The 1,153,433-nt window shown below is 37.7% G+C and overlaps 20 protein-coding genes and 2 long non-coding RNA genes across 30 annotated transcripts; 9 read left to right on the top strand and 13 right to left on the bottom strand.

Annotated features, from left to right (window-relative positions):
• Positions 1–15,770: 15,770 nt before the first annotated feature.
• On the top strand, positions 15,771–19,767 carry LOC131427332 (uncharacterized). Its single transcript, XM_058590409.1, has 5 exons — positions 15,771–15,889; positions 15,953–16,490; positions 16,543–16,965; positions 17,022–18,084; positions 18,159–19,767. Exons 2-5 carry the CDS (start codon positions 16,005–16,007, stop codon positions 19,601–19,603), a joined length of 3,417 nt encoding a protein of 1,138 aa, XP_058446392.1. The 5' UTR covers positions 15,771–15,889; positions 15,953–16,004; the 3' UTR covers positions 19,604–19,767.
• A 7,413-nt stretch (positions 19,768–27,180) lies between these two features.
• LOC131427331 (transmembrane protein 138) lies at positions 27,181–29,227 on the bottom strand. Its single transcript, XM_058590408.1, has 4 exons — positions 28,939–29,227; positions 28,802–28,874; positions 28,564–28,738; positions 27,181–28,507 (listed from the first exon to the last, which is right to left on the bottom strand). The coding sequence occupies exons 1-4, from the start codon at positions 29,070–29,072 to the stop codon at positions 28,401–28,403; spliced, it is 489 nt and encodes a 162-aa protein (XP_058446391.1). The 5' UTR covers positions 29,073–29,227; the 3' UTR covers positions 27,181–28,400.
• Positions 29,228–30,055: 828 nt separating this feature from the next.
• Positions 30,056–31,273, top strand: LOC131427330 (large ribosomal subunit protein eL24). The gene is made up of 4 exons (XM_058590407.1): positions 30,056–30,184; positions 30,266–30,341; positions 30,420–30,667; positions 31,058–31,273. The coding sequence occupies exons 1-4, from the start codon at positions 30,180–30,182 to the stop codon at positions 31,188–31,190; spliced, it is 462 nt and encodes a 153-aa protein (XP_058446390.1). The 5' UTR covers positions 30,056–30,179; the 3' UTR covers positions 31,191–31,273.
• Positions 31,274–38,979: 7,706 nt separating this feature from the next.
• LOC131427329 (Krueppel homolog 2) lies at positions 38,980–59,483 on the bottom strand. The gene is made up of 5 exons (XM_058590406.1): positions 59,242–59,483; positions 47,351–47,555; positions 46,443–46,692; positions 39,827–39,960; positions 38,980–39,761 (listed from the first exon to the last, which is right to left on the bottom strand). Exons 2-5 carry the CDS (start codon positions 47,494–47,496, stop codon positions 39,524–39,526), a joined length of 768 nt encoding a protein of 255 aa, XP_058446389.1. The 5' UTR covers positions 47,497–47,555; positions 59,242–59,483; the 3' UTR covers positions 38,980–39,523.
• Positions 59,484–69,615: 10,132 nt separating this feature from the next.
• Positions 69,616–70,479, top strand: LOC131432327 (uncharacterized). The gene is made up of 3 exons (XR_009229826.1): positions 69,616–69,788; positions 69,841–70,139; positions 70,202–70,479. It is a non-coding gene; the product is annotated as an uncharacterized LOC131432327 (long non-coding RNA).
• LOC131432328 (uncharacterized) lies at positions 70,463–71,266 on the bottom strand. 3 transcript variants are annotated; one of them, XR_009229828.1, is made up of 3 exons: positions 71,005–71,266; positions 70,665–70,773; positions 70,463–70,612 (listed from the first exon to the last, which is right to left on the bottom strand). It is a non-coding gene; the product is annotated as an uncharacterized LOC131432328 (long non-coding RNA). The 3 variants fall into 3 exon arrangements; XR_009229829.1 differs by lacking the exon at positions 71,005–71,266 and adding an exon at positions 70,844–70,929; XR_009229827.1 differs by lacking the exon at positions 71,005–71,266 and having other exon boundaries at positions 70,665–70,837.
• A 3,484-nt stretch (positions 71,267–74,750) lies between these two features.
• On the top strand, positions 74,751–76,272 carry LOC131427327 (protein-lysine N-methyltransferase CG9154). 2 transcript variants are annotated; one of them, XM_058590403.1, is made up of 4 exons: positions 74,751–75,197; positions 75,262–75,438; positions 75,497–75,656; positions 75,878–76,272. In XM_058590403.1, the coding sequence occupies exons 2-4, from the start codon at positions 75,283–75,285 to the stop codon at positions 76,237–76,239; spliced, it is 678 nt and encodes a 225-aa protein (XP_058446386.1). In that variant the 5' UTR covers positions 74,751–75,197; positions 75,262–75,282; the 3' UTR covers positions 76,240–76,272. The 2 variants fall into 2 exon arrangements, with proteins under 2 accessions (XP_058446386.1, XP_058446385.1); XM_058590402.1 differs by having other exon boundaries at positions 74,753–75,438.
• LOC131427328 (prefoldin subunit 1) lies at positions 76,225–77,030 on the bottom strand. Its single transcript, XM_058590405.1, has 3 exons — positions 76,889–77,030; positions 76,763–76,829; positions 76,225–76,714 (listed from the first exon to the last, which is right to left on the bottom strand). The coding sequence occupies exons 2-3, from the start codon at positions 76,781–76,783 to the stop codon at positions 76,331–76,333; spliced, it is 405 nt and encodes a 134-aa protein (XP_058446388.1). The 5' UTR covers positions 76,784–76,829; positions 76,889–77,030; the 3' UTR covers positions 76,225–76,330.
• Positions 77,031–82,629: 5,599 nt separating this feature from the next.
• Positions 82,630–84,549, bottom strand: LOC131427326 (uncharacterized). Its single transcript, XM_058590401.1, has 3 exons — positions 84,420–84,549; positions 83,979–84,349; positions 82,630–83,920 (listed from the first exon to the last, which is right to left on the bottom strand). The coding sequence occupies exons 2-3, from the start codon at positions 84,305–84,307 to the stop codon at positions 83,488–83,490; spliced, it is 762 nt and encodes a 253-aa protein (XP_058446384.1). The 5' UTR covers positions 84,308–84,349; positions 84,420–84,549; the 3' UTR covers positions 82,630–83,487.
• Positions 84,550–87,377: 2,828 nt separating this feature from the next.
• LOC131432316 (mitochondrial import inner membrane translocase subunit Tim23) lies at positions 87,378–88,361 on the bottom strand. Its single transcript, XM_058598523.1, has 3 exons — positions 88,159–88,361; positions 87,855–88,101; positions 87,378–87,774 (listed from the first exon to the last, which is right to left on the bottom strand). The coding sequence occupies exons 1-3, from the start codon at positions 88,205–88,207 to the stop codon at positions 87,480–87,482; spliced, it is 591 nt and encodes a 196-aa protein (XP_058454506.1). The 5' UTR covers positions 88,208–88,361; the 3' UTR covers positions 87,378–87,479.
• Positions 88,362–96,691: 8,330 nt separating this feature from the next.
• On the bottom strand, positions 96,692–99,878 carry LOC131427323 (alpha-(1,3)-fucosyltransferase 10). Of its 3 annotated transcripts, none has more exons than XM_058590395.1 (4): positions 98,269–98,480; positions 98,044–98,199; positions 97,406–97,984; positions 96,692–97,347 (listed from the first exon to the last, which is right to left on the bottom strand). In XM_058590395.1, the coding sequence occupies exons 1-4, from the start codon at positions 98,341–98,343 to the stop codon at positions 96,934–96,936; spliced, it is 1,224 nt and encodes a 407-aa protein (XP_058446378.1). In that variant the 5' UTR covers positions 98,344–98,480; the 3' UTR covers positions 96,692–96,933. The 3 variants fall into 3 exon arrangements, with proteins under 3 accessions (XP_058446378.1, XP_058446379.1, XP_058446380.1); XM_058590396.1 differs by having other exon boundaries at positions 98,319–98,402; XM_058590397.1 differs by having other exon boundaries at positions 97,168–97,363; positions 98,269–99,878.
• Positions 99,879–126,438: 26,560 nt separating this feature from the next.
• Positions 126,439–128,127, top strand: LOC131427321 (COP9 signalosome complex subunit 4). Of its 2 annotated transcripts, XM_058590393.1 has the most exons (5): positions 126,439–126,476; positions 126,529–126,730; positions 126,795–127,050; positions 127,113–127,789; positions 127,850–128,127. In XM_058590393.1, exons 2-5 carry the CDS (start codon positions 126,568–126,570, stop codon positions 127,981–127,983), a joined length of 1,230 nt encoding a protein of 409 aa, XP_058446376.1. In that variant the 5' UTR covers positions 126,439–126,476; positions 126,529–126,567; the 3' UTR covers positions 127,984–128,127. The 2 variants fall into 2 exon arrangements, with proteins under 2 accessions (XP_058446376.1, XP_058446375.1); XM_058590392.1 differs by having other exon boundaries at positions 126,458–126,730.
• A 5,920-nt stretch (positions 128,128–134,047) lies between these two features.
• Positions 134,048–143,117, bottom strand: LOC131427322 (voltage-dependent anion-selective channel-like). Its single transcript, XM_058590394.1, has 5 exons — positions 142,956–143,117; positions 135,307–135,626; positions 134,998–135,225; positions 134,490–134,698; positions 134,048–134,406 (listed from the first exon to the last, which is right to left on the bottom strand). Exons 2-5 carry the CDS (start codon positions 135,624–135,626, stop codon positions 134,315–134,317), a joined length of 849 nt encoding a protein of 282 aa, XP_058446377.1. The 5' UTR covers positions 142,956–143,117; the 3' UTR covers positions 134,048–134,314.
• Positions 143,118–159,635: 16,518 nt separating this feature from the next.
• On the top strand, positions 159,636–163,699 carry LOC131427317 (SET domain-containing protein SmydA-8). Its single transcript, XM_058590389.1, has 3 exons — positions 159,636–160,435; positions 161,705–161,931; positions 162,003–163,699. The coding sequence occupies exons 1-3, from the start codon at positions 159,756–159,758 to the stop codon at positions 162,587–162,589; spliced, it is 1,494 nt and encodes a 497-aa protein (XP_058446372.1). The 5' UTR covers positions 159,636–159,755; the 3' UTR covers positions 162,590–163,699.
• A 5,258-nt stretch (positions 163,700–168,957) lies between these two features.
• LOC131427315 (DNA-directed RNA polymerase, mitochondrial) lies at positions 168,958–173,767 on the bottom strand. The gene is made up of 6 exons (XM_058590387.1): positions 173,486–173,767; positions 173,179–173,307; positions 171,881–173,067; positions 169,523–171,763; positions 169,368–169,459; positions 168,958–169,300 (listed from the first exon to the last, which is right to left on the bottom strand). The coding sequence occupies exons 1-6, from the start codon at positions 173,655–173,657 to the stop codon at positions 169,171–169,173; spliced, it is 3,951 nt and encodes a 1,316-aa protein (XP_058446370.1). The 5' UTR covers positions 173,658–173,767; the 3' UTR covers positions 168,958–169,170.
• A 15,900-nt stretch (positions 173,768–189,667) lies between these two features.
• Positions 189,668–210,334, top strand: LOC131427314 (uncharacterized). 2 transcript variants are annotated; one of them, XM_058590385.1, is made up of 6 exons: positions 189,668–190,114; positions 199,097–199,197; positions 208,161–208,380; positions 208,474–208,701; positions 208,802–209,668; positions 209,742–210,334. In XM_058590385.1, the coding sequence occupies exons 2-6, from the start codon at positions 199,112–199,114 to the stop codon at positions 209,976–209,978; spliced, it is 1,638 nt and encodes a 545-aa protein (XP_058446368.1). In that variant the 5' UTR covers positions 189,668–190,114; positions 199,097–199,111; the 3' UTR covers positions 209,979–210,334. The 2 variants fall into 2 exon arrangements, with proteins under 2 accessions (XP_058446368.1, XP_058446369.1); XM_058590386.1 differs by lacking the exon at positions 189,668–190,114 and adding an exon at positions 190,884–190,902.
• A 13,277-nt stretch (positions 210,335–223,611) lies between these two features.
• LOC131427313 (uncharacterized) lies at positions 223,612–717,248 on the bottom strand. Its single transcript, XM_058590384.1, has 2 exons — positions 713,740–717,248; positions 223,612–228,876 (listed from the first exon to the last, which is right to left on the bottom strand). Exons 1-2 carry the CDS (start codon positions 714,643–714,645, stop codon positions 226,987–226,989), a joined length of 2,796 nt encoding a protein of 931 aa, XP_058446367.1. The 5' UTR covers positions 714,646–717,248; the 3' UTR covers positions 223,612–226,986.
• Positions 717,249–729,928: 12,680 nt separating this feature from the next.
• On the top strand, positions 729,929–732,427 carry LOC131427311 (ATP-dependent DNA helicase PIF1). Its single transcript, XM_058590383.1, has 3 exons — positions 729,929–730,292; positions 730,404–731,149; positions 731,204–732,427. The coding sequence occupies exons 1-3, from the start codon at positions 730,109–730,111 to the stop codon at positions 732,266–732,268; spliced, it is 1,995 nt and encodes a 664-aa protein (XP_058446366.1). The 5' UTR covers positions 729,929–730,108; the 3' UTR covers positions 732,269–732,427.
• Positions 732,428–744,286: 11,859 nt separating this feature from the next.
• LOC131427310 (NADH dehydrogenase [ubiquinone] 1 beta subcomplex subunit 10) lies at positions 744,287–761,498 on the bottom strand. Its single transcript, XM_058590381.1, has 5 exons — positions 761,368–761,498; positions 761,210–761,306; positions 760,685–760,820; positions 744,627–744,766; positions 744,287–744,540 (listed from the first exon to the last, which is right to left on the bottom strand). Exons 2-5 carry the CDS (start codon positions 761,295–761,297, stop codon positions 744,407–744,409), a joined length of 498 nt encoding a protein of 165 aa, XP_058446364.1. The 5' UTR covers positions 761,298–761,306; positions 761,368–761,498; the 3' UTR covers positions 744,287–744,406.
• Positions 761,499–768,787: 7,289 nt separating this feature from the next.
• LOC131427309 (eukaryotic translation initiation factor 4E-binding protein) lies at positions 768,788–784,243 on the bottom strand. The gene is made up of 2 exons (XM_058590380.1): positions 783,783–784,243; positions 768,788–769,875 (listed from the first exon to the last, which is right to left on the bottom strand). The coding sequence occupies exons 1-2, from the start codon at positions 783,925–783,927 to the stop codon at positions 769,661–769,663; spliced, it is 360 nt and encodes a 119-aa protein (XP_058446363.1). The 5' UTR covers positions 783,928–784,243; the 3' UTR covers positions 768,788–769,660.
• A 71,304-nt stretch (positions 784,244–855,547) lies between these two features.
• On the top strand, positions 855,548–858,105 carry LOC131427304 (protein sly1 homolog). The gene is made up of 6 exons (XM_058590368.1): positions 855,548–855,714; positions 855,770–855,929; positions 855,989–856,290; positions 856,350–857,298; positions 857,393–857,534; positions 857,599–858,105. The coding sequence occupies exons 1-6, from the start codon at positions 855,687–855,689 to the stop codon at positions 857,920–857,922; spliced, it is 1,905 nt and encodes a 634-aa protein (XP_058446351.1). The 5' UTR covers positions 855,548–855,686; the 3' UTR covers positions 857,923–858,105.
• Positions 858,106–1,021,907: 163,802 nt separating this feature from the next.
• On the bottom strand, positions 1,021,908–1,142,972 carry LOC131427297 (protein decapentaplegic). 2 transcript variants are annotated; one of them, XM_058590355.1, is made up of 3 exons: positions 1,141,218–1,142,972; positions 1,036,993–1,037,627; positions 1,021,908–1,023,671 (listed from the first exon to the last, which is right to left on the bottom strand). In XM_058590355.1, exons 1-3 carry the CDS (start codon positions 1,141,283–1,141,285, stop codon positions 1,022,797–1,022,799), a joined length of 1,578 nt encoding a protein of 525 aa, XP_058446338.1. In that variant the 5' UTR covers positions 1,141,286–1,142,972; the 3' UTR covers positions 1,021,908–1,022,796. The 2 variants fall into 2 exon arrangements, with proteins under 2 accessions (XP_058446338.1, XP_058446339.1); XM_058590356.1 differs by lacking the exon at positions 1,141,218–1,142,972 and adding an exon at positions 1,053,118–1,053,918.
• Positions 1,142,973–1,153,433: the final 10,461 nt, after the last annotated feature.

Raw genomic sequence — 1,153,433 nt, 5'->3', positions numbered from 1 at the left:
CAAAGATCTGTTTAATCTTTCGCTTACACCGTTTTGCTGTGGCGTGTACGGTACTGTATACATTATTCGAATTCCCTTTTCTTTACAGAAATTTTGAAACTCAGTACTCGTATATTCGCCGCCATTATCACAACGTAGCATCGTCATGTTTTGACCAAAATATGCCGTTGCCATTGCTTCATATTCTTTCATTTTCTCGAGGACTTCTGATTTATTTTTCATAAGGTAAACTACCGCAAAATGCGTGAAATCATCTGTAAATGTTACAAAGTAGCGAAAACCATCATATATGTCCTTTTCCATACTTCCACAAACATCCGTATGAACTATCTCTAACGGTCTTCTAGACCTTGGTAGTTCCATGTTAATAAACTTTATCGTTTGCTGTTTCCCAGCTAAACATCCATCACAAACTTCCCGTTCGTGAAAATCTCTAGGGTTCACATTGATACCCTCAACCATTTGCTTTTTAAAAAGCATTTCGATTCTTGACCAACTCAAATGTCCAAGTCTTTCATGCCATGTTTTAAGACTGACTTGTTTCCCGACATACGCTGCTGGATTCTTATCCACCAATGACGACTCATCGCCAATCAAATCAAGGTAGTATAAGTTCTCAATGGAACTTCCGACTGCAATGATTTCTTCATTAGATTCAAAGATGACCTCTTTGTCCATAAAAGTAACCCTTTTTCCACAATGACTTGCTTTTCTAACCGAAAATAAGTTTTCTTCCAAATTTGGAACGAAAAGAACGTTGTACAATTCTAAATAATTTACTTTATTTTTACCAATAACTGAACAGAGTTTCATATTTCCTTTCTTCGTAGCCCGAAGAGTTTGGCCAGACTTTGCGGTGGTAACGGATACATTTAATGTTTTCACATCCTCCAGCAAGGATTCATCATTCACCATGTGATCAGAAGCGCCGGAATCAACCACGAATCTCACCTTCTTGTTTTTCGGAAACCCAGCCATCATAGCGTGTACTCTTTTCTTCTGCGGTATCTTTGATTTTTCCTTCTCTGCAGCAATGAGCTTCTTCATTAACGGACACTTGTTTTTATAGTGACCGGTTTCGTTACACCCGAAACATCTAACGTCCTTTTTCCTGCTAGCTAATGCTACATTTTTAATCTCTTTCCTTTCAGCTTCCCCAGCAGCAGCATCATAGAACATCCGTTTAATTTCCAATATCGGCTTCGCACATAACTCCTCATTGGATAACACCATCAGAGCACCTTTCACATGCCTGTACCTTTCCGGTATGGCAATCAGCAATGCATGAACCTTTTCTGCCACTGTTAGTGTCGATCCCATGCGTTCTAGTTCACGAATGATGAGATCGTATTCATCAAATATTCTTGACAAGCTGCCAAGATTTCGCTGTTTGATGGAATACAAACGATCCCGCATGTTCACCATCGCGGATGTACCGGCTTTTTGGTACGTCCTCACTAGTGTGTCCATCGCCTCCTTCGCGTATTGCAGTCCGATCAGTTTGTTCAGCACAGTGTTGTCTACCATCATTACAATGGCATCGATGGCGTCGATGTCTTCATCTATTCTGTGCTTTAGCTTCAATTTTCGTTGTTCGGCTTCGGCTGCAGTTTCCCCAGGGACTTCCTTCGCGTAATCTTCCTCCTCCGGTGTACGAAAAAGTGTGTGTGAGAGCTTCATCTTTGCCAGATGATGCTCTACACGCCATTTCCAGGCTGTGAAATTGGCTTCGTCACCATCAAAGACGTTTAAATGCCTCTGCGAGGAGAATACTGCATGGAATGGTATAGTGCGCTCGAGAGTTCCCCTCTCGTAGGCACCAGTTCTTCGCGATCCACCTTCTCCTGCTTCGCTGCCGTTGTCAGTCATGGTTGACGAATCAGGTTGACCTTGTCACCAGTGTAGCCTCCGCGTTGGATTATGCAAACTGTCCGTTTGCACAGTGAACAAACTATCCGTTTGCTTCAATCGATCTCTACGATTGCACTGTCCCGTAGGTTAACCACCTACTAGAAATGATCAAATGACCTTTGATCGAATAATCGAATAACTTTCGATTTTGGTTGTCAAGATGTAAGGAACCGAATAACCTTCGAACCTTATAATCCTGGGCCCATAACCTTGTTGAAGTGAATAGAACAAAATAAAGCAGAGTACATCACTTCAGGTTAAATTTGAGGTAACTTTATTTACAAGCTTAGCCTAGTTCTTAATATAATACATATTACTCAAGCGATGTTTAACTATACTACAATGATCGGCCACTGTCGATCATATGGTATTGTTCAGCAGCAGTGCGTATCGTATCCACACAAAGAGAGATAGCTACTATTGTCTTGTTGTTTATTGTGCGCAGAAAGCTTGCGTTCCCCGCTTGCTTTCTGCGTCACTTCTTACTTCTTGTGGTGAGATATCCTCTCGCCGCATTTTGTTTGTGCTGATAGCGATTCACAAGCACATATTGCCAAGAATGACAAATTGACCGCTACCACGGATGAAATGTATATTTCAACAAGAAATCCTAACAATTCTTTAGAAAACTTTTAGAACCATTGGAACCACTGATTTTGTGTGATGCTCTCCACCGTTGTCCCCTTTTCGTTGTATTTTCACCAATACAAACGACTAGCAGCTGTGACGTAATCGCTCTTGCAGCATATAGAATTTTAATTTCGATTATTTCATTTCGGATTTGCATTTCGTTGAAAGAAACTATTCGAATGCTGTACGGGATTCATTCCTGCCTTTCAGAAGGACCAAATTGTGGAACTCACCACGATATTAAACACTGTTCGGAACATTTTCTCGAACGATTTGTTGTACAGCAGCAGATATTTTGTTCTCTTCCTCAGAACGCGTTCTGATTGGCTAGTGTTGACATGGGTGTACTATTGAAATACTTCAATGCTGTTGCTATACACGTTTAAGTTGAAAAATTTCGATTCTATTGGTAGTTAGATTATATAAATCCTTTCACAGATCACTGAGCTATGAGCTTTAAAAATACGAGAAAGGCAAACGCACCTTATGAGTTATCCACTTTGATACCCGTTTATAACAATCATTTCAGGAAAGTTTAATTTTGAATTGTTTGAGATTATGTCACACAACTGAAAATATTATCATAAAATTGTGATCATATTTCCGATGGCATGTAGCAAAAATTATGTTGATTCGTTAGATACAACAACAGATATTTACGATCAAAAACTTATCACTCTCTCAGAGGGTACATTTTGAAAAGGCGCCCCATAGTGAAGTAAGTCGTATTCACGACAAAAAAAAAAACAACTGATAACGTCGTGGGAGCTCGAATCGACAAGCCACCAGAAATCGTTTTTTTGTCACTGCCATCCAACCGAAGCCGAAGTCGATATCCGAGAACTCGCACAACACAGCCGGTGCAGGTTGAAGTCGCATTACACGGGTCCAGTGTCTCTAGATTCATATCGACTTTGAACCCGTTTTTCGGTTCATCAACGGCCTGTTTGAAGCATTCATTTATTTATTTTCGTCAAGCAAATGTAGACTACATATAAATTGTTTACAATGTTCACTTACATACTACGCATTATTTCTACGACAAAGCTGAGATTTGATTTGATTTTTTGACATAGTAAGGTCAAGATGTTCGCAGTATTGATTGTAATGGCGCATTATTCGATTGACTGGACTGTATTTTGCATAATTTGTTCTAGTGTTTCTTTCTAAAAATAATTTCCTGGTTCGTAATTGACGGCTAGGTGTATAAAAATTTAGTTGCGATAATAAAGAAGGTGATTGAATGCGTTGAGAAATAATGTCGCTGATAAAATAAAGCATTGCAAGGTCGCGGCGTTCTTTAAGTGTTTGTATATTGATGAGCATGCAGCGTGCTTCATATGATGGTAGAGGAAATGCTGTCCAGTTTAATTTACGAAGTGCATATAAAAGAAATTGTTTTTGAATAGATTCGATGCGTTCTTCGTGAATAATATTATATGGATTCCATACTAGGCTGCAATATTCCAAAATAGGTCTGACATATGTAGTGTATAATAATTTTATTGTGTATGGGTCCTGAAAGTTATGACTGAAGCGTTTAATAAAGCCCAGCATGCTATTTGCTTTATTGATTATGGTATTGTAGTGTTCCACAAAAGTGAGCTTGGAGTCTAAGATTACGCCTAAATCTCTTACAATTTTACATTTTTCTACAAGTTGATTTCCTAGATGTATGTTTGTGGGTATAGTTTCATTTTTCCTGCTGAAAGTTATTGAGTTACATTTTTAACATTAAGTTGGAGTAGACTTTTGCAGCACCAAATGTAGAATAGATTGATTTCGTTCTGGAATATTACAGCGTCGTTGTTATTTTTTATTTCCATGAAGAGTTTCATGTCGTCTGCATATATAAGCACTTTCAGATTTTTGAGTATGAAGGAAATGTCGTTTATATGTAAAATGAAAAGGAGAGGCCCTAAGTGAGAACCCTGAGGTACGCCAGATGTTACATTAATTGGTTCAGACAGAATGTTTTGGAAGCGGACTACCTGTACACGATTCGTTAAGTATGATTTGAGCCATTCAAGAAGAGTATGTTTTATGCCATATTTTTGTAGTTTGTGTAGAAGTAAAGGTATGTCAATACGGTCGAAGGCTTTGCTAAAGTCAGTGTAAAGAGTTTCTACGTAGTTGCCGGCGTCCATTGCATTCAGAGTGAATGTCATAAATTCTAAAAGATTTGTTGTAGTTGAGCGGCCTTTAAAAAAGCCATGTTGTTTGTTTGCTATTACATTTTTAAGTTGATGAAAAAGGTTTTCGTTTACAATTTTTTCAAATAATTTTGGAATGCATGAGATAATGGCTATTCCACGGTAGTTCCGAATGTTAGATTTTGCACCAGATTTAAATATTGGTACAAGAAAGGAAGATTTCCATGCTTTAGGAAAAGTACATTTATTAAGTGATAGGTTAAAAAGTAGTTGTAGTGGTAGTGTAAGTTCTTCAGCAAGATTTTTTAAAAATATTGGTAGTATACTGTCAGGTCCAGGCCCTTTTGAGGCGTCTAAGTTTTTCAGTGCTGTCGAAATGTCATGTTCTGATAGATAGTTTACAGAGATGGAGTTGGAAAATGCAGGTATGAAAGAGAAGTATTCACGGTCACGGTCAGTTTCTGAATAAGATGTATATACTTCTTGGAAAAAATTTGCAAATTGATTGCAGATTTCTGTACTATTTTTCCCTACATGTTCGTCGAGGTGCATTTGAGATGGAAAATTGTTGCTTTTTAGTTTAGTTTTTGTGTAGTTAAAAAAGTTCTTAGGGCAAGTCTTTATTTCGTTTTCAATTTTGCGGTTGTATTCTTCGTGTGCTGTGTTAATGGCTATTTTGAGTTGATTGCATAGATTTAAGTAATTTTGAAGATGAGCGTCACTTTTTTCTTGTTTGTAAGTTTTGTGTGCTTTTTGTTTCCTATTTTTCAAATGTTTTAGTTGTGAATTGAACCATACAGGTAATTTGCTGTTATGATTTTTTCTTCTTCTTTTCATGGGCAAAGTTTCGGATAATATTTCGTTTATAATGTGATAGAATTTGTTTACTTCGACGTCGACATTTCCTTCTGTACTCAGTATGTTCCGCCAATTTATTATACTTAGTCTACACTTGACTTCTTCAAAGTCAATTTTATTGTATTCCGGCACTTCCTCATATTCCAAGTCGTAGGGAAGGGATGCATTGTGTGTAAATAATGAATATTCAATTGCGGTGTGAAATGCTTCATTTTTCCATAATGGCAGGTTTGATGCATTCACACAAAAGTCTTCTGTGCAATTTGTGAAAAGAAGGTCTAAATATGCATTTTGTTGATTTTTTACGGAGTTCACTTGATGTAGGCCAAAATTAGAAATTTTGTCGAAAAAGTAGTGCAATGTTTCGTTTTCTCCAACGACTGGGAGTAAGATTGATTCATTTTCAATGTCAGAAATGAAGTCCGCATTACGTTGATTGAAGTCGCCAAAAATATGTAGCTTTACTTCGGGTTCCATATTCGAAATAATTGTGTCTAAAGATTGAAAGAATAATTCAAAAGAGAATTTGTTCGCATTTTCTGGTGGGAAGTAGACAGAGCAGTAAATATGTTCTTCTCCCAATATTGAGACTTTTGCCCATACATGCTCAAATTCTTTATATTTAGGAGTAATAATTTCTTCAGAAGTAAAGCAAGAGTTTATGGCTATGAGGACTCCACCTCCAGATTTTTTCTGACAGAGAGATAAATTTCGGTCGTGCCGGAATACGTTAAAATTATTTCCAAATACTTCTTCGCTTCTAACACTTTCATCCCAGCTGCTTTCAGTTCCAAGGATTACGTCGAAAGAGGAGGTTATTAAATTTTGATGAATTTCTTTCATTTTGGCCGGGCTTTTCATGCGGTTGAAATTTTGGCAATAGACCAAAATTTCAGTCACATTTTGTCAATGAAGCGAAGAAGTTTTTGAGAATTCTGAAATACTTACATTACTAATTCCTGTTTCTATTCCTTCGTCAGAGGGCGTCGTTATTTCCGAAAATTCGGCCTTGTAAAATTGTGTTCGGCTTCCCGGATTAGTTGGAGTCGGCGGATGTGTTCACTTGTCAAAAATTTCCCATAAGAGTCCAGGTCGGCCTGCGCTTCCTTAGGTTTCATTCCATATTCCTGATGCACTTCGATGAAGATTCGTAGAAGGTGGTCAGGTGTTGTTGGAAGGCCTTCTGATGCTAATAGCATTTTTATACTAGTTGGTGTCATACCCTCGATGCATACTGTAGATTGTTGATTTTTCATGTATGACAAATACAGACGGACGACGTGCATTATTTTCGGGTCACGAAGTCTTGCTTTCAAGAAGCGTTCGTCGCCATTTGCAGATTGTGAAGTAAGACGTACAATTGGAGGACGCATTGGATCAATTTCGAATTGGCTGTCTGTACTCATGTCATGTGATACTGTAGATGTATTTACGTTCTGTGATATTGAAGATGTGTTCACATAGTTAGTGGATTGTGCAGCTTCGATGTCATTACTTCCTAAGTCCGGAGTAGTGTTGTTTTGAATACTTCTTGTTCCTTTGTAAGGGTTGATGGTTTCACCTTTTTGAAAATTTATGAATTTTGAGGCAATATCTGCACCTGGATTCCCGGAGAATTGAACCCGTGCAGCTGCTAGTAGGTCTTTGTCCAAGGGTAAGGTATATTGTAATGACATATTATTGTTATTGTTGTGGCAGGTATTGTTACTTTTAGTGTTCAAGTTGCTGTTGTAGTGCACATTATTGTCGTTGTTGTTGTTGTTGCTGCTGCTGTTGTTGTTGTTGCTGTTGTTGTTGTTGTTGTTGTTGTTGTTGTCGTGTTTGCTGTTGTTGGTGTAGTTGTTGTTTTTACTGCGTATACTGTAATTTGGATTATTTTGTTGTTTCCGCTTCCGATGTTTTCGTCTGAGGTTTGCTTTTTCAGCTTGTTTTTCTTGCAGCCGTCGAGTACGCTGTTTCTTGTCATACTCACTCCAGTCTCGTTTCCAGATTTTATTACTTCCAATGAAGCGCCAGCCACTGTCGCATGTTTGAATTTCCTTCTCTTTGAGTTCTTCAGCTAGAGACTTAGGTTTGGTATTTTGGTCTTTGGTTCCGATACTGGAGATTGAAGTCGATATTGCTTTGACTTCATCTCTCAATTCTTCCAGAATAGTGTTAGGTATTATTGCAGGGACTTCAGATTTGGTAGGTAGTAAGAATTTTTCTTCGAGGCGAAGAAGCCGTTCGCTCATTTCCTTGATGTGCTGGTCATTGACTTTACTAAAATCGCTAACGTTTTTTATGGCACTGTGTAACGAGGCCTCGAATGACTGCATGCGCTGACCTACTTTACCGCAAATGTTGTGGTCGTTTCTGCTGATACTGGACAATGACTGCTTCACGTCGATGAGCAAGCGCTCGACACTGTCGAATATTTCCAGGTAATGGGTTTTCATGTCTGCAGTGGTCCGGTGATACGTTTCCGTTTGATTTTTCGTGTGCTTTAGAAGTTGCTCCTGTAGATGAAGTAGTTTTAGAGTTTCAGCTCCTGTCCTTATTAAATGTTGACAGTCGGCACACACTGGTACCATAAATGCCAGAATAAAATTTTCTTGATGCCGCTGCACGCCGATGCAGGCTGAATGGTACGATTTTTCACAGAATTCGCATTTCCAAAGGAAGCGATCGTCAATATTAACACACGATTTTACACCGCACTTCATTATTCTAGATAAAATTTGTCCGAAAGGCTATGAAAAAAGCCCGCGCGCGACGTAGGCTACGCGTCAAAAAATAAATAAATATAAATTACTTGCGGAGCGCTCGAAAAAGCGAACCGCGCCCGATGACTGTTCGAGGCGAAAAAAGGAGGCAGGAGCGGGCACGCTTTCGGACTCACGCAGGCACTGGGTCCAGTCGAACACTTTCGTACTCGAATGGTCCGGACGATGTAGTGAAAAATTGTAATTAAATAACATTTCTCGCAAATATTTACACTACTTACACTTTGAGGGCCACTGCTCGTCATTTTCAAAATCGAGTTTTTCACACTGGAAATTCACGTAGATTATTTGACGTTTGGTCAATTCACGTAAACCTTATGTAATGACTCTATTCATTTTAGGGGATGTTCGTATAACATTCATTGTCGTCACTTAAAATTAAACATTTGAAACCATTTGAATTTTTTTTTTCAAGTGAATCGAACGTGATTTTTGTCGTGAATACGACTTACTTTACTATGGGGTGCCTTTTCAAAATTAGCCATATGGAAGAATGGGCAGAACTTAATCGTGAATATCTCGACTTGTATTAATGGTAGCAACATAATTCTTTCACCATTTCATCAAAAATATGATCAGGAATTTAGGATAATATTTTGAACAATGTGAGATAACCACAAACAGCTCAAAAATTAAGTTTTCTCAAAATTTGAAAATAATGCGGAAAACTCTTTACTTTCGCTTGGATTTTTCGCGCAAGGACGACGACTTTGAGGTAGTCAGGCACATATCTTCAACTGAATGCTTATAAAAGGGAAACCGTGGTCGAAAATCGATCATTTCTTTTTGTGCGTTCGGTGGAAGCAGACGTCGTGGGAGTTGAACCATCAACCAGCAGCGACGGAGAGTGCACCTTTTGCGTGGTTAAAACCTCAAACGCTCAGGTAGCAACTCTCATTTGCTTTTCGGTAGTCGTAACGAGAAGTTCAAATTTCAGATATTAGTTCCGCAATATAGGTTTAGTATTCAGAGCCTGCGTGCTGAAACTGTATTCCGGAACTAATTTCAGTTTCGAAATTGCAGTTCTAGAATTCAAACTGGATTCTGAGTCTGTTATTGGTTCTAAATTTAGTTCTTGAACTCAGGGTCCAGTTCTTTATTCCAGACTTCTTCTATTCGGTTCTTTTTAGAACCATAATAATACTCCTAAAGAATTATGCGGAAATTTACTTTACTGTACTCTATACAACCCATTCTGGTAGTCATGGCGAAAAATCGTCTTCAAGTTTTAGAGCTTAGTTCTGGAATATGGGTTTAGAATTCAGAGTCTGCGTGCTGAACTAACTCAACTCGTCACTCTTCATCACGAACGCTTTCATAAAAAGTTCTTTTCAGAGCCACCATTTTTTATTATAATGAACTATACTGCTTATTTCATAATATTAAATTGCGTTTCAGAATGTTTAATTTAACTAATATGTAATTTAGTCTAGGCGCATCGTTTAAATTTTTTAAATTTGCACAATTCAAACAATCGATCAACTACCAATTCGAATTCGGAAGCATAAATAAAGCGTGTCATATTCGTATTCACGACATCCAGTTATGTCTTTGACATTACACACCCGTACTTTTTATTTGAGTGTAGAGAAAAAATCTATTCATTCAATTAAACAGATAATAGGGTAAGGGCTCCCCGACGACACGACCTGCCACTCGTCTATCAAAACTGTATCGTAAATTTAACTACCCCTCAGTAACTGGAAATGTCAAATCGGAAACGCTAGTGGATTTTTTTAAACTGGCAGCACAAGTTGATATATTTATTGATTTTGAATAACAGTCACCATAACCTTGGTTACTGCATATCGAAGGCAAGATGAATGTAAACAAAGAAATTTCAGATCAGTTATTATATTACGGAACATTTTAATGGATTTACCTGACTCGAGCGGAATGTAAAAATTGAGGAGTATGAGTTATGTCTTTTATAAAGCCAAGTTCAAAATTCAGGTCATGACTTGAAACCGTTGTGTGAGAAGGAAGACATGGAAATGACCGACAACGAGCTGAGCGAGGCTTGTGCTCTGCGGTACCTGCATAACGTACGGTAAAATGATTTCTTTGTGGAATTCCACTAGTAATCCTCGAATAGTGGCCAACAAGGTGAAATACTGTTTCCACTGCTGCGCAATCAACCGACACAAAACAATTTTGACATCGGTATATTACACCGAATCCTACTGCCCAGAAAAGCTAGCAGTTGAAGTGTACGGATGAATCACTGGAAGCAGATCATAGTCCTCGTTCGTTGGTTTCATCCAAAGTTTCGATTAAATTCCGAAAATCGAGTTCATTTAAATGCATTTCTGCTTAATTTGGACAAAGTTTAACACTAATAGAACTATTCCACCGCTTTCAAAACATGTTTATTTGTTTTGGGGTTCCTTGGTAACTAGTCCATAGCAACTTAAACAGTGTTGCTCGAGAAGATTATTTTTATCATTTACAAGGGGTCGCTAGATTTGTGGTAACTGGCGGTGAATCGTTAGCGAACAGTTTTAATGCTGATTTTTCTTCGGAGTGCCTGGTCGTGTCGTCGGGCTCCCTATTTCATCTCATTTGTAAGGACGTCGCCTTCAAACCTCGATTTAGCCACTAAAATCCCTATAACTATTTCATATTACTGCTTCATTCGCCTTGCTCCACATTGAGATTTGATTCACATTCCTTGGAAATTAAAATAATGTTCATAAAACAGCAAAAAACACTTATGAAATGTTCACTACTCTGCTCCTAATTTCATCTCAATGGATTTTTATCCATCCTATCGTTGATCCTTTATTCATCCTATAAATTAGCAATAGCGACAGCAATCAAACGAAATATTCCACTATTACACCGACGACACGACCAGACACTCCGAAGAAAAACTGACAAGGAAATTGTCCGTTAACGATTCACCGCCAGTTACCGCAAATATAGCGACCCCTTGATAATGATGAAAATAACCTTTTCGAACAACACTGTTTAAGTTTTCCAGGATCTAGTTACCAAGGATCCCCAGAGTAAATAAACAAACAATTTTAAACGCAAAAGATACGAGAAAGCATTTTTCACAGATTTTGTTAAAATATAGCATAAAATATCTGCGTGTATTTCAAGAATAGAATCGTGACTTCTACATGAAAATTTAATGAAGGGTAACTTTCCATTGTATGCAATTCAAATGCTAATCAGTCAACATGTTCTAGTTTCAGGCGTCTCAAAGACGGGAGTTGCAAATGGGTTTGTAAGAAACACAATTCATTGTCAAGCAATAAAAATAATGCATTTATCGTGAGTATTTCAATGTTCTGACGATTACGATGTAGGATACGGCTACAAAAATCAAACAAGAGAATGAAAAAGTATGTAGTAGCTCAATTTGTTTTAAGTTGTCAAACAATCTACTTTATAAGTTGATTTTTTCATTAAATGGCCTTAACAATAAGTAACAATTTCTTTTGTTTGCTGTCTTTTATTTCAATTACTTAACCATTTCCATGTTTTGTATCATCGTACGTAGGATGCCCGATCATTTAGACTACTAAGTACTTGCCGTACTTAAGAGTTTTCTTCACGAGCAAAACCTCAGCTAATGTTCCCAGTTTGACTACGTTAACGCACAAAATTAGCTTCTTTTGCCCGTTCTACCCGATAATCAGCTGGCATGACTCGTGATCGATCACGGCATTTCGAGTGAGGCATTTCCGCAGTTTTTTTTGCTTTTCTCGGCAAACGAGATTCATACCGAAGAATTTGATCTACAATGAAGTGTAAAATTGAGTTGAGTAAAATCATCGTCACGTTCATTCAAAGCTAGTACTTGCGAACATGCCATTTTCTACCGCCCGTTCTTGCACCATGTACATCTTGTCGAACAGCTGCTCTAAGCTCTAAAGTTTCTGCTTGTCAGGGGGTGCTAAACGAAACCAAGTGCCAAACAGATCCTAGGGATAATGTAACCAACCGTCCGTATTTCTTTCGGCTCGCAGAAACCTCAAAATTCGTTTTTGTTTTCAGATTATTTATATAGCATGTTTCAAATAAACAACATATGTAACCATGGTTCTGGTAATTGTTATTTAAAATCAACAGTTTTCGTTTTTTGTTGCCAGTTTCAATAGTTTTTCAATCAATTTCGTTTTGACATTACCAGTTACTGAGGGGTAGTTAAATTTACGATACAGTTTAGATAGACGAGTGGCAGGTCGTGTCGTCGATTACACTCTCAGGTTCAAAATGTCAGAATTCTTCTTAAAAACGGCCTAATGCCAACTATGAGACAATATATGATATTTTTAGAACCAGTTTGAAATCATTTCAACGTTTAAAAATTTTTCAGTCGTTTCCGTTACATTTTGCTTTTAATTTAAAATTTTACTGAAAAGTTAATTTGGTGAACTTTAAATAAAAACAAAACTGTGATTGTTACTATTTATTCATAAGCCCTTCTTAAAACAAAGTGTAGAGCCAGAGATGCCATTTATACAGATTTATATGTATTGTATAGATTTTTGCGTTCGCATACTGGTTTAAATCAAAGTACCGATTTTGTAAAGATTTCCTAAATTTAATACAGATTTGTACAGGTTCATAGAAAGAAAGAAGTAAAAAATTAGACTTTGCTCTCTGAGTATCTATTAGTATTTGATTGCAGTGATTCTTTAAAAGTTTATTAATCAACGGACAAATCACATGTTAAAGTGGAAATCTTTTATGTAGATATTTGATTATGAACACTGACAAACATTTATATTAAAATTTGGAGCCAATTTGAACTATTTGAAGCCAGATATTTTCAGAGAATATGTATTACGTTGCATAAAAAGTCTATATCTGGTCGATCTGTTTTCACTAATAAAATGATGTTAACAGATTTTATTATTGAAAACAGATTTCATTTATTTGTGAAAACAGATAGACCAGATATAGAGTTTCTATGCAAGGTAATACATATTTTCTATGAAAATATCTGGCATCTCTGTGCACAGCCGATGAAACACACACACTTCACAACGTTATGTTGACGTATAGCGGAATGAAACCAGTGCTACTAGATTTGCCACAATGGTTATTTCATTAGTATTGAACATGCTCTTCCTGGTAATATTCGAAGCCAAAACAGTTTTATTGAAATATTAATATCAATAATATAATTAAACTAATGTCACGTATACCAAAAAACATACTTTTTGATGAGATTTTGAAGAAGAAAAACAATTTTTGTTTTGTAACATTATGAGATAACTTGGCAACTTTGCGAAACCAAATGAGATGAAAACAAAGCGCAATCAAGTGAACTAAGTGAAAAACTTTCATCTCATTGTTTTATTGTTTGTCGGGTAGTTTTTGAAGTATTAAATCGTTAATTAAACAAGTAGCAAGTGAACATTACTAATTATGAAGTCATCCAGCATTCAATGGTAGTGTAATTGTGCGAAAAAGTGATCATGTTTTGATATGAATCGATTAGTAGATAATCAGAAACATGACGAACTGTAAATCTTGAGACGAAAATGTGTCCTAAATTGAAAAGTGAGTTTATTTGAAATGAAAAAAACGATAACCGAAGAACTTAAAACCATTTCTTTCAATAGGAAAGTGTGACAATAGCTTTTATAATCATTTTAAAATATTTCACAGTTTGGTTCAGGTAGGTTTTAAAATATTATTCATGTTCAAAGTAATGAGGTGAAGGGATGAGATGGAAATAGGAGCTCAGATGAAATAGGGAGCCGTTACCCTACTTTGTAGCAATACTGTCAATAATTCCTCTCAACTAGAATGCATATCGGTAATATAAAGATGCATGTGGATATGTTATATCTTATTTACATTCATAATGGCCGCATGTACTATTCTTTATGTTTCGTCATTGACTTGTCAGTGCCCTTAGTATATAACCGGCTTCCCACTTGTATGCGGCGAGCAGATTTCCCCTCAGATGGCTGGCTATGTCTGCCAGACATTTTTACCGAAATTCTGCCAGAATTCTGGCAACAATGCAACAACCGTTTCCGGCAGAGAATTTCGCCAAGCGGTTATTATCGGTTCTGTTTCTGTCGGATTCTTGCCATACAAGATTGGCAGAACCGTTTTGAATCGGTTCCACATTTTTAGAGTCTTGGTTTTATTTTTTCAAAAAAAAAGGACATATGAAAGACAATAAGTTATTGCCTTTCATATATATTATTTATGGAAAATGTTATTGTCAATAACATTGCTTTCTCACTACCAAACGTACCCATATTTCAATATCATTTACCTAGTCTCAAGATTCGTTTTTTGTATGGACATGCGGGATTGACGAATATCAAAAGAAGTAGAATTTAAAAAAAAAGAAAAAAGAAGGAAGAGAGAAATAAACAAGACACGTGCGGCGAGATAATGACGTAATTTCGCCTGAACAACATTGACAGCTGCCGGAATGCAGCCAGCCTTCTGACGGTTGCCAGAATTCCTCACAAGCGGGTTTTAGCCAATCCTCTAAATTAGAGTGCCTATAACCAGAGTGACGACGTCTCATCCGTAATGTTGGCAACAATTCAAAACATTCAATTAGCTTTACATTCAATTGACAGGTCGTTTGCTCGTTTGGAACTGGGAGCTGTCATTCCAAACGAACAGCTGTCGCCACTCTGATTATAGTCACTCTACTCTAAATAACCCGCATACGCAAGGCTGACTAAACGCTGCCAGCTGGAAAAATGGCTGGCAGACATTCTGGTGACCGACTGCCTCACTGCTGACAGATACATAACTTAAACGATACAACCGTATCCACCAGGATTTTTCCACATTGAAATCTTTGACATTTTCAGCGAAGGTGAGAAGATGAAAACGCTTGACTAACTTAGATACAGGCGACTTTGTTTTGTCAAATTGGATTTGACAACCGTCACATAAACCGTCATCGTTAGTATAAAAACGGATTTTTGCCAAATCCCTGAAAAATCAAAATGTCAACTGTTTTTGCTAGGATTTAGGAAATCGAAAAACTTGAAGATTAAAATTTACTTATTTAGTTTTAAGAATTTTTTCGAACTCAATACCGAGAGATTTCCAAACCAATTGGTTGGAGACGAAATTCATTCGAAATCGATTATTGCCGATGAGCCGAGTCACTTGCTCTTACGGCTAAAGTGCCTATAACCAGAGTGACGACATCTCATCCGTAATGCTGGCAACAATTAAAAACATTAGCTTTACATTGAATTGACAGGTCGTTTGCTCGTTTGGAACTGGTAGCTGTCATTCCAAACGAACAGCTGTCGCCACTCTGATTATAGTCACTCTACTTACGGCCATTCGTAAAACACACCCGGCGAGAGAATGAAACAATTCTGCAAACGCAATTTTGACAGCAGCCGGAACCAAGCGGGCAAATGGGCAGATTTACCGATTTTAACAGTAAACCATTTGAAAGCCTGGCATCCCTGGATATCAGTGTTCAAAATAAAACGTCAACAAAGATTGCAATGGAGGAAGTTTTGTTGATATGACTGGTTTTGTTTTTAAAATTTTGCAAATGTTTAGAATATCTTATCAAAATGCAAAGAGTTTCGGGAAAACACGATACTAAATACTGTAGTTTGAAAATACTGTAAATAATCTACGCAACGTCGGTCAATTCATGCTCTTTTTATGCAGCCATTGAAGCGACCTTGAAAACGTACCTTCAGTGGAGAGTCGCTTAGGAAACATGGAGGAATCTCATCACCGCAGTTTAATGGACCATCTGGATCTCGGCTCCGGTAGTCACCATTTGCAAGAGGATTTATCTAAAGGGGTACTTCGAACTATTCACAACGTTGAAAACGGCACTTTGCACTTTATAACGATTCCCCCTACAACTAATTCTCGAGAGCAAGAGTATATTGAAAGTTCACTACTGGGGGCGGATCTGCTTTCGAATCATTTGCCAAATGGATTATTGGTTGATTACATCAGCACACCGGGGCCAACCGCTTCAAGCAGTCAGTTTCATCCACAGTCCACGGGATTGCTTGATCATCAAGGAAACAGTGCAAACGGCATTCAAACTTATACAGCAGAAGATCTGCAAACGCTGGTTGACGCCAGTTCATTGCAAACATCGGAGAATGATCGAAAAATGTTTCTGCAATTCGTAAACAAATCCACCTCACAGATGTCGCACGAAGCACCTGTGATTGTAACAAACTCGAAGGTAATTTCACGTGATGTTTGGTTATTTCAAATTAAAAATGCCTTAATTTCAGGACATTACTGCTGTTAATTTGATGGGTGATCATGAAAAGATCACACAACCGACCCACCCACAACTAGCCAACGTAAATCATATGCCTTCTGCGAGCTCTGCTAGTAATTTCCTTCATTATCATAATCAGGATCATCTTTTAAGCGCAACGCACGCAAACATAAATAATGTGGTGCAAACTGGGAATGTGTTGACCACCCACAACACGTCCCATCATCAACATCACCACCATCACCATCATCAGGCTCAAACAACTTCCCACCAGATTATACAAAACACTAACCAACAACAGCAGCCGCACCAATCGCATATATCTTCACTTCATTCCATGCTTCAAGGAGAATGTTCGCCTTCAAAACTGTTCCACGTTGCTTCGTCGGTAGCTAGTACAAGTATTGCAATTAGTACCGCTACCAGCCAGAATGTAAGTTTCCAATTAATATTTCTGCAGCACCTAAAGTTATATTTGTTGTCTTACAGTGCATTCAAATGCCACCACTAGCCCCCATCAAGTGTGTTGAATCTCCCAAACGGTATCTCACGTACCAGATGACTCAATCGCAAGCTCCAGTGATCGAAAGAGACCCGACTGCTGCAGTAGCTGGAGAAAATTTTCTCTCGCGGGATGATCTTATGGAGTGCGGTGAGCCTAGGTCGGACGACGAAGAAGACATGGAAGTGAACCCTGCACTAACATCGAGCCATTTCACAAACACTTACTTGCCTCACAAAAAAAGACTATCGAAAAAACTAATTGATACCAAAAACCAGGCGGACCAGTTCCACCGTAATTCAGTTATTTCCAATGATCATCAGATCGACCAGAACAAAAGTTCTCTACATCAAGCTGGAAGTAGTGTCAAGGAAACTACAAAACAATTTTCTTGTCAGTTATGTGGTGAATCGTTTGAAGATCAGCTCATGTTTTTCACTCATCTAAAAAATCACTATGAACCAACCGTCGGTAATGTAAACGATGACGGTAAAGTTGGAGATCCGAAAAAGAAACCCAAACTGCCGCGGGTAAAGCATACTAAAAAGCTGAAGAATGATAAGTCTTCGCGAATGCAATCGGAAGATGCACAGTCAGCATGTCCAAATTCCTCAAATTCAACATTCAACACCCAACATGTTTCGCAACACATAAATCAAGGGTCCGACGGTTGCGCTTATCAACAGAATATCACGCAGCAAGAATCTGATGTCATCGTAGGTCCATCAAATCAACCGACCTGCACTGAATCAGACAATGCCGGTGAGTTTAGCGAAACCGAAGATATGTTGGAAGGAATCAGAAATGTTGTACAGAAAGTGCAGGAGGCTGTGGATACCGATACGAATGATGGTTTGGGGGGTCCCGTCGAAAGATCGGCGATAAGCACCGATGAAAAGGTGTGGTACCAATCCCAACACCTGCCATCGAATCAAGACATGGTAAAAGGTATCGATTTTAGTGCTGAATTGGATACGCAAGAGATCCATATCAATGCTGGAAACGACAACTTTGTGCTATTTCTGAATAAATCGGACTTCCATGATCAAGGTAAACGAACTGAATTGCACAGTAGTAATAATTTTAAGAAAATAGTAAATGGTATTTTGTTTCATTTTTCTCAGATATTCTCAACCAGCGCAGTCAAGGTACCCAGCAATCAGCGTCCCATCAGTCGAGCAGCGTACGCCCAATTACGAATGTTCAACAACACGCTACACTGGTTTCTTCAAGCAACAATCCACAAACTTCCTACATTTTAGATACCGACCAGAGTCAGTTGCAACATCCGTCGATTGGCGAGTGTGACATACAAAACATACAAATACTAGACCTCGGTACTGCCGGTATTGAGAATCACGAAATTGTAAAACTTGTCGATTTTAATCTCTCAGCTGCCACGTTGAGTGAGCTCAATGGGACTACGAAGCTACTAAAGAACGAAAAATCCAACCTCGAAAGCGATACCGATGTTAACGAGGACGAAGGTTCATTTTACGTTTTCGATGAAGACGGTGACTCCGAAGATTCCGATGCCGAAGCTAACGCAGGGAGCTCAGAAGAACAAACCGTCTCGACGAATGAAGAGTATAAGGGGAATATGCATGACAATCATTCGATTCCTAAAGAGTTGTCCATTCCGTCTGCTCCACCGTGTAAGAAGAAAGGTCGCAAAAAATCGGGAACCGATTCGAAGGGTGAAATAGACGAACAAGCAGTTTTGAAAAAACCCGGTAAAAAGTATCCCTGCACCGAACCAGACTGTGATAAGGTGTTCAACTCTAAAACAGCAGTTCGCTATCATGAACTTCAACATAAGAACGAAAGACCTTATAATTGCATGCAGTGTCCAAAAAACTTTTTCACTTCCAGTGCGTTGAAAGTTCATGAACGATTGCACTCTGGTGAAAAACCGTACAAATGCGAAGAATGCGGAAGAGCGTTCCGCCAATGGGGGGACATGAAATATCATCAGTCGTCCATCCATTCGAACGAGAAAACTCATCAGTGCGAGTTCTGTGGCAAAAAATTTGCTCGTCGATACTCATTGGTGTTGCACAGGAAAATCCACCTGAACGAGAAAAATCATGTATGCGACATATGCAACAAAGCGTTCCGGGCAAGCTCATACCTTCAATCTCACCGTATGATTCACACGGGAGAAAAACCGTACTCATGCGCTATCTGTTCGAAGAAATTCCGCTGCGGCGGTGACATGAAGCGACATCTTAAAACTCATGACCGCAGCAAAGTGGCAACCGGTTCGAAGTCTATGGCACTACAAGACGACGACGTGCTTGACAAGCCCATCTCTTCTAGAATGGCTTCAACCGTGACCAGAAGTTCCATCGCCGATGTGATTGATCTGACGAAAATCAAGTCCGAAAGCTGCGTTAAAATGAGCTCAATTCAGGCACCTCCGGTTGTAACCGTACTGTCGAAAGACATCAATCAGATCGGTAAATTTACTAATTCCTCCAGTCAACAATTGGTGTATCCTACGCAGGCCGCAGGGGGCCAGTTCCGGAAACCGGAAGAATCTGTCCTCATGGACGTCTCGAGGTGGTAGAAAAAAAAATCTCAAACTAATCAATCGCTGCAATTGTGTAGTATAAGTATTTTTATACTGTCTGGTTCAATTAGTTATATTTAAAATTAGGATAAGGAGAAAATATTCCTTTATGAATAAAATAGCGTACAATACGCAATCGTTTCAACTGATGCACGTGATTTGAGTTGGTTCCTTATATCGGTAAGTGGTACTTCAATTTGCGCCAATTGATGGGACAATCTTCAACGTGGGAATTCGTGATTCATACACCGCCTCCACGTTTCGTTTTCCATCTGCACTCCGCCATAGATGGTCCGCAGCACCTTTCTTTCGAAAATACTTAGGGCACGTTGGTCCTCTGTCAACATAGTCCAGGTCTCGTGGCCGTAGATAACAACCGGTTTTGCAGATGGTCAATTTCGTGCGGTGGCGTACTTTTCACGATCGGAGGATTTCTCTGAGTCCACAGTACGAACGATTTCCTGCCAAAATACGCCTCTGAATTTCTCTCCTGGTATCATTATCGGCAGTCACCAGTGAGCCAAAATATACGAACTAGTCAACCACCTCGATATCGGCACAGTCTAGCTATATACGTGATGGAAGGCACATTGTATCTTCTCTAGAACCTCCTCTTCCTCTCGTGTATTTTGTTTTTGACACATTAATGGCCAGTCCGGAACGCCTAGCTTCAGCTTTCAGTCCGATGTATGTTTTCACCATCTTCGCAACCATTCCATTATACCGCAGGTATCGATGAAAGCTTAGTCTCGGGGGTTGGATGTGAACCGAGACTTTACTCGGACAATATCAAGGTTTATGTCCAACCACTACTTGCTCAAAGCGCATCTTTATCGTGGGCCTTACTGAGAGTAATTACTGTGCTTGCGGTGACGGTATCGACAACATCGAGTATGTTGTTTGGGTGTTCTCCGAGTATTGTGACGCCAGACTCCAGCTAATCGATTCCCTTCGGGCCCGAGCTAGACCACCTTATGTGCCAGTCCGTGATGTTTTGGCGACTCGAGATCCTCTTTACATTTTTTTTAATGAAAATTTTTTATTCAGGCCAATTCGCGTACCAGCTTTACGTGGCCGATTGAGCCATGGTTTTACTAGATAAAATAATGTTGTTACCGTCGGATCTCGTTGTCACCCTTTTTTTAGGGAGAGAGAAGCTTCCATTTTTATCTTGCGATGATTGAAGGGCGCTTTGTTCGTGGCTCGTCTCGTCCTCCATTGCCGCATCGGTGGTATCGTTGTTGGCTTCCGTTTTTTCTTCGTTTTCCTTGTAATTCGCAGTCTTGGGTTCGTTGTTAGTTGCTGTAGACGTGCCTTGTTGTGCATTAATTGCAGATGCTGGTTGGTTTGATGGTGCAACAGGAGTACTACGCTCACTAGTTTCCGTTGTTGGGCAGTTGTCCTTGTTTTTGTTTGAAGATGTCCTTTTCGCAGTTTCAGTGTAAGGTTTGCCGTAGTGTGCAGGTTGTTCACAAAACTGACATGTAACCAGTTGATTTTCATACGTAATCAGCGTTTTACACGGATGTATCCCGTCTTGATCACAAATGATGTAGGATGGAATTGTTCTACGTAGTTGCATACGTACCACTCGCACGCCATTCCGGATACCCGGAAAAAAATTCCGCCATACTCCCTTTCCGATGGTAAGAACTTCGCCGTACTGCGACATACTTTCCCGAACAAACTGATCGCTGGTCTGCGGAGGAAGGTCATGCACGCGTACTTCTATGGCATTGTCCACCATGTACACAGGGATTTTATATTTAACATTATCATGATCAACACTGTGCACACCGTTATTAACCGAAGTAAATGCAATTGCATCTCTTTCACGTTTGAACATAATGTACACACAGTTAGACGCCTTGTTGAATTGAATCTCACTTACATCATTAACGTTGAGATACATTCGTTCCTGAAGCAAGATTTCAATTTCAATTGCTGCTGGTCTAACTTTGCAGCGCTTGAAATCAATACAAATTGAGTTTCAGGCTTTGTTAAATCGTATTTGCCCATTTCGTACACTCTATTGTTCACTGCACTGTATTGTTTTTGTTTCTATCGACTCGACCGTAAGCAATTTTCGACTGTGTCGGATGAGATGCGAGCACGAACTGATATCCTCTTTACATGACCTACCTCTATAACTTTTTTAAAGGCATAGACGTGCAAATCTAGTTCCCTCTTCATATTTCCTTCTACAGCCCACTGTACCAACTCATCCTTTTCTTCTATGGAACGATAAACGATTCCTCGGACGGCAAAAAACGTCATCAATGTCCTACAGTCCTGGTCAACCGCTACTACACCACAACCGGAAGAACATGAAAAACCGGGAAACGCAAATACAAGCTGCGCCATAAATATGAATACTCGAAGACAAGATTTACTTGTTGACTAGCTAGATCAGGTCCCACCCTCCCGATACTCCTTTACTAACCCAAGGAGAGTAAGCCGCCCCTTAATACGACTCTGCACTGATGAGTCAAAGACGAAACGTAAAAATAATAAAGACAAACTTGCTGACTGCAGATTTTTTTCGGATATACAGACTTTTCCAACCCTATCTGAAGATATTTGAAATTTTTACCTGGAATCTCTGGTTACGTGTCACAATATCAAGATCGTCAACGAAACCAAACAACTGTACAGACTTTCGGAACGTAGCACATCACTCTATCCATCGTTGCTTTGACCAATCGCGTCAGTTTGTCTCTGAACCACAACTCGATCAAAAACTACCGATTTGACAGGACTAGTGTAGTCGACAAGACTGTTCTAATATTCTTTTTTGTTTTCACTTTATTTCAAAAACTATTTTTTCATTCTTGGTTCCATCTTATACCATGGTCGTATCGCTACGATCGCTACCTTACAGCGAATTCTACAAATCATACCTACAAAGATCTTCAACCTCGCGGCACATATGGAAGAAAACGATGAGTCCTTCCGGAAAGTAGGTAAAGCATCAACAATCCCTCTTTTTAGCCTTGGTATTACATTCCTTTGGTGGGATTTAGCCTCTCTGTTCAACAGATATTTCCTCTTCTCTTTATCATTTATCCTTAGGAGAACAGGTTTGTGTGCTTTGCGGATGACATGGACATTATCGCGAAAAACTTTGGAACGGTGGCAGAGTTGTACACACGCCTGAAACGCGAAGCAGCAAAGGTTGGACTGGTGGTGAATGCGTCGAAAACAAAGTACATGCTAGTAGGCGGAACAGAGCACGACAGGATGCGTAATGTAAAGTCATGATAGACGGGGATACCTTCGAGGTAGTGGAAGAATTTGTTTACCTAGGATCCTTACTAACGGCTGACAACAATGTGAGTCGTGAAATATGAAGACGCAACATCAGTGGAAGTCGTGCCTACAACGGGCTCCAAAAGAATCTGCGGTCAAAAAAGATTCATCTCTACACGAAATGTACCATGTACAAAACGCTTATAAGATCGATGATCCTCTACGGATACAAAGCATGGATCATGCTCGAGGAGGACCTGCAAGCACTTGGAGTTTTCGAGCGACGCGTGCTAAGGACGATCTTCGGCGGTGTGCAGGAGAACGGCGTGTGGCGGCGAAGAATGAACCACGAGCTCGCTTCACTCTACGGCGAACCCAGCATCCAGAAAGTGGCCAAAGCCGGAAGAATGCGGTGGGCAGGGCATGTTGCAAGAATGCCGGACAAAAACCCTGCTAAACTGGTGTTTGCCACAAATCCGTTGGGAACAAGAAGGTGGGGAGCGCAGCGAGCAAGATGGGTGGACCAGGTAGAACGTGATCTGGCGAGTATTGGGTGTGATCGAGGATGGAGAGAAGCAGTCACAAACCGAGTATTGTGGCGTTTTATTGTTGATTATGTGTTATCTTAAATGTGATGTAGTGCAAATAAATGTATGAGAACAGATTTCAATCAGGTGTGGAAAAATATTGTGGGAGTTAAGGAGTTATATCGTCAAAAAGTGCACAGGCAACTTGATATATACATTTTAGGAGCATTTACGCACCCATTTTTCTCAAGACAGCGCTTTTGGTGTTACGGGCTACTCAATTACATTACTACTACAGTGGGGAATCTAGAATCTAGATCTAGATATTCTGTTGAGATTTTCAGTTTGGGTTGGAAAGGTAACAATTTCCAATACTATTTCCTACACGAGAATTATGAATGTCTTTTTTAATGATCACTAATGTCGTTTTTCATTGAGAACATTCGTGGAGTGTTTTGCTCGATTCGTGCAGTCGGGCAATCAAAACAGGTGCATTGTGTTTCATTGATTTGCACCGAACCAAAAAAAAATGTCTTTCGAGGCAATTCGCGGGCAACTATTATGCACCCGTTTTCTTTTCCGAGCAGCATGCGTGCAAACCAAACATTACAAAACCGTTTCATTGATCGGCTGTCAGGGTAAAACACTGGCACCTAGCGAGTGGAATCAATGAAAAACGACATAAGTAATGATGTCCCAAATTTGCATGGAGAACTTTTCATTACTGCACCTTACACGTTCATTACAATGATTTTATTTTTTTATTAATGACAATTTTGATAATCGTGTAAAGTCCACTAATCAACTCTTATGTGTCAGTCAGCAGAAAACATGATGATGTTAGTGTGCAATCCGCCAAGACCATCGTCACAGCGCAATGCAAATCTAAACTCGATCGAAATACAGATAGAAAAGTTTTCATTTTATCGAAATAATCTGATTCAATCGAAATACAGAATAGAGATGATTGTCTTGGTTTTGATCTTCTATATTCACCCCTATTCTGTACATCGATCGATTCGAAATATTCCGATCGAATGTGCATTTTCCATTCTGCATTCCGTTCGAGTTGGGTATGAACTCGAATATCATTCGTTCTTACCTTACCTAACAGCTATAGGCCTGGGGTGTCCTTTGCTGTATCAAGCATACGTCTACACATAATTCGGTCCATGGCTGCTCGTCGCCAGCCACTCAAGGCACGGATGCTTCTGAGATCACCCTCCACTTGATCGATCCACCTTGCTCACTGCGCTCCTCTTCTTCTTGTACCAGTCGGATTAGATTCAAGAACCATTTTCACTGGGCTGTCGTTCGACATCCTTATGACATGCCCAGCCCATCGTAGACGTCCGATTTTAGCTGTCCGTACGATGGGTGGTTCTCCTAGCAGCTGTGGCAATTCGTGATTCATACGCCGTCTCCACGTTCCGTCTTCCATCTGCACTCCGGCATAGATGGTCCTCAGTAACTTTCTTTCGGAAACACTAAGCGCGTTGGTCCTCTGCTAACATAGTCCAGGTCTCGTGGCCATAGAGAACAACCGGTCTAATAAGCGTTTTGTAGATGGTCTATTTCGTGCGGTGGCGTACTTTTCTTAGTCCAAAGTACGCACGATTCCCTGCCAAAATACGTCTCTGAATTTCTCTGCTGGTGTCATTATCGGCGGTCACCAGTGAGATCAAATACACGAACTCGTCAACCACCTCGATATCGTCACCGTCTATCAATATTCGTAGTGGGAGGCGTAGTGTTTCTTCTCCAGAGTCTCTTCCTCTCATGTATTTTGTTTTCGACGCATTTATGGCCAGTCCGATACGCCTAGCTTCAGCTTTCAGTCCGATGTAGGTTTCCGTCATCTTCTCAAGGTTACGTAACACAATATCAATATCGTCAGCGAAGCCAAAAAGTTGTACGGACTTTCGGAAGATCGTGCCACTCGTGTCGATCCTCGCTCTTCGAATCACACCTTCCAGGGCAATATTGAACAAGATACAAGAAAGTCCATCACCTTGACGTAGCCCTCTCCAAAATTCGAAGGGACTCGAGAGCGTCCCAGATACTCGGACGTAGCACATCACTCTATCCATCGTTGCTTTGACCAATCGCGTCTGTTGTTCCTCAGCATGCCGATCTCCTCACTTATCTCCGACAGATCAGGTGCTAGGAATCTGTCGTCGGCTGAGCGTGCACCCAGATTGATCCCTGTGCCGTTCTCTGTATCTTGTGCTTCGCCATCCAGATGCTCGTCATAGTACTGCTTCCACCTGTCGATCACCTCACGTTCGTTCGTGAGCAGGTTACCATTGGTATCTCTGCATATTTCGGCCTGTGCCGTGTAGCCTCTACGTGAGTGGTTCACCTTCTCATAGAACTACCGTGTGTCATTTGCGCGATACAGCTGTTCCATCGCTTCGCGATCTTGGTCTTCCTGTTCAATTTTCGAACATTACTCGATCGACTTGCTTACGTATTACTTCTGTTCGGTTTAGAATCGTTCTAATTTATTTATACAAGTGTGACGGTTTCGGTTACTGAGAAATGAATAATATAAATAATATAGAACATGTAAGTAGTGTTGACAGCTTTGATGGTTCGAAATTTCAAGTGTCCCCGAACGAGAGTCGATCGAATCATACAAGTCGAACGGTCGAAAGTGTAGATTCGTTCGTATCCCAAATCCGTCGGATTGCAGAATCGGGGTGATTGTCTCTAGAACGGAAGCGGTTCAAACGGATTTCTCTGCTGGTATCATTATCGGCTGTCACCAGTGTGCCCAAATACACAAACTCGTCAACAACTGCGACATCGTCACCTTATATCAATATTTGTCTATAATATATTCAATGCAGTACTTCTTCGTTAGATGCTTTATAATGATTGCAACGCATCTATAGCCAGCCCGATACGCCTAGCATCGACTTTTAGTTCGATGTATGTTTCCATCATGTTCTAAATTGAATGTGTCACATGTTCAAAGTCGTCAGTGAAGCCAAACAGTTGTACAGACTATCGGAAGATCGTACCACTCGTGTCGATCTTCGCTCTTTGAATCACACCTTCCAAAGCAACATTAAACACAAGACTATCACCATGCCGTAGCCCTCTCCCAGATATGAAGGGGCTTCAGTGTCAATTTATTCGGAAAACCATATTTGTGCATAATCTGACAAAGCTGTTCGCGATAGATTGTGTCGTATTTCGCTTCAAAGTCAATGAATAGGTGATGCGAGCGTACGTTGTATTCGCGACCCTTCTGGAATACTTCTCTTACCGCGAGATATGTGATCCGTAATAGCGATGATGCCAATAAAACCTACTTGATATAACCATACGAATTTCTTAGCTATTGGTGATGAAGGACCGCAAAGGATTTGGAAGAGAACCTCGTCAAGCTTATCAGCCTTACTGTAGATAAAAAATACAACACCTTCCATCCAATCCTGCTAGAATATCCTCCTCCCAAATCTTTTAAATAATCCAGTGCAGTGCTGTAGCGACGTTCGGAGATTTTACAGAACGGTTGAAGAGACGTGAGCTTGTTAACTGTTTGTTATCTGAGCATTGTTGAATGAACAATCCAGACAAAGGAACAAAATTGGCTTATGTGCAAGACCCGACCTGCAAAGATTTCGAGTGTCAATAGGACGCAGCACTACTGGCATCATTCGATCGAATTACAGAATACAAATGTTTACAGTCGATCGAAATATTCCGATTCGGTCGGAGTATAGAATAGGAGTGAATTGTCATACTAAAATGCTGATAAAAGTCTAGACATAAAATACAAAACAACTATTCGCATAAACATTTGTTTTTTTATTGATATGTTAAACATTTAAATAATTATCTACAATCGCTACTTTGTATTTGTGTTTGGTTCTGAATCGACTATCAGATAATACTCGCCATGTCATCTTAAGAGCAAATTCAGCAGCTGCAAGATTCATATGGGTGGTCTATAATGTAAATGAAACTGAAACAAACGTATCCCCAGCAATCCGTTTTAGTTTTATTTATTCGACCAGTTCTACTGTCAAATTTAAAACTGGTATACATTGCCGTTTTATTTTTTATATATTTGAAACACAGATAAAACGCTGCTGGGGCTGCCAGTTTATTTTGTTATAATTTCTAGATTTAAATTTTAAAACTGACATAAATTATGCATCTAGAACTAGAACACTCCTGAATATGCCCTAAAAGATTCAGCTGGAAATCGAAAAAGTCAAAGCTAATGTAAAGCATAGATTCGCTTGCTCAATGTTTCACGATTATTATAGAACACTTATTAAATGTCAAACATATTTTGTTGTCCCGAGGAGAAAAAAGCATTGAAACAAATTACAGTAAGGATGCATCGTTTCCGGAAATATTTCAATCAGTGCGAAACCAACAATAAAACATTTATCGAACCAGAAAAAGTACTAATTAACTGGTTACTTTTTGCTTAATTTCGAAATTTCCTTGCACAGGAAACAACGTGTAAATCCGTCCACAGCGAGAATTTGTAAGTTGAAATTAAGTAACCCACATTCTACCAACAATTGAATGAGTCAAAATCAAAAGTGAGTAAATGTAATTTCTCTTTCAGTATAATTGTGCATGCCCGTTTACCTGAAATAAGGATACTGAACGGAGCCATGCAATTGAGCAGGAAGTACTGTTTCCTTTGACGAAAGATATGTCGCCATTTTCGAAGTCATAACGGCTCCAGACCCGAAGAGCTGTTCATCCCACCGAATAAGGTTCTATCAATCAAAAGAGATCATTTCACATTCAGACTTCCTATTTTTCTGCTACTATTTCTCTCAATACATAAGTGGCATTCCTACCAGTCATTTTAATTGTTAGTATTACAGAAAAATTCGAAGCGGATAGAAACTCTTAATAGTCATAGCTATCCTATTCGATGGCTTGTTGCCAGTATTGACTCATATCAATAATTTCATTTGTGTTGCAACCTACGCAAAATGAAAAAAAAAAAACGATTATCTCTTCTTTACGAGATAATCAATCTACTTGATAGCCAACTGAGAAGTGATCCAATCCAAATTTTCATAGAACCGTGGGTCGCTCATCTTCAACGCAGATCTTTTGTAAAGGTAATAGTAAAGGGGAGAAACTGAAAATAATCTCAATAAGTATCACTTAAGTGTTACAATTATATGGATCACTTACACAATTTTTGAACAATAAACAGAGCAGTTAAAGCCTTTGGCCATTGGAAGAGATACGGTGATTTGTGATGATCAACTACCTGCCAGATATGTAGACTGACGCAAAGCAGGAAATATACCATAGCTACCAATAGTGGAACCCGAAATTTCTCGTACAACAAATGTGCCATACCGGCCTGAAAATTGAAAAAAAATCGAAAGTATACTAATCCGTAAAAATATGATTCAATGGTACTTACCTGATAAACGTAGGTAGAGTACAAACTAAATATAATAGCTGTAAGCGATAGGATCAAACATACATCTTGAGCTCTGAAGTGAAAAAAAAACAGAAACTGTCGGTTCTGTGAACATGAAAAATCGATATTTCACTCACAAAAATAGGAAGATAATCGACACTTTATCCCCTCGCGCGAGATACGAGAAACTGTTTATACCCAAATCGACACATAAGAAAAATAATTGAAAAACGAGCAAAGATGCGAAACGCTTTAACGATAGTTTGAACATTTTGCTATAAACAGTTGAAACGCCGGATAATATCTGCTGTTATCTTATTCGATGTACATATCCACACTGTACGCAAGACACCCACGCAAAACACAATTGCATTGACGCAAGTTGTGATGCGATAGAGCAAGATAGTAAATATACAACTTGTACTCATCAGTTTGTTTGTACTACTATATCGATTAAAAACATCTGTCTTGACAGTAGTAGAAAAACATTTCCGGTATAAGCCATAGTTGATGCCAGGTTTAAGTAGTCTCAAAACGATCTATATGCGAGCAAAACGATCTACATGAGCCGTATTCATAAAACGTAACAAGTTTGGACATTGAGGGGTTATGTTGGTTTTCGCAAAAAGCACATATTTTGTTTCAGTTTCTTTGCCTTTCCCTTTCGGCTCATCAGTGCTTAAAGTAACATGTTCGCGGTTTTTCATAACATAGTTGCATTTACATGTTAATTTCCAATTTTTTGCCACGTTATAATGATCAAATTTAAAACTAGCTCATGACGGCCCTACGTCTTAACAAGACTAAATCAAATTATTGAAATATGTTCTACTAAAATATTTTTATTGGGCTGAGTTCGAATTTATGTAAAATTCAATGATGATTGGAGTGTTCGTTGGATGTAATGTATAACAGTTGGTTATTAATTATAGCATGGACCAATTGAAAAGCTCTATGGGAAAATCGACTGTCAAAAATTTACTGCCTCGGTATGTTTGAACAATTTCGCCCTAGTGTGTTGCCTTTTGTGACGTTCTTCAGGCTAATGATAACCAATCGAGTATAAAATTAAAACCGGATGAAAAAATGATTGTTTTTTTAACTATCGTTATTACAGCAAAATTGATTGAATTTTTCACAGTCTCAGATCATTCCTTTTCATATAGACAGATATAGACTAATGATGTCGACATAGCGTTGAGAACCTACCTGATGGTGACAGTGTTTACGATATTCAACCAAACCTGACTGTTTTGTATATTTGGTTGGTAACGCTGACAGCTGGACGTGACGTCACGCGAACGAAGATTTCTTTTCTGTCCCACGTTTCATGGGCTTCGAGTTTATTTGTTCGAAGAAGTGATAATTTTTCGTTAAAATGAAGTGAGTACCTATGCATTTTCCACTGATATCGTCAGAGGCTTGGTGTGCTATTAAACTTATCGAAGTAATAATCAATTACAGGATTGGACTTTGCGCGTTCAGCGGGTTTAAAATTTATCCTGCTAGTGGCAAAACATTGGTCAAAGCCGATGGCAAGGTAATGTATAAGCTTGCTTCCCATACGAATGTCAGCGGTTTTGCTTACCAATTGTAACTTTTTTTTTTATTTCATTAGACGTTCACGTTCATCAACAAAAAATGCGAGCGTTCTTTTTTGATGAAACGCAATCCTCGCAAAGTGAAATGGACTGTACTATACCGGCGAAAACACAAGAAGGGTATCGTTGAAGAGGCTACCAAAAAGCGCACCCGCCGCACACAAAAGTTTCAACGTGCCATCGTCGGAGCTTCCATCACCGACATTTTGGCCAAACGTAACATGAAACCTGAAGTTCGAAAGGCTCAACGCGATCAAGCTATCAAGTGAGTACTTTTTCGATTAATCGAACCCTATAATACGGAAAGTGATACCGTATACTGGAACAATTTTTTATTAGTAGACCATACGTTATTGTTGATTACTCCGATGCCTAAAAAAAGAAGGCAGTTCGTAGGAGTTGGACAATTCTTAAAACCTTAAAGGCTTAGTATATGTTGTGCTGTGCTATTACGCCTTCTTGCGCGTTCAAACATCTATTAATGTTGTTTGGAAGAAATAAGCAAGGCCAGAAAAAAAGTCATTTCGTTCACCTGAGTTCTTTGATGACTTGCTACTAGAGTCTTTATAGAGATCTCATTCTTTAGAAATTAAACAATTTTTTAGTAATGAGCAAGTGACGAATCTGTGTATAATTACTTGCATTCCATTTTTAGGGTGGCGAAGGAAGCCAAGAAAGCAAAACAGGCTGAGAAGAAGATTAAAAGCCAGCCAGCAACGAAGCAACCGAAGCAAAAGGCCGCAAAAGTGTCACAGAAAGCTGCCCCACGAGTAGGAGGAAAGCGATAAATTACACTGGCTCTTAAATGGATTGCGCACGAGTATGAAAGTCTGTTAAGATCGGATTGAATACATATAACTTTGAAAAGTAATTAGAACCATTGGTTTCATTGAGTTCGCTTGTTAATAGGCGTAGGCTATTCTAAAAAGATACGATAGTTTTGTTTCGAGTGTGAGTCCAAAGAAGATGGATGCTGTTAGATTACGATTATTATTCGAACTGCTTGAATTTCGCCACCAATATTTTCACAAACCGTCTTGGGATCAGTTCGTTTTCGTCCCTAAAATCAAACATTCCGTTGCACGTATTTGGTTTGGATCGTTAGAAATCCTTCATCCTAGTAGAGACCCATTGTTGGCTGATTTCGGAAACGTAACGAACCTCCTCTTGACTGCAGTTAAATGCAATTATTTTATTTTAACAAACCCCTATTCTGTATTTCGATCGAATCGGATTTTGTCGAACGAATGTAAAAATTTGCATTGTCTAATTCAATCGAGTGATTTTGTATGGAAAACTCGAACTCGATAGGGCTACAGAATGGCAAACTTCGTATACGATCGAAACCATCCGATTCGAACGAAATACAGAATTGAGGTGAAAATCTTAATTATATGTACAGGTTATTTTTGTAACACTTTGTAATTATTGCGCAACATATATCACAACGTGTACGCCTTTCTCTGTCTGTCCGGTGGCTAGGGTTCTAGCTCACTCGTGTCTCTAACTATGCCTACGCGCGCATCTAATTTTGCCTGGTTGTTTACAAAGGCATTATTTTCATCCTGGCGCTCTGCTCTGGTCGATCCCTTATCGAAAGCAGAGTGGAAAGATTTGACTGCTCTAAATGTACAAATTCCCTATATTTGACTCTTGATCCACTTGAAGAGCGGCTTATCTCAGCGTGCATACAAATCATAAATCTATACCTACTATATTCTGGCCTTACAACCGCGGTTGAAGAGCGGTTTAGTTTTGTTCATTATTTTCAAACTGTCTAGACCCATTCTTGGCCATCGAATGGAATCCCTGATATGATTTAATTATTAAACAGATATGATTGAGTTATTAAACTGCTCCATATACCCCCTAGTGTTATATACTAATTGACGAAATTGAAAAATGTCTGTGTGTACACTTCAAGGATTTCTTTTCCGCTAAATTTTCTCCTAAATGGCTGAGCCATTGATAAAGCACCATTGATAAAGTTCGAAAACCAAGTGGTTGTTACTTCTGGTTCTGGAGATATAATGGTATATCGCAATGCGGTTCTCAACCCTAACTCATGGCCACAAGGTGTCCTCTTCCGTGAATTTGAGGACAACCGAAAGCAGGATGTCTGGTGTCCGCCTATTCCAGATAAGAATGACCGTAGTACGCCTGTAAGTATGAACCAGCAAGGATCACCTGGATCGTCTTTTTCCCTATTGACAACACCAATGACGTTATGAGCTTGCAAGGACTCATACCGGGACGCACTGTTGTTGGCATTTTGGAAGCTCCTAAACCCCTCATCACAGCATAGCCACTGCAGCCAGCGTACTCTAGCCGTCTTGGTTCTCTCTCTGTGTGTGTGTGTGTGTGTGTGTGTGTGTGTGTGTGTGTGTGTGTGTGTGTGTGTGTGTGTGTGTGTGTGTGTGTGTGTGTGTGTGTGTGTGCGCGTGTGTGTGTGTGTGTGTGTGTGTGAGGTGGTATGAACTCATGTGTCAACGAGTATTTGTTGGCAAGTTCAGACAATTGTTTCGACATCATCGCTCTTACCGAAACTTGGCTCCGTGAAAACCCGTTATCCGTCCAGAGGTTCCATTTTTTTTGAACATTTTTTCTCGTGCCTTTACAAACGAAACCTTAAGCCCGCACCAAATTACACACACAACGTTCTTCAATCTGATAATGGTCCTCAGTACCTTTCTTTCGAAAACACTGAGGGCGCGTTGGTCCTCTGCTAACATAGTCCAGGTCTCGTGGCCATAGAGAACAACCGGTCTAATAAGCGTTTTGTATATGGTCAATTTCGTGCGGTGGCGTACTTTTCTCGAACGAAGGGTTTTTCTGAGTCCAAAGTACGCTCGATTCCCTGCCAAAATACGTCTCTGTATTTCTCTGCTGGTGTCATTTTCGGCGGTCACCAGCCCAAATACACAAACTCGTTAACCACATCGATATCGTCACCGTCTATCAATATTCGTGGTGGGAGGCGTAGTGTTTCTTCTCTAGAGCCTCTTCCTCTCATGTGTTTTGTTTTCGACGCATTTATGGCCAGTCCGATACGCCTAGCTTCAGCTTTCAGTCCGATGTAGGTTTCCGTCATCTTCTCAAGGTTACGTGTTACAATATCAATATCGTCAGCGAAGCCAAAAAGTTTTACGGACTTTCGGAAGATCGTGCCACTCGTGTCGATCATCGCTCTTCGAATCACACCTTCCAAGGCAATATTGAACAAGATACAAGAGAGTCCATCACCTTGCCCTCTCCGAGATTCGAAGGGACTCGAGAGCGTCCCAGATACTCGGACGTAGCACATCACTCTATCCATCGTTGCTTTGACCAATCGCGTCAGTTTATCCGGGAAACCGAGGATCTGCCATAGCTGTTCTCGATCGATTGTGTCGTATGCCGCTTTGAAGTCAATGAATAAGTGATGCGTGGGTACGTTGTATTCACGACACTTCTGGAGTACTTGTCTTATCGCGATAATTCATTAAATCTCATTAATATTGACGAGAATTCTTCTCGGACGGCAATCGCTTGCATGAAGGCTTCTACCTCCTCTGGCCCAGATGGCATACCGACAGTTATTTTAACAAAATGCTCGACTGGTATGCTCCCCTTTGTCGACTATTTCGGATGTCACTATCTAAAGAAGTTTTTCCTAACTTATGGAAATCTTTTTTCATGTTCCCAGTGTATAAGAAAGTTAAAAAAAGATTTGAACAATTACCGTGGCATCATATCACTCAGTGCTGTTCCTAAACTGTTTGAAAAAGTTATTCTGACACCGATTTTTAATCACTGCAAGCAATACATTATCGATACTCAACATGGCTTTATGCCTAAGCACTCCACAAGCACTAACCTATTGTCATTCATGTCCAACGTGACTGACGGTATGCCAAAATGTTTACAAACAGACGCTATTTACACTGATCTATCATCGGTCTTTGATACAGTTAACCATGATATAACAATTGCTACATTGGAAAAAACTTGGATTCGGTTCTAACATCCTTCGATGGTTGCAATCATATCTTATGGTTCGACGTGTAGCAGTGAAAATCGGCGAACACGTTTTCAATGAGCATATCGCTTCGTCCGGAATTCCGCAGGGTAACCAGCTCGGGCCTTTGATATTTTTACTGTACTTCAACGACGCAATGTCTATCGTTTGCTGATGATGTTAAGATCTACATTCGAAGACCAGAAGATGCAGGTTTTCTACAACGACAATTGTTGAGCTCCGCCGCGGTTGTGTAAAGTTAACAGTTGAATCCTCACAAATGCTCGACTATTACGATTTCGAAGAAAAAAGAGCCATTTCATTTTGAATACTCACTGAAAGGATCACCCATAGTCAGGAGGGCGTGTGTTAAAGACCTTGGTGTTCTTCTCGATGAACAATCGTCATTCAAGGAACACATCAGCAATATTGTTTCTAAAGCTTCTCGCTACTTAGGATTTGTAATGTGGATGACTAAAAATTTTACGGACTTTTTTTTTTGTTTCAATTATAGAGGTTTTAACATCTTAAGGTCATTCGCCTCTTCGGACCAGAAAATCTTTCTGGCCCTTTGTGCGGGTTTGGGAATCGAACCCAGGCGGGCTGCGTGATAGGCATCGACTATCCCATCACGCTATACCCGTCCCCTATTTTACGGACTTATACTGCTTAAAATCTCTGTACTGCTCACTTGTTCGTTCAACCCTGGAGTATTGTTCTGTCGTTTGGAATCCTCACTACCTAAACGGAGCTCATAGAATCGAACCGATATAACGCAGATTCATTCGCTTCGCTCTTCGGCGTTTGCCGTGGAATAATCCTCACCAACTATCAAGCTACGAAAGTCGTGGGTTACTAATCGGTATCGATACACTACAAGTTCGACGAGATGTTACACGTGCTTGATTAACAGCAGATGTTTTGAATGATAAGATTGACTGCAATGCCGAAGAAGGTTACTGTGCACATTAGCAGGTCCATTTATTTTGCCTCGCAAATAAAGTAATGATTTTCAGTGGAAAACCGCTTCTACATTCAACGAAAATGTCATCAATTGAGTTAAACTTCGGAGAAATTAAATGAATCTATTAAGAACCTACAACCCAAAGAACGGCTTGGAAATTTCTTTGTTTGAAATGAATAATTTCGCTTGGATACAAACAAGTATATATGGCAAGACCGCTTTTACATCGGGGTAGTGGGGACAAATGGTCTTAAAGGAACCCCGGATAGGACCAACCGAGCAAAAAAAAGACATTCAGTTAGCTAGGGACACACAAAAAATCTTGTTCCTGGACCCATTAACCCATTATAGTCCAGGGGTTCCCAAATTTTAACCAAATGAGCAGATATCATCAATACCACCATATTTTGTGTTGAAGATGTTGGGAAATGCCTAATCACTATTAAAAATCTTTTTCAAACGAAATTATCCTATGTATGATATATCATACGCTGGGACAATACAGTAGCAACAAAATTATAAAAGATATGCCTATATTTTGAGAGTGGTGTTTATATATATACGATTTAAATTCTTTTAAACAGTTCTAGTAGAAGTACTATCGAAGATGAAGGCACAATATAATTAGAAATATTTGATGCTTTTCGTCCAAAATATACCTTTGTTTCGGGTTTGTGCGGATTGTTATTAATTATATAATTATTTGCATATATTGTACTCCCTCCCATTGGTTGGTGGGCTTGACGGTATTGCAAACATCATCACAATCAATCAATCAATCATCACATACAATTTGATAAAGATATGCGTTACAGCTTTTAGTTTCATAATTGAATTAAATGAATAATATATGGAACGACTTGAATAAGATGTTGATTGCATTACGCTAGAGAGGCCGGTAGGGCTTAACTGAGCTCTTTTTTATGTTTTATTTTCATACTACCGGCCCTTATTACCAGTGTGAAGTGAAAATTAAGTAGAGTAAACGTATCCCAATTGGGTTCCACACGATGACAATAAATGAACGATAAATCGAGTCCATATTTGACGTTTATTGGTGGTTTGTGTACCATGGAATACTGTGGAATGAAATAGAATATTGTAGAATATAATAAAATAATAATGACCGAACCAATGAGCAAACCACTGATAGCTGTCAAAGGATGTTCATCCAGTTTGTATTGTGAGGATGTATCGTTTGGGACCTGATGGGTGAGATGGTGTGTGAATGAAATGTAAGAGTAAGTGCATGCAAGAACGGTAATAAAGGCCACCGTTTCAGCTCAGGACTAACGATCGACCAATAGAAGAGATAGAAATTGGGTAACGGTACCCCCATTTATCTCAAATCCATTAGTCATTTCATGTACGAAAACCATTAGTTAGAGTGAGATCTGTTATCTCTGTTTGATAGATTAATTTCAAGAGTAAATGAAAGAATAAAGAAATTTGGAAAATTTTTTATGTTTTTTTCGTTAAAACAGCAGTATTGAATCATTTCCGAACTACTTTTATGTGCCATTGCTTCTTACAGACGAGGCAAAGATTTTGTATTCGATTTTATCTCAATAAATTTATTGAAAGTCGAGTAATCGGTAAAATAACATGGTGACTCTACTATTGAGATGACTAAAGGCAAACAAATTTTAGTTTGAATCTATTAGAATAGAAATAGTAACTCAATGTTGTGATGCTTGCTTGTGGAATACATGTAGGTATACATGCATGTGTGTATGCGTGTGTGCCTGTGTGTATGTATGTGTTTTTGTGTGTACAACATACATTATACCGTTCCCTCGGGTGCGTTGTATCAAATTGGTTGTGACACATTTCGATTGTGAGTCAGTGTACACCAGATGTTCAAAAGTGCCTGAGCGGATGGTAATACTGTCAAGGATCAACCGAAGATAACGAAATGTGAACATGCTGTAGCAATACTAATAAAACCCAAGTGTTAATATCATTCAAATAAAAACGCATGTCCTCCGTTCTTATCCGTCAAACCATGATGAGCTGCTCTACAAAGATCAAACACTTTTTTTTTCTTGAAACGGATGACTGGATGAGGAACAAGAAAAAGCTGAAAGAATTAGAAAGGAATATTGGTAAAAACATAAACACCACTGTATACAACTAACTTTTACATTTAAGGCAACAACATAACATGCCAGCAAAAGTACGGAGTGAAAAATGACAACAAAAAACACTTAAGAATGACAGCTGAATAGAACACTGGAATTGAGGTAAAACAGAATATAAACTATGAACAAAGGTAAGAAAACCAACATGAATAAATAATAGAAACTGTTGGGTAATAATATAATTTCCTCATACTGAAAGAGGCGTTTATATGGCGCGCATGCGCTAATTCGGCCTGATACAAATTAACGGGGAGGGCAATACATTTTGGACAGGGCTGTAAAAAGCTGATTGGAACCCTTTCCCCACCAAAATGTAATATAAGGAAACTATAAGGAATTATTTGCATATATTGTACTGCAAGCTGCAATAATGTATGATATTTGAGATATTCGTACGGTTTGTTGGAGGTATCATAAGCTCATTTGATAGTGTTTCCAATGTTTAATAAGTTTTGAAGGTATTCATACTTACTTTTCTAAGTTAGCGTTCTACTCCATATTCACGTGTTCGTCAAATCTTAAAGGGTCCCTATCCTTATCACTGTTTTATGCACCCATGTTTTTGAATATTCCACATTTCGATGATATAACAAAATGGATTTGATTTGCTGATGGCAAGAGATTTTAAAATGACTTCAACTAATCATAAAATTTTGATGCTCGAGTTTATCGGTTAACAATATGCTTTGGAAAAAAATACTGCTGTATTATCCCACCATATGATATATCATACGTTCAAATATTAACAACAATTTTAATTGTTCAACATATATTTTTGGAATTTCACTTCTGAAATAACTAATTTGAATCTTTGGCAATGGTTTGCCAAAAGATGGAAGTATTATCTATGATTTCAAACATAAGATTCACACGAATATGTTGCTTACTTTTTTTTTTTGTTCGATTATAGAGGTTTTAACATTGTTGTCATTCACCTCTTCGGGCCAGAAAAGTTTTCTGATCTTATGTGCGGGGTTGGGAATCGAACCCAGGTGGGCAGCGTGAAAGGCATCGACTTACCCATCACGCTATACCCGTTCCCCATGTTGCTTACTTTTCTTTGATGATTTTTGTGAACTTTGGTTGTAATCAAGTTTGCAATACAAATAAAACATTGACACATGAAAACAATTTTTATATACAAAGAAATTAGAAGTGTAAACTATCAACTCTAGTAAAGCTGTTAGGTATTAAACTTCTAAAGTAAACATGCATTAAAATATAGGAAGTTTTGCGTATGATATGTCATACGGTAGGACATAATGGGCTAATAAATAAAGGGGCGCTGATATGTGGAAAACAATTTTGATTTTGACAATAGTTGTGTAGTCCTACGTCAACAGTTCTAGCAATATTGTAAGGCTGTTTGTTGTAGTTTTTTGACCATTTCAGTCAGGCGCACATTCATGAATGATTAAAACAAGGACATTTCTTTCGTTTGATAACGATTCTTAATATCATTGGAAAAGTGTCACTTTTTTAACTTAAGTAGAAACATTTATTACCCATCCATACCTGTGCATCTTTGTCGTTGTTGTTATATACTAACTTTCCTTTGCAAGAATTGAAATGGATGTGTTTTTTTTATATTCAACAAACAAATTGAAACGCAACATCAATACAACACTCAACTTCGCTTAACAAATTCGAAATGCTCTCTTCTTTACATGATCGTCGAATATTTTCACTTAAGAACCAAATGCGGAATGATGCTTCGGATTGGATGGTTGACGTCACTTCGCTGTCTTTAGGCATTGATTGTTTTTATTTGTGTTATCATTAAAAAAAGTGTTAATAGGATAACTTACAAGTTACGTCCCATATCCTATAAATGATTGATGTATGCTTCTAAAGAAAGGCATTTTACCGAATAACTAAACTTTGCTGCCTACCCAATGGTCGGGTGCATCCTTTTAGTGACCTTACCCACATGAAGATTTAGTGGTGCTGGTGACCATTCACATGAATTAGAAATGATGATTTTCGTGCTAGTAGAATTTACGTTTTAGCGGCCTCTCGTTACTGCTGTTGTTGTTGCTGCTGCTGCTGCATCGGTGGAGCTAATCGACTGACGATACCAATGCTACTATGAAGCACCTTACGAATTACCGGCGGTGTGCGAGCACCATTAGCAAAGTTTTCCGTTACGAGACGCAACTCGTAGAAAACGTTTCTGGTGTAAGGATTGCGACGGGATGAGTATCGTAGTACCAGAAATTGATAGTACACTAGTGGGGTCATAATACCAGCTTTTCCTCTGTAATGAAAGCACCGATAGATCATCTTGAACTGTTTCACTTCTATTCTTTGACTTTGACTTACACAAATACTAATACGATTGCCAGTGGCATGATGAAAATTTCCGCGAAAGCGGCCAACCTAAGGATGTTTCTGGTTTGGAATTCAACCAGGGAAATAAGAAGCCTAGCTCCCCACCAGGAGTTTTGACCAAGCGTCTAGAAAAAAAAAAGTATATTTAGTATTATGGGGAGATAAAACAATTAAATCCGATGATACCAAAATTGAAATGATTCTCATTTTGTTGGAATATTATTCTTAGATTAAATATAACAGTGCTGATGTTAAATATTTTCGATTTTGACGATTCGTTATTTCTATGACTGAAGTAGGTATACAACTTCGATTTTCGCTTTTATCAAAAGCAAAATGGTTTCTGTTTTTATTGTGATACATTCTTCATTTATTTGGGCTATTGTACCAATAGTCATCTCATTAGTAGAGTCGCAATACAATTTCGCCGATTACTCGACTTTCGATCAACAAATTGTAATAAATTCGAATACAATACCTTTGTCTTGGCTCTAAGAAACAATATTGCAGAAAATATAGTTCAAAAATTGTGCAATACTCAACAGAGACAGCAATGTGTCACGAAGCAGAATACTTATAAATTTTCTGAAGAAAATTTAGGAATTATCATTAGGACCAAATTGTGTCATTCTAACTAATAGTTTAACATTCTAAATTGATGGAGGGGCTTCTCCACAACCTTTAAGGGCTGAGGACAGTACCGTAAAGTGGTAGGTTTTTTGCTATTTTCCCGTTTCAAATTAAATTTTCTTGGAAACGGTGCAGAATATAGAAAAACCCACCTGACAATGGGCCGTATGAATAAAACGTAGCATGCTTGAATTTCGGTAGTAAATGCTACGTGTGGATCACGTTCCTGTCAAAACATGCTACAAACTGTAGTATTTACTACAAGTTTTCGGTAGGTATCTCTAGAGGTTGCTACTCGTGTGTTTTCTGGTAAAGTGAAGTACAGAAATTAATAAAGTGACATTTTTACAGATGTAAGTACGTTTCTTGCTTTGTGCATGCTTATGCCAGCTTTTTCGGCTCTGTGTCGATACGGTATGGTATAAATTCGGAAGTAGCATTAACTACATGTTCGAACTTGATTTTTATTCATACCAAACCGCGTTATACTCTGTGGACTTTGTTTTTGAGAAGATACTACAAACAACAGACTTTACTACATTTTATTCATACGGCCAATGTCTTCGAAATTTAGTTGAGAATATTCTGTGAAATTTTCAGAATGATTCATTGAGTTTAGCGGTCGTGTTGTATTTTTTCTGACTGAAGAACTGCTGAATATTGGAACGCTCGGAAATGCATACCTCTACTTGTTCATCGAATATCTCGGCTTTGAAGGCTTGTATCATAAATGTACCGTGACAAAGTCTTCTTCGCTTTGGTTTCCTGATAGCATTCTGAAAAAGGAGTGAGAAATAAAATTGGCTCGACAAGGCTGCCAAACACACAGACATTCAATCTTTGTGAAAGTTGAATACTTTTTCATTGTTCATTGGAATCCATGTAATGTCCAACCCATACGATAGATTAATGTGATAAAATTTCTCATCAAAATAATAAAATGTATGCTGGCAACCAGGTACAGTTTGATCATATACGAGAGAGTTCAAGAGAAATATGATGCGCAAAGGGAATTGAGCCACGTCGATTTAAAACTCAACACGTGGCCCTCTGTCCTCAGACCTTAACGAAAGTGGGCTTCGTCGCTCATCATTATATCTCTTAGAGAAATCTCACCACTGCATAGCATTTGAGCATCTTGTTCGCGAACAATAAACAAGCTCCATAATCCGCCGGTTTCAACAATAGAAACAACGACGGAAATTTTGAAGATCAGCTGCATATTTCTTACCCGAACGCGCGGAACTCGTCATAAGAGCGGATCACACTCGTTCATCATTTTCTGGTGTCCGGAATATTTGTAATGTACGATTGATTTTTCAAAATAAAATAAAAACGCGGTGCTCGGTTTCTCCCTCCTTTGTTTGATTGCAGTGTTACCGCAGAACAAAATGTGTCAGGATCCTTTGCGCAACCCTGTATTACGTGGAAGCAGAATCTGTCAGCTTAGAGAGATCTCAGTCTTCAGTTAAGCTACGCCATCGCACGGCATCACGTTGAGCATATCGATAGTCCCACGACAAAAGGGTCTAACTGCAAATGATAGGTTTTCTTTGTTTACTTTTTCTTTTGCGATTTACTGGATTGATTTTATATTTGAAGCCTTACTCTTTGCAAAACTTTCAAGTTAAAACGCCAACCTTTCGATTTGTATTGGAAAATTTCCAGAAATTGTCGTAATGGCTCTGTAAAAATCAAAATAGAAAGTAAACAAAGAGAGGCTCTCCTTTGCAGTTAGGCCCTTTTGTTGTGGGACTATCGATATCATGTAACTTGTATGAGTGCGCAATGCTGCTATTTTGGTTGACATTACTCTCATCTACTTGTATGTACTAGTTTTGCTGTTTTCCTATGTAGAGCCGTGAATCATACGACAGCTGAAGAGAAAACAACTAAGAGTTTCATAAAACTGAGGCTTATGAAACAAGCCGAAATCAATTTCATTAAGGGGAAGTTAATTGTTATAATTATTCGCTTTATGTATTACAACAATAGTCCGTCGTAATGTGAAAATGTTATAATTTTGTCTTATAATTTGGTCAAGACAAAAATTCTAACGAGGAAGATATAATTCAGGATTCGAACTTTCTAGTTACTTCAAGACTGTCAAAATTTATAAACGTATTATTGTCACAAATTGTATTGTTACAGTCTTAAACACTTTACTTTACTGTTAAAATTTACTTTGGAGAGGTTTTTTCAGCGAACCGGCATGTATCAAGAACACGGTGTCCCTATCAGTGCAGTAAAACTTCATTCAATTCAATTGAAACTGAATGTGGAACACATTGACGATCTCTCTACTGCAGTAAACTTCACTCTCTGACACACACACAATGTTTGCTGACGGCCCGAACGGGCAGCATTCAGTACATCACTAGTTTCTCTTCAATCGAGGCTCAGTTTAATCACAGTGTTCTTAGCTTCAAGCAAGATCACCAACATATATTTTTCTAAATGATGATATTATTTCGTAAGACGTAACCAATGAAACTCATTCAAATATTTTTGTGAATTTCACAAGGGCTGTGTCGCCTTTTGCTCAACGTCATGACTTTTGGCGTAACGCACCTTGTTGTAATATATTTAAATAAATAAAAGCGGGATGCATTCGAGTATGGACGACTCATCAGATAACAAGTGTTTCTTCATTCGTTCTTGTTCGAAAGTAAGAACGTTAATTTTATTGTATTTCGGATATTATTTGTGAGTAGGTTATATTTTATGTTTGAGTTCACGGTTTAGAAAAACATAATAATAAGACTATCTTATGAATATCTGAAGAATACATTTATTTTTCTTATATCTGAAAATCATAACTCGTTTTTATGATTTTCGAAAATCATTTCGACCGTCCCACGACAAAAGGGCCTAACTGCAAATGACAGTTGCTCTTTCTTTACTTTTTCTTTCACGATTTACCGAACTGATTTTATATTTGAAGCTTTACTCTTCGCAAAATTTTCAAGGTAAAACTACAAGCTTTCGATTTATATTTGAAACTTTAGATAATTTGCTATAATGGCTCCGTAATGATCAAAAGAGAAAGTAAACAAAGAGAGGCTCTCATTTGCAGTTAGGCCCTTTTGTCGTGGGATTATCGATTTTGTCTGAGTGTGTGGCAAGACCGACTCTCATAGCTCGGCAGTTGATGTGGATCTTTGACGCATATTGATCTGCTAATCATGAATCCATCAAGATAGTATTCGTATTTGAACGGTACTTTTTTCCGTGTGAACGTAATGGTTGAACATTTTGCGGGATTCACTAACATGTGATTGGTTTTGCACCAATCCGCAAAGGTTACCAATTGTCGTTGAAGGAATTCCGCATCTTCTGAGCTGCAAAAAATATGATGGATCTTGATACCCTTGGTTTGTTCAGAAAAAAAAAGTCACATCGTTGAAGTACAGTCAGAAAATCAGAGGGCCAAAATCTGCTCCCCTGTTGAATTCCGGACGCTGCATCAAAATCTTTCGAAAACTGAATCGTCTATTTTGATAACAAGGCGACGATTGTTGAGACATGGGTGTATCCATTGAATGACAATCTAGTTTTACAATTGTGATGTCAGGATTAATTTGATCGAATGTGGAGGAAAGATCCGTAAAGATGATGCATGACGGTTTTCCGAAAAATTCTGTCGAAAATAATTTTAACAGTTTGTTTTCAGGCTGGAAGCATAAAAATTGCGAGTTTAATTCATTTATTAATTTCGACTGTGTTGAAATAACCGGAAATTCCGGACTCAGAATTTTTTCGTTTGCATTTTTGTTAAAGATGATATCAGAAGGCAAAATAATGACATTTTCATATTACGGAATACTGTTGAAAAATATAAAACGCATAATTATGCCACGCAAGGATAACAATTAGAAGAACATGAGACATTGGGTTTTAGTTGTCTCATAATTTCTAATATATCGATTTTAGTTGGTTCTTTTCGGCTAACATTAACTGAGAGATGCGAAAGATATGGTATGAAAAGATCGATAGGTATTCTAGATTGAATTAGTTATAAGCTTAGAACGGAAAAGCAAGATAAGGCAGGCTCACATGAGCATGATCAGATTGTATTTAACTTTTTTCCGCTTCTTCCAAATACCAAACAAGTTGGATCATACATCAAATGATACCAAAATCGATCGTTTATTATGGGCGAGAAATTATAATGCTCTCTGGATCGCTCGCGGTATAGATTTGACTGGTAGAGCTTGAAATAGACAATTGGTCATTATGTGGATTCAAACGAACCACCCAAGAGTAAGGTTGAGTTTCTTGATAAAAAGTTATGATTATTAGTTATTGATTATGAACGTAAATCTGTAAGTCAAAAAAGCAGTACAGTGGTAATTGTTAGGTAATTGAAATTTTGTCTTCCATTTAGTCACCGCAACTACGTTAAGTTTGGTTGTTTTTTGATACTTTTCGGTGAGATCTCACCGAAAAGTATCAAAAAACAACAAAACTTAATTCAAACTTTTTTAGGCTGGCGGTTCAGCCTTACACAGCGGACATACATGACCCGCACTAAAGATATTGAGATGCTCATCATGCCTCCGGAATTTGCAGGTTATAGACTACCGAATTGTATTTCTACCAGTAAGGTCGATTGAGTTATCGAGGGAACTCCTAAAAGTACTTTAAAGACAAAATTATCAAAATCAACTGTTGATTTATTTTAAGAACTCTTAGTATGGCACACTTGCCCCACCATCCCCTATGTCTGGAATTGATTACAAATTCGAATTGACTCCCAACCAAGTCCCAACCGTCGGTGACAGTACACCAAAATGGATACATGCCGACGGTCATTAGGTATACGGTCATTGGGCATAAGTGATCAATAGGCATAAAGGTCGTTTTGCATGAAGACATTTGGCATAAATGTCATTTTGGCATAAATCAATTAGTTTTTTTTCTTTTTTATGCGATATTCACCTAACCAGAGACCATTTTTGTAGAAACAGAAAATGAAAATTATAGAATTATAGTACTCAAGAGAGAGCAAGGATGTGAATATATAGAACGGAAAATGAGAGACGTGACACAGAGTCATTTAGGCAAGCAGAAATCTTTTAGTAACTTAACTTTTACCTTCTACCAGAGGAGTCATTTCTGCTTGCCTAAATGACCCTCTGTCACGTCTCTCATTTTCCATTCTATATATTCACATCCTTGCTCTCTCTTGAGTACTATAATTCTATAATTTTCATTTTCTGTTTCTACAAAAATGGTCTCTGGTTAGGTGAATATCGCATAAAAAAGATAAAGAAATATTGACTTAGTCGTCAAAAAGAAAAAAGTAAATCAATTAGCATAAAATATAAAAATAATTCAGACGAATTACAATTATTCATTACACTTCTATTTTCCGAACATTTATATGAATTAACGTGAATTTGCGTATGAGTCGTGCTCATTGAACTTGAATAATGACGCCAACGTAATGAAAATAGTTCAAAATATTAACACATACATCGAAGAAAATTACTTTAAGCAAAGACATCATATTAACAAGATATCCAGTTCTCACATTTCCCGAACAAATCATTGGCAACATCCTTTTTTGCGAGCATGTCGCCCCCAGACGAGCCCGCATCGAATCTTATACATAGAAGTACAATTGACATGATATGTTGAATGTGATGCCGTGCGATGGCGTTGCTGAACTGAATGTTGACTTCGCCCCAAGCTGACAAGGTCTGCTTTAAGGCAACAGCAGAACTGTTGGAGCCGGTATCAAAATAATTCTGATGATTTTGTAATTTACTTTTACTTTTAGTTTATTTATAGTTAATATTATGTATTGTTACGACTTTTTCCTCGTATTAATTGCTGCTTGGTAGTTAAATATGAAATTTTATGTTGTCTTTTTTCATGTTTATGTCTGTTATGTTTTGGGTAGACCGGACGAACGGGTGGATTACAGGTTTGCTTGCGTTTGTTTGTTTGGGAAAAAAGTTCAGATACTTACGTCAAGCAGCGTCAACGAATAGCTAGCTGAGTGTAGAACGGCGAACAGGGTCACTGGGAAAATAATTAACAGCACCGGATAAGCGTAAAGGAATATGAGTGAGTACAACAGGTAGTGACAGGAGTCTTCCAGCAGCAGTTGTTGTAGATAGGCCCGGGAAAACTGAAAAGCTGGCATACGTTGATGCAGACGAAGGGCACTTGTGGCGGCGTTGGCCATTAATGCTTTGTAGTATGCATTAGTAGGATTTCTGAAAAAAGAATCAAAGCATTAAAACTTACCCAGAAAAATATCGTTTTTTTTGTAACATCCAATGGTCAGTAGAAAAATTAAAAGTTAATGCTGCTAATAACGAACAAAAATTCAAAAGATAATACCAAGCATTGCAAGCGGCATTTTTATCATGTTACTATTTTGTTTCCATTCCGTCGCATGCTAATCTTTCGTGTAAAGCACAATAACAAAACGTTCACGGGCCTTTAGGCAACCCTGATCGTAAGCTCTCACTCTATACTCACTATTACTATTACATTGCCATATACAGATACGAGTACGTATCTACGGCGGTACATTCATTACGTAAATGTTACTACTTCTCATCGCGATCATAACTCGTATACAAAACGTCGCGTCATTCACCGCCGAATAACTCGAAATGGGTATGCCCGATTCGGCTTGCGAGGGGGTAACGGAAGGCGATGCGTGTACAATTTTGATTGCCTTTCACGATGCAATTTTCTCATTTACTCGACTGGAGTTCAATGCCTAGCCGAGCATTCGATGAGATTTGTTTTATTCAGGTGCTGTCCGTGACGTCACGCGAATAACGCTTTGCTTAGGCGCCGTTACGAATAATGAACACGTGCGGTTAACTAAAGTTGATTCGTTTTACCCATTGCATTACTCACCCGAAGATTGGAATGACGTATCCGAGTGTGAAGATTATGGTCAGCACTCGGGATGCCCACAGCGCGGTGTCGATCTTGTTAAGGATGATGTGTTGTTTCAATGCTTCCACTCCACGTGGCTGGTCTCGTGATTGTTGATCACTCATATTGTCGCTTAGTTCCTGCGTTTTTCCTTATCTATAGATTATCTACAATTTTGCACCAGCTGCAAGAAACAGAAAAGAAACGAAAACGGTTAATTAGAGAAACCACAGCCTTAACATACTTCATAGCGAATAGGTGGAAGTGAAGAAACGTTTACTTCACTTCCACCTATTTCACATACAACGATCTATTCGTTCTTATATCGAAAAGATGTTTGCGCTGATGGCATAACATACACGCGATTTGGAGTATTTCATCGACTGATGGTTGCTGGTCGAAACTTTTTGGTTTAGATTGAATTTTTTTATTCACAGTGCATCGATTTAATCTTATGCAATCTCAAAGTACAAAAAACTTCTATTTAGGATATGCTGTTTTTTCCCTAATGATCAGACGACGTTCATTTTTAATTACTTTTAGCAGAAAGATAATTGAGGCTGTAAAACCTGAACTATGACTTTAATTTTTTGTGTGCCTCTATTATGACAAACGCTTCCTGAATGTGTGACATTGTTTCTGTTGGAAAATAATGAACATGTTTCTCAAATACGAGAATATAATCCGCTCCATCAAAAGCAAAGTCTTAGTTTTGACATTTCTATTGTGGAATTTAGCCATTTCGTTCCAACAGACTTCACAGCCGATTCTTGCCGTACAGACCCATGGCATGGCTAGTGAGACGTTATTCTTTTGACACTAAAACAGTGTCAGACAGTAAATTATGATGACATTCGGAAACTACGCCAATATTTGGACGGATTTTGTCATGATATTTTAAGTAGGTTGGGTTCGGTTACAAACAACTGTCAAGAAATCTGAATGCTTATAAATTGGGATTAGGAAAAACTTGGATAGCTGACTGAGTAGACCTAGGGTAACGGCTCCAGTAGCCATATTAGCTCGAGTAGTCATCTCATTACAAAACCATCAGTTAGAGTGAGATCTGCCATCTCTGTTCGATAGATTGACCTTAAGGGTAACATAAAAATAGATGTATTCGCTTTGAGTTTTCATTTTGCTATAATAGCAATATTGAACAATCTTCGAACGAATTTTTCTGCGATGTTGCTTCTTAGAGCCGAAACAAATATATTGTATCCAATTTATCACAATTAATATATTGAAAGTGGTGTAATCAGCAAAATAATATTGCAACTCTACTGATGAAATGACTGCCGGTACAATAACCCCCAGCTCAGTAGGTTTCTGTACTAATGTCGTCAAAATTCATTAAGGTTCTGGTACCTCATGGGTACCGGTTTGTACTAAAGGGCACATGACTGTTTTTAATTGTTTTACGTTTTGCATTCAGCTCATCAGTGCATTAGCGGGTTATGTTGATCCGCGAGGTGGCATTAGCAGTCCAACATAATCTGCTAATGCACTGATGAGCTGAATGCGATACATAAAACCATCGTCAAAATTGTTATAAATTTATTACAATGTAAGTTGTCAAGCAACAATAATTGTTTGATCAATATTAAGATCGACTAAAACATTTTCTAGAACATTTTATCCGGATCCGACTTCCGGTTCCGGAACTAAAGCGTGATAAGTGAAAAATTACCAATTTCATGAGATTTTTTTATAAAACGATGGTCAAAAACAGGTGAAAATTCCATTAAACTGCGTGATAAATTCTAGTTTGCAGAACTTGTTAGTTTGTGGGTATTTAAACTTAATTAGACACTACTGGTCCCCACTTTTCCTGTTCCGGAAGCACCGAAAGTAGTGAAGAAAAATTCAAAAAAAAATAGAACTCACTTCGATTTCTCAGCGATGCTTGAACCGATTTTCACAAATCTCAAATGAAAGTTCAAAGGTTAAAAACTGCTCCAATTTCTAGGTTGTTGCTGGTAAACAAACCAACTTCTTCTATTCCGGTAATCTGAATACGGTTTCGGAAGAATTGGAAATGGTGATTAAAAACTGCAAAAAGGATCTCACTCACGTTTCATTAAGATGGCCAAATCGATTTTCACAAACTTATAGGTTCAAAGGAAAGGTAGATTTTGTTAAATTAAGTCCGAAAAAACCTATTTTTATCTACCGTGGTCAGGCACGTACCCAGAGGGGGAAAGGGGAGGGGGGGCAAGGGGCCCTGGCCCCTCCCGAAATCAAAGTAAAGAAATTTCCATTTTGAAATTTTTCACCATCTCCGGAATCAGGAACAGAAGTGAGTCTCTTGACCATCAACTAACAAGATCTGCTAATTAGAAGGTTTTACCAACCAGTTTTAAATAATCCGCTTCTTTTCGCAATCGCATTTTTTTCGAAGCTTAAAAGTCGGTTTTCACAGTGATTACAATCAATGTAAAAATCAAAGGAAGTGGTAATGGTTGACCAGAAAGTGCCATGAGGATTAGTACTAAGTAAACATTCTTTGGAGAAAACTTGGAGTCTAAAACTATGAGTTTTAGCAAGATTCTGCGAATTAAAAAGATGCCCTGCCACTGGACGCCGCACTTGCATACTCAGGATTAAAAAGATGAACGCGAGCACACTTCGGAAACATTTTTGCCTATGCTGATGATGATGGTGTCGATTGGTTACTGTTGAGGAAGTCTGGATCCATTATTATACGCCAGAGAACAGAATGATTAACAGACAACAAACTGAAATCGGCACGAATGCTCCGAGGCGGCCTATGAAGGATAATTGGGCGGAATGGTTATGAAGTCTGTTCTTTGGGTTTGACTCGGTACACTTTTCGTGGACTACCACGAAAACAAGACATTCGACAGCAAGTATAAGTGTGCAGTATTGGAGCGATTGAACATCGATTTTTCGAGACAATGCCATGGTGGCAAGTGAATTAGCGATTTCAATTTCCCGGGTTTTTCCCGGTTTTCCCGGTGCGCGAGACTAAAAATTTCCGGTTTTTTTTACATGTCCAAAAAAAACATCGAGAGTTGAGAAATAAGTATTTTTCGGGTATTTCCTTGGAACTACGATTAAAACTCTCATCCACAGTTTGTCCAAAGGTTTATCTTCTGAAATAACAGTATCATCCAGCCCAATGTATTCCATCTTTATTTTGTCTTTTACTTCGCCAGTAACTTCGATGTAACAATAGGATTAAAACAAGGAACATATCTGGCCAACGGTGATAAAAGTGAGCAGTCTTGCATTTCACGAAGGAATGAAGCATCAAAATTATTGCAATTTTCTTGAAAAATCAACACAATTTATTTAAACTTCTTGCTTTTTCCAATAATGCTCTTAAGCGCAGCTTTCACATCATATTCGACGATTATTGGTGGTGTTTTGTAGTTTTCCAGAAATATCATCAGTTAAGCCTAATGATGAAAAATTAAATGTAAAGTCTTACAATTAAAATAAAATAATTATTTTTCGAACTATTCAATATTTTTCAAGACTACCACTGAATCAGTCTTTCAAAGGCTATCTGGAAAATCAGTCTTTTTTAAAACTTATGCAAGTTAGGAGTGTATTCTAGAAATGGGCAAAACCGTTAATTTCAAAGAACTGTTGAAAACTTGATAGTTGTACCGAAAGAATTAGTTCTATTGAACCGTTCTTTCGTTTTTCTGAAACTTTGTATGTTTCTTCGAAAATAATATGAGAGCTATAAATTATATTTTGTAGTAGACAGAATCAATAATAATAAAGTCTTTTTGCATGTGTTCTACCAATAATCATTCTCTTTTGTATACATTTTCAAAGTTCGCGAACTTCTACCAGATTCCTCAAACCAGCAAACGTTTTGGAAGACTATTCTGTTGAGAAGAATAGAGAGCTATCGTTCTTCAATACAGAACTCCAGTATACTCAATCTTCGAGGAAAACTAGTTCTTTTGGCCCGTACGCGGACTGACCATCTCTAGTATATTCCAATACTTTTTAGCCTGGTATAGTATAAGGTTAAAAATTAAAAATGAATTAACTAAAGCACAACACTCCTCCCTCAAACCCGATTACTTCTAACAACCAGTGGCGTTTCGTGACCAAATTTACGGGTTGTGCACTGCTTATATGGTATGATATCAGAACCGATTCGATGTTGCAACTGAGACAGCAATTTGTTTTCAACTGCCATAAGCATAAGCCACAGAAGCCTCTCCTGAATGTGTGCATACAAGTTCTCACAGAGCCTATTTGGCCAGTTGTGCAGTGCGCGAGGTGCACATGAGGTCGAGAGGCCATTGCTAACAACATATACGATATTCTTTCAGAGTTGGGCTCTGGCAAGAGAACAAAATCCTTCAAGAATTCATAAAATGTACGCTTGTCACTTTGGAAAAAATAACAACAATCTATGCCTCTAGTGACTAAGATGATCTAAATTTGACTCTCCTATCATCGACACTGAACAAGCTCTTACAAACTCTGAAAAACTAATTTCAGCTGTCAAAGAAGGAAACCAAATATTCCTTGCAAACGGTGGATAAAATGAAAGTCGACAGCTTTGTCGATTTTGCGAATCCTATTGAAATCAATACCAAGATTATTAAACAAGTATTGTCACAATTTAACATTACTGAGACAAATTTAAAAAAATTTAAATTAAAAAAATTATAAAACATGTTACCTGATGTTACTTTTACCATTATGCATACTTATTCTGAAATTTGAAGAAAAACACTAGAAAAGGTCCTAAGTGCAAATGACAGTTACTCTTTCTTTACTCTTTCTTTCGATTGTTACGGTCCTATAGGCAATCCTTCTATCTTAAACTTTGTATAGAATAACGACTAAAACTATCAACTTTCGATCTGCTGTTAAACATTATAATTTAAAGAGAAAATAAACAGAGAGAAACTGTCCTTTGCACTTGGAATCTTTTCAAATATTTGTCGAGATTTAATAGAAATCCAGCAGAAGCATCCAAATTATTCTGATTTTCCATTATGAGCATATTGATGACAACTAAGAAAGCTCTTATTGATTTAAAATTGCTGAGGTGTTGGTTCCATTTTCAATGGATTGTGCACCATTGAACCTGTGAGGGACAATAAGAAGTTTCAAAACTTGTACTGAACTTCTAGTTCAAATACAAAATGGCCTTCATATTTTCATTTGTTGTATCAGGAAAATCATGACGCTGAAAATCGTTACTAAAATTAGGACTAGGAAATTTTTTCCCGGATTTGCACTAAAATTCCCGACTTTTTCCCGGTTTTTCCCGGTAAAACCAGATTCCGGACTTTTTCTCGGTTTTCACGATTTTCCCGGTCACTTGCCACCCTGCAATGCACAGATACATGAGAGTATAATGTGAGCTTCATTTTGGAGTTCTGACCGTTACTGCAAATCGTCCTATTCATATCTGAGAAATTTATTTGAGTTCCATTTGGGACCGCTACTAAGAAGATTTTTCTGTTGTTGCATCGTCACTCCAAATGACGAATTTAAATTTTTATACTGTCGTGACCAGAGATGCAAAGTGAAATTTTTAAATATATTCTCCGATTCAGATACGGAAGTTGACTCGATGAAATTCAATAGGATCATATGGAATTATAAGGCACTTCATTTGAATATAAATTTGCTAAAATCGGCTCGAACATCTGTTCGAGAAATAGTCAAAAAATTTTACAAACTAGAAAAGCTATTCAGTAAGCTAGAAAAGCTATTCAGTACCAAAATATTTGTTCCTTTTTACATCGTGGGTTATACGAACACACTCTTGAAATTAAAGGTTATAATACTCATCACTCAGTTTTTCCGGCCAGAAAGTCAGCCAGAAGTCGAGTCCGAACTATGGAAGCACCGTTGTCCTTTGGTGTAGTTGTCTCCTTGTTCAGTTTATCACATAACTTACCGTAGTGAACAGCTTTTTGGCAATATTGACATGTGGCCATCTGATTGTCATAGGTAACAAGTGATTTGCACGGGATTCTTGTATCATGACTGAATGTCACATCAGAAGGTATAGGCCTCTTCAAGCGCATGCGTAACAAACGTACGCCATTTAGAATACCGGGGGAAAAATTCTTTCACTTTTCTTTTTCGATAGAGAGAATCTCTCCGTATTGGGACATAGTTTTGCGAATATATGAATCGGTGACGCTTGAGGGAAGATCATGCACACGCACTTCTATAGCACTATCTTCCATATATACTGGAATGTTGTACTTAATTTACTCGTGCTCCACATAGTGCACATTGTTATTGCCTTTGCGAGTTGAATTGCATTCAACTCTTTATAAAACTGTAAACAACATTATTTGTCTTATTGCATTGAAGTAAACGCACACGTTTAATGTCAAGATGCATTTGCTCCTCAAGCAAGTTCTCGTATCGAAGGTCGAATTTTGCACTGCCTGAAGTCAACAACAATTGTATTCTTTCGTGTCGGCGGTAGCTTTTGTTCGTTTGGTTCACTCATTTCGAGGTCGTTCTATTGTTCACTACACAATACTGGTTTCTTCTGTCCCGAACGTAAGCGGTTTTGTTTTATCGACTGACTCGGATGAAATGTGAAAGCGAACTGATTGCTGACTACTTGAACTCACCCTTAAAAAAAAACAAAACAAAAAATACTAAAGGTACAAGAATCATCAGTTATATGCATTATTTCTTATTGTGGGCCCCTCCCGAAACGAAATCCTGGGTACGGGCCTGCAAACGTTACAATACAGATACGCGTATTTCAGAATGTTATTTAGATCCTTCTTCAGTGTATCGGTTTTATATAAATAATTAAAAAAAACCAATACACTGAAGATGAATGTAAATTGTATTCGAAATACGTATATGTGATGTGATGTGACGTTCATTATACATGATTTATAGTGTTGTGAGATACATAGTGAATTTGTATAGTGACATGATATACTTATAACAGAATTGAATGGTAATATTAAAAATTTTATCCTTGTAAAATCATTCTGTTCAAACAATCAAATGAAAAGTTAATAGTTTTAGGAGTTTTTCTTCTCCACTTTCGGTGCTCTCGGAACAGGAAAAGAGGGGACCAGTAATGCCGAATTAAGTTTTCATGCCCACAAACTAACAATCTCTGCAAACTAGAAGAATTTATCAGACAGTTTTATGGGATTTGAACCTGTTTTTAACCAACGTTCGTGAAAAATACTAATAAAATTGGTTCAGCCATTTCTGAAAAAAGTGAGTGCATATTTTTTCATATTTTTGGTACATATAATCCTATAACTCCGGAACCGGAATTCGGATCGAAATGAAATTCAATAGCAGGCTATGGGACAATGAGACCTTTCATTTGAATCATAGTTTGTGAAAATCGGTTCTGCCATCTCCGAGAAAAGTGAGTGCATATTTTTGTTACGTACATACACACACACACACAGACATTTGCTCAGTTCGTCGAGCTGAGTCGAATGGTATATGACATTCGGCCCTCCGGGCCTCGGTTAAAAAGTCGATTTTCACAGTGATTGCATAGCCTTTCTATATGAGAAAGGCAAAACTTTCCTATTTCTATTCAATGAACAGTTGTTTTTGCGAATTCTACAGTAATATTTCATGATGTTATGAGTAATATGAGAAAGGCATCATTACACCACAGGTTTTTTTCACACCACCATTTTATGCTTTGCTTCATGTATTAGGTGTATCAGCCAATTATACGGATTTTTTTAATATGATTTCATGTTGATAGTAAGTAATAGGTTCAAGATATTTCACTCAAAAAGTAGTTGCCTTGGTAAGCAATGCACTTGTTTCATCTTTCCTCCAATTCACGAATACCACATCAAAAGAACTGTTCATCATTTGAGGCGATTCAGTCATGAATCCATTTTTCTAGATTTTTTTAACTCGTGAAGTGCTACTCACCAAATGCGTAAAATATTAACGAAAACAAATGAAAGTGGGAAGGGGCCAGGTCTAGGGAGTGGCGGATGGAGTTGAAGTCCAAAAATTATGTTTTAACCGCTTTCGCACATACAGCAAAAAAGGTCAAAAATATATTCTTTTATTCAATTTGTACCTACTTGTTAGTGTTATTACAAGATCATGATAACGATGCCTCTCTATAAATGTACACTTATGGCCTTTCTCTTAGAAAAAGGCTATGCAATCACTTAAAAAATTGACTAGTGAAAATTGGTCCAGAGGACTAAAAAAAATTCTTTTAGATTTGTCTCAAAACTGATTCAATTTGTAGGTTATATTAGTAACTAAACCAACCGACTTCTTCACAGAATCTTCTACTGATATTTTTGAAAATATAAGTAATATGAGAAAGGCATCATTACATTACTAGATTGATTAAAAAGGTTTTTTAGTGTAGATATGATTGTTTTTTCATAAAAACTAGTCACTTTTCAAATATCAATATTCAATAGATGCCAGATCAAAGGGTCAGCTAAATTATGCATAATAACTTGATTGATAACTCTTCTGAGTACGACCTAACAATTGACGTAGCCAAGAAAGTGGCTTTTCGGCAAAGTTGTTGAAAATGAAATTTCCCACAACTTTGTAGTGAAGTGAAATACATTTTAAATGCAATTAAAACAGTTAGATTCCACAGTTCAATACAACTATGAATCATCCTAACCTGTAGAAACGCGCCATTTTGTTACAAACAACTTTTGTGAAGACACCAACCGCAAAAAAAAACATTTGATAGAGTAAAAATTTTTGTTTCACTAATTTCCCGTTTCGGACCACTGTGCATTGTGCAAGAGTTGACTCATGATTTTCTGCGCTTGGAACTACATTGTCGGAAACCCATTCTGTTCTCTGGCATGTAAGTAGCATTACATTCTTTTTGTGGAATTCTGCCTTCCAGTTTCAATAGACTTTGCAGCCAATTCTTAGCGTACAGAATTGCATGGCTGGTACTACGATACTATTGACACGAAGAATTCTACCAGGTCGAAACTCGAACATACGACGACTGGCTTGTAAAACAAGCGCTCTATGCAATGAACCACCAACCCGGGCCTGTAATAATGAATCTAGGTATTATCAACAATTACCAATCGACGCTAAATTTAACCCAATCACGCACCAACATAGCCAACACGCTTCCGGAGTGCACTTGCGTTCGGATTTTTTTATATAGCGAGTATAGCGTGTGCGCTCAGTACTAACCCTTGCAGAATCTGCTAGCTACAAATATATTATACATCATATGAATCACTCCTGCGATTCACGAGGGACATTGTGCTGATAAAAAAGGTTACTAATATACTACAATTTTTTTATACACATATGACAGCTTTTCCAATCAGTACACTGAATCAAACTACCCCAAATATATAAAATATCTCTCCATATGCACTGTACGAAAAAAAAACTGTAAATACGGCTTAAAATACAGTCTTTTACTAATTCGAGAGAATACATTGTTAAATAAAAAATCCTTTCTGATATTAGTGTAGGTGAAATTTATTTTAAGATTTATGTACATACGTTACGCAGAACGTAACGAATTCATCGTAGTGCTAATTCCAGAATTTTGCAAATATTTTCGAAGAGAGTATTAAAATTTCTTGATTTTTCAATCCACTTGTGTTCAAGTTTAGCAAGATGATGATTTTCGATTCCAAAATATCAGTTGAACACGAAGTTCGCATTGACATCTCATCAAAGTCAGTCGATAAAAAAAACCGCTTACGTTCGGGACAGAAGAAACCATGTACAGTTTTGTGTAGTGAACAATAGAACGACCTCGAAATGAGTGAACCAAACGAACAAAAGCTACCGCCCACACGAAAGAATACAATTGTTGTTGACTTCAGACAGTGCAAAATTCGACCTTCGATACGAGAACTTGAAGGTTTGCTTGAGGAGCAAATGCATCTTGTCATTAAACGTGTGCATTTACTTCAATGCAATAAGACCAATAATGTTGTTTATAGCCCATTCTATAAAGAGTTGGATGCAATTCAATTCGCTAAAGACAATAATAATGTGCACTTTGTGGAGCATGAAAATATCAAGTACAACATTCCAGTATGGAAGATAGTGCTATAGAAGTGCGTGTGCATGATCTTTTCTCCAGCGTCATCGATCCTCGTATTCGCAAAACTATGCCCCAATACGTAGAGATTCTCTCTATCGAAAAAGAAAAGTGGAAGAATTTTTTCCCCGGTATTCTAAATGGCGTACGTTTATTACGCATGCGCTTGAGGAGGCCTATACCTTCTTATGTGACATTCAGTCATGATACAAGGATCCCGTGCAAATCACTTGTTACGTATGGCAATCAGATGGCCACATATCAATATTGTCAAAAAGCTGTTCACTACGGTAAGCCATGTGATAAACTGGACAAGGAGACAACTACACCAAAGGACAACGGTGCTTCCTTCACACCAACCCCAAGCAACCCCAGTACTCCTGTGACAGTCACCAACAACAGTGAAGCATCCCCTTCAACGAAACCATCCAACGTATCCCCTATAGAACGTACATCAGCTGCAGATAACAACTTACCATCCAACCAACCAGCAACTGCAAACAATGTACAACAAGACGCATCTACAGCAACTAGCAATGAAATCAACAACAATACCACCGATGCGGCAATGAATGACGAGACGAACCGCAAACAAACTGCCCCTCAATCCTCGCGGAGGAAAATGGAAGCTCCTCTCCCCCTAGAAAAAGGGTGACAACGAGATCCAATACAAAAAAAAAATATCTAAAAACTCAGCTAAATCGGCCACGTAAAGCTTGTACGCAAATAGACCTGAATAAAATATCTTTTAAAAAAATCAGTTGAACACCACTTCATCACTTGAATGCGAATTCTATTTTAATCCAACTTCCGGTTCTGGAGTTACAGTACGATAAGTGGAACTTTTTCAATTTCCTGAATATTTTTTTACAAGTGGTTTGCAGAAGGAAATAAATACAGCGAGCAAAATGGATTGATCAAATGAAGGGTGACTTAAGAGGTATTGATGCATTTAGGTACAGAGCCGACAAATGAAACCACATTACCACGCTAATAGGTAAGATAGGTAAATGTTCATTGCTGATTATAATTGTAAAACGGATTTTTCTTCTCCGCTCAATGGACAGCTCAACGAATTTCGAAAAACTTAGGATTATTTAAAAGCTACTATAAATTAGTTACCTTTTAGAGACTTTCAGCGGGAGGCTCGTTCGAAAAATAATTCAACAAAAAATTGGAATAATTTTCTACTGTGTTTCTCATCATAAACTTATAATAATTTTCTACTGTGTTTCTCATCATAAACTCAGTACTTGTATTGAACATTTGATGTTAACTGCAGAGAAACCAGTTTTAAGTGACCTGGGTTTACAGTCATATTACCCTGCTGAATGTAGATGTATAGCTTCTACGTTAAAAGTAACCATAATTCTACGCTGAATGCAAGAACAATGGAAATTACAGGTAAAACTTTCAAGCTTAGCAATTTCTTACACTTACGGTGTAATCACACATCCGCACTGATAGTCCTTATCTACTGATCCACCAAGTATTTATTGAATCACATTTGTGAGATATCGACGAATCTAATATTACAATACGCGAAATGACATGATAATTGTGCCTGGAAAAGTATTATTTTTCGAATTTAATTTAGAGAAATCACCGAGAAGTGGTTGTGCTATTTATAGCACACGCACAAATTTTGTATCGTTCAAATAACATAGGCTCTATAAAAATTCTCTCATACCTATTTATGTTCAGGTAACACTATTCTGATTGCTAAAACGTTCTAGAAAAGCTTCATCATTTAGTAGCAATTAAATAACCATTATTTCATGACCATGGGTTCCAAGCACGAAAATTTCACTTTTTGTTAATAGTCACTTACATCTTAATCCAGGTGAGGTTTCTCCTGAAAATAACTTTCACTAAAACTAATGTCACCGAAATACAGCACTCAATGATAAACGGCAAAGTTCATAATATGTCTAGGTCGGACTATTAAACTTCACCGAATAAACACTACTCATTCAATTTAACTCGCAATTATTACTGATGGAGTTTTTAGTATTCAGACGTACGTAGTGAGAAAGAGAAACTAGTACATTTTGCGTTTTTGCTGCTTCCAACACTACAAGCAAATGAAAAGAGAATATAATCAGTGACAGCAGCTGTCAGTGTCACAACTATCACATCAGTATACACGATGAAACACACGAATGTATAAACTAGTTAAATCTCACTCTCAAGAGCGCAATTTGCATTTAATTTTGCTTTGGTTCAAATCAGCTGTTCTTGAAGAAGAGCTACACGCTTAGAAAAAGTTACTTCATCAATGATATTGAGTAACTCCTACTCTAAATTTGAGTTTAACGCAAAATCTCGTTTTATTGTTACTATTCGCATTCGCGATAAGTCTAAAAGTTGTAATAACCATTTGTAGCAACAGGTTGTATTTTTTGTTAGTAAGACGCGTATTTCGAGAGTGGTCGATCAACACAAACGGTGTTGTGTCTGCAAAAACCGGAATGATCAGCTTCGTGTTGTGCTTTAGAATGGAAACGAATATGCTCAAATGTCATTTATGAGGAATAAGTGTATGATTGGTGCCTGAGCATAACACACTACTCCAAGCGACCACCACTTGATATAGTATTGAGTTCAATTATTTAACATTTTAATACAATACACTCAGAAAAGGAGCAATTTTTTTGCAAATTTGGTATATGTGAAATAAAATTTCACACAAAATTTGAGTGATAGTTACTCTATTCTTGATACATGTACGAATAAAGTATTACTCAGTAAATGAGTAGATTTTACCCAAATATCGTTTCCAGTGAAAGAACTCAAATTTGAGTAACTTCGGAGTTACTCTAAATTAGAGTTGTTCCACTTTTTCTGTAGATGAGTGAGATCTTACTCATTTTTGAGTAACTATTTTTAAGCGTGTAATTTAAAATTGACAGTAAATGGAGAAAAACATCGATGAACTTTGGTATCAATTCCGATTTAAAAGTGATTGTATATTCTCAAATCAACTTTTAAAAAATCGATGAACTGTTGGTTTATCTTTCCAAGCTATACTTTATTTTTCATTTTTCCTCTATATCCACAGAATAAATAAACATAAAGAAATTTCGTCATTTTTCGATTTGTTTACTTCTAAGCTCCTTGTTTGAATTATGAAATTACGCCCTCGTGCATTTTTCGATAAATTTGCTAGTTTCCGCGACTAACACAAATCTGCGGGTAATTTTATCATCTCATTCACTATTTCCAGTAGTAAAAAGTCCTGAAACTATCTAAAATAACGAAAATAAATATCATTTACGTTTCGCATTCACCTCATCAGTGCATTAGCAGATTATGTTGATCTACTAATGCCACCTCGCAGATCAACATAATCCGCTAAGGAGACGTAAAGTCATTGCTATTAGCAACGCACTTATTTTACACTAAAAGTGCTATGTCTATTCTAACGTGCCGAAAGTTACGAAACCTATCTGTTGGCGGCCATCCTTGCCGTCAATTGGTTTCATTACTTTCGACACGTCAGACATAGCACTTTTAGTGTAAAATAAGTGCGTTGCAAATATCAATGACTTTACGTCTCCTTAGCGGATTATGTTGATCCGCGAGGTGGCATTAGTAGATCAACATAATCTGCTAATGCACTGATGAGCTGAATGCGAAACGTAAATGATTCAAACTAGTCATGTGCACTTTAGCACAAACCGGAGCTCAAGAGGTTCCAAACCCCCAAATGAAAATAAATAGTTTCGCCCTTCCTTTCTGGGAATCAAAGTATTGCCCTGTTTGTTGGCATGGAACTTTACAGTTGAAAATCGTGGCATCGAACGAAGTTGATTAATCGTCTAAATCGTATTTTGCACTGGAATTTCCTCATGCAAACAAACCAATCTCATTTGTAGTTTTGGTTGTAAGTGAGCTGTCAGAAAAGTCGATATCTAGAAAATAGCTCAGTCCAACGAGGTCCAACGAAATGAGACAAGCGAATTTTCGTGTTTGGATATTAAAAATTTTCGACGTTTTTGTTTTTCTTATACGGAAAGACCATGTAATCACTGAAAAAAGAGGTATTTGAACGTATGCACGGAGGTCGAAGTGTCATAAACCATTTGACACAGTTCGTAAACAAAAATATGCACCACCCAAGTAACAATTCGAATGCCTTATGGTTTTGATTATAATTTATAGGAGTTTTGTAATTGCTTGTTCAATCACTACTTGTTTTATAATAACTATAATAAGTGTCGCTTTTGACAAGTAATATCATAGTTTTTAAAGCTTCTATAAAACTTTTTACCTAGACTAACAACTGGACTAAAAATAAATCAATTTGTACTAGAATAAAACCATGCAAACACTCTTAATATTGCTTTAAAAAATTTTCTTTAAAACATTATTATCAGTTCAATTCTTTCATAAATCTAGTTTTGTGTGTGTGCGTGTTCATTTAATGACAGTTCCACTCAGAGCACATTTGAGGGTTCTAAATTACATTTATGACACTCTTGTTGTGGGCTATTTGATTCATTGCTTCTTAGATTAAGTGTAATTTGCATTAAAGAAAATTTCATGGCCGCCATTATGATGTTCTTTGCCGTAGCCTTTATTGACATCAAATAAACTTCGAAATGCAAAAATGAGGAAGTATGATGGACTTTTATAATTCATGTTCAGAACGTATGCACAAGTTTTACCGCCACGAAATAGTTTTATACAAAAAAGACGATGAATCACAGAAAATAATTTTCATAAATCATGGAGACTTTCGCAAAAACCGTATTTATTTCAAGGCGAATGGTTATAATTCTTATTTTTATCCATACATTCACGATAAAAATAAAAGCGCATGAAGTTTTTACGTTCGGTTAAAGCCTCAAACTTGTAAATAAAATTCAATGAATTCTTACTGATTGCATTCAACGCAGACATGACACATATAGTCAAGAAAAATATTACCAAAACAACAGTTTGTTTAGAGCGGAATTCATTCCATCCAAATAAATTTAATGTTGATCGTAAAGCTAGTTTCAAAATTTTCTTGAATTTGAAGTTTTAACGCAGCTTTATGCTGATTCTTCACTTTGCTTTATAAACCTTATGAAGAATGGTCCACTTGGCAGGAACATGCTCTTATAGAGGTTTTCAGTAGGCTTTCGTGGAGTTTAAAGTTTTAATGCAAGATTTATTATGTAGCATTGAAGATAGCTACAAGTATTTATTAATATTAAAAAGTATGGTTGATGGTCATAGACATAACTGGATGTCGTGAATACGAATATGACACGCTTTATTTATGCTTCCGAATTCGAATTGGTAGTTCATCGATTGTTTGAATTGTGAAACTTTCCCCTCTTTCATTACTAGAAATTTGAACGATGCGCCTAGACTAAATTACAGATTAGTTACATTAAGCATTCTGAAACGCAATTAAATATTATGAAATAAGCAGTATAGTTCTTTATAATAAAAAAATGGTGGCTCTGAAAAGAAATTTTTATGAAAGCGTTCGTGATGAAGAGTGACGATTTGAGTTAGTTCAGCACGCAGACTCTGAATTCTAAACCCATATTCCAGAACTAAGCTCTAAAACTTGAAGACGATTTTTCGCCATGACTACCAGAATGGGTTTTATAGAGTACAGTAAAGTAAAATTCCGCATAATTCTTTAGGAGTATTATTATGGTTCTAAAAAGAACCGAATAGAAGAAGTCTGGAATAAAGAACTGGATCCTGAGTTCAAGAACTAAATTTAGAACCAATAACAGACTCAGAATCCAGTTTCAATTCTAGAATTGTAATTTCAAAACTCAAATTAGTTCCGGAATACAGTTCCAGAATCCAGTTTCAGCACGCAGGCTCTGAAATCTAAACCTATATTGCGGAACTAAAATCTGAAAATTGAACTTCTCGTTACGACTACCGAAAACCAAATAATGGCAGGTGCTCTCTCCGTCGCTGCTCCCGCGATGGCAGTCTTCTCGCCTTGAAGGCCAGCAAGCGAATGAAAGTTGCTACCTGAGCGTTTGAAGTTTTAACCACGCAGAAGGCGCTCTCTCCGTCGCTGCTGATTGATGGTTTAACTCCCGTGATGGCAGTCTTCTCGCCTTGAAGGCCAGCAGTCTTCTCGCCTTGAAGGCCAGCAAGCGAACGAAAGTTGCTACCTGAGCGTTTGAGGTTTTAACCACGCAGAAGGCGCTCTCTCCGTCGCTGCTGGTTGATGGTTTAACTCCCGTGATGGCAGTCTTCTCGCCTTGAAGGCCAGCAAGTGAACGAAAATTGCTACCTGAGCGTTTGAGGTTTTAACCACGCAGAAGGCGCTCTCTCCGTCGCTGCTGGTTGATGGTTTAACTCCCGTGATGGCAGTCTTATCGCCTTGAAGGCCAGCAAGTGAACGAAAATTGCTACCTGAGCGTTTGAGGTTTTAACCACGCAGAAGGCGCTCTCTCCGTCGCTGCTGGTTGATGGTTTAACTCTCGCGATGGCAGTCTTCTCGACTTGAAGGCCAGCAAGCGAATGAGAGTTGCGACCTGAGCGTTTGAGGTTTTAACCACGCAGAAGGTGCTCTCTCCGTCGCTGCTGGTTGATGGTTTAACTCTCGCGATGGCAGTCTTCTCGCCTTGAAGGCCAGCAAGCGAACGAAAGTTTCTTCCTGAGCGTTTGAGGTTTTAACCACGCAGAAGGCGCTCTCTTCGTCGCTGCTGGTTGATGGTTTAACTCCCGTGATGGCAGTCTTCTCGCCTTGAAGGCCAGCAAGCGAACGAAAATTGCTACCTGAGCGTTTGAGGTTTTAACCACGCAGAAGGCGCTCTCTCCGTCGCTGCTGGTTGATGGTTTAACTCTCGCGATGGCAGTCTTCTCGCCTTGAAGGCCAGCAAGCGAATGAGAGTTGCGACCTGAGCGTTTGAGATTTTAACCACGCAGAAGGTGCTCTCTCCGTCGCTGCTGGTTTAACTCTCGCGATGGCAGTCTGCTCGCCTTGAAGGCCAGCAAGCGAATGAAAGTTGCTACCTGAGCGTTTGAGGTTTTAACCACGCAGAAGGCGCTCTCTCCGTCGCTGCTGGTTGATGGTTTAACTCTCGCGATGGCAGTCTTCTCGCCTTGAAGGCCAGCAAGCGAATGAGAGTTGCGACCTGAGCGTTTGAGGCTTTAACCACGCAGAAGGTGCACTTTCCGTCGCTGCTGGTTGAAGGTTTAACTCCCACGACGTCTGCTTCCATCGAACGCACGAAAAGAAGTGATCGATTTTCACCACGGTTCCCCTTTTATATGCATTCAGTTGAAAATATGTGCCTGACTACCTCAAAATCGTCGTCCTTGCGCGAAAAACCCAAGCGAAAGTAAAGAGTTTTCCGCATTATTTTGAAATTTTGAGAAAACTTAATTTTTGAGTTGTTTGTGGTTATCTTACACTGTTCAAAATATTATCCTAAATTCCTGATCATATTTTTGATGAAATGATGAAAGAATTATGTTGCTACCATTAATACAAGTAGAGATATTCACGATTAAGTTCTGCCCATTCTTCCATATGGCTAATTTTGAAAAGGCACCCCATAGTAAAGTAAGTCGTATTCACGACAAAATGTTACTTGGGGCATTTTCTCGGAGCTGACTGAACCGATTTTCGCTTACTTAATTTCAAATGAAAGCAATGGCGAACCGAGGAAATTTGACTCCCGGGGCAAAAAAACAGATTTGGTTTAGTGAGCAAAAAAAAGTTGAATTCCATCTCGGAAAGATGACTTGGGTGAGCAAAAAAAAAGGTCCCAAGGATTAGTTTGCCGCCTCCCTAAAAACGTTGCGCCCGAGGCGAGTGCGCTTATTCTAAATATGCGCATATAACCTTTGTATAAGATGTGTATGAAAATGTATGTGAATGGTTTTGCCGACGACACGACCAGGCACTCCAAAGAAAAATTTTGAAAAAAGTGTTCGTGAGCGATTTATCGCTAGTTACCACCCCTTGAAAATGATAAAAATAATCTTCTTGCGCAACACTGTTTAAGTTGCTATCACTGAAAGAATTTACCGGCCACTAGCTGAATGGTTTTTGCTTCATCCGATCCCCATAACGATTTTCAGATGGTTTTAATATGTCGGCCATTCAATTTCTCCTCTGTCAAAAACAAATTGATTTGTATGAATATCATTGAAAATTTGTTTGAAGCACATACACTTATAAATTGAAAGAATCCAAAATGTAGATGATTTTCGTTTCAAAATTAATCATCACAGCAGCCATATAGGAAATACTATTCATTTTGTAGTGCGTATGATGTTCGTACATATAATCGCATACCATAAACCGAATGAATTTAATGTACATCAATCGTCGGATGATATTAAGGAGATTTTCATGTAGTTTTATGTTTTACGGAGTCCTTATAATGCGGATGATATTAAGATGGATTAATATTGAAATTATCCAACTGGAAATGAAAATAAATTAAAATGCAGTTGATAATGTTTCAAGAAACTTACCTTCCCACTCCATGGTAGTAAAAATAATATATTTAATGAGGCACTCTGCTTTAGTTTTAAGATGCCGAGAGCAAGGTTTTCACATATACCACTTAGACACCTGAGACAATGTTGCAGAGAAACCATAAGATTTATTGTTACATATTCATTGAAACTTTTCCATTGAACATAAGTAGACATTTCAATATTCTGTATAAACTATGCTGGAGTCGGTTGAGTTATCGTACTAATTTTCGTCAGGGTATTCAATGGATTGTACACAAACTTTTTACAATGAAGTGTGTAGGTTGTTAAGTATCGTAACAATTAAAAGCTTAATTTTTCCCCTCAACAATTTCTCGGAAAAGAATCAAGTGTACAGTTTGAATATATTCACCATTAAGCAGCAGAAACCAACATAAGAAAAATATATTGCACAGTGAAAAATATATTTTGTCATCCAAATACAATAAATTGTGTTTAACCGAATAGTTCCGATTGAGAATCAATTATTTCCGCTGCGGAATTGGTTGGTTCAATGAAAAATACAATGGTTTATTAATATAAGAAAATGTAAGAAAACTTTAAAGTTGAAAGTATCAATTTCATATGAAATATCGTTTGCTGTGAGATACACGACTTATCCGTTTCCATTCAAATGCAAATTATATTACTGTTAAAAATCGTATAACCTTTCCAATCGATTTCACAATAAATTTATTTAAGCAGCCAGAAAAGTTAAATTTGGGTAAAGTAAAAACGTCCAGCGCTTCGATTTATTTTTGTTATTTATTGTCTGTAAAAGTAATGATTTTAAAATAAATTTACACGATTATTTAAAATTATCTACAATAAAATTGTAGATATTTAAATTTATTTACAATAAAATTGATTGATAGTAAGAACATGATTGACTTGTACACTAAAAATCTGCAGCAAAGTATGCAGATGATCAAGTTCTGCATTGCAATATAGTTACAGAGATTTTTTGGTTTTGTTTTGAATTTATTAAATCAGGGGGGCAATATACAATCCTAGAAAAATAGAATTGGCCACAATAATTGTTTGTCTAAAGCAGAAATTGCCCTTACATTACGTGAATTCTAAGTCTACTACAGACTCTTACTTCACTGAATACTTAAATACTTAAGGTGAAATGTAGCGGAATGCGAAAATCGCGTTTTTGATCAATTATTCAAAAACTAGACCGATTTTCGAAAAACCAAAAACACTTAAGTTTTCGAAATCAAATTTATCATAACTAAGTATTCTTAGAATTTTGAAATTTTGCTTTGCCGAGCCGTAATTGGTTTTTGAAATGTATAAACGGTTACTGTTCCGTTCCACGGGGATGATTTTAAAACTGAAAAGTAGTGTTTGTTGCAGAATTTCACAAAGAATCTGAAAATGCAACTCAAAATTATAAAACTTTAGCTAAAACAACCGAAATTTGAAAAAGTTTACATAAACTTTTCCGCATCTTTTTTATTGCTTGCGCGCTGCTGTTTCGTATTGAGGTGGTGTGAGAAATGCACGGTGGGCACGGTGGCCTTATATCGTGAGCAAAAATTACATATAAAATTATGACACGAATTTAAGCAGCATTGGGTTTTGTGTTGAAATAAAAACGAATACAATACAATAGAATACAATGACATGGGTATTGTAAGAAATTGTTTATTTTCTAAGTAACTGTCATTTATAATGCTAATAATGTCCAATTCTGTTGAGTTCAATGCATTGATGTTGCTGAAGCAATAAAGCCTTGCTGTGTGATATCGTATAACATTTATTATTTTAGATTGTAGCAATTTTTATAGCAAAACTATAACTTCATCATTGACAAGCTACTGAATGAAATACAATCCAAGTATTATCGTGATACAAACAATGTGATAAACATTGATAAACAACAGGCATATACATGGTTAGCAAGTTGGACAATACATATACATATAACCTCATGTTAGTCATTCATAATTACTCATGATTTATAGCTCTAGTGTAAGAGTAATCACTAACAATAACGATTGAATTAGCATATATTCAAAGTGTGAAGGATTCAAAAATCCATTACGTCCAGTCTTTTTTACAAGCCAATATAACGAGAGGTAACCCCACTGCGCTCAATCATTGAAAAAAGTTTTTGTTTCTATGTGTCCGTTTTCTTGGTATGCTTTGTGCGACGGTTCGTTCAACTGAAGCGGATAAAATTTTGCGCGCATTTTATGACGCTACATTTCACCTTAATCGCTGATTTCATATTGCCACCACAATACGTATTAAATAAAAACTTTAATCGTATAACTACAGACTAACAGACAGGACACTCAAATTAGATTCTTCAATCATTTTAACGGTCATTTCGAATATTCCTTTATTTGGGACAGTACTCACATGTGTCATGATGGCGCCACGTTACCCTATCAAAAACATCCTGTCTGTCATCTAGACTGTGTTTATTTTTTTTCATTTAACAACAGAGTTGCCATTCATACAGAATTACCTGTAATGTATTGATTTGTATACGGTCATGCGAATTTCATGCAGGATACAAACTTAATACATATTGCCAAAACTATTCATGTGAAAACTACCAACACAATAAAAAATAGTCTAGATGAACAACGTTGAGTCAAATAAATGGTTACTTTCCAACATGGCGAAAAAGTTAAATGTATTATCAACGTAATCCAATAATTTATTGTGACGATTAATTTTCAAATATTTTGATGAAATCAGGCATCCCTGCAAGCAGCTGATCGGTGTTGACAAACGAGGGGAAACTAACTAGTAAAAAAACTTTTACATAACACAAGGGGTGTACAGATAGTAAATAGTTCGCGCAGTACAATATAGGTGGAGCTAGTGCATCACGAAAAATTATTTTTATAAGAATTTACTCATACTGTCATGTCTGTTAGTCTGTGGTATAACTTCGGTTAAAAAACACGTTGTTTACATTCTGTCATTAGCTTTTCTGACAAGTTAAACAAAAATATTTTAACAGTTGGAGGAATCGCACTGATAATTAATAATAAAATCATGCTATGTTATTTTTCCTTCAACATTCATCAAAGTTTCATTCAAATTTCGAAAGAAGAAATTCTTCTGTGTTCGATTGTATGAAATACTGCAAAACGAAAATAATACATGCATGGAAAGATTTTTGTTACGGGAATATCATATAACAAATTCATTTCGATTCGATTTTACATACAAATGTAATACAATTCCATATATATATATATATATATATATATATATATATATATATATATATATATATATATATATATATATATATATATATATATATATATATATATATATATATATATATATATATATATATATATATATATATATATATATATATATATATATATGCCAACCATATAAATGATGGAAGAAAATCAGAAGAAATGAGCATGAAACTCATTTTTCGCTCTTCATAAAATTATTCGAACTGTTCTATAATTCATTATTAAGAATAAACTCTTCTCAGGGATTAAATGACAATGGGTAACATACATTCAGTCTGATTCATGATGATTAACACACAGTTCACTAACATTTCAAACGTAACTGACAGTCATATAATATATGAATGGTAATCACACATATAAGAAGTAAAACTCACTGAATATTGATCATATGATCATTCAGATTGTTCTATCATTCAATAGTCGGAATTCGCAGTTATTTATCGCATAGAATGAAATTTCATTCAAAATGCGGCTGGCGTTTTCTTTCAGTGTACGAACTAGTTACCAAGGAGTCCTATAGTAAATAAATAAACCGCAATGTCGAAAAAAAATCAGAACGATTTTCGATAGTCAAACTTTTGCTAAATTGAACTGGTTATTTCTGAGCTTAAACCAGTTATTGCTGGATTACTTTTCGGAAAGTGTTAATAAAAAAGTATAAGATTGAGTCAAGGTTTGAAAATCTTAATGTTACTTTGGGGTTGCAATATAACGAATCGTTTCAGGACATCATATATGACACATAAACCACGCGTCAGGATAATAAGTATCTGCAAATTGCAAACGCAGGAAGCTCAATGGATCTTCGAAATCTCGTGAGACAATTCGCAAGAACCATACCCTCGAAACTTGTACCTGGGAAAACATGTCGAGAAGTAATATGACTCATTGAGGCCTGCAATTGATTGGCTACCTATGCAAATATGGTTCGAGCAATAGCAGTAATTGCAAATGGCACGAAGTTATTTATTTAGAAATGATGGTTCGATCTATCGTTTTCAGAAGATTTTAGAGTTCTTGCACTGTAAGAAGTTTGAAAGTAACCTTTTCGATCGTATTGAACTTTTTTTTTATTCTGAATTACAGAATGATCAGCACCAGAGCCAAGTTCAATAAATGATCATGTAGGGTAACGGATATACTTTGGCCACTAATAAATGTTCTGTTTCATAAAATTGAAGTACAATTCTCTCGCGGTTCATGCATTGACAGATTGAAGTTCTTGTAGCATCTTCTACCGAATTGAAAATGTTGTATACAATATTGATAAATATCGAGCAGCTTCTGTCAAATTTTCGGCTATCACCAACACTGGATTCAATGATGGATTTTTTTAAATTCAATAAATTGTTATTAAAAAAGAATTTTTGATTTATTATTGTAAATTAAATTTTTATATAATAATGTATGTGCGCTCAGCTAAGTACAGTTGCGGCATTGACTCCTTTACATCCTTTCGTTCCATAATTTTTAAAAGCTCTACTATGAAATTGTTCTCTGGAATAAATATACATGTAAGTTTCCTGTACATACATAATTCATAACCTACCTATCCTCTAAAAGCACTCACTATGGTATCGCACAATTCGAACGATTTGAATAGTGCAGATAGTTTCGTCAACTGCTTCGAAAGTTATTATTTCCTCGAACAATGTTTTCTGTTTGAATGATGTAACAAAATGAAAGCTTAGCTAAAGTTGTATTAAATATCACAAAATCAACTAGTACCAATGTTTGATTCAATGAAATTATTTTAGAATCAATAATCTCTGGCATTTGCTTCAAGGACGAAAAATTTTAATCAACCCATGAATTTGAAGCTAAGACCACAGATTAACAGACATGACACTATGAGTAAATTATTATTAAAAACATTTTTCGTGATGCACCTTTGTTGAATTGCGCGAACTATTTACTATTCGGTACACCCCTTGTGTTATGTAAAAGTTTTTGTACTAGTTGGTTCCTCCTCACTTGTCAACACCGATCAGCTGCTTGCAGGGATGCCTGATTTCATCAGACTTTGTGTAATATTTGAAAATAATCGTCGTTACATTGATAATATATTTAACTTTTTAGCGATGTTGGAAAGTACCCATTTATTTTTCTCAACGTTGTTCATCTAGACTATATTTGATTGTGCTGGTACCCGCATACGCATGGCTGCCAGATGGCTGACTAAACGCTGCCAGCTGGCAAAATATGGCTGGCTGACATTCTGGTGACCGACTGCCTCACCGCTGCCAGATATACAACTCAAACGATACAACTGTATCCACCAGGATTTTTTCACATAGGAATCTTTGACATTTTCAGCGAAGGTGAGAAGACGAAAACGCTCGACTAACTTAGATACAGGCGACTTTGTTTTGTCAAATTGGATTCGACAACCGTCACCGAATCAATTTTGGTAGCCGTCTGGTGGCCATGGCTGACCATCTAGCCAAAAGGCCGTGCGGGTAGTTTTCACCCGAAATCAAATTGCGGCCGACAAGAAGTAAGTAAATATCGTAACAAAACATTCGATTCAAGTCGATTTTATATTGCATTGGAAAAGGAGAAGTAGGCACAGTTCTGTTATTAGTTTTAGCAATATGTATTAAATCTGCATCCTGCATGAAATTCAATACATTACAAATAATTCTGCTTGAATGGCAACTATGTTGGTAAATGAAAAAGATAAACACAGTCTATATGACAGACCTAAGACAAGACCTGACAACTGGCTTCTTATTCTTCCTTCCGAATCATCCTTCTCGTCATTTCGCCCTGTGGAATAAATACCAACGTATCGGCAACAGTGTAGCCATATTTACAATTTTTTTTTATAACTATGCTAGAACAAAAATATTACATTTAAATTTTTAGACTTTAGGTTTTTTGATTTGAAATAAACATAAAACATGTTTTGGTGAATGCATTTCTTTATTATATATTAATGCTTAAAAACAATTAATTGAGCTTTGATGACAAAACACGAAATATCTCACGTTGAACGAAAAATCGAATCCATTGTTGACGTATTACCGGATCTTTTGGAAACCGGAAAAAGTCAGGTTTGGATAGAAATGCTTAGTGCGACCACAGTGTGGAACACAACAGTTCATTCTTCTCGTACACACTAAACACACTTACACTTTAATTCACTAAAAAGAAAAACGGCTTGATGTCTATTTTAATTACACAGTCCTGCCACTATAAACATTTATTACCAATGAGATTGAAAAAAAGTGAAACATTCTCCGAAAATTTTCATTTTCATTGGTGAGCTAAAATTATACATTTTAATAAATTTGTTTTCTGATTTTCTTTATACTTGGCATCATTGCTCGCGTACCCTGCAAAAGTTTTTTCTTTTCACAATGTGCAGGTGGCAACATCAAAATCAGCCAATCAGAAACTGGTCCATTTTGGAACAAAAGCAGCCCCCCCAGATGTCAGGTCTTGTCTTAGTGACAGACATAGGACAGGACCAGACAACTGGCTTCTTTTTCCAGAAAAATATTTCTTTTCTTATTCCGGTTGCTCCCTGCTGTAAATAATGAAAGCCTCGCGATCACTGTTGCCAGTAGAGATAATTATTCATTTTGAAAACTTTCTCCCCTTATAACATGCAATTATTTATCATTTGAAAACACTTCGACAAATGTTATATCGGTCAAAAATATAGCTCTGGATTCATTTGTTTTGAAGAAAACGTTTAGTTGAAACAGCTTAATAAATTTTTTCTAAAACACTCAATTTTGGGTAATTATTTTTTGCACCTTTATTAACTAAAGTATTCAACATATTCTATTTAATAATAACATACAGAAGTATCCAAAGATTCGGTGCTATTCTCAACCAACATAATCAATATTCTCGTCCATATCACACTTCGTAATTTCAGGCTTTCTCTTTGTATCATCCAGTGATTGTTAAATGTACTCGTATACTTTCCGCATTGACAGGACTTAAAAACAAATTGAACTTAAATCCTATTGAAATTAATAATTTTGAAAAGATGACCCGAAAAATAAAATATCCAATATCAAGCTACATTGTTACCGACGATACTGACAACACTTTTTCTACCACCCTGCAGTAATATTGATTTCAACAACTTGTACTTGTTTATGTCAATTTCAACCAATCACGAGCTGGTCCGAAATTGGTCCTAAAAGTGGATTAACAATTGTCAGGTCCTGTCCTAGTGACAGACTAGATGTTTATGATAGGGTAAAGTGGCGCCATCATGTCATATGCGAGTACTGTCCCAACTAAAGGATTATTCGAAATGACCGTTAAAATGAATAAAGAATCCGATTAGAGTGTCCTGTCTAATAGTCTGTGCTAAGACTCAGTATATTTGATTCAGTTTAATTCAACTGTCAACATATTTTTTCATTTAAATCTATACTACGACATATTTGATTCAAATACATTTAATGTACTGTAACAATAAAATTTTGGAATTTGAATCTATATCACAGACTAACAGACAGGACACTCAAATTAGATTCTTCAATCATTTTAACGGTCATTTCGAATATTCCTTTATTTGGGACAGTACTCACATGTGTCATGATGGCGCCACGTTACCCTATAAAAAACATCCTCTCTGTCATCTAGACTGTGTTTATTTTTTTCATTTACCAACAGAGTTGCCATTCATACAGAATTATCTGTAATGCATTGATTTGTATACGTCCATGCAAATTCCATGCAGGATACATATTTAATACATATTGCCAAAACTATATACATAATTGGGCCTACTTCTCATCCTCCAACGCAATACAAAATCGAACCCGTTCGGTTACAATATTTACTTGCTTCTGGTCTGCCGCCACTTAATTTCAGGTGAAACTACCAAACCAATAAAAAATAGTCTAGATGAACAACGTTGAGTCAAACAAATGGTTAGCTTCCAACATCGCAAAAAAGTTAAAAATATTATCAACGTAATCCAATAATAATATGATGAAATCAGGCATCCCTGCAATCAGCTGATCGGTGTTGACAAACGAGGGGAAGCCAACTAGTAAAAAAACTTTTACATAACACAAGGGGTGTACAGATAGTAAATAGTTCGCGCAGTACAATATAGGTGGAACTAGTGCATCACGAAAAATTATTTTGATAAGAATTTATTCATACTGTCATGTCTGTTAGTCTGTGTCTATATCTTAATATATTTGAATCTAATATGCATTGCTAAACTAAATTTGATTCAAAAAGAGTTTTATTTGATTCAAATTTTAATTCAAAAATAGTTTTGTTTGAAGTTGACTTAAAGACTCAATATATTAGAATCTAATGTGTTCTATTTCTCTGCATGAACGAGTAGTAGTGATAGAATTTTTTAACAATCAAGTAAGTGACTAAATTCCTTTATGCATTTGTTTCGAATAACTTATTGTTTTCGTGTTAAACGTATTTAACATTGATAGAATTCTTGCACAGCCAAACAATACTAAATTGGTACAAAGTATATTTACACAAAAGTAACTAAGTGCATTTGATCGTTCGTTTCGAAAACCTTTTTGTTTTGATGGTGCATCATGGTAATGTTTCTTCTCATTGAAAAGCTCGACAATTAGCGAAATATTAGTAAATTAGATTTTCAGCGTTCGGAGCGACGAGCTCATGTATTGGGTATTCGCCATCTTTGATTGCTTACCAATTTTTGAGTAACCAGTGAGGAACTTCAGCCCAAAAATTAGGTGAGCTCGGTTTTCAGTGTAGCTCAGGGATGCCAAGTGCTAGAAAAAAATTTGGGCATTTCGGAAGAAAATGTCTGGCCAAATCTGGAAACATTTGCATGCATAGCAACAATAAGTTTTATACAGACCTAAACTTGATTGAAACTTTTCAATAACATTGGAATGTAGTGGCTCCACTGCCATATTTTCGAGATTGATTTGAAGTAAAGCTAAACAAACTGGTATTTCATATGTAGAGATCTTTGAAATCAGGTGAGACCTCCAAAATCTGGCAAAAGGAAATTCAGGTATATGTTAGATCTGGGATCATCTGGAACATTGGCAACTCTAGTGCAGTGAATGGATTTGTGCACAAACTTTTTTGTTGCGGTGTTGAAGTAATGATTTCGGTTATGTGCAAATGTAAATAAGTAACTACTTCTATTTTGACCCAATCATTAGTCTACAGTGATCAAATTTAGTATGTCTTCTCAATGCACTGTTGATAGTGACGAAGATGAATGTCGACTACCTGCTGACACTCTACTGATTCTGCAGCAATTCCTTCATGAAAAAGGAGTACGGGAAAAGTTAGAACAAGTCGGCGAAGATACTCAGAGCGGATTTGAAGAAAACTGGGTTTTGAAACAGATAAATCAAAGTAGTATATCAAATTAATATATGTTCAATGTTACAGCAATTGAGTCAATTTTGGTATAACAGTGAGACAAAAGAGAAACTTACTTTCGTGGTGAAGAGCATTAATGCAGATTTGGAATTAGCAGGAACAGAATCTTACGTTGCTCTGGTTTCTTGTCCTTCGCTTTATCATCACGTTAAAGATACCAGTAAAAATGGTAAGTTACGTTGAATACGATGACTTATTTTCAATGCTCAATATATTGTTATATGATTTATATATTGGAACCAATATCAGTTGATAACAAAACGTAAGTTATGAAGCATATTCAACTAGTATTCATTGTTCATAACAATTTTAATTTTCATTAACCAACCTAAAATTTTACTGATTTGCCGTTGTCTCTACATATTACATATCAAATATTATTTTCAACAGTGACTCTTTTTGAATTCGACGAACGTTTTGCCAGTATTGGATCTGATTTCCACCATTTCGATTACAATCGTGCAGTTGAGGATGATTATTTGGATATTTTTAAAAATAAGTTTGACGTTATAATAGCCGACCCCCCATTTCTGTCTGAAGAATGCATTGAAAAAATTAGTATCGTGGTACGAAAAATTGCAAAAACGAAATGCAAAATAATCCTTTGCTCCGGTTATGCAGTACATGAATGGGCTACCAAGTATCTGTCCTTAGATTTATACAACTTTAAACCGGAACATGAGCGTAATTTGGGTAATGAGTTTTCTTCGTATGCAAATTTCAACCTGGACGATGTGTTACAGAAAATGTAGTTTTATTTAACAAGAATGTTGAAAAAACAAAAACTACACTGACTTAACTTCTTGATATTCGAAATTTCCTTACAAACACTTCAATCACAAACTAGTCCTTATCATCCTTCTTTGAATTCGTTCCGTTTTCCTTTACCGTGGATTCTAATCTTTTCTGTTGTACCAGTTCCCTCAAACTGTCCTCCTGCTCTTTAAGATTCTTCAGTAAAAATTCTTTATTTTTTTCACACTGGCTAATCATTTCCTCAACGTTGTTTTGTTTCGTTTTCATCTCATCTGTTAATGTAAGTACATCTGATAGTACGAACATTCTTCCGACAGATGCATATACATTGGTATCGGGTTCAAGTTGTGATATTTCCTTGTTTGTTAGTTCAACTCGCTGCTTAGATACTTTCAAGCTATCTGTTTTCATATCCAATAGACGGATTTTCTTCGTTGATTCAATTTTGTTCATCTGCATTTCAGTAAATGCCTAAAATGATTTTGTTGTAATTCAGTCATTCATAATCGTATTAATTACCTTCTTTAATTCCAAATCCATGATTTACAAGTTCGTTATAGTAGTTTCCTCTTTGTTTTACTCAAAACTGTAAATTTTTAAAACAATTGTAAGAATGATTCGTACATGTGTTTCTGTATGGAATACCGTAAATTTATTTTATCTTCTCTCAATGAAAACAGCGATTAGTTGTGATAACCAGAGATGCCAGTTAAAAATTTCAATTATCTTCAGACAGGGTTGGAAAAGTCTGCAAAATTCCCGCACAACAAAAAATGTCTGCAGCACTATGTACGAAATCTGCAAATTTACAGATAAATCTGCAGATCTGGCTTCTCTGGTGAGAACTCCTGAAAGCAGTGTGAAAAAAGTCAGAAATCAGAATTCGACGTCAACATTTCAAAAAGGCCTAAAAACAATTGACAGATTCTCTTTGTTTACTTTCTCTTCCGACTATATCTGCGTTATTATACAAACATTCGTTACATATTTGGTACTGTTGGAAACATGGGGATATTGTCTTTTATTCTACACGAATACTTTGTAGGTACACGTGAAAATTAAGGAAATATTCACAAAAGAGAAAGTAAACAAAGAGAAGCTCTCATTGGTTTATGTGCCCTTATGAAATGTTGACATCGAATTGTCAAATAGAGCCAGAGTTGCCAGGTCATTTTTCAAAGAATCTATCAAGGATGTAAAGCAAATAAAACTGCCAACATTCGGCTTAATGTATACATGTAACGGATGTTGGATTTTTCGAATTACTCGAAAAATTGTTTGTCGGGTTCGGGTCGTGTACGGCTAACGATTTTTTTTTTCATTTTAAACGGGTACGGGTCGGGTTCAGGTAGAAAAATTTAGTCGGGTATTTGAACCCGACTACCAAAGTTTTTTCGGATACGGGTAATTTTTTTGTTTTGGACCGGATACGGGTCGGATTTGGGTTCGGGTTCAAGAAATTGCGGATTTGGGTTCGGGTTCAAGAAATCCGACCATCTCTAATTAATACCGATAAATCGGTATATCTGGCAACGTTGAACAGAGCAGAGCGATCGACAAGAATACGCTAAATTAGCTTGACTCAAATAATGAAAATTTTAGTTACACAAAAAATTCAGTAGACAATCTGAAATTGTGCGTTGGGTATAGAATAATGTATGATTCAGACGGTCCATCTCCTTCCGTCACCAGCTATCGTCAAAATTATGTACGATTCAGACGGTCCGGCACAGTCAACCTCCGTCAAAATGCAGTTGAATGCATTATTATGGAGTTGAATGCATTATTATGGAAACATTCACACATAACGTCACCGTCGCGGAACGTCTTGACGGACGGAACATGTGAACGTTCCGGTAAAGAAAGTCTTAAACTAATTTTGACGTAAGCTGACATTCCGGTCAGGTTATTTTTTGAGAATGACATGCGTTACTTTTTAGTAAGCTATAGGCGTCACGGAGCGTTACAGGTGGTACTTTTTTGTAAGTCATAGACGTTACGAAGCGTTACATGCGTCACTTTTTGGTATGTTACATGCGTTTCTTTTTTGTGAATCATAGGCGTTACGAAGCGTTACATGCGTTCCTTATTGTGAATTATAGGTGTTACATAGCGTGACATGCGTTACTTTTTTGTAAGTTATAGGCGTTACAAGCGTTACTTTTTGCGATTTATAGACGTTACGAAGAGTTAATGTTATTTTTTTTTGTAAATTATAGGTTTTACGAAGCGTTACATGCGTTACTTTCTTATTAGTTAAAGGCATTAAGAAGCGTTACATGCGTTGCTTTTTTGTGAATCATTGGCGCTACAAAGCGTTACATGCGTAACTTTTTTTTGTAAATTATAGGCGTTACGAAGTGTTAATTCGTTACTTTTTTTGTAAATCATAGGTGTTACGAAGCGTTACTTTTTGGTGAGTTTTAGGTGTTCTGAAGCGTTACATGCGTTACTTTTTGGTGAGTTTTAGGTGCTCTGAAACGTTACATGCGTTATTTTTTTGAAAGTTACAGACGATACAAGCGTAACGTAAGTTATAGTAGTCATAAAGCGTTACATGCATTACTTTTGTGATTTATAGACGTTACGAAGAGTTACATGCGTTACTTTTTTGTAAGTTATAGGTGTTACAAAGCGTTACATGCGTTATTTTCTTGTAAGTTGAAGGCATTACAAAGCGCTACTTGCGTTGCTTTTTTGTGAGTCATAGGCGTTAGGAAGCGTTACATGCATAACTTTTTTGTAAATTATAGACCTTACGAAGTGTAAATTTGTTACTTTTTTGTAAATCATAGGTGTTACGTAGCGTTACTTTTTGGTGAGTTTTAGGTGTTCTGAAGCGTTACTTTTTTGTAAGATCCAGACGTTACGAAGTGTTACATGCGTAATTGATTTTATAAATCATTGGCATTACGAAGTGTTACATACGTTACTTTTTTTGTAAGTTATAGGCGTTACAAAGTGTTACATGCGTTACTTTTTGTGAGTTATAGACATTACGAAGAGTTACATGCGTTACTTTTTTGTAAGCTATAGGCGTTACGAAGCGTTACATGCGTTTCTTTTTTGTAAGTTATGACGTTACGAAGCGTTACATGTGTTACTATTTTGTAAGTTTTAGGCGTTACGGAACGTTACTTTTTTGTAAGTTAAAGGCATTACAAAGCGTTACATGTGTTACATTTTAGTAAGTTATAGACGTTACGAAACGTTATATGTGTTACTTTTTTGTGAATCATAGTCGTTACGAAACGTTACCTGTGTGACTTTTTGGAAGTTATAGGCGTTACGAAGCGTTACTTGTTGTAAGTTATATACGTTACGAAGCGTTACTTTTTTGTAAGTTATAGGTGTTAAAAAGTGTTACATGCGTTACTTTCTTCTAAGCTACAGGCGTTACGAAGGGTTAATTTTTTGTGAATATTAGGCGTTACATGCGTTACTTTTTTGTAAATTATAGGTTTTACGAAGCGTTAAATTGCTACTTTTTGTAGGTCATAGACGTTACGAAGCGTTACATGCGTTAATTTTTGTAAGTCATAAGTTTTACGGTGTTACGAAGCGTTACTTTTTTGTAATTTATAGGCGTTACGAAGTGTTACGCGCGGTAATATTTTGTGAATCATAAGCGCTACGAAGCGTTACATGCGCTACTTTTTAGTGTTATAGGCGTTACGGTGCGCTACGAAGCGTTACTATTTTTGTAAGTTATGACGTTACGAAGCATTACATGTGTTTTTGTAAGTTATAAGCGTTATAGCGTTATTTTTTTAGTTATGACGTTAAAAACGTTAATAGCATTACTCGTTTGTAAGTTACAAGTTACCTTTTGTAAGTTACAGTCTTTCGAAGCGTTACTTTTTGTAAGTTATAGGCGTGTGTGTGACATGTGTTACTTTGTATAAATTTTTGGCGTTACTTTTTATAAGTTAGAAGCGTTACGAAGCGTCAAATTGTTACTTTTTTGTTTGTCATAGACGTTACGAAGCGTTACATGCGTTAATTTAAGTAAGTTATAGGCGTTACGAAATCTACAGGGAATGTCAAAATTATGAAATTATTAGAAATGGTTCTACGACGACATGGAATACACTGATCAAAGTTAGCGCGATGACATATCTTATCGAAATGAAAACTTGTATCTTATTTTGAAGGTAAATGAGCGTAAATATTATTCAAGGAAATTATTTGTTCTATTCTATCCATGAAGGAATCATTAGTTCTTTTCTTGATATGAGAGTATTCGGTAAATTTAAACGTTATTTCACATGATTCAACAATTTAAATGTTACCGATAGCCACGTGCCCAGATGGGGAAGAAGGGGAGGGGGGCGTGTTTGAGCAAAATTAGAAACAGAACCAAAAAAAATTGAGAAATATTATGGGGCTATTGATTCTCTAGATTACACCGTAAGATTGAGGTTTTGAGCTACGTGATGGTCAAACCTCCACTGCCGATAAAGCTTGCAGCGGTAGGTCCTACGAAGCAGAACAGAGTCAAAACCACATGAAATGGAGGATGAATTAGGGTAAAATAAATGACAATAATAATAATAATGAATAAAATAGCACTGGAAGACTGGAATGAGAAAGTGCGCGAGCATGCATTAGTTAAGCAAGATTCTGCAGATGAGAGAGATATCCTACCGCTTCGCGGTACCAAGTTTTTGCGTATCAAACTTTACATCTATTAGGTACTTTATGGAAAATACGCCATGGGCAAACATGCAAGCATGATGATACAAAATCAGCGAAAAAAACAAGTCGAATAACAAATGATAACAAAGATTTTTAATTAAAACTAAAATCTGTACCAGAACTGATAGTTTAATGTTGGAATGGCGTTGTTTTCATGCATGTCGAAGTTTGCGAAAATCGGCTTGACTTTTCTTTGAAAAATTGAAGTGTTTTGTTTTTTGGAAGTTTTTGACCCCTATTTCCGATACTTTCGGAACCAGAAAACGACGACTGAAATCGTTCCGTTTGGTTACAAACCAAAAAGATCTACAATTTGGAGCAGTTTTTGCAAAGGTTCGGAGAGTTTTTAGATTCTTTGCGTCGTCAGTTAAATGACGGTTGGCAATTTTTAACAATCTTCACGTTATAATTCTAGAATCCAAAGTTGAATCCGTAAGAACTTCGTAGCAACCTTTGTGATCGTAGAATTTTTTATTTTAACCAAAATTTGTGAAAATTGAACTGTTCTATTTATGAGGTTTTATCACTTTCCGGTACAACCACGAACTGCAATGATGAGTCAAACACATATTTTCATATCGTGAATGACTAAGCTTATCCTAAAGGTTTGTTTGTGATTGTAAATAGATATACACGTATATATTTAAAATAGACAAAAAGGATAAAAACTTTTTCGATTACATATACAAGTATATAAGCTAAAATGCTCACAAACGTTTCGATACAATGTATTTTGTACGTATTATATATTATGTATATTGTGTCTATTCTGAAAGGCACTCAATACTTATGTCGATTGCAATTGATCTTGATCCATGATTTTGCACATATCGCATTATGGGTAATGATCATTCGTGAAATAATGTGCTTAATCAAAAAAAGTCTCATATATTGTTCTTGCAGCTGTTCATTTTCATTTCTAATAGTAAATAGTAGTAAAAATATAGTACATGTTATCAGTTATTTTCCAAAACAAGAGCTGCTTGAAAGTTCTAAGCTGCATAACATCGAACTAACAAATTTTAACAAGGTGTTTAGCTTTAGTTATATTGATTGTATCAATAGGGAATACGATTACTAAAAGAATGAAACAAAATTAGGTAATTGAGGAAGTTCAAGTTTAAGACTTTTCAGATCCGTATGAGCAAACGGCTGGAACTGCAATCATAATGAATAATGAAACATAAAATGTTTCATCAAAGGTTCATGAGTATATTAAAATCGTGCTAGTTGAAAGAATGTTTCACTTCCTCTATAATGCTTCCAATGATGCCTGCGATATGATTTGATCTATTTTTGTGACGGTATTTCATTGCTTAATATGTATGCGATGTTTGTATCCCGGATGGCACCATTGATTATTCTATAGTAATATGTAGATGCGGGAATGTTTTGCCTGAACGAAACACAGAAGAACATGTTTGTCTTATTGATAACGGAAATGGACGACCCGAATGTTAATCTTATTACTAATAAAAAATGGACGTTTCAATTTTTGTGCTTATTCAGTTCATACTCGTATACGTCGACTAGCTCTGGCACGTTGAGCAGCTATTACAACAGTCCAAATCCAAAGCGCAATGCAGGTCCACGAGCAGATAAGTCCAATTATCAATTCAGCTGCCGTATTGATTCTACCTTCTCGACGTCGATCCCATGATACATCCTGATTTAATAAAATAGACAAAAAGGATAAAACCTTGTATTTTTCGATTACATATACAAGTATATAAGCTAAAATGCTCACAAACTTTTCGATACAATGTATTTTGTACGTATTATATATTATGTATATTGTGTCTATTCTAAAAGGCACTCATTACTTATGTCGATTGCAATTGATCTTGATCCATGATTTTGCACATATCGCATTATGGGTAATGATCATTCGTGAAATAATGTGCTTAATCCAAAAAAGTCTGATATATTGTTCTTGTCGCTGTTCATTTTCATTTCTAATAGTAAATAGTAGTAAAAATATAGTACATTTTATCAGTTATTTTCCAAAACAAGAGCTGCTTGAAAGTTCTAAGCTGCATAACATCGAACTAACAAATTTTAACAAGGTGTTTAGCTTTAGTTATATTGATTGTATCAATAGGGAATACGATTACTAAAAGAATGAAACAAAATTAGGTAATTGAGGAAGTTCAAGTTTAAGACTTTACAGATCCGTATGAGCAAACGGCTGGAACTGCAATCATAATGAATAATGAAACATAAAATGTTTCATCAAAGGTTCATGAGTATATTAAAATCGTGCTAGTTGAAAAAATGTTTCACTTCCTCTATAATGCTTCCAATGATGCCTGCGATATGATTTGATCTATTTTTGTGACGGTATTTCATTGCTTAATATGTATGCGATGTTTGTATCCCGGATGGCACCATTGATTATTCTATAGTAATATGTAGATGCGGGAATGTTTTGCCTGAACGAAACACAGAAGAACATGTTTGTCTTATTGATAACGGAAATGGACGACCCGAATGTTCATCTTATTACTAATAAAAAATGGACGTTTCAATTTTTGTGCTTATTCAGTTCATACTCGTACACGTCGACTAGCTCTGGCACGTTGAGCAGCTATTACAACAGTCCAAATCCAAAGCGCAATGCAGGTCCACGAGCAGATAAGTCCAATTATCAATGCAGCTGCCGTATTGATTCTACCCTCTCGACGTCGATCCCATGATACATCCTGATGTAAATAATCCATAAAATCAAACACTGACGCGCACGAAAGTCTTCCTTGAATGGCAGCAACCAGAGGTCCACTAGCCTGCATATACTTGATCAGTTCGTTGCGATATTGCTTGCAGCTATACAGAAACCCATTCAAGTACATCGCCGCATGAACCAGTGTGAATAAAGCCATGAAACTGCCAATGATGCTTACGGGAATCCAATAATAAGGGCTTATATCGGTTTCATCCGTAACATCGGTTTTGGTTGTCATTAGGATGATTTCACCAGATCTGTAAAAGGAATCTTATTAGTGATGCTTCTCTTGTCAGGATGTTTACACTAGTTTACCTCTGGCGGACAGTGGCTGTTGAAGTATTTCTTCTGGGTCTACCACAAAACACACGGAATACATGGAAGATGCCAAATATTGCGCTGAACAGTATAGGCAATACGAGTCCATAGGTCGCCCAATGGCAATAGGCGATGTGTCCACCCGTAAAGTAGGTTGGTGTTGAAATACCATTCAAAATACACCCGCAATTAGTTTCCACGCAGGTATCGAGAACGTACCTCCAATGATGCCATGCAACCGCCGTTGAAATGCAACAGATAAAAGATAACGCACCGATAAGAGGGTAAAGATAGGCCAAACGTTTTTCACTTCTGTATTCGTTCATGTTGAATCACTTTCTTTGATTTCTAGAATTTCGATTCTTCGTCTAAAAAATTTGATTCCAAAATTGCTCAGTATTGTAGGTACTTCATGAAATACATCAAATTATTAACAACCTCAACTGGGCGTGTACTATTTACTACACAACTTGATCAAAACAAAAAGAAGTTTCTCGCGGACTTGTAGTAATATCTACGCACAGAGACTGGTTAATTCATCTTTATGAGCGACGCCACGACAGTGCTTGCTATTACATACACTGAAGCGTGCTCTGAAGATTACATAAATGTCTTGTTTCACTTGCGTAGATATTGGTGTGGATGTGGTACACCTAACCAAAGACATCGTATTAACAAGATATCCAGCTCTCACATTTCCCGAACAAATCATTGGCAACAACATTTTTTGCGAGCATGGCGCCCTCAGGCGAGTCCGCATCGAATCTCGTACACAGAAGTAGGGGAGAGAAATGTCAAATTCGTGCGCGCCAAAATAGCAGCACTGCGCACCCATACAATTGACATGATATGTTGAATGTGACACCGTGCGATGGCGTTGCTGAACTGAAGATTGATTTCGCTCCAAGCTGACAGGGTCTGACCTAACTCTCACCTGTCCATTTATCCAAACGCAGCCAAACATGCTTACCTGATGGGCTGGTGAACAGGTGATTGTCCGTGCGCAAACATTTCAGTCTATAGTGAACGTTATTATGGTTATTATGGAAAAAATCCAAAATACAACAGTTTGAGAAATGTCAAATAATTGGGATTGAGATGCTGTCAGGGTCATAGTCGTTTCGGTTTATGTAATTTTCATTCATTTAATCAATTATTTAGATGTTGTGTACAAGTCTTGGGCGTAGGTAGTACATGCTTTTCAAGTAATGGATAAAGAAATAGAATAAGTAAAGCGTACTTACTGTTTCCAGTCGGAATTATTGTGACGGAGTCGAGAGGATGTTCTGAATAGAAAGAAGAAAATCACACCAAATAAAAAAAATGTTTGTATTTGGTCACACTATTGGCGCATGGCTTCAAGCTCGCGAAAAAAAAACGAAAAAGCTCTTTCTAATAAACCACGTGTAACGGTTTGCGTATGTTAAGTCACTTTCGGTTTTTCGATCGTTTGTCGTTTGGCTCTCGTTACGTTTTGTACGTAAAAACGAGTTCCTCTCCAATTGATGATAAAGTTATGAAATGCATCGCATTTAAATTCATTACCAATATTGAAAACTTCTCTATCATGTAGGGCTCGGAAGCGACGGTCGATTTAATCATGATGAATGGTTTCTCGTTTCCATAGTCACATCATAGTTGGGATGTCTATGGGCTTCTAAGACTGAAAAGACCTAGCAGAGAGTAAATGATGAGTTTGACCAGGTCTCATGTAAGCAAATTCTACTTCAGCCTCCTATTTTTCAGTTAATTTCGAAAGATGTAGAAACTAGAGTTATTTCAATAACTGCAATTGAACATTAGAAAAAATGTATACATTTGATTATATGTTTTTGTGAAATGCACGAGCTGTTTGTTTTGCTAGTTCTCAAAAGCCGATACGTAGATTCTTTACACTTATTTCTTGCATTCAAAGTTTTTTTGAGACTACAGCTGCAGACGAAGCATGGTTTACGTGTTAGTTACGGGCGGCCAGATCTATGCCGCGTTTCACAGCGACAGTCGATAGAAAAGCATTGATTGCAAAAACCAAATAAAAACATTTAATTCACATGAACCGGCTTGTTCTAGTAAAAAATATGTTTATAAACGATTCTTGCATCACAAAATCTATGTCCTGTTTTCGCACACAATAAATTTTGCGACTGTCAAAATCTCAAAATGATCAGGACACAAGTTATATTACGGGAGAAATATGGCAGCATATCTCAAAATTAGAAGCTTTCAGAAAATACCACTAATTTTCTGGTAGCATCGCGGGTCGGGAAAAAATGTGGTTCAGCTTACGCTTCATGCGATCGAAATACATGATCGGGGCGAACGACAATGCGGTTGTCACGTCATTCTATGACAGCTGAAACTTTTTAAATTCATCACCCTGTAATTTCAGAACCAGAAGTCGGACTTGGATATAATTAAGAAATTTTGTATGGGACCAAGTTGCAATTCACTCTAAACCAGGGGTTCCCAAAATATTTTGGGTCATGGACGCCTTGACTAAAATAAGCTTAGACCTCAGACCCCCATCAATAAATTCCTATGAAAATTCAATTTCTTGCTTTTTTAATATTGATGTAAAATACTTACCAATTTCTGCGGTTGGTCAAATAAACACAACTTTTTTAGCGTAAATATTTCAAATAACAACTAGACCTCGTCGACCCCCATAGTAAGTTTTCGTTTACATCGACCCCCGCAAGAAGAATATCGACCAAAAAAGGTCTATATCGATTTTGGGAACCACTGCTCTAAACCTAGATTGAACTGACACAAGATTTGGCTGGGTTAGAAAAGTTTAGGAGTGTTTACGCAGGATTTGTAAGTTTAGAAAAGTTTAACAGGGGTTGGAAAATGTTGAGGAGAGATCGTGCGAGATAAGGGGAGATTATTGCGGATCAGATGATTTTGTTTGTCTGAGTTAGTCCAGAGTTTTGAGTGATTTGCCCCTTTTATAGGACTATAAGTCCTATTATTTAAATTTGGCCGCCTCTAAATATACGTCGTGTGTTTCATTTCAATGTTTTTCGCCACTATTTCCGGTACTTTCTGGATCGCTGTAACCGAAGCCGGTTTAAACTTAACATTCCCTATTGGGATTGTAAGACCTTTCGTTTGATACGTTCTATACACAAACTTCGATCGAACTACTAAATGCAAATGCCACATACGATCGTAATAAATAATCGGGATGGTTGGCTACGTTGTCCTTCGCCTGTTTCCAGAACCCTAAAGACAATTTCCTCAGCTTTGCAAAATAGTACTCATAAACAAGCTCTTAATGGCTTGTTATGCCGTAGTTTATGTCCCAAGAGAGAGTGCTATATTTCCATATTGGGAAAATGAACAAAAAATATTGTCATCATATTAACAGAATCTAATAAATGACAGCACACTAGATTTCCTCTTTCTCTTCTATTGAGTTTAATTGCGATTGCTCAGATTTTATTATTAACATACTTTACAAACCTAAATTTTGCGTTGTAGTTGGTCTCCAGGAAGTTACAAGTACTGCGATTTAAGTTCTCTTAGTTTTTTCGAGCTCCCACCGGTAACACCCCACAAAACGTAAAGAGAGCTCAGGGCTAGGCCGATACCTCCGCCGATTGCACATTTTCTCAATCCTGCCGTTGATTTGTAAAGCAAACCCGTTGCTGCCCCAGCTGTTATAGTGTTTATTTCATCATCTTCGCCGCGTGACCACTGGAGTAGTACACCAAAGGCCGAGTACATAACTGCTAGTGTACCGAGAGTATTTGCCGTTGCGGCACCTTGTTTCATGACGTGATTGAGAAGCCTACATTTTGTATTCATTTTATTATTAAATCCGCACATTTTTTAATATTTTTAGTAAATTGCTTTGTTCAGCATACTTACTGTGTTCGTCGCAGCTTGCCGGTCTGATTGGCTAATGCAGTCGCGCGCATTCCGTTGTATAAACCAGCAACACCGCCAATACTAGCGCCAATCATAGCAGATGATCCAATTTGTGAAAAAGCTAGTTCAAATCTGCCCCGTTGTTTGGAGGCTCCCTCGGGAAATATAAACTCGGGCTGAGATTGTAGGTATCGAGGATCATAATTAAGATACGGTGAAAGAGGTTGAATCTGTTGAGATGGGAATGCTAAAACATATCGAGATTACAACATTGCGTAACAATGTGTACAAACTAGTCACTCACATGGAGAAGATCCGAATGAAAGAGGTTTACTCAAATAATCGTCACTCATGTTGATGTAGTTTTCTTTATACTAATTCGTTTTCTCGTTTGTGAAGATCCAAAAAATCACGGGTATCAAAAATAATTGCACCACGCACTTAGAGAAAGAAATTTAATTTGACAGACAATCAGAGAATACAAGATAAAATACAGGAGCCATGTTAGCCCTTTCGTGCGATGACAATCCAGAGTGGCCAGAATCACCAACTTAACCCGCATACGCATGGCTTCCAGACTATAATTATTAATAATACACTGAGGTCTTTTTATGCGGTTTTTTAACGCTACTTTTTTATGCGATTTTCAGAGTTATGCGTTTTTTTTATGCGAAGTTTCAGAGTTAAGCGGTTTTTGTTTATGCGAATTTTTAGAGTAATGTGGTTTCCCTTCTGCGGTTTTTATGCGAAGTTTCAGAGTTATGCGGTTTTTTATGCGAAGTTTCAGAGTTATGCGGTTTTTTTATGCGAATTTTCAGAGTTATGCGGTTTTTTTATGCGGTACGTAAATTCGCATAAAAAAGACTTCAGTGTATTGTAATTTTCCAGCCCGGTGGCAAGGATAGGGCGCTTCAGCAAGTGGTATCGTAACCAACATCTGAGGCATTTGGTGGGCAATCAGAGCGCTCAGAATATGGTAAACAAACATTCGAGCATTTCAAATCGAGTAAAATCTTAATTTTCTTATCGTAGTGATGATATTCTGATCGATAATTTGCGGGGAAGTGCGGCAAAGGGTACCGAATAAACAAGTAGTTTGTAATATCCATTTTTTTGTTAACCATTCTTCTTCATTGTTTTGGTTTTTGCATAATGATGCTGATCACAGTTTCATGAAGTCATAGCAGGGAGCTCACTGTAGCCTAGAAAAGATTGCGATGCGATAAGATAGCGACAAAATGCCTCAAAGATAGCGAAACTGTCATTCGCATCGATGACATACCACAAACCAGAAAAAATATTTTTTAAATTGACCGTTACAATGTCAAATTTCTATTAGCAGAATAATTTTTAAGTAAACTTCAATCATAATGAATTCATTTTGATAATGCGCATGAGATCTGCCATCGGCTACAACTTGCACGGATTTTTAACCATGTGTTATTCATTTGACATAATGGTTATTTTGTGATTAGTATTTTTCCTTTTCATTCATATTTTGTATTAATCGACCCTTGGTCTTCAAAACCTCGTGCTTTATTCGAAACATTGTCGGTTTTGATTATAAAAATAAACTATTACAAAAAATCGTAAATAGTCCACTCTAAAAAGTTGGTCGTCTTTGACAGATATACATTTGTTGATGCTTTCAATGAACAATGAAATAACACTTGTCGCTAAAGAATATTACCAGTTAAAAAAGCAATTACCTCAATCCACCAGCCGATTAATTTTTCTTGTGGCTCTAATGCTAATTAATTTCAATACAACAGACAGCGAAGCGGTTAAAATAACTATCCAATATTCTGGCAGAGATGCCAGGTGAAATTTTGGGCGTCTGCGAAGTAGAAATGCACCTATGCGAGCTCAAAATTTGAAAGAGTGACGAGAAAAACCAAACAAAATCCCTACAGTAATACCAAAAGTCATTAAATTGGACGATTGTTTATAAAAACTTCGAAAATCTGCAAAAAAGTTTGCTTAATTGCAAAGTCTGCTAACAAACGAAATTGCAAATTTACATACCAGTCTGAAAACCTGGCCTCTGTGGTTCTGACGCTAATTATTTCGCTATTCTGCGACGATGTTCAAAACGACGAATGTAACAATAAGAGATTCTCTTTGTTTACTTTCTTTATCGATTATTACGGTACTCTTAGCAATCCTTCTCTCCAACTATTTATTGATAATAATAACTAAAATTATCATCGACGACACGACCTGTCACTCGCTATTAAAAACTGTATCACAAATTTAACTACCTCTCAGTAACTCGTAATGTCAAAATGAAATCGCTTGAAAATGTTTGTAGCTAGCAACCCGAATAAAAAATATTGTAGAAAAACAATACGATTTGCTGTTACAAAACTTGCCACAATTTTGCTTTGACCATTGGAAAATATTTAAATATATTGTTATACACTATTCAATTTATTGTGACAATGTTTTTTACAATAGAATGTATAGGTTGTTAAGTATCGTAACAATTCAAATCATAAAGTTTTCTTATACATGTTTTCTTGGAAAACAATAAAATATACAGTTTACATATTGTTTGAAACACCACGTGTACAATAAATTAAATTGTAGAATCGTAGAAACAATATATTGAATCGTTGGAAATGAAAAAAATCTTGTCAAGATACAATAAAATGTATTGTAACCCGTATATTTAATTGTAAATCAATTGTTTATGCTATAAAATCAATGGTTTATTTTTTTACGGGAACTCAGCCTGAAAACTGTTTTTTTTTTTGGAATAACAGCTACCGTTACCGTAGTAACATTTATTTACCTTAAACTTTTCATAGCAGTTGAGAGAGGAAATGTTTCAAAAGCGAAGGTTGTTTCGCTACGGAGCTGATCTAACATTTTTACGGAAAACCTATTCATTCGGGGATCGTACGGGTTGTTTGAACCGAGCTTCGAAGCCACACTTATATTTTTCAAAGAAGTCTGACATGGGTTTAGATTCGTATAAGGAACAAATCAGAGTTGACATAGACACGTATTAGGTAATTTTCGTGGGATTTATCTTCGCTAGCGGAGTTGTGCTTAATTTATTAGATCTTCTGATGCCATACCGAATTTCGCAATCGAAGATAAAGAGGCATTAGAATATCAGACACTTTTCTATACGAAAATATTAATCGAATTATTATTAATGCTTGCCCTGAATTAGTTTCTGGGTGTGTTTAAACAGATACAAAATTGAGCTTGCATCTTTGCGGTATCTTCAAGAAAAAACTCCGATCTAATTCGTATCTAATGAAACAAAACAGTCATACGAAACCAATTTATCGCTCAAAGTTACGAAAAACCCATGGGCGCAAGTTTTTAAATTTATTTTTATTAGATTAATTTAATCTTGATCTTTCGCGATAGGGACAAAAAATTAGTCTTTTCACTGCTAACAAATTGGGCAACGGAGGTAATTTGACCACTCTAATATATATTGGCCCAGTGCTCATATTTTTGGTTGTTATCAAAATAAAGTACATATTTATACCTAATATGTTTATGAATGAAAAAAAATACTTAAAATTCCGAGACATGATGTACTTAATTTCGATTACGTCAAGAAATCTGTACGCCGGACCAAAAAATTTTAAAGTGGCCAAAATAGCTCAGTAACCCTACATAATCAACTGTTGAACTTGGATCTGGTGCAGGATAATTCTGTAATTCGGAATAAACAAAATTTTTTAATACCATTAAAAAGGTTACTTTGAAACTACTTACAGAGTCGTAAAATTCCAAGCTACCGCTCGTTCGGACCTAACTAAAACGAAGAAATCTAACTTTGAGTATACCGGGCAAACGAGGCGGGTCGGCGGCCGACTCAGGCCATCTTGGCTTCGGTTACGTGGCTACGCCACATCAGTTGTACTGGGGACATAACATACAGGAGACATGACCCTTTCGGCGAAGTGACCTATTCGCCGAAACGACTTTCGGCGAAATTACCTATTCGTCGAAAAGATTTGTATGTATGTATGTATGACAAATAATGCCACTCGATTTTCTCAGAGATGGCTGAACCGATTCTCACAAACTTAGATTCAAATGAAAGGTCTTACGGCCTTATATAATTTTCTTGAATTTTATTTAAATCCTACTTCCGGTTCCGGAACTACAAAGAAATATGTGCAACTTTATGAAAAAATGCGCACTAATTTTTCTCGGAAATTTCTTAACCGATTTTCACAAACTAAGAAGCAAATGAAAGATCTTGAAATTCTTTTGAAAGTCCCCGAAAAGTTTATTCAAATCCGACTTCCGGTTCCGGTATTACAGTGCGATTCGTGAAAATTTTCAATTTCATGAGTATTTTTTTCACAAGCGATGACGAAACGAGGTGCGTATTTTTATAAAGTCGTAATAACGATGCTTTTCTATAAAAGTACACTTATTGCCTTTCTCATAAAGAAAGTTTATACAATTACTTGAAGAAGTTTTTAGTGTTCTACATCATTCGACTCAGTTCATCGAGGTGAGCAATGTCTGTGTGTATGAGTATGTGCAAAAAATGTCGCTCATTAAATAAAAAATCTCATATTCCTACAGGTTGCTATTGAATCTCATTATGCTTTCATAGGGGTTTAAAATTACAGACCGCTACTTATGGCGACGACTCAAAAAAAAGATAAAATTCTTATAGATTTGGCTCAAAACTGATTTAATTTGTAGGCTATATTAGTTACTTACTAAACCAACCTTTTCGGATATACTGGTTCCAAGTTCCCGGTTCTAGAAGTACCCGAAATAGTGGTCAAAACTCTAAAACGAGATTCACTCAATTTTCTCAGAGATGATTTGATCGATTTTCACAAACTTAGGCTCAATTAAAAGTTCCTATAGTCTCATAGGTTGCTGTTCAATTTCATCCGAGTCCGACTTTCGGTTCCAGATTTATAGAGTAAAATGTGTTTAATCATTTCATGTGACGATGCAAAATAAAGAAATATTCTTAATAACTTGACACAACTGTTTACAAATTGAAAAGGTTATTTTAGTTCATACTCAAAGAAAGTTTCTTATTTTATTCCAGATCGAAAAATAAAATTCTTGACAAAATCTTCTTGTGATATTTTTGAAAATATAAGTATTATGAGAAAGGCATCTTTACACCACTAGGTAGATTGAAAATGGTTTTTATCCAAAGGATTTTGGTCTGGTGCGAGTGAAATTTTCACTGCTCATTCCGGCTCGGGTCGGGTATGGGTCATTATTTTCTATTTTTTATCGGGTACGGGTATTTTTTTGTCGTGAATACGACTTACTTTACTATGGGGCGCCTTTTCAAAATTTACCCTCTGGGAGAGTGATAAGTTTTTGATCGTGAATATCTCTTGTTATACTTAACGCAAGAACATAATTTTTTCTCCATGCTATCAGAAATATAATCAGGAATTTGTGAATAAATTTTCAACAGTGTAAAATAACCATAAATAATTCGAAAACTATGTTTTCTCAAACTTTTGGAAACAATGAGGAAAACTCACCACGTTTGCTTGCATTTTTCGAACCAGGACGACGGTTGTGAGGCCGTCAGGCACATTTCAGCTCCGATGTTCTACAGGCCGAGTGTAATAGGTAAATCTTGACCGAGGATTGTTATTTTTTTCTAGTAAGTCAGACGGAACTGAAAATCGTGCTGAAATACTTTCACCAACATCAGTAACAATGGGGTGGTAACCCTAGGTTCTGGTTCAACTGAATTCTGAAGTTAATTTTAAGTTCCAAATTTAGTTTCATACTTCTATTTCAAAATTTAGTTCCAGATTACAGGTTCAGAATTTTAACTATGAATCCTATATCTAAATTTTGAAACTGGTTTCAAATTTAGTTCCTTATTCAGGGATTCGAATCAATCCAGAGATATGATTTAGGATTTATTCATCATAATTAATAAACAAAATGCAGGATATGAATTTTAGATTCTGAAACTAAATATTAGGTCTGAACACCGAACCTTCATTCAAAAAATGAATTCAAAACCAGAGTTTAATTCCTAAACTAAGTTTCAGAATTTAATTAATCAATTCAGTTTCAGCATTCATTTCCAGAATTCAAAACCTACATGTTGAAACAATGAATTGTGAACAAGATTTCTGGAACTAGATGCTGGAACTGAATTCAGTTCCTATATTAAGACTTGGAATTCAAGTTTAGAATTTAGTTCTATAACGCAATTCAGAAAATTCTAAAAATAACTTCAGTTCCTTACTTCTAGAACTAGATTTATGACCTGAGTTTTTGATCTAGATTTGCAGCTGAATTCGGAACGTGCCCCAGATGTCGATATTAGCTCTTGAATTTTAACAGTTCTAAACATTGAACAAATTATGCAAAGCGGTTTTTTAGAACCACTAAAGTATTTCCAAAAGAATTTGAAGAAGTTTATTTCTATTGAGTATCTAAGTCTACAAAACTGTATTTGTTGCGTGTTATTTAATTGTATGGTAGAATATGTTTGCCGTCAATTAGTCGTACTGTAGTATAGATGCATCGTTAAAATTCTGGAAGCGAAGCAATGAAAGTTTGATTATCTTTACCCGGAAGAGAGAAAGAAACATGTCAGTTTTATTCGTGTTCACGTCCTCCAGTTATGTCTGTGATATTACCCACCCACCTTTTTTTTAAATTTCAATCGGGTACGAGTCGGGTATTTGTATTTTTTTTTATTTTTAATCGGGTACGGGTACCATCTCTAGTGGGGTTGAGATGGAAAACCAACAACAAGCCCATAAAAACCGGGGGAAAATTATTGCGCGATCTCTAGTATTTTTCTGATAGATAAGCTTAAAATTGATCCAAAGGGATCTTGAACTGTGCAGAAGATCCACACGAACGTGAATTTCTGTTCGGTGAGTCGAGTTGGGATTAGTGTGTTTGCCGTATGAGTTTATTGCATGAGTAGTACGCCACGAGTGCAATAGACGGTCAGTGTTACTAAAACCAAAAATCCAAAACACTCAATTGTAGAGCTTTCGCACAGTACACATATTTTCTATGCATTTCCCACATTTAGGCGTGTTTCTACTGTATGGTCGAATTGTTTACAGTTCCAGTAATTCATTATATGTGGTATGCAAAGTCGAACAGGGATATGAATCCTATCAATTTTGACATGGCTACGAACGTAGACCCAACGAATGTCATACGAAACGAAAGAGGCGATAAACCTTGATTTCCTTTTCAAGAGATACTGAATTATTTAAACTGGAGTATCTTTAAAAAAATTTTTTTTAGACGACCAAACATGTAAGTCATCGATTGAAAGATTTGCTTCAGTGACGCCTCCGTCAATTTTTACGTCTTTCGGAATTTATATACTCGACATTCTCTAGTAAATAGTACTCATTTGTCATTCTTCCGTTTGAAAATATTGACATTAACACTAATTTAATCTTTGTTCATTCTATTCTAGTTCTAGATGCATAATTTATGTCAGTTACAAAATTTAAATCTGAATTTTATAACAAGAAAAACTGGCATCCTCAGCAGTGTTTTACTCGTGTTTCAAATATATAAAAAATAGAACGGCATCGTAGACCAGTTTTTTTTCTAGAACGGCTTGCTGGGGATACGTTTGTTCCAGTTCCTGTTCTATTATAGATCTTCCATATAGAACTTTTAGCTGCTGAATTTGCTCTAAGCATTTATTGTCATACACCGCCATTTATTTATTGATATTTGTACTTTCACGTTTAGAATCATGATGTCAAATCTTTGAAAACAAAAAAAATTCTTTGACATCAATTTTACCGAAAAAACTAGAAGTAGGTTATGTCGGTAGAATAACACAGATTGAGATTAACGCATTGTACTCGAGTTATGTAAAAAGGGTGATGTTTTGGGATACGCAAATTCATTCTGTACCTTATCTCTGAGATGCCTTTAAAGGAACCATTCGCATATTACAGACTGCGTTGGCATTTAATACCATGTTTTCGAAATACCCAATGCTGTCTACAATTAATTAAAAGGAATTGGTTACTAGTTTATTTAAGTCGTTTTTCGAGTAATCGTGTGACAATGTCGTGTCATAAATGCTATCCAACATTCTACTTTCGTTGCCAAACCGTAACATTCAGTGAAACATCGCAACAAACGTACTGATCATTTCGTGTCACTCAAAATCCATGCCATTCGCAGTCTAATGTCGAATGATTCTAGCAAACGTTCAGGAGGAAGTGTATTTATAGATACGGCTAAGTTTTTCTGTACTGTGTTTAGACCTATTTTTTACTATTTAAATGAGAGTACGCTATAAACGTGATATTCACAACAATCGTACATTTGTCATTTAATTAATAATACAATTCAAGCAAAAAATGAAACAGTGAATGTATTATTAGGAAATCAATTTTGGACTGATTGATTGAATAATTTATACTCAGTTTTGACCGTTAGGCCTTTCGCCGATATGCAAATTTTTGAGTACTTTCGTAATGTTCTCGAAATGTGAAATTTTTTAAAAGATACCCGACTCAGTGTAGTAATTCTAAAACACATTTCTTAAGTCACAATTCCTATTTAGTTGTCACTTGAAGTTTTCCTTACACGTTACACGTCACGTTCACATCAATGAATTTTGTAGCAGTCGTCTATACTATTATTTTGAATTGAGAAAAATTTAAAATAAATTATTCAAATATACCTAATAAATTTGTTCTAAATCCGTGTTCGAAAAATAAAAATTCAAGCTACCATTGTGATTGATCTATTAATCTCGCAGATGGAATATAAGTAAGAATATAATAATACTTAATACTATACATAAAATCTGGTGCTGCTATGAATTGATTTGAAACAAGGAAAACGTAATTTATTCAAATAAAAATAAAAAGACTCCGATTAGTATTTTTTTGAATCATTATTTTTAACAAAAATTACATTTTTGAAGCGACTTTCGATTTTAATTTATTATTGAAGAGCTATCTAGATTTGGTAGAAAATACTGGACTCAAATTATCACGTAATATATCGTATTAACACTAGTACACCGCTGTAATCTAGTATGCATTTGAATCACTTATGTTAATGATAATCAATTTACTTATTTAACATATTTTTACGTTGTTATGGTTCTAACATGCGTAGATTCTTTTTTTATGCGTTCTAGAAATGCAGAAACTCTGGGCTGAGCCTTCAAAGTTGCATTTCCTGGAGGGAAGCGTGGAATTTGACAGGATAATTCTCGTGCTTTGGCTCTCTGCTTTTGCCTTTCAAATGCTTTTTCACATACATAACATTCAAATAATGCAATCAAATGCTTTTTCCGATTTTGTACAAAGTGCATATCATTTTTATAGATATAATCAACTAGTAATTGATTAGAGATAGGATACGCGTCGGCTGTTTTGTGAAATAAAAAGCTACTGTAGAGCTCTTCGTTGTTTGAAACTTTAATCAAGAATTCAGCTAAATCCACCGGTCTGTTGAAATCTTCAATTAAAATCGCTGAACTTGGATTGGGTAAGTAGTTCTATAAAAGCAACAGTCTACTGAAGTTTGATTTGTAGATATAAATTGAAAATACTCACCCTGATGTTTGGAGCTCCGAAATAAATTGGAACTACGCCCAGCGTAAGTGATTTCCAAAACTTTTCAATAATGTAATCATCACAAGCTAAGTCTTGATATACTATAATAAATTGATATTTGGACACAAAATCATAAAAATGCTTGATATCCTCAACATTATTAAAATTGCTCTTGATTCCACTTGGGAATGATTTGTTTTTCAAGCAATTTCCGAAGGAATCTATTTGAATATATTTCCCAAGTTCGGTGACATATAATTCTCGACCAGTCATGGTATCACAATGAGATTGTATGTATAATACCGGAGCCATCTTCAGTTTACGTTGGAATGATGTTTTCTCGCCAAAAGAGTACATTGTTTTGTAGTCAATCAACTCTTCTAGACTAGTAAAAGATTGCAACGTTAGTGGAATGTCACTATACTGACTGAAGGTTGCCGTAATGTTGAACAAATCCATAGTATGTAGTAGAAAAGGAGCATTAATGGGAGATGTTTCTTGGTATAAGAACCAATACTCTTGTTTCCGGCGATAAGGGAGATCATGAATCGATATGTTCGTTCCATGAAACAAATATCCCTGCGAATTAGAAAGCATTAAACGTATTCAGAAATTTAAATATTTGTTATAATACGTACCAGAAAAAAAGGATCACTGACAACCTTCCGGTCACTGGTAAATCGACATTCTACATAACTACATTTCCTATTATATTCAATATGTCTTTCATAAGGACTCCACCATACAATCACATTATTTTCACCTCTATATAGTTTACCGTGTTTGTGATAGATCTTCAAAATTGATAAAACTTTATAAAATTAGATTCAATGGTTGATTGAATACGTTTAAAATTCACTTACATATGCACTTATTATTAGAATTAATACGAATCCAGTAATCAGAATCTTACCGTTATGGTACCGTCCCATCCACATTGTGCACTAACGCTGTATGATTGTAAACTAAGGCAGCATCATGAATAGCTTATTTATCGCAACGCTTTGCAAAACTGTTTAGCACATTTCTTTATCACATCTCAGAACGCGCAAACACATAACTCGTCGGTGGCTGTTGTGTGCTGATTGAGATAATATTTTGTCGTGAATACGACTTACTTTACTATGGGGCGCCTTTTCAAAATTTACCCTCTGGGAGAGTGATAAGTTTTTGATCGTGAATATCTCTTGTTATACTTAACGCAAGAACATAATTTTTTCTCCATGCTATCAGAAATATAATCAGGAATTTGTGAATAAATTTTCAACAGTGTAAAATAACCATAAATAATTCGAAAACTATGTTTTCTCAAACTTTTGGAAACAATGAGGAAAACTCACCACGTTTGCTTGCATTTTTCGAACCAGGACGACGGTTGTGAGGCCGTCAGGCACATTTCAGCTCCGATGTTCTACAGGCCGAGTGTAATAGGTAAATCTTGACCGAGGATTGTTATTTTTTTCTAGTAAGTCAGACGGAACTGAAAATCGTGCTGAAATACTTTCACCAACATCAGTAACAATGGGGTGGTAACCCTAGGTTCTGGTTCAACTGAATTCTGAAGTTAATTTTAAGTTCCAAATTTAGTTTCATACTTCTATTTCAAAATTTAGTTCCAGATTACAGGTTCAGAATTTTAACTATGAATCCTATATCTAAATTTTGAAACTGGTTTCAAATTTAGTTCCTTATTCAGGGATTCGAATCAATCCAGAGATATGATTTAGGATTTATTCATCATAATTAATAAACAAAATGCAGGATATGAATTTTAGATTCTGAAACTAAATATTAGGTCTGAACACCGAACCTTCATTCAAAAAATGAATTCAAAACCAGAGTTTAATTCCTAAACTAAGTTTCAGAATTTAATTAATCAATTCAGTTTCAGCATTCATTTCCAGAATTCAAAACCTACATGTTGAAACAATGAATTGTGAACAAGATTTCTGGAACTAGATGCTGGAACTGAATTCAGTTCCTATATTAAGACTTGGAATTCAAGTTTAGAATTTAGTTCTATAACGCAATTCAGAAAATTCTAAAAATAACTTCAGTTCCTTACTTCTAGAACTAGATTTATGACCTGAGTTTTTGATCTAGATTTGCAGCTGAATTCGGAACGTGCCCCAGATGTCGATATTAGCTCTTGAATTTTAACAGTTCTAAACATTGAACAAATTATGCAAAGCGGTTTTTTAGAACCACTAAAGTATTTCCAAAAGAATTTGAAGAAGTTTATTTCTATTGAGTATCTAAGTCTACAAAACTGTATTTGTTGCGTGTTATTTAATTGTATGGTAGAATATGTTTGCCGTCAATTAGTCGTACTGTAGTATAGATGCATCGTTAAAATTCTGGAAGCGAAGCAATGAAAGTTTGATTATCTTTACCCGGAAGAGAGAAAGAAACATGTCAGTTTTATTCGTGTTCACGTCCTCCAGTTATGTCTGTGATATTACCCACCCACCTTTTTTTAGGTTACACATCGGATTGTTCTGTAGTGGTATACTATTTTGATGGCCAACGATCGATGATCGAATGGTAAAGGAGTATTCTAGAGCATATGATGTACCAAAGAGTACAACTATTGAATGATAGTGAAACAACTAGAATGATGATTATATTTAAAAAATCCGACATCGATAGAAGTAATGCACAGAAAACCCGCAGATCACAAAACTTCAATATTGCAATTGTTTTGTCCATCATGCCATCGGAAATATGATCATAAATTTATGATAAAATTTTCCGACATATTAACGAATAAGTCCAAGTTAAAATTTTCTGAAATGTTTGATATCAACGAGTATCAGTGAGGCAAACTCATGACGCGTTTCTTCTTGGGATTTTCAGTAATAATTTTGAAAGCTCAAAGCTCAGTTATCTATAGAAGAATTTATATAGTCTAACTACCAATAGATTCGAAATTTTTCAATTTAAACATATATTGCAACAACATTGAAGTGTTTCAATAGTATGTACACTATTGACGGTATTTGTCAAATTCTGTGTAACATTTACTCAGTGCTAGGAAAGGAAAACTTAGCTTAAATGATCAACTTAAATCTGTTTATTAAATTATTTATGTTTTTACAATCAATCAACACACACAATATGGTTGTAATGACAATTCCTAATGATATTTAAACAGAACTTAACTGTTAACAGAACAATTTCAAACTTACCGTTGACGGAACGGAATCTGCCTTCACAACTACGGTGAGAAAACAGTGGCCCGGTCCGACACTTTCAAGAAGACAAATATTCGTCGACAACCCAAGCAACCAGAAGTTCCACAATTACTTAAAACATCAACTCCCTTGTTGCTTAAAAGTACACGCGGAACTTTTTCGTTCCGCGTGAACTTTCTAGCTGCTAAAGAAAACACGTGGCAATTTTTGGCAGTTCGGAGTACAGAACAAGTTCCCCGTACACTTTCTCGCTGCTGGTACACGCAAGTTGAAAGTACAGAACAAGTTCCGCGTGAACTTTCTCGCTGCATAGAAGCTGAACAATGTATTCTAGAAGCAGCTTAGAAGTTCGTTCGGTTGCGTCGCGCGAACTTTCAAGTGTGGATAATTACTTTAAAAATGGGCTGCTTAGAATGCTATTGATGAATTTTGAGGGCTGTTTAAGCCATATAAGACCCTTTTATTCGAACTTGGTTAGTTGGGAAGTTGTCCACAGTTTTCTCGCACAACGTTCTCAAAGCACGAGTTAAAGTAAGGTAAATTTGTTGTCAATTACAAACAGAGTAGAAGTTACCTAATTTTCTAGATTAATATTACCCCCTTTTTGACTTTTTGAACTAAACAATCGAAAGTGAGTACAAATTACTTACTTGAGAGTAAAGTACAACTGTATCGGTATAAAACCAAACGAGCAACAGAATGGTGTAAAAGAACTTCATTGGGATAACACTTTTTAACAGTGATTTGCGCTTCTAGTGTGCAGCAGTAGAAGTCGTCAGAGCTCCATGGAAGAGCTGTGTTTAAATACACCGCTGCTTAATTAAGTTGTTCGGAAAATGAGTCGGAATTCATTCTGAAATCCAAAGGCACAACCTGGAATCGATTATTTCATTCTATTTAGAATTCAATTGAAAATCACAACAAATTCCCAGTTCGATACGGACTAGTTTACCGAGTGTACACGCCAAGGGCAATCTCAGTTCTGCTTAAATACAGATCTCATCGATCATGGCAATTTAAGGTACTTTTCAGTTTGAGTTTTTTTCATTTCTTGCCAAAAGTATAGGATTTTTATCAAAATAGAAGTTGAAAAAAGTTCGCATCGTCACTAACACATTCAATTATGACGAGCAACGCTCTCACGCAATGCGAAAATGGAAGTATTGACGTGGAACACATATTTATATTAGTATTGGTGTCATTTCTGAGAGTCCTTCAACGATTCCAGGGTTGGAATCACCCAACAAAGCTGGCGCAATCAGAAAATACGTGTTACATGTACAAATGCAAAAGTGGAAAGAGGTCACCATGGATACAAACAACACATTACCATGGGTACATACATCACAATACCGTATATACAAGCTCGTGTTATTTCCAGGGCTATATTCTTATTAATTCGCTTCTAACGAAGACTAGATATATTAAGAACGGTATTCACAATCCCACATCTCTCTTCTTTTCCCTAGAAGAAAATTTAAAACTTTTGTAAAAGATTCAATAAATACATACTTTAATCTTTGCTTGAAACACACCTTCTATCGACATGTGACCATCAGCTGGTCAAATTTTATCTGTTGGTGGCTGTATCAGTTCATGTTTGGCTCGTCTTGAACAATACTCTTGATGAAGCCTTTTGCAATCACGTCCCCCTATTACATTGCCATCAGATCCGGAGTCAACTATAAATTGAATGGGCGAAGAAAATTCGACAGAACAATCGACTAACACATCTTTGAAAGAAAGGGTATTTACTTCCTGGAACGATAGCTCAGGAACACAGATGTTCAACTACTGGTCAACTTTAATGCAACTTTGTAGTATTGTAACATTTTATTAATGAAAATTTATAAGTAATTATTTTATTGTCTGCTCTTCGTCTCTCTACGATGGAGAGGCAGACTTACATATGTTTACTTAGACTTGCTTTATGTTCGATAATGTCTATTTGTTTCCGTCTACATGTGGCAGCAAAATGTCCAATTTCGCTTGTTCAATGTCGTACATATTTGACTACTTGGATGAGCAGGACGGTTGCATCTAAACGTGAGTGTCGTCCCAGAAAACGCCTTCCAGTATTGTTATACTGTTTCGCATGTCGATTGTCACAACAGTCATTTTCTCCTGTACGCTTTCGGTTGTTCCGTGTCAACTGCTGCAAGTGTCTATGGTGAATCGCAACACACACCAGATTCCCGATATTGTGTCTTTATATCATGCTTCCGTTTCGTAGGTTTCCTCTTTGTGGTAGATTGCACAATGAAGTTCGTCGGATGTCCATACGCCCGCATTCCTTATGCAGTTCTTATTTTCCAAACCTTTCAATAACTGATCGCGCACGAAGCGTTCTTTATCCGTTTGACTTTAACCGTGTCTGTCATAGACTGTAGATAATCGTCACGACCGATCATAATGACATTAAAAATGTAATTTTAAAACTCTCTCATCAACAGATTTAAATCTGAAAAATAGGTAAATAACTATGAAAGAATATCAAGAATTCTAAACCTATTTTTAGGAAATTATAAATTTCACTTACTTATATATCATCGTCAAGTGCGTTCAAGAAGTATTTATAATCAAATTCAAAACCAAATTTTTTTGTTAACTTCCGTTCCGTTTGTTAAACGAGATATCTGTTCACGACTAGCGCCACCGGGGGTTTGTTTTCTATCCATTTTGGTTTATTTTGATTTAAATTGAGAATTAATCAATTATAATCGTATGATTTTTGAATGCTAAATAACAGAAAATATTCCCTTATCATAAATCTACAATCTAATTGCCACTAATAACTACTTTTTGATGAACTGCATTTATCTCTTAGAAAAAAAGTAGTTCATTGATTCAGTCAGTAAATAATTGGGGATTTTCCAAATTAATTCTAGAGCGCCATTGAAAAATAGTAATCTATAGTAAGAAAACGTAAGATTTTGATCGCGAATAGGTATCTCGAGTTGTAGATGAAGCAACATAATTCTCTATGCTATCTGGAATATGATCACCAATTTATGGTTGAGTTTTCAGCAGTATTAGATAACCATAAATAGCTCAAAAATTAAGTTTTCTCAGACCCTGTCAGCTTGGAGCGATCTCAATCTTCAGTTCAGCATCGCCATCACACGGCATCACATTCAACATATCATCACAGACTAACAGACATGACAGTATGAGTAAATTCTTATGAAAAAAATTTTTCGTTATGCACTAGCTCCACCTATATTGTACTGCGCGAACTATTTACTATTTGTACACCCCTTGTGTTATGTAAAAGTTTTTTTACTAGTTGGTTTCCCCTCGTTTGTCAACACCGATCAGCTGCTTGCAGAGATGCCTGATTTCATCAAAATATTTGAAAATGAATCGTCACAATAAATTATTGGATTACGTTGATAGTATATTTAACTTTTTCGCGATGTTGGAAGGTAACCATTTATTTGACTCAACGTTGTTCATCCAGACTATTGTTTATTGTGTTGGTAGTTATCACCCGAAATTAAGTGGCGGCAGACCAGAAGCAAGTAAATATTGTAACAAAACGGGTTCGATTTTGTCTTGCGTTTGAGGATGAGAAGTAGGCACAATTATGTATATAGTTTTGGCAATATGTATTAAGTCTGTATCCTGCATGAAATTCGCATGGACGTATACAAATCAATACATCATAGGTAATTCTGTATGAATGGCAACTCTGTTGGTAAATGAAAAAAATAAACACAGTCTAGATGACAGACAGGATGTTTTTGATAGGGTAACGTGGCGCCATCATGACACATGTGAGTACTGTCCCAAATAAAGGAATATTCGGAATGACCGTTAAAATGATTGAAGAATCTAATTTGAGTGTCCTGTCTGTTAGTCTGTGATATCATGTCAATTGTATGGGTGCGCAGTGCTGCTGTTTTGGCGCGCACGAATTTGACATTTCTCTCCCCTACTTCTATGTACGAGATTCGATGCGGACTCGCCTGAGGGCACCATGCTCGCAAAAAAGTATGTTGCCAATGATTTGTTCGGGAAATGTGAGAGCTGGATATCTTGTTAATATGATGTCTTTGGTTTTCTCCAACTTACGTAATCAATGCTTCCATGACTCTCTCCCAACGTCCCATTACTTTACTGGACAAGTAGAGCAACTGCTCCAATATTCATATCAGCTTCACCATTAATCCCATATAGGAAAAAAAAACAATGAGAGTGAGATATGACATATCTGTTCAATGTATTGATTCAAAGGATAAGATGAAAATAGGATTCGAACTTTAGCGTCTCTTAAACAGAAGCATTGCACATTCTTTTCTTTATTTGAAGACAAACACGAGTAAAGGTCCTAAGTGCAAATAAGATTGATATGCCGTAATAACTGAAAGAGTAATTAACAAAGAGAATCTGTCAGTTGCACTTGGGACCTTTTCTAATGTTCATCGAGATTTATTCAGTATTGCCGTTTTCGCTGAAACTGATCCAGGGTAGTTTCATTAAACAAACACTTTTCACGAAACTGTGTTGATTTCGCACTTTGCAACGGGGGTTTGAGCAAACCTGATATAAAAACCACGTTCGAAACTGACTCGATTTTCAGTTCAACAACGTTCAGAATTGGCTTGAAACAAACTGTTTGGCATCGAACGAAAACGACATAATATTGCTTCTTAGGGCCGAATAAAATACACATCGACCGATGATAACGCAATCCGTTGATTGTAGGCCAATTAAAAAGCTAAATTTAAGGTTGATCCGATAATTGATTTAAACTATTCCCGTATGAAAGAAAAACAATCATCAGGAGTAACAGCATTGTTATTCGCCAGGGACAGTCGAACCGACGACACGACCAGACACTCGGAAAAAAAATCAGTATTAAAAGTGTCTGTTAACAATTCACCTTCATTTACCATAAATTGAGCAACCTCTTGGTTATGATAAAAATAATCTTCTGGAGCAACACAGATCTGGTTGCTACGAGCTTGTTACCAAGGTTCTTCAAAAGTTCAAATAAACATAAACAACTTAAACAAGTAACGAGAAGAATTTTTCAATTTTCAATCAAATTCAACCGACTGTTTCCTCTATTGCGGAAGATGATTCAAATTCGGTAGGGATCGTCATCCAGTCGGATAACTCAAGAAATCAGCAGTTTCGATCCCATCGGTGACTATAGCGTCAGTGATATTCCATTAACGGACCTTTCGGGGACCTGCGTTACATCAATTGGATACGAAACGAGGTCTATTGTATGGTGTATTCGCATATCGTTTGTTGCACATTTCTCAAAGAAGAAAAACAGAATCCGGTACTTCAATTACCCGAAGGTAAAAGCTTCAAACATCAACATTATTCAAACGTATAATTTCTTTTTAAAACTTCCTAGGCAACTTCAGACGAAATCTCGGATTTTAAAGTAATCAAAATTATCTGGTTTGCGTAATTTCTTTTCGCAAAATAAGCTTTAAATAATCAATTGAAAAGATGCAAAATTAAATACTGATTGTTACTCTACAAGAATTTCCGCATATCAGTTCGAAATGGATATTCGCCTAATACCGATTTTTCATATGAGACTGAAATACGAGAGCTTTTCTCTTGACGCATGTAAATAATATTGGATGATGATTAATGATATAAATTAAGATATTGAATTAAAATACTATTATTACTGTTATTATTATAAATGTTTCATACAAAATTGTTTATGATAAAACCAACAAATATGTGCAGTATTTGAGACATGGACACAAACCCCTTAACAATAAATTTTCTGGAACGGTTCTTTAATGAACGGAGGATGATTGTCAGCAGTGCTGTAAAACTTCATTCAATTCAATTGAAACTGAATGTGGAACACATTGACGATCTTTCGAATGCAGTAAACTTCACTCTCTGACACACACAATGTTTGCTGACGGCCCGAACGGGCAGCATTCAATTCATCACTCGTTTCTCTTCAATCGAGACTCAGTTTAACCACCGTCAGTTGATCTCTTGAAATGACAAAATATCTCTTTCAATAGTGTGAGAGCGGCCTTCAAATGAGGTTCATGTAAACATTCGAATTGGTTCAAGAAAATAGATGAAAGACAAACCAGATAGCTGAAATATCAATCACAGAATATACATAAATTAATTGCTTCCTCCTTCAGTTTTCATTTTTAATACTTTACTCCATTTAGAATTCTATTCGTTCGAATTTGCTTACTACCAAGAGCGAAGGCATTGAAGCAGGTAGACTACTTGGCACTTGAAACTGAACAAGCAAAACTTCAACTGACTAGGTACGATTATTCAACTGACGATGAATTCCGGGAGCTTCACTTGAAAATGGCAGCAAAAGTCAAACGAATTAGTAGGGATATGCTGACTGTCAGCGGCCATAAATTTCATTTTCATCTTATTTCATTCGATTGAAAATGAAATTTTACCGCACTGATTGTCAGACATACAATAACGATCTGTCAATTATTTTTCATGCAATATGGAATTTTTTAATACATACGCCCTTATTCTGAATAACGTCGCATCGATTTTACGATCGTATTTCGGCCCTTATTACCGATCTCACTCCACTTTCACATTCACTTCACTTACATGCCACTTCACTTGATTTTACCTATTACTGGTATCACGCATACCTGCATAGCGTTTTGGCTACCTGGGCAGCCATGGCCACCAGACGGCTACCAAAATTGATTCAGTGACGGTTGTCAAATCCAATTTGACAAAACAAAGTCGTCTGTATCTAAGTTAGCCGAGCGTTTTCGTCTTCTCACCTTCGATGGAAATGTCAAAGATTTCAATGTAGAAAAATCCTGGTGGATACGGGTGTATCGTTTGAGTTGTATTCCTGGCAGCGGTGAGGCAGTCGGTCACCAGAATGTCTGCCAGCCATATTTTTCCAGCTGGCAGCGTTTAGTCAGCCATCTGGCAGCCATGAATATGCGGGTAGTGAAGTGATCACTGTGGTGGAAAAAACTATTTTTTTTTTTAAAAATGTTGGTGGCGTGATGTTCATAATGACATCAAGTTCATTCAAGTAATTACTTTTGTCTCAGAAGCGACTTCCGTAATAAGGACCTACATTCACTTCACTTGATTTCCGCCGTGAAGTGAAACCTATAATAAGGGTCACAGTCACTTCTCTTGGTTTTCACCGTGTAGTGACACCGGTAATAAGGGCATTCATTTGTATTCCTAATAACGCTAGCAAAATCAAAGGTAAGATTCGATCGAACCACATTCGATCGGAAAATCAATACGTCGTTATTCAGAATAAGGGTGATTCACTCTGATTTCTGATTCGATCAAAATACTGGCTCGTGGTGAATGTATGTATTAGAAGAATTCCACATTACATGAAAAATCATGAGCAGATCGATATTTACACAATCTTCTCATTTTATTGTTTGACATACAGATAAAACCATGTTTTTTCTCACAAATTGTATTCTACAAATTTATACGAAATTTATTTGTTTTTATTACCGAAACCGGTAGCCACGGTGAAGGTAGCTGTTATTCGAAAACAACAGTTTAGTCTTGTTGGCCAGTTACATATATTTTTCGAACGACTTCGTTTTGACATTACGAGTTACTGGGGGGTAGTTAAATTTGTGATACAGTTTTAATAGACGAGTGGCAGGTCGTGTCGTCGGTCGAACTTAAGAAGATAATTGTTGTGCCTTTGTGGTCAAGGTGCAATTAAAAACCGCCTCACCTGCTGTGTAATCTGCAGTTTAACTCGGGAAATCACCTATTGCGCAGATTACCGATCTGGACAATGATGCACGTCTTACCTGCTCGAAACTTGTGCCTGTAATGCCGGCTCGCGCCAATCAAGCAGCGTTGCTGTCCGTTTGATGTGTGAGGAAGTATGACATGTAGAGTGGCGCACGGTCATGCAGTGTTGCCCCACACATCCCCCTCCTGCACAGTAGAAGAATTGATGAGAAATGAGTTTTTCCTTAAATAAAATAAATTTTCACGTAGGAGGCTGAGATCTGGTATGCTTGACAGTAGTACCATTTCTATTCGTTCATTTTTCCCGCAGAGCTTGGCAAGAGAAGAACAGTTTTATTTTAAGGAAGGCTTTGTTTTGTTATTTATATTAAATACAGAGGATTTAATGGATTTATGGAAGGTAAGTTAACTACTAATAAATTGAACCAAGGATATCATCGATTAATGTTAGGTTTCCGCTATTTCCCTCTATCGTTACTCTAGGCTCTGAAGTTCTTCTTCAACCACTTGAACGCAGTCGGAGAGGTACGCAGGAGCTCTCCTTACTCGTTTGGGACGATTATGGCGATCAAAACTGTCAGTGCTATCAAGACTGGGACGCTGCTCTGGTCTCACCGCATTCGAATCCATATCACGCCACGGCAGAACTTTCTTGGTTTGTGAAACGTGACGCTTTAGTTGTCTTCCATCGGAATCGCAGAGAACTAAACTGCCATTACGTTCTTCTATTATAGTGAAACGTTCCGTACCGAATCTGCTTTCCCCTTTTGCTCGCGACTGGCGTTCTACAATGACCGTGTCGCCCTGCTTCACGCTGCTTGCCTTTGCGCCTCGTCGGCAGTCCTCTCTCTCTTTAGATTGAGTTTTAGCATGTCGGTCTCTCGCGTTCAGTAGATTATCGTCAAAGTCAGACTTTCCATGACAAATAAGTGGGAGGCCGCGTTTAATTTTCCGACCCATCAATACCTCTTCAGGAGGAAGTTTGGTGATGCTGTGATCTGCGGCGTTGTAAGCTGTTCTTGTATGCTCAAATTTAGTTGATTTGACGGGGCGTGCTATGGCGTATCTTGAACGCAAATCTATTACAACCAAAATCAAGATATTTTCTAGTTTTTGATACGGACCATTAAAGTCAAGCGCAATAGTTTCCCAAACGGTTTTGGGAGCAAATAAACGTTGCATGGGCGTTGGCTTTTCGGGTCTGCCGTTTACTGCACAAGAAACGCATGATTTCACCCACCTTTCGGCATCTGCTGACATTCCTGGCCACCATACACGTTTTCGTAGAATACTTTTAAATTTTGCATCTAAAGGGTGACCTGCATGAGCTATTTGCAATGCTTTCTTCCGAAGACTCAGAGGAATCACCACACAACAATTTTTTATTAAGATCCCATCGCTATTTCGAAGATCGTTTTCAATAGCTTTAAACCGTAATATATCTCTTGACCATTTCCCCGTTTCTAGGGAGCTTAATACCTAAATGCATACGATTAAACAAAAATGAGTTAAATTACTTGTCTCAGGTCAAGCATATTTTTTAAACAGAATTACCTGCAGAAGTATATCATCGTTTTGAGTAGATGTGCGAATTTCATCCTCGGTGAGAAATTCAGCAGAATACGGTTCTAAATGGCATATTTCCCAGGGGCTTACTTTATCGTTGAATGCATTATCTTCTCCGCAGTATAGTCGCGATGAAGGATCCGCTATGTTTTCGCGGCCCCGGATATACTGAACCTCATAGTCATAAGGGCTAAGTCGTAATGACCAGCCGTCTGCTCTTGTTAAGGCTCTTTTAGATTTTTCGTGAGATCTACTAAGTATGAATGACATTCCTTGTGCATCTGTTCGTAATATGAACCGTCTCCCCAGCAAGAAGTACGCAAAGTGCTCCACTGCCCATACTGCGCCTAATGCTTCTCTTTGGTTTTGTGCATATTTCTTTTCAGTACTTGTTAAGGACTTTGAGGCGAAGCTAATAACACGTGGTATATTTTCTTTGTTTTCTTGGACGAGTACCGCGCCTAATGCATGAGGCGAAGCGTCAGTGTATAAGATCGTTTTATCCAAATCTGAGAAGTATCCTAAAGAAATTGTTGATTGTATGATACAACTTTTAACCAGTTCAAATGCCTTTTTTTGGTCTTCTCCCCAGATCCAGTTATGTTCTCGTGCCGCACTCCGTAATGGAGTTGATATGTCTGCAAAGTTTCTTATATACGGGCTTACGAAAGATGCCAAACCTCTATTGATCTGCATAAACAATTGCAAGATACCTTAGATCACTTGTCCGATTGGGCTGTTCATCTTGGTATCGAATTCTCTGCGGAGAAAACAGAGTTAGTCGTCTTTTCAAGAAAGCATGATCCCGCGCAGCTTCAGCTCCATATGATGGGAAGAATGATCCAACAGGTTTTAACTTTTAAATACCTCGGGGTGTGGTTCGATTCCAAATGCACGTGGGGAGGACACATTAGGTTTCTGATAACAAAATGCCAACAAAGAGTAAATTTTCTTCGAACAATAACAGGATCTTGGTGGGGTGCTCATCCGGAAGATCTAATAAAATTGTATCAGACAACGATACTTTCAGTGATGGAATATGGATGCGTTTGCTTTCGTTCCGCTGCAAACTCTCATATTATCAAACTGGAGCGAATTCAGTATCGTTGTTTGCGAATTGCTTTAGGGTGCATGCATTCGACACATACAATGAGTCTTGAAGTTCTGGCGGGAGTTCTTCCATTAAAAGATCGATTTTGGGAGCTTTCATCACGCCTGCTAATAAGATGTGAGGTGCTGAATCCCATGGTAATTAATAATTTCGAACGACTAGTCGAGCTTCGATCTCAAACAAAATTCATGACAGTATATTTTAACCATATGTCACAGGAAATCAACCCTTCAAGATATATTCCTATCCGTGTCAGCCTCCTAAATGTCCCTGACTCAACTTTATTTTTCGATACATCCATGCAGCGCGAAGTGCGTGGAATCCCGGATCATCTACGTTCGACGGAAATCCCAAAAATATTTTCAAGTAAGTTCAGGCATATTGACTCTGAGAAAATGTTTTACACGGACGGATCGCGAATTGAAGAAGCGACAGGGTTTGGTATGTTCAACAATAATGTTTCGGCCTCATTTAGGCTTCAAGAACCTGCATCTGTTTATATAGCAGAGCTAGCAGCAGTTCATTATAGTTTGAGTGTAATCGTCACATTAATTCCAAACCATTATTTCCTCTTCACAGATAGTCTGAGTGCAATTGAAGCCATTCGCTCAAACATGACTGGCAAGACTGAACCGTTTTTCCTGGGCAAAATAAAACAGTGCCTGAACGACATATTGAACAATAATTATCTAATCACTATAGTCTGGGTCCCGGCTCATTGCTCCATTCCTGGCAATGAAAGAGCCGATATTTTAGCCAAACGTGGTGCTATTGAGGGTGAAATTTATGAGAGACCAATTGCTTTCAACGAATTCTATAGCTCGTCTCGCCAAAGAACACTTGCCAGCTGGCAAGCTTCTTGGGATAAAGATGAACTGGGTCGGTGGATGCACTCAATTATTCCGAAAATATCGACAAAGGCATGGTTCAGGGGACTGGATGTGAGTAGAGATTTCATTCGTGTGATGTCCAGACTCATGTCCAATCACTACACGTTAGATGCACATCTCCTTCGAATTGGGCTCTCCGAGACTAATCATTGTGCTTGCGGAGAAGGTTATCGGGATATTGATCATGTCGTTTGGACATGCGTGGAGTATCGTGATGTCAGATCTCAACTAATAAATTCTTTGCGTACCCAAGGTAGACTATCCAATGTCCCAGTTCGAGACATTCTTGCTTGTCGTGACCTTTCATACATGAAACTTATTTATCATTTCATAAAGAAAACTGGAGTTTCAATTTAATAAAGGCCCCTTTCAAGACTTAGTTCTGATCCCAGCTGCGTCCATGAGTTCAACCAATAGCTAAATTAGAATAAAAATAATGTAATGATACAAACAAACTCGAAACAGTTTATGAAATTATTAACAAAATGTCTGAAAATAACAGCTTATTTTATAATTTATAGAAGTTAATCGTTTGGTTCAAATAATATTTCCGAGTAGATTTCATAATTAATGACGAGTTACCTAAGATGATATTTAAGTAATAAGAGAATATGTTTTAATAAATGCAAAACGTTGTGACTATGTTAGAATTAAATTAGGATAAGAATATTATGTAAAAGTGATGCTACGGCGAAGAAAAACTTATGTAAACTGCCTTAAGAAATAAACGTATTTATGAAAAAAAAAGATGCCAAACCAAGAAAACTTTTCAATTCTGAAGTGGTTGAAGGATGTCTGAATTTCTGTATGTCTCTAACTTTGGCTGCTTCTATGTTAAAACCATTTTCGTTCAACTCATGCCCCAAAAAAGCTATTTGCGTTTGGTCGAATGTGCATTTCGCCTTGTTTAGAGTAAGATTATTTTCTCGTAATATTTGTAACACTTGTGCAACGGTTCCATGCAGCTTGTCCAAGGTTTCGTCGAATATGAGAATGTCATCGATATAGATTATTTTGTTCTTGACATCCTTCAGGATACGATTCATTTCGCGTTGAAATATTTCGGGCGCGCAATTGACGCCAAACATCAATCTCGTGAATCGATACATTCCGCTTTCTGACAGGAATGTAGAGGATTTCTCGACTCTTCACTCAACTCCAAGTGATAAAATGCATCGGATAGATCGAGCTTTGAGAAGAACTTGGCTCCATGCAATTTAACCTTCATTTCTTCGATCAGTGGCATTCGAAAATACTCTCGTTTGATGGCTCTGTTAGGAGCTCTCATGTTCACCACCAAACGAAAGTCATCTTTACCCTTTGGGACAGCAGACATGCCACTGATCCACTGGGGAGCAGATGTAACTTTCTCGATAATACCTTTCGTTTCCATTTCTTCAAGTCTACGTCGAGCACCATCGCGGTATGCAGCTGGTATGTTGTAATAAGCATTCCTAGCTGGCGGGATCGACTTATCGATGCTAAACTCTATTTTAACGCCTGGCATTTTTGGAAACAGTTTTTGACAACTGAGAACTTCCTTTCCCACTCTTAGGAGTCCCATATCACTGGCTGTTGTCCTTCCTAGTAAAGACCTTTTGCCTTTTTCCACAACAAGAAAATCGGTATTGATTATCGGTTTGTTAAAATCGATTGCTTCTATATTGGCTTTGAAATGACACTCTACTTTCATTGATGTATTTGAAGCGTAAGCCTGGAGCTTTTCATTGCATGGTTTCACACTGAAAATTAGGTTTGCTGTTCCGTTATCAAATTGCTGTTTCAATTCTATCCAATCTGTTCCTCCAATAACGTTCACATCTGCACCCGAATCAATCAAGAATTTAATGGGACGAGAGGAACCTACGCGACAATCAACTAGCACGTCATGTAGAGAGAGAAAGTTTACTTGCTATAAAAAGGAAATTCAACGTGGTCAGTTTGCTCAAGTAATCAGTAAATATATTTCCAAGAATTTTGTTAAAGTTTTCTCTTTTACTCTATCTGGGGCATGGCATGCCACTTTCTCGCCATGTTGGCAATGTACTGTGATCCGCTGACCAATAAACGTCACACACTACTGGGACTAATGAGATGCAAGGAAATGATTGTGCAGACTTACCCGTGTCACTTCAGCATTCACTCCTGTTTCCGAAGTCCACGTTCTCATTACATCGGTTGCACCAACGCCACCAATCATGCAAATCATGACCGTTTGTGCATATGCCGGAACTGTTGTCTGGATTTCGCTTCCCTGGTTGTCCTTCCTACCGGCCTCGGCGCCGTCAATCTCCGTCGCGGCTAGCGGCAGAATTCTCGTATGCTCGCCCGTGCTTGTAGATGGGCAGAAACGAGGAACCTTCCTCCCGTCCGCACACGCGATCCCAGATTACAATGGCGGAGTGCCTCAATTGAGGGTGCCGCCCGCTTCACCTGACGTGCCTCGATCTTCTGCTTCTGCCTGGATGACCTCCGTTAATTGCCTCGCGGGTGATTGACCCGACCTTTTTTCCGCGTGACTTTTGCCGGCCTTTCACTGCACAATCCCGCCGAACATCATAGCCGGCCGCACAAATCCAAAACCTTCGTCACTCCGAAGCGCGTTCCGCGCAATGGCCGCCAAAGGCGAAGAAAAAACGGCCCTCACAGAACACGTATCCACTCGAGCACGCCGGAAGACCAACTGAGTATCGTTCGATACGCTATCTCTTTTTCGGATTCTGTCAAAAGGAGCAGTGCACCCAGTTGCACTAATTTTTTCTTACTCTGTCTACACGCTTGATTCAATTTCCTTATATGCATCTCACCATGACTTAACTCAAATCCTTAACATAACGCTACACAACCCTACCCAGTGGCAAAAATTTTTCGTGAAGCACGAAAGTGGCTCACGAAAAATTTCTAAAACTTTCACTTCTTTAAGAAGTGTGCCGGAGACTGTGCCGATTACAAACTTCAACACAAACCAACACAAATATACCAGAGCCTAACGAATGCTCTTCAAATCTTGAGCTCAACCAAAACTTCTCTTCTACTCTACCGCAGCATTAACTAAACAGCAGAACTTGTCTGCACAAAATGATAATCGTACGCCAACAAGACATGGCTAAAATGTCTCCGGCTCAGTTCTTGCATGCCTTCCTCAAACTTCCACTGAGTATTAACAGTCAGTGATCTTATCTAGTCTTAATGGCTAAATTAAACTAGAAGATCAACGAATAACAAAGAAAAACAGCATGCAGCATGCAAAATAATTGATTGGCTTGACTACAGCATTGACAGTCTTAGAGAATTGGTTTGATTTGAGGTTCGAGAGGATTTAGTCTCTCCTATCACCACGAGCCCAAGCAAGGGTTATAACCGCGCCCTTGATTCGCGTTCCTTCGGGTTGACGACCTTCGTGGTGACGCCTCCGACCAACAAGACTATTATTGTATCACTGAACCTTGTGCACCTGTTCAGGCTTTTAGGGGAACTTCTACCGCTTGCGTATTTTGTGAACCTGTTTTTCTGGGAGCTGGTGCTGCTCATAGCTCGGTTTACTCGATCCTTGTAGGCGACTACGATTCAATGCACTCCGGTCGCGTCGGTGAGATGATTCGGTCCTTCATTCATCCGTTTTCTCTCGCTACGGCAACGGCACGCCCGTGGGAGGCTAGTTTCCTGACCAGCCGGGATACTTGGGTGCGTTTTTCTCACGGGTCGCTACCGGCAGGCCTGCAGAAGGCTTATTCCCTGGAACTCGCAGTTGTTGAACGCGATTTTCGCTTGTTTCTCGATCTTACGACCCGTTTCGTGCCCTTGAATTCCTTGTTCAATCGTTGTACTTTATGGGTTTTGAAGATGTGTTGTCGACATAACTCATGCCATTACTTAGCTTGAGTCCGTTTTCTCGCTGAACGGTAACGTACAGACATCCTCGGCCTTTTCTAGGAGGAAGTCCGATCCCGTCCCTGACGTCTCGACAGCAACTTGCTGCGACTGCCAGTTGTCATGGGCCTTCCTCGACCAATTTGTCCGTCTTATGGCTCGCTTTCTTCTATCCTGTTGTTTGGATTGATCAGAATCGCGAGCCTATGTTTCGACTGTCCGTTTTCTCTCGATACGGTAACGGCTGGCCTGCTGAAGGCTTTCCGGCTCCTCGAACTGCCCCTGTACGTTTTTCTCACGGTCCGCTACCGGCGCGCCTGTGGAAGGCATTTTGCTCTGAAGTTTTCTCGACTTGGGTGCGTTTTCTCACGGTACGCTAACGGTAAGCCTGCTGAAGGCTGGTTTTTGTTTGCGACTTCATCTGCGTTTTCTCCCGATTCGCTAGCGGCAAGCCTGCTGAAGGCTGTTTTTTGTTTGCGACTTCATCTGCGTTTTCTCCCGATTCGCTAACGGCAAGCCTGCAGAAGGCTGTCTCCTGTTCGTGCCGAGGTGGGGAAGTAGTTCTATGAGTTGTTGTTCACCACACCCTGACAGTCTACGATTTATCCCGATCGTTAACGGTGTTTTGTGAGTAGAGCTCATCGTTGACAGGCGTAGCCTGTGGACATAGCTGTGCTAATCGCTTTTAATCTGATTTGATGTCTTTCGCGTGAAATCTCCCTGCCTTGCCGGATGGAACGTCTTCTAGTTCGTATAGGTTGGTGCCTAGAACTTTACGAATGATTGCTGGTACAAATTTCGGGTTTAGCTTCTGATTGATGTGGTCTGCCTTAGATGATAATCCGAACGATCTTCTCCAAACTAAGTCGCCGACTTTGAACGACACCGTTCTTGTGCGCAAATTGTACCGTTGCTTTGCCTTTTCGTGTGAGTTTCTAATTCGTTGAAGCATGAATTCTTGGATCCGCTTGAGATTCGATAACCGAAGATCTTGTGCCAGCTTCAAGTCCTCCGGGGTGTTGAGGTCCTGCTGTCTGTAGAGATCGGTGTGTAGAATCAGCTCTCTGCCGAAGTTGGCGAAGTGTGGACTTACTCCTGTGACTTCATGCTTTGCACTGTTGATTGCTGCCACGATTGAAGGCAGATTCTCATCCCATGTCCGGTGATCTTCGTTCAAGAGTGCTCTAATGCAGGTTATCAAAACACGGTTCACGCGTTCTGCGTTATTCACCATCGGACAATAATACGCTGTGGTCATGTGCTCAGTGTTGTGCCGCTTGAGCAAAGAGCGAAATGCCAACGATGTGAACTGTTTCCCGTTGTCCGTCAGAACAATCCTTGGACGTGAAAATCGCAGAAAGATTTCCTTCTCAAGAAAGTTAATCATTGCCTCAGTGTCTGCGCTGCGCATGGGGTCCGCGATCACGTATTTTGTTATCCAATCCACTACTACCAAGATGATTGTGTTTCCTTTCTTCGATCTGGTGAATGGACCGACAAAATCTAAAGAAATTAACTCCCATGGGATTCTAGCAGGTTTCAATTTTCCCATATCTGGCATCATGCGATAATTCGGCGCTTTGCTGGCCTTGCACACCTTGCAGCTACGCACGTAACGAGCGATGTCCTGTTGCATCTTCGGCCAATAGAAGTTTGTCTGGATTTTTTGTAGCGTCTTCTGGAATCCTAAGTGCGCTCCTGTGACCGAATCGTGAAATTTTCTTAGTATTTCCGCTCGTTCGTCCCTCGGAACTACCTTCTTCCATTTGTGCGTGATCTGCCCCAGCTCATCCCTGTAACGACAATTCTTGAAGAGTTCGTTGGACATGATACAGAAGTCTGGGAACTTCTCCGGTTGCTTCGTTACGCCTGTTGCGAGACGGATGTACCAATTGTCGTCACTAGTGTTGGTGGAGAACGTAATCGTTGCTACTATCCTTGACAATGCGTCCGGAACTACATTGCACGATCCTTTACGATATTTGATGTCGAAATCAAACGCGTTCAACCGAAGGATCCATCTGCACATTAACGCCGTAGGGTTCTTTATTGACTTCAAGTACGACAACGCAGCGTGATCGCAGAATACCGTGAACTTGACGCCTTCCACGTATCCACGAAACTTTTCAATTGCTCGAATGACCGCTAGGCATTCTCTTTCCGTAACCGAGTAGTTTCGTTCGGAGGATGACAGTTTCTGAGAAAAGTACGCTATTGGGTGTTCGATTCCATCTGTTTCTTGCGTTAGGACGGCTCCAATGGCGACGTCACTGGCGTCGCAGGCTATGTTGAACGGTCTGGCATAATCGGGCATCGCCAGGACTGGTGCTGACACTAGCATCGATTTTAGCTTCACAAAAGCGTCTTCAGCTACTGGTGTCCATCGGAACTTGATTTTAGCTTTCGTTAACTCGGTCAGTGGTACAGCAATGCGAGCGAAATCCTCGATGAACCTTCTATACCAGTTGCACAATCCAAGAAAGCGCTGAACTTCTTTCCTGCTTTGCGGTGAGGGAAAATTCACGATGCAATTGATCTTTTCGTTGTCTACCTTCCATCCGTCTTCATTCAAGACGTAGCCTAAATATTTCAGCTCCTGACGGCAGAATTTGGATTTGTCCGGGGATATCGTGAGATTTGCCTGTCGCAGTCTGTCTGCTACCTTCCTCAGTGTTACCAGATGTTCTTCGAAGCTGCGCGAACAGATGATAATGTCATCCAAATAGTGAAAAACCTGCGGTTCCAGATCAGCAAAAAGATGTGTCATCAACCGTGCTAGTGCTTGACTCGCCGTACACAGACCAAATGGTACAACTTTGAACTGAAAGTGGCCCCGACCGGGAACAGTGAATGCAGTTAACGGACGAGATTCTTTTTCCAGCGGTAGCTGCCAAAAAGCATCTTTTAAGTCAATCGACGATATGTAGAAACATCCACTGAGGTTGCTGACGATTGAGGCGATCTGCGGAATCGGATGTCCTTCATTAACCATGATCGAGTTCAAGTGGCGAGCATCTAGACATACTCTGTACTGTCCTGTCTTTTTCTTTACGGCAACGAGCGGATTGTTCCATGGCGAAAACACTGCCTCCTCGATGACATCTAACGCTATCATCCGATCAATTTACTTGTTCACTTCGTCTAAGACATACTTCGACATGTGATAACAGCGCTGCTTCTTCGGTTTGGCATCTCCGATGTCGATGCGATGCGTGTACCTATCTGTACGGCCAATTCGTCCCTTTTCACTCACTGGAAACGTTCCTATTACCGTGTCTAATTGTCTTTTCTGCATGTCTGACAGCTTTCTCATGGGCTCATCATTGTTATTCTGCTCATCGGATGACATGTCTATCTTGTTGCACACCGCTCGAACTCCAAACTTCTCCCAAAAATTCATGCCGAGTATAATACACTCGGGCAGTGAAGGTATTAGTAGCACCGGAATTGTTTCATGACGGCCGTTGTATGCTATAGGCAGCTTAACGAACTCGGATATGGTGTGTTTTGTGCCGTCTGCTGTCTGGATACCGCCTTTCAGTCGACCTCGCTTCAAGTTCAGCTCGTCGATGATCTTTATCGCGGCTCCTCCGATTAGAGTACAGTTTGCTCCGCTATCCAACAAACCTGTTAACTGTTTGCCAAGAACTGTGAAGTCGGCATGTGGCCGGTTGTCTCCGTTTGTGTTGATTCTGATAGAGTTGATGTGCCGAAGCTCGGGAAATGATGAGGGACTGTAGAATTCTTGCGAGGATGCGATTCCCTCATCGATAGCAAAACAGTATGGCTTGTGGTTTTGGACAGTCCATAAATCTGTGTCCTTCCGTATCACAATTCCAGCAGCGAAGCAGGGCTGATCTGTTCTCGTCCTGTGCTTCTTGGGAGCAGATCGCTGACTGTTGCTCTCTACGATTATTGTTCGCTTCCGACCGATTAGATTGTCTCGACGGTTGTGGCTGTTGTACACGAAACCCTTGCGTCGCCTTTTGACGATGATCTCTCCTCTCAAAGCGAGCCTTTAATGCGTTTACTTGCTGGCATATCATCTCCAGTTGTTGTGTCCAATCTTGTTCTTCTCCAGCTGCTGACATCGAGTCGTACGGCTCATCATACAGTTGTTGTCCTCGAAATTCGGCTGACTCCACTGCGTGTACTCTGTTGAACCTTTGCAACTGTCCTGTATTCCCGTATGTTCTCTCTCTTTGTGAAGGTGTTGGCGTTGCTAGGCTCGGCTCAAGCAGCGCGTAGTGTGGGATCGGTGTCCTGCGATGACGGCTCAGAAGAATGCGCGTCTCGTCGAACTCGTTACAGACTTCCGCCATTTCGGTTAACGACTGAGGTCTCGCAGCTGCAACAATCGATGCGTACTCCGTATTCATGTTCTTCTTCACGATGAAGAATTTCTCCTCTGGTGACATCGCTGGCTGGACGAACCGAAACAGTGCTGATATATCCCTGAAGAATTTCGCAAACGATTCATTTGCACCTTGATACCGAGAATTTGCTTCATTTCTCAGAATCTGCGCATAACTGCTGGGCAGGAACTCTCGTCGTATTTGCTCCTTGAAGCCACGCCACGTATGCAACGTTCCTTCCGCAAAAGCTCGCCCGTACCAATCGAGTGCGTCATCCAGAAGTAGATGTTTGATGGATCGCAATAACAGTTCATCCGAAACGTCTTCGGACCGAGCGAAACACTCTACGCGATCTAAGAATGTGTTGAGCGATGTTGTATCTTTTTCACCGCGAAACTTGAATGGCCAATTGTGAATGGCTTTAGGGTTTCTGTGCGTATCCTGCCTCTCTTGCCTGTCTCTCCGTAATAGGTGTGTCAGCAGCTCGTCTCGTATGCGGTTGTAGTCTGCTGAGTCGTCCCTTCTGTTTTCTTCCTGTGACGGATACTCTCTATGAGGGGATGGCGGTGTGCTTCCCGTTCTTCCGTAGTGGTGATATTGGTCTTGATTGGATATTGGATTGAAGTTATCCGCTTCCTTGTGTGGAGTTGAAGGCCACACCGGTTGCCAATTTCCGAAATTACGTCCACGACCTCGTCCTCTTCCGATAGGTGATGATACTCTGGGTGAGCCAGTAGCTTCGTTACTTTCCGTTTGCTGCCATGCAAACGTAGCCATTTGTGTTTCCTTGTTGCTAGCAACTTGCTCTGCTTTCTTCTTCTCGAGGGCGCCTGCACCTCCTTCCTGTCCGTGCGTTGCTTGCGAACTCTGATGATTTTCCGCTACGCCAAATGCCCCTTGCATTATGTGCACTGAGTTATTTGATTCTTTGGAACTGCAGTTTCGATCACTCACTTGACACAAGTCTGACATGTTTAACGCGGTGTAAACTTCTTCCAATAAAGCGGCTATCAACGCTTGAACACTAGCAAATTCTTCCCGAAGCGCGACCGGAGGCGGATCGATGCGAACTAAACGATTTCGATAGTGACGTAATCGCGATTTTATCTGTTCTAAGAAACCAATATCGTGTTTCTTAATTGCTGAGTCTATTGGTGCCAGCAATAATTTCAGACGTGATGCGCAAGCATTAATGTTGCTTTCATCACTCATAACGTGACTAGAAGTCGTATAAAGACGCTTCCGCCTTAAATCTTCTTCAAAAGCCTTCAATAAACGGGCACATTTACCCCTACGGGTGATTTGCCCAAGGCCAGTGATACTACGAAGAGCGAGTTCATAATTTAACTCCTCTTCACTTAAATGTAATGGATCTATCTCCATCGTTAGATAGTGAACTAAACTAAAGCCAATCAACAGAATTTAACCTAACTAACAAATCAAAACGCAAACTAGTAATATCTTTACTTTATATGGATTTATTTATTTTTTAATTTTGCCAACTGAGTCTAAAAAGGGTGTGTGTCATGCGTCGTATCGCTTAACCGAAAACGTACGCTAGCCAAAAGGAGTACATTTTCATAACCCGAACAAATGGGTTTTTTGGTTGGGCGCCATTGTTAAAGTTTTCTCTTTTACTCTATCTGGGGCATGGCATGCCACTTTCTCGCCACGTTGGCAATGTACTGTGATCCGCTGACCAATAAACGTCACATACTACTGGGACTAATGAGATGCAAGGAAATGATTGTGCAGACTTACCCGTGTCACTTCAGCATTCACTCCTGTTTCCGAAGTCCACGTTCTCATTACATCGGTTGCACCAACGCCACCAATCATGCAAATCATGACCGTTTGTGCATATGCCGGAACTGTTGTCTGGATTTCGCTTCCCTGGTTGTCCTTCCTACCGGCCTCGGCGCCGTCAATCTCCGTCGCGGCTAGCGGCAGAATTCTCGTATGCTCGCCCGTGCTTGTAGATGGGCAGAAACGAGGAACCTTCCTCCCGTCCGCACACGCGATCCCAGATTACAATGGCGGAGTGCCTCAATTGAGGGTGCCGCCCGCTTCACCTGACGTGCCTCGATCTTCTGCTTCTGCCTGGATGACCTCCGTTAATTGCCTCGCGGGTGATTGACCCGACCTTTTTTCCGCGTGACTTTTGCCGGCCTTTCACTGCACAATCCCGCCGAACATCATAGCCGGCCGCACAAATCCAAAACCTTCGTCACTCCGAAGCGCGTTCCGCGCAATGGCCGCCAAAGGCGAAGAAAAAACGGCCCTCACAGAACACGTATCCACTCGAGCACGCCGGAAGATCAACTGAGTATCGTTCGATACGCTATCTCTTTTTCGGATTCTGTCAAAAGGAGCAGTGCACCCAGTTGCACTAATTTTTTCTTACTCTGTCTACACGCTTGATTCAATTTCCTTATATGCATCTCACCATGACTTAACTCAAATCCTTAACATAACGCTACAATTTTTTGTTTAATATTTTATTTATTCTTTTACCTGAACTTTGCTATCTTCTTCAACAGGATCTCGAGCTGCTTGATATTCATTTCTGACAGCGTTGATGCGATCTTTGCGACAAGCTACCGCGAAATGTCCCCGCTTACCGCAGGAATTGCAGAATTTGTCGAATGCTGGACATTTATCACCTCTGTGGGACAAACGATGACATCTAGAACACCTCATCCGACGACTTATTGTTGATCGATTCGCATTATATTGTTCTCTTGAATCGAATCTTTTAAACGAGTTTCCCGACTGGCGGTAGTCCCCCTCTCGACGCTTCTGTTCGACTCGGTGTTCTTGATATCTGTTGCAACTGACTGCCAGAGCATTCGGCTCGATTGCTTTTAAAGCAGACTCAGCCTGAAAAGCTTCGGCGCGTGTGGCAGATTGGACAATCAAGTTAGAATCATGGCCGTAAGTGCGAGCTGCCTTTTTCAGTTCTTGATTTCGGAGACCTCTTAGAAGCTGAGTCCGTACGAATCGATCTTGGTCGACTACACTGTAATCGCATAAGCGGACCTTCTCTGTAAGCCGTGCGTGAAAATTCACAGCTGACTCTCCTTCTTCTTGCATCATATTCGAAAATGCCTCATGCTCAGCTGCAGGATCTGTCATGGACTTCAAATAATGATCGATGTTGCTTACAAAGATGTTATAATGATTGTCACCCTCCGAACTAGGTCGTAATTTGGCCGCTCGAACAATACTTTTCAGTTCATCACCCATGGTTAAAAGAAGCAGTTCAACGCGACGCTTTGAGGACGTAATGTTCGAAAGTGAAGTTGCTATTTCGAAATCTTCTTTGAAACGAATCCATGCCTCCCACATCTTGGAAGCCGGTACATTTTTCGGAAACGGCTTGATGTTGTCCCATCGAACGACGCCTTCGCTCACACAGGATGATGTATTTACATTGTGGGTAATTAAGTTATTTGCTGAAGAGTTGGAATGTGCGTTTTGTATATTTTTAATTATGTTTTCCAGCTCAACTACTTTTGCTTCTAGCGAATTCGATTCAACTAATCGCTGCTGGTAATGATCGAAATTATTATCCATCTCATTCACCAAATAACCTCGAAAATCTTGTTGCGCATGGTGAGGAGCTCGAACATATTTTCCTGAGTCATTCCAGTCATACCCTGTTTCATCTGAATCACTGTTTGAAGAATTTAGAGCTGGCGCGCGGACATATTTCCCCGTGGAAGACATTCTGGTATCGCAGATTTTTTTTACTTATAGAAATATACTATTCTAGAAAGAGAATAAAGAAATTTTTTTTTATTGTGTTTGTTGTTCCAATCCACAAACAAAAAATTCACGAATAAATAAAGGGCTATATTGCTTCCATCTGGTTTCCTCCATAATCTATTGCTTACGTATATCTAACTTTGATTTACTGTTTGTAGCCTGAATTATTCATTTTCATGGAAAATTTTGAAGCTTCGATTGCGGTCCTCACAACACGCGTTGTACAAATGTAGCTGCAAGCGATTATCATACTTTGGATTAATAATTTCAGGTCTACTGTGCGGTCCTCTTAACTCGCTTTATTCGAACATGATTAGAATTTGAGATTACTCAATTCATTATTCTTTATTACTATTTGTTCCATACCTACTAAGCGGTTCTCTCAACTCGCTTTACACTTGTGGCCCTCCAAGCCCACTACGCGGTCCTCACAACACGCTTAACACAAATGTTGTTCTTGTAACATATTTTCCAGTAAATATAGCGGTCCTCTAGACTCGCCATTTTCTATTGTTTTTTTGCTTTTTTTCCATTGATACACACTTGCAAATATCTAGTGTTCTCCGTATATATCAGACGCTATTTTCGCAACTTGGGTTATATGTGAAAAAAAAGAAAGCAAACTCTCGTCTCAAGTTGAATTCACAATCTGCCCCTTATTTTTTTCATGTCACCATTGTAATCGAATACTTTTTTTTTCATAGTACAAAATGAACTAGTTTTTTTTTTCCTACGCGATAGGTGATTTTCCGATTCTAACCACTACGAAACAAAGATTATGGTCCGATTTTTTTATTTAAATTAAGCTTATGGGGTGAACCTGCCACGGTCGCCAAATGTGTAATCTGCAGTTTAACTCGGGAAATCACCTATTGCGCAGATTACCGATCTGGACAATGATGCACGTCTTACCTGCTCGAAACTTGTGCCTGTAATGCTGGCTCGCGCCAATCAAGCAGCGTTGCTGTCCGTTTGATGTGTGAGGAAGTATGACATGTAGAGTGGCGCACGGTCATGCAGTGTTGCCCCACACACCTGCGAAGTGAGAGAAAACAATATCTTTCGAGGAAATCTTGCTGAAATCTATCTGCTGTGTCAATGGAACATTGTTAATAGTTTGTAAAGGACCTTATCACGACGCAATCTTAAAGAGACTAAAATCGGAACGTCAAAAATCTAGAAATTCGTTATTACTATCATATCAATGGTATGAACGTGGCTTTACATATTATTGACAAATACGTTACCGCTCGCCACTGCAATGAAATGTCTCAAACGGAAAAGTTTAATTTTTCTGTCGTATTTTTTTGTGAAATCTGTAGAAATCTGCATAAAATTTAGAAAATATTAACGCTCTTAATATTAACTTTCTGGGCTAAACCCATGTACCCAGTAAATCCGAACATCGGACGCATCGTGCAAGAAAGCTTTTGATTGCGTTTCGAGCTTACGTAGTGTATCGGTAGAATAAAAGAGTGAAGAAATATCAAAGCAGAGAGCGGATGTCTGATTCTCAGGGGATGGGATATATCGGGGTTGGGTTTCCAACTCCGAACATAGGGTTAGAGTTTTTCTGGCCCTAAGAGGCGAATGACCTTAAGGTTAAAGCCTCTATGATCGAAACAAAAGTATGTATTTCACACCCTATCCGGGAGACGTCGGCTCGAAAATGCCTTGTTTGATGTTCCTTCGCTCTGTTCCTATAGCGATACATAATATAAACATAAAACTTTTTTAGGTCGTCGCGGTTGATGCAAATGGTGCAGAATTGTCCGATGGCGGGCCGATCGAAGCGCTACGATCGGCCCCATATCGTGCTCAATCGGTCCGATAATCGGACCGATGATCGGACTTATGCGGGTCGACGAATTTCACTGGGTATTGGGGAACAACCCCCCGCATAGCGTTTTGGCTACCTGGGCAGCCATGGCCACCAAAAGGCTACCAAAATTGATTCAGTTACGGTTGTCAAATCCAATTTGACAAAACAAAGTCGCCTGTATCCAAGTTAGCCGAGCGTTTTTATCTTCTCACCTTCGCTGAAAATGTCAAAGATTTCAATGTGGAAAAATCCTGGTGGATACGGTTGTATCGTTTGAGTTGTATTCCTGGCAGCGGTGAGGCAGCCCGCATATGCATGGCTGCCAGATGGCTGACTAAACGCTGCCAGCTGGAAAAATATGGCTGGCAGACATTCTGGTGACCGACTGCCTCACCGCTGCCAGAAATACAACTCAAACGATACAACCGTATCCACCAGGATTTTTCCACATTGAAATCTTTGACATTTTCAGCGAAGGTGAGAAGATAAAAACGCTCGGCTAACTTGGATACAGGCGACTTTGTTTTGTCAAATTGGATTTGACAGCCGTCATTGAATCAATTTTGGTAGCCGTCTGGTGGCCATGGCTGCCCAGGTAGCCAAAACGCTATGCGGGAAGTATTTAATATTAATTATTTTTGGCAGCGTGTAAATGACAGTGCTCTTATGAAGTGAAGTTAGCTCTTTTATATTTGGCCAAACGTTATAATTTCGATGGGAACACGGTACTTTTTTGTTTTGAATTTTATTCGGCATTGGAGGTGAATTAGAAGTTGTTATTTTCTCACATTAATTATGATAAATTCGTTTTAGATCAGTAAAACTGCCTACAGGTTAGTAATTTTAAGAAGTATGGCTTTTTCTGCTACAACGCTCCGTAATCAGCTTGCTGCACTAACGAACTCATCCGGAATTCATAAAGAACAAGCAGACAAATACCGTGCATTGTTGGATCAGATATTACTTAATACTGGCAATGAACTTGTGGATACTTTGAAATTGTTCATTGAAGCAAGTAAGAATTGCTATTTAAAGTTGATTAAATGTTTCTCTGATGCAGTAATATTCTTTGATTATAGTTGTCAATGAGCATGTAAGTCTTGTAATCTCTCGACAGATACTATCTGATGTGAGTTCTCATTTAACCAAACTTCCGGATGACATATCGAAAGCGGTATCACATTTCACTTTGGATAAAGTACAACCTCGTGTAATTTCATTCGAGGAGCAAGTCGCTAGCATTCGGCAACATTTGGCACAGATATACGAACGTAATCAGAATTGGAAGGAAGCTGCCAATGTTCTTGGTGGAATACCACTTGAAACCGGACAAAAGTATGAAGATTATTCATTTCATAAATATTTATGAACTTGTTCAAATTTTTATTCCCTTATAGACCTTATTCATTAGATTATAAACTAGAGACGTATTTGAAGATCGCTAGATTATACTTAGAAGACGAGGACCCAGTTCAAGCCGAGGCATTCATTAATCGTGCTTCTATTCTTCAAGCGGATACGAAAGATGAAAAACTACAAATATTGTATAAAGTTTGCTATGCTCGAGTGTTGGATTACCGTCGTAAATTTATTGAAGCTGCTCAACGCTACAACGAACTATCCTATCGCACTATTGTCGAAGAAGGTGAACGCATGACTGCATTGAAAAAAGCACTTATTTGTACCGTTCTTGCTTCGGCCGGCCAACAACGGTCCCGAATGTTGGCTACTCTTTTCAAGGATGAGCGTTGTCAACATCTTCCTGCATATTCTATCCTAGAGAAGATGTACTTGGACCGCATTATTCGACGATCGGAATTGCAAGATTTTGAAGCATTACTCCAAGCTCATCAGAAAGCTAGCACCATTGATGGTTCTACCATCCTCGATCGTGCGGTATTCGAACACAATCTGTTATCTGCTAGTAAATTATACAACAACATTACATTTGAGGAACTGGGATCACTGTTGGAAATACCGCCTCATAAGGCGGAAAGAATTGCCAGTCAAATGATAACCGAAGGTCGTATGAACGGCTATATTGATCAAATTGATGGTGTCGTTCATTTCGAAAGTGTGTAGATTAGCCAACATATCTTTTGATACATCCTTAACATATTTAACTTAATTTTAGCACGTGAAATACTACCGCAGTGGGACAAACAAATCCAAAGCCTTTGCTATCAAGTGAACGGATTAATTGAAAAAATCAGTGCTGCTGAACCAGAATGGATTAACAAAATAATGGATGAAGATATGTGCACCTGAATAAGGATGAACAATTTTCGGATTTAAAGAAGGTTTCTTCTAAACGGCAAAAATAATAATCCTAAATAATGAGAATATATAGAACTGTCCGCAGCAGTGAATCGCAGAATAAAATTAATCGTTTTTATAAAACGTTTTTAAAAATGTCTGAAAGATATGCTCACCAGTTTTTACGATTATGTCCGTATGAGTGAACAGAACTATATACTATAATGCCAAAACAGTCTATTAAAGTCACAACGTAATGATTTTCTTGTTACTTGATTGCGCACAGGGCCACCGAGAGAAGAAGGGGAAAGGAAGTATTCCCTCCGGGCCCGGAAATTCGAACCTTTAAAATTGTTTGTCCATTCTTCATAACAAAACAAAATATCCTAAATCGAAACAAATTAGGCAAATTTTTATATTATAATAATGTGTATAAAAATCTCTTGGTGCTACGGGTTCTACTGACACTACAAATCCTTCCAGGTCGGGACTCGAACATACGACAACTGATTTGTAAAGACCAGTGCCCTATGCATTGAACCGCCAACTCGGGGTAAAAACTGAAATGACGCATTGTTTAAAAAACCATTTTCGCATTCTTCACCCGATATCAGCGAAAGAACCAATTAGAAGATTTACTTTGGTAACCTTTCGCGTCGAAGAACTTGCAACTATTATAAGCCATATTTAGGAGTGGAAGCTTTGTATTATATTTAATTTTTTTTTTCAGGAACAAAACAATAACTAACTATTTTTTATATTTTCTTCCATTCGAATGCTAGCGTCAGTATTAGTTTTATTTGTACCGTGTGTAGTTCTGTAGTAGGGGTAGGGGTAAGAGGCACCCTCTAAGGAAATGTAGCTATATCTTAACTATAGAGAATAACACGGAAGAGTTTCATGCATGCCTATCTTCCGTAATCACTATTTCTCAAAATTACGTACAAATACTCGCTGAATGCATTGAAAAATACATGAAATATCTTATTTTCCAAAACCCTTAAATATTGTCTATTGAAATATATGCGGGGCATGACGCCCGATCGTAGAAAACATGAAAAATATACATTTTAAATTACGCGAAGTGACGATTATCTGAACATAGAGACAGGATGATCGTTCAATCGTGTATCATCTGGATTTGACTTCAACCTTTCACGGAAAACAATTCAAGCAAATTTTTTACTTGGTATTAGAAACTATAATTAGGACTACAATGTGTCTGTTGATTTTACAATAATAATAATAATAAAGGGTAAATGTAAATATCCATCAAAACAACGGATTAAGGCTCATGACAACCAAGGGGCAATATGCACTCTCATAAAGCTTCTTCTTCTTATTAAAAGAAAGTTTTAGACTTTTCGTTGACAAAATATTTACCAGGTGGAAGATTGTTCACTATTATTCATTAAATTGATAACTTATGGATAATTTTTGTAAGCGAATTCTTGAGCATTTGCCTCACACAATTCGGGTCGTTTTGCCCTCAAAAATATGAGACGATATATTTGACGATTTTTCTATAAAATTGCAAATACATCGTTTGTATTAGAACTAATTGTAGAAACCCGAATAATTGGCAAAGAAGTTCACTGGTTACATAATTAAAATCGTCTTCCTCACCCTAGAAAATTACTATGGAACAAACATAAAAAATTACTAATAACAGAGACATAATTGTTTTTTTTTCTAATTTTTCCAGATATGATTGAACCATCGCTACCAAAATTTTATAGTAATCTGTTGTTATGGCGGACTTTCAGTAACTTTTTTAGTAACTTTTGAGAAAAGCAAAGCAAAATTTGCATCACCAGTTTAGAGTGAAATGTGAATATAATTTGATAGGTTTACGGCACGGCACCCTCGTTCATCGCAACTCTAGTTGTCATCTCATATAAAAAAGCAAAGCCTTGGGTATTACAACATTCCTTCAACAGACTTCGCAGTCGATTCAGAGTGTACAGAACCAGTGCATGACTGGTGCTACGATTCTACTAACACTACGAATCCTTCCAGGGCGGTGCATGAACATACGACAACTGGTTTGTAAGACCAGCGCCCTATTGCATTGAACCGCCAACCCGTACATCTCATATACGAAAACTAATTGTCAGAGTAAGACTTCTGTCTCTGTTCGATGGATTGACTTTCAGGGTAAGTTGAAATTAGATGCATTCGCTTCGAGTTCTTGCATCGCTATAACAGTGGTATTGAACTATTTGTGTAGTTCTATAGCACTATCTTCCATGTTCCACATAGTGCACATGGTTATAGTCTTTTGCGAATTGAATTGCATCAAATCGTCTCTTCCGTCCCGAACGTAAGCGGTTTTGTTTTATCGACTGACTTGGATGAGGTGTAAAAGCAAATTGCCCTGTGAAGGATGTCTTTGTGCTTTTTTGCGATTTTGTGCATATTTTTCCTCCAAATTTTGTAAAATGTTTCAAATTTCAAGAACGATTATTCATTTGAGCCCAAACGTCGTCATTTGGCCAGGAAAGGATCCAAATCATATCAGCCCATTGGAGATTTTTTTAGCATATTTTACTCTCAACATCAGTTTCTGCAGAGTACTTCAAATTATTGCAAATTATTTACGTTTAAATGGCTATGAACAGCTCTGTACAATATACTCAAACCAACACTTCTGCTTCTTTTACAGACATCATCGAAAAAACGGGGTTTGGGAACCAACACATTGACATTTTACACCTCTTTGAAACGATTCTTCAACTTTCTCACAAACTATGTCGTTTTTTGCATGTATTTCGCTTGGGTTTTTTTGTACGCGATAATACAACTTTTAGCATTCTACTTCACTGATCGCGAGCAATCATGACCACGCTCTTCTGAAACCTACTCCTACATAGGTCGTTTGATCATTCTCGAAATATATTATATCCAAGGAAAATCTTTTAGCGTTACGAAGTTCGCTGGGACAGCTGCAGGTACAGAAAAGGGAGAGCAAGAGTAGGAAGCACAGGAACAAGTGTAGATACTTCAGGAACATGTGCAGAAAGTTCAGCAATAAGTACAGAAAGTATAGAAGTAAAAAAGGTTCAAGGTAAAATTTTAACGGCCACTGATACATCATATAAATTTAAACGTCAATTTTCCGTCCGTTTAGCTTCTCTGTTACCGTCAATAAATCGCAAGGGCAATCGTTAGGAGTCTAAGTCGTGAATTTCGGGTTTTCGTATAAGGAAAATTGTATGTTGCCTGCACGCGTGTTTTCAAACCATTGGTTTTATATATTTTTACCGAAAATGGAGAAACAATAAAATATTGTTTATCACAGAGCAGCTATTCCTAACCTGTGTTTCGCGATACAAAAAGGTTGGAAATCACTGTCTTTTTTCAATAACCATTAAAATGATTGAAAGTAGTTTTGATGTATTTACACTTAATATGATTGCGCTACGAAGTGTACAGGAATCCGCTCTGTTATCGTTTTCTAAAATGTTTCAATAACTGTTTATAAAATTTTCTCACTAAGCTTTCGTTAGTGAAAACTTTGTGAATAATGTTGAAACATAGCCTTCTGGTTTTCGTAGCTGACCAGTGATCTACATGGCCATCTTCCGTCGTAATCGAAAGGCACATGAGCGGAATTTTTTCGTTAAGTGCATGCGTAAAACATGTACAGGATATCGGCGGAAATCTCGATGAAGAAAATATCTCAGTATTGTGATGAATCAAATCGATATCTCAGTACAGCCACATACTATAACGATTGAACTTCTATCCATATTCTGCAGTGAGATCAAGTACGTGCAATTCCATTGCACTATCGTCAATTTAAACCAGTATGTTGTTCTTAGATGCTAATTTAATTACCTCGATTTCAGAGGTGAATTGATTGGGTATGTCACCATTACTTTTGTACAGTTGTATTTCTAAAACTTTCTTTAGGTAATGTGCCGAGATAATAGACCCCGAACACAGCGACAGCGAAACCCACCTAAGAATTTTTATTTAAATTTATATTTGTCTTCGATTAAAATAAAATTATCGCCCGGACTATTACTATACAACTACTCTCATTAACCTAACATACATATTCTAATTTTAAATTCGTCTTTGTTCATTGTAAAATCAAATAAATGATAAACACTATTGAAGCGATGACAACAAGCATCCATAGGATTGTTTTGACCGTACTGTGTGCGATGGACTGATCGTCGAAGAAAGTCTGTTCTCCGCAATGATCTTCCAGGAATATTCAAATGCAATCTCTCCAAAGCTTTTGGAGAGATTGCATTTGAATATTCCAGTCGATGTTATTCGAAAGCAAATCGAAGAGAAAACGGTCGCTGAAGAAAAATTCGTCTGTTTTGTAGTGTAGGAAGATTAATCAGAGCGCAGCGATTTTCGTAGCTAGGTAATTGAAGATGGTTTTGCCATGAAATTCGTCGTAGTGCAAATCGAATGAAACATTTTTGAACTCGTTCGGTGCCCAGATTATTACTCCGTATTCCAAAATACTGCGTACTAAAGCGACGTAAACTGTCTTTAGGCAATACACATCATCAAAGTCTCTGGTGTTGCGTTTGATAAGTCTCAAAACTGCGTAAGCCTTTGCCGTAACTAGAGATAATTGTTCGGTGAAACGAAGCTTACGATCAAGGACGATGCCCAAATCTTTAACAACAGAAACGCGTTGAACTGGAACAGCCATCATGGAGTATTGAAATACGATCGGAGATTGCGATCGTGAGAAAGTAATTGCACTGCATTTTTTATGTTTATACTCATACCGTTTCTGTCACACCAGTCAACACGAACAGTTCACGAACAGTATAAAGAGTAGCGAACCTAGATGGCTTCCTTGGGGAACACCTGATATAATGTTGAAAGGATCAGAAATAATAGATCCTACACGAACTGAGGCTATGCGATTTGTAAGATACGAAAAAATTCAATCAGTCTGCCAGTCGGGGAAACCACCACGCCTCAATTTTTCTATTGCGAACAGATGGGGTACACAATCGAAAGCTTTCGAGAAATCAACGTACAACGCATCAACTTGTCGTTTTTCGAGTTTGTCAATCAGTATAGAAACGGCACAAATCTCCAAATATCAAGGGGAACGTGCCACTTGAGCCAATTTGTTCTGATTTCTGAAACGTAGCTCATCATATTAGTCGTTGTTGATCGTTTTCTGACAAAGCCATGCTGATCAGTGTTGATAATGTGCTTTACTGCGGGATAGAGATACTCCAACAGCATACGTTCGAAAACTTTTGGTAAGCAACTCAGAATGGAAATGCCTCTGAAGTTATCGACGTCATGAACGTTACCAGTTTTATGAATCGGAACGATTAGAGCTTCTTTCCACTTCGCCGGAAAATAACTCTCAGCTAAGGAACGATTGAAAAGTAGTGAAGCCGGCAAAGCTAAGGCAAAAGAGCATTCTTTTATAAATGAAGGTGGCAAATGTAGCAGTTCTTCAACATAGAAATGTAGCAGTTCTTTAACAAAAAAAAATCAACGGAGACCTAGGTAACAAAACTGGACACTAGATGATGAAAGGAACAGCAACTAACTTGACATCGCCAGATGTGTATAAATAATTGGAAAGTATTGAGAGCAGACACACAAAACAAACACAATCTGTTGAGCGTAGAATCTGTTGAAGAACTTTATTTCATCCATTTCTATGTGTACGATAGCAATCGTCCTTCAAAGCATTGTGTAAGTCGCACAGGTTTTGTATTAAGCCACATTGTATGTTGAATTTGCTAGCGTAAGACTGTGCCTGTGCTCTAATCCCACCACTCTCATTAACTGTTTTTATTGTTTTGGCGCTGTGTTATCGTTTTTTTACTATTGTACAACTACCAGTCCGCAGGGTAACAACGGAGACTGCAAAGGGGCTCCACATTGCAGCGGATTTGATTCCGCAAATGAAAACATGCTTTCTTACATCCTTGTTGGTGATATTTAGTGTATTCGATTGTGTAATTAAATGATGCCAAAAATATGTGTAGGTCTAGCCTATTGACTATTGTACGCGTGTCAAAAGTTTTGCTACAATTTCTCATCGAATTAATAAACGTTGAACACTGTTCGATAAATTTTCTGATTTTTAGCCATCTTTATTTTTTACGTTTTTTTATATTAATTCTGGCGGTTCAATAGCTGTACTTTTATAGCACGCTTCAATAATCGCAGAATTCGCCCTATGAGAGGGACGCATTTTCAAGACTAACACTGTCTTTCAACATGTTGCGAATGTATTTTTTTACTATACGTTGTATTTTGCTCCTTTGTTAGTTAGGTTTTTAATAGTTATTGGATTTGAATCTGGTTTGTTAAAACACGAACACGATTTTACTGTTTAGGCTTCCAATTCCAGAGCGACACCGATCTTGTGTCCACCGGTATTGAAGCTCTTGCCGTCGATCATCGTGGACAGCGTCAGAGTAATACCTGTAGCGGAAAATAATCAGATTAATTGTGTGAATATCCCTTTTGTATCCTATAGGTTACAAAGAGACAAAACTAAGCCTTACCGTCGCGTAACTTTTGTTGATAACCAAGACCAATCTGGCTCTGATTGTTAACCTTGGCACGAACGCTTGCGTCCTTGTCTAGATCGTACTTGGCGGCAAGACCAAATCGGGTGGCGTTGGAGCCAGTAGCCCACGACAACTGTACACCAGTTTCCAGACGATCATTGCATCGCTGATAAATCAGACCACCGAATTCACGTCCGTCGTTGCTGAGGAGAAAAAAAAACAAAAAAGAATTTCATTGGAGAATTTCAGATAAATTAATATTTCATAATCTCTAAACGGTTATTTAAAATGAGTCGAGAAATTTAAATTGATGTAGTTCAGGGTTTCCTTCAGTTTAAAGCTTACGCAGATGTATTTCATGTTCTGTTATCTTATCAAAAAATTTCTATTCTAAACATTTTACTTGGGCTTAGCAAAAATGAACGCAAGTCCCAACAATAAATTTATTACCTCTGTGCTATTCACGTAATAGATAAACTGTAGATAGTAAAGGGAAACTTACACATTTGTGTGCAGAATGAAGTCACCGGTTGAGTAACCCAGAGCAAAGTTGTTAGCGGTAATCTTTGATTTCTGGGAGTCAAATGCAACCTGGTAGCCAGCGAGCCATCCTTGGTATCCAAATACACCGGAAGCGTTCACCAGTGGACCAGCGAGATCGACGTTCACGTCGGCATCAACGCGAACTTTATCATGCGAGTAGGCAGTCTTGAATCGTCCTGTCTTGCTTCTGTAGGACAAAGTGAAATCATTAGCATCCTTACGGCGGAACTTGTAGGTTACACTGTAACCCAGCTTCACGCTATCGTACCCGGTTTGCGGTGCAAATGAACCATCGAACGATAGTTTCAGTCCCTTGACCAGTTGGTTTTCAATGGACACCTCCGAGGTCAGTGTGTTGTCCGTGTTCCATTTCTCGGAAAAATTCAAACCATACTCCTTGACTTTGTATTTCGTCTCGAGAGAACCGAACACTTTGCCGTTGTCCTGGTTCGAGTGACCGCTGGTGTTGAACTCAACACCAGAGCTAGTCTTGGTTTTAACATCCAGTTTCCATAGGCCAAAATGATAGCCTTTGTTGAATACATCGCGAGCCTGTTTGCCAAGATCTGAATATGCTGGTGGAGCCATCTGAGGAACAAGTTGAAAATTATAATCTAGCTTCAAATTAAATATGATAGAGTTAGACTACTAATAATCCAGTTGTCATCCTGGGAATTTCAAGCTGTCATTGTGGTACGGGTTTACCCTGGGAATCAATTGTTATCGACCGCAATTAAGCAGAACATAGCAATAGTAAACAATAACCTCAATAGCCACTCACTTTCTATTTCACGTCATGAAGGAATAGGAATTAATCAAAGAGGCTTCGTGTGTGAGTTTTTCTATGATTAACAAATCGTCGAATGCATTTCTGAGCAGCATTCTAAAAATAATGAAGTGTACAACCAGAATGGTAAACAAATAGAAGATTACAAGTTAATCGAGAATAGCTTCTACGTGACGTTGAACTTGACTTGAAGTGTAATAGTTTTTGTAAGCAGCATTGTTTGTAGACTCAAAAGTTCAAACCTTGTCACTATATTTCGTTAAGGGGTATAATTTATGTAATACTTTCCATTGATTCTTGAGCACCTAAATGGTTACAAAATCATGAACAGTGCCAACGGAACTAGCAACATTTGAAACTTTCTATCCATTTTGTTTGTCGTTGAATGCATGCGTCACATAACGATGTCTCAACAGACATTCGCGCAGTTTTGGTCCATATTGTTGTTTTTCATTAGAATTACTATTTTCGTACACTGATGATCGCTTCTTACGACCGTTCATACACATTGAGCGTTGGTTTCTTCCTAGTAAAGGTTTCTTTTTTCATTACCTCGGACCATTTGAGCTGTAAAATGTTCGCTCGGAATCTATGTTTAGTCTACGAATACAGCATAAATGTGAGCATTTACTATAGAAGTCACATTGTCGACTTGTTGTTACCAACACTCAAAACATACGGAATTCATTCTTACTTCTTGCAACTTTGGAAAAGGTTTCGAGGTAAATTCATTTCTTCCTAACATTCATGCCTACATGTGAATCTAGAAGATCAAGTGAAATCAAGTAAAACGACTTGTCATTGTAATGATAAAGTATATTTAATCCGGTCATTTCAAATCACTGTCGCAAATATAACGATTTCTGTTCCGAATCCACCTACTAGTGGGATAATGGCTTTCTCTTTCCATTCTAATAGTTTCAATAACATTTCTAGGTTAATTTTTCAAAAGGGCGTATAAGCAAGTGACAGTTTCTCTTTGTTTACTTTCTCTTCTATTAATTACCAAGCGGTTTCCACGTTTATCACTCAACTCTTTGCATGAAATGATACCAGAAACTTTCGACTTTCAAACAGAATAGTGATATCAAAGAATATCTTTTTAATCACATCACAATAATCGAAAGAGAGAGTGATTAAAGAGAAACTGTCACTTGCTTATACGCCCTAATGAAAAATCAACTGAGATTTGGCATATCGGCGGCCGACCCGCTATCGGAAGCGGTGACCCCTTGCAAGCTAACCTATAATCAACCCGTTCGCCCGGTCTACCCACAATATAAAATATCAAAATTAAATATAATGAAAAAGTTAATATTTAATTTCATACTTAACAATATTGACATATGAAATCGACAGTTACACATTCTCAAAGTCGGTTTATGCATCTTTGAGAATAAGAAAAATGTTACAATATGATATTTATATTCCACGTACAAGTTATAAGCGACATACTTTTTTTTTACGAACATGGCGCTCTCAGGCGAGTTTACATCGAATCTCTTACATGGAAGTAGGGGAAAGAAATGTCAAATTCGTGCACGCCAAACCAGTAACACGTCGAACCAGTCTTGCCGAACAAACACGGAACACAATGCCCGCGGAAGCACTGTTCTCATACCGAACACTCAAGTCATGTTCAAACCCGAATTCATACATTTATACACGCATGTTCGATTGTACAATCAAACTCCATGAACGCACATCGTGTACGGACTCGATGTTCGCTCGCCTACTGCTGAACAGTGATTTCAGATTATTGCATTGTTATTTTAGATTCAACGTTTACTTCATTTGCGACCGTTTGAATGTATTTTGTTAGAGCTATCTAATAAATTAATAACTTTAAGCACATATTACAGCTATGGCAGATCATGCACGAATACGATTTCCCGGATAAACTGACGCGATTGGTCAAAGCAACGATGGATAGAGTGATGTGTTACGTCCGAGTATCTGGGACGCTCTCGAGTCCCTTCGAATCTCGGAGAGGGTTACGTCAAGGTGATGGGCTTTCTTGTATCTTGTTCAATATTGCCCTGGAAGGTGTGATTCGAAGAGCGAAGATCGACACGAGTGGCACGATTTTCCGAAAGTCCGTACAACTTTTTGGTTTCGCTGACGATATTGATATTGTAACACGTAACCTTGAGAAGATGACGGAAACCTACATCGGACTGAAAGCTGAAGCTAGGCGTATCGGACTGGCGTCGAAAACAAAATACATGAGAGGAAGAGGCTCTAGAGAAGAAACACTGAAAATGAAAGTGAAAATGGTTCTTGAATCTAATCCGACTGGTACAAGAAGAAGAGGAGCGCAGCGAGCAAGGTGGATCGATCAAGTGGAGGGTGATCTCAGAAGCGACCGTGCCTTCAGTGGCTGGCGACGAGCAGCCATGGACCGAGTTATGTGAAGACGTATGCTTGATACAGCAAAGGATACCCCAGGCCTATAGCTGTTAGGTAAGGTAAGTAAGCACATATTATGTTCGAAGGATTTAATCACTAAAATTAATAATCCGAGTAAAACCAATCAAGGATGGCTTTTATCGTATCAAAGAACGTTCAATCTTCACTCTTCACACGATTGAATCAGTGCCATCAAAGAGAAATTGAAAACATCGCAACAACAAACACCCGGCATGGCTCATTTAACATAGAATAGACACCAGTGCGAGAGCGAGTTTTTTTCGATGACATTTCTGAGAATCAAAGGTTAGCACGCTGCTGTGGGGATCCTCTCTGAAGCAACAAACGGTCGCTTATTCTTGTTTCGCGATCCGATTCTGTATGGGCAGTGGATAATTGCGATAGAATCATTTTACTATTGCCGCTTATTCTAACTATGTGCATATAACCTTTGTATAAGTTGTATCTATGAAAATGTCTGTGAATGCTCCACACAAGGGTTTTGAAATGTTGCAACCTAGTATGAGAAACATCAAGATGAATCATCGATTCGATTTTCTGCGATAATTGTCAACTTGCGATTCTCTCTTGGGAAATTCCACACAGCAACGATCATTATCAGACTGTATATTTTTTCATGGGCCGTGAAATACTCAGAGTATGAAGTGGAGCGAAGAAATGTAGAAAGATTCTCTCGCGGTTCATGCATTGAGAGACTCGAGTTCTTATAGCATCTTCTACCGGATTGAAAATGTTGTATACAATATAGATAGCAATATAGCAGCTTCTGTCAAATTTTCGGCAATCACCAACACTGAAACCAATGTCTTCTAAATCGTACAATACCAATTCTCTGGAGGTTTTATGATTGTTATGTTGAGCGGCATCAATCTTACTTTGGATCGCTCTAGTACAAGATCCAAAAAAATTAAAAACACAGTACTCTAGACTAATATTAAATTCGAAATACTATTGTTGAATTTCTTTTTTTTTCTACCGAGTTTATGTTTTTGCTGTGTTTGATTACTACCGAACTTTTTGCCTTTCTCTATAGAAAGGTATTAGAATTGCTGGAAAAACCGACTTTCGAACGGAGCCTCGGAGACCCATAGTGTTATATACCATTCGACTCAGCTCGACGAGATCGGAAAATGTGTGTGTGTGTGTGTGTGTGTGTATGTGTGTGTGTATGTATGTGCACTTTTCGAAGATATTTGAACGCGCTCAATTTTCTCAGAGATGGCTGAACCGATTTTAACAAACTTGGGCTCGTTTGAAAGCTACTGTCGGACCATTGATCAAGTTCGAAGATCAAATGGCTGTGAGTTTTGGTTCCGGAGATATGATTGGATAAGTGACGTAACCGACAAAAAGTGTTGTATTTGAACGCGCTCAATTTTCTCAGAGATGGCTGATCCGATTTTAACAAACTTGGGCTCGTTTGAAAGCTACTGTCGGGCCGTTGATCAAGTTCGAAGATCAAATGGTTGTGACTTTTGGTTCCAGATATATGATGGTATAAGTGACGTAACCGACAAAACACGTTGATTTTTACCGCTCTTATATATAAGGGTGCCAAAATTTTGGGATCAACTCTATTTTCGTAAAGTTCTAGTGCTCAAAAGTTTAAGCACCTCGAAAAAAGCCTTCATGCAAAATTTGACCTAAATCGGACATGCTTAAGGGGTGCTGCCCGGTGGTAAAGGTTTGGCAATTTTCGATCTTGAAAAAGCACCATAGGGGGGAGTACATGAAATTTCCAAAATCGAAAATTTTTTTTGATGCCAAAACTCTTAAAACTGCATAAAACATTGAAATTTAGTGCCATCTCAAAAAAAATTTTTTTTTGAAAAAATCAACTTTCTGGGACTTTTAAAAATTTCATATTTTTTCTAAGTCCCAAAAAGTCGATTTTTTCAAAAAAATTTTTTTTCGAGATGACAATAAATCTCGACGTTTCATGCAATTCTAAGCCTTTTGGCATCAAAAATTTTTTTTCGATTTCGAAAATTTCATGTACTCCCCCCTATGGTGATTTTTCAAGATATATGAAAACATCACTAAGTGGACTAAGAAGGCTTTTTTTAGATTAGCATCACTGTTCTCATACAAATAGGCAACGCAAATGTCAAGCACTAGTTTGGAAAAATGATGCTGACTGTGTGACATAAACACTGAAGCATGCTTTTGTGAACTACTCGAATCAATCTGAATCAATTGGCGTCTAAAATTTTTTAATAAATGTATGAAACATATTTTCATGAGACTGTTATGAAAGAAGAGAAAGGCATTATCACACCACTAGGTGGATTAAGAAGGGTTTTTGTTTTGCCTTTCCTCTATGATTGGTTCAAGCATGTGCCCGGTGTACGTACACGATGTACCAGCACAGAAACTCGACCCAAAGCACGTACTGTGTTCATTCGTGTACGATGCTCGGGATACATGGACTCGCAGTAAGTTTGAGGTTGGATATGTGCTTGATATAATGTGCAAAGGCACAAGCGTGCCGATGTTCATGGGAAGACTCTTGCGCACCCATACAATTGGCGGTATTTCAGCTTCTTAGCATAGCAAAATGATTACTCGGTAAATTCAATTAGATGTACCGAAACTACACGAGTTTTTATCGTACGATCAGTTGAAGTTCACAATTCTTCTTTTACATTATTTCACAGAATTTTGTAAATAAAAATACACGCAGAAAAATCCCGGTTTAGTTGCCCATCAACGCAAAAAAATAGTTCTTTGAAACCGAGATATCACAGACTCAAACAAGATATGCTTATTTAAAACTAAAACACGGTTGTTCTAAACAAACGTTGATTGGTTCAAAAAAATAAGAACAAACAAATTGTTGGAACTACCCGGAATTTATTTATTTTCACAATATTTCTTTCTGTGTGTACAATTGATGCGAAAAACCTGAAGTCGCTGGGTGCGGTAAAAAATCCGTATAAATAGTAAGTTATCTCCGAATTATTGAATTTGTGTAAATTAGACAATCAAGAACAAATAACTGTTGAACTGTTGGTTTTCCAATTATTTTGAAAGATTTTCTTGAGCATTTTTAAGTAAAATGCGTTTGTAGATGAAAACAGTTGAAATCGATTTAATAATGAAAAAGTATAAATGATAAAATTTGTTGAACACCTTAATATTGCATAGCCTAACATTTACGTTAAGTAAAACATACCGTACAAAATATCCATGCTAAAAAGTACTGTACTTAATCTTTCAAGTGCTCAGAAACCATTACGAAAAAGTCACTGATACAAAAAAAATCCCCGTTAAAAATGGACGGACTTCAACAATGTGCCAGGCACCCAATAGAAACATATAAAATAGGTATCTTCATGCTAATATGTTGACTAACATATGAAAAGAGCATTTACGAGATGTGTAAATGAAAATTGTAAAAATTGTGAAAGATTATCTTACGATCTGCCTTAATCACATGTTGGTGAAATGGCAAATCTCTATTGTGCCGGTATTCATTACGGCCAACTTTCTAAACTATTTCCGATAATTTCGGGAAACTTTTGAAAGATATAAATTCAACGAAACATTTGAAATTAAATCGATTCAATATTTCAGGTGATTTACGTAAGTGTAATGACATCACAGGATAGATAAAATTATCTGATTTTGAGATAGATACCTTAAATGAAAGAATAAACAATCACCATGTTTCAATAATCATAGACACTATTATTGGGAGAAATGTGTGTATTCATCTTTATCAATTAAATGAACAGCAACGTTAGCAATTCCAATTTCATATATGGATTATCCAATGCACGTCAGACATTGCGAATGTCACGCATTGCTGTGTCAGATTGAAAAATATAAGAACTCGCACTCATGACTAGTGGTGACGTAACAGCTCATCGCACTTGGGTCCACAAACACTAGCAAACTGATATAATACCCGGTGATAGTCACGTTAGTATCAATCTTCTGTTGAAAACCGGCAAGAGGTACATTCGGCTTTGAATTTCATAAACCTTCATCATGCAAATACCGTTAGAAATGAAATTATTAAATTTTCTTCTCAATTATATAAGTCAACCCTCACTATAGAAATGATTTACCTGTGTTGTCGAAGTTATTTTAAATTATTCTAGTATTCAACTGCATGGCAGCAAATATAATAAACCGGCATACGGCTGAGTCGTTTCGTTATTAACAAAATAGCTAGGTACCTACATTGAATCCGTTTTTGATGTTTCTTTTTCTCACTACCGAATGACAGGGGATGGTGTGAGTTAGAATTCGCAGTCAATTAGGTTCGCAGCCATATTGATTTTTTGCAAAAATCCGTATTCATGTTATCCTCAATGTTATTTTGCATATTTGAAAATCATGATAGAACCGGTACAACTTTGATACGATATGAATTTAAAAACATATAAACCATAACTAGCTAGTAATACATTTAGAGGATGTTCCTTCTGGTCATAGGCGGTTATTGATCGGTTATGTAACCTAATTTTTCCACGATGCACGACTTCTGAAGAAAGAACAATGTCCTAACCGAAAAGAATCCCTTTCAAACAATTCTGTTTTATATCTTGATGAATGAATCCTGTGCATTATAGTTTCCTTAAAAAGTCTAGCAGAATACGACATTACAAAAGTTTCTTCATTGAAATTATAACCATCAATCAATCTCACTTCTACAACACTTCAGGCATTTCATCGCATCCCTTTCTACTTACTTTATGAAAACTTTTTAGAGTAGTAAAACTTTTCAGAAAGGAACACTAGTTTTTTCACCGAAATAGCGAATGTATCGCACCGGGAACAAATGACTCGAACAAGAACTTCGACGGAACTTTCAAGACTGCGAAAGAAAGCGTGAAATAGATCTTTCAATGGTGAGTTCCGTAGAAAGCATGAGAAATATCACACACACATGCGCGTGTGCTGGCTGAAAGGTGGTGAAAAATATTAAAGTCTTTTTCCAAGCATTTTCTGGCACCATAAAAAAGTATATATAGTTATGACTAAACTCTTCATTGAATGTTTTATACGTTACAATAGATTTAAATCGATTTGTGTTTGTTTTTCAAACAGAATGAAATTAGCTGTTTTTCGAAGAAGGGCGAATCTAACATTGACAGCAAATGGAGAAAAACGTCGATGAATCTTTCGACTTTGGTTTCAAACGAGGGGGATGACAGTAATTCATTTCACTGTTTCTAATGATAAATATGCTAGCGTTTTACTTAACTTCGTTTAACTTGATTCTCATACGCGTCATTTTTTTCCAATATAATAAGAATATGAAAAGTAAGCCTCGCTTTTCAGTTCTTTTTGGGTATATCATCAATTTATCTACACTTTTCATGAATATTCATGAATAGTTTTTAGCATGCTGCATATGTAGCATGGTTACTGCTATGGCAACACGTGAAATAATATTATTTACAGCAATCAGTGAGTTGATTTCATTTTCAATAGAAATCCTAAACCAATTATGTTCGAATCTGTTAATTAAACACAAACGCTTCGTAAGGTTGAAAGATGGTACGTCAACTTATTAGCCTATTCATTTCTAATTCAACATATTATTCTAGGAGTAATAGCTTGTAACTCCATGTATTGAAAATGTGAACATTGAAACTATTCGTCAGGACGCAAGGAAAAAGTTTCAAAGCACGGAAGGAAGAAGTTTCAAAGCATTTTGCTCACTAAAAAACCCTAATGTCTACAGATGTTAAATGTACTAGGTGTAAAACACATTCCTAATAATTCTTCTGTTCCAAGAAAGTACATTGTGTCAGCAGGAGCTATTGATGTATTCAATAGACTAGCACGGACTTTTATTTTCCAATTCGAATACTATAGATAAAATGAGCTCAATAGCAAATTAATTACCGCATTCATGATTCCGTCTATTTCACTCGAACAATGCATCCTCAAATGACAAAAGTTGACTATTGCCGCAAATTCACGATGTAAAATTTATGACCGCTTTGCCAAAACTAGCAAGTAACTTTTTATCTTTCATTTGATTTCCTACCGAACGGAAAAAGAGTTCACGTTTTGAACCTTACTAGTAAGAACTTAAATAGCAAAATTAAAATTGAAGTAGAGAAAAGTCTAAGCAATAAAACATTCAGGTTGACAGAAAAAACTTTGTTACTGAGCTGTAAGTCGTTTCTTTCCATTGAGATATTTGCGTTAATATTTTGTAGAGATGCATGTGGATGTATCATGTCTTTTTTGCATTAATGTAGAATAATGTGCATTTCGAAAAGTTTTTAAGTTGTCCCAGTAGCAATATGAGTAAATTTTCATCACAAGACTGATTTCTCAACTGGAATCGGAGTTAACTCAACACTGTCATCCCCCTTGACCACTTTCCTTCTATATCTAATGAATAAATCAACATTAAAGGAATTTCGCCCTTTTTTGATTTGTTTACTTTTATGCTTCCTGTGTGAATTATGAAGTTACGCCCTTGCGTATTTTTCGTGAAATTGGTTGGTTTTCGCTACTAAGATAAATCAGCGAGTAATTTTATCGTCCCATTTACTATTTCCAGTAGTAAAATGTTCGGAAGCCATCTAAAATAAAGAAAATAAATTGTTTCGCCCTTCCTTACCAGCGATTGAAGTATCACCAAATACAAATAATAATACCCCTAAGTCCCATATAAACGAATCGCCAATGTTTGGTTCACAGCATGAACAAGTAAGCCTAGCAAATATCTCCCTTTCGTTGCGATAGTGTGAAAATGAGAAAGGAGATCGTTTCTGGCAACGCTTTATGCTAGTTGCTACGGTGCAAAACAAACTTGTTTGTTTATCGTTGCTGTATTAAACTGCAACAATCAGTCTAATTATTGTTGCTGTATTAAACTGCAACAATCGGATAATAAACCGAGAAGCCTTCGAAATGGTGAGAAGTTGCTTAGTAGAGGGATGTGATACACGAACAGGGTCGTCCGAAATTTCGCTCCATAGTTTTCCTAAGGATCAAAATATGTAGGTAATATGTTTACATATTTTTCACTATAATAAACAGTAACTATAGTGAACTTGTTCTTACCCTTCAGTGTTGCTAGTTTTATAGAAAATTCGTTAAAGTACATTGTCACTCTGACAGTGTATCATGACAATGAACCGCACGATGCAAAATGTGTCCTTGAAAATTTGTCGGAGTACTCCGTATTATAATTTGTATTTGGTATCACCCTGTTTGTTGGCTTGGAACACGGAGGGCAAAACCTAGGACAGGACCAGACAACTGGCTTCTTTTTCCAGAAAAATATTTCTCTTCTTATTCCGGTTGCTCCCTGCTGTAAATAATAAATGCCTCGCGATCACTGTTGCCAGTAGAGATAATTATTCATTCTGAAAACATTCTCCCCTTATAACATGCAATTATTTATCATTTGAAAACACTTAGACAAATGTTATATCGGTCAAAAATATAGCTCTGGATTCATTTTGATCAGATGTTTGTTTTGAAGAAAACGTTTAGTTGAAACAGCTTAATAAAATTTTTCTAAAACACTCAATTTTGGGAAATTAATTCTTGCAGCTTTATTAACTAAAGTATTCAACATATTCTATTTGAGAAAAATAATAACATACAGAAGTATTCAGAGATTCGGTGCTATTCTCAACCAACATAATCAATATTCTCGTCCATATCACACTTCGTGATTTCAGGCTTTCTCTTTGTATCATCCAGTGATTGTTAAATGTACTCGTATACTTTCCGCATTCCGCAGGACTTAAGAACAAATTGAACTTAAATCAAATACAAATTATAATACGGAGTACTCCGACAAATTTTTAAGGACACATTTTGCATCGTGCGGTACATTGTCATGATACACTGTCAAAGTGACAATGTACTTTAACGAATTTCCTATAAAACTAGCAACACTGAAGGGTAAGAACAAGTTCACTATAGTTACTGTTTATTATAGTGATAAATATGTAAACATGTTACTTACATATTTTGATCCTTAGGAAAACTATGGAGCGAAATTTCGGACGACCCTGTTTGTGTGTCACATCCCTCTACTAAGCAACTTCTCACCATTTCGAAAGCTTCTCGGTTTATTAGCCGGCGATATTTAGACTGATTGTTGCAGTTTAATACAGCAACGATAAACAAGCAAGTTTGGTTTGCGCCGTAGCAACTAGCATAAAGCGTTGCCAGAAACGATCTCCTTTCACATTTTCACACTATCGCAACGAAAGGGAGATATTTGCTAGGCTTACTTGTTCATGTTGTGAACCAAACATTGGCGATTCGTTTATATGGGACTTAGGGGTATTATTATTTGTATTTGCTTAAATCCTATTGAAATTAATAATTTTGAAAACATTACCCGAAAAATAAAATATCCAATATCAAGCTACATTGTTACCGATGATACTGACAACACTTTTTCTACCACCCTGCAGTAATATTGATTTCAACAACTTGTACTTGCTAATGTCAATTTCAACCAATCACGAGCTGGTCCGAAATTGGTCCTAAAAGTGGATTAACAATTGTCAGGTCCTGTCCTAGGGCAAAACTTACGAAAACAAATGGAATGATAGTTTCGCCCTTTATAGTTCTTTGTATTACAAATATTGAAATTTTTGTAGGATCCGAAGTTTTAGGCAAAATTGTAGGATTTTGAAGCTTTTATTGGTAGGTGAGAGAAACTCGATTTCTTTACTTTTGTAAGATTCGCCCATCTTTGAAAAACAACTGAAATGAACTATGTTTAGAGTTGCACACAGCTGGAATCGGGTTATTTCGAATAAACATGTACAAATCAAATCAGGAATTTTGGAACATTCCGTGAGTTGTTCTAATTTTTAGTAAAATTTAGGCATGTTTCATCAAATGGACGAATTTGTCCTAAAGTGTCACCAATTTCAAATTTTGACCTAGGGCAGGACCTGACAACTGTTAATCCACCTTCGGACCAGATCATGATTGATTTAAAATGACAGAAGCAAGTACAACTTGTTAAAATTAATATTACTGAAGGATGGTAGGAACATGTAGTTCGATATTTAATATATTTCTTTTCTGATGTCGAAAAATTGTGTACAAATGGTGCACAGAACGCAGACTGTCACTGAGAAAGATAGCAAAAATGGAAGGAGTAAGTAAAAAAGCCGTGCAAAATGCAATCAGGAAGTTCGGTGAGGATAAACCGAAAACGGGTCGAAAAAAAAGTCCTGCTAACCCTCAGTTGGATAAACGTATACTGAAGGTGTTCGAGCAAAAGAAGTAGGTTTCAGTTCGGTATGTGGCCAAAAAAGTGGGCACTTCGAAGTCAAATGTTCTTCGTGCTAAAAAAAATGTTTGAATCTTCGAGCCTATAAGAAGCAGAAACAAAAAAAAAAACGTAGTCCGAAACAAGAAGCATCGATCACGCCGAGGGTTCGAAAGCTGTACAATACGATTCTTGCTGGAAATTTGAACTGCATAATCTTGGACGACGAAACCTACGTGAAACTCGATTACAAATCCTTGCCGGGACCACAATCCCGCATAGCGTTTTGGCTACCTGGGCAGCCATGGCCACCAAGCGGCTACCAAAATTGGTTCAGTGACAGTTGTCAAATCCAATTTGACAAAACAAAGTCGCCTGTATCTAAGTTAGCCGAGCGTTTTCATCTTCTCACCTTCGCTGAAAATGTCAAAAATTTCAATGTGGAAAAATCCTGGTGGATACGGTTGTATCGTTTGAGTTGTATATCTGGCAGCGGTGAGGCAGTCGGTCACCAGAATGTCTGCCAGCCATATTTTTCCAGCTGGCAGCGTTTAGTCAGCCATCTGGCAGCCATGCGTATGCGGGATATTATACCTTGCGAGAAGGGCAAGTGTTAAACCAGTCCGAGACATCGATTGAAGTCGAAAAATTTGGTAAGAAAGCTATGGTCGGGCAAGCAATTTGTAGCTGCGGTAAGATTTCGAAACCCTTCATCACCACTGCTTCAATGAACAGCGGAATATTCATCAAGGAATGTTTACAAAATCGACTTCTACCCATGATTCGAAGCCACAAGGATCCTGTTGTCTTCTGGCAAGATCTTGCTTCTTGCCACTACTCGAAATCAATGGTAGAATGGTATATTACCAAAAATGTTACTTTCGTCCCAAAAGACTTTAATCCACCAAATTGCTCACAACTTCGACCAATTGAGGAATTTTGGGCATTAACGAAGGCACATCTTAGAAAACATGTCTCGGCAGCCGAAACCATTCAACAGTTTGAAAAAGATTGGAAAAAAGTGTCAAAACTTGTCGCCAAGAAGTCTGTACGGAATTTAATGAGAAACGTTCGCAAGAAGGTGCGCCAGTTAGTCTACAATGGCTAAGTAGCAAATGTTGAGAATAATATTCTGTTGTTGTAGTCTAATATTATCAGTATATCGAATAAAATTCAAATATCTAACACTTGTGAATTATTTACAGCGAAATCAAAGTGCGTTCATACTTTCTGGGACAGTCTTTATGTTTTGTGCGGAATGCTTACACAATTTAAAAATCTCACAGAACTTGGTATATAATACAACTGAACGCTAGGTAATTGAATTGATTACTGAATGTTCGATAATTAAAATTTTGTTGAACTGTCAAGCAATTACCGAACTGTTCTGTAAACCAAATGGAATCATCTAACAAATGTTTCGGTTATTTTTCGTTTGTTTTTTTTTTTGTTAAAATTCTGTGTTTAAATGGCTTTTAGAATTTCAAAAAACAATACAAAGTTTCAACTTACACACTTACATTTGATTTCATTGTTCGGTAATTTTTTGGCGGGAACTATCGGTAATCATTAGAAACACCCGATGTTTCGGTACATAAATTTACATGTCCAGCCAGCGACTGACACCATTAAAGAAGGTGACAAGCGATTATAAATACACTCTCCTACTCAATGCTTGATCGGAGAAATAGGTATAAAGCGAGAGGACTAGTGTTTGATGGACAGAGAAGATGTTTGGATATAAGGTATCGGTCGGGTGACGGCCGAATGTGGACCATGTTCGATGTACGTTGCTACTATGTCTGTGAGTTTTAGTGTGGCTAAAGCAAGATCAGAGTGGCGAAATGGTAGCGCGTATGCACGGAATGCACAAGAACGCAGGTTCGAGTCCTGTCTATGAGCGTATCTTTTTCCAAAAAATCCCTCTTTTCTGTTAGTTTTTCTTTCACTTGGCTTCTCCAATATATATTTCCGCTCAGTCATTGCAAAAACTGAACTTAGTCATGGCGGCTTTACGTCAAACTAAAAATTAATAAATCGTTAAAAACAATTGCGATTTGATTTTCCGTAACAATCTCCTTCTGGTAGGAAAGGGCAGACAATCAATACAACCTTCATAGCCCAAGTAGCAATCCGCAACTAGTTCTGATGCGACTAAGTCCAAACTATGTTGCAACAAGAGCACGAATATGTTTTTTATGTTATACTGGTTAAAACAAGGTGACAGCAATGTTTCTTCATAACCTAACCAGTTACGAAATAGTTATTTAGGTTTCAAATCACCACATCTTTTTGTCATATTGAATTAATAATAAATTATACGCTATCGTAACTTAATCCAAACATATCTTTAATCGCAACTTTATTACTAGCTACTAGTTGAAAATAAGTTTATTAGACTCCAATATTGGCAACCCGTAACTAGTTCTGATACCACTTAGCCCAACTATGTTGCAACAAGAACACGAACATGTTTTTTTATGTTATGCTGGTTAAAACAAGGTGACGGCAGTGTTTCTTTATAACATAAACATTGAACTAGCTATCATTAGTAAGTTATCGTTACTTGATTCTAACATATCTTTAATCACAGTTTTAGTTTTAGCTACAAGTTGAAAAAAGGTTGCGAAACCATTATAAATACGTAAGCGTATATGTAAATCGTTACTATGTGAATTGATGTAGTAATAACTTAGATATTATGAGATTATAACATAAAATTCTTCATTGATTCAGATAGTTATAAGTAGGTTTTCCCAACGTTATGATAACGAAAATGCAAACAAAACAACCTTTGTTGGCTTGAATATGGCGAATACAATATGGAGTCTCAAGAAGTGTATGAAACGTAAATAAAACCTGGAGATTACTTTTTTCCAAACTACTTTTTGCCGAAAATAGTGAAAGGCAGAATAATCATTTTTGTTCTATGCACTGTCATAAATACGAAGAAAATAATATAGGGATTGAGCATCGATTGTGATAATATTATAACTCTCATGATATATGAATTTAAAATGATAAGAAATCACTCTAATTTGAGCATTCTGAACATAGCGTTATTTTGTTGTTTATTTTTCATATCTTTATAAACAGATTCTGATTGAAGGCGCATGAAAAACAGTTAAGTAAAATTGAATTCCGCTCGACAGTTTTAAAATCGTTGTGAAATTTGTACCTTGTATCAAGTTTGTGATTTAAAGCACTCTCCTGCTTTTTTATTGAAGATAGAAAAGTATTCTGGATTCATTCAATGTTTATAATGTCGATGGTGACTAAGTTTCAACTAGTTTACTTGGAAACAAGTTATTTTCAAGTTATGAAAAGATAAGTTATTTTAGTATGGCATTACAACGTAACGACAACTTATTTTTAGCTGAATTAACAACTAGTAGAAACTGCGTTTTTTGAGTCATGCAAGTGGTTAGATGTTAGCAACAATCACTCAAATATCTGGTTGCAAACTAGTCACAAACAAGCTAGCGTAACAAAAATTGTTACTTGGGAGGGGTCTGTCGCTGACGATGTCCAGCCAGCCACTGGCACCATTAAAGAAGGTGACAAGCGATTATAAATACACTCTCCTACTCAATGCTTGATCGGAGAAATAGGTATAAAGCGAGAGGACTAGTGTTTGATGGACAGAGAAGATGTTTGGATATAAGGTATCGGTCGGGTGACGGCCAGGATGTGGACCATGTTCGATGTACGTTGCTACTATGTCTGTGAGTGTTAGTGTGGCTAAAGCAAGATCAGAGTGGCGAAATGGTAGCGCGTATGCACGGAATGCATAAGAACGCAGGTTCGAGTCCTGTCTCTGAGCGTATCTTTTTCCAAAAAATTCATCTTTTCTGTTAGTTTTTCTTTCACTTGGCTTCTCCAATATATATTTCCGCTCAGTCATTGCAAAAACTGAACTTAGTCATGGGGGCTTTACGTCAAACTAAAAATTAATAAATCGTATGTATTTATGTTATTTAAATGTATCAAAAGCTTACACTAAGGAGAATGCGCTTAGAATTTCATAAGTTTTGAATCTTTAACCAAGTGAAACTCAGTCCCATTAAGTGTTAGAGATTTTCAAAAATAGTTTTACGATAATCTTAGTTGTTATCAAGACACTGTATGATTTTCCGCTTCATATATTGCTCAACGATTGGAACGAAACGGCTTGGCAAAATTCACTGGGCATTTTGGACACACCCATACTACACTCAAATAAAAATTCAAGGTTTCAAATGTCAAATTGGATATTTTACGTGACTAAAATGAATGTTATACGAACATCCCCTCAAATGAATAGAGTCATCACATAAGGTTTACGTGAATTGACCAAACGTCAAACGATCTACGTGAATTTCCAGTGTGAAAAACTCGATTTTGAAAATGGCGAGCAGTGGCCCTCGAAGTGTAAGTAGTGTAAATATTTGCGAGAAAAGTTATTTAATTACAATTTTTTACTCCATCGACCGGACCATTCCAGTATGAAAGTTTCCATGTGTTCAACTGGACCGAGTGCCTGCGTGAGTCTGGAAGTTTACCCGCTCCTGCCGAATGCTTCAAACAGGCCGTCGGTATGAAGCTAGAGGGAACCATGTAATGCGACTTCAACCTGAATCGGTAGTGTTGTGGGAGTTCTTGGATCTCGACTTCGGCTTCGGTTGGATGGCAGTGACAACATAAACGATTTCTGGAGGCTTGTCGATTTGAGATACCACGACGTTATTAGTTGCTTTTTAAGCCATTGGAATTATATGACAATTTTCTGAAATAAATATTTTATATTTCATGGCATTTTTTATTTCATAGATTTATATTAAAATCTGGAATCTCCCTTTTGACTTCAACCAATATAAAAAATAGTAGTTTTCTGGTATCTAAATTTGATATGAAGTGATAGATAAATGTGATATGAACAGTACATTACATTTTACCTATGTAACACGTAACTTTTACTGGATTATGCATTAAACAGCTTTTAAATGCCAGTCCATTAAAACCTACGTGAAAAATAGAATGGAAAATATTCACATAACTTTTCACGTAACTATAATATGATTATTATTTTGAGTGTAGTATTAACCACACCATTCCATTCACGCGTGGATTGATCAATACGACCGTCCCACGACAAAAGGGCCTACTTTTCGCAAAACTTTCAAGGTAAAACTACAAGCTTTCGATTTATATTGGAAACTTTAGAGAAATTGCAATAATGGCTCCGTAATAATCAAAAGAGAAAATAAACAAAGAGAGGCTCTCATATGCAGTTAGGCCCTTTTGTCGTGGAACTATCGAATAGTCGCCGAGTACGGTAAAAATCATACTGTATGTATGGTAAATTTGTCTCCTAATTATCGAACATCTGTAAATACTGATTGTCGTGGAAACTAGTTGTCAAATAGTCTTGAGTTCTTCGAATGAATTGAGGTGCCGGTGCACATATTTTCAAAACATTAGCTCCTCAAAGCTATTTTTTACATATAGGCAGAAAGTAGCTTCATATCATTCCTAAGCAATCAGAAGCTCCACAGTTACTTAAACTTTCTTACTGCTTAAAAGTACACGCGGAACTTTTGAGAACTTGTAAGTTCAGATCAAGTTCCGCGTGAACTTTCTAGTTGCTTAAGAAAACACGTGGCAATTTCTGACAGTTCGAAGTACAGAACAAGTTCCGCGTGAACTTTCTCGCTGCTTAAGAGTACGCGTGGTTGTTCTGGCAACTTGAAAGTACAGAATAAGCTCCGCGTGAACTGTTTCGCTGCATAGAAGCTGAACAATGTATTATAGAAGCAGATTAGAATTTCGTTAGGTTGCGTCGCGCAAACTTCTAAGTGTGGATAATTACTTAAAAATGGGCTGCTTAGAATGCTATTGATGAACTGTGAGAGCTGCTTACGCCAAATCAGTCCCTTTTATCCGAACTTTTGGTTAGTTGGGTTATGTCCACTTGCTGCCAACACATATCGTTTGAAGGTAACTTCTTTTGGACTCGAAGGATTGTGCGGTATTCTGGAAGGCGCTCATAACTTCGGTCAACTCCCGGCAAGTCGTAATATTTTCTGAATTTTCATCGATTCTAATTGGCTTCACTAGTTTCTGTTAAATTTATTCAAATCCGTAAAACACAATCGTAAGTTGGAAATTTGTGCTATTTTTTAATTTCTAAAATCCATTTAAAATCTGAATTTTATCAATCAAAAACAAAAACAAAATAATTATCGATTCGTTTGATGATTCCATTTGATTTACAGAACTGTTCGGTAGTTATTTAACAGTTTAACAATTTTTTTATTACCGAACGGTCAGAAATGAATTAATTTCAACTTTCTTTGCGTTTCGCCTTCGGCTCGTCAGTGCTTAAAGCAGTTCAAGTAGAACTGCCATCTCCGCCTAGCAGTCCAACTTGAACCGCTAAGCAGACGCAAAGTCCACACTACTTGTGTGACCCTTTAAGGATATAACACTAGGTGCCATATCCTATCTGACGTCTCGGGCGGAAACGAATGACGATTGGCTACTGGTCGCCGCCGAGTTTGAACATTTAGGGGTTTTTTGTTTTGTGCAAAAAAGCACATATTTTGTTTCAACTTTCTTTGCGTTTCGCCTTCGGCTCGTCAGTGCTTAAAGCAGTTCAAGTAGAACTGCCATCTCCGCCTAGCAGTCCAACTTGAACCGCTAAGCAGTGTAGTGTGGACTTTGCGTCTGCCAGTAGCCAGTCGTCATTCGTTTACGCCCGAGACGTCAGATAGGATATGGCACCTAGTGTTATATCCTTAAAGGGTCACACAAGTAGTGTGGACTTTGCGTCTGCTTAGCGGTTCAAGTTGGACTGCTAGGCGGAGATGGCAGTTCTACTTGAACTGCTTTAAGCACTGACGAGCCGAAGGCGAAACGCAAAGAAAGTTGAAACAAAATATGTGCTTTTTTGCACAAAACAAAAAACCCCTAAATGTTAATTAATTTACCGAACGTTCAGCTGTTGAAAATTCGCTAAAATATTACCGAATTCGGTGAAATTTTCTAATATGTGTACGACCGTGTTTTTCGTAATTTGATATTTTTCATAGAAACAAGTAAAGAAAATTAGAACCAGTCATTGCTACGGTTTCATTGCAGATCCACGAACAAAAAAAGTTTATCATTTGCTGCCGGTAAAAATGGAGGGAAAATTGTAACGTCATGTCCCAGTTGACCGGAGTTATATGCGTCTTCTACCACATTGCACAATCCGTCGAGCCAACTATAAATTATCATCGAACGGTTGACGGGTTGACAGCATATTGAAATAATTTTTTCTCTACCTATATAAGTAAATAAATAGTAACGGTAAAAATAATAATTCTAATATTTCAAAAACATACGCACCTGTACCTCAATCTATTCAACGTGTTCTTCAAGAATGTTTTTCGTTTGGTAAATTAAAAGACTTGAGAATCTCAATAATTGTTTGACAACTAGTTTTCACGACAATAAGTATTTACAAAAGTTCGGCAATTTTAAGTTAATTTCACCATACGAACGGTATGTTTTTTACCGTACTCGGCAACTATTCAGATTTACCGTAAGAATTGTATATTTATTTACAGAACTCTGTAATAAAAAAACACGAGATCGTCCGATACAAATTTGCAAATTTTTAATGATTACCGTAAGCTTTCATAAAATAAAACAGCGATATCAATTCTAGTGTATACACATGTTTACTTGTGGGTTTATAAAATAACACGCTACTTTTCCGTTAACTGACGTAAGAAAAAATATGCTCGACACGATTTACTTTGATGTGTGTGCAACTCAAATCTCTCTACCGTTTGTTCATAACTAAGGTAAGTGTACCTAATGAGAGTAAACTAAGGTATTAGTATTAACTAGGCTTTGAGTAAACCGGTTGAACGAAGAGGTTAGAGATTTGTATGCAAAAAGCCACTACTAGTAACTACACTAGAGATGGTCGGGTATAGAAATTCTTATACCCGAACCCGACCCGTACCCGAGTGATCAGCAAAAAAATTTACCCGTACCCGACCCGTAACCGATTGAAAATTTAAAAAATTACCCGTACCCGACCCGTACCCGATCAATAATAAATAAAAATTACCCGTACCCGACCCGTACCCGAAAAAAAATAAAAAATTTTACCCGTACCCGACCCGTACCCGATTAAAAATTACCTGTACCCGTACCCGACCCGAATGAGTAGTAAAAATTTTACCAAAATTCAGTATGGAAAAAAATGTGTTTTAGATATCGAGCCGTATCAGGCTCTAGTTGGTAAGAAAAATACATTAAAATGCTTGTTTACTTTTAAACATATAAATACACTGTGAAGCATGAATAATGTAATGTAACTTTGTTTTAAACATGCATAAAAAACAAACGGTTCATCCGAATTCAAAAAATTTTTTTTTTCATATTAAAGTACAATCCTTCCGGGTAATTGTGGAATATAATTTCATTCAAATGGCTGCCTCGGCTGGCCTTGCAGTACGCCATACGGTCGGTCCAGCTTTTTAATACATTTTCGATTGTATGCAGCTTTATTTCAGCTATGGATGCACGAATGTTATCCTTCAAGGCTTGAATTCTCTCTGGCTTGTCCACATAACACTTATCTTTGACAGCCGCTCAAAGATAATAGTCTAACGGTGTCAAATCACAGCTCCGAAGCGGCCAAACGACATCCGAATTTCGACTGATAATTCGATCTCCGAAGACTGTGCACAGATGATCGATCGTAGCGTTGGCTGTGTGGCACGGAGCGCCGTCTTGTTGGAATCAAAAGGTGTCCAAGTCTACCTCTTCAAGTAACGGGAAGAACCAATCGCTAATGATGACGCGGTACCGCTCGCCATTGACCGTGGCGGCGGCTCCTGCCTCATTTTCTAAGAAAAAAGGCCCAATGATGCCGCCAGACAAAAATCCGCACCAAACCGTCACTCTCTGAGATCGGCTTCTCCATGATGACGTGCGGGTTTTCCGTCCCCAGATGCGACAATTTTGCTTATTAACATACCCGCCGAGATGAAAGTGTGCCTCATCCGAGAAGATGATTTTTTTGCACACATTCCGCAACATTACCATGATTTTGAAAGTAAAACTGCACTATTTTCACGCGGTCCTCAAGCGTATACACAACCATTTTCGTTCAGCGGAAGGATACAACTAAGTTTCTGTCAAATCAGAAGTGACATTTAGGTTACCAATGTCGAAATAACCGCTAGTTCAAAAATAAATGTTAGATGGCGGACCCTGTAGATTTCCAATGTCTTTGGTACTTTATACTCATTTACAAATGTCAACAAAAGCGAGTAATATCTACTCAAATTTTTCAAAAAGCATATTTACCCAATATGTCGTAATACCCGTTGTACTCAATTTTGGGTAGGTATGGTTTTTACGAAACAGTGCGACTTTTGATCCAATTCTTTAGAACTATAAGTAAGCGTGCTCATTATCTTGACACACAAATAAAGATTCACATTCGAATCACTTGAAAAATCACGTAAAATAGTTCCAAATGTCAAATTGAATATTATACGTGACGAAAATGAATGTTATGCGAACATCCCCTAAAATGAATAGTGTGTTATCAGTTCGACCAAAGAATCAAACAATGTACGTGTATTCCCGGTGTGAAAAATTCAATTTTGAACATGGTGAACAGTGAGTCCTTCAAGTGTAAGTAGTTTGAACATTCGTAGGAAATTTGTTTGGTTACAATTTTTTACTATAAAGCAAAATTAATTATGATTTTGATTTAAATTAATCTGTCAACTATGCCCGTTTTGTAAACCTCACAAACCCACACCCACGATGTTATCGGTAGCTGGTGGTTTTTACAGCCATTGAACCGGTGGAACCCTCAACGAGTGAACACGGTGAAAATTTGAGTATTTCACGAGAAAAGATTTTCACCCTTACTTTTGCGACTCCACGTTGTCACGCATCGAGATTTTCACTTGTAGTCCAGTGAAAAGAAACGAAAATTAACTAGCAATATAGTCCAACTTGCTGTGCCATCAATCGGTGTCATTTAAAGTGAGGTGACACCACCCAGAAGTGCAGAATAATAAGAACTTCTATGCAGATTTTCTGAAATAAATGTCCATGTTTTTATGGTAAGAATCCCAATGATTTTTATGAAAATTTTGAAAGTCTCTAACCAATATTTAAAATAACAGTTTTCTGGTATCTGAATGTGATATGAGTACTACACTACATTTTATATACTGCCCTTACTTGCATATCAGTCCCATATGGGAAATCGGCATGTTGAGAAAAAGACGATCAAAAGTTTATTTCCGATTTTTTTTATTTATTGTGCTCCCTAATGCTGGTCCCGGGTTGGCGGTTCAATGCATAGGACGCTGGTCTTACAAGCCAGCTGTCGTATGTTCGAACCCCGACCTGGAAGGATTCTTAGTGTCAGTAGGATTCATATTACTAGCCATGCAATGATTCTGTACACTAAGAATCGGCTGCGAAGTCTGTTGAAACAGAAAGGCCAAATTCCACGAAAGGAATGTAATGCCAAGACTTTGCTTTGCTCCCTAATGCTAAATCTTGGTGTTATTACATGAAATATCGGTAATACACCTTTGCTGTTCCAATATTGCAACAAATGAAATTATTGAAATTTTGCACTGAATGGGACTGATATGCGGGTACTTTAGCATATGGGACACAGAAATGAGTTGATATTTTTTTATATTTTACTGAACAAACCCTCAACTTTCATTGCAATTTCTGAGAGTTTATTGAGGAAAGGCTCCATTCCTCAAGCTAACTAAAAATTGGCGAAAATCGATATGAGACTGATATGCGAGTATGGGCAGTATATGAATCAAATAATTTTTACTGGATTGTGCATTAAACAGCTTTCAAATGGCAGTCCATTAAATCCTACGTGAAAAGTAGATTCCGACCGCAACATCATAGAGCTAAGGCAGTGTGTCTTATTAAATATGTTATAAACAAAGTAGGGCGGGAAATATTCACATAACTTTTCATGAAGAAAAAAATGTTTTTTTCTGGAAAAAGATGCCGTTTGACAGGTCTGGTCCTAGGCGGGAATGTCAAAACCCCTTGAATCAAATTGATTATTTTTCGGAAGAACTGTTTTGCAATGAAAAAATCTCGTCAACGTGTAAACATATTTATGTGAAGTACAAATGGTCGGGTAATCGATCCGAAAAAAAAATTTACCCGTACCCGACCCGTACCCGAGTGAGCGATAAATTTTTTTACCCGTACCCGACCCGTACCCGAGTGAGCAGTAAAATTTTTTACCCGTACCCGACCCGTACCCGATTGAAAATAAAATTTTTTACCCGTACCCGACCAAAAACCCGTCGGGTACGGGTACGGGTCGGGTTTCGGGTAAAATACCCGATACCCGACCATCTCTAAACTACACTAACTTAAGCATAGTAGCTATCTTGGAGTAGATTGGGCAAACAGGAGGTTTACAGGTTTTTGTGCGAAAGGCCTATATTTTGCATGTAAACCTTGATAATCGGCGCGTAAAATGCATTAATGTATTATAAACCTTTTTGCTAACTAAAATTGTGCCAAGATTTCAAAATAACCACGCTATGATATATTTGAAATTTATCTCCTCAATCTCTTGATGAGTAAGATACAAGATAAGCTATGTAACAAGATATAAGTTCAGTTAAATTTCTAGATGGAAATAATAAGAACAATGACACGATAGAAAATTCTATAAAATTGGCCGTTCCTTTTGCGTTTGCGCTTCTGAGCGTGTAAATACTAGTATTTTCAGCATTCTAGAGAATTCTAGCAACATCCTTAATATTGTAAATAATATTGCACTCGGAATTCCTAAAGAGCTCCACGCGTACCGTCGTTAATCAAAACATAGTATTATAAAATCGTGTTTATGATAAAGAGAACTTGCATGTACTTTAATATTTTAATTAGTCTAATTTTCATACGCATAGAGGTATGCTGTACGCGATTTATTATTTGAATTCATGAATAACGAACAAAAATGGCGTCCAAAACTTTCTCATACTCTAAAGGTGATTGTAGTCTTGGGATAAAATGAGAATTGAGCGGAATTTAAAAATAGGCGTGTTTGGCACAACAATTATATGTTTGCGCTCTTAGCTCGCAGTAATGTTCGAGAACCTATAGAGTGGACATCGCGTCGTATATATAAATACATGAAGTAAATTCAACGGCTCAGTATGTTTCTGAACTAACTATATTGAAAGTATTACTGAACAGGTATTCTAACGATAGAAAAAATATGAGTAAAACATTTAAAGTTTTGGAGAATCCCGAATTGGGAAGGTATGCGTTGGCAGACAAAAATTTGAAAGCAGGTGATGTTCTTTTCGAAGAAACACCATTCGCTATAGGACCTAAATTAGACAGCCCTCCAGTTTGCTTGGAATGCAGCTGCCCAGTTGACGGAAATGCAAGTGATCAAAAATGTGCTAAGTGTGGTTGGCCTTTATGTGAAGAGTGTATTGCTAAAGAAAACGATATTGTGTATCATAGGAAAGAATGTGCTATATTCGTGAAAAATAAAGTCAAATTTCAAAATGTCGATGACTCGACTGCCAGTTGTACTCAGCTGGATTGCATAACACCTCTGCGAGTATTATTGGAAAAAGAGGAAAACCCGAATCGATGGAATGCCGAAATTAGTGTAATGGAACATCATCCCGATGCGCGAAAGGCAACTGCTGTTTGGAATGCCGACCATCACAATATTGTTAAATATTTAAGAGGACCATGTGGTTTGAAGGACCGTTTCTCTGAAGATCTAATTCAACAGGTGATCGGAATTCTCGAAGTGAATGCGTTCGAAGCACGAACATGTAGCGGATATGCGATCCGTGGGCTGTATCCTAAACTGGCCATCATGGCCCACTCGTGTGTGCCAAACGTCGTTCATGCTATTCATCCCACCAAAGATTACAGGTAAATTGTTTAAAATAGCTTTAAACACGATTGAGATAATAATGTCAGTTTCCATAATGTCGTACGCTCAAACGCTCGGAACGTGTAAAACATTCGTTGCTGCGAAAATACCATATGTACCAGATGTACTTATATTAAGGTGCATTGCCGATGTAATCAAAAAAATCTTGGCGCTTCGTTCCTTCGTGGAATTTTGTCTTGGGTTTTCAACTGACTTCGCTTCCGATTCATAGCTTATAGGACATTTTCATGGCTAGTATTACTATCCTACTGACACTTTGAAAGCACGATCAAGCCTCAAATATATGATGACGGGTTCGTGAAATCAGAATCTTACACTCCGAACCACCGACCTAGGTCAAAGTTCAAACACTTTTTGATATATATCATAATAGAGTATAATATTTTTTGGTTTTGCAGATGCAATGCCCTCATTTCAACAAAATGTACACTTATCTTATTTCTTCATTTTCAAGTTTAAAAGTCAAATAAAGAAATTTCTGACAGTGTAGAATTTTATTTCGAAGAAATATTTGTGACTATGATCAACCTGGTGCTTCAGTAGTTCAGAAACGAGTGAATTTGACAGTTTAACTTTTTCTGTACCATTTAATTCCACTATTTCACTGTCACGTTATTAACAAAAACAAACTTATAAAACCGATACACTGAAGAAGGATGTAAGTAACATTCCGAAATACGCGTATCTGTATTGTAACGTTTGTTGTGCTTCATTAAAGTATAGTGACTTTGTGAAAGTGTAATAACGTGACAGTGAAATAGTGGAATTAAATGGTACAGAAAAAGTGAAACTGTTGAATACATTCCACTAACAGCTCCAGGTAAAAAAAAAATAGTGAGTGAATTTGATTTATGCAAACCGCTTGATTCACAGATCATTAGACAAAGAAAAACAGAATTAACGTGTGTTTCCATTGTCGACTATTTTCTATATACTATTATAGTCTACGAGAAAAATAAATGATTTATTGTTTTAGACAGCCGGCAGCCAAGGAAAAGTATTTATTCATCTTGTTTCAATTTAGGGTGTGCCAGGTGACCTAGACCAAAATAACGTGTATTCTTCATATTCTCAATCAAGCTTTCTAAGTTATTATTGAAACACACAGCAGCTACACTTGTTCAATGTAGTGTTATTACACGTCCAATTTTACTGACTCTGACATAGTTAGGATCATAATTTAAAAACGGTGTTAATTTTTTGGTCCAATCTGTTTAACTAAGATTACATTTCTCTCTTTTATTCAGACTAGTTGCAAGAGCGGCAGTTGATGTTGCGGAAGGTGAAATGCTGTTTACTACTTACACATATACGTTAAGTGGTACTACTATGAGGCAAGCTGCTTTGAAGTCCGGCAAATATTTCACATGCCGTTGTGCGCGGTGCTTAGATCCTGCTGAACTAGGGACACATTTTAGTTCCTTAAAATGCCAGAAATGTGACAATGGTTTAATAGAATCGGTCAATCCCTTAGGTAAGAATGACATTGAACTCAGCTGACAAAATAAGATTTGAATTTAACGAAACTTATATTGCATGTTCCAGATGATGAAGCTGATTGGAAATGTACTCACTGTGAGTATAAGACCAAAGGCGCTGCCGTTCTTAAAGCTGCTCAAGTTATGCAAGCCGAGTTGGATGAACTTGCTTATATGGAGTATGGACCCGAACGTTTGGAAAATTTCGAACGCTTGTTCAAGAAGTATAGGAGCGTTCTCCATCCACTGCATTTCATCAATACCTCCATTCGACACAGCTTGATAGAATTGTACGGTAGAATACCGGGCTATGAAATGCATGATCTTCCAGATATCTTATTAGAGCGCAAAGTTGAGTTGTGTCAAGATATCCTCAAAGTGCTAAATGTGTTCGAACCTGGGAAGTCACGTGCACGGGCAATGATCTTATATGAGTTGCATGCTCCATTAATATTACTTGCTCAGTCTGCTTATAGACAAGGAACATTGCAAGGTGTATCACTGAAAGAAAAGCTTATAGAAGCAGCTGATATATTAAAAGAGTGCGCCGAAATCTTAGAATGGGAAGATTCTTCTACTCCAGAGGGCATTTTAGCTAACGTAGCCAAACAAGCTATTGTTCAACTGGAACAAAGTATACATTCTTTGGAGTAATTGTTTCAATGCTGGTCTTGATTTTATCTAGTCATTTTTTATTGTGTATTTGTGCCGTTTGTTATTATTATAAGCTCAATATTTGTAAATAATCACACAAATCAGGAGGTTACAAACTTCCGAAATAAAAATAAACTTCAATCTGTGTAACATTTTTTTCCGTGCTCTTCCACTAGAATAGGGCATTAGATCCACAATTAATTAGTAAATTAAGTTTTATTTTCGGTCGTCATATGGCGAGTAACTACTCACAAGTCCTGTATCTCACGCATCCACGTGTGTCTATTGACGCTTAGCTTCGACTGGGTGTGGTAGTAGTAGAATGAGAGGGAGCGAGCGACGAAGGGCGCAATAACCATACCGTAGACAGAACAAATGATATGTCGCGTCAGTTATGTACAGTGGTAAACAACGAACAAACCCCTACGATGTCCATTCGGAGAGACAGGAGGTTGCGACAATATTCTAACAAGGAATTACGAATAATCTAGCAAGACATTATGCTCATTAGTTGAAGTTAACGCAACCAACGGAAGAGCAGTTTGGCGCGATGACTTTTGAAGATACCTATAAGATAATAAGTATCATAGCGGCGACCGTACTGGATACGAGGCCACCATTGCCATTAGAATGCCGGACGATAGTCCAGTGTGAATGGTTCTTGAAACCGATCCAGTTAGAACAACAGGAAGAGGAACGCTGCGAACAAGGTGAATCGATTAAGTGACGAGCAGCCGTGGATCGAGTATTTGGTGTTACTTAAGGAGAAAATGCACCTCGATATAAGCAAAGTATATTCTCTTCAATTGAATAAAACGAATAATGTTATATACGTTCAGTTCTATAAGCGCAGAGCAAATGAATTTATTAACATAAACAACAATGTGCGTTATCTGGAGCACGAGAACGTCAAATCTAACATTCCAGTGTACATGGAGAAGTGTTGTTTAGAAGTTTGTGTTTGCTCTTGATGAAACCATTCGATACTTTCCATCTTGAAGGAAGAGTGGGAGATTTTTTCGTGGTATCCTGAATGGTGTACGTTATGTATGCGCTTTAAGAAGTCTTTACCATTTTGCCTGATTGTCACTCAGAACTCAATGTACCCAATAAAATCGATGATCATCTAACAATGGAAACAACTTTTTTTTTGCCAAAATTTTTTTTATTCATCAACATAATCACCTTTTAGGGTGATACAATGGTTCCAACGTTTTTCCAATTTTTCAATACCACGTTTATAAAAAAATTTATCTTTCGCTTCAAAATAAGCTTCAGTTTCAGCGATGACCTCCTCATTTGAGCCAAATCTTTTTCCCTGGAGCATTTTTTTAAGATCAGCAAAGAGCCAGTAGTCACTGGGGGCTAAATCTGGCGAGTATGGGGGGGGTGGGAAAGCAGATCAAAGCCCAATTCGTTCAATTTCGCCATTGTTTTCATCGATTTGTGGCAGGGTGCATTTTGTTCCATCGAAAGCAATCGCGGCACCCACTTGGAAAAAACCTTTTTCATGCTCAATTTTTCATGAAGGATAGTAAATACACTTCCATATGATATCTGTGTCATCTCAGCAATCTCACGGAGCTTAACTTTACGATCTTTCATTATAATTTTTGTCACTTCACTCACATTTTCCGGTGTAACGGCTTCCACAGGTCTACCCGAGCGTTCCGCGTCATTTGTGTCGGTACCAAATACAAATAATAATACCCCTAAGTCCCATACAAACGAACCGCCAATATTTGGTTCACAGCCTGAACAAGTAAGCCTAGGAAATTACTCCCTTTCGTTGCGATAGTTTGAAAATGTGGAAGGAGATCGTTTCTGGCAACGCTTTATGCTAGTTGCTACGGCGCAAAACAAGTTTGTTTGTTTATGTTTTCCGTTGCTGTATTGCAACAAATTCAAAGGTACAATCCACTTCCGGTGAAACTCTCAACGGGTGAGCACGTTGCATCGTGTTAGTCCGGGGAAAATTCGAGTATTTCGCAAGAAAGAAAGGATTTTCAGCCGTACTTTGACGATTCGACGCAGCCACACAGCGAGATTTTCGCTTGTAGTCAAGTGAAAAGAAAGTCCACTGGACTATAAACGAAAATTAACTGGCAATATAGCCTTAGTTGCTGTGCCATCAATTCGGCGTCATCTCAAGTGAGGTGACGCCAACCAGAAAGGAAGAAGAAGAAGAAGAAAGGTACAATCCAGCTAATCGATGGATGAAGAATTGCGATATATTTTGGCAGTGATGGGACTTTATTTCATAAACGGGCCTTGCGTGGAACATAGGTACGATTCGTATACGTACCACGGAAACAGCGATTAGCGCTCTACACGATAAAATAAAAGTTAAAAGAGAAACAAATGCAAGCTGTGTATGCGTTTTCCCAATAGTCACTCATCTATGCGTTACCCAGACAAATTGATTATAGCCCGAACGGTGGCAGACACAGCAGTTTTTCTCTCACGATGGATAAACTTATTAATTGAATTATTTTCTATTAGTATTATGACGTAAAGGTTCCCCGCATTTAGCAGATGTTGGAAAAATTCCTACTCCTCTGACGGGAGTGATTTGCAATGAGAAGAACGGATGGCTACCATAACGATTCGGTGAACAGTGCCGAGACATTCTAACATATAATACTGAGCAAATTCCGAAAAGCCAAGGAGCAAATTTCTGAAAAGCCATGGAGGACAAAAAACAAAAACCGATATGGAATAACCATATCTCATACACAACAATATAGTTCAAGTTTATTTTTCACTACAATAAACAGTAACCATGGTGAATTTGTTCTTACCCTTCAGTGTTGCTAGTTTTATAGAAAACTCGTTAAAGTACATTGTCACTCTGACAGTGTATCATGACAGTGTACCGCACGATGCAAAATGTGTCCTTGAAAATTTGTCGAAGTATTCCGTATTATAATTTGTATTTGTCGGTACGACCACGTTTAAACTCGGCCAACCACCGACAAATCGTTGCTTTTGATGGACAAGAGTCCGATAACATTTTTCAATCCATTGTTTCGCTTGCACGGTGTTTTTACCCATTAAAAAACGTGCTTAATCCACCTAGCAGTGAGATGATACCTTTTTTTTTTATCAATCCGCATGTGTTTTTTCATGAATATTCTTCGGTTCTCATGACATTATTTAAAGACCGTCGTTTTAAGCTGCAATTTGACATTTTAATCACTCATTACTCTATCTAAGATCCATGATATGTCGAAGTAAGCTCCACTTTAGAATTTACGGTAATTTAAGGTACTTCCAGAGCCGGTATTCAGGAACCAGCATAACGCAAACCTATTCGTATGGCCATATGACGAATAAATTGCAATAGTTTATTTTATTTATTTTAATTTGAATTTTTGTTTCTGAAATTCGATTTGGCTTTATTTGAGAAAACGATTGAGCTTTGAGAAACGATTCGATACTGGAGCCGGAATTCGAAAATCGGTGTAGCCGAAGTCAGACAAATTCACCTGAGCAGTTTACATTTTTTTCAAAATGTTCAAAAATCAGTGTAGACATCTTTGAGAAGTCGTAGTACGAGTTAAATTGTTGGGTGCCTTCCGAATCGAAAACTGAATACCACTAAAACTGAAATAAGTTTATTTGGTTGTCGACTATTTAAATTAGCAAATCTTAGATGATTCTTAGATTTCATTTGAATCTTAGATCGGTTCAGCCATCTACGAGGAAAATGAGTTACACAATTTTAATTTCGTTTCACATATCATTCTGTTGTTTCGGAACCAGAAGTCGGATCCAAACATAATTCAGGAGCCTTGTTTAGGAGCATACGAATTTTCGTATGAATTTGTAGAAAACGGTTGAGTCATCTTCGAAAAAAAGGTAAAAAATTGAGTGAAATTATTTATCACATACGCATTTGCTGATCTCGACGAACTGATTCGAATGGTATATGGGTGTTATGTTCTTCCAGCCTTTATTGCTGTAAGCAGTTTAAATCAATATGATTATGAGATTGTTCTGAATTCGGAAGTACTGCCATTTTTCCAATATGTCATATTCGAACGATTATGTTGCCAAAAACGAACCGTGCTAAAATCGGTCCGAGGCAAAATGTCATGAAAAAGGATGCTGCACAGTCTTTTAGGTACTTAGAAACAAATGTATGTAACAGTATAAAAAGTCGTGTTCTACATTGCTCCCAAGCCTTTCTTTGCCATACAGTGCTCAGAACTTCTACTGCTGGAATATGGGGGAAAAGTCGCTTACACCAAAATTTCGATATCTCCGTTAAAAATGGACGGATTTTAGCAATCTATGGCTTGTTGGATAGCTATTACCGTGCGGAATCTAAGTCTGAAAACATATTGTGTTTTCAAGGTCAATTGTGACAGATACTGTCAAAAAACTGAAAATTTTGACATAAAACTTCGTATAACTCAAAAAGTAAACATCCGATCTCCAAACTATTCAATAGCGTTCTGGGTGACGGGGAGACCTTTCATTTGCGACTAGTTTGCTCAAAATCGGTCCAGCCATCTCTGAGATCTCGACCTCTTAGTTGACAACACACATACAGACACACACACACATACATACACACACACACACACACACACACAGTTCAAGCGAATTCTATACCTATTTTTTATATTTATAAAAAAAGGTAAAACAATGTTTTATCAAAACACGAAACTCGGTTTTTTCCATTTTTTAAACAAACTACAAAACGACTTTACTCCAACCTCGATAACTCAGCTGTTTCTGGTCGGATCGACTTAAAATTTTGACGCGTTTCAAGCAAAGGTTAGTACTCTAGAAAGACGTGGTTACTGGTTTACTACGAGCGCCATCTCTGCTTTAGTCTCGGGACTTATTGATCCATGTGTTAACTAAGAACCCGTTCACTACGATAAGCCATGCGAGAAACTGGACAAGAAACTATCTACCTCAAAGGACAACGGTACCCATTCTACTTCGTCCACAAGCAACCGCAGCACTTCTATATTAGTTTCAAGCATTCCCAGTACTTCTCAGGCAGCCATCAACGTCACTAATGAAAAGAACATGAAGATCGAAAAATTACCCTCTCTTCATTCAACTCTCCTTCAAAGAAGAAAATAACGATATTGTGCTATAAAAGCATTGTTTTGTATCAATGATAAACGGTCACGTTAAGCTAAAGGGTATTTTATTGTTAATTACTAACCTTCAAAAGACAGCTGTTAAAATTTCATGATATTCTATTCATTAGTTTGTGAATTATTGTGCTAAGAGTTACGCTACTTTTGTTATTTTCAGAACAATGGATCAAAAACAATTTCGTGTTTCAATTTTACACTGCTTCTTGATGGAAAAAATACCGTTCAAGCGAAGCAAGCAAGGCTTAAAAATAATGATGGAGACTCCGCTCCATCAGAAAAAAAAAACAATAAAACGTAGGTTTGCTGACTTCAAACGTGGTCGTAGAGACACCGATGATGCAGTCGACGTCCAAATGAGGCGTTAACACCAGGAAACAAAAAAAAATCCAGAAGTTGCTATGAGATAGCTCTGTTCAAAGAGGGCACCGCGTTTGCTCACTGTTGACCTAGAACGAGATCGTGTTGATGATTCTGAGCAGTGTTTGGCCATGTTTAAACGTAACAAATCGGAATTTTTCCGTCGATATGTGACAATGGATGAAACATGGATTCATTTCTTCACTCCGGAATCAAAACAATCGTCATCTGAGTGGGCAACAACTGGTGAACCTCATCGAAAGCACAACAATCGGCTGGAGTGGTTATGGCCTCGGTATTTTGGAATGTGCGTGGTGTAATATTTAATAATATTGATCGACTATCTTCAGAAAGAAAATACCATTAACAGTAAATATAATATAGCGTTATTGGAGCGTTTGAAGGCTGAAATTGCAAGGAAACGATCGCAACGCACCGTGTTACAAGTCAATCAAAACAATGGCAATACTACATGAATTGAATTTCGAATTGCTCCCACATCCACCGTATTCGCCAGATTTGGCTCCCAGCGACCTGAAAAAATGCTACCGGTAAGAATTTTCGCTCGAATAAAGGAGGTTGCCGCTGAAACTGAGGCTAATTTTGAGGCAAAAGATAAATCGCTCTACAAAAGTGGTTTTGAAATGTTAGAGCGGCGCTGGAATGGTTGCGTTGCATGATCTTGATGGAGATTACGTTGATGAATAAAGTTGATTTTGAATCAAAAAAATCGTGTTCTCTTTGTTAGGCGTGGGACTTTTCAGCCCATGTGTTATACATAAAAATAATGATGAAACCTGCACAGCCGATTAATTCATCACCAGTAAAATATGAATCGGCTTTTGTCCAAAGTTCAACTTGCTTCATATTAGAAAATACACCTAAAAATTTCAGAAAACTGACTGTTTTATTCACTGAATTTGTAAAAGGGAGCGCTTGCTAAATTGCGAATAAATCGGGACTGCTTAAAATTCACATGTTTTCTACACGACTGACTGTTTATTGTTTATCACAATATGTGAACTGTTTCTTTAGGGATTTTTCTCCTGCGCTTGTACTACAATCCTTCATGACTAGATCGATTGTTTGGCCAGAACTGTTTTAGCTGAAGAAGTAAACTGAGTTTAACACTTGTCGCAGGTCAAAATCCCCCTTGTTTGGGTATTGCTGTAGAATAAGGTTCAGTTTACGTTTGGTTAGATCAATTACTGAACCATCATCAGTGATTTCACTGTAAAGACCAAAAAAATAACCGTTAATTTCATTTGTAAAATCATCCATATCCCTTCGGTATTTACCGTTCATCGTAGCTGTACTTCTGCTTTAGAAATTTGGAGAGATCTTCTAGTATAGGATTGGAGTGCAAAGCAACAAACTGGTCACGACAAATCTGAAAGAAATGAAAATCAGTTATTCGCGAATTTATTGACTACAGTTTATGCAGAAAACTAACCTTGTTCATTGTAGCTACCGTACAAGGATGTGTCCAGTAACAGTCGTGTACGGATATAAACGTTAGTCCGGCACGCTCACAGTACAGTGAAGTCAGCATCATGTGGCTGGAGTCAAGTGAATGTACAAAGTTAGGAGGGAATGCATTTTTTTGCTTCATAATGTTCGGTTTTTCGTACAAATCCATTGCAAAGTGTTCGGGAAGTTTCGATTTCGATTTATTGTGAAAAGATTTGTCTGCACGATTGTAAGGTTGTACTATAGGGAGTCCGAGGGGAGTGATCCATTCTACGTTTTGTGATCGCACAGCGGAAATTAGTCGTGCACAATCGGTGAACCAATCTTGAATTTCTTTTGCTGAGGTAAACATTTCGCTAAGTGCATTGAATGTTTTGATAGTGAGATAACTGGATGCAGGCCAAACATAATCCTTGGGAAATTCATCAATATATTCCAGCTGTCGTGCTATTTGTTTTCGAGCACCAAATCGAGTAACACCATACACGGTCGTCATCACAGTCTGTTTGATCACTTTTCGCTTTATAAAACCTTCAAGTACTTGAGCTACCTTGACATTATTGCTTGCATCTTTGGCTCGATTCTCTTCAACCAAAGCGGCCACTGCACTGTACACATCTTGAGGAACGTCCGACGTGGATAGATTTACACTGATGGCACCCGGAGTGTCTCGTCCGAGCGCTGCATAGTGCTGAAGTCCATTACATGAACCGTCTTGATGAATGGGAAAGCCGCTCTGATATTCGCTAGGATTGGGACACCGTGAAACTTTAGCGATTTCCATACAACATGCCAAAGTTTGCCAGGGTTCATCCGATTTACTCCACCACATGCGACCCGTTAATGGTCTATCGGCGGAATCCAGAATATCATCCATTATTTCTTCAGCGTAGAGCAGACGATCTTGAATTGATTCTCGCTTTTTCAAACCAGTTAAATTGATACAATGCAGCTTGAGCCAGTTGTAACCATCTGGGCCTAAGGGCTTTTTCTGATGAAACACCATAAGGCAACGAGCGAGATCGTGCCCTAGATGGTTTAGATGTGGCGGTATCGGATAAACACGACCTCGAAAGTCGATATTTTGTGGCAACCAAAAAACTTTTTTCCTGAAGTGATTAGCGAGCGAAAGTCTGTACAAGGCGTCACACCACAAGCTGTACATGTCACCTTGTTTCCGCCGATGGTTCATTTTCATTCGCATCATATTAAACCGATCGTAGTTTGTCATTTCACTGCGAGGTTTATTTTCGACTATTGGTGGTAATGAACTGGGAGGCTCTGGAACATCAAGCTTAGCATTACCGCCACTGTTGAAAATCTCCAAAACTACATCCAGTACTTTTTCGTTTATTGTCCAAGGAACTGAGCCTAGCTGATTGAGTGAATCTAATGTGGGATATATATCCGAGGGTTTCGCTTCATTGATTCTCTCAGTTTGTTGGTGTGCTTGCTGTGGAAGCCGAATTAGTTCTGATTTTGCCATTAAATATCCGCCATTAACAGCTGTTGTCCACGGCTGAGGTGGGCACACCATCGGAACAAAACTAATAGGGAAGTTCAAGGTATCCTGTTGTGATTTCCGATGTAGTTTGACTAACACTGGATGTGGCTTGATCTGTTCCTTTGCACTTTTCACTTCATAACGATACAGTGAATAGAATGCGGGTGCTAGTCTTGCTGAACGATTTCCCGGTGCCATGGCATTTACATTGATCTTAAGATCGTTTTTCATGATATTGTACAGAAATTTGCCGACCCCAAAAACGGCAGCTCTTGGCCAGGCAATACTTGCTATGTCCATGCTTGGCCCATCTTGTCGGCACTCGTGAACTAAACGTTGCCAGAGTTGCCGCGGATTATCGCTGCTGTTTCCTTTCGCCAATGTGTCACAGTACAAGTTGTAAACCTCACACGTTTTATCCAATACGCCGTTCATACGCTTTTGCTCTATATGATAGCGCGCCTCTACCTGATTGCCGAGATCTCGGTAGAGATGTGCGACACCGACGCTAAACGTGTCGGATCCCTCAATCAACTGTTGAGCCTCATTCAGAAGTATATCCGTATATTGTGCCACAGTGAGAGCTTTCAAATATGGAAACAGGTTAATCGATCTGTTTGATTTTGTTTCTGTAGCTGCCTTCAATGAGTTCACATCGCGATGAAAAGCCTTCGATATTTGTTTACTCCAAGTTTTACGAAGTTCTTCCAGTTCATTGCGCTGAAACAAAGGTATGCAACTGTGAAACGTGACCAATTTTCAATCTTTTTCAATTTTTACAAAAAATCAGTATGAAAAAAATGTACATGCTGAGTAGTTTGTCTATGAAATACTCACATATTTCTTAACAGCTTCATTCGGTTCAGGAAACTTTTGGATACTTTTCACCGTTAAATGCCCTTTCAACTCCATTTCAAACTGTTCTCTGGCGAACTGATCTAACTGATCTTTCGAAAATCCAACCTTTGAGTGCATAATTTCGAATCCGTTTACCGAACTATCTACGTTGTTTGCTGTTTCCGTATTACCTATTGGTTTTACATGTTCATTGAGTGGATTTAGTAAATGGTTATCGTAATTTAACATCGGTGGTGTGTAATGTGGATGAAAATCGGGGTCTATTTCACGAAGCAAGCTAAGAACTATCTCGCGTTGATCAGTCGTAAATTTACTGTGATCGAGTACATCGTTCATTTCGATACCTTTGGTGTTCGCTTCCAACAAGTATGCACTGGCTTCGTCTTTAAGTTCTGTAGTTGTTTCCAAGCGACCAAGGCACTCAAAAATAGCGGCATAAGTTTGCGGAGTCGGTTCAATGCCATCTTCTTTTACGATCCTTAAAATGTCTTTCAATTTTAGGATGTTGCCATTTTCTGCGTAGCCGTGAAGAAGTTTGTTGTAAATATCGATGCTCATTTTTCGTTTGCATCTGTAATTCATAACTGTTGCATAGGCACGATTGATCATTCCACTTGTAAGGCAAATATCCAAATAAGCAGACAACGTCAAGTGAAAACTTTTCTGGCGGGCTAACATTTCTTGTGAGGTATTTTCATATTTTGAAATCCCTTTGCTTGGCTTCTCATCTGGATTTTTGATTTTGGGTTTTCTGGTTCTTTTCTTTTGCGTTTTACTCTTTTTCGAGACAACTGGTACGTCTATTATTTCTTCTTCCACCAAAATTTCGCTTGTTCCCAAGAGCTCTTCTTCTATCGTATTTTCAGCGCTGCCTGCACTCTGAGGTTTCTTACTATGAAGTTCTTTCAAAACTTGATAGCTTTCAAGAATCTCAGCCAAAGTTTCATTGGAGAGATTCATTTCCTGCATGTTTTCTCCAATGAAAATAACAGGTGTTTGTTCGAAATTATGGCTCGTGATATCTGTCCCGTGTGCTAAAACGTTACTCATTTTGTCTTTCGAAGCAATCAATTCGTGCGATATGTGATCATTTATGAAATCTGATAATTTTTGGGCTTTCAACTGGTGGACAGAAGCTTTTGTATGTTTCGTGGATGTATTATTGACTACAAAAGAGAAAAAGAAATTATTGAAAAGTCTACGAATGAATTCAACGTCTCGTTTTGTTTGCAATTTTAGCAAGAATGTAATCCTGCTGTACCAGGGTTGAATATTACCTGTTAAAAGTTCGGCAAACTTTCTAGATTGTGACTTTTTGCGTTTTTTCTTTTTAATGGTATCCAGCATTTCAAGAGAAGTAGTCGTAGAATGTCCCCGATTGATATCAGCTTTGGTTGTAAGGATTTCTGTGAATGAAACAATGTTTGTTTACAAAAGCGGTAGCGGTCTACTTAGCATAACCTGATTTTTCAAGATCCACAAATACTGCGCACTTATTACAAAATGGTATTATCGTTATCGATAAAATTCATTTCGGTCCGAATCAAATTACTGCTGTTATGTTTGAAGCAACCAAAAACTTACCGTTTGAGCACAGCGGAAGTTTCTGCAATATTACTGCGTTGTGATGGTTACATAAATGAGAAAATTTCTGGCAGCAAATCTGACCCGAACTGAGTTGAGCACCAATTCCTTTGATGCGAAGTAATTTATTCTTATTTCTAAAAAATCCTTTGAAACCAAGGATTCTGTACATTTTTCAGCACCACTTTAAGAAGTCAAAAATCGAAAACGGTTTCAGTGGATAACAATAGCGAGCACATTTTTATCAATGAAATAACGAAAACAAGAACGAGCTATAAGGCGAAAATGTATAGAAGAAGTAAAAACTGACAGTAACGAAACGAGCGTGTGTTGGTGTTATCTCATGTTGCAGGGGGTAAGAAGAGAGTTTGATACAGAGATGCCAGATATTTTCATAGAAAATCTGTATTACTTTACATAAAAAATCTGTATTAATCTGTATTCACTTATTTAATTAAAATCTTACAACAAAATGACGCTAAAAGATGTTATTCCAATAGATTGTGGTTGTAGGATGGTAGATTCAATCAGTCATTCAGCGCTCACAAGAATATTCAACGACGAAATTTCATTTTTTTAAATTTATTTTATCCACAATTGAATTGTAATTCCATATATTTATCTAGTTTAAAAATGTTGACTTCATAATTTGACATGAAATTCAACGCCCAAAATGCAACGTCGAGTCGGGTCATACAACTTTCAGTAAATGGTAAAAGAGCTTCATCACTACTTTCCGACATACCAGAGACTCGTGCGATTCGCATTGTTCAGATGCCTAAGCCCGACTCTTCTGGTAGAAGGTAAAAGTTCAGTTACTAAAAAGAAAAGTCTCACCTTTCCGTTCTATATATTCACATCCTTGCTCTCCCTTGAGTACTATCATTCTATAGTTTTCAATTTCTGTTTCTTCAAAAATGGTCTCCGGTTAGGTGAGTATCGCAAAACAAAAAAAGGATTATTGACTACTATACTTAGTCGTTAATAAAGAAAAAGTAAAAAATTAATGTTTTCTTTATTACTTTTTGTGAGAGCTGTATAAATCTGTATTAAATTGAGGAAATCTGTACTCAGTATTAAATCTGTATAAGCATGTAAAAATCTATATAATACAGATAAATCTGTATAAATGGCATCTCTGGTTTGATATAGCATTTATGACAGCCAGCCACAGAAATCAGACGATCAAAGTGTAGCAGAGAAAATTAAATACGGACACGTGGTTTTCGCACGGACTTTATTTTACGTGTGTACGCGATCGAGGTTAACTGTACAATGATTTTCTCTGACTTACTCGTAAACACCACTTCCGGGGTACAGTGTTGCTAGGAAGGTCAGCTTTTTATACACGCTGACTGTAAACAGGTAACATAACAGTACATCCTACACTCTAATTCTAACTGCATAAGATTGGTATTAAATATGATTTACATTACATCGGAACTATACATTATACTACAAAAGTGAAAAATATTTCCACACTTATATCAAAGAAATTCTCAAAAGTTTTGATTCAAATCATGTAACAATCTGGGCTTAAATTATAGTTACTACACTGCTACAAATCTCAACTTTTTTTCAGAAGTGTTCCTATAGGTGAATTTCGGCTGAAAGTCTCTTAAATAAAGAATACTAAACTATATTTTTAGGCGCACTATGAGATCAAGTACGGATAATTTGTACTTAAAATGTTTAGCGCATTTAAATTAAGTGTAATGCTTATAACATAAGATTGTAGTGTTTAGCCTAACGCCATATATAAATATCATTGAATGTCAGTTTAAAAAGTCACGTATTGACGTATATATACTTTCTCGACAGCAATCAATATCTTTTTATTCTCATTCTCATATCCTCGCCGCAATAATAAGTGTCAAGCATGCAAACAATTTTTTTAACAATATCGCAGCAAGAATCTTCGTGAAACTATTTGAATCAGTATTTCTTCGCACAACCCAACTCACCAAAAGTTCGGATAGACGGGATTGATTTGGCTTTCTAAGTAAGGATTCCTAAGCAGCCCATTTTTAAAGTAATTATTCACACTTGAAAGTTCGCGCGACGCAACCGAACGAACTTCTATGCTGCTTCTAAAATACATTGTTCAGCTTCTACACTGCGAGAAAGTTAGCATGGAACTTGTTATGTACTTACAAGTTGTCAAAAGTAACATGCGTACTCGTAAGCACCTAGAAAGTTTACGCGGAACTTGTTTTGTATTTCGAACTGTCAAAAGTTACCACGTGTTTTCTTAAGCAGCGGAAAAGTTCACTGGAGACTTGTTCTGTACTTTTAAGTTCTCAAAAGTTCCTTGTGTAGTTTTAAGCATCAAGAAAGTGGATGTTTTAAGTAATTGTGGAACCTCTGGCTACTTGGGATCTTAGAAATAATAAGACACAGTAAATATATCCAGAAAATTTTCAGTAAATTTTTCAAAAAAAAACCGGATGGGTGATCTAACGTTGTGTTTCACAACTAGAGGCGTACGTGCGCGAAGATGATGATTACAAGTTTATCTGTGAAAATGCAAGGGAAAACAAATTTCCGTTTGTAAAATAAATTATTATAACATCATTTATTCACGCGAAAAGGTAATTTTCGTGTGAAAAAAATCATTTCCTACCACTGTTATTTTGCTGCACCCAAGATTCTTTTTCAAACCTTGAAAATTTCCAGTTCCGATTACAACATGTGAGAAATGTTATATTGATAATTTGAAATGATTTTGATCGTCACGTGCACTATGGAATGTGACTTAAAGGACCGTGCAAACTTAATCGAATATGCGACATTATGATAAAAAATAGCTTTTTGCCGCCTTCTGATTTATTTTTCTAGCGTTCAGAATAACCTCTACTCAACCGAAAAAAAATCCGGATCTCGATATTGCTCAACATATCATCGTATAAAATCAAACATGATTACACGAAACAAAAGAAAATGATTTTTCCTGCAATTTCACATGAACAGTTCTTGTAACAGATTCTGAAATTCTACAAAAATAATTAAAGTTATTTGAGTTCCCATAGCAACCAGAGTAAAATTGAATCGTCATCCTAAAAAAGGTACAAATAATGAAACTTTGATAACGCGTTAGATAAAATTAGTTCTGTGTTAGATTGCTAATCAGCTAGTGATAGTTTCTCAACTCTATGTATGACACGGAACCAGAACTCAATAACCCGCATACGCATGGCTGCCAGATGGCTCACTAAACGCTGCCAGCTGGAAAAATATGGCTGGCAGAGATTCTGGTGACCGATTGCCTCACCGCTGTCAGATATACAACTCAAACGATACAACCGTATCCGCCAGGATTTTTCCACATAGGAATCTTTGACATTTTCAGCGAAGGTAAGAAGACGAGAACGCTCGGCTAACTTAGATACAGGCGACTTTGTTTTGTCAAATCTCGGTGAATTTTTCAAAAAGGCGTATAAGCAAGTGACAGTTTCTCTTTATTTACTTTCTCTTCTATTAATTACCAAGCGGTTTCCACGTTTATCACTCAACTCTTTGCATGAAATGATACCCGAAACTTTCAACTTTCAAACAGAATAGTGATGTCAAAGAAAATCTTTTTAATCATATCACAATAATCGAAAGAGAGAGTGATTAAAGAGAAACTGTCACTTGCTTATACGCCCTAATGAAAAATCAACCGAGAAATTGGATTTGACAACCGTCACCGAATCAATTTTGGTAGCCGTCTGGTGACCATGGCTGCCCAGGAAGCCAAAACGCTATGCGGGAACTATCGGTTAAGATTGGAAAACGAATAAAATAACAACAATTAAACCATAGTAATCGGAAGAAAAACTGTCATTTACAGATGCAGCCTTTGAATAAATTTACCTATAATTATATAATTATTTGTATGACACATAAAATGTTTGTGTTTTCAGGTAATGGAATGGTGGTTTCTAAAGAGAAACCGTTCGATTCATTCAGTGGGTTTGCATCTGTCGTCAGAAAAGAAAATTAGGATTTACATCAAAATTGATTAAATTCGGCATTCCAATCACAAATTTCCATGCATTTAATATGGAAAAGTATTCAACATGAAAATGAAGTGTAAAAGCCGGTGAAGTCAAAGTTTTTTGATGAGATGCAGAAAACAAAAAGAAACAAATCGTTTTGCATCCCAAAAAGGATGCGACTTACGATCTCAGAGACATGCAAAGTTGTAGTTTTTATGATGTTTTAATTTGTAATAGTTAGTTAAATATTAGCGACAATTAAATCCATAAGCAAAGATATATATCTGTTGGATATTTGTAATGTGTTGTTACAAAAGACGAGAAGGTTTTATGTCTGTTGGAGAAAGAGATTAAACGAATCTCAGCTCCAGCAGTCTTTTCCCGACTCCAAACAAATAAACAAATGTTCTGTAGATGCTACAATGCACATTTCATAAAACTTCCACCCACGAGAGGCTTTAGAGACACCATTCGCAATATGTATGATCCGAAGGAAATTCGACACCCTATAAGGGATGCCAAACAATCTGCTAAAACCTTTCAAGATCAATACAAGGATTCAAGAATTCATCCACTTCAGGAAGAACGTTGAACCCCTCTGACAACAGCTCCTTACCACATTGGGTGAGAAATGTTAGAATATCCTTCAAATTTAGCTTCCTATATACAGATTCAACCATGTAGAACCAAAAACTCGGATACGTAGTTGCGAGATTTTTCAACTTTGTATAGACGCCAAACAAAAACTAATCGTACGATATGCGTCAGAATAATTCCATAGAAAAATAAAAAAAAGTATTCAAAAAAATAATGTTGGTAGAACGAAGTAATAGTTGAGTAAAATAGTATAACAAGTTGTGAAACATTGAAAAGCAATTGAAATTGATTACTGAAATTTAGGAAAGAGTACTTTTACGACATGGAAGCAGGAGCGCAGTGGATCTACATATTTTTTGCTGCCGGACTCCACACGGCCTCTAGGCTGATTCTATCCGGAGAAAGATAATAGATACTATCAATCTCCCAGTGGACCCCAGCCCCTACGCTTAGAAACATGATAAAGAAACACTGTGAACTACTAAATATTGTATGAAAGCAAATAAACAAAAATGAATGAGGCTTTAGCTCCACTGGAATTCACATAATATTAAGAATATGAAGTCATCGCTCGGTGAGATTGGTTATGTGACTAATACGACATGACATAGTTACTTTCCATTTATGCCTTCAATTTTTCAGTCTAATTGTGGCAGGGAACTGGGAGCTCCGCAAGAGTAAATAACCCACAAATGTTTCTGCATTATTTAAGGTGCTGCAGCAATTCAGTCATCGCTACGGCAATACACTTTGACTTGCGAACTACCGTTGTCGTGGACTTTTACGGCATGGAACAGAAAACCTGTAGATCAATTCTTGGTTGAAATAATTCCGCCGGGTGCTACACGGCTTAACTGCTTGGTGGACTTGTATCACCGGGACAGATGGACTGTAGTGGGATTCTTAACCAGTTGGGAACCGCTACCGACCTTACATAGCTATCTAGGCTGCTCCGAAAGGGAAGTTGACATTGAAAATCAATTTACATTGGTGGTGGAGCAGCCGGTGCAAAAAGTGCACCCTGGGCAAGAAGCAGGTACCATATCTAGGCTACATTGTAGACCACCGATGTTTGCGTTCATATCCAGCAGTTAGAGTGAGGGGAGTCTCTAGTCACATAATTTTATTTATTTTAAAAAATCAACTCAGAAATTTAGCCAACCCAGCCAGAAGATTTTTTTAAATTTTTTTATGACGTGAAACCGTTAGTTTAGCTCAACGTTTTCCAAGTATTTTTGGTAACACAGAGTGCCACTACGTTGAATTGTATCGATCGTCAAAACACTAGCCTAAACATTTCATTTGAATTCTAGCTGTTGAAACTTTTACTTTTTTGCTTAATGAACCAACGATGGGTGCGTCAAGTTTTTTCCCGGGCGCAAATTTTCCTTGGTACGCCACTGCCCCGAATATTGGCTTTTCACTGAAAGATGCCAGATATTGTCAAAAAAATCTGTATTACCCTGAACAATGTAGTTTTCTCTTAATGCCAAACCTAACCCAGTTTCCATCCTAACTGCTGTCAAACCGACGACACGACCAGGCACTCCGAAGAAAAATCAGCATTAAAACTGTTCGCTAACGATTTACCGCCAGTTACCACAAATCTAGCGACCCCTTGTAAATGATAAAAATAATCTTCTCGAGCAACACTGTTGCTATGGACTAGTTACCAAGGAACCCCAAAACAAATAAACATGTTTTGAAAGCGGTTGAATAGTTCTATTAGTGTTATACTTTGTCCAAATTAAGCAGAAATGCCTTTAAATTAACTCGATTTTCGGAATTGAATCGAAACTATGGATGAAACCAACGAACGAGGACAATGATCTGCTTCCAGCGATTCAATCGTACACTTCAACTGCTAGCTTTTCGGTGTAATATGCCGGTGTCAAAATTGTTTTGTGTCGGTTGATTGCGCTGCAGTGGAAATAGTATTTCACCTTGTTGGCCACTATTTGAGGATTACTAGTGGAATTCCACAAAGAAATCATTTTACCGTACGTTATGCAGGTACCGCAGAGCACTAGCCTCGCTCAGCTCGCTGTCGGTCATTTCCACGTCTTCCTTCTCACACAACGGTTTCAAGTCAAGACCTGAATTTTGAACTTGGCTTTATAAAAGACATAACTCATACTCCTCAATTTTTACATTCCGCTCGAGTCATGTAAATCCATTAAAATGTTCCATAATATAATAACCGATTTGAAATTTATTTTGTTTACATTCATCTTGCCTTCGATATGCAGTAACCATGGTTATGGTGACTGTTATTCAAAATCAATAAATATATCAACTTGTGCTGCCAGTTTAAAAAAAATTCACTAGCGTTTTCGATTTGACATTTCCAGTTACTGAGGGGTAGTTAAATTTACGATACAGTTTTGATAGACGAGTGGCAGGTCGTGTCGTCGGTCAAACCGTTTGTTGGAAGCCAGTTTCGAACTTAAATACAACCACCCCGGTGGCACGATTGTCATCTGCATACAATTGGCTTGAAGCCGAAAATTTTGGTTCTTTGGTTCAAGTTCATTGTCAAATGCTGTGTTTCAGCGGTGTTCACACGTTCACATTTTTCTTCACGCGATTTCACCAACATAAGGAAACGATTACGATGGAATATAATCAAACTATAATAAACCACAATTTCTTTTCCTTATTCAAAAAGAGGTCAAATTACTTGTTTTATAGAGAATACTAGACTAGAGTTATATTTATATTGGGTTTGATGAAATTAACTTTTGACACCAGTGTGGTTTGATTGTATGGTATGAACGTAGCTTAACGGATAACGTAGCTTAACGGATAACGTAGCTTATATCGGGTTTTGCTCACAACCCCCCCCTACATAATTTCAAATTTCAGTGATCAATTTGTGATTCGTTCATTGATTACAAAACTTTTATCCCGTCGATTTTTTCGATTGACTCCAACTAATCATCTACCTGTAGCTAGAGTTGTCTTCGTCTCGGATTTATTGTCGTCTCGGATTGATTTATGAGCCAGTCTTGAAGAATCACAACCTCACAGCCGAGTCATTTGCTAAACAATGTGTTAAATAGAGTTTGATAATGCATAGTATAAAAATAATATAAATAGTCAAGACATAGGTTAAGGCGATTCAGACAAAATTTTCACCTGTATGTTCTACTGAGATTTTGTGTCTGCTTGGATATTTGTACTAGCAGCTTGTTGTATTTATATTAAACTTTTGTTGTTTATTAAATAATATTGCTTAGCAATATATTGCTAAGCAATAAACTAAACAATATGACAGAATGATTTCTGTACGACATTTTGCAGTTATTATGTCAAATTGCGTAAAACTGCGAACCAATTCCGTAGTTTTAGTCTAATTTAAACAAATCGATTAAAATAACTATCGAAACGTCAAACCAAAAGTTATTATGGCCTGAATGCTAATACATAAGCAGTTTGCTTTTGAACGAACCGACAAAGGATTCCAACCACGAATATTATACACAAAGTGTGAAAAGAGAACAAATGGAATCATTACGCTGTCAGTGCAGTTCATGACCATATCGGTACGGCCATGTCGACTGGGCGTCAAATGCGCATTAATTGATCATCGTCATTCATTTTCACACAACGCACTTATACCCGTCACGCTTTCAAATTTGAACAAGGAAAAGCCTGGATGTTCTCATCTGGTTTACGTTTTTCCAAACATTGCCTGCTTGTGGCGATTGGCAGGCAGCACCACAAGGGATAAAATAAACAAAATATTTGACGCCGTATGCGAGCTCCTGACAACAAGCAATCCTACTGTTCCATCTCGAACGGCATTCAGTCTGGTAGAACAAGCTTTGGTGGTTTTCAATCGTAATATTGCTGGCTTTCTTAATAATTTATTTTCATTTTATGAATGCTTCCTGGCCAATGAAATTTTTAAATTCATCTTATTTAGATGAATTGATTATTCGCTAAATCATCGATGAATCGTACTGATGTTGACATAACCTTTACGAAATGAAAACTTGCGAAAACATTCTCGTAGAGCTCAAGCTCAGCACACGGATAAAAATCTATTGCCGGAACCATGATTAAAAATCATGAAATCATGAATCATGTCTATCATGCATAATAAGTCATGATTTCACGATCAAAACGATTAATATCATGAACAATACTACATCTTTCATGATATCAATAATTTTGCTCATGAAATTTCATGAGAAAACACGGTTCATGATTTCATGATTAAAAAATCATGGTACCGGCAATAGATTTTTACCCGTGACGCAAGAGAACAGTCCAGGTTTTGCTTCACAGGTAAATCTTTACTTCTGGCAGACACTGATTTCTGACTTTTTGGTTTTCTCCAATGGTAGCAAATGAGAAATGTAGTTTAATGTACAAAACGATTTCCTTGGATAGGAAAAGTTACGGGTTCGAGTTCCATCTTTGCGGTAACTTTTTGTAAATTTGGTATGATCTAATTCGTTATCTACCAACCTAACGTCAATTGTTTACGCATCTGTATGTGAGAGGATTGTATATAAATCGCCTCTCATCATTGACTACCCAAGTGCTGCCAAAACTTCAAACTGATTTGTTTATGTATAAATTTAAATTTAGCAATATTTCTTTCGTGCAAAAGGTACTGCTGTCACCACTGTCACATAAGAAACAAAAAAGCTTGTGTGAATAATTATTTATGATTTCTTTCATGTACCCATTTGACCATTATTTCAAAAAACTCAATGAACTATTAGTTAACATCTTCTGTTATATTTTTGTGCAAAATGCAGAAATACGCAAAAGAGGGTTAACCATTTAGCTCTAATTCAAAACAATCACGACTTAATATTTATACATATACTTGTTCTATAATCTTAATCTTATTAAATATTCGTTCACCACGACCGACGAACGATATCAGTGTTTTCGAAATGCCTGTGCTACGGAGCAATGCAGATGATACGATGTATCAGCCACAATTTACTTCAACTACAAATAAAGGGTGATTTTTTGCTGGTATCTTCTTGGCAACACTGTTTTTGACAGATCACGCGTGAATCGTGTTTTGTGTTATTGTCAAACTTGTTCAGTTTGGTCTAAAATTTAATCATGAATCGTCGTTTGGTCTATAATTTAATCATGACTGGGCGCTGGCAAAGAGTTTGAGAGTGTGCCAAAATTTGACCTTGCGCTTCGAGCCGGAGTGGAGCCGCGGCCAACATTTGCAGGAAATCAGCTTCAAACATTAAATTATACTGATCGTTCTATCGATTTCTATAAATATTCCATCAATTTTCTCAATGTTTTGTGTGTCTTTTAAATCAAATCCTGTACCACTTAAAAATCACCCTTTAGAACAACCTATCATATGTACAGCACATATTGGACGGCTACGATGAGCTGGATATGTAATTAGAATACCATACAACAACTTTGTGGACATGGCTCATGAATCTGATCCAGTAGGCACAAGAAAGAGAGAAACATGACGAGCAAGTGATCAAAAGATGAGGAACATTAGAAAGTCGGAAAAAAATAAAACTAAAAAAACTTGCTTTAATTCACCTGGAGGTGTAATGATGCCGTAAAACTCATGTTTTCATAAATATTAATTATGGATTCTTCAAAGCCCTTTTCTTTGAATCTTGAATAAGAACAAAAAAGTTTGTTCGGGGATAAACTAACATAACCTTTTCAATTCATCCAATTCAGTTTTTAGCCACGTCGCTCTAAATGACGTTTTTTTTTACTTTGTACAGGGTCCGGCACTCGAAGTGTAACCAATTAAAAAGGCCATAAATTCAGTTTGGAAAATTACTTTTACTTAATTCAAAGTACAAAATGTGTAAAAATAATACAAAATTCAGAATCAATTCACTTTTGCTCGATATGACCATCTTTTGCCTTGACTTGATGACTTGAGAGAGCGAAGGAGTTGCTTCGTTTGGCCGAATGTGACTTGCAGGTATTTTGGCCCACTCGCGGACAATAACTTTTTTCAGCGCCTCGAGACTGGTGTATCTTTTAGTTCGGACTTTGCTCTTCAAAATGGCCCAAAGAGAATAATCCATTGGATTCGCATCTGGTGAATTCGAGAGCCATTGTGTGGACGTGATGAAGTTCGGAACGTTGTTTTTCAGCCATTCTTGGTTCACTCGAGCTTTGTGAGACGGTGCCGAGTCCTGCTGAAACGTCCATGGTCTGCCACCGAAATGTTTGTCTGCCCACGGCTTTAAAGCAACCTCCAGAATACTTTCCCGATAATATGTCGCATTTACCTTGACGCCAGGCTCGATGAAAACGATTGGAGAGCGCCCATCTGCGGTTACAGCGGCCCAAACCATTATCTGTTGCGGGTGCTGCCTCCTGGTGGCCAATCGATGACTCAAATTCTCGTATGAACGGTCGGTCAAGTAAACCCTATCGTTTTGAGAGTTTACGAATTGCTCAATTGGAAAAATTTTCTCGTCAGAAAATACAATGTTCGGAAATTGACCGCTTTCGGCCAAACGAAGCAACTCCTTCGCTCTCTCAAGTCATCAAGTCAAGGCAAAAGGTGGTCATATCGAGCAAAAGTGAATTGATTCTGAATTTTGTATTATTTTTACACATTTTGTACTTTGAACTAAGTAAAAGTAATTTTCCAAACTGAATTTATGGCCTTTTTAATTGGTTACACTTCGAGTGCCGGACCCTGTAGCTTTAAATGGCGGTTAGAGATTTTAATTTCAACCGTAAAGTTTTTTATTTGTGTCTAACGTAGTGAAAATCGACTCAGCCGTTTCTGAAAATGACGAGAGTTCCTTGTTCCGAATACAGCAGGAATCGATTCATTTGGCCAGTAACTAACATAATTTATAAATTAAAACCGTTTATTTGACTACAAATACTTCTTGTACAGTATTGACTAATGGAAAACTATATTTTTCTTCAAATTGACTCTTTGGACTGAAATAGAACAGTTGTTGAACTATGATAGAAGCACGGGTAGAATAGACTGATATTGTAATGTTATGATATAATTAAATAAATCGATTACAACTGGATCAATAAGTCCCGGGGCTGACAGGCACAAAATTTCTATAGTACTATACATGTACACCATCCTTCAAAAGATACCCGCATAGCGTTTTGGCTACCTGGGCAGCCATGGCCACCAGAAGGCAACCAAAATTGATTCAGTTACGGTTGTCAAATCCAATTTGACAAAACAAAGTCGCCTGTATCCAAGTTAGCCGAGCGTTTTCATCTTCTCACCTTCGCTGAAAATGTCAAAGATTTCAATGTGGAAAAATCCTGGTGGATACGGTTGTATCGTTTGAGTTGTATTCCTGGCAGCGGTGAGGCAGCCGGTTACCAGAATGTCCGCCAGCCATATTTTTCCAGCTGGCAGCGTTTAGTCAGCCGTCTGGCAGCCATGCGTATGCGGGTACCTGTGAAAATCTCATGGCATGCTGATGTTTAGTGTTGAATTTCTCAAAACAATGAATTCGAAACAAATTCGTGTGTTTATTATTGATTTTTTATGAGAAAACCCAGTGGCTCAGCTTTGGCTTGAAAAGTACTACGGGAGTTCTTCTCCATCAAAACAACCCTTTGTCGGTTGTATGCTGAGTTTAAACGTGCTTGTACTGACACTAAAGATGCTGTCAAACTGTGTCGCAGTTGAACTCTTAAAAGAAATCAAGTGAAAATCTGTAGCATAACAATTAACCGAAAATCAAATATGAAGGGTTTTGTATAATTACATCCAAGGATGGCTTCTATCGTATCAAAGAACGCTCTCTACCAACTCTTCACACGATTCATTCAGTGCCATCAAATAGAGACGGATGTCATCTCAGCAACAAAAAACCGACATGGTTCATTTAACATAGAATGGACACCAGTGCGGGAGCGAATTTCTCTCGATGACCCGTCTGAGCATCACGAGTTAGCACGCTGCTTTCACGCGTTAGCACGCACGTTTCGCGACCCGATTCTATATGGGCAGTTGAGGATTGCGATAGAATCATTTTACTATTGCCGCTTATTCTAACTATGTGCATATAACCTTAGTATAAGTTGTGTCTATGAAAATGTATGTGAATGCTCCACACCAGTGATGGCATTTCACCAGAGTGATACACGCTGGTGTAAAATTCTTGTCTACACAGAAGATTCAAGAAGCGAACATCACACAGAAAGGAAAGCTCATTTTTTCTCAGTGACGAATAGACAGAATTTGAGTGTGTGCTTGTGGTTAAAGCAGCTGGCGCGAGTGAAACACATTCTCTTTGCATGAATCGCTCTCACGCGCTCTCGTCTAACTACACCCAAATGACCAATCTTTTTCGCAGCAAGGAAAACAATGCTATAACAATCTTTTTCGCAGCAAGGAAAAACTAAATTTTAACGATAAATTGTGCTTTTGCTGAATATGCGTCCCCATGCTTCTCTTGTGCGAACCATACACCAGAGTCCTCACTGGCGTGTATACTTCGGAGAAAATATCTTCATCCACCTCAGAGAATTTCAGAGCTCTGCTCTAGCAATTTGGTGTGATCCAGTGCAAGAGTGGAAGGAAAATAAACACTCGCTCTCATGATGCGTGCACACTTTATATAACAGTGGTGAATATGTGTGAAAGAGAAGAGCTCTCGTTGATCAGTGCGAGGGGAGAAATTATACTTGCTCGTCGTCACACAGAGGAAATGGATATCTCTGCTTCACACAAGGGTTTTGCAATATTGCAACCTAGTATGAGAATCATCAAGTCGAATCATAGATTCGATTTTCTGCGATAATTGTCAACTTGCGATTCTCTCTTGGTGAATTCCACACAGCACCGATTATTACCAGACTGTATTTTTTAAGGGCCGTGAAATACTCAGAGTATGAAGTGGAGCGAAGAAATGTAGAAAAATCACGGTTCATGCATTGAAAGACACGAGTTCTTGTAGCATCTTCTACCGGATTGAAAATGTTGTATACAATGTAGAGAAATATCGAGTAGCTTCTATCAAATTATTGGCAATCACCAACACTGAATACATCACTTAACATATAAAACCTCAAAGCAATGTAACAAAATTGAAACAATAAATATTCAACGCAAACAAAAACAAAAAAGAGCTAACAATGCTGAACGCTCCGGCCAGTCAAATGAAGTAATTTCTTCGGAAACCACAGAATCCAACCGAATCGTTTACGAAAACCGAAAATCAAAGTTGTGTGAGATATCTTACATTTTACAGAAACAATGATAAAAATTTGCACGATCGAATCATATGTAAACAGCACTTCAATTTAATATGCTTTTCATTTCAATACATAACCAAAGCGATTTGTTTTAAGATTTCATGTACAAATTCACTAAGATGCGAGATTAGACTATTTTTCACATAGCTTTGATGTGTTTTTCCTTTGTATGTGATGTGTTTTGCTGTTGAGTCGAATTACATGTGTTAAACACTTCGTTTTCTAGTGGCAATGAGTACAGCACAAATGTATGTGCAAAACACTTGATTCGATCAACTGTGTTCCAATAGAAATATATGTGGAAAACAATGTGACATTCATATGAAATTCATGTAGTATCTAGAGGTAAAGATATATCTAATCGTTTTAATGTTCATTTCAGATAAATGATTTTCATTGAATCTTCCAACCTATAAGAAGCAGAAACAACCAAAACGTAGTCCGAAACAAGAAGCATCGATCAGGCCGAGGGTTCGAAAGCTGTACAATACGATTCTTGCTGGAAATTTGAACTGCATAATCATGGACTACGAAACCTACCTGAAACTCGATTACAAATCCTTGCCGGAACCACAACATTATACGGTGCGAGAAGGGCAAGTGTTAAACCAGTCCGAGACATTGATTGAAGTCGAAAAATTTGGTAAGAAAGCTATCGTCTGGCAAGCAATTTGTAGCTGCGGTAAGATTTCGAAACCCTTCATCACCACTGCTTCAATGAACAGCGAAATATACATCAAGGAATGTTTACAAAAACGACTTGTATCCATGATTCGAAGCCACAAGGATCCTGTTGTCTTCTGGCCAGATCTTGCTTCTTGTTACTACTCGAAATAAACGGTAGAATGGTATACTACAAAAAATGTCACTTTCGTCCCAAAAGACATGAATCCACCAAATTGCCCATAACTTCGACCAATTGAGGAATTTAGGGCATTAACGAAGGCACATTTTAGGAAACATGTCTCGGCAGCCGAAACCATTCAACAGTTCGAAAAAGATTGGAAAAAAAGTGTCAAAACTTGTCGCCAAGAAGTCTGTACGGAATTTAATGAAAAACGTTCGCAAGAAGGTGCGCCAGCTTGTCTACAATGGCTAAGTAGCAAATGTTGAGAATAATATTCTGTTGTTGCAGTCTAATATTATCAGTATATCGAATAAAATTCAAATATCTAACACTTGTGAATTATTTACAGCGAAATCAAAGTGCGTTCATACTTTCTGGGACAGTCTAACCGTCTAACCGTTTGCAGAACCCAAAATGCTCCAAGGAATCCAAAGAATCCACTCCAACGAGGAAATCATTGCTTAAATAGATGCTTATTTCGAGGCAAAAGAAAAGGTATTGAAATATTAGAGAGTGCTAGGATGATGGTGTTACTCTTGAAGGAGACTATGTTGATGATTAAAGTTGAGTTTTTCAAAAAAAAGTTAGTTAGTCCCGGGACTTATTGATCCTTATGTTATCTACTCAAGCAGGAAAAAGTTCCACAATTGCTGAAAACATCCACTTACATTACACACGGAACTTCTGTGAACCTGAAAGTACTTAACAAGTTCCTCGTGGACGAGAAACGCTTCACAAAAGCTGAACAATGTATTCAAGAAGCGGCTTAGAAGTTCGTTCAGTTGCGTCGCGCGAACTATTACTGGTTGGTTCGAATTTTATTCGTGAATTTTTTTTACAATGCTTAGGCCAAATCAGTCCCTTTTATACGAACTTTTGATTAGTTGGGTATCGGTACAAAATAATTGTTATGTTACGAAATTATTACAAATCTAATCATTTTATTCGAATAACAGAAAGTTTAACGTTACCGTCATTCGATCTGGAACCCACATGTATTCTGTCTACTTGTATCTGTTTGATGTTTAAGAAGTCAAAATTATAAATATTAACATTCAGGGATTACAGATAATTAGAAAAACAAAGATAAAATTCATGATTATGTTACAGTAATATCGGACTAAATGGCTTCATAGCTTATAAACCAGACAACTGTGAACTATAAATATTTTATTTAAAGTGTTGATATTTTCTATTCCAATTCATACAAAACCGTGCGAATATCTAATATTCTTATTGAAAAATATTGATATTCATCCAATATTAACCAAATTTTATGACCTCATACTGTCTTAAATTCGAATTCGATCAAAAAAGTGATCGCAGAGTAAATGTTTGATTTAATGTATTCTGAAATTCGAAAATACTGTAACTATTTTTTTTATATCAACGTTAATACTTTCGTATTGACGTGGCACGGTATATTTATTTCGTTATGCTGATCGCGAATCTCCTATTGCCGGCAACCCTGATTGTTTCCAGCAGCCGACGATGCATTTCCCTCCTATCGCTGTACCCAGCAAGTGATCGATCCTTTTCTCAGTAGAATTGCAGTGCTCGGTCAGGAAACATCTTTGTTCGAACCCGCTAGGCACTGCGTGAACTACCGAAAAGATTATTTTTACTTCTTTAAGCAGAAAATCAAGCGATAGGATTCAAGTCAAGTGTCATTCAAGAGTTGTGTAATTTAAGAAGTTTTTCTTCTTCGGTTGATTTTCCGAAAATCCGTCCACTTGCGCACCAACTGTTCATCCAGCATATGCCCGAAAGGCGAAGAGAGTGGATGAGAGTGTGGGATCGTGTTACAAATAGAACTTTATGCGATTTATTTTTTAACTGAAAACTTGATGTGTTTATTCATTTGAGTCTCGGTGAAGAGCTAGTTGTATCCCGCAACGGCATTAGTCTGCATTGGTCCTGCTTAGGGACCGCACGTGTTCTCCTGTTAGTGCCTCGGAGTGAAACGGATTAGCAAGCTAAAATGTGAGTGCATATGGTGCGTGGTACGGGAACTTCACCGGATCAGAACTGTGTTAATGATTTTTGGACGAGCCACAAATATTCCATTAAATAAACATCGTTACAAACTTATTTCCCTGCATTCGTAATTAAATTGTTGTCGTGGGAGGAGTTTTTTTTATGATAATCTGGTGTTGTAGTTCAAGAACCCGCCTTGATCTTTGATCACTTGAAGTGTGCTAAATCGGTCGTACAATTATCAATATTTTTGCGTAATGTGTGCCGGTCTTCATTTGCAATGTGAAAGGTCGCGAATATTTCAATTCAGTTGTTATTAAATGAAATTTGTCGCTTTGTTAGTATTCTGAAATTAAAATATTAAAAAAAACAGAAATCACGAATAAAATAAGTAAATTATTGAGCGGTTTTTAATTATTACAATTACAATTTACATAAATTACAATAACAAGACTATAGTTGAATAGAATTTAAATGTAATTTTTAATTACCTCCCAATTATCAAATCGGTTTTTTTCGGATAAAAATTATCAATCGACAGTTAATTTTTCAGCATCATTTTATCAAATTTTGTTCGTTTGTTCTTATAAAGCTTATAACACATTGTAGTATCAGTTGATGAGTGAGTTAATTTGTTCTGAAGCCCATTTACACGTAGCTTTGATATGACGATTGAATTGGAATGTTTAATGGAATCTCAGTAATCTTTTATGCGCGTATCAACGCAAGTGTAACTGCAGTGCAGTGCAGGGTAAACTTACGAGGACTATTTATTTTGCAATTCGCTAGAAGTGGTTAGTCCAATTTCAAATTAATAACCTGTTTTAATCCACCTAGTGGTGTAATGATGCCTTTCTCATATACTAATATTTTCAAAAATATCATCAGAAGATTTTGTGAATAATTTTTTTTAATCTTGAATAAAATAAGAAACTTTCTTTGGGTATAAACTAACATAACCTTTTCAAATTGTAAACAGTTATGTCAAGTTGATAAGAATTTTTCTTTATTTTGCATCGTCGCACCAAATGATTAAACACACTTTACCCTATAGTTCTGAAACCGGAAATTGAACCCAGATGAAATTAAACAGCAACCTATAAGACTGTAGGAACTTTCATTTGAGTCTGTTTGTGGAAATCGATCAAATCACCTCCGTGAAAATTGAGTGAGTCTCGTTTTAAACCTTTTTTACTACTACTTCTGGTACTTCTGGAACCAGGAACTTGGAACCAGTATAACCATAGTCGGTTCGTTTAGTAAGTAACTAATATAGCCTACAAATTGAATCAGTTTTAAGCTAAATCTAGAAGAATTTTACCCTCTAAATGACAGTGTGAAATTCAATAGCAACCTACAGGACTATGAGATTTTTTTATGAGTGACATTTGATACATACTCACACACCCACATACATTGCTCAGCTCGATGAACTGTGTCGAATTATATAGAACACTTAGCCTTTCGGGTCAATTTCCACTGGTCAATTTTTCAAGTGATTGTATAAACTTTCTTTATGAGAAAGGCAATAAGTGCACTTTTGTTGAAAAGCATCTTTATCATGATTTTGTAATAACACTAACAAATAGGTACAAATTGTATAAAAGGATTAGAAATTTACATATTTTTCACCTGAAAAATATAAATTTTTATGTGGCAACCCTGCACGCTATACGAAATTGAACAAAGCACGCTGTGAATGGAGCAAAGTCGCACGTACCGTCGCGTGTCAGTTTGGCATCGTCCTTTTTTTCGATTATAGAGGTTTTAACATTGTTGTCATTCATCTCTTCGGGCCAAAAAAGTTTGCACAATAAATTTAAAGACAATGGGAGCTTTAATTTGAATCATAAATCGTGAAAAACGGCTTAACCGTTGATGAGAAATCGACGTTTTTGGAGATTTTCTTCACTATTACTGGTGCTTTCGGAAGCGGAATCCGGGGACTAGTAGTCCCAAAGTAGTTTTATATAATCACTAACTAATAAGATCCGTCAACTAGATCAATTTAACAGTAAGTTTTATAAAAATGTGCACCTCGTTTCGCCATCACTTGTTACAAAATACTCATGAAATTGAAAATTTTCACCAATCGCACTGTAATACCGGAACCGGAAGTCGGATCTGGATCAACTTTTCGGGGACTTTTTAAAGAATTTCAAGATCTTTTATTTGTTTCTTAGTTTGTGAAAATTGATCAAGAAGTTTCCGAGAAAATTGATTGCATATTTTTTCATAAATTTTCACATATTTCCTTGTAATTCCGGAACCGTGGGATCCAAATAAAATTCACACACACATGCACGCACAGACATTTTGTGATCTCAACGAACTGAGTCGAATGGTATATGACACTCAGCCCTCCGAGCCTCGGTTCAAAAATCGGTTTTCACAGTGATTGCATAACCTTTCTATATGAGAAAGGCAAAACGATCAGCCGAGTTAGAACTCATTGCTCAGTCCGCTTGCGAGACAAGGATGGTTTTCGGTGAAATTCTTTCGGTATCGGGTTGTTGCACAAGGACCCACTTGCATGCGCCTGGCAGATTTCCTCCCAGAATTCTGGCATAATTCCGGGAAGAGTCTGGCAAAAATGCAACATCTGTTGCCGGCAGAGTATTTCGCCTAGCGGCAATTACCGGTTCTGTTTCTGTTCATTTTCCTGTTTTAAAGACTCGTTTTTAGTTTTGGATGTACATGCAAGATTGACGAATATCAAATGAAGTCGAACAGAAAAAAGAGCGATCTTGCAAGACGTGACGTGACGAGAGAACGATACTATTTCGCCTGCAATTTTTCAACAACTTCCGGAATGTTGCCAGGCATCTGCCGGCTGTCTGAATTTCTCACAAGCGGGAAGTCAGAATTGAATCGCATACTGCATACTGAATTCCATTAGAATCGCAATTCATTCCGAACAGAGAACGCGGGATTGGCGTTTGTATGAAGAGCGAAAAATGAACGTGAGGATTTGTAGGGTCGATGGGATACTTTAGCAGAAATATGGCGGGAGCTGCAAAGCTGTTGGGGATAGCAAGCTAACACAGTTCCTTATAGGTGGAGCGCACATTAGTAGCATTTGAAAGTTTTCAGGATCGAGTTCTACTCGAGGATATATTTTTTTAGACGTTCTCAGATAGTGTTTCATCTTCTTGGCTTCAATGCTACTTAAGAAAAAGGAATGATTTGAACCTACACAGCAAAAAAAAAGAATTGCAACAATCTCGATGTGATTATCAATTGATGTGAAAAAATTTAGACGTGCTGAACATCAAATGCAATAATGTTCTGTTTTCAAGGGATCAGGGTCATTTCGCCGAAAGCCATTTCGTCGAAAGTCAGTAAACCGAAAGGGTCATTTCGTCGAATCCTGAAATCGTCTTAAAATCGTAATTAGAATAAAGATTGATTCTTGTACTTTTGAATATAGATTGATTCATGAACCTCAGAACGGAATTCCCAAGAAAATTTGTAGACTATTAGCTACTAAGCATCAAAACAATTGCATAGGTATATCTACCAGGCAAATGTACCTTATGATCAAAAAAGAACCGGAATTTTCATTTTAAAATTCCCGCGCTTGTCCAATCGGTAAACTTTTATTCTCTCAACGTTGGCAACACTTTTATACACATTCTGTCAAATTTTGACGCATATCGTACGATTAGTTTTTGTTTGTTGAAAAATTTTCGTGTGGCGATTTTTATTATGGATGAAAATTTAGAACAATGTGCGTGCATCAAATTTTGTGTGCAAATGGATTTAAGTGTTCCGAAACGTTGAAAATGTTAGAAAAGGCCTTTAGTGAATCGTGTCTAGGAAAAACACAGGCATACGAGTGATATAAACGCTTCAAAGGGTGTTTATTAGGGCCATCGTCCAAGTACCGTGCGCGCGGGTGGTTTTAGGAAATTTTCGATGGAAATTTTGAAAAATTTGGCAAAACCAAAAACATACAGACCTTTGAAATACTTTTATCTATCTACAGGGTGAAAAATAGCACTGAAAAAATGAGCTTTTTTGTAACCTTTCACAATTATTTGAAAAAATAATTCGATGGAATGAATTTTTTTTTCAAAAAAACCTTATGCTGGCAACAAGAATCACATTCGGACACATTTTTGGAAAACCTTTTCACGCTTTTCATGGAAAATCAACGAATTTCATATAACCGATTTCGTGGAAATTTTATTTTTCCAGATAATTGTGAAAGATCACAAAAACACTCATTTTCCAGAGCTATTTTTGAAAAGACTCGGAAAAACCTCCGAATTTTCCAGCCATTTTCACCCTGTAGATAGATAAAAGTATTTCAAAGGTCTGTATGTTTTTGGTTTTGCAAATTTTTCAAAATTTCAATCGAAAATTTCCTAAAACCACCCGCGCACATGGTACTTGGAGAATGGCCTTAAGTGAAAATGAAAAAATATCTAATGCGGCTACGCCACATCATTTTGGTTCATGTGTTGTCCGACCTAGCAAAGAAACCTAGCCTGGAGTAGACCGGGTAAACGAGGCGGTTACAGGTTTGTATGCAAGAGGCCGTCGATTCCGACGGCGGGTCCGTGGCCGACTCAGCTGGCGTCAGCGGCTTTGTGCCACCGAGCCATCTTGGCTTCGGTTATGTGGCTGCGCCACATCAGTTATACAGGAGACATAACATACAGGAGACATGACCCTTTCGGCAAAAGACCCTTTCGGCGAAAGGAATCAGGAATCAGAACAAATTGGCTCAAATGGCACGTTTCCCTTGATATTTGGAGATTTGTGCCTTGCCATCAATTTGTTTTTAGCATCATTTTCCCGATATATAAGAGGGAAGGATTGAAAGGAAATGGTAAGGGTTGGACTAGGAGGATGGGAAAAATTGACGACACAAAAACACATAAAAGCAAAAGTAAATTCTGCACCCCTAAGGGATGCTGAACAATCTGCTGAGGATCACATTTAGTGGAAGCAGAAGGAAATTCTGAACCTCTACGAGGTCCCGAACAGTCTGCTGTTAATAAAACCTCCAACCCCCGAGAGGATTTAGAGATCTTACAAAAGCGACACCATTCTGCACTCCCGGAAGAATGCAGAACGACTCGCAGTATGTACGAGCAGAAGTAAATTCGGCACCCCCCAGAGGATGCCAAACAATCTGCCAAACCCTATTTAAGGTTAATACAGAAGGGATTCATTCACTCCAGGAAGAACGATGAACCCTTCTGACTATAGCTCCTTACCACATTGGGTGAGAAACGAGAGAATATCCTTCAATTTTAGCTCCGCATACACAGACTCAACCATGTATGGAGAACCAAAAACCCGGATACGTAGCTGCCTCAATGCGGGACAGTTACATATCAGATGATATGAAGTACCATAATCGCATTCACACAAATCACCCGAATAATACTCAGCACGTTGAATAGTAGCCATGTGATAATTGAGTTTGCAATGTCCAGTCAGAGCTCTGACCAGAACACTTCAATGATACTTGGAGAAATGCAGTAGACACTTTGACATTTTCAGATCTAAATCTGGTAGAAATGCTTTGTCTGAGCGCAAGTTTGCAAGCTGCGCCAGTAGCTGGCATGTTTGGATGCAGCCCAAGAACGTATCTTGTGCTTTATCCAACTAGTTGAAAGTGGTAAAGCTGGTTCAGGACCAACGAAATCATTCGTTGCACCAGCTCTAGCCAACTCATCAGCCCATTCATTTCCAGTAATACCAGAATGGCCGGGTACCCATAAGAAGTAAACAGCATTTGAAATGCTGAGGTCTTCAATTTGAGTTCGACATGCGATCACTAGATTCGACCGTGAGTCATTCGAACTGAGTGCTTTTAAGGCTGCCTGACTGTCGGAACAAAAATAAATACGTTTACCACAGATCCTCTGCTGAAGTGCCGATTGTACTCCACACAGAATTGCGTAGATTTCTGCTTGGAACACAGTACAGTATCTACCAAGTGAATGAGACTGCTCCAGCCTATTTCACGACAGTAGATACCAGCACCAGCACGACCATTCAACAGAGAACCGTCCGTAAAACAAACTATGTGTTCATCAAGTTGTCGTTCCAGACAACCAGACAATCATTCCTAACGAAGAGGATAGCTCACATTGAATGTTTTAAAAGGAAAACTGCATGTGAGAGTTAGGTCACTAGGAGCGAGTAAATACTCATCCCACGGAACCATTTGAGACCACAAGCGAGTGTGACTGGTAGCATATTCTAATGGGTTACTGTTCCAAAGCCCTGTAACCCTAAGACGGTATGCACAAGATAATGCTTCTTGTTTTAGGAACACATGTAGTGGTTTAATGCACAGTAGCGCCTCTAGAGCAGCAGTAGGAGTTGTCGTGAATGCTCCTGTCATCGCCATTAGGACCATCCTTTGGAGATGATTTAGCTTTGACTGAACTGTCGCGACTTCTCCTTTCTGCCACCATACAAGACATCCATATGCTAAAATTGGTCTAACGATAGTTGTGTAGATCCAATGAATATATCTGGGTTTGAGTCCCCATGATTTTCCAAAAGCTCGTTTGCATTGGCCGAAAGCCATGCAAGCTCTTTTAATCCTGAAATCAATGTGAGCAGACCAATTCAGTTTTGAGTCAAGAATAACCCCGACGTATTTAACTTGATCGACCACAGTGACTCCTGAACCAAAGAACTGCAACGGACGAGCTCCTGTAATTATCCTACGATGAGTGAAAAGCACCATTGATGTTTTGCCCGGATTTACAGATAATCCAAACCTGACAACACCATTGTTCAACAGATCGCAGGGCTTGCTGCATTAAATCAAAGAGAGTGTTAATGCTTATACCACCTTGAGGACACCCACAGACACTCAGCTTTCTAATCTCTGGCCTGCCGAATCGATGATCAAAGAAGTTGATTGCTAAGCATTGCGTGTATCCAGTTAGGGAAAAACCCAAGATATTCCGTTCACGACTGCAATGTTTAACCTCCTGCAGCCATTCAGCCATCGGCACGGAAATACACCTTGACTTAGGAGTTCCTATTTTTGTGGCCTTTTACGACATGGAATAGGAAACCAGTGGATCAATTCTTGGTAAAAAATAATTCCGCCGGATGCCACACGGCTTACCTGTTTGGTGGACTTATACCACCGGTACAGGTGGACCGTAGCGTTATTCTTAGCAGTTGGGAAACCGCTACCGACACTACACGGCTATCTAGGCTGCTCAGAGAGGGAAGTTAACATTGATGGTCAACTTCCATGGATGGCCGAACAGCCGGTTAAAACCACCCGCGCACATGGTACTTGGAGAATGGCCTTAAGTGAAAATGAAAAAATATCTAATGCGGCTACGCCACATCATTTTGGTTCATGTGTTGTCCGACCTAGCAAAGAAACCTAGCCTGGAGTAGACCGGGTAAACGAGGCGGTTATAGGTTTGTATGCAAGAGGCCGTCGATTCCGACGGCGGGTCCGTGGCCGACTCAGCTGGCGTCAGCGGCTTTGTGCCACCGAGCCATCTTGGCTTCGGTTATGTGGCTGCGCCACATCAGTTATACAGGAGACATAACATACAGGAGACATGACCCTTTCGGCAAAAGACCCTTTCGGCGAAAGGACTTTCGGCGAAATGGCATTCGGCGATACGACTTTGGGCGAAATGGCATTCGGTGAAATGACCCGCTCCCGTTTTCAAGCAATATTGCAAATAAATCACACGTTATTACATCGAAAAAACCTGTTTTAATCCACCTAGTGGTGTAATGATGCCTTTCTCATGTACATATAATATTGTGGTATTCAATTCAAAATTTTTCTCTTCGATTTTTGAATGAAACCAAGATATTGTTTGTGCATTAACTAGTATAACATACAGAATAAAACAGTGCTTTGATTGCGTAGGTCCTTAAGAAAACGAAGCGGGTTCACTGTTATATGCACTCATAATTACAAATTGAATGTTTGTTGCATCCGAAAATATGCAGTAATTTTTGGTAGAACCTTGCAATTGACCCTAAGATTGGGAATAACGGTTTAGAGTCGGTTTATAACATTTTTTACGGGTTTTTGTTCCGCCGGTTTAAGCGACGGTGTACAATATTGAACACACTTCACCCTATAACTCCGGAACCGGATGTCGGATCCGAATGAAATTCAGGAATTCCGTATGGGACCGGAAGATCTTTCATTTGAATCTAAGTTTGTCAAAATCGGTTCAGCCATCTCTGAGAAAACCTAGTGAGATTATTTGACACATACACACACATCCATACATACACACACAGACATTGCTCAGCTCGATGAGCTGAGTCGAATGGTATATGACACTTGGCCCTCCAAGCCAATTTTCACTAGTCGGTTTTTCAAGTGATTGCATAACCTTTCTATATGAGAAAGGCAAAACGTGTGAATTAGCTGCAATATTTCTTGAAAACAGAACATTTTTGCATTTGATGCTCAGTATATCTATTTTTTTCACATCAATTGATAATCACATCGAGATTGTTATAATTCTTTTTTTACTGTGTAATATTAAATCGTTACAGAGTAAAAAGTGTGTGACCTAATGATTCTTGACTCAACTCTTACTCGCTATTGATTTTTGTTTATTTAGATGGACTAATATTACAAATACTAACTACTAATTTAAACATCAATGCATTTCGATTCAGTATAACAAGGATTCAATAAAATTATGTGATAGAAAATCGTTGTCAATGTAGAACTGGATCGATAAATATTCATTATTCAATATTGCAAACTTCCATCAGCTTAGAGAGAGAATAAGGAAGAAAATAGAGATCTAAATGTTACACATCGTATTGTATAGATGTGATTTTTTTTGTAAATTGCGTGAAAACTAACGCAATACTAATTGAAGATTAGACGAGAACCGGAGGCTTTATTTTTTCACAGATAGTGGATATCATTTAATTGTTAAATTGACAGTGCATACTAGCAGAAATTTGTTTATTTATTTCATTATTTTGTTTTTTCCCTAATTTCAGTAACTACACTCAAGCATGGCCCTGAGGATTACCATATTCCTTTTAGCGACGTTGAGTGTGCTGTCATCCCAAGTGTTCGCCCAGCAGAGGATTGATGTGACGTAAGTATTTTCCACAGTTACACTGCAAATGAAAACCTGTTTTAATCCACCGAGTGGTATAATGATGCCTAATAATTGGTATAATTGATGCAAGATTCATTTCCGATTTCCAACTACTATTTCCGGTAGCGGAATGGCCAAGTAAACGTATATAGCCATAAAATAACCAGACTAATATATTGGATAAGTTTCAAAGTTTTTTCACTCGAAATTTTTTAAACTGTTCACCCTCTAATTCCGGAACAGGAAGTCGGATTCGTCTAAAATTTCATAGCAACCCATGGGACCTTAAAACCTTTGAAAACTCAAAATCATAATTGTCAAACAGCAATCAATCAAACTTAATGTCCAGGAATTACACAAAGTAGTTTTAGTGTGTTTTTAAACAATTAGAGTACATTATTATAGTCATATTCAGTTTCGAATTAAGTTTTTTCATTTGAGTTAGAGATCGATTCGTAAATAAATTTGTGTAAATCTTAGAGAAAATGAATAATATTTTAGAGTCCAAACTATACTGAACAATCAGATTCAATCCAATATCTAGAACTTGACATCACACCATAATGCGGGAGCAAAACTAACATTGAAAAGCGTCCCTTATTTTCAGCTGTATGTTCCATTAAGTCTACTCATAAAATGTTCAACCTAATGAACTGAAGCTACAAATCATTATCGTACTGTTTGTTGTTAGTTGGTTCGTGTGCATCAATCAAACAGTACATGAAGAATGTGCAGTGGTGCCGTAGCAGAATGGTGGGTTTCATCAAGGGAATCATTGTTCTTTCCAACGACGCCTATTCGAAGGCATAGTTGCCCATCAAGAGGACGACTGGAGTGGGGTGAGATGTCAATATAATACTCAGATTCCCGCTCTGTAAAATAGAACTAGAATTCCCGTTCTGGACTTGATCTTAAAATCATTATTTTTTGCATGGAATATCTCAGTTCCACTGTCTTATATTCATGCTCCATGTTAAAGTTTTCATCCGATTCCGGAATAGTTTTTTCTGCACATTTTTTTCCCTAAACAGCGTTAGTCTCAATTGTTTGATTACTCCGCAAGTTCACTTGAAAATACTGATACTTGATAAAACAAACATCTCAATTAATATAATCCCGTTACCATAATTAAGTTTACTCTGGCGTATCTTAAGATCTGCTCTTTGGTCCCATCGGTTGGTGATACGTGGAAGTGGATGGGATCCGCATCGGCCAGCAATGGATCGAGATGGCAATGAACTCATTAAATATATTTAACAGGCATCATCTCACACTGTGCTAAGCTGTGTTTATACGGGAAAACTAAGACGATGATCTAATTGGTCATAATTGTTTGTTTTCGTTGTTGTGTCGTTGATCGAAGTCTGTCCGTCACATGCGTGCTTGAGGAGTCAACCAGCGCACGCGAATGCTCATTCCGTTAGGGGAGAGAGGATTAAAATGAATTAATAAAAAGCATTACTCATTTATCATATTTCTTCACAATTTCAAATTCTGTTTAAAGAGCTTTGGAACTTTTGCAAAGATCTGTCTTCATTTAATAAGTTCATATCTTTCGATTCGAAATAGACTTCGCTTGATTGGTACCAGCCCAATACGTTTCGAGCATAGTGGCAAGATGCTAGATCAGTCCAAAACATAGTTGATCTTTTATGCTTTCTTCTGAATGGCAAGAAATATTTCTTTGGGCACTCTTTCGCATCGTTGATTGTTCCGCAGATGATAGAAGGAGCGCTTATTTCAACACATTTGTAAATCGCCTTCCAGAACAGGAACTTCTTTGAATATCTCGATAATTTCATATTTCAAACATCGAATTTACACTTGGTAACGAAATATACTTGCTCAGGAAGTTGAAGGAAGTCGGCCTTGGCATAAGTTCTGTCATCCATCACGATGTCACACAATTATTCAACCCAGCACATTCGACTAACGCCTTCGGTTTTTAGCGACATCTCAAAATGATATGTTTGAACGATTCTTGAACTGTCGCCTTTCGTGGTCATTTTACTATCGATCGAACATCTTTTACGATTGCTTCCTTCTTTTCTTCGGACACTCCTTGAAGGTGCTTATCACACAAGACACAAATCGGCAAAAGATAAAAAATGCTGAATCTCGGTCATCTCAAATTTGACGACGGTCAGTTATTTGAATACATGAGCAGTCGATAATTTAACAAAACTGCAGACGACTATAGATTAAAATTTTAAATATGGAAAAACAGATGTGCACAAGAGACTTTGGCTCAAAAATTTTCAAAATATTTGAATTTATTGAAAAAAATTATCGTGCACAAAATAAACATTGATTGCAAGCCAAGCATTTGAAGTAATGTTTGTGATCTAAATTACGTGGGCATAAATGGCATCGCACAGTGGGGATAATGGACCAAAAACGCGACGATTTTTCTTAGGTGTATACGGCTGACCACAAAGCATTTGTTTAATGGTCTGTAAAATCGATTCAACGAAATGCTATTATGTTCATATTACCCCAAGTTCCCTTATGACGTGAATACGACTTACTTTACTATGGGGCGCCATTTCAAATGGATTGATATTTTTCTCAACGAAATTGATACCCCTTTCCGCCAGCCTATTGAGAGTGGTTTCAGCATAGTGAGCCGACGCTAATTCCGGCCAAAACAGTGGAGGTGTACTATGCTTCTTATATAAAGGTAGCAATCTCTTCTGAAGACATTCAGATCGATAGATTTTTGCATTTAGAGTTCCGGTAGTATAAAAAAGGGTTGACTTCAAACCATAACATAGGAATGTATAGCTTGCCATATCAGTACCTTTACTTTAGACTTTAGACTGAATTTCTCCACTTGAATCGAGCTGTTCGCATCGCTCACATCCTCTTCAACGATGACAGTAAAGTATTATTGACCTGGAAGGGTTTTTGAGTCCTTCTTTACATAAGTCGCATCGTCCATAAAAACGCATGCATCCGGACACTGCAGAAGACGCGAATACAATTTCCGGGCCCTTGTTGCTGCTCGCTTCTTCTGTTCTACACTTTGTTTCGAGATTTTCTGCTTCTTGTAGGTCTTCAGGTGATTTCGCCTCTTGATACGCTGGATCATTCCGACACTCGTTCCTGCTTTTTTGGCCAAATCACGTATTGAAATTGATTTAATCTTCATGATTAGAGATACCACTTTCTGGTCCAGTTTCGGGTTGGAAGAACCGGGTTTTCTGCCTCTTCCTGCTAGCTCATCCAAAGAATAGTGTTCCCCAAACTCATTAATGATGGTTTTAACACTGGCATGATGAATTCCAAACCGATTCGAAAATTTTCGCATAGTGATACCCTTCTCACTTAGCCATGTGTCCAGAACCTTAATTTTCACTTCCTTTAAAATACGCGACGTTTTGAAACGCAGAATTTCAACTGCACAAACAAGTAAACAAACGAAAGCTGACAGTCAAACGCACAGCATTCTATGATCTGAGCATAAAAAACCATCACAAATACATGCGTACAACACAAATGTATGTATGTATGTAGCTTATTTTCGATACACTCCTTATAACATAAAACCTAAGTACTTGTAGAAGTCAAGATGAACTGTTTCTAATGTAAAATTTTTTCCTTGTTATTATATTCAGTTGAAATTTGATTTACAATCCAGAAGCAGATCAAATACGATACAATATTGCTCAATATTACGTAGAAATTTTCAGCGATCCAAGTACATACATTGGGAAAGACAGTACTAGTCCGTTTTCCTCCATTTATTTCATAAATCGTATCTCTGGTCAAACTTTCTTCCGCATCCCGAAATGAGGCTGATTCCGGTTGATTGAAATCGATTGATCTTACGAAGAAATCCCTAAAAAATAGTTTACAAATATATTCGATAACTGCATCAATCATGTTTTACCGTTTTACCCAATAATTGATTGTAGATCAATATTCATCAAAAGGAAGATGAAGGATGAATTGAAGTAAAACGGTATAACATGATTGGTGGGGTCATGAAATCTTTTTGTAATCCACTTTTTAGAAGTTCAACCGAAGATACGATTTAAGAAACAAATTGGGATAAAACGGTACTAGTACTGTCATTCCCAATGTGTATACTTGTAAAATACTGAAGTTCTCTACGTAATATATCGCATTGAATCTGCTTCAGGATTGCAAAGCAAAATTCAAATTAAAATTAAGTTTGAGGTAAAGTTGGGGTAAAACGTTGTAGCCATGTGATCATGGAAACTATCTGTTAATTAATTTGTAGGGTTATATTCGAAACATATAACTATCTTGGTTTACCATAATTGGCCCAAACACCGGTCAGTAGAACATTTTTTCTGTGAATTTATGGAAGAAGAAGATTTGGGGTAAAACTGAATACAGCTATTTGCGGGGGTGGGCAATGTCAGAGACATAACTGGATGACCTAAATACGAATCAAATTGACATGCATCGTCGCACGTCGTAAAATTTTTCTTTATTTCAAGCGAATTCAGCACCGATTTTTTATTTAAAAAGGTAAACATATATAACAGAAATAAATTTATAACGAATCTTACCCGAAATTAGGAACAATGGCATTTTGCATGATACTGTAAGTAAAATGATGACGACTACCGACGTTATAACATGTAAAAAGTCAAATGAAACCAAATATTTACAATTCATATCGCAACATATTCTTATTTATGTGGGTTTTAAGGGTACCTTTTGGAAAGTGTCAAAACATATCTGGTAAGTTGTTGTATCTGAAACATATAGCAATATAGGATATATAAAAATAAAACAAAATTTCTTTAATCTGCTCGGTTTTGACAGTTTGAATTCGGAAACTCGAAATTCCTGAGAATTTTAGGAAAACATTTTATGAGATACATAATAACTTATCGGATTCGGAACTACTATGTATCTGAGTATTAAGGGGTTTTTAAGGAATTACACAGATTTATAGGTGATTAGTCGAACACAGCATTCACATCTCTCGCTTATAAATTTAATTATCAGCACACAGCTCATGCCAAAGATTTTGATGTGTAACAAAGAATGAACGATTTCGCTATAGGCGAGAAAGTCAATTATAAGAGCATTTTGGTTATAAATTTAATAACTAAATTCACCGTCTTCAATAACATGCACAAACATGTCTCCTTCCTATTAGTCAATTGAAAATACTCATGGTTAATAACCATCCATAATTAGTGTCTGTTTTGTTTCGTCGCAAGCCCACAGTACTCAATCACTAAAAATACTCCGTATGTCGGTTTTGCACGATACGCTTTGTGCGATGACTCGTTCAATTCATGTGGTTGAATTTTTCTAGGTTTAATAGCAAAAATGGCTGATTTTCAGTTTCCTATTTATTTGATCAAAATGATTCAAAATTATTTAACTGATCGTACTCTCCAGGTTAGCTATCAGAATTGTAAATCTGCATTGCTACCCGTACGAGCCGGTGTTCCGCAGGGTTCGAGCGTAGCTCCAATCTTGTATAATATTTTCACTTCTGATCTTCCAAATCTACCCGTTGGTTGTCAGAAATCACTATTCTGTGACGACACAAGTCTGTTAGCCACAGGTAGAAATCTAAGAGTGATCTGCGGTCGCCTACAAAGAAGTTTAAATATTTTCAGTGATTATCTGTCAAAATGGAAAATTAAACCAAATGCAGCAAAAACGCAATTAATTATTTTTCCTCATAAGCCAAGAGCTTCTTTTCTTAAACCAAACAATAATCACATTCTCAAATTGAATGGCTTGGAATTGACATGGTCTGATCAAGCTAAATACTTAGGTTTAACATATGACAAAAAACTCACTTTCAAGGATCACATTGAAGGAATCCAGCAAAGTGTAATAAATATATTAAATGTTTATATCCTCTTATAAACAGAAATTCTAAGCTCAGTCTAAAAAACAAATTGTTAATTTATAAACAAATTTTCAGACCAGCCATTCTTCATGCAGTACCAATTTGGTCAAGTTGTTGTTCCACCAGGAAGAAAACGCTTCAAAGGAAATTCTGAAAATGATTTTGAAGCGTCCTCCCTGGTTTAGTACAAATGAGTTACACAGACTCACAAATATAGAACCATTAGATGTAATGTCACATAATATTATAAGCAAATTCCGACAAAAATCGATGCAACCTTCAATTGAATCGATTCGCTCTCTTTATTAGTTAGTTAGTATATAAGTTCTTCTTCCCCATTACACAATACAAGTAGGATTACAATTTTCCCCACACAAAAATCACAGAATTGCGTAAGAAAATGATGTCTTCATGGTAATAACCAATTCATGTATATAATAGGCCTGAAAAGTCACCACTTGTGGCTGAACACCCAATTTAAATCTTAATAATTTAATTTTAACTCATATTCCAATAAATAGTTTCTGGCAACGCTTTATGCTAGTTGCTACGTTTATCGTTGCTGTATTAAACTGCAACAATCAGTCTAAATATCACCGGCACTAACACAAAAGATGAAAAATGAACACAAACACCCACGAATCTACAAATATCAATACAGCAAGTAGTATATTCATGGTGGCTAAACCATTCTAGATTATTGTTTAACTTACATTTCGCTTGTGATCTTGATTATCAGATAAAAACTGTTTGTTTATTTATTTTTCACTATAATAAATAGTAACTATGGTGAACTTGTTCTTACCCTTCAGTGTTGCTAGTTTTATAGAAAACTCGTTAAAGTACATTGTCACTCTGACAGTGTATCATGACAGTGTACCGCACGATGCAAAATGTGTCCTTGAAAATTTGTCGAAGTATTCCGTATTATAATTTGTATTTGGTGTTACTATGCGAAAATTGGCGAAGCGGTTTGGAATTCATCATGCCAGTGTTAAAACCATCAGTAATAAGTTTTGGGAACACTATTGTTTGGATGAGCTACCAGGAAGAGGCAGAAAATCCGGTTCTTCCAACCCGAGAGTAGACCAGAAGGTGGTATCTCTAATCATGAAGAACAAATCAATGTCAAGACGTGAATCGGAAACGAGAGTCGGAATGATCCAGCGTATCAAGAGGCGAAATCACCTGAAGACCTACAAGAAGAAGAAAATTTCTAAATAAAGTTTCGAACAGAAGAAGCGAGCAGCAACAAGGGCCCGGAAATTCTTTGCGTTTTAATGGACGATGAGACTTATGTAAAGGAGGACTCAAAAACCCTTCCAGGTCAACAATACTTTACTGTCGTCGTTGGGGAGGATGTGAGCGATGCGGACAGGTCGATTCAAGTGGAGAAATTCGGTCGAACGGTCAATATGTTCCTGTGGTTTGAAGTCAACCATTTTTTACACTACCGGAACTATAAATGCAGAAATCTATCGATCTGAGTGTCTCCAGAAGAGATTGCTGCCTTTATATAAGAAGCATAGTACACCTCCACTGTTTTGGCCGGATTTAGCGTCGGCTCACTATGCCAAAACCACTACCAATTGGCTTGCGGAAAAGGGTAAAAATTTCGTTGTAAAAATATTAATCCATCAAATTGCCCTCAGCTTCGACCCATCGAACGTTACTGGGCGATCGTGAAAAGGGTCTTGAAGAAGACTGGTAAGGCAGCTGGAAACATGCATGAGATAAAAAAATGGGTTCAAGCGTCCAAAAAATGCGATGCAACACTTGTCCGGAACTTGATGAAGAGCGTTCGATCAAAAGTTCGAAAATTCGTGAAGAAATAACTTAAATTTCATCCGATTTTCATTATGCTCAAGTTTAACCTCGTACAATTAAGGATCAATTTTTAGTTTAAATAAAATAGCGTTTTTTATCATAATTTGAAAGAAAAAATTGTGGATAGCTTATTTTCGATACACTCCTTACTGGCCCTCAGTGCGCAAGGGCGCCAAAACATGTTTTTGAGGTTTCGAAATTGTGAAATGCGCTATTTTTCCTAAAAGCAACACGAATAAAAATCCATTGCCATCCATGATTGTGAAATTATGAAATTATGAAAATCATGAATCATGTGTTCTCATAAGATAATAATACCTATTATTAATGTGATATTATGAGCAAAATCATTTAGATCACGAACTTTTTTATGGGAGATGTGCTATTGCTTAAGACATGTTTCATGATTTCTGAATCATGGTACCGGAAATGGAATTGTACGTGTTCGTAAAAGGTTTTCGATAAGAACACATTTTTTCTAAATGTAGGTTTTTACTATGTATTCGTATGTTTAGGGATTCGGAGATGTTCTACGGATATACGAATCCGTAGAAACAATTTACGGATTCGTAGAAACAATATACAAAAATTTGATCTTTTACGGAAAACCACGAGAACTAATTTGTCTGGAGAGCTCTAGTGAGGTCTGGTTACGTGTAAAATGTGAATATTTATTGCGAACTACGTGGTTTATGAATATTCCATATTTACCATTTACAGTTTTCATTTTTGTTTTGGCAAAAATGTTGTAAAATATGACTAAGCTCGAAAACACTATTCGGAAAAAGGAGAATACTTAAAACATACTTGTAACAACGAATTATAATCTACTTTCTCAGCAGATTTCTAGGTTTTTGAATAACATTTTCAAATTTGAGTGTGAATAACACTTTCATTAGCAAAAAATTAATTTGTGTGAATAACATTTTCAATTGCAAAAGCAAACTCTTTCTATTTCTTTCTCTTTGTGGACACTAAAAATACTTCTATGTTTCAATCCCACAAGTTTTAATTTCTCGCGATTTTTGCGGCTTGCTTCACCGATTCCTCATTCCTATAAAAAACATCGGCATTTATAGTACCGAACATTTATAAATATGTAACTTCCTCTAATCTTCAAATTGAACGCAGAATTATCAGTTTTGTTAAAATCATTCCCAAGCATGTCGAACAAAGTGTAAATATGCTTTATTCGTCAATGATCTGCATTGGTTCATAATTATGTCAAAAACGCGAAAGTTTTTTTTATATGTAACGTATCATGATATTTACAATCTTGTAGGAATCAAGAAATCCGCGATGCCATTCTATCGTTGGTTCACTCGTACAACTTGCTGGACAATAAGCTGGAAAGGCACGAGCAGCGAGAGCGGTCCCTCGGTGAGCAGGTCAAAAAGGGCCTGATCACGTTGCAAAAGAACCAACGGATATTTGAACCACTCAAGGGCACCATTACTCGGTTGGAGGAACGCGTCAGCAGCATTGAAACGGCACTACTTAGTGTGAGTATGTTCAATAACTAATGCATTTTGAGATAATCGCCGGTCCACACCACTTGGGGCACAATTAACGAGGATACCATTTCGTTCATGTAGCAAGATGAAAAAAACACATTACAGCAGATGAAGCTAGGCGAAACACTCGAGGGCGTTTTGCGTTGGTTGACGGACAATGCACCGGCACTTGAGGCGAGAGTCATCACAGAATCCAGACCGTACGAGGATGGTGAAGGCTTCGGAGGGAAGATGGATGAGATAACCGAAAGTATTAGAGAGTTAAGACGAGAAGTAGCGGAACTGAAATCGGATAGAGACTCACTGGAGGTTGGTAGTTTTACGACCTATAGTAGCTGATAAGGAAAATATTTCTCTGGAACACTCGTAAGCAAACGTCTTACAACTTTTTCTTCGATTCTCATTGTAGCAAACAAATCGTAACCTGATTCAGCAGGCAGAAAAAATAGCCAATGGTAAGCAGGGTTCTTCATCGGATGAAATCATCGGCAAAATCGAGGAGAGGCTATCCTCGTACTACAACAATCCAGTCGTAATCTCCCATTCGAACGTCGACTTCGAGGAGAAGGTCATCAAAAAGTTAGACACGATCGATGCTGCCGTGAAGGAAAGTCATTCACCGGCATCAGTCGCTGTATCCGCTCCTGGTTCATCCATAGATAAGGACTTTGTACATGGATTGATTAATGAAACACTGGAGGCTATCGAGGACATGCGGCTGGAGGTTTTGACTGCGTCCGATAAGAGTTTCTCGAAGACGGCGACCCGCATCAAGGAGAACAACGAAGTACTGCAGACTTCAGTGAACGAGATTTTGAAGACCTTATCGGAAGAGATCGTTGACACTGAAGCATTCTTTTCCGGTACCAAGAAAGATATTGGATCGTTGAAGGATGAAATTGCGGCTCTGAGTAGATTGGAAAAGTTCTTACTGCAAACGGGTGAAAATGTGTTGGATGCTAAGCGAGGCATCGATTATGGAATTCATCAAATTTTGCGAGAGGTAACCGATGTAGTCAAAACCAACTCGAAGGAACTCAATAGGACTGTCACGAAACGATTTGACGATATCGGTGCCACGATTCTAGACAATCATAACGGTGCTTTAAGCAATCTTAGCTCAAAGATTGAAACAGAGATCAGTCAGGTTTGGCGACAGATCGGTATCATGTACCAAGAGATTTCCTCCAGCAAACAAGCTCTAGACCGCCTTCAACAACAAACTGAAACCTATGTCAACGGAACATTAAGCACCATGGACAGTATGGAAGGAAAGGTAATTATAATAATAATAATAATAATCAACAGTATGCTTACTAGGAATATAAAAAAATCTACTTTCATTGTAGGTTTCACTGATCACTGGCCGCATGTCTGAAGTGGACTCGAATCTTAACTACCTGCTTGGACGTTTGTCGCTGGTCACACAGGAATTCAATCTGATTAAACGTGGTCTAGGTCAGGCTTTGGATGAAATCAAAAGTAGCTTCATGGAAGTACAAGAACGCGTCAAAGGTCCAGGTCCGCATCAAATTACCTCCGCTGAAGTAGATAGCGATTTGAACCAACCACCACCAGCCATATAATAGAGTTCATAGACTTTTTAGATGTGTGGTAGATTTAGTTTGTACATGTTTTTCAAATCAAATAAGACCAAAGTTGGAAACCGGCATTGGTTCTTGAACAAAGTTATTTCATTTTCATCGGTTTATGAATGCGTGAATTAATTGCCCTTCATCCGAAACCAAAGTACGGAAAAAATAAAAGAGCATTTGTAGCATCAGTTCTGTATCAAGAAAGCTATGTTAGGTGAAAAAAGCATAACAGTTGCTTACTAACCTGAACAAAATTATAAATGTTTTGTTCGGTTGAATTTGTATAAGAAATCAATATAATTCTGTTTGTACTTCAAGATAGCTAATAAAGTATGACATCAATCAAATTCCTTCCATTATTATGGTGCTATCGACCAGCAGAAAACCCTTCTTAATCCACCCAGTGGTGTGATAATGCCTCTCACTTGCCCATTAAATAGTCTCATTAAAAGATTTATAAGTTTAAGTCCACGTTCATTAGTATTGTGAGCTTTTCAAATAATCTGAAAGTAGCCTTCAAACGTGTGCAGAATTGTCGAAATTGATTCAGCCTTCTCTAAGAAATTTGAGCACAACTTCCCGAACCGGAAATGTTCACCTTCAAAGCTTGGTGAATGACCGCATTGTAACTTTTTAATATGCCTAAGTTTATCGAAATTCGTAAAGTCGGTTAGTCGGTTACGTCACTTATTGATCTTCGAACTTAATCGATGAGTAAATAATAAATTTAAAACGAAATTTATATTTTAAACTTGTTCAAATCTATACTTTATGTTTCGTCTTCGACTCGTCAGTACATAACAGTTTATGTTGAACTGTTATGTAAACTAGCAGCTCAACATAAACCGCTAGGCAGACATAAAGTTTCTGCTACTTACAGAACACTTTTTTTATTTGCACCGAAGTGCGACGTCTTTACTGTCGTGCCGAACGTAAACGAGTTTCGGTTTAACTATCTGCGAGGAATTTGAGCGGAGAAGGAAAACGTGTTTTTCGTCACTTACACCACTTATATACCAAACGAGTTTAAACATGTTCAAATGGCCTTCAGCTATCCACGACAAAATAGAGCGAAGGAGAAAAAATGGGCGGGTAATATTGGAGACATAACTGGATGACGTGACAATAATAAATAACTCAACAGTTTCGTTTTCTGAAATATTCGGAAACAACGAAAACTCATCACGCTTGTCTGCCCTTTTCGCATTCAGATGACGGTTTTGAGGTAGTCTGGTACATATCAGTCCCGATGTTCAACTGGAAGAATGTAATTTACTGCTTTAATTTAAATTCGGAATTCGTAGTAAGAATTCTGATTCAGGAATTCAACTGCAGAATTCACAAAATGATAAATGCTAGATCTGGAATCTGAAACAAGATTTTATATCCGAGTTCCAAACCAATATTTTGGAACTTTAGAACTTCTCAACCAGAATTTAATTCCTGAATTCATTTTCCAAATTGGATCCCTGAATTCCATTTCAGAATTCGATACCTAAATTCAGTTTTAGAATTAATTTCTAGAATTCAGTTTAAAAAATCAGATCCAGCATGCTGGAGTTGAACTCTGAATTTGGGTTCCGGAACTAGATTTTTTAACAAAATTCAGTTCCTTAATTCAGGTTCGGAATTTAAGTTCGGAATTCAGTTCTAGAATTAAACACCAAGTGTCTCCACAGTAATGGAATACTATTTTTGCCACTGACATTATTCAAAGCCGTTTCATCTGCACCGGTTTGCATATGAATTTATGTTCTAGAATTTGGTTCTAGAATTTTTGAATTCCAAAATTCTAGAACTAAATTCATGAACTGAGTTCATAATTTAGATTCCGAATCTGAATTTTGCTACTGAATTCAGAGCCTGTCCCAGTATTCATCAGTTGCAAAAGTATTCTTCAGTTATGAACATCGAATAAAATCAAAAATTGTTTGTTAATTTGTACAGCATTATTTGTTTGGTAGAATATGTTTGTCGTGAATAAGTCATACTTTAGTGTAGATGCACCGTTGCAATTCTGGAAGCGAAGCAGTGAAAGTTGAGAAATTCACACAATTAATCAACTAATTTGAACGATTATTATTGGGAAATAATTTATCTATAGAGGCACTTCGCGCAGCCCAGCAATCACTTATGGGTGCTTGTGTTCGAACTTGCATACAATGGTAATTCATGCGTGCAAAATCGAACGCAACGGTGATTTTTAACAATTTTTGGCTAGTATTCTTTACACATCTACAAATTTTACAACAAAATGTGTTCAAGTAAAATTAATATAAAAATTGGAAATTAATCGTAAGCATTCAAGAATTATTTATGAATTCATTCGATTCCCAGGCTTATCAGTCAACAAGCGAATTTTTGGGTTGTAGAATATATTTCCAGGTGCAAATTTTATTCGGTGAGTGTTTTTGGCTTACTAATGTCGTTTTCGCTTGAGAAAACTGAAACTGACCCAGGGTAGTTTCATCAAACAAACACTTTTCACGAAACTGTGTTGATTTCGCACTTAGCAACGGGGATTTGAGCAAACCTGATACAAAATCCAGGTTCGAAACTGACTCGATTTTCAGTTCAACAACGTTGAAACTAGGTTCGAAACTAGCTTCAAACAAACGGTTTGACAGCAAAACTGGGTTAGGTTTGGCATCAAGCGAAAACGACATAAGGCTACCATTAAACTCGGTCTACGTACCAACAAAATGGTCCAAAAATCTTCAAATTGCGTTCATGATAGATAATCACAAATGCGATATTATCGACGACGTGTCACTTGAGCCAATTAGTTTTGATTCCTGAAGCCCCTACATGAAAATATGTGGCTTTATTCGTTCAAATTGACATGCCGACATATTAAAGAATAACAATGGGATTCTTACGAACGACTGTGAGGAGATAAAAAAAAAGCGGTAGTATTTTGACGAGTACGAGTAATGGCGAAGAAACGGACACCGAAGGTATCGAAGCGGCATTGAACTTGGGAGCGCGTGTGGAGAATGATAAGTTGCCGGCTCCTGATCACTAAGCAATCGGGGAGAAAATAGATCAGCTGAAAAACATTAAGGCGCCTGGTTTTGATCGGGGCTACCACGTTTGGCATAATGTCGTTTGGCATAATACCGTTTGGCATAACGCCGTTTGACATAACGCCGTTTGGCATAATAGTTATTTGGCATGATGGTTATTTGGCTTAATTTGGCATTTGGCATAGCATGATGGTTATTTGGCATAAGTTTTTATTTACTGAAATTTTGTAAGGTCTAATCCGGCTACGCCTCATCGTTTTTAATGACCTGCTGTCCGACCTCGCTGTCGCTCGTTCGGACCTAACTGAGGGACAGCTCCTAGCTTTTGGTAATCCAGGCAAACGCCCGTAACTAGACAGAGGTGATTTCTGCGGGGGCGCTACCCCCCGCAGTGGCCGGCGCTTCCGACGGCGGGTCGCAGGCGCACTCGCGGACTTCGGCCGTCTCGACCTGAATCATCTATGACGAACAGAAGATTGTGCTAGCACTAAGTGAGTTGCTGATATAAAATGACAGAGTGCTATTTACTACAAAATTTAAAAAATTAAAAATAATGCTGTTTCACGTAATATTATCGAAATATTCGGATCGAATATAAAATTCACACATTTCGTTCGAGTTTTCCTTGTTAAACATCACTCTATCGAAAAATAAACGAAAATTTATTTTAGAATAAAATATTACGAATCCAATTATTATTATGCCAAATGGCCATTATGCCAAATAACTGTTATGCCAAACGGCGTTATGCTAAATGGTATTATGCCAAAGGACCTTATGCCAAACGGGCCGCCCCCGTTTTGATCAACTTCAAAGTGAGCTACTGAATAACGGTGGTGATGCCGGGCCCGTACCCAGGATTTCGTTTCGGGAGGGGCCCTCGAATAAAAAAAATAATGTTATTGGAAATTGGAAATTGAAAAGCTTTTATGTATCTGCAAGGCAAAATGGCTGAAAAATTCGGAGGATTTTCCGAGTCTTATCAAAAAAAGCTCTGAAAAATGAGTGTTTTTGTGATCTTTCACAATTATCTGGAAAAATAATGCGATGATATAAATTTTTTTTCAAATAAACCTTATGATGGCTACAAAGATTACATTCGGACACATTTTTGGAAAACCTTTTCACGTTTTTCATAGAAAATCAACGAATTTCAAAAATTTCAACGAAATCGGTTATATGAAGTTCGTTGATTTTCCATGAAAAGTGTGAGAAGATTTCATTTTCAGAGCTATTTTTGATAAGACTTGGAAAATCCTCCGAATTTTTCAGCCATTTTTGCCCTGCAGATAGATGAAAGCTTTTCAAAGGTTTTTGTTTTTGGTTTTTCAAAATTTTCATTGAAAATTTCCTAAAACCACCCGCGCGCATGGTACTTGGACGATGGCCTTAAATGACTTACTTTGGCTATACTGGTTTCGGTTTCCGGTTCCGGAAGTAGCGGTCTCACATCGATTTTTCAGAGATGAGAGATGAGATTGAGATTGAGGTTTGAGCACAAGTAACAGTTGAATGGCCAAGTAAATATACACCCTCATTCTTGTTTACGTCCGTATCGGCAGTACGACGAACGGGTACTTTCGAACGAATACGAATAAGCCATTCTTGTTTTCACTCTAATGAATTTGAACGCGACTCGTTTGCCACAAAAAAATTCAAATATCTGTAAACTTCTTCAAATAAATGCTAAGCCTTGATGAAATCATTCCAATTCTTGTGATTATCCATATGCGAAACGCTAAAATGTATGGCAGTTTAACTTCAAACGATACGTGTATTCGAACATCATTCGTACGAACGGAAAGTCCCATTCTCGTTTACGGACAAATAGACGAAATGGCGTGGTTTCGATTCGTCAGTTTTATGTTGCGAATCAATCGTTCGAACACATTGAAAAAAGTTTAACCGATTTCTAACAAATTTATTTTCGAGTCTAAATGTGATTTGCAATCAAATCATAAATTTGTGTATTGCAGAAATAATTTTGAAAGCATAGCAGTATAGTAAAATGCTGTTTTTTTTCTGGCGAGCTTTCGAATATATGCGCGGTTTCAAGTTTTTACGCATCAAATTTTACATCCATTAGGTACTGGAAAATACGCCATGGGCAAATATGCTTTATTTTATATTAAATGCATGATTTTTCCAATGTAATAAATATGAAGACTATCGAAAACATAAAAAAATTGCAAGAAAAATGCAACATATTTTTCGAAGATAATACTGATCGGACTGCTTTTTTTACTTTGCACGAAGTTTAATTTGAAAATTTCATTCAAATTTCATTCCTCACTTCCTTGATGCTTGGAATCTTCCTAAAAACAACTACCTGCGCTGCCGATCCTTCTTTTGCACAGGAGTCGCGTACGTACACGTTCGAGTGAAAACAAGAATGGCTTGTTCGCATTCGTTCGAAAGCATGTGTTCGTCGGATGGTCGATACGGACGTAAGCAAGCATGATGATACAAAGTCAGCGAAAAAAACAAGTCAAATAACAAATGATAGCAAAGATTTTTAATTACAACTAAAATCTGTACCAGAACTGATAGTTTAAAGTTGGATGGGCGTTGTTTTTATGCATGTGCGATGTTTAAAATAGTGATTGATTCGAACGTAAACGGGAATACGAATTTGATATACTTTCGAACGTATCGCATACGGCCGTAAACAAGAATGAGGGTGATAACCTAAACTGTTGATTTGAACCACGGTAGTGATGCTCATGTGTTTCATGCAAGGCTATTTCACGCTAATACTGGCTTTTTATGTTTAAAGATAGTCCCCCAAAAGTGTACTACACACTTAAAACCATTTCTTGAGCTCGGCATAATAAAATGCCGAAACTGATCAGCAACACCTAAATTTGCTGATTGCTCAGTAATCAATACGCATGTTTCTGAACTTCGTTAAATGCATTCACTGATATTTCGGTAAAATGCTTCACTTTGCCGAAATTTGGCATAATTGCTTGCTGAATTTATCAGTAAACAACAGATATGCCGACATCAGCAGAGACGTTTGCCGAGATTTCGGAATATGCGCTAGCTGTTGCCGAGATTCAGCACGACAGCTGTCATTTATTGCCGCGTTACATTTTCGTTTCGCATTGCGCGATTATTTTCTGATGAAATTCTCGAGTGAAAAAATGGATAATCTTCGAAGAAACATGGAACCACTTGCAAGTAAAAATATTGAATAAATATAGTGACATGTTTCGCTTTATAAAAAGCGACTTTATTAGATCACATTATAAGGGAAAAACACCCTACACGGGGCTCAAAGAGTCCTCGAGACAAAACTTTGGGGGATATGCGAAAAAATAACCCAATGCATGGACAAATTCAATAGATCAAAGTAAGTTTATTTTTTGAACAATACCGTATATGCATCATTAAATATTGAAAACTTTTGTATATTTATTTTTATTTTCATATTTCCAGCTCGACTCAAGGTTACCGCATCCGGAAACGCCGCTTTTTATTATGCTACATGTTTTAAGGTAGAGGCTTTAAGCACTACTGGCAACAAATTTGTAAGCCTCCTTTAAGTGTTAATAAAATGAATTTTTGATCCTGAATGGTGTGTTTATAATGTTTAGAAATTACAAACAAAATTAATTGACTAGATTTTTAATTACTGATGATTCGGTGATTTGTTTTTTTTTTTCATTTTTTCGTTTTATTGGATTGCCGAATATTCAGCGAACGTTTCACTGAGCAAACAGTAAATCTTATGCTGGCGATTTCGGCAATATTTGACGTTTGTCAAATTTGAGGTGCCGAGACGCTCAGTTATTTTATTTTTGCCGAGATGATTGCTGATTACTCGGCTGTGCGAATTTCGGCATTTTTTTGCCGAGACTCAGCTAAAAAATTTAAGTGTGTATGACGATCCCAGGTCCGCTCTTCGAGGCACTCGTGCCGCTTCAAAACACTGCAGTCTATTGTCCGGTAATCATCATTTTCTCTGGTGTATAACAATGAATCCAGCCAAACATGTACTCGAAGTGCGCATGCGTTCATCTTTTTAGACTTAAATTAGTATGTGCGGGATTCAGCGACAAGATATATTGCCTAACTAAGGCAAGCTCGAGAGCTTTTTCTTTTCGGTCATCCAGTACAGTTTTAAGCATTTTTATTACTGTCGTTTATTTTGTTTATTTTTTGGTTTTATCCTATGTAATTTTGACTCTGTTCTGTGTGACCGCTTCGTAGGGCCTGTCGCTGTGTGCTTTATCGGTAGTGAAGTTTTGACCATCACGAAACTTTCAAAACCTCAACTATAATATTTCTCAAACTTTTTTTCGTTTATGTTTATGATTTCGGGAAGGGCCAGGGCCCCTCGGGCTCCCCTCTGGGTACGTGCTTGGATGATGCCATGTTGAGAACACTATACTGGGTCATTCGCAAGATCTGGAAGGATGAGATATTACCGGAGAAATCGAAGATAGTCGGAGAACAACGCCATCAGAATGGTGCTTGACAATAATTCGACTAGTACAAACAGAGAAGTGCAGCGGACAAATATATCGATCAAGTTGAGGTCTCTTCGTAGCTATCGAAGCTGACAGCGAACCAGTTGTCGTATGTTCGAGCCCCAACCGGAAATGATTTTTATTATCAGTAGGTTCCTTGCACTAGCCATGCAATAGCTTTTTGAGCCAGAAATCGGCTGTAAAGTAGAAACAGAATGGTCAAATTCAACAACAGCAGAGCAGGCACAATAAAAGTATACATTTGTCTACGAGGGGGGAGGGGAAGTTTTGTTGAAAGTCCACATAGCCTCTTTATTAAATTAACTTCGAAACTCACCCAGAAATATATTGTGATAACCTAAAACTGTCATCATTTTTGTTCAACTCAAAGAAAAACGTTTTCGGGAAAGGTAAATGATTAAAATATCGATTGAAATTAAAATTGGCGGAAAATATATAATTCAGGCCGAACTAGAACATGCAAACTTTCTGCTTGTTCATTGAAACCGCTCTTCGAAAGAGCCATATTCTGTTTTCTATCGATCATCCGGTGAAGACGTTTGAGAATTTTTGTATCTCTTTTCGGCTTGTGTAACTTGAATAAATCAGAATGTATGGCAACATTTCAGGATAAGGATTTAACTTCAAACTGTGCTATAAAGGACGCAAGTGTGATGAGTGTTTTCCTCCATGAAACATAACATACACATTGACGAATGCGTGTCGCTTCAACTACTTCATCTAACGAATTCCGGTTGTGAAAATGCCTGATGGGATTTCACTTGTAACTAGACAATGTTCGAGAGATATCAAACCTTCGGTGGATGCGAATTTCCTCCAAAAAAAGATAAAAGTTCTTGGTGCCTTGAGTGACATGACAAATTGGAAGGTTTCGAATAACATGAATACGAGACAAACATTTTTTTTTTCAATAATTATTTCTATAATTCATTTATTTTCTGGTTTTTAAATTATGTTCATATAATTCATTTTCATTTCTTGGTATCCTTCTGAATCGTGAATCTTTATCAGCATCTTGTAAATTTGTTTACTGTTATTTTTACTGTTTTTGTGTCACACCACTATTGTTTCAACTCTCTGTTGTTCGTCGGTCGTTTTTTGTTGCAGTTCTAGAACGTTGGGTTTCTTGTCTACTTTGGTTGTTTAATGCTCGCCATTTTTGCCTACATTTACTGCGAATGAAGTGTATAGTCAGTAAATTTATGTATTCTGGATTAATCTACGTGTAATTAGTTCTCTTTTGCTATAGTCTCAACAGAGTGTTTACTCTTTGTGTTTTATTTTTTTTTTCGTAGATGAAGGTTTTAAGTTTCTCATTTCTTCTCTAATGAAATATACGAACTTTGTCAACGATTCAAACGGTTGTTTTGTTTCGTTTTTATTTTTTTTTTATTTTTGCATTTTCATTTTACTATAGAAGTGAAGTTGAAACACTGTTTTAGTTTTGTTTTCCATATTATTTCCATGATTATTCCAGTATCGCTATAATTACTAGATAACATTTAAATGGCAAATTTATACAAATTAAAGTTTAAAAATAAATAATTGGGATCAAGTTGTTTCATTGTTCCCTCCATTTCATTCGTCGCCTCGCAAAACAAGATGCTGTTGTGTTTAACTTGATTAACGAACCGAGTGCTACACCCGATTCTGGACCTACGCGTTAAATTAGTTGACTTTCCTTTGTTGGTTTTATAATGTTAGACACTTAAAACGAGATTCCTAAGGGCAACGCAGTACGATTAGGAGTAAACCTATAACGCAAGATAGTGAATTTCGTTATTTTAAATAAAAAGACTAACCGGTATGTTTAAATTCTATAGTAGGTTCTTTTTTGAAAAGCACAGCCAAAAATAAAAGTTATTGAAGTCAATAAACTGTTTGTTTTTATTCTTTCTCTCGTGTAAACTAACAAAGTATTTCGCAGCATTAAATTATGGTTCTTTTTACAGTTTGCTTTCCATAGTGTAGCAACAATGTTAATCTCTACTCGTTTTTTGTTTGTTTTGTTAATATTAGATTACTATCCCTTAAACTGTGGCGTTATCGATTTAGTTAAATTTACTTGTTTTTGTTTTTTTTTCATCTTGTATTTTATCATTCGTCTATAATATGCACTGACTGTGTAGTTTAAAATTTGTAGAAATATACTGGTATTTTCGTAAAGTGGTAGAATTTGTCTGACTTTTGATTTACATTTCGCGTTTTTTTGTTGTTGTTGCAGTTTTTAGTTTATTCATTGTTCGCAGATAAACAGTTATCAAATTGTTTGCATTACTTTTGCTTAATCGTTTCTCGGACAGAGGAAGAGTGTTTTACGATTTGTGTGTCTGGTTGTCGAAGTGTATTTTATAAACATTAAGAGAAAGAGCTATTATCTGCTATTAAATTCGATTATATAACCATCTTTTTTACAGAAAAAATGCATTCTTTGTTTATTGTGTGTGGTGGTTGGTCTACCAGGACACACTGGTCAGTTTTGTTCGAAAACTGTTGTGAAACAAACAGCGAAAAGATTATGCGTACGTTGCGAATATCTTTTTTTTGTTTTTGTCTCTTTCTCTCTTTAGCTTTGACGTCTACCCAGATAAGTATTGTATTTTAATTGAACTCGCTTCGATTCAAATTGTTGCAAACCTAGCCTTGGCTAACAGAATAAAAGCTGAAAGAACGATCTAAACTTTTTTTTCATTTGTCGCAATCCGATCATCTAAAGTAGGAGATTGTCGTTAGCGGTCAACGTGCGTAATTGGTCTAAAAATATTACTATGCTATAATCTTCTCCTATAAAACGACGCTCAGTTAACTACGTAACGTTGGTGAATTCTTGTAAGTGTGTATGCATAGTATGTGTGAATGAGTTGAGTGTCTTATTATCGTGTGCTCTCGTCGGCAAAAATATACATATACGATTACGTGAATAAAGCGTATTCTCTAATTTGTACTTCTTTTTTCACATCAGGAGTCTTCAGGAGTAATCGACTACGAAAGGTGATTCCGGGAACGCCGCCCGCGATCTGGTCTCGTTTCTACCCCGCACACCGTCGGGGGTGGATTCCGGAATGTGAACCCTTTTGAAAATATGAAAATAGTATATGCTTAATGTTATAATTGCTTTCCTGTTGTTATGATGTTCGAATTTGATTGGTTTTCTTGTCGGGAGGTACTATCCAACTGCGGTTGAAGATTGGTTTGAGGTACTGTTCGCATTTACAGACATGTTCGATTTTTTAAACCATTTTTTTTTCTTCAACATTTTTTGCGGGGTGAACTGATAAAGATTTTTCTATCTGATACTAACGTGGAGCACTAGCTAGATTTTTCTAAGCCCGAATAAATCGCTTATACTTACAAACTGAAATCAATAGATAACCTTTTATTATACAAAATGAACAAACATACGTTTTTTAAGCACTTTGGCTCAAATTTCTATTCGATTTAGCTAAAACTAGGCTTGAACCTGGCTTCAAACAAAGTTTGAGAGCAATTAGGGTGGAAACTGGGTTAGGTTTGGCATCAAATTCAAGCTGATACTTGAACGTCGATAGCTGGTTTACAATATAAGCACAATATACACTCCGTTTATTCATTTCCAGCAATACCAGAATGTTGGCATGTGCAATCGAAATGTTTTCGATTTTAATTTGATATACTGCATCAGAATATAGCCACAAAATGACTGCAAAAACGTCTTCAGTTCAGCTAGTATATAAAAGACGCGCCGATTGTGCTTTTGCAAGTATGCACGCACGAGGTATTTCACGTTGATTAATCAAACCAATTGAGTTGTAAGCAAAATTCAATAGTGACACAAAAGAAGTAGTTCTTTTGGAAAAAGTTAGCTAATATCATGATGAAATAGTAAAGGTGATTATCAAAATCATTTTTGATCACGAAATCGCTTGAAACCAAAACTAACTCAGTTCCAATCCCAGCTGCTATCCATATATTTGACAGCAGTTAGAGTCGAAACTGAATTGGGTTTTGTTTCAAGCGAAAACGCCAATGCAATGGAAACAGACATCCAAGTGCTCAATGTTTTTAAGACATTCAAAGGTGCAAAGTGATCACCAAGTACCAATTCACCTATAGAGACGCTTTGATCAGCCAGGGCTCTTGTATTCGAGCTTGCATAGAATGGTAATCCATGCGTGCGAAAGCGTACGCAACGGTGATTTTTAACAAATTTTTGCCTGCCTTACATAGGTTTTTTTCAAATATACTTTACATAGGTTTGCATTAGTTTAAGTGTACAATTATTATCGACAAGATAAAAGTGTAAAAAGCTCACTTTCGTGTTTTTGAAATTAATCTTCAATTGAGTTTTACACGAACATGACATGAACATGAGCAAGATGAACGTCATTTGGCAGCTACCAGTTTGTTCAACTTTTAGATTGTTTGGTTTGTTCACCTGTTAAGGAGCAAGACTCTTTGCAAACGTATGAGTAATGTCAACAATGTGTGCGCAAAAACAAATTCTGGCGCTTCTTTTCATGATTTCAATCAATAAATCTTCCATATGGTTGAAAAATAAACCAATCAGTTCATTCTGCTTAAAATTGCAGTTCAAGGAAAGCGAATTATTCTTAAACTTTTCCGTTTTCCCTAAAACTGCTCGAGAAAAATTATTTCAGAGAAACAAAATCTACATTCATAAAATGTAAGAAATTCTCCATTAAACGTTGGTGAAAAATTGATGAAAACTGATATTTCATTCAAAAAGCCAGGCTTAACATTTATTTGAGACTAAATTATTGCTAAAAAAGATTGTTCGAAACTCAATCGTGCAAGCCACTTTGATCAACTGGTTGCACTGCATATATGAATATATAGATCTGTGACATACATACCAAATAAAATGTACATTATACACAAATTACCAACACTAGTTAACTTGGTTTACTCTTGATCCTTAAATTCCTTCGTTGGATGGAAGGTTAGAGCTAGTCATGGATCAGGCATTGTAAAAATAAAATATTTGATTGAAGGGATTATGTTACGTTTTAAGAACCACCCTAATATCTCTTATAACGCAATTCAATTGCGTTAATAATGAAATCCGTCGTGATGAACGGAGCAGTTACCCAAGACAAGAAGTGCTTTAAGTTCTAGCAGGTTGTATTTGCTAAACATTCGTACTGCGGTACCGAATCATACCTCATACCTCATTCGAAATAGAATTCGTGTCGGAAGAACTTGTTAGTCGGGAGGTCTTGCGGGTTTTCCAACTTACCAATGAACATAAGTTCCAGTTCATAGGTTCCGTTCATGTTCGAGCAGGACATGAAGGTGTACCTGGTTTGATTCAAATTACGTTCGGCTCTGACTTTTTTGTTTTATAAGACAACCGTTCAACATTCCAATTAGTTTAATGAATAATGCGAGTTCATCAACATTAAATAATTGCAAAGGAGTAAGACCCATTTTCAGAATTCTCATAACTGATTTGAAAGTGGTGCAAGATCAGCCGAAGCTTTTTATCCAGCGATATAGTAATATAATTCATAACAGTTCCTGAAACGATGAACCCTTACATTTGCTACTTGAGAGTAGTCATCCTCTCAGCATCTGATTTGCTGTGAAACTTCGAGCAGTTGCTTTTGTTGCAACTTACAAAAACAATCAAACAAAGCCTTGGCATTACATTCCTTTTGTGGAATTTTACCTTCTGTTTCAACCAACTTCGCAGCCGATTCATATCGTAGAGAACCATTGCATGGCTGGTGCTACGATCCCACTGAGATTAAGAATGGTTCCAGGTCAGGACTCAACATACGACAGCTGGCTTGTAAGACCAGCGCCCTATGCATTGAACCGAAAACAAATGCCTCTTTCTTTAACGGGAAGCTCAGTTCCTTAAGAGTTCGTCGTTCCTCTAATCCATATTCTCTAAAACTGATCATTTTAGATTCTATGGCTTGATTTTGCTCCAGTAAACGGCACATAGTAGCAATTTTAATTCAGTATCTTTGCTTCTGTATATGCAGAAACCAAACCAATAATCTGTATTCCTCCTGAAACTATCAACCAATTGTCGGTTATTCTAATTGGTGTTGAAGTCATACTCGAACTAGCAAATTCCGGCTGTATTTCGATTGAATTTACATGTAATTTAAACGACATAAGAAAATTGCGTGTTTCACACTTCTATAAATCATGTGAGAAGAGTTCCGAACGCGGTAGTTGAAAAATTTCTGTAATAGGCAAGAACAATTATTATCGTTCCGGAACGAAAATAACGGTGAACAATTGAGCAGGTGATAACAAAGAGCTCCTTATTTCCGACGTATAACAAAATTGAAATTGTGATGGCATAACCTATATTTTGGATGCTACTCTTAATGAGCCGTTCAGATCTTATCTTATCTATATGTGTTCAATAATAAGATGTATACTCAAAAATAAAGAAATTGATTTGGGACGGGTTACAGAACAGATATCTTTTTTTTTTGTTTCAATTATAGAGGCTTTTACATCTTAGGTCATTCACCTCTTCGGACCAGAAAATCTTTCTGACCCTATGTGCGGGGTTGGGAATCGAACCCAGGCGGGCTGCGTGAAAGGCATCGACTATCCCATCACGCTATACCCGTCCCCAACAGATATCTATTTCATTCGGCTCATTGCTAGTAGTTCACAAATCTATAATTCTGTACTAAATAGAATTGTTCTTTTGGATTACCGTTTGATTTTGCTGTTATTGGTAAAAACAAAAACACGATCCATCAGAGTATCCATTTAGTCTGTAGTGATTTTCAAATTAATCAATATAACGTCAATTTATCTGACTTCTCGAGAGAAATGCTTTTCGATAAAGTTATATAAGTTTGTCCTCCTTATTGTCAACCAATTTGTTGCTTATCTAATGGCATGTTATGCTAAACCAAAAATCGATTGCTTTTACGATTACAACTAGTTTTTTTTTTATGGTTTCTTTAGTGTTGCTGGGCGAATTTCCCCACAAACCATTCGACATTGATCTCGTTCCGTTTTTATTAATGTCTTCTCAATAAAGGATAGTACCTCCCACCGATCGATCGTGAATTACACCCCAGTAAATACTAGCAGTTTAATACGTTTGTCCAACTCAACACAAAAAATGCTCCAACATATTAGTAACATTTTTTCTCTCTCCTTCAGGTGAGAATTTGGCCTAAATATTTACGCTAAACCTGCGAGCTGCCAAGAGAATAATCATTACATTTCTTAGACGGTACAACGTTTGGTTCTCCGTTCGATCCTTTCTTAAAGTGATGTTTTGCACTTTGTAAGTTACAATAACGAGTTACGGTAGGAAATTACAGAGTTGCATTCCTGGATGCTTTTTCTAGGTTTACCTATAATTATCTCTACATCGAAGACAATGTTAAGGAGAACGCATTTGCTTCTGTGTATGTTTGTCTTATTTCTCTTGTTTAGGCAGTTTATAGATTTCAAATCGATAAATATCAATTTTTTAAAAGAAGAGTCTTAAACAACCAACCGCATTAGTAGTTCGAAAGCGTTTGCAGGATTAACGTTGCGTTTAACAATCTGAATCGAAGCTGGGGCCCGAATTGATATAAATTTATTAGTTTCATAATTTGGATCTCTAATTCTGGGAGAAATAGTTTGTGATTTTTTTATTTTAGCTGGAGAAACAGAGAAACAATGTTTAAGGTTTTCAACTACGAACAGGAAACTAGGCAGCTAGACTAGCAAGGTAGAATTGTGTTTCATTATCTATGAATTTATAATTTGAAAACAAGGTGATGATCACAAAGTAGGCGTTATTTAGATGTGCTTTTGTTGTCCATAATCATATTAAATTAATACCGAAAAATATAGATTTTCTTCTAAACCGAAAGGATAAATAAATAAATAAAAATTTCTTCATACCATATGTTGTGGCCGAAACAAAAGATTTCATTTGGCGAAATGGTTACTCGCTCGGACTTTGCACCGAACGGATGAGGATGAGGTGATGGCGATGCTTTCAAAAGCTTGTCGACAAAAGCTAATTTCATGTGTTCATACATAATAGCAGTGCTATGTTTTTTTTCTCTCTAAACAAGGAGTTGGTGGTTTGATTTTTAAAACCAAACTCTTCAGTAGAGCACTTTTTGTTTATTCAAAAAGCGATTGCGGTTTAATGATTTTCGATTTGTTTTGTTTCGTTTTTTTTGTGTGTCTAACTTAGAGGCATTTTGAATGCCATTCTTGTGGCAAATGATTAAGGAAACGAAGTTCATTTTTACAGTTTTCTGTTAAAAAAAAACAACAGAAAAGTGCAGACTGTAGGTGCTTGAATAACTTATACTAGATAAGGGTAGTGTACTTAGCTCTTATACAGACTGTAGATTTATAGTTACCAGTGTATGAGTAAGTGTTTTTTAACTGACCACTAGAACGAAAACTTTAGTTTGAACGAATATAAAACTTCTTGAGAAAGTGAGTTCTTTTACAATATTTTTTACAAAGCTATTTGTGTAGAATAATTGAGAAGATTCAAACTGAACAACAATTTGTAATGAACTGGATGTGCTACTTTGAGCCTAATGCACCAGAAAAAACGAGGAATTTTTGGGAATACATTGCAAATAAAGACAACCATTGAGAAATAGCTGGCTTAAGATGATACGAATTATTTTTAAACGGAACACTTTGGAAATGTTAAGTTCGATTCAAAACCATAAACCAATGTGCAGAATTTCGTTTTCTCGCATGATGCATTACAAATGTGCTGTTAGCTTGAATCTAGATTCTACCACAATGATTTCGTCAGATTAGCAGCACTAGCCCTAATACGAATCCACTCTGATTGACCTTCTCAATGTGAATCCACACATGAAATTTATTACACATTTTTACAAGTCACTACGTAAGACTTTGAAAACCACTTAGTGGTTAAGAATAATTCATTAGTACTCTTTTCGCCTTTTTTATTATGTTTTTACTTCGTCAGTTAGATTCGTTTCAAAATCACAAGATTCGACTCTCTCTTACACGTTTTTTTGTTTTGTTTGTGATTTCTTTTCTCTTAACGAACAATTACGATTACTGACGTAGTGAATACGACTCGTTTTAACTACTATCATGCGTTTTGCCCGTGAAATTTTGTATCAGTTGCTGTTTTTGTTTGCTTGTTGACTTATACGATAGTGTTCTAATCCTAGTTAGCATACGTCTTGTAACGGCGACTATAAATAAATGAAGCCAAATTATTTGGTGGGGAAAATATCGACAATGAAGCTTAAAAGTTCTACTTTTCAATGCACGTTGTGCCATTAAGATGACACCTATAAAAAAAATAATAAAAATTAAATGAGTACGGATCCAACTGGTTTAAGGATGGCTTTGGTACGTTCTGTTGTCTGGGACACCATCCGGGAAGTGAATCACTAAATGAAGAGAGCATGTCCTATCCTAGCCAAGGCGAAGCTCTCAATCTCGACGTAACATATCCCTTTTCTAGCAAAGGTAAATGATCAACTATCAGTTATTAGCACTTTTGATGGTTTCCTTGCTGGCCGAGCTAACCGACGTTGCGCCGGTGCCGTTCTCCAGTCCAGCCGTCGATGGCGAATTTGTAGACCCGTTCGATGCCGTCGAAGCTGTTGATGGTGGCCTGGATGGCGGTCGAGGCAACGGTGATGCTATTACTCCACCATTGTTGATCGGAATGGAGGTCCCCACTGGATGCGGCTGGTTGTGCGCTGAGAGTTTGTCGTCATCTTCACCGGTCGGTTCTGGTTTCCGCAAACTGGTGGGGGTAATTGACAGACTAACGGGAATCGACAGTGGCGGTGGAAGTGGAGGAGGAGGAGGAGGCGGTGGTTGAGACTGCAGCATAAGTACCGAATCCTCCGGACTGCGACGAAGACATTTTTTCAGCGGCTTCATGATCACGTCCGACTTCTGCGGAAAACTGTTCCGCCGTTCGATCTTTTCGATCACGATTTGGCTGTTGCTGCCGTTGGTAGCTAACGAGAGAGGTGATAGTGAAGTGGATGAGTGGGAAGAGCTGCTGTTAGCAGTAGCACTGACGTTGGCTAGTTCTTGCTGGTGCTGCTTTTGCATCTGGATGGCGTTAGCCTCCGAAGTGGCAATTTTTATAAGCGACCGGTTCAACTGCTGCTGAAGATGCTGTATTTGCTGTTGCAAACTGTCCCTGTCGCGCTGGAGTTCTGTCAGTAAGTCATCTTTCTGCTTGTGCTCTGCTATCAGCCGTAGCTGTTCGTTTCTGATTTGTGCGGTTTCTTGTATCAGTAGTTTGAAAATGTTCAGTATTTGCTCTCGGGTTTCGTGTGCCACGTCTTTCATAACTTCTCCTATTATTTCCAGAGGAGCCATCGAGTTGTTACTACTATCCGGTTCACCTGCTAAACTGTCGTCGTCCGTGTCCGTAGACAGCTCAAATTCCGGATTACCCACAATAGGCGGCCCGGGTATTGCGACCGGACCACCACCGTTCGTTAGAATTACGGCCGACGATTGATGAGATCGATGATGATGCATTTCCTCGTTCATCAGTCCCGGTGTTCGACGAGGCGACGGTGGACTGATCTGTTCTTTGACCATCAGCTTTGGTTTTTCTGAGATGCAACCGTTCATGGTGGTCATGTTGACCGGAGGAGGTACAGGTGAAGTGGATGAGGTTATTTCGTTTGATCCGGAATGCAACACATCTGCAGTCGGACTATATGGCATCGGGACGACTTTTATCGAGCCACCGAGAAGTGCAGGGCCTGCTGGAGGGAGTGGAGGTGACTGCGGAGAAGGTACTCTTGGACCAGGCGACAGCTCCGGTGGCAATGGTGTCGGTGGTCGTTCCTGTTTGATTTTGACGTCGCACTTTATCACCGATCGTATCACCTCAGCCGGCGGCGTCGGTGGACACTCCTGCTTAATTTGTACATCGCACTGAATCACCGACCGTTCCTTCTCTGGTAACCTGTCTCGCTCCCGTTCGCGTTCCCGTTCCCGTTCCCTTTCTCGCTCTTTACACAGAATTGTCTTTCGTGGGGCAAGCGCCACATTTGGCTGGAAACTTCTCTCGAACTTATCGCTCTCCGACAGTCGTACGACGCTTTCCGGGTTCTGAAGAAGCGGTGGTTCTTGACTGAGACCAAGCAGTCCCCCGGGAGAGACGGCTCCGGCTACCACTCCGTTGATGAGGCCATTCCCATTGTACGTAATATGCTGCAGCAGAAGCTGCTGTTGTGCGTACTTTTGTGCTTTCTGCGCCCATGGACGAAATGCTGAACTAGGCTGCCGACTACACTGGTACAGGGTGGCTTCGTTGATTAGCTTTTGTTTCTTCAGTGGAATGTCACTCATCGGTTCCGTCTTAATCGTCACCAGGGCGGTGGCATCGTCGATGGCCTGAAAGGAGAAGCAAAAGAAAAAAAAACAACAGATTAGTGTGGTTGGATTTTATAAAATAAACAATTAAGTTTTTTTTTTTTTTTCATAAATACGTTTATTTCATAGGCAATATACATAAGTTTTTCTTCGCCGTGGCATCCACAATACATAGTAGTTTAAACCTAATACATTTCGAATATCATATTAGTATGTTGGTACTCATTAGTTAATCTAAACACTGTTTTTATCAAGCGAGTTGCTATTTTAAATTACATTAAATAAAATACATTTATTTTGTACATGATCTTATAACTATTTCAGGATTGTTTGTATCAGTTCACCACTTATATTCAATATCCTATAGTTGGCTATTGGTTGAACTCATGGAAGAGAAAACAGTTTAACATAAAATAAAATTTAAATTGGAACTCCAATGGATTTAATGAAATGATAAAGAAGTTTCATGTATGGAAGGTCACGACAAGCAAGAATGTCGCGAACTGGGACATTGGATAGTCTACCTTGGGTACGCAAGGAATTTATTAGTTGAGATCTGACATCACGAAACTCCACGCATGTCCAAACAACATGGTCAATATCGCGGTAACCTTCGCCGCAAGCACAATGATTAGTCTCGGAAAGTCCAATTCGAAGGAGATGTGCATCTAACGTGTAGTGATTGGACATGAGTCTGGACATCACACGAATGAAATCTCTACTCACATCCAGTCCCCTGAACCATGCCTTTGTCGATATTTTAGGAATAATTGAGTGCATCCACCGACCCAGATCATCTTTATCCCAAGAAGCTTGCCAGCTGGCAAGTGTTCTTTGGCGAGACGCGCTATAGAATTCGTTGAAAGCAATCGGTCTCTCATAAATTTCACCCTCAATAGCACCACGTTTGGCTAAAATATCGGCTCTTTCATTGCCTGGAATGGAGCAATGAGCCGGAACCCAAACTATTGTGATTAGATAATTATTATTCAATATGTCGTTCAGACACTGTTTTATTTTACCCAAGAAAAACGGTTCATTTTTGCCAGCAGCGTTTGAGCGAATGGCTTCAATTGCACTCAGACTATCTGTGAAGAGGAAATAATGGTTTGGAGATAATGTGACGATTACATTCAAGCTATAATGAACTGCTGCTAACTCTGCTATATAAACAGATGCAGGTTCTTGAAGCTTGAATGAGGCCGAAACATTATTGTTGAACATACCAAACCCTGTCGCTTCTTCCATTCGCGATCCGTCCGTGTAAAACATTTTCTCAGAGTTAATATGCCTGAACTTACTTGAAAATATTTTTGGGATTTCCATAGAGCGTAGGTGGTCCGGGATTCCACGCACTTCGCGCTGCATGGATGTGTCGAAAAATAAAGTTGAGTCAGGTACATTTAGGAGGCTGACACGGATAGGAATATATCTTGAAGGGTTGATTTCCTGTGACATATGGTTAAAATATACTGTCATGAATTTTGTTTGAGATCGAAGCTCGACTAGTCGTTCGAAATTATTAATTACCATGGGATTCAGCACATCACATCTTATTAGCAGGCGTGATGAAAGCTCCCAAAATCGATCTTTTAATGGAAGAACTCCCGCCAGAACTTCAAGACTCATTGTATGTGTCGAATGCATGCAGCCTAAAGCAATTCGCAAACAACGGTACTGAATTCGCTCAAGTTTGATAATATGAGAATTTGCAGCGGAACGAAAACAAACGCATCCATATTCCATCACTGAAAGTATCGTTGTCTGATACAGTTTTATTAGATCTTGCGGATGAGCACCCCACCAAGACCCTGTTATTGTTCGAAGAAAATTTACTCTTTGTTGGCATTTCGTTATCAGATACCTAATGTGTCCTCCCCACGTGCATTTGGAATCAAACCACACCCCGAGGTATTTGAAAGTCAAAACCTGTTCGATTATTCTTCCCATCATATGAAGCTGAAGTTGCGCGGGATCATGCTTTTTTGAAAAGACGACCAGCTCTGTTTTCTCCGCAGAGAATTCGATACCAAGATGAACAGCCCAAACGGACAATTTATCTAAGGTATCTTGCAATGGTTTTTGCAGATCAATAGCTTGGATCCAGTAACTGAAACCACGCCATCATCTGCCAATTGTCTTAGTGTACATGGGGTTACTAGACAGCTGTCAATGTCATTCACGTAAAAATTATAGAGGAGCGGACTGAGGCATGAGCCTTGCGGGAGACCCATGTAGCTAATTCTGATTGTTGCCAAATCGCCATGTGAAAAATGCATGCGTTTCTCTGACAAAAGGTTGTGCAAATAATTATTTATAACCGCTGGGAGTCCATGTTGGTGGAGCTTGTCTGAAAGAACATCAATGGAAACTGAATCAAATGCTCCTTTAATGTCTAAAAATACAGATGCCATTTGTTGCTTTTGAGCGAAGGCAATTTGGATGTCAGACGAAAGTAATGCAAGGCAATCATTCGTCCCTTTATTTCTACGGAAGCCAAACTGAGTATCTGACAACAAACCGTTCGTCTCGACCCAAGTGTCGAGACGTCGTAGAATAATTTTTTCGAACAATTTTCTGATGCAGGACAACATCGCAATGGGTCTATATGAGTTGTGATTGGAAGCTGGTTTCCCCGGCTTTTGAATGGCGATAACTTTCACTTGTCTCCAGTCAGGTGGAACAATATTTTGCTCAAGAAACTTGTTGAACAATTCCAACAAACGTCTTTTTGCGAGGTCGGGCAGATTCTTCACCAAGTTGAATTTAATTCTGTCCAATCCAGGAGCGTTATTGTTACAAGACATGAGTGCTATGGAAAATTCCATCATTGAAAAGGGGCTATCAATGGAATCATCATTTGAAGAAGACTCCCTAACAATGCTATGCGTAGGAACGGAATCTGGACAAACTTTCCTCGCAAAATCAAATATCCATCGATTCGAGTACTCCTCACTCTCATTTCCTACGTTACGATTCCTCATTCGTCTGGCCGTATTCCAAAGAGTGCTCATTGAGGTTTCTCTTGACAAACCTTCCACAAAATGTCTCCAATAGCTGCATTTCTTAACCCGAAGTATGTTCTTGTACTTGGTTTCTAAAACCAAGAATTTTTCAAAATTCTGAGGAGTTCCTCCTCCTCGTTTTAAAAACGTCTTGAAAGCATTTTGTTTCGCGTGTTTAGCATCTGAGCACTCTTTGTCCCACCAAGGATTTGGAGGTCTTCTGTTAGACGATGGACCAAGAAATCGTTTGGTTTGGGCTTGTTCTGCGGCCTCCAGAATCGAACAAACGAGGAAGTCATATTCTTCAAGTGGGGGAAGCTCTTCCATTGAAGTTAAGACACTTGAAATATTACTTTGGTATTTAATCCAGTCAATATTTTTTGTCAAATCATATGGAATATTAACTGAATTAGCAATGCCTTTGTTACTGCTAATTGAGATGATGATTGGTAAATGATCGCTACCATGTAAATCAGGAAATACTTTCCAGGTGCAATCTAGTCGAATTGAAGTCGAACAAAGAGATAAATCTAATGCACTTGGACGTGCAGGAGGTCTTGGGATCCGTGTCATGCTACCCATATTTAGTACCGTCATGCTAAAATTGTCGCAAATATTATATATTAGAGATGATCTGCTATCATTGTAAACGGAACCCCACATCATTCCGTGCGAATTGAAATCTCCTAAAATCAAACGTGGAGCAGGAAGGGCTTCGACAATTTCATTAAGCTGTCGTTGTCCAACTTGAGCTCTTGGAGGAATATATACTGAAGCAATGCAAATGTCCTTTCCTTTAATGTTTATTTGACAAGCAACAACTTCTATACTAGAAGTCGAAGGAATGTTTAATCTATAAAAGGAATAACATTTCTTAATTCCTAAAAGCACTCCACCATACGGGGAGTCTCTGTCGAGACGTATAATGTTAAAGTCATTAAAATTTAAGGCTATGTTTGATGTAAGCCATGTTTCGCACAAAGCAAATACATCACATTTTTGACTATGCAACAAAACTTTAAATGAATCAAGTTTTGGCATGATGCTTCGACAATTCCACTGCAGGACAGTGATTGAATCATTTGCGGCGGATGATAAATTATCCATCAAATGATACAAAACCTGAAAGAGCTGGCCATTGAGCTGATAACTGTTTCAAAAAAGTTCTAGCTATTGGAAGGAATGCTGTTATGATGGTCTTTAGAGGTTCAGAAATATTGAATGCAGCGAAAATCCATTCTACAATTTCCGAAAATTTCAGTAATCCTGTTGGTGAATGTGAAATGGAGCCCACTGGATTATTGTCTTTTCTTGAGCTAGTTCCTGGATTGGTTTGTGAATTTGACAAACCAGGAGGCACAGTTTTTGGTTTTAAATTTGGCTTTTTAGCTTTTACACGGGGATCTTTTTTTGAAGGTATAATTTTAGGTGTCTTTTTTGGTATTTTGTGGTTTGTTAATCTCCTCTTAACAGACCCTTGAGGAGTGACAAACGAGGTATCTTCACTATTTCCGTCAGAGTCAGATTCCTCTGGCTCCGCAAGATTTGAAAAACCGTTTTCGGTTTCCAAGGGGGAGACATGTATGACCGTTTTGAGCATTTCTGCATATGTGCGCTTAGACCGTGCTTTTAAAGAAAGCTTCATTTTGTCTTTACGCAGCTTAAATGCAGCGCACACTGAAAGATCATCATGAGGGCTTTCCCCACAATAAACACATTTTTCAACATCTTTATCGCAAAGATTATCCTTATGAGGCCCTTGACATTTGATACATTTGGACTTATTACTACAGTAAGTAGCTGTATGTCCGAATTTTTTACAGTTCGTGCAATTCATAACATGCGGTACGAAAAGCCGAACAGGAAGACGAATTTTATCGATATAGACATGGCTAGGCAATGCAGATCCGGCAAATGTTACGCGAAACGAATCTGAGGGACGATAAGACTTTTTTCCATCGACAATAGATGCTGAGTACAATTGTTTGCACTCGAGTATCTTAACTCCCTCAAGCATGGAGTTTTTAAAACGGCCAACTCCATTTTTAAGTAAATCATCTGCTGTCAGACTTGCTTCAGTCACAACACCGTCAATTTCTACCTCCTTCGATGGAATGTAAACTCGATATTCAATAGCAAATAATTTACAGGTTACAATATCGTTTGCCTGTTTCAAGTCGTTAACTACAACTCGAATTTTATCTCTATTAACCTTACAGATTTCTTTAACTTCAGAGAAATGTGATGTCAAATCCTTTGTAATTTGCATCAAGTTTAAAATCTTTTCTTTTTTTCGAAGATAGACTATCCATGGCCCAGTGGTACCCTGTGGATAATGTTTAGCCCTCGGAGTATTTAAACTTTTACTAGTATCCGGAATCGGATTCGGATGATCTTCCATGAGATCATCCATTACATTAAATTTTTTTTGTAAATTAATAATACCAAAATAAAAACTTATGTTTAGTAAAATTTCAGATATAAGAAATAAAAAATAAATTAAATTAAATCTACCTTGTAGCTGATGTCTCTGTTCCTTTATCGTGAAGAACGACGTGAAGCTCTTCCAACGATTTCCAATTGGCAGTCTTTTGCTGTTTCCAATTGGCAGTCTTCTGTCGTTTACTGCTATCTCAGTTGCTCTGCCGTCGTTGTGAACACCACTGCACTTGCTGTACCTGACCCCAGGTACAGTGCTTTTGCTCTTGGTGGCGATCAAATGCGATGCTTGCAGTGTAGCACCTCGCGATATATGCCGTCTCTTTTGATCCTACGCAGCGTACAAATTCTGGTACCTGGTAGATCAGCACTGGGTTGCTTTAGCACCTCTGTGCCTTTGCACCCCTTCGTCTTCGCACCTTTATGCGATGGCACCTCTGTGACTCGTCACTTCTATGCTCTCGCACCTCTGTGTCTCTACACCTCTGTGCGTATGAACGGGATGGCCTTCGTTGCTAGCTTTCCAGTCGGGAAACGCCCCGAATATTGCGTTTGCTATGGGCAGTTTAACTACCTGAAGCTTAGAATTGTCTCGGTAGCAGCCGTTAACTCACGAGCCAGTACAATCGAAACACAACCTCTTCGCTTGAATGGTTTTTACTGAATGAAACAATTTATTATTTACATTTAAAAATATTTATTCATTTAACCTTCTGATGTATCTAGCAACATATTTTGTATTAAATATGATTGAAAGACACTGTTGGCCACTAACATAGCAAGTAACGACATTTACTGTTTATTGAGACCACCCTTGGAGTTACCATGGTTAACCATAGCAAATTCATCGCATTGAGAGAAAGTTCCAGTTATGAAATACAATGGCACACGGTGGCGAAGACAGTTTTTTGGACGATAATCAGATGCAGCAGATCGTTTGACAGAACCAGTAGATGGCAGAGCAGAACACACGTTTGATAATGCTCCTGGAGCGATTCAAGAAGGCTCCGATTCCGGTCGTTCGTCACGTAACCCGCAATTCATCATCGAATCACTGGTTTCCAACATCCATGGGTTCACGTACGATCCAGATAATGGATTAGTTTTCGACCGGTGGTGGTTCGAAAATCCGAAGATCTTTTTCTCAAGGACGGTGCGAAATTGGACGATTCAGCGAAAGTACGATTACTCCTGAGAAATCTCAGTGTCTACGTTTTCCATCGATACATCAATTTAGTGCTTCCACAACATCCTCATGAGTTCTCGTTTGAAGAAACTGTGAGGAAATTCAAGGGTCTGTTCAGCATTTGCATTTCACTGTTCAGCAAACGCTTGTTCATTGTTTTCAGCTGACAAAAAACGATTCTGATGATTTTGTGTCATACGCTGGAACAGTTAACACACGCTGTGAAGATTTTGAATTGAACAAACTAACCGCCGATCAATTCAAAAGTTTGGTTTTCATCTTTTGACTTCGTTCGTCGGAGGACGTAGATATTCGAACAAGGCTATTATCAAAGCTCGAAACGAACGCTGAAGAAGATTGCAAACTAGAATCGTTTATCACGGAATATCAATGTCTCTACAATATTAGCATGATACCGCAATGGTGGAACAGAAGCAGAAATCGGTAAGCTGTGTCTGTGCAGTCAAGCAGAAGAAAACTCTGGACCGAAAAACCAACACATACGGTAAGTTAAGCACCCCCAAGACATTTTGTTGTGATGACATTTATTGTTTATTGAGACAGCACTTGGAGTCACCATGGGTAACTTTAGCAACCATAGCAACAAGATAGAAACAGGAGTATAGCATTTTCACTTTGTACTTTGAATTATATGAACAAAGATCCATGTTTTTGGTGTATCGAAGATTTCTTCAATTATAATGCAGTACAACAGACACTATGCTGGCTTAGTGCGTTTCCCTAACGGAGAAGATGGTTTGGAAAGATTCGGCTATTAATCAGCTGGGAAGCATAGCTCTGATTGATCTTTTTATGCAGAAGCACGCGAATCTGTAATTATAAGCAAAATTTTTCTAAAGTTTCAGACTCATATGAAACATGCTAGAGGAAGGTTGTTACGCGGAGTTACTATGACATGCGGAATGTCCGTAGGACTTTCAACCAAGGGCAGATATCTACTCATTCCAAGAGTCTCCGGATGGATCAACAAGTGAACTTCGGCCTGCCGCAGTTCCTCGCAGGTCACGGTTGATTCAGATGGTACCTTCACAGGTTCGGTCACGCGGCATCTCCTGCTTGCCTTGGCTCCAACAACGGAGTGGTCTACTGGAGATATGTAGCAGAGAAACTACACCAGAGAACCTAGTCCAGAGAATGTGCCACAGTGAAGAGAACTGGAACGCATTGTCGACCGCGACGTCCCAGATCATGAGCAACTTGCAGTGAAATTGGAGCACCGAACAACAACCAACAGCCACGACCGCCGGCCTCTAAACCAAGAGGGATCAGCGAATAACCGACGGTTCGGGGGTTTTTCCGTCATCGTGGAACTCTCTGTCGGTGTTGTCTAAATATTTCGGCGGAGATAGAGGAGTAGAAAGCGACGTAACCAGTAAACCGGACCATTGGCTTTCGGCCAATGAAGACGAAATTTTGGAAAATCATTAGTACTCAAACCCAGATACATTCATTGGATCTACACAACTATTGTTAGAACAATTTTAGCATATGGATGTCTTGTATGGTAACAGAAAGGAGAGGTTGCGACAGTTCAGTCAAAGCTAAATCATCTCCAAAGGATGGTCCTAATGGCGATGACAGGAGCATGCTTCTCTAAAGGCTTTGTTATACGGACGGTTTTCTGTTGAATGGTCGTACTGGTGTTAGCGCCTACTGTTGTAAAATGAAGCTAGAACAGTCTCATTCACTTGGTAGATACTGTACTGTGTTCCAAGTAGAAATCTACGCGATTTTGTGTGGAATATAATCGGCACTGCAGCAGAGAATAGGTACCCGGCCATTCTGGTATTACTGGAAATTAATGGGCTGATGAGTTGGCTATAGCTGGTTCAACGAATGATTTCGTTGGTCCTGAACCAGCTTTACCACTCTCAATTAGTTGGATAAAGCACAAGATTCGTTATTGGGCTGCATTCAAACATGCCAGCAACTGGCGCAGCTTGTAAACATTTTTACCGGATTTGAATCTGAAAATGTCAGTGTCTACTGCATTTTTCCAAGCATCATTGTAAAATTCTGGTCAGAACTCTGGCTGGACATTGCAAACTCAATTATCACATGGCTACTATTCAGCGTGCTGAGTATCATTCGTGTGATTTGTGTGAATGCGATTACGGTACTTCATATCCGCCCTTATTCTTAATAACGACGTATTGATTTTTCGATCGAATGTGGTTCGATCGAATCATAGCTACCTTTGATTTTGCTAGCGTTATGGGGAATACAAATGAAATACGAGGGAAAAAACGATACGACGTTATTCAGAATAAGGGCGATCATCTGATATGTAACTGTCCCTCATTGACGCAACTACGTATCCGGGTTTTTGATTCTCCATACATGGTTGAGTCTGTGTATGCGGAGCTAAAATTAAAGGATATTCTATCGTTTCTCACTCAATGTGGTAATGAGCTATAGTCAAAAGGGTTCATCGTTCTTCCTGGAGTGAATGAATCCTTTCTGTATTGACCTTCAATAAGTTATAGCAGATTGTTTGGCATCCCTTATGGGGGGCCGAATTTACTTCTGCTCGTACATACTGCGAATCGTTCTGCATTTTTCCGGGAATGCAGAATGGTGTCGCTCTTGTAGAATCTCTTAATCCTCTCGGGGGTTGCAGGTTTTATTAATTATGCATTTTGGCACCTGCAGGTCGTTCAGCATCCTTTCGAGGATGCAGAACGATTTGTTTCTTTATGTTTTGTGCTATTTTCCCACATCACCCATTTCACAATTCCCTTCCATGTTCCTTTTATCCTTCCCATCCCATCAGAAAATTGATGAGAAGCTACGGCAATGCACAAATTTCCAAATAATTAGGGGAACGTGCCACTCGAGCGAATTAGTTCTGATTCCTGATTCGTCGGAGAATAGAGGAGTAGATTGCGACGTAACCAGTGAACCGAAAACAATCCTCCAACCGGAATCACTGAACCGACCCAGGCTTCCTGCCAATCGATCCATTCACGGGTATCGGAAGCGACGGTTACGGGAGAACTTCCATCGTCAGAGAACTCTCCAACCGGAATCACCGGATCGATCTCGGTATTCCTTCAAGTGTCCCGGGTGGCATAACATGAATATTTGGTGTCGGAATAGCTTTCTTCGCCGTGGAACTCTCCGTCGGTGTTGGTTAGATCATTCGACGGGGACTAGCCGAGTAGTAGCCACAGCACCGAAGTCGAAACGTCGGGGCGCCAGTGAACCAGAAGCCATGCTCTAACCGGAATCACAGGACTGACCTCGGCATTCACGTGGCGTAACACGAGGATCGGTGTCGGGACAGGACAGCGGAGAAAACTATTTTTGCATTTTTTTTTAACAATGGCTGTTTTCCGAGAATTGTAAATTGTCCCTTAATGTCCTTGGCGGCATGAACGGGTAGGAAGGCCGGGAGGCAACTTATGCGAACTTCACATTTTCGCACAGACTTTTGATATAACATATCGGTCCGAAGTTCGCGATTTGACATCGTATGTTGTCTCTGACAGATCAATCGTTACACGCTCAGAAACTCAGAGTTTGAGTACTAATCACTCATTTTCAAATGATACATGGAAAAGTCAAAAATTGAGTAGTTACCATCAATGATAATAAGTAACACTTACTCTAAATTTGAGTTTAACGTAACAACTCGTTTTTATGTTACTATTCGAGAGATCAGTCTTAAAGTCGTAATAACCATTTGTAGCAACACACAGGTAAAAATCTATTGCCGGTACCATGATTTTTTAATCATGAAATCATGAACCATTGCATTTCACGAAAAGCAAAATGATTGATATCATTAAAATTTTCATGACAGATGTGTTATTGTTCATGATATCAATCGTCTTGATCATGAAATCATGATTTATTATTCATGATAGTCATGATTCATGATTTCATGATTTTTAATCATGGTTCCGGGAATAGATTTTTATCCGTTCAGGTGCTATTTTTTGTTAGTGCGAGATCGCGTATTCCATAAACGGATTTCTGTCTGCGCTAAACATGAACGGATTTCTGTCTGCAAAAACTGGAATGATAAACTGTGCTCTTGGTTGTGCCATCGATGCAGATATTCACCCCTATTCTGCAATCCGACGGATTTGTGATACGAACGAATCTACACTTTCGTTCGAGTTCGAATTTTGCATTCTTTATTCCGTTCGACTTGTATGATTCGTTCGGGAACACTTGAAATTTCGAACACTAACCATCAAAGCTGTCAACACTACTTACACGTTCTATATTATTTATATTATTCATTTCTTAGTAAACGAAACCGTCACACTTGTATAAACAAATTAGAACGATTCTAAACCGAACATAAGTAATACGCACGCAAGTCGATCGAGTAATGTTCGATAATTTAACTACTCGAACGAATGAAATTCGAGTTCATACCCAACTCGAACGGAATGCAGAATGGAAATAGCACATTCGATCGGAATATTTCGAATCGATCGACGTATAGAATAGGGGTGATTGTGTCCAGGAGTGCTCCGTATTGTGCTTCAGAATGGAAACGAATATTCTCAAATGTGTCATTTAAGAGGAATAAGTGTCTGATGGGTGCATGAGCATTACTAAAATGTGTGTTAAGGCACAATTGACACACTACTCCAAGTGACCGCCACTTGATATGATGTCTCGAAGTTGAAATCAATTGTAAACGGAATAATAAATAAACACAGTAGGGTTATTTTAAGTATTGAGTGTAAATTAGATACTATATCATTACAATATACTCAGAAAAGAAGCAATTTTTACGCAAATTTGACACATTTGAAATAAAATTTCACTCAAAATTTGAGTGCTAATTATTAAATTTTTAGCTCATTTCTCAGTAAATGAGTAGATTTTACCCAAACATCGTTTCCAGTGGAAGAACTCAAATATAAGTATCTAAGGAGTTACTCTAAATTAGAGTTTTTCCACTTTTTCTGTAGATGAGTGGGATCTTACTCATTTTGAGTAACTATTTTCAAGCGTGTAGGTAATGGATAAGCGTCATGTGTTCATCATAAAAACCGTTTTGAAGACAATGACGTTAGGTCACAATGGAATGAATAAATTGAATTGAAGAGCTACGTGAAACGAAAGTAACATTTTCGGCTTTCTATCAGGAAAATTTATCTTTTTCAAATGAAGTAGTGTTTTATTATTTCTTTAGCTTATTATATATTTTTTGCCTATTCGCAATCATGTATGCGCTCCAGCAAATTTTGTTATCTTAATTATCCCCAGTAGGTGGACAACAAATACATATTCTCAGAACGGCTACGAAGAATCAAATCGACAGGCTACAATATTTATGTTAGGACCATGGGATAGTTCCACATTAATCTGTCACACCGATCAGGGCACCCGAGTCGAAATAGTCTGAATGAATGCTTGTACGGCAAAAATTCCTAAGAGTATTTTGTGCTTCCATTTTCCTGCCGTTTGTACAAATAGGTACCCAAGTATCACTGATAGAACCAGTTCAATTATCATCCATTCCTTGTCCTTCTTCCTGGTGTAATGACAGATGGCGGTACAGCCTGGAACCGCCGGTTGGGGCATCCGGCTTCTTGGGAATAGCGGACATCGGCCATCAGAGATGAAATAAATAAAATGTGCACACTGGACAGGCATTTCGTTGTCCGAACCCATCAACCGGGTACTCCTCCTTCGCTGGTGATAAATAGTTCGGTTTCCTTTTTCAGCGACCCACTCTGTGTGCGCGCGCTCTTCGATCGCTACCCGATAATGGGTGCACATTTCTCGGCATCTCCCGGCGTACAAGACGCAACCATCAACCGTCGCATCGTAACGAATAGCAGTTGATAAAATTGTGACCATTACTTGGTGACTTGTTACGATTTGGTTGATGATGATTGTGAAGCTGATGGCGATTACCAGTGGAGGAAACTCGTTGTGATAACTCAATTTGCAAAATTGCTTCTTCCATTCTGGACCACTGTGTGAACCACCGAAGCGGGAAGCCGGCAAGGCAAGGGATGGGATGTTCTAATACGGCGGCGACGCGACGGATGGAATTCGGGAGGCAGAGTGCGAGTGCGGTCAGTTCTGTCCTTATTTGACGTGACTTGGCAATTGCCGATAAATTAGCGGTGTGGATTTGTAGACATCCTATACCAGTCTGTGGAATTGGTGTTAACTTGAGTTGAGCATGCGGAAAAATTGTTGCAATCAATTAAACTTCCTACTTTTTGTGAGATTCTAGAATGTATTCGGCTAAACAAAAATATCATTGGTTTAATTGGCCGCCCATCTGAGGGCAAACCGAACTAAACGGTGGACAAAAAAACCAGCATATCTGCATAACTTCATCATCAGCAGTAGAAACCGTGGAAGTGGTAAAACAAATAAACATACCGGAAACTGTTATCGAAAACAAACAAACAAACAAACATTGCATCCAATAGGCTCACTTTACTCCTTGGCGAATGGTGTGCAAACGAGCTGTGATACGACCGATAAAATATTACAAATTACCACTTCTGATCGTCGTCGCTTGATGGCAATTGAAACTGCATAGTGCCAATCGAACCGACCAACTTATGTCCGTTGGAATCAATTTAAAATATCTACATTATGCACCGCGCCGTAATTAAATTGCATTTGATATCACCAGATGTGTTTGAGTGTGTGTGTGTGTATGTCTCAGCCCTAGCTCAGTAAAGTGATACATGCAAATTAGCTACCAAAGACGTGCGGACTTGGTTGGCATGGGGGTAGACTGAGAGAATGGGGAGGGTATTTGACTTTATTTGACCACTCTCCGTGATCAACGGTGGAACACGCCAACGACATGGGGGACGAGATAGTGAAACGGGCTTAATAAGCGACATTAACCCACTCCACCTCCAGTGATGGGTTGACTGCCGTCGAACGGAACGACCGAGGGAAGCAATTACGTGCCAGTTGATAATGGATATTTTTCACCTACAAAAGTATCATCAGCCCCGGCACCGGTCGTGTGCTATTTTGTTGCAGATCTGATAATTATCAGTGACGAAAGGAATCGTATGACCGTATGTTACGATAGGTGAGTGCGTGTGAAAAATGGGAGGATAAAACGATAAGTTGTCATTAGTGGCGGGTGGGGGGAACCCGTGAACCGGGTTCGGTTATTTGGATTGATAGCAGGATATTAGTGATGACGAATGAGCGTAGTATTAAACGCGTAAACGGAATGTTACATTAGTACTTTTTAAATTCGATAAATATTATGAAACCGTACGGTGTCTTGATGGAAATTTCCGTAATGAGCATTTTACATGTTGTCTATTCTCTTTGCTACGTTTTGTTGCATTCTGTCAGAAACATCGTAACTCAAATTGTAAAGCAATGAACAAGGTTGCTGATCCTATCAATGAAACATTACTCGTGAACTATTCTTTTCACCGGCGATGCTCTACCCGTGCGGCGAGCAGTTTGTATATATTCCGTGTCTGCTTCATTCATTCTTTCCTTCCACTCAGAGAATTGTACCGCTTGGCAAAGCAAGCAAGCATCATATACGCACTCTGTTCGCTCGCAGTGAGTTCGTTTCGAAGCGTTTAGGTAGAAAGCTATTCGGTGGTGCTGATGACTCGCGTTGAGTCGAATTTTCTACTCACGGTGATTCGTTCTCTGCGACGTATGGCGGTACAACTGAATGACCGCCCAGGATAAAACTTTATTCCTGTATAAAGCTTATAAGAAAGATGTCGAGTCTTTTTGAATTGTCTTCACTGCACATTTCTTCGGTGTTTGCTATACTTCAATCGTGATTTGTAGCGTTAGGGACAACTTTGATACCTGCCAGAATATGTTATTGATTAATCATCAAACTGTGAAGGGTTGTTAATGGAGCGTTTTTGTGTGTCGTAAATATGTAACTTTCACTCCTATTCCGTAGTTCTATAATAAATTTATTTTGTGTTTCGATCGAGTTCGACTTTTCCAAACAAATTATACCTCATTCGAAATGCCAAATTGGTATTTTTCATTCGGTCGAATGTAGGGTTGTTTATTAGGCCTGAGAAGTAATAGTCCCAAGTTTTTGTCAATTATTATTGTTTCTCATAATCGTGAAACTATTTATATACCGATTACAAAGCCATTCGACGATCGTTGACTTAATAATTATAAACATATGTGATGACACTAATAATTGCTTTTAATTTCATGTTAATCATTCATAATAAACTAATAGTATTTGTATTGACTTCGAGACAAGTTGTGTCGAACCAAGTCAACTACCAAAAAGATTGAGACCAACTTTGATGATAAACACTATCAGTTCGTACAAATACTAGAAGAACCATAAACACCAAATAATTCCGTCACATTCAATATACAGGGCGTTAGAGCTACAATATAATAGAAACTAAAACCGAAATAGAACTTCTATAATTTTGTATAAGACACTAATTTGGAGGCCAACATAAGATTTTACTGAAGAATGATATTTCTATTATTATCAAAAACAAACAAACTCTCTACAGTTACTTGTTGGAAACTGTGCCATGGATAATCGTGCAATGAAAACCTTCCGCAGTTTCCAATAACGAAATAAATATCTAAAAATCAAGTATCATACAATCAAACACAACAAAATTATCTGTCTCGTGACATTAGTGACGTTAAATAAAGTGGAAATAAATGCATATTTTTTTGTCGTGAATACTTACTTTACTATGGGGCGCCTTTTCAAAATTTACCCTCTGAGAGAGTGATAAGTTTTTGATCGTGAATATCTCTTGTTGTATCTAACGAATCAGCATAATTTTTGCTACCTGCCATCGGAAATATGATCACAATTTTATGATAAAATTATCAGTTGTGTGACATAATCTAAAATAATTCAAAATTAAACTTTTCTAAATTGTTTGGTATAAACGAGTATCAAAGGGGATAATCCATAAGGCGCGTTTGCCTTGCTCGTATTTTTAAAGCTCATAGCTCAGTGATCTGTGAAAGGATTTATATAATCTAACTTCCAAATAGAATCGAAATTTTTCAACTTAAACGTGTATAGCAAAAGCATTGAAGTATTTCAATAGTACACTATTGAAAAACCTGTCTCATTTGACCCATGCCAACACCAGCCAATCAGAACGCGTTCTGAGGTAGAGAACAAAATATCTGCTGCTGTACAACAAATCGTTCGAGAAAAATGTTCCGAAAAGTGGTGAAAATCGTAGTGAGTTCCTCAATTTGGTCTTTCTGAATACTAGAAACGAATCCCTACAGCATATTGATAGTTTCTTTCAATAAATTATGCAAATCCGAAATGAAATAATAGACATTAAAATTCTGTATGCGGCTATTTTTATAGTCGTTAGGACCGCCGATTAGTGAAAAAGCTACAAACGAAATCACGTAAAAAGAATGCTCTTAACAAAAATTGGATCAGTTTGGATTCTATCGCCACTGCGAGCAGATGTATTACACAAAATCAGCCGTTCTAATGGCTCTAAAAGTTTTCTGAAGAACTATTAGGATTTGTTGATCGCAAATCGAAAGGAAATATCCTCAGTTTAGTGCAAATCTAGAACAGTTTGGTTAGATTTGTGCACTTTTCGCTGTGTGAAATTCACAGTAATCGAGATCAAGTGAAGCCTTCTTTGTTTCCGCGAAAAATTTTCCAGAGTTTAATGTCGTAGAGAATTACGCAATTTGACCCTCCTGAATGCTAGAAACGAATCTCTATAGCATATTGATAGTTTCGTTCAATAAATAATGTTTTCTTTATTGGAAGATTATAATCGGTTGTAAACGCTACACCTACACCAACCATATCAGTATCGCACCCACGTACAACAGTTTAGCCTGGAATTAGATGACGGAAGTCAGCGGCATCCATCGGAATTCGAATTCAACTCATCACTCTCCATCACAAACGGTTTCATAAAAGGTTCTTTTCAGAGCCACCATTATTTTATTATAAATAACTATACTGGTTATTTCATAATATTTGTGCTTCAGAATGTTAAATGTAAATAATCTGTACTTTAGTTTAGGTGCATCGTTTCAAATTCTACATACAATTTCATACAATTGATCAACTAATTGATATTCGGAAGTGTTAAGGAACATGTCAGTTGTTTTCGTATTCACGACATCCAGTTATGTCTCTGACATTACCCACCCGCCTTTTTCTTGATCCTATATTCTCCTACTATCTCTTGATTATATGATAACAGAATTATATTTCATTTGGACTCTTTGTATGTGATCCTTTAAGTATTCACGTAAAAATTTTGTTGCTCAACATAGTTTTAAGGTAAATAATGCAATGAGTAGTTTCAAAACTGAATGTGTGATATGAGTAACAAAAATTCTAAATCGCACTATCTGACAAATCGATAAACCACGCGGATTGTGTTATTTTTCAAATTGAAATCGTTTCCTCTGTAATATGAATATTGTAAAATGTTATGAAATTGAATTTACAATTTCTTTTAGCGGAGGTTCTTTTTTTAAAAAAAAGCTAAACCGATCACTTCGGGAGTCAATTGTAGAACATTTTATTTTCAATACATTTTTGACAGCAATATCAGATTGTAATCTTAATTTGATTTCAGCTCATCAATTTCTCAACTGATATCACATTACGTTATTATTTTGCTGTTTGCTTTTGGAAAAAAAACTTGCGAGGCAATAGTTTTGTGAAACTCCAAAAATGATAATATTAAATGCAAAAATTTAATGAATGCATTAAAATAGGACTAAGTTAATAAGGCGATACAAAAATGCAAAAGTAAATTTCAATGGAACATCTATTCCTCCAATTTTATGTTGCGTTTTACAAAATGCTTCGACATTCTGTGGCAGTTGGCCGGAACCACAACCGTGATTCTCAATTTAAAAGTCTTAATTTCCTGATCGTAGTACAGTTATTCTAATCGATAATTTGCGTAGATGTATGGTAAAAGGTGCTGAATGAGTATTTAGTTAGTAATGACTATTTCTTTGTTAGCCATTCTTCTTAATTGCTTTGATTTTTGCAGAGCAAGCAGTTACATGGCGTCTCAGTAGGTTCAAACGTTGTGGAAAACCCTGCACTCATATTACTTCTATTAATCAAATCTATGCGAAGAAGCGTTAAATTGTGTTTAATATAATAAAAACATGAGAAAATAAATCATCCCTGGAATTAAAAGATTAGACTTGCCTCTATAATCAATATTCAGAATATATTTTTGTCACTCTATTTGCATTGCATATTGATATTGCGTATTGGACTTGATCATTCATAATCATATGTGATTTTAAAAAATATCACTGTAGATATTTCAGTCCATTTTCAAAATCATAAATAAAATAAATATCAAACCAACCCGAAAGAGAATATAAACTGCAAAATTTTCACTTTACAAAAGTGATTGTCCTAAGGTGATTCAACTCCAGCTTTTTTTAAAATCTATCTGCCATTACTTGCCGCAAAATTTCAACAGCACGGAGTACGAACGTGAGAATAGTATTCGGTGAAATCTGAATAAACTGTTTCATTAGTTTTATTGCAGCAGGAAGTACATTATATGTACATTAGTATACGATTTTAAACGACGTTTTGAAGCGGACTATCAGTTTTATTTATCAGTTTAATTTTTATCCAACCCAATCGTTTCGCCATCTTCCAATGATAAGTAATGATATTACGTTTAAAGTTTTCTAAACTAATTTGTGATGTTCAACGCACACTTTTTATCAGGGCAATATCTACGAGACAATTAAACTAAGCAAAATAAAAAATTTCTTCCATCGCATCGCTAATTTTTGTCTTCAATTTTTTTCGTACACTTGCATTCATGATTGCTGGCATTTTGACTCGCAGTGAGTCAAAAATTGACTCAATGTAAGCGCCATTCGTGCCTGATGATACCTGCTCTTGAAATGGTAGAGAATGGCTCACGGCGGAATAGCAACCAGCATGAAAAAGCAAGATCTCTTCTCTCTTGCGAGTCGCTCAGGCAGTCACATATTAAGCATAGCTTTTGCCTCGTCCGGCATTACATGCTTTGCTGTCTCCGTTCTTGAATCGTTCGCAGGCGGTGAGCGTTAATGAGTTGCGTGAGGCGAATTTCAGCAACCCTGGCAATGAATTAAATAAAGGATGCGCCATCTGGATGTATCCTATTTGAACATTGATCAACATCCCCATTTTTTCACGTTTGTTCAGTTGTGAGAACTGGGCGTGACTACGGTAAAAAATGGCAGGTAAACAAAACTTTTTTTCTGTGGGGTTATTTGAAAAGTAAAGTTTCTTCCAGCGAAGGCGAAGAACATTAACTAATATACGAGCTCAAATAGCTGCGCTAAAGCAAAGACATCATATTAACAAGATATCCAGCTCTCACATTTCCCGAACAAATAATTGGCAACATCCTTTTTTGCGAGCATGTCGCCCTCAGGTGAGTCCGCATCGAATCTCATACATAGAAGTAGGGGAGAGAAATGTCAAATTCGTACGCGCCAAAATAGCAGGGCTGCGCACCCATACAATTGACATGACATGTTGAATGAGACGCCGTGCGATGGCGTTGCTGAACTGAAGATTGAGATCGCTCCAAGCTGACGGGGTTGGCCAATGCTATGCAAAATTTTCGCAAAAGAGCTGCTTATTATGTATCAAATTGCATAACAATCAATCGATTTGTTTAAAATAAGCGACATAGAAAGTTCTTGTTTATTTGTGAAATTCGGCTGCAAATGGTATTTAAATAAAATAAGCCTAGCTGATGCACTCTGTAGTTGAATGAAAAGTCGAAATAGATGTATGGTAGTCTGCAGGTGTTTAAAAAGTCTAACAATATATCATCATCCAGGTAGATTCGATATACTACATATGAACTTCGATAGACTACAGAGCGGTCTCGTATAACGCGGTACACCGGGGCCGTGAAAGGCGAATCCACGATAAACGGAACCCAGAGCATATGGGATTTCGACTGATTGGGGCTGTGAACGATTATCTCGCTTCGGTCAACAGATAGAGCTATACAATCTTCGGCAAACTTGTTGTAGATACTTAGACCAACAATTTAGTGTAGTTTGACCGACAATTTGTTGAAAACTGCTCCGCCAGGGGCGCTTTAAAAAGAGCATGAAATAATTCATATGTTCACAATAGAAAAACAGTTTGAACATGAAATATCGCGAATATTTTCCTTTCGGTGGTGTCGGTGTTTTCGGAAAGAATGTTCCGGAGGTCAAAACAGATCAAATGGTGTAATTGAAATTTCTCGCATGGCAGACTCTAGTGTGCAATTCAGTGTTCGAAATTCCTGCAACTCAAAATCGTGTTGACTTATTAAGATGGTATCTTCGAGAAGGTTTTTAAGGTTCCAATACCTATTGAATGATTGACGAAACAGTTCTTATTGTATCTACAATGTGATCTTCTGTAACTGAGTGATCTTATCGATCAGTTTTTGAATAAGTATATGAAGGAGAGACAGATTTTAAACTGTTTTTCTAGGAGGCGTTAGTAAGTTACTAAAGTATTAAGATGAATAAGCTATCGACATCTGAAATCTGAGGAACTTGATAGAGTGAAAACTCGAATTTCATACTTAATGTTTTGATTATTTATGCAATTATATATAATTTTAAATACTTAAAATGTGACATATATTGCTCATATAGTTTCATTTTATTTTTTATTTGAATTAAACCTTTTTTATTGAACAAGAAAAAGCCCAATGGAGCGAAAATTTCATAGTCACACTCTTCATCACGCAGTAAATCTCTAAATTCAGTTTTTGCAACAAGTGCGGATAACCAATTCGAGATTGTAACAAAAGCGCTACGTAAACGACCAAAGACATATTTCGGTGAACTGATAAAAAGTAAACATCGATAAATTTATAACACTCCTGATAGCTGGAAAGTTTATAGGGATCACTGCAAGGGAAACTACGAAAAGCAAACCAAAGAAGTTTTTTCTGAATGGCTTCGACGCGGTGGTGGTCGAGTTAAAAATAAAGAGCCAAAAAGACAGTAGCATTTTCAAGAATCGCAAAACAGTTCACAATATAGTGCCTTTAGGCAATACATGTTTTAAAAGGTTTGATACTAAATATAAACACTAGTACTTCGAAAATTATGTATTTGATGTTATCCTCAAAATTAAGTTTTGTTTACAACAGGACTCTCAAATCCTCTACGGTCCAATTCCGTTTGAAAACATGCCGGGAAACGATATGGTCGAATACGATTGTTGAGCGTTTGCGATAGAAAGAATAGAATTCTATTGAGACCGCAACAATTGGAGAAAAAATCGAACTATTCCTGCGGGAATTTGGTATTACCCAGATTTTTTAAAGGATTAATTAATTTAAAACCATTGGCTTATGTTAGTTTTAGGAATTGTTGTGGAAGGTTGAATATATTTAAATAACAAATAGTATCAAAAATAGTCGAAAATGAAGATATTATTCAAGTTATTAATCGTACAGTAAGTTATATTTGTGGTTAGTTTTGTTCACTCTGATCGTTCTTCCATTCAATCAATGAGTTCTTTAGTTGTGTATTAGATTGTCTAAGGATGTGTTGCATTTGTTCTCGTCGTTCGATGTTGTTATCCAAAGAACAAAAGTTCTCCAATTCGTTGAGTAGCAAAATTTTTGAATTGATTTCTTCAGCGCTTGTTTGTGGAATAATAATATCGTCTATATCATCTGTATCAGCGTAACGTCGCGACAATTTCTTCTGCCGTAATCAATTTATCAGTGATGATGTCATCAATTTCCTCACGAGAAAAGATGTTCAGCACCCATCTTTTCACCGAAATCCTTAATTTCAGATATTATTTTTTCGTTCTCAATATCATCTATTCATAGGTTCAAAAAAAAAAGATGGAAGTACTTTTTTCCAGCAATTCAACGTTGATGACTTAATTTGAACTAAAACTGATTGAATGCAATCAAAGCAATTCCGATGTTGCGATTTAAGCAAAAATGAAACAGTTTTGCGCCCAATCTTGGAAAATTTCACGAGTCATCCAGCCTTTATATTTGCTCCGGTAGTGTACTGGGAGATTCGAATGCTGCAAATTTTGTAAAGCATGTGGATTAGCTACATTATTAACACTCCAAATACCAAGCCTGAAAAAAGATGGAACGGTAACTTCGAGTTGTCATAGCTTAGCTGTTTTTCAACGAATCTCAATAAATTTTACTTCCTCGAATTTTGTGAAGTTCGTAAACTAATTCAAAAACTTTGTAGCAGACAACTGGTAAAGGAAAACCAACGGAAATTTGATTTTTCCCATTCCAGGTTTTTTTTCACGCGCCCAAAATGCCGTATCTGCTTAATTTCTACTGGATGATCAGAAAGTTAGCTACAACGTATTTATAGGAATCAATTATATATTCACGTCTCTAACACAACCAAATGAAACGAATGAGAGAATCTATGATTGTTCTCTCTGTTGCACTTTAGTTGTTTTTATATTCTAGCTCTCAACGCAACTCGACTAGTTATAGTAGTATGTATGCGAGAAAGTAATTCTGCAGAAACACACTAACACATATGTACCTATACGATAGTGTCGCGTAGGATGTATGCTTAGTAGATTTGTTAGAGAATCGCATGAAACAAAATCATTTTATGACGGAGGGAAGCACATGAGTTCGCATCATTTTGCGAATCCTCTGAAATAACAGCTATTTTAGCAAACCGAAAAATTCAGAAAACTATATAGAAACCGCATATTTCGAAACTTGAGAAATCCCATAAAAGTAATCATATTTCTGATCAAGTTTGTCCGCGACCAGACAGCTATTAATTCCTACACAAGCATCGTAGAAGAAATTTCTACCGTCAACTAGTATAAATCACGAAACAAACAAATATAATTTTCCCAAAAAATAGTTTTCTAAGTCATCATGATCTCAATATCGCAACCTTTTTTTCGAATACTGAACTACTGTTCACATTATCGAATACTTTTTGATATCCCAAGCAATGTTGAGGAAGATACACTGCTCTTAAATAATCACACACAAGCTTTTTTCAATCTTCTAACCAGTTTGTAAACTCGAAAAAACGATCCTAATAAATCAAAATAAATCAAGATTACAGGAATTTCCAACCCAGAATTGTACACCAGCGTCACCAAGTGAGAAAAATTTTTACAACTGTTCACACTATTTAATCTGTTTTTACCTCCTCTACTTTCTTTCCGAAAACACCGCCAATCTATATCATCAGGTTTTAGAGATATCACATAATAAATTTTATATTGTAAGATTGTGATCACACTAGTGCCATTCTGTGGGAAAGTTCTCAACTAATACAGTTTTCATAATGTAAACTATAACATTCCTAACAACTTTCCAACAAACAAAACCGCTCTACATCTTTTAGTTTTTTTTATAAGAACATAATTCTGATAATTGATATCTGTAATCAAGCACACTAGCTACATCTGATGGAGTAAGTCCGAGTTAATACTTCTGCTGTTTGACAAACTCCCGAATTCCCGCATTTTTCAAAATATGGGTCTATCTGTCGACCGAAGCGAGGAAACCGTTCACAGCACCAATCAGTCGAAATCCCATATGTTCTGGGTCCCGGTTATCCGGCAATAACGAATACCGGCAAAACCGAATCCGCGTTGTACGAGACCCCACTGTACATATGAACGACATATTTTAGTCAGTTCGTGCTCGCATCTCACACGACACAGTCGAAAATCATTTACGGTCGAAACAACAGAAACAAAGACAATACAGTCCAGCAGAGATGTCTATCTCCTCTGTGTGACGAAGAGCAAGCAAAATTTCTCCCCTCGCACTGACAACTTCAACGAGAGCTCTTCTCTTTCACATTTATACACCACTGTTGTGTAAAGTGTGCACGCATCATGAGTGCGTTTGTTTATTTCCTTTTACCTCTTCCACTGAATCGCACCAAAGTGCTAGAGCATTAGCTAATAAATTCTCTGAGGTGGATGCAGATACTTTCACAGAGGTGTACACGCCGGTGAGCACTCTGCTGTATGGTTTTCGTAGATGAAGCGTGGACACGCAAAATCAGCAAAATAAAACAATTTATCGTAAAAATTTCGGTTTTCCTTGCAAATTTTTCATAGCAAGGCCAGATCTACTCTCTATTAATTGAAGTTCACAGAAGTGTTCGCTCACCATCACGCGCCAGTGGTCACTTGGGTGTATTTAGACGAGAGCGCGTGTGAGCGATTCATGCGAAGAGAATGTGTTTCACTCGCGCCAGCTGCTTTAACCACAAGCACACACTCAAATGCTGTCTATTCGACACTGAGAAGAAGTGCGCTTTCCTCTTTGTGCGGTGCTTCGTTTTTTGCATCCTCGGTGTGGCAAAAATCTGACTCTAGTGTGTATCACTCTGGTGAAATGCCATCTCTGAATCCAGTGAACAATCGAGTGTACGGAATGGTCAAATACGATTTAACAAAGCCTGAAACTTGGCCTACAAGACCAAATTCAATTTGTATAGATTTCAAGCGTTGCAAAGTTAGACTAGCAGCAAATGAAATTGAAATCTTACTTAAAGAACGAATGCATCTAGACGCTAATACTGTAAGTGAGAATCAATTTAACAAAGCGTCTAACTGTGTGTACATTATGTTTAAACGTGAAAGAGATGCAATTGCATTCGCTTCGGTTAACAATGAGGTGCACAGCGTTGAGTCTGATAACATTAAATACAAAATCCCTGTGCACATGGTAGACAATGCCATAGAAGTACGCGTACATGACCTTCCTCCGCAGACCAGCGATAAATTCGTTCGGGATAATATGTCGCAGTATGGTGAAATCCTTTCCATCGAAATGGAAGTACGGCGGAATTTTTTCCCCGGCATCCGGAATGGCGTGCGAGTGGTATGTATGCAACTACGTAAGGCAATTCCATGATGTACATTTGTGGTCAAGGTGGGACACATCCGTGTAAAACGCTGATTACCTATGAAAATCAGCTGGTTACATGCCAGTTTTGTGAACAACCTGCACACTACGGTAAACCTTGCACCGAAACTGCGAAAAGGACATCTTCAACCAAAGACAAGGTCAACCGTTCAACAATGGAAACTAGTGAGCGCAGTACTCCTGTTTCACTATCAAACCAACCAGCAACTGCAACCAATGTACAACAAGGCGCATCTACAGCAACGAACTCAAGACTGCAAACATTAAGGAAAAATAAAAGAAGACGGAAGTCAACAACAAAACCACCGATGCGGCAATGGATGACGAGACGAGTCACGAACAAGGTGCCCCTCAACCCTCGCAGGAGGGAAATGAAAGCTCCTCTCCTCCTACAAAAGGAGCGACAACGAGGTCCACTTCAAAAAATGCATTATTTAAAAAATCGGGTAATTCGGCCACGTAAAGCTTGTACGCAAATAGGCCTGAATAAAAATACCTTTTAAATAAATACATATTTTAGTAGTCATTGACCATTTACACTTCAGTTATGGAATGGGTTTGTGATGAAAGGGCAATCTCAATCGGATCCTACGTATTGATTTAGCCAATCGTAATTTAATTTGAGACAATGTTCGTTCTGCTGGTGGGTCCCACTATAAAACATACGTACCGGCAGCTTCCATTATACGGCATTGTAACAAATTATAACCGAACACATTTGGACCATACAGCTTCAGACTCTAACCTAAGGTAAATTGCAAATTTATTTGTTGCTATATAAAAACTGTCTCGGTCGCTTCGATCGACAAACCATAAACCGTAGTACAAGCTGTTCCAGGCTCAGATCAGAAGGTGACATATCAGCCTTTTTAATCTACAAACGGGCTTGTTAAACAGTTGGGATCATTGAACACATGTAACAAGCAGTCTTTTCGTGTCTGGTTCCGCGTGGGCTGCTCCGGAGCAAACTGCCAGACGATGATATTGTACTAAATCCTCCTAATTAGGCATCGACGCCCGCCACCGTGACGCGACCGTGTGTAGTATAATACTTACAGTTCATTTATCATTCCGACGTGACTTTCGTACAACAAAAAAGTATCTGATATATGGCTGGTAGCTAGATAAATTATAGCTGCTATGCAAACGAGAGTCTAGAAGAAATGGTGCTGCTGGATTACATCGTATAGCATACTCGTTTAGATCCGCGACTCAATTTAATACGCACCTTTGTAGAAGCTTGTGACAAAACGATTAATTCACATTTTCGCATTTATGAATCGCTTTGTTTCGTTGAGATTTCATTTTTGAACACAAATTTTTTTTGATAGTAATGAATAATGAATTAGTGAATGAATAATGGAACTGAAATAATCTCATCAAGCGATTTTATTCAACCCAGTTTGTAAGTACTAAATGTTGAAGTCTACAGTAGCTAAAGGTAGAAATTCAAATCCTCAAATAAAACTACTTATTTTAGCAAATTGCAATTTTCGTAATCATTGGGCAGAAATAGTTGCTAACATATTATTCCCAAACAGTAGAGCTGATATCATCGTTACTATGAACAATATTGAAAATTTCAATTTGTTATTCACGAAAACAACCCAATTTGAATAGAACCTTCGCACCTGATCGGACTTTGCACGGCTGCTGTGTGGTTCTGCGTTGTGTTGGGTATTCAAAATAGTTTAATTTGCACAACGATTGCCCGGATATATGTGGGTTTTGTAGTGAATACGACTTACTTTACTATGGGGCGCCTTTTCAAAACTAGTCATATGGAAGAATGGGCAGAACTTAATCGTGAATATCTCGACTTGTATTAATGGCAGCAACATAATTATTTCACTATTTCATCAAAAATATAATAAGGAATTTAGGATAATATTTTGAACAGTGTGAGATAACCACAAACACCTCAAAAATTAAGTTTTCTGAAAATTTCAAAACAACGCGGAAAACTCTTTCCTTTTGCTTGGGTTTTTCGCGCAAGGACGACGATTTTGAGGTAGTCTGGAACATATCTTCAACTGAACATTATAAAAGGGGAACCGTGGTCGAAAATCGATCATTCGTCATCTAACACTCGATGTGGATAGACGAATAACCTACTACGACTAATTTCGATTTTGTTTTATTTTTTATTCGCAGTTGTCGCGCTTGTTGCTATGGGTAAAAACCGCCATAGATCCGAGAAGGATCCAAAGGATGCTAAGCGTCTGAAGCCAAGTGATGTACAGGTAAACGACCGTTTGCTGAGTAAAAACCAATATGCTGATCTGCCAGTAGATGTCGAAGAGGAACTGCAGAAGAAGGAAAAAATGCCGCCTTTCTACCTGAAGGGCTTCCCACCAACTCTACGCTCGGATTTCAACACACTGATCAGCAAAGGACTACAGGCAACAATCCGTTTATGTACTGAAGGCTACAAAATAACTGTTCCGGCTTTGAACCACTACAAAGGAGTGGAATGCTATCTGAAGCAGACAAAAGCGGAATACTTCACACACGATATTGCCGCCAACAAACCTATGAAGGTTGTACTTCGAGGACTACCCGACATGATGGAAGCCGAACTAAAGCAGGCACTGTCAGAGGCTGGACTAAAGCCTTTGATGGTATTTAAAATGAAGCGACATAATACGGACAAAAAGTTTAGAGATCAACTGTACCTGATTCATCTGGAGAAGGGCTCCATCACCATGAGTCAACTGAAAACGATTAAATCGTTATTTCACATAATCATCGAATGGCAAAAGTATAAACCGGTACATCGGGATGTCACACAGTGCACGAACTGTTTGAACTACGGACATGGAGCGAGGAATTGCCACATGAAAAGTCGGTGCGGGAAATGTGCCGAACCACACAATACCAACGATTGCCTACTAGATGAAATCGCTGTAAAATGTGTGAACTGTGATGGCGACCATCCATCTACTAGCAAATCGTTTCCCAAACGTGCTGAGTTCACAAAAATTCGACAACAGGCGTCCCGCAAACAATCAACGCGCAAGAATATTCCACAGAAGGATGAAGTTAATTTCCCACGGCTCCCACCGAAGAGGGATATTCCGAATTTGCCGCCACTTCCTCGCAGCAATCCAAAAGATTTAGCTGCTGGATCACAAAAAGAATCTTCCTCAAAAATCCCTCCTGGATGGGGCAATAATCAACCACAAGCAAAGGATGACTCTGGTGATTTATTTTCTGCTGAACAACTGATCGTCATTTTTGAAACAATGACAACAAAACTACGAAACTGCAGAACGCGGTTAGATCAAATCAACGCCTTAGGCAAATTCATCATCGAATATGCAATATAATGAGTTGGTTATAGTAAATTGGAATGCTTGCTCACTCAGGAGCAAAACTGCTGAATTGTCCGACTTTCTTCAAGAGAAGAATGCCGATATTGCTATTTTAACTGAAACTCATCTTAAACCTGAAATCTCTATTTTTATTTCCAATTACAGGATTCACAGGCTCGACAGGGCAACTACCAGAGGAGGGGGAGTTGCCATTGCCATTAAACGATCCATTCAGCACAGGCTTCTGTCAGCCTTTAAATTGCAACTCATAGAAGCCATCGGAATTGAGATTACAATGACGATGGGACCCATCATCATCATTGCAGCGTACTGCCCCAAACAAACCAATCTTCGAGATGGTACGTGTGCATCATTGAAGCGAGATCTGGCTATGCTCACTCGACGACAGAACAAATTCATCATTGCTGGGGACCTGAACGCACGGCATGAGCTGTGGGGAAACAGAAGACAGAATCGAAACGGATTCGTACTTGCCGAAGACTACGAAGCTGGACAATACAACATCTTCGCTCCGGATCAACCAACGCGACTTTCCAGATCGGGAGTTCATTCCATTTTGGATATATTCATCAGCAACATCGCCATAGACAGCTCTCCGGTTGTCTTCTACGAGCTCTCTTCTGACCACTTTCCAGTAATATTGACGTTGGGATCTTCACCAGAAACAGTGCCTATTCAACCACGGAGGAACTATTATCGCACCGATTGGGTCCAATTTCAACAAATCGCCGACCAACTTATTAATATCGATTTGCCACTTGATTCCCCGATGGAAATCGATGCGGCCCTATCTTCCTTCCAGCATTCAATCACAGTCGCTCGTGATAGGACGGTTCCAGTACAACATATGCCGAGTTCCTCTCTTCAAATCGACAGTGTCACCAATAAACTCATCCGACTTCGGAATATCTACCGGAGGCAGTATCAACGAACTGGCATCCTAGATAGGAAGACTACTTATAACAACTTAACTAGGATAATCCAGGAAAGGATATCTGAGCTTCGCAACAGGAACTTCCAGCAAAAGCTTCGAGAAATTCTCCCACATTCAAAGCCCTTCTGGTCCTTAACGAAGGTGCTTAAGAAAAAACCGAAGCCTATTCCTCCTCTGATGTCACCCCAGGACGCAGCTGAAGGAATACCTTTAATCACACCAGTAGAGAAGGCAAATGCGCTAGGCCAGCAGTTTGTGTGTTCTCACAATTTAGGACTCAACATTGTTAGTCCATATGATAGAGCCGTTGCTGATAGCGTAGCTGAGGTTGACCAATCAGACAGCTTGGTTCCTGAGGAAAGTAGAGTCACTGCGAATGAGCTGATGGCTTTTGTGAAAAAATCCAAAAATATGAAGGCCCCCGGTTTCGACAACACATTCAACATTGAGCTGAAACATTTGAGTATTCGCTCATTTGTCTTCTTAGCTAAACTTTTTAACAGGTGCTGGGAGCTTGGTTACTTCCCTTCAATGTGGAAGTTAGCTAAAGTTATCCCAGTTTTGAAACCGGGGAAAGATCCTTCCTTTTCCAAGAGCTATCGGCCCATCAGCTTACTCTCTGCCCTATCCCAGCTGTTTGAAAAGTCAATACAAAGGCGAATTCTTGCTTTTGCAGATGAACAGGATATATTTCTGGAAGAACAGTTTGGGTTCCGGAAAGGAAGATCCACCATCCACCAGCTCACAAGGGTTAAAAACGTCATCCAGCAAAACAAATCAGTGTCCAAAACGACTGCCATGGCAATATTGGATATTGAAAAGGCATTCGATAATGTGTGGCACGATGGACTGGTGTTCAAATTGCATCGGTATAATTTTCCCATGTATCTTATTAAAATTATCAAAAATTATCTTGCAGATAAAGCATTCCAGGTTTCTCTGAATAATGCACTTTGAGAAAGATTTACTATTCCTGCTGGTGTACCCCAAGGAAGTATCCTAGGTCCCATCCTATACAACATTTTTACATCAGACATCCCACCTCTTCCGGGTGGTGGTGTTCTGTCACAATTGGGTCAGAATTTTTAAAATCGCCCAGAAAAAAATTATTATTTTTTTTTCTTGTTCTAATACTGATAATTTAGATCTATTTAATCATTAAAATGACTTGCCAAAAGAAACGCTCAAAAAAGTTTTGTTTGTACAAGTTATTGCAAATTGAAATTTTGTGTCACTTTTTCAACAAAACCGTGCCATTCTTCAACGAATAAACATATTTGAATGAAACTTTGACATATCACAGATAATACAATAAACTCAAACTTATTGTATAAAAATCATGAAAAATAATTTTTTTTCATATTTTTTTTGTGCAATTTCTATAAAAAGATGATTTTTTCTCATGTTCTGCGCCTTTGAAAAATCGAGAAAAAATATCATAATATGTAATAATCTTCAAGGAATCAAAATCCGTTGAAAAAATTGTGGAGCGGCGATTATTTTATAAACTATGACGAAAAGAATGTCTCGCGGCATGATACTTTTGCACGCGCCTGATGTTTCGCAGCGCGCGTTTTCCATGAGCGTTGATATGGGGATCTTTTTTCTATTCACAGATGATGAAATAATGGAATCGAAAATTGTTTACATACATTGAACGATATATCATCAATTGTTAAAATTTATATTATCTACAGTAGTTCATGAACGAAAACGTTTTCCGAGTTCGATATTTCTTTACATGCGAGTCTGCTGGTTCGTGTACATTTAAAAGACATTCAGAACGTGTTCGTTCCGAACCGAACAAGCAAACTACTATCACGAGTATGAATTTGCTTATGGCATCGTTCAAATGCACACCGTCGAACAAAGAACCGATGCCTATAGAAAAAGAACCGATGCTCTGTGAATGTGTGTGTTATTGAACATTCGAACTGAGAGAAAGTTGAGCAACTGGCTCGTGCATGTGCAATTCTTGTTCACTCCTGTTTTCCTGTTTTCGAGAATGCCTGCGCCACACGCGTGCTGTAACCCCTTCAATTTGTCGAGACACAATCGTATTTATAACGGCCTCAGGAAAATTACGGTGACTTGGAACAGGTGTTTTTCAAATTTGGTCGGAAAATATGTGTGCAATACATGCCGCATGAAAATTCAAAAGAAGAATGTCGCTGTTCCCTTGCAGAATTTACAAGAAAAATCAGTTCCCATTTCAGAATATCAATCTGATGAAGAAACATCTACTAGTAGTGAATCGGATGACTCTGATTTTGACGGTAATGAACTTGATTTAATTTTACTCTCTTTACGTATATGTAATCACGAGTTTAATATCATTTTCAGAATTATTTATTCTGAGTGAAAGTAAAACAGCACAACCAAAAAAATCATCCGACCTTGAAAGAGATCTTGCGACGGCAAAACAGATAATAACTGCATTATCTAAAGAAACGTGCTCACAAAAAAAAACTGTCATTAATAACCACCGTGCCAATCGATTGGAATACAAAAAAAATTCAAAGAATGCTAGGTGTAACGAATTACATGGCTAAAACTGCTCTGAAAATCCGCAAATCGTCAGGATATGGTGCAATGCCTAGTCGAAAGATTCGTCGCTCTTTTTTACCGAGTACTACCGTCGAAAAAATAATAAGTTTCTATCAGTCTGATGAATGCAGTCGTGTTATGCCCGGAAAAAAGGATTGTATTTCCATAATGATGAATGGGAAGAAGGAAAGTGTTCAAAAAAGATTGCTTCTATCCAACATCAAAGATCTGCACGTTAAATTTTTAGAGAGATATCGAGACATAAAAATTAGTGTTTCAAAATTCACAAAGTTGAGGCCAGCCAATTGTGTACCTGTTGGTTGCAGTGGTAGCCACAATGTTTGCGTCTGCAAAGTTCACCAAAACATGAAACTCAAAATTCATGGGTTAAATTTCGTGTTACAATCAACTGGCCAAACGTATACTATCGATAACTTGACAAGTAATATTATGTGTCCCGATCCAAAAGAATGTTGCAGCTTATTAAAATGTGATGAATGTCCAGATTTCACATCGCTATTGAAAAATATTGCTGATCGCTTCAGAACCGAAGGGGTTGTTGAAATTCGTTTCAAAGAATGGACTTCTACTGATAGGTGAATTTTTAATTTATTTTCATGTAGTATTTTAAATGCCGAATATCATATTACATATAATCATAAAATCGAAATTTAATTTTGCTTTGAAGGTGCGAGTTAGTTGAAAAAGTTGAAAAATGTGATGAGTTTCTTGAGAATTTACAACAGAATTTGAAGACGTATCTGAAACATGATTATGTTTCCAAAACCCAGGCGAAACAATTGACTACTTTCAAAGACATATTAGAGGATGGAGAATTTTTGGTAACACTAGATTTCGCAGAAAACTATAGTTTTAAGATTCAAGACGCAGTCCAATCTTACCATTGGTCGAACGATCAAGCAACATTACACCCGTACGTTATTTATCACAAAGTTGAGACGAAAGTTGTTCACGAATGTTTCGTAATTATCTCAGAAGAAAATAAGCATGATACAGTCGCAGTGCATTTGTTTAACAGAAAGATGATTGATTACTTGAAACTCATTTTTGGAAGCGAGAATGTCAAAAAGATATTCTTCTTTTCCGACGGCTGTGCAGGTCAATACAAAAACAAGTATAATTTTACAAATCTTCTGCATTATAAAACAGATTTCGAAATTGAAGCCGAGTGGCATTTTTTTTGCGACATCACACGGAAAGGGTGCGTGTGACGGAGTAGGGGGAACCGTGAAAAGATTAGCCTCTCGCGCAAGTTTGCAACGTCCTATCGAGAATCAAATATCAACACCTTATCAGTTATTTCAGTGGGCAGAAAATGCTTTTGAGAATATAGTTTTCGAGTTTTGTTCTAAAGACGATCACAAAAATGAACAAGCAGCATTAAAAACTCGTTTTACGGAAGCTAAAACTATTAAAGGTACACGAATGTATCATTCATTTCAACCAGTAGACTCTACGAAAATCGCATGTAAAGAAATATCGAACTCCGACAACGTTTTCGTTCATTAACTACTGTAGATAAAATAAATTTTAACAATTGAGAATAAAGATGAAATATCGTTCACTGTATGTAAACAATTTTCGATTCCATTATTTCATCATCTGTGAATAGAAAAAAGATCCCCATATCAACGCTCATGGAAAACGCGCGCTGCGAAACATCAGGCGCGTGCAAAAGTATCATGCCGCGAGACATTCTTTTCGTCATAGTTTATAAAATAATCGCCGCTCCACAATTTTTTCAACGGATTTTGATTCCTTGAAGATTATTACATATTATGATATTTTTTCTCGATTTTTCAAAGGCGCAGAACATGAGAAAAAATCATCTTTTTATAGAAATTGCACAAAAAAAATATGAAAAAAAATTATTTTTCATGATTTTTATACAATAAGTTTGAGTTTATTGTATTATCTGTGATATGTCAAAGTTTCATTCAAATATGTTTATTCGTTGAAGAATGGCACGGTTTTGTTGAAAAAGTGACACAAAATTTCAATTTGCAATAACTTGTACAAACAAAACTTTTTTGAGCGTTTCTTTTGGCAAGTCATTTTAATGATTAAATAGATCTAAATTATCAGTATTAGAACAAGAAAAAAAAAAATAATTTTTTTCTGGGCGATTTTACGAATTCTGACCCAATTTGCTGCTGATACTGCCATTCTTTACAAAGGTCGTGTCATTAATGCTCTGAAAAAATAAACTACAGACAGGTCTGGACGCTTTAACGGAATATTTTACAAGCTGGAAAATTGTGATCAATGCAGCAAAAACTCAGGTCATCTTGTTTCCACATTCAAAACTTGTTCCATCAGACGAATGCAGAATACGATTCGGTGATGAGGTCATTCAATGGTCCGATGAAATTATCTATCTAGGACTCACCTTTGACAGACATCTGATATTCAGGTCACATGTTGACAAAATCGTTCAAAAATGCAGCATACTCATTAGGTCTCTGTATCCGCTGATTTGTAGAACATCTAAACTATGCCTGAAGAATCAGATGGCTGTCTATAAACAAATCATCTACCCCGCAATTGAATACGCAGTCCCTGTTTGGCGGGGCTGTGCACGAACACACAAACTTAGGCTTCAGCGCATTCAAAGTAAGATCTTAAAGATGATTCTAAATCTACCCCCTTGGACAAGGACTAGTGAAGTACATGAGATTGCCTCCCTAGATATACTAGAACAAAAATTCGAACAATACTGCACGAAATTTGAAGAGAGGTGCTCAATCTCTGAAATACAAATAATTCAAAATTTGTACGTATTAGGTTAGGGATAGTTATAAGTAGGTAGACATTTTATAAATAATTAAAATAAATATTATGATTAAACATTAGTATGTAAAACAAGAGTAACTAAAACACCTAATATTAATAACGAATCGTATGAACAACAAAGATGAAAGGCCAAAGGGTCAAAACACTTGTACTGTAAAATGTTGATGTAATACACAAAAATAAGATTAATAAACAGATATATACATATATATATATATATATATATATATATATATATATATATATATATATATATATATATATATATATATATATATATATATATATATATATATATATAAAAATGCAATGCGAAAATCGATCATTACTTCTTGTGCGTTGGATGGAAGCAGACGTCGGGACGAGAGGGACGTATTCAAACAGCGGCATCGGAGAGCGCATCTTCTGCGTGGGTTAGGAACCTCAAACGCTCTGGTCGTAGTTCTCATTTGCCTTCCGGTCGTCAAGGCGAGAAGACGCATTAAACCAGTTTCGAATCATTTGGCACTGCGAGCGGATGTGTCGGTTTGTACGCAAAGCTAGTTTCAATTCAAGCAAGAACGATTGCATCAGCTGCTGGTGCTTTGCATTGGAGAGAAAGAAAACAAGAAACGAAAAGTGGACAACATTATATAAAATCAGTCGTTATAATGGCTCTAAATGTTATCTAAAGAACTATTAAGATTACTTCTTTGTAAATCGAAGGTAAAAACCATCAGTTTAGTGAAAATCCAAAATAATTTGATTTGCTTCGTGCACTTTTCGCTGTGCGAAAATCGTTCAAGAAAAATGTTCCGAACTGTGCTAAATATCGTAGAGAATTCCACAATTTGGTCCTTCTAAATGGAAGAAATGAATCCTGTACAGCACCTTAATAGTTTCTTCCAACGAAATAAAGCTTGCTTCAGATATAATTGGAACAAAGGCGATTGCCTGTATTTCAGTTATTTATTATTGAATTCAAGATCTTTTTTATACAAATGTAGCGTTTTCTTCATACTTTTAAAAAAAATACGGATAAAATTATTTGTCACGGTTTCGAAAGAATTCTCGAAATTTTCCTGCAACACGGCTCATTAGGCGGCGCACCCCTTGCCTTGAGTCTCCTCTTTATGATTGCCCAGTATTTCTCAATATAGCGGAACTGGGGGCAGTTGGGTGGGTTTCTCGGAACAAACTGGACCCCTTTCTCTGCATACCATTCTTGAATGACTTTACTGTAATGGCAGCTTGTCAAATCTGGCCAAAACATTACGGGATGGTCGTGGGATCGAATCGTCCATCAGAAGACACCCCAGAATAATTTTATTTGCTTCGTGCACCTTTCGCTGTGCGAAAATCGTTCAAGAAAAATGTTCCAAACTGTGCTAAATATCGTACACGGAAAGAAATCCGTTACTGCTGTTATGATTAGAAAATCATGAAACCAATCATTTTAACTTATCATGAAATCATGAGCAATAACTCTTCTCCTATGAAAATTATTCATGGTTCGAAACTGCGTTATTTGAAGAATGCATTTCTTTCAAAGCTCGTAAATCTAATTTTCCACTCGGATATCACTTTTAACCCTCTGCCTCAAGTGATGTGATAGATTAATAGATTAATGGTAAAGCAAAAAGCAGACATTGAAAAGCAAGAACTACTGAAAATGTTTACTTGATCCTGAAGCATATTTATTTAATAATCGTTTTGTTTTACGCACCGGCTGATAGAGAATTAAACATAACATAAAAATAAAGATAATGAACCGAAAATTGACATCATAAGAGACTAAGCACGGCTACGTTTTTCATTTGACAAACATCAATGTTACATTTTGTTAGAATGTATTCTTACATATTTGACGTGACCGTTGTTGCTAGAAAATTATTCCGAGAGCTAGCGCTTAACTCGATTGTGAATTTGGAACACCATCTAACGAATATCAGAAAAAATATTTTGTTCAACCACTTTGATTAATTTGTTTCATAGATATAACAACACAGAGTTTCTTTTCAATAGGTTTGATTCACTCGTGTTTTTTCATGCAGTTCGTTTAAGTGTTTAAATTCTGAAAAACAAAATCAAAACTGAAGTAATGAACGCAAGTAAACACGTTATTTCTTGCGTCGTCGTTTTTCAAAAACAGAATATTTTCATTTTGAAAGAAGTTCGTGGTGCTTTTCACTGAATTTATATTGCAAAAATCACACATAACGCCTGAATTTATGTTGCAAAAACTACCATCGTAGCATAAACACGCCTGAAGTTATACCCAACTTGAAGTTGTGCGTTACGTTTAAATTTCATAGAAATCAGTCCGAATTGATCATGATCCGAGAAATTTTTAACATGGTGTATTATCATAACATAAAAATATATTATTCTCCCCAAATTATGATTTGTTTTGCTCATTTCAAGAATCGGATTTTTGCCCGTGTAGAGAATTCCAAAATTTGGTCCTTCTGAAAGGCAGAAATGTTTCTTTCAATGAAATATGCAAATCCGAAATAAGATAATCGACGTCAAAAATCGTTTAAAATTTTAATAGTGAAAAGGGGAAAAGTTTCGCAATTCACAGAATCGATCAACTACCAATTCGAATTCGAAAGTGTAAATAAATCGTGTCAGTTTTATTCGTATTCACGACATCCAGTTATGTCTCTGACATTACACACCCGTATTTTTTTCGCAAAATGTTCATTTCTGTTATTTTTTTTATTCAATATTATAGTATAATTTTAAGGCACACTGCTTAAGCTCATTTCTGTTATTTGATTTGTCAGTCTGTTTTCTCGTTGTGTGCTGATAAATGTTATACTAAGATCAAGATGTCTTATACGTCTCAACAAGCTAAGGCTTGGCATTACGTTCCTTTTATGTATTATGACTATCCTGTTTCAACAGACTACACAGCCGATTCTGGGTGTACAGAATCATTGCATGGCTTGTATAACAATCCTACCAACACTAAGAATCCTTCAAAGTCGGGGCTCGAACATACCGTACAGAATACGTCTCAACAAACTTAATTTCACTAATAGTACTGTTGTTGTACCGTTGAATTCCACTATGTTATATCACGTCATTACACTATTTTCACAGTCACTATTTTTCCGGAAGTGTATCAAACGTTATAATACAGATACGTATTTCGGAATGCTATTTGCATCCTTCTTCAGTGTATCGGCTTAATTTCCAAATCGTCCATTTTTCGAGCTTAACCTATTTTTTGGTGTAAGCAAATTCAATTTCTTTTCCGTCAGACCACTTGTAAGACGAAAGGTGAACTATTTTCTACGCGAGAAATTTGTCAATTTACTTAACAGAACATTCTTCAAATTTAGGTTGTTCATAGTGAGTATTTCGAAATGTAAACAATGCAAATATCAATTCCACGATGCGGCCGTTTGAACCAAAGCTTACATCTCGATCAGATGCAAATAACAAAATCATAACACAAATATATCAACAGTTGATATGTATAACAATTTGTGTTATTTTGAGATATTGAACAAATGAAAACAGTTGAAAGTGAAAACATACAATAACAATATAATAACAAAATCAGTTATGATGTTTTATTTTAATTTGCAAGACTCGTGATAAAGCTCATTAATTGAAAATAATGAGTTCTTCCGTTGCTTCCTATCGAAATATAATGATCAAAATTTCAAAGAACCAAAAGAAAAGATCACTAAATATATTATTCATTTAATAAAAAAATCATTCAACAATTTTGGATTGAACCGATGCTAAATGTTGGCTGTGATAAAGTTTTTCTGTGCTAAATTTGCTATCTAGTTTATTACAACGTTTGTTATAAATTTTTGCTTTCGGACTTCTGTAGTTATATCAAATATAATAATAATTGTGATACAAATGCTTCAAAAATTTCGATTTTGCTTCCGCTAGAGTCTTTTCTGTTATGATTTTTGTTATTTTAACAGCTTACCAGCCAAAAATATTTCAAAAATTGTTACAAAATATTTCTGAAATAAATTACTCCAGTTGTTATAATTCTGTTATTACCATCTGATCGGGATTAAACTTCATGATAGTTGCAGTAGATTTATAAGTACTAAGCAAAGATACGGGATAATTGAAGATAGCATCGCATCGGGAGCATTGCTTTTTGCAATTTGTCTTCTGATTTGTTGCATTTTGAGTATATGATTTATGTGCAAAACTTTTCGCATAAATCTTCAACTTTAATGTGCAATTCTGTTGCCTTGAAACTTCGAACGGTCGAAAGCTTTCCCTTTCGGATAAAACACTAATTCATTTCCGTTTTCTTCGATCCGCTTGTAACACGAAAAGTAAACGAAGTTTTTAGTCAACAAGTTGAAAACTCATTCGTGAGTTTCAAGTGACAGAAAATTTCTTGAAATTCGTATATCCCAGAATGAGGTTTGAAATTGTAAACATAGCGAATCTTTTACATGCTCAAAATATGATTTGGTTGTATGCTTTTAAGCACGGAAAGAAATCTGTTGCTCCTGTCATGATTTGAAAATCATGAAACCAATCATTTTAACTTCTCATGAAGTCTTGATAATTGTTCATCATTTTATGATTAAAAGGATTCAAATTATGAGCAATAAGTCTTCTCCCATGAAATTTAATTATAGTCCGAAAATGCGTTACTTCAGGAATGTATTTCTTTCAAAACTCGTAACTCCAATTTATCACTTTGAACCTTCTGCCTCAAGTGATGTGATGGATTGCTTAATAGATTAATGGTAGGGCAAAAAGCAGACATTCAATAACAAGAACTACTGAAAATGTTTACTTGATCCTGAGGCATATTCATTTCATAATTGTGTAGTTTTACCCACCGGCTGAAAGATTTGACGACATAATGATATTAAACAGAAAATTGACATCATAAAAGACTAAGCACGGCTGCGCTTTTCATTTGGCAAACATCAACGTTACATTTTGTATGAATATATCTGTATATAATGTATATTAGAAGAATTTGTTTCATAGATATAAGAACACTAACCATATTAACCCACCTAAACAGTATAGAAATTTTCAGTTTGTTATTCGCGAAAGCAACCTAATGAAACAGAGCCTTCGCACCTGTTCAGACTTTGCACGGCTGCCGTGTGGTTCGGTGATGAGTTTGGTATTTGTTTTGTTTGCACAATGATTTCCCAAATGCAAGTATCAATTCCACGATCCGTCGGTTTGAGCTTAAGCAAAATTGGCATGAAACTTCATGACAGTTGCAGTAGATTTATAAGAACAAAGCAAAGAAACGAGAAAATTGAAGATAGCATCGCGTCGGGAGCGTTGCCAAAGAGTACTTTTAACAAATCGGTTTTCTGATTTGTTGCATTCCGAGTATATGATTCATGTGCAAAACTTTTCGCATAGATCTTCAAGTTTAATGTGCAATTCAGTTTCCTTGAAACTTCGAATAGTCGAAAGCTTTCCCTTTCGGGCAATATTTAATTCATTGCTTTTCCTTCGATCCGCTTGTAACACAAAAAGGAAATTATTTTTTGGTCAACAATTTGAAATACTTTTTAAATTCGAATATCCCAGAATGAAGGTTAGAATTGTAAACATTGCGAATCATTTCCATGCTCAAGACATGATTCGGTGATTAGCTTCTAAGGAAAATTTAAATCCAATTTCAGGGTACTTACAATTAGTCTTGGTGATAGAGGAAAGTGGGGATACATTTTTCATACCAAAAGAGACATGGTAATTCAAAGTCTTCTCATTCGATAGCAGAGCAATCTGTCATGAAAACTTCAATCCTTTTGGGTTTTGTTGGTTTAATTTATGTGTTTAGCATTCAAGAACAGTCCAGTATCCTTGTCTTGGATTCCGTGAAATCGAATGTAAAACTAGTGTCGTTGAAATGGTTTTAGCAATCCTTTTTGGGATGGTAACTTTCCTCAACTAACCAAAGATTTGATTGTTATTTTCATTTACTTTTTCATTTTACGCCGTTCATGTGTCCATTATCAAACTCTCCTCTTTCCATAATCCTACCCACCCAGGGAAAATATGAGAAGACATGAATGGAAAGCTGGAAATCTCATAGGAACATGTGCTGCCGTGTCATCTGTGTCTTAATATTCCGAGTTTTGATCCGGAATCGCTCACACGTAGCTACAGAAAACTTCACTAACCCATACACATTATTTATGTCAAGCTAGGGAAAGAAGAATCTATTTTTTCGGTAGGTGACTAGGGCTATTGTACCAGAAGTCATCTCATTAGTAGAGTCGCCATATTATTTTACCGCTTACTCGACTTCCAATCAATGAATTGTGACAAAATCGTGAACAATATCTTTACTTCGGCTCTGAGAAGCTATACCGCAGTAGTAGTAGTTCGAAAATTGTTTAATACTGCTGTTATAACGACGCGAAAACTCGAAGCGAATGCTCCTAATTTCATCTTACTCTTGAAATCAATCTATCGAACAGAGACAACAGATCTCTCTCTAATAAATGGTTTTCGTATATGCGATGACTAACAAGGCTGAGATGGATGGGGACACCGTTATATCCTATAATAATCTAAGTGGTGTAGTATCTATTAAACGATTTTGAAATTAATGCTCGTTATCAAGGAGACGTTTCGCACTAAATAGAAATAGAACTTAAGACAGTCGTTCGCACCGCACGCGTATAGCTCTTGGCTCCTGGAACTTTTTTCTGGCTAGCTAGAGTTTCATTGATTCAAGGCTTCAGTCTTTTTCAAGGCTACCTGAATCACTAACAGTCTTTTTAAAGACTAACAATTAGTCAGCCTTTCTCAAGGCTATACAAAGAGTGATATTCTAATATAATCAGTCTTTTCCAAGACTAAGAAATTAATTAGCCTTTTTTAAGGCTAGCTATTCAAAGAACTATTCTTCTCTAATCAGTCTCTATTAACACTACCACAAAATCAGTCTTTATCAAGCCTTTCCAAACTAGGAGTCTAATCGAAGACTAATTTAGCCTAGTTAATTTAATTTCAAATTTCATTCATTTCAAAAATGCCTGCGTCCAACCGGAAAGGCAACAAACCTAAGGCTAAAAATAATTCAATACCTAAACCTAAGGCTAAAAATAATTCAAAATCACAATCCGTTATTAAACATTTTTCTAATAACATTCACGATCTTATATAATCTGAATGTAAAAATAAAAGACAACGGACGGACTTCCCTTCCGTTGATTCTATGCCGTCTAACAATATTTACGAGATTTTTCCTGAATCCGATTGTAGCGACATAGAAGAAAATTATTCTAAAATTCCCAAAATGGACGCTTGTCGTTCTGGGAAGAAACATCAATCTATGCCACCAGTGACGGTGATGATTTCCGACTTCAAAGCATTCCGTACTGAGCTTTCTACTTTTCTCCCGGAAGTAAAAGTCTCATTTCAAATCGGACGAAGAGGAGAATGTCGAGTCTTGGTTGATGGATTGGAAGATTACGAACGTCTTATTCGATATTTGTCCGAGAAACTTCATAAATTTTATTCATATGATATAAAATCAGAAGGGTCTCAAGGCTGTCTTGAAAGGCTTATCAAATGATCAAAGTACTGATGAAATTAAAAATGAACTAAAAGAATTGCTTGGTTTTGCCCCTTCCCAAGTAATACTTATGAAAAAACGAGCGAATGGTACTTCTAAACCACGCTCTGGAATTTCCCTTGAACTTTACCTAATAATCTTCAATCGAAGTGATGTAAACATTTTGAAAACTTTCAAAAAGTACGTTTCATTTCCTACATTAAAATTCATTGAGAACATTATAAACGGCATAATTATATTGCAAACTTAACGCAATGTCGTCGTGCCAAGGCTTCGGCTATGGAACCAAAAATTATCAAATGGATGTACGGTATTTGAATTGTGGTAAATCGCATTCGAAAGACGTTTGTCCAATGAATGAAACCACTGATAAATTTTCGTGTTCAAATTGCGATGGAAATCATAAATCCAATTATTTGAAATGTTCTGTCGGGGAAAAAATTTTAAACGCTCGTTCGCTTAGACAACAAGTCAAATCAACGACCTTAAATTTACAGAAATACTTGAAAATCAAAAAAACCGTTACAAATGCTACGCCTAATTCTTCTAAGGCACTTATTTCTTCGAATTTAAAACAAAAAGCAGGTACGCCTTCCAATTCGTCTTCTAACGAAAACAATTTATTGACAGGTAGATCGACCTCGTCATCATCTTCTTCTAATGACAGTTACGCTTTGGTAACAGGCAGACGAACCTCTTAATTCTTCTAATGTAAATGATCAAAACACAGGAATGCCTTCCAGTTCATCTTCTAACGAACACAATTTGTTAATAGGTAGATCGGCCAAATCATCTTCTTCTAATGGCAGTTACACTAGTGTAACAGGTAGAAATCAACCTACCAATATTCCTTCAATGCCAATCCCAAAGCTCAAACTAAATTAAATTCTCCTATCATCAATGACAATCTTCAACTGCTCATTCGGTTGAAGAATGTTCGTCGACGACAATATCAACGTTCTCGTGATCCTGCTATGAAAACCATAGTTAAGGATTTACAAAAAGAAATTAAACATAGATTTACTCTTTTGCGAAATAAAAATTTCGCTAAAGAAGTTGAACAAATTAAACAATATTCTAAACCTTTCTGGAAACTCTCTAAGGTTCTTAAGAAACCTCAGAAACCAATTCCTGCTCTCAAGGAAGGAAATCAAATAATTCTTACAAGATAACATCATTGAGACGAATTTGAAAAAAACATGAAGGCTCCTGGTAATGATGGAATTTTCAATATTCTTATTAAAAATCTTCCCGATGTTGCCTTGAGACTCCTGGTTACAATTTTCAACCCGTGTTTTTCATTAGCTTACTTCCCAAAAAGATGGAAAAAAATCTAAAGTAATTCCTATCCTCAAACCTGATAAAAACATCCAGTTATCAACCAATTAGCTTACTTTCTTCTATCAGTAAACTTTTTAAAAAAATTATCTTGTTAAGAATGATGTCTCATATAAATGAGGATTAAATTTTTTTACTAGAGCAGTTTGGATTTCGTCATGAACATTTCATCTGGATCCGACCAGAAGGTTCCAAAATTATTGATCGGTAACACTTGCAAGACAGCGAAATAAATAGTACATTATTGTACACCGATGGCTACATCTCTAATGCTGATTGCACATGCAGATTCTAACTACGATGACAGAACGGAGACAGTTGAAATGTTTTTGATTGGACGGCACTGCATGCGACGAGTGACTGATTTGACTGAACGATGCATTCATTCTAATGAGACTCTTTGTAAGAATCATATCAATTATGGTGCTGAATTGATTCGTACTCTGTCCGATCAGGAAATGCACAATACACACAGCGGTAGAAACGAGCATTTATAGTAGTCACAATCGCTGCCGGGGACAAAAAGTGCTAATCAGCTGCTGACCGGAAAATTGGGACTTGTTTATCCGCCCGAAGATATATAGTATAACGAACCGCCAACCAACCGTTCTTCTGATAGACAGACACCGAAGAAGAAATAGTGCAATTTCCGTCTGCAATCATCTGAAATTGGCAATCGATGACTGCACGATGATGCATCATCCGCATTAGCGCATTAGCAGAGCAAACAAACAGTGTCTGTGTACATTTAGGTTCTACTATAGTTGCTATTTCAGTGCTTGATTCTTTCACATTGAATCGGCATGGCTTAGAAATGACCCGCGCGGTGGCTCAATTGTGAGACTAGTTTTAAAAAAAAGCGTTTCGTTCGAATTCTTTCATGCAGCGATATTTCGTTTCAATTATCTGTAGGAGTAATTTCCATCCAAACCATGTCAACTTATGTGAACAATTTTAGTTATTCAGAAGTGTAAAGATACGTGTTAGGTTTATTCGTATTCATGTCATCCATTTATGTCTCTGACATTATTCGACGTTTCAAGCATTTTGAAGACGCTTGACATAAAATAATCTATACTACTCCTTGTGCTTGTGGTGCTTTTCAAGTTGGAAATGGAAAATTGGTGACCATCGAATTTCACAAAGCGGTAGTGCAAAAACGCTCTGACACCTTAAAAAAAGTCCCTGTTAAAAAAAAAAAAAAAAAAAAAAAAATATATATATATATATATATATATATATATATATATATATATATATATATATATATATATATATATATATATATATATATATATATATATATATATATATATATACACACTTAAAAAATGTTACATCTTTATAGATGCACATAAAAGGAGCGTCGCGATTCACTTACATTCACAATACAAAGCATTTAAAGATAAGTCATATCATTAACTTCACAGTTGTTTTAGCTGAAACTCACATCGATACAGACGCAAAATATATGTTTACATGTTAGTAGATGTAATATTGTGCCATCACCGAAGAAATTACGGCATACTTGAATTTACGTCAAGCGTAAGTTTCATTTTTTCTAAGAGTGTATATATATATATATATATATATATATATATATATATATATATATATATATATATATATATATATATATATATATATATATATATATAAATTCTAGATGACACGAAATCTCGACGTTTCATTCATGTCTAAGACATCAGGAATAAAACAATTGGTCAACTGCGGAGATATCATGTATCATGTATTCATGTACCTTTTTCTTAAGGTAAAAGAATTACTGAAAAAAACGATCAGAATTCCGGAGACCCACGAGTGTTATACACCACGACTCAGCTTGAAAAGTTCGGAAAATGTCTGCATATGCATGTGTGTTGATTTTCTAGAAGATGGCAAAGCCGATTTCAGCAATTAGAAAAAAAACTTTTATTAATCATTGATCAAGCTTCATTGAGTATTGATCAAGTTCGAAGATCCAAGAGAACATACGACGAAGTACCACCATTACCTGGATAATTTCTCGTGATCCCATCTACCAGTCACGAAAGAACACCAGCTGGATGCCAGATTCCAAGAATTTTATCCTAGTTTTATCTTGGCTACAAGAAATGCCCTTGGCATCGAAAAACTTTTGTAGTGTGCCTTAATGAACAAATCTTTAAACAAAAAAATGTTTGAAGATCAAATGGCTATTCCTGCTGTTAGCTGTTTCTGGTTCTTGAGATAAAATGGTATAAGTAACGTTACCGACAAAACGTCCGTTTCCTTATCGCCAATTTTTCTCGGAGATGGCTTAACCGATTTCAAAAAGCTCAGACTCGTTTGAAAGCTACGTTTGATTATATTCGAAGAATATTCTGAGAAATAATGTTATAAGTGACATAACCGATAAAACGCGTGTTTTTTACCGCTTAACTCAGGCTTGCTTGAAAGAGACTATTAGGACATTGATCAAGTTCGAAGTTCAAATGAATGACACTTCTGGCCTTGGAGATATAATGGTAAAAGTAGCGTAACCGACAAAATACTCGCACTTCTCGTTTTTTCTCGGATGTGGCTGAATCGAGCTTAGGCTCGTTTGGAAGCTACTATTTGAAAATTAAACAAAGTCGAAGATCAAATGGCTATCACTTCTGGTTTCGAAGATATAATGGTATAAATAACGTAACTGACAAAACGCCTGCTTTTTACCGCTCAATTTTTTCGGAGATAGCTGAACCGATTCCAACAAACTTAGGTTCGTTTGAGACATACTATTGAGTCGTGGTTCATGTTCTGTAACTCACGGTTCTGGTGATATAATGGTATGCGTGACGTGAACGATATTACCGCTCAATTTTCTGGAATATGGATCAACCGAACATTGGGTTGTGGAACGAGTTCGAAGATCTGGTTCTAGAGATATAATCGAACAAAATACGTAAACTAGAAATCTAATTTCTTTATCCGCACAATTATTTCAGAAAGGGACCAAAGATCAAGTTTAAATGTGTTATCGATGATACATTTGGTTTCAGGAATGTTGCTGAATATGTGACGTAAGTGCTCAAGTATGTTATGTTTTTGTGAACTACCGGAATAAATCAGAATGAATTTGTATCGAAAATGAGCCCAAATCTGCATCACGAATTATTCTGATAAAACAAGGCATTATAACACAACTAGGTGGATTAAGAATAGCTTTTTTATAAATTAGAATGCTACAATCTCGGATGAATTTGAAAAAAAAAAGAATGTTTTGTTTCGATGGAACCGCCTAGTTTTAAATTCTTTGATTCGCAAATTTATAATGAAAAGGATAAAAATATTTTGTGATTTTACATTTATTTTCAAGCAGATATTTGGAGCAGGCAATTGAATGGAAAGTTACATTACAAAACTAAGCGGATTGTAAATATACAGTCTTGTTCAATGAAAAAATTAAATGCATTTCAATGTAATTTTACATCAACCATAGTTTTAAATCAGATTTTCGTTTCAACTGATATCTATTTCATAGTACTATTGGTTTACATGTCGTGTAAGTTTCATCTTTTCTTTCTGTATAATATAGTAAAATCTATGAATCTAAACATGCTACAGTTCCGAAATCGTTAATTAGATCTTGTTGCAGTTTTTTACCACTATTTCCAATAATTCCGAAATCTAATTTCGAGGACCGGAATAGTCTAAGTTGGTTCGTATGACCAGCAACAAATATGACCCAAAAATTAAACAGTTTTGAACATAAGATTTTTTTTCCCTTTCATTATCTCTGAGAGAATATTCTGAGTTTCATTTTGGAGTATTTCAACACTATTTTCGGTGCTTCCGGAGTCGGAAATCGAAAACCAGGCCTTTAATTTGAACCTAGGTTTGTGAAAAAACCGGCGTGTTGTGTTCTTTGTATAGTCATTTTATGTGGCGATTTGAAAGCTTTGACACCCATCGCCCTGTAATTGTTTAATTTAAGTCAAGATATGTGAAAATCGATTCAAGCATCTGAGAAATCGAAGTAAGTTCTACTTTTGGATTTGTTCTTCACTACTTTCGGTGCATCCGGAGCAGGAAATCGGGGACCAGTATGAATCCGAATAACCAAGTTCTGCAAATTAGAAGAATTATATTTATACCTGTTTTAGCCATCATTTGTGAAAAAATATTGATGAAATCGAAGATTTTACACTTATCACCTTACAAATATTTACGCTGTCTGGTTTAGCCCTGGTCTCCCCTACAAAATGTTCAGTTTTCTTTTGCATTCAATGTATATTATAGTACAATATAGTATTAAGTTTGATTCCAAATACCTACCCTGCATTTTTGATGTTATGTCAGAAACAGGCTTCCGAATATCTAAAAAATATTAAACTTCAACTTTCTCCAGGGTAAATTTGATTTCTTTTGATAGTTCATATCGTGCTGAATCAAGAGAATTGTCGGCCCCACACCTCAATAGTATTCCTTGTTGACAGTTTGGCCGGTCGGAAGAAACAGAAAACTGTCAACATTGGCTGTAGATGACCGTCCTGGGCGTGGTTGGCTCACGATTGATTCCGTACACAAAATTTAGTGGAACTTCTATGTTAAATAATCTCACTTATTGTAAAAATTGCACTTTTAATACTTCAAAAAGCCAGACGTATACTAAACACTAATGAATATTTTGACACTTGGCACAGATGTCACTGACAGTCATACCAACCTAGAAAAAGAATATTTCGACGAATAAGGTTTCCGCGCGAAATATAATTCAAAAGTCTTACTACTTTTTACCCACAGTAATATGTCTCACGAAAGGTTGAAACCAACAGACAATCCATTCGAACATGATTTCATTGAAATATCTAGAGATTTTGCACCCCACGGTATTGGTTTTTCATTTTTGTGTGAAACTTTATAGTCCGGTTTAGCCCCGCAGTTTCTGAAATATTGGATTTTCGGTTGGTCACTTTATTGTGACTTGGTACGAAAACTAATCAATATTTTTCCCAAATGGGACGTTTTTTCCAATTTCCAAAAAAAATTCTTTGTTCAGATTATAAAAGTGGAGGGGAATCGAACACAGGTGGGCTGCGTAAAGGCATCGACTTACCCATCACGCTATACCCGTCTCCTAATTTCCAAAAAGTGTTTGCTCCAGTCTCTAGTTCGTATTTTCTGACTCGTCTATTTCACCCCGAAAAATCAAACAAATCATCTTTCGAATTATCTTTTTAACCTTTAGACACAATCATTTCTAATATGGAACCTGAAGTAAAGCTTCATATTGTCGGCGACTTCAACCAACGTTATGCGGAATGCATTTCTGACATTGAAAATGAACCAATCTTACTTCCAGTCGTAGGAGAAAACGGAACATTGCATTAATTTTCGACAAATTTTCTAATTTTGGCCTGCATCAAGTGAACTCCGTAAAAAATCGACAAAATGCATATCTAGATCTTCTTTTTACAAATTGCACAGAAGACTTTTGTGTGAGTGCATCAAACCTGCCATTATGGAAAAATGAAGCATTTTACACCACAATTGAATATTCATTATTTACACACAATGCATGCCTTCCCTACGACTTGGATTATGAGGAAGTGTCGGAATACAATAAAATTGACTTCGAAGAAGTCAAGCGTAGACTAAGTATAATTAATTGGCGAAACGTATTCAGTGGAGAAGGAAATGTCGATGACGAAGTAGACAAATTTTATCAAATTGTGAAACTTTACCGATGAAAAGAAGAAGAAAAAATCCTAATAGGCAAATTACCTGTATGGTTCAACTCACAACTGAAACAATTCACAACTGAAACGTCAATTCACAACTGAAACGTCTAAAAAATAGAAAACAAAAAGCACACAAAATTTAAAAACAAGAAAAAAGTGAAAAGAAAGGGACATTCCTGTATAACTGATGTGGCGCAGCCACTTAACCGAAGCCAAGCCGTCGGAAACAGCGACCTCTTGCATACAAACCTGTAACCGCCTGGTTTGCCCAGTCCACTCAAAGCTAGGTTTCTTTGCTTTAGCGCGTGAATCAAATCGATGTGGCGAAGCCACATTAGATATTTTATCACTTAGTAAACGGAAAATACCACATACATTTGCTTGGTTGATACATACACCTATGCAATTGCTTTGATGTTTAGTGGCTAATAGTCAACAGTTTAGTTTCCTTGGGAACTCCGTTCTGAGGTTCATGAATCAATCTTTATTCAAGAGCACAAGAATCAATCTTTATTAAAGAATTACAATAGTTGGCCAACAAAACGGGCGTTCATTTGTATTTATTTTAAATCAATCCCAATTAAAACATTAAGACAATTGCAGGAATCGACGAAATGATCCTTTCGGCGAAATGGCATTCGGCGAAATGACCTTCGGCGAAATGGCCCATTCGGCGAAATGACCCTTTTGGCGAAATGAGTTTTTCGGCGAAACGGCTTTTGGCGAAATGACCCTGATCTCTTCTTTTCTTGTTCCAATATTTAAATCTAACATTCGAAACTACCGTGAAATAACCATTATCTCTTGCATTCCAAAATTATTTGAAAAAATTGTAAACGAAAAACTTCTTCTCAAACTGAAGAATGTAATAACTAACAAAAAGCATGGCTTTTTTAAAGGCCGCTCAACTACAACAAATCTCCTAGAATTTTTGACATTCACTCTGAATGCGAAGGACACTGGCAATCATGTCGAAACTCTTCACACCGACTTTAGTAAAACTTTCGACCGTATTGACACAAGATTACTCCTATACAAACTACAAAAATATGGCACAGAACATCGCCTTCTGGAGTGACTTGGATCCTACTTAACGAATTATGTGCAAGTAGTTCGCTTCCAAAATATAAACTCTGAACCAACTAATGTAATATCTGGCGTACATCAGGGCTCTCATTTAGGGCCTCTTCTTTTCATTTTGCATGTAAACAACATTCTCAAAAATCTGCTTATATATGCAGACGACATGAAACTCTTCATGAAAATTGAAAATAACCAACGACGTTGTAGTATTCCAGAACGAAATCAATCTTTTCCACATTTGATGCTGCAAAAGTCTACTCCAACTCATTGTAAACGACACCCATTCGTCAGACATATTTTTATGAAATAAAATAGTAGAAAAAAGTAAAATTGTACGGGATTTAGGTATAATCTATATCCAAACTTACATTTGTGGAACATTACAACACAAAAATCAATAAACCAAATAGTATGCTGGGCTTTATCAAGCGCTTCAGTCATACTTTTCAAGACCCATATACTATAAAATTGCTATATAGTACATATGTCAGGCCTATTTTGGAATATTGCAGTCTAGTATGGAATCCATATAACATTATTCACAAAGAACGCATTGAATCGATACAAAAATAATTTCTTTTATATGCACTTCGTAAGCACGCTGCATACTCATCAATATACAAACACTTAAAGAACGCCGCTACTTTGCAATACTGTATGCTATCTGCGGCATTATTTCTCAACGCATTCGATCAGCTTCATTATTATCGCAATTAAATTTGTATATACCTAGCCGCCAGTTACGTTTCAGGAAATTATTTTTAGAAAGACATAGCAGAACAAATTGCGCCAAAAATCGAAAAAAAAATCAGCTTTGTTGTAGAAATAATACGTACACGGGCAAAATTCAGATAATAGAAATAAGCAAAACGAGTCATGATATGGGGAATTGATATATGTTGTCATGTTATGATAATACACCATGATTAAAACTTCTTGGATCATGATCCATTTGGACTGAATTCGCTCAAATTTAAACGTAACGCACTTGACGTTGTTGGGTATAACTTCGGGCGTGTTTCGGCAACGATGGTAATTTTGGCAACATAAATTCAGGCGTCATGTTTTAAAATATGAAGGTTTCAAATATGTATGAAATGGAATGGTGTGATGAATGTATTTTTTACGCGATTTCAACTTATGTCTCAAATGATGTACATGTAAATAGCAATACAGTGAAAAGCAGGACGAACTTCTTTTAATCAGAATCATTAACGATTATAATATTTTTTTTTGAATAACGACGACACTAAAATAACGTGTTCACTTGCGTTCGTTGTTCCAGTTTTGATTTTGTGGTTTAGATTTTAAACACTTAAACGAACTGTATGAAAAAACACGTGTGAATCACACCTCTTAAAAGAAACTGTATGTCGAATTCTTGCAAATATCGCGGATTGATTTTTCCTTTTATGTTTTAAAACATCGTTTGCAAAATCGTCTTATTCAAAATATTTAGGTGAATCCATACAGCTTGTGTTGTAATATCTATAAAACAAATTAAGCAAAGTGGTTGAACAATTTTTTTTTCTTATTTTCGTTAGATGGTGTTCCGAATTCACTCTCGCAGCATAACCGGGCTTAGTCTCTTATGATGTCAATTTTCGGTTCATTATCTTAATGTTGTCAATTCTCTATCAGCCGGTGCGTCAAACAAAACGATTATTAAATAAATATGCTTCAGGACCAAGTAAACATTTTCAGTAGTTCTTGCTTTTCAATGTCTGCTTTTTGCCTTACCATTCGTTTATTAAGCAATCTATCACATCACTAGAGGCAGAGGGTTCAAAGTGATATCCGGGTAGAAAATTGGAGTTACGAGCTTTGAACGAAATACATTCCTCAAGTAACACATTTTCGAACCATGATTAATTTTCATGGGAGAAGAGTTATTGCTCATGGTTTCATGAGAAATTAAAATGATTGGTTTCATAATTTTCCAATCATGACAGCAGTAACGGATTTCTTTCCGTGTAGTATGTAAGTAAACATAGTAAACCATTAATATGTAGTCTACATTTGCTTGAAGAAATAAATAAATAATTAAAGAAAATCCACTAAAGAGCTTTGTTTTTCGCACCTGTTTCTACCTCATTGACTACGAACAGCATATAACCAAAGCAGTGCTAACCTGTCCAAAGCAAGAAAGTTTTGTGATATGGAGTCTATGAGTAAAAATTTCTTTTTATCTTTCTTGCATGTGTGGAAAGGTTTATTATTACATCGCTTAACATATCATTAACTTTTTTGTTTCAACATTATTGTTATAATGCAAAACGTTCTTACCGTATAAGTTTCGAGAAAATAAATAAATGTTTGCTATTACATTTTATGGTACCAAAGTTTCACATTTTAAATCAAGTTTGTTTCATTCGAACATCGCTCATAGCCCCAGCGCAAGTGTGCTCTCTGGTTGCGAAAGAAGCTGATTAATCAGAGAATTTATTATTGTACACGAGGAGGGATAGTGTAAAATCATTCACCATTAAGCGCATCTCCCGCCAATGTCCGTCGGTCGCTTCCTAGTGGATGAAGTGTTGGCTGGTTGGTTGGTTGGCTGGTTTCCCGTGGCATCCTCCCTGTTTGCGTCCGCGAGCACACGTTCCTCCTAACTAACCCGTGTTAGCAGCTAGTTAGTTGGTAACGGTCTCACCGGCTGCTGCCTGGATGCATAACGGAAACAGTTAATAGATTTTTTATTGCCGTACAATCACACCTTGCACTCGTGAGTGAGATGGCAAAAAGTAGCATGTGTGGAAAACAAGCGCAAGAACTAAATCATTTATTAGCCATGTCGTAACCACCCCGTCGACCCCGGCCGGCCGGCCTGTGATGCCCGCCAACGGTCATTGTAGTGGCCAGCTGAGTTGGGGTGTCTCTTGTGTACTTTGGAACGGCTCACTAGCGCCCGTTGATTGGTTCCGATCGGAATGTTAACCCATAAGTTACTTCAATCATAAAACTTTAAAAGTTTGTAAATTGTTTGAATGATCAATTTGCCGGAATTGATTTAGCATCAAATTCTTTCCAGATAAATTGTATTCATACTAACTTTAATACAAACAAAGTAACTGGTTGAACACGATAGCTTGATTTGAGCACAAAGAGGTTTCGTATTTATGCTAATGATTTGGACAATATTCGGGTAATCTATAAATAGTATTTCAGATTGAGATCATCATCAGTATCTCTCTTTCAATGCAATGACAGCAATGATATTCAGAAGTAGAATTGGTAACAATTTTCAACGTAGTAAGAAAGTTTTAAATTTAAGAAAAATTCCAACGACCCACGACGAATTTTTCGTCGTTGCACAGGATAAATCATATTTTCTTGAATTGTGTACTTGTGTACGAAATTTTCAACCAGATTTTCTTACAATTTCTGCACTTCTTTAAACGATTCGAACTTTTTCGAATATTCACATTTCAATCTTACAGGGCACCCTACAACCAGTACTTTCCGCAAAATAGAAAAATTTCTATATCCGAAGCGGAACACATTGACTGGCGAGCAGGTTCAACTAATGGAGCACGGTAAGACTGACGCGAATTTTGCAGGAAAATTGACTCTTGCAAACGATCAAATGAGATCACGGAAGATGAGAATCGTGATGTAGGTTGCAGTTTACGGCATGCATCTTCATGAACGAACTGCTTCGTTAAGGCACGGGGCAGTTTCAGCAAATTCTCCGATCTCAGAGTCCTATAAAATCCAGTCGATATCTGTGTTTTGTCCGATGTGTTTAAGTTTATAGCAGGGGTGGAAATAAGCAAGAGTTTTTGATTCACAGTAAATAAAAATAGTTAGTATTATTATTTCATATCACATATTTGTTGTAGATATTATAACGAATGATTATTTGGTAAGATAAATTTGATTTTACTTAGAATTCATAAGTGTCTTCATCGTTATCAGTATTACTGTCTGATTTGGAATCAACATTTCAACAGAATTCGGTTCGTTTTAACGCTACTCTGTGTTCATTAAACAGGTTTGAAGTTCAAATGGCTGTCACTTACAGTTCCGGTGATGTAGTGGTATAAGTGACGTTAAAACTGATTACCGCTCAATTTTCTCGGATATGTATTATCCGATATCAATAATTTCAGGCTCGTTAAGTGAGTTTATTTCGTCGGTCGCATCGAAATTCCATGTTTCGTGATGTATTTGAAATTTATTCAGTAATACCGTCGTGGTGGAGTAATATCATCAATAAAAACCTGTTTTAATCCACCTTAAGTTGTAATGATGCCTTTCTCATAATATTCATAACATCAAAAATGTTACTGTGGAATTCGCTAAAACAACTGTTCATTGAATAGAAATAGGAAATTTTGTTCGGACCAAATCTAACAACCTCTACAAATCCTGTTTATCCTGTAGTTTCGGAACCGGAAGTAATATCTACAACAAATCCAGGAATTCCGTATGAAACTGTAAGAATTTTCCTGTAAGTTTGTGAAAATCGATGTGGCCATCTTGAAGCAAAGCGAGTGAGACTCTTTTGCAGTTTTTATCACCATTTCCAATACTTCCAAAACCGGATTCAGATGACCGAAATATCCGAAGTTGGTTTGTTTGCCAGCAACAAATATGACCTACAAATTGGAACAGTTTTGAACCTAGTGAAACCTAGACTTACTATCTCGTGCTTTATTTCGATTAAACCAATTAGACAAAATCTAACAAACGAAGTGAACCTGCGTTTCTGTTACTTCTGCATATGTAAGTCAAGCTAAACAGCATGAAACATGTAGTAGGATTATTATTTTTATTATTATTATTGACATCATTACACCACCGACACGGTATTACTGCACTATTGCCTGTGAAAATTGCATATTTTTTCAAATAAATTTGGATTCAATGACATTCGTTTATTCTTTCAATCGCACTTATCATAGAATAGCTAAAAAATTTAATTTCTTTTACCAATATCACACACCATTAGCAGACATCCGTCACCGTTTCGCCCACAAACAAACAAGCACTGCAAACTAGAATAATTTGTCAGACATTTTTATGGGATTTGTACCGGTTTTTGACCATCGTTTGTGAAAAACTAATAATGAAATTGGCAATTTTCCACTTATCACGCTAATGTTCCGGAACCGGAGATCGGATCCGTATGAAATGTTCTTAAAATTTTTAGGAAAACCTTTCATTTGAATCTTAGTTTGTAAAATCGGTTGAGCCATTTCAGAGAAAAATGAGTGCACACTTTTTCTCTAATTTTCACATATTACCATGTAACTCCGGGATCAAAAGTAGGATCTAAATAAAATTCAATAGCAGGCTATGGGACTGTTAGTCCTTTTATTTGAATTTATGTTTGTGAAAATCGGTTAAGCCATCTCTGAAAAAGTGAGTGCATATTTTTTCCATTTTTTTTGATACATATCATCCTATATCTCCGGAACCGGAAGTCGGATCAGGATGAAATTGAATAGCAGGCTATGGGACCATGAGACCTTTCATTTGAATCTTTGTTTGTGAAAATCGGTTCAGCCGTCTCCGAGAAAAGTGAGTGCATATTTTTGTTACATACACACACGGACACACACACACAGAGACATTTACTCAGTTCGTCGAGCTGAGTCGAATGGTATATGACATTCGGCCCTCCGGGTCTCGGTTAAAGTCGGTTTTCACAGTGGTTGCATAGCCTTTCTATATGAGAAAGGCAAAACAGCTAAAAATATTAACATACATACTGCGATGAATAATAATTATAACTATAAGAAAAACATGTCAAAGCGTCACAAACGTGCTATGGAGTTGATTAATATTTCCCTCATTAGCTTGAATATCATACACAGAAGGAACAGGAGTGCAGGATTTGACTACGCCAATTCAAACGCATCATTGAAACGCTGCGTCAAATGCTGCGCTCCAGTTACCTCTTTAAATCAAATTCATGCCAAATAGCGTTTCATTGGGTTTAATCTAGATAGTACATGAACATCATCATCAGCATCAACCAGCTGGAAGTAAAACAAAGTCGCTATAATCACTATTTGGCGAGGTATATTTTTTTACTATTTTTTTCATTGCGTGTTGATATTGCGCAGCGAAAACTGTAAAATTAACATTATCAATTGGATTACGATCCAATCTGATTATTTTCATAAAACCTTCTAGCATTAATTTCCTTTCATCTAGTATTAATTTTACTGCAATTAAACAACAGCTTGCGAAATAGAATACGGTTTGTATAAAAGGAGAACATGTATTGAAACTTCGTAAACCGTGCCGTAACGAAACCGGCATTTTTCCCAACTCCGGTGATAAAGACTGTTAAACGAGCATTCCTGAAAGTTACTAATTGACTATTTTCCCCAATTTGAGTACCCTCATGCATATAAATTGACAAAAATCATTGATGCACAAACTCCTTGAATATTCCACATCACTCAACTTCCCAAAGATGCAAAATTTGCAATTTTCGGCGATTTTAAAAGTCTCATTGACACGCGTTATCCTTAGTTTAAAATTACTGTAGGATTACTGTTGTCACAAATTTTCACGCCCATCATTTGGGTCAACGATTTTTGATGTAAATCAATCGGCACTCATGTCTGATTTTGCTCATATGTGATTTTCTTCCAAAATGCTCAAAGCTGATCGAATCGTCCAGTAATTTGATCTTACAAGAATCAGTGAAAATAGTAGCTCAAAATCATCACCGATTCAAAGATCACTGATCAACTGATCTTAAAAAAATTAGATCAGTAGTGATCTTTATTGGGAAAGATCACAATCGATCGTCTTTGATAGAGATTACGATTTAATGATTGCTTGTTCTTGATTTTTCCACTTTGAATGGGATAACCGGATAAAATCTTAGCCGATACTTTCAGAGCAAATGTGTTGATTTTTGCATGGAAACTTTCTAAGTATTTCTCTCGGTTGCCGGATTCATTCCACACATTGAATATTATGTATTTTATCGAACAGATTCAAAGCAGTTTTCTGTATTATTTAAACGTATGCGCTTGCAGTCCACTTTTTAACCTACATGTTGTTTGAGATCTAAAAGATTTTTTCACGTACTGGATATTGATGACGATCCTTTCATTTTAATGTAATTGTATAGAATTCAGATATATTTTTATCTTGACGAATTAGGTTCGATATATATCAAATAGGCATATATATTAAAATATTTTTCAGAATCAAAATTCATAAAAGCGACAAAAATTACTTCAATTATCGATATTTTCAGGTTTGAAAAGTAGTTTAATATAATTAAAATTACTATATATAATTCTAGAACATATTTGAATGATTTTTATGTACCACGCAAACAATTTTAAATAAATTGTATGGTGGTGTTGAGCAAGATCGCATCAGGATTTTTAAGAAGTAGATAAAAAAAACTTTAGAATGATTGAATAGCTACATATATTTTCCCCGCTTTTGAAACCCTAATTATTAACAATTGTGTCGCACGCCAAGGAAAGTAATTGAACAAGTCTCAGAAAACACAACTTCCAAAAAATGTAGGATTTAATATTATTACAAAATTGTATGAATATGACATTGTGATCGGGGACTTGTCGGAGAGTTAATTAACAAAAGTTGCTACACCTGTTATCATGCGAATGGAGCACTCGAACTCCGTTCTTGGCTAAATGCGCTGAGAACGAACGGAGCGGTGTAGATCCATTTCTGCCGCGGTACTTGAATGCGCGAACGAGTTTTTGAGAGCAGCTAATGCTCCTCGCCTGCGCATGGTTGTCTTCTGAAAATGAGAACAAATTTGTCTCGCAATAAAAAGAGCGCGTATGGATAAGGTCTGCTGCTACTCTGTGTAATATACAGTTCCCACCATTTAAAAACTAATCGTCATTTTTTGTTTTGTTACCCAATTTTTTTATTCACGGTGTTCGGTTTTCTGATTCACAATCGGAAATCTTGATTCACAATTTCCTGCGCAAAATAGGCTTATTTCCACCTCTGCTTTATAGGCCATCGCCTACAGGAACAATTTGACGATTTACTTACAACTTTAGGGTGAATTCATCATCTGAGTTGTTTACCTGAGAAAAGAAATAAAAAGACAAACTTTAATGATTTGTAACAAAAAAAAACATTGATGAATATACGATTCCGAATTTCGTAAACGATCATAGAAATAGCGCATTTCCCGAGTCAACCTGCAATAGCCCGAAACGATTTCAAAACGAAATATTACTGCAACGAAAACGGAACAAAAGCATACTTCGTAAGAGCATTTTCAATGCAGAACATCGTAAAACTTTTTGCCGACCGTTCATCCGAGACGTACTTTTCCTATGAAGTGAAAGAACACGGAAAGATGTCACGGGATCATAGAAGTTCGAGCAGTGATAATTCATCGGAAAAACCGAGTCATATTTTCCTTCTCATAACATACTTGTTAAGTTAGTGTTTGAGTACATGAAAAAAAAACGTGGCTGATGCATAGAAAAAAGTTTTGTGAAACGCTAGGTGAGTTGAGTTGGGATGTTTCTACACTCTAATGGACTATAATTTTAAACCACGGACAAAAGTTAGTTAAGAACATCCCACTTTCGTTTGTTTTCCGATCACTTGTTTTTGTTCTAGGTGCGATGGAAAGTTCTCCAACGCGAAGTAGATTAATCACCGGAATCGAACCGGTGAATTCAAGCGATGTTTTATGCCATAAAAACAGCTTGAAATATTTGAAGGTTGGTGTGCAGGAAAGAATTACTCTAAGGACTCGCACGGTATTGATGGTTGTTAGAAGGAAAACAACGGACCCGGCTATCGGTTTCTCCCACTGGAATGATTCTTTCAGCTCTACCGGAAAAGTGAAACGAAAAAGTGGAAGGTTTATTAAAGATATAAGTTTTCCAATGTAATGAACGATTGAGCATTTCACGGTTCGCATGATCTAAAGAAAAAAGGTATTAAATTTATCCATTGGGTGCCTTCAACAATAAAGTTGAACAAAAGGTCATTTTCAGTAACTCTTCTAATAAGGTAAACATTCTTTTTCTATTCGATTAAAAATTAATGTGAAAAAGTCATGACCCAAGCAGCGAAAGTGCAAAGTTGCGTTGAACATTGTTTAACCAAAAAAAGAACATTTACAATCCCTCGTTCTCATTTTCTATAATCTTTAGAAAACCTCAAGAAACTTTCTGAGTATAAGGTTATCAACAAATATTGATATAACAGTTCGGCTAAAATGTTCGTATCGTTTAATAGAAACACACATTTTTTTGCCAAAATTCGTTTTTATTATTCAACATAATTGCCATCAGAGGCGATACAGCGATTATAGCGATCTTTCAACTTTCCGATACCATTTTTATAGTACGATTTGTCCTTTGCATCAAAATAGGCCTCAGTTTCAGCGATTACCTCTTCATTGGTTCTAATTTTTTTACCAGCGAGCATTCTCTTGAGGTCTGAGAACAGGAAAAAGTCACTGGGGGCCAAATCTGGAGAATACGGTGGATGAGGGAGCAATTCGAAGCCCAATTCGTTCAATTTCAGCATGGTTTTCATCGACTTGTGACACGGTGCATTGTCTTGATGAAACAAAACTTTTTTCTTCTTCAAATGAGGCGGTTTTTTTTAAAAAATTTCGTCCTTCAAACGCTCTAATAACGCTATATAATAGTCACTGTTGATGGTTTTTCCCTTTTCAAGGTAGTCGATGAAAATTATACCATGCGAATCCCAAAATACAGACGCCATAATCTTACCGGCCGATTGTTGAGTCTTTACACGCTTTGGGTTCGGTTCATCGCGTGCAGTCCACTCAGCTGACTGTCGATTGGACTGCGGAGTGAAGTGATGGAGCCATGTTTCGTCCATTGTTATATATCGACGAAAAAAATCGGTTTTATTTCGATATAACAGCTCCAAACACTGCTCAGAATCATCAATTCGTTGTTGTTTTTGATCGATTGTGAGCTCACGCGGCACCCATTTTGCACAAAGCTTTCTCATATCCAAATAATCGTGAATAATATGTCCAACACGTTCCTTTGATATCTTTAGGGTGTCAGCTATCTCGATCAACTTCACTTTACGGTCATTGAAAATCATTTTGTGGATTTTTTTCACGTTTTCATCGGTAACAGACTCTTTTGGACGTCCACTGCGTTCATCGTCTTCGGTGCTCATATGACCAGTACGAAATTTTGCAAACCACTTACGAATTGTTGCTTCGCCCGGTGCAGAGTCTGGATAACACTCATCAAGCCATTTTTTGGTATCGGCGGCACTTTTTTTCATCAAAAAGTAGTGTTTCATCAACACACGAAATTCCTTTTTTTACATTTTTTTCACAATAACAAAAGTAGCTTCACTCAAAATGCAATATCTCACAAACTAATAATCAGACAGCTGTCAAATTTATACACGTATCTTTTCAAGGTTGGTACTAACTGAAAATGGTATGGATTTAATTCTAGTGGCGCCCTCTCATAGAAACGATACGAACTTTTCAGCCGATCTGTTAAATATACTTTTATTAATTATAAATTGACATTACTGTTTCCCAAGAAATAAAATTAATGAATAAATTGTAAATGCCATATTCACAACGAAAGTTCACAATCTGACTCAATGGTGTGACATGGACACTGAATCTAGATCAATTGCTTCGTCACATTCGCAAAAAAAAACGATCAAAATTTCCCGTATGCTTAGTATAAACACCACCATTTATCTGATGATGATTTACGTTTCTTGATCTTGATGGCGGTAGTGTTTTTCATTTTTTTACAAAACAATCATTATCGGTTGTGACAAGTGCCATTCAGCGAATTCGTAATTGGAAACAATAAACTGCCGCGTGGGCATTTATGATCCATTGAACGCCTCGTGACGTTGCGATTGCAAACTTTAAGTATGACAAATATATGATCTTGCTCAGACAATGCACAGTGTGATTTGTGCCAGTGTGCCGTTGCTATTGGATCATTGACCTGTTAATTGCTTGTTTGTCGGTTTGTTTCATTTGTTTTACATTCATTGTGGTAAGAACAAAACAAAAGTAATTTTAAAGAAGTTTCTGAATTTGATTTACAAAACTGTGTTTGGATTAAACTAGATTATATTTTTCATTTGTTTTTATTCATAAAAATGACTGTCCCGGAGAAAGAGCATTGTTGTTCTTAAGTTCATTCGATCTATGCGTAATTCAAAAACAGCTTTACTGTGTAAGAAATTCATCGAATTTTTTTAACTTGAAATCAGTATTCTGATAATTTTTGTGTTTTGCTGTGGCAATAACACAATTTAAGAATTTATGAAATGTTTTTATTTGCTTTCATACGTGTCTGCATTATTCAGAACATTAAAAAAATATGATGAAATAAATCAAGTTAGAACAGAAATGCAGTAAACACTGATTTCCGTAATTTGATTACGGATTACTATAACCATTATCACCATTTACGAAGATTCAATCTGATGTTTAGTCTTTCATTTACACATTTACATTACACTACGGCTGAGCCATGACCTGTTAAATTGGGCTGAAATGTACCCCACGAGAGCGCCTACATTAGTATTTTGTTAGAAGCGAAAAAAACTTAAATTTCACAATAACTTTTGTGTGAGTAAAATATCTAAACACATTATAATTTTTATACCATGCAACACCAATGTTTAATAGCTTGCAAAACATGGTTTTTCATCTTCTGTAGCACATCTTTCTTTCTTTTGCATAATACACAATAGCTCAACCTACATAAATACTTGCATTTGTTGCTCACCATTTATCAAAAGAACAATTTCAAAAACCTTCACAGTTATAGGAGTTAGAGCAATGCGAAGGTAAAAGGGGAATTTTAATGTATTTTAGGGACTTGTTTTACAAAAAAAAATTTCAAAGAAAAATTACCGAACTCAACTTGATCGACTTGCTTTATGCACTTTTGTATAAGTGCCGATAGATGTTATTAGGTGTACAACTTTGCTACCGCCGTTTTTTTTCCAAAATTTAAAGCTTTATTGCGAAAAAGTGCTTACAGATGTATTATTCAAAGTATTGTCCGTCGCTAGCGACAACTGTCTCCCATCTTTCCGGAAATTTTCGGATCCCGGCTCGAAAAAAGGAGTCCTTTTTTTACGCTATCCATGAAGCAATCCATTTTTCCGACTCTTCGAAGGATTGAAAATGTTGATCTGCCAGGCCGTGTGCCATCGAACGGAGTAGGTTGAAGTCAGAAGAGGCGACATCTGGGGAATACGGCGGGTGGGGTAAGACGTCTCATTCCAGCGTTTCCAGGTACTTTTTGACCACTTTTGCGACGTGAGGCCGAGCATTGTCGTGTTGGAGGATGACTTTGCCATGTCGCTCTTGATACTGTGGCCGCTTTTCTTTAAGCGTGCGACTAACGTGCATCAGTTGCGTTCGGTAGCGATCTCCTGGTTTCACCCAGTTTTAGGAGCTCGTAGTAAATTGTTATTCATCTTCGAAGGTTTTTTCTCTTCCACCATCATGTTTGTCTTCGACATCGAAACCACCATTTTTAAAACGTTGAAACCACTCCCGACACGTTCTTTTACTCAGAGCAGCATCACCGTAAGTTTCTGAAAGCATTCGATGCGCTTCAGTTGCATTTTATTTCGAATTGTAACAGAAAAGTAAAACTTCCCGCAAATGGCGAGAACAACTGTCACTGGAACGGCGATGACAATTCGTTAGGCACTGCACACTCACTTTAAAGGCATTATCATCTATGTATTTTAACCAGCCTCAGCCGGTACAGCCACCTATCGGAAAACGGCGGAGGCAAAGTTGTTCACCTGATAGTAAGATCTGTATTGTAAATTGATTTTTTTTATTTTTGTCTGTAAAAACTGCCTTTCACTTTTATTCGTTCTGTAAAAATTTTAATTTGTGATCAAATTTTGAGTAGCTTGAGATAACTATAACTAACTTTAAAAAATAATATTCAACACTTTGTATTCACGAGCATCAATGAGGCAAACTCTTGATCCGATTTTAAAACGACTACGACCAAAAAATCGCTATTTACGCCTAGTGAGTGAAAACGGTATTCAGTGTTGTACTCAACATCATTTAACATCGAAGGAGTTCAGCAATTCAGTCCTTGTTGGGAATAGCAAATCGACCTCAAAGAATTGATTAATTTTAGTTGGTTTGAGGAAAATTAGTCGTCATCACTAAGTTCAGTGCAAACATATATTGGAGAAGCCAAATGAATGAGAAACTCACAGAAAAGATGACTTGTTCTTGGAAAAAGATACGCTCAGAGGCAGGACTCGAACCTGCGTTCTTACGCAATCCGTGCATACGCGTTTGCCATTTTGCCACCCTAAGCCTGTGATAGACACGGCTCTACCACCAGACTGGTAGAGAAGGCAGCAAGTGATTATAAACATTCTCTCCTACTCAGTGCTTGAGCGGAAGAATAGGTATAGAGAGAGAAGACTAGTGTTCGTTGTCTGATGAACAGAGAAGATATTTGGATATATGATACCGGTCGTGAGGCGGCTAGGATTTAGACCATGTTCGATGTACGCTTTATCAGACCCAGTCGTGTGGTAGAGCCGTATCTATAACAGTGCTTAGGGTGGCGAAATGGTGCTGCGTATGCACGCATTGCATAAGATCGCAGGTTCGAGTCCTATCTCTGAGCGAATCTTTTTCCAAAAAAATTTCTTTTCTTGGAGTTTCTCATTCATTTGGTTTCTCCAATATATGTCATGTAAAGTCATTGCAAAAACCTAAAGAACTGTTTTTTACAATTTCTTTTGTTCATTGAATTAAGCAAAACCGAATCAATCAAGGAACTATTTTTATGTGTTATATTTTGCTTGCGTTAGCTCCGTCTTCATCGATGAATGTAAGAAGTGTTGCTAATATTAAAAGAAAACTTTTTCACGCATCCAGTATCCAGTTCATGTGTGTGCCGATTTGATATCCTACAGCGGAGGACATACAAGAAACCAGCGCCGAATTTTTGTGCACATTATTATGGTAATTATTATCATCGATATTCTGACGATTCTTTGCAGTATAAAATGAAGCGTGACACTTTTTTTCGCATACCGTCAATTATGGGTATTTTTTTATAAAAATGTTTATTCAGGTCAATTCGCATACAATCTTTACGAGGTCGATTGAGTCATGTTTTTGTAAGATAAAACAAATGTTTTATTATTGGATGTCGTTGTCACCCCTTCTCTAGGCGGAGAGGAGCTTTTAATTTTGTTTTCGATTATAAAGGTTTTAACCTTAAGGTCATTCGCCTCTTCGGACCATTCGGAATTTTCTGACCCTATGTGCGGGTTTGGGAATCGAACCCAGGTGGGCTGCGTGAAAGGCATCGACTTACCCCCCCACGCTATACCCTTCCCCCGCTTTCATTTTCATCCTGCGAGCATTCAGGGGCTCTTTGTTCGTGGCTCGTCTTGTCATTCATTGCCGTTTTGGTGGTATTGTTGTTGGTTTCCAGTCTTGAGCTAGCTCCGAGATATGAAACGATTAGGAACAACTGGAATCAACTATGTGTTTCCCAAAAACTAAATTCTAAATTCAAACATTAAGATTCGTTGATCTAAATATCAGAACTTTTAAAAAATGCAAAATTCGTTCACAGCACGGTAGTTATGCTTTGGAATTCAAACAGAAACGGGTGACTGATGACAGAATGATTAACTGTGGTAGGTCCATTGAGAAAAACAATCAAAATATAAGGTTTCATCAGGTAATGGGGTAAGAATGTCAAGGTTTCACTTCGCTAATTGATGGACATCTCTCTGGTCTCGTTGATTTGAATTTTATTCTGAATGTGCGCTCCTTCCGAGAACTACTCATGAGTTAACAAATGGGTTTTAAGCTGTAGGTCACAAAACCGACCGTCGCTGACCGGTTTCCATTAGCGCAATATACCGGCACTGAATCAACTCATGGAAAAAAGTAGGGAATATCTTGGACTATCATTTGGTCATTAATCATATCTGGACAAGGTGATTGAAAATTGAATAACTGTTTTAAGGCGAAAATTTTTGTATGTTGACCCTTTTTGGTCGGCTTTTTTAGAGGCCAACGGGTTCACGCCATTTACGGTATTTGCATATGAAAATCGAAGGCTGAGCAATTTTAGAAATGGGTAGCAAGTCATCTGGCGGTTCAATGCATAGGACGCTGGTCTTACAAGCCAGTTGTCGTATGTTCGAGCCCCGACCTGGAAGGATTCTTATTGTCAGTAGGATCCATAGTACTAGCCATGCAATGATTCTGTACACTAAGAATCGGCTGCGAAGTCTGTTGAAACAGAAAAGCCAAATTCCACCAAAGGAATGTAATGCCAAGACTTGGCTTTTTTTTCACATTGTCCATTATTATTTGAAACAATTAAATTTAAAATAACGCATCTTTAATTTTTGCAATATTTTTATTTTAAACTTTTTTTTCTAAAAAAAAGCAAGAGCTAGAGATGATCGGGTATGCAAATTCTAAAACCCGAACTGGACCGGAACCCAATCGAAATAAAAAATCTTTTTACCTGTTCCCGATCCGTGGAACCCAAACCTGACCTGAGATTGTCTGATTTATTTTTTTGATCGGGTTAGATCAATTTTCAAAGGTTTTAGTATCAATTTTCAAAGTAAATTTGATGATGAATTTTTTATATGAAAAAGATACAGTTAAAAAATTTAAAGGCATTTGGAATATTTAAAGTTTTTGATTAACATAGTAATTAAAACCTTAGAATACAATTTTGAAAAACAAAACCGTATACATATTTGCTCATGGTGACCTTTCTTCTAGAAATAATCTTTTTCGAAATATTCATATTAGAAAAAACTAATAATTTTTAAATTGGAATATTTTAACAAGTACAAAAATAGTCATTTTAAATCCCCTATAATCTGATAAAACTGCGCAATTAATCAAAAATTTTCAATTTATTCAATAATTAATTTCACGTCTAAATAAGTTTTACAAATACCTCTAATTTTTTTGGCTAAACCTTTTCTACTTTAACAAAGCACCAATACAATTAACGTCAAATGTTAGTTTGACATGACAAATAAAAATATTTGGAAAAATATTTGAGATATTTTTATTGTTTTTTTTTCTTAGAAGAAAGGAATATAGTTGCAAGAACAAAATGTAAACATTGAAACTAATCAAATCATCTATCAGAGTTGACTTAACTCAACTCCATACTCTTTCTGGAGTCCCGTGGAACAAACTCTGTTGCCGTTTTATAAAAATAATATAAGTATCTAGCAAAAGTAAATCCCACAGCAAAATTTGCTACATGGGAAAATATTGTCTAGTTGCATTAGATATTTATAATTTGGATTCTGATAATGATTTTGCCTTTCTATATTTTTGGAGAAGTATCACTTTATTTGAGCTCGTTAATACTGTATCCGGAATTGCTCCCTTATTAAAAAAACCTGTTTTAATCCACCTAGTGCCTTTCTCATATTACTCATAACATCATAAATATTACTGCGGAGTTCGCAAATGAACTGTTCATTGAATAAAAATAGGAAAATTTGTACGGACTTAATCTAGGAAAATCTACAAATCTAGTTTAGCCTGTAGTTCCAGAACCGGAATCACAACAAATTGAGGAATTCCGCATGAAACTGTAAGACTTTTTCTTTGAACTCAAAAGTTTGTGAAAAACGATATGGCCATCTTGAAGAAAAGCGAGTAAGATTTTTTTTTCAGTTCTTGATCACTATTTCCAATTCTTCCGAAACCGGATTCAGATGACCGGAATAGCCGAAGTTGGTTTATTTGCCAGCAACAAATATGACCTACAAATTGGAACATTTTTGAACCTAGTTAAACCTATACTTACTATCTCATACTCTATTTCGATTGAACCAATTGAACAAAATCTAACAAACGAAGCGAACCTGTGTTTCTGTTAATTTTGGATGAGTAACTCAAGCTAAACAGCATGAATCAGCAGCATAAGACATGTAGTAGGATTATTATTATTATTATTATTATTATTATTATTATTATTATTCTTATTATTATTATTATTATTATTATTATTATTATTATTATTATTATTATTATTATTATTATTATTATTATTATTATTATTATTATTATTATTATTATTATTATTATTATTATTATTATTATTATTATTATTATTATTATTATTATTATTATTATTATTATTATTATTATTCCAATATCACACACCAGTTGCAAACATACGTAACAGTTTCGTTTTCTTTATAGCGTGTACGAAATAGAACAAAGAACGCATCGTTCGTGTTGTGTTCCACGTTGCACGTACCGGTGTTGCACATATTGTCATTCTATATGGCGGTTTGTTAGCTATGACATCGCTTTAAGATAATGTGAGCTTTAATTTGAACCAAGATTTTTTAAAAATCGGTTCAAGCATAGCTGAGAAATCGAAGTGAGTTATATTTATTGGAGTTCTTCTTCACTACTTTCGATGCTTCCAGAATAGGAAAAGGATGGACCAGTAGTGCCGAATTATGTTTATATGCCCGCAAACTAACAAGTTCTGCAAACTAGAAGAATTTATCAGACAGTTTTATGGGGTTTGAACCTGTTTTTGATCATCGTTAGTGAAAAAATACTTATGAAATTGGTAATTTTACACTTATCACGCTTTAGTTTTAGAACCAGAAGTCGGATCTGGATAAAATGTTACAAAAATTGGTAGGAAACTATAAGACCTTTCGTTTAAATCTTAGTTTGTGACAATCGATTGAGCCGTTTCTGAAAAAATGAGTGAAAATTCTTTTTCTAATTTTCACATACTATCCTGTAACTCCGGAACCGAAAGTCGGATCCAAATGAAATTCAATAGCAGGATATGGGACCATAAGACCTTTCATTTGGATCTAAGTTTGTGAAAATCGGTAGAGCCATCTCTGAAAAAAAGTGAGTGCATATTTCTCTATTTTTTTTTGTTCATAAGACCTTGTATTTCCAGAACCCGAAGTCGGATAGCGATAAAATTTAATAGCAGGGACCACGATGCCTTTCATTTGAATCTAAGTTAGTGAAAATCGGTTCAGTCATCTCCGAGAAAAGTGAGTACATATGTTGGTAACATACATACACACATACACACAGGCATTAGCTCAGTTCGTCGAAATGAGTTGAATAGTATATGGCATTGGGTTCTCCTGGTCTCAGTTAAAAAAATCGGTTTTCACAATGATTGCATAGTCTTTCTATATGAGAAAGGCAAAAATACAAACGAACAAATTCTACACTTCAGATTTCGATTCATCGACAAACTCGTCTTGTTCCGGAAGGAAGGTAAACTTACCCAGGTAACAGACAAATGGCACTGCCGGTAGCCCGAGAGGGCTTGATGGCAAATCGGCTATTTGCTCTGAAAAGATTTATCCAGCAATTTCGAAGCTATAAATTCATATATTGGTATATATTTTGGAACTTTATCTATTGCTACCAAATTATTGGATAAATTATAGTTTTTAAATTCCGTAGAATTTTTTTGAACCGGAACTTGTGGCAGTTCTTCAACTGCTTGAACTGATGAGTTCCGCACGTACTCACTATCCGAAACACACTCTATCAATTTTAGGAATGTTGCCGAATATGTGAGGTAAACGTTGAATCACGTTCTTGTGAACTACGCTAATCAATCTGACAAAGTTGTATACAAAATAAACCCAAATTCCTGTCAGAAATCATTTTAATAAAAAGGCAAAAAAATTGTTTCAATGAGATTGAGTCAATGACAAGAGAAAGGCATTATCACACCACTTGGTTGGATTAGGAATAAGTTGTTTGGTTTCAAGTTATCGGTCATTTCATTTTCCTAGTAATAGAATTGTACGCCACGTTATATTTTCGTCCTCTCTTATTTTGATGTAATCAAAAAGTTTCCGCTCACAAGGTTTTTGCTAAAATATTTCATTTATCGAAATTAGAAATAAAACTATTTTCCTCGCTGTTTTAGATTAAGTCACCTCCTGAAATATTTCTCATCCTAACATTTTTTTATAAGGTTTATTGGTTAACCATTTCAAAACCGAGTCACAATAAAATAAATTAATTAGTATCTAATATAATGAGAGCGGGATTTTCAATTTTTTTGTTAAGCCTCCGATGTCTGTTCCTATCTGGGCTTCAATGTCATCCTAACATTGTTCTTAAGTATCAAATGCAAACCAAGTTTACTTGTGATGGTAATTTGTGTATTACGTGCATTTTATTTGGCACGTATGTCAAAGATAATATTCTATGTATTTATAAATGCAATGCAACCAGTTTATCAAAGTGGCAGTTTAAAGTGAGTTTAAAACAATCTTTTGTAGCAATAATGTATTCTCAAACGAATATTAAGCCTGACTTTTTGGATGAATTGTCAGTTTTGAATTATTTTTACTAATGTTTGATAGAAAATTGTTTACATTTTATGAAAGTGAATTTTAACTCCCTAATAAAAAAATTATCTGCACTGCTTCAATGCATTTGTATTAGATTGCGCTACACAAAATAAACAAAATTAAATGTTTTCTGTGATCGTTGCTAATCAAATGTGTTAGTGGAAGTAAGCTGCAAATGAAATAAGTTTTCTTGAGCAGTTTTAAAAAAATAACGTTTCTTTTGTTTTTGTAAAAAGTCGTCTTTTAATTAGTTTATCGGTTCAAAAAAAGCATTTATACAAAGTTATTTAAAAAATGTTGTAAGATTTTCTCCAAAGCCAGCAACGTAAGAAACGGATACGAACCTTTTCGTCTTTTTTTTGTCCATTTCGAAACTATTGTACATTTGTGTGTTGCTGTGTTTTTTTTCAGTGTTAGATTTAGACTTTTTTCAGTGTAGAACTGATTTCCTATAACTTTCTGGTGCACATCTTTATTGTAGAAGTAACAGTTTCAGAGTGACAACGATTTGAAGCCTTTTTTAAAAATTATAAATTATATTTCTATGCAAGCGCAATGATTCGTTTGTCACACTGAAGCTTCATTCAAATCGGAACAAGTTGATCTTGGTTTAGCCTGCTTCTCTGCTGTTTATTGGTGGAATTACTCGACTGCGAATCGCACGAGCTATATACAGGACCACAAAACTTGTTAAATGGAAACTGGAAACTGGAGGTGGCTCTTGAGAGATCTTTGAAAATTCAATGTTACTTCAATAGTTGATAACGAAAAGTAGATTGATGCAAGGTACATTTTACTTTACATACACGATTACACCAGAAGCAGCATATAATTTTTCATGAAAAAAAATTCTCTCCGACGGTAGGGAGGAGAGAACAGTTTTCATCAAACTATAAATAATGTGAAAATTTATGTGTCATCCAGTCAGCGTTCCGCCACAATGTCGCGCCTAAACAAACATTGAGACGCGACGTCGTCGACGACGACGATGGATCGTGGCAGGCTTAGCTCACGTTGCGGCACAACTCATTCGTTTATTTCCATACCCATAAACCGGCAAACAACAACAGTGATGTGTACGACGCGGAAGATCAGCGTCGGAATTCTCAGCGGGAGACAAAATATGACTTCTAAAATTATTTCACTCTTACTGCCGATGCCGCCGGACGACGCCGCGTCACACTCGGCCTTTCCTTTGCCATCCGATTAACACACGGTGGTCAGTCCGAAGCGAGAGATCATCTTCGCACAGGGTTTCCTCCCTCCCTTCGACCCCCTGCACAGAAATTGTTATTACAGCTGTCATTGCTCCGGACGCAGTCACGCGCGCATTTTCGAACCGATCTGCCACCTTTGGGTACGCATCGGGGGGAAAAAAAACTCTACACAACCTTCCGAGCAAGCTGATATGATCCTTTCCGCCACCTACGCGTTTCACCAGTGTTCGGGGACCGGTGGACAGTGGACAATTGTTATTTATGGAACGTTTCTTGAAAGAAACCACCGGTAATTGATAGACACAATTATCCTGTTCAATGGCAAATAAATTGTGGAATAATCTGTCCCTTGTGTGCGCGGGTCGATGAATCAGCTTCTTCATGACTGCCAGTCAAGTTGGTGACGACCGGTGTAGAAACAGGGAACCTTTCTGTAGCTCCTGTTATTAGCCTGTAACGGGTTCGATTCCAATTGTTCGAAACCAAATGGCGTATTGTTTGGTATTAAGCAATGAATCTAACTTGTAGGGCATACAAAATGATCCTATTAGCAATGATATTTTCCAGTATGATTGTTTTGATCATTAAAAATTCAGATGATTCTGCGGTTATTGTCATTTGTTTATGTACATTCTGTCAAACAATAAATGTACTTATGTACATTTAAACTGCCATCTGAAAACCAGAATCTTTAAAACTGAAACAACTTCACTTACGATTCCAAAGATTTCATTTGACCTTCAATTTCGACCATTTTGTTCAAACTGCGCGTGAAAGGAGCGTCAATTGCTAGGGGGTAATTTTTTATTTGCAAATTTTCTTACACGCAGTCGTCGTCCCTGAGCATATTTTAGCAGGATTAGCAAACAGTATAAACTCGATGAAGGAAGGCTGTTGATTGACAACATTTAATGTATGCGCATTTTAAGCCGACCGACGTTCCGACAGGACAGGATGATGCTGGTGGCCTACAGAGACCAGCGACCCGGGAGGGTTACTCTTAGTTTCATCCTGGAAAAAATGAATATTCATTTTCAGTATCTTGGATGGCCGTTCGAATTATAAAACAAATTGTTCCGATGTACCTGTCAATAACTGAAGATAGTCACATCAAAATAAGCGCAGTATTCATCGGTGATCATTCAGGTCACCCTAATTTCAAACAGACCAAAAAACCAGTCTAGGATAAGTTTGTCTACAATACAAGGAGCACCGGTGCGCTACCCCAAATCACGAGTCAGTCAAAAGGTTTTCAAATGTTCGAGTTGGTGACCAGGACCATCGGCAGCATTGTCGGCTTTAGAAAACATGAATGGAGATCGTGTTTCCTTTTGTTCGTCGACCCGTCGACGTAAATATGTGCATACATTTTCTTTAGTGCCTGTTGTACACAGTGATATAATGCTCTTCCTTATTGGAATACTTACAACCGGCTCAAGACACTCCAAACTGACATTTTATGTGTGAGGTTCGCAACGGAATGACAGCTAGATGAGAATGTATCTCCCTTTCAAGTCTCAATTTGAGACAGCCATTTGCATATGGTTATCATTTTCCGAATCGTGCATGCATGCGGTTTTTCCGGAGGAAGGGATGAGAAAAGATTCAACCAGAACAAGTAGACTTGGGTGCTGGCTGTAAATGCGGTGTAATTTTCGCCACGCACATATTTAGCACCGCTAGGGTCGCGTTCGACTTGACGGACGCTCGAATAGAACGCTTTGGATGGTTCGTGAGATCTTTCAACTCGGACATTAAACATCGCCTTTCGTACAAGCCAAATAAGTTACCCGGAGGGAAACTGGTGTACATTTACGGAACATGACGCTAAACAGGTCCGAATAGCGGCGACCTGCTTTTGTTTGTCAGTAACAGTAGATGCATTAGCTGATGAGCTGTACATTTTTTCTATAGCTGCAGGACTTATTTTTTCCCCGTAAGTTCGTCGATTTAAGCATAGGCAAATGGAATCTAGTACGCACCGAGGGTTGATAAATATAGAATCATTAATTGCATTAAGCAGACAAAACGATATCATAAAGCAAAATCTTGGTATTATATTCCTTTTGTGAATTTTGACCTTCTGTTTCAACAGACTTCAAAACCACACAAACCCATTGCATGGCTTGTGCTACGATCCTATTGACATTTCGAATCCTTTCAGATCGGGTCTCGAACATATTACAACTGGTTCGTAAGACCAACGCCATATGCGTTGAACCGCCAACCCGGGTAACGTGAAATTAATAGTTCTGAAATAAGTGATAGAAAAATGTACTCCATTACAAATAAATGAGCGATAAGTGAAAGACATTTTGAGAAAATAAAGAGCAAGAGATATTAGGTGTACAACTTTGCTTCCGCCGTTTTTTTCCAAAATTTAAAGCTTTATTGCGAAAAAGTGCTTACAGATGTATTATTCAAAGTATTGTCCGTCGCTAGCGACAACTGTCTCCCATCTTTCCGTAAATTTTCGGATCCCGGCTCGAAAAAAGGAGTCCTTTTTTGACGCTATCCATGAAGCAATCCATTTTTCCAACTCTTCGAAGGATTGAAAATGTTGATCTGCAGGCCGTGTGCCATCGAACGGAATAGGTGGAAGTCAGAAGGGGCGACATCTGGGGAATACGGCGGGTGGGGCAAGACTTCCCATTTCAGCGTTTCCAGGTACTTTTTGACCACTTTTGCGACGTGAGGCCGAGCATTGTCGTGTTGGAGGATGACTTTGCCATGTCGCTCTTGGTACTGTGGCCGCTTTTCTTTTAGCGCGCGACTAAGGCGCATCAGTTGCGTTCGCTAGCGATCTCCTGTGATGGTTTCACCCTGTTTTAAGGGCTCGTAGTAAATTGTTATTCATCTTTGAAGGTTTTTTCTCGACATCGAAATCACCATTTTTAAAACTTACACCTATCGGAAAACGGCGGAAGCTAAGTTTTACACCTGACACAATACATTCTCAGATGTCATTGCCTCGTTGGAGATAGAAGATATATTGGATTTGTGGTTGAGTTGGTTTGCCCTAGTAGAGTGTGAGATCAAAAAGAAAACTCAATTTGATGTTGTGCTGTTCGTATATATCGATTATTTATTTTGCTATCGTTTCGGTCGTTTTAACGGTTAAAAGATCAAAATTGAAAGCAAAAAAAATGCTGTATGACATCAAACTGGAAACTAGTTTTGCTCTCAGTGAAAGCACATTGAAAACTTAATACGATGTAGATTTTCTCGAAATGACACGTCGTGAGCATAATCTAAAAATAGAACAGCCTAAAAAGATTCGGGATAGTATACATTTAGGTGATATTACTCGCAAGCAAGAAAAAAGATTTTATGCAATCTCCATATTAGTCGCAAGCAAGAAAAAAGATTTCATGCAATCTTCACACTACCGCGGAGAGAATCCGGTTTCGAACTTAGGTGATTTGGAATGCGATCTTTTTGCGATTGCTATGGACTGTAAGTGCTAGCTATAAGGAGACGGAAAATGTTCGCAAGCAGTGTTGATTCACAAAGTTGTATGCAGGTAGTTTCTGTCAAGGCACACTCGTTGCTTCGCTTCCATCCCTCATCCACCGCGAATAGCAGTGTGGCTATTTGAGCATAGTATAAAAATGTTTTCTTTGTCCTTCTCATATCCAAAACTGTAGCATTCAAACATTATAACATTAAATTGAGTTATCTACTTGATCTCACACAACTCGCACATGTAATAACTTTGAAATACGAATTTAGAGGCTCTGAAGACCGAACGTTTTACAGTGAAGTCTCCTACAACACAGGGAACGTGAATTAGGAATCCGGGAATAAGGTATCCCAGATCATTTGTTTTTTCGACTAATTGGGACAATGAACGATTATCTCGCTTCTGACCATAGATAGAACCAGAATCTCTTCAGTAAATTTTTAGTTCTTGTGTAGACTTATAATTTACTAATAGTACTGTTGTAGTGAGTACTATTAGTGAGAACATTCTACTAACAGCTCAAACAGAAATTTAGTTATAATTTACGATCATTTGATGAAGAATTAGTCATGTGACTTAAAATTTATGAAGATTTAGTTAGACGGTTTCTGCAGAAAAGTGTATTAAAGTTCCAAGATCTATTAGATGATTGATAAAATATTTCTCATAGTATCTAGCGTTAGTGATAATATGAAGTTCTAAGCATTTATAACTAGGAATGAGAATTGTTTTGAAGAGGTTCTTCGACACAGTTTGTGGACTACTTAGGAACATGCACATTGAACATATATTTTCTTGGTGGCTCCTCTAAGCCACTAAAGTATTCTTAAGAATTAGCTCTAGGTTCTGAGACATTCAATGTTCGATGTTCAAACTTCGTAAACAATGAATTTTTCCATACTGTTGGATATAAAGTTATGGCTATTTTCAGAACGGGTTTGGCGAGTAGATTATTTTTGCCATCCAGGTCCCCGATTTCTGGATGCACTGAAAATAATGATCTAAAACCTTTGGAGTGAGTTTCGCGACGGTATGATTACAAATATCGAAACATTTTTTTTAACTGAACGCAAAAATTGTTACAGGATCGGATACTTAACGTATCTAGAAGAAAAATCGATGACGTCAAATATATTTCTCATATCAAATTCTGAAACAAGCTTCTTATACGGCAGACGATCAGCGAGATGGGAAGGCCAAAGACACTATTTAGATTGACCTGCTTCAGACAAATGTGGTACCGATGATCACCAACTTATCTAATGCCTCACAGACGTGTGGTTTGACACCAATATTCTCGTGGTTAAAAAGAAAGAGCATTATTTGCGTAAAAGTGGAAAAAATGTTGAGAAAAATCGTTTCTTCGCGGTTATGGTTGCGGTCAACTGCAGGATCTCGGCAGGATGTCAAAGCATTTTTGTAAAAGGCAACAAAGGATTGAAGGTATAATTCTTCCATTGAAACTTAACTTTGTATTTTTGTGCTACCATTTGAAATTTGCTCTATTTAATCAGATTTCAATTTGTTCTCATTTTGATGTTAGACTTTACTCGGCTGGCTTGTACGGAGCTTATCCAGGTCGAATTCTGATTCAACAATTGACCAAAATGAGTCTTGATTTCGGGAAAAGAGTGCATTCTCATGTCATGATAATACAGCATGAATTGAAGTCCTCGTATCTTGAAGTATTTGGATCCGCGCGATCCAGATGTTTCGGCGATTCAAAGTATAAAGCACTGATCTAACAAGGCGGATGTCGTCTGTTCAAGTCCTGACTTGGGAGGATTCTTAGTGTTCGTATGGATCATAGAATCGGTCATGGAATAGTTCTGTACACTCAAGATTCGGCTGCGAAGTCTTTTTGTGTAAGGCTTCTAGAAAATTAAGGCTGCGAACTTTTTGTGTAAGGCTTCTAGAAAATTAGTTGATTATGTTAGTGAAAATTTACGTTTCTAGTAAAAATTAATGTACACGGGCAAATAATACATTTTCATGTTATGATAATACACCATGATTAAAATTTCTCGGATCATTATCCATTCGGACTGATTTCTATGAAATTTAAACGTAACGCACTTGACGTTGTTGGGTATAACTTCAGGCGTGTTTCTGCTACGATGGTAATTTTTGCAACATAAATTCTGGCGTTATGTGTGATTTTTGCAACGATGGTCATTTTTGCAACATAAATTCAGTGAAAAGCACGACGAACTTCTTTTAAAATGAAAATATTCTGTTATGAATAACGACGACGCAAGAGATAACGTGTTTACTTGCGTTCATTGCTTCAGTTTTGATTTTGTGTTTCAGAATTTAAACACTTAAACGAACTGAATGAAAAAACACGTGTGAATCAAATCTCTTGAAAAGAAACTCTAGTCGAATTCTTTCAAAAAAATCGTCTCATTTATAATATTTAGGTGAATCAATACAGCTTGTGTTGTTTATTTCTATGAAACAAATCAATCAAAGTGGTTGAACAAAATATTTCTCTGATTTTCGTTAGATGGTGTTCCAAATTCACAATCGAATTAAACGCTAGCTCTCGGAATATTTTTCTAGCAACAACGATCACATCAAATATGTAAGAAAACATTCGAACAAAATGTAACATTGATGTTTGGCAAATGAAAAGCGTAGCCGTGCTTAGTCTCTTATGATGTCAATTTTTGGTTCATTATCTTTATTTTTATGTTATGTTTAATTCTCTATCAGCCGGTGCGTAAAACAAAACGATTATTAAACAAACATGCTTCAGGATCAAGTAAACATTTTCAGTAGTTCTTGCTTTTCAATGTCTGCTTTTTGCTTTACCATTAATCTATTTATCTATCAAATCACTTGAGGCAGAGGGTTCAAAGTGATATACGGATAGAAAATTAGAGTTACGAGCTTTGAAAGAAATGCATTCTTCATGTAACGCATTTTCGAACTATGATTAATTTTCATGGAAGAAGAGTTATTGCTCATGATTTCATGATAAGTTAAAATATTTGGTTTCGTGATTTTCTAATCATGACAGTAGTAACGGATTTATTTCCGTGTAGTATGGGGTTTATCTTCTACAATCGGTATAGATGCCGCATAAAACATCTACTTACTATAAGCACTCCAATTAGATTATGTAGAATACATATTAACCAATTTTTTTCTCATGTTACTCCTGATTACAAAATGCTATCAAATTACACTTGAAACCGAAGCACCGAATATGATCTAGAGGATGCGATAGCGAAGGTCACGAGTAGCGAAATTAGCCTTGGACGAGCCGAGTTCTCAATTAGGATATTGCGTAACATTTTATGTTTCTTTTTCAATTCGAGGTTAAATGTCTCGTGTTTCGTTGAGATATTTCCGCTTGTCAGAGAATTTTAACAAGCAATAAGTTTTTAGTTATTTTTACAACAAAAACAACAACACCGACGATGCAGCAACGGACGGTAAGACAAGTCGCGAACCAAGGGTCCCTCAATTCTAGCTGGATGGAAATGGAAACTTCATTCGGGCAAAAAAAGGGCGACATCAGAATCCAATAAAAATTTGTTGTTTAACCAACAAAAAAATGGCTCAATTAGCCACGTAAAACTTGTACGTGAATAAGCCTAAATGATATTTTGTTCATAAAAAAAAGTTTTCATGTTAAAAATGTTTGAAAAAATTGTTTTAGATTTTTCATTTTTCAAGATTCTTTTCGCTACTATGAGCGAAAGTTGGTCGACCACATTAAGAAACCTTCTGGTGTTTCTGGTTTCCCAGTTGACAGATATAAAAACTATTGAACATTCTTTAGATTAAAAACCTTTTTCAATCCACCTAGTGGTGTAGTGATGCTTTTCTCATATTGCTTATATTTCCAAAAATATCACTAGAAGATTCTGTCAAGAATTTTTTTTTCAATCTAATAAAATAAGAAACTTTCTTTGGGTATGAACTAACCTCACCTTTTCAATTTGTAAACAATTATGTCAAGAATTTTTCTTCATTTTGCATCGTCGTACTAAATGATTAAAAACACTTTACCCTATAGATCAGGAACCGGAAGTCGGACCCGGAAGTCGGACCGGAGGTCGAACCCGGATGAAATTAAACTGCAACGGAATTTTCATTCTAAAATTCCCGCGCTTGTCCAATCGGTAAACTTTTATTCTCCCAACGTTGGCAACACTTTTATATACATTCTGTCAAATTTTGACGCATATCGTACGATTAGTTTTTCTTTGGCGTCTATACAAAGAAATTGAAAAATTTTCGTGTGGCGATTTTTATAATGGATGAAAATTTAGAACAACGGCTCGCCTTCGAAGCGCCATTCGGTCGATTGTTGTGCGGTTTCGATGTCATATTCATAGATCCACACCTCATCACCAGTTATGATGCATTCGATGAATGTGGGGTCACTATCTGCGTTGGAAATCATCTCTTTGGCCACATCAACACGACGCTGTTTTTGAATGAAATTCAGCTTTTTTGGCACCAGCCGAGAAGCGACGCGTTTCAAACCCAAAACATCAGTTAAAATGTGTTCGGCTGATCCATAAGAGATGCCCAACAACACAGCAATCTCTCTAATCGGTACAGAATGATTTTGCAACACGATTTGCTTCGCCGATTTCATGTTTTCTTCAGTAACATATGTTGTTGGACGGCCAGGGATCTCATCATGATCCAAGCTTGTTCGACCACCTTTGAAGCGTTTATTCCACTCGTATGCCTGTGTTTTTCCTAGACACGATTCACCAAAGGCCTTTTCTAACATTTTCAACGTTTCGGAACACTTAAATCCATTTGCAACACAAAATTTGATGCACGCACGTTGTTCTAAATTTTCATCCATTATAAAAATCGCCATACGAAAATTTTTCAATTTTTTTGTATAAACGCCAAACAAAAACTATTCGTACGATATGCGTTAAAATTTGACAGGATGTGTATAAAAGTGTTGCAAACGTTGAACGAATAAAAGTTTACCGATTGGACAAGCGCGGGAATTTTAGAATGAAAATTCCGGTTCTTTTTTTATCATAAGGTACTCACAAACAGACATTATATAACACTTAGCTTACTCACAAACAGACATTATAGAACACTTAGCTTTCCTGGCCAAATTTCACTAGTCAATTTTCAAGTGATTGCATAAACTTTTTATATGAAAAATGGCAATGAGTGTACTTTTATAGAAAATCATCGGTATCATGATTTTGGAATAACACTAACAAGTAGGTACAAATTTAACAATAGTTTTACAAATTTACCCATTTTTCACATGAAAAATATAGATTTAAATGTGGCAACCCTGCACGCTTTACGAAATTGAACAAAGCACGCTGCAAACGGAGCAAAGCTGCACGTACCTACGCATACCAGTTTTGCATCGTCATTTTAAACTACGATTTAAATGTTTTGACACTCATCGCCCTATAATTTCGGAACCGGAAGTCGGATTTGGATGAAACTGCACAGCATATTTTAGGACAATGAGAGCTTTAATTTGAATCATGATTTGTAAAAATCGGTTCAAACGTTGCTGAGAAATCTAAGCGAGTTCCGTTGTTGGAACTTATCTTCACGATTATCGGTGCTTTCGAAAGCGGAAACCGGGGATTAGTAGTTCTAAAATATTTTTATATATTCACTAACTAGAACTAACTATTCACTAACTAATAAGATCTGCCAACTAGATGAATTTAGCAGTAAGCTTTAAAAAAGGTGTTCACCTCGTTTCACCATCGCTTGTGAAAAAACACTTATAAAATTTAAAATTCCGGAACTGAAAGTCGGATCTGGATAACCTTTCCGGAGACGTTTTAAAGAATTTCAAGACCTTTAATTTTCATTTATTTTATTTATTTATTTATTTATTTGGAGCAGGGAAAAGCCCGATGGAGATGAAATTTGACAATCTCTCTCTCCAGCAGGCATAAAACCTCCTCATCATTTGTATCAACAGATTACAATGATCCAACAGATACATTTAAGCCTAACACTACAATTAAAACTAACAGTTAAAACTAAATTTATAACACTATAACTAGTTAATGACACCAAGCATAACAATATTACTACTCTTACTTAGAAGGTGAGATAGAGGAGAAAATTTATGAGGTAAATTGAAAACAAGGGTTGGTGGAGGAGGTTCTAATCGAGCGAAAACGAACGACGGGGTTGGAATCAGCATGTAGATCTAATTAGTTATCAAAAAGATGGTGGAAGACAGAAAAAAAACGACGAGGTTAGAATCGGCCTGTAGATCTAATTAGTTATCAAAAAGATGGTGGAAGGCAGAAAAAACGACGAGGTTAGAATCGGCATGTAGAACTAATTAGTGATAAAAATGGATGGTAGAAGACAGAAAAAAGAGGAAGTAACGATCAGGTTAATTTAGGCGAGCGAATCTAGTTAGTTTCAAATGAAGATGATGGAGAGACGGAATGAGGGTTGAATGAAAATAAAATATTAACGGTTCCAGACAAATCCTAATCTGACAGGTGACTATGAAACAATCGTTTAATCATGTTTCGAGATAAATGAAAGTCGAAGACATTGGAACAGTTGTTGAATGTTCGGCACATACTGGAGAACGGCTCATTATAACCATAATTTGTTCTTGCAACAGGTAATCTCAAAAAGGGGTGGGAACGAAGATTGCGTCGATGAATGTCGAGATTAATCAATTGAAGGAGTTCGGGACAATCGATACGTGATTGAAGCAAATCAGCAACGAAAGTTGCCTTGGAGACATTCCGACGAACGAATAACCGATCAAGATCAATAAGCTTACAGCGATCTATGTAACTAGGAAGATTAGTAGGATCTCTCCATGGTAGGTTACGCAGGGCAAATCTAATAAATTTATGTTGAATAGCTTCGATCCGATCTATGTCGATTTGATAATGGGGTGACCAGACAACAGCTGAATATTCAAGCGTCGAGCGGACTAGAGCACAATATAATGCTTTAAGACAATGTACATTGACAAAGCTCTTAGTAATGCGAAAGACGAAACCTAAAAGCTTAGAGGCCTTAGAGATCACATAATCGATATGACTTTTGAAATTCAATTTGGTATCAAGAATGATACCTAAATCTTTAACGGTAGACTCTCGTTTCAGTACAATCTGCGAAATGTTATAGTCGTAGCTAAATAGCGAGTGTTTGCGAGTAAACGACGTAACGGAACATTTCGAGGCATTTAGGACCATTCTATTGTCGTTACACCAGTTCACGAATGATTCAAGCTGTGACTGTAAAAATATAGTGTCGTCGGGCGATCTTACTAGATGATAAAGCTTAAAATCATCTGCGAAAGATAGTTTATGGCATTTCAATAGAAAGTTGAGATCATTGAGGTAGAGCAAGAATAAAAATGGTCCCAAGTGACTGCCTTGAGGGACTCCAGAACCTACAGCAAATGGTGTTGTAATGCATTCACCGATTTTCACTAACATTTTCCGACCAATAAGATATGATTGAAGCCAGTTGAGTAAAGATCCACTGAATCCAAGTTTTTCTAGTTTAGCAACTGCAATTTGGTGGTTTATCTTATCGAAGGCTGCGGAGAAATCCGTATAGATAGCATCAACTTGAAGGCGTGCTTGTAGAGATCGAATTATAAAAGATGTATAAGACAATAAGTTCGTTGTAGTTGATCGTTTTGGCATAAAACCGTGTTGTGTTTCCGAGATGTAGTTATTGCAGTTATGCTTGATGAAGTCCAGAACTATATTCTCAAGTAACTCAGACACAGCGCATAGTGCGGCTATCCCACGATAATTAGATACATCAGCTTTATTTCCCTTCTTGAAAACCGGAAAAATATATGATGTTTTCCAAATATCCGGAAAAGTTCCTGAATTGAGTGAGATATTAAACAGCATCGATAGTGGAATCAGAAGGCTGTTCGAGCACTTTTTCAATACCAGAGAAGGAATACCATCGGGCCCAGCGTTAGAAGATAGTTTCATTTTAGAACACGCTTTATCAATCATAGCTGTCGTTATGATTGGATGGGGGCCAATCGGGGAACGGCGAGGAACATTAATGATAGCTTTGGAGATCTGATCATTCGATAAGGTTTCATCAGAGAATACATTGCTGAAATGTGATTTAAATAGGCTACAAATGTCAGGCAACACGGATGATTCAACGTCACCAAGAAACATCTGGTTGGGTAGTCCTGATTCCTTCCTCTGTTCGTTCACGTAGTTCCAGAAGCTTTTGGGGTTGATTTTTAAATTATTTTGTACACGAAGGAGGTGGGAATGAAATAACATTTTGTTCAGTCGCTTATAACGATTGTTGAGGAACATATAGTACGATCTCAAATGGAGCGAAGGATGCTTCGATAGTTTTCTTAGAGCAGAACGTTTAGCACGCTTATAACGTTTTAGGGTCAGATTGGACCATGGGGGATGGACAGATTCACGTCGAATATTTTTGGGTACAAATTGATCGATAGCATACGAAACTATATGGGACCATAACATAGCAATGGAATTGCAATCGCCATTAGTAAACAGGCTTCTCCAGTCTAGCGACAGCAAAAACTGATTCATTGCCTCGAAATTTCCTCTTTTGAAATCGTAATATGTGCCTTCAGAAACGTTATTAAAAACGGTTGGCGTGTATGCAGGTATAGTGATTTGGAGAGGAGGGTGATGACGACACATTTTAACCAGTGGCGAAGGAGCGATCGATCTTAGTTTGTGAAAACCGGTTAAGAGCTTTCTGAGAAAATAGAGTGCGCTTTTTTTTCCTAATATGCCACCGGAAGTCGCATCAAAATGAAATTCAGGAAAATAGTATGAGATCATAATACCTCGGCGAATGACCGTAAGGTTAAAACCGAGGGTAACACGCCATCTCTTTCATTTGCATTTAAGTTTGTGGTCACGCCATCTCTGAGAAACGTGTGAGACTATTTTTTTTGGTGTAATTCCGGAACATCGGTTAGAGTTAGATCGGTATAAAATTTAACAGCAGGGACCGTAAGACCTTTCAATTAAATCTGAGTTTGTGAAAATCGGTTCAGCCATCTCTAAGAAAATTGAGTGACATTATTTGTCACATACATACATACACACACAGACATTTTGTGATCTCGACGAACTGAGTCGTATGGTATATGACACTCGGTTGAAAATCAGTTTTCACAGCGATTACACAGCCTTTCTGTATGAGAAAGGCAAAAACAAAAATATATAATTTATTTTCTCATATGATAATTTTTTAACGAGAATTAAATTTTCACTATAAAGTTGAATGCTTCAACTTTTAATAACAACCTGTAAAGCTCGGATTCAGTGAACAGGTTTAAAGAAGTATCGGTTTTAGAAAAGGTGTGGGGTCTCACCCGAATTTACCGTGTTATGCCTTCGAATAGCAAACTTGTGAATATCAATAGAAAAATAGTGAATATCACATAGTGAAATTTCTTCTAAAGATCAATTTGAACTCAATGATTCAGAACTATTTTAATTTATATTAATTAAAATATTTTTTTTTTTTGAAGAGCGACGCTTTAGATATCGCCAGTTTTTCGTTTTTATTGCTCCAGGCATTCTTTCCTATTTGCGAAATTCTACTCAGTCAAAGCAAAACTGAACTTAGTTATGACGACTTTACGTCAAACCAACTAAGAATTAATAAATCATTGAAAAGAACAGTTCTGGATGGATTTCCGTTACAATCTGCCTCTGATAGTGAAAGGGCAGACTATCAAACAGCCTTCATAGGATCTGTCGCTGATAATAGCCAGACAGCGACCGGCACAGTAGAGAAGGTAACAAGCGAATATAAATATACTCTCCTACTCAGTGATTGAGCGGAAAATAGGTATAGAGCGAGAATATGAAAGTCGTCCGAGTTGTTGTTGTTGTATGATGAACAGAGAAGATGTTTGGATATATGGTACTGGTCGCCAACCCAGTTTTGCGGTAGAGCTGTGTCTACTACAGCTCAGAGTGGTGAAAATGGCAAACGCGTGTGTACGGATTGCGTAAGAACGCAGGTTCGAGCGTTTTTGTTCCGTTTGAGCGTTTTTGTTTCCAAAAACATAATCTTTTCTGTGAGTTTATTATTGCTTCTCCAATATATGTTTCCACTAAGTCATTGCATCGGCATCTAAGAGCTTGTGCAGTGCACCTTCAAACTTATATTATATAATATTTATTCAATCAATGTTTTTGTCTTTTTTCAGGGGCTGCACAATCGAATTTTCATCGAGATGGCAAAATGTTTATTTTATGTATGTGGCTCGTTTGAAATACACTGAGGTCTTCGGAAATCCGCGTAAAAAAACGCAAAACTAACGAGATTTTTTCTTATGCCAAATGTCTTTGAAATGCCTTTGAAACGTCCAGATCTGGTGTAATCCCCAAAATTTTTTTTTTTAGATAAATCGGAAATTTTCCAAGAGTCCGAATTCTAAGAGTTGACTTAGAAAAAATTCGGAGTAACAAAAGATCTCGACGTTTCATGCATTTCTAAGACAAAACAAGAAAACCGGATAACTTTGAAAATTTACGTAAAAAACCGTCTGTGCAAAAAAACCTCAGTGTATATTAATGGGTCATTGATCAAGTTCGAAGACTGAATGAACCGAAAAACCGCTCAATTTTCTCGAAGATATTTAAAAACGAAAACGGCATAAGTAACCTCTTACCATTCGAACAACCCAACTGTTTTAATCGATTAGGAATTTCCACACTCTGGAACCAAAGATCTATTCAACAAAACAGATCGAGATTCAAACAGAATCAAAAAAAATAACAGCGAGAACTTTTAATAGATTCAGACTTGCATGAATTGACATGTAACTGAGGGTACATTAGACTTAGAAAAAGGTAAAGTATCCGAGCAAGAGAAGGCATGAAAGGCATGAATGCGTCAACCATATCGGAGAGCGCTGAAAGTATTCAACTGGGAAGTTCTACCCCACGCGGCTTACTCACCTCGTCCTCCCGATTATCATTGCACACTTATTGGTAAATGCTTCGATTCAAACAAAGATGTGAAAAAATTCCATAATGCAAGGTAGGCATTTTGCTAGAATTTCTTACTTGTACACGCACAGTAAAAATATGAAACATGAGGGAGAGTGTTCGGTTACCGGCACCCTTTTCTTTTAAGCTTATAACTTCTGACTAGGTGTACATTATGCGGACATAATCAATGGAAAGTTAAAGTTTCTAGCTAACAACTGAATAAGAAACTGAGTTGATTAAATCGATTGAAAAAATTTTATTATCATTTTAGTAAAGTGATAAATTTTGGCCATTTCAAAAAAGCACCCTCAGAAAAATCGGTAAAAATTAAAAAAAATAGAAGTAAAGACTGCAATTATTCAAAGAAAAACCTGTTTTAATCCACCTAGTGGTGTAATGATACCTTTCTCATGTACATATAATATTGTGGTATTCTATTCAAAAATTTTCTCTTCGATTTTTGAAAGAAACCAAGTGATTGTTTATGCAAAACATACAGAATAAAACAGTGCTTTGATTGCGTAAGCCATCCTCAAGAGAACGACACTTCCGGCACCGGAACCCGAGAACCGGTATAATCGAAGTCGGTTCGTACGGCCACCAACTAACATGACACACAAACTCTTCTAGTAGGCACCCTATAACTCAGGATTCGGAAGTCAGATCCGGATGAAATTCAGGAATTCCGTATGGGACCGAAAGACCTTTCATTTGAATCTAAGTTTGTGGAAATCGGTCAAACCATCGCTGAGAAAAGTGAGTGAGATCCATTTTGGTATATATGACCACTATTTCCGGTACTTCCGGAACCGGATACCGGGAACCAGGATAGCCGGAATCGGTTTGTTTAGTTGCCTACTGATAATGACTATCGATTTGTGTAGTTTTGAGACCAGTTTAGAAAATTTTTTACGTTTTTTGTTTCGCCGGTATAAGTGACGGTGTACAATATTGAACACACTTTACCCTATAATTCCGGAACCGGATGAAATTCAGGAATTCCGTATTGGACCGGAAGACCTTTCATTTGAATCTAAGTTTGTGGAAATCGGTCAAACCATCGCTGAGAAAAGTGAGTGAGATCCATTTTGGTATATATGACCACTATTTCCGGTACTTCCGGAACCGGATACCGAGAACCAGGATAGCCGGAATCGGTTTGTTTAGTTGCCTACTGATAATGACTATCGATTTGTGTAGTTTTCAGACCAGTTTAGAAAAATTTTTACGTTTTTTGTTTCGCCGGTTTAAGTGACGGTGTACAATATTGAACACACTTTGCCCTATAATTCCGGAACCGGAAATAGGATCCGGATGAAATTCAGGAATTCCGTATGGGACCACGAGACCTTTCATTTGAATCCTAGTTTGTCAAAATCGGTTCAGCCATCTCCGAGAAAACCTAGTGAGATTATTTGACACATACACACACACACACACACACACACACACACACACACACACACACACACACACACACACACACACACACACATACATACACATACAGACATTGCTCAGCTCGATGAACTGAGTCGAATGGTATATGACACTTGGCCCTCCGGGCCAATTTTCACTGGTCGGTTTTTCAAGTGATTGCATAACCTTTCTATATGAGAAAGGCAAAAAGGGGATTTATTCTTTTCGGAGGCGTTTTGGACAAAAGTCTTCATTGTCTGATGGTAACTTTGCCTTGGCTCTCTTGGACAATGATTTGGATGGTGGCGCCTTTGGTTTTGATTTGGCCGGTCTTCCATGTTTTTTTCTTAGCCGGAGCATCTGCTGTATGAGCAGCTAGATGTTTGGCCAAAACTATGGCTTGCTTTGTCTCGACAGCAGCCTGCATATCGCTAACAATTTTTCACGATTTGTCTGAAAAAATGGGGTGCTGGTAACCGAACACCTTGGGTAACCGAAATCGGTAGACATTTTGAAAATGCCAAAACAAATCTTTGGTTGCGAAAATTTTGACAGCATCCGGTATTAAATCACGAAATAGATCGATTTCACCTCATAAATATTCAATCCACTCATCTTTTCGATTGATGCTTTTCAATTTATGATACTATAAAAAAATCATAAAAACTTTTATGTTGATTTTCACGCAATTAAAATTTGTTTTGAGTGTAGCAAAAAGTACAAGCGTCCGTTTGTTTTGGTATTCGGCACAAAAAGAACGTGCTGCTATTACACACACACATGACATTTGTCGGAATGACGATATCTGCTTTCTGTCAAAAGTTACGGTGGGGTGCCGGCAACCGAACATCTTCCCCTATATATGTTATGTGACGTAAATCTTCACATGCAAAGCAAAGCCTTGATATTATATTCCTTTTGTTTCAACACACTTCGCAGTCGATTCAAAGAGTACAGAATCACAGAACCTACCGAAACTAAGAATCCTCCTAGATCGGGGCTCGAACATACTAAAACTGGCTTGCTAGACCAGAGCCCTATGTATTGAACCGCCAACCCGGGACCTACGTATGACTCATCTTATAAAAACGTAATTCGTTAAATGACAGAATTTAACAATAATGATGTAAATCTGTTTCAAACATACCCAGATTTTCATGCAGGAACGTAAAATTACATGTTTCAGCTAAGAAAACTAAATCAAAATGCATGAATAGTATATCAAATCAACTGTAAAACCGTGTTATTTTTCATGCTCTTATATGTCGGTCTCATAATTTATACGATTTTTGTCCAGTGTGATGGTATAAATTTTTTAATTACAGACATGGATTACACATATATCTTCAAATCAACACAGTTTCTCAATGCTTACTTGAAGGGACGTATAAAGTTAACAAATGCTAGATCTTCGATTTAATACATGTACGAATTGGTATTCAGTTTCTTTGAAAACTCATTGTTTGCACAATACACTTCCAACAATTTTTTCTTTCATTCCGTTCCAATGGGTTTAGCAGAGCAAGCCAAGTTGAGCTTGTATGAAATTAGCATATTCTAAAATTCGGCAAAGATTAGATCAAACATTTTAAACTGTGAACTGAAATCTAATTGCACATAAAGTAAAATATCAGCCAAAATGGAATGTGACTTCAATTATGCCGTTATTATTTCTTCGGTAGAATTATTAGGCTAATTGCATAATTTGACTGCATCGTCGGACCTGCTATCGGGGCTGCCATCGAGTGACTTCAAGTGACTAGCGATTCGACTCAGTGAAACAGTATCGGAATGACAGAATCGCCCCCGGAAGAGATGTTAATTTGCAGAAATAATACTGTGAGTATACGTTGGCAAACCGAATGAGCACTCGGACCTTACATTGAAGCTGTTGCTGATGGTGATGGTGATGATGATAATGATGACGACGACGACGACGACGCCGACGATGGCAGACCGAATGCGCTAAGCGGTAACCATTTTTCGTTCGTCACCGAAGTTACCGCCTGCAAGTCGCCCGGAAACTTTGTAACGGAGATGTTAAGAATGATGATGCCCGGAAGGCTCCGTCCTGCCCCAGTCTGACTGGCAGTCTGTCCGTCCTAATCTCTATCCGCCAGTTTGTCTGTCCCTCTGACGAGTGGACCGATGGAGCCTCGTTCATCGGAACTTGTTTGCTGTACGACTTAGCGAAGCATGTCACTAGGAAGTCGGTGAAAATGAACAAAACGCTTGAAATGATAGAACTCATTGAAATGTGCCTCCAGGGATCGGTTAGCTGGAATCGAGAAGCCGTGTAGCACCGGCACACGGTACACAGCAGTCGGTTTGCAACAGAAAAGATGAGCAGCGGCCATCGCTCTGGATCAGGCCTTCGAGCTTAAAAAAAAGTTAGTTGAATAGAATGCTGTTCATTACAATGTTGCAATTCAGAATAAAAACGGACTTTTAAAAACAGTTACATTCAGTTATTGGAACAGCGAATCGTCATGATTTTACTGCTTCGAATTATATAGGGTGATTTTTTAAGAGCTTGAGAACTTTTTTAAACAATAAAACGCATAAAATTTGCAAAATCTCATCGGTTCTTTATTTTAAACGTTAGATTGGTACATGACATTTACTTTTTGAAGATAATTTCATTTAAATGTTGACCGCGGCTGCGTCTTAGGTGGTCCATTCGGAAAGTCCAATTTTGGGCAACTTTTTCGAGCATTTCGGCCGGAATAGCCCGAATTTCTTCGGAAATGTTGTCTTCCAAAGCTGGAATAGTTACTGGCTTATTTCTGTAGACTTTAGACTTGACGTAGCCCCACAAAAAATAGTCTAAAGGCGTCAAATCGCATGATCTTGGTGGCCAACTTACCGGTCCATTTCTTGAGATGAATTGTTCTCCGAAGTTTTCCCTCAAAATGGCCATAGAATCGCGAGCTGTGTGGCATGTAGCGCCATCTTGTTGAAACCACATGTCAACCAAGTTCAGTTCTTCCATTTTTGGCAACAAAAAGTTTGTTAGCATCGAACGATAGCGATCGCCATTCACTGTAACGTTGCGTCCAACAGCATCTTTGAAAAAATACGGTCCAATGATTCCACCAACGTACAAACCACACCAAACAGTGCATTTTTCGGGATGCATGGGCAGTTCTTGAACGGCTTCTGGTTGCTCTTCACTCCAAATGCGGCAATTTTGCTTATTTACGTAGCCATTCAACCAGAAATGAGCCTCATCGCTGAACAAAATTTGTCGATAAAAAAGCGGATTTTCCGAATGGACCACCTAAGACGCAGCCGCGGTCAACATTTAAATGAAATTATCTTCAAAAAGTAAATGTCATGTACCAATCTAACGTTTAAAATAAAGAACCGATGAGATTTTGCAAATTTTATGCGTTTTATTGTTTAAAAAAGTTCTCAAGCTCTTAAAAAATCACCCTGTATCATCGAATGATTTGAATATTTGCACCATACGGAATAGTAGTATTTGAGGTGCTAGTTAGAATTAAAAAAAAACATTTCGAAACTCGTTAAATATGTCGATTAAATATATATTATCGTACATTATAGAAAAAAAAGTAAATTGCAAGTGCCAACGGAAAATAGAAAAAGATCATTTTGAGGGGAAAAATGTTAATTTTTTCACCCCCAAACTTTTGCTAGGTCCAGATTAAAGATTAAAGATTAAATTAAAGATTTCCACAGAAATAATAACTACATAAATATCTTTCTAAAATATAGTTTTAAAACATATAAACGTGTTTTAATAAATATCAATGCACCTTCTCCAGGATCATTATTATTATTTTTTCATGCAACACAATTATTCACTTCTACGTCCCGTAAAATACGGAAACGACAATAATAAAGAACAGTGGTCTTGAACAAGTCAATATAAACATTTAAATAATATCTAGAGGCGCAAATCTGAAAAATAAAAGACACCGGTAAATGGTACTCCCTCGTTCAAGGATTATCGCCGAAAAATGACATTTAAGATAATTTCAAAATCTATAATATCTTGGATTTATTTATGTAAAGTTTTTCAATGAATGTCGATAAACCGGAAGTCTCCATCGAACATTTCTATTCCTAAGTAGGCTTCAATAATTCGTTTGGATTATGCTAGGCGTAATGTGAAAGTCGAACCCGGCAGACAATCTATTGAAAGTTTTTTTAGGACCAATATTAGCAACGCTGTATCCATAATTAGTATGGCTTAGTGCTACAATAAAGTCGATATGCTGCTTGAAAGACAATTGCTTGTTTAATATTGCACCGAGAATCTTAACATATGTCACTTTGTTGACTACTGCTTCAGCAAAAGCAATAGTAGTACCTTATGAATCATCAGGAATCAGAACAAATTGGCTCAAATGGCACGTTCCCCTTGATATTTGGAGATTTGTGCCTTACCATCAATTTGTTTTTAGCATCATTTTCCAGATATATAAGAGGGAAGGATTGAAAGGAAATGGCAAGGTTGGACTAGGAGGATGGGAAAAATTGACGACACAAAAACACATAAAAGCACAAGTAAATTCTGCAACCCTAAGGGATGCTGAACAATCTGCTGGGGATCACATTTAGTGGAAGCAGAAGTAAATTCTGAACATCTACGAGGTCCCGAACAGTCTGCTGTTAATAAAACCTCCAACCCCCGAGAGGATTTAGAGATCTTACAAAAGCGACACCATTCTGCACTCCCGGAAGAATGCATAACGATCCGCAGTATGTAAATGTAAAGGATGCCAAACAATCTGCTAAACCCTATTTAAGGTGAATACAGAAAGGATTCATTCACTCCAGGAAGAACGATGAACCCTGCTGACTATAGCTCCTTACCACATTGGGTAAGAAACGAGAGAATATCCTTTAATTTTGGCTCCGCATACACAGACTCAACCATGTATGGAGAACCAAAAACCCGGATGCGTAGTTGCGTCAATGCGGGACAGTTACATATCAGATGATATGAAGTACCATAATCGCATTCACACAAATCACACGAATAATACTCAGCACGTTAAACAGTAGCCATGTGATAATTGAGTTTGCAATGTCCAGTCAGAGCTCTGACCAGAATACTGCAATGATGCTTGGAGAAATGCAGTAGGGGGCTGTCCATAAAAGACGTCACGCCGCAAGGGGGAGGGGGGTGTTTCATAAAACGTGACCTTTTGTGACAGGGGGAAGGGGGGGGGGGGGAGCTTTTTGGAAAGTGACGTCCAATATTTTCAATGAGCGCATTTTTGAAATACCTAATTATATTACTGCTTTGCCCTATTTCCTGAAAAAATCTTCACTATAAACGTTTACATTCTATAGGAAGACGAAATTAATAAATTTTTCCTAATATGAGTAAAAAAGAAAAAGATGCCTTCAAACGGTTTAACTTAAGTTATGCACTGACAATTTTTTCAGTAATTTGATTTTCTAGCATTGATAATAGCATATCATAAGAATATCTCTTATCTGATTCTGATGCAGTTTATTCAATTGTACAATTCAATTTGCTTCTGTGACAATTTGTGACAAAGGGGGGATGGGGAGTCAAAAATCGTCAAAAAAGCGTGACGTCTTTTATGGATAGCCCCTAGACACTTTGACATTTTCAGATTCAAATCTGGTAAAAATGCTTTTGTCTGAGCGCAAGTTTGCAAGCTCAAAAATTTTTTATCCGGTTTTCTCGGTCATTTGCCAACCTGGAATTGCTACTACGGCGATCATTTTTAAGAACATACTTGATTCGAAACAAAAACCAATAGACTTTTGAAAAACTGTCGAAAATCAGGCGATTACATGTGTCGCCTTCCACAAGACTTTAAACATTGCATTTGTCATAATTCGACATACTTTGAAGGCAACGTTATACACAATTTTCTGTTAATGTTTTATGTTCGCAATTCATCCGAACTAATATTTCTCATAGGGAAAAGGGGACAAAGCGGAGACATTTTGGTTTAATGATTATTTAACTATTTAAATGAGATATTTATTGATTAGAAAAATTTGCATTGTCCTTAGTAACTAATAATAGATGCCAGAAATTCTATTATTGATAATGTTATGCCCGAAAAATAAACCCCTTCGAGAAATTTTTGTGGGTACACGTCTGAAGACAGACATTGTGTAATCCTAATGATTAATAATAATTATTATTACTAAGTATGCTAGAATAATAGCATGCACAGGGGAAAGATCAGAGGTCCAAGATTGCTGCCTTGTGAAATCCCAGATGAAGCGATAAACTCTTTGGATACAGAGCCATTTATCTTGATTGCTAATCGACGATTATTGAGGTATGAACAAATTATTTATTTCATCTTTAAAAAATCTGTTAAAAAATTACAGCCAGTTGCGATTTGATTTTTGCATACCATTCTATCCAAAAATAAAGGATTGAAAAAAACGATTGAATATAAAGTAAAATGAATTCTTTTTTGCGATGAATATAAAGTAAATTGATTTCTTTTTTGCGCATCAAAATTATATCAGTATAATTTTCCAGAGTTTGCACCACTCAGCATAAGGAGCGGACACTGTGTGCTTAAAAATTATATTATGTTATTAAATAAAATAAAAAAAAACGGACACTCAAGTCAGTACATGAGCTATCACATGAGTCAGCTCACGCAAGCTGGTTCTTCGAAGCGTACGACTCTCGATCTAGTAGCAACACGGCACACGAGCGTGTGCTTCAGACTTCGTGTGCGTGTTTTTGAAAAGGTTCAGCACACGGACTGTATGAGAGCTGGCTCGTGTGCTGGGCCATCACTGGGACAAAGTAAGGTTATATGTCGCTGAGCGCTGTTCAATACCCCGGTTTGCCTCGAAAAAACATTTTTCTTTCCGGCTCGGAGCAAACACGATAACGCTCGAAACGAAAAAATATAATACGTTATTGAAGTGCAAAAGAGAGCACTATGAAATACTATGAAACTTATTTTTATCAATATGGATTGAGATACCTCACGTGCGATGGAAAATTTCGAACGATTATAAGGACGCATTGAAACAAAATACTAGTGTCATAAATATAAAACTTTTCAAAGAAAATTGACGAAATCGCATGGTAATGTTCGAGGGTGTTTCAAAACGAAATACCAATCTTTTTAGTAGCTATCACCATAAACTAGAAGAGTTATCAAGAAAACCCCACTTTACCCCCTTTCCCCTGTAGTTATGTTAGATAGATGATTGAAATTAAATATTTACCATTGCTTTAAATTCTACCAACTAATATTAGACTGAACGAAAGAATTGCAGTTTTTTTTCAAGTGCCTTTCGTTTCAGACGATTACCCTTTCCTGGACCAGACGAGTCACAGTTTAGCTATAAAATCACCATAAGAATCAATCGCATTTCGTTTGGAATGGTACTGGTAAAATCCAAAAAGGAATCATGCCCGGTTTTCAGAGTTACCCCCCACCGGGGTGTGTAAGGCTCAACAGTGTCAGTCGGAAGAGTTACGGTCCATCGCGGCTACCCACTGTACTGTAATGCTACTACCCGCGGTGCCCAAGGACGCACTGTTGAACTGCACTCACGGAATCCGTTGAACGAACTCGCACGAACCGCTGTCACGGGATGCAGTGAAACGCGTTGGGGGGCGTGAAGTGAAACAAGAAATAACCATAAAACAGCAATTACGGGAAAATTTATGAAAAAAATATTTAGATTTTTTGCTGGTCTTTGGTGGTTTTGACCACAGATCCCTCGACCAACTCTCGGCTGCAGTACGGGGTTGATGCGTTCATTGCCGATCGCTTCGCTAGTTGCATGGATTTTTTTTACGACCAATGCGGGACGATGTCGCACGAGTGCACGCTTAGAGATGGGGAGCACTCGACGGAATAAATATCCCATAAAAAGAGCAGTTAATCCTGACGCGACGGGAGAGAATAGCTGAAGTGGAATAGGGACACAAAAGTGCGATGCACTCTGGATGTCTGGTGCAGTTGCATTGCTTCCAGTGAATGCGTTCTTTTATATCGCACTATTTACATTTGAATGGACCGTAATCTTGATCGTCAGTTTCAGCGCGATTCAGCTGCGTATATTATGTCGGGTTATCGACGGTGTTCATATTTTTAATCCACAGCGTTCGCCCCCCATTTTTGAAATTATTCTACAGCATTCACAAGTAAAAACATTTTAATCACACGTGTTTGGTGGTTTGTTTTCAATGATTCTATTTTTTTAGTCTATTTTTCCTGTCTACGAACTTAACCAAAATGTGGAAAGCCATAAAATATTACTACAATATGCTATACACATTCCCACATACAGAACGTGGACCAATATTGCACTCATAATTCAAGCATTACTCACAAAAGCAATTCCAGAAATGGATAACAAATCATCGGACTTCACATACTGCGAATTGGATAAACTTTGCACACGTCTTCGGTTTATTTTGCATGCTTGAAAAAAACAATTCGACTAAGGATTGATTTTTAGAAAGGGGAAATGTATGTTTGCATGTGATTTCTTCTAATCTTTTAGGCGTTTCATTAAAATTACACATATAAGAACAATTATTCTATAATTTGTTAAAACTATGCAAGTCATTAAAAATCTTAGTCTTTAAAATTTCATGTCTAAATAACTCTAGAATAGCTACCTCTAGGAGAAACATCACTATAAGCAAATTTATTTCTTTTGATCTGTGGATTCGTATTCCTGTGTTTAAATGCTATTTTTTTTTGTCAAGAACTTCATATTTTGAAAATTGTTTTAACTGTAACTCCTTTATTTTTGAAAGGGCACTCAAATCAACGTAAAATGTTAATTTAAATAATAACTCAAACATAAAAATATAGCAAAAACAATTCAAAAAACTTTTTTCAGATCGTGACGTTTCCTGGGATATCATTTACATACCATTAACAGTGTTTGAGTGGAAACATTTTTAAGAAAAAGAATTGGTTGATAGACAAACCAATGATTTGCCATACTAAAGACATGTGCAAGGTTTCATCAATCATCAGTCGGTGTTGAACAATCGTTCGCACCGCACGCGTATAGCTCTTGGCTCCTGGAATTTTTTTCTGGCTACCTAGAGTTTCATTGATTCAAGGCTTCAGTCTTTTTCAAGACTACCTGAATCACTAACTAAGTGATACAAAGAGTGACTAAGTGATACAAAGAGTGATATTAGAGTGACTAAGAAATTAATCAGCCTTTTTAAGGCTAGCTAGGAGTCTAATCGAAGACTAATTTAGCCTAGTTAATTTAATTTAAAATTTCATTAATTTCAAAAATGCCTGCGTCCAACCGGAAAGGCAACAAGCCTAAGGCTAAAAATAATTCAATACGGAATAAATCACAATCCGTTATTCAACATTTTTCTAATAACATTCACGATCTTATAGAATCTGAATGTAAAAATAAAAGACAACGGACGGATTTCCCTTCCGTTGATCCTATGCCGTCTAACAATATTTACGAGATTCTTCCTGAATCCGATTGTAGCGACATAGAAGAAAATTCTTCAAAAATTCCCAAAATGGACGCTTGTCGTTCTGGGAAGAAACATCAATCTATGCCACCAGTGACGGTGATGATTTCCGACTTCAAAGCATTCCGTACTGAGCTTTCTACTTTTCTCCCGGAAGTAAAAGTCTCATTTCAAATCGGACGAAGAGGAGAATGTCGAGTCTTGGTGGATGGATTGGAAGATTACGAACGTCTTATTAGATATTTGACCGAGAAACTTCATAAATTTTATTCATATGATATAAAATCAGACAGACCCTTCAAGGCTGTCTTGAAAGGATTATCAAATGATCAAAGTATTGATGAAATTAAAAATGAACTAAAAGAATTGCTTGGTTTTGCCCCTTCCCAAGTAATACTTATGAAAAAAAGAGCGAATGGTACTTCTAAACCACGCTCTGGAATTTCCCATGAACTTTACCTAATACACTTCAATCGAAGTGATGTAAACAATTTGAAAACTTTAGAAAAAGTACGTTTCATTTCCCACATTAAAATTAATTGGAAACATTATAAACGGCATAATCGTATTGCAAACTTAACGCAATGTCGTCGTTGCCAAGGCTTCGGTCATGGAACCAAAAATTGTCATATGGATATACGGTGTTTGAATTGTGGTAAATCGCATTCGAAAGACGTTTGTCCAGTGAATGAAACCACTGATAAATTTTCATGTTCAAATTGCAATGGAAATCATAAATCCAATTATTTGAAATGTCCTGTCAGGGAAAAAATTTTAAACGCTCGTTCGCTTAGACAACAAGTCAAATCAACGACCTTAAATTTACAGAACATACCTGAAAATCAAAAGGCCGTTACAAATGCCACGCCTAATTCTTCTAAGGCACCTATTTCTTCGAATTTAAAACAAAAAACAGGTACGCCTGCCAATTCGTCTTCTAACGAAAACAATTTATTGACAGGTAGATCGACCTCGTCATCATCTTCTTCTAATGTCAGTTATGCTGGTATATTAGGTAGAAAACTACCACCTATTTCTTCTAATGTAAATAATTCTAACGAAAACAATTTATTAATAGGTAGACCGGCCAAATCACCTTCTTCTAATGGCAGTCTACCTACCAATATTCCTTCAATGCCATTCGCTTCTTTAAATGAAGTCGATTTAGGCGATATAACTGAAAATAAAATGATCTACCTACAAGATCAACTTTTTCAAATGATCATCCAAATGAATTCGACTTCATCTCTTTTTGAAGCATTTCAAATCGGATGGCAATTTGCAAATAATATTATAATGAATTTAAAATTTAACAGTGATGTTAAATAAATATTTGAATATTTTAAATTGGAATGCTCGATCTTTGAAATCGAGTGAAGATGAATTTTATAATTTTCTCGAAGTTCACAAAATCCATATTGCCATTGTGACAGAAACTTTTCTTAAACCAAATGTCAAATTGAAAAGTAATCCACATTATGTGGTTCATCGATTTGACAGGTTTACTGGAATGGGTGGTGGAGTTGCCATTTTTGTCCAACGGCAAATTAAACATCGAATTTTACCTTCTTTCAATACTAAAGTTATTGAAAGCTTGGGAATCGAAGTTGAAACCATTCATGGAATTTATTTCATCGCTGGAGCATATTTGCCATTCCAATGCACCGGCGAACAATTAAATTTCTTTAAAGGCGATTTGCAAAAACTTACAAGATATCGATCGAAATTTTTCGTAATAGGGGACTTAAATGCTAAGCATGTCCAGTGGAATTGTAGGCAAAATAACAGTAATGGTAAAATACTTCATAATCAACTCTCAGCTGGTTACTTCACAGTTCTTCATCCCAGTAATCCGACTTGTTTCTCTTCAGTAAAAAACCCGTCTACAATTGATCTGGTTCTAACAGATCAAAGTCACATTTGTAGTGAACCGATTACACATGCTGACTTTGACTCAGATCATCTTCCAGTAACATTCAGACTTTCCAACGAAGCTATAATTAATCCAATTAGTTCTATTTTCAACTATCATAGAGCTAATTGGTTGGATTACAGATCTCACATTGAAAATCATGTGGATCATGAAACTATTTTAGAAAATTCTGCGGACATCGACACAGCAATTGATAATTTGAATCATTATATTATCGAAGCTAGAAATCTTTCAGTTCCCAAAGCTCAAACTAAATTAAATTCTCCTATCATCGATGACAATCTTCAACTGCTCATTCGGTTGAAGAATGTTCGTCGCCGACAATATCAACGTTCTCGTGATCCTGCTATGAAAAACATAGTTAAGGATTTACAAAAAGAAATTAAACATAGATTTACTCTTTTGCGAAATGAAAATTTCGCTAAAGAAGTTGAACAAATTAAACCATATTCTAAACCTTTCTGGAAACTTTCTAAGGTTCTTAAGAAACCTCAGAAACCAATTCCTGCTCTCAGGGAAGGAAATCAAATACTTCTTACAAATGGCGAAAAAGCTCAAAAACTTGCTCAGCAGTTCGAGAGTGTCCACAATTTTAATTTGAACGTTATGAGTCCTATTGAAAATGAAGTCTCACTGAAATATGATCATATTTCAACCCAAGTGTTATCACACGATGACATTATTGAGACGAATTTTGATGAAATTAAATCAATTATTAGAAAACTCAAAAACATGAAGGCTCCTGGTAATGATGGAATTTTTAATATTCTTATTAAAAATCTTCCCGATGTTGCCTTGAGACTCCTGGTTAAAATTTTCAACAAGTGTTTTTCATTAGCTTACTTCCCAAAAAGATGGAAAAACGCTAAAGTAATTCCTATCCTGAAACCTGATAAAAACCCAGCAGAAACATCAAGTTATCGACCAATTAGCTTACTTTCTTCTATCAGTAAACTTTTTGAAAAAATTATCTTGTTGAGAATGATGACTCATATAAATGAGAATTCAATTTTTTTACCAGAGCAGTTTGGATTTCGTCATGAACATTCAACTACTCATCAACTTGTCAGAGTAACGAACATGATAAAATCAAATAAATCTTCTGGGTTATCCACTGGAGTTGCTCTTCTAGACATAGAAAAAGCATTCGACAGTGTTTGGCACAAAGGTTTAATAGCAAAAATGTCTGATTTCCAGTTTCCTATTTATTTGATCAAAATGATTCAAAATTATTTAACTGATCGTACTCTTCAGGTTAGCTATCAGAATTGTAAATCTGAATTGCTACCCGTACGAGCCGGTGTTCCGCAGGGTTCGAGCGTAGCTCCAATCTTGTATAATATTTTCACTTCTGATCTTCCAAATCTACCCGTTGGTTGTCAGAAATCGCTATTCTGTGACGACACAAGTCTGTTAGCCACAGGTAGAAATCTAAGAGTGATCTGCAGTCGCCTACAAAGAAGTTTAAATATTTTCAGTGATTATCTGTCAAAATGGAAAATTAAACCAAATGCAGCAAAAACGCAATTAATTATCTTTCCTCACAAGCCAAGAGCTTCTTTTCTTAAACCAAACAATAATCACATTCTCAAATTGAATGGCTTGGAATTGACATGGTCTGATCAAGCTAAATACTTAGGTTTAACGTATGACAAAAAACTCACTTTCAAGGATCACATTGAAGGAATCCAGGCAAAGTGTAATAAATATATTAAATGTTTATATCCTCTTATAAACAGAAATTCTAAGCTCTGTCTAAAAAACAAATTGTTAATTTATAAACAAATTTTCAGACCAGCCATGCTTTATGCGGTACCAATTTGGTCAAGCTGTTGTTCCACCAGGAAGAAAACGCTTCAAAGGATTCAGAATAAAATTCTGAAAATGATTTTGAAGCGTCCTCCCTGGTTTAGTACAAATGAGTTACACAGACTCACAAATATAGAACCATTAGATGTAATGTCACATAATATTATAAGCAAATTCCGACAAAAATCGATGCAATCTTCAATTGAATCGATTCGCTCTCTGTATTAGTTAGTAAGTTAGTATATAAGTTCCTTTTCCCCATTACACAATACAAGTAGGTTTAGAATTTTCCCTACACAAAAATCTCAGAATTGCGGAAGCAAATAATGTCCTCATGGTAATAACCAAATCATATATATAATAGGGCTGAAAAGTCACCACTTGTGGCTGAACACCCAATTTGAATCTTAATAATTTAATTTTAACTCATATTCCAATAAATAATTATTAAAAAAAAAAAAAAAAAAAAAAAATAAAAAAAAAAAAAAAAAAAATAAAAAAAAAAGGTTTCATCTAAAACGGAGCAAGTCGATTTTACCGTATTTATCGTTGTTGGTTTCAGGAATTGCACATGATGCTTATTTAAAATCTATAAACCTGTTCAAATCCACCTAGTGGTGTAATGATGACTTTCTCGAATTACTAATACTATCATAAATATTACTGTTGAGCTCTTAGAAAAACTTAGTTCTTAAAAAAACAGGAAAGCTTATTCGGAAGTAGGATAATCCACAAATCATAACACTCTGTAGTTCCGGAGCCGAAAGTAGGATTCGTAACAAATACCGAAAATCCGAATGAAACAATATGGCTTTTTGCAGGTTTTGATCATTATTTCCGGTACTTCCGGAACCCACTCCACGAGACCGGTATAAGCGGAGCCGGTTTGTATTGCCAACATATATGGCCCCTTTTTTGCATCGTCGCTGTAAACAAGGGAATGAAAGTCGGACGTCCGGTTGAACAAAGGTAGCGGTTTCGTGTTCATACAATTCAAACAGTACAGGTACATAGTTAGAAATAAGTCCGCGTCAGAATAAAACCAAGCAAAATCGTTACTTTTAACGCCGAATTTGAATGAAGTGAAAATGATAGAAATTTACAAACGACCGAGAGGATGATTTATAGAAATTAGGTAGTGGTCAATGAGGTCGCTTCGATTGCGATTGAAAGAAGGATGATGGTGAAGACTACATTTTTTACTAATTGATTACGCGGATCAATATTTAATATGCATTGCAGAATTAAGAATAACTGAATTAAATACACTGATCAAAGGTTGTATTCGATAAAAATGATACACCTAAATTTTTCTCTAATTTTTGAACCATATGAATAAAAAGTCAAAAAGTTTAACAAATCTTACTGTGCTTCGAATCATATCGTCGAAACACGATATAGTCAGTGAACATTTTTGGTGCATTTATAATCAAAGCTCAGAGACGTCAACCTGATGGATCGGTTTAAAGCTTATAATTGCATATACAACTGTGTATTCTGCGATAGGAATCTACAGAGAGCGTCTGAGTGTCTACAGACACTCAGACGCTCTCTGTAGATTCCTACTGGAAGGAAGGCAGTGATCGAAAATGTAATCCAATAGTTAGTAGAATGGTCAGTAATGTAGGGCAACAGTTCAAGAACAAATCTCCAAATAACTAGGTGTTCGTGCATGCCGAAAATGTTACATCCGCGCGCCATCTGATTGTCGTCGCAGAGAGAAGATCTCAATATCTCACTCGCCATCTCACGTTCATCGATCGTCTCACCGAAACATAAGATAGGACAGCCATGATGGACAACCTGTGTTTCCGGACACACCATTATAAAAAGGGTCGCCGACCACATAAAATTCTCTTATTCGTCAGCTGATCAAGGAAGACGTCAACCCAGCGAGTGAAGTGTATAGAACAGTATGTAAGGCAGAGTGCGCGAATTTAACCCGTCACATCAAATTTAGTTAAATTAATTATAAATGTAAAAGTTAGCTAAGTTAAATATAATATAGTAGTTTTAATGCAAAAAGTGAGAGTGAAGTCAATAAAATAAGCTTTTCGGGAATTACTGCACCGGATCATCGTCGAATCTCCGAAGTCCGTCAGTCCCACGTAGAAGTGCATAAAACTGCAGCCACCGTACACTATCGTCGCTCTGTAATAAAAACCGTAAGTTCTTCTGCTGTTCTCCCTGTGCTACTCGACATTTGGTCCTTCGAACCGGATAAGCGTCGAACTCCGTTTATCCACCATCGTGACGCTCGCTGCGACGCCGTTTCGTCCGCCATTCTTGACGCTCTGTGGGACGCTGTCCGCCATTCTACTAGCTAATGATCCGGTTTAAGACGCCATTGGAGAACAATTCTTGTGTGATAAAATTTCTACTGCTTTCGCCGAATCGAGGATAGCTGCTTCAGTTCATAAATACAAGGCATGCTAATTGCCTGTACAAGGTAATTAGGGTTTCAAGTTTCACATATTGCATCGTTTGAGCTACGCGGTCTTCTGTTTTCAGAACCGGTAAATTTCTTATTTGGTGCTCGTGTCAACGCTGTCGGTAGCAACGTTTCACTCCTGATCACTTAACGGAAGAAGGCAGTTTAAACAGCATTTGAAATATTTTCGGCGAAAACTACTAGTTGTTGCTGAAATCCAGATCGCCACCAGGAGACGATGAAGGAAATTCGTTGCATTTGCATTTATACAAGGCAATCAATTGCCTTTTAAAGGTAATTAGGGTTCCACTACATTTAACCCATTAAGTTTGTGCTGCGCGGTCTTTCGATTTGCAGATTCGTGTCACCGTGAAAATGGCTACCGATCGGCGTATTAAGGGGCTGAAGCTGAGGCAGAGAAGTTTGCTGACGTCATTCAACGCCATCACGAAGTTCGTAGACGATTACGATGAAGAACATCACGCCGATGAAATACCTGTTCGCCTAGAGAGCATCATCAAGCTCTGGGCTGACTTAAATACGGTCCAAGCGGAACTGGAGTCTCTCGACGAAGCCAGTTTGGATGAGCAGCTGAAGCTACGCATGGACTATGAGTCGGCCTATTATCGCAGTAAGGGATTTCTGCTGGCAAAAAATAAAATCAATGCACAGTGCGTATCTAGTTCTGCATCAACAAGTCGTGTCCCTCCGTCGGCATCGCAGGTGCGTTTGCCCGACGTAAAACTTCCCGTTTTCAATGGAAATCTTGACAATTGGCTAAATTTTCACGATTTGTTCGTTTCGTTGGTGCATTCGTCAGTCGATCTCTCAAATATTCAAAAGTTTTATTATTTGCGTTCGTCATTGTCGAGCGATGCCTTAAAATTAATACAAACCATTCCACTGAGCGCAAACAATTATGCGGTTGCTTGGAATTTACTGATTGAACATTATCAGAACCCTACTCGTTTGAAACAGACATATGTTGATGCTTTGTTTGAATTTCCGTCGCTTCGTAAAGAATCTGCTTCTGATTTACATTCGCTGGTAGAGAAGTTTGAAGCCAACGTCAAGGTGCTACAGCAACTAGGGGAGAAGGTCCAGTTTTGGGACATACTGCTGATTCGGATGCTGAGTGTTCGCCTCGACCCAACAACTAGAAGAGACTGGGAAGAATTTTCATCGACGAAGGATGCGATTTCGTTCCGAGACCTGACGGCATTCATTCAACGCAGAGTCACTGTGCTTCAGAGCATTCAGGGTACTACGGTAGATGTCTCCATTTCCGGTCAAGTGAAAAAACATAATCAACGACCAATCACAAGCAATAATGCTACACAGCTAAACGTTAGGAAATGCGTCGTTTGCAATGAGCACCATCCCGTCTACCAGTGTACATCGTTCTCCAAGATGAGTCTAGAGGATAAAGATAAGGAAGTTCGTCGTCATCATCTTTGTCGGAACTGTTTGCGAAGGGGCCATCAGGCGAAGGAATGCTCATCAACTAGCACTTGTCGTAGGTGTAGAGGTCGTCATCATACTCAACTTTGTACGAGTTCACCAGTTGCTAACTCAAATATGAAACCACATAACGTCAAAGATGAGAAATCCATATCCACTGATAACACCAGCATTCAACCCTCTGCACTGGTGTCAGCATCATTAGTCGAACCAGCCAGCTTCGCTTCTGCTAGTGAAAGGAGAAAGACAATTTTACTTGCTACTGCTGTGATCATCGTGGTCGACGACAATGGAAACGAGCACATGGCACGTGCGCTGTTGGACTCTGGCAGCGAATGCTGTTTCGTCACCGAGTCGTTCGCTCAGTCTATCAAAGTCAAGAGAAGGAAGATCAACCTGCCTATTGCTGGTATTGGTCAATCATCAACGCAAGCTCGTCATAAATTACTATCTACAATTCGCTCTCGCACTGGAAGGTATTCGACTAATTTGGAATTTCTAATTCTTCCGAGGATTACCATCGATTTACCGTCAACATCAGTTGATGTCTCGTCCTGGGAGATTCCACCGAGCATACAGCTAGCCGACCCATCATTTTATAGTACCAGTTCGATAGATCTAATCCTAGGAGCGGAAATTTTCTTCGATTTATTCAAGGTTTCTGGTAGAATTCCACTCGGTGACAATCTTCCAGTACTCGTAAACTCCGTTCTTGGCTGGGTAGTGTCAGGAAGGTCCACAAGTTGTCAATCAACAACTCCTATTGTTTCGAATCTTGCTACCGTCAACGATGTTCACCATTTACTAGAGAAATTTTGGTCAATCGAAGAAGACAACGTTTCACCTTGCCATTCTGTTGAAGAAGCTGCCTGCGAAGAACATTTTCGTCGTACCGTAACCCGCAACTCAGAAGGGCGATACGTTGTTCGTCTACCACTGAAGCAAGACGTTCTAGCTACTCTCGTCGACAACCGTCGAACTGCTCTCCGTCGTTTCTATCAACTAGAATCTCGTCTGCATCGTAACTCCGATTTGCATCAACAGTATCGAGCCTTCGTCGAAGAATATCATTCCTTAGGACACATGCAGCGTGTGGACGAGAACGACACAACTCCGCCTGTATGTTATCATCTTCCGCATCATGCTGTAATACGTGAAGATAGCACTACAACTAAATTGAGAGTGGTATTTGACGCATCGTGCAAAACCCCAAACGGTCCATCACTAAATGATGCGCTTATGGTTGGACCAACCGTCCAAGAAGATCTTCGCTCAATCATCATGCGCTCTCGAACTCATCCAGTCATGTTAATAGCAGATATCAAGCAGATGTATCGCCAAGTACTGGTTGACGAGCAGGACACCTCACTGCAGAGGATTGTCTGGCGCGTTTCCCCCGACAGTCCGATGGAAACCTACGAACTCAAGACCGTAACCTACGGTACAGCCAGCGCTCCATATCTTGCCACGCGAGTTCTTCAGCAGCTGGCCGACGACGAACACAACAATTATCCCAAGGCAGCCGAAGTTCTTCGCAAAGACTTCTACGTCGACGACCTTTTTTCGGGTGGAGGAAACATTGAAAAAACAATAGAGATTCGTAAGCAACTCAACGAACTGTTATCGAAGGGTGGATTTGAACTTCGAAAATGGGCGTCCAATGAGCCAACAGTTTTAGAAGGTATTCCGCCTGAAGATCGGGCTCTACGAGAAACAGTTGACTTAGACCGAGATAAATGTATAAAAACTCTTGGCTTGCTTTGGGAACCATCAACGGATCAGTTGCGTTACAGAATCCAGCTTCCGCCATCAACGGATACAATACTCACGAAACGCATAGTTTTATCGTACATCGCTCGCTTGTTTGACCCACTTGGACTTGTTGGACCCGTCGTTGCCACCGCAAAGGTCTTCATGCAGAAACTCTGGGCATTGAAAGATAAGGACAACAAGGCTTGGGACTGGGATAACGATCTTCCACCAGCCATCAAGAATCGCTGGTACCACTATCAATCGCAACTCTCGCTACTAAATAATCTACGCATTGACAGGTGCATTCTGCTTTCTCAATATGTTTCAGTTCAACTGCACTTTTTCTCTGATGCTTCAGAATACGCGTATGGGGCGTGTGTTTACGTTCGCTCTACAGATGCCTCAGGCACAGTTAAAGTTCAATTGCTGACAGCGAAATCGAAAGTGGCACCATTAAAAAAGCAAAGCATTCCGCGATTAGAACTATGCGGGGCTCTGCTATCTGCGGAATTACATCAAAAGGTCAAGTCATCGCTGCAAATCAACGCCGAATCATACTTTTGGGTCGATTCTACAATCGTTTTGTGTTGGCTGAAGTCCACTCCGTCAAAATGGACAACTTTCGTAGCAAACCGAGTCTCCAAGATACAAACCGCATCCAGAAATTGCCCTTGGAATCACGTTGCAGGTCAACAAAATCCAGCAGATCACATTTCAAGAGGCCTTGATGCAGCAAATCTTCTTCGATGTGATTTGTGGTGACGGGGATCTCCATGGTTGCATAAGGAACAAATCGACTGGCCATCTCAACGACTCGACGACATTGACCATCCTGAAGCTCTCGCAGAAGCACGAAAGACACCAGCCGCAATAGTATCTACACGCGTCGAGCCATCATTCATCGACCAGTTTATAGAAAAATTCTCTAATTTCCAGCGTATGATTCGAGTAGTAGCATATTGTCGTCGATTTTTGCAAAACTGTCGGAGGAATTCAACGAGAGCGGCAGAAGCTGAAAAATTAACGGCAAAAGAGTACAAAGAAGCAGAAACGGCGATTATCCGACTGATTCAGCAGCAAACATTTGGTAACGAGTATGAAGCCCTTCAGCATGCGCAACCAGTGTCCTCCAAATCTCGTATACGTTGGTTTCACCCGTTCATAGATGCAGATCAACTCATTCGAATCGGTGGCAGACTTGGAAAATCAAGTCAGCAATATGACAGCAAACATCAAATTCTTCTCCCAGCATCGCATCAATTTTCAGTTTTACTCGTGCGCTACCATCACGAAAAACATCTGCACGCAGCGCCTCAACTTCTGCTCAACCTACTTCGCTTACGATATTGGATCACCGGGGGCAGAACACTTGTACGTCGAATTGTTCATCAATGCGTAGTTTGCTTCCGAGCTCGTCCCAAGCTTGTAGAGCAATTTATGGCTGAATTACCTGCATCACGAGTAACTGCAACTCGACCATTCACAGTTACCGGCGTTGATTATTGGGGACCTATTCAGCTAAAACCACCGCATCGACGAGCTGCACCTACCAAGGCATATGTAGCAGTTTTTGTGTGTTTTGCAACGAAGGCTGTGCACCTTGAACTTGTTGGCGATTTAAGCACCGCAAAATTCATCGAAGCGCTACGTAGATTTGTCTCACGTCGTGGTTTGTGCTCAGAAATATACAGCGACAACGGTCGAAACTTTATTGGAGCAGCCAACGAACTTCGTCAACTAGTTAAAACCAAAGGGCATAATCAACAAATCGCTCAAGAATGTGCTGACAATGGAATTCAGTGGCATTTCAATCCACCAAAAGCATCGCATTTCGGTGGCCTATGGGAAGCCGCAATATCATCAGCGCAAAAACATTTCGTTCGAGTTCTTGGCACTCATACACTTGCCTACGATTCTATGGAAACACTGCTGACACAAATCGAATGCTGTCTCAACTCCAGACCGATTGTGCCAATGTCCGATGACGCAAGCGATTATGAAGTACTTACCCCAGGACATTTTTTAGTTGGCACCGCGCTCAAGGCTGTCCCAGACAATAATGTAATTGATATTCCCTTCAACCGATTACGACAATGGCAACAAACGCAAAAATTATACCAACAACTGTGGAAACGATGGCATCTTGAATATTTATCAACATTACAAACCCGTACAAAATGGTACAATCCGCCTGTGCACCTACAAGTAAATCAATTGGTAATAATTAAGGACGAAAATGCCCCACCGATGAGCTGGAAAACTGGACGAATAATTCAACTTCATCCTGGTGACGACGGAACAACACGCGTAGTGACATTACTAACACCTACCGGTCGTTACACTCGACCTGTATCAAAAATATGTCTGCTGCCTATCTCGTCGCCACTAGAAAGAAATGAATCACTTACCTGTGCCAAATCAACCTAGATGTAAACAAACCACAACATCAGTTATGATGCACCATTTGTCTTCAAATCTTCCTCACAATTCATATGCAGCGGAGATTTACTTACCCGTTTCTACAATCAGCTGCTGAAATTCAATATGATTAGAGCTCACATAATGTTGAGACAAGGTAAGAACCTGTCTAACATCTTACTTTCCAAAAAAACCATCTACCGGGTCTTCTATTTTGGCTCATTTCATGCTCCGGATTGACGGTCATCAACAAACCATCACACGAGAAACGTTTCAACACCATAAACATACAAAGGATTACATTCACTTCATCAAAAAGTGTATTGGCGAGTCCACACTTTCTGACGGGGGCAGTATGTTCGTGCATGCCGAAAATGTTACATCCGCGCGCCATCTGATTGTCGTCGCAGAGAGAAGATCTCAATATCTCACTCGCCATCTCACGTTCATCGATCGTCTCACCGAAACATAAGATAGGACAGCCATGATGGACAACCTGTGTTTCCGGACACACCATTATAAAAAGGGTCGCCGACCACATAAAATTCTCTTATTCGTCAGCTGATCAAGGAAGACGTCAACCCAGCGAGTGAAGTGTATAGAACAGTATGTAAGGCAGAGTGCGCGAATTTAACCCGTCACATCAAATTTAGTTAAATTAATTATAAATGTAAAAGTTAGCTAAGTTAAATATAATATAGTAGTTTTAATGCAAAAAGTGAGAGTGAAGTCAATAAAATAAGCTTTTCGGGAATTACTGCACCGGATCATCGTCGAATCTCCGAAGTCCGTCAGTCCCACGTAGAAGTGCATAAAACTGCAGCCACCGTACACTATCGTCGCTCTGTAATAAAAACCGTAAGTTCTTCTGCTGTTCTCCCTGTGCTACTCGACACTAGGGGAACGTGCCACTTGAGCCAATTAGTTCTGATTCCTGATAGTAGAATGGTCAGGAATGTGTTGCAACAGTTCTTGAACCGCCCGACCATGTCAATTCGAGTTTTCGCTAAAAAGTCTAAGGTTGCAGTCAGTTATATACAGAAAACCATAAAGCGTGCTGAATTACACGTTTACAAAGTGCAAAAAGCCCTAAACCGGAATGAAAAGCAAAACATCACTTCAAAAACTTTTACCAGGAATATTTACATGAAGTTGCTTACCAAAAAATATTTCATTTTCATAGAAGATGAACTTACGTCAAAGCTGACATTCTGGGCAAGTATAAGGGCAAGTCTAAGTTTGATGTTCCGGGTAGATATGGACCATTTGTTTAGGCACGGTTCAAAAGAAGTAGTTCTTCCGAAAAAATCAGTGAACAGATTTTTTCTTAAATAACGTTAGTTCTCTATTCATGTCAATAGAAATCGTAATAAACGAATTCTTTAACAGAGTAACTACTTTCGCACCCTTTCAAAGAGTCAACCAAAGTGAAAGATTAAAAACCTGTTTAAATCTACCTAGTGGTAGAATGATGCCTTTCTCATGTGACCAGTATTCTCAACAATATTACTATGGTATTCTACTGCTCATTGAATAGAATAAGGAAGTTTATTCGGGCATAAACTAGAAAAGCTTAAAAACAAATAAATATTATCGTGCCAAAATTAGAAGATTTTTCAAAGTTTTTTTTGCAGCATCGGTCTAAATGATGGTTTGAAATTTTATTTACTATCGTTTTCTTATTTTTTCATTGAAAGCTGTGGTGATTCAGTTAAATCAGTGTTTCCCAAACTTTTTTGGTCGAATGCCCATTTTGGATATATAATTCACTCTTCAACCAACCACGGTAAAAAATTCAAAATTTTGGATGGATGGATTAACATTTTAGCAGTCGACTTGAGTTTTTTAATGTGAAATAGAGAAAAATGGTGAAGGTTCGAGCAAACGTTGGTTGAGACGGTAACATAGACACACCAAATCTCACATATCGGTAGTAACATGTGATTAGGGCATATCGCACGATAGGCCCTTGCGAATGTTACAAAATATAATGCTCATTGTTCGGCTCTACAACCTTCATTTACACAATAATCGATATAATCTCGTAGATAGAAGCCCAATCTACGAAACTGTGTGCAATATACTTCAATTCCATGTTCAAAACTTGAGTAATGAGCATTATTTTTCGTAACTTTCAAAAGGGCATATCGCACGATATGCCCTAATCACATGTTAGTACCGATATCTTTGCCCAGTCGGGATAAACTTCAAACAAACGGTTTGACAGTGATTAGGGTGAAAACTGGGTACGCTACGTTACGGTTGTTAAAGTTGCACCAAAGCAAGGAAAATTTTGCTCGTGCATCTCGGAAATTCCAGCTACTCGCACGTAAAGTAGTCAAAATTGATCTGTGTAGCCAAACCAATTGTAACTATTGTAATAAATGTATTCAGAGAACCTTTGCCGAACGCCATGAAGACTAGATTCGGCCCGGGCACAACGTTTGTAGGAGGTGGTAAAACAATCTTCGGTTGGCTTTGGTTTTCTCGCTATTCGATGGTGAAATCGACTGATCGGTTTTTGTTCGCTAAATCGATTCATATTTTGCCAAGGCGTTAATTATCCTAGATAACAGATCGGCTGAAAAGTTCGTATCGTTTCTATGAGAGGGCGCCACTAGAATTAAATCCATACCATTTTCACTTAGTACCAACCTTCAAAAGATACGTATATAAATTTGACAGCTGTCTGATTATTAGTTTGTGAGATATTGCATTTTGAGAGAAGCTACTTTTGTTATTGTGAAAAAAATGGAAAAAAAGGAATTTCGTGTGTTGATGAAACACTACTTTTTGATGAAAAAAAGTGCCGCCGATACCAAAAAATGGCTTGATGAGTGTTATCCAGACTCTGCACCGGGCGAAGCAACAATTCGTAAGTGGTTTGCAAAATTTCGTACTGGTCATATGAGCACCGAAGACGATGAACGCAGTAATTAGAGTGGACTGCACGCGATGAACCGAACCCAAAGCGTGGAAAGACTCAACAATCGGCCGGTAAGGTTATGGCGTCTGTATTTTGGGATTCGCATGATATAATTTTCATCGACTACCTTGAAAAGGAAAAAAAAATCATCAACAGTGACTATTATATAGCGTTATTAGAGCGTTTGAAGGACGAAATTTTTAAAAAAAACGGCCTCATTTGAAGAAGAAAAAAGTTTTGTTTCATGAAGACAATGCATCGTGTCACAAGTCGATGAAAACCATGCTGAAATTGTACGAATTGGGCTTCGAATTGCTCCCTCATCCACCGTATTCTCCAGATTTGGCCCCCAGTGACTTTTTCCTGTTCTCAGATCTCAAGAGAATGCTCGCTGGTAAAAAAATTAGAAGCAATGAACAGGTAATCGCTGAAACTGAGGCCTATTTCGAGGCAAAGGACAAATCGTACTACAAAAATGGTATCGAAAAGTTGGAAGATCGCTATAATCGCTGTATCGCCTCTGATGGCAATTATGTTGAATAATAAAAACGAATTTTGGCAAAAAAATGTGTGTTTCTATTAAACGATACGAACTTTTCAGCCGAACTGTTACGCCACTGTAGGGAGGCAGTGCAAAAATTGATGGAAGAAGTCACACAAAAGCCCTATGAGTGATTGTTTTGTCATGATTTAACATATTTACACTCATTTTTGGTGGACATACAAATTTTTGAAAACGATAGATTTTTATTTTCAATGTTCTGAACCTTTGAAAAATTCAGAATAAAATATCGTAACACAATAAAACATCGTAGGATCTGAATCCGCTGAAAAGTACTAAAAGTATTCGTCAACGTTCATTAAAAATTAATGATTTATTGATTTCCTGTTCATTGTCATCATTTTAGCAACTAATAGATTGGCTTTGTCCAGGCCAGGATTTATCTAATCATCCAACTAATTGACGTCTGTCTTTCACATGAAAATGCGTTTAGAAAATCATTTCATGGGTCGAAAGAATTTGCGGTTTATAAGATTCTTAGGCTGTCCGGTTTAGTCCCGTGTCTGGTTTAACTCTAGACTTCTCTATAAAATTTGATGGGTGAAGGGAATAGGAAGGTACGCGCACTCGGGAAAGGAAACAAAATAAAACAAATTTTGTAAATCGTAATCCATTGGTAGTTTCATTCAATTCTGACAATCTTCAGTTTTGGTGAGTAAACTTATGTGTGTCATTTTTGTCGTGAATACGACTTACTATACTATGGAGCGCCTTTTCAAAATTTACCCTCTGAGAGAACGATGAGTTTTTGATCGTGAATATCTCTTGTTGTATCTAACGAATCAACATAATTTTTGCTACATGCCATCGGGAATATGATCACAATTTTATGATAAAATTTTCAGTTGTGTGACAAAATCTCTAATAATTCAAAGTTAAACTTTTCTGAAATGTTTGGTATAAACGAGTATCAAAGAGGATAATTCATAAGGCGCGTTTGCCTTTCTCATATTTTGAAAGCTCATAGCTCAGTGATCTGTGAAAGGATTTATATAATCTAACTACCAATAGAATCGAAATTTTTAAACTTAGACGTGTATATCAACAGCATTACACTATTGAAAACCTGTCTCATTTGTCATCAACACCAGCCAATCAGAACGCGTTCTGAGAAAGAGAACAAAATATCTGCTGCTGTACAACAAATCGTTCGAGAAAATTGTTCCGAACAGTACTTAATATCGTAGTGAGTTCCACAATTTGGTCCTTCTGAAAGGCAGGAATGAATCCCGTACAGCATCCTGATAGTTTCTTTCAATGAATTATGCAAATCCGAAATGAAATAATCAACATTAAAATTCTGTATGCGGCTATTTTTATTACCGTTAGGACCGCCCATTAGTGAAAAAGCTATAAACGAAATCACGTAAAAAGAAACTTCTTAACAAACATTGGATCAGTTTGGACTCTATCGCCACTGCGAGCAGATGTATTGTGTGTCGTTTGCAGAGCTAGTTTCGCTTCCGACAAGAGAGATTACGTCACAGCTGCCAGTTGTTTGCATTGGTGAAAATATAACGAAAAGAGGACAACGGTGGAGAGCTTCACACAAAAACAGCCGTTCAAATGGCTCTAAAAGTTTTCTAAAGAACTATTAGGATTTCTTGCTCGCAAATCAAAGGTAAATATCCTCAGTTTAGTGCAAATCTAGAACAGCTTGATTAGATTTGTGCACTTTTCGCTGTGTGAAATTCACAGTAATCGAGATCAAGTGAAACCTTCTTTGTTCTTGCGAATAATATGAAAAAGGGGAATGGTTGCATAATTCATACAATTGATCAACTAATTGATATTCGGAATTGTTAAGTGTCTCGGGTTGGCGATTCAATGCATAGGACACTGGTCTAACAAACCAGTATGTTCGAGCCCCGAACTGGAAGGATTCGTAGTGTCGGTAGAATCGGAACACCAGCCATGCAATGGTTCTGTACACACTGAATCGGCTGCGAACTCTGTTGAAACAGAAGGTGAAATTCCTATACAGGAATGTAATACCAAGGCTTTGCTTTAAGTGTTAAGGAACATGTCAGTTGTTTTCGTATTCACGACATCCAGTTATGTCTCTGACATTACCCATCCGCCTTTTTAGTTATGAAACACTCACGCCTCCCTCTTTGCGGAAAACACTCTACACTAAAACTAGCTATGCCACTAACAATACAAACAGCAATCGTTACAACTTTAAGACAAAAAAATTTATTCATTAACAACAATTATTAAGTGTACACTCCCGTGACATTTCAATAACAATAACAGTTTGACTAATGATCCTTACCATATCAAAGAACTTATTTGAACAAAAACCAGTTCAAAGTGTAACACATAAGCCGCGCCAAAATAGGTTACAACTCTCAACATTCGCTACAATTGACAATTCAGCAGTCGTTGACCGTAAAACCCTTCCGAAAGGGGTTCTATTTTCGTTAGGGAAACACAAAAGGATCTCCTTCGTACCAAGTGCCCAAGTGCACAAGTTAACTGTTGATGGTGGGACAACAGCGTATCGTAGTGTCTTCTTTCATTCGGTACATAACGCTACCAACCCTTGCTTGCGAAATCAAAGAACAAAGAGCGAAAAAAAAAACAAATTTAAAGTTCTTCACCTTAGTTCCATTTGAATTGGCAGCACACCAAAGTACCGTACCGTTGCGTCATTGTTGTTGCAAGTGTGACAAAGAAGGATAATGCGCGCCGCTAACTATCTAGGCAAGTTGCATTTTTGATTTTGCTTTGGTTGCAGCACTAACTGGAAAATAGCTTTGACGAGAAGGTTGCCGGAAAATAGGTTATCATTTGCACAACCACCTTTTAAATATCTTCACAGAATTACATAATTTCTTACACTCTACTTAGATTGAACACAACTACAAAAGCTTCCGTTCTTTCTAATGACGGTCAAACTGGAAGATATTTGTTGCAAAACATCATTTTGATGTGATGAACTCGTAAAACAAAAATTTAGTTTCAAGTAGCTGCCACGTGTGGGTAATTATAAAATGACGGAACTAGCAACGGTGACTGGACCACATAAAATGTCAGATAACTTGCGTCCTGTCGGAACCCGGTTTCATTGTTCAACGCCAAAGCCTGTATTTTGGATGGCACAAGTGCATCCAGTACACCGATTGTTCTTCTTTTTTTTGTTTGTTTCACCGACCGGAGATCCGAGATGCCAAAGCAGAACAAAACCACGCTGCGCCCTTGTGAGCATATCTCGAAACAATTTCGGGACGTTCGTGGAAGGCAACCAACTTCAAACCCGGGGAGAGTGAGTGCAGTTGGTGCACTTTAATTGAACATTCCAGTCTGGACGGCGACAGCCCACCGTTGGTCCGGCCGTGGCGAAGGGCTTGCCATGTTCATCGTCATCGCCTTCTCGGTCTGTCAGTCGGGTCGTGAGCCTTCCCGTGTGCAGTAAATGTAGGTAGGTATAACAATAATGAAATAAATTACACGATCAAGCATTCACCTGCAACGGTAAGCAATGGCGGTTGTGGTCATGAGTGATGCTTCTATGTGGCTCCCTCTTCCCGTACAGCAAACCTTCGCTTGCATTCGGTTCGTATGTCGCTTACCATCCAAGTCAGGATCGGTTCAGCACCGCGAACGAACAACGGTCCCAAGTGCAGTATGTAGTGTCGAGGTGGCGGCGTTCAATCTTTTCAGCTGCTCGTGCGCTCGTTCATGACAGCTAGCATCAGCAACTGGGCGGTCGGTCGGTCGTCGGGGTGAGTTCAATGTGCTCCTCACTCATCAACCGTGGACCCGTGCGAGGATGCTGTTGTAATCCGTTGGCGAGGTTATGTAACATGTATGTATGCGCGTTCCGCACATCTTCGGTTGGTGGTGCGCGGTTTTCAAATTTATGGTACCTGTCAGAGCGAAACCTGCAGATTTAAGACCTTCAAGATTTCATAACAACCGTCAGTGGAATAAGGATTGTTTATACGTGCGCATGCATAGGAGTGGTGTGACTTGTCACAAGTGTGTTCAGGATTCGCAAGGGAAAAAATATATTATCTCGAGTTTTACGGTCTCGACAAAAGCGAACTGTCATTGTCATGATTGCAGATGCATCGTTTGTTATCAAGTGCACACTTGATTCGATGTAATTATTAACCTGTTTAGGAAACTTTGTCAACCTCCATTCGGTTTTGGTTTGCTTGTCAGTTTGGATCATGCGAAAAGTTAGCATCCAAGCAAAATCTAGAAAATGTACGAAATTACGACCATCCCCAGGAGACCATTGACGCCCCAACCAATTTCTACCGGTCAGCAACCTTTGCTGACTTTGCTGCTGATGTGCGAATAAATTTACTTCGAACTGTTTCCTCAGACAACGAAATCGTTGCAGTCGTTTCATCGGATTGATCCCAATCGAAATGAAGTCGTTAAACTGTGCATTTTATCGGCACTAAATTGAACAATGCAATAAAATGTGTCGCTTCGTCTTTCGTACCCGAATGGGGTCTCCTGGCTCTGCTGTTCATGAACTCCTGGCACCTTGGAATCGGTACGAGACACACGAGACCGCGGGCAGAACGATTAACAACAAAACCCACATAACGCTGCGGCATAGTCAATTGAACACCTACTATTTATTGCCGTTCTGAACGTTTTCACCACTAGGTGGGATCCGTTCTGGGTCGAATCACAATATTTACATAGAAATGCAGGCACTCATTTGTAACGACCGTGAGTTTGTGTGTACTCGGGAGCGGTGTTTTCTTCGAGAAAGACATCCCGGTGGAACAACCAGGTGATGGGTTCGGTGATCATCGTCCTGTCCTGTCAAGGTAATAAGATGCAAAACTCACGAGCACCGATGACGGCTGGCTCGTTGACTCTGATAATGCAGTTTAATCCCATTCAAGTGCAAGATAGAGGCATGGATTCCAACGAAGCGACCAGTGCATGTATGCCCAACGAAAACAGTCGTTGGTTGGCTTTATTGATATAGTCAGTGGGAGGTGAGTATGAGACAAACAATCGGCGGAACAAATTATACTAGGATATTTAAGTAGATTTCTCGTGTGCACAAATCGACTTGGATTACAGGGTGATTTACAAGAAAAATAACATGGTTGATAATAGATCTGCACATTGATTCGGCGTTGGGATACGGCCTCGTTGTTTTCTGAAGTGCAACACTGAGGAAAAAGCTAACTAAGATTTTTATTACAGAATTCAATCCCATCAATTGTTATCTATGCGTGTTATAATTAGGCCCATACCCAGAGGGGAAGAAGGGGTGCCAAGGGGCCCTGGCACCACCCGAAATCGGATTTCATTATAGATTGCTTTGTTAGTACTATTAACACACTTTTTTTTATAAAATTTTTTTATTCAGGCCAATTTGCGTAAAAGCTTTACGTGGCCGAATGAGCCATGACGTTGTCACCCTTTTTCTAGGGGGAGAGGAGCTTCCATTTGTATCTTGCGATGAGTGAGGGGCACTTTGTTCGTGGCTCGTCTCGTCCTCCATTGCCGCATCGGTGGTATCGTTGTTGGCTTCCGTTTTTTCTTCGTTTTTCTTGTAATTCGCAGTCTTGGGTTCGTTGTTAGTTGCTGTAGACGCGCCTTGTTTTGCATTAATTGCAGATGCTGGTTGGTTTGATGGTGCAACAGGAGTACTACGCTCATTAGTTTCCGTTGTTGGGCGGTTGTCCTTATTTTTGTTTGAAGATGTCCTTTTTGTAGTTTCAGTGCAAGGTTTGCCGTAGTGTGCAGGTTGTTCACAAAACTGACATGTAACCAGTTGATTTTCATACGTAATCAGCGTTTTACACGGATGTATCCCATCTTGATCACAAATGATGTAAGATGGAATTGCTTTACGTAGTTGCATACGTACCACTCGCACGCCATTCCGGATACCCGGAAAAAAATTCTGCCATACTTCCCTTTCGATGGAAAGAACTTCACCGTACTGCGACATACTTTCCCGAACATACCCATGGCTGGTTTGCGGGGGAAGGTCATGCACGCGTACTTCTATGACATTGTTCATCATGTAGACAGGGATTTTATATTTAACATTGTTATGATCAATACTGTGCACCCGCTATTAACCGAAGCATTTTTTTTTACCCTTTCGACAAAATGACCCTTTCGGCGAAATGATTCTTCTTTCGGTCAAATGAGCCTTTTGGCGAAACGACTTTCTGCGAAATGACATTTTCGGCGAAACGACTTTCGACGAAATGGCATTCGGCGAAACGACTTTCGGTGAAATGGCTTTTGACCCGTTCCCATTTTATGATTTGGCAAGCGATTTGAAACTTCGAGCTACACTTTCCAGATCGGGAAAATGTTAAACTCTTCCTTCAGAATCCCTCGTCCCTGTGGATTTAATGAACCATTTTCTAGTATGTGTCGATCATTCAACGTCTGTTCAAATGCATTCGATTTTCATTTGTCCCGCAACACTGTAAAAACCTTATTCTCAAGATTTTTCGAAATCCAGCTTTCCTTAAGAATTGATGGTTTGTAAATTATAGATATTTAGAGAAGATAGTATGATAGATTAGTTTACGATAACATGTAATATGTATCATTTGGATAAATGCAATCTGTTGGTACAAAGGATGAGAAGGTTTTATGCCTCATGGAGAAGAAGAAATAAAATCTCAGCTCCACTGGCCTTTCCCTTGCTCCTAAATAAATAAAACTGAAAAACACCGGAAAAGTTATAAATTTTGTAACTTTTGGATATTCGATGGATTTTACAGCTTTTGGAAATTTAATAAATGAGCGTGTCAATGAAACTTGTAAATTGACTTTTTGTATGCAGAGAAGTGTGAAAATCGATGAAAAATAATACTATTTTCAATAATGAAGTACTTGTTTCAATCCAAATTATAATCGATTAGTTGATTTATGTTGAAGATTTATTAATTCCAATAATCTAAACTGTTGAATTATTTGTTTTGTGTTGCTTCACAACGCAGAACAAGCTCCCAATTCCCAATGACTACAATGTATCGATTTGACGTTCACTTCTAGCATGTGCAGTACAACGTCCTTTGGACTTTGGTTAGTCGAATATGTGCGGTACGATTTCCGTGTTCAGAAACGCATTCACTTGGCATGTTTATTTATGTTCGCATTTGTAGTTCTGTTCGATTCATATTTAACCAGCGTAAACCCAAGGAACGAATGACACAAATTCGGTGCACGAATTTCATGCGCGATTTCATAATTGCAAAAGATTGTGTCCGACGACATCGTCTTGAGCGCCGTACTGCCGGTGACCAGTGACAAAGTTCGGCGCCACAGCCAATTGGTTATCTGAAGAAAAACCCCGGTACAGTCCGTTCACTCCTGGTCCAATTCAATCGGCATTGAGAGACTGTTTACATAGGAAATTATCTTGTGTGATACCCATTAATTAGCGGCAATAAATTTAATTTGCAGTATTTCTTTCATTTGCAGTTTGTGTCCAGCTTTCTATCACCTAGGAAACCACTTCGATTACGAAAAACCGAACGGAGAACGTCTCGGCAGGTGCACCAACAAAGATGCAGATTCCGGTTCGGGGCCAGTAGGATTTTTCCTTCAGTCCTGGGCCGGTCAGTTTGTGCTCCACCACTGAACTCAATCATCAGCCGCGCGTGCAATTAAGCATATTTATGATAAATTTTTTTACAAACGGCTACCACCGGTCTTTGGTTTGTAACCGATAGGTGCAGCAGCAATGGTGGCATCGTGCAGAAGCACACGAGCCGGCCCGCAAAGTACGGTGAATTTATTAGGGCCATTTTTCTCACATCGCCAACCCGGTTCGGTTCATCATTGATCCTTAGTTCCCTGCAGGGTACAGGCGATAAAATGATATAAATTGGCCAGTGCAGATCAGTTCGAAGCATGGGTGGCTTCCGCCCTGTAGGTACGGCTGGCGATACGGAGAATGAATTTATTTTATTGACACTTGCGAAATAATGAGACACGCGAGAGTGGCTCCATGCTTGCGAATTCAATTATGCTGCTTTTATTATGGTATGCGTGGTTGAATGAAAATGGGTTCGAAGTATAATCTGCAATTTAACAGCACAAACTAGAGGACTTTCGTCCGGCTGGGGTATGTGGGCTAGAATTTAGCATACCAAACGGATGGTGAATTGAACTCCTAGCATTCTAGTAAGAATAGACTCCGACTAGCAAATCTGATACAGGGGCTCGCATTTCTACTCAAACGACCCGGAACAATCTGGTTAGAATGCAAACCACTGCACACATTTATGTTATCTTCGCCGTCTAGTCTAGACCAAGGAAAAAGAATAATGAGTTGTGTCGAACAGTTTCTAGAGGTTCCCACGGCACTGCGCGGACATAGTTGTTCAGAAACATTGACCAGCAAGTGGCAAGTTGTGTCGTAAATAACCTAAGTAGGAGCTCGAGCGAAACTAAGCCTTCCTTTGGCCATCGCCGCACCACCGGTAGACAACAGTTTTTTTAATTATTGGATGTGCTAATTTAAATGTAAAATAGCAGTCAAATAGGCAGGCCTTTGAAAAAGGTTCGAAAACAACGTGATGGTTAGTTAAAATCATAATTAAGGCTTTCATTGACTGGATGCGAAAATGTGATGTAAATCTGCACGATTGATTGAATTCAATTGTACTTCAGCGTATTTAAAAATTAATCGAATCCTTTGTATATCAACTGTTGGCTTATTACTCGTATGCAAATGCAGTATCGACAGATTATTTAATACTGTGCCAGGTTATGATTGAATTATTATTAGCCATGTTTATTTGACTTCAGTTTTAACCTTAGGGTTGTTCTGATTGTTGAATAAATAAACATGGAATCATTGAGAAACACTCTCAACTAATTATTTATCACTAATTTGGGGTAGGAGGGTTTTATAAAAAGTCTTAAAAATTGAAATATCACGTTGGGAAGTATGCACATGAACCAACGGGAGGACGCTTAGAACAATGTGCCAATCACACATTAACACGATGCGTTGGTGCATTTATCAATATTGGCACTTTCGTTTTCATACAGTTGCACAGTTGCGGCACACAAAGGGCTCAGTTTTGACAAATAACTGTTTCATGGGGCACAGCATGGCACACTAAGACTGACTCACAGTATATTACGTGTTGTTTTAGAGGCACAATATAGTTTGTGTTAAGCGACTCTCCCCTTGACATGAACTGTGTTTGAAACGATGCATTGAATGACATACTTTTAATGTTACACGAAAATGGCGTCGTACTACCTTGATCAAAAAGTTCCCGGATTCACCACCGTGTGGCTTTCTCAGTCACCCAATTTATTTGTTTTTTAATGTTTCGAGAATTGGATCAAGCGCTGGCATTAGTGTGTTGCAATCGATGAAGAGTACTTTGAAGGGAAAAATATCGATTTTGATGAATAATACTGTATTTTTAATTTTTTGAATAAATTCCGGGAACTTTTTGATCAAGGTAGTACAACAATGACTTTTTGAAAATTGGTGCTCAAATTGGTGAAAATCGTCAATAGGTAATTTTCAGGTAAGCTCTTTTAACGTTACTAGTTGTTTTTTTTTATTAAGGACCTTTTAATTGGAACCAAATCCCCAAATAGTGGTTATAGTGACAAGATTTTATTGAACTTCCGTTATTTGGCATGAATTTGATTTAAAGGAGTAACGGGAGCGCAGGATTTGGCATGTCTCGAACATACAGCAGACGCAGCGTTTGAATGTCTAAATTTGCCTAGCAAAATCCTGAACTACTGTGTATGATATTCAAGCTAAACAAGGTAATATGAATCAGCTGCATGACATGGTTTCATAATAATTATTAATAACAGCATAAATGATCTTATTTTTTGCTGTTTTGATTGACGATATTCCCGGGTCCCGGGTTGGCCATGCAATGGTTCTCTACACTCTGAATCGGCTGCGAAGTCTGTTGAAACAGGTCAAATTTCACTACAGGAATGTAATACCAAGGCTTTGCTTTTTTTATTGACGATATTACATGTTGCTAATTTATTTCCGTTCATGAGCAGTTACCCAAAACTGTCTACTGCACTGTGGCCCAAGGCGCCCGATTGTGCATTCTAGGATGTTAATTAATAAAACATTTTTGCGACATTCCAAATGTTATGATATCTAGAAAATCATATTCTCCGATATTCAATTTCATTATTCTCTGCAAAAGTGAATAAAAAACATACGTTCTGTCAATTTAATGGTAAAAATTTTGAGCCCAAAAAAGTAATCTGATATTGTTGATGAAATTTGGATGGAGAGGCCACTGAAATTATTCACTTTATTTAGAATAAATTCAAAAACAATAATTTAAAATAAATCCTTCAATAGTTTACGATAAGAAAACTTTACTGAAAAACAAAAAGGAATCAGTACTCAGATCGGTTAGGCCATCTATGCCTTCCGAAAACGAAATCCGGGAACCAGTGTAATCAAAGTCGGTTCCAGAAAAGGGTCTGAGATCCATTTTTGAGTCTATGGCTACAATCTTCGGTCGTTAATCAAGAACCGGAAACCAGGAAGGCCGGAAATTAATTTTCCGGGCCGCCTCTTGACAATGACTAACGATTGGAATAGTTTTGAGACAAGTTTAGAAATTATTTTACGTTTTTTACTTCGCCGCTTTTAGTGACGGTATCAGTGCAGTAAAATTTCATTCAATTCAATTGAAACTGAATGTGAAACACATTGACGATCTCTCCACTGCAGTAAACTTCAATCTCTGACACACACAATGTTTGCTGACGGCCCGAACGAGCAGCATTCAGTTCATCACTCGTTTCTCTTTAATCAAGGCTCAGTTTAACCACCGTCAGTTGATCTCTTGAAGTAACAAAATATCTCTTTCAATAGTGTGAGAGCGGCCTTCATGTAAACATTCGAATTGGTTCTAGATAATAGATGAAAGACAAACCAGATAACTGAAATATCAATCACAGAATACACATAAACTAATTGTTTCCTCCTTCAGTTTTCATTTTTAATACTTTACTCCATTTATAATTCTATTCGTTCGAATCTGCTTACTACCAAGAGCGAAGACAATGAAGCAGCTATACTACTTAGCACTTGAAACTGAGCAAGCAAAACTTCAAATGACAAGGAACGATTATTCAACTGACGATGAATTCTGGGAGCTTCATTTGAAAATGGCATCCAAGTCAAATGAATTAGTAGGGATACGCTGACGGTCAGCGGCCATAAATTTCATTTTCATCTTATATTATTCGATTGAAAATGAAATTCTACCACACTGGACGGTATACATATTTTAACAATCTTCACCCAATAATTCCGAAACCGGAAGTCGAATCCAGATGAAATACAGTAATTCAATATGGGATTAAAAGATCTTTCATTTTAACCTGAGTTTGTGCAAATCGGCCAAACCATCGATGAGAAAAGTAAGTGAAATCCATTTACGGGATCGGAAATCGGAAATCAGGGTAACCGAAATGTGTGGTTGTCTACTGATAGTGGCTATCGATTGGAGTAGTTTCGAGGCCAAATTAGAAATTGTTTATTCGTATAAAATATGGGAGTTTCATTTGGGACTACGAGACCTTCGAACTTTTTTTGAAAAGTTTAAATAGGAGCTATGAGTAAAGTGAGGAAGTAATATGAAACGCTATAAATGGAACGTTTTTATTTTCAAAAAAAGCAAACCTTCAAGTTCTCGTATCGAAGGTCGAATTTTGCACTGCTTGAAGTCAACAATAATTGTATTCTTTCGTAGCGGCGGTAGCCTTTGTTCGTTTGGTTCACTCATTTCGAGGTCGTTCTATCGTTCACTACACAATACTGTACTTGGTTTCTTCCGTCCCGAACATAAGCGGTTTTCTTTTATCCCGGAGGGCCAAGTGTTATATACCATTCGACTCAGTTCATCGAGCTGAGCAATGTCTGTGTGTGTGTATGTGTGAAATAATGTCACTAGGTTTTCTCGGAGATGTCTGAACCGAATTTTACAAACTTAGATTCAAATGAAAGGTCTCGTGGTCCCATACGGAATTCCTAAATTTCATCCGGATCCGACTTCCGGTTCCGGAATTATAGGGTGAAGTGTGTTCAATATTGTACACCGTCACCTCAAATATTTTCGGATGCAACAAACATTTAAATCGTATTCTAGAGTGCGTACTAGAACAGTTTGTGTGTCGTGTTAGTTGGTGGCTGTACGAACCGACTTTGATTATACCGGTTCTCGGGTTCCGGTGCCGGAAGTGCATATAATAGTGAACCCACTTCGTTTTCTTAAGGATGATTACGCAATCAAAGCACTGTTTTATTCTGTATGTTATGCATAAACAATCTCTTGGTTTCCTTCAAAAATCGAAGAGAATAATTTTGAATAGAATACCACAATATTATACGTACATGAGAAAGGCATCATTACACCACTAGGTGGATTAAAACAGGTTTTTTTCCTCATCATTATTCGTATGTCTCTAAAAAAATCAGTAATTTTAAGTTGAAATAAGAATTGTCATGCACAAAACAGTTGTCAAGCATTCAAATTTCATTTTTGCGCATATTTGGACATGTCTGATTGTTTCCTGCTTCGAAACGTGCATTGCCATTTTTGTCCCACCCATTTTTTGAGATTTAAGATTTCGAGATTGCTGCACTCCGCGAGCCAGATTGCGCCCGTATAGGCGGGAATTCATTCCTAAAATCATATGCGTACTTTCGAATAGTATATAACATTCTGAGTGAAAATATTATTTTCTGCACTATTTTTTGCGTAAAACTCAAAGTAGTCATTTTCATGGTTTTCCTGTTGATATTTCTAATTAAAAGTTTGACCTAGGAAAAGTCCGAATTACTTAATATTGTTTCACAAGCATCCAGAAAAGAGTTGAATCGCAGAAAACTACCGAATAGTTTAGGTTGGATTTAAGTTCAATGTCATCATAATCGATACTGGATATTATTTTCTAGTGACTCGTGCAAATAATGATTTCATGGCCGAATAAACTTTACACAAAAATTTAAAAAAATATTCATCAAACGGCTTTGAGCCGCCCCCAATTGCTGTTCGAAAATTGACGACCGTTAGCACTGTTCAGTTTGCTTACGACCCGAACGAATGCGAAACTGTTAAAAAGTTCAGAACGCTGTAAAATAAATTCAGCCTCATTTCACCAATGCGATCGTTCGTAAAATATGGATTTTAAGCATCCATTCATAGTAAGCAGTTTCGCCATCGACGCCAAGCACGTAATCTATTATGTCCCAAGCCCCAATCTAGTAAATCGGCACAGTTTCAGCAGGAAAGATCAAATCTCAGTACCATAAATAACGCTTGCATTTTCCCGGTAGCACAATCCCTTCACATCTGCATGTTGGACCTCTTTTGTAGCCAGTGTAGTAGGGTGCCTAGTCGGCACTTTCGACCCACATTTCAACGGGTAGTCCCCGACTACCCGACTACCGTCCGAATAGCGAGGGGTGCTTTATGTCCGTGTGCGGATCGATTCGCCCGCCTGTTCAGACTATTATATTAGACCAGCCCAATGGTGAGAGATAGAAAAAGTTTCATATCTTAAGTTGCATCTCATAGATTTTAGCTCTTATCTCTGTCAGACAGGCTTAAAAGGAGCAGAGGGATTCGATCTGCAGTGGTTCGGTGGTGAAATAGTAAATTATTGTATGCATATATGCACACACGGCTGTAGGTCCGTGCCAGTCACAGTAGTGGATAAAAACCAACAACTTTGGTCGTCGTAAGCGATAGCAGATTAGTAGATTGAATTCAGTTGGAAGAGAAAAACACCCATCGAGATTGGTTTGAAAGAACTGCCATTGCCAAACGCCCGTTGAATTGTGGGCAGCCTCCTCGAGTAAGCCTCCTTGAAACTTCGTACTGCGAGACACAAAACCACTGCAGTATCACTCTTATTAGACTTTTAATCTATGAATGCGATCTAAAGGGTAATTATTCCAGCGATTGGCTTCATTGACCCGAACCGGGTAACTTAATTAAGATGATTGAGAGATTTTCCCCACTAGCGCGCACCTTTCGATCGGGAGGTCCTCGCACGTGAAAGGCCCTGAACTGGGAACTAATGAAATGCACGAAAGAGGTAGGCACTAAACGGCATTAAAATTTCACAACTGATTCAATGTTGCCACTTTGCTAGGGAAGGCACGGGGTTACTAACTTGATAAGTGACTCACTCAGCCCCATCTCCATTCCTTGAGTCATACTCCACATTAGGTTCAAGTGAAGAGATTAATTTTGAAATATTCGTCGCTACACTACACAGGGGAAGGGTTCTTTCTTTGGCCGTGTGCTGATGATGATTAAGTGCGAGGCGTGTAAATCTTCCCCATTCTGTGTCGTTCGGATCGTTGTCCAACCGGGCCGGAAAGAAAACCTTCGAGCACACCGAAGGGATTTCTTTCGATGCATGTTTCTCGGATTGCTCAACGCGTCAGCCGCGGATGATGGATGATTGTTTACTTTACCTCCCTGCAATTACAATTTGCAGTAAATTATCTCGGTGCGAGAAATGGCACGGCCAGCAAGTGAACGATCAACCCTTTTGTCAATTCGGACCGGCAATAAGTGTTCACCGCTGTGGTGTCACGACGAAGTGTTGATGACCGACTTTCGGTGGAGAATCCCTCGGCCATGCGGGCAGCGGTGCTGATGCATGTGCGATTAATCACCCTGCGGAAGATTCACATACCTGTAAGCAGACCAGAAGAACGACAGTAATTAATAATTAATTAATCAATTTAACAAAAAGGCATTTGCATAAAATTGTTGCGGAATCTGACAGATGCAGCAGTGTAAACGGCTCTGTTTATTTTTACAACGAAGTCGCTTCAAGAAACTGACTAATGGGGTTCCGCCCAATTTAACATTTGCATTAGTAGAATACTTTTTGCAACAAATTTAAATATTGTTAGAACGATGATGCGTCACTTAAACAACAGCGTAATATATTTGCCCTGTCCTGCACTCGATTAATAGAACAAGAGAATTAGAAAGTAGTTTAATATACATATTTATTATCTGCATTCGATTCTGAATAAAAGTTCTTCTCATTTTTAGGATAAAACCTTAATAAATCACTGAATAGGTACCAACTTTCAAAAGACTATGTTGTGAACTTCATGACATTTCGCTTAGTAAAAAAATGACAACCATTTAAGTGAAGCTACTTTTACCATTTTCAAAACAATTGTGTGTTAATTTATCATTGCGACCAAATGAAAAAAAAAATGTACAAGCTCAGCAATGGGTTCGAAATTATTAACCGGACCCTGCTCCATCGAAAAGAAACATTTGTTATTGGTTTACTGAATTTAAACGGTCGTACATTTGTACCAATGATGTTCAACGTTCTGGTCGTTCAATCCGAAAAAAAACCTAAAAAAATGCACAAATTGATTATAAATCGTATATTGGAATTGCATGCGATAGCTGAGGCCATGAAGACATCAGAGGGCAGTTTGTTCGCAATTATTTCATGTCATTTGACGATGAGAAAGCTCTTTTCAAAGTGGGTATCGCGTTTACTCGCAGTCGATCAAAAGCAACAACGTGTTGATGATACAGAGCAGTGTTTGGTTATATTGATAAGTAATGAATACGATTTTTTGCGTCGATATGTGACAATGGATGGAACATGGATCCATCACTTAACTCCGAAATCAAAACTATCATCTGCTGAGTGAACTCCAGCCGATAAATTACATCCAACATTTGAATGCAAAAATCAAGAAAAATGAATCTCATATGTCGAAGAAAGACACATTATTCCACTGTACGGATGGTTAAATTTTAAAGAAGTACACTTCGAATTGCTTCCTCCTCAACCGTATAGTCCAGATCTAGACCCCAGTGAATACTGACTCAAACAAAAAACTCGTCGGTATGAAATTCAACTTAAATGAAGATGCCAATGCTGAGTATGGAGGTAGGGTAGGGTGGGTAAAAAATGAAAAAAATCATCATTTTTGAGATTTTTTGTTTCAGAATTATCGTTTAACAAAATAAATTCAAATATTTGAATGACAAAAAGCATCATTCGAACAACATTTTGAAACTTTTTCGTGGAAATGCTCTTATATTTCTTCTGAAAACTCAACGACACCTCCGTCATTATTTACGAGTCACCTCCGTTAAAAACAGACGAATAATATAGATTAATGGAGCGAAGAAGTAACAAAGTGAAGAAATAGATAAGAAGATGGAGAGGTAAAGAAATGAAAAAGTATAATATATAAAAAAAAGAAGTGAAGTAAAGAAGTAAAGCAATGAAGAAGTAAAGAAGTAAAGAAGTAAAGAAGTAAAGAAGTAAAGAAGTAAAGAAATAAAGAAGTAAAGAAGTAAAGAAGTAAAGAAGTAAAGAAGTAAAGAAGTAAAGAAGTAAAGAAGTAAAGAAGTAAAGAAGTAAAGAAGTAAAGAAGTAAAGAAGTAAAGAAGTAAAGAAGTAAAGAAGTAAAGAAGTAAAGAAGTAAAGAAGTAAAGAAGTAAAGAAGTAAAGAAGTAAAGAAGTAAAGAAGTAAAGAAGTAAAGAAGTAAAGAAGTAAAGAAGTAAAGAAGTAAAGAAGTAAAGAAGTAAAGAAGTAAAGAAGTAAAGAAGTAAAGAAGTAAAGAAGTAAAGAAGTAAAGAAGTAAAGAAGTAAAGTAGTAAAGAAGTAAAGAAGTAAAGAAGTAAAGAAGTAAAGAAGTAAAGAAGTAAAGAAGTAAAGAAGTAAAGAAGTAAAGAAGTAAAGAAGTAAAGAAGTAAAGAAGTAATGAAGTAAAGAAGTAAAGAAGTAAAGAAGTAAAGAAGTAAAGAAGTAAAGAAGTAAAGAAGTAAAGAAGTAAAGAAGTAAAGAAGTAAAGAAGTAAAGAAGTAAAGAAGTAAAGAAGTAAAGAAGTAAAGAAGTAAAGAAGTAAAGAAGTAAAGAAGTAAAGAAGTAAAGAAGTAAAGAAGTAAAGAAGTAAAGAAGTAAAGAAGTAAAGAAGTAAAGAAGTAAAGAAGTAAAGAAGTAAAGAAGTAAAGAAGTAAAGAAGTAAAGAAGTAAAGAAGTAAAGAAGTAAAGAAGTAAAGAAGTAAAGAAGTAAAGAAGTAAAGAAGTAAAGAAGTAAAGAAGTAAAGAAGTAAAGAAGTAAAGAAGTAAAGAAGTAAAGAAGTAAAGAAATAAAGAAGTTTTTGACAAGAATTGATTCAGATTGATTCAAGTAGTTCACAAAAGCATGCTTCAGTGTGTATGTCACACAGTCAGCTTCATTTTTCCAAACTAGTGCTTGACATTTGCGTTGCCTATTTGTATGAGAAGAGTGATGCTAATCTAAAATAAAAAAAACCCTTCTTAGTCCACTTAGTGGAATTTTCGTATATCTTGAAAAATCACCATAGGGGGGAGTACATGAAAATTTCGAAATCGAAAAAATTATTTTGATGCCAAAAGGCTTAGAATTGCATGAAAAATTTTTTCTTTGAAAAAATCGACTTTTTGGGACTTTCAAAGTCCCAGAAAGGTGATTTAAAAAAAAAAAATTTGTTTGAGATGCCACTAAATCTCGACTTTTCATGCAATTTGAAGAGTTTCGGCATCAAAAAAAATTTTCGATTTTGGAAATGGTGCTTTTTCAAGAAAAATTTTCAAACCTTAACGGCCGGGCAGCACCTCTTACGCATGTCCGATTCAGCTCAAATTTGGCATGAGGTCATTTTTCGAGGTGCTTAAACTTTAGAGCGCTAGCGCTTTACGAAATTAGAAGTGATCCCAAAATATTGGCACCCTTATATGTATAAGAGCGGTAAAAATCAACGTGTTTTGTCGGTTACGTTACTTATACCATCATATCTCTGGAACCAAAAGTCACAGCCATTTGATCTTTGAACTTGATCAATGGCCCAATAGTAGATTTTAAATGAGCCCAAATTTGTTAAAATCGGTTCAGCCATCTCTGAGAAAATTGAGCGTGTATAAATACAACGCTTTTTGTCGGTTACGTCACTTATACCATCATATATCCGGAATCAAGAGTCACAGCCATTTGATCTTTGAACTTGATCAATGGCCCGACAGTAGCTTTCAAACGAGCCCAAGCTTGTTAAAATCGGTTCAGCCATCTCTGAGAAAATTGAGCGCGTAGAAATACAACGCTTTTTGTCGGTTACGTTACTTATACCATCATATCTCCAGAAGTCGCAATCATTTGATCTTCGAACTTGATCAAATGCTCAGTAGTAGCTTTTAAACGAGTTTGTTAAAATCGGTTCAGCCATCTCTGAGAAAATAGAGCGCATTAAAATAGCTTCGAAAAGGGCACACACACAGGCAAAAGTTTGGAATGTATGAACCACATTTCCGGTGTAAATCAATGGCAGAGCGTATCAATGCATTGGTGCTTATGGGAGATATTGTTCAGATTTTTATTTTTTGTATTTCCTGTCTATTAATCTGACATATAAAAACGAAAGAAATTCATAAAAACGACAAAGAACTATATAAATCTCCTGATAAGTCTGATGGCACTTCACATATAAAAGTAACCAAATAATAACGAGTCGAGGTAGTAATATATCAAGAAAAAAATAGCATAAAAAAATCTGCACAACTAGAAAATTTTACGTTTTCTGAGAGTGACATATTCAAGTGTCAAAAATGACACATTTTCACACTTGATTCAACGACAAAGCTGAGTAGGTTTGCCACAGACTTAAGTCATTCTTGTAAGATCCAATTATCCTACGAATTACTTTCTAATGAAATCACTCATTTCATTTTTTTACTGTGTTCGACATTTTGTTCACCATAAAACCATCCGTCATCCATCGTTGGGCAGCGGCAGAACGATCCGATAAGTAATGTTTTGCTCCTGATAAATATCTAGTTCGGAACGTAGCTATCAACATCGCAGATTCCAGCATTCCAGAATCAAAAAAAAAACTGCTGAAGGCACCACACATGTGCCGTTCAAAGAGCAACACAAAGTTATCGAAAACCATCACGTTTAACTATAATCAGAATCACTGTCCGTGTCCCTACCTCGACTGCAGCTTTAATTTATGTTTTATGGACCATTTAATGGCCACCTTTGGCGTGGATTCAGTGAGAAAATGGCGCGGGCGTGGACGCACGTAGAAACAATAAATTTAGGTGCGGTGGTGCATTGCAAATAGTGTGCGCTTCTATTGATAGTGTTATATTTCGCCCGGTGACAGTAGGCTAATTATCGTCCAATTAGCCTTCTATGTCATGTCGCGTCGGTGTAAATCTATCTGCAGAATAAAGTTTCGCTGCCAATTCAACTCAAATCGAGCGGGTTCGAAAGGCTTTCAGGCGAATGTTGATGATGCACCTACATGATCAATTTGATTGCAAAGTTTGCAACCAACCCGTTGGACAGCTGATCTGCTACATTGAGATAATGATGAATAATAGTTGCTGTAATTCACGCTAATCGACGCCTAGATCAACTCACTGCCCGAACGGTGAAGACAGAGTAATCTAGCGCATAACAAAGCCGAGATTGACCGAGTCCCAGCTCAGAGCGGCTTTCGCAAGATTTTAACGCAGTTGGGAGGTTCCTGGACATCAACTGCAATATTACATCGTATCGATTAAAGGAAACAAGAAAAAGTGAATTGGTACAAGAACTCAACAAAACTTCTGCTAGTCCTGTTGTTGCTGTTGCTGCTGCTGCTGCTGCTAAGGCCGTCGGACCGTTGAATCACGCGGCATCGTTTCCCTCTCCGCACACTTTTAACATTGATGATAAATGACTCGGGAGGGCGCATAAATATTCTTAAAGTAATATTTAATTTGTTACCTTCTTGCGCTAGCCTAATAATTCACTTCCAATTACCTTCCCCAGGTGCTGCGCAGAGATACGTCTGGCTCATTGTTGAACTGGGCGGACACATTTTAGGGGGGCCGGAATCATGTAATCATGTCGGATCGTAACTGTATCGTAACTGGCGGGACGAAGTTTACGATTGTGTGTAATGGATACTGCACCGCAAATTGTTGACTAGTTGTAGTTGGATTTATAGCTTACAAAGAATTCTAACAACTGTCTGGAGGAGTCATAGCTTCGCTCGAGAGCGTGTGGTTTTGTTCTTTTTATATAATTGGAATGCTTTTTTGTGCTTTGGACAATGTTTTGCGAGATAACAATCAGTTCTTTCCTGTGATTAGGAAAGCCTCGCATTGCATTATCAATATCAAGCAAGGAGATAACTTTTATCAGTACCGAAAGTGATTGGAAAAGGACTTAAGAACGGAATATGGACTTCCCCTGAATAGAAAAGTTAAGGGTTCGATTCTTATTTTTATGGTAATTTTTTCGCAAATTTTCATTTCTGCTGTTCCTTTCGTCAGTCCTTTTCTGATCTGTTTTCACTTTCAGGAGTTTAAAGTCAACTTAAGGTAGGGGTTCTGTATTTACACAATTATTTTCCTGCTGCACGAAGAAATTTATTATTATAATTATTCTTATTGTTAATATTATGTCGTTCATTTAACCCTGGTTTAAACTAATTGTGGTCGTACGTAGTATATAGAACGGAATACGTGTGAGGCGTATAAACTGTTACAGTCTGTTACTTAAAAGCGTGGTCACTGTTGTGAGAAAATGAAAAGACTCAACACGAAAAAACTTTTCATTATTGTTTTATTAGATCAAAAACCTACATGCAAATATTTTAATAGCCAGTCCAATTCCCTTCAGCGTAAATAATGGTTGACACCTTCGAGGCATACTTTGAGCGAGATTTTGCGCGTATTCTTCTGAAAACGAACTCCAAATTTTGTGAATTTGACGAACAAGCTGCTTCAAATTGTGTGGTCGGTTTTTCCTAAGCTTCATCTTTATTTGAGCCCAAACGATCTCAATTGGATTGGCATCGTGCGGCATCCAAGGTAGGGACCTTTCGGTTGCGAGCACAAAAGAAAACTGATTCGAAGCGCGAATCGTACGCGGTACTCATTTTGGCAAAATGCTAAGATCGAATTGTAAACAATAGTCAGCTGATTTATTCTCGCATTGCATAAAGGACACTACTACCCACATCACACCATTCCACTCATAATCGTGACCACTCTCTTATGGAACAGACTGTATGTGCCATTGAAATTTATTGGATTTGGATCGTGGGATTCTGGACAATTGATCCGTCGATGAACAAAGCCTAAAATTTATCAATTGTTCTTATCGGTAGACAATTCTGTGATTTCTCCTTTGTTACAAATTGGTGATTTTTATTATATCACTCTAGGGTGGAACGCGTACAGTGATCGGATGCCAAATCAACTCAAAACAATGAAATGTTGGATCGATTCGGTGTTCATATTCGTGATTGTGCAGCAATTCCATGAGAAAACGATACGTGATCTCTCAGAAATTCATACCACTTTAAACAATTGTTCTCCATCTTAAAATGTTGGACCCGTATTTATTGTTAGGGTGGATTAAAACATCGAATTTTTAGTTAATTTTTGGAGAACAGAATTTTTTTAACAGTCATGATTTGGAAACCTCTGAACCAGTTATTTTTTTTTTATTTTCAGATATGTGTATAAAACACCTACACTCTCCCGACAAAATACGAGAATATACTAAAATGGGTTTTTGTGTTTGAAAACGTGGATTGTTCTACTTTTTAAAGGATTTCATGTTTTTATATATTTTTTGGAAATTTTAACCTTTTTACATAATATTTAAAAAAAGTGATAACATATAATATTTAAAAAAAATGGTTCGTATTCGAGTTAAATTTTTCTAAAAATTTTAAGTCATGTATTTATTGGCGACCATGCCCATTTAAAAAAAAATAAATACTTCTGAACCACTGAACCGATTATTGTAAGTTTTTTATATGTTGTGTGCCTATAGCAAAGCCTTGGTATAACATTCCTGTAGTGGAATTTGACCTTCTGTTTCAACAGACTTCGAAGCCGTTTCAGAGTGTACAGAACCAGTACATGGCTTTCCAGAAAAATGATGAAAATGTAAAAAAAAACAAAAGCAAGTTTCGCAGTGCTTGAAAACGCCGATTGCTTCACTTTTGAACGGCTCTCATGATTTGTAGAAACATGTTTTCAGTTTTTTTTAAATTAGACCTTTCTACAGAACATATCAAAATGCTGGCAAAGTGAAATTTTAAGGTTTTAGAGTTATAATTGCTCGCCCTCTATCTACAAACCATGAAAACTGTCAAAAAGTGAAACAGTCAGCGTTTTAAATTTTTTTTTCTAGGGAGTATAGAATTTTCTACACAGCACTTCCAACAATTTCAAAAATCGGAAATTAAAAAAAACTCAGTGTTAAAAAAAATTGAACAAAAATCGATTTTTTGACCCACCCCAACATGAAAATAATCACCCTAACGACAAAAAGAAAAAAAAATCGGGTCCAATATTGTTCGATGGAGAACAATTGAATACAACATTATGAATTTCTTAGCGACCGTATATCGTTTTTTATGGAATTACTGTGTGAAAAAAGGTGACGATTTCTTACCACAACGCATATCGCTTGCCAAACCATTGAAATTTTGGAAAATTTTGTCCAACCCAAACTCTTTTTTTTATATGGTACAACGATATGAATTCCTTTCGAGGGCAGATATAACCTTTGGTCAAAATATGCTGGCTGGTCTCAGCGGAACACAATTAACACATATATACCAAATGCAGCAAAATTAACAATTAACTATCTTTCCTCATAAGGCAAGAACTTCTTTTCATAAACCAAACAATAATCACATTATCAAATTGAATGGCTTGGAATTGACATGGTCTGATCAAGCAAAATACTTAGGTTTAACGACAAAAAACTCACTTTCAAGGATCACATTGAAGGAATCCAGGCAAACTGTAATAAATGTATTAAATGTTTATATCCTCTTACAAAAAGAAATTATAAGCTCTGTCTAAAAAACAAATTATTAATTTATAAACAAATTTCCAGACCAGCCATGCTTTATGCAGTACCAATTTGGTCAAGTTGTTGTTCCACCAGGAAGAAAACGCTTCAAAGGATTCAGAATAAAATTCTGAAAATGATTTTGAAGCGTCCTCCCTGGTTTAGTACAAATGAGTTACATAGACTCACAAATATAAAACCATTAGATGAAATGTCACATAATATTATAAGCAAATTCCGACAAAAATCGATGCAATATTCAATTAATTCGATTCGCTCTTTGTATTAGTTAATAAGTTCCTTTCCCCCATTACACAATACAAGTAGGTTTACAATTTTCCCTACACAAAAATCACAGAATTGCGGAAGCAAATGATTTCTTTGTGGTAATAACCAAATCATGTATATAATTGGGCTGAAAAGTCACCACTTGTGACTGAACACCCAATTTAAATCTGAATAATTTAATTTAAACTCATATTCCAATAAATATTTATAAACATATCAAAATATTGACGAAGTGAAATTTTAAGTTTTTGAGTTATAACTTTTGCCCTCAATCTGCGAACCATGAAACTGTTCAAAAGTGAAATAATCAGCGTTCTTTTATGTTCTCATTTTTTTCTAAAGAGTTTTAGAATTTTCTATACAACACTCTCAAAAATTTCAAAAATAGGGTTAGTGGATAGCAAGGTATGAATTTTGAATCCACCTAAAGATGTAATGATGCCTTTCTTATATTACTCATAACATCATAAATATTACTGTGGAATTCGCAAAAACAACTGTCATTGAATATAAATAGGAAAGTTTGTTCGGACCTAATATAAAAAAAAATAGTAGCAGACTTCCGTAAACGTTTCGTTTTCTTTATAGCGCGTTCGAAATAGAACAAAGCACGCATCGTTCGTTTTGTGTTTTCTTCTTCTACCGTACTACCCCGTACCGGTGTTGTACATATTGTCATTTTATATGGCGATTTGAAAACTTTGAAACTCATCGTCCGGTAACTGCGGAACCGGAGGTCGAATCCGGGAAAAAGTTCACAGTAGCTTTAAAGATAATATAAACTTTAATTCAAATTAAGATTTGTGAAAATCGGTTCAAGCATCGCAGGGAAATCGAAGTGAATTCTATCTCGGGAAATTTTCTTCACTACTTTCGGTGCTTCCGGAACAGGAAAAGGAGGGACCAGTATTACCGAATTAAGTTTTTATGCCCACAAACTAACAAGCTTTGTAAACTAGAAAAATTTATCAGGCAGTTTTATGTGATTTGTACCTGTTTTTTGGCCCCCGTTCGTGAACAAATACTAATGAAATTGTTAATTTTCCACATATCACGCTTTAGCTCCAAAACCGGAAGTCGGATCCAAAAAATGTTCTAGAATTTTTTAGGAAACTATAACATCTATCATTTGAATCTTAGTTTGCCGAAATCGGTTGAGCCCTTTTAGATAAAATTGAGTGAACACTTTTTCTCTAAATTTCACAAATTACCATGTAACTCCAGAACCGGTAGTCGGATTTAAATGAAATTCAATAGCAGGCTATTGAACCATAATCATAAGACCTTTTATTAAAATCTTAGTTTGTGAAAATCGGTTCAGCCATCTCTAACGCTCGTATCCGTACTGTATTACATTTATTTTACAGTATTGTACTGTATTTTCGAACCAAATACTGCGAACTGTTTTTTACCTTCAAATTTCGATTTGTGGTAGAACAAAACGTCAGTAAGGACAGTGACAACACGTAGCGAATGCGAATGTAAATACATGCACACCACGTTTTTTTCATTAATCATTCTTGTTCAGAGCGCGTCACAATAATTTAGCGAAATTTTGATGATTAAAAAAAAAGAAAAATGTCTCAACCAAAAAGAATCATACGCTTTAAAAAAAATGTTTGATGAAAAATTCGAGCATTTTTAGTTTTTGTTGAACTTAAAAATGCCCTAAAAAATAAAGATTGAGATTATGGAAATAAATCATTTGATAACTATTTGCTTTTAATGATTTGTCTTGTTAAAGCATAGAGCCGTATTGAGCTAGTTTTACATTTGATCAGTATCTAATGAGGAAGTCCTTTTTTTTGGATTCACAGAATTTTGCATATTTGAAATTTGTACCTTTCATCTCTTGCTGAAACAACTGGCGGAGAGGTTGCTATAGAGAAATGACTACAAATGAACGCCGTGGGGCCCGAGCACAGCTTATTTTGCTCAATTAGACTGTTTCTTTGTGTATTTCACATGCAGAATAGTTTAATTGGCAAAACGATTCATCCGGATAGGAGCTCACCACGTGTTCGAGTGCCGTCTCTGCTGTGGCTTTTTCGTGGTTTTCATTACATAGTTGCATGTCAGTTTTTCTTCGTAAGATGGTGATCAAATTTATTTGGTTTTGTTTTTATTTATTATTTATAGAAAAAATGCGTACTGTAGAATGTACTGTTTTTTCAAAGTCGATGTACTATGTTTTCTTGATTTTTACGAAAAATGTACTTTTTTTTTTGTCAAAAAAAAAACGTGAATAATCCACCTAGCAGTGAGATGATACCTTTTTTATCAATCCGCATGTGTTTTTTTTCATGGATATTATTAGGTGTTTTAGTTCTCATGTCATTATTTTAATTATCGTCGTTTTAAACGGCAAATTGAGATTTTAATAACTCATTACTTTGCAATGTCGAAACTGCAAATCGTATAGAATTTCAATCTTAACGTGTGACAATCGATTTAACATTCCATAAGATGTCGAAGTAAGCTCCACTTTAAAGTTTTTCGTCATTATTTATGGTACTTCCAGAGCCGGTATTCAGGAACTAGCATAACCCAAAATGATTCGAATGGCCATAAATTAATACGCCAAACAATTTACATCTTCTATATCGGTATGAATTTTAAAAGCTCATCATCTGAAATTCCAGAATCGGATAAAATTACCCAATTTTGTATGGGACCTTAAGTCCTTTAATTTGAATTTTTGTTTTTGAAGTTCGATTTGGCCTTTTTGAGAAAATGATTGAGCTTTGAGAAACGATTCGATACTGGAACCGGAATTCTGAAATCGGTGTAGCCGAAATCAGCTAAATTCACCTGAAGAGTGTGTGGACATCTTTGAGAAATTGTAGCGCGAATTAAAATTTGAGGGTACATTTCGAATCCAAAAACGAATACGGCTTAAACTGAAATAAATTTATTTTGTAATCGACTATCCAAATCTGCAAACCCGATAAACCTGAGTGAAATGGACATTTTTATACTAATCACCCTGTATCTCCTAAACCAGAAGTCGGATCTGACTAAAAAGTAAGATGTTTTATAGGATTTTAATACCTCTCATTTGAATCATAGTTGATTCTTAGATATCATTTGATTCTTAGATCGGTTCAGCCATCTACGAGAAAAATTAATTGCATTATTTTAATTTTGTTTCACATATCATCCTGTGCTTCCGCAATCAAAAATCGGATCCATACGTCATTCAGGAACCTTGTTTGGGAGTATACTACTTTTCATATGAATCTGAGTTTGTAGAAAATGGTTTAGCCATATCTGAGAAAATTGAGTGAAATTATTTGTCACACGCGCATTTGATGATCTCGACGAAATGAGTCGTATGGTATATGGAAGTTATGTTCTTCCAGCACTTATTACTGTAAGTAGTTTAAATCAATATAATTTGGAATTACTTTCAACTCTAAAATGCTGATATCATCTGGTTTACATATGCAGGGTTGTTACGAAAAATTTCAAAATCAAAACGCGCGAAATCCGCGCGAAGTCGAACACTAAAACACGCGAAATCCGCGCGAAGTTGAAAACTAAAATTCGAGTGAAGCGTTAGACAACTATTTTTATGCAGGTGATACTTTCCGCAGTACTTGAAAATTCACTTAAATATAGTTTAAAAATCTGCATAAGTTTGTCATATGAACACAATAAATAAGTCCGCATACAGCACGTTACTTCGAGAAACCCAATGAAAACGATTTCATTTTTATTCTTCATCTTTTTCGATGCCCTTAGTTAAGGAGCAAGACTTTTTGCAAGCGTATGAGTAATGTCAACAATATGTGCGTAAAAACAAATTCCGGCGCTTATTTTACTGATTTTAATCAATAAATCTTCCATATGGTTGAAAAATAAACCAATCAGTTCATTCTGCTTAAAATTGCAATTCAAGAAAAGTGTCTTAGTCTAGGACTCTTCGGTTTTCCTTAAAACTGCTCGAGAAAAATTGTCTCAGTTAACGCTTACTTCCACTGACACATTTGATTAGCAACAAACACATTCCTATATGGATTTCCTCTTGCAGAATTTTTTTCCGTAGCTTTTATAAGTAAACCCGTAAAATAGGAACCTTTAATTTAACACGCGAAAGGCAATGGAAATGGCATGTTGTCGTAAAACTATTTATTTTTACTACTTTTGTAACAGAAAATATTTAGTTTTGCTTATTTTGTGTAGCGCAATCTAATACAAATGATTTGAAGCAGTGTTGTCAACTTTTTTTATTAAGGGATTAAAATCTATATTCATAAAATGTAAGCAATTTTCCATCAAACGTTGGTGAAAAATTGTTTAAAACTGATATATCATACAAAATGTCAGGCTTAACATGCATTCGAGAATAAATTATTGTTAAAAAAGATTGTTTGAAACTCAATCCTGCAAGTCACTTTAATAAACTCGTTGCACTGCATATATTAATCTATAACATACGTACTGAATAAATTGTACGTAATACACAAGCTAACTTGGTTTATTCTTGATCCTTAATTAATACTCTCTGATGTACGGAAAATGTTACAGTAAAAATAAAAATGCTTACACATTTCATCGAAGATATTTGTTTTTTGTTTCGACATCTTTTTGCTCGGCAAACATTTCCTTCTTGGTAAGAAGAATTTTTAGGTAGACCACATCAGGATGATCTGATTCACTCTTTTTAGTATCAGTTGCAATTATAATAGCGCCTTCTTTTGTTGTCAGATTTCACTCTGAATGTCTGAGGAGGAAATCATCTTTTCTTCTTTTATTTGAATCAGGGAAAAGCCCACTGGAATTAGTTTCTGTCAAATTTGTTCTCCAGCAGGCATAAAAACTCCTCATCTTTTGCATCAATAGATCAAAATCATCCAAATGATACATTTGCTTAAATCTAGTGCTTCTATAGTAACTACATCTAATGAGACAGTAACATAAGAAACGATTTCTTGATAACATTACGTGATAAATGAAAGTCGAAAGAATTGAAACATTTGTTAAATATGCGGAACATGCTAGCAATGAGCTCGTTATATCCATAATTAGTTCTAACATAGGGAATCCGAAGAAAAAAATAGGAAAACTACGACGTCGAATGTCAAATTGTAACAATTGAAAGTTCTATGTGCTCTTTAAAATTTAACTTGCATCCAGAACACCCAGGTCCTTAACAGACGATGCGCTTTCGAGAACAGTTTGTGGCATATTATAGTCGAACTTGAATACAGACTTTTTGCTACAAAAAGAGACGACGGAGCATTTAGTGGCATTTAAACAATTTTGAAATATGAAATACGAAAGTCATCAGCGAACGATAGTTTCATACACTTGATCGAAAAATTTAAATCGTTGAGATACAATAAAATTATGAACGGTCCAAGGTGACTTCCTTGAGAAACTCCAGATGTAACAGCACTTGGTGAGGTTGAACAGGCTCCTTTTTTCACTATCATTTCATTACCAGTTAGATATGATCGAAGCCAATTAAAAAATGATCCATTTAATCCCAGTCTACCTAACTTGGAGATCGTTATGTGATGATTTATTTCGTCGAACGCAGCAGGGGAAGTTGAAAGCTTTGGCATGGATCCAAGCTGAGTCTCTGACATGTAGTCAGAGCAACTATGTGTTATAAAATCCAGAACTATAATTTCAAACAGCTTCGATACAGCGCACAAAGCAACAATTCCAAAGTAGTTGGATACTATACCCTTGTTCACATATGATTTCTTCCATATTTCAGGAAAAATTCCAGAACGGAAAGAACAATTGAAAATGTTGGATAGTGGAACCAACTAACTATTAGAACACTTTCTTATCACCACGAATAGAATCCCAGAACTTCTTCGTTTCTTTTATTGTCAGACTTCGCTTCGTAAGCATGTCGTGTAAATTTTGCTTTAAGAATTCGATTTTTATCATACACAAAATTTGTTACCATATTATTGAAGAATCGCATCGCAAATCGCAATCTTTGCATTATTGAATGTATTATCACTGAGACGATATCTTCCATCTGACATCAATATCCTTGGGTGCAAAATGTTGAAATAGCAACTTGTATCACTCGAGATCGAAAAGCATAAAATCGAAATTTTGTCCACTGAAGAAAACATTGGCTAGAACCTCCTTCTAGTAAATTTTAGTTTTATCAAGGGAAAATTCGGCCATCTCGACCAATTGCTGAAACGTTCGCCCATCTTTAATTTTTTAGGGTTTCATAAAACTCACAAGTTTCAAAAATTTGCAAAGAATTTTATGGAATGATGTTTTCTGAAATTCGCGCTAAATCCGCGCCATAGCATCAAAATCTTAGCAGAAACCGCGCCAAATCCGCGAAAATCGCGAAATCCGCGAAAACCGCGAAATCCGCGCGACCGTAACAACCCTGCATATGCCATATTCGAACGATTATGTTGCCAAAAACGATCCGTGCTAAAATCGGTCCGAGGCAAATTGTCATGAAAAAGGATGCTGTACACAGTCTTTTTGGTACTTCGAAACAATTATATGTAACAGTATAAAAAATCGTGTTTCACGTTGCTACCAAGCATTGCTTTGTCATACAGCGCTCAAAACTCCTACTGCTGGAATAGGGGGCTTATACAAAAATGTCGATATCTCCGTTGAAAATGGACGTATTTTAACAATCTATGGCTTGTTGGATTGCTATTACCGTGTGGAATCTAAGTATAGAAACATATTCTGTTTACAAGGTCAAGTGTGACAGATACTGTCAAAAAACTGAAAATTGTGACATAAAACTTCATATAACTCAAAAAGTAAATATCCGATCTCAAAACCATTCAAAAGCGTTCTGGGTGACGGGGAGACATTTCATTTGCGACTAGTTAGATCAAAATCGGTTCAGCCATCTCTGAGATCTCGACCTCTTAGTTGACAACACACATACACACACGGACATTTGCTCAGTTCGTCGAGCTGAATCGATTGGTATATTACATTCGGCCCTCCGGGCCTCGGAAAATTTTTCGAAAGTTTGAGCGAATTCTTTACCTATTTTATATATATATATATATATATATATATATATATATATATATATATATATATATATATATATATATATATATATATATATATATATATATATATATATATACATATATATATATATATAAAAAGGTAAAAATATACGAACGTTAGCCATCTCTGAAAAAAGTGAGTGCATATTTTTAATGTTTTTTTTTGTGCATATTATCCTATATTTCTGGAACCGGAAGTCGGATCGAGATGAAATTCAATAGCAGGCTATGGGACTACTTTGTGACCTTTCATTTGAATGTTTGTTTGTGAAAATCGACTCAGCCATCTTCGAGAAAAGTGAGTGCATATTTTTGTTACATACATACATACATACATACATTCACACACACATTTGTTCAATTCATCGAGCTGAGTCGAATGGTATATCAGAATTACCCAGGTCTGCGATTGGGAAATACTGCTAGAGAAAAAATTATCACTTGATTTACAACGATCACTGATCATCTCAAAATCATCACGTCAATTGGGCTTGCTTCAGTAGTCCTTATCAACTTTCGTGGAAGGAGTTCAAAAACGATTTGTTCGTCTGGCATTACGGAGCTTCCCTTGGCAAAATCTGGCAAAATTGCCGCCATATCAGGACAGTTGTCAACTATTAGGATTCGACACGCTTCGTCGGCGCCGAAAAATCCAACAAGCATTATTAATTGCAGAACTGATCAATGGGAAAATAGATCCTCCTGTGCATCATCTAGTAATTTCGCGAAAAAACAATCTGCTGTGATTTGAATTTTTAAAATATTTTTTTTTTAACGAGACTTGGGATACTAGTTTAAAGTTTCATTGTAATTGTATTGTATTTTCGTTGATGTTTTCAAAAGATAGTGGTTTTTGTGGTCGTTTGAAAACGACAAACGAACTGTTCAACTCAAATGGGGTTTTCCCTCTCTAATTGTCTTATTCTTATCAGTATATGGTAAGTATCATCCAAAAAACCGCATCATCAAACTATACCATCTATTCGATTACTCAAGCCAGCACCACTTTAAACCGACATGGATTAGTCATCAAAAAAGTGTTACACTCCTCAGTACACTCCAGCAATCACAGAACTCAAATTTTGCTGCATCAGAAGGAAACCAATTACTGAACCTAATTCAAGTTTTGAATGCATAATTAGAAGCACCAGTCACGGTTAGTAATCTGTTGCACCCACTGAAACAGTGCACCGTAATTCATGTAAATTAGCTTCTTAATAAGCAACCCCTTCTAGCATCAGAAAAATAAAGACGCCATTCAAGAGTCGTCGTAGTCGCCGTCGTCGTCTTCATCGGCTAGGCACTAATCCCCATCGGCGGTGCACTATCGAAGAAGGTCATCGCAGAACAATTTGACAGATTTTAAGGTACAGTTTCATCCATGCGCACCGATTTATTCTAGGTTAAATCCGACAACGGCAGTAATTTTCGCAATCTGCGCGAGTATGCATCAGGGTGACGTGGTGCAACATCATTAGAAGCGTTCCGTATCGAACAAATGGTCGGGGATTTTTGCATCTCTTGCATTTTATTGGCTCGGTTTAGTTCGCAGTGAGTAACAGGCAGGCAGCAGGCAGCAGCACCCACTGCCATCCGAGCGACCGCCATGGTGCAGATCTTGACTTCAGATAGATTGGATTTACGCCGCGCTAATAACGCCGCAGACATGTGTTCCCGGAGTCGCTAATGCGAACGCTTGGTTGGAGAGCCGCACCGTCGTGTCGTCGTCGTCCGTGACGTCTAGTTAGTCGCACGTACTGCCGGATCCACCGAAATCTTGGCGAACACCCGCAACCACGCGCATGATCGATTGCAAGTGCTGCAGGTTTCGTCGTGCCGTAGCAGCAGATCGGAGACCCGATGCAACAGCAGCAGCAGCAAGCGGCAGCGGTTGAAAGGAAAATTGACTTATGAATGCAATTATTTCAAACGCTAAGCAATTATGCGGAACGACGAGGACGATAAAGTGTATTGCTATCTTTTGGGTGTGCTCTTGTTTTGAAACAGGCGGCCACAACAAGTAATACGCGCATTATCCGCTTTGGAATGCGACGCTGTTGCAACAACCGCCGCAGAACGGTCGCGACCGAGTGAAAGGGATTTGCTCGATTCTCGGTTCCAACTGGTGGTAAGTGTATGATTCTATAGTTTCACAGAAATTTATTGCCGCCGTTATGACGCAGCTCTTTCGGGTATGTTACGACCCCGGCACTTCATTTGAACACAACCGGTATCAATCAGCTAATCAAATGTTCGATCAGGCATTGTGTCTCCGAAGTATTGGGCCTTAAATTTTGACAACAGTGAATCGAGAAGTGACAGACTATTTCTGCTTGATTGGTAACAATTTCGAACATTCCATGGTAATTCACAAAGAGCTCTATATCTCACGTTAATTTTCCACGCATCACTGGTTTAAAGGTGTGCGTCTGAGGCCGCGAGTTTGATTGACGGCAACCATCTTATGTCGAATCCAATCAGATCACAATCGATAGCTCAATACAATTTGTCGGTGTCGGTTTATGCACTTCTACTCTTGTTAGCTCAAATTAAACCGACTAATAAACTTTAAATAATCGTGTTTAACTCGGACGCACTAATTGATTAACCAACCGGGTATTAATTACATGGATTCTTCATTAAGTTATAGCAGTTTTCTAAACTTGACAGCTTTATGAGGCACGTGTTTCCTGTAAACTGTAAACTAAAGTAGCCGGCTCAATCCGAACACTTATGATTGATCGATGGCGAGGGGATTGATTCTCTCGCAGTAAACCAAATGAAAAATCTATGAACACATACGGGGCCGGCTGTCAAAAGTTGAAACATGGCAAAATGTAACGCTACCCAGTAATAAGTAACACCCGTGTTTTGCCGAAGGAAAACGAAAACAACCTCGTACTTGATAATGAAATCGCCTACTAACCTAGGTATGAAAAGTTACCGGGTGTGTATTTGTTTCGTTACGCAAATAGTAGAAAGTCGCTTGAAAATATTCTCATTGATTCATCAACAAAAATACTCAGCATTTGACCGCAACGATATAATAGATTACAAACTACAAATTGTGGCATAACAGACTCGAACTTTCGAAATCAATCAATCGAAGTCACATCGGATTCCTAGTTGTCATCTAGGGTCTCTTCTTTCAAAACCAAACAACACTTTCTTGATATTCAAACATTATAACCATTGTTGGGAAAATCATGATCAAAAAAAGTTCATATCACTATCACTCGTGAAATAATCAGTTCAAGAGATTTTCTAAAAAAATCTCAGTAACTGAAAAAATCATATATGAATCGATATTTTCATTTATGGAACAAGCATCCACTCGAAGTTCACAAGTGATTTTTTGTGTCTGTGAAACTTACTGACGAATTTTACCCAATGAAATATTGCTAAAGAGATAGTCGAAAGGGGGAAGAGTCTTCGATGATATTGTTTTTAAATGCTAAATTTCCACTACGCTTCAGTTCGACACCGAAGTGATTCATGCAAGATTTAATTATTATATTTCCAGCAATAAAAAAAATCTCTGCTGAATAAATTCGCAACTGAGAAATAATAACTGCAATATTTTCGATGCACGCAGGGTGGTCAATATGAACAATAATTTTTTTTCGCATTCCAAACAGTGATTATAACGACGAAATGCTGTTTCAATTCCAGCTGGTTGTTTTGCACTCATGCACTATTTATATTAAACCAAATAACAGGTGTACAACTTTGCTTCCGCCGTTTTTTTTCAAAATTAAAAGCTTTATTGCGAAAAAGTGCTTATAGGTGTATTATTGAAAGTGTTGTCCGTCGCTAGCGACAACTTTCTCCCATCTCTCCGGCAATTTTCGGATCCCGGTACGAAAAAAGGAGTCCTCTTTTGACGCTATCCATGAAGCAATCCATTTTTCCAACTCTTCGAAGGATTGGAAATGTTGATCTGCCAGGCCGTGTGCCATCGAACGGAATAGGTGGAAGTTAGAAGGGGCGACATCTGGGGAATACGGCGAGTGGGGCAAGACTTCCCATTTCAGCGTTTCCAGGTACTTTTTGACCACTTTTGCGACGTGAGGCCGAGCATTGTCGTGTTGGAGGATGACTTTGTCATGTCGCTCTTGATACTGTGGCCGCTTTTTTTTAGCGCGCGACTAAGACGCATCAGTTGCGTTCGGTAGTGATCTCCTGTGATGGTTTCACCCGGTTTTAAGAGCTCTTAGTAAATTGTTATTCATCTTTGAAGGTTTTTTCTCTTCCACCACCATGTTTGTCTTCGACATCGAAATCACCATTTCTAAAACGTTGATACCACTCCCGACACGTTCTTTTACTCAGAGCAGCATCACCGTAAGTTTCTGAGAGCAATCGATGTGCTTCAGTTGCATTTTTTTCGAATTGTAACAGGAAAGTAATACTTCCCGCAAATGGCGAGAATTGGGCACATAAACAGACATTTTCGAGCGTTAATAATACGAAAACAAAAACAACTGTCACTGAAACGGCGATGACAATTCGTTAGGCACTGTACACACTCACTTTAAAGGCATTATCATCTATGTATTTTAACCAGCCTCAGCCGGTACAGCCACCTATCGGAAAACGGCGGAAACAAAGTTGTACACCTGATAAATTTCCACAACGCTTCAGTTCGACACCGAAGTGATTCGTGCAAGATTTAATTATTATATTTCCATCAATCAAAAAAATCTCTGCTGAATAAATTCGCAACTGAACCGCAACTGAAAAATAATAACTGCAATATTTTCGATGCACGTAGGGTGGTCAATATCAACAATAATTTTTTTTTCGCGTTCCAAACAGTGATTATAGCGACGAAAGGCTGTTTTAATTCCTGCTGGTTGATTTACACTCATGCACTATTTATATTAAACCCAATAAAGCGTTATTCAGCATGTATTAACAGGAGCACAACATCGTCAGCTTGGCTCGAACACACTGTAGGCGCAGTGTTTGAATGGCGCGTTCGAATTGACACAGTGGTAGTCTGCGCTCCTGTTACTTCTGCGTACGTTATTTAAGCTAATATTTTTAATCAGTTGCATAACATGATCTGTGATTGTTTTTATTGTCATCCTTTCTGCTTTTAATAATGAAATTACTCCACCACCACGGTAGTGCCGAATAAATTTCTAATACACTACCACTATTGATTCTCTTATCAGCCCCCCTATGTACACTGAACATATTAAGAAAGGTTCAGTTTTGGTTCATGTAGTCTGTAACAGGTTGAGATACAACGGTTATGAAAATTCATTTCCCAAATATCTTCTGTTCGAGAATCATACCAGATATTTTCAATGTGCAAACTTTTTTCTTAAATATCATCAAGCAGAATATACGCTAGTGAACTTTTCATGACTGATTTTTTTGTTATGTGAAAACAGTTTCAATGAGAATCGCGTTGTCAAAAAATCAATACTGAACTTTTCTGCAGTGAGTTTTCTGATCTACAAATCACTTGTACAAAATCACTTGGGAAAACTTTCAGTCGCGATTTTCGAAATTTTGATTTTTACCAACACTGATTATAACTGATATGTATAATTGAAATGAAATTAGAAATGCAAGCGATTCAGTAGTTGGAGCCTAAAGAAAAGTCTAACCTAAGTTCGGATTAGAAGAATTTTATACTATTCATAGTAATTAATAAGGCAATACTTGTTTATTCCTAAACTGATGTCTTTTGTAGAAGCCCGAATATTTTTTTATCTATTTTATTGCAATAATTGTTGACAAAACAATGATCAAATCCTAAAAAAAAAATGACATTCAAATGATTTTCAGAAAATCAGTTAAAATTTTGATTAAAAATTCATAATCGAGTCCTACACTGAAATTAATCGATTGTTTATTGGTTAGATTTAAGGTGAAATTACAAAAAAACACCATTTGAATGCAATTTTGTCCCAAGAAAGATAAATATGTTCCCTAACAACCGTCCATATATTTCCAAATGGCTATTTTTAAGAGGAAAACATTTTTCTAACTAAAATCTTTTCATCAAAATCAAAAATGGTGATTTTATTCGAATTTTATGCAAATTGTTAAAACTTATTTTTTTACAGTGTAGGATTCGTTGATAGGCAATTCATGGATTTTATACCACGATAACGCACCGTTGCATTCCAACATGATTGGGACTGAATTTTTGGCCAAACACGAAACGAATCAAATCAGGCGTTTAGCCACCGTATTCACCAGATTTGGCCCCCTGTGACTTTTTCCTATTTCCAAATATCCACTCTGGGGAACGTGCTATGACTCGATCGAGGGCATAATAAGTAATTCGCTGAAGCAATTGAAGGTCATCCTGGTCGAGGCCTATGGCAAGTGTATGGAAAATTTAATTTACCGCTGGAATGCCTGTATTGGTTCAAAAGGAGCCTATTTTGAAGGTGAAAATAAACATTTCGTTATCTTATTAACATCTGACATCTAAAAGAAATATGTTTTTTGTTTTCAATTCAGTCCGGGTCAATTTTGATCAGAAAGTATGCTATGTACGCTATGTTGCATCTTGCACTCGATAAAATACCATGATAGAATCAAATAGTACGTTAAAACGACTGTAATAATTACTCTTTGAAAGCTAATGAGCTTCCATGTGTAGTGACTAGGCCTCATTAATGTTTTCACTGAGCTTAGTTATCAGAAACACTACTGTTCATAGCATTACTTCGACAAAATAGTAAGTAAAGTAATCCTGAACGCTGAAGAAATTGTGGTAGAACCGTCGATTAGAAAAATAATAAACTTGTTATACTGACAATTCTTTATTTGATGATCGCCCGGTGGTGGTGTCTATTGCCGTGAAATGAGATTCGAGTAATCTCCTACGGGTGGTTTCTGCACCGTATTTCAATTAAAAAAAAAACTCTACGAAATTCAGGCTGCTTTCCAACAAGGTTTCGCTCGTGATTGAATTAACTGTTGTTTTGAGAGCTAGCCAGAAACGAATGCAACTCAGTACTTATTTTCAGTTATGTCTTTTTAAAGTAAATCAACAACTGATTATGCAGTTCAGTTTTGTTTTTGTTATCCGGTAATTACATCTTTAGATCAAATATGAAACGTAATACCGATTATATGCCAAACCAAACCATAATCGGCTAGAAAAGTCGAAGATACGTTTTTCGTTCGGAACGTCATTATTTGAGACATTCCAGACAAAATCAGTCATCCAAAAAATTTTTCCATCTAACTAGTTTTTGCGGTAAACAACTCAAACATATTCTTCACGTATTTTTTATTTCAATATAATACGTGGAATGTTCGAGAAATGATTCTTTTACGTTCCGCGTTCACAAAAAAAATAAAATCTAATAAAGATACATCACTAGAAGATTCTGACAAGATTTTTTTTCAAACTTGAATAAAATCGAAAACTTTCTTTGGTATAAACTACCATCACCTTTTCAATTTGAAGACAGTTATGTCAAGTTAAAATAGATTAAATGTGGCAACCCTGCACGCTATACAAAATAGAACAAAGCTTTGTGCTAGGCGATGGCGTTTTCTTCTTCCGTACCAGAACGTAACAGCGCGTATCGAATTAGCATAATTTTGTATGACAGCATGAAAGTTTTGATACTCATTGCCCTATAATTTTGGAACCGAAAGTCGGATCTGGATGAAATTACACAGGATATAAGAAACTGAGAGCTTTAATTTGAATCATGATTTGTAAAAATCGTAACGTAATCGACAAATAATTTTTTTTCCATCTGCATAATTTTATCAGAAAGTGACCTATTACGTTCAAATATATTATTACAGATACACTTGGTTTGAAAAATGTTGCCAAGTGTGTGACGTAAGCGTTGAAGCATGCTTTCGTGAACTACACAAATCAATCTGAATGAATTAGTATCAAAAATTAACTGAATTAGTGTTAGAAAATGAAAGAGGCAAAAAATGTTTTAATAAGACCGTGGTGATGACAAGAAAACAATATTATCACGCCACTAGGTGGATTAGTAATAAATATTTAAATATTTTGTTGATAATTTATCGTCAATATTCCGCTTTACGCTGCAAATCATACACAATTGGAAACTACGGCACCGAAAAAAAAATTGATATTTCATTTATATTTTTCATTTTGTTTTTGCTTTTTATTTCGACGTCGTAAATGAACGTTTTACATGAATAATTGTTAAAATTGCCTCAATTTGCAAAGTGGTTCGAGTTTTCAGACGTTTTTTCGAAATGACAATTCAAAACAAATCCCAAAACGTGACATTTCGCTTAGTTTATCCTGTATTTTTCCTATTTTAATCAATTTCGATTTTCGATTTTAGTAAGAATCAAAGTGACCTGTGATTTTTTGACCAGTCTATTTTTAGTTCACGCACACGACGTGTTCTTTTTAAATAACCATTTATTGGAATATGAGTTAAAATTAAATTATTAAGATTTAAATTGGGTGTTCAGCCACATGATTCGGTTATTACCATGAAGACATCATTTGTTTCCGCAATTCTGAGATTTTTGTGTAGGGAAAATTCTAAACCTACTGCATTGTGCATCCGACGTGTTTGTTTTCGGTAATGTTTTTTAAAGCAAATCAATAACTGATTATGCATATAAGTTTTGTTTTTTTTGTTCGGGAATAACATCTAAAATCTAAGATGCCAGTGGCGTCTCGTGACAAAATTGACGGGTTGTACACTGCTTATATGGTATTAAATCAGATGTAACAAATTGTGAAAATGAAAACTACTGATTAAGGAATGGAATGGTGTTTTTCAATACAATGAAATAGCGATAAACTTTTGGATGGGAGTTTTTATTCATTGGATCGAAAAAATAGAGAATTTAAAAAAAAAATAATTTAATTCGGATGGGTATTCAGTTATTTACTTCAATTTGACCGGTTGTGCAGTGCACGAGATGCACATGAGAACGAGACGCCACTGTAAGATGCAACGTAAGGAAAACTAAAATCGGTTATGAGCCCTAGTTACAAAATATAGATAACTAAATCATACCTGAATTGGCCAGAGAAAGTCGAAAACACATTTGACATAACATTGCATTGACATAACTGATCAACGTAAATTGTTATGCACTGACGAGTCTAAGAATACACGTAAAGAAAACTAAACATCAAATTGCGTTTTCTATTTGATCTGAATCGATCGATCTGAATACTACCGAATCGACTGTGAAGTCGATTGAAACAGAATGTTTAGTTCCACCTCAGAATGCAGTACTCAGACTTTGCTGTTTTTTTTGTCGAAAACTTTTTTTTACCCGGTGGTTATCACCAAAGGGTGTAGCCAGGTTTTCATATAAATACTGCCCCCAAACATTAGGCTTTGATTTTTTTCAGAGTTTTAAAAAATGTGGACGGATATAATATAAGACTTTAAAAAAAATCATTCAGAAAACCATGCGTCTCCATCAAATTCTCATCATCCCATGGAGGCGCATGATATTTAATTCTAAAATCATATATCACATGCCATTAGAACTAAATACCATGCGTTTCCATCTACAACTTGAGTTCAAGACTTGAGTATTGACGTAATTAATAATGATAAAAGAATTTTATTCCTTATGTTATTTACACACGCCCGCACGCCTGGCTCGATTTACCAAACAATGATGTAGAGAATGCATTAGTGAGCATGTGTGCCAGTGGAGGGTTCGTTTCTAACTTCAACATCTTGCGGGATAGTCTGGAGGTTTCGAGGTTAGCTATTGGCAGTCCTAAGGAATACTATAAACCAGATAGAAATCAAGTCGAAGCTCCTGCAGCAAGTCCCGAAGACCCAAAAAGAACGTATTAATTTTCATATTCATCGATTTAACATGTTCTTTTAAACTTCATATTTTTTCAGTTTTTTGTTATTTCCTGAAGAGGACCTCTTTATTGAACAGTTTCGGAAAATCGTTTTGTTATAAAAATTGAATTTTTAAAACGCTTTCGCAAATATAGTTAATCGAATTTACTTGCACTTAGTGGTCTTTTTCTGGTGTTTCGTGGAGTACTTTTCTCATGTATCAGCTCAAGCCCGTCTATTATGTATCTAGAAGTCGTCTCCATACAGTTCAGACTATGCCCACTCTTTGCCTTCATTTGATCGATCCACCTTGCTCGCTATGCTTCTCTTTGTATTGAGCCTTCCGAATCACGTTTAAAATGCCGTCTGTTATCCGGATGACATGCCCTGCCGATCGTAGCTGTCCAATTTCAACTGTACGTATGATAGGTGGATCTCCAAGCAGCTGTTGAAAACCGTAGCTTATATGCCGTTGATTAATTTCTTATGGTGACGTATTACTTTTCTTGTATCCTCATCCACGGTCATAAATGAATGAATACACGAATTCATGAACCACCACGATATGGTGTTATATTTTGAAGCCTTTCCCTCTCATACATTTTGTTTCGACGGATTCACTATCAGTCCGATCCCAGTTTGATGAATTCGTCTTTATGAGCTTAAACCGTCTGACTTTAGCTGTCTTGTTGAGCAATTTCAGGCAACTTGGCTATTCATATCATATGATTTGTTTATTTGTTAAATTGTTCCTAGGGTTACTAGGGTAAGGGCTCCCTATTTCATCTCATTTGTAAGGACGTCGCCTTCAAACCCCGATTTAGCCACTAAAATCACTGTAACTATTTCATATTACTGTTTCATTCGCCTTGCTCCACGTTGAAAATTAATTCACATTTCTTGAAAATTAAACTAATATTTATAAAACAGCTAAAAACACTAATGATGTTTTCACTACTCTGCTTCTAATTTCATCTCAATGGATTTTTATCCATCCTATCGTTGATCTTTTATCCATCCTATAAATTAGCAATGGCGACAGCAATCAAAACAAAATATTCCACTATTACACTCTCACCCGCATTCGCATGGCTGCCAGATGGCTGACTAAACGCTGCCAGCTGGAAAAATATGGCTTGCAGACATTCTGGTGACCGACTGCCTTACCTCTGCCAGATATACAACTCAAACGATACAACCGTACCCACCAGGATTTTTCCACATTATTATTATTGGTAAAAAATTTACTCGTTGAATTATCTAATTAATGGGGATTACGGAGATCTAAAGAACTATCTTTTAACATCATTTTATTAGTGAAAACAAATAGAACAGATATAGACTTTCTATGCAAAGTAATACATATTTTCTATGAAAATACCTGGCATCTCTGTGCACAGCCGATGAAACACACACACACACACTTCATAGCGTTATGTTGGCGTATAGCGGAATGAAACCAGTGATACTAGATTTGCCACAATGGTTATTTCATTAGTATTTAACACTTTCTTTCTGGTAATATTCGAATCAAAAACAGTTTTATTGAAATATTATTATCAATAATATAATTAAACTAATGTCACGGATACCAAAAACATACTTTTTGATGATAATTTGAAGAAGATAAACAATTTTTGTTTTGTAACATTATGAGATAACTTGGCAACTTTGCGAAACCAAATGAGATGAAAACAAAGCGCAATCAAGTGAACGAAGTGAAAAACTTTAATCACATATTTTTGAAGACTTTTTTTGCTTGTCGGGTAAATTTTGAAGTTTTTAATCGTTAACTAAACAAGTGGCAAGTGAACATAACTAATTATGAAGTCATCCAGCATTCAATGGTAGTGTAATTGTGCGAAATAGTGATCATGTTTTGAGACGAATCGATTAGTAGATATTCAGAAACATGACGAACTGTAAATCTTGAGACGAAAGGGTGTCCTAAATTGAAAAGTGAGTTTATTTTATATGAAAAAAAAAACGATCACCGAAGATTTTAAAACCATTTCTTTCAATAGGAAAGTGTGACAATAGCTTTTCAAATCATTTTAAAACATTTTACAGTTTGCTTCCGGTAGGTTGTAAAATATTATTCATGTTCAAAGTTGAGAGATGGAAGGATGAGATGGAAATAGGAGCTCAGATGAAATAGGGAGCCGTTGCCCTATCTAATTAGTTTTAGTTTTAGTTAGTTTAAAAAAACTATGCTTAAGTGAAATGTATTATTTGGATGATTGTAATCTGTTGATGCTAAAGATGAGGAGGTTTCATGCCTGTTGGAGAGCAAGTTTGACAGAAACTAATTCCACCGGACTTTTCCCTGCTCCAAATAAACAAAAGAACAAATGAACAAATAAACAAATAAACAAATAAACAAATAAACAAATAAACAAATAAACAAATAAACAAATAAACAAATAAACAAATAAACAAATAAACAAATAAACAAATAAACAAATAAACAAATAAACAAATAAACAAATAAACAAATAAACAAATAAACAAATAAACAAATAAACAAATAAACAAATAAACAAATAAACAAATAAACAAATAAACAAATAAACAAATAAACAAATAAACAAATAAACAAATAAACAAATAAACAAATAAACAAATAAACAAATAAACAAATAAACAAATAAACAAATAAACAAATAAACAAATAAACAAATAAACAAATAAACAAATAAACAAATAAACAAATAAACAAATAAACAAATAAACAAATAAACAAATAAACAAATAAACAAATAAACAAATAAACAAATAAACAAATAAACAAATAAACAAATAAACAAATAAACAAATAAACAAATAAACAAATAAACAAATAAACAAATAAACAAATAAACAAATAAACAAATAAACAAATAAACAAATAAACAAATAAACAAATAAACAAATAAACAAATAAACAAATAAACAAATAAACAAATAAACAAATAAACAAATAAACAAATAAACAAATAAACAAATAAACAAATAAACAAATAAACAAATAAACAAATAAACAAATAAACAAATAAACAAATAAACAAATAAACAAATAAACAAATAAACAAATAAACAAATAAACAAATAAACAAATAAACAAATAAACAAATAAACAAATAAACAAATAAACAAATAAACAAATAAACAAATAAACAAATAAACAAATAAACAAATAAACAAATAAACAAATAAACAAATAAACAAATAAACAAATAAACAAATAAACAAATAAACAAATAAACAAATAAACAAATAAACAAATAAACAAATAAACAAATAAACAAATAAACAAATAAACAAATAAACAAATAAACAAATAAACAAATAAACAAATAAACAAATAAACAAATAAACAAATAAACAAATAAACAAATAAACAAATAAACAAATAAACAAATAAACAAATAAACAAATAAACAAATAAACAAATAAACAAATAAACAAATAAACAAATAAACAAATAAACAAATAAACAAATAAACAAATAAACAAATAAACAAATAAACAAATAAACAAATAAACAAATAAACAAATAAACAAATAAACAAATAAACAAATAAACTAATAAACTAATAAACAAATAAACAAATAAACAAATAAACAAATAAACAAATAAACAAATAAACAAATAAACAAATAAACAAATAAACAAATAAACAAATAAACAAATAAACAAATAAACAAATAAACAAATAAACATATAAACAAATAAACAAATAAACAAATAAACAAATAAACAAATAAACAAATAAACAAATAAACAAATAAACAAATAAACAAATAAACAAATAAACAAATAAACAAATAAACAAATAAACAAATAAACAAATAAACAAATAAACAAATAAACAAATAAACAAATAAACAAATAAACAAATAAACAAATAAACAAATAAACAAATAAACAAATAAACAAATAAACAAATAAACAAATAAACAAATAAACAAATAAACAAATAAACAAATAAACAAATAAACAAATAAACAAATAAACAAATAAACAAATAAACAAATAAACAAATAAACAAATAAACAAATAAACAAATAAACAAATAAACAAATAAACAAATAAACAAATAAACAAATAAACAAATAAACAAATAAACAAATAAACAAATAAACAAATAAACAAATAAACAAATAAACAAATAAATGAATAAACAAATAAACAAATAAACAAATAAACAAATAAACAAATAAACAAATAAACAAATAAACAAATAAACAAATAAACAAATAAACATATAAACAAATAAACAAATAAACAAATAAACAAATAAACAAATAAACAAATAAACAAATAAACAAATAAAAAAATAAACAAATAAACAAATAAACAAATGAACAAATGAACAAATAAACAATAAACATATGACACAGAACGTTGACGAACATTTCACCTTAAAACTGATAGTTTTTTTAGATTTCGCTTGGTTTCGAATTTTCCTTGATTTTGCGCTTCGTATCTAGGAATACTTTTTTCTGCAAAAGAACTATAATTCAATTGTCCTTTAGAATCTTTACTAAACTAAACTTACTTACTTACGAAATTATAAACCACGGTTTTGAACAGTTATTGTTTGAATTGAATAAAATAAATGAAAAAAAATTAAAATGACTTATTAGTTCATAAATAAAAACTTTGAACCGTATATTAAAACCTAAATTTTTGTCAATTTATTAGTTCTGATTCATGTTTCTCTCACTGGTCCTTCCTTATGAACATTCTTCCTTAATCCCTGAACTCAAGTTGTAGATGAAAACGCATGGTATTTAGTTCTGAAGGCATGTGATATATGCTTTTAGAACCATGCGTCTCCATCGGATGATGACAATTTGATGGGGACGCATGGTTTTCCGAATGATTTATATTTTTAAAGTCTGATATTATACCCGTCCACATTTTTTAAAAATCTGAAAATATTACAGCGTAATGTACTCATAAATGAATTATTTTTGATGCAAAATCTAGAGTGGTACCAAAATTGTAAGTGCGATTAAACAAAATTCGAAAATTTTGAACATTATTTCTCACATGAAATACATTTTGAAAAATTCTGAACAAAATCGGAAAGGTTTCCCATAATTCCTAAAAGATTCCTGATTTTTTTCAATTTTTTTGCTAAAGAGGTTTTTGAAAAATTTAAATAAATTGAAAATCAGAAGAACCACCCTAACTCCACCAATATGGCAGTTAAAGGGTTAAAATTCTGGGAAAATCATCTCCAATATAAATCCTTTCAAACAGCGTATATCAATTTTTTCTGTTTGGGGCAGTTTGTATATGCAAACCCGGCAACACCCTTTTCTTCTTCTGGGAATGTTTGTAAGTGGAGTAAAGACTACCACAATTCATCACAAAGATGAACCAATTAGTAGGGATGTCCGATACCGAGTCGATACTTTGAAGTATCGATACTTTCTCTCGAGAATCGGGTATTTTTGGTATCGATATTACATCAGAGCGATACTGTTAGTATCGATACTTTAGGTCTCGATACATACAGTATCGCAACAGATTGAAGTCAATTCCCATTACTACGGAATATTTTTTTTCAATTATAGAGGCTTTAACCTTAAGGTCATTTGCCACTTCGGGTCAGAAAAACTTTCTAACCCTATGTGCGGGGTTGAGAATCGAACCCAGATGGGCTGAGTAAAAGGCATCGACTAACCCATCCCGCAATACATGTCACCGATGGAAAATTTTTTGACGTGAATACGTCTTACTTTACTATGGGGCACCTTTTCAAAATGTGGAAGAATGGTTTTTATTGTGAATATTTCCGTGTTTTATTCAGCGTATCATCATAATTTTTCTACACGTCATCGGAGATATGATCAGCAATTTGTGATAAAATAGTCAGTAATATAACCACAAATAACTCGAAATTAAAATTTCATATTTGGTAAGTGAAAAAAGTAAAAATTTGATGCTTATTTTATTCTAGCCTGCGTAGTTGTTTCATTCAGTTCGGATCGGAATCCAGGTCAAAAATCCAATTCTAGAGTTCAGTTCTGAAATTTGATTTCAAAATCCAAGATTTCATAATCCAGATCTAATATTCAGTTCCTCGTCCGGAATCCAGGGCCAGAATTGAAATCTAGAACTCTGGAACTTGGACCAAATTTAAGAATTTTATTCTTAGCCTGGTTTATGGACCCGAAATCTGGAACATTGATTAGGATCTTGGTTCTAGACCTAGACTCTGGAGCTACAATTTGGAAAAGAAATTTTTGTACTTGAATATGAATTTTGAAATAGAATTCTGGATTTGAAATTAAGGTTCAGACCAGAACACAGGTGCAAAACTCCTATCCTGAATTCAGACTTATGATTCAAGTTCAGAATTCGGAAATTGAGTTCTGAACCTTAAGTTCTGGAACTGCAGCCCGAAAATCGGGATCAAATTCAGATTTAAAACTCTTAAAGCTTTATTTCCAGAATTCATTTTTAAAATGCTTTCCAGAACCAGGTTTCAGTTAGAGAATGCTGGTCTAGAATTAGGTCCAAAACTCACTTTTACAATTCTAGAAGTGTAACTGAATTCAGAGTCTAGATTCTGAAGATTTGTGAACTATATTCCGGATCTGGATTATACAACTCAGTTTCGAAGCTGAATTCTGGATCCGATTTTGAAAATTGTCTCGAATTCAGTTACAGATCTCAGCTTCAGTGATCAGTTTAGCAATCTAGATTCAGAATTCAATTCATGAACCTAGTTTCAGATTTCAGTCCCACAGTCTAGCATCAAAATTAAGTTTCAGAATTTGGGTCCAGAATTCATTTTATTCGTATTCATGCCATCCGGTTATGTTTTTGACATAACCCACCTCTCTTTTGTTTTCTTCGACTTCGTATGACGGTATGACGTGGACTAGCCGTCGTTGAATTTCGTTCTCGACAATCTCGCTTCGTCCCACAGGTGCACTGAAAGAGAGTGCAATGAGTGTGAAAATTTGAAAGTGGCGTGCAGATAATCTTTGACATGATCCAAAAGTCGCAAATTTATTCATTTATTTTATTTTGAAATGATTGCTGTGCAAGTATCAATTGATACTTACTGGTATCGATACTTTATTGCCTTTTGATACCTTGTATCGATTCCCAAAATTTCGGTATCTTGATACCCTAGGTATCGATACTTTGCCTTCCGTGTACCATCCCTACCAATTAGTAACAATTTTTCATAAATTTAAAGAGTCAGTATCTGTTTGGGCCAGATTAAATGAATTAACACTATTTGGTTATCAATTTGGGTTCGAAAGTGCATCAAGCATTCACTTATTGTGTCCAGTGCCAAACAGTTTGCAGGAAGAAACCGATATTGTACGTGAACAAAATTTATATTCTTGCTGTCACCATTCGGCAGTTAAGCCGACTCATTCAAGCTTCACAAAGCTTAACGTACTACCGCATAGAATTACTACCTTGACAGTTTCCCGGATTCGTTTGTTTCGCTGCTACGAATGCACCAATAGTCATTCAGTTTCGCCGGCGACGTCGCGGTCGGAGGGTGGGGGTGCACCGATATGTTGACTCGCCAATTTGAACCGACTGCAGTTGACGTTGTGGACAAACATTATGCACGGCGGCACGGTCTCGGACGGGCCCAAACAGCTATGTGCTTGTTTGGAGTAGAATTACGCTAGAATGTGAATAATACAGGAATTGTGCAATACCGCGGCCAGGCGATTGTGACCGGACCGACCGTACACACACTGTTGTACTTCTGGTACGAATGAATGCAGGTCACCGGTATGATAGCCCTGGACTGGAATACACTGTCAGAGGAGTGGTTGGTTCTTTATTTTCATTCGGTAATCGATTAGAACAATCCGTGGTTTTCCGAAGGTTTACAGCTGCCATGCCATTTGAGTGGAGATGATGCGGAGGAATTGCTGGCAGGAAACGATTGCGCGCCGCTGCATTTGCAAATGCAACTCAAAGGTCACCACGCAATTTAAGGAACTTGGATTGATTTTACGGGTGGGTGCGAGCTCGACCGGCCGTGCCTGAGTGGGACACGCAATTATAAATTAGATTTCGATCGATGTCGGAACGAAGATTGGACTCGATGCAGTGTCATGCAAACTGCAGCTGGCGAGGCGCGTGGCTTGTCGAATTCCCACGCAAGCCATGTTTTTACTAGCGACACTAATACGTATTACGCGGCCAGTTGTGCACCGCCTGTCGTGTTTCACATTGAAATTAAAATCAGCTACGAATCAGGACACAGACAAGCTTTATAGCGTTCATCCTTTTCAACAGTACATCCGTGTACTGTATAGTAGTCGCACATGTTGGCTTCGTTGCCGTTCTCGATTACGACACATTCATCCTTGATACATCATCGGTTCAGCTCATGTTCCTTGTGTGGCACATAATTAGTTCCGTATGAAAAAATAAAAAGAAAAAGGCGGTCAATGTTTGACCAAGATTTTTAACCATTCTAGCTGTCGACCGCCGCTCGATGGACGCCTCTTTTCTGACATATTTATGGCAAACCGGACTAAGATGTGCATCGCCTACGAGAATGCAAAAAAAAAAATAAACAACCACCGGCATCATAAAGTTTGCAACAAAGCTCATAACTCACTCGAAGGCGCCTTTCAAGTTGAGATTTCACCACACAGAGCGCCTGTCTCAACATTAGATCGGAACAACTGTAAAAGGTGTTTAATTACAATTTAAAAGCATGATTTATTAGTTATTAATTGATTTCCAATGCTAATCTTCCGTCCCATCGATGCCTCACTTCTCGCTGAGCCAAAGTGAGCATACCACCGCAAAAAGCGTGCCTGAGTTCGATCGGGTCCTAGTCCTGGGCACTGATTGCACCATAGTACACTAATTACATGCGCGAACTGACCATTGCATGGGCATATTTCACGCGGCTACTTTTCCGCATCAACGCTAGCGGAGCTTCGGGTGATACGCGCCGCCCAATATGTGAACTACCCTCATCATCGCACAGGTGCTTCGATGCGTGGAAGGCGGCGCCACTTTATCGACATTGGTTGAAGAAAAAAAAATAAAGAAAAACACCTCCAACATGTAATCATCCGATCTTGTCCGGGGTGTAGCGTACCTACACGCGTGGCTCAGCAACCTTTGATGGAACTGATTTTCCTTACCGGTGGCGGCGCGGCTTGTACAGGCTTTAATCAGCAATGCAGAGAAACATGCCGAATGTTGTTCGCTTGCGCTTAATGAGCTGGAACGCTGGAATGAATTTGTTCGTAGAGGAAATTCAGAATAAGAATTGGTTTGCTACCGGTTATAGTTTGCCGTTTCAAGTTTCGATACATTCTTTACTACGGATATTCTCGGAGGTAGTTGCAAGGTTGGCCTGTCGTTGTGGCAAGCGATTAGATCGAACAGTCGTTGGTCGTTGATCCCTTGAATTTGATCACATTTTCAATCACAAAGTTTATTGCAGTTCGCCCGAAAAGTAATTTGAAACGTGGTACAGAATCTTAAATCATCGTCTTTTGGTACGATTTGGCCAGCTGCCACTGCTGCAAAGTGGTCGATTTGGTCCCCATTCTCCGGATTGTCCGGTTCGAACTAGAAAAATGAAACCATCTAGGGTTGTTTTGTTAAGTACTGTAAAGCAACTATTAAAGGGAAATGAAGTCCCACAAAAATGCAGGCAAAATTTTAACCGCTTGAGTTGAACGAATCGTCACACAAAGCATAACAGGCAAAACCTACACTTAGAAACCATGAATATTATCAGTAATAGAGCGCAGTGGGCTTATCACACGTTTTGTTGGCCTTAAAAAAACGAGACTTTTATTGATTTGTAATGGATTTATGTAACTTTCACAGTTTGAAAATAACACATGGGCAGAAAAGTCCCGGGCCTAACACATAGATGGCGCTAGTTTTATTGCAGCCACCTTTTTTAAGTTATTACTATTACTAACCTCTAAAAGACAGCTGTTAAAATGTCATGATATTCTATTCATTAGTTTGTGAGTTATTGTGCTTAGAGTGACGCTACTTTTGTTATTTTCAGGACAATACACAGTGTTTCGAATCAATAAAAACGTGGACATAAATCAGTAGCTGCCAAACCGTTCTTTTAATGCATATAGTTGCTTTTAAGAAATTATTTAAAAATATATACCGCGTAATTTGATTCTATCCCAAATTGTTCATGGCCTACTTTGACGAAAAATACAACCATAACTTTTTTTTCTGAAGAGATAGAAATCTTTTTTCTTCGACAAACTTTTAAAACTATTAAAAATAATTTACTTTGTCAAATATACCAAAAGTGTAGGTCGTACCGTTTCGGATATACAAAGCGTTTTTGTGGCAACCCCCTTAAAACCAATTTTTCATGCATAACTTGTTTCAAGTTATTTTTTATGCATACTTTGTTTGGAATAATTGAAGAAAATAAAATATCCCATATTTTTGTTGAAGCTAGTTCATATGTTTGTTGTTTCCTGGCAAAGTTATACAACATTTTACCTTTTTTTAAAAATGATAAAACCTTACACCGAAGCGAAATATGCAACTTTATGCAGTTGATTTTTACAAAATTCATAGGAAAATATATGCCCAAAAATATTTAAAAAATCTAAGTGGAACTCGATGGAACTTTTTTTAGGCCTTTTCAAAGTTTGTTTTAGATATTGAATTATGACAACCCCCTTAAAACTAGTTTTCTAATCATAACTTGTTTCAAGTAATTTTCTATACATACTTTGTTTGGAACAATTGTAGAAAATATAAAATCCCAAAATTTTGTAGAAGGTAATGCATAAGTTTATTCTTTTCTGGAAAATTTATGCATAATTTTACCTTTTTTTACCTAGGAAACCTTGTGCCGAAGTGAAATATGCAACTTATTGCAGCAAACTTTTAAAATACTTATAGGAAAATATATTCCTAATCCAATTTATTTTCCAATGAGAATATACTATTCGTGTGACTCATTTTCACTATGGCCAGGCTGAATGGTTAAGAAACGGAGGGCGTCACGCGTCTGCTATTTCTGTAACCCACTTTTGCAGTGAGTGTAGAGATGAGCAATTCACTCCTGAGCTATTCCAGTGAATCGAGTCTTTAAAGTGAGCTGATCTCTTTTTAAAAGAATCGCAGCTCATCAGTTCACCGCACTGGTAAGCAGGGATGCCAGGTTCACAGATTAATCTGTGTTTCACAGATTTTCAACCTTATGCACAGATTTGAAAAATGGCACAGATTTTCACAGATTTCTGAAATTGGTCACAGATTTACACAAATTCTGAAATCGATCACAGATTTTTGAAATTGATCACAGTTTAGCACCAAAACTTACAGAGCGGTAGGAAATAGTGAGACCTTTTTTTTGATAACCAAAATGATTCCAATCAGCTATTATGGAAACGGGGAAACGTGCACAGTTTTTGCACAGACAGGTTTTAAGGTTGATCACAGATTTTTGAAAAAATGACCTGGCATCCCTGCTGGTAAGGTGGAAACAAGCTACGAGCTGAACGAATCTTCGGCTATTGAAGAGCGAGTTATAAATGAGAAGAAATGTGTGCAAGAGCTTTTGTTCGTTCTTCCAAATGTATATCTATCCTTCTTTAACAGGTTGAATGAGCTATGGTCGATAAGAAATCTTACCTCTCACTCAGTAGGCTAAGGTACATTCAGGGATGCCACTTTTGCAGATATTTTCAAATATGACATAATAATAATTCGCAGACAAGTTAGTTCGCATAGCATTGTTCTTTGTGCATCAATGATTTCGATCAGGCATATGAAAGAAAAACGGAGTAAGAGAAACGGCGCAAAAAACGGTGCTCGAAACAAACCTTCAGTTCAATCTTAATTAGCTGATACATTAAATCAATTCCCTTTAGTGAGCTGATCGGTTCGGAGCTGCTCACCGCTATGAGATGCTTCGCACTTCTCTAAGTGAGTGTCGCACGATCCACATATCGTCTTAAAAAATGTGTTGTTTCGCGATAACTCAATTTATTTACACGTTTCAAAATGAAATCTCTTCGTATAGGTTTGTACTTTTAAAATACTTTTTCATATTTTGTTCGGAAAACATTTTTCCATTTTTTTAATATGTGTTGAACTTTTGATAATTTTTCGGATTTTCAATATTTAAAATTAACATTGAAAAGCCCTTAAAAATTTCATCGAGATTCACTTAGATTTTTTCTAATATTGGTAATTGTCAAAAAGTAAACAAAATAAAAATCACAACAATTTGATTAATTTGCAAGCATGAGCTTGTTTATGCGTGTTTACGTGCACTGAATAAAAAAAATTTATTCAAAATTGGTACTACCCCCTTAACAAAAAAATAAGAAAATAATCTTGTAAAACTTCTTTGAAGACACATTAGCTCTTAAAAATCAGTGAAAGTCAGCACAGACTTATGACCGTCTTTTTCCAGTTTTGGACCACTGTGCGAGGATTCGAAAGCTGTACAATACGATTCTTGCTGGAAATTTGAACTGCATAATCATGGACGACGAAACCTACGTGAAACTAGATTACAAATCCTTGCCGAGACCACAATATTATACGGTGCGAGAACGGCAAGTGTTAAACCAGTCCGAGACATCGATTGATGTCGAAAAATGTGGTAAGAAAGCCATGGTCTGGCAAGCAATTTGTAGCTGCGGTAAGATTTCGAAACCCTTCATGACCACTGCTTCAATGGACAGCGAAATATACATCAAGGAATGTTTAAAAAAACGACTTCTACCCATGATTCGAAGCCACAAGGATCCTGTTGTCTTCTGGCCAGATCTTGCTTCTTGCCACTACTCGAAATCAACGGTAGAATGGTATACTACCAAAAATGTTACTTTCGTCCCAAAAGACATGAATCCACCAAATTGCCCACAACTTCGACCAATTGAGGAATTTTGGGCATTAGCGAAGGCACATCTTAGGAAACATGTCTCGGCAGCCGAAACCATTCAACAGTTCGAAAAAGATTGGAAAAAAGTGTCAAAACTTGTCGCCAAGAAGTCTGTACGGAATTTAATGAGGAACGTTCGCAAGAAGGTGCACCAGCTAGTCTACAATGGCTAAGTAGCAAATGTTGAGAATAATATTCTGTTGTTATGGTCTAATATTATCAGTATATCGAATAAAATTTGAATATCTAACACTTGTGAATTATCTACAGCGAAATCAAAGTGCGTCCATACTTTCTGGGACAGTATTTAATAAAATCTCCAACCCCCGAGAGGATTTAGAGATTTTACAAAAGCGACACCATTCTGCATTCCCGGAACAATCCAGAACGATTCACAGTATGTACGAGCAGAAGTAAATTCGGTACCCCATAAAGAATGCCAAACAATCTGCTAAACCCTATTTAAGGTGAATACAGAAAGGATTCATTCACTCCAGGAAGAACGATGAACCCTTCTGACTGTAGCTCCTTATCACATTAGATGAGAAACGAGAGAATATCCTTTTGCTGGCATGTTTGGATGCAGCCCAAGACGAATCCAACTAGTTGAAAGTGGTAAAGCTGGTTCAGGACCAACGAAATCATTCGTTACACCAGCTCTAGCCAACTCATCAGCCCATTCATTTCCAGTAATACCAGAATGGCCGGGTACCCATAAGAAATAAATAGCATTTAGCAGGTCTTCAATTTGAGTTCGACATTCGATCACTAGATTCGACCGTGAATCATTCGAACTGAGTGCTTTTAGAGCTACCTGACTGTCGGAACAAAAATAAATTCGTTTACCACAGATCCTCTGCTGAAGTGCCGATTGTATTCCACACAGAATCGCGTAGATTTCTGCTTGGAACACAATACAGTATCTACCAAGTGAATGAGACTGCTCTAGCCTCATTTCACGACAGTAGACACCAGCACCACCACTACCATTCAACAGAGAACCGTCCTTAAACTATGTGTTCATCAAGTTGTTCCAAATAACCAGTCAACCATTCCTCACCAAGCTCACATTGAATGTTTTGAAAGGAAAACTGCATGTGAGAGTTAGGTCACTAGGAGCGAGTAAATACTCATCCCAGGAAACCATTTGAGACCACAAGCGAGTGTGGCTAGTAGCATAGTCTATAGGGTTACTGTTCCGAAGCCATGTAACCTTAAGACGGTATGCACAAGTTAATGCTTCTTGTTTTAGGAACACATGTAGTGGTTTAATGCACAGTAGCGCCTCTAGAGCAGCAGTAAAAGTTGTCGTGAATGCTCCTGTCATCGCCATTAGGACCATCCGTTGGAGATGATTTAGCTTTGACTGAACTGTCGCGACTTCTCCTTTCTGTCACCATACAAAACATCCATATGCTAAAATTGGTCTAACAATAGTTGTGTAGATCCGATGAATATATCTGGGTTTGAGTCCCCATGATTTTCCAAAAGCTCGTCTGCATTGGCCGAAAGTCATGCAAGCTCTTTTAATCCTGAAATCAATGTGAGCAGAGCAATTCAGTTTTGAGTCAAGAATAACCCCGACGTATTTAACTTGATCGACCACAGTGACCTCTGAACCAAAGAACTGCAACGGACGAGCTCCTGTGATTATCCTACGATGAGTGAAAAGCACTATTGATGTTTTCCCGGGTTTACAGATAATCCAACCTGACAACACCATTGTTCAACAGATCGCAGGGTTGCTGCATTAAATCAAAGAGAGTGGTAATGCTTATACCGGTCATCAATATATGATAATCGTCGGCTAAACCATAAGTCGGAAATCCAAGGTTATTAAGTTTCCTCAACAAACCATCAGCGACTAGGTTCTAGGTTAAAAGTGGGGATAGTACACCACCTTGAGGACACCCACAGACACTTAGCTTTGAAATCTCTGCTTGCCGAAGCGATGAACAAAGAAGTCGATTCCGTTCACGACTGCATTGTTTAACCTCCTGCAGCTATTCAGTCTTCGGCACGGAAATACACCTTGACTCAGGAGTTCCTATTATTGTGGCTTTTTACGACATGGAACAGGAAACCAGCGGATCAATTCTTGGTAGAAAATAATTCCGCCGGATGCCACATGGCTTACCTGTTTGGTGAACTTATACCACCGGTACAGGTGGTCCGTAGCATTATTCTTAGCCAGTTGGGAAACCGCTACCGACACTACACGGCTATCTAGGCTGCTCAGAAAGAGAAGTTGACATTGATGAACAACTTCCATGGATGGCCGAGCAGCCGAACGCAATTCATTAGGTACTGTTTTTTTTTCAATAGACAGCCGTAAGATATCACTCGGCTATCATCAACCGAACAAAAACGCCTTATGCGATACGAAGTAATGTCGATATCTACTTCCTTACCAAAATAATAAAATACCAAATGGATCCTTCTCGCAGTCTAAACTATATTTACATACGTTCTAGTTGAGCACGGTCGCAAGAAATACCTGCACGGTTATAAATTTCACACGCGCATCTTAAACTTAGCGTTTAAGCCAAAGAAAAATAGATCCATTGATCAAACATTCTCCGAATAATCGACGGAGTTTAGTCTAACCCGATTTTTAGTAAAGAGAAATATAATTGTAAATAAGAAAAATGTGAAATATCTCTACGGAACGATCTCAACGCGTGATGACACACACCGCTACTGAAAAAATGAAATAAAATAAACACTCGCGGATGGGTTTCCTGAAAACCAATTTTAGATTTTTAGCTTGAATCACTCGATCGATTTGTAAATTTTCACACAATCTTATAAACTCTCTATCATATCTTTTTCAGATTTAACTGTCTTGGCACAACGACTACAATGTGTTTTCGTTATGGTTGAATCTGACAACACCGGGAATGTTATGCAGATGGTGCTTCGATCGGTAAATTCGTAGTATCCGCCACTGGAACATTTAGTATCGCGAATCAGCATTATTCAATAAATAACACTTTTCATTAACCAACACACAGTTGCCACAGCTGAACTATCACTCAAACTAACTGTTTCGACCAGTTACTTTACTATAAGGAGTGTATCGATAAGTAGTTAGCAACATTCAAACAGATATTACTCTGAAATGGCTTAATTTTTTGCAGCGTGTTTTGCGGTGACATGTTTGTTTACATGTCAATAACAGCTGCGCAATCGATTGGTTTCGGTACGGTTTATCGTTTCAATGATGAGTCGAATTGATCCGGAAACGCGAAGGAAAATTCTGCACACTTGATGCTGAGAAAGTGGTGTCACGTACAACGAAATTGTAAAACGGGTGAAAGTGCACCACACCAGTGTCAAAAATATTATCGAGAAGTTCGGTAAGAACCTTTCCATGAAGGATTTGCCCCGATCCGGTAGGAAAACGGGTCCCAACCAGCCCGGCGGGGACTTAAAAGTGATTGAGTATGTACGAGGAAGAATGTTTGAAGAAGAGAATGCTGCCACTGTACAGAATGCATATATTTGTACTTAGGACACATAACCGTATTTACTTCTTTCGTTCGGCACGTTAGTAAAGACGTTGCACTTCGGTTGGACTACTAGGTGGCATAACATTTAATCATAAACTGTTTATGCACTGACGAATCTAAGACGAAATGTAGTGAAAAATAAGTTTTTATTGCTACTTGAGGAATGTCATGAAATTTGGAAAGATGACATTTGAAGGATGTTTCTATTGAACGTTAGAGTGATTTTTAATTAGTGACGCCATCTGTCCGTCATACCGGGAACGCATTGGCCGGTGTGTTACATGGCTAGCGTCGCAGCTTTTCCGATAGTGTTCTGACATGTTTAAAATGCAATTATCCACTCCTAATCTTAGTGGGTATCACAATCATCAGCTGCAAATCTTGTGCTACAGAGAAATCTAGCTTACAACTACAGTGAATGCGCGAAAAAGAAATGTAAGGTAAAAAAATCGACGACTGCATCATCTGGTTGCAAGCTAACTAATCAGATCCTAAATCATGTCCTTTGCTGGAACGATGTGCTTGACTGGCACAGAATTGCTTGCTGCGGCAAAGATAATGGAAAAAAAACTAGCATATCTTTCCTTCCGGAAAGCAGAAAGTAAACGAAGTGGACGAAAAAAAGGTGTTAAAACATGTGACAAACTGCAAGTGAAAAATTTCTCTCTAACTAATGATGATGAGTTTTCGATTGATTTTTTCCCAAGTCTACACTACCTTTTCAACGGCTCACTGGCACGGGGCTTCCGTATCGCGACATCGAGCCGATAGAGCCGTCTCGCACATCGATTCATATTAATTTTTCAATTTTCCATCTGTGCCACACCAGTGGCAGCGCGAAGTCGATTATCGTAATTACCATTGTAATTTGTTCCAATAAATGCTGCATCTATCAGTTGCCGGCTGGCAGCGCTGCACTGCAATTGGACGGAGTCAGCCGGTGAGTGAGTGCGGTGGCAGGCCCAACCGGTAGATCTAAACGTGCGCGCTACTGCCACCACACGCTCCTAGCCTAGCGATGCCGAGCTCCGGTAAGAAAATTCATCGAGAAGGCAATTACTTCCCGGGCACAAAAGCAGGCCCAACCCCTTTACTTCTCACGCGACCATACAAACATGGATCTTTGTTCGAAGTGGAGACTCATTGGAACCACAATCCATAGCGGCGGCGTGCACTGCTCCAAATTAGCATTTAGCAGACTGTGAAATGAGCAAACCAATTTCTTGTCGATCGAAGAGTCGACAGTTGGCAGGCAGAAAGCAATGGGTTGCCACTACGCGGGAGGCCTGCCAGCGAATCAATCTCGCTGTTCACCGCTCAAATTATCGGTTATGATAGGTGTCTTGATTAGTTGCGCGTTGTTCGCAAGGGTTTCGGGTCCGGATTTCGAATTTGTTCGGAATGAGTTACACGACGATGTCAGCTTCTAGTGGCATTTCTACTCGTAAATCTTTGCGACGATGAACGTCAACATCGCCGGAGCTGGGCGACAGACAGGCCTGTCTGCTACGGCAAATGATGCAACGATTGCACCCAAAGGCGTACACACAGGCTGTAGCGGTGTCTCGCTGCTGCTAGGTGCGGGATCATCTGTGGCATAAAACCTGCGAAACGCGCACAACCGGTTCAAATTGAAAAATAGAGGGTGGAAGTTGAGATATCGACCCGAGCGCGACACGACACGGCACGATATTGCGATGCGATTGTATTACCGCGAAGTATGGCTGCGGTTACGCAACATTGTCAATAGTCGATTTTCCGCGTGAGTGATGTGTGCATCTCCAGCACCACTTCGAAACCGGCTCTCGCGAGTGCGAGTGGGCTGCGATCTTACCTGGCATCGTAACGGCATTACGACAGAAATTGTTGCAGATTTATTAGGTTTGTTTCCAGGTATCAAGGTTGATTGAATGACTGTTTTGTAGTTGCACAGTTGCATCAAGAATAAATTTTATCGTCGACTTTCAAACGGATTCAGTGTTCTGATTTTGCTAGTTGATAGAAATTTCATCCAGTCCAACGTTTTGATTTGACGAATGTTTTCAATCATTAAACTAAGGAAAAAACAAAACATTTGAACAGCGCATGCGTCTGGCAGGAGCAGAACACGATGCACTGCAAAGACAACGACAGCCAGAAGATGGATTCCTATCGGCTGTATGATGTGTTTGTTTTGCATGTAAACAAACTGTACAAACGCGAATCATTCGCGTCGCCTTTTGTTTGTTTGTTTGGTGAAGTTAACGTTCGTTTGATTGATTTCAATCTACGGGTCAGACACGGAACACATGTGTGCTATTCAAATGATAGTTCTTACTAGTTCGAGCTGATGATGGATTTATGAGGAAGAAGATAGTTCCTGAAATGTGTTCTATGGTAGCTGACTAGCCTTGCTATTCCAGTTTCTCTTTAATGTATCTGCAGATATATTTTTGAAAATGTTCTTTTCCGTTGTTTTAGTGCACTACTTACCATAAACATTCATTTCTCTAAGAGAGTTGGTTTCTAAAAAATCAATGGAGTTTTGATATAAATTTGAAAAAAAAAAACAGCTCTGGAATCCTTACAAACGGATAGAATCGAAAAAGGTTGAGTTTGAGCTTGAGCTTAACCAACCACCCCTAGTTATTGATCGGGATCAGCTGAAATTGTACAGAGGATTTGTAGATGATCAGTCCATCGATTGGCAAATCATCCTTCAATGTACATCTTACGGTAAACCCAGAATAGAATAAACAGTACCGGCGTCCGAATGTAGGTCGAGTGCGAGATTAATCGAATGACATTAAATATCAGTAAATGCTCGATCATCACGTTCACACGGAAAAGAACACCTATACGTTTCGACTATTGTCTCCGAGGATCTACGATAGATAGAGTCACATGTGCCAAGGATCTTGGGGTTTTTCTTGACGAACAACTGAACTACAAGCAACATATCTCGTACATTGTTGCAAAAGCTTCACGTTGCCTGGGATTTGTAATGAGAACTGCTAAGCACTTCACAGATATCTACTGTTTGAAGTCTCTCTACTGCTCGCTTGTACGTTCAACGCTCGAATACTGTTCGGCGGTATGGAACCCGCTTTACCATAATGGGAATATCAGAATCGAATCAATACAGCGCAGATTTGTTCGTTTCGCTCTTCGCCAGTTACCATGGAATAATCCTCATCAGTTGCCGAGTTATGAAAGCCGCGGACTGCTTATCGGACTCGATACACTGAAGGTGCGACGTGATCTGTCCCGTGCATTGCTAATCGCCGATGTTTTGTTGAACAATGTCGATTGTTCAGCACTTCTTTGTCAAATAAACATAAATGTTCGCGCACGAGCTCTTCGCAACAACAACCTCCTCAGAATGCCTTTACGCCGCACTAATTATGGAATCAATGGCGCCATCATTGGATTGCAACGTTCTTTCAATGCTGTTTCGACGGGTTTCGATTTCCATGTCCCGCGCAGTCGAATTAAAACTAGTTTTTTAAATATACTTAGAAATAATCATTAGGACCATATTTTGTCTGTTGATTATGTATATTAGTAAAAAAAAATAAAATAAATTAGTAAAAATAAATTAGGGAATAGGAAAGGTTGTTGTTTCTAGAAGCCGTATATACTAGTGCGCACTCCGCACGCCAAAACTTGATCACTACCTAACCGATAAACAAGAAAATATACCGCGAATGCCTAAAGGCGCGATTGCTACCATTCCTATGCAGCCATAACGCTCCCTAGCTAGTCAGGCGCGATTTGGCATCTTGCCACTACCAAAGATGTTTTGGAATGGTATAAAGCGGCGAAAGAGGCGAATCCACCTAACTGCCCGTTGTTGCGATCTATTGAGCGGTATTGGGTGTACGTGGAATACAAAAAATGCATCTTGGATTGAACTAATAGCAAATTTGGTTTATTCCAAATTCAATCTGTCCAGATTTTGGCACAAACATGCCTTATACATTTTAGTACTATCATCACTGATTCGATGACGTATTGGCACTTAGACAACTTAGTACGTCTCGCACTACAGACGCTTATTTATTAAAACTAGGGGACGGTATAGCGTAATGGGTTAATCGATGCCTTTCACGAAACCCACCTGGGTTCAATCCCCAACCCCGCACATAGGGTCAGTTAGCTTTTCTGGCCCGAAGAGGCGTATGACCTTAAGGTTGAAACCTCTATAATTGAAAATTATAGCAGGTACTATACTTAGGTTGAAAGATAAATGTTTAATGTTATCTCAGAATGACTTCCAAACACTTTTCTAATTGAAAATGGCTTCTACAACAAAAAAGTGTGAATATGATTTATGCAAATTATAGTCTTGAAAGACGAGAAATAATGAAAAAGAAAATGAGAATGAAAAAAAAACCAATGTCACAAGATCAAACAATAAATACAAAGAATGTTTTTAAACAATTAAGAAGAAATATTAAAGCAAAAATTGTTGACTGACGAAGATTTTAAACATTGAAAGAATCTGGTAATCGAAAGAAAGGAAACGAGAAACTCTTGAAATTGTCGCCTTTTACAATATGGAAGCAGAAACCCAGTGAACCTCTTTTTGGCATTTTTTCGCAGGATTCCACTTGGTCTTTAGGTTGGTCCTGACCAGAGAAAAATTATAGATACTATCAATGTCCTAGTGAACCTCAACCCTTGGTAGTTTCGGAAAATGTAGAAGAAAGCTGGGAAAATAACAATGTGTGATGAAGTACCTGTACTTCAAAGGCAAACTTTGTACAACCCGTTAAACCTATTCATTTGACCTACCTACGATAAAATACATCTCGAAAGACACCCAATATGAACGTGTACATGTACACTTTACACGGCACCGTAGCTTTAATCATGCTGCCAAGAAATCAAAAAAACATAAACTATTCACAACGATTGGTCAATTTTCTTTGCTATCGTTCTCCCGGTAAAGAAATTTGAGATTTTTTGAATCTTTTTGTCACTTGAAGAGCTTGAGGGATGTCAAATTCTTATGTGCGTTTATTTTAAATATATTTTAAGTCTTTAAATGTTCTAAAGAATAGAATTAATCTTTATCCTAGTTTTCAAAATATTTATAGCTAAAAGAATTAGATTCTTAAATTATTTGTTGAGTTATAATGATTTCGTACCAAAATGAAGGATAAGTGAAATAGGGTAAGGGGAAGAATTTAAAGTGTATCAACATTAACAGAGAATTTCGTGATTGACTGACCGAGCTGTACTCATAAGCCTCATTCATGTCTCCCCAGATCCCGCTTGGGCATGACTAACAACTTAAACATCAGTAAATGACGAATTTAGGTCTAAACATAGAAAATCGTTCAAAACAGTTACGGTTTAATTTCCGGAAAACATTTTCCTATGATAGTGAAAGTCCAGACAATTGACACCCCTAAGCGACTTCTAATAGACGAAGTGAGCCTTAGGATACAAATGTGTCGACAATGTACATGTAGTGTGAATGAGCTTTAACTTTTTTTTTGTTCGGATGACCAAACATATTTAACATCATTTAACATCAGGTTATTGCACAAATAAGTTTTTTGTGATGATCGGCTTTTCAGTCACAAGTGGATTAAAACGAGTATTTTGGTGTCAAAACAAAAATATTCGTTTTAATCCACAAGTGACTGAAAAGCAGATCACCTTAAAAAAGTTTAAAAGAAATCAGTCGTTAGTTTCCTAAATCGAACAAACAACATCATTAAGTATTGCAGAGTTGCATCGAATGCTTGTTGAGTCATATGGTAATCATGCTTTGGTTTATGGTTTAAACGGCTCGAAACACGACCTTAATGGGCCAGAAGGCATGGCAAAGTCATTTTGGAACACGACAATGCACCTGCACACAAAGCAAAACCGGCTCAGGATACAATCAAAGAACTTAACTGGGAGCAACTATCCCACACACCGTATTCACCAGACTTGACCCCTTTCGACTACCATTTGTTTTCATAGATGGGCCACGCATTGACTGAGCTGTACTTCGATTCCTACGAGGAGTCGAAAAGTGGGTGCCCTATTGCTTTGCTTCAAAAGACGAACATTTCTACTGGTGTGGTATCCATAAATTGCCAGAAAGGTGATCTACTTGTGTAGAAATACTTTGAATAATTTCGTTATCAATTTCCAATTCTCAATTAGTGATTCATTTTAACAAGAAATGGTCACCTAATACTGGTATTAGAAATGGTCCAGTAAGCAATTTCTTAAGGGGCGGGTAGGGTGTAAGACTCTTGAAAAATCATTAATTTTTTTCTTTGTATTTTCTTATAGTAAAACATTTCAAGAATATTCAGTGAAATTTTCATGCCTATCGGAACAAAACTCAGCAATTTATGGGCCTTTATCTTTGCTTATCTCATACTGCGAAGAAATAAGAACTTGGCGCACAGGCCCAAGATTTCTGCTTCGATTGATCTAAAAACTTGACAAAACATTTTTTAAATGTTTCATTATAACAAGTTTGGAAGGAAAAAAAAGATTTTTTTTAAATGTTAGACCCTACGGGCTTCCTTAAATAATAAATGGTTTTCATTGATTTTATGGACAAAAAACTTTAAACGTATTCTTCTCGAAAGCAGGTTTTGAAAGTCCGTGTCCATCGTCATTCAAAAACTACTGCATCAATGTTTATAAAATTTTGCACACATTTTCTACTTATAAAAAACCAGAGTTTAAATTTTTCCTTTTTGTTGCTTTTGTACTTTGGGGTGGTTTTATAGCTACAAAACGGCCGACTTTTTCGTGAAAAATCATAGTTTTCACTTTGAACAACCACCAAAAATTAAACAGAAACGTTGGGGTCTAGAAAAAACTTCTACTATAACTATGCTGCTTTGATTTGTTCACTTCTGATAAGTCTGCGCTGAGATACAGTGGACACCGCAAATCATGATTTTTTAGGAAGCGTCCTCAAAAATATCTCTTCACCGACTTATTTCTCAATATTTTTCCACGCAAAAATTACAAAATGTTGTTCGAATGATGCTTTTTATCATGCAAAACATTTGAATTTATTTTGTTGAACGATAATTCTGCACAAAAATCGCAAAAATTGTGATTTTTTCATCATTTAGACCCTACTAGACAAACGCTCACTAGCAACTCTTCACACGATTCAATCAGTGCCATCAAAGAGAGACGGATATCATCGCAGCAACAAAAATGGTTCATTTAACATAGAATAGACACCAGTGCGAGAACTAATTTCTCTTGATGACCTGTCTGAGAATCAAAGGTTAGCACGCTGCTGTGGGTATTCTCCCTGAAGCAACAAACGGTCGCTTATTCTCGTTTCGCGATCCGATTCTATACGGGCAGTGAATAATTGCGATAGAATCATTTTACTATTGGCGCTTATTCTAACTATGTGCACAGAACCTTTGTATAGGTTGTGTTTATCAAAATGTGTGTGATAGCTCCACACAAGGGTTTTGAAATATTGCAACCTAGTATGCGAATCATCAAGTCGAATCATCGATTCGATTTTCGGCGATAATTGCCAACTTGCGATTCTCTCTTGGTAAATTTCACACAGCACCAATCATTATCAGACTGTAACTTTTTCTAAGGGCCGTGAAACACTCAGAGTATGAAGTGGAGCGAAGAAATGTAGAAAAAATTCTCTCGCGGTTCATGCATTGAGAGACTCGATTTCTTGTAGCATCTTCTACCGGATTGAAAATGTTGTATACAATATTGATAAATATCGAGCAGCTTCTGTCAAATTTTCGGCAATCACCAACACTGCCCGTACCGAACCCGTACCGATAGGGTTCGGGAACAGGTCTGGTTTCGGGTAAAAATATCCGAAACCCGATCATTTGAAAACCGGTATGCCAGGTAATTTCAGTTATCATGGTTATTATCCTACTGTGTAGTATAAATTTAGGCGTTATTACTTAAAATTAGAAATTAGCTTAATTAGCTTTTCGCTCATTGCTCCGTGTATGTTTCCATACTTTTTGCGAAAATATTTGAGAATTCAGTTAAGGGGAGCTTCTCCTGTAAACGGGGTTTTCGTTACCTAATTTCGAGCGTGGATTAAAAAAAGCTATGGGTTGCCTAATTTTCATTTGTTATGCTGTTATTATTCTTTATTAGAGGCTACTGCAGTGTTAATATAATGTAAAAATATCGAGTTGTTCGTGAGATATGGTTGCTCAAAGCGGGACATACTGTCAAACTGGTGTGCACGGTAACTAAAGAACAGTTTGACCGATTTAAAAAAATGTATCGGTTAGAAGTGTATTAATTTTTTAACGGCAAACCGTTGAGAAAATTGCAAAAAAATCCACTTGTTTAAACAATTGACGCAATAAAATGAAAATTCCGCAAATTTTGTTGCAGTGATTGTAAAACAAACAAGAACGACGTTCCATAGAGAACCTAAAAACAAACAAAAATGTATAATATAGTTTGTTCCCGAATCAACTTCTGAGCCTCTACGAAAATAACATGTCTTACTTTGAGTAAGCATATCTCAGGAACCACTCGATATTTTTACAAAAAATTACCACTGTAGCAGTCTCTAATATAGAATAACAACTACATAAACATTTAAGATTAGGCAGTCCATAGTTCCAAGTTTTTTTTGTAAATTAAATCTCTTAAATTGCATGATAAAATCGCAATAAATTGCATGATAAAATCGCAGCTAAACAAAGCTGTAAAGCGAGGTCACACACACACACACACACACACACACACACACACACACACACACACACACACACACACACACACACACACACACACACACACACACACACACACTATCTGAAACATCGTCATTTGATTTAAAAGGTTCAAAGTGATTAGATTGGAATTACGAATTCGTAAAATTATAAAATTTGTAATGTTTGACCATTAAAATGAGTTTCTTAAAGAAACATTGAAAATTAGTTTTTTTTCTGTAGGTTTTTGATAAATGAAATTTTTCGTCACTTTTTCAACAAAATCATACCAATAAACATATTTGAATGAAACTTTCACAAATAATATTACAAACATAAACTTGTTGCATGAAAATAACGAAAAAAATATTTTACAGTATTATTTTATACAATTTTTTGAAAACATTGAATTTTTTCAATGATCTGAACCTTTAAAAAACCTGGGAAAAATATTATAACACGATAAAATATCATAAATCCGTTAAAAAATTTATAGATTCGCGATTATTTTCAATCATATGACAACCATTTTAAATCATATGCTCAAATTATTTTTAATCATATGATCCAGAATACCGTGGTGCCCGAGCACAGCTAAGCATGCTCGGTTCTTCTAGTCAATTAGACTGTTTCTTAAAGTGTTTTCACATTCAGGGTAGTTTAATTCGCAAAACAATTCCCCGGATAGGAGCTAGCTACGGTTTCGAGTCCCGTTTCTGCGGTAGCTTTTTCGAGGTTGTATTCGCATGTGATTTTTTTTAATTTGTTTTCCTCGTTCCTGATACAATTTAATACTAGCTCAAGGCGGCTCTATGTTACGTCTTACAAAGATCAAAACATATCATTGAATTTTTTTTTGTAATTTTTATACTTTAAGTTAAAGCTTATTGTATTATTTGTGATCAGTGAAAGTTTGATTCAAATATTATTATTTTTAACAGAATGGTATAATTTGGTTGAAAAAGTGACTACAAATTTCATATTACAATACCTTTTAGAAACAAAATCGTGGTCGATTTTTCTTTTGGAAAGTCATTTGAATGATCAAATAGAACCAAATTATAAACACTTGAACAGAAAATATAAACAGTCATTCTTTTCCGGGTGATTTTACGAATCTTGGCCCAGTTTCGAGTAATATGTCCTCAACAAGTAACGCATATTACGACCATGAGGGATTTTCTCGAGAGAAGCGTTTTTACTTGTGCTTTGAACCATTTTGATCATAAAATCGTGAATGATTGTCATGATATCATGAGTGTTTTCCGTGAGTAAATTGTGGTACACTTTTCAGATTTACCATATGGAAACGCTACCGTGGAAGTCACAGTCACTCAATGCAAACATAATGAACATTCAATCAGCTTAGAATAGCATATTGAAGCAATAAAAGTTAAAACATGTTAACTGCAAACGTTTTGAGTTTCAGCTCCCGAGAGCATGAATCACTAGTTTGAACGCCATATGAAAGTTTTGGGAAAAAAGTGCTGAAGTGTACAAAGCAATAGTTTGTCTTCGGTCGGTCTAATCACGGGTCACAACTTGTACACATTAATTGATAGACAGAATCAAAACCGTGCAACAATCATCGACCGGTCACTTCGGTTGCACGTTGGCGCAACGCTGCTCGAGAGTATGGAAAACTGCGAGAACCAGAACTATTTAGTAGTCGGACTCACAAACATAAACAGCCGCAATAATTCCAGACGTTTGCATAAACCATGACTAGGGCACGGACTTTTCGCACAAAAACGGAGCGTTCGTGGGCTCTTTCGAAATCGTCAATTGAAGTACGCCAGCACCGCTAGGCCAGTGCCTGTCCGGCTGATCGATCGATTGGCTGGAAAAATATTTTAATTGTCCAGTAATAAATACTGTTGTCACTATTTTATGACAGCGATCGGTTAATTTTATCCCTCGTATGCACTTATTTATTTCCTCATAGCCGTCATAAGCCCCAGTCGTGTTTGCTGGTGGAGTTGGGGGCGGGGAGGCGTAGATTCGTCCGTTCGCAAACCGTAGTTGTGGGTCACCTACAACGCAGCGTGCTCCGACAAACGGTTCTAAATTATGCAACCGCGTTCGTCAGCAGGTGCAAGTTTCAAATTACCTTCTTTTGCTCTTTGGCAAAATCATCGTTGGAAATCCTTTTCGCAGTGAAGATTGTTGTATTGCATTTTGCATAGTGAAACATTTGCATGTTTGCATAGTCGAAGTGGACGTCGTTTTTTTTTTGTTGTATTGCTTGCTATCATCAAAAGAATCTGTCCCGGCATCATTGATGACGGTGACTAGACGCTCTTAGTAGAAATATGATACTCATCATCAGTTTTCTACCGGGTAGCGGTGTCGATTTTGTACCGCTTCCAAATCAGCACACAATCCTAAGCCGGGACGAGACTTCAGAGCTGCACCGACAGGCTCATAGACAGGCCCCGACAGAGCCGTGCTCGCATGTGTTCGCGTTTTCCAATGCCAACGTGCCGTGTATCTCCGAGGAAGTGATTGGATGGTGACTTTGAAAGAGATTGGATCGAACGAGAGGGCGAAAAAAAAAATGTAAATCAGGTTTATTTATGAACGTGGCCGCAAATTATGAGCCTGAAAACTGCAGCACGTCGATGACGGAAGGCGCAGCGCATGTAACATGATGACCGACCGTGCAGCAGCCGGCAGATCTAAATGGGCGAAACGTGACCCGCTGGGAAATAATTTGTCCTCGAGCGGCTCTTTTGGCGGTGGCAATTGCAGCAGGTTTGGCCAAAAACAAAAACAAAAGCAACACAACAGTCAACAAGAAAAGTAGTTAATGTTGGCGAGTAACGTCCAGCAAGATAACGGGCTGTCATTGAGTCACCAGGATCTCGTCACGGTTGAGGTAAAATCAATGACCATTCGTTAGACGTTGGGTAGTAGATTTACCTACCCATTGCAGCAATCTGTCCCGAAGCAGTCGCAGCAATCTAGAAGACATTAACAGTGAGCCAATCGATATTTAAACCTTACGAAACTCGGTTAGTAGTATTTGTTGGAATTTGCTAGAGATTTGTGGTAAATAATGTAAACAATGTCTTAGTTCTCGGTCAGTGCCGACGGGCACAGGTATTGGGAAAAGTAATGATAGTTGATTTGATGGTACAGCAATAGGGCTGCCCTTAGCAGTGGTTGTTGTGAAAATATTTCTTCCGAGACGTCAGAACAGGGTTTCAATGATGAGTCGAATTGATCCGGAAACGCGAAAGAAAATTCTGCACACTTGGTGCTCAGAAAGTAGTGTCACGTACAACGAAATTGCAAAACGGGTGAAAGTGCACCACACCAGTGTCAAAAATATTATCGAGAAGTTCGGTAAGAACCTTTCCATGAAGGATTTGCCCCGATCCGGTAGGAAAACGGCCCGGCCGGGACTTAAAAGTGATTGAGTACATCAGGAAAAACCCATCGGCGTCGACGCGGGATTTGACCAAGCAGTTCAACACCAGCATCGGGATGATTCAACGGATCAAAGTTAGGAACTCCCTGAAAACGTACAAAAAACAGAAGGTGCCGAAAAAGTCCCTGGTACAGCAAGTTCAGGCCAAAACAAAAGCGCGAAAATTGTATAACCGGATTCTACAGAAAAAGACCGATGCATCCTGATCGACGACGAAACCTACGCCAAGGAAGACTCTCGAGCGCTGCCCGGACCGCAATATTATACGAAATCGGTGTACCAGGACCTGGACGACGCTGACACCACGGTGGAGATGGAAAAGTTTGGGCAGAAGGTGTTGGTTTGGCAAGCAATTTCTACCTGTCGTTTGAAGCCGTCGATTTTCTTCACGAAGGGCACAATTAACGCCAAGGTGTACGATGAAGAATGTTTGAAGAAGAGAATGCTGCCACTGTACAGAAAGCATAAGGCTCCTCCTCTCTTCTGGTGGTTTGGCTTCTGCCCACTACGTCAACTCCGTTCTACAGTGGTTGTCCGAAAATAGTTTCAGTTCAAAAAAACTGGACAGCTGCCACCAGGAAAGTCACAAAAGAAACTGTGCAGAATTTAATGAAGAATGTTAAGTCCAAAGTGCGAGTGTTTCACAGAAACTAGGATTTTCTTCAATATAATCAGTGAAATACATAAAAATGTAATTTTTCTACAATATATCAAAAACTGATGTCAAAATATGTTTTTTTTCGCTTTTTTATTCAATAATCAATGTTGCTAACTACTTTTCGATACATTCCTTAATGTAGAATTTTGTACCACCAAAACGTCATTCTCAGGAAGCTTCGGTAATTGATGCGTTTGAGCCGAGCATTACGTCAAAAGCGACCGAAAACTAGTAATTGACAAAACTAGCCTGAAAACAATGAAGCCTGTGTCCGAAAAATATGTGGAATTGGTAAATTTAAACTACCCGTGTTTTCATTTTCAACCAGGTTTATTTTTTGGTGACAGCACAGTTTTCTAACGTCTACGTAAAATTTTAATTATAAAAAGTATTAATAGTAAACGGCAAATCACCTTTTCAATTTGTAAACAGTTATGGCAGGTTAATATAGATATAAATGTGGCAACCCTACAACACTAGACAAAATTGAACCAATGTAGCTGAAATATTACAATCTCTCACTCCAGCAGGCATAAAACCTCCTCGTCGTTTATATCAACAGATTACAACAATCCAACAGATACATGTATGTACTTAATACTATCAATTGAAACTAACCCTAGCTAACTAACTCTATAGTAATTAGATGACACTATACCCATCGGGTAAACGATGGTGATTTTGCATTAAAACTAGAGAAGAAAAGAAATATCTTTTTAAAACGGGGTGGGGGGGGGGGGAGGTAGAAGGAGGGAGTGGTGAATGAGAGTTGGCGAACGAAACGGTGTTAGGTCCGGCATGTAGATCTAATTAGTGTTCGAAAAGATAGGAGAAGAACGATGAAGAGAGGAAAAGATGAGATACAATACGATTAGTTACAACGAGCGAATTTATTAGTTTTCAATGGAGATGGTGGAGAGACGAAGGGGTGATCGAGCGGAAGGAATTAACATTGGTATTATAACTGCAAAAATAAAGAATCATGGAATAATCTTTGTATCGCACTACGAGAGAGATGAAAATCAAATTCCTGTGAGCAACTATTGAATAAACGGCACATACTGGAAAAAGGTTCATTATATCCGTAATTGGTTCTAGCATTGAACGAAGAACGAAGACTTCGACGATGAATGTCCAAATTGATCAATTGTAGGAGATCAGGACTGTCAACACGTGTAGTTTTATGTATTCACTAACTAGCAAGATCTACCAACTAAATGAGTTTAGCAGTAAGTTTTATAAAAGTTTGCACCTCGTTTCGCCACCACTTTTGAAAAAATCCTCATGAAATTGAAAGTATTTCACTTATCGCACTGTAATACCGGAACCGGAAGTCGGATCTGGACAAACTTGTCGGGGGCTTTTTAAAGAATTTCAATACCTTTCATTTGCATCTTAGTTTGTAAAAATCGGTTAAGAAAATTCCGAGAAAATTGGGTGCGCATTTTCTCATAGATTTGAACATATTGCCTTGTATGTAATTGCGGAACCGGAATTCGGATAAAAATAAAATTCTACAGCGAGGTATGGGACCATAAGACCTGTCGTTTGAATCCAAATTTGTGAAAATCGGTCACGCCATCACTGAGAAAAGTGAGTGACAATTTTTTTAATTTTTTTGGTGCATATCACTTAGTAATTCGGGAACCGGAAGTCAGATCGGTATAAAATTCAATAACGATCTATGAGACCATGAGACCATGAGTTGAATGTTATATAATACTTGGCACGTTTATTGGAATTTTTAGCTTTTGCATTTTCGCTCTAAACTACGGTTTAAAATTCTAACCACACTACACCCTGTTGTTTCGAAACCGGAAGTCAGATCCGAACAAATGTCACAAGCAGTCTTATTAAATAGACGTAGCCTTTTTATTTGAGTCTAAGTTTATGAAACTCAACGCAGCTGTCTCTGAGAAAATGAAGAAAGTTCCGTTTTTGAGTTTTTGATCACTATTTCTGTTACTTCCATCACCGGGAGCAGGGAACTAATACAGTTTTGAACCAAATTTAGAAGAATTTTGACGTTTTCTTCTTTATCCATGTATATGACAGGTTGCAATTTCATACACAGTACCCTGTACTTCTGGAACTCTTCATTTAAATCTGAGTTTTCGGAGACCATGAACGATGGTCAGGTACACTGAAACGGATTTGGTCATTACCTAATTATACCGGCCTAATTTAAGCATTATATGGCAATTTGAATGTATTTGGCTCGAATTTCACGTTCCTTAAAATGAAATTCGGTAGAGTTATATGCGATTGTAGAACCTTTCTTTTGAACCGAAGCTTGCGACAATTGGATTGAAGGTCTCGGAGAAAATCGAGTGCTGTTTTTAAATTTATTTTGCACATAATTTTGTTTACTCCGTAGCTTCGGAACTGGAAGTCGGATGCAGATAAGCAGCAGGAAATGTGACTATAGGGCCTTTAATTTAAATCTGAATTGAAGAAAATCGGTTAAGGGGTCTCTGAGAAAACCTATTGCACTTTTTTCATTATTTTTCCGGAAGCTCGATCCGAGTAAAATTCAAAAGCAGGCGTGGACTTTCAGCAGAACGACGTCGAAAAATTGTGTACAAATGGTGCACAGAACGCGGACTGTCACTGAGAAAGATATCAAAAATGGAACGAGTAAGTGAAAAAGCCGTGCGAAATGCAATCAGGAAGTTCGGTGAGGATAACACCTTTGAGGATAAACCGAAAACGGGTCGAAAAAAAGGTCCTGCTAACCCTCAATTGGATGGACGTATATTGAAGGCGTTCGAGCAAAAGAAGGAGCTTTCAGTTCGGGATGTGGCCAAAAAAGTGGGCACTTCGAAGTCAAATGTTCTTCGTGCTAAAGAACGCTTGAACCTTCGAACCTATAAAAAACAGAAACAATCAAAACGTAGTCCGAAACAAGAGGCATCGATCAGGGCGAGGGTTCGAAAGCTGTACAATACGATTCTTGCTGGAAATTTGAACTGCATAATCATGGACGACGAAACCTACGTGAAACTCGATTACAAATCCTTGACGGGACCACAATATTATACGGTGCGAAAAGGGCAAGTGTTGAACCAGTCCGAGACATCGATTGAAGTCGAAAAATTTGGTAAGAAAGCTATGGTCTGGCAAGCAATTTTTAGCTGCGGTAAGATTTCGAAACCCTTCATCACCACTGCTTCAATGAACAGCGAAATATACATCAAGGAATGTTTACAAGAACGACTTCTACCCATGATTCGAAGCCACAAGGATCCTGTTGTCTTCTGCCTAGATCTTGCTTCTCGCCACTACTCGAAATCAACGGTAGAATGGTATACTACCAAAAATGTCTCTTTCGTCCCAAAAGACATGAATCCACCAAATTGTCCACAACTTCGACCAATTGAGGAATTTTGGGCATTAACGAAGGCACATCTTAGGAAACATGTCTCGGCAGCCGAAACCATTCAACAGTTCGAAAAAGATTGGAAAAAGTGTCAAAACTTGTCGCCAAGAAGTCTGTACGGAATTTAATGAGGAACGTTCACAAGAAGGTGCGCCAGCTAGTCTACAATGGCTAAGTAGCAAATGTTGAGAATAATATTCTGTTTTTGTAGTCTAATATTATCAGTATATCGAATAAAATTTGAATATCTAACACTTGTTAATTATTTACAGCGAAATCAAAGTGCGTCCATACTTTCTGGGACAGTCTTTATGATAGGATATGTAGAAGTTTTTGTTCATCCAAAACCTCCTTGAAACAAAGGTCTTGAGGTCTACCAACGTTATCCAAAGACATTAGCGAGTTTCGTGCTTGTAATTTATACTCGTGGTATTACATTCAATTAATGGGAGCTTTTGGATAAGTGATGAGGAAATGCTGGTTCATCCAACCTATAAACCTATCAACGAGGACTGTTATTTATGTCTAATGCGTTATTTGTGTAAAACTATATTCCTCAAAAGGCCGGAATTGGGAGCCAACGACGACTGGTTTTTGTACCACGATAATGTGCAACTGCATCAATTTATCTCGAGTTTTTCGCCAAATATTTACCGCAACCACCGCATTTGCCTGATTTGGCTCCGTGTGTCCTCTGGCTGTTCTCCAAACTCGAAAGACTACTTCTGGGAACGCGAAGAGAGCCGAATCGAAAAAGAATCCGAAAGGCATATCGGAGGACTATTTGGCATGCTTCGAGGACTGGAAAAATTTTTCGGGGAGGGTTCAGAACATGTTGATTAATTTCCATACGTATGGTAATATGTATATAATTACATGAACATTTTCTGGTTATAGAGTTGTTTGTGTGAAATTATTCATTTTATAATTGACTTAAATATCTTAAGAGAAGAGCTTTCATAATATAGGGGAGACCGGAGATACATCTGACATTTTTTGAAAATTGAAAAAAAAACATACATTATAACTAGATTTCAAATAAAGAGATGGCTTTTTAGTCAATTTGTTTCTCGTCAAAACATTTATTTTTCGTTGAAGGCCAACGTTTCGAAGGTTATACCTTCATCTTCAGGGCAACTGTAATTTTATGTATTATAAAGTCACAAAATTTTTTCACAAAATACAATAATTTTACAAAATGTGTTCACAACGACTACAAATGTTTATCGTCAAGTATGGTGTAACATTCATAATGGTTGGTTGAAAAACGGCTACTCTACACTAAAACACAAAACGAAACATACGGATGCAATTTGTTTAGAAATTTTAATTCGAATTATTTGTCTTGCCAAGAACTTACACAAGCACTTCCCACGCACACCGACTTCGATTAAGCACTGAAATATTGCAAGCAGCGAATATAGAAGCCAGTAGAGATAGTTATAACTAGGTTTTTAACCAAGTTATCTCTACCTTCAGGTACAGTTCCCAATTTGTGATTTAGAAAAATATGTTTAGTCGCGCCGAAGTGATTCAATATTTATGGAACCGCGGGACAAAACCGGACTGTAAAATTTCACTCAAAAATTAATAACGAATACAATCGGGTGTCTCGAGAAACCTTAATGAGCCCGAAGAAAATCAAGCCATGTTTGAATGGATTCTCTGTTGGTTTCAACCTTTAGTGAGACTGACGTCTGTCTGCGTCATGAAAGCGTGTTTACAAAGTCAATTGGATCGAAATAATTGCTGGTTTATAAGATATTTAATAATATATAGATATTTGGTTTATAAGACCGTGTCCGGTCGAGACCCGAACCCATGTTACCATGTTTCCCGTGTGTGTATAATATGTGCATGAACACAGCTGTAAATTGTAAACTTCATTAACGTGAAGTGTTGGTTTTATCATTTAGTTTAAAATCAGATATTTGACAAAAATATAAAAGAAACGTAATATTTCAATCCTTGGGAAACTATCCAACTTTTTTTCAGTGCTCATTGTTTTTGAGTGTTCAATCGATTTTTCACATTCACTGATGAGTCGAATCTAAAACATAAAGTAAATAAAAATGAATATGTACCGCTATGCACATAACTTGGTTGGCCACTAAATGACTATGATATTCCTTTTTTTAGATTTTTGTTTCAATATTTTTAACAAAAATATATATATTTACTTCAAACGGTAGTGAGAGTGAATACGGTTTCGAAAATGACTATTCAAAGAAAGGTAAAATTTCTGCTTTTAAGAACACTTGCAGCGTTGCATCGTCTGCTTTCGATTCCGCAATCCTAATTGAAGATTTATATTGAACATCAGCTACATACCTGCAAAAAAAATGAAGAAGAAAAAGATAACATTAGTATGAGAGACTGGGGTAAAAGGGTAAAATTTCAGTGAATATTTTTTTCGGGTGTCAAATTCGGCTGTCACACACATTCATATAATTACACTCATTTTTTAGGGTAATCTCTTCTCTATGATTGTTAATAAAATTTGGGATTATATCTCAAAATATTTTTTTTTGTTTGTGTTAACCTTGAAGTCATTCACCCTATGACCGGGGTTGGGAACCGAACCCAGGTGGGCTGCGTGGAAGGCATCGACTATACCCGTCCCCGTTGAAATAATCATGTTATGGCCTTAAAGTGTAATTTTTTATCATTTTACGCAATCGAGGGGTAAAATGATAAGTGTGTGTGTCAAAATGAAAAATGAGGTTTCCCTAGACTCAAGTAAATATGGAAAACTTTTAAGATACCTCAATGATGAAATCTATTGCAGTTATCTATGGGGTCCATTTTATTGTATATATTTACGAATCATTTTTGTGAAAGATTTGATAAAAAATAATGATTGGCAAATTATAGATTTTTCTTTAACCTTCACTTCCTTTAACCAAAAACTACCTTAGCGTACAATTTATTTATTTATTTATTTATTTATTAAAAAAAAATAGAAAAGTGGTGAGGTCTGCCTAACCCCCAATTGTACGCTGAGGGTTAAGTTGAATGACTAAAATCTTTTGTGTCTACATTTCTTCTTTTACCTCCTAAAAAGCATTCATACGATTCTGGTAAAATCATGACATGCGAAAATAAATGTTGGTGTACCAATTTTCCCCAACATTTTTTTAATCAATTTTCCCCACAGGACTTTTTTGGCAACTATGGTGAATACATGCAATATACATATAAATACATAGATTATTCAATTGTATTCGTGTTTGGCTTCTTTCCGTTTGCAAAATGTGATCTACAAGTGAAACAATCAGTAGCGGAAAAAATTTACGACACAACTGTCAAAATACACTTTAGGTTATGTACTTCTTAATTTTCAAGGGAACGGTTCACAACCTTCGTCAATCGTTTTTGGTACCAAAAGTCACTTACAATAGATATTTCACACCGGTAACTGTGATCGATTGAGATATAATGCAAATTATTAATGTCGATCATTTATCATTTTGCCCCAATAATGCTGATAATGCAGAATTTATTTTATCAAAAGTATTTTTCTTTGCTTTTTCTCACAAAGAAAAAATATGCAATATGGTTAAAGGTGAAAAAGTTATGCTAGTTTATGCCCAAACAAGCTTTTTTGTTCAAAATCTAATGAAAGGTGTTTTAAATATTTTTTTTGTTGTATATATGAAAATATGAGTAATATGAGAAAGGCCCCACTAGGTGGATTAAAACAGACTCTATCCTTTATGTTTATTTTAGAAGAAAAAGAGTGGTTGCAATGTTCTTCGATTACAAATCCTTTTTAGTTCTCCAATAGTCGAAATTCGCTGTCATTTCGCAATAATTAAGAATCTGCAATTGTAACTGCGTTCTCTTCTCACCACTTGTGTCGTCGTTTATTTGTTTCCATCTGATCCATTCTAAAAAATACGTGATTTTCACACAGAACAAATTATCGCTGTCGCTGAAGAAAATAGCCTAAATGGAAGCAGTGAGAAAGCCGTGCAAAGTTCGGTAAAAAAAACATCCGAAAACGGCTTGAAAACAAGTTCTTGCTAACCCTTGCTTGGATAAATATATAAATAGTGAAGGCGTTCGAGCAGAAGATTGAGGTTTCAGTGCGGGATGTGGCTTAAAAAGTTGACACTTCGAATTCAGATGTTCTTCGAACTAAACAAAGTTTGAATATTCTAATCTATAAAAGCAACCAAAACGCAGTCAAAAATAAGAAGCATCAATCAGACCCAGAGTTGTAAAATTGTACGATGCCAACCTCGCATGGGATTCAAACTGTATAATTCTAGATGACGAAACTCGATTAGAAGCCCTTACGCGATGCAAGAAGGGAAAGTATTGAACCAGTCCGAGTCATCGAATCACGTTGAAAAAATTGATAAAAAAGCTATGGTCTGGCAAGCTTTTTGTGGTTGTGGTAAGATTCCGAAACTTTTCATCACACATGCTTTTGATACACAGCCAGACATACATTAAGGAATGTTCACTAAAATGACTTCTATCCATGATTCACAGCCATAAGGCTTCTACTGTCTTCTTGGGTCTTGCCATAACGCGAAATCAACGGTATTAGGCTTGTTCGCAACCAAATCTAGATACCTCTAAGTACGTGTATCTTCGGAAATATTTCATAAACGCGTGAAATATTTCGCATTGGTGAAGGAAAACTTTAGTCAGTAGGATAACTTGCAAAAAAGCTTGGTTTTCCTACGAGCACTGTCCATAACGTTCTTAAATCTTTCGATAAACGTTTAACAACAGCCAGGAAGGCTGAGAGCGGAACAAATTCAGAAACGGAACGGGTTTCAGGAACCACTAGAAGGACGCAAAGGTGAAGCAAATATTGCAGAAGAGACCAGATCTCTCGGTACGTACTAAGTACGTCTCCAACTCTCGTGCATAAGGAGTTATCGACAAAAAGCTACCCGATCAACATATCATATCTGAATTATTTCTCTTCTTGATACTTGTTATAAAATTTTGATATTTTAACTACTAACGAGACCAGGCTTATATTAGCACTTTCTACGAAAACACCTTTTTATTATAAACTTGTTACGGCTTGTTGATCGGGTATCCACATACATTTGTGCTGTACGCATGTATTTGTAATGGTTTTTTATGCTCAGATCACAGTATGCTGTGCGTTTGGCTGTCAGCTTTCGATTGTTTACTTGTTTGTGCGGTTGAAATTTTGCGTTTTCAAAATGTTGCGTATTGAAAAGGAAGTGAAAATTAAGGTGCTGAACACATGGCTAAGTGAGAAGGGTATTACTATACGAAAATTGCCGAAGCGGTTTGGAATTCATCATGACAGTGTTAAAACCATCATTAATAAGTTTGGGGAACACTATTCTTTGAATGAGCTACCAGGAAGAGGCCGAAAATCCGGTTCTTTCCGAAGCTGGACCAGAAAGTGGTATCTTTAATCATGACGAACATATCAATGTCAATACGTGATTTGGTCAAAAAAGCAAGTACGAGTGTCGAAAAGATCCAGCGTATCAAGCAACAAGGTCCCGGAAATTGTATTCGCGTCTTTTGCAGTGTCCGGATACATGCGTTACGATGGACGATGAGACTTATGTAAAAGAAGGACTCAAAAATCATTCCATGTCCACAATACTATACTGTCGTCGTTGGGGAGGGTGTGAGCGATGCGGACAAGTCGATTCAAGTGGAGAAATTCGGTCGAAAGGTACTGGTATGGCAAACAATATGTTCCTGTGGATTGAGGTCAACCATTTTTACACTACCGGAACTATAAATGCAGAAATTTATCGATCTGATGTCTCCAGAAGAGATTGCTGCCTTTATATAAGAAGTATAGTAAACCTCCACTGTTTTGGCCGGATTTAGCGTCTGCTCACTATGCTACAACCACTCTCAATTGGCTTGCGGATTTCGTTGGGGGTATACATTTCGTTGAGAACAATATCAATCCACCAAATTGCCCTCAGTTTCGACTCATCGAACGTTACTGGACAATCGTAAAGATGATCTTCAAGAAGACTGGTAAGGCAGCTGGGAACATGCAGGAGTTCAAAAAAATTTGGGCTCAAGCGTCCAAAACATGCGGTGCAACACTTGCCCGGAACTTGATGAAGAGCGTTCGATCAAAAGTTCGAAAATTTCTGAAGGAATAACTTAAATTTCATCCGGTTTTCATTATGCTCAAGTTTAACTTCGTACAATAAAAGATCAATTTTTAGTTTGAATACGATATCGTTTTTTATCATTATTTGAAAGAAAAATTTGTGGATAGCTTATTTTCGATACACTCCTTACTTCCAAGTACCGGTAAGGTATGAAGTCGTTTAGGGTGAAAACTATACCGAGCCGTAATTATAAACAGAATGTGATGGCTAAAACCCGGGCTCCCAAATTGTGTCACGAATATATGAAAAAGTTTTCCAGCGTGATACTAGTCGACGAAACTTATGGGCAGGAAAACTCCAAGCAGCTTCCCGGACTGTCTTTTTATACTGCCATGCAACGGAACGGCGTAGAGGAGCATTTCAGAACGAAGCAGAAGGTCAAGTTCCCCGAAAAAAATTTGATTAGGCAGGCAATATGCAGCTCTGGTCGAGCAAGCCAAAACTTTTCAGAATGGTAGCAGTAAACTGCAAAAGTTCTTCATGCAGTCTATTTGAGCTGCAGTAAACTCAAAGCTACAGCTACACTAAACTCAAAAGTTCTTTATGCAGTCTATTTGAGTTACTGTAATTAGTTTTAAGATGACTAATAATGCACAATTAAATGAATAGAAAATGCATTTTAGATTGAACTAACAGCAAATTTGTTTCATTTAGTCTGTCCAGGTTTTGGCAGCCGAAACTGTTCTACAGTTTCCAGATATCGGCAGTCGAAACTGTTCTACAGTTTGAAAAATATTGGAAAAATATATCAAAACTTGTCACCAAAAAGTATGTGTTGAATCTAATTAAGAACGTATTATATTATATTTTCACTGAAAACTAGATGCGTTCATATTTTCGGGAACAGTATTTATTCATTTTCAAACCTGAAAAATGTTTCAAATTTATTGTTCTGTACCGAGTACATCCTATCATACAGCAAACATAAAAATAAAACACAGAAATAAAAATGAAAAATGAAAACAAAACACTTCGAATGATTTTCCGTGCCTGTAACCCCGTATACGTATTCCTTCGAGGCATCTGGATGATTGAGGTGACAAACAAAGAGTTAAAAACAGAGAGAGAGAGAGAGAAATCATGCCACAGCAGTCCTCTTTCAGATGTCATCCCAGCTTGTGACATTAATGGAACGAAGTCTACACATACACAATACACAAACCGCACAACAGTACACTGTCCTTCGTCGGGTGCTTTATTATTGCCGCCTACACAGCGCATCGATACGGGCTCTCTGTGGTTGCGAGGAGCAGCAAGGAGTAGGTATGTATATCGCACACGAAAACAACAACAAAAAAAAAGAATGCAGCGCACAATCCATTATGGAGAGACAATGGAGACTGAGACTGAAAGAAATAATGAATTAGGTCATCATGATAGTCTCCGGGTGTGCACTCTCTGGATTGCTAATGAAGCGTGTATTTGCGGTGTACATTTCACAACCGCAAGGGACATGGCAACGGCGGCGGCGGCTAGGATGCATGTCCATGTCCGAAGCTCGAAATGAAACCAACGCTTTTGGGAGGCAGTCAGTGGGGGGACTGAGAAGTGTAGAATAATGTTGCACAACCAAATGATTAAACTTGAAGAAATTCGAGGCCACGATGAATCATTCTGATCGATTTACCTTGGCGAAATTCGAACGGCACCAGATGAGTTATTTAAAATTGTGGACTTATTTTTAGAACACCATCGTGAAACCGCACTTATACATTGAAATGTGACTTCCCTGTTCTGATAGGTGGATTCGGGGTAGCCGAAAATTCCAATTTTCAATCGTTTCACGGCCTAACAACAACCAGAACGTTTCAAGCGGTATCTACTCTACGGTAGAACCTTCAAATCACACACCGATAATCACGATTCACACGACAAACGAGCATCTGTTTGATCTGATCCGCCCGGATTAACGCAAATCATTAGACATTCAAACGTCGAAGCGGCGGCCGGCTCCGCTTGTTTTCTAACGCCTTATTGGAAATAAACAGCACAAACGGCACAAGCTGCGTGGGTGGTAGCGACCGCGCATCTCGTGCTCATCACACCTGTCCCCGAATCATCGCCAAGTTCAGGATTCGGCGACTTACGCGCGCATTCGCACCGCAAAGTGTTGAAGTTTGTCGTACATACGCGGATGTCTGATTTCAACAGCTGAAACATTTATTCACTCTCGGTTACTGATTTAGAGAAGCAACCGGTCGGTCTCGGTATATGTCCGTATTCGTGTGTGTGTGTATGCGTGTGGGCGGTCTCGGCTGCCGGAGGGCAACTCAATTCAATCCAAATTATACATAAGGGCCGTCGTTTACAAGGCGGCGACACAATGTTACAACATTTCTTCGGCCTCCGGGAGACGTTAATTAAAAATTATGCCGCTATAGAAGAAACTCATTGACTGTGAAAGCGAGAATGAACCCCAGTCGGGATCAAATCGGGCGGCATAATTGAGAGAGGTGCCTCCGCCTCCACTCACTGGCCTAGTCTGCGGACCCCGGGTGATGGGGAATAGCTTTATTAATTGGATTGTCATTTGTTTAATTGATGTTGTATGAACTGGGTTTGGACAATACCGATTATTTGATAGAATGTGATAAACGCAATGACATAATATTGACGATTTAAGTAATTATCGATGCGTTAGTATGTTTTTTTTTCTATAGAAAATATAATAACTTCTTCATTCAAATTTTAGCCGCACAAAATGGATTATTTCTCCGCATACACAAAACACCAACGGTAACGTTTGCATTTAAAAAAAACGTGATTAATCCACCTAGCAGTGAGATGATACCTTTTTTTTATCAATACGCATGTGTTTTTGCATGGATATTCTTAGGTGTTTTGGTTCTCATGACATTATTTTAATTATCGTCGTTTTAAACGGCAAATTGAGATTTTAATCACTCATTACCCTGTAATGCCGAAACTGCAAAACATATCGAATTTCAATCTTAGCGTGCGACAATCGATTGAACATTCCATGAGATGTCGAAGTAAGTTCCACTTTAGAGTTTTTCGTCATTATTTATGGTACTTCCAGAGCCGGTATTCAGGAATTAGCATAGCCCAAAATGATTCGAATGGCCATAAATTATTACGCCAAACAATTTACATGAAATTTATAAACTCATCATCTGTAATTCCAGAATCGGATAAAATTCACCAATTTTGTATGGGACCTTAAGTCCTGTAATATTTGTTTTTGAAGTTCGATTTGGTCTTTTTTGAGAAAATGATTGAGCTTTGAGAATCGATTCGATACTGGAACCGGAATTCTAAAATCGGTGTAGCCGAAATCAGTTAAATTCACCTGAGCAGTGTGTAGACATCTTTGAGAAATTGTAGTGCGAATTAAAATTTGGGGGTACATTCCGAATCCAAAAACGAATACCGCTCAAACTGAAATAAATTTATTTGGTAATCGACTATCCAAATCTGCAAACCCGATAAACCTGATTAATTTATGTGAAATGGACATTTTTATACTAATCACTCTGCATTTTCTAAACCAGAAGTCGGATCTGACTAAAAAGTAAGAGGTTTTATAGGATTTTAAGACCTCTCATTTGAATCATAGATGATTCTTAGATTTCATTTGAATCTTAGATCGGTTCAGCCATCTACGAGAAAAATTAATTGCATTATTTTAATTTCGTTTCACATATCATCCTCTGGTTCCGTAATCAGAAGTCGGATCCAAACGTAATTCAGGAACCTTGTTTGGGAGTATACGACTTTTCAGATGAATTTGAGTTTGTAGAAAACGGTTTAACTCCGAGAAAATTGAGTGAAATTATTTGTCACACACGCATTTGCTGATCTCGACGAACTGAGTCGTATGGTATATGGAAGTCATGTTCTTCCAGCATAACTCGACCAACTCGATAATGCTGGTATCATCTGGTTTACATATGCCATATTCGAAAGATTATGTTGCCAAAAATGAACCGTGCTAAAATTTGTCCGAGGCAAATTGTCATAAAAAAGGATGCTGTACACAGTCTTTTTGGTACTTAGAACAATTATATGTAACAGTATAAAAAATCGTGTTTCATGTTGCTCCCAAGCATTGCTTTTTCATACAGCGCTCAAAATTCCTTCTACTGGAATAAGGCTTACACAAAAATATCGATATCTCCGTTAAAAATGGACGGATTTTAACAATCTATGGCTTGTTGGATAGGTATTACCGAGCGAAATCTAAGTCTGGAAACATATTATGTTTTCAAGGTCAAATGTGACAGATACTGTCAAAAAACTGAAAATTTTGACATAAAACTTCGTATAACTCAAAAAGTAAACATCCGATCTCAAAACCATTCAATAGCATTCTGGGTGACGGGGAGACCTTTCATTTGCGGCTAGTTTGATCAAAATCGGTCCAGCCATCTCTGAGATCTCGACCTCTTAGTTGACAACACACATACACACACACACACAGACATTTGCTCAGTTCGTCGAGCTGAATCGATTGGTATATGACATTCGGCCCTCCGGGCCTCGGAAAATTTTTCGAAAGTTTGAGCGAATTCTATACCTATTTTTTTATATATATAAAAAAAGGTAAAAATGGATGAAAATTGCCGATTTTTCATGGGTTTGCTTTCACCCGCACTGACGAAACTAACCATGCAGCAAACAACTCTAACCGTGATGGTAAAACCAGTGAAGCAACTCCATTCAGTAGTGTGCGCGAAAACGCGTCGAAAACGGACATCGTGTGGAACATTGTGGACGTTGGGTACGCCCGTTCCGGCATCTGCAAAATATTGGCACTACTAGCTGAATTACCCGGCGTTGCTCGGAAATGTTTCGTGAAGGGAAGGCCGAAAAAAAATTCTCGAAGTTGTCCTGCTTAGTGAAATACTCTTGTAGTGAAACATAACTTAGACGGAAACCCGATCGAACAATACTCTGTTCATGTTCAGATTGCGAATGATCAGTGTCCCATCTCAGATCTCACAATAATCATAATTTTCATGGTATTCTCGACAAATTGGGTCAGTTTTATATTTGAACCCTTTTGTTAGACACATTTAAAACACCTTTCTCTCTATAAATACCTTCTTAGTAGCCTCCGAGTTTCATATCTATATGTGCTTGTAACGAGCTTCCGTACTTCCTCGTCACAATCGATCTACAATACCTTTGGCTTCGATGGATATAATCACTTGCTACTCCCTCCTCTTTATAAAAATTTTATGACATCATGAATTGTTCAAAAATTTTCATCTTATAATGATTATTTTATAACGAAAGGTTGTCTAACATCATAACTACATTCGTACTATAGAATGACGTTTTTATAGAATTTATTTTACCAAGGTTTTAACCATTTTGGTCGTTCATCGGAGAGGAAAACTTATAGAATAGTGATTCAGGTAATACAAATGTTGTTGTAATCCTATTTCCGTCGTCTTGAGTCGACGGTTTTCTCAATTTACATAATAAAATGCACATTGATTGTATGATTTCGTCAATTCAGATCAATCTTGAGAATACTTATTTCCCCTTCCTCTTGTGAATATTTCTGTGAACCTCTCTCAGTTGCTAGAAATATACTGTACTCGTAAAGAAGTACCAATTTTTCGTAAAACCCGATAAATTTTCCCTTACACTTTCCATGTTCGGGGCACTTACTCCACTCTCTCACGCTCAAAATAACCTTATAATCTATTTTGATTTAACTTCCTTTTTGTCAGTGAACTTACTACAGATCTCTTTCGTGATTACCCTAAGTAGTGTAGAAAGTATCTGTGCTTTTCAAAAATATCGATTCCCACCAATTCGTTTAGTTGTTTCGTAGTTATGCTGAAACTTAAATACACTCGCGTTCATAGACAGATAAAGATTATTTTTCCTTAGCTCTTTGAATTGCCTGGCAAAATGGAGCCAGATCCTTTGAAATTATTCAAAGAAAATACGACCTTGAAATTTTTGCCACTCTCTTGTTTTATAAAAAATGGGAGATTTAAATTTATTTTCAAAACCCCCTCCTTCTAGTCTAAATGTCGATTCTATTCAAATTGACCCTTTCCCCCATGTTAAGGACACTTCCTACCCACTTTCCTCCCTGAAAATGTCCTAATGATCATTTCAGAAGAGCAAGAAGTATCTGTGCCAAATTTGGTAGCAATCCGTTCAGTAGTTCCGGAGTTGCGCCGTTACAAACATTACATCCCCTTTTTTCCACCCCACACGAATACCCTAAGATGCACAAAAAGTTTCTATGGTCTCCAAAAAGTATCGATTCTCGTCAAATTAAATAAAATTTTTCATTACCCCTGTTAAGGATAGTTGCTACGCTCTTTCCCCCATAAAATACCCTTACAATGACTATCTCTGAAGAGCAAAAAGCAGCTATGCCAAGTGTGATAGCAATCCGTCCAGTAGTGTCGGAGTTATGCCGTTACATCCCCCTTTTTTAATGCACTTGCTACATTCACTCCCCATATCTATCATATCTAAGGTATGGAAAATGATTGCATGATCTTCAAAAATTATCGATTCTTGTCAAATTTTATGAATTTTTCTCTTGGCCCCTCCTATTAATGATACTTGCTACGCTTCCTCCCCTATAAAAATACCGTTATGACTACTTCTGAACAGCATGAAATACCTGTACTAAATTTGATAGCAATTCGTGCAATAGTTCCGGAGTTATGCCGTTACAAACATTGCACTCCTTTTTTAAAGGCACTTACTACACCCTCTTTCCACAGAATATCCTTATAATCTTATCTAAGTTGTGCAAAAAGTGTCTTCAAAAATTGCCGATTCCTGTCGAATTAGATAATATTTTTAATGACCACCTTTGTTAAGCACACTTGCTACGCTCCCTCCCCCCATGGAAATATTCTTTTAACCATATCTGAAGAGCAAGAAGTACATATACCAGGTCTAATAACAATCCGTTAAGTAGTTTTGAAGTTATGCCATTACAAACATTACAACCCCTTTTTAAAGTTTGATAGCAATCCGTTCAGTAATTCCGGAGTTATGCCATTACAAACATTACACCCCCCCCCCCCCCTTTTAAAAGGCACTTGCTACATCCACCCCCCATATATCTAATATATGCAAAATGTTTCTATGGTCTTAAAAAAGTATCGATTCTCGTTAAATTAGACAATTTTTTTCATGAGCTCCCCCTGTAAGGAACACTTACTACGCTCCCTCCCCCCATAGAAATACGCTTATGACCATCTCAGAAGAAAGTACCTGTGCCAAGTTTGGTGGCAATCTGTTCAGTAGTTTTGGAATTATGCCGTTTTAAACATTACACACCCCCCCCCCTTTAAAGGCACTTGCTACATCCACCCCACATACAGTCATATCTAAGGTATGCAAAATGGTTCTACGGTCTTCAAAACGTATCGATTCTTGTCAGGTTATATGATTTTTTGCATGAAACCCCCCCCCCCCCTTTTGTTTATAACACTTGCTACGCTCCCTCCTATATAAATATACTCCCTAAACCATCTCTAAAATACAAGAAGTACCTGTGCCAAGTTTGGTGACAATCCGTTCAGTAGTTCCGAAGTTATCGCGTTACAAACATACAAATTTATATCCATTTTTATATATATATATATATATATATATATATATATATATATATATATATATATATATATATATATATATATATATATATATATATATATATATATATATATATATATATATATATATATATATATATATATATATATATATATATATATATATATATATATATATATATATATATATATATATATATATATATATATATATATATATATATATATATATATATATATATATATATATATATATATATATATATATAGAAGATTAGGCATCGAAGGAAAGCCCAGTTCCGGACGACCCACTATCCTGAGCGACAAGAACCCACAAAGGAAGCTGAAGTGGAAGACTAAGGGAAAAGTGACTACATCGCTGCGTACGCTTGGTGCAACCGACCAAACAGTGAAAAAGTATCTGGCGAACATGAACATACATGTCAGGAAGCGGAAGTCGCGTTCACTTGATTTTCTCAGCGAATCCCGACGTGGCAGTGGTGATGTACGATGAAACCTATCTCGCCCCGGATGGAAACGACTTCGTACTTCGTATTTACTTCCCCCACGAAGGAAGTGAGCTCCGACGTGAACTTCATTTCACACACCAAATTCCCAAAGAAGATGCTGCTGTGGCTGACAATCAGCGAGAATGAGAATGTCAAAGACGCTGTTCTTTGGTTCCGGACTGGCCGTGAATGGAGAAATTTATAGTACGAAATGCCTGCCGGAAGTTGCATCATTCATCAAAAAATACCGCGATTTTCTGGCCGGATCTGGCATCAGCCTACTACTCGAAGCGACCGTTGAAGGAGATGGAGCGACTGAATATCGATATGGTACCCAAGCCGTCGAACCCCCGGAACGTCCCCCAGCTGCGTCCCATAGAGAATTTCTGGGCCAACCTGAAGCGTAAGATCTACCAATAATTAAAATAAAACGAAGAAAGAACTCGAAAATATGCCTTTACGCATGCTTTCGTCCGCTATGGCGAATGTTCCGGTTAACTGTCGGAAGGCCGCTTTTTTATCACAATCCGGAAAAACTCATTTTTTTAATGCAAACGTTATCATTTGGCAGAGTTTTAATAGAACTTTGAAATAAGAATACGAAAACAAATATTCGTCTACTTTTCGAAATTGGCGGCGAATACTACTCATAATTATTTTTTACAGTTGTACTGTCGATCTTATCAGGATTGCCAAATGGTGAGATTAATTAAAGCTCGCTTCAAATAGAATTGGAACAAAGACAATTGCCTGTATTTCAGTTATTTATTATTGAATCCAAGATATTTTCTTATACAAATGTAACGTTTTCTTCATACTTTTAAGGAAAAATACGGATGAAATTATTTGTCACGGCGGCGCATATCTTCTTCGTACATCGTTTTAGCTATCTTATTCCACCAGGTCGTCATCTGATTGATGTCTTTGACAACCTTTCCCTTTGTCTTGAGTCTCCTCTCCTTGATTGCCCAGTATTTCTCAATAGAGTGGAACTGGGAAAAACCTTAACCCACAGTTGGGTGGGTTAAGGTTTTTCGGAACAAACTGGACCCCTTTCTCTGCATACCATTCTTGAACGACTTTGATGTAAGGACAGCTTGCCAAATCTGGCCAAAACATTACGGGATGGTCGTGGGATAGAATGAACGGCAAAATTCGTTTTTGGAGACACTCTTTTTGGTATAGTTCCGATGTCATTGTCTTATTTGTAAGTTGCTAAGTAAAATTTTTGAGCTGGGATTTGCCCGAAGTCAGCCTTGACATAGGTTTCATCGTTATTTGACAGGTCGTTTGCTCGTTTGGAACAAAGCTGTCATTCCAAACGAACAGTTGTCGTCACTCTGGTTATAGTCGCTCTAGTGCTGTAAACAATAAGACAGCATCGAGATGAGCAAACACAAAAGGCACCGGTACCAGTGCAAACAGTTTTACTTCCAAAACTAATAATGTACACAGTGCTAAACAAGAAAACATTAGCCTCAAAGAATCTTGTATCATCAGGGTGTCTTGATAATGCTTGAATATTAAAATTGCATAATTTTTCCTGATTTTTAACGATTTGAAAAAAATATATCACTGAAATCTATCAGAAAATCCTAAAAAAAAAATGAACAAGAAAATCAAAACGAAATAAGGCTGCTGTTATTTTTTTTCAGGAAGCGCTAAAAAACATTTTTCACTTCTAAGCTGTTTTACTTCATCAAAACGATCACGAGATAGAAGCTAGGAATAATATCAGTTCAATTTGCTTCGTTTTCTCACATTCAAATGCATATTCGCATGAAACATGCAAGGAGAATAATTACTCATAAAGACGATTTTTTTCACAGGTCACTCTAAACTCAACTGATGGATTTTCATCATAAAAAACTTTATGATAGAAATAAACTTTCGGAAACACCGACGATTCTTCAATCTTCAGATTGTTACGAGATCTTCGCTTCTCTTATGGATCAATTTTGGGGGTTCAACTTAAGTAACAAAATTTTTTACTCGTCAACGCCGCAACGCGCAACACGCAACGTTTCTAATGTGTCGGGAGTGTCGTCCTTCTCTATTGTACAACCGTAAACGCTAACCGTTTCATAGTGGTAAACCTTGAACGGCAGATCAGCAATCGCAAAAAAAAACAAAAATCGTCAACGCAGACAAGAGTTTGGCCTCGATTTTCGATTGGCTGACATAGCTTACTTAGTCAGACCTAGATAGTAGTAGTATTATCAGCGATACTCTGCACCAATACCCATTGGGCATTGGGTACGTGACATGAGCACCGGGAACACAGAAGCAAAAAAGCAACGAATTCATTCTGCAAAACTGAACATAAACGATGGATTCATTCAAAAACAGTCGAAACTCATCGCCAACTTTTTTTCGCGCTCGCTATAAGTGTGACAGCTCGCAAATTTCCTCAAGTATGCGTGTGGTGTGGTGCTTTTGCATCATACAATCATCACAAATAATAAGAAAAAAAATGCTAAGCGGTTTACCAACTCGCCTCCTTCACCACTTGCCACATTTGGCGATTAATTTGATCCAGATGATGTCGGTGCTGGTGTTCGTGAGGTAATCGATTTTTTTTTCTTTCTGTGAATTTAGCTATTTAGCACAACGTTTTTTTTTGCTGGCTCTGTGCGAACAGATTCGAGCCTTCTAGGTGTGAGTTATTTTATTTTTGGAAGTCGTTCAACTTCTGTCATGTTTCGCACTTTTCTCTCGTAGCGAACGAGTGAGTGAACAAACGGTGGATCGGTCTGGGAGCATCCAATCGTGCAGGAGACGTCACGTGAACACGTCAATAATTATTTAGCGGAACCTTCGATCGGTTGAACCGGGTCCGTCCGTCCACGCACTCTTCTTTTAGTGGTTGTTTAGAGGTTCAGTGGGCAATTTAAACCCGTCTGGGAATGGTTCGACGCGGTACGCATCGAACCGGCAGACGTAAACAAAAGTTACTGGATTTTTTGTTCGCGTTTAGTTCGAACCGCTTTTCGGTTTCTGATGGATGACGTTGTCGAACAAGAAATGGCTGACGGGAGCGCAGGTAATTCCGATTTTCGATGGTTTGCCATTATTACGTGTTCGGTTATTCTAGCAATAAAGTTCTGCCTTCTACCCATGTCATAAATTGAAGACTTGAATAAGATCTTTACTTGTACATTTAGCGTTCTTTGAGGTTAGATACAATTGTGTCTGTTCAATCAGGAGGGGAAATGGTTAGATATTATTATCATGAAAAAGAAAATAACAAACAGCAGTTTAGTATTCTGATGTTGGCCACACGGAAAAAAATCCATTACCGGCACCATGATTAAGATTTTATGAAAATCATGAAACGTATTTTCTCATGAGATCATACCTGTTGATATTATGAGCAAAATGATTTAAATCCTGAAAATTTATATGGGATTTCGATTTGCTCACAAAATCATCAGTAATAGGTATGGTTTCATGAGACCATGATTTTCATGATTTCTTAATCATGGTACCGGCAATGGATTTGTATCCATGCATGATTTTGGCACCTTACTTTGATGGTAAAACTATGTTTATCGATGACGCGATATTTGATTGATACACAAACGAATATCACGAGAATGATTTTTTTAACTTATTTCAGAGAGAAACAAATATGTCTACCGGTCAAATGAAAGAGAAGACAAGAGGGTCGAAGTTAGTTAAGTATTTGGATTATTGCTTCACTAGTTGCGAGTTCGTCCGTTGTTGCTGCTTTCATTGCTGTTGTTGGAAGCATCATTATAAATTTTAAACTTTGTTCGAACCAGATTGTATTGTTTTATTATTGTCTGAAGAGATGGGTTTGCTTGGAACCGGTACAGAAAAGTTTTCGGTATCATTGGGTGTAGGAAACTTTTTGGCAGGACTGGCATGTGACCACGTGATCAGTGATTTGAACTGAAATATTCCGCTTCCGATAACCAACTCAGAAGGAATTGATCTCTGCTAACGCGTCCGTTATACACGAATACCATCCCTTATTGCAATTGAAAGAGTTCATACACACTTTCAGTGCAGTAAAATTTCATTCAATTCAATTGAAACCGAATGTGAATCACACTGACGATCTCTCTACTGCAGTAAACTTCACACTCTGACACACACAATGCTAGCTGACGTACCGAATCGGCAGCACTCAGTTCTTCAATCGAGTCTCTTCAAATCAAAGCTCAGTTTAACAACCGTCAGTTGATCTCTTGAAGTAACAAAATATCTCTTTCAATTGTGTGAGAGCGGCCTTCAAATGGGGTTTATATAAACATTCGAATTGGTTCAAGATAATAGATGAAATTACAGAGTACACATAAATTAATAGTTTCCTCCTTCCATTTATAATGCTACTCATTCGAACATGCTCACTACCAAGAGCGAAGACAATGAAGGAGCTAGACTACTTGACACTTGAAACTGAGCAAGCAAAACTTCAAATGACTAGGCACGATTATTCAACTGACGATGAATTCTGAAAATGGCAGCAAAAGTCATATGAATTATCAAGTGTACAACTTTGCTTCCGCCGTTTTCCGATAGGTGGCTGTACCGGCTGAGGCTGGTCAAAATACATAGATGATAATGCCTTTAAAGTGAGTCTGTGCAGTGCCTAACGAATTGTCATCGCCGTTCCAGTGACAGTTGTTCTTGTTTTCGTATTATTCACGCTCGAAAATGTCTGTTTATGTGCCCAATTCTCGCCATTTGCGGGAAGTTTTACTTTTCTGTTACAATTCGAAAAAAAAATGCAGCTGAAGCGCATCGAATGCTCTCAGAAACTTACGATGATGTTGTTCTGAGTAAAAGAACGTTTCGGGAGTGGTTTCAACGTTTTAAAAATGGTGATTCCGATGTCGAAGACAAACATGGTGGTGGAAGAGAAAAAACCTTCAAAGATGAACAACAAGAAACATTGCTTGATGAAGCAGCTCTTAAAACCGGGTGAAACCATCACAGGAGATCGCTACCGAATGCAACTGATGCGCCTAAGTCGCGCGATAAAAGAAAAGCGGCCACAATAGCAAGAGCGACATGACAAAGTCATCTTCCAACACGACAATGCTCGGCCTCACGTCGCAAAAGTGGTCAAAAAGTACCTGGAAACGCTGAAATGGGAAGTCTTGTCCCACCCGCCGTATTCCCCAGATGTCGCCCGTCTAACTTTCACCTATTTCGTTCGATGGCACACGGCCTGGCAGATCAACATTTCCAATCCTTCGAAAAGTTGGAAAAATGGATTGCTTCATGGATAGCGTCAAAAGATGACTCCTTTTTTCGGGCCGGAATCCGAAAATTGCCGGAAAGATGGGAGAAAGTTGTCGCTTGCGACGGACAATACTTTGAATAATACATCTGTAAGCACTTTCTCGCAATAAAGCTTTTAATTTTGGAAAAAACGGCGGAAGCAAAGTTGTACACCTGATAGTATCGATATGCTGGCGATCAGTGACCATAAATTTCATTTTCATCTGATATCATTCGATTGAAAATGAAATTTTACCGCACTGCACGCTTTCCTCTCAAGGGAAATTCACCGGGAATTCACCGTAGAAACTCCATGTGTTGTTGAATATAGCCATCGTTTAGGTTAAGAATAAGGGCAGGTGCACGCATGTCAATGACATTGTCCTCAACAAATACGGGTATGATATACTTGACATTGTTATGATGAATGCAGTAGACTGTTAGTTCCCAACGAAAATTTGACTACTTCCACTCTGTGTTCATTCCAAAACTGTATGTATATTGCATTATTTGATTTGTTCAACTGCAGCTAATGTACCTTGTTTATGGCATTTTATTCTTCACCAAGATTTCAAGTTTGCTTACGGAAGGCCGAATACTGCTTATGTTTCGCTGTATTATTCACCACACTGCATTGTACTTTGATTCAATCACCGAGACTTTAGCGGAACGTTTGTTTGGATCAAAGATGTGTCAATTTTTATTGCGGTATGATGCCCTACTTAAGGCAAGCATAAAATAGGCTGCTACTGACCATGCACGGTAAAAATTGAACGTTTTCGCTCATTGAGTTACTTATACAATGTAGTTCCAACATCTCCCGGGTAGCTCAATGGTGAAACATTTCCATGGGAATGGAAAAGGTTCGTTGATTCAAGTTGATGAATCATTTCATTTATGTATCGCTTTCAAAAATCTGTTTCTCAATAGGTACAGGATTTTCCAATAAGAGATGTTATTTCGAAAAACAAGTTATTTCGGTAGATAACGCTTTTGAAACTAAACTTTTTTGACATTTGAAACTACAACAGTAATGAAAATGAAAAGATACCGATTTTAATCAATGTCGTGTCTTCGTTGATTTGGTCCTTGAAATACATGAAAAACGATACGGAATTTCATAAAAAATCATATGGACATGATGAGGCCCATTTCCATCTCGGTGACTAATTCAACAAATAAAATTATCGCATATGGAGCTCGGTAAACCAAAGATATATTGTCGAGCCTCTCCATCCTCAATGTGTAACTGGTGCAAAAGTTGCGGTGAATGAATTGCGCAATCGATAGATGTTGAATAATTCTTAATCGCCGGAATTGGATGCAATCGATCTGGACAGTGTTTACTTTGAACAAGACGGTGCAACGTGTGACAAAAGAAACGGAGCCGTCGATCTTTTACAGGAAAAGTTTCCGGACGGTGTTTTCTCTCGAAAAGGTGATCATAATTAGCCACTGAGTTATGATGATTAAACAACTTGTGACTTCTCCCTTTGGGGCCACATGAAACACAAGGTTTACGCCAACATCCCAGCGTCGATTCAAGACCTCTAAGATAGAATTCGTAAAGCTATTGAGAAATATAGAAGCCACTTCGCGATTTGGTAATGGAAATTTCACGAAAAGAAAATTGTCCTGTGAGCATAGTCGTGGCCAGAGCTTAAAATCGTCACGCATTCTCAATGAAAGAAACCATTCCAGCAGTCTCATTTTCAATGTTTTACTGTCTCATTCGTAAATGACCAACACCAGAACAAACGAAGAGAGACGAAGCATTTTCGTTTCTCATCGAAAAAATGAGAGAACATAATTGCCAATGTCACTCCTTCCTCTGTGACAAGACGAAACCAAACTAGCGTCTTCAGGTAGCAACAGCAGAATTTCAATTCTCATTCTTTCATTGATGTATTGAAAATATGTGACGCTTGGCTAAGTGACTAAAATATGGCAAATCGAAGTAATTACATCCCAGAACTTCTTTGGAAACCAAAACTAACAGTTCGGCTGAAAAGTTCGTATCGTTTAATAGAAACACACATTTTTTTGCCAAAATTCGTTTTTATTATTCAACATAATTGCCATCAGAGGCGATACAGCGATTATAGCGATCTTCCAACTTTTCGATACCATTTTTGTAGTACGATTTGTCCTTTGCCTCAAAATAGTTCTCAGTTTCAGCGATTACCTCTTCATTGCTTCTAAATTTTTTACCAGCGAGCATTCTCTTGAGGTCTGAGAGCAGGAAAAAGTCACTGGGGGCCAAATCTGGAGAATACGGTGGATGAGGGAGCAATTCGAAGCCCAATTCGTTCAATTTCAGCATGGTTTTCATCGACTTGTGACACGGTGCATTGTCTTGATGAAACAAAACTTTTTTCTTCTTCAAATGAGGCCGTTTTTTTTTAAATTTCGTCCTTCAAACGCTCTAATAACGCTATATAATAGTCACTGTTGATGGTTTTTCCCTTTTCAAGGTAGTCGATGAAAATTATACCATGCGAATCCCAAAATACAGACGCCATAACCTTACCGGCCGATTATTGAGTCTTTCCACGCTTTGGGTTCGGTTCATCGCGTGCAGTCCACTCAGCTGACTGTCGATTGGACTCCGGAGTGAAGTGATGGAGCCATGTTTCGTCCATTGTTATATAGCGACGAAAAAAATCGGTTTTATTTCGATATAACAGCTCCAAACACTGCTCAGAATCATCAATTCGTTGTTGTTTTTGATCGATTGTGCACAAAGCTTTCTCATATCCAAATATTCGTGAATAATATGTCCAACACGTTCCTTTGATATCTTTAGGGTGTCAGCTATCTCGATCAACTTCACTTTCATTGAAAATCAATTTGTGGATTTTTTCCACGTTTTCATCGGTAACAGCCTCTTTTGGACGTCCACTGCGTTCATCGTCTTCGGTGCTCATATGACCAGTACGAAATTTTGCAAACCACTTACGAATTGTTGCTTCGCCCGGTGCAGAGTCTGGATAACACTCATCAAGCCATTTTTTGGTATCGGCGGCACTTTTTTTCATCAAAAAGTAGTGTTTCATCAACACACGAAATTCCTTTTTTCCCTTTTTTTCACAATAACAAAAGTAGCTTCACTCAAAATGCAATATCTCACAAACTAATAATCAGACAGCTGTCAAATTTATACACGTATCTTTTGAAGGTTGGTACTAACTGAAAATGGTATGGATTTAATTCATTTATCTCAGAAAATGCCATTTTTTATGAACATAAAAAAACACCTCGTTTTGGAAAACCCCTTATCTACCAAACGAAAAACTAAAGATTCAGTAATAGCCGTTCAACCGAGAAGGTTGTGTATAGAAGCGTACAGTTTAATAACGCTGGTTGGTTTACACGCGTTAAATACGACAACGGTTGAACTACAGGTAGAGACCTGTTGGCAGCAGCCGTTAAAACGTAAAATCGTGCTGCATAAGAGAGCCCTAGTGCTGGGCCAAGCTGGTGAAGGAAACAACAAAGGGCGTTTCCCAAGCTCTACCCAGGCCACAATATACAGCCACAAGTGCTGAGCAGGAGAGTGCAAAGGCACATTGAAGAAGAAGAGTGCAAAGGCACACAGAAGCAGGAGAGTGCAAAAGCACACCGGTGCGAAGGCACTTCGGTGCAGAAGCATATCGGTGCGGAGCACAAGGAAGAAGGAGACAAGACAACTCGGTCTTTCCACTGCCATACAACACGCAGGTATACACCGGTGACCTGCGCTGGTTACAGCTGGCGAAGACAAAAGTAAATCGGAGATCGAGTGGTGCTGGATGTCAGGTAGCAGTTGCATCACATCCAACAATCAGCAACCAACAAGAACATCTAGAGCAACGAGGATCTACACGGCAGTGCAACGGAGATAGACAACAATTCAAGGTAGAAGTTTTTTCTTTTCCTTTTAATTGAGTACTGTGTAGTGTTGGTTTCATTTTTTATTTTAAAGTTTGATTAAAAATTTTAATGTGATGGATGAATCCATGGACGTAAATCCTAGCATGAATCCGATACCCCCACGAACGAAAAAATATCAGGAGAGCTCTTCTGGGCCTTGGATAGTCTTTTTTAGACGTATATCAAAGCCATTAAACATTTACCAAATTTCTAAAGGTTTGACATCACGATACTCTTCAATCAAAGAGATCATAAAAGTAAATAACGATAAAATTCGTGTTGTGGTAAATAATTTGAAACACGCGAATGATATTGTCTCTTCGGAACATTTCATTAAAGAGTATAAAGTTTACATACCCTCCAAAGATGTCGAAATTGACGGTGTTGTTACCGAAGCGAGTCTTTCGGTAGATGATTTACTCAAGCATGGTGTTGGTCGTTTCAAGAACTCTATGCTTGAGGGTGTGAAAATACTGGAGTGCAAACAACTGTACTCAGTAGTTCATGAAGAGGGAAAGAAAGTTTATCGCCCATCAGACTCGTTTCGAGTGACATTTGCCGGATCTGCGTTGCCGTCCCATGTCTATGTCGATAAAATTCGCCTCCCTGTTCGGCTTTTTGTTCCAAATGTAATGAATTGTACGAACTGCAAAAAATTCGGACACACAGCTACTTACTGTAGCAATAAACCAAAATGTATTAAGTGTGAAGGACCTCATAAAGATAATGATTGCAACAAGGAAATTGAAAAATGTATTTATTGTGGGGAAAGTCCTCATGAGGATATTTCATTATGCACTGCATTTAAAGTGCACAAAGACAAAATTAAGCTTTCTTTAAAAGCACGGTCTAAGCGCACATATGCAGAAATGCTTAAAACGGTCATTGATGTCCCCCCTTTGGAAACCGAAAACGGGTTTTCAAATCTAGAGGAAACAGAGGACTCTGACTCTGACGAAAATAGTGAAGGTAATTCGTTTATCACTACCCAAGGGTCAGTTAAGAGAAAGAAGTCTTCTTCCAAATTACCAAAAAAGACACCTAAAGTTTCATCTTCAAAAAAAGATCCCCGTGTTAAACAAAAAAAGTCAAAACCAAAGACTGTGCCTCCTGGTTTGTCAAATTCACAAACCAATCCAGGATCTAGCACAGAAAAAGGTAATAATCCTGTGGGCTCCATTTCACAGCCACCAACAGGATTACTGAAGTTTTCGGAAATTGTTGAATGGATTTTCTCAGCATTCAATATATCTGAACCCTTAAAGACCCTCATAATGGCATTCCTTCCAATAGCTAGAAATTTTTTGAAGCAGTTATCAGCTCAATGGCCAATTGTCTCAGGTTTTGTATCTTTTGATGGATAATTTATCACCCGCCGCAAATGATACAATCACTGTCCTGCAGTGGAATTGTCGAAGCATCATGCCAAAACTTGATTCATTTAAAATTTTATTGCATAGTCAAAAATGTGATGTATTTGCTTTATGCGAAACATGGCTTACTTCAAACATAGCTTTAAATTTTAATGATTTTAACATTATACGTCTCGATAGAGACTCTCCGTATGGTGGAGTGCTTTTGGGAATTAAGAAATGCTGTTCCTTTTATAGATTAAACATCCCTTCAACTTCTAGTATAGAAGTTGTTGCTTGCCAAATAAACATTAAAGGCAAAGATATTTGCATAGCTTCGGTTTATATTCCTCCAAAAGCACAAGTTGGACAGCGACAGCTTAATGAAATGGTTGAAGCCCTTCCAGCTCCACGATTGATTCTGGGGGATTTAAATTCGCACGGAATGATGTGGGGTTCCGTTTACAATGATAGCAGATCATCTTTAATACAAAACATTTGTGACAATTTTAGCATGACGGTATTAAATATGGGTAGCATGACACGGATCCCAAGACCTCCGGCACGCCCAAGTGCATTAGATCTATCTCTTTGCTCAACATCAATTCGACTAGATTGCACCTGGAAAATATTGCCTGATTTACACGGTAGCGATCATTTACCAATCATCATCTCAATTAGCTGTAACAAATGTATTGCTAATTCAGCTAGTATTCCATATGATTTGACAAAAAATATCGACTGGATTAAATACCAAAGTAGAATCTCTAGTATTTTGAATTCAACGGAAGAGCTCCCTCCACTTGAAGAATATGACTTCCTCATTTGTTCGATTCTGGAGGCAGCAGAACAATCCCAAACTAAACGCTTTCCTGGGCCAACGACTAACAGAAGGCCTCCCAACCCCTGGTGGGACAAAGAGTGCTCAGAGGCTAAACTCGCAAAACAAAATGCTTGCAAGACGTTTCTAAAACGGGGAGGAGGAACTCCTCAGAATTTTGAAAAACTTATGGTTTTAGAAACCAAGTACAAGAGCATACTTCGAGCCAAAAAATGTAGCTATTGGAGACATTTTGTCGAAGGTTTGTCAAGAGAAACCTCAATGAGCACTCTTTGGAATACGGCCAGACGAATGAGGAATCGTAACGTGGGCAATGAGAGTGATGAATACTCGAACCGATGGATATTTGACTTTGCTAGGAAAGTTTGCCCAGATTCTGTTCCTACGCAAAGCATTATACGGGAATCTCCTCCAAATAATGGTTTTATTAATAACCCATTTTCAATGATGGAGTTTTCTATAGCACTCTTGTCTTGTAACAATAACGCCCCTGGGTTGGACAGAATTAAATTCAACTTGGTGAAGAATCTGCCCGACATCGCAAAAAGACGTTTGTTGGAATTGTTCAACAAGTTTCTTGAGCAAAATATTGTTCCGCCCGACTGGAGACAAGTGAAAGTTATCGCCATTCAAAAGCCGGGGAAACCAGCTTCCAATCACAACTCATATAGACCCATTGCGATGTTGTCCTGCATCAGAAAATTGTTCGAAAAAATTATTCTACGACGTCTCGACACTTGGGTCGAGACGAACGGTTTGTTGTCAGATACTCAGTTTGGCTTCCGTAGAAATAAAGGGACGAATGATTGCCTTGCATTACTTTCGTCTGACATCCAAATTGCCTTCGCTCAAAAGCAACAAATGGCATCTGTATTTTTAGACATTAAAGGAGCATTTGATTCAGTTTCCATTGATGTTCTTTCAGACAAGCTCCACCAACATGGACTTCCAGCGGTTATAAATAATTATTTGCACAACCTTTTGTCAGAGAAGTGCATGTATTTTTCACATGGCGATTTGGCAACATTCAGAATTAGCTACATGGGTCTCCCGCAAGGCTCATGCCTCAGTCCGCTCCTCTATAATTTTTACGTGAATGACATTGACAGCTGTCTAGTAACCCCATGTACACTAAGGCAATTGGCAGATGATGGCGTGGTTTCAGTTACTGGGCCCAAAGCTATTGATCTGCATAAACCATTGCAATATACCTTAGATAACTTGTCCGTTTGGGCTGTTCATCTTGGTATCGAATTCTCTGCGGAGAAAACAGAGTTAGTCGTCTTTTCAAGAAAGCATGATCCCGCGCAGCTTCAGCTCCATATGATGGGAAGAATGATCCAACAGGTTTTAACTTTTAAATACCTCGGGGTGTGGTTCGATTCCAAATGCACGTGGGGAGGACACATTAGGTATCTGATAACGAAATGCCAACAAAGAGTAAATTTTCTTCGAACAATAACAGGATCTTGGTGGGGTTCTCATCCGCAAGATCTAATAAAATTGTATCAAACAACGATACTTTCAGTGATGGAATATGGATGCGTTTGTTTTCGTTCCGCTGCAAACTCTCATTTTATCAAACTTGAGCGAATTCAGTACCGTTGTTTGCGAATTGCCTTAGGCTGCATGCACTCGACACATACAATGAGTCTTGAAGTTCTCGCGGGAGTTCTTCCATTAAAAGATCGATTTTGGGAGCTTTCATCACGCCTGCTAATAAGATGTGAGGTGCTGAATCCCATGGTAATTAATAATTTCGAACGACTAGTCGAGCTTCGATCTCAAACAAAATTTATGACAGTATATTTTAACCATATGTCACAGGAAATCAACCCTTCAAGATATATTCCTATCCGTGTCAGCATCCTAAGTGCCCCTGACTCAACTTTATTTTTCGATACATCCATGCAGCGTGAAGTGCGTGGAATCCCGGATCATCTACGCTCGACGGAAATCCCAAAAATATTTTCAAGTAAGTTCAGGCATATTGACTCTGAGAAAATGTTTTACACGGACGGATCGCGAATTGAAGAAGCGACAGGGTTTGGTATGTTCAACAATAATGTTTCGGCATCATTTAGGCTTCAAGAACCTGCATCTGTTTATATAGCAGAGCTAGCAGCAGTTCATTATAGTTTGAGTGTAATCGTCACATTATCTCCAAACCATTATTTCCTCTTCACAGATAGTCTGAGTGCAATTGAAGCCATTCGCTCAATCGCTGCTGGCAAAAATGAACCGTTTTTCTTGGGTAAAATAAAACAGTGTCTGAACGACATATTGAATAATAATTATCTAATCACTATAGTCTGGGTCCCGGCTCATTGCTCCATTCCAGGCAATGAAAGAGCCGATAATTTAGCCAAACGTGGTGCTATTGAGGGTGAAATTTATGAGCGTCCGATTGCTTTCAACGAATTCTATAGTTCGTCTCGCCAAAGAACACTTGCCAGCTGGCAAGCATCTTGGGATAGAGATGATCTGGGTCGGTGGATGCACTCAATTATTCCGAAAATATCGACAAAGGCATGGTTCAGGGGACTGGATGTGAGTAGGGATTTCATTCGTGTGATGTCCAGACTCATGTCCAATCACTACACGTTAGATGCACATCTCCTTCGAATTGGGCTCTCCGAGACTAATCATTGTGCTTGCGGAGAAGGTTATCGGGATATTGATCATGTCGTTTGGACATGCGTGGAGTATCGTGATGTCAGATCTCTACTAATAAATTCTTTGCGTGCCGAAGGTAAACTATCCAATATCCCAGTTCGAGACATTCTTGCTTGTCGTGACCTTTCATACATGAAACTTATTTATCATTTCATAAAGAAAATTGGAGTTTCAATTTAATAAAGGCCCCTTTTAAGACTTAGTTCTGATCCCAGCTGCGTCCATGAGTTCAACCAATAGCTAAATTAGAATAAAAATTATGTAATGATACAAATAAACTCGAAACAGTTTATGAAATTATCAACAAAATGTCTGAAAATAACAGCTTATTTTATAATTTATAGAAGTTAATCGTTTGGTTCAAATAATATTTTCGAGTAGATTTCATAATTAATGACGAGTTACCTAAGATGATATTTAAGCTATAAGAGAATATGTTTTAATAAATTCAAAACGTTGTGACTATGTTAGAATTAAATTAGGATAAGAATATTATGTAAAAGTGATGCTACGGCGAAGAAAAACTTATGTAAACTGCCTTAAGAAATAAACGTATTTATGGAAAAAAAAAAAACGAAAAACTAAAGTTATGGCACTCATTACCGTTCTCACTTCCACTTTCACTTTCAGGTTACTCACATATCACTTCACTTGATTAAACCTATTACCAGTATCACGGACAGTGTAGTGATCACTGTATTCAAAAAATCTTTTTATCAAAAAAATATTGGAAAATACCATTCGATTCAGTTTATCGAGTACGCAAAATGTCTATATGTATGTGTGTATGCAACAAAAATGTGCACTCGATTTCCTCCGAGAAGGCTGGACCGATTTTCATAAGGTTAGATTTAAATGAAATGTCTCTTGGTCCCATAGGTTCCTATGGAATTTTATTCGGATCGAGCTTCCGGTTTCAGAGTAACGGGGTAAGGTGTGCAAAAATGAAGAAAAAGTGTACTCGATTTTCTCAAAGATTGCTTATTCGATTTTCTTCAACTTGAATTTAAACCATAGGTGCCTATTGAGTATCTTCTGAATCCGACTTCTGATTCCGGAGCTACGGAGTAAAATGTGCAAAATGAACTACAAAAGTGCACTCGATTTTTTCAGAGACCGCTCATATAATTTTCAGAAGCTGTGGTTCAAATGAAAGGTCTTACAATCGCATATAAACCTACCGAATTTCACTCGGATACGATTTCCGGTTGCGGAGTTACAGGCTGACAAGTATAAACAATCCATTTTCAGGAGCGTGTTTTTATACATGACACAGAAAAATCAAGCCAAATACATGCAAATAGCCGTTCGATTCTTCAATTAGGCAGATATGGCTAGTTGATGACTAAATACATTGGTTTTGAGTATACCGGATCATCGCTCTTGGTAGTGGGAAAAAGCTCGTGTTCCCCAAACCGGAAATCACTCCTAGTTTCTCAGAAATGTCCAGATCAATCTTCTCAAACTCAGATTTAGACGAAAAGTAAAAGCTTTCGTTTGTTTATTTGTTTGTGCGGTTGAAATCCCGCGTTTTGAAAATGTCGCGTATTGAAAAGGAAGTGAAAATTAAGGTTCTGGACACATGGCTAAGTGAGAAGGGTATGCGAAAATTGGCGAAGCGGTTTGGAATTCATCATGCCAGTGTTAAAACCATCATTAATAAGTTATGGGATCACTATTCTTTGGATGAGCTACCAGGAAGAGGCAGAATACCCGGTTCTTCCAACCCGAAACTTAACCAGAAAGAGGTATCTCTAATCATGAAGACCAAATCAATTTCAATACGTGATTTGGCCGAAAAAAGCAGGAACGAGTGTTGGAATGATCCAGCGTATCAAGAGGCGAAATCACCTGAAGACCTACAGAAAGCTGAAAATCTCGAAACAAAGTGTAGAATAGAAGAAGCGAGTAGCAACAAGGCCAGGAAATTGTATTCGCGTCTTTTGCAGTGTCCGGATGCATGCGTTACGATGGACGATGAAACTTATGTAAAAGAAGGACTCAAAAATCCTTCCAGGTCCACAATACTATACTGTCGTCGTTGAGGAGGGTGTGAGCGATGCGGACAGGTCGATTCAAGTGGAGAAATTCGGTTGAAAAGTACTGGTATGGCAAGCAATATGTTCCTGTGGTTCGTAGTCAACCATTTTTTACACTACCTGTACTATAAATGCAGAAATTTATCGATCTGAGTGTCTACAGAAGAGATTGCTGCCTTTATATGAGAAGTATAGTACACCTCCACTGTTTTGGCCGGATTTAGCGTCGGCTCACTACGCCAAAACCATGCTCAATTGGCTTGCGGAAAAGGGTATAAATTTCGTTGAGAAAAATATCAATCCACCAAATTGCCCTCAGCTTCGACCCATCGAACGTTACTGGGAAATCGTGAAAAGGGTCTTCAAGAAGACTGGTAAGACAGCTGGGAACATGCAGGAGTTCAAAGAAAATTTGGGCTCACGCGTTTAAAAAAATTTGGGCTCAAGCGTCCAAAAAATGCGATGCAACACTTGTCCGGAACTTGATAAAGAGCGTTCGATCAAAAGTTCGAAAATTCGTGAAGGAAAAACTTTCAAATTTCATCCGGTTTTCATTATGCTCAAGTTTAACCTCGTATAATAAAGGATCAATTTTTAGTTTGAAAAATATATCGTTTTTTATCATAATTTGAAAGAAAAATTTTATCATAATTTGAAAGATAAAATAATGCCAAAAACTCAAAACATTCTAAATTTGGTTCAAAGCTGTTTCAATTTAAAAACTATTCTAGTTGCGGGCTATGCGAACCGATTTCATTTATACAGGTTACGAGCTCTCTTCACTTTCTCAGAAACAGCAGGGTCGATTTTCACAAACTTAGACTCAAAGAAAAGGGCCAACGATTTTTACTTCTATTCGGATCTCACTTCCTGTTCCGGAACACCAGGTTGAGATGTGTTTCACATTTTAAACCGTCATTAAGAGCGACAAAGCAAAACAAAAAACGAAGAATTCCTATTAACTTTGGTCAAAACTGTTTAAAATTGAAAAGGTTAATAAACTTTTTTGTACTTATTCAAAATTCGAAGAAAAGTTTTTTGAAGAATAAATAAAACATGAGTTCAATGAGAAAGGCATCATAATACCATTACGCGGTTTTTTATTTCACTTTCAGGGATAACATCAATTATTTTATTACGTTTTGTTTCTGATGAAATGAGGCAAAATTATTCGGTCAAAATATTCTACTAGTTAGCATTTTTGTGGCTTCGCGATTCATTTTTCCAGTCTCTTCAATATACCACTTAACAATCATCCAATGTTCTTCGATCGGGTAAAACTGGGGGCAATTGACTGGTTTGAGGTCCGTTTTCGATGAATTCCATCTTGCTGTCGCGAAGCATCGGAAATGACTCTCGACTGCAGTGAAAGCTATTCGGATTTGACTACAATTTAACAGTGCCGTTTTGTGCTTTGATGAATGATTTTTATAAGACTAGCTGACCCGTCGAACTTCGTCTCGCCAGAAGAATTGTCACTTTTCTGAATATTTAACCTACAATCAACGGAATTCGACACCCACTCGCTTGAGCTCAAAAAGAAGAAATATCACTAAAGATTAATGTGGAAATATGCAATACTTCTTTTAAGCGAAAATTGAACAAATGAACAGATTTCTATTCTGAACAGTCCCTTTTAAGGAATTACTCACACGTGAATGTTCACCCGACTGAACTAACTTTGAAGCAGTTTCTTATACACAAAAAATTGTAATTTTTGTGGCCACGATACTTAAAGTAATATTTTTACTGAAAGATACGTAAAATTTATTCAACTGACGGTCATCTGTCAAAGAACTACTGAATATCCGAAAATCCTATGCCCGTAAAAGTTACGATACATTTACTGACACGGTTTGTGAGCTCTGAAATGTCATTTCTCTTGACAAACTCAATGAAAGTTTTACCAATATTCGGAAAATTAATAAAAAATAATGAAGAATTTCAGTAATCATCACTATACATTCAGCAGAAATACAGATCTTTTAAATAACATCATTTTCGGACGTAAAGAAAATGTAAAAATTTCTAAATTTGTGAAATTTCTAGATTTGTAGAAAAAAAAGTGGTGTGAATTGATTGCTGTGCACAAAATAGATAATACTGATTCCTAGCGGTAAGTTTTCATTGGGTAAATGTATTCAAAAAGCCTTCTACAACGTTTTAAATTAGCACTCTAAAAATATTATGGGTCATCTCATATTCTACTGAATTGCATCCGAAAGATATTCCATCATTTTTTTTGTATAAGTTATTTCTGGAGAGCAAATATAATTCAATTCATTCATCACACGTAAATAAATTAATTAATCGAATGGAAATATGTTTTGAAAACAAAATTGCTCCTTCCTTTCATAGATCGCCATTAAGATTTACCAAAAACAGTGAAGACGTTTACAGTTTTAGGATTGTTTTGTAAATTTCGCCGAACGTCGGTATTGAATGATGAAGAAGTCAGCAGAATTATGACAGATCGAAGTTCAGTGGAACTCTACCGATCATTAAACAAATAAAACTTTTGCTGAACGGATTACCGAATGTTCAGCTGCTTGAAAGTCAGTAAAACTGTACCGACATCCGTAAAAATAATTCGGTGTGTACAACTTTTAAGCAGCGAGAAAGTTTTCTCAGAATCTGTTCTGTACGTTCAAGTTATCAAAAAATACCAGCTCTAATAAAGTAGGTATTTTTAGATACTGCGGAACTTTTGATTGCTTGGAGACGACGCTTAAATTTTAATTTAATATTGATCTTACCAGTTTGAGCATTCTTCACAGAATATGCAATATAAAATGGCACTCTCAATCCATTATGATAATCATGTTGAACATTGATATCTAATTGCCACTTATTATGTGCGCTTACTCTAATCTAAATCATTAGAAAGAAAAATGCAAGAAAAATCTCTTTGTTTGACCTTAGCGCTTCTACAGCACAATCTTTTCATTGATTCATTAAAAAAATTCTGATTTGTTAATCTTGCCCCGCGATGACCAATACTATTCATCTGACTCCATTGAACACAATTCATCAACTGGTAAATGATATCAAAACTTCTTCTTTTGCCTACAACGGTTTTCTAGAACAGTCATTGATGTTGTTTTCGCTTGATATCAAACCTAACCCAGTTTTACCCTAACTGCTTTCAAACCTAGTTTCGAACCTAGTTTTAACGCTGCTGAACTGAAAATCGAGTCAGTTTCGAACCTGGTTTTTATTTCAGGTTTGTTCAAACCCCCGTTGCTAAGTGCGAAATCAACACAGTTTTGTGAAAAGTGTTTGTTTGATGAAACAACCCTGGGTCAGTTTCAGTTTTCTCAAGCGAAAACGGCATTAGTAAGCAATAATTGTGATACTCATGTGAAATCTTCACACAAAATAACTCGTTGCGCACCAAAATTTTTTCAACAATCTAGTATTCTTTCCTTCGACGGTCAAATACTTATGCAATTCGTTATGCGCCAAACACCTATCGATGATCTAACAAGCATAGATGACTTTTTCATCGGAAAATTCTATTGCCCATACAAAACAACTTTATGGATTTTCCCACTTTTCCGGCAAGTTTTCCTTTTTCTATGTACGAACCAGGTGGGGGTAAAAACTGATCAAACAAAGAAAGATTCATGTAAATCCGAAAGAAAAATTCTCAAGAATTCATTTCGTCGTAACTCTGATGAATATGCGGCGTAAATTTTTCTATCACCACACCTATCCATCGGACAAGACATTCAACCGGTCGACTGAACCAGACCAGAATTTCAACCGGCTGAAACAGCCGGTGCGAGCCCTGGAGACAGTTTAATTTTGACTTGACTGAACATAGTAATTTTCCACTGTCCGTTAGAACGAACGTACGCAGTCCAGGAAGAAATATTCAAGTTCTAATTGGTATCCGGTCCGGCAGCGAGCGTAGATTACTATCTTCATGATCAAACACAAATTGGAACGCGTACCTGTCGGTCAGAGTTTTAAGTCCAGTATCTCGTTCCGCGGAACAGATATGTTGCTCAGTGCAGTTTACTGGTAGGTACTGGTCAGCAACCGGTTTCCGAAGTTTTGTGCCTTACAGCTTCAGTTGTAATTGTTGAATGCTGTTCTCAATTTTGTGCCATGGTGATTAAGACTGGTAGAAGGGAGGAATTCTTGAGTCGGATTCAGTGTAGTTCAGGTATAATAAACCAGTTTTTTTTTTAAATAAAATCTTTCAACAACTTCAGTATAATTAAGACTGCAGTGCAATGAAATTATTTTGTATACTTTTTAAATTGCCCCAGAAGCTAGTTGATATTCGGTATTCTCATCTTACCGATCGTAACTTACCAAGGTGGTTCCCTTAACATTGAACTTGAGCTGGAGAGAACCGCAGAATGGAAACAAAAAAAAAACAAAACGATCATTGCTCGCGGTTCGTAAAACTGCAGTTGCACGCACTGCACACAATCAGCGGAGCTTGAAAAGAATCAGAGTGTGATGCAGATAAATTTATCATTTGCCTCTGGGGTGCTTTTGAACGCAACATTTGCGCCGACCGACCGACGGACGTTCTCCTGAGCCCTCTAGGAGCACGAGCAGTGTGAATGTCTGCAGCAATCCAATTAAAACTTAAACAAATCTATTTCAGTAGCGGTTCGGACCGAAGGGCTCGAAATGGACCTGCTGTGCCTGATAATAGAAACTACTGCAGCACGGTAGACAGCCTGAGGGGTGGCATAATGAAATTTTCCAGATTCCTTCGGAGGAGAGTGAGCCTTCGGAATTTACAGCCTTGCCCGAGGTGGGGAGGTAGGTAGAGTGTAGAGGACCTGGAAGGTTACGCAGGCCGCCCGCTTAGCTGCGGTTAGCCGTCCAAGTTGACTAATGGTTTTTGAATTTAAATTGCAGCCAACACCTTTGGAAAGCAATTTTAATTGCTCTACATAAGTTGAAATTTGATCGGAATGCTTCTTACCAGGCCGCGCTCAGTTCAGTTTGCGGTTGTATTGCTGAAAGACGAAAATGTACTGCCGTGTGTGTATTGCAAAAAATATTTTTGCTTGGACTATAATTTGCAGTCCATAAATATGCAAAAAAAGTAGGTGGTAAAATAAATAGATTTACAAAGCTACCAAATTCAATAAACGTTAGGCATAATACAAGACTGGTAGAATGTAAGCTTTTGAATCTGGTAAAATGTAGGTCATTAGAATCATCAAAACTGAAATCACCAGACTAATACTTTCGGTTTTATCCATACTGAACTGCATCCGAAAATACAAGCATTTTTTTTCAAATACGTACGAGTTTTCGCATTTATGATATTTTTAAGTAAATAATGTTTGAATATATCAGTATTATAAAGAAAATACCCTCGTACAGGCACAAACAGAATTGTAAATAATACAAATACTAACAATAAAATATTTTCATCGATTGAATTATCAACTAAAATCACTGAACAACAGGGCGAGTTTGCTAGAGCTAACAACGGCCCGCAACAACCTGAAAAAAGGAGACTGAAAAATTTCACAATGATCATTTACGGGTTTTTGGTTACAGAGTAACCGTTCAAAGCAAAAAGCACATTTTTCTCGTTTTCTTTACGATTCGTAAAAATTTCGAATGAAAACACAGAGCAAATTCTTAAGCAAATGATATACTTAAAACCCTGTTCTAATCTACCTAGTGGCGTAATAATGTCTTTCTCATATCAATCATACTATCATTATACTGTGGACCAGGGATGCAAAATGCCTCCCCTTTTTATTACTGTAGTCTGTTAACCCACATTTACATTTTCTATTATTCGTACTGTACCACGCTGCTGCATCCAAACAAAAATTCTATTACAGTAGGCATACGAAGCAGTATCGCGTTAAAAACTACCGCCGAAATCACCGCCGCTTGAGGTAGGTAGAAATTCTATCTTTCTAAATTTTTCTGTCTCCTTGTTCGCGCTACTGTAGCACAAAAAATGTAGCTCGCTACAGTAGAAAAATGTACTTTGCCGCTGTAGAAAAAAGTACATTAGTGCGATAGAAAAATGTACTTTACCGCGGTAGTTAACAGTGGTATCGAAGAACAGTAACCGCAGTACATTGCTTATATTCTTCGCTATTTCAAAGATGATTTTCGCTTATTCAGAATGTTTATAAAGTAGTATTGCTAATATCATTTATTTAACCCCTGTTTCAAGCTTTTGAGCATTGTCAGGAGGTATTAATGGTTGGGTTTGCCAGAGGGAATTAATGAATTATTTTTCTCGAACAAAAAATGATTTGAAGTAGAATTATTAAGTTGCAGAATTATTTATGTATTTCAAATAAAGAAATTATGTAATCGCTGTGAGAATCAACTTTTGATTAGAGGCTCGTACGGCCTTAGAGTCTTATACCGTTACTTAGTTCGCACAGTGACTGTGCGATTAGTTCAATAAATTATTCATGTTTTCTGGACTTGTTAATTGATGGACAAGTAAACTCAATTCGACTTCACTGGTTCCGGAAAGTAATGGGCGAAAGATATTTTTGAAATGGTTTGATCGATTCTCACTAACTTCGTATAAAATTGAAAGACTAGTTTCGAAATGACATATTTATACGTGTAAAATAATTCAAACCGTGATATGAACAAAACAATAAAATCAATTAGTATTTCGATTGAAATGAGTGAAAAACTCACTCGGAATGGAAATACTCGAAACTCTGCCTGTTAGAAGGTTTTGTTATTTTAAGAACAAATTAACTGATTAATGAGTGCGGTTCACAATGAAATACAATCAATAACTAAACACAGTACTAAAGAAACAAATTAGAATAGTAACTCAAACCGGCATAGTTAGATTCATTATACTCTATTTGTACTACCGTCAATCATATGTACTAAAAAAAAATTTTGTACTGTGTTATAACATGCAGATCATGTTTTATTTCCATTGGTATGATCGCTGTCTTGCTATCCTCGTCAGCTGATTGTTCATTTATATTATTTTTCCAAAGTTGTCGCATTAGAAAGAGAAAAGTTGGTGCTTCGCATATCGCGTTCTCTCTGACAGCAACCTAAGGACCACCTGAAAAGTGTTGACTTATGACCACTACCGTTTTTTACACTTTTCAATCTATTACGCACTAAACAACTAAACACAGAATTGAGTCAAAATCGGTTATATCAGTCGAAAGCTTCCCAAGAAACAAATGCACCTAGTGTTATAAAATATCTAGTATATTTACATGCCTAGAGCCACTTCGGTAAACTCGAAGAAAATTAAATCTCTGATACACAAATAATTTCAACTGCACTGACTCTGTCAAACGGAAACCTTTATGATAATTGTTAGGTTAGGTTAGGTAGAGTTAACACCCACGCTATATCTGAGAAACGCTGGAATTGCGACTTAGCCCACAGTGGGAAGTTTGGCCCACCCTCCTCTAATAAGAAGAAATCGGTAAAATATTGCTGACTTTCGAACAGCTCAACAATAAGATCACTAAAAAGTATCATTTACCGATCGATCGGTAGAGCTGAGCTGAGACTCATTTCTTCATAATTTTATACTGAATTATTTATCACTCCATACTGAAGTTTGAGGACATTTACAAAAAAATTGCAAATACATGAGATTGGTAGCTATTTTGGTCGGTTTGGATTAAAACCTGGTAAAATATCATCTTTGGTCCCACAAAATCGATTTATTTAAGTGTGCTCGAAAAAACATTAGGCTTACTGCCCAAAACATGGAAAATATTCAGATATCGAAGACTATATCTTTCTGAAATCGTTATTAGCATTTCAATTCCAGTAAATTATGTTATTATCCGAAATTTTATTTGTGCTGATGACGATCGCTAGAAAGCATCCTACGTATATTAGTAAAACAAAAGTTTACCATTTGTATTTTTTATTCTCATGTTTACCAGAATCAATTAAAAACCAACGCACCTTTTATAGATTTTACGATGAATTATTCTTTTGCTTGGGATTTATTGAAAAAAATTTTTTGACGAAAAATGATTTCCACTTCGATACACTAAAATTCTAAACGTAGCGAAATACTTAACGATTTCATTAAACTCGGCATTTGATTTTTCTAGTTGGGAGAGAGTTGTACAAGCAATACTGATCGTTCAATAAAAATACATCTTTAAAGATAGTAACATCGACAAAAGATTCGAAGGGGAAATCAAATTTCTTCTTGTCCTTATTTGATTAAACCTAGCTTCTATTGGGTTGTAAACACAGCCTAAATATATTGTATGCATGGCTAGATTACACGAAAAGGCTTCTGTGTTTCCGTTGAAGAGACTTAAAAAAGTTCTTTGAAGAATCCCTTAGAAATGCATACGTTTGAAATAAAGATATAACTAGAAATAAAAATTCAAGGAAAAAATGAAATTGCCCGCTTCAGAAAACTTGATTTTTTCTGAGTAAGGTAACGGTACCTTCATTCATTTCAGCTCCGTATCTCAATAAGCTGAAATATGGTGCATTCTGAGTGCATTCGTAAAGATAATAACACCAGTAATATGCACAACTATGCCGTAATCTGATTTTCAGAGCCGAAACAAAGATATTTCATCCGATTTTATCATAATTTGTTGATTGGTAGTCGCGTAATCCTCAAAATAACGTGGTAGCTCCATAAATGAAATGATTATTAGTACAATAACCCTATGTAAGATGATTGCATTTCTATAGCCATAAATTTTAATCTTTTATTAGTCTGGATTATTCTAAACATAAAATATAGTCAACACAAAAATTTTACATGATAGGCTCATGCAAATGCAATTCTTCATGAAAAAACAGGTCTTGATACCAGATAACAAATTGCATCGTTCACAAAGGATTCAAGAATAATATCAACGAATTCCTAGTTCAATAAAATATAATCAGTTGTTCAAATAGATAAATAGTTCGTCTTTACGCAAAAATAATACTTATGCATGTGAAAGATCAATTCAATCAACCTTTCACTACACACCTTCTGAGTTAACACCGTAAAGTACAGCGGTAAAATACATTTTCGTCCGCAGCTGTAAAGTACTTTTTCATCCGCAGTAGATTACATTTGTGAAATCTACGGGAGTTTCAAGCAGCAGTACAAGGCCGTACCATCAAGAAACGGTAGAACGAAGTAGAGCAAAATTTGTTCCTACCTGTACCGTTCTGATCGTCGCTGGTACTCTCTCTGCGGTAAATGTACCATCAAGCAGTTGTAGCAGGCTGTAGAATTTTGAATGTGTAGAATGTACAAGGATAAATGTATTCTACCGCTACCGTTTGCATCCCTGAGTGTCGTATTCTTCAAAATAATTATCTTCGATTCTTGAAAGAATTACCGGAATCGGTTATGTTGGCTGTCTACTGATGACTACCGATTTGGAGTAGTTTTGGGGTCGGTTTACAATTTTTTCACGTTTTCTGTTTCGCCCCTTTAAGTGGTGGTATAAAATTTTCACCACACTTTATCCTATAATTCCGAAACCGGAGGTCGGATCCGGATGAAATTCAGGAATTCCGTACAAGACCACAACCTAAATTTGTGAAAATCGGTCAAACTATCACTGAGAAAAGTGAGTGAGAAAATATGACCACTATTTCCTGTGCGTCCGGAATCGAAAACTGGGTATCAGGATAACCGAAATCATTTTGGTTTCGCACCTTTAAGACATGGTATAAAATTTTTTACACTCTTTAACCTATAATTCCGGAACCGGAGTTTTGTATAAGACAATAAGATCATTCATTTGTTTGGTTCATTTGTTCCATTTGTTCCAAACAACACCCAATAATTTTGTATGGGACCATGAGAGCTTTCATTTGAATCTAAGTTTGTAAAAATCGGTTTAGCCATCTCCGAGAAAAGGTGGTACACTTATTTTTTCATATTTTTGCACATTTCACCACATAGTTCAAGAACCGGAAGACGGATTCAAATAATATTCAGAAATTTGTATAGGGCCACAAGACCTTTCATTTGAATCTAACAGTGTGAAAATCGGTTCAGCCATCTCCGAGAAAAGTTAGTGCAAAAAGGCAAAAATCGATTTTAAAAATTTAGTCTTTTTACAAAAAAAAAACGATTTGATTTTGATGAAATTTTGTCTCAAGATAAATGCTTAAATTTTCTACCAACCGTTCGAACATTGCAAGAAGCCCATCTAAAAAAAAAAAAATGAAAGTCATATTTATCAAAGATTTTGTCACAAAAAAACACTTTGCATATTTTGTTTTTCAAAATTTGATTATAAGTTATCTTTTGGAAAAAGCCAAACTTATGTAGACTATTTTTGTTTTCAAATAATTACAGTGGTAAAATGTCAAATCCTGCAAAAAAGTGTTGTACTCGTGGTTTTCTTCAAAATCAGTCAAAATTTCGATTGAAAATACTAAAAAAATCCCTATCGAGTCCTACGCTGAAACAAATTGGCTTAAACATTTGAAATCGATTTACAAAAAAAAACATTGTTGATTTTGATAAAATTTTGTCCCAAGATAGGTGAACATGTTTTCTATCAACCTTCCGTACATTGCAAGATGGACACTTTTAAGGAAATCAAGTTTTTCTAACGAAAACTATTTGTAGTCCAAACTGAATGTTTTATCCAGTGTCTTTTTATCGAAAACTAAACTAAACTGAAAGTCATAATCATCCACGGTTCAAAAGAAACTTAGTTTATGAGAAAATTTCACCTAATACTCTATTGCTAGTTACCTAATATTTGTAGAAAATAACAGTTCTGGATAAAAAAAAAACTTTCAGTTTAGTTTAGTTTCCGATAAAAACACACTGGATAAAAAATTCAGTTTGGACTAGAAAAAGTTTTTGTTAGAAAAATTTTTTCCCTTTAAAATGCCAATGGAAGGTTGACAGGGAATATAAAAAATTATGAATGAAAAACGTGGTTAATCCACCTAGCAGTGAGATGATACCTTTTTTTATCAATCCGCATGTGTTTTTTGCATGGATATTCTTCGGTATTTTAGTTCTCATGACATTATTTTAATTATCGTCATTTCAAAGGACAAATAGAGATTTTAATCACCCACACAAACATACACCCACAGCCCCCCCCCACACACATACACACACACACACACACACACACACACACATGCACACACATACAGACACATTTGCTCAGTTAGTCGAGCTGAATCGATTGGTATATGACACTCGGCCCTCCGGGCCTCGTTAATTTTTTCTAAAGTTTGAGCGAATTCTATACCTATTTTTTTATATATAAAAAAAGGTTAAATGGTGTCTTTTTTCTAATTTTACTTCAAAATTGTCAGATCGATTAGTATTAGTATTTTTATTCGAAAATTAGACTAACTTTATAAACATTGCTAACACAAATTTTTGTTTAGGATTTTTCATTTTTCTACTACAATTATTTGCAAAAAATTAGGAAAAAACATTTTTTAATCCACCTAGTGGTGTAATGATACCTTTCTCATATTACTTATATTTTCAAAAACACCACTAGAAGATTTTGTCAAAAATTTTTCTTCAAACTTGAAAAAAATCAAAAAATTTCTTTGGGTATAAACTATCATAACCTTTTCAATTTGCAAACAATTATGTCAAGTTGATATAAATCTAAATGTGGCAACCCTGCACGCTATATAAAATTGAACGAGGCACGCTGTGTGCTAGGTGGTAGTGTTTACTTCTTCCGTATCAGCACGTACCGATGCGCACCAGTTTTTCATCATTTTGTATGACAATTTAAAAGTTTTAATGCTCATAGTTCTATAATAAAGGATCTGGCTAAAATTGTACAGTATTTTTTTAGACAATGAGAGCTTTAATTTGAATCATGATATGTGAAAATCGGTTTAACCGTTGCTGACAAATCGAAGTGAGTTCTGTTTTCGGGGCATTTCTTCACTATGTTATTACCGCCGGTGCGTTCGGAAGCGGAGACCGAGGACTAGTAGTCCCAAAGTAGATTTATATATCCTTTAACTAACAAGGTCTGCCAACTAGATGAATTTACCAAGGAGTTTTGTAAAAAATAAGAACCACTTTTCGCCATCACACTGGAAAAAATACTCATGAAATTGAAAATTTTTCATTCATCGTGCTGTAATGCCGGATCTAGATCAACTTTTCTGGGACTTTTTTTTATTTGCATCTTATAAAGTTTTCATTCATTGATCAGAGCAGCCCGAGAGGTGACCCAGAGTCGCCCAAACAACTTTTGAGATGTTTGTTTTAGCAACCTGGGGTCGCTCTAGATCGGACTCCAATCGCGTAGTTTCGCTCTGAAAATTTTCTCGGGTCGCATCACGCATCCATGCGAGTTTGTTTATTTTATCATCTTTTCATGAGTTGTTGTTCAGGGCGCGTACTACGTGTACTTTTTACTCGGAGTCAGAGTCGCCCGCGTGTAGGCTCTAAAACGAAAACGATATTAGTTTGTAAAAATCGGTTAAGAAATTTCCGAGAAAATTTAGGCACATATTGCCTTGTAATTCTGGAACCGGAAGTCGGATCGGGATAAAATTCAATAGCGATCTATGGGACCATAGGACCTTTTGTTTGAAACTTTGTGAGAATCGGTCACGCTTTTTTTGAGAAAAGTGAGTAACAATTTTTTTTTCATTTTTTGGTGCATATCACCCTGTAATTCCGGAACCAGAGACACCATTTATTTAAATCTGAGTTTGTGAAAATCGGTTCAGCCTTCTTTGAGAAGACAGTGACCTTATTTGTCACATACACACACATACATACACACATACATACATACATACATACATGCATACACATACATACACAGACATTTTGTGATCTCGACAAGCTGAGTCGAATGGTATATGACACTTGGCCCTCCGGGCATCCGTTCAAAAGTCGGTTTTTACAGTGGTTGCATAGCCTTCCTATATGAGAATGGCAAAAGACAATCTAGATCGATTTTAGAAAAACAAAGCGAGCAAAGTGGATTTTTGTGATAAAGCCTTTATGCTAGCAAAGTCAAAGCGAAGTCTTGGCATTACATTCCTTTTGTGGAATTTGGCCTTTCTGCTTCAACAGACTTCGTAGCCGATTCTTAGTGTTCAGAATCTAGTACTATGGCTAGTACTATGGATCCTACTGACACTAAAATCCTTCCAGATCGGGGCTCGAACATAGGCTATATGTTGCAAACTCTACACTAAAAAAATCGATATTCAAAATTTAAAGTCCATTTACAAAAAATAAAATTCCACTTCTGAATTGAATGAAATTTGATCCCTAGGTAGGATATTAAGTTCCCTTCCAACCGTCCATGCATTGCAAGACGAGTATTTTGAGGAAAATAATTGGTTCTAACTAAAACATTTTCTTATACATTTCTGATACTGTTTGTAAATATCGGGCAACTAGCGATAGTATTCTGTGAAATCTCCTCACAAATTTAGTTTCAAAGAATTTTTGGATTATAATGACTTTCAGGTAAGTTTGGTTTTCGATAGAAAGACACTGAAAAAATCAGTTTTGATAAGAAAAAGTTTTTTGTTAAAGAAAACTACGTTTCCATGAAAGATCTGATAGATCTAGGGACAAAATTTTATCAAAACAATTTTTTTAAATCGATTTTAAATTTATTATATCAATTTTTCTTTAGATGGACATCAATGATCTAATGTATGTAAAGTAATGTAATCCAAAAGCCTATATAATTTTTTCTGATTCATTCATTTATTTGTCATCGCTAATGTAATTTGTCAATTACATTCATTAGATCATTTAGCAATGACAAATAAATGAATGAATCAGAAAAAATTATATAGGCTTTTGGATTACATTACTTTACATACATTAGATCATTGATGTCTATCAAAAATGGCCTTTTTCAGGGCCAAGAACAAACAACACCGGATAGATTCGAAAGATTCGAAAAACTTGGCAATGTTAATGTTATTTTGTTTTCTTACATCAAGTAGTTTACTTGTTCTAGCGAATGGAGAAATGTGGGTTAGAAAGTGTTCGAAATTGCGATTAACATAGTTCACATACTCACCGGTCGAAGTATTCAAGAAATTTGAAGAGAACAAAACCCGATCATCGAATCGTGACAAGTTGATAACAGAAATCTGTTATCGCAATAGCTGCTGATATAAGTCTGGTTTGGTGAGCAGCTAAATAGCAAAATTTATTAAGTATCAAAAAGAGAAACAGTTTAGATATATTCTGTTGATCGGGTTTCAATTTTGATTACACCATAAATTATTCTTCAGAAGACAACAAAATTACGAATGTTGTTTTCACTTGATGCCAAACCTAACCCAGTTTCCACCCAACCTGCTGTCAAACCGTTTGTTTGAAGCTAGTTTCAAACCTAGTTTCAACGTTGTTGAACTGAAAATCGAGTCGGCTTCGAACCAGGTTTTTATATCAGTTTTACTCAAACCTCCGTTGCTAAGTGCGAAACCTAAACAGTTTCGTGAAAAATGTTTGATTGATGAAACTACCCTGGATCAGTTTCAGTTACCTCAAGCGAAAATCACATAAGATTCTAAAAAATACAAACCTTCCGGTTCCTGGTGCTAGCTTCGATTTATGATACAAAGTTAAACGCTTTCCTAAAAGACTTTTAATAGTCGACTCTGCTAAATAATAGACAAGAAATCGATTCTTCATCAGTGCGGCATACTGATCTATCTACCCGAAGCTCCGTGAACTAACTACTGACGTAACGAGACTATTTCTCCTTGGGAGACAAGCTGCAATCCTGCACGTAAATCATTTGCATAAATTACGCTTTTACATTCACTGAACGGCTTAATTTTTTCTTCTACCTTACGTGAAAATAAGCCCTGGAATGGCGGCGGCGGCGGCCTGGATACTCTCGAAGCCAACCAGGCTGCCGTCGTTCGGGGGCACATGAACGGGATTGCTCTTTATTTATAGCTCATAGTTTCAGCGGAGATTTCTTTGTCCGTCTGCCGGGCGGAAAGATGCTGATCTAGTAGAATGTTTGCGCTCTAAGCAAGCGAAAAACCGGGAGATAGGGTGCAAATTTGCAAGAACGAACGACGACAGTTCGTTCGTACAGGAATGCCTTTGATGTGGTCATATCTGATGATTATGCACCAGAGCAGAACACGAGATTGGGTTGTGCGACCGAGAATTTACAATAAATTAGATGCATTTTTGCGGTAGCTGAGGAAGAATTAATGAAGCTTGCTACCTTTGAGTGTAAGCTGGTCCGACGTGAAGTTACCGTAACCTCAGACTATTTCAAGTACATGATCTATTCCATCACATAACAAAAGTTTATTTTGAATTACTGTAGATTTGAATCAGGTTATTCAGAAGACTTTGAGGACCTATGAAAATTGAATATCGGGTTCGTGACAGAACGGTAAATATGAAACCAAGGCATTTGATGTTTGTAAAGCAACCGTAATAAGATTAAAGTAGCGCGTATCAAACGCGTTCCCCAGAATTATCAAAAACAAATCATCAACATGTAACAGTTGTTTTACGTTGCATTGTGATAAAATTGTACGCGGATATCATGAAGATTCCAAGACTGACAACATTACAACTCAGATTGAACATCTCAACAGCATGTCAGACACCATTGTCGACCGCTCTCCTCTCCATCGTGCGCCAGAAAGAATAAAGGAAATGTTGATGCGTCACCTACTTTACGGAAGGACAACGACTCAACAGAGTGGTGTCGCGGTATTGGTGATTGAGAGGTAAAAACACGAGCCGGGCTTTCGATTTACAAGCAGCACGTGAATGCAAATCGTGACGATATGCAATACAACTCGGCCAGAGTTTGATCACGGATGCTGTAAAAGAAAATGCTGACCGAGGTTTGTTTCATGGCATAGTGCAATATGTGGAAAATTGTAGATTGTTTGACTCATGTCCAAAAAATGCGGTGACAGTGATATTATAAAAACAAATGAATCAATTATTTCTGAATTTTCTATGGTGAAGTTTCTAATTGCTTAATCAATTTTAATCGCAAAACCTTTTGCATGGTCTCAATGTTCAAAGTCGTTTTAAAGTACACGATAGCGATCTCCAAAGCTTCGATATTCTTTGAAAAAAATTAACAATTTTCGGAACGCATCTGATGAGAAGCTGTCGGAAAACGGCGTTTTGAAGTTTTGAAATTCAATATAGCGACTTCCAATTTAATTTTTTCTTGAAGTGTGGGTTTTTTTGGTTCAAATGGGTCGAAGTAGTATCATAAAAGAATGTTTTGGGAAAAAATTCCGTCTCATGGCACACAGAAAACATGTTATTTTTGTATAAGTTGAATTTTCAAACGAGGGCCAGAGACCTGAAGGAAAATGTCTCTGTGAGCGTATACATGTGATTCAAATTTATCGAAGATAGTTGAACCAAAGCTTAAAAACTTTTCCTCAAATGTCGCAATGAACTGAAAACGATGAATTGCTGTTGAAATTGGTCGTATTTTTATCTGTTTCAGGTTTTACGGATGCAAATCCTGCCCCAGTGAAGTCTATAGAGCATATGAGCATTGAATGTCTGTCCAGTGAAATCCTGGAGATCATGTTTAACTACACAGAAAAGAGTCGAATGATATATGACACTCGGCTCTCCAGACCTTTGTTCAAAAGTCGGTTTTTACAGTGATTGCATTCTATATGAGAAAGCGAAAAATAATTGAATTTACACGACTTCAATATCAATACTACTATGAAATAAACAGCTGTTGAATCAAAAATAAGATTTAAAGCCATGATCGATGTCAAATTAAATTGAATACGAATGATAAGAAATCAAACATTGAATGCAAACTAGAGTATTGGTAAGATTGGAAAAATGATAATTATTCATGTAAAACTAAACAACATAAACAACAACGCGTCAATTGCAAACCATTTGCAAGGAATTCCAAGCCTATCTGAAATGTTTGAATCCATTTGATGCAACCATTGCATTGAGGCGGGGCTGGTCGATGGAACGGTGACCTTGGAGCACGATTTGCTCTGTATACGAAATGGGTAATCGAAATTCGATTGAGTCAACAATCGGTTAAACAATGGGGATTATGATAGGTTAAACACACACACACACACACATACACACACACACACACACACATTACCCTGTAATTTTGGAACCGGAAGCCGGATCCGGAATTCATGAGTGTTCTCTGTGAACGTAATTCACGCAGAAAAAAAATGTAAAAATAATTAAATTTGGATTTCATGCAACGATTTTTTTTATTGAAATAGTGACAAAATAAAATCTGGTTTGATATAACAAATATTGCTGCTTGAAACTACAAAACATGATAATTACGAATTCAGTTTGTTTCAATCAATATTTTGATCAAAATAACAATTATTTTACTAGTGCGTTCCTGTCAATTTCTTGACAAATAATTTCACGGTAAATTCGATTAGAAAAATTTATAATAAATGGGATAAATTGCCTTAAATTTAGTTATTTCAACTAACGCTTTTGGTTGTCGAAATCAAACATTTTTGTTTGTTTTTAAAAATAAAAAAAATTCTTTCAAACTAATTTAAAAGGTAATTTTTGATACTATTTTTTCGATTTGTATTCGTTTTAAAATTCCTGAAAAAAAATTATTTTTAAAATTTTGAAATTTTTTAAGATTTTTAGCAGTTTTATCGCTGAACGATCGAATTATTCACATAATCCAACATAATAAGCATCCAACGAGGACATTGCTGATAACATTTACTCAACTTTGGTTGACATGTAATAAATAGTTGGTTTATTTCTACAATACACTCAGTCGGAACATGGTCGTCTAATAGTGAGATAACTAATTACTCACAAGTTCCTATCTCATGCCTCCCCGTGTGTCTATGATGACATTTGCTCAGTTCTATTGACCAAATGTCATCATAGACACATTTCGACTGGGTCGACTGGGTGCTATCGCCTTCTGCGTTAGCAGCAGAATGAGAGGGTGTGAAATGGTTTATAAGTTGAAGCTCATCCTAAAGTGCAATATTTATCATAGTATATTGCAACATATAGTTCTGTTGTTTATTACAACATTTATTATATATTGAATGGAATTATATTATATAATTTAAAATATCTACCCTCGCAAAGGGGTTTTTAAAAAGAGAGAACACTTTTCACTTCTAAGGTTAAACTGAAACTAAACTTTATTTTTGTTCTAACTTTACTCTAAGCCTAACCTAGCTAGCTGCCGATCGTGAGAACCCTGTCGATTTACTATTCCCTAGCGCCGGTAACGCGATACAAGATTTGTTTACCGTGTACGTGACTGATGCTGGGGCGACGATTGTTGTTGATGCTGCGGTCTTCATTCCGTGGGAATCTCGATCGTTTGCTATTGGTGACGTTCTTGGGAAACGCTGGCTGTTAACTCCTCCATCCCTTAAAGAAGCACGACCCGTGCGTTCGACTAATGCTGTTGAAGATATTTTGGTTTTATGATAAACGATGCCTAGAATTGTTGTAATCAGGATAACTGCGCATATGAAGGAACCAATTGATAAATGTTGTTTCAATTCCAAAGATTGAAGGTTCTTCCTGTTTTCGATATGTAGGTCATGTAACTGGGTTATGTTGACGTATTTTTCCAAATGTGTTTCTGCGATTTGGTTTGACCTTAGTGGTGCGATAATAGGGTGACGGAATTGAATTTCGTAGTTTTCAAATAATTTGTTTCCAATAATGATGGTACAATTGTGGAATGAGACGAGAAAAATGCCTTTCAACTCTTTTTGATTAATTCCACACGTGCTGCTCAATGTAATTTTGTTGGTGAGCGCTTTGACTATTATGGTACCAGGTGCGGGTAATTCATATTCGATGGTTTGTGGCAATTCTGAGAAGGGACATTTTCCGTTCAAACCTCTAATCAATGGTGCGATGCAATCATCTGCACTGATGTTTGTTAATAGTTCTCGTTTACAGATAGTAATTTTGGGCGTTTCTTGGCATCCTGTAGAAACGGCTAACGTCTCGTTTTCATGTTTGAAGATTACTTTGTGGTCAATGTTCACTGTTTTGTTGTTCACAGGTAGCGGTAATAAAAGCATTTTGTCAAACACAACAGGCTGTACGTTAGGGATATTGATGCTGATAATGATGTTATCTCCTTGATAAAACGCTGTAGTTGTCAGGTACACGCAAACTTCGTCTAAACTATCAATCTTGAATCCTTGCTTGGTAAGCTTTGCTGCTATGACCTCTAGTTCACTATTTGATAAAATTTGTTTGTTTATTATGTTGACCTTGACGAGTGATAAGCTATTTTCTATAGAATGTAATGAGTTTAAGAGCATATCTAATTGAAATAAGATTGAAATTTTAGTGGATTCAGTTATGATATAATCTTCTTTAAGTAAAATTTTAGCTAAACTGTTCTCATGATCCTTAATCTGATTGTTTACAATATTAATTCGTTCTTGAAAATTTGCATTGATAGATATTTGTTTGTTATTTTCATTTAATAAGCTATTTTCATTGTTTTTCAGTGCATATAGATCTGCATTAATATTTCTCAAATCCTGGGCGTCTAAATTTCCGGTGATTAGTTTGATAGTGCTTCCTAACACTTCTATTGATCTTTTTACCTTTCTGTTTCTTGGGAGAAGGCTCATGAATGTATCATTTATCATTGAAAGCTTTAGTTCGATTAAATTTGAAAAATCTCCTGTTCTATTGTCGATTCGATTCAACACATTTTTAATTGTAGTAATTGAATTCTGGAACTGGTTTAATTCTATAATGTGCAAAACCTTATCATAGCCTAAACTAATTCTTCCTTCTCCAACTTTCATAATTAACGCACCCGGATTATTCGAAATGTCATGTATTTGAATGAATTGAGGATAGGAAAAGGGAATGAGAGAAATGAGTGCAATGATCCGAAAGTCCATCCTGAAAGAAAGACAAATATTAATTTCAAAGTCTTTTTATGTTTTCTTTGTGAATTTCCCGGCCGGACCTATCGAGGATCGTTCTTTGTTTGTCCTCCATAGCTTCAGTCGGTGAAAATCTTTCTTTAGTTTTCTTTTTGATTCCTTGAATCCTTTTGAAAACTATTTCTTCGTCTGCTATGTGAGGTGCTTCTTCTCTTCCTTTATTGTGGAAGGATAAATTTTTTGATCGTGTCTTATCGTTTGCCAAAATTACCTCATCATAGAAGTTGTCTCTTTTTTCTATCATTTTCTGAATGTCAAGAGGCCGTTCGTGTTCGTCCTTTAGCCCAAAGAAAATCTCTCTCGGTTTGAAACCGGTGGCTGAATGAATCGTGTTGTTGTACAAAGTACAAGCAATTAAGAAAATTTCTTTGTGCGTAAGGTCATTGTACTGGGGCTTTATACATCGAAAGATTTCTGCAACTGTTGAATGAAATCTTTCGACCAAACCATTACTTTCACTGTGATTAGCAGGCACGAAATGCATCTGTACATTCAAATTATTTACCATACCTCTTATGTCGGCTGATCGAAATGCAGGTTCGTTATCACTTACGATAAGCTCCGGTGTACCATAGGTTGAGAAAAGTTTCAGCAGGCCTCTTCTAACATCGACTATATTCCTGGATTTTATTGGGATCAATACTCCGAATCTAGAGAACTTATCTACTGCAGATAAAAAGATGTACGGTTGAGTTAAAAATATGTCAATATGAATTATTTCTAATGTTTTTTTCGTGTTCGGTGTTGAGCCAAGTTTAATTTTGTATGGGTGTCGGTCATATTTGTTTCGATTACATATTTCGCAAATTTTGATGAACTGTTGAATTTTATGCTTCATTTTTGGAAAGTAGAACCGATTGGATATTTGTTTTTCGTTTTCCCAAACTCCTCGGTGGGCTGATTCATGAGTTTGTTCAATGGTGGCACTTTGTTCCTCGAGGGTTTTTAAGTCAACCAAAAGTTTCTGCGTGATGAAAATTTTGAAAGTCTTACATCGACTAAAGTAATTTTTGTATACTATTTGAATCGTATTTATCAAACTTTCGGGACACAATATGCAATTATTGCGTTTCAAGTCCATAAAATCTTTAAATATTGTTATCAATTGGGGAATACCAAATATTAATTTTGTAATGGTTCTTCTATGAACTCTCGGAAAAACCTCTTCGTGAATATTATCTTCTTCGGGGCCAACTTGAAGGATTATTTGATTACTGAAATAATTTAAAGGTTTTTCTGTACACGGAATGTATTCGGAATCATCCGTGTCTGCGGAATGTACTGTTGCGTTATCTGATGATAGTTCATTTTCGTTAACGTTAATTTCTTGAACAACTCTAGACAATCCGTCTGCTACGACGTTTTGTTTTCCAGGTTTGTATTGAACATCGTAATCGAATTCTGCTAAGCTTAAACGCCAGTGGATCAATCTTTGATTCGGTTCTTTTAAATTCAAACTGTAAGTTAACGGTTTATGATCGGTGTAGAGCGTAAATTTTCTTCCATAGAGGTACGGTCGAAAATGTTTACAACTCCAAACGATCGCCAAGAGTTCTTTTTCGATCGTTGAATAATTCTCTTCAGATTTATTCAATGTGCGTGAAGCAAACGCGATGGGTTTGTCTTTACCCAAAGGTCCTTGTGAAAGAACAGCGCCAATTGCATGATTAGAGGCGTCTGTAGTTAAAATGAAGGGTTTATCAAAATCTGGGTATTGGAGTATGTCATTACTAGTGAGGATTGCTTTACATTTTTGAAATGATTTAATGAACTCTTCAGAATGAATGATGGTTTCGCCTTTCCTAAGTGAATTTGTTAAAGGTTTCGCTATTTTCGCAAAATCTTTTATAAATTTTCGATAGTAACCCAAAATTCCAAGAAAGCTTCTAAGTTCTTTTTCGCTCTTTGGCAATGGCCAATTTTTGATAATATTAATTTTGTCTGGGTTTGGCTTAACTCCTTCAGTAGTAACGATGTGTCCTAAAAATGCAACTTCTTTACATAGAAACTCGCACTTATCTAATTGTACTTTCATATTGCATCTAGATAGTGTATCGAAAATTTTTCCCAAATTATCCAGATGTTCTTGAAGACTACTTGAAAAAACGATGATATCATCCATATAGATGAAACATCTTAGGCCAATGTGTTCTCTTAGAACGTTGTCCATTACTCTCTGAAACGTAGAGGGGGCATTCTTTAGTCCAAAGGGCATTCTCAAAAACTCATAGTGTCCATTCTCGACATTAAAAGCCGTTTTGGGAATGTCTGATGCTTCAACTTCGATCTGGTGGAAACCGGATGCTAAGTCTAGCGTAGAAAAATAATTGCATCTCCCGAGTTTATCGAGGATGTCGGTTATGTTCGGGATTGGGTATCGATCATCGATAGTCTTTTCATTTAACTTCCGATAGTCGATTACCAATCGCCATTTCTTTTGGCCGGAAGCGTCCATCTTTTTCGGGACGATCCAAACCGGAGAAGTCCAAGGGCTGACAGAGTGTCTTATAATACCCTGTTCAAGCATTTTGAGAATTTGTTTTTGTACTTCCTCCTTATGACAAAAGGGGTACCGATACGATTTGGAGTAAATAGGCAAATCATCTTTTGTTTTGATGCTATGTTTTATTGCGTTAGTAAAGGTAAGGTGTTCTCCTTCTAACAAAAATACACCCTGATTTCTACTGATGACGTTCAACAATTTCGATTTTTCGTCCGAGTTAAGGTGATTCAATCGCAATTGATCGAATAAACGCTGGTTTATCGGCTTGGCAAATTTTGGTGAAGGTTGGGTTTCAAAATTATTTAATTCAAATTCCATGGGTTGACTAATATCGATTCGCGATAACTCGTTCGAACTATTAGTTATGGCTAAACAAGCTCGACTATTCACTGCGCTATACAAGCCTGAGTGCAGGAGTATATTGTTGCAAATAAAAGTATCTTCTGATACTAGGAAATCGCCGTTATTGATATTAACAGGAAAGCTTACGAATTTCGTCTCGTTAGAGTTTAATTGTATTCGTTGAGAATGAGGATATTTTCGTTGCATTTGAATTTTTCCAGAAGCAAATTGAAGTTCGTTACTAGCAGTAAGAATATTGGCTTTCAGCAATTGTAACGCCTCGTATCCAATTAATCCATCGAAATAAGGATGAAAATCAAAGATATAAAATTTCAATTTTTGTGTGCCAGGAATCTGAATAAAGGGGTTAAATTCAACAAATTGATTTATTTTATGACAACCATTGATATTTTGAACAGAGGTTGGCTCGGTAAATCTGCATTTTTGAAGGTTTACGTGCTTGGTACTAATGTAGTTCTTGTTTGCACCTGTGTCTATGAGAAATTTTAGTAAGCCTTTGGAAGTGTTTATTTCGATGTAAGGGATGAAATTATTTACGTCGGATGAAAGTCTGCCGCCACTTGATGAAAATTTAGATCATCAATTTCGGCTTCCTTGCTATCGGTTTCTTGATTGGATTCTAAATGTTGGGGGTTTGTTTCGACTGGTGGAGGTTCGTTAGTGTTTTCATACGCAGTTTGATATTGTTGGTTATAATTATCGTAATAATAATATTCATTGGGATCATAGAAATAGGAATCATCACAATTTGTTGGAAATTCCTCTATTTGAAAATGTGGACGGTTCATATAATTTATCTGCCTACTTCTAATGGAGCTATCCACTTCCATTGGAGTTGGCTTTGGTTGTGGGTTTTGAGTCACTCTTTGAGGAAACGGAAATGGTCGTTGTTGGGGATTTTGAAATTGTCCTTGCGGTGAGAAGGAAAATGGTCGTTGTTGCGGGAATTGGAATCGTGGTTGTTGGAAGGGAAAAGGTCTTTGTTGTGTGAATTGAATTGGTCGTTGTGGTGGAAATTGAATGGGTTTTTGTGAAAATGGTGGAAATTGTAATCTATTGTTAAACGGTTTAATGGGCCATTGTGGAGATGAATTTGGCTTTTGTGGAATTGGTGGAGGTGTGCCAAATGGTTTATTTCGTGTGTGAGAGTAATTGCCTTCTTCGATGCATAATCGAAGAGCATCCTTTAAATTTGTTGGGGCCTGAGCCCGGATTATTGGTCCTAACGGATCCTTTAATCCTCCCAAAAATACTTTTAGTCCTAGCTGCTGATAAAAATTGTTCTTCGCTGCTTTCACAGCTGTGTGCTCTTCACTGATGTTTAGCAAATTCACTAACAGAGACACCACATGCGAGATTTTGCTGTAGAATTCTTCTACAGTGTTCACTTGGTGAATAGCGAAGAGGTCGCGTGTCAAAGACACCTCATCCCGTCGGTCGCTATAATGTGTGATTAAATTTTGCTTTATGTCGGTCCAATTCAAATTTGTACCGTACAATTCTAGAATATTGTCTGCTTCTCCCACTATTTTGGTTCGAATTGCTTGAATCCAAACTTGGTGGCAATCTGTTCCAACAGCTCTATTGATAGTTGGCATTAAACTATCAATGGCTCTAATAAAAGAATGCAATTTTATTGGGTTTCCATCGAAACTGGGAAGGTCTCGAATGATCTGGGGAGTCTGGAGAGATTTTAAAATACTCTCGGGATCTCCTGCAGCTCGAGGTAGCATATTTGTTCTAGCCTCGGCAGCTGCTACTTGAGCCGCTTGGGCAGCTTCTGACGCACCTAGAAGCTCCATTCTTAATTGTTGAATTTCGTCCTCCTGTGAGGCGATCTGTTGATTGAGAGCAGCGATGTGCTGTTCCATTTTCACTGATTTGTTTAACTAAAATTAATTTCACTTCACTACAATGTCAATAGCTCACTTTTAGGCAATAGCTAAGAAATGTTAAATGCGTTAAACTTATGTGATAATAGTTAATTAAAAGATTAAAATTACTTACGGTTAGGTTGCGATATTCTCTCGCTGTTAACTAGATGATGGGTCCGGTGCAGCTTCTTCTGGATCTCTTCACTAATCACCGATGTACATTCGGGGATGGCTCTTCGTGCCGAAAGAAATCACTTGAAAAAAAAACCGCACTACAATCCGAACGACTGCGCCATTTAAAATATCTACCCTCGCAAAGGGGTTTTTAAAAAGAGAGAACACTTTTCACTTCTAAGGTTAAACTGAAACTAAACTTTATTTTTGTTCTAACTTTACTCTAAGCCTAACCTAGCTAGCTGCCGATCGTGAGAACCCTGTCGATTTACTATTCCCTAGCGCCGGTAACGCGATACAAGATTTGTTTACCGTGTACGTGACTGATGCTGGGGCGACGATTGTTGTTGATGCTGCGGTCTTCATTCCGTGGGAATCTCGATCGTTTGCTATTGGTGACGTTCTTGGGAAACGCTGGCTGTTAACTTATATAATTATTATTATTATTATTAAATGAGAAATATTATATTTCCTGCAGTACTAGAGCATAACTTATACTGCGACATTAACGGTTACATATTGGATCATAGCATATTGTTTCATATATTATCGTCTTATATTATATTATGTTCTGTTATGTTATATTATGCTGTATAATTTTGAAATAAACTCAGCCAGAACGAAATATATATTTTTCGTTTCGTTAGATCAAAATTTTGATTCAAATCAAACAGAGATTTATGTTGATGTTGAAAGAAAAAAATGGGTTTGTAACAACCATGATTTAGCTTGAAATCAACATAAATCAATTTCAAAAATCTACTAACTGTTTTGTTATTTTAAGCATGCTCAATTTCTCTGCGTGTTGTTTGATTGTATTGTAATACCTAGTGGCGTCTTGTGACGAAATTTACGGGTTGTGCACTGCTTATAAGACATGAAATCAAATGTAACAGTTCCCTGTAAACGAAAAATGACGATTGAAGAATGGATCAATATTTTTCAATGAATTAACGAAGGGCATTTTAATTAAACTCATTTCTCATCAAAATAGAAGAAACTCTGTGCTCTGCACGTCGAGCAAATCTGTCAATAACTTCATCAAAAGATCCGTTTCGACGTTGCAACTGAGTCAGCAATTTGTTTTCGACTGCCATAAGCATAAGTCGCTGAAGTCTCTCCTAACGGTGTGCATACAAGTTCTCACAGTGCCGAACGTTACAGCAGAATTGTCACATATGCAGAATCATCTGTATTTTACAGATTTTCAGACAAATTTTGGTCCAAGATTCAGTATGTACAGATTACAGATTTTTTGGCAGAAATAAAGTCATATGGGACAGCGTAGTGAGATTTGTCGAGTCACCTCACACAACTCGCAAAACTATGGCCCAAATTTGAAGTTCATTCGTTTAGATTCCAGATGTCGGTATTTATAAAGCTGATTATCATGGCACTTGTAAAGCTAATTATAAGCTGTAATTTACGTTTAAACATTTTTTTGTTTCTCTGCAAAATGAATCAATGTGTAGTGAATCAAATGGTAGCTGCTATTGTGCTAGAGCCAGTGGTTTCCAAACTTTTTTGGTCGAATGCCCATTTTAAATAGATTATTCGTTCTACTGCCTACCAAGTAGAAAAAATATATTAAAATTCGGCGACAACCGAGATTTTAATATAAAATAGATAGAAATGATACAAAAAATTTGCTTCTCAATCCGAGCGCGGTAGAAATTAGTAGAAAAAGGTCTGGCTAACGATTTACGTTGAGCCGCCAGGTCGCACTAGCAGTTCAACATAAACTGCTACGCACTGATGACTCAAAGACGAAACGTTAGACAAAGTTTAAAAATTAATTAATTGGGATCAACTAAAATGTGAACTTAACCGACAGTGCACAGTCAGAACAAACACCATGTTCATTTCTAGCGAGAAGTCTTCTGCCTTGTATATCATAACATCCACAGTAGTTCAGTTGGCAGAACGATTCCCCCGGATTGGAGAAGGTTGCGGACGGATTGATAACTGTCTCTGAAAGCTTATGACGCCAGTTTTTGGATTTCTTTGTTTTCATTTCATAAGTCATAATTTCAGACTGTCTTTTCGTTGGGTAATGGAGAAACTTTCTGCATTAGGCGTGTTTGCTTGTGGCGTATGTGGACAACACTATGATTTTTTGAGCAGCTCGCTCAAAACAAACTTTTCGAGTCATTTCTAATTTTGCTTTTACTTTTTGTGTGAGAGACAAAAAGGAAAACATTTTGAATCAGACAGTTCGTTTGCGACTTTCAAGCGACGACTTTGCGCAGGGGAAACTACGACAAAAATTAAGTTTTTGTGATGAAGGTGTGCATGACTGAGTTTATTACATTTGTTAGTATTTGGTTCTATGATTAATAGAAAAACTCCTCTCATTCAGTAATAACTCAGCGATATCTAGATCTGAATTCTTGTCCTGAATACTGGATTAGAATATTGAACTGTCGAACAAAGTTTCTGCATCAGAGTACTGAATCCTGGATTCTAGAAAGAGATTCTTTTTCCGAATATGGATTCTGAACTTGAAGCAGAATTCAATACTTATATTCGGGACATGGGTCTGGATTCTAGACCTGGAGTTAGATTGTGAATCGGAACTCTTGACAGAGACCTTAACCTAGATCCTGGACCTGGATTCTGTGCCAGAATTCTGTTTTCTGGACATCTGACAAAGTTTTCGAAACTAAACTTTTAATCTATTTTGCATTTGGACTGTGAGTCTGGATTGGATTCTACACCTGAGTTCTCCAGGATTCCTCAATTCTAAACTTGAACCAAAATTATTGACAGAGATTCTAAACCTAGACCAGGATTCTGAACCAGGGCCCTGGATTTGGATATCCGACAAGGTTTCTAGATCTGAATACTAAATCTCCACATGGCTTTTGAATCCGATTTCTGATAGAGATTCTGATATTGAGGCAGAAATCTACACTTGGATACTGAGCATGGATTTAGACCATGCTACCTGAACCTGTTTTCTTGACTTGAACTCTCGATGAAGGTTTTGGGTCTAAATCTGGAGCAGGATTCAGGATTCCAAACAAGATTTTTACTCAAAATATTTGACAGAGATACTGGGAATGCACCAGAATCGTGAAACTGGAACTTGATCCTGATTTTGGATTCTGACCCTGAAGCTGGATTCAGAAACAAACTCTGGACTTGGGTTCTTGGTCAAAATTTTGAAGCATGATTAGGGACCTGGTTTCTGGATCTGAGTTCTGGGCCTGCATTCTGACCTTGGATCCTGATCCTATATTCTGAACCTGATACAAAATTCTTTATTTGGATTCTGAATCTGGACCTGGATTCTGTACATGGATTCTAAACTAAGATATGAATTCCAGACCAGGACTCCCAGGCTATAATTGGAACTCAGAACCTGGCCCTGAATTGAGTAACTTGACCTAACATCTGAACCAAGGAAGCAGGATTCTGGACCCGAATTCCGAACATGAATTTGTGATCTGGGTGCAGATTCTGAATTCTGAACCTAAAATCGGGACTTCGATTCTGGACCGGAATTGTTAGTCTGGATCTGAATTCTGGAACGAGATGCTTGGCCTCAATTCTAGATCTATGGATATAAATTCTGAAATTTGTTACCTGAACCTGAATTCTGCATCTGGATCCTGGAAATTAATGTTTAACCTAGACTTGGACTTTGGCTCTGGCCCGGAATTCTGATCCCGGATCAGCTCCTGACCGAGTTTATGAACCTGAATCTTGACTCTTTATCTGAAATCTGGACTTAGTTTCAGAACATGGACCTGGATTCTTGTGCTAAAGACTGTCCCAGAAAGTATGGACGCAACCAAAAACCGCTGCCATTTCGCAATGGTTCAGAATATGTCAATTTTTATGGCTGCGTCCTGTTTTTCACACTCTCCTCTAACCACTTGTGCAGTTATTTATTCGTTTTTATTAGTTTGTTTCGAAATGCGTGGCCTTTCAGCACAACAACGTCGAAAAATTGTGTACAAATGATGCACAGAACGCGGACTGTCACTGAGAAAGATAGCAAAAATGGAAGGAGTAAGTGAAAAAGCCGTGCGAAATGCAATCAGGAAGTTAGGTGAGGATGACACCTTTGAGGATAAACCCAAAACGGGTCGAAAAAAGATCCTGCTAACCCTCGAACTCTGAAAATCATTCTGACCATCTGGATTCCGAACTTGAGTCTGAATTTATTTTCTGCATTTTGTATGAATTGAATATGTAATATAGACATGATATGAATTTCTAATGAAACATTGAAACTATTTACTGGGGACGGGCATAGCGTGGTGGGTAAGTCGATACCTTTCACGCAGCCCGCCTGGGTTCGATTCCCAACCCCGCACATAGGGTCAGAAAGTTTTTCTGGTCCGAAGAGGCGAATGACCTTAAGGTTAAAACCTCTTTTTCAAAAAAAAAAAAAAACTATTTACTCTCATTCTTATTTGACCAATTCTTGGTCGTAACAGCACTTAAATTTTCATCTTCCTACTTTCGTCTACTTGCTCACAAATCTCACAAAGGCAAAAATTTCACTAATCACATAATTTTTGCAACTGATAGATTGAAATGGAGTTGATTTTCGCAATGATATACTATCCACATGTCTATACAAACTTGTCATGAATACATTTTACTCAGGGCCTTTCTCAGAAGGATTTTTCAGGTATCGAAGCCCACTATTTGCGACTCATTGCCCACCTGTTTACAATTTTAAGTTTACTACCCACTGTAGGGATCAGTTTGGGAATCACTGTGCTAGAGTCTAGTGTGCAGAAAGAGAATGTCTTTGTGGTCAGAAAAGTTATAAACATAAGAAGTTGATTTGTCTCTCGAATCAGAAAAACTTTCTTTACCTCGCAGATGAAGGTTGAGAATCGAACCCAGGTAGGCTATGTGCAAGACGATGGTCCTACCGATCACGTTATGACCACCGCTTATAAAGCAAAAATTCCGAACCTACGTGAAATAGTATTCGAAGTTTGAAAATCAGAAACAAATTATTAGAAGGCCTGTTATGGAAAACCGAAATGGGTACGTAATAGTTCTAACTAGCTGATAATAAACATGGTAGAAGACTTCTGCGATAAAGGTTTTTTTATTCCGCTTAAACAATTTCGGTGCTTTTAGTATGACGAACATACATATATCGATCAAAACGCACAGAGACATCAATTTGTGATCCGGATGTAAATTGAGAAATCATAAAATTAAACATGAAACTAAAGAGTAGGAGCGCGCTACGCTACTCAGTTGGTAGCTTCTAATCAATCAAACTTTTCTCAAAGTCAACTTCCGAACTGACATATCCGACCGATTGATTTGACATTTCGTCCAGCTCACTCCCACGCGCTCACTCGCTCACCAACTCACGACTGCCTGTATCTCATATCGATGTGCTTCTGCTCACCAAGGGCCAGCGTACGTTGGAATGAACGCCTAGCGTCGGCATGCTGAATTTTGTATGGTGGGTGTACGGCGGAAAACTCCAACACCAACCACCACCACCACTGAAAAACCAACTACCCCAGTTGTCCTAGTTTGCCAGCTCCCCACGACTGGTTCCTCCCACCTTGAATCAAGTTTTTCTCCCCGAATGTTCCTGGCCTGGCAGCTTGGCATGGACGACCCGAAAATGCAGAAAACAACAACAATAAGACGAAGACGAACAAGACAAGCTTCTCCGTGAACCTTCCCAACATTCGGTTGTGCGGCTGGGAGCAGGGCCGTCCTGGTGCAAACGGTGCAGCGTGGGTGTCTGGCTGGAACGTCGACGGCGGCGGCGGCGGCGACGACGACGACGACGACGACGACATATGGGGTAACAAAAACACACCCATACACTTCTGTGCGGCGGCTACTGTAATACAAAGTCATGAGACGATGACGGCTGCGGCTGCCCCGGAGAGAAGCCGCGCGTTCCAGACTTTGTTGACGTTAGCTACGTCATGTGGCAGTCGTGTGCAGCACCAGCACCAGCGCCAGGGAGGAACAAAAAAAAAAAGAATTTGCTACTTCGCTGCGATGGTGTGGATGTGTGCGCGATTGCGGATCCGTTCAGGATTGCGAGAAAATGAGAGAGCACGTGAGAACGGAGACACACAACTCTCGACCGACCGGGGGAGAATCGGGAAAATCTGGTCTGGAAGTTTGCTGTTTCGGTCGGGAGGGTGGTTTGTTGATGGCAGTTGCGTTGCTGGTGTTTGGGTGGAAAATCTAGCCACGGGAAGGGGGTGAGTGAACACGAGCAGAGGTATGAACGAGGGGTGTGTTAGCGTTGGATGGAATTCGGTTGCGACGTAAATTTCTGTATAAAATTTCCCATAAACTATTTGTAATTTCAAAGATTAGCTCTAAGCTAATATATAAAAAAAAATCCTATCTATAGTTGCCATAGCTCAAAAAGGGATTTAGGGATGCATCCCGAATCGTCTCATCCCTCGGATGTGCTATCGTCAGTAGAGCATGTAATATTCCGAACCGCTCCTTTAACGAAAGCGTGGTTGGCAGCACGAAAGGGGAAGTCGAGGTCAAACTGGGGATGTAAACGTCTGCAGTCTAAGTCTCCGAGGGTGTGGGTTGTCTGGAAGCATGGCTGTCGGGTGGGCAATGATCGACTATAAAAACAGAACGAGAAGGCAACAGCTATCTCGTACCGGGATTTATCGTGCTGCTTTTATTGGAGAGCGAACGAGAAAGGACACAGAGAGAAAGGGAATGGGAAAACAAAATTTAAGGTTTCTTCGTCATGATGAATGAGCGAGACAGAGTTTCGAACACTGGCAGACACCCAGAGCCCGACCAACGGCGACGTCTACGGCATCGGGGTACCGAAAAGGACGTCGTCGGGACGGACTGGCGTGATTATGTGCTAGCGTGTAAAATCAATAGTTGACTACGAAGGAGACGGTTCGTCCTGTAGGCGCCTGGTATTTTGTTTTCTTTTTTTGTTTGACTGTAGGTAATCAACTCGGTTTCTCCCGCTCTCATTTTCTCTTGTGTCGAAATAGCGCTCTCTTTTTCTCGTTCATAACCATCTTTTACATCAAATCATCTCGAAACCATCCACACCCCTTCTGTGGACGATGCGGTATAAGCGGAAAATGTAGAGTCGAATATTTTGTAGCTCGAAAAAAGTAAATACGGTTGCCAATAATTGCAACCACCAGGTTTTTTTTTCTATTGAAAAACAGTCCACGGAGAAAATTTTACTAGAGCAATTCAGTAAATTCTCCTCGTTACGCTCAATCAACAGGAAACAGTAAATTCATTTCACTACCCTTCCGCGACTGAATATTTCAAAGTTGTATAGTTCCGCTAACCCCTCAAACAGTCAATCAAACTTCTACCTTCCCCGTTACCCCTTGGTCCACCATTTATTCTTAGTAATAACTCACGGAAATAGGAACGCGAATGTATGCCAATTCGTGACCCACCCTTACATGAGCCACCGAGTTAAGGAATGTCATTGAAGCGAAGGAGAGAAGGTCGTGAGATAAGCGGGGTGTCGTGGCGGTTTTACATAGACGAACTTCCAATTTATTGCCTGACAGGTGCCAGAGGTGTTGGTTAACCGTTAACCGGGTAGTCGAAAGATTGGGCTATCTTTGGCTGTGAATGCTTTTTGTCGTTAGATTTTCAAGTATATTTTATAAAGTTTTAAACTACACTGAAGATACATCGTAAATGTGAACTACCCCGAAAAGTCACATACAATAAATGCAGCGGAGCACGAATAAAACACAGTCAATACTCATTGCTTTACGCCTTCATACTAAAATTTCGAATCATTACTTGGATTCTTTCGTAGCTAAAAATATTAGATATTAGCGAGAATGATGAGACTCGTTTTTAGCCATTATCGCTACTCGAAGTCATTGATATTGCAAAAATACACGTGAATCAAAACGACAACAAAAGAATGGGGAAGCGAAAGAAATAACATGATTTCAAAATTTTTGTTCGGCTGTGTTGTCGACTGAATATGGATTTCGTTTTCGCGATTTGCGAGCAGAGCAGAGCTGAGTAAAATTTATTTTTTCATTGTTTTCTTTCCAAAATGACATTTATCTGCTTTACCCGCATGTCTCTCAGAGAGTTGTTTAGTTGTTGACTTGGCTATTAAAATCAGTTGCAGCAGAATAAGAGGAAGCGAATGGGTTTGTGTGCCCAGCTAGAGTTGCGCAATTAATGACATGTTTTTTCACTAACAGACCAGTAGTAGTTCGATTTTCCATTGAAGAGCTGAAATACCGTTTTGAATTTCCAATGCCATGACCTATCGGGCCAATATTGACTACACAGTTCTGTTGAATCAGCTGTAACAAAAGGCATCCATCATATATAACAGAATAGTACGGCGATTGGAAAATTACATGACCTGAGATCTAATGAAATAAAAAAACGAAACAGATTTGTAATGACTGGGATTCGAACAGAGAATCATTGAACCACGAAAAGCACCCGTGTATCGATTGAGCCACAGAAGTACATATCTACTGGTTAGGTAAATGGTACAGATAAGCTCATACAGTCTCCCTTGCTAGTCGTGTGAAATTGGCAAATAAAAATTACGTGCGAAATATGTAAATCTAAATCAGGAAGGAAAATATAGTTGCTAGACAAACAAAAATACGAGTTTTATATATTTTCAAGTTTACGTAACATAAAAAATTGCTTAGAATTAAACTTATTATAACTATGTGAGTCAATATTCAAAAACATTTGTAACATTCAATTCAAAATTATATCTAATAAAGTTTGCCGTCTCCACTATTGAAATTTGCATAGAAATTTCGTTACATTTAATTTTCAATTACTGTGTGGCTGTTTAAAGTCAAAACTACGATTTTCACGAAAAAATCCGCTATTTTCAAGCTGTAAAACCTCCCCAAGGTAACAAACAACGAAAAGGAAAACGTTGGGGTGTGTGCAAAACTTGATAAAAATTGGGACAACAGTTTGTGAATGACGATGGACACGGACTTTCAAAATCTGCTTTCGATAAAACCTCGTTTAAAGTATTTTGTCTATGAAATCGAAGGAAACAATTTATTACGCTAGGAAACTCGGAAGGTCTACCGATTTTAAATAATTCATATTTTTTCTTTGGTACTGTTTCCTAACCAGGCACGCTTAACTGGAACCCAAACCCTTAGAATGTTGTAATCTAAAATAATTATTTTTAAGCAAAAGTTGTAAAACGACATTTTAGCTTAGCTTGTGATAGACATCGATGAATGTTGTTGAAGCGGACATGATTTTTTTCTGTCAAGTAAAAAGTAGTTGTACCGACATTTTAGGTTCAATACAAAACCCTAAACTAAATACAAACAACACTTAACCCGATCTAGAACCGGAATTTAACTAGATTTTGTTTTGAAAATAAAACTTAACAATCGACTTCTATTAGAAAACTTATGTTCGATCTTTGTAATTTTTTGATATGTTGTATCTAATAATTGTTGAAATTCATGGCTATGGCTATTGGTCAAGATGGAGAAATAATGGGCAAAACAGTTACAATCTTTTAAATTTTGGTGGAGTTTTGGAAATTGTTTCAATATTTTTAAAAGTAATACCGATTCGTATGAATGACTATTGCTGTAGATAAGGCCTATCAGTTCAAACACAACTTTCGAACTTGTCCTACCCTAATCTTGTACCTCATACCCGGCTATTACAGTAAAATATTCCATTTAAAAATATCCTAAAACCTGTTTCAATCCACCTAGTGGTGTAATGATGCCTTTCTCATATTAATAATTTTCTCCTATATATTACAGCAAAAATTCCCCGAAATGCCACAAATTAAAAAAAGTTTAGTAAAGAGTTTTGAGGATTTCTGTTGCATATTACTACTACATTGATACACTATACTACATTTGAACTTATGTTAGTGAAAATCTAGTCAATCATATGTGAAAAAGTGAAGTGAACTCCATTTCAAAACATTTGACTACTATTGTCGGTACTTCCGAAACCGAAAGCTGGATATTGGCATAGTGACATTCGGTTCATTTAACCATACACTGATAAGGCCTACAATCTTTTTTAAGATTGTTTATGGCGATTTGAATTTTGGAAAAAATGTACTGGTAGTAGGACTTGGATAAAATACAGCAAATGATTGATGGGACTTTCAATGGTTTATTTGGTCTCCCATGATCTGCAAACTAGATAAATTTACTAGCCAATATTGGGAGGTAGCTTATGAAGAAAATATCCCTAAAATTGACATTTTTACACTCAGCACCGTACCTCCGGAACCAGGGGTTTGATCCGAATTAAAATTGAATTTTCCTATGGCATCTTGAGACCTTTCAGTAAGATGCTGAAAATCGGTTTAGTCATCTCCTAGAAAAATGATTGATATTATTTTCACGTTTTTTGTGCATATCACCCTATAATTCCGGAACCTGAACTCGAATCTGAATGATATTCAGGAGCTTTGTATGAGACAATAAGACATGTGAATATCAGTCAGATCCAAAAAGAATTCATACTATTCAGACCAAGTAATTAGTATTTCTCCCGCGAAGATCCCTAGTTGGTCATACAAACACTAAACAAAACATTAAAACAGATATTTAGTAAGAAGATATGTGTGCTCGATCAATAAAATTACGCTCATTATTCTAGTGGCACATTTTTATTACTGACGAATTGCCATATTCGAAATAAGAACAAGGGACGTGGACAAATTGAGCTAACCACCATCCAGACGGCTTAGAATATAAATTATAAAACTAAACTTTAAACTTTAAAAATTATAAAACTAAACTGTAAACTTCTTTAAACAACCCGTTAGCGACAATTGCGTACAGTTCGAGTGTGAGACCGTAGTGCTAAGAAACCAAAGTGATCATTTTACAATCCATCAACTAATTACCGTCCAGAACAATATATATTGACCAAACATCCTATCGTTGGCAATAAACGACACCGACAACGACGAAAAGACTAAATTTCCCTTGAAAAAGGCCATCAAATAACGAATACATCGTCTGCCTCATGCATTAGACTGAGAAAGCCACAAATAAAAACTATAAAACTAAATTCGGAACTTAATTGAAGTTACTAAACAAATCGTATAAAGAACACCATAAATAATAACTAAGAGAATAACCACATGAGAATAAGCGATGAGGGGCGCGTATGAATTGAGCTCACCATCACGCAACAAGACAAGCAACAAGAGATAATATGAAAAAAGAAAAATACTTTTTCCAGATTAGCCTGTTCAAATATATATAAGAAAAAATTTTCTTGAAAAATAAGGAATAGATAAAAATACTTTGTTTGTCAACGAAGTTATAGTTTATTAAAAATCTTCACATCGACAAAAAATCGGTAGCTTAAAGTAGGAAACGAAAAACTCCTGCAAGTTGTGGCTTTTACGACATGGAAACAGGAACCCAGTGGACCTATTCTTGGTTACATGTTTTTAGCGGCGGGATTCCACACGGCTTTTAGGCTGGTCCTGTGCGGAGAAAGAATAATAGGTACTCAGAATCTCCAGCCCCTTGTTCAAGAAACACAGCAACATAATTCATTTATTCCAGCTTCTGCCTGTACAATAGAAGTTATGCAATGTTCAAACTGTGACGGAAATAGAAAAAAAGAAGGTTTCATGCAATAATAAGAAAACAGCAACGAATGCGGTTACCAGGTAACCAATAAGCACATGCTAGTGCCGCATTATGACACCAAATAATCGCTAACTGGGAACTTACTTTCAAGGATCACATTGAAGGAATCCAGGCAAAGTGTAATAAATATATTAAATGTTTATATCCTCTTATAAACAGAAATTCTAAGCTTTGTCTAAAAAACAAATTGTTAATTTATAAACAAATTTTCAGACCAGCCATGCTTTATGCAGTACCAATTTGGTCAAGTTGTTGTTCCACCAGGAAGAAAACGCTTCAAAGGATTCAGAATAAAATTCTGAAAATGATTTTGAAGCGTCCTCCCTGGTTTAGTACAAATGAGTTACACAGACTCACAAATATAGAACCATTAGATGTAATGTCACATAATATTATAAGCAAATTCCGACAAAAATCGATACAATCTTCAATTGAATCGATTCGCTCCCTGTATTAGTTAGTAAGTTAGTATATAAGTTCCTTTTCCCCATTACACAATACAAGTAGGTTTAGAATTTTTCCTACACAAAAGTCTCAGAATTGCGGAAGCAGAAGATGTCCTCATGGTAACAACCAAATCATATATATAATAGGGCTGAAAAGTCACCACTTGTGGCTGAACACCCAATTTAAATCTTAATAATTTAATTTTAACTCATATTTCAATAAATAGTTATTAAAAAAAATCGCTAATTGGCATTTCCGTCGCTTTCGAGACTGCATTAAGGTCGACTTTGGAAAAATATAAGGCTATTCATAGATAATGCTTGTTTATTATTAGTGTGCACCCTGAAAGCTGAATTCTGATTGATTTTCAACAGATGAGCTTTCAGTGTGCAGATATAGAGCTATGAGAATTTTGGTGCATATAAAAGGCTACTTTACTGCCATTATAAGTGCCTACTGGTTACCTGGGTATCCAGCATTGTATAAAAACTTGAATCAAAAGTTATTCTAGCTTCTTTTATGAATAAACTCAAAATATCTGGAAACAACAGAAAAATTAAAGTTATTAGTAAATTTAAATTTAAAACCGCTGTATCTCGGGATCGGTAGCTATAATTTATTATTAAAAGTTTCCTTTGATTCGAATAAATTGGGTCGAAAATTGTTGAAAAAATTTCAAGACCAAAACTTTTCGTCCATTAATCCTACATCTTGACTTAGTGATCAATAAACTTTTTTAACTACCAGCTACGACATATCATAAAATAAAAAAAAATATATAAGAAAAATCTTTCTGGAGATAAGCGATTTTTATGTTTCATTTTCGAAATCTAACAAAAATACAACAGTTTTTTTTACAGTGTATACTTTCTCCACATAGCCCCAATAGTAACTTGGAACATTGCCGAAGACACCAAATCAATCGGATCAAACGATTTTGAGATATATGGTTTAGGAAAATTTCCAATGAATTTTTGCTTAGTCCCTTCTTGAAAGTAAAGCACAGACAAAATTAAGAACTGATTATGCAAATTGTCTCTTTTGATCATAAATGCACAATTTTAAACAGATAAAAGAAAACAAGCATTAAATATAAGGAAAAAACGTGATTCCCGGTGAAACCGCTCAGTTCCGAAAATCGGCATTCAACATCTCATCCAAGTCAGTCGATAAAACAAAACCGCTTACGTTCGGGACAGAAGAAACCAAGTACAGTATTGTGTAGTGAACAATAGACCTCGAAATGAGCGAACCAAACGAACAGAAGCTACCGCCGACACGAAAGAATACAATTGTTGTTGACTTCAGACAGTGCAAAATTCGACCTTTGATACGAGAACTTGAAGGTTTGCTTAAGGAGCAAATGCATCTTGACATTAAACGTGTGCATTTACTTCAATGCAATAAGACAAATAATGTTGTTTACATTTATAAAGAGTTGGATGCAATTCAATTCGCAAAAGACAATAACAATGTGGATTATGTGGAGCACGAGAGCATTAAGTACAACATTCCAGTATATATGGATGATAGTGCTATAGAAGTGCGTGTGCATGATCTTCACTCAAGCGTCACCGATTCTTATATTCGCAAAACTATGTCCCAATACGGAGAGATTCTCTATGGAAAAAGAAAAATGGAAGAATTTTTTCCCCAGTATTCTAAATGGGGTACGTTTATTACGCATACACTTGAAGAAGCCTATATTTTCTTATGTGATTTTCGGTCAAGATACATGAATTCCGTGCAAATCACTTGTTACCTATGACAATCAGATGGCCACATGTCAATATTGCGAAAAAGCTGTTCACTACGGTAAGCCATGTGATAAACTGGACAAGGAGACAACTACACCAAAGGACAACGGTGCTTACTTCACACCAACCACAAGCAACCCCAGTACACCTGTGACAGCCGCCAACAACAATGAAGCATCCCCTTCAACGAAACCATCAGTATCCTCTTTAGAACAAAGTACACCAGCTGCAGTTAACAACTTACCCTCCAACCAACCAGCAATTGCAACCAATGTACAACAAGGCGCATCTACAGCAACTAGCAACGAAAAGAAGACGGAAATCGACAACAATACAATCGATGCGGCAATGGATGACGAGACGAACCACGAACGAAGTGCCCCTCAATCCTCGCAGGAGGGAAATGGAAGCTCCTCTCCCCCTAGAAAAAGGGTGACAACGAGATCCAACTCAAAAAAAAATATTTAAAAAATCGGCTCAATCGGCTACGTACGCAAATAGGCCTGAATAAAAAAATATCTTTTAAATAAAAAAACACACATGGTTTAGCAAATTGATACTAAACATACGAAAACCGCTTTCCTTGAGAACATCGCAACTCATCGTTGCTTCTCAGTACATAACAGTTTATGTTATTTTTTATTTATTAATCAAATTTTGAAGGCACATTGCTTAAGCTCTAAGATGCCGGAGGTATTTTCAAATTTTTATAAATTATTTACTTAAAACTTGGATAATTTCATTAATAATAACTAGGCGGGTGGCCGGCATGCTGGTCATCATCAAGAGCGGCCCTCGATAAGTGACGGTTGAACTGTTATGTCACCAAGCAGTTCAACATAAACCGCTAAGCAGACAGAAAGTTTCTGCTACATGCAGAACACTTTTTCTATTTGCATTGAAGTACCCGGTTCAACATAAACTGTTATGTACTGACGAGTCGAAGCCGAAACATAAAGCTTCCTTATAACGCTTTACATCTATACTATAGTAGGCCGTAGGAAAACATCTTGTAATTTTACATCTTATAAATTCGGATCAGGGTCATTTCGCCGAAAGCCATTTCGCCGAAAGCCATTTCGCCGAAAGCCGTTTCGCCGAAAGTCATTTCGCCGAATGAGTCACTTCGCCGAATGCCATTTCGCCGAAAGCCATTTCCTGAAATCGACTTGAAATCATAATTAGAATTGATTTAAATTAAAGACAAACGAGGGTTACAGGTTTGTATGCAAGAGGCTGCCGCTTCCGACGGCGGGTCGGCGGCCGACTCAGCTGGCGTCGGCTCGGCGGCTTTGCGCCGCAGAACCATCTTGGCTTCGGTTATGTGGCTGCGCCACATCAGTTATACAGGAGACATAACATGCAGGAGATATGATCCTTACGGCAAAATTACCCTTTCGGCAAAATGACCCTTTCGGCGAAACGACTTTCGGAGAAATGGCATTCGGCGAAACGACTTTCGGCGAAATGGCATTCGGGGAAACGACTTTCGGCGAAATGGCTCTCGGCGATATGACCCGCTCCCATAAATTCATCGTGGCATTTGACGCAAATTTTCATTCAAGAACACGTAAAATTGTGTTTTCGGAAATCACATGGCTTTCGGTACGGAACTTAACCTTCAGTTTCAACAGATTTCGTAGCCGACTCATAAGCGTATAGGACTATTGCATGCGACCATGCGAACACTAAGAATCCTTCCAGGTCAGGATTTGATCATACGACATCTGACTTGTTAGACACATTATACGCATTATACATCTGCCACATTATGCTCTAAATCGCTAACTCGGGTTCAAACACAATGAAACCGAAAAAAGCGACTGAGACTTGAATTAGGTCACCTATGAAATTCATAATTCATTTCGCTGAATTTTATCGAGAGATGTAAACTCTACTAGTTATGTAATCAAACAATTCATTTCTGTATAATCTCTATCATAAAACACTTCAGGACTTATTAGAACTTATTGATTAACGAACTTGTGTAATTACTTCTTCTTCTTCTTATATATTTATTCTACTATGATAGTCATGAGCGAACGAACGAACCAGCAAAAGTTTAAATATTTCTTCACAAAGCCTCCTCCAAAAATGTTTTAACCATTTCCTATAGTTATGTAGAATTATCCGTCTGTTTGATCATTACCGTTCGTCAGTAATGAAAATAACAATAATAATAATCGGACTTAGATACCACTTTGTACCATAAAACAGACATGATCATACAAAAAATCCCATAGCAAAACCGCACTAAGCTGAAATTTGCAATCAGCTTTTATGCTCAAACACCCAGTAGAAGAGTAAATAATAAACCATCAGAAATAATTCCCACCTAAAATGACCTTTCCAGCACAATATTTCCACAACTGCAGCCCTGCGCTAGAAAAACCAAAATCGACACCAGACGAGCCTATGAAGGTGTGTGTGTGAATCCCATCAGCGAAGGCAGCCGGGAAAATTCCATCTCACACACACACAGACATTTCATTTGCTCGTCCTGATGACGCTAGTCTGGAAAAAACGGAACCCCCGCAGCAGGTGGTGTGTGGTGCGCGGCCAGGGGAAAACAGTGAAGCAAAACCTTGCCAGTCAGTGGCAGCCCGTGCCGACCGAGCGAACTGGGGAGGTGGGTGGTTGGTGATTGGAGGAGCCTCACTAGACAGACCATCATAAATATAGCATTAAAAGGAAGCAATACAAGGTCTGGTGGTGGTGGCAGAGGGATGGATTCAGGACCCGGTAGGTGGAACCGGGAAAATGTGCGTACGTGCGTGCTGTTTGTACATAAGCCCAGGCTCGAGCACGGCTGTCGAGAAATAATGTTTTCCGTTTGCCGGGAAAGTACGCAGAGAAGGCTCGCGGAAGCAGGCTTCCGGGGATCGTCTGCTTCGACCGAGCTTGGGTTTTCCGTGTGTATCGCGTTTTGCTTCGAGGGTTCCGAAATTTATTGCGTATTTTAGCTCGCTTTGGGTTGCCAGACGTGAGAAAAGGATGTAGGGGGACTATTTTTTTTTCACGACACGTACAACCATGTAGATTCCGAAAAACAGCCTGTTCGGAATGGGTGTGAGGGGCACCAGGCACTGTTAGGTGCCGTAAACTGGGATTAACAAAATCACTCTTCATAATTAATGATTTCCATTCCCTCCGACGAGAAAGCCACGTGGTTACTGATTGCGACAAACCACCGGCACAACCAAATGCTACACATTGTTTTTGTGACTAACTTCACACGGGAAATAATGAATTCAAAAACAGTTCACACGGGTACAAGAATGGAAATTTTCAGGATAATTAAGCCGAAAAAAAAGTTGAAAGCTGGAACCAAATCAATACAAAATGTCCTTCACTTCCGATATTAACTGCAAAACAAATTATTGAGACTTCATTGTGTTCGTTTATCCGTCGACAAACAAACACAAATTGCCAGGAAGGACTTCTTGACTCACATTGGTTTGGGGTCTATAAAATCGACACAGATTTTCCGTTTAAAGGAGCCACTTGGTCAATGAACAGAAGTTTTCTGTGTAAACTAGTTCCGTGTTCAGTCGTATGCGGCCAAGCGAACCCTCGTCTCGTGGCTCCCGTTAGTTCAGTGTCACATGCTTCATCGAAATACCTGTGAAGGTTGACGACGGGCTGACTCGCTGAATAGCGCTCTTCCGGGCACTCCAGCCCGTCAGGCGCATGCATATGTGCCCCGTGCATGACCTACTGAACATAAATAGGTCACTTGAGAATTCTTCCGAACCGAGAACCGTCAAAGCGTACGGGTTGTTTGTTGGCGGTTACACTGCAACGCTCAATGTAACCTTCCCTCCCCTGCTTCCTTCTCCTTCCACTATGTTAACGCGACTGTTGTGATGGGGTGACTCCTTGCACATTTTTTTTTGCTTCCATCCACGCTTATAAATGGGTCAATCTAGATTTTAAAATGCAGAGCACTCTGTTTTGGATACAATTTTCCCCGGATGAAAAACTGTAGAGGTTTCCAGGTCGTTCTGAGTGGCTCTTACAAGGATGTAATATGAAGGAAGCGAACAAGACTAGAATGCGTTTGAAATTCTAATTTAAACCTGTATCATGTGATTTTTGCGTTTATTGAAATACGACATATGACTTCGGTAAGTCAATCGTCGAACGCACAAGATGGTCCTGTTTTGCAAGGAACGACGTTTTGAACTGACAGAAACTTCTGCGCTATTTTGAGATGAAACTTCTTTTAAGAGAACGCTTTTGTCGACATTATTAAGATGTTTAAATGCATTCTAAAAGCTACCAAATTTATCATGTTTCTTTTTAAGTAGGGGAGACCGAGGCTAGTTGGTCAGTGTTCTTATGTTCTTGTAAAGTAATATGTGTAACGCGAATCAATTCACATCCGATTTCCAAATACCTGACACCGCTGAAAAGCGTACTCAAAACTCTACAAAATGGTACAGCAGTTTCTAGTGTAATTTTACTTTTGTTTTTGTAAATCGGAATTGTTCTCGAAAACATTCATTGGGTCGAATATATTGGGCGAGGTTGTTGTAGAAAATGTTTTATGAAATAGCATTTAAAGTTCCGGATAGGATTTGTCAGGTTTGTTTTTGCAAAAAAAAATGAAAATAAGTGCACCAACTGTTCTCAGAGATGGCTGCAGCGTTTTCGACAAAATTAGAATCAAATGAAAGGTATAATTGTTCCATCCAAAGCTCCTGAATTTTGCTCCGATCCGACTTACGGTTCCAGAAATACAGAATGATTAGTGTATCAATTCCAATTTCAAATTAATTCCTCACCTTACTCAGAGATGGCGTGACCGATTTTAACAAACTTAGGTTCAAATGAAAGGTCTTATGGTCCCATAAAAAAACCCTCGAATTTCATTCGGATCCGATTTCTGGTTCTGGAATCACAGTTATACAGAGCGGCAAGGATGGCTTTTATCGTATCAAAGAACGCTCACCAGCAACTCTTCACACGATTGAATCAGTGCCATCAAAGAGAGACGGATATCATCGCAACAACAAAAACCCGGCGTGGCTCATTTAACATAGAATCGACACCAGTGCGAGAGCGAATTTCTCTCGATGACATTTCTGAGAATCAAAGGTTAGCACGCTGCTGTGGCGATTCTCTCTGAAGCAACAAACGGTCGCTTATTCTCGTTCCGCGATCCGATTCTATACAGGCAGTTGATAATTACTATGTGCATACAACCTTCGTATAAGTTGTGTCTATGAAAATGTCTGTGAATGCTTCACACAAGGGTTTTGAAATATTGCAACCTAGTATGAGAATCATCAAGTTGAATCATCGATTCGATTTTCTGCGATAATTGTCAACTTGCGATTCTCTTTAGGGAAATTCCACACAGCAACGATCATTATCAGACTGTAAATTTTTTAAGGGCCGTGAAATACTCAGAGCATACTCTGTGGAGCGAAGAAATGTAGAAAAATTCTTTCGCGGTTCATGCATTGAGAGACTCGAGTTCTTGTAGCATCTTCTACCGGATTGAAAATGTTGTATACAATATAGATAGCAATATAGCAGCTTCTGTCAAATTTTCGGCAATCATTACACTGCAGAGCGGTTATGCAAAACACGAAAATATATTTCTAAACTGGGCTCAAAACAATTCCAATCGATAGGTCTTGTCAGTTGACGGCCAAACGAATCGACTTCGGGGATACCAGTCCCCGGCTTTCCGGAAGCACCGGTAATATTATTCACAAACTCTAAAATCGAACTCACTTCATTCAGTGATGGCGTGACCTATTGAATTCAAATGAAAGGATTTATGATTCCATACGGAATTCCTGAATTTCATCTCGATTCGATTTCCGGTTCCGAAATTACTTCAAACTTCATATAAAGCGTACATGCGCTGGTATGGAAGATTAAAACACAACACCACCTCTACGAACGAATCACAACGCGTGCTGTGTTAGGTTGATGCCAGAGTGAGCGCGGAACGCGAAACGAAGCGAAGCGATTCAATGCGATGTACTGTTTTCGCATCGCATTTACTCTGACAGGTTTGCTTTGATCAAATGGAACTAGCTCGCACTGGCGTCAAGTCGCTTCGCGTTACGCGTTCACTCCGACAGCACCATTAGATTTCATACACGAGGTGAATAGGATGAAAACAGACACCGAAGATCGGGGTTGAAAACACAAGCGAGTTCATCTGCACCAAACACACATGAGTACAAATTTTCCACCGTGTTACCTGAGATTGAGACAAATCATAACCACTTTAAAGGCTGATGCGCAACAGATTTTCGGATGCGTCAAAAAGGATTGATGTTTGTTCGAAAAAACATGCTTTCTGTAATCGGTATAAATATAATGATAACAGTAATAATAAAAATCCAATCACAAAGCATATTTTATGTTTCTGGTTCAAAAGTATTACCCTATATAGTATGAATTTCATATACAAAAGTAGCATAAGCTTTTCGCTTGATTTGTTTAATCGAAATAATGAATGAGATGTAAACCAATCAGCTCGAATTAAAACAAAGTCACTGCCTCTATAATGAATATTCAGAATGAAATATTTTTGCATTTGTCATATATAAAGGTAATCAATTGGAAAATCGAATAGTAGTATTTTGCCCGGGTTGGTAGTTCAATACGTAGGGCGCTTAGTAGGATCGTAGCACCAGTCATGCAATGGGTTCAGTAAGCTCTATGTTTTTGGATTTTCGTAAAACTGTGTCGTAAAACTTTACGCTATGACCGATAGAATCAAACTATGACTTCGAAATTTTATGCCAATCCACAGGTTCCATTTTATGCAACCATACCCTACTTTACCCTACTAATGTTTTCTCTTGTTTTACCCTGAAGATGATGAAACAAACCATAGAAACGTTAACCTAGCAACGAAAAGTTAATATTCAATAAATAAAAAAACAAATTGATCGAAAAGCCCTATTTAAATTAAAATATATTGGAAAGGCACTAACGCACTTTAGGTGAATCGAGTGTTGTTTTATAACATCAAGATGGAGCTATATTAGATGATCTGAATATATTGAAGGGATCGTCGTGATCTGATAATCATTATTTCGACTCTGTTCAAGCAAATGAGTAAGAATTAAAGACGCTCTGTCGTCCAAATGAGACGGAAATTGTTTCAAAAGTTCTTTTCATCTTTTTGGAAATTCGTATAGCGAAGCTGCAGGAATTAGCTGATATCGGGAATATATCGAAAAGATGTGAATTCACAACTAAAACTACTGATCGTTTCGATTGCTTAATTCCATGAATTGACAAATTCGAATTGCTATCACAGTCACCATATTCGCCACATTTAGCCCCTAGCAACTATTTTCTTTTCTCCGATTTATAAAAGAAGCTTGCTGGTATGAGATTAAAAGAGGTCATCGCATATCGCAATCTGGAGGATGTATTCAAACGACGTCTGATCCTGTTATAGCATTATCAAATAGAGTAACAACCAACGTGAGTGAGCTCCATCTACCCGATTGTGCAGCTGAATTAGATTTAGCACATTAGAAGATTGAGCCTTAGCTTGATAAAATCGGTTCAGCTATGTCTGAGAAAATAGCGCGGTAAAAAAATTTGTAAAAAAATGCACTTACAGTACAGACATTTTCCGACCTGAATCTTAAAAATAATCAGTTTCTGAACTAGTTTTGCTCATAACTTCGGATAAAAAAATGCTACCTGAATGTCACTAAATTTCTGTTTGAGCTGTTAGTAGAATGTTCTCACTAATACTTATAAAACCGATACACTGAAGAAGGATGCAAATAGCATTCCGAAATACGTATCTGTATTATAACGTTTGAAACACTTTCGGAAAAATAGTGACTGTGAAAATAGTGACTTTGTGAGAGTGTAATGACGTGATATAACATAGTGGAATTCAACGGTACAACAACAGTACTATTAGTACCTGTGGATTTGGTCAATAACCCAGGTCCAAATTCTGGCACAGAACCAAAGTTATTTGGAACGGAATCCTGGTCTGGAATTCAGATCTTGGCTTAGAATCCATGTACAGATTCCAGGTCCAGATTCAGAATATAAAAAAAGAAATTCTATATCAGGTCCAGAATATAATATCAGGATCCAAGATCAGAATGCAGGACCAGAACTCAGATCCAGAAACCAGGTCCTTAATCATGCTTCAAAATTTTGGCCCAGAATCCAAGTCCAGAGATATGTTTCTGAATCCAGCTTCAGGTTCAGAATCCAAAATCAGTATCAAGTTCCAGGTTCACGATTCTGGTGCATTCCCGGTAACTCTGTCAAATTTTTTGAGTAAAAATCTTGTTTGGAATTCTGAGCTCCAGAGTCCTGCTCCAGATTTAGACCCAAAACCTTCATCGAGAGTTCAAGCCAAGAAATCAGGTTCAGGTCTAGAATCCAAATCCATGCTCCAATCCAGCCTCAGGTTCAGAATCTCTGTCTGAATTCTAGTTCAAAAAACCATGTCCAGATTCAGTATTCAGATCCAGAAACTTTGTCGGATATCCAAATCCAGTATCCTGGTCTAGGTTTAGAATTTTTTTCATTAATTCAGGTTCAAGTTTACAATTGAGGAATTCTAGAGAACTCAGATCCAGAATCTAATCCAGGCTCAAACTCCAAGCGCAAAAAAAAGGAACAAATTGGAATATTGGGAAATTAAACCGAACAGTTCCATGGGTTCATTTACGGGTCTGATATCTTTTGAATGCGATTGATCACAAATCAAAGCAACGTATGCCTATGTTAGAGATGGCCAAAAAAAATAATTTTCAGAAAAAAAATCGGGTTGGCGGCTCAATGCAAAGGACGTTGGTTTTACAAGCCAGTTGTCGTATGTTCGAGCCCCGACCTGGAAGGATTATTAGTGTCAGTAGGATCCATAGTACTAGCCATTGATGAAACTAGTCCTCCAGAGCCGTTCGTTTGTTCTATTCTTAGTTGGTTTGTTAGTGAAAATAGAAAACGAGAACTAAATTTTGTTAGGTAAAGCGAGCAAAAAAGGTCCCATGTATATAAATTGAGGTTTCAGGATAAAGCTTTCTTATAAGAAAACTATCGTTCTCGAAAAAAGGTTAAGGGAACAAAAGAAAAAGATCCCACGACTTTCTACTGAGGAACTACCGTCCAAAAACAATAACTGTTGCTCATTCATTCTTCCACAAGAACTAGTTCTTTTGAACCATTCGCGAATTGCCTATCTCTAGTTTATATGATATTTTTTGGTTCCATGATCGAAGCGGCATTGTGTGCAATTCTCAAAGCCATCACACCGTTTATAATTTTCCCAGCGAATTTGCACTAGACGAATTTTGTTCGAAGTCCCAACAATCCGATACTGTAAAAGGTGGCAATGTTGAGAGTCCTTTCGCATTTTTTTTTATTTTCAACCTTAGGTACACTGCTTTTCTCGGAGGAACCAAGCATTTATTGAAGTATATAAATTATCAAGGCTAAATTGGTCTTGAAACTTGGACTCCTAGTTTGAATGTCTTGAGAAAGACTAATTTTGAGGTAGCCCTCAAAAAGACTGATCGATTCTGAAAATAATTGTTCTGAAGGTTAGTTTTAAAAAAGGATGATTGAGCTTAAGTCCTGAAAAAAATTATTTAGCTCGGAATTCTTTAAATAGACAGTTGAACTGTTGGAAGGATTTCTAGAATCAGCACGATCGTATAACTACTCATGCAATTGCCATGTACATCCACATTTTTTTGTACGATAGATAAGCATCGGGCCAAGAAAAAAGAAGCGAAATAAATCCTTATTATCAAAAATAAACCATATTAAAAGGGTTCTATTTCGAAAGTCCGAATAATAACCTACATGAGAAATTTTTGTTTGCCCGGATTTTTAAAGTAACACTTATTTATTCTGCACGGTTTTCGTTTTTTATTTTTATACGAATCAACAGTCATGTATATCGATTATAAATTTGTGAAATCTCTAAACACGTTTTTTTCGAAGAACTATTCGGAAAAAAGTCGTTTATTACCAAAAAACATGCAAAAATTGCGTGCAAAACCAGAACCGGCTACGTTTTTCATTTTTATACGAATCAACAGTCATGTATATCGATTATAAATTTGTGAGATCTCTCAACACGGTTTATTCGAAGAACGATTCGAAAAAAAGACCGAAAAACATGCAAAAATTGAGTGTGAAAACAGAACCGGCTGCCGGAATGTACTACAGGGGCCTTCGAATGGAGGTTTCCTCTAGTATGCAACTGTGCTGGTAACCCAAATAACCAAAGCATGCTTTACTGACATTTATTTAGTTTGACAGTTCAAGAATAGTAGCCTAAAAATTCCGAGCTCACATGGATTACAGAATTGGTTTCCAAAAGCGTCGATGAAAATGATATCTTCATTGTTAAAATTATTATTTCTCTGAATTTTGGTTGTTATGTAGGATTCAAAACGAGTAAACAGAGGAAAAATCATTCAACTTTATGTTTATATTCTAGATTTTAGGTTAGAATTTCAAAAATGTTTATAGCACTCACAAGAATGTTGCACTTACGTATCAATAACATATGAGAAGGGCATCACAATGCAAATACTGCAGTAAAGCAACGAGTTTTATTATGCAAATGTTCTCAACACAATGTGCACCAGTGAATTAGATATTCCGGCGTGAAATGAACTATATCACGCAATCGAGCCTTAAAAAGCATTAAAATCATAATTACAAAGCTAAATAATCTATTCTCATGGGGACAACAACGTTCCACAATCGAGAGTATTTCGAGCGGACACCAATTTACAGCATCGTAGAAGAACAAAACTGTATTGGGATCAAGCAAAAGGAACAAAACGAAACAAAAAAGGTCCAACACCTCACAAACTCCAAACCACGTGGCATGTTCGTGAATATGACCGGGAACTCCCTTTTGCCTTATTGTACCGCACAGCCAACGGGCAAGGAATGGGGTCTTGTTCGAACTGTTGTTCAATACGTACTCGCATCGAAACGAAATGAGTCTCGAAGAAGGAATGGCTTCTCCTCGCCTTCGCATGGCAACGCGCACGACGAAATCCCTGGCGTGGGCCACTAATTGAGCACAACCCTCCTGCTACGAATTAGGCATAAAAACGCTTCCCCAGGTGTCATTTGCATACAGACTAATTTATGGCAACAATGCGTTGGTGGAAGGCTCGAATGGTCTGGAGTATCGAACCGGGTTCCTTAAGGTGGGTGGTGTCAAGTTCGACTGTTTTTTTCCGAAAGCCATGGTCATGGCGACAATTCTCTCTGGCTGTGAATAATCCTTTTTTATTTTATTTATGTGAAAGTAGAAATCTAAGCTTCGAAAGTTACGAAACCCGAGATGAAAAAGAGAGAAAGAGAAACAGAGAGGTGAAGGGGAGCTGGTATCCATTCGCTGCCACTTCCAAGAAGGCTATTCCGCAAGCATAATAATGGCGTTACCTGATCGTTTGTACGTGAATAGGTTTTTCTCCGAAAACAGATCAACTTGGTTGTTGGTACGTACCTGGAAAGGAAGAAAAACAAGAGCGAATGTGAATACATGAATAATACATTAGTCCCTTGACAGGTGATGGATGCCGAAAGGGGAAACTCAGTGGTAGGGTGTTGTAGGAAGAAGAGATGTTCTACCAGAAAAAAAACCGGAAATCAAATTTGATTACCGTTAGTTGGACAGGGTCGTCATTTGTCTGTGGTGGCTTTGAAAGGCTTCTGTCTAGCACTGCTAAATTTAAAATATTTTGTTTAATGCAAACAATGTGAATTAAAGGGTATTCAGAGCGGAGAAAGAAACTTTATTTAAATTATTTTACTAAAAGACTGCACAAAAAAAATGCAACAGCAAAAACCAATCATCAAAAATTCATTTTAACTCCGATATTTCTAAAAACTCTCAGAAAAAAATAAATACATATTGGCTAGGTTTTTGTAAGGTAGGTTTGTTCAACCTTCTCTTCTAGGCTAAATTCCCGCATCTCAGATGTATCGCTACCCATCAAATCCTATGCTACACATGCTCCATCCACTCTTCATTTTCAACCTTGGTTTTTTTAGAGACTTCCCTGTTTTCCGGAGCATGTCTTCCATAATCGCCCAGTTACTTTCTATTGGGTGAAATTCTGGATGTTCATCAACCGCACCCACAATTTTTGTCGAAGCACGTTTTGCTTCAATGCGAGATGGCATAGCTGATGGTGATGAAATTTGAGACATGTAAACATTACACTCTAAACTGGTTATACAGAAAAATTACTCAGTTTTTACACATGCTATGAAAAGTTTTTTACACATGCTATGAAAACTTTTACTCAAAAATATGCAATCATAATTTGGAATAACGTATGTTTGAAATATCTAAATGAAAACTCACAATTTAACTATTCTGTCAAGGTTTATGTTACAAAATTTGCTTATGTTACATCATACTGAAATAAAAACCACTTCTTGATACATCTGGTGGTGTGACAATGCCTTTTCTCTTGCCATTCCAACAATCTCATCCAAACATAGTATTTTCATTAGGATAATTTTTGACTCGAAATTGGGCTGATCTTTGACACAAATTTATTTAAATTGATTTGAATAGTTTCAAAAACGTTCTTGCGTTGCATATTAGACAACATTCCTGAAACCAAAACTACTTATCAGCAATAATACATTTGAAACTGATGAGTAGTCATTTTCTGAAAATATTGTGCGAATGAAGAAATGTGGTTTGTCGGTTACGTCATTTATACAATCATATCTCCGGAACCAGAAGCTTTAACGAAATGAATTTTTAACTTGATCTACAAATCACTATTAGTTTCTAACGAGCATGGATTGTTGGAATCAGATCATCGGTTATCCGAGAAAACCGGGCGAAGAGAAAAAAAAAGTCCGTTTGTCGGTTACGTCACATATACCGGTATACCTCTAGAGTAACAGTTACTTCAGCATCGAACTTTTTCAACCTTTCAAACAAACCGGAAAAGTGCTCACTCAGGGGTGGATTTTAAGGGTTTGAACCACTTATACCATTGTAATTTTCGTGTCGGCGAATGACTAATAATAATAATAATTATATTTTCGTAACTGAAAGTTTCAGCCATTTGCACTTCAAGTTTATACAATAAATCAACAACTACTTTCAAACGAGTCTATGCTTGTTGAAACTGGTTTAGCCATCACAGAGTAAATTTGGGAGACAAAAAATTTTCATTTTGTCGGTTACGTCACTTATACCAGTATATCTACGGAACCGAAAGTGACAGCTTTTTTTATCTTCGAACTTGATTCACAACTTTATAGTAGTCGTCAAACGAACCTAGAACTGTTGAAGATGATTAAGATATCCCCAACAAAAGTGACGGCGTTTTGATCTTCGAACTTGATTTAAAACTTTATTCAAACGAGCCTAGGATTGTTGAAAACGGTTCAGCCATCTCGGAGAAAATTGAGCAAAGAGAATAAAATTGTTGGTTTTGTCGGCTACGTCACTTATATCATTATATCTACGCAACCGAAAGTGACAGCTTTTTAATCTTCGAATTTGATTTAAAACTTTAAAAAATCCGTCGAACGAACCTAGGATTATTGGAGATGATTAAGATATCCACAACAAAATTGAGTGGAGAGAAAAAAATGCGTTTTTAGATTCCGTCACTTATATCAAATCGGAACTAAACTAACTGCCTTCTAGTCTTCGAAGCAGATTCTCAACTCAAACGAGCATAGGATTGTTGAAAATGGTTTAGCGATCTTGGAGAAAATTGAGCAAAGAGAATAAAATTGTTCGTTTTGTCGGCTACGTCACTTATACCATTATATCTAAGGAACCGAAAGTGACAGCTTTTCGACCTTCGAATTAGATTCAAAGCTTTATAGTACGTGTTAAACGAACCCAGAATTGTTGGAGATGATTAAGATATCCACAACAAAATTTAGTGGAGAGAAATAAATGCGTTTTGTCGGTTCCGTCACTTATATCAGATCGGAACTAAACTGATTGCCTTCTAGTCTTCGAAGCAGATTCTCAACTCAAACGAGCATAGGGTTGTTGAAAATGGTTTAGCGATCTTGGAGAAAATTGAGCAAAGAGAATAATATTGGTCGTTTTGTCGGCTACGTCACTTATACCATTATATCTAAGGAACCGAAAGTGACAGCTTTTCGATCTTCGAATTAGATTCAAAGCTTTATAGTACGTGTTAAACGAACCTAGAATGGTTGAAGATGATTAAGATACACCCAACAGACTTGGGCGAAGAGAAAAAAATACGTTTTGTCGGTCACGTCACTTATATCAAATCAGAACAGAACTGACAGCCTTCCAGTCTTCGAAACAGAATCTCAACTCAATAGTAGCTTATTAGTATATTAGTATTATTAGTTTCAAACGAACCTAGAATTGTTGAAAACGGTTCAGCCATCTCCGAGAAAATCTAGCGAAGAGAAAAAAGTGCGTTTTGTCGGTTACGTCAATTATATAAATATATCTCCGGAACCGGAAGTGATAGCTTGATTCACAACTTAATAGTAGCCTTCAAGCGAACCTGAGTTTGATTCAGTTATCTCCGAGAAAATTGAGCGGGGACAAAAAATCTTTGAAAAGATCACATACATATATGCATAGGATCAGGGTCATGTCGCCGAAAGCCATTTCGCCGAAAGCCGTTTCGCCGAAAGTCGTTTCGCCGAAAGGGTCATTTCGCCGAAAGCCATTTCGCCGAAAGGGTCATTTCGCCGTTTCCTGCAAATGTCTTAAAATCGTAATGGGAATCGATATAAAATAAAAACAAATTAAAGATGATAACGGTTACGCCCGTTTTGTTGACCTACAATTGTACTTTTTGAATAAAGATTGATTCATGAACCTCAGAACGGAGTTCCCAAAGAAACTTGTTGACTACTAATCATCAAAGCAATTCCATAGGTTTTGAACCTTATCTACCAAGCAAATGTATGTGGTATTTTCCGTATACTAAATAAAAAAATATCTAATGCGGCTTCGCCACATCGATTTGATTCGTGTGCTGTCTGACCTCGCTACCGCTCGTTCGGACCTAACTAAAGCAAAGAAACCTATCTACCAAGCAAATGTATGTGGTATTTTCCGTATACTAAATAAAAAAATATCTAATGCGGCTTCGCCACATCGATTTGATTCGTGTGCTGTCCGACCTCGCTACCGCTCGTTCGGACCTAACTAAAGCAAAGAAACCTAGCTTTGAGTAGACCGGGCAAACGAGGCGGTTACAGGTTTGTATGCAAGAGGCCGCCGCTTCCGACGGCGGGTCAGCGGCCAACTCAGCCGGCGTTGCCTTGGCGGCTTTATGCCGCCGACCCATCTTGGCTTCGGTTATGTGGCTGCGCCACATCAGTTATACAGGAGGAATAATAACACAAAAAATAATTTGATGTATTCGAAATTACCCTTTCGGCGAAATGACCCTTTCGGCGAAACGACCCTTTCGGCGAAACGACTTTCGGCGAAATGGCATTCGGCGAAACGACTTTCGGCGAAATGGCTTTCGGCGCAATGACCCGCTCCCATACGACAATTGGCTTGTAAAACCAATGCCCCATGCATTGAACCTTAACCCGAGCCAATTATTTTGCTATAGGGACAGGTAAAAAAAATATCACTTCTAGCAATTTATATGTACGTGCGGTAGAAAACCTGAAACTATTTCATTATTACACTTGATTTTTGTAGACTTTTGTCCATTTCTGTTAGAAGTTTTGAGCCGATTTCGACTTATCTCCGTCAATCAGCCTTCATTTTTGACCACGATTTCTCGATCGGAAGGAGCTCTGAACAGTTTGGAAGATTCATGTCACGAGGTATCACTATGGCATCATTTTTTGTTCAAAAAAATTCGTTTTTACTGTTGAGTAATGGTTAGATGCCAAATCGACTCAAAACAGGGTGTTTTGAGAATGCTGCTTTAGGAGAAGTAATAGACGTTTTTAAACCCACTCAGACGAATGTAGATTTCACTGTTAATATTCTCGATTGAGATAAATGGTTGGCTGATTTTATCACTCGTACAGATGGCTTGCCAAACGAGATACTTTTTCGCAAATTTTTCTGTTTTATGTTTTTTGAAACTTAGACTCCAGCATTTCTCTGTCTCTCGTAGTGTAGAATTTATTACCAGGAATATAAGGAAAAATTGTTTGGTTCACAACAAATCGTACTTATATTAATTTGGATAAGGTTTCTGCAGAGCTTTGACCAAAGTCCAGATTTCACTTTCATGTCTTGAACAGTTGATTAAGCAACATTTCTGACCGATATGTTGGGCTTCCCTTTGTATAATCTCACCACTTATTTCTCATCTAGTGTAATGGGTGTTTCCCATTTCGACTGCTTGGTTGGCTTCATCCGAAGCGGTTTCGGTTTGTTAAAATCTTACTAATGACATTCGATACCGTTTGTTGCGTCACTCCGATCGAATTTGCGACTTCTTTTTTGTGAACGATTTGGATTTTCTGACCACTTGTCAACAAAAGGATTTCTCGGCTCCTGCTATCGAGGCGCCACTTTCAAAACTTCAATTTAATGGTGAACAATATAAACACCGACGCGAGGTTCCACTGGCTGCTAAGGCATATACTGAAAGAAATTCTCACGTTGGCTAAGACAAAGTAACAAAAATAATTTCCGGATACGCTTTAAAAGTTTTTGGGAGAGCTACATCTTCTTTTCAAAAAGTTGTATACCTTTTTGTTTTTCCTAGAATCAGAGAAATGCTCAATGGTGGATTCACAACCTTATCAAGCTACAAAAAATATTTATTTAGACTGTCTCACCATTCAAGAAAATTACGCAAAATTACATTCGCAATCAGTGCATGTGACGTACCGAATCAACGATTTTTTTTTCTGATGGCGCCATATAGATAAATATAGACTCAAGTGTTGACATCCATGCGTAGGTAGGCAATTGATTCGCTTAGTATTGCCATGACAGGATGGAGCTTTTGACAGAGAATCATGTAGTTATTAATCTTATTAAACATGATAATTCATTATCTAATCGAGATATTATATCGTAAATTTATTATGAATTTGCATCCAAAGGTTTAAAGTCAGTAAGAGTGATGGAATGAGTTTGTATCTCAGCTAGAGACTAACATTTTCAAGGTGTCAGAGCTAAATTGAATGTTAGCGTAATTCGCTAATTTATGGAAACCTAAATTTTGATTCAGTAGAACATAATTTATATTTACTGGAATTAAGATAAACATTTGTCAAACAGTTGAAGGTCCGTAATTAAAGCCATTCTATACTCTCCCATTGAGATGTAGACTTTTAGTTAATCAAACCAAAACAGATCCGTTCCGAGATTTGGCACTGTTGAAGAAGCACTCCCTCCCGGGTGTCCATATCGCATATCGTTGACAGTGGGTATTAGCCACTAATTGGCTGTAATTATAACACGCAGCAATCCGGAGTCGATAGCGATCTGCAGCTGTCAATCAAAAGGGGCTGACTTCTGGCAAAATGCGGGCCGGCACGGTATCGGCGGCGACGTACTAACTATGCACACAGAGTTAGCTGCAGCACGAACTGCATCCTACATCTCGGCCATACACAAATGACTGCACCTATCCTAGCGCCGATTAGCGTCCGTACGGAACACGCTAACCCGATCATGGTGAAACCTAGTGTAAATTATGCCCCCTGTTATCGGCCAGGCCGGTACGGTAACATCGCAATTAATGTGCCGGATTGATTGGCTGTTTGAAGCTGTGTTCGGTTTGGTACATACTTACACGACGAGAGATAAGATTGATTTCGACAAATGATTTTAATGATATGGAAAGCTGTGACAAGCTGGGTTCCAGGTGGAAAGAAATCTGTACCACTTTTGAAGTTACTTTTTTACTTATATTTTTAGATTGAGTTTTTTCATTTTCTATGAAATATCTAAAAACATGCTTAATCCACCTAGCTGTGATAGGATGTGCTTTTACTTTCTGACATACCAGAGCCTCGAACGATTCTGATCGGTAAGACGTTTAAGTTCGACTTCTCTGGTAGAAGGTAAAAGTTTAGATACGAGAAGCATTCTGCTTACTTAAATGACCCTTGTCACGTCTCACTTTTCCGCACTTTATCTTCACATCCTTGCTCTTCCGAGAGTACTATGGCTCTATAATTTCAAATTCTTTCTTCTCTCACAATCTCTAGTAAGTTTGACATCGTTAAAAACCGAAAAAAGTTACATAATAGTCCTACGCTTTCCTGGCCGGATTTAGTCTCGTGCCATTACTCGAAAGATGTTGTGGTGTGGTAAATGTAGCTAATAAGGTCGTACCGAAGGACTTTAATCCCCGAACGCCCACTTGAGAAGTAGAGGAGAGTCGGAAGCCTTGGGTCATTTTTCATTTCAAGTTTTTGTTTAAGAACTGTAAATGAAAGGCATTTAAATATTACGCACGATGCCCTCCGCATCTTAGAGCTTATGTAGTGTTCCTTCGAACTTATTTTATGAAATAAAAGAAAAATATTCTGCACCAAGGATGGCTTTTATCGTATCAAAGAACGCTCACTGGCAACTCTTCACACGATTGAATCAGTGCCATCAAAGAGAAACGGAAATCATCGCAACAACAAAAACCCCATTCGTGCCGTGACTATCGGATCGATCGGACGTAAATTCGGCTTTCTCCAATCGCGTGGTGAATTGTTTTATTCCGTTATCAAGGTCATTCCGTATTCTATTGTTTGCATCAGTGATAATTCGAATTAATCCGTTCTCAAGGCCGACTGTGAGCTTGTGTGAAGCAGCACTGCGTGCGGTACCGTTAGCCAGCGCCAGCGCTGGGCGCCGCGTATATATCGTTGTACATTAGAAACAGTGATAAATATATATAGTGATAAAAAGAGAAACGTTTCATTGGACAGTGTAGTGAGAGACAAAAAAAAGTGCTTTTTCCTGAAAGAGGTTTTTTGCACTCTACTGGAAGGAATATTTACCCATTGCCTCGGACTGGGTATTGGCAGCCGTTCACCGTTTTGGAGCTTAAGCTAAGTAAAACTTTATTTTCTCTGTTGTTTAATACCACTTCAATTGCACCCCGAATCTGACCGCACGGACACAAGTCCGTGACATGACAGGCGATATCAAATTGCCTGACCTTCCCCTTGATGATCAGATGGATGCTTCAGATGGCAATAAATCGCGCATTAGAAGCTATCCCGATGGGCTTGCACTCTCGGCCGGACCGTATGCGGTTTACATCCGGACCAAAGCGAATGGTAAAAAATTGAACCTTCTAAAACTTTCTAATGACCTGTCCTCGCGATACAATACTGTACAAAAAATTGAAAAAGTACGCCCGGACAAGCTTAGGGTCTTGTTAGCCAGTGCAAAACAGGCTAATGAGATCGTTCAAAGTGAGAATTTCACGCGGGAGTATCGCGTATACGTACCAGCTCGCGAAGTCGAGATAGACGTCGTGATCACCGATCCGAGTCTGACTTGCGAGGACGTTCTTAAGCATGGGGCAGGCGGATTTAAAAACCCCCTACTCAAGAACGTTAAGATACTGGACTGCAAGCAATTGCGTTCAGTATCGACCGCTGAGGATGGGACTAAGTCCTATATCCCATCAGACTCGTATCGGGTGACTTTCGCTGGCTCGGCTTTGCCTAATTACGTCCTCCTGGACCGAGTTCGTTTACCTGTTCGTCTTTATGTACCGCGGGTCATGAACTGCACCAATTGCAAACAATTGGGACATACAGCATCCCATTGTTGCAATAAATCCCGGTGTATAAAGTGTGGAGGGAGTCATGCGGATAACTCCTGCAGTGGAGACAATGAAAAGTGTCTCTACTGTAAGGAGGGGCCGCATGACCTCTCTGATTGTCCCGTGTATAAATTGCGTAAGGATAAAATGAAGCGTTCACTCAAGCAACATTCCAAACGCTCATTTGCGGAAATGTTGAAATGTGCTACGCCACCTACCGAAAATCCTTACGCTTACTTGTCAACTGACGAGAGCGAATATGATGACCCCCTCGAAGGTACATCTTCGGCTGTCCCTCATAGCTCATCAATTAGAAAGAGAAGAAATAAATCCTCTCAAAAGCTCCCTAGTAAGGGTTCGAAGATGTCCTCTGATGGGTCTCGAAAAATTACAACAACTGGTAGTGATGGCAAAAAACCAGAGAAAAAAGCTCCAGGCCTTGGAAAATTAAATTCCGAGCAAGAATTTCCATCACTTCCTGGGACTTCAAAACCCCCGAAAGTCCCTAAAGATCAGTCAGAGAATTTACCAAATACTGGGTTTGTTAAATTCTCTGATATTGTGGACTGGATCATGTCTACTTTCAATATTTCTGAACCTCTTAAAAGCCTGATAATGGCTTTTATTCCTACAGTTAAAACATTCTTGAAGCAGTTGACTGCAAAATGGCCCCTTCTTTCAGCGATCGTATCCTTCGATGGCTAAGTCACCCACCGAGGTCACGGATACAATCACTGTTATACAGTGGAATTGTAGAAGTATCATCCCAAAAATAGATCCTTTCAAATTTCTAGTAAATAATCTGAAATGTGACGCATTTGCATTGTGCGAAACTTGGCTAACTTCTGAAATACCCTTAAACTTCCACGATTTTAACATTATTCGTCTGGATCGAGATGATCCCTATGGAGGAGTACTTTTAGGGATCAAAAAGTGCTATTCTTTCTATCGCATTAAGCTCCCCTCGATACCAGGTATTGAAGTTGTCGCATGTCATGTTACAATCAAAGGTAAGGACCTTTGCATTGCTTCCATCTACATTCCCCCAAGAGCCTCGGTTGGGCATCGGTGGCTCAGTGATATCGTAGAGCTCCTTCCTGCACCGACGTTGGTTTTAGGAGACTTTAACTCACACGGTACGGGATGGGGCTGTCTTCACGATGATAACAGATCAACTATGATCCATGATATCTGCGACAACTTCAATATGACAATCTTGAATACGGGAGAAATGACACGAATTCCTGCACCACCAGCAAGACCAAGTGCGCTAGACTTATCCCTTTGCTCGACATCGCTACGGTTGGATTGCACGTGGAAGGTAATCCCTGATCCCCACGGTAGCGATCATCTGCCTATCGTAATTTCAATCGCCACCGGATTAAGACCATCGGAGACAATCAATGTTTCGTATGACCTCACACGAAATATTGATTGGAAATGCTACACAAATTCGATGTAAGTAAAAAAAATGTAAAAAGTATGTCCTGACTCTGCTCCGGAACAGACGATCATGCGCGTCGCCTCATCTAACAGAAACGAAACACCTTTTTCGATGGTCGAGTTCTCACTTGCGCTTTTATCGTGTAACAATAAAGCTCCGGGGTTAGACAAAATCAAATTCAACTTGTTGAAAAATTTGCCTGACTCTGCCAAAAGGCGCTTATTGAATTTATTCAATAGGCTTCTTGAGGATAATATTGTCCCACATGACTGGAGACAAGTAAGAGTTATCGCCATTCAAAAACCAGGGAAACCAGCCTCCGATCACAATTCGTATCGGCCGATTGCTATGCTTTCCTGTATCCGGAAATTGTTCGAAAAAATGATTCTGTTTCGTCTAGACAATTGGGTCGAGACTAATGGCTTACTTTCAGATACACAATTCGGCTTCCGCAGGGGCAAAGGAACGAACGATTGTCTTGCGTTGCTCTCAACCGAAATTCAAATGGCATTTGCTCGTAAAGAACAAATGGCGTCAGTTTTCCTAGACATCAAGGGGGCTTTTGATTCAGTTTCCATAAACATCCTATCTGAGAAGCTGCATCAGCAAGGTCTTTCACCAATTTTGAATAACTTTTTGTATAATCTGTTGTCCGAGAAATACATGTATTTCGCGCATGGTGATTTGTCGACAATACGATTCAGTTACATGGGTCTTCCTCAGGGCTCATGCTTAAGCCCCCTTTTATACAACTTTTACGTAAACAACATTGATGAATGTATCAACACATCTTGCACGCTAAGACAACTTGCCGACGACAGCGTTGTGTCTATTATAGGACCCAAAGCTGCCGATCTCCAAGGACCATTGCAAGATACCCTCGACAACTTGTCGACATGGGCTCTTCAAATGGGTATCGAGTTCTCTACGGAGAAAACTGAGCTGGTTGTATTTTCAAGGAAGCGAGAACCAGCACAACTACAGCTTCAACTAGGGGGTGAAACCATAGCTCAGGTCTTCACATTTAAATATCTCGGGGTCTGGTTCGATTCCAAAGGCAACTGGGGATGTCACATTAGGTATCTGAAACAAAAATGCCAGCAGAGAATCAATTTTCTTCGCACAATAACCGGAACTTGGTGGGGTGCCCACCCAGGAGACCTGATCAGGCTTTACCAAACAACGATATTGTCCGTAATGGAATATGGATGCTTCTGCTTCCGATCCGCCGCGAACACCCATTTCATTAAACTGGAAAGAATTCAGTATCGTTGTTTGCGTATTGCCTTAGGTTGCATGCAGTCGACTCATACGATGAGTCTCGAAGTGCTCGCGGGCGTATTACCGTTGAAAAATCGATTCTGGGATCTCTCATATCGATTGCTTATCCGATGCGATATCTTGAATCCGATGGTGATTGAAAACTTCGAAAGGCTTGTCGAGCTCAATTCTCAGACCCGTTTTATGTCCTTGTATTTTGATTACATGGCTCAGAATATTAATCCTTCTTCGTTTGTTTCCAACCGTGCTCATTTCTTGGATACTTCTGATTCTACTGTGTTTTTCGACACATCCATGAGAGAAGAAATTCATGGAATTCCGGATCACGTGCGCCCTCAAGTGGCCCCAAATATTTTCTATAATAAATTTAGAACAGTCAACTGTGAAAAGGTGTTTTACACTGACGGATCAAACATCGACAGGTCCACAGGCTTCGGCATCTTCAATCAAAACATCACCGCTTCTTACAAACTCAGTGATCCGGCTTCAGTTTACGTCGCAGAATTAGCTGCTATTCAGTACACCCTCGAGATCATTGAAACCTTGCCCAAAGACCATTATTTCATTGTTACGGACAGTCTAAGCTCAATAGAAGCTCTCCGGGCAATGAAGCCAGGAAAGTATCCCCCATATTTCCTGGGGAAAATACGGGAACATTTGAGAACTTTATCTGAACGGTCTTATTTAATATCGTTAGTCTGGGTCCCTTCGCATTGTTCCATTCCGGGCAATGAAAAGGCAGACTCATTGGCTAAAGTGAGCGCATTGGAAGGTGATATTTATGAAAGACCAATCTGCTTCAATGAATTTTTCAGTATCTCTCGTCAGAAAACTCTCGAAAGTTGGCAAACTTCATGGAGCAATGGCGAACTGGGACGATGGCTACATTCCATTATCCCTAGGGTATCGACGAAACCTTGGTTCAGGGGGATGAACGTGAGTCGCGATTTCATTCGTGTTATGTCGCGGCTCATGTCAAATCACTACACCTTCAACGCACATCTCCGGCGTGTTGGGCTTGCGGAGAGCGGTCTCTGCACCTGTGGCGACGGTTATCAGGACATCGAGCATGTCGTGTGGTCGTGCGTAGAGTATCGTGACGCCAGGTCGAAGCTACTGGAATCCCTTAGGGCCCGAGGTAGACCGCCTGAGGTTCCGGTTCGGGATGTGTTGGCGAGTCGGGATAGTTCATATATGCTTCTCATATACCAGTACCTTAAACACATTGATATACAAGTGTAATGTGTTTATCCTCGTTCAGAAAGTATAAACTCCACCTACAGGTTCGACACTAACATCCGCCCGATTCTCTCGATCCCCGTCCCTGTCCACCATCTTCATTGGAACTAACAAGATCTTTTTTTTGTCACTAACTTTTTCGTTCCCCCTTCCCTGTCTCTTCACCATCTCGATGGCAACTAATTAGATCTCTATCGTTTTCAGACATTTTGTCCCCACATCCCCTGTTTTACCCCGTTTCCACAATATTTACTTTTTTTTTCTTCATCTCTTCCGTAACATCACCATCATCGTCCAGGGAAGACCGCTCCAGTCGAAAACCAGCATGCGGGCCACCCGCCAGGCCTTCGTAGCCTGGGGGTGTTTCCCGCGGACCCACACGGACCGAAGGATGCGGCCAACATGGATATTTGCAAACGCCATATGGAAGACCCTCATGCAATATCCAATTCACCGGCATTACATAATGATACTATTCTAGTTTTAATATAGTCGTAATTAAGATTAGTAAATATCCTTGGCATCTTAGAGCTTAAGCAGTGTGCCTTAAAATTATATTATAATATTGAATAAAAAAAAAAACAAAAACCCGGCATGGCTCATTTAACATAGAATCAACACCAGTGCGAGAGCGAATTTCTCTCGATGACATTTCTGAGAATCAAAGGTTAGCACGCTGCTGTGGGGATCCTCTCTGAAGCAACAAACGATCGCTTATTCTCGTTTCGCGATCCGATTATACACAGGCAGTTGATAATTGCGATAGAATCATTGAACTATTGCCGCTTATTCTAACTATGTGCTTATAACCTTTGTTTAAGTTGTGTCTATGAAAATGTCTGTGAATACTCCACACCAGGGTTTTGAAATATTGCAACCTAGTATGACAATCATCGATTCGATTTTCTGCGATAATTGTCAACTTGCGATTCTCTCTTGGGAAATTCCACACAGCAACGATCATTATCAGACTGTAATTTTTGTTAAGGATCGTGAAATACTCAGAGTATGAAGTGGAGCGAAGAAATATAGCAAAATTCTCTCACGGTTCATGCATTGAGAGACTCGAGTTCTTGTAGCATCTTCTACCTGATTGAAAATGTTGTATGCAATATAGATAGCAATATAGCAGCTTCTGTCAAATTTTCGGCAATCACCAACACTGTTCTCCACTGTGGCATTTTAGTCTACCTTCTTACCTTCATTGTGATACTTTTTGTAATTCCTACATGAAAATTGAAGTAGGAAATTCGTTGATGTTTGAACCAAGGCACCCTCCATGGCGGGTGCCTCGGGTGACAACTATCATAATTGAATTTATAATTGTTTCAATTGGTAACACTTTGAATACTAACGTTTCTTGTAAAGAAAAAAGGATTAAGGTGATATTTGGTCACGAATTCATATTTTTACTACGTAAATTTCATTTTATAATATCATGCAAGTCAAAAATAAAAATAAAAAAAATTTGAAGCGACATTAATTTCTACATTACGGGGACGGATATAGCGTGATGTATAGCAGGAATAATAACAAATTGGCTCAAGTGCCACATTCCCCAAGTTATTAGGAGATTTGTGCCTTGCCGTAGCTTCTCATCAATTTCCTGATGGGAAGGGGAGGATAAAAGGAACATGGAAGGGAATTGTGAAGTGGGTGAGGTGAGAAAACAGCACAAAATATAACGAAACAAATCGTTCTGCATCCCCGAAAGGATGCTGAACGATCTACGGGTGCCAAAATACACATTTATAAAACTTCCAACCCCCGAGAGGGTTTGGAGATTTGGCAAAAGCGACAACATCCTGGGCTTCATAACTCAAAAACGGCTCCAGTTACATATCTGATACTCAACACGGTTTCATGCCTAAACGGTCTACGTCTACAAATCTTGTTCTATATACATCATATATCATTCGATCTATGCAAGCGCAACATCAAGTTGATGCCATCTATACAGATTTCACTGCTGCATTCGACAAGATTAACCATCAAATAGCAATTGAAAGCTCGACAGACTTGGAGATGACCGTGAAAATTGGCGACTGCATTACTACATCATTCATCGTGAGCTCTGTCGTTCCTCAGGGAAACCATCTAGCACCATTCATATTTCTGCTATATTTAAATGATCTGAATTCCGCATTGCAATGAATGAAGCTATCATTCGCCGACGATTTCAAGCTGTTTAATCTCATCAAAGATCTGAAAGACTCAAATTTCTTGCAGTCACAGCTGGATGTATTTTCCAACTGGTGCAACGTCAACAGAATGGTCCTGAACGCCTCTAAATGTTCCGTTATCTCCTTCTCCCGTAAACGAACCACGATCACGTATGATTGCACTATTTCGCAAGCTGTACTAAAACGGGAGACATCAATTAAGGATCTAGGTATGTTATTGGATTCAAAACTTAGCTTCGAAGGTCACATAGAATATACCCACTCTAAGGGATTCAAGATGCTAGGATTCATATTTCGCATCTCAAAGAATTTCAATAACATATACTGCCTGAAATTGTTATATTGCGTTCTAGTTCGTTCTACACTGGATTATGCTGTTGTTGTTTGGGCACCATATTCGTTTTGCTTTGCGTCGCCTGCCCTGGAGAGATCAATTGAATCTCCCAAGCTACGAAAATCGATGTAGGCTCGTACACCTCGATTTGCTATCTGTCCGCCGTGATACACTGAAAGCTGTTTTCGTCGCGGACCTCATTCAATCTCGAATTGATTGTGCAGATCTCCTACAACCCATTAAGGTAAATACAGAAAGGTTTCATTCACTCAAGAAAGAACGATAAACCTTTCTGAATACATCTCCTTATCACATTGGGTGAGAAACGATAGAATATTCTTTAATTTTAGCTCCGCATACACAGACTCAACCATGTATGGAGAACCAAAAACCCGGATACGTAGTTGCGTCAATGCGAGACAGTTACATGGTGAAGTACCGTAATCGCATTCACACAAATCACACGAATAATACTCAGCACGTTGAATAGTAGTCAAGTGATAATTGAGTTTGCAATGTCCTGTCAGAGCTCTGACCCGAATACTGCAATGGTGCTTGGTAAAATGCAGTAGACATTTTGACATTTTCAGATTCAAATCTGGAAAAAATGCTTTTGTCTGATCGCAACTTAGCAAGTCAGTAGCTGGCATGTTTGGATGCAGCCCAAGAACGAATCTTTTGTTTTATCCAACTAGTTGAAAGTGGTAAAGCTGGTTCAGGACCAACGAAATCATTCGTTGCACCAGCTCTAGCCAACTCATCAGCCCATTCATTTCCAATAATACCAAAATGGCCGGGTACCCATAAGAAATAAACAGCATTTGAAATGCTGAGGTCTTCAATTTGAGTTCCACATGCCACTTCAATTTGAGTTCGACATGCGACCACTAAATTTGACCGTGAATCATTCTTTAAAGCTGCCTGAGTGTCAGAACAAAAATAAATTCGTTTACCACAGATTCTCTGCTGTAGTGCCGATTGTATTCCACACAGAATCGCGTAGATTTCTGCTTGGAACACAGTACAGTATCTACCAAGTAAATGAGACTTCTTCAGCCTCATTTCACGACAGTAGATACCAGCACCAGCACGACCATTCAACAGAAAACCGTCCGTATAACTAACTATGTGTTCATCAAGTTGTCGTAACCAGACAACCATACCTCACGAAGAGATATCTCACATTCAATGTTTTGAAAGGAAAACTACTGGTGAGAGTTACCAAGGCTACCTACTGCTCTGTGGCCCAAGGTATCCGATTGTGCATTCTAAGATCCTTACTTATGAAACATTTTTGGCAACATTCGAATTGTAATGAAAGCCATAAAATCATATTCTCTGATACATAATTTCATTGTTCTTCGCAAAACTGGAGTAAAAACTTACATTCTGTGAATTTAATAATATAAAATCTTGAACCCAAAAATGTACATTGTAGTTTAAAACATTTTGAAATAATTAAGTAATTTGAATGAAATTTGAATGAAGCTCGAAGAAATTACTCATTTTACTTACAAGAAAAAATTTCAATGAATTCCTTCAATACTTTTCGATAGAACTGGAATGGCCCATAGCTACCGACTCTCCCTACTGGGCCACCGTGTTGGATCTTAAGGAAGTAAAATTTAGAGGAAGATATGAAGAATAAATGAATTTTCATTCAACAAAAACTGTCGATCCAAACGTTGTTCATGACTCTTTGAGCAGTTTTAAGAGGAAGGAGTATTTAAATATGGTATTAAAAATGAATAAAACGAACTCGGAAACAGTTATATATTATCTATAATTTGATTTCCTGGAAGTTTGGAGATAATTGGTAGAATATTTTCTTGTGATGCAATTTGATTCCGTACACCCTTTTACGATTTTAAGCTTGAATTTATGAGCGATGGCCTTTTCTTCTTTCGGTTTGCACTTGTCATAAGTTTTTAAAATCTGAATTAATCGTAATGAAAGTTCTACCACTAGATAAGGAGCGGCGCTAAAAAAAAACAAAACAACCAAAGCTAGGTGTACTGTAAAAAATAATTTATGTGACCAGATATTGAATGAAGTGAGCTTTAATTCTGATCGATTGTAGCTTTAATACTATTCATTTGAATTTCATTGAATCTCACTAGCTTAGCTCCACAACTCGTCTTGTTCGATGCAGTGTAAAGAACCGATACAGCTTAAACATTGTCCTTCATTCACGTATTGATGGCAACAAATATAGTTCGCTTCTCACCTTCAGGGACAAAATGGGTTCTTGGAAGCGACAATCCACCCACATCCATCCCAACCAGACCGCAGTCAGCGCTAAGTGCTTTCTTGTCGCCAGAACCCGTTATCCCGTTGAACTATCAGGTCCTGTCCGTTTCTGTATATAAATCCTTTTCATGGTTAAAGAGCACAGGCAGAAAACTACATGGCAACGGGACATGATCTTTGCGCTCTATCCGCTATGAATGATGGGGTGAAATGAAAGTGAAACTCTGAGCACGACGAGGATAATCGTCGGACGCCTGGTTACGATTCTCCATTAGGGGAGCAAAAGACAACGTATCATTTTCGTTTCGCTGTGGCCGTTCGGTGCACTCGGAAATTCGACCACAACGCAACGCAACATCGGATCATTAGGATCTTCCAGTCCGTTTCCGGACCCGCAGCTCTATCCCTTGGGTTACACACGCTTTGCCGAACTGCTTGGCAACAAAACCGAAATTGATTTCGGGGGAAAAGTTTGTCCCATTCTCCTGCGGTTTGATTTGGCTTCTCCGCAGTTGTTGCGCGGTACCTCTCCGGCCGCGTGACAGTGCGCTGGATGCCATCCGAATCCTAGGGCGAACAAATGGACAAACGCTTGATTGATGCCCGACAAAACGAGTAAAGGTGACACGGTGCGATACCCGATATGAATCAGGGAAATTGACGTTCTGCAGGATGGGGTACGCTTCAAGTTCACATGAATGTCACCGAATTTTTCTGTTTTGTATCGGTGCGGGGTACGGAGCGGTGCATGGTATGTAGTATGAAGTTGACTGGTTTCACAGGATTAAAATGTTCATCCAATCCAATGATGGTCGAAAAGCACGAAAGAGCAACGCGCAGTTTCAATTTTAGAATATTCCTCTTAATGTTCAGTTATGATGAAAGCAAGGAAAAATGCCTCAAAATGGAATGGGGAATTCAAACACCTTCGTCGCAGCGTAATATTCACCTCAGCAGGTCAATATTTTCAACCCCGCATCAAAGTAGAACGATGCAATGTATGCTCCAGATACTACACTCGTACCGTGCAGAGGGGGTTAACTTTTCTTTGTTCAGACATGACGCTAGCTACTTTCTCCCGACTGCTGGTCTGCAAAGCAGCGGGGAGGAACGTCGTCCCCTGCGTCGTCATCGTCAATGGAAATTTCGTTGTCTTGCGAACTACATATTCCGTTTGCACTGCTTCTCTGGGATCGTTATTTGTTTGTCTGTTTGTTTGCTGGTTTGGGCTGACTGGCAGATATTGATTTTTTTTGTTGACACGCCATGGCTGCACATCATTGAATGGCAGCACGTGGTTCCGTTTCGAGGACATGACTCTGCCTGGGGTAGGGTTCGCTAGGGATTAATGTTCCGTCGTTGACTTGAATCGGTTATTCGACCGGTACGAGGATAAATGTATCAATTTATTTCTTCACTATCAATGTAATTTAATTTAATTGAACACTGAATTCTTTCTTTTGGATGACAATCTCCGGCGGTTGTAAATGTCCTTGCATAAATCTTTTAGCAAAAATAAAAAAAAACGGAAATACAAATCTATCGTCGCCCATGTACAAGGCGAAACTTTACTGCACCATTCCTGTCACCGTCCTGTTTCTGGACGGTTCCCGCGGGAAAGTTCTACTGCTCTCATTTCCCTTTTTTTTTTGTTCATGTTTCTTCTTCGTATATATATAATCTGTTTCGCTCAAGGGAGCGAGAGAACAAGTTGCGGACCGGAGGATCGTATATAGACGACATTTGAAGAGCAACTGGGAGCCTTTTTTTTTCAGTGTTACATCCGGCGTTGAAGGACTCTCGGAACTGTTGTTCAGGAGCAATTAGGGGAACTAAAATAAAAAAATATATTTATTCTGTACTTGTTTTGTTTTCTGTACTTGTTTTAGCACTCTAGAAACTAAACTAATGTGCCATAGTGCGTCATTCGTGCAATGGCTGAAAGGAGAATTTAACGAGAGCAAAGGTACCGTTCAAAATCTGACTGGAGTTATGTTCCAGAATCGTGGCACCAAAATATCACTGACACTGCGCTAGATTTTTTTTGACGGGTTAGTTTTTTCTCTAGTAGGTTTGTTTTTCAATAAAAAAATGAGCATTGGACTTATCTTCAAATTGAAAAATTTGATAAATTGTACCTGTATTTTTGTGTTATTTAGCTGAAGCGTAAACAACACTTCTCACTATGAAAATGTGACAAATAAAGCGTTTTTGCGGATAGTTTTTTTTCAATACGAAGAAGTCATCGTACTTTAGCGGAAGCCTTAGGTAAACATGCTCTAGGATTAGGATTAGAAATGGCAATTTTGATTTGGAAAACGAAAAACGAACCGGAGCACCACCAAATTTTTAAGATGAATAGTTAGAGGAATTTCTTGAACAAGACCTGTTGCAAACGCAAGAAGAACTTGCAAAAGCCAGCCATTTTCTAACATTTTATAACTTACCTTACCTAACAGCTATAGGCCTGGGGTGTCCTTTGCTGTATCAAGCATACGTCTCCACATAACTCGGTCCATGGCTGCTCGTCGCCAGCCACTCAAGGCACGGAAGCTTCTGAGATCACCCTCCACTTGATCGATCCACCTTGCTCGCTGCGCTCCTCTTCTTCTTGTACCAGTCGGATTAGATTCAAGAACCATTTTCACTGGGCTGTCGTCCGACATCCTTATCAGATGCCCAGCCCATTGTAGACGTCCGATTTTAGCTGTCCGTACGATAGGTGGTTCTCCTAACAGCTGTTGCAATTCGTGATTCATACGCCGTCTCCTCGTTCCGTCTTCCATCTGCACTCCGCCATAGATGGTCCTCAGTACCTTTCTTTCGAAAACATTGAGGGCGCGTTGGTCCTCTGCCAACATAGTCCAGGTCTCGTGGCCATAGAGAACAACTGGTCTAATAAGCGTTTTGTAGATGGTCAATTTCGTGCGGTGGCGTACTTTTCTCGATCGGAAGGTTTTTCTGAGTCAAAAATACGCACGATTCCCTGCCAAAATACGTCTATGAATTTCCCTGCTGGTGTCATTATCGGCGGTCACCAGTGAGCCCAAATACACGAACTCGTCAACCACCTCGATATCGTCACCGTCTATCAATTTTCGTGGTGAGAGACGTAGTGTTTTTTTCTATAGAGCCTCTTCCTCTCATGTATTTTGTTTTCGACGCATTTAGGGCCAGTCCGATACGCCTAGCTTCAGCTTTCAGTCCGATGTAGGTTTCCGTCATCTTCTCAAGGTTACGTGTCACAATATCAATATCGTCAGCGAAGCCAAAAAGTTGTACGGACTTTCGGAAGATCGTGCCACTCGTGTCGATCCTCGCTCTTCGAATCACTCCTTCCAGGGCAATATTGAACAAGATACAAGAAAGTCCATCACCTTGACGAGACCCTCTCCAAGATTCGAAGGGACTCGAGAGCGTCTCAGATACTTGGACGTAGCACATCACTCTATCCATCGTTGCTTTGACCAATCGCGTCAGTTTATCTCGGAAACCGTATTCTGGAGTACTGTCTTATCGCGAATATGTGCTCCGTAGTGGCGCGGGCTCCAGTGAATCCCGCTTGGTACGACCCTACGAATTCCTTAGCTATTGGTGATTGACGATGGGAAAGGATTTGGGAGAGTACCTTGTAGGCGGCATTCAGCAATGTGATTGCGCGGTAATTGCAACAGTCTAGCTTGTCGCCCTTATTGTAGACGGGACATACTACTCCATTCATCCATTCCTGCGGTAGAATCTCCTCCTCCCAAATCTTAGAAATCATCCAGTGCAGCGCTCTAGCCAGTGCCTCTCCTCCATGTTTGAGCAGCTCGTCTGGCAACTGGTCATTGCCCACGGCTTTGTTGTTCCTCAGCTTGCCGATCTCCTCACTTATCTCCGACAGATCAGAGGCTGGGAATCTGTCGTCGGCTGAGCGTGCACCCAGATTGCTTCCTGAACCGTTCTTTGTATCTTGTGCTTCGCCATTCAGATGCTCGTCATAGTACTGCTTCCACCTGTCGATCACCTCACGTTTGTTCGTGAGAAGGGTACCACTGATGTCTCTGCACATTTCGGCCTGTGGCGTGTAGCCTCTACGTGAGCGGTTTACCTTCTCATAGAACTTCCGTGTGTCATTTGCGCGGTACAGCTGTTCCATCGCTTCGCGATCTTGGTCTTCCTGGTGGCGCTTTTTCCTCCGGAAAACAGTGTTCTGTCTGTTCCGCGCCTGTCTGTATCGTTCCTCGTTCGCTCTAGTGCGGTGTTGCAGCATCCTCGCCCTTGCTGCATTCTTCTCTTCGACCAACTGCTGACATTCGCCGTCAAACCAGTCATTTCCTCGATTCGATAACCGATGTGCGACGAGTATTGTGCACCGTCGATAGTTTTGAGCGCATACAAACCGCGACAAGGTAGTGGTCAGAATCAATATTGGCACTGCGGTAAGTGTGGACATTTATGACGTCGGAGAAGAATAGCCCGTCGATGAGAACGTGGTCGATTTGATTTGTTGTATGTTGATTGGTGACCAGGTGACCTACAGGTGGCTTTGTGGATATCTTTGCGAGGGAAGAAGATGCTTCGAACTACCATTCCTCGGGAGGCTGCAAAGTTTACGCATCGTTGACCGTTGTCGTTTGTTATCGCGCGCAGGCTCTCCAGCCCGATCATGGGCCTGTACATTGCCTCCCGGCCTACCTGAGCTTTCCTGTCGCCGATGACGAGTTTTACATCTCGCCGTGGACAGCTGTCGTAGGTTTGTTCCAGCTGCGCTTCCTTCTCGTCATCGGGTCTCGTCTAATGTGGGCAGTGCACGTTGATGATGCTGTAATTGAATAAACGGCTCTTGATCTTCAATACGCACATTCTATCACTGATTGGCTGCCACCCAATCATGCGCTGGTGCATCTTGCCCAACACTACAAATCCCGTTCCTAGAACGTTGGATGTGCCACAGCTCTGGTAGAAGGTAGCCGCTCGATGCCCACTTTTCCACTCCTTCTGTCCCGTAAAACAAAGATCCTGCAGTGTTAAGACATCGAAGCCGCGGATTTGAAGCTCATTATGCAGCATTCGGTCGTATCCTGGGAAGCCAAGCGATTTGCAGTTCCATTTGCCAAGCTTCCAATCGTAGTCCTTATTTCGTCGCGTAGGTCTTTGCCGATTATTCCGAGTCGTATTTCTTTCTTGATTGTTCGTAACTACCTTTTTCCGGGCGGCTTGTTAGGCCAGCACCAACCTCCTGTCTCGCCGGAGGGCCATCGTGTCAGCACTGTTTAGAGCCCCACACTGACACAAGGACGGTAATCAGCCGCTCCTAACATGGAGAACAGACGCTGTTTCGAGCCGCCCCAATATGGGGAACAGACGCTCGGGTAGGCTCGCTCTCTGTAAAGAGAAGACAAGCCCGCCTTCCCTGTCAGCATACGACCAAGGTCCCACCGGGGTAATGGTAATGGTAATGGTAATGATCCGAAAGGTAGGCAATTGGGTGTCGTATGAATTGAAGTCAAACCGTATGAATTGCAAAGGGTTTTTCATCAAATCGATACAAATATAATAATCCGGAACGTCGGGGACAAATAGATACTACAGGGTGATTTTTTAAGAGCTTGAGAACTTTTTTAAACAATAAAACGCATAAAATTTGCAAAATCTCATCGGTTCTTTATTTTAAACGTTAGATTGGTACATGACATTTACTTTTTGAAGATAATTTCATTTAAATGTTGACCGCGGCTGCGTCTTAGGTGGTCCATTCGGAAAATCCGCTTTTTTATCGACAAATTTTGTTCAGCGATGAGGCTCATTTCTGGTTGAATGGCTACGTAAATAAGCAAAATTGCCGCATTTGGAGTGAAGAGCAACCAGAAGTCGTTCAAGAACTGCCCATGCATCCCGAAAAATGCACTGTTTGGTGTGGTTTGTACGCTGGTGGAATCATTGGACCGTATTTTTTCAAAGATGCTGTTGGACGCAACGTTACAGTGAATGGCGATCGCTATCGTTCGATGCTAACAAACTTTTTGTTGCCAAAAATGGAAGAACTGAACTTGGTTGACATGTGGTTTCAACAAGATGGCGCTACATGCCACACAGCTCGCGATTCTATGGCCATTTTGAGGGAAAACTTCGGAGAACAATTCATCTCAAGAAATGGACCGGTAAGTTGGCCACCAAGATCATGCGATTTGACGCCTTTAGACTATTTTTTGTGGGGCTACGTCAAGTCCAAAGTCTACAGAAATAAGCCAGTAACTATTCCAGCTTTGGAAGACAACATTTCCGAAGAAATTCGGGCTATTCCGGCCGAAATGCTCGAAAAAGTTGCCCAAAATTGGACTTTCCGAATGGACCACCTAAGACGCAGCCGCGGTCAACATTTAAATGAAATTATCTTCAAAAAGTAAATGTCATGTACCAATCTAACGTTTAAAATAAAGAACCGATGAGATTTTGCAAATTTTATGCGCTTTATTGTTTAAAAAAGTTCTCAAGCTCTTAAAAAATCACCCTTTATAGATGGTCGGGTAAGCTTTTTTTAAAATTTGATCGAAAATAACAAACCGTTATCTGTACCCGACCCGAACCCGGGTACTTCGCTAAGTTCATATGCAGTTAATGAAGCACCCCTCCTGAATAAGCTTGAAAACTAATCGAAACCCAGTGGATAGGTGGTTGGTAATAAGTTGCTAATTAGTTACGGTAATTTTATTTATTTATTTGAGTATTTAGCGAAGTTCACATGAAGTTAATGAAGCACTTCTCCCAATTCAAGCTTTTTTAAGCTTGGAAACAAATCGAAACCCAGTGGATAATTTGTTGTTTATAAGTTGCTAATTAGTTACGTTAATTTTATATTTATTGTTCAATGTTTTTATTTATTTCAGTACTTCGCTAAGTTCATATGAAGTCAACGAAATACCCTTTCTAAATGAATTTGAAAAGAAATCGAAAACCAGTGGATACCTTGTTGGTTATTAGTTGCTAATTAGTTACGCAATTTTGAATTTGTTGTTCATTTTTTTTCGAGTACTTCGTTAAGTTCATATAAAGTTAACATAGTTAGGTGAGGTTCGAAACTCAGGTTGATAATAAATTGCTAATTAGTTACGGTAATTTTGAATTTGTGGCTCAATTTTTGTTGTTGTAACAATACTTCGCTAATTTCATATGAAGTTAATGAGGCACCCCTCCTAAATAAGCTTGATAACAAATCGAAACCCAGTGGATAGGTGGATGATGATAAGTTGTTAATTAGTTACGGTAATTTTATTTATTTATTTGAGTATTTTGCTAAATTCATATGAAGCTAATGAAGCACTTCTCTCAAATCAAGTTTTTTTTTAAAGCTTGGAAACAAATCGAAACCCAGTGGATAATTTGTTGGCTATTAGTTGCTAATTAGTTATTGTAATTTTAAATTTGTTGTTCAATGATTTTATTTGTTTGAGTACTTTGCTAAGTTCATACGAAGTTGATGAAGCACCCCTCCAAAATAAGCTTGATAACAAATCGAAACCAAGTGGATAATTGCTGAATTTTTTTTTATTACTCGAGGACTTCGCTAAGTTCTGATTTGAAAAAAAAATCAAAAAGATTGAGCAACAAATTCGAAACTACCGTAACTAATTAGTAACTAAAAAGCAACAAACTGGGTTCCGATTTGTTTTAAAGCTTATTTAGGAGAGATGCTTCGTTAACTTCGTATGAACTTAGCGACGCACCAAAAAATTTTTTAAAAAATGCAGTAACAAACTCAAAACTACCGCTACTAATTAGCAAAAAATTATTCATCTATTTGCGTTATCATCGGCGAGTGGTGCCTCGCTAAGTTCATGTTAAGTATATTAATGTCCTGAAGGTTATGCTCTGAATATCGTGGAAACAGCTGGACGTGTTGTATTAGAGGCTAGTACATTCAAGTAGAACAATCACGGGAAAGGTCTACCAAAGACAATTGATGCGTTTGGACCGAGCATTGCAAGAAAATTGAACGCAATACACCGACAGACACGACAAGGTAATTTTGCAACATGAAAAAGCTCTCCCACATATTGCACAACCTGTAAAACATATACGAAAATGCTCAAATGGGAAGTTCTACCCCACTCGCCGTATGGCTCAGACATTACTCTTTCCGATTGCTTTTTGTTCCAATCTATGCAGTTAGGCCTGTTTGACCAGAACTTTTCCAATTACGATGAAATGAAAAAAAGGAATCGATTAGTAGATTGCGACCAAACCGGTCAAATTTTTCAAAAAGGGTACCCGTGAATTGTAAAAAAGAAGGGTAAAAGTTTTGGCAAGTAATGGAATATACTTTGAATATTGAATTTGTTACCATTTTTGACAGTAAAGGTTGCCTTAATACGATTCGTGTCTTTTGAAAAATTTAGTAGATACAGTTGAAAATTTTGTTAACTATTAGGTGTACAACTTTGCTTCCGCCGTTTTTTCCAAAATTTAAAGCTGTATACCGAAAAAGTGCTTACAGATGTATTATTCAAATTATTGTCCGTCGCTAGCGACAACTTTCTCCCATCTTTCCGGAAATTTTCGGATCCCGGCTCGAAAACAGGACTCCTTTTTGACGCTATCCATGAAGCAATCCATTTTTCCAACTCTTCGAAGGATTGAAAATGTTGATCTGCCAGGCCGTGTGCCATCGAACGGAATAGGTGGAAGTCAGAAGGGGCGACATCTGGGGGAATAGAGCGGGTGGTGCAAGACTTCCCATTTCAGCGTTTCCAGGTACTTTTTGACCACTTTTGCGACGTGAGGCCGAGCATTGTCGTGTTGGAGGATGACTTTGCCATGTCGCTCTTGATACTGTGGCCGCTTTTCTTTTAGCGCGCGACTAAGGCGCATCAGTTGCGTTCGGTAGCGATCTCCTGTGATGGTTTCACCCGGTTTTAAGAGCTCGTAGTAAATTGTTATTCATCTTTGAAGGTCTTTTCTCTTCCACCATCATGTTTGTCTTCGACATCGAAATCGCCATTTTTAAATCATTGAAACCACTCCCGACACGTTCTTTTACTCATAGCAGCATCACCGTAAGTTTATGAAAGCATTCGATGCGCTTCAGTTGCATTTTTTTTTCGAATTGTAACAGAAAAGTAAAACTTCTCGCAAATGGCGAGAATTGGGCACATAAACAGACATTTTCGAGCGTGAATAAAACGAAAACAAGAAAAAAAGAAACTGTCACTGAAACGGCGATGACAATTGGTTAGGCACTGTACACACTCACTTCAAAGGCATTATCATCTATGTGTTTTGACCAGCCTCAGCCGGTACAGCCACCTGATACTTTGAAGGCATCAAGTTCTTGATGAAAAATAGGTCGTCAAATGATGAGATAACTAACTGCTCACAAGTTCCTATCTCATGACATTCCGTGTGGCTATGACGAAATTTGGTCGACAGAACGGTGTCAACTGGGTGCTATCGCTTTCAGCGTTAGTAGCTGAATGAGAGGGTGTGAATTGGTTTGTATGTAATAATTCATTTGAACCGTGAAAATTATTGAAAATCCTTCGAATTGGTCAAGTATTTCGCGTTGACGTTCTATTGCTGATGTGTATTTAAACCCTTATGCTATGCTTTGGTATTACATTCCTGTAGTGGAATTTGACCTTCTGTTTCAACAGACTTCGCAGCCGATTCAGAGTGTACAGAACCATTGCATGGCTAGTGCAACGATTCTACTGACACTACAAATCCTTCCAGGTCGGGGCTCGAACATACGACAACTGGTTTGTAAGACCAGCGCCCTATGCAACCCTTATTGTGGCTTTAAATTGTAAACTTGTTTTCATGAAAATTATTTGCAGCATTTCTTACAATTCAAAAAATTACCATTTTGCATACCATCCTTATATGTTTTGACGCATAAAGCAAAATTAAGGTGTAAGAATAATTTTTTGTGTATAAATAATTATTCTATTCTCATTATAAGCGTTTTATGCAAGAGCGTCTATAGAAAAATATGCAAAAGTGTGCATTTATTTTTCAAGGGTGTAATTAGCTGGTTCAGAAGACTGGAGGTTCCGAAGGTTTCGATACGGTAAGAAATGAAGAAATGCAAACTCGAGTATTGGTAAACGTTAATTATTCATTCAAAACTGAAGAACATAAACTAAATACGCATCGATTGCTTGCCACTTGCAAGGGATCGAAAGTTTTTCTGTAATGTTTGAATCTATTTGATGCAAACATTTCATTTAGGCGGGGTATACGTAATGGGTCATCGGAATCAAGTCAACGCCTTCCTGAGTCCTGGACTAAAGTTATTTGCATGTATAAACAAAACACATGGGTACATATTTATTTCTGTAAACCGTTGCAAGATAGGGGGCTGATGATAGGTTAAACACGCATACACATCAAGTTCTTGATGAAAATAGCCAATTAAATACTAGAAAATGATGTTACCGATAGAAAACAATAGGTTTGCTCATAGTAACCATTCTACTAGAAGTGACCTTTCTCAAAATATTTAGATATCAAATTAAAAAAGTTATTGTTATCAAATTAAAATTAGTTATTGTAGAATTTCGCCCTAGTGTAGCGGTTAGTGGTGCAAAAATGGTGTCGAAGAAGAAGTTGTAAGAAACTCTTTAAAAGGTATACACCGGACTCAATTTTGTCAGATATTAACAAACTTATATTCAAACGAAAGGTACCATGCTCTGCTATGTAGATAAGTTCGGCGGATTTGGCATTCACTTCCAACGAACTAAACGTGGGAACTTTGCCGGAAGCATGTCTTGAAAGTACCAGGCCATTCTTAAAAGCAATTACAATTTGATTGAGCCGAAGCTTTTTCTATGTATTGCACTGTGAAGAAAATAATTCCGGAGACGGACAAGGACACGCGTTTGGAATAGACAAAGTCAATCGAAATTTTCAAGACGAGGCCCTTTCAAACAAACATTTTGGAATTAATATCTTTTTAATCTATCTGATTTTGCTTTTTCTGTAGCTATGACGCAAGTTACTGCCATTAGAATCTGCTTCTTGATTTCATAAAGAGATAAACAGAATGATCTGTAAATTGTAAATTGCTGCTATAGTGACAACAATTCCAAATACTAGCAACCATATTCATAAAAAGTAAAAGATGTGTAACTTTGAGCTCGAATTCCATAGCATTTTTCGTAACAGAACTGCTCAAACTACTTCGACAAGTCCCCTCGAGCTTGTCACATCAGCAGCAAGTTTAGGCGCCACAAATGAAACCCGCTTCTCCGCTCTGCCTGATGGCTAGGCCATGCCGTAAACTTGACGAGCGTTGCATAGATTTATCAACTTCACAGCAGAGCAACCTCCTGAATCATCTCATTACAGTCGATTTCCGTTCAATCGATTAAATCCCCTCCGTCACGCTCCACTCACTGCCATGTAACTCCCGCTCAGCCCGCACTGAAGTGGCTTCTTCTCGATGCTTCATTTACAGGAGCCGGGATTCTTGGCAGCAACGAGGTGCTATCCGTGGCGCCTGTCGGCTGCTTGGTGTGCCAACAATCCCCTTAGCCATCCGACAGTACCAGTGAGTGTGACCTCGCGACACCCCAACTCCCTCCAATGATGGTAGTAGACTGTTGTTTATTCCCTTCAGCGATGGAATATGAATCGAGAGGACAACCCGCCCGGTCCCGACACGCTATTAATTGGTAATCGATTGAACGAATCATGTCCGGATCCGGAATTCTACCAGCTACTAACGGGAGCTGTGGGCAACAATCCCGGAATCGAAACATGATGGAATGAGAGAAAAAAAATCAATATCCGTTCCGACGTCCGGGAGTCGACGATGACGGCTGGACGCTAGCGACAACAACAGAAACCGTGGTAGAGAAGATTCCCGAAATTCCGTACATATTCACAATACATAAACCTTCATTAACAGACATGCGTAGGGTCAGGTAGGGTTTTTTCGTCCCGCGCTGCTAGGAGGTAATCGAAATGCCCCAACATACAACCAGTCAGGCAGACGTAAGCCCGGGTGTCGCTTTGCTTTTCCCACGGAAATTCCATGAGCTTCCGGGAAGCGAACCGGTGGGTGGAGGGTGGCAGGCAGCCGGTTTCAGTTCGGTTCGGTTCAGTAGTATACAACACACGCCCACCTCATATCCCGCAGGAGGCAAACGGTTTCGGTCAAAATTTTGCGCAGTTGTAGTATATAGAACTGACTGGGATAGGAAAATTTGGCACAACGAGAGCCGTAGGGCGATCTTTTCGGTCATTCCCAAAGTTAAAGTTGGACTCGCCGTCGTTGATGGGCCACAAAAAAAAACGGTGCCGTCGTTGATGGGCCAACAGAGTAAACAGTCGATTTTAGTACGTGCGGTGGGTTGTGTTCGGCAGAAAGTAGAAGCAAACTTTTCGTAAGACTTGCTGGAACTTTGGGTTGTAAATCCTACATCCTATATTCTATTCACTTTCGGATAACGCTGCTGCTAGGCGGTTTACTTCGCACGACGTACGATGCACTAAATGTAGAAGGAAAAGGTCGTCTGGGGAGATAATAATTTAAGCCATTTTTCATAAAAAATGAACGTCGGCTTCGGAGTCACTTGGCACATGAAAATTTGCCGAAAAAATCGACCATGTATTTAGATTTTCTTGTACAGGTGAATAAGCCAAAAGGGAGAACAGAACTGGACACGATGCCTCCCGCGTTGCGATGGGTTTATGGTACGTGGAAAGATTGATTTTCTCTTATTTACGTTTTCGTTGGACATGTTGTATGGATGCCGAGTACGAGTATCTCGTGGCTTCAGGGTACACAATATTCCATCGAATTCATTGCGAACTTCGACCTATTGTGAGCAGTAATTAAGAGCGTGGGTGATGAACTTCGTACGGGAGCAACAACCCGTGTTGGTGGATTTGTTTTTGTGTTTGGAATTTGGAAAGTTAGATTCAAAATTCTACGAAACTGCTTTAATGTAATATGCCTGTTTTCAATGAACGAAGAAGCCCTAGACTATTGAATTGAATTTGACGATGCTATCAATGATTAATCAAGTTTTTAATCCCGAAATTCTGCAATTGGCCAGAAAATCTGAGATTCTCCTAAGAAATACCAGGTATATCGATATGAAGTAAGCGTGAAGATACAAATGTGTAGATATTGAACATTTGATGCATATGAGCCATATTTTTTGATTTGGTTGGTATAACGTATTCGATACACATCAAGCCATTAAATAATATCATAATTTTTCATCGTGTTGAAAATGTCTAGCTTAATGTTGTTTTTATGTGCAAAAAGCATTTTTTGTTTCAATTTGAAGAATATGTTTCAATGTGAAGAATATGCAAAAGAAGATTTTTGAAAAGAATAAATAACGATTTCGATGTGAGATATGAAATTGCAAGCAATATTTGATGAAGATAATATTTCTAGTCAAAAACGAATTGCAGCAATGTTAAACAAACAATTTCTGATCATTTACAGGCTGTGGGAAAATTTCAAAAGAGTGGGAAATGGGTGCCACATGAATTGAATGAAAGATAGATGAAAAAACACTAGTGAAATTTTGCCTCAAATACACGGAAGAAAATCTTTTTTGCATCGAATTGTTACTGGCAATGAAAAATGGATTTATTTTAAGAACTCGAAACGGAAAAATTATGGCTAAATCCGGGACAACCATCAACATCGACTGAAAAACCAGATAGACTTAGCGAGAATGTAATGCTGATGTGTTTGGTTTGCTCCAATAACCTGGTGAAACTGTTAATATGTACAATATGCATCAGAAAATAATAAGATTCAAACATTTTTAATTTCATCGGGGCTTAGTATCTTTATTATCAACTTTAAGCATAACCTGTATTAACATAAAATGTTCGTAGAAGATTAAGCTTCCTCTTCACTCAATATGTTCGTCATTTGCATTTATGACCACTTCTAGACGACACCTAAAGCATTTGCAGGCCTTGGCAATATAATTTGGTGACAGTTCTGCCCAATGCATTGTTATGGAGGTCCATGAAGAGACCAAATTCGAGTGAGGATGTTCACATACACGTGCCTCAATACTCGTCCATACACTGAAAACCTGAGGATTTAAGTCAGGCGAGTTATGTGACCACATCTCTTTGGACCAGAATTGAGGCATGTTGTCTCTCAACCACATCTGTGTTTTCTTCGACGTGTGGGTGGGGCCCATTTTGCTGGAACACAATATTTGCATCATTGTCACGTCTGTGTTCACTGTCAAGCCTTCTTGGATAAAAACGGAGTTCATTTTTTGGACATCGGAAGCAACCAATCCAAACACCATCACCCCTGTTTGTCTTACATTTTTCAAAAAATCAAATATACAATTCTGTTTGTTAGCAATAACTGGCACTTGGAGCAAAATTTTGTAAAACTTAGTTGAGTGACTTGAGCGGTAAGGTAGTATTAGTAAGAGTTTCAAAATTTTATGACGTACATTGTAAATAAATAAATCAACCTCAACCATGCATTGATCATAAAATGACCAGAATGGGGCAGAAAACAGGACCAAGTAATTTTGTAACACGACAAGGAATCTGTACACAAAGAAAAATCGGTTTAGGATACAATCAAAGTACTTGGGATCTGAGAACGGCTACCCCACACGCCGTATTCGCCAGACTAGTCTCCTTCCGACTGCTATTTGTTTTCATCAATGGGCCACGCATTGGCTGAGCAGCACTTCGAATATTACGAACAAGTCAAAAATTGGGTGTCCTATTGGTTCGCTGTTAAAGACGAACATTTCTATTATTCATTATGCATAAATTGCCAAATTTTCGCACGTGGTTTCTCGCTTTTCCTGTTGGTTATCATTCAGCTCATGAGGAACCTATTTTCTCACCTTCTGAATCTTTTTCACAACGTGTAGACGATCAGAAATAGTTTGGTGACTTACGTTGAATTCTCAGCCATTTGTTTTTAAGTTTGGGTGTAGTCTTTGTTCAACAAGTTTTTAATGTGGGAATCTTTTTTTTTTATTGAACTGTTCGTTCTATGTTATTAATACTGATATCCCCACTTTCAAATCGTTTAAACCAATGTTCACAATTCGCAACTGAAAAAGCATGTTTCCCGTAAGCTTCAAATAGAATAGATGGGATTCAACAGCACTTTTTTTAAACTTTTTTATGGAAGAATTTCAACATGTTCACTTCACTAAATGTACATGGAACATTTTTGTACATATCGAACAGATTTCGAAAAAATAAATTTTTAGAATTTTTAATACTCATAGTTATAGTTTTTCGAAGTTTTGATAAAATGTAAAAACACTTTGTCATTGAAATTCATTGTTTACAGTTCTACTGATCGGATCCATTTAATTTTTAGCACAACCTTCCTTGTTTCAAAACCTTACTAATAGCTATCGTTATAATTTGTTTCGTCAATTAATTTATTATAATAATAATTTCATTTATTAATTTTTAGTTGGTTTGACGTAAAGTCGCCATAACTAAGTTCAGTTTTTGCAATTACTGAGTGAAAACCTATATTGGAGAAGCCAAATGAATGAGAAACTCACAGAAAAGATGATTTGTTCTTGGGCAAAGATACGCTTAGAGGCAGGACTCGAACCTGCGTTCTTAGGCATTCCGTGCATACGCGTTATCATTTCGCCACCCTAAGCAGTGTGATAGACAAGGCTCAACTGATGGCGAAATGGTAACGCGTATGCACGGAATGCCTAAGAACGCAAGTTCAAGTCCTGCCTCTGAGCGTATCCTTCTCTAAAAACAAATCATTCTTTCTGTGAGTATAGTAATAGTTAGTTATAGTGCTACAAATTTAGTTTTAACTGTTAGTTTTAATGGTAGTGTTAGGCCTAAATGTATCTGTTTAGGAGGAGGTTTTATGCCTGCTGGAGAGAGAGATTGCTAAATTTCATCTCCATCGGGCTTTTCCCTGCTCCAAATAAATAAATAAATAAATAAATTTAACGCGCTCTTTCTGGTAATATTCAAAGCAGAAACAGTTTTATTGAAATATAAATTTCAATAATATAATTAAACTAATGTCACGAATACTAAAAAAAATACTTGTTGATGATAATTCGAAGAAGGAAAACAATTTTTTTTGTAACATAATGAGAAAACTTGGCAACTTTGCGAAATCAAATGAGACGAAAACAAAGCGCAATCAAGTGAACTAACTGAAAAACTTTCTTCTTATATTATTTAGGACTTTTTTTGCTTGTCGAGTAATTTTCGAAGTTTTTATGACGAACTGTAAATCATGAGACGAAAATGTGTCCTAAATTGAAAAGTGAGTCTGTTTTAATCCACCTAGTGGTGTAATGATGCCTTTCTCATGTACATATAATACTGTGGTATTCTATCAAAAAAAAATTCTCTTCAATTTTTGAAAGAAACCAAGAGATTGTTTGTGCATTAACTAGTATAACATACAGAATAAAACAGTGCTTTGATTGCGTAGGTCATCCTTAAGAAAACGAAGTGGGTTCACTATTATATGCACTTCTGGCACCGGAACCCGAGAACCGGTATAATCAAAGTCGGTTCGTACGGCCTCCAACTAACAAGACATACAAACTCTACTAGTACGCACTCTAAATTACGATTTAAATGTTTGTTGCATCCAAAAATATGCAGTAATTTTTGGTAGGACCATGAGACCTTTTAATTGACCCTAAGATTGGGAATAACGGTTTAGAGTCCAGTTTATAACATTTTTTACGGTTTTTGTTCCGCCAGTTTAAGTGATGGTGTACAATACTGAACACACTTTACCCTATAACTCCGGAACCGGAAGTCGGATCCGGATGAAATTCAGGAATTCCGTAGTGGACCACGAGACCTTTCATTTGAATCTAAGTCAAAATCGGTTCAGCCATCTCCGAGAAAACCTAGTGAGATTATTTGACACACACACACACACACACACACGCACACACCAATATTCACTAGTCGGTTTTTCAAGTGATGGCATAACCTTTCTACATGAGAAAGGCAAAAACAATCACCGAAAAATTTAAAACCATTTCTTCCAATGAGAAAATGTGACAATAGCTTGAATTATCATTTTAAAACATTCTACAGTTTGGTTCAGATACGTTGTAAGATATCATTCATGTTCAAAGTGATGAGGTGAAGAGATGAGATGAAACTAGGAGCTCAGATGAAATAGGGAGCTGCTCCCATACCTTTCAAAGAACCTAACCTTTTTCAAATCGGTTTTACCCTTTAAATTCTATCACCTTCCTATAGATAAAGGCGAAAATACGTTTGTTATAATATTCTTATCGAAAATCGAAAAATATTATTGTCTCTAATTCTTGCAATATCATCTAAGGTTATTTCAATGTATATTTTTAAGAGTGACCAATTAATTTCGTTCAACTTCTTATTGGGCACAATTCTACTTTAATTTACGGTTTTTAGGTTACAACAGAAAAATTCTTCAAAATCAACCTTGAGTCGACTTGCTATCCTTTTCGGGAATTGCTCTATAGTGAAAATATCTCCCTAAAAGTCAAATGAAATCAATCGTTTAGTATGATAAACTGCGTAGTATTTCGACTGAATGACAACTGGAATTCCGGAAATCAACAAAAGAGGGAGCCGAAACCTTGAATCTTGCGACATTAAGCACCCTTGACTAACGTTCCACGATCTCCGTCAGGCCCGTCAAATAAATTTCATTATTCATACACATTACCACTTTTCGGTGGATTTCCCAACGATTGAGCACGTGTTCCCTGCCATCGCCAGCGCTTTATAGATCGTATCCCGTCGACAGGAGATTCAAATGGTAACTAGTTTAGCATAGAACCAGAAATTGTCTATGACGACCCGATAAACTATACTGTGTCATTAAAATATAATATGCGCTCCAGAGTCATAAAAAACCAGTGGCGAAAGGGTTCACAATTTAATGCGTCGCAGTAGGCATACGTATGGAGGGATAATCATCGGCACTGCGTGAGGAGAACCAAAAGTCACACGTAGGATATCTCAGGAGATAGGATTTCATCCTATCTGATAACGGACATACTGTTGTTGATTTACAGAGTAGACAATATAGACTGTCAGAGAGCTGTGCGTGTTTTATTGCCTATCCTGCTCTAATACATTCAAATATATCAACACAAATAAAGACCAAAAATGACCATCGAGCTGGGTAATCATGGACCATGAAATCAAAACTATCGGGAATTGCCCAAGCATTCGTCCTTGGTCCTTGTACATCGAGAAACATTTTCCGACTCATCGATGTACACACATTCTGTTGCTCTGTTCATTCAATAATAGAACATTGAATTAATTCCTCTATCCTACAAGAACACTGATCGATCGGAGGTAAAATACGCCACACTAGGCAATAACCGGTCGTTCCGATTCTGTCTTGTCTTTACCGGTGTCCACCTGTGTGCGCCCCGTAGTCAGTAACGAAGCGAACATGCCGGGAGCTAAGAGCTTGATCCCGTACGGCACCGATTACAACCTGACACACATCGAAGAACTTCAACCTAGCCAGTAACAACGACACCGTTGGTCTCCATCTGAAAATGGTAATTGATTTACGATGCTAAAAATAATCTTTGTACAAGTTGGGGTCGGATCACCGGACAGCCGAAGCCGGTTGGATCATCTCTCTCGGTTTGCACCGACTCTGCACCGAAGGGCTAGACGACGGTCATAAGAGGTGTGGTCTGCTCCTCCTTGCATACACGGGTTTTGAGATAGGTAAGGGGGGGGGGAAGCCAGTTCCGCAATGCACATGCACAGAAAATCATCGTACCTGCAATGAGAAAGTAGAACAAGAAAATTTAATTACTATCCAGGTCGAATTGGGATCCGATTTGAATATCTCTATGATGGCAGAAGAAGGTTTGAACTGATTGCAGATCTGTCGGACTTCCTTCCTCGGTACGTGGGTACGTCGGACTTGAGACCAACAGAACGGGAAACATCAGTTCAGTGAATTCATTTTTTATGCTCGTGGCTGACCCTGCCTGGGCCAAAGTGACAATTTATGAAAATAGCACACCGGCTAAATTGATTCAATAAAACCTACACCGAACACCGTGTCTCGCCAATGCCACAGAATCCGGCAGTGTGTTGCCTCTGCTACCAAAAGAAAAAAGAAAAAAAAATGTCAATGCCAAAGGCAGCTCTCAAAACGCATCTCGACAACGAAGACGAGATTTGTTTTGTATCCTAGGGGAAAGCGTCCCTCGGAGGGAATGGATCAACAGGTTTAGTGTTTGTTGATGCAATATTTTACAATGAGATCCAAAATTCGGGTTCGTATCAAATACAGATTGCAAACGACTGATGCGAAAATAATGTTAATTTCCATTGCAGTCGAACAAAAGTATTGGTTTGTTTACTGTCAAAATATTGGCATCCTGTGACTCATAAAAATCCTCTCTCATCCTACATCCCCTAGTTGACAAATGAGCACAAATTTATGCACATGAAGAAAAGGATTTTTAAGTATTCTGCTACTATGTTGCGTTTCGGATGCCTTGGTGCTGAATTTATAGTTTTGGAGCAATGAGTGTGATGTGAGTGGGATCCGCACACACTCACACACGCCGCACACTTGTGTCATATCTCTAGCTGTAGGTATAACTGCAACCAGCACAAAACCCCTCAGATTCCACACGACGGATCCAACGAGGTGGCAGTGATTTTCGGTGAAAAGATCAACTGAGTTCAATTGGACCGATATTTCGGCGGGGACTAGCAGCAATTGACACAATAAAGAAGCTATGTTATCTGGGCACGATGTTAATTCGATGTGCATTGCTAAATCAAAGTGCATGTTTTGCGTATTTCGTCAATATGTCAAGGAAATGTGTTTGCGTTTTGCACCGGAGGGGACACTACACTTTTGTTCTACTTTTTCCGAAGAAGATCAAAGGCCAATGAATAGATTTCAGATGGTAGACAAATGCGTTATAGTGCAAATTTTACCTGAAGCTGATTATGGGTTTGGGTTTGAGGCAAAACAGTTGAGTAAATTTCGTACAATTATTCTACCTATCTGCAATGGATTTTTTAAGGTTTCTACACAAAATAGATGTGCTTTTGTTATCTCAATTCGACCTTTTCCTGAAGCGTCGATAACAGTTTAACTGAAAAAACTCATACGAGTGTGTGTGTGACAAATATTATCACTCACTTTTCTCAGATACGGCTTAACCGATTTTCACGAACTTAAATTCAAATAAAAGGTCTCATAGTCCCATACAAAGCTCCTGAATTTCATTTGGATTCGACTTACGGTTCCGAAATTAAAGGGTGATATGCACCAGAAATGTAAAAAAAAATGTCACTCACTTTTCTCAGAGATTGCTGAACCGATTTTTACAAACTTAGATTCAAATGAAAGGTCTTACAGTCAAAGTACAGTACAAAGTTCCTGAATGTCATGTAGATCCGAATTCTGGTTCCGGAATTACAGGATGATATGCACCAAAATGGTTCCAAACAAAGTTCCGAAATATCATATGTATCCAACTAAATTTTATCCAAGTCCAACTACCGGTACATTTTTTTCCCACATTCAAAACGTCATAGAAAACCGTAAATAAATTTGTAGTTCATGTTAGTGTATAGTTGAATGAACCGAATCTCACTATGCCGATATCCAGCTTTTGGTTGCGGAAGTACCGGCAATAATAATCAAATATAATAAAATGAAGCTCACCTAACTTACTCACATATGATTGAATAGATTTTCACTAACTTAAATTCAAATGTAGTTTATCAATGTAGTAGTATTATGAAACAGAAATCTTCAAAACTATTTTCTGAACTTTTCAAATTGTAGTATTTCGGGGAATTTTCTGCTGTAATATACGGGAAAAAGTGAAAATGAGAAAGGTATCATTACACCACTAGGTGGATTAAAACAGGTTTTTTACTTTACTTCGAAATCTAACTGTGAAACTCTGGAAAAATTTGAATTCGACCAATCGGAAGGTATTCCTGACATGTTCATAAGTAAGACAAATGGATTGTTTTTAACAAGATTGATCGCAAATAACTGTATTCTGTTTTAGTTATCTTCTTCCATGAATTTACAGAAAAAAAGTTCTACTGATCGGTGTTTGGGCAAGTATAGTTAAAGAAGACAGTTCTATATTTTGCATATAACCTCAAAAAATAATTAACAGATAGTCTCCATGATCGCATGTTTCGCGCTACGTCGTTTTACCCTAATTTTCCCACAAATACAATTTTATGTTGAAATCAGATTTACAATCCCAAAGCAGATCCAATATGACCTACAAATATTGGTTCATATTAAGTAGAAAACTTCAGTGTTTCAAGTACACATAAGGGGAATGACAGTACTAGTCCGTTTAACCTTCTTTACCCCAATGTATGTCATAAGTTGTATCTATGGGTGAACTTTCTTTCGTATTTCGAAAGCAGGCTGATTGCGGTTGATGAAAATCGATTGATATTACGAAGAAAGGCCTAGAAATAGGATTACAAATGGATTCATTGACCGCACGAATTCTGTTATACCGTTTTACCCTAATTTTGTTTTCATTGAGCCTTAATGAAATAGAACCAATACAAACTATCAATATTGGTAAATATTACGTAAAAAAACTTCAACGGTGCAAACACATTTTATGGTTTATAACTATCATCGAAGGTTTTGGAGCTTGCTTCATTTAGAATTGGAACAAACTTTTGCTCATATTGTGGCGCTCCTGGTGGACGGATTAGGAAGTTCTTGGCGCCCATGTGTCGGGAATTTTGTCTGCTTTACGTATGATTTTTGACATTCCGCAAATCGACTGTACTTTGTAAACAATCAACATGGAAGCCGAAAGAAGGGAAAAAATTGTGCACAGTTGTTTGGAAAATCCATTGTGGTCTGCATCTAGGCTATCTAAACAAGGCTGAAGTTGTCCAGAAATACCGTATGGCGTGTTATCAAACGGCACAAGGAAACATTGACGACGATTTGGCAGCCTCAAGCCAATCGTCGGAGTCGAACTGTCGACCGGAAACTGCGTGGTAAGATTTTGAAGACGATTAAGAGAAATCCTAATCTGTCGGACCGTGATTTGGCCAGAAAATTCGGTGCTGCCCATAGTACTGTGAGGAGAAATCGACTCCAGGAAGGAATCAAGTCGTATCGAGCTAGCAAACACTGAACCATGAAACCTATGTCAAGGCAGACTTCGACCAAATCCTCGGGGGGATGTTTCAGCCAAATTTAAATTTGTTTTTGCCGACAAATTTGCAAGAAAATTTATGATTTGGCAGGGCATTGGCAGTTGTGGAAAAAAACGAAAGTTTTCGTTACAAATAAGACAATGACAACGAAACTATACCAACAAGAGTGTCTCTAGAAACGAATTTTGCCATTCATTTGATCCCACGACCATCCCGTAATATTTTGGCCAGATTTGGCAAGCTGTCATTACAGCAAAGTCGTTCAAGAATGGTATGCAGAGAAAGGGGTCCAGTTTGTTCCAAAAAACCTTAACCCACCCAACTGCCCCCAGTTCCGCCCTATTGACAAATACTGGGCAATCATGAAGAGGAGACTCAAGGCAAGGGAAAAGATTGTCAAAGACATCAATCAGATGACGACCTTTTGACGAATAAGATAGCAAAAAAAAAAAAAAAAAAAAAAAACGGTATAACAAAATTCGTGCGTTCATTGAATCCATTTGTAATCTTATTTTTGGGCCATTTTTCGTAATATTAATTGATTTTCATCAACCGCAATCAACCTGCTTTCGGTATGCGAAAGAAAGTTTAACCAGAAATACGACTTTTGTTATAAATTGGGGTAAAACGGATGAAACAGGCTAGTACTGTCATTCCCATTGTGTTTATTTGGATCACATATGTTTTGTACGTAATATGAACCAATCGTATTGGATCTGCTTTTGGATTGTAGATCATATTTCAACTTAATATTATAACTAGAAAAAAATGGGGTAAAACGTTACAACGAGTTTTCTGCTGTCATTAAAACTATATGCAATCGATTTGTTAGACTTTTTTACACCAAAAAAACTCTATTCGCTCTTCTGCAAGTTCTTCGGTTTTATGTTATATAGTTAAGCTTGAATACAATGCAGTAGAAAAAAGTTACAATGCAGTATAATTTAGTTAAATTCGAAAACTTTGCCATTTTTGAACCTGCCGCGATTGTGTCCCACATTATTTTCCATTTCCCAACTTCCGTCAATCTTTTCAAAAACGTAATGAAGTACTGAATTTTGTCACTAAAAGAGGAGAGCTTCCCGTACAATCTACTGTCAAATTATCATCACAATCGATCAATGCACTGTACTGAAAAGCGCTGCACAAAAACCCATCTCAGAACAAATGCTGTGAGTTCCGCTTCAGTCCCCGTTGCAGCTACTTTTTAGGTTTTCAAATCCTGGTATCGATTGTCTTCGAAATGGAGCTTACAAAGATTGCTCATATAAACATTAACGGGGAAGGTACTATTTTTCCATTATGTGGATTAAGTCAGATGTCTATGTCTATTTATTGAATCCAACCACTTCCGTTGTAAAACTCGTCGAAAGGAAATATTTTTAAATAAGACATTTAATCAGAACCGAATTCGTTGCATGTATACTTTTTAAAATTAGGCAACAGATATATTGCTCAATTTAGTAAACAAACATCAGTTTTCTAACATCAAAAGATTTTAATGCTAAATAAAATATGAGTGTTTAAAATAATTAAAAATTAAATAAATTAATAATTAAAAATGATCTTATTGAAAAATTAGCACAGCAATTTCAGATAATTTCTACGATCATTGTAATATGAATTGAATTTAATCTGTTAAGATGTCCTTTGGGTGTTTAGTCACATGTGACCTTTCAGTCCTATTATATACATGATTTTGTAATTAGCATTAAGGCGCCATTACTTCCGCAATTCTGAGATTTTTCGTAGGAAATAGAATAACGAACAGTTTCGAGTTTTGAGTTGTAATAAATTTCAATATAATTCTACGATTTATGCATGATTCTGCGAAATGACACTTTCGACGAAATGACTTTAAGTTTCCTCTCGATGAAATGTCCATTTCGAAGAAACACCTTTCGGTTAAATAACTTAACCATTTGTTTGGCAAAGTATTCATAATTATAGAGTATTAAAGTTTGTTGTGTTCAATGAAGTGAAATATTCTGAAAATTCCAGGTAAAACGACATTCGGAACATCTATTCATAGTAATGAAGTACATCGAATGTCGAATCATTCCGAACGACTATATTCGGAACCTATTATAAAGCAAAAGCGACATCACAAAAATGAACATATTTCGTACCAAAAAATCCATATCCAAACAAATCCTGTGGCATCCATTCGTGGTTTTGCTTTGGTATGGCGGTGGCAACGTCACTATTTATAAATTGTTGTTTTTCACTTTCGCTCGGTGTTATTTTCGTCACTTGGTTGTTCCTCTCTTCGCCTGTGATGATGCCTCCCCCACTCTACGTATCGTTGATCGCTCTGCAGAAGATCTTCTCAGTAGTCGAGTTTTCCCGCATCGTGCTCCCCCGTTTCGGGTGTCTGTTTAACGTCTACCCAAATGCGAATGTCAATTCTGTGGCTGTGTATTCAGCGATGATGGGTTTGGTTGGCTGCTGTGCTTGCAGAATAAGGTGACTGTGGGTGGACAATCCGGATCGGGCGGTATGCTATCGAGAGTTGGTTTGTTTTTATGGTCGCATTCCTAACGTATTTTTACTCTTGACAAATACAATAAAAAATCATACGTTTCTTGTCTTGCGTTTTGAATCGGACTCGGTGGGAAATTTAATTAGCAACTGTCTATGCTGGTTGAAGCTGTAGGATGAGAACTTGTTAAAATTAAAGGACTCTCCTACATAAAACTTCTTTGCGATTCGTTCGCAACGTCCCTGAATTGCTGGTAGGGATAGAATTTCACACAATTTTACATAATTTCAATTGCACTGATGCCAATGTTCAATATAATTTTTACGTTTCGTCTTCGACTCATCAGTGCATAGCGGTTCAAATTGAACTGCTTAGTGCTAAACTCAATTCAATTTGAACCACTAAGCAGACGTAAAGTTTCTGCTACTTACAGAACACTTTTTGTTTTGCAGAATGCATTCCAGCAGGTCAGAAAGGAACGCACGTTGTGTGTGTTTGTAGGACTCACGAGAACGTTAAATTAAAAATTACTGGTATAAAACAGGAAATGAAAAAGAAAGGAATCGAGTTTTGCAAGACCTATCAACATTTTATTAAATCATCGATGTGCAGTGTGTCGGTGTGTTGTTATTTTTCGCAATGTGAAGAATGCCCCGGCACTAAAACTGTTGCGAATGAATTAGCACAATTATTTAAAACAAGTTGCATTTCGACGATAAAATATAGCCAGTTGAAGAGCACAGATAGGTAATATAACCTCTAGAAATATATATATACTTATTATTTTATTATTCAAGATTGGATTATAAGTTCTGGATAATTTGTTGTAGGTGTGGAATAACAGAAGTTAGTACATCAGTTAAAGATTTTGTAAATGACTTGCGATCAGAATTGCAGGAATTGTTGAAACACGATTTTTTGGCAAAAACCCAAACCTGTTATTTCAAAAAGAAAAAAGGAGATATTGAAGAAGAAGAAATAGTCGTAGCATTCGATTTTGCGGAAAATTACTCTTTTTTTATACAAAATGAAATACAGTCTCACCACTGGAGTAATAACCAGGCTACCATACATCCATATGTAATTTATTACCGCGAACATGGTCAAGTGAAAAACAAAAATTTTGTGATCATTTCAAAAAAAAAAAAACGCACGATACAAGTTCAGTCCGCTTATTTAATACAAATTTAATTTAATACTTGAAAAATGAATTACCATACAAAAATATAAAAAAAATTTATTATTTCTCTGATGGTGCTGCGTCACAATATAAAAACAAATACAATTTTGTGAACTTGGCACTTCACGAGCAAGATTTTAAAATCAAAGCAGAATGGAGTTTCTTCGAAACCTCACATGGGAAAGGAGCTTGTTAAGGGATCGATACCAATCGAATCACAACTGCGCAAAACCTGTTCGACTGGGCAAAGGATTCATTCAAAAATATAAAATTTGACTTTTGCACGATGAACGAGCATGACATTCAGGATTGACAACAGCAACATCGATTGAAAAACGCATCGACAATTAAAGCTACACGCGCGTTTTATCATTATAAACCGATAGAAGAACGCAAAGTAGAATGTAAGATTTTTTCTGACGACGAGGAATTTGTTGTAAATGATCTGTTCAAACAAAAAAAAATATAGAATATTATAAAATCAAACTTGTTTAATTAAATGTGATTTATAAATTTTCTGATATATGTACATAACTATTTAAGTTATTATATTCTATGCATGCTGGTCAAAGCTTCACTTCGTTCGTATCGACGTCGCACCCAACCGAACCCTACCTTACCATGCCAACTCGCTCACGCGGTGCGCGTTGCATGGAACGCACATACAAAAAATCAAAAATTTTGAAAACCCTATTCGAGCACAAAATTATTTTTGCTGGATCTGAAAGCTAATAAAATATGCAACATTCTAACATTTAAACGTAACAAAAATCGCGTGAAGAAGGTACTTTAATTTCGATTTCTTCGAAAAAAATTAATGAAAACTATGAAAAAATTAAACATTTAAAAAAAAATTCCTTCATTCTATAGCTAAAAAAGATGTTTATTTTTTTGCAAAGTTTCGTGTCATTCTAAAAAGAACTTAAGTTTCTGGAAGCATTACAAGAAAAAGGTATATAAATATTTAAGTAACTAAAAATAGTATTAAACTTTCGAATATTGACGAAATATTTTGCGAACATGTTCGTAATTACTAGTACTACAAAACAATAACACATAGCGAAAAATCGGTTACCTCGTGAAAAATGGGGGAGAGGGGGGGGCGGGGCCGCTTGCACTTCAGAAATTTTTACTCTATAGAGATAATTGAACAAATCAGCGAAATGGTTTCCGGCGAAATGGCTTTCGGCGAAAAGATATGCTGCGAAATAACCCTTTCGACGAAATAGTTTTCTGCGAAACGGCGTAAAAACTATCATCTTTCATTACATTGAATCAACACCAATTACGATATGAAGATAATTGAAGAAATCAGCGAAATTACCCTTTTGGCGAAATCACACTTTCGACGAAATTACCCTTTCGGCAAAATTACCCTTTCGACGAAATTACCCTTTCGGCAAAATTACCCTTTCGACGAAATTATCCTTTTGGCAAAATTACCCTTTCGGTGAAATGACCATTCGGCGAAATGACATTCGGCGAAACGGCGTAAACACTATCGTCTTTTATTACCATGAATCAACACCAATTAGGATATAAACATAAATGAAGAAATCAGCGAAATTACCCTTCTGGCGAAATGGTTCTTGGAGGAATGGCTTTCAGCGAAATTTGACTCTGATCATTTAATGCAATGTAATGCAGTATATGATAATATAACAAAATATAATACAATATAATATAATATAATATAATATAATATAATTTAATATAATATAATATAATATAATATAATATAATATAATATAATATAATATAATATAATATAATATAATATAATATAATATAATATAATATTATATAATATAATATAACATAATTCATTGCAGTGCCATCCCGATCAGATGGTAATAACAGAATTATAACAACTGGAGTAATTTATTTCAGAAATATTTTGTAACAATTTTTTAAATATTTTTGGATGCTATTTTTCACCTGGAGCTGTTAGCGGAATATATTAAAACAAACTTATAAAACCCATACACTGAAGAAGGATGTAAATAACATTCCGAAATACGCGTATCTGTATTGTAACGTTTGTTATGCTTCATTAAAGTAAAGTGACTTTGTGAAAGTGTAATAACGTGACAGTGAAATGGTGGAATTAAATGGTACATAAATAGTGCAATTGTTGATTTTTGGATGGTAAGCTGTTAAAATAACAAAAATCATAACAGAAAAGGCTCTTGCGGAAGCAAAATCGTAACAGATTTTGAAACATTTGTATCACAATTAATATTGTATTTGATATAACTACAGAAGTCCGAAAGCAGAAATTTATAACAAACGTTGTAATAAACTAGATAGCAAATTTAGCACAGAAAAACTTTATCACAGCCAATATTTAGCATCGTTTCAATCCAAAATTGTTGAATGATTTTTTTTATTCAATGAATAATATATTTAGTGATCTGGTTTCTTCTTTTGATTCTTTGAAATTCTGATCATTATATTTCGATAGGAAGCAACGGAAGAACTCATTTTTTCTATTAACGAGCTTTATCATGAGTCTGATTCTGTTATTATATTGTTATTATAAGTTTTCGCTTTCAACTGTTTTCATTTGTTCAATATCTCAAAATAACACAAATTGTTATACATATCAACTGTTGATATACTTGTGTTATGATTTTGTTAAGTGCATCAGATGCCCTGAAGACCTGGTGCTCTCGCTCCAATAGAGTTTGTATTGTAAGTAAATTTATTAAGAAAATGTGTGTGTTCGATTGTCGTCGCTCGGTGGATACGTGCTTCCTGACAATGCCATCACTTTCACGTACATACGATATAAAATATGCAACTTATGATCAAATTACAACACAATTTAAGCATGCATTGATATATGAACTGTTGAGAAATAAATGATAACATTGCTGACGAATCGCTATTTGAGAACCAAAAATAGCGACAAGGGGCGCGGATGAAGTGAGCTCACCACCTCCTTCTATGATGCCATCGATAGCTACCCTTAAAAAAAAGCGAATTCGAACGTTTAAAGTCAATAGCAATTACGCTTCCATCAATTTCTTATCGAGTTTAGTCGACTGTTTTGGTCAATTCTCAAAACTTCTCGATAATTTAATACTTTTTGCCTTTCTCATATAGAAAGGTTATGCAATCACTGTGAAAACCGACTTTTGAACCGAGACCCGGAGGGCCGAGTGTCATATACCATTCGAATCAGTTCGTCGAGTACGCAAAATGTCTGTGTGTGTGTATGTGCGTATGTGTGTATGTAACGTTTTTTGCACTAACTATTCTCGGGGATGGCTGAACCGATTTTCACAAACTTAGATTCAAATGAAAGGTCTTGTGGTCCCATACAAAATTCCTGCATATTATTCGGATCCGACTTCCGGTTCCGGTGTTATGGGGTAAAATGTGCAAAAAAAATGAAAATATGTGTTCTAACTTTTCTCATAGATGGCGCGACCGATTTTCACAAACTTAGGTTCAATTGTGGTATTATGCAACAACTTCTCGATGCTATCGAACGTGTTTCGTCTCAGTCAAATGGTAACGATGTGATTATTGTTCTTGGGGATTTCAAACAACCCGGTCTCAGCTGGATATCGTCGGATTATGGTTACGCTTACCCTGACCCTATGGCCTCGACAACGACCACCGCCAGCCGAATTCTCTTAGATGGACTTGCCTTTAATGGACTTCATCAAATTAGTACGGTTTCGAATCACCAATCACGATTTCTTGATCTGGTGTTTGTTAATGACGATGGTTTATCCGAATGCACTGTCTCAGAAGCTTTGAATGCTATGGTTCCGTGTGATGCTTATCATCCGGCGCTAGATATCGATATTTCGATCAAAGGTTCGATGCTATACGATGAATCGATTTCATTTGATCGCTTAAATTTTCGCAAAACAAATTTATCTACATTGCGTGACTTGTTGCTGCAAATCGATTGGAGAACGTTACATGAATACGACGATATTGATGCTGCTGTCTTATACTACAATCGTTTGTTAAATAATTGTGTCGAGAACTCAGTCCCTAAGTGTCAACCACCGAGGAAATCGCCATGGACTAATGCTTTATTACAGAATCTTAAGCGTATTCGTGCTAAAGCCCTACGTAGTTATACAAATAGGCGATGTCCTATTTCTAAACGTCACTTCACAATAGCCAGCAACGAATACCGCAACTACAATAAGTTCTTATACAATCGCTATGTTAACCGTATGCAACATAACTTAAGGCGAAATCCGAAGAGCTTCTGGTCATTTGTCAATACGAAGAGGAAGGAAACTGGTCTCCCATCTACGATTTTCTACAACGGCGATGAAGCTACGACTGTATTTGATAAATGTGGACTGTTTGCTAGATATTTCGCCAGTGTTTTTTTCATCTCACTCACCATCTGCTATTGAGCTTGAAAACGCTGTCCGTGATGTTCCTGCTGATGTCATCGATATAGATGTTTTTGTTATCTCAAAACAAATGGTACTTTCTGCCATCCGGAATGTGAAATCCGTATTTGCACCAGGTCGAAGCGCAATGCCTTCTGCAATTTTGAAAAAATGTTCGGATATTTTAGCAGTCCCACTGAAGATATATCAATTTGTCGCTCCAGCAACAAACATTCCCTACTGATTGGAAAGGTGACAAGTGTAACGTTGTCCATTACCGAGGAATCACGTCGCTGTGTGTTGAATCTAAGATCTTTGAATCACTCATCAATGCAAATCTTTTGTCAACTTGTCGTCATTATATAAGCAATTGCCAGCATGGATTCTTTCCCGGTCGATCGGTTGAGACTAATCTAGTTAGTTTCACGTCTTATTGCACCGAGCAAATGTCTAAAAAATACCAGATTGATGTGATTTACACAGACCTTAAGGCTGCCTTTGACTCAGTTAACCACGAAATTTTACTTACTAAGCTTACTAAGCTAGGTTGCTCGATTCGATTTTGTCAATGGCTTCGATCATATCTCGTCAACCGTCAAGTTGTAGTACAAATTGGAAGCACGGTATCTAATTCATTTACCAACAGTTCCGGAGTTCCTCAAGGAAGCACACTTGGACCACTTCCTTTTTCGCTGTTTATTAACGATGTTGTCTTTGTCTTAAGGCATGGTGAAAAGCTATTGTTCGCCGATGATTTGAAAATATTCCTCGTTATTCGCAAAGAAGCTGATTGCCAAGAATTGCAGCATCTTGTTGATATGTTTTATGAATGGTGTGTACGAAACATGATGGTTCTCTGTGTTACAAAAAGATATGTTATCAGCTATTATCGTACGAGAAACAAACTTAGTTTCAATTATACTGTGGCTGGCACTGAACTGCAACGTGTGGACCACATCATGGATTTAGGTGTTATTCTGGATGAGAAACTAACATATAGTCGTCATCTTGCGGCTACGATTGACAAAGCAAATCGGTTACTCGGATTTATATTCAAAATCTCAAGAGAATTTCGTGATCCACTCTGTTTAAAGGCGCTTATTGTTCCTTGGTACGATCGCAGCTAGAATTTGCGATTGTTGTTTGGTGTCCTTACCACGTCACGTGGATTCAAAGACTTGAAGCTGTTCAACGAAAATTTGTACGTTATGCATTACGTGAACTGCCCTGGAGCAACCCGTTGAGTTTACCGCCGTACGAGGATCGTCGTCAACTATTAGGACTTAAATCTTTAGCCGATCGACGACATGCATCACAAGCGATTTTCATATCTAAGTTACTACTGGCTGAATATGATGCTCCTAATCTTTTATCCCAAGTGAGCTTGTATGCTCCTACACGTATTCTTCGACCGCGACCTTTACTACATACTGATCTACGCAATACCAGCTACGCTTCGAACAGCCCGATTTTGGCAATGATCCGCCGCTTTAACGAGTTCAGCGATTTGTTTTACTTCATCACAACGTCATCTCAGCTTCGTCACAGGTTACTGTGGCACTAAGTTGTTCATAATTATTTTTATTCCGTTAAGATAACTTGTTAGGTAGCTTTTAGTAGCTCATTAAGACTTATTGTCAGATGAGCATTATTAAATAATAAATAAATAAATAAATAAATAAATAAATAAATAAATAAATAAATAAATAAATAAATAAATAAATAAATGAAAGGTTCTGTGGTCCCATACGTAATTCCTGAATTTCATCAGGATCCGACTTCCAGGTCCGGAAATATAGGGTAAAGTGTGTTAAAAATTTTATACCATCACTGAAAAGAGCGAAAAACCGTAAAAAGTTTTCTAAATCGAACTCAAATCTTTTCCAATTGATAGTTTTTATCAGTAGACGGTCAAACAAATCTATTTCGGTTATTCTTTTAAGAATCGAAGAAAAATAATTTTGAAGAATACCACAGTATTATATATGACAGTATGATTGATATGAGAAAGGCATCATGACACCACTAGGTGGATTAAAACAGGTTTTTCGAGATGCATTTCGTCAGCCCAGGTTTTACTGAATCTTTAATATTGTTTCGAACGCTTAAAGTATTCGTTTAGCATAGAACCAAACTCTTTTTTTAGCTTCACTTTTTACTTAGATGTTTTTTTTAAATGGCAGTAATTTTCGCTTTCTTCGACACGAAACCGATCAAGTGGACTGCATGACCGCAAGCTTTCCTACAGTTTTGAATGATTCACCAAGGGGTGGGTAGCCAGCAAATTCGGCCGATTCGCCGCCACACAAACACTCTCACTGTCAGCCGCGATTGCTATTGTAAGTACTTGACTCGATTTCACAGCTGTTTAACCGCATGACTGGGAATCAAAAAGGCGCGCAATGTTTTTCTCCGAGCCGCCTGAACACGAGAAAGGGCGCATCACTGCGGCGCCAAAGCCACCCACTCGAGCCACCGGGGATTCATTCCGTGGATGTGTAAATTGTTTTCCGTAATCAAGTAATTATCACTGAACAGATACTGTTGCTGCTGAAATGAACGGTGCGAAGATATGTCCGAAGCAACCTGAAGTGTTATAATTGTAAAATCTTTGTAGACATTTGCGCACTCCGGAGAAATTTTGCGCGGAATGCATGAGCAGCAAACTCAAGAATCTCAAGAGATGTTGCCTTTTTCAATTTTTGATTGATTTTCGTCGATGGTGAATGTCTATACATATAAATATTCACATAGAGTGAGCCGGTAGCAATATTCATCTCAGCTTTTCCTTTTGCCCTATAATTCAAGCACGTTTAGCTAGAGTTGGTTTAAATGATAGGAATCGAATGCTTCCTTCGGTGGAACTTTGCTAGAACTTTCCCTAAACCAAAGGTGCAAAGATTTTGACGTCTATCACAGTGCAAACATTATGAAGTAATGATATTAACATATTTTTTTACTATCGCTCTACTACACAACAGCGACGTAGATTCTGATTTTTTTTTCGAAGCAAGGCTAGGACTATTTATTTCCCCTGCGAAATTCTTCTACCTCTAATATTTCGTCACGTGTCCTGTTCCCGTACCTTGTTAGGCTGCAGAGCCCCGCAAGTTTGGGTAGGGCAAGTATGGTATCACGAATACCGGTTATGTTAAACTTGATTTATCGTCAGTTTTTACCTGTATCAGCTAGCCGTCTGCTAGCTCAATATTATTCACGAGAATTTCGATTATCTTTCGGATTTCTCGAGGTTCGTGTAATGCTCGGTTTGCACGCAAACTGACTAGGTTGAGGTTAGTCCATATTTTGTTTAGCTAAATTCTCCTTTTATATATATCCTTTCCAAACAGGAAGTCTCATGTGTGCAATTCGAAGAAACTACGGCTTCTCTTCAACGGTCGGTCGATCGCAGTCACAGTGTCCTTCTTCCTTTCCCAGAGCCGTATGTTGATGCCGATATAGTTTCGAATTTGCGCTTCCAATTTTCGATGCTCCTAAAAAGGAGTCCGTGCCTCATAAACTGTGACCAAGGAATCGAAACATGAGTAGATGTGGCTGCCCGGCTGGTATTAGGTATGTCTTAACATTGAATGTATTATTTATTACCACATGAATTAAATTTAAATTGCTATAATTCAAGCTGGGTGTTCAGTCGCAAGTAATGTCTGTTCAGTTCTATCATGTACATGATTTGGATATATTACCATGCGGGGATGATTTTCTTTCGCAATTTTGGAATTTTCCTGCAGGGGAAAAATAGTTATGCCTTTTATCAAATGATTTATCGATTGATACTTGGTAAGTTTGGAATACTGGAACTAATTAAAAGTACATAGTTTTTGGTGCACTTAAATTGTCGATTCGCTTTCACACTTCATCCGATACGGTCGAAACAATGATCTCGATTCAAGACTTGTGAATTTACTTCAACTAAACAAAACAAATAGTGTTATATAATTTCAAGTTTAGAACGAGTTGGAAGCAATTGAATTCTTTAAAGAATACGATTGAACTGAGTAAAACGTACCAGTGGCTAGCGATGGTTTTATTCGTAGACGGCATGGTTCTGCGATTTACTGCAGATAAATGAAAAAAATCTATTTTAATCCTCCTAGTGGTGGCTTTCTCTTATTACTCATATTTTCAAAAACATGATTCTTCGAAAAAAAACTTCATCGAATCTTGAATTAAACCAAGAAAGTCTATTTGGGCATAATCAAACATAACATTTTCAAATTGAAGACTGTGTAAGGCCAAATTAAGATGAACTTTTCCGTAGGGAAAAACGATCAAAAACGTGACTTTGCTCAATAATTTTATAAAAACCTGAACAAATGTTTTCAAAAATAGTATTTCTTATGCAAGTTTCGAGAATGGATTTATGATAGTTAGAAGATCTGAAACAATTTACTATCATGCCCGTTTTGCTCCAAATAAAGACTGTCCCAGAAAGTATGAACGCAACCAAAAACCGCTGCCATTTCGCAATGGTTCAGAATCTGTCAATTTTTATGGATGCGTCCTGTTGTTTACACTCTTCTCTAACCACTTGTGCAGTTGTTTATTCGTTTCGAAATGCGTGGACTTTCAGCAGAACAACGTTGAAAAATTGTGTACAAATGGTGCGCAGAACGCGGACTGTCACTGAGAAAGATAGCAAAAATGGAAGAAGTAAGTGAAAAAGCCGTGCGAAATGCAATCAGGAAGTTCGATAAGGATAACACCTTTGAGGATAAACCGAAAACGGGTCGAAAAAAGGTCCTGCTAACCCTCAGTTGGATAAACGTATACTGAAGGCGTTCGAGCAAAAGAAGGAGGTTTAAGTTCGGGATGTGGCCAAAAAAGTGGGCACTTCGAAGTCAAATGTTCTTCGTGCTAAAGAACGTTTGAATCTTCGAACCTATAAGAAGCAAAAACAACCAAAACGTAGTCCGAAACAAGAAGCATCGATCAGGCCGAGGGTTCGAAAGCTGTACAACACGTTTCTTGCTGGAAATTTGAACTGCATAATCATGGACGACGAAACCTACGTGAAACTCGATTACAAATCCTTGCCGGGACCACAATATTATATGGTGCAAGAAGGGCAAGTGTTAAACCAGTCCGAGGCATCGATTGAAGTCGAAAAATTTGGTAAGAAAGCTATGGTCTGGCAAGCAATTTGTAGCTGCGGTAAGATTTCGAAACCCTTCATCACCACTGCTTCAATGAACAGCGAAATATACATCAAGGAATGTTTACAAAAACGACTTCTACCCATGATTCGAAGCCACAAGGATTCTGTTGTCTTCTGGCCAGATCTTGCTTCTTGCCACTACTCGGAATCAACGGTAGAATGGTACTACCAAAAATGTCACTTTCGTCCCAAAAGACATGAATCCACCAAATTGCCCACAACTTCGACCAAGTGAGGAATTTGGGCATTAACGAAGGCACATCTTAGGAAATATGTCTCGGCAGCCGAAACCATTCAACAGTTCGAAAAAGATTGGAAAAAAGTATCAAAACTTGTCGCCAAGAAGTCTGTACGGAATTTAATGAGGAACGTTCGCAAGAAGGTGCGCCAGCTAGTCTACAATGGCTAAGTAGCAAATGTTAAGAATAATATTCTGTTGTTGTAGTCTAACATTATAGTATATCGAATAAAATTCGAATATCTAACACTTGTGAATTATTTACAGCGAAATCAAAGTGCGTCCATACTTTCTGGGACAGTCTTTACGACTTATGAAATAAATTGGGGTAAAACGGTATAACAAGATTCGTGCGATCATTGAATTCATTTGTAATCTTATTTTTAGGTCTTTCTTCGTAATATCAATCGATTTTCATCAACCGCAATCAGCCTGCTTTCGGTATGCGAAAGAAAGTTTAACCAGAAATACGACTTTTGATATAAATTGGGGTAAACGGGTTAAACAGGCTAGTACTGTCATTCCCATTGTGTTTAATTAGATCACAGGTGTTTTGTACGTAATATGAACCAATATTAATAGATCGTATTGGATCTGCTCTTGGATTGTAAATCATATTTCAACTTAATATTATAACTAGAAAAAATGTGGTAAAACGGTACAACGAGTTTTCTGCTGTCATTAAAACTATATGCAATCGATTTGTTAGACTTTTCTACATCAGAAACAATCTATTCACTCTGCTGCAAGTTCTTCGGTTTTATGTTAGATAGTTAAGCTTGAATACAATGCAGTTATACTATAACTGCATAAGGGAAAAATCGTCGCGTGTTTGGTCCATTTTTCCCCACTGTGCGTTGTTTTGAATGAATTGTAATTAAAACTTTGGAACTGCAAGACAAATCGAAGTTAGAATTTGTATAAAACCTTAAAACTATTCCTTTCAATCTAAATATGTGACAATCGATTAAGCATTCCATGAGATGTAAAAGTGTGTTCCTCTTTAAAGTTTATGTCATTATTTATGGTACTTCCAGACACAGTATTCAGAGACCAGCATAACCAAAAATAGTTTTGAGCCCAACTTTGAAGATATTTTGGTATCGACGGTGTGAGCTTGAGCTGGTTGCTACTCCGTTACTGATCGGGATTAGCTGAAATTGTACAGAGAAATTGTAGATAATTAGACCTGGGACTGACAAATCATCCTTCAATGTACATCTTCTGGTAACCCCAGAGTTCTTTAATCAGCACCGGCGCCGGTCAGGCCCGAATGTAAATCGACTAAGGAATAGGAAGGGATGTTATTCCAACACTTGTTGTTACTAGAGGCCGTATATACTACTGCGCACTCTACTAGTGTCACGGGAGAAGGATATTTGTTAGTATAAATTTCAGAAATGGTAGTATTCGATGCTCGGATGCACCACTAAACTCACATCCGAAGCTGAAGTCCCGGGAAGTATTGATTCATATTTGTTATTCGTGGAAACTAAAGGAAAATTCGAAATACACGCGATAGTAATCCTATTTTATCTAAATGGAATAACCTGCTACAAAATAAACGAGTTAATAGGATTTAGACAATATAGTTGATTCATTGTAGTGACATATTCTATACAGTAATCATTTAAAGTCACCAAATATAGGTCCACAGATTTCACGCGCTTCTTGATTGTTTATTATTTCCACTTTATTATTTTATTTATTTATTTAAATAGTTCATTGGTTATATTGGTTAATCTGGGCAGCCGGCTACCGAGATAAAATTATTTAGTTATTAAACAAACAAGTATTTTCCTACTATTTATTCAATCTACCAATATATGATGACTTTGTTATTAACATTTTAATATTAACGGATCTGCGCTACAGTTGAATTTTATCATTCAATTTTCAATCTTGAAAAACTACCAAATAGAACTTTTTTCCGAAGCTAGCCGGAAATTGATAAGTGGAATGAAGAGATAATTTATTAAAATAGAGTAATCAAATCGGAAACGTAGAAAGAATTTGATAACCGAAAGGAAAGAGAAACTCCTTCAATTTTCACCTTTTACGACATGGAATCAGGGACCCAGTGGATCTATTTTTGATGAAGTTTTTCCGCCGGATTCCACACGGCACACATTGGTCCAAAACTGGAAAGAGACGGTCAAAAGTCTGTACTGACTTTCGCTGATTTTTAAGAGCTAACGTGTCTTCGAAGCAGTTTTACAAGATTATATTACGCTTTTTTTTTAAAGTGGCATCTTAATTTTTGTTAAGGGGGTAGTACCAATTTCGAATAAAATATTTCTTTTTCAACTAAAAATTTATTTTTCTGGATTTACCTACGTAGAATCTACCTCTATTACCTAAGTATCTACTACAAAGTGCGCGTAAACACGCATAAACAAGCTCATGCTTGCACGCGCAACTTAAGCAAATTGTTGTGATTTTTATTTTGTTTACTGTTTGACAATTAACAATATTAGAAAAAATCTAAGTGGATCTCGATGCAATTTTTTTATGCCTTTTCAAAGTTAGTTTCAAATATTGAAAATCTGAAAAATTATCAAAAGTTCAACATATATTAAAAAAATGGAAAAATGATTTCCAAACAAAATATGAAAAAGTATTGTAAAAGTACAAACCTTCACGAAGAAATTTCATTTTTAAACGTGTAAATAAATTGAGTAATCGCAAAGCAACACGTTTTTTTAAGACGATATGTTGATCGTGCGACGCTCACTTAGAGATGTGCGAAACAGCTCATACCGGTGAGCAGCTCCGAAACGATCAGCTTACTAAAGGGAATCGATTCAATGTATCAGTTCATCAGCTCATTTAGATTGAACTGAAGGTTTGTTTTGAGCGACGTTTTTTTTGCGGCATTTTTCTTACTCCGTTTTTCTTTCATATGCATGATCGAAATCATTGATGCACAAAGAACAATGCTATGCGAACTAACTTGTCTGCGAGTTTTAATTATTGACACATTTGGAAGAGCGAACAATAGCTCATGCATACATTTCTTCGTATTTAAAACTCGCTCTTCAAGATCCGTTCAGCTCGTAGCTTGTTTCCACCTTGCCTTGACAGGTCATTTTTTCAAAAATCTGTGATCAAGCCAAAAACCTGTCTGTGCAAAATCTGTGCACGTTTCCCCGTTTCCATAATAGCTGATCGGAATCATTTTGGTAAGCAAAGAAAAAGGTCTCACTATTTCCTACCGCCCTGTAATTTTTGGTGCTAAACTGTGATCAATTTCAAAAATCTGTGATAGATTTCAGAATCTGTGTAAATCTGTGACCATTTTCAGAAATCTGTGAAAATCTGTGCCATTTTTTAAATCTGTGCAAAAAGTTGAAAATCTGTGAAACACAGATTAATCTGTGAACCTGGCACCCCTGCTTACCCGTGCGGTGAAGTATTTATTATTCTGCAAAATTACTGGATTTGAGTTTTTCTGAAATATTGTAAAAGACTCCAAAAACCTGTTTCTTCAAATTAAAAAGTTAGACTTTCTTGAGTCTTTACAGTGAGTTTTGGAACATGGCTTGTCATGTTCGTAATAAGCTGAGTAACTATCGTTAAGACACACCACTAGCAGCAGTGATGCTAGATATATTAAATGATGAGCCATCGTTCGGACCTTGTGTCGGTTTTCCTTTAATAACTATTTTTTACAAATGTCGGATTGTTTGGAAGTTTTTGAGGTTTTCTTCCTCGGTAAATTTCCTACAAAAGTGACATACGCACTGATTTTTAGAGTTCATAGGTTGATCTCTAGACGATTTTTTGTAAAAAGTGAATTTCTCCATACTAAATCCCATACAAACTTTAAACCTCGGGCGCGAAAATATAGTTTCTACGATCGAGCTAAACTTTTGCATGGTGCTTATGGGACCCAAAAGGAACACGAAAAGTTTAGTGGAGCTGAAATCAATATTTTGTCCCATCCGACTAATCACCCTGTATCTCCTGAACCGGAAGTCGGATCTGATTAAAAAAAAACAAGCAGTTTTTTTATGTGACCTTAAGGCGTTTTATTTGAATGTTAGATGGACGAAATCGGTTCAGCCATCTACTAGCAAAATGAGTGACATTATTTTAATTTCATTACATATGTCATCCTGTAGTTCCGGAACCAGAAGTCGGATCGAAATGAAATTCAGAAACCTAATATGGGAGCATAGCACTGTTCATATGAGTCTAAGTTTGTAGAAATCAGTTAGGCCATCTCCGTACTTTGCATAGTCTTTTAGGTGCTAAGAAACAATTGCACAGAACTGTATTGAAAATCGCGCGTAAAACTCCTACTATTGGAATAGTGGGAAAATTCGCATACACAAAAATATCGATATCTTTGTTAAAAATGGACGGATTTTAACAATCTATAACTTGTTGGATAGCTATTACCGTGCGGAATCTAAGTCTAAAAACATATTCTGTTTTCAATGACATGGTATCTGCTGGATTATTGTGATCTTTCCCACTCCGTCTCTCCACAATCTCCATTGGATCTCCGATTTTCGATCACTAACCAAATCTTCATGCCGATTCTAACCCCGTCGTTTTCTCCGTCTTCTACCATCTTTTTGGTCAATAATTATCTGTTGGATTTTTGTAATCCGTTGATACAAATGATAAGGAGGTTTTATGCCTGCTGGAGAGAGAGAGATTGCCAAATTTCATCTCCATCGAACTTTTCCCTGCTCCTCAATGAGTAAACATCAGATCTCAAATCCAATCAGTAGCATTCAGGGTTCAGGGAAAAATGCTACTGGAATTAGGTTTTCATCAAACATTGTCTTCAACAGGTATGGCTTTTTCCTTGTGGAGCCGAAAAGATGTCATTTCTTGTAGATTTTTTACGGTTACGTAGCTGAAAGTTACTTACCTTACCTAACAGCTATAGGCCTGGGGTGTCCTTTGCTGTATCAAGCATACGTCTCCACATAACTCGGTCCATGGCTGCTCGTCGCCAGCCACTCAAGGCACGGATGCTTCTGAGATCACCCTCCACTTGATCGATCCACCTTGCTCGCTGCGCTCCTCTTCTTCTTGTACCAGTCGGATTAGATTCAAGAACCATTTTCACTGGGCTGTCGTCCGACATCCTTATGACATGCCCAGCCCATCGTAGACGTACGATTTTAGCTGTCCGTACGATGGGTGGTTCTCCTAGCAACTGTTGCAATTCGTGATTCATACGCCGTCTCCACGTTCCGTCTTCCATCTGCACTCCACCATAGATGGTCCTCAGTACATTTCTTTCGAAAACACTGAGGGCGCGTTGGTCCTCTGCCAATATAGTCCAGGTCTCGTGGCCATAGAACCGGTCTAATTAGCGTTTTGTAGATGGTCAATTTCGTGCGGTGGCGTACTTTTCTCGATCGGAGGGTTTTTCTGAGTCCAAAGTACGCACGATTCCCTGCCAAAATACGTCTATGAATTTCTCTGCTGGTGTCATTATCGGCGGTCACCAGTGAGCCCAAATACATGAACTCGTCAACCACCTCGATATCGTCACCGTCTATCAATATTCGTGGTGGGCAGAGCTAAAAAAAGTCATATTCATTGACTGAAGAATTGACGAAAATGACAAGAAATTACTGTCACTCTCAGCTTTGCTTGCAAACTATGAGAACGAAATCCATGTCCTGTCAATGACATAAGCGGGACAGTAGTTTCAAAATTGTGTTTTTTCTTTCATTTGCCCTTTCAGTCATTTGCTGTTTTCAGTGAAAATCCCATAGTATGCAGTGTCGATATTCAACCAAAGCTGTGAGAATTGAAAACGACAGAAAAAAGTTTCACGATAAGTTTTAACTGTTGGTGCTCGAATTTGTAGTAGTTTTGGTTTCCAAAGAAGTTCTGGGATGTAATAACTTCGATTTGCCATATTTTAGTCACTTTTTATAGCCAAGCGTCACATATTTTCAATTCATTGATGAAAGAATGAGAATTGAAATTCTGCTGTTGCACGGAATTAGTTGATTTGCTGATTTTATTTTTTGAGACAACTAAAAAAATCTTACTTTTGCTAATTTAGATTTTTTATTCTCATTCCCTTAATAATAATAAAATATTTGTTAAAATGACTATTTTTTTAGTTGAATTCACAAATTAAACGTGCTGTCATTTCTTAGCTAAGGCACATTTCATTTCCATTCAACTAATTTTTTAGTTGAATTAAAGAAATAAAATGTTGTTTTCAACCAATATGAATGGTTGAATTGGCTTCTGCAATCTGCAGCTATATGGCGCCCTGTCACCGAAACGCTAACACCGTTATGACTACTAGCCACTAGATGGCACACTACTGCCGAAAAAAATTTCAGACGCGGTTGTCTTTTCTATATTGGCAGGTATAAATACGATGTTGTATTGGAGAAAAAGACATAAACGAAACATAAACATCTTTTTGAATTTTTTTTCTTCTAAATCACTGTTTTCTTCATTCTCACTGAAAGCTTTGAGCACTCGGAAAACAAAAACCGAATACAAGTAGTACACCGGACGGCGCAGCTCGGAAGGTTTGAAGATACAAAAAAACTTCATCACAATTAGAGTGAAGCATTCGAAATTCACTTCACTGTTCCGCGTAAAAACATTATTACGCAGAATCGCTTCAAGTGATGTGATGTGATGTGAAGTGAAACCACCATCAGTTCAAGGACTTGCCAGTGGATGCGGGTAGACTTACAGTAGCCCCGATATGACTCATCCATTCACCTTCTTACTATAGCTGTTACCGAAAAGCGAACAAAAAGGGTTGGGCAGATATGTAAGTAGAGTCACTTACTCGTTTTCCGCGGGAATAAAAGATGCTCTTCCAACCATAATATCCAGTGCATGGATGAAGCGCTATACATGCTTGAACCCGCCTGATGGTTTGTTTGAGAAGGGCGCGTCAGACTCATTTCAAACCTTCAAAAGGAAACAAGTTTCCTTCAAGTGACTTGGGCTGGCTATCCACAATCCCTCGTCCAGTCATCAATTCGTCCGATGCCCTGATGCTCCCTCCCCTTTACGGCCCCGTGCAAAATGTTTTATATTGATAAATACAATGAAACATAGTGTAATGAAATTAATATAACATAAAATGATATAATAGATTACAAAATAATATAATATAACATAATATAATATAATATATTATAAAACAATATATAAAATAACAGTTAATGTAGAGTGTCAGTTATGCTCTTCTATCTTCGAAATACTGCAGAAAGTAGAATATTTCTCTTCTAATAACAATAATAATATCCACATCTATAAAAATATTATATGTTATTATTATTGATGACAAATTAATAATAATAATAACAATAAATATAATAATGAAAATAATAATAAAAAACAATATAATATGGTACAATGAAATATATATTAAATAATAGAATGAATAAAATGATATGTTGCGATATGCTATGATATTCTATTACTTGAATTTATATGGCATTTCTCATCCTCTCATTCTGCCATCAACGCATTCCATCGACCAATTGTAACCACAGACACACGTGTAAGCTTGAAACAGGAACCAGTGAGGACCAAGCTCACCTTGTGACGACCTTGATATTTAGTTAAAAGATTACTTTAAAAATGATAACTTATAAGGAAAACAAATTTATATTTTGCGCAGAGGTACGTAGTACTACTCATAATAAACCCTATGATATAATATAATATAATATAATATAATAAAATAAAATATAATATTATAAAATATAATATAATATAAATAAATATATGATATAATGCAATGCAGTATAATACCACACAACATATTATATAATAACATAAAACAGTGTAAGACGATAATAATATGCTATGATACAATATAACAGTTAATGTCGCAGTGTAAGATACGCTTTTCTAATAATAATAATAATAATAATAATAATAATAGTAATAATAATAATACATGATGTAATAAACAACACAATTATATGTTGTAATATACTATGATAAACATTGCACTTTAGGATGGGCTTCAACCTACAAGCCATTTCGCACCCTCTCATTCTGCTACTAACGCAGAAGGCGATAGCACCCAGTCGACGCCGTTCTATTGACCAAATGTCATCATAGACGCTCGGGGAGGCATGAGATAGGGACTTGTGAGGCCTTAGTTATCTCACCATTTGACGACCCTTACGCAGAATCGCTTCAAGTGCGCACAAATTCTGAATAAATACGATTTCCACTAACAGTTTACGACATTTTTACATATCGGTTTAGAAATTTAAATAAAGATATATCGAACACATGCGAAAAACATCAAAACAATTTTCAAGCAGTTTCAATAAGACTGTCCTTTTTAGCTTTTTAATGGATTGTTTTGCTTTGACACTTCTCATGAGTTTTTGGCTAATAAAGTTGTTAATAATACCCATTTCAATTTTGTTTTCTTTGTGCTGTCCTTCAGTAATGATGGTGATAGATAAATAGAAACAAATTTTCTGATTTTAATAACAAAATTAGTTGTCAATGAGAATTTCGTGTTGGATTGAAATATTGCTGGTTTGTGCCCAGGATATCCACCAACTAAACACATTCTCTAAAAATAAGAGTTTTTTCAGCAAAGTAAATTCTCAATTTTAACTAATTTTATAGTTATTTTGGAAATTTTGTTGTTAAAATCAACTAATTCAAAAACAGTGATACGAATTAGGCGCAGAGCAGGTTTGCAAGAATCAGATTACAATGGAAAGATAAAAATGTAAAATGACAGAGTTACGAGTGATGAAACTTGTAATTATCGATTTGATAATTTTTAAGTTTGCTGATTTTTTTTCAATCTTGTCTATTGCTTGCATATCACTTCAATAAACAAATGTTCGAAATGATGTCTCCCCTCACCTGCTTTTTGCATTCTACTCTTTAAAAATATTAGAAATCAATTTTGTTGAATAATGGAGCATAATTTCAGATGCGTACCTTTCATACAACCACCAAAAAAAGTGACTGTGAAAATAGTGACTTTGTGAGAGTGTAATGACGTGATATAACATAGTGGAATTCAACGGTACAACAACAGTACTATTAGTGAGAACATTCTACTAATAGCTCAAACAGAAATTTAGCACCAAAAAAAGCCCCTTTTAATTTAATGAGCTAAATATCAAAATAATACATTTTACTGATTGGAGTCTAACTCATTCTTACAGAATGATATCAATCAATATGTTAAATATCCATTTATTTTATTATTAAGTTTACTAATTATTTCTGATAGAATGATAAAGATGAATAAATCTAATATGAATAACAAAATGGACACTTCCCGATGAAACAACTTCCCGGTCGTAAAACGGGTTAAATCGTTTCAACTCAATATCTGAAGTTATGATACAATCATCAAAACGAAAACAGACCGAAGCGTACTCGTAGTTTTTTTTCTTTCTGACACTAGAATAAACTAAATTAAAATCGAAATTAATCGAAAGCAAACACCATAACTCATCCCGAAGTTTTCTGTTTTACAAACACCACTAATTCCGCGCAACAAAACGAAGATTTAAAACGATCAACACATATTTTCTGTACGTTCATTCTTCCTCGCACGCTTCTAAGGCAATTCAGTGGCCGTCTCCACCGGTTTTATGGCTTATAAAATACGACTCCATCTCTTAGACCACTGTTCCTCTGGCACCACCGGGAACGAACACTACCCGACGGCAACTTTTAACTGCTCTGCCGTTATTTTTGTACAAATCCCGTCAATCAAACCGACAGGGGTATTCGCTGGCTCCCATCGATAGTTCATATTTTACAAATTTAGCCCGATGCGAATGAAGTTTTGTGAGCCGGATGGGGGAAGACTTTCGCTTGGAGTAGATACTGTCAGTGCCAAAACGGTTTGGATGCTTCCGAAAAGCATGAGAAATGCGCTGCTACACCAGTCGCTCTTGACAATCAAATACATTATCGTTTTGATGAGGATAATTGCTGTTTTCTGATTGTTTTGCGAATTTTACTGCCATGAAACGTGTTGCGTCGAGGCGTGTCTCATTGAAATATAAATAATTTTGGTATAAGATGTAAGGAGGAAAAGTAACTTTGGTTAGCTGAGAAAATCACATTACATTGGAAGTCTAAAATTTTACAGAGTAATTTTGTCGTTAACCTATGTAGATATAGCATAGTATGTATACTGGTTGGTAAGAGGACTCGCAATAGCATATTATTGCTACATTCGCAGAAAACCCCACATTCGTCGACCGTGTCAATCGCAGCTGGCACGAAACGCTGACGTTCAACGATTAATATTTATTAATTATGGCAATTGGATGCACAACAGCAACAACATGTGGCAGTTGCTGGGAGGAGGAACCCATCCAACCGAATTCCTCTAGCACGAGCGTGTGTGTGTGTGTTTTATGTGTGTGATGAGTGTGTGCCGCGAGAGCAGAAGCCCCGGAGACGCCACACCGTCGACGTGCGTGGAGGTGGAGTTGGCGACAGATTCCTACATTTGCCGCGCCACAAGGACGACGACGACCACACTGGCGACAGAGAAGAAAAACAGTATGGCGAGGGATGACGTCGCCGCACCGCTGGATCCAGGGCTCCAGGATTCCCATCAGTGCGATGCCGTTGTAGCAGATCTCTCGAATCCCATATCCAGCACACAAAAACCCGCACTGTGCTGTGTGTGGTGCAAAATTTTATTTATGATACTTTGAAATAAATTTCTTTCGGCTCGCCCTATGTGCTTGCACACGAGCAATGGAAATGAAGATGGCGTGTGGAAGCTGCCAATGAGGATGGGTTTTTTTGTTTTTCCCAGCGTTTGTTCCCTTCGTCTTGTCAGTGGTGGCGACTCGCTGCCGATGCTGTTGGTGGCGACCGACTCGTCGTGAAAAGTGGCTGCTTTACTAGAACCAGTACGGGATGCGGAGAAGGAAGCAGACGAATCCGTCACCTTTGAGGTGGTGGAAATGAAATGAAATTATATGTCATACAATTTACAACTCGACGCAGCTATATCAATCTTCGTTAGAGTAAAAACAAACATAAAGACTCGTAAATATTATGAAAAATTCTTTTCTTCGCAGTTTCGTTTTCAACTCATCAGAGCATTAGCAGTTCAAATTTAAATGCTTTGGCATTTTGCTGCACTACACACTGATAGATTTAAAGCGAAGCAAAGTGTTACTTTCCATTTCACAGTGCAGTGGCTTGAATCGATAAAAACGTGAACTTAATTCTCTAGCTGGTAAACCGTTGATCCGATACACATAGTTTCTTCGGAAAACTCATTCATAAAACTATATCTTGTAATTTAATCACAATAAAAAATGTGCAAAGCCTACTATGAATGAAGTTTATTTCAAAGACTTTTTTCCTTTAAGAGATAGAAAAACCTGTTTTAATCCACCTAGTTGTGTAATGATGGCTTTCTCATTTTACTCATAACATCAAAAATATTACTGTGGAATTCGCAAAAAAAAACTGTTCATTAACAGTTCGGCTGAAAAGTTCGTATCGTTTAATAGAAACACACATTTTTTTGCCAAATTTCGTTTTTATTATTCAACATAATTGCCATCAGAGGCGATACAACGATTATAGCGATCTTCCAACTTTTCGATACCATATTTGTAGTACGATTTGTCCTTTGCCTCAAAATAGGCCTCAGTTTCAGCGATTACCTCTTCATTGCTTCTAAATTTTTTACCAGCGAGCATTCTCTTTAGGTCTGAGAACAGGAAAAAGTCACTGGGGGCCAAATCTGGAGAATACGGTGGATGAGGGAGCAATTCGAAGCTTAATTCGTTCAATTTCAGCATGGTTTTTCGTTGTTGTTTTTGATCGATTGTGAGCTCACGCGGCACCCATTTTGCACAAAGCTTTCTCATATCCAAATATTCGTGAATAATATGTCCAACACGTTCCTTTGATATCTTTAGGGTGTCAGCTATCTCGATCAACTTCACTTTACGGTCATTGGAATTCATTTTGTGGCTTTTTTCACGTTTTCATCGGTAACAGCCTCTTTTGGACGTCCACTGCGTTCATCGTCTTCGGTTCTCATATGACAAGTACGAAATTTTGCAAACCACTTACGAATTGTTGCTTCGCCCGGTGCAGAGTCTGGATAACACTCATCAAGCCATTTTTTGGTATTGGCGGCACTTTTTTACATCAAAAAGTAGTGTTTCATCAACACACGAAATTCCTTTTTTCCATTTTTTTCACAATAACAAAAGTAGCTTCACTCAAAATGCAATATCTCACAAACTAATAATCAGACAGCTGTCAAATTTATACACGTATCTTTTGAAGGTTGGTACTAACTGAAAATGGTATGGATTCAATTTTAGTGGCGCCCTCTCATAGAAACGATACGAACTTTTCAGCCGATCTGTTAAATAGGAAAGTTTGTTCGGACTTAATCCATGTACCTTATGATAAAAAAAGAACCGGAATTTTAATTTTAAAATTCCCGCGCTTGTCCAATCGGTAAACTTTTATTCTCTCAACGTTGGCAACACTTTTATACACATTCTGTCAAATTTTGACGCATATCGTACGATTAGTTTTTGTTTGACATCTATACAAAGAAGTTGAAAAATTTTCGTGTGGCGATTTTTATATTGGATGAAACGTGCGTGCATCAAATTTTGTGTTGCAAATGGATTTAAGTGTTCCGAAACGTTGAAAATGTTAGACAAGGCCTTTGGTGAATCGTGTCTAGAAAAAACACAGGCATACGAGTGGTATAAACGCTTCAAAGGTGGTCGTACAAGCTTGGATCATGATGAGATCCCTGGCCGCCCAACAACATCTGTTACTGAAGAAAACATTGAATCGGGAAGCAAATCGTGTCGCAAAATCGTTCTGTACCGATTAGAGATATTGCTGTGTTGTTGGGCATCTCTTATGGAACTCAACCAATATCATCAACCAAGCACCGTACTCTTCAGATATGGCCCCGTGTGACTTTTTCCTCTTCCCCAGACTCAAATTGCCATTGCGGGGAACGCATTTTGAGACCATAAAAGAGAATTCGCTGCGTGAACTAAAGGCCATACCTTCGGCGGCCTATAAAACTTGTATGGAAAATTGGATCAAGCGTTGGCATGCATGTATTGCCGCAGGAGGAGAGTACTTTGAAGGCTATAATAAAGAAATTTATTAAAAATTGAAATTTTGCGTTTTTACCTTTTTTTATATATATAAAAAATAGGTATAGAATTCGCTCAAACTTTCGAAAATTTTTCCGAGGCCCGGAGGGCCGAACGACATATACCAATCGATTCAGCTCGACGAACTGAGCAAGTCTGTGTGTGTGTGTGTGTGTATGTGTGTGTGTCTGTATGTGTGTTGTCAACTAAGAGGTCGAGATCTCAAAGATGGCTGGACCGATTTTGATCAAACTAGTCGCAAATGAAAGGTCTCCCCGTCACCCAGAACGCTATTGAATGGTTTTGAGATCGGATGTTTACTTTTTGAGTTATACGAAGTTTTATGTCAAAATTTTCAGTTTTTTGACAGTATCTGTCACAATTGACCTTGAAAACAGAATATGTTTTCAGACTTAGATTCCGCACGATAATACCTATTCAACAAGCCATAGATTGTTAAAATCCGTCCATTTTTAACGGAGATATCGAAATTTTTGTGTAAACGACTTTTCCCCCTATTCCAGAAGTAGGAGTTTTGAGCGCTGTATGACAAATCAATGCTTGGGAGCAACGGAAAACACGATTTTCTATTCTGTTACATACAATTGTTTCTAAGTACCAAAAAGACTGTGTACAGCATCCTTTTTCATGACAATTTGCCTCGGACCGATTTTAGCACGGCTCGTTTTTGGCAACATAATCGTTCGAATATGACATATATAAACCAGATGATGGCAGATTTTTTTTAAATTATATTGTTTTAAATTACTTACAGCAATAAATGCTGGAAGAACATAACATCCATATACCATTCGAATCAGTTCGTCGAGATCAGCAAAAGCGTGTGTGACAAATAATTTCACTCAATTTTCTCTGAAAATTTCTTTTCTACAAATTCAGATTCATACGAAAATTCGTATGCTCCCAAACAAAGTTCCTGAATTATGTTTGGTTCCGACCTCTGGTTCCGGAACTACAGGATGATATATGAAACGAAATCAAAATTGTGTAACTCATTCTTCTCGTAGATGGCTGAACCGATCTAAGATTCAAATGAAATCTAAGAATCATCTAAGATGCAAATGAAAAGTTTCAAGATTCTTTTAAACATCTTGCTCTTCAGTCAGATCCAACTTCCGGTTTCGGGGATACAGGGTGATTAGTATAAAAACGTCTATTCCACATCAATTAATCAGGTTTATCGGGTTAGCAGATTTGGATAGTCGATAAAAAAATTAACTTTTTTCAGTTTTAGTGGTATTCAGTTTTCGATTCAGAAGGCACCTAAAAATTTAATTCATGCTTTGATTTCTCAAAGATGTCTTCACTGATTTTCAAATATTTTGAAACAAATGTAAACTATACAGCTATTCAGGTGAATTTATCTGACTTCGGCCATATCGATTTTAGAATTCCGGTTCCAGTATAAAATCGTTTCTCAAAGCTCAATCGTTTTATCAAAAAAGCCTAATCAAATTTCAGAAACAAAAATTAAACTTATATACAAAATTAATTAGTTTTATACATACATACAAAAATTAATGAATTTTATCCAATTAAGCTTCAAAGTTGTACTCAAAACTGTAATTTATTCGTCATATGGCCATACGAATCGGTTTGGGTTATGCTGGTTCCTGAATACCGGCTATGGAAGTACCTTAAATTACCGTAAAATCTAAAGTGGAACTTACATATCATGGCATGTTTAATCGATTATCACACTTCTAGATTTAAATTCGATTGTATTTGCAGTTTCGACATTACAGAGTAATGAGTGATTACAATCTCAAATTGTCGCTTAAAACGACGGTCATTAAAATAATGTAATGAAAACTTAAACACCGAAGAATATTCATGGAAAAAACACATGCGAATTGATAAAAAAAAGGTATCATCTCACTGCTAGGTGGATTAATCACGTTTTTTAATAAAATATCGGTTCTTTTTTGATCATAAGGTATAAGTAGAAATGAGAAAAGTCAATTTTTAACAAACATTTTGTTTCGGTATAACTTTACATGAAATTTCGATCTAAAGTATTTTCGGTATGTTGTTTTGAAACAAAATTGCGCATTTAAACGACGAATAGAACATAAAACAATCAACTAGTTTTAAAATCACTGATAGAAGTTGCTGGACTCGTTCATCCAGTTCTCCATGATCGGAAACCAATGCCTTGGTATTACATTCCTTTGGAAGAACTATTTGACGTTCTTTTTCAACAGACTTCGCACCCGACTCATAGCGTACCGAACCATTGCATGACTGGTGCTACGATCCTACTGACACTAAGAATCCTTTCAGATCGGGACTCGAACATACGACAACTGGCTCATAAGACCAGCGCCCTATGCAGTGAACCGCCAACTCATGATCGAGGTCATCAAGAATTTTCTCGAATACGATGAAACAGCTGATTTTCGATCCAAATGTGTATCGGACGGGTATCGAACGGCGCACGTAACAAATCCATAAACAATTCAGCCGGTGAAGTGCGTCACACATTGTTCACAAAGTTCCGGGAATGACCCAAAGATGACGTTTGTGATGTCAAACAAACCTTATTTTTCGAAAGTACAAACCTTACGTCAATCGTGTTTGTGATACACACTAAACCTACCGACATATAAGTAAAGTTACTTATTAATTTACGAAAAAATAGACATGATGAATTCCTTGTATTGATAAAACATTGCTTCTTAAAAGGCGCTAGCTCAGCACTCAGCGATGGGTCGAGAAATGTTACTCGCAGTCGGATCCATTAAAAACAAAGATTTCTGGAATTTCGTTATCCAGACGGAAAAAAATTAGGCAAGTTCTGACAACCGTGTTGAATGAACGCAAAATCAAAGCTCGTGAGATTAGATGTGCTGAGATGGTTAGCACATCAACTAGATATGCTTTTACGATCTTATGCGAAAATCTGAGCATGAATTTGGTCTTTTCCAAATGGGTGCCATGTTTGCTCACAATAGAACAAAAGCATCAATGCATCAACGATCCAAAGAGCTGTTTGGCACTGTTTATTCGCAATAAAAAGGATTTCTTGCGTTGTGTTGCGTCGATATGAAACAATGGACGAAACATGGATCCAAAATTTTTCTCCGTGGTCATATCCGCATTTAGACGGAGAAAGCCATCCAAAAACGGAACAGGTAGCCGGAACAATCATAGCGTCAGTTTTTAGATGGTCGAGGATAATTAACATCGACTATTTTAGAATGGAAAGTACCATCAAAAGTGATCATTTTATTGAGTTATTGAAGCGTTTAAAGAGCGAAATCGAATAAACAGTCTCATATGAGGAAGAATCCATCATATTTAACCAAGACAATGCACCGTGCCACAAGTCAATGAAAACAATGTTTCTTCATCCACCATATTCTCAATAAGCTAGTCCCAGCGACTACTTGTCCTTTACTGATCTCAAAAAGATACTCCATAGAAAAATAGTTGGCTCGAATGAGAGTAAGTCGACGACTTCTTACCTTACTGTTATATATCTTCACATCCTTAATCTACCTTGAGTACTCGTATTTTATAATTTAGATTTTATTAATTATTCCGAGTTACAATAAAAATATTCTGTTTGGTATGAATAATACTATTATTGTCATTGCTTTTCGTTGGAAACTGCAGGTGGGTAATTACCCACCTTTGGAATTTTCGGGTGGATAGCACTACCCACCGTACCCACCTCTTTCACCGGCCCTGATCGTAATTAAATAGAGACTAATTTGCAACAAATTATTTACCTATTTGCGTTATCATCGGTGTTATCAGTCGACGATTATCACTGCATAAATATACGTTTCTTTTTCATTCCAAGTCATTCGGGAGTTCGTGTTATACGAATCTCGACTGTATAGAATTCACGCGAAGTAGAGAATGTTCATTGACGTTCGTTGTTTTTTTTTTACATACAAGCAACATTGATTTAGATACATTTTTCGTTCAGCGAGATTCTATGGAAATGACAATAAGAGACAATGTAGCATTCCCCGCTAAGGAACGGTTGTTCAAATGTGATACTAAAATAGAGTAAACTTTATGTCTACTTAGCGGCTCAAATTCAATTACCAAGTTGCACTAGCAGCTCAATCAACCCTGCCATGCACTGGCGAGTCGAAGACGAACAGCAAAATAAGTGTCTAGAAGAAATTAATAAAATTACTCTTCACATTAAAATTACATCAATTTGAATATTGCAATTTTTGAATCAAACTTATTTATTTTGAACAAAATACCGAGGAAAAAGATTTATTAGATTAGATGGGATTTTGTAGCTCAAAAACGTTCTCTCAGTTTTGATAGCAATCAAGTTTAATTTTCTCATGTACTAGGAAAAGTTACTCACGACATGTATTAAATATTATATAACCGAGTTAAGAGTTTAACCCAATAACGGGATAAACTTAACTCCAGGACATGAAATGAATAACACAATTTATGAACCGATTTTCGGAAGCCTTATAATGTATCTAATTAGCAGTTTTTCGCTTACTCAGACTCAGCGGCCTGCCAATCAGCCTACTGGCAGCAAAGTTTCACGTAACTAAGGTCATTGAACTTGCACAATTGGTATGTTATGAAAATCTGGCAGCGTTTGATTGTGTTACCTTCAGCTCCAGATCTACAGCGTCCATTATAAAAAAATATCGCACCAAGTGAGCAATTTGACAAGCTCGAGCACATACCTGTAACGGAGAAAGAAAAAAAAACGAAATCCAATTAGTTCGCTATGAGGATTTATGCCACTTTGATCATCATGACGATAGTGGTGGCAGTTATTTGAAGTATTTTTTGTGCAACAAAGTACCACGAAATGGCGGGACAAATTTGTTGTCCAGTTTAAAATGTTTCACTCCGTAGACGTCTAACCTCTTACATGATTGCATGATCCGAACATAAATTCGTGCAGAAAATCTACCACATGGTGGTCACTTGTCCGCACACCACATGAAGGTGTGCTCGTAGACCGGCCGCAGGTTTTCCCCTGGGCAGTGATGGTGTCGCTTGAACGCCACCAACAGTGCTATAGAATAAATTTTTAAAATGCTAAACAGCCGACAACCCCCAATAGAACCAGAGCCGTAAAATTTACTCCACAAAGTACGCCAAACCGTACGTTCATAGGCCAACACTTTACGCGGAAACCAGTGGGCAGACATTCCAATCTATTGGAAAACAAATCGACTGGCATGCACTGGTAGAACCCCGATGAAGCTCTCGCTAGTTTCCAGCACAGATAGCCGATATGGTTGCAGAGACGCAGAACGGACAACGACGAAGAAGTTAGTGCTGGGGGGGATGGAAGGTTGAGAGGTCGACCTGTTTGCTAATATTGCCAGCACCAAGGTTCGCAATTAACACGAAATTAGGTTAGCGCCAAGGCCCTGTCAGACGAAAACCGATATTCCACTTGCGGGACACACACACACATACACACACATACACACATGAAAAAGCAATAAATTTGCTATCCGTTCAATTTAATGATCGTTTTGTTACGAATTCCCGTCCGACGGGTTTTCAGTTCAGTATGTAAGCTAGAAAATGACTAAAAAGTGGTTCGCAAGCGTCAGCCTGCCATCTTCATCGGGGCCATCTGTTTCGAATTTAACGAAGATTTGTCTCGATGTCAGCACGATTTTATCTACTGGATGAAGACAGGATCCTGGCCTAGCCAGGGGTGAAAACAGGTGTTGACTGAATAATGTAAGTTTTGGATTCCTTTCTCGCTGTATTTTTCTTCCAAATGTCAGCTGGTTTTAATGTAATTTAGTATTCGTATGTATTTGCGATACATTTTTCACTGGTTGCCATCAGTTGGAAATTAACAGCAAAGTGAAAAGGTGACTGTCACAGGACTGTCATTCGTTAATCGCTTACAATACCATACAGAACTCATAAAAACGCCTTAAACATCCAAACCTTGAATTAATTTTTCATATAACAATATTCTATATTCAACATTATTAGTTACTACAATTCACTACATATGACGCACAGTGAGCAAAATATCATCAAACAAGTTTTTTTTTTCTTATATTAATCACACATTTTGACGTGAATATGCCCTACTTTACTATGAGGCGCCTTTTCAAAGGTCACCCTGTGAAAGAATAGATAGTGCTTAATCGTAAATATCTTGAGTTGTACTAAAAGCAACAAAATAATTCTTTTTCCATTCCATCAGAAATATGATCAGCATTTTATGATTTAATTTTTCAACAGTGTGAGATACTCAGAAACAACTAAAACATTTTGGTTTATCAAACTTTTGAAAACAATAAAGGAAACTCATCACGCTTGCTTGCCTTTTTCACACTCGGACATCGGTTTTGAGGTAGTCTCAGTCCCGATGTTAAACGAGGACGAGTATAAAAGGTAAAACACAATTTCTTCTTTTATTTCTTTCTTCATTTTTATCTGGAGCAGGGAAAAGCCCACTGGAGATAGGTTCTTATCAATCTATCACTATGTCTCCAGTAGGCATAAAACCTCCCCATCTTTTGTACCAACAGATTGAAGTATATCCAAATGATACATTTCATGTTATTAACTATTATAACTACATAACAAAAAGGTTAAAACTAAAGATAAATTTTGAATTTTCTGATAGTATCACAGGTTAGATGAAAGTCGAACTGACTTGAACAGCGATTAAACAGTCGGCACATACTGACAAATGATTCGTTGTGACCATAGTTTGTTCTAACGAAAGGAATGAGCTCGAAGACAACGACGACGAATATAAAAATCAATCAAAAATAACAGCCTGAAATCGTTAAAAATCGATAATTTCAGGTTTAATTCCTGAATCCAGTTTCAGAATTCATTTTCAGAATTCAGAACCTGTATGCTGGAATTGAATTTGGAACTAGATTTTGTAACAGAATTCAGGTCCCTAATTCAGGTACGAAATTCAAATTCGGATTTCAGTTTTAGAACTAAATTCATAACCTAGATTCTGAAAATAATTTTAGTTCCAAAATTCTAGAACTGAATTCTTGATCTGGATTCCAAACCTGCATTTTTCAACTGGATTCGGAGCTAGTTCCATGTTCTGAATTTAGTTCTATCAGTTCCAGTTGCGAATATCAAGAATTCAGGTTCTGGAGTGAAGAAATGAATGTTGCCAAAAAGTACTCAACAGCTATTGGATCTCGTTGTCACCCTTTTTCTAGGGGGAGATGAGTTTCCATTTCCATCCAACGAGGATCGGGGGTCACTTTGTCCGCGGCTTATCTCATCATCCATTGCTTCATCGTCGCTGTTGTGTGTGATTTCCGTTTTCTTTTCGTTTTCCTTGTTGATCGTAGTCTTAGGCTCGTTGAGAGTTGCTGTAGATGCGCTTTGTTGTACATTGGTTGCAGTTGCTGGTTTGTTGGAGGGTAGGTTGTTAACTGCAGCTGGTGTACTTTGTTCTATAGGGGTTACGTTGGATGGTTTCGTTGGAGGGGATACTTCACTGTTGTTGGTGACTGTCACAGATGTACTGGGGTTGGTTGGGGTTGGTGTGAAAGAAGCACCGTTGTCCTTTGGTGTAGTTGTCTCCTTGTCCAGTTTATCACATGGCTTACCGTAGTGGACAGCTTTTTGGCAATATTGACATGTGATCATCTGATTGTCATAGGTAACAAGCGATTTGCACGGGATTCTTGTATCCTGACCGAAAGTTACATAAGAAGGTATAGGTCTCTTCAAGCGCATGCGTAACAACCGTACGCCATTTAGAATACCAGAAAAAAAGTTCTTCCACTTTTCCACAGAGAGAGAATCGCACTTCTATAGCATTATCTTCCATATATACTGGAATGTTATCGTGCTCCACATAGTGCACATTGTTATTATCTTTTGCGAATTTAATTGCATCCAACTCTTTGTAGAACTGGATATTAACAACATTATTTGTCATTTGCTCCTTAAGCAATCCTTCAAGTTCTCGTATCGAAGGTCGAATTTTGCACTGCCTGAAGTCAACAACAATTGTATTCTTTCGTGTCGGCGGTAGTTTTTGTTCGTTTGGTTCACTCATTTCGAGGTCGTTCTATTGTTCACTACACAATACTGTACTTGGTTTCTTCCGGTCCGAACGTAAGCGGTTTTGTTATATCGACCGACTTGGATGAGATGTGAAAGCGAACTAAATACTCAACAGTTGGTAACATCGGAAACATTTCACAAATCGGTTCTTTTTGAACCATTGAAATATTCTCAAAGTAGTACGCGAAATTTTCCTCCACTGAGTATGTAAATCTATTAAAATAACTATATAATTGTTTTTGTAAGTTTTACTCTCATTTGTTCAGTGTTATTAGTACACGGAAAAGCCAGCGATCGCAAAACAACTAAAATATTACTTCTTTTTCATCTGAATTTGATTGGTTAAAATTTGGTACAACTAGGGTAGCAGAGGTATTTCGGCCACTTCATATATTTTGGCCCATCTTACAAACTTTATGGATTTATTCGAAGTTGAGTAGCCCATGTTGTATCAATTTGAAGCTAATCACTTTAAATTACCTATTGCGGAAGGGGTTTTCAAAGAGATTACTACATTTGGTGGATATTTTTACAAAGTGGGCCAAAATAAAACCAGTCCTAAAGTGGGTCAGAATACCTCTGTTACCCTATTCGATTGTTTTTTTAGCTTAACTGTCATTTATGAATTACCGTGTTGGCAGTTTAGAAAATACACCTAGCAAAGACACGAACCACAAACGAGTAATGAAACGTTACAGTTGAGCAATGACATGCACCTTAAGGGGAACATAAAACGTTGCAATGAGGTGTCACTCGTGCAACTGAGCATAAACACAATCCCAGTAAAGTTACCTGTATGCATGAAAGCAAAAAATGTCTCAGTTGTTTTAACCAATTGTTCAGTTATTTGAACTTAATGCGCCTATTGCAATAAATATTTTTTACTGTTAGTCTAATCGTTCACCGTTTGAACAACGAAATTTCTGGTAGGAAAGGGCAGACTATCAATACAACCTTCATAGGGTCTGTCGCTGACGATATCCAGCTAGCGACTGGCACCAGTGGCGAAGGTGACAAGCGATTATAAATACACTCTCCTATTTAGTGCTTGAGCGGACAATAGGTATAGAGCGAGAAGACTAGTGTTTGATGAACAGAGATGTTTGGATGTATGGTACCGGTCGGGTGACGGCCAGGATGTAGACCATGTTCGATGTATGTTCTATCTTGCCTAACCGTGTTTTAGAGCTGTGTCTATTACAAGGTTCAGGGTGGCGAAAGGGTGGGGTGATTTTCCAAAAAATCATCTTTTCATTCATTTGGCTTCTCCAATATATGTTTCCACTAAGTCATTGCAAAAACTGAACGAAATTTTCCCTAAGTGGCTGCTTATAGTTTTATCACTGAACTCACAGATGTTAAAGAAATGTCACAAAAGATTTACATTCCCACGAGGGAATTAACCAGCAAAATGTTCACAGGGCATTAAGAAATTTTTCTTCCACTTGTAGAATGGCTCACTGGTAGAGGTTTTTTGATTTCGTTTTCAAGAATGTTGTTGATCAGCCTACACTGCACAGATGCACTTTCAAGAAAATATAAATACTATCACACACAATCAAGCAACTAATAAGAACGATTATTGATATTCGGAAGTGTGAAATAAATATGTCAATTTATTCGTATTCACGTCCTCCAGTTATGACTCTGACATTACCCATCACCTTTTTACCTTTCTCATATAGAAAGTTTATGCAATCGCTGTAAAGACCGACTTTTGAACCGAGGCCCGGAGAGCCGAGTGTCATATACTACTCGACTCAGTTCGTCGAGTACGCAAAATGTCTGTATGTGTATGTGCGTATGTGTGTATGTAACGTTTTTTTGCACTACCTTTACTCGGAGATGGCTTAACCGATTTTCACAAACTTAGATTCAAATGAAAGTTCTTGTGATTCCAGAAAAAGTCCCTGAATATTGTTTGGATCCGACTTTTGGTTCCGGAGTTATGAGGTAAAATGTGCAAAAAAATTAAAATATATGTACTAACTTATCTCAGAGACGGCGTGACCGATTTTTACAAACTTAGATTCAAATGAATGGTCATCTGGTCTCATACAAAAATTTCGTCTTGATCCAACTTCCGGTTCCGAAATTACAGGGCGATTAGTGTAAAAATTCCAATTTCAAATTATTTACTACGTTTTTATCACATACAAAATTTTTAAACTTCATCTGGATTCAACTGGTTCCGGAATCATTGGTTTCAATTTAATACCATCACTTAAAGGGGAGAAACTAAAAACGTAAAAAAAATCTAAACCGGCTTGAAATCTACTCCAATCGGTAGTCATTTTCAATAGACGGCCTACTTCAAAAGTAGGTGTATTTTTGAAAATTGTTGGAATATTTTTTTTAAGTTTTCCGCCCAATTTTATGCAAGTACGTTTAATTTTAAGTAAAAATCAGTTCCAATTCACTAAGTGGTGTTACGATTACATTTCTATCCATAACCTAACCTACAAACTGGATTATTTTCGGTCAATTTTAGAAGATATTTTAGGTTGTTCTTTAAGCGAAGGATCGAAATTTTCAATACTTATCATCGTGTGAATCCGGAACTGGAAACCGGAAGTCGGACCCCAACAAAATGCAGGAGTTTTGTATGGAACCTTTTAAATTGAATTCAAGTTTGTGAAAATCGGTTAAGCAGTGTCCATGATATCAAAATGAGATATTGGTGACTTTGATCACTATTTCCGGTACTTTGGGAACCGGAATCTGGGGAACGGTGTAGTCGAAGTCGGTTCGTTTGGCGATCAACTAACATGACTTAAAAATTGGAGTTTAGATAGTTTTGTGTCCGTTTTAGAAAAATGTCCTAACAAACAAATAGCATGATTCATAAATTGAACTAGTTTTGAACTCAATTTAGAAGATTTTTGACAACTTTTTCGCATTGTCACTTTGAAAGTTCAAGCACTGATTACCCAAAAATTCAGGAACCGGTGGTCGAATCCGGATAAAATTCGGCTGTTTTCTGAAACACCATAATACCCAGCAAGACCTACGAACTGGAATAGATTTAAGTACAGTATCAAAGAGTATTTACGTTATGTACATCGCTGCTTTGAATTGAATCCGGATATAGATAAATTTAGAACATATCTGAAGTACTGCACGACCTTTCATGTGGATTTAAGTTTGTGAAAATCGGCCTAGCCACTTCGGAGAAGACGAAGTGAGTTCCATGTTTTAAGTTTTTGCTTCCGAAACCGGATACTAAGAACTGGTATGACCAAAGCAAGATTATTTGGTCATCTACAATTTATGTGGAACTCTTCAAAAAAAAAAAGAAAAGTCTTTGATTACATTCCTTTTGTGGAATTTCAACAGAATTCGCAGTCGAATCTTAGCGAATTGAATCATAGTATTATGATCATATTGATATTTTACTGAAATTCTTTCTGATCGGGACTCAAACTCGGGATAACTGGCTTGTAAGACCAGTGTCCTATGCATTGAACCGCCAACCCGGGATATCTTCACGAGTTGTAAATTTGTATGGTCAATTAGATTCTGATCCCCAAAAATTTTATCACTTAGATAACTCATCTAGCTCTCATTAGTTTAGGGATATGACGTTAGATTATCAGTATCTAAAATCCATTAGAAGGAATGTGAATATACATACACACTACAGAATTTATAATCTTCTGATGCGACGTTTGATACGCAAGTTATAAATTTAAATAAATCATGATGCCACTTTCCAAGTCAAACAAAGTTCTTGTACACTTTCGCTGCAGTCGCTGGTAATTATTTTCCTCCCCACTAGTTATGTTTCGATGCGAATAAATTCCACACTTGGAGGAGGGTTAGGAAGTGGAACTACTCACTGTTTGAGCTACGGAAGTACCAGCCCTGGCAGCATCATCATCAATCCTGAAAGAAAAAGAATTTCTTCCCTTTCAGTAGCTTTCAACTTCGAACAAAGGCGTAAATTATTTCGGTGTGCGACAGAAGGGTTTTATCATTTTACTACGCACTTTGTATGAAGGGAAAAAAAATAATTTGCACGTGCTTTTCACAAACACACACATTCCTTCCCATAAACAATCGCACCTTTCTGCCAGCGGTCGCGAACGTAGTGCCGTACTCATGAAAGCACTCGAGCGGATCCCAGATGTAATGTTTCATAGGAATAATAAAAGGAGAAGGTTTGCCCTCGTCTAATAATAATTCATCTTGGAGATATGCGGAAAGGGTCCCTCAGCAAGTGCCTATCCGATGCAAGTGTGCCAGTATGTATGTGTGTATGTATGTATGTATGTATGTCTGTCTGTGTGGTTTCGCTGTGAATACCCTAAAAGAAGCATCCTACAGTTTTCTCTGCGGCAGCAGCGTCTTCCCGATGCGATAAAAGCACACACAAATCTTGTCTCATTTCATGGAGCAAAAAAAAAAAGAAATATTTATTCCATTGCGCGAGCGTTTATAAAATGTATTCTCGTTTTCAGATTGATGCTGTTTATAGAGTAGGTTCTTTCATACGAAAGTTATACTTATGCTTATATGCAGCATCGTTATGATGGGGAAGAGTTGGAGAATGAACTGGAACAAAAACAAAAAAAAAATACGAACATCAAGGGGGAAAACTGAGGGTTCTTTAGCTTGGGCTGATTTTTTCTTGTGTTAGTTTTTTTTGTTTGCTCGATACCAGCTATCGCGCGCGCGATATTCTCGACTGAATCCGCATTGCTTTTATGACGGGCACTCGTCTTTTCATACACGACTCGGAGTTGTATTGTGTGTGCAGCAGCAAGCTGCAGGTTTTCCGCCAGTAATCCTTACCTCCGTTCCGTTCCCCTCGGTTCCCACCCCCCGCACGGATATGCAATGTACTTCTACAGTGATTATTATCGTCACATCAGCATGAACAAGATGCACAAATGGAACACAGTTGATGGGAAACGGGAGCAAAAAAAAGGCTATAGGCTGAATGCGATGATAGGTGATGTTTAGCAGAGGGTTGCTCCGGTGAAGAGCCGGTCTGGTTTTTTATTCTTCTGCATACCTTGAAGATATGCATTGTTTCATTTGCGAGCCCGAAAGTGCCATAGGTTTTCTAAATTTGACCCAGTTCATATCGAGTTCGCTATTTTCGATTCGAATAATTTCAACGATTGGGATTTTGTTCTTGGATGGAACTTAACACTGTAAAGTTGGTATTTTCTAGATAACAGTTTTTGGACAGTTTTAACTTACACAGTTTCTAAAATAAAACTACTTCAAATTGAATTTTTACCACAAGGTTATCGGTGAAATAAAAATAATATGGGATTTTCAAATGTTCATAAATATTTGTTAATGTAAACGGCATTATCACGAGATTTTAGAAAAGTTTTTTTCTGGATCGTTCTGTAACGAATATTTAAGTTAAACATAGTTTTTATATACTTTATGTTTCGTCTTCGACTCGTCAGTACATAACAATTTATGGCTGAACCGATCTAAGATTCAAATGAAATCTAAGAATCTAAGCTTCAAATGAAAGATCTTAAGATTCTATATGGCTTTCTACTTAGTCTGCACTGATTTTCGAACATTTTGAATCAAATGTAAACTATACAACTCCTCAGGTGAATTTAACAGGGTTTAATTGAGGATTCAAATACTTTGCAGGTATTTTGATGTATGAATAGAAACTATTCATTATAAAATGTGCATATAAGAAAAGCATAAAGCCTTTTTCAAGTCATTCAGAGATTTTGGTTACACGTTACCGATTTCTTCCGAGTGTACCAAACTGTTTTTATTATTTTTTGGTATACATATGATTGAAAATAAATAGATAAGGATCAACAATCCAGAAAACGGACGCTCGGAACTCGGACTCGGAAAAACAACAATCTATGCTTGCAACTTCAAACCATTTTGCACAGAGCTTTCTTCGCTCCATCCGGAAGTGAAAGTGGAAATCTCAGTTCGGCAGGAAAATTATAAACGGCATGATGGCCAAGGATGGCATTTATCGTATCAAAGAACGTTCTCTACCAACTCTTCACACGATTGAATCAGTGCCATCAACAAGAGACGGATATCATCTCAGCAACAAAACATCGTCAAGGTTCATATAACATAGAATGGATACCAGTGAGAAAGCGAATTTCTCTCGATGACCTGTCTGAGCATCACGGGTTAGCACGCTGCTGTTGGGGATTCTCTCTGAAGCAAGTGGATAATTGCGATAGAATCATTTTACTAATGCCGCTTATTCTAACTATGGCATATAATCTTTGTATAAGTTGTGTCTATGAAAATATCTGTGAATGCTCCAGACCAGGGTTTTGAAATATTGTATATTGTTACCTAGGATGAGGATCATCAAGCCGAATTATCTGCGATAATTATCAACTTGCAATTCTCTCTCGGTAAATTCCTCACAGCGCCGATCATTGCCGGACTGTATATTTTTTTTAAGGGCTGTGAAATACTCAGAGTATGAAGAAGAGTAGAAAAATTCTCTCGCGGTTCATGCATTCAGAGACAGCGAGTTCTTGTAGCATCTTCTACCAGATTGAAAATGTTGTATACAATGTAGAGAAATATCGAGCCGCTGCCAAATTATCGACAATCATCAACACTGATGATGGCACAGCGAATCTAACATAATATCGTCATTGCCAGGGCTTCGGCCATGGTACAATAAATTGTTATATGGACGTATACTGTTAAAATTATGCCGCTTGCAAGCACATCTGTTCAATGAACGATACCCTTAGATGAATTATCATGCTGTGATTGTGATGAAAACCATAAAAAAATTATTAACAAAGTCCTGTCAGACCGAAAATTTGAAATTTTCATGTAATAGAATTCAATTTAAAATCATTAGATGTACGTATACCTAAGATTTCGCAAAACCGTTCGGCTGTCACGACTTGCACCAATTTTTTTCTAATGTATCTGTTAGTCAATAGACAATGTTTGCGATTTCAATGCGTTGATGGGCAAATAAATCGAATAATAGCTGTTAAAATGCACAATATCGATATCGATCTGTGTTTTCCTAATAGAATTCTAAATGCTCGTAGAGTAATCAGAAATTACGAGTTCTTCATGATGAACTCTCCGCTGGTTTTAAACCAGTTTTATTTCCAATAGCTTAACTAATTTATCTTCTATGAGAAATCTTTCTACAATTAATCTGATTCTAGCAGATCAATCAATAACATTCAGGGTTTCAAGTTAAGCGATGATTAGTGCAATTAGTTATATATTCTACCAGCTTAGAACTAATCGCCTATAATACTATCGAATGTAAACCCTGAAATTGTTTTGGGAAATATTGATATATTCATATATAATTTAAAACATTCCTATATTGAAGTTCCAAAAACTCAAACTGAATTCAATTCATCTTCATCTACATCAATATCAACGTTCGTGTGGTCCTACTATGGAATAGTTGAGGACCTTTAAAAGAAAATTAAACACAGATTCACTGAACAAATCAATTAATTTTCTAATTCTTTCTAAGATTCTATACTGGTCCTCAGAAACCAGTTTCAATAATTTTATTAAAAATTTGCCCTATGTTACCTTGAGATTTTTCCATAAATTTTGCAGGTGTGTTGAATACTTAATATTTAAAATTTAATAAAAATCCAACAGAAGCATTAAAATTATCCTTATTTTTCAAAATGAGCTTTCATTATGCTGTTATTGATAATGACTAAAAAAACTCTGATGCTTTCTGTTTAAATTAATACTGCCTGCGAGCCAGCGATGCCAACCATACGGATTTATCCGTAGATCTACGCATTTCTGTCATTTCTACGGATCTACGGATAGACCACTCAAGATCTACGGATTTAACATAATTTCTTCAACCAATTATTGACTGTTCATTTTTTATTATTTCTTTAGATAACAAAGAAAAATAATTAAATAATGTCACATCGTTGATAGTGATAGTTTTTTCCTCATGTCTAATTACCAAACGTCTATCGTCACCGTTTACTCATTTTTGGAAGTCTGTCTTTATCGCTTAGAATTTTTAACTGTTAATTTTACGTACCTTTTGATTTGTTTTTTATATTTGGTATTTACTAACTTTCATTCTAAACATGTTGACGCATTTAGTGAATTGTGTTGTCTCTATTGGGAAGGATGCTTTGTCAGGCGAAAGAGTTCCGCACGGAAAGTTCGTCTCAATGGAGCATATATGAGCAAAAGTAGACTTTATGCCAAATCTACGGATTTAACCTCAGGGAAAAGTGGCATCACTGCTGCGAGCCTCTAAAAATCGTTGGACGAGACATGGGGTGTTGGCCCAATTTCCAATGGACAATAACTTATTTCAACACTTGTACTGAACACTTCGCTCAAATGCAAAATTTGGTATTGTCTCCTACTTTTCAATTGTTGAAAAAAAAATATGCTAACAACTGTTACTCATATGTGAGCTAGTAATATTTTTCCCGGTTTTTCACTAAAATTCCCGACTTTTTCTCGCTAAAATCAAATTCCCGACTTTTTCCCGGTTTTCCCGATTTCCCGGTCACCCTGATTTAACTGACTTCGGCTACACTGATTTTCGAATTCCGGTTCCAGTATCGAATCGTTTTCTCAAAAAAGGATTTATGGTCCCATGCAAAATTAATGAATTTTATCCGATTCTGGAATTACAGGAAGATGAGTTTTCCAAATTCAAGCCGATATAGAAGATGATAATTCTAAAAAGCTTCAAAGTTGGACTGAAAACTATTGCAATTTCGTCATATTTATTTTTTGGCCATACGAATCGTTTTGGGTTATGCTGGTTCCTGAGTACCGGCTCTGGAAGTACCGTAAATAACCGTGAACTCTAAACTGAAACTTTCTTCGACATCTCATGGAATGTTCAACCGATTGTCACACGTTTAGATTCAAATTCGATCCGATTTGCAGCTATGACATCACACCTGGTCACTTGAATTAACTTTTTACTCAGTTTGTAGTGCCAAGTAGTCTACCTGTTTCATTGTCTTCACTGAGGGTGGTGAGCAAGTGCGAATGAATAGGCATATTTACCAGACATTGCTCCATCCGTTTGCAATTTGCTGCAATCCATGGCGAACAGCTTGTTAGACTCGCTTAGTTTTTTCAAAAAATAGCTGTATGATGAATCGAGGAACAAAAATAAACAGGAAAAGGATCCGAATCAGCTCAAAATATTTAAAAGTTTCTGATTGTCGCATTAATAATACATTCTAGATAAAACTTTTTATTATCAAACGACTCAAATAAATGAAAACTGCTTTTCAAAACGAAAATTTGATAGGAAAAAGTGCTACAAAATAAAGAAAAGCGACAGCCTTTTCCTACCTATACAAAACTCTAGTCGCAAAACATCATCATTATTCCATTTATTTTGTATGGGAGGGTGAAATGAAAGTTTACAGTACCCTATCTTTGAAAAAATATGGAGAGCTTTTTTCTTATTCAAAAATTTTTACACTTTAAACTGTGATCCTTCAATTATCTGAGAACTCAAAAAAAATATTGTGCAAGAAAAAACAATTTTTTTTGTCGGTCACCTTGGCATCACTGTTCGTTGGTATGATGCACAGAAAAATCCGAAAACAAATACTAAAAACAATTGCAATGAAAAACGTGCACGTTTTGACATGAACACGATCGACGACAGCCTAAATTGGAAGCGTTTTCAAAGCCAATCCAAGGATAAAAATAATTACCGGCTTGCCGCTTTGGCCCCGGCTTCCCCTACTTGTAGTAGAAATATTATTAGATGCAAATTTATTGAGCTGCAGAAACATATTCTAGTGTATGAATGACTATTTTACATCAAGAATTTGAAGTTTTGCAAATGTCTATAAATTCATCGTCAGTTTTAAAAAAAGTAATAATCAAGTTAACCTCAAATGCAGGTTTTAATATCAGTAAAATTATTGCAAAAAAAAAAATAAGAGGTGCGATTTCTTTCAAATACTTTTTTTTGTTAACTTTTTAACACTTGAAAAATCAATTAACTTTTTTTTTCAGGGTGTGGATTTGCATTTCTCATATAGAAAGACAATCACTGTGAAAACCGATTTTCGATTCAGCTCGACGAACTGAGCAATTGTCTGTGTGTGTATGTGTGTATGTAACAAAAATATGCACTCACTTTTCTCGGAAATGGCTGAACAGTTTTGCACAAACTTAGGTCTTATGGTCCCATAGCCTGCTATTGAATTTCATTTGGATCCGATTACCGGTTCCGGAGTTATAGGGTAATATGTGAAAAATTAAGAATAAAATGTGCACTCAATTTTTTCGGATTTTTCTTAACCGATTTTCATAATCTGAGATTCAAAGGAAAGATCTTGAAATTATGTATTTCTAGAACATTTCATGCGGATTCAAGTTCCGGTTTCGGAACTAGAGTGCGATAAGTGAAAAAATTTTAATTTCATGATTATTTTTTCACAGACGATGGTAAAAACAAGAACAAATCCCATAGAACTAACTGATAAATTCTTGTAGTTTACAGAACTTATTTGTTTGTGGGTATATATATACTCGATTCGCACTAATATTTCCTAATTTCCTGTGTCAGAAGCAGTGCGGTAAAACATCATTTAAATCGAATATTGAACTGCCAGCATATCCCTTCTCATTCATTCAACTATTGTCTCCGAAGCTCTCAGAATTCATCGTCAAATGAATACCCATAGCTGGTCACTTGAAGTTTTACTCAGTTTGTAGTGCCAAGTAGTCTACCTGTTTCATTGTCTTCACTGTGGGTGGTGAGCAAGTGCGAATGAATAGGCATAAACATCAACTTGATAACACAAAACTCTCTCAGACCATAATGATAAATAGAGGGTGGCGCTTCTCATTTGAGTTTTCAATTATCACCAGCAAGTTAAAATCGATAATTTCGACTGTTTGAAACGTATCGAGATGTGTTTTGAAATATTAAAGATGGAAACTGAAAGAGAAAACAATTAATTCATGTTTATTTTGTAATTGATGTTTCAGTTATCATGACTGGTTAACCTTTTCTCCATTATCTTGAACCAATTCGAGTGTTCACATGAACCGCACTTGAGTGCCGCTCTTTCATTGAATTGTAAGAGATATTTTGTTACTTCAAGAGATAAACTGACGGTGGTTAAACTGAGCTTCGGTAGAAAGAGAAACGAATGAAAGACGGTATGATGCCGCTTCGCTGCGACAGCGAAGTTAGTGTGTTGGAATGTGAAGTTTACTGCAGTAGACTGATCGTTAGTGTGTGCACACATTCGATTTCAATTGAATTCAATGAAGTTTTACAGCACTGGTCAGAAGTACCGAAAGTAGTGAAGAAAACTCCAAAAGTAGAGCTTACTTCAATTTTTTAGCGATGCTTGAACCGATTTTCACAAATTTTGATTTAATTTGAAGCTCATATTGTCTCAAAAGCTACTGTGAAATTTCGTCCGGATCCGACTTCCGGTTTCGTAATTACAGGACGATAAGTGTTAAAACTTTCAAACCGCCATATAAAAATAACGATACAACGCACCGGTACCAGCTGGCACGGAAGAAGAAAACACAACTCGCCTTTACAAACAATGCACACAGCAGGCTTTGTTCAATCTCAACTTTCGGTTCCAGAATTATAGGATGGAGAGTGTTAAAAATGTACTAGCGTCACTTGAGGCGGAGAAACTAAAAACGTGAAAAAAAATCTAAACTGAGCTCGAATATTCCAACCGTTATGGTTAGTAGACGGCCCATCAAACTAATTCCGGCTATCTTGGTTCCCGATTTCCGATTCCGGAAGCATCTAAAATAGTGTTTAAATACTGCAAAACGAAACTCAGGCTACATTCTTAGATATGATTTGGCCGATTTTCAGGACCTTAGGTCTTATAATCTCAAACAAAAAAATCCTTTATTTCATCTGGAATTCCGTTTCCGGAATTACTGGGTTGAGCGTTAAGATTTTATAGTACCACCGAAAGCGACGAAGTGAAAAAGGGAAAAGTTGTTAACTAGGTTAAAAACAGATTCAATTTGTAGGTCATGTTTGTTGCTGGCAGTACGAACCAACTTTGGTTATTCCGGTCCTAGAATTTACCTGCTTTTCTTCAACATAACCAAATCGATTTTCACATACTTATAGATTCAAATGAAGAGTTTTTCGGATTCATACAGAATCCCTGAACTCCCCTGGATAATACTTCCAGTTCCGGACCTATGAGGTGTGTTGATTCGTTGAGCTGAAGTAAAGCGAATTTAGTTCCGATCGTTCAGCGGGTCGCCAAGACTGATTTATGTTATATGATGGATGAGAAAGAATTTCTCATCCGCAAGTATCCAAAGTTGTTGTCATTGTGAAAAATTATTTGGCAAAAAAATTGTTTTGGCTGATTTTTTGTCCACGTGCTTGCACTCATGCGGCACCCAGTTTCTAACCGTTTTAATGAACCACAATGTAGTTAAACCTTTTACACCAAACGATGCTGAGATAAAAAAAAACTGCCAAATCCGATGTTATTGCATTACCCATGTGGTACAATTCATCACCCACTACTCGGCTAATGGTATCAATCTGCCCTGAACCACAAATACGAACGAAGTCTGGTACCGCGCACCGCACGTGTCGTTCCCGTTCTGCTAGTGCCAAGCTCACTCGAGATTAATGAGTCTGAATAGAATATAATTTCCAATTAATATCAAGAGCAATTAAAGCCGACTCGAGTGGTTTTGGCGCGAGACAATAGCGATGGTGATAATGACGACCACCACATTCATTTGCATAGTGACCGAGTATCGCGATATCGACCGACCGGCCGACCTACCGTTCGGGGGAGAACGAGTGGGTGTCTGCCTTATTTGTAAACACAGTCACCGATGAAATCGTAATGGTGACGGGAAACATTTGACCGCCCGCTCTTGACTGACAAACTAAATAAAAATGGCCGACATGACAAGCGTGTATTTTGTTTCTAACATGTTGAACAAATTCAAACAAACGTCGAGGACATCTTCGCCGATGACCCGTCCGTGGCGGCGAGACATTCTTTCGCCTCGGTCGGTTCGAGTAGCCTGGTTGGTAGTCTAGTTTTCATGTTTTCCGCAGCCGTTAGCTTTAATAGCGCTTCAGTGGACCGCGCAAAGCAGCGAGTCAAAAAGACGACCAGTTCTGTCACATCGAATAAAATGCATTATTTGTATACTCGACGGAGCGCATCGCTCGAGGTGGCTCGATGTGGACACACACAGTACAGTACAGCGGAGAAACAGCAAAAGGACTCCTCGGCTGACATTAAAACCTCCGTTCGCACGGCCCCCATCCACCCACTGATGACTGAACTAGGTCGAACTGGGAGCGAACTGTTCGAAATGTTGGCAACCGCAGCGTCGTTTCTGCGGCTGCTATCTCGTAATGGAAAACCCGACGCGACGTTGACAACCGGGGCGCGGTAATGCGGCGCCGCTGATTCAGTTGCCAAAATTTTGCGGTCAACAGACGCGACTGCTGCTGATGCCAGCACAGTTGTCTACTTGTACAGCCACATCGCCACCGAGTCGTTTTTTTTTCTTCGCTGAAATATCCGCTTGTTTGTCGGTTGGTTTGTCCACTGAAAACTGTATAAAATGCAACCGAACAGTTGGCGACCGAAATGGGTACACGCTAGTAGGTCTATTTAAAACGTTTGAAATTTTGCACAAGGATCGGTGGTTCGTTTTCGATCCACGCCAGACAAGCTTTGTAAGCGCACCAATTCATGATTATCGGTGGGTTCCAAATGAGCCCAAGGTTGTAAATTATTACATCAAATTTCGTATAGATTTTCGAATCTTCGAATCTCTCAAACATTTTGATTATTCAATCAAAAAGCCACTATTAGCCAAAGTTCAATACCCTTTCGGCAGGGGAACCTTGTATTGCCTCTGTCTGCCCTCTTCAGCGAAGCCGAGTGATTCAAAAGTTTAAACAGCTCTCGAATGGTTCCTTGGATTGCAGAAGTCCTTACACTTGAAGGGAAGCAAACAATGACATGAAAGTACGGAATTACGCAAGAATGGGGGTGAATCAGAATAATTACCGTACATTGTGATTGAAGGCATGATGTACTGGTATAAAAGAAACACTTATACTAACATAAATAAAGGCATAAGTAAGTTCCATTCTCTTGTGGGACCTCCCCCCTTTTGCATCGGAAGGGGCCCGCTATTTATAGCAAAATAATGGTCCATCTAAGACGAACGGATCTTCCCCGGCGAGTTCATCGAGGACTGGTCCCGTGTACACTTTGCAGGGTTATAAAGTGCCATCCGGGAAGAATTGTCGATGCTGCGATTAAAACTGTACCGCCCTGTGGCAAACGATGAATAAATTATGCTTATCTTCACATATCTATCGCGCTACGTAATCTTAGAATTTTCTAACCCCTTCTTTTGGTCCATCGTCAACTTCCCGGCACTTGTTTTCTGTTCGAGATCTGATGCATTGCTTGGTGAAAAACAAAAGGATTGGAATGAAGCAGAAAAGTTTCTTCCTGCCTGAAGGGGTTTTTTTTGCGTGGCTAAGAGACTGGACACGAGAGATGCTGGATGCGAAACAATGGGGATATGGATTTTTTTGCTATACTTTCTTGAGATATTTATATAAGAAAATAGTACCATTTAAAGGATTAACATCTGGGTTCGATTCCTAACCCCGCACATCGTGTCATCAAGTTTTTCTTGTGCGAAGAGGTGACAGACCTTAAGGGTAAACCTCTAAAATCGAAGCAAAAAATAACATTTGTAAGATTCTATCCTCGGCCATTTGTACTGTGAGCTTATCAAATAACCAGTGATGTCCAGGCTCAGCACACGAGCTGCTCTATACCTGCAGTGTGTGCCTATTAAGCTCGTGTGCTGTGCTTTTCAAACCAGACTCATAAGCGTGTGCTATTTGTGTACTCCACCTACTGACAAGAGACAATACAAGAGCGGACGCTGTGTGCTTAAAAATTATATTATATTTCTAAATAAATAAAAAAAAACGACACTCAAGTCAGCACATGAGCCAGCTCACGAGCTAGCTCCCCATTCCAGCTCATGAGCCAGCAGATGAGCCAGCATCGCGAGCTGATTCTTCGAAGCATACGACTCCCGATCTAGTAGCAACACAGCACACGAGCGTGTGCTGCAGACTTCGTGTGCGTGTTTTTGAAAAGGTACAGCACACGGACTGTATGAGAGCTGGCTCGTGTGCTGGTCCATCACTGCAAATAACCTAATAGTAGTTTTCAAACATGATTTGTCGGTTACGTCACTTATAAGATTACATCTCTCGAACCGGAAACCCTTAGAAATTTGTTTGACATTGTTAGTTTTCAATTAAACCAAAGTTAATCGAAATTCGTTGAGAAAATACAGCCGATGAAAATGTGTGACTAGTCGGTTACGTCACTTATAATATTATATCGTCAGAAACGGAAGCACAGCAACCATTTGATTTTTGAACTTTATTCAAAATTCAATAGTAGCTTTCAAACGAGCCTAGACTTGTATAGAAACCATTACTGAGAAAATTGAGCGGAAAAAAACAGTGTGTTTTGTTGGTTATGTTGAACAGTCGTTTGCACCGCACGCGTATAGCTCTTGGCTCCTGGAAATTTTTTCTGGCTACCTAGAGTTTCATTGATTCAAGGCTTCAGGCTAAATCACTAACAGTTTTTTTAAAGACTAACAATTGGTCAGCCTTTCTCAAGGCTATACAAAGAATGATATTTGAGTGACTAAAAAATTATTCAGCCTTTTTCAAGGCTAGCTATTCAAAGAACCATTCTTCGTACTAATCAGTCTTTATTAAGACTACCACAAAATCAGTCTTTATCAAGACTGTTCCAAACTAGGAGTCTAATCGAAGACTAATTTAGCCTAGTTAATTTAATTTCAAATTTCATTCATTTCAAAAATGCCTGCGTCCAACCGGAAAGACAACAAGCCTAAGGCTAAAAATAATTCAATATGGAATAAATCACAATCCGTTATTCAACATTTTTCTAATAACATTCACGATCTTATAGAATCTGAATGTAAAAATAAAAGACAACGGATGGATTTCCCTTCCGTTGATTCTATGCCGTCTAACAATATTTACGAGATTCTTCCTGAATCAGATTGTAACAACATAGAAGAAAATTCTTCAAAAATTCCCAAATTCCCAGTGACGGTGATGATTTCCGACTTCAAAGCATTCCCTATTAAGCTTTCTACTTTTCTCCTAGAAGTGAAAGTCTCATTTCAAATCGGACGAAGAGGAGAATGTCGAGTCTTGGTTGATGGATTGGAAGATTACGAACATCTTATTCGATATTTGTCCGAGAAACTTCATAAATTTTATTCATATGATATTAAATCAGACAGACCCTTCAAGGCTGTCTTGAAAGGCTTATCAAATGATCAAAGTACTGATGAAATTGAAAATGAACTAAAAGAATTGCTTGGTTTTACCCCTTCCCGAATAATACTTTTGAAAAATAAGAGCAAATGGTACTTCTAAACCACGCTCTGGAATTTCCCATAAACTTGCATAATACACTTCAATCGAAGTGATGTAAACAATTTGAAAACTTTAGAAAAAGTACGTTTAATTTCCCACATTAAAATTCATTGGGAACATTATAAACGGCATAATCGTATTGTAAACTTAACGCAATGTCGTCGTTGCCAAGGCTTCGGCCATGGAACCAAAAATTGTCATATGGATATACGGTGTTTGATTGTGGTAAATCGCATTCGAAAGACGTTTGTCCAATGAATGAAACCACTGATAAATTTTCATGTTCAAATTGCGATGGAAATCATAAATCCAATTATATGAAATGTCCTGTCAGGGAAAAATTTTAAACGCTCGTTCGCTTAGACAACAAGTCAAATCAACGACCTTAAATTTACAGAACATACCTGAAAATCAAAAAAACTGTTACAAATGCCACGCCTAATTCTTCTAAGGCACTTATTTCTTCGAATTGAAAACAAAAAACAGGTACGCCTTCTAATTCGTCTTCTAACGAAAACAATTTATTGACAGGTAGATCGACCTCGTCATCATCTTCTTCTAATGTCAGTTATGTTAGTATAACAGGTAGAAATCTACCACTTAATTCTTTTAATGTAAATAATCAAAACACAGGACCGCCTTGCAGTTCATCTTCAAACGAAAACAATTTATTAATAGGTAGATCGGCCACATCATCTTCTTCTAATGGCAGTCTACCTACAAATATTCCTTCAATGCCATTCGCTTCTTTAAACGAAGTCGATTTAGGCGATATAACTGAAAATAAAATGATCTACCTACAAGATTACCTTTTTCAAATGATCATTCGAATGAATTCGACTTCATCACTTTTTGAAGCATTTCAAATCGGATGGCAATTTGCAAATAATATTATAATGAATTTAAAATTTAACAGTGATGTTAAATAAATATTTGAATATTTTAAATTGGAATGCTCGATCTTTGAAATCGAGTGAAGATGAATTTTATAATTTTCTCGAAGTTCACAAAATTCATATTGCCATTGTGACAGAAACTTTTCTTAAACCAAATGTCAAATTGAAAAGTAATCCACATTATGTGGTTCATCGATTTGACAGGTTTACTGGAATGGGTGGTGGAGTTGCCATCGAATTTTACCTTCTTTCAATACTAAAGTTATTCAAAGCTTGGGAATCGAAGTTGAAACCATTCATGGAATTTATTTCATCGCTGGAGCATATTTGCCATTCCAATGCACCGGCGAACAATTAAATTTCTTTAAAGGCGATTTGCAAAAACTCACAAGATATCGACCGAAATTTTTCGTAATAGGGGACTTAAATGCTAAGCATGTCCAGTGGAATTGTAGGCAAAATAACAGTAATGGTAAAATACTTCATAATCAACTCTCAGCTGGTTACTTCACAGTTCTTCATCCCATTAATCCGACTTGTGACTCTGGTTCTAACGGATCAAAGTCACATTTGTAGTGAACCTATTACTCATCCTGACTTTGACTCAGACCATCTTCCTGTAACATTCAGACTTTCCAACGAAGCTATAATTAATCCAATTAGTTCTATATTCAACTATCATAGAGCTAATTGGTTGGATTACAGATCTCACATTGAAAATCATGTGGATCATGAAACTATTTTAGAAAATTCTGCGGACATCGACACAGCAATTGATAATTTGAATCATTACATTATCGAAGCTAGAAATCTTTCAGTTCCCAAAGCTCCAACTAAATTAAATTCTCCTATCATCGATGACAATCTTCAACTGCTCATTCGGTTGAAGAATGTTCATCGACGACAATATCAACGTTCACTGATTTACAAAAAGAAATTAAACATAGATTTACTCTTTTGGGAAATAAAAATTGAACAAATTAAACCTTATTCTAAACCTTTCTGGAAACTTTCTAAGGTTCTTAAGAAACCTCAGAAACCAATTCCTGCTCTCAAGGAAGGAAATCAAATACTTCTTACAAATGGCGAAAAAGCTCAAAAACTTGCTCAGCAGTTCGAGAGTGTACACAACTTTAATTTGAACGTTGTGAGTCCTATTGAAAATGAAGTCTCACTGAAATATGATCATATTTCAACCCAAGTGTTATCACAAGATGACATTATTGAGACGAATTTTGATGAAATTAAATCAATTATTAGGAAACTTAAAAACATGAAGGCTCCCGGTAATGATGGAATTTTTAATATTCTTACTAAAAATCTTCTCGATGTTGCCTTGAGACTCCTGGTTAAAATTTTCAACAAGTGTTTTTCATTAGCTTACTTCCCAAAAAGATGGAAAAACGCTAAAGTAATTCCTATCCTCAAACCTGATAAAAACCCAGCAGAAACATCAAGTTATCGACCAATTAGCTTACTTTCTTCTATCAGTAAAATTTTGAAAGAATTATCTTGTTGAGAATGATGTCTCATATAAATGAGAATTTAATTTTTTACCAGAGCAGTTTGGATTTCGTCATGAACATTTAACTACTCATCAACTTGTCAGAGTAACGAACATGATAAAAGCAAATAAATCTTCTGGGTTATCCACTGGAGTTGCTCTTCTAGACATAGAAAAAGCATTCGACAGTGTTCGGCACAAAGGTTTAATAGCAAAAATGTCTTATTTCCAGTTTCCTATTTATTTGATCAAACTGATTCAAAATTATTTAATTGATCGTACTCTTTAGGTTAGCTATCAGAATTGTAAATCTGAATTGCTACCCGTACGAGCCGGTGTTCCGCAGGGTTCGAGCGTAGCTCCATTCTTGTATAACATTTTCACTTCTGATCTTCCAAATCTACCCGTTGGTTGTCAGAAATCGCTATTCTTTGAGTCTGTTAGCCACAGATAGAAATCTAAGAGTGATCTGCAGTCGCCTACAAAGAAGTTTAAATATTTTCAGTGATTATCTGTCAAAATGGAAAATTAAACCAAATGCAGCAAAAACGCAATTAATTATCTTTCCTCATAAGCCAAGAGCTTCTTTTCTTAAACCAAACAATAATCACATTCTCAAATTGAATGGCTTGGAATTGACATGGTCTGATCAAGCTGAATACTTAGGTTTAACGTACGAACAAAAAACTCACTTTCAAGGATCACATTGAAGGAATCCAGGCAAAGTGTAATAAATATATTAAATGTTTATAGCCTCTTATAAACATAAATTCTAAGCTTTGTCTAAAAAACAAATTGTTAATTTATAAACAAATTTTCAGACCAGCCATGCTTTATGCAGTACTAATTTGGTCAAGTTGTTGTTCCACCAGGAAGAATAAAATTCTGAAAATGATTTTGATGCGTCCTCCCTGGTTTAGTACAAATGAGTTACACAGACTCACAAATATAGAACCATTAGATGTAATTTCACATAATATTATAAGCAAATTCCGACAAAAATCGATGTAATCTTCAATTGAATCGATTCGCTCTCTGTATTAGTTAGTAAGTTAGTATATAAGTTCCTTTTCCCCACCACACAATACAAGTAGGTTTAGAATTTTCCCTACACAAAAATCTCAGAATTGCGGAAGCTAATAATGTCCTCATGGTAATAACCAAATCATATATATATATATATATATATATATATATATATATATATATATATATATATATATATATATATATATATATATATATATATATATATATATATATATATATATATATATATATATATATATATATATATATATATATATATATATATATATATATATATATATATAATAGGACTGAAAAATCACCGCTTGTGGCTGAACACCCAATTTAAATCTTAATAATTCAATTTTAACTCATATTCCAATAAATAGTTATTAAAAAAAAACAATACAGAAATCGAGTTATTATTTATTAGAAACATTGCTAATAATGATCAAAAAGTTGCATGAATTGTATAACGTTAATAAAACTCTAGCGTCACCGCAATATGCTTCGAATGAAATATTCGATTCTATCGAAACTACAAAGAAAAAGTCCCATTTGTCCAATCCATTGAACCTGGAAACATTCTCGCCTTTCAAACCCATATAAACCAACCGGAAACGGAAAATTGGAGCCATAATTCTTACATCAACAGCTTAGTGCATGCCATCGGGACCTCTTTCCTGCACTCGTCTAACCGGCAGGAAATAGATAGGGAATAGAAATAAAAAAAACTAGAACTTACTAATGGCCATCTCACCACACCGGGGCCACCACCATCAAGTAACAAACGGCAGCGGTGCACGTTCGCTAATGAGTGCTAATGATTTTTCCGCCGTGCCGTTGCTACGATTGCTACGAAACAACCGTACGATGGCGAACGGAACAGCTGAGCGAGCGGGCGAGCGCACACCCACTCCGAGGCTTATTTTTCCATCCGGGCGAACGAGGCCCAGGGCGTGGGCTACCGCCGTTTTACCTGTCACCGAGTGTCGTGTCGAGTCGTGGCGTAAACCTGAAGGGCCGGTGTGATCGCTTAGTTTCGTTTTTCTCGTTCGCCTCTACTCCATCATTCAGCGCCGTGGGTGGGATCGGCGGGTTTTATTTCTCTGTCAAGGTCATGTGTTTTGTACTGCAGATCGGTATCGGTATCCAGAAGGGGGTCACCCCAGGGCTTCGGACGGTTTGCGTGGCAGATACTCATAAACAATAATCTGATCAACGATTTTCAATCCTATGAGCTAGAAGCAGATTTTTTCTCAAGTTTGGTGTCACCAATGAACACAAACTATGACAGTTTACGAGTAAATCACTTCCAGTCTCCAAACAGCTGGGTGCCAAGTCAAAACTTTTCATCGTCAAAAATGCTAGCTACGCTTGGGATGTAATTTATTTGATAGTAAATCGAAACTAAATGTTCTCTTTGCTTTATTGAAATTAGTTCTTAGTTCGCAAGCTGTCACAACTAGGTAGTTTTGATTTGTGAGCCAGCACTGGAACTGTCGGTTAATTGTGTTAAGCCCTCTTAGTTATTTCACCGAAGTGTCAGAATTGTCGAAATGACATTTGTCGCATTTCCTATTATCATAAATCATAGATCATAAATATCACACAAAGTTATTAACGAAGTTATCTATCTTGCACCAGTAGCTAGATAGTGCCGAACTTTTCCACCTGCCGGCATTCCTGAAATGCCGGTACGCCGTCTTTTCCCATGAAATTTACATTTTCCCACATGATAGCACTATAGTATTATTATTGCAGTGATTATTTATTCGCAAATTCCGTGCGCAAATACCGATCGAAGTGCCACACGGGTGCTAATATCCATTTACCCATTTATGGTTTTACACTTGGGAAACTGGTCCGAGGTTCGGGTGGGAAAATGAACGGTTCGAGGTTAGCGAATAACGGCAAATTGACTGGAAAGTGTTCGCGTCCCTTCGCACCGTTTTGAATGTTATCGCACAAGTGATGAATATTGAATACGAGCCGATATTCGAGCAATGAGCTTGCAGTCATTATTATTACAAGCAGATAACACAATGCACTACAGCAAAGCGATCGATCAGCAGGACGCCGTACACAAACGCGTAAAGATGGCTATCGCACCGGTTTCAGCGATGGCCATTGCGGGACATCATCAAACGAAGATCTACGGAACGTCACCGATCGAGATAGAACGTGGCAGTCCAGGAACTGCAATACGAGTTTAGTATTCATCTGATGAAGTACGGTATTCAAATTTTAGATATATTTTCACGGATATGCATTTGCAGAGAAGCTTCAACGGAAATGGAGCGTTTATCGAGGAGTGTTTATTAGTTAATGACAGCAAGTCTTTATTTTGAATACAAGCAGAGCGAAAGGCAAGCCAATAATTGTTGTACACAGCGAAAATCTTGTGAACACCGCTGCTCAAGCAATTGACATTCAAGGATATGTAGAATTGCGTCGTTGAAAACGTCACTCGACAGGTCATAAGTTTTTTCGCTGCTAAATTATAAAAAAAGTTTTAGTTTAGTTTTAGCTCTTTAGGCACTAGCAGATGTATTGGACTCAATCTATACTTTTCATCAGTGTTGGTGATTGCCGAAAATTTAACAGAAGCTGCTCGATATTTATCAATATTGTATACAACATTTTCAATCCGGTAGTAGATGCTACAAGAACTCGAGTCTCTCAATGCATGAACAGCGGGAGAATTTTTCTACATTTATTCGCTCCACTTCATACTCTAAGTATTTCACGGCCCTTAAAAAAAGTTACAGTCTAATAATGATTGGTGCTGTGTGGAATTTATCAAGAGAGAATCGCAAGTTGACAATTATCGCCGAAAATCGAATCGATGATTCGACTTGATGATTCTCATACACACAGCAGCGAGCTAACCTTTGATTCTCAGACAAGTCATCGAGAGAAATTCGCTCTCGCACTGGTGTCTAATATATGTTAAATGAACCATGCCGGTTTTTTGTTGCTGCGTTGATATCCGTCTCTCTTTGATGGCACTGATTGAATCGTGTGAAGAGTAGAAGTACACTTTATTTGCAAAAATTACGCGATGATCAGCAATCCTTTGGTTCTTCTACGACCTCTCACTAAGCGCCGGTAGTTTGCAAACACACACACACAAGGAAAACTCACCTGTAACGAAAAAAAAAAACAAATAAAATGAATAGATTAAAGAGATGAAATTCAGAGATTATCACGATTAAGGATAAAACGGTTGGAATAGTTATGTATTACAAACACACGAACTCTACCATACTACAAAGATTAATATAATGTTTAAAGGGTGATAATAAAATTACGGTATGCTTTACGATTTCTAATACAATCAATTTAGATACGTTTGAATGTGTTAAACTTTAAACATATTTTGAGTGCTATAAAATACGATAGAAAAGAGCAGTTTATGTACAGCGACCCTACGGTTTATATTGATTGTTGCATTTCATTTCCATGTAATTAAAGGGTCTATCCGATAAAAATGTCAAACCCAAAATCTTCTGTAATTTTATACACATGGGTCAGAGTTAGTGAAATCGCCCCAATAAAAAATGACTATTCAAAATTTTTTTTCAAATACTGTTAATGTGGTGCTAAAAAAGATTCTTAAATTTATTGCAAAATGAAGTTTTCAGTCACATTTTCAACAAAACGAAAGATTCACGAATTTTGACCCCCGTATGAGTAAAAAATCTGAACATTTAAGTGAATCTTATTGATGTAGAACACATCTTTGTTTTCTATATAGGGGTGCAAATTAGCAACTCAAGGAAAAATACACGTAGAAATGTGGTCAGGTTTTGAACAATTATAGTTCCGACAATTTTGTATCAATTTTCCAATATTATTTCACCATTTGATTAGAAAGTTTTGATTAGAATGTATCAAGCCATGTATTTTCAATTACATAATATTGAAATTTTTTTTGAAGACTGTTGCAGACGCACTTTGATTTCGCTGTAAATAATTCACAAGTGTTAGATATTCAAATTTTATTCGATATACTGATAATATTAGACTACAACAACAGAATATTATTCTCAACATTTGCTACCTAGCCATTGTAGACTAGCTGGCGCACCTTCTTGCGAACGTTCCTCATTAAATTCCGTACAAACTTCTTGACGACAAGTTTTGACACTTTTTCCAATCTTTTCCGAACTGTTGAATGGTTTCGGCTGCCGAGACATGTTTCCTAAGATGTGTCTTCGTTAATGCCCAAAATTCCTCAATTGGTCGAAGTTGTGTGCAATTTGGTAGATTCATGTCTTCTGGGACGAAAATGACATTTTTGGTAGTATACCATTCTACCGTTGATTTCGAGTAGTGGCAAGAAGCAAGATCTGGCCAGAAGACAACAGGATCCTTGTGGCTTCGAATCATGGGTAGAAGTCGTTTTTGTAAACATTCCTTGATGTATATTTCGCTGTTCATTGAAGCAGTGGTGATGAAGGGTTTCGAAATCTTACCGAAACTACAAATTGCTTGCCAGACCATAGCTTTCTTACCAAATTTTTCGACTTCAATCGATGTCTCGGACTGGTTTAGCACTTGCCAGCACCTTCTCGCACCGTATAATATTGTGGTCCCGGCAAGGATTTGTAATCGAGTTTCACGTAGGTTTCGTCGTCCATGATTATGCAGTTCAAATTTCCAACAAGAATCGTATTGTACAGCTTTCGAACCCTACGTTTTGGTTGTTTCTGCTTCTTATAGGTTCGAAGATTCAAACGTTCTTTAGCACGAAGAACATTTGACTTCGAAGTGCCCACTTTTTTGGCCACATCCCGAACTGAAACCTCCTTCGTTTGCTCGAACGCCTTCAGTATACGTTTATCCAACTGAGGGTTAGCAGGACCTTTTTTTCGACCCGTTTTCGGTCTATCCTCAACGGTGTTATCCCCATCGAACTTCCTGATTGCATTTCGCACGGCTTTTTCACTTACTCCTTCCATTTTTGCTATCTTTCTCAGTGACAGTCCGCGTTCTGTGCACCATTTGTACACAATTTTTCGACGTTGTTCTGCTGAAAGTCCACGCATTTCAAAACAAACTAATGAAAACAAATAAACAACTGCACAAGTGGTTAGAGAAGAGTGTAAACAACAAGAAGCAGCCATAAAAATTGACAGATTCTGAACTATTGCGAAATGGCAGCGGTTTTTGGTTGCGTCCATACTTTCTGGGACAGTCTTTAATAGCAAACAGTGTCCTATTTTGTCAGCTAAAACTCTAAGGCGCTATGCTGGCTTACTGGATTTCCCTTACGGAGACGATGGTTTTGAAGGAGTAAGCAATCTATCAGCTGGGAAGCATCGCTCTGATTGGTCCATTGATGCAAAAGCGAAGCTGTAGGGAAGCACGTGAATCTATAAATATAAGCGAAATTATAGCCAACGTTTTTGTATCACGTGTAACATATCAGAAGAAAGTAGCTAGACAACAAGACACAAAGTGCTATAAAACGATTTGAAGCTTTAATTGGTTTGCTTTGATCTTTTGTTGTGCGAGTTTAGATGAAACGCTTTATGCCGTTTTCACCTGAGAAATCTGCAAGTATTCCAGGGTAAATTTAAGTGCTTAAGAATAATTTCTAATTTTAAGAAGATGAACTCGATTAACTATCGAAATCGTAGAATTGTAGAACTTAACGCTATAAAAATAACTGCATATATGAAAAACTTGAATACAAGCTTGGCGAAGACAAGCTTAAATATCGAGATCCGTTACACTAGTATGCACGTAGGTATAATTGCATATATTTGGAGTATTGATGTAATTTCGTCGGATGCAAGACAAACACGAATCAAGGCAAACAGAGTCTGGGTTTGCGTGTTCGATGTTGGTTCTTAACACACTGAGATCTTTTTTAATGCATAAATTCGGGAATCCGCATAAAAAAACGTGTAGCTTAGAAAGTCCTCATAAAAAGGCCGCGTAACAAACGCATATAAAAAGTCGTGTGTAATAGATCAATCGAAGGAGACTCTCGTGCAATTACGCATTCAAAAGAATGGCGATTGATTGAACTGTTTGATTGAAAATATCGATCATTGGAAATTTTGGTTGCCTTGTTTCACATCCATAGCTCGAACAATCCCATGGGGCTGATCCTTGTAGTTTTTTGATACTGTATTGTTCACACCTGTCCAGTTTCATAGTTTTTCATACCGTGGACAGGGTGAACTTCGGTTCCAACATTCTTCGGTGGATTCAATAGTATATCTGCAATCGAAGCCTGGCGGTTAAGATCAATGATCATGTTTCAAGGAGTTTTTTGCTTTTTCTTTCTCGCACCACTGATTTTTATAGTGTACTTCAACGACGTGCACTTTTCATTGAGAGTTCCACGATTACACGGATGTAATTCCATTACCGGTACCATGATTAGGAAATTATGACAATCATGAAACATGTCTTCTTATAAGATCATACCTATTACTAATGATACTATGAGCAAAATGATCTAATACTATGTTCACACTATGAGTTAAAACATGTTTTAACTCCGTTTTCATGTTTTATACTATGTTCACACTATGAGTTAAAACATGTTATAACTCCGATTTCATGTTTTGAGCGAAATAACATGTTTTACTTTTGCGTTATTTCATATTCATAAACGTCACATTAAAACATGTTTTCCCGAAATAACATGATATAATTGTCAGTAAAGCACAACCCTGCTAGCATTTTTCTTTACTTTTCGACTATGTCAATTGACAAGCTGTTCAACAACAGCAGTTTTTCATCAAAGTAGCCATGTAATCATAATAAAACAAAACTGAAAACTGGTACCAACGTTGCCAGGTATACAGATTTCTCGGTATTTATACAGATTTTTGACCTCTATATCACAATACAGGTATATTCTCCCACAATACCGATAATTCACGGATCACACAGATAAGTACCGATTATGATTTTTAGCTTGAATAGACATGAGAAAAGGTTGTCGTGGGACCTTTTTTTCGCTCACCTTTTCTACTACTTATGTAGAAGAGATATTGATACAGACAGATTTTTGCGCCGACTACATATTTTAGGAAAAATTACCTGGCAACGCAGATAGGTACAACCATTTTTCTTAGTGTGAACAGTGCGGTTTTAACTTTATATTACTATCGTTAAAACATGTTATTTTCGGTCAGTGTGAACATAGTATTAAGCGAAATAACATGTTTTACTTTTGCGTTATTTCATATTCATAAACGTCACATTAAAACATGTTTTCCCGAAATAACATGATATAATTGTCAGTAAAGCACAACCCTGCTAGCATTTTTCTTTACTTTTCGACTATGTCAATTGACAAGCTGTTCAACAACAGCAGTTTTTCATCAAAGTAGCCATGTAATCATAATAAAACAAAACTGAAAACTGGTACCAACGTTGCCAGGTATACAGATTTCTCGGTATTTATACAGATTTTTGACCTCTATATCACAATACAGGTATGTTCTCCCAAAATACCGATAATTCACGGATCACACAGATAAGTACCGATTATGATTTTTAGCTTGAATAGACATGAGAAAAGGTTGTCGTGGGACCTTTTTTTCGCTCACCTTTTCTACTACTTATGTAGAAGAGATATTGATACAGACAGATTTTTGCGCCGACTACATATTTTAGGAAAAATTACCTGGCAACGCAGATAGGTACAATCATTTTCCTTAGTGTGAACAGTGCAGTTTTAACTTTATATTACTATAGTTAAAACATGTTATTTTCGGCCAGTGTGAACATAGTATAAATCATGAAAATGTTCAAGAGTGATGATTTATTGCTCATGATATGAATGATTTTGCTCATAAAATCATCAGTAACAAGCACGATCTCATGGGAAAGCCTGTTGTATGATTTTTATGATTTCTCTATCATGGCACCGGTATTGGGTTTGTACTCGTGTATCTTTTACTAAAGATCTAATGTTATTCAAAAATTTCAAGACTCCCGAAGATGTCTTTTTCCTTCAGAGTCAACTAGAAAATTTCTCGGGGTGTTGTGAGAGTATCATCAAATAGTGATAATCGAGCTCACAACTCACTGAATTACAAGCACAACATTTCGTATTTTGTGACAAAGCCTTCTCGTTGTCTGGGAATTGTGATGAGAACTGCTAAGTACTTCACAGATATATACTGTTTGAAGGTTCTCAACTGCTGACTTGTATGTCCAACGCTGGAATACTGTTCGGCAGTTTGGAACCCTCACAGCTCTCAATACAGTCATCAACATTTGCCTTGGAATTATCGTTATTACCACCCTTGGCATCTAAGAGCTTAAGCAGTGTGCCTTCAAATATGTTACTATTGAATAAAAAAATCGTTATTACCTGCCAAGTTATGAAAGCCGTGAGATGCTTATCTGTCTCGATACTCTGCAAGAAAACGGTTCAGTGCAATGCTAGTCGCCGATGTTTTGACGAACAATAATTTATTGCCCAGCACTACTTAGCCAAATCAATATAAATGTTCGTTATAGAGCTCTTCGGAACGGCATCTACGTCGTAATAACTATGAAATTCATGGTGCCGTGATTGGATTTCAACGAACCTTTAATGGTGTGTATATGACATTCGATTTCCATTTTCCCATACCCGAATAAAAGAAATTTTTTGAATAAGGAGTGCATCGATAAGTAGTTAGCAACATTCAAACAGTTATTACTCTGAAATGGTTTAATTTTTTGCAGCGTGTTTTGCGGTGACATATTTGTTTACATGTCAATAACAGCTGCGCAATCGATTGGTTTCGGTACGGTTGATCGTTTCAATGATGAGTCGAATTGATCCGGAAACGCGAAAGAAAATTCTGCACACTTGGTGCTTGTGGTGTCACGTACAACGAAATTGCAAAACGGATGAAAGTGCACCACACCAGTGTCAAAAATATTATCGAGAAAGTCGGTAAGACCCTTTCCATGAAGGTTTTGCCCCGATCCGGTAGAAAAACGGGCCCCAGCCAGCCCGGCCGGGACTTAAAAGTGGTTGAGTACATCAGGAAAAACTCATCGGCGTCGACGCGGAATTTGGCCAAGCAGTTCAACAGCAGTATCGGGATGATTCAACGGATCAAAGTTCGGAACTCCTTGAAAACGTACAACAAACAGAAGGTGCCGAAAAAGTCCTTGGTAAAGCAAGTTCAGGCCAAAACAAGAGCGCGAAAATTGTATAACCGGATTCTACAGAATAAAGAAGGATGCATCCTGATCGACGACGAAACCTACGCCAAGGAAGACTCTCGAGCGCTGCCCGGACCGCAATATTATACGAAATCGGTCTACCAGGACCTGGACGACGCTGACACCACGGTGGCGATGGAAAAGTTTGGGCAGAAGGTGTTGGTCTGGCAAGCAATTTGTACCTGTGGTTTGCGGTCGTCGATTTTCTTCACGAAGGGCACAATTAACGCCAAGGTGTACGAGGAAGAATGTTTGAAGAAGAGAATGCTGCCACCTTACAGAAAGCATAAGGCTCCTCCTCTTTTCTGGCTGGATTTGGCTTCAGCCCGCTACACCAACTCCGTTCTACAGTGGTTGTCAAAAAATAATGTACAATTCGTGGAAAAGGACATCAACCCACCGAACTGCCCGGATCTTCGGCCAATTGAAAGGTATTGGGCAATTGTCAAGCGGCACTTTCGGATGGAAGGTACAGTGTCCCAAAACATGCAGGAGTTCAAAAAAAACTGGTCAGCTTTTACTAGGAAAGTCACAAAAGTAACTGTGCAGAATTTAATCAAGTCCAAAGTGCGAGCGTTTCACAGAAACTAGGATTTTCTTCAATATAATCAGTGAAATGCATAAAATGTAATATTTCTACAATATATCGAAAACTGATATCAAAACATGTTTTTTTCGCTTTTTTATTCAATAATCAATGTTGCTAACTACTTTTCGATACACTCCTTACTCTTAGGAATCATTAGAACTTCAGTTTGTCTATATTAAATCATAAAGTAAGATCAAGGTCGTCAAATGGTGAGATAATTAAGTCCTCACAAGTTCATATCTCATGCCTCCCCGAGTGCTATGATGACATTTGGTCAATAGAACGGCGTCGACTGGATGCTATCGCCATCTGCGTCAATAGCAGAATGAGAGGGTGCGAAATGGCTTGTAGGTTGAAGACCATCCTAAAGTGCAATATTTATAGTAGTATATTGCAACATGTGGTTCTGTTGTTTGTTGCATTATTTGTTATATATTGAACTGAATTATATTACATTGTATTATATATTGTTGTTATTATTATTATTATTATTATTATTATTATTATTATTATTAGTATTATAAAAAATATTATATTTCCTGTAGTACTGCGACGAAAGAAGAGCATAACTTACACTGCGACATCAACTGTTTATACTGTTATATATTGTATTGTATTGTATAGCATATTACTTCATATATTATCGTTTTATATTATATTTTGTTATGTTATATTATGTTGTATGGTATTATACTGCATTGCATTAGATCATATTATATTGTATTATATTACATTATGTTATATTATATTATATTGTGTAATGTTATATTATACTGTGCTATATTATATTATGTTGTATTATATTATATTATATTATTTTATAATATGTTATATCACAGAGAACAGATATCCAGCAAACATTCATGTGTGCAAAATCGTGTGCAACGGTGATTTTTAACGAATTTTCACTTGTATGTTTTACACAGCTTTTTGAAAAAGTTTGTACTAGCTTGAATGTCTGTTCTCTGTAGTTATATTATATTATATCATATTATATTGAATTATGTCATGATATATTATAAAAAATTATGTTACATTGTATTGTATGATATTATATTATATTATACAGGGTGATTTTTTAAGAGCTTGAGAACTTTTTTAAACAATAAAACGCATAAAATTTGCAAAATCTCATCGGTTCTTTATTTTAAACGTTAGATTGGTACATGACATTTACTTTTTGAAGATAATTTCATTTAAATGTTGACCGCGGCTGCGTCTTAGGTGGTCCATTCGGAAAGTCCAATTTTGGGCAACTTTTTCGAGCATTTCGGCCGGAATAGCCCGAATTTCTTCGGAAATGTTGTCTTCCAAAGCTGGAATAGTTACTGGCTTATTTCTGTAGACTTTAGACTTGACGTAGCCCCACAAAAAATAGTCTAAAGGCGTCAAATCGCATGATCTTGGTGGCCAACTTACCGGTCCATTTCTTGAGATGAATTGTTCTCCGAAGTTTTCCCTCAAAATGGCCATAGAATCGCGAACTGTGTGGCATGTAGCGCCATCTTGTTGAAACCACATGTCAACCAAGTTCAGTTCTTCCATTTTTGGCAACAAAAAGTTTGTTAGCAGCGAACGATAGCGATCGCCATTCACTGTAACGTTGCGTCCAACAGCATCTTTGAAAAAATACGGTCCAATGATTCCACCAGCGTACAAACCACACCAAACAGTGCATTTTTCGGGATGCATGGGCAGTTCTTGAACGGCTTCTGGTTGCTCTTCACTCCAAATGCGGCAATTTTGCTTATTTACGTAGCCATTCAACCAGAAATGAGCCTCATCGCTGAACAAAATTTGTCGATAAAAAAGCGGACTTTCCGAATGGACCACCTAAGACGCAGCCGCGGTCAACATTTAAATGAAATTATCTTCAAAAAGTAAATGTCATGTACCAATCTAACGTTTAAAATAAAGAACCGATGAGATTTTGCAAATTTTATGCGTTTTATTGTTTAAAAAAGTTCTCAAGCTCTTAAAAAATCACCCTGTATTATATTGTATTATGCTCAATTATATCGACAACGAGGAGGGGCAGGGAGTGCATCAGGGTACCTTACAAGTGAATGACTGGATGATGGAGTGGATTGCAAACCTGAATCACGTGGGGGAAGCTTTGTGTTTCTCCCTGAAGGTCTGAAATGTGTAATACGCACTAACAAACTTCTAACAAACAAACCATCAGGCGGGTTTAGGTTGGTATAGCGAAATTCTTTTTTATATTGCTGAATTTTCTTGCTGGAAGGCGCCGGGTCCTCAAAACCCATTTTGGTCTTCTTAACTGTACTTATATGAAAGCTATCTGATAATCAAATTCGGATCTACTGTAAGTCTACTCGCATACACTGGTAATGCCTTGAACTGATGGTGGCTTCACGTATACATACATACATACATACATACATACATACATATTAAAACATAAAGTAAAATCAAAGTATTTCCAGTTGAGTCGTCGAAAGAAGAAACTATTCATGAAAAATTAATTATTTTTTAATTAAAATCCATTGGCATACCACCGACAGTTAAAAAGTTTAAAATTTCAAATACAACTATGTCTCGTGTGATAGTAATCTACAAGGTGCGTTTGAGTGCCCGAAGAATGGTAGGAATAGGTCGCAAAAGTGGTCCAACGGACGGTTTTTTGACCAGAAAAGTGGTGCGACAGTTCAAGATCAGTCCAAACCTGCAAAATTGAGATGATAGTCGGTTCAGTGGAGAAAACGTTGAAGCGTGCTGGGTTACATGTTTAAAAGATGCGAAAAGTTCCAATTCGATATGAAAAGCAAGACATCATAGTAAAAACCCTCATCCAGAACAATTACACAAAATTGGTCACCAAATCGTTATGCATCAAGGTCGACATTCGTCAACTTCCTGGGTAAGTATAAGCTCGATATTCCGGAGGATGTTCGAAAAATGAATATGTCGAAATTCACAAAAAAGTTGCTGATCTGACAGGCGATTTGTGAATGTGGCGAAAATAGTGCATCCTTTATCACTTATCGAAGCAGTCAGCGGTGAAATTCACACGAAAGAGTCCCTTAAGACGTGTTTCTAACTTTTCATAGGGAAGCAACGAGGATCAACTCTGTTATGGCCTGATACAATATCCCTTTTTATCGAATACACCCTTTTGCTTAAAATTCTGTAATGTTCAATGCATCATACTACTTTGATCAAAAAGTTCCCGGAATCACCACCGTGTGGCGCTCTCGGTCACCCAATGCGATTTTTTATTTTTTTAGGTTGCCACATCTGTCATTGATATTCTATCAATTTTTCAGTTTGATAACTGGACATTCGTAAAAGTAAGGTTGTATTGAGGACATCTGCGACTGTGCGTGTCCTCGATTTTGTGCAATTTTCAAAATGGAATTGAATTTGCATTAAAAACGGTTTCAAAAGTGCGACGACATTGCAACTGTTAGAAGAGTGTTTCGGCAACAATACTGTGCAGAAAAAGTCGTTTGTCAGTTGCACGAACGTTTCAGAAGTGGCCGTGGGTCTGTGAATGATGAAGAGAGAAGCGGTAGGCCATCGACATCGAAAATCGACGAAAACATCTACAAAATCAAAGTCTGGATGGCTGTGACCACAACATGACTATTAAAGAGATGGCAGATGAGTTATGAGACGTTTGCCTGAAGCAATTCGCCGAAAAAGACCAGATTTGTGGAAAAACAACTCGTGGATCTTGCACCACGATAACTAACCGTCACACAATGCCAACGTTATCCGTCAACATGTGACTAAAAACGAAATGAATGGCATAGCTACCACCGAATTTACCGGATTTGGCTCCCTGCGATTTTTTCCTATTCGGTCGAGATGAGATGAGATTATGGAAAATCGCAGATAGCTCTGATGGCTGTACCGAAAACAAAAAATGTTTCGAGAATTGGATCAAGCGCTGGCATAAGTGTGTTGGAGCACTTTGAAGGGAACAATATCGATTTTGATGAATAATCTTGTATCTTTAATTTTCTGAATAAAAAGGAAAATCCACCATCAGCACACTCTGGTAGAACAATGCGTAAATTGCACGCATGTTATGTACCCGAACGAAAGGTTTCCATCCGGTCTCCTCATCACATAGAAATAAATGTACCTTCATCTCTGGGTGCTAACCTAACGCGAACGGCACAGTTATCAACGTCCTTCAGCAAGAAATACCGCTTTGTCTCTCTCTCCACTGCGCCTCACAAACCAACAGTCAAATCGCATCACACGATCTCTGTCAACTCGACACTGGAATGAATCCAACCCCTGGACCGAAAACGGTATTCCTCCTCCCTAGCGCATTGGTGGTTCGATAACACCACCATGATGCCACCATAGCAGGCGCGGTTTTTGATCGTACTGCGAGAGTGCACATAAAGGGTGCTTGAGCCGAAAGGTTTCAGGAGGAAAAAAAATCCGCTTCCCTCGATGTGTGTATGTGTTCAATTGACTGCAAATTGCATCCGGCGAACTGTGCAACCGAGAATTAAAAAAAAAGCAAATACTGAAACTGCAGCAGCGAACAATTTAGACGCGCGAGTAAAAGTGCACTCTGGTGCTGTCATTCGTTCGCGGTCCCTTTCCCCGAGTCTGCCGTTTGTTAATCCATCACAGCTAGCTTGCGATATCATGTGCATCGGGAGGGATGATCGGTGAAATGCCTGTCGGCGGGACGGACCCGGCATAAAACGGGGCCGCGAGGGGCGAGAGGTAAGTTTTCAGACAGGCCAAGAAGTAAAGCGCAGAAGGGAGACGTTCTAATTTACATAATATTATGCATGCAGCAGACGCGCTGGTAAATATTGGGACAACCGAGGCGGCTTTTCAAGAGCCACTGCTGGAAATGGCATTTCTCTCTGACGGTTGGTTGGCGGTACTGCTCTATGTATGTATGTATGTATGAATGTATACATAAGTGTCGGTTTGCGCATGCATGGATGACTGAATGTGTATGTGTCGGGTGGGAAGGGGTGGAGAAGGTAAGAACGGCCGGAGGGTGGAGATTGAATCTACGATGCGAAAAATGTGACGCAGATATGCTTGAATATTTAAGCAGCTCATGTTGCAAAACGGATGCGGATTTGATTAAATGTGAAGGATCGCGCTAAGCTGTTATTTTGCTGCCATGCAGCTGACGTGGTGTATTTAAATAACGCTGCTTTCGGCGTAGGATCCGCGTCGACGAACGCAGACATTGAGCTATCGAAAAGATTTTTTTAGCACTCTTGAATTCCTTGAGTTCGCTGCAAGATAAGCAGCGGAGTGAGAAATTCAAATTCACTCGACTGCTGAGCCAACCCAGATTTTAAATTCTCATTCATCCATGCTGAAACGCAGTGGAGCTAAGTAATTGCAAATGACGAAAAAAAAATCGATTGATGCGGAGAAAACAAACCTACTGCTGTTTACTATGTTGTTTCAAGAAAGTGAGATGATCGGTCTATAGCTAACCGGTCAATATTTTTCATTTGTTATTCCTAACTAAATTAAGTTAACTTCCTTTGGAGTACATGTACATTTGTATTATCCGCTTCTACGATTAGGCACAAATTACCAAATAACCAGGGAAACGTGCCTTTTGAGCCAATTTTTTCTTATTCGTAATGATTATTCATGTATCGTTGGACATCGGTTATTGTCTACATTATTTATTAAATTTTCCTTAAAATTCGCCCCGTACATGCATTCTTTCCAGAATCAATGAGATTACTATGATTACGAGTAATTTGATCGAGCCCCGACTTGCAAGGAAGTGTTTCGAGATCACACATAATCAGATTGATCCAAATAACTACTATCATAAGCCCCGAATCATTCTGATTATTTTTTTCTGATGAATAAAATGATTCTTTCGATTAATAGGAAACTTGTAGGTATATGAGAACGATTGCCAAATGCTAAACTGAGAGAAATAACATGCTAATCAAATCATTGAATAGGATTGAAGGTACCTAATCGAAAAATGTGTGTTAGAACAAAACTATATAAACAGAATTTACAGTGGTTTTGTATTTAAATAATCATTTTCCGGAGCTGCATGTTCAACCGTTGCGGTTTGACAATGAGGAAAACGTACATAATGACTTGTCAAGCTTGGTAAGGCGAAATTGATCGTGGAACCAGCAGGGTTTTTAAAGTATGAACACAAAACATTCAAACATTCAAAAGAGAATCAACCAGTGGCGTGGCAAAAAATAATATCCAAAATCAATAAAAACGGAAGAATAATTCAACACTTAACACAAAAAGGATTGCCAGCATCAGAATAATCTTCAATCTCTTTGACTATATCCGAAAGCGAATAAGTAAGTAAATAAGGATGCATGAAATAACCCTAAGTTTGTCTCACTACAATCCAGGTCAAAATTCATAACTAAAATCAGTTCCTCTGGTAGGACAATGCCATCTGTCAAAGATAATCTTTTGAAACAAGAACACCCGAAGAAACAAGAAAATTTGCAAATAGCATTACCTCACGTCTGCTACGCGGTTTATGATGAACCGCGATGTGGCATTAGCAGTTCAACATAAACTGCTATTGCACTGATGAGTCGAAAACGAAACATACAAATTTTGCCTAAAATCGATAAAAATGAACATGTTTAACGACGACTTCCATACATTCTATAAACCGTCAACAGAAAAAAATGTTTCCGTGTTGATCCTTCTGCGACCGGGTAAACCGTAATAAATCTTGGACCCCAGCTTTTGTGTAAAAGCAAAGAGTATAGTTAGAAAATCCATCATCAAATGAAAAATATAGAATTTCCTTGAAAAATTTTAAAGTATAGAGATTTGAGATATCCAATTTACCTAAAATTTTGAATTTTTTTCACTTGTTTAAATACCGGGAATACATTTTTAATTTAACTTACAATGGTTCACAGTTTTTTTTATTACAAACGAGTATTTCTAAGTTTCAACGTTAGTTGCGGAATATCCTTGTAAACTATGGCGATGCTTATGTTTGGTCAAATATGAATCGTGACACAGCTTACCAGAACAAGGTTATCAAACTCAAACCCATACTGATATAGCAGAGCCAATAAATTACTCGATTTATGAAACTAAAAATTCAGAAATCATGTACACAACTTACTCAAACTGAAACTACAGAGCGCTTGCTAGGCGAAAAACCTTTTTTAATCCACCTAGCGATGTAATGACGCCTTTCTCATATTACTTATGTTTTCAAAACTATCACTACAAGATTCTATCAAGATTTTTTTCAAACTTGAATAAAATCAATCTTTGTTATAAACTACCATTTGTAAACAGTTATGTCAAGTTAATATAGATTTAAATGTGGCAACCCTACAGGCTATACAAAATTGAACAAAGCACGCTGTGTGCTAGGTGGTGGTGTTTTGTACTTCCGTACCAGCACGTACCGATGCGTACCGATATTACATCATTTTATATGACAGTTTGAAAGTTTTGATACTCATTACTATATAATTTCAGAACCGGATTTGGATGAAAATGCAGTTTCTTTTAGAACACTGAGAGCTTTCATTTTAATCATGATTTGTGAAAATCGGTTTAACCATTGCTGAGAAATCGAAGTTGGTCATGTTTTTGGAGCTTTTTCCATTATTACCGGTGCGTTCGGAAGCGGAAACCGGGGACTAGTAGTCCCAAAGTAGATTTATATATCCACTAACCAACAAGGTCTGCCAACTTGATAAATTTACCAGTAAATTTTAGAAAAATGTGCACCTCGTTTCGCCATCATTTGTGACACAATACTCATGAAATTGAAAACTTTTTTTAATTGCACTGTAATACTGGAACCAGAAGTCAGATCTGGATCAATTTTTCGGGGACTTTTTCAAGAATTTCAACACCTTCATTTGCATCTTAGTTTGTAAAAATCGGTTGAAAAATTTGCGAGAACATTGAATGCGCATTTTCTCATAGATTTTCATTGCCTTGTAAATCCGGAACCGGAAGTCGAATAAAGAAAAAATTCTATAGCGATCTATGGGACCATAAGACCTTTCGTTTCAGTCTACGTTTATGAAAATCGGTTCAGCCATCTCTGAGAAAATCGAGTGACATTATTTGTCACATATACACATACATATATACACAGACATTTTGTAATCTCGACGAACTGAGTCGAATGTTATATGACACTCGGCTCTTCGGGCCTCGGTTGTAAAGTCGGTGTTCACAGCGATTGCATAGCCTTTCTATATGAGAAAGGCAAAAATATATGAAAAAATAAAAAAGCAGATCCAAATTGCATCGATTGGTAGGCTTGTAACGACTGATGGCCAATTACTCAGCGATCATTTAGTCTGAATAAATTTGGTTTCAAAAGCCTCGGGTACAATAATAGCCATCATATTCCCTAAGTACATTTTCGTGGATCTTCCTTCACTAGACACTAAATGCCCCTCAACCGATATTCAATGAGAGAGGATTCTTTCATGATGGGTTCCAATTTAAAAAAGAAAGTAAGGGAAAAGTCAATACTTATTTTGCAAAGTTTCATAAAAAGAAAATGTCGCAATGTTCCCGATTCCGAAAAAAAACAGGTCGTTAAATTTGGTCTAATTTAGAATTCCACTATGAGTTAGAACAAGAAAAAGATGCAAAATCAAGATCAACTTATTTTCCATATCTCCTCGATTAGCAGATTTCAACAACCGATGATCAATCAATCTTAATGATTTTGGTTCCAGAAGCTACGGATTTAATAGCATTCTGTACCAGTGTTTGGAAAATTATGATCAGAAAAAGTTCATTTCACTATCACTCGTAAAAAAAGCAGTTCAAGAGATTTTCTAAAAAAACTCGGTGACTGAAAAAATGCCTTCCGATAGTTTCACGCATGAAACAAGCATCCACAAAACTCTGAACTTCGGAGTTCACAAGTGATTTTTTGTGTCAGCGAAACTTGATGACGAATTTTCACCCCGCTAAAGAGATTATAGAAAGGGAGAAGAGTCTCCGATGATAATCCGAAGCTAAATTTCCGCTACGCTTCAGTTCGACACCGAAGTGATTCGTGCAAGATTTAATTATTATATTTTCATTAATAAAAAAATCTTTACTTAAATAAATTTGCAACTGAGAAATAATAACTGCGATATTTTCGATGCACGTAGGGTGGTCAATATGAACAATAATATATTTTTCACATTCCAAAAAGTTTAATTCCAACCGGCTGATTACACTGCACTATTTGGATTAAACCCAATGAAAAGAATATTTAGCATGAATTTGATTAATAGAAGTAACAGGAGCGCAGCATTACCAGCAATTCTCGAACACACAGTAGGTGCAGTGTTTATATGGCGCGTTTGAATTGGTATAGCAAATGGTGCGTTTGAATTGCGTTCTGCGTACGTTATTCAAGCTGAATGGCATGGCATAGCTAATATTTTTTAATCAGCTGCATAACATTCTTCGCGATTGTTTTAATTATCCTTGCAACTATTATTATTCACAGTACTTACTGTTTTTATTAAGGATGTAGTGCTGAATAAATTACAAATTCATCACCACTATTGATCCACTTATCGACCACCCTACTCACACTGACCACTTTCAAAAAGGTTCAGGTTTTGTTCATCGGCGAATTCATGTATTCTGCAAAGGGTTGAGATACAACGGCTATCAAAATTCATTTCCCAAATATCTTCTGTTCTAGAATCATATCAGATATATTTAATGTGTGAACTTTTTTCGTGAATATCATCGAGCTAGTGAACTTTTCACAACTGATTTTTGCTAGGCGAAATCAGTTTCAGTGAAAATCGCGATGTCAAAAAATCAGTACTGAACTTTTCTGCAGTAATTTTTCTGATCGATGATTATTTAGTCTAAAACTCACTGGTGAAAAATTTCAGTCGCGATTTTCCGAATTTTTTCCCAACACTGATTGTACCGAAGACTATCTCCTGGTGTGTTTTACTATCCCGAATGAACAATTATATTCCCTGAGCTCATTTTCATGAAGCTTTCTTCCCACGACTCGATGATGATATGGACAAAGACGAGGACAGGGAACTAAATGCCCCTCAACCAACGGTAAAGTGTCTTACTATGTTTTTTTTTCAGAATATGAACTGAATTTATGCTTCTTGCGGGTACTAGAGCAACTCAATTGATATAACATAGAATCACCTGTAAGGGAAAGTAGGTTCGACTACTTCCGGTGGGCGATACTTTCCCGCAAATTTTCTTTGCTTCGTTGTTTCATCCGTTTTCTTTTTCTATCGATTTATTTTTCGTTGGAATGCAAGGAAAGTAAAAACTAAGTTCATGACGGTTCTTGCTTCCGAACACCAAAACCAAAATAAAACATCAAAGTAACAGTTTGAAAACCCGAATTCGTAGGGTAACAGAGGTGTTTTGGCCAACTTTAGGATTGATTGTATTTTGGCCCACTTTGTAAAAATATCCACCAAAAGTTGTAATATCTTTGAAAAACCCTTCCGCAATAGGTAATTTTTAGCTTTAAATGGATGCAACATGGGTTACTTGACATCAATTAAATCCAGAAAGTTTGTTAGGTGGGCCAAAATACCTTTGTTACCCTAGTTGCGTCAATGCGGGGTTGTTACATATCAGATAATATTAAGTACCACAATCGCATTCACACGAATAATACTCAGCACGCTGAATAGCAGCCATGTGATAGATGAGAAAACTGCAATGATGCTTGGAAAAACCCAGTAGACATTCTGACATTTTCAGATTCAAATCTGGTAAAAATTCTTTTGTCTGAGCGCAAGTTTGCTAGCTGCGCCAGGAGCTGGCATATTTGGATGCAGCCCAAGAACGTGACAAAACGACAGTTTGTTACTAAGAATTCAACTGAAAATTATCAACCGAAATTTCATCAACTTAAGTGTGTAGATTCTTCTGTGGATCTCAACCTTCTAATTTGAAAGAATTCGTAATCGATACGTCAGGGTGAAACAGAACACAAAAAATATTGTAACAGATCACTTTTTTTGTCGAATCCGAGAATTTTTTTCTTCAATATAAATTTCTGAGAAATGTTTGTAGAATGGGTTTTTACATTCTATATAACTGATAATAGACTAAATCTATTTCCATAAACCAGAACTGCGAAAAAAGTTTCGATATTAATAATACTTTCACATCTAGCACGAATGACACTTCTTTGCAAAACTCATTTCTCAACGCTGCGCCCTTCATTAGCGTACACTTTGTCATTTCGAGTCCGTTGTGGCACTCGCGCGCGGAGTTCACTGTACTCCAATTAGATCGATGTGAATGACGATTTCGCAGAACTCAATCAAATCATACCTATTTAAACAGACATATTCACAGTCAGTCGCGACCCTTTCGCTGCCTGCCAGCCAATCTTAGCGCACAGACCCCGGCAAAGATCTGTTTGCATCAATTGCAGCAATGCCGCGGCAAACCCAGATAGGTCCAAACCTTCCGTGTTCATTTTTCATGCAACGGAGACCCACCAACGAAGAGCATGGCGACTGGAGCAGAGCCCTATCTAGATCTTAAAATCCACCAACACACAATAATTATAATAATTGCGACTAATCATAAATATAATAACGAATATGTACACGTCGTCGTTTAAATAAATATAGGTTTCCATGTTGGCTTTTGCTCCGGAGCAAAGTGTAATTTGTCGGAATGAGACACGGGGATTTCTCGTCGGTCTGGTCCAAGAGCTGGGCGGCAGAACTCTTGAACCAATGGCAACGGCAACAATCGCTGCTCCCTAGTTCCTAGCAGCATACAGTGTCCGCAGCGGGTTTCCGTCCAGTGGTGCAGTGTCAATCGAGTCTCACCGTCTTGGCCGTCAGCCCAAGGGGCGGATCTTGTCAAGATCATTAAAGAACCGCACTATCAACTGGTCACCGCCGTCACGGAAGCCGCCTAGCCGTCCGACTGTCACTCTTGTGCGCACTCATTACTGGGTTGGGAGGATCACAGGCTAACCTAGATCTAACTTTCTTTGTGTCATTCCGCGCGGAATCTTTCGCGTGACAAGCGGTACTGCTGAATTCTGCGAAACCGATGGAGACTTTTCCCGGATCTCAAGAGAGATTTCGTTTCGACTCGTATACCAGAGCCTGGATGAATGCATAATGACGTGATCATTATCATCGTCTGATACCAATTGATGTAGTAGGGTCTAAATTTGCGGGACAGGGCAGTGATGGAATGTTTTCCACGTTTCATCGTCGGACTAAGCTACTATCGAAACTGTTATCAGTCAAACTGCGAATGAGTTCGCTGACCGGAATTACCAATCTACGAGCCCAAATGATGTCACAGGATCAGCAATTTGGATCGTGATTTTGTGAGCGCATTATCTTGTATCACTTTTTGTTATCTATTGAGCTTTATATGAATCCCACTCTAACGATGTTTTCCTCATGCGGTCGAATGTGACCAATAAAAATTATACAAAAAACCCGCAGAGTAAGTTGTATTGGGCCTTTCCATCATCATCATCATCATCATCATTACGATTATCGTTTGAGATTAGACCGAAGAGTACCAGCATGGATGCATTCGTTTTCAGAACGATCGAGCCAACTTTTCTTCCAATGTTGACGTTGTACTTCACAAATTATGCAAATATTTCCTGGAATTGCCGCCGGACACATTATGCTAGTGCGCACCTTCTCCGATTTCTGTATTTGTGAAACACTGCTCCGCCATATTTAGATAATTTTCTGTAGCTTGCATCAGCTACACATGATTGTTCCACCGCGTTTAACAATGATAAGCCATTTGGAGGTTTGAGCAAAGTGCACTTACTATTGCGTTTCGTCTAAGGCTCAACAGTGCACTAGTAGATTATGTTGAACTCTGCGAGGTGGCATTAAGAGTTCATCAAAATCTGCTAATGCACTGATGAGTCTAAGACGAAACGTAATAGTAAGAATGAGTAGTCGTTTTGGCAGAATTAACATTCATCGATTTGTTTAATTTCAAAATAACCCATGAGCTGAAAAGCTCCGGGCCTAACAAAGAGAACACGATTTTTTTGGTTCAAAATTAACTTTATTCAACAAAATAATCTCCATTAAGAGCAACGCAATCATTCCAGAGCCTCAGTTTCAGCGATAACCTCTTCATTCGTGCGAAATTTCTCACCGGCGAGCATTTTTTCAGATGTGCGATCAGCCAGTAGTCGCTGGGAGCCAAATCTGGCGAATACGGTGAATGTGGGAGCAATTCGAAGTTCAATTTATGTAGTTTTGCCATTGTTTTGATTGACCTATGATACGGTGTGTTGTCGTTTCTTTGCAATTTCAAACGCTCCAATAACGTTATATAATATGCACTGTTAATGGTATTTCCTTTTCTCAAGATAGTCGATATATATTACACCACGCACATCTCAACATACCGAGGCCATAACCTTTCCAGCCGATTGTAGTGCTTTCGGGTGCTTTGGACGAGGTTTACCAGTTGCTGTCCACTCAGATGACGATCGTTTTGATTCCGGAGTGAAGTGATGAATCCATGTTTCATCCATTGTCACATATCGACACATAAATTCCGGTTTGTTACGTTTAAACATGGCGAAATACTGCTCAGAATCATCACCACGTTCTCGTTTTTGGTCAACAGTGAGCGAACGTGGCACCCACTTTGAAAGGAACTTTCTCATAGTCGAATGCTCATGAAATATAAAGCCAACACGTTCTCTTCACGGAACGACCGAAATTGGCTCTGCGCCTAATTCGTATTACTGTTTTTGAATTAGTTGATTTTAACAACAAAATTTCCAAAATAACTATAAAATTAGTTAAAATTTAGAATTTACTGTGCTGAAAAAAACTCTTATTTTTAGAGAAAGTGTTTAGTTGGCGAATATTCTGGACACAAACCAGCAATATTTCAATCCAACACGAAATTCTCATTGACAACTAATTTCGTTATTAAAATCAGAAACTTTTATTCTATTTATCTATCACCGTCATTACTGAAGGACAGCAGTGTCAAAGCAAAACAATCCATTAAAAAGCTAAAAGGGACAGTCTTGTTGAAACTGCTCGCAAATTGTTTAGATGTTTTTCGCATGTGTTACGATATATCCCTATATAATTTTCTTAACCGATATGTAAAAATGACGTAAAGTGTTAGTGGAAAGTGTATTTATTCAGAATTTGTGCGCAGTTAAAGCGATTGTGGGTAATAATGTTTTTACGCGAAACAGTGAAGTGAGTTTCGAATGTTGCACTCTAATTGTACACATCAAATGATGTTTTTTTGTATCTTCTCATTCCGGGCTACGCCGTCCGGTGTACTACTTGTATTCGGTTTTTGTTTTCCGAGTGCTCAAAGTTTTCAGTGAGAGAGTCGATTTCGCGAAGTCGAATGAAGAAAACAGCGATTTAGAAGTAAAATTTTCAAAAAGAAGTTTATGTTTCGCTTATGTCTTTTTCTCCAATACAACATCGTATTTATACCTGCAAATATAGAAAAGATAACCGCGACTGAAATTTTTTTCGGTAGTAGTGTGCCATCTAGTGGCTAGTAGTCATTACGGTGTTAACGAGCGCCATATAGCTGCTAATTGCAGAAACCAATTCAACCATTTATGTTGGTTGAAAATAATGTTTTATTTCTCTAATTCAACTAAAAAATTAGTTGAATTGATATGAAGCGTGCCTTAGCTAAGAAATGACAGCACGTTTAATTGGTGAATTCAACTAAAAAAATAGCAATTTCAACAAATATTTTATTATTATTAAGAAAATTAGAATTAAAAAATCTAAATTAGCAAAAGTAAGATTTTTTTAGTTGTCTCAAAAAATAACTAACTAAAATCAGAAAATCAACTAAATTTTTCGCCAAAATGCTAATTTCGGTCTTTCCGTGTTGATATCTTCACGATGTCAGCTAACTCACGCATCTTCACTTTTCGATCATTCAAAAGGATTTTGTGATTTTTTTTCCAAGTCAGTCGATAAAACAAAACCGCTTACGTTCGGGACGGAAGAAACCAAGTACAGTATTGTGTAGTGAACAATAGAACGACCTCGAAATGAGTGAACCAAACGAATAAAAGCTACCGCCTATACGAAAGAATACTTGAAGGTTTGCTTAAGGAGCAAATGCATTAAACAATGTTGTTAACATCCAGTTTTACAAAGAGTTGGATGCAATTCAATTCGCAAAAGACAATAACAATGTGCACTGTGTGGAGCACGAAAACATTAAGTACAACATTCCAGTATACGAGGTCTGTTCAAAAAGTACCCGGAATTCTCATTTTTCTAAAAAAATATTTATTTATTCGTCTACATCTATATGGTCCCCTTCAAAGTAATCCCCCCTAGATATAATACACTTATGCCAGCGTTTTTTCCAGTCTTCGAAACACCCCTGATAGTCACTTTTTTAATGCTCTGTAGCACTCTCAGCGATTCTGCCTTTATCTCTTCAATCGATGAAAAACGCTGTCCTTTCATGGGTCTCTTCAACTTTGGGAACAGGAAAAAATCACACGGAGCGATATCTGGTGAATAAAGAGGTTTGGGCATGATTAAAGTCTTGTTTTTAGCCAAAAAATCACGAATAAGCAACGATGAATTTTGCTGCCACTCGTTTCATGCCCAAAACATTTGAAAAAATATGATGGCATGAGCCAACTGATATGCCAACTTCATGAGCAACTTCTCTAATAGTGATTCGGCGATCATCCATAATCATTTTTTCCACTTTCCCACATTTTCATCGATTATTGACGTGCTGGGTCGACCGGAGCGTTCGTCGTCTTCAACGTCTTCGCGGCCATCTTGGAAACGCTTATACCACTCGTAAACACTTGTTTTTTTTATAGCAGACTCACCGTAGGCTCTCTGTAACATTTCGCACACTTGGTTACACTTTATTTCATTTTTCACGCAAAATTTAATACAAATTCTTTGACTATTCAATTCTTCCATTGTTTAAACTAACAAAAATCGCCGAGCTCAAAAAAACACGTCTACACCAACCGCTACAAGACAGAATGTAAACAATGAATACAGCTGAAAATTTCATCATACATTAGGGACATATGTACCACCACAATAAAACAAATTTTTGACCACCGGACTCTCCAGACGCGCGCAATTAAAAAATTCAGGGAACTTTTTGAACAGACCTCGTATATGGAAGATAGTGCTATAGAAGTGCGTGTGTATGATCTTCCCTCAAGCGTCATCGATCCTTATATTCGCAAAACTCTTTCCCAATACGAAGAGATTCTCTCTATCATGCGCTTGAAGAGGCCTATACCTTCTCATGTGACTCGATCGGGATACAAGAATCCCGTGCAAATCATTTGTTACCTATGACAATCAAATGGGGTATTTTTCTCATCAAGAAGTAGTGTAAAATTAAAACACGAATTTTTTTATACATTGCTCTGAAAATAACAAAAGAAGCGTCACTCTTAGCACAATAACTCACAAACTAATGAATAGAATATCATGAAATTTTAACAGCTGTCTTTTAAAGGTTAGTATTACCTGAAAAGGGTGACTGCAATAAAACTAGCGCCATCTATGTGTTAGGCCCGGAACTTTCCAGCCCATGTGTTGTATGAGAAAGACATAAACCAATTTCTAATCTCGTAAGACACTGAATGCCCCGCGAGAATCGCTTAAATTTCGAAAAAAAAACGTTCAACTGAAGCATGATCGCAAAATATGTTATTTTACTTGAAATATTTAGTAAAACTGTGTATCTGTCTATCTGTTAAGATTTGGATATAAATTAGCACAAAAGAGGGGAGATAAAATAGATGGAATTAACCTCCGGCCAGATTTTGAACCAGCCAATTCTCTTCCATCCGTATACGTATCATAAACGTATTAAATATCAATTTTTTATTTTCGCAGTAGTTGATTTCACTAATTATTTATTCAACCAATATGGTTTATGATTTGCATACATTCAAGTAGTTTAAAAATGTGTTGTCTTGAAAGCTGTCAAATTCCAAAGACAGCAGAAAGTAAATCACAATGATGGATATATCGTTTGTGAAAATCGTTTACATTCAATTTGAAGAAATTTATGACTCTATAACACGTGTTTATCGATCAACAGTTTAGTGCTTAACTGTACCTTGCTTATGATATAAAATTTTTGGTGCTATATTAGGAAACGTTTTCAGTTTTGGTGTAACAAAAATGAAATAATGCATACAAATTTTTGAGATTGCGAATAACAAAATGAGCTCAATCAAAATTATTAGTAATTTCACATCGAAAAATAATACTTAAGGATATTACATTTCAATATAGTATACTAATTATTGGAAATACAAATTAATTCGGTCCGTTTTTTTAGGTCAAAAATACATTTATTTCAAAACAAAATAGAAATTAAAGATTAATTAGGGGATTTGTATAGCGTGATAGGTAAGTTGATGCTTTTCACACAACCCGCCTGGGTTCGATTCGATAGCCCCGCACATAGGGTCAGAAAGTTTTTCTGGTTCGAAGAGACGAATGCCCTTAAGGTTAAAACCTCTTTAATCGAAACAAAACAACAAACAAAGATTAATCAATGTATCGTCCATCGCTAGTTACTACTTTTTCCCACCTCTCAGGCAATTTTCGAATCCCATTTCGAAAAAATGTATCAAATTTTGAGGTTTTCCAAGTTTGAAACCAGTAATCAGAAAGAGCAATCTCAGGAGAATACGGCGGATGCAGCAAAATGTCCCACTTGATCGTTTCCAAATATTTTTCACGACTTTTACGATATGAGGCCGAGCGGTGTCATGCAGGAGAATAACTTTATCATGTCTTTGCTTGTATTCCGTCCTTTCTTCTCCTAATGCACGGCTCAAACGCATCAATTGCAACATATATCGATCGCCCGTTATAGTATCACCTGGTTGTAGCAGTTCACAGTACGTTATATGACCTTCGAACCATGAATATTCAGCTTCGGTGGTTATGTTGAGGTCGATGCTAACAACTGACCGGGCATAGAGTAGTATTTTTTCTTCTTGACGTTATCATAGAAAATCTATTTTTTATCCCCAGTAAAAAAAAATCGTTGTTTGTTGAGTCACTGCCAATGGTTCTGCAAGCTCCTGTTGAGTTTGACTCAGATATTCATCGAGTAGTGCCTCCAAATGTCTGTCAACGCTGAAATGTCCATACTTGAAACGTCGAAATCATTCCCTACATGATTTATCAGTTGGATCACTTCTAGCACGATCTGTTCAATTTTAAAAATTTGAAATAAAGTTTTTGAAACCCCCCTTTTATTCGAGAGTAAATTTATCCCTAAACAAGATCTTCTCCAAAAAATCGTCCATATATTGCAGGATACGAGCTTACACAAAAAAAACTTTTTCTCGTCCAGTCTGATACTTTTGGCAAATATCGGGCAACTAGCGATAAAGTACTCTGAAAAATCTTCTCACAAATTAGGTTCCATTGGGTTCTTGCATGATTATGATTTTCAGTGTAGTTTAGTTTTCGATAAGAAAACACAAGAAGTATTCAGTAAGAAGACACTCGAAAAAAAAACAGTTTGGACAAGACAAAATTTTTGTGAGAAAAGCATTTTGCCACTCTCATATAAAAAGTTCCAAGCTCACAGTTGCGAAAGTACCGAAAAAATGGTGAAAAACTCCAAAAAAGGAACTCACTCGTTTTTTTTTAAAGATGGCAAAACCGTTTCGACAAACTTAGGCTGAAACAAAAGATATTATGGTCTCATAGGATGATATTGAATTTTATCCGGATCCGACTTCCAGTTCCTAGCAATGCATGAACAATGGTTAATTGGGAACATAGTTGCCTACCCTGGGACAAACTTTATGTCAAAATCCAAAAAAGCGTACTTTTATAAACCGATATAAAATTTTTAATTAATTATTTGTTTTTTTTCTGCTTAGAACTCGATTTCAATTTTTTCGTAGCATTTTTATTCGAAAATCTGACTGATTTTGGGCAAATCATTAGCACAACTCATGTTGGTAGTGTTTATCATTTTCCAGTTTACTATCTGAGAGAAATTGGTAAAAAAAATTTGGCCTTTTTCAAAAGACAGTCTAGATTAATTTTGAAAAAAAAAACGAAATGTATGCAAAGTGACTTTTTGTGACAAAGTCGACATATCCAGAAAGTTTCAATACAATCTAAAAGAGTACTGCCGAATACGATTAGGCGCGAAATTCGACTTCTGTGGAAATAACATGTCCCATTTTATAACCTGTGTTGGAAAAAAATCAAAATTTCGAAAATCGCGAATGAAATTTTTCAGAAGTGATTTCCGGCCAAAAAATCAGGAAACTCGCTGTAGAAAAGTTCAGTGCTGATTTTTGGCAAACGCAAACATTCTGCTCGATGATATTTGAGAAAAAAAAGTAAAAAAAAAAACAAACATTCAATATATCTGATATGATTTTCGAACAGGATTTTTGGGAAATAAATTTGCATATCATAGTGGTGATGCATTCGAGATTTACTCAGCAATTCCGTGGTGGTGGAAAGCAACAAGAGCTGTGATTAGTAATAGTAATATTGATAATAAAAACAATAACAGAGCATGTTACGCTGCTTATTAGAAATATGAAAAAAAAATTAGAATGAATATCGTACGCAAAAGTAACAGGAGCGCAGGTTATCGCTACGTCAATTCAATCGCTCTAGGCGCCGGTACAGCGTTTGGGTGTTTCAGTCATGCTGACAATACTGCGCTCCTGTTACGTCTATGAATCAAATTTAGGCTAAATAACGTTTTTCTTGGGTTTAATCTAAACAGTGCAGTGTAATCAGTCAGCTGAAATTAAAACAGCCATCTGTCGCTATAATCACTGTTTGGAATGTTCATATTGACCACCTCATACATCGAAAAGATGGCAGTCCTTATGTCTCAGTTGAAAGTTGCGAACTTATTCAGTAGAGATTTTGTTATTACTATAACATAATAAATAAACCTTGCTCGAATCACTTCGGTGTCGAACTGAAGGGTAAAGGAAACTCAGCATCGAAATATCATCGGAGATTCTTCTCCCTTTCGATTATCTCTTCAGCGATATTTCTGTGAAGGAGATTCGATGACACAAAATCTCACTTGTGAACTTCGAGGTCCTGAGTTATTCTTGTTTCATGAATGAAAATCTCGGAAGTGATTTTTTTCACTCACTGAGTTTTTTTAAGAAAATCTCTTTAACTGATTTTTTCACCAGTGATTGAACTGATTTTTTCATTCACCGATTTTTTTTTTGTGAAAATCGCTTTAACTGATTTTTTTCACGAGTGAGTGGAAGTGATTTTTTTCAGTCACTGAGCTTTTTCTATGAAATCTCTTGAACTGATTTTTTCACGAGTGAGTGAAAGTGATTTTTTTCATTCACTGAGTTTTTTTTGAAAATCTGTTGAACTGATATTTAGACGTGTGAATGAAAGTGAATTTTTCAGTCACTGAGTTTTTTTCTGGAAAATCTCTTGAACTGATGATTTCACGAGTGAGTGAAGTGATTTTTTTTTCAATCACTGAGTTTTTTCTAGAAAATCTCTTGAACTGTTTTTATCACCAGTGAGTGAAGTGATTTTATTCAGTCACTAAGTTTTTTTTTAGAAAATCTCTTGAGCTGATTTTTTCACCAGTGAAGGAGGTGATTTTTTCAGTCACCGAGTTTTTTTATAAAATTTGTTGAACTGATTTTTTTTTACGAAGTAGAAGTGAGTACTGAAATGATTTTTTTCTGACAGTCTCTAAAAATGAATAATAACCACATAAAATTTCAAGATTTGGCAATCAACAGTTGATTTTTATTCTCGCTCTTCTTGTTTAGTTGGAAAGGTTAAAATGACCACACTTCCATCGTCTTCGTTTATGGTCACATACATGAACTTCACTGTTTTTGACTAGTGGTGCGTTGAGAGCTTCACCGAAAGTCTAATCCACGCTCAAAATTAGGGAGCGAATGACCCTGACAATCCACTAAATTTAATGCGATTGGGAGGAAAAGCAAAACAGGAATCAACAATTTCTATCATCAAGCTCTTTGGTATTACTGTTTCTGGGAAATTAAAGGAACATTCAATTACGATATCAACAACTTTCCCAGACAAACTATAACAGCATTTTTATTTTATCATTCGCCGGCTGATAAACGAACATACGATGAAATCAATTCGTTCCCCTTGTCGCAATACCAGTTCCACAAGCACAGCCTAATGTACCTAATGCCGATACTTTCGATAGCATGACTCCGGAGCCCTTTGCGCTCCCATATTGAGCCGAAAGTCATTAAATTTATTCTAATAACAATAAAAACTAAACGCTCGTTATCCCAGCGTGTCACGAGTGTGTCTCCTCCGTTCGACCCGGGGCTTCAGTCGTGCCGCGATACCGGCGTCACACTCAATGTGCTCCGATGATAGAAAGCCACAAATCTCCGACATTAGCACACTGTGCGGCGGTTTTGTGATATTCTGCGACCACTTCTTGACAGCATCAAATTTATGATATTTTCAGACAGCTGTCGCAAAGAGTTGCCGCTTCTGGGCTTTTGAAGTGATATGTCAACAGTCAAACACACAAACACACTGGTGAAAACAAACTGCCTAGAAACACTTTATGTTCCACTCCCCCGGTGTGTGGTTTGACACAATAAAAAGTTTTCGTGCCAAACTTTAATCGGGTGCACTGTGGATTTGAGAAAAGAAAACGAAAACTGGCAGAAATGATTTGTTGTTTGTTTCGGAACATAGATTTACGTCACTTTATTGAATAGGATATATTTATTTCGACACACTGTGTCATTTCTAAAATGTCAAATACATGGTTTTAAAACATGTTTTAATTTTAATCAAAACCAAGACTCAAAAATCACACTAAGTTAATAGCGAAAGAAGGATAACTATAAATTGTTAATTCGAAGTATTTTGCACATTGAAAAAAAAAACTTCTAGCGTCCGTTTCCAAGTTTCCAGGAATCTGTCTGCTCCGGCTTGCTTTATTTTTACCAGCAAAAATCCCTCTGTGATCGAAGGACTTACCCCATTCCCCAGTTGGTTCGGTTGGTTTCGGTACTTCACTAATAGGTTGACTAAAACGCGCGCTCGACCGAAGCCTTCCACTTGGCAAGGTACTGCCCCACACTACTTCTGTGAACCTACTGCGAAAAATGTGCCACCGCCGACCGGCAAAGTCTCCGAGATGAAGATTTATGGAGCATCGGCCGTTGTGCCGTCGCACGTATCCGTGATATGACAGTGCTTTGCCAGTCCCGTAGGCCCTACGGCAGATTTCGACTTGGACGACTTTATTTAGGAATACATTTCACAAACAGTTTAGCTCCGATTGCTCGGTTGGTGATAATTGTGATGCAGTCAATCGGAGTTTGTAAGTTCTCGTGTCTCGCAAATAGATTACCAACGATGGTATCCATGCAAGCTCGAGCAGCACCAATCCCGACACAGACGAGAGCGTAGGCCACATCCTGAAATATTCATTGCCACTTAAGAAATTGAAACAGGCCTAGTAGGATAAATAAAATTGATTTGTATTCGCAAGGTAAGCTGATGCTTTTTTCTGACCATTTCAGCATTTCAAACATAGGACTGTATCCTAAGCCATTAGTACTGTGAGCTTATCGGAAAAACATTTGTCGATTATGTCACATATAAGATTGTTCAATGACCACATTGTAGGTTATAAATAAGCGTCAGTTTATCGAAATTTTTAGTCATTTTCGAAAAACTTTGGCGGTGAAAAATGTGCGGTTAGTCGGTTACGTCACTTATACTTTTACATCTCCGGAACCGGTGGTGACAACCTCTTAATCTTTGAACTTGATCACTGACGAAATAATATCTCTCAAACAAGCCTAAGTATGTAGGAATCGATTGCGACGTAAACGAGAAATTACGCCACTAATACTTTTGTATTTCTGCATCCAGAAATGACAATCTTTGGATCTTCAAATGGCACAAAAGGAGTTTTCAAATGTGTCAAAGTTTAATAAAATCGGTTTAGGCAACTGTGACAAAATTGAGCGGTAAAAAACGAGCGTTTTGTCGGTTAGGTCACTTATACCATTATATTTCCGGAACTAGAAGTGACAGCCATTTGATTTAAGAACTTGACCAATTACCCAATGGTAGCTATCAAACGAGCTTAGATTTGTTCAAACCAGTTCAGCGATTCCTGACAAAATTAAGCGGTAATAAACATCGCGTTTTGTCGTTTGCGTCATTTATACCATTATATATTTGGAACCAGAAATGACAATCATTGGATCTTTAAATGGCCTTAGTTTGATTAAATCGGTTTAGGAAACACTGACAAAATTGAGCGGTAAAAAACAAGCGTCAGTTAGATCACTTATACCAATATATTCCAGAAGTGACAGCCAATTGATTTTTTAACTTTATTAATTACCCAATGGTATCTATCAAACAAGCCTAGATTTGTTCAAACCAGTTCAACGATCTCTGGCAAAATAAAGCAGTAATAAACATCGCGTTTTGTCGGTTGCGTCACTTATGCCATCATATCTCCTGAACCAGAAATGAAAGCTATTTGATTCTCGAACGTGATCAGTACTTCTATAGCAGCTTTCAAGCGAGTCTAGACTTGTTAAAATCGTTTCAGCCATCTCTGAGAAAATTAAGCATTAAGAAAACAACGAGTTTTGTCGGTTACGTCACTTATACCATCATAACTCCGGAACCAGAAGTGACAACGAATTGATATTTAAACCTGATCAATGGCTCATTAGTAGCTTTCAAGCGAGCCTAGGCTTGTTGATATAGGTTCAGCCATCTTTAAGAAAATTGACCGTTAAAAATCGAAAATAACGGTGACAGTTCTATAGTAAAAGGCAAAAAAGGTGCATATACATGCACAAACACGTTTCAATTGAACGCCAACGATGAACAATCATACGCTATTACTTGCAGAATTCATACCGTTCAGCGCAACAACAGTAAAGCCTGTCATAATTATACAAGAGGTCTCTTTTTATGCGGGAGCTACGCGAAAAAGAAACCGCGGAACTTCGGAAATCCGCGTAAAAAAAATCACGTAACTTCGGAAATCCCCGTAAAAAAACGCGCAACTTCGGAAATCCGCATAAAAAAGCCGCAAAACTAAAGAAATTTGTTTTTTGATGCCAAATATCTTAGATATGCATGAAACGTCCCGATCCGGCATAATCACTAGTATTTTTTTTTTGATAAAATCAACTTTGGGACTTTGAGACCGCGTAACTTCGGTAATCCGCGTAGAAAAAAAAACGCTAAATTGAAAAAAAAGTTTGACACTAAATGTCTAAGAAATGCATAAAACGTCCTGATCTGGTATAATATCAAAAGAGAAAATATTTTTAAAAATCGACTTTGGGACTTCGGAAATCCGCAAAGAAAAAAAAACGCTAAATTAAAAAAAAATTTTTTGATGCCAAAAGTTTTAGGAATGCATGAAATGTCCAGTAGTAGTAGTGTAGTACAATCTCAAAAACCAATTTTTAAATCGACTTTGGGACATAGAATTTGAGACCGCGTAACTTCGGAAGTCCGCGTAGAGAAAACCGCAAAATTAAAAAAAAAATTGGAAATACGTGAAAAGTCGAGATCAGGTGTAAGTTAAAAAGAAATTTTTTTTAATCGAAAATTTTCTAAGTGTTAGAGAGTTGACCCGAAAAGTTGAGAAAACCGCATAACTTCGGAAATCCGCATAAAAAACCGCGTAAAAATTTACGATAATCAATTCCAGAAATAGGTTGCAAGTAATCAGACTTTTCATATTCCGATTTAGATGATGCCATGCTCACGTTTTCAGTAAAGCAAACCATTTATTTCACAGGGATGGGGCGAACAGTTTGCGTTAAAACTAAGTTTTGAAAAAGGCAGATCTATTTTGGCGTGAGCTTTGTTCAAATCATTGTGACTCGAAATATTGTCAATTGAAAAAAAATTGAGCTTAAAAAAAGTAGAAGCAGATTCCGAAAACTGATCGAGCACTCTGGAAAATATACACTGAAAAAAAGTGAAATGCTATTTCAAAAATTAGAAAATTTAACTGAAAAACTAAAGTAACGAAAACCACGTCTCTTTTTTTGCCTTTCTCTATAGAAAGAATTGTTAGAAAACCGATTTTTGATTGGAACTCGGAGACCCCCAATGTAATATATCATTCGACTCAGCTCAACGAGATCGGAAAATGTCTGTCTGTTTGCCTTTCAAAGACATCTCCGCTCAATTTTCTCGGAGATGGCTGATCCGATTTCAACAAGCTTGCACTACTTTGAAAGTTGTTATTGAATTGTATATCGAGTTCGAATACCAATTGGCTATCACATCCGTTTCCGAAGATATAGTGGCATAAGTGACGTAACCGACAAACGATTTGTTTTCTCTCCGCTCAATTGTTTTATATGGCTAAACCGAATTCAACAAACTTAGGCTACTTTGAAAGCTACTATTGAGTTGTGAATGAAGTTCGACGATCAATTGGCCGTCACATTCGGCTCCGTAGATATACTAGCATAAGTGACGTAAACGACAAACGTATTTTTCTCTTCACTCAATTTTCTCGAAAATAATTGAACCGATTGTAACATGGTTTCGAAAGCTAACTTTAAAATGTGAATTGGGTTCGAACATCACATGTCTCTTTTAGTTTTAGAGATATAATAGTATAAGTGATGGACCCGACAGAACGCAACTTTTTTTCTCCGCTTTTCTTGAAGATGGATGAACCGAATTTTCCAGTTTCGGAGATATAATCGTATAAGTGACGTAACCGACAAATCGCTTTTTTTTCTTTTCCAACATTTTTATTTTCAAAAAGTGACCAATCATCAAGTTTAAATGTTTTATTGCTGACAGTTTTGGTTTCGAGAATGTTGTCGGATATGCGACATAAGCTCTGAAGCCCGCTTTTGTGAAGCCCGCTTAAGCGAATCAATCGGAATGAATTTGTGTCAGAAATTATCAGTCCAAATTCGTGTCAGGAATTTTGTTAAAAATATGTTATAATGAAACTATTTAAATGACAAGTGAAAAACATTGTGGTGTGATACCACTAGGAAGATTAGGAAGACGTATTTTACAAATAGTTTATTGTAAACTTTAATTTGAAACCAACAATTGGCGTTAATGTGATGCCTTTTGAAAATTCACAGGTATTTGTCAAACTTCGCGTAGTTGTAGGCATTCACTAGTGGAATGATGATTTTTTTTTAATTATATAAAAATTTGTATTTTTTGACTGTGATCAAATCTAAAATAATATTTTTTTTTATGCGATATTCACCTAACCAGAGACCATTTTTGTAGAAACAGAGAGAGCAAGGATGTGAATATATAGAACGGAAAATGAGAGACGTGACAAAGGGTCATTTAGGCAATCCGAACCGGGTTCGGATAGTAAATGGTAAAAGACCTTTATCACTACTTTCCGACATACCAGAGACTTGGGCGATTCGCATTGTTCAGATGCCTAAGCCCGACTCCTCTGGTAGAAGGTAAAAGTTAAGTTACTAAAAGATTTCTGCTTGCCTAAATGACCCTCTGTCAACTCTCTCATTTTCCGTTCTATATATTCACATCCTTGCTCTCTCTTGAGTACTATCATTCTATAATTTTCATTTTCTGTTTCTACAAAAATGGTCTCTGGTTAGGTGAATATCGCATAAAAAGAAAAAAGAAATATTGACTTAGTCGTCAAAAAGAAAAAAAAGTAAAATAATTATTCTTTGCGGCCAAGAACCTCTTCTTATTTCACCTAGTGGTGTGATAATGCCGTTCTCATGTCAGTCAAATAGTCTCATTAAAACATTCAACTTTTGTTGACACTGATTTCGGTAGAATCGGTCGGGTTCATTCAGAATGATTCGTGTAAAAATTCACAAAAGTTTACCTCAAAACTTACGTCAATTTTTCGGTAACATTCACGGAATCGAAGGTATCAACAATAATACCGCTAAGGAAAATTTATGCGAGTAGAACAAGTGCAACTTTTCGATTACGTCGTTTAAACGATTATATCTTCGGAACAGAAAAAAGTCGTCAAATAAATTAGTAATTTAATAGTAATTTCGCAAAAAAGCGAAATTTTTACTTTTTTCAATCGTCAATTAACAAATTGTTCAAACATTTTTGATTAGAATAATATTTGTTCCTTAATACGAATTCAAGAGTAACGTAAATTTAACTTCTGTGCATACGAATCATGAGCGTGTAACGAGTTGTTATAACTGTAACAGTAAAAATAATATTTAGACTAAAAATAGCTGAGCAATCATTCTGGCGACAATTTTTCGTATTTTTCCTTTTTCATATAGAAAGGCTATGCAATCACTGTGAAAACCGACTTATTCACCGAGGCCCGGAATGCCGGATGTCATATACCATTCGACTCAGTACGACGAACTGATCAAATGTCAGTGTGTGTATGTATGTAGCCAAAATATGCACTTACTTTTCTCAGAGATGGCTGAACCGATTTCCACAAACTACGATTCAAATGAAAGGTCTAATGGTCCCATAGCCTGCTATTGAATTACAACCCGATCCGACTTCTGGTTCCGGAGATATAGGATATGTACCAAAAAATGAAAAAAAAATATGCACTCATTTTTTCCGAGAGGGCTAAACCGATTTTCACAAACTAAGATTCAAATAAAAGGTATTATGGTTCCATAGCCTGCTATTGAATTTCATTTGGATCCGACTTCCGGTTCCGGAGTTACATGGTAATATGTGAAAATTGGAGAAGAAGTGTGCACTCAATTTTCTCTGAAACGGCTAAACCGATTTTTACAAACTAAGATTCAAATGAAAGGCCTTATAATTTCCTAAAAATCTGTAAAATATTTTATCCGGATCCGACTTCCGGTTCCGTAACTAAAGCGTGATAAGTGGAAAATTACAAATTTCATTAGTATTTATTCACGAACGATGGTCAACAACAGGTACAAATCCCATAAAACTGTCTGATAAATTTTTCTAGTTTTCAGAACTTGTTAGTTTATTGTTTAAAAATTTAATTAGGCCCTACAGATCGCCCCTTTACCTGTCCCGGAAGCACCGAAATTGGTGAAGAAAAACTCCAAAAATAGAATTCACTTCGATTTCTCTGCGATGCTTGAACCGATTTTCACAAATCTTGATTTCAATTAAAGCTCATATTATCTTTAAAGCTACTGTGAAATTTCATCCGGATTCGACTTCCGTTTCCGCAGTTACAGGCAGGGATGCCAGGTCATTATTTCAAAAATCTGTGATCAAGTCAAAAACCTGTCTGTGAAAATCTGTGCATGTTTCCCCTACCATAATTTGGTGAACAAAAAAAGTTGATCAAAATCATTTTGATGAGCAAAAAGAAGAAGGTCTCACTACCAACACGCTCTGTACCTTTTTACTCAACCGCTCTGTACTTTTTGGTGCTAAACTGTGCTCGATTTCAAAAATCTGTGAAAATCTGTGGTTTATTGCAGAATCTGTAAAAATCTGTGATCATTTTTAAAAAAATGTGACAATCTGTGCCATTTTTAAAATTTGTGCAGAAAGTTGAAAATCTGTGAAACACAGATTAATCTTTGAACTTGGCATCCCTGGTTACAGGGCGATGAGTGTCAAAGCTTTCAAATCGCCATAGAGAATGACAATATGTACAACACCGGTACGTGGTGGTACGGTGGAAGAAGAAAACACAAAAAGAACGATGCGTGCTTTGTTCTATTTCGTACACGCTATAAAGAAAACGAAATGGTTACGGATGTCTGCTACAAGTATGTGATATTGGTAGAAGACGGTGCTGCGGTTGATAAGAATTTTAGTTATTTTATGATAAGAGCGACCGAAAAAATAAAAGAATGTAAAGCGGGGGTAAAATAAATGATAAAAAAATTAAAGAATGTCAATGAATTGAAGTTTATTTGAAAAAATATGCAATTTTCACAGTTGGTAGTGCAGTAATACCATGCCGGTGGTGTAGAGATGTCAATAATAATAATAATAATAATAATAATAATAATAATAATAGTAATAAAAGTAATAATAATAATAATTTATAATAATAGTAATGATTATAATAATATTAATAACAGTAATCCTACTACATGTCTTATGCTGTTGATTCATGCTGTTTAGCTTGACTTACATATGCAGAAGTAACAAGAACGCAGGTTCGTTTCGTTTGTTAAATTTCGTTTAATTGGTTTAATCGAAATAGAGCATGAGATAGTAAGTCTAGGTTTAACTGGTTCAAACAAATACGAACTTTTTTTTTCTTTTTATACAATGAACAGTTGTTTTTGCGAATTCCGCAGTAATATATAATCGTTATACCACTAGGTGGATTGGAACAGGGTTTTTTTTAAACATTAGAATTACGCGTTTTGCGTTTTTGTGGTAATTTTCTATTGAAAGTTCATTCAGGGGTTAGCCTAATTTTGTGCTTAGGACACATAACCGATTTAAAATTGGTTTACGTTTCGTCTTCGACTCATTAGTATATGTTGAAGCCGAACATAAACCGCTAATTCGACGTAAAGTTTCTGTCGTTTTCCAGAACAGTGTTTAGTTCTGCACTGAGCTTCTGACATGCACTGCACTTCTTACATGCAGGACGAAAACATTTTTTCGACTTATACTGGTCCGTTTAGGGGTTGGCCTAATTTAGTGCTTACCACATGACGTCCCGGGTTGGCGGTTCAATGCATAGGGCGCTGGTCCTGCAAACCAGTTGTCGTATGTTCGAGCCCCGACTTGGAAGGATTAGTAGTGTCAGTAGAATCGTAGCACCAGTCATGCACTGGTTCTGCACACTCTGAATCGGCTGCGAAGGCTGTTTAAACAGAAGGTCAAATTCCACTACTGGAATGTAATACCAAGGCTTTCACATGACCGATTTTAATTTACTTAATAACTGCACTGATGAGTCAAAGACTAAACTTAAACAATTCTGAAAGAAACATTCCAACATTTTACGAAGGATATGGCCACCTGTGGATTATTAATGTATTGAAATCTTAAAATCTTCATAAACAACATTGAAAAATTATAATTGGGCATTAATATCGGATCCTTGTATATTTTAGAGGAAATGATGGCAAATTTTGTTTTCCTTGCACCTGATAGCATACGGATTTGTTTGAAAAGGTTGGAAACCGGGTACCGTGCGACTTGAAGCCTAGATCTACTGAACGGTGGCGTCGCATGTTCGAAATGTTGCCTTGTCTCGTTCCTAGTTCAGATGATCGGTTAAGAAGCACACTTTATCCTGGCCCAGGCATGAATAAACAATAACAGTGGTAGAAATAACTCTTGTTCCGCATTGATGGATAAAGGGATAACATAAAATGAGAGTAAGGTTTCATAGGAGCTGTTGAAGGTCGACGAAAGTCACTAGCAGAATTTCAAACTTTAAGGGGAAAAACAACGAAACTGTAAAGGTTTGTGTGAGCTATCACATTTCCTCGACGGTGGAGAGGAAACACAAGTTGTCTTTTAAGGTTGAGTTTTCGCATCTCTCGGGGTGGCTCATTATCAGAGCAGTTCCAAGGGTTTGTAGTAATCATTTTATCATGTCTATAACCATTTTAAGACCTGTTTTATATCAATGCGTTTGATAGTTGTTTTATTTCAACTACAAAGAAACTATTGAGTCGCAATAATGTTGCATAAATATATATGATGATTCTAGCAAGCATATACCCCCTTGGCCGAACTATCTCTTCCTCTTCTGAGCATGGAACAATGATTGAAGCAAAATGATCTGTTAGACGGAAAAGTCTATCCAACACCAAACCTCACACGGCGAAGGATTCCATCATCGTTGCATAATATATACCTTCCCAACCAGCCCGGTGCCTTAGCAATTTTTGCATTTTTGCATTATTCATACATACGCTCAGGAACTTTTCCGCTGTGATAACACCGCGGACAGAACGGAATCATTTACATACATGTTTGAATGCCGCTTGGGCGGACGGCTTGAATTAGAAAGTGAAACAGAACGTTTTCATCTGCGCAACCAAGCTGCAGTCCATCCCCTCGTGACCCTTCGACCGCACGCTGTAAGTTCTAACCGAACGTCGTTGTCATTCGTTGCGAAACGGGGAAAAAGAAGGCAAAATTGCCGACATCTTATAGTAACAATCTACTTCGCTATTTATCTTCCGATAAATAAATAAATAGTACCACCATAAAAAGTGCCCGGCCCAAGCAAACACATTTTCCGTAGACATTCATATATATATTCACGATTTCTCAGAGCACTGGCACTGGGAGTCAGTGCATGTCATGTTTTGCTTCTATTCCATTTGCAAAGTTTCTCCTCTCCGGTCCGAACACAGCCCAACCCCACCCGATTCGGAGTGATGCGAAAAATAAAGAAGCACCGTTCATGCAGCATCGATGCACATGATATTTTACTTAATGTTTTGTCTACACATCGGCTGTTAATAGCGGAGCATGTTAGTGAACCTCTCGCCGCCCCCATTGGGCTTTCCACGCACATATCCGTACCGTGGCAGCTGCTGTGGCGGCGGCGGGTTCTGCTCAGTGATCAAAGTGTTCATGGATGGAGAGTGTGGCCCCGAAAACCTACCGCTTGCTTGCCGCTGTCGGTGCACGAGCGCAGACCGAAGATGCTGATCCCATCAAATGTGCGATGACGTATTTTAACCATGCACCGACCAACAGATTTGAGAATATCGATACACAAACTTACACACACACACACATCTAAGACAAAACACGTCTGCCCAGGCACGGTTGTGTCGTTTGTTTTGTTCAACATTGAAGATACATCTTCATGCGTTTCCATAACCGCAAATCGGGAATGTGAGGCGATGCGGGAGAGATGTCATCTACAAGCTACCCGAGAAGATTGGCCGCAAAATGCAGCTTCGGTGGCGCACAAACCGAATTATCGATCGGGATTAAGTAATGGAGTGGAAAGTGAGAAGCACATTGCTTTTTGACGTGGAATTATGCGTGCGTTTTTTTTTTTCAATATGGAAGAACACTTCACAAATACTAAAAATGAAAGCAAAGAGAGCGGCTCCTTCATTTTGAACGTCAATTATTGAACCATTTTTCTTGGCATTGCAGATAGCTTTACTTTCGTGATTTCGTGAGTACAGTAAAGCGTACATCGTACATGGTCTAAATCCTAGCCGCCTCACGACCGGTATCCCATATCCAAACATCTTCTCTGTTCATCAGATAACAAAACCTATTCCTAATCCGCCTACTGGTGTGGTAATACCTTTCTCTTTTTGACTCAGTCTCCTCAAAATATTGTTTGCCTTTTTATTAAGACAATTTCTAACGCTAATTTGGGCTCATTTTTGGCACCAGTTTACTCAGATTGCTTCAGGTTGTTCACAAAAGCATGCTTCAGCGTTTGTGTCACATATTCGGCAACATTTTTAAAACCAAGTGTATCAGCAATAATACATAAATAATACAATAATACATGAACGTGATTATAGGTCGCTATCCGAAATAATTATACGGATAAAGGCAATCAATTTGGCGATTACGTCACTTGTACGATTATATATCTGAAACTTGGCGTGTCAGCCATATGAACTTTGAAATCGACCCACAATCTAATGTTAGTCTCGAACGAGCCTAAAATTAATGATATCAGTTAATCCTTATCGAAAAAATGAGTAATGAGTTTTGACGTTTACCATTCTATCATTGGAACCGTAACTGAAAGCCATTTGAACTACAAACCATTGTTTGTTTAGCCATCACAAGAAAATTGAACGGTAAAAATCGAATCAAATTTTATCAATGACCAAGAGTAGCTTTAAAACTAGCCCGAATATGTTAAAATCGGTTTAGCCATCTCTGAGACAGTTGAACGGTAAAAAACAACACATTTTATCTATCACGTCACTTCCATCATCATATCTCCGGAACCAGACGTCACAGATATTTGATCTTCGAAGTTGATCAATGGATCAAAAGTAACTTTAAAACGAGCCTAAGCTTGTTAAAATCGGTTCACCCATCTCTGAGAAAATTGAACGGTGAAAAAACAACACGTATTATCGGTTACGTCACTTATGCCATCATATCACCGGGACCAGAAGTTACAGCAATTAAATCTTCGAACTTAATCAATGGCTCAATAGTAACCTTCAAACGAGCCTTATTTTGTTGAAATTGATTCAGAAATGAAATGAACACTGCAAAATTAAATGGACGATGATTTTTTCCAGAATTAAGAAATTAATCCAAAAAAAAAATAATCCAGGAAACTAAGCACATCTTTCATATTTTTTACAATATTTTTAATCCACACTGACTTCGGAAATCTGCATAAAAAACCACGTAACATCTGAAATCCGCGTAAAAACCCGCAAAACTAAAGAAATATATTTTTAAGTCAAATATCTTAAAAATACATGAAACGCCCAAATCTGGTGTAATCTCAAGAATTTTGTTTTCGAAAAAAATTTGCTTCGGAATTAAATTTTTTTTTGAGATTTCCGAGATCATTTTTTTATGCCAAATGTATTAGAAATGCATGAAACGTTGAGATAAAAATGTTGAAAAAAAAGGCGGGTGAGTAATGTCAGAGACATAACTGGATGTCGTGAATACGAAAAAACTGACACGCTCCCATCACTTTTCCGAATATCAGTTAGTTGATTGATTGTATGAATTGTGCAAGCTTTCCTCTTTTTCACTAAGGGGCTGTCCATAAAAGACGTCACGCTTTTTTTTTGACGATTTTTGACTCCCCATCCCCCCTTTGTCACAAATTGTCACAGAAGCAAAGACCCCCCTTCCCCCCTATGTCACGTGTCACGAATTCAAAATAAATAAAATTCATCTCAATAAATTCTCAATATGTATGACAAACCATAAAAATATGAGGGAAAAATCGATTTATTACATGCTGTCATTAGATTAAAAAATATCCATAAATCTACAAAATCATCGGAATTATTTTATTAATATCAATTATATAAATTAACAAAAGTATTTGGTTGGAATTGATGAAACATTTAAATCATTTGTTTTAGTCCTCCTAGGGCTACACAGATATATTATTGTTTTAGGTAAAGAATAATATTTCCGTAATGTAGCTTACAGGGCTGAGAAAATAAAGACCAAAACCTCATCAAAACGAGATCACTGCCGGAGAATCTTTTCATTATTAGTTGATCAGTGAAAGTTCAATCATTGAATGATTCGATAAGCTTTTATGTTGGTGGAGTAAAATCACATATGATCAAGATAAGACATGACATGTTCTACGTTTGAAATCGTTAATCTCCCGCCCTTTTTCAAATTAAGTATAATTGAATAAACTGCATCAGAATCAGATAAGAGAAATTATTATGATATACTATTATCATTGCTAGAAAATCAAATTACTGAAAAAATTGTCAGTGCACATCTTAAGTTAAACTGTTTGAAGGCATCTTTTTCCTTTTTACTCATATTCGGCAAAATTTATAAATTTCGCTAATTTACTCGCTCCTCCGTGCACTTTTGCTGATCACAACAGAAATGATTTCCTGCATCACTCATTTCCGAATTTACAAGGAAAAGCTTTTATATCTACAAATACACGTTTTCCTATAGAATGTAAACGTTTATTGTGGAGATTTTTTCAGGAAATAGGGCAAAGCAGTAATATAATTAGGTATTTCAAAAATGCGCTCATTGAAAATATTGGACGTCACATTCCGAAAACCTCCCCCCCTCCCCCCTGTCACAAAAGGTCACGTTTTAGGAAACACCTCCCTCCCCCTTGCGGCGTGACGTCTTTTATGGACAGCCCCTAATAGAATTTGAAGCGATACACCTACATTAAAGTACAGATTAGTTACATTAAACAGCTACTATTCTACAACTATATATTCCAAACTTGAAACAATTCCTTTTTAATTTGCTAATATAGGAAGCTAGGTACGACAAATTTGTAGTTTATTTTTATTGAAGCTATGAAGTTCGAAGATATCTGATTCTTCTCGAAATTTCAGTACGAGACAATTGCAATGGCCTGGTCTGAAATGTATCTACGATCTTCGGTATGCAAGAGTGATTCTAATAATAATAAAGATAGTAATAATAATAATACAGATTAACCTGTATATATGGCAACCCTGTTTCGCATGGCATATTTTCACACGACCCCATACTAGTATAAAGATGTGTTCAACATCATCACTTTCGCTTTCGCATTGCCGTTCGTAATTGAATGTGTTAGTGACGGTACAAATCTGCTTTTCTACCTGTTTTCGGAGCCATCGTTCTGACGGTGTCTCGTACGTACAGAGTAGCTGCTTTAACTTAAATGACGCTTTTTCTCATATATATTTTTTTTTTGCATAAATATCTGTTTATTAATCTTATTTTTGTGTATTACATCAACATTTTACAGTACATGTGTTTTGACCCTTTGGCCTTTCATCTTTGTTGTTCATACGATTCGTTATTATTATTAGGTGTTTTAGTTACTCTTGTTTTACATACTAATGTTTAATCATAATATTTATTTTAATTATTTATAAAATGTCTACCTACTTATAACTATCCCTAACCTAATACGTACAAATTTTGAATTATTTGTATTTCAGAGATTGAGCACCTCTCTTCAAATTTCGTGCAGTATTGTTCGAATTTTTGTTCTAGTATATCCAGTGAGGCAATCTCATGTACTTCACTAGTCCTTGTCCAAGGGGGTAGATTTAGAATCATCTTTAAGATCTTACTTTGAATGCGTTGAAGCCTAAGTTTGTGTGTTCGTGCACAACCCCGCCAAACAGGGACTGCGTATTCAATTGTGGGGTAGATGATTTGTTTATAGACAGCCATCTGATTCTTCAGGCATAGTTTAGATGTTCTACAAATCAGCGGATACAGAGACCTAATGAGTATGCTGCATTTTTGAACGATTTTGTCAACATGTGACCTGAATATCAGATGTCTGTCAAAGGTGAGTCCTAGATAGATAACTTCATCGGACCATTGAATGACCTCATCACCGAATCGTATTCTGCATTCGTCTGATGGAACAAGTTTTGGAGATCTTGAATGTGGAAACAAGATGACCTGAGTTTTTGCTGCATTGATCACAATTTTCCAGCTTGTAAAATATTCCGTTAAAGCGTCCAGACCTGTCTGTAGTTTATTTTTCAGAGCATTAATGACACGACCTTTGTAAAGAATGGCAGTATCATCAGCAAATTGTGACAGAACACCACCACCTGGAAGAGGTGGGATGTCTGATGTGAAAATGTTGTATAGAATGGGACCTAGGATACTTCCCTGGGGTACACCAGCAGGAATAGTAAATCTTTCTGAAAGTGCATTATTCAGAGAAACCTGGAATGCTCTATCTGCAAGATAATTTTTGATAATTTTAATAAGATACATGGGAAAATTATACCGATGCAGTTTGAACACCAGTCCATCGTGCCACACATTATCGAATGCCTTTTCAATATCCAATATTGCCATGGCAGTCGTTTTGGACACTGATTTGTTTTGCTGGATGACGTTGTTAACCCTTGTGAGCTGGTGGATGGTGGATCTTCCTTTCCGGAACCCAAACTGTTCTTCCAGAAATATATCCTGTTCATCTGCAAAAGCAAGAATTCGCCTTTGTATTGACTTTTCAAACAGCTTGGATAGGGCAGAGAGTAAGCTGATGGGCCGATAGCTCTTGGAAAAGGAAGGATCTTTCCCCGGTTTCAAAACTGGGATAACTTTAGCTAACTTCCACATTGAAGGGAAGTAACCAAGCTCCCAGCACCTGTTAAAAAGTTTAGCTAAGAAGACAAATGAGCGAATACTCAAATGTTTCAGCTCAATGTTGAATGTGTTGTCGAAACCGGGGGCCTTCATATTTTTGGATTTTTTCACAAAAGCCATCAGCTCATTCGCAGTGACTCTACTTTCCTCAGGAACCAAGCTGTCTGATTGGTCAACCTCAGCTACGCTATCAGCAACGGCTCTTTCATATGGACTAACAATGTTGAGTCCTAAATTGTGAGAACACACAAACTGCTGGCCTAGCGCATTTGCCTTCTCTACTGGTGTGATTAAAGGTATTCCTTCAGCTGCGTCCTGGGGTGACATCAGAGGAGGAATAGGCTTCGGTTTTTTCTTAAGCACCTTCGTTAAGGACCAGAAGGGCTTTGAATGTGGGAGAATTTCTCGAAGCTTTTGCTGGAAGTTCCTGTTGCGAAGCTCAGATATCCTTTCCTGGATTATCCTAGTTAAGTTGTTATAAGTAGTCTTCCTATCTAGGATGCCAGTTCGTTGATACTGCCTCCGGTAGATATTCCGAAGTCGGATGAGTTTCTTGGTGACACTGTCGATTTGAAGAGAGGAACTCGGCATATGTTGTACTGGAACCGTCCTATCACGAGCGACTGTGATTGAATGCTGGAAGGAAGATAGGGCCGCATCGATTTCCATCGGGGAATCAAGTGGCAAATCGATATTAATAAGTTGGTCGGCGATTTGTTGAAATTGGACCCAATCGGTGCGATAATAGTTCCTCCGTGGTTGAATAGGCACTGTTTCTGGTGAAGATCCCAACGTCAATATTACTGGAAAGTGGTCAGAAGAGAGCTCGTAGAAGACAACCGGAGAGCTGTCTATGGCGATGTTGCTGATGAATATATCCAAAATGGAATGAACTCCCGATCTGGAAAGTCGCGTTGGTTGATCCGGAGCGAAGATGTTGTATTGTCCAGCTTCGTAATCTTCGGCAAGTACGAATCCGTTTCGATTCTGTCTTCTGTTTCCCCACAGCTCATGCCGTGCGTTCAGGTCCCCAGCAATGATGAATTTGTTCTGTCGTCGAGTGAGCATAGCCAGATCTCGCTTCAATGATGCACACGTACCATCTCGAAGATTGGTTTGTTTGGGGCAGTACGCTGCAATGATGATGATGGGTCCCATCGTCGTTGTAATCTCAATTCCGATGGCTTCTATGAGTTGCAATTTAAAGGCTTACAGAAGCCTGTGCTGAATGGATCGTTTAACGGCAATGGCAACTCCCCCTCCTCTGGTAGTTGTCCTGTCGAGCCTGTGAATCCTGTAATTGGAAATAAAAATAGAAATTTCAGGTTTAAGATGAGTTTCAGTTAAAATAGCAATATCGGCATTCTTCTCTTGAAGAAAGTCGGACAATTCAGCAGTTTTGCTCCTGAGTGAGCAAGCATTCCAATTTACTATAACCAACTCATTATATTGCATATTCGATGATGAATTTGCCTAAGGCGTTGATTTGATCTAACCGCGTTCTGCAGTTTCGTAGTTTTGTTGTCATTGTTTCAAAAATGACGATCAGTTGTTCAGCAGAAAATAAATCACCAGAGTCATCCTTTGCTTGTGGTTGATTATTGCCCCATTCAGGAGGGATTTTTGAGGAAGATTCTTTTTGTGATCCAGCAGCTAAATCTTTTGGATTGCTGCGAGGAAGTGGCGGCAAATTCGGAATATCCCTCTTCGGTGGGAGCCGTGGGAAATTAACTTCATCCTTCTGTGGAACATTATTGCGCGTTGATTGTTTGCGGGACGCCTGTTGTCGAATTTTTGTGAACTCAGCACGTTTGGGACACGATTTGCTAGTAGATGGATGGTCGCCATCACAGTTCACACATTTTACAGCGATGTCATCTAGTAGACAATCGTTGGTATTGTGTGGTTCGGCACATTTCCCGCACCGACTTTTCATGTGGCAATTCCTCGCTCCATGGCCGTAGTTCAAACAGTTCGTGCACTGTGTGACATCCCGATGTACCGGTTTATACTTTTGCCATTCGATGATTATGTGAAATAACGATTTAATCGTTTTCAGTTGACTCATGGTGATGGATCCCTTCTCCAGATGAATCAGGTACAGTTGATCTCTAAACTTTTTGTCCGTATTATGGCGCTTCATTTTAAATACCATCAAAGGCTTTAGTCCAGCCTCCGACAGTGCCTGCTTTAGTTCGGCTTCCATCATGTCGGGTAGTCCTCGAAGTACAACCTTCATAGGTTTGTTGGCGGCAATATCGTGTGTGAAGTATTCCGCTTTTGTCTGCTTCAGATAGCATTCCACTCCTTTGTAGTGGTTCAAAGCCGGAACAGTTATTTTGTAGCCTTCAGTACATAAACGGATTGTTGCCTGTAGTCCTTTGCTGATCAGTGTGTTGAAATCCGAGCGTAGAGTTGGTGGGAAGCCCTTCAGGTAGAAAGGCGGCATTTTTTCCTTCTTCTGCAGTTCCTCTTCGACATCTACTGGCAGATCAGCATATTGGTTTTTACTCAGCAAACGGTCGTTTACCTGTACATCACTTGGCTTCAGACGCTTAGCATCCTTTGGATCCTTCTCGGATCTATGGCGGTTTTTACCCATAGCAACAAGCGCGACAACTGCGAATAAAAAATAAAACAAAATCGAAATTAGTCGTAGTAGGTTATTCGTCTATCCACATCGAGTGTTAGATGACGAAAATGACGCTATTTCTCACATCACATTTCCTTTTATACGTGCTAGTGGTAGCACGGTAGGACGTCCCCTTTGTTAGAATTCCTTTCCTATACGCAGAACGGGAAACAGTGAAACGATATAAAAGAGAGAGTTAGCAGAGCGGCAGCCAGTAATACTGAATGGGTCGTCGAGCTGTTAACAGCATATTGTGGAGGAACAATTAAGGGCAAGGTAAAGTCCCGCTCAAACCGTGCTGGTCTGAAGTGCCCAGTTGGCGGCAGAATCCATCGTTTGCCTCGGAAGGGGAACTACGCCGAGCGTGTCAGTGCTGGTACATCGGTCTATCTGGCGGCAGTGATGGAGTACTTGGTTGCCGAAGTGTTGGAATTGACCGGTAACGCTGCCCATGACAACGAAAACGAAAATCATCCCTCGCCATCTGCAGCTGGCCATCCGTTGAAAACCCCGTCCTTTTCAGGATGACCACATCACTGTGATAAAGAAATATTTAGAATTGCTTTAAGTTTAGCCAGTTCTGATACGCCTGGAAAGTAGAATGCGCAAATCAAGTGGAAACATTTGTTCTAACAATTTTTGTTTTCGGCCGCATACTAAAGTAATCGCAACAAAAATACATATTGATCTGTGGCAACTCTGTTTCGCACAGCATATTTGTATACTAGTATAAAGATGTGTTCAAAATCATCACTTTCGCTTTCGCATTGCCGTTCGTAATTGAATGTGTTAGTGACGGTGCAAATTATTTTAACTCCCATCTTGATGAATCTTTTGGTAGGAAATATTGAGATCTGAGATGGTTCTCGTGTGTGTCTTGTTTCGGCAATGGGCCTTGCTGGACTTTTTGGCTGCCTTTTTCGGTGTCATTGTGCCGACGGTGTCTCGTGCATTCATATCGGGAAACAATGAGACGACAGGTCCTCGATGTTGCTGTCGTGTGTCTTGTTTCGGGAAGAGTTGCTCAGCAAATGATAGGAAAAGTGAACCATTCAACTTTTATATGGATGCTCTTGTATAGATACAGACATCTCGCGTTCTGATTGGCTGGTGCTGTCATGGGTTAAATCAAACAGGTTTTTCAATAGTGTACTATTGAAAAACTTCAATATTGTTGTAATACACGTTCAAGTTGAAGATTTTCGATTCTATTGGTAGTTAGATTATATAAATCCTTCTACAGATCACTGAGCTATGAGCTTTCAAAATTCGAGAAAGGCAAACGCGCCATATGAATTATCCTCTTTGATACTCGTTTATACCAAACATTTCAGAAAAGTTTAATTGTGAACTATTTAAGAATATGTCACACAACTGAAAGTTTTATCATAAAATTGTGATCATATTTCCGATGGCATGTAGCAAGAATTATGTTGATTCGTTAGATATAACAGGAGATATTCACGATCAAAAACTTATCACTCTCTCAGAGGGTAAATTTTGAAAAGGCGCCCCATAGTAAAGTAAGTCGTATTCACGACAAAAACGCCAGGGACTTTTAACAGATCGGCTGAAAAGTTCGTATCGTTTCTATGAGAGGGCGCCACTAGAATTAAATCCATACCATTTTCAGTTAGTACCAACCTTCAAAAGATACGTGTATAAATTTGACAGCTGTCTGATTATTAGTTTGTGAGATATTGCATTTTGAGTGAAGCTACTTTTGTTATTGTGAAAAAAATGGAAAAAAAGGAATTTCGTGTGTTGATGAAACACTACTTTTTGATGAAAAAAAGTGCCGCTGATACCAAAAAATGGCTTGATGAGTGTTATCCAGACTCTGCACCGGGCGAAGCAACAATTCGTAAGTGGTTTGCAAAATTTCGTACTGGTCATATGAGCACCGAAGACGATGAACGCAGTGGACGTCCAAAAGAGGCTGTTACCGATGAAAACGTGAAAAAAATCCACAAAATGATTTTCAATTACCGTAAAGTGAAGTTGATCGAAATAGCTGACACCCTAAAGATATCAAAGGAACGTGTTGGATATATTATTCACGAATATTTGGATATGAGAAAGCTTTGTGCAAAATGGGTGCCGCGTGAGCTCACAATCACAATGTCACAAGTCGATGAAAACCATGCTGAAATTGAACGAATTGGGCTTCGAATTGCTCCCTCATCCACCGTATTCTCCAGATTTGGCCCCCAGTGACTTTTTCCTGTTCTCAGACCTCAAGAGAATGCTCGCTGGTAAAAAAATTAGAAGCAATGAAGAGGTAATCGCTGAAACTGAGGTCTATTTTGAGGCAAAGGACAAATCGTACTACAAAAATGGTATCGAAAAGTTGGAAGATCGATACAATCGCTGTATCGCCTCTGATGGCAATTATGTTGAATAATAAAAACGAATTTTGGCAAAAAATGTGTGTTTCTATTAAACGATACGAACTTTTCAGCCGAACTGTTAGACCGCGTAACTTTGGAAATCCGCGTAGAAAAAAACACAATGATGATGAAGAAAAAAACAATTTTTGATGCCAAATGCCTAAGAAATGCTACGTTCAGATCTGGTGTAATCTCATAAAATTTTTTTTTGAAAAAATCGACTGTGGGATTCCGAAATCGAAAACTTTTTTTTTTAATGTGTAAATCTTGACAACCGCGTAACTTCGGAAACTTGGGTAAAAAAAACAGCGTGAGTTCGTAAATCCGCGTAACTTCGGAAATCCACAAAAAAAAACCGCATAAAAACCGCGTAAAAAAGGCCTCAGGGTATTAAAACTAATTCTCAATTTTCCACGATTTGTTTTATTCTTGTTAAGAAGTACATCCTTCTTAAGAGAGATGAATAATACAGCAAATAGATAACAAGATGGAGATATAAACAACAACAACAAAAAAAAGAAATTTACAAAAATATCACCCAGAAGAAGAGCCTTCCTACAATTTTCTCTTTATAATGGAAATGGTCGAGGTACACTAAGGTACACCAATATAATGTCGTTCTACGCATAGTTGTCCCATAAACATTGGAAATCTCATAGCGTATGGGACAATTATGCATGGAACGGCAGTGGATGCGTGAACACATTTCAGAAAGCAACCCAAATAAATATTGTTGAACACGTGCACGATACTTTGTACGCGCCGATTGAAGTTCACATTGGAACACAGCTTGCCGGATGACCTCAGTCCACAAATCGCGTTCTGACTGTTTATATACATTTTATTAGTTTCTTTATCATTATTGTTATGAACCATTCCAGAAAATTGTAGCAAATCATAAGACCTAAACCGTATAACTTCTAATATGCGTCTAAAGAAAACTACAACATTAAGGAAATATTTTTGTCGTTAATTTTATGAATCGTCGAGACCGGTGTTACCTCAAAAAAATTCTTTTAAATATCGACTTAGGGGAATTCGAATTTCGAGATTTCCTAAATCAAAAATGGTTTTTGATGTCAAACGTTTTAGAAATGCATGAAACGTCAAAATAAAACTTGAAAATTCACATTAAAAAAATCCGCATAACTTTGAAAATTCGCATACAAAGTCGCATAAAAAGAGACTTGTTTTCGTGCTTGTTCTCGGCATGACAAACCATGTATTTTGCATGAACGTACACAGAGAAGAAAATTATAAATTTTTAAGGTGACCTAATTCCACGTCAGATACAATTCATAAAATGTCAAGTGACAGAAAACTATATATAAAATATATAAATCACAACATTTTTCCGAACTGTATGGAAACCAAGACTTTTATAAAAAGCGTTTTAAAAAGCTGCCAACTGCATAAAAATGGTGTCCAGGAAGAAAATTTAGGAAATCAATTGGATATTTGAGAAACAAGTGCACCATCGAAATAAAATTGACTACTTTTTCAAGAATTACAAAATTACCGAAAAAATAGAAATAAACGCTTCACTATTTTTTTACAATTTTACTAGAATGTATAAATTTTAAAATTTTCTTCTTGGACACCATTTTGATGCAGTTGGCTGCATATGAGGTAACACCAATTCGAAGAAAGTGCATTTAAAAACTGTTCCACGCTTATTGAAAAATCAGTTCTGAATCTCAGTTCGAGAAAACGTGATTCGAAAAAACGCCGTTCGAAAAAATCTTGTGATTTTATAACTGTTGCGCACAAATATAGCGTCGTATTACGGTCGGGAATAGGTTAACTCGAATAATTTTAAAATGACAAGACTCGAAATTCCATGAAATTAAGAAAAAAAACAAAAATAAAAACGATGGCTACAGCAATTTGAATCGAAAATCTTTAGAACGCGATAAGTCGGAAACGACTTTCTTGAGTGAAGCAACTTTTTTTTCCGTGAGTTCGAATGAAGCGTACCTGGTTGAGAAACAGTACCGATTTCGTACTCAGTACTACTTGTAATGACCTTCAGAGCGTGTTGCTAAGGAACATATAACATAATCCAGTTCTTTAGTCATTTTGCTGATAGCAGTCGAACGGAGAATCGAATCAATAATAAAGACAATTTTACTCTTAGAATATTTATATAAAAAAAAAATGATTTGTAGTAAGCAAAAAACCGAAAGCCTCCTTTTTAAATCCACTATTTTGTATCCATCGAGTTCTCAACAAATATAAAATTTGTCAACTACTTGTAGGTTTTTCGAGTATCGGCCGCTATTAACAAAATTGAATTGAATGTTTTCGAGAAATTATTGCATGGGCTCTTTGGATTTTAGCTAAGTAAAAGCATTCTAGAAAGACACAGAACAATTTGTTTCACGGTGACTTTCCTCTGATAGTTTTTTTAAAACATGAATTGACTTTACGTTGCGAGTGAAGGGGTCATCTCTTTACCAATTTTGTTTCAAGCAAAATGCACTTCAATCGGTAACCGAATCCTTCTTACGGTACGGACAGGGTAAACCGTTTCACTTCGCACGAGCATAACCCTCAACCGAACCAGCTCTTATCGGTGGCGGCATTAACATTCAACGCACGCACAACCACCAACCGGTTTCCACTATCCACGGGTCACCACCCCTGTTCCTTTTGCTACCGCCGTTTAGCAAATAATGATTGTCTACTGTTATCTACGCACACACAGACACATTCCCTCCTTCCTTCCTACTCGCCCTCCAGCTCAGCTCCAGCAATCCAAGTTGCCAATCTGCGATAGAGTTATCATTTGTGAAGGTTGGCGTTCCTCCATTTCTTCGCACAAATGGCACGTAGCACATTAGTTTGCTTTTTTGCAAGGAATGTCGCGTACCATCGGTACCAAGTCTGCGGCTGGTCTAGACAAGATTGGCACGGTTTGCCGAACGACGGACGCGACAGATGTTGGTGGAGTTTTGAAATTTACAACAGTCGGACACATTATTTACATAGTGCGATTAGGAAAGACATAAAGGCTGCAGGTTTACCGGCGTGAGAGGCGAGCAGATCGCCTGAAAGTTGGAAGCAGAGAGTCGTCAAATGGCGAATATATCCAAACATGTTGAGTATTTGAATTCGGGCTATCCCCTGCGAAAATGCCGAGACTGTTTCGTAATCATAACATGGTTTACTTGCAACTGTATTACTTGCAAATGTTCATAACAGAATTTGAACTTTCAATGGTTTGTTCCAAATACCCTTCAGAATATTTTCATGCTCAATTTCATTGTTTCGCAGTTTGTACTGAAGATTCAAATAAACTGTAGTTGGGTACTGATAACTGAAATCCAAACTGGAGAAATGACGGATGAAATTAAAATAGCGAAAAATTAAAAAAAAACGTGATTAATCCACCTAGCAGTGAGATGATACCTTTTTTTTATCAATACGCATGTGTTTTTGCATGGATATTCTTACGTGTTTTAGTACTCATGGCATTATTTTAATTATCGTCGTTTTAAACGGCAAATTGAGATTTTAATCACTCATTACCCTGTAATGCCGAAACTGCAAAACATATCGAATTTCAATCTTAGCGTGTGACAATCGATTGAACATTCCATGAGATGTCGAAGTAAGTTCCACTTTAGAGTTTTTCGTCATTATTTATGGTACTTCCAGAGCCGGTATTCAGGAATTAGCATAGCCCAAAATGATTCGAATGGCCATAAATTATTACGCCAAACAATTTACATGAAATTTATAAACTCATCATCTGTAATTCCAGAATCGGATAAAATTCACCGATTTTGTATGGGACCTTAAGTCCTGTAATATTTGTTTTTGGAGTTCGATTTGGTCTTTTTTGAGAAAATGATTGAGCTTTGAGAATCGATTCGATACTGGAACCGGAATTCTAAAATCGGTGTAGCCGAAATCAGTTAAATTCACCTGAGGAGTGTGTAGACATCTTTGAGAAATTGTAGTGCGAATTAAAATTTGGGGGTACATTCCGAATCCAAAAACGAATACCGCTCAAACTGAAATAAATTTGTTTGGTAATCGACTATCCAAATCTGCAAACCCGATCAACCTGATTAATTTATGTGAAATGGACATTTTTATACTAATCACCCTGCATTTTCTAAACCAGAAGTCGGATCTGACTAAAAAGTAAGAGGTTTTATAGGATTTTAAGACCTCTCATTTGAATCATAGATGATTCTTAGATTTCATTTGAATCTTAGATCGGTTCAGCCATCTACGAGAAAAATTAATTGCATTATTTTGATTTCGTTTCACATATCATCCTGTAGTTCCGCAATCAGAAGTCGGATCCAAACGTAATTCAGGAACCTTGTTTGGGAGTATACGACTTTTCATATGAATCTGTAGAAAACGGTTTAACCATCTCCGAGAAAATTGAGTTAAAATTATTTGTCACACACGCATTTGCTGATCTCGACGAACTGAGTCGTATGGTATATGGAAGTCATGTTCTTCCAGCATTTATTGCTGTAAATAGTTTAAATCAATATAATTATGGAATTACTTCCAACTCGATAATGCTGGTATCATCTGTTTTACATATGCCATATTCGAAAGATTTTGTTGCCAAAAATGAACCGTGCTAAAATTCTTCCGAGGCAAATTGTCATAAAAAAGGATGCTGTACACAGTCTTTTTTGTACTTAGAAACAATTATATGTAACAGTATAAAAAATCGTGTTTCATGTTGCTCCCAAGCATTGCTTTTTCATACAGCGCTCAAAATTCCTTCTACTGGAATAAGGCTTACACAAAAATATCGATATCTCCGTTAAAAATGGACGGATTTTAACAATCTATGGCTTGTTGGATAGGTATTACCGAGCGAAATCTAAGTCTGGAAACATATTCTGTTTTCAAGGTCAAATGTGACAGATACTGTCAAAAAACTGAAAATTTTGACATAAAACTTCGTATAACTCAAAAAGTAAACATCCGATCTCAAAACCATTCAATAGCGTTCTGGGTGACGGGGAGACCTTTCATTTGCGACTAGTTTGATCAAAATCGGTCCAGCCATCTCTGAGATCTCGACCTCTTAGTTGACAACACACATACAGACACACACACATACACACACACAGACATTTGCTCAGTTCGTCGAGCTGAATCGATTGGTATATGACATTCGGCCCTCCGGGCCTCGGAAAATTTTTCGAAAGTTTGAGCGAATTCTATACCTATTTTTTATATATATAAAAAAAGGTAAAAACACTCCCTGAAACAGGCAATCGAACCCGCAAACTCTTAAATATGGGGAAATTGTTCTGCCAATCGAACTACTATGGATGTGAGGAAACACATTCCAGAAATCAACTCAATTGAACAGAACTCAGTGCAATATCTAAATCAGCACGGTCGGTTATAAATTTGGAAGCGGGTCATTTCGCCGAAAGTCGTTTCACCGAAAGGGTTATTTCGCTGAAAGGGTAATTTCGCCGAAAGAGTCATTTCGACGAAAAGGTAATTTTGAATACATTACATAAGCCTCTTGCATAGAAGCCTGTGACCACCTCGTCTACCCGGTCTACTCAAAGCTAGGTTTCTTTGTTTCAGATAGGTCCGGACGAGCGGTAGCGAGGTCGGATAGCATACGAACAAAACGATGCGGCGAAGCCGATTTGGATATATTTTTCATCTGCACTCAGTTATCGGAAAATACCGCAAACAATGCCTGATAGATACACTAATGAAATTATAAGGCATTCTTGGGAATTTCGTTCTAAGGATCATGAGTAAACCTACAAAAATTAGTCTTTTTTTAATCATTTTTTATTTGTCTTTTTTTCAATCAATTTCAATAACAATATCAAGACTAATAAGAAATTCGGCGGAATTATCCTTTCGGTGAAATGGCGTTCGGCGAAATGACCTTTTCGGCAAAATGACCTTTTCGGCGAAACGGCATTGGACGAAACGGCTTTCGGCGAAATTATTATGATCCGTTGAATTTAGTTTTTGTTTTGCCGTTTGAAACAATTCCTTGGTCAAATATTTCGAGAACGGCTAATTCTAGTAGAAAGGTGTTACAATGAATGTTTTAATCAAGAACTTGAGGTTACAAAAATGCCTGTTATTTGTTTTAGCTGCGATTTCTTTTTCATTTTTAGGCACTGAAACGCATTTTGACGGCTAGTTTTGATAACAAGTTAAAAACAAATTATTTGAAAAATTCGTGATGCCATTTTATTTATTTTTTCAGTAATTTTCTAATTCTCGAAATGACATTGAACTTTTTTTTCTGATGCATATGTATTAAGAATACCTTAAGAGTATCTTTTCGGGCATCATTTTTGTACAATTAAAAGTTTTCGAATGAAAATGATTTGGAAAAGAGCGCATACCAAAATAACCCCACCAATTTAAAACCAACAAGCTATAAAGCCGTAAATTTGTTTTCGTTTGACGTCAGGATAGACATTGCACTTCGGTGCAAAATAAGTGCGTTTGCAAATAGCAATGACTTTACGTCTGCTTAGTAGATTATGTTGATCCGCTAGGTGGCATTGGCAGTCCAACCTGATCTGCTAATGCATTGATGACCTGATTGCGAAACGTAAAACATTTAAAAACAATCATCTGCACTTTAGCACAAACCGCTACCCATGAGGTTCCAAAACCTAAAGGACAACAAGTCTTAAGTAGAATCGCAAGAATGCAAGATAAAGTTTCCCCGAATCGGAAATATTCGAATCTGAATTTGACTTTTTTGAATTCTATTTCTAGAATCGTGTTGTAAGGCAGAAACAAGAATTTCATGTCACTATGATATGTAGAACTATAATCTAGTGTCAAAAGGACTATTTCTCACCAAGAACCTGTTGTAGAAAGGCAATAGAATGACTGAGACAATCGGAGCACTGGAGACCATTAGTGTAATATACAATTTGACTTAACTCGATTTTCGCGATCCGAAAATGGTTATGAATATGTGTGCACATTTTTTTCTTTGTTCAATTTTCTTGGAGAATGCTAAACTGATTTTAACAAACTTAAGCCCGTTTGAAAGCTACTCTTGAGTTTTGTATAAAGGTCGAACGTCAATTGAATGTCACTTCCGGAGATATAATGGCATAAGTGACGTAGCCGAACACAGTTTTTTTTCCTCCGGTCAATTCAAAGTTCAATCGGAGATAGCTGAACCGATTTCAACAATCCTTGCAGACACTCCCGGTTCCGGAGATATAATCGTATAAGTGACGTAACCGACAAATCTAGTTTTTTTTCAAATTCAAATAAATTATTGCAAATACTTTTGGTTGCGAGAATGTTGTCGGATATTCGACATAAGCTCCGGAGCCCGCTTTTATGAGCTAACTGAATCAATCTAATTGCGTTTTCGTTTTTAATTTGCACTACACCGGTGCAGTGCTACACTGCGGCATGAATAAATGAACAAAAATTACGAAAACATAAACAGTAACCATTGACTACAATAAACGATTTCATTGCACAGAGCTACACCAAACTTTTGATGAGTGCTACACCAGTGGTTTCGGTGCAGAAAAAGTGTAACACTGATGTAGTGCAATTGGCAAAAACGAACGGTTTCAGTGCAACCTAACCTACACTGGAGAGGTGCAATTTAAAAATGAAAACGACAAAAATGAATTTGTGTCTGAAATTATCTTCATGAAAATGTTATAACAAGAAATGATGTTATAACGAGAACATTAGAATGTCACAAGTCACACCACTAGGTAGATTAAGATACAGTTTTTTTTTGTAAATTAGTAATACTTTGAGTGAAAAACTTTTATTCCAGTTTATTTTTTACAACATCTTCTTGGACGTTGTTTTTGTACAAGGTTTTTGAGCGACAAAAATTGGAAGAACGTGAATGCAAAAGTTTGAATTAAAAATAGTGCAAAAGAGATGCGTTTAATTATAAATCTAGTTTTTTCAATAATCTTTTTCAGTACTTAAAAATATATTTAAAAAAATTAGCACACCATTTTGAAAATTTGCTATTGATTTCCTTCAACTTTTTATATAGTTTTTTTTTTTACAATTAACAACTTCCAAGTTACAATCAGTTTTTCCATTCGTACTAAATAAATGCTTTGCCATAGTGAAGAAGTTTGTGAAATTTCATCTAAATCGTAGGATGCGAAGTTCGATTACTTATTTCTCATTTCTGAAAGTATAATTTGGTAGGTTGTTGGTCAATTCATTATTTAATAATCTACTGTTGGAAAGACTTCGTTTTCTATAGTATCTCGACTAAGAAAGATTCCTTATATCAGCAAGATAAAGTTACAAACTACATCTATTAGCTCGTTGAACTGGATCAGTTTACTGCTGACTCATTTTACCACATCCAAAGATCGCCTACAGACAATAATAACATAGAAAGTAAGTGAGACAGCCGTGCGAAGAACAATCAAGAATTTCGGTGAAAGTAACATAAAAAAAGTAGGACTTCGTTATTCGTGCTAAAGAACCTTGAAATCTTTGAATCTATAAGAAGCAGCTAATAACTTAATAAGAATATGAAACTGTTTTGCTTTTAGATGATTCGTTTCTAAGAAATGAAGTAATCGGACGAGTTTGAGCAGCTGTTTTCGGAGCCACCGTATTGGAATAACTTTCCTATTCCACTTAGCGGTGTGATAATGCCTTTCTCTTGCCATTTAAAAGTCTCATTAAAACGTTTATAATTTCATTTAGGAATTAGCCAAATTTGAGTCAAGTCAGTCAAGTGAGTCAAAGACGAAACGTAAAAAAATGTTAAAAACGGTTATGTAACCTAGCATCAAATTTGGCTAACGTGAAAAATGTTTATCGAGAGTCGATGAAAAATGTACGGTTAGACGTTTACATCACTTATACCATTATATCTCCGGAACCATTTGATAACCATTTGATCTTCAAACTTGATCCACAATTAAATAGCAGCTTTCAAACAAGCCTAGGCTTGTCAAAATCGGCTTAGCCATCTCTAACAAAATTGAGCGACAAAACACAACGCGTTTTGTCGCTTACTTCACTAATACCATCATATCTCGGGAACCAAAAGTGCCAACCGTTTCGTCTTCGAGCTCGATCCACAACCTAATAGTGGCTTTCAAACGAGCCTGGGTTTGCTAAATCGGCTCAGCGTTTCGTCGGTCACGTCACTTGTACCATTGTATCATTTGGATTAATGCAATCTGTTGGTACAAAAGATGAGAAGGTTTTATGCCTGTTGGAGAAGGAGAAATACAATTTCAGCTCCACTTGCTCCTAAATAAATAAATAGACAAATAAATGGATAATTAGATATCTACTGGAAACTGAAAGTGCCAGTCATTTGATCTGCGAACTTGATCAATGGTTCAATACTATCTTTTAAACGACCCTAAGCTAAGTTGGAATCGGTTTAGCCATTTTCAAGAAAATCGAGCGGTAAAAATCAACGCGTTTAGTCGCTTACGTCACTAATACCATCCCAAATAGCAAACATTGTTCCAGCATTGTATTTCTTCACTCTTCTCGCAATGTTTGTGAGATTGAAAAAAGCGCAGTTTGCTTGTATGATGTGCAAAAAGTTTCTTGTTTGATATGTTTCATAGCAGTAATATTTGTTAAGTAGAAACCGAAAATGAAACTGCTCAAATGAACTTATTGTAGAATCAGTTAAATAAACCGATGTAAAACTTAATCCTTTTAGGTTTTTGATTTGGTTCCACAAGTAGTAATATGAATGATTTTCACATTTGTTACAAAAGCATGTAAAATCATTTCTCTGACATTCATTTCTTATTTAAAAGATATTTTATTCAGGCCTATTTGCGTACAAGCTTTACGTGGCCGATTTAGCTGAGTTTTTAGATAATTTTTTTTTGTATTGGATCTCGTTGTCACCCTTTTTCTAGGGGGAGAGGAGCTTCCATTTTCATCCTGCGAGGATTGAGGGGCAGTTTGTTCGTGGTTCGTCTCGTCATCCATTGTCGTGGTATTGTTGTTGATTTCGATTTTATCACATGGTTTACCGTAGTGAACAGCTTTTTGGCAATATTGACATGTGGCTATCTGATTGTCATAGGTAACAAGTGATTTGCACGGGATTCTTGTATCTTGACCGAATGTCACATAAGAAGGTATAGGCCTCCTCAAGCGCATGCGTAACAAACGTACGCCATTTTGAATACCGGGGAAAAAATTCTTCCACTTTTCTTTTTCGATAGAGAGAATCTCTCCGTATTGGGACATGGTTTTGCGAATATAAAGCTTGCTTCATTTAGAATTGGAACAAACTTTTGCTCATATTGTGGCGCTCCTGGTGGACGGATTTGGAAGCTCTTGGCGCCCACGTGTCGGGAATTTTGTCTGCTTCACGTATGATTTTTGACATTCCGAAAATCGACTGTACTTTGTAAACAATCAACATGGAAGCCGAAAGAAGGAAAAAAAATGTGCACAGTTATTTGGAAAATCCATTGTGGTCTGCATCTAGGCTAGCTAAACAGCTGAAATTGCCCAGAAATACCGTATGGCGCGTTATCAAACGGTATAAGGAAACATTGACGACGATTCGGAAGCCTCAAGCCGATCGTCGGAGTCGAACTGATGACCGGAAATTGCGTGGTAAGATTTTTAAGACGATTAAGAGGAATCCTAATCTGTCGGACCGTGATTTGGCCAGAAAATTCGGTGCTGCCCATAGTACCGTGAGGAGAACTCGACTCCGGGAAGGAATCAAGTCGTATCGAGCTAGCAAACAGCCAAATCGGACCATGAAACAGAATAGTGTGGTCAAAATTCGTGCTCGGAAACTATATGACCAGGTGCTGACCAAGTTCAACGGGTGTCTTCTGATGGACGATGAAACCTGTGTCAAGGCTGACTTCGGTCAAATCCCAGGTCAAAAATTTTACTTGGCAACGGCTCGGGGGGATGTTCCAGCCAAATTTAAATTTGTTTTTGCCGAAAAATTTGCAAGAAAATTTATGATTTGGCCGGGCATTTGCAGCTGCGGCAAAAAAACGAAAGTTTTCGTTACAAATAAGACAATGACATAGGAACTATACCAAAAAGAGTGTCTCCAAAAACGAATTTTGCCGTTCATTCGATCCCACGACCATCCCGTAATGTTTTGGCCAGATTTGGCAAGCTGTCATTACAGCAAAGCCGTTTAAGAATGGTATGCAGAGAAAGTGGTCCAGTTTGTTCCGAAAAACCTTAACCCACTCAACTGCCCCCAGTTCCGCCCTATTGAGAAATACTGGGCAATCATGAAGAGGAGACTCAAGGCAAAGGCAAACGTTGTCAAAGACATCAATCAGATGACGACCTGGTGGAATAAGATAGCTAAAACGATGGACGAAGAAGGTGTGCGCCGCCTACTGAGCCGTGTTACAGGAAAAATTCGAGAATTCCTTCAAAACCGTGACGAATAATTTTATCCGTATTTTTTCTTAAAAGTATGAAGAAAACGCTACATTTGTATAAAAAAAGATCTTGAATTCAATAATAAATAACTGAAATACAGGCAATTGTCTTTGTTCCAATTCTATTTGAAGCAAGCTTTAAGGATCGATGACGCTTGAGGGAAGATCATGCACACGCACTTCTATAGCACTATCTTCCATATATACTGGAATGTTGTACTTGATATTTTCATGTTCCACATAGTGCACATTATTATTGTCTTTAGCGAATTGAATTGCATCCAACTCGTTACAGAACTGGATATAAAAAACATTATTGGTCTTCTTGCATTGAAGTAAATGCACACGTTTAATGTCAAGATGCATTTGCTCTTTAAGCAAACCTTCAAGTTCTCGTATCGAAGGTCGAATTGTGCACTGTCTGAAGTCAACAATAATTGTATTCTTTCGTACCGGCGGTAGCTTTTGTTCGTTTGGCTCACTCATTTCGAGATCGTTCTATTGTTCACTACACAATACTGTACTTGGTTTCTTCTGTCCCGAACGTAAGCGGTTTTGGTTTATCGACTGCAATTGTGAAACATGCCAATTTTAACAAGTTTTAATTGCTACTTGGGATTATATCCGAAACAAGAAACAATAGTCATTTGATCTCCGAGAAAATAGAGCGGAATTTTTTTTTTTAGAAATGCACCTACATACACACACAGACATTTTCCGATCTCGTCGAACTGAGTTGAATGAGATAAATCACTATGGATCTCCGAGGCTCCGTTTAAAATTCTGTTTTTCCAACCAAGGATGGCTTTTATCGTATCAAATAACGTTCACTGGCAACTCTTCAACGACTGAATCAGTGCCATCAAAGAGAGTTGGAAATCATCGCAACAACAAAAACCCGGCATGGCTCATTTAACATAGAATCGACACCAGTGCGAGAGCGAATTTCTCTCGATGACATTTCTGAGAATCAAAGGTTAGCACGCTGCTGTGGGGATCTTCTCTGCGATAATTGGCAACTTGCGATTCTCTTTTGGGAAATTCCACACAGCAACGATCATTACCAGACTGTAATTTTTTTAAGGGCCGTGAAATACTCAGAGTATGAAGTGGACCGAAGGAATGTAGACAAATTCTCTAGCTGTTCATGCATTGAGAGACCCGAGTTCTTGTAGCATCTTCTACTAGATTGAAAATATTGTATACAATATAGATAGCAATAGATATAGATAGAAAATATTGTACACAATATAGATAGCAGATAGCTTCTGTCAAATTTCGGGCAATCACCAGAACTGTTTCCAGCAATTCTATTACCTTTCTATAGAGATGTTTCTATGTTTTCTAAGTAGTTATAGGCACTTTTATCCGTAAAAAGTTTGATTTTGTAATATTTCTTGAACAAAGAAGGAAATTAAAATAAAACACGTTTGTTGGAGGAATTTGATCTTAAACCATACCGACTGTGCACAGCACTAACATGTACGGAATTTTTTTCTATCGGGTTGCTTTCTGAGTACGGCTTCATCGGCATTCAGAGTGGTTCATTTGATCGAACGATTGCTCCGGATTTCAGCAGGTGACTTCTTATAATCACGAGTTTGGGATATTTTTTTTTGGGTTCTATTCATCAGTCATCTTTTAGTTCAAAAAATGAAATTTATGAATCAGGAAAAGACTGAAGATGAGCAGACATGTTTCAATTCTATAACCGATTAAGCATCGATTGGCTAGCTCTGATAAACCCAACTCGTGACAGGTATGTAGAAACGATGAGAAAAAATCGATTGTTCTCATTTGCACCAGCTAGTTTCAACCCGCTGAAGGAATGTAGGGGGAACCCTATCCTTTTTTTCCTTTTAATTTCGACCTCCCGAGGCAGTGGCTACGGCAACGGTTGACTACTGTGCACTACCTTCCGACTTGACTGAAAGTTCGATGCTAATCTACATTTGCTCAGCACCGTCTAGTGGATTCCCGTTGCGTCGGTTCGTAAGTGCAGGATGCAAGGAAAAGCCCGGTTGGCGCGGTAGAAGGAGGCGCAACTCTGAGTGCATGCCAAATAGAGATGTACTATCTCTCTATCGAGCGTCCCGCGCGACCATGGCCGGCAGGCAGCCAGTCGTTAGTGCAGTTTGCAGTTGCACTTCGGAGGATGCAACAAAAAGCGGTAGTAGCAGTAACAGTAGTAGTACTAGTACTACTGACTTGGCGTGACTTGATAGCTGAAATGTTGGGCGACGGCGATGGCACACACTCACAAACCGCCCGGGACCAGCTTTGTTCGGCCCGTCCGTATTTATAGACATTAATTGCAATTAATTAATATTGACAATTAACATTTCTCGAGCGAGTGCACATAAATCTTTGTTGCCCGCGGCACCGTGCCGAGCCGGTCGGAAACAATGTAACGATAAGTGAAGTGCGCTATCACCAATCGCAAAATGCTTGATGGGTCGGTCACTGAACGATTTACGGATTTGGGATTTGAAATGATGGTTTCTGCTTCGACTGGAGACCGCCGTTATTCCGATGTTTTGTCCAAACCACATGTTTTGATGAATCGACAAGTTTTTCGCTTCGTTTCTTGTCTGACGTTTTGGTATATACCGAACCAAAATTGATTTTTATATTGACGCTGTGGAAACACTTTGAGTTTCCGATTTCATCGCACTAATTTGGACGAGAGAGATTCAGAGAATGTCATTTCGTTACCCATCGAAACCAGCAGAGTCGGTTACATTGGAATGTTAATTGCAGCTGAAGGAAGAGCTCGGCACTATTTTCGGCCTACCGCTCCCTCACATCAGCTCACATAGCTATAATCGAATTTTACTTTTCGAGACTGCCTCGACACTCATCCATTCCCAGTGGTCGCGACAATTGATCTATGAGCTAGACAATACATAAATAACCGCCGCCGCACACCGTTTTCTTGCCCGGCACTCGCTGGTCAAACTTCGAGTGAAATGTGCGGTGTGGTGTTCACTATTTTGATGCAGAAAAGGATGCCGCCGCCGCTCGAGTAATTGATTGTCACATCAACCGACCCGTCGCATCGTCACGACCATCGGAATTCCACGAACTGCACTGCACTGTACTGCAATGTTGTATACCAGTCCACATGCATACGATGCATCCTCTGGTGGTCGACCCTTCCGTTTTTTGGACCCCACATTTATGAAAAATTGCATAATTTGTTCTCATTAAAACTGCGAAGTCCGTCGTCAAAGGGGTAGGGAATGCTAAATAATGGCACACAGTCACATGCACCCATAATAGATGACCCATCCGAAGGTAACGCGATGACGAAGGGCTGGGCCGATGTTTTGCACCGACACGCAACATTAATTTAGCAGCAACTTGGGTACTGCACCGAAGCCGACGGGGTAATGAGCGGCTAGTTAGAGTAAACCGCCCTACGATTGCTCATTGCTGCTCGGATCCCAGTGAGGATGGTGGTGGTGAGGATCGTCATTACATGAATTAGATTTATGTATTGGATCGTCGCCATTACCATCATGCCCTCTCTTCGAGTCATCTGTTGTTAGTCATCATCGACTTCAGAACATGGCAGGATGGCTGGCAGCAGAGTGAATGGTTTTTTTTCTGCATAGCAGCCGTGAAAATAAAACAATATAAAAAAACAACCAACAGCCGAAAGATCATCAACAACCTCGATCTAGTTACTGCTAATCGATGTGAGGATATTCACAGTTCAAGGCAAAGCCGGTTCCCTGTGTCGGTAAGTTGTGTTAATCTTTTTTTTTCTACCGAAAGAATTGTGCTTTAAACAGACGACTCTAAACGACTCGACAGTTTCGGTATTGAATAGAATTATTATGCACTGATTTTTTTTTCACTCAGCCAATGCTTCGTATGTTACGAATCAGTTGAGATTTGGCACAAATTCAAAAAAAAAAGAATTCATTAGCAACCGACATATTTTCAGTGCCGAACTTAATCATTAATGAAACTAGGACTAAAGCTAGTCATTTAATATCTGGACTAATCTTCTCACATAAACATCGAACACCATTAATCATTCAGAAGTTCGGTTCTTATATCGAGCTCTCAAGCCACGGTCAAACTCATACTCATATATTTGTACACAATCGCGTGCATACCAGTGATGCCAGATTACCACAGCGCCCATTCGAAACAATAATCGCTAGGAAAAAATATCTGAAATAAATTTTGCATTTCTCAAATAGAATGCTTATGCAATCAGTTGAGAAATCGACAAGACTCGGTCTCTTTCTTGTCTTTTTCGTATGAAAAAAAGGCGGGTGGGTAATGTCACAGACATAACTGGAGGACATGAATACGACTAAAACTGACATGTTTCTTTCTTACTTCCGGATAAAGATAATCATTCGTATAAGATTGTGTATATTTTGCAACTTTTATTGCTTCGCTTCCAGCATTTTAACGATACTTCTGTACTACAGTACGAATAATTGATTACAAACACATTCTACCATACAATTAAACAACACAGGACAAATACAGTTTTGTAGATTTAGATACTAGTAGAAATAAACTTCTAAAAATCCTTTGGAAATATTTTAGTAGTTCTAAAAAACCGCTTTGCGTAATTTGTCCAATGTTTATAACTGGTAAAATTTAAGAACTAATATAGAAATCTGGGACACGCTCCAAATTCATCTGCAAATTTTCGGAATCTAGATCATAAACTCAGGTCAAAAATTTAGTTCTAAGAGTAAGGAACTGTAGATATTTTTAGAATTTTCCAAATTGCGTTATAGAACTAAATTCTGAACTTTAACATCAAGTCTTAATATAGGAACTGAATTCAGTTCCAGCATCTAGTAAGTATGTATGAAAGTAAATTCGGAACTTAAAGTATGAAACTAAATTCGGAACTTAACACTAACTTCAGAATTCAGGTGGACCAGAATTTAGGTTCGGAGATTAGTTCTTGAATTTAACTAAAAATTCAGTTCTCTGCTACTGCTAGCCACGACGTCCGAATGCGAATCGGTCAAGATTTACCATTACACTCGGCCGGTAGAACATTGGAACTGATATGTGCCTGACTACCTCAAAACCGTCGTCCTGGTGCGAAAAGAGCAAGCAAATGTGATGAGTTTTCCTCGTTGTTTCCAAAAGTCTGAGAAAAGTTAGTTTTTGAGTTATTTATGGTTATTTTACACTGTTGAAAATTTAATCACAAATTCCTGATTATATTTCTGATAGCATGGAGAAAAAATTATGTTGCTGCGTTAAGTATAACAAGAGATATTCACGATCAAAAATTTATCACTCTCCCAGTAAGTAAGTCGTATTCACGACAAAACAAAACTGAAACTAACCCAGGGTAGTTTCCTCTAACAAACACTTTTCTCGAAACTGTGTTCGGTTCGCACTTAGCAACGGGTGTGTGAGCAAGGATGAGATTCGATGTCGACTCGTATTTCAGTTCAATAACAGGGGTTGTGGTCCTTCAGGAGATTGATAGTACCTATTATATTTCTCTGGACAGGACCAGCCTAGATGCCGTGTGGAATCCGGCGGAAAAAAATGAGCCAAGAATAGATCCACTGGGTTCCTGCTTCCATGTCGTAAAAGGCGACAATTGCGGGAGTTCCTTTTTCCTTTCAGTTATTAGATATTTTCAATGTTTCACTTCTGATTGCTCTATATTACTAAATTATCTCTTCACTCAACTTATCAATTTGTGACTAGCTTTGGATAGAAGTTTTATTTGATATGTTTTCTTTTGTCGTGAATACGACTTACTTTACTATGGGGTGCCTTTTCAAAATTTACCCTCTGAGAGAGTGATAAGTTTTTGATCGTGAATATCTATTGTTGTATCTAACGAATCAACATAATTTTTGCTACATGCCATCGGAAATATGATCACAATTTTATGATAAAATTTTCAGTTGTGTGACATAATCTCAAATAATTCAAAATTAAACTTTTCTGAAATGTTTGGTATAAACGAGTATCAAAGAGGATAATTCATAAGGCGCGTTTGCCTTTCTCGTATTTTTAAAGCTCATAGCTCAGTGATCTGTGAAAGGATTTATATAATCTAACTACCAATACAATCGAAATTTTTCAACTTGAACGTGTAAAGAAAAAGCATTGAAGTATTTCAATAGTACACTATTGAAAAACCTGTCTCGTTTGACCCATGTCAACACCAGCCAATCAGAACGCGTTCTGAGGAAGAGAACAAAATATCTGCTGCTGTGCAACAAATCGTTCGAGAAAAATGTTCCGAAGTGTTTAATATCGTAGTGAGTTCCACAATTTGGTCCCTCTGAAAGGCAGGAATGAATCCCGTACAGCTACCTGATAGTTTCTTTCAATGAAATGCAAATCCGAAATGAAATTATTGACATTAAAAATCTATATGCTGCTATATTTATAGCCGTTAGGACCGCCCATTAGTGAAAAAGCTACAAACGAAATCAGGTAAAAACAAGCCTCTCAACAAAAATTGGATCAGTTTGGATTCTATCACCACTGCGAGCAGATGTATTTTGTATCGTTTGCGAAGCTAGTTTCGCTTCCGACAAGAGCGATTACGTCACAGCTGCCAGTCATTAGCATTGGTGAAAAAACAACAGTGGAGAGCATTACACAAAATCAGCCGTTCTTATGGCTCTAAAAGTTTTCTAAAGAACTATTAGGATTTGTTGTTCGCTATTCTAAAGGAAATATCCTCAGTTTAGTGCAAATCTAGAACTGTTTGATTTGATTTGTGCACTTTTCGCTGTGTGAAATTCACAGTAATCTAGATCAAGTGAAGCCTTCTTTGTTTTTGCGAAAAATGTGGAAAAGGGGAATGCTTGCATAATTCATACAATTGATCAACTAATTGATATTCGAAAGTGTTAAGGAACATGTCAGTTGTTTTCGTATTCGCGACATCCAGTTATGTCTCTGACATTACCCACCCGCCTTTTTCTATGTTATTGCTTGTCTTTCAAGATTATAAATTGAATGATAAAAATCAACTATTGCGCAAATTCGTTAATATTACAAAGCTAATAACAGAGATAACATATATCGATATATTGAATAAATAGTAAAAAATACTTGTTTCTTTGATAAATTAATAATTTTCTCTCGGTAGCCGGCTGCTCAGATCAACCAATATAACCAATTAATAATTTTAATCAATAATTAAAATAATAAAGCGGAAATAACCAGAAATCAAGTCACGCGTGAAATCTGCTGACCTTTGTTCTGTGATTTGAAATGATTTTATAAAAATTTATTGTTTCCTTATACCAAAACAGTTTCCTTCTTTATTACTCATCATTATCCTCAAAAAAAAAACGTTCACTTACTCTTCGGAAGAAGACACTATCTAAATTAAATGTGGCGATATCTCTAACGTCCTTCGAAGTTATTCATACCTGAAAGAAAACAGAAAAAAGTGACATCAATATAATTTCAACGTTTTGTTAGAAACTGAAATAAAAAAAACTGTTTTAATCCACCTAGTATACTATCATATAAAGTACTGTGGTATTCTTCAAAATAATTTTCTTCGATTCTTGAAAGAATAACTGAAATAGGTTTGTTTGACCATCCACTGATAAAAACTATCAATTTGAGAAGGTCGACTTGGAAAATTTATTACGGTTTTTCGCCCTTTTCAGTGATGGTATAAAATTTTTGACACTAAAACTATTTTCGGATATGGATGAAATTCAGGAGTTGCGTATGGGACCGCAGGACCTTTTTTTTAACCTAAGTTTGTCAAAATCGATCGCGCTATCTATGAGAAAAGTTAGAAAACATATTTTCATTTTATTTGACATTTTATCCCATAACTCCGGAACCGAAAATCAGATCTGAAATTCTGGAATTTAGTATGGGACCTGAAGAGCTTTCATTTGAATCTAAGTTTGTGAAAATCGGTTCAGCTTTTCTCCCAGAAAAGTTGGTGAACTTATTCTCACAATTTCCTACACATTTTACCCTATAATTCCGGAACCGGAAGTCGGATCCTAATAATACTCAAGAATTTTGTATGGGATCACGAGACCTTTCATTTGAATCTAAGTTTGTGAAAATCGGTTCAGCTATCTCTGAGAAAAGTTAGTGCAAAAAAACATTACATACACACATATGCACGTACACACACACACACACGCGCGCGCGCTGAGTCGGATGGTATATGACACTCGGCCGTCCTCGGTTCAAAAATCGGTTTTCACAGTGATTGCATAACCTTTCTATATGAAAAAGGCAAAAAAAGAGATCACTTAAAAATATTACAGATTCAGACTGTGATCATAAATCGACTAGAAAATGCATTTTGTTACTGTGATAATTTTAATTTAGTTTACGTTTCGCCTTCGGCTCATCAGTGCATTAGCAGTTTATGTTGAATTTCCAATGACACCTCACGGATCAACATAATCCGCTAAGCCAACGTAAAGTTATTGCACATAATGGTACCCATGAGATCACAAAAACCTCAAATGACTTGCAAGGATAGATTTTGTTCACAACAAATAGATTTGTAAATCAATTGAATCAACTACAGTTCAATAAATTGCTGCTCAAGTAATCAAACAGATTTTTGGTATACTATAAATACTCTTAACATTCGTTCCTTCCGAATAGGGAAGATTCTTATAATTCTGAAGCTTTGCTTTCTGTTTCGATTCAGGATGTTAGACAAGCAAACAAAATGCAAACAAACGATCATGGAAAACTGCTTACACGACTGCAAATTTGGTTTCAGAGTTTATGTAAACATGAACATTACACCGGACTGTCGGGTCCTGCTCCCTACCCCGCTCGTAGATGCTCAAATTCATTAACGAATTTAATACAGCCGGCCCGAGAAGTCAAGCTCAGATATTGGATATCGCGAATAAGCATCAGCTGCCGTTCAACAGATAGCTGAGGTCTAAAGTGTTTTGCAGAGTGAGACAACGTTATTCAAAAGAGAACGAAAGGTTTATGAAATAAACGACTGTTTGAAATTCCAGCAATATAATCAACTCAGCTGAAATTCCGACGATATAATAAACTCGAAGCATATTTCATCGTCAACAGCAAATATTTGTTGGAAAAACACTGCAAAACATGTCGTTTCTACTATCGTACTACTTGCAGTGTTGTTTTCAGGAGAAGTTTTCTGCATATGAGATTAAAAAATGAGGTTCACTTCATGTTCGTTTCGTGGGCATCTAGCAGGAAAAAGCAAAAGAAGTTATTTGTTGTTGGCAACACTTCCAAGTATACTACCGGGCGGCTCCAATGATATGGAACGGCTGCATGGTAGTTGCAATGGAGGAAGATTCATGGAAACATCGGACGAAAATTTCCATAACAATGTAAGACAAAAATTTCCGAGAGAATATATGAAAAAGTGTTCTCTAATACTAAGCCGAACGTGTTACAAAGAAGCAAATGTAATCCAAAATTTATCTCAGTTGTTGAGCCGTTGCACAGTGGGCAAAAATAGACCAAAAACACGACGATTTTTTGGAGGCATGATACAGCTGACCACAAAGCACTTCTTTGGTGTAAAATGGTCAGTAAAATCGATTTCATGTATTTAGAAGGACCGCACGAAACGCTATCATGTTCATTTTACCCCAAGTACCCTTTTTATACTGCATTGTATTCAAGTTTAACTATATAACATGAAACCGAAGAACTTGCAGAAGAGCGAATAGAGTGTTTCCGATGTAAAAAAGTCTAACAAATCGACTGCAAATAGTTTTATTGACAGCAGAAAACTCATTGTACCGTTTTACCCCCTTTCTTTTCTAGTAATAATACTAAGTTGAAATATGATCTACAATCCAAAAGCAGATCCAACACGATCTATCAATATTGGTTCATATTACGTGCAAAACATCTGTGATCCAATTAAACACAATGCGAATGACAGTACTAGCCTGTTTACCCCGTTTTACCCCAATTTATATCATAAGTCGTATTTCTGGTTAAACTTTCTTTCGCATACCGAAAGCAGGATGATTGCGGTTGATGGAAATCGATTGATATTACGAAGAAAGCCCTAAAAATAGGATTACAAATGTAATCAATGACCGCACGAATCTTGTTATACCGTTTTACCCCAATTTATTTCATAAGTCGTATTTCTGGTTAAACGTTTTTCTGCATACCCTAAACAGGCTGATTGTGGTTGATGAAAATCGATTTATATTACGAACTATTTTCCAAATGTGAAGCAGAATCTTACGACTCAGTTAAAGGATAAATTGGGGTAAAACGGTATAACAAGATTCATGCGGCCATTGAATCCATCTGTAATCTTATTTTTAGGGCTTTCTTCGTAATATCAATCGATTTTCATCAACCGCAATCAGCCTGCTTACGCTTAACCAGAAAAACGACTGATGAAATAAATTGGGGTAAAACGGGTTAAACAGGCTAGTACTGTCATTCCCATTGTGTTTGATTGAATTACAGATGTTTTGTACGTGATATGAACCAATATTGGTAGGTCATATTGGATCTGCTTCGGGATTGTAAATCTGAATTCAACATAAAATTATATTTGTGGGAAAATTGGGGTAAAACGATGTAGCACGACGCATGCGATCATGGAGACTATGTGTTAATTATTATTTGAGGTTATATGCGAAACATAGAACTGTCTTGTTTAACCAATATTGGTCCAAACACCGATCAGTAGAACTTTTTTTTCTGTAAATTCATGGAAGAAGATGATTGGGGGTAAAACAGAATATAGTTATTTATGGTCAATCTTATTAAAATCAATCCATTGATAAAGCTTATGAGCATATCAGGAATACCTTCTGATTGGTCAAATTTTTTCTGAGTTTCACAGTTAGTTTTCGAAGTAAAGTCAGAAAAAAGAGGGATTGGAGCAAAACGGGCATGATAGTGAATTTTTCGGATCTTCCAACTACCATAAATCGATTCTACGGAAAAATTTGCATGAGAAATACTAACTTTGAAAATATTTGCTTAGGTTTTTATAAAATTATTGAGCAAAGTCGCGTTTTTGATCGTTTTTTCTCCACTGTGCGTTGGGTCGCGGTATCAGTTCAACATAAACTGCTACGCACTGATGAATCAAAGACGAAACGTAAAACTAGCTAGCATGTGCACCCAGTATAAATTTAGGGGTAAAGAAACGAATGTTTTTTTTCTTTCCCTTCAAATTACTGCAATTTTTATATTTTTTATGGGAACTCGGTAAAAAAAGTTTCATTTAACCAAACCCCAAAATATCTATTTTTAGAGTTGAGTTTCGTGAGTAAACTCTTTCCCATGATATGAACATTTGTTTATTTGTTCTATTTTGATGGTAATTCATGAATTTCGAAGTAACAAAATATTTCATTTTCAGAACAGAAAATAAAAAAAGAATTGAACAATCCGGCAAGTTTTGATTTGCCCTTACTGGAATAAAACCGTAAATCTCGATTGAATTCTGTAATATCACGGGATTATTGTAATGCAATGAAACAGTTGAGTAATCAAAATCAAGAATTTGTACTGCATTTAGGGTAGAGATGGGCAAAACAGTTCATTTCAGAGAACCGTTCAGTGATGCAGAGTTCTGTTGAAAGAACTAGTTCTCCAGAGCCGTTCGTTCGTTCTATTCACAGTTGGTTTGTTTGTTCAAAGACTAAACGAGAAACTAGTTCTTTTGAACCGTTCGCGAACGAATTGCCCATCTCTAATTTAGGGTAGAAAAGATCATTAATTTTGATTTTAATAAAATAACAAATTTTCGTTTTGTTCTTGAATCATTTTTGAAAGCTATGTTCGTCAACTTCAGCGGTCATTTCATTCCACCATCTTCCTTCATTTTTGACGAATCCCGAGATACTTTTCCAGTTTTACCTTTTTTTATATATATAAAAAAATAGGTATAGAATTCGCTCAAACTTTCGACAAATTTTCCGAGGCCCGGAGGGCCGAATGTCATATACCAATCGATTCAGCTCGACGAACTGAGCAAATGTCTGTGTGTGTATGTGTGTGTGTCTGTATGTGTGTTGTCAACTAAGAGGTCGAGATCTCAGAGATGGCTGGACCGATTTTGATCAAACTAGCCGCAAATGAAAGGTCTCCCCGTCACCCAGAATGCTATTGAATGGTTTTGAGATCGGATGTTTACTTTTTGAGTTATACGAAGTTTTATGTCAAAATTTTCAGTTTTTTGACAGTATCTGTCACATTTGACCTTGAAAACAGAATATGTTTCCAGACTTAGATTTCGCTCGGTAATACCTATCCAACAAGCCATAGATTGTTAAAATCCGTCCATTTTTAACGGAGATATCGATATTTTTGTGTAAGCCTTATTCCAGTAGAAGGAATTTTAAGCGCTGTATGAAAAAGCAATGCTTGGGAGCAACATGAAACACGATTTTTTATACTGTTACATATAATTGTTTCTAAGTACCAAAAAGACTGTGTACAGCATCCTTTTTTATGACAATTTGCCTCGGACCAATTTTAGCACGGTTCATTTTTGGCAACATAATCTTTCGAATATGGCATATGTAAACCAGATGATACCAGCATTATCGAGTTGGAAGTAATTCCATAATTATATTGATTTAAACAGCAATAAATGCTGGAAGAACATAACTTCCATATACCATACGACTCAGTTCGTCGAGATCAGCAAATGCGTGTGTGACAAATAATTTCACTCAATTTTCTCGGAGTTAAACCGTTTTCTACAAACTCAGATTCATATGAAAAGTCGTATACTCCCAAACAAGGTTCCTGAATTACGTTTGGATCCGACTTCTGATTGCGGTACCACAGGATGATATGTGAAACAAAATTAAAATAATGCAATTAATTTTTCTCGTAGATGGCTGAACCGATCTAAGATTCAAATGAAATCTAAGAATCATCTATGATTCAAATGAGAGGTCTTAAAATCCTATAAAACCTCTTACTTTTTAGTCAGATCCGACTTCTGGTTTAGAAAATGCAGGGTGATTAGTATAAAAATGTCCATTTCACATAAATTAATCAGGTTTATCGGGTTTGCAGATTTGGATAGTCGATTACCAAATAAATTTATTTCAGTTTGAGCGGTATTCGTTTTTGGATTCGGAATGTACCCCCAAATTTTAATTCGCACTACAATTTCTCAAAGATGTCTACACACTGCTCAGGTGAATTTAACTGATTTCGGCTACACCGATTTTAGAATTCCGGTTCCAGTATCGAATCGATTCTCAAAGCTCAATCATTTTCTCAAAAAAGACCAAATCGAACTTCAAAAACAAATATTACAGGACTTAAGGTCCCATACAAAATTGGTGAATTTTATCCGATTCTGGAATTACAGATGATGAGTTTATAAATTTCATGTAAATTGTTTGGCGTAATAATTTATGGCCATTCGAATCATTTTGGGCTATGCTCATTCCTGAATACCGGCTCTGGAAGTACCATAAATAATGACGAAAAACTCTAAAGTGGAACTTACTTCGACATCTCATGGAATGTTCAATCGATTGTCGCACGCTAAGATTGAAATTCGATATGTTTTGCAGTTTCGGCATTACAGGGTAATGAGTGATTAAAATCTCAATTTGCCGTTTAAAACGACGATAATTAAAATAATGTCATGAGAACTAAAACACGTAAGAATATCCATGCAAAAACACAAGCGTATTGATAAAAAAAGGTATCATCTCACTGCTAGGTGGATTAATCACGTCTTTTTTTTTAAAATTCCACTTGATAGTTCACCAATTTATACTTTTTCTTCGCGTTTCGTCTTACACGTTATGCTCTGTTACCTAGCAGTTTAATATGAACCACTGAGTAGACGTAAAGCTAGTGCAAATAGCAAAATACTTTTTGAAGTTTCAGATTTGTACAAAAATTTTAGCACATTAAATTGAACTGAAATCTTCGCCTAGCAGATGAAAACACTTTTTGCTTTGCACCAAAGTGCAAACTTTTACCGATGTGCCGAACGGCTTATACTGACCGTTTACGGTAGTGGGCATTTGGGGGGTTATCCTATTTTTGGCATATAACCGTATTTATTATTTCTTCACGTTTTGTTTTAGATCAATGTTCTTCGATCAGACAAAATTTAGAATGGTTTGCTTGTGGTGGAGCTAGTTTCGGTGAAATCCGCCCTGCTGTCACGGTACCGCTGGAGTGTCCAAAACATACAGGGTTTTGTGTGTTTCGATGAATGTTGAAGTGCCTTTGTTTAATGCATTCCTTGTTGAAGAGCATCGAGCTTATAAAGAACACTTAAATTTTTGGTCCGCAGCTGCAAATCGCTTGCCAAATAAGAAATTTGTTTGCTTGTTTGTTTGAGCCTAATTCAACGAATCCGTACAGTTCGGTTTTACATCTCATCCAAGTCAGTCGACAAAACAAAACCGCTTACATTCGGGACAGAAGAAACCAAGTACAGTATTGTGTAGTGAACAATAGAACGACCTCGACATGAGTGAACCAAACGAACAAAAGCTACCGCCGACACGAAAGAATACAATTTTTGTTGACTTCAGGCAGTGCAAAATTCGACCTCCGATACGAGAACTTGAAGGTTTGCTTTAGACGAATAATGCTGTTTATATCCAGTTTTATAAAGAGTTGGATGCAATTCAATTCGCAAAAGACAGTAACAATGTGCACTATGTGGAGCACGAGAACATTAAGTACAACATTCCAGTATATATGGATGATAGTGCTATAGAAGTGCGTGTGCATAGTCTTCACTCAAGCGTCACCGATTCTTATATTCGCAAAACTATGTCCCAATACGGAGAGATTCTCTCTATCGAAAAAGTAAAGTGGAAGAATTTTTTCCCCGGTATTCTGAATGGCGTACGTTTATTACGCATACACTTGAAGAGACTTATACCTTCTTATGTGATTTTTGGTCAAAATACAAGAACTCCGTGCAAATCACTTGTTACCTATGACAATCAGATGGCCACATGTCAATATTGCCAAAAAGCTGTTCACTATGGTAAGCCATGTGATAAACTGGACAAGGAGACAACTACACCAAAGGACAACGGTGCTTCCTTCACACAAACCCCAAGCAACCCCAGTACACCTGTGACAGCCGCCAAGCATCCCCTTCAACGAAACCATCAGTATCCTCTATAGAACAAAGTAGACCAGCTGCAGTTAACAACTTACCCTCCAACCAACCAGCAATTGCAACCAATATACAACAAGGTGCATCTACAGCAACTAGCAACGAAAAGAAGACAGATATCGACAACAATACCATCGATGCGGCAATGGATGACGAGACGAACCACGAACGAAGTGCCCCTCATTCCTCGCAGGAGGGAAATGGAAGCTCCTCTCCCCCTAGAAAAAGGGTGACAACGAGATCCAACTCAAAAAAAAATTATTTAAAAAATCGGCTCAATCGGCCACGTAAAGTTTGTACGCAAATAGGCCTGAATAAAAAATATCTGTTTAAATAAAAAAACCGAACCCGTAATTTTCTTAACTGAAGCAGTGTCCGAAACATTACAGGACTTAGTGTGTTTCGATGAATGTTGGAGTGCTTTTGTTTCATGCATTTATTCTTGAAGAGCTTCAAACTTGTGAAGAAAACTTAACTTTTTGGTCCGCAGCTGCAAATCGCTTGCCAAATGAGATTTTTTTTGCGAATTTATCAGTGAATACGAATTCATATCCATTTAAAAAAATTTTACTCGTACAATGTACACGATTGAGTCTAATTCAACGAATCCGTAATTTTCTTAACTGAAAACGATGGATTTTCAACCTAAGTATTTAAAATTGATGTACTTCTTTGTTTTATTTCTGTTAATGCTTCAATAAATTCTAACTGATCATAATAAAACTTTTATTTTTGTGAAGTTTGAACTTTCCGTTCAACCGATTCTCAGCGTACATAATAATTGCATGGCTAGTACTACGATCCTACTGACGCTAAAATCTTTCCAGTTCGGGACTCGAACATACGACTACTAACTTATAAGACCAGCGCCCTATGCATTGAACCGCCATCTCGGGACAATTTTTTTCGTCACTAGCTGCAATACAATGAAAAACGATGACTAGTTTCTCAAAAAACTGAACTTGAATTTTCACATTCTGCGGCCATACCAGTAGCCAATTGTCAGAAGAACTTTGAACACTGATGAGTTGTGAGGTAATCGAAAAAAAACTATGTGTTTTTTGAAACAAACCAAAAAACGCCTGAATGTTCAGTAAAAAGTAGTTTCGAGAAAAATGCGTTTAAAGTTTCCGACGAGAATAGTTTAGTAGTTGAATTAATATAATGATGATACGAGTAACCAAGCTATAAAAATTTTATGAGTTGCAGTTTGTACTTAAGGAGCGGGTAGGGTCTAATACTTTTGAAAAATCATTTATTATTTTCTCTATATTTTGTTATAGTAAATCATTAGAAGAATTTTCTGTGAAATTTTCAAGCCTATTGGAACGAAACTCTGGAAGTTGTTTACCTTTATCTATGGCTATCTCATTCTACGAAGAAGCAAGAGCTTCAAAACTTGACAAAACATTCTTGAATTGTTTCGTTATAATAAATTATAAAAGAAAAAATATGATTTTTTGATAATGTTAGACCCTACGGGCTCCCTGGAGTATAGATTTTATAGACAAAAATCTTTAAACGCGTTTTCCTCTAAAGCAGGTTTTGAAAGTCCGTGTCCATCGTCATTCAAAAACTACTGCACCAATTTTTTTCAAATTTTGCACACACTTTCTACATATAAAAAAAACCAGACCCCAACGTTTTTCTTTTCGTCGTTTGTTACTTTGGGCAGTTTTAACAGCTATAAAATGGCGGATTTTTTCGTGAAAAATCGTAGTTTTCACTTTTAACAACCACCAAAAATTTAAAAAAATTAAAAAAAAATCAAACAGGAACGTTGGGGTCTAGAAAAACTTGTACTCTAATTATGCTGCGTTCATTTGTTCATTTCTGATTAGTCTGCGCTGAGATACAGTGGACACCGCAAATCATGATTTTTATGAAGCGTTCTCAAAAATATCTCTTCACCAACTTATTTCTCAATATTTTTCCACGAAAAAATTACAAAATGATGCTTTTTATCATGCAAAACATTTGAATTTATTTTGGTGAACGATAATTCTGGAAAAAAAATCTCAAAAATGATGATTTTTTTCATCGTTTAGACCCTATAGCCCCCCCCCCCCCTTAAAAGGGTATAATAAATAATTTAGGCAAAAAAAAATATACGCAAAATTTGTCTGTATTTTAGTGTTTCCTCTTAAAATACAGCAATTTTCAGTTCCGTTCTGAATTTTTGTCAGTCTGTTCTTTTCAGGGCCCAAAATAGTTCATTGACATTGATTTTCAAGCTTTTTCAAAGTATTACTCTGCAAAGATGCAAATTAATGTCTGTAGATCTTAGCACGAAATGTTTATTGAAATTAACAAATGAAAAAGTCATTAAACTAATAGTGATTGTGTGAAACGTTGTGCAATACCTTGCAGCAACTCTCCGGACATTGAACTTTGTTGGTCGACGTTTTTCGGTTTCGAATCCTATGGCACCCGATTTCCAACCTTTTTGAAGAACGAATTTGACCGTTTCACTACTAGCAAGCCCCAGGCGTTTTTGATGTCATGAATTCCGAAGATTTTAAAATGCCAATTCCTAAAGTTATAAAATATGTTAAAATATCTCAATGCGGTACCAAGTGCTACACAATGAAACATTTAAAAAAAAAAAACAAACTGTAAACATCAAATCTAAAAACTAAAACTTCCAACAATTAGAACACAGAACGGACCCCTTAATCAGTGCTGGCGATCTGCGCGAATGGTGTGGCGAAATCTGCATCACAATGGGCCAGACTCGCTCTAAACTTCCCACCCCGGTTGCCCTAACAATAACGAGAAAAGCAAATTCCGTTAACAACGGTAACAGAAAGATTCGATCTAGTGATGCATAGCCTCGAACAAACAAGCAAATCGTGCTAAACTTGCTCCAGATTGGCACCAACAGTTGTCAACAGTTCTGGCGGGTAACTTACTAACTGTACATTTAGCGATTGAACTAGGAAACCCAAATCAAGGTTCCGCGTTTCCGATGAGGGGAAGAAATACCTTCGGTTTGAGTTGTTTCTAATGGAATAATGCGCGGTAATGCACGTGTTTTGTTTCGTTTTTTTTTGCTGAAGTGGAGGAATGACCCACTGATGTTGAACCTAATTATCCATTTCAAGTATTCTTTTAGAAAAATCGGGTACATTTTCTGGTGACTGTCAATTCGTCTTAAACAAAAAATTTTAATCAAATTCAAATTTGATCAGTATCTGACGAGGAAACCCGATTGAAAAAATGACATGTGAAAAGTTTCGCGAATTAAACTACCCTGCATATGAAAACACATGAAGAGACAGCCTAATTGATTAGAAGAATCAAGCATGCTTCGCTTTACTTGACCGCCACGACATTCAATTATAGTCCTATCTCTATGGCAACCTATTGTCACTTTCTGCTTTGCCGTCAGACGCTGATTTGAGATTTTGTTTCATGTCTCTTCTGCTGCCTGTGGGGTACATCAACGCCATCATCTATTTCATTGTCTCAGCTGATCCTAATATTCCGGAACCGAAATTCGGATCCGAACAAAATCAACAATAGTCAATGATATCGTTTAGCCATTATTGAGAAATCAAAATAAGTTTCATTTAGGAACATTCATCTATTATTTCCAAGTATTTCCGGAACGGGGAGCAGTTTTTAACTCAGACCGAAGATTATTCTGCATCGATACCTTTAATGACGAATTGCAATTTCCAATACTCATCACCTTTTAAATTCCGAACCGAAAGTCTGAATTCGTTGAACATCCTATGAAGCCATAGACTAAAATTTAAGTTTATGAAAATCGGTTTAGCCAGCTCGGAGAAATCGGAGTGATACTAATTTGAAGTTTTTTTTCATTGAACAATTTCAGAAATGTATAGATCATCAGACATCGTGTACTCCGATTTAAATGAAACTTTGCACAGGTATTCAATAAGGCAAACCATTTACTTATCGCAGATGAAGAGACCAATTTGACTGACAAGACGGACTTTCAAAAAGGGCGAATGAATATTTTTCATATCATTGTAGCTCATTGAAGCTCGGAATTGCTCAAACATGGTATTGAAGAAGAAGTTGTAGAAACCCGATTGATACATTAAAAACCTGTTTTAATCCACCTAGTGGTGAAATTATGCTTTGCCTTTTCATAACATCATAAATACTACTGTGGAATTCGCAAAAACAACTGTAACAACTTGAATGGAAATAGGAAATTTACAATTCTTCCTAAGCCGGATTCAGATGACTGAAATAACCAAACTTGGTTCGTTTGCCAGCAACAAATATGAAACAGTTTTGAACCTAGTTAAACCTAGACTTACTATCTCATGCTCTATTTCGATTGAACCAATTGAATGAAGTTTATATTGAAGTCAAGCTAAACAGCATGAATTGAAGCTTGCTTCAGATTGAATTGGAACAAAGAGAATTGCTTGTATTTTAGTTATTTATTATTGAATTGAAGATCTTTTTTTTATATAAATGCAGCGTTTTCTTTATACTTTTAAGAAAAAAATACGGATAAAATTATTCGTCACGGTTTCGAGGAAGTTCTCGATTTTTTCCTGTAACACGGCTCATTAGGCGGCGCACACCTTCTTCGTTCTTCGTTTTAGCTATCTTATTCCACCAGGTCGTCATCTGATTGATGTCTTCGACAACCTTTTCCTTTGCCTTGAGTCTCCTCTTCATGATTGCCCAGTATTTCTCAATAGGGCGGAACTGGGGGCAGTTGGGTGGGTAAGGGGTTTTCGGAACAAACTGGACCCCTTTCTCTGCATACCATTCTTGAACGACTTTGCTGTAATGACAGCTTGCCAAATCTGGCCAAAACATTACGGGATGATAGTGGGATCGAATGAACGGCAAAATTCGTTTTTGGTGACACTCTTTTTGGTATAGTACCGATATCATTGTCCCAATTGTAACGAAAACTTTCGTTTTTTTGCCACAACTGCAAATGCCCTGCCAAATCATAAATTTTCATGGAAGTTTGTCGGCAAAAACAAATTCAAATTTAGCTGGAACATCCCCCCGAGCCGTTGCCAAGTAAAATTTTTGAACTGGGATTTGCCTGAAGTCAGCCTTGACATAGGTTTCATCGTCCATCAAAAGACACCCGTCGAACTTGGTCAGCACCTGGTCATATAGTTTCCGAGCACGAATTTTGACCACACAATTCATTCAATACGACTTGATTCCTTCCCAGAGTCGAGTTCTCCTCACGGTACTATGGGCAGCACCGAATTTTCTGGCCAAATCACCGTCCGACAGATTAGGTTCCTCTTAATCGTTTTCAAAAGCTTACCACGCAGTTTCCGGTCGACAGTTTTACTCCGACGATTGGATTGAGGCTTCCGAATCGTCGTCAATGTTTCCTTATATCGTTTGATAACGCGCTATACGGTATTTCTGGGCAATTTCAGCTGTTTAGCTAGCCTAGATGCAGACCACAATGGATTTTCCATATAACTGTGCTCAATTTTTTCTCTTCTTTCGGCTTCCATGTTGATTGTTTACAAAGTACAGTCGATTTGCGGAATGTCAAAATCGTACGTGAAGCTGACAAAATTTCCGACACGTGGGCGCCAAGAACTTCCAAATACGTCCACCAGGAGCGCCACAATATGAGCAAAAGTTTGTTTTAATTCTAAACGAAGCAAGCTTTAGTTAGATAATTGACAGATGAATCGGTCGAAAATCTGGAAATGATGTTTTTTTAACGTATGTTTGCCTTCTTGTGACAGCACCGGGGAAAACAAGACTGAATTACATGAAATTTTCGAATCAATAATTTTTTTTTATGCCACCTTTTCCCTCTACTTCACTTCTTGTGCGTATGATTTCGACTTCTCAACTTTGCAAGTCACATTTCGCATAGAATTAATACAATTTTTCTCAATAATGGCGACTATTTTATTGTCCGTTTGTCGGGAGCTTGCTTTCCTATTTGTTCCTCTTCAAACCTTCCGACTTGCAGTTAAGCGCTGGCCAACACAAAATGCGGAATCCCAGTAAATCCGAACATAGGACGCATCGTGCACGAAAGCTTTTGATTGCGTTTCAAGCTTACATAGTGTATCGGTAGAACAAAAGAGTGAAGATATACCTAAGCAGAGAGCGGATGTCTGATACTCAGGGGATGGGATATATCGGGGCTGGATTTCCAACCCCGAACATAGGACCAGAGTTTTTCTGGCCCTAAGAGGCGAATTACCTTAAGGTTAAAGCCTCTATGATTGAAACAAAGAATGTTTAACACTCTTTCACATCCTATCGGTGAGACGTTGGCTCGAAAATGCCTTGTTTGATATTCCTTCGCTCTGTTTCTCTAGCGATACATAATGTAAACATAAAGCTTTTTTAGATCGACGCGGTTGATGCAAATGGTGCAGAATTGTCCGATGACGGGCCGATCGAAGCGCTACGATCGGCCCCATATCGTGCTCAATCGGACCGATAATCGGGCCGATGATCGGACCGATGCGGGTCGACAAAATCCACCGGGATTTGGCGTCATTTTGCAGAATGTAAACATTAGGGTTCCAATATTATCGAGTCGTCTCTAATTTCGTTAAGTGGCATGATCAAGCACCTAAAAAAAATCCCTATGCACAATTTGAGCTAAATCGGATGTGAGTAAGGGGTGTCGCTCTGCGGTCAAATTTTGAAAATTTTGATAAATTTGGGAAGTATCGAAATCCAAAAAAAACATTTTTTTCACGATGACTAAAGTCTTAGAAGTGCATGAAACGACGAGATTTAGTGTTATCTCGAAAAAAAATTTTAACAAAAAATCGATTCTTTGAAAAAATCGATTCTTTGAAAAAATCGATTCTTTGAAAAAACCGATTTCTTTCGAACTTTCGAAATCGAAAATTTTTTAATACCAAATTTACATGAAACGTCGAGATTTTATGTTATCTCGAAAAATCTCGACCAGGATTTTTTTTGAAAAATTCGACTTTGTGGGAGAAAGTTGAGTTTGTCTTAGAATAGCATGAAGCGTGGAGATCTGATGTTATCTCGAGAAAATTTTTCCAGAAAATCGATTCTAAATGAAAAATAAACTTTCGGAATGACACTAAATCTCGACGTTTCATGCTATTCTAAGACTATTTGCATGAAAAAAGGTCATTTAGGGGTTAGCCAAATTTTGTGCTAGGGCACATAACCGTTTTTATTATATTTACGTTTCGTCTTTGACTCATCAGTGCAGAGCAGTTCAAATTGAACTGCTTAGTGCTAAACTCGGCAGTTCAATTTGAACCGCTAATCAGACGTAAAGTTTCTGCTATTTACAGAACACTTTTTGTTTTCCAACGGAGTGCAATGTTTTTTCTGACGTGTCTAGCACAAAATTTGGCTAACCCCTAAATGACCAAACCTGCATCGGTCAGAAATAGTCGAAAACACGTTTTCGTTCGGCACGTCAGAAAAGACATTGCATTCCGTTGCAAAACAAAAAGTGTTCTGTAAATAGCAGAAACTTTACGTCTGCTTAGCGGTTCAAATTGAACCGCCGAGTTTAGCACTAAGCAGTTCAATTTGAACTGCTCTGCACTGATGAGTCGAAGACGAAACGTAAAAATAATATTAAAAAAATGGTTTATTTCGAAAATTTCATATAGCTCAGTCTTGTTTTACCCGGTGCTGTCACAAGAATCATCTGTCGAATGTCAACTATCTAACTAATATGTGAATATTTGTTTAACGTTTTCGCAACTTCCAATACTCATCACATTTTCATCATTGAACACCCATGCTTGCTGCATTTATTTATTTATTTATTTGATTAGGTTATTTGAAGAGAAATTCAGAAAACTGTTTCCAAACGATGTGTCTAATATGATAATTGGTCTCATGCAAAAATGTAGTCTTCAGCGAAGCACTCAGTATATCAAATTTTTTTGATAATTTCTTTTCACTCCACAAAAAAATTGTTTGACATTTGTGCTACCTTGTTAATAAAAATAAATATATCTCTTTCAATAGAAGCGTTGCATAGTCCAATGATACTTTTCAAAAGATAGCTTAGCTCTTGAACGAATCTGAAAGCCACTACAAACTTTTGATCATTCTTTCCTAGTTTACGACCACTGTCATTTGAAAAATATACATTCGCTCTTTTTAAAATCAGTCTTGACTTAAGTCTTTATTCGGGAAACACAAAGTGCAAAGTTTAATTCAAATCGAAACAAGTCGATCATGATTTTGTCATTATAAAAACGTCACTTATTTACAAAAATCACGCATGAAATTGAAATTCTTTCACATGACCAATGATTCCGGAACTAGAAGTTGGATCTGAATGAAACTTCAGGAATTTTCTAAGAAACTATTGGACCTTTAATTTGAATCTACACATAGAAAATGTTACATCTTCATAGATGCACATAAAAGGAGCGTCGCGATCCACTTACATTTACAATACAAAGCATGTAAAGATCAGTCATATCATTAACTTCACAGTCAATTGAACTGAAGCTTACATCGATACAGACGCAAAATCTATATTTACATGTTAATAGATGTGTCATCACCGAAGAAATTTTGGCACATTCGAATTTACGTCAAGCGTACATTTCATTTTTTCTAAGAATGTATGTTTGCGAAAATCGGTCCAGCCAGCAAGGAGAAAATTGAGTGCATATTTTTACGATTTTGGCACATATAGTCCTGTAACTCTGGAACCGGATGTCTGATCTGGAAGAAATTCAATAGAAAGCTGTGGAATTGTTAGAACTTTCATTTGAAACTGAAATTGTGTTAATCGGTAGAACAATCTCCAAGGGCACGAATTCATCCCCCTATGAAGGAACGAATCGACGCGAAAGAAACAAAAAATGAATGGCTAAAATCAGCGATACAGTGGAAGACACTCAATACCAAAATGGCTAGATGTGATGGTGTCCTATTTTGAGTTTCATAACCCGCCGGTGTCGCGCACCGTTCGAATATTTTATTGCAAAATTGACGCAAAAATGAATTAAACTGGAAACAAAATCAGAAATTCAGCGATCGTGTCCATCAATCAATTAACAACTACGCGCGAGCTGGTCACTGGTCCGAGTAAGTAGTTCATTCGGTTGTGCATATGTTAGTAAACAAAGAGCCGAAAAAACAAAGCTTTGCCGAAATGGAAAATAAAACCGTTTCCTCCGACCGAAACCAACCAGCTTAGACCCCCTTCGCTTCCACTAAAACAATAATTCCCATTTGATATAGTATTGAAGCGTGTGAAGTGTCGGAACCAACCAAAACCCATCTGTAAGCCGTCCATGTCAACGGGCGAAGAAATAGAAGTTACCGCACCACACCGCACGTCACGTCACGACGCGACACGTACACCAGCAAACAAAAGCCGAAAAGGCGGATAACCGCGACTCATCAAGTCATGACGAGGTAGCCAGTCTATGATGTATCGCAAGCGTTCCGTTCCTCTCTGGTCGGTCTATGCTGTTTTACTGCTGAATGTCAGCTCTGGGACGCCCTTCCCTAGACTAGACACGCTCCGCGCTCCATAGAAACCCAGACGATCGTGAGTGGCGCGATTCGTCTAGCAGACAGACGATGGTGATAAAATAAGAAATACACGGTTCGTCTAGAACTGATCGACTGTCTCGCGTGGTCGTCACGCTTTTTCTCCGATTCGGGCATTCATCTAGCCTCTCCGGTCGGTGGACATGGATTTGTCGCGGAACCGCCACACTATGCGCATAAATTGATTGTGTTCGGCATTTCGTTTTTCAGTTTTTGTTTTTTTTCCTCGCTTTTTCAAGGAATTCCCAATCCCCAGAAAGCCATCGGCGCGCGCAATTGATACTGTATAATTAAGGGGCACCATAAAAAATGAACCAATGCGGGTTGGCGGTGGCGTCGGCGGCGGAACCTTACACCGGGTCAAGATATAGGCGTCTGCAGTGCGTAGTCATGCAATTGAAATACATCGAAGTATGCTAGGAAATGCTACACACTTCCGAAAAAGTTTCCATTCACATAGGCGAAATGTCCCAACTGCGATCGTGGCGCGCAGCACTCATACCGGCGCAAGCAAACTACGCTCAGAAGAAAAAAAAACATGCGCGAACACACACATTCAAGCACATTTCCATTGCAGCATGGTTTCGGTTTGCATGTTTTGTGCTATGCTGCTGCTTTGGGTGCCGGCGAACAAAAGTCTTTGACCGCTTGGTTTCGAGTGTTTTGTTTTTGTTTCATTCTTCTTTTCTCGTGACTTAACAGTGCGATCTTCACAAGGGTAAACGCCAAGCAAGCAGACAGCGAATATTTAATAGAGCAGCGACCAGTTTACGGGCGGTGGTGGGTTTGTCAGTCGAGGAAGCAGTGGCTTGCTTAAGGTTTCCGTCTGCTTCATGAACCTGACTCCGAGTCGGTTCACTGAAAGAGGTACACGATTTTCTCGGTCAAAACGTCAGTTGGTATTGAGAGCAGCATCTCGCATAGTTGGTCGATATTTAGAAATTGGAACTACATGATCGTTGTTTCCATGTTTTTTTTTGTTGTGACATTTTTCGCATCTTTAAGATATAACTAATAATGGCATTAAGCAATTTTCATGACAATTCAAAACTCTGTTGTGTTATCAAACTTTAAACGCGTTTTTCTCGAAACCATGGTTTTATTTATTTGTGAGCAGGAATGAAAAAAATCTACTTAGCGGATTCACTTGAAATTTTTACTGATTCATTTATAGAGATGACTGACGGTAGTTACGTAGCGGTTCTTCGTTTTTTTTTTATTTCACAGCATTTATAATATCGATAAAAATATGGAAATGATTCATTTTTACGAAAAGTAATGCCATTTATTCAATTTTCAAAATTCAGTCGAAATCCTACATGTCGAATACATAAACAGATATAAAATTTTTGTTTACTTTTTGTGTTTATTCTTGAGTTTCAAAGCTACAATAGACGTGCGTGTGCATGATCTGCCCTCAGCCGATAACGAGGGAAATTATTCAAAAAACTACTACAAGGAATGAAAAGTCCCGGGTCTCTTACAGAAAAGACGTGAATATGTTCGTACCGTGTATATTTTTGCTGAGACAATCCTCTAGATGGCGAAATCCCAAATTTCATGACATTCTATCCACTAGTGTTCAAATAACAGCTGATCGTGTCAGACGAGTTCTACTTTTCTTCAAGCTATGGAAAAAGGACATACCAGCGCATTCATGCAAAAAAGCAACGGTGAAGTTCAATGATTTGCGATACGGATTGGTCCACCATTCTCCATATTCTTCAAACCTAGCCCCCAACGACTATTATCTATTCCCAAACCTGAAAAGGGTTTATTCAGTGAATGAAATTTTTGTCGAATGCAGAGGCCATTTCAGAAACGGAAGCCTATTTTGAAGGCCTTGACAAATCTTTTTTTAAGGGTATCAAACGTTGTAACAAGTGTATCGCTCTAGACGGAGATTATACTAATGAATAAAAAAGTTTTCACGGTAAAAAATCGACTTTTTCTTTGTTAGGCCGGGACTTTTCATTTCATATATTATATCGCAGTGCGGAGAAATCTTTTCTATAGAGAAAGAAGTATGGAAGAATGTTTTTCCGGTATGTTACACCAAATGTTACTTTCGGTTAACACATAAGTCCCCCAATTAATTTGCTGGATACCTACGACAATTAGCTGACCACATGTCAAAACATACTGTCTGAATCAATTAATGTAACATCTGGCGTACCTCAGGGCTCACCGAAGGCCTCTCCTTTTCATTTTACATATAAACGACATTTCCTTCATACTCAAAAATCTGAAAGTTCTTATATATGCAGAAAGCATTGCAAGGTCGCGGCGTTCATGAATTTAAAAATGTCAATGACGCTGTAATATTCCAGAACGAAATTAATCTATTCCAAATTTGGTGCAGCGAAAGTCTGCTCCAACTCCAACTCAACTGTGGCTGATCTCCTCCAATCAAGAATAGACTGCTCCGAGCTCTTACAGCTTTTACAAATAGATATCCATCGCCGTAATCTTAGAAACTATTCTTTTCTTAGAACCCCCTATGCTAGAACTAATTATGGGTATAACGAGCCTTTTGCCAGCATGTGCCGAATATTCAACCACTGTTCCAATTCATTCGACTTTAATCTATCACGAAACGTTAAAAAATTGTTCCTAGGGTTACTATCTAATGAGTTTTAGTTAGTTTAGAAATACTATATTTAAGTGAAATGTATCATTTGGATGATTGTAATCTGTTGATGCTAAAGATGAGGAGGTTTTATGCCTGTTGGAGAGCAAGTTTGACAGAAACTAACTCCACCGGGCTTTTCCCTGCTCCAAATAAACAAATAAACAAATAAACTCAATGTAAAAAAGTGTAACTCAATAACTTTCAATAGGCAAAATGAAACTATATCTATAAACATACATATAGCAAATCAACTTGTGGAGAAATGTAAAATTGTGCGAGATTTAGGCGTAATCTTAGGCTCTTAGCTCATTTTTATGGAACACTACAATACCATAATGAATAAAACAAATAGTATGCTGGGCTTTATTAAACGCTTCACTCATAACTTCCAGGACCCATATACAATCAAAATATTATACAGTACATATTTCAGACCTATTTTGGAATATTGCAGCCTAGTATGGAATCCATATAATATATTCTATATGCACTTCGCAAATTAAACTGGACAGCATTTCCTCTACCACCATATGAAGCACGCTGTATGTTCATCAATATACAAACACTTGAAGAACGCCGCGACCCTGCAATGCTTTATTTTATTAACGACTTTATTTCTCAACGCATTCAAGCACCTTCTTTAGTATCGCAATCAAACTTTTATATACCTTGGCGTCAATTACAAACCAGGAAATTATTTTAAGAAAGAAACACTAGAACAAATTATGCAAAATATAGCCCAGTCAATCGAATAATGCGCAACTACAATCAATACTGCGCACATTTTGACCTCAGTATGTCATGCGTAGTATCTAAGTAAACATTGTAAACCATTAATATGTAGTCTACATTTGCTTGACGAAATAAATAAATAAATAAATAAATAAATAACTAATACTGTCCGAAAGCTGCTCACTATCGTAATCCCAGTGAGAAACAAAGCACTCTTATCAATTAAAGCACCAGTAACGTAAAACAAGGTACATCGCCGACGATGATGGGAATAGTGAACTTAAGAGAGTTAACTTAACGGACAAGTGGTTATCAAGATGGTTTCCAAACAAGTCAAGTGCTTCGACAGAACATTATAGGCACGTTCGCAAAAAAATCAGTCATCGGTAAGTCCTGCTTGGATGTTCCGGAGATGTTTCGGAAAAAGAAGATCGACAAATTTGCTAATAAGTACTTGGTGTGGCAGGCGATCTGAGCCTTACATTGCTGCCCTTCCTCCCGTCCAAGCGAAGGTGACAGTCTGATTTGGCCGGATCTGGCATCGTGCCGCTACGCGAAATCGGTAACCGAGTTTTGCGCCGAAAAAGGCAAATCCGCCAACCTAGCCCAAACTTCGCCCGTTAGAAAAATTAAGAGTGATTATGAAGGGCATGTTCTGGACAACAGGAACGGCTTTCAAATACTACAAGAATTTGAAGAAATAGTGAATAGAAGTGTCTTAAAAAAACGGCGCAAGTGTGATGGGTAACGTTAAGCCCAAGGTAGGGGCATTTACGAAAGGAGGTTGAGTATACCAAATTCATAAAAAACAGCTTTTATGTATTTATTGATTGCAAAACATCCAATTAAAATACTACTTTTGGTGACCATTTTTTCCGTTGCATTTTTTCGAATACAGTCTCTACAACACCGAGAGATTTTTCATCCGGGTTGGTGATTCAATGTACAGGGCACTGGTCTTACAAGTTAGTTGTTGGGGACGAGTATAACGTGATGGGTAAGTCGATGCCTTTCACGCAGCCCGCCTGGGTTCGATTCCCAACCCCGCACATAGGGTCAGAAAGTTTTTCTGGCCCGAAGAGGCGAATGACATTAATGTTCAAGCCTCTATAATTGAAACAAAAAAAAAAAAAAGTTAGTTGTCGTATGGATCGTAGCAGCTGAGATGGCTCTGTATGCTAGGAATCGGCTGCGAAGTCTGTTGAAACAGAATGGTCACATTCCACTGAAGAAATATTACTTTGCCTTTAGAGATTCCTTTTGAAGAAAACTAGCTGAGGAGAAGTTTTTTTTGTTACATCTTCATTTGAACAAGTCTATTCCTTCTTACATTGTCTTGGGTCAAGACATAAAGCATCCATGTAAATCATGGGTCAACTACGCGTAAAAATATACATACCCTTTAGTCAGATTTCGGAGGTTGCAAACAGCGTTTCTCGAGATTCTTCTATTTGTTAACAACTACGCTGCATGTTTTCAATTGAGATCATCGCCAAATACTGGACCCGATGGCATCGATTCTATCGATTTTTCTGAAACCCTTCTCGATTAGCCTCCTACTTCGGATGTCAATACTGGGTAATTACATACGAAATCAAAGGTCGATTTTTCCTTGTACTTTTTTATTTGTCTCAAATTTTTCATATGCATTCTTTATGATCAAACGAGACAATTTGCATCATCAGTTTGCCATTTTAATTCCAGTCTTACTTTTGAGAAGGGAATAAGAAAAATTCTTTGAAAATTTTCAGTAATATTTATTCCAGAAACAGTGGGTTCGATCGATTTGGCATCTCCTACAATGGTTTAGGTAATTATAATTACTTTTAAAAAAAGTTAACACTGTTGAAAACATTTATTTTATTTATTTTCATTTTAAAAGTAACACTCAAAATTTTATTTATTTAAATGTTGTAGCTGACGTCCAAAGTAAAACACTGTCAAATTTTTAGAATGGAGAAATAATATTTTTAATGAAGTTGCATATTACATTTTTTTACGCCTGGGTTGGCGATTCAGTGCATAGGGCGATGGTCTTACAGCCTTCCTTTTTATTGGAAATTTAGCATTTATTCATAACATTTTTTTAAATAATAATAAAAAACAAATTTTCATGATTTTCAAAACTTTTCATTATTTTGAAAATATGTAACTTTTTCAAATATTATTTCTCCATTCCCAAAATTTGACAGTATTTTATTTTGAGCTTCAGCTAAAAAAATCAAAAATGCATTTTTTGAGATATTTAATTTCAGGTGTTATTTTTAAAATTAAATATAAATAAAGAAAATGGTCCTCATAATTACCTAAAACATTGCAGAAGATACCAATTCGATCGGACCCATCATCGTTTCGGAGATACATATTATTGAATTTTTTTATCATTTATTTTACCCCGACTTTAACCATTTTGGTCGTTCACCGGGTTAAATATTATTGAAAATTTTCAAGGGTTTTTTTTAAGTCCCTCCTCAAAAGTAAGGCTAGAGTTAAAATGGCAAACTAATGATGCAAATAGTTTCGTTTGGCCATAAATAACACTTATGCAAAATTAGAGCCAAATAAAAATATACAAAAAAATCTCATTTACGGTAAAATTGCTTTAGTGGTTATTATTTCTTCAAACCCAAGCACATTCCCAGATTCATGGAAGAAAAAATATATTAGGGGTATAAATAAGTTCGTGCCATTTTTTTTATTCTAAGTTTGAAACTTTATTGACGAAAAATGGTTCAAAATTCAATTTTCAAAGTATTGTCCATCACTAGCCACTACTTTTTCCCATCTTTCTGTTAATTAGTGGGTACCCTTTCCAAAAATTCGACCGGTTTGGCCACAATTAATGAATCGATCCATTTCTTGACTTCATCATAATGGGGGAAGTGCTGGTCAACCAAGCCAAGCTGCATCGATCGGAACATTTAGAAATCGGAAGAAGCAATGCCCGGGCTATTTGGCGGGTGGGGCAGAACATCCCATTTGAGCGTTTGGTAGTATGATTTACCGGCTGTTAAACATATGGGCAACCATTGTCATGTTGCAAAATTACTTCGTCATGTCTATCATGTGTGTTGTGGCCGGTTTTCCTGCAATGCTCGGTTTAAACGCATCAGTCGTCGTTGGTAGATCTCTCCCGTGATCCTTTCACTAGGTTGCAGAAGCTCATAATACACCAAATCCAGTTGGTTCTGCCATATACAGAGCATATCCCTTAAGCAATGAATATTCTAAACGGTCGTCGATGATGATGCATGACCGGGGTATTCATTCGTGTCCTGCTGTTTTAGATTTCGATGGAAAGCAAAACCTTTCTTTTGTACCTCTGTGCGTACGTGAATAAACGGAGTTTGACGTCCCTTAACTTCAATTCATACGGCACCCAATTTCTTACCTTTCGGATCATTGCCATTGCTTTTAAACGTTAATGAATGGCTGACTGAGAAACTTTGAGTGATTTTGCAAGTTCTTCTTGTGTTTGAAATGGATCTATACTGAGCAATTCCTCCAATTTCTCATTTCCAATCTTCCACCGCAATACAATGACTCCCCGTAAACACTTAAAATTTTATTCGCACAAAACTCGAAATTTTTATAGTGAAAAATAGTAGTCTAAATTCGTATTCGGCTAAATGACACATACTGATTCTGAAAGTGTATGGCAATAGTTTTACAACGTATATAATAAAGGTGAATATCACTGGGAAAAACTTAAGCTGTCGCCATCTGTAGGAAAATGGAATAACTTTATTTATACACGTATTATTTTCCCAGAATGTAACAGATTTGATTCCCAGAACGATACATTTTGCTAATTTTCCTTTCCGATTGAAGCCGTGATGAACACAACTATGTGCTAAGCTAAGACAGACCCTGTTAGCTTGGAGCGAAATCAATCTTCAGTTCAGCAACGCCATCGCACCGTGTCACATTCAACATATCATGTCAATTGTATGGGTGCGCAGTGCTGCTATTTTGGCGCGCACGAATTTGACATGTCTCTCCCCTACTTCTGTGTACGATATTCGATGCGGACTCGCTTGAGGGCGCCATGCTCGCAAAAAATGTTGTTGCCAATGATTTGTTCGGGAAATGTGAGAGCTGGATATCTTGTTAATATGATGTCTTTAGCTAAGGGTAAATCAGCAATTAAACCAATTCGTCAAGGGCGGAAATTATCTTGAAAGTTTTATCAATATATTCGAAATTTAAAAGCTTCGGAATTCGAAGGAAAATTAATTTCTGAAATACAGAAACGAAGTACAAAAATAGAACAAAAAAAAAACCCTTAATGCAACTGAAGATCCACTTGCGTTCTTTTTACTACTCAGTCGAGAGTTGTTGAAAAACACTGTAACAGCCAATTGAGTAAGCTATCCGACGGATATTGTGAAGCAGCGAAGCCCTTTGATTTCGCACGCACCTGAAACCATTACTACCCGAATGGAATTCAAAACATAGCTACCGCACGTACGTTTTGAATTCCAAAACTAAGTCAAGCACTAAGGCCATTCAGCTGAACTAGACAACAGAACATGTAATCTGAAATATTACGTTTAACCGTGCGAGTGATAGTGCATATCTTCTGCGTATGGAATTCCCTGTTGCTTGGGAAAATATCAACCCATTTCGGAGATTCGCTCACGAAAATTCAAGAACAAATTAGTTTTGTACTAGTGACGGTAAAATGAATTTATTACAAATCTAATCAAAACTGGTCACATATTTCTTCACTAACTTTTAATAGCATTCTGGGAAATGTTTGTCAACCATCGACACTCCACCAGCAGTGGCCACTAGGACGAGTCACTAGAATTACCTTCACTCCATCATCCTGGTTGGGAGAAGAAATTTTTTTCCGACATTACCGGCTGTGTGCTTCGGGAGACACATTTTTGTCCCGGCGAGTGTACTAAAATTAGAAACTTTCCGCAGTCTCACAGTTCAGTCAAAACCCATTGCAGAAATTCTCTTCATCCGGTCCCCACCGGTCAAACCCCAGCGAGTAGATTTCCTGCCTCCAGTGACGGTCACATTCTAGCGAGTAGGGCTTCGGTTCATTTTGCGTCAGAAAATCGTCCATCCGCCCCGTCGGCTGTCGCTGCGACGGAATCGCCGTGTTGAGTCGAGGCCACGGTGCAGCAGCAGCATCCGTCTGTCCGGTCCGGTCTTGTTTTTTGTCTTTTTTGTTTGCACCGGTTCGATGCAGTGGCACCCGGGGCAAGCTTGCGAATAGCTCAAGAATGCCGGTGGTGTGACGACGGTGGACGACGTTAGACCTGAACCGAAGCACCGCACCTAAGCTCTCTCATGTCGGTGTTGATTATTATTTTCGGAACGCGGTTGCAAAAATAACTGCCCTCTGCTCGAATTTTACCATTCACTTGCCGAAGCATGTTCGGTTGGTACTTTTTTTGTTGTTGTTGTCTGTTTTGGTTTTGTGTTTGTTTGTTTCGCGTTTATTTTTTATTTTTTTTTTGTTTTTGCTTCACTCTGGTGTCATCGGACGAAAAGTTTGAGACAATGTGTCTATTAATCTCGCTGTCAGGATGATTTATTTTCCCAGCTCGGTGCGGTACCGTCTGACGGGAGACAGAAGGAAAATGCTGCATCGGCGCCAGCAGTGCAAAATGCTTTCCATCCGAGAGATCGTTGACTCGTACGACTTTTTAACATTCACGGTGTGAGTAACGGTAACACGGATTCTGATATTGACAAAGAGCAGCGATTTCGTAATTAGATTGAGGATGTTTCTAGAAATGTTGTGTGAATTCATTTTACTTAATACTTGTCATCTATCACGATCAGCACGAAAATCAATTATCAACCAGATAAGATAGAGTAGACGAATTTTGTGTGCCAACTTGGCGGTGCACTCTCAGATTCCAAGCCACTTTGCATGTTTAGAAAAGGGCCAAACTTAGTAGCCTATAATAGTATAAGTGACGTAACCGACAAAAGTGTTGTTTTTATAACGTTCAGTTTTCTCAGATATGACTAAACCGATTTTAAACAAAATTAGACTCGTTTTAAAAATACTTTTGGATCATTGATCAATTTCAAAGATCAAAAAGCTGTTACTTACGATACATAATGGTATAGGTGACGTAACCGACAAAAAAGACTTCATTTCTTATCGCTTTCAACAAAGTTAGGTTCGTTCGGAAACTACTATTGGTTCATTAAAAAGGTTTGAAGTTCAAATGGCTGTCACTTACGGTTGCGGTGATATAATAGCATAAGTGACGTAAACGTCAAAACTCTTTGCCAACCAATCTTGCAATATAGATTAAAGCCATCGTCCAAGTACCATGCGCGCGGGTAGTTTTAGGAAATTTTCGATGGAAATTTTGAAAAATTTACCAAACCAAAAACATACACACCTTTGAAATACTTTTATCTATCTACAGGGTGAAAATGGCTGGAAAATTCGGAGGATTTTCTGAGTCTTATCAAAAATAGTACTGAAAAAAATGAGCTTTTTTGTAATTTTTCACAATAATTTGAAAAAATAATTCGATGGAATGAAATTTTTTTTCAAAAAAACCTTATGCTGGCAACAAGAATCACATTCGGAAACATTTTTGGAAAACCTTTTCACGCTTTTCATGGAAAATCAACGAATTTCATATAATATATGTCCGAATGTAATCTTTGTATCCATCATAAGGTTCATTTGAAAAAAAAAATTATGTCATCGCATTATTTTTCCAGATAATTGTGAAAGATCACAAAAACACTCATTTTTCAGAGCTATTTTTGATAAGACTCGGAAAATCCTCCGAATTTTCCAGCCATTTTCCTAAAACCACCCGCGCGCAAGGTACTTGGACGATGGCCTTAACCGATATCAAAAATTGTAGACTCGTATGAGATTAAAAATGGCTGAGGGTCGATTTCGAAGATCATATGCACGACATTTTAAGTTTCGGAGATATAGTCATACAAGCGACGTAATCGACAAAAATTTGTTACTATCTGTACTTGAAAAAAATTCAGCACATCATTTAGGGAACTATTAATGATTTATTTGGTTACAGACTCTCATGGTCTGCAAACTAGAGAAATTCACTAGCAAATATGAAGAGGTAGCTTATGAAAAAAATATCCTTGAAATTTACATTTTTACACTAAGCACCGTATCTCCGGAACAAGAGTGATTGAACCGAATGAAAATTTGAATATTTTTTTTTCGATTATAGAGGCTTTAACATTAATGTCATTCGCCTCTTCGGGCCAGCAAAACTTTCTGACCCTATGTGCGGGGTTGGGAATCGAACCCAGGCGGGCTGCGTGAAAGGCATCGACTTACCCATCACGCTATACCCGTCCCCCGAAAATTTGAATATTCTTATAACATCTTGAGACCTTTCAAATGAATCTAAGTTTGTGAAAATCGGTTCAGCCAGCTTCGAGAAAAGTGAGCATCATTTTTTCACACTTTCGATACACATCACTCTGTAATTCCGGAACCGAATGTTGGATCCAAATGAAATTCAGTAACTTTGTATGGGACCATAAGCAATGTTGCTTGAATATATTAAATGCAACGAACGCCAATCATCATCGTTCGCTTCCCTTCGCCTTTGTTCGATAATCGAGCCAAAATGGCAAAAATCACAATAAAAATAACTTGGAAATAAATATCTTACAAAAACATTTCTTTAAATTTTTTGTTATGTTTTCGCTTAACCCTATTATTGAAACTAACGTTGGGCCAGAGGTGCCAAGTCTGTAGATTTGTCTGGAAATCAGCAGATTTTTTAAATCAGCTGCAGATATTTTTTGTTGCAGACTTTTTAAAATATTTTTTTTCGCAGACATTCGCCAAAATTTACAGACTTTTGAAATTGCCGCACACTTGTTTTGCTTCGGTGAATCATACTTTCTAGAGAAATGGAAGATCGCAGTCATTTAGTAAATTCACAGACTTTTTCAAGCCGGTCTGAAGGTATTTGAAATTCTTAACTGGTATCTCTTCATTGGACGTTAATTTGTTTAGAGTTTTTGTGAAAATGAAGTAGTTGCTAAAAAAATTGGGAGTGATTTATTTATTTTTGTTCAGTTATGACCCCTTTACGTTAAACGATTTAAAAATTAATAAATCTTTAAAAACAATTGCGGTTTGAGTTTCCGTAACAATCAGCTAAATCTGAAAATAGGTATAGAGCAAGAAGACTAGTGTTTGTTGTCTGATGAACAGAGAAGATGTTCGGATATATGGTACGGGTCGTGAGGCGGCTAGGATTAAGATCATTGTTCCATGTACGCTTATCAGCTCGGTACTGTTGCAGAACTGTGTCTACCACAACTCAGGATGGCGGAAATGGTAAAGACGTATGCACGGATTGCATAAAAACGCAGGTTCGAGTCCTGCATCTGAGCGTATTTTTGCCAAAAAATCATCTTTTCTGTGATTTTCTCATTCATTTGGCTTTTTCAATATATGTTTCCGCTCAGTCATTGCAAAACTGAATTTGGAAACATTTTCAAAACATGTTTTTTTAAATTGCTTATGTAAATTTAATCCTAGACGTAGCAGCCATCGAGATATTTGGACCCAAAATTTCAAGTTTTTTGGTAATTATATGGTTCACTTGAAATAACTGTTCTTATATGAAGATTTATCAAAACGACGTAACTCACCTAAAATCTGAGTTCTTCTATTTTCACCTTTTTTTAAAAATCAATTTTGAGTCCATCCATGCAAATTTAATGGTTTGCCTTACTAAAGAGGTGTGCAAAATTTCATCTAGAACAAAGCAAGTCGACTTCGATTTTACCACCTTTTATGCTGGTAAAATCTGGAATTGCTCGATAGCACTAAATAAATTAGTGTCTTACTGATTTATTTAGTTCTATCGAGCAATTCCAGAATTTAACAGTGCTTGAAGTGTTTGAGATGAATTACGGTTCATATGATACCAGTTTACCCGTATTCCTGACAATTTAGAGTCTTATCAAATAAAATTGACCAGTTCCAAATGAATGTGTTACGATCGACTCGCAATGCATCGCGATTTCTGATTGAAATTTGAGTGACATGCAGTCGATGCTCGGTACATTCACATTGTAAAAAATATAAATAATCCATCGACCAATCTAGGGCTACACGCAATTAGCAGCGTGGCAAATGAATTGCCGATTTCAATTTCCCGGGTTTTACCGGTTCTCGAGATAAAAAACTCTCGGTTTTTAAAATAGGCCCAAACGCATCTGTTTAAATTGCGGTAATTCGTTTGCAAACACGTTTGTTCAACAATCGAAACCCTCAATATCAATGTTCAAAGCCAATTCGATTTATCTCACACCACTTGGAAAAAAATTTCAAGTTTGTGTTGAAGAAAAACGGCAGACTCGTTGCTTCGAACTATTTGGAATAGTTTGAGATCATCAGCAAAAAATGAGCGTTGACATTGCAAAGAAAGATTCATATCGTTGAAGTACAGGAGGAAGATCAGAGGTCCAAAACCTTGCCTTGTGGAATCAGAAAATGGAGCGATAAGCTCTTTGAATATACTCATTTATCTTGATTACTAATCGGTGATTATTTAGGTATAAACGAAATCAACAGGGGAAAGGTGCATGTAGATAACGTCAGTTTGTGAATCGCTGGACATAGCGTGCGTTACAATCGTTGTGAAGGATAAGATATTGGTGGTAGTCGCTTGTTCGCATTGATGAGAAAATTAATCAAATGGAATTTTCAAAAACACACAAGATTTCGATCTTTTTTTTCTTAATGAAGTTCTAAATGCTTAGCATCTCTCGTTGAATAACCATAAAAATGATCAGAATGTACGAGTTCTTCGTAATGAACTCTTCGCCGATTTCTAACCAGTTTTATTTCCAAATAGTCCAACTAGTTTATCTTCTATGAGAAACCTTTCTACAATTAATCTAAATCTAAAAGATTATTGTAACATTTGTAGTGAACGGATTAGTCAAACAGGCTTTGATTCAGATCATCTATCAATAATATTCAGGATTTCAAATAAAGCAATGGTTAATTCAATTAGTTCTGTATTCTACTAATCGTCTACCGGAAGCAATGTGAACCCTGAAATTGTTTTGGGAAACTCGGCTGACATCGAGACAGCAATAGATTGCTTTTTGATTGATTTAAAACTGCTTTTAAACCTTTGAAAAATCGTTGGACAAGACAAGGTTCCAATTTCAACACAGAACGGGTTCTGTATTCTACTAATCGTCTACCGGAAGCAATGTGAACCCTGAAATTGTTTTGGGAAACTCGGCTGACATCGAGACAGCAATAGATTGCTTTTTGATTGATTTAAAACTGCTTTTAAACCTTTGAAAATTCGTTGGACAAGACAAGGTTCCAATTTCAACACAGAACGGGTCATTTCAGAATTGGCTTCACTCATATCTTACCGGTCGCGAAATGATAATGAAAATAGGAGACTGCACAACCTTACCATTCGCTGTTACCTCTGGAGTTCCTCAAGGAAGTCACCTTGGACCGTTTATATTTTTACTTTATCTCAACGATCTAAATTTTTCGATTAAGTGTATTAATCTATCTTCCGCCGATGACTTCAAATTATTTCATGTCATCAAATCCACAGCTGATGCAGAGTTCCTACAAGAGCAGTTGAATAATTTAACTAACTGGTGTAATATCAACAGAATGGTTTTCAACGTCTCCAAATGCTCCGTCATCTCTTTTAGTCGCAAACAGTCTGTAGTCAATACGCCTCGGTTGTCTGGTCACCGTACTACCAAAACGATATCCAACGCATTGAAGCAATTCAACGAAAATTTGTTCGATTTGCTCTGCCTCGGCTTCCTTGGAACCATCCAAGATACCATGACAGATGCAAACTGATTGATCTCGATTTGTTATCTGTCCGTAGCGATGTCAGCAAGGCTACTTTTGTGGCTGATCTCCTCCAATCAAGAATAGACTGCTCCGAGCTCTTAAAGCATTTACAAATAGATATCCATCGTCGTAATCTTAGAAACTATTCTTTTCTTTGGATCTCCTATGTTAGAACTAATTAAGGCACGGAACGACCGAAATTAGCTCTGCGCCTAATTCGTATTACTGTTTTTGAATTAGTTGATTTTAACAACAAAATTTCCAAAATAACTATAAAATTAGTTAAAATTGAGAATTTACTTTGCTGAAAAAAACTCTTATTTTTAGAGAATGTGTTTAGTTGGCGAATATTCTGGACACAAACCAGCAATATTTCAATCCAGTACGAAATTCTCATTGACAACAAATTTTGTTATTAAAATCAGAAAATTTGTTTCTATTTATCTATCACCATCATTACTGAAGGACAGGCCAAAGAAAACAAAAATGAAATTGGTTTTATTAACATGTTTATTAGCTAAAAACTCATAAGAAGTGTCAAAGCAAAACAATCCATTAAAAAGCTAAAAAGGACAGTCTTGTTGAAACTGCTTGCAAATTGTTTAGATGTTTTTCGCATGCGTTACGATATATCCATATATAAATTTCTAAACCGATATGTAAAAATGACGTAAACTGTTAGTGGAAAGTGTATTTATGCAGTATTTGTGCGCATTTAAAGCGATTATGCGTAATAATGTTTTTACGGGGAACAGTGAAGTGAGTTTCGAATATTGCACTCTAATTGTATATGTCAAATGATGTTTTTTGTATCTTCCAACCTTCTGGGCTACGCTGTCTGGTACTTGTATTCGGTTTTTGTTTTACGAGTGCTCAAAGTTTTCAGTGAGATAGTCAATTTCGCAAAGTCGAATGAAGAAAACAGCAATTGAGAAGAAAAATTTTCAAAAAGAAGTTTATGTTTCGCTTATGTCTTTTTCTCCAATACAACATCGTATTTATACCTGCCGATATAGAAAAGATAATCGTGACTGAAATTTTTTTCGGTAGTCGTGTGCCATCTAGTGGCTAGTAGTCATTACGGTGTTAACGTTTTTTCGGTGACAGAGCGCCATATAGCTGCAAATGGCAGAAACCAATTTAACCATTTATGTTGGTTGAAAACAACGTTTTATTTCTCTAATTCAACAAAAAAATTAGTTGAATGGATATGAAGCGTGCCTTAGCTAAGAAATGACAGCACGTTTAATTGGTGAATTGAACTAAAAAAAAAGCCATTTCAACAAATATTTTATTATTATTAAGGGAATTAGAATTAAAAAATCTAAATTAGCAAAAGTAAGATTTTTTTAGTTGTCTCAAAAAATAACTAACTAAAATCAGAAAATCAACTAATTTTTTCGCCAAAATGCTAATTTCGGTCTTTCCGTGGGGGAATAACGAGCCTGTCGCCAGCATGTGCCGAAAATTCAACCACTGTTCCAATTCATTCGACTTTAACCTATCACGAAACGTTGTCAAGAAATTGTTTCTAGGGTTACCATCTCATTAGTTTTAGTTTTAGTCAGTGGCGTCTCGTGACAAAATTGACTAGTTGTGCACTGCTTATGTGGTATGATAGCAAATGTAACAGTTCGTTGTAAGTGAAAACTAAAGATTGAGAAATGGAGATTCGCTTGTGTTTTTCAATACAATGAGATAACGATATACTTTCGGATGGGATTTTTTATTAAAAAAAACAAATCTCAGAGATGAGCTGAGCAATTCTTTCTCTTCTTGAATCTATGCAGTAACTCATGTGCACGAAAAAGACACTAACACAGCGACAACAAATACTTGAAATTTTATGTCTGATGTATATGAGATGCGTGTGAATACACGCAATTTCGATGCGATCAAACCCTACTCTCATCGAATGAATAAAGATTCAAAGAAAAATAATTGAATTTGGATGAGGTTGGGTTCATTCCTTGAATTCGGTGCACATGAGGACGAGACGCCACTGGTTTTAGTTAGTTTAGAAATACTATGTTTAAGTGAAATGTATCATTTGGATGATTGTAATCTGTTGAAGAAAAAAATGATGAGGAGGTTTTATGCCTGCTGGAGAGCAAGTTTGACAGAAACTAATCCCACCGGGCTTTTCCTTGCTCCAAATAAACAAATAAACCCGCATGAAACCATAAGTTGTTTCAGCATTTTTGCTGAGCTTCTCACTCAAACGCAAAATTGGGCGTCGCCTCCAACTTTTCACTTGTTGAATGAAAATAAATCAACATGCTGATAATTGTTACTCATATTTGAGCTCGGTTTTTTCCCGGTGAAAGTTCCAGACTTTTCCCCGACCACTCGCCAATCTGAATAAGACTCATAATTAGAAGCCCAAAAAATGAATAACTTTTAGTAAACTTTTTTGGATTCAGTGATGATCTCAAGGCCAAGTTACCCGTCTAACACTCTTGAATTCAACAGAATAATACCGGATACTGATATTTGCTAAATAAATCATCATTTGTAAATCTGAAAGCTGTGGTAAATTGCATGCTACTTAAAATCCACCAATTTTTCAATGTCAACCACCAACACAAGCAAGACAATGTAAGGTCGAACAAGAACATGTGGAGAGCAGGACAACGAATTTTATGTGTTTTTTTTTGCAACGATTTTCGTTCGATCCAAGAAGTTCGGGGGAACCTTTCGGTTGCTTTTGAAGAACACGTTTCAAGTGCACCAGACGATCTTCGTCGCCGTCGTCGTCGTCAACGTCGTCATCATCATCATCATCATCATCATGGCACTGGCAGCTTCATTTTAAAGGCTCCTTCTGCCGATTCGCGACCCGATGCTACCTCTGGGCCAGTTCGGATCGTGTTATATATTTTTTTTTTCGTTTCTCGCTTCTATTTTTTCATCGAAGCGTGACTTTGGCGTCGATGAAATCGCGTTTTTTTGTGGCCGTATCTTTTACTATAATTTTGCACGTCTCCTTCTCTGTGTGTTCACCAGCCGTAGAGAAAAACCTAGCACACACATATGCCGCTAAACCCATCGGAAACCATTACAACGAAAACAGGAGAAGAATCGACAAAAAAACGCACATCACTGCGCAAGGTTTCGCAATACCACAATACAACTCCACATGCGAACCGCGATCTTTTCATTTCGTGTTGGCCAGTCTTTTTTTCAACGTTTCTGCTCTACCTTATCACACACAGTTTTGTGCCAACTGCCATGTTTGCACGGACCTTCGAGGCATTCATCGAAGACGCGATATGGGGAGGAAAAGCGGGGAGGCCGAAAATTCCTCGAAACCATTACATACAGCAGCTACACATCTTGGTTGCCTGTGGTGCTGCTGCTGCTGCTGCCGGTGTGTGCTTTCTGTCCACGGATCACATAGCCGAATGCGAAAGTTTGCAAAAGCAAGTAACATAACAACAAAAAACACAACAACAACAACAACAACGGTGGCCGTGCAGACGGTGAATTGTTGATTGCTGTTGTTGCGGTGCCAAGAGGAGAGTAATCTCTTCTTCTGGTGAACAGGGCCGCTCCCCGGGAGGAAAGGGAAACATTTTGGACTGCAGTAAAAATCTTGGATTTCTACGCTGGTCCAATGTAGTGGTGTGTCGTGTGACCTCAGTTTACAGGCTAATTTTTTTTTCGGGAGTGAAATGTGTGCAGGTACTGGTTGAAAAAAAACGAGAAGTTGTGGAGTTGGTATTGACCACAGTCATGCGATACGACTACAGGAAGAAATTGGGTTTTGCAAATAATATTTGAAATGTTTTGTAGGGTTTCGGAAAAGAACTGCACTTTGTTTAAATATTAATAACTGTTTTTGTGAGTAAGAAGGTAAACATTCACTACAGTAAAACTCCTCTATGTTTCCTATTTGCAGGGTTGTCCCGAAAAATTTCGAAATCAAAACGCGCGAAGTTCAAAACTAAAAGACGAGAAATACGAGAAAAGCGTCTAACAACTATTTGTATGCAGGTGATACTTTCCGCAGAACTTGAAAATTAAATATAGTTTAAAAAAGTTTGTTATATGAACACAATAAATAAGTCCGCATACAACATGTCACTTCGAGAAACCCTATGAAAACGATTTCATTTTTATTGTCCATCTTTTTCGATGTCCTTAGTTAATTACTACACTCTCCGATACACGGAAAGTAAAAATGAAAATGCTTAAAATTGTGATTTTGGAAGAAGTTAAACAGATTTCAGCGAAGACATTTTTTTGTTTGCTTCAACATCTTCTTGCTCGGCAAGCATTTCCTTCTTGGTAAGAAGAATTTTAAGGTAGACCACATCAGGATGATCTGATTTACTTTTTTTTAATTTCAGTTTCAATTATAATAGCGCCTTCTCCTGTTGTCAGATTTTACTCTGAACGTTTTTCTTTGCCTCCTCATCTTCTATTCTTTTATTTGGATCAGGGAAAAGCCCTCTGAAGTTAATTACTGTTCTCCAGCAGGCATAAAACCTCCTTATTTTATGCATCAATAGATTAAAATCATCCAAATGATACACTGCCCTTAATCTTGTGTTTCTATAGTAAGCTAAATTTAATGAGACAATAACATAAGAAACGATTTCCTGATAACATTACGTGATAAATGAAAGTCGAAAGAATTGAAACAATTGTTAAATATACGGCACATGCTAGCAATGGGCTCGTTATATCCATAATTAGATCACCTCCACTGTTTTGGCCGGATTTGACGTCGTCTCACTATGCTAAAACCACACTAGCATGAACTTAGCGAGGCACCTCTCGCCGATGACAACGCAAATAGGTGAATAATTTGTTGCTAATTAGTTACGGTAATTTCAAATTTGCTCAATTTATTTTTATTTTGTTGAATACTTCGCTAAGTTCATATGAAGTTAGCAAAGTCCCTCTCCCGAATATGCTGAAAAACAAATCGAAGCCCAGTAAATAATTTGTTGCTAATTAGTTACGGTAATATTGAATTTGCTGCTCAAATTATTTTTTTGGACGCTTTCCTAAGTTCATATGAAGTTAGCAAAGCCCCTCTCCCAAATATGCTTCAGAACAAATCGAAACCCAGTGAATAATTTGTTGCTAATTAGTAACGGTAATTTTTAATTTGTTGCTCAATTTATTTTTTATTTTGTTAAGTCCTTCGCTAGGTTCATATGAAGTTAGCGAAGCCCCCTTTCAATTATGCTTCAAAACAAATCGAAGCCTAGTGAATAACTTGTTGCTGATTTGTTTCTAATTAGTTACGGTAATTTTGAATTTGTTGCTCAATTTTTTTCAATTTTTTTTAGTACTTCGCCAAGTTCATATGAAGTTAGCGAAGCCCCTCTCCCAAATATGCTTCAGAACAAATCGAAGCCCAGTGAATAATTTGTTACGGTAATGTTGAGTGTATTGCTCAATTTTTTTGGAGTACTTCGCTAAGTTCATATGAAGTTAGCGAAGCCCCGTTCCAATTATGCTTCAAAACAAATCGAAGCCTAGTGAATAATTTGTTGCAAATTAGTAACGGTAATTTTAAATTTGTTGCTCAATTTTTTTATTATTATTTTGAGTACGATACTAACTTCATATGAACTTAGCGAAGTAATAGAAAAAAATAAATGAAAGATTGAGCTACAAATTCTAAATTACCGTAACTAATTGGCAACAAATTAGTAAGAAATTATTCACTGGGTTTCGATTTGTTTTGAAGCATATTTGGAAGGGGGTATCGCTAACTTCATATGAACTTAGAAAAGTGCTCAAAAAATAATTTGAGCAACAAATTATTTACTGGGCTTCGATTTGTTTTGAAGCATATTCGGGAGAGGGGCTTTGCTAACTTCATAAAAACTTAGCAAAGTACTCAAAAACAGAGCAACAAATTCAAAATTACCGTCACTAATTAGCAACAAATTATTCGCTGGGCTTCGATTTGTTCTGAAGCATATTTGGGAGAGGGACTTCGTTAACTTCATATGAACTTAGCGAAGTACTCTAATAATTAAAAAAAGAAATGAGCATCAAATTCAAAATTACCGTAACTAATTAGAAACAAATCAGCAACAAATTTTTCACTAGGCTTCGAATCGTTTTGAAGCATAATTGGAAGGTAGCATCGCTAACTTCATATGAACTTAGCAAAGTGCTTAAAAAATAATTTGAGCAACAAATTCAAAATTACCGTAACTAATTAGCAACAAATTATTTACTGGGCTTCGATTTGTTTTGAAGCATATTCGGAAGAGGGGCTTTGCTAACTTCATATGAACTTAGCGAAGTATTCAACAAAATAAAAATAAATTGAGCAACAAATTTGAAATTACCGTAACTAACTAGCAACAAATTAGCAATAAATTATTCACCTATTTGCGTTGTCATCGGCGAGAGGTGCCTCGTTAAGTTCGTGCTCATGTGGTTTTGGCATAGTGAGACGATGCTAAATCCTGCCAAAACAGTGGAGGTGTACTATGCTTCTTATATAAAGACAGCAATCTCTCCTGAAGACACTCAGATCGATGGATTTCTGTATTTATAGTTCCGGTAGTGTAAAAAATGGTTGACTTCAAACCACAGGAACATATTGCTTGCCATACCAGTACCTTTCGAACCGGAATTTCTCTACTTGAATCAACTTGTCCGCTTCGCTCACATCCTCCCCAACGACGACAGTACAGTATTGTTGACCTGGAAGGGTTTTTGAGTCCTCCTTTACATAACAAGTCTCATCGTCCATCAAAACGCATGCATCCGGACACTGCAAAAGACGCGAATACAATTTCCGGGCCCTTGTTGCTGCTCGCTTCTTCTGTTCTACACTTTGTTTTGAGATTTTCTGCTCCTTGTAGGTCTTCAGGTGATTTCGCCTCTTGATACGCTGGATCATTCCGACACTCGTTCCTACTTTTTTTGACCAAATCACGTATTGACATTGATTTCTTCTTCATGATTAGAGATACCACTTTCTGGTCCAGTTTCGGGTTGGAAGAACCGATTTTTTTGCCTTTTCCTGGTAGCTCATCCAAAGAATAGTGTTCCCCAAACTTATTAATGACGGTTTTAATACTGGCATGATGAATTCCAAACCGCTTCGCCAATTTTCACATAGTAATCTCACTTAGGCATGGGTCCAGAACCTAAATTTTTACTTCCTTTTCAATACGCGACATTTTGAAAACGCAAAATTTCAACCGCACAAACAAGTAAACAAACGAAAGCTGATAGCCAAACGCACAGCATGCTGTGATCTGAGCATAAAAATCCATCACAAATACATGCGTACAACACAAATGTATGCGGATAGCTTATTTTCGATACACTCCTTAGAGGCTTAGGACATAGTAAGATCCATGTGCTCTTTAAAATTTAACTTGGAATCCAGAAGAACACCCAGGCCCTTAACAGACGATGCGTGTTCGGGAACAGCGTTGTGGAAGGTTATAGTCGAACTTGAATACAGACTTTTTGCTACTAAAAGAGATGACGGAGCATTTAGGGGCATTTGAAACCATTTTGAAATATGAATGTCATCGGCGAACGATAGTTTCTTACATTTCATCGAAAAATTTAGATCGTTAAGATACAGTAAAATATGAACGATTCAAGGTGACTTCCTTGGGGAACTCCAGCAGTAACAGCAAATGGGAGGTTGTACAAGCTCCTATTTTCACTATCATTTCATTACCAGTTAGATATGATCGAAGCGAATTCAAAAATGATCCCAGTCTACTTAACTTGGAGATCGTTAGGTGATGATTAATTTTGTCGAACGCAGCAGCAAAATCGAATTGAAGGCTTTGGAATGGATCCATGCTGAGTGTCAGTTATAAAATCCAGAACTATAATTTCCAACAGCTTCGATACAGCGCACAGAGCAGCAATTTCACGGTAGTAGGATACTATACCGTTGTTCACATAGAATTTCTTCCATATTTCAGGAAAAATTCCAGAACGCAAAGAACAATTAAAAAAGGTTGGATAGTGGAACCAACAAACTATCAGAACAATTTCTTATCACCACGGATGGAATCCCAGAACTTCTTCGTTTCTTTTCTTGTCCAATTTCGCTTCGTGAGCCTGTCGTGCAAATTTTGCATGATTTGCAATGATTTTTATCATACACAAAATTTGTGACCATATTATTGAAGAATAGCAGTCCATTCATTACGTTCTTCGCATTATTGAATGTGTTTTCACTGAGACGATATCTTCCATCAGGCATCAATATCTTTCAGTGCGAAAATCTTCTCTCGATTTCCGCATTGGAATGGGCAAACGCAATCACTCATATCAAAAAGTTTTTTTAGTGCCTAGTAACAACTCTGTTGAAATAGCAATTTGTACCACTCGAGATCGAAGAGCATAAAATTGAAATTGTGTACACTGAAGAAAACATTTGCTAGAATCGCCTTCTAGTAAATTTTGGTTTTATCAAGGTGAAAATTCACCAATTCGGCCAGCTCGAACAATTGCTTAAACATTCGCCCATCTTTAATTTTTTAGGGTTTCATAAAACTCACAAGCTTCAAAAATCCGCGCGACCGTAACAACCCTGTATTTGGTTATGAATTTTCTATAAAACTTCCGCGCTTAGCTTTCCGGAAGGTTAAGTAAATTTGGAAACAAATCGAGCAAAACCCGAATGTTATGCGAGGACGATTGACGTGATCATTTGAAACCAAAACCACTTCAAAGTTATTTATTTGCTAATAATGGACCTTTTGCTCACTGTCACTATTCGCGGGTAACGCTGTATTCATCGTCGCGTGAAAATGTTGACATGAACTCACCTGCTTTCCTACAAAGCAACTTACACCAATTAGGTGCCATAAACATGAAATACGGAGCACAATAAAACCCTCATTTGGGCACAATAGCGACCGGCACACACAAAAAAAAACACGTGTTGCAACCTGCACACGGTACATTACGTAACAGCTCTCACCTTAAACTCGCGGCAAAACAAATGATTAATTGATTTACTGCGAGCACATCCATTCCACCCACATTTCACCGCCGCCAGTTAGGATCCTCTGTTCATCGAAATCAGCTGCAGTCGCCCCCGTTAGCATTAGGAAGTCGTCTCGGCAGCGGCAACAGCAGCCGACGAGTGTGGAACAACAACAAACATATTTACATGACCTTCGCGACGTGCAACATTCTGACGCAAATCGTAGACGCGCTTTCCCATCTCTGCCCCTGCTCGATCCCACCCGCTCGACGCTGCTACGAAAAACCGACGAGTCTCGAATGAGGCTGCCTGTAAACGGATTGAAACATTGTTGTGTGATTGATTGCGAAGCGGAAAAACGTTTGTTCAGTTCAGCAGAACTGATCAATTTCATCGACCTACAATCCGATGGGTTTGATCAGTGCTTCCCAAACGAAAACGATCAGTACATGCCGGAAAAGCGTTACAAACCATAAAAATATAGATATTTTTCGAACGAAGTGAATGAGTAGATATCGGAAAACGATGTTTGTAGTAGTTTCAAAATTCACTTCCGGTTCGTCGACATTCAGTAAGTTACTTATATTATAAGTTGTTCCACTCAAAAACTTATCGCCTTCTGAGTTAGTAGCAAAATGAGAGGATGCGAATTCGTTTGTATGCAATAACTTATTGGAAATGCGAAAATTATCAGAGATTCTTCTATAGGATCTTGCTTACATTGTAAGTGTCTCTACTCAAAAACTTATCCTCTTATAAGTTGGTTTTAACTCTAGAATTAATAAATGAAAATTGATAACCCGAAAGTTGCCAGTTGATTTGAAATATCATCTTTTCAAAAATTTACTCGTAAAACTCATTCCGATAGTACTAATATTGTGAAGGATTCGAACAGCAATCCATTCAGTTGCGGGTTTTGAGAAACATCAATGAATCAAAAGTCGCCATTTTAGATTTTTGAAACGGCTTCAAACATCGTTTTACCGACATCTACTCATCAAACCCGTCGTTCGAAAACTTCCCATATCGTCATTTAGGGGTTAGCCAAATTTTGTGCTAGGGCACATAACCGTTCTTATTATTTTTACGTTTCGTCTTTGACTCATCAGTGCAGAGCAGTTCAAATTGAACTGCTTAGTGCTAAACTTCCCATATCGTGATGATTGATAATCCGGAAGTCGCCATCTTGGATTTTGAAACGGCTTCAAATATCATTTTTCGACCGTTTTGCTTTATGTACGTGCCCAGAATGTGCAACAAGCATGTTGTCAGAGCGTATGTTTCTTTATTAGACGAATGCCTTTTTTACGTATTTTGGGATTTTATTAGTAGAAAGTTACGTAAATGGAGGTAACGTAAAAGATAAGTTTACGCAAACGGAAGTTTATATTTCCACCACCAATGGATAAACTTTAAAATTATGAACCGTTCTCACTTTTTGCAGAGATTTCACTTGATTTTCCATTGTAAAATAAAGAGAAATGAAGAGAAAAAAAATGGATTTCTCCCCACTGCTACAAGAATAAAAGAAAAGCAACCCGATATTTGTTGCTATTCATATATTTTTATTGTATGTATTTCATTTGAAACTGATACATTTATTAGAAATCTTCACACAAAATCATATAAGCTTGTCAAGAACTCATTTGCACGAATGGTTCCGTTTATGGACCACAGCTGCAAATCGCTTGCCAAAGCCATGTCCTTTTCGCAAACTTATCGGTAAACAACAACAACAAAAAAACGGTAATTTGAATCTTACCGGTGCATCCCCACATCCACTCGTGATGTAGAATTATTGATCGGCAAGCTGCTTAAAATCGAGTTTGACGTACGTTTTGTCAACGATCAAACTGCAGCCCTGGTATTTCATCAAAACACGTTCGTACAAGAGCTTCCCACGCTTTTAGGCAACAAAATTTTGCTTCACGTGTCGGCCGTCGAAAGGTTAGGTTAGGGAAGTTGCTCACAACTTCCTATCTCATGCCTTTCCGTGTGTCGATAATGACGATTGGTCAATAGAGCGGTGTCGACTGGGTGCTATCGTCTTCTGCGTTAGTAGCAGAATGAGAGGGTGCAATTTCGTTTGAATGTAATAACTCATTTGAAATGCTATAATTATCAAATTCAAAATTCTTCTAGAAGGTAAACTATTTTATTTCGACGTCCTCTTGCGCAAATGTATTTGAACCCCTTAATGTGGTTTTAAATTTGCACTACTTTATCCAGACTTTTTGTCAATTTGCATAAAAACCGTTTTTAACATTTCTTGCAATATTCTTAGATAAGCATTTCTCATCTCATCTACAAATAATTCGACGTTTAAAACAAAATACGTCTTATGAGTAAGAGTAACTGTTAGGGTTCAAATAATGTTTCTATACTTGTTATTAATGTTTTATGTAAATGCGTCTGTATGAAAAAAAAAATCTGATGTGTGTGATTTCATACTATGTCCCAAGGCTGGATCCGAAGGTAGAAGGTCTTTCTGTAATGGTTGTACGCTTAGCTAGCCGAAATCTGTTTCTTACGAGACGTCTTTTTATACATTACACTGAGAAAACAAGCCGCGCTAGCAGTTCAACATAAACTGCTACACACTGATGAGTCAAAGACGAAACGAAAAACAATTAGAAATGGAAGGATTGCATAAATTTGGGGGTAAAAAAGTAAGCTTTTTTCCCCTTCAAATTACCATTCTGTATTGTTCGAATCCATTTGATGCAAACATTGCACTGAGGCGGGGCAGTTCGATGAAACGGTGACCTTGAAACACGATATGCTCTATTTACGAAATGGGTCATCGGAATTCGATTAAGTTAACACCTACCTGAGTCCGCAACTAATGTTATTTAAAAATTAAAAAAATTGAAATATCTTTTTTTCCTGTAAACCGCTATCAGACAGTGAGAATTGGGATAGGTAAAACATACAAACACATAAACGGAATTCTACTTCACATGCCGGTTTGGATGTTTACTGGCTTAGTACGACTTGTACATATTTCAAATCGAAAGACTGGGGTTGACTTTCGGTACTTTAACCAGCTTGGAATTTTCTTCCGGATTTTCCAGATGTTTATTCACCAAGGTTTTTTCTACTTTCGAGTTCCATTTGACGTTATTTCTGAACGCAATCAACTAATTTGATCAAACTCACACCAGTTATTTTCTACAAAAAAAAGAAAACAAACCACTATGGAAGCTTTCCATTTCCCCACACTAGAGGCGTGATATTGGGGCAACAATTTACATATAATAAGCCTTTAATACCGTCACCTTCTGGGCATACTATCAATCAATTTTTTGGTGTAATCGATGGACAGGCATCACGAAATTCTTCGAATTATGTTTGATACCTACTTGAAATCGTGCACTGGTCATTCTGCGAGTTAGCAACTTCATAATCTTCGACAAATTAGTTTGATATCTGGAGATCATGGTTGCTCTTCCCTTTCCTAACCAATTACAGAATTCCACGGCGGTAAATTCTGACGACGTTAGCGGTGTTCAGGTTTTGATTAAACAGCTCTAAAACAAAAGCCAATCTTGCAGTGGTAGAAGCGCCACAAACCAAAACATTTTTCTGGGTATTCAACGGTTGGCTGGATGAAACGTGTATCACTGGAAGACCAAGCAAACTTTAGAAGGATATACGTCCAAAAGGTTGCTACAAGAAACAAGAAAAAAACAACTTTGGTCCAATGTTAGTGTTTCATTAGCTCAATCCTTACGTTTTTCGTTGTGGCTTCGAGACAACAGCGATTTCAAACTCGTGGGCCAATATTTCACTTCCACATCTTGAAAACACCATAAAAACAGTTTTAGACATGTCTATTAGTTTAGTAGCCAATTTAAATGATAATTCAAGTCTTTTCCATGTTTACAGAGGAGTACAGCTTCAAAACGCATCGTGTGCTTCGCACTCTTTTCGGAGTAATGATTACAATTCAATCACTCGAGGCATACTAAAATAAATTCATATTTGTACCGTATCGTGAAAAGGATATAACTTAAAACCATGTTTCAATTCACCTAGTTATGTAATGATGCCTTTCTCATGCTATCAAATAACACATGGAATGAAAAATCCCGGGCCTAAAACATAGACGGCGCTAGTTTTATTGCAGTCACCTTTTTTCAATTATTACTAACCTTTAAAAGACAACTGTTAAAATTTCATGACATTCTATTCATTAGTTTGTGAGTTATTGTGCTAAGAGTGACGCTACTTTTGTTATTTTCAGATAAATAGATCAAAAACAATTTCGTGATTTAATTTTACACTGCTTTTTGATGGGAAAAATACCGTTTGAGCGAAGCAATGGCTTGAAAAGTGTTATGGAGACTCCGCTCCATCAGGAACAATAATAAAATGTTTGTTTACTGACTTCAACCATGGTCGTAGAGATACCGATGATGCAGAACGCAGTGGACGTCCAAATTAGGCGGTAACATCAGAAACATTATTAAAAAATCCACAAAATCGTTTTGGATTATCGAAAAGCGAAGTTGCGTGAGTTAGCTGACATCGTGGAGCTATCAAAAGCACGTGTTGGCTTTATATTGCAAGAGCGTTTGACTACGAGAAAGCTCTGTTCAAAGTGGGTGCCGCGTTTGCTCACTGTTGATAAAAAACGAGAACGTGTTGATAATTCTCAACAGTACTTGGCCATGTTTAAACGTAAAAAAACTGAATTTTTGCGTCGATATGTGACAATGGATGAAACATGGATTCATCACTTCACTCCGGAATCAAAACGATTGTCACCTGAGTGGACAGCAACTGGTGAACCTCGTCCACAGCGCCCGAAAGCACAACAATCGGCTGGAAAGGTTATGGCCTCGGTATGTTGGGATGTGCGTGGTGTAATATTTATCGACTATCTTGAGAAAAAAAAAATACCATTAAAAGTGAATATTATATAGCGTCATTAAAGCGTTTGAAGGCTGAAATTGTAAAGAAACGATAACACATTGTGTCACAAGACAACCAAAACAATGGCAAAACTACATAAATTTAATTTCGAACTGCTTCCACATCCACCGTATTCGCCAGATTTGGCTCCCTGTGACTACTGGCTGTTTGCAGATCTGAAAAAATGCTAGCTGGTAAGAAATTTCGTACGAATGAATGAAGATTACCGGTGAAACTGAGGCCTATTTTGAGGCAAAAGATAAATCGTTCTACAAAAGAGCTATTGAAATGTTAGAGCGGTGCTGGAATGATTGCGTTGCTCTTGATGGAGATGACGTTGATGAACAAAAGTTAATTTTGAACCAAAAAATCGTGTTCTCTTTGTTAGGCCCGGGACTTTTCAGCCCATGTGTTAAACACGGTCTCAAGGATGTCATCAGACATACATCTTTAAGGAAGTATGCGATGCTCAGATGTTTTATTAACGTATTGATTGACATATCAGAAGGAACGATCTCACCAGTATCCTGCTTTTTCCACTCGCACTGTTATCGTTGTAGATAAACTACGAACCGTCGTAGAGCAACACTGATCAAACGGAAAACATCAATTCTTTTGAAAAATTGAGAATACATAAAAACATTTTGTCGAACGAAATTATAGTTTAGTTAAACAGAGCCTGAAACATGGAAGCAAAAACACAGTGGATGTACACTTGGCATGGTTTTGTTGCCGCCGGATTCCACAAGGCCTTCAGGTCCTGTCCGGAGAAAGATAATAGCTACTATAAATTTGCCGGTTGACCCCAGTTCCTTGGTTCCTTCCACTAGGGCAATTGTCTGAAAGGCGGTGAAAGCTAAAGACTGTCCCAGAAAGTATGGACGCACTTTGATTTCGCTGTAAATAATTCACAACATGTGTTAGATATTCAAATTTTATTCGAAATACTGACAATATTAGACTACAACAACAGCCTTGCTACTTAGCCATTGCAGACTAGCTGGCACACCTTCTTGCGAACGGTCCTTCTTAAAATCCGTACAGACTTCTTGGCAACAAGTTTTGACACTTTTTTCCAATCTTTTTCGAACTGTTGAATGGTTTCGGCTGCCGAGATATGTTTCCTAAGATGTGCCTCCGTTAATGCCCAAAATTCCTCAATTGGTCGAAGTTGTGGGCGATTTGGTGGATTCATGTCTTTTGGGACGAAAGTGACATTTTTGGTAGTATACCATTCTACCGTTGATTTCGAGTAGTGGCAAGAAGCAAGACCTGACCAGAAGACAACAGGACCCACGTGGCTTCGAATCATGGTTAGAAGTCGTTTTTATAAACATTCCTTGATGTATATTTCGCTGTTCATTGAAGCAGTGGTGGTGAAAGGTTTCGAAATCTTACCGCAGCTACAAATTGCTTGCCAGACCATAGCTTTCTTACCAAATTTTTCGACTTCAATCGATGTCTCGGACTGGTTAAACACTTGCCCTTCTCGCACCGTATAATATTGTGGTCCGGACAAGGATTTGTAGTCGAGTTTCACGTAGGTTTCGTCGTCCATGATTATGCAGTTCAAATTTCCAGCAAGAATCGTATTGTACAGCTTTCGAACCCTCGGCCTGATCGATGTTACTTGTTTCAGACTACGTTTTGGTTGTTTCTACTTCTTATAGGTTCGAAGATTCAAACGTTCTTTAGCACGAAGAACATTTGACTTCGAAGTGCCCACTTTTTTGGCCACATCCCGAACTGATACCTCCTTCTTTTGCTCGAACGCCTTCAGTATACGTTTATCCAACTGAGGGTTAGCAGGACCTTTTTTTCGACCCGTTTTCGGTTTATCCTCAAAGGTGTTATCCTCACCGAACTTCCTGATTTCATTTCGCACGGCTTTTTTACTTACTCCTTCCATTTTTGCTATCTTTCTCAGTGACAGTCCGCGTTCTGTGCACCATTTTTCGACGTTGTTCTGCTGAAAGTCCACGCATTTCGAAACAAACTAATGAAAACGAATAAACAACTGCACAAGTGGTTAGAGATGAGTGTAAACAACAGGACGCAGCCATAAAAATTGACAGATTCTGAACTATTGCGAAATGGCAGCGGTTTTTGGTTGCGTCCATATTTTCTGGGACAGTCTTTAGAAAGAAATATCTCCGGGTTTTAGAGGCAAATTTTTTCAAGACATTTTTACAACACGGGTATACTAAATCGGTCATTGTTCACTTCTTATCCAATAATAACGGGTATTAATGATATTGAATCTATAACATGCGAAACAGAAATATTATCCCGTTTATGACTATGAGTTCCGAACAAAAATAAAAGGAAGCTGACATAGAACGAATGATAAATCGGATTTTTTTTTACCGAGGAAGACGTGTTTTCTGGCGGTTATTGGCCGATTGTATTATTATTTTGTATTGCTAAATACATCTGAAAAGCTGAATAATATTCACCCAGAGCTAAAGAAACCCTCTTATTATTATGTAAAATTCTATATGACGTTGTTTTGGAGCAGCATTGTCGATAACTCGGGTATCTTAATACTATTTTTTAACCGATTTTAACGACAAACAGTTTTTCTATCGGACAGTCCCAATCGGGACTCAAAAACCTCAACCGAAGCCACCTCACCAGAATAGCAGTGCTTGATCGGCAAAGTAGAAGAAGGTCGGTCCCAAAGAACGGCGAATCAGAGACTTGACAAAAAGGGAAGCAAAAAATCCGCAAAATTAAGGACCGGCGAAGGAGTGGAGGGCGGTGCAGATGCCGTATGAAGGATCGTTCGGCTGGGAATCGACCAGACTTGCGATACAATCATTTTACACAAGCTGCTGCTATGCGCGTTTCCTTTCCGAGTGGTGTTCTTCGGGTCGTCCACGTTCGTTCGTTCGATCGGTCGGTCGGTCGGTCGGTTGGTCGGCCGGAACTGGTGGCATAGTGAAATGCGTCAGAACAAGGGTCAACGCGTGGTAGTGGTGGGTCGCCTCGACGATCGGAAGGTGTTTCAGGGATACAACAAAAAAAACCTGTCTCGACGAGGAAGAAACCAATGGAAAGGCTCACTATGTCTTATAATTTAGGTTCCTTCTTTTTCCCTCTTTTTTGTGTCGGGTACTTGTTGGATATTTTTTTATTGGACCGCCTGCCTTTCCCGGTTGCGTTGCCATCATCGGAGATCGTTCATAAGCGACCGTCATCGTCATCGTACGCGTATCTTTATAGTCATCCTTTTTTTTTTTTGTTTTATTCAGGTGCGTCGTGCGGTCGCTCGCTGTGTATCACCACACTTTAATTATGACGGTGGTCGTAGAAGCTTCATGCAAACGACGACGACGACGACCGAATAGAATAGTTTTGAGGAACACGTTTAATTTGCGTTGCGTCACGGCACCACCAGCTGTATAATGTTGATTATTATACTCGCATCAAGATGTTTATCACCAAACAGCCTGGCCAAAGGTGAATAGTGCAGTAATGATAGGTTGCATTTTCGGTTATCAGGGAAATAGTATGGGTCACGCAGTTGCTCGTTTCATTATTAGAATGGCAGCGCACCAGCAATCAGCATGATGGGATGAGAAAAGCGTGGAGCTTATCAAAGTGGTTGGATGCATTTTTGTTCCTCTAATTTAGGATATAATTGAATAAACAAAATTGTTTTGAAATTCTACAAGTTACAAGCATTTCTAGAATTATATTCTCTTGCTTCTCCTATCCTCGATCTTTCATCTCCTTGCAGTACTTTAGTCTAGCCGTACTTTGTGATCTGTCGGTAACAGTTTCACAGTGGAGGTTCAAGGCCCAACCATCAACAGCCCCATCAACACGGCGCACAACCACACACTACAGTAGCGGTATCGCGAGGCGCATAGAGTAAAATAATCTATAGCGAAAAAAAAATTGTTCCAAACCGGTCGGTGCGACAAAAAAAACAGAATCATCCAACAACGACAATCAGCATGTGTTCCGGCAACCTCACCAACCCCGCGAGAAACCCGGCAATCTGCGGCTGTTTGTTGGTGCTTGGTCGCAATCGCGCAAGAGCAGAAGCAGAGTTACTCCGAAGGGCAGTGGAATGCACATCGTCAGAGAAGTCAGAATACGACGATGACGACGACAACGACGACGACGACGGCGGTGGCAGTGGCGACGACCGTCGTCGACGATAACCAGAACAGCATTTAGTTTATCAGCCGTGTGCACTACAATCGGCAAATCACGGGACCCTCATTGTGCTAGCCAAGCTCCATTGTACACATTGCATAGATTTGTAAACAGTGCAACCGCTTATACAAATATATGCCACTGCAAATTGAATGTTATCAGACTGACATCGGCGGGGTTTGGATTGGGACTGCTGCTGCTACTGTACAGGGTGGCTCAGTTTCGACGGGATCAACTAAATAAAATAAATATTGTTGTTGACGACTGATTGAATCACAGGTTCTGAGAATGAACTCAAAAAGACATATTTTTCTCTAGAACTTTGAAAAAAAAATCACTACACAGTTCGACTACGACTAATCAGTGCTTTAACAGCTCATATTCAACTGCTATTGCAACCTAGCGGTTCTAGGTTCTACGATTTTGCCACAGTCGAATTAAGTAGACATTATCATGACCCTGAACCCAATAAGCGATGTCAAGCCAAAGAGGTGGAAATTTTGAATATGATATAACTCCAATACTGTACTTTATTTTCTTGTTCAGAGTTTTCCAATTCAGTGAGATTAGTGGGTTATCATCTTTTGCCATAAAATTAATTCCGTTGGCTATGATACCATTCAAACACGTTTCGAGTGTAGTGGCAGGATATTAGATCAAGCCAAAATAGAGTTGATTCTTTGTGTTTCCTTTTTAGAGATGGACAAATCCGTTCATTTCAAAGAATCGCTCAGAACTTGATAGTTTTACGGAAAGAACTTGTTCTTTTGAAGTGTTGTTTCGTTTTTTTAGAAATTGTATATGTTTATGCAAAATTAAAAACTAAAAAAATTGTGTCAATGTGAATGTAGTGTTGTTGAATCCCTTATTTTTTGTTTAATAACTATTTATTGGAATATGAGTTGAAATTAAATTATTAAGATATAAATTGGGTGTTCTGCCACAGGTGGTAACTTTTCAGCCCTATTATATACATGATTTGGTTATTACCACAAGGACATCATTTGCTTCCGCAATTTTGTGATTTTTGTGTAGGGAAAATTCTAAACCTACTTATATTGTGTAATGGGAAAAAGGAACTTATATACTAACTTACTAACTAATACAAAGAGCGAATCGATTCAATTGAAGGTTGCATCGATTTTTGTCGGAATTTGCCTATAATATTATGTGACATTTACATCTAATGGTTCTATATTTGTGAGTCTGTGTAACTTATTTGTACTAAACCAGGGAGAACGCTTCAAAATCATTTTCAGAATTTTATTTTGAATCCTTCGAAGCGTTTTCTTCCTGGTGGAACAACAACTTGACCAAATTGGTACTGCATAAAGCATGGCTGATCTGAAAATTTGTTTATAAATTAACAATTTGTTTTTTAGACAGAGCTTAGAATTTCTGTTTATAAGAGGATATAAACATTTAATATATTTATTACACTTTGCCTGGATTCCTTCAATATGATCCTTGAAAGTGAGTTGTTTGTCATACGTTAAACCTAAGTATTTAGCTTAATCAGACCATGTCAATTCCAAGCCATTCAATTTGAGAATGTGATTATTGTTTGGTTTAAGAAAAGAAGCTCTTGGCTTATGAGGAAAGATAATTAATTGCGTTTTTAGTGCATTTGGTTTCATTTTCCATTTTGACAGATAATCACTGAAAATATTTAAACTTCTTTGTAGGTGACTGCAGATCACTCTTAGATTTCTACCTGTGACTAACAGACTTGTGTCTTCACAGAATAACGATTTCTGACAACCAACGGGTAGATTTGGAAGATCAGAAGTGAAAATATTATACAAGATTGGAGCTACGCTCGAAATTCAGATTTACAATTCTGATAGCTAACCTGAGGAGTACGATCAGTTAAATAATTTTGAATCATTTTGATCAAATAAATAGGTAACTGAAAATCAAACATTTTTGCTATTAAACCTTTGTACCAAACACTGCCGAATGCTTTTTCTATGTCTAGAAGAGCAACTCCAGTGGATAACCCAGAAGATTTATTTGCTTTTATCATGTTCGTTACTCTGACAAGTTGATGAGTAGTTGAATGTTCATGACGAAATCCAAACTGCTCTGGTAAAAAATTGAATTCTCATTTATATGAGACATCATTCTCAACAAGATAATTTTTTCAAAATTTTACTGATAGAAGAAAGTAAGCTAATTGATCGATAACTTGATATTTTTGCTGGATTTTTATCAGGGGTTGAGGATAGGAATTACTTTCCATCTTTTTGGAAATAGGCTAATGAAAAACATTTGTTGAAAATTTTAACCAAGAGTCTCAAAGCAACATCGGGAAGATTTTTAATAAAAATATTAAAAATTCCATCATTACCAGGAGCCTTCATGTTTTAAAGTTTCCTAATAATTGATCTAATTTCATCAAAATTCGTCTCAATAATGTCATCTTGTAATAACACTTGAGTTGAAATATGATCATATTTCAGAGAGACTTCATTTTCAATAGGACTCACAACGATTAAATTAAAATTGTGGAGACTTTCGAACTGCTGAGCAAGTTTTTGAGCTTTAGTATTTGATTTCCTTGCTTGAAAACAGGAATTGGTTTCTGAGGTTTCTTAAGAACCTTAGAAAGTTTCCAGAAAGGTTTAGAATATGGTTTAATTTGTTCAACTTCTTTGGCGAAATTATCATTTCGCAAAAGAGTAAATCTATGTTTTATTTCTTTTTGTAAATCCTTAATCATATTGTTCATAGAAGGATCACGAGAACGTTGATATTGTCGTCGTCGAACATTCTTCAACCGAATGAGCAGTTGAAGATTGTCATCGATGATAGGAGAATTTAATTTAGTTTGTGCTTTGGGATTGGCATTGAAGGAATATTGGTAGGTAGATTTCTACCTGTTACACTAGTGTAACTGCCATTAAAAGAAGATGATTTAGCCGATCTACCTATTAATAAATTGTGTTCGTTAGAAGATGAACTGGAAGGCGTTCCTGTGTTTTGATTATTTACATTAGAAGAATTAAGAGATATTTGTCTACCTGTTACCAGAGCGTAACTGTTATTAGAAGATAATGACGAGATCGATCTACCTGTCAATAAATTGTTTTCGTTAGAAGACGAATTGGAAGGCGTACCTGTTTTTTGATTTAAATTCGAAGAAATATGTGCCTTAGAAAAATTAGGCGTGGCATTTGTAATGGTTTTTTGATTTTCAAGTATTTTCTGTAAATTTAAGGTCGTTGATTTGTTGTCTAAGCGAACGAGCGTTCAAAATTGTTTCCCTGACAGGACATTTCAAATAATTGGATTTAATATTTCCATCGCAATTTGAACATGAAAATTTATCAGTGGTTTCGTTCATTGGACAAACGTCTTTCGAATGCGATTTACCACAATTCAAACACCGTATATCCATATGACAATTTATGGTTCCATGACAGAAGCCTTGGCAACGACGACATTGCGCTAAGTTTGCAATACGATCATGCCGTTTATAATGTTCCCAATGAATTTTAATGTGGGAAATGAAACGTACTTTTTCGAAAGCTTTCAAATTGTTTACATCACTTCGATTGAAGTGTATTAGGTAAAGTTCATGGGAAATTCCAGAGCGTGGGTTAGAAGTGCCATTCACTCTTTTTTCATAAGTATTACTTGGGAAGGGACAAAACCAAGCAATTCTTTTAGTTCATTTTTAATTTCATTAGTACTTTGATCATTTGATAAGCCTTTCAAGACAGCCTTGAAGGGTCTGTCTGATTTTATATCATATGAAAAAAATTTATGAAGTTTCTCCGACAAATATCGAATAAGACGTTCGTAATCTTCCAACCCATCCACCAAGACTCGACATTCTCCTCTTCGTCCGATTTGAAATGAGACTTTTACTTCCGGGAGAAAAGTAGAAAGCTCAATCCGGAATGCTTTGAAGTCGGAAATCATCACTGTCACTGGTGGCATAGATTGTTGTTTCTTCCCAGAACGACAAGCGTCCATTTTGGGAATTTTTGATGAATTTTCTTCTATGTCGCTACAATCGGATTCTGGAAGCATCTCGTAAATATTGTTAGACGGCATAGAATCAACGGAAGGAAAGTCCGTCCGTTGTCTTTTATTTTTACATTCAGATTCTATAAGATCGTGAATGTTGTTAGAAAAATGTTGAATAACGGATTGTGATTTATTTCGTATTGAATTATTTTTAGCCTTAGGCTTGTTGCCTTTCCGGTTGGACGCAGGCATTTTTGAAATGAATGAAATTTGAAATTAAATTAACTAGGCTAAATTAGTCTTCGATTAGACTCCTAGTTTGAAAAAGGCTTGATAAAGACTGATTTTGTGGTAGCTTTAATAGAGACTGATTAGTTCGAAGAATAGTTCTTTGAATAGCTAGCCTTGGAAAAGGCTGAATAATTTCTCAGTCACTCTAATATCACTCTTTGTATCATTTAGTAACTCTAATATCACGCTTTGTATAGCCTTGAGAAAGGCTGACTAATTGTTAGTCTTTAAAAAGACTGTTAGTAATTCAGGTAGCCTTGAAAAAGACCGAAGCCTTGAATCAATGAAACTCTAGGTAGCCAGAAAAAAATTCCAGGAGCCAAGAGCTATACGCGTGCGGTGCGAACAACTGTTCAACACCGACTGAGCAATTCATGGTAAAATTTTCTGGAGTATGAGATAACAACAAATAACTCAAATTTGAAGTATTCTAAAATGTTTGGTATGAAGGAGCATTAAGGTGAAATTTAGTGCAAAATAAGACGTGCCATATTCCAACTACGTGAATTGAACGAATCGTCACAGAAGGCGTATCGTGCAAAGCCAACGCAAAGAAATTCGAAATATTCTCAGTGATTGAAGGCAGTGGGCATACGACACGTTTTGTTCGTTAGTAAAACGTCATTTTCCAAATCTGTTTTCCCTGTTTGAAACAGATAAAATTTAAAACTAGCTCAAGACGGCTCTACATCTTAGTAAGACTACAACAAATCTTGAAATCGACCGAGTTTGAGTAGCTATTTTCAGAGCCACCATATTGAAAAAAAAAACAAAACATTTTTTTGTGAAGTTAAGTTTGATATATGTATTATGAGCTGCTGTAGCCGAGTGAAAAGTCTACTGACGACAACTGATGCGTTTGAGCGAACATTGCAAAAAAAAACGGCCACAACACACCGATAGATACGACAGAGTAATTTTACAACATGACAATGCTCGGTCGCATGTTGCACAGTCGGTAAAAACGTACTTAGAAACGCTTATTTTGAATATTGAATTTGTAATCATTTTTGCTGTTCTCATATAGAAAGGCTATGCAAACGCTGTGAAAACCGACTTTACAACCCAGGGCCGTAGGGCCGTGTGTCATATACCATTCGACTCAGTTCGTCGAGATCACAAAATGTCTTTGTGTGTATATATGTATGTGTGTATGTGACAAATAATGTCAGTCAATTTTCTCAGAGATGGCTTAACCGATTTTCACAAACTTAGATTCAAATGAAAAGTATTATGACCCCATAACATTTTCCGGAATTTCATTTGGAGCCGACTTCCGGTTCCGGAATTTAAAGGAAATATGTGCAACTTAATGAAAAAAAAGTGCGCACTTAATTTTCTCGGAAATTTCTTAACCGATTTTCACCAGCTAAGAAGCAGATTCCTTAAAATTTCCTTAAAAAGTTCCCGAAAAGTTGATCCAAATTCGACTTCCGGTTTCGGTATTACAGTGCGATTAATGAATATTTTCAATTTCATGAGTATTTTTTTACAAAGCGAAGGCGAAACGAGATGCACATTTTCATAATATTTACTGCTAAACTCATCTAGTTGGCAGATCTTGTTACTTAGTGAATATATAAAACTACTTTGGGACCACTAGTTCCCGGTTTCCGCTTCCGAAAGCACCGATAATACTAAAGAAAAGCTCCTTCGATTTATCAGCAACAGTTAAACAGATTTTTGCAAATCATGACTCAAAGTAAAGCTCTGATTGTACTAAAATATACTGTGCAATTCCACCCAGATCCGACTTCCGGGTCCGAAATTATAGGGCGATGAGTGTCAAAGCATTTAAATCGTCATTCGAAATGACGATGCAAAACTGGTACGCGTCGGTACAAGCGGCTTTGCTCCGTTCGCAGTGTACTTTGTTCAAATTCACATGGCGTGCAGGGTTATCACATTTCAATCTATATTTTTCGGGTGAAAAAATCAAAATTTATAAATCCTTTGTTCAATTTGTACCTACTTCTTAGTTTTTACTTTTTTATTTTTTTTATTTACTTTTTTTCTTGGTTTTTAACGATAGCAAACTAACTAGAGATTATGAGAGGAGAAAGAATATGAAATTAATGTGTTTCATTGTGTTGATGATTCGTATCGCTAAGATGTCTAAGTTTGATTTGTGACTATTGAATTTCACACCGTCATTTAGAGCGACGATGCAAAACAGGGTAAAAATCATCCAGATTTGGCTCAAAACTGATTCAATTTGTAGGCTAAATTATTTCCTCACTAAACGAACCGACTTCGGCTATATTGGTTCCCAGTTCCCGGTTCCAGAAGTACCGGAAATAGTAGTTAAAAACTCAAAAACGAGACTCACTCAATTTTCTCAAAGATGATTTGATCGATTTCCACAAACTTAGGCTCGAATATAAATTCCTGTAGTCTCAAAGATTGCTGTTCAGTTTCATCCTAATAGAAAACAAAATCAATGGTTGAGTGTAGTTTGGTAGATATTTATTTGAAACAGTTCTTCATGGATTCAAGAAATTTTACAGGTTTCAATTCTGTTTCGTCTTCGACACGTCAGTGCATAACAGTTTATGCTGAACTGTTATGCCACCCAGCAGTTCAAAACAAAGCTCCAAGCAGATATGCTGTTTGCAGAACACAAAGCAGTTTTGAAGTGCCGAACAAAAACACTTGTTCGACTTATACTGACCGATTCACGTTCGACCATTTAGTGGTTAGTCCTACTTCGTTTCGTCTTCGTTATAGTTTATAGTTCTTCATGACTATTTCGCAAATGCATAATAAAGATTCCGGAAGTAAGTTGGGCTCCTTACTTTTACAAGTTTATTTGATTTCTTGGTTTTGGAGTAAAAGATAAAGAACCTTAGATCTATAGGTATTCTCATTCCCATTGTTTCATTCCTAGTCAATCTTATCTTTCACCGCACAGCTATTTATTTTAGCACTCAAATGTTATCAGCTCAAAAAAAAACGCAACCGCAGACAGAAGCGCCAACATTATCTTCGAAAATCAACACTCAAATCTAATCGTCATTGCGACGATCGACGAGACACTTTTTATTCATGGACTTAAACCTGCACAATCAAAACCGAGGGAGAGAGAGAGAAAGAAAAATCGTCACTCACCTTTCTTTTAGCAGCCCAAAACTCCCTCTCCAACTCCAGTCCCATCTCCGTCTCCCGTTCCCGGTTCCAAATATCCTCGAGCAGTTTCATGTAGGCGTCCCGGTTATCCTCGTTCAGCGCCACGTGGATGTAGGCGCGCCAGTTGCTCGAATTGAAGCCCCAGTGACAGGTACGGTTCTCGTGCCGATCGTGCTGATGGCAGACGAACTTCTGCGGTGAGAACATCCCCTTGCACTCGCAACACTCGATGCAGGCCGGCTCTTCGAACGAGTACAGTTCGGCCGTGAAGATGCCCTCGCACTTGCCGAAACACCGATGGTACACCCGGAAGGAGGTGGCACCCTTGCAGCTCCGAGCCACGTCCGCCTGGTGCAGCATGTAGCTGCACAGCCGCTCGGCGTTGGTGCGTGTTATCAGACCGCAGGATGGCACCGTTTCCGGAATGATGTTCACTCGTTTGAACTCCTTCAGTTGCTGATCGGTGCAGTTGTACAGGTAGATCATCAGCTCCTGGATGCTCCGATTGATCTGTTCGACGGAGAAGTCCATCAGTATGTTGTTGAATATCTGGGGCAAACAGAGACGCATTTCGCCGCCCAGCAGAAAACAGCCGATCTTTTTGCCTTCGAGCATTGTGAGCTGTACGACACCACAGTCCGGATCCGGGGTGGTCATGATTGGATGTGGCGGCATCGGCAGTGGACCGGTGATGGGCTGCACAATCAAACAACCGCCGGGTTCATCCGGATGTTCCGGTGTTTCCGGTCGTTCCATCGGTCTGCTACCGACGGTTCCACTCTTACTGGGATGCACCAGCGACAGACCGGGGCCGTGCAAACCCTTGGGGGCATTGTCTTGGTAGGTTTTCAGAACGGTAATCAGCTGGGGCGGCACGTACTCGGTCATCTTGGCTGCGTTTTTTTTTCTTTCCTTGAAATTCAATAACTCCCGGTGCGAAACTGCAGCGGGTTTGATTGATTAAAATAACAATCTTCTTCTTTTATTGAATCGATACTTAATCTTCTTCTAGCACAAGCACACACTGAACCGCTTTCCTATTGATGGTATTATTCTTTGCTTCCACTAATCACACATTTCCATAATTTCTACAGCACTTTCTTCCACTGATTCTATGGCAAACAGAGAAACCACGAACCACGATGATGGCGTTTCATTTGCGCAAACATTCCTATAGAACAAAACACGGCGGCTATTTTCGGGTCCGTCAGAACCCCGTCATTTTTTTTTCTTCTTCCGGATGCGTAAAACACTTGTCACTGGAGGATTCTTCTTCCTCTCTCACCCATAATTCGGTATTCTCAATCACATTGCACTGGCAGAGGTTCGGACACATAACCAATGCTCACCGTGATACTTTTTCTTCTTTTTTTTTTGGTTTTCAATCGGATCCCCGATCGGAATCAGCCGTTCCGTTCTAATTCACACACTTCCTTTAACACGGATCGAAAAAAAAACCCCACACCCTGGTGCTTCACGGGTTGCGCATCCCTAGGCGGTGCTCCTCAGTCTGGCACCACCATCTTCAATCGGAAAGGACTCGGCAAAGGACATTCCGAATGCGGGCGGGCACAGGATCCGTCGCATGACGCACATCGAACTTGCCCCGGCGGCGACGAGGATGGTGGTGGCGTGACGCTGTACGGAGATTCGATCGTTCGGAACGTGACGTACCGCTTTTGTCATCCGTCGCTTTTTTTGGTCGATCTGCACCACTGCGCTCTGCACTCGATGCAAATCACTAGTCGTTGTCGGTGTCGGTTAGTTTGTAGGATGCATTTGCGAAAAATTTATCACCGACCAGACAGAGGACCCAGAGTCGTCGCAAGTGCAGGCTACCCAGCAGCAGCAAACGGCAGCGGAAACCATGTGCCAAGAATCTTTCCCCTTTTTCGCGAGCGGTACACTCTACACGGTTCCTCGCCTTGCTGCTTCGGGACTACGCCTGTGGCTCGCAAACTTTTAATTTTAATTGGCACTAAAATTACTTCAATTTTTGCTTTCTCCACTTTTCTGCTCACTCGCTCAAACGCAGCTCAGCCGACACTCTGGGTCCGCGCGCGCGTCCGTTCCGTTGCTGCTTCCGCTCTGCCGTCTACTTCGCGTGTGTGTGTGTGTGCCTGGCCCAGACCGATTCAATGGGGAGCCAGGAGGGGCCGTCTCTTCACGGCGAAAAAAATTGCAAATTTAGTCCGAAATTCGGCAACACACGGCGTATGGTTGGGTAAAGAGAGAACGGCGCTTACGCAACGTTTTATTTATATTTGTCAGTCTTGCGTCTCCTCACTCACTGACATCAATTACTGCTATGCTATGCGATGCGTTCACTTATAGACAATCCACGATTCCAATTCGATTTCGGTTCACAAACTGATCAAAACGCATTCGCCTAACGCAGGTCACTCCCCAAATGCTGACCTTAACCGTTGTCACTGCAGGTACTGTCAATCAATTTCGCAACCTAAAACGCACAATGCGACACACACACGGTCGTAATCATTTTTGTTTTTTCTTTCTTTTTTTTGCAGCGAAATTGCCTCCGAATTAAAAAATTACTGCACAGAATCTATTTTTTGATTCGCGAGTTTTTTTTTCTTTCTCGCTTGCTTTGCATCACAACTGAACTAAGAAGCAGCAAACAAGATTCACTTCTTGCCGTCGGTTCCGAGTCCGGCGACGACGACTGTTCCTCCCACTGCTGCTCGACCGCGTCCCTTCATCGTGGTGAATATTCACTAACAGGGAACAACACACACACCCGGTTCCACCACCCCTTCGTTGTAACTTTGTATCTTTCCTCTTGTACACACAACACAGTCCCCCACAGTGAATGCTAGGTATCACTCGCGCGCGCGACACAAAACAGAACCTTCACGTTTGTCTAGCAAAACATGTCTGACCGAGCCGACGGATGAACCTTTTCGAAAGAGAATTTTCGCTATATTATGCTAAGCGCGATCGTCGCACACAGCAAGGATCTGCAATACTACTACACGTCGCAATCAATCGCCCGTCTGTCTGCCTGCTGTGCATGCGTTTCGTCGAGAGCAGCAGCAGCAACACACTACCACCCAAGCAAACCGAGCTTTCAATCGCGCCCTGTACGTACACGAAAACTGGCTAGACAAAACAATCACACATCGGCAATGCACGGCGGCGACGAACAAACACACTGCTGCTGCCATTCATTTTCGTTCCGACAATAGTATTTGTACGCGGGACTCCCGCGAGCAAGCGAGACGGTCGTACTTTGCAAATCGATATTTTTGCGCAATTCTATCATTACCCGAAGATCATTTTTTGTACAACTTTTAATTCACCAGAAAAACAAGCAATATCACCAATTCATTATTCCGGAGGAACCCTTTTGTTTATAGTTTAGGCACGACAGCAGCTCACTACACTTTTTCCCGATATAAACGTAACAAATTCATCCGCTGCCAAAATCGTCCTGCCGGAGTACACTGCTGCTGACTGACGGAACAATCTCACGTTCGCCATGCTGTTTCTCACCATTCACCGGTTCGTTCTCACAAGTTATACTACGGCACTACTACCACAACAAGTTAGCTTGCTTTCTTCAAGTGCATGCACCATGAAAGCGTTGGTGGCACAGTGGGTTAAATTGATAATCTGTTTACATAAATATTCTCGTTGCAGTTGAAAACGGGAAAAGATTTTCAGTGACAATTGTTTTCACATTCAATATCGCAAGTATCGCGCTTTCTAGTATGTTCACATTAGCCCTGATATCAAGTGTTATGCGGGTAGTGTCTAACACTTTTGAAAAATGATTTATTTTTTTCTTTGTATTTTCTTATAGTAAAACATTTCAAGAATATTCTGTGAAATTTTCAAGCCTATTCGAGTAAAACTCATCCTGTTATGGGCCTTTATCTTTGCTTAATTTATACTGCGAATAAATAAGAGCTCGGCACATGGGCCAAAGATTTCTGCTTCGATTGATTTAAAACCTTGAGAAAAAACTACAAGGATCAGCCCCTGGTGTTGTTCGAGCCATTGATGTGGAACAAGGCAACCAAACTTTCTAATGATCGATATTTTATTTACTTTTGAATCCGCAAATGCACGAGAGTCTGCTTAGATTGATCTTTATTAGGAACCAACACCGAACACGCGAACCCAGAATATAGACTCTAAGACTATTCGCAACGCTGTGATGGATATCTGTTATAAAATGACATACTGTTGTATAATTTAAAACTGTCAAAAATAAAATTCGAGCTTGACGATCTCAACGGAAAGATTTAAAATCTGTTCTATATATTTCTGTAAATGTATTGGTGTTGTGTCTATTTACTTCACTGTTAAAAATCAGAAACAAACAAACTAAATTAATGATTTCGAAAACGATATGAATATTTTTACAGATCATAGTGAGCTGGAGTGCTTCTAAATGAAACTGTATTATTCAGTGCAAAACATTTAACGCTTATATTGATAATTTCTGAAATGTCATTCGACGCTTTGACATCTTGTCTCTCAGATTTCGTAACAGACGCCCGCGCAAAAAAAATTAAAACAGTGTTTTATTCGTGTTTCAAATATTCATTAATTTAAAACAATTTCGTCGAGCAGTTTTAAATCTGTTTCAGTTGTAGATCTAAAGTAGATCAGTCCATATGAAATAGAACAGCGTTGTGAACAACCTAATAGTCCAGTTCGTACCGAGCACTCAGCGCGATCGGTTCGTTTTTTCTTTCTCTCCGTCTCGTGCGTGCGTGGTATTATACTTCCCGTGCAGTAACGAAATAGCAGCGTACAGCAAAACACAATTAACCTTTGTTGAGCACCGACTGCTCTTTATAACGGTAAAAAAAAAAGCCGAATCCTATTCAAATAGGAGAAATTAGAGTCTCCTAAAGTCGCGTCCCCGTAGTGGGATCGTACAACCGCCTTTTTGTAGCAACTCTAACTCCAAATGACGCTAGACAAAACTACACCAGACGGTGGCGGAGGACCGTCCCCATCACATAACCTACCAGCGTATCTAAACAGCGATGATGTCATCGATACTCGAACGCTCCTACTGCGAGCAACTAACCTCGAGGGAGAAACAGAAAATCGCTTGCCATCTGACCCGTTCCTCATATATCAGTCCGTAAAAGCTGTACTACAACGGAACCCAAACGACGTACTATCCGCCGCTAAAGAGGGCAGAGGCAGTAGATACATACTAAGAACGAGCTCAAGAAAAGTATATGGAACCCTACTCGACATGAAGAGCCTAATAAACGGACAACCCGTAGAAATCATCCCTCACCCCACACTGGATGTGACACGTGGCATCATCTATGACCTAGACACTATGGGCATGACAGATGAACAAATGACAGAAAAATTTAGCGATCAAGACGTGATAGCGACTAGACGAATCACCAAAATGGTCGACGGTAAGGTCACCAACACACCCCTCACAGTTATCTCTTTCCCCGGATCATACCTGCCTAGCCACATATACATCGGCCTAGTACGCACCAGGGTCGAACCCTACTTCCCGCGACCTATGTTGTGTTACAACTGCGGCCGCTACGGCCACAGAAGTCGCTCTTGCAAACAACTAACGACATGTCTCAACTGCAGCGAAAGACACGACACCAACCGAGAAGAGCCATGTAAGGCAAATAGCAAGTGCATCAATTGTGGTGAAGGACACTCCACCCGGCACCGCAAATGTCCAACATACATCATGGAAGAAAAGGTCATAAAGGTGAAAATCTCGAAGAACATCTCCTTCCCTGAAGCGAGAGCAATCGTGGAAAAAGAACACAGAACTACCAGCTACGCCAATGCCCTTGGGGATAGGTTGAATTCCAAATCTGACGACAAAGGCAGAACAATAAGAGTACTCAGAGAAGAAATAAACAAGCTCCGGCAGAGCAACTCAAACCGTCAAAACGAAGACGCCAAAGACCGCGAAATTAGTTCTCTAAAATTGCAACTGGCAGAAGCTAGAGACAAGTTCAACCAAGTCCTTGACGAGATGAAAATCCTGCGACTGGCTTTTACTGAAATCAGCCAACAGACCACCCAGCATAAAGGAACCAAAGTAACACAACAGATAGATGAAAAAACTAAACCCAACAGCCCTACGTCGAACCAAAAACCAACCGCCCTCCCAACTGCCATGGACACTGATGTTAACAACAGCAAGCAGCACAACGAACGCGACGACCAAACAGACCGAAGCTACTTGAAAGGAAAAAACACCAAAAGGGATCGAAAATCACGCAGCCCGAACCGAAAAATCCAGCGCGACGACTCAACAATCGAGAAACAAAGCCGATCACGTCTAAGCCGTGAACCAAAAGCCTCCACAACAACCACACGCACCAACTCAAGTGATGAAGGAGACTACTACGGAACACTAAGGGCAAACATCTCTGATTAAACGGAACAAACAGTACAAAAGACGATGCACGATAGCAACCCAAACAAACCGAACTGCACTCCAACAAAACCACCCACACCAAGACACCAGAAGGAAGAAAAAGACACCATAAAACCGACAAGCACACCCACACCCGCGTCGACCCCGTCCGGAGACGTCCCACCACCAGGCGATGCCCCTCCGGCGGCTGTTGACGTCGGGTACCTGGGTATCCCCCAGGCAAGTGTAACAAACAATTACAATATACCAACAAAAAGCTCCCCACATTTTTGTCTACCCCCGTCATTACCAACTAGCACATCATCGACCAGCCAGACGACGACTGACCATGTGGCCCTCTACTGTCCCCCAACGACCGTTGAGGGAACAAGCAGGAGAACCGTTAGCCACGATAAAACAACACCACCAAAAACAATCATTCCACTCGGGAGTAACCAGCAACCATCACACACAAGACATTCAAGGGAAATCTCCGGCGTTCCGGACTCTCCCAGCGCCCCCGCGTGGCGGGGGGCCGAGGGAAAGACACCCGACTGCCTACTACCACACCTCCTAACCAAACCCTACGAAAACCAGACATCCAAAGCACCCACCGACAGCCACCGCAAACCCAGCCCGATACCTGGCTGCTCATGGTACAAACCTTACATCAGCAACATACAGAACGACGAGCAAACAAACTATGCACTCAACCACATCACTGACCAGCCAAATTGGAACACCCGCGAACCAGCCACGGACTACAAATCGGTAGAAGAAACATCGAACGGGCCCAGAAAGCGCAACGAAAGGAGAAACCCGAACCTGCCTCGGAACCATACCAAGCCATACATCAACACCAACAAAGGAAAAAACACCCCTTCCAGCTCAAACTCCGACCGATCAACCTCATCACACACGCAAAAACACTGTATACTGGCCGTGCAATGGAACATCAATGGCCTAAGGCCAAATCTAGGCGACTTACAGATGATGACATCACGCATCGACCCTCTATACCTTGCTATTCAAGAAACCCGCCTAAGAGACACCGACCCATCTCCATGGTTGAGCAACCGATACCTATGGGACCTCAAGAGTGGAGCAAACATTTATCAGACCATCGGGCTTGGCATCCGGACCGACCTCCCCTCCGACCCGGTCACTCTAGATACCGACTTGATAGCATTAGCTCGGCGCGTTTCATACCCTACCCCATGCACCATCGTATCGATCTACATCCCTAAGGAGGTTAAAGATATGAAAGACAAACTAAAAAAACTCATCAACCAACTACCAAGCCCGTTCTTAATAATGGGTGACTTTAACGCCCACAACACGTTTTGGGGATCAAAACAGAGTTGCCATCGTGGTAAATGCATCCTAGAAGCTGCCGAAGAGACCAATTCAATTATCCTGAATGACGGAAACACCACTTTCCTACGCGGACGCGCCTCCTCCGCAATAGACATCACCATATGCTCAAACTCACTCGCGACTGCGTGCGGCTGGTCGGTCGCGCACGACAAGGGAAACAGTGATCACTTCCCAATCGAGATAACTTACAGTTGCACACCCCCATCCACCTCACGACCCAAACGATGGCTCTATGACCAGGCCGACTGGGCTTCCTACGAAGACAACGTTTCTGATATGCTGGATCGCGACCGTCAATACTCACCGGAGCAACTCTCCGAAATCATAGTCCGTGCGGCTGAAAGCAGCATACCTAAAACTAGTGGAACTCCGCCGCACCGTGCCGTCCACTGGTGGAATCCAGACGTGGAAAAAGTGCTAAAAGAAAGACGCAAAGCCCTCCGAACACTAAAAAGAACTGCCCCAAACAACCCACACTGGGAGGAAAGATCCGCAGAATACAAAAAGCTCCGGAACCAAGCAAGGAAAGCTGTAGCAACCGCAAAATCTGACAGCTGGAACGAATTTTTGAACGGGATTAGTCCGGACACATCGACATCAGAAATGTGGCGAAGAGTAAATGCACTGAGCGGTAAAAGGAGACAAAACGGTTTCTCCCTTATGGCAAACGGGAATTTAATCGTTAATCCAATAGACATAGCCAACGAGATCGGCAAATACTTCGAAAGCCTCTCGTCTAACGAATCCCTTCCTAGCACATTCATGAAGCGAAAAATAGAATCTGAAATCACCCCCACCTCATCCGTACCAAACTCGAGACAAGCATACAATCAACCCTTCTCGGCTACCGAACTAGCAGCCGCACTAGGAGCGGTACGCAGTAAATCAGCAGGCATCGATGACGTCAGCTACCCTTTACTCAAACATATGCCCCCAGTAGGAAAACGAGCACTATTGGATGCCTTCAATCGAATCTGGGAAGGCTCTCCCATACCGGATGCTTGGAAAATCGCGGTAGTAGTCCCCATCCCCAAAAGATGCCAAGGAGTCAGATCTCCAAGCGACTTTCGTCCAATCAGCCTCTTACCTTGTTCCGCAAAAATCATGGAAAGACCGCCGTCTGACTACCCTCCTTGAAAAATGTAACTTATTGGACCGCCGACAATTCGCATTCCAGAAGGGACTAGGCACCAACATCTACATGGAATGCCTGGGTAACTGCATCAACAAAGCACTAGCAGACGGCTCGCACATAGACATCGCAATTTTAGATATTGCCAAGGCCTACAATACCGTTTGGCGCGAAGGTGTCCTACGACAATTGCATCAGTGGGGAATCCGTGGGAATCTCGGTCTCTTCCTCAAACAGTATCTTAACAAGCGAAACTTCAAAGTCAGGATTGGCGGGCACCTGTCCAGCCAATTTAATGAGGTCAACGGCGTACCGCAAGGCTCTGTACTGGCAGTCACGCTGTTCCTCATCAGCATGAACTCCATGTTCGCGACCCTACCCAAAGGCATACACATATTCGTCTACGCAGACGACATCCTACTAGTGTCTATCGGAAAAACAATTGCTCGCACAAGGATAAAACTACAGTCAGCAGTCAAGGCCGTAGGCAAATGGGCCTGCTCGGTAGGATTCAACATCTCCGCACCAATGTGCGTATATACACATTGCTGCGCATCACAGCACCGAGCTACGGATAGACCGATAAAACTCTACGGAGCAAACATCCCTTTTAAAAAACAACCAATCATACTAGGGGTAATGATCGACCGTAAGCTAACCTTCAAGCCTCACTTTCAGAAGGTAAAAAAGGACTGCGAAAGCAGGAAAAGGCTCACGTCACGTCACAAAAAATGCAACAGACAGACCGCATTACGCATCTGTCAGGCCATCATACAAAGTCGGGTGTTCTACGGCATTGAACTAACCAGCAGCAACTGGATCGAATTAGTAAGCACACTATCCCCACTGTTCCACGGAGCGATTCGAATCGCTTCAAACTTTGGGGAGTAAGTTCGCCCGCAGAAGCCACATGTATCGAAGCCGGCACCCTGCCCTTCCAATGGACCACAGCAGTAGCCATCGTTAGGCGAGCCCTAGGCTTCCTAGAAAAGACGTCAGGAAACGACTCCTACAAACGGCCAAGACCGTATACGAGAATTTCGCAGGAACCCGCCTTCCGAAACTAGCACGACTACTCAGAGTAACAGACCGTCCGTGGTTCGAACGCGGCCCAAATCTGGACATTAGTCTCTCCCACCTAATCAAAGTTGGAGATCCCCCAAGCACTAACTTAGAACGATACAACCGACTAGTCAATCGCAGGTATACCAACCACACCCGACTATACACAGACGGGTCTAAACTGGATGATAGCGTTGGAATCGGAGTCAGTGGTACCGAACCAGGTCTCGCACTCCGCCTCCCCCCATCATGCTCTATTTTTTCGGCGGAGGCTGAGGCAATCGTTATCGCCACTTTAAAAAAACCAGAAAACATACCCACTGTCATTTTCTCGGACTCTCTATCCGTAATCTCAGCTCTACAATCCGGAGAATCGCGGCATCCCTACGTACAGCAAATCGAACAAAACTGCGATCCACTCACAACACTATGCTGGGTACCCGGCCATTGCGGCATACGCGGCAATGAAGATGCAGACCGTCTAGCCGCCTTGGGCCGACGATCGCGAACCTTCCACACCAAAAAAGTACCGGCATCCGATATCGCTAACTATTTCGAAAGAATAGCCACCGACCACTTCATAGCGCACTGGCGTAATCAACCTGGCCACACCCAGAAAATTAAGGGTTCACCTGACCGATGGGTCGATCGCAACAACAGAATCGAACAAAAAATACTATCACGCCTACGAGTGGGACACACGCCCATACCATTTCCAAAGTCAGCCCCACCATCTGCGGAATCTGCAACACCAGATTAACAGTAGAACATATCCTAGTGAACTGCAGAGTATACGAAGACCTACGAGAAAAAATCAACTTCCCGAGCTCCATTCGTGAAATTCTGGCGAACGACCCAATCAGGGAACAGACACTACTCTCCTTCCTCAAGGAAGCCAACCTCCTCGGGTCCATATAACACAACAACTTCATCTTCAACAACATCCTGGCCCTCTGCCACATCCAGAACGGATGATGGAGAGTATTCAGGTGGCCACACCACCTGACACCAAGCAAACAAGCCTACCGACAACTGTACGCGAACGAATACCACCACCACCACCCATCGCGGGCCCTCCGCCACACCCGCAAGGGCTCGTGGGGAGGACTCCCGCGGCCCCAACAGAACTAGGACCAACCAGCACTAGAGTACATAATGAGACAATGTTCATATTAGTATATTATGCTAGGCTAATACAATGTAGAATTTCCCCCACAGCCAGTCGGCGAATGACCTAAAATAGGTTAAAACCGAAATAAATAAATAATAATAATAATAATAACCTAATAGTCGTGATTTGTATTTGTTTTGTAGCTGACGAAATTACATCAATAGCCCAAATGTATGCAATTATATGTTTGTACATGCTTGCGATACGGATATCGATATTTAAGCTTCTCTTCGCTAAACTTGTGTTCAAGTTTTGTACGCAAGCAGTTATTTTTATAGCGTTTCTCCACCATTACTATCCTTCTGCGATTTTGGTTGAAGCGATGAACTTTATCTCATCATCAATCGAGTTCATCTTATATGAATTAGAAATTAATCTTATGCACTCAAAATTTACCCTGGGGTAGTTGTCATTTTCTCAGGCGAAACGACATAACATGGAATTTCATCCGATCTTGCATGACACCAGATCAGAGCATACCAGTTAAAGCTTCAAATCGTTTTATGGCACTTTTTGTCTTGCTGTCTAGCAACAACCTACCTCTAGTATACTACGCGTAGGACTGAAACATTAGCTATAATTTTGCTTCTATTTATAGATTCGCTTGCTTCTAATAGCTTCGCTTTTGATTCGATTGACCAATCAGAGCGATGCTTTCCCTCTGATATATCGCTTACTCCTTCTAAACCGTCGACTATGGCAGGGAAATCCGGTATGCCGGCGATTTTTTGCAGACAAAATAGGACACTGCTAGCTATTCATCAACATTTCAATGATATACAATTAAAAATACATGGCTGTGTACATTCAAATCAATACGTAGAAATATTTCCAATCAAATGGTGACATAATATTAATAACTGATACAAAATTGACTAAGCTGTAATTGTTCAAAACCAGACAACATTTCTACGTGTATTTTTCTTGAGTTTCTAGTTTCCACCTGTATATAGAAAACAAATATGTGTTCCACATTAAAATTCTTGAAATGTTTCATTACAACAAAATTCAAAAGAAAATATATGATTTTTTGAAAATGTTAGACCCTACGGGCTCCCTACAGTAATTCCTTTAAACGTGTTTTCCTCGAAAGCAATTTTTGAAAGTTCGTGTCCATCGTTATTTAAAAATTCTGCACCATTTTTTTCAAATTTTGCGCACGCTTTTTACATGTAAAATACAAGACCCCAACGTTTTCTGATTTGGTTGTTTGTTTGTTTGTTTGGGGGGGTTTACAGCTTGAAAATATCGGATTTTTTCGTGGATAACCGTAGTTTCGACTTTAAACTACCACCAAAAATTAAAAAAAAAACAAATCAAATAGAAACGTTGGGGTCTAGGAAAACATCTACTCTGTCTATGCTGCTTTGATTTGTTGACATCTGAATAGTCTGCGCTGAAATGCAGTGGACACCGCAAATCATGATTTTTAGAAACGTCCTCAAAAACACCTCTACACCTACTCATTTCTCAATATTTTACCACGGAAAAAATACTAAATGTTGTTCGAATGATGCTTTGTATTTTGCAAAACGTTCGAGTTTATTTTGTTGGACGATAGTTCTGAAAAAAAAATCGCAAAAACGATGTTTTTTTTCATGATGTAGACCCTACCCCTTTATTCAATTAAAAAAAATCAGTTTAAACTGAACGGTCAAAAGATAAAGTTAATCTTTGATGTGCTTTAAATTTAAATTTTTTTTAGTAATAATTAACAATAAGGTAGTAACTTGTTCCGATTTTTTTTCGATTATAGAGGATTTAACCTTAAGATCATTCATCTCTCGGGTCAGAAAAACTTCCTGACCATTTGTGTAGGGTTGAGAATTTAACCTAGATGGGCTGCGTGAAAGGCATCATGCTATACCGGTCCGAACTAAAAATAATGTCATTTTCATTGACTGCAAATATACGAAAATGACGGAAAATAAATGTCACCCTCAGCTGTGCTTACAAATTATGATAACGAGATCTACGTCTAGTCAACGACATAAGAGGAACAGGAAATTGTGTTCTTTCTTTCATTTGCCCTTTCAATCATTTTCGGTTTTCAGTAAAAATCCCGTAGTATGTTGGTGTTCTGTATTGTTCAAGTTTTGGTTTCTAAAAAGCTTCTGTAGTGTAATTTATCATATTTTAGCTCAACGTCACAGATTATCAATATATCGATGAAAGAACACAGAGAACAGCCATCCAAGCTGGTACAAACTGTTTCAAAAAAGCTGTGTAAAGCATACAAGTAAAAATCCGTTAGTAATCACCATTGCGCATGCATGAATTACCATAGTATAGAAGCTCGAACGCAAGAGCTCATAAGGGATGCTGCTCAAAGCGCTTCTACAGGAGAATTGCTACTTGGTGATTGCTTTTTAAAACAACCGTTAAATTTCTTACACAAATTTAAATCTCTAGTTGGATGTCTGTTTTTGTGGAAAGAATGAGAATTGAAATTCTACTGATTCTCCCTGCAGTCGTTAGTTTGTTTTCATCTTGTCATACAGGAACGAGTGACTTAACAGTGATACTCTCTTCTTTCGCAGCGAGCGATGAAAATGTTTCATATCTCTTCGTTTAGTTTGGATGGAAACGAATATGAGGTTTTTGGATTGGACTTTTTCACCGAAAGTGCGTGACAATTTAAAGCGCTGATACCGATCCCCTATATAATGAAAAATTGTTTCAATTTACGCTTTCGTTTGTTAAAATCATACATTTTTGGTTGTTTTTAAGAAAAAAGAATTATTTCAAAATAATTTCAAGCTCATTTTTACATTTTACATTTTTACATTCGATTTTTGGTCTTTTTCAAATTGTCCATGCTTTCAACAGCAGCTAGACCCATTTGTCGCTGGACAATCGAATTATTTACATACCACAATCAAGCTCTGCCATATTAAAATCAGTATTTCAACTTGAAAATTTTAAACATGATCAGCATCTAATGGGCAAACAGATCAGAAAATAGACATATGATCTCGGCTCTGCGGTAACATTATTGTGGTTTTCATTACATAATTGCATTCGTATGTCAACTTTTCAATCTGTTTTTCCGTTAGATACTGATTAAATTTGAGACTAGCTCAATACCGCTCTACGTCTTGACAAAGGATAAAACACAATTCGTTGAAAAGTCTGTTTATCGTTTGTGATGTGACAGGAAGAATTGTTAGAAATCTGTGAAATTGGAAAAGATCTGTGATCTGTGGCGTAGAATCTGTTTAGCAAAAAAAAATCTGTGGTTTTAAAGAAAAATCTGTGAATATGGTAACACTGCCTGTTTATATTCTCGGTTGATTTTTCAATAGGGTGTATAAGCAAGTGACAGTTTTTCTTTTGAATCACTCTCTCTTTCGATTATTGTGATGTGATTAAAAAGATTTTCTTTGATATCACTATTCTGTTTGAAAGTCGAAAGTTTCGGGTTGCAGCAAAGAGTTGAGTGATAAACGTGGAAACCGCTTGGTAATTCGCGTTTCAGATTCAACTAGTTTTATCTTCTACGAGCTGTCGTCGTTTAGATCGGATTCCTTGTGCATTTATAAGCATTTGATCCTTTTCGTCATATTCCAAAAAGCGCTGCAGTCTTTTTCATTGCGATAGCCGTCATATTATGACAAATTAAGAGCCTTGTCGAGTGCGAATAAATGTAGCTGTTGAACATCTTTCATAAAATATTTACATAAAAAATATACCAAACTATCTTACGATTTTTTTTCGTAATTTTTCTCCTATCTACAGAAAATGATATGACATGATGGATGACAAGAGAGTTTTATTAAAATGGTGTCAATCACAAGTTAACTTCCAGGACCGGTAACAGGAACATCGAATCATAAATTGCTTCCAACAAGTGTATCGTTCAATAATATTTTAAAACGAAATTAGAGGTAAATTAACCGAAAAAAATCCTAGCGAATGTCTGGAAATAGTCAGGTATATAAAACTAGTCAATCATTAAATGTCTTATCATTTAAAAATAATAAATATATGAGACCTCAATAATTTGTTTTAGTTAAAATTTGGCGAAAAGTTCCTAAATATCGATCATAACTACTGCCGAAGCATTTTATTCAGTAAAAGTTAGGATCTAAAAAGAATAAGATTCAGTATCAACTTATATATTATTCCATACTATGAACTACCTTATGGTAAAATTCAATAGTATTTTAAAATCAGTTACTACTATTGAATACAACTATGTGCATGGTAATTTCAACTCTTAGCTGCAAAAAAGACAGCATTTTAATAAAACTTCACGGGTAAAATAAACCATTGATTGTACAGTATAAACAATTGATTCACAATATTGGGTTACAATACATTTAATTGTATCTTGACAAGATTTCTATCATTTCCAACGATTCAATATATTGTTTCTACGAATTTACTGTACACGTGGTGTTTTAAACAATATGCAAACTATACATTTGATTGTTTTCCAAGAAAACATGTATGAGAAAATTTTATGATTTGAATTGTTACGGTACTTAACAACCTATACAATCTATAGAAAAAAAAGCATGTTCACAATTAATTGAATAGTATATAACAATACATTAAAACATTTCTCTATGGTCAATGCGAAATTGTGGAAGGTTTTGTTACAACACTATTCGTTATTCGGGTATATACTTTGAAAATATGTAAATTACCATGTGCATTTGCAATAATACCATGATCCATGATCCTTGATTTACTGTACGCTTCAAAAATGAAGGTATGAACAACCGGTGAAGTTTCGTTAACGTTGACGGAACTTGTCTGATCGTTTGAATCGTATTTAAAACTGTTCGAGAGTAGGTGTTTCGTGATATAAAAATCTTATTTCAAAATGGTGAAGGTGAATTTGTGGTTATAAGTGAGCTGTCTGAAAAGTTCATGTGAACATATTATTATTATATAGATTTCTCTCATGAAAAATAAAGATTTAAATGTGACAACCCTGGTTGACACAGCCCTATGATTTCTTTTTATTTTTCTATGAACTGGCAACGCGGCGAGCGCGAATTTGAAAAATGTCAAAAACGCCCAGGTTTTGGGCAGTTGATATTCGTTTAGCTTGATTAGGTTTTGATCTCATGCAATCAATTCTGGTTTTGATAGTAATTTATACATAAAGCAGTGCATTGCTTTTAGAAAAAAGGATTGAAAGTGATTACTAGTCATTGTCTCATTAGGTAGTCTAGTTGAATACCATTTCGATTTGTTTCACTGTGGGATGGATCCGAATGATGCTAGTTTGACGTGCGTGGCAAATGCCGAGTGGTTAAATGCCCAAGGTATTGCTGTAAAAAAGATTGCTTATAAACAAGCTACTCTTCGGATAGTGCGGAACACTTTAAAGGAAATGTTCCTGGAGATTTCGACCGAGAAGTCCAAACCAATTAAGCTGAAGCTAAAAGGTATGAACAGCATAGTTTGTCAACAAATGTGGATCATGTATGCTAATCTATCTGGAGAAGCAAATTATAGTCAATATTTTCTGTTCAAAAACTAATAGCAATTTTCAACAGGAATTAACGTCCATTCAAAGTTTATGGTAGAAGGGAAGGCAACCATTCGGTTTAACGAGGAAAAATGTACTTTGTTCCTGTCCAATGCTCCGCCGGGACTACTGGTTCAATTTCTGAAGATAATTTTTATCAAAATCACCACCGGAGCGACATCCAATGGAGAATCCAAAGAAGAATTGTTGAAAAAGACTCGTGCCCATTTACTATCGGACAAGGCTAATCAGTTTGACGACATTAGTCCGGTTACCACGGCGGAAATGTCTCGTGCGCGCAAACTGGCGGTTGGTAAAGGATCTGTTACCACTCCTTCACCACCACAGAAGCGTAAACGTGTTTCCGGTGAAGCTGACCGTCCGGCTCCGAAGAAATTGTACACACCTTCGCCATTGACAGGAAATTTAGAATCCGAGGTGCTAAACGAGCAGCAACGGTTGGTAATGGATGCATGCAAGTCCGGACGAAGTGTTTTCTTCACCGGTTCAGCCGGGACGGGCAAAAGTTTTCTACTGAGAAAGATCATTTCAACACTTCCTCCGGACGGTACGGTGGCTACGGCTTCCACCGGGGTGGCTGCTTGCTTGATTGGTGGCACCACGTTGCATTCGTTCGCTGGCATCGGAAGCGGAGAGGCGGAACTGCAACGGTGTTACGAAATGGCATCGCGACCAAATTCTAGTCAAATCTGGAGAAAGTGCAAACGGTTGATCATCGATGAGATTTCAATGGTTGATGGCGATTACTTTGAGGTTTGTTTGAAATTTAGTATGCGAAGAAGTCGGAAGTAACATTATCTTTTGCAGAAAATTGAAGCCGTTGCTCGTTATATTCGAAAAAGTGACAAACCGTTCGGAGGGATTCAGTTAATTTTGTGTGGCGATTTTTTTCAATTACCTCCAGTTGTTAAACAAGACAAATTTTCTCGTGGAGCCTTTTCACAGGACAACGATAAACAGGCGGTGGTTCGCTTCTGTTTCCAAACTAAAGCATGGAAGGAATGTATTCAAAACAGCTACGAATTAACGGTTGTCCATCGTCAAAAAGATCCGGAGTTTATTTCCATACTGAACAGTATTAGAATCGGTCGCATAACAAGCGAAATCCGTGACCGATTGACCGCCACCTCGAAGCAGAAGATTGAAGTGGAAGGAATACTCGCGACACAGCTTTGTTCGCACACCAACGACGCAGATTTGATAAATCAATCGAAGCTTAACAATTTATCGGGAGAGGAAAAGACTTATCATGCGACTGATAGCGATGCTTATATGACTAAACAATTGGACCAACAAGTTCAAGCTCCAGGAAAACTTACGCTAAAAGTAGGTGCCCAAGTAATGCTACTAAAAAATCTTAACATAGCCGGGGGACTGGTTAACGGAGCTCGAGGTGTCGTGTTAGATTATGTCCAAGGTTATCCGCTTGTTAAATTCAAAAAACGAGAATACCTCGTGAAACCGGAGAAGTGGTCCATCAAAACAGCCGGTGCGGTCATCGTTAGCAGATCACAGCTGCCGTTGAAGTTAGCGTGGGCTTTTTCGATCCACAAATCTCAGGGCCTCACGCTGGATTGTGTCGAAATGTCTCTCTCGAAGGTGTTCGAAGCCGGTCAGGCTTATGTGGCATTGAGTCGAGCGCAAAGTTTAGACAGTCTCCGGGTGTTGGACTTCGATGGTAAGCAAGTTTGGGCGAATCCGACGGTGCTGGAGTTCTATCGGGATCTAAGACGTCAGATTCGCGATCGTGACCTAATGATGCCGGTTGCTGTGGGGCAGAAGAAGAAGGATGCCGGTGGTTTGAAAAAATCACTCTCCGCCATGGGTTTGACGAAGTCGCTGATTAATAAACCACTTGTGACAATCAGTTAAGTGATACATATTTAATATTGAGTCTCAAATTATTTACGATATACAATCAATTAGGCAATATTTTCAGTATCATAGAATACTTAGATTCATTTCCAGAAACAGTACTTAAAGTGAATATTGATTAAGCTACATTTGTACGACATAAACACTAATTCAATAAATGCTAGTAAAATTAAATTAGTTTTGAAATTTGTCTCTTATCTGATGCATTGATCCTACAGACATTGGGATTCCTTCCCGATCGGCCTCGAACATGTCGATCACCCACGACTAAAGGGACTCTCTTTGTATACTTCCTCATTCGATTATTTCGGAGTCATTAGTAATCATAGAAATCCAAAATTCATAATAGTAATCTAAAGCTTGTGGTTCTGGATTAAAAGTTAAGCGAAGAGTTGTGCGTCAAATGTAAACATAATCTTTTGTCGTGGGATGATCGGTGTAATGATTGGTATGTGAAATCAGCGCCCCTCTCACATCTACCTGCGTGTAGAATTTCAGCTTCGAAAATATCAACGGTTGAACCTAAAAGTCTTGGTATACTGTAACCCAGTCTAATTCATCCAGTTATCTTTGGAATATAGTTAGTCTCGATTCTGAAGAAGCGAAATTGCTTCAGCAGCGAATGAGTTTACTAATGTCGTTTTCGCTTGATACCAAACCTAACCCAGTTTCCACCCTAACTGCTGTCAAACCGTTTGTTTGAAGCTAGTTTCGCACCTAGCTTTAACGTTGTTGAACTGAAAATCGAGTCAGTTTCGAATTTGGTTTTTATATCAGGTTTGTTCAAACCCCCGTTGCTAAGCGCGAAACTAGTGATGTATTTTTTTAATCGACTAATCAAAATAATCGATTAAAAGGATGAAGTAATCGAGTATTTGTAATCGATTAACGACAGTGCCACTAATCGAGTTAATCGATGTATAGCAATCAATTAATCGAGATTTATATCAGATAGGCTGTGAACCATTTTGCGGTTAATTTTAACTTTTGGGTAAAATCTGATGTTGATGTTGTCAAAAATAACCCTGTTCGAGAGCATGGTTATTTTTGCCAGATCGAAAGTTATTTTCCGACACTGGAAAAAAGGCGGGTGGGTAATGTCAGAGACATAACTGGATGTCGTGAATACGAAAACAAACGACATGTTCCTTAACACTTCCGAATATCAATTAGTTGATCAATTGTATGAATTATGCAAGCATTCCCCTTTTCCACATTTTTCGCAAAAACAAAGAAGGCATCACTTGATCTCGATTACTGAGAATTTCACACAGCGAAAAGTGCACAAATCTAACCAAACTGTTCTAGATTCGCACTAAACTGAGGATATTATCCTTCGATTTGCGAACAACAAATCCTAATAATAGTTCTTTAGAAAACTTTTAAATCCATTAGAACGGCTGATTTTGTGTAATGCTCTCCATCGTTGTTTTTTCACCAAATGCAAATGACTGGCAGCTGTGACGTAATCGCTCTTGCCGAAAGCGAAACTAGCTTTACAAACGACACAAAATATATCTGCTCGCAGTGGCGATAGAATCCAAACTGATCCAATTTTTGTTAAGAGGTTTCTTTTTACGTGATTTCATTTGTAGCTTTTTCACTAATGGGCTGTCCTAACGGTTATAAAAATGGCAGCATATATAATTTTAATGTCGATTATTTCATTTCGGATTTGCATTTCATTGAAAGAAACTCATTCCTACCTTTCAGAAGGACCAAATTGTGGAACTCACTACGATATTAAGCACTGTTCGGAACATTTTCTCGAACGATTTGCTGTACAGCAGCAGATATTTTGTTCTCTTCCTCAGAACGCGTTCTGATTGGCTGGTGTAGACATGGGTCAAATAAGACAGGTTTTTCAATAGTGTACTATTGAAATACTTCAATGCTTCTTCTATACACGCTTAAGTTGAAAAATTTCGATTCTATTGGTAGTTAGATTATATAAATCCTTTCACAGATCACTGAGCTATAAGCTTTAAAAATACGAGAAAGGCAAACGCGCCTTATGAATTATCCTCATTGATACTCATTTATACCAAACATTTCAGAAAAGTTTCGTTTTGAATTATTTGAGATTATGTCACACAACTGAATATTTTATCATGAAATTGTGATCATATTTCCGATGGCATGTAGCAAAAATTATGTTGATTCGTTAGATACAACAAGAGATATTCACGATCAAAAACTTATCACTCTATCAGAGGGTAAATTTTGAAAAGGCACCCCATAGTAAAGTAAGTCGTATTCACGACAAAATCAACCAAAAGTTAAAGTTAACCGCGGAATGGTTCACAGTCTTATTAGATAACGTTTAGCCTTACGCTGCAGACATAGTGGGCGCGAGAAACAAAGCCGAGCTGGTGACTAACATTGGCAAATCAAAAGCGAGAATGATACTAGTAGTTAATCGAAAGGACTCTTTAAGAGTACAAGTGAGAAATCGGCTCAACTTTCACTCTGCCAGGGTCCCTCTGTTTTGCTGTTAGTACGTTTCCTGCTTTGGTCAACACCAAGCTCGGCTCAGCTTCTCGCGCTCACTCTGTCTGCAACCTAAGGCTAAATGTTGATATAATGAGAGTTCCAGTTTCATCTGTCAAAATTCAAGGAAATACGAATTTCAATTTAAATAATGATTTTTGATCGATTCTGCCCACGGTTACAACGACGACACGACCTGCCACTCGCCATTCAAAACTGTATCGCAAATTTAACTACCCCTCAGTAACTGGTAATGTCAAAACGAAATTGCCTGAAAATTTTCGAAAACTGGCAACACAAGTTGATAAATTATTGATTTTGAATAATAGTTACTATAACCTTGGTTACTGTGTATCAAAGACCAAATGAATGTATACAAAATGAATTCCGAATCGTTTCGCAAATCGCAGAAAATTTAAATTGGTTCGTATTCTCGCGATAAGTTGGAAAAGTGCTCCAACATTATTAAGTTTCTGAGCAGTAGATCGATTGGCCACTCTGCCCTCTAAAGAGAAGTTATGGGAACTTATTGGTGGATATGGAACTCGTTTGTGGTTACTCACTATCATTTTTCCCCTCGCTGGAAGACCTCGTTGAAGCTGGGGTTGATTCGGTTAGTTAAAAATAAAGAACCAAGTATATTAAAAATGGAAAATATGTAATTCATTACTGTTCTTTATTATAACTTGCAGTGATAATGGCTGAAGCAATTGGTTGATCCCTATTCATTAGTGCTCTCTGATTCACCCAAGTGTCACAGAGGATACAGTGTTTAGAACTACGACTAACGACTCTCTCACATCCTTTGTAAATTATCTCAATTATACGAATTGTCTTCTCTTTTGGCAACTGTTCTAAAATCACTCACTGTGTTCTCGTCTTTCATATGCCGTTGAAACCCTAGGGCCTAGATCACCACAGAAATCGAGTACTTCAGATAAGCAACCAGTTTTTCGGACCGTTACCAAATACGAAACATGACGTACCAACAATCAACGCAGATTCCAAGCACAGCACGGGAATAATCTTTCAGAAATAGCAATACAACGCAAAATATCTGAAAAGTTTTATAAAACTCTTTTTCTTTTTTGAACGACTAAGTTTAGTAGTCAATATTTCTTTTTTCTTTTTTGTGATATTCTCCTAACCAGAGATCATTTTTTTTGTAGAAACAGACAATGAAAATTATAGAATGATAGTACTCAAGAGAGAGCAAGGATGTGAAAATATAGAACGGAAAAGTGAGACGTGACAGAGGGTCATTTTAAGCAAGCAGAAATCTTCTAGTAACTTAACTTTTACCTTCTACCAGAGGAGTTGGGCTTAGGCATCTGAACAATGCGAATCACCCAAGTCTCTGGTATGTCGGAAAGTAGTGATAAAGGTTTTTTACCATTTACTATCCGAACCGGCTATTCGGATAGTAAATGGTAAAAGACCTTTATCACTACTTTCCGACATACCAGAGACTTGGGTGATTCGCATTGTTCAGATGCCTAAGCCCAACTCCTCTGGTAGAAGGTAAAAGTTTAGTTAGCCATTACATCTTTTCTTGGAACATTGGTTAATGTTTTTAATTATTTTAAAGACAAATTGATTCTCTTTTCATTCCTATTACGCTTACGCTTACGCTGAATCTGCTATACGTTCTCAAATTGTTTGTTTATTTATTCTTGGGTTTCTTGGTAACTTGTTCCTAGTAACTTAAACAGTGTTGCTCGAGAAGATTATTTTGATCATTCTCAAGGGGTCGCTATATTTATGGTAACTGTCGGTGAATCGTCAACGGACAATTTTAATGCAGATTTTTCTTCGGAGTGCCTGGTCGTGTCGTCGGTTACAATGTTCATATGTTTTTCCATCCGTTTGATCATAGATATTATTGAATTTTCTAGACATTTCAACCACATTTTCTCATATTTTTCTTACTGTATGATACACTAATGGTAAATATTTGATATTCAACACATTTTCATTTGGCAGCTCAGATTCTGTTTAGAATAATTTGATCGATTAATTGCATTAATCGATTAATGCTTAATAGTAATCGATTACACTAATCGACTCCTCTTTCATTAATCGAATACCTAGTAATCGATTAATACGAAAAATCAGACATCACTACGCGAAACCAACACAATGGATTAAAGTATTGTTTTTCGGTTGATTTTTCAAAAGGCCGTAAGCAGCTTTGCAGGTTGCCAGATTTTTCTCGTTTCGCCAGACACTCTAACTAACCAGATTTTTTGCCAGATTTTGCAAATTTTTTTCCAAGATTTTGTCAGATCTCATCTCATCTTAACGGTTTTGGCCTCTATACGATAGGTGGCGAGACCTTTTTTTTTGCTCACTGAAAATGAAGCCCGGTCAAAATTTCCTTGCATAACTATATAGTTAGAAGACTTTGTCAGCTTGGAGCGAAATCAATTTTCAGTTTAGCAACGCCATCGCACGGCATCACCGACGACACGACCAGGCACTTCGAAGGACAATCAGAATAAAAAGAGATCGTGAGCGATTTACCATCAGTTATAGTATATTCACATTAGAGCAGATATCAAGTGACACCGGTATGTGAGCACCAGCCATTTAAAAGTATACCGATTACGTTGAGCCCCTCGCGTTTCGAGTCCCAAACACTGCGAAGTTTTGACACTCATCGCGACTCTCAAATTGTGAAAATTATCTCCACTTGATGTCCCAAAACACTGCCTGCTGTATTTTAGGTAAACCGACAAGTTATTGTGAGAGAGTCGACCCAAAATTCACTAATTTTCGTGCACTAAAGAAGGTAAACGCGCAAAACAAATGTATTGCTGTTTGTTTGTTTACTTGCAATTAGCTGATTTTGAAGTTCCGATTTTGATCTCATCAAGATGGCGTCGTGACAGGGAGCCGATTGCAAAACTTCAATTATTGATTGAATTGTAGGAGAGAAAAGCAATATTATTGATCTTACTACTAATGGTAACATTCAATATGACAATTCGATTGTCAAACGATATCATTTCGATCATATGTGAACACTCCCACGTGATATGCATATCATCTCGGTATATCAAGTGATATAAGCGCTAATGTGAACATGGTATTACCAGAAATATTGCGACCCCTTGATAATGATAAAAATAATGTTCTTGAGCAACACTGTTTAAGTTGCTACGAACTAGTTCACTCAATATAATAATCATGTTATAGTTACGTGAAAAGTTATGTGAATATTTTCCACCCTACTTTTCACGTAGGTTTTAATGGACTGGCATTTAAAAGCTGTTTAATGTATAATCCAGTAAAAGTTACGTGTTTCATAGGTAAAATGTAATGTACTGTTCATATCACATTTACCTATCAGTTCATATCAAATTTAGATACCAAAGAATTACTATTTTATATATTGGTTAAAGTCAAAAGGGAGATTTCAGATTTTTATATAAATCTATGAAATGCAAAATACCATGAAAAATAAAACATTTATTTCAGAACATTAGCATATAATTTCAATAGCTTAAAAAGCAACTAATAACGTCTCAAATCGATAAGCCTCCAGAAACCGTTTTTGTTGTCACTGCCATCCAACCGAAGCCGAAGTCGAGATCCGAGAACTCCCCCAACACTACCGATGCAGTTTGATGTCGCATTACATGGTTAGACACTGGAGCTTCATGCCGATTTTGAACTCGTTTTTCGGTGGACCAACGGCATTTGAAGCATTCGGCAGGAGCGGGCAAACTTCCGGACTCACGCAGGCACTCAGTCCAGTCTAACACATGGAAACTTTTATACTGGAATGGTCCGGTCGATTTAGTGAAAAATTGTAATTAAATAACATTTCTCGCAAATATTTACACTACTTACAATTTGAGAGCCACTGTTCGTTATTTTCAAAATCGAGTTTTTCACAATGGAAATTCACGTAGATTGTTTGACATTTGGTCAATGTGATGACTCTATTCATTTTAGGGGATGGTCGTATAACATTCATTTTCGTCACGTGATATATATACAATTTGACATTTGAAACCATTTTACGTGATTTTTCAAGTGAATCAATTCAATTTAATAAAAACTCATTAATTATTCTGAAGAAATACACAATTTAAGGACAATAAATCAACGAAGAATGCTATTGGTGGTATAGAAAAAATATTTCTACTGAAAAAAGGAAATAGTATGAACGATTTGGAACAAATAAAGAAGTGACGAATGAATAATGATTTGGCGAACAATTGAAATCGTTTTACTTTAGTCATTAGTCATTAGAAAAAAAAAAAACAAATATAAATTCTGTATTTGTACCGATGACGTGCTTCTCTGGAAAGAATTAAAAAATAAAGCCAAACCTTAAAGTGATTTTGATTCGATTTTCTTTGCATTTCGTAGAATAGTATTGATATACCGATTTTACTTCGTTTTATAATTTATGTGTACTAAATTATGATACCGACAATACATTGAAACTATCCAATACAATAAATCTTGGCCACATACGGCAATCTGATTGCGCTGGGTTCAAAAGACATTTTTCGCATGTTCGAGCCCCAATCAGCGCTCAAGAAAGCCTCAATCTGATTAAACTGATCGATCTACGGCTCTAACAGGCGATGAAACTGGAGAACTTGCAACTAATCCCTTCAAGGTAGTTAGTATTTGTTTACATTTCTCAAGTCTTCAATATGCAGTAACCAAGGTGATATAACTGTTATTCAAAATCAATAAATCATCATCTTGTGTTACCAGTTTCAATAGTTTTTCCAACGATTTCATTTTGACATTACCAGTTACTGAGGGGTAGTTCAATTTGCGATACAGTTTCGATAGACGAGTGGCAGGTTGTGTCGTCGGCATCACATTTAACATATCATGTCAATTGTATGGGTGCGCAGTGATGCTATTTCGGCGCGCAGGACATTTCTCTCCCATACTTCTATGTACGATATTCGATGCGGACTCACCTGAGGGCGTCACACTCGCAAAAAAGGATATTGCCAATAATTTGTTCGGGAAATGTGAGAGCTGGATATCTTGTTAATATAATGTCTTTGGTTAGACCCGTTCGACCCCGCATACGCATGGCTGCCAGACGGCTGACTAAACGCTGCCAGCTGGAAAAATATGGCTGGCAGACATTCTGGTGACCGGCTGCCTCACCGCTGCCAGGAATACAACTCAAACGATACAACCGTATCCACCAGGATTTTTCCACATTGAAATCTTTGACATTTTCAGCGAAGGTGAGAAGATGAAAACGCTCGGCTAACTTGGATACAGGCGACTTTGTTTTGTCAAATTGGATTTGACAACCGTAACTGAATCAATTTTGGTAGCCTTCTGGTGGCCATGGCTGCCCAGGTAGCCAAAACGCTATGCGAGACCCAGATAAATAAAAAAAAATAACATAGTAACTCCTAATAAAGATTAATCTAATACCGTTTTCGTTTTGAACCTAGACGCGGGCTACTCTGACTCCGAATAAAACGAACACGTGGTACGCGCCCTAAACAACAACTCATGAAAAAAAGAAAAAATAAACACACTCGGCTGGATGCGTGGTGCGACCCGAGAAAATTTTTACACACTTAAAATGGATTACGAGGTACATACCGGTAATCCATTTTAAGTGTGTACAGAACACGTTTCGGGTGAACTCTCTCACTGCTTAAGAGTACGTGTGGAACATTTGGCAACATGAAAGTATAGAACAAATCCCGAGCGAACTGTCTCGCTGCATAGAAGCTGAACAATGCATTAACGAACATATAAGTATGCATAATTACAATTCATGAGCTTCGTAAGCTGATTAAGCCAAGTTAGTTCCTTTTTATCCAAACTTCCAGTTAGATGGGTGACTCGCCCACAACTCGAAGCACTAATACTTCGTGAGTCACCCTGTATTTGATCGGTCTCGTTTGATCTCTGTGCTCTTCTCTTTTAGTATCAAACGGATCAGATTCAAGCAAAATTTTCACTGGATTGTCGTTCGGTAGGGGGTCCCCAAGGCAACTGTTGCCATTTTGTAATTCGTTTATAATATAAGGGTTTTTTCTGTGTCCAAACTATGCATGATTTCATGCTAAAATTCGTCTGCTTGAGTGGTTACCAGTGAATTCGACAACCACCTCGATATCTTAGAAATCATCTAGTAAAGCGCTCTAGACTGTACTTCTTACTACCCAAGTAACCACGACGCATTATAACTTTACATGAATTCAGCTTGAAAAGTTCGTGTAAAATTTGATTAAATGCAACGGAGTTACACATGTTTTTACAATGCTATTATAAAGCTGAAAAGGGCGATTATTGGACTCTTATAGGATTATTACTCTTATAGTTATTATTAAAGTTTCGTTGCTCCAAAATATAGCATTGAATGTCGATATACAGCACGGCGGAAGGTTGTTGTAAAACAATGCTCAGTTACGTTTTGAATGCAAATTAAATGAACATTGCTTTAAAGTATGTAGGATTCGTGTAATTATACATTAACAATGTAAAAATAGAGTGGTAAACGTGCAGTGATATAATGCATATGGTTACTTGGGTATATTAAGCAGCTCGTCTGGCAAATGGTCATTTCCAAGCGTTGTGCTCTCTATGCACTTTCCTTCGAATAAAAAAATCTTGTCCATTGAAGTTCAATTATATTCTCACGAAACAGTTTTCTTGGAGTTGGAGATCCTGCACGAAGAAACAATGGTTTAAAAAAAGCAACTGACAGCAAAATTGAACCAAAGAATAAAAAAATTTCCGCTTCAAGCCAATTGTATGCAGACGATAAATCGTGCCAGCGATTTGGTTTTCGCCAGTTTTTGATTTTGAGGCTATAAACAGAAATCCATTTTAGCAAGTTTCCTCACTGACAGATCCTGATTTTCATTGCAACATCACACAATTGCTCTACTTTCGACGCCATATTCTATTTAAAAACTTGTAGTTAAGGCATTTGAAGAGCAGCCACATGTTTTTTAACCGAACGCGCGGGACCTTTCACAAGAGCAAATAGAACTCGTTGAGCATTCTCTGGTGTCTGGACGTGGCCCGGAGGTATTTTTTTTATCACAGAACCAGTTTTTACACAAATTTTCACCCACAGTGTCAAAGTATTATGCGAAGGCATTTTCTGGTATAATTTAAAATGTTTTTTAAAGAGGGAGTAAGGGATATTTTGAATCAAAATACACTTTTTTTTTTGTAATTTTTTATGGAGAATTATAATTATTTTATAATTTTTTTTTAAGAAAATAAGTTTGGAAAGACGTAGTTTTTGCAGGATCGTGTTCGCGGACTTCGAAAAACTGGTTTTCAGAAAAACGCGTTTAAATTTTTGTTTAAAAAAATTCACAAAAAATATTTTTGGTAACACTGAATCATTCAATTGATTTGAAATTTTGACATAAAGTTTTTGAAATGTTAAACCACAAGAAAATGTAAAAATAAAACGATTTTCCGAAACTGTTTATCCCTTACCCCTCCATACGCTCGTCTGTCTGCAAAATTGAACAATCTAATCAGCGTGGTCACCACGAGATAGCGTTATGGTGATTGTTTTGACATATCCCATGTATTTAGAAAAATTTTTGACGAATTTCAAAAATTCATCAACGCGTTAAATATTGAAGAAACCAACCAACTTTTTTGCGATCGGTGCGCTGCCCGAGTGGCGAGCTTTGAACTAAGCGATGGTGATAATTTTTAGATTTTGCTTGAAGATTCGAACAAAATGCACGGTTTTTTTCTTATGAATCGAATACTAACATACAAAAACGTGTGAAAATTTGGTAAAAAAATCGATCATTAATGATTCTGTAACTTTCCGTGGTATGTTCGATTGATATTTATGGAGAAATCGTAAGATGAAATATCAAATTCGAAGAAGTGAGGTTGGGTACTGGGATATTCTTTGTTTTTTTTGGGTTGGATTTTGAGAATAATTGATAAATTATGATCAAAAGTTTCATGACTAGTCTATTTACTCATGTTTTATCATCTTACTCAAATCTGCATGTGAACTGAAATTTTCAAATTTCATCCGAGATTGTCAAGAGTATAGGACAATTTGAAATCATATGTTTGATGACAACACGTGAATAATCGTTTTTCTTACCCATATTTGTAAGGTTTTGCCATCTGCATTCTTTCAAACTCAAGGAAATTGAAAAATTCGTCAAAATTTTTTCTAAATGCATGGGATATGTCAAAACAATCACCATAACGCTATCTCGTGGTGACCACGCTGATTGGATTCTTCAATTCATTTTTCGACAAAAATATGGTGCATGTGCAATGTGGATCTTTGCGACAAATACAGATATTTAAAATAAATAGTTGGCAGCTCTGAATCAATTTGCTCGTGTAGAAAGCAAAGCACTCTATTTGTAATAACCGGTACGATCATTAGTCACGTGGTCCGCTTTTCTGATCAGAATCAGCCTCGTGCCATTACTCGAAAGATGTTTTGGAATTATACAAGGCTAATGAGGTCATGTTTATGTAGAAGGACTTCAAATTTTCAATTCAACTTCGTACCGGAACTACATGAAACCGGCGCTTCGGAAACATCCCAACTTCCTAAGGAAGTAAAATAAAAGCATTATATCTGAATGGCTTTTCTCTCAAAATAAGTTGGTACAAACGTTTCAAGAGACTTTATGTGAAGTGTTAAGAGTGTGTGAGTGTGAAGTGCATTTGGATGTGGTACACTGAGATCTCTTTTTACGCGGGGGATACGCACCGCTAATTTTTTTTTGAAGAAATCGACTTTGGGAGAAATGTATGAAACGTCCAGATCTGGTATAATCTAAAAAAAATCTGAAAAAATCAACTTGTTAGACTTGAATTTTTTGATGCCGAATATCTTAGAATGCATGAAACGTCGAGATCTATTGTAATCTGAACATTTTTTTTGAAAAAAATCGAAAAGTGTCAAAGAGTTGACTTAAAAAAAATTTCGGGATAACCCAACATCTCGACGTTTCATGCATTTTTAAGACAAAACTAAAAAAAAACACGAAACTTGGAAATCCGCGTAATTTCGGAAATCCACGTAAAACAGGCGCGTAAAAAGAAACCGCGTAAAAAAAGCCTTCAGTGTATTGCAATTCAAAAGAGCAAGCATGAATTTTTCTTTCAATATTTTCTTGAAATTTGAGTCCATACATCCTTTCAAACAGGGGTTCCCAAAGTGGTCGATATAGACCACTTGAGGTCGATATCCTTTTTGCGGGGGTCGACGTAAACGAAAACTGACTATGGGGTTGACGAGGTCTAGAAATCGACCCCCTATTGTTTGATATAAGTTGTTTGAAATATTTAAGCTAAAAAAGTTGTGTTTCTTTGACCATCAGCAGAAGTTGGTAAGTATTCGCAATTTTGGGTGAAGTGCGTTAAAACCCAGGATGGGTAGCCAACTTCGCTTGACCACGGCGAAGCGCTACCTTTAAAAGGTCATCAACAAATCCGATTAGCACGAGATGAAAACCAGTAAAGACGCGAAGTTTCTTTCTAGTAATTAAAACATACTCCAACAGATTCGTTTTTTCTTATATTTACAGAATTTCAAAACGATTTTACCACCAGGCTCTACTATTTCTAAGCAACGAGGATCCCCACTGAGCACTGAGTCTTTCCCCAATCTTGAGCAATGAAATTTCAGTGCTCTACGTTAGTGTCATCCGAATCCTTCATTCCGGAACCGACCGGACCGTGGCGTCTTTCCCAGATCATACGATGCTTTTGCTTCATGTAGCAGGTCCTAGCGTTGGCATAACCTCCAAGGTCACCGTCTGTAATCAGTAAAGCAGTTAAGGACTTTGTGACTTACAGTATATTGCAAGAAAAACAAAAAAAAAAAACAAATCGAGAATCTTACATTTGATAAACCAATTTTCGGCAGCTTTCTCGTACACGTCCATAAACGGGCGGCATTTTTTCATGTGATCCGGCTGCTCATACAAAACGCAGTCTTCAAAGCGTAGACGCAGGATGTTCAGAATTTCGTTGTCGACCATTCTGTGGAGGAACGAAAAGAAAAACAGATTATGAATTGATCGGTGGTTCGAGTTGATGTGGAAAGATTTTGTTGTTTTGATTTTTGTGATACTCGATATTATTTACGGGAAAGCCAGTTCTACTAATCATCGCTTATACCACTTTTCATTCAAACACTTGAAATCAGTTGCTTTTATCGAAGCAAAAACGATTAACTAAGACAGTCAAAAATAGGTAATACTTGTATTGAATAAGTCTTTGAAATACGTACCGTGAATCGAAGATTATTCTATGACTATGTTCAACTCCAAAATAGAATTATTTGAAGAAACCGTGTTCAGGAATAAAACTCAAAGCATGTTCTTTGTTTTCGGCTGTTCAATCCATTCGTTATCCGTGAAGATGAGTGCATCGCATTTATAGGAAATTGTAAATTGAATTCGACCATCATGAAGATAGAGCTCGAATCGAGTCAGCTCATACTAAAAGAGGTAATCGGTATCGCTTATGCAGCTATAACCAGCCATTCAAATGAATAGCTTGCTCCATCATTGAATATTCACGGACGGCCGAAATGGAAAAATCGCGTAAAATTTAGTTGCCTTGATACAAAAACACCGTCTCGAGAAAACAAATCGCCTCGGCCTCACGGTTGAAAATATCGTCAGTGGGGATTGCGCTTTCCAGTCAAATAGGCACTGATGACTGGACAGCTGGCAAATAAACATTCTTTTTTCGAAATCAATCAATCTTTTAGTGCTGCACGCAAGTTAAACAGTTGTTGGAAATAGGGTAGCTTTGACGATTTTCAGTTGCCTGATGTAAATGATTCGGCATGATTTAAGTTGGATTTGTAGTTTACCTTACTGCAGAAAGTATCCCAAATCCATTCTACCATGTTAAGACGATCATCAAATTATTCGGATGGTCGCGGTCCGAAATTCACTGCAGCTTGACGGGGGAAATATTGAATTAAAATCAGAGTGTAGTAAAAACTGGAATGGAACCAGCGCGTGGGATCGAGTGAATCATTGCGCCGGATTTCCAAACTACGTGTTGATGTTTGAATCAGTTGATGTGATTTACAATTTCAACAGATTTGTGCTACAGAGAAGCTATATTTTGGCATCGGCCAATCCGTCTTTTTTTGGTAACCGATCAATCTTCTTCCTAGCCGGGCAGAACGGGTCAAACATCAGTTCGCGTCTTCAGTAAAATCCGCAAAACCCGGTAAAAGGCAATATTGTAAACCTTAAAGTGTCACTTCGAGTGAAAAAAGATGACAGCTAAAGTGAGCGAAAAGAAACGGAAATACTTTTTTCTTTAATCTGGGCTGTAATCCAAGCAAAGTCTTGGCATAACATTCCTTTCGTGGGATTTGGCCTTTCTTTTTCAACAGACTTCGCAGCCGATTCATCCACAATTTACTAATAACAGAGATAACTTCATAATCTAATAATTGGAACCAACAATAATTCGAACTTCATGCCTTTACAGCGATTAACTTTGCATTTTAAGAAGTCCTCCGCTAATGAAAATTATAGTTGAACGCGAATTTTTAATAAATGATGGTTCAAAATCCCGCGACTTAATTCCGAAGGTTGGCCATATGAATGACGCAAGTAGGATATGACGAAATACGTATGAGAAATAGCAAAACCTGAGAACTGTCGGTATCACATAACTACTAAACCGGGTAAAGGCAATAAAAAACAAAGCGTTGATGAGTTTTCTTTAAACCACACACGGATTCACAGATAACTGCGAAAGGAGTATTTCTTTTTTGCTGGTTCACGACACAACAATTACCAGATTGCTTGTTTCGGGAAGCCGAACCGAACGAGTAACAATTTATTCTATCTGCAGTAAATAAACACTCTCAGTTAGCAGGTCCTTAACTGTTTATTTACCTGCACACCGCCGGCAAACACAGTCGAGAAACTGTGGGAGGGCGATTTGTTGGTTTGTACCTTTTGTACGGAACTCAACTGCGGCGTTAAAGATAAATAGGTAAAGTCTAGCAGGATATAGAACATCTTTTTTTTGTTATCGCTACACTGGCTTCAAGATGTCGTTTACACAAAAAATAATCCGCTGTCTGGAACGTTTGGAAACATGTCATGGAATTGTTTTTACTTCGCACAATTCAATTTTTGGTTTTCAACAAAGACCATTTCCTAAGCAAAATGTTTCGGTTTGAATTTTGATGTGGAACACATCTTTATTTTCTATATAGGGGTGCAAATCAGAAACTCAAGGAAAAATACACATAGAAATGTGTTTCAAATAAAGAGATGGCTTTTTGGTCCTGTCTATTTTGTATCAATTATTAATATTATTTCCGTAATTGATTGGAAATATTTCTAAGTTTCGATTTGAATGTATCAAACCACGTATTTTCAATTATAAATGATTGAAATTTTGATTAGTAGCGAGAAGTGTCCTATTTTGTCTGCTATAAATTTCCGACATACCGGATTTCCCTGCCATAGACGACGGTTTTGAAGAAGTAAGCGATATATCAAAGGAAACCCATCGCTCTGATTGGTCAATCGATGCAAAAGCGAAGCTGTTGGAAGCACGCGAATCTATAAATAGAAGCGAAATTATAGCTAACGTTTCACATCCATCTACTAGCAAATCGTGTCCCAAACGTGCTGAGTTCACAAAAATTTGTTCCACAGAAGGATGAAATTGATTTCCCACGGCTCCCACCGAAAAGGGATATTCCCAATTTGCCGCCACTTCCTCGCAGCAATCCAAAAGGTTCAGCCGTTGGATCACAAAAAGAATCTTCCTCAAAAATCTCTTCTGGATGGGGCTATAATCAACGACAAGCAAAGGATGACTCTGGTGACTTATTCTCTGCTGAACAACTGATCGTCATTTTTGAAACAATGACAACAAAACTACGAAACTGCAGAGCGCGGTTGGATCAAATCAACGCCTTAGGCAAATTCATCATCGAATATGCAATATAATGAGTTGGTTGTAGTAAATTGGAATGCTTGCTCACTCAGGAGCAAAACTGCTGAGTTATCCGACGTTCTTCAAGAAAAATAATGCCAATATTGCTATTTTAACTGAAACTCATCTTAAACCTGAAATTTCTATTTTTATTTCCAATTACAGGATTCACAGGCTCGACAGAACAACTGCCAGAGTTGCCATTGCCATTAAACGATCCATTCAGCACAGGCTTCTGCCTGCCTTTAAATTGCAACTTATACGAGCCATTGGAATTGAGATTACAACGACGATGGGAACCATCATCACATTGCAGCGTACTGCCCCAAACAAACCAAACATCATTGAAGCGAGATCTGGCTATGCTCACTAGACGACAGAACAAATTCATCATTGCTGGGGACCTGAACGCACGGCATGAGCTGTGGGGATACAAAAGACAGAATCGAAACAGATTCGTACTTACCGAAGATTACGAAGCTGGACAGTACAACATCCTCGCTCCGGATCAACCAACGCGACTTTCCAGATCAGGAGTTCATTCCATTTTGGATATATTTATCAGCAACATCGTCATAGACAGCTCTCCAGTTGTCTTTAACGAGCTATCTTTCGACCACTTTCCAGTAATATTTACGTTGGGATCTTCACCAGAAACAGTGCCTATCCAACCTCGGAGGAACTATTATCGCACCGACTGGGTCCAATTTCAACAAATCGCCGACCAACTTATTAACACTCCAAATACCAAGCCCGAAAAAAAGTTGGAACGGTAACTTTGAGCTGTCATAGCTCAGCTGTTTTTCAACGAATCTCAATAAATTTTACACCCTCGAATTTTGTACAGTTCGTAGATTATTTTAAGTATATCATTATTGACAATCGGTTAGGAAAAATCAATGAAAATGTGATTTTTCCCGTTCCAGGTTTTTTTCAAGCGCAAAAAATGCCCTATCTTCTATCTAATTTTGTTTCCTTCGGCATCAACGTCGCGACTGAATATTGAGAGCTCCAACGTTATCGAGTCATAACTTTGTTGATAGTCAACCGATTTTAAAATTTGTTCACCATTGAAATGGTACTAGTTTCAGAAATAAAATTCACTAAAACCTACGTAAAATAGAGTTGTCTACCTAAAGTTATAGAGAAAACTGTAAGCAGACGACCAAAAAAAGATGGGATTTTTTACAATGGTCGTAAATATCTCTGAATTCAAAGCGATGACCTATATGTTTTTATACCTTATTCGATTGCTAGTCAACCCAGCTACAATTTATGCTAAGCTGACGTTTTTGCACCATCAAAAACAACCTGAAAATATACAGTGTAAATGTAAATATTGACAAATATTACAAAAAAAAAATTTTCAACATATAAATAAAAAAATGAAAGCGATGACTTGTACATTTTTGGTTCTAAATTGTTAGAATCATTATCATAAAAATTGTTTTGATGAATAAAATTATATATTCTCTCGAAACAACTAAAAAAATGGGTAGAAATACATTCAATTTCTATCAGCGGAAATATATTGCCATAAAATTTCAAGCCAGAACAGTTACGTTATTGATTAATATAATTTATAATTTTTGCCTTTCTCATACAGAAAAGTTATGCAATCACTTGAAAAACCGACCAGTGAAAATTGGCCCGGTGTCATATACCATTCGACTCAGTTCATCGAGCTGAGCAATGTCTGTGTGTGTGTATGTATGTCTGTGTGTGTATGTGTCGAATAATCTCACTAGGTTTTCTCGGAGATGGCTGAACCGATTTCGACAAACTAAGATTCAAATGAAAGGTCTCGTGGTCCCATACGGAATTCCTAAATTTCATCTGGATCCGACTTCCGGTTCCGGAGTTATAGGGTAAAGTGTGTTCAATATTGTACACCGCTACTTAAACCGGCGAAACAAAAAACGTACAAAAATTTCTAAACTGGACTCAAAACTACCTAAATCGATAGTCATTATCAGTAGGTAACTAAACAAACCGATTCCGGCAATCCTGGTTCACGGTATCCGGTTCCGGAAATAGTGGTCATATATACCAAAATGGATCTCACTCACTTTTCTCAGCGATGGTTTGACCGATTTCCATAAACTTAGATTCAAATGAAAGGTCTTCCGATCCTATACGAAATTCCTGAATTTCGTCCGGATCCGACTCTCGATTCCGGAGTTATAGGGTACGTACTAGAAGAGTTTGTGTGTCATGTTAGTTGGTGACAGTACGAATCGACTTTGATTATACCGGTTCTCGGGTTCCGGTGCCGGAAGTGCATATAATAGTGAACTTATTTCATTTTCTTAAGGATGGCTTACGCAATCAAAGCACTGTTTTATTCTGTATGTTATGCATAAACAATCTCTTAGTTTCTTTCTAAAATCGAAGAGAAAATTTTTGAGTAGAATACCACAATATTATATGTACATGAGAAAGGCATCATTACACCTCTAGGTGGATTAAAACTGGTTTTATATTTTGAAATCAATTTATTTACAATTTACTCAAAAATGGAGGCTTCGATTTTTTTTCGATTTTTGTGCTGTACCAAAGAATGAACACATAGATCCAAATAATTTTTATGTACATACAAAAATATACAAATTGATATCTACTACAATTTTGAATTTGTTCAACATTTCCGTAGAATCTAAAAAATCGGTGCAGGATCGGAAATTTTAAAATTTCTGTTATGCCTTCAACGTTTCAGTATACACTCTAACCTCAATTTACGCGCAAAGTCGTGGGTGCGTAAATTGATATTTTATTGTATCAAAATATGTTTTCATACTTCTATCGTTTGCAATCAATAGAAACTATAATTCTTAGAGACTCATAATTTGAATTTCACCAATAGATTCTTAGTTTTTAGATAAAACGGAAATTCTTAATTCTTGCGATGGCTTTGTAGCCGTTGTTGTAAACATTGCTTGATTTATATTTCGCTCTTCATCAAAGCAGTTGTGATGAAGGGATGCACAAATAGCTTGCTAGACAATGGGCCGTATGAATAAAATGTAGTAAAGTCTGTTGTTCGTCTCAAGATTCGTTTTTTGTACGTACATGCGGGATTGACGAATGTCAAATGAAGTCGAATAAAAAAAAATAAAAAAGACGGAGGATGGAAATAAACAAGACACGTACGGCGAGATAATGACGCAATTTCGCTTGGAAAATTTTGACAGCAGCCGGAATGCAGCCAGCCTTCTGACGGTTGCCAGAATTCCTCACAAGCGGCTAGTAACGGTATAAATATTTTAATAATCTTCTCCCTGTAATTCCGCCACCGGTTGTCCGGAATTGGTGTCGGCTGAAATTCAGGAATTCAATATGAGACAACAAGACTTTTTATTTGAACTTATATTCATTTGTGAAAATTTGTCAATCCATAGCTAAGGAAAGTGAGTGAGATCCATTTTGGAATAAATTAACACTTTTTCCGGTGCTTTCGGAATCGGAAACCTGGAATCAGGATAGCCAGAACCGGTTTATTCCATTTGTCCACTGATAATTACTACCGATTGGAATAGTCACGCGGTTAGTCTAGAATTTTGTTTCGCCACTTTATGTGACTGTACTCATTTTCAACAGACTTCACCCTATAATCCCGAAACCGGAAGTCGCATTCTGATGGAACTTTGGAGTTTTATATAGGACTATAGGACCTTTCATTTGAACCTAATTTTGGTGAAATCTGCCACGCCATCTCTGAGCAAAGTGATCAAATAATTTGAAATTGCAATTTTTATACTAATCACCTTGTAATTCCGGAACCGGAAGTTGAATCGAAATGAAATTCAGGAACTTTGTATAAAACATTTATACCTTTCATTTGAATCTAAGTTAGTGAGAATCGGTTCAGCCATCTCTGAGAAAAGTGAGTACAAAAAAATGTTACATACATACATATATACACACACATACACACATAAAAAGTGTACGTCACCGCTTTAATTTCTAAGAATTTTGTAAAAATAACTAACATTTGAAATTTTTTAGTGTTTGTCATTTATTTTAGATGGTTTGAATATAAAAAAACTGCTAGTTTACCCCTATTTGTAACTGGTTTTATTAGCAATCCAATGATGTATAAAAACATATAGGTCATCGCTTTGAATTCAGAGATATTTACGACCATTGTAAAAAATCCCATCTTTTTGTGGTCTTCTGTTTACAGTTTTCTCTATAACTTTAGGTAGACAACTCTATTTTACGTATGTTTTAGTGCTTTTTATTTCTGAAACTAGTACCATTCCAATGGTGAACAAATTTCGAAGATCGGTTGACTAACAACAAAGATATGACGCGAGAAAGTTGAAGTTCTCAAAATTCTATTCACAATGCTGGTGCCGCATAAATGCAGATAGGGCATATTTTGAGCGTGAAAAAAAAATTTGGAACGGGAAAAATCACATTTTCATTGATTTTTCATAACCGATTGTCAATAATGACATACTTAAAATAATCTGCGAACTGTACAAACTTCGAGGGTGTAAAATTTATTGAGATCCGTTGAAAAACAGCTGAGCTATGACAGCTCAAAGTTACCGTTCCAACTTTTTTTGAGGATTTGTATTAGGAGTGTTAATATCCATCGAAACGTCATCTTTCAAAATGACGTCAAAACAAGTCAACATCTCATCAAGTTTGGCCAAAAGACGAATTGAATTGAACCACTATTGGCAACCGCACTGAACTGCGATACCGCAGGGTTGAACTAAAATTCGGAGAGCATGGTTCGACTGGTGGTCAGTCGTTGGCAGACGCTCCACTGCCACGGATCGTGGTTTGCGGGATAACGCGCGTAATACCAATCGCCCATAATTCCGGCATTTCACCTTGCACGCTTGCAGCTGGCTCCCCGTCGCATCCTCTCGAAGTGAAACACGCCAATACGGTGCGGTGAATGGACAAGACGGAATCCTATTAATCGTGAGTGGAACGAAGCAACTGGACTGTCGAAGACGTAAAGTTATAAATTGCTAACGTTCCGTATTGCCTCCCACAGGTAGTTTGCCGTCAAACGCGGATATTTTCGATTTGATTGCCATCGAATCAAGGTTCCACCGTGCCAGTCAGTCCCTCCTTCGGCTCGTCCCAAATGGGTAGCAGCAGCAATAATCCGAAACAATATACCAAATATAGCAAAAACACCTCCGGATGTAAGGTCAAAAAGTTTGTTCCAATGCAACGAAGTATGTTCCGGTTGGGAAGCGGTAATCTATTCAAACTGATACTGATCAGGATCATCACAATTCTGAACAACATGGTGAACAAACTTCTGTAATAGTAGTTGTTTGCCAATCGAATAACTTCAACCGTCGGAATTCGTCCAAAAAAGATTTGCATTTTCTAGAGCTTATTTTTAATTGAAGCATTTTGACATATCGATCAAAATGCGCCTCGGCTGTCCGGCAACAGGAAGTGAATTCGATCACAATCCGCACCGCCCAGCGACTGTGACTGTGAAGTGTGACATCACGGATCCGAATCGAACAGCAATCACCGGTTCGACGGTAAACGATGGAGCGTGCAGTTGGCGCTGGACCAACCGACGAAGCCAGCCAAATATCCAACAACCAATCGATTCGAGTATCGAATGCAGTTTCGGAATGATTCTACATGCCGTCAGTGAGAAGAGGTGATCCGGAATCGGATGAATGGAAAGGGGAAAAAAATATGTAAAAAATTGTTATCTAATTTAGTGATTTTTTTGTTGTTGGGAAAATTAATAGATAGTCTGTATTGTCCTGGTGTTTAATCAATCAACGTTTTGGTTGCTCTGACAGTCAGTGTGAGATGTGATAACCGAAGAAATTTTGTGTTTTACGTTTTAGGTAAATATGTGACTTACGAAATTGCTACAATAAATATGTGACTTCATTCATAGTGAGGAATTTCATTGAAGTGATGATTGTGAAAATTGTGAAACAAAACACACACACAGATGTAGATGGATTACATTCGCATGGAATGTTCCATCATAATTTTATTGGTATAATAAACCAGGAGAAAAGTGATTATTAGCTCAAGTCGGCCAAATAAACGTTCTCCATAAAAATCAATTTTCGTGCTCATGGCATTAACTTCGCTATGTGCGAAAGATTTCGAAACAAATTCGATTTGAAAGATACGACCGACCACAGTGACATTAAAACTGCCACAATTTTCATATGTTTTCATGTGTAAATAATTAAATTTTGTTAAACATCTCGATGTGAGATCGATCTAAAGAATAAGTATTATAACTATTACTATTTTAAGTTGTGGTATGTGTGGTTTTTATAAAACTAATGCGGATTGATCATTTACCATACATTGCTTTAGGCGCTGAAAAGGGCAATTCAATAAAAGATGGACAGCGCAACAACTTCTGCTTGCTTGGTTCAATTGATCTCACGACAACAAATTGAACAAATATTTAAAAGAATATATTCTTGATAATCCTGAATGAACATCTTCAAACGTTTGCTCAAGTTTGTGCCAAACATTACGTTTGCTTATTGGTTTATATAAAACTGGGACGTTTACGTTAGCAATTCTATTTATTTAGCAGCTAGTAATTTTTACCTTTCATGACTTTTGATTCGAGACCTGGAGGGCCAAGTGTCATAGGCCATTCGAATCAGTTCATCGAGATCGCAAAATTCTTGTGTGTGTTTATGTGTGTATTTTTGTGTATTTATTTTTCTCAAAGATGGCTGGGAAGATTTCAACGAACTTAAATTCCAATGGAAGGTCTTGTGGTTCTATACAAAATTCCAGAATTTTATCCAGATTCGACTCCCGGTTTCGGATGCAAAAAATATAGGCATCAATGCATGAACCGTGAAAGATTTTTTCTACATTTCTTCGCTCCATCTCACACTCGGAGTATTTCACGGCCCTTACCAACACAGATACAGTTTTGCAATGATCGGCGCTGTGTGGAATTTACCAAGAGAGAATCGCAAGTTGACAATTATCGCAGAAAATCGAATCGATGAATCGAACTTATACAAAGCTTATATGCACATAGTTAGAATAAGCGGCAATAGTAGAATGATTCTATCGCAATTTTTCTGTGTTCGTATAGAATCGGATCGCAAAACTAGAATAAGCGACCGTTTGTTGCTTCAGAGAGAATCCCCATAGCAGCGTGATGCTCAGACGGGTCATCGAGAGGAATTCGCTCTCGCACTGATGTCCATTATATGTTAAATTAACCATGCCGGTTTTTTGTTGCTGAGATGATATCCGTCTCTCTTTGATAGCCCTGATTGAATCGTGTGAAGAGTTGCTAGAGTGCGTTCTTGCATATGATAAATGCCATTCTTGTATGTGCACTAACTTTTTTTCGGAGATGATTGGATGGTTTTTCACAAGCTAAGTTTCAAATAAAAGGATTTAAAATCACAAAGAAAGTTACAAATTTTTATTTAGATTCGACTTCCTGTTCCCGAATCACAAGATGATAAGTGCAAAAAATTGAAGTGTGTTTGTCTTTTTTAAAAAAGAAAGGCTATACAATCTCTGTGAAAACCGAGACCCGAAGGGCCGAATGCCTTTTGTATCTATGTAGCAAAAATATGTACTCACTTTTCTCAGAGATGGCTGAACCGATTCCCACGAACTTAGATTCAAAAAAGGTCTTATAGTCCCATAGTCTGCCTTTGAATTTCATCCCGATCCGACATCTAGTTCTGGAGTTACAGGGTAATATGTGAAAATTAAAGAAAAAAACGTGCCTTCCATTTTCTCGGAAACGGTTTAACCGATTTTCATAAACCATAATTCAAATGAAAGGTCTTAAAGTTTAAACGCGTTTAAACTGGATCTGACTTCCGGTTTCGGCACTATAGCGAAATAAGAGGCACATTTTCAGTTTCATGAGTTTTTTTTCACAAACGTTGGTCAAAAACTACAAGGATCAGCCCCATGGGGTTGTTTGAGCCATTGATGTGGAACAAGGAAATTTCTAATGATCTCCATTAAAAAAGTTCAATCAATCCGAACCAACACCGAACATCATTTGTCTTGATTTGCATTTGTTTTATAGCCGACGAAATTACACCAATATCGCACATGTATGCAATTATTATGCAATTATCTTTGTACATACTTGCGATTTCGATAATAAAGCTTCTCTTTGCCAAGCTTGTGTTCAAGTTTTGTATGCAAGCAGTTTTTTTAGCGTTAAGTTTCTCTACCATTCGGAGATTTCGAATGAAGCGATAAACTTTTTCTCAGTATTAATCGAGTTCATCTAATATAAATTAGAAATTAGTCTTAAGCACTCAAAAATTATCCAGGGGTAGTTGTCAATTTCTCATGGGGAAACGACATAGCATGGAATTTCACCCGAGCTTGCATGACACAAGATCAGAGCATACCAATTAAAGCTTCAAATCGTTTTATGGCACTTTTTGTCTTGCTGTCTAACAACAACCTACCTCTAGAATGCTATGCGTAGGACTGAAACGTTAGCTATAATTTCGCTTTTGCATCGATTGACCAATCAGAGCGATGCACTCCCTTTGATACATCGCTTACTCCTTTAAAACCATCGTCTATGGCAGGGAAATCCGGTATGCCAAAGATTTTTAGCAGCCAAATAGGACACTGCTCGCTACTAATCAAAATTTCAATCATATATAATCTAAAATACGTGGCTTGATACATTCAAATCGAAACTTAGAAATATTTCCTATCAAATGATGAAATAATATTAATAATTGATACAAAATAGACTCAGCTGTAAGTGTTTAAAACCTGACCACATTTCTACGTGTAGTTTTTTTTTTAGTTTCTGATTTGCACCCCTATATAGAAAATAAAGATGTGTTCCTCATAAAAATAGGTACAAATCCCACGAAGCTGACTGATAAATTCTTCTAGTTGACAGAACTTGATAGTTTGTAAACTTAATTTGGCACTACTAGCTTCCAGTTTCCTGTTCCGGAAGCACCGAAAGTAATAAAGAAAAACTCCAAAAGTAGAACTCACTTCGATTTCTCGGGGAAACTTGAACCGATTTTCACCACTCTTGAATTCACATTGTCTCCAAAGCTACTGTAAAATTTCATTTGAGATGACGCCAATTTGATGGCACAGCAATTTAGGCTATATTGCCACTTAATTTTCGTTTATATTCCAATGGACTTTCTTTTCACTGCACTACAAGTGAAAATCTCGCTGTGTGGACGCGTCGAGTCGTCAAAGTACGGATAACAATCCTTTCTATCTTACGAAATAGTCGAATTATCTCCGGACTAACACTCTACAACGTAAAATTTCATTCGGATCCGACTCCCGGTTCCGCAATTACAGGGCGATCAGTGTCAACACATTTAAAACATCATCTAAAATGACGATACAAAACCGGTACTTGCTGATACGGAAGAAGAAAACACAAGACGCCTTTACGAACGATGCACACAGTGTGCTAATCTCACGCTACAAATACAATCTAATACACGCTACAAAGAAAACGAAAACCAACGCCGAAGCGTGGGTTTGAAAAACAGTACCGTAAACCCATGACCAGGAGTTTTCAATCGCGTTCAATAAACCAGAATCACGGTGCGGCTACGAATGTCTGCTACTGGTGTGTGATTTTAGTAAAACACAGAGCTGCGGCTACGAAAAATCTTAGCAATTTTTCGATAAGTGCGACCGAAAGAAAAAAGAATGTAAATAAATTGATCTTTGAACCGTGGACCGGAGGGCCGAGTTTCATATATAATTCGAATCAGTTCGTCGAGTACGCAAAATATCTGTGGGCATGTGTATTTGTAACATGTTTGTAAACTCACTTTTTTCGGAGTTGACTAAACCGATTTTCTCAACTTTAGAAGTAAATAAAAGGTTCTAAGACGTCATAGAAAATTTTCACAAGCTAAGCTCTTATGGTCCCATACAAAACTTCCGGATACGACTTTCGGTATCGGAATTATAAATTTACTCCGGCTATCCTGGTTTCCGATTTTTGATTCCGGAAGCACCACAAAAAGTTTTCAAACTCGCCAAAATGGAACTGAATCTATTTTCTCAGAGATGGTTTGACCGATTTTCCTGTACTAAGATTCTAATTAAAAGCCTTAAGGCCCAATATCAAACCCCTCAGTTCGCTTTCAGATCTTATCCAAGTCAGAAAACCGCTTACGTTCGGGACGGAAGAAACCAAGTACAGTATTGTGTAGTGAACAATAGAACGACCTCGAAATGAGTGAACCAAACGAACAAAAACTACCGCCGACACGAAAGAATACAATTATTGTTGCCTTCAGGCAGTGCAAAATTCGACCTTCGATAAGAGAACTTGAAGGTTTGCTTAAGGAGCAAATGCATCTTGACATTAAACGTGTACATTTACTTCAATGCAATAAAACATCCAGTTTTGTAAAGAGTTGGATGCAATTCAATTCGCAAAAGACAATAAAAATGTGCGCTACGTGGAGCACGAAAACAACATTCCAGTATATATGGAAGATAGTGCTATAGAAGTGCGTGTGCGTGATCTTCCTTCAAGCGTCATCGGTCCTTATATTCGCAAAACTATGTCCCAATACGGAGAGATTCTCTCTATCGAAAAATAAAAGTGGAAGAACGTTTGTTACACATGCGCTTGAAGAGCCCTATACCTTCTTATGTGACTTCCGGCCAGGATACAAGAATCCTGTGCAAATTACTTGTTACCTATGACAATCAGATGGCCACATGTCAATATTGCCAAAAAGCTGTTCACTACGGTTAGCCATATGATAAACTGGACAAGGAGAAAACTACACCAACCCCAGTACACCTGTGACAGCCACCAACAACAATGAAACATCCCCTTCAACGAAACCATCAGTATCCCCTATAGAACAAAGTACACCAGCTGCAGTTAACAACTTACCTTTCAACCAACCAGCAACTGCAACCAATGTACAACAAGGCGCATCTACAGCAACTAGCAACGAACTCAAGACTGCGAACAGTAAGGAAAATGAAAAGAAGACGGAAATCAACAACAATACCACCGATGCGGCAAGGGATGACGAGACGAACAAAGTGCCCCTCAATCCACGCAGGAGAGAAATGGAAGCTCTTTTCCCCCTAGAAAAAGGGTGACAACGAAATCCAATACTAAAAAATTTATTTAAAAAATCGGCTCAATTGGCCACGTAAAGCAAATAGGCCTGAATAAAAATATCTTTTAAATAAAAAAAAATCAAACACCTGAATTTCATCTGTATCCGATTTTCGGTTCCGGATCTACTGGGTTAAGCGTTAAATATTTTCAACCGCCACCTCAAGCAATGAAGTAAAAGAAGGAAAAAAAATTTTTTACAAGGTTCAAAACAGTTGCAATTTGTAGGTCAAATTTGTTGCTTGCTACACAAGCGATCATGCAAAAAGAAGCAGATTTTTCAAATTTTATTAACAGAATACGCTTATTTACAGATACTGTTAATTTATGACCAAAAAAACTCATTTCGGTAATATCACTTTCTGGTTCCGGGAATACCAGCATTAGTGACTAAAATCTACGAAATGGTACATTAACATACTTCGATTCATCGGAAACGATTCGACCGATTTTCATTAGTTTAGATTCAAATGAAAGTTTTCATCATCCCTTAGATTTCCATGAAGTTTCATCCGACTTCCGGAATTACAAGGTGAAGAATTTTCGAAAAATACAATCGTCAATTTCACTTCTAAGCTTTCGAGAATACACGGTGGTAATGGGTCGATGAAAAATATCAATAAAATTTCGAAAATCCGTCAATTGTGCAAAGAGATGGACAAAATGGTAACTTGTATAGAAATTATATCGCCATCGTTCTTGAATACTTGATTGTATTTGATTTAAAAAAATGAGATTTTAAACTAGATCAAATCTCATGTACCAGCCTCGCCCATTACGTAGTTACGTATGAAAACAAGTTTCCATGAGAAACTCATTTGAGAGAGCTAGTTTTACAAAAAGAATGAAAAGAAAAAGTTCCTACTACAATTATCCAAAAAAGTTCCAATCAAAAAATGTCAACGACAGTTATGGCAAAAATAATCGAAAACTGAATTTCAGCCATATCTTTGAATCCCATTCGATGACCTGTGCATTTTATACTCCAAATACTAGGAACAAATACTAGAAGTCATTATCGAATAAAATAAACAGCGAGTTCACAGTCCGAAATAATTATAACTGCATAAATTTAGGCGTATTGTAGCATCTCTCGTGATCCGTAGAATTAATACAATTTTGCAATTCTTATAAGCGACGTTTATTATTTTAGCAAAATTTGAAAACCGAAAACAAAATGTTCAATGTAAAAATGTCAATCAAATGTTTGTGTTATTTTTCTTCTTGTTGCTCTAAATTAATGCGTCAATTGTTCAAATCTACCCAAGTTCACGAAGCTACCGAAACCCCCCAATATTTACATCGAGCGTACCTCATAAATCGTGTGCAATAAAAAAACCTTCTATTGAATTACGCAATAAACGCCAGCTAGGCATTTAAAATCCCACATCTGTAAACATTGCTATGCACATTTGTTTGTTTCGCTTGTTACGATCGATTCGCGGTTAGTTTGGCCTTATGGAATAATAAAACTTTACTCTTATTTAGTATTTCCGCTGGATTAAAATATATTTTTAATCAGTATTCATGCTTTCTTTTGTATAATTTGCGGTTTTGGTCACAATAAACAAATACGGATCAGAATGAATGAAGATATCCGTTGAAGAAAAAAAACTTATAAGTATTAATCTTGTTGAGTTGTGCAGTGTGACTAATAATCTGATGAAAATTATTATACAGCTTTAGTCGAGTTGAGGCTGTTACCAATTTTCCTTTGACAGAAAACATCGTATCATGCAAACAAAATCGCTCATTTGCTATTATGAAATAATTATATCACTTTGTTTTAAAAACTATATAAGTTTTAAGGGTGAAGCTTGGATATTTGCATTAGATAGAGAAAATGTACTCACTTGTCTCGCTTGAACTGCATATTAGCCTCAAAGAAACAGACCGCATCATCGGTATAGCACTGGTCAATGGTTGGAACACGACGGAACTTTTGGTGGTACCATGCGTAGTTTTTGCGGTTTGGTTCAACAACCGTTTCTAGAAAAAAGGAGTAAAACCAGTTGTTAAGTAATTAATTGTCAAAAGCAGGGCTCATTTGAATATTTCTTATCTTGTTTAATGATGAAATCTACAATACTAAAAACTATGTGCAATTGTTTCATTGTTTAAACTCTACTCTTATTCGCAAATCATTACTCCAGCGAAAATAATGCCTATCTTACCCTACTTCTTCCATTTGTTTAGGTTTTAATGCCGATGAAACAAACAGCGAAAGGTTAGAATACAATTATGTAACGTAGGATTTGATATTTCCGCCGAGCTCATCAGATCGAAGCTATTCTGGCTCAATACTACCGTGGCACTAACGCTAGTATTTCATGAATAAACGATTGTGGAAATTTTTTGAATAATACAATAAAATTTACCTCGGAACCAGGTTACTGGTCCATCGATGACGGAATCGACAGCATTTAAGAATCTATCCAAAGGATTCCGAGCCGGTGCTTCAGGCATTTTTAGTATCTACAAGTAGAACAAAATATTGTCATCATTTCAAATAAGTGATTTTAACTGATAAAACTACTTTTCCAATATATTTTTATTAGGACTTGCAGACACGGTCTTAAACAGAACTCGAAAATTACTGCTACTTCGTTGAACGGTTTGACGTTTGAGTTAAGCAAAGGTTTCAGAGTGTTTTGATTGACACTCTAGTACTTCCACAGAACACCGAAACAAAACGGCTACAATTTTCGTTGATTATTTGAATCATTTCTGCTTCATATTTGGACACTCGACTTCAAATCACATCAAATCCAAGTAACAAATGAGCATAAAAAATGTCGTTTATTTGCTTTGAATACATTTATAAAATTTCCATTGAAAACTTATCAGCACTATTTTTTCCCCTTTATTATTTACAAAACTGAACTGGAGAGACAAGAAATTAATAAAACAAAAATAACAGAACAGAACAGTAGTTGCATATCTGTAACATTCGCCCTTATTCTGAATAACGACGTATTGATTTTTCGATCGAATCCTAGCTACATTTGATTTTGCTAGCGTTATTAGGAATACAAATGAAATACGATCGTAAAATCGATACGACGTTATTCAGAATAAGGGCGATTATGTTGATTTTCTTTCGAAAATATGTATTGGATAGGCCCGTACATTTAGTTCCTATGCCTGATGTTCTTTGTTGCATCTCGAACCAGAAAACCTTCCCTTATCATTTTTGTTCTTTTATTTGAGCCGTATCTCACATATCTGAGTGCATGTTCAATTTAAATCTCATTATGTATTTTTTATGAAAATTCTACACATAGGTGACGAAAATTCGCTCATGAGGCTGATTTTCTTCTATTCATCAGCTCATGATTTAAGAAGCAATCCGTAAAACGATGGTAAAGATGGAACTCATCACTGATCTAAACAAACACACTCACCTATACAGAGCACCACTGACACCAAAATGATATTGATGACTCTCAGTTTTGATTTCATAGTACTCAACTATTGGGATTCGATAACCGGAACGAGAAAGAAAAACTTGTAGAACTTGAATAAGGTTTATTAAATTACATCTGGATCATACGGCTTACAAGTTTCCTAACAACTAGGTCGTTGCTATTAGAAACTATTGTTGCCAATAGCGATCAGAATAGCCGATTGCTACTTCAATAACACCCCCTCTCAGTCTGATATTCCAAGACGTTTTGCCAGTTTTTGCAAGCGACATATCTCCATTGGTTTGGTGAAAAGATCAGCCAGCTGTTCCTCAGTCCTCACGTACTCGATTTTCACCTTTCCACTTGAAACATGTTCTCGGACAAAATGACTTCACATCGATGTGCTTTGACCATTTGGATTCGCAATTTTTGGCCATTCCAATACAACCCTGATTATCTTCGTAGATAGTAACTGGGTTACTGAGCTCAGGTTTCAATCATCAAGGATTCCAGATAGCCAAATGGTTTCTGAAACAGCTGAGCTAAGAGCAATGTATTCAGTTTCACTTGACGATGTCGCAACTGTAGTTTTTTTTATGCTCGACCAGCTGACAGGATTGCCGAATACGAAGAATACGTATCCACTTACAGACTTGCGATCCTATGTATCAGATGCCCAATCTGAATCAACATAACCTATCAATGGTTCTGCTGAAACATTTCTCTTGTATTCTAAGTATTTCGATCTTGTGCTCTTGATATAACGAACCACACGCTTTAGGCATTGCCAGTGTTGTGTTGTTGGATTTTGTTGAAAACGTCCTAGAAATCCAATCGGGTAGCATATATTCGGTCTAGTAGACAGACATTAAACACCCAAGAAGTTCTATGAATGGATCAGTTGTTGGTTCTCCTTCTTTTGTAAGCCAGTAGTTCCAGGATGCATTTCAATTTCCTTCTGCATATCAACAGATCGTCCACATATAGAACTAATTTTATTTCATCTCCAGACTATAGTCGTGTGTAAAGACAATAATCATGTCTGGAACGTTTGAAACCCAAATTCAATAGTTTCTCATTTAGCTTTTCATTCCAGCATCTTGGTGACTGTTTCAATCCATAGAGACATACAGTATTCGGTGGTGCTTGATGTCTATCAGGTACCTCCATGTAAATTTGTTGATAAAGTTCACCGTACAGGAACGTTGTCTTCACATCTACAGCGAGAAAATAATCCTTATTATGGCTAGCTTTGCCACTGGAGCAAATGTTTCTTCATAGTCCAGACCGGCTTTTTGGAGGAACCCTTTTGCCACTAATCGCGCCTTCCTATTCTCACCATCCTTTATTTGGAATACCCACTTGGCCTTAAGTGGTTTGACATCATTTGGACACTTTACGAAGCACCAAACATTATTAGATCTTATTGATTCTAGTTCTTCTTGCACTGAACTCAGCCAATTCTGTTGATCTTCACATCTTAAAATGTTGTGATAGTTCATCGGGACATCTGAGGAAGTAGAGAGCCCAGTAGTTTCTCCATAATTTACAAAATAATCGAACAACTTACCGGGAAGTCTGCGCTCCCGTTCGCTACGCCTAGACAAAGACTAATCAGAGTTCATTTGTCCTTCTATTTGCAAAGGGAGCGCATCTGCTGCCTCCCCAAAACGGATTTCTGTGGTTTTCATTACCAGTAACATCTCCATCCTCCATTATACGATTGTTAGAATCGTTTCCGAGAAAAACAGGACCAATTTTTGTTTCATTTTCCCCCTCTTGCTCAAACGGAAAATCTACGTACGTAACGTCTTTCGGTAATCTTTGTTGTGCATACGGGAATGAGCATTCATCAAATTTTACATCTCGAGCGATTGTTACTTTATGCGTTTGAAGACCCTAAACCTCTTCACTGACTTATTTCTCAATATTTTTCTACAAAAAAAAAAATCACAAAATGATGTTCGAATGATGCTTTGTATTATGCATAACGTTTGAATTTATGTTGTTGAACGATAGATCTGAAATTTTTTTTCGCAAAAGTGTGCTTTTTCATCATTTAGACCCTACCCCTTAAGGAAAAAGATTATTTTTGCACGTTTCCAGAGAAATATTCCCGTCAGTAAAAAAGCGAACGAGTTATGTCAGAGACATGACTGGTTTACGTGAATACGAAGAAAACTGACATGTTACTGCTTTTAATTGTTATACAACCACAGAAAAACGATATACAAGCTCGCATGTGGACTTGAGCTTGAGCTTGAGCTTGAGCGACCACCCCTGGTTGCTGCTCCGTTACTGATCTGGATTAGCTGAAATTGTACAGGGAACTTCTAGATGATCCAACCTAGGGCTGGTAAGTCATCCTTCAATGTACATCTTCTGTTAACCCCAGAATTCATTGATCAGTACCGGCGCCGGCCAGGCCCGAACGTAGATCGTCTAAGGAATGGAGAGGGATGTTAGTCCAACACTTGTTGTTACTAGAGGCCGTATATACTACTGCGCACTCCACAAGTGTCACGGGAGAAGGATATTTGTTAGTATAAATTTCAGTAATGATAGTATTCGCGTGCGACCTAGTTCTTGTTTCAAGATGCTCGGAAGTACCACTAAACTCACTGGCTTTCCGAGTGAAAGTTTCAACAATATCCGATACTGAAGTCCCGAAGAGTCTTGATTCACAGTTCTCATTCGTGGAAACTGAAGGAAAATTTGAAATACTATTGCGTGACGAATAAAAACTTCCTTTTTTTCTAAATGGAAATACCTGCTACGAAATAAACGAGTGAATAGGATTTAGACAAAATAGTTGATTCATTGTAGTGACATATTCAAAAAAATTTATAAAATCATTTTAAAGCACCAAGCAAAGGTCCACAGATTTCACGCGCGACTTGATTTTTTTTATTTCCGCTTTATTATTTTAATTATTTATTAAAATTAATATTTGGTTATATTGGTTGATCTGGGCAGCCGGCACCGAGAGAAAATTATTAATTTATCAAGTATTTTTTACTATTTATTCTATATACCAATATATGTTATCACTGTTATTAGCTTTGTAATATTAACGAATTTGCGCAATAGTTGATTTTTATCATTCAATTTATAATCTTGAAAGACAAGCAATAACATAGAAGAAGAAAACATATCAAATGAAACTTCTATCCAAAGCTGGTCGCGAATTGATAAGTTGATTGAAGAGATAATTTAGTAAAATAGAGTAATCAGAAGTGAAACATTGAAAATATCTAATAATCGAAAGGAAGGAACTCCTGCAATTGTCGCCTTTTACGACATGGAAGCAGGAACCCAGTGGATCTATTCTTGGCTCATTTTTTTCCGCCGGATTCCACACGGCATCTAGGCTGGTACTGTCCGGAGAGAGCTAATAGGTACTATCAATCTCCTAGTGGACCCCAGCCCCTGATATACAAGCTCGCATATGGACTATGTGAAAAATTAGCTCATTCAGAATAGCGAATATTTGCAGATGTCACCGCGATCAACACTATTTTGGGTTGTAGTATTCACATCACGACACTACTTTGGGTGCTACAATCACTTCACTCAAAATTTCTGTTTTACTGTTGGTGAAAATGATACGATTGAATTCTTGTGTGATTTAAACGGCATGGAAATAAAGTTATCATCCACACAGAAATCATGTTTCTATAACAGAAGTTGAAATATTTATATAAAAGAACTCGCTACGGAACGTAGTGGAACGTTTCGAAAAATCGTGGCGAATGGTGGGGTAGGTACTAAAGTTCTTATTTCCAACGTGTAGTAAATAAAAAATAAAAAATAAATAAAATTCAAATTTCCACATTTTTGTACTATTTCTCCCGAAAACTAGATGCGTTTATACTTTCTGAGAAAGTTTTTATTCATAAGGTTTTTAACATATTGACCGTAAAAAATTGTACTTGTATTTACAGAATTCTTTAATAGAGCTTGTGTGCTACTGATTGTCTGGTTGTAATCCACATCAAATTTGAGAATAATATGCATTAATCGAAGAATTGTCACTTGAGGTGAAACTATCAACTAGTCAGCACGTCGTGTCGTGTTAGTACGATGAAAATCCAAGTATTGCGCGAAAAAAAAGAGATTAATTTCGTACTTTGGTGACACGATGTTACGACACTGCGAGGCTTTCGCTGGTAGTCCAGTGAATATAAAGTCCATTGGACTTTATAAAAAGTATCTGTGCCATAAATCGGCGCCATCTCAAGTGCGTTGACGCCAACCATAAGGAAGAAGAATCGTTTATTTCTGATGTTTACCAAATGGTTTTTCCCAAAAACAAACTACGGAATAACCGAATGATTCTCAATCTTAAACATAACATGTGGGTTCTTGTTTCCACTCAAACATTCTATATCCAACCATTTCGAAACCTACAAAAAACCTGACCTGAGAAGAGTCGAAAATCAAAACTAATAGCAATCGGCTCAAACAAAAGCCAACAATCAACCACCAAACGTTGTGACAATTTCTCTTCTGTTAAAGACAACTTCTCAAAATTTACGGATAAGATTTTAGTTGAGTTAAATGGAATTTACAATGTGCCGAGTAATATGTTCATATATTGGCTTTATATGTTTTCAAAAAAGTGTGAGTAGCAAAATTCATTTTAATAAGACTCATGATCCAACTTCGCCAACATATTCAATGTGTAAAGTCTATTACAGTTACTTCTCTTTTGCTTTAGATAACGAATGAAGCATTTATTACATAGGCTCATTTTTTGCTCTGGAACCTCGTTGTTGGATGCTTTGATATTTGTTTATATAATGAAGGTTTAAACTTGCTAGTTATTTGCCTCTTGATTCAGAAAAACTTTTCAATCCTATAATCATGGTTAGTAATAGTATTCAAAGACGACCCATACCGCTTTGCTATTTGAATATAAAAATTTGGCACTCTACTTCAGCAAAGATTTCATAGAACTAGTTTTGGATGTAATGAACCGATAACCGCTGCCATTCGATCATTCACTGCTGTACAAGATCTTTTTGAGTTTGGCGAATCATCCAGCCGCTTCGCTAGTAAAGTCAAACGATCTTCTGTGTTTTGATATTTTTTCTAGTCTTTAATTTTTGTTTTTAATTAAATTATGTGTATTTTGTTTTTAATAATGTTATGTGACTATTAGTTTTAGATGTATTGTGATAATTATTATGTGTTTAACGATTTATTAATTTTTAGTTTGACGTAAAGCCGCCATGACTAAGTTCAGTTTTTGCAATGACTGAGCGGAAATATATATTGGAGAAGCCAAGTGAAAGAAAAACTAACAGAAAAGATGAATTTTTGGAAAAAGATACGCTCAGAGACAGGACTCGAACCTGCGTTCTTATGCATTCCGTGCATACGCGCTACCATTTCGCCACTCTGATCTTGCTTTAGCCACACTAAAACTCACAGACATGGTTAGCAACGTACATCGAACATGGTCTACTACATCCTGGCCGTCACCCGACCGACACCTTATATCCAAACATCTTCTCTATCCATCAAACACTAGTCCTCTCGCTTTATACCTATTTCTCCGATCAAGCATTGAGTAGGAGAGTGTATTTATAATCGCTTGTCACCTTCTTTAATGGTGCCAGTCGCTGGCTGGACATCGTCAGCGACAGACCCCTATGAAGGTTGTATTGATTGTCTGCCCTTTCCTACCAGAAGCAGATTGTTACGGAAAATCAAACCGCAATTGTTTTTAACGATTTATTAATTTTTAGTTTGACGTAAAGCCGCCATGACTAAGTTCAGTTTTTGCAATGACTGAGCGGAAATATATATTGGAGAAGCCAAGTGAAAGAAAAACTAACAGAAAAGATGAATTTTTGGAAAAAGATACGCTCACAGACAGGACTCGAACCTGCGTTCTTATGCATTCCGTGCATACGCGCTACCATTTCGCCACTCTGATCTTGCTTTAGCCACACTAAAACTCACAGACATGGTTAGCAACGTACATCGAACATGGTCTACTACATCCTGGCCGTCACCCGACCGACACCTTATATCCAAACATCTTCTCTATCCATCAAACACTAGTCCTCTCGCTTTATACCTATTTCTCCGATCAAGCATTGAGTAGGAGAGTGTATTTATAATCGCTTGTCACCTTCTTTAATGGTGCCAGTCGCTGGCTGGACATCGTCAGCGACAGACCCCTATGAAGGTTGTATTGATTGTCTGCCCTTGTTGTATTGATTGTCTGCCTATGTGTTGTTTTTTAAAAGATGGTGGCTTTTGCGCCCGTTTGAGAATGACATATTTTATGTTCAACTCAAATGGGTTTTTCTCCACCCATATCCATGTAGATTTCGTATCCGATGGATATTACAATAATAAATAAATAAATAAATAAATAAATAAATAAATAAATAAATAAAATAAATTTGTTTTTAATTTTACCGAAATCTGGAATACATTGCTCACACTATAATATTGATTGTTTTAATAGTGGGGGATAAATTGGCCTGTACTTCATCTCATCAACCGGATGGTTCGGAATTAATATAGAGTAACTTTTTATATTCATAGTACGTTCAGTATATATTTATTTCATAAGGTTAAATTCTTAAAATATCATTGCATCGTGCTCTAAAAGTAGAAATAGTAGTTGTAGTGATTGAATTACAATCTAACTTCATAATAGCATCTCCAGTCTCCTTCACTAACGTTATGCTAGAATCTAGCTGTTCTACGTCGAATCAATTTGTTATACATACAAAAAACTATGATTTAGCAATTTAGGATTCAATCGATTTCCAACGCATATTTAAAGTTTTACTTTATATTAGAATTATCAAAAAATACACGACAAATTTAATCTACAACAAATACCGGTAGCCTAACAAATGTAACTCTAATGACGAAAAATGGTGTCAATTTTCAATTCCACTCATTAAATGATTAGGGGAGTGACCTTTTTCCGATACTTAACAGGTTAGGTGTCGACTGAACTATACAATTTTTCTTCATAATTTCACCCTAGCATTAGAAATAGATGTTCCGATGTACCATGTACCGATCAGTCATCCAATATCACAAACGACTCGCAGGACAAGTAATGATTAGACGATGCATGAAAGCTATATTTCATTTTTTTTCGACGTGGTCAGACGATTTTTCCTGTTTCAATGTAGTTTTTTTTATGAATATTATCGGTTTATTTTGAAGATACACAGTACTGAAGATTATTATGGTTCATATTAATGTATGTTCCATTTCGTCCTCGAGCCGAAGCTAATGTTGCAAAGCAGTTATCTTTAACATTAACCTTACTAACGATAGTGTGTTATAAACTTATAAAGTTTACATCATGAATAAACTTAATGTAGACTTAGTCATTATGCAATGTTACAAAACGGGACCCGGCGGATGTATCCTTCCAGCATCCTACAGATCCATGTCGAACTGTTCCTGATGATCGTCGTACTTGGACGGCGAGTTTCGGTTTTGCTGCTGAACTTTAGGCTTGCTACTGAGCATTGTTTTCGGACTGTTCCGTAAGATATTGTGTGGCAGGTTATTTAAATTGGACGGAGGGGTCCGGGAGAGCGGCGAGTTCTTCAAATTCATCAGGAAGGCACGCTCGTAAACGATACGGGTACCTGAAATAGAATGAAAGATGAAAGAAAGAAAGAAACCGATTAGATAAGGTATGAACAATGAAAAATATTTTTTTGTCCTAATATGTTATCTCAGGCTGGCGTGAAGAAATAGCGGCCCTTACACGATCATTAAAAGTGTCATTACTAAAAAGTAATGGCACTTTTAATGACCGTGTAAGGTCTACGAGTTCAGTAATGATGGAATTGTGGATTTTCCATCATTACCAACATTATTTCTTCTTCTTATTTTTTTGTGGAAGTGATGAATATCTTTAGAACTATACGCGAAAAAATGACAAAGTGTAGATTTAAATTGTTAATATTTCATTAACCTTAACGTTTCAATGGCAAATCAAATTTATTTTCAGCTAAACGAAAATAAAAATATTGCTATTGCTGGAGTAGTTACAAATACTCATCATTAATAATGAACGTGTAATGCTAAAAAGTAATGATGTACAGTGATGCAGTAATGACGAGCGTTTGAGCAGAAGTGTCATTACTTAGTAATGACACTTTTAATGATCGTGTAAGGGCCACTAATAAGTTGCAATGAACGAGGTCATTACTGATTCGTTGGTATTGTAAGATTGAGTCGTTGTGGTTGTAAGGAACTCTCCGAGCTAGAAAACCAGATTATTCTAGTTGCCAGTAACAGCAGTACTGACGGTGAAGAAATTCGTTGACCTCGAGTGCGATAATTTTCATCGTCAGCGGGAAGTGTTTCTAAATTCGCACAATTGGCTATCATAAATGTAGGTCATCATATCATTCTGGAAATGTGTCCAACTGTGGAAACGAATGGCCTTCGCTAGTTTCAACAAATAGTCCGTGATAAGATAAATGTGAGGAAAGTTAACCGCTTTGTCATTTTTTGATTGATGAACTTAGTCTACTTCAAATACGAACTATGAATACTGGGTGTCATTATGTAACCAAGACGAACCGAATTTTTCGTACAAGTGCTCGTACAAAAAATCTTTCGTTTTGAGTTACAGTTTGGAAAGCAAATAAACAATTTAAAAAATATGAATCTGTCCTAAAAATGGAAACAACGCTCACAAACTATTGTGATAGAAATTTATAGATTTTTTTCATATTACAAAATAAAACGTGCCGTTTTCAAAGAAAACGTAAAATACCGCCGAAATGTGTTTATTCTCTCTCTCGTTTTGATAAATACTACGCGGTTGAAACGTCTTAGTGACGGCAATCATTCTGTGTTACGTCCAAGCCGTCTAAATTTAGCTCAACAAATTCTGTTTTCATTTACATTTCCATCATCGTGACTGAATCGAAAGGTACAGGTCTCACTGCAACTCGATCGTATATGTAGTTAGTTGTGATGGTAGAGATCTAGCTGATTAGGGTGTATAGACTAAATATTTGCGACAAATTTGTTATTGCTCCATCGCCAACTCGGATTAGTCGGATTTGACAATTCTGTTCACAGCGATTGTCGATTGTCTTTTTCTGTGGGATATCTGTTAACTAGTCAAGTTCGTGCTTTAAGAAAACAAACATACGTTTGTTTGTCTGTGATCCGTTATTACAAAAACAAATCACGCGTTGACATAATGTCCATGATTTAAGGAAGGAATGTTTGTTTTTGACAAATAGCTCAGATCCGATGGCTGTAGAATACTGTCATATTTATCGGAAAAAAAACTGACTGACCCATACTATTTTTGTAAACATGTTCTTGTCTAGATAGCCTTAGTACCAGGAGCACTCAAACACACAAGAGTATTGGTGATTTATTGACAGCCACGCGCATTTACGTGCACGGCCGACGATCGATGAAATGTGCGTGCCCGGTAATTTGCCAGTTGTATAACAAGACGCTTGACATTACGCGAAACGTCCTTGGGCTGTCAAAATAACTGGTTTCTGTAGGGTAGACTCACTAGTTTGCAGGACGTTTATCTGATTTGACGTGTCATTTTAGTGACATCGGATCACTCAACAGTATGTTGTAGTTGCTTCTGTGTGATTTTTTGCAATGGGTTTTGAGTCCTTTGATAAATTATTCAAAATGAAAGCCCAACCAACCACACTTCTTGAAACATCTACTTTCTTGCCGCTAAGAATTACTCACGGAACTTTACATGTTGACTGTTTAAGCCAAATTAGTCCCTTTTATCTGAACTTTTGGTTAGTTTGGACAATTTTAATTGTTATATTTTCAACAGTTAAGCTGACATTGTTCCTAATAATCGAGTGGAATTTGTTTTTGTTAACCAGCAACTTGATAAGGAACATTTTAAAGTTAGTATTTTCCTTTGATTGTCTCTTCATTATTTGACAAACATTTGCTAAATTCAACTGTGTACGACTTGTAATAGTTTTCATAAATGCCACATTGACAAGTAGTAAACGAATTTTATTTACTGGAATACGTAAGAGCAAATTCAGCAGCAGAAAGTTTCATTTGAGAGATCTATAATAGAATTGAAACTGGAACAAACGTATTCCCAGCCAGCCGTTTTAGGTTTATTTATTCGAGCAGTTCTACTGTAAAATTGAAAACTGGTATACAAAGTCGTTCTATTTTTTCAATATTTGAAACACGAATAAAACCATTTCTTTGGTTGCCAGTTTTTCTTGTTATAATTTCCAGATTAAAATTTTTAAACTAACATAAATTATGCATCTAGAACTAGAACACCCTGAATATGCCCGAGCAAAACAGTTTTTTTCCCATCTCGAAATATTTGACACTTCTCTTCTTCCAATGATTTTGCACTGGGTATAGAAAGCTCTATACGTATATGATGATCTCATTTCTCCATGTACATATGTCGAAATTTCCGTGCTACGTTCTTATCTGTTATACTCCAAGAGAAAGTTAATGACTTAAGTGATCGCCATATGTTTTCGTTTGTGAAAATAGATTTCAAAGCAATACAGCTGGATGATGTTTGGTCCCCATAAAAAAATGATAAGTTATATCAACTCAACGATATATTTTATTCACCCGTTTTATAAATTAGAGCGTTATACACAATTTTCGAATCAAATTAATAATAACACAATTTGACATTTTCTAGTGATTGCTATGGATGAGGTGTTTTCCAGAGCACCTTGTTCGGGTCGCATCTACCATGTGTATTCGATGTTCTATGACGTACCGAAACAATGTGCTGTCGATACGCTATATGTGAACAATTTGTAAACAAAATACACTACTTATACTTTGTAGTAATTAGAATGTCGCGCAACACTAAACGATTTTGACCGCTTGTGGCGAGAAGGTTTTGTAAATAAATAACATAGTTGATTGCGATCACAACATCTGTATTCATCGCTCTATGATGGTAATACGCCATGTTTTCACGTGGGTTCATAAAAAGATTATCAGCGCCAACTTGTTTTAATTGTAATCGAACGACCGATTGACCGAAGACGAGTTGATACTACATCGAGACGTTCCATCGCAATTTGCACATCAAAGTATGCGCAAGAAAATGTTGTTCCTAGGGAAACCCCATGTATAGTGCCGTGTATGTTAAATATTACTCCACGTTTTTTCATCTCTATTTTTAATAAAGATAGCTTCCTATAGAAGTAATAATAAAATTATATTTTTGAATCTCATTTCACATATGGTTATTGCTCCATTAGTCATCTCATATACGAAAACCAGTGGTATCAACTGTGTTTGTTCGATAGATTGACAACTATTTATTGTATCCGATTTTATCACAATTCGTTGATTGAAAGTCGAATAATATTGCGACTATATATACTAATGAGATGACTACTGGTACAATATCTCTACCAATACATTGAAAAGAGTAGACACACTGTCATGTGCATAAGCTGCGTTCCATACCAATTTGCCTTTTTTTTTTTTTTTTTTCATAAATACGTTTATTTCATAGGCAATATACATAAGTTTTTCTTCGCCGTGGCATCCACAATACATAGTAGTTTAAACCTAATACCTTTCGAATATCATATTAGTATGTTGGTACTCATTAGTTAATCTAAACACTGTTTTTATCAAGCGAGTTGCTATTTTAAATTACATTAAATAAAATACATTTATTTTGTACATGATCTTATAACTATTTCAGGATTGTTTGTATCAGTTCACCACTTATATTCAATATCCTATAGTTGGCTATTGGTTGAACTCATGGAAGAGAAAACAGTTTAACATAAAATAAAATTTAAATTGGAACTCCAATGGATTTAATGAAATGATAAAGAAGTTTCATGTATGGAAGGTCACGACAAGCAAGAATGTCGCGAACTGGGACATTGGATAGTCTACCTTGGGTACGCAAGGAATTTATTAGTTGAGATCTGACATCACGAAACTCCACGCATGTCCAAACAACATGGTCAATATCGCGGTAACCTTCGCCGCAAGCACAATGATTAGTCTCGGAAAGTCCAATTCGAAGGAGATGTGCATCTAACGTGTAGTGATTGGACATGAGTCTGGACATCACACGAATGAAATCTCTACTCACATCCAGTCCCCTGAACCATGCCTTTGTCGATATTTTAGGAATAATTGAGTGCATCCACCGACCCAGATCATCTTTATCCCAAGAAGCTTGCCAGCTGGCAAGTGTTCTTTGGCGAGACGCGCTATAGAATTCGTTGAAAGCAATCGGTCTCTCATAAATTTCACCCTCAATAGCACCACGTTTGGCTAAAATATCGGCTCTTTCATTGCCTGGAATGGAGCAATGAGCCGGAACCCAAACTATTGTGATTAGATAATTATTATTCAATATGTCGTTCAGACACTGTTTTATTTTACCCAAGAAAAACGGTTCATTTTTGCCAGCAGCGTTTGAGCGAATGGCTTCAATTGCACTCAGACTATCTGTGAAGAGGAAATAATGGTTTGGAGATAATGTGACGATTACACTCAAACTATAATGAACTGCTGCTAGCTCTGCTATATAAACAGATGCAGGTTCTTGAAGCTTAAATGAGACCGAAACATTATTGTTGAATATACCAAACCCAGTAGCCTCTTCAATTCGTGATCCGTCCGTGTAAAATATTTTCTCAGAGTCAATATGCCTGAACTTACTTGTAAATATTTTTGGGATTTCCATCGAGCGTAGGTGTTCCGGGATTCCACGCACTTCGCGCTGCATGGATGTGTCGAAAAATAACGTTGAGTCAGGGACATTTAGGAGGCTGACACGGATAGGAATATATCTTGAAGGGTTGATTTCCTGTGACATATGGTTAAAATATACTGTCATGAATTTTGTTTGAGATCGAAGCTCGACTAGTCGTTCGAAATTATTAATTACCATGGGATTCAGCACATCACATCTTATTAGCAGGCGTGATGAAAGCTCCCAAAATCGATCTTTTAATGGAAGAACTCCCGCCAGAACTTCAAGACTCATTGTATGTGTCGAATGCATGCAGCCTAAAGCAATTCGCAAACAACGGTACTGAATTCGCTCAAGTTTGATAATATGAGAATTTGCAGCGGAACGAAAACAAACGCATCCATATTCCATCACTGAAAGTATCGTTGTCTGATACAATTTTATTAGATCTTGCGGATGAGCACCCCACCAAGACCCTGTTATTGTTCGAAGAAAATTTACTCTTTGTTGGCATTTCGTTATCAGATACCTAATGTGTCCTCCCCACGTGCATTTGGAATCAAACCACACCCCGAGGTATTTGAAAGTCAAAACCTGTTCGATTATTCTTCCCATCATATGAAGCTGAAGTTGCGCGGGATCATGCTTTTTTGAAAAGACGACCAGCTCTGTTTTCTCCGCAGAGAATTCGATACCAAGATGAACAGCCCAAACGGACAATTTATCTAAGGTATCTTGCAATGGTTTTTGCAGATCAATAGCTTTGGATCCAGTAACTGAAACCACGCCATCATCTGCCAATTGTCTTAGTGTACATGGGGTTACTAGACAGCTGTCAATGTCATTCACGTAAAAATTATAGAGGAGCGGACTGAGGCATGAGCCTTGCGGGAGACCCATGTAGCTAATTCTGATTGTTGCCAAATCGCCATGTGAAAAATGCATGCGTTTCTCTGACAAAAGGTTGTGCAAATAATTATTTATAACCGCTGGGAGTCCATGTTGGTGGAGCTTGTCTGAAAGAACATCAATGGAAACTGAATCAAATGCTCCTTTAATGTCTAAAAATACAGATGCCATTTGTTGCTTTTGAGCGAAGGCAATTTGGATGTCAGACGAAAGTAATGCAAGGCAATCATTCGTCCCTTTATTTCTACGGAAGCCAAACTGAGTATCTGACAACAAACCGTTCGTCTCGACCCAAGTGTCGAGACGTCGTAGAATAATTTTTTCGAACAATTTTCTGATGCAGGACAACATCGCAATGGGTCTATATGAGTTGTGATTGGAAGCTGGTTTCCCCGGCTTTTGAATGGCGATAACTTTCACTTGTCTCCAGTCAGGTGGAACAATATTTTGCTCAAGAAACTTGTTGAACAATTCCAACAAACGTCTTTTTGCGAGGTTGGGCAGATTCTTCACCAAGTTGAATTTAATTCTGTCCAATCCAGGAGCGTTATTGTTACAAGACATGAGTGCTATGGAAAATTCCATCATTGAAAAGGGGCTATCAATGGAATCATCATTTGAAGAAGACTCCCTAACAATGCTATGCGTAGGAACGGAATCTGGACAAACTTTCCTCGCAAAATCAAATATCCATCGATTCGAGTACTCCTCACTCTCATTTCCTACGTTACGATTCCTCATTCGTCTGGCCGTATTCCAAAGAGTGCTCATTGAGGTTTCTCTTGACAAACCTTCCACAAAATGTCTCCAATAGCTGCATTTCTTAACCCGAAGTATGTTCTTGTACTTGGTTTCTAAAACCAAGAATTTTTCAAAATTCTGAGGAGTTCCTCCTCCTCGTTTTAAAAACGTCTTGAAAGCATTTTGTTTCGCGTGTTTAGCATCTGAGCACTCTTTGTCCCACCAAGGATTTGGAGGTCTTCTGTTAGACGATGGACCAAGAAATCGTTTGGTTTGGGCTTGTTCTGCGGCCTCCAGAATCGAACAAACGAGGAAGTCATATTCTTCAAGTGGGGGAAGCTCTTCCATTGAAGTTAAGACACTTGAAATATTACTTTGGTATTTAATCCAGTCAATATTTTTTGTCAAATCATATGGAATATTAACTGAATTAGCAATGCCTTTGTTACTGCTAATTGAGATGATGATTGGTAAATGATCGCTACCATGTAAATCAGGAAATACTTTCCAGGTGCAATCTAGTCGAATTGAAGTCGAACAAAGAGATAAATCTAATGCACTTGGACGTGCAGGAGGTCTTGGGATCCGTGTCATGCTACCCATATTTAGTACCGTCATGCTAAAATTGTCGCAAATATTATATATTAGAGATGATCTGCTATCATTGTAAACGGAACCCCACATCATTCCGTGCGAATTGAAATCTCCTAAAATCAAACGTGGAGCAGGAAGGGCTTCGACAATTTCATTAAGCTGTCGTTGTCCAACTTGAGCTCTTGGAGGAATATATACCGAAGCAATGCAAATGTCCTTTCCTTTAATGTTTATTTGACAAGCAACAACTTCTATACTAGAAGTCGAAGGAATGTTTAATCTATAAAAGGAATAACATTTCTTAATTCCTAAAAGCACTCCACCATACGGGGAGTCTCTGTCGAGACGTATAATGTTAAAGTCATTAAAATTTAAGGCTATGTTTGATGTAAGCCATGTTTCGCACAAAGCAAATACATCACATTTTTGACTATGCAACAAAACTTTAAATGAATCAAGTTTTGGCATGATGCTTCGACAATTCCACTGCAGGACATTGATTGAATCATTTGCGGCGGATGATAAATTATCCATCAAATGATACAAAACCTGTAAGAGCTGGCCATTGAGCTGATAACTGTTTCAAAAAAGTTCTAGCTATTGGAAGGAATGCTGTTATGATGGTCTTTAGAGGTTCAGAAATATTGAATGCAGCGAAAATCCATTCTACAATTTCCGAAAATTTCAGTAATCCTGTTGGTGAATGTGAAATGGAGCCCACTGGATTATTGTCTTTTCTTGAGCTAGTTCCTGGATTGGTTTGTGAATTTGACAAACCAGGAGGCACAGTTTTTGGTTTTAAATTTGGCTTTTTAGCTTTAACACGGGGATCTTTTTTTGAAGGTATAATTTTAGGTGTCTTTTTTGGTATTTTGTGGTTTGTTAATCTCCTCTTAACAGACCCTTGAGGAGTGACAAACGAGGTATCTTCACTATTTCCGTCAGAGTCAGATTCCTCTGGCTCCGCAAGATTTGAAAAACCGTTTTCGGTTTCCAAAGGGGAGACATGTATGACCGTTTTGAGCATTTCTGCATATGTGCGCTTAGACCGTGCTTTTAAAGAAAGCTTCATTTTGTCTTTACGCAGCTTAAATGCAGCGCACACTGAAAGATCATCATGAGGGCTTTCCCCACAATAAACACATTTTTCAACATCTTTATCGCAAAGATTATCCTTATGAGGCCCTTGACATTTGATACATTTGGACTTATTACTACAGTAAGTAGCTGTATGTCCGAATTTTTTACAGTTCGTGCAATTCATAACATGCGGTACGAAAAGCCGAACAGGAAGACGAATTTTATCGATATAGACATGGCTAGGCAATGCAGATCCGGCAAATGTTACGCGAAACGAATCTGAGGGACGATAAGACTTTTTTCCATCGACAATAGATGCTGAGTACAATTGTTTGCACTCGAGTATCTTAACTCCCTCAAGCATGGAGTTTTTAAAACGGCCAACTCCATTTTTAAGTAAATCATCTGCTGTCAGACTTGCTTCAGTCACAACACCGTCAATTTCTACCTCCTTCGATGGAATGTAAACTCGATATTCAATAGCAAATAATTTACAGGTTACAATATCGTTTGCCTGTTTCAAGTCGTTAACTACAACTCGAATTTTATCTCTATTAACCTTACAGATTTCTTTAACTTCAGAGAAATGTGATGTCAAATCCTTTGTAATTTGCATCAAGTTTAAAATCTTTTCTTTTTTTCGAAGATAGACTATCCATGGCCCAGTGGTACCCTGTGGATAATGTTTAGCCCTCGGAGTATTTAAACTTTTACTAGTATCCGGAATCGGATTCGGATGATCTTCCATGAGATCATCCATTACATTAAATTTTTTTTGTAAATTAATAATACCAAAATAAAAACTTATGTTTAGTAAAATTTCAGATATAAGAAATAAAAAATAAATTAAATTAAATCTACCTTGTAGCTGATGTCTCTGTTCCTTTATCGTGAAGAACGACGTGAAGCTCTTCCAACGATTTCCAATTGGCAGTCTTTTGCTGTTTCCAATTGGCAGTCTTCTGTCGTTTACTGCTATCTCAGTTGCTCTGCCGTCGTTGTGAACACCACTGCACTTGCTGTACCTGACCCCAGGTACAGTGCTTTTGCTCTTGGTGGCGATCAAATGCGATGCTTGCAGTGTAGCACCTCGCGATATATGCCGTCTCTTTTGATCCTACGCAGCGTACAAATTCTGGTACCTGGTAGATCAGCACTGGGTTGCTTTAGCACCTCTGTGCCTTTGCACCCCTTCGTCTTCGCACCTTTATGCGATGGCACCTCTGTGACTCGTCACTTCTATGCTCTCGCACCTCTGTGTCTCTACACCTCTGTGCGTATGAACGGGATGGCCTTCGTTGCTAGCTTTCCAGTCGGGAAACGCCCCGAATATTGCGTTTGCTATGGGCAGTTTAACTACCTGAAGCTTAGAATTGTCTCGGTAGCAGCCGTTAACTCACGAGCCAGTACAATCGAAACACAACCTCTTCGCTTGAATGGTTTTTACTGACGACAATTTGCCTTTTGATGATAGTATTATGTTGATTTGAAAGGGCTGTATATTTTAATAAACATCATACCGATTATTTTCACATGCTGCATTGCGAGAGAAATACTTAGGCCGACGACCTTAGGCTGTGAACCACTTCGCGGTTAATTTTAACTTTTGGGAAAAATCTGATACTCGAGCGGTTAATTTCATATAGTCAAAAATAACCCTGCTCGAGAGCATGGTTATTTTCGACAGATCGATGGTTATTTCCCGACACTGTATCTTACAATAGAATTTCTAATATTATTTCTTTAGTTGAAATTATTTCCAGTGGAAAATAAACCCAAATAACTTCCCGTCCGTCAAATTTTGAAATTGGCCGCAGTTTGAGTTGATTTGAACTACTCGACACAAAATAACCACTCTGACAACCAAAAGTTAAAATTAACCGCGAAATGGTTCACAGCCTTAAACTGCAACTGATCAGAAGGTCTTTTTTTATCTGTGACTTCTGTGGTGTCAAATGCATTGGCATATATTATACCGGTAGTAATTATATTTCACCTATTTCAGTCATTCATTATTTTGACACCTGATCCTTATTTTATGCTGCACTGCTGCAAGCTTGCTAAATTGCAGAAAATGAAACTTTGAATGCAGCGATTGCAAAATGAAGTTTGTCCACGATTCGATTGTTTTTCAATCAAGTAGTCGATGCCTGCTCTACACGGAACCAGAATGAAATATTTTATATTTCTGGTTGTTATTTATCAACATTCACTTTGATGTATAATTCAGTTATCACTAAGAGTTAGTCGTTACAGTAAATGAAAATGAAAACTAAAAGTTTGAGTAACATAAATTACAAAAATTTTTACCGGACGTTCAGTTTTATGCATGTCTTCATTACAGAATTTTGTAAAAAATATTACAAATAAATCAATCAGAATAGTCGTTAACAATCATACTGTTCGTACGGTAAAGTTGTCTTCTAATTACCGAACTTCTGTAAATACTGATTGACGTGAAAACTATCTGTCGAACAGTTATTAAAATTTTCAGTAAGTGTATTTTTATTAAACAAACGATAAATTTGTCTTGAGGGGATCGTTGAATGGATTAAGATACCGGTGCATATGTTTTCAAAACATTAGAGCTAATTTTTTACTTATAGGCAGAAAGTAACTTCATATCACTATGTCCACTTGCTACCAACGCATATCGTTATCGAGGGTAACTTTTGGTGGACTCAACGGATTGTGCGAAATTCTGGAATGCGCTCAACCGGGACATTGGGCCGTATGAATAAAACGTAGCATGCTTGAATTTCGGTAGTAAATGCTACATGTGGATCACGTTCCTGTCAAAAGCAAAGACTTTACTACACAACAACGTTCGAACATGTAGTATTTACTACAATTTTTCGGTAGGTAGCTCCAGGGGTTGCTACTCGTGTGTTTGCTGATAAAGTGAAGTAGAATAATTAAAACCAAACCGAACGTATTTTACTCTGTGGACTATGTTTTTGAGAAGATACTACAAACAACAGACTTTACTACATTTTATTCATACGGTCCATTAAGTCGCCATTTTTTTCTCAATGTTCACCGGCTGCTGTTGATAAGCATGTTGGGCAATAAAACCATAGCCTCTAATTTGCTTCACTCGCGTTTGTGAAAAATGTCCTAATCCGAAGAACACAATCGTGGGTTGAAAACTTGTGTAGTTGTTTAAAATCCAAAAATCTTTTTAAATTCAGAATTTTATCACAAAATAAAACAAAATAATTAGCGAACCACTCGTTAGATGATTCCATTTTGTTTACAGAACTGTTCAGTAGTTGTTTAACCGTTCAACCAAATTTTATTACCGAACGGTCAGTAATTAATTGAATTACTAAACATTCAGCTGTTGAAAAATTGGTTTAAAAATCCGAATTCTGTGAATTTTTTTTAAGTGTGTATACTATGTTTCTTCCGCGAGGAACGCAATTGATCTAATTTGAAGTGAATTGATTTAGTGTAGCGATTTTCGCCATCTTTGAACCGCAATCAGGCTGCCAAATGAAACAACAATTAAACTAATCAGTTCTGTTCTCAATTATCATAAAGTTAATTGTATAAATATAAATTTCAACAGTTTCAATCATGAAATTGTTTTGAAAAATTCAGCTAACAACTAAAAAGCATAATTTTAGCAGTTCAACGAATTCTAAACGAAATTAAACATTCTGGTTTTATTGCCGAACGGTCAGTAATTAATTGAATTACTAAACATTCAGCTGTTGAAAAATTGGTTTAAAAATCCGAATTCTGTGAATTTTTTTTAAGTGTGTATACTATGTTTCTTCCGCGAGGAACGCAATTGATCTAATTTGAAGTGAATTGATTTAGTGTAGCGATTTTCGCCATCTTTGAACCGCAATCAGGCTGCCAAATGAAACAACAATTAAACTAATCAGTTCTGTTCTCAATTATCATAAAGTTAATTGTATAAATATAAATTTCAACAGTTTCAATCATGAAATTGTTTTGAAAAATTCAGCTAACAACTAAAAAGCATAATTTTAGCAGTTCAACGAGTTCTAAACGTAATTAAACATTCTGGTTTCATAAATGAAATCACGCTATTTTCAAAACTGTAGTAAAATCATAAATATCAATTCCAGCTCGCGAATGAGTGGATCAGACAATTCGTATGAACGGTGGTGCGTGCCAGTTGGGCCAAATTATTCAAACTGTTTTGTTTCCTGAAATGCTGATACTGATTTAGTCAATTGTAAACATACCAGAAGATTCGAGTTGAAATTTCGTGGTGAAAAATGTTGAATCAAATGCTGAATATAGCCCAGAAAACGATATGAAGTCGTAATAGTAAACGATCACTTCTCCAGTTTCACAGTAGTTTTTCAGCTGAAATTTGTTCGATTATCGAATAAAGACTCTCGAGCTCAATGGGCGATGGTCGATTGACTCATTAAATGATGCAAGTAATCGGCTGACGTATTCTGATTTGTCACAACAAAGGCAGTGATTATTCGATATAACTAAGTAATGCGAGTTTTTTTATGATATAAATGAAAACAATTCGGTTTTTGTATTATTCCCTCCGTTCTCTGGATTATAACCTATTTTTGAATGTGTCAAGTTGACATTTTTTTATCCGATACGATCAATTCTTCTCCACACCACTTAACCAATTAGGAGCATCATTTCATAAAGACGCAGAATCGCGGTTTAACAGCCAGTAACGGAAACGTCTCGTAACGATAACCTATACGCGTGAGGCCAGTTGACGGCAGCGAGTAGATTATGTTGGTGCATCGATACGTTGTTTGTCTACCAAACCTCATTACTGAAAAGCAAACCAACCGGTTATTGGTCTGATTTGCACTTCTTGCTATGGTCAATATTCAGCTCACTCGTGGACACGGTACTGAGGAAGACAACGGTTAAGTTTAAGTCGCACCATGTCCCGTCCCCGTAGGAGGGTGCCGACGTGAAGATTCGTCCTCGATGCGACAACTTTTCACTAGGTCTTTGTCCCTCGAACGGCCGAACCTTGTAGCATCAGACGATAAATTAAAAATTCTACACGATCGTCCCCCGCGTCTCATTGAAACCAATCAGCGCATTGTGGAGAAATAGCACCGACAGTTTTGGTCCACTTTGCCTGCTTCTTGTATAAGACTGTGTAACTCTTGGCCGTCTAATTAGTGTTCTAAATTTAGCACCGTTCACATGAACCGACAGAATGCCGATTCAACCACGTGGTTTACGGTGTATTCCAACAAACGCTTGAGAAAATATTTTGTAAAAAACGAAAATTCTGCGTTATTTGCATAAATTTAAATTCGTTGATCAGGAAAATGGCTACCTCACGCGTGTATAGACTACAGGCTTTTGCGTAGTAACTTTCAGATCAGGCTACAAGGGCAAATGTATTTTCGAATACATCTTTTCCCCAGCCTTTTTCACCACCTAAACCCACGGCCAGCACTGAGATAAGTCATTAGGAATTAAGTTTTTTTTCTCGATCCTTCGTGCTTCGTGCAAACTTACCTCCTGGAGTGGTAGAATACAGCGTGCCTCCGGGGGTCGACGAATACAGGTCCGGCAGTTCCGAGGCGTCGTGGATCAGAACGCGCTTCGACGGAATTGCCTGCATCTGGCTGCAAGCTTGGCGTGCGATTGGTGATGCTGACATAATGATTTCTCCTAGCAGGTACTGTTCTTAGCGAATAATTTGTACTATTTTTTGGTATTTCTTTTAAACTCTAGAATACACACTGAATACCGAGCTATTTTCAATCGGAACCAACTAATACACTGGAGAACCTTGGACAACACTTGGCAGTATGGCAATTACAGAACGGAACCAAGACAAAAAAAACGTGCTGGTAGGTGAATTCTTCTTCGACTTCCCTCTGCTGTATCCGACACTTTTCTTCCTGGCTGGCTTAAGAACGTTGTCGTAACGGTCTGAAATGCTGGCACCGACTAAAGATTCGGCGTGGTTCGCATCGCAATTTAAAGCCAAACAAAAACAACAACATCGTCGACGGGTTGCTGCGCGCAGGTGGTGCGAGCAGCTAGGGGAAGTGTGATAACGAGGAAAGGCACGAAAGGATGGGCGACCGCACCGATTCTCTCGATCACAGCTGAATGTGTGGATGTGTGTGTAGGTATACATTGGCAACGATTAGTGTGCTTATCGGGTGGTGAGGTGAGTCGTTGCAAGCGTAACATGGAAGTGTAAAATTTCGAGATAAACAAATGCTCGAAATAAGCGATCCGTTGATAACGAGTGAGTGTGTCCTTCGAGAAAGTTGACTGCCATCATGCTGCTCTACCGGTTCTTCTTGGCTCGTGTCACGACTTTCTGACCGCCATGAAATAAAAAAAAATCAACACTAGTTGTGCATTTATTTATTTACTTAAACCGGTCCGCGAATGAGGCTGAACACAACATTTATCAGTTCGGTTTCGTTGATCGCCAATACATTTGACACTCGCTGTTCGATGGAAGAACGTGCTGCAAAACAGTACACATTTTTTTTATCCCTTGCGGCTCTTTCGGCGATTTCTAAGGGAATGGGGGAAATATTGACTCTAGGGTGCCAATAAAAATAGTGATGAGATCTAATTTTCTAAAGCGGTAGAGCAAAAATGCTTCAGCACCGCAAAACAGTCTACCCCGAAAAGTATACACTTAGCCAGTATTTTTATCCGGTTTTTGTCTTCGAGCTTAATTCGACAATTGAAGAGAGATCAGAGATAAAGATCGAGAAAAACGTTGTGAAAAAGTATCCGCAACAGGCAGGATTTGAACATGCTATCAATATTCGTAACTATACATATATCGATCCTTTTCTCTCTAACATTTACAGAGTAGTAGTTTGAGATTATTGTTTTGATCGCCAGGTCGGTGATTCAGAATATAGGGACCCCCTCGTAGAGTTTCGTAGACTTTTCCACGTAGTCCCTGTAGACTTCTCTTTTTAACAAAGCATGATGAAAGTTTTGTTAAATTCATTTTCATTTTCAATCAATTCAAAGTTTGACGGATGGTAAGTAATTTGGATTTCATATGTTTACGTTTTGTCTTCGAATCGTCAGTGCGTCAGCAGATTATGTAGAATCTGTACAGCAAACAAGCCAAAACTTGTTTCGTTCGTGACGTGATGAGCTGAATGCAAAACGTAAATAATTCAATTTAGTCATGTGCACTTTAGCACAAACTGGAACCCAAGAGGTTCCAAACCCCCAAATTACTACTATCTGTTGTCGGCCAGCATTCCCGTCAATTGCTTTCGGTACTTTCGGTACGTCAGAATAGACATTGCACATTTAGTGTAAAATAAGTGCGTTGTAAATAGCACTGACTTTACGTCTGCTTAGCGGATTATGTTGATCCGCGAGGTGGCATTAGTAGATCAACACAATCTGCTAATGCACTGCGATGAGCTGAATGCGAAATGTAAATAATTCAGCCTAGCATAAATTTGGGGGTAAAAAACTTTTGTCATGAATACGACTTACTTTACTAGGGGGTGCCTTTTCAAAATAAGCCATATGGAAGAATGGGCAGAACTTAATCGTGAATATCTCGACTTCTAATAACGGCAGCAACCTAATTCTTCCACAATTTCATCAAAAATATGATCAGGAATTTAGGATAATATTTTGAACATTGTGAGATAACCACAAATAACTCAAAAATTAAGTTTTCTAAAACTTCGAAAACAACGCGGAAAACTCCACTTTTGCTTGGCTTATTCGCGCAAGGACGACGATTTTGAGGTAGTCAGGCACATATCTTCATCTGAAGGCGTAGAAAAGGAGAATTGTGGTCGAAAATAGATTATTTCTTCTTGTGCGTTGGATGGAAGCAGACTTCGTGGGAATGATTTAATCAACCAGCAGAAACGTAGAGTCCAACTGAATTATGAGTCTGTTCTAAGTTCTGAATTTAGTTCTTGGGCCCAGGTCCAGTTCCTAATTCCAGAACTCTTCAAATCGGTTCTTTTTAGAACCATAATAATACTCCCAAAGATATATGCGAAATTTTACTTTACTTTACTCTATACGGCCTATTTTTGAACCAGTTGCAGTTTGTAAAACTTCCTGCTGATTTGCTATTTAAAATGCATAGCACCGACTCAGAAGCCATTAATTTCGAATTTGGCTGTTCTTATCATCGTGTTGATTATGGTGCGATCGAGGAATCTCCAAGCGAAATACAAAACTTGTTACCTCAAGCGGAAAAAGCAGGAGACTGAAGCAGAACACATATCAGTATCGCACCCACGGACAACAGGTCAGCCTGGAAATAGATGACGGAATTCAGCAGTATCCATCGGAAGTCAATGGTATCCATCGGATTTTGAACTCAACTCGTCACTCTTTTCAGAACCACCAATATTTTATCATAAACTATACTCGTTATTTCGTTATATTTGTGTGTCAGAATGTTTGATGTAACTAATCTGTACTGTAGTTTAGGTGTATCGTTTCAAATTCTAGAAGTGTAAAAGGGTAAAACATGCATAATTCACACAATCGATCAACTAATTGATATTCGGAAGCATAAAGAAAGAGTGCCAGTTTTACTCGTATTCGCGACATCCAGTTATGTCTCTGGCATTACACACCTGTACTGTTTTTCTCCTTCAAACTACCAATTTGGATTTATTTTGCACTGAAAATGAAATGATAACAAAGTCGAGGTTCTTACGTTCTCCGTAATTGATTGCAATATAGAGAACGTAAAAAAAATCGAGTTTGATAATATATTGAAACTTCTCATTGGGATTTTTACTGTAAATATAAAAGAAGTTACGCAGAAGTAATTTTTCCTCAAGATTCATAATTATAATTGTTTTGTAAGATTTTTTTGAATATTTTTTTAAATAACTATCGAACTGCCAAAAATAACCATACTCTTGAGCAGGGTTATTTTTGTTAACGGCAAACTAGTTTTTAACTTGAAAATCGTTCACCGGAAGTGTAATCGATTCTCAGTTGTTACAGATACACAAGCGGCAATCAGATACAATGTTTTTCACACATCTTTACGAGATGAGCAATAAGAAACAAAATGGGTTATCTTCGTAAAGAGATTCAAAGGAACAATTTTACTAAAAAGGCTCTAGTTCTGTCTCTGAGGTGTATTTTCAGCAAATTTGCACTTCCGCGATGCTAGACATTTATTATTATTATTATTAGTATTATATCGTTTATTTACCCACGGTTTTAACCTAATTATGGTCGTTCACCGGGTTTGTCTCAAGTTGGGGTTGGGATTTAGGGGTATTTGGGAGGAATAAGGGTGGGAGTTTTAGGGGAGAGGGAGAGAGTTTTTACATTGAGTAAATATTTTTTATATTACATAGATTGTGCGGGGATAGAGAGAGAGAGAGAAGATAGGGCTAAGCTTAAGGCTAAGTTAAAGGCTAGTCTACTGTTACAGTTTCAGGCCGCGGGTAATATCCCCGAGGACAGCGCCCCCGGCGGATTGCCTGGTTCTGTGTCGGGTTGCTTTCTGGGGATCGTGTATCCGTTCCTGGGTCCGGAAGAAGATTGTGGGTGGAGATCTGTTGAATCGGGGACACTGGTCTGGCTTTGGTGTTTCAGCTTCGGGCTGCGGTGAACATCTCCTGGGCCAGCGCCCCACGGCAGATTGCCGCTTGGGTGCAGGATCGGTGGAGGTCGGGGCCAGACTCTTGGTCCCGGTCCTGTATTCGGGTGATGGTTGTAGGTGGAGATCAGTTGGGAGAGGGGTTCCGTGATCGGCGTTCCGGGAGGCCGTTTTTTCGCGGGGGCGAAGTCGTGCCTCGGGTAGCAGTGAAACAGTGCTCTGGTTGTCAGTGGTGGTCGTGGCTAGGTCCTGGTGAGGCCGGTGTAGTGGTTGGAAGCAGGAGGGCACCGTGGTCAACATCCCAGGGGGGGGTCAGCCCCCCGCATATGGCCCACGAAGCGGTGTTGTTTCTCGGCTGGATGTTTGGCAGTGACCGGGTGGTCCAGGCGGTGGATGCTGGGTCTTCGTCGTGATTCTGAAAGAAAATGAGTGGTGGGGAGGTTGAGGGAGGTTTGGTAAAGTGGGTTGGGAGAGGGGGAGTCTAGAATTGGTTTAGGAGGCGGGCGTCTTTTAGGAAGAGGATTAGGGTGATTTCGGAAACGGAATTGTTGGAGAGGGCGCTGCGGATGGAGGAGCTGATATTATATTGGGTTCTAAGGTTGTGGTATTCGGGACAGTAGGTAATGGTATGCTCTACAGTGAGCTTGATTTTACAGTATTGGCAGGAGGGAGGCTGCCACGAGCGATGTAGTGTGCGTGGGAGAGGCGTGTGTGGCTTACTCTGAGGCGGGACAGGGCCATCTGTTCGGTCCGATCTGGTCGGTCAGTCCATCGGGTCACCTCCCCCTTGATTTTGGGGAGGTATGCTCCAGAAGATCTCCAGGGACCTACAAGATGTTCCTGGAGCCTCTCCCGGAAGTAGGTGATCAAATCTGCTGCTGCGACCTCCGATATATATCGCGGTGACTGTCTACCCATGGCCGCTAGCCCATCAGCTTTCTCATTCCCCGGTATCCCGCAATGTCCAGGGATCCAACATACTGTGGTTTGGTCGTTGGTGTATTGTTGGATCGCCTGGATAAACGGGTGTCCGGATCTTTCGGCCTCCAAGGCGGTGATAACCCCCAGGGAGTCCGAGAAGATTACGGCCTCGGATCTCGGAGGGATAACCTCGATACAAGCGAAGATGGCTGCGGCCTCCGCAGAGAAGACCGAGCTTTCCGGGGGTAGGCTCCGGTGTAGGGTGAAGTTTGGTCCCCACACCCCAATTCCGGTGCTATGAACTGTTCGAGAACCGTCAGTGTAGTAGGCGGGAATTCCTGTAAACCGGTCGGCGCAGATTTGGAGGAAGTTGTTTCTAGCTTTTGCTGGAGAGGGGTTGGCTCCGAGAGAGAGAGAGAGAGAGAGAGGGAAGTGTCGGTCTTGGGAAGGTCTGGTTGGTGCCAGGGCCTTTTCCAAACCGATATAGGCGCGCCAGTTTGGGTAGGTTGTTTCCGGTGAAGCTTTTGAACAACCTTTCAGCTAGTTTCTGTAATAGGCAGTCTTCCTCTCCGTGAGTTTTTTTTTTGTTTCAATTATAGAGGCTTTAACATCTTAGGTCATTCGCCTCTTCGGACCAGAAAATCTTTCTTACCCTATGTGCGGGGTTGGGAATCGAACCCAGGCGGGCTGCGTGAAAGGCATCGACTATCCCATCACGCTATACCCGTCCCCTCTCCGTGAGTTTTTTCTAGCCACCCCAATGCTCGGCGGAATGTAATTCAGGCCGAGTACTAGCGGAATGGGTATACACCACCTTCAACGCATGCGGCTACTGCTGAGGTGCTAGGAAGTAGGTTTGAGGCAATTCTGACGGTTCTATTGTAGGTGGGCGAGAGTGTCTTGATTAGATTCTCTCTGCCCACCGCCGTTGCTACTATCCCGTAGGTTATACGGCTCCATACCAGTGACTGAGCTAGAAGTAACCCTTGGTGTCGATTCCACCTCGGGAGCCCAGTGCTTATGGTTCGAATCAGTCTAAGACGGGATTCGCAATCTTTTTTGACCAGTCCAAAGTGGTGCGTGAAGTTCAGTTTCTGGTCGAAGTTAATGCCGAGAATTCTGGGGTGCTTCACGAATGGCACTTGGACTGTTCCTATTTTGATTGTGGAGTCGGTTTCCCTATGTCCCTCTCGACAGAAGTGTGAGAGGGTACATTTGGCTAGACATTTACTTTTTTCGAATCTGCCTTGCCTAAGCTGATGAAACATTATCCATTTGGTAATTTTATTTTCGAAAATAAAAAAAAATATGACCCCTCCTTGACAAACCTAGACTTTCATGAAACGCAAAACAAAACCTGGGTTCGATTTTGTATTGCGTTACAGGATGAAAAGTAGACAGAATTCTGTATTTAGTTTTGACAATACGTACTAAATCTGTAACCTGCATGATATTACAGATAATTCAGGCTTTCAGGCAAGAAACACAATCTAGACAACAGACTGGATGTTTTTGATAGGGTAACGTAGCGACATCATGACATAAGCGAGTACTGTCCCACCTAAAGGAATATTCGAAACCGTCAAAATGATCCAATTTAAGTGTCCTGTCTGTTAGTCTGTGCCTATAATCCCATTTAGTTGAAATCTGACACTCAGCTGTTATTTTCTCTATTGTCAAAAGTAACCTTGCTCAGATTCTTTTTTTCAATGATAGTTATTTTCAGTAACCGAAGATAGGGGAGACGAGTACAGAGAGCAAAAAAAATTCAAGTGATAGTAGTTGATCGCACAATTTTTGTATGTACAATCTTATTAAAATCAGATTACAAAGCTTCCGAAAATAAAAATTCGAAAAAAAAGACCTCAAAAGAATTTTGTTATTTCCAATAGTTAGTGATAAAGTTTATTGGAGTTATTTTTGAGAGCGGTTTCTTGTTAAATTTTATAATGCATCTCAACATCTTATACACTTAAAACCGACTCTTGAACTTGGCTGATTGTTCAATAATCCTCATACTCTTTTCCGAAACTCGTTAAAGTAATATGCTGATATCTCGGTAAAGCGCGTACTATTGCCGAAGTCTGGCATAATATTATGCTGAATTTGTTAGTAAACAACAAATATACCAAATTCAGCAAATTCGTTTGCCGAGATTTCGAATAGTCAGTTAGCTTTTACTTGAATTCGGTGAGAAACTTGTCAACCGATGGCTCTTTTAGATTTTGCAAAACACCATGTCGCCATTGCTCGTGGAGCTGGAAAACGTAGAAATTAGAAGAAGGAAAAAAATTGTATATTTCGTGACAAGATAAGTGAAATTAAAAATTACCTGCTTTGCGAATATAATTATTAATATCTGTATGCTAGATTCAAATGAACGTAAAAAAATACACTCTTTCTCCAACCTTTGTTTTTGTGACTTTTTTCATATACAATAATGAAGAAAAATTTATTCCACGTGCGATTACTGATAACTCGGCAATTCATGATTCGATTGCTTTTGCCGAACTAACAACAACATTTCTGCTGACAAGTTCGGCAACAATTGACAGTTAATAAATAAAGCATGGTCGAGATTCTCAGTAACTATATATTTTGCCGAGACGATTAACGTGCACTTGGCTGTTCAAATCCTGGCATTTTTCGACGAGATTCAGCATTAAAATTTAAGTGTGTAAGACGTGAACTAGGCCGAATCAACCAATAATGATTGAATCAATGTTAATGTTCGTATTAACACATGAATAATAGTATTAGTATTTCATGTTTAAAGTACAACAAAGACTAATTATAAATCAAATGTTAGCTTGTATTTTGTTATGTAACAGTTCGGCTGAAAAGTTCGTATCGTTTAATAGAAACACACATTTTATTTGCCAAAATTCGTTTTTATTAAACAACATAATTGCCATCAGAGGCGATACAGCGATTATAGCGATCTTCCAACTTTTCGATACCATTTTTGTAGTACGATTTGTCCTTTGCCTCAAAATAGGCCTCAGTTTCAGCGATTACCTCTTCATTGCTTCTAAATTTTTTACCAGCGAGCATTCTCTTGAGGTCTGAGAACAGGAAAAAGTCACTGGGGCCAAATATGGAGAATACGGTGGATGAGGGAGCAATTCGAAGCCCAATTCGTTCAATTTCAGCATGGTTTTCATCGACTTGTGACACGGTGCATTGTCTTGATGAAACAAAACTTTTTTCTTCTTCAAATGAGGCCGTTTTTTTTTTAAATTTCGTCCTTCAAACGCTCTAATAACGCTATATAATAGTCACTGTTGATGATTTTTCCCTTTTCAAGGTAGTCGATGAAAATTATACCATGCGAATCCCAAAATACAGACGCCATAATCTTACCGGCCGATTGTTGAGTCTTTCCACGCTTTGGGTTCGGTTCATCGCATGCAGTCCATTCAGCTGACTGTCGATTGGACTCCGGAGTGAAGTGATGGAGCCATGTTTCGTCCATTGTTATATATCGACGAAAAAAATCGGTTTTATTTCGATATAACAGCTCCAAACACTGCTCAGAATCATCAATTCGTTGTTGTTTTTGATCAATTGTGAGCTCACGCGGCACCCATTTTGCACAAAGCTCTCTCATATTCAAATATTCGTGAATAATATGTCCAACACGTTCCTTTGATATCTTTAGGGTGTCATCTATCTCAATCAACTTCACTTTACGGTCATTGAAAATCATTTTGTGGATTTTTTTCACGTTTTCATCGGTAACAGCCTCTTTTGGACGTCCACTGCTTTCATCGTCTTCGGTGCTCATATGACCAGTAAGAAATTTTGCAAACCACTTACGAATTGTTGCTTCGCCCCTTCGCTTTTTTTCATCAAAAAGTAGTGTTTCATGAACACACGAAATTTCTTTTTTTTCCATTTTTTTTACAATAACAAAAGTAGCTTCACTCAAAATGCAATATCTTACAAACTAATAATCAGACAGCTGCCAAATTTGGTACTAACTGAAAATGGTATGGATTTAATTCTAGTGGCGCCCTCTCATAGAAACGATACGAACTTTTCAGCCAATCTGTTACTATGCTTTCATACGCAACATAACGGACTGATGTGAAATTGTATATTTAAAAGTGTAAAGTTCATTTTAATAATATAATTTGAATGAAACATGAAACGAGCGCTTAGAAAACTACAAGATTAATGATGAGCCACAAGCGCATGGTTTTTATACAAACTTCTCTGTCTCGTGTACTCTCGGAATTAATACCACAGACAAAATGAGTAAATTCTTATTAAAAATCATTTTTCGTAATGCACTAGTTCCACCTATATTGTACTGCGCGAACTATTTACTATCTGTACACCCCTTGTGTTACGTAAAAGTTTTTTACTAGTTGGTTTCCCCTCGTTTGTCAACACCGATCAGCTGCTTGCAGGGATGCCTGATTTCATCAAAATATTTGAAAATAAATCGTCACAATAAATTATTGGATTACGTTGATAATATATTGAACTTTTTCGCGATGTTGAAAGGTAACCATTTATTTGACTCAACGTTGTTCATCTAGACTATTTTTTATTGTGTTGGTAGTTTTCACCCGAAATTAAGTGGCGGCAGACCTGAAGCAAGTAAATATTGTAACAAAACTGGTTCGATTTTGTATTGCGTTGGAGGATGAGAAGTAGGCACATTTATGTATATAGTTTTGGCAATATGTATGAAATCTGTATCCTGCATGAAATTCGCATGGACGTATACAAATCAATACATTACAGGTAATTCTGTATGAATGGCAACTCTGTTGGTAAATGAAAAAAATAAACACAGTCTAGATGACAGACAGGATGTTTTTGATAGGGTAACGTGGCGCCATCATGACATATGCGAGTACTATCCCAACTAAAGGAATATTCGAAATGACCGTTGAAATGATCGAAGAATCTAATTTGAGTGTCCTGTCTGTTAGTCTGTGCGGAAGTCGGATCCGGATGAAATTCAGGAATTTTGTATGGAACCACAAGACCTTTCATTTGAATATAAGTTTGTGAAAATCGGTTCAGCCATCTCCGAAAAAAGTTGGTGCATTTATTTTCACATTTTTTTGCACATTCTACCCCATAATTCCCGGATTCCGTATATGACACTCCAACTAAACTAGAAACTCCTGCAATTGTGGACATGGAAGCAACAACCTAGTGGAACCTTTTTTTATTTCGATTATAGAGGTTTGAACCTTAAGGTCGGTCGTTTCTTCGGCCCAGAAAACCGTTCTTACCCTATGTGCTGGGTTGGGAATCGAACCCAGGTGCGCTGCATGAAAGGCATCGACTAATCCATCACGCTCTCGGCAGATGCTATCCGAAAAAATATATTAGATACTATCAATCACCTAGTGAACGAAAATGAGGAAAATAGTTTTTTCTTCGAAAAACTGTGGTGAACAGCAGGACAGAAAGAATGCGTATCAACCACGGGTTCCCCTAAGTGGTGTGCAGATAGCATAACATAACAATCTACATCAGAGTCAAACAGGCTTGGTTGAGGGAAGAACAACGGGTTGGGTCGTACGACTCTGTGAGCCCGAGTCAAGCCGGGTTCGTCGAGAGCAAAGCAGGCCCAACATTGTTTTCAGAGGTATAGCATTTCCTGCGACGTAGTTTTTCGTTCGTGCTGCGGACTTACCATATGTGTATGTTCCGCCGTACACACGCACATACATGGGGCGAGTTTCTGGGCCGGCAAAGAAGCGGACAGCCGGTGACGGTTGCCGGCTTGAAGGTGGGTCGGTGGGAGACGGTAGACTGGTTAAAAGCCGCTGGCCGATGGGGAAATGACTGTATAGAAAAGCAAGTAAAAGCAGAGAAGTTGTGTCTAAACGACAGAACGGAGCGCTCGTGTGCTGATATGGAAAAATACGGTTTGCTCAGCTGTCGTCGTGTTCTAGCATCGGAATCATTGCATCAATTTTATGCCATGCGAATAAATACATCATGAGCTTGCATTGAATAACATACATAAACAATAAACTCAGAAACGACCATGAACCTCCTCAGAATTGAATGGAATTGAAATACTAGAAAAATTAGGAGAAAGAGTAGAACTCTCAATTGATTCTATTTTCAACCATTTGTTCTTAATTCAATAATTATCATTTTAATTTGTGAGAGTAGTAATTAGTACTGTGCAATTTTCTTTTTTTGTTGGGAGTTAGGACTGAAATTCAAGTTTTCACCTAGGCAGTATGGTAGTTCTTTCTTTTTTTCCGTAGAAACATGTTATGCAATTATTGTTGAAATCGTGTGTACAATCACATTTGTTTGCAACCAGAAGTCTTAAAAATTCATGAAACGTTGAGATCTGGTGTTGTCTAGAAAAAATCAAAAATCCCGTCGAAGTCTCAGAGAGTCAACCTAAAAAAATTGTTTTCGAAATAACACCAGATCTTGATGTTTTGTATATTTTTAAGACACAGCAAGAAAACCACATAGCTTTGAAAAATTCTCCATAAACAAGTTCCCTAAAAACGTATAAAAAATCGCTAAAAAGAGTCGTGTTTGTAATTTACGCCAGGGCTGTATTTATAATTGGGAGGCCTTTCAATACAGTGATAATTTTAAACCTATTTCGGTAGAGAGCTATAAGCTGGTATAGACGCATGACATCATGACTTTCCGTAAATTCACTCCTGCACGTTTTTTACAGACAGAAGTTTGCTTTTCTTATCAAGTCTCGTGAAGCAAAGTAGCTGAACGAGTTCAAAAACGCTTTGTTTGATTAACGCTAAGAGCAAAGTTAAAACTTCGTAAACCTAATTATACTACCCGGAATATTGCAACTGATAGTAATCAACACGTTTGAATTTGGTCAAGACATTCAATATACGTTGGGTGTCATAAAATTGATTACAAATGAGATTTTCGCTCCTAAAATACGTTTTGAAATGAATTTTCGAAGCACTCGTTTAGAATATTTGCACATTTCTTCTGTACAGCAAACCACTCGTTTTTTCACGGATGGAGTTACCGATTCAACTCAAGGCTGATTTTATAAATTGTCGAATGTATTTTTGCATGGACTTTCCCTGAAGCGTTGTAGCTTTTGACCAAATTTTGAGTTCTTTGATCTTTATGTTCAAATATCTCGAGAAATGCTACTTCTAGGAGAAAAATAATAATGAGTAAATTTACTGGTTTTTATTTGTAAAATTATATTCAAATGTTTAACTGCGAAATGCGAAAGGTATTTTTTTAAATCGTTGTTTCGATACAGTTTTGTTGTTCAAAAGGGCATTGCGTATTAAAGGATTTAATGACTATTTTATCCTGTAGGTTATTTCTTATATCATTAGCCATGGCAACATTAAGTATTTCCAGGTGGATTTGATCATTCCTTCATAAAGTTTGACATTTTGTCGTGAATACGATTTACTTTACTATGGGGTGCCTTTCCAAAATTTACCCTCTGAGAGAGTGATAAGTTTTTGATCGTGAATATCTCTTGTTGTATCTAACGAATCAACATAATTTTTGCTACACGCCATCGGAAATATGATCACAATTTTGTGATAAAATTTGTTACGTATGTAAATATTTGTTGGGTTAAGGAACATCAACAATTATATGTATAAACATTAGGCTTAGAAAAACCATTGAAAGCATCCGTAGTGTCACGCACCGTCATCAATTCTCACGGAAATATTAATCGTATCCAGCAGCCAACCAAACGAAATATGAAATATATAATGCAAAACAAAAATAAGGCATTCTAGCAACACTGCTCAAACGCACAGCACAAAATAAGCGCTTACCAGCTTCCGCTCAAATGTCAAATGACACAAAACGGAGAAGTAAAAGAAGATTCATTTCCCATCACTCATCGTAAGCGAACGCGAAATCGGCTCCGCAAGAGCAGAAACAGCTTCGATTCGATCGGCCATTGCTCACCTTTGTAAACGTGTTGACAAAAGTTCGAAGACTTTTACGGCCACATAAAGGAATCTGCACAGAAAAACGAATCGACTGCGACGCGGCGAGATCACTTAAGAAAGTGGTCAGGAAACAAAACCACAAGAGTGGCGTGCGAAGGAGTTTTGTTGCATGATTAGCGATTGCCGATAACGATAACCCCGAGGCCAAGCACATCTACCGTACACCCCGAAAGGGGTTTTATTCGTGTACTCGTCGTCTTGGCTAAACCGTCATTCGCGTGCGGCCTGTCAGCGTTCCGACAGTCAGACATATGAGCCACGAGCATCGCGTTTCATCTCTGGTTACCCGATTTCTTCGTTGGACGGGGGAAGTCATTGACGGGTGTGATCAATTGAGTAAGTTTACCTCCTCGATCGGCGGCTGGATGCTGGTCATTGGACAATAGATTGGCTGAATTTTACTAGTTCTTGAGCGGTGGGCATCACGGATTAGCCACGATCTCGCCCGCTGACTTCATCACGTGCAGAGAGCCATCGCAACTGTTGGGGAGATAGCGACCCACTCGATCGGCAAACTGAGGCTGCTCAGTGGTCCGACGACGCCGAGCGGATGGTGGATACATTGATGATGGAACTGCTGCGCTGGAAGAGCGGAAGTGGGGCGCGAGGTGCTCAATTAAGGACGGAACAAGGATGCAACTAGGGTGATTCAGCTAAGTAGTTTTAGTTCCGATACCGTGAGTAAGAAAATTTTGTTAGACATATTTATTGGAAATGCTTGTTGGATATTGGTGAGGAAAGATGAGAAGATATTGTAAGAGGGAGAGAGGAATGTAGAGCTAGATGGTCAAGAGAAATATTTTAAGTTTAGTGGAGGAAAGCGGCGGAAGGAGATGAAAGAGTACATGCTGGGAATATAGAAATTTGAAACCATACGTAACTTCTGTTTATTTGGATTTGTTGGCTAGCACTCCCGCCGTGTGAACATAAACAGAACAAATTATCAGTTGTGTGACATAATCTCAAATAATTCAAAATTAAACTTTTCTGAAATGTGTGGTAAAAACGAGTATCAATGATCGTATCGTATTTTTAAAGCTCATAGCTCAGTGAAATGATTTATATAATCTAACTACCAACAGAATCGAAATTTTTTAACTTAAACGTGTATAACAACAGCATTGAAGTATTTCAATAGTACACTTTTGGAAAACCTGTCTCATTTGACCCATGTCAACACCAGCCAATCAGAACGCGTTCTGAGGTAGAGCCCATTAGTGAAAAAGCTACAAACGAAATCACGTAAAATGAAAGCTCTTAACAAAAATCGGATCAGTTTGGATTCTATCGCCACTGCGAGCAAATGTATTTTGTGTCGTTTGCAAAGCTAGTTTCGCTTCCGACAAGAACGATTACGTCACAGCTGCCAGTCATTTGAATTGATGAAAAAACGACGGTGGAGAGCATTACACAAAATCAGTCGTTCTAATGGCTCAAAAGTTTTCTAAAGAACTATTAGGATTTGTTGTTCGCAAATCGAAGGTAAATATCCCCAGTTTAGGGCTAATCTAGAACAGTTTGGTTAGATTTGTGCACTTTTCGCTGTGTGAAATTCACAGTAATCGAGATCAAGTGAAGCCTTCTTTGTTTTTGCGAAAAATGTTCCAAAGTTTAATGTCGTAGAGAATTACGCAATTTGACCCTTCTGAATGCTAGAATCGAATGCCTATAGCATATTGATAGTTTCGATCAATAAATTAGGCCTATTGTATCATTGATCAATCCAGCGAATTAATGTGTTCTTTATTGGAAGATTATAATCGGTTGTAAACGCTACACCTACACCAACCATATCAGTATCGCACCCACGTACAACAGTTCAGCCTGGAATTAGATGACGGAAGTCAGCGGCATCCATCGGAATTCGAATTCAACTCATCACTCTCCATCACAAACGCTTTCATAAAAGGTTCTTTTCAGAGTCACCATTATTTTATTATAAAGAATTATACTGGTTATTTCATAATATTTGTGTTTCAGAATGTTAAATGTAATTAATCTGTACTTTAGATTAGGTGCATCGTTTCAAATTCTACATACAATTTCATACAATTGATCAACTAATTGATATTCGGAAATGTTAAGGAACATGTCAGTTGTTTTCGTATTCACTACATCCAGTAATGTCTCTGATATTACCCACCCGCCTTTTTAACCATTATTATCTTCAGAACATTCTGTCATTTGAGCGCTATTTGTTTTGTTTACAGCCGGTTGAAAATGTCAGGAAAAAAGTTCAATTGAATCGTGAACATTTTCGTGCAATGATTTATTATGATTTTTGTCGTGGATTATCAACTTAGCTCGACTTTTGGCAGTGAAGCACCATTCTATGCGACTGTTATTTTTCATGAACATTTAGCCGTGAAAAAAAATTGTGCACGTTGGACCCCACATAATTTGACAATCGCTCAAAATAAGACTCGTGTCGATTGGTGCTGAAATATTTCTATCGTTGTGCTTCAAACATTCAACATCTACACAGGTGACGCAACATGGATTTACTAATATGAGCCCGATACTAAACAGCAGTCGACTGTATGGGTTTTCCAAGAAGAACCACATCCAATAAAAGCTGTTCTCGCTCGAAGCACTTCAAAGAAAATGGTGGCTTGTTTTTTCGGAACAAATGGACCTATCGCTATTGTTACTTTAGAGGATCGTAAGACCGTCAATTCTGAATTATAAGGAAAACAAACGCAAGACGCAAAATCATTCTTCATCACGATAATGCAAACTCTCACACATTGGCTCAAACAACCGAGTACTTGAGCACCCAAAACGTCGAATTGATGGGCTACCCCAAGTAACATTTATAATACTAACAAATACTTGTAGCTATCTTCATTGCTACATAATAAATCTTGCATTAAACTTTAAACTCCACGAAAGCCTACTGAAAACCTCTATAAGAGCATGTTTCTGCCAAGTGGACCATTCTTCATAAAGTTTATAAAGCAAACTGAAGAATCAGCATAAAGCTGCGTTAAAACTTCAAATTCAAGAAAATTTTGAAACCAGCTTTACGATCAAAACTAAATTTATTTGGATGGAATGAATTCCGCTTTGAATAAACTGTCGTTTTGATAATATTTTTCTTGACTATATGTGTGTCATGTCTGCTTTGATTGCAAACAGTAAGAATTTATTGGATTTTATTTACAAGTTTGAGGCTTTTACCGAACGTAAAAACTTCATGCGTTTTAATTTTTATCGTGAATGTATGGATAAAAATAAGAATTGTAACTAATTGCCTTGAAATAAATACGGTTTTTGTGACAGTCTCCATGATTTATGAAAATTATTTTCTGTGATTCATCGTCTTTTTTGTATAAAACTATTTTGTGGCGATAAAACGTTCTGAAAATGAATCATAACAGTCCATCATACTTCCTCATTTTTGCATTTTGAAGATTATTTGATGACAATAATGGCTACGGCAAAGAACATCATAATGGCGACCATGAAATTTTCTTTAATGCAAATTACACTTAATCTAAGAAGCAATAAATCAAATAGCCCACAACAAGAGTGTCATAAACGTACTTTAGAACCCTCAAATTTACTCTGAGTGAAACTGTCATTCAACGAACACGCACACACACTAAACTAGATTTATGAAAGAGTTTAACTGACAATAATGTTATAAAGAAAAATTTTTAAAGCAATATTAAGAGCGTTTGCATGGTTTTATTCTAGTACAAATTAATTTATTTTAAGTCCAGTTGTTAGTCTCGGTAAAAGGTTTTATAGAAGCTTTAAAAACTATGATATTACTAGTCAAAAGCGACACTTATTATAGTTGTAATAAAACAAGTAGTGACTAAACAATCAATTACAAAACTCCTATGAATTATAATCAAAACCATAAGGCATTTGAATTGTTACTTGGGACCCGCCGTATAGTCCTGACTTGGCACCTAACAACTTCTATTTGTTCCCTTCCCTGAAGAATAAACTACGTGGAGAGCGATTCAATACTCTTGAAGAAGTTGTTGAAGCGTTCAAAAACCATGTTCTGGGGGTACCTCAAGAAGTGTGGAAAAAATGTTATGAAAATTGGCCCAAGCGTAAAAGTGTATTGAATATTTTGAAAAACAATAAAACCATTTCTGATCAAATATAATACTGTTTTCATTTTTAGGCTAAATACATACACACTAAGATTTAATTCCTTTGTTCGGTAATATTTTTGACGAGAAATTTCGGTAATCTACAGAAATGATCGATATTTCGGTACATGAGTTTCATTTTACAAGAATTATGCAAAATTTTACCGGACGATCAGTTTCAATTAAATTTGCATTACAGAATTTTGTAAATAGATATACAATTCATACTTTAAATCTGAATAGTCGCCGAGTACGGTAAAAACCATACTGTCCGTATGGTAAAATTATCTTCCAACAATCGAACTTCTGTGAATACTGATTGTAGTGAAACTAACTGTCAAAAAAAAATTAATTAAAATTTTCATTAAGTGTCTTTTTTTTTACCAAACGAAAAAGAATCTTGAAGAGTTCATCGAATGGATTGAGGTGCAGGTGCTAAAGTTTTAAAAACATTAGAACCACTAAAAGCTTTTTGTTTACTCATAGGCAGAAAATAATTACGTATCACTTGTCCACTTGCTGCCTACACAAATCGTTAGAGTGTAATTTCTGGTGGACTCAACGGATTGTTAAATGTTTTGGAAGGCGCTCATAATTCCGGTCAGCCGGAACATTCGACCCTTTTTTTCGCGGAAAAAAACCATAGCAACAACAGGTTGGAATTTTCTTTATTCGTTTTTGTGAATTTGTGTTGTTTTTTGAAATCCGAAAATCCAGAATTTTAACCAAAGGAAAACAAACAAACAAACAAAATACCGAACAATTCGTTAGATCCTTTTGGTTTACAGTTTACAGTAGTTGTTTGACAGTTCAGCAATTACCGAACGATCGGTAATCAATTTAATTACCGAACTGAATACCGAACGTTCATCAATTATCGAATTCTGCGAAATTTTCTAAGTGTGTAAGTAACAACCCTCGTACAACTTATTCTTAGACACCATTTTTGCTCAATTTCGAGTGACAACGGTGTTTCAATTTCGTACTCAAAGATGGACTATGAACAAATTTATTGCTTTTGATTTGTTCAATCTTTTTTTATTATTTAAATGATTATTTATTCAACAAACTTAGACATATTTGAGACCTACTTTTGGGTTATGGACGAGATCTGAAAAGGAAATTTCTTCTGATTTCACAAATATAATGATATATGTGACGTAACCGACAAAATACAATTTTTTTCTCTATGCTTCATTTTCTCGGAGATGGCAAGAGTGATTTGCACAAGCTTAAGATCGTTTGCAGGCTAGTCTTGGAGCGAAAATTAAGGTCCAATATCAAATGGCTGTCACTTTTAGTTTCGGAGATGTTATGATACAAGCAATGTTACTAATAAACCGCACTTATGTTCTTATAAGCTCAATTTTTTTGAAGATGGTTGAACCGATTTCAACAAACTTAGACTCGTTTGAAGGCTACTATTGAATCATTGATCAAGTCTGAAGATCGAAGGGCTAAAACTTCCGGGTTCGGAAATAATCGTATAAGTTACGTAGCCGGCGAATCGCAGTTTTGAAACTTTTGCCCCCGGGAATGTTGTCGAATATGCGATGTAAACGCTGAAACATGCTTTCGTGAATTACCTTAACCAATCTGAATGGATTCGTGTCAAAAAAGCAGACCAAATTCGTGTCCGAAATTATCCTTATGAAAAAATATATGCTCTAATGAGATCGTTTGAATGACAAGAGAAAGGTATTATCACATCACTAGGTTGATTAAGAAAAGATTTTTTTCAGTATGTATTTTTCGAGTTTGTCTAATTGATTTTTTGCAGGTGTGATTTTAGCGTTTGTCAAGCAAATAGAAAATTCGATTTCCTTTGAATCAGTCATTATTTATATTATCATTAGCTTCGGGTTAAAATTACATTTCTTGATAATTACTGTTATCAAGGGGCATACCAATTCAAAATTTGGAGTTATTCAAGTAAATAGACCCATCTAATATGAAATAATCTTCTCCCGCATAGTTACTCTTAAACTTTTTTGATTCTTGACAAACTTTTCTAAACTCGTAATCTCGCGCAAACTCTTTTAAACTTATTTAAATTTACGCATTCCATCCCAAACTTTCTTATTCTTTGAACTATTTCGCGAAAAATTTTAATTTTTGGCTCAAACCTTACATAGTTATTCAATCCGTTGTCAGAGAAAACCCTGCTAGAGAGCATGACACTTTTGACAGTTCGATAGTTATTTTACGTCACTTGAAGAAATCTTGCAGAAAAGTGACAATTTCAGATATAGTGCAAACAACTTCTGTGAATTTTCCTATTTAAATCGCAAGAAAAAAACCTGGAAATGTTTAAATATGTTATTACACAATGTAAGTATTTCACAAAAGTTTTCTCACGTTGTCATTATTACAATTATTGTACTACGGTTTACCATTTTATTACCATAGCAAATAAATCCAAATAACTTTCCATCCACCAAATTTTGAATTGGATCATAGCTTTTACTTAAATTTAACTACTCGACAGTAAATAACTATCGAAAGTGATGCGTGGAATGGTTCACACCCTTAAACACTATATTCAACTATGCGTAGCAACATCCATGATAAACTTGTCCGGAGTGAAGCTAAATACCAGACAAGGTACTCAAAAAACAATATTATGAAATTTACAGGTGACGCAAATCCACCGGTGGCACAATTAATAAGAACGTAATTCGTAATATGGTGGAATTATCCAAAAAATAAGGAGAAAGAGTGTTTACTAAGTGGCAGCCACGCTCAGCTGATCAAATGGACCGTGTCACAACTGGATTGTTACATTGACTGAATTTCATGAATGGAAACTCGAAATCCACTATATTCACCAGATTTAGCCCCCAGGCTAGTTGGAAAGATATATTTTTGCATCATTTGCCTTTTTGAGGTTAAGGAGAAACTGTGATATGACAGTAAATGTTGAAACGCCGTTGGGACAACATCGAAAAATATTGTAGAAATATTAAAACGTTTTAGGAAAAATTGTATTGTAACGTAATGAGCTAGCAAGAAAATATATCTTGACTCATACTGCGGTCATCTCACGTTCGATCATCAAAGATAAAATACAAACATTACTTCCATTGTTTACTCCCTTCATGTGCCAGATTTGTTTTTTTCTTTGAATCTGTCGTTTGTGACCATTATTCGTTCGAAGCATTATATTAGGTCCAATTGTTTTTACTGTCGAGTAGGTATTTCTTTTGTTTTGTCTTCTCTTCGAAAGGCTCCTATTATTAGCACTTCTAATTCCCAACAACTGATCGGCACGTATTCTGAGCCTGGCCTCTCGAGAAAGAGTTTTTGCAATAAAAACGATACTCTATTTTTTGATACTGGACTGCTTGATGTGTTCTCCTGACTGGAATGAAACCGTCAGTAAGAATGAATGAGTGACAGCATGTATGAGTGACAGTGCCGCTTCAGATGAACGGCTAGACATTATGAAACAAAACCTGCTAAATAACAAAATCACAATCATTAAATAAACTAGAACACATAATGCACCCGACCCGTTTTCGATTGCGACCACAGGAATAATAGAGTAGGCATTTCATAGTCCATGTGTTTGTTTTTCAATCCTCTGTGGCATAACCAATCATGTCAACAAATATACATATGAGTATGTCAAGCAAATTTGCATTTTGCCACGATCGACGAACGACGCGTCGTAAATAAGGTTCTAGCAGTGGGTAACTTGAGTATGGTTGAAAATTTAGTATTCTGCTCAATGTGGTAATTGCTACGGTGGAATACGTAAGTATATTGTAGGAATAACAATCACTGCTCACCAGATGTCTCAAAGGTCTAAAAGACGACAAACTAGAGTTAGTTACTTACTACAGTCACAACTTGACTGAGAGTATTCTGTCATTTTGGGTTGACTTTCAAGTTGAGTTTAATCTTTTGCTAGATATCTTGTTTTCAACTAGAATATGGTTGTTGTAAATAAATGTGTTTTTTTTTCCAAAAAAGTAGTATCAAAACAGTACTCGGCGTGAATATTTCATAAGGTCACATAAACCAATGACAGTTGCCTTTTGTTTACTTTCTCTTCTTTCTCTTACTTTTTCTTCTTTCACGGAATATTATAGTGTAGAATAAAAGATAATATTTCCATTTTTGTAAAACAACGCTGATATAGTAGAAAGAGAAAGTAAACAATAGGAATCTTTCAATTTCTTTTAGGCCGCTTTGAAATTGTCACTAAATGAAATTTGAAATTGTCACTAAATCAACAAAAAATTCGATAGAATTATTCGGGATTTTTTTTACAATTGTTTTTCTGCGTGAATGGTTCTCTTATATGAGATAAATGGTGTAGCTGAAATGAATAAGGGAACAGTCGCCCTAAACGGAATTGAGCCAAACGACTTTTTTGTCGATACACCACAGACTAACAGACAGGACCCTCAAATTAGATTCTTCAATAATTTTAACGGTCATTTCGAATATTCCTTTATTTGGGACAGTACTCACATGTGTCATGATGGCACCACGTTACCCTATTAAAAACATCCTGTCTGTCATCTAGACTGTGCTTATTTTTTCCATTTACCAACAGAGTTGCCATTCATACAGAATTACCTGTAATGTATTGATTTGTATACGTCCATGCGAATTTCATGCAGGATACAGATTTAATACATATTGCCAAAACTATATACATAATACACAACGCAATACAAAATCGAACCCGTTTTGTTACAATATTTACTTACTTCTGGTCTGCCGCCACTTCATTTCGGGTGAAAACTACCAACACAATAAAAATAGTCTAGATGAACAACGTTGAGTCAAATAAATGGTTACGTTCCAATATCACAAAAAAGTTAAACATATTATCAACGTAATCCAATAATTTATTGTGACGATTCATTTTCAAATATTTTGATGAAATCAGGCATCCCTGCAAGCAGCTGATCCCCACTTGTACGCGGCGGGCAGATTTCCCCCCAGACGACTGGCTATGTCTGCCAGTCATTTTTGCCGGAATTCTGCCAGAATTCCGCCAAAAGTTTGGCAACAATGCAACAACCGTTTCCGGCAGAGAATTTCGCCTAGCGGTTATTAACGGTTCTTTTCTGTCGGATTTTTGCCATACAAGATTGGCAGAACCGTTTTGAATCGTTTCTACATTTTAAGCGTCTTGGTTTTATTTTTTCAATAAAATATACATATGAAAGGCAATAAGTTATTGCCCTTCATATATACTAATCATGGAAAATATTATTGCCAATAACATTACTTTCTCACTACCAAACAAACACCCATGTTTCAATCTCATTTACCTCGTCTCAAGATTCATTTTTTTGTACGTACATGCGGGATTGACGAATATCAAATGAAGTCGAATAAAAAAAAAGAAAAAGGAGGGAAATAATCAAGACATGTACGGCGAGATAATGACGCAATTTCGCCTGGACAATTTTGACAGCAGCCATAATGCAGCCAGCCTTCTGACGGTTGCCAGAACTCCTCACAAGCGGGTCGGTGTTGACAAACGAGGGGAAACCAACTAGTAAAAAAACTTTTACCTAACACAAGGGGTGTACAGATAGTAAATAGTTCGCGCAGTACAATATAGGTGGAACTAGTGCATCACGAATAATTATTTTTATAAGAATTTACTTATACTGTCATGTCTGTTAGTCTGTGGATACACTTCCCACTCAGCAAGCGGTTCTATTTTGTTGGTCGTTGAGCGCTTGTTGAACGACATACTGCACGAAATATTCGTTCAGTTTGCTGGAACGGTTTGTTGTTGTTTTTTCTCTTGCAAAAATAGCCTGAAAATTAGGTGTTACCGTCATATAGAAAGAAGATTTGTTGTTATTCTACTTGAAGTAGAAGTATTGTGCAGGTATGTAGTGTTAGTTAAAAAAAATAAGTCGAAAAAACTTCAGAAATTCTCCAGTAAAACCAGTCCAACAAGGCTCCAACTCCTCATATTAAAAATTGCTCAACAATGGACCTCTGTCTGCCGGGTTTGTTGAACGAAAAAAATGGCATTCGGTTCAACGGTCTGTTTCAAAATCGGCAAACGAAGGTCCCGTGTTGGCCTCCCGTTGAACGATTGATTGGACGTTCATTGGACCAATGATTAAACGTATTGGACCAACGAAGGACCACTGTTAAACTTTTTTTTTTTTCTAAGAGGGTTTGTACGACGTTTTCCTCATATGACCCTCTAAGAAATAAAACTTCCAACGGAAGCTCTCCGTTGGGCCTATACGTTGAACTGTTGTTCCGATGAATGTCCCATAAATCGTCCAACGGGAGGTCGAAACGGGACTTTCGTTTGCCGATTTTGAAACAGATCATTGAACCATGCGAAATTGTTTTTCGTTCAACAAACCCGGCGTTCGTTGGAGTTTAGTTGGACTAATTTTACAGGAAAATTTCAGAGGAACCTATATTTTTTAAATAAACATTAATTACCTGTAGAATACTTCTTTTTCGCGTAGAATAGCAACACATTTTCTTGTTATATAAAGAAGGCAATCAATTTTCACTATATTTTTATGAAAGAAAACAATTTCAAACCATTCTAACAAACTGCACGTGTATTTCATTCAGTGTGTCGTTCAACAATCGCTCAACGCCCATCAAGATAATATTGCCACCGCTTTCTCAGTGGGAGGGTAAATATTTTCATCGAATTCGTGATGATTTTTCGCATTCGATGAATATGCCATCAAGTTTTGTTGAACGCCGCAGAAGTTTTATGTTTCGATTCTTATTAAAACCAACAAACTAATCCCAATAACTAATATTGATATTTCCTTCAATTGAAATAAACTGAAACAAAACAACGGGGAACTGATCTCAATGCGTTTCCTATATTTTTTACAGCTGAAGTTCGTTAATTGAATTGATTACCGATCGTTCGGTAATTGCTGAACTTTCAAACAACTACCGTAAACTGTAAACTAATTGGATCTAATGGAATGTTCGATAATTTTTTGTTGTTTGTTTTCCTTTTGGTTAAAACTCTGGATTTTAGAATTTCAAAAAACAACATAAAAAACAAAAACGTATGAAGATAATTCCAACCTGTTGTGGCTATGGTTTTATTCCACGAAAGATTTTAAAAGTGTCAAATGTCCCGGCTGATTGCAATTATGAACGCCTTCCAAAACACTGCACAATCCGTCGAGTCTACCAGAAATTACCCTTGAACGATTTGTGTTGGCAGCAAGTGGACAACTGATACAAAATTATTTTCTATCTATACGTAAACAAAGAGCCGGCGAACGACCGCAACTTGGTTAAAGTCGGGTATAAATAAACGATATAAATAAAAATAAACAAAAAGCTTTTAGTGACTCTAATGTTTTAAAAACTTTGGCACCTGTACCTCGATCCATTCGATGAACCCTTCAAGATTGAATAATAAAAAAAAAGACTTACTGAAAATTTTAATAACTGTTTGACAGTTAGTTTCACTACAATCAGTTTTCACAGAAGTTCGGTTATTGGAAGATAATTTTACCTTACGGACAGTATAGTATTTACCGTACTCGGCGACGGTTCAGATTTACCGTATGAATTGTATATCTATTTACAGAATTCTGTAATGAAAATTTACGTAAAACTGATCGTTCGGTAAAAATTTGCATAGTTATTGTAAAATAAAACTGTATCGAAATATCAGTTATTTCTATAGATTACCGAAAGTTATCGTCAAAAAAATTACTGAGCAAAGTAATTAAACCTTAGTGTGTATAAATTACATAACCGGTAAATCTCAATTTTTTGTCAAAACAATAAATTTTCTCGGAGTTTGTTAGATTATTTGATAACAACACAATGCTCATGGCGAACGCTTTTTGTTCAGAAGATATAATCGTATAAATATGTTCATGCGACTATTTAAATGACTAGAGATTGCTTCAAATTTACTTTGTTCGATGAGAACCACTAAATCTAATTTACAGTAAAAACGATTACGATAGTTAAGGACATATTTCATTTTACTGGTTAAGGAACGATTTTATTTTGGAAGGGTAATTCAAAAAAGCAAACGGATTCTACGAAGGTGGAATTGAACTTAAATTTGACATCTGCATCAGCATATTTTGCCTGCATTATTTCCACAGCACTGACTGCTCGAATATATTTCGGTGATAGTGTGTGTAGAAGTTGTTATCAAATACGAAAGCAGAATCGTGTAAGCCACGCTGCCAATTCTGAATACCTTTCTTTCTAAGCCCCAACACACTTTTCTTCTAATGTGGGGGTTCTTAACCCCCCGCTCCCCCATGGAATATTGTTCAACAGTAAGTTCCATGAACAATAGGGTACTTTTTATGTAAAAGTGCAAATAACTTGACCTTTCTTTCGAAGTTTTGCACCTTCTTCACCTTTTGAACCCCCCTCCTTCCCTTGAATCCCCACCCCCCTTGAATGATTCCTGCGCACGGGCCTGCTCGAGCGGTCAATTTAATGTTGTAAAAATAGCCCTGCTCGAGAGCATGGTTATTTTTGACAGATCGATGGTTATTATCCGACACTGAAAAAAATCTTGCAATGAAAGTTCTAAAATTAATTCTTTAGTTGAAATTATTGCCAGTGGAAAATAAACCCAAATAACTTTCCGTCCGTCAAATTTTTAAATGGGCCGCAGTTTTAGTTAAATTTAACTACTCGACACAAAATAACCACTCAAGTGTCAGATTTCAACCAAAAGTTAAAATTATCCGCGAAATGGCTCACAGCCATAGTCAGCACGTTTATGGTCAAGATAAAAAAATTCTCTTTTTTAATAATAATAATTCATTTGGATCGTAGGTAGAGATTACAGTTAGAGTAGTTTCATTAGTAGAATGGTTTCCCAGAAAAGAGGATAGTGACGGACTCAATTGGGCCTTGAGTTAATTTTCATCCTTAATAAGACTATTCTCTGAGTGCTTTTCCATGAATACTGATGAAAACTGAATCTGTACAAAAATTTACTGTGATGTTTCTACAATAAATTGAATTGAATACATTGTTTGTACAGTAATAACAGTATCATGGTTTCTAACAATAAAAACGATCTTTTCATGCGATTCTTACAGGAAGGAAGAATTTATAGCTGAGCAAAATCGGTTGAAATTTACACATCTTTGATAGTTCGTTGGGAGAACTCTCTGGATGTTTTTAAAGTTTCGCCGTATGCTCTCCGGTCTTTTGGTTTTAACTTATCGACTCAATCGAGAATAATTTATGCAATACTTTCTTAAAACATGGACATGAGATATACGACTGAAAGGAAAACGTGTATGTTTATTTTCATTGAAGGTATCGACGATCACGATCATGTTCCGAAAAATTATATTTGCATAAAGAAAATGAAATTAATATAGTTCTAGAAACAGGATCGAAAGATAAAAGTTAATTTAATTTCTAGAAAGCATAATTAATAAACAGTTTTAAAGCTCTGTGTATAAAGTTTCATTGGCAAATTTTTTTTACATCTCCGATTAATTTGGACATTTTAAGTTCGTGCGTTGGCAGAGCTCATTCTCCAAAGGCCTTATTAAAACGGACAGCATGTTGTTGCAAACAAGCATTGAATGGGCCCTAATATGATTTTAATAGCAATAATAGTCTGCCTGTTGTCGCGACAAGCTCCTCATTGGAGTCCTTCAACAGGACAAGTCGCGATGGGGCGACGACTTCGCGATTAAACACGCGTAAACCGGTTTCGGTAGAGTGCCGTTTTGAAATTTGCACTTTTGAATTGTTGTTCGATGGATTGAATTTAAATGGCGTGCCGAAAATTTATCGCTGTACTAGCTAGATGAGATAAGCGAAACGAACCAAATGTTTATGTATGTGTAGATAAGTTATTCTGCGTTAAGTATTGTGCAGGAATTGAAAAACAACTAGAATCGGTGATCTGGAATTGGAATAACTACTTGTTTAAGTCAAGTGTGCAGTAAATTTCCACTGAGTCATCGCTAGGTATGCCAATAATAAATAAAAAAAAATCAACGAAAAGAAAGTAAATATACTTAGGATATAATCAATTAATCAACAAAAGACACTATTTGCTAATTGGGCTGATTACAACCAATTCTCTCATCGACAGAAACGACACTGCCAAAACTAAGCAACGAATTAACTTTTATAGTTTCGAGGGATTTGATTTTTTTTAATCGAAATCAAATTTTTCAAACATGACAAGGTGAAGTCGTGATGGAGAATTGTAATCTCATTATAGTGTTTTTGATAAGACATTTTTATTATCTACATAAAAAATCCTCCCAATAACATGCTTGTTGAGTAACAATATTTGTCAGTTTTCACTTTTTAACATTTCTCTGACACGATTTTCGGGATTCATTATTTTAGACATTCCAAAATAACGTAAACATCATTTGTTTGTCCCGCTCATATTCAGTGATTTTCAATACAAGTATTCTCAGTTTCTCCATTAAAAATTTTTCCGTGCACTATGGAAGTAGCATGCAAATTATTATGGGTTTGTTTGGCGTGCGCTTGGTACGGTAGACTTTATTTGTATTTCAGAAGGATCCTGATTCATTTTCGAGTTTTGCATCTCGTTCTCAACTTATCACTGCATACTAGTAAAACTTAAACAAAACATAAGCTTGGAATTGAATTTCAGTTTTATATCTCGCGTTTTTTGTATAACGGCCAATGTCAACATATCCTATTACCTGTCAACATACCCTTCAAACTCTATTAGTCGAAGTTCATGGTGGATGTTGACGAGATGTTTATTGGCTATGGCAAAAAACGCGTGATTTATTCTCAATACTGAGTTTCTCCACTAGTCAATTGACAATTTCAATAGTGACAGAATTCATTTTTCGGTGATGATACGGAGCAGTATGTTGAAGTTTCAAATTTATACACTTACACCGTACCCTTACAACAAAGATACGCTTTTGTATAATAATCATCAGTCTCTTCGTATTGTTTCAGCTGGAGCGGTTTGAAATACCTGCTGTGTATGACTAATTATACTAAAATTTTGCGAAGATGATTGTTTATATAAGGGAATTCTTTTGTCATGACTGACTGTTCTAGAACGTGTTGAATTTGTTAATGTATCGGGTAAGAATAAATAATTGCATTTCAATGATATGTCGAATCGGTTAGAACTGTCGGGGATCGTTTCGGACCAGCCATCTGACAACGGTATGGGAGCACCAGCCATTTGAAAGTACACCGATTACGTTGAGCCCTCGCGTTTTGAGCCCCAAACACTGCGATGTTTTAATACTTATCGCGAATCTCAAATTGTAAAAATTTCCTGCTCTTGATGTCCCAAAACACTGTCTGCTGTATTTTAGCTAAACCGACAAGTTATTGTGAGAGAGTCGACCCATAATTCACCAATTTTCGTGCTCTAAACGAGGTAAACCGTAAAACAATTGCATTACTGATTGTTTGTTTACGTTGCAATCAACTGATTTTGAAGTTCCGATTTTAATCTCATCAAGATGGCGTCGTGACAGGACGCCGTTTCGGACTCACAAACTACTGAACATAGCTTATGTCGTTGTTCGCTTCACCTAAAAAACAACAGTTTGCTCAACAGTTTGTCTCGACATCATTGTTTAAAAAAAATCGGGAATCCTTCGTTGGTCCAATACGTTGTTGAATGAACGTCCGAAATAATCGTTTGTCGACCTATGCTTGTAGACCATTGAACCGAGAGCAGTTGTTGATAACTGATAGTACTCTTGTTGAAAGTTCCGACACTCATCAGCCTGTAATTCCTGAACCGGATGTCGGAATTTAATCAGCCTATGAGACCAGAAGATTTTTATTTAAAATCAAAGTTTGTGTAAATCGGTTTAACCATCGCTGAGAATGCGAAGTGGAGTTTTTCTCTACTACTTCCGGTGCTTCTGGAACCGTTAATTCGCGAAAAAAGTAGAACCGTAGTAGATGTATCTGTTCTCAAACTAAAAATATCGACAAATTAGAGAAATTAACCGGTCAGTTTCATGGAGTTTGCACATTTTTTACCATCTTGCGAAAAAATACTCATGGAATTGTAAATTTCCTACTTATCGCGCTGTAATTCCCGAACAGGCAGTCGGATCCTGTTAAAATTCGAGAAATTTTCAAAGAATTTTGAGACCTTCAATTTAAATCCCAGTTTGTGAATATTGGTTCAGCAGTCTCCGAGAGAATCAGGTGCACATTTTTTCATTAGCTTGCATATATTACCCTGTAACTCCGAAACCGGAGGTCGGATCCAGGTGAAATTCAATAAATGTAAAGTGTATTTATCAGTTTTGCTCAAAGTCAGTGAGAAAACAGCATATATAATTTGTTAATACTTTTCGCGTTCTTCATCATATACTCACTATTAGATATCAATACTCTCCACGGATGCAACAATGTAATTGTAAACAAGCAGGTTGGAATCATTTTTAACAGTTCAGTTGGAATCATAATAATGTCTCCACTGATCTCTGGTTGTAGGGTCACCAGGCAAAACAACATTAAATTTCCATTTCTTTTTTAAAAAACACAAAATTTTCTCTTTATATTTGATGCGAAAACTCAGTAACAAATGCTTCCAACAAGCTGATCGAAGAGATCGTTTACAACCACAACTTCAAATCAGATTGGTTAGTTACAAAATTCCAATTTTAAGAACGATTCAAACGATCAGTCAAGTCCGGTTCACGCAAACATTCGTTCAATACTTCTTTGACGTGTCGGACGTCAAAATGATCATGTCGTTGTATGCAACTAATGATTATAAGTGCTCGATCAACCCGAATGTCATTGAGTGTTTGATTACTTTATGAATGTTTTAGTGTAAAAGTGAGGCACCAAATGTCGTTTCATTACACTCCAGCTATAGAAATGGGCATTGCTGACTAAGGCAGACCAGCAAATTCCAACATTTTATGCTGTACACTGAGGTCTCTTTTTACGCGAAGAATACGTGCCACGTAAAAAAACCGTGCAAAAAAACCGCGTAACTTCGGAAATCCGCGTAAAAAAGTCCTCCAAACTAAAGAATTTTTTTTTGATGCCAAATATCTTAGAAATGCATGAAACGTCTAGATCTGGTGTAATCTCTAAAAAATATTTTTTTTGTGAAAATCAACTTTGAGACAGAAAAATTTTGAGACGATTGAAAATTTTTTTTGATGCCGGAAAAAAAACGCATAACTTCGGAAATCCGCGTTAAAAGAAACCGGAAAAACGCGTAAAACGCGACCCCAGTGTAATCCCATTCAGCAAGCGATTATATTTTGTTGGTCGTTGAGCGTTTGTTGAACGCATACTGCACGAAACAGTCGTTCAGTTTGCTGGAATAGTTTGTTGTTAGTTTTTTCCTACAAAAATAGTGTGAAAATTAGGTGTTACCTTCATTTAGAAAGAAAATTTGTTGTTATTCTACGTGAAGTAGAAGTATTGAACAGGTATGTAGTGTTAGTTAAAAAAAAATAAGATAAAAAAACTTCGGAAATTCTCCAGAAAAACTAGTCCAACTTCTCATATTAAAAATGGCGCAACAATGGACCTCTGTCTACCGGGTTTGTGAATTAAAAAAATGGCATTCGGTTCAACGGTCAAAAAAAATTTCAATCGTCTCAAAATTTTGTCCCAATGTCCCAAAGTTGATTTTCACAAAAAAAAAATTTTTTTTGAGGTTACACCAGATCTGGACGTTTCATGCATTTCTAAGATATTTGTCATAAAAAAAAATTCTTTAGTTTGGAGGACTTTTTTACGCGGATTTCCGAAATTACGCGGTTTTTTTGCACGGTTTTTTACGTGGCACGTATTCTTCGCGTAAAAAGAGACCTCAGTGTACAGCATCAAATGTTGGAATTTGCTGGTCTGCCTTAGTCAGCAATGCCCATTTCTATAGCTGGAGTGTAATGAAACGACATTTGGTGCCTCACTTTTACACTAAAACATTCATAAAGTAATCAAACACTCAATGACATTCGGGTTGATCGAGCACTTATAATCATTAGTTGCATACAACGACATGATCATTTTGACGTCCGACACGTCAAAGAAGTATTGAACGAATGTTTGCGTGAACCGGACTTGACTGATCGTTTGAATCGTTCTTAAAATTGGAATTTTGTAACAAACCAATCTGATTTGAAGTTGTGGTTGTAAACGATCTCTTCGATCAGCTTGTAGGAAACATTTGTTGCTGAGTTTTCGCATCAAATATAAAGAGAAAATTTTGTGTTTTTCCCATATTGACTTCCCATTGAACGATTGATTGGACGATCATTGGACCAACGATTCAACGTATTGGACCAATGAAGGACTACCGTTGAGCGTTTTATCTAAAAGGGATGTTAAAATGGAATAACCGTTTACTAGTTCTATATATCCGAAAAACTGAAAATTTAAATTTATATAGTTCAGTAAAATTAGCAGGAAAACGTACAAATAAGAAGAAAAAAAACGAATTTTCAATTCAGTTCGCATTTTCTCACTCACATCCGACAGATTTCCAAACCAATCGATTGAAGATGAAATTCTTTCGGAATCGGTTGCTGCACTAAAGTCTTCGATTCGGAATTAATACTGAATTATATATGAAATTCCGAATGAAAATTTTTCGCCCACTCGAATTTGATTAGGAATTCATGCTGATCTGATTATGTGGGATGTAGTTTAACAATCATCAAAATATTATCGCTTTCTTAGTGGATTAGATTCAAGGAGAGTGAATGTGATTAGAGATGCACCAGTTGTCCATTTGGAAGAACTTTTTCTATCAGTATCATTCCAAATGATGAATTTATTCGGATATTTTTCGGACATTTGAAATTTTGTTTGGATTTCATGTCTTCACTTTACTTTCACAAGGGTTTAAAACAGTTTAAAGTTTTTACATATACACAGCTCGAAAAATGTTTGTGATTTTACATCTTATAAGATGCACATAAATGGGGCGTCGTATTTCACACAAATTTGTATTCAAGAACATGCAAAATTGCGCGATTTAAAAATCACATGGCTTGAAATCGAATAAAATCGAAAAATCGAAAGCTACAGCGCGGCTTGAACCGAGAAAGATTAGATCATAAAGCATGCTCTGTACCGACTGAACCACAGAAGCACATATCAACTTGATGAATAATTGATAACTATTCCATACAGCGTCAACTGGTAACCGAGTGCAAATCACACTCCCAGGATGTAAAATTCTGTACGAATAATACTCCAAAACACTGTTCCATTATATCTGTAAAATTAAATGAAAATAACAAATCTGATTCAACCGAAGGATCATTAATTGAAGTTTCCAGATACAACATTTTTCGGTAACTTTCTATTGAAAAGGCTAAATATTAGAGAAGCTTAGGCTATGTTGGCTTTAGATGGACCAAAAAACTAATGATCCGTTTGAGGGTTTTATTTATCATTGCGATCCTATGACCAAAATATCGCTTAACACGGAAACTGTTATGAACAAGATTGAGACACTTTTGTTGAACTTATCATTCAGAACAGATCTCACACAAACTAATAGTTTGAAAAGATAGAAACTGAAATGAACATGGTCCTAGTTAACCTATTTCTGCTTGTCTTGGTATCGTTTGTGATCAATCTGGGACTATATAATATTATTATCACACCTAATAAAAGTAGGTACCAAACCTTGAGTTATTCCCCACTCCCGCTCGTTGTGTAACTTTTGTAGCCTGGATGATGAAACCGAATTAATATTCCAATCATCTCTTGACTTCTGCGTTTTTTGTCTGCGCTATTCATTAGCATTCAAAAAAAAAAAAGTTCAACGGAACTGATGCAAAACTCAACCTTGAAAATTCAAACGGTGGCTTATCGTACATATTCAGAGCGGAAATCTTGTGGGATCGCACCGGTATAAATATGGAATAGCCGGATTGTACACCCACACTGGCATAGCTGTGAAAGATGGGCGCGTGTGAACAATGCTCGAACTCAACTGCTTTATAGACTGGATCAGAATTTCGACCGGGATAATCAAGGTGATCATCGATTAGCGATTGGTCTTATCAATGTACATTACCGGGCATAGTGTGCCACCATTTTATCATCTTATCTTTTTATGGATGGTCGCCGATGATGATTAACAACATGTTTACAAAGCTGTTTGTCATCTAGTTTGTTGTTGCAATTCGAAGACTGATTTTGCTTTGATCTGGTTTATATCAACAAAATAACTTGAAGAGATTAAAATTTCAATGATACTTCAGATAGGAATGATTGCATCATACGTTTAGTTTTGTTTTCAAAATTGAGCTTGGGTTTATTAGATGATTACGGTAATTATACCATTATATCTCCGAAAGTGACAGCACTTTGATCTTCCAACTTAATCAATGGCCGAATAGTAGCTTTCAAACAAGCCTAAGCTTGTTAAAATCGGTTTAGCCATCTCAATTAACGGAAAAATAACATAAAATCTACACTGAACCGTTAAAAACAACTTTGTCGGTTACGTCACTTAGACCTTTATCTCCGGAGCCTAAAGTGACAATGATTTGATCTTTAAACTTGCTCAATGGCGCAATAGTAGCTTACAAACGAGCCTAAGCTTGTTAAAATTGGTTCAGCAATATTTGAGAAAATTGAGCGGTAAAAAACAATGCGTTTTGTCGTGTACGTCACTTATACCATTATATCTCGAGAACCAAAAGTGACAGCGATTTGATCTTCAAAATCGATTAATGGCTGAAACCGGTTCAGCCATCTCTGAGAGTTTTGAGCGGTGGTCATTAATAGAAAAAAAATGAATTGGTCCAATAGCAAGACGTGAGAATCTACGATCTTTTTAGTAAGTATAATAACTACAAATAGGTATAAAGCGAGAGGACTAGTGTTTGATGGACAGAGAAGATGTTTGGATGTAAGGTATCGGTCGGGTGACGGCAAGGATGTAGACCATGTTCGATGTACGTCGCTACTATGTCTGTTTCGGGTTTTAGTGTGGCTAAAGCAAGATCAGAGTGGCGAAATGGTAGCGCGTATGCACGGAATGCATAAGAACGCAGGTTCGAGTCCTGTCTCTGAGCGACTTGGCTTCTCCAATATATATTTCAGCTCAGTCATTGAAAAAAAAAAACCCAAAAAAAAAACCTACAAATTATTGTTAATTATTTATAGAAAGTTCCTTCCAGATACTGTTTCCACTGTCGGAAAGTCATTATAGGATATATCGGAGAATATATTCGACCATCGGCGTTTAGTCCGAATTGCGTATTTTACAATTTTACGTACTCTTAACATAAGTAATGTAATGTATATAATAAATACGAAAATAAAAAGAAATCTCAATACCCAATTGAAATTTTGAATTCAAAAAACGAACTCTTTGTATACTTCCAACTGTTGAAGACTCAGTTTTTCATAAATTTCACTTCGTTACTTTTACCGAACATTCATTAAAGGGTATACCGAACAAACCGTAAACTTTTCGCTGGTGATTATGGTACTAACTGACGTTTGTCAACTTTTAGATTATCGAGAAACAACAATTTTATCTTTTCCAAAGATTATTACCGAGTGCTCGGCAGTGCAAATCTCGGCAATTATGTTGCAGAGATTCAGCGAAAAAGAAAATATGTGTGTGGAATTACATATTACATACGAGGTCTGTTCAAAAAGTTCCCGGAATTTTTTAATTGCGCGCGTCTAGGGAGTCCGGTGGTAAATTTTTTTTTATTGTGTTGGTACATATGTCCCTAATGTATGGTGAAATTTTCAGCTGTATTCATTGTTTACATTCTGTCTTGTAGCGGCTGGTGTAGACGTGTTTTTTTGAGCTCGGCGATTTTTGTTAGTTTAAGATTGTGCTTTTGTTTCGACATCATAACCGTACACTCATGTTTCATCACCAGTTATGACCCTTTCAAGTAAATTTGGATCGTCGTTGACGTCGTTTAACAGCTCCTGAGCGATGGTAATGCGTTTGTTTTTTTGATCAAAATTCAGCCACTCGTTTCATGTCCAAAACATTTGAAAAAATATGATGGCATGAGCCAACTGATATGCCAACTTCATCAGCAACTTCTCTAATAGTGATTCGGCGATCATCCATAATCATTTTTTGCACTTTTCCCACATTTTCATCGATTATTGACGTGCTGGGTCGACCGGAACGTTCGTCGTCTTCAACGTCTTCGCGGCCATCTTGGAAACGCTTATACCACTCGTAAACACTTGTTTTTTTTTCATAGCAGACTCACCATAGGCTCTCTGTAACATTTCGCACACTTGGTTACACTTAATTTCATTTTTCACGCAAAATTTATTACAAATTCTTTGACTCTTCAATTCTTCCATTGTTTAAACTAACAAAAATCGCCGAGCTCAAAAAAACACGTCTACACCAGCCGCTACAAGACAGAATGTAAACAATGAATACAGCTGAAAATTTCACCATACATTAGGGACATATGTACTAACACAATTAAAAAAAAATTTGACCACCGGACTCTCCAGACGCGCGCAATTAAAAAAATTCCGGGAACATTTTGAACAGACCTCGTATACTGAGATTTCATAGCTTTCAGACCGTGGTAATTACACATCGGCTCAATTCAAGAGTTTCCGGATGGATCGACAGACCCCACGGCGAAGTAAACTTTGGTCCGACGCAGTTTCTCACAAGTCACGGTTTTTTTAGGTGGTACCTACACAGATTCGGCCATGCGACATCTCCTGCTTGCCCTGGGTGCCCAAATGAGCTTGAGACGGCAGAACACGTCCTGTTTGCCTGTCCCCGCTTTGCGACACAAAGGAATGGTTTACTGGATGTATGTGGCAGAGAAACTACACCAGAGAACCTAGTCCAGAGGATGTGCAACAGTGAGGAGAACTGGAACGCAGTGTCGACCGCCCAGATCTCGCGGGCATCTTGCAGCAGTGTCGACCGCCCAGATCGCGGGCATCTTGCAGCGGAATTGGAGCGCAGAACAACAGGCAGCCGCGACCACCTAAAGAGCCGCTAAAGAGGGATCAGCGAACAAGCGTCGGTTCGGGAGTTTTTCCGTTGTCGGGAAACTCTCCGCCGGTGTAGTCTAAATCCTTCGCCGGGTGTTAGACGAGTAGATTGCGACGTAGCTCCGGTATGGATCGTCGGGGCGCCAGTAAGCCGGAAGCCATCCTCCAACCGGAATCATTGGAGCGACCCAGGCATCCTGCCGATCGATCCGTTCACAAGTATCGGAAGCGACGGTTACGGGAGAACTACCATCACCGGGGACTAGCCGAGTAGAAGCCACAGCACCGAAGTCGAGTCGTCGGGGCGCCAGTGAACCGGAAGCTATGGGATTAGATGAGTAGATTGCGACGTAACTCCGGTATGGATCGTTGGGGCGCCTGTAAACCGGAAGTCATCCTCCAACCGGAATCACTGGACCCACCCAGGCATCGTGCCGTTCGAACCGTTCACGTATTTCGGGAGCGTCGGTCCCGGAGAAACTTCCATCATCGGGGAACTTTTCCGTCGGTGTAGGCCAGATCCATCGTTGTGGATTAGCTTGACGTAGACCAGCCCTGGGTCGTTGAGGCGCTAGCGAACCGGAGTTTAAGCTCCAACCGGAATCGCCGGACCGACCTCGACATCCTCATGAATAATTATACAATGATACTTTGTATTAATCGACGTTTATGTCCCTAAAACCTCGTGCTTCACTCGAAACATTATCAATATTAACTATAAAAATAAAGGGAGCGGGTCATTGCGCCGAAAGCCATTTCGCCGAAAGTCGTTTCGCCGAATGCCATTTCGCCGAAAGTCGTTTCGCCGAATAGGTCATTTCGCCGAAAGTCGTTTCGCCGAAAGGGTCATTTCGCCGAAAGGGTCATTTCGCCGAAAGGGAAATTTCCAATACATAATTATTTTTTATGCCTCCTGTATAACTGATGTGGCGCAGCCACATAACCGAAGCCAAGATGGCTTGGCGGCATAAAGCCGCCGAGGCGACGCCGGCTGAGTTGGCCGCCGACCCGCCGTCGGAAGCGGCGGTCTCTTGCATACAAACCTGTAACCGCCTCGTTTGCCCGGTCTACTCAAAGCTAGGTTTCTTTGCTTTAGTTAGGTCCGAACGAGCGGTAGCGAGGTCGGACAGCACACGAATCAAATCGATGTGGCGAAGCCGCATTAAATATTTTTTTATTTAGCAAACGGAAAATACCACATACATTTGCTTGGTAGATACCTATGGAATTGCTTTGATGATTAGTAGTCAACAAGTTTCGTTCTGAGGTTCATGAATCAATCTTTATTTAAGAAGTACAATTGTAGGTCAACAAAACGGGCGTCATGTTATTATCTTCAATTTGTCTTTATTTTAAATCGATTCCCATTACGATTTTAAGACATTTCTAGGAATCGGCGAAATGACCCTTTCGGCGAAATGGCTTTCGGCGAAATGACATTCGGCGAAGTGGCCCATTCGGCGAAATGACATTCGGCGAAATGACCCTTTCGGCGAAATGACTTTCGGCGACATGACCCTGATCCAAAAATAAACTACTTTAAAAAAATTGTGAATTGTCTACTCTAGAAATCCAATCGTCTTTGCCAGATACATACTTGTTGATGCTTTTATAAAACAAACAAAAAATTCTTGTTGCTAAACAATATTACCTTTTAAATCTGCAATTGCCTTCAATCCACCAGAAGATTTATTTCTCTATTCACTCTATACCACAGGTAGCGAAGAGGTTAAAACAACTGTTCAACTCCTCCGCAGAGATGCCAGGTAACATTTTTACGTTTGCATAATAGAAATCCTCCAATGCAAGTGTCAAATTTTATAAGTATGGCGAGAAAAACCAAACAAGAAACCTGACGCAGTTTTAAAAGTCTGTAAATCGGACGACTGTATATAAAAGTTTCAAAAACCTGTAAAAAGTCTACAAAACTGCAGAGTCTGCTTACAAAAATAATCGGCAAACTTACATGCAAATTTGCAACCTGGCACCTGTGATTCTGACGCTCATTATTTCGCTATTCTGCGGCGATTCCGTCGCATTCTATACCACGCTGAAAACCACAATATCTCTCACTGATGTACACTGATAAAAATTTGTACGATCGATTCGTATGTACACGGAGAATCCGCAGATCACAAAATTACAATATTGCAATTGTTGTTTCACGCCCTGGTTGTTTCAACTAAAATGTTGTTGATTTAACTAACATATCTGTTGATTTTGACATAACCATTCAGGTAACCGAAATTGTTGTATTCAAATGCTGTCACTTGGCGGAGAACGAAGACAGCAAAAGGCAGAACAAAAAACCTCTCCATTTCACCAGAAGCGTTTCATATTGAAAATTTTCAATGGTGAATGAACGTCATATATGTTAGTTACGTAGTGGTCGTTTTATGTAAGTGAAAGTATGCATAAGAATATAACAGTTAATTGTAAAACAAGTTTTCCATGTGTTAAATAGATATTCCTACAGTATAAATGTTATAATATCATCTGAGAGTAATGTATTCTAGGACAGTTCATGTCAATGTTATTAAAACTGTTTAACGCTTAAAAAAGTACGGGTGTGTAATGTCAGAGACATAACTGGATGTCGTGAATACGAATATGACACGATTTATTTATGCTTCCGAATTCGAATTGGTAGTTCATCGATTGTTTGAATTGTGCAACTTTCCCCTCTTTCATTACTAGAAATTTAAACGATGCGCCTAGACTAAATTACAGATTAGTTACATTAAACATTCTGAAACGCACTTAAATACTATGAAATAAGCAGTATAGTTCTTTATAATAAAAAAAAAAAATGGTGACGATTTTAGTTAGTTCAGCACGCAGACTCTGAATTCTAAACCCATATTCCAGAACTAAGCTCTAAAACATGAAGACGATTTTTCGCCATGACTACCAGAATGGGTTTTATAGAGTACAGTAAAGTAAATTTCCGCATAATTCTTTAGGAGTATTATTATGGTTCTAAAAAGAACCGAATAGAAGAAGTCTGGAATAAAGAACTGGATCCTGAGTTCAAGAACTAAATTTAGAACCAATAACAGACTCAGAATCCAGTTTCAATTCTAGAATTGAAATTTCGAAACTCAAATTAGTTCCGGAATACAGTTCCAGAATCCAGTTTCAGCACGCAGGCTCTGAATTCTAAACCTATATTGCGGAACTACAATCTGAAAATTGAACTTCTCGTTATGACTACCGAAAACCAAATGATGGCAGGTGCTCTCTCCGTCGCTGATGGTTTAACTCCCGCGATGGCAGTCTGCTTGCCTTGAAGCCCAGCAAGCGAATGAAAGTTGCTACCTGAGCGTTTGAGGTTTTAACCACGCAAAAGGCGCTCTCTCCGTCGCTGCTGGTTGATGGTTTAACTTTCGCCTTGAAGGCCAGCAAGCGAATGAAAGTTGCTACCTGAGCGTTTGAGGTTTTAACCACGCAAAAGGCGCTCTCTCCGTCGCTGCTGGTTGATGGTTTAACTCTCGCGATGGCAGTCTGCTCGCCTTGAAGGCCAGCAAGCGAATGAAAGTTGCTACCTGAGCGTTTGAGGTTTTAACCACGCAAAAGGCGCTCTCTTCGTCGCTGCTGGTTGATGGTTTAACTCTCGCGATGGCAGTCTGCTCGCCTTGAAGGCCAGCAAGCGAATGAAAGTTGCTACCTGAGCGTTTGAGGTTTTAACCACGCAAAAGGCGCTCTCTCCGTCGCTGCTGGTTGATGGTTTAACTCTCGCGATGGCAGTCTGCTCGCCTTGAAGGCCAGCAAGCGAATGAAAGTTGCTACCTGAGCGTTTGAGGTTTTAACCACGCAAAAGGCGCTCTCTCCGTCGCTGCTGGTTGATGGTTTAACTCTCGCGATGGCAGTCTGCTCGCCTTGAAGGCCAGCAAGCGAATGAAAGTTGCTACCTGAGCGTTTGAGGTTTTAACCACGCAAAAGGCGCTCTCTCCGTCGCTGCTGGTTGATGGTTTAACTCTCGCGATGGCAGTCTGCTCGCCTTGAAGGCCAGCAAGCGAATGAAAGTTGCTACCTGAGCGTTTGAGGTTTTAACCACGCAAAAGGCGCTCTCTCCGTCGCTGCTGGTTGATGGTTTAACTCTCGCGATGGCAGTCTGCTCGCCTTGAAGGCCAGCAAGCGAATGAAAGTTGCTACCTGAGCGTTTGAGGTTTTAACCACGCAAAAGGCGCTCTCTCCGTCGCTGCTGGTTGATGGTTTAACTCTCGCGATGGCAGTCTGCTCGCCTTGAAGGCCAGCAAGCGAATGAAAGTTGCTACCTGAGCGTTTGAGGTTTTAACCACGCAAAAGGCGCTCTCTCCGTCGCTGCTGGTTGATGGTTTAACTCTCGCGATGGCAGTCTGCTCGCCTTGAAGGCCAGCAAGCGAATGAAAGTTGCTACCTGAGCGTTTGAGGTTTTAACCACGCAAAAGGCGCTCTCTCCGTCGCTGCTGGTTGATGGTTTAACTCTCGCGATGGCAGTCTGCTCGCCTTGAAGGCAAGCAAGCGAATGAAAGTTGCTACCTGAGCGTTTGAGGTTTTAACCACGCAAAAGGCGCTCTCTCCGTCGCTGCTGGTTGATGGTTTAACTCTCGCGATGGCAGTCTGCTCGCCTTGAAGGCCAGCAAGCGAATGAAAGTTGCTACCTGAGCGTTTGAGGTTTTAACCACGCAAAAGGCGCTCTCTCCGTCGCTGCTGGTTGATGGTTTACCTCTCGCGATGGCAGTCTGCTCGCCTTGAAGGCCAGCAAGCGAATGAAAGTTGCTACCTGAGCGTTTGAGGTTTTAACCACGCAAAAGGCGCCCTCTCCGTCGCTGCTGGTTGAAGGTTTAACTCCCACGACGTCTGCTCCCATCGAACGCACGAAAAGAAATGATCGATTTTCACCACGGTTCCCCTTTTATACGCATTCAGTTGAAGATATGTGCCTGACTACCTCAAAATCGTCGTCCTTGCGCGAAAAACCCAAGCGAAAGTAAAGAGTTTTCCGCATTATTTTGAAATTTTGAGAAAACTTAATTTTTGAGTTGTTTGTGGTTATCTCACACTGTTCAAAATATTATCCTAAATTCCTGATCATATTTTTGATGAAATGGTGAAAGAATTATGTTGCTACCATTAATACAAGTCGAGATATTCACGATTAAGTTCTGCCCATTCTTCCATATGTCTAATTTTGAAAAGGCACCCCATAGTAAAGTAAGTCGTATTAACGACAAAATTTGCTGCTAAAGTGAAGTGGTACTATTTGTATTTTCTTGAAAGTGTATCTGTAGCATCAGGTTTACCAGCGAGCCATTCTGCAAGTAAAGGAAAAATTTCCTAATTTCCTGTGACCATTTTTCTGGTGAGTTTCCTTTTGAGAATTGTAATCTTTTGGTTCATTTCCATATCCTTTGTGAGTTTAGTGATAAAGATATAAGCAGTTGATTAGGTAAAATTTCGTTGTTTAAGCAGTGAACGATTAGCTGCCCCCGAAGAGGCTAACAGTAAAAATTATTTATTGCAATTGGCGTTTTAAGTTCAAATAACTGAATAATTGGTTGAAACAACTGAGACATTTTTTGCTTTCATGTATACAAGTAACTTTGCTGGGATTGTGTCTTTGCTCAATTGCACGTGTGACATTTCATTGAAACGTTTCATTGTTCGCTCAGGGTGTTTGGCATTGCTCAACTGAAACGTTTCATTACTTGTTGGGTGTCGTTGCTAAGCTGCCAGCACGATAAATAAAAAATGACAGATTAGTTAAAACAACAGTCGATTAGTTGTACCAAATTTTAACCAATCAAAATCAGAAAAACAACTAATATTTTAGTTGTTTTGCGATCGCTGGCTTTTCCGTGTAAATGGTGCTTCAATTTAACGTGCTTTTCCATTTCAATACATAACCAAAGCGATTTGTTTTAGGTTTTCATGTGCAAATTCACAAAATGCAAGATGAAATTATTTTTCACCTAGCTATGATGTGTTTTTCTTTTTGAAGTGATGTGTTTTGCTGTTGAATCGAACTACAGCACAAATGTATGTGCAAAACACTTGATTCGGTCAAGTGTGTTTCAATTGAAATCTATATGAAAAGCAATGTGACATTCATGTGAAATTCAGATAGAATCTAGAGGTAACGATATATTTTATCATTTTGATGTGCATTTCAGATTAATGTAACATGATTTCCACTAAACATCTACATGTTTTACACTCATTTTATGAGTTAAGTGTATCTTTTCATGAATATCATGTGTTCTATAAGTAGTGATAGTTTTAATCTCGGTTGATTTTTCATTAGGGCGTATAAGCAAGTGACAGTTTCTCTTTGTTTACTTTCTATTCTATTAATTACCAAGCGGTTTCCACGTTTATCACTTAACTCTTTGCATAAAATGATACCCGAAACTTTCAACTTTCAAACAGAGTAGTGAAATCAAAAAAATCTCTTTAATGACATCACAATAATCGAAAGAGAGAGTGATTAAAGATAAACTGCCACTTGCTTATACGCCCTAATGTAAAATCAACCGTGAAATGCTTTGCACATGATGCTAGTGTGCAAATTATTTTCAGTGTAGAATTTGTACCCACAACCAGTCGGCGAAAGTCGTTTCGCCGAACGCCATTTCGTCGAAAGGGTCATTTCACCGAAAGGGACATTTCATCGAAAAGGACATTTCGCCGAAAGGGTAATTTCGAATACACTAAGGTCTTTTTTATGCGGTCTTTTTTTATGCGTTTTTTTTATGCGACGTTTTTATGCGAACTTTCAAAGTTATGCGGTTTTTTTATTCGAAGTTTCAGAGTTATGCGTTTTTTTATGCGAAGTTTCAGAGTTATGCGGTTTTTTTATGCGAATTTTCAAAGTTATATTATTATTTTTTGTGTTATTATGTCTCCTGTATAACTGATGTGGCGCAGCCACATAACCGAAGCCAAGATGTCTCGGGGGCATTAAAGCCGCCGAGACGACGCCGGCTGAGTTGGCCGTCGACCCGCCGTCGAAAGCGGCGGACTCGTACATACAAACCTGTATCCGCCTCGATTACCCGGTCTACTCAAAGCTAGGTTTCATTGCTTTAGTTAGGTCCGAACGCGCCGTAGCGAGGTCGGACAGCACACGAATCAAATCGATGTGGCGAAGCCGCATTAGAAATTGTTTCACCTAGTAAACGGTAAATACCACATACATTTGCTTGGTAGATACACCTATACAATTGCTATGATGCTTAGTGGCTAATAGTCAACAAGCTTCCGCTCCACTCTGAAGTTCATGAATCAATCTTTATTCAAGAGTACAAGGATCAATATTTATTCAAGAAGTACAATTATAGGTCAACAAAACGGGCGTTAACGTATTATCACTCATTTGTTTTTATTTTAAATCAACTCCAATTATAATATTAAGACAATTGCAGGAATCATTCAGTAATAGCCGTTCAACCGAGAAGGTTGTGTATAGAAGCGTACAGTTTAATAACGCTGGTTGGTTTACACGCGTTAAATACGACAACGGTTGAACTACAGGTAGAGACCTGTTGGCAGCAGCCGTTAAAACGTATAGTCGTGCTGCATAAGAGAGCCCTAGTGCTGGGCCAAGCTGGTGAAGGAAACAACAAAGGGCGTTTCCCAAACTCTACCCAGGCCGCAATATACAGTCACAAGTGCTGAGCAGGAGAGTGCAAAGGCACATCGAAGAGGAAGAGTGCAAAGGCACATAGAAGCAGGAGAGTGCAAAGGCACACCGGTGCGAAGGCACTTCGGCGCAGAAGCATATCGGTGCGGAGCACTAGGAAGAAGGAGACAAGACAACTCGGTCTTTCCACTGCCATACAACACGCAGGTATACACCGGTGACCTGCGCTGGTTACAGCTGGCGAAGACGAAAGCAAATCGGAATTCGAGTGGTGCTGGATGTCAGGTAGCAGTAGCATCACATCATATTCTATCGCTACAGTGAGCTTCAGCATTGTATCAACGTCCAGATACATCCAACAAGAACATCTAGAGCAACGAGGATCTACACGGCAGTGCAACGGAGATAGACAACAATTTCAAGGTAGAAGTTTTTTCTTTTCCTTTTGATTGAGTACTGTGTAGTGTTGGTTTCAAATTTTATTTTAAAGTTTAGTTAAAAATTTTAATGTAATGGATGAATCCATGGACGTAAATCCTAGCATGAATCCGATACCCCCACGAACGAAAAAATATCAGGAGAGCTCTTCTGGGCCTTGGATAGTCTTTTTTAGACGTATATCAAAGCCTTTAAACATTTTTCAAATTAATAAAGGTTTGACATCACGATACTCTTCAATCAAAGAGATCATAAAAGTAAATAACGATAAAATTCGTGTTGTGGTAAATAATTTGAAACACGCGAATGATATTGTCTCTTCGGAACATTTCAATAAAGAGTATAAAGTTTACATACCCTCCAAAGATGTCGAAATTGACGGTGTTGTTACCGAAGCGAGTCTTTCGGTAGATGATTTACTCAAGCATGGTGTTGGTCGTTTCAAGAACTCTATGCTTGAGGGTGTGAAAATACTGGAGTGCAAACAACTGTACTCAGTAGTTCATGAAGAGGAAAAAAAAGTTTATCGCCCATCAGACTCGTTTCGAGTGACATTTGCCGGGTCTGCGTTGCCGTCCCATGTCTATGTCGATAAAATTCGCCTCCCTGTTCGGCTTTTTGTTCCAAATGTAATGAATTGTACGAACTGCAAAAAATTCGGCCACACAGCTACTTACTGTAGTAATAAACCAAAATGTATTAAGTGTGAAGGGCCTCATAAAGATAATGATTGCAACAAGGAAATTGAAAAATGTATTTATTGTGGGAATAGTCCTCATGATGATATTTCAGTATGCACTGCATTTAAAGTGCACAAAGACCAAATTAAGCTTTATTTAAAAGCACGGTCTAAGCGCACATATGCAGAAATGCTTAAAACGGTCATTGATGTCCCCCCTTTGGAAACCGAAAACGGGTTTTCAAATCTAGAGGAACCAGAGGACTCTGACCCTGACGAAAATAGTGAAGGTAATTCGTTTATCACTACCCAAGGGTCAGTTAAGAGAAAGAAGTCTTCCTCCAAATTACCAAAAAAGACACCTAAAATTTCATCTTCAAAAAAAGATCCCCGTGTTAAACAAAAAAAGTCAAAACCAAAGACTGTGCCTCCTGGTTTGTCAAATTCACAAACCAATCCAGGATCTAGCACAGAAAAAGGTAATAATCCTGTGGGCTCCATTTCACAGCCACCAACAGGATTACTGAAGTTTTCGGAAATTGTTGAATGGATTTTCTCAGCATTCAATATATCTGAACCCTTAAAGACCCTCATAATGGCATTCCTTCCAATAGCTAGAACCTTTTTGAAGCAGTTATCAGCTCAATGGCCAATTGTCTCAGGTTTTGTATCTTTTGATGGATAATTTATCACCCGTCGCAAATGATACAATCACTGTCCTGCAGTGGAATTGTCGAAGCATCATGCCAAAACTTGATTCATTTAAAATATTATTGCATAGTCAAAAATGTGATGTATTTGCTTTATGCGAAACATGGCTTACTTCAAACATAGCATTAAATTTTAATGATTTTAACATTATACGTCTCGATAGAGACTCTCCGTATGGTGGAGTGCTTTTGGGAATTAAGAAATGCTATTCCTTTTATAGATTAAACATCCCTTCAACTTCTAGTATAGAAGTTGTTGCTTGCCAAATAAACATTAAAGGCAAAGATATTTGCATAGCTTCGGTTTATATTCCTCCAAAAGCACAAGTTGGACAGCAACAGCTTAATGAAATGGTTGAAGCCCTTCCTGCACCACGATTGATTCTGGGGGATTTAAATTCGCACGGTATTATGTGGGGTTCCGTTTACAATGATAGCAGATCATCTTTAATACAAAACATTTGTGACAATTTTAGCATGACGGTATTAAATATGGGTAGCATGACACGGATCCCAAGACCTCCGGCACGCCCAAGTGCATTAGATCTATCTCTTTGCTCAACATCAATTCGACTAGATTGCACCTGGAAAATACTGCCTGATTTACACGGTAGCGATCATTTACCAATCATCATCTCAATTAGCAGTAGCAATTGCATTGCTACTTCCGCTAGTATTCCAAATGATTTGACAAAAAATATCGACTGGATTAAATACCAAAGTAGTATCTCTAGTATTTTGAATTCAATAGAAGAGCTCCCTCCACTTGAAGAATATGACTTCCTCATTTGTTCGATTCTGGAGGCAGCAAAACAATCCCAAACTAAACGCTTTCCTGGGCCAACGACTAACAGAAGGCCTCCCAACCCCTGGTGGGACAAAGAGTGCTCAGAGGCTAAACTCGCAAAACAAAATGCTTGCAAGACGTTTCTAAAACGGGGAGGAGGAACTCCTCAGAATTTTGAAAAACTTATGGTTTTAGAAACCAAGTACAAGAGCATACTTCGAGCCAAAAAACGTAGCTATTGGAGACATTTTGTCGAAGGTTTGTCAAGAGATACCTCAATGAGCACTCTTTGGAACACGGCCAGACGAATGAGGAATCGTAACGTGGGCAATGAGAGTGATGAATACTCGAACCGATGGATATTTGACTTTGCTAGGAAAGTTTGCCCAGATTCTGTTCCTACGCAGAGCATTATACGGGAATCTCCTCCAAATAATGGTTTTATTAATAACCCATTTTCAATGATGGAATTTTCTATAGCACTCTTGTCTTGTAACAATAACGCTCCAGGGTTGGACAGAATTAAATTCAACTTGGTGAAGAATCTGCCCAACCTCGCAAAAAGACGTTTGTTGGAATTGTTCAACAAGTTTCTTGAGCAAAATATTGTTCCACCTGACTGGAGACAAGTGAAAGTTATCGCCATTCAAAAACCGGGGAAACCAGCTTCCAATCACAACTCATATAGACCCATTGCGATGTTGTCCTGCATCAGAAAATTGTTCGAAAAAATTATTCTACGACGTCTCGACACTTGGGTCGAGACGAACGGTTTGTTGTCAGATACTCAGTTTGGCTTCCGTAGAAATAAAGGGACGAATGATTGCCTTGCATTACTTTCGTCTGACATCCAAATTGCCTTCGCTCAAAAGCAACAAATGGCATCTGTATTTTTAGACATTAAAGGAGCATTTGATTCAGTTTCCATTGATGTTCTTTCAGACAAGCTTCACCAAAATGGACTCCCAGCGGTTATAAATAATTATTTGCACAACCTTTTGTCAGAGAAACACATGCATTTTTCACATGGCGATTTGGCAACACTCAGAAATAGTTACATGGGTCTCCCGCAAGGCTCATGCCTCAGTCCGCTCCTCTATAATTTTTACGTAAATGACATTGACAGCTGTCTAGTAACCCCATGTACACTAAGACAATTGGCAGATGATGGCGTGGTTTCAGTTACTGGACCCAAAGCTATTGATCTGCATAAACCATTGCAAGATACCTTAGATAACTTGTCCGATTGGGCTGTTCATCTTGGTATCGAATTCTCTGCGGAGAAAACAGAGTTAGTCGTCTTTTCAAGAAAGCATGATCCCGCGCAGCTTCAGCTCCATATGATGGGAAGAATGATCCAACAGGTTTTAACTTTTAAATACCTCGGGGTGTGGTTCGATTCTAAATGCACGTGGGGAGGACACATTAGGTTTCTGATAACAAAATGCCAACAAAGAGTAAATTTTCTTCGAACAATAACAGGATCTTGGTGGGGTGCTCATCCGGAAGATCTAATAAAATTGTATCAGACAACGATACTTTCAGTGATGGAATATGGATGCGTTTGCTTTCGTTCCGCTGCAAACTCTCATATTATCAAACTGGAGCGAATTCAGTATCGTTGTTTGCGAATTGCTTTAGGGTGCATGCATTCGACACATACAATGAGTCTTGAAGTTCTGGCGGGAGTTCTTCCATTAAAAGATCGATTTTGGGAGCTTTCATCACGCCTGCTAATAAGATGTGAGGTGCTGAATCCCATGGTAATTAATAATTTCGAACGACTAGTCGAGCTTCGATCTCAAACAAAATTCATGACAGTATATTTTAACCATATGTCACAGGAAATCAACCCTTCAAGATATATTCCTATCCGTGTCAGCCTCCTAAATGTCCCTGACTCAACTTTATTTTTCGATACATCCATGCAGCGCGAAGTGCGTGGAATCCCGGATCATCTACGTTCGACGGAAATCCCAAAAATATTTTCAAGTAAGTTCAGGCATATTGACTCTGAGAAAATGTTTTACACGGACGGATCGCGAATTGAAGAAGCGACAGGGTTTGGTATGTTCAACAATAATGTTTCGGCCTCATTTAGGCTTCAAGAACCTGCATCTGTTTATATAGCAGAGCTAGCAGCAGTTCATTATAGTTTGAGTGTAATCGTCACATTATCTCCAAACCATTATTTCCTCTTCACAGATAGTCTGAGTGCAATTGAAGCCATTCGCTCAAACATGACTGGCAAGACTGAACCGTTTTTCCTGGGCAAAATAAAACAGTGCCTGAACGACATATTGAACAATAATTATCTAATCACTATAGTCTGGGTCCCGGCTCATTGCTCCATTCCTGGCAATGAAAGAGCCGATATTTTAGCCAAACGTGGTGCTATTGAGGGTGAAATTTATGAGAGACCAATTGCTTTCAACGAATTCTATAGCTCGTCTCGCCAAAGAACACTTGCCAGCTGGCAAGCTTCTTGGGATAAAGATGATCTGGGTCGGTGGATGCACTCAATTATTCCGAAAATATCGACAAAGGCATGGTTCAGGGGACTGGATGTGAGTAGAGATTTCATTCGTGTGATGTCCAGACTCATGTCCAATCACTACACGTTAGATGCACATCTCCTTCGAATTGGGCTCTCCGAGACTAATCATTGTGCTTGTGGCGAAGGTTATCGAGATATTGATCATGTCGTTTGGACATGCGTGGAGTATCGTGATGTCAGATCTCAACTAATAAATTCTTTGCGTACCCAAGGTAGACTATCCAATATCCCAGTTCGAGACATTCTTGCTTGTCGTGACCTTTCATACATGAAACTTATTTATCATTTCATAAAGAAAACTGGAGTTTCAATTTAATAAAGGCCCCTTTCAAGACTTAGTTCTGATCCCAGCTGCGTCCATGAGTTCAACCAATAGCTAAATTAGAATAAAAATAATGTAATGATACAAACAAACTCGAAACAGTTTATGAAATTATTAACAAAATGTCTGAAAATAACAGCTTATTTTATAATTTATAGAAGTTAATCGTTTGGTTCAAATAATATTTCCGAGTAGATTTCATAATTAATGACGAGTTACCTAAGATGATATTTAAGTAATAAGAGAATATGTTTTAATAAATGCAAAACGTTGTGACTATGTTAGAATTAAATTAGGATAAGAATATTATGTAAAAGTGATGCTACGGCGAAGAAAAACTTATGTAAACTGCCTTAAGAAATAAACGTATTTATGAAAAAAAAAAATTGCAGGAATCGCGAAATGACCCTTTCGGCGAAATGACATTCTGCGCAATGACCCATTCGGCGAAATGTCATTCGGCGAAATGACCCTTTCGGCGAAATGGCTTTCGGCGAAATGGTTTTCGGCGAAATGATCCTGATCCGGCACCTACAACCATGCTGCACCCACAACATGCGTTATGTAAGCCAAAATGACCTTAATGACTATGTAGAGTGGCCAAAATATCTCCGTTATTTACGTTTTTATGAAGTGAGTCATAGGTCATCTGTAAATTTATTAATTTTTTGCTGTGTATTTATTAGCTAACTATCAGAACAGTTAAATGCTGATATTTTTCTACAATGTTTTAATCTACGGATGACAGTTCCTCGTAGTACACTTGCTCTCTTAGAATTTATTCATTTTCCGATATTTAGTATGTTTCATCATATCTTATTTAATAAGATCAAAAGATTCTAGTTTTTCTCAATCATATTATGCAAAGAACTAGAGGGAAGGATTACTAATAGAAACATAATTATCAATCGGAAGAGCAAGTAAACGAAGAAAAAGAGATTTTTTGTAGATTGGATAATTGTTTGTCATTCAATGTACATGCACAAAAAAATCAATATTATATTGTTGTTGGTAAACAACATATCCTTGAAACTACAGACGATAGCGCCTGTTTCGAGAATCTGATTTAATTCCCAGGTGCATTATTCGATCACAGTATGCCGTAAACAAGATGACCACATCGTAGTTTTTGTTTATGCAAATTATTTAATATAATGCACTGACGCTACATAAGAACACTGCAGCCAGTTGCAGACGACACGAATTGTTATAAATATATTAAGTATTTGCGTTTACATTTGCATGTGATACGAAATCTTCATACAGACAAAACAGACTTACTCATTCTGGGGAGATTCACATGCAATGTAATTGGGGCCAAAGGTATCAAGGTTCTGGTGCAACCTAGGATGTAAATTTCATGCGAAACATTGTTTAACAGCACAATTCCCTAATACAAAATTTGGGGTTTTTTGTGTGTGCTGCATATCAAGTTTAACTAGAGGTCTAGACTCGATGGTTCAGCTAACCTACAGAAAGTAGGAAAGGAATAATCAACGAAGAATCCGAAAGACCTGGTACAATGCGTATTCTTGATCCCGTGCATGATGTAGTCTTGTCGGTATGCATACGTGACTGCTAGAACGTAAACAGCACTTACTAAGGAAAACAACATCCGATCGCATTTAACTAGAAGGTTGATACATATCCATGCTAAGCTGACGACCGAGAAAGATCTCTTCATTGACGCACGGGAAGTTTTGATACACCGAAAAACACGTTTCACGCGCAAAAGCATTAAGTGTGAATGTTTATTTTTTATTTTTTTTATGATAATCGTGTTTATGTTTATAAAAGGTGATTTTTTTGAGGTTAGGATTTTCATGCATTAGTATTTGCTCACATTTTTTGAGGTTATGATTTTCATGCATTATTATTTGCTCAGTATGCTCTGACATTTCATCATGAATAGACTTACGATCTGCCACAACGTCGAATTTTCAGTGAATGGGCCCTAGAAAAGTTGGCAGAAAATCCGCTTTTTTATCGACAAATTTTGTTCAGCGATGAGGCTCATTTCTGGTTGAATGGCTACGTAAATAAGCAAAATTGCCGCATTTGGAGTGAAGAGCAACCAGAAGCCGTTCAAGAACTGCCCATGCATCCCGAAAAATGCACTGTTTGGTGTGGTTTGTACGCTGGTGGAATCATTGGACCGTATTTTTTCAAAGATGCTGTTGGACGCAACGTTACAGTGAATGGCGATCGCTATCGTTCGATGCTAACAAACTTTTTGTTGCCAATAATGGAAGAACTGAACTTGGTTGACATGTGGTTTCAACAAGATGGCGCTACATGCCACACAGCTCGCGATTCTATGGCCATTTTGAGGGAAAACTTCGGAGAACAATTCATCTCAATAAATGGACCGGTAAGTTGGCCACCAAGATCATGCGATTTGACGCCTTTAGACTATTTTTTGTGGGGCTACGTCAAGTCTAAAGTCTACAGAAATAAGCCAGTAACTATTCCAGCTTTGGAAGACAACATTTCCGAAGAAATTCGGGCTATTCCGGCCGAAATGCTCGAAAAAGTTGCCCAAAATTGGACTTTCCGAATGGACCACCTAAGACGCAGCCGCGGTCAATATTTAAATGAAATTATCTTCAAAAAGTAAATGTCATGTACCAATCTAACGTTTAAAATAAAGAACCGATGAGATTTTGCAAATTTTATGCGTTTTATTGTTTAAAAAAGTTCTCAAGCTCTTAAAAAATCACCCTGTACAATCGAACACAATCAAGGGCGCCCAAGGGTTAGGATTTTAGATTCATGTTTGAGCTATGCACGTATCGAATGTCATTGGCTCGGTGCCAGAGCAATCGATTGATACAGTCTGGCCACGAAAATGCTTACACTAGTCACTAAACATTGCATTTTTCGATTAGCAGCGCCTTTAGTTTCTTCGGTATAAATATGCTAAAAATATATCTTTTATGTTTGTAAACAATATCTCGGTTGGACGGCAAAATATTTATTATTTTCTGTGCTAAAGCTCTACTAAAAATAACAATTCTGTAGATAAATGTAGGATTTTGAGCATGGCAGTGTTACACTACGAGTGTCACGCTGTTCCCCGAGTTATGCCTAGAAAAAAACTAAACAATATGGTCCAAGATTTGGGTCATGGCAAAATTCCCACAATATCCGCGTGCTGATGTGTACGAAGACATGAAAGCTGTAATTTTCACTTTCATTCCAACGTCCATAGTGATTCAGCCAATTTCGTTAGGGTACCTATATTTACTCATGTGAATTCTGTGTACCAGCTTCTGTTTGTAACACATCTACTATAAAGTGGAAGTAACACACTTTTTGGCTTGAGTTCACTTTTTTCAGTCTCGTTTTATTTATAAGAATCAGACAAAATTTTGCAAACGCTTTCGGTACAGGTTGCGCGTGATATACCCAACAGTGCACAGCTTGTTTATTTCCTTGATGAAAAAGAATCACATGTTGCATCATTCTGGCGCGCTAATCGCAGGCAGTAATACGGTGACGTTATCGCCGGTGAACTGTTTACCTATAGGTACCGTAAATTGCAAGCTCTGCGGAAATTTACTATCACTAGTTCTCTGATAATGCAAATAGGAAATAGGGGAATACTATAGCATACGTTAAGTTTTTAAATCAGTAGATGAAAGACCCGTTTTGCGAAGATAGCAGAACGCATCTAAACTGGATTTAAATATTTTATCAAAACTCATATGAATACGGACATTATAAAATGATCGTAATGAAAATGACAGTTTCTCTTTGTTTACTTTTTCTATTATTATTACGGTGCTATAGGCAATTCTTCGTCCTAATTTTAAATCTTTGTTTTATAAATAAACAATAGATATACACTCTAAAAAAAAATATTTTTTACAGGTGACTTAATCCCTCATACGATGTAATTCATAAAGACCTAATTTGTCAAATGACGGAAAATTTTTTGTAATGACTTAATGTTAGACGAGCTTGAATTTTACTTGTTTCGACTGTAACTTGTGTTCTGCTAGCAGGTGCGACTGTGTGAATTTAAATGCACGTTTTACCAGCCAAGCAGGTGCATGCTTCTGTGGTTCATTCGATTAACAGACGTACTTGCGATCCAATGACTTTCGGTTCAAGTCCGGTTACTATCCGTGTTTTTTTTTTTATTTCAATGAATTTCATGTCATGGAGTTTTAGACACAATATTAGATATAAAATCACAGGGATTTTTTTAAGTGTGTAGAATTCGCTCAAAATTTGGAAAACTTTTTCGAAGCCCGGAGAATCGATTCGGCTCGACAAACTGAGCAAATTTCTGTGTGTGCAAAATAAAGAGACGTGGATCTCAGAGATGACTGGACTGATTCCGGCGCTAAAGAAAGGTCTTCTAGAAAGTATGTACGTTATTGTTTTTGTTTTGGTATCTGACGATTAATTTACGAATTACTACAAACTTTTATGTCAAAATTAGACACAATTTTCAATACAATCGAAAAATAAAACGAAAATATGGTGCTATTTCACCCGAAGTAGATGTATTCTACAGGTATGTAGTGTTAATTAAAAAAAACCTTTTTTAATCCACCTAGTAGTGTATTGTTGCCTTTCTCATATTAAAGACTGTCCCAGAAAGTATGGTTGCGCTTTGATTTCGCTGTAAATAATTCACAAGTGTTAGATATTCAAATTTTATTCGATATACTGATAATATTAGACTACAACAACAAAATATTATTCTCAACATTTGATACTTAGCCATTGTATACTAGCTGGCGCACCTTCTTGCGAACGTTCCTCATTATATTCCGTACAGACTTCTTGGCGACAAATTTTGATACTATTTTCCAATCTTTTTCGAACTGTTGAATGGTTTCGGCTGCCGAGACATGTTTCCTAAGATGGGCCTTCGTTAATGCCCAAAATTCCTCAATTGGTCGAAGTTGTGGGCAATTTGGTGGATTCATGTCTTTTGGGACGAAAGTGAAATTTTTGGTAGTATACCATTCTACCGTTGATTTCGAGTAGTGCAAAAAGCAAAATCTGACCAGAAGACAACATGATCCTTATGGCTTCGAATCATGGGAATCAGTCGTTTTTGTAAACATTCCTTGATGTATATTTCGCTGTTCATTGAAACAGTGGTGATGAAGGGTTTCGAAATCTTACCGCAGCTACAAATTGCTTGCCAGACCATAGCTTTCTTACCGAATTTTTCGACTTCAATCGATGTCTCGGACTGGTTTTTACACTTGCCCTTCTCGCACCGTATAATATTGTGGTCCCGGCAAGGATTTGTAATCGAGTTTCACGTAGGTTTCGTCGTCCTTGATTATGCAGTTCAAATTTCCAGCATCGTATTGTACAGCTTTCGACCCCTTGGCCTGATCGATGCTTCTTGTTTCGGACTACGTTTTGGTTGTTTCTGCTTCTTATAGGTTCGAAGATTCAAACGTTCTTTAGCACGAAGAACATTTGACTTCGAAGTGCCCACTTTTTTGGCCACATCCCGAACTGAAACCTCTTTCTTTTGTTCGAACGCCTTCAGTATACGTTTATCCAGCTGAGGGTTAGCAGGACCTTTTTTCGACCCGTTTTCGGTTGATCCTCAAAGGTGTTATCTTCATCGAACTTCCTGATTGCATTTCGCACGGCTTTTTCACTTACTCTTTCCATTTTTGCTATCTTTCTCAGTGACAGTCCGCGTTCTGTGCACCATTTGTGCACAATTTTTCCACGTTGTTCTGCTGAAAGTCCACGCATTTCAAAACAAACTAATGAAAACGAATAAACAACTGCACAAGTGGTTAGAGAATAGTGTAAACAACAGGACGCAGCCATAAAAATTGACAGATTCTGAACCATTGCGAAATGGCAGCGGTTTTTGGTTGCGCCCATACTTTCTGGGACAGTCTTTACTTATATTTTCAAAAATATCATTAGAAGATTCTGTGTATTTTTTTTTCATTCTCTAATAAAATAAACTTTCTTTGGGTATAAACTAACATAATCTTTTCAATTTGATCAGTTTTGAGCCAAATCTAGAAGAATTTGAATCTTTTTTGCATCGTCGCTCTAAATGACGGTGAACGGAAAAACCGAAATCAGCATTTTGGCAAAAAAACTAGTTAATTTTCTGATTTTAGTTAGTTATTTTTTGAGACAACTAAAAAATCTAACTTTTGCTAATTTAGATTTTTTAATTCTCATTCCCTTAATAATAATAAAATATTTGTTGAAATGGCTATTTTTATAGTTGATTTCACCAATTAAACGTGCTGTCATTTCTTAGCTAAGCCACACTTCATTTCCATTCAACTAATTTTTTAGTTGAATTTGAGAAATAGCACGTTATTTTCAACCAACATAAATGGTTGAATTGGCTTCTGCAATTTGCAGCTATATGGCGCACTGTCACAAAAAAAAACGTTAACACCGTAATGATTACTAGCCGCTAGATGGCACACTACTAACGAAAAAAATTTCAGTCGCGGTTGTCTTTTATATACGTCATTTTTACATATCGGTTTAGAAATTTATATATGCATATTTCGTAACAGATGCGAAAAACATCAAAACAATTTGCAAGCATTTTCAACAAAACTGTCCTTATTTGCCTTTTAATGGATTGTTTTGCTTTAACACTTTTCATGAATTTTTGGCTAATAAACTTGTTAATAAAACCAATTTTATTTTTGTTTTCTTTGTGCTGTCCTTCAGTAATGATGTTGATAGATAAATAGAAACAAATTTTCTAATTTTAATAACAAAATTAGTTGTCAATGAGAATTTCGTGTTGGATTGAAATATTGCTGGTTTGTGTCCAGATTATTCGCCAACTAAGCACATTCTCTAAAAATAAGAGTATTTTTTCAGCAAAGTAAATTCTCAATTTTAACTAATTTCACAGTTAATTTGGAAATTTTGTTGTTAAAATCAACTAATTCAAAAACAGTAATACGAATTAGGCGCAGAACTGATTTCAGTCGTTCCGTGTGTGAAATTCAATAGCAACCTATGAGACTATGAGATTTTTTATTCTATGAGTGACATTACTTGACACTTACTCACACACACATGCACGCACAGATACATATATTGCTCAGCTCGATGAACTGTGTCGAATGATATAGAACACTCAGTTCTCTGGGCCAATTTTCACTAACCAATTTTTCAAGAGATTGCATAAACTTTCTATATGAGAATGTCAACAAGTGTACTTTTATAGAAAAGCATCGTTATCATGATCTTGTAATAACACTAACAAGTAAGTACAAATTGATTAAAAGAATTAGAAATTTACATTTTTTTCATCTGAAAAATATAAATTTTAATGGGGCAACCCTGCAAGCTATACGAAATTAAACAAAGCACGCTGCGAACGGAGCAAAGCCGCACGTGCTAGTTTTGCATCGTCATTTTGAATGACGATTTGAATGTTTTGACACTCATCGCCCTATAATTTCGAAACCGACTTATTTAGGATGAAATTGCACAGTACCTATGTCTTCAATAATTGGCACGATGCGGCTCGACAAAACTCACTGGGTATTTGCGACATACTCATACTAGGATTTACCACACAATCACTGAAAATAGCCACACCAACACGTACATACATGGATTAGACAATGATGCCTTTCTCATATGACTCATACTCATAAATATTGCTGTGGAGTTCTAACACAACTGTTCGTTGAATAGAAACAGGAAAGTTTGTTCGAACGTAACCTACCCAAATCTACGAATCAAAATATCCTAAGGTTCCGGAACCGCTAATATTATCCACAACGAACTCAGGGATTCTTAATGAAACCATAAGATTTTTGCTTTGTATCAATAAGTTCGTGAAAATCGATTTAGCCAAAGTAAGTGAGATCCTTTTTGAAGTTTTTGACTAATTTCAAGGACCGTGTGTGGAATAACACCTTTGACCACACTGCCGTTGAGTGATGAAAAATTGAAGAAAGAGACATGTAAGATAGATGAATAAGCAAATAAATGTCAAAAAGCATTACTTGCAAAATAGAAGATAGGATTGGCAGAAATTGGAAGTCATTGGATATTGTTTGCAGTTTTTTGAATATATTATCTGAAGCTAAATTGTTCAACCAGTTTATATTTGCAGGTACAAATAAATTGGTAGAATTAAAAGGTATAAAACTTATATCTACGCGTAGTACGGAAGTTTTGGCTTTCTAATAAAGAGTTTAGATTTAAAATTAAATGGTTGATAATTTCGGTTGACAATTTGGACGGATTGTGCTTAGTCATTTGAATAGGGAGGGAAGAAACTAATTCTTTGATCTGCTTCAAAACGAGGCAGATTTCATCGAGAGTTTCTTGGGAGAATTCCGAACAGACCGGAATAGCCTAAGTTGACCTACAAATTGGAACAGTTTTGAACCTAATTGAGGGGGCAGTAAGGGATAATTTGAATAAAAAAACACCTTTTGGTCATTTTGTACGGAGAAACAGATTAAGAAATTTTTATCGTATTTTTTTACAATATAAAGCATATTTAAATATTATTAAGTTTAATTTCCTTACTCTACTATTGAAAAAATAACTAGAAGAATCGTCTTATTTTAAATCAAAGTTTGTGAACAACAAAAAAAATTGGATGTATTCAGACGGTCCGTCACAGTCCACCTCAGTCACCGTCATCGTCAAAATTAGTTACATGCATTCTTATGGAGACATTCACACATAACGTCACCGTAACGGAATTTCTTGACGGATAGAACGTGTGAACGTTCCGGTAAAGAAAGTATCAAACAAATTTTGACGGAAGCTGACGTTCCGGTGACGCTGACGGATGGAGACGAACTGTCTGAATCGTACATTATCCAGTAAAGCAGTAACCGAACCTTCCGCCACCGTGGTCTTTCCTTGGTTCAATACGTTGTACCGTTGGCTCAATCAACGTCAAAATAACAGACAGAGGTCCATTGTTGAGCCAGTTTCTATATGAGGAGTTGGAGCCCCGTTGGACTAGTTTTACTGGAGAATTTTGGAAGTTTATATTCACTTATTTTTTAAATGAACACTAAATACCTGTAGAATACTTCTGCTTTATGTAGAATAACAACAAGTTTTCTTTCACAGTTTCCCACACAGTAAAACCAATAACAAACCGTTCCTGCAAACTGAACGATTATTTATCAATCGGCTTATGTACATAATATCTATTTGAAGTCAATATATGTCTTTTCACCACCACAATCGTTAACTGTAAATTTATAGCCCGAAATTGGATTTTTTTAGATGATTAATGCTTTCAGGTTTCTGAGACGTTTCTAACAAGAGGATTCTTTCAATTTAAATCGTAGACACTTCTTTTACGCTTATTGACTCAGCTGTTCCGCCAGTTGTTCCGTTGAAATACGAGACCATGACCCCAAAAATATGCACTTCATGCTCGTCTTAGGAGGTGAGAAAAGGTGTGTGATTTCGATTAAATCGACATGCGTTGGTTTTGACATCGATGTTTGGTAGACTAGTTCAATATAACGTAAGAAACGTAAGCAATGCATTTCCAAGATGTTTTTGTACATTCCAAGTGAAGTATTTTCCGAATTTGAAAATTTGTAAATAAAAAATTTTCCCGATTTTTATAAATGCCTGTTTTCGTTATTTAAATAAGACTTGAAGCAATGTCATGGTACTACATTCAGAAGTGGAACCTAACCTTTGGTTTAATGTTAATAGAAAAATTTGATTTTTTCAAAGTTTTCGAAACGATGAGGAACACTCATCACGCTTGCTTGCCTCAGACCCTGTCAGCTTGGAGCGAAATTAATTTTCAGTTCGGCAACGCCATCGCACGGCATCACATTCAACATATCATGTCAATTGGATGAATGCGAAGTGCTGCAATTTTGGCGCGCACGAATTTGACATTTCTCTCCTCTGCTTCTGTATACGAGATTCAATGCGGACTCGTCTGAGGGCGCCATGCTAGCAAAAAAGAAAAATTTGAGAACTGGATATCTTGTTGATATGAGGTCTTTGCTTTTTCGCAATCGGACGACGTTTTTGAGGTAGTCTCAGTTGTCCTCATCCCGCTTGCATGTGCCTGGCAGATTCCCTCCCAGACGCCTGGCAACGTCTGCCAGAATGATTTGCCAGGATGTCCATTCAAGTTCAATATCAGAGTGAGTGCGATGCGATCGGTCAGTAGTCGCAACGCATCGAGTTCACTCTGTCATACTTGTCATTTTTTCTGCTGAACTTGAATGGACGGAACTCTGCTCCGCGATCTGTCAAGTTTCGCATCGCTTCGCTTCACTTGTCGCTTTCTCTCTGTCTTCACCCTTACGGTCAATGATTTGCCACAACGGTATTGAAGAATCCAACCAACTCTTTTGCGATCGCAGCGCTGCCCGAGTGGCGAGCTTTGAACTAAGTGATGGTGATAATTTTCAGATTTTGCTTGAAGATTCGAACAAAATGCAGGGTTTTTATTATTTTTTCTTATGAATCGAATACTAACATACAAAAACGTGTGAAAATTTAGTAAAAAATCGATCATTAATGATTCAGTAACTTTCCGTGGTATGTTTGATTGATATTTATGGAGTAATCGTAACATGAAATACCAAATTCGAAGAAGTGAGGTTGGGTACTGTTTTCATATCTGGAATATTCTTTGTTTTTTGGGTTGGATTTTGAGATTAATTGATAAATTATGATCAAAAGTTTTATGACTAGTCTATTTACTCGTGTTCTATCATCTAAATCAAATCTGTATGTGAACTGAAAATATCAAATTTCATCCTAGATTGTCACGAGTATAGGACAATTTGAAATCATATGTTTGATGACAACACGTAAATAATCGTTTTTCTTACCCATATTTGTAAGGTTTTGCCATCTGCATTCTTTCAAACTCAAGTAAATTGAAAAAATCGTCAAAAATTTTTCTAAATACATGGGATATGTCAAAACAATCACCATAACGCTATCTCGTGTTGACCACGCTGATTTAATTGTTCAATAGAAAGCTCTAGAATACGTTGGTCATCAATAAGTTTCAAAATTCACACAATCAATCAACTAGTACGTACGATTATTAATATTCGAAAATGTAAAACAAGCAAGTCAGTTTTATTCGTATTCACGTCCTTCAGTTTTTTCTGACATTACACACCCGCCTTTTTTTTCAGTGCCAGTAAATAACAAACGAACTGTCAAAAACAACCTTGTTCTCAAGCAGGTTTGTTAACTGCAGAGAAATTGGCTTCTGAACTGTTAGATTTCAATCAAATGTTAAAATTATTCGCCACACGTTGAAAGCCTGTCCAGATAGAGACACCTTCCTACTGTCTCTAAGGCTGTGAACCATTTCGCGGTTAATTTTAACTTTTGGTTAAAATCAAACACTTGAGTGGTTATATTGTGTCGAGTAGTTAAATTTAACTTAAACTGCGGCCCATTTCAAAATTTGACGGACGGAAAGTTATTTGGGTTTATTTTTCACTGGCAAAAATTTCAACTAAAGAATTAATACTACAATTTTCATTGCAAGATTTTTTTCAGTGTCGGAAAATAACCATCGATCTGTCAAAAATAACCATGCTCTCGAGCAGTGTTATTTTTGACAACATCAAAATAACCACTCGAGTGTCAGATTTCTACCAAAAGATAAAATTGACCACGAAATGGTTCACAGCCTAAGAACCCTTCCTGGTCGGAGCTCGAAAATATTACTGCATGTTTTCCTCGACCAATAGCGGCCCTTACACGATCAGTAAAAGTGTGATTACTGAAATGTAATGTCATTTTTAATGAACGTGTAAGGACAGTAATGATGAGTTCTCTAAACAAATTTGGAATGTCATTCATTTAGGCTGTGAACCATTTCGCGGTTAATTTTAACTTTTGGTTAAAATCTGACACTCGAGTGGTTAATTTGATGTTGTCAAAAATAACCCTGCTCGAGAGCATGGTTATTTTTGATAGATCGATAGTTATTTTCCAACACTGAAAAAAATCTCGCAATGAAAATTCTAATACTAATTCTTTAGTTGAAATTATTTCCAGTGGAAAATAAACCCAAATAACTTTCCGTCCGTCAAATTTTGAAATGGGCCACAGTTTTAGTCAAATTTAACTACTCGACACCAAATAACCACTCGAGTGTCAGATTTTAACCAAAAGTTAAAATTAACCGCGAAATGGTTCACAGCCTTAGTAATCATTTAAAATGACATGATTAATTCTCGTGTAAGGCCCTATTAGCGGCCCGCTAATAGACCACGAAGACGACACTATTTAATAATCGCTGTGTAGTACAAGATCGTAATTATCCCATATTATAATACTTTTGAGTGAATCACAGTTCAAACATTTCAAGGTAAGGTAGACCAAATAAGTGATTAGATAATAATAATAATTATACAAATGAAACAGGAAGTTGGCGGACTTCGTCTTCGAAATTCTTTGCAGTAAATATTGATGGGCAGATAATTGATACATTTTTTTTCAATTTTGCTTTTAGGTGGTATGCATTGCAGTGTTATTGAAGAGTTTTAAGTGAGCATTGGAGAGGACTTTATAGAAGTATTAATGTTATTAATGATTATATTAATACTTATATTAATACTTATATTAATAAATACTTATATTAATAAATCGAATTCAATAAAATTCAGCCCAAGGTAAATCGTTATGAATTTTATTAAGGTAATAGTTGTTTTCCAAGTTCAATTTCGGCTGATTTCGAATCCGATTATTAGGTTTCAGGATACTTACAATAGTAAGTACTAGAGTGACTATAATCAGAGTGGCGACAGCTGTTCGTTTGGAATGACAGCTCCCAGTTCCAAACGAGCAAACGACCTGTCAATTCAATGTAAAGCTAATGGAATGTTTGGAATTGTTGCCAAAATTACGGATGAGATGTCGTCACTCTGGTTATAGGCACTCTAGTAAGTACTACAATCTCTGAAAATCTTTCAAGGCCGTGGTATGAAGACACAGCAACTGGTTACTGAGAATGAGACTAGCGAATTACACTCTGAACTGTCAGGTGTTGGTAGTAAAGAATAAAAAAAAGTGCAGTTGTTATTTTGTTTATCTGAAACTTGTTTATTTTTCGGCAACAACTATTCTTTCGATAGAGGCAGGCAATCGATTATAAACAAGCCCATTATGAGTCACGCATACTTCATATCCGATCACGCGTTTATCGCTGCCAATCTACTGAAAGCTGTTGTTGTTGATGATCTGTTGTTGACCGCATTCTGTAACCCTTACCCACGCGAATCGACACTAGAGTTGTTTACACAATTCCCGAGTATGCATTCACGTTTGCTTTTCTCTGGTTTCGAGCGCGAGGGGGCACGTCTTGTTTACGTGTAGCTTTTCACTAAATCAAATGTCGTTCGACTGCATTCTATCGAGGCACTTACTGGTGATCATACTACCACTAATCTGGTTTCGTTATATACTAGAATGCACATTAGTACATAATGGCTGTGCTTCGAGTGGGAACGTTGTTTCAAATTTCAATTGTGCATGGCAGTTATCTGATTCTTCCTGTAAGAAGAAAAAACGCGCAGTTGGTTATGCGAATAATGTTTCAGCCCTCTTCCAGTACATTCTGGTTCTATAAAGAACCAGACATCTGACTGTCAATGTTATCACAAATCAACTGGTTGGATTATCGTGTCTAATTCGTGCATGATTAACAATCTCATCATCAAAATTTATAACTGATTTGTTTGTATCTAGGACATGGAGATATGAGTTTTAAAAATTTCGCCAATATATTCTAAGTGTTCCGTATGTTTGTTACCTATTTTACTTTGTTACCATTCTACTACAATTCAATAGTTATTAAGTACTTCATCGCAGTTAATACTTATATTATTTTTATTGACTCCGCTTGCAAATTATGTCCAGTCAAAGACATAAGCGGAACAGAAGCTGTAAAATGGTTTCATTTCTTTCATTTACCCTTTGAGTTATTTTCGGTTTCAGGGAAAAATCGTATACTGTGCAGTACTGCAGTGTCGACATTCAACCGATGCTTGGAGAATCGATAATGACAGAAAACGATACCCAATGATTTCTACCTTTTGGTGCTCGTATCTATAGTAGTTTTGGTTTCCAAAGAGGTTCTGGGGTGTAATAGTTTCGATTTATCATATTTTAGACACTCTTTATAGCCAAACGTTACAGATTTTCAATATGTTGATGAAAGAATATGAATTGAAATTCGACTGATTCGCTCTGCAGATGGTATTTTGGTTCCGTCTTGCTATAGGAGAACGGGTGACGTTGGCATTGATACTCTCCTTTGTTTCAATGATAGACGAAAATGCTTTGTCTTTCATCGTTTGTTTTTGAGGCGATCATTTACGAATGAGACAGTGAAAAACGAATATGAGGCAGTTGAATTGAATTTTTTCATTGAGAATGCGTGACCATTTTAAGCTATGCTCCGTTGTAAAACATAATCCAGCTTGAGTCGAGAGCCATGACCGTGGTTGTTTTTACAGTTCGATCATTTTCTTCTCACTCTTCAACTTTCTGCAAAATGTCCAAGCGACAGATCTTTTCATAAAATCACTTTAGTTTATCTTGTTTTCATACCGAAGCAAATACCTCAGCATAAAATGAGGATTTATTGTAAATCGAATAAAGTCTTTCTTGAGGGTTTTCTTAGACACTTCTTATAGAAATTATTATTCCAGTTTTCATTAAATTGATACAGTAAATAATTATACCAAATGACTTCGCATATCTCGGTGAATTTCTAATTAGGCCGTGTAAGTAACAGATTCTCTGTAAAGTTTTAATGTAACACTGGAAAATCATGTATGTAACAGGTTTCTTGTTGTTTCATAATACCTTTTACCAACATAAGAATTACTGGTATTATCAAAGATTAAACCTAAAACCAAAGGCACTAAACATGTGGAACTGATTCAAAACGGTTATACCAGTCTTTTACGACAAGAATCCGGAAGAAACAGAACCGACGAGATGAAACGAGAGGTTATGTCAGCCAGAAATATTAGCCGGAATTCTTCAATCTCCTATTTATTTTTATTTGTACATGTATAACTGACGAATATTGAATGAAGTAGAACAGAAAAAAGTAGGAAGACCTAATTTTCAAGACACATCCGGCGAGATAAACTTTTACTGCGTATTTTTGACAGCAGCCAGTTTTCTGCCGGTTGCCCGAATTCCTCACAAGCGTGTAGTGTTCGTAAATGACGTTGTAGATGAAGTATGGGTTACTCATGCCATAATTTGGTTTCTTAATTCATTGCACTTGTATTGCTTAGTGTTTACCTGAATTCATCTCATCCAAGTCAGTCGATATAACAAAACCGCTTACGTTCGGGACGGAAGAAACCAAGTACAGTATTGTGTAGTGAACAATAGAACGACCTCGAAATTAGTGAACCAAACGAACAAAAGCTACCGCTGACACGAGAGAATACAATTGTTGTTAACTTCAGGCAGTGCAAAATTCGACCTTCGATACGAGAACTTGAAGGTTTGCTTAAGAAGCAAATGCATCTTGACATTAAACGTGTGCATTTACTTCAATGCAATAAGTCGAATAATGTTGTTTACATCCACTTTTATAAAGAGTTGGATGCAATTCAATTCGCAAAAGACAATAACAATGTGCACTATGTGGAGCACGAGAACATTAGGTACAACATTCCAGTATATATGGAAGATAGTGCTATAGAAGTGCGTGTGCATGATCTTCCCTCAAGCGTCACCGATTCTTATATTCGCAAAACTATGTCCCAATACGGAGAGATTCTCTCTATCGATAAAGAAAAGTGGATGAACTTTTTCCCCGGTATTCTAAATGGCGTACGTTTGTTACGCATGCCCTTGAAGAGGCTCATACATTCTTATGTGACTTTCGGTCAGGATACAAGAATTCCGTGCAAATCACTTGTTACCTATGACAATCAGATGGCCACATGTCAATATTGCCAAAAAGCTGTTCACTACGGTAAGCCATGTGATAAACTGGACAAGGAGACAACCACACCAAAGGACAACGGTGCTTCCTTCACACCAACCCCAAGCAACCCCAGTACACCTGTGACAGTCACCAACAACAGTGAAGTATCCCCTCCAACGAAACCCCTATAGAACAATGTACACCAGCTGCAGTTAACAGCTTACCCTCCAACCAACCAGTAACTGCAACCAATGTACAACAAGGCGCATCTACAGCAACTCTCAACGAGCCCAAAACTACGATCAACAAGGACAACGAAAATAAAACGGAAATTACACACAACACCGACGATGAAGCAATGGATGATGAGATAAGCCGCGGACGAAGTGACCCCCGATCCTCGTTGGATGGAAATGGAAACTCATCTCCCCCTAGAAAAAGGATGGCAACGAGATCCAATAGCAAAAAAAAAATTTTTTTTTGAGTAACAAAAATGTAAACCAATCGGCTACGTAAAGCTTTTACGCAAAAAGGCCAGAATAAAAATTTTGTTTAAAAAAAACATTTAACAATTTCATTTCCTTCATTTCTTCTGTTTGATTTCATTCGATTTTCGTCATGGTTGTTTTGACAACAGTGCACGTACGATCATAAACAGGAAAATATCTTACACACTTAAAACCGTTTCTCGAGCTCGGCATAATGAAATGCCGAATTAGATCGGCAACACTTTACTGATCATTCAATAATCCACATGCTCTTCTTCGAAAATCGTTAAAGTAATATGCTGATATCTCGGTACAACGCGTTCTTTTGCCGAAGTTAGGCATAATATTACACTGAACTTGTCAGTAAACAACAAATATACCGAGATCAGCAAAACCGTTTACCGGAAATACGAACAGTGAGTTAGCTTTTAGTGAAACTCGGTGAGATAGTTGTCATCTAATGTCTCTTTTCGATTCACGTCGCATCACCTCGCCATTGCTCGTGGAACTGGAAAACATGTAAATTGGATGAAGGATGAAGATTTGTATATTTTATGGAAATATAAGTGAGATAAAATACTATCTACTTTGCATATATTTATAAATATCCGCTTTTTTCCAGCTAGAGGAGTTAAGGAGCACTAGAAACAATTTTTTCCTTCTGGTGTTTGCACTATTTTTGTTTGCTGAATTGAAATAAACATCAATAAAACACCCCTTTCACCAACATTAGCTTTTGTGATATTTATTTCATACAATAATGAAAAAATCATTAATTATACATTTTGCCGAGACGATTATCGAGCACTCGGCTGTGCAAATTTTGGTATTTTTTGCAGAGATTCAGCAAGAAAATTTAAGTGTATACACGGGCAAAATTTCGATTCTATAAATGAACAAAACGAATCATGATTTGTGAAAAATAGTATATTTTCATGTTACGATAATACACCTCGATTAAAAGTTCTCGAATCTTCTCGGAGGCATCTAATGATATACATTTGAATAGCCAAATAGTAAAAATTACGATAAATTTTTTCCAATCTGAATAATTTACAATTGAAATATTATGTTTTTGAAAAACCGACGACGCCTAAAACGTGTTTACTTGCGTTCATTGCTTCAGTTTCGATTTTGTGTGAATCAAACCTCTGAAAAACAAACTCTATGTCGAACTCTTGCAAATACCGCGGAACGAGTTTGCATTTTTATTTATGTTTTAAAAAAATCGTCTTATTTAAAATATTTAGTTTTTTTTAGATGGTCACAGTCGAATTTATTTTAACAACAACAGTCACGTCAAACGTGTAAGAATGTATTAAGATACATTCATACAAAATGTAACGTTGATGTCTGCCAAATGAAAAGCATAGCCGTGCTTTGTCCCTTATGATGTCAATTTTTGGTTCATTATCTTTATGTTGTCAATTCTCTGTCAGCCGGTGGGTAAAACGAAACCAATATGAAATGAATATGCTTCATGGTCAAGTAAAAATTTTCAGTAGTTCTAGCTTTTCAATATCTGCTTTTTACCTTACCATTAATCAATTTAGCAATCCATCACATCACTTCAAAGTGATATCCGGGTAGAACATTGAGGTTACGAGATTTGAAAGAAATACATTCCTCGAGTAACGCATTTTCGGACCATGATAAATTTTTATGGGAGAAGACTCATTGATCATGGTAAAAATAATTGGTTTCATGATTTTCTAATCATGACAGCAGTAACGGATTTCTTTCCGTGTAGGATGAAGTAAACATAACTATAATCCCGGTTTATTCAGTCGCGTGAAGTGAATATTTTCGGATGATGCATTGGTGTATTCTTTATGCATTATTCCGAAGAGTAAGATTTTATTGCACGTTTTTTTACGTACTTTATTTTCAAAAGTTTCAATTGATGACAGGAGGAATCAATACGACGATCAATAATTATCAATACGCATTTATTATTATCATATCACCAAATTCATTGCATTGTTTCAAAGAATAAGATTTTATCACGCATTTTGTTTTCGAAAGTTTCAATTGAAGACATGACGCATTTTTATTTTTATCAACACGCATTTTCGATTCAGTGATATAAAATTATAATCTGCCCGTCGGTTTCATTATCATATCAACAAATTCCAACCTATTAGTTGTGGAGCGGATGAATTTTTGAAATTAATTGTAATAATAAGTACAAACATTGTAGTGAAACTGTATTTCTCTTGGGTAATCATGATCAATGCAATTGCTCTTCCCCACATTATTGAAATGACGGAATGCGCAATGAATTCTTACTCGACTGCATGATTTTTCAGTGCTCGATCGGTTCAGTGCTAGAATTTTGGCCTGAATTGGCTGCTCGACCAACCTGATTGACAGTGACATTATAAATGTCATTGAATATTCGCTCATTTTATGAATGTGTTAGTGTAAAATCTAGGCGACTTAAGTCATTTCACTACACTTCACCTAGAGGAATGGATGATGCTGACTAAGGTAGGCCGTTTTATTATTTTCCAGCGAATTTCAACAGTTTATGTTGGAATTCTAAGAAGAACTGGTTCTTTACTAGTTATGTGTATCCGAAAAACATGAAGATTTAAATGTGTATATTCAGTTATGTAATGTTTTCATTTAAAAATAAACTGAAAATCAGTACGAAAGCGTTCAAAATCGGGAAAGAAGAAAAATAAGACAAATTGACAATTAAGTCCGCATCTTCTCACTCTATTCCGACAGATTTCCGAATCAACCGATTGTAGGCGAAATTCTTTCGGAATCGGTTGTTGAACTGGAGTTGGAGTTGATTCGGAATTCCACATGATTTCCACATGGAATTCCGAATGAAAATTTCTCGCCGATTCGGATCTGATAATGTTGGTCATAGTCTTAAAAAATCTGATCGAAAAAGGTACTAAACATAGCGAACCGGTTCAAAACAATTCTGTCATTCTTGTATGGCAAGAATCTTCTGCTTGGAACGGGGTGTGCATTGTTGCCAAATTTTTGCCGGAATTCCTACAGGATATCTGAAAACTGTCTGGCAAAGATAGTCAGTTGTATGTGCAGTGAAAGGTTGCACGCTACGTATAAGTTTTTTCAGTTTTTTAACGATATTAAACTAACTGGAGATTATAAGAGGAGAAAGAATATGAAATCATAGAGCCATAGTACTCAAGGAACAGCAAGGATGTGAAGAATAAAGTGCGGAAAAGTGAGACGTGACAAGGGTCATTTAAGTAAGCAGAAGGCTTCTCGTATCTAAACTTTTACCTTCTACCAGAGGAGTCGAACTTAGGCATTTAGCGATACGAGTCATTCGAGTCTCTGATATGTCAGAAAGTAAAGGCAAAGGTCATTTGCCATTTACTGTCCGAACCGGCAAAAGTAAAGATACGAGAAGTTGTCACATTCTCTAGTAGAAGGTAAAAGTTTAGATACGAGAAGCCTTCTGCTTACTTAAATGACCCTTGTCACGTCTCACATTTCCGCATTTTATTCTTCACATCCTTGCTCTTCCTTGAGTACTATGGCTCTATGATTTCATATTCTTTCTCCTCGTATAATCTCCAGTTAGTTTAATATCGTTAAAAAAACGAAAAAAGTAAAAATTACTGACTGACCAGAAGTCATAAATAAAAAAGTAAAAAGTAAAAAAATTTGATGGGATTCCATCACACACAGCGATGAATGGAGCGCTGTCCGTGCGCCGCTTGCACCCTGGGACGCATAGCCATACGCTACAACTCCAGGCACTCAAGCAATAGTTTCGGACAAATCTTCCATTCCGGTGTTATAACTAACTGTATGAGAACATATCAACACAATGAAAACACATTGTGTGAGAAACCGTCGTGGGCAGAATGTGACAACTTCTCGTAACTTTACTTTTGCCGGTTCGGACAGTAAATGGCAAATGACCTTTGCCTTTACTTTCTGACATATCAGAGATTCGAATGACTCGTATCGCTAAATGCCTAAGTTCGACTCCTCTGGTAGAAGGTAAAAGTTTAGATACGAGAAGCCTTCTGCTTACTTAAATGACCCTTGTCACGTCTCACTTTTCCGCACTTTATTCTTCACATCCTTGCTCTTCCTTGAGTACTATGGCTCTATGATTTCATATTCTTTCTCCTCTTATAATCTCCAGTTAGTTTAATATCGTTAAAAACCGAAAAAAGTAAAAATTACTGACTGACCAGAAGTCATAAATAAAAAAGTAAAAAGCTACGTATAAGTTACACCCGAGTAACCGTATGCATTATATCACTGCACTCTATTTTTACATTGTTATTGTATATTTACACTAATCCTACATACTTCAAAGCAATGTGCATTACATTTGCATTCAAAATGTAACTGAGCATTATCTTAAAACAACTTTCTGCCGTGCTATATATCGACATTCAATGCTATATTTTAAGGCAACGAAACTTTAATAATAAAAGTGTAAGGATATCGAATAGCTGCATTGAATTAATGTCTTGGTATTGATAGAAAGTGGAGTAGTAATAATTTCAAGCTAGTCTAAATTTACCTTTATTTACCAATATGTGTCGGTAGTACAGAAGTAAAATGGATTACCAAGGAAAATTTGCCTTTTACTTACATCGAAACATTCGAAAACAACACTTAACATTGTGCAGCGTTATGGATTGGTAACTTATATAAATGTTATGAGAAATTGTGAAAATACTACAATGCTATTAGTGATAAAGTAAGATTCTTATCTACGAACAAAACATGTCAAGGTTCTAGGTGAAAGGTGCGAACTACGAAACCAGAGAGCCACGGTTTATGGGTTCAAATTAAAATAAATATAATAATCATACGCCATAAACAACAATTATTGAGCAATTTGACGTCTCTGTTACTCACACCGATGCAGAGTGCGCAGATCTATTCATATACGAAATTAGAATGTGTGCGAGCCGAAGTCAAAGTTTGTTGTGGGTTCAATTTTACACTGAGGTAAAACATTTTTGACTCATAATCATGCACTGCGAAAAATGCATATAGAATTTCGTAAGCTATGAACTAATGAACCAAGTAGAAAACAGTTCCATTACGTGATATATAGTTTCATGAACGATTTTATGTCTTTCTCAACTGTTCTCTTGGCATTGCAGTGTTTTTTATTGCATATATGTCTTCAATAATTAGCACGATGCGGCTCGACAAAATTCACTGGGTTATTTCGACATACTCTAGCATTAACCTTTCAACTGCTGAGAATAGCCACACCAACACATTCGCACGTGGATTGGACTATAGTGATCTTCATTTATTTGTGTTGAATATTTAATATCTTTTTCAATATTTGAAATTAATTCGTAACTCATTATTTAAGCGTGTGACATTGTGACATTTATAATCTACAGCTGAAATTGTAATCATCGATAAAGTAGATATTTGCATTATAGCTACTTCAATAATGGGCAATGCCTGCTTCACCTGTCAGATCCTGTAACTCCGCTGCATTTAATCAATTTCTTTACGCGAATTTATAAAGCTGAAATAATGTAAAGTTATAGTGCGTTGAGGTTACTTGGGTGATTTCTCGTCATTTGAGCTTTCAAAGAGAATAAATCAAATATGAAAGACGATTGAAAATGTCGGTTTAATTTTAAATGGTGATATCAGCCTTGTTCCGGACTTCTGCCAGAATAACGGCAGACATGGAAAGTCGCACGATGTAGAATTAACAATGGTGGCGCGATATGGCGGTTTTGGTTGTGTTTGTAATTTTCTTACGAAGTAGAATATGGCGCTGGGATCCCCGCAACTAAACATAGGAACATAACATGACTATAAATTCTATTTCAGAGCTAATATGTGGTTACATAGTTTAATTTTTCCAAGATATCAAATACTCCCCTCTTGGTAAGTATGAAATAAAACTTTGTTCTCGGTTATAGCAACTGGACACGATTCGGCGGATGATTCTGACACGCTAGATGTTTACAATTTTCTTCCCCATACCGTCTTCAAACATAAAAAGGCCGGAAAAATCATGCCACTCGTTACCGTGAGACGGTTGTCCTGGGGAGAAATCTGCCCGTCAAGTGCAAGTGGGAATCTGTGTGTTGAAACTATTCGATATTCTTTAATCTCCTGGCAGCGTGTATATAAAACATTCGGTAGTGCACATCGAGCTAAACTTTATTCGTAGTACTAGAATGACAGTTTCTGTTGACAGCATCGACGTCATTTCAATATTTTTGTCCACGAATGTATTTTAGATACGAAATTCATGTTGCTGGTTCGATCCTTGTATAATTGTTAGAATAATTGATTTTAAATTTCAAAAAACTTTAGTTAGTTCTTATAATTGCTATCAAGTTTAGTGACAAGATGCTGACCCTAAAAGACAGGCAGATAAGTACGTATATTTCGTTTACTTGCCAGTACTATTGGACCAGTGTTTTTTTTTGCAGATGCGATTAAGCAAATGCTAAACTTGAATCAGCCTCAAACAAAAGTTTTAGCCGCGGAACCAGTTTGGAAACTTCTGATCTATGACCGCATAGGACAGGATATTATTTCACCTTTGATCGCCATCCGGGAGTTGCGTGAACTGGGTGTGACGTTACATATGTGAGTAGGCGATAATCGATTCGGGTTTGGAAAGAGCGATTATATTTTTCATCTTTCAGTCAAATTCACTCGGATCGAGACTCGATTCCGGACGTGCCAGCAATCTATTTTTGTGCCCCTACCGAGGAGAACCTGGGCCGCATAGCACAGGATTTTCAGAACGGACTATACGATGTGTACCACTTGAACTTCATTTCACCGATTTCCCGGCAACGGTTGGAAGATTTAGCCGCAGCCGCCTTGCAGGCCGGATGTGTGGCCAATATACACAAGGTTTACGATCAGTACGTAAATTTCATTACACTCGAGGACGACATGTTCGTGCTGAAACATCAGAACAGTGATTTGCTGTCGTATTACGGTATGGTTGATTGTGAGTTTGTTTTGTGAGTTAGTCTGCAAATTTGATTTATGTTTCAGCTATTAACCGGGCAAATACGCAAGATTTCGAAATGGAAGGTATAATGGACAGTATAGTGGACAGTCTATTTTCGGTATTTGTAACACTTGGAAACGTTCCCATTATACGTTGTCCAAAAAACTCTGCTGCCGAAATGGTGGCACGTAAATTGGAGAAAAAATTACGTGAAAATCTGTGGGATGCACGAAACAACCTATTTCACATGGATGCAACTCAAACGGGGACATTTAGCTTTCAGCGCCCGGTGTTGATTTTGATGGATCGAAATGTGGATATGGCCACGCCACTGCATCACACGTGGACATATCAAGCTTTGGCTCATGATGTTTTGGAACTGTCTCTCAATCGGGTGATTGTGGAGGAGGACAGTGAAAAAGCGGCTTCCAGTGGGGCCAAATCGAAGATGAAGGCCTGTGATCTGGATTCAAAAGATAAATTCTGGAGTTCGCACAAAGGCAGTCCATTTCCGATGGTGGCCGAAGCGATACAGGAAGAACTGGAACAGTACCGATCTTCGGAAGATGAAATCAAAAAACTGAAATCAACAATGGGAATCGATGGTGAAACGGATGTGGCATTTTCGATGGTTAATGACAATACGGCCAAGCTGACCAGTGCAGTAAATTCGTTGCCACAGCTGATGGAAAAGAAACGGTTAATCGATATGCACACGAAAATTGCGACGGCCGTTCTGAACTTCATCAAAGCTCGGCGGTTGGATTCTTTCTTCGAGTTAGAGGAAAAAATTATGTCCAAACAGGCGCTCGATCGGGCATTGGTCGATGTACTGCGGGATCCCGAGTTCGGAACGCCCGAAGACAAGATGCGACTGTTCATCATCTACTACATTTGCAGCAACGTGGTGGACGTCGAGTATCAGAAGCTAGAGCAAGTGTTGAGGGAGTGTGGCTGCGATCTGACTCCGATGCCGTACGTACGAAGATGGAAGTGAGTATTTGTCAGGCCGTTCGGGTTATTGGCATCAATGAATTATGACTGAAAGTGAAATTACAACTGTATGAATTTTTTTTCTGCGTTCTAGGAGTATAATGAAAAGCACAGTGACAAACCCTAACCAGTACGAAGGAAGTGGAACTAAAACGGTGTCCATGTTTTCCAAGTTAGTGACTCAAGGATCGTCGTTTGTGATGGAAGGTGTCAAAAATCTAGTCGTGAAACGACACGTAAGTGTGATGATATTCATGATAATTTACTGAAGCCAACTGAGGTAATTTTTTTTCTCGCTAGAACCTTCCGGTCACGAAAATTACCGAGCAGTTGATGGAATGCCGTGCCGGTGGCGAACTGGACGACTATCTCTACTTGGATCCGAAGTTGCTGAAGGGAGGTGACGTGTTGCCGAAAAATCGAGCACCATTCCAAGATGCTGTCGTGTTCATGGTCGGTGGTGGAAATTATATCGAGTATCAGAATTTGGTAGATTTCATCAAATCGAAACAAACTGCCGCCGGCAATCGGAGGATTATTTACGGAGCGTCAACGTTGACAAACGCGAAACAGTTTCTGAAGCAACTATCGTTGTTGGGTCAAGAGATAGGGGGTGGTGCGTAACGGATTGCTAGATGCATCGGGATGTTTGTTGACGTTCGGAGGAGGTGGATGGTTGGTTCACTGAGGTACTAGTAACTACTGCGACAGTTACACTTGTTAGCCTGTTTTTTTTTCGTAGCTATTTAATAGGTTATGCAATAAATATACGATACTTTCCAGCTATTTAGCAAAAGCGATAAACAAGAGCGCAATGTTTTATTACTAACACTTCGAAATTAATTATATACTTCCGCGAAAGCAGTCGGCGATATCACCATCCGGTCTTCCAAAAATAGTTAAGAGTAAATGAATACATTACTAGCCATTTATCGCGAGACCGCACAAGTGCAAAGATTGATCTGCTACGAACGCAAGGATGAAGGCAACACTGTAACAGCATAATTATGATCAAATTGATTTGTTCTACCAAATTTGGGTACGGACTGCGGCGGTAGATTGACGTAATTGAGCATAAACACCGTTTTTATTCGGCGTGGCTTGCGTGCAATCATCTTACAGAAGTTACCTGATTCAGAAGGAAGAAACGGAAGACGTTACTTGTACACCAGAAATGTTAGGGTGATTCAGAAATTTGTTCGCTGATGTTGTGCTTTTAGTAATTACATATTTATTTTTATATTTTTGTTTAGTGTAGGTCGCTAAATCTTGGTGCAACTGTACCAATCCTTCACGGTTTTTTTAAATTTGCACTGAACATGACTGATATGCGGTTACTTTGCACATGGGACAAGCAAGAGTTGATCTCATGATATCATTACTGAACAATTATAAATTTTCAAAGTATAACAACGATATACTTCATTCAACTTGACTCAGAAATTGCGAAAATTCTTTTTGGATCATTCTCACCGATATTTCGTTTCCATCGGATTATTTCGATCGAATACTAAAACTGTATCTCGATCGAGTTTGAGTTTTTCATACAAATACATAACTCGAGCGAATTACAGAATGCAAATTTTCACATCCGATCGAAAAATTCTAATTCGATCGAAGTACAGGATGGGGGTGATTCACCCCTATTCTGTACGTCGATTGATTCGAAATATTCCGATCGAATGTGCAATTTCCATTCTGCATTCCGTTCGAGTTGAGTATGAACACGAATAACATTTGTTCGAGTTGATAAATTTCCGAACATTACGACGATCAACGTATTACTTATGTTCGGTTTAGAATCGTTCTTATTTGTTTATACAAGCGTGACGGTTTTGTTTACTAAGAAATCAATAATATAAATTATATAGAACGTGTAAGTAGTGTTCGAAATTTCAAGTGTTCCCGAACAAGAGTCGATCGAATCATACAAGTCGAACGGAATAAAGAATGCAAAATTCGAAGTGTTGATTCGTTCGTATCACAAATCCGTCGGATTGCAGAATCGGGGTGATAATCTCGTGTTTCAAGCGACACCTACCCGCATGGACATGGCTGCCAGATGGCTGACTAAACGCTGCCAGTGGGAAAAATATGGCTGGCAGACCTTATGGTTACCGACTGCCTCACCGCTGCCAGACAAACAACTCAAACGATACAACCGTATCCACCAGGATTTTTCCACATCGAAATCTTTGACATTTTCAGTGAAGGTGAAAGGATGAAAATGCTCGGCTAAGATACAGGCGACTATGTTTTGCAAAATTGAATTTGACAGCCGTCACTGACACAATTTTGGTAGCCGTCTGGTGGCCATGGCTGCCCAGGTGGCCAAAATGAAGAGCGGGTATTGTTATCATTATAATTACATACATTTAGGCTCTCTGGCATATGTTTGTCCAGTGCAAGCGAAATCTTGAACACAAGCTTCGTCGAACTGCGGTAATTCTCTTTGGTTCGCGTGTTTGATGTTTTTAGAACACTGAAAGCCGAGTGGCGAATAACGATCGATTGACTGTCATTTGTAACTAATCGATTTTCGATATAATTGATTAGATGTTCTGTAATGATAGCAACCATCACTCTAACCAGCCGCTACCTGATTTTGGGTCAAAACCCTACCCAAAATCAACTAAAGTGCATCGCCCCAATTTTAGGTACCGAGTGATGACCTCAAAATCTAGGTAAATGTCAGTTTACCCAAAGTGTTATGCCATAATAAAACACGCTATCTACCCGCTTAGAAAAAAACGTTCTACGGTGGTCCTCCATTGGTCCAATACTTTGGATCATTGGTCCACTGAAAGTCCAATCAATCGTTCAACGGGAGGCCAACACGGGACCTTCGTTTGCCGTTTTTAAAACAGACCGTTGAACCGAATGCCATATTTTTCGTTCAACAAACCCGGCAGACAAAGGTCCATTGTTGAGCCATTTTTACCATGAGGAGTTGGAGCCCCGTTGGACTAGTTTTACTGCAGAATTTCTGAAGTTTTTTCCACTTATTTGTTTAAACTAACACAACATACCTGCACAATACTTCTACTTCACGTAGAATAACAACAAATTTTCTTTCTATGTAAAGGTAACACTTAATTTTCACACTATTTTTCAAGAGAAAAAATTAGAGGGTTGTATTCAAGACACGACCGAGCACAATAACATTAAAAATGGAACGTTTCTAGGGTTTTGTTCGTATGGGAATGGAGATTTATGCATTATGTATGCAAACCGATCCGTTGACAAATTAAAACATTTTTAAGCTTATAATATTTAAGCTTTGGAATCATTTAAATGAGGAAAATCCATTAACAAATCATCGAGGAACAAGCGCAACAAATTAGATCCAAAAAATCTATCGCCGATAATTCTAAATTGGCCTGATAGTCACCAGAGAACCAAAATAAAATACTCAGTTCAAACCAATTTTTCAATGGTATGCAATTGAAATATTCAAATGACGTTATCTCATAAGTTTAAGTTAAATGTTTCCGAATCGATTGGTTGTTGAATTATATAAATCCATCAACAAATGACTGAGTTATAAGCGTTCAAAATTATGACAGAAAAATGTTACGCGATTAGTTTTGCATGTTTTAAATTGACACCGAAGTTTTGCATGTTTTAAATTGGAAGCGAAGTGTAAGGCATTTTTAATGGCAAAATTGACCAAAAATTTGCCAAATACATGGGATATTTCAAAAGAATCGGTAACCACGCTGATTCGGTTCTTCAATAGCTAGATGATATATAAGATACTCAAGCGAAAACGGTGTTGCGCAGACAACAGGAAATTTCACCAACACATAATGCAAAAGCGACAATCCAGCAAGTGAACGCATATACAATTCAGTCATCAGCTCACTGGACGAGCTACTTGTTTCATTCACGGTTAAACATCAACTAGGCAAAGAAATATTGTGCAGCCTATATTTATAGATTTCTCTTCATACTACGCAGAACGATGCGGTGTTTTTTTATGCATGACGCAAAGCCTGTTATGCCGCACAAGAAGCTGACGTCATTTTGTACAACAGGGATTGGTGGGTGAAAACATAGGTCGATTCCAACCATTTTTTCAATAGTATGCTATTGAAATACTGAAACGACGTCGTCATACATGTTTAAGTTAAAAGTTTCCGAATCGATTGGTTGTTAAATTATAACAATCCATCAACAAATGACCGAGTTAATGCCAACACAACAAACCGTTCCAGCAAATTGAACGAATATTTCGTGCAATATGTCAACAAGCGCTCAAATACCAACAAAATTGAATGGCCTGAGAGGGCGTGATTTATGGTTTTAGAACAAGGATAACCCAGTGGTGAATAACGATCGCTTTCTTTATACTTATTTCATTATTAGATTTTCGATGTAATCCATTAGATGTTCTGTCATGATGTTTAAAATCTGTTAAAATCTGACACGCGAGCGGTTAATTTGATGTTGTCGAAAATAACCCTGCTCGAGAGTATGGTTATTTTTGATAGATCGATGCAATGAAAATTCTAATATTAATTCTTTAGTTGAAATGATTTCCCGTGGAAAATAAACCCAAATAACTTTCCGTCCGTCGAATTGTGAAATTTTAGTTTTAGTTAAATTTAACTACTCGACACAAAATAACCACTCAAGTGTCAGATTGCAACCAAAGGTTAAAATTAACCGTGAAATGGTTTACAGCCTAAAGATTTTGCAGTGGAATGTCTTTCCAAATTTGACGAAATTTTAATGGATCTTGACAATTATAAAACTTCTATAGATATCATATAAATAGGAGAAACCTGGTTGAATAATAATAGTTGCTCTCTCTAATGTCGTTTTCGCTTGATGCCAAACCTAACCCAGGTTTCACCCTAACTGCTTTCGAACCGTTTGTTCGAAGCAAGTTTCGAATCTAGTTTAAACGTTATTGAACTGCAAATCGAGTCAGTTTCGAACCTGGTTTTTTATATCAGGTTTGCTCAAATCCCCGTTGCTAAGTGCGAAACCAACACAGTGTTCGTGTTCGCTTGATGAAACTACTCTGGTTCAGTTTCAGTTTTCTCAAGCGAAAACGACGTATGAAATACCGTATTATAAATCATTCTTTTTCTGTAGAGAACATTCCAATGGAGGTTTAGCAATATATATCAAACAAAATATCAAGCATAGACTAATGAAAGACCCTGTCAGCTTGGAGCGAAATCAATCTTCAGTTCAGCAACGCCATCGCACGGCATCACATTCAACATATCATGTCAATTGTATGAGTGCACAGTGCTGCTATTTTGGCGCGCACGAATTTGACATTTCTGTCCCCTACCTCTATGTCAGAGATGCCAGATGTTTTCATAGAAAATCTGTATTACTCTAAATGAAAAATCTGTATTTATCTGTAATCACTATAAAACCGACATTTTAAAATGAACATGTGCTGAGGTAATGTTTTTCCAACATTTTATGGTTTTATAATGAGAAATTGAATGAGCGTTCAATATTTATATCTCATGATACAACAACGAAATGAAATGTTTTCAAATTTTCATCAAACAGAATCAATAAAACATAGTTTCCAAATGTTGACTTGGAAAGTTGATGTGGGATCTCAGTGCTCAACTTCAAATACTAACACCATATTAGGATATTCAATGTCAATTTGTGATTCGCCCATTGATTACGAAACATTAATCAAGTCACTACTACCGCGCGGCAATACTATTGTCAATACAAGGAGTATTGACAATACTATTGATCGTGTAGCGGAAACTTAATCGAATTGATGAAAATATTATCAAAAAATCAAAACTGTTCATCAATCCAACAACACTTTCTCTGCAGAGTCGAAACTGTTTAAGGTGAACTCTTTTCTCAAGATTTCAATATTCAGTACAATATTCAATGCTCCAAACGCTAGATTGTTTTCGAAAAATGCGAACACAAATGACCAATCTAGTTGAATTGACGGTATTGACAACACTTTGGATCGACAATAATATCGTATAATAAGTGGCCTCTGTGGCCCCCTCAGTCGAAAAAAATTAATTTGTTCTTTCCAATATTTTTTGAGAAATCTGTATAAATCTTTATTGAGTTTGGGAAATCTGTACAAAATCTGTATTCTGTATGACGCATGTAAAAATCTGTATAATACTGATAAATCTGTATAAATGGCATCTCTGTTCTATGTACGATATTCGATGTGGACTCGTCTGTGGGCGGCATGTTCGCAAAAAAGGATGTTGACAATGATTTGTTCGCGAAATGTGAGAGCTGGATATCTTGATAATCTTGTTGTCTTTGTTGATAAATAACCTGTTTTAATCCACCTACTGTTGTAATGATACCTTTCTCATATTATTCATTTTCTCCTATATATTATAGCAGAGGTTTAGAAAAGAGTTTGAAGATTTCTGCTGCATAATACTACTAAATTGATATACTAAAATTGAATTGAGGTTAGTGAAAATCCATTTAATCATATGTACGAAAGTGAAGTGAGCTCCATTTTATCACATTGGATTACTATTGCCGGTACTTCCGAAAGCGAAAGCTGGCATAGTGACATTCGGCTCATTCAGCCATACACTTATATGACCAAAGATATCCATCTCCTCTGTGTGACGAAGAGCAAGAGTTATTTTCTTCCCTTGTACTGACGAAATCGACGAGATTTCGTCTATCACACATATACATTACTGTTATATAAAGTGTACCCGCATCATGAGAGCGCGTGTTTATTTTCTTTCGTCTCTAGCACTGTATTGAACCAAAGTGCTAGAGCAGAGCTCTCAAATTCTCTGAGGTGGACGCAGGTATTTTCACCGAAGTACCGGTGAGCACTCTGGTGTACGGTTCGCATAAGAGAAGCATGGGGCACACATATTCAGCAATGAAAAAGTCACTTGGGTGTATTTAGGCGAGAGTGCGTGAGAGCGATTTATTCGAAGACATTGTAAGGAATGTATCGATAAGTAGTTAGCAACATTCAAACAGTTATTACTCTGAAATGGCTTAATTTGTTGCAGTGTGTTTTGCGGTGACATGTTTGTTTACATATCAATAACATGCGCAATCGATTGGTTTCGGTACGGTTTATCGTTTCAATGATGAGTCGAATTGATCCAGAAACGCGAAAGAAAATTCTGCACACTTGGTGCTCAGAAAGTGGTGTCACGTACAACGAAATTGCAAAACGGGTGAAAGTACATCACACCAGTGTCAAAAATATTATCGAGAAGTTCGGTAAGACCTGTGGAATCGGCAGTTTCGGATTAGTAGCCTTCAACTAGTTTAGTTAATCAAACAGTTCTTTATTCCTTATCATATACAGGACTCCCGTGACTACGTCTGTCTGTTAGCGGGAACTACACTCTTCTGCCTTACTCTTTATTTTACGCTCTCTTCCTACTACTCTACACTGATATAAATGTTCATTTATTATTTGTAGGATATCACACTCCCCCTTTACTTATCGTTTGACTGCACTACAGAAACATAGTCCCGCAGATAAGTAGGTAATCTTTGATTCCTATGTTCACGAATTTTTGTTATCTCGTTGGGTACTGTAGACGGTTCTAATAAATTACTTGGCGTTTCCTTCTCCAATGCACTGGATTTTGTTGTATCGTCTTTTAGTTTTCTAAGATGTGATACATTCCTGTGGTATGTCTTCCCTGTTTCCAATGATTTAAGCTCTACATCCGTTCCTATTCTTTTAGTTATTTCAAATTTTTCACAACCAAAATTACTTGAAAGTTTGTTCTCTTTCATCACCCTCTTAGCCACTACCACATCACCTTCTTTTAACTCGTTGAGCTCTGCTCGACGCTTTCTGTCTTCGACTTCAGCAGCCGTACCCTTTCTCATCCAATCGCAATCTCGGATACCTTCAGTTAGTTTTTCTGTGGATTCTTGTAAACTCGGCAGTTTGTCTCTTAGTATGCGTCCGAACATTAATGCCGATGGTGCCATTCCCGTAATCGAATGTGGTGTTGAATTATACATGAGTAAAAAGTTCCTCAAGTCCCACTTCCAATCAGAAGACTCCGACGCTTGACTAATTCTCAGTCGTTTCAAAATAGTGTTGTTCATCCTCTCAACCTCTCCGTTGGCTTGTGGCCAATACGGAGTAGTTTTCTCCTGCACAATACCATATTCGCTACAAAATACCCTCAGCGCTTCACTTGTAAATGGCGGACCGTTGTCTGAACGCAAAACTTCTGGAATACCAAAACGACTAAATGTCTCAAATAAAGCTTGGATGGTAATTTCAGCGGTTATTCTTTTCATTACTATCACTTCAACAAAACGGCTGAAGTAATCAACCATTACTAGTAGAGTATGGCCACTAGGAAGGGGTCCTAGGAAATCTATCGCTACGTTGGACCATGCTCTAGTCGGCATTCTCGATCGCTTCATCGGTTCAGGAGGACTTGTTGTTGACACTATAGTACATGCATTGCAACTTTTAACGAATTTTTCTGCTTGCTCGTCAATTTTTGGCCACCACACTTTTTGCCGTAATCTTCTTTTCATGGCACTTATCCCCGGATGTCCCTCATGAGCACAAAGAATAACTTTTTGTCGTAGCTTCTCCGGAATTATCAGACGATCTCCACGCATAATTAGGTCCTCCAAGACTTGAAGCTCTGGTTTAAATTGCTTATAACTTTTGATTTTGTCATTCCATATATCTGTGTCAAGAGCTGTACGAAGTTCCCTCGTAGTTTCGTCTTCCCGCGAAGCTTCTATAACGTCAACTAGTGTTACTGCTTCTGGCACCGAGTATTCTAGTAGTTGATGAATGTAAGCTTCCCCTGACACATCGAACGCTTTTGGTACCCTAAGCGACAATCGTGACAGAGCATCTGCCAGATTATTGGCTCCTGGTTCATGTATGATGTCGTAATCGTATGATTGTAGCCGGAGGACCCATCGCTCAATTCTTGGACATGGACGCGATCTTGAATTGAAGAGAAATTTCAATGCTTTGCAATCGGTTATTAGTTGAAAACGTCTTCCGAGCAGGTATAGACTGAATTTTTCTACTCCCCATACAAGGGCCAGGGCTTCGCGTTCTGTCTGGAAATATTTTTTTTCTAGATCAGTTAAAGCTTTACTTGCAAAAGCGATAATTCTGGATACTCCTTCGGAGTTTTCCTGCAACAATACCGCTCCTAAACCCTCAGAACTCGCATCTGCAATCAACTTTGTTTTGTCTTTTTTATTAAAAAAGCCCAAATATCCTATGTCTACCATAGCTTCCTTAATTTCATTGAAAGCTTTACGATGTTCATTTTCCCAACGAAAGATCACATTGCCGCGCAACAATTGCCTGAGTGGTTCAGTTTTAGCAGCTAAGTGAGGTATAAATCGACCAACGTATGTTACAAGGCCCAGAAAACTCCTCAACTCTGAAACCCCTTTGGGTTCTCGAAAACATCTAATCGCTGCCATTCGATGTTCTGTAGGCCTTATTCCGTTTTTATTTAAAACATGACCCAGAACCACGACTTCTCTCACATTGTACACACACTTCTCCTGGTTAAGAAGAATCCCGTATTCATCTATACGATTTCGAAGAGCTTTTAGCCGCTCATTATGTTCTTTCTCCGTTGCCCCAAATAGAACTACATCATCCAAGTACACAATGACTCCTTTTAATCCTGCTAAAATATTCTCCATTGTTTTCTGGAATATTTCCGGAGCACAACAGATGCCAAACATAAGCCTCTTGAATCTGTAAAGTCCGTTCTTGGTTATAAATGTAGTGATCTCCCGCGACTTCTCAGAAATTTCAATTTGATGATATGCATCCTTAATGTCTAACTTCGAAAAAACGACCGCCCCATTCACGGAGCCTAACAGTTCATCAATCAAAGGTAGAGGGTGTGTTTCCCGCAGCACTGCTTGGTTTGCTCGTCTCATGTCAATGCATAAACGCACATCTCCCGATTCCTTCAGAACCGGCACCATTGGCGAGACCCATGAAGATGGACCTTTAACTTTCTCTATAATACCCTGCGCCAACAATACCCTCAACTTTTCCTCAACTTTATCTTCAAGAGCGTAAGGCGCTCTTCGATAAGCTTGTTGTACTGGCTGGACAGACTGATTTATGGGAATTTCCACCACCACCCCTTTGAACTTAGGGAACTCTTTGGATGATTCGTTCAAAACATTTCTGACATCGAAACCCACTTTAAGAACTTGTAAACGTTTTGCCGTATCATCTCCTAGTAGACATTGCTGACCCTTTTCCGATACGTAAAATTTAGCTGTAGTTTTCCTACCACCACCTTCAATCATAGCCATGAAACTCCCATTAATTTCCATGGGTGTTTCTGCAGCATAACATGTGAAATTCTTATCAATTTTTGTTGTCATATTCCACGCCAGTACTCCCGCATTCTTCATTTCGTCCCAAGTCGTCTTGTCAATAATATTACCAGCTGCTCCCGAATCAATCGTCATTGGAATTTCAACACCGCCAACATTGAATCGGAAAGTATTATTTCCCATCGCAAAAAATATGTATTCATTTTGTTTCTCCTCTCCGCTATCTTCTTGAATTAATCTTACACGTTTGACTGGTGGCTCCATCAACTGCCCTGAATTTGCACGTTTGTGACATTGTCTGGCAAAGTGCCCAACATTTTTACATCTCATGCAAGCTGCTCGCCTAGCTGGACAGCACTCCGATCCTTTTACATGACCTTTTCTTCCACACGCAAAACAAACGGGTTCCGACCGGATATTACCTCGTTGAATGTCTCTATTTCCACTCGTCCTTGTTCTATTCTCGTATTTGCTTGGAACTGTCTTAACTCATCGATTCATATTTGGATTCCTTTCGGCCTGTGTGTTGGGAGCTACCCACTGGTTTATATTCTGAATGTCGCTTCTTCCTAGTGTGCCCCCAAACTCTTTGAGTTTTCGCTCGCTTTCCTCTAGGCTCGTACCCAGAGCTTCAACCTCTTCCAAACTCATATCCCTTTTCAACATTTTCTGTTTCAGTTTGCTGGACGCGCATTTCTCAACGATCTGATCCAGAATCATTTCATCAGGTTTGTTGTATTCACATCGTTTGACCTGAGCTCGCAATCTTAAAATAAAATCAGAAAAGCGTTCTGATGTCGTTTGTGTAATTTGTCTGAATTGATGGCGCTCATAAGTTCGCCTGCGAAATGGTTCGAAATGAGCATCTAATCGAGCAATAGCAACATCGTAATATGGCGGATCCTTCAGTACATGAGAAACCTTTGCGATATCCGGTAAATTATCATAAATATCTCTTAAATCAGTACCACCCAAATATAACAACTTCGCTCTTTTATCGTACTGGGACTCTATTTTTTCTGACTCAAAATAAGACTCCAAATCTCTTTTCCATTTTGCCCAAGCCAACGGAAGCTGCGAGAATTCAATTGAGGATTGAAACGGTTTTATTCGGCTATCGTTGCCAGCCCTGTTTAAAAGAACAGAAATGAAAAGAAAACAAAGTTTGAATGACGCAGTAACTACTATATTTGAAGTATAGTAAAACCTTAAATTAATTACATGATTTTTAACTGTAACTCTCTTTTTTTTACGAATACAATCTTGTTTCTTCAATTACACAGTCATAGCATCAATTCTTTGTATCTGGCGAACCCGCCTGCTGTCTCATTTTCACTTTTGGCGATTCCGCCCACGACTCTGTTGCGATACCGCTTGCTCATGGCGAACCCGCCTGTACATGGCGAATTCGCCGACTTATGGCGATTCCGCCTACTTATGGCGATTCCGCCTTCTTCTTCATACATCGCTGTCACTGTAATAGCAAATAAAGCACATTAGAAGCAATCGAAATGCTCTCATAAATCCGTTTCTAACAATATAATATCTCGATTCATGTGTATTTGTGTATATTCTTCAATATGATCTGCTATCTGGCAGCCTTGGTAATTTTCCACTTTTCTTTGTTTTTTTTTTTTTTTAAACCTTCTATCCTGCTAAGCTGTTTTACTGAATCAGCTTTGGCAAATTATGTCAGCCATTTTGTTTTCAAAGAAATCTTCAGTTTATTGCTATTATACAGTATTTCATACTTACATATTATCCTCGTCGCCAAAATGTGGAATCGGCAGTTTCGGATTAGTAGCCTTCAACTAGTTTAGTTAATCAAACAGTTCTTTATTCCTTATCATATACAGGACTCCCGTGACTACGTCTGTCTGTTAGCGGGAACTACACTCTTCTGCAGAGATGCCAGGTATTTTTTTGTTATATCTGCAGCTCCTTTAAAAAATGTCTGTAAATCCCCAGAAAAGTCTGCAAAACTGAAATTTTATATATATATATATATATATATATATATATATATATATATATATATATATATATATATATATATATATATATATATATATATATATATATAAGGGTGATTTTTTAAGAGCTTGAGAACTTTTTTAAACAATAAAACGCATAAAATTTGCAAAATCTCATCGGTTCTTTATTTTAAACGTTAGATTGGTACATGACATTTACTTTTTGAAGATAATTTCATTTAAATGTTGACCGCGGCTGCGTCTTAGGTGGTCCATTCGGAAAATCCGCTTTTTTATCGACAAATTTTGTTCAGCGATGAGGCTCATTTCTGGTTGAATGGCTACGTAAATAAGCAAAATTGCCGCATTTGGAGTGAAGAGCAACCAGAAGCCGTTCAAGAACTGCCCATGCATCCCGAAAAATGCACTGTTTGGTGTGGTTTGTACGCTGGTGGAATCATTGGACCGTATTTTTTCAAAGATGCTGTTGGACGCAACGTTACAGTGAATGGCGATCGCTATCGTTCGATGCTAACAAACTTTTTGTTGCCAAAAATGGAAGAACTGAACTTGGTTGACATGTGGTTTCAACAAGATGGAGCTACATGCCACACAGCTCGCGATTCTATGGCCATTTTGAGGGAAAACTTCGGAGAACAATTCATCTCAAGAAATGGACCGGTAAGTTGGCCACCAAGATCATGCGATTTGACGCCTTTAGACTATTTTTTGTGGGGCTACGTCAAGTCTAAAGTCTACAGAAATAAGCCAGTAACTATTCCAGCTTTGGAAGACAACATTTCCGAAGAAATTCGGGCTATTCCGGCCGAAATGCTCGAAAAAGTTGCCCAAAATTGGACTTTCCGAATGGACCACCTAAGACGCAGCCGCGGTCAACATTTAAATGAAATTATCTTCAAAAAGTAAATGTCATGTACCAATCTAACGTTTAAAATAAAGAACCGATGAGATTTTGCAAATTTTATGCGTTTTATTGTTTAAAAAAGTTCTCAAGCTCTTAAAAAATCACCCTTTATATATATATATATATATATATATATATATATATATATATATATATATATATATATATATATATATATATATATATATATATATATATATATATATATATATATATATATATATATATATATATATATATATATATATATATATATATTACATTTATATAATGATACTTACACCAATGCAATGCAAAGATGATACATTAAAAGTCGCTGATCGCTGTTAAAACGACAAAAAAAGTTGAATTGACCATCACTGAAAGAAAACGTTAATAAAAATTGCATCCATAGCATTTATTTCAACTTGAATATTTATTAAGTAAAAAACATAATCGTTTATGTATCTGGAAAAAAAAACCAATCTATCAGAAATCATTGCCCGATGGATACGAAACGTGAATTGTTCTACCTGAGCGAAATAACAAGAACATTTTAATGTATTAGTTGTTTCCTTCATCGTTTCGTTTGTTATACATATCATTAGTAAATCGATTCCTGGCCTCGTCAGTAATATTAACAATTCCTAAATCATTTTTGTGACATTTTACGTATTCCTTTGCTGAAAGAATTCCTTGCATACTTTTTGTGTTCATTCTGTTTCGTATTTTTGTCTTGTTTAAATTGTATGTAGAGAATATTCGCTCTACTGCAGCTGAAGAGTGTGGAAGAGATAACCAAGCTGGAACTAACATCCGGAAGTTCGGAAACGCGTAACTACCATCCATTCGACGCACTGATAATACCTCACTCCAGAATTTCACTCCGTCTTCGAAAGAAGTTTCAGGGCCCCGGTTACTGCAAATTATTTCACGGAACTCGTCGTCTATGTCCTGCGTATTTCGTGCATCAAGTAAATGATGAAAATGTTTTAACAACGGGTAGATTGAGTCGTGAATTTTGCTCTTTATGTTGTTCGGATCAAGAATCTCGAGACCTCTATATATTTGATCGTTCAAATCGATGCGCTTTTTTATCTGGTTGACAACAGAAATATAAAAGTTCATTGCAGTCAACCTAAATTTGTGCAACTCTTCTTTTGTTATCTCCTGGCTCATTTTCTCAAGCAAACTTTGAACTTTGATTCCTAGGTACATTTTCTCCAACTCACAATAATTATTTGGGTTCAAATCGACCATTGCAACGTTTTGTAGTTTTATCAAATAGTCGGGTTTCACAAAATTATTTAATAGATTTCTTAAAAGCCTTGTAGTTTCCGATGTTAGTTGGTAAATTTGAGGATTCTCAGATTGGAATAAACGATTTAGTTTATTAATTTTGGGCAGTACATACGCCAAAAAATTCAGATAGAGTTCAGTTAAAGGATTTTCTAAGCATTCTTGGATTTCTTTCATTTTTTGAATTTGCTTTCCATCAACACAGGTGTCTTGAAAACTAAAGTATATTTTTAGTGAATCAAATCGGTCCAAGATTCTCGTTACCACCATCTCTAATGACAACCAACGAGTTGCGGCAGGATGCAGCATTTTCAGTGGTTTAAGATCCATCAAATGCTGCAGTTCTACAAACTTGGCAGTTCTCAGAGGGCTATTGCTCAAGAATGCGTAAATATCTTTACACATCTGTTCAACATACGGAGGGATGTTTTTACAAGCATAAGAGGCGCACAGTGCAAACGAATGGCATATACATTTGATTAATACTAAATTAGGACAATCCATCTTTAGCAAAACAGAAACAGAGTTGTTGGATCCAAACATGACATTGGCTCCATCAGCCGCAAAACCAATTAAATTTTTTTTATACGGTATATCATCCATTACGAATTTGTTAATTATTGCACTATATATTGATTTAGCATCGGTTTCTATCATCTCAGCAACATGGTAAAAATAGTCCCGAATAGTTAGCGTATCATCAACCCAACTATGAGTTCGAACAACCATGACCAATGTTTTTTTAGTTGACACATCTGTAGACTCATCAATGAGTAAACTAAAATAATTCTTTGTCAAAACTTCTGTCAGTTGCTTGTTATGAGTTTCACCAAGAACACATGAGACGATGGCGGTAGCTTTTGTACGTCCTAACGATAAGTTTCTGGCTATTTCTGAGTCAGAGAAGATAATTTTTGATAATTTTGCGTATTCCTCTACGTTCTTAGCAGATTTGTTGTGCTCCACCGCCCATGCACATATTTGAATTTCTGCATCTTTAATAGTTTTTCTTGGTTCAACGAATTTTTTAATCTTCGGTAGTGCAATTTGTCGGGAATTTTGTATATGACTCTCTCTGTTTTCGTGTTTTCTCATGTCAGGTAAACCTCCGCGGCAACTGATATTTTTTTCACAAATTCTACAATATGCGTAGTTTTTGCCGAGTTTGCTAGGAACAAGCCAATCAAATTTCAATATCCAAGCGCTTGAAACATTTCGTGGATATTTCTTTTTGTTCTTGGACCGTGTTGTAGCTGTTTAACGATAATTCAATTGGAAAAGCAGGAATTACCATATGGGCATGATAACACAATATCAAAATATTATTAAAACTTAAAAATATTAAAAACTTAAACTTAATTTCAAAATAAGGCTTACCGGCAGGGTAGGTAGACTTCTCTCCTTTACTTTTGTCATCAAAACCACCAAACGAATCCGAGTCCGACTCCGTCGAATCAATAGGGTGACATTCTAGAAATAAACATTTGATAATCAATTTAAGAAGAATCTGGTTCGACATATTACCATCAACAGCTAACTCTTCTGGCAAGTTTTCGATGTGTTTACAGTCATTGGAAACAACTGAATCAGTTGTGCCTTCTTGAACTTCCGATGAAGATGAAACATGCACCGATAATTCTAGAAATAGATTTAAAATTACTTAATTTCTCAAGCAAAAATCTAATATTTTTACCCGCAACTTTTTCCGGACCAAATTCTTCAGATCTATTCTGTGACATCTTTTCAATCAAAGATCGATTGAAGAAATCTGTGAGCTTTGGATGGTTTTTTTTCGACGTTGTATATGTTGATTTCGGGTCACCGGAAATATATGACAACCTAGTGTTAGTTGATGTTGCTGCACGAGTATCTTCATTTTGTTTTTCTGAAGTTCCTATGAGTACGGATGCAAACATCGTTGATTTGGAAATTATCAATTCCGTGTTATATATACATATAGGATTAACATATATACCATTTCCAGCATTAAAATTATGTTCAGCTTCAGGAAATCTACATTCTAGCGATTTGTTACTACTCGAGGATTGACTAAAAAAGTCAGTAAGCTTCCTTTCCTTAGACATTTTACGTTTGAATCAAATTTTCAATAACCTACAAAATGGCGCAGTTCGATCACTAGTGATACATGCATAGACTAGATTGACCGCTATTGGGTAAGAAATATTACCTAAGTCCTGTCAACTGCGCAAGTGCAAGCAAGTGATGATTTATATTAGATTAGTTTCGCTTGCGAATATTGTCAACACATAATAAAGCAAATTTAGGGGCTTTTTTATGGCTGCCTTCTGTTTCGACAAACATTTTCCTGAGAAAACAGGACAGTTCGTGTGAAGATCAACAATTCCATTACAAAAGTTTCTTGATGCGACCTTTCAAAAATTCCTTCGAGATTTATCGTCAAATAAGTGAAATTATATCTCCATGAACATTAGAAAAGGTCCCAAGTGCAACTTGGAACCTTTTCTAATGTTCGTCTTCATATATGATTTGATGCATTTTCGCTTGTTGCCAAATCTAACCCGGTTGCGACTCTAACTGCTCTCAAATGTATGGATTTGAAGCAGTAAGAGTTGGAACTGGGTTAGCTTTGACCTAAAGCGAAAACGGTAGAAATCAACCTAGTATCAACGTCATTGAACTAAAAATAGAGTGTATCAAACCTGATTCGGGGTTGCTCATACTCCAGTTGCTGAATGCTGAGTACGAACCTAATACAGTTATTTATAAATTGTTTGTTCGATGAAACTCCCCAGGCTCAGTTTAAGTTTAAACGAAAACGGCGTAAGAGATATTCGCTTTTTTCTTCGCCTAGTATCAAAATTCACTCTTGATTGATCACTATTTGCCCGAAATTCATTTAAAAACTGAATTTTTGAAGACGAATAATTGATAGCTATTCACAGAAAATATATATCTTCCTGATTATATTTATTTTCAGATTTCTAGACAATGTAGTGAATGTATTTGATTATAAATGTCTTTAAATAAGTATTTAATTACGAGAATACTATCATGGCTAATCCTAACAAAACTTCAATTTTAACACACGTAACAGTAACAGAAAACAAAATATGATTGTGGATTTTCTTTCGTCGAACTAGAATAGTTTAATAACCAAAAACTATACAGATCTTGCATCAGCTACAGCATAATTTGATAACAGAAACTAAAAATCGCCCTACTCAAAGATGCCAGATATAAATACCACGTAGAAAGTCCGACCCGACTTAGCAGAGTATCATCGGTGGAGTTGGCACACTGGGCAACCATTTAATTGATCGATTGTTGCACCGACTCGACAGCCGACGAGGTATTACAGAATGAATCTTCGGATTTACTGTCGAAGTAGCATAACTAATTAGATGCACTGCCGATTGGAAAGAAAAGCAAAGTCACTTATTCCGATAGGTAACTTTTTCTTCAACAGCTTTCTCAGCCTTCTCGTAACTGTACAGGACTGTATGTATGTAGCTGGCTTGTCAGACTAGCGATAGCGACTTATATTCTACACCGCTGACCCGGGCTACTGATTGGTATAAATTCGAAAAACGTTCGTATGCGTTAACAAGCTTAGTTGGAAAAAAGCGGTCAAACCGCCAAGTTTTCTACAGTGTAAGTTCGGAAGTCACGGATATACATTAATAATTTTAGGATGAAACATATGTACTGTTGGGATATGTACGACTTATTCACTTGATCAATCATACATTGTAGAAATATACTATCGATCCAACGATTAAACGCCAAGCCGTTTGAACTGTTTCATGCAATTGATTCTTCCAGCGTGGTGTGGTCTACATTACGGATCATATTCTAAATGTTAAGATGTGAGTGTTACAAACAGTGCGGAGATTCTATCCTATAATAAATTTTCATTCTTTGTACCATCAACCGAAATAGAAACAGATTCTACTAACCTTATTGACCATCCTCCGAATATAATGCTCACGAACAAATTTAACGGCAGCCATCTGTCAACAGACAAATCTAAAAACATCACTAAAGGTACGATTACATTAGCCAGTTTATCTGCACAAACTTGTGCAGTTTGACTGTATCATAGTGTAATCGGTTCGCAGTTGTCTGCAAGCAGTCAAAATCGGCTTGACTGTCCATCTGTATGCAGTCAAAATGTGCAGATTTTCTGTGACTATGTAATCACAGTGTGATCATAGTCGACAGACAAACAGTTCATGACTGTACAGACAAATTTGACTGTTTCTGAAACTGTTGTGCATAAGTTGTCTGCCACAGATTCTATGACAACCAAAAACTTGTTTATTTCATCCAAACACAAAGCAAAACGTCCCAGCACCAGTGTGAGAAGTGAGTATACGTGGTTTTCCCCAAGAGGGTTGGTTTCGTGATCATTTTTTTTCTAATGTGTAGAAACCAGATAGTAATAAAAACCATGTTTTGATCCACCTAGTGATGTATTGATGGCTTTCTCGTATTACTCATATTCTCACATTCTCATATATGTGGTACTCTTCGAAATAATTTTTATTTCTTCTTGAAAGAAAAGAAAACAAAAGTCAATTAGCACAATCAACAACCAACAAAATGAAACAGTTTTGCTATTGCAGGTACTTCTGCAACCGGTGTAAATAAAGTCGGCTCGAATGACCATCTGTTAACATGACTTACAAACTGTATTGATTTTAGTCAATTTTATAAGATTTTATATGATTCGGCCATCGTACTTTAAACGAGGGTTTAAATTTTAAATACTTCTAATTTTAGAAATGGCAAAAATGAAATTTTAAACACTTGCATCCGCGCAAAGTTCAAAAGCTCAGGTGTTTTGGCCTTTTATTTGAATCTAAATTTGTGAATATCGGTCAAGTGGAAATGTGAGTGAGTTCCATTTTTGAGTATATGATCACTATTTCAGGAACAGGAAGCCGGGAATAGCCCAAGGCTCTTTGTATATGATGCTGTGGCTCTTTAGTTTTATACACAAATATTGTTTATTTTACAAAAAAGTACTTAAAATCGACTAACGAGTATTGGACCCCATTTCTATCTCTTAACCTTCGTGTACTAACTTCTCACCGAACCGCGTTGTCAATGTCGTCATTTCCGGTCGAAATAATGAAGCTTATCGCATATTTCGTAGAATTCTAAATCGAAATTACTACTGAATTTTTCGAGCTCCTCCTTCACGATAAAGTGCAATGGATCTCCAGAAGCATAGTACTGGAACGTTTTGCTTTGTACTTGGATGAAATAATTATGAAAAATTAAATAATGAACTAATGAAAAAAGTATTGACTACTCCAAATTAAAAAATGCTGAACGGTAACAGAAAATGTACTTATTTGAATTTTTTTTCTAGTTTTATTAAATATTGTAATAATTGTAATTGATACAATCAAAGCACTTGACTGGGAGCTTCTCCCTCACCGTCGTATTCATTTATTTCCGAATACTATTTGTATCAAAAGACACTAAATCAGTGAACACCAAGACACAGATAAGAAATAAGAAACAGAACAACCAAAGTACTGTAACAAAGATGAAATATTTTATTATAGAATCACTTGAAATGTAAATCATTCAGAGATAAAAAAAAGTAAGAAAAACAAATATGAATTTAAATGAAATGACTACCATTTGTTTTCATCGAATAGCCACGCATTGACTTTGCACCATTTCAATTCCTACGAAGAAGTCGAAAATGGGATGTCTGATTCTCGAGGTATCCACAAATTGCCAGAAAGATGGTCACTATTTCGACTATTTTTTTTTTCTCATTCAAAATAAACGTTTCATTTTAACAAAAACACGCTCACTTCATATTTGGTTAATAAATGATTTTTAGATACATCGAAGAGCTTCGGTTTGATATTTTTAAAAACTGTGGAAAAGTTCAGTATTTGAAATTGTCTAGAATAATAACCAATCCAACATGCGTCTCCGGGCCTCGGAAAAATTTTCTAAAGTTTGAGCGATTTCTATACCTATTTTTGATATTCATAAAAAAAGGTAAAAAAAAACGGAGAACGTTTATATTCCTTCTTTAATTGCTTCGGAACACAACACACCAAGTAGCAACGCAACGAACTTCCGTTTGTGAGATCAGATCGATATTTTATCGTAATGCAATATTCCGTGAAAAGTTCTCTGCCCCACAAACTTTCTTCCAATGTGATCACTTTGTGCAGAAAAACTGCAATAAACAGCCCACTCCCTATATTTAAGCCTGTAACCAGTTTGATTTGTCAGATCAATGTAATCACAATACAGACATGCTCAAAAAGTCTGTCACAGTCAAACATAACAACTGTCAAAGTATTGACTGTCGGCAGTCAAACTTGACTGTTGCAGTCATTTAACTGTGAATAGTGTAATCACATTGCCAGACCAAATATAAACTGCAGAAAAATTACTTGTCTGTGGCAGATAAACTGTGACAGATAAACTGGCTAGTCTGATCGTAGCTTAAGACTTTGTTCAAATTATTCTGTTTGTTTCGACGATAGGTTTTTTTCATTTGCCGTCACTAACGTCAAACGTGACTGGCTAAGGCCAACACTTTTGGCATTCGCGCAGTTTTAAAATAGTTCACACGAATGTGTCAAAAGCAAAACCATTACTCCCTCTAAAACAGGATGACTGTTGAGACTAGATTTCCTTCGTTCAACATTGGACCGATATTTAACGTTCTGGAACAGTTTTTTCTCGCTTGATAATTTCTATATCTCTGTTTAGTTTAGTTTCCGTTTTAAAGAAATAATAAAATATTTTCGTGCAATATAAAATCTGCAAATGTCTGCAGAAAATTTAAAAATCTGCAAAATGTCTGCAGCAAAAAAAAATCTGCAGAGAAGCTTAGAAATCTGCAGATTTACAGACAAATCTGCAGACCTGGCATCTCTGCTCTTCTGCTTTACTCTTTATTTTACGCTCTCTTCCTACTACTCTACACTGATATAAATGTTCATTTATTATTTGTAGGATATCACAAGACCCTTTCCATGAAGGATTTGCCCCGTTCCGGTAGGAAAACGGGTCCCAGCCAGCCCGGCCGGGACTTAAAAATGGTTGAGTACATCAGGAAAAACCCATCGGCGTCGACGCGGGATTTGGCCAAGCAGTTCAACACCAGCATCGGGTTGATTCAACGGATCAAAGTTCGGAACTCCCTGAAAACGTACAAGAAACAGAAGGTGCCGAAAAAGTCCCTGGTACAGCAAGTTCAGGACAAAACAAGAACGCGAAAACTGTATAACCAGATTCTACAGAATAAAGACGGATGCATCCTGATCTACGACGAAACCTACGCCAAGGAAGACTCTCGAGCGCTGCCCAGATCGCAATATTATACGAAATCGGTGTACCAGGACCTGAACGACGCTGACACCACGGTGGCGATGGAAAAGTTTGGACAGAAGGTGTTGGTCTGGCAAGCAATTTGTACTTGTAGTTTGCGGTCGTCGATTCTCTTCACGAAGGGCACAATTAACGACAAGGTGTACGAGGAAGAATGTTTGAAGAAGAAGATTCTGCCACTGTACAGAAAGCATAACGCTCCTCCTCTCTTCTGGCCGGATTTGGCTTCAGCCTACTACGCCAACTCCGTTCTACAGTGGTTGTCAAAAAATAATGTACAATTCGTGGAAAAGGACATCAACCCACCGAACTGCCCGGATCTTCGGCCAATTGAAAGGTATTGGACAATTGTCAAGCGGCACTTTCGAAAGGAAGGTACAGTGTCCCAAAACATGCAGGAGTTCAAAAAAACTGGACAGCTGCCACCAGGAAAGTCACAAAAGTAACTGTGCAGAATTTAATGAAGAATGTCAAGTTCAAAGTGCGAGCGTTTCACAGAAACTAGGATTTTCTTCAACACAATCAGTGAAATTCATAAAAATGTAATTTTTCTACAATATGTCGAAAACTGATGTCAAAATATTGTTTTTTTGCTTTTCTATTCAATAATCAATGTTGCTAACTACTTTTCGATACACTCCTTAGTTCACTCGCATCAGCTTCTTTAACCACAAGTTGAGACGAAATGCGCTTTCTTTTTGTGCGAAAGTTATGTATCGGTAGTCCGATTTGAACAAAATTCAGCATATCATTTATGGGACAAACAATGGTTTATGGTATCTTAACACCTTTCAGTTGAATCTAAGATGGTGAAAATTGGTTTAGCCATCTACGAAAAATGTCAGTTTTCACTCTTTTGCTGCATATTACCCAGTAATTCCGAAACCGGAACTCGGATTCAAATGAAATTCATGAACTTTGTATGGGATCAAAAAACCTTTAATTTAAATTTCTTCTTCTTCTTCACTTCTGGTGGCGTCACCTCACTTGAGATGACGCCGATTGATGGCACAGCGATTTAGCTATATTGCCAGTTAGTTTTCGTTTATAGTCCAATGGACTTTCTTTTCACTGGACTACAAGTGAAACCCTCGCTATGTGACAACGTGGAGTCACCGAAGTACGGATGAAAATCCTTTCTTTCTCGCGAAATACTCGAATTTGCACCGCAATAACACGATACGACGTGTTCACTCGTTGAGGGTTTCACCGGAAGTGTAATTTAAATTTAAGTTAGTGAAAATCGGTTCAATCATCTCCGAGAAAAGTAAGTGACAATAGTGTCATGATGGCGCCAAAAAAACATCCTGTCTGTCATCTAGACTGTGTTTATTTTTTTATTTACCAACAAAGCTGCCGTTCATACAAAATTACCTGTAATGTATTGATTTGTATACGTCCATGCGAATTTCATGCAGGATACCGATTTAATACATATTGCTAAAATGTGTATAGTTTTGGTAATATGTATTAAATCGGTATTGAGCCTACTTCTCGTCCTCCAACGCAATACAAAATCGAACCCGTTTTGTTACAATATTTACTTGCTTCTGGCCTGCCGGGTGAATTTCGGGTGAAAATTACCAACACAATATAAAATACTCTAGATGAACAACGTTGAGAAAAATAAATGGTAACTTTCCAACATCGCTAAAAAAGTTAAATATATTATCAACGTAATCCAATAATTTATTGTGACGATTCATTTTCAAATATTATAATGAAATCAGGCATCCCTGCAAGCAGCTGATCGATGTTGACAAACGAGGGGAAACCAATTAGTAAAAAAACTTTTACATTACACAAGGGGTGTGCCGATAGTAAATGGTTCGCGCAGTACAATAAAGGTGGAACTAGTGAATCACGAAAAATTATTTTTATAAGAATTTACACATACTGTTATGTCTGTAAGTTATGTAAGTCCGTGCTAATAGGACTTTCTACGGACTCCGTAACCAGCTTAAGTGCCGTAGCTTGCAGTAACGTACAAAACTTGCTTTATATAAGTCGTTGATACTATATGTTGCCATATACTGTTACGAGGCATGGTCGTAGAAGGGAACAGATATTCAAGTACTCGACGTCCTTCAGAGAAAAATCCTGCGCTCAATGCTCGGTGTAAAAAGAGAATCGAGAATGGCACAGACGCATGAATCACGAGCTGTACCAAATATACACAAGGTATACTACAGTAGGCTGGACATGTAGCAAGTATGCCGAAAGAGAGAATGGCTTAAGTGATATTCAGGAGAGAACCTTGGAGAGGTCGTCGACTGCGGGGTAGATGGACGCGTAGCGGGAGTACATAGCGACATGGAGAACGGCGATTCAGGATCGAGTATCCTGGAAATCTACAATTCATTCGGTCATGTTCCGGAGACGGGATGTGCACCATTGAAGTAAAGTAAGTAAATTAAGTAATTGTATGTAGATTTGACACTGTCAGTGGCAGTGCAGTTTCGACAATCACGAAAAACTTAAAACCACTATTTCATGGTGTAATCTTCGGGATAAACAGCCCCATAATATTCATTAAACTTTTCTAGTTTCCGTTTCTGATTACGGAAGGGGCCACGTCCTCTCGGACTTCCCACTAAGTACGTGTCTGGACAGAGTATGATCATCTTATGCCTTTACAAACATTCGATGCGACTCTGAAGCACTTTTCTTCAAATAAAAAGAAATTGTTAATGCTTTCTGCAAATCATCTCATTCTGATACGAAATTCGACATTCTTAACACGATCTGTGATTTGTGAAGTGAACCACTCTATTGAAGAATGGAACTCAACACCGCCTCAATACATCTGGTATATTTTGTTGAGCCATTTTAGGGCAAAGCTGCCAATTGCCGCGATGAAAAAAAAGGAAAAACCAAAGTGAACAATAAAACAAGCTGGCAAAACCGATCTGTTGCATCAAATCGATCCGATGCTACGTGATATGGCCAAAAACGGCAGTGCGAGGTGTGATAAACAGTGGGCCCATAAGGAAGTCTGCTGTCTGTCTTTGTCAAGTGAGCTCAAAGTGAGTAATAATTCAATTAGTCAGTTAACACGAGGAAACTTTACCGACATCTGATTTTGATCAGAAGTTGAGACTGTAAAGCATTTTGTTTTTAATTTTTCAAAAGCAATAGCTAAAAACATTGAGACATACATTTATGTGTGATCGTATTCAATATAATTTTTAAACTAAATTACCCAAATAAACCGCACAAGATTTGGCTCGATCTAACCGGTGGATGATATGAAACAATGAGCCTTGGTCGAGACACATTTTGGACGGAGGATGCGGGGAAACTGGCAAATGATCAGAGTCCGAGTAAACCCAATCCTATTCAATTCAATCGTTTTACCTCACACGATGATTTTTTTTGGTGGTCCACCAATTGAATGTTTTGGGCAGTGTCGGTTTGGGAGCATGTTCCTGATGGGAATGCAACAATAGCAGGATATAGTTCTCAATGTAAATACCACCGGGACGCTGGAATTCTGATTGCTCCGTAGAATGGGTCTCGGCCGGTTGTTGTTTATTTCTCACGTTTGGGTTCATGTAGTCAATAGTGCATTAAATAATTTTCTGTTGCATTCTGGAGTTGTTCCGTACAACGTTTTGAATTTTGGCTTAGTTCGGTTCATTATACGTATTTGAGAGTACTTGCAGATTTGAACTTTGACTGACAGGTTTTTGGAGAAATATGAAATAAAATACAAATTTCCGCGACACAAGTCAAAATAAGAACTATCAAACGTTTCAACAGCTGATGATTAGTGTGAATAATTGTTAACATTGTAATCTGTAAATATGTGTTTCTCAAGTGCCGGAGAATTTAGTTTTCACCAAAACACGACACTTTTCTTTGAGAATATGCAAATTAATCTGTATATCTGTGTGCAACCCTGTTTCGCACGGCATATTTCGGAATGACACGGCATATTTCGAAATGACACCCATAAAGATGTGTTCTACATCAATACTTTCATTATCCCATTGCGGGAGAACGTTACCGTCGTGATTGAATGTGTTGGTGACGGCGCAAACTTTTTCAACTTCCATTTTGATGAATCTGATGCTTTTGGTAGGAAATAGAGGAAATTCAATTAATTCTTAATGATGATCTGTGGCACTGAAAAGTGTTGTGAATTATCACGAACAAACGGGATCTGCATTGAGATCTGAGATGGTTCATGGCGTGATGATGACTTCAACTGGCACGCCTTTTGTGGTTTCGCTGTGTGCCCGGCCTGGTTGCTCCCACAACTTAACTTTTGAAAAATCATTTATTATTTTCTTTATATTGTCTTATAGTAGAACATTTCAATAATATTCTGTGAAATTTTCAAGTCTATTGGAACGAAACTCTGGAAGTTATGGACCTTTATCTATGGCTATCTCATTCTGCGACGAAGCAAGAGTTCAAATTTTCCACTTTGTTTTCCCCGTTAGAGACTGATAAAGTTTAAAATTAGCTCAAGACGGCTCTACGTTTTGACAAGACTAAAACAGAAATCGTTCCATGTGAAGATTTCAATGTGTGTAATAAATTTAACTATAGAAAAGTGAACTTGTGTTCGAACTTATATACAATGATAGATCTTCTGTGCAAAGTTGTTCGCAAGGGTGAGTTATTGTGCTAAGAGTGACGCTACTTTTTTTATTTTCAGAACAATAGATCAAAAAAAAAATGTGGAATAAATACCAACGATTCGGCTGTGTAGCCATATTTACAGATTTTTCAATAACTTTATGCTGAGAAAGAAATATTTAATAAATTTAAATTTTTAAACTAGGTTTTTGATTTGAAATAAACATGAAAAATGTTTTGGTGAATGTATTTTTACATTATTTATTAATGCTTAAAACAATTAATTAAGCGTTGATGACAAAACACGAAATATCTCATGTTGAACGCGAAATCGAATCCATTGTTGACGTATTACCGGATCTTTAAGAAACCGGAAAAAGACAAGTTGGGATAGAAATGCTTAGTGTGACCACAGTGTGGAACACAACAGTTCATTCTTCTCGTAAAACTAAACACACTTTTGAGTTTACACTAATTTAACAAATCGTTTTTGGTTACAATTTAATACACTAAAAAGAAAAACGGCTTGATGCTGATTTTAAGTACACAGTGCTGCCACTATAAACATTTATTACAAATAAGATTTAAAAAAAAGTCAAACATTCTCTGGAAATTTTTTTGGTGAGTCAAAATTATACATTTTAATAAACTTGTTTTTTGATTTTCTTTATACTTGGCATCGGGTAGCAACATCAAAATCAGCCAATCAGAAACTGGTCCATTTTGGAACAAATGCGGCCCCCGGGTGTCAGGTCTTGTCTTAGCGTTCAACCGAAGCAATGACTTGAAAAGTGTTATGGAGGCTCCGCTCCATCAAAAACTACAATAAAACGTTGGTTCGCTGACTTCAAACGTGGTCGTAGAGAAACCGATGATGCAGAACGCAGTGGACGTCCAAATGAGGCGGTAACACCAGAAAACATAAAAAAATCCACAAAATCGTTTTGAATGATCGAAAAGTGAAGCTGCGTGAGCTAGCTGGCATCGTAGAGATATCAAACGAACATGTTGGCTTTATAACAGTTCGGCTGAAAAGTTCGTATCGTTCAATAGAAACACACATTTTTTTGCCAAAATTCGTTTTTATTATTCAATATAGTTGCCATCAGAGGCGATACAGCGATTATAGCGATCTTCCAACTTTTCGATACCATTTTTGTAGTACGATTTGTTTGCCTCAAAATAGGCCTCAGTTTCAGCGATTACCTCTTCATTGCTTCTAAATTTTTTACCAGCGAGCATTCTCTTGAGATCTGAGAACAGGAAAAAGTCACTGGGGGCCAAATCTGGAGAATACGGCGGATGAGGGAGCAATTCGAAGCCCAATTCGTTCAATTTCAGCATGATTTTCATCGACTTGTGACACGGTGCATTGTATTGATGAAACAAAACTTTTTTCTTCTTCAAATGAGGCCGTTTTTTAAAAAAATTCGTCCTTCAAACGCTCTAATAACGCTATATAATAAGCACTGTTGATGGTTTATTCGTTTTCAAGGTAGTCGATGAAAATTATACCATGCAAATCCCAAAATACAGACGCCATAACCTTACTGGCCGATTGTTAAGTCTTTCCACGCTTTGGGTTCGGTTCATCGCGTGCAGTCCACTCAGCTGACTGTCGATTGGACTCCGGAGTGAAGTGATGGAGCCATGTTTCGTCCATTGTTATATTTGGACGAAAAAAATCGGTTTTATTTCGATATAACACCTCCAAACACTGCTCAGAATCATCAATTCGTTGTTGTTTTTGATCGATTGTAAGCTCACGCGTCACCCATTTTGCACAAAGCTTTCTCATATCCAAATATTCGTGAATAATATGTCCAACACGTTCTTTTGATATCTTTAGGGTGTCAGCTATATCGATCAACTTCACTTTACGGTCATTGAAAATCATTTTGTGGATTTTTTTCATGTTTTCATCGGTAACAGCCTCTTTTGGACGTCCACTGCGTTCATCGTCTTCGGTGCTCATATGACCAGTACGAAATTTTGCAAACCACTTACGTATTGTTGCTTCGCCCGGTGCAGAGTCTGAATAACACTCATCAAGCCATTTTTTTGGTATCGGCGGCACTTTTTTTCATCAAAAAGTAGTGTTTCATCAACACACGATATTCCTTTTTTTCCATTTTTTTTCACAATAACAAAAGTAGCTTCACTCAAAATGCAATATCTCACAAACTAATAACCAGACAGCTGTCAAATTTATACACGTATCTTTTGAAGGTTGGTACTAACTGAAAATGGTATGGATTTAATTCTAGTGGCGTCCTCTCATAGAAACGATACGAACTTTTCAGCCGATCTGTTATTACATGAACGTTTGACTATGAGAAAGCTCTGTTTAATGGGGTGCCGCGTTTGCTCACTGTTGACCAAAAACGAAAACGTGTTGATGATTTTGAGCAGTGTTTCGCTACACGCTCGTTCAATGTTACTCTAAAGTGAGTACAATTTCATTCACTTTCGTTAAAAGTGGAGCTTGTGTACTCACTTTTGAGTAAATATGGTATTTGTCAAATTCTGAGTAACATTTACTCAGTGCTACAATTGGAAAATTAGCTCGAGTGAGTAAATATTACTCAACATCATTGGAATTTAATAAGGAATTCGAATAAGGAATTCTTTGCTTTAAACAAATACTGGCTCACTTCCATATAATGAATGAATGGAGCCGCTACCTGTTCATCGGTCATTGGAAAGGATCCGTATGTCTTCCTACGTTGCCTACGTATGGGCATTTGTACAGCACTCGTAGAAATGCTGATATATTCTTATATAGAAAAAACAAATAAAATACTTGCTATATGACTAAACCCTTTCTTACCGTCTTCAACCTGCGCGAATTGCTTTGAGGTGTATAGTAAGCATTTAAATAATGTGCCCTTATAATCTGGTTCCACCTCCAATAAATTTTCACACAACGTTTTCAAAACACTGTGAGTAAAACTTGTTGTCAGTTTAAAAACTGAGTAGAAGTTACTCAATCTTCTAAATCAATATTACTCACACATTTGAATTAAATAAGCAAAAATGAGTACAAATTACTCACTTGATAGTAACATTGAATAAGTGTGTATGTTTAAACGTAACAAACCGGAATTATTTCGTCGATATATGACAATGGATGAAACATGGATTCATCACATCACTCCGGAATCAAAACGATCGTCATCTGAGTGGACAGCAACTGGTGAACCTTGTCCAAAGCGAACAAAGCAACAACAATCGGCTGGAAAGGTTATAGCCTCGGTATTTTAAGATGTGCGTGATGTAATATTTATCGACTATCTTAAGCAGGAAATTAACAGTGAATTTTATATAGCATTATTGGAGTGTTTGAAGGTTGAAATTGCAAAAAAAAAAATCGCATATGGAAAAGAAAAAAATTGTTTCATCAAGACAACGCACCGTGTCATACTACATGAATTGAACTTCAAACTGCTCCACCGTATTCACCAGATTTGGCTCTCAGTGACTACTGGCTGTTCGTAGACCAGGAAAAAAAATTCTCACCAGTAAAAAATTTCGCACGAATGAAGAGGCTATCGCTGAAACTGAGGTCTATTTTGAGGCAAAAGATAAATCGTTCTACAAAAGTAGTATCGAAATGTTAGAGCGGCGCTGGAATGATTGCGTTGCTTAATTTTGAACCTAAAAAATCAATTCCCAACCTGAACCTGAATCTGAAGCAGCCCATTTGAATCACGGATAAACGAGACCTTCACTGTATCAGAGATTCAACAAACCATAGGCTGAGTCCAAGACATTCTTTTCATAGTTTTCCGCTCGGCCAACATATTCTATCTTATCCAGTCATTCAGTTGTCGGTTTATTTTGTAAATTCGAAAAAAAGTATTTCGTTTCGGTACCAATGTATTTACATAATGTTTCGTTTCAATTCACAAATCGTATGAACGTGCCCTATTTGGTACTGGTTATAAAGAAGGTTGTTCTGGTCATTGAATCGATTAGAAGAATGTTAAAAATCACTATTGTTCCTGAAACGAATAAGTTAGAGGGGTTGGTTTGAGTTTGATTATATAACTTTTAGAATCTACCTTCATCCATAGCAAAGTTTCCTCAGAAATAGTCGTAATGGAATCCAAAGTAGTGCAATTATTAGGAACACGCAAAAGATGAAGACGTCCATTTAGACCACAAATGTTAACACCGGAACACGTTTCGTTCGACTGACACAATTGAGTAATTTATTCCTGGCTTAGACACTGCTACAGACACTTCAAAAATTCAATGTCGGATGAAACCAAACGATCCAGGTAAAACGAAGGTATATGCGGTTACAATTGTTCAAACAAGTGTACAACTTGAATGCATTCCTTTTATGATAGTTTTCATACTAACAAAGTGAGACAGATTATGCAACCAGCTGTGTAGGTGTTATACATAATAAACTATAAAAATAATTGGTAGCGGTTCTTGCTCCGCAGAAGATATTTTTCATAATGTAAATTGTTTCTAATTTAAGTGACGTCGGTCATTTGGAAGAAGAACTATTGCAGTGTAATTTGTGGATGAGATGTCATCGTCATCACTGAAAACAAATACTATTCGCACAACTGTTCTACTGTACCTGTAGTAGGCTAGATCGTCCAATAGTGTTCCATACGTCATAGTTGACGTCATCTTACACACACGAAAATCGCCCTCATAACGCCAACTTCAGCAGCCAACGTGGCGACCGGCTTTTTGTAAATGTTTTTGCGCCATTTACCCTGCCCGGATTACAACTTTTAACATCGGGAGATGTTTATAACGTTGCCGAGCGCGGACAGATGCGTGATTTCGATTCACAACTAACCAGGCAGCCGTCGTGGGGGCTGGAACGTCTCAACGTGATCGCTCGAACAAACTGCCGAAAGTAATCAAATCACTAGAAGTAAATTTCCTCTGTTTTGACGGTTGTTTTGCGTTCCGCCGATTTTCCGCTGAACACCAACGAAATCATCGGAACTGTTTCTCTAGCGTCCTCGCTGCCCCTGGTGTAAACAAATTTGCACAGATGCTCGTGCTTATGTGTTTTTCCTTCACTGGCCGATTTGGCTGAGAGTAACCGAGGGAAATTTACTGTTGCGGCAGTTGCTATCTGTGTTTCCTTGAACTCCATGACCAACTGGACGGCATCAAAGGTCATTGGGTGCTCGTGGCGCAAATTAACTGGTAATAAATTTCGAAAAGAACACAGTTCTGAGATTTCGAAAAAGTCTCAAACAAACTTTTCGGAGATTTTGTTGCATAAACAGTGGGTAAATTCCGAAAAGTGGAAACGCGTGGATGCAGTTTGCTGGAATGGTTGACGGTTGGATTTAACGATTAAAATGATTCCATTCGAACACCGCGGTTTCCATAGTTCAGCTAGGAGAGGTTACGATTTAAAGTGCACAGCACCATGGACACCGAAATAATCGTAATTTATTCGGACATGATTCAGTACATTTTACAGTCGGTTTGGAAATATAATTTAAAAATCTCCATACATATGCATTTGTGATATTCCACCTGGTCTTGGAGGTATTATCTGTTGAACTGACAGTTCGCACTAATAACACATTTGCAGCGAAAAATTAAGTGTCAAATTCTGTGAAAAACAGCTTAAAGCAATTGAAGATTATTTGTTTTATGTTTCTTTACAATATCATAAACTCACTATTTGGTAGGGGTTGGGGTCCACTAGGAGATTGATAGTACCTATTAGCTCTCTCCGGACAGTACTAGCCTAGATGCCGTGTGGAATCCGGCGGAAAAGAATAAACCAAGAATAGATCCACTGGGTTCCTGCTTACATGTCGTAAAAGGTGACAATTGCAGGAGTTTCTTTTTGCTTTCAGTTATTATATATTTTCAATGTTTCACTTCTGATTACTCTATTTTACTAAATTATCTCTTCATTCAACCTATCAATTTCAAAGTTTTATTTGGAATGTTTTCTTATTCCATGTGATCGATTGTCTTTCAGGATTGTAAATTGAATGAAAAAAATCAACTAATGCGCAAATCCGTTGATATTACAAAGTTAATAACAGAGATAACATATATCGGTATATTGAATACATAGTGAAAATACACTTGATATTAATATTTCAAACAGCAAATTAATATTTTTCTCGGTAGCCGCCTGCCCAGATCAACCAATATAACCAATTAATAATTTTATTAAATAATTAAAATAATAAAGTGGAAATAATGAAGGATCAGTACGCGCGTGAGGTCTGTTGATGTTTGTTTGGTGATTTAAAATGATTTTATAACAACTGCTTAGAATATGTCAATGCAATGAATCAACTGTTTTGTCTAAATCCTATTCACTCGTTTATTTCGAAATTTCATTTATAAAAAATAGGGAAGTTTTTATTCTTTACGCGATAGTATTGCAAATTTTTCTTCAGTTTCCTCGAATAAGAGCTGTGAATCAAGACTTCCCGGGACTTCAATATAGGATATTGTTGAGTCGTTCTCTCGGGAAGTCAGTGAGTTTAGTGGTGCATCCGAGCATCTTGAAACCGGAACATACTGAGTCGCGCTCGAATAATACCAATACTGAAATTTTTACTAACAAATATCCTTCTTCCGTGACACTTGTGGAGTGCGCAGTAGTATATACGGCCTCTAGTAACAACAAGTGTTGGACTAACATCCCTTCCCATTCCTTAGACGATCTACATTCGGGCCTGGCCGGCGCCGGTACTGATCAATGAATTCTGGGGTTACCAGAAGATGTACATTGAAGGATGATTTACCAGTCCCAGGTCGGATCATCTAAAAACTCCCTGTACAATTTCAGCTAATCCCGATCAGTAACGGAGTAGCAACCAGGGGTGGTTTGGTATTACTGATGGTGAACATTAGAGAAGGTACTCGTAACTCGATCCGAACCCAAAGGGTATTGGTCTGGTTCGGGTACAGAAAAATATATGTTTGTCGGGCTCGGGTCGACTTGGTCGGGTTTCGTTTTATTCGGTTTGGGGAATTTTTATGGTTCATGTCGGGTACGGGTAAACAAGCAGATTGGAACCGCTTCTGACAGTTCAATTTGAGTCATAATAATGTCTTCGGTTTTAGTGTCACAAGGTGGCCGGTAAACAATCAATTCGGGTTACACGTATCAGCGGGATGTTTATGAATCTTCTTCAAATCGCAGTGTAAGTCATTGTAATTTAAGATGGCTCCAATAAGCGGAGCGAAGATCCCGCCCAATATCCACGAAATGTCAACAGCAGGGAGTTAATAATTTTACTCTCTCCATCCAAAACGTTTCAATCAGGTGTCACGATGATTCTTTCCAAATACAAAAATGGTAAATATATAGTGCTTAACATTAAATTGCTAAAGATGCTCCTCATTTCAATAGTGTGTAGACGTGGAAGAATCCGCTCACTCATAAGCATTGTAGAACCTATTAGGTTTTGCATGAATATATACTATTTACACATTGAATTTTCATACATTCTATAAAACTTTATTATATTCTGTTTTGACATACATAGTGGTGTAATGGTGTCTTTCTATTGGTAACTGGTAATAAAGGGTGATTTTTTGCTGGTATCTGGCTGGTATGCTGGCAACACTGTTTTTGACAGATCACGTGTGAATCGTGTCATGTGTCATTGTTAAACTTGTTCAGTTTGGTTTATAATTAATTCATGAATCGGTCTAGAATTTAATCATGAATGGGCGCTAGAAAAGTTGGAGGAAGATCCGATTTTTTTTCGATTTTATGGTTTGACGTAAAGTCGCTATAACTAAGTTCAGTTTTGCAATGATTGAGTGGAAACATATATTGGAGAAGCCAAATGAATGAGAAACTCACAGAAAAGATGATTTTTTGGAAAAAGATACGCTCAAAGACAAGACTCGAACCTACGTTCTTATGCATTCCGTGCATACGCGCTACTATTTCGCCACCCTAAGCCTTGCAATAGACACAGCTCTAACACACGACTGAGTATGGTAAAACGTACATCGAACATGGTCCAAATCCTAGCCGCCTCATGAGCAGTATCCAATAGCCAAACATCTTCTCTGTTCATCAGGCAACAAATACTAGTCTTCTCGCTCTACGGAATGCATAAGAACGCAGGTTCGAGTCCTGTCCCTGAGCGTATCTTTTTCAAAAAAAATCATCTTTTCTTTGAGTTTCTCATTTATTTGGCTACTCCAAAATATGTTCCCCCTCAGTTAATGCAAAATTGCGTTCAACGTCGAAGCTATTTCCTGGTTGAATGGATACGTCAACAATTAAAATTGCCGCATCTGGAGTGAAGATCAGTTTGAAGCATTGCAAGAGCTGCCAATGCATCCCAAAAAAGTCACTGTTTGGTGTAGCTGCGCCCAAAATTTGCATGAAATCATCTTCAAATATTAAATTATATTGATCTTTTTATCGATTGCAATAAAGATTTAATCAATTTTCTAAAATTTTTAATGTTTTTTGAAAATCAGATCCTATTTCTCTTAAAAATTGTCCTTTATATGTTAGTCAAGTTTGATTTCAGAAATTTTTACTACTATTTTCAATATCGGAATAGCACAGTAAATTAATAAAGCCTTAAACTAACAAGATCTATATTTTTGAACAGTGTTTAGCACAATCCCACAGAATTTGAAATTTATAACACTCGGTCCTCTTAATTACGGTTCTAAAGTCGGGTATCGTATTGATTGCATAACCTTTATATATCAGAAAGACAAAAAGATGTTCGTTCTTTAAAAACATTTTTCTGATGCAAAAGTTGGATGAATATTTTGTTGCTAGTGCTTCTTCAGACTTCACGTGAAATAGTGGTTTGGTTCAAAAAACTTAGGGATGATAAGGAGTACCCAGCACTTCCTGGGGCATCAAAAAACCCGAATGACCCCAAAGCACAACCAGAAAATCCAACAAACGCTGGATTATTGAAATTTTCTGATATCGTGGACTGGATATTAACAGCCTTCAATATTACCGATCCTCTAAAAAGTTTCCTAACTGCTCTACTGCCAACAGTAAGGACATTTTTGAAACAGTTGACTGAACAATGGCCCCTCCTTTGAGCGATCGTATCTTTTGATGGATAATTTACCACTGAGAATCGAAGATATGATCATTGTGCTTCAGTGGAATTGCAGAAGTATCATCCCAAAACTTGATTCTTTCAAACACTTAATACATACTCATAATTGGGATGTATTCTCCTTGAGTGAAACTTGGCCTACTTCTAACATCAACCTCGACTTCCATAATTTTAAAAGAATCCGCCTGGACCGAGAAGACTCTTATGGAGGGGTACTTTTAGGGATTAAAAAGTGCTATTCATTTTATCGTATTAACCTCCCCTCGACACCGGGAATTGAAGTTGTTACTTGCCAAATTATTATTAAAGGCAAAGATCTATGTATAGCTTCTATCTACATTCCTCCCAGATTCTCGATAGGGCATCGTCGGCTTGCAGACATCATATAACTTCTTCCTTCACCGCGGCTGGTTTTAGGGGACTTTAACTCGCATGGTACAGGATGGGGCTGCTTATATGATGATAACCGTTCTTCGTTAATCCAAGATCTGTGTGACAACTTCAATTTGACAATTCTAAACACGGGAGAAATGACACGGAACTCTAGACCGCCAGCACAACCAAGTGCGCTGGATTTATCCCTTTGCTCGACTTCGCTACAGTTAGATTGCAAGTGGAAGGTAATCTGTGATCCTCACGGTAGCGATCCCTTGCCGATCATAGTTTCTATCACCAACCGTGTAAGACCATCGGAAACAATCAATGTTTCGTACGATTTCACACGAAACATTGATTGGAAAAGTTACGCTAGCTCGATATCTGAGAAACTAGAAACATCACAGGAGCTTCCTCCGGAGGAAGAGTATACATTTTTGGTTAGCTTGATTCTTGACACCGCAATTCAAGCTCAGACGAAACGAGTACCCAGCGCGCAAACTAGTATGCGTTCTCCCAACCCATGGTGGGACAAAGAGTGCTCAGAGCTGAAAACGAAAAAAGCTTCAGCCTTCATCTCGTTTAGAAGGAACGGAACCCCAGATAATTATCGGAAATACGCGGCGTTAGAATTTCAAATGAAAAGTCTGATTAAAGCTAAGAAACGCGGTTACTGGCGAAGGTTTGTTGACGGATTAACGAGAGAAACAGCAATGAGCACTCTTTGGAATACGGCCCGTCGCATGCGCAATCGAAATCACGCGAACGAAAGCGAGGAATATTCTAACCGCTGGATATTTGATTTTACTAAGAAAGTATGTCCTGATTCTGTTCCGGAACAGAAGATATCCCGCGTCGCGACATTGAATACAAACGAAACACCGTTTTCGATGGTAGAGTTCTCACTTGCGCTCTTGTCGGGTAACAATAGAGCCCCGGGGTTAGACAGAATTAAATTCAACGCTTGTTGAATTTATTCAACAAGTTCCTCGAGGGTAATATTGTCCCACACGAATGGAGATAAATGAGAGTTATTACTATTCAAAAACCTGGAAAACCAGCCTCCGATCACAATTCGTATCGGCCGATTGCTATGCTTTCCTGTATTCGAAAATTGTTGGAGAAAATGATTCTCTTCCGTCTAGACAATTGGGTCGAAACAAATGGATTGCTTTCAGGTACACAATTTGGGTTCCGCAGGGGAAAGGAACGAACGATTGTCTAGCGTTGCTCTCAACAGAAATTCAAATGGCATTTGCTCGTAAAGAACAAATGGCATCAGTTTTCCTCGACATCAAGGGGGCATTCGATTCAGTTTCCATTAACGTTCTATCTGAGAAGTTGCATCAGCATGGTCTTTCACCAGTTTTGAACAACTTTTTATATAATCTATTGTCCGAGAAACACATGCATTTTGAGCATGGTGATTTGACGACAAAGCGATTCAGTTACATGGGTCTTCCTCAGGGCTCATGCTTAAGCCCCCTTTTATACAACTTTTACGTAAATAACATTGATGAATGTATCAACACATCTTGCACGCTAAGACAACTTGCCGACGACAGTGTTGTGTCTATTATAGGACCCAAAGCTGCCGATCTACAAGGGCCATTGGAAGATACACTCGACAACTTGTCGACATGGGCTTTTCAAATTGGTATCGAGTTCTCTACGGAGAAAACTGAGCTGGTTGTATTTTAGAGGAAGCGAGAACCAGCACAATTACAGCTTCAACTAGGGAGTGAAACCATAGCTCAAGTCTTCACATTTAAATATCTCGGGGTCTGGTTCGATTCCTAAGGTACCTGGGGATGTCACATTAGGTATCTGAAACGAAAATGCCTACAGAGAATCAATTTCCTTCGTACAATAACCGGAACTTGGTGGGGCTCTCACCCAGGAGGCCTGATCAGGTTGTACGAAACGACGATATTGTCAGTAATGGAATATGGATGTTTCTGTTTTCGCTTCGCTGCGAATATTCATTTCATTAAACTGGAAAGAATTCAGTATCGTTGTTTGCGTATTGCCTTGGGTTGCATGCAATCAACTCATACGATAAGTCTTGAAGTGCTGGCGGGCGTCTTACCGTTGAAAAACAGATTCTGGGATCTCTCATATCGACTGCTAATCCGATGCGACAATTTGAATCCGATGGTGATAGAAAACTTTGAAAAGCTTGTCGAGCTTAATTCACAAACCCGTTTTATGTCCTTGTATTTTGACTACATGGCTCAGAATATAAATCCTTCTTCGTTTGTTTCCAATCGTGTTCATTTTGTGGATACTTCTAATTCTACTGTGTTTTTCGACACATCCATGAAAGAAGAAATTCGTGGAATCCCGGATCCTGTACGCCCTCAAGAAATCCCAAAAATTTTTAATAATAAATTTAAAGAAGTCGACTGTAATAAAATGTTTTACACTGACGGATCATATCTCGACGAGTCCACTGGCTTCGGTATATTCAATGTAAATTTCACCGCTTCCTATAAACTCAGTGATCCAGCTTCAGTTTACGTCGCAGAACTAGCTGCAATTCAGTATACCCTTGAGATCATTGACACTCTGCCCACAGATCACTACTTCATTGTATCGGACAGTCTCAGTTCCATTGAGGCTCTCCGTTCAGTGAAGCCTGGAAAGCACTCACCGTATTTCCTGGGGAAAACACGGGAACAGTTGAGTGCTTTATCTGCAAAATCATACCAGATTACCTTGGCTTGGGTCCCCTCACATTGTTCCATACGGGACAATGAGAGGGCGGACTCGTTAGCCAAGGTAGGCGCACTAGAAGGTGGTATGTATGAAAGACCAATCTGCTTCAATGAATTTTTCAGTTGCTGTCGTCAGAAAACTCTAGCCAGCTGGCAAGATACATGGAATAGTGGAACTCTGGGACGATGGTTACACTCAATAATCCCACAGGTATCGACGAAAGCTTGGTTCCGGGGGTTAGACGTGAGCCGAGACTTTATTCGTGTAATGTCAAGGCTCATGTCTAATCATTATATGTTCAGCGCGCATCTCCGTCGTGTGGGGCTCGCTGAGAGTGGTGTCTGCGTTTGCGGTGAGGGTTATCATGACATCGAGCATGTTGTTTGGACATGTGTCGAGTATTGTGATGCCAGGTCCCAACTCATAGGTTCCCTTCGGGCCCGAGGTATACCACCCTTCGTACCAGTCCGCGACGTCTTGGCAACTCGAAATCTTTCTTATATGACTTTCATCTACAATTTCTTTAAATCTATCAATGCTCAAATTTAGTGCTCTCCCTATCTCTTTCTCGTCTACAGCTCTACCGCACTCTTCTGTAGGTTGCTGGAAGTATGGCCTGTGTAAACGATGCTTCGGAGAATGCACCTGCCTTGAACTGACTGAGTTGCTGGAAGCTACCCAAAAACGTCACATCAACAAAGCATCCCAATCCAGAATAATCTCTTCATTGCTACAAGCTGAAAAACATGAAGATTTATCGAACGCAAAATGTGTCTAAAAGATGTATGCCACAAACCAATGATGTATTCAAATTTCAATTCAATACTGTGTAGGTCCCACCCTCCCTATGTCCCCTTACTAACTCTAGGGGAGTATGTCGCCCCGTAATACGGCATCCTTTTCTCTCTCCCTAACAACAAGACAATCGGCCACGTTAAGCTAAAGCAAATGAGCCTAATAAAAATTTTATTAAAAAAAAAACTGATCAGCGCTGCCAGTTCAACATCATTGATGCCAGTTTAACGGAGGGCCGAGATGTGTTCCACGAAAATGTCGTTAGTGTCTAGTCTGGATATTTGTTTGTGCAATTACTGCATGCATAAGAACATTCACTGCAGTAGAAGAGTTGTTTGAGTTTGGAGAGCCTCTGTAATAATCTGACTATAGATAATTTGTTATAAATTGTTTGTACTAGCTTTTAAGTTGTTGTGTAGTTATCATGTAATTGTATTGTGATTGTTTTTAAAAGATAGTGGTTTTTATGCCTATCGGAGAATGACATAAATTTGTTTCAACTCATATGGGCTTTTTCCCACTCTGTTCGTCCATTTAGACACTTTGTTTAATAAATAAATAAATAAATAAATGACCTGATAAATCGAATTCGGTTCCACCATTTCCAAGGAAATTGAGCCGATAATATAAGTGCAGTTTCACAAATACTGTACTCAATCAGGGAATTAGGAATCAGAACAAATTGAAGTGTTTCCCTAATTATCTGAAAATTTTTGCCCTACCACCGACTGCTTTTGAATGATTTTCATTTTTGTTGCAGTTCCATAAGCTTATGTCAGGTTCGCGAAAAATTTAACATAACTATGTAATGAAAAGCGCGAAAATGTTACCGCAGAGATGGGACTCGAACCCGTACCTAACTTCTAACCGGGCAAATTGCTTTGCCAATTAAACTGTCATGAAGATCAAATTTGAAACTAGCTCAAGACGGCTCTACGTCTTAACAAGACTAAAAACACAAATCGTTGAGTAGAAAGTCGATTTAATGTGCGTGACGCTGTTATAGAATGTTTACTGAACAAAAATTATATTTATTGTATCATAATTGAAATAAATCAGCAGAATGAATGACACTCGTGTATGAGAACGTAAAAAGTACATTTAAAAGTATCTTGCCGCTGGTAGAATTACTGTATCGAAGAGAATGTGTCCAGCAGACAGCATGTCTTCTTTTTATTGGTTATAACCTTAAGCAAGATTGCGTGTATCTTTTATGCGACCAAAGAAAAAATCTTCCAAAGATCCGCAATGAACAACAAAACAAAACGAAACACCGAAATTGCTGCTCCAAGGAAGAACGATACAACTGCGAAGAAGATGACACGCTCAAGGGAACCTACCACCGCGACTTGACTTCATTAGCTGGCCTACCGCCGGACAAAAACAAAACAGCTTGTAGAGGCGAAGATTTAGTCCTAGAGGGCTTCGAGAATAATTCCATACAACATCATCAAACATGTTGAAAATATTCTACATGACTTATGAACATGAGTTTCTCTTCGGTATCCTTCAACGGAGCGTTTAGTCTCCCCACTTTACCCCCATCATGGAATGATCGGTTGATTGCGACGATGATGGCAGTGATTATGATGTCTCATGAGCTGATTAGACAGCGAGATGCACGAATGTGTGTATGTGTGAGTGTTTTTACTTTTCATTTTCAGTCAGAAAATATTTATTGCATCGGCGTTTCTGCTGGTTGAAAGTATAAAAGAGTCATTAGTAGCGGGAATAGAATCAAACAATACTCTTTTTGATGTTAAATCCAGGAACATATTGATATTTTTCAGGTGGAAAATAATAACTCGGAAACATAAAAGTTTCTAAAGTAAAGGGTTCTATGGTTGGGTGTCAAGTAACTGCAATTAATGAAATATCGAAAATTTGCGAAGAAAATACCTTCCTCGACAATTCAAGCGAAGTGGCCGAAAATTAGGAGTAGAACGCATCATGAAAATCACGAGTGTCTTTAGCCAGTGAATGCTAGAGGAAGAAACTGATTAACGACTGTGTATGATAGTGAAGGCAATGCCGCTAGATTGAAATTCTTCGTGAGATTTTTTCGAACTTTAGCTTCATGAGATGCATATATGTAACTAATGCTTTCCAAATCTAATCGATGGAGTATTCAAAGTTTAAATCTATGATCTTTTGTAGTTTGAATAATAATTTTGCCTGCTGAATCGTCCACCAGAACAATCCAGTTGTTTCCATTTTTACCGTTAGGCACGTTACCTAAATATTCTAGCGGTAGTAATTAACGGCCGTAAAGTCGTTGGCAAGTGTATGCTTTGCCATCCTTTCCCACTCAGGACAGAAAGACTACGCCGAAACGGATGCAGGAGATTTATTCATTAAATTTGATTAAATCAAATCATCGCCCATTCGCTGCTTTCTTCGATCGATTTGCCTTCACCCGGTTCGGTGTATTTGGTGGGAAATATTGATTTGATTCTAATTGTAATAGCTCAAATATACGAGCAAACCAGGAACACCGATAGCGTTTCGTTCCACGGAAAGAGAGCTGTGGCCTTTGGAACTACATCGTGTACCAAAAAGGGCATGAGAAGTGAAAATATAAGAAACGGAGCAACAAAAAAAAACAAAAAATAACGTGCCGACGTGTAATTACATAATGTTTATGATTGGCAACGGCAATTAATAATAGTTTTCAAATTGGAAACACTTACTAAGCGTGTTTATTGATTTCGACCGGATAATTGATTCGTGGTGTTTGATATTCGTTTCTGTGGGTTGTTGTCCTCTGAGATCACACACATCCATTATTTATATATGGGTTTTGACGGAATGATTTACTGCGGCTGATTCAGCGGATCAAGATAGGAGTAGATGCTACACTTGAATGTTTATTTAAAAATCAAAACAAGAGATCCATTTTGTATTTAATTTAGGGATACTGCAGCTAATACAATTTGATTTAAGCTCCACCTAACTTTCCGTGGTACTTTTGGGTCCCAAATGCCAATATACAGCTTAGCAATTTGCAAAGTGGTCCCTACAGCCCACTAGTGGGCACGAGCTCAGTTTTAGTGGGCAGTGAACTTGAAACTGTCAATAGATGGGCAATGAGTCATAAATAGTGGGCAAAATGTATTCATGGCAAGTTTAAATGATTGCCCCATTTGAATCCCTCCCTCCTCCTCGTCCCTCCCGAAATCAAGTACATTCTTCGATTGGTTTGGACCATACTATTTACACATTCAGTTTTCATGCATATTATAAAAGTTTGAAAGAAAAATACGAAAGTTCATTTAATAACAGTTTTGAGAGGTAAATGTCGGATAATCACTGTGAAATATTGGTTTAGAGAGTTTCGTGGTGATCGAAAATCCCACTACCAATCAAGCGGCAGGCCTTCCGATGCGGTTACAAAGGCTGATGCAGGCTAGGGTAGACTTTTAGTGTCGGTTAGTTACTGTTAACGAAGAGAATGGAATGATTACCCGATAATGGACTAAAGTCGGCACGAGTGCTCCTAAGCGGCCCAAGGAGGTAAAATGAAGCGGAATGGTCATGAAGTTGGTTCCCTGGAATTGTCATAATATACTTTTTGTGAAATACATCAAAATAGAAAAAATGCCGTCGACAGTAAGTATTAGTGTGCATTGTTAAAGCGATTGAAGATCGAGATAATCGTTGTTTTTTTGCGAGACAATGAGCCAATTTTGAAGCTTTCGGTCACTACTTCCGGAACCTGAATCCGGGAACTGTAAGTTTGTATGGTCGCGCAGTAGTTAAAGCCGGCGTTAAAGTAATAGACATAATAATCAAAATAATAAGAAGTTCGTATGGCCATCAACTAATATGACTTACAAATTGATATAGTTTTGATGCACGTTAAGAAGACTTTTTCTGTTCTTCACGAGTAAAAGCAAGGGAGTTTCCTTGGACCACTCCTTCTCATGCTATTTGTGAATTATCTATGCAGTGAATTGTCGTTGTTTGAAGTAATGTATGTATTGAAGGATTTTGGTACTCTACAAATGGACAATGAGAGAGTCTTACACATATCTGATCAAAAATGAATCCAGTTTGTTTTTGTTTGATGTGGAAGCTTAAGCAGTTTTCGAAATCATCGAACTGAAGAATTAAACTATGTATATTTTCTCTATATTGTTTACACTGTATTCTGAAACACGGTGTTACGATCGCTCTCATCAACCAATAAGGAGTGTATCGAAAATAAGTTATTCACAAATTTTTTTTCAAATTATGACAAAAACCGATATTTTATTCAAACTAAAAATTGATCCTTTATTGTACGAGGTTAAACTTGAGCATAAAGAAAACCGGATGAAATTTAAGTTATTCCTTCACGAGTTTTCGGACTTTTGATCGAACGCTCTTCTTCAAGATCCGGACAAGTGTTGCATCGCATTTTTTGGATGCTTGAGCCTAATTTTTTCTTGAACTCCTGCGTGTTCCCAGCTACCAGTCTTCTTGAAGACCCTCTTTACGATTGCCCAGTAACATTCGATGGGTGGATTAATATTTTTCTCTACGATATTTATACCTTTTTTCCGCAAGCCAATTGAAAGTGGTTTTGGCATAGGGAGCCGATACTAAATACGGCCAAAACAGTGGAGGTGTACTATGCTTCTTATTTATAGGCAGCAATCTGTTTTGGAGACACTCAGATCGATAGATTTCTGCATTTATAGTTCCGGTAGTGTAAAAAATGGTTGACTTCAAACCACAGGAACATATTGCTTGCCATACCAGTACCTTTCGACCGAATTTCTCCACTTGAATCGACCTGTCCGCATCGCTCACATCCTCCCCAACGACGACAGTAAAGTGTTGTGGATCTGGCAGGGTTTTTGAGTCCTCCTTTACATAAGTCTCATCGTCCATCAAAACGCATATATCCGGACACTACAAAAGACGCGAATACAATTTTCGGGCCCTTGTTGCTGCTCGCTTCTTCAGTTCTACACTTTGTTTCGAGATTTTCTGCTTCTTGTTGGTCTTCAAGTGATTTCGTCTCTTGACACGCTGGATCTTTCCGACACTCGTTCCTGCTTTTTTGACCAAATCACGTATTGACACTGATTTGATCTTCATGATTAGAGATAACACTTTCTGGTCCAGTTTCGGGTTGGAAGAACCGGGTTTTCTGCCTTTTCCTGGTAGCTCATCCAAAGAATAGTGTTCCCTAAACTAATTAATGATGGTTTTAACACTGGCATAATGAATTCCAAATCCCTTCGCCAATTTTCGTCTAGAACCTTAATTTTCACTTCCTTTTCAATACGCGACATTTTGAAAACGCAGAATTTCAACCGCACAAACAAGTAAACAAACGAAAGCTGACAGCCAAACGCACAGCATGCTGTGATCTGTGCATAAAAAGCCATCACAAATACATGCGTACAACACAAATGTATGTGGATAGCTTATTTTCGATACACTCCTTACACTCTGCAAAATAGACAAATATTTTTTCAACGAATTTTTGTTTTTGATTCACTGACGATTTCTTTATGCTATTGGTAAAAAAAATTAACGTTCTAAAGAAACCGCTAGAGTCAGATGCAATCCCAAGTAGCATGTTAAGTTGCTGTCCTGTATTTTTTACTGATTGTGCATTTTATCAAGTTAGGTTATATTACTATACTGATAACTGTTGTGTTATGGAAAAAGCGCAATTTTTCTGTGTTGTGCAACATATCTTCAAGTTCATCCGTTATAACGAACATTTATTCACAACGATTGTGCAACTGATACAAAAACTCATGCCTCGAATCCATCACAAAGGCAGTAATAAAATCAGCGAAAAAACAATTGTGAAACTCGTAAGAACTACTACGTAATGTAAACAAGAAATGGAATGACGTTTACAAAAACATGCAAACTTAATTTCCAATGAATAAGTTTCACATTTGATTTTCAATACAACTGCTCTTAACGCAAACATGGATCTTGTAAAATAATCTGAACATGAAAAATGATTTTGCTACATATTGTAGAATCGATCTTTTGTGTTTTTGTAACTGAAAAAACGACAACGAACTGCATTTTTATGGTGAAACATGTATTCGTACGGCCGAAATTTTCAAGCGCCTTTGAATTAACGTGTTTTAATGATTGTGCACCAATTACTGTGAAAATAACAGTCTTTTATTTTTATTGAGAATCATCGGAATGGTGCTTAGAATACGTGTACTCAAACATTTTTAAAAATTTCAGACGCTTTTGATCAAACCAATGTGTAATTAAACCTGAAAAATCTCGAAATTAATTTTGCTTGAATATTTTCCAATATGGCATCGATGGTAACAGTGAGTTGAATAGAAAAATGTTCACCCATCGTAATGACATATATCATCTAAATAACAGGAAACATTAACATGTTAAAATTTCGGAAAAAAATGCTCTATGTGTTGTTTTTTTTATCAGTAATCTTCTTGTTGAATTAAACAACAATATAGTATAATCATTCATCTTAGCGGACCCGACTTTCGTGATACGCATTGTAGGTATTATATTGGTAAGTCCATGTGCTGGAGTTGCAAAAACAAGTTCCACAATCGGTAACATATAACTATGAGAGTAACTATGATGAATAACTTTTCGTTCAATATCTTTGAAAAGTGATGTCAGGTCTGCTTATTTTTTTCGCGAGATTAAAACCGAATACAATTTATCGGATTGATTTTTGTTTTCATTGCGTATGTAATGTTGTATTCCTGCAACTTTTATGATAATATTCTCATTTCGGCAAGTTTTGCGTTCATTTCAAGCAGTTTAATCTTGCACAACTTTTTTGCAAGTTTTGAATTTTATATCATTGTTTTTCTAAAACTGAAGAAAACTTCACACACTGACCTAAAAATTCATGAGGCAGCCAAAACTATGCGGACTCAGCAGAGACATATTTTTTACAGCAAAGTTATCAATTCGGTTAATCATTTTTGCCTTGCGGAGAGCATCAATCATTTCACTAACTTAAGATTTTATGTTGCACAACCAATTTTAAAATATTTAAAAATCTTTCTGAACATATCTAACATGAATAACATTTCTAAATCAATTGTAAAACATCTTGAAAATGCAATAAGTTACATTTGCTACTTGGGATACTACCGCAACCGCTATATTTGAATTAAATGTGTTCGTAAAATAATCATCAAAGTTTGCAAACTAGAAGCGCTCACTTACTTACCTTACCTAACACCTATAGGCCTGGGGTGTCGTTTGCTGTATCAAGCATACGTCTCCACATAACTCGGTCCATGGCTGCTCGTCGCCAGCCACTCAAGGCACGGATGCTTCTGAGATCACCTTCCACTTGATCGATCCACCTTGCTCGCTGCGCTCCTCTTCTTCTTGTACCAGTCGGATAAGATTCAAGAACCATTTTCACTGAGCTGTCGTCCGGCATCCTTATGACATGCCCAGCCCATCGTAGACGTCCGATTTTAGCTGTCCGTACGATGGGTGGTTCTCCTAGCAGCTGTTGCAATTCGTGATTCATACGCCGTCTCCACGTTCCGTCTTCCATCTGCACTCCGTCATAGATGGTCCTCAGTACCTTTCTTTCGAAAACACTGAGGGCGCGTTTGTCCTCTGCCAACATAGTCCAGGTCTCGTGGCCATAGAGAACAACCGGTCTAATGAGCGTTTTGTAGATGGTCAGTTTCGTGCGGTTGCGTACTTTTCTCGATCGGAGGGTTTTTCTGAGTCCAAAGTACGCACGATTCCCTGCCAAAATACGTCTATGAATTTCTCTGTTGGAGTCATTATCGGCGGTCACCAGTGAGCCCAAATACACGAACTCGTCAACCACCTCGATATCGTCACCGTATATAAATATTCGTGGTGTGAGGCGTAGTGTTTCTTCTCTAGAGCCCCTTCCTCTCATGTATTTTGTTTTCGACGCATTTATGGCCAGTCCGATACGCCTAGCTTCAGCTTTCAGTCCGATGTAGGTTTCCGTCATCTTCTCAAGGTTACGTGTTACAATATCAATATCGTCAGCGAAGCCGAAAAGTTGTACGGACTTTCGGAAGATCGTGCCACTCGTGTCGATCCTCGTTCTTCGAATCACACCTTCCAGGGCAATATTGAACAAGATACAAGAGAGTCCATCACCTTGCCGTAGCCCTCTCCGAGATTCGAAGGGATTCGAGAGCGTCCCAGATACTCGGACGTAACACATCACTCTATCCATCGTTGCTTTAACCAATCGCGTTTGTTTTTCCGGGAAACCGTATTCGTGCATTATCTGCCATAGCTGTTCTCGATCGATCGAGATTTGGGAGAGTACCTTGTAGGCGGCGTTCAGCAATGTGATTGCGCGGTAATTGCAACAGTCTAGCTTATCGCCCTTTTTGTAGACGGGACATACCACTCCATCCATCCATTCCTGCGGTAGAATCTCCTCCTCCCAAATCCTAGAAATCATCCAGTGCAGCGCTCTAGTCAGTGCTTCTCCTCCATGTTTGAGCAGCTCGCAACTGGTCATTGCCCGCGGCTTTGTTGTTCCTCAGCTTGCCGATCTCCTCACTTACCTCCGACAGATCAGGGGCTGGGAATCTGTTGTCGGCTGAGCGTGCACCCAGATTGATTCCTGTGTCGTTCTCTGTATCCTGTGCTTCGCCATTCAGATGCTCGTCATAGTACTGCTTCCACCTGTCGATCACCTCACGTTCGTTCATGAGAAGGTTACCACTGGTATCTCTGCACATTTCAGCCTGTGGCATGAAGCCTCTACGTGAGCGGTTCAACTTCTCATAGAATTTCCGTGCATCATTTGCGCGGTACAGCAGTTCCATCGCTTCGCGATCTTGGTTTTCCTGGTGGCGCTTTTTCCTCCGGAAAACCGTGTTCTGTCTGTTCCTCGCCTGTCTGTATCGTTCCTCGTTCGCTCTCGTGCGGTGTTGCAGCATCCTCGCTCTTGCTGCATTCTTCTCTTCGACCAACTGCTGACATTCGCCGTCAAACCAGTCATTACCTCGATTCGATAACCTCGTACCTAGTACGGTTGAGGCAGTGCTACTCACGGCGGATCTTATATTCCTCCAGCCGTCTTCAAGAGTCGCCGCGCCAAGCTGCTCTTCCGTTGTTGGCACTAGCTCCAGTTGTTGCGCGTATTCCTCTGCAGTACGAACGCTACGAAGCTGCTCGAGGTTGAGTCCTGGCGTTCCTGTGCGACGAGTATTGTGCACCGTCGATAGTTTCGAGCGCATACAAACCGCGGCAAGGTAGTGGTCAGAATCAATATTGGCACTGCGGTAGGTGAGGACATTGATGACGTCGGAGAAGAATCGCCCGTCGATGAGAACGTGGTCGATTTGATTTTCCGTATGTTGACCAGGTGATCTCCAGGTGGATATCTTTGCGGGGGAAGAAGGTGCTTCGAACTACCATTCCTCGGGAGGCTGCAAAGTTTACGCATCGTTGACCGTTGTCGTTTGTTACCCCGTGCAGGCTCTCCAGCCCGATCACTGGTTCGTACATTGCCTCCCGGCCTACCTGAGCATTCATGTCGCCGATGACGATTTTTACATCCCGCCGTGGGCAGCTGTCGTAGGTTTGTTCCAGCTGCGCGTAGAATGCTTCCTTCTCGTCATCGGGTCTCGTCTCATGTGGGCAGTGCACGTTGATGATGCTGTAATTGAAGAATCGGCCCTTGATCTTCAATACGCACATTCTATCACTGATTGGCTGCCACCCAATCACGCGCTGACGCATCTTGCCCAACACTACAAATCCCGTTCCTAGAACGTTGGTTGTGCCGCAGCTCTGGTAGAAGGTAGCCGCTTGATGCCCACTTTTCCACACCTTCTGTCCCATCCAACAAAGTTCCTGCAGTGCTACGACATCGAAGCCGCCGATTTGAAGCTCATCATGCAGCATTCGGTCGTATCCTGGGAAGCCAAGCGATTTGCAGTTCCATGTGCCAAGCTTCCAATCGTAGTCCTTATTTCGTCGCGTAGGTCTTTGCCGATTGTTCCGAGTCGTATTTATATCCTGATTATTTGTAACAAGTGTTTTCCGGGCGGTTTGTTAGGCCTGCACTAACCTCCTGTCTCGCCGGGGGCCATCGTGTCAGCACTGTTTAGAGTCCCGCACTGACACAAGGACGGTAATCAGCCGCTCCTAACATTGAGAACAGACGCTGTTTCGAGCCGCCCCAACATAGGGAACAGACGCTCGGGTAGGCTCGCTCTCTGTAAAAAGAAGGCAAGCTCCCCCTTCCCTGTCAGCATACTACCAAGGTCCCACCGGGGTTGGTTATCCGATCTTTCCTATGGTTGCTCGTACCCCAGCCGGCACCGCGGGGAGGTAGGGATAGGAGTTATTGGGGCCTGAATAGCGCATTGTCCAGTCGTTTACCAACCCAATCCCACACATAGGGTTAAAAAGTTTTTCTGCCTCGAAGAGGCGAATGACCTTAAGGTTGAAGCTTCTATAATTGAAACAAAAAATGTTCCGCTGTAATGGGAATTGACTTCAATCTGTTGCGATATTGTAAGTATTGAGAGCAAAAGTATCGATACTAACAGTATCGCTCTAATGCGATATCGATACCAAAAATACCCGATTCTTGAAAGAAAGTATCGATACCTTAAAGTATCGACTCGGTATCGGACATCCCTACATACCACTCCTTCCATCCATTCATGCGGTAGAATCTCATACTCCAAAATTTTAGAAATCATCCAGTTGATCTCCTCTTGATTGCGTGAAATGAGTTACCAATCTGAGAACTAACCGTTCATGATATAAATTGTTTGATTCTCAACTTTCATTCGTTAATGTTTGTAAGGAGGGGCTAAATCAAGGTTCAAAACTTATTTTAAATTTTATTCCGATTGAGGGGTAGCATAAAGTCTCAGCAAACTAGTTCTTTTGACGTAGCAGCAATAAATTAAGTTACGTAATAGTCCAGATACAGATCCAATACGCTTTTGCATCTGGCGCTAGATTGCAACCGTTAACGGTGCTGGCAGCTGTTTTAGGTCCAATTAATAAATCACTTCGCGTGTCACACAACAGTATTGACCGGACTGTCCAATTCACACACGGCGACCTGCATTTTTCGAGCTAAGGGCCGTCGGTGGGCTGGTGGAATGTTTAATATGTCGAATGGCGAAATACGATAGGGAAATTAGCTCACCGGCACCCGCTGCACTTGACTACATATTGCACTGCGCGGTTCGCGTTTCGTCAGTCGTCACGAAATGTGAAACCCGTGACAACAGGTCGTGATTAGTGTGCCCAACTAACATGGTGACGTCCATGAATGCAGTTGCAACGGGGGTTACGATTGAGTTTATGTGGCAAATGATTTACATGTTTGCATGCATCTAAGAAATCTTTGGAAGGAATAGGTATTCAGAGCTAACATTTAAACACCTAACCAACTTACCAGCAGTAGAATTACTTTGTAAAGTATCAATTCCTGCAACATAACATTATCAAATTCCAGCCGCTCCCTCGCCACCGTCCATAGGAAATTATCATAGACTGTAATCATCATTACATGTTACAATTACCCTGCTGAAACACTATGTTTACCATAATTTAATACCTAATCCGTCAGATGTAACGCGGTTCACCGGTGCAAAAGTTTAGACCGATCTGCGCAACCCACTGCCGTTCATGACCGACACCCGTCGAGGCTCCGAACGTGCTGGGGAATCAGGTTTTCAACGTACCGCTACTAGCTGATGTTTATCTGAGACCATCTGTTCAAAGGTTGCCAACCAACCTGTTCTAATCTTGACAGTTTCTTCGATTTGGCTCGCGTGGTCTCCGGGTGAGGGTTGGGCAGTGTGCGGTTCGGTTATGTTTTGCAGGGGTGTCCAATTTGTCCGGAACGATTTCTGTTCAAAATGGGACAATTCTATGTAATATTCTTATCTTGCTTAATAATGCACTGGACTAAAACAAATCATTGAATGCATTCCAGTTGCGGAGAATATGCTAAAGACGATCGGAAAACGGATGCCGAACGGTGGCCGCGTGTTGAACACCACTGGTTTAACAGTTTTCTTGGAAAAAGTGTTTTTATTAACACCGTCCCCGGGAAGGTGTCAAACATCGAGCGTCAAGTGTTCGCTTTGCAATTTCCAGTCATTTGCAACTGCTATTCCCTTCCATTAGCATCAAACCAACGTAAAGCTGGTCGGACTACCGCCTCTCTCTCTTTCTCGTTCTGTCACAGCCCGGTATGCTAAGCTACATACATACGAACTGAGCTGACAAGTTTCCATAGCTCAAGCGTGCGAAGCATACGACAAACATGAAAACTAGCACCTTGTGCGAACGGCCGACAGGCTGTTTTTCGCCGTTTAATCACTATTAATCTAGAATTTTAAATATCGGATATTTTTAGCCCGCGACCACCGATATGATAAATGAGTTAATTATAAAACCGTAGATTGATTCTCGGGCCGTGCGTTCTCCGATCGCAATTAGATGCAATTAAGCACATGCTTACGGCAATAATTTACCACTTCCAGATAGCTCCGGTTAGATGTTGGAAACGACGCTAGATGATTTTGCCTAGACATAGCCTAGTTTTGTTTATATTTTCTTATGTTCTTCGAATACTGATTCAGCGGGTTTTTACTGAAATGTTGTTTCTTGCAGGAGTTCCCTAAATCTTATTGGTTGGTGTGAAACAAATTATTCAAAAACTGTCAACAGAATCTTCCATATCATCTGACTTAGCGGTGGCGATGCCATCAAACACTTTCTCTTGTCGTTCCAGCCATCAGTGATCTTACGAACGTTGAAGTCAATGACGTAACCTAAAAGCTCACCACATTCCTAATGCAGCTTATCTGGAGATGTTAAATTGTTAAAATTAGTCTTTTTCTGTCGATGATTTGATTGTTTGTTTCCATTCGAGAATCGAAACGATAAAGTAGATTCTTACTCAACCGGATGACTCATGCTCCTGCTTGCTTCTACCGCTCGACTAGAATATAGGTGATCCCAGCAGCAGCTTTTAATCACCGTAATAAGGATCGGCTTGGCTCGATCGAATGATAAAACACTAAACAAGGTTCTCACAGCCCACCATTCGGTTAGGTAGTTTTTTTTTTGTCTTTTCTATAAGTTCGATCTCGTTGTCGTGCTGGTCTTCTCCTACCGCGCACACTGACGACGATATGCCGCAGCAGAAATTCGACAAAACGATAAATAATCGTTAATTGCATTTATCGTTAATGTCACGGTGATCCAGCTGGATAGCTGCATGTTGACCGGATTAAGAAACATTTTCGAAAATAACTGCCCAAAAACAAGAGACAACCGGATCGGGCTGTTTGGAGAGGAAGTTGAACATGCGTCCGTGAACCGGCAACCAACCAATCGCCCGCCGCTTCGGTTGCTTCGGTACATTTGTGCGAATTTTCGATTGCTCTTGGGTCCTCCGGTGGAGGCATGGTGAGTGGACTCCCATTAAAAAGTTGTCGATTGCAAACGCACTCCATTCATTTTACTTATTTATTGATTGAATTCCAATGTGACATTTCTCCGTGAGCTGTATCACTGGGACCCTGATTTTATGCTTTTTAGCCTCAACCTCTCGCGTAGATTGACTGGCGGGCGGCGGGAAATGTTACTGATTCCTGCTTCACCGCGGTGCAGTTGATATCCTTGCTAATCCGAAGCCGACAGAGTCGGAGTGAGGGTGAAGAAAACTAGCGGACAATAGTATTCATGGCAATGCAAGCTAGAGATGGTCTAGAGGAGAACAAAACTGTATCTGAATTTGTTTCGTTTTTTTGTCGTGAGTACGACTTACTTTACTATATGAGGCGCCTTTTCAAAATTTACCCTCTGAGAGAGTGATAAGTTTTTGATCGTGAATATCTCTTGTTGTATTTAACGTATCAACACAATGTTTGATACATGCCATCGGAAATATGATCAGCAATTTATGATAACATTTTCAGTTGTATGACATAATCACAAATAATTCAAAATTAAAGGTTACTAAAATGTTTGGTATCAACGATAATAAAAGAATGACGCCTTCTCGTAACTGAGTAGGTATTATTATTATTATTATTATTATTATTTTTATTATTATTATTATTATTATTATTATTATTATTATTATTATTATTATTATTATTATTATAATTATTATAATTATAATTATTATTATTTTTATTATTATTATTATTATTATTATTATTATAATTATTATTATTATTGACATCACTACACAACGTGAAAATCGGTTCAAGCATCGCAGAGAAATCGAAGTGAATTTAGTTTTAGGAGTTTTTCTTCTCCACTTTCGGTGCTCTCGGACCAGGAAAAGAGGGGACCAGTAGTGCCGAATTAAGTTTTTATGCCCACAAACTAACAAGCTTTGCAAACTAGAAGAATTTATCAGCCAGTTTTATGGGATTTGTACCAGTTTTCAACCATCATTCGTGGAAAAATAATAATAAAATTGGTAACTTTCCACTTATAACGCTTTAGTTCCGGAACCGAAAGTCGGATCCAGATAAAATGTTCTGCAAATTTTTAGGATATTATAAGACCTTTCATTTGAATCTTAGTTTGCGAAAATCGGTTAAGTTGTTTCAGAGATAATTGAGTGTAAACTTTTTCTCCAATTTTTACATATTACCATATAACTCTGGAACCGAAAGTCACATTCAAATGAAATTCAATAGCAAGCTATTGTTCCATGAGTTCAACCAATAGCCAACTATAGGATATTGAATATAAGTGGTGAACTGATACAAACAATCCTGAAATAGTTATAAGATCATGTACAAAATAAATGTATTTTATTTAATGTAATTAAAATAGCAACTCGCTTGATAAAAACAGTGTTTAGATTAACTAATGAGTACCAACATACTAATATGATATTCGAAATGTATTAGGTTTAAACTACTATGTATTGTGGATGCCACGGCGAAGAAAAACTTATGTATATTGCCTATGAAATAAACGTATTTATGAAAAAAAAAAAAGCAAGCTATTGGACCATAATACCTTTTATTTGAATCTTAGTTTGTGAAAATCGGCCATCTCTGAGAAAAGTGAGGCTGTATATGCATGAAATTTTCGAAAAGTCCCAGAAGGTAGATTTTTTCAAAAAAAAATTTTTTTGGGGTGACACTAAATCTCGACGTTTCATGCAGTATTAAAAGTTTCGGCATCAAAAAAAAATTTCGATTTTGGAAATTTCATGTACACTGAAGTCTATTTTTATGCGAATTTACGTACCGCATAAAAAAACGCATAACTCTAAAAATTCGCATAAAAAAAACCGCATAACTCTGAAACTTCGCATAAAAAAACCGCAGAAGGGGAACCGCATAACTCTGAAAATTCGCATAAAAAACCGCATAACTCTGAAACTTCGCATAGAAAAGTCGCGTAAAAAAACCGCATAAAAAAAAGACCTCAGTGTACTCCCCCCTATGGTGCTTTTTCAAGATCGAAAATTTTCAAACATTAACTGCCGGGCAGCACCCCTTACGCACGTCCGATTTAGCTCAAATTTTGCATGAGGGCTTTTTTCGAGGTGCTTAAACTTTTGAGCACTAGCGCTTTACGAAATTAAAGGTGATCCTAAAATATTGGTACCCTTATATATAAGAGCGGTAAAAATCAACGTGTTTTGTCCGTTACGTCACTTATACCATCATATCGCTGGAACCAAAAGTCACAGCCATTTGAACTTTGAGCTTGATTAATGGCCCGACAGTAGCTTTAAACGAGCATAAGATTGTTAAAATCGGTTCAGCCATCTCTGAGAAAATTGAGCGCGTAAAAATTCAACGCTTTTTGTCGGTTACGTCACTTATACAATCATATCTCCGGAGCCAAAAGTCACAGCCATTTATTCTTTGAACTTGATCAATGGACCGGCAGTAGCTTTTAAGCGAGCCCAAGTTTGTTAAAATCGGTTCAGCCATCTCTGAGAAAATTGAGCGCGTTCAAATATCTTCGAAAAGTGCACACACAAACACACAGAGAGAGAGAGAGAGAGAGAGAGAGAGACATGTCCCGATCTCGTCGAACTGAGTCGAATGGTATATAACACTATGGGTCTTCGAGGCTCCGTTCAAAAGTCGGTTTTTCCAGCAATTCTAATACCTTTCTATAGAGAAAGGCAAAAAGGTTAACACTTAATATATTTCGTCCATCTCAGCCTGCACAGTTGACTGAGCAAGAAGTAAAGCAAGTGCATCATTCCGGTTGGTTCAGGTTCAGAGCTCAGTTCCTGTTCTAGTATCAAGAATTCAACTTTGAATCAATTGCGGGGCATTCGCAGAGTCAGTTTCGTTTCAAACAAGAGCGATTATGTCATCCTGCTGCTGGTCGTTTGCATTCGAGCAAAATGGGGAACATTATACGAAATCAACCCTTCTAATTGATGCTTCATTCATTCTTGCCTACGTAATGACTCGTTCAGTCCAGATCAGAATCCAATTCTAGAGTTTAGTTCGGAAATTCAGTTTCAGAATTCAAAACCTGATATTTTTTTCATTCCCAGAACCCAGATCTAAAATTTGGTTCCTCACCCAGAATCCAAGGCTAGAATCAAGTACCATAATTCTGGAACTGAAACCGGATGTAAGAACTTGATTCTAAGCCGGGATTTTGGTACCGAATTATGGATCTGAGATAAGGATTGATTCGAGACCTGGACTTTGGATTTGAATTTTGAAACTGAATTCTGGAACTGAAATAATGGTTCAGATCAGAATTCAGTTCATAAATTCCTTGCCGGATTTCGGATTTAGAATATAGTTTCAGAATTTTGGTTCAGAATTCTGAATCAGATATTCTGGATCTTCAGGTCAAAATCCGGGAACGGAACTCAGATACAAAATTAAGGTCTATTTCATTAATTGAGTTCTACACTGCATTCCAGAGTCCAGGGTCGGAGTTCTAGACTATTAGAATACAAGTCTAGAATTTGGTCACCAATTTGTCACTTGAGCGTTTAGTAGAATAATTCCACTGGAATAATATATTAACACCATTCAATTCTACTATGTACATATAGTAGAATGGTAGAATATGGTAGCTGGATTTGCCGTTCAAAACGACGATAATTAAAATAATGTCATGAGAACTAAAACACCGAAGAATATCCATGCAAAAACACATACGGATTGATAAAAAAAAAGGTATCATCTCACTGCTAGGTGGATGAATCACGTTTTTATGAAAACAACCACCAAAAATTCAAAAAATATAGAAGAACCGAATAAAAATGTTGGTATCTAGAAAAACATCTACTACAACTTGGATACTTGGATATTTTTACTTTAGATAATTTTGCGCCGAGATACAATGGACATCGCAAATCATGATTTCTATAACGCGTCTTTGAAAATACTTCTTCATCGACTTATTTCTCCTTATTTTTCCACGAAAAAAAAGGCGGGTGGTTAATGTCAGAGACATAACTGGATAACGTGAATACGATAACCGATTACGATGACAATAGAAATTGATTCAAATTGAAAAATACACGACGATTCGTTTTTTCATCCGTTAGACCCCCCTTAAGTGACGCTAGCTTTAAGCACATTTTCATAAGTTATCCGAATCAATCTGAACCACACAACTAGTTTCGGCTATCACGGAACTCTTCAAATCGTTATTCCACAAAGAAATTCATAAAATTATCTGCTCCATAGTATTTATTATGGATTGTTTCGAAACACGATAAAAAAACGGTCCTGACTCCAGTCCTGCAAAAGATTTTTTTCTTGTCTTCTCAAGAAGAAAAAAATGGTATGGAATTTTAATTTCCATTCAATTGTGTGTGGCTTACACATAACATGCTGACATGCACCATTCAGGACCTAAACAAGTCTCTTCTTCACAGAATAAAACAAAACAGTCGGTTCGGCCTGGCAAAGAGACACGGGCAACGACACCGTCAGAAGGATCTTTTACTTTCCGGCGGGTGACACGTTATATTGATAAATTCCACCGGGGAGGAGCACAACTTTCGCGCAACTCTCGCTCGGGTACTCGTTTCTAATCTCGAGGGACAAAACTTAGCAACAAATAAAAAATAAAGCGTCAGGAAAATACATCACACTCTCTGACTGTTGCTAACGAGGCAAATCAGAAAAAAAATCAGCGAACAGTTGCTTATGAGCAAAAACCGAGGATATGGTAATCTTTCCTTGGAGTAGATGTTGTCATTTTTAAGCTCGTATCCATCGGCTGCATGATCTTGTGGAGTCCCTCAGTCTACGGTATATTTGAACAGATCTAAATGTGTAGTTTGGTTTCGTAAGTTCGAAGACCATCAAGATGGGGCACAATAAAAGCCAACTCATTCTCTGTGCAAGACATCGTGGAACCAAAACAGTCGTTGTAAGGTTCTGTGCTTGAAACCGTTGCGAACACACAAACCACAATCTCAAACGATAACCGAGCACACTTGTTCAGCTTTTATGGAAATGAAGCCTTGTGGAAATTCTTTAATTGCTTCTCGATCATTAAATGCTTATAAATCATCGAGTTAAGGAGGAGGACGGGAGAACTTAGCCGAACAACCTGTTGGAATGTCAACTGTGATGTACAACATCTGGGGAGAAGAAAAAAAAACGGCTGGGCTCGCTGGGCTGAGGTAGAAGACACTGCAACTAGGACGAAGAAGCTTCTTGTCTTCGCAAAACTTACGAGATCTGGTTGCGATATCGCGACGATCGACGACAAGGCAAATATCATCGGACGTCTTTCATTGAGAATAGTTCAGCAGCTGTGCAAAGGAAGACGAAATAACTGCAAAATCTGCCTTCGAACTCGAGTGGAATTTAATTACCACCTTGCTCGGCGACTGTTTACAGAACATTTTTACTTGTTCGATCATCGGATTCCTATGGGTGCTGCTTTTGGAATGGTAATTAACGTGAAGCACACTGAAACATTCCGGTTGATAATTTTACACAGGCGAGGCATTTTATTTTAGGAATTGGAAGCATCATTTTGTTATTGTTTGTTGTGGTTTCTACACAAGATGTTGCTTGTCCCGTGACATATGTAGTCTCATCAAAATGGCAACAGAAACATCATTTGAGATACACAAAGCATGGATCATCTTAGTTGACTGCGTGGTGTAATTATAGTAGATTTGTTTGTCACCACAGCGGTGCAAAGATATCACTGCCTTCAATTTGATCATTTGAATGATATGTGGTGAAAAGTACCTGAAGTACTTGAAAAACTTGTCTTTATCACACCACCAACTTTATTAGATATCGCTGCTACTGAATATCAATATCTGAAGCTCCCAACGGGATAATAAACAATTCTGCAGTTCCGTTTCATACACGGTGTTCAATAAGATTGGCTTCACTTTTTTTTTGTGCCGAATTCGGGAATCAAAATTTCAAGAAACGTCAAATGCCATAAGGCAAACACTTCCGTTTATAATCGCATAAGTGACTAAATTGAAAAAATGCACTTTTTCCATACATTTTCTCAGAGATAACTAAACCGATTTCAACAATCGTAAGCTCGTTTGAAAGCGATTTCTTGGTCAATCCTCAAGTTAGAAAGGCCCATGGTGACAAGGTCAAGGTCGACAAACCACCCTCATTTTCATCGCCAATTTTCTCAGTAATGGTTTTGGTCACACTTGAATTTCATTGAAAATCTACTATGCAATTACAGTCCTTGTCCAAATAATTTATAACGGCCTTTCCCTTCCGCAGAATAAAACCTATAAGTGACGTAACCGAAAAAAGCAGTCTTGGAATTTTACGTTTCTTTTGTGGAATTTGTCCGTTCTGTTTCGCAGACGATTTAAAGCGTACAGAATCATTGCATGGCTAGTACTACGATTCTCTTGATTCCAGGTCGGGGCTCGAACATACGACAACTGGCTTGTGAGACCAGCGTCCTATGCATTGAATCGCCAACCCGGGCGACGGGTGACGTAACTGACAAAGCGTATTATTCTCAAATATTACTATTTTCAGTAGTAGTTAAGTAATTGTTCAGAACGGTTTGAAAAAAGCTCTTTCCCCCATTTTGCCCCATGTGAGGGACAACGCGGGGTATTTTGTCTCATGATAACAGTAGCATTTAACATTAAAATAAACATGTTTACATTAACATTTATTTGTGAATGTTTGTGAAGCCAATATTCCGTCAACAATTGATGGTTAAAAAATTAGTTATTTTATTTTTTCAAAAAAGATACTTCAGTAAGTATGTACAATTATATAAAAAATGATTACAATGAATACAAAGAAAATCTTTATCTGTGTTTTGACACTAGAAAACTTTTGATGTGGAACACGTCTTTGTTTTCTATAAAGGGGTGCAAATTAGAAACTCAAGGATAAATACAAGTAAAGACTGTCCCAGAAAGTATGGACGCAACCAAAGACCGCTGCCATTTCGCAATGGTGCAGAATCTGTCAACTTTTATGGCTGCGTTCTGTTGTTTACACTCTTCTCTAACCACTTGTGCAGTTGTTTATTCGTTTTCATTAGTTTGTTTCGAAATGCGTGGACTTTCAGCATAACAACGTCGAAAAATTGTGTACAAATGGTGCACAGAACGCGGACTGTCACTGAGAAAGATAGCAAAAATAGAAGGAGTAAGTGAAAAAGCCGTGCAATCACTGATTATATTGAAGAAAATCCTAGTTTCTGTGAAACGCTCGCACTTTGGACTTGACATTCTTCATTAAATTCTGCACAGTTACTTTTGTGACTTTCCTGGTGGCAGCTGTCCAGTTTTTTTTTGAACTCCTGCATGTTTTGGGACACTGTACCTTCCTTCCGAAAGTGCCGCTCGACAATTGCCCAATTCCTTTCAATTGGCCGAAGATCCGGGCAGTTCGGTGGGTTGATGTCCTTTTCCACGAATTGTACATTATTTTTTGACAACCACTGTAGAACGGAGTTGGCGTAGTGGGCTGAAGCCAAATCCGGTCAGAAGAGAGGAGAAGCCTTATGCTTTGTGTACAGTGGCAGCATTCTCTTCTTCAAACATTCTTCCTCGTACACCTTGGTGCTAATTGTGCCCTTCGTGAAGAAAATCGACGACGGCAAACCACAGGTACAAATTGCTTGCAGACCAACACCTTCTACCCAAACTTTTCCATCGTCACCGTGGTGTCAGCGTCGTCCAGGTCCTGGTACACCGATTTCGTATAATATTGCGGTCCGGGCAGCGCTCGAGAGTCTTCCTTGGCGTAGGTTTCGTCGTCGATCAGGATGCATCCTTCTTTATTCTGTAGAATCCAATTATACAGTTTTCGCGCTCCTGTTTTGGCCTGAACTTGCTATACCAGGGACTTTTTCGGCACCTTCTGTTTCTTGTACGTTTTCAGGGAGTTCCGAACTTTGATCGGTTGAATCATTCCGATGCTGGTGTTGAACTGCTTGGCCAAATTCCGCGTCGACGCCGATGGGTTTTTCCTGATGTACTCAACCACTTTAAAATCCCGGCCGGGCTGGCTGGGACCCGTTTTCCTACCGGATCGGGGCAAATCCTTCATGGAAAGGGTCTTACCGAACTTCTCGATAGTATTTTTGACACTGGTGTGGTGCACTTTCACCCGTTTTGCAATTTCGTTGTACGTGACACCACTTTCTGAGCACCAAGTGTGCAGAATTTCTTTCGCGTTACCGGATCAATTCGACTCATCATTGAAACGATAAACCGTACCGAAACCAATCGATTGCGCAGCTGTTATTGACATGTAAACAAACATGTCACCGCAAAACACGCTGCAAAAAATTAAGCCATTTCAGAGTAATAACTGTTTGAATGTTGCTAACTACTTGTCGATACACTCCTTATCTTGAAAAAGGAAATACCATTGAAAGTGAATATTATATAGCATTATTGTAGCGTTTGAAGGCTGAAATTGCAAAGAAATGACATATGCAAAGAAAAAAATGTGACAACGTACCGTGTCACAAATCAATCAAAGCAATGGCAAAACTACATGAATTGAACTTCGAATTACTTCCACATTCACCGTTTTCGCCAGATTTGGCTCCCAGCAACTACTGGCTGCTCGCCGGAAAGTAATTTCACACGAATGAATCGGGGTTGTCGCTAAAACTGAGGCCTATTTGGAGGTACAGGATAAATTGTTCTACAAAAGTGGTACTGAAATGTAAGAGCGACGCTGGAATGATTGTGTTGCTCTTGATGGAGATGACGTTGGTGAATAAAGTTAATTTTGAGCCAAAAAAATCGTGTTCTCTTTGTTAGGCCCGGGACTTTTCAGCCCATGTGTTACACGTTCTAGTTAAGAAGGGTTGCAAGTAATATCTGTACTTATAAACTTCTTAAACTTAACGTTTAATCCAAAGAAAAATAGATCCATTGATCAAATATTATAATTATAATGAATAATCGACGGAGTTCAATCTAGCTCGATTTTAAGTAAGAAGAAATATAATAAGGCATTGTAAATAAGAAAAATAAATGAAATTTCTCTAAGGAATGATCTCATCAATATCCTGTTTCTCCTATACGTATTACTGTAAACAATGCGAGATAACACACCACTACAGAAAAAATAACACCAAAAGAACACTCGCGGATGCCTTTGCTGAATACCAATTTTTGATTTTCAGCTTGAGTCACACGATTGACGTGCAAATTTTCACACATTCCATATAAATGTGATAATACCGACGATGATATGCAGATGGCGCTTCGATTGGTTGACATAGCTTTACTTTGGGCGATAAATTCGCAGTTTTCGTCGCTTGAACAATTTATATTTTCACTAATCAACACACACTTGCCACAGCTTTACTATCACTGAAAATAACTGTTTCGATCAATTACTTTACTAAAGCTTGCTCCATTTAGAATTGGAACAAACTTTTGCTCATATTGTGGCACTCCTGATGGACGGATTTGGAAGTTCTTGGCGCCCACGTGTCGGGAATTTTGTCAGCTTCACGTATGATTTTTGACATTCCGCAAATCAACTGTACTTTGTAAACAATCAACATGGAAGCCGAAAGAAGGAAAAAACGTGCACAGTTATTTGGAAAATCCATTGTGGTCTGCATCTAGGCTAGCTAAACAGCTGAAATTGCTCAGAAATACCGTATGGCGCGTTATCATACGGTATAAGGAAACATTGTCGACCGGAAACTGCGTGGTAGGATTTTGAAGACGATTAAGAGGAATCCTAATCTGTCGGACCGTGATTTGGCCAGAATTTCGGTGCTGCCCATAGTACCGTGAAGAGAACTCGACTCCAGGAAGGAATCAAGTCGTATCGAGCTAGCAAACAGCCAAATCGGATCATAAAACAGAATAGTGTGGTCAAAATTCGTGCTCGGAAACTATATGACCAGGTGCTGACCAAGTTCGACGGGTGTCTTCTGATGGACGATGAAACCTATGTCAAGGCTGACTTCGGGCAAATCCCAGGTTAAAAATTTTACTTGGAAACGGCTCGTGGGGATGTTCCAGCCAAATTTTAATTTGTTCTTGCCGACAAATTAACAAGAAAGTTTATGATTTGGCAGGGTATTTGCAGCTATGGCAAAAAACGAAAGTTTTCGTTACAAATAAGACAATGACATCGGAACTATACCAAAACGAGTGTCTCCAAAAACGAATTTTGCCGTTCATTCGATCCCACGACCATCCCGTAATGTTTTGGCCAGATTTGACAAGCTGTCATTATAGCAAAGTCGTTCAAGAATGGTATGCAGAGAAAGATGTCCAGTTTGTTCCGAAAAACCTTAACCCACCCAACTGCCCCTAGTTTCGCCTTATTGAGCAATACTGGGCAATTATGAAGAAAAGACTCAAGGCAAGGGGAAAGGTGGTCAAAGACATCAATCAGATGACGACCTGGTGGAATAAGATAGCTAAAACGATGAACGAAGAAGGTGTGCGCCGCCTAATGAGCCGTGTTACAGGAAAAATTCGAGAATTCCTTCGAAACCGTGACGAATAATTTCATCCGTATTTTTTCTTAAAAGTATGAAGAAAATGCTACATTTGTAAAAAAAAGATCTTGAATTTAATAATAAATAACTGAAATACAGGCAATTGTCTTTGTTCCAATTCTATCTGAAGCAAGCTTTATAAGTGGTTTGATACACATTGAAATTAGACTTTTTTGAGAGTCACACTTAGGCACCGCATCGTATTCCCAGTGATGCCAAATCTCCTCTCCGGAATATATGAAAGCATTTGTTTCGGATAAACTAACTAATTTTTATCCGATTTTTACATTCAAAGTTTTTTGTCATTGGCATTACTGAGAATACGATGCAAAGACATGCTTTTGGACGAATTTTACTACCTAAATATTAGCAGTGGTTTTGAACTAACACACTGAAGTTCTAGTTGGCCCCGAGAACCAATACCGAACGAACGCATCACTACTCAGTCCATCATTCACACACTCATCAATACATGAATTTACGATCATGTTTGATGCACTGTTTGAGATATAATTAGTTCCGAGCCGTTAAATTCGAAACAACCCTTGGCGGTCCCGTCGGATGGATCACGCCGCAACCGGGCCGTAATTTATGTGTACTCTTCTAATCGAAAGGTTCTCCGGTACGTTTATTAGTGTATTTAAAACCCTAGCTTGGTGTGTGGGGCGCGGAGAATCGTGTTAAAGGAATTTTTAGTGCTCTCTTAACGGATGGCAGGTAGTTTCATAGCTGATGAGCTCATTTTTTGGTTGTTACTTGGCTCGTAGTGCCTCATTCGGTGATGGTTTGGTTTGGTTATCGGCGCTGCAGAAGTTCCGGCAGTGGGGTGGACTGCATTTTCTAGTTTTATGTTCTGACGAGCGAAAAGAGCCATGAATTTATGAATACAAATTCCTTCCACATGTTATTTATTGTAAACTTAAGTGTTGGACACGAATTTGCTTAACGCAGCAACAACACAAGCCATCCCTGGGAGAGGGATATTTTACATTTCCGAGCGGGGAATGGAAACAAAAAACAAAAGTCTCGCTCTCATACCGGGCCGTCATTGCGTTGATGGTAATCGGAACGGGACGCGCGGCAAGGGGTTCCTATAATGAATGAAAGATGCCGTGTTCCACGATTCGTTATCTGATCGACTAATTAAGGAACAAATGTTTTAATTTGGAACGCTTGAAGAGGAACAAGAGGAATCTCTTGCAACTGCTGCTGCTGCTGTTGAAAGTGGATTGTTTTTGGGAGTTCGGTTGATTTTCGAAGTACTTTCGTATTTTTAGTTCCAAGAAACGAAAAACAGACTTGGATGCACACAAGCGACGAAACTCCTCAAAAGCTGTGCAAACTGCTTCTGTTCGACATTGCATCGTGAGAGATGTTCACTTTTTTTTTGAGTATTTTTGTTTGTTTTTCTGGAATATCTGGCAATGAATGATCTGAAAAGGACGAGTTTTAGCGGGATAACGGACGAATCGAATTTTAACGGAATCGATGAACAACCATTTGGCAAACAACGACGGTTGTGCAACCATGAAACGGTCACCTCTAGTCGGTTTTGAGGTATGTTCCCATGTTGATTTTTCGGTTGGAGCAGCCGATCATCACTCACGTGGGTAAGCTTGGATCACCCAGGATGCAAGATAGGTGTAAACAAATCTCACTTTTCGTTCCATTACACTAATCCGGTGGTAGATAGGTGTTTGCTTTACGGGCCGTCAACACGCACCGGCATCCGTCTGTTAGCTAATACGGATTCCGAAGGGCAAATGTTGATTTTTCGGATGCACTTAGTTATTTGAATTAGGTAAAAGTAGACGATAAGACGATTACGGCTACCGCATGCCTGTTTCACGTTTGTGGAATACCAGAAGTGACCGAATGGAGTTGGTATTGACAGGCGGCACGTGAGATTTTGTGTTTGGGCTGATGGCTGGTGTGGAAGGAAGGGAACAAATAGCAGATGCTTAGGGGAGCATCACAATACACTACATTGCTTGGAAGCGAAATTAAGATCAAACCTCACACGCAGTATTTGCAGATGTATTAACAACTGTATTTAAACCAGGTGACGACTTTTCACAAAATTCCGAAAGTAGTCATGTGAGATTTTTTTTTGTATTCTAAAAGTTTCATTTTCTACTAAGATTTGATTTCTCTATTCGGTAATTTTGTTGACGAAAACTTACGGTAAACATCAGAAATAACTGATTTTTGGTATATGAATTTATCTATTAATTTATTTATTTCGTCAAGCAAATGTAGACTACATATAAATTGTTTACAATATTCACTTACATACTACGCATTATTTCTACTACAAAGCTGAAATTTAATTTGTTCTAGTATGTCTTTCTAAAACGAATTTCCTGGAACGTAGTTGACGGCTAGGTATATACAAATTAAATTGCGATAATAATGGAGCTGATCGAATGCGTTGAGAAAAAATGTCACAGATAAAACAAAGCATTGCAAAGTCGCGGCGTTCTTTAAGTGTTTGTATATTGATGAGCATGCAGCGTGCTTCATATGATGATAGAGGAAATGCTGTCCAGTTTAATTTACGAACTGCATATAAAAGAAGTTGTTTTTGTATCGATTAAATGCGTTCTTCGTGAATAGTGTTATATGGATTTGTTTATTTGTTTATTTAGAACAGGGAAAAGACCGGTGGAGTTAGTTTCTGTCAAACTTGCTCTCCAACAGGCATAACACCTCCTCATCTTTTGCATTAACAGATTGCAATCATCCAAATGATACATTTCACTTAAATATAGTATTTCTAAATTAACTAAAACTAATTAGATAGTAATCCTAGGAACAATTTCTTGACAACGTTTCGTGATATATTAAAGTCGAATGAATTGGAACAGTGGTTGAATGTTCGGCACATACTTGCAAAAGGCTCGTTATACCCATAATTATTTTTAGCATAGGGGATCCAAAGAAAAGAATATTTTCTAAGATTATGGCGATGGATATCAATTTGTAAATGCTGTAAGAGCTCGGAGCAGTCTATTTATGATTGGAGACGATCAGCCACAAAAGTAGTATCTTCTATGCCATATTTTTGTAGTTTGTATAGAAGTAATGGTGTATCAGTACGGTCGAAAGCTTTACTAAAGTCGGAGTAAAGAGTAAAGAGTTTCTACGTGGTTGCCAGTGTCCAATGCGTTCAGAGTGAATGTCACAGATTCAAGGAGATTTGTTGTAGTTGAGCGGCCTTTGAAAAAGCCATGCTGCTTGTTAGTTATTACATTCTTCAGTTGGTGAAAAAGTTTTTCGTTTACAATTTTATCAAATAATTTCGGAATGCAAGAGATAATGACTATTCCCCGGTAGTTTCGAATGTTAGATTTTGAACCAGAGTTAAATATTGGTTCAAGAAAAGAAGATTTCCATGCTTTAGGAAAAGTACATTTATTAAGTGATAAGTTAAAAAGTAGTTGTAGTGGTTTTTTTTTTCATAAATACATTTATTTCTTAAGGCAGTTTACATAAGTTTTTCTTCGCCGTAGCATCACTTTTACATAATATTCTTATCCTAATTTAATTCTAACATAGTCACAACGTTTTAAATTTATTACAACATATTCTCTTATAGCTTAAATATCATCTTAGGTAACTCGTCATTAATTATGAAATCTACTCGGAAATATTATTTGAACCAAACGATTAACTTCTATAAATTATAAAATAAGCTGTTATTTTCAGACATTTTGTTGATAATTTCATAAACTGTTTCGAGTTTGTTTGTATCATTACATAATTTTTATTCTAATTTAGCTATTGGTTGAACTCATGGACGCAGCTGGGATCAGAACTAAGTCTTAAAAGGGGCCTTTATTAAATTGAAACTCCAATTTTCTTTATGAAATGATAAATAAGTTTCATGTATGAAAGGTCACGACAAGCAAGAATGTCTCGAACTGGGATATTGGATAGTCTACCTTGGGTACGCAAAGAATTTATTAGTTGAGATCTGACATCACGATACTCCACGCATGTCCAAACGACATGATCAATATCCCGATAACCTTCTCCACAAGCACAATGATTAGTCTCGGAGAGCCCAATTCGAAGGAGATGTGCATCTAACGTGTAGTGATTGGACATGAGTCTGGACATCACACGAATGAAATCCCTACTCACATCCAGTCCCCTGAACCATGCCTTTGTCGATATTTTCGGAATAATTGAGTGCATCCACCGACCCAGATCATCTCTATCCCAAGATGCTTGCCAGCTGGCAAGTGTTCTTTGGCGAGACGAGCTATAGAATTCGTTGAAAGCAATCGGTCGCTCATAAATTTCACCCTCAATAGCACCACGTTTGGCTAAAATATCGGCTCTTTCATTGCCAGGAATGGAGCAATGAGCCGGGACCCAGACTATAGTGATTAGATAATTATTGTTCAATATGTCGTTCAGGCACTGTTTTATTTTGCCCAGGAAAAACGGTTCATTTTTGCCAGCAGCGTTTGAGCGAATGGCTTCAATTGCACTCAGACTATCTGTGAAGAGGAAATAATGGTTTGGAGATAATGTGACGATTACACTCAAACTATAATGAACTGCTGCTAGCTCTGCTATATAAACAGATGCAGGTTCTTGAAGCCTAAATGAGGCCGAAACATTATTGTTGAACATACCAGACCCTGTCGCTTCTTCAATTCGCGATCCGTCCGTATAAAACATTTTCTCAGAGTCAATATGCCTGAACTTACTTGAAAATATTTTTGGGATTTCCGTCGAGCGTAGATGATCCGGGATTCCACGCACTTCACGCTGCATGGATGTATCGAAAAATAAAGTTGAGTCAGGGGCACTTAGGATGCTGACACGGATAGGAATATATCTTGAAGGGTTGATTTCCTGTGACATATGGTTAAAATATACTGTCATAAATTTTGTTTGAGATCGAAGCTCGACTAGTCGTTCGAAATTATTAATTACCATGGGATTCAGCACCTCACATCTTATTAGCAGGCGTGATGAAAACTCCAAAAATCGATCTTTTAATGGAAGAACTCCCGCCAGAACTTCAAGACTCATTGTATGTGTCGAATGCATGCAGCCTAAGGCAATTCGCAAACAACGGTACTGAATTCGCTCCAGTTTGATAATATGAGAGTTTGCAGCGGAACGAAAGCAAACGCATCCATATTCCATCACTGAAAGTATCGTTGTTTGATACAATTTTATTAGATCTTGCGGATGAGCACCCCACCAAGATCCTGTTATTGTTCGAAGAAAATTTACTCTTTGTTGGCATTTCGTTATCAGATACCTAATGTGGATCAGATACCATATGGAGCTGAAGCTGCGCGGGATCATGCTTTCTTGAAAAGACGACTAACTCTGTTTTCTCCGCAGAGAATTCGATACCAAGATGAACAGCCCAAACGGACAAGTTATCTAAGGTATCTTGCAATGGTTTATGCAGATCAATAGCTTTGGGCCCAGTAACTGAAACCACGCCATCATCTGCCAATTGTCTTAGTGTACATGGGGTTACTAGACAGCTGTCAATGTCATTCACGTAAAAATTATAGAGGAGCGGACTGAGGCATGAGCCTTGCGGGAGACCCATGTAGCTAATTCTGAATGTTGCCAAATCGCCATGTGAAAAATACATGCACTTCTCTGACAAAAGGTTGTGCAAATAATTATTTATAACCGCTGGAAGTCCATGTTGGTGGAGCTTGTCTGAAAGAACATCAATGGAAACTGAATCAAATGCTCCTTTAATGTCTAAAAATACAGATGCCATTTGTTGCTTTTGAGCGAAGGCAATTTGGATGTCAGACGAAAGTAATGCAAGGCAATCATTCGTCCCTTTATTTCTACGGAAGCCAAACTGAGTATCTGACAACAAACCGTTCGTCTCGACCCAAGTGTCGAGACGTCGTAGAATAATTTTTTCGAACAATTTTCTGATGCAGGACAACATCGCAATGGGTCTATATGAGTTGTGATTGGAAGCTGGTTTCCCCGGCTTTTGAATGGCGATAACTTTCACTTGTCTCCAGTCAGGTGGAACAATATTTTGCTCAAGAAACTTGTTGAACAATTCCAACAAACGTCTTTTTGCGAGGTCGGGCAGATTCTTCACCAAGTTGAATTTAATTCTGTCCAACCCAGGGGCGTTATTGTTACAAGACAAGAGTGCTATAGAAAATTCCATCATTGAAAATGGGTTATTAATAAAACCATTATTTGGAGGAGATTCCCGTATAATGCTCTGCGTAGGAACAGAATCTGGGCAAACTTTCCTAGCAAAGTCAAATATCCATCGGTTCGAGTATTCATCACTCTCATTGCCCACGTTACGATTCCTCATTCGTCTGGCCGTATTCCAAAGAGTGCTCATTGAGGTTTCTCTTGACAAACCTTCGACAAAATGTCTCCAATAGCTACATTTTTTGGCTCGAAGTATGCTCTTGTACTTGGTTTCTAAAACCATAAGTTTTTCAAAATTCTGAGGAGTTCCTCCTCCCCGTTTTAGAAACGTCTTGCAAGCATTTTGTTTTGCGAGTTTAGCCTCTGAGCACTCTTTGTCCCACCAGGGGTTGGGAGGCCTTCTGTTAGTCGTTGGCCCAGGAAAGCGTTTAGTTTGGGATTGTTCTGCGGCCTCCAGAATCGAACAAACGAGGAAGTCATATTCTTCAAGTGGAGGGAGCTCTTCCATTGAATTCAAAATACTAGAGATTCTACTTTGGTATTTAATCCAGTCGATATTTTTTGTCAAATCATATGGAATACTAGCTGAATTAGCAATACATTTGTTACAGCTAATTGAGATGATGATTGGTAAATGATCGCTACCGTGTAAATCAGGCAATATTTTCCAGGTGCAATCTAGTCGAATTGATGTTGAGCAAAGAGATAGATCTAATGCACTTGGGCGTGCAGGAGGTCTTGGGATCCGTGTCATGCTACCCATATTTAATACCGTCATGCTAAAATTGTCACAAATGTTTTGTATTAAAGATGATCTGCTATCATTGTAAACGGAACCCCACATCATGCCGTGCGAATTTAAATCCCCCAGAATCAATCGTGGTGCAGGAAGGGCTTCAACCATTTCATTAAGCTGTTGCTGTCCAACTTGTGCTTTTGGAGGAATATAAACCGAAGCTATGCAGATATCTTTGCCTTTAATGTTTATTTGGCAAGCAACAACTTCTATACTAGAAGTTGAAGGGATGTTTAATCTATAAAAGGAATAGCATTTCTTAATTCCCAAAAGCACTCCACCATACGGAGAGTCTCTATCGAGACGTATAATGTTAAAATCATTAAAATTTAAAGCTATGTTTGAAGTAAGCCATGTTTCGCATAAAGCAAATACATCACATTTTTGACTATGCAATAAAATTTTAAATGAATCAAGTTTTGGCATGATGCTTCGACAATTCCACTGCAGGACAGTGATTGTATCATTTGCGGCGGGTGATAAATTATCCATCAAAAGATACAAAACCTGAGACAATTGGCCATTGAGCTGATAACTGCTTCAAAAAATTTCTAGCTATTGGAAGGAATGCCATTATGAGGGTCTTTAAGGGTTCAGATATATTGAATGCTGAGAAAATCCATTCAACAATTTCCGAAAACTTCAGTAATCCTGTTGGTGGCTGTGAAATGGAGCCCACAGGATTATTACCTTTTTCCTGGATTGGTTTGTGAATTTGACAAACCAGGAGGCACAGTCTTTGGTTTTGACTTTTTTTGTTTAACACGGGTATCTTTTTTTGAAGATGAAACTTTAGGTGTCTTTTTTGGTAATTTGGAAGAAGACTTCTTTCTCTTAACTGACCCTTGGGTAGTGATAAACGAATTACCTTCACTATTTTCGTCAGAGTCAGAGTCCTCTGTTTCCTCTAGATTTGAAAACCCGTTTTCGGTTTCCAAAGGGGGGACATCAATGACCGTTTTAAGCATTTCTGCATATGTGCGCTTAGACCGTGCTTTTAAAGAAAGCTTAATTTTGTCTTTGTGCACTTTAAATGCAGTGCATACTGAAATATCCTCATGAGGACTTTCCCCACAATAAATACATTTTTCAATTTCCTTGTTGCAATCATTATCTTTATGAGGTCCTTCACACTTAATACATTTTGGTTTATTGCTACAGTAAGTAGCTGTGTGTCCGAATTTTTTGCAGTTCGTACAATTCATTACATTTGGAACAAAAAGCCGAACAGGGAGGCGAATTTTATCGACATAGACATGGGACGGCAACGCAGATCCGGCAAATGTCACTCGAAACGAGTCTGATGGGCGATAAACTTTTTTTCCCTCTTCATAAACTACTGAGTACAGTTGTTTGCACTCCAGTATTTTCACACCCTCAAGCATAGAGTTCTTGAAACGACCAACACCATGCTTGAGTAAATCATCTACCGAAAGACTCGCTTCGGTAACAACACCGTGAATTTCGACATCTTTGGAGGGTATGTAAACTTTATACTCTTTATTGAAATGTTCCGAAGAGACAATATCATTCGCGTGTTTCAAATTATTTACCACAACACGAATTTTATCGTTATTTACTTTTATGATCTCTTTGATTGAAGAGAATCGTGATGTCAAACCTTTATAAATTTGGTAAATGTTTAATGGCATTGATATACGTCTAAAAAAGACTATCCAAGGCCCAGAAGAGCTCTCCTGATATTTTTTCGTTCGTGGGGGTATAGGATTCATGCTAGGATTTACGTCCATGGATTCATCCATCACATTAAAATTTTTAATCAAACTTTAAAATAAAAAATGAAACCAACACTACACAGTACTCAATCAAAAGGAAAAGAAAAAACTTCTACCTTGAAATTGTTGTCTATCTCCGTTGCACTGCCGTGTAGATCCTCGTTGCTCTAGATGTTCTTGTTGGATGCTGATTGTTGGATGTGATGCTACTGCTACCTGACATCCAGCACCACTCGATTTCCGATTTACTTTTGTCTTCGCCAGCTGCAACCAGCGCAGGTCACCGGTGTATACCTGCGTGTTGTATGGCAGTGGAAAGACCGAGTTGTCTTGTCTCCTTCTTCCTTGTGCTCCGCACCGATATGCTTCTGCACCGAAGTGCCTTCGCACCGGTGTGCCTTTGCACTCTCCTGCTTCTGTGTGCCTTTGCACTCTTCTGCTCAGCACTTGTGGCTGTATATTGTGGCCTGGGTAGAGCTTGGGAAACGCCCTTTGTTGTTTCCTTCACCAGCTTGGCCCAGCACTAGGGCTCTCTTATGCAGCACGATTTTACGTTTTAACGGCTGCTGCCAACAGGTCTCTACCTGTAGTTCAACCGTTGTCGTATTTAACGCATGTAAACTAACCAGCGTTATTAAACTGTACGCTTCTATACACAACCTTCTCGGTTGAACGGCTATTACTGAATGAAGTTGTAGTGGTAGTGTGAGTTTTTCAGCGAGATTTTTTAAGAATATTGGTGGTATACTTTTTGCTCCAGTCCCTTTTGAGGCGTCTAAGTATTTCAGTGCTATCGAAATGTTGTTGAAAAAAGTTTGCAAATTATTTGCAGATTTCTGTACTATATTTTCCTACGTGTCCATCGAGATGCATTTGAGATGGAAAATTGTTGCTTTTTAGTTTAGTTTTCATGTAGTTAAGAAAATTCTTAGGACAAGTCTTTATTTCGTTTTCAATTTTGCGTTTATATTCTTCATGTGCTGCATTTATGGCTATTTTGAATTGATTGCAGAGAGCGATATAAGTTTGGAGGTGACTGTCACTTTTTTCTTGTTTGTGAATTTTGTGTGCTTTTTGTTTTCTATTTTGCATATGTTTCAGTTGTGCCATACAGGAAATTTGCTGTGATAATTTTTTCTTCATTTCTTCGGTAAAGTTTCTGTTAATATATTGTTTACAATTTGATACAAAATTACGCCAACTTTTACCGGACGATCCTTGACTCCCTGGTTATTTTTACGGAGTTCTGTAAATAAAAATACAATTGATAACGTAAATTAGAGTAGTCGTCGAATGGTCAAATTAAACTTCGTTTGCCAAACTTCAGTAAATAGTACAATCAATTAATAAATTGATTGTAAATTTCTTATGCGAAAAATTTGATTAATCAAATAAGTTGAAAAACTGATAGGGGAGAGCTTTCGGTTGCCGACACCCCACCATAACTTTTGACAGAAAGCAGATAACGTCATTCCGACAAATGTCATATATGTGTAATAGTAGCCCGTTATTTTTGTACCGAATACCAAAGCAAACAGACGCGTCTACTTTTTGATCAAACCTATGCTGGTTTAAAAGGTACTGTTGAGCTATTGATCAAGTTCGAAGATCGTTCAAAAGTTTAAGCACCTCGAAAAAAGTCCTCATGCAAAATTTGAGCTAAATCGGACATGTGTAAGGGGTGCTGCCCAGCGGTTAAAGTTTGAAAACTTTCGATCTTGAAAAAGCACCATAGGGGGGAGTACATGAAATTTCCAAAATAGAAAATTTTTTTTGATGCCGAAACTCTTAAAACTGCATGAAAAGTCGAGATTTAGTGTCATCTCAAAAAAAATCTTGATATTTTTTCTAAGTCCCAAAAAGTCGATTTTCTCAAAAAAAAATTTTTTTCGAGATGACACTAATTCTCGACGTTTCATGCAATTCTAAGCCTTTCGGCATCAAAATTATTTTTTCGATTTTGAAAATTTCATGTAACCACATAATGTGCACTTAGTCAAAAGTTATAAGCCAAACATAAAAGTGTGTCGGTAACCGAACGCCCTCCCCTACTTTTACCAAGCACCGGTAATCAATCATTTATAGGAAAAAAGCGGCCACTACACGAGCATTTTTTTGTCATTTTTAATGATGACTAAGTAATGATGTACACTGAGGTCTTTTTTTATGCGTTTTTTTACGCGACTTTTTTTATGCGAATTTTCAGAGTTATGCGGTTTTTTTTATACGAAGTTTCAGAGTTATGCGGTTTTTTTTATGCGAATTTTCAGAGTTATGCGGTTTGCCCTTCTGCGGTCTTTTTTTATGCGAAGTTTCAGAGTTATGCGGTTTTTTTTTATGCGAATTTTCAGAGTTATGCGGTTTTTTTATGCGAATTTTCAGAGTTATGCGGTTTTTTTATGCGGTACGTAAATTCGCATAAAAAAAGACTTCAGTGTATTTCAAATTTGATAGAAATCTCGTCATTACTGCACCATTACACGTTCATCAAAATAATTTTTATTAATGACATTTTTAATGACTCGTGTAAGGGCCGCTAAAGACTCGGCACCTCGTCCAAATTTTCAGTAAGTAGAATTTAATTAACTGATACTAATTTTTTCATGCTATCATATGTTCTTACTGCCGGCAGCGATTGATTTTCATATATTTTCTTTTTCGACTGCTATTAAATTTCTTCACTGATTATTGTGAAAATGAAGAATAAATGGTATAATTGAGTTTAAAGAACTGTTCGGTAGCTGTATGACAGTTCAACAAAATCTATATTACCGAACGCTCAGTTATGAATTCAACTACCGAACTGATTACCGAACGGTCAGTTGTTGAAAATTCGATAGACAATTACCGAATCCTGTTCAATTTCCTAAGTATGCTCATTATATTATTTCAGAAAGCCGATTGTTCAGGTTTGAGCAAACATAGTAAAATATCGCAATATATTTCAGGTTAATTCATTTTTTTTTTCACCTTACAATCCACAACCTCCGATCCTTTGTTTCCATCGTGTTCGGCAAAATGGGAAGTGGAGTGCGTCTGACTGTGCCGTTTTTACGCTCTTATCTCACTCGGTTTCGGTTTCTTTTTGTGTACAAAACCCCGGTCTGTTTTCCAGGGAATCCATTAGGAAATCAGAAATCGACATCTCATGCCACCACCGAAGCCGACCAGCTCGGTATGGGTCAAAAAAAAAAAAAAATAAAGCTGACATGTGGTCCATTTGCGGATCCTGCCGCCACCGTCCGGATCACAACCAGAAACGGTGCAGAAACGCCAGTAATCAATCAGAGCGCCCGGAAGGAGATGAATGGGATATTGGATAATGATTATGTTCAGGCCGAAAAAGTGGGAAAGTGGGAGAAAGATAGCCGAGCTAATCGAGTCGTTTCAGTTTTGCCAAATTCCGCAGAAATCGTAAGGATTCGTCGTGTGGGGTAGCAATTTCGGGGGTCATTTATGATTGTTTTTGTTCTATTGTTACGAGTTGTGGTGCAATGAGGTGAGATGACAGAAGGACGCGGAATGCAATCAGATTTACTCGCAGGATAATTATGCGAAGTGAAATTAGTTTTTCGTACTTTTTTCGAGATAAAACATTACTGGGCCAAAGAATTTTTTCGCCGACGGCAGTTTGGAATGTTGGGTACCATAATTCAAGAATCCAATCAAATAAAACTGTGCTCCGTATATAAACATTGTGTGCAGTTCGTTAAGTTCAGTTCATATTCATTGTGTGACTTCACATCACAACCTTTATTAACCACTATAAACTATTTCTCCTCATAAAACGTCTAATGGTCGATTGCTACTTAATAACTAACTTTTAGCTGTGCTAATGCCTCTTTTCACGGTATAAACATGTGGAGAAACAAAACCATTTTTTCGATATACTAAATTTCGCATAACAGTCACGGACATTATGCCCCGCTCTCGATTCAACAGTATGCTTCGGTTTAAAATATTTTTTTCAGCTTTATAACGATTATTAAAACAAAATCTAGCATTATGAGGATCGCTTCCGGTTGTAATTAGTTTATTCTACCGAAAAGATTGAAATTATGTTCTTCAGGCGTATTGCACACATTCTCGAAGAAAATGTATCAGTACAGTTAGAAATATCTCAATATTTTCTTAAGGGAGCATATTATAACATTTTACCCTACAAACTATTGCTTGAGAGAGCATTGCAGATTGTTATGGCATAATGATTGATAAATCACCCTCTGGATCATAGCAATACTCACAAACTACTTGCAACTAATCGAGAACTAACCAAACTTTGCCTCTTTGAAGCTAATATTTAACGGATTTTTTTGTTGGTATCTTTTTGGCAGGTCACGCGTGAATTCTTTCTTGGGTCATTGTCAATTTTGTTCAGTTTGTCTATATTTTAATCATGAATCGTCGTTTGGTCTATGATTTAATCATGAATGGGCCCTGGCAAAGTTGGAGGAAGATGAACTTTTGTATCGAAAAATTGTGTTCGGTGACGAAACTCATTTCTGGTTGAATGGATAAGCCAACAAGCAAAATTGTCGCATCTGGAGTGAAGACCAGCCAGAAGCATTGCGAGAGCTACCAAAGCATTTCAAATATAAAATCCACCTAGTGGTGTAATGATGCTTTTCTTATATTACTTCTATTTTCAAAAACATAACTAGAAGATTCTGTCAAGATTTTTTTTCAAACATGAAGAAAATCTAAAATTTTCTTTGGTATAACTACCATCACCTTTTCAATTTGTAAACAGTTATGTCAAATTAATACAGATTTAAATGTGGCAACCCTGCACGCTATACAAAATTGAACAAAGCACGCTGTGTGCTAGGCTAAAAATTATCCTTTATTGTACGAGGTTAAACTTGAGCATAATGAAAACCGGATGAAATTTAAGTTATTCCTTCACGAATTTTCGAAGTTTTGATCGAACGCTCTTCATCAAGTCCCGGACAAGTGTTGCATCGCATTTTTTGGACGCTTGAGCTCAAATTTTTTGAACTACTGCATGTTCCCAGCTTCCTTACCAGTCTTCTTGAAGACCCTCTTCACGATTGTCCAGTAACGTTCGATGGGTCGAAGCTGAGGGCAGTTTGGTGGATTGATATTTTTCTCAACGAAATTTATACCCTTTTCCGCAAGCCAATTGAGAGTGGTTTTGGCATAGTGTGCCGACGCTAAGTCCGGCCAAAACAGTGGAGGTGTACTATACTTCTTATATAAAGGCATAAATCTCTTTTGGAGACACTCAGATCGATGGATTTCTTCGTTTATAGTTCCGTTAGTGTAAAAAATGGTTGACCTCAAACCACAGAAACATATTGCTTGCCATACCAGTACCTTTCGACCGAATTTCTCCTCTTGAATTGACCTGTCCGCATCGCTCACATCCTCTCCATCGACGACAGTAAAGTATTGTGGACCTGGAAGGGATTTTGAGTCCTCCTTTACATAAGTCTCATCGTCCATCAAAACGCATCCATTCGGACACTGCAAAAAACACAAATACAATTTCCGGGCCCTTGTTGCTGCTCGCTTCTTCTGTTCTAAACTTTGTTTCGAGATTTTTTGTTTCTTGTAGGTCTTCAGGTGATTTCGCCTCTTGATACGCTGGATCATTCCGACACTCGTTCCTGCTTTTTTTTTTTCAAAATCACGTATTGACATTGATTTATTCTTCATGATTAGAGATACCACTTTCTGGTCCAGTTTCGGGTTGGAAGCACCGGGTTTTCTGCCTCCATTAGAATCCATTGAAGATCGGGGGCGTTCAAGAAACCGATGACATTAGTGAGTTTATTTTTTTGTGGTCCATACTCGTGGTATCACATTCAATCTTTTGTGATAAGTTATGAGGTAGTGCTTGTTCATCCAAAAACTACTTGGAGTATAGGCCTTAAGATCTACCAGCGTAACCAAGAGAACTATCATGATCCTTATACAGGGTTCATTTTCGTGATACCACATGTAAATCATTTGCTTATTGTGAATATTTTGGTTTCCTAGAACACCCAAAAATTACCTGGAGTCCGGGCTTTAAGATCGACCTGCATAACAAACGGCAATAACGAAATTATTGATCACGGTCTATACTCGTGATCCACTGAAGTTCCTGGATAACTGAAAATATTCCTGAAACAGAACGGTATATTCAAGATAGCAATGTGTAGCTCCAAGATTAGAAGCAGCAGGTGAAATGTAGCGTCATAAAATGCGCGCAAAATTTTATCCGCTTCAGTTGAACGAACCGTCGCACAAAGCATACCAAGAAAAACCGACACATAGAAACCAGAACCTTTTCTCAGTGATTGAGCTCAGTGGGCTTACCTCTCGTTATATTGGCTTGTAAAAAAGACTGGACGTAATGGATTTTTGAAATCTTCACACTTTGAATATATGCTAATTCAATCATTATTGTTAGTGTTTACTCTTACACTAGAGCTATAAATCATGAGTAATTATGAATGACTAACATGAGGCTATATGTATATGTATTGACCAACTTGCTAACAATGTTTAGTAGCAAGCATGGATTCTCCTTCAAAAGAACGATTGAAGACAAGAGAACATTAAAGTATTTTCGGTATCTTTGCCAGTCGTTCACCAGGCCCTTCCCGCCGATGAGATAGAATTTACGTAAAAGTATTTACTTGACTCGCATGATAGAGCGCGGTCGAATTTACTTATCGAATACTTTCAATGCCCATATATTCCATTCTACTTGACTTTCATTATCATCTTCGAATAAGTAGAAAGTATTATTTCTGTTGTGTCAATAGGATCGTAGCACTAGCCATGTAATCGAAGCTATGCTATGAGTCGGCTGCGAAGTCTGTTAAAACAGAAAGCCCAAATTTCTCAAAAGGAATGTAATTCCAAGACTTCCACACCCAGACATTTTCCTGGTGTGGATTCAGTATACTCCCAATACGATTCCGCCACTCCTTGTCTGCGAAGTCTGTTGAACCAAATGGTCATATTCAACAATAAATGTAATACCAAGACCTTGCAATGCATTGAACTCAACAGAATTGGACATTATTAGCATTATAAATGACAGTTACATAGAAAATAAACAATTTCTTACAATACCCATTTTATTGTATTCAACTCGTTTTTATTTCAACACAAAACCCAATGCTGCAAAGATTCGCGTCATAATTTTATATGTAATTTTTGCTCACGATATAATGCCACCGTGTCCACCGTGCATTTCTCACACCACCTCAATACGAAACAGCAGCGCGTAAGCAATAAAAAAATGCGAAAAGTTTATGTAAACTTTTTCAATTTTCGGTTGTTTTCGCTAAAATTTTATAATTTTGAGTTGCATTTTCAGATTCTTTGTGAAATTCTGCTACAAACACTACTTTTCAGTTCTAAAATCATCCCCGTGGAACGGAACAGTGACCGTTTATACATTTCAAAAACCAATTACGGCTCGGCAAAGCAAAATTTCAAAATTCTAAGAATACTTAGTTATGATAAATTTGATTTCGAAAACTTAAGTGTTTTTGGTTTTTCGAAAATCGGTCGAGTTTTTGAATAATTGATCAAAAACGCGATTTTCGCATTCCGCTACATTTCACCTTAACACTCCAAATACCAAGCCTAAAAAAAGTTGGAACGGTAACTTTAGTCTGTCATAGCTCAGCTGTTTTTCAACGAATCTCAATAAATTTTACACCCTCGAATTTTGTGAAGTTCGTAGATTGATTCCAAAACTTTGTACCAGAAGATTGGTAAAGGAAAACCAATGAAAATTTGATTTTTCCCGTTCCAAGTTTTTTTCACGCGCCCAACATGCCCTATCTGCTTTCCAATTTTCTTTCCTTTGGCATAAACGTCGCATAGAAAATATTGAATACTTCAAATTTACCGAGTCATAACTTTGTTGTTAGTCAACCGATCTTCAAAATTTGTTCATCATTGGAAAGGTACTACTTCCACAAATAAAATGCACTGAAAAAAAAAAACTAAAAATAGGGTTGCCTACCCAAAGTTATAATAAAAACTGTAGATAGATGACCTAAGAAAAGATGAGACTTTTTACAATGATCGTAAATATCTCGAAATTCAAAGCGATGACCTATATATTTTTATACATCATTCGATTGCTAGTTATACCAGCTACAATTTTTGCTTAACTACCATTCCTGCACAATCAAAAGAAAACATTAAACAATCGATGAATTTATAAATATATATGAATTTTTCATTTTTTTTACATGTTTGTATATAACTCAAAAATTAAAGCGATGACATGTACATTTTTATGATTCAAAATATTGGAATTATTACCAGAAACAATGTATTGAACAATTTTTATGCACAACCCAAACGGAATTGATAACTACTAAAACAAGGTTTTTTTGTTTTAGGTTCTCCGTAAAATCTCAAAAAATCGGTAGAAGATAGGAAATTCCAAATTTCTGATATATATATATTGCGTTCCAACGTTTCTGCAAATCAAAGTGAAAATATTGGAATCCGTTTTGATTTCATCTGTTTCAAAGAGACGTAGAATTTGTTTTTTAATAATAAAATAAATTTTGTGACAACCCAAAAATTTTAAATTATTTTAATGGCTTTGTACAATAAGAAATAGAACGTAAAATTATATGAATTTCATATACTAACCCATGGCAAAAGAAACCAACTACAATTTAAAAATAATATGATTGCTTAATTTTTGTTTTACAAGCAATTAAGAACAAAAACATATATCTTCAATTTTCCGCTATCCTAAACGACATCAATTATAATCGATAGAATATTAAAATTTAAATATCACAAACTTAGAATTATTTCGGAATGTATAGAATTCGAAAATTATTTGAATTTTAGCACAAAAAATCACACGAAATTAAGTAAAACTTGTTTTTATCCGCCTAGTTGTGTAATGATGCCTTTCTCATATCTCTCTTATTCTCAAAAAAAAAAGTATTCTTTGAACAGTTTTGTTTGATTTTTGAAAAACATGAAAGCTAGTGCATGAACTAGTGTAACTTACAAAATGAAACAGTTCTCAAATCGGTTAGGCCATCTTTCTCAGTGAAGTGAGTTCCACTATGTCAGGTACTTATGAAACTGGAATCGCCCCGAATATTGTCTTTGCAGCAGACTTTGCGATTAGCACCAAGCAACCAAACTATTTGCAGCTTATAGTTGTCTTCGTCTCGAAAAACAACCTCTTCGTTTGAATGCTTTTTACTGAATGAAACCCTGCACGTATGTTATCAGAATTAATTGACTCAAGTGGCATGTTCCCCTAGTTATTTGGAGATTCGTGCCTTGCCGTAGCTTCTCATCAACTTCCTGATGGGAAGGGAAGGATAAAAGGAACATGGAAGGGAATTGGGAATTGGGTGAGGTGGAAAAACAGCACAAAACATAAAGAAATAAATCGTCCTGCATCCCCGAAAGGATGCTGAACGATCTGCAGGTGCCAAAATGCACGGTTGATAAAACCTCACACCAAGAGGCCTTAGAGATTTTACAAAAGCGACACCATTCTGCATTCCCCGAAGAATGCAGAACGATTTCTTCCCGAATATGCACTTGAATTAATGTAACACTAAAAAATAACTTATTTTCATATATAGCTAATAAATGACTTACATGATACGAATATTTTTCAATGAAAAAAACCCAATGTTTGAATATAATTTTAAAAAAAATTAAAAAATATCTCCTCCGCCGTTTTTTATAAACACGTTCGAAAATATTTTTTGTCAAATACAAGAAACGGATTTTTTTTTCGTTTGCCTCAATGTTAGATATAGCAGTTTAAAAATAACCTGTGTTTGAACTAGTTTTGCTTATAACTTCGGTTCAGAAAACGCTACCTGAATACGCCAGTCATTAAAAGATTGGTTTTAACAAACTCTAAAAGATGTTCAAAGATACCTATACGAAAAGAGAAAAATATAAATGCTAGAGCAAAAAATCTGATTTTTTGAGGAACACCCCCTGCTCTTTAAAAATAGCTGTAACACTAGAACCGTTGCAGATACTACTATGATGTCCTCAGCAAAGCTGCTCGATATAAGTTTATCTACAATTTTGCCGAAGAATGCAGTCCTCTATCCCAATACATCCGGACAATAAGTTATAAGAGCCACCCTAATACCATGTAAAGGGTGATTTTTTAAGAGCTTGAGAACTTTTTTAAACAATAAAACGCATAAAATTTGCAAAATCTCATCGGTTCTTTATTTTAAACGTTAGATTGGTACATGACATTTACTTTTTGAAGATAATTTCATTTAAATGTTGACCGCGGCTGCGTCTTAGGTGGTCCATTCGGAAAGTCCAATTTTGGGCAACTTTTTCGAGCATTTCGGCCGGAATAGCCCGAATTTCTTCGGAAATGTTGTCTTCCAAAGCTGGAATAGTTACTGGCTTATTTCTGTAGACTTTAGACTTGACGTAGCCCCACAAAAAATAGTCTAAAGGAGTCAAATCGCATGATCTTGGTGGCCAACTTACCGGTCCATTTCTTGAGATGAATTGTTCTCCGAAGTTTTCCCTCAAAATGGCCATAGAATCGCGAGCTGTGTGGCATGTAGCGCCATCTTGTTGAAACCACATGTCAACCAAGTTCAGTTCTTCCATTTTTGGCAACAAAAAGTTTGTTAGCATCGAACGATAGCGATCGCCATTCACTGTAACGTTGCGTCCAACAGCATCTTTGAAAAAATACGGTCCAATGATTCCACCAGCGTACAAACCACACCAAACAGTGCATTTTTCGGGATGCATGGGCAGTTCTTGAACGGCTTCTGGTTGCTCTTCACTCCAAATGCGGCAATTTTGCTTATTTACGTAGCCATTCAACCAGAAATGAGCCTCATCGCTGAACAAAATTTGTCGATAAAAAAGCGGATTTTCCGAATGGACCACCTAAGACGCAGCCGCGGTCAACATTTAAATGAAATTATCTTCAAAAAGTAAATGTCATGTACCAATCTAACGTTTAAAATAAAGAACCGATGAGATTTTGCAAATTTTATGCGTTTTATTGTTTAAAAAAGTTCTCAAGCTCTTAAAAAATCACCCTTTACATCGACATATGGCTTATCTTCACTGATCATTTGTTTTAAAGACATCATAGCTCTAAAGTATAAGGTTAAGCCACAAATGTTTTTGTCCCTCTAAATTGTGGATCCGGACCACTGTGCAATGCAATATAACTCGGAAATTTTAAAATTTCCGATCTTTTACCTATTTTTTGAGATTCTACGGCAAACCTACAACAAAATCAGAATTTTGTCAATTGCGTTTGGGTTGTGCATAAAAATTGTTTAGATCGTTTGTCCAATACAAAAATAAAATTTTTAGAGTTTTAGGTTACTTACTAAAATTTTTAAAATTTTCAGTGAAATCCAAGTTTCAGTTTTTTTTTTGTAAATTTTGTTTATAATAAATTTCCAACTGAAATAATAAAACAATATATGTCATAAAATTTAAAAGTTTTGATTTGATTTGTTTACCAAATTTCTTGAGCTTCTTTGAACGGATATATAATTTTGGTCATCAATACATTGTTTCTGGTAATGATTTCAATATTTTGAATCAAAAAAAAAAAGAAGCTAACCCGGTGAACGACCGTAATTAGGTTAAAACCGGGTATAAATAAACGGTATAATAATAATAATAATCAAAAAAATGTACATGTCATCGCTTTAATTTTTAGTTATATACAAACATGTGAAAAAAAAATGAAAAATTCATATATATTTATAAATTCATCGATTTCTTAATGTTTTCTTTTGATTGTGCAGGAATGGTAGTTGAGCGAAAATTGTAGCTGGTATCACTAGCAATCGAATGATGTATAAAAATATATAGGTCATTGCTTTGAATTTCGAGATATTTACGATCATTGTAAAAAGTCTCATCTTTTCTAAGGTCATCTATCTACAGTTTTCATTATGACTTTGGGTAGACAACCCTATTATTAGTTTTTTTTTATTTTATTTGTGGAAGTAGTACCTTTCCAATGGTGAACAAATTTTAAAGATCGGTTGACTAACAACAAAGTTATGACTCGGTAAAGTTAAGGTTCTCAATATCCGATTCGCGATGCAGGTGCCGCATGAATGCAGATAGGGCACATTTTGAGCTTGAAAAAAAAACTTGGAACGGGAAAAATCAGATTTTCATTAGTTTTTCCTGAACGATCGTCAATAATGATATACTTAAAATAATCTACAAACTTCACAAAATTCGAGGGTGTAAAATTTATCGAAATTGGTCAAGTAACAACTGAGCTATGATAGCTCAAAGTTACCGTTCCAACTTTTTTTGAGGCTTGGTGCTCCGCGTAACTTTTTTAGGTTTGGTATTAGGAGCGTTAAAAAACTATACGGAAGCTGCGGATTGTTTGTGTAGATCTTAAGATCTGTTTTCACTGAAGTGCTTGTACTACTGAGAACATACCTGGAACAGTTATAAATAGACAAGTAAGCAATGTGAAGATCTAATAATATGAACAGCAAACAAAAAATAAAATATCTCTTACGGATTTCCGTAGTCTCAGAAAATACTTAGATGATCCTATATGCTTTTGCGTATAAACGTAGTTATGTCGTTTTCGTTTTTAAAATGCACTACACCAGTGTTACACTGTTTTTGCACCGATACCACTGGTGTAGCACTCATCAAAAGTTTGGTGTATCTTTTTTGCAATGGAATCGTTTATTGTAGTCGATGGTTACTGTTTATGTTTTCGTCATTTTTATTCGTTTATTCATGCCTCCGTGTAGCACTGCACCGGCGTAGTGCAAATTAAAAACGTAAACGCCATTAATTTACGAGAAATTTAACTTACGTATCCCCCGACTTTGCCCGTAAATTGAGGGTCCAGTGTACAAATCTGTATTTTAAAGTTTCAAGAGCACTGAAAATGTTAGAGGACGGACTGACTTTGAACAACAAGTCTGTATCAGGATAGAAGTCGGAAGCAGCATGTAGGATGACGGAGAGAAACGTGAAGAGTGAAATCAGCCTCTAATTCTAACATTTTAACAATTGAGATGGCTCTGGCTGTTATGAATATTGAACGGTAACAGCTGATGTCGATAGTTTCAAGAGGTTAGATATCTGTCATTAATATTTAGTTTATATTGCTTCGATTTAAAAAAAAAAAACCTGTTTTTCACTTAATTATGAATAGTTTTGAGTTAACTAAGCAGCATTTGCAACAAGTTTCAGTTTTCTGTTTTAATTGGAAGAAAAGTGCAGCTGAGGCGCATCAAATACTTGTGGATGTTTATGGTGATAATGCTTCAACTGATAAACTATGTAGATTATTACGCTATGGCCAATTGTTGCCATCGACCTCAACATCAACACCAGAGCCGAATATTCATGGTTCGAAGGTCATGTTGTGCAAACGGGTGTGCTATGAGCTACTACAACCAGCCAATTGATGCATTTTAGTCATGTATTACGAGAAGAACGGCAAAATGCATTTGTGTGTCCATATTCTGTTTATTTTTTTTTGTTTTTTGTTGATACTAAAACGAAAATACAAGTAGACAACTTTCGGTACATCCGCCGCACAGAGCAATCATCGTACCTGTATGACCGAAACTGTGTGATTGACCCACCAACCGAATCAAACGTTGCTCCGAAGTGCATTAAAAATAGAAAACTCCATAATCATACAAACTGATGATGAGTTATGGGAGTTCATTTTCTAGCGTGACTCGGCGGAAAGAGTCAAATCAAATTAAAATTCTTTGTTTTAACGTGCTCACCACCGTCGTTGCGTTGATTTGCTCCGAAAGTGCGCCGGAATGAAGTGAATGCTTGAGGGTTTGAGTTCGTACGTAAGTTCTCATGCCGCTTGGCTTCTTGTTTTTTCCGATCGGTAGTTGTTTTCCCGTTGCTCGACAGTCCAGTTGGTTATTCCGGCCGGCAGCCGTGAGAAGAATAATTTCAATCATTGCATATTTACCTTTTCATTGGGTCAGGTTCCTGGAACTTACCTCCACTTTTGCTCCGATGATTTCGGTAACATTGGGTTCATAACCCAATTATGTTTGAAAAAGCTTTTCACGCGATAATGAGCTTTTAAGTCAAACACCGCTTAACGCTTACATTATGTATCGATGATTAGTGCCGGAAGAAGGTTTAGGTTTAAATTGTTGTAGTAAATTAATTTTCCATTGATGCCTGGTTGTGCACTCTGGAAACAATGGGTGAAGTGATGTTTTTTTTTTTCAAATTTAGATGCAGGCTGCTATTGAATTTCGAATCTGACTTCCGGTCTCAGAAATACAGGGTGAAGAGTCTATAAAATTGCAAACCGTCATAAGGAGTGACGATGGGGAAATGGAAAAAAGCATCTAAACAAAACAGTTTCAATTTATAGGTTATGTTATTTGCAGGTCAAACGAACTGATTTGGGCTATATCGGCTCCTAGTTTCCGGTTCCAGAAGTACCGGAAACAAAAACTCAAAAACGGATTTGAAAACGCCAAACATTTCAATTTCTCAGAGATTGCTAAACCAATTTTTACAAACTTAGGGTCAAATGAAAGGTCTTATGGTCTCATAGGTTGGTTTTGAATGTTTTTCAGGTCTGACTTCCGGTTTTTTATATATCGTTTATTTATCCCCGGTTTTAACCTAAGTCTCCCGGTTCTGAAACTATTTTTTATTTCGATTTGGGAAATCTCAAAACTTTTTTAATCAAAATCGATTATCAAAAAAAAAAAATTTTCCGAGATTACACCAGATCTGGACGTTTTATTTATTTTTAAGACATTTGGCATAACTTTTTTTATGCGGATTTCCGAAATTACGCCGCTTTTTTACGCGGAATTCCGAAGTTACGTGGGTTATTTTGCGCGGTATTTTACGTGTACTGATGTCTGAAGTACGTATCCCCCACGTTAATAAAAATAAATGTATTTATAAAAAATAAAATGCAGTATAATGTTTGAAATTAAAAAATTGACACGATTTACGAACGATTTTTCAATTTTTAACAACTCCATAATCTGTTCGAAATATTAAAGTCAACAAAAGGGTTTTTTGGTTACGTTTCCGTTTTAATTACTTTGCGAAAACCAACCGATAGCTGTCTGAATCGATGCAGAAATTGTATGTTGTAATCTTGTAATGTAATCTTGATCTATGAAGCAGTTATTAAAGGTGTGTTCATATTTAGTAACGAAAACTTTTAAATGATAATTAATTCAATATTCAATAACTATTTCGTAACTAATTATGTTATGAAGAGACATTGCTGTCACTTTGTTTCAACCAGTGCAACATAAGACACATTTTCGTGCTCTTGTTGAAACATAATCTGGACTTAGTCGTAGCAGAACTAGTTGCAGATTGCTACTTGGGAAAGCAATACAACTGTCTGTTGAAGTGCGCTTAGTGCATGAACTTTTTATTCACTAAATGCTACGTTTAGCGATAGCAACGGCAGTGTTGGCCGATGTGTTAACAAAAAGGTTTTCATTATTTTCTGAAATATGAAATGTACACATGCGTTGTAAGGAGTGTATGGAAAATAAGCTATCTACAAATTTTTCTTTCAAATTATGATAAAAACGATAATTTATTCAATCTTAGAATTGATCCTTTATTGTACGAGGTTAAACTTGAGCATAATGAAAACCGGATGAAATTCAAGTTATTTCCTCACGAATTTTCGAACTTTTGATCGAACGCTCTTCGTCAAGTTCCGGACAAGTGTTGCATCGTATTTTTTGGACGCTTGAGCCCATTTTTATTTTAACTCATGCATGTTCCCAGCTGCCTTACCATACTTCTTGAAGACCCTCTTCACGATTCCCTAGTAACGTTCGATGGGTCGAAGCTGAGAGAAATTTGGTGGATTGATATTTTTATCAACGAAATTTATACCCTTTTCCGCAAGCCAGTTGCGAGTGGTTTTAGCATAGTGAGCCGATGCTAAATCCGGCCAAAACAGTGAAGGTGCACTATGCTTTTTATATAAAAGCAATAATTTCTTCTGGACACACTCAGATGGATACATTTCTGCATTTATAGCTCCGTTAGTGTAAAAACCTGTTTTAATCCACCTAGTGGTGTAATGATGCCTTTCTCATGTACATATAATATTGTGGTATTCTATTCAAAAAAATTCTCTTCGAGTTTTGAAAGAAACCAAGAGATTGTTTATGCATAACATACAGAATAAAACAGTGCTTTGATTGCGTAAGCCATCCTTAAGAAAACGAAATGGGTTCACTATTATATGCACTTTCCGGAATCCGGAACCGGATACCGGAAACCAGTATAGCCGGAAACAGTTTGTTTAGTTGCCTACTGATAATAACTATCGATTTGTGTAGTTTTAAGACCAGTTTAGAAATTTTTTTACGTTTTTTGTTTCGCCGGTTTAAGTGACGGTGTACAATATTGAACACATTTTACCCTATAATTCCGGAACCGGAAGTCGGATCCGGATGAAATTCAGAAATTCCGTATGGGACCGGAAGACCTTTCATTTGAATCTAAGTTTGTGGAAATCGGTCAAACCATCGCTGAGAAAAGTGAGTGAGATCCATTTTGGTATATATGACCACTATTTCCGGTACTTCCGGAACCGGATACCGGGAACCAGGATAGCCGGAATCGGTTTGTTTAGTTGCCTACTGATAATGACTATCGATTTGTGTAGTTTTGAGACCAGTTGAGAAATTTTTTTACGTTTTTTGTTTCGCCGGTTTAAGTGACGGTGTACAATATTGAACACACTTTACCCTATAATTCCGGAACCGGAAGTCGGATCCGGTTGAAATTCAGGAATTCCGTATGGGACCACGAGACCTTTCATTTGAATCCTAGTTTGTCAAAATCGGTTCAGCCATCTCCGAGAAAACCTAGTGAGATTATTTGACACATACACACATACATACATACATACACACACACACACACACACACACACACACACACACACACAGACATTGCTCAGCTCGATGAACTGAGTCGAATGGTATATGACACTTGGCCCTTCGGGCCAATTTTCACTGGTCGGTTTTTCAAGTGATTGCATAACCTTTCTATATGAGAAAGGCAAAAATAGATTACTTCAAACCACAGGAACATATTGCTTGCTATACCAGTGCCTTTCGACCGAATTACTCCACTTGAATCGACCTGTCCGCATTATTCACATCCTCCCCAACGACGACAGTAAAGTAGTGTGGGCCTGGAAGGGTTTTTTGAGTCCTCCTTTACATAAGTCTCACCGTCCTTCAAAACACATGCATCCGGACACTGCAAAAGACGCGAATACAATTTCCGGGCCCTTGTTGCTGATCGCTCTTGATACGCTGGATCATTCCGACACTCGTTCCGGCTATTTTGGCCAAATCACGTATTGACATTGATTTGTTCTTCGTGATTAGAGATACCAGTTTCTAGTCCAGTTTCGGGTTGGAAGAATTTCAGCCGCACAAACATGTAAACAAACGAAAGCTGACATCCAAACGCACAGCATGCTGGGATCTGAACATAAAAAAGCATCATAAACACATGCGTACAATACAAATGTATGTGGATAGTTTATTTTCGATACACTCCTTACAATAGTAGCACAGATCTGTTAGTTTTGATAATATCGAAGCGGTACGAATAAATAATGAATACACATGACACGTGTCAAGTTTTTTTTTGATTTGATTTGGGGGTGATATTACCAATACTAGAACCTGTCACAAAAAATACATCATGAAATGCTGGAAAAGCACAAATCTGTAGAGAAATTTCCATTGAGACGTAAGTGCAATTGACAGATTCTCTTTGTTTACTACTTTGTTTACGGTACTCTGAGCAATCCTTCTCTCTAATTAGAATAAAAACAAAAATTATCATCTTTTAATCTGCACTGAAGATATTATCGAAAAATGCAGGTATATTCCGTAATAATTGAAAGAGAAAGTAAACAAAGATAATCTGTGATTTGCACTTAGGTCGTAATGAAAATTCTATATACAAATATAATTTTTCAATGTTTTGCATTTCTCATATGAAAATGCAATGCAGTCACTGTGAAAAACGACTTTAGAACCAGCGGTCGAGTGTAATATACCATTCGACCCAGTTTGTCGAGTACGCAAAATATCTGTGTGTGTATGTACGTGTTATTCAATTCAAATGAAAAGTTTCTCGGTCCCTTAGTCTACTTTTGAATTTCACCCAGATTGAGCTTCCGGTTCGAGGGTAATGAGGAAAAAGGTGCAGTAAAAACGAAAAGAAAATGCACTCGATTTTTTCAGAGACCGATTTTCTTCAACTCAGATTGAAATTAAAGGCCCAACAGGCTCATAGTTCGCCTTTGAATTTCATCTCGATCCATCTTCCGGTTCCAACATAACAGAGTAAAATGCGAATAAAATAAAAACAAAAGTGCACTCGATTTTCTCAAAACCCGCTCAACCAATATCACAAACTTAGCTTCAAATGAAAGGTCTTGAAATTCCATAGAATCCTACCGAATTTCATTCGGATACGATTTCCGGTTCCTGTATTACAGGCTGGTAAGTATAACAATTTCGGTTTTCAAGAGTCTGTTTTATTTTTTTTATTTTTTAGATCGTTTTTTTATATGGCACATAGTTTTAGCTCATAGGTGCCAAAGTCTGTATTGTATTTTTTTGTACAATATAATTGCAATTATTATTTAACATATATACATACACATACAAGGTTGGTGGGAGAGTTAAAGAGGGGAATGTAATTATATTTAAACTATAGAAAATTTAAGGTTAGTGTTAAAAAAGGGAGCAGAGTTACTGGCGGTTACTCCAGGTTAGTATGAAAAAAAAAACAAATAGTTACATACACACTTAGACAATATATAATAACACAAAACAGATAATAATAATGTAGTAACTTCAAAGTCTTCGAGTAATCTTCATTTCATTTTAGCTCAAAATTTCCGATGTGTGATTACCGAAAACCAATCAGTACGTCACAAGATGGCATTTTGGGTAAAGGTGAACTTTAAGGGATGTAAATAAAGAGGAACCGAAACTAGATTGATAAACCAATAGTTTTCAGAAAGATGTAAATCGAGTACATATAAGTGTAATCGCGACTTGCTAGTACATCTCGCACCGGCACATTGGGTGGCCTACTACGGGCCCAAAGGGAGTCTCTTAACTGTCAGGGCACATGACCAAACAACATGCTCGATGTCTTGGTAACCATTGGCACAAGCGCAGATACCATTCTCAGCGAGTCCAATTCGCCAGAGATGCGTACCCATCTCGGAGTAATTGGACATAAATCTGAACATCACACGAATGAAATCGCGACCCACTTGCATCCCCTCTATCCAAGACTTCGTCGATACCTTTAGTATAATAGAATATAGCCTACGCCCTAGGTCTCCATTACTCCATGAAGCTTATCAACTTTCGAGTGCGTGTTTTTGAGCATGATACTGAAAAGTCGATCAGAATACTTTCAACTAGCCGTTTAATGCTTCAGTATATTCTACTGGTTTGGTTAGTTGATGACCAAATACATTGATTTGAGGCATACCGGATCATCGATCCCAGTTGCGGAAGTACCGAAAGAAGTGATCGTGTACTCCAAATCAGAAAACTCTTCTATTTCTCAGAAACTATACTCAGGCTATACCGATTTTCGCAAACTTAGATTCAAATGAAAGATATTATGATCCCATTAGTAAGTGTAGAATTGCTTACCAATCGTATCCAAATATCCAGTCTTCGGAACCAGCCAATTATACTCTTGGAACATAATATGATATTGCATTCATCTGAATATTTTTCCTATAGATGCTCCTACATCAAACACTAATAATAAGAATACAAAAATTATTTATACCTAAATAGTTACTGTAACTCATAAGATGTACTTTGCTTTATGCGTCGAATAATTTAGTGATGAGATGAAAATGCTAATTTATGGATAATGCAAGGAATATTACAGACGGTTTTTTATAAAAACAAATTGAAAAAGACTGGAAGAATTAACGTCAATTTAAAACCACATTAAATCACAAGATGTTTAAATTCACATCAGAAATAAGACGTAAAGGGGCTGTCCATAAAAGACGTCACGCAGCGAGGGGGAGGGGGGTGTTTCATAAAACGTGACCTTTTGTGACAGGGGGAAGGGGGGAGGTTTTTGGAATGTGACGTCCAATATTTTCATTATGCGCATTTTTGAAATACCTAATTATATTACTGCTTTGCCCTATTTCCTGAAAAAATCTCCACAATAAACGTTTACATTCTATAGGAAAACGTGTATTTCTTGATGTAAAAGCTTCTTGTAAATTCAGAAATGAATGATGCAGGAAATCATTTCTGTTGTGATCAGCAAAAGTGCACGGAGGAGCGAGTAAATAGCGAAATTAATAAATAATATGAGTGAAAAAGAAAAAGATGCCTTCAAACGGTTTAAGTTAAGTTATGCACTGACATTTTTTTCAGTAATTTGATTTTCTAGCATTGATAATAGAATTTCTTATATCTGATTCTAATGCAGTTTATTCAAATGTACTCCATTTGAAAAAGGGCGGGAGATCAACGATTTCAGACGTCGATCATGTCATGTCTTATCTTGATCATATGTGATTTTCCTCCACCAACATCAAAGCTTATCGAATCATTCAATGATTCAACTTACATAAATCAAGAATCATTTTAGCTCAAAATCACTACCCATTGTGTGACGAAAGATCAGTATCGATAATGACCGATGTGATTTAAAATTCACTGATCAACTGATCATGAAAAGATTCTCCGGCAGTGATCTCGTTTTGATGAGGTTTTGGTCTTTATTTTCTCAGCCCTGTATGCTACACTAAGGAAATATCATTCTTTAACTAAAACAATGTAATATCTGTGTACCCCTAGGAGGAATAAAACAGATGATTTAAATGTTTCATCAATTCCAACCAAATACTTTTGTTAATTTATATAATTGATATTAATAAAATAATTCCGATGATTTTGTAGTTTTAGGGATATTTGTAATCTAATGACAGCATGTAATAAATCGATTTTTCCCTCATATTTGTATGGTTTGTCATACATATTGAGAGTGTATTGAGATGAATTTAATTTATTTTGAATTCGTGACATGTGACATAGGGGGGGTGGGGGGTCCTTGCTTCTGTGACAATTTGTGACAAAGGGGGGATGGGGAGTCAAAAATCGTCAAAAAAAGCGTGACGTCTTTTATGGACAGCCTTAAAGCTGTTGATATATTTGAAGGATTTAAACTAATTTTTGTATTTCGTAGGTGTTATTACATACATACTTATTCGCACCCTCTCATTCTGCTACTAACACAGAAGGCAATAGCATCCAGTCGAAGCCGTTCTATTGACCAAATGTCATCATAGACACACGGGGAGGCATAAGATAGGAATTTATGATCAATTAGTTATCTCATCTTTTGATGACTTGCAACCCGCCATTTAAAACGATAATACAAAAAAAAGGGAAAACTCTTCTTAATTTGGCTCAAAATTGTTTTAATTTGTAGATTGTATTAGTTATTGGTCAACCGAATCAATGTTAAGCCAAATCCCAGTTTGCGGTTCCATAAGTCCCGGAAATAGTGACAAAAACCTAGTTTTAATCCACTTAGTGGTGTGATAATGTCTTTCTCTGTGATAATTTTCTTTCTCTTCGCACTGTTCCATTAAAACCATTTTTCCGTCATTTAGAGGGTAACCTTATTTTGTGCTAGGGCACATAACCAATTTCACTATCTTCACGTTTCGAAGACGAGACGTAAAGACATTTTTTTGTTATGTTACGTTATACTTTAACACGATAAACTTTAACACGAGTTTGGGCTCATTTTTGATACAAATTCATTCAGGTTGATTCGGGTAGATACCAAAAGTATGCTTACGTCACATATTCGGCAACATTTCTCAAACAAAATGTATTGAAAATAATACATTTGAACTCTCAGTTCCGGAGATACCATTGTTCAAATCTGATGGAATTATGCGAATAGAAAACAGTGCTATTTATCGATGGCGTCAATTATACGATTATATTTACAGAACCGGAAGAGTTAGTCTTATGATCATCGAATTTGATAATTAATCTAATAGTAACTTTCCAATGAGCCTTAGCTTGTTGAAATCGGGTCAGCCATCTCTGAGAAAATTGAGCATATGGAAAAAAGTGCAATTTGTCGGTTACGTCACTTTTACTATCTTATTCACACATACACACATATACATTTTCCGAGCATCTCGTCCAGGTGAGTCAAATTATACATAAGCTAGGAGTCTCCGGGGCTCCGAGGTATCGATCGAATGTCGAGGTTTCATGCAATATTATAGAAAGATTAAAACACACAAACAGAACTCTCTTAAGAAATACTCTTGCACAAATGTTTCACTATCGAAACTATTAGTCCTGACACTTTTATACAGGTTCAGGATAATAGGAAGGAGCAGTGAAATAATATGGTCGCTACAATTCGTAAATTCCTTAATTTTTGTGCTTTGATATAATTTTTCATGAAACGCGTAAACACGAAGTTTGAGAGATTTCCGGTATGTTGTTTTAAAAAAATAATGCGTGTCAGGTCAATTATCGTAGAAATTTTTTCAAATCGTTTTTTTAAGTAAGAGCGTGTTGATCTCAAAACAATCACTTTGAAATCAATACATTTAACAGATTCTTTAAATACTCTTTCATTCATAAATTTGTCTCTTTTGTTTAATTTTCCGTTGAACATTTGACAACGCGAAATAAATGTGCTAATTAGGTTGGGGTTTTAATTTTATAACCAGTAGATTTGTGGGTATTCAAAACTAATGGCTTTCTGTTGAAATATATAACCATAAACTCAAATATCAGTCCGAAACCTCATCCAAAATTAGCGATCTGAATCAATTTCAATCCGATGCACTTTTAGAAATGCTTAAATAATAGCTCGACCAAACAGCTTCGAAGGATCATAATAACAAAATAACCACCTTTAACAAAAGAAATTCCACTAGAACGCCAATTTCCTGTCCCACTAATTTGCACGTTCGGAAATTAAATTATCATGTCTACTCGATTATTCACATATTTTGCCTTGCTAGTTCGTCAATTAGATATTTTCGTTGACTCAGATCCGTTCCAGTTCGACCGGCCATCAACTCGACTCCGACTCGGCCGAAAGTCGTCAGCCTGGCTAAGCCGATCGCTTCTCCGTTCGGACCCGGCACGTCCATTCATTCAAATCCGTGCGCGTTCAACGCGGGGGTTTTTTGTGCGACTTTTGATGGGATAATTCTCCACCCCTAATTTCTACCGAATCCTAACGAATATCCAAAAGAAGCGCATCATCGAAGACCCAAATTAAACCAATCAACGTTTCCTCTTCTTTCGGGGGCCCTTCGCACCCCAAAAAAAAAAGAACTACTTCCTCGTTATTAGAATGAAAAAAAACTCAAACACCGAACCAATCGCACCCGTGGTGGTAGAACGTTCACACGGACCGATGTGTTCTCGGAACTTGTAAAAATTAAGTGATGAAATGTGCCTCGATTAGCTCACAAATCCATAATCTAATCTCATTTTCAAGCGTTCCCCGAAAGCCTCCGCGATCGGTCATCAATGTGAAACAAAAAAAAAAAAAGAAACGAGTGACTCTACTTTAGGCAGGCTGGCAGCGGGCCAACAGCCAACCCAAGAAGCCTATAATTTTCAGCCGGGTTCTGCCGCACTCACATCCGCACCCGAAAGAGGCAAGAAACAACGCCCCAAGCAAACACGCGGTTCTGAAGGATTTCAATTCTTTTTTACGTTTCACCCGCCTCCGAAAATGTGGGCTGAAATTGAATGGTACGATGGATCTCATTCTCTCCGCCGAACGCCCGTTCTCTCGTGGGATTTGCTGGTGCAGGAATGTTCGACTCCTGGGTGGCATTCATGAACATCGCAGACATTTTGAATCCAAAATCTTCGATATGATTAATATCGGTTGAGCTGACTCAAACGATAAGTCGGAACCGTATAGCAGGGCTACACTGATCAGTTGCATGAAAATTGAGGATGATTCGATTTCCGTTAGATTCTTTCTTGTGCTCGGTAATCGGACAAAACTTTCCGAATCAATTGAATTCCGTTTCTTAAGATGCAGTTCAACCATTTCTCGTCGTTTAATTTGTTTTCAAAATAAATTTTTTGAACTGATCTGAAAAATATTAATTTTGAGTGGAAGTATATGTTTGTATAATGTAATATGTCTATATTTTATTCGTAGGGTCTTTTTCGATCAAAGATTTTGTAACATTGTCATATTGATGATGAGAGAAATGTATATCACTACCACCACATGTAGTTACTCGCGATCGCAATACAACTAAAATATTACAAAGTGGGCTATTCAAATTGGAAGCATTTGATTCTGAACAATATATCTATTGGGCCAATTAAAATTACCTTTTTTCGATGTGCCTCGTTCGTGAAACAATGGTCGTAACAAATCGATTGCTAGTCGAGCTGTATGACATGTTGCACCGTCCTGTTGAAACCAGTAGCTATTCAAACCATTTTTACGGACAATGGACATCACAAAATCATGTATCATGGCTCGATAACGAACGCCATTAACAGTTTTCGTTGCTCCATCATCGTTTTGGAAAAAAATAGGGATCAATCACCAAACCATAACTTTTTGATCGTATAGAGATTGGTAAAAAATTGGTACTACTAATAGATTGTAGTTTTTTTCATATTTGTATTCGGAAGTAACGGAACTGGTGATCACAACAACAAAAAGTTTAGTTCAATTTTATAATTTTTTCAATAATTTTTTCAATAATTAGTTTGCACAAATCGTTTTAAGTTTATTATATCCACATTTATTTTAACTAAAAAGTATGTATATTTAAAGCACATCACATATATAATTTTTATTAAGAGCTTGTTCATTTAAAACTGATTTTTCAATTTAATTCACTATATAATTGTTTGTCAAGAAATTGACAGGAACGCACAAGTATAACATTTGTTGTGCCTATGAAAATATTGATTGAATCAAACTAATCTACGGAAAAATATAATTATCTTGTTTTGTAGTTTCAAGTAACAGTAAACCAGGTTTTGTATTTGTCACTACACACTTAAAAAAATCCCTGTGATTTTACATCTTATTAGATGCACATAAATGGAGCGTCGCAGCTCACGCAAATTTACGGGGAAGAACATTTAATATTGTGTCTAAAACTTCATACATGAAATTCATTGAAATAAAAAAAAAGAATACTGAGAGAAACCGTCGCGACTTGAACCGAGAATCATTGGATCGCAAGTTCGTCTGTTAATCGACCGAGCCACAGAAGCATGCATCTGCTTGGCTGGTGTAAAAGGTGCATTTAAATTCATACACTCGCACCTGCTAGCAGAACGCAAGTTAATGTCGAAACCAGTAAAATTCAAGCTCATCTAACATTAAGTAATTACAAATGAGATTTTCCGTCATTTGACAAATTAGGTCTTTATGAATTACATCCTATGAAGGATTAAGTCACCTGTAAAATTCATTTTTTTGTGTGTGTATTTCTATAAAATAAACGACTAGTAAAACTAGTAGAAATTGACCCGGTGGGCAATGTGTCATATAGACACAAAAAATGACATGTGAATGTAACTCGACTGATAATGAGAAATAGTTTATCACTTCAACCGAAACCGCAGAATGGTACACTCTTACCAGCCGCTACCCAATTTTGGGTCAAAATCTACCCAAAATCAACTAAAGTGCATTTCTCCAATTTTGGGTAACGAGTGATGACCTCAAAATTTAGGTAAATGTAAGTTTAGTACAAGTGTTATGCCATAACAAAGCACGCTACCCAATTTTTCCAATCAACTCAAAGTTTGAGTACAGAACGACCTAATTTTGGGTAGCTTATAGAAGGCTCGACAATGAGTGATTCCTCCTCAAAAAATAGGTAGAAATGATTTTCATTGTAGTAATGGTAGAGGAACGCTATAAAAATAACTGCTTGCATACAAAACTTGAACACAAGCTTGGCGAAGAGAACCTTGAATATCGATGTCCGTATTGCAAGCATGTACAAACATATAATTGCATACATTTGGGTTATTGATGTAATGTCGTCGGCTAAAAAACAAATACAAATCACGACAAATAGAGTCTATATTCTGGGTTCGCGTGTTCGGTGTTGGTTCCTAATAAAAATCAATCTAAGCAGACTCTCGTGCATTTGCGGATTCAAAAGTGTGACGATTAATTGAAAACGTCGATGATTAGAAATTTTGGTTGCCTTGTTCCACATCAATGGCTCGAACGACCCCATGGGGCTGATCCTTGTAATTTTATTTTAATAATTGCAGTCTTTACTTATATTATTCCATTTTTAGCTAAATTTCTTGGGGTGCCGGTAACCGAACACCTATTTTGAAATGGCCAAAATTTATCTCTTTACTAAATTGATAACAAAGTTTATTCAATCAAATGAATCAACTTTTTTTCCCTTTATGGGCTACTCTGGCCGAGGTGGGTGGTTACAACGATCCGCACTTTCCATACCGGACGAACTAGGCTATGGTGCCTAAATGAACACTAGTAACGAAGGAGGAAATCCTCCAGCATGTAACCCAAGCGACAGATTCCTTTACGGTTATCAATTTGCAACGAAAGATACGAATATCTTCTATTGCAAGTTCGCCAGAGAATTTGTCACTTGGGCAGGAAGTGTGTGCTTCACCCTGTAACCAGTCAATCATTGAGTCGTGCGTCTGTATCGTATTGGTATTTTGTCATCCTACCAGCTGCTTCTGTGTCTTAAATGTCCTCGTCGATGAAGCTTTGCAAAATTTCGCATTGTATCCGCTTCGGTCTTGACCCTGCTTTCTTATATAGTCTTTTATGTCTGAAGCGGTACTTACGATTACTACTTTAAAGTTCCTAAATCAATATAGATATGTTTGGTATACTAACACTATCCAATCTAATCTATTCTGATTGTTTCTATCTTTGTCGATGTTACCTTATGTTTCCTTTACCCCCATTGCATTGTTTTTTACTATGCCGGAGAAACCTGGTAATATCACAAGCTAACAGATTATCAAGAATAAATGAATAATACTAATATTAATAATAACAATAACTACAATAATAATAATAGTAATAATAATAATAATAATAATAATAATAATAATAATAATAATAATAATAATAATAATAATAATAATAATAATAATAATAATAATAATAATAATAATAATAATAATAATAATAATAATAATAATAATAATAATAATAATAATAATAATAATAATATTAATAATAATAAAAGTGATAGTAAAAATCGTAGTGAATTTTACTTACCAAAAGATAGCAGATTACATAAAATACCTATTTTTTCTTCATTTTCTTAAGAACATTCTAGAGTCTTTTTCTTGGTCTTAAATCTTCGATGGTAATCCTTTATTTCAACAGGCTCGTTTTTTTTTCAAGAAAATAAAATAAAATAAAATCAGGTGTTAGTAAGCTTGTTAAATTATATAATGTGAGGATGCGCATTTAACACTAGATTGCCCAGGAAAGTCACAATATGTCAACAATGGAAGGATTGTTTAAAATTCTGTGAACTTTTTTAATTCTTTATTCAACGATATATGCACTAAGGCACACTGCACTAGCTTTTATTTATTCTGTCACAGTTTCTATTATTGACTTTCTCTCTTTCAATCATTTTGACTGCTTTTGAGCTATTTAGGTCTATACTAAGTTTTGGGCCTTCTAGTGTTGAGCACGCATCCAGGAAACAAGAACTACATGTATTTCGTGAAGAAATACTAGATGTGATTGTATGAAATGAATCAACTTAGTTTTTTAATCAGTTGGATAGTGACTTTAGCTATCCATTAAAGTATATATGTCCGAATAATGTGCACTTAGTCAGAAGTTATAAGCTTAAAATTAAAGGGTACCTATAATATGATATTTAAATTTTGGCAAAACAATTTCCCCGGTTAGCATCTAGCTACGGGTTCGAGTTCCGTCTCTGCGGTGTAACATTTTCGCGGTCTTCATTGGATAGTTGCATTCACATGTTATTTTTTCAATCTGTTTTCTCTTTTAGATATTGACCAAATTTAAAACTAGCTCATGGCGGCTCTACGTCTTAAACAAGACTAAAACAAATCGTTAAAAGTGTCATATACCATTCGACTCAATTCATCGAGCTGAGCAATCTCTCTCTCTTTGTATGTATGTAAGTGTGTCAAATGGTTGAACCGAGTTTGACAAACTTATGTTCCAACGAAAGGTGTTGTGAATCCATTCGTAATTCTTGATTTTCATCCGGATCCGGTTTCGGAATTATAGGGTAAAGTGTGTTAATATTTTTTTACCGTCACTTAAAGCGGCGGAACAAAAAACGTACAAAGCTTTCTAAGCTGGTCTCAAAACTACTCCAATCGGTAGTCATTATCAGCAAACGGCCAAACAATCCGATTTCGCCTGTCCTGGTATCCGATTTTCGACTTTCCTGAGAACCGATTTTCCCAATCCTAGGTTCAAATGAAATGTTTTCGGATGCAACAAAAATTTATTCCGTCGTTAAAAGTACGATACCAAAATCGTATAAGATTTTCTAAACTTAAATAAAACTAAGAGTTTGTACTTCATGTTAGTTGATGACCATACGAACCGACTTCGATTAAACCGGTTCCCGGGTTCCGGTCCTGGAAGTATCTGCAATAGTGGAGCTCATTTCGTTTTCTCAGCGATGGCCTAGCCGATCTAAGAACTTTTTCATTCTGTAGATTTTACTAAGTGATGCACAAACAATCCTTTTGGTTTCTTTCAAGAATCGAAGAGAAATATTTTAAATAGAATTCCACAGTATTATATACAAGAATATGATTGATATGAGAAAGGCATCATTACACCACTAGGTAGATTGAAACAGATTTTTGATTTCAGCTTTCTCCGTAATGTTATGATCAAAGGGTTCTCAGTGAAGTTGTGGTTTCTGATTGTTTGATTCAAAAATATGTTTTTCACAATTTTCGAGGAAGGATTTGGGAACATCTAGGTCCAATAAATGATCTGATTACTCGTTTATGAACTTTTACCTTCTGTAGAGTTGTTTGATAATGTCTATATTCATAAGATTTTCACGTTGTTTAAAAAACTAAACTATGTCGACGGTCCTACTTGGGAGATGTTATGACAAAAGACTTGCTCAAAATACCATCACAACTAATTTGTAAAACAAGGCAACCCAAAAAGACGGTCCTACCCGATAGAGTAGGTACTCCGCATTTCAAAGCGCATCTTTGTAAACACCAACTGTCTAAGATGTTCGGCCTTATTCTCAGCATCGAGCGTTGCTTGAACCAGATCCATTCCAGCAGTTCATTTCAGCCAGACCCAACCGAGCCCCAACGAGGCATCCCGTGCAGTTATGTGTACAAAAGTATCTTGTTAATTTTCTCACGCAGCTATTTGAATAAGCTGGCCCTGGAAAGAACCACCGTGAAGAAAGCTGTGCCTCCGTATGTATTTGTATGTGTGTAAGTTGCCCGTGTTTTGGGTGCTGGAGGCTTACCACGGAAAGCCACCCTCCGCGCAAAACGGAGCATAATCGCCGAGCAGCGATTGAGTTATGGATTCATTTATCCACGTTTGTGTTCCTTCGCCGCGCATCTGCCCCGTCTTGGAGATTTTCTTTCGGTACGAATTATCTCATTCGATTCGTGTATGTAGGTACCTAATGCCTACCTACTTACCTACCGTTGTGTTCCCGAGTTCTCATCGCACGTTTCAACAACCGCAGAAGTACCGCGAAGAACAGACTCGCTGGGGTCCGGCCAGTGTGCGATGCGCAATGTGCTTTTCTCCTCTGCTGCCGCGCTCTGCTGCCGTTGGCTCCTGCTGCCGCTCGGACGATGGACGATGGACGATGATGATCGGGCACGGTGAAGTTCTATATAGTCATCACGCTAATAAGGCATAAAGAAAATCAATTTCGAGGAAATGTTATTTGTTTTTCAAATTACTTTATTATCGGCAGTTGCTCTTTCTGCTTTGCTATGGTGCCTCTTTCCGGTGTAGCTTTAAGTCGCGGGATATGATTTTCGAGGCCTGCGCTTGATCATCGGAATGCAGAATGGGCTTCGTGGAGAACCGTGTTTTTTTTTCTTTCTCCTTCTGGTGGAAAGTAGACAGAAGAACTAGCACCAGATTTACAAGAGATATGCCAGCTGTGGACTAAAATTGATTGCAATCCTTGGTGATCAAACTGAACCATATCTAATTTGTCTTTGTTTTCGGTTGCGTGAATTCGATTTTGATTATTAATTTGATATCTTTCGTCATCAATTTAGTTTATTTTTGGATTGTAGAGCCATTTAGTAATTAAATATATATCAACTGTTGCTCCTAATAATCAAGCTTTATTGTTTTGTCTTCTTTCGCTATAGAAAGGACCTGATCGATTCCCCGGAAAATATTTATGCTAAATTCCATTCGTTTCAGCTCGATGAGTGCACATGTTCACGTTTTATAGATTTTCTTAACGATTAGTTTTCTCAAAGGTGACGAAACCGATCCGAACAAAATTTGAAAGCTAATGATCGAATTATTGACACTTCCGCCAAATACAAATTATAATACGGAATACTTCGACAAATTTTCAAGGACACATTTTGCATCGTGCGGTACACTGTCATGATACACTGTCAGAGTGACAATGTACTTTAACGAGTTTTCTATAAAACTAGCAACACTGAAGAGTAAGAACAAGTTCACCATAGTTACTGTTTATTATAGTGAAAAATAAATAAACAAACAGTTTTTATCTAATAATCAAGATCACAAGCGAAATGTAAGTTAAACAATAATCTAGAATGATTAAGCCACCATGAATATACTACTAGCTGTATTTTTTTTTTTTTTCAATAGTATAATATATATTTTTAGGCACACTGCTTAAGCTCTAAGATGCCAAGGGTATTTCCTAATCTTAATTAACGACTAACTTAAAACTAGAATAGTATCATTAGATTATGTCGTCTAGAATTTTTGGAAAAAGCTTTTAGCTGGCGTTCGGCAGTGGTAGGTGAATTGAATATTGCATGACTTCCAGTTGGTGCTATCTATGGCCGCTTCCTTTCAGTTCGTGTGGGTCCGCGGGAAACACCCCCAGGCTACGAAGGCCCGGCGGGTGGCCCGCATGCTGGTCATCGACTGGAGCGTAGGACCGTAGGCGGTGATGGTGATGTTACGAAGAGATGAAAAAATAAAAAAAGTAAATATTGTGGAAACCGAGGTAAATAGGGGGTATGGAAACAAAATGTCTGAAAACTACAGAGATCTAATTTACTAGCTGTATTGATATTTGTAGATTCGTGGGTGTTTGTGTTCATTTTTCATCTTTTGTGCTAGTGCCGGTGATATTTAGACTGATTGTTGCAGTTTAATACAGCAACGATAAACATAAACAAACAAGTTTGTTTTGCACCGTAGCAACTAGCATAAAGCGTTGCCAGAAACGATCTCCTTCCACATTTTCAAACTATCGCAATGAAAGGGAGTAATTTGCTAGGCTTACTTGTTCAGGCTGTGAACCAAACATTGGCGGTTCGTTTGTATGGGACTTAGGGGTATTATTATTTGTATTTGCTTCCGCTTCCGGAAATACTAAATAGAAGAAGTGACAAAACCAACAAAATGCATTTTTTTCAGTTCGCACAATTTTCTCGAAGACGGCTTTCGGAAATTGCATTATTATAAAGGACGTAACCTACAAAATGTTGATTTTTTAATACACTAAATTTACTAAACGATGCCAAAACCAAACACAAATAATGTGTATTTGCCAAAACCGTTTCCGAAAACCTTAGACATTTCTGGACTACTATAATGTTAATTGATAGGTTGATAGGTATGCTCATGGCAAACACTTTTTGTTCCGAAGGTATTATCAAATACAAATTATAATACGGAGTACTCCGACAAATTTTCAGGGACACATTTTGCATCGTGCGGTACATTGTCATGATACACTGTCAGAGTGACAATGTACTCTATTGAAATATCTTTAAAAATGGCAACACTGCAACCTGGAACTCGACGTTGCCAGTCTTTAGTTTTCAAAACATGAAAATACTTAACAGGCAATATTGAAGATGTTCTTACCTTGGTCCTTGGATAGAGACTGACCAAAAGAAGGTGCATTTTAAAAGATTAATTACAATATATAAAGGTAAATAGATTGATTATCCACTTGAGTAGCAAATAATGTTCAAATAAGTTAATCATCGCATTCTAGTCTGAGCGTAGGTTCCCGTCAACGACCGTTAGTCTGTTAATAGAATCTCCTAGGCAAACATTAAAACAACAGCTATGTACAGCACATTTGGCAATATATTTGCATCGGATTATCAAACGGAGACAATATGAACCTGGATTTCTGGATTTGGCTCTCGGTTTATTGCACATAGCCTGTACGATCATTTTGAGAATCGACCTTCTGAATAAATGACATCAAACCAGTACTCAAAGTTCGAATATACAGTTTTGAAGCGAGGCGAGTGATTTGGTAAAAAATAAAATAATAAATGATAGGTCTAGTGATAAATGTTGTTGACCAAATGTGCTTACTTATATTAAATCAATAGGAAGCAAATTATAGTTCTAGTGTTTTATATTTCTTGTAGATAGCATATATTTTTGATTGTGTCTACAATGTTTAGTATTTTACATGATTTTAAAAAGATTTCATCTATCCAGAACACAGAGAATAATCTTTATCAATCCTTCAACGCACTTTCCGATGCACTATCATCTATCCCTGAAAATCTAAAGAGTAAATAGAATATCATGCCAATTCCAGAAACTTATAACATATGACTTAAAACTGACAAGTTTTACTGTGTTCAACAACAGTCTCCTATTGTGCTGCAACCAATTCTTTGCTCAAATGTTCTTAAGATTGGACTCGCCAGATTTAACATCTGTGCTATTCTGTTCTATCTATTTTATCAATTTATGAGTGCATTTCATTCTTATAATTCTGAATATTTTAACATATTTCGACGAGGTAAATATAATCTCTACAAATATTCTTCGTGAATCATTTAAGTTTGAAGTAGAAGTAGTTCTTTTTTATTGTTCTTTTCGGAATCCTAGTAACAGACAGTTGTTTCTCGTTGATTCGCAAACGTTGCTCGGAAAATAATCCATAACTGAAATAAGATTTCATGAAAATTTTCACGCTGCATGTTTTTTTTTTCACAATTGATAATAACATAACAACTCAGCGTTGCATAGCAAACATGAGCATACTTTGATGTCGTCGAGTTGCCAGTAGATAGTCATTTCAACCTGTCATCTCGTAACTGAGGGAAAGGCTAGGCTAAGTTGATATTTCGATGAACCAAACATTAGCGATCCGTTTGTATGATACTTAGGGGTATTATTATTTGTATTTGGTATCATTGCATAAGTAACGTAGCCGACAAGTTAAACTTTTTCAATGCGCATTCTATTTTACTTGATTTAGCTCAATGATTAAATTTAAATGCATTATTGCTTATTCCGAGCTGGCGGTTGGTGGTGGTCTTACAAGCCAGTTGTTATGTGATTGAGACTCAACCTGGAAGGATTCACAGCCATGGTTCTTTACAAAAAGTATCGGCTGCGAGGTCTGGTGAAACAGAATTGTTAATGATGTTTTTATGGAACCATTTGATTGACAAGAGAAAGACTTTATCACTCTCTTCTGGATGGATTCAGAAGCTGGCTTTGTTTGACATCTTCAAGTCTATTTAAACACAAGACCAAATTCAGTTCGCTTTCACATCTCATCTAAGTCAGTCGATAAAACAAAACTGCTTACGTTCAGGACGGAAGAAACCAAGTACAGTATTGTATAGTGAACAATAGAACGATCTCGAAATGAGTGAACCAAACGAACAAAAGCTACTGCCGCCACTACGAAAGAACACAATTATTGTTTACTTCAGGCAATACAAAATTCGACCATCGATATGAGAACTTGAAGGTTTGCTTAGGAAGCAAATGCATCTTGATATTAAACGTGTGTATTTACTTCAATGCAACAAGACAAATAATGTTGTTGACGTCCAGTTTTATTAAGAGTTGGATGCAATTCAATTCGCTAAAGACAACAATAATGTGAACTATGTGGAGCATGAAAACATCAAGTACAACATATCAGTATATATGGAAGATAGTGCTATAGAAGTGCGTGTACATGATTTACCCTCAAGTATTTGTGAGCCTTATATTCGCAAAACTATGTCCCAGGATGGAGAGATTCTTTCCAAAGAAAAAGAAAAGTGGAAGAACTTTTTCCCCTGTATTCTAAATGGCGTACGTTTGTTACGCATGCGCTTGGTGAAGGCTATTTCTTCTTATGTGATTTTCGGCCAAGATACAAGGGTTCCGTGCTAATCATTTGTTACATATGACAATCAGATGGCCACATGTCAATATTGTTTAAAAGCTGTTCACTATGGTAAGCCGTGTGAAAAACTGGACAAGAAAACATATGCACCAAAGGACAACAACGCTCTATACTCACCAACCTTCAAAAAAACGCAGTAAATCGGCGACAGCCATCAACAACAATGAAGCATCATCCTCAACGAAACCTATAGTCGCAAGTCATGCAGAACAAGGTACACCAGCTGCAGCCAATAACGCACCCAACACCTGAACAATTAAAAGTAACAACGATGATTCCACCAGCAACAGGGACACCGAAACAATGGATGGGAGCGAGAATAGCGAACCATTGCACCCCTCTTAAATTGCTGGATAGTAATAAAAATTCCTCTCTTCCAAGGAAAAAGATGATAACTAGATCCAGCCATAAGAATCGAAAACGAAAAAAAAAATTGATGCCAGAAGGCTTAGGATTGCATGAAACGTCGAGATTTAGTGTCATCCCGAAAAAAATTTTTTTGAAAAAATCGACTTTTTGGGACTTAGAAAATATATCAAAATTTTTCAAAGTCCCCCAGAAAGTAGATTTTTTCAAAAGATTTTTTTTTGAGATGACACTAAATCTCGACATTTCATGCAGTTTTAAGAGTTTCGGCATTAAAAAAAATATTCGATTTTGGAAATTTCATGTACTCCCCCCTATGGTGCTTTTTCAAGATCGAAAATTTTCAAACCTTAACCGCCGGGCAGCACCCCTTACGCATGTCCGATTTAGCTCAAATTTTGCATGAGGACATTTTTCGAGGTGTTTAAACTGTTGAGCACTAGCGCTTTACGAAATTAGAGGTGATCTCAAAATATTGGCACCTTTATATATAAGAGCTGTAAAAATCAACGTGTTTTGTCGGTTACGTCACTTATGCAATCATATCTCCGGAACCAAAAGTCGCAGCCAATTGATCTTTAAACCTGGTCAATGGCCTGACAGTAGCTTTTAAATGAGCATAAGTTTGTTAAAATCGGTTCAGCCAATCTGAGAAAAATATCTTCGAAAAGTGCACACACATACACACATGCAACTACGGGTGGTCTTCTTCAACTCAAATTCGTTCATTACTTTTGATTACGTTGGTATTGATATCGGTATGACGTATGAACGCCGCTCCTGTCGACCTCTGCACTTCAGGTCTGCAGGCTCTTGTGTGCTCTTGAGCAATAAATAGGCACTTGATTTGATGGACTTATTTTCGGAAACTTCAAATCAGATCCGACTTTCTCATAGAACGCTACTGAATTTTATCTGCATCCGACTTCCAGTTCCGGATTTAGAGTGATATGTGCAAAAAAGTGCAAAAACATGCCTTTATTTTTCTCAAAAATTAACAAACATGGATTCAAATCCCATATAAGGCCTTTGATTCAATTCCCGGTTCCAGAATTACAAAGTGATAAGTAAATAAAATCAATTTCACGAGTATTTTTATATACATGGCAATGTAAAACCGAAAACAAAGTCTTTTGAACTAGCCACATAATTATTACAGTGGGCGTTTTTTGTTAGATGATGCCCACAAATTTGATTTCGGTATATCAGTTCCCAGTTCCCGGTTCCGGAATATCGGAATTAGTGGTCAAAACTCCAAAACGAAACGTCTTGCGGTCTAATAAATTTGCTGTTGAATTTCGACCGGATCCGACATTCGATTCCGGAATCACAGAGTGTGTTTTAATTCTTATACCATTTGTAACCAATAGGTTTCAGAATAATAACTTGTAGGCTCCACCACAAGTCTATAAACTTCCTTACGAGACTCGTACGCGAGTGAGCCTCTCATGTATGCTGGTGAATCTGACAGCCTCGGATGAATATTAAACTCTCTGAGCAAAATGTATCGGCGTTTTTCAGTTGCACCGTATTCTTACACTTCTTCTTCGATGGATTGATATTAGATTGGTTTGAGCCAGAAGGGTTATTTGGTCGCTCAGAGGTGGAGACACTAGAGATATTGTTGCCAAACAAAAATGATCTGTCAAACCTATGCTTTTTTGTCGGAAACTTTCGTTGTATTTCGGTAAAAGTCGTTTTCCCACCAATAATTCAAGATAAATACGCTTGGCATAGAAGAAATCGCTCTCTTTTGTCCGTGACTTTCAACCAAAGTAGTAGTGCGCGTCGGTGGTTGACTTTAGGAGAATTAAAAAAGAATTGTCCACATGTTGTAAATAATTCAGTAATTGTAGGTTAAATATTACATTAAAATAGTGTAAAAGCTGTAGAAAAAATATTTATATTTTGCAGAATTACTATTTGAGAATTAGGTATTAAAAATCCCACGGGCACAGAGTGCTAAAAATAGTATAAAACAAGAGTAAAAGGTAATTTATTTGATTTACGGAACCACTTGTTACATTAGGAGACGTCATATGTAACAGTTCGGCTGAAAAGTTCGTATCGTTTAATAGAAACACACATTTTTTGCCAAAATTCGTTTTTATTATTCAACATAATTACCATCAGAGGCGATACAGCGATTATAGCGATCTTCCAACTTTTCGATACCATTTTTGTAGTACGATTTGTCCTTTGCCTCAAAATAGGCCTCAGTTTCAGCGATTGCCTCTTCATTGCTTCTAAATTTTTTACCAGCGAGGATTCTCTTGAGGTCTGAGAACAGGAAAAAGTCACTGGGGGCCAAATCTGGAGAATACGGTGGATGAGGGAGCAATTCGAAGCCCAATTCGTTCAATTTCAGCGTGGTTTTCATCGATTTGTGACACGGTGCATTGTCTTGATGAAACAAAACTTTTTTCTTCTTCAAATGAGGCCGTTTTTTATGAAATTTCGTCCTTCAAACGCTTTAATAACGCTATACAATAGTCACTGTTGATGGTTTTCCCTTTTCAAGGTAGTCGATGAAAATTATACCATGCGAATCCCAAAATACAGACGCCATAACCTTACCGGTCGATTGTTGAGTCTTTCCACGCTTTGGGTTCGGTTCATCGCGTGCAGTCCACTCAGCTGACTGTCTATTGGACTCCAGAGTGAAGTGATGGAGCCATGTTTCGTCCATTGTTATATATCGACGAAAAAAATCGGTTTTATTTCGATATGACAGCTCCAAACACTGTTCAGAATCATCAATTCGTTGTTTGTTTTTGATCGATTGTGAGCTCACGCGGCACCCAATTTCGCACAAAGCTTTCTCATATCCAAATATTCGTGAATAATATGTCCAACACGTTCCTTTGATATCTTTAGGGTGTCAGCTATCTCGATCAACTTCACTTTCATTGAAAATCAATTTGTGGATTTTTTTCACGTTTTCATCGGTGACAGCCTGTTTTGGACGTCCACTGCGTTCATCGTCTTCGGTGCTCATATGACCAGTACGAAATTTTGCAAACCACTTACGAATTGTTGCTTCGCCCGGTGCAGAGTCTGGATAACACTCATCAAGCCATTTTTTGGTATTGGCGGCACTTTTTTTCATCAAAAAGTAGTGTTTCATCAACACACGAAATTCCTTTTTTCCATTTTTTCACAATAACAAAAGTAGCTTCACTCAAAATGCAATATCTCACAAACTAATAATCAGACAGCTGTCAAATTTATACACGTATCTTTTGAAGGTTGGTACTAACTGAAAACGGTATGGATTTAATTCTAGTGGCGCCCTCTCATAGAAACGATACGAACTTTTCAGCCGATCTGTTACTAATGATGTGTGCAGGTTCACGCGCTAGCGGGCCTTTTTATTTTATATTTGTATCGGAACAAGTTCCGTTTTTTCGTCCATAGAACCAGCATCTTCGCTCGAAGTCACCGCTACTACGGCGGAAAGATAACTCCACCAGGAAGTACGAAGCATTCCGGGAAGGTTAGACGGAATTCTGGCGGGACATTTACCCGATTTTCCACGTTCGGCCATCCCCAACAATCGGTGGGCCGTTCCCGATAGTGAGGGCGTAGGACGCCATTTTCCCAGGGCTACGAATACCTAAAGCTGTCAGCGTAGCCGAGATTCATGGTGTACCATCATCGCCTCATCTTTAAAACAATCAAGACCATGGGAAATATTGAGGTTCGTCAGATTGTAGTGTTGGCTGTTACACTGGTGTTGCATTGCCATATGCATAAGTAAAGCTAACACAAGGATCGCATATATCTGAAAGCTGTTTGGTTCTAGAGCACGTGAGATGAACGTTAAGGAAAAGCTGCAAGCACATAAGGTAACATGTGATGTCAGTATACATTAGGAGTAAATGTGGAAAATTGTTATTTTTGGATAGAAAATAGGATAGGTATGTTAGGGGTAGGAGAAGGAAAATTAAACAAGGTTAAACTGAATTATTTACATGACTTCATAATTTGTTCGAATTCCGGGCTGTAAAGAGCCAAACAGGACTCATTTGGAGGATTGTCCGCCGAAAGGTGATCGATTCGTTTTGCTTTTGAGCATCCCAAAGTTGGTGGGATTGTTTGGTCGCTGTCCGGTGTAAACATAGTTGACCTGTAAACGGTGTAAACATAGTTTGTCCGGCTGCTCGGCCATCCATGGAAGTTGACCATCAATGTTAACTTCCCTCTCTGAGCAGCCTAGATAGCCGTGTAGTGTCGGTAGCGGTTTCCCAACTGCTAAGAATAACGCTACGGTCCACCTGTACCGGTGGTATAAGTCCACCAAACAGGTAAGCCGTGTGGCATCCGGCGGAATTATTTTTTACCAAGAATTGATCCACTGGTTTCCTATTCCATGTCGTAAAAGGCCACAAAAATAGGAACTCCTAAGTCAAGGTGTATTTCCGTGCCGATGGCTGAATGGCTGCAGGAGGTTAAACATTGCAGTCGTGAACGGAATATCTTGGGTTTTTCCCTTACTGGATACACGCAATGCTTAGCAATCAACTTCTTTGATCATCGCTTCGGCAGGCCAGAGATTAGAAAGCTGAGTGTCTGTGGGTGTCCTCAAGGTGGTGTACTATCCCCACTTTTATGGAACCTAGTCGCTGATAGTTTGTTAAGGAAACTTAATAACCTTGGATTTCCGACTTATGGTTTTGCCGACGATTATCATATATTGATGACCGGTATAAGCATTAACACTCTCTTTGATTTAATGCAGCAAGCCCTGCGATCTGTTGAACAATGGTGTTGTCAGGTTTGGATTATCTGTAAATCCGGGCAAAACATCAATGGTGCTTTTCACTCATCGTAGGATAATTACAGGAGCTCGTCCGTTGCAGTTCTTTGGTTCAGGAGTCACTGTGGTCGATCAAGTTAAATACGTCGGGGTTATTCTTGACTCAAAACTGAATTGGTCTGCTCACATTGATTTCAGGATTAAAAGAGCTTGCATGGCTTTCGGCCAATGCAGACGAGCTTTTGGAAAATCATGGGGACTCAAACCCAGATATATTCATTGGATCTACACAACTATCGCTAGACCAATTTTAGCATATGGATGTCTTGTATGGTGGCAGAAAGGAGAAGTCGCGACAGTTCAGTCAAAGCTAAATCATCTCCAAAGGATGGTCCTAATGGCGATGACAGGAGCATTCACGACAACTCCTACTGCTGCTCTAGAGGCGCTACTGTGCATTAAACCACTACATGTGTTCCTAAAACAAGAAGCATTATCTTGTGCATACCGTCTTAGGGTTACAGGGCTTTGGAACAGTAACCCATTAGAATATGCTACCAGTCACACTCGCTTGTGGTCTCAAATGGTTCCGTGGGATGAGTATTTACTCGCTCCTAGTGACCTAACTCTCACATGCAGTTTTCTTTTAAAACATTCAATGTGAGCTATCCTCTTCGTTAGGAATGATTGTCTGGTTGTCTGGAACGACAACTTGATGAACACATAGTTTGTTTTACGGACGGTTCTCTGTTGAATGGTCGTGCTGGTGCTGGTATCTACTGTCGTGAAATAGGCTGGAGCAGTCTCATTCACTTGGTAGATACTGTACTGTGTTCCAAGCAGAAATCTACGCAATTCTGTGTGGAGTACAATCGGCACTTCAGCAGAGGATCTGTGGTAAACGTATTTATTTTTGTTCCGACAGTCAGGCAGCCTTAAAAGCACTCAGTTCGAATGACTCACGGTCGAATCTAGTGATCGCATGTCGAACTCAAATTGAAGACCTCAGCATTTCAAATGCTGTTTACTTCATATGGGTACCCGGCCATTCTGGTATTACTGGAAATGAATGGGCTGATGAGTTGGCTAGAGCTGGTGCAACGAATGATTTCGTTGGTCCTGAACAAGCTTTACCACTTTCAACTAGTTGGATAAAGCACAAGATACGTTCTTGGGCTGCATCCAAACATGCCAGCTACTGGCGCAGCTTGCAAACTTGCGCTCAGACAAAAGCATTTCTACCAGATTTAAATCTGAAAATGTCAAAGTGTCTACTGCATTTCTCCAAGTATCATTGAAGTATTCTGGTCAGAGCTCTGACTGGACATTGCAAACTCAATTATCACATGGCTACTATTCAACGTGCTGAGTATTATTCGTGTGATTTGTGTGAATGCGATTATGGTACTTCATATCATCTGATATGTAACTGTCCCGCATTGACGCAGCTACGTATCCGGGTTTTTGGTTCTCCATACATGGTTGAGTCTGTGTATGCGGAGCTAAAATTGAAGGATATTCTCTCGTTTCTCACCCAATGTGGTAAGGAGCTATAGTCAGAAGGGTTCATCGTTCTTCCTGGAGTGAATGAATCCCTTCTGTATTCACCTTAAATAGGGTTTGGCAGATTGTTTGGCATCCTCTGGGGGGTACCGCATTTACTTCTGCTCGTACATACTGCGAGTCGTTCTGCATTCTTCCGGGAGTGCAGAATGGTGTCGCTTTTGTAAGATCTCTAAATCCTCTCGGGGGTTGGAGGTTTTATTAACAGCAGACTGTTCGGGACCTCGTAGAGGTTCAGAATTTCCTTCTGCTTCCACTAAATGTGATCCTCAGCAGATTGTTCAGCATCCCTTAGGGGTGCAGAATTTACTTCTGCTTTTATGTGTTTTTGTGTCGTCAATTTTTCCCATCCTCCTAGTCCAACCCTTACCATTTCCTTTCAATCCTTCCCTCTTATATATCGGGAAAATGATGCTAAAAACAAATTGATGGCAAGGCACAAATCTCCAAATATCAAGGGGAACGTGCCATTTGAGCCAATTTGTTCTGATTCCTGATTCCTGATTGGTCGCTGTCCGGTGTAAACATAGTTGACCTGATCGGGTGAGACCTTCATCGATCCTGGTCGAAGTATTAGGGTGTGGGTGAGAGGAGGTGAAAAGCGATGCTGCTTGCGGTGTGAGCGACCCTGAGAGTATCACCAGCATACTTTCTCTAAACCAAGAGAGAGAGGCATAGTTTGAAAAATTGAAAAGGTAACACATTATTTAGAGCGACGATAGTAAAACCGAAAAAATTCTTTGAAACTTGGCTCACCACTGGTTTTAAATTTAAGTTCAATTTAGTTGCTGGCCAAACGAATCGATTCAGGAAGCATCCGAAATAGTGGTCAAAAATTCCGAAAATGGAACCGACTTCATTCTTGTTTTCAAGGTAAGGTGAATTTTTTGTCGAAGGATCTCTTAGTAATATATATAAAAAAATGAGTAATGTGATGAATGTGGATTAAAACAGGGGTTTCACATTCACTTCGTTTAAAAACCATTTATTTTTACTCATACAGTCTTTCCAGATAAATTTCGAATGGAGTGCATTGGATCAATAGGTCAAGATCTGAACGTAAAGTTCGGATGAAAAACAAGTCTTCGTGAAAGATGCGTTCAAAGGTTTACGAGTGCTAATCGAGGCGCTAGAGGCAGATTCGTTTGAGATGCTCTAATTGGAGAAAGTTATATCATATCGAAAAATCTGTTTACACATATATGTACAATGTTTTTTGTGCAGTTATGACAAAATCTTGCTTCCTAAAAAACGGCTTCAATGAGAACCACTTGAAAACGTGGTATTTTTTATTAGATACAATGCTTGGCTGGTGATTTTGAACAGTGTCAAATAACTCAATAACAATAAAAAAAAAACTGGTTTCGCAATAGTATTAGAGAAATCGTTTTCATCACCATTTGTCTAAATTGAATTACTGAAATTATAAAATATCATTGTTTTCATCAGATCTATATAAGGAATGCATTGGATTGTTCTTGTAAAGATTAATACTACTACTACTTGATAAATTAATTCTACTTACTAATTCTTCTTAGTGCGGTAAAATTTCATTTTCAATCGAATGATATCAGATGAAAATGAAATTTATGGCCGTCAGTATATCGATAACGATTTATAGAACTTTTGCTGCCATTTTCAAGTGAAGCTCCCAGAATTCATCGTTAGTTGAATAATCGTTCCTAGTCATTTGAAGTTTTGCTTGCTCAGTTTCAAGTGCCAAGTAGTCAAGCTGCTTGATTGTCTTCGCTGTTGGTAGTTCGAATGAAAGGAATTATAAATGGAGTAATGTTTTAAAAATGAAAATGAAAAAATTGCAAACTATTAATTTATGAATATTCTGTGATTGATATTTCAGTTACCTGGTTTGTCTTTCATCTAGTATCTTGAATCAATTCGAATGTTTACATAAACTTCATTTGAAGGCCCCTCTCACATTATTGAAAGAGATATTTTGTTACTTCAAGAGATCAACTAACAGTGGTTAAACTGAGCTTTGATTTGAAGAGAATTGATTTAAGAACCGAATACTGCCCGTTCGATACGTTAGCGAACATTGTGTGTGTGTCAGAGTGTGAAGTTTACTGCAGTAGAGAGAACGTCAGTGTGTTTCACATTCGGGTTCAATTGAATTGAATGAAATTTTACTGCACTGTTTGTACTAATCCAATATTAAAGCTACCCATCAAGTTATCGTTTTGTTTATTTCAGATTTTTGTTTTCTAATTTATCACTCGCTGAATATTAAAAAAATGCCATCGTAGATTCCGCAATAAATCCATTGATTGCGCAATTTAGCAGTACGATTCATATGATAATTGTTGCATGGTATAACGTGAGCAATCATAGAAATCAACACTCATAAAGTGGCCTATCGATGCGATGGTGCAATAATAATCAATTGTAGCAAACGGCTCGGGAGGATAACACAGTTGCATCATGCACTTGAGCGCTGGTATTACTTATGATGACGATGCGATGATGAGCGAATCGCGGCAGTTCAAAAAGGTTGTTAGTATGCTAATTCGCCGAGCGACTCCTTTAGGTCTGGCACCGCAAAGTTTGTAAGCTCCATACCCAACGGCGAATTTCCCCCCGGTGCTGTAAGACCAAGGAAATCCCACCGCTTGTTTGTCCCGGCAGGCAGGTTGCTTCGCGCGCATTTCACACGTCGATCGTGACGATGGCGAAAAAGAGGTATTTGGATTGTAAATAATAAATGATATGTTTGTTTTCTAATTTAAATGACAACGCGAGAAAAAAAGAAGAGGAAGCAACAAAAACAACCGCCGTACCGCCAAATGCCTTTCGTTCCGTCGTGCCAAATGTGCTCAGGCTTTTGCTGGAGAGAAAAACAGCGCGCAGTTCCTATAAGGTCAGATCTTTCAATAAGCTGGTTGTACAGTATGCAAATTATGCACTTTAGACAAATTATTGTCAATAGAGTGGGTTTGTCGGTATTTGTTTGCGAAATATCGACGATCGATCGTCCGACCGGGTGGAAGATCGTGAGTGCGAACGCAAGGTTTTACCGGTGTCGAACCATCCAGACATGATGGAGACTTACTGGTGGATCGATGGAAATGAGAAGTTTACTTCAATGTTGAAATTGTAATATAACACAAAATCCTAATGCGCCTTCGAGCTCTTTGTCCCGAGCGTAGGAACCGTTTACCGATGACGCACGGCTCACGGTAGAAGTTTCGTGTGCAAAATAGATGATACTATTGGAAAGATCATATAACTCTCATGATTAGTTTAATTTTGGTCGAGCAGTTCATTATTTATTCCAACCTCTGTCAAGAACAACCCTATTGGTGGTGATGACCACAATTCGTTCGCGTCCCTTGTTTTTTTTTGTTTCAACCAGAGTACCAAATAAACGTGTAACCAGTGTACCAAACAAAGTTGTTCGTGCTATTGTTGCAACACAGTTCAGACGAATTGCTACTTGGGCATAGAAGTGCGTGTACATGAACTTTTCCCCGCTGATCAGTGAACATTAAAGTCGAAGGGATATGTCATAGTACGGAGAGAATGGCGGATTTTCCCCGGTATCCGAGATGGTGTGCGACTACATAAGGCGATTCTATCTTACATGATTTTTGGATAGGCCGGGACTTTCTTGTAAATCACTGGTTACCTACGAGAATCAGCTAATTACGTGTCAGTTTTGGGAATAATCTACTCACTACGGTAAATCATGCATTGAAAATGCTAATAAGGCATTTTCAACCAAGGATAACCGCTCAGCAACGTTTACTAGTGAACACAGCACTCCTGAGTCAACTATCGAAAATATCAATGCGACTATCCTCATTATACAAAACAACAATTCTAACCATAGACGAATTTTACGCTAACTCAAACAAATGTTAGCAGCACCTTCGTTTGACCCTAAGATTTTGAATAACGGTTTTGAGTTCAGCTTACAACATTCTTTACGGTTTTTGTTCCGCCAGTTTCGGTGTCGGTGTACAATATTCAACACATTTTACCCTAAAACTCAGGTGCTTCCGGAACCGGAGACCGGGAACCAGGATAGCCGGAATCAGCTTTTTTAGTTGCCTACTGATAATGGCTATCGATTTGTATAGTTTTGAGACCAGTTTAGAAATTTTTTTACGTATTTTGTTTCGCCGGTTTCCGGTGTGAAATATTGAACACACTTTATGAAATTCAGGAATTCCGTATGGGACCGGGAGACTTTTGATTTGACAATTTTCACTAGTCAATTTTTCAAGTGATTGTATAAACTTTTTATATGAGAAAGACAATCAACCCGGCGAACGACCATCAGGGTAAAGTCGGGTATAAATAAACGATATATATCGTATATAAATAAACGATATATATCGCATCGGTATAATGATTTTGTGATAATACTAACAAGTAGGTACAAATTGAATAAAAGATTTACAAATTTACATATTTTTCACCTGAAAAATATACATTTAAATGTGGTAACCCTGCACGCTTTACGAAATTGAACAAAGCACGCTGCGATCGAGGCAAAGCAGCACGTACCGACGCGCACCAGTTTTGCATCGTCATTTTGAATGACGATTTGAATGTTTTGACACTCATTGCTCTATAATTTCGGAACCGTAAGTCGGATCTGGATGAAATTGCACAGTATATTTGAAGACAAAGAGAGCTTTAATTGATTTGTGAAAATAGGTTCAACCGTTGCACAGTGGGGAAAAAACGATCAAAAACGCGACTTTGCTCAATAATTTTATAAAAACATGAGCAAATATTTTCAAAATTAGTATTTCTTATGCAATTTTTTTCTGTAGAATCGATTTATGATAGTTAGAAGATCCGCAAAATTCACTATTATGCCCGTTTTGCTCCAATTCCTCTTTTTTCTGACTTTACTTTGAAAACTAACTGTGAAACTCAGGAAAAAATTCATTTCCACCAATCGGAAGGTATTCCTGACATGCTCATAAGTTAGATAAATGGATTGTTTTTAATAAGATTGACCGCAAATTGTATTCTGTTTTACCCCCAGTCATCTTCTTCCGTGAATTTACAGAAAAAAAGTTCTACTGATCGGTGTTTGAACCAATTTTGGTTAAACAAGACAGTTCTATGTTTCGCACATAACCTCAAATAATAATTTACAGATAGTGTTCATGATCGCATGCTTCGTGCTACATCGTTTTACCCAAATTTTTCGACAAATATAATTTTATGTTGAATTCAGATTTACAATCCCAAAGCAGATTCAATATGACCGACCAATATTGGTTCATATTACGTGCAAACCATCTGTGATCCAATTAAACACAATGGGAATGGCAGTACTAGCCTGTTTAACCCGTTTTACCCCAATTTAATTCATAAGTCGTATTTCTGATTAAATGTTCTTCTGCATACCGAAAGCAGGCTGATTGCGGTTGATGAAAATCGATTGATATTACGAAGAAAGACCTGTAAATTGGATTACAAATGAATTCAATGTGGAGCAAAATCTTAAGACTCAGTTGAAAGATAAATTGGGGTAAAACGGTATAACAAGGTTCGTGCGGTCATTGAATTCATTTGTAATTCTATTTTCGAGTCTTTCTTCGTATTATCAATCGATTTTCATCAACCGCAATCAGCCTGCTTTCCAGAAATACAACTTTTTATATAAATTGGGGTAAAACGGGTTAAACAGGCTAGTACTGTCATTCCCCTTGTGTTTAATTGGATCACAGATGTTTTGCACGTATTATGAAGCAATATTGATAGATCGCATTGGATCTGCTTTTAGATTGTAGATCATTTACTAATTTATTTACTAATATACATAATCAACAGACAAAATATGGTCCTAATGATTATTTCTAAGTATATTTAAAAAACTAGTTTTAATTCGACTGCGCGGGACATGGAAATCGAAACCCGTCGAAACAGCATTGAAAGAACGTTGCAATCCAATGATGGCGCCATTGATTCCATAATTAGTGCGGCGTAAAGGCATTCTGAGGAGGTTGTTGTTGCGAAGAGCTCGTGCGCGAACATTTATGTTTATTTGACAAAGAAGTGCTGAACAATCGACATTGTTCAACAAAACATCGGCGATTAGCAATGCACGGGACAGATCACGTCGCACCTTCAGTGTATCGAGTCCGATAAGCAGTCCGCGGCTTTCATAACTCGGCAACTGATGAGGATTATTCCATGGTAACTGGCGAAGAGCGAAACGAACAAATCTGCGCTGTATTGATTCGATTCTGATATTCCCATTATGGTAAAGCGGGTTCCATACCGCCGAACAGTATTCGAGCGTTGAACGTACAAGCGAGCAGTAGAGAGACTTCAAACAGTAGATATCTGTGAAGTGCTTAGCAGTTCTCATTACAAATCCCAGGCAACGTGAAGCTTTTGCAACAATGTACGAGATATGTTGCTTGTAGTTCAGTTGTTCGTCAAGAAAAACCCCAAGATCCTTGGCACATGTGACTCTATCTATCGTAGATCCTCGGAGACAATAGTCGAAACGTATAGGTGTTCTTTTCCGTGTGAACGTGATGATCGAGCATTTACTGATATTTAATGTCATTCGATTAATCTCGCACCACTCCGAAAAAATTTCTAGTTGACTCTGGAGAGAAATGGCATCCTCAGTTGTCTTAATAATTTTGAATAACTTAAGGTCGTCGGCAAATGATAATCGTGGGACACTCAGTAAAAAGTTCACGTCATTGAAGTACAGGAGGAAAATCAGTGGTCCGAGATGACTGCCTTGTGGAATGCCAGAAAAAGCAAAAAAATCATTAGATAGATTATCACCGATCTTAACCGCCAACCGTCGATTGCAGAGGTACGATTCAGTCCACTGAAGAATACAGGAACCGAAACCAAGTCGGTCCAGTTTGGCGATAGTAATAGCGTGATTTATTTTGTCAAAAGCAGCGGAGAGGTCCGTATATAAAACATCTGTTTGAAAACCGTTTGACATAGCATCTGTTATAAACGTCGTAAAGCTTAATAGATTAGTAGCAGTTGAGCGTTTCGGCATGAATCCGTGCTGAGTTTCTACGATATACTGCTTGCAGTGATTGAAAATGGGTTCCAGAACAACCAGTTCGAACAGCTTAGGAATTGCACTAAGTAAGGTAATGCCGCGATAGTTGTCGATATTCTTCCTGTCTCCTTTTTTGTGCACTGGGAACATATAAGAAGATTTCCAAACAACAGGAAATACTCCAGTCGTGAGTGACTGTTGAAACAGTTGACATAAGGGTGTTGCAATACCGCTGGAACATTTCTTCAAGACGACAGCGGGGATGCCATCGGGTCCAGGAGAATATGAAGACTTCATTTTAACGATAGCCTTTTGGACAGAGCTAATATCAACATTGATGAAATTCAACGATTGACTCAAAACAGGAACGTTCCGTGCTGCCTGGGAGATTTGATCCGTTGATAAAAAATCTCTAGAAAAAACCCCAGAGAATTTCTTCATAAACATGTCGCAGATTTCTTGCAAGCTAGAAGTCGGTTGATCGTTGTAGTACATAGACGAAGGAAGATCTGGCTCTTTCCTTTGCTCATTAACGTGCTTCCAGAACGACTTAGGGTTAGATTTTAATTTCCTCTGCACACTTCGCAAATAGTTGGCATAACATCGTTTGGCTGTTTTTTTATAAACTTTATTTATTTCCAAATAGTTTTGCCTAAGCAAAAAACCACCTTTCTTGGAATATTTCCTTAGAGCTGTTCTTTTCAAACTTTTTAATTTTCGTAACTCAGCGGATTGCCACGGTGCTTGTTTGGAAAGCTGGCTGATTTGCTTTGGCACATATTGGTCAATTGCATAAATCAGAACGTTGGAAAAGGTTTGCGCTGCAAAATTTATATCATCATTGTCAAGAATTTCAGTCCAGTCCACGTTTGAAAGAAATGCAACAATACTGTTGTAGTCGGCTCTTTTAAAATTGTATCTGACGGTTTGAGAAACTTTACAGTTATCCAACGTTTGATTTGATTCAAGTACAATGTGCAGGGGAGGATGATATCTAACGGATTTCACTATAGGAATTGCTGCTTCGGAAATTCTGGGTGCAAAATCGGATTTACTTGAAAAGCAAAGATCGAGAATTCGGTTGTGCTCATTTTCGACGTGATTCACTTGACGCAATAGGTTAAGACTGTAACGGTCAAGCAGATGGACGATACCGGTGTGAAAAGAAGAATTCATTGGGTCAGCGAACATAAAGCCGTTGGAAGCAGGGTACCATTTCAGGCCGGGGAAGTTGAAATCACCAACAATTAGAATATCATCTGCCGGTTTCATGTGAACTGAAACTACTTTTTCTAGCGTCTGAATGTGCGAGTCAATCAGTGACAAATCACGTGTACGATCCGGTGGAAAATAAACCACACAAAGAAAAAAGGAACATGTGTTCAGGCAAATTTGAACCCATACCTGCTCGACACTGCTACCAGAAACGTTTGTTATAAGTTGCGCTTTTAAACGTCGGTGAATAGCCGCAAGCACGCCTCCACCGCTTTTCTTCGAACTGTTGCGGGAATCACGATCGCAACGGAACACATCATAGTTCGCACCAAATGCTTGCAAAGACAAAGTACTTTCACTCAACCAAGTCTCTGTCAAGGCGATGATATCGAAACATTCATCCGAACTTGACAACAGGTAGTCATCCAGACATGTATTCATACCACCGACGTTTTGGTAATACAATTGAATATGCGATGACCTTGCCAGAGTGAAAGAATTCGAGCTAGAAACGGGGAAGCAGTCAGTGCATGAATTGTCCACGTTGTTTGTATACTTGCCGACAGCGGCGGGTTGGAAGACCTCTTCGCCTGAATATTATAACTAGAAAAGAAATGGGGTAAAACGTTGCAACGAGTTTTCTGCTGTCAATAAAACTATATGCAATCGATTTGTTAGACTTTTTTACATCGGAAACACTCTATTCGATCTTCTGCAAGTTCTTCGGTAAAATGAACATGATAGCGTTTCGTGCGGTCCTCCTTCTAAATACATGGAATCGATTTTACTGACCATTTTACACCAAAAAAGTGCTTTGTGGTCAGCTGTATCATGCCTCCAAAAAAATAGTCGCGTGTTTGGTCCATTTTTCTCCACTGTGCGTTGCTGAGAAATCCAAGTGAGTTCCGGTTTTGAAGCTTTTTTCAACTATTATCGGTGCTTTCGGAAACGGAAACCGAAGACTAGTAGTCCCAAAGTAGTTTTATATATTTACTAACTAACAAAACCTGTCAACTATATGAATTTAGCAGTAAGTTTTATAAAAATGTGCACCTCGTTTCGCCATCGTTTGTGAAAAATTATTCATGAAATTCACTAATCGTACAGTAAAACCGAAATCGGAAGTCGAATCTGGATTAACTTTTCGAAGAATTTTTAAAGAATTTCAAGACCTTTTATTTGCTTCTTAGTTTGTGAAAATCGGTTGAGAAATTCCCGAGTAAATTGAGTGCGCATTTTTTCAAAATTTGCACATATTTCCATGTAATTCTGGATCCAACTTCCCAAATGAAACTTAGGAAAATTAGGAGCCTCGGTTCTAAAGTCGGTTTTTACAACGATTGCATAGCCTTTCTATATGAGAAAGGCAAAAATAGTGAATCTGGTGAACAGCATATGAAGGTATTCTTTACATAGGTGTAAAAGTTTTATAATTCAATCAGGTTTTGATACAAGATTTATAAATATACCAAACATTCTCTGCTGTATTTTCTTTCTTTATTCTTTATTCTTTATTTTGGGGAGCAGGGAAAAGCCCGATGGAGATGAAATATAGCAATCTCACTCTCCAGCAGGCATAAAACCTCCTCATCTTTTGTATCAACAGATTACAATGATCCAACAGATAAATTTACGTTTAGAACTAACAATTAAAACTAACAATTAAAGCTAAATCGCTAACCCTATAACTAGTTGATGACACAATATTACAGCATTACAGAGCAGCTTCCTTGAAAGACGAGATAGAAGAGAAAAGTGGATATAAAGATGGAAGAAGAAGGTTAGTTGAGGGAGCAGTGAGTGAGCGTGGAGAACGACGGGGTTAGAACCGGCATGAAGATCTGGTAAGTGATCAAAAAGATGGTGGAAGACGGAGAAAATTTGAGGGAGGACGAACAAGTTAGTTTCGGCGAATCTGATTAGTTTCCAATAAAGATGGTGAACATTTATTTACTGGATAGTTAAGGAATCGTTGAATAACATAAGAGTTTTATCGCATTACGCGAGAGATGAAAATCAAAGACCTGCGAGCAACTGTTAAATAAACGACACATACTGAGAAACGGTTCATTATATCCGTAGTTAGTTCTAGCACGAGGGATTCGTAAAAATGGATGTGAACGAAGATTGCGACGATGGATGTCAAAGTTGACCAATCGTAGGAGATCAGGGCAATCGATATATGATTGTATTAAATCAGCGATGAAAACAGCCTTGTAGACGTTTCTACGAACACACAGTGGATCCAGTTCGATCAGTCGGCAACGATTATTATAACTTTCAGTGGTAAGGTTAAATATTTGAGAACAGTTAGTATCAAGCAGACTCTGTCAGCTTGGAACGAAATCAATCTTCAGTTCAACAACGCCATCGCACGGCATCACATTCAACATGTCATGTCAATTGTATAAGTGCGCAGTGCTGCTATTTTGGTGCGAACGAATTTGACATTTCTCTCCCCTTCTTTTATGTACGAGATTCGATGCGGGCACGCCTGAGGGCGCCATGCTCGCCAAAAAGAATATTGCCAATGATTTGTTCGGGAAATGTGAGAGCTTTATGTCTTGTTAATATGATGTCTTTGTCTCATGTCAACACTGTTTACATCTGACATCGCAACGACTTGATCCTGCATTATTCGCATCCAATTTACGACTCTAATAAACACTTCAAAGGCCCGGACAATCAACGATGTTGATATTGTTGATTCGGTAAAGTGCGAACAATGCTCAGGTACTCTCATCTCGATAATCATCTTCCGTCAAATATCGCCCCGTCCCCCGACTCTGACCGACGAAGCAGGTCGCGATCACGCGATCGGCGAAGAATTTCATGGCGACGTTTTGTCTAGTGCTTACATGTTCGGTCGATCCGAGTCAGGTCCGCGTTTGTTCATGAATGACGCAACCCTGGTCTTAAAACTTTCGTCTCGGTCCTGAGGGAGATCTGCGCACTCGAGGTCTCGTAACGAGCCGAAGTACTTGATTGTTTGCCGATTAGTTGAAGAAAAGGAATTTATAGTGAATTTAGTGACAGATGATCAATTGTGATGATCGCGAGTGCTGTGGTGTGTGTGTGTGTGTGCACCTCTTGACTATTAATAATTTCCGCGACTGAATGGATACTTTGTGCGAATGATTGAATCATTGAATTGTTCTATGAAACACTTTGACTTCATGCGTTGTTATTCTAGTAATAATAGAACTGTTCTAGCGCAAAAATTGCACAGAGTGTTGAATTCATTCATCAAGTCACTAATCCCCAGCATTGAACGCTTTCCGTGCATCATAAATCAACGCCAGGACCTGAAGGCAGGCCACAGGGCAGGCCAATTTTAGAAAACGGAAAAGTATCACGCTGACAGAGATATCCACGACACGTACGGCTGTCACAAATCGCTATTCGAGCCGGGATTTCACTGCTGTTATCTCGCATTCCGCATCGAGTGAGATTCTTTTAAGGCTGTCAAAAATCGGCTATTCTTGGTGGCGTTTCCCAACCTATCTTGTGTCTTTCCATTCGATAATTGATGTTTCCTAAGGTATGTTTAAGTTGCTCTTTGCTCAATCCGCTTCTCATTCACTTGGGCTCTACGTCTTTTCGAGTCCTCAGTTTTTGCCTTCATTTTCCGAAAGTCATTTCCAAAAGATTCTTGCTCCGTGGCCTAGCCCGTGGGGAGTTGGAAGGGAAGAAAATATCAGCGAAAGGGAGAAAAACTAATAATAAATTAAGTGGATCAGAATCGTTGTTTTATTCGTTTCTCAAAGGTACCTTTTTGTTAATGGAGAGGCATTTCGCTTCTTTTCTTCCTGAGCCTCATTCTGAGGCACGCATTTTTTGAGCCCACTTAGGAGTTGTGAAGCGGACGTAAGTTGTGAGTCATCATTCAATAAAGTGCAGCCGTCGTCGGTAGGTACGAGAGCCTATAGTCTCTTTTGCTGACCCGAGCCCCGTGATATGGCGCATGTTTGTTATTTCTGGAGCTTATCGGTATTATTGATTGCACCTTTCGGGTTTTTTTTTCCTCCTGCTCATTTCATCGGGTTTCTTGTTGATCCATCATCGCAGTCTTTCTCGGGCCTGGAAATCGAATTGTGCGGACGGAACAAAGAGCACCGGGTGGCCGCTTTATTCCTTCTTGGGCTGGACTGACAGCCGAGGGGATGTAGATAAGCGCCACTTTGTTTGTAACGCTGCTCGGCTCATTGGCTGGTGACCCGATACAAAGTGTCACGGAGAGTGCATCCAGAATTCGAACCAAGCCGGTCCCGGCAGATGATGGATTACAAGCGTCACCTGAACGATGTAGTTTCCCATGTTTAAAGTTATGTAAAATGAATCGAAATTGATACTCTGGAATGCAGTTTATCCTTTGATTGATTATAATCGTCATGTTATAATGATGCGAAGTATGAGCACCCGTTCTGGACTTTCCCACGTGTCGTTTGCACCGTTTGTTCGAGATGTAATTTGAATAATTCATTCGTTGAAAAACAGAATTAGAGCTTTCAACCGCAAAAGAAATAGAAAGGTTTGAACTCAAGTGCGTGTGATTTGAAAATGTAACTATCGAAACGGGTTTTACTTTTTCCCGAGAGAGAATTATTTCAAAACGCTTTCTAAATCGGCGTCCAGAGGGTTTCTGTCACTTACGTTTCTTTCAGTGTAGTACCAAGAAATCGTATTGGTTTCGATTTTTCGGATTGATGAGTGCCCATTACATATAACCCGCTTTTTTCTGTTTGAAATTTAAGACTGGAAATAAATCACCTGAACAATCAGTTCCGGATTTCTTAGAATATATATCGGTAGCGAGGCTCAAACAGGTTTCTATTTTAATTAATCTACTTCTGTAAGAAGCTAGGACTGCATCTCAGACGAACGAGAAAAAAAATCGTCAATGTACTCATGATGAAGACAAATATAAATGAACCACCTTCAATTAAGAGTCTGCGATCCCTGATCCCCTGATTAAAGCTACCTATACCTATTTCGTTACTATCATCAAACGAAATCCAACCGATATCAGTTTCCAAGGAATGTGTTCCAGTGATCAATTATTCGCCGAGTGCCGGGGGAACGGAGACCGCCTCTCATGTCACCTGCCGATAAGTAAGAAACCTACCGCAAGCAAGGCACAAAAAATGTCGCTTCTGCCGAAAGCAAAAAAAAAAAAAATACCATACTTATCAACCTTCATAAATCCGAAATCAATCCCAGGGTGAAGTGACATATTCGGACTCCCACACGCACACACGCTTTTTACCTGAGAAATTGGCTAAGTGAAAATCCATGTAATTTCGGACGTAAAACATAAATTATTGCACACTGGGTCGGGTCCGTCACACTATCGGGGGTCGAACATAGCTCGGTATCTGACTAGCGCCGTGCTTTCCAATAGTAGGCAGGTAGGTACCTGTCCTAATCGATGAGGATCCTTTCCACAGGCGGCTTACTGTTTTGTGCGCTCTGACAGCAACATCCTGTTGACTCATTTCAAGGCATTTCGGAATGCTCTTTTCTTTGAGGAAAGAAATTGAAATAGAAAATGATTACCAAATTAAAATTACATTATCGATTCTGTTCTACTGATTGGTACAATCGTGAGCATGTTGGTAAGACATATTAAAAATGGAAATATTTTAGTCACTACATGGAGTAACATTTCATGATTTTTTTCTGTTTTAAATACTAATAAGGACAAAACGACGACACGACCTGTAACTCGCTTTTAAAACTGTATCGCAAATCGAGCTACCCCTCAGTAACTGGTAATGTCAAAATGATATCTAATGAAAAATGTTCAAAATTGGGAACGCGGTCAGAGAAATTGTTGTTTTCAAAATAACAGTTACAGTAACCCTAGTTACCATTGTTTATCTTTTCAAGGTAATCGTTCTCGGTTTCATTATTGCATATGCCCAATCTAGAGCATCTCAGAAGTTCTCATCGTCGACTGCGGATCTAAATCGGAATTGAGAGTTTTTATGGCTTGCTAATTTTGTATTTAATTATATATTCTGTTCACTAATAATATGTATTCTTGTAGCCTCTATTCAAAGTGCGTAAAGACCCGAAACTAACCCTATTGCGTTTATCTACGGCGTGATGCTCAGAGGGTGAAGAAAATCTCACCGTGAGACCAGAATGATCTTCAACCAATTGCATTGTAGTACTCAGATGAACAGTATGACCGCGAATGTTGGTGTTATGCTGCAATTTCGATGATGTTGCTACTTGTTAGAATCATTTCGATCGTGATTGCAATTATTTATATACTTTCAAATGTACTAATCAGCATTCACAAATTTTATATGACTTTTTCACCAATATTTCAATTATATAAAAGTCCTACACAAAATAAATGTTTAGTTACCGGTGATATATGCTGCGAGTACAATTTCAATCAACTGTGATCTGCACTTCGCTGATATGAATTGCATTTAATGATATATGTACGTAACTACTCAACCGTAGGTCGAGTGGCCTACGCTAAAATGTGGAAACGGAGTGTCCCTTTTTAATGCTTCCCTTATATCGAATTCATATAATGAGGCCCTTATTACCAGTATCACTACACGGTGAAAACCCTTATTATAGGTATCACTTCACGGTGAAAATCAAGTGAAGTGAATGTAGGTATTTATCACGAAAGTGGCTTCAGAGGAAAAAGTAATTACTTTTATGAGCTTGTGGTTATTACGAACATCACATAATTTTTTTTGGAAAAATGATTTTTTTCACTACAGTGACTACTTCAGTGTGCGTAACAGTTCAGTAACAGGGAAAATCAAGTGAAGTGATATAAGTGTGAAGTGAAAGTGGAAGTGAGAACGGTTATTAGGGCCTGAAACTCTTTTTAAACGCCAGTAGAAGACGAGACAATCAGTGGGAACGACTTGATAGGGTATTTTGATTATTAGAATGAAATGCAAAATCGCGGTCCTGCACGTTAAGGAAAAAAACCAAAATCCCGAAACGACATTATCATTCCTGCTGTCATTCAAATATTTTTTATAGATACGTAGATAGCAAACGAAAAATTCAGTGGCAATATATATACGGATATGTTCCATTTTGCTAGATCACCATTACATCGCCATATTGTTAGCGCCATGAAAACTGGTTTATTCCTGCAATCAATATAATTAGCCTAACTTGAAATAAACTGTTTTACTTATAATACATCTTTTAAAGTATTACCTGTTTGTTTATTATGCTGTGCATGGTGACTATTTCGTAGCAACCACAGCAGTGATGCTTGTAAAATATATTTTCATTATTACCTAGGGGTCTTTCAATACTTCGGTAACTGATAGTGATCGCGCATGAACACTTTTTATTGCGATTTTTCTTCGAAGTGCCTGGTCGTGTCGTCGGACAAAAGGTAGTAAGACTTTTGAATTGTTTATCGCGCGGAAACCTTATTAGGTTTTTTACCGTCACTGCTAACCTCAATCGGATGAACACCTTTTGACAGTCCAGCAGTACTGTTTGTAAACAGAAATTTCTTTTGTTTGTTTATTAACAAATTGGATCAGACCATTTACGGTCCGTATCGCCTAAATAAAGTTTTAAAACATTTGTTTACGATTGAATACGGTTCGTTTTTGAGATTTATTAAATAAAAGTTACTAGTGACTGCAAAGTGTAAAGATGATTGTTTTAGATGTGCTCTTCGATTTTTGTTTAAACTTGTTTGTAAACAGTACCGCTGAACTGTCAAGGATGAATACTTGTTCATTTGTGTCGTCACGATAAAAAACCTAATTCGTCGAATTTTTTTTCTAGGTTGGTATGACTGTCAGTGATATCTGTGTCAAGTGTCACGTCAAAATATTCATTAGTGTTTAGTATACGTCTGTCTTTCTGTAGTATTAGAAGGGCAAACGGCAATTTTTACAATGAGTGAAATTATAGTAATTCTCACTGTTGGCTAGAAAAGATTGCGATGCGATAAGATAGCAACAAAATGCCGCAAAGATAGCGAAACTGTCATTCCCATCGATTCAACCTCTTCGAGACCACAATCCAGAAAAAAAATATTTTTTAAATTGACCGTTACAATGACAAAATTTTTATTTATTATTAAGTAAACTTCAATCATAATGAATTCATTTTGATAATGCGTATGTGATCTGCCGTCGACTACAACTTGCACGGATTTTTTTCAAGCGTGTGCTGTTTATTTGATATAATGGTTATTTTGTGCTTAGAACGTTTCCTTTTCATTCATATTTTGTATTAATCGACGCCTTGATCTTCAAAACGTCGTGCTTTATACGAAACATTATCGATTTTAACTTTAAAAATAAACTATTACAAAAAATCGTGAATCGTCCACTCTAAAAATTCGGTCGTCTTTGACAGATGTACATTTGTTGATGCTTTCAATGAACAATGAAATAACAATTGTCACTAAGGAATTTTACCAGTTGAAAGTGCAATTGACCTCAATCCACCAGCCGATGAATTCTCGGTTGATTTTTCAGAAGGCCGTAAGAGCAAGTGACAGTTTCTCTTTGTTTACTTTCTCTTTCGATTATTGTGATGTGGGAAGATTTGCTTGGATTTCGCAGTTTTGTTTGAAAGTCGAAGGTTTCGGGTATTATTTTATGCAAAGAGTTGAGTGATAAACGTGAAAACCTCTTGGTAATTGATAGAAGAGAAAGTAAACAAATAGAAACTGTCACTTGCTTTTACAGCCATCTGATAAATCAACCGAGAATTTTTCTTGTGGAAGGCCATCGTCCAAGTACCATGCGCGCGGGTGGTTTTAGGACATTTTCGATGGAAATTTTGAAAAATTTGACAAATTCAAAAACATACAGACCTTTGAAATACTTTTATCTATCTACAGGGTGAAAATGGCTGGAAAATTCGGAGGATTTTCCGAGTCTTATCAAAAATAGCTCTGAAAATGAGTGTTTTTGTGATCTTTCATAATTATCTGGAAAAATAATGCGATGACATAATTTTTTTTTTCAAATAAATCTTATGATGGATACAAAGATTACATTCGGGCACATTTTTGGAAAACTTTTTCACACTTTTCATAGAAAATCCACGAATTTCAAAAATTTCCACGAAATCGGTTATATGGAATTCATTGATTTTCCATGAAAAGCGTGAAAAGGTTTTCCAAAAATATGTCCGAATGTGATTCTTGTTTCCAGCATAAGGTTTATTTGAATAAAAAAATTTCATTCCATCGAATTATTTTTTCAAACAATTGTGAAAGATTACAACAAAAAGCTCATTTTTTCAGTGCTCTTTTTGATAAGACTCGGAAAATCCTCCGAATTTTCCAACCATTTTCACCCTGTAGATAGATAAAAGTATTTCAAAGGTCTGTATGCTTTTGGTTTTGTCAAATTTTTCAAAAAAAAATCGAAAATTTCCTAAAACCACCCGCGCGCATGGTACTTGGACTATGGCCTTGCTAGTTAATTTCAATACAACAGACAGCGAAGAGGTTTAAACAGCTGTCCAATATTCTGGCAGCGATGCCAGGTGAAATTTTGGGCGTTTGCGTATTAGAAATACTCCTATGCGAGCTCAATATTTAAAAGTATGGCGAGCAAAAACAAACAAAAACCCTACAGTAATAGCAAAAGTCATTAAATTGGACGATTGTTTATTAAAACTTCAAAAAACTGCAAAAAAAGTCTGCTTAATTGCAAAGACTGCTAACAAACGAAATTGCAAATTTACATACCAATCTGTAAATCTGGCATCTGTGGTTCTGACGCTCATTATTTCGCTATTCCGCGACGATTCCGTCACATTCTATGTCCAGCTGAAAACCACTATATTTAACAAAGAAGTCCCATTAAATTTTGTGTGCGGAATCAAATTTCTGGTGCCGAAACGCTCAGAATGTTGCAAAAGACCTTCGGTGATGATTGTATGTCGCGAGCAAGTGTTTTTGATTGGTACAAGTTGTTCGAAGACCCCCGGTGAACGACCAGAATTAGGTTAAAACCAGGGATAAATAAACGATATAATAATAATAATTGTTCGAAGAGGGTCGAAAAAACCACGTCAAAGCAAGTCAAAAATCAAGGTAACTGGTTCTTTGATTATCGGGGTGTGGTGCACTCCGATTTCCTTCCGACCGGCCAAACAGTCAGCAAGGGATACTATTTGAGTGTTATGTGTCATTTGCGCGAAACTATTCGTAAAAAGAGGCCGGAATTATGGACCGACAACTCTTGGTTTTTGCACCACGATAATGCACCGTCGCATACTGCATTGATTCTTCGTGATTGATTTTTTTGCCAAAACTTCAACCGATATCGTTCCGCAACCACCGTATTCGCCTGATTTAGCTCCGTGTGACTTATGGCTATTCAGTAAAATCAAAAGACCGCTCCGGGAAACTGTTTCGAGCCAATTGAAGACATCAAACGTGAATTGTTACGCGCATTGAAGGCTATTCCGAAAATTATCTTTAACAACTGTTTCGTGGATTGGAAAAAAAACGTTGGCACAAGTGTACTGGGGCCGTAGTATTACATCTTGAAGAAGCCTTCATTTGTCATTCTTTTCCGTAAATTTTTTGTTTGTTTTCATGCTTCTTTGTTCAATTTTCCATGAACTAAATTTCTTAACACTGCTAAAAATTTAATGCATATAATATGCTGCAATTGTAAGGAAATAGAAGGAATATTGAGGCAATATATTTACATCAATACAGCGACACTTCAAACTAACATGTTATGACATTTGATCTATGTCATAAAGCTACGCACTTTAGTCATACGTTCGAAGCATTAGATATCAACATGTCTGCACTAAGAAATAAAATCTGATGATATCTGAGTCTGAGTCATATTACGACACACTTTATTTTTATGCGTTAAAATTTTGAAGCACAAATGAAGCGTACTTGAATGTTTTAATTTTTAGCAGTGTAGCAGTACTTTATTTAATTTATTTTAGTTACATAATTTATTTTGTTTTTAACACAAAAATCTTGTTCATAAATATCTTTAGCAGACGACGTAACCTCTAAGCGCGGAGACACTGATGGATTTATGCATAATTAGGATAATCTTTGTTAATAAATATCTCGTATCAAATAATTAGACTCATTCTTGATTATTTCCTCATTAAATAGGGTACATTTGTAATTAAGGGCTGAGGACAGTACCGTAAAGTGGTAAATTTTTTTCTATTTTCCCGTTTCAAAATAAATTTTCTTGGAAACGGTGCAGAATATAAGAAACCCACCTGCCAATGTCTTCGAAATTTAGTTGAGAATATTTTGTGAAATTTTCAGAATGATTCATTGAGTTTAGCGGTCGTGTTGTATTTTTTCTGACTGAAGAACTGCTGAAAATTGGAACGCTCGGAAATGCATACCTCTACTTGTTCATCGAATATCTCGGTTTTGAAGGCTTGTATCATAAATCTACCGTGACAAAGTCTAGATAATTTAGTTTAGAGGCGATTAGTACATAAAAACATATATGTTATCGCGATAAAAATAAAGTCTTGTATTTTTTCTGTGAAACAAAGTCAGTTTCAATGAATCCGCCATTTTTTCGCTTTGGTTTCCTGATAGCATTCTGAAAAAGGAGAGAGAAACAAAAAGGGCTCTACAAGGCTGCCAAACACACAGACATTCAATATTGGTGAAAGTTGAATATTTTGTCATTGTTCATTGGAATCCATGTAATGTCCAACCCATACGATAGATTAATGTGATTAATGTGATCAAAATAATAAAATGCATGCTGGCAACTCGGTACTCATATACGAGAGAGTACAAGAGAAATATGATGCGCAAAGGGAATTGAGCGAGCCACGTGGTCGATTTTAAACTCAACACGTGACCCTCTGTCCTCAGACCTTAAGGCCCGGTGGAACAAGTGTCATATAGGGTAACAGAGGTATTTTGGCCACTTCATATATTTTGGCCCACCTAACAAACTTTATCGATTTCATCGGATTTTATCGATGTTAAGTAACTCATTTTGCATCAATTTGAAACTAATCACATTAAATTATCTATTGCGGAAGGGGTTTTTAATGATATTACAATATTTGGTGGATATTTTTATAAAGTGGGCCAAAATAAAATCAATCCTAAAGTGGGCCAAAATACGTCTGTTACCCTACTATTCGTCGAGATCAGTAAATGTCGTATGTATGTTACGCCAAAGAGCATTCGTTTTTCTCGGAGATGAGGGAACCGACTGACGTTAATTTAGAAAATAAAGATCTCATACCCTGCTATCCAGATCTTATTCCAGTTTCAAAGTAACGGGGTAAAGTGCAAAAAATGAAAATAAATGTATTCGATTTACTCATAGACGGCTAAACAGGTTTCAATAAAGCTATAAATGAAAGTTCTCATAGTCTGTTATTGAATTTTTACCAGATCCGATTTATGGTTTGGAATAACAATGAAATTAGAAAAAAACACACAAAAATTTTGCTTTTATAAACAAATTTGCATCCTAAGCATACCTCAAGAAACATCAATTCACGCCTTTTTTTGAGAACGGCCAATAAGCCATCCATCAACATTCACTTTGAAGAGTAATTTCGAATGACTCGGCACTCGCTGAGAGTAAGTCATAATAGTAAACGGCAGAGAAAAGTATTCTCTTTCGTCTGGTGTTAAATGTAATACTCTATCTTTCATAGCTCGCTTGCAATTTCCCTAGAAAGTGGAAGTTGACAGGTGGCTTTTTGGCCGTTTAAAAAGAACGCGTGAATTATTGAATGGAAAGACACGTGATAGGCTGGGAAACGCCACCTAGAATTGTCGATTTTTGACAGCCTTGAAAGAATCTCACTCTCTGCGGAATGCGAGATAACAGCAGTGAAATCCCTGCTCGAATAGCGATTTGTGACAGCCGTACGTGTCGTGGATATCTCTGTCAGCGTGACACTTTTCCGTTTTCTAAAATTGGTACTAGTGTCTGCCTTCAGGTCCTTCAGGCGTTGATTTACCTTGCACGGAAAGCTTTCAATATTGGAAATAGGAGATTTGATGAATGAATTCAATACACTGTACATATTTTGAGATCAGATGATTCTACTAATCCAAGAATTTGAACCGTTCAAACATGCAAACTAATAAAGCTAAAATCTTCAGAACAATTTAATAATTCAGCCATTCGCACAAAGTAACCAATCATTCCCGGAAATCATCAATAGTCAAGAGGTGTACACACACTCGACAGCACTCGCGGTCCTCACAATTGATCATCTGTCACTAAATTCACTATAAATTCCTGTTCTTCAACTGAATGGCAAACAATCAGGTACTTCGGCTTTTTACGACTTACGAGACCTCGAGTGCGCAGATCTCCCTCAGGACCGATACGAAAGTTTTAAGACCGGGTTGCGTCATTCATGAATAAACACGGACCTGACTCGGATCGACTGAACATGTAAGCACTAGACAAAACGTCGCCATGAAACTCTCCGCCGATCGTTTCGTCGGTCAGAAGTGGAGGACGGGGCTATACTGACGGATGATGATTATCGAGATGAGGGTGCCTGAGCTTTGTTCGCACTTTACCGATTCAACGACATCAACCACATTGATTGTCCAGGCCGTTAAAGCGTTTATTAGAGTCGTAAATTGGATGCGAATAATGCAGAATCAAGTTGCGATGTCAGACGGTGATGACTTGCGATTAAATGCTCTTGAATATTTAGCCTCACTACTGAATCTAAAATCAACAAACGATTGTAAGTAGGTTCGTAAATCTTCTGTCATAACCTGATCGGATTCTATGAGTTACAAAACTATGTAAACAATATCACCAGAAGGTAAATAGTTCGTTGCTTCATTATAAGTAAAAATGAAACAGATATCCTGTATACTCTGAAAATTTACGTTTGTAAAAGTTTTAAACTTAGTGCACATACTATAACTGTTCAAGGTAAGCCAAAATCGAGGATTCCGCACGTGTACATGTGTATTGTGTCGACAATATTTTTTTTTTAATTAAAAACAGTATGATCAATACTGGTTGTCGAAAATGGAGTACTTTGCTTTCCATATGAGCAAATTGATTGTCAAGTCATGTATTTTTTTTCCTACTTTGACATCTTTTGCTTTCTAATGTCTTCTGTGACATCAAACTTATGACAAGCAATGTAAAACAGGAGTCTCGGAAGCTGCCAGATGTCTGTTTTCACGTACTTCTCGTTATCCATAAACAAGTAATGCGGCTTTTTCTACATTATTTTGAAGAAAATAAAATTTCTGGCCTTTTCCTGTTAGTGTTCTCCAAATCATTCAATTGACTTTTGAGGTCATAATTAGGTTTTTTACCGTCACTGCTAACCTAAATCGGATGAACACATTGTGACAGTTCAGCGGTACTGTTTGTAAACAGACATTGTTTTGTTTGTCTGTTGACAACATGGATGAGACCTTTTACGGTACATATCACCTAAATAGAGTATTGAAACATTTGTTCACGATTGGATACGGTTTGTTTTTGAGATTTACTAAATAAAAGTGACTAGTTGCAAAGTTTAAAGGACGATTGTTTAAAATGTGTATTTCGATTTTTGTTTAAGCTTGTTTGTAAATAGTACCGCTGAACTGTCAAAGATGAATCTTTGTTCATTTGTGACGTCACGATAAAAAATCTAATGAATTTTGTTCATATGTGACGTTTTTTATCGTGACGTCACAAATGAACAAAACTCTATTTTGGCGATATGGACCGTGAACGGTCTCATCCAGCCCCTTGCTATGACGTCATGAAACTGTGGCCAGCATCATTCTGCAAAAACCAAAACAATGAAGAAGAATGGCTAACAAAAAATTGGGTATTACAAACTATTTGTTTATTCAGTACCCTTTACCGCACTTCCCCGCAAATTATCGATCAGAATAGCATCACTACGATAAGGAAATTGAGATTTTACTTGATTTGAAATGCTCGAATGTTTGTTTACCATACTCTGAGCGCTCTGATTGCCCACCAAATGCCCCAGATGTTGGCTACGATAGTACTTGCTGGAGCGCCCTATCCTTGCCACCGGGGTGGTCTCATCCGTTTGTCAACAGACAAACAAAAAAGTCTGTTTACAAACAGTACCGCTGAACTGTCGAAATGTGTTCCTCCGATTGAGGTTAGCAGTGACGGTAAAAAACCTAATGCACGCTTATTTGGTGCTACTCAGTGAGTGAATCAAAACTACTTATTTTCGGCAGCTGTGAGCAGACGTCAAAAAATGAGTAGAATTTGAAATTATCACTGAGACAAAATTACCTAGTCGCGCCCACCGACATTTTCATGTGTGAAATTTTCGAGTGTTTTTAGGATGGAGAAAATGAAAAGTTTTGTGGACAGCGATTCGTATCAGGCTCTAGTGGGTAAGTAAAATACATTATGTTTATGCATGTTTACATTGTCAAATAAAAGTACATTGTGAATAGATTTCCATTGTCCAGTGCGTGGTTGCCTGATGGTAACGGACACTCAGAAATCCTGTAGACGTATATTTCAAAGCATTCACCGTCTTCGGTATAGAGATTCACGAGATTTACACGAGTCAGAATGCTGCACGATGTTATGTCCATTGAAGTGTACAAAATTAGTCATAGTACTCGAAAAACGGTTAATACAATCGCCAGCGTATTCCAGGAAGCTATGGAAACCCAGCAGATGTAAAGAATTAAAGAACTAAAGAGAAATAAACCTTTCAAAATAATAATTTTCTTTTAATTTATTGAGAAATCGTTGAAAAATTGAACACATTTATTCTTAGTTAAATAATGAGTGTTTTCTACTCATTTGCAAATCTCGGTTGATTTTTCATTAGGGCGTATAAGCAAGTGACAGTTTCTTTCTGTTTACTTTCTCTTCTATTAATTACTAGTCAGTTCTACTCAAATTTTGCGAAAAGCATATATACCCAAAATTGCATAATATCAGTTCTACTCAATTTTGGGTAGGTATGGTTTTTGCGAAATTGGGTGACTTTTGACTCAATATTGGATAGCCACAAGCAAGCGTGTGGAATAACCATACCTACACGCTCATTCAATGTTACTCTCAAGTGAGAGATTTGTACTAACTTTTGCTTATTTAGTTCAAACGTCAAAAAGTGAGTAATATTGATTTAGAAGGCTGGTAACTTCTACTCAGTTTCTAAATTGACAAGTTTTATTCACAGTGGTTTGAAAACGTTGTGTGAAAATTTACGTTCACTGATTGTATATCTATTGAAAGGAAATTTGAAGGAAAATGGAGCAGGTTGGAGCCGCGGTACATGAAGAAGTCTATCGAAAATTAAAAGGTAATACTGTTGTATCTCCTAATAAGAAAAATATGCGCAACTGTTTTCATGATTGAAGGTTTTCGCTGCCACATTTGTGTAACATTCGTTATGGGATACGTGAGTTAAAAGCTCATTTTAAAACAAATTCATAAACTAAATACGAGCAAAATGAAGTACTGCCGGTTAAATGTTCGGAATGTGGAATTGTAACGGGTGGCAACTAAAATTTTGGAATTTCTTTCTCATAGTGTCAAAAAAAACCAAACATACTTGGAGAAGATCTGATTTATTGAAATTGAAGATACATTATTCATTATTGAAAAAAAATTAGTGACTCTTTAAAAGCGGTCCGTAATCGGATGTTCGGCGAAGCTTCCGTTTGATGTCGGAACAGGAGCGTTGTACGGCCTTCATGTCAACTTTGCGAATGCATCTCTTGATTCTACCAATCAACTGTTAGCAATTCGTGGGTCTTCAGTTATTTTTGTACACCAAAGAGCTCAAAACCCCGAAGAAATCTTCGATTAGGCGACACTGAGGTAGATTTATCGGGTTGTGGTTTTTGGGTACAAATGGGATCGAATGGGTATTCAGGAACGATTGTGTTTTTTGGCGCAATGCGACGACGCTTTATCCGGCCAAAACACGTATTGTCCATCAGCATGATGTTATTGAAAAAACGGGATCAAAATTTTCTACAAACATTCGTTCTGGTACACATCTTGATTGATTGCCAACCCAGATGGCTTGAACCATGGCTTAGAAATGCCTTTCTCGGAAATGACAATGTACAGCATCACTTTCTGTTCAAACTTATGTTTAAACTTATATTTTATGTTTGGATGTACAGTAGAACTATCCGTTGTATAGTATCGATCGTTTGCGGGAATCTGCGTCTTCGAAAGAGGGAAGTAACTTTCGTCGTCCAAAACAAAACTTTTTCCGGAAAAATTTTTAATCAACCAGCGGCATTGGGAATTCAGCGTTCAAATCTGTGCGTCAGTATATCCCGGGGCTCGTGTCTTCTTTTGGTACTTTATTCCGAGTCTTTTCAATGTTTTGCAGATGTACTGGTGAGAACAGTTGAACTTTTTTGCGGCATCCCTTTGACTCAGTGAATCCTTGTTGTTGAAGGCACGAGAAAGAGAACGAAGTCCTTTTGCGTCCATAATTTTAGCTGGTCTTCCACTACCTTCCTTACGAGCAGTTGTTGGGCATCTTAGGATATTGTAAACTGTCGAAGCCGCAACATTTTTGCTTTTAAAAAATTGTACTTTTACGAAATACTTCTTGTTTCGACGGCATTTTGAGCAAAACTGAGCAAGCATGAACAGAACAGAAAATACTAGCAGAAAGAGGAGAAAGAGAGCTAACACATACACACTCTTAGTTCTTTCTGAGCTCGCTTGTTGTTGAGCATACAGGTCTCGAAAAAATTCCAAAATTTTAGTTGCCACCCGTTATGCAGAAGTTTTAGGGTTCTGAAACGGCATATAATAAACTCACATCCGTTGGAAAATGAAAGCGAATGCATTTCTGATGTAAAAAATGTTGTCGATTTCTCTTCCAGTATAGGAACATCGGCAAAACGTGAAACGGATCCGGAGCCAGATTACTCTGAAGTGCCGAATTCTATACACGCGATAGATATTTTCATGAAATCATTCAACGTTTTCGTCATAAGCGCGCCCACTCATTTATTCATGAAGGTGAACTTTTTAGAATGTGTGCTTTATAAAATTCTAACACACAGCACGAGAGCCACTGTAAACAGTTTAGTGCAAGCGTTTAAAGTAGCTTCCACCGCAGAAGACGTACAGTTGGGTTTAATCGTAGTGAAACTCAAGTTATATTCATATCTATAAGCATTAAGTGTTATATTCTTAATATGAAGATGTTTTTCCATAATTTTGACATGTTGCTATTACTACTTTCTATGGAAAAACAAAAAAATGTAAAAAAGATAACTTTGAGGAAAATATAAAAAAATGCATTGTTTTTAATTAACACGCAGTTTTGTTAAAAACAAAGAATTCCTTAGATAATTCGAATGATATTGAGTAATATTTACTCACTCGAGCTAATTTTTCCATTTGTAGCACTGAGTAAATGTTACTCAGAATTTGACAACTACCATAATTACTCAAAAGTGAGCAAACAAGCGTTACTCACTATAGAGTAGTTCCACTTTTAACGAAAGTGAGTCAAATTGTACTCATTTTAAAGTGACATTGAACGAGCGTGTAGTCATTTGAAGTTTCGCTTGTTCCATTTCAAGAGCGAATGAACCAGAGATGCCAGATATTTTCATAGAAAATCTGTATTTATCAGTATTCACAAGCAAAGCTAAATATTCAAAATATAATAATGTGATTACATCAATTTAATGAGCCATCATTCTTGATATCTTCATATCTCACTGCAAAACTTACGAGAAAATGCAACGACGAGATTTGATTTTAATTCCATAAACGCATCTAGTTTGAACATTTTGCTTTCATAAGTTGGCATGCGATTTCAGCGCTTAATGTGAACCTCGAATTAGGTTATACAACTCTCAATTTGATAAAGTTTCATAGCTTTATATATCGAATATCGGTTGAAATCGATGAATATCATGAATATCGGTTCAAATTTCGCTACGTTCCAAATATCAATATGAATATGACCCAGTGCAAATCTTCAAATTTCTGCACAATCTTGACAAGATTAACAGAATAGTAAATATAACAAAGATAAACTTAAGATGAAATAGTCTATGATTTGTAGAAAACGGAGAAAATTGAGTGAAATTATTTGTCATACACGTATTTGCTGTTCTCGAAGAACTGAGTCGAATGGTATATGGGCAGGCCCGTACCCAGGATTTCGTTTCGGGAGGGGCCCAAAGATAAAAAAATAATGTTACTGAAGATTGCTTATGTACCTAATTTTCGGAGTTCCTTTTACGGGTCTTTTTAACAGACACTTTAAACTTTTCCACTTGAACTGTTATTGTATTACATTTCCTTACGTTGACTGTCTTGTTATTTCTGTAACAAATGTCTGAGATCTTCTAAATAATTATGTATCTGTTTTTGATTTCGGGAGGGGCCAGGGCCCCTCGGGCCCCCCCTCTGGGTACGTGACTGTATATGGGGATTATGTTCTTCCAGCATTTATTACTATAAGTAGTTTAAATCAAATAATTATGGAATTTCTTTAAATTTAAAAATGCTGCCATCATATAGTTTACATGTCATACTTGAACGATTATGTGTTAAAATCGGTCCAAGGCAAAATGCCATGCAAAAAGATGCTGTACACAGTCTTTTTGGTACTTAGAAACAATTGTATGTAACAGTATAAAAAAATCGTGTTTCAAGTTCATTTTGTTCATTTTGTGAGGTTGTGTCATGTTCGTGCAAAATCTAATTAGGTTTTTTACCGTCACAACTAACCTTAATCGGATGAACACATTTTGACAGTTCAGCGGTACTGTTTGTAAACAGACTTTTTTTGTTTGTCTGTTGACAAACGGATGAGACCGTTCCCGGTCCATGTCTCCTAAATAGAGATTCAAAACATTTGTTAACGATTCGATACGGTTCGTTTCAGAATTTATAAAATTATGGTGGCTATTTGTGAAGTGTAAAGATGATTGTTTAAGATGTGTTCCTCGATATTGTTGAAGCTTGTTTGTAAACAGTACCGCTGAACTGTCAAGGATGAATTCTTGTTCATTTGTGACGACACGATAAAAAATCTAATGCCTCGTCCGCCGAGCAGTGAACAATTTCGAATGAAGATGCATAAACATCAGCTCGATGACAGAAAATTATTCCGACCGGTACAATAAACAAAAATTGACGGTTTCCATTTGAGTTCACGGTAATCGCCAGCAAGTGTGAATGAATAATTTTCGATTTTTTGTATGCATTTGTATTCCAAAGTATAAGAAATGAAGTTTTGGAAGAGAAAGCAATACATTTAAGTACATTCTGTGATTGATCGTGTTTACCGTTTATTTATTATTATCTTGAACCAACTAAATATTCACCACAAGCTCATTTGATAGGCGCTCTCTCAGGCTGTGAGCTATTTCGCGGTTAATTTTAACTTTTGGGTAAAATCTGACACTTAATTTGGTTAATTTGATGTTGTCAAAAATAACCCTGCTCGAGTGCATGGTTATTTTTGATAGATCGATGGTTATTTTCCGACACTGGAAAAAATCTAACATTAGATCTTTAGTTGAAATTATTTCCAGTGGAAAACAAACCCAAATAACTTTCCGTCCGTCAAATTTTAAAATGGGCCGCAGTTTTAGTTAAATTTAACTACTTGACACAAAATTACCACTCAAGTGTCAGATTTTAACCAAAAGTTAAAATTAACCGCGAAATGGTTCACAGCCTCAGTCAATTGAAAGAGATGTTTGTTATTTCAAGGAAGAAACCGACGTTGATTTAACTGAGTTTCAATTGACGTTGCAACGGATGAAGAACTAAGAGTTGTTCATTCAGCATGTCAGTGAGCGGTGTATGTATTCAGTATGAAGGACAGTACAGTCAACTGATCGGTTGTGTATAGTCGATTAGTACACCTTTTAACCTCACATCGTTTGACTGCTGACGGTGGTGTCAAAACGGTGGTAAACAAACCGCCAGTATACGTCCAAAATGTTCTTTATTCATCACGAATTCACTTGCGTTGTCAATTTGTAAATCTTAGTTTATATTGAGTTTTCATTCTTTCAAATTTGGTCAAATACGAATGATTTCTAGATGAAATAAGTGACTACTCCTCTTTCTATTTCGCAAGAGAAGTGAACGAAATCACTACATAAAACAATAGTCGATGAAAAACGATTATGCGAATGTTTTACTCATTTGGAACACCACAACGTTGGTAACTTCCTTCTTTCTTTCCGAAACCAACACAATGCCTTACAGAGCCATTGATGAGTAAAAACTCACTCGGACTGCACGTCAATTGACTGGCTTTTATGAGTCCTTTTGTTGGCTCGACGAATAATGCTGATTGGAGATGAAGTCATTTATCTTGTCAAAAATTGATGCGCAAAATTCGGTGGCTGTCGTCTCTCCTTGGACACTAATAAATATATTCTTACTATGCTATTAATTTTCGTTTCTTTTGCGTCTGTCGATTTTGGTCTGTGTTTTGGCCAGCTGTAGGTTCTGATAAAGTTTCGATTTGAACCAAATGGAAGCAAGAACTGTAGGCCTTGATGTGGTCCTCGAGAACAAAGAAGAAGCCGAAATCATGAGTATGTGAAAAAAAGCCCTCGATCCTTTAGTAATGCGTTGACCACACACGATCTATACGCGCATGCTACTAAAACATTCACTGCCTCCCAATCGACCAACAGCAGCGTGTTCTTCGAGCGAAATTCCTGGGCAGTTCGGCAGCGAACAGTACGGCAGCAAAAAATAACAATAAACGAATGAACGCTTTTGTGTATCTTTTCCCAGGTGAAATTAATTGCTACCATCGATCGTCTGCTTTGCAGCAAAACGTTCACCATTGGATGGAACGAGATTTTCCTCTCCGGTTGCTGCACCCGCGATGACTACGACGACGACGACGAACGGACACGCCATTCAGTCTGAAAAGACACCGAGCGGCAGCATGTTCTTCCATCTTCATCGGAACGCCACGACTGCCTATTCACGAGATTCCAGAATTTCTCCCGTCGGACCGGTTCCCTTCCGTTGCGAGCAGAGCAGGACCTTCTCGCACTAAATACCTTGCATCGTCGCTGGTTTTTATTACCATATCATGTTTCATCCCTTGGTAGAAACGGAAAGAAATTGCCGTGCGGATTTCTACTACGTATTATGTATTTTGTAAGTTATATTTGAAACTCAGTATATATGAGTGATAGACAATATTCGTTGGTTTCGCATTAATTGCCCGTAAACCCCATTATTCATCAATGACACTATTTCTTGAAATACGAAAAATTTCTGTTCTTCAATTTCATTATTAAAATATACATTTTATAAGCTGTTTAAACTTGACCGACCATCCCTGTTTACTACTCTGTCACTGATCGGAATCAGCTAAAATTGTACTGAGATTTTCTAGTTGGTCAGACCTGAGACTGGTTGATCATCTTTCAATGTAGAATTTTGGATAACATTAGAATTCATTTATCAAAGACTGTACCTGTTGGATAAACCAGACGGAAGAATTGTACCTTTTTTCCTTGTCCCGAATCAAAAGGTTTGGATTGCGCTTGAGGTAATCCCTCAACTAACAGGGTTGCTATACTGCGCATTTGTTACCTTGCTAGTGTGCTGCGATATCGTCGAATTGTCAATCCCCATTTGTAAAGGGTGATTTTTTAAGAGGTATAAGAATTGATTTAAAAAAAATGAGAAAAATTGAAATATTTATTGGAATCGATAGAACGATGAATATAATTTAATGTTTGATCTCATTTCATACAAATGTTGGCCGAAACTTCGCTTTAGATGGTCCAAATTCAAAGTCAAATTTTTGCACACTCTTTCTAATATATCGGCCGGTATTTCATGAATAATACCACCGGCCCATCATCCACACTAAGCAGTGATTTTATTGGGATGTATTGGTAGCTCTAACAATACTTCTGGCTGGTCTTCACTCCAGACGCGGTAATTTTGCTTGTTGACGTATCCATTCAACCAAAAATGAGCTTCGTCGCTAAACACAATTTTTTCGATAAAAAATGGATCTTGCTCCAACTTAGTCAATGCCCATTCATGATTGAATTATAGACATGATTAAATCACAGACTAACAGACATGACAGTATGAGTAAATTCTTATAAAAATAATTTTTCGTGATGCACTAGTTCCACCTATTTTGTACTGCGCGAACTATTTACTATCTGTATACCCCTTGTGTTATGTACAAATTTTTTTACTGGTTGGTTTCCCCTCGTTTGTCAACACCGATCAGCTGCTTGCAAGGATGCCTGATTTCATCAAAATATTTGAAAATGAATCGTCACAATAAATTATTGGATTACGTTGATAATATATTTAACTTTTTCGCGATGTTGGAAGGTAACCATTTATTTGACTCAACGTTGTTCATCTAGACTATTTTTTATTGTGTTGGTAGTTTTCACCCGAAATTAAGTGGCGGCAGACCAGAAGCAAGTAAATATTGTAACAAAACGGATTCGATTTTGTATTGCATTGGAGGATGAGAAGTAGACACAATTATGTATCAGGTGTATAACTTTGATTCCACCGTTTTCCGATAGGTGGCTGTACCGGCTGAGGCTGGTCAAAATACATAGATGATAATGCCTTTAAAGTGAGTGTGTACGTGATTAACGAATTGTTATCGCCGTTTCAGTGACAGTTGTTCTTGTTTTCGTATTATTCTCGCTCGAAAATATCTGATTATGAGCCCAATTCTCGCCATTCGCGGGAAGTTTTACTTTTCTGTTACAATTTGCAAAAAAATGCAGCTGAAGCGTATCGAATGCTTTCAGAAACTTACGGTAATGCTATTCTGAGTAAAAGAACATGTCGGGAGTGTTTTCAACGTTTTAAAAATTGTGATTTCGATGTCGAAGACAAACATGGTGGTGGAAGAGAAGAAAACTTCAAAGATGAACAACTAGAAGCATTGCTTGATGAAGAGCTCTTAAAACCGAGCGAAACCATCACAGGAGTTCGCTACCGAACGCAACTGATGCGCCTTAGTCGCGCGCTAAAAGAAAAGCGACCACAATATCAAGAGCGATATGACAAAGTCATCCTCCAACACGACAATGCTCGGCCTCACATCGCAAAAGTGGTCAAAGAGTACCTGGAAATGCTGAAATGGGAAGTCTTGCCCCACACGCCGTATTCCCCAAATGTCGCCCCTTCTGACTTCCACCTATTCCGTTCGATGGCACACGGCCTGACAGATCAACATTTTTAATCCTTCGAAGAGTTGGAAAAATGGATTGCTTCATGGATAGCGTAAAAAGAGGACTCCTTTTTTTCGAGCCGCGATCCGAAAATTGCCGGAAAGATGGGAGAAAGTTGTCGCTAGCGATGGACGATACTTTGAATAATACATCTGTAAGCACTTTTTCGCAATAAAGCTTTTAATTTTGGAAAAAAAACGGCGGAAGCAAAGTTGTATCCCTGATATATAGTTTTGGCAATATGTATTAAATCTGTATCCTGCATGAAATTCGCATGGACATATACAAATCAATACATTAAAGGTAATTCTGTATGAATGGCAACTCTGTTGGTTAATGAAAAAGGCGGGTGGGTAATGTCAGAGACATAACATACACTTCCAAATATCAATTAGTTGATCAATTGTATGAATTATGCAAACATTCCCCTTTTTCACATTTTTCGCAAAAAGCAAAGAAGGCTTCACTTGAACTCGATTATTGTGAATTTCACACAGCGAAAAGAGCACAAATCTAATCAAACTGTTCTAGGTTTGCACTAAACTTCGGATATTAACCTGTGATTTGCGAGCAAGAAATCATAATAGTTCTTTAGAAAACTTTTAGAGCCATTAGGTAATTTGATTACTGCTTTTAAATAGTTGAAGCTAATGTCGTTTTTGTTTTTAAACTAGCTGAATGACCCGGCGTTGCTCGGAAATGTTTCGGGAAGAAAAGGCCGAACAAAACACCCGAAGTTGTCCTACTTAGTGTAATACTCTGAGCAGTTTTATCTTGCTATTCAAACAATTTTTCCTTACACTTCCCATGTTTGGGGCACTTGCTGCACTCCCTCTCCCTTAAAATAACCTTTTAATCTACATTGACATAAAAGCAGTATCTGTATTTATCAAGATGCATCATTTCTCGTAGAATAAATTTCATATTAAACTCCCATTTTATAAGTGAACTTACTACAGCTCTCCTCCATGATAACCCTAATGACCACCTCTTAGTAGTGTACGAAGTATCTGTGCTCTTCAGAAAGTATCGATTAATTCGTTAAAATTAACAATAGCAGTACTACTTAATTCAAATTAACGATAGCAATACTATCTAGCACAATCGCCCCTCTCTTATTTTATAAAAAAAATTAATATGAAAATTGATTTTCAAGATCCCCTTCTCCTAGTATGAATCCGCCCCCCTATCTTGTTTGACGACGAATAAGAAAGAATAAGTGTCATGAATATCTAAGCTTGTCGTGACCACCTCTGAATAGTAAAAAGTACCTGTGCCAAGTTTGGCGATAATTTACTGAGTTGTTACTGAGTTACTTTCCATCCCCCTCCCTTCCCACCTTAAAATATCCAACCTAGTTATGTGTGGTGAGTTTGAGTTGTTTTGGAGTTACGTTCGATTATATTAACAATTTGAACTTTGCTCCTCCCTTGGATGAGACTCTTACTTTATCCACTCCCACTCTCTTCTTAAAAATGCTCTTAGGATCATCTGAAGCGCAAATAATATCTGTACTTAGCAAGAAGTATCGTTTTATGGAAAATTCTATAAACTTCACATTAAACTTCCTTTTTTAGAGGCACTCACTATATCCACCCCTCACAAATATCTTTAAAACCATATTTGAGTTTTTCAAAATGTATGTATGGTTTTAAAAAGTATCAATTCTCTTTAAATAAGATAAATTTCAACATGGCCTCCTCAAATTAAGAATGCTTGCTACACACTCTCTCCCCTGAGAATGTCCTAATGATCATCTCTGAAGAGCAAGAAGTACCTATGCCAAGTTTGGTTTGCCAAGTTCAACAGTTTCGGAATTGTGCCGTTTCAAACATTACACCCCCCTTTTTGAAGCCACTTGCTACATCCACCCGTCGTAAAGTCATATCTAATGTATGCAAAATGTTTCTATGGCTTTCAAAACGTATCGATTCTTGTCAAGTTATTTGAATTTTTCCATGATCCCCCCTTGTTTAAACTTATTTAAACTTATCAAAAGTTTGCTGTAGCTCTGTGCAATGGAATCGTTAATTGTAGTCAATGGTTACTGTTTATGTTTTCGTAATTTTTATTCGTTTTTTCATGCCTCAGTGTAGCACTGCACTGGTGTAGTTCAAAACAAAAACGAAAACGTCATAAGGCTCTTTGCAACGCTGTGATGGATATCTGTTCTAAAATGACAGGCTCAACGCGAAGATTTAAAATCTATCCTACATTTGTTTGTTGATGTTTTGGTGTTATGTCAACTCACTGTGATGTTCTAAAACAGAAACAAACAAACAAAGTAAATGATATCGAAAACGATATAAAGTTTTGTTACGAACTTCTTGAGGAAATTTCTCGATGATAGTGAGCTACAGTGCTTTTAAATAATACTGTATTATTTAAACGAAACATTTCCTGCTTATATTGACAATTTCTGAAATGTCATTCAACGCTTTGCCATTTCCCCTGCCCGATCTCGCTACCAACATTCACGCTATAAATTTAATTCTATTCGTGTTTCAAATTTTCATTAATTTGAAACAAATTCGTCGGCAGTTGTTAATCTGCTTAAAATTTGTGCTCGTAAAATAGAACTATATCTCAGCATTGTGATTGATATGGTTTAGTCGTAGATCTAAAATAGATCAATCCATACGAAAGTATGGATGCAACCAAAAACCGCTACCATTTCGCAATGGTTCAGAATCTGTCATTTTTTATAGCTACGTCTTGTAGTTTACACTCTTCTCTAACCACTTGTGCAGTTGTTTATTCGTTATCATTAGTTTGTTTCGAAATGCGTGGACTTTCAGCAGAACAACGTCGAAAAATTGTGTACAAGTGGTGCACAAAACGCGGACTGTCACTGAGAATGATAGCAAAAATGGAAGGAGTAAGTGAAAAAGCCGTGCGAAATGCAATCAGGAAGTTCGGTGAAGATAACACCTTTGAAGATAAACCGAAAACGGGTCGAAAAAAAGGTCCTGCTAACCCTCAGTTGGATAAACGTATACTGAAGGCATTCGAGCAAAAGAAGGAGGTTTCAGTTCGGGATGTGGCCAAAAAAGTGGGCACTTCGAAGTCAAATGTTCTTCGTGCTAAAGAGCCTATAAGAACCAGAAACAACCAAAACGTAGTCCGAAACAAGAAGCATCGATCAGGCCGAGGGTTCGAAAGCTGTACAGTACGATTCTTGCTGGAAATTTGAACTGCATAATCATGGACGACGAAACCTACGTGAAACTCAATTACAAATCCTTGTCGGGACCACAATATTATACGGTGCGAGAAGAGCAAGTGTTAAACCAGTCCGAAACATCGATTGAAGTCGAAAAATTTCGTAAGAAAGCTATGGTCTGGCAAGCAATTTGTAGCTGCGGTAAGATTTCGAAACCCTTCATCACCACTGCTTCAATGAACAGCGAAATATGCATCAAGGAATGTTTAAAAAAACGACTTCTACCCAAGATTCGAAGCCTGTTCTGTCTTCTGGCCAGATCTTGCTTCTTGCCACTACTCGAAATCAACGGTAGAATGGTTTACTACCAAAAATTTCACTTTCGTCCCAAAAGACATGAATCCACCAAATTGCCCACAACTTTGACCAATTGAGGAATGTTGGGCATTAACGAAGGCACATCTTAGGAAACATGTCTCGGCACCCGAAACCATTCAACAGTTCGAAAAAGATTTGAAAAAGTGTCAAAACTTGTCGCCAAGAAGTCAGTACGGAATTTAATGAGGAACGTTTGCAAGGAGGTGCGCCAGCTAGTCTACAATGGCTAAGTAGCAAATGTTGAGAATAATATTCTGTTGTTGTAGTCTAATATTATCAGTATATCGAATAAAATTTGAATATCTAACACTTGTGAATTATTTACAGCGAGATTAAAGTGCGTCCATACTTCCTGGGACAGTCTTTACTACGTAGATCAACATACAGGGTCTGTATATAAGAACAATTTTTCTAAACAAAAATACAATTACTGCAACTTTTTATAACTGCGCAATTCATAAATATATCAGTTCTGTGATTTTCATGTTTGAATACCATGAGAAAGGTTACTTCTAGGAACAATGTTACTATGAAAAAGTCTATTGGTTTTGATCAGTGATCATCTTCCTGTATTCGTATGATAATTCATAATCAAGAACTTAAATTTTTACTGTAACTCTTTTTTCAAAAATTAATCAATCGAACTAACGTCAATTGTCAATAATAAGGGACGTGGTGTTCACAGTTATGTTTCTCCGATTTTGTAGGAATTTATTTAAGTTCATACAGCTTAATTTTGCGTATGTAATTTATTTCATTCCGCTTTTTCTTGGACACCATTTCCAAACAATTAACATATTCCGAGTTACTACGATTTCAGGAAAGTGGATGCAAAAATACAATCGCTATTTTAACAAATTTTTCCTCAATAGAATTGGTCTCTTCATCTGAGTGCAGCAAATGGTTAATTTTATTTTAGACTTGTGCCAAGTTTCGTCTAAATCGAACAAACCAATACGGATTTATCAATATTAATCCTTATGAAATTCGGTTTCAAAACATGCGCACAAAATTTTATCCACATAAGTTAAATGAATCTTTGCACAAAACATTGAAACGTATATACTACACGGAACCGCAAACAACCTAATTTTATGTACATTCTACCCAATCTGGGGGTTCCGTTCAACAACCTAATTTTAGGTAAAGTGGCTCTAGGTAGTTTTCTTGAGGCACGTACGAAAGAATACTTATAGATGAGTTATATCTACTCAATGGTAAGTTATATTTACTCTACAGTTGAGTCGTATTGACTCAATTTTAGGTTGATACGGTTTACTTAATTTTAGTTTATTGAACGAAACTCTCGCTGTTGGATTGTTTAATTTTTTCTGTTTTGACAACAATGTAAGGACCGATTGAAAGGAAAGTTTCAGAAGAATAAGTAAAAAGAAGACAAATAATAGGTAGTTTTAATTTTCCGTGTAGGGATATTTTCAGTGATTGAGCGCAGTGGGCTAACGACACGCTTTTGTGCAAATAATAAGTTAAAATGTGAAGTGAAAATTTACTTTCCCCGGAAAAGAATTGAAAAGCCCTACTCTCAATTCACCTAGTCGTGTGATAATGCCTTTCTCTTGTTATCGAAACAGTCTCATTGAATCATGTTTCGCCTTTTTTATTAAGATAACTTCTGATACAGATTTGGGCTCGTTTTTGATACCAATTCATTCAGAATTATTCGGGCAGTTCACAAAAGCACAGTCACTCTCTGAATAAAATACATACGCCCTTTTCAAAAAGAAAGAAATAAATCTCTGGACTAGTTAAAACTACTTTATTTGCCAATCACACATGAAAAGTTTCGAAGTGGGTCGTGCCAGAATTTTGCCATTTATGGATGTTTTGACGTAGAATTGCTCTACAGTGACGCGTAAACTCAAAGCGAATGCACCTAATTTCATCTTGCTCTTAAAGTCCATCTATCGAACAGGAACAGCAGATCTCACTCTAATTAATGGTTTTCGTATATGAAATTACCCTACACATCTAGAAAAATTCGTGTAAATTTACCTCATCTGAGACCGATATATTCGAGCGTCAAAGATGACTCATTTTTACAGTTGATCTAACACGTATTTAATGGAATCGGTCATATTCTTAAATGTTGAAACATGTGAGTTTACACGCCTATATGAAAGGCGGGAAATGTTTGAGACATTGTTGTAAAATTTAGTCATTTTATGAATTATGAATTTTGTCATTTGTGGACATGGTTCAGGTACGGGTAAAGTTGTTTATTGTTTAATCGAGTTCGGATCGGTTACGGGTGGAAATTTTTAATTTTAATCGGGTGTGGGTCGGGTTCGATTATAAGAATCTGCACCCGTACCATCTGTACTACACATATTGTGCTTATTAATGAAGATTAGCACAGACTGCGAAACCATTTTAAGTCCATAAGCTAGAAAACCGTTTTTTACACAAGTTAAAAAAAATCTCATTCTAATCATAATTTATCTATGGTTCTTTAAGCTAAATTTACTTTTATTAATAATAATGGGACCTAAAACAACACTGCTATTAGTTCTAATCAATACATTGGAAAAGATCGGATAACGAATTGTAGCGTGATTTTAAAGTCTAATTCTACGTGAACATTTCAAATAAATTAACAAGCCAAAGTTCGTTAGTTAATGATAGCTAAATGGAAGTTTTAATTGCTATTCTACACAAATGGTTAGGCAGTAATTGTGATAACTCATGAGTTATTTACAGAAGTCTTACAGAACTTAGTCAGGCAAAATCAAATCTGTCATGGCTTCAAAGTACATTTGAAATCTTCACGTATATTGTTCACTATTTCAATAATTTAACACCAAAATCGGAGATGCCAGGTGAAATTTTTCAATATTTCCTGATGCACTGGTATTAACTAATACAACAAAACAGTGCGAAAAATATATTTTTTTCAGTCAAATTGTTCCAATTTTAAGGCGGAATTTATTATATTGGGTTTTAAATATTGAAAATCCGAAAAATTATCAAAAGTTAAACACATATTAAAAAAAAATGAAAAAATGTTTTCCAATCAAAATATGAAAAAGTATTGCAAAAGTACAAACCTTTACGAAGAGATTTCATTTTAAAACGTGTAAATAAATTGAATTATCGCGAAGCAACACGTTTTTTAAGATGTTATATTGATCGTGCGACGCTCACTCAGAGATGTGCGAAGCAGCTCATACCGGTGAGCAGCTCTGAACCGATCAGCTCACTGAAGGGAATCGATTCAATGTATCATTGATGCACAAAGAACAATGCTATGCGAACTAACTTGTTTGTGAATTATTCATATGTCATATTTGAGAATATCTGCAAAAGTGGCATCCCTGAATGTACCTTAGCCTACTGAGTGAGAGGTAAAATTTCTTATTGACAACGGCTCATTCAATCTGTTAAAGAAGGATAAATACACATTTGGAAAAACGAACAAAAGCTCATGCAATTTCTTCTCATTTATAACTCGCTCTTCAAGAGCCGAAAATCCATTCAGCTTGTAGCTTGTTTCCACCTTACCAGCAGGGATGCGAGGTCATTTTTAAAAAAATCTGTGATCAAGCCAAAAACCTGTCTGTGCAAAATCTGTGCCCGTTTGCCCGTTTTCCATAATAACTAATCGGAATCATTTTGGTAAGCAAAAAAAAGGTCTCACTATTTCCTAACGCTCTGTAATTTTTGGTGCTGAACTGTGATCAATTTCAAAAATCTGTGATCGATTTCAGAATCTGTGTAAAACAGTGACCATTTTCAGAAATCTGTGAAAATCTGTGCCATTTTTTAAATCTGTGCAAAAGGTTGAAAATCTGTGGAACATAGATTAATCTGTGAACCTGGCATCCCAGCTTACCGGTGCGGTGAACTGGTTAGCTGCGGTTCTTTTAAAAAGAGCTGTGAGTTATCAGCTATTTTTAAAGCTGTGAGCTATCAGCTCTGGAATAGCTCAGGAACGAATTGCCCATCTCTACGCTCACTGCAAAAGTTAGTTACAGAAATAGCAGACGCGTGACACCCTCCGTTTCTTAATCATGCATGGTTTCAGCACGGCCATGGTGAAAATGAGTCACACGAATAGTACTCAGGATATTCTTATTATAAAATAAATTGAATTAGGAATATAATTTCCTAAAAGTATTGTAAAGTTTGCTGCATTAAGTTGCATATTTCGCTTCGGTACAAGATTTCCTAGATAAAAATAGGTAAAATGATGTATAACTTTTTCAGAAAAGAATAAACCTATGCATTACCTGCTACAATATTATGGGATTTTATATTTTCTACAATTATTCCAAACAAAATATGTAAAAAAAATAACTTGAAAATAGTTATGATTAGAAAACTAGTTCTAAGGAGGTTGTCATAATTCAATAACTAAATCTAACTTTGGAATGCCCTAAAAAAAGTTCCATCGAGTTCCACTTAGAATTTTTTTATAGTATTGGGCATATCTTTTCCTATAAATTTTGTAAAAATCAGCTGCATAAATGTGCATATTTCGCTTCGGTGTAAGGTTTTATCATGGGTAAAAAAGGTAAAATGTTGTATAACTTTGCCAGGAAACAACAAATATATGCACTACCTTCAACAAAAATATGTGATTTTTTATTTTCTTCAATTATTCCAAACAAAGTATGCATAAAAAAATAACTTGAAACAAGTTATGAATAAAAAATTGATTTTAAGAGGGTTGCCACAACAACGCTTTGTTTATCCGAAACGGTGCAACCTACACTTTTGGTATATTTGACAGAGTAAATTATTTTTAATAGTTCTAAAAGTTTGTCGAAAAAAAGAATTTTCTATCTCTTCAGAAAAAAATTTATGGTTATATTTTTTGTCAAAGTAGACAATGAACAATTAGGGATAGAATCAAATTATGCGGCATATAATTGTAAATAATTTCTTAAAAGCAACTATATGCATTAGAAGAACGGTTTGGTAGCTACTGATTTATGTCCACGTTTTTATTGATTCGAACCACTGTGCAGCGTCTCGAAGGTAAACAATCAGCTTTTGTGTATACATTTTGACTCAGCGAATAGATATAATATACCGGGCGCTTAACAGTTCACGGAAAGCCTTAAAACCATGGATTCCTGATAAAAGTCTAAGGCGACCTTTTCTTTGCCATTTTTTGAAAAATTTGAAATTAAATTAAATTTATTTAAGCTAGAAATTGCAACATTAGGAGCGCTCTCTAGACAAGAGACCTAAACGAGATCTATATTTTCAATTATGTTTATTATGAGCCATTGATTGACAAGCATTTAACAACGGATCCGACATCTGTGACCTTTATCATTCCTGCGAAGTTGTCAGAAGATTATTGCTAATCGCATCTTCAGGGTTGATAGTTAACCGTAAGCCGAAATTTGCAACAAACCGATAAAAAAATGTATGAAAAGATTTGACAATTTTTCTCCGTGTACTAACGGACAAGGATGACGACGGCCATTGTGTGTACTGAAAGGTCCCTCTGTACCGTTCGTAGTTTGCCCTTCTTCCACGGTCAATCCAGTTCTCTATTGGTGTGTAGCCTCGGTGCAGTTAACAACGTAATGATAAAGTAAAATAAAACAGCAAAAACCATCCAAACACGTTAATAAGATGATGTTATATGTTCCTGTGTGCTTTTTACCCTCTCATCTAAACGTGGACCTCCATCCCATCTTGTTGCCGAAGCCGCTGGTGGCGTTGTAGTTCCTGCGATACCCCCCAACAGCATCATCACGGTTTTGTTGTTTCTTTTAATTTTGTAGCATAAATGTTTCGTGGCCGCTGGTCAAAGTAATTCCCGGGAAATTTTTCGGGAGGTCCTACATAATGTCTGCGCACTGCTTTAATAGTCTCCTCCCCTGCTGGCACTGGGGCAGGCGACCCTACCTGATTCACCGCCTCTGATGGTCGCACGGTGCCACAGGATTCAATTCCCGGCCACCAGTGGAGGAACGGACCACCGGTTTCGGGAGGAAATCGGAAGAAGACTCACAACAAGAACAAGGAAAACGCACGGTGTGTGTGTGTCCAAAATTATCCCCCAAAGGGAGTCGAAACCTGGTGGCTTTCAGATCTTCCGACCGCCAGAAAATCATCGGAGCGAATGAGGTATGCTTCCTACCTCTTTCTGCTGGTTCCTCGCTCGATTCAAAGCATTAATATTTAAATTACCTGGAAGGGTCCGATCGTAGATAGGATTGGAAAATTACCGTGTTATTGGTTTTATATGAGCAAATAAATTATGATGCATCAACGGGTACTCAGGGCGGTAAAATGTATGAACTTATGGTTGGGAAAATCATGCGGACTGGAATAATTTTTACTACAAGCCATAAATTAATGGGAACAAGATATGAAATTATTATCGTTTACATATATTCAACTAGGACCTTGGCGATTTGATTCGAGGAATAAAAGTTTTTGGAAGAATTATAATTAGCCGTTACTGAATTTAGCATATAAAATAACTCGACTTCAGATTTATTTTCCCCGGTAATCACAGAACAAAGTTTTTACACAAATTTTAATTTATGCTCTTTTTGTAAACAATCCAACACGTTTTTGTAAATGAGGTGTTATGAAATAAATACACATTACTGAATTGTTTAGTTTCATAGACACTACACTCCACTTGTACACTCTTAGAAAATTTACAGAGTGGTATACAAGATACGACTGAGCACAATGACATTAAAAAGGAAATAATTCTTAGCTTCACTCAATAAATTCAAATTTTTGATTATGGTGGATGTACTTAACTAAAAACATATTTTAGTCCAAGTGCATAAATTGTTTACAAGTGAGATTGTTGACGATTAGATTCTTTCATAATTATTGATTCTATCCTTTACAAAAAATCTTATATGACACGACTTTTCGATTTTATTATCTGCTGGACCATCAATGAATCAGAATCATAATATGAAATGTGAAATTAGCTTTAATGATGCTGCATACGTGATTCTGTACAACTCATTTATATTAAATCTGGGAGACCGTTAAGTTTACTCTACCAATTTTATTCTGAATCTTTAGAAGCGTTTTATTCCTGGTAGTCTAAATTCCTTGTATGTGATATAAGACCAAAATATTTTTCTTGATCAGACCATGTCAGTTAGTTTACTTGATTATGGTTTAGTTTAATAAGAGTAGCTAAGGTCTTATGCTGAAAGATAGTTCTTTGCATTTAGCCAAATTGCAGGAGTGTATCGAAAATAAGCTATCCACAAATTTTTCTTTCAAATTATGATAAAAAACGATATTTTATTCAAACTAAGAATTGATCCTTTATTGTACGAGGTTAAACTTGAGCATAAAGAAAACCGGATGAAATTTAAGTTATTCCTTCACGAGTTTTCGAACTTTTGGTCGAACGCTCTTCATCAAGTTCCGGACAAGTGTTGCATCGCATTTTTTGGACGCTTGAGCCTAAATTTTTTTGAACTCCTGCATGTTCCCAGCTGTCTTACCAGTCTTCTTGAAGACTCTCTTCACGATTGCCCAGTAACGTTCGATGGGTCGAAGCTGAGGCCAATTTGGTGGATTGATATTTTTCTCAACGAAATTTATACCCATTTCCGCAAGCCAAATGAGAGTGGTTTTGGCATAGTGAGCCGACGCCAAATCCAGCCAAACAGTGGAGGTGTACTATGCTTCTTATATAAAGGCAGCAATCTCTTCTGGAAACACTCAGATTGATAGATTTCTGCATTTATTGTTCCGGTAGTGTAAAAAATGGTTGATTTCAAACCACAGGAACATATTGCTTGCCATACCAGTACCTTTCGACCGAGTTTCTCCACTTGAATCGACCTGTCCGCATCGCTCACATTCTCCCCAACGACGACAGTAAAGTATTGTGGACCTGGAATTGTTTTTGAGTCTTCTTTTACATAAGTCTCATCGTCCATCAAAACGCATTAAATTAAGTTCAAAAGTCCAAAGTCTGCTAGTTACCGGAGAATCAAATCAATAGCTGAATGGTATTCAATTTACTCAAGTGGAAATGGCATTCACACACCGTACACAGTGCCAGTTTATTATCCACTCGCTAGACAAACTATCTGCCTCACTCACAGCCAGGGATTGACTGAGCAAAACATGTGACGGAGTATATAGTAATAGATTCCGTTTGGTTCGATAGTTCGCACGGTGCAAAACTGTCGAGAGGATGACATTATATTCACTGGTGTACTATTGAAATACTAAAACGACGTTGAGATACATGTTTAAGTTAAATGTTTCCGAATCGATTAGTAATTCAATTATATAAATCTATCAACGTGTGACTGAGCGTTAAAAATTATGACATATACGAGCACAATTACATTGAAAATGAAACAATTCAAATGTTCCCACAATAAAAACAAAAATAAAAGTATTGGTGGTTACACTATACTAATAACTTATTCAAGTGATCAATTAAAAACATAAAATTGACAACTGAATTCTTTCATAATAGTTGATTTTTTTTACCCCTTCCCACATCTTTTTAGTATTGTAAAGCTTTTGAAATATATTCTTTAACTGGAAGGAAATGATGATTTTAAAGTTACTTAAAAGATCAATTTTAGAATCGAGAAACTTTAAAATATAAACGTGGACAAATAAAACGATTTAATTTTATAATGATAATTTTCGAAAAGGAGCACGTACAAACTTATTATTTTTATAAACAGTGAATCGGCTCAAAAGAAGATTTCATATATTTTGATCGAGAAATGTTGAATCAGTAACCGGGAACTAGAAAACTCAGTAATAGTGTAATTTGATTGATCCTTTGGTAAAAAGCGTCGATAATCTTCGGGAAGTATTCGTAAATGCTATGGCAGCAATACAAGGAAGAAATCATGTGACCAGAGCTGCTATATGTCACTATCAACTAGCAACTTTGCACGACGAATATTGGAAAGTTTATGTCACTGGACTGCTGCCAATCAGGCTCTACCAATCATCATATATTGAGTGTCTGAGAGCCGATCTGTCATAACTTAAATTCTCTTGATATTATACTCACCAGGACGCTCATTGATTGCCGATGCGATTGATATTATCTTAATTTCTCCTGTCACTGCTTGATTACGATGTGACTAAATATTAATCAAGCAGCATAAACATTGAATTAAACTCATGTACACCAATAAACTCCGGAATCTGATGACTTTTTACAAAGAACAATGAACTTTATCAATTTATGTTTGTGTTAGTACTCTCATGGACTTTTTTTTACTTCAACAGGGAATAGGAGAATGAGAGAGAGAGAGAGAACAAAATGCGTCACCTGTCTTTGACTGAATATACTTCTACTTGGTCATTGAACTATCGAGTATCTCATTTGACAGACACTTTGACCGTACCGATTACTGTTGACGATGATTTTAGTCAGTCTGTTAAGGTCATTTGACATGACTGACAATTTGCAGCTCTACATGTGACACAGTCCACACAAAATATTTTGTTACTTCCATTGATTTTTTCTTTCGCATACTAAGAATTACTGCAAAATTCCGCAATTTTGTTCATATTGTAACTTGACGTTATTAATACATGAACGAATATTGTCATAGTTACAGCACACGAGGCGTTTAGACGCGCGTTGTTTTAATGCAAATGATAATCGAACTGAAGTTGGCGGTGAACCGAATTCCTCGACAGGTCCTATTCAAACGATACATGTACAATCCATTTTCAAGTCACCGTATCGCTTGGAAATGAAGAGTACAGTGTGCAGATGCCCTGTCGGCAAATCAATCCATTTTTAAGCGTACAATATCGAAGTAATGTTTTCGGATCAAGTACAAACGCTCCGAATTGGGCCCGAAAAATCTATCGCCGAAAGTTTTAAACTAACCTGTTAGTCACCGGAACATTAAAATCTATTGAAGAATCCAGCCAGCTCTTCTGCGATCGCACGTTCCGTGGTTTGATTAATAGTTATGTAAAAATCGTAAAGTGAATTTTCAAATTCGAAGATGATAACCTGCTTAGATTGATCTTTATTAGGAACCAACACCGAACATAGACTCTATTTTTCGCGATTTGTATTTGTTTTGTAGCCGACGAAATTACATCAATTGCCCAAATGTATGCAATTATATGTTTGTACATGCTTGCGATACGGATATCGATATTTAAGCTTCTCTTCGCCAAGCTTGTGTTCAAGTTTTGTATGCAAGCAGTTATTTTTTATAGCGTTTCTATACAATTATTACCATTCTACGATTTCGGTTGAAGCGATAAACTTTTTCTCATTATCAATCGAGTTCATCTTATATAAATTAGAAATAAATCTTATGCACTCAAAATTTACCCTGGGGTAGTTGTCAATTTCTAAGGCGAAACGACATATCATGGAATTTCATTCGATCTTGCATGACACAAGATCAGAGCATACCGATTTAAGCTTCAAATCGTTTTATGGCACTTTTTGTCTTGCTGTCTAGCAACAACCTAACTCTGGCATGCTACACATAGGACTGAAACGTTAGCTATAATTTCACTTCTATTTATATTCATATTCTATTACTATATACTCCGTCACATGTTTTGCTCAGTCAATCCCTGGCTGTGAGTGAAGCAGATAGTTTGTCTAGCGAGTGGATAATAAACTGGCACTGTGTACGGTGTGTGAATGCCATTTCCACTTGAGTAAATTGAATACCATTCAGCTATTGATTTGATTCTCCGGTAACTAGCAGACTTTGGACTTTTGAACTTAATTTAAAGCGCTTGTATCTCGGTGATTTGTTGGTCGATTTGCCACATTCAACTAGATTCAATATAAAGACTGTCCCAGAAAGTATGGACGCACTTTGGTTTCGCTGTAAACAATTCACAAGTGTTAGATATTCAAATTTTATTCGATATACTGATAATTTTAAACTACAACAATATAATATTATTTCCAAAATTTGCTACTTAGCCATTATAGACTAGCTGGCGCACCCTCTTGCGAACGTTCCTCATTAAATTCCGTACAGACTTCTTGGCGACAAGTTTTGACACTTTTTCCAATCTTTTTCGAACTGTTGAATGGTTTCGGCTGGCGAGACATGTTTCCTAAGATGTGCCTTCGTTAATGCCCAAAATTCCTCAATTGGTCAAGGTTGTAGACAATTTGGTGGATTCATGTCTTTTGGGACGAAAGTGACATTTTTGGTAGTATACTATTCTACCGTTGATTTCGAGTAGTGGCAAGAAGCAAGATCTGGTCAGAAGACAGCAGGATCCTTGTGGCTGCGAATCATGGGTAGAAGTCGTTTTTGTAAACATTCCTTGATGTATATTTCGCTGTTCATTGAAGCAGTGGTGATGAAGGGTTTCACAACCTTACCGCAGCTACAAATTGCTTACCAAATTTTTCGATGTCTCGGACTGTTTCAACACTTACCCTTCTTGCACCGTATAATATTGTAGTCCCAGCAAGGATTTGTAATCGAGTTTCACGTAGGTTTCGTCGTCCATGATTATGCAGTTCAAATTTCCAGCAAGAATCGTATTGTACAGCTTTCGAACCCTCGGCCTGATCGACGGGTGTCTTCTGATGGACCATGAAACCTATGTCAAGACTGACTTCGGGCTAATCCCAATTTGTTTTTGCCGACATATGATTTTACAGGGCATTTGCAGTTGTGGCAAAAAAACGAAAGTTTTCGTTACAAATAAGACAATGACATCGGAACTATACCAGAAATAGTATCTCCAAAACGAATTTTCTCGTTTTGCTGTCATTACAGCAAAGTCATTCAAGAATGGTACGCAGAGAAAGGGGTCCAGTTTGTTCCGAGAAACCTTAAACCACCCAACTGCCCCCAGTTCCGCCCTATTGAGAAATACTGGGCAATCATGAAGAGGAGACTCAAGGCAAAGGGAAAGGTTGTCTAAGACATCAATCAGATGACGACCTGGTGGAATAAGATAGCTAAAACGAGCCGTGTTACAGGAAAAATTCGAAAATTCCTTCGAAACCATGACGAATAATTTTATCCGTATTTTTTTCTTAAAAGTATGAAGAAAACGCTACATTTATATGAAAAACGTTCTTAATCCACCTAGCAGTGAGATGATACCTTTTTTTAATCAATCCGCATGTGTTTTTTATAAATATTCTTCGGTGTTTCAATTCTCATGACATTATTTCAATGACCGTCGTTTTAAGCGGCTATTTATGATTCCAATCACTCATTACCCTGTAAGGTCAAAGCTGAAAATCAGATCGAACTGGAATCTAAACGTGTGATAATCAAATAAACATTCCAAGATATGTCGAAGTAATTTCCACTTTAGAGTTTACGGTAATTTAAGGCTCTAGAACGGTATTCAGGAACCAGCATAACCCAAACCGATTCGTATGGCCATGAATTGACTTGACGAATAAATTGCAATAGTTTTGAGACCAACCTAAAAGCTTTTCGGGATTGTCATCTTCTATATCGGTTTGAATTTTAAAAATTCATCATCCTGTAATTCCAGAAACGGAAGTCAGAATAGGATAAAATCAATTAATTTTGTCTTTTTCGATTTAATTTTTTTTGAGAAAACGATTGAGCTTTGAGAAACGATTCGATGCTGGAACCGGAATTCGAAAATCGGTGTAGCCGAAGTCAGATAAATTCATCTGAGTAGCTGTTTAGTTTACATTTGTTACAAAATGTTTGAAAATCAGTATAAACATCTTCGAGAAATCGTAGTGCGAATTAAATCCGAATCGAAAACTGAATACCACTAAAACTGAAATAAGTTTATTTGGTTATCGACTATCCAAATCTGCGAACCCGATAAACCTGATTAATTTATGTAAAATGGTCATTTTTATACTAATCACTGAAAAGCAAGATATTTTATAGGATCTTAAAACTTTTCATTTGAATCTGTTATGGTTCCTAGATTTCATTTGAATCTTAGATCGGTTTAGCCATCTGCGAGAAAAATGAGTAACACTATTTTGATTTAGTTTCACATATCATTCTGTAGTTCCTAAACCAGAAGTCGGATCCAAACGTATTTCATGAACCTTGTGCAGGAGCATACGACTATTCATTTGAATCTGAGTTTGTAGAAAACGGTTGAGTCATTTCCGAGAAAATTGAGTGAAATCTCGACGAACTGATTTGAATGGTATATGGGTGTTATGTTCTTCCAGCATTTATTGCTGTAAGTAGTTTAAATTAACATAATTATGGAATTGCTTTCAACTCGAAAATGCTGCCATCATCTGGTTTACATATGTCATATTCGAACGGTTATGTTGCCAAAAACGAACCGTGCTAAAATTGGTCCGAGCAAAATGTCATAAAAAATGATGCTGTACACAGTCTTTCTGGTACTTAGGAACAACTGTGTGTAATAGTATAAAAAATCGTGTTTTACTTTGCTCCCAAGCATTTCTTTGCCATACAGCGCTCAAAACGCCTACTGCTGGAGTAGGGGGAAAAGTCGCTTACACTAAAAAGGTCTATATCTCCGTTAAAAGTGGACGGATTTCAATAATCTATGGCAACATGGATTGCTATTACCGCGTGGAATCTAAGTCTGGAAACATATTCTGTTTTCTAGGTCAAGTGTGACAGATACTGTCAAAAAACTGAAAATTTTGACATAAAACTTATAACTCAAAAAGTAAACATCCGATCTCAAAACCATTCAATAGCGTTCTGGATGACGAGGAAACCTTTCATTTGCGAATAGTTTGATCAAAATCGGTCCAGCCATCTCTGAGATCTCGACCTCTTAGTTGACAACACACACACGCGCGCGCGCGGACATTTGCTCAGTTCGTCGAGCTGAATCGATTATACAAAAAATTATTCGTATTATTCACGCTCGAAAATGTCTGTTTATGTGCCAAATTCTCGCCATTTGCGGGAAGTTTTACTTTTCTGTTACAATTCGAAAAAAATGCAGCTGAAGCGCATCGAATGTTCTCAGAAACTTTCGGTGATGCTGCTCTGAGTAAAAGAACGTGTCGGGAGTGGTTTCAACGTTTTGAAAATGATGATTTCGATGTCGAAGACAAACATGGTGGTAGAAGAGAAAAAACCTTCAAAGATGAACAACTAGAAGCATTGCTTGATGAAGATTCGTGCCGAACCCAAGAAGAGCTTGCCGAATCGTTGGGAGTGAGTCAGCAAGCAATTTCAAAACGTCTCAAGGCCCTGGGCATGATTCAGAAAGAAGGAAACTGGGTGCCGTACGAGTTGAAACCGAGGGACATCGAGCACCGTCTATTTGTATGTGAACAACTGCTTCAAAGACAAAATCGTAAGGGGTTTTTACATCGAATCGTAACCGGTGGTTCGATACGATAATCCTAAACGCAGAAAATCATGAGGAAAGCCCGGGCATGCTAATTCGTCGAAGGCAAAACCGAATATTCACGGCGCTAAGGTGTTGATTTGTATTTTGGTGGGATCAGCTCGGTGTGATTTAATACGCTACCGGAGATCGCTACCGAACGCAACTGATGCGCCTTAGTCGCGCGCTAAAAGAAAAGCGGCCACAATATCAAGAGCGACATGACAAAGTCATCCTTCAACACGACAATGCTCGGACTCACGTCGCAAAAATGGTCAAAAAGTACCTGGAAACGCTGATATGGGAAGTCTTGCCCCACCCGCCGCATTTCCCAGATGTCGCCCCTTCTGACTTCTACCTATTCCGTTCGATGGCACACGGCCTGGCAGATCAACATTTTCAATCCTTCGAAGAGTTGGAAAAATGGATTGCTTCAAGGATAGCGTCAAAAAAGGACTCCTTTTTTCGCACCGGGATCCGAAAATTGCCGGAAAGATGGGAAAAAGTGGTCGCTAGCGACGGACAATACTTTGAATAATACATCTGTAAGCACTTTTTCGCAATGAAGCTTTTAACTTTGCAAAAAAAAACGGCGGAAGCAAAGTTGTACACCTGATATATACAAGAAAAACAAAATGTTTTCTTGTGTTTTTATAGAAAAATAAACTATTTAATTTTTTTGTTATATATATTCGAGGTTCACTCACTTATATGTACAACGTGTAACAAAATTAAAAGAAGATTCGTTTCGATTGAATCAGAATTATTGTATTTATCGAGCAAAACGGTCGGCTTAGAGAAAACGCGCTTCAAAGTTTATGTGGCACGGCGCGAGTAAATTCGAAAAATAGTATCTCCAAAAATATTTAAAGTACGACCTTGAAACTTTGAAATAATGGTCTCAAACAACATATCAGTCAATTTATACAATAAATGAAGAATCGATTTTAAATAGAGTACCCCCTTAATATACTTACATGAAAGCTCGAGTTAACAGACGGTATACTGTTATTTGCTTTGAAGTTTCCGGAAACAATGGGCAGTAATATTTAATGTATTTCGGATAGTATTGTTAATGTAACGTAAAAAGAATTTGGTAAAGAAATAAAACATCACAGTTTTGAATTATAAATTTTACAAAATTTTATTCCTCGCTCGATTTTTGACCATTTATTTAATAAATACTTTTCTTCAAATACAGGTACTATTATATTACACAAATTTACAAAATGAAACAGTAGCATTGGATAGCATGAAGGAGTACAGTTTCTACTATTGTGCGATAAATGATCACTCTATACATAAAAGCGTACGCAAGCACGCCGGAAGCATATCGGTTCTTTTTTTTCCATAACTGGATCCAGTTGAGTAACTCCGAACGACATCCGTCTAACCGTACCGAAATAAATAAAACAATGCTCCAACAAATATTGTTCGTTTACATTATAAAACAAATACTTAAAATCTTTTGTAGTGAAGCGTTCAATCTAGTGGCTTTCTAAAATCATTTGCAGTGTATTTTTACAGTGCCCTTAAGGGGTAGTTAAATATATTAGCTAACCTTTGAATTAGATATATTTACAAAACAGGATTTGCTGCACTTTTCTTACGGTAGTTATGTTATGCACTTTTTTTTCATTCTTAGGTTTTAACAGCAGTAAACAATAAAGGCCAATCGTGCAGTGCTCGAAAACCAATAATTTTTTGTACATCTTTTTACCAACACTGGGGTTGTTTCTTACAGTAGAGCTAAAAGTAACACCGCGATGGTATCCCAAACCGCGCTCAGGATCCCGTCCTCAATTTCACGCGCTTTCGCTCTCGCGTTCGTTCGATTTGTTCCCTAATCTTCACTCGCATAGGAAATAGTTCACATGACATTCGATGGAAGAGAAAGTTGCATGCCAGCTATCCACTTCACTTAGTACGTTTCATAACCTACGGCTGATCATTTTGTCGGTATTCTCTTTGAGAGGATACCTCTCAGCAGCTATGATACAATTTCGTGCAATTTACAAGCGGTCTGGAGTGCACCTGCAGGTTTAACGGCATCCGCACCCGACCACGGTCATGTCCTGGTAGTTCTTCAGAACGACCTTGTTTTGCTCGTTCAGGTAGAGCATCGAGATGGAAGACAACTGCGTGGGAACGCAGCAAGCCTTAGGTGCCAGACTGTGGCTGATGGAATTGACCAGGGTCTGTACGATCGCGTGATTCGTCGTGTTCAGATGGTCAGCGATCGGGAACTGACACTCACCGTGACAGTAGTACGCATCATACCCTGGCGGTGCCACAATCCAGTCACTCCAGCCCACGTCGCTGAAGTCAACGTACAAAGATCGTCGCTGGCAAGCTTCTAAGCCATTCTTCCTTCGACGGTTTCGCATGGGCGTCCGTCGAGCTCGGTTCGCGTTAGTCAGTGCATCGCGAATCGGTCGCTGCTTATGGCGTCCATCGTCGGTATAGGTGAATAATAGCGGCTGTTTCTGGGACCACTTCTCGTGACTTTCGTCCACGCTTCGCCGTAACCGTACGTGCTGATGCAGCGGAGCAGCATGGGGCTTCCGTTTGCTTTTGCTGATAACTTGGATAAACAGTCCGTGATTTTGCTTGGGATGGCGCAACCACCGCTCAACGGCTGGCAGCACGTCCACGCTGACCGGACCGGTTTCGTTGATTTTGACAGTCTTGCTGTCGATCAGCAGGTACGCTGGGGCCCGTTTACCCTTCACACCGGGCCGCACGATGTCGTACACCAGAATCTGATGATGCACCGACCGGTACCGCTGATTGTCGATCGCATCCCGGTTCAGGGTGAGCTCAGCGGCTCGTAGCTTCTCGCCCAGCGGGATGTTCGTTACGTTGAACATCAGCCGGAAACGGTGATGGTGTTTGAAGCGTTCGTCTATATGGCTTTCTGGAAAGATGATAAGAAGAGAAACATTTGCGTATTAGCGGTTGTGTTCAGTATGGTGAGAGTAATTGTATGGTTTGAAAGTTTTCTTATGGTCGTGCATCAAGGAAAACATGCTTCTGGTTAGGACATGTTACCAAATTGAAGAACTTTCTGAATTTAACTAATCTTATTCAACATTGATAAATGATGACAAAACATAACAAATCAACACAAGTCACAAAAATTCAATCGCAATAACAAATACATTCGCGCCGTTAGATACCAAGCAAAACACACTCAGAGAACTGTAAGCATCCCATCCAATAACCAAGCCGATCGATTTGTCTAAAGATATCACGGCTGGAGAACGCAGTAGGCAAGGTGCAGCAAATGATGACACACGCAGAAAACAATCTACGCTGGTTCGCTGGTTGCCGCACCCAAACAAACGCGAATCATTCCAGCCGCTGCATTCGCCCTCCCCGCCGAAGGAGAAAGGCCCCTCACACGCGCTAGCTAGCCCCGAAAACTCGCCGGACTAGAATGTTTACAGAAACATACCGCCCAGACGAAAATCATTCGCAGAATCGAACGCGGCGGCAACAAACTGGAATAAATTACGCTCTTTGTGAGCCTCTTACCGACCGGGGTCGTTTTTTTGCGCGGTCCCAAACGACCGGCGCTGAGGATCGATATTGATTACCTACTGAATCTGTTTTCTTTTCCGACTCCGACCAATGTGCTGACGGAGGCGATAGTGGAAGCGTAACCCGGTGCAAAAAACAAATCTGGGAGATCCGGCGACCGACCGGCCACCGCATTGATGTTTATGAGAAACACAAAATCGCGTAGATCAATTCACACCTGAATCTTGCGAAACAAATAATCGTGTAGACATGTGCCAACTATAGAAACATTCACATCGCATCGGAATCGAGAGTAAACAAATGCCGGACTCGATTCGGCGGACAGTGTTTTACGAACGAGTTTTGAGTGGTTGATTCCGCGATTGGAGAAGATTTTTTGGGCAAACAGTTCAGTGGAATTTTGCTAAAAGCAAATCAATTTTCGGAGGTTAATAACATCGAACGCATTTTCTGTTGACTGCCTGGAGAAAACCGTCGAATGTTTTGACGTGTTTAATGCTGTCATGCGATGTAGGGTAACAGAGGTATTTTGGCCACTTCATATATTTTGGCCCACTTAACAAACTTTATCGATTTCATCGGATTTTATCGATGTTAAGTAACTCATTTTGCATCAATTTGAAGCTAATCACATTGAATTACCTATTGCGGAAGGGGTTTTTAAAGATATTACAATATTTGGTGGATATTTTTATAAAGTGGGCCAAAATAAAATCAATCCTAAAGTGGGCCAAAATACCTCTGTTACCCTATCAGAGGTAAAAATTTTGTTTTCTCCGGAAAATGTTTTAAAACAAACAAAGGTTCCCAAAAAAGATTTGTTCTCGATAAATCAAGCAACAAAGTAGTTTGAGGGCGAAAACGTTATCAATAGTATCATAACAGTTTGAATACGGTCGTCAAATTCTTAGACCACTAATCCCAATCCCCACTGACTTCCAGACAAAATGAGTGATTGCTTGTTTAACAGCACTCGATCAATCAAAGTAATGATATTTAAAAAGATTCATAATAAACAAAATTTCATTGAAAAAATCAATGAAAATCAGCACATATAGAAATTGAACTACAACAAGAAATCCACACTAGTGTTGGCAATTCAAATGTCATTTAATTTTCGCTTTCATTACTATTGTGTTAGTGTAGAAGCCAGGCGATGTACGCCATTTTATTACACTTCAGCACCAGCCATTTGAAAATACACCGATTACGTTGAGCCCCTTATGTTTCGGGTCCCAAACACTGCGATCGACTTACTTTACTATGGGGCGCCTTTCAAAAATTTACCCCCTAAGGGAGTGATAAGTTTTTGATCGTGAATATCTCTTGTTGTATCTAACGTATCAACATAACTTTTGCTACATGCCATCGGAAATAACAGATCGGCTGAAAAGCTCGTATCGTTTCTATGAGAGGGCGCCACTAGAATTAAATCCATACCATTTTCAGTTAATACCAACCTTCAAAAGATACGTGTATAAATTTGACAGCTGTCTGATTATTAGTTTGTGAGATATTGCATTTTGAGTGAAGCTACTTTTCTTATTTGTGAAAAAAATGGAAAAAAAGGAATTTCGTGTGTTTATGAAACACTACTTTTTGAAAAAAAGTGCCGCCGATACTAAAAAAATGGCTTGATGAGTGTTATCCAGTTATCCAGTGGTTTGCAAAATTTCGTACTGGTCATATGAGCACCGAAGACGATGAACGCAGTGGACGTCCAAAAGAGGCTGTTACCGATGAAAACGTGAAAAAAATCCACAAAATGATTTTCAATGACCGTAAAGTGAAGTTGATCGAGATAGCTGACACCCTAAAGATATCAAAGGAACGTGTTGGACATATTATTCACGAATACTTGGATATGAGAAAGCTTTGTACAAAATGGGTGCCGCGTGAGCTCACAATCGCTCAAAAACAACAACGAATTGATGATTCTGAGCAGTGTTTGGAGCTGTTATATCGAAATAAAACCAATTTTTTTCGTCGATATATAACAATGGACGAAACATGGCTCCATCACTTCCCTCCGGAGTCCAATCGACAGTCAGCTGAGTGGACTGCACGCGATGAACCGAACCCAAAGCGTGCCGGTAAGGTTATGGCGTCTGTATTCTGGAATTCGCATGGTATAATTTTCTTCGACTACCTTGAAAAGGGAAAAACCATCAACAGTGACTATTATATAGCGTTATTAGAGCGTTTGAAGGACGAAATTTCAAAAAAACGGCCTCATTTGAAGAAGAAAAAAGTTTTGTTTCATCAAGACAATGCACCGTGTCACAAGTCGATGAAAGCTGAAATTGAACGAATTGGGCTTCGAATTGCTCCCTCATCCACCGTATTCTCCAGATTTGGCCCCCAGTGACTTTTTCCTGTTCTCAGACCTCAAGAGAATGCTCACTGGCAAAAAAATTAGAAGCAATGATGAGGTAATCGCTGAAACTGAGGCCTATTTTGAGGCAAAGGACAAATCGTACTACAAAAATGGTATCGAAAAGTTGGAAGATCGCTATAATCGCTGTATCGCCTCTGATGGCAATTATGTTAAATAATAAAAACGAATTTTGGCAATAAAATGTGTGTTTCTATTAAACGATACGAACTTTTCAGCCGAACTGTTATGATCACAAGTTTATGATAAAAAGCTGTGTGACGTAATCTCAAATAATTCAAAATTAAACTTTTCGGAAATTTTTGGTATCAACGAGTATGAAAGAGGAAAACACATGACGCTTATTTGCCTTTCTCGTATTAGCTCATAGCTCAGTGATCTAACTACCAACAGATTCGAAATTTTTTAACCTGAACGTATATTGCAACAACATTGAAGTTTTTCTATAGCACACTTTCGAAAAACCTGTCTGATTTTATCCATTTCAGCACCATCCAATCAGAACGCGTTCTGAGGAAGAGAACTTTATCACTTTTTCTATCATTTTGTGAGCAACGATTATAGAAACAAGACACACACGAGAGTAACATCGGGCCGAGCACACAGCGTTACTACACCAGAAGCCTGCCAGCTGAAGTCATCAGTCGTCAAGGAAGAGCTGCTCAGTTAGATTATGGGAGCAACATCGAAGACTTCACGCTGAAATGCAGCGAGCGGTAGTCGCAGCCGGGCCGCGGTCTCATAGCAAAACCACACCAGAAGCCTGCCAGCTGAAGTTATCAGTGTACATGCAAAGAACCATCTCGGATCTAAATGCAGATCCAGTTGGTCGTGACAATTCAAAGCACTTTACAGTGCTACAGTTCATCGTAAAGAATTAATTGAATTATCTCTTTCGTACCAAAAGCATCAGATTTATCAAAATGGAAATAGACAAAGTTTGCACCGTCACTACCACATTCGATTACGACTCACGAAATGTGAAAATGAAAGTATTGACGTGGAACACATCTTTATACTAATATGGATGTCATTTGGAAATATGCCGTGCGAAACAGGGTTGCCACATATACAGATTAATCTGTATTTTTATTATAAATAACTATACTGGTTATTTCATAATATTTGATTGTGTTTCGGAATGTTTAATGTAACTAATCTGAACTTTAGTTTAGGTGCATCGTTTTAAATTCTAGTAGAGAAAAAATGGAATGCTTGCATAATTAATACCATTGATCAACTAATTGATATTCGGAAGTGTTAAGAAACATGCCAGTTGTTTTCGTATTCACGACATCCAGTTATGTCTCTAACATTACCCACCCACCATTTATTTTCTCTAAGAGTGTACACGTTTCAAAAAACGTGTAAAATTTTGGATTTCTGAGTCGTATTCTGGAATTCGAATTGGAGTTCAGTATGATTTCCGAATCAGATGCAACAACCGATTCTTTAAGATGCAAAATTAGATATTTTTTCTCTTAGTTCCGATGTTTTTTTCCTTTGGATGTGATGTGTTTTGCCATTGAATCGAACTACTTCATTTTCTAGTGGTAATGAGTACAGCACAAATGTATGTGGATAATACGTGATTCGGTCAACCGTGTTTCGTTTGAAATCTATATGGAAATCAATGTGACATTTACATGAAATTCATACAGAATCTAGAGGTAAAGATATACCTTATCATTTTGATATGCATTTCAGGTAAAAGTAGCATGCATTCCACTAAATATCAACAATTTTTACACTCATTTCATGAGTTAAGTGTAAATTTTCATGAATTTCATGTGTTCTGCATGTACTGATAGTTGAAATGCTTTGCACGTGATGCTAGCGTGCAAATTATTTTCAGTTTAGAATTACAGTATAAATTGTTGAAATTTGCTGGGAACCAACAAAAAGGCCTATCTTAGTCGACGTCGTCCATTCCTCAAGCTGGAAGCTTCATGAAGTGAGCCTAAGTTCAATGACATTTATAATGTCACTGTCAATCGGGTTGATTGAGCACTCAGTCTACTCAGTCGAGTAAAAATTCATTACTCAGTCCATAAACTGACCACTTGAAAGTTATTTACTATTTTGATTATTCCCTTGGAAAGGACATACATTGAGTACATTGACTCTGAAAAAATCTATCTCTAACTTTTTGCAGTTCGATGTTTTCAGAACAACACAAATGGTTTTGCAACATCCAACGACGATCAATAGATCAAGAACATAAATTAGCATACGCAGTATAGCAGTTTGATTTGGATACAAGGCTCAGAAGATGTTGATTTTTTTTCACTTCATTTTATAGTGGAAACGTTTTTTTATCGCATCCACCTCACGGTACCAAATGGAAGTGCCGTCGCTGAGTGTCCTCACCGTCAACCGCAACCACCGCGTATAGCCCGAAGGCAGGTCGTGGCAGGCCTTCACCAGAAGAAAAATATGCAGCCGTCAATATGCTCATAATATTTCTTTTATCGCACATTTGCCTTGGCAAGGTCGTTCAAAATCACCCGACGAGAGTAGGATTCCTCTGCACGCGCTCGCTGAAGCGTATAGATATGTGGATGGGCACCCCCGGGTGAAGTTTCGAAGGCACACGAGCGCGTAGGCCGAGAGGAGGAGGCACGTAAAGCTGTTTTCAACTTATCCATGGCCCCGGAGCGCGCATAACTCGGCCGGATCTGAGAGATTGTGGAATTTTTATTTTCACATTACGTTCAAGTACGAATTAAGGTCAGTTGAAAGGGATACCGAGACGATCGATGGCGTGAAGCTGCGAGATAGAGAAAGGGAACGACTGTGCCCGGCTGTCTCTACGCAAACTCCGGTTGGTACCAGTTCTTCAACCTTTGGTGTCTAGTTGCGCCTGTTGTTGTTGTTGCTGCTGCTGTTGATGCTGGCCACCGAAAGAAAGTGATTGTAAATGACTATTAAACAAGCCTCTTTTCGGGTGGACGTTTCTCTCACTTTCATTGCTCCGAGATACACCTCAAACCGTGCGCATGGAAGTCCCTTAGAAACAGTTCGAGACTCGCGCTATACAGCACCAATTAGCCAATCGCCTTAGAGAAATCCAGTTACGAAGTATGAAGCCATTCCGGAAGATTTATCGTGAATTTATTCAAATTGAAGAATACCAGAAGCTGTAGGTTCTGCCCCTCGGTTTGCCCAGTAATACGCTCTAGTCACTGATGAAATAGCGATAATTTATAACCCCGACTAAGTAGTGCGAGTTTGTCTGGTTCGGCCAACGAGCGCACCTTTTTAAGTGCATTGCCTAGGATCGTTCGGGTTGCCACCAACCCTTGGACTGTTATTTATTTAACTTGTTGTTTATGTAATTAATTCTAACCCGACCGACCGTGGCTGCTGGTTTTCTGGTCTTAACAGAATCCTCCAAAGTTACAGCTTCACAAACGAAGCAGACAACGATTTGCACGAGCCTTAAAAAAATGATGCAGATGCTGGGTCAGCTGTGAATGCTCGAAAGATTCGAAAACTAAACCAAATTCCACACTTGCCATGGCCTCGGGCGCTTTCGAAAAAAAAGTGGTTTTGTAACAAACGAGTCCACTTCACTTCACCGGACCATCGAGCGAACGGCGGCAGCAACGGGTTTCCATATCCTGAAACGGAGATGGCAAACGGCTTGGGCTGACTGCAGGCTGCGAGCGAGGGATACGGAGAAAAAGAGACACCGGATTGTAACACCTGATAAACACCTACGCAGTGCCTTGAGCGAAACGCATATACATAAAGCTGCTTTCAGCTAGGTTCAGCTGAAAGCGTTGATCGCAAAGACAATTATAATGGAAATACGAAACTTCGTTGCTAGTTGTACTAATTCTAATCTTGCATGGGCACCGGTACTTTTCAACGGATTTTGTTCGCCAATTTAGCGGAATAAAATTGAACAAAAGTTCAACGGGACTGCACAGATGCCAGGTGAAATTTTTCAGGACAGCGGCGCCTTTGAATTAAAAGAGATATCAGCGGGTTTCAAGTGCTTTATAAAGAATGCTGAAGAACTATGAATTATGTTAAATCATTCAAAGAGTCCAAGAGGCTCGAGTAACGCATATCATTCGAATCCGAATTCCGGTTACGACTTGAAAATTTCCTTACAAACCACTACACAAATTGGAGTGAAATAGTGTACGCCAATTGGCTTTAGTACGCAGGTCTTGAAGATTTATGATCATTCGAACTTTGATTGGTCACATTCGGAAGCCTTGGAGATAGCGGCCAAAAGTATTCCAATATGAAACATGCATAGATTTCTAAGATATGACAAAAGCGGTTTTCAGAAGCTACCTGATTTGACAAAATCTGTTGAAAAACTTTCAGGCGAAGTTATTCAACATTTCAATAGGTCCTGTCTAGATGGCGCACCCTGTAGAAGAACACATAGTTGCTGAGCTGAGAACACCGTAGAGCCCAAACAAAAAATATATTTGCAAAACAAAGTAAAGTAAAGTCTTGGCATTACATTTCTTTTGTGGAATTATTTGTTTTGACTTTTCTGTTTCAACAGACTTCGCAGCCGATTTTCAGTTCATGGCTAGTGCCACGATCCTACTGACACTTGTGTCGTTTACGCTTGATGCCAAACCTAAGCCAGTTTCCACTCTAACTGCTGTCAAACCGTTTGCTTGAAGCCAGTTTCGAACCTAGTTTCAACGTTGTTGAACCGTTGAAAATCGAGTCAGTTTCGAACCTGGTTTTTTATATCAGGTTTGCTCAAACCCTCGTTGCTAAGTGCGGAATCAACACAGTTTCGTGAAAAGTGTTTGTTTGATGAAACTACCCTGGGTCAGTTTCAGTTTTCTCTAGCGAAAACGACATGAGAATCCTTCCAGGTCGAGACTGGAACATACGACAACTGGCTTGTGAGACCAGCGTCCTGTGCAATGAACCGTCAACCCGAGACTAAAATATGTTTGCACACTTTGTAAAAAACCCAAAATTTCACATAACGTTAACGAAAGTAAGGATTGTATTGAAAATAAGCTATCCACATACATTTGTGTTGTAGGCATGTATTTGTGATGGTTTTTTATGCTCAAATCACAGCACACACAGCGTTTGGCTGTCAGCTTTCGTTTGTTTACTTGTTTGTGCGGTTGAAATTCTGCGTTTTCAAAATTACGCGTATTGAAAAGGAAGTGAAAATTAAGGTTCTGGACACATGGCTAAGTGAGAAGGGTATTACTATGCGAAAATTGGCGAAGCGGTTTGGAATCCATCATGCCAGTGTTAAAACCATCATTAATAAGTTTGGGGAACACTATTCTTTGGATGAGCTACCAGGAAGAGGCAAAAAACTCGGTTCTTCCAATCCCAAACTGGATCAGAAAGTGGTATCTCTAATCATGAATAACAAATCAATGTCAATACGTGATTTGGCCAAAAAAAGCGGGAACGAGTGTCGGAAAGATCCAGCGTATCAAAAGGCGAAATCACCTGAAGACCTACAAGAAGCAGAAAATCTTGAACCAAAGTGTAAAACAGAAGAAGCTAGCAGCAACAAGGGCCCGGAAATTGAATTCACGTCTTTTGCAGTGTCCGGATGCATGCGTTTTGATGGACGATGAGACTTATGTAAAGGAGGACTCAAAAACCCTTCCAGGTCCACAATACTTTACTGTCGTCGTTGGGGAGGATGTGAGCGATGCGAACAGGTCGATTCAAGTGGAGAAATTTGGTCGAAAGGTACTGGTATGGCAAGCAATATGTTCCTGTGATTTGAAGTCAACCATTTTTTACACTACCGGAATTATAAATGCAGTAATCTATCGATCTGAGTGTCTCCAGAAGAGATTGCTGCCTTTATATAAGAAATATAGTACACCTTCACTGTTTTGGTCGGATTTGGCATCGGCTCACTATGCCAAAACCACTCTCAATTGGCTTGCGGAAAAGGGTATGGTACGATTCAGATGGCCTGTCACCTTCCGTCGCCGTCACCGGAACGTTAGCGTCCGTCCGTGACTCCTTTTGATGGCGACGAAGGTTGACTGTGACGGAATTAAAATGCAAAATAAAACATTGTGCTTTTTATGTAGAAGTCAACTAAGATAGCTGTGAAATCAATAGCAATTTTAACTAATAATCTCAAATTCATGACCCATTGTATGTTATCTGAGATTAATACGTGTTTAACTGTCCTGCTAATTTCGTTTCTATCCAAGAAAAAACCTGACATCGGACACAACACAGCAAAAAAAAAATAGAATTTTTACAATCTCGATGTGATTATCAATCGATGTAAAAAAAAATAGACGTACTGAACATCAAATGCAATAAATTTCTGTTTTCGAGAAATATTGCAAATAAATCACACGTTATTACATCGAAACAACGTATTGAGTAGATTACATCAGCTTGATTGACACACTTAGACGATTCTGTTAGAAAATTATGCATCTGTAATACACATTTGTGATATCACATCAAAATTGCTGCATATCACTACTCACTATTGATGTGCAGCGGTTACGATATAATATCACAATTATCTTGGTGTCGTTCTGAAGGTTGTAATATTACACGAAAAAATGCATCATTTAATATCAGAATCATATACAGCACAGATAACATATATACAATTTTTTTCAAAATCCTGTGAAAATTTCAAATTTGCTATACGTTGGAAACACTACTGCCACCTACTCGACTGTTCGCTGCGATCTTTCAAAACGTTCCACTACGTTCCGAAACGATAACAAAATCCTCCTGCCTGGTGTAGAAATATTACAACTAAAACAATTTTAAAACTTATCACCCGATTTTCCTAAGTGTTAAAGACAACTTTATTTCCATGTCGCATAAATCACACGAGAATTCGATCGGAATAGAACAAAAACAAACTTGTCATTTTACCCAACAGCAAAACAGAAATCTACACACTTAGAAAATTTCGCAGAATTCGGTAATTTTTTACCGAATTTTCCACAGCTGAACGTTCGGTAACCAGTCCGGTAATTGAATTCATTACAGATCGTTCGGTGATTGCTGAACTGTCAAACAACTACCGTAAACTGTAAACCAAATGGATCTAACTGATTGTTCGGTAATTTTTTGTTTTTTTTTATTTTCCTTTGGTTAAAATTCTTTTATATTCGGATTTTAGAAACCTACACATATTCTCAAAAACGAATGAAGAAAATTCCAACCTGCTATGGTTTTATTCCACGAAAAAAGGGTCAAATGTTCCGGCTGACCGGAATTATGAGCGCCTTTCAAAACACTGCACAATCCGTCGAGTCCCTCAGAAATTACCCTCGAACGATTTGTGTTGGCAGCAAGTAGACAAGTGATACAAAATTATTTTCTGCCTATAAGGAAACAAAAAGTTTTTAGTGGTTCTAATGTTTTAAAAACTTAAGCACCTGTACCTCAATCCATTCGATGAACTCTACAAGATTTTTTTCGTTTGATTAATAAAAAGAAACTTACTGAAAATTTGATCAACTGTTTGACAGTTTTCACGACAATCAGTATTTACAAAAATTCGGTTATTGGAAGATTATTTCACCATACGGACGGTATGGGTTTTACCGTACTCGGCGACTATTCAGATTTACCGTATGAATTGTATATCTATTTACATAACTCTGTAATGAAAACTGATCGTCCGGTAAAAATTTGCATAATTTTTGTGAAATGAAAAATGTAAATTGATTACCGAAAGTTTTCGTCAAAAAAATTACCGAACAATGGAATTGAATCTTAGTGTGTAGCAAGAAGTGAATGTTGCTCCAAAAAATTGTGGCTTCTGTGAAAGCAGAACCCAAATCATGGTGGCACCTTGTGTCGATCGTGATGACATCTGCAAGTGTTCGCCACTATGAGTGAGCAAATTTCACACACTGTTAATATGTGAGCCTGTATATTTGTTACAGTATTCAGTTAAAGTGATGTAATATACTCAATACGGTGTTTTGATGTAATAACGTGTGATGTATCTGCAATATTTCTTGAAAACAGAAAATTATTGCATTTGATGTTCAGCGCGTCTAAATTTTTTTGCACATTAATTGATAATCACATCGAGATTGTTACAATTCTATTTTTGCTGTGTAGTATGTTAGCACCAGCCATTTGAAAGTTTATCGATTACATTGGACCCCATGCGATTTGGGTTCGAAAAATCGATGCACAAATCGTGAAAATTGCCTCCACTTGCTGTCCCAAAACACTTTATGTTGTTATTTGGGTAAACCGACACGTTTTTATTTGAGAAACTATTCAAAACTGTCAAACTTTTGTGTATCAAACAAGATAATTGATTGCAGTACAATGCATTACTGATTGTTTATTCAGTTTGCAATCAGCTGATTTTTGACGTTCCTTTTTTGGTCTTTTCAAGATGATGCCGTGACAGGCAGCCGTAAAAAACACTCTGAAGTAGCTACACGCTCTTTGAACATAATTCATGGTTTGAGTTGCGATTACTCAAATTCATAAACTGGAGCAATATGTCAAAATTTGAGTAAAATAAACTCGTTGCCATAAGTTCTCTCACATTTATTCATACATTAGAGTAAGCGTTGAGTTCTTAAACATTTGAGTGAAAATAATACTTCTTGCAGTTCAGTGCGTTTTCATTCTCGGAATATTCTTATCGAAATAACCGTTTCTAGATCCGGTTTTAAAAACATGAATCAACGTCAATCATAGATGTTTTGTGGTTTCAATTATGCTTAGTGAAAAGCGCAACATAAGGATATCAAAAGGAAACAGGTTTGAATCACTATTTTGTGCATTCAAAAGCAAGAAGAACAACTTTCTATATGAAAATTAACGAAGAAAATTTTCTTCATTTTGAGAGCAAGGAACTCAAATTTTGAGTTGAACTTACTCAAATTTTGAACAAAATATTTTTTTCTTATTTTGAGTAAAAATTACTCAAGTTTTGACAATTTCGTCCCTTAACGCAAAAATGAATAGATAGGTGGTAACTCAAGTTTAGAGTACGTGCACTTTTTATGAATTTGAGTGATGTGTCACTCACTTTTGAGTTATGTTCAATGAGAGTGTACTGTTGTACTTGACTTCAACCGCTATCACTGTTTAAGCGTGACATTTGTGAGATTGGTAGCATCAATTTTCTAATTATATTTAATTGATAGCGAAAATTAAGGCGAAATGACGATACAGAAAGAAGTTCTGGATTGCACATCTCAAAATTGAACGTGTTTTAGGCCCCTATTCTGCGAGTCGAGTAAGGTGACTCAATCGATTTTATTTCGCTGTCACATGACTCTTGATACCTTAGGATGTATGTCGACTCGGACGATGTGAGTGGTTCATTCCATGGTGAGTTAGAAAATGGCAGACGGGTCGTTTTTCCAAATGTCAACGCATTTAAAATGGCGTTGTGCTGCGACTGTCAGTGTTGCAACCAATCATCTGCTCAATGTATTAGAAAGTAAATTTTTAAAACTAATACCGTTTTCGTTTATTGATCAGAGCAGCCCGAGGGCTGAACCAGAGTCGCCCAAACCACCTTTAGATATGTTTGTTTTAGCAACCTGGGGTCGCTCTAAATCGGACTCCAATCGCGTAGTTTCGCTCTGAAAATATTCTTGCGTCGCATCACGCATCCATGCGAGTTTATTTTTTCTTTTTTTATGAGTTGTTGTTTAGGGCGCGTACCACGTGTTCGTTTTTACTCGGAGTCAGAGTCGCCCACGTGTAGATTTAAAAACGAAAACGGTATAATTCATTCACATTGAGTACAAAACCCGGACTCGGAAAAATCGATTCAAAATATGTTCTTTTTGTAAGAATCAGACAAACAATTTTGGTGTTTTTATCCGGTTCTTGCACTCAAAGTTTTTTTACCGACTGCTACTACAGACGAGGTATGGTTTGCTTGTTTGTGACGTGGGGCCTGATCCATGCTGCATTCCACTGGGCCAGTCGGTCAAAAACTATGAATGCAAAAAGGAGATGAAAACATTTGTTTTGAAAGAGTTAAGTGTCACAGTTTATTCTCAAGTATGCTGTTTCAAAAAATCTTTTTCAAAGTTTTGTATATTAACGAAATAGCGATACTCTGATGTTCCCAAATGCTAATGAAAATGACTTTACCAAACTCTACCAAAGAATTTATTGTTTGGTATATTTTTTCGAAAAAAAAGCGTATGGTTCTCGCAGAAATGCACGCATGTGAAATGGTCGAAAACTGTTTATCCAGTAAACATAGAAATTATTTCAAAAGTGTCAGTTTTAAGTCAGATGATGCATGAGCAAGTATTATGTTTATTGTAACTATCAAATCTAGTGCAGAACCTACCTTCATGCGTAAAACTCCGCACGGTGTTGGCGTTGCGCGTGCTGAGGCCCTTCTTTGGCACGTGGACGGAGTCGACCAGATCGTGGCCCATGATCTGGGCGTACAGCTGCCTCATCGCTTCCGGTATCACCACCTTAGATCTATCAATTTTTGGTCTTTTGGAAAAACCGAACAGACTACCGAGATTCCTCTCGATTTGGACTAGCGTTTCAGGATCGGGCTTACTATGGCTATGGCTATTGCTATCACTACTACTGCTACCGCTACTGCTACTACCACTAAACTGTAGGCTGTCACTATCACTATACTCGGTGTTTGCCGCGTCCACCACTTGCAGGTGCAGTTCACCTACCGTCGCTTCGGTCGGACGGTCTAAACTATCTTCGTCCACCTTTGGCTCACTTTGCGCCACACTACTGTCACTGAGCGCCTCCACGGCTGCTGACTGGCCATCTGTGTTGCTACCGCTACTCCTGCTGCTGCTGCTGCTGCTGATGGGACTGCTGACCGTCGTGAAGAGTGTATAGGCGGGAGAGGTGGATTGATCGTCGGTGCTAGCGACTTGCGTTACACCCTGTAGAATCGCCAGCACCGCGAGGACAAAAAGCCACGCGTGCATGTTCGTATTTGCAGCTCTGAAACGATAAACCAGAAGGGAAGAAATGGAATTAAAATCATTTAATTATACAGTACATGCCGACATTGCTAGCCGCTGGCTTGGGCAGTCCAATGCGTGTTGTTGTGGATTGGAATCACGCGCCCGATTGCACCCGTTGCGGTTGCCAAGTGTGCTCGAGCTGCTACAAGTGGCCGCGGGTCGGTTTTTGCACGTGAAAGGTACGCGAGATGTTGTGCACACAAAATGGTGACCCCGCCGGATTGGCTGCCGGTGCGGTTTTTAATGTTGTCGTCGTCGTCGTCGTTGTTGTTGTTGTTGTTGTTGTTGCAAGAGGTTATATCTGCTCGAACAGGAGGGGGAGAAACGTTGAAACAGAGACGACGCGAGACCAGCGGTCCCATAAACTAATGAGTGCTATTGCTCGATAGGCAGTAATTGTAGCCGAGGAGTAATATGTTTAAGCCGGTCAATTCCAACGCGCGCAGTCCTCGTCGGGTGAATCATCCGATTCGTGGTAGTGTACTGCGCATTACTTGGGATAATTGAATTAAATTTCTTCGACATGTTCGGAATTTGATGTGCTGGTCATTTATTATACCGTTAAACTTTTAAGGTTGGCGCTCGATAGCCTTCCGTTCGAATCACCTAGATCGTAACGGACAGTGAAACGTACCAGAGTCGATTAAAAATGCTAGAGTAAAAAAAAAAACATCGTCATAAAGCATCAAACTTCAACCCTATAATTTCGGACTGAGTTCAACGAATTGGGGTTTCTCTCGTAAAGGTTTGCCTCCTGCCTGGGCCACTATAGACAAAACAAATCTCCCAATTTTCCCAATGTCCGACCGTGCCATGAACGTTACTCAAATCAACCTCCACACGCACATATCTACATAAATTAGAACTTTAATGAGAGCACACGCTGAGCCACAAGCATATTATTTATTAGAGACGATCGCCACAACAATCGAGTGAGTGGAGTAAGCTTTTGTTGGCTGAAACTTGTTCGCGAAGCGTTCCGAATGACGGAAATAATTCAACACTGAATGAAAGACGCCGGGTCTGACCTGAACCTCCGAGACGCGGTGGGCCGCCGTCAGCCAGCAGGGCAAAAAAAAAGAACGTTGCTCATAAATGCGCAGAGCGCTGATCAGTCGGTGCTGCCGTCGCAGCTGTCATCGCCACCGCCAGCCGAATGACGGAGCGCATATGTTCGAGTGAAAATCGCGTAGACACCGCGGCGCGCAAACATACATTTTAAGATCGCTTCCTTCGGCTCTGGTTTGAAGTTACGCTGAAGTAACTGCCTAGGATTAATGCGGGAGCGTTGGTTTGCGACACGGACCACGACTTTGCGAAGCACAGTGAACTGCCAACGCGACAATAATAGCCCCCAGCCAACAATGCGAACAACCACACTACTCGACCCTCAACTCTACCTGAGCGAGTTTTGATCCACGAGAAGGTGCTACGCAGATTCGACCTTCCTGTTAAACTCGTGAGCGAATTGGTTGATCGCCTAAATGCCTTCACTGTACAAAGAAAAGGATCGTAAAATCATCGGTAAACAACACCACAGACGCAGCCGTCGGCGTCGGAGATATCGAGGTAGCCCAAAATAAGGATCTAGTGCACCTGTAAAAGAAGGCGGAGATCTGGCAGAAGCAGTATACCCGTTCCGTTAGTTCCAAATAAAGCCCTTCGACGGGATGTAGTTGAATTTCTTTCGGATAGTAAACTGAAAAAGAAGGAATTTTTTGAAAGCCTAACACAAATGTCTTCCTGCTGCCTGATTGTCTTGTCTGATAACAAAACTTGATGTTTTTAGGTTCCAGATAATTGAAAGTAAAATCCATAAACTGTTAATGAGAAGAATGTTTCTAAATTATCCTACACTCCACTCTTTGCGAATTGTCGAATTTGTGTTCTGACGAGAGCGTCGCTTCTGTCACGTAGCTCAATTTTTACTAACACTACGACGCTTTATTACCTGCGTGTTCATTGAATATGAACTACAAATTAAGTCAACTTTAATAATGCAACGTAACAATAGTGGTCTGCTACCAGTTGCTCCTTCAAGTGATATTTGATTTCAATTGAACGTGGGAATTTTTCAGAGTTATGAATTTATTCTACCATTGTACTCTGGATCCAAATTACGCAAACATTGTAAAAAATATGGAAAAAAAATGTCCAGAGAATAACATTATATAAGTTCAGATCTTACAAACATGTTTTGTTTTTACAAAGTGCAGCTTTTTTAACATTTAGAATCGAAACCTGAACCATACTACTTCCAGACTACATTGAACTGTGACTTGCAGTTCAGCTCGGCTGAAGGCTAAATCACACTCTGCATTGAATTTTGTAAAAGCAAGTTTTAACCAACAACAACAGTTACAAATTATACAACTGCCTGCCAGTATAGAAAAGATATCTATCACAGCATTGCGAACACCCTTACAACCTCATTTAACATAACTCAAAATTGAGTGACACACCACTCAAATTCATAAGAAGTACACGTGCACCAAGCTTAACTAACCACCTATCTACTCATTTCTGAGTTAAGGGACGAAGCTGTCAAAATTTGAGTATGTTTCAATTAAAATAAGAATAGAATATTTTGTTCAAAATTTGAGAGAGCTTAACTCAAAATTTGAGTTCCCTGCACTCAAAATAAAAAATTCTTCTTCGGTCATGTTTATATACATGGTTTTCTAGTTAAAGTCATTCATACTCATTTTTTGACATATTGTTCCAGTTTCTGAATTTGATCGCAACTCGAACAATGAGTTATGTTCAAAGAGCCTGTAGGGCATGTTCAGGAGTGTTCCAGTTCTAGATGTAAAATTTATGTCAGTTTTAAAATTTAAGTCCGGAAATTATAACAAAAGAAACTGTTCGAATAAATAAAACTAAAACGGCTTGCTGGAGATACGTTTGTTCCAGTTTCAGTTCTATTATAGATCTCCCATATAAAACTTCCAGCTGCTGAGTTTGCTCTTACGCTCGTTTGGGTTTTACACGAACATTACATAACCTCACAAAATTCGCTGAATTGCAATCATTCCACAGCCAACTGTGGGTTGTCTACATGTTCATTCTGATTTGAATACGTGTTATTAGGCTTTACATGACATAACCTCATAAAATGAACAGATTAAACTGTTTTTGACTGCCGCCGATGGTTTGTTTACAATTTAAAAGTTCATCAGAGGTTGATCGTTTGAATTTAAAAATTGCAAGTCGCCTCACACTAACCAGAATTATACAAATATCGCTCCTTGATGCTGGAAACGCATACAGGGCAATCCTTTTAGTTATTTTCGCTGTAGAACACGTTTTTAACAGGCACTTTTTCGTTATGTTCCAATTTTTAGTTTGCAGTCGCAAAACAAAACAAAGCACCGGCAGCTGTCAAAGATGAACTTGATTCAAAAAACCTAAACCTGTAAAACCTAATTAGATTTTTGATCGTGACGTCACAAATGAACAAGCATTCATCCATGACAGTTCAGCGGTACTGTTTACAAACAAATTTAAACAAAAATCGAGGAACACAATTCACTTTGCAACTAGTCACTTTTATATAATAAATCTCAAAAACAAACCGTATCCAATCGTGAACAAATGTTTTAAAACTCTATTTAGGCGATATGGACCGTAAATGCTCTCATCCAATTTGTCAACAGACAAACAAAAAAAATCTCTGTTTACAAACAGTACTGCTGAACTGTCAAAATGTGTTCATCCGATTGAGGTTAGCAGTGACGGTACAAAATCCTAATTAAGTTTTTCACGAGCATGCATAACCTCACAAAATTCACTGAATGAACATTATTTGACAACTAACGGTGCTTTGTTTACGTGTTCATTCTAATTCGAATTAGGTTTTGCACGAACATAACATAACCTAACAAAAATGAACAAAATGAATCAATTTTGACAGCTATCAGTGGTTTGTTTATGTGTTCATTGCGTTCATTCTAATTTGAATACGTGTTAATAGATACGTAAACAAACCACTGATAGCTGTCAGAAGATGAACTTGATTCATCGGCAGTTTATTGGTAGTTCATTCGAGTGGTCATCGTGCAAAACCTAATAGGGTACCGGTTCCAGTAGTGATATCAGCTCCAGGTGTCTTTTCATATACGAAAACCATTTAACTAATGTGTGAGATGTTCGGACGATTGACTCTGATGGAAAGAATAGGTGCCTTTGTTTCGAATTTTCGCGTCGCTATAATAGCAGCATTGAACAATTTTCGAACTATTTTTTCTGCGGTATTGCTTCTTAGAGCCAAAGCAAAAACATTATATCCGATTTCATTACAATTCGTTGATAAAAAGTCAAGTAATTGGTAGAATAATGCTGTGACTCTACTAATGAGATGACTATTGATGCACTAATTGTACGTATTATTGGACATGTCGAACATGAACTTTATTCATCACGAGTGGTGTCATCTTGTAAAATCTAATTAGGTTTTGCACGATGATGACACAAATGAGCTGCCGATGAATCAAATTCTTCTTCTTTTCTGGTTGGCGTCACATCACTTGAGATGACGCCGAATTGATGGCACAGCAACTAAGGCTATATTGCCAGTTAATTTTCGTTTATAGTCTTTAGGACTTTATTTTCACTTGACTACAAGCGAAAATCTCGCTGCGTGGCTGCGTCGAATCGTCAAAGTACGGCTGAAAATCCTTTCGTTCTTGCGAAATACTCGAATTTTCTCCGGACTAACACGATGCAACGTGCTCACCCGTTGAGAGTTTCACCGGAAGTGATGAATCAAATTCATCTTTGACAGCTGCCGTGTGTTTGTTTTGTTTTGCAACTGCAAATTAAGAATTGATAAATGACAAAAAAGTGCCTGTTAAAAACGTGTTCCACAGTGAAAAGAACTAAAAAGATTACCCTGTATGCATTTCCAGCATCAAGGAGCGATATTTGTATTGATCTGTTTAGTGTGAGGCGACTTTCAATTTTTAAATTCAAACGATGAACCTCTGATGAACTTTTAAACTGTAAACAAACCATCGGCGGCTGCCAAAAAGTTTATTCTGTTCATTTTGTGAGGTTATGTCATGTTCTTGTAAAACCTAATAAAATACCACCACGAATCGTGATGAATTATTGCAAAATATCTATCAAACCATGTTCATCCAGCTCATTTTGAGAGGTTATGTCATGATTGGGTAAATCCTGTAAACGCAGGTTTACGGTTTTATGCGTAGGGCGTTGGTCTTATAAGCCACTTGTCGTATATTTGAGCCCCGACCTGGGAAGATTTTTAGTGTGTCAGCAGTCTGATCGTAGTTACTAGTCGTGTATCTGGTCTGTACACAAAGAATCGGCTGCAAAGTCTCTTGAAACAGAAGGTCAAACTCCATAAAAGGTGGTATAATACCAAGGCTTTTTACAACGATAAAACAAAGTATTGTCTATCGGCTTGTGGTGAATTACCAGATTGATTTTATGTTTGACTGCTAACTGTTCGATTTGTCCGAAACAATCAAGCGCCAGTTTTAAATAACCGTAGTTCTTTGTATTTGTACATTGATTCGAAACAACAATTTCTTGGTTTGATAGGCAACCGTTTTGTTGCTTTGCATAATGCGGGACTTTCCTGTGTGTAGGCTCAACTCGTACCAGTGCTTCCAGCAGTAGGTATTTTGTTGACATCATCGAGGGGGACGACACTTAACAAATGCAATTCAGATCCGAAAGGATTACTCCTCTTTTTTCAGTTGTGCATATCCTTGCAGACACTTGTTCATCTTTGTTACACATAGTAACGGTTGGAGACGGATTAATCGTCTTTTGCTGAGTTTTTGCTGGTTGAAAAAATAACCATGGTGATTTTATACCTTATTGATACCAGTACTTGCATATGTAAACAAAACTGACACTATAACTAGAAGAAAATCGTGTGTTTCCAAAATTGAGACACAGAACCCAGGGTAACTCCAAGTGGTCACTGTATATATAAAATAATTATTAATTGAGGTTTTCTGAATAGCGTACTGAAATCAATAATTTGTAGGATTTCGACGTGGACAATGAGAACGTACGAAATACGATAATGTTGACTATGTGTTCTTGTCAACCAGCGGTCTTTGAAGTAAAAGTTCTCTAGAGGATGTAGTAAATTTCAAATATATGCGGAAGCATCCAATACAGATCCTGTCTCAACAGAAAATTTAACGCAGCTCTAGGAAGTTAAACACAGCACACTCGTGAGATGTAATTCCTCTTTTTCATAATCGTGAATGTCGATAACTATTTTCTTATTACAGTCACGAAAAGTACTGGATGTTGAGATATTTCGAAAGTAAATAAGCTTTTACTTTCAGCCAAATAGCAATTATTATGGTCAGTGTGTTACCGCGGAAATTTGACACCCGTGGCAAAATAAGTTTTGCTGCCCCCATCGTTGGTGTAATGAGACTGAGTTGCATCTCTCGAGAGATCACTTGGACGAGCAAAACAAAAGGTCCCAAGGATTGGTACGCTGCCCCTTAAACGTTGTGCCAGGGATGAATGCCCTTTGGCAATGTCTGGAAAATGCTTCGTACGTCAACAATAACATTTTGTGCCCGTCCTTATATTGTTAAAAAATTGAATTACACGAAACATGCTATAGTTTTATTGTGTGAACAATTCAGGCATTACTATTTTTATGTCTAATAACATTTTTGTCGCAGTATTCATCGAAGGGTTTTTATTTGTGAAACGTTGCTATTTAAGGAAGCAGTGATAGAGATCTTATAAAAAGGGAATGTTCATACCACATATTGATCTAAGAATTTATTGATTGATGTTCAGTCATTTTCATTAAATACTGTGGATCTGAAGAATATAATGGTTGCGATACAAAAGTACAAAATTGATACAAAACAAATATCAATAATTTAATAATTTTATTAATAAATAATAATTAAAATTAATAATTTTCGATAAGGATGGATGCAGTTCATAGAAGAATCATGTATGTAAATATTTTCATTTTTTATCGAGCTTCCACTATCGTATCTCAAGAATACCTCTCCAAATGTGACGAACGAAATGTTTCGGATTTTCCATGTTTTCGAATAAAGGAAACCAATCCATTTCTTTAATAGATCCTTGCTCATGATCAGTTTTTCCTATGCCCCTAAAGATCAAGCAGTTCCGAATTCATGTCAAACAAATCAAACTATTCATTTAATGAATACAATACATAAAAAACATAATTTTCAACCATCATTTTTCTTGATTTTTTGATCCACCTTGACAACTAGTTTAATGTCACTAATAAATATAAAAAACTCTTCAAGAGTTCGCATGTGCTTCGACTTTCTTACTAACAATTAGACACGCTTTTGAAGATAAATGTATTTTCGTCATATTTTGACGACGTTTTTTCATTTTATTGGTATAGTCCGGATCTGTCGTCCCCCTCGGACATCATTCATATTTTTGGTATGACGTCGTCACTATATTTGCATATTCCTCGGCTTTTATTACTAGAAGCTAAGCAGGCTAGGATGCTATCGGTTTGAATATCAATAAGAAACATGAAAATATGACTGAGAGGTTCATAATTGGTAACGAAACAATTAAAAAGCGGCACATAATGCTACAAATATCAGCTAAACGTCAATTTCGTATTGTACTAGTACTAGAGAAATAGCATGAAGGGCACGAATCTATGAATGGATCGAATGGACACTTCATGCCCGATAAATACCAAACAAATCGCCAATCAACCTGTCAAGTGTATGCTAATTGCAATAACTAGCAGGCAGTTTGTTACCTGTCGGAAGCCATTGAATTGGGAAGCACAATAATCCTCAATGAAATCCAGTCCTGTGTCCTGTGGAACCCTACCCGCACAGAGGTAATCATTCTGTTTATTTAAATAGCTTTTGTTTTCACCTACCAAACCCGGTAACCTGTTTGGGTTAAACAATAAACGTACAATAAAAAATAACTGAAGACGACGCCAGACAGGTCACGATATAAACCAAGCCACCAAGAGCGGGGGCAGTCTAAGTACACCCAATAAAACCCAAAAGTACAAGTGTTAAACAAATTCGAGTTGAAGGGCTGACAATCCTTCAAAGCCCGGCGACAACCCCGAACCCGTCTGCATTGGTGCTGCAAGGGTTACAAACCTAACCTATCAACCGTCGTTTAGAGTGTGACAAGCTGTCAACCCTATCGCCCTATGTTTAAGCTGAAATCGACGAACGAGCGTGTGGCGAACTTGATCGATAAATCGAGCTTCACAGAATCGAACGAAACGCATCCCGAGACACACATCACACCAGCCGGATATTCTAATGACTAGTGCGGCTTTGTGACATTCTTTCCCGCGAAACCAGTGCCCTATAAATAGACGGCGAAACCAGATTGATGGAGAACGAAGCGGGTATGGAAATTGGCGCCAAAGCACTTCCAGATCGATTTGTATCAAGGAGGGGGGATAAAGGTAGATGGACGAGGTTCCCATCTCTCAACGCATTGCCCTAGAGAATAGAACACTTCGCCGGGCTTACGTAAAGCATCATGCGGAATGATAAATAATTATTTGTTTATTTATAATTTTTGCTGGTGCCGTTGCTTATTGGTGCAACTAGTGGAAGCATTTACATTCGATTTGCCATGGAAAAGGGTCGGGGAAAAAAATGCAAGGGTTCAGGTTTCAGCTTCTAGGAAACGTGTAGAGTTGCAAGTGTGCAAGGCTGGGCATCACGCGCAGGTAGACGAAACTGACTCATAAAGTGGTCGTGAAATGACGATACTAAAATGTTTACATTGGCTGCAATAACCAGGCAACCATGTCTGGTCCGGATTACTCCCGGGTTTCGAGAGGATTACGGTGGGCGACAACCGGGATGACGCCAGTAGATCCCGGTTTTCATATTGGCTGGAGCCGGTATCTCCCCGGTTGCAACGGCGACAGTGCCAGGATTCGAGAGGAACTCGAGTTCTTGTTGTTTGTTTCAGTAGTAGTTTTCTAAATACAATCAAATTAACTCCAACTTTTAATATCTATTATCTGATATTAATATTAATATAAAGTCTCATTTGACAAACTGTCAAAATTCATTATTTTGAATGGTTATATGACGGACGGTCATCTTTCAGTGGTAAGCGTCATTTTTTTTTTAAATTTTCACTAATATGCAAAGTGTTATATGTTTTGTTATGAGTTTCAATATGACAAGTAAAAAAATAAATTCATTTATTTCGATAGTCCCACGACTAAAAGGCCCAATTTCAAATGAGAGGCTCTTTACTTTCTCTTTTGATTATAACGGAGTCATTACTGCAATTTCTTGAAAGTTTACTATATTAATCGAAAGCTTCTGGTTTAAACTTGAAAGTTTTGCGAAGAGTAAGGCATCAAATATAAAATCAATCCTGTAAACCTCGAAAGAAAAAGTAAACAAAGAGAAATTGCCATTTGCTGTTCGGCTCTTATTTCGTGGAACTATTGATTTCATTTCTAGCACGTCGATTATGACCAGAGATGCCATTTATACAGATTTATATGTATTATACAAATTTTTACATGCTCATACAGATTTAATACAAAGTACAGATTTTATACAGATTTCCTCAATTTAATACAGATTTATACAGATCTCACAAAAAGTAAGAAAGAAAAAAATAAACTTTTCTCTTTGAGCTATCTTTTAGTATTTGATTCCAGTGACGATATAAAAATCTATCAATCAACGGAAAAATTACAAATTAATATGGAAATCTGTGAAATCCACTTATATTACAATTTGAAACCAATTTGAACTGATATTCAAATTTTTTACAATGACTTAGTGGAAACCTATATTGGAGAAACAAAATGAATGAAAAACTAACAGAAAAGATGATTTCTGTATGAAATGTTCAAAACGACGAATGTAACAATGAGAGATTCTCTTTGTTTACTTTCTCTTTCGATTATTACGGTACTGTTAGCAATCCTTCACTCCAATTATTTACCGATAATAATAACAAAAGCCTGATGGCTCTTTGAATCTGCACTGAAGAAATTACCGAAAAAAACAGGAATATTTCGCAATAATCGAAAGAGAAAGTAAACAAAGAGAATCTCTCATTGTTACATTCGTCGTTTTGAACATTTTATACAGATTCATTGTAAAAAGATACGCTCAGAGACAGTACTTTATTCAAGGAAGTAATGGCATCATGAAACTTTACTGTCAAACTAATGCCGTTTTTCATTGAAAAACACTGGTGGCGTGGATTGCTCTGATTTTGCACTTTCGAGCAGAAATGCAACATTTTGACGGTGTTTCATTGCCATTTCTGCTCGAAAGTGCAAAACCAGAGCAATCCACGCCACCAGTGTTTCTCAATGTAAAACGCCATAAGAGTTGTATGAACTGACTTGACGTTGCATATTGGGCGTTGAAATTTCATGTCAAATCATAAAGTCACCAATTTCTAACTAGATAAATATATGGAATTACAATTCAATTGTTGTGGATAAAAAAAATGAAACTTCGTCGTTGAATATTCTTGTGAGCGCGGCAATGACATATTGAATCTACCATCCTACAACCACAATCTATTGGAATAGCATATCTTAGCATCATTTTGTTGTAAGAATTTCATTTTATTAGTGAATATAGATTAATACAGATTTTTTATACAAAGAATACAGATTTTCTATGAAAATATCTGGCATCTCCGATTATGAGCAAGACAACAAAATATTCACGATGTAACATGATTCTATCGATTGTTGAAAGGAAAATGACAGCAACGTTGGCAGGTATACCGCCTCATCGGTATTTATACCGATTTTCGACCTTCATATACGGATATGTTCTCCTAAAATACCGATAATTAACTTGTTTTTTTTTGCTCACTTAAAAAAAACCCGGTTACATTTTACTAGTACAGATGTAGTAAAGATTCCAATGCAGATAAATTTTTGCGTCGAATACAAATTCTTGAAAAAAGTCTTGGCAACTCTGAATGATAGTTCAAATGACGTCGTCAGAAATCTTCGCTTCCCTGGAGTCTTCAGCGAATTGCAGTATAGTGCTACAACGGTAATATTATTTAGACAATATTCCACAGAGATCCCTATACCCAGTGCTAAATCGAGACCATTTCAAAAGATTTTAGAGCAAATGACAGCTTTTCTTTTTCATTTGATTGTTTCTGCGTTATTACACAATTATTCGAGAAATGTCTGATACTACTAAAAAAATAAATGTTTTGCGAAGCATTCTACATATACTGATTTTTTTAATTAACAGAATAGGAAAAGTAGGAGACATACTGCGCTTTGTTTCTGTTGCCTTATGAAATATTGCCTCGAAGTGTCAAATATTTCACAATAGAAATAAAAGCAATCTCTTCCAATCTCTCATATCTGCTATTAACTACTCTTAATACAACGATTAAACCAATTTTTTCATAATTCTGATAATATTTTCTTTCATTCGCTCTTTCTGTTTTCGTTACAACATAAACATAACCGTATTCAACCTGAAATTAAGTCGGTACAACTCAAAAACTTGGTAAAAATAAATTACTATTGAATACTTATAACTTTATCTAAATTCAGGTAATTGAACGGAAGCCCAACGTTAAATGAAAAGTACTAAAAATGGTGCGATTCTCCGGTTCCGTGTACAATATTTTTGTTCGAAATCATAACATTTAGGATTGACACTATTGCGCATTCCCACATAGTCTCAAAGACGGACTGAGTAATGAACGCTTACTCGACTTGTCGTTTCGGAGTGCTCGATCAACTCGATTGACAGTGACATTATAAATCATCGCTCACTCTTTATGAATGCGCTAGTGTAAAAGTCAGAAGGAATGGACGATGCTGACTAAGCTAGGCCTTATTATTGGTTCCAAGCAAATTTCAACATTTTTTGCTGGAATTCTAGGAAGAACTTATCATTTACCAGTTATATATGCTCGAAAAGCTTGAAGATTCGATTTCATATATTCAGTTATATAAGATGTTTGTTTCGAATTCTACTAAAAATCAGCACCAAATTGTGCAAAAGTGGTAAAGTAGAAAAAAACGAGTTGACAACTCAGTTCGAATTCTCTTACTCAACTCCGACAGATCTCTGAACCAATCGGTGGGAGGCGAAATTCACTCGGAATCGCCCACATTATCAGATTCGAATCAATTCCGAATCGGCTAGAAATTTTCATTCGGAATTCCATGTGGAAATCATGTGGAATTCGGAATCAATTCCAACTCCAGTGCAGCAACCGATTCCGAAAGAATTTCCCTCACAACTGGTTAATATGGAAATCTGTTGGAAGTGAGTGAGAAGATTCGGACTGAATTGTCAATTTGTCTTCTTCTTCTTCTTTCCCGATTTTGCACGTTTTCATGCTGATTTTCAGTGTATTTTTAAATGAAAACATTACATAACTGAAAATACACATTTAAATCTTCATGTTTTCTGGATATACAGAACTTCTAAATAACCAATTTTTGTTAGAATTCCAACATAAACTGTTGAAACTCGCTGGAAATTAATAAAACGGCCTACCTTAGTCAGCATCATCCATTCTTCTGACTGGAGTGTAGTGAAATGGCTTAAGTCGCCCAAATTTCACACTAACACATTCATAAAATGAGCGAATATTCAATGACATTTATAATGTCACTGTCAATCGGGTTGATCGGGCGCAGCCAATTCAGGTGTAAATTCTAACACAGAACCGATCGAGCACTGAAAAATCATGCAGTCGAGTATGAATTCATTGCGCATACCGTCATTTCGATAATGTGGGCGGTTGTTGCACTGGAGTCTTCATTTATTCGGATATCATACTGAATTCCACATGGAATTTTCGGTTCCACATACTCCCGCTAAGAAAGAATTCGGGCAGCCGACAGAAATCTAAGATTCGTTTTATGAGTAGGGATGTCGGATTTTCGAATTACTCTATTAGTTAATAATCGAGTATAATTTTTAGTAATCGATTAAATTTTAGTCGATTATATGGGTTATTAATTGATTTATTATTCGATTATTATTATGGGATTATTCGAATTATTCGATTAGCTAAATAATCGAATATTAGTTTCAAACTAATCGTTTCAATATTACTCGATTATCTGGGTTACTAATCGATTACTCGACTAATCGATCAATCAATTTAACTTCAGCATTCAACTTATTGCGAAACATACATTTATTGTACATATTTTACTCATCGCTGAAAATTATCGGGACGCGAGATGAAATTGTTGGAATTCTAATTTGCATTGAATTCTTCAGAAAATTGCTGTAATTGTAGCAATTATTGTAATCACCGAGATCACAGTGACTTTCAATTGAAAATTGCCAAATTCCGACGGAATTCGAGTGGGCCAAAAACTGTCAGGCAAAAGTATCTGCCGGAAATGTCAAATGCCAATCTGTCAGGCAAGTTGAAGCAAGTTGCAGTTAGAAAAAATCATGTCAGTAGCGTTTTAATGCAACTCGCAAGAGTTAACAAACTTAGGCTGTGAACTATTTCGCGATTAATTTTGATTTTTGGTTAAAATCTGACACTCGAGCGGTTAATTTGATGTTGTCAAAAACAACCTTGATCGAGAGCATGGTTATTTTTGACAGATCGATGGTTATTTTCCGACACTGAAAAAAATCTTGCAATGAAAATTCTAATATTATTTCTTTAGTTAAAATTATTGCCAGTGGAAAATAAACCCAAATAACTTTCCGTCCGTCAAATTTTGAAATGGGCCGCAGTTTAATTTGTATTAAACTACTCGACACAAAATAACCACGCTAGTGTCAGATTTAAACCAAAACTTAAAATTAACAGCGAAATTGTTCTCAGCCTTAGTTGTTCTTATCTGCAATCAAAAGTTTTAAAATACAACTTTCTAGAAAAGAAACCATTCTACCAGATTCTTGCTGTTTTAAAAACGAAATAATTATAACTATCGTTTCATTTGTGTTCGTATCTTCCATGCTTGGTGCCAACAAACATTACGGTACTTGGATTGATAGAAAATAGAAACCTCAGTGATATGCTGCATTTTCTCTTTAGTAAAATTCAGACGGAAAGTGCACCATTAAAGCGAAGTAAAAGTAATCGTTTAGTTTTATTAACTAAATTTTCAGGTTAAATTCGGCTTTCTCATTAAAATGAACTCTCGTTGTGGATCGGATTTCTAATGATCTGTGCAGAAAAATAGCAGAGACAGTTTCAAAAGAGATGGACCAAAACAAAAACTGCAAAATTTGTCAACTTATTTAAAATTATTTAACCAGAATTTTGACAGCAATTTTACGCTGCTCCAACTGAGTCACACAATAAATTCAATTGCAAAACTTTATAGAAAAAGAAAGTTTGATAGAAACACTTCGGCAGTTTAGCGAAGAATATTTATTTTGAAATCAAAATAAGTATTCGAGTACAAACATCTCTGCACATTCACTTTAGATGCGAGTTCATTCTGCCGACCACTGTGGAAAGAGCATAGCTTTCTGTTATTTTTTTCTTTCAAACAAAAAAAACCCTAAGAAATGTCAATTGATTGCTCCACCGCAAATACTCTAATTCCAGAAACAACAGAGGAACTGCGTCACTTCAGATAACGACAGTTCCCACACTGATGACCGCAAAACGCACCGGCCATCTGTCACGTGCAATCGCGCAATAAACCGCCACTGATCCCAATCTCTATCGTCACAGAGCGCATCCTTTTGCGTCCCGCACAACAAAAACTTATCATTGACTAGCTAATATTTCGGGTCAAAAGCCGGCGCTGATTTCTTGCGAGTTAGTCCGAACTCACAACGTCATTTCGGTGCCCTTCTATTTTCCTTTTGTCACACTCAGCTCGGCCCGAATTTGTGTGCCATAATTCTCACGATCTTATCGGTGCAGACCCCCGGAAGGGTAAGTTCGCTGTGTGAGAGTGTGTAAATTTTGGGAGGTCACTGTCTGTTTCTTAGGAACACACGTACGCGGCTGGCGCTTCCAGCTTCCAGCGGTTCAGTCTTGTGCCGGGAGACTCGATTGCACATGCACATTGTGTCGGAATTATGCGGTCATTCAACACAAAAACTGCTCCGACTGGGACTAATGCGAGCTTAAAAATAGTGGAGTGCTTCAGGCAACAAAGGACCAACAGAAGAAAAACACTTGAGAAAACAACGGACAAAAGAAGGACAAAGATCTTAGCTTCAGATAAGTGGTTCTTAATGGTTTTCCAGGCAAAGTGAAGATGGACGCCAGCAACAACACAAAAAGTCACTGCCAGAGGATCATCCCCGGGATCCTGCAGAACTAGTCCGAAATCCTCGCTTCGTAGATTTATGCGAGTGTTTGCTCAAAAGAAAAACCGAAAAAGGTTCCAAATATGGTACTTCTAGGAGTATTCTAGGGTCAACCGGCGCTCACAGCGGGTTCTGGCAGGAATCGATGCACATTGGGTACAGGAGAAAATTGGGACCAATCATTTTTCCGCTTACCTTTGCTTCCAATCGCCGCCCGTTCGATAATTGCTTCCTGTTCTGAGAGTCGTTTTTGCCGCGAAGTTCGAGACAAAAATAAAATAAATACACGACGGTGAACACGGGTGGAAGCTATAAAATCAACTTCTACCCGAAAACTTGATGCCGCCAGTGATGGCTAGGCTCGTTTCCGCCGAAAACGATTCCGATTGAAGTTTTCGAGTTTATAGCACTGCTGTAATAATTGTCTTCTTCTCTTCTGCACTGCGATCTGGTTGTTTGAGGTTCGGGTTGACTTCCGCATCTAACCGTTGATTCGAATTGGAAACATGCGATGCTACGAGGTCAACACACAACTGTTGCATGCTCTTGGTTTTTCTTTAATTTCAGAATCTTTGCTTGATATAAACACCGTTTCGTTACACTGTTTTTCCATGAACAATTCTCCCGCACGATGCTTTCGTTATGCTAGTAAAACTCACTTTCTGCTTTGTTACACTGAAACGATCCATCGATCGATGGGGTGACCCAAATTCGACTGGGCAAACAACATTTATCCCCCCGGTTTGGGGCGAGACCCCCGTTCCACAGTATCAACTTCGGGTTCAAAATAAAACAACAAGAAAAAATATGCTTCTATTGAGTAATCCTCGCACTCGCACGAAACGCAAAAGATGCTCAGCCCCAATTAACACCTTCTCCCTTTTCCACTCTCGGCACAATCTCGACTCGTTGCTGGAGATTTGCAAGGCGAAGGCAGCAGGCACTTTTTCACGAACGATCACCGCAAAATCAGACAAACAACTGAAAGTATCTACCTTCGCGGATCGGACTTAACTGGCTTCCAAGTAGGACTCCGCACTGAGCGCCGCGATCTTAAGGGTAAGATCACTGAGATCCATTATCGTTCGCTCTCTTTTGTGCTCCGTTTAGTTTCGCTCGGACTGGTGTGCGTGAGCTACCAGGAAATTTTCCGCTCTTGCTGCCCTCAACGGGAGGGTTGTTCCGAGAGAAACACACTCAACATAAGCGGTTTATGCTGCACCACAAACACTCTCGCTCTCGCTGTTGGCTTATGTTGAGTTCCACTCGGACGAATCACTCTAGGGTGGTCTCGCTCACTCTAACCTGGTAGCACAGTCCGTTCCATTCGTCCTAGAAGAGCTACTCATGATGCTTCTCTTTTGCTGCCTGTTGCCTGCACTCTGATGGTTGATCCGCACGATCATCGGATTAAGAACACGGCAGCAAAGAATCTTCTGTTCAGCGTGAAGGTGTTTACTCACATCATCATACTTCGGCAGCTGGGAGAAGAACGACGTCAGAAAAGAAATGATTATGTGACCCCTCCCGCTGATTTTTCTTTCGATGCACATTTCATAGTCATCTCGGTGCGGGCGGTTTGGGTGAATGGTCCGGGCATCGCCACGGCCAAGTGGGTAATGGTGATGGTGGGGTGCCCCAGAACCAATCAGAACCTTTAGGAGTCCATTCGAAGACTCCGACGCGGCTCGTTATAAATTTTCTCTCTGGATGCGAGACTAAACCGCCGCCGTGCAGGAAGGAATGTCAGTGTTTGCAGCGCATCGAACGGTCCACAACAATTGCCGGCGTGTGGGGCCGGTGGGTCTCTGGCTCTTGTTGTTGAGCTGTGCGGTACGAAGGAAAGGCAACAAAAAAATAATAATGCGCGATGTGTATAGGCACTAGTAAACCTGCCTGCAGAGTAAGCGGGATGGAGTGAACCTACCGCTTGCAGGTAAATATTTATGATCAATTGAGGTCGACTCGAGAGCCCTCTTCCTTCTTTCACCGATGGGATATGTTTTTTGTATCCTGTCTGTGCCGAGAAGCTAATTTTGGCAACAGGCAACAATCGCATCCGAGTGAATGAATTGAAACTCCGGAAAAAACGTGGAACCATTTTCAAACTTTGGGTCGGTTATATTCGTTCGATCATCATCGACACGGAACCACCCGCGATTCCAATACAACTAAAATATTGGTTGTTTTTCTGAATTTAATTGTTTAAGTACTTGCTACAACTAATCGATTGTTTATTTTTAAAACTGCCATTTTTTGTTTTCGATTAGCAAGCTCATTAAATGTTGAACACTGGTAGTTTTGTAATGACACACGTCGACCAAACCAGTAATCAACTGAGTTGAAACAACTGTTGTAGGTTTTTGGTTTTAAAACTCGTAGGAAATTTATGTTATAAGGCTTTTATTCGGTTCATCAAATTATTTTATTGATTAAACTTAAATCCAGCGTAGCGAAGGTTTGATACAATTTTGGAACGTCTATAAGCTAAAGGAAGGGTGGAACGACCGCCTCGGGCGCCAAAATATGATGGAATTATTAAAAAAAAACGGATTTTAATCCACCCAAACCCTGCCGCACCATGCTAATTCTCTTACGCGGTGTATTTTGCATGCAGCGCGTGTACGCAAAAAATTGAAAATTTTTAAAACCCTATTTGAGCACGATTTTGTTTTTGCTGATATATGCACGATTTTTGAAAACTAATAATATATGCAGTATTTTAACATTTAAAAGTAACAAAAATTACTTGAAGGTACTTAAATTTCGTTTTCTTTGGAAAATTCAAATAAAAAGTTTAGTAAAATTAGACATTTTTAAACAATTTTTTCTTCATTCTATGACAAAAATAGATATTTATCTATTACCAGATTACCGAGTAATTCGAAAAAGAACCTAAGTTTCGGGATGCATTACAATAAAATGGTGTACATTAAGGTCTCTTTTTACACGGGGGTTACGTACCGTGTTAAAAAAATCCGTGTACAAGAAAACCGTGTTAATTGCGGAAACCGTGCAAAAAAACCGCGTGGAAAATTTGACGTAATAATTCCAAAAACCGTAGATTTGATTATTTGTTTGTTTTGTTTTGGATAAAATGTAGCTTTTGATAATTTGAAGGTGAAAAAAGCTTATTTTTTAACTCCCAAATTTATACAAGGTGCACATAACTGTAAAAATGTAACTGTTGTTTCACAATAAAAACGGAAGTCTAAAAACAGCCAGAGGTTACGAGAAGGGTCCAGTCATACTTGATAAAACACATTGGATGATAAATTAAAATTAGAACACTTAGAAAACGCGTTATACGACAAGCAAATTACTCTAAATCGCTCATGCCTTCTGTCAGTTTTCAAAAAACAGATAATACTTTCAAATTAGAACGTTCGGCTAAAGAAGTGCTAGTAATACCACCAATAAACACTTTCACTACAAATCAAGCTTGAGAATCAGTTCTTTTCAATTCCGAAGGTGCAATGTGTAGTAAACACTAACGATCTTAACGTTTTCAACTAAACTGAGTGGAAAGACATGGGTATTGGATGAAGATCTATGCACGCAGAGACAGAATTAAAGGGGAAGAATTCATAGAGATGAATATAAATCAAATTAGAAAAGGTATTACTATGTGTAACGCTCGTATATTTTTTTACGAAAAATAGTACATTTGGCGTAAAAATCAAGGAAATACAGTACATCGACTTTGAAAATACAGTGCATTTTAAAGTACGCTTTTTTCTAAAAATAGTGAATAAAAAACAAAAGCAAATAAATTTGATCAGCAGAACAAACAGATTGAAAAAATTACATGCGAAAACAGATTGAAAAAATTACATGCGAATACATCTATGTAATGAAAACCGCGAAAAAGCCACCGCAGAAATGGGACTCGAACCCATAACAAGCCAAATACGGGTAAATAGTTTTGCTTATTAAACTATCCTACATGTGAAACACACTTACAAACAGCCTAACTGAACATAAGAACCGAGCATGCTCGAGCCCTACGGCGTAGTCATTTCTCAATAACAATCCCTCCGCAAGGTGTTTCAGCCTTCAATTAGTTCGTTTTTTTTGTACGTTTCACAAGCAGGATAGCTTTATTAGCAAAACGATTTAGGAGGATAGGAACTATTTTCGGGTTCGAGTACCGTCTCTGCAGTTGCTTTTCTGCGGTTTTCATCACACAATTGTATTCGCATATCATGTAAAACTTACTCAATACGGCTCTACGTCTTAACAAGACTAAACAAATCATTCAAAGCAAGTTCATAAACTCAATTATTTTTATTTCCTTTTTAGGACATTTTAAAATTCGTCAAAAACTGAAAAATGTGCGAAAGTAATAAAAACATTTTTTGAGAAGCGGATGTTTTTGATAATGATTTTGATTTAGAGTATTTTCTCTTTTTGGTTGAGACATTTTTCTTTTTTTTAATCATCGAAGTTTCGCTTGATTGTTGTGACGCGCTCTGAACAAGAATTATTAATAAAAAAAATTTGTGTGTGTTGTTGTTGTGTTCTCATTCACATTCGTTACGTGTTGTTACTGTTCTTGTACTGCCACAGATCGAAATTCTATGCGTTGAAGATTTAAAATTCTGTATTAAATTTTAGTATGAGAAATTCAGTACATTTCAGTGTAAAAATACAGTACAAATTGAAATACAGTAGATTTGAGGGTGAAAAGCAGTACACGGTATTTGAGTCGAAAATACAGTACAATACTGTAAAATACAGTACCGATACGAGCGTTAACTATGTGTCATGCTGAAGCAACTCATTTCATCGGCGTAAATCATAATACTACTAATCATTCAAATGGGTATGAAATACTGCACTGCTCGATATGATGAAGAGTTGAGAAAATTTGACTAGTTCTTCAACGCTCCGAAATTCTCGATGATATCAATGACGATGCTGACATCATACTGACCACAACTGAGCGGAAGAGACGTTGTCGTGTAATTTACGACAGGGGTTCAAGATCTGAAGACTGATTTATTGGAACGACATTTTATGGAACGACAGTCAATACTCCCGTGAATTGTTGAATGTATGATTTTAGTTCACTTTCAAACTTTAAATTAACTCTCTTGGTCGTTTTCTTACAAACAACCTGTTCCCTTTTTTAAAATTTTTCTCAAAAAACAAATGACAATTCTTTTTAAACTCTCATCAGAAACCGTGTTAATTGCGAAAACCGTGTAAATAAAAACCGTGTTAATTCCGGAATCCGTGTAAAAAAGCCGTGTATAAAAAAACCGTGCGAAAAAAAAGTGTAAAAAGAGACCTTAGTGTATAAATATTCATGCAAATAAAAAAAAAATTTTTACGAACAAGCTCTAGTAAGAAGTACTAGTACTACAAAACGATAACACTTATTGAAAAATCGGTTACCTCGTGTACCCTCAATATTACTAAGGAATTTATCGAAAAACTTTTCTTTGAATATTAAATGAGAACAAAATGTTTGTTTGGGCTCACAATATGATAAACTTTTCAATTTTTAACAGTTTCGACTCAAGTTAATAGAAGTTTTCGCTATAAATGACGGTTTAAAATGTTAAACACATCTCACCCTGTTGTTCCGAAAGCTGAAGTGAGATCCGAACAAAGGTCAAAGGCAGTCTATTTTTGTATACGTTGACTCTTTTATTTGAGTCTGAGTTTGTAAAGTTGGACCCAACTGTTTCTGAGAAAATGAAGAGAGTTCTGCTTTAAAGTTTTTGTCCACTTCCCGGTACTTCCGAAATCGGGAGCTGGGAACCAGCATAGCTGAAATCCGACAACTAGCATAACCTATAAATCGAATCAGTTTTGAAACAAATTAAGAAGAATTTGTACTTTTTTTGCGTTGCGATTTCATACAAACTACCCTTTATTTCCGGAACCGGAAACCGGATCTGGATAAAATTGTATATTGACTTATGGAAACATAATACTTTTCATTTGAATTTGATTTTGCGAAGATCGGTTTATCCGTTTCTGAGAAATTGGAGTGATTTCCGGTTTGGAACACACGAGCACGTCTCCGGTACTTCCCGAACGCTCCTGAGAATGAATTTTTTGAACTTATCGGTCTCTTATTCTGGAAACGAAAGTCGCATGTGAATGAAATTCGGCGGGATTTTAGGAAATTGTAAGACCAATAATTTGAGTGAAATTTGTGGAAATCGGAAGAGCAGTCTCTCAGAAAATCGAGTGCACTATTTTTGTTCATTTTGCACATTCTTCCGCATAACTCCGACACCGGAAGTCCGATCTATATGCAATCCAGACAGACTATGGGACTGTAGGGTCTTTAATTTCAATCTGATCGGTTAAGCGGGTTCTGAGAGAATTGAGGGAACTTTTTTATAATTTTTTGCACATTTTTCCCCGTTACTCCCGAACAAGAAGTTCGATCCGGGTTAAATTCAATAGCAACCTATAGGACTAAGCGACCTTTTATATGTACTCGACGAACTGAGTCGAATGGTATATGACGCTTGGCCCTCCGAGAGAATATATGTGATAGGCAAAATTGTCTTGCGAATTTTTCCGGTCAAACTATTTAAATTGAATTAAGTTTCGAAGTAGTATTATAGTGTTACAAAAATCCGATGAGATCCTCCTGTATTCATTTATTTACATGAAAGTGCTACTCTACTGCCATTTAGAATACAAAAACGTCATTCAGCGACGATCATAACAATAATTTTCATGAACATGATTACCCAAGTAGCAAATGTAACTCATTAAACTTTCAAGATGTTTTGCAATTGATTTCGAAATGTTATTTATGTTAGATATGTTTAGAAATATATATTAAAATTGGTTGTGCAACTTATCACTGTTAAGTTTCACAATACTACCGGAAAAATCACTGTAGAACAACTTTAAATACATCTAAAACAATTGTGCAGTAAATCACTAATTTGTTAATGTTTCACTAGCTCTACAAAAAATTTCACATCGTCATGTAAAACGGGAGTAACTAAAACAATTGTGTAACTTATCAAAAGCTTTCCAAACGGCTGTCATAATTATACCGGACACAATATACGTCGAAATTGCTATAAATCTCTTGTGGAAGGAAAATTAGTGAAATGATTGCTGCTCTCCGCAAGGCAAAAAAGGCTAAGCCGAATTGATAACGTTGCTGTAAAAAATATATTTCTGCATAGTCCGCATTGTGCAGTTTTCTTCAGGTTTAGAAAAACATTGATATAAAATTCAAAACTTGCAAAAAAGTCGATTTGAATTGAAAAAATCATCATAGTTACTCCCATATTTATATATTACCGCTTGTGCAACTTGTTTTTGCAACTCCAGCACACGGACTTACCAAAATAATACCTACAGTGCGTATCAGAAAAGTCAGGCCCGCTAAAATAAATGATTATACTGTGTTGTTGTTTAATTCAACTAACATAGAAGATTGAAACTGATAAAAAACAAAACGTAGAGCATTTCTTTCCGAAATATTAACATGTTAATGTTATTTAGATAATATATGTCATTACGTTGGGTGAAACATTTTCTATTTAACTCACTGTTACCGTCGATGCCATATTGGAAAATATTCAAGAAAAATTCATTTCGGTATTTTTCAGGTTTCATTACACATTAGTTTGACAAAATCGTCTAAGAATTTTAAAGAATGTTTGAATACACGTATTTTAAACACCATTCCGATGATTCTCATCAAAAATAATAGACCGTTATTTTCACAGAAACTGGTTTAGAATCATCAGAATACGATAATTCAAAGGCGCTTGAAAATGTTGGGCGTACGAATACACGTTTCACTAATAAAATGCAGTTCGTTGTCGATTTTTCATTTACCAAAACACAAAAGATCAATTCTACAATATGTTGCATTATAATTTTTCATGAACAGATTATTTAATAAGATCCATGTTTGTGTTAAGAGCCGTTGTATTGAAAATCAAATGTGAAACTTATCCATTAGAAATTAAGTTTGCATGCTTTGGTAAACGTCATTCAATTTCTTGTTTACATTACGTAGTAGTTCTCACGAGTTTCACAATTATTTTTTCGCTGATTTTATTACTGCCTCTGTGATGGGATGAGTTTTTGTATCAGTTGAACAATCGTTGTGAATAAATGTTCGTAATAACGGATGAACTTGAAAGTATGTTGCACAACACAGAAAAATTGCGCCTTTTCCATAGCACAACAGTTACTAGAATAGTGATATAAACTAACTTGATAAATTGCACAATCAGTAGAAAAATAAAGGACAGCAACTTAACATGCTACTTGGGTAGGGATGTACACTTGGACCCACCAACGAACTGGTATCGCTCATTTTTGCGTAGGACTACATTTTCATTTTCTGTATAGGAGCGTGAATTTAACATACGGAAAATAAAACCGTTTAAGTAGTGATAGATTTCTGGTTGCATCGATTCGAGATTTTGACTACATATTTGAGATAATTGGTAGTTGAAGCTTCAATTAATAACGAACAATGTATAATTTTCCCTCTTCAACAAGTCGTTTTCATAGCATCCCCTCACCAGAGACGAAAATTTGCGTTAAGGTGACTATTTGAACTGAGGCTCGTCACACAATAGAAATTAGTGTTGAACCAACTTGCACTCTGTGCTGTTCGTTAACGCCGTGGAAAAGGATTCTGTGCTAATCAGCAAATAGTTTTTTTTTGCATTCGGGGTGCTGAACGACCTCGATCATCGAGTTCTGGATGATTTTCATCTGGGGTTACATTATGCGTCCAAGTTGAATCGACTTGTCCGTGCAATCGCTCGTACAAAAAGACATTTCGTTTCGAGATGAATTATGTAGAGCCAGCACCACTCATCACCAACATAAACAAGCTTAGGGTACGTTACAGTAAATTCAAAGCTATTTCACGAAGGAATCTATCGAATGTATATTTCGCAGTGATACAATTAAGGATAAGAGGAAAACATAAAATAACTGCTATCTAGTTGTTCAAAACAGAAATTAACAGTGATTTTTATAATAATTGTGTAGTCCTACGTCAACAGTTCGAACAAACCCGGTGGTGCTATGTTTCATGCTATGTATATAAAACATATACCCAAGAAATCATTCAAATGCTTTGAAGTTTAAATTAAAATTCATAAAGGTTTTGTAATGAATTCAGCAATGACTACCTGTTTCTTAACAGCTGTAATCAATTCCAATTTTGACAATTAATATAATAGTTTTTAGTTCGTTTTTGAGGTTTTCCTAAAACTTTGAACACATTTAGCATGGTTTTGGTCTTACCATTGGTTTTTTATTTGCCCACCAAAAATACGAAATCATGAAACATGCCTGCTAGATCATGTCGATTTCTGATGATTCATATCATGAGCAATAACACATCCCCCTTTATAATTCTCATGATTTAAATAAGTTTGCTCATAAAATCAATAAAAATAGGTATGATATCAAGAAAAGACATGCTTCATGATTTTCATTATTTCCTAATCATGGTACCGGTAATGGATTTTTGTCCGTGTGCTTTCGACCATTCTCTTCACAACAATGTTGTTTATTCAATTCTTTCACAAAACTAGTTTCATGTGTGTGTTCATTGGGTGACAGCCTCACTCATAGAAAATTCCTCGGTTGATTTTCCAAATGACCGCAAAAGCAAGTGACAGTATGTATTTGTCTAACTTCTCTTTTATTAATTACTTAGCGGGTTTTACATTAAAGACTGTCCCCGAAAGTATGGACGCAACCAAAAACCGCTGCCATTTCGCAATGGTTCAGAATCTGTTAATTTTTATGGCTGCGTCCTGTTGTTTACACTCTTCTCTAACCACTTGTGCAGTTGTTTATTCGTTTTCATTAGTTTGTTCCGAAATGCGTGGACTTTCAGCAGAACAACGTCGAAAAATTGTGTACAAATGGTGCACAGAACGCGGACTGTCACTGAGAAAAATAGCAAAAATGGAAGGAGTATGTGAAAGAGCCGTGCGAAATGCAATCAGGAAATTCGGTGAGGATAACACCTTTGAGGATACACCGAAAACGGGTCGAAAAAAGATCTTGCTAAACGTATACTGAAGGCGTTCGAGCAAAAGAAGGAGGTTTCAGTTCGGGATGTGACCAAAAAAGTGGGCACTTCGAAGTCAAATGTTCTTCGTGCTAAAGAACGTTTTTATCTTCGAGCCTACAAGAAGCAGAAACAACCAAAACGTAGTCCGAAACAACAAGCATCGATCAGGCCGAGGGTTCGAAAGCTGTACAATACGATTCTTGCTGGAAGTTTGAACTGCATAATAATGGATGACGAAACCTAAGTGAAACTCGATTACAAATCCTTGCCGGGACCACAATTGCGAGAAGGGCAAGTGTTAAACCAGTCCGAGACATCGATTGAAGTCGAAAAATTTGGTACGAAAGCTATGGTCTGGCAAGCAATTTGTAGCTGCGGTAAGATTTCGAAACCCTTCATCACCACTGCTTCAATGAACAGCGAAATACAGGGTCCGGCACTCGAAGTGTAACCAATTAAAAAGGCCATAAATTCAGTTTGGAAAATTACTTTTACTTAATTCAAAGTACAAAATGTGTAAAAGTAATACAAAATTCAGAATCAATTCACTTTTGCTCGATATGAGCACCTTTTGCCTTGACTATGGCCTTGAGACGATCAAAAAATGAATCGCAAGCTGCCGAATGTGACTTGCAGGTATTTTGGCCCACTCGCGGACAATAACTTTTTTCAGCGCCTCGAGACTGGTGTATCTTTTAGTTCGGACTTTGCTCTCCAAAATGGCCCAAAGAGAATAATCCATTGGATTCGCATCTGGTGAATTCGAGAGCCATTGTGTGGACGTGATGAAGTTCGGAACGTTGTTTTTCAGCCATTCTTGGTTCACTCGAGCTTTGTGAGACGGTGCCGAGTCCTGCTGAAACGTCCATGGTCTGCCACCGAAATGTTTGTCTGCCCACGGCTTCAAAGCAACCTCCAGAATACTTTCCCGATAATATGTCGCATTTACCTTGACGCCAGGCTCGAAGGTCTGAAGTCGGTTACACTTCGAGTGCCGGACCCTGTATACATCAAAGAATGTTTACAAAAACAAATCTTGTATGCTTAAAAATGAAGGGGGCGTTTTCGTCAGCAGGAGCTTTTTATACACGCAGAGAAAAATCTAGTAAAAATAACTAAATTTTGGTTTCATGCAACGATTTATTTTGTTGAACTAGTGACAAAAGAATATCTGATTTGAAATTACAAACATTGTTAAAGCTACAAATTAAGATATTTGATTTTACTAGTTTGTTTTAAGAAATATTTTGTTAAAAATAACAAATATTTTACTTGCGCGTTCCTGTCAATTTGTTGACTAACTATTTAATGATAAATTTAACTTTCAAAAAAAGTTTAAAATGAATTAGCTTTAGATAAAGGTAATATTATTAGTTCTTTGAATTTATAAACTTGACAGTTGAAATGAATGATAAGATTCAACCCTAAGGTAATTAGTATTTCAACATATGCTTTTGTTTGTTAAAATCATACACTTTTGTTTGCCATTATTCTTAAAAGGAGATTTCTTTTAAACTAATTGTCAAGGTCATTTTTCAAACTAATTTTTTTCGATTTTTATTCATTTTTTTTATTGTTAATTGTTTTCAATAGAAGTTGGGCCCTTTTGTCGTTGGCGATCAAATTTTTCACATGGCACAATCAATGATTCGGTGCTCCATTAATCTGGTCAAGATAGAATTCATGCATCAAATATTTTCTGTAAAAAACGTGTTATGTTATGTAATGCAAGTTTAGTAATATTTTGAATTATCCATACATACATACACTTGAACTGTTAAAAGATCTCAAGGAAACGAAAGAAACACTTAAATTTTCCTTCTAAAACACGTGCAAACTTTTTTGATTATTCGCGGGAGAAAAATTCTCTGGTTTATAAGAAACAAAACTGATACGGTTAATTCAAACAATAAACTTAGTTGTCATTATACAAATAAGATCATTGATAAAATGAACCAATTTTTTTCTTGATATAAATGTAAAACACGATTGAATCAACAAATAGGTTGTCAATAACTTCAACTTCACTTTTGTTGACATGTAATAGATGGCTGATTTATTTCAACGATAATATCTGCCAAAACAAACTAGTTTTTCGTTAGCCAGGATGAGAATTTGTCTTCAAATCAAAGAGATACAATTGTTGATGTATAAGGGAGAAATTGGTTCAAAACAATCATATTCTAGCTTGAAATCATATTTTAAAATCAACTGACTGTTTTGTTACTTTAAACAAGCTCAATTTCTCTGCGTGTACGAATTTCCCCTATACGAAAAAAATATTCTTTATATGCATACACTGAAAATAATTTGCACGCTAGCATGATGTGCAAAGCATTTGAGCTATCACTGCTTGTGGAACACATGAAACTCATGAAAACATACACTCAACTCCTAAAATGAATGTAAAACCTGTTGATATTTAGTGGAAATCATGTTACATTTATCTAAAATGCACATAAAAATGATAAGATATATCGTTACCTCCAGATTCTATATGTATTTCATATGAATGTCACATTGTTTTTCATATAGATTTCAATTGAAACACGGTTGACCGAATCAAGTGTTTTGCACATACATTTGTGCTGTATTCATTTCCACTTGAAAATGAAGTGTTTCACACATGTAGTTCAATTCAATAGCAAAACACATCACATCCAAAGGAAAAACACATCAATGCTATATGGAAAATAATCTGATCTTGCATCTTAGTGAATTTGCACATGAAATCTTGAAACAAATGGCATTGGTTTTGTATTGAAATGAAAAAGCACATTAAATTGAATTGCTGTTTACATATGAATCGATCGTACAAATTTTTATCAGTGTATTAACTACTAAATCACGACTGGGAGTTAGGGCACAAGCAAAGCAAAGTTTTGGTATCACATTCCTTTTGAAGAGCTCGAATATCTTGTTCCAATCTACTACACCGATACAATCTTATGGCGTTTTCGTTTTTAATTTGCACTACACCGGTGCAGTGCTACACTGAGGCATGAATAAACGAACAAAAATGACGAAAACATAAACAGTAACCATTGACTACAGTAAACGATTCCATTGCACAGAGCTACACCAAACTTTTAATGAGTGCTACACCAGTGGTATCGGGGCAGAAAAAGTGTAGCACTGGTGTAGTGCAATTGGTAAAAACGAACGGTTTAGGTGCAGCTTTCGCTACACCGGTGTAGTGCAATTTAAAAACGAAAACGACATTATTGACAACAAATTGTTTCCAGATCGGGGCTCGAACCTGGTGACGAAAGTGGTTTGTAAGACTTGACTTTTCGTTGCTTTCGTGGCAATACTTGAAAGATTATGATGTAGCAAATCAAACAATGAATAAATTGTAGTTTTTGTTTTTGAAGGCTCGTAAAGAATTTCAACTTAATTTATTCGTCTATCGAGTTGTTTGAGGAAATGGAAGACTTGCTTAACGGGCCATTGATTTTTCTTAGTCATCTATCTCGATTGAAAGTCATTTGATTATTACCTTTTGTAGCTTTCCTTTCAAATACATGCGACATGATGCAGTAAACAAATCTCTTGTTGATATTATTACTTCTGGCGACTTAATCGCAACTGTTGTCCACAGACTGTTATTGCGTTCTCGCCATTCGGACTTCAGAATTGTGCTGGTGTATGCGCTCGAAAACCGAAAATTCTCCCAGCAGCCACGTAAACAAATTCCGCCGTCGATATTGTGAAATAAAACCGTTATTGACTGGTGGTGTTGCGCGTGTGAGAATTAGCAACAGGGTGCTGATGGCGCTTTATTACAGAAACTTTTCCAACTCAAGTGGCAGGCATGCGCTGCGCGAACCGCGGTCGGCGGTCACCCGGCAGTACCGTCGCTTCCGCGCTTCCGAATACCGTCGCAGTGAACCAGACAGCAAGGCGCATCTGGCGAGGAAGCGCTGAGTCAAACGAACTACGTTGCAGCGCCGTGTCCGATTGAAGTCCGGAGCGTAATTTCTCAAATTTCCGCAGTGATGCGGGGTTTGAGCGAGCGAAAAAATTTGCTTGCATGATTGTGTTTACTTTTCGTTGTTCGAACAAACTGTTTTTGGGTTAACCTTGGTCGGAGATTAGCACTTTGCTGGTCGACCGGTAGGATGTAGCGGCCCTGTTAGACGTTTGAAGGCCAATGGTGTACGGGCGATTGTTATGATATTTTTGTGTTTGGAGTAAGAAGAAAAAAAGTATAACGGGTGCGAGTAAGAATCGCACACGTTCTTGTACTGGGAATTTTTGTCAGCGATTGCGGGAATTTCCAAAAAAAACCTAAAATAGCATAGAACCGATAGCGGTTAGTTTGCAGTTCGAGTGCGGTTTTTATTACTTAGGTGACGGAATTTTGCTGAGTGGAATGTTGTTTTAGGAGTTTCACTCGGGAAGGTGTGATTTTTGAAATACGACAAAGTTGTAAATAAAATATAAACTTCCTGTACATCAGTACTAATTTCCGGTGGCTATGCATGGAGAACCCTTCGACCATAAAATTGCGATATCGCAGTTTTTGATTTTTGCGATTTTTGGGCTTCACGCAACTATTTTTTGTTGAAATAGTGACAAAAGAAAATCTGGTTTGATTTAGAAAACATAGCTGCTTGAAACTACTAAACATGATAATCAATTTTACTCAGTGGGATAGAAACAACAAATATTCAACTTGTGCGCTCCTGTCAATTTCTTGACAAACAATTTCACAGTGAATTCAATTTGAAAAAATTGTTATGAATGAACAAACTTTAGATAAAGTTAAGAATTCTCGCGCTTCAAAATCACAAACATTCCAGTTGAAATAAATTACCTAAAATTTAGCTATTTCAACTATCGCTTTTGTTTGTTGAAATCATACATTTTTGTTTGTTTTTAAGAATTAAATGATTTCTTTCAAACTAATAATTTACAAGGTAGTTTTTGATACCACTTTTATTTATATTTGTATTCGTTTTAAAATTCCTGAAAAAACAATTATTTTCAATTTTGAAATTTTTAAGACGTTTCGTCATTGCCGTTGCTAAATGATTCAATTCCATACAAGTGTGTGTGTGTGTGGTGTGTGTGTGTGTGTGTGTGTGTGTGTGTGTGTGTGTGTGTGTGTGTGTGTGTGTGTGTGTGTGTGTGTGTATGCGTGCGTGCGTGCGTGTGTGCACTTTTCGAAGATGTTTGAACGCGCTCAATTTTCTCAGAGATAGCTGAACCGATTTCAACAAACTTAGCTCGTTTGAAAGTTTTTGTTAGGCCATTGATCAAGTTCGAAGATCAAATGGCTGTGACTTTACTACTTTGCTTTATGACTCTACGTACAATTCCTTTTTTATTTTCTATATTGGGTTGCAAATTCAATATTCGGCAAATTTTCCCTTCTTTGCATCGTTGCTTTAAGGACTGAGGACAGTACCGTAAAGTGGTAGTTTTTTTTGCTATTTTCCCGTTTCAAATTAAATTTTTTTGGAAACGGTGCAGAACGTGCCATTTGCGCCAATTTGTTCTGATTCCTGATTCCAGGTGGGTTTTTCTATATTCTGCACCGTTTCCAAGAAAATTTAATTTGAAACGGGAAAATAGCAAAAAAATCTACCACTTTACGGTACTGTCCTCAGTCCTTAAAGCAACGATGCAAAGAAGGAAAAATTTTCCGAATATTAAATTTGCAACCCAATATAGAAAACAAAAACGTGATTAATCCACCTAGCAGTGAGATGATACCTTTTTTTATCAATCCGCATCTGTTGTTTGCATGAATATTCTTCGGTTTTTCAGTTTTCATGACATTATTTTAATGACTGTAGTTTTGAGCGACGATTTGGGATTTTAATCACTCATTACTCTGTAATGTCGAAACTGCAAATCGGATCGAATTTGAATCTAAAAATGGGACAATCGATTAAACACTCTATGATATGTCGAAGTAAGTTCCACTTCAGAGTTTACGGTAATTTAAGGTACTTCCAGAGCCGGTATTCAGGAACCAGCATAACCCAAACCGATTCGTATAGCCATATGACGAATAAATTACAACAGTTTTGAGTCCAAGTTTAAAGCTTTTCGGGAATGTCATCTTCTGTATCCTTTTGAATTTTAGAAATTCATCATCCTGTAATTCCAGAATCGGAAGTCAGAATTGGATAAAATTCATTAATTTTGTATGGGACTATAAGTTTATTTAATATTTAATTTTTGTATTTGAAATTCGATTTGTTTTTTTATTTTTGAGAAGACGATTGAACTTTGAGAAACGATTCGATGCTGAAACCGGAGTTCGAAAATCGGTGTAGCCGAAGTCAGATAAATTTACATGAGTAGCTGTATAGTTTACATTGGTTTCAAAATGTTTAAAAATCAGTGTAAACATCTTTGAGAAATCGTAGTACGAATTAAATTTTTGGGTGCCTTCCGAATCGAAAACTGAATATCACTAAAATTATTTGGTTATCGACTATCCAAATCTTCTAACCCGATAAACCTGATTAATTTATGTGAAATAGACATTTTTATACTAATCACCCTGTATCCCCGAAACTGGAAGTTGGATCTGACTGAAAAGCAAGATGTGTTATAGAATCTAAAGACTTTTCATTTCAATTTTAGATAATTCTTAGACTTAAAATCTTAAAACGGTTCAGCCATTTACGAGAAAAACGAGTTACACAATTTTAATTTCGTTTCACATATCATCCTGTAGTAACGGAACTAGAGGTTGGAATCAAACATAATTCAGGAACCTTGTTTGGAAGCATATGACTTTTCATATGGATCTGAGTTTGTAGAAAACGGTTTTTTTTTATTCAAGAATATAATGTTTAAGGCACACTGCTTAAGCTCTAAGATGCCAAGGGCTTTTACTAATTTAAAATTTACGACTAACTTAAAACTAGGGTTGTATCATTAAGTAATGTCATATTTGGGTCGCAGTGGTTGACTTTGGCAGATCCAGCCTTCATGTGGTGATCGGCCGGTGATCTGAATATTTCATGAGAGTCTTCCATATGGCGTTGGTGAATATTCATGTTGGCCGCATTCTTCGGTCCGTGTGGGTCCGCGGGAAACACCCCCAGGTTACGAATACCCGGCGGGTGGCCCGCATGCTGTTGATAAGTTTCCGTGGGCGATGATGGTGTTGTTACAGAAGAAAATGAAAAAAAAAAGATAGCGAAGTAAATATTGCAGAAAACGAAGTAAAATGGGGATATGGGAATGAAATGACTAAAACGACAGAGATCTAATTAGTTGACATCGAGATGGTGAAAAGACGGGGAGGGGGGAAGCGAAGGTTAGTGACAGCAAAAAGATCTTGTTAGTTCCGATGAAGATGGTGGACAGATGAGGAATCGGGATAATCGGCGGAAGTTAGTGTCGAACCTGCAGTTGAGAAATAATTCTTAGCCACAGTTGAAACAACGTCGATAAATAGGAGGAACTTTCTAAGCCAGATGTAACAGATTACACTTGTATATTAATGTGTTTGAGAAACTGGTATATGAGAAGCATATATGAACTATGTAGAAAACGGTTGAGTCATCTCTGAAAAAATTGATTGAAATTATTTATTTTGAAATTATTATCACACACGCATTAGCTGATCTCGACGAACTGATTCGAATGGTACATGGTGGTTATGTTCTTCTAGCATTTATTGCTCCAAGTAGTTTAAAACAATATAATTATGGAATTGCTTTCAACTCGAAAATGATGCGATCATCTGATTTATATATTTCATATTCGAACGATTATGTTGCCAAAAACGAACCGTGCTAAAATCGATCCGAGGTAAAATGTCATGAAAAAGGATGCTGTACACAGTCTTTTTGGTACTTAGAAACAGTTGTATATAACAGTATAAAAATCGTGTTTTACGTTGCTCCCAAGCATTTATTTGCCATACAGCGCTAAAAACTTCTACTGTTGGATTAGGGAAAAAGTCGCTTACACAAGAATTGCGATATCTACGTTAAAAATGGACGGATTTCAACAATCTATGGCTTGTTGGATAGGTATTACCGTGCGGAATCTAAGTCTGAAAACATATTCTGTTTTCAAGGTCAAATGTGACAGATACTGTCAAAAAACTGAAAATTTTGACATAAAACTTTGTATAACTCAAAAAGTAAACATCTGATCTCAAAACCATTTAATAGCATTCTGGGTGACGAGAAGACCTTGCATTTGCGACAAGTTTGATCAAAATCGGTCCAGCCATCTCTGAGATCTCGACCTCTTAGTTGACAACACACCTACAGACACACACACACACACACACACACACACACACACACACACACACACACACACACACACACACACACACACACACACACACACACACACACACACACACACACACACACACACACACACACACATACACTGACATTTGCTCAGTTCGTCGAGCTGAATCGCTCCGGGCCTCGGAAAATTTTTCGAAAGTGCGAGCGAATTCTATACCTATTTTTTATATATATATAAAAAAAATATTTTAATCCACCTAGTGGTGTAATGATGCCTTTCTCATATTACTCATTACATCATAAATATAACCGTGAAATTCCCAAAAACAACTGTTTATTGAATAGGAATAGGATAATTTGTTCGGATCTAATCTCACAAACTCTATAAATCCTGTTTAACCTGTAGTTCCGGAACCGAAAGTTGTATCCACAACAAATTAAGGAATTCCGTATGAAACTGTAAGACTTTTCTTTTGAACCTATAAGTTTGTGAAAATCGATTTGGCAATCTCCAAGAAAAGTGAGTGAGATCCTTTTTGCAGTTTCTAATCACTATTTCCAATTCTCCCGAAACCGGATTCAGATGAACGGAATAGCCGAAGTTGGTTCGTTTGCTACCAACAAATATGACCTACAAATTGGAACAGTTTTGAACGTAGTTAAACTTATACTTACTATCTCATGCTCTATTTCGTTTAAACCAATTAAAGTACATCTAACGAAACTAACCTGCGTTTCTATTACTACTGCGTGCTAAACAGCATGAATCAGCAGCATGAAACATGTAGTAGGATTGTTATTATTATTATTGACATCACTATACAACGTGTACGAAATAGAACAAAGCACGCCTTGTTCGTTTTGTGTTTTCTTCTTCTTTCGGTGTTGTACATATTGATTTGAAAACTTTGACACTCATCGCCCTGCAACTGCGGAACCGGAAGTCGGATCCGGATGAAATTTCACAGTAGGTTTAAAGACAGTATGAACTTTAATTCAAATCAAGATTTGTGAAAATCGGCTCAAGCATCGCAGAGAAATCGAAGTGAATTTAGTTTTAGGAGTTTTTCTTCTCCACTTTCGGTGCTCTCGGAACAAGAAAAGAGGGGACCAGTAGTGCCGAATTAAGTTTTTATGCCCACAAACTAACAAGCTCTGCAAACTAGAAGAATTTATCAGACAGTTTTATGGGATTTGTACCTGTTTTTAACCATCGTTCGTGGAAAAATAATAATAAAATTGGTAATTTTCCATTTATCACGCTTTAGTTCCGGAAGCGGAAGTCGGATCCATATAAAATGTTCCACAAATTTTTAGGATATTATAAGACCTTTCATTTGAATCTAAGTTTGCGAAAATCGGTTGAGTTGTTCCAGAGATAATTGAGTGTAAACTTTTTCTCAAATTTTTACATATTACCATATAACTCCGGAACCGGAAGTCACATTCAAACGAAATTCAATAGCAAGCTATGGGACCATAATACCTTTTATTTGAATCTTAGTTTGTGAAAATCGGTTCATCCATCTCTGAAAACCGTGAGTGCATATTTTTTTCACTTTTTTGGTACATATCATCCTATATCTCCGGAACCGGAAGTCGGATAGGAATGGAATTCAATAGCAGGCTATGGGACTATGAGACCTTTCATTTGAATCTTTGTTTGTGAAAATCGGTTTGGCCATCTCTGAGAAAAGTGAGTGCATATTTTTGTTACATACACACACATACACACACACACAGACATTTGCTCAGTTCTTCGAGCTGAGTCGAATGGTATATGACATTCGGCCCGCCGGCCCTCGGTTAAAAAGTCGATTTTCACAGTGATTGCATAGCCTTTCTATATGAGAAAGGCAAAAAAGGTAAAAAGTAATTGTACGTAGAAAACACTAGTAACCTAGCCAGGGGAACGTGCCACTGGAACCTATTAGTTCTGATTCCTGATATCCTATATGAATTTGACATTAATTTCAGTTTTATTATCGATGTCCCATATGAAAGATCAAGCTGCTGAACATGCTTTAATATTATTGGGAGAACGAATTTCAGTCCGTTCTTAGGACACAAAAATTCATTGAATTCAAAATTTAAAAAAAGATTTTTTAAAGTGTCGTCCATCGCTAGTTACTACTTTTTCCCACCCCGGAAATCGCCGTTTTTTATCGCCTTTCGATGTCTCTCGGTTTCGAACTTTCATAAATAACCATTGCCTCGAGCAGTGCTATTTATGACAACGGAAATAATATCGATTCTACTGTCAGATTTTATCCAAAAGTTTAAATTATTTGCGAAATTGCTCACAATTTGACCGGTGTAGGAACTGATCAACTGATTCATGAATTACCAGAATATGGTGCATGATGTATTTGTAAAATAGAAATAAATTTGAATTATATGTAAAATTTGAGTTGATTATTGTTAGCTTCGCAAAATATATTACTGAACTTCGATGGAATAGAATCTCGAAAGAAAAATATAGAAAAGCATTATTGATTTCAAATCAATTATTCATGTCGAAATTTTAAACGATTTAAAACAATTTGGGTTCCGGTTCCTATACCATTTCTAGATTAATTCACTTGAATAGTTTCGATCACCAGGTACTCAATCGATTTTTAGCTGTTTTCTATCAGTACAAAAAACTTCAACCTCTCAATGACATACGAAAAATAACAACTTCACAATTGTTTTTGTTTCGCCAGTTTCACTAAGGATTTAGTACCTTCAATTTCGTCGCTCTTCCGCTGATAAGTGGTAACCATAAGCGTATTGCTATTCTTTCCAGCCGCAGTCTTCATTCGTTATGTAAATTATGGGGAAATTCCAAGTAACAATTCGTTCAAAAAAACTGTTGGAATTTCCGCGTGGCTTGTGAATCGGTTTCTAGCACCTGACGAACCTACCTGTAGAATAGTTTCTTTGGCTACCCGAAAGAACGAAAGAAAGAGTCCTCTTCCAAGCCAGGCTGTTAATCGCAGCTGAACAATGCATTTATAGCACGAGCAACACATGGTGCGTTGTTTAACTTTCATATCCTTTTTTTTTCCTCAAGCCTGCGTATAGGAGTGCCCAGCCCATTTGCTCGTTAGGCCTTTACGGGCTGCCGCTCGTTTGGGACACAATATACCTATCATGCCAACAGCATTATTGGGGGCGTGTCACCGCCCCGAAATGAAATTAAAATCACTCACCGATGTGTTATTAGTATCTGATCCCGACACAGGCAGATGGACGACACCTTTCTTAGAGTGCTCTTTTCGATATTCAGTGTTCTGAATGTAAAGTACTATTTCTACAAAAAAAAGTTTGTTTGTGATTGTGTAATTATCGAATAGGGTTTCCTAGAATTTGCTTTTGATCCGTTCGATCGCATCGATAGCAAGCTAAATTGTGTTTCGAAGTTTTTACGCATCCCTATTATGACTCTTCGGTCCGTACGGGCTAATTTGATCCTCATTTCGAAAGTCACACTCGCTGTCATTTCCGGGACCAGCTCGGCAAGGAGGCACAGGCAGCAGGAAAACAAAAACTGTGGAAAGAATTATCGGCCGGCTTAGGTATGATGGTAGCATTCCTTACAGCCCCGAAGGCCCACACAATGCGACCCCCTGGTGGGATTTCAAGTGCCTCGCAAGGAAACGACGGTGAAGAATGGTGAGGTGAAGTGCCCGTAAGGATGTAATCCGCAATTTGGGGATTTTTTGCCTGGCCGAAAGAGACCTCAAACTACTACTTGACAACTCCGGTAAAGCTGATCTGATAGAGAAGTGGCCCTTTCTTTTGTTTCGGCCTGCGTCTATGTTCGTTGCTGTTTCGATTTGGATTTTTAGTTAATTTCAGATCTAGGCAGTTTACTTGGTGTGTGTGTATGTATGCGGCGTAGTCACAGACAAACGGATCGGTAATGTCGATCGTGTTTGCTCGGAAAGAGATACCAGTTTTTGTTTTATTGCACATCTCGGAGTGAAATTTTAAATAGAATCATTCACGTGGCTAATTTTATTATCTCCACTTGAATTGCAACAGTAAATTTTGTTTATGAACGGAGTTTTCCTTTGTAACACTGATACACATGTAATTTTCGTTCGAAAATTTTTGTACCACGATGTACTTTTTCAGTGACGTGATGGCTTCTGCACCATTTGATTAGCAGTTCGCAAAAAAATGTCATTTTGACAGTTCTCGAAGTTTAACTAAGAATTTCGCAGTGGAGCGATTGCATTTGAATTCGATGGTCGATATTTTATTTGGCTTAAGATCATATTCGAAAATCTTTTTTTTCCGGAAGAATACAATGCCAATTGGCACATAACGACACCTACAAATGAAAATGGGACTAGAAAAAGGAGGATGTTTTCATGTCGGCAGTTGTGATTTGCAACGTTTATTTAATAATAAAAGAAGATATGGCGCCCGAGGCAAACTTAAAAAAAATCGCCCCTTCCAAGTTTTTAACAAGCACCATGAAGACGAACACACATTATTTCATTTTCCTGTCAGGTTATCTCAAGTAACATTTTCAATTTTAGTAAATACTAGTAGTTCTTTTGAGTGTTACATCATAAATCCCACATTTAATTCCCACAACATTTTGAAAAGCATTTTAAGATCCTATTGCAGCCAAGTGGACAGTTACCACAGAAACAGAGGAATACGACCACCATCGACAAGTACCCACGTCATCTGGACAATCCCTATGTAATTAAAATTCATCCCATCAACCACTGCCGACTAAAACTGGAGACTGGATCCCCCAGAGTTTTGGGTGTCAGCATACGACATTGTGAACCGAAAACAACAACGTTACAATTCATGAAATTATCCAAGTCTTAAGTACAGTTAAAAAATACTCTCGGCATCTTGGAGCTAAGGCAGTGTGCTTCAATAAAAATATACTGGCAAATAAAAAAAGTGGACAGTTCTTCATAAGGTTTACCATATAAAGCGAAAGGAAGAACCAGTATACCCCTGCGTTAAATATATTTCGAAATGGTTCAAAACTCAAGAAAGTTCCAAAACCTGCTTTATGTTCAACATTAAAATTCCATAGTAATAATATACAAGATTTTTTTACGACTGATCCTGAGTTCATGAACTGGATTTTGGACACGAATTCTGAATTTGGATTCAGGGCCTGGATTCTGGAAATGAATTATAGATCTGAATTCAGGAGCTGAACCTGGAAATGAATTATGGAATTGAATTGTCGAATTGAACTTTGAAAGCGGATTTTTGGAAATGAATTATGAACCTGAGCCCTAATTTTTAACTCTCGACTTACTTCTGGATTCTGGACTTGGATTTTGGGCTCGGATTCTGCACCTGAACTCTAAACTGAGTTTTGAAATAGAATTCTGAACCTAAATTCTGAATCTTGATTTTGGAAATGAATTTTGGACCTGAATTTTAGTTTCTACACTAGATTTATAGAATTTGATTCTGTATTTGAATTATAAATTTGTATTCTGGTTCTGGGAATGAATTCTGGACCTTAGTTCTGAGCTTTTAATCAGGACCTGGACTCTGCAAGTGATTTCTTGACTTGAATTATTGACCTGAATTGGGAGTCTGGGTTCTGGATCAGAATTCTAGGACTGTATTCTGTATCAGTTTTAGTTCTGTATTCTGGAGTAGGATTCTGTAAATGAATTCTGAGTTAGGAACTGAATCGTAGACTTGGATTCTGGTTCTAGCGACTGGGAATGAATTCTGGACCTGGGTTCAGAACTTTAATTCAGGACCTGGTTTCTGCATGTGATATCTGGACCTGTAATGGAGACCTGGGTTTGGAAAGGTATTATAGAACTGGATTCTGGACATGAAATCAGAAGCCGCATTTTGGACACGAATCTTAGATTCTGCACCAGTACTTGGATTCTGGAAATGTATTTTGAACCTGAATTTTGATTTCGGGCATGCATTATGAAATTCTTCTCTGCTCTTGAATTCTAGAAATGAATCCTGGATCTCAATTCTGAACATTAACTCTGGATCTGAATTTTGGGTCTGAATTCTACACGTACACTTTGGACCTGCCTTCTGGGCCTATATTCTTAACCAAACTTCGGAGTTCTTGATTCTGGACCTGGATTCTTGAAGCAGTATTCTGGATTCTGGACTTGAATTCAAGATCTTGAAAATAAATCTGGATCTGCTTTCGGTACCTGGATTCTAGACCAGAATTCTACAACTGGATTCTGTATTTGAACTCTGGACATGAATTCTAAATCTGTTCTGGAATTGAATTTTGTAAATAATTTTTGGATTCTGAATTAGGAACTGGATTTTGAATTTTGGGTTCTGGTTCTACAAACCGGAGTTCTGGACTTGACTTCTGAACTTTAATTCAGAACCTAGATTCTGCATCTGATCTCTGGACTTGGATTTTAGAACCTGGAATCTGGACCAGCATTCCGGATCTGGGTTATGGACCTAAATAATAAAACTGAATTTTGGACATGAATTCTAGATTTTCGACCAGTGCTAGGATTGTGGATATGAACCAGAATTCTGCATCTAGAATCTGAACCTGAAATTTAGAACCTAAATTCTAAACCCAAATTCTGGAACTGGATTCTGAACCTGAGTTTCAGAGCTGAAATCTGAACCAGGACCAAAAGTTTTATTTTTTTTTTCCATAAATACGTTTATTTCTTAAGGCAGTTTACATAAGTTTTTCTTCGCCGTAGCATCACTTTTACATAATATTCTTATCCTAATTTAATTCTAACATAGTCACAACGTTTTGAATTTATTAAAACATATTCTCTTATAGCTTAAATATCATCTTAGGTAACTCGTCATTAATTATGAAATCTACTCGGAAATATTATTTGAACCAAACGATTAACTTCTATAAATTATAAAATAAGCTGTTATTTTCAGACATTTTGTTGATAATTTCATAAACTGTTTCGAGTTTGTTTGTATCATTACATAATTTTTATTCTAATTCAGCTATTGGTTGAACTCATGGACGCAGCTGGGATCAGAACTAAGTCTTAAAAGGGGCCTTTATTAAATTGAAACTCCAATTTTCTTTATGAAATGATAAATAAGTTTCATGTATGAAGGGTCACGACAAGCAAGAATGTCTCGAACTGGGATATTGGATAGTCTACCTTGGGTACGCAAGGAATTTATTAGTTGAGATCTGACATCACGATACTCCACGCATGTCCAAACGACATGATCAATATCCCGATAACCTTCTCCGCAAGCACAATGATTAGTCTCGGAGAGCCCAATTCGAAGGAGATGTGCATCTAACGTGTAGTGATTGGACATGAGTCTGGACATCACACGAATGAAATCCCTACTCACATCCAGTCCCCTGAACCATGCCTTTGTCGATATTTTCGGAATAATTGAGTGCATCCACCGACCCAGATCATCTCTATCCCAAGATGCTTGCCAACTGGCAAGTGTTCTTTGGCGAGACGAGCTATAGAATTCGTTGAAAGCAATCGGTCGCTCATAAATTTCACCCTCAATAGCACCACGTTTGGCTAAAATATCGGCTCTTTCATTGCCAGGAATGGAGCAATGAGCCGGGACCCAGACTATAGTGATTAGATAATTATTGTTCAATATGTCGTTCAGGCACTGTTTTATTTTGCCCAGGAAAAACGGTTCATTTTTGCCAGCAGCGTTTGAGCGAATGGCTTCAATTGCACTCAGACTATCTGTGAAGAGGAAATAATGGTTTGGAGATAATGTGACGATTACACTCAAACTATAATGAACTGCTGCTAGCTCTGCTATATAAACAGATGCAGGTTCTTGAAGCCTAAATGAGACCGAAACATTATGGTTGAACATACCAAACCCTGTCGCTTCTTCAATTCGCGATCCGTCCGTATAAAACATTTTCTCAGAGTCAATATGCCTGAACTTACTTGAAAATATTTTTGGGATTTCCGTCGAGCGTAGATGATCCGGGATTCCACGCACTTCACGCTGCATGGATGTATCGAAAAATAAAGTTGAGTCAGGGGCACTTAGGATGCTGCCACGGATAGGAATATATCTTGAAGGGTTGATTTCCTGTGACATATGGTTAAAATATACTGTCATAAATTTTGTTTGAGATCGAAGCTCGACTAGTCGTTCGAAATTATTAATTACCATGGGATTCAGCACCTCACATCTTATTAGCAGGCGTGATGAAAGCTCCCAAAATCGATCTTTTAATGGAAGAACTCCCGCCAGAACTTCAAGACTCATTGTATGTGTTGAATGCATGCAGCCTAAGGCAATTCGCAAACAACGGTACTGAATTCGCTCAAGTTTGATAATATGAGAGTTTGCAGCGGAACGAAAACAAACGCATCCATATTCCATTACTGAAAGTATCGTTGTTTGATACAATTTTATTAGATCTTGCGGATGAGAACCCCACCAAGATCCTGTTATTGTTCGAAGAAAATTTACTCTTTGTTGGCATTTCGTTATCAGATACCTAATGTGTCCTCCCCACGTGCATTTGGAATCGAACCACACCCCGAGGTATTTAAAAGTTAAAACCTGTTGGATCATTCTTCCCATCATATGGAGCTGAAGCTGCGCGGGATCATGCTTTCTTGAAAAGACGACTAACTCTGTTTTCTCCGCAGAGAATTCGATACCAAGATGAACAGCCCAAACGGACAAGTTATCTAAGGTATCTTGCAATGGTTTATGCAGATCAATAACTTTGGGCCCAGTAACTGAAACCACGCCATCATCTGCCAATTGTCTTAGTGTACATGGGGTTACTAGACAGCTGTCGATGTCATTCACGTAAAAATTATAGAGGAGCGGACTGAGGCATGAGCCTTGCGGGAGACCCATGTAGCTAATTCTGAATGTTGCCAAATCGCCATGTGAAAAATACATGCACTTCTCTGACAAAAGGTTGTGCAAATAATTATTTATAACCGCTGGAAGTCCATGTTGGTGGAGCTTGTCTGAAAGAACATCAATGGAAACTGAATCAAATGCTCCTTTAATGTCTAAAAATACAGATGCCATTTGTTGCTTTTGAGCGAAGGCAATTTGGATGTCAGATGAAAGTAATGCAAGGCAATCATTCGTCCCTTTATTTCTACGGAATCAGGAATCAGGAATCAGAACAAATTGGCTCAAATGGCACGTTCCCCTTGACATTTGGAGATTTGTGCCTTGCCATCAATTTGTTTTAGCATCATTTTCCCGATATATAAGAGGGAAGGATTGAAAGGAAATGGTAAGGGTTGGACTAGGAGGATGGGAAAAATTGACGACACAAAAACACATAAAAGCAGAAGTAAATTCTGCACCCCTAAGGGATGCCGAACAATCTGCTGAGGATCACATTTAGTGGAAGCAGAAGTAAATTCTGAACCTCTACGAGGTCCCGAACAGTCTGCTGTTAATAAAACCTCCAACCCCCGAGAGGATTTAGAGATCTTACAAAAGCGACACCATTCTGCACTCCCGGAAGAATGCAGAACGATTCGCAGTATGTACGAGCAGAAGTAAATTCGGCACCCCCTAAAGGATGCCAAACAATCTGCTAAATCCTATTTAAGGTGAATACAGAAGGGATTCATTCACTCCAGGAAGAACGATGAACGCTTCTGACTATAGCTCCTTACCACATTGGGTGAGAAACGAGAGAATATCCTTCAATTTTAGCTCCGCATACACAGACTCAACCATGTATGGAGAACCAAAAACCCGGATACGTAGCTGCGTCAATGCGGGACAGTTACATATCAGATGATATGAAGTACCATAATCGCATTTACACAAATCACACGAATAATACTCAGCACGTTGAATAGTAGCCATGTGATAATTGAGTTTGCAATGTCCAGTCAGAGCTCTGACCAGAATACTGCAATGTTGCTTGGAGAAATGCAGTAGACACTTTGACATTTTCAGATTTAAATCTGGTAGAAATGCTTTTGTCTGAGCGCAAGTTTGCAAGCTGCGCCAGTAGCTGGCATGTTTGGATGCAGCCCAAGAACGAATCTTGTGCTTTATCCAACTAGTTGAAAGTGGTAAAGCTGGTTCAGGACCAACGAAATCATTCGTTGCACCAGCTCTAGCCAACTCATCAGCCCATTCATTTCCAGTAATACCAGAATGGCCGGGTACCCATAAGAAGTAAACAGCATTTGAAATGCTGAGGTCCTCGATTTGAGTTCGACATGCGATCACTAGATTAGACCGTGAGTCATTCGAACTGAGTGCTTTTAAGGCTGCCTGACTGTCGGAACAAAAATAAATTCGTTTACCACAGATCCTCTGCTGAAGTGCCGATTGTACTCCACACAGAATCGCGTAGATTTCTGCTTGGAACACAGTACAGTATCTACCAAGTGAATGAGACTGCTCCAGCCTCATTTCACGACAGTAGACACCAGCACCAGCACGACCATTCAACAGAGAACCGTCCGTATAACAAACTATGTGTTCATCAAGTTGTCGTTCCAGACAACCAGACAACCATTCCTCACGAAGAGGATAGCTCACATGGAATGTTTTGAAAGGAAAACTGCATGTGAGAGTTAGGTCACTAGGAGCGAGTAAATACTCATCCCATGTAACCATTTGAGACCACAAGCGAGTGTGGCTGGTAGCGTAATCTAATGGGTTACTGTTCCAAAGCCCTGTAACCTTAAGACGGTATGCACAAGATAATGCTTCTTGTTTTAGGAACACATGTAGTGGTTTAATGCACAGTAGCGCCTCTAGAGCAGCAGTAGGAGTTGTCGTGAATGCTCCTGTCATCGCCATTAGGACCATCCTTTGGAGATGATTTAGCTTTGACTGAACTGTCGCGACTTCTCCTTTCTGCCACCATACAAGACAACCATATGCTAAAATTGGTCTAACAATAGCTGTGTAGATCCAATGAATATATCTGGGTTTGAGTCCCCATGATTTTCCAAAAGCTCGTCTGCATTGGCCGAAAGCCATACAAGCTCTCTTAATCCTGAAGTCAATGTGAGCAGACCAATTCAGTTTTGAGTCAAGAATAACCCCGACGTATTTAACTTGATCGACCACAGTGACCTCTGAACCAAAGAACTGTAACGGACGAGCTCCTGTGATTATCCTACGATGAGTGAAAAGCACCATTGATGTTTTGCCCGGATTTACAGACAATCCAACCTGACAACACCATTGTTCAACAGATCGCAGGGCTTGCTGCATTAAATCAAAGAGAGTGTTAATGCTTATACCGGTCATCAATATATGATAATCGTCGGCAAAACCATAAGTCGGAAATCCAAGGTTATTAAGTTTCCTTAACAAACCATCAGCGACTAGGTTCCATAAAAGTGGGGATAGTACACCACCTTGAGGACACCCACAGACACTCAGCTTTCTAATCTCTGCTTGCCGAAGCGATGAACAAAGAAGTCGATTGCTAAGCATTGCGTGTATCCAATTTGTGATACTTGAAGGTATGCCATGACCACGGGCTGCTTCCAGAATTGAATTGAAAGACACGTTATCAAAGGCACCTTCAATATCTAGGAAAACTCCCAAGCAAGATTGCTTTTGTGAGAAAGCTTTTTCAATGTTGTACACAACATCATGTAACAGGGTTGTAGTGGACTTTCCACGCTGGTAAGCATGTTGCATTCCATGTAGCGGATGCACGCCCAAACTAACATTCCTGATATAGTGATCGACTATGCGTTCCACTGTTTTAAGAAGAAATGAGCTAAGACTGATAGGCCTGAAACTCTTCGCTTCCTCATAAGTGTCGCGACCGCCTTTGGGAATAAATTTGACAATTATTTCCTGCCAGGCTCTTGGAATATATCCAGTCGCAAGACTAAAAGTAAGTATTTTCTTCAAAACATGTTTGAAATGTTCATACCCTTTCTGCAGTAACACTGGGAAAACTCCATCCTTTCCGGGAGATTTGTACGGAGCAAAACTCTCAACTGCCCATTTGACCGATTCAATCGTCACAACGCTTCGAGCAAGGGCCCAAGAATCGTAACTACCTGAAAAAGTCTCGGGAAGAGCTGTCGGTGATGGATCCATACATCCTGGAAAGTGAGTGTTAAAAAGGCAGTGAAGTACATCACTTTCATCAGACAAGTGTTCACCATCTGAAGTTCTTAAGAAACTGACATTAAAGTCCTTAGACTTCGAAAGTAAATTATTTAATCTGCTAGCCTCGTTGAGACTAGAGACATTTGTGCAGAGGCTTTTCCAACCACTTCGCTCAGACGATCGAAGAGCATTTTTGTAAGCCCTTCGAGCCAACACGAATGCCTCCGACCCATCTCTGCGTCGGTGGTTCCAAGCTCTTCTGCATAGTTTCCTTAGTCTAGCAAGTTCAGCATTCCACCAAGGAGTTCCTCTAGTAGCTCGCACAATCCGAAGTGGACAAGCCTCTTCATATGCTGCAACTATGAGTGAATTTGTCTCGTCGACAACATTTTCCAAATCAATTGGGGTTTCAATTGTTGGTTGGTACCCGTAAAATCTAGTCGCCAAGCCCTCTTCATAGAGGTCCCAGTTTGTAGATTTGGGATTACGATATGTGATAATATCAAATTTAACGTTTGAATGATCAAAGAATATGTACTTATGATCAGACAACGAAGGTTCGAGCTCATCGGAGACGAGCCAATTCACCAACTCATGCGCAATTCTATCAGAGCAGAGAGTTACGTCCAAAACCTCCTCTCTTCCAGATCTCGCAAAAGTTGGGCGGTTTCCTGCATTGACTATGTGCAGGTTTGTACTGCTCACAAATTCCATCATATCAGAGCCTCTCGAATTTATATCTGTGCTGCCCCAAATGATATGGTGAGCATTTATGTCACTGCCGATTACAAGCGGTATATCACTCTTGCAGCAGTATGATACAACCTTTTTGAAGTCATCGCTTGGCGAAGGTTGGTTATGCGGTAAATATGCCGAACAATAGACATATTTCCTGTCTATGCCATCAATAGTCATACCAACTGTGACAGCACAAATATCCCGAGTTGAGAGCTCCGATATGAGAGAAACATCGAGAGCACTATTTGCAAGTATGCATGCTCGAGGCATTTCACGTGGATTAGTTATACCGATCTTGTTGAAGGCAACAAAGACTGGGTTTAACAATTTTCCAACGTAGAAGTTTCCCTTTTGGAAATATGGTTCTTGAACCAAAGCTATAGAAGCTTTACCTTCTTGCAGAAGTCTGGATAGATTCATAGTTGCTGTACGTTTATGCTGAAGATTGATTTGTGCCACTCTAACCATTATAAATTAGAGTAACGAACATTCCACCTCCAGCACCAACCGTACAACAACTACAAGAAACCAAATATATTGGCTTATAATCGCCTATAGCGAACCATGTAAGGATTTTTTTAAATGTTATTTTCATTTAAATCCCACGAGTTGCGAAGAAAGAAGTCGTCCACTGTGCCAGAGCTTCGCTTAACACAGTAAGGGAACACCCCAAGATATTCCGTTCACGACTGCATTGTTTAACCTCCTGCAGCCATTAAGCCATCGGCACGGAAATACACCTTGGCTTAGGAGTTCCTATTTTTGTGGCCGTTTACGACATGGAACAGGAAACCAGTGGATCAATTCTTGGTAAAAAATAATTCCGCCGGATGCCACACGGCTTACCTGTTTGGTGGACTTATACCACCGGTACAGGTGGACAGTAGCGTTATTCTTAGCCAGTTGGGAAACCGCTACCGACACTACACGGCTATCTAGGCTGCTCAGAGAGGGAAGTTGACATTGATGGTCAACTTCCATGGATGGCCGAGCAGCCGGTGGTGGAGCTTGTCTGAAAGAACATCAATGGAAACTGAATCAAATGCTCCTTTAATGTCTAAAAATACAGATGCCATTTGTTGCTTTTGAGCGAAGGCAATTTGGATGTCAGATGAAAGTAATGCAAGGCAATCATTCGTCCCTTTATTTCTACGGAAGCCAAACTGAGTATCTGACAACAAACCGTTCGTCTCGACCCAAGTGTCGAGACGTCGCAGAATAATTTTTTCGAACAATTTTCTGATGCAGGACAACATCGCAATGGGTCTATATGAGTTGTGATTGGAAGCTGGTTTCCCCGGCTTTTGAATGGCGATAACTTTCACTTGTCTCCAGTCAGGTGGAACAATATTTTGCTCAAGAAACTTGTTGAACAATTCCAACAAACGTCTTTTTGCGAGGTCGGGCAGATTCTTCACCAAGTTGAATTTGATTCTGTCCAACCCAGGGGCGTTATTGTTACAAGACAAGAGTGCTATAGAAAATTCCATAATTGAAAATGGGTTATTAATAAAACCATTATTTGGAGGAGATTCCCGTATAATGCTCTGCGTAGGAACAGAATCTGGGCAAACTTTCCCAGCAAAGTCAAATATCCATCGGTTCGAGTATTCATCACTCTCATTGCCCACGTTACGATTCCTCATTCGTCTGGCCGTATTCCAAAGAGTGCTCATTGAGGTTTCTCTTGACAAACCTTCGACAAAATGTCTCCAATAGCTACATTTTTTGGCTCGAAGTATGCTCTTGTACTTGGTTTCTAAAACCATAAGTTTTTCAAAATTCTGAGGAGTTCCTCCTCCCCGTTTTAGAAACGTCTTGCAAGCATTTTGTTTTGCGAGTTTAGCCTCTGAGCACTCTTTGTCCCACCAGGGGTTGGGAGGCCTTCTGTTAGTCGTTGGCCCAGGAAAGCGTTTAGTTTGGGATTGTTCTGCGGCCTCCAGAATCGAACAAACGAGGAAGTCATATTCTTCAAGTGGAGGGAGCTCTTCCATTGAATTCAAAATACTAGAGATACTACTTTGGTATTCAATCCAGTCGATATTTTTTGTCAAATCATATGGAATACTAGCTGAATTAGCAATACATTTGTTACAGCTAATTGAGATGATGATTGGTAAATGATCGCTACCGTGTAAATCAGGCAATATTTTCCAGGTGCAATCTAGTCGAATTGATGTTGAGCAAAGAGATAGATCTAATGCACTTGGGCGTGCAGGAGGTCTTGGGATCCGTGTCATGCTACCCATATTTAATACCGTCATGCTAAAATTGTCACAAATGTTTTGTATTAAAGATGATCTGCTATCATTGTAAACGGAACCCCACATCATTCCGTGCGAATTTAAATCCCCCAGAATCAATCGTGGAGCAGGAAGGGCTTCAACCATTTCATTAAGCTGTCGCTGTCCAACTTGTGCTTTTGGAGGAATATAAACCGAAGCTATGCAAATATCTTTGCCTTTAATGTTTATTTGGCAAGCAACAACTTCTATACTAGAAGTTGAAGGGATGTTTAATCTATAAAAGGAATAGCATTTCTTAATTCCCAAAAGCACTCCACCATACGGAGAGTCTCTATCGAGACGTATAATGTTAAAATCATTAAAATTTAAAGCTATGTTTGAAGTAAGCCATGTTTCGCATAAAGCAAATACATCACATTTTTGACTATGCAATAAAATTTTAAATGAATCAAGTTTTGGCATGATGCTTCGACAATTCCACTGCAGGACAGTGATTGTATCATTTGCAGTGGGTGATAAATTATCCATCAAAAGATACAAAACCTGAGACAATTGGCCATTGAGCTGATAACTGCTTCAAAAAATTTCTAGCTATTGGAAGGAATGCCATTATGAGGGTCTTTAAGGGTTCAGATATATTGAATGCTGAGAAAATCCATTCAACAATTTCCGAAAACTTCAGTAATCCTGTTGGTGGCTGTGAAATGGAGCCCACAGGATTATTACCTTTTTCTGTGCTAGATCCTGGATTGGTTTGTGAATTTGACAAACCAGGAGGCACAGTCTTTGGTTTTGACTTTTTTTGTTTAACACGGGGATCTTTTTTTGAAGATGAAACTTTAGGTGGCTTTTTTGGTAATTTGGAAGAAGACTTCTTTCTCTTAACTGACCCTTGGGTAGTGATAAACGAATTACCTTCACTATTTTCGTCAGAGTCAGAGTCCTCTGGTTCCTCTAGATTTGAAAACCCGTTTTCGGTTTCCAAAGGGGGGACATCAATGACCGTTTTAAGCATTTCTGCATATGTGCGCTTAGACCGTGCTTTTAAAGAAAGCTTAATTTTGTCTTTGTGCGCTTTAAATGCAGTGCATACTGAAATATCCTCATGAGGACTTTCCCCACAATAAATACATTTTTCAATTTCCTTGTTGCAATCATTATCTTTATGAGGTCCTTCACACTTAATACATTTTGGTTTATTGCTACAGTAAGTAGCTGTGTGTCCGAATTTTTTGCAGTTCGTACAATTCATTACATTTGGAACAAAAAGCCGAACAGGGAGGCGAATTTTATCGACATAGACATGGGGCGGCAACGCAGATCCGGCAAATGTCACTCGAAACGAGTCTGATGGGCGATAAACTTTTTTTCCCTCTTCATAAACTACTGAGTACAGTTGTTTGCACTCCAGTATTTTCACACCCTCAAGCATAGAGTTCTTGAAACGACCAACACCATGCTTGAGTAAATCATCTACCGAAAGACTCGCTTCGGTAACAACACCGTCAATTTCGACATCTTTGGAGGGTATGTAAACTTTATACTCTTTATTGAAATGTTCCGAAGAGACAATATCATTCGCGTGTTTCAAATTATTTACCACAACACGAATTTTATCGTTATTTACTTTTATGATCTCTTTGATTGAAGAGAATCGTGATGTCAAACCTTTAGAAATTTGGTAAATGTTTAATGGCTTTGATATACGTCTAAAAAAGACTATCCAAGGCCCAGAAGAGCTCTCCTGATATTTTTTCGTTCGTGGGGGTATAGGATTCATGCTAGGATTTACGTCCATGGATTCATCCATCACATTAAAATTTTTAATCAAACTTTAAAATAAAAAATGAAACCAACACTACACAGTACTCAATCAAAAGGAAAAGAAAAAACTTCTACCTTGAAATTGTTGTCTATCTCCGTTGCACTGCCGTGTAGATCCTCGTTGCTCTAGATGTTCTTGTTGGATGCTGATTGTTGGATGTGATGCTACTGCTACCTGACATCCAGCACCACTCGATTTCCGATTTACTTTTGTCTTCGCCAGCTGCAATCAGCGCAGGTCACCGGTGTATACCTGCGTGTTGTACGGCAGTGGAAAGACCGAGTTGTCTTGTCTCCTTCTTCCTTGTGCTCCGCACCGATATGCTTCTGCACCGAAGTGCCTTCGCACCGGTGTGCCTTTGCACTCTCCTGCTTCTATGTGCCTTTGCACTCTTCCTCTTCGATGTGCCTTTGCACTCTCCTGCTCAGCACTTGTGGCTGTATATTGCGGCCTGGGTAGAGTTTGGGAAACGCCCTTTGTTGTTTCCTTCACCAGCTTGGCCCAGCACTAGGGCTCTCTTATGCAGCACGACTATACGTTTTAACGGCTGCTGCCAACAGGTCTCTACCTGTAGTTCAACCGTTGTCGTATTTAACGCGTGTAAACTAACCAGCGTTATTAAACTGTACGCTTCTATACACAACCTTCTCGGTTGAACGGCTATTACTGAATGACCAAAAGTTTTAGGAAATAATTTTTTTTTTCGTTATTCACAAATCTCATACTACTGAAAATTTGATCGGAAATAGCTAAACATATTTCTGACGGTATAGAGTTAAAATGATTATGTTAAGCAATTTTGGCTCATTCTGGAAAGGCGAACCAGAGTAAAATAACACGTTTCCCAAGAAAATCGCTCCCGCTGTCGAGATATGGCAGTCTTGCGAGGTTTATAAGGACTAAAACATTTAATTGTTTCGTCGATTGTTCTCCAATTTTTTACGAATTTTATCTTAGACCGGTATGGTATTTTTATGCCAAATGTCTTAGAATTTAAAACTTCGGGAACTAAAATTAAAAAAAAAATGATTTATTTTAAATCAAGACCTAAAATTTCAAAATTAATTTAAAAAAAAAACTTGACTTAAAAACTCAGAAAAAATTTTGAGGAAATTAGTAAAATGTAATAGAATCGTATAAAACATCGAGATATGGTGTCAATTGATGGAAAAAGTTGACAATGAAAATTTTTCAGATCTCAGAAATTGAATTGCATTGCAAAAAAAATGTTTAGAACGATTCTCTGGAATTCTGAAATCGAAATTGCCGAAATTTTTGCCGAATGTCTTAGAATTGCATAAAATGTCGAGATCTGGTCTTACCTCGACGTTTAAGGCAATTTGTAGATATTTAGCGTCAAAAATAAATTTAATATCTCGAAGATCTCAAAATTCCCAGCGCTCAGCATCTAGAATGGAAGAAATCAGCAGAACTCCTGCAAGAATCATTGCCTCTCATGAAAGACGAGCAGCGCATTGAAACCCACAGAAACCTAATGAGCATAGAATCCTTTTTCACGGCACAACCGAACCGCACAGAATGCAAATCAATTTAAGGTGCTGTCCATAAAAGACGTCACGCTTTTTTTACGATTTTCGACTCCCCATCCCCCCGTTGTCACAAATTGTCACAGAAGCCACACCCCCCCCCTTAAGTCACATGTCACGAGTTCAAAATAAATCAAATTTATCTCAATACATTCTCAATATGTATGACAAACCATACAAATGTGAGGGAAAAATCGATTTATTACATGTTGTCATTAGATTAAAAAATATCACTGAATCTACAAAACCATAGAAATTATTTTATTAATATCAGTTATATAAATAAACAAAAGTATTTGGTTGGAATTGATGAAACATTTAAATCATCTGTTTTATTCCTCCTAGGGGTACACAGATATATTATTGTTTTAGGTAAAGAATAATATTTCCTTAGTGTAGCATACCGGGCTGAGAAAATAAAGACCAAAACCTCATCAAAACGAGATCACTGCCGGATAATCTTTTCAAGATCAGTTGATCAGTGAATTTTAAATCACATCGATCAATATCGGCACTGATCTTTCGTCACACAATGGGTAGTGATTTTGAGCTAAAATGATTCTTTATGTAAGTTCAATCATTGGATGATTCGATAAGCTTTGATGTTGGTGGAGGAAAATCACATACGATCAAGATAAGACATGACATGATCTACGTCTGAAATCGTTAATCTTTCGCCCTTTTGGAGTACAATTGAATAAACTACATCAGAATCAGATAATATAAATTCTTATGATATACTGTTATCAATGCTAGAAAATCAAATTACTGAAAAAAATTGTCAGTGCATAACTTAAGTTAAACCGTTTGAAGGCATCTTTTTCTTTTTTACTCATACTAGGCAAAATTTATTAATTTCGCTAATTTACTCGCTCCTCCGTGCACTTTTGCTGATAACAACAGAAATGATTTCCTGCATCATTCATTTCCGAATTTACAAGAAGAAGCTTTTACATCAACAAATACACGTTTTCCTATAGAATGTAACCGTTTATTGTGGAGATTTTTTCAGGAAATAGGGCAAAGCAGTAATATAATTAGGTATTTCAAAAATGCGCTCATTGAAAATATTGGACGTCACATTCCAAAAACCGCCCCCCCTCCCCCCTGTCACAAAAGGTCGCGTTTTATGAAACACCCCCCTCCCCCTTGCGGCGTGACGTCTTTTATGCATAGCCCCTAATACTAATTAAAATTGTGGGAAGAGGCTCAGTTTGAATGATCGCGTCCATTCTATGCGAGCTGCAAAGAGATTTAATGCATACGAAATTGTCATCTTATTTAAGGGAAGCTATGACTACGGCTTGGTGAAGATGGACACACTGACACAAATAAGTTTAAAAGGAACACAAATGACTGCTGCCTCAATATTCAAAACAAATGTTGGCAGTAATTTCGGCACAAGTTGAGTAGTCCTACGTCAATCATTCAAACAACCCATAAAAGTTTTATGTCGTATTTAACGCTAAAATGCACAATTTTGTTTTGAAACTTAGAATTTTTTTTAAAATTTACGCGTTTCATGCAAAGTTATACCGAAACAAAATATTAAAAAAATCGATCTTGCTCTTTTAAGGGATAAGCACCATTTTCTTTAGAATTATGGTATGCTTGAAAATAGTGGGTCGTTCCCTCAGGTACGCTTAACAAGTTTCACCGGCCCTGCTGATACAACTAACAGCCCAAACTACATAGAAACAAGTGCACAAACCTTTTTTATGTCACTCTGGTTACTTATTTAACTTTCCAATCACCACATTTTTTAGTCATATTGAAATAATTGACATACATAAGTCATCGTTACTTAATTTAATCATATATTTGATCATAGTTATGCCTTCAGCTACTAATTAAAAATTAGTTTATTTGACGTTGTGAAACTATTATGAAAATATAAGCGTATGTGCTAATCGCTACCGAGAATTCATGTAGCGTTCAGGGTATAAAGTTGTCACGAATTCTCAATGAAAGCATTCAATCTAATAGCCTCATATTCGTATTTTACCGTTCGTAAATGATCGCTTCCGAAACAAACGTAGAGATATGAAGCACTTTCGTCTCTCATTGAAACAAAAGAGAGTATCAAAGCCAACGTCACTGGTTTCCCTACGACAAAACGAAACCAAAATAACGTTTACAGGAAGAATCAGTCGAATTTCAATTCTCATTCTTTCATCGATATTATAAAAGAGTCTGGAATATAATAAATCGAAGTAATTACACCCCAGAACTTCTTTGGGAACCACTATAAATACGAACACCAACAGATGAAAATCTTTGAATCGTTTTCTGTCATCATCGATTCTCGTAGCTTCCGACACTGCACAGTAGAGATGCCGCACTTTTCTTTAAATTAAAATAGAATAAAGAGGTAGTAACGAACCATTACTGAGAATATTTTTTTAAATACTTCAAACATCACTTATTAATTCTATATATTCATTCAGAGAGAAATCAATAACTATCTTAATAAATTATTAGCAACAAATTTTTTTTTCCTTTATAGGTTTGCAGAGTGAGACGTCGCTTGTAAAATAATTTTAGGTGGGTAAGGCAAAAAGGAAGTATTCGATCTGCGGCTTGAAAAAAAGCGGTTGTTAATGTAAATTCGTTAACCATTTTCACATAATATTGGATCGAAAATTGAGAAGAACAAAAATTCAAAATTTCTATTGCCCTTTGTTGACACATTTCATGGCTGCTTTGGGTGACCGCAGATTTTGCATTAGTCTTCGTATTGTATTGGGTAGGCATTTTGTATGCTGTAAATAAGAAACTAAACATTCTTCGAGAAAGAATCTGCGTATTTTACATTACATGTTTCATACTGGAAAGGCGGCATCTCTTCCATAGGTTTTGAGCGGCGCCTCTACCGATTTGTAGGTATAGACGCCGTTTAATTCCAAATGACGATGAAAAAACTCTTCGCCTGCGGTTGAAAAAATATGTTCGACGACGTGCTATCTATCACGGAGATAGGTTATGTCATTCATTTGAGATGGCTTTGGCTTGATGAGTGTTATCCAGACTCTGCACCGGGCGAAGCAACAATTCGTAAGTGGTTTGCAAAATTTCGTACTGGTCATATGAGCACCGAAGACGATAAACGCAGTGGACGTCCGAAAGAGGCTGTTACCGATGAAAACGTGAAAAAAATCCACAAAATGATTTTCAATGACCGTAAAGTGAAGTTGATCGAGATAGCTGACACCCTAAAGATATCAAAGGAACGTGTTGAACATATTATTCACGAATATTTGGATATGAGAAAGCTTTGTGCAAAATGGGTGCCGCGTGAGCTCACAATCGATCAAAAACAACAACGAATTGATGATTCTGAGCAGTGTTTGGAGCTGTTATATCGAAATAAAACCCATTTTTTCGTCGATATATAACAATGGACGAAACATGGCTCCATCACTTCACTCCGGAGTCCAATAGACAGTCAGCTGAGTGGACTGCACGCGATGAACCGAACCCAAAGCGTGGAAAGACTCAACAATCGACCGGTAAGGTTATGGCGTCTGTATTTTGGGATTAGCATGGTATAATTTTCATCGACTACCTTGAAAAGGGAAAAACCATCAACAGTGACTATTATATAGCGTTATTAGAGCGTTTGAAGGACGAAATTTAAAAAAAAACGGCCTCATTTGAAGAAGAAAAAAGTTTTGTTTCATCAAGACAATGCACCGTGTCACAAGACGATGAAAACCATGCTGAAATTGAACGAATTGGGCTTCGAATTGCTCCCTCATCCACCGTATTCTCCAGATTTGGCCCCCAGTGACTTTTTCCTGTTCTCAGACCTCAAGAGAATGCTCGCTGGTAAAAAATTTAGAAGCAATGAAGAGGTAATCGCTGAAACTGAGGCCTATTTTGAGACAAAGGACAAATCGTACTACAAAAATGGTATCGAAAAGATGGAAGATCGCTATAATCGCTGTATCGCCTCTGATGGCAATTATGTTGAATAATAAAAACGAATTTTGGCAAAAAATGTGTGTTTATATTAAACGATACGAACTTTTCAGCCGAACTGTTAGATCTCGGTCTCATAATTTACAAGCGAAACTAAGATTGACATTCATTTCTCGTTATTTTCGTATATTTTAAATCAATTATAACGTCATTTATTAGCTCTGGTAGCGGTAACATAGATATAGCGAGATTGTAACATACAATTTAAACGTTAATTCAGATGGCTATTGATTGACTGCGGCAATGTAATTGAAATGAGTATCCAATATAATGGTTTGAATACTGTAAAAGTTTTATGGCGTCACAGGAAGTGTATGAAACACAAATTAAACAAAAATATTGCTTTTTTCAACATGTTCTTTGAATAAAACAAGTTACTAAATTTCCATTTAGCCATAAAACCAAAAACAACATTACATAGACTAAGAATCGGTCTCAGCAATATGAGCATTTGCTTCATGGTAGAATTTAAAGTTTTATTAAATTGTAATTCAGTTGTTTCATGAATTGTTTTTAAAATCACTATAAACCAAAATTATTTGAAGGCGTGTTGAAAGACATTTAACTAGAATTTAATTTCGCTCAACAGTTCGAAGTTCGTTGTGGAATTTGTGCATCGCATAAATTTGTAATTTCAAATGATATGGTTTTTCTTCTAAGGATGGAATAACTTCTTTCATCAATCTATTACTTACATTGTTGTTGGTGACAAATTGTAACAAACACACTTGATATGCGATCGTAACGATCAGTTATTCTAGTATGTTCTAGCAGCGAAACGTTAACTAGTTTTTAACTCATTTTTACCACAGTCCCGCAGTTACTATGAAAAAAATTGTTACTTGGAGAACGCATCAGGTAATACAAGAAATCAGAATTCACAACATAAATAAGTATTATGGAAACGTAAATACCAATGCGTCGAAAATATCAGCCAGCATGAATGAAAAATGATTAAAGCTAATTGTTTTTTACCATTCATCAATGCCTAGTACATATTTGGAAGTACAACCAGAACCGGACACGGCATCGCTCGCGGGACTGTTGGCCCGATCGTGTTAACGCAAAGCCCGAGGGCCCGGGCTGTTTTTCATTAACAAACACGGCAGCCCTGACGTGAGTTGTTAAATGACAGCTTGATGACACCATTCGAGAAAAGTCCGGTCGAACCGACAGCGTCACTGGCCGTGGTCAAACTGTTTATTTGCCTGTTTGGGCTTACCAATGCAATGACTCTGTATGTACTTACTCTGCTCGAACCCTTCTCCCCCAGCCAGCACGTTTCATTGCACTTCGCAGGGATACACCGCAGCATAGAAATTTATCAATGAACGCACAGGATGATATGTTTACTGATGTGATGGATTGCAGATGCTGTTTGTCTTCATTTATGCTGCTTTGTGCAGCGTTCCCGAAGGAGCGGGTCAGGCCGACTTAAAAGCTCTTTGCACACGCGTCACGCACGCATGCTTTTTGCTCCCGAATGCTGTGCCTCGCGCCCAGTCAAACAGGATGTGGCGAAATGTAAGCAAGTCCCGGTTACGTGCAATCATTCAGCACAAGAAATGTACCTGAATGAACCGAGAAAACGGGGCACCATCAGACGAAGACATTCTTCGAGCTTATTTACAATCTAGAACAAGTTCAGTAATTGAATTCATGTTAATTTTAATTTAATAATTTTATTTATATTTACATAACATGTAAACAGTTGTTTACTGAAATATATCTAAGATCTGCAAGATTCTTTGCCCTTTTCTTTGTCACCATATGTAAAATAATGGTATGTATGATTAGAAAACCAAACAGGTACAGTTGAAAAAAGTGTGCAAAGTCATTTTTGTTGTTGTTGGAAGAGAAGAATAAAAATAGAAGACTAATAGGTGAAAGGTGAAAATACAAGACAAGCTCAATCGAAAAAAAAAAAAATAAATTTTGCATCCCCGAAAAGATACTGAACGATTTGTAGGTGGTGTCAAAACACATTCAATAAAACTTCTTCTTGGACAACGCATTGGAACTAATAAAACTTTCTTTGTAGTAATGATTTAGAGAAAGTGTATGTGAAAAATAAATCGACCCATTTAAAACACAGCTTGTAGTTCTCTACACCCGTGCAAAATGTATTGTTTTACCAAAACATGGGCAAAACCTGTGTAAAGCATACAAGTTGAAAATTCGACTTTGCACGCATGAATTACCATTGTATGAAAACTCGAATGCAAGAGCCCATACGAGATTGCAGGACTGGTCAAAGCGTTTCTACAGGAGAATTGTTACTTTGTGATTGCTTTTCAAAATAACCGTTAGACACACATTGAAATCCCTACTTGGATGTCTGTTCTCTGTGTTTTTATTCAAATACTACTCGAAAAAAATGTAACACTTTTTAGTAAAATGTAGTTATATGACATTTTGCAACGCTGAACACAAAATGGTTTCGTCAACATAATTCGCCTTTTTTTCAACCAGAAGCTTTTGTAGGTACGTAGATGCGTCTTCATAATCAATAGATCAGTTCAATCCATTACCATGGCGATATCATAAAAACAGTACGAAAAGAGGAGGACCGATATTGCTGCCTTGTGGAACTCCTGATTTGTTCGTGAACGGGGATGATACAAAATAGCTTAACAGTACTCGTAACACTACTCAACGAGTTTTCGCACTAGTTCATTGCGGCTAGACCAGTAACCGATTTCGAGTTCGAAAGCACTGGACTTTCTATACTCACATAACAGTCCTATATGGGATTTCGCAGTTTTTAAGTAAGCTTGACGAATGAAATCTATCTTAACTATATGTAAACCCACATTTTTTATTGAAATTCAGTAAAATATGAAAAAAAGCATCATCTGTAATCTATTTAATATTTTTGGTGTATTACCGATATTTCGTACAATGGTACAACATTTTCAAAAAATGCAAGTATGGGCAGTGGCACTTTTGGTCAAAGTGATCCAACATGGGAAGGGCGGCTGTATACGATAAAAATGATCAACCTAGGTTGCTGTCAGAGTGAAAGCGTCACGCGAAGCGTCAAGACACGCGTGCGAGCAAATTACATTTGATCAAAGCAAACCTGACAGAGTGAAAGCGATGCCTTATCAGTACACGGAGAAACCTTCGATCATAAAATTGCGATATCGCTGTTTTTGATTTTTACGATAGTTGATTTAACTAATTTTTTTTGATTCAACCAATATGGTTTTTGATTTTCATATATTCAAGTAGTTGAAAAATATGTTGTTTTGAATGCTGTCAAATGCCGGAGACAGTTGAAAGCAAAACAATAATCGCAATGCGAAATCAACAACTTTTTTAGTTCAAATCTGTTCGCGTCGCTTCAAAATGTCAATGAAAACAACATCGATGGTTAAAGCGTTTGGTGAAATTGTGTTCATTTGATTTGAAAAAATTATGATACAAGAATAAATTTTTTAATATTATCATTTAATTCCGTTAAAAGTTTAATTTATGATTCCATAACAAGTGTTTATCTAACAGCGGTGTTGTGATAACCTTGTTGTGATTAACCTTGTTTAAGATGAAAAAGATTTGGTGACAAATTAGAAAATGAGAATGAATGATCATCTCATAATTTTTCAGGTATGCGCAAAAATTTTATGCTTCAAATTCGATCATTAATTTACTTCCAGCTGTTTGATACCTATGATGATGTTCATGCATTAAAACGCTTTTTGACATGAATTTGATTTATAAAAGTAACAGGAGCGAAGGGTTTCAAACACACAGAACGCGCTGCGATTGAATGGCGCGTTTGAATTGCCGTCGCAAAATTCCAATTCCCAGCGGTTGATGCACCCAAGCTGATATAAATTGACTAAAATTATCAGTGCATAACTTTAGTACAACCGTTTGAAGGCATCATCTTTAAATACTCTTTTTAGGTAAATTAAATAATTTCGCTAATTTACTCGCCCCTCCGGGCACTTTTGCTGATTAAAAACGTTTTTCTACATCAATCATTTCCGTTCGAATCAGAAGTATTTTTTTAGAATTTAGATCTTCACTGATCTCGACTTGACATGATCGTGATAATACAAAAATCTAAATCACTTAGAGATCAGATCAGTTCTGATTTCGTAATGATAATTTATTCCTTGGTTAAGATCACTTGAAATCAGCAGTGATCGGTGGTTTTCCCAGCCCTAATGATATTACATGTCAATATAAAATACTGTTTATATTTTAAAAACGATATTTATTTCATGAATCTCAACATACCGAACTTATTTCAAATAGATCATGACGTGTATCAGTAAGTATATTTTGATTATTTTCGCAAATCAATAACCTTGTTCGAGTTGATTCAACTATTTGCAATGTCTAAAACAAATGAAACCGATTTATTTTTCAACTAACAGAATTTTGTTTCAATAACAACACCAGTTATTTCAACTAAAATATTTGTTGAAATTGAAAGGTATGTGTCCTCACTAATTGACAGCATTTTTTTCAAACAGTTAAATTAGTTGTTTCAACCATCGTTTCTGCTAATCGAAAAACAAAAATGACAGTTTAGTTAAAACAATAATCGAATAGTTGTAACCAATCGAATTCAGAAAATCAACTAATATTCTGGTTGAAATGGGATCGCGGGTGATTCCGTGTACATCGCATTGAAGCGCTCCGCCTTCCGGGCTCACTCTGACATCAACCTAAGTTTGATGTCAGAGCGAGCATGGAATGCGGAGCGATACAAAGCAATTCAATGTCATGTACGATTTTCGCATCGTATTCACTCTGGCAGGTTTGCTTCGATCAAATGGAACTAGGTCGCACGCACTCCTCGACGCTTCGCGTGACCTAAGGGTGCTGCCAGAGTGAGCGCGGAGCGCGGAGTGAAGCGAAGCGATTCAATGAGCTTTAATCAAATAGAACCAAACTTACACTCAGTCCGACTAAATGCAAAGCGTTTGATGTGATACACTGTTATTGTGACACGTTTGTTTAAATTGAATGTAATAAGTTCGCCCGCGCGTGTAGACGCAAATTGCGTTCACTATGGCAGCACCCTAAGGGTGCGGAACGGTAAGGTATGGCTAGCTTTGAGCATTTGGAACTAGCTCGTCACTAACACTGACAGCTTTGGTTGCTGTCAGAGTGCAAGCGTCACTTGAGGCTCAGGTTCTCGCGCTCACTCTGGCTGCAGCCAAAGGCAGTAGAACAAAAGTATTAGTGAGTGTTAAGCTCCGTTCTTTTGAACTTCACATTTATCTTCCTCACTACTTTGCATAGAAAATGGCTACGAATAACATCCCAGCAACTGATGTCTCTTGTTCTGCACCATCTGACGGCCAGAGGCCTGGTTATTTCAAAATAAATGTAGGAATTATCAGCCTTTGGATGTCGAAGGGAGTGGAATCGAGACCAAACAGACTACAAATTATGCTTCATCCATTTTTTTTAGTTTCACTGATGAAAACCAGTGCGAAGGCAAAGTAAAGGGGTACATGGAGCGAAACCAGAACAACGGTTTCGCAAGACAAGAACTCTCGAAAGTACTACTTTTTCATCTATTAACAGGGCTTGCAAATTGAAGCAATGAATATTAACAAAAGAGTTTCACCCTCTGTGCTATTCACACTCATTCGTATGTTAGGTAGAATTCACAGCGCAACCCAAGCAAGGAGAGCTGCTTCGTTCGTTCATTACTAGATGAAGATATGCGCCAGCTGATGAGTATGCTTCATGAGGTTAGCATTTGATGAACGGTTCTCATATTGAAGATGCCTATGAGGAAACTAGTTTCATAATTTTAAGCTCCGATGAATATTAATTGAATAAACATTGTTTTTTGTGCTTCTAGGATATATACACAGTATAAACTTACAAGAAACAAATTGATCGTTTTGAAGACGGGCTCAAATGCAAAATTCATGCTATACAATGTTTGAAATATTTCTGAAATGTGATCAAATTTGGTCTTGAAGTACAAACGTTATGGTCAAAAAGGTTTTCTGCAAACCTACACTAAAAAAAAACACATCTTGTAGTACGCTGTGAAGCAAAGTTCTTTATTCTCGTACAGTACTAACGAGAATAAACCCTTTATTTCATTGCATTGTCATGGATTGCTTAGTTCATGTGTTAACTGAGACTGACAGCACAGGAAATTTATCAAGCAAGGAAACTGGTCTGCTCAGTATCATATACTCTCATGCATCCAGTTTCTCTCTAATATAGGTCTCTCATTCAGTTATGTCAAGCCAAGTTTTCACAGCGGGTGTTTTTTTGTTGCTTCGTTCGTTTGAGGATTCACAATACAAGCTCTGTCTATTACGACTAAATTACTGGTTTCAAAAAATCTCTGCACGTATCGTTCACCAGAAAAAAACGTGCATAGATTCAAATCTTATATAAGTTGCAGCAGATTGTGCGGTACCTCTGCGGATTCCTGATTCTGATTCCGAATTGTGACGGATGACGAAACTTGCATCATGGTCAACTTTCGTCAACTTCCTGGGCAAGAATATTTCATTGCCAAGTCCAAGCTCCAAGTTCCGAAGGTTTATCGAAATTGGCAAAAACATTCCCGATCTGAATGGTGATTTGCGGATGTAGTTAAATAAGCGCTTCCTTCAACAATCTCAGAACAAGTAGCTGGGCGATCTATACGGAAGAGTTGTTTAAGAAACGTTTCATGTCATTGGTGAAAAAGCACAAAGGATCGGTTCTGTTTTGGCGTGATCTAGATCGTTCACATGTGCAAAAGTTCTATCAAGTCGTTATAGAGAGATGGCTTCCAAGCAGGAAGTGCTCCAACAAAAAAATTGGTGCGCGGTTGTGGGAAATCCAGATCAGTCCCACAGGGGGATCGTGAAACAGTAGCTAGCTGTCGATTTGCTTAGTAAAATCGTTCTTCGACCGTGCTTAGTAAAATCGTTCAAAAAGTCCCAGACGACTCTGCGAAGAGCTGACAGCGGAGCAAAAACAAAGAAATGCAACCCTGTGAACAGAAGACGAGGGATCACTCAAGCACAATTCGAAACTTTTGACTCGTGACGACACGAAAAAGTTCAATTCGTCATTCAGGTTTGTCAAACAGGCAATGAAGCGGGTCGGACTTCATGTCTTTAAGGTAACGAAAGGGGTCTAACCGAATCAATAAACAGAATGCGATTGTCAAATCCCGCACCAGGAAGCTGTACTGCGAGTGGTTGGTGCACCCGAAATGCATTGTCAAGGACGACGAGACATACGTTAATGCGGACACCAATCATTTCCCCGGCCAGGAGTTCTCTAGCAGCATGTCGCAATGTCCTCCGGTCCCACAAAGGTGACACTCTGTTTTGGTGGAATCAGGCATTGTGCCATTGCGCGAAACCGGTGATGGAGTGGTACAAAGGCGACGATGTTGTTTTTGTACCAAGAGAATGAAAGTGTGTAAGAAAGATGGCGCAAGTGTGCCACAGAATTTGATGAGTAGTGTTTAATCCAAGGTGCGGACATTTACCGTAGGAGAGATAGTTGAATAAACTAGGTTTGTATTTAATCCCTGAAAGTTTCAAAATTATCCAACCTAGAATAATTTTTGGATGATCATTTATATCTGTTGTATTTTTTTCAAGTACAGTCCTTATGAATCCATCATGTTCACTGAAACTTAGCCCAAATTAAAACTAATAAGCAATTTTAAAGATGGGAAGTCGTCAACATCCCAAATATATTGAAAACAAAACTGGAATTGAAGATAATTTGGGTCGAAACTACACAAACCCTGGAAAAAGCGGTTGCATAAAATAATGCGATAAATTTTGTTAATCATAACTTAAAGACTGTTCCAGAAAGTATGGACGCACTTTGATTTCGCTGTAAATAATTAACAAGTGTTAGATATTCAAATTTTATTTGATATACTGATAATATTCGACTACAACAACAGAATATTATTCTCAACATTTACTACTTAGGCATGGTAGACTAGCTGGCGCACCTTCTTGCGAACGTTCCTCATTAAATTCCGTACAGACTTCTTGGCGACAAGTTTTGACACATTTTTTTCCAATCTTTTTCGAACTGTTGAATGGTTTCGGCTGCCGAGACATGTTTCCTAAGATGTGCCTTCGTTAATGCCCAAAATTCCTCAATTGGTCGAAGTTGTGGGCAATTTGGTGGATTCATGTCTTTTGGGACGAAAGTGACATTTTTGGTAGTATACCATTCTACCGTTGATTTCGAGTAGTGGCAAGAAGCAAGATTTCGCCAGAAGACAACAGGATCCTTGTGGCTTCGAATCATGGGTAGAAGTCGTTTTTGTAAACATTCCTTGATGTGTACTTCGCTGTTCATTGAAGCAGTGGTGATGAAGGGTTTCGAAATCTTACCGCAGCTACAAATTGCTTGCCAGACCATAGCTTTCTTACCAAATTTTTCGACTTCAATCGATGTCTCGGACTGGTTTAACACTTGCCCTTCTCGCACCGTAAAATATTGTGGTCCCGGCAAAAATTTGTAATCGAGTTTCACGTAGGTTTCGTCGTCCATGATTATGCAGTTCAAATTTCAAGTAAGAATCGTATTGTACAGCTTTCGAACCCTCGGCGTGATCGATGCTCCTTGTTTCGGACTACGTTTTGGTTGTTTCTGCTTCTTATAGGTTCGAAGATTCAAACGTTCTTTAGCACGAAGAACATTTGACTTCGAAGTGCCCACTTTTTTAGTCACATCCCGAACTGAAACCTCCTTCTTTTGCTCGAACGCCTTCAGTATACGTTTATCCAACTAGGGTTAGCAGGACATTTTTTTCGACCCGTTTTCAGTTTATCCTCAAAGGTGTTATCCTCACCGAACTTCCTGATTGCATTTCGCACGGCACTTACTCCTTCCATTTTTGCTATCTTTCTCAGTGACAGTCCGCGTTCTGTGCACAATTTGTACACAATTTTTCGACGTTGTTCTGCTGAAAGTGCACGCATTTCGAAACAAACTAATGAAAATGAATAAACACCGTCACAAGTGGTTAGAGAAAAGTGATAACAACAGGACGCAGCCATAAAAATTTACAGATTCTGAACCATTGCAAAATGGCAGCGGTTTTTGATTGCGTCCATACTTTCTGGGACAGTCTTTATCAGCAGATTTTCATTCCTCGAGTTTTTTTAAATTATGATGAGTAATATGTGTGTGTGCGATTTTTATCGAATACACCCTTTACATAGTTTTTGTAGATAAATGCTATTCAGAAAGGCATAATAATCCCCCTGAACGGATATGCTTTTTTATGTGTCGTTCCGTAAAAATTTGAAAGTGTGTTTCTTCAGTGACATCAATTACTTGACTACTCGATAATGAAGTAACCAAATTTCGTCTAAAAAATCGTCGGTGTTGAACAGTCGTTCGCACCGCACGCGTATAGCTCTTGGCTCCTGGAATTTTTTTCTGGCTACCTAGAGTTTCATTGATTCAAGGCTTCAGTCTTTTTCAAGGCTACCTGAATCACTAACTAAGTGACTAAGTGATACAAAGAGTGATATTAGAGTGACTAAGTGATACAAAGAGTGATATTAGAGTGACTAAGAAATTAATCAGCCTTTTTTAAGGCTAGCTAGGAGTCTAATCGAAGACTAATTTAGCCTAGTTAATTTAATTTAAAATTTCATTAATTTCAAAAATGCCTGCGTCCAACCGGAAAGGCAACAAGCCTAAGGCTAAAAATAATTCAATACGGAATAAATCACAATCCGTTATTCAACATTTTTCTAATAACATTCACGATCTTATAGAATCTGAATGTAAAAATAAAAGACAACGGACGGATTTCCCTTCCGTTGATCCTATGCCGTCTAACAATATTTACGAGATTCTTCCTGAATCCGATTGTAGCGACATAGAAGAAAATTCTTCAAAAATTCCCAAAATGGACGCTTGTCGTTCTGGGAAGAAACATCAATCTATGCCACCAGTGACGGTGATGATTTCCGACTTCAAAGCATTCCGTACTGAGCTTTCTACTTTTCTCCCGGAAATAAAAGTCTCATTTCAAATCGGACGAAGAGGAGAATGTCGAGTCTTGGTGGATGGATTGGAAGATTACGAACGTCTTATTCGATATTTGTCCGAAAAACTTCATAAATTTTATTCATATGATATAAAATCAGACAGACCCTTCAAGGCTGTCTTGAAAGGATTATCAAATGATCAAAGTATTGATGAAATTAAAAATGAACTAAAAGAATTGCTTGGTTTTGCCCCTTCCCAAGTAATACTTATGAAAAAAAGAGCGAATGGTACTTCTAAACCACGCTCTGGAATTTCCCATGAACTTTACCTAATACACTTCAATCGAAGTGATGTAAACAATTTGAAAACTTTAGAAAAAGTACGTTTCATTTCCCACATTAAAATTCATTGGGAACATTATAAACGGCATAATCGTATTGCTAACTTAACGCAATGTCGTCGTTGCCAAGGCTTCGGTCATGGAACCAAAAATTGTCATATGGATATACGGTGTTTGAATTGTGGTAAATCGCATTCGAAAGACGTTTGTCCAATGAATGAAACCACTGATAAATTTTCATGTTCAAATTGCAATGGAAATCATAAATCCAATTATTTGAAATGTCCTGTCAGGGAAAAAATTTTAAACGCTCGTTCGCTTAGACAACAAGTCAAATCAACGACCTTAAATTTACAGAATATACCTGAAAATTCTTCTAAGGCACCTGCCAATTCGTCTTCTAACGAAAACAATTTATTGACAGGTAGATCGACCTCGTCATCATCTTCTTCTAATGTCAGTTATGCTGGTATATTAGGTAGAAATCTATCTCCTATTTCTTCTAATGTAAATAATCAAAACACAGGACCGCCTTGCAGTTCTTCTTCTAACGAAAACAATTTATTAATAGGTAGACCGGCCAAATCATCTTCTTCTAATGGCAGTCTACCTACAAATATTCCTTCAATGCCATTCGCTTCTTTAAATGAAGTCGATTTAGGCGATATAACTGAAAATAAAATGATCTACCTACAAGATCAACTTTTTCAAATGATCATCCAAATGAATTCGACTTCATCACTTTTTGAAGCATTTCAAATCGGATGGAAATTTGCAAATAATATTATAATGAATTTAAAATTTAACAGTGATGTTAAATAATTATTTGAATATTTTAAATTGGAATGCTCGATCTTTGAAATCGAGTGAAGATGAATTTTACAATTTTCTCAAAGTTCACAAAATTCATATTGCCATTGTGACAGAAACTTTTCTTAAACCAAATGTAAAATTGAAAATTAATCCACATTATGTGGTTCATCGATTTGACAGGTTTACTGGAATTGGTGGTGGAGTTGCCATTTTTGTCCAACGGCAAATTAAACATCGAATTTTACCTTCTTTCAATACTAAAGTTATTGAAAGCTTGGGAATCGAAGTTGAAACCATTCATGGAATTTATTTCATCGCTGGAGCATATTTGCCATTCCAATGCACCGGCGAACAATTAAATTTCTTTAAAGGCGATTTGCAAAAACTTACAAGATATCGATCGAAATTTTTCGTAATAGGGGACTTAAATGCTAAGCATGTCCAGTGGAATTGTAGGCAAAATAACAGTAATGGTAAAATACTTCATAATCAACTCTCAGCTGGTTACTTTACAGTTCTTCATCCCAGTAATCCTACTTGTTTCTCTTCCGTGAAAAACCCGTCTACAATTGATCTGGTTCTAACAGATCAAAGTCACATTTGTAGTGAACCGATTACTCATGCTGATTTTGACTCAGATCATCTTCCTGTAACATTCAGACTTTCCAACGAAGCTATAATTAATCCAATTAGTTCTATTTTCAACTATCATAGAGCTAATTGGTTGGATTACAGATCTCACATTGAAAATCATGTGGATCATGAAACTATTTTAGAAAATTCTGCGGACATCGACACAGCAATTGATAATTTGAATCATTATATTATCGAAGCTAGAAATCTTTCAGTTCCCAAAGCTCAAACTAAATTAAATTCTCCTATCATCGATGACAATCTTCAACTGCTCATTCGGTTGAAGAATGTTCGTCGACGACAATATCAACGTTCTCGTGATCCTGCTATGAAAAACATAGTTAAGGATTTACAAAAAGAAATTAAACATAGATTTACTCTTTTGCGAAATGAAAATTTCGCTAAAGAAGTTGAACAAATTAAACCATATTCTAAACCTTTCTGGAAACTTTCTAAGGTTCTTAAGAAACCTCAGAAACCAATTCCTGCTCTCAAGGAAGGAAATCAAATACTTCTTACAAATGGTGAAAAAGCTCAAAAACTTGCTCAGCAGTTCGAGAGTGTCCACAATTTTAATTTAAACGTTGTGAGTCCTATTGAAAATGAAGTCTCACTGAAGTATGATCATATTTCAACCCAAGTGTTATCACACGATGACATTATTGAGACGAATTTTGATGAAATTAAATCAATTATTAGGAAACTCAAAAACATGAAGGCTCCTGGTAATGATGGAATTTTCAATATTCTTATTAAAAATCTTCCCGATGTTGCCTTGAGACTCCTGGTTAAAATTTTCAACAAGTGTTTTTCATTAGCTTACTTCCCAAAAAGATGGAAAAACGCTAAAGTAATTCCTATCCTAAAACCTGATAAAAACCCAGCAGAAACATCAAGTTATCGCCCAATTAGTTTACTTTCTTCTATCAGTAAACTTTTTGAAAAAATTATCTTGTTAAGAATGATGACTCATATAAATGAGAATTCAATTTTTTTACCAGAGCAGTTTGGATTTCGTCATGAACATTCAACTACTCATCAACTTGTCAGAGTAACGAACATGATAAAATCAAATAAATCTTCTGGGTTATCCACTGGAGTTGCTTTTCTAGACATAGAAAAAGCATTCGACAGTGTTTGGCACAAAGGTTTAATAGCAAAAATGTCTGATTTCCAGTTTCCTATTTATTTGATCAAAATGATTCAAAATTATTTAACTGATCGTACTCTTCAGGTTAGCTATCAGAATTGTAAATCTGAATTGCTACCCGAAAGAGCCGGTGTTCCGCAGGGTTCGAGTGTAGCTCCAATCTTGTATAATATTTTCACTTCTGATCTTCCAAATCTACCCGTTGGTTGTCAGAAATCGCTATTCTGTGACGACACAAGTCTGTTAGCCACAGGTAGAAATCTAAGAGTGATCTGCAGTCGCCTACAAAGAAGTTTAAATATTTTCAGTGATTATCTGTCAAAATGGAAAATTAAACCAAATGCAGCAAAAACGCAATTAATTATCTTTCCTCACAAGCCAAGAGCTTCTTTTCTAAAACCAAACAATAATCACATTCTCAAATTGAATGGCTTGGAATTGACATGGTCTGATCAAGCTAAATACTTAGGTTTAACGTATGACAAAAAACTCACTTTCAAGGATCACATTGAAGGAATCCAGGCAAAGTGTAATAAATATATTAAATGTTTATATCCTCTTATAAACAGAAATTCTAAGCTCTGTCTAAAAAACAAATTGTTAATTTATAAACAAATTTTCAGACCAGCCATGCTTTATGCGGTACCAATTTGGTCAAGCTGTTGTTCCACCAGGAAGAAAAAGCTTCAAAGGATTCAGAATAAAATTCTGAAATTGATTGTGAAGCGTCCTCCCTGGTTTAGTACAAATGAGTTACACAGACTCACAAATATAGAACCATTAGATGTAATGTCACATAATATTATAAGCAAATTCCGACAAAAATCGATGCAATCTTCAATTGAATCGATTCGCTCTCTGTATTAGTTAGTAAGTTAGTATATAAGTTCCTTTTCCCCATTACACAATACAAGTAGGTTTAGAATTTTCCCTACACAAAAATCTCAGAATTGCGGAAGCAAATGATGTCTTCATGGTAATAACCAAATCATATATATATAACAGGGCTGAAAAGTCACCACTTGTGGCTGAACACCCAATTTAAATCTTAATAATTTAATTTTAACTCATACTCCAATAAATAGTTATTAAAAAAAAAAAAAAAAAAAAAAAAAAAAAATTTCGTCTAAAGTTTAACTTCCTGCTACGTATTCAGTGTGGTACTAAATTGACGGGGTGGCCATTCTGATGAGAGTTGTTATTTCTCACCCATTCCAACGTTCTTCAGTTCGTTCATTGCATCGGATCTTCTTCGAAGCTGCTCTCATTCACAAACTGTTAGGAGCCAATCTGAAAACCCAAACACTTGGCAGAACTTCTAGCTCTCGTCAAACTCAAAATAGAGCCACTTGCAAAGACCGAAGTACCCTTCACTGCAAACAAAGTTGCTCGGTATACATCAACTGCACTCCAATGGGCTAGAGTAGCGAAGCAACAGTTTGGAGTCGATATGTCTAGAGCTGTACTTAGCGACCTTCGAGTCCGTCATAATATTTCAGAAGGTTATGAGCCCCAACGAGCGGCCACATGGGTGCCATTCACATACGATTCTCATACCAACAAACACACACACACATGCACCGCACAGGTAAGTTCAAATCCGAAGCTTCGCGAAATGAAGCGATACAGGAAAAAGAAAGACAAGAGCTTGGAAACATTTTAAACGCAATAAAACCAACCGCGTGCGAGGCAGAAGTGTTCAATCTCGGCCATTGAAGTTGGATCGTTCTGCAGCTTGGTTCCCTCTCAACCAGACAGGACCGGGCAAGCTTTCCTGGATCCACGCTCTCAACCGGCCCGGCAGCCAACGAACCCAGCGACGGATAAAACCCGGCTGTGAAGACGTTCGCTCGTAGCGCACAGAGCGGCTTAAAACTTGTTTGCAAGAGCCCTCGAGAGTGATGAAGATTGTTTTTCTGCTGTACCTGTTTCGAGTCATTTTAGCAGGCTCTTTAGATTGTTGTTTTCGTTTCGATATTATTCAATACTCCATCGAGTCGAGAGTTCATCTGGGAAATACTTGATTGAGGCACTAACTAACTTGAAGAAATGACTAAATTGTAACATTTCGCGGGGCTTTCATTATTGAGAAAGAATACCTTCAGGGGATTGATCAGCAACCGTTGCCCGACGAATCTCCACGACAACATGTCTGATGCTATTGTCTCAACGAAAGAACACATCATATATCAGTTACAAACGGTGTAATAAAAATGCCACCGCTCAAACGGCGAATCAAGTCAAACTCGGCGATGACAATTGAATGCCCAACGAATGACAAGACCAGTTCCTGCGACATCTCGAACGTACCGCACATGGCATATTCGCACTTGTGGTCCGTCCGTTCGGTGCATCTGCAGCCCCGAGCCACTCGATCGCTAATTGTAACTCCGGAGCCCGCGATCCCGCAATGAGACTAGAGCCCGATCATCGCTGGTCCTCGGGCTGGCAAAAGTGTGCGGCGTACGATCAGCACCATTTCTCTTCTTTCCCCGGAGCAGACAGGGACCGAGGGCGCTCATCATGGATCCGGCGTGTGCAAACCACTTTTGATGACCGGTTTTTATGTTTTATTTATTCGAAACTCACAAACATTCCTCTTAATTGGAATGGAGTTATCTCCTTATATAGGAAAATTTGTTTTTAATTGATTTTTTTTTCGTGCCAGCCATTTCAAACGGCTCGGTGACGTGCGCTTCGGCGGTGTTTTTCCCCTGGGGGACCGTGCGTTGACTTGCCAATGCGGGCCGTGCGGTGCATCAATAACAATCGCGTATGAATCGACGCATGGGTCGAATGATTGACCAAATGACAGTGCAGTTTGAATAAAACTTGAATGGAAGAGTACAGGTACAGTTTGTGTAAAATCGAGCTACATTTATTTGTTCTAGCTGTTCCATTGATAATCACCTGGAGCGTTAATTATGAATCCATTTATTTTTGGAGCTTCGTCGCAATGTGCATTTGCAATAGCACATATAATAGACGATCGGAAATAAAGTAGTTGTCGCTACATATAAAGGCTCACATGAGAATAATAATTTTTTACTTCACTTCCAAAATGTGACCGTAATCAGCGCAGTAAATTGCAAATCGCTGATATTGAATACTAAAAGTGACTCATGGGAAAAAAATAGGCGAAAACATTATTCTACACGGTGCACACGGATTTTGGAGGACAAAACGATTAAAGAAACTTATTTGTTTGCAAGTTTCTTAAAAATTTTTAATAATGCTAAATTTTTTCACAGGTTTTGTAATTATTCAGAAGAATTATACTGAAAGAATTGGCTAAAAAGATCAAAACGTTCTGTTTCTGCGTTCAAATAGTGAAAAAAGCAGCAAGAAACAGGTCGTTCAAGTTAATTAAAACTCCCAACAAGAACGAGAAATAGGAACCCAGTTCGAAAACAAAAACGCGTAAGCTGTACGACAAATCGCACTACAATGTTGAAGTTCTCTAAATAGTTTACGAATATCTGCGAAACCGATTCCTACGTTTCATACAGCGTCACACGAGTTCTGTGATCTTTTGGTATGAATTGGCTTCTTACCCAATCAGACTTGCGGATAATAGTTTGAAAACATCTATTTGCAAAAACAGGACAAAAAAACTCTGAATGCAAGAACCGAATAAAAACAATTGTTTCGGAAGAGGTTGTCATCCGGTCTTGACATCAGTGCTGTCAACTGTTTTTTCCAAAAATCTGGCGAAAAAAACTATCTGTACAATATCTTTCTGATTTTGCGACCAAAAAAAAAAAAAAAGGTCGGTCGACCTGGTTTACCTGGTTATGGAATCCAACACAAAAACTGAAAATCGGTATTTATCTGTATGAAAATTGAAATATCGGTATTTTGAGAGAGCATATCTGTATTCCTGTATCGAGTCCAAAAAAATCGGTATACCGAGAAATCGGTATAGTTGGCAGCGCTGCTTGACATTCAAAGTTTTTTTTGGTCCGGTTCATGCGAAGATGTTTTTAACGATTTTTACAATGCAAAATCCGTGCACGGTGTTTTCTCTCAATGATTTTATGCGATTTTTGTACTCAAAAATACTTACACTGATTTTTCAAACTAAGTTCCAAAAAGCCTTGGTATTACAATCCTTTTGTGGAATTCGACCGTCTGTTTCAACAGACTTCGCAGCCGATTCATAAAGTACAGAACTATTTCATGGCTGGTGCTACAATCCTACGGACACTAAGAATCCTTCCGGGGTGGGACTCGAACATACGGCAACTGGCTTGTAACACCAGTGCCCTATGCATTGAACTGCCAACCTGGTCTAAAACTAAGTTACATTTATGAGGGAGTCGAACACTAATCACTCCGTTTTGAAACATCTGCATGGTCTCCTCTAAACAAACTGTTTTAAGCCACCTAGTAGTGTAATGATCTTTCTGACCCTAATAATATACAAAATATTAAGCGTTGAACAAATTGTACAATGTGAAACTCACTAACGGCTATCGTCTATAGTCAAAATGTCTAACAATGTATCGTTTTGTTCGGTCAACTTAAGAACGGGAGCGGATCATTTCACCGAATGTCATTTCGCCGAATTAATCATTTCGCTGAAAATCGTTTCGCCGAGGAGGTCATTTCGACGAAAGGGTTATTTCGCCGAAAAGGTCATTTCGCTTAAAGGATAAGAGGGAGCAGCGGCCTCTTGCATACAAACCTGTAACCGCCTCGTTTGCCCAGTCTATTCAAAAGCTAGGTTTCCTTACTTCAGTTAGGTCCGAACGAGCGGTAGCGAGGTCGGATAACACACTAGCGAAACGATATTTTTCAGTTGCACTCAGTTATCGAGAAATACCGCAAACGATTGCCTGGTGGATACTCCAATAAAGTTAGCAAGTTTTCTTGAGAATTCCGGAATAAATCATTCAAGTCTTTCTGGAATATTACAGAAGTATGATGGTTATTCAAAGAAACAGGAGTAAACATTATCAGTTTTCATTTTTTTGCCTTTCTCATATAGAAAGGCTATGCAATCACTGTGAAATAGACTTTTTATCCGAGGCCTGGAGGGCCGAATGTCATATACCATTCGACTCAGCTCGACGAACTGAGCAAATGTCTGTGTGTGTGTGTGTGTGTCCGTGTGTGTGTATGTAACAAAAATATGCACTCACTTTTCTTGGAGATGGCCAAATCGATTTTCACAAACTTATAGGTTCAAAAGAAAAGTCTTACAGTTTCATACGGAATTCCTTAATTTGTTGTGGATACAACTTTCGGTTCCGAAAATACAGGTTAAACAGGATTTATAGAGTCTGTGAGATTAGATCCGAACAAATTATCCTATTTCTATTCAATAAACAGTTGTTTTTGCGAATTTCACGGTTATATTTATGATGTAATGAGTAATATGAGAAAGGCATCATAACACCACTAGGTGGATTAAAATAGGTTTTTCATTTAAGATAGCGCTTCGCCGTGGTCACGGGAGGTCGCTGCCTATCCCGGGGTTTCGCGCACTTTACCCAAAATTGTGAGAAAACGGGGAAGAAAACGGAAATTCCAAGAACATACGATTCTAGATAATTAATTTTTCTATCGATTCGTATATAAATTGTGCCTGATAAACATTTTTATCGAAAGATTTCGTGCGAGTTATAAAAATAAATGAGTTTTTCATTATTCTTTCGCACGCACACAATGCCAACGCATGCATTGGGGTGTGCAAAATGCTACATGCGGTAGACGCTAACAATATTTTTTTTGTTTTCGTTGTCCGTTCTCTCTGCGTAAACGTTGAATATAGATGAGTAGAAAATGTAAGTAAGTGTTACTACTTTGTAAAATAATTTCTATTCATGTTTCAGTAGAACCAGAAATCAGTAATGATTTTCATCGCTACTAGCTTTGACGCTTTGTTGAAAACGTAGCACATCCCTACATATGCGAGTTGTTTATAGCGAGAAAAGGAAAAAAGGAAACCAAATTTTAACAAAACTCGCACGAAATCTCGCGAAAGAAAAGCTTTCTAACTGACATTTTTCGTCAAATACATAGTAAAATCATTTACCTACAATCGTATGTTTTTGATTTTTCGTGAATCGGGTTAGTATTTTAGAAATTTGCAATTTAGGGTGAAATTTCGGCGACAAAGCAAGAGGAAGCAGTGAGTTGTCTTGCTTCGACCTGACCACGGCGAAGCGCTACCTTAAAAGATACTTTATTCAGGCCTATTTGTGTACAAGCTTTACGTGGCCGATTTAGTTGAGTTCTGAGATAAATTTTCTTTTTGAATTGGATCTCGTTGTCGCCCTTTTTCTAGGGGAAGAGGAGCTACCATTTCCCTCCTGCGAGGATTGAGGGGCATTTCGTTCGTGGTTCGTCTCGTCATCCATTGCCGCATCGATGGTATTGTTGTCGATTTCCGTCTTCTTTTCGTTGCTAGTTGCTGTAGAAGCACCTTGTTGTATATTGATTGCAATTGCTGATTGGTTAGAGGGTAAGTTGTTAACTGCAGCTGGTGTACTTTGTTCTATAAAGGATGATGATGGATTTGTTGAAGGCGATGCTTCATTGTTGTTGGTGACTGTCACAGGTGTACTGGGGTTGCTTGGGGTTTATGTGAAGGAAGCACAGTTATCCTTTGGTGTAGTTGTCTCCTTGTCCAGTTTATCACATGACTTACCGTAGTGAACAGCTTTTTGGCAATATTGACATGTGGCCATCTAATTGTCATAGGTAACAAGTGATTCGCACGGAATTCTTGTATCTTGACCGAAAATCACGTAAGAAGGTATAGGCCTTTTCAAGTGTATGCGTAATAAACGTACGCCATTTAGAATACCGTTGAAAAAATTCTTCCACTTTTCTTTTTCGATAGAGAGAATCTCTCCGTATTGGGACATAGTTTTGCAAATATAAGAATCGGTGACGCTTGAGTGAAGATCATGCACACGCACTTCTATAGCACTATCATCCATATATACTGGAATGTTGTACTTAATGTTCCCGTGCTCCACATAATGCACATTGTTATTGTCTTTTGCGAGTTGAATTGCATCCAACTTTTGTTATGAAAACATTGGTCGGCGTGGAGAGGACATTAGTCTCTCAGCCCAAAGCCATAATAACCCACCAATCAACAATAATGACGGTTCATTTAAAAGAGAGGTAATAACAAAGAAAAAGCAGTGCACTCACCATTTGGGTTGTCGTCACGTTGCCAAAAATCACGTCTTTCTCGGCGGTCTCGCCGTCCGTTCTGTTTCCCATGAAGTTCAGATTTGCCGCAGCAGCGAAATTCCTCAGGCAGCTTTCCCGGGTGATCCTCGTGCGAAGTGGTAGTCGTTTCCATCCTGTTTCTTCTTCTGGTTCTGCCTGTCGACTCCAGCGCCAAACCTCGGAATCGGCTCTCCGGATACCCTCGTGCTATCCACGATAATGCGACGATTGCACTTCCAGGGGAAACGCTGACCCCTCACTGATTCTTCACCACTTCGGTTTTTACCGCCTCCGCACAGGAATCCGATTCACAACGGCCCTGCGAAAACTGCTTGCTACACCGCTGCAGTGCGATCACACAGCGACGCCGGAACCACTCGGGGAACGCTTGACACGGGAACTCTGGATGTTGGCGTGGTGATTACTCCCAATTTTTGCTGTGAACGGGTCAACATCCAAGTCCGTTGATTTTTATCGAAACCACCGATAAGGATCGCTGACCAGGACGTCATTCACTCGGGACTCCCGGGACACGCGGTCACGGTTTTTTCAGTCGCTTGCTTCACACTTTCCCGGCCTTCTTTTTTTCACGTCCTCTCGCTCGCGTGTTCACCCAAAAACTGATTTGTCATTTTTTCCCTCCGTCCGGCCGGCGTATTCAAAATAATAATCTATACCGTTTCGCTCTTCAAGCGAGTAATTTATTATTGTATCTGTTTTAATGCAGAGTGTTTCGTGCACGCTTAACACAAACCCCTCATGAACCTTAAGTTACTAACTTAACTGTAACACTTTTTATAAAACTGGATGTAAACAACATTATTCGTCTTGTTGCATTGAAGTAAATGCACACTAGAGTGGGACAAGGTTGTATGGGAAAAATTATTTTCTCGCTCCACCAAACATTTCGTGTTGCTTTTGAGTTCCATAGAAACTATGCAAAATTTTAGCTCGATAGGAGAAACTATATTTTCGCGCCCGCGGTTCAAAGTTTGTATGGGATTTAGTATCGGAAAACTAACTTTTAACAAAAAAATCATCTGGAGGTCATCCTATATACTCAAAAAATCAGCGGGCATGTAATTTTTGTAGGAAATTTAATGAGGAAGAAAACCTTCGAAGACTGTAACACAATCCGACATCTGTAAAAAATGTTATTAAAGAAAAACCCACATAAGGTCCGAACGATGGCTCATTCCTTATTATATCTAGCACCACTGCTGCTAGTGGTGGTAATATGAGTTTGCTTTCTTTTATTATGCTACAACGGCTGATCTGAGTTGTTTGATGTCTTCACAATAGTTGCTCGGTGTAGTTTGGAGATTTTTTTAAATTAAAAAACCATGTTCCAAAACTCACTGTAAAGACACACAAAAAACTAACTTTTTTATTTGAAGAAATACAATTTTGAAATCTTCCACAATATTGTTGATAAACTCAAATACTATAACTTTGTCGAAGACATAAACCATCTGCCTCATACGGTTTAGAAGATATGGATGATTTCATATAATACTATGAAAAAAACATTGATTCCAAGTTTTTCTTTTTCTTATTTTTCCATCGTCTATATCTTCTAAACCATATGAGACAGATGGTTTATTAAATTAAATTACATGCCCGCTGATTTTTTGAGTATATAGGATGACCTCCAGATGATTTTTTTGTTAAAAGTTAGTTTTCCCATACTAAATCCCATACAAACTTTGAACCGCGGGCGAGAAAATATAGTTTCTCCTATCGAGCTAAAATTTTGCATAGTTTCCATGGGACCCAAAGGAACACAAAAAGTTTAGTGGAGCTGAAATCAATATTTTGTCCCACCCTAATGCACACGTTTAATGTCAAGATGCATTTGCTCCTTAAGCAAACCTTCAAGTTCTCGTATCGAGGGTCGAATTTTGCACTGTCTAAAGTCAATAACAATTGTATTCTTTCGTGTCGGCGGTAGCTTTTGTTCGTTTGGTTCACTCATGTCGAGGTCGATCTATTGTTCACTACACAATACTGTACTTGGTTTCTTCTGTCCCGAACGTAAGCGGTTTTGCTTTATCGACTTGGATGAGATGTAGAACCGAACTGATCCTACTATCTTATTGTACAAAGCCATCACAAAAGTTAAGAATTTCCGTTTTATCTATTATAGTTTATCTATTCTATAGTTTATCTTATTATAGTTTCTATTGATTGCAAACGATAGAAGTATGAAAACATATTTTGATACAATAAAATATCAATTTACGCGAAGTTTAGTTTACGCACCCACGACTTTGCGCGTAAATTGAGGTTAGAGTGTATACTGAAACGTTGAAGGCATAACAGAAATTTTAAAATTTCCGATCCTGCACCGATTTTTTAGATTCTACGGAAATGTTGGACAAATTCAACATTGTAGTAGATATCAATTGAATTTGTTTTATATGTACATCAAAATTACTTGGATCTATGTGTTCATTCTTTAGTACAGCACAAAAATCGAAGCCTCCATTTTTGAGTAAATTGTAAATAAATTGATTTCAAAATATAAAAAATTATAAACTATGTTAGGCAATAACGTCACTGTTCTGGCTTGAAATTTTTAGGTAATATATTTTCGCTGATAGAAATTGAATGTATTTCTATCAATTTTTTTAGTTGTTTTGAGAGAATATATAATTTTATTCATCAAAACAATATTTATGATAATGATTCTAACAATTTAGAGCAAAAAATGTACAAGTCATCGCTTTCATTTTTGATTTATATATAAAAAATAATTTTTCTTGTAATATTTGTCAATATTTACATGTACACTGTATATTTTCAGGTTGTTTTTGATGGCGCAAAATTGTAGCTGGGTTGACTAGCAATCGAATAATGTATAAAAATATATAGGTCATCACTTTGAATTCAGAGATATTTACGACCATTGCAAAAAAATTCCATCTTTTTTGTGGTCTTCTGTTTACAGTTTTCTCTATAACTTTAGGTAGACAACTCTATTTAACATATGTTTTAGTGCATTTTATTTCTGAATCTAGTACCATTCCAATGGTGAACTAATTTCGAAGATCGGTTGACTAACAACAAAGTTATGACGCGAGAAAGTTGAAGTTCTCAAAATTCTATTCACAATGCTGGTGCCGCATAAATGCAGATAGGGCATATTTTGTGTGTGAAAAAAAAACTTGGAACGGGAAAAATCACATTTTCATTGATTTTCCCTAACCGATTGTCAATAATGACATACTTAAAATAATCTGCGAACTGTACAAAATTCGAGGGTGTAAAATTTATTGAGATCCGTTGAAAAACAGCTGAGCTATGACAGCTCAAAGTTACCGTTCCAACTTTTTTTGAGGCTTGGTGCTTCGCGTAACTTTTTGAGGCTTGGTATTAGGAGTGTTAAAATAGACATCAATTGAATAAAAGAAATTGATAGCAAACCATCATCGATGTAGAAATAAATTAGAATGCTTTGATTTTTCAATGAATTATACAACATATTTTATTTTACGCTTAATTTTGCTTTTAAAGTATATCGAAAAGTAAAGATCTGAGGAGAAACTGTATATTCAATTTCCTGCTCCAAATATGTGCAATAAAAATGATGTAAATATTTGTATTTATGTAGCCTTGCCTAAGCTAGTTTATGACTGAAGGAGTTTTACTGAAAAAGTTATACCTTATTGACCTTTTTTATCGAACAAATAGTTCCATAGCCAGCTAACATATTAAATTTCATTTGGATTCGACTTCCGATCCCAGAGTTACATGATGATTGGTGTGGAAAATTACCAATAGCTAAATATGTTAGCACGCGAAAATTATGTGAAAACTTTTCCAATTAGTTCATCTTACTAGTTTTTTTTATCCAATAATATGATATAATTTTAGGCACACTGCCTAAGCTCTAAGATGCCAAGGGTATTTTCTAGTCCTAATTAACGATTTACTTAAAACTAGGATAGTATCATTAGACTATGTCATACAGAAAAAGTAGCACCACGAGCATTAAGGCCATCGTCCAAGTACCATGCGCGCGGGTGGTTTTAGGAAATTTTCGATGGAAATTTTGAAAAATTTGACAAAACCAAAAAGATACAGACCTTTGAAATACTTTTATCTATCTACAGGGTGAAAATGGCTGGAAAATTCGGAGGATTTTCCGAGTCTTATCAAAAATAGCACTGACAAAATGAGCTTTTTTGTAATTTTTCACAATTATTTGAAAAAATAATTCGATGGAATGAAATTTTTTGTTTGAGAAAACTTTATGGTGGCAACAAGGATCACATTCGGAAACATTTTTGGAAAACCTTTTCACGCTTTTCATGGAAAATCAACGAATTTCATATAACCGATTTCGTGGAAATTTTTGAAATTCGTGGATTTTCTTTGAAAAGCGTAAAAAGGTTTTCCAAACATGTGTCCAAATGTAATCTTTGTATCCATCATAAGGTTTATTTGAAAAAAAAAAACTTATGTCATAGCATTATTTTTCCAGATAATTGTGAAAGATCACAAAAACACTCATTACCAGAGCTATTTTTGATAAGACTCGGAAAATCCTCCGAATTTTCCAGCCATTTTCACCCTGTAGATAGATAAAAGTATTTCAAAGGTCTGTATGTTTTTGGTTTTGTCAAATTTTTCAAAATTTCCATCGAAAATTTCATAAAACCACCCGCGCGCATGTTACTTGGACGATGGCCTTAAAAAGTACAGCCAAAAAAACATTCTTCATCGATTCTGGCAAAACAAAACGGCAAACGAGCCGACACTCTGTCTAGCTCTACCGGGATCTTCCCGTGCCGGTCATTGCCTAGGATAGACCCCGTCAGGCTGGGAACAATGGGAACAATACGCTAAGCATAATACGTTCAAGCGAGCATGCCGACACGTACCCAGCCTTTCGACATCATGTTCCATCATCTGCCACATGTGGAAGACTCGTTGAATGTAAATAAATTACGAGCTTATTAGTGAGCGATCTTTTGTTGGTTGGTTGGTGGTGGATTATTGAAAAAATAGAATAGGCTCTTTATGGATTCGACAGGCTTACGAACATGGACCGAGTGTGATGAAATGGTTACAGCAGCAACATCCAGCGGTCGGTTGATAATCTGAGCGCTTTGTTCGGTTCGGCGGCGAGCGGTTTCAACAATTTTGCTTGACTAAATCGTTTAGTTTAGAATGTCTTTGAAGTTCGAACTCAAAATATCGTATAAAGAAGTGAGGTTTGTATTGAGGTGCTTGCAAAATTTATATAATATATTTATATAACATATTAATAAATGTATTTTAGTGTAACACTGAACTGTTGTAGTGATTTAAATGTTTGAGCTAAGTGTACAGAACCAGAAACACAAGTGAATGAGTTATTTTTTTAAGCACGTTCATTAAAAACAGATTGCGGTTCAAAATAGCAGTCAATCAAAAATGTTTGAAAATGTCTCAAAGTTGAACACCGTTCCGAAGCGTCCGTCGTTTAAAAGCCGCTCGATCCTCCGAGAAGCGTCAGATGATCTGGGGTGTAAAAGAGCCATAGTGAAATGAGAAGATGCTGTTGTGCCTTAACAATGGGCGGCCTAATAAGGGAAATCCGAACCTACTACGCAGGCAACGGAGGGCTGTGAGGATTACGGTGTCGAGGGGAAAAGGCGGTCAACAGAGTCAGAGGTTAAAAATCCTGCCAGACAGCTTGACTCCAACGTCTGGCAGATAGACATTTTGGAAGGTTCGCTAAATGTTGCATATTTTATTGTTATTTTATCTTGTTCTTCTTGACCAGTGCAGACGGGTCAGAATTCGCTATGAAAGAAGCCATTCGGCCGGCTCAGAAGGCCCGAACCGAGTGGTAATTTGAGATCTATCAAGATACGGAAAATCTTGGTCCGACCTCGTGGATAGGGCAGTTTTCGTCTTACCGGGAATTATTGTCTGCGTTGTTGAGAGGAGCAGACCATTTTCTAGGAATACAATGTGGCTGATTGTCGGCTGTAAGATGCACGCCTTTGTGCTGTTAAAACTGATGTTGGCTGCCATACACGACGACGATAGCTCTTTTGTGATGGGCTGTGGTTGGCAGCATCACGCCGAGAATCCTCCTCAAGTGTAGGGATGTGAAGAGGTTTTTTATATAGAAAACAAATATTTGAAGAAAACAACGCCATGAACTTAAGCACATTGCCTTAAGAGTGATAGATGAATTCGATGAGTGTTAGTAGGAAAGGCAATTTCATTTAAAAAAAACTGTTATTTTCGAGTTCAATGGAATTTTTGGAATATTGTGCAGAGTAGATTTCTCAAAACGGATTGAATTCTTTCTCCATAAGGGAGAAAATTCAGACGATGCGTCTGTTTAAAAAATTAAAATCTCAAACAAGCCGAATAAAATGGTGTAGATCAATAAAAAACCTTTCCCGCTCATCATAAATATTAGTAACACCCAAAGTTTGGTTGGATTGGCTTACCGTTTCGATTACTAATCCTATGTTCAAATAAAAAAAAATCATCTGGAATGCCACATGCCTGCTTCGAGTGACATGATAATTTATTAATTGTTTGATCAAATGCATTTCAGTCAAACTAAATATCCAATAAATTTCCGCTGAATACCAATAAATTTCACTTAACAACTTTCCCTTTTCGGAACCGATACCAGACCAGCAGGCCAGTATGCAGAGCGATTGCCTAGTTGATACCCAGTGTACTGATGAAGCCTGATCGTTGATGAAGCCGAGGAAACTCGATGATGTCTTCCAACGGATTTCCATTAACACCGGGTGTAATAAATAATTCGGAAGTGTAGAAGACATGAATTGCTACCGGCATACCCGGTGGCAGTGCGCACTGCCGCACACGCAAGAAGTGTTAATTTAAACGGACCTGTCTGTCTGTGCCATCGCAATTGCGCTGAATACTTTCCACTCCAGACTCCATGTGACACATGAGTAATTATCTCGCACATGACAGTCACAGATTGCCCATTAAGATGGTTAACCCACTTTCATGCATCTTCATCTCCCGACCGCATCCCATCTCTGTTAGGTATTTTGGTTTAGACGGAGAAAGCTTAACGGCAAACGGTGACAGATGCCTTTGCTCGCTGGGTTCGTTCTCTGCGCGGCCATTGATTGGCCAATGTGTGCAGTTAGGAATCGATTCGCCGTTCGTGGAATTCATTCTGATTGTTTTGTTTTCTCATTATCTATATATTTCAATTATAGCAAGTTGTTTAACAGGACTCGGTTTTGTTCGGCTTAAAGTTCAGTTTTCTCACATATTTCGAAATGCTTTTTGAATCATTTAAAATTCATAAAATGTAACGGGCTGGTTAATTCCATTTTATTAAAGCATCTTGCGTTAGTGTAATAGAGTCTTCATTCAAATGACGAGATTTTTTGTCGGAAATTTTGCCTAAATTAATTTTGCCTTTCTTTATAATAAAGATACAGAGTTGCAGAGAATTTATTATACTCTCAACGATTAGCTGTTATTTTTATACATTTTATTGGTAATTTCATAAACTATCTCGAGTTTGTTTGTATCAGTACATCATTTCTATTCAAATTTAGCTGTTGATTGAACCAATGAACGCAGTTGTAGTCGGAACTATGTTTAAAAAGTGTCAATTATTAAATTGCAACTTCAATTGTCTTTATGAAATAAAAAAGAAGTTTAATGTATGGTAGATCACTTCAGGCAAGAAGGTTTCGAACTAGGACATTGGATAGACTACCTTGGGTACGTAAAGAATTTATTAGTTGAGACATGACATCACGATACTCCACGAATGTCAAAACAAATTCTTACGACAAGTAAATATTGACTGGTTTTGGTTACGAACTAGTCACCGAAACAGTTCGCTTTCATATCTCATCCAAGTTAGTCGATAAAACAAAACCGCTTACGTTCGGGACAGAAGAAACCAAGTACAGTATTGTGTAGTGAACAATAGAACGACCTAGAAATGAGTGAACCGAACGAACGAAAGCTACCGCCGACACGAAAGAATACAATTGTTGTTGACTTCAGGTAGTGCAAAATTCGACCTTCGATACGAGAACTTGAAGGTTTGCTTAAGGAGCAAATGCATCTTTACATTAAACGAGTGCATTTACTTCAATGCAATAAGACCAATAATGTTGTTTACATAAAGTTTTGTAAAGAGTTGGATGCAAATCAATTCGCAAAAGACAATCATACTGTGCAATATGTTGAGCACCAGCACATTAAGTACAACATTCCAGTATATATAGAAGAAGTGCCTGTGCATGATCTTCCCTCAAGCGTCACCGATTCTTATATTCGCAAAACAATGTCCCAATACGGAGAGATTCTCTCTATGGCGTACGTATATTACGCATATACTTGAAGAAGGCTATACCTTCTTATGTGATTTTCGGTCAAGATACAAGAATTCCGTGCAAATCACTTGTTACCTATGACAATTAGATGGCCACATGTCAATATTGCCAAAAAGCTGTTCACTACGGTAAGCCATGTGATAAACTGGACAAGGAGACAACTGCACCAAAGGACAACGGTGCTTCCTTCACACCAACCCCAAGCAACCCCAGTACACCTGTGACAGCCACCAACAACAATGAAGCATCCCCTTCAACGAATCAATCATCACCAACTGCAGTTAACAACTTACCCTCCAACCAACCAGCAATTGCAACCAATATACAACAAGGTGCATCTACAGCAACTAGCAACGAAAAGAAGACGGAAATCGACAACAATACCATCGATGCGGCAATGGATGACGAGACGAACTACGAACGAAGTGCCCCTCAATTCTCGCAGGAGGGAAATGGAAGCTCCTTTCCCCCTAGAAAAAGGATGACAACGAGATCCAACTCAAAAACAAATTGTTTAAAAAATCGGCTCAATCGGCCACGTAAAGTTTGTACGCAAATAGGCCTGAATAAAAATATCTTTTGAATAAAAAATAATAGTCACCGAAACAAAATGTGACGATGAAAAACTGGTACAAGTTTTAATTTCACATCGGTTACCGTATTCATTGTGATTTGAAAAAAAAAATGATAGGCTGTGACTTTTGGTTCCGGAGATATGATTGTATAAGTGACGAAACCGACAAAAAGCGTTGTATTTGAACGCGCTCAATTTTCTCAGAGATGGTTGAACCGATTTTAACGAACTTGGGCTCGTTTGAAAGCTACTGTCGGGCCATTGATCAAGTTCGAAGATCAAATGGCTGAGACTTTTGGTTCCGGAGATATGATTGTATAAGTGACGTAACCGACAAAAAGCGTTGTATTTGAACGCGCTCAATTTTCTCAGAGATGGCTGAACCGATTTTAACAAACTTGAGCTCGTTTGAAAGCTACTGTCGGGCCATTGATCAAGTTTGAAATTTTTTGAAAAAATCAACTTTCTGGGACTATGAAAATTCCACTAAGTGGACTAAGAAGGCTTTTTGCCTTTCTCTATAGAAAGGTATTAGAATTGCTGGAAAAACCGACTTTCGAACGGAGCCTCGGAGACCCATAGTGTTATATACCATTCGACTCAGCTCGACGAGATCGGAAAATGTCTGTGTGTGTGTGTGTGTGTGTGTATGTGTGTGTATGTGTGTATGTGTGTGTGTATGTGTGTGACATTTTCGAAGATATTTGAACGCGCTCAATTTTCTCAGAGATGGCTCAACCGATTTTAACAAACTTGGGCTCGTTTGAAAGCTACTATCGGGGCATTGATCAAGTTCGAAGATAAAATGGCTGTGACTTTTGGTTCCGGAGATATGATTGTATAAGTGACGTAACCGACAAAAAGCGTTGTATTTGAACGCGCTCAATTTTCTCAGAGATGGCTGATCCGATTTTAACAAACTTGGACTCGTTTGAAAGCTACTGTCGGGCCGTTGATCAAGTTCGAAGATCAAATGGTTGTGACTTTTGGTTCCAGATATATGATGGTATAAGTGACGTAACCGACAAAACACGTTGATTTTTACCGCTCTTGTATATATAAGGGTGCCAAAATTTTGGGATCAACTCTATTTTCGTAAAGTTCTAGTGCTCAAAAGTTTAAGCACCTCGAAAAAAGCCTTCATGCAAAATTTGACCTAAATCGGACATGCTTAAGGGGTGCTGCCCGGTGGTAAAGGTTTGACAATTATCGATCTTGAAAAAGCACCATAGGGGGGAGTACATGAAATTTCCAAAATCGAAATTTTTTTTTGATGCCAAAACTCTTAAAACTGCATAAAACATCGAAATTTAGTGTCATCTAAAAAAAAAATTTTTTTGAAAAAATCAACTTTCTGGGACTTTTCATATAATTTTCATATTTTTTCTAAGTCCCAAAAAGTCGATTTTTTCAAAAAAATTTTTTTTCGAGATGACACTAAATCTCGACGTTTCATGCAATTCTAAGCCTTTTGGCATCAACAATTTTTTTTCGATTTCGAAAATTTCATGTACTCCCCCCTATGGTGATTTTTAAAGATATATGAAAATTCCACTAAGTGGACTAAGAAGGATTTTTTTAGATTAGCATCACTGATTACAAATAGGCAACGCAAATGTCAAGCACTAAGTTGGAAAAATGATGCTGACTGTGTGACATAAACACTGAAGCATGCTTTTGTGAACTACTCGAATCAATCTGAATGAATTAGTTTCGAAATTAGTATCCGAAATTATTTAATAAAATTATGAAATACATTTTCATGAGACTGTTATGAAAGAAGAGAAAGGCATTATCACACCACTAGGTGGATTAAGAAGGGTTTTTTAGATTAGCATTACTGATCACAAATAGGCAACGCAAATGTCAAGCACTAGTTTGGAAAAATGATGCTGACTGTGTGACATAAACACTGAAGCATGCTTTTGTGAACTACTCGAATCAATCTGAATCAATTGGTGACAAAATTAGTATCCAAAATTATTTAATAAAAGTATGAAACATATTTTCATGGGACTGTTATGAAAGAAGAGAAAGGCATTATCACACCACTAGGTGGATTAAGAAGGGATTTTTATAGTCGTTTTATAATTCGACTTCACGGAATTGAACCCAAATTTATATATCGGAAAATGGAAACCTGTATCACAAACGAATTTCCAGACATGACAGTCACGATTTTTTTTTGGCGCACATCTACGGTTCAATGGTGATAAACTGGTTGCACTGTTGAGTTCCCATCATCACATTTATAATACAAATGTCAAACCGTGAGAACCTTTCGATTCGTTAGCTCATTTGTATATATTGAGATTTTATGGTACACTTAATATTTTGTTTGTTTTGATGTAATCAGCTAACACCATGATCTCTCGTGTATTTAAAATAATAGCGAGAGGACAGTTTACAGCAGATATGAATTATAGCAGTTAAATGGTAGTTACATTGTATACTTTTCGCGTTGAAAGTAAAGGTAGCTCTGAATTCCAAGTGCTAATACAGTAGATTTTCGACGTTCCATTATGTACTACGAAAAAGTCATAGTAGATTGCATAAATGTTAAAAAAATCAAAATCTACGGTTGACGAGTATATGGAAGAAATCAGCATGATTGACCTGGCTTTGGATGCCCATTTTTCGTGCTTTTCGTTTTTTTCCGTTTTGCTTAACTTGTTGGTTATTTTTAACAATTGGCTTTTTATATTATGGTATGGAAATGAGTGACAATGTTGACATTTGATTCTGCCCTACTCATGGCACACTTTAATCGAAATGATAACAATGCAATTAAACTCGCGCTCCACCAAGCGGTGAGTGCGGTCATTTTAGAAAGTACCGGATACGATCCAGAATTTTTGCGATAAAAAATTGTAAATATAATCAAATTTTGGTTTCTCGCAACGATTTTTTTGTTAAAATAGTGACAAAAGAAAATCTGGTTTTATATAGAAAACATTGCCGCTTGAAACTACAAAATATGATAATCAATTTTACTCAGTGGGTTAGTTTGTTTCAAGCAACATTTTGATAAAAACAACAAATATTTCACTTGTGCGTTCCTGCCAATTTCTAAACAAACAATTTCACAGTAAATTCAATTTGAAAAATTTGTTATGAATGAACGAACTTTAGACAAAGTTAAGAATTGTTTTACTTTTAAGTTAAAATAAATTACCTTAAATTTAGTTATTTCAACTAAAGCTTGAATTGTTGAAAACCCTCTATGAAATGGAAGAAACAGATAACGCGGGCAAATTTTATCCGCGGGCGAAAAAAATGCCCTGGTTTAATCACGTGGGAAAAAAATGCTTTGGTTCACAAGAAAACTATTACGGTTCATTTAAACGGTAAAGTTAGTTGTATCTTAACACAAATAAGATCATAAATAAATCGAACCAGTTTTTTTTCTGGATTTGAAGATATAGTTGGATTGAATCAACAAGGACATGGTTGATAGCATTTACTCAACTTTGGTTTACATGTAATAAATAGTTAGTTCATTTTAACAATAAACTTAGCCGGAACAAATATATTTTTCGTTTGGTTATACCACAATTTTGATTTAAATCAAACAGAGATTATTGTTGATGTTGAAGGGAGAAATTGGTTTGTAACAATCATGATCTAGCTTGAAATGAACAGAAATCAAATTCAAAAATCTACTAACTGTTTTGTTACTTTAAACATGCTCTCTGCGTGTAGTATTCATATTTTGCTCTCGAGCCCGCATACGCATGGCTGCCAGACGGCTGACTAAACGCTGCCAGCTAGAAAAATATGGCTGGCAGACATTCTGGTGACCGACTGCCTCACCGCTGCCAGAAATACAACTCAAACGATACAACCGTATCCACCAGGATTTTTCCACATTGAAAACATTGACATTTTCAGCGAAGGTGAGAAGATGAAAACGCTCGGCTAACTTGTTTTGTCAAATTGGATTTGACAACCGTCACTGAATCAATTTTGGTAGCCTTCTGGTGGCCATGGCTGCCCAGGTAGCCAAAACGCTATGCGCTAGCGGGCAGCAACATTGCATAACTCGATACGCGCGCATGCTAGATCTCCGATGATTGTTTGGAAAATTTCCAATTCTAAACGCACCAATTTTCTAATTTTTCTCTACTTTCCCGAAGGATTTTCCTTATGTACTATAGCCTAATACCTCCGCCTTAACGTCACCTTTCGAACAAAAAAAAATTTTAAGATCGACCCACGCATACCATAGAACATTAGTAACACACACTATTATTTTATATATATATATATATATATATATATATATATATATATATATATATATATATATATATATATATATATATATATATATATATATATATATATATATATATATATATATATATATATATATATATATATATATATATATATATATATATATATATATATATATATATATATATATATATATATATATATATATAGATAAAAAACTATCTATTTTTCATATTCACTCATTTCCAGGTAGAAGCGTTGAGGAGCACTAGAAACAAATATTTTAGGGTTTGCTGGACCTTATTACCTTTCTCACTTCCACTTCCACTTTCATTTCACTCACATATCACATCACTTGATTTGACCTATTACCGGTTTCACGCTCAGTAAAACAATCACTGTAGTGAGAAAAATCATTTTTTCCTGCAAATTTTTAGTGATTTGATGTTCGTAATAACAACAAGCTCATCTAAGTAATTACTATTTTCTCTGAAGCGACTTTCGTGGTAAAGACCTACATTCACTGCACTTGGTTTTCACCGTGAAACCCGTAATATGGGCCGCTATTTTTTTTGTGTTCTGAATTTAAATAAGTATCAATAGAATAGCTTTTTCCCCAACCTAAGCTTTTGTGATAATTATTTCATTCATTATTAAGGCAAAATACTTTCTACGCTGAATCACTGGTGACTCGACAATTCACGATTCAATTGCTTTTGCCGAGCTAACAGCAAAATTGTTGCTAAAAATTTCGACAATAATTGACAGTTGGCAAATATAGGATTGCCGAGATTCTCAGTAATTGTACATTTTGCCGAAACGATTACCGAGCACTCGGTTGTGCAAATCTCGGTATTTTTGGCCGAGATCTAGCAATAAAACTTAAGTGTGTAGGGCTATCGTATCAATAGTCATCTCATTAGTAGAGTAGAGAGAGATATTATTTTGCCAATTACTCGACTTTCAATCAACGAATTATGATAAAATCGCATCGTATTAATGTGGAAGATTTGGAAAATAAGATTAAATTTGCCCTACGTGTAAATCAATGACGATGTGAACAAATTGTCATTACGAAATCTGTTTGTAAAGAATGCCCTAAGCCACAATCCCTAACGGATGATAATCATCTGTTGGCGTTTCCAACTTGTCCAGTATTGCCCGGGCCAAGGCGAGACAAACGCGAGACTCTCGGTCTATCGCGAATGGTCAAGTAATGGTAAAGCGAAAACATTGGCTCAAACGTTCAAAGTTGAAATGTCAATGATGACATTTTGGCGTTGTCCGCTGGTATGATCCTATGACAACACTCGCGCGTCAGTCGATCTAGCCGAACTGTTGCAACTCACGACTGTCCAGCTGATTGAATCAGCGGCAGTTTGATCATTACTCACATTGCCGGATTCGACGGTCCGTTCACTAGATCGCACTGATCCACTTGGCGCAAACCTGTTTCAGGCACCGAAAACAACAACAAAAAAATCGAAATTTGCTAGACGAAAAACAGGTTGCTGTCATACCCCGACCGATAGACCTAGCAGAACCGCAGACGCAAAGGCATCGTGCGGAGGAATAGGCCTCTTGAGATTGCCTCCGAACGTGCGCCACTACGACTGTAATCCCTTCGCAACCTGGTGTCAGTGAGCTGAGCCGTGGATATGCGGTCTTGTTATTTGTGTTTCACTTTACTTTGCCTTGCTTATTTATTTCTGGTTTTCCTTGAGTTCAAAGCATGGATCGTATATTAGTTACCCGCCACGGCTCATGGTTCTGTTAGGCGGCGGGATCTGGAAACGGTTCAGTTTGAATCGGTGCACAAATAAGCCTAGTGCTGGACAAGTAGCCTGTAGCACGGTTCGGATTGATCGCGGTACGCAAAACATCAGGTGTGCCAGTTAGAGTTACCGGTAAAGGTTTTATTTTTACGAGTTCGACATTATTGATGCGAACCTTTGTAAACAAAGTATACAAGATTGGTTGAAAGTTTTCATTAGTTTACTATGTCATATTTGTGTAATTCATCTGTTCGGAAATTCACGAAAAACGTATAAAAAATAGATTGGATACGAAATAAAATGATTGTAAGGCCATTGAAAATTGAAACATTCTTTTAATCGAAACACGACCACGACGATTCTCGATTCTCCCTAATTTAGCATTATTGTGGGGATGTGAACGTTACCCTTATGGATTCTTCGATAGCGGTGAGCGGTAGATGTCCAAATCCCAACATCGAACGAGAGATCACCAGAGAATGGCGGAATGGCATGCAACCAACATGCAATGAGTAGCACTATACCGAAATCGCTACACCGACGTCTTATTGTTTCCGGGATAAAGTTCCTTCAGTAACGTAGGCGCATATTTTATACTGACACACTTTTATTACTGACAACACATTTTATTTAAAACGAACTATGCATGCTTCTAATTTATTCTTAACTAGGTAATTTGAACTTAACTATAACAGGTTAAAATCACGACGGGCGTGCCACGAACCCATTTCGTGTGTCACCGCGGCAAGGTATCATTCCAGACTGGTTAAATCTCCCGATCGCGTGATCGATAGACCGATAAGATCAGGCAGCTTTCAATTCGGCGATGTTTTGGTTGAAGCAGGTAAAGATCAGTCTCGCTCTCATCAACTTTCCTTATCACACCAGTAATCGGATGAATGATGATGACGGAGATGACTATGACGATGATGATGATGGTGATCTGCTAGAATTCGCACTGTCCCGTTCTATTTCGGATTAATTTGTCGATCCAGGATCTCTCACTATAGATGCTGCTGCTGAGAGGGTTTACACAGGGTTGTAGTTGTGGGTGGTCTATATCTCGAACATCCTCACCCACCCAGAAATGTCATTGATTTCTGCAAATAAAGAAAATCCTCTTCGCTTGTAAAGGTAGGGAATAGGATCTAGGGATGTTGCTTGTCATTTTCTAAGGAATGTGAGCTGCTATTCTCGGGTAATAAACAGATTTTCTCCACTGGACGAGTCAGCATTCCCGTAGCGGTTTTCAGTGTAACCACTCTTACGGTTCCATCATCACCAGGATGAGTTTGAACGATTCGTCCCATTTTCCAGCGCATGGGTGGTTGATTGTCATCTTGAATGATCACCAATTTTCCTACGTCGATTTGAACAGCTGGCTTCCATCGTTTTGCTCTTGCTTGCAGTAGACAGAGATATTCTCTGCGCCATCTTTTCCAAAAATGTTGCACTTTCTGCTGCATTAACTGCCATTGAGTTAGACGATTTGTGGGAATGCTCGTTAGGTCTGGCTCAGGTATTGTTTGGAGTGATTCACCGACAAGAAAATGACCCGGGGTCAGTGGTTGCAGATCGTTCGGATCATCAGATATGGGTGTTAGTGGGCGAGAGTTCAAGCATCCTTCGACTTGCACAAGTAAGGTGTTTAAATCTTCTGGGGACACGGGAGTTTCGCCCACGATCTTTAAAATGTGATTTTTAGCGGATCGAACAGCTGCCTCCCAGATACCACCAAAATGAGGTGCGCTCGGTGGATTGAAATGCCATTGAATCCCTTCCTTGGCTAATTCTTTGGAAACTATGTCGTGATGATGCGCCTCTTTTATTAAGTTAAGAAACTCCTTCAGCTTATTTCTAGCACCGACAAAATTGGTTCCATTGTCGGAATAAATATCCGAACACCGACCTCTTCTGGCCACAAAACGACGTAGTGCTTGCAAAAATCGATCTGTAGACAAATCTGTGACCAGTTCTAAGTGCACTGCCTTAGTGCACATGCACACGAAAATAGCTACGTATGCCTTAACAGCCACACGTCTTGGTGCAGGTCTAATGTAGAGGGGTCCAAAATAGTCAACACCGGTTCGTGAAAACGGGCGAGATATCGTGACTCGAGCAACAGGTAAATCACCCATAAATTGTTGTATAGTTGTTGGTTTTGATCGAAAGCACTTATGACATTGATGCACAATATGTCTCACTACACTTCTGCCTCCAAGTGGCCAGAATTTGAGTCGAATAGCTCCCAAGATTAATTGTGGTCCAGCGTGTAGAAGCTGTTCGTGATAATAACGCAACAGAAGACGTGTGAGCCAGTGTCGAGCAGGTAGAACAACAGGATGTTTAGTGTCCTCTGACTCCATTGCATGTCTTAAACGACCTCCTAGTCTGATCAGCAACTCTTTGGAGATGAATGGGTTAAACCATCTTAACGGCGAACTCTTGTGAACAGCAACTCCCCCTGTAAGTGCCTTCCATTCGCTTGGAAACATTTCTTGTTGAACTAGTCGGACAAGTGTGTTTTCCGCCTCTTTCAGCTCATTTGTGGTCAGGAACGAAAAAGGTTTCCTAGCAGCTCTCGGGGTCCGTAAAAGATGGATCAGACGTAACCAATAAGCAGTGCAACGCAATAAGTCGTTGTATGAAGAAAATTTTGTCATGTAATAATTGTTAAACTCTGCAGTTGTGGAAACAGTCACAGCTATAACTGTCCGCCGTTTCTCTTCATCGCACTCATTTGTTGGTGAGAATTCCGCTCTACTAGGCCATCGGTCTTCAGTCTCTTGTAACCAGCTAGGTCCCTGCCACCAAAACTGGTTGGAAACAATATCATCTGGAAGAATTCCTCTGGAGATGAGATCTGCTGGATTCTGAACACCAGACACGTGATTCCATTTGGATCCCTTTGTAGCTGACTGTATTTTTGCCACCCTATTTGCAACGAATGTTGTCCAGGTCGATGGAGTTGCAGCGATCCAGCGCAGGACGCACGTAGAATCCGTCCAGAAATATGATTTAGCGGTAATTTTTATCGATTGACGAACCTTTTCGTACAGCTGCACTGCCAGCAGTGCACCGCACAACTCCAACCTGGGAATGGTCTGACACTTCAGCGGAGCAACCTTAGACTTCGAGGTTAGCAGCCTTACTTTTACCTCTCCAACTGAATTTTGACTCCTAAGATAAAGACATGCACCATACGCTTTCTCCGATGCATCCGAAAAGCAATGGATTTCCACACACAACGCTTCTGGGATGATAACACAGCGATCGATACGAATTTCGTTGAATAGTCGAAGCTGATCATAATATTTTCTCCACCTCTCACCCACCGTTGGAAATAACGGCTGATCCCAGTCTAATCGTTGATTATTTTCATCACGCAACGTCCACAACAGCTGCATGAAAATTTTTGCAGTGGTGATTGCAGCACCCAGAAGGCCTAATGGGTCGAAAAGTGATGCGATCACCGACAATATCTTCCGTTTTGTAAATGGTTCACCTGTATCTTGCATAGGAATATTAAACTGATACCGAAGTGTATCAGTCATTGGCAACCAAGTCAGTCCCAACGTTTTTATCGAAGTATCTGCATCCAGAACGATTCCTTCCGAAACTCGAATGGCAAGATTCTCTTCTGCTATGCCTTGTAGCACTTCAGGACAATTAGACGCCCACTTCCGCAAACAAAAACCCCCACTTGATGTCATCGAATCAAGCTGAGTTCGCAAAATGACTGCTGATTCAATCTCATTTGCTCCTGTGATGACGTCGTCCATATACGTATCCTCAAGGATTGCCTTGGACGCTAGCGGATACCGCTCTTCCTCATCTAGCGCTAGTTGTTTTAACGTTCTTGTTGCTAAAAATGGAGCTGGCTTGGTTCCATACGTCACCGTATTCAATTCGTAGGTAGATATCTCATCCGATGGCGAGTTACGCCACAAAATACACTGTAGCGGTCGATCTTGGGAAAAAACTTGAATTTGTCGAAACATTTTTTCAACATCGGACACTAGCATAATTTGGTTTATTCGACTGCGTAGAATAATCGAACGAAGGTCCTCCTGTATGACAGGACCTGATAGTAGCACGTCGTTTAGTGATACCCCCGTGGAAGTCTTACACGAAGCGTCAAATACGACGCGTACCTTAGTAGTGGTACTAGAGTCCTTTACTACAGGATGGTGTGGCAAATAACAACGTTTACCAGATCCCGGAGTCGCGTCATCAATCTTTCGCATGTGACCAAGATGCAGATATTCTTCAATGAACATCTCATATTGCTGTTTCAAATATGTGTCTCTTGCAAGCCTACGCTCCGTCCCTTGAAGGCGTCGTACTGCGATATCCCTTGATGCACCTAACTTAGATAATAGATCTTCATTTTTGGGTAAGGCGACGGTGTACCTACCACTTTGATCTCTTTGAAACGTATTCAGAAACAGTTCCTCGCAACGTTTCTCTTCGAGCGAGAGCGCCTTTTCTTGTTCAACTTCCTCACAAGTCCAAAATCGCGTCATTAGCGATTCTAAATCCTCCGTGGTTGACACATTGCAGCTCATGCTTAGTGATCGATTGGAATTTAAATATCCACCGCATACGACCCAACCGAATACAGAATCATTCAATGTTGGTAGCTGCTGTCCTAAAGAAATTCTTTTCCCTGTTTCGAAAAAATCGAAGAATGCCTCGATGCCGAGTACCAGATCGACGACCTTCGATTCGAAGAAGGCCGGATCAGCCAATTTGATGCCCTCCGGAATTATCCATTTATCAGTGCAGATAGTAGTGGTTGGAAGATTAACCGTAACCTTCGGGAGAACCAAAAAACTTAACTCTCTGGAGTATTCCGATACCCGCGAACGTAAAACTGCTTGAATCCGATATTTGACCTTGGACGCTGTTTGTCCAATTCCTACCACCGATATATTCACTCGCTCTCTTGTTAACTTCATGCGCTGACCTAATCTCTCGGTCACGAAATTGCACTCAGATCCCGAATCCAAAAGAGCACGAGCAGGAAATCTATTGCCATAATCATCCTCGATCATAACAATCGCTGTAGCCAAAAGAACCTTAGCAGCACGTTGATGTGCCGAATTAACCACTAGAACCTCTGTAGCCGCCACGTTGGCTATTTGTATCGTAGAATCATTGGATGGTTCCCTTGACGAAGAAGGATTGTTGCCCCCAGCAACTACCGCAACCTTCTTGTCGTGCTCCCTTTCTGACCTGAAACACACGAGAGTGTGGTGTCGTGCCTTACAGTTTCTGCAAGAATATTTAGACTGGCACTCCTTAGCCTGGTGTCCAAATTTGAAGCAATTCCGACAGAGTGAGTGAGTTTTCAGCAGAGTGTCCCTATCCGAAACCTCCATTCGCTGAAAGGAACCACATTGATAAAGTGGATGATTTGACGAGCAAACGACACAACGTCCCCCAGACGCTTGCGTTGAACTGTAACTATTCCTCACGGGTGGTATTTTTTGCCTTGGTTGTAATTGCTGTGGCTGAACACCCCTAGTGTCAGCAACCCTTGTTGGCAAGCAGTCCAATACCTGAAGCCTACGCCGGAGGAAGTCAAACAAATCCGTCAGTGTATCAGTTTCCTTCGTGGCTGAGAACTCTTCCCAGCTTCTACGAGTGACGGGGTCCAATCTTGTAGTGAGGATGTTCACCAATAGAAGATCCTTGTAATCGGCCGATTGAATGATTTGATCTAACGTTTGCACAGTTCTTTCAAACCCTTCAACTAGACTGTGTAGATCGATAACAGATTCCTTCGCAAGGACAGGCAGGCTGAAGAGAGCTTGTACTTGACGTCGTTTCAGCTGCTTACTATTGTTGTACCGTTTCAACAATAAATCCCACGCTACTTGATAGTTGGCCTTGGTAATCTGAAGAGGGTCGATAAGACTTTTGGGCTCACCTTGCAGACACCCTTTCAGATAATGGAATTTCTCAACCTCGGGTAATTCCGGTTTCCAGTGAATGAGTGATGTAAATAGATCCCGGAAGCTCAGCCACTCGTCTATGTTTCCGTCGAATGACTGCAGCTTAATTTGTGGTAGCCGAACGTGATCGCTATTTCCACGTATCGACGAGTCACCGAGTCGGGTAGATTGATCCAACACATTCGGTTCTTGTAACTCCTTAGCCTTGTCAACTAAAAAGGATTTGATCTCGTAATACCGATCACTGAGCTCCATGCGCTCCTTTTCCAAAGCACTGCCTTCAGCATTGTAATCATCATGAGCAAAAATGTCAACTAATGTTTCACCGAACCCTTCCCACAGCTCGTCTAACTTATTCAGGCGCACTTCAACCTCAGTTTCTGTATTCGTTTCCTTGAAGGCTTGTACGAATCGCCAAATATCGTTGAAAGATAATTGAATCTCCTTTAATCTAGCCGTTAACGCCCGCATTGATGGTGGCTTTTTAGCCGTTGTGGTACCAGCAGCAGGCATGATGTTTGGTGAAAGTAAACAAAAACCAAAAAAGAAGGACGATGTAGTGCTCTGCGAGATGACCTAGCTTCGCTAGGCATATACTGTGTAAATTACCCACGAAAACAGTATTTGCGCTATATAACAGTGTCCAACATCGTTTCGTCGCCAAATGACATCCAAATATATGTAATACTCATCGGTAAAATATGATCGCCAAGAGGAAAAGATTTATGTAGTACCAAATAAAGTCGGCTTCGGCCGGGCATATACTGTGGCAACTCACCCAGAGAAACCAACAGCGACGCAAGACTACGGCGAAGTAAACTGATTCCAACTCCAAGTTTAAAGAAAATGCCCAAAGGCATTCAAGGCTCTGAGAAACTATTATGACGCATCCACTTAGTATTACGCCCAGCGCGATAACGATCCTGAATTGGTTTCCTATACCAATACTGCCAATCGTCGTTGGTCCAACGAAATGACGTCCCTTGCCGTAAGTTGTAGCCAAGTATTGAGAAACGCGTCGAAATTACAGAGTTAGTATTCTGGTGGAAATGCTTCGACTGGACATATACTGCACTAACTTAATTTACCTTAAAAAGAAAACGTGGCGCCGGTCCAGTGATTCGAGCATCAAATGTAGTATTTTCCAGTTATGGAATCCCAGAACGTTGTTGACCAATTGATCCGTTGGTGTAATCCAGAAGCAATGGCGGTTCCGACCCAAGCGACGCCAATTCCAAGGCGTGATTATGTTGTACAGCAACCTATTGTTCTTTATGGTCCAGTGCGATGGCGGCAACAAGCGTCGTTTACCATTGGTGGCGTCGGTATCATGCAGAACCTTCCTGGATTTCCTTAATTTTGTAGGTCCCAAATCCGGTTCGAAGGACCAAAATGTGGGGATGTGAACGTTACCCTTATGGATTCTTCGATAGCGGTGAGCGGTAGATGTCCAAATCCCAACATCGAACGAGAGATCACCAGAGAATGGCGGAATGGCATGCAACCAACATGCAATGAGTAGCACTATACCGAAATCGCTACACCGACGTCTTATTGTTTCCGGGATAAAGTTCCTTCAGTAACGTAGGCGCATATTTTATACTGACACACTTTTATTACTGACAACACATTTTATTTATGGGGACGGGTATAGCGTGATGGGATAGTCGATGCCTTTCACGCAGCCCGCCTGGGTTCGATTCCCAACCCCGCACATAGGGTCAGAAAGATTTTCTGATCCGAAGAGGCGAATGACCTAAGATGTTAAAGCCTCTATAATTGAAACAAAAAAAAAACACATTTTATTTAAAACGAACTATGCATGCTTCTAATTTATTCTTAACTAGGTAATTTGAACTTAACTATAACAGGTTAAAATCACGACGGGCGTGCCACGAACCCATTTCGTGTGTCACCGCGGCAAGGTATCATTCCAGACTGGTTAAATCTCCCGATCGCGTGATCGATAGACCGATAAGATCAGGCAGCTTTCAATTCGGCGATGTTTTGGTTGAAGCAGGTAAAGATCAGTCTCGCTCTCATCAACTTTCCTTATCACACCAGTAATCGGATGAATGATGATGACGGAGATGACTATGACGATGATGATGATGGTGATCTGCTAGAATTCGCACTGTCCCGTTCTATTTCGGATTAATTTGTCGATCCAGGATCTCTCACTATAGATGCTGCTGCTGAGAGGGTTTACACAGGGTTGTAGTTGTGGGTGGTCTATATCTCGAACAATTATTGTATGGCTTTATTTGGCGGATCAAAAAGTGCTATTCTTTCTAACGCTTAGCAATAATGTTAGAATAGATGGTTTATATTATTGATGAATTCAAATCATATTCATCCACAACCTTCGATATCTTCCATTGTTTCGGATCATGGAGATAACAGTCTATCTACATAAAATTCATGTATGTAGCTTGTACAGTGCAACTTCTTGACAAGGGGGATTCCATGAAAAAATTGTTGAATTTATGAGAAACGGCACTTCTGGTTGAGAACAGATACTTGCAGCAACTTAGTGATGGTCAAAATACCACCGTTATCTAGCTGAAAGCTATCAGTATGGCGTCAATCTTTTTACGATAGAGACTTCATTGGTAAAAGCAAAGCTTTGATATTACATTCCTGTAGTCGAATTCTGTTTCAACAGACTTCGCAGCCGATTCAAAGTGTACAGGACCATTGCATGGCTGGTGCTACGATCCTACTGACACTACGAATCCTTCCAGGTCGGGACTCAAACGACAACTGGTTCGTAAGACTAGTGCACTAGGCATTGAACCGCCAACCCGGGACTTCATTAGTAAGGACACTGTGATTCGGTAAAGTATTGGTGTCTTAGGTAGAGATAACTTTAAGTCTGTTCAATGGTTTATGTTGAACTGCTGAAAGGCCTGGCAGTTCAACATGAACCTGCTATGCATTGCTGTGCCAAAGAGGAAACGTAAATTAAAAATTTGTTTTAATCCGCCTAGTGGTGTAATGATGTTACAGCAAGATTCATCAAAATACTGCAAATTAAAAAAGTGTAGAAACCTTATTTGAAACATCTTTTGTATAACACTACTACTAAGCAAAGTAATATATATATATATATATATATATATATATATATATATATATATATATATATATATATATATATATATATATATATATATATATATATATATATATATATATATATATATATATATATATATATATATATAGCTGCATAATCGGGAAGAAGGAGTACACTCGCGTTGGTTGTTACTCTATTCGATAATGCTATTACAGGATCAGACGTTAAAAGAAATCGTTTGAATACATCCTCTAGATTCACTAAACGATCGAATTTCTGCGAATGGAACTGCCTACACTTGCGAATTGATTTATTTCGACTCTCTTGCGCTTCCTTACTGTACATTATTTGCTATCTGTTTGGTTCCCTTGCGATTAATTGTTGAGCAAGAAGGCTGGATGATCTGGAACAACAGTTATTCTTCATCTGTTTCCCTTTTCCACCCAAAATAATCATCTTTCAAAAGGAAAACACGGAACTAACAAAGCAGGAAGTGGACAAAGTAAATATAGAAATTGCAGAGCTTTCTCCCACAGCACTTGGGAAAGTACACTAAGGTCTTTTTTTATGCGGTCTTTGTTTATGCGGTTTTTTTATGCGACTTTTTTATGCGAATTTTCAGAGTTATGCGTTTTTTTATACGTTTTTTTATGCGGTACATAAACTCGCATAAAAAAAAGACTTCAGTGTAACAGATCGGCTGAAAAGTTTGTATCGTTTCTATGAGAGGGCGCCACTAGAATTAAATCCATACCATTTTCAGTTAGTACCAACCTTCAAAAGATACGTGTATAAATTTGACAGCTGTCTGATTAATAGTATGTGAGATATTGGATTTTGAGTGAAGCTACTTTTGTTACTGTGAAAAAAATGGAAAAAAAGGAATTTCGTGTGTTGATGAAACACTACTTTTTGATGAAAAAAAGTGCCGCCGATACCGAAAAATGGCTTGATGAGTGTTATCCAGACTCTGCACCGGGCGAAGCAACAATTCGTAAGTGGTTTGCAAAATTTCGTACTGGTCATATGAGCACCGAAGACGATGAACGCAGTGGACGTTCAAAAGAGGCTGTTACCGAAAAAAATCCACAAAATGATTTTCAATGACCGTAAAGTGAAGTTGATCGAGATAGCTGACACCCTAAAGATATCAAAGGAACGTGTTGGACATATTATTCACGAATATTTGGATATGAGAAAGCTTTGTGCAAAATGGGTGCCGCGTGAGCTCACAATCGATCAAAAACAACAACGAATTGATGATTCTGAGCAGTGTTTGGAGCTGTTATATCGAAATAAAACCAATTTTTTTCGTCGATATATAACAATGGACAAACATGGCTCCATTACTTCCCTCCGGAGTCCAATCGACAGTCAGCTGAGTGGACTGCACGCGATGAACCGAACCCAAAGCGTGGAAAGACTCAACAATCGGCCGGTAAGGTTATGGCGTAGGTATTTTGGGACTCGCATGGTATAATTTTCATCGACTACCTTGGAAAGGGAAAAACCATCAACAGTGACTATTATATAGCGTTATTAGAGCGTTTGAAGGACGAAATTTCTAAAAAACGGCCTCATTTGAAGAAGAAAAAAGTTTTGTTTCATCAAGACAATGCACCGTGTCACAAGTCGATAAAAACCATGCTGAAATTGAACGAATTGGACTTCGAATTGCTCCCTCATCCACCGTATTCTCCAGATTTGGCCCCCAGTGACTTTTTCCTGTTCTCAGACCTCAAGAGAATGCTCGCTGGTAAAAAAATTAGAAGCAATGAAGAGGTAATCGCTGAAACTGAGGCCTATTTTGAGGCAAAGGACAAATCGTACTACAAAAATGGTACCGAAAAGTTGGAAGATCGCTATAATCGCTGTATCGCCTCTGATGGCAATTATGTTGAGTAATAAAAACGAATTTTGGCAAAAAAATGTGTGTTTCTATTAAACGATACGAACTTTTCAGCCGAACTGTTATTTGTATCAACGAGTGTCCTGCATGAACGATACGAAAGTATTAAACGACATAACAGGCACACACTCCCAAGTTTGGTACATATGCATTTCCGAGCGCTGTTTTTTGACCCGTTTCAAGCAAAGGTTAGTACTCTAGAAAGACGTGGTTACTGGTTTACTACGAGCGCCATCTCTGCTTTAGTCTCGGGACTTATTGATCCATGTGTTAGAAAAATCATGACGTCAGTTTTTAGATGATCGAGGTATAATTAACATCGACTATCTGGAAAAGGAAAGCACCATCAACAAATTTTGAAGCCATGGGCAAATCATTCTATAAGTATGGTATCGAAAAGTACAAGAACGATTCAATTGCATTTTGCTCGAAAAATGATGTTTATCTGGACTTTTTGATCGATGCGTTAACAACCTTCTCTACGGTAGTATCGAACCCCACAGAGTGTAAGTCGATTCGATACTGAATCTGAAAATGAAAATTGAATTGAACTTTTATTCACCAATTACCTAAAATATATGGATTTATCTACTCGAATCGATGCGTAGAAATATTTCCATGTAAAATATATCGACAATCAGTTAAATAATGGTTGAGATGTAAAAAATCTGACCACTGTTTGTATGGTTTTATTTCCTGTAATTTTGGAATTTGCACTCCGGTATCGAAAACAAAGGCGTAGACCTACGTCAAAAGATGTTGAGTGATTTTATTTATGCGAAGATATAAAACGGAAAGGTGAGACGTTACAAGGTTCATTTGACCAAGCATAAATCTTTTAGTAACTTAACTTTCACATTCTACCAGAGGAGACGAACTTATAGCTATAAAGAGATAGATAAAAAAGAATCCATACAGTGAAGAACTCATTGTGTATGAGAATGCCGTCGCAAACAGAAAGTGACAACTTCTGGTAACTTTTCTTTTGCCGGTCCGGATAGTAAATGGTTAAGAAGGTACTTTTCGGTATACAAGAGACTCGAGTGATTTGCATTGATGAGATGCTAAAGCTAAACTCCTCTGGCTGAAGTTTTCGAAAAAGATTTCTGGTTGCTCAAATGGCTCTTGTCACGTCTCACCTTTCTATTGAATATCTTTACAGCCTTGCTCTATCTTGAGTACAAGCATTCGATAAATTTGATTTAATTTATTCTTAGTTACAATAAAAATATGCTTGACTTAAAAATTAATAAATAATAACAATATTACCATTGTTTTTTGCTCGAAATTTCAGGGGGGTAATTACCTACCTTAAACATTTTCGGGTGGGTAGTACTACCCATCGTACCCACCTCTTTCACCGGCCCTGAATGTTGCCGTAATGTGGACGCCATCTTGCGTTAGATGATGGTTACGTAATGGTTAATGGATAACATTTCCTTGGGATTAACTAGCCATAACGTGGCCTCAAGGATGATGCGAGTACCAGTTCGAAAAAGGAAGTTATATATCTTCTTTAGTTGTTTACATGATTACATTCACTTATATGTGTATATTTAAATATTCAGTCTTGTTTTCGATTGTATGTCGATCGGTTTAGTTCTTTAGTTTTCTGTTCATCACAGTACTATCTACAGTCAATACTCACATTCTTCTATTGCAGAGGAAAATCATATGTGATTGGGTTGATCTCAAACAGGCTGCTGCTGCTGCCATCCGTTGTCTTTTGCCTTCAATTCAGCTTATGTTAGCCCGTCCATTAACGACTTGAGAAACTTTCCGACAGTTGATCGCATCCAGACGGCCTTGTGGTCAGGCTTTTGACGCCTACGTACCAACAGCTCTCGCGTTACAGCACAGCAGTAATAACAACAACAACAACATGAACAACAACACTAACAACAACAATAATAACAAACCACCACCGAAATGGTCTCATTTCCTTATACATCGAACCAACACTGTCACAGCTTCACTTTAATTAATACTGAAGAAAAAAATTACAACACTGCCTCCGCAAATTGATAATCAGTGCAATTAAGGTGCAACTGGTAAATACACGGAATAGATTGCAAGTTATCATTACTGTAAATCGCAGATCACAAAATATTTTCTTTCTATTTTCTTTTCTTGAACTAGCTGCCAATTGAAGTAATTTCACTCGTTGCCAACGAAGGTAGTAGAGCGCAATTTACCATCAAGATCAGGTGCTGTTGTTTTATCAGTTGCCAACTGCATTTGTTCAGAGGCTTCTTTACCGTTTATTTTTTCCTGCTTCAATCGTGTACTGCGTTTTGATTAGCTTTTCGCTTCTTCCGCTTAATTTTATACACATCAATATTTTATGTTCTCTTCTTGTTTTCATTCAACATTTCTTCTCCTGTCATTCTTCTTTGCAGTGGCATTTAATTTTGCTGCCTATATTTTATTTTATCAAGCATTCCTCTACTGCGTTGTCGCAAAGTATGTTGTGAATCTTGAAACATACATGAACCGCACTGCGCCAATCACTATTCTTCTTCCACTTGTCGGAATTCTTCGGATCTTCCCGCTTCCTCGCTTGAGACCCCAAACACTTTTCCCAAGAGCTCTAGGAGCAACGAAAAAAAAAGATTCAATACACTTGTCCGTTGAATCTTTCTCCACGCGCGCACACTTACGGACACACACACACACATGCACACTTACAAAACCAGGCACTGATGTGAATTTGTAACAATTTTCCTTTCCCTCGTTTCGTTTGTTTTTCTTCTTTCTCTTCTTTCACCACTCCACTCACTTTATTGATTATCTGTCACTCTTCTCTTAAACGTTGTTATCGCGATTTCAATTCAACTTTTGACGATAACAGATCTGCTCTTTTCGCATGAGGCGCACGGTTTCCCCGGGATCTCGTTTCGCCATCGGCGATCAGACGAGGGACGCAAGGTGAAGGGAGAAAAAAAACTTGTACCGTTTCCGGAGTTTTGTTTCTCGGATTGACTCTTTAAACGCGGATCGCGCAAGTTGCGAAGCAATAAAATGTATATATAATGTAACTTGAAAAACTTGAGCACGAATGTCGCTGCAAAGGTTTCAACTGTTGCTAGACTTCTTGGGCACTGCTATTCTATCTGTAAAGTCCGGGACGTTCGACCGTGACACTCGCGAGCAGAACACAAAATTAAGGATTCCAAATCCACCTGGTAGATGGAGTCCGTGTCCGTGTTTCTAGCGAATCACTCAAGCAGCTGGCGAATTAAAAGCTGCTCAACTACTACTGCACCGTGGCACCAACGACAGCAGCAAAACGATCGACTACTGGCTGGGAAGGCTCTCACTCGCTACTGGATTTTGCGGTTGTTAGAGGCTCCTTGACTTGTACCATGGGGGACTTTCAGTGGACCTGTTCGGATGAGATGCTGTTATGTTTACGCTCAACTCTCTACTGGTTAAATCTATCTCCGATTATTTTAAAACTCTCCACACGTCATCCCAGCCCGCACCACACCAGTTATGTCCCACTCTCAGGTATCAGGTAAATGTTGATCTGCAAGAGGAGAACCTGCTACTGCTGGTTTGTGGGTAACTACTATACAACAACACTCGACTACTGTCGGTGTGACGACGGCTTGCCAATCTTGCCAGCCGCCGGTCTCCACCACACTTTTCCATCTGGTGACTGTAACGGAGGTTGAGGTGATCAGGTCTAACCAATCCTATCGAGAATGGTTTCCACTGCTAGCAAGTCCTGCCTCATTGAAATTCGTGTCTTCCAGCAGCAACCGCGATTTCATTTCTGGTTCTATAATTTCAATTTATAATCTCTAGCTGAGCGGGGCTTTTTCGACATGGACTGGATGAGAAAAACATGAAAAATTTGACATGCTTACCATTTAAAAAGATAACAATATTATTCAGATCAACTGACTCATGAGTATGGATTTCTCAATGCTCATACTTCTATCTATCTTAGACGTTGTCACTTTAGTTTTAGAGTCAGTATTTCAAAAGGTAATACGCTACAATGAGAGATTCTCTTTCAAATATTTCTGCGATACTCTACGACTGTCGAGAACTAATCGCAAAACAAAAGATTTGAGCGTCATTTTGCTCAAATAGCAAATGCACATCACATCACCAAAAAGACTGTGCAGAGCATCCTTTTTCATGACAATTTGCCTCGGACCGATTTTAGCACGGTTCGTTTTTGGCAACATAATCTTTCGAATATGGCATATGTGAACCAGATGATATCAGCATTTTCGAGTTGAAAGTAATTCCATAATTATATTGATTTAAACTACTTACAGCAATAAATGCTGGAAAAACATAACTTCCATATACCATACGACTCAGTTTGTCTAGATCAGCAAATGCGGGCGTGACAAATAATTTCACTCCATTTTCTCGGAGGTGGCTAAACCGTTTTCTACAAACTCAGATTCATATGAAAAGTAGTATGCTCCCTAACAAGGTTCCTGAATTATGTTTCTATCCGACTCCTGATTGCGGAACCACAGGATGATATGTGAAACGAAATTAAAATAATGCAATTCATTTTTCTCGTAGATGACTGAACCGATCTAAGATTCAAATGAAATCTAAGAACCATCTATGATTCAAATGAGAGGTCTTAAAACTCTATAAAACATCTTACTTTTTAGTCAGATCCGACTTCTGGTTTAGGAGATACAGGGTGATTAGTATAAAAATGTCCATTTCACATAAATTAATCAGGTTTATCGGGTTTGCAGATTTGGATAGTCGATTACCAAATAAATTTATTTCAGTTTAAGCGGTATTCTTTTTTGGATTTGGAATGTACCCCCAAATTTTAATTCGCACTACAATTTCTCAAAGATGTCTACACACTCCTCAAGTGAATTTAACTGATTTCGGCTACACCGATTTTAGAATTCCGGTTCCAGTATCGAATCGTTTCTCAAAGCTCAATCATTTTCTCAAAAAGGCCAAATCGAACTTCAAAAACAAAAATTCATATTAAAGGACTTAATGTCCCATGCACAATTGGTGAATTTAATCTAATTCTGGAATTACAGATGATGAGTTTTTTATATTCATACCGATATAGAAGATGTAAATTGTTTGGCGTTTTGAATTGGCGTATTAATTGGGAATCATTTTGGGTTATGGTAGTTCCTGAATACCGGCTCTGAAAGTACCATAAATAATGGCGAAAAATTCCAAAGTGGAACTTACTTCGACATCTCATGGAATTTTCAATCGATTGTCCCACGTTAAGATTGAAATTCGATATGATTTGCAGTTTCGACATTACATGGTAATGAGTGATTAAAATCTCAATTTGCCGTTTAAAACGACGATAATTAAAATAATGTCATGAGAACTAAAACACCTAAGAATATCCATGCAAAAAACACATGCGGATTGATAAAAAAAGGTATCATCTCACTGCTAGGTGGATTAATCATGTTTTTTTTTCAAATGAGTTTTCATATTTTGATATTGAGAAAAGTAGCGGGGTAGCGCATTGAGAAAGCTGCTGGTTTTGAAATTAACAACTAAAATTCATTCTCTTTCTTTATGTTTAAGGACCCTATTTCTGTGTGTCATTGAATCATTACCCCCAAAACATTGTTTTACTTTCACTAGTTCCATTATAATTTGAGCTATCAGATCATTGAGAATGACTGAGTCGTTTTTTTCGATAAATATCCTCATTCGACACAAAGAAATTCATTCAAAGGTTTGAATAATGGGAGCGAGCCATTTCGTACCAGTGGGGGACGAAATTCTTTAAAAAATTCTTTCGGTTCCGGTTTTACAATGCGATTAGTGAAAATTTTCAATTTCATGAGTATTTTTTCACAAGCGATGGCGAAACGAAGTGCACATTTTTATAGATATTACTAGTAAATTCATCTAGTTGGCAGACCTTGCTAGTTGGTGGATATATAAATCTGCTTTGGGACTACTAGTGCCCGGCTTCCGCTTCCGAACGCACCGGTAATAGTGAAGAGAAGATCCAAAAACGGAACTCACTTCGATTTCTCAGCAACGGTTAATCCAATAATTCAATTAACGCTTTCAGTGTCTTAAAAGACACTGTGCAATTTCATCCAGATCCGACTTCCGGTTCCGAAATTATAGGGCAATGAGTATCAAAACTTTCGAACTGTCATACAAAATGATACAACATCGGTATGCATCGGTTCGTGCTGGTACGGAAGAAGAAGAAAACACATCCGCTTAGCACACAGCGTGCTTTGTTCAATTTTGTATAGCGTACAGGGTTGCCACATTTAAATCTATATTAACTTGATATAACTGTTTGTAAATAGTGGTCAAATACTCTTAAACAAGACTCACTCAATTGTTTCAGAGATGATTTGATTGATTTCCACAAACTTTGGCTCAAATAAAAGTTCCTATAGTCTCAAAGGTTGCTGTTTAATTTCATCCGGCTTTTGACTGTAGGTAGGAGACATAATCACCTATCTTGCAACTAAATTTCATCCAAATCCAAAACGTTTTTGTTTTCGTTTTGCAAATCGACTTCAAATTTTTAAAATCAATTGTTTTAGTGTGGAGATCGATTGGGATTTTTTTTTCAATATTTTGATTCTAAACCTATTTCGTAAAAACCACTCATACTACACTTTTTTGTAGGATTTGTCATTTTTTATTACAGCCACTTGGAAAAAATAGTATAACAAGTTTGGCCTTTTTCGAAAGACAGTCTAGATCATTTTTGGAAAAACAAAGTATGCAAAGTGTTTTTTTTTTGTAACGAAGTCTTCAAGTTCAGCAAGTTTCATTAAAATCTGAGAGGGTGCTGCCAACTCTGAATACGATTTAGCTCGAGATTCGTTATAATACTATAACTCTTATCATTTATGTTGGTGAAAATCGATTCAATCATATATGAGAAAATGTACACGGAACGACCGAAATTAGCTCTGCGTCTAATTCGTATTACTGTTTTTGAATTAGTTGATTTTAACAACAAAATTTCCAAATGAAATTAGTTATAATTAAGAGTTTACTTTGCTGAAAAAAACTTTTATTTATAAAGAATGTGTTTAGTTGGCAAATATCCAGGACACAATCCAGCAATATTTCAATCCAACACGAAATTCTCATTGACAACTAATTTTGTTATTAAAATCAGAAAATTTGTTTCTATTTATCTATCACCATCATTACCGAAAAACAGCACAAAGAAAACAAAAATGAATTTGTTTTTATTACAAGTTTATTATCCAAAAACTCATGAGAAGTGTCAAAGCAAAACAATCCATTAAAAAGCTAAAAAGGGCAGTCTTGTTGAAACTGCTTGCAAATTGTTTTGATGTTTTCGCATGTGTTACGATACATCCATATATAAATTTCTAAACCGGTATGTAAAAATGACGTGAACTCTTAGTGGAAAGTGGACTTATTTGTGCGCATTTGAAGCGATTGTGCGTAATAATCTTTTTACGCGGAACAGTGAAGTGAGTTCGAATGTTGCACTCAATTTGTATATCGATAGTCCCACGACAAAAGGGCCTAACTGTAAATGAGAGCCTCTCTTTGTTTACTTTCTCTTTTGGTTATTACGGAGCCATTATTGCAAATTCTCTAGAATTTTCAATATAAATCGAAAGTTTGTAGTTTTACCTTGAATATTTTGCGAAGAGTAAAGCGTCAAATATGAAATCAGTTCGGTAAATCGTGAAAGAAAAAGTAACAAAGAGAAACTGTTATTTGCAGTTACGCCCATTTGTCGTGGGACGGTCGATATGTCAAATGATGTTTTTTTGTATCTGTATGTAGCAATACCCGACTCTCCGCTTGATAAGGATTCTGTGGATAATATCCTTCGGGCGATTAATACTACGTTTCATTATCAGGATTTTTTTTTATTTAAAAGATATTTTATTCAGGCCTATTTGCGTACAAGCTTTACGTGGCCGATTTAGCTGAGTTTTTAAATAAAAAAAAATTTTTTTATTGGATCTCGTTGTCACCCTTTTTCTAGGGGGAGAGGAGCTTCCATTTTCCTCCTGCGAGGATAGAGGGGCACTTCGTTCGTGGTTCGTCTCGTCATCCATTGCCGCATCGGTGGTATTGTTGTTGATTTTGTTGCTGGTTGCTGTAGATGCGCTTTGTTGTACATTGTTTGCCGGTTGCTGGTTGGTTGGATGGTAAGCTGTTAACTGCAGCTGGTGTACTTTGTTCTATAGGGGATACGTTGGATGGTTTCGTTGAAGAGGATGCTTCACTGTTGTTGGTGACTGTCACAGGTGTACTGGGGTTGCTTGGGGTTGATGTGAAGGAAGCACCGTTGTCCTTTGGTATAGTTGTCTCCTTGTCCGGTTTATCACATGGCTTACCGTAGTGAACAGCTTTTTGGCAATATTGACATGTGGCCATCTGATTGTCATAGGTAACAAGTGATCAGCACGGTATTCTTGTATCTTGACCGAAAATCACATAAGAAGGTATAGCCTTCTTCAAGTATATGCGTAATAAACGTACGCCATTTAGAATACCGGGGAAAAAATTCCTCCACTTTTCATCTTCGATAGAGAGAATCTCTCCGTATTGGGACATAGTTTTGCGAATATAAGAACCGCTGACGCTTGAGGGAAGATCATCCACACGCACTTCTATAGCACTATCTTCCATATATACTGGAATGTTGTACTTGATATTTTCATGCTCCACATAGTGCACATTATTATTGTCTTTAGCGAATTGAATTGCATCCAACTCTTTATAGAACTGGATATAAACAACATTATTGGTCTTATTGCATTGGAGTAAATGCACACGTTTAATGTCAAGATTCATTTGCTCCTTAAGCAAACCTTCAAGTTCTCGTATCGAAGGTCGAATTTTGCACTGTCTGAAGTCAACAATAATTGTATTCTTTCGTACCGACGGTAGATTTTGTTCGTTTGGTTCACTCATTTTCGAGGTCTATTGTTCACTACACAATACTGTACTTGGTTTCTTCTGTCCCCAACGTAAGCGGTTTTGTTTGTCGACTGACTTGGATGAGATGTAAACCCGAACTGATTATCAGGATTTGATAACTGGCGACGAGGACATCCGGTACCGTGCACCGGTCATTGCAGTCAGCAATTATACAAATTACATGATTTTCTTTTCAACTGCTACGCTGGTTTTAAAGCTCTTTGATGAGCAGAGATGCCATTTATACAGATTTATCTGTATTATACAGATTTTTACATGCTCATACAGATTTTATACAGAGTACAGATTTTATACAGATTTCCTCAATTTAATACAGATTTATACAGATCTCACAAAAAGTAAGAAAGAAAAAAAATAAACTATTCTGTCTGAGCTATCTTTTAGTATATGATTCCAGTGACGATATAAAAGTCTATCAATCAACGAACAAATTACAAATTAATATGGAAATCTGTGAAATCCAATTATATTATAATTTGAAACCAATTTGAACTGATATTAATTTTTTTTTTACAATGACTTAGTGGAAACCTATATTGGAGAAACCAAATGAATGAAAAACTAACAGAAAAGATGATTTCTGTATGAAATGTTCAAAACGACGAATGTAACAATGAGAGATTATCTTTGTTTACTTTCTCTTTCGATTATTACGGTACTGTTAGCAATCCTTCACTCCAATTATTTACCGATAATAATAACTAAAGCCTGATGGCTCTTTGAATCTGCACTGAAGAAATTACCGAAAAAAGCAGGAATATTTCGCAATAATCGAAAGAGAAAGTAAACAAAGAGAATCTCTCATTGTTACATTCGTCGTTTTGAACATTTTATACAGATTTATTGGAAAAAGATACGCTCAGAGACAGTACTTCACTGTCAAACTGAGAGTTGTATGAACCGACTTGACGTTGCATATTGGTCATTGAAATTCCATGTCAAATTATAAAGTCATTAATTTCTAACTAGATAAATGTATGGAATTACAATTCAATTGTTGTAGATAAAAAAATGAAACTTCGTCGTTGAATATTCTTGTGAGCGCGGCAATGACATATTGAATCTACCATCCTACAACCACAATCTATTGGAATACATATCTTAGCATCATTTTGTTGTAAGAATTTCATTTTATTGGTGAATACAGATTAATACAGATTTTTTATACAAAGAATACAGATTTTCTATGAAAATATCTGGCATCTCTGTTGATGAGTAGAAAGGCAGTGCGACCAGAAGACAACATTTTCGCTGAAGTTGGCGGCAAACAAAAATCAAATACAGCAATCAAGTTTCGCTAAGGTTGGCGAACAATAAAAATCGGATATAAATTTCCAGCCTTCTGGTGGGCCTGTATACCGATAGTGTTTCTGTGAGCCGGTAGAAATATTTTCTGCGGTGAGTCAAAGTCTTTTTTCTAATTTTGGAAAATTTTAATAACTAGGACTGTTACTAATATTTATACAATTATTATAAAATTATACAAGATCGCGAACGTTTTCGTTAATATTGAGCCGTATTACACACACACTTAGAAAAAATCGTGTAAATTTAAATCATCTGTGACTGACATATTCGAGCGTCAAAAATAACCCATTTTTAAATGTGTTATTAATTTTACTTGGAACATAATTTTACAAACCTGTAATTTTACCATGAATTGATTTTAGTCGTGTAAAATTAAAATAAGTTCTAATTTTACACAATGGGACATAAGTTTACGAGATCTTGCATTAAAATTCATGGTTTTTATTCACTAAAGAAATAACGATTATTTTAAATTATAATACATTGCTATTCATTAACAAATTGTATTTATTGAATTACCAGTTCAATTAATGAAACATTTTCACCTTTACAGAATAAATTACAAGGTTTAACAAGAACGATTCTTCGGAATGTATGTAGACTTATATAGATGAAACATGACACCTATATACTGATATTGCTTAGGAATCCAAAGTATGATTCGAGATAGCCTCTATTAGGCGCTTAACTACTCGCTGCTGCTGTCCCTTGCGTGTTGCATTTGATTTAGATCCACTTATGGGGAGAATCTTAAGAAAGTATTCCTGGATGAACTCCATGAACTTCGATGTTTGTTTCATATACATGAAATTATGTACGTAATGAATTGACATCAAATCCATAATGGCGACAATCAATAATTCGGTTCCTTCGCTTAAGCACACTTGCTCCGCAAATACATAATGCATCCACATATTATTTCCGCAATCTACAGCAACGAGTACTGGACCTGAACAGTCAGTAGTAACGCTATCAATTTTAGTGCCCATCTGGAAGGAATATATAAATAAAATGATGATGTAATTTCGCTCAATTTACATTACCTCTACATTACCTCTTTTTGAATAATAACGTCATTAATCTTTTCTCTCAAAGAACAGCACAAAAACTTAAATATATCGTAATCCGATGAATAACTGTCTAATACACCAAACTTTTTATTGCTCTTCGAAAAATGAACGATTTTCGTCCGTTTAGCTGAGAAAAATTTCTTCAATAAATCCAATTAGACACCCGCGCGAAGAGAAATTTGTTGTTTTCTTAAAGAAGAATTTTAGGTACACGATAACGTATTTTCAGGTATTGAGAAATGTAATTTTACACAAGTAAACATTGAAGGTTATACTTGTTTTTAACAAATTTTCAGTAAAATTACTTCAAAGGCGGTAATATTAAAACGATGTTACTCCAATTTTAGGAAACTAAAAAAAATAATTTCTTTACATGTTGTGGCATTTAAAATTGAGTTATTTTTCAGATTAGGTTTCGATAGATTGCGTCATTGCAAAAAAGGTCATCGATAAAATTCCAAAATTTTTGGTGTGCAGGTACTTGCTTCAAAAGTTGGGCCGAAAGGTTGAAATATTTTTTTATTGCTAACAAAATAGAAAATGGCAAAGATAAAAAAGCTTACCTCATTACAATTGGAGGCTCAGTAATTTTCTCACAATTAAAATTCATGTATTCTGTAGACTATTTTGACAATGTTTCGTATGATGAACTAATTTTAAATTTGATTACTAGTTTTGATAAATGTGAATTGGATATGATTCAGCGTCTACTCGTAACCAACAACCAAATGAGTCTTACGAAGATTATTTGTTATCTCTCCGGTATCAGGCAGAGCTTTGTGGATTCGGTGTTCGCAAAGACCAAGCTATATTAGACAGGATTGTGGCAGGTGTGCTAGATGATGATTTACAGAGAAGATTGCTAAATGAGTATAAATTAACACTCGTTTTAGCTGAAAAAATTCTTTTGACATGGAAAATGACTAAAAATAACTTCAAATCGTTTTCTGTTAATAGCGACGAAGCTTTTGCTAAAAATTTTAACCTTGATAGCAATAAGGGGAACATATCTGACATCGCGTATTTGAAACCAAAGGACTTAAATTTAAAATTAGATGTTTCGGATAAACGATCAGATATGCATGTTACTTGTTCAAGCAATATTGGGAGTCCTCCTTTGATAAATGTCAAAATAAATGGTATACAAAAGCAAAAGAATATACCTTGTGGTAAATGGTATACAAAAGCAAAAGAATATAACTTGGCAAACAAATTGTGGCAATAAATGGTTCTCATCTCACATTATTAGGGAAGTTTTGGATTATAGAGAAATTTTATGACAAAGCAAAATTAAAAATGTTTGTGATAAACTGCGGAAACATTTTCTATCTAATTGGTAGAACAAAGTTTTATACTTCCATATCAAACTGGATAATTCTATTTAGAGAAACTGTTTTAGTTAACAGCTTTAATAAAAGTTCAGTTATTGGTAAATTATTATGGAATACTGTTACCATAGAATAAGATATTATAAACACTTTAAATTTTAACAGTGATTTCTCGACGGAATTCAAGATCAAAGTAATAAAGCAATTTTTTTGTTTATTGGTACGGTACAGATGCAGCGAATGGAATCAATATAGTAATGAAGATCTAGGATATTTATTTGACTATACGGATTGGTTTGTTTTATTCAACGTTTTAATCCCTGACGATGATCCTCTTTACGATTCATTTTCTCTAACTAATTTTGTCGAGGAACGAGATATGAAAGTCTTTACTTATAATCCTGCTGTTAATGGCTGGGTGGAGAAGCTGATTCAAAAGCCATTTCCTGTAGATTCTGGAACAGTTTTGGACAATTTGACTACGAATAACAAGTTATGGTACAAAAATCATGAGCTCCTCATGCACTATAGATGGATAAAAACAACTTTTCTTTAAAGTAATTTTTGTAAATATATTTCAGATACAAATTGAAAATGTTTTCGTTCTCGCACATCGCACTCAGCTCAGGACCTTTAGAAATCCGAACTTAATGGTTCGGCCGAATGTTCTGATCAATGTCAGCCACAAACTGTATAATACAGAAGATTTAAATTCGAATCCAGCTGAGAAGAATCAGTTAAGGACGCAAAGCTACGATATTCTCAAATTCAGTGAACCCATGGATACATTTTCATTGAGTTATCTGAAGGAAGAATTTCGGGATTTCCCAGAGGAAATATGGAAAGGAAAACACAAAGGAATAGATAAGCCGACAAGACGGCTATCGAGTGTTTACGAGGATCGAAAAGAATTAAGCAGACAAAATGTTTCAAGGATTTTGAAATGTAATGTTGTAATGAATTGGTTTGAAGGATTGACTTCCTTTCGAAATATGTAAACAAGATTATGTTATTATTAGAATCTTTATTGAATATTTTCCTTTCTTAAGTGGAAAGGACTGGTATAATTAATACCTAGAAATGTTAGGATTAAATTAAGAGTACAGAAACATCGAAAGATTAAAATAAGTAAATAAAACAACTGGCAATTGTGTAGAGCGCAGTTGATCAGTTCTTATGAGTACCCTATAAACTACAGTTGTGTGTCTG

The sequence above is a fragment of the Malaya genurostris genome, chromosome 2 (assembly GCF_030247185.1).
Source record: "Malaya genurostris strain Urasoe2022 chromosome 2, Malgen_1.1, whole genome shotgun sequence".
NCBI lineage: Eukaryota > Metazoa > Arthropoda > Insecta > Diptera > Culicidae > Malaya > Malaya genurostris.
Note: the sequence above shows the minus strand (reverse complement) of the source record. Positions and strands in the feature narration are given on the sequence as shown.

Coding starts and splice junctions, on each gene's coding strand:
- LOC131427332 (XM_058590409.1), top strand. CDS start 16,005: ATGGAGGAATCTCATCACCGCAGTTTAATGGACCATCTGGATCTCGGC. Junction 16,491..16,542: donor TGATTGTAACAAACTCGAAG/GTAATTTCACGT, acceptor CCTTAATTTCAG/GACATTACTGCTGTTAATTT. Junction 18,085..18,158: donor ATCGGACTTCCATGATCAAG/GTAAACGAACTG, acceptor CATTTTTCTCAG/ATATTCTCAACCAGCGCAGT.
- LOC131427331 (XM_058590408.1), bottom strand. CDS start 29,072: ATGTTCAAACTATCGTTAAAGCGTTTCGCATCTTTGCTCGTTTTTCAA. Junction 28,875..28,938: donor TCGATTATCTTCCTATTTTT/GTGAGTGAAATA, acceptor TTTTCACTTCAG/AGCTCAAGATGTATGTTTGA. Junction 28,739..28,801: donor ACTCTACCTACGTTTATCAG/GTAAGTACCATT, acceptor TTCAATTTTCAG/GCCGGTATGGCACATTTGTT.
- LOC131427330 (XM_058590407.1), top strand. Junction 30,342..30,419: donor TGGTCAAAGCCGATGGCAAG/GTAATGTATAAG, acceptor TTATTTCATTAG/ACGTTCACGTTCATCAACAA. Junction 30,668..31,057: donor CAACGCGATCAAGCTATCAA/GTGAGTACTTTT, acceptor TTCCATTTTTAG/GGTGGCGAAGGAAGCCAAGA.
- LOC131427329 (XM_058590406.1), bottom strand. CDS start 47,496: ATGAGTGATCAACAATCACGAGACCAGCCACGTGGAGTGGAAGCATTG. Junction 46,693..47,350: donor TACGTCATTCCAATCTTCGG/GTGAGTAATGCA, acceptor TTCTTTTTTCAG/AAATCCTACTAATGCATACT. Junction 39,961..46,442: donor ATTCGTTGACGCTGCTTGAC/GTAAGTATCTGA, acceptor TTTTTTTTCTAG/ACGCTTGGTCAAAACTCCTG.
- LOC131427327 (XM_058590403.1), top strand. CDS start 75,283: ATGTCTTCTCAATGCACTGTTGATAGTGACGAAGATGAATGTCGACTA. Junction 75,439..75,496: donor GCGGATTTGAAGAAAACTGG/GTTTTGAAACAG, acceptor TCAATGTTACAG/CAATTGAGTCAATTTTGGTA. Junction 75,657..75,877: donor TAAAGATACCAGTAAAAATG/GTAAGTTACGTT, acceptor TATTTTCAACAG/TGACTCTTTTTGAATTCGAC.
- LOC131427328 (XM_058590405.1), bottom strand. CDS start 76,783: ATGGATTTGGAATTAAAGAAG. Junction 76,715..76,762: donor TGGATTTGGAATTAAAGAAG/GTAATTAATACG, acceptor AAATCATTTTAG/GCATTTACTGAAATGCAGAT.
- LOC131427326 (XM_058590401.1), bottom strand. CDS start 84,307: ATGAACGAATACAGAAGTGAAAAACGTTTGGCCTATCTTTACCCTCTT. Junction 83,921..83,978: donor ACAGCCACTGTCCGCCAGAG/GTAAACTAGTGT, acceptor TTCCTTTTACAG/ATCTGGTGAAATCATCCTAA.
- LOC131432316 (XM_058598523.1), bottom strand. CDS start 88,207: ATGAGTGACGATTATTTGAGTAAACCTCTTTCATTCGGATCTTCTCCA. Junction 88,102..88,158: donor TTCATTCGGATCTTCTCCAT/GTGAGTGACTAG, acceptor GATATGTTTTAG/CATTCCCATCTCAACAGATT. Junction 87,775..87,854: donor GGCAAGCTGCGACGAACACA/GTAAGTATGCTG, acceptor TACAAAATGTAG/GCTTCTCAATCACGTCATGA.
- LOC131427323 (XM_058590395.1), bottom strand. CDS start 98,343: ATGTGGATGGGACGGTACCATAACGGTAAGATTCTGATTACTGGATTC. Junction 98,200..98,268: donor TTCTAATAATAAGTGCATAT/GTAAGTGAATTT, acceptor TCAATTTTGAAG/ATCTATCACAAACACGGTAA. Junction 97,348..97,405: donor TCGGAGCTCCAAACATCAGG/GTGAGTATTTTC, acceptor TTGCTTTTATAG/AACTACTTACCCAATCCAAG.
- LOC131427321 (XM_058590393.1), top strand. CDS start 126,568: ATGGCTTTTTCTGCTACAACGCTCCGTAATCAGCTTGCTGCACTAACG. Junction 126,731..126,794: donor GAAATTGTTCATTGAAGCAA/GTAAGAATTGCT, acceptor CTTTGATTATAG/TTGTCAATGAGCATGTAAGT. Junction 127,790..127,849: donor TGGTGTCGTTCATTTCGAAA/GTGTGTAGATTA, acceptor ACTTAATTTTAG/CACGTGAAATACTACCGCAG.
- LOC131427322 (XM_058590394.1), bottom strand. CDS start 135,626: ATGGCTCCACCAGCATATTCAGATCTTGGCAAACAGGCTCGCGATGTA. Junction 135,226..135,306: donor TCATTTGCACCGCAAACCGG/GTACGATAGCGT, acceptor TTTGTCCTACAG/AAGCAAGACAGGACGATTCA. Junction 134,407..134,489: donor TCAACAAAAGTTACGCGACG/GTAAGGCTTAGT, acceptor TTTCCGCTACAG/GTATTACTCTGACGCTGTCC.
- LOC131427317 (XM_058590389.1), top strand. CDS start 159,756: ATGAGTAAAACATTTAAAGTTTTGGAGAATCCCGAATTGGGAAGGTAT. Junction 160,436..161,704: donor CATCCCACCAAAGATTACAG/GTAAATTGTTTA, acceptor TCTTTTATTCAG/ACTAGTTGCAAGAGCGGCAG. Junction 161,932..162,002: donor AGAATCGGTCAATCCCTTAG/GTAAGAATGACA, acceptor TGCATGTTCCAG/ATGATGAAGCTGATTGGAAA.
- LOC131427315 (XM_058590387.1), bottom strand. CDS start 173,657: ATGTACAGAATCCTTGGTTTCAAAGGATTTTTTAGAAATAAGAATAAA. Junction 173,308..173,485: donor ACTTCCGCTGTGCTCAAACG/GTAAGTTTTTGG, acceptor TTTCATTCACAG/AAATCCTTACAACCAAAGCT. Junction 173,068..173,178: donor GTTTGCCGAACTTTTAACAG/GTAATATTCAAC, acceptor TCTCTTTTGTAG/TCAATAATACATCCACGAAA.
- LOC131427314 (XM_058590385.1), top strand. CDS start 199,112: ATGGCCCTGAGGATTACCATATTCCTTTTAGCGACGTTGAGTGTGCTG. Junction 208,381..208,473: donor TTGAAACGGCACTACTTAGT/GTGAGTATGTTC, acceptor TCGTTCATGTAG/CAAGATGAAAAAAACACATT. Junction 209,669..209,741: donor TGGACAGTATGGAAGGAAAG/GTAATTATAATA, acceptor CTTTCATTGTAG/GTTTCACTGATCACTGGCCG.
- LOC131427313 (XM_058590384.1), bottom strand. CDS start 714,645: ATGACCGAGTACGTGCCGCCCCAGCTGATTACCGTTCTGAAAACCTAC. Junction 228,877..713,739: donor TTTGGGCTGCTAAAAGAAAG/GTGAGTGACGAT, acceptor TTCTCCTTTCAG/GCCATCGACGATGCCACCGC.
- LOC131427311 (XM_058590383.1), top strand. CDS start 730,109: ATGGATCCGAATGATGCTAGTTTGACGTGCGTGGCAAATGCCGAGTGG. Junction 730,293..730,403: donor AATTAAGCTGAAGCTAAAAG/GTATGAACAGCA, acceptor AATTTTCAACAG/GAATTAACGTCCATTCAAAG. Junction 731,150..731,203: donor TTGATGGCGATTACTTTGAG/GTTTGTTTGAAA, acceptor TATCTTTTGCAG/AAAATTGAAGCCGTTGCTCG.
- LOC131427310 (XM_058590381.1), bottom strand. CDS start 761,297: ATGCCTGAAGCACCGGCTCGGAATCCTTTGGATAGATTCTTAAATGCT. Junction 760,821..761,209: donor ACCAGTAACCTGGTTCCGAG/GTAAATTTTATT, acceptor CCTTTTTTCTAG/AAACGGTTGTTGAACCAAAC. Junction 744,767..760,684: donor ATGCAGTTCAAGCGAGACAA/GTGAGTACATTT, acceptor GTTCCTCCACAG/AATGGTCGACAACGAAATTC.
- LOC131427309 (XM_058590380.1), bottom strand. CDS start 783,927: ATGTCAGCATCACCAATCGCACGCCAAGCTTGCAGCCAGATGCAGGCA. Junction 769,876..783,782: donor GTATTCTACCACTCCAGGAG/GTAAGTTTGCAC, acceptor ATTCTATTTCAG/GTACCCGTATCGTTTACGAG.
- LOC131427304 (XM_058590368.1), top strand. CDS start 855,687: ATGCTGACCCTAAAAGACAGGCAGATAA. Junction 857,299..857,392: donor CCGTACGTACGAAGATGGAA/GTGAGTATTTGT, acceptor TCTGCGTTCTAG/GAGTATAATGAAAAGCACAG. Junction 857,535..857,598: donor ATCTAGTCGTGAAACGACAC/GTAAGTGTGATG, acceptor TTTTCTCGCTAG/AACCTTCCGGTCACGAAAAT.
- LOC131427297 (XM_058590355.1), bottom strand. CDS start 1,141,285: ATGGCAGCAGCAGCAGCCTGTTTGAGATCAACCCAATCACATATGATT. Junction 1,037,628..1,141,217: donor TTCCTCTGCAATAGAAGAAT/GTGAGTATTGAC, acceptor TTATCGTTTCAG/AGCTGCAAATACGAACATGC. Junction 1,023,672..1,036,992: donor GCGGAGTTTTACGCATGAAG/GTAGGTTCTGCA, acceptor TCATCTTTCCAG/AAAGCCATATAGACGAACGC.